The 966188-nt window shown below is 35.6% G+C and overlaps 37 protein-coding genes, 8 long non-coding RNA genes and 1 pseudogene across 104 annotated transcripts in view; 24 read left to right on the top strand and 22 right to left on the bottom strand.

Moving 5' to 3' along the window:
* Window positions 1-6969, bottom strand: part of tei (teiresias) — a 314441-nt gene extending 307472 nt beyond the window's left edge. For 4 of the 5 annotated variants that reach the window (XM_012370246.2, XM_012370249.2, XM_012370248.2 and 1 more), the window contains exons 1-2: window positions 6578-6969; window positions 3288-3795 (exon numbers count right to left, since the gene is read on the bottom strand). In XM_012370246.2, coding sequence (XP_012225669.1) covers window positions 3288-3384 — 97 coding nt within the window. In that variant the 5' untranslated portion in view covers window positions 3385-3795; window positions 6578-6969. Of the gene's footprint in view, window positions 1-3287; window positions 3816-6577 lie in introns of those variants that run through there. The other variant, XM_067355343.1, reaches the window with a different exon arrangement.
* A 16255-nt stretch (window positions 6970-23224) lies between these two features.
* LOC105674115 (uncharacterized) lies at window positions 23225-28676 on the bottom strand. Its single transcript, XR_001101055.2, has 4 exons — window positions 28261-28676; window positions 27627-27723; window positions 27303-27369; window positions 23225-24144 (listed from the first exon to the last, which is right to left on the bottom strand). It is a non-coding gene; the product is annotated as an uncharacterized lncRNA (long non-coding RNA).
* Window positions 28677-31262: 2586 nt separating this feature from the next.
* On the top strand, window positions 31263-32184 carry mRpS17 (mitochondrial ribosomal protein S17). Its single transcript, XM_012370234.2, has 4 exons — window positions 31263-31431; window positions 31518-31634; window positions 31774-31850; window positions 31966-32184. Exons 1-4 carry the CDS (start codon window positions 31288-31290, stop codon window positions 32132-32134), a joined length of 507 nt encoding a protein of 168 aa, XP_012225657.1. The 5' UTR covers window positions 31263-31287; the 3' UTR covers window positions 32135-32184.
* A 9-nt stretch (window positions 32185-32193) lies between these two features.
* On the bottom strand, window positions 32194-36260 carry Fcp1 (RNA polymerase II subunit A C-terminal domain phosphatase Fcp1). Of its 2 annotated transcripts, none has more exons than XM_012370273.2 (7): window positions 36028-36260; window positions 35320-35623; window positions 34953-35197; window positions 33995-34847; window positions 33755-33922; window positions 33270-33645; window positions 32194-33084 (listed from the first exon to the last, which is right to left on the bottom strand). In XM_012370273.2, the coding sequence occupies exons 1-7, from the start codon at window positions 36258-36260 to the stop codon at window positions 32789-32791; spliced, it is 2475 nt and encodes an 824-aa protein (XP_012225696.2). In that variant the 3' UTR covers window positions 32194-32788. The 2 variants fall into 2 exon arrangements, with proteins under 2 accessions (XP_012225696.2, XP_012225697.2); XM_012370274.2 differs by having other exon boundaries at window positions 35320-35631; window positions 36028-36168.
* A 129-nt stretch (window positions 36261-36389) lies between these two features.
* LOC105674140 (centromere protein L-like) lies at window positions 36390-39727 on the top strand. 2 transcript variants are annotated; one of them, XM_067355352.1, is made up of 7 exons: window positions 36390-36532; window positions 36674-36780; window positions 37038-37169; window positions 37402-37607; window positions 37722-38143; window positions 38226-38385; window positions 38515-39727. In XM_067355352.1, the coding sequence occupies exons 2-7, from the start codon at window positions 36717-36719 to the stop codon at window positions 38611-38613; spliced, it is 1083 nt and encodes a 360-aa protein (XP_067211453.1). In that variant the 5' UTR covers window positions 36390-36532; window positions 36674-36716; the 3' UTR covers window positions 38614-39727. The 2 variants fall into 2 exon arrangements, with proteins under 2 accessions (XP_067211453.1, XP_067211452.1); XM_067355351.1 differs by having other exon boundaries at window positions 36392-36532; window positions 36690-36780.
* Window positions 38391-40906, bottom strand: Snup (snurportin-1). The gene is made up of 6 exons (XM_012370233.2): window positions 40773-40906; window positions 40420-40668; window positions 39817-40060; window positions 39539-39727; window positions 39077-39454; window positions 38391-38998 (listed from the first exon to the last, which is right to left on the bottom strand). The coding sequence occupies exons 2-6, from the start codon at window positions 40578-40580 to the stop codon at window positions 38978-38980; spliced, it is 993 nt and encodes a 330-aa protein (XP_012225656.2). The 5' UTR covers window positions 40581-40668; window positions 40773-40906; the 3' UTR covers window positions 38391-38977.
* Window positions 40907-41098: 192 nt separating this feature from the next.
* On the top strand, window positions 41099-42211 carry mRpS6 (mitochondrial ribosomal protein S6). The gene is made up of 4 exons (XM_012370236.2): window positions 41099-41301; window positions 41506-41645; window positions 41788-41949; window positions 42023-42211. Exons 1-4 carry the CDS (start codon window positions 41257-41259, stop codon window positions 42123-42125), a joined length of 450 nt encoding a protein of 149 aa, XP_012225659.1. The 5' UTR covers window positions 41099-41256; the 3' UTR covers window positions 42126-42211.
* Window positions 42212-42280: 69 nt separating this feature from the next.
* Chd64 (calponin 3) lies at window positions 42281-56852 on the bottom strand. Its single transcript, XM_012370276.2, has 4 exons — window positions 56645-56852; window positions 43981-44117; window positions 43670-43874; window positions 42281-43542 (listed from the first exon to the last, which is right to left on the bottom strand). Exons 1-4 carry the CDS (start codon window positions 56696-56698, stop codon window positions 43372-43374), a joined length of 567 nt encoding a protein of 188 aa, XP_012225699.1. The 5' UTR covers window positions 56699-56852; the 3' UTR covers window positions 42281-43371.
* A 4604-nt stretch (window positions 56853-61456) lies between these two features.
* Dys (Dystrophin) lies at window positions 61457-481303 on the bottom strand. Of its 15 annotated transcripts, none has more exons than XM_067355317.1 (56): window positions 481200-481303; window positions 480091-480181; window positions 463707-463768; window positions 463359-463451; window positions 462796-462873; window positions 462535-462627; window positions 461878-461967; window positions 461607-461805; window positions 461307-461464; window positions 460826-461221; window positions 460049-460690; window positions 459834-459956; window positions 459288-459767; window positions 459030-459187; window positions 458594-458961; window positions 458120-458472; window positions 457611-458045; window positions 457202-457354; window positions 456635-456796; window positions 455691-455993; window positions 455467-455610; window positions 455223-455393; window positions 454898-455080; window positions 454711-454827; window positions 454446-454565; window positions 452026-453489; window positions 451675-451899; window positions 451072-451587; window positions 450325-450962; window positions 449742-449889; window positions 448886-448999; window positions 448586-448762; window positions 448413-448520; window positions 448230-448329; window positions 435997-436032; window positions 381292-381500; window positions 373439-373537; window positions 355614-355719; window positions 317977-318188; window positions 316193-316347; window positions 313573-313762; window positions 157022-157194; window positions 134758-134902; window positions 127269-127392; window positions 119817-119983; window positions 67478-67737; window positions 66900-67058; window positions 66431-66567; window positions 65982-66186; window positions 65701-65786; window positions 65293-65620; window positions 65094-65205; window positions 64376-65014; window positions 64134-64248; window positions 63491-63631; window positions 61457-62996 (listed from the first exon to the last, which is right to left on the bottom strand). In XM_067355317.1, the coding sequence occupies exons 2-56, from the start codon at window positions 480179-480181 to the stop codon at window positions 62899-62901; spliced, it is 12558 nt and encodes a 4185-aa protein (XP_067211418.1). In that variant the 5' UTR covers window positions 481200-481303; the 3' UTR covers window positions 61457-62898. The 15 variants fall into 15 exon arrangements, with proteins under 15 accessions (XP_067211418.1, XP_067211419.1, XP_067211429.1 ...); XM_067355318.1 differs by lacking the exon at window positions 481200-481303 and adding an exon at window positions 480683-481116; XM_067355328.1 differs by lacking the exon at window positions 481200-481303 and adding an exon at window positions 63336-63347 and having other exon boundaries at window positions 63491-63598; window positions 480091-480308.
* Window positions 87364-101489, top strand: LOC136999978 (uncharacterized). Of its 2 annotated transcripts, XR_010890302.1 has the most exons (4): window positions 87364-88199; window positions 89222-89365; window positions 100513-100798; window positions 101032-101489. It is a non-coding gene; the product is annotated as an uncharacterized lncRNA (long non-coding RNA). The 2 variants fall into 2 exon arrangements; XR_010890301.1 differs by lacking the exons at window positions 100513-100798; window positions 101032-101489 and adding an exon at window positions 90901-91625 and having other exon boundaries at window positions 87366-88199.
* Window positions 187091-296377, bottom strand: LOC136999973 (caskin-2-like). Its single transcript, XM_067355347.1, has 2 exons — window positions 283980-296377; window positions 187091-230366 (listed from the first exon to the last, which is right to left on the bottom strand). The coding sequence occupies exons 1-2, from the start codon at window positions 285777-285779 to the stop codon at window positions 230325-230327; spliced, it is 1842 nt and encodes a 613-aa protein (XP_067211448.1). The 5' UTR covers window positions 285780-296377; the 3' UTR covers window positions 187091-230324.
* LOC136999977 (uncharacterized) lies at window positions 425716-430011 on the top strand. The gene is made up of 5 exons (XR_010890300.1): window positions 425716-426136; window positions 426506-426732; window positions 427145-427307; window positions 427719-428872; window positions 429476-430011. It is a non-coding gene; the product is annotated as an uncharacterized lncRNA (long non-coding RNA).
* LOC136999974 (uncharacterized) lies at window positions 446492-488611 on the top strand. Its single transcript, XR_010890297.1, has 2 exons — window positions 446492-446873; window positions 487341-488611. It is a non-coding gene; the product is annotated as an uncharacterized lncRNA (long non-coding RNA).
* Nop10 (Nop10 ribonucleoprotein) lies at window positions 482796-483857 on the top strand. The gene is made up of 3 exons (XM_012370239.2): window positions 482796-482957; window positions 483142-483184; window positions 483463-483857. The coding sequence occupies exons 1-3, from the start codon at window positions 482904-482906 to the stop codon at window positions 483558-483560; spliced, it is 195 nt and encodes a 64-aa protein (XP_012225662.1). The 5' UTR covers window positions 482796-482903; the 3' UTR covers window positions 483561-483857.
* Window positions 486031-492959, bottom strand: SIDL (SIDL trafficking protein particle complex subunit 10). Of its 2 annotated transcripts, none has more exons than XM_067355333.1 (12): window positions 492619-492959; window positions 491781-491998; window positions 491382-491575; window positions 491049-491244; window positions 490832-490943; window positions 490535-490737; window positions 490236-490454; window positions 489290-490053; window positions 488439-489105; window positions 487876-488337; window positions 487320-487641; window positions 486031-487128 (listed from the first exon to the last, which is right to left on the bottom strand). In XM_067355333.1, the coding sequence occupies exons 1-12, from the start codon at window positions 492701-492703 to the stop codon at window positions 486998-487000; spliced, it is 3573 nt and encodes a 1190-aa protein (XP_067211434.1). In that variant the 5' UTR covers window positions 492704-492959; the 3' UTR covers window positions 486031-486997. The 2 variants fall into 2 exon arrangements, with proteins under 2 accessions (XP_067211434.1, XP_067211435.1); XM_067355334.1 differs by having other exon boundaries at window positions 490535-490722.
* A 1120-nt stretch (window positions 492960-494079) lies between these two features.
* Window positions 494080-498128, top strand: LOC105674143 (protein regulator of cytokinesis 1-like). The gene is made up of 3 exons (XM_012370279.2): window positions 494080-494320; window positions 494384-494638; window positions 494737-498128. The coding sequence occupies exons 2-3, from the start codon at window positions 494401-494403 to the stop codon at window positions 496650-496652; spliced, it is 2154 nt and encodes a 717-aa protein (XP_012225702.1). The 5' UTR covers window positions 494080-494320; window positions 494384-494400; the 3' UTR covers window positions 496653-498128.
* A 113-nt stretch (window positions 498129-498241) lies between these two features.
* mle (maleless) lies at window positions 498242-504968 on the top strand. Of its 3 annotated transcripts, none has more exons than XM_012370255.2 (10): window positions 498242-498555; window positions 498616-499111; window positions 499805-499851; window positions 499942-500189; window positions 500284-501919; window positions 501987-502354; window positions 502438-502707; window positions 502772-503017; window positions 503136-504638; window positions 504717-504968. In XM_012370255.2, exons 1-9 carry the CDS (start codon window positions 498477-498479, stop codon window positions 503472-503474), a joined length of 3729 nt encoding a protein of 1242 aa, XP_012225678.1. In that variant the 5' UTR covers window positions 498242-498476; the 3' UTR covers window positions 503475-504638; window positions 504717-504968. The 3 variants fall into 3 exon arrangements, with proteins under 3 accessions (XP_012225678.1, XP_012225677.1, XP_012225679.1); XM_012370254.2 differs by having other exon boundaries at window positions 504713-504968; XM_012370256.2 differs by lacking the exon at window positions 498242-498555 and having other exon boundaries at window positions 498968-499457; window positions 504713-504968.
* On the top strand, window positions 504503-507571 carry LOC105674109 (uncharacterized; annotated as a pseudogene).
* LOC137000207 (uncharacterized) lies at window positions 506954-507571 on the top strand (the record flags this gene model as incomplete). Its single annotated transcript, XM_067356162.1, is given in 2 exon segments — window positions 506954-507251; window positions 507254-507571. Coding segments are annotated over 2 exon segments (510 nt in total), but the record flags the coding sequence as incomplete, so codon positions are not given.
* A 474-nt stretch (window positions 507572-508045) lies between these two features.
* Window positions 508046-515460, bottom strand: Upf1 (Upf1 RNA helicase). Its single transcript, XM_012370259.2, has 5 exons — window positions 514828-515460; window positions 513592-513869; window positions 513245-513400; window positions 512242-512835; window positions 508046-512151 (listed from the first exon to the last, which is right to left on the bottom strand). The coding sequence occupies exons 1-5, from the start codon at window positions 515014-515016 to the stop codon at window positions 510009-510011; spliced, it is 3360 nt and encodes a 1119-aa protein (XP_012225682.1). The 5' UTR covers window positions 515017-515460; the 3' UTR covers window positions 508046-510008.
* On the bottom strand, window positions 515073-540335 carry LOC105674133 (neurogenic protein big brain). Its single transcript, XM_012370265.2, has 4 exons — window positions 539400-540335; window positions 538147-538273; window positions 523831-524035; window positions 515073-522713 (listed from the first exon to the last, which is right to left on the bottom strand). Exons 1-4 carry the CDS (start codon window positions 539707-539709, stop codon window positions 521577-521579), a joined length of 1779 nt encoding a protein of 592 aa, XP_012225688.1. The 5' UTR covers window positions 539710-540335; the 3' UTR covers window positions 515073-521576.
* On the top strand, window positions 537433-550451 carry Gli (carboxyl ester lipase-like protein Gli). 4 transcript variants are annotated; one of them, XM_067355275.1, is made up of 15 exons: window positions 537433-537638; window positions 541480-541636; window positions 542694-542858; window positions 543799-543983; window positions 544378-545238; window positions 545523-545818; window positions 545909-546038; window positions 546109-546262; window positions 546384-546561; window positions 546697-547103; window positions 547199-547389; window positions 547466-547652; window positions 547737-548038; window positions 548119-548234; window positions 548740-550451. In XM_067355275.1, the coding sequence occupies exons 5-15, from the start codon at window positions 544969-544971 to the stop codon at window positions 549116-549118; spliced, it is 2610 nt and encodes an 869-aa protein (XP_067211376.1). In that variant the 5' UTR covers window positions 537433-537638; window positions 541480-541636; window positions 542694-542858; window positions 543799-543983; window positions 544378-544968; the 3' UTR covers window positions 549119-550451. The 4 variants fall into 4 exon arrangements, with proteins under 4 accessions (XP_067211376.1, XP_067211377.1, XP_012225687.2 ...); XM_067355276.1 differs by lacking the exons at window positions 537433-537638; window positions 541480-541636; window positions 542694-542858 and adding exons at window positions 543596-543713; window positions 548430-548458 and having other exon boundaries at window positions 548740-548877; XM_012370264.2 differs by lacking the exons at window positions 537433-537638; window positions 541480-541636; window positions 542694-542858 and adding an exon at window positions 543596-543713.
* On the bottom strand, window positions 547754-548830 carry LOC136999968 (uncharacterized). The gene is made up of 2 exons (XR_010890287.1): window positions 548693-548830; window positions 547754-548327 (listed from the first exon to the last, which is right to left on the bottom strand). It is a non-coding gene; the product is annotated as an uncharacterized lncRNA (long non-coding RNA).
* LOC136999967 (uncharacterized) lies at window positions 550076-551192 on the bottom strand. The gene is made up of 2 exons (XR_010890286.1): window positions 550941-551192; window positions 550076-550772 (listed from the first exon to the last, which is right to left on the bottom strand). It is a non-coding gene; the product is annotated as an uncharacterized lncRNA (long non-coding RNA).
* Window positions 551193-551401: 209 nt separating this feature from the next.
* LOC105674142 (NF-X1-type zinc finger protein NFXL1) lies at window positions 551402-555669 on the top strand. The gene is made up of 5 exons (XM_012370278.2): window positions 551402-551587; window positions 552091-552363; window positions 552512-552624; window positions 552746-554429; window positions 554511-555669. The coding sequence occupies exons 2-5, from the start codon at window positions 552100-552102 to the stop codon at window positions 554958-554960; spliced, it is 2511 nt and encodes an 836-aa protein (XP_012225701.2). The 5' UTR covers window positions 551402-551587; window positions 552091-552099; the 3' UTR covers window positions 554961-555669.
* Window positions 555670-556052: 383 nt separating this feature from the next.
* Window positions 556053-564639, top strand: Cul3 (cullin 3). Of its 2 annotated transcripts, none has more exons than XM_012370267.2 (14): window positions 556053-557082; window positions 558910-559293; window positions 559468-559671; window positions 559760-559939; window positions 560009-560383; window positions 560460-560630; window positions 560977-561084; window positions 561399-561576; window positions 561663-561901; window positions 562025-562194; window positions 562291-562429; window positions 562567-562694; window positions 562771-562827; window positions 564307-564639. In XM_012370267.2, the coding sequence occupies exons 1-13, from the start codon at window positions 557023-557025 to the stop codon at window positions 562793-562795; spliced, it is 2361 nt and encodes a 786-aa protein (XP_012225690.1). In that variant the 5' UTR covers window positions 556053-557022; the 3' UTR covers window positions 562796-562827; window positions 564307-564639. The 2 variants fall into 2 exon arrangements, with proteins under 2 accessions (XP_012225690.1, XP_012225689.1); XM_012370266.2 differs by having other exon boundaries at window positions 556054-557082; window positions 564352-564639.
* Window positions 564640-565901: 1262 nt separating this feature from the next.
* On the bottom strand, window positions 565902-568976 carry Ubc10 (ubiquitin conjugating enzyme 10). Of its 2 annotated transcripts, none has more exons than XM_012370262.2 (4): window positions 568819-568976; window positions 568349-568444; window positions 567299-567485; window positions 565902-567074 (listed from the first exon to the last, which is right to left on the bottom strand). In XM_012370262.2, exons 1-4 carry the CDS (start codon window positions 568843-568845, stop codon window positions 566905-566907), a joined length of 480 nt encoding a protein of 159 aa, XP_012225685.1. In that variant the 5' UTR covers window positions 568846-568976; the 3' UTR covers window positions 565902-566904. The 2 variants fall into 2 exon arrangements, with proteins under 2 accessions (XP_012225685.1, XP_012225686.1); XM_012370263.2 differs by lacking the exon at window positions 568819-568976 and adding an exon at window positions 568646-568792.
* A 478-nt stretch (window positions 568977-569454) lies between these two features.
* Window positions 569455-577495, top strand: LOC105674129 (poly(A) RNA polymerase gld-2 homolog A-like). 4 transcript variants are annotated; one of them, XM_067355280.1, is made up of 11 exons: window positions 569455-569846; window positions 571016-571503; window positions 571849-572237; window positions 573023-573207; window positions 573329-573621; window positions 573731-573899; window positions 573985-574128; window positions 574219-574347; window positions 574423-574612; window positions 574697-574812; window positions 574896-575030. In XM_067355280.1, the coding sequence occupies exons 2-11, from the start codon at window positions 571318-571320 to the stop codon at window positions 574910-574912; spliced, it is 1818 nt and encodes a 605-aa protein (XP_067211381.1). In that variant the 5' UTR covers window positions 569455-569846; window positions 571016-571317; the 3' UTR covers window positions 574913-575030. The 4 variants fall into 4 exon arrangements, with proteins under 4 accessions (XP_067211381.1, XP_067211382.1, XP_012225684.1 ...); XM_067355281.1 differs by lacking the exon at window positions 571016-571503 and having other exon boundaries at window positions 569457-569846; window positions 574913-577495; XM_012370261.2 differs by lacking the exon at window positions 569455-569846 and having other exon boundaries at window positions 574913-577495.
* Window positions 577496-578077: 582 nt separating this feature from the next.
* Window positions 578078-579858, top strand: RpL13A (ribosomal protein L13A). Its single transcript, XM_012370282.2, has 6 exons — window positions 578078-578199; window positions 578638-578768; window positions 578870-578979; window positions 579169-579314; window positions 579529-579651; window positions 579733-579858. The coding sequence occupies exons 1-6, from the start codon at window positions 578179-578181 to the stop codon at window positions 579814-579816; spliced, it is 615 nt and encodes a 204-aa protein (XP_012225705.1). The 5' UTR covers window positions 578078-578178; the 3' UTR covers window positions 579817-579858.
* Window positions 579859-579899: 41 nt separating this feature from the next.
* On the bottom strand, window positions 579900-581811 carry Polr2M (RNA polymerase II subunit M). Of its 2 annotated transcripts, none has more exons than XM_012370280.2 (6): window positions 581659-581811; window positions 581427-581548; window positions 581144-581335; window positions 580786-581044; window positions 580353-580715; window positions 579900-580246 (listed from the first exon to the last, which is right to left on the bottom strand). In XM_012370280.2, exons 3-6 carry the CDS (start codon window positions 581293-581295, stop codon window positions 580025-580027), a joined length of 996 nt encoding a protein of 331 aa, XP_012225703.1. In that variant the 5' UTR covers window positions 581296-581335; window positions 581427-581548; window positions 581659-581811; the 3' UTR covers window positions 579900-580024. The 2 variants fall into 2 exon arrangements, with proteins under 2 accessions (XP_012225703.1, XP_067211385.1); XM_067355284.1 differs by having other exon boundaries at window positions 581144-581317.
* Window positions 581812-581968: 157 nt separating this feature from the next.
* Window positions 581969-583809, top strand: PIG-C (phosphatidylinositol glycan anchor biosynthesis class C). Its single transcript, XM_067355285.1, has 2 exons — window positions 581969-582178; window positions 582251-583809. The coding sequence occupies exon 2, from the start codon at window positions 582320-582322 to the stop codon at window positions 583181-583183; it is 864 nt and encodes a 287-aa protein (XP_067211386.1). The 5' UTR covers window positions 581969-582178; window positions 582251-582319; the 3' UTR covers window positions 583184-583809.
* Window positions 583449-591003, bottom strand: Nup205 (nuclear pore complex protein Nup205). Of its 2 annotated transcripts, none has more exons than XM_012370268.2 (10): window positions 590715-591003; window positions 590175-590335; window positions 589602-590018; window positions 589136-589427; window positions 588340-589062; window positions 584999-588253; window positions 584669-584919; window positions 584287-584526; window positions 583995-584196; window positions 583449-583887 (listed from the first exon to the last, which is right to left on the bottom strand). In XM_012370268.2, exons 1-10 carry the CDS (start codon window positions 590722-590724, stop codon window positions 583670-583672), a joined length of 5769 nt encoding a protein of 1922 aa, XP_012225691.1. In that variant the 5' UTR covers window positions 590725-591003; the 3' UTR covers window positions 583449-583669. The 2 variants fall into 2 exon arrangements, with proteins under 2 accessions (XP_012225691.1, XP_012225692.1); XM_012370269.2 differs by having other exon boundaries at window positions 590807-591003.
* Window positions 591004-591066: 63 nt separating this feature from the next.
* Stt3A (catalytic subunit 3A of the oligosaccharyltransferase complex) lies at window positions 591067-595992 on the top strand. Its single transcript, XM_067355279.1, has 12 exons — window positions 591067-591290; window positions 591633-591792; window positions 591863-592030; window positions 592112-592272; window positions 592362-592751; window positions 592862-593015; window positions 593116-593354; window positions 593754-593918; window positions 594012-594200; window positions 594447-594666; window positions 594780-594968; window positions 595051-595992. The coding sequence occupies exons 2-12, from the start codon at window positions 591696-591698 to the stop codon at window positions 595194-595196; spliced, it is 2118 nt and encodes a 705-aa protein (XP_067211380.1). The 5' UTR covers window positions 591067-591290; window positions 591633-591695; the 3' UTR covers window positions 595197-595992.
* mop (myopic) lies at window positions 595889-603639 on the bottom strand. Its single transcript, XM_012370241.2, has 15 exons — window positions 603399-603639; window positions 602996-603198; window positions 602558-602880; window positions 602348-602463; window positions 601865-602250; window positions 601303-601650; window positions 600947-601170; window positions 600611-600846; window positions 598340-600530; window positions 597720-598258; window positions 597314-597592; window positions 597008-597192; window positions 596640-596941; window positions 596412-596567; window positions 595889-596304 (listed from the first exon to the last, which is right to left on the bottom strand). Exons 1-15 carry the CDS (start codon window positions 603483-603485, stop codon window positions 596177-596179), a joined length of 5703 nt encoding a protein of 1900 aa, XP_012225664.1. The 5' UTR covers window positions 603486-603639; the 3' UTR covers window positions 595889-596176.
* Window positions 603640-604943: 1304 nt separating this feature from the next.
* On the top strand, window positions 604944-611034 carry LOC105674122 (integrin beta-PS-like). Its single transcript, XM_012370245.2, has 15 exons — window positions 604944-605172; window positions 605689-605893; window positions 606278-606506; window positions 606682-606784; window positions 607220-607390; window positions 607504-607602; window positions 607686-607850; window positions 608088-608246; window positions 608329-608460; window positions 608659-608958; window positions 609507-609740; window positions 609916-610032; window positions 610133-610319; window positions 610512-610651; window positions 610729-611034. The coding sequence occupies exons 1-15, from the start codon at window positions 605017-605019 to the stop codon at window positions 610804-610806; spliced, it is 2475 nt and encodes an 824-aa protein (XP_012225668.2). The 5' UTR covers window positions 604944-605016; the 3' UTR covers window positions 610807-611034.
* Window positions 611035-644140: 33106 nt separating this feature from the next.
* On the bottom strand, window positions 644141-758154 carry LOC105674138 (homeobox protein aristaless). Its single transcript, XM_012370270.2, has 4 exons — window positions 755747-758154; window positions 669085-669466; window positions 656011-656056; window positions 644141-647392 (listed from the first exon to the last, which is right to left on the bottom strand). Exons 1-4 carry the CDS (start codon window positions 755892-755894, stop codon window positions 646811-646813), a joined length of 1158 nt encoding a protein of 385 aa, XP_012225693.1. The 5' UTR covers window positions 755895-758154; the 3' UTR covers window positions 644141-646810.
* A 3710-nt stretch (window positions 758155-761864) lies between these two features.
* LOC136999966 (uncharacterized) lies at window positions 761865-763207 on the top strand. The gene is made up of 2 exons (XR_010890285.1): window positions 761865-762593; window positions 762869-763207. It is a non-coding gene; the product is annotated as an uncharacterized lncRNA (long non-coding RNA).
* Window positions 763208-766160: 2953 nt separating this feature from the next.
* On the bottom strand, window positions 766161-811266 carry Lrch (Leucine-rich-repeats and calponin homology domain protein). 2 transcript variants are annotated; one of them, XM_012370258.2, is made up of 13 exons: window positions 810851-811264; window positions 785732-785876; window positions 785082-785314; window positions 784554-784690; window positions 783967-784182; window positions 783086-783247; window positions 782060-782181; window positions 781714-781857; window positions 780725-781125; window positions 780407-780558; window positions 780200-780337; window positions 780029-780106; window positions 766161-772379 (listed from the first exon to the last, which is right to left on the bottom strand). In XM_012370258.2, the coding sequence occupies exons 1-13, from the start codon at window positions 811035-811037 to the stop codon at window positions 772233-772235; spliced, it is 2262 nt and encodes a 753-aa protein (XP_012225681.1). In that variant the 5' UTR covers window positions 811038-811264; the 3' UTR covers window positions 766161-772232. The 2 variants fall into 2 exon arrangements, with proteins under 2 accessions (XP_012225681.1, XP_012225680.1); XM_012370257.2 differs by lacking the exon at window positions 766161-772379 and adding an exon at window positions 772946-778794 and having other exon boundaries at window positions 810851-811266.
* Window positions 811267-811622: 356 nt separating this feature from the next.
* Window positions 811623-815104, bottom strand: mEFG1 (mitochondrial translation elongation factor G 1). Its single transcript, XM_012370283.2, has 9 exons — window positions 814870-815104; window positions 814620-814778; window positions 813993-814491; window positions 813632-813896; window positions 813385-813556; window positions 813013-813303; window positions 812732-812935; window positions 812299-812610; window positions 811623-812216 (listed from the first exon to the last, which is right to left on the bottom strand). The coding sequence occupies exons 1-9, from the start codon at window positions 814942-814944 to the stop codon at window positions 811950-811952; spliced, it is 2244 nt and encodes a 747-aa protein (XP_012225706.2). The 5' UTR covers window positions 814945-815104; the 3' UTR covers window positions 811623-811949.
* Window positions 815105-817330: 2226 nt separating this feature from the next.
* On the top strand, window positions 817331-821689 carry LOC136999876 (uncharacterized). Of its 2 annotated transcripts, XM_067354732.1 has the most exons (5): window positions 817331-818687; window positions 818959-819439; window positions 819711-820191; window positions 820463-820943; window positions 821215-821689. In XM_067354732.1, the coding sequence occupies exons 3-4, from the start codon at window positions 820055-820057 to the stop codon at window positions 820926-820928; spliced, it is 603 nt and encodes a 200-aa protein (XP_067210833.1). In that variant the 5' UTR covers window positions 817331-818687; window positions 818959-819439; window positions 819711-820054; the 3' UTR covers window positions 820929-820943; window positions 821215-821689. The 2 variants fall into 2 exon arrangements, with proteins under 2 accessions (XP_067210833.1, XP_067210834.1); XM_067354733.1 differs by lacking the exons at window positions 820463-820943; window positions 821215-821689 and having other exon boundaries at window positions 819711-820227.
* Window positions 821690-823934: 2245 nt separating this feature from the next.
* Window positions 823935-830730, bottom strand: wit (wishful thinking). 2 transcript variants are annotated; one of them, XM_012374171.2, is made up of 12 exons: window positions 830513-830730; window positions 829218-829500; window positions 828898-829006; window positions 828574-828771; window positions 828204-828440; window positions 827944-828099; window positions 827640-827822; window positions 827352-827521; window positions 827085-827280; window positions 826804-827004; window positions 826507-826728; window positions 823935-826419 (listed from the first exon to the last, which is right to left on the bottom strand). In XM_012374171.2, the coding sequence occupies exons 2-12, from the start codon at window positions 829380-829382 to the stop codon at window positions 825380-825382; spliced, it is 2877 nt and encodes a 958-aa protein (XP_012229594.1). In that variant the 5' UTR covers window positions 829383-829500; window positions 830513-830730; the 3' UTR covers window positions 823935-825379. The 2 variants fall into 2 exon arrangements, with proteins under 2 accessions (XP_012229594.1, XP_012229587.1); XM_012374164.2 differs by having other exon boundaries at window positions 829218-829497.
* Window positions 830731-831142: 412 nt separating this feature from the next.
* Window positions 831143-838644, top strand: LOC105676410 (JIL-1 anchoring and stabilizing protein). 2 transcript variants are annotated; one of them, XM_012374255.2, is made up of 12 exons: window positions 831143-831454; window positions 831924-831994; window positions 832131-832291; window positions 832439-832575; window positions 832860-833043; window positions 833904-833999; window positions 834109-834448; window positions 835706-835880; window positions 836261-836314; window positions 836402-836467; window positions 836551-836683; window positions 836846-838644. In XM_012374255.2, the coding sequence occupies exons 1-12, from the start codon at window positions 831374-831376 to the stop codon at window positions 837076-837078; spliced, it is 1731 nt and encodes a 576-aa protein (XP_012229678.1). In that variant the 5' UTR covers window positions 831143-831373; the 3' UTR covers window positions 837079-838644. The 2 variants fall into 2 exon arrangements, with proteins under 2 accessions (XP_012229678.1, XP_012229688.1); XM_012374265.2 differs by having other exon boundaries at window positions 836767-836992.
* On the bottom strand, window positions 834262-835328 carry LOC136999878 (uncharacterized). The gene is made up of 2 exons (XR_010890153.1): window positions 835036-835328; window positions 834262-834959 (listed from the first exon to the last, which is right to left on the bottom strand). It is a non-coding gene; the product is annotated as an uncharacterized lncRNA (long non-coding RNA).
* A 139-nt stretch (window positions 838645-838783) lies between the features above and the next one.
* On the top strand, window positions 838784-944580 carry wg (wingless). Of its 2 annotated transcripts, XM_012373719.2 has the most exons (7): window positions 838784-839568; window positions 839867-839952; window positions 840482-840714; window positions 840963-841001; window positions 933349-933611; window positions 942144-942418; window positions 942695-944580. In XM_012373719.2, exons 5-7 carry the CDS (start codon window positions 933389-933391, stop codon window positions 943247-943249), a joined length of 1053 nt encoding a protein of 350 aa, XP_012229142.1. In that variant the 5' UTR covers window positions 838784-839568; window positions 839867-839952; window positions 840482-840714; window positions 840963-841001; window positions 933349-933388; the 3' UTR covers window positions 943250-944580. The 2 variants fall into 2 exon arrangements, with proteins under 2 accessions (XP_012229142.1, XP_012229132.1); XM_012373709.2 differs by lacking the exons at window positions 838784-839568; window positions 839867-839952; window positions 840482-840714; window positions 840963-841001 and adding an exon at window positions 924625-925854.
* On the top strand, window positions 842793-845789 carry LOC105676064 (putative gustatory receptor 28a). 3 transcript variants are annotated; one of them, XM_012373668.2, is made up of 4 exons: window positions 842795-844761; window positions 844891-844959; window positions 845017-845117; window positions 845215-845789. In XM_012373668.2, the coding sequence occupies exons 1-4, from the start codon at window positions 843664-843666 to the stop codon at window positions 845228-845230; spliced, it is 1284 nt and encodes a 427-aa protein (XP_012229091.1). In that variant the 5' UTR covers window positions 842795-843663; the 3' UTR covers window positions 845231-845789. The 3 variants fall into 3 exon arrangements, with proteins under 3 accessions (XP_067210818.1, XP_012229091.1, XP_012229082.1); XM_012373659.2 differs by having other exon boundaries at window positions 842805-844761; window positions 845028-845117; XM_067354717.1 differs by having other exon boundaries at window positions 842793-844761; window positions 845017-845789.
* Window positions 845498-898254, bottom strand: Ndae1 (Na[+]-driven anion exchanger 1). Of its 19 annotated transcripts, none has more exons than XM_067354684.1 (24): window positions 897996-898254; window positions 894362-894557; window positions 876731-876876; window positions 874576-874710; window positions 871027-871092; window positions 868925-869063; window positions 868248-868467; window positions 867754-867877; window positions 866825-867001; window positions 864014-864118; window positions 861881-861984; window positions 861131-861316; window positions 859227-859433; window positions 858578-858990; window positions 858193-858358; window positions 857659-857817; window positions 857035-857184; window positions 856648-856923; window positions 856072-856461; window positions 855795-855902; window positions 855307-855441; window positions 851472-851647; window positions 850509-850623; window positions 845498-849139 (listed from the first exon to the last, which is right to left on the bottom strand). In XM_067354684.1, exons 3-24 carry the CDS (start codon window positions 876846-876848, stop codon window positions 849062-849064), a joined length of 3747 nt encoding a protein of 1248 aa, XP_067210785.1. In that variant the 5' UTR covers window positions 876849-876876; window positions 894362-894557; window positions 897996-898254; the 3' UTR covers window positions 845498-849061. The 19 variants fall into 19 exon arrangements, 16 of the variants coding, with proteins under 16 accessions (XP_067210785.1, XP_067210784.1, XP_067210794.1 ...); XM_067354683.1 differs by having other exon boundaries at window positions 876731-876855; XM_067354693.1 differs by lacking the exons at window positions 894362-894557; window positions 897996-898254 and adding exons at window positions 866047-866109; window positions 889363-889653.
* Window positions 944581-966188: the final 21608 nt, after the last annotated feature.

The following is a 966188-nucleotide window of genomic DNA, read 5'->3' as shown; positions in this document are numbered from 1 at the left end:
TTGCCATAACATAAGAATGTTTTTCCTCCAAAACTTTTTTTTCTACACTGAAGAAACTCAGAAATTTCCGGATTTTAATTCTAACGACAAGCGCGAATAAAAATACCGTGGAGGCAATGTTCTACCAATTTTTCGCAGAACGCCAGAAAGTCGGAATTAAACATTCATCGCACAGTCTGCTGCGCGTTAATGACCAAGAAAAAACGGGTAACATACGGCAGAGCAGACAGAATGCCGCAAAGAATCACCCGCACATAGTGTAGAGATGAACCTGGATAGGGATAGAGGGAGATAGAGGTAAAAAGAAACGAGAGAGAGAGAGAGAGAGAGAGAGAGAGAGACAGAGAAAAAAACAAAAAGGTGGAGGAAAAAGGGCAGAGAAATAATTATAGCATTATTCGCAGGGGTGCACTGCGGCGGTGTCGGTGCAACAAGAGACGGACAGAACGAAGCGCGCAGAAAAGAACATCGCGGTGGCGGCCACTAAACAGAGCGACGCGCGTGAAAGGAAGAACGAGCGGCGCAAACGTAGAAAGGAAGCCCTCCTTAATAAAAGACAAGGGAATATCAGCGACCTCACGCCTGGTCGTGACAACGACGTTCGCATCCCATTCGCTTCCAGCGTCCTTTGAGCGAGAAGCCATCGTCGTCTCTTTCTCCTCGTCCTCCTCGTTCACGCTCCGCGTTCTCCCGCCCGCCGTGACCCACCGAGATACAACCCCTGAATCCGGTACGATCCGACAGTGGGGAAGGGGAGATTATATTCCGTTGTGTCGTCCCTGCCTTTTCACGTTGCGCGCGCGTACACTCTCGACTAAACAGGCCATTTCATCATAGCGCGCGGATGCTCCGTGTTGTTGTCGTCCCCTTTTTTTTTCACTATTTTAATCGTTCTCAAAAAACCAACAGCGATTGTAAAAAAAAGCTAGCTGAATTCAATTGTAACATTCAACAGAATTTTTAATTCTTTATTACTAAATGCCCCGTGTTGAAATTTTATTATTTTACAAAATTAAATACGGTTGAATTCAATGATATTTTATGTACACGTATAATTTTATTTTTTTATATTCTTTAACACAATTAAAGAAGATGTAATTTTGTATCATGTTTTAATGTATAGCACAAAACAGATATCTAACACCTGATGACAGATATGTACTTGCATTTGATAGATTTACTTTAATCCTCATAACGTACCCTCGTCATCTATGAACACCAAAATAAGATTTTACAGCAACTTTTATCGCACGAAAACCATAAACGTTTTCGCACGACTCATAAAGTCGAACGTAAATGTCCTCTCCTACTTTCGAGTTATAGATATGAGTCCATGCTTCTTCTTGCACAACTCGCTATCTCCAGCAACTTCCACGCAACACACGATTCACGAAATATGCTCGCGCGTATCTATTTTAGGAATGGCTGCTTGTGCAAGGGAAACAGTTTGCGACTATACACGCTCACTATGGGTAGTACATGTGCGGACGCGGCATTAAGGGCGTGCAAGGCAAACGGATATATATGAAGTGAACAAGAGAGAGAAAACGAGAGAGAGAGAGAGAGAGAGAGAGGGAGGGAGGGAGAGACAGACAGAGAGAGAGAGAGAAAGAGAGAGAGAGAGAGAGAGAGAAAGAGAGAGACAGAGAGAGACAGACAGACACAGAGAGAGAGAACGAGAAAGGGATATCGATGCATGCGCGTGACCCCGATTCGAATCGCCCGAAATGCGAATCTCTCCGAGTTCGGAGGCACTCGGAAAATAATTAGACCCATCGGGTTCCGGTACGCGGTCTAATGAGAGGCTTCCTCGGGCGGACGCGACGGAATCTCCGCGATCTCCTCGCGCGGAATGCTAATCGCCTGCAATTACGCGATTGCATTTCGAGAGGAAAAAGCGTCGACAAAAAAAGATACAATGTAGGAAATTTATATTGCACCCGCGTAATCACCCATAATGCCAGATGCGTTGCTTTGGACAGATTTGAATACGGTTATTTCTAAAATCCACCATAAGCGCGCGGAAACTCTTTCACAAAAATTGAGACAAAATTTTCTTTCTTTACATACACATAAGAATTTTGAAAGAAAAACTAATTGTATAAATTGTCCTTGTATCCTCATATTGAAAATTTCTAGTTTGTGCTTATAATGCAATTTTATCACGATATATTCTTATTTATTATTCATGATAATTATTTCCATAATTTGCAAAAATTTTATATCAGTAAAATTATAATTAGAAAAGATAAAGATATTTTCTTACAATACGTTTACTAATTCTGCAAGAATTATTTTTTGAGAATTATTTATTGTAGTAATATATATTTTTCAAATTTAATATTAAATGACAAATGTTACCATGAACTTGGAGAACAAAAAAGAAAATTTTATTTGTGCATTGAAATTTTTCAGTGCATCATAAAATATTTGCACGTCGGCGAGAAGCAGCTATAAAATATTCTAGTTTAATTCAGATTATAAGTCCCTATTGCGCGTACGTGCATTATTGAACTGCATAGCTGAAATCTCTCGCGTCGACGCTGCAGTCAAATTATGCATTCATTAATCGCTCATTATGCGACCATCTTACTTTCAGCATGATAATATCGGCACAGTTTTACAAAAGCAGAAAATATAATAATGCGTAGAAAGTCGAAGTTAACGCGTATTTTCATTATGAAGTAGATAAAAAATCAATATTATTATTAAAATTTCCTACATTAAAATGCCCATTGTATAAATTATGTAAGTATACATTACTAGCTTGTTTCCACTATTGCAAGAATTTTCAAGATGAATATAAATTCAAATATGCAATTAATATAAAATTATTTATACTCCTCTTATTCGATTACATAAAATATGTAATCATGTAATATATCACAGAACAAGTACGATATGTGATCAATCACTCATCGCAAAGTTTGCCGAAGCAATTTGGATATATGCATTTCTCAAGTACATATAAACTGTAAATTTTTTTAAATATTCTAAATAAAAGAAATACTTTAAATAAGAATTTTGAAAATAAAGATAAATTTAGTATACCTGTGCTAAAATTTTTCAAATTTACGACTTTTATTACTTTCAAAATAAACGTCTCAATTAGTGGCTATACATTCGTAAATATTTTAACGGAGAAATGCCTTTCAACGTAGAAAACTATTTTTAAAAACAAATAAGACAAACTCCGAGACATTATTGCGTATAAATATATATTTGCATAACAAATATTGCGAAATTTATCTACGATAATAATTCCAAACTAATGAAACCAGACTTACGTGTCGCGCAGGATATCTCGGCGAACAGCGCGATCGACAGTAATCCAACCGCGAGGAGGAGCGTGGTCAGGAAGAACGATCTCGAGCTGCAGCCCATCACGGCATCACTACTGATTACTACTCGATTCGCGCAGTAGTCCTCGCCGGATATCACCGACGGCGTGTCTCGAACTCTCGGCGACGCGAGAGACTCGTCTCTTCCCAGCTCAACTGAGCTCGAGGATCTCACTGTCACTCTCGCGGCGAGAACGTCCAGCTGTCATCCGCGCGAAAGAGTCCGCTCGAGCACCGCCACCACCACCGCGGACGTGCCCGGCGCGCGATTCAGCATCGACGATGCACCGTTACGCGAAGAAACTGCAGTTTCGCCGCGACGAAATCGAACATCAACTTCTCGTCCGCGTCGCGCATTTCTTCGTACACCACCTCCTCGAATTTCCTCTCTGGAGCGCGAATCGGCACTTCACAGGCTGAACCACGAGAATCGACAAGAGACGTACCGAGGAATCTGCAATTTGCCCGTAAACCCCGCGTCAGGAAATCGAATAGACTTCCCGATGCGATCCACTACTAATCAATACATAAAAAAGATCGTGACAACGCTGTGGCCCTTTAAAAGCGTGGTGAATTGGTTGATTTACTGTTGCCAAATGCATAGCTCGATTATCGGACTTTACAAGATCCCGGCCGCGAATTCCCCCGGGCGTAATGTCGACGTAAAGGACCTGTTAAACTTGGGCACTAAAGCGCCATTGTAAGCGACTTAAATCGCCGGTAAAACTACGGTTCACGAAGAAAGAGCTCGTCGATTCTTCAGTAATGTTAAATTAGATTTGTCTTCGCTAATTTATGTTTATGCTGTCTTATATTACTGGAGCGATGCGAATGTACTGCATATGTATGTTTGCGTTACGGGTACAATGAATTACAAATGAGTTATTAAAGAGAAATTGCTGTATCAGTAAAAGTTGTTAATACATACTCAATAATTAACAAGAGTATGTACCGTCGATTATAATATCGTTACATTAAATTACAGTTTTTCCTCTATTTTGAACTAGAATAAATAAAACCGGAATAACGCTAGAAACAATTTTAGATTATTTGCTTTATTGAAATGAACGCGCCACTTACGCTAATTTTAATGCACATATGTATGTGTAACAATCAGATGTGCGCATATGTAATACGCTGCGATTATACTTGACAATGCGTTGCAATGGTTGATCGGCTCGTGATCTTTAAACAAACGTTCGCAGAATCTCTGACACGAAATCGCAAAAACATGATATTTCTAGTTCGCGACGATCTTTTAATTAGTGATAACGTCGTTTTCATTCAACGCACGATTTCGCAGAAAATCATAATCCTATAATCACGAAAACGTGAACGCAGCGCGAATCATTTAACATTTGCTTTTCGAGTCGCGATGATTTACGTGGCTAATTGAGGTAACTCGGATAATTTCGGGCTGTCGGTTGCCGAAATACGCCATTCGCGAACGAACGATTCGAGTGCGCGTTATTCGCATCGGACGGGGGCATAAATCATCTTCGCGTTTCGCGCAAACGGACGACCTTTTAAATTGATCATCCCGGCAGGTCGGTCGTACTTGTAGATTGATACACCGATAGGCCCCGCATACCTCGAACGCGTTAAAAAAGTCGGCCATAAATTATCGTTCTTGATATCCGCGCTAATGTGCGCTTGAATTGATAGCGGGAGATTCGCGTAATTAGGATAATGCGGAGTGAAACGGCGATCGCGAGATCGCGATATTATTTTTCGAAATAACTGGGAAAAAAAAGACCATCTCCGGTACGTTATGCTTGATCCCATCGAGTGTTTTTTTTACGCAGTTGCTACGATCTCTGCAAAAAGCGACATTTTTCGTTGACTGATGATTTTTACCGCGTTCGCTCTATATTCTAAAACAACATACGGCGAAACGCGTTACTCGCTCCGGAAGTTCGCGTTTACGTTGTCCGCTTCGTAAAATTAACGCGCGCGCGCTCGTAACTCTCGCCGTATTCTCGCCTCCGCGCGACAGTGCGCGCGCGCGCGCGCGCGCGTGGCCTAATGTGCAAATGTTGATATTTGATATTACGAGACGAGAGAGACTGCCGGCAGTTAGGTAAGGTAAGGTAGGTAGATATAGTTTCGCCATCGTCAGGACGGAGGCGGATGTCCGAAACTTACGGAAGTAGGTCAGGACGCGTATTTAGGCAGCAGGTTCCGTATCTCGGTATCGGTTTATTCCCACCTGTAATCACCGGTCCGCAAACCGGGTACACAAAGTCCCTCGTGCATATGCATAGCGCGGCCGCTTTGTTCTGACGACCCTTGAACCGCTCGTCTCCTCGCGTGTTGTTTCTGCACTACGATTGTCCTCGTAGCAACCGGTGCGAGACCGAGTCGCAATCTACCTTTGCCCTTTGCTGTATCCCCCCCCCTCCCCCTTGGGATAAAGTAACGCGTGTGTACCCGAAAAATAAAAGGGAAAAGGTAAATATTCGACCGTGCACCGTTGACATTTCATTTTAAGAATAAGCCGCGTCACGGGCAGTGAACTATCTCTCGTTTACAAATCCCATTCACGTCAAATCACAGCCACAAACTCGTACGTACTTTTTTGACGGGGAGCAGGAGAAGGGCGGGATCGAATGGAGTAGGATGATACGTAATCCGCGTGTAGCGCAATAGCGTCGAGCATCGTCGGCAGAATCGTCGTCGTGTTTCGAAAGCGCGCGCTGGAACGCGTGATGGAAGTAGTTTAAAAAAAAAATCGGAGCGAGATTCGTGCACGCGTCATGAAAATCGAAGTGCATCCGCGAGGCAGCGAATGCGAAAATAATCGAGGGCTGACGAGGCTCGACCCACCCTCCACCGCGGCCGAGAGGCACGTGACGGGCCTCCACGATCGGCACGCGAACTCCGGCAGCCGTCTGGAGCACGTGACGATCGATCTCGCGTGAGAGGATGAGTGCAATTCTCGCGTTCTCATCGAGAATATCGCGCCGTTCTCTTAGATGCAACGGAAAGACCAGTACGGAAACCTTGAAGAATTTTTTGTCCGAATGTCACGCACTTTACACGCTACCATAAGTCAATCGACGAGCTCTCCCTCTCTTTCTTTCGTTGTCACGCATCATTCATGATTTTCCTGCAACGGAAAAATTCAGAGAGCCACTGTTCTCACGGTCGTTACGTTTCGGCCCAACCCCCGCGGAGCTTTTCTAGCATGCTGCGAGCATCCGCTCGCCAAAACTGTTCACATCATCGCTTCTCACCGGGAGACTAAAGCGAGTGACGCTCCTGATGACAAAAATTCTTCCGACACTTTGGCAAGACTATCCCGTTCCCATTGCCTCACGGCACAGCGAAAAGAACGAGCAACATCCGACACACTGACAGACCGGAATAAATCTCCGAAGCGCACCGTGCAGATTCCACAACACCTCGGGACGTTCGGCGGCGTCTCGTTTATTCGCGGTTACAACGTCAACGCGTGCGGTCGCGGGAACATTGCCCGTCTTCGCGACGCGTAGAGATACACGTACCAGTGAACGCACGACGGAACGAACGACGAACGAACGAATGGATCGCGATAAGTACGCGCGTACGAGGTGCGGAACGACGAGCGAGCTTCGAATGCGCGTCGCGCTCTCTCGCCTCTCCGACTCCGCTCTCGAGACTGAGAGTGGAGAGAGAGAGCACCGTCGGACTTTCGAGGGATTCACTACCACCCCTACCGGCGTGGTGGCCGATGCCCCTGCCTGCTTGCTCTCAGCAACCCTCGTGCTGTGCTTCCCCTGCCGCGCCGACCCCACCATCGCGCCGAACTGTGCTCCTCCGCGCCTCATCCGCCCCACTCCGGAGAAGAGGAGGACGCCACCCTATGCGCTCCTACGCGGCTTGTATGTATTTCGGCCTTTCCACTGCTGTCGAGACCGCGCGAATCACGGATGCGTTTTTCCCGGATCAGAGATGCTTGCGATATTATTATCGAAGTATCAGGTACCTAGCTTGCAAAATTGCGGCTTGAATCTCAAACTCTGAAAACTTTGATTATTATCTTGAAGTAATTAAATCGCAAAAAGGAAATATTTTAGCGTTAATTTAAAACTTACATCAATAATATTTATATCTATCTTTTTTTTTTATCATTTGTCAATTCTATACTCGCTCTGATCATTATAATTCTCTGATATTATTTCTACGCAAATAATGTGGAAATATAAAAGCTAATTATATTCAATGATATAACTTTCATACAAATTAATAATTTCTCTTTACAGGTTCAAATATCGATCACAGTAGAAATTTATATTGATATTATTGATCTCTATATAAATGGCATTTATGTATTATAAAAATATAGCTATTTAAATTCAACAGCTTTTCCATGTAGAAAGCATTAAATCATGATAATCAAATCATCACATCAATACGCAACCCACATCAATTGACTTATCATATTGCCGCAGGAAGCCAATCTATCAGCAACTTGCAATTGAACAAGCTTCATTGATTTTACGAAGATAATACATTCTCGTGAAAATGGGTAATAGCAAATTAGCACAATAGATACATATATATGAGATAACAACTCGATGCAACAATTACTCGGACACTAAGTATTCTTCATGTTCAATTAAACACGCCACATAGGTACTTCGACTGAAATAATGATACGCGAAATAATCTTCATTTCAATGGAACACAAACTGCCATGACACAACGGAACACAACGAAAAGAGGAATTCAGTGACACAGAGCATAATCAAAAACCCACAAGTGATTGCAATCAGTATTTTAATTAACGTAGTGAGTAATGAGATGATCACGCGGTGCCACTTTTGATGTTCTTCAAATGCGCATGATTTACTTTTAATGATTAAAATTGCAATAAATGTGGAATAATTTCGCATTAGCAATCAGTGCAAATGTCGCAAAAACTAACCGACTGAATTTTACAACAAGATTACTTTTAAGCCATAGTATACGGCGCACTGTTTGACAAAGATTGTAATTGTAATTTGTGTAATATATAATGATAGTAGACTACTAACCACACAATGTCTAATTCTATTTGAAATTTATTTTTCCTTGACTGTAAATTAAAAATTTAATAAAGCATTTTGCACATATCATCCTTAAACAATAAAAATATTTCGATGATATATTGTATATAGATAATATATTTTAATATTTTGTTAAAACAAAATAAAATTAAATGAGAAAAAAATTTTTTATTATCTATTTATATTTACGAAAAAAAACAATTATTTTTTGTTATTTATTTAAATATTAAAAAAATAGGTTTTCCCATATTTTTGTAAAAAAATTTTTTATTTTTAGATGCTCAAAAATAATTTTGTTTGTAAATTTTCAGAACACTATATATTATATATGTATTCAGAGACAGTCCTATTAAAAATTAAAGCGTGACGGCCATCATTCACTTCAATAATAGCATTTCTCGTACAAAGTAGCTAAAAAGTTGTCATTGAGCAAACTTTTTAAGTAACCTCTAAGACTTTTTAAGTAACTTCCATTTAGAAGTTACAAGCATGTAATAACGTGATAAATATACTCACTATGAACATTTATTGAACATAACGTATATAAATTCGTGTAAATATGTATTTTTGCGTGTGATAAATTTAACTTTGTATTTTATATTTTTCATCTATTCTCTGTTAATTAGAATTTTTTATAATATTATGTATAATATTACGTTCTCAGGTTTAATTGAGCCGGAAAAATATCTGCTTCATTAAAACATTTATATGTTGCAAAAGTTAAAGAAGAAAAATATGAAGTATAAAATTTGATAAAAATGTACTGCATTATTTCATTAAAAACATCATAAGTTTGCATCTGCATAAAATGAAACAGTTTAAAAATTCTTGTGCATCCTTAATTAACTGGATATAAAGCTCGTAACATTAAATAAAATTAAAAAATTGAACTCTCGAGTAAATGGTAGAGAGCAAACGTTTCCTAATAAGAAGATAGTTGAAATATTTTATATTGTATTAAAACATATTATTTTTTAAATAATTTAGCAGTAACTAATCATTTCATAAATTAGATAATAAATATTGTACTTCGCTTACTTAATAGTGTTATAAATTATTATCTTGCTTGATCTTATATGAGAAATTTGTCGACATTATTCAAAACCGCTCTAGGCTATTAGATAGCTTCTGAGAACCTCACAATATAGAAAATTTTAGTTGATTATTATTCCAGAGTGTTATAAAATATGTTATATAACTCATCATTATCACTAAAAAAATGCATTTTTTATGATAAATTACTTATCATATCGTTGCTCTGCTATCGTTCGATGCCTTCTAGGCCTTTTTCTCCTTTCAGCGGTCCTTCGAGGCACTAACACTGATTCACACACACACTCGCGGCGCACGCATTACTCGCGTGCGTATCCGAATACGAAAATCGCGCGACTCCCTTTAAACGACACTCCCGACGCGCACTTTGTTATACGACGGAACGAATATATTTGATAGCACCGATTACGCGCACAAAGATTATCTGTACAATATAAATACATTTACATTACAATGATATCCGAAACAGTACTGTAGTTATACATATATTAATTTTAAAATATGTATTTTGTAAGAAGTCCAAAAAAATTTTTTAATCTTATACTATTATAAATAAAATATAGTAGTTATAATTTCAACCAAAACATGTAATAATTCTGAGGATAAATAAGAAAAGATTCGTTTTAGAACGGTGTTTTCGAAACTCATGCTGTTTAGATGCGCGTACACGATGAACAGGCAGGAATTCAACTAATTTAGGTCCCCCAGAAAGCGCTTACTTATAAGCCCTGTGCCTAAAGCAAAACGGAATGACGGTGATCGGTTACAATTAGCCGAGGAACGACATCTGGTACGAGCAAAAAGTCAACGAGAACAAATGCGCGCTTAAAAAGCGACATTGCTTCTTGCCGTCGCGTTCACTAAAATAACTCCGAGATCGGAGCGATGATGTTTTATTTTTCGGTCAAGAGCGACAAGAAGACCCGGCCTCGACGCCGGCGGACAGAAGGACTTGTCTTAACTCCAATCACGTCTCGGGAAAAACTCCGTCTTGCCCCCGGGGTGCTATTTCCTATTTTACGGTATCTACAGGGTGCTATAAACAAGCTCCTCCCAGGAACGACGTGGGGTATGAAAGGAACCGAATACGGAGCCGGAGGAAGACCCTCAGATGAAAAGTTTGCTTAAAGTGTGTGGTCCCGCGTATTCTTCGGCGATGCGGAGATTCAGAATCATTCCCGAGAGTACCGCTCGCGGACCGCGAACTTTGCATACGCCACCCTTACGCGAAAAGTTCACGAATACACCGCACCCATGAATGATCCGCAGACATCATGCCGTTTTCTATGTAATACGGACCGAGTTTGACTATTTTCACTATTGCTGCCTACAAAAAGTAACTAAAGTACAAGCAAGAAGAAGTAAGGCTGCGCATTTTCGTGAATTTCGAATGCTCTTATAATTTAATGCATGCGTGACGACATTAATAATATCGAGTTTCGGCTCAAATAGCGTATACGCTTCCCATCAATATTAAAATCCATACGAAAAGTATTTATTCTTTTGCTATTATAATTTCTAATCTGTTTTCGTCGATTTACAATGACATTACTATAAAATCTTTATACTAAATTTTGTATTCAATATTGTATCTATAAAGATCTAGCATGTTTCGATTATACAAAGTGGTTTGTACAGATAGCAAAATAGAAATCAATTTCAATCCTTCCTGCCTAGTTTCGAGAGAAATAGATATAACAGTCGACATTAAAGCAATAAGATCACCTGACCGCAGGAGAATCAGTACCAAACTATAACCACTTTTCAAATTCTCGTCGATTTATCGCCCACATATCGTCCAAGGGCAAGTGTGCTCGTCCTATTGGCGACCACCGCCGAGTTTCGCATAGTCTACCGTAAAGTTCGCCACGGTGCCCTTTTGTCAAAACAATGTGCACGCGCGCGCGCGCGCGCGATAGCGGTCGCGCTTCCTAGTGCAGGCGATAAAGTTCACCGATATTAACATCTTCGTCGGCGCTGTAATTTTCACCGAGCTGATATACTGCGGCGTTTCGTTGTGCGGCGGTGGCCGTATTACGGCTAATATTTCTCCTCCTTACAGAACGAAAATTGAGTACTTTATAAGGAGGCGGGACATTAATAACTCGTACAGCCGGCCGGTATTTTCAGGACAGCTTAAAAGCTTCTGCCGCATCGATGATATATCGTATGCTCGCGGAAGTAGTGACACGGGCTCTCCCTACACCACGGGAAACCTGCGAGTCTGCGACGAAGAAATCATCATCGCAATTCATACCCCGCTCGTTGATGACACGTTAACCAAGATCGTTTTATCCGTTAGACACTTAAGTAGATGTAGTGTACAAAGCCTATGAATATTTTAAAAACCTACGAAAATATTTTATGTCAAAAAAGAAGGGTTTATAAGTGCTTTTTAAAGCATCCAATATATAAGTGCTTTTTAAAGCGTCCCAAAAAATTTTTACATTTAAAAATAAAAATTTAACACCTTCAAAATACGATAAAAAAGCACAATAATATTATTCTAATATCGTTGTAATGTATGATAAGATACATGAAACCTTAATAAACTGTACTTTTAATTATAGATTGTAATTTTAATGTGTTTGCACGCAATACAGAACAAAACTAAAGAGCAAGAGTGCCAAAAGTTTACAAATGTTTCAAAGTAACCGTGACGTTAAGTTGTAATATGCCGGTCATATAGTGTCATTAATCAACGTCATCTTTTTATAACTATATTCTGTATGAGTAAGAGAAATTGAAATATATATCGATGTTGTTCCCACACCAAGTAATCCAAAAAATTTGTAGTATCTTTTTTTTAAATAAAAGATATAAAAATACTACAAATTTTTTCAGATAATCTAATGTGACTCGGCACAATCCTAAGCCTTAGAAAATATAAGCAATCAATCTCGCCTCAATTACAATTAATTGCGATTGTATTAAAAGACCCGTATTTATGCCTAATTCGTAGTATGGCGAAAACAGCTTTAGCATGCAATATATGATCCAGTTCGACAATTTCATTCGTGTCAAACTACAAACTGAAGAAGTGACGCAATTAAACTCGGCTCGAGTTATTATGATAATAACACGTTCGATACTTTCAATATGCGTTTGCCCGCGATTCTACACTCGCGCATCCGTAATTAAAGCGCCAAATGTTAAAAAGCAATTCCCTGTCAGCGGCGCCAACGGCGTGTCCGCGCGTATAAACTTTCACAGCGACGTATCAAACGCAATTACCGATCGAGCCATATTGCAAGAGCTATACCGCCCTGCTCGGATTACTCGGACTACAAACCCCTTAATTACGATTGCTTGTGCTCGGTACATAAATCAACGTATGATATTCGATACGGCGAATCTCTCCCGCGCGAATTACAGCGTACAGTTTCCTTGTCGTTAAAAGACCAATCACTGCAGATATTTAAACACGATAATATTTAATCTATTTTTTTATATACTAAATTTTAGTTCAATACGAAATAGTCGAAAAATAAACGCGTGCACAAAGCGTATCGAAAATTTGAGTGAGATGAATACATGTTTCGAGTAAATTTGCATTTTAAATTTTTATCTGTTTCTATTGAATATTCAATATTTTATAAAACCAAAATCATTTACATTTATTAAATGTAAGATATATGTCAACTTTTATTAAAACTAATAAATAAATTAAGCATTGAAAAATCTCAAATTTCACGAATATAGCAATTATACTTTTATGCTACGTTCATTATTTAAAGTACTATTTTATATATTCGAACTTCTCGGCACTGCCAGATATAATAACATAAAGCAAGATATTGTTACATTCGCGTTTTGCGATGAGAAATATGAGAAAGAGAGAGCGGATAACAATAGGACGAAAAGTTAACAGAGATTTATTTTACATGCAATCAATTCCTTTTGTGGAATTATTCAGTCGCGGTGAATTCTTTTACGAAGTATTTTGCAGAATTCAACGATAATTAAAACTACGAGTACAACGAGATGCAGTCTCTTTTTCCAATCATATGCGTTTCAAAGCAGTGTATGCCGCGAGGGATCATATGTCATTGATCATTAATCCTGTTCAATCCATGCGCATCGGAAATGCATCCTGCTTAAATTACCAACTAACGATTCATTAACGCTTGCAAATCAGTGTCGTAAACTAGTAAACCTGCTTAAATTGACAGACTTTTAATTGATTGTTCGCACAATCACAAATCTCAAACTAGCAACCGTATGATTTAAAACAAAAATATTAATACTAGAATAAGATAGAAAAGTTTAGAAAAAATAATGCGAAAAGCAAATATCTTACGGCCAAAATAAATACATAAAGTAAAACCAAATACCTATCATACAATAGTTTTTTACGAAAAATTATTTTCTGTAGCTTGGTGTATTTATAGAGAAATATATAAAAATCGCTATTTTCAGAGAGACAGTTTTATATGTATCTAACGTCAATTTCTGTCTCAATTGGCGTTCTTGTGTTACATTTGACATTTATAATACTTTCTTTTTCATCTTAGAATTATCAAGATTTATTTCTTTTACAAAAAAAATCTATCTTATGTATAAAAACTACTTATCATAGTATTGAATATTTTTCTGATCCTCCTTTTACAATCGAGATTAAATATTCTTTAATAACTGACAATTTGTAGCAAGATATTATTATGTTACAGTAAAAAAAATAGATAAACGGACATTGATGAAAGATTATTTTCATACTTTTATTTTTATAACAAGCAATAATATTTTTAATATCAATAATAGCCTGTGCTCCAAGTTTATTCTTGATAGTACTAAGGTAATAAAGCTGCCCGACTAAACACAGAGCACGCGATAGCTCTCGCGCGGACTTTAATCCCGACCTTAATCACGATTACTCGCGAGTTAGCGGGTGGCGTTCGATACTAACGACACTCTCCGACCATCCAGCTACTTCTCCATCGGCGCAAGACGACCCGTGATTAGAGAAGAAGAAGCAAAGACAGAGAGAGAGAGAGAGAGAGAGAGAGAGAGAGAGAGAGAAACGTCAAAGAAAAGCATACGAGGGAGGATGAGGAAGAGAAGAAGCAAAGGAAAGATAGGGAAAAAGGCCGAGTAGAGGAGATAGAGCCCTTTCAAACTCTTAATTCGCCTGCGGCCAGCCCCTTTCTCGACGCGACCCCTCTCGAACCCCTGCGCGCATCAGCACCGAAGGGGGGTTGCACGAGGCGTACGGTCCTAGCTCCACGTCCACCGTAACCATGGAAACAGACGCACAGCCGACGTGTCGTCGTCGGCGTCGCACACCCGTTAGCTACGCTGCGGGATGTGCACGCGCGCGCAAAGGCACGTCCACAAATGACATTTGCGCGTGGTTGGGAACTCGAGTTACACCGGAGCTCGGTCTCGTACGGGAAAACAAAACGCGAGAAAAGAAACAGGAAAGTGGAATCAATGAAGACACACGTATCCTTGAGATAGCTACGACGGCGCGAGCGCGGCTCTCAGAAAACGCGGAAATTTTCACGAAATAGAAACTTATAAATGCTTTATAGCCGTCTTCCGCCTCACGGAGAGCGTTATATCATCCGCATAAGTCATTTCTTTTCTCTGAAAATTGCTCGTAAAATTGGATAAACGTTATTGCGTGAGATATTGATGGATTACGCAAATATCATTGATGGTGGTAGATGTGATTCGTACTTAGATTCTAATTAATAATCATCTGTCATATGTAAATTTTAATTCTTAGCCTGAAAAATCGCAAATACTTATTTTTTGTAAATTTTCTAAATTTAATACTAAAATTTTCATCGAAAATTCAGATTTAATCCAATCAGTTAAAAGTTAATAATTTACGTTCCTGCATAATCAACATTATTGAAATTATTGTGATATCAAATTGCAGTTCAATTATTTCACGCAATATAAACTCTATCGTTTAACGAAATCACAGGATCATCAAACACTATACTAAATGAAACGCGACAGATAAACGAGGCAAATGTACAACAGCGCGAGTGTCTCAACAATTATTCTTCCAGAGCCCAGAGTCGAAGCAGATCCGTAAATTACGGCCTGTTTACGGCCCAGGAAAAGGCATTACCTCGAGAGCAATAAATGTCGACCGAGAGAATATCACCTGGAGTGTGTACACATACCCTAACGATTAACGTCAAGATTCAGGCCACTCTGCCGCGGCTTTTCCCCCCGCTGACTTATGAACCGAACGCTTCTCATCGGAGATGTTCGATCGGCCAAAGTATCGATTTACGCTAAATCTTTTGCGCAAAATGCAGCACACGCTCTTTTTATAAATCATCACGTCGGTTATTGTGCGAGTTAATTTAGCAAAAAATCGAATTTTGATCGATTTACTTATAAGAAAACAATACATTCACATTCACATAATCCTAGCAAAATGTCTATTTGATAATAATCAAATATACATAATATATTCAAAAAAATTTCTATTAAAACTGTCTTTCACACACAAACAAAATCAATATATTTTGGAGATATAATAATAACAGCGATCGCTAACCCAAATACATACTAATGCAATTCTAATAATTGTAATCGATATGTAGTCGACGATTTTGCATCAATTTGTAATGAGTTTAGCTCCATAAAATATAGCTATTTATTATATGCATGTAAATCAAATTTATTTCGTGCAAATCAATTTAATGTCAACCGTCGGGAATCACTGTTACATGATTCATTGCATTATTTGCACGTTTCAAGTTCCACAGGATGGAAACGCATACCTCGACCATCCCTTCACTGTCTCCGTCTCCATCGCTTTGCTCTAGCAACGTCACCTGCGACGTTGTAAATTACAGATCATCCAGAATGTATCAAATAGACAACACGTAACGTGAGCTGTAACAGCACCGTAGCGCTGGCGCGTTCGTGTTCTTTAAAAATTAATACCAGAAATAGTATTGTCACATACTACACACACACACACACACACATACACGTAGTGTATAGGATACACTATGCGAGTAGTGTAGACAAAATCGATATAGATAGAATAGAAGATTTACAAAACATTTTACATGGTCAAATATTAATCATGATATTCAGGACGTACAAATTGCTTTGATATATTTTAATCTAGGCGACGATATCACACTAGTTTAATAATACTAATTAATAATATCAGTTTTCAGTCGCTGTAACATAATCCAAAATATTATATCGTATAATTAATAACGTCCTGTTAATAGATTGCAATAATATCAAATAAAACGACAAGTTCTTAAAGTTTAATAATTTTTGAATATTTTAATAAAAAAGTTTTATAATAAACAATTTTAAAAAAAGACAAATTCTTTATTAGTTTACAATAATATTCTTTGCCAATTTAAATTTTGTTTTCAATAATACCTAATGGCATTACAATGATGTATGTGTATGTGTATATGTTGAATTTTACACTCAAATATACGCATAGCGTGCTATCGCGCCGAGAACAATGTTGTTATCGGTAATACTTCAAAATTGCTTCGCAACTGGTGAGTAAGCTTCGAACACGACGAACGGGAAAAAGATCAGAAGCAGATTTGTTCGAGGTAAGTATATGCGCAGCGGCAGTGCCGTTATGTCAGAAAATCGCGGGTGCAACCATACGTCAGAGAGCCAAAAACAATGACGTACCTTATTGCTCCCATGTTCTCACTTGCAGGAAAGCGGACGGAATGCAAACGTGTCCCTGAGAAAGAAACGCGGCAGCTCGACGTAAAATGATTAGGCGATTTAAATGCATCTATCTCGCGCGTCGACACGGGAACTAGACTTTGAAATACTCATGCCCGACATCCTCTCGGACCGCCTATAAAGGGAGATTACGCCGCGCTGCTGTTCGAGCAAGGAATTTTTCACAGGGCAACATCTGCCGGCACCCGGTATTCTTCAACGCGGCGCGGCGCGGCGCCTCACCTCGCGTCGTACAAAACCCTCGCAAAATAAGAGAATAGCAATAGAAAAGCAAGACGTACACTGCATTTTCGTTCAGTTCAAATCAGTTCGGTTTATTCGTTAGATTAAGAACTAAGCTGTTGCAAAGAAACCAAGCAATTTGCAGTGTATATTTCTTACACCCGTATTCGGCGCGTGCAAAATTGATCTTGGTTCTCAAAAATTTATTCCTCGTTCACCATCGTGATAAACGCAAGCAAAATCGCTTTATCATTCATCCCTTTGATGCATGCGCGATCGATAAAACGATAATTTTCGCTATATTTACATCTAATTTATTTCCATCGAGTTACATACGAAAAAAATTAATCGTATTCATCTCACAGATGCAGATGCGACCGGGGATTTAAGGAGGATTAAGTTCGTAAAGTCCGCGGGTGCAACCGCGTCTGGAAAAGACCGTGCGACCGATATCTCGTTGATGGGATCTCTTGGGTTGGGTCCGAGCGGGTCGGCAACCGAAAGAGCGGGCGAAAGGAATTCCTCGGAATTCCTAGAAAGGTTCTCGTTCTTGCGCTCCAATCCCGCGCCGCTCTACCCCGCTCGTAACGGCTTTCGAACAAGAAGAGACTTTCGAACACCTACCGACCAACGGCACAAGGACGCGCGCCGACGACGGGAATTTACGATAACGGAGAACGGAGGGACTCGAGGGGCGGCGGGGACCGCCCGGAGTCTGCGGTTATTAAATCAGGGCTCGACGGTGTAGCGTTTCATAAATTCGTTAGATAGGAACTTTACAACGATAATCTCGTTCCCCTGCCCGAAACAGGCTCTCGGTTTACGACCACCCTCTCACTCTTTCTCTCTTTCTGTCCCTTTCGCTCGACCCCTTGTCGCGCGCATTTTCCCCCGCTCTCTCTTTTAAAATCTACTGCTTCCTCGAGCTGTTTAGAGACCGAAGGGCGTTGTTACGGTGTTATTAACCCGGAATTGCCTGATCGATACGTGGAATCAGGAAAACGCGATGATTGTACTGTAATTGGAAAGAGGAGAAACTATGGGACTGAGCGCAAGGAAAATCTTATCTTGTAAATAACGGTAAAGTGTCCGCAAGATAAGTAACGTTAGTTGATCGTACTTAATATCGATTGAGATTCTCTAAAATGTTTTTAAAACATAGCAAAAAAAATTAAAAATAAATTTACTTTATGATATAAAAAATATCTAATATAATAATCATACGGTATAAACACAAATCAATTTATAAATTACTTGTGTAATATTTTTTCGCCTCCTTAAATCCGAAACAATGCAAAGAAGGCTGGAGAACGCACTTCGTGGTTTAATGGTCTGTGCAAGAAAAAAACATCTACGGCTACAGCGATTATTGGCACATGTTTACTTCATTCCTTTCCGCAATCCGGAAAATGGATAACGTGGGAAATAAGGTTCCGAACCGACTCTTTACACCCGTGTGCTCACGTGGTTTTCCTCTCAGAAATCAATGCACCGCAATAACCGGCCGATGCACTCGACGTGCATTGAGCGACGACATTCAAAAAGCTATTACACGGAATGAAAGTAGGTTTCAAAGGGCGACGACTGCGCGGAAAGGGAGGAGCAAAGGATGACAGTAGGTGGACAAAGCTGTCGACCAGATGAACAGGAAGGGAGTGTAACATCCCGTGACATTCTCTCTCACACGCGTCGACACCGTCCAATCCCTCAGGGGCTTCGCTGGGTTATAACGTTTTCGAGTATAAGTTAGATGGTCCATGACCTCACCCACAGCTTCAAACTTTGGACGAAATGCATGAAAGTTAAGCGTCGCATTATACCGGAAATTTCCGGCGACGTATGTGACTGCGTATCCACACAATTCTCATTCTATTTGATTTCCACCATGTATACGTATTTAATAAACTTAATAGAAAATATCAACACCGAAACGCGACGTCAGCGGTTGACATTTATATAAAAGTAAAAGTGAGTGTGTTTAGAAAATTCGTTTAACTTTTGCGTAGCTAGTTGTATAAGCCATTTCCTGCTACATACTTTACCTATGTGATGTTTTTTGAAGAAAAAAATTTATTTACTTTTTTATTAAAGTTGTAAAATAAATTTAAAAGTTTGACGAAATATTTATATAACATTAATACGATAATATAAAGTAAATAAATAATATGAAAATTTGCCATCTCATTTTATAATAGATTTCAAACGATATAACTTCACACCACATAAAAGTACGAAATAATGTAACTATGACAAACGATTTAACTCATTGTACGAAGCATCAACAGTATTAGACGATCGCAAAACTAGCGAAAGGGAAGCACGTGCTACGAACAATCGCAGCTTATGATGATTGATTCAGTGCCGCGCGCGGATCAGAAGGGTCGGAACAGGAGTGTAAAAGAACCCTCTCCATCCTCTCTCTTTCGCACTTTTGGCCCCCATAAATCAAAGAACGATTACACGTGTAAATATACTGGTCCTCGCCTGAGGCACCAGCTGTGCTTTACGGAAATGCCCCTTACGTTCTGTTTACCTACGAATCGGTACGCGTGAAAAATCGCAATCGATCCGCACGTTTCGTCGCGTCTGAGAGCGGAGAAAATCAGCTCGTCGCACGCCGGCGTAGTGATCAGCCGCGAAATACCAAGGGTAAACGTATTAAGCGGCTTCTTTTCTCACATGCGTGTTACGAACGTGTGACCACTAGTATTCGTCATAAATAAATTATGAATCGAAATAGATTATAACACAATATATTCTATAAATGTAGTATATTTTAAGTAGATAAATGGATAATATATTATACGATTAATCGTTTCATGAAACATTCGATATCTACCTAACACGCTGACTGTTAATATTGCAAGCGCGCAACATAATTACATAAATTATATTATATGACCACAAGCACGTCACGTATGGAATTAGTTCGTTTTATCATTATGTCCGTCACTGCCAATCAATCTATCAATACCATAATCTCATTATCGATGATGCTAGAAAATCGAACTGTTGTATTGCGCATAGTGGCGCATATATATATTAAATCGTGAAAAACTTCGTTTAATTTCTGATACTGCGGTTTTATTTATGAACTGTAGAGAAAATTTTTGGACTAGTATCGTCGACTGATATTATCTCTATATATGCATCAGGATATTCGAAGTTTAATTTATGCGTTCATTTGTGCAAGACCGCTGAGTTGTGACCGCTGAGGCGACAGCACTCGCGAGGTCATATTTATATGGAAATTCCAACGCGTTGCTTTTGAGAATAGAATAATGCGGACACAGCCTCAAACAAACTACGAATGGACTGATGTAATTTACTCGAAAGGCGAAAGAGAGGATAATGTCGCGAAGTCTGTTCATAACACATAAATGTTATATAAATTGGTTCGCGTTAATAACTGATAAATCGATTGTGTTAGTTTTAGTAGTGATATCAATCATAAAGTATAGCTTACAGGGAATTATGTCTTTTATCTATTATTACTATATGAAAGATAAAACAAGTATAGTAATCGGAGGCGTTGCGACCGTCTTAAGCGCCCCTATGCTGGAAGTCGCTCACGCGCCCCAAACGCAAAAAAAAAAAAAAAACGAAAAGGTTCCTAAAATTTCTGCTTTCACCGTTATGCCGCGTCACTGCAAACCAAGCGATCAATTTTTATATGTTTTTACGATTATATTTTGTTGTTGAAAATAATAAATATTATATAGATATTGATTCTTATTAATAAAAGTACTAAAAGCACGACATGCATAAGAATTCGACTTTTTTGTAATGAGTGTGTTATGGCTCATCGAAAGGGATATTAAATGGTTAGGAAGCAATTTATCTAAATAGATTGTCGTTGAAATTTTTCGATAACCGCATCGCTATTCAAACGCGTATGTGCTTTATCGCTTAACAATGTGCGCTTGTCACACACATACGAAAGTGTATACACGTATATATTTCGACTATATATTCGACTATATATTCGACTATAATTTCTCTATTGCTGTTCCCCTTTCCAAGGTGGTTGCATAGAGCGCTGCCTTATCACACGTAAGCGAGTGTATCGCGCTGATAGGATCGCTTCCGGATACATAAGTTGCCCGAACAAAAGCGAATGTTGGCGAGTACGCAAATTGTATCTCTCGACATTAAAAAATTTAAGAGTAGTTTTTATAAGACGCTTAGCGCAGAGTTCTGAAATTTGTGTTGACCACAATTTGGAAATTTGATAGTCGACCATTTCGATGGTCGATCGTTATCAACATTATTTCAAGATTCGTGCTCGACCATCATCGATGGGACCACAAATCTTGAATTTCCGTGCTCAACCATGGAATCAATTAAGCCATGGGACCACGGATACATGGATAGGCTAGAAAAGATTCTGAAGAAATTAGCGTATAGCAAGACTATATTTCAAATATATTTCAAAATCAATAACCAAACAAAAATCGATAACAAAAAATGCACTCTTTTATTAAATAAATTATTTCAAATGTAAAACATAAATTTTCAATTTTTGTCCCGTTTGTGTAAAACATATTCTTTTTATTTGTAACTTATATTTACATTCGCATATGTATTTCAAAAATTTTAATATATTAAGTTATTCGGAAAATTTGTAGCAATTTTTATGACTAAATAAAAAACAATTTTTTTATATTTAAATTCATCTTTATTCAATAATATATGTACGTTGTTTTCGACAACATTTGGCCATCTTTAACAACTTGTTTATACATATTACTAAATAAATGAACATATAAATATATAAAAATTGTTTTTGATTTTGTCATAAAAAAAGACTATAAACTTTTTGAATAATTCAATATATATATATATCTTGCTTTAATTCTTATTTATAAAGAACATTCATTAAATATTCCAGAGTTAAATATTCAACGAATCTAAGTCCTGGCCCATCCATTTTAAAATAATGGATCTATGACATTATATATTTGTTATGTTTTTATCTATAACATTCTTGTATATCATTATGCTTATAATATTGCATTGTATGATTTTCTATATTTCATATTGAAATTTATCCTATTTTTATTGTATTCACATATACGAGGATAAAATAAAAAGTAAAAAGATTTTTTCATTCTCAAATTAATGAAAAATATCCCAAATATTGCAAAGAGACAAACTAGTCCTCATATAATGTTCTTGTCTACACTTTCATACTCTTTAATTCATATATTTTTTAACTCATTGCAAACCGGAAACATAAATCAACATGTCCTGTTTTTGAAATGTTAATTTACGTGTTTCGAATAATCTTGTGTGGTATTATTAACATATTCCATGCCGTGTGGCTTACTGGTGGCCTCACTAAATTTTCTATTCAGGCCGTTTAAAATAAAATATTTTATATTTCTTAAATTTATTATAGCTTTTTATGATGTACAACATATTTTGTGTGTGTTACATTTTATTTTTAGTAATTTCTATAATTATAATTTTTTACAACATATACATAAATTTCACGACATAAATAGAAAGTTATGTAAAATCAGAGCGACATGGAACATGTTAACAGATAAATATATATAAAATATATACAACGCGTGTGACAAAAAATATAATTTAAATTTATCAAGATAATAAATAATTTGTTCTTCTAGAAACTAACTAAATTTAAAATATTTTGCAATGTGCAAAACTAAAAATTTTTATAAATGCGCTAAAATTTTTATAAAATCAATATCATATACGATCTACAATGTGTTAAATTTTATAGTATGTATCTTATAGATCCATTATCTTAATAACAATCAAGACAAATTATAAACTCACTCACCGATTGATGCGCAGCAGCGGAGTTGTCATTCTGTTGATCTGCATAGTTGATGATCTGTAAAATACAAAAATAAGTCAAGATTATAGTTGCGATCATAATGAATATTTATCAAATCATAATTGAGTACATTGAACTTTTAATTCTTTTTGTAAGCAAATATGAAATAAAAGAATTATTGAAAAAGTTTAATTATTAAAATAAAAAGTAATAAATATGTAAATAAATTCTAATAATAATCAATATTAACTAATGTAAATATTTTAAGTCTTTTAATTTACAACATTTTCAACAAATAAATGAATTATTATTTACCGTAAAGTTGCTCCGCCGGCGCCCGATGCTCCTCCTGAGCCTCCTCCTCCTCTCAGTGGTCCTTCGAAGCACTCACATTGAATCTCACGCGTTCGCGGCGCATGCATTGCTCGCATGCGTACCTGAATACGAAAATCGCGCGATACTTAAAACGGCACTCCCGACATCACAGGCGAATCGAACCGAATTGTCCAAGCTGTGACGTTACGCGCGAATTCCGTCCGCGTTTCAGACGACCACATTTACCAATTGGGGCACGATTCTCTCAAAACAGAAGGCAAAGATAAGCTTGAAGAAGATGAGGTGATTAGTCATCCAATCAACCGACTAGATACAAGACATCTGAAAAGCAATCGGTAGCGTTTGACTAACTCCGGTAGCCGTCCTCGACTACCTTTGACAGTCCGGCTATCTGTACAACTAGCGCGCTGCACGTAGAACCGAAGATTGCCCTGCCGTAGTCGAGATTTTATGATTGAAACCGACCTTTCCCTCCCCCGAGCCAAGCCTAAAGTCAAAAAAAATCGTGTCCCAATATTTGTCATACAGCAAAAATGCGTTCATCTATAGATTCGCTATAACTCTCGGCATTAACGGCACTCCCGACGCGCATTTTGTTATACTATACGATGGAACAAATATATTTTGTAGCACCGATTACGCGCACAAAGTTGATCTGTAAAATAAAAAAATAAAAGCAGATTAGTGTTTAAATTAATTAATATTTATAAAATAATTACTACGCACATTAAACTTTATATATGGCGATTTGAAGCGCGAAGGTTTATCTGTAAAATATACAAATACATTTATACTACAATGACATACAAAATATTTTATCTAATAAATATCAATTGTTTTTGAAGCACAATTTAAGAAAAGCCTGATCAAAAGACTGAAATAAGAATTTCATGAGACATTTGTGAATGTCTTTTTAATAATCCTTTAACCAATTTAAAATCAATATTACTTCAGTAAAAGTAGCGAGTAATAAGTTTTAAATTTAAATTTTACTCAATTTTACTTGAGATAAATTAAGGAATATAATTGTATTATTCATCTAAGCCTCTAAAGCTTTGTTATATTATATTGTGATCGGGGGCGTTGCGACCGTCAGAAATGCCCCTACGCTGGAAGTGGTTCGGGCGCTCCAAGCGCTAAGCAAAAAAAAAAAACGCCATGCCACCACGCGGTTTTTACACACTTCAAAAATTATCGGGGTCTATTACAATTTTGTGCCCCTCCAAATTTTGCTACGCTGAAACGTATATTGCGTACTATATTGCAACGCCCCCGATAGTAATATATTCCGCAATGTATAGAACTATTGTATGTAAAGAACTATTGTAATAACTATACAGAAGCAAAAGCAGTTTTATAAATATATAATTGCATATATGTGTGTTATCAGAAATCATGGGTTTACGCCACAAATTTGCGGTACATGAAACGCAAATGCAAAATAAAATGCACTTTGCGCTGTAGCTATAAGTTATTAAAATTTTTTTAGCAATAACTAAAGACGTGTGTGAAGTTAGCATATCATATTTTGACATCGCATGAAAAAACGACAGTTCTGCTCGCATACACTATAGTTCTACAGTTCTAGATAGTTTTTAACAATAGTTCTATCGAATTACGCCAAAAAAACAAAAAAATAAAATTTTAAGAAATGAGATGCTAACTTCCCGTCTCACCTTCCAGCATCTCACCGGATTTCGAACGTATGAGCCATAAAGTACAAGTATTCCAAGAGTTCTACCGTTTCAACCCATCATATCAATAGTTCTGGTCATAAGAACAATAAAAAAAATTCTAGTCATTATTAAAAGCACTTCACGCACTGAAATGTAATATGCTAGCGTCACTAGTAATAATGTAAATGATACTAGGGACTGGGAACTATGGCCGGTATTCATAGTCCGTTCTTATATTTAAGATTGTCTTAAGCACGGACTTATATTCGCTCTCTTCGTCACACATAGATTGTGTCTGACGAAGAGAGTGAATATAAGTTCGTGCTTAAGACGATCTTGATTATAAGAACGGACTATGAATACCGCCCTATGATTCTATGCTCGTACAAACCCAGAACTATGGCTAGTGACGCCAACATATCATATTTAGGCACTTTTAGCGGGCATAATAATTATAAACAAATATTTAAATAATTGTTTCTGAATAGAACTGTAATGTAAATGATACTAGGGACTGGGAACTATGATTCTATGCTCGTACAAACCCAGAACTATGGCTAGTGACGCTAACATATCATATTTAGGCACTTTTAGCGGGCATAATAATTATAAACAAATAGTTAAATGATTGTTTCTGGATAGAACTGTAATGTAAATAATATTAGGGACTGGGAACTATGATTCTATACTCGTACAAACCCAGAACTATGGCTAGTGACGCTAACATATCATATTTAGGCACTTTTAGCGGGCATAATAATTATAAACAAATATATTCATAATTGTTTCTGAATAGAACTGTAATGTAAATAATATTAGGGACTGGGAACTATGATTCTATGCTCGTACAAACTCAGAACTATCGCTAGTGACGCTAGCATATCATATTTAGACACTTTGGCGGGCATAATAATTATAGACAAATAGTTAAATGATTGTTTCTAAATAGAACTGTAATGTAAATGATACTAGGGACTGGGAACTATGATTCTATGCTCGTACAAATCCAGAACTATTGCTAGTGACGCTAGCATATTACATTTCAGCGCGTGAAATGCTTTTAATAATGACTAGAATTTTTTTTTATTGTTCTTATGACCAGAACTATTGATAGGATGGGTTGAAACGGTAGAACTCTTTGAATACTCGTACTTTATGGCTCATACGTTCGAAATCCGGTAAGATGCTGGAAGGTGAGACGGGAAGTTAGCATCTCATTTCTTGAAATTTTATTTTTTTTGTTTTTTTGGCGTAATTCGATAGAACTATTGTTAAAAACTATCTAAAACTGTAGAACTATAGTGTATGCGAGCAGAACGTTTTTTCATGCGATGTCAAAATATAATATGCTAACTTCACACACGTTAACTAAAGATAGAATAATATATAGATAGATCAATTAACTATATAAAGATTATAACGAAATTGCAATGGAAAAAAATATGTATAATACTTTTCTGACCATTGAATATAGAAATGGCTCTTTTAACAAAGCATGCCATATTTAGAAAGCTTTTAAATTTTGCGATATTCATCCAGAAAAAAAGAACCATTCAATAAAAACTATAAAAACAATTCGATTATATCAATTACTGCAATAAGAGCAATTATATCAATATCCATAGCTTTTTCATCGCACCAACAAACTGCGCATTCAAAGTAGTACTTTACCAATTGTTATGCAAAAATACTAAACAAATAAACTTTTTAATTAAATAAAAAATATATGTATGTTAAAATTATATCAAATGTCATAATCTCAAAATTTATATTTCAGAATTTTGTTTTTCAAACCTAATATTTTATAATTTATGTTGCATTAAAATATTCTTTTCTATTTGTAATATATGTTTACATAATTTATATTTCCAAAATTTTATAATTTTACAATTTAAAATCAATTAATTGTATACATTATTTGTGCAAAATTAAAATTTTTTTATTAATAAAATATTGAAACAAAAAATAATTATTTATGTTAGTATTTATTTGTAAAATTGCAAATTGCACAAAAAATGTGATTATCAAAACGCGGTTCTACGCAATCATATTCTAAAGATTTAAACAATTAAAAAAGTGGCTAATAATATTAGTATTTTATATAATTATACACAATATAATGAATGAATTCACTCACCGATTGCTGTATATATTACTACGCAGCTAGATTCCGTCTGGTTAGATACATTGCTCTATAGCAGTGCCTAAAAAATATTTATAATTTTTAGTTACATAATATAACTTACTTATTATAAAACTTAATTATATATCATAAACTGCGTAAATAATTATTTAAAAATTTTAATATTTAATAAGTACAAATTTTGTACCTGCACACCAAACAAAAGTTTATTTGCATATTTTATTTATGCAAAGTTTACGAATTCGTGAATTTGCTACAGAATAATACAGAAAACATAAATGCAAAACGAATTTTGTGTGTATTATAGTTATTACATACCCAATATAACGAATCCATGCACATAATAGATCCAATTATTGTCATCATTTTCCGCAATTATGGATTTCAAAAATGCTGTGTCTTTTGAAAACACGTACTATCGAACAAAAATCAATCCATACTTTCAAAAAAATCACGGATTTACGATGCGAATTTGCGACACCGCGATACACGAAATGCAAACGCGAAACAAAATGTCGCACTTTGTCCGCACATAAAGACCAACACACGTAAAAAAGTTTTAATCGTAACCGTAAGGCATAAGCAAATCGACCAATCACAGTGAGCAGTAATGAGATGACTCGCATTACTGCAATGTGATTGGTCGATTTGCTTACGCCGGCGGTTATTCACATGTACACATATTCAAAGCAAACGACACTACTACTATTTTAGCAATCACTCAGAAATCACACACATACAATGCAACTGTTTGTAACTGCTTTAATTTTAACGGGTTAAGATTTCTACCGTAACGAAAAATACGCGTCTCTAGTATAAATATAAGTATCATCATGTACTTCTGACATTGAAATTCTGTACGTGTTAGAACATGTTAGAACGATACAAATTTCATGATACCGGTAAGGTACATAATACCGGCAACGAAATGCCGTTAATCGCAAATACTTACAATAAATAATGCGTTCGCCTGTTGCTCCAATTCACCCATCGATACTCCAACAAAAATTAGCACTAACACAAACTTTCACTGAGTAAAATCTACGATTAATGATAGAACGTTCGCGCACTGTCTCACTTTGCTACTGCGTAAGTAATAGCAAGTGTCATGGCGCCAGTGATTTCAGAAGGCGTACGGGGTTCACACGCTCTGACGTAGCACACATACGCGGTTCTCCGATTGGTGCATGTAAGCCGCGTCTGCCTTCGAGACTACGGTTCACTAGAAAATGGCGGCTGAAAAATGCAACGTCACTTGCATGAATATATGTGTAAATTAGCAATATTGCCAATGTTCTCGATTTGTGTTTATATCGATATATCGGACATTGTATACCCTGGTTTACTCCAAATTTTATTGGTAGTATAACCTAACTAATGCATATTTGTGTATTATTTGCATATATACGTACTTGTGATACAACATACACAATTTATAAGCAAATTTATACACAACATTACGATTACGACAAATATATATGTAAATTACAATCTTGTAGTATACTGTGTTGAGCAAACGTAATTGTGTATATGTTATGTCAATATTGCATTTGTGCGATATCTCACCCTCCAGATGTTTGCGGTCAAATTGCTGTTTGCATTGAACGAAAAGTCAAATTTGTGCGATCAAATGTTTGTAAAATAATGCTATTGTTTCGTTTCGTCTTTGCCTGCAGAAAACCAAGCAAATCCATAGAATTGGGGGCACAGGATCGTAATAATGGAGGCATCGACCGAGCTATATCATGGTTCCGATTTTTCCATCGACAATGGAATTTCCTGGATGACTGACGGCTCGGTCGCCATCGGATTCATAGAGCGATCATCCGTGAATTCCCTCGCTTCTTTACATTCCTCAATAACAACAGGGTGTGCAGATTCTGGGCCCATGGATTCCCTATACTTGTGTGTGTATTACATAAAATAGAAAGGAATGTATGGTAGGTAAAAGTAATATGTTTCATATTATCTGCTTTTTGATGCACAACGGCCTATATATTACGTTTTCTGCAATTTTTTTGCCTTTCTGAGTCACTCGTGAATTCTTTCTACGAGACATTTATTTTGATGTATTTTAGTAATTTATATTTATACAATTCTTTATCATCTTTTTATCATCCTTATACAAATCATTTAAAATATATTTTTTATTGCATTTTATTACTTTCTTAGTAGCCAGCATATTTTTCATTAACTGTATATAATTGCACTATTTAATAAAAAATTAACATACTTCGATAAAAATAAATCTAGGTTCATAATTAGTTTTATAAAATATTAATTTGTAACATTGCAGACATAGATTTTTTAAATAAATGGTTTTTGTATTATAACATCATCATTTCTCTTTATATTTTTATCAACATAGTATATGCAAAGTTTTAGGAAAGGAAAAGTTTATTGAAATGTATAAATTTTTTTATCAAACAATATATATTGTATTTATGATATCTATACGTAAATCTTAAAAGATATATAAATCAACATATAAAATCACATACAAAATTGTACTTTACTTTCTATATATATATATATAAAATATCATAATAAAAATTATTAACATATTCATAAAAATTCTTTAACATTGCAGAAAAATTAAACGTCTAATAATTGCATAAGTATCATTACAAATCAAAGATCGAATACAAGGACATGCAAGTTCTATTACGTAATCACATAATTTCCTAATCGCGTTAGTGCATCACGTGCAAGTCTGCCGAACAGAAGACAGCGTACGGATCTGTTCGCTTCAGTAGCTTATGCATGTAACGTGCAATCGAAGGGTTAAATGTAATTTACCTTCGACGAGAACCTAGAGGAAACTTTACAGTACGTTCATGCAGCTTGGACAACGTCATGTACTACGAATAATACTCGAATGCTGACAAGCACTGATTCTTAAAATATAAAGTCAAATTCTAAGACAGTCGTTGTGGTAATTAATTGTTAACGAAATAGTTTGGTCTTTGTTTATAAATATTTTAATATAATATTTAGAAACTAGAAACATCATGAAAAGATATTTTAATAAATATTATTTTATATTTTTTTCTAGTGCATAAGACACTCGCTGTATTGTTGATAAGGAAAGCGCTTAATTGAGCCGACCATTATGGAAAACTAAAGTTGCGCTGTTAGTAATTGGATATTAATTATCATCTTGGAACTCCTTAGCCTCTCAAGAGCACTGTTGTATAGCTTGTAAGTGAATCTATTTAGTAGTTAGAGAGATCATACCTGTTTCATATATCCACATATGAAATCTAATCAATTAAATAAATCCACTGCTTTTATATCTATAATGTCAAATACAAGCATGATCTACATTAATATATTCTAAATAACATATAAATCGAATAAAAGGAAATTTATTTATAACCATATAAAATATTTCTGATTTATAATAATTAAAAAAATAATATACATATCAGCACCTTCTTTGATCAAGCTTTTTTAAGAAATTCCACAAAATTAATTTTTTGTTGATAACGTCCTTATTGTAATATATGATTGATATATTCCTATAAATGCTACATATGGAATTACTTTTACCATAATATCACTAGTATTTTTAATGCTATTCTTTTTAGACATTAATAAAAAATTTGTGACATCTTCATTTATTTCTACGATAATTGTAAATATATTATATAATCAGGTTAGAAATCTCCAATAAATTATACAAAATCAGAGGCAGAATCTCTTTATTCATAATTTGTTGTTCTAGCACAAACGTACATTAAACGGCAGCATCCTTTATTGGCTGTGTTACAAAAAGAGATATAATCATATAATTCCAAAAATGGATGCAGATAGTAATATTAAACAAAGATCTGGAAGAAACGTATCATCAGACCATCATCAGAATGTGTCTCAGTTTTCTTTCTGGCTTGTGCCTTAAAGAGAAAAAGATAATAAGTGCAGAAAGTATAGCTGAAAGAGCTAAACTTGTAACGTAGGTGCTGCTCTCAACGAACATATGATCGAGTATTTAAAGATGGCCGGAAAAGTAGCGGGTAAGACCGCATTGCGATATTTTCTTGGAACATGCATACCTTCGTCAAAACAAAGTGCTGCCAAAGTGAGAATACCACGATTGGTTTTCAATGATCACATTCATATGGTTAGTAATATGAATATTTACATCATACAATAACATTTGTTTAGATAACTTGCTATTAAGGTTATATTTCTCATTTTGTTTAATAGTATTTCAAAGATCATGACTTTGTTTATGCCAACGATCCGAAGAAGCTGTGCAAAACCGGTGATGTGATCTTGATAAAAACATTACCAGAAAAATTAACTCGCCTGATCACACATGAGGTATGCGTTGTACTATGTAACAATATCTTGTAACTGTGATTGCAATACTGTCATTATTGCAGACAAAATTAAAATTTGATAGTGATTTCATCTTTCGATAATTTTCATAATTTTAATAAAATTTTATATATATGTATAGGTTGTCGAAGTGGTATATCCCTTAGGCGATGTCACAGATCCAGTTACAGGAAAGAAAGTTGTTATGAGTCAATATAGGTATGTAGAGTATCAAAAATTTCATAATGAAATCAATACATGAGTATATTTACAAATTAATGTGAAAAGAGTGAACACATTTGAATGTTTCTTTTTTATTCTTTTATAAAATTAGGGAAGATATAGAAGAAACGTCTAAGTTGTTTGGCCAAGCAGATAGTGCCTTTGATTACTCTAAAGCACCACAAAGAGGAAGACTGGAAGGTGTACGCGATTTCACTCATAAGAAGATGTATTTAAAGTATTATGAAGATCCTAATGATCCACAACCAGATACAGTGTAAAATATTGTATATTTGAAAAATTATCAATAAATTATATTTAGTAAAAATTACATATCAGATAATGTGTACTACAAGCTTTTTATTTTCAATTTTTCTAATACATCCTAGAATTTTGATACAAAAACTTATTTACGATTATTAATATTGAAGTGTAGCTCTAAAAATATTAGATAAAATAAGTTTTATTTTCTAATATTATGATAAAATCAGTTTTTGACATGTTCTTTTTACATGAGAAAATATCTCAACGTTTAATAATAATGTATCATTCACAATCCTATAATTGCTATTTACGAATTGCTTTTTTAAAAAACAATCACGTGATTTATTTTTATCTTCCATATAAAGATAGCGACCGGACTATATGTGCAAAATTTGAAGATTTAACATAGAGCGATTATTCAACTGTTCTATGCAGAAAATTTTTCACTTTTTTATATTTTGTCTCGTAGATTAACATTTTAGTCTACTCTCTTGAAATGTTTCATGTTTGTAGTATCTTGCTCTGTACTAAAACATCAGAGCATACACAAATAATTTAATGTTTATTATCAATAACCCTGCTTTCGCTCTATCGAACTTGATAAATAACGCAAAACATCCTGAATGGATTGGATTATCGTCCAATAATCAGAATACTAATATTTAAACATGTCACTCAGAGAGGAACTCTCTTTCAAGCGCAGCACCTAGCGCATTCCACTCTCGATCGTCTTCATTGTCCCCCTCTTCAAAATCATCTATTGAATCATCCTGTGAATTATCATCTAGATCTAAATCATCAGGTAAATCTCCTCCTCGTCTAAAACGTGCAGCAGGATCATCATCATCATCATCATCATCATCGTCATCATTACTGTCGTTATTATCATCTTTATCTTCTGAAGAGCTTTTATCAGAATTGCCATTGTAAATCTTTCTTTTCTTTCTTTTGGATACACCCAATTCATCTGCAACAATAACAAGAAGGAAATATTATTCAATCTTATTGTAAAACAACACTACACATAAAATATCATCACACATGTGATTCTTAAAATGTTTGTGATATTAAACAGTATATAAAATTACAGATAGAATTCCGTCCCGAACTATATCTCGCAAATTATATATCATTCACAATAATAAACTTTACCGTTCATAGAATCTTCGGAATCAGAACTTCGTCGATGTATCCTTCTACCACACTCTTGTATGTCATCTATATCTTCCATGTCTTCCATGTCTTCCATGTCTTCCATGTCTTCCATGTCTTCCATATCTTCCATATCTTCCATATCTTCTATATCTTCCATGTCTTCCATATCTTCCATATCTTCCCCATCTTCAAAAACTATATCTTGTTCCTCCATGTCTTCGTCTACTTCTTTATCCATAAATTCGATCTCTTCTTGAGTGAACGACATTAATGGATTAATAGAATTGGCGAAAGAGCTTGCGCTGTCATTTTCTATGTCTTCAATACGTTCGGGACTACTGCAGTGTGGCGGTGGTACTCTCGATCCGCGGGCCTACAATACTTTACGTTTATTATTAATGTTGAAACGATGTATATTTCAAATAGCAATGTATCGTAAAAACGGAATAATTTAACTCAACATTGCAAAATTATATTTATACCTGTGTTGTAAGAGGAAATAAACGTTCGTCCACGTGCTCCCAGCGCTCTGCGCACGTCCACAACCACTCCGGATTTACGATCTTTATGTTTGCATCTTTTCTAGCTGTGTTCGCTTTTGCCGTACCCTTTCTAATGGCGACTAAGTGTGTAGTTTTCTCTGTCAAATCCTGGTAAAATTCCATTATTACTTACAGAAATACAACAAAATATATTGACAATTATAAATATGAATTTCTTACTTGAGTTACTTCTGCTCCGAAAGCTCTCGCAACTTTATACGCGCGGCTTTGGTGAAGCTTCTGATGAGTAGGTATCAAACCGCTAAAAGTCAAGCATAATCCTTTCAAAACTTGCGAACGCACTCGTGGGATTATATCCCGCAAAGATTTTCGACCGTTGCCTTGATCCAATGTAGCATAAAATTCCGTATGAATTCTTCGAAGAATATCTTCCAGATATAACAGATAATCATCATCATCTTCGTCTATTATGTTATTCTCCTCTTTTGGCATTTTTTGTTTACTATCCTTTTCTGTAGATAGTTCAGGTTCAGGTTCAGGTTCAGGTTCAGGTTTAGGTTCAGGTTTTGGTTCAAGTTCAAGTTCAGGATCAGGTTCAAGTTCAGATTCAGATTTCGGCATTTCTTTATTTTCTTTATCATCCTTATTTGTAATGTTAGACTGAACATTGGACTCTTCATCTTTTCCAACGCTTGCTTTGGTATCTCCATTCTTTATTTCGTTTGTTTCGTTCGTTGTGTTTTCAGTTTTCTCATCTTTTTTATCTTCTTGATGATTTATTTCTTTTTCTGAAGAATTATCTGACGATAATTGTGCGGGTTCACTTGATGATTCAGACACGCCATTCGTACTGTCTTTATTCTGCAAATCATTTACACATAATTCATTTGTATTCATCGGGTCAGGCAAGCGTAATAAGTCACTCTTTTCCAATCCTGGTGGTGCATTAATATCGCCTGTATGACGGAAAAAGTGATAAGGTTTGACTTGAACTAAATTTCCACATCCTTGCCATACATCTTCTCTATCGTCTATGATACACACTAAGTCATCGCCGCATGGAAACAGAGCTCTGAAATGACAATAGAAAATCCATTTCTAAATGTAGTAATATTATGTATCGAAAAGATATATCCAAAGATAATTTTACAAATTACAAAATTATAAGATTATATACTTGAGATTTGCAGTTTTTGATGCTGGATCAAAACATTCGTCTCTAGAAAGTATCCTGTGAGAAAACAGAACTCCATCTTTATCTAGCAATGATGCAACAGTGTGTGCATAAATCCTTGCTCCAAAAGTACAAATGTGTAATTCGTACAACTGACTCATTTCCGAGAGAAAATGCCTGGTATTTGGTCTTAATCTGGTATGATACCATGGAGAATTTGGTCCATATAATTGAAAATGAAAAACATCCTATAAAAGAAAAAAGAATACTGACGTATAATATTAATCTTGTTTTGTGATAAATGTTTATAAATCCTATATACTGATAGTTTTCACTGCCAAAAATTAAGTACAATAAAATGTCTATGTACTTTCAAATTAGGTGGAATATTGTCGTTTGTGGTATGAACAATTGTTTGATCTAAATCTACAAGTAGCACCAACTTCCGATCTTTTAAAAGACGTTGCTCATCCTCTTTTCCAATTTTCTCAGCTAGTTCTGGACATACTTTCAATTCTGGTATACTATGTACCATAGGCACACTAGCTTGTGATACTCCAGCGGTATTTCCATTTTTGCCAGATTCTTGTACCCTTAAATCTGCGCCACATTCCGCACATAAGTCTATCATAACAGTAGGGTGTGTACATCCTTCCAATAGAGCTATCACTTGCCTGAAACACTAATGGACTATGCAGCTATCACAAAATTCAAATATATTTTCAGTAAATTAGAAAATACAAAATTTTTTATTTGTGCATATATAAAAATTTATACCTATAACATTGGATAATATTAAAATTAGTATTTTTAGCACTTGTTAGTATCCAAAAAAATAAATATACATATATTTACTTGATATTATATAAAATATGCAACATTCTAATTATTATCAGAGTGAACGATGCTTAATACTTTCCTTAAAAAAAGTTAGCTCTTTAAAAAGAACCATTATAATTTCTCAAAAACATTCATACAAATTTTTTAGCATAAAATGCATTCTATGACATTGCATATCAAACAGAATGACAAGTTACATATGTAATCTGTAAACAAAAGTTATGCGAAAAACACATACCCAGGCTGAACGATGTCACCCTCTTTGGCCAGGATTTGCTTAACACGGCCGAATGTTGTAGCTCGCAGCTTTTTCTCAGGCTCCTTGGCATCATTCTCGTTCGTATCTGGCGTCGAATTTTGGTACAGCAACAACACTCTACCCGTCGCGACCATTGTGTCCGAGCGTACCTTCCATTTCAATATTTTCGCGGGTGGCCCGTTCGGTAGGAATGAAACCTCTATTGTTGCCATAATCACCCGTACGCGCTCATCCAGGGTAATATGACTTGCGTCCCCAAAGATAAGAACACAACGTCGTCCTTAACCTTTTCGAGCACTGTTGCTTTTTTGCGCGGGAGACAAAACATAACACAACCGACGTTTACATCGGCATCGATTAAAAGGTGCAAGTGTGCTCGCCCGAACTTATGCGTGATCAAAGGAGAAGAAAAAAGACAGATACCTGCCTCAAATGTGATTGGCGGATTTTGACATTTATGGTTGTGTTTCTTGCATCACTGAGAGTTGGTATTAGCAGCTATTTTTCATAATATTTCATCTTTACAAGTGATAATCATAGAAATATATATTATTATTGCAATATATATATATATATATATATATATATATATATATATATATATATATATATAAAATAATTATAGATCGTAAAATTAATAGCTCCTGCACACATGGGACAAAATACACATGTTGCGCTACAAGAAGCGAGAGCCAATCATCTTTCGCTACAAACAGCTGCAGAAAATAAAAGGTGTATGAACTGAAAACACCATTCACACATGTGATAACATAGCATAATATCAATCACATATTAAAGTGATTCATGCCATGCGAATTGGCGCGCTTGACTTTAGTAAAGTTTCTAACTCTAATTGTTTTTAAATCTATTGACTTACGATTAATTTTTGTACCGCGTCCTCCTGAAAAATAACATGCAATGCGGTTTAAGCCATTTTAGAATATATGACACTTGATAACTTTTATTCTTTAATAAAATGAACCACACAGTAGAAAATGCTGTTGGACCAAGAACTAGTAATGTATACACACCGCGCACACCGCGAATGCAACAACGACAACGATTTGATATAACTACGAGATTAGAAGAGGACGAAGAAATTGAAAATTTAGGACTTGAAGGTATAATGCACATGCACTAAAAAATAGAAATTTAAAGTTATATAATATATTTATAACAAATAAATTGATTAATAATGCAGATTTTTTTATCTTTGATCTTAAAATATAGTTTGATTGTAATATATGTATATTAATAATTTTATTTGATCTATTCTGTGTTATTGTCTAAATATTCATTCATATTTAAGAAATATATTTTCTACTCTTTAAATTTGGTGTAAACAAACTACAGCTTTAGTAGACCAAACATGGAACATTTATGCAGTATCTATTCTGTTTGATTTTCACCATGATGATATCCATTTCAAATTATACTCCAAAAAATTAAGAGAAGAAATTGCAAGGACACTGTCACGAGAAGATGTGGTTTATGATGCAAACTTTTCTATTATGGAAGATATTATATCTCAACCAAATCAAGACACTCCAACAATAAAGGTTTAATTAATAATTATATATATTATATTAGCTTTCTCATTAAATATCTTGTTTAAATGTATACATTATTGGATAATATAACAAAATTTGAGTTTCTTTGGAAATATGTTTTAGATTCAAGTTCTTGCCAAGGACAGTAATCACGAAGAAGGTGCAGAAAAAGTCATTTATAAAGGATATTTATTATCCTGGAACATCAAACGGGTTAAATCAAACATACAAAACTCCATAAAATTACCTCTTCTATTGTGTCGTGGTACACGTAGTTGTATAGATGCAGTGCATACTATTATTAGTTATATGTTTGACTGTTTGATAACTACACTATCAGTTGACGAGGAAGATTTACGCTGGTTTATTCCAATTGTGATTATGACGGCAAAAAAGAAGCAGTCTGGTGAAGTTCAAATGGAATATATAGTACCAAAATTACCAGTTACAGATATAATTGATACTATGACAGATACTATTACTAATACTATAACAGATACTATAACTGTTAAATGGGATATTTTAGCTTTAAAAAAAATATTAGAGTATGTATAATATTAATAACATTTAATTATATAAAAATATTCAAAATGATTTGTAATGTGCATCTTATATTGATATTTACAGCACTACGAGGGATCAAAATGATACATCTTTGGATCGTCAACATATAGAAATGTTTTATGAAATTTTATATTCACAAATGTTAAACACAGCAGAATTACAGTTGGGATTATGTACATTGCGTAGAATCAATCTGCCTGGAATAACAATAATGGAAAATAAAGTAAGTTTGTATATTGTTTTTATGTTTACTATCTCTTCTTTTTGTCTTACATTAAAATCATTTACAGTTCAGAATACATTTAATATATACATTTGTAATCTATTATACATGCATATTTTGTCTTTTTAGATAAAAATAAAGAATGAAGAAATTATGGATCAGATATTACTGTACCTAAATGAGAAAGCTTTGGATAGATTCCACACATCACACATTGATGATATATGAATGCTTCCAAATTATTCATATATTCTTAATTACATGACAAATATGCAATTTAGATAGTTATTATAATTACTACATTAATTACACACACACACACACACACACACAATCACCATTTTTTATTAAAAAAAAACACTTATCAACAAAAAGAATACTATATTATTTCAATTTTTATAGAAAGAAACAACTACCAATTTATCTTAAATATGTATTTACCTTCAAATAAAATCTTATATATTTATATAATCAAATTTATTTTTCTTTACGTTAAAAAAAATATATTTATACATTTTACTGTACACGTACATTGCGTAGTAAAAATAGTCCATATTTGAGATCATTATGATATTTCAAATGCGTTCTTATCTTACATTTCTTCTACTTCCATCTGTAAAATTTAAAAAAGAAAATATTAATCAAGCAAAAGAAATAAATCAACATTCATTACAATAATATATAAACTTACAATATTTATGACAATTTTTCCTTTTTTCCGCTTTTTATTTACACTTTCAACGTGATGTTGAAAATTTACGTATTTATCTGGTTTATTGTCAAATGGTGAAGGTACAAATATCCCAAGTGCTTCAGATAACATATAAGGTTTCAGCCATATCACAAGTGGAGTAATCCCAAAAATATATTGTGCATTGCGATGATAAAATAAAAATCCATCTAATGAATGTAGTTCAGGAGCAAGATCTGTCAAAACTGAACTTAAATTTAAATCACAGCTGATTTTTGGTAAAGATAACATAGGATATTTATTTATATCAGAATCATGTATTTCAAATTCTTTTGTCTCAGAGAGTTTGCTATTGATCCAATATAGTCTAAACTCAGCCTAAAATAAAAGATTTATCAAATCAAGCTGTTGATAAAATAAAATATTTCATATAAACTTCCAAAATACATTAGTAACACATACCTCACAATATGTAAAAGGCAAGTTATTCCAGTACAACACGTCTAATACATAATAAACTTTTCGTTCCTTTATCCATATGGCATCTATAATAGCAGAATGGCGCATGTTAGCATTATAATTTCCACCTGGAAGAGCTGAAGAGAAAACTGCAACAAACACGCCTGTTCTAGAATATGCCCTTGTTTTACCCTGCAAAATTATTAGTATTATTATTCTTTATTTGAAATCAATGTTTGTTAAACATAATATTAAATAAATATGACAAAATAAATTAGTACCCTGCCTGAAACCAGTCTAACTCGTTTTCCTACTGGGCATGGAACCATAATCCAATTCTCCGAAAAGTCTTGCGGTACATCTAGCATCCATTCTGACATCATCATTCGATTTATTTTGGATCTATATTGTAATTTAGAAGATGAAGAATGCTCTTCCGTATCCATATACTCCTCATCTTCCAATTCAGAAAAATATATGTCTTGCAATATACCACGTGCAGCATTTAGTGCTTCTTCTCTATGTCTACAAATATCATTTTTATGAGGAAAGGAAGAAATCTTTTTTGATATAAGATTACAATAGTAGAAGAAAATAAAAATATGAATTGTAGAATATTAGTTATAACAATTCTAAATTTTCTACAAATTTTTGCACAAAAAGTCTACAATCTACTTTGAACTTTTATTTCAACCGTTAAAACAAATTAAATTTTATTGACCTTCATTAATCCTTATTTTACTACTGTAGTTTTATAAAGTATTCACTAATAACATATTTTCACACATTGATTTAATAACATCTATTAATATATTTCTTTTTACATACAAAAATATAAATTTAACAATAGAGTAATTTTTTAAATTGTACAATTTTATACATACTTTTTCTGATATTCCAACAAGAGTTTACGTCTCTTATCTTGAGATTCGTTTTCGTCAAGTTCCAACTTAATATTATCTTTCGTGATTCGATTCTTATAAAATTGACGACGAACGTTTTCTCTCGTCTCATAACTCTTGTCATTTAGCAATTCTGTTGCCATTTTAAAAAATATAAAGCTATAAAGACGATACAGTACTTTTCTAGAATACGTATCTTACAATATACCACTTGCTATTGGTAATATAGCACTGAAAAAAATGTATTACAATTGAAAAATATCTAAAAAAATTGCAGTTACAATAATGTTTAATGCCGTAGATTTTTATCATTCGATCAATACTTATATACTTACTATATATACGAATTAAAAAAAGTATCATGCTTCTACAATCGACACCAATCGACACCAATCGACACTTGCCTTCTACTTGCCTTCTGCTTGCTTTCTGTGTCACAATGAATCCATAGACTATAAGATTACTCATAGACGGCTACTAATTATAATTTTGTTCGTTTCACCACAGATAATCATTGCCTATAAACATTTTGATATCCAATAGGAAAATGTGCCTTCTAGAGATTTTAGCTGATGACATGTTTGCTTCTAGAAAATAACCTCTTCTATTGGATATAAAATTTTCTATAGTAATGCTATATCACACTACACAAACTTATGTTTGCGCATCTATAAGTTTACATTCTCATGGTCTATTTTAGATATTTACAAGTGTTGTCTGTGGTATACTGTGGATTAAAAAAAGTTAATTAGTTAAGATATATAATAAAGTTATATTATTATTATATTAAATTAGGAAATTGTATCTGGATAAACAAACATGCCGACATACGAAATGCCCCTGATGATACGCATCATAAAGAAGGTATTATCTTACAATGTATTAGGTTATGTTTTATTTTGTATAATAATAAAGCGGTACGATAATTTAATATGTAATTTAAGTTATTATTTTATAAAAATAACATCAAATCTTTCTGTGACATTTCTGTCACAAAAAGATCTGTGTTGATGTATTCTTATGATCTAAAATCTAAAATAATCAACAAGAGAATTTGATACTTTGCAGCCAGAATTGGTGGCAACTTTGAAAAGAACAGCCGAAACAATATTTAATACTGGTGGTTTTATCAGAAAAATGGAAAATTGGGGACTGAAACAGCTTCCATGCAAAATTAAGTCACATCAACATGTCCACAGAGAAGCAAAGTAAGATTATACTTATATCAATAATGTTGATTTAAGAAACTAATTTTGTATTAAATTGAAATAAATTAGTTTTTATTATTATATATCCAAGCAAAGGTAAAAAAATATATATACATAAGCAAACTTTATCTTATACTTTCAGTCATTTTCTCATATGTTTTGATGCACCTCCAAATCAATTAGAGAAAATTTTTGATGAATGCAATAGAGATGTTGATATTGTTAGACTAAAGATATACAAACAAAATGAACCAATCAAAAAAGAATGTACGTTCCATAAAGAGATGTTACCACCGGCATATAGGTATGGTTTGCAGTCTTATTTTTCATGACTTATTATATAACTTATATCTCAATGTTTTATTTTATTTATATAGGCCTAGCGTCCAGGAAATGATGAAAATGGCACAGAAGCAGAACAGGAATAAATACGAATTTAAACATAATAGTGGGTTGGATTATTATCCTTTTAATAGATAAATAACTGAAATTAGAGGCTATATTTCTTTTTGTTGGTAGTGTTACATTGTATATGTTTTAAAATAAAATATTTTGAAAAACTTAAACATGTAATATATTATTCTGAAAGAATATCAATTGCAATTTAGGATAGAGTAATTAAAAATACAGCATAATTGTGTTTCATCATAAGTAACATTTAATGCAAAAATCACTTATTGATGCATTGTTTATTAACTCATGAAAAATTATTTCTTCTAACCATCAATATATATTTGTACAAAATACTTAATATATAATCATATATCATTCATCATATAATAATTTTAATAATTATCTCACGTGTAACATGAATTTATAAGACAGATTGAATTTGAAAAATGTTTAACTGCGGTGACAACAGCACAGTTAATTAAAAACCGAGACTTTCACGTATAACTTGATAATATTTAACAAATATAGCAATTGTCCAAGCTTAATGCTAATCACCTTTGTTCTTTTATAACATATAAGAATGTTTATGTATTTTTTATCCTGAGAGCTACACAGTCGCGTTGTAAATTGTGAAATACGACAGTTTACTCATTAGTATACGTGCTATACACGTATAAAAAGATTCACTTTAAGTTGTCACATAACCAGGCTAATAGGAAATAAAATGTTATGTACTTCTCAGAGTACTTACTTTATCATGCTTACGTCATAGATGTACGGTAAATATGACATCATATTGACATCGATTCTGAATCATTAGGTTCGAAATAGAAGTGACATAAGATAATGAAAAAGTAAATTAAATAATTTGCATTAACACAAAACCTAAATATGATTCATTCAACCTTTGGATGCACAGTCTAGCAGTAAAAGTTTTCAAAAATTTAAACGACAGAAAAATAAATTCGATAAATTTAAATTGCAGATTGTTGAAAAATGGCGGAAAACTTCTCTAAAAAAATATTTAGATTAAAAATAAAATAACTACTGCAATGAAAAATCCCTTTATGCATCCAAAAATTCAATCGCGTTTTCTTTAAATTATATCTTTTGTCACTTTTATTTGGAAAATCTCATACTTATATTTCTTAGCCCCTATTGCGCATAGGGGATATTTTATGCACCATTCAATATATTTTTTATTTTGGACCTCGATGAACATTTATTATGCAGTATGCTATATCTAAAGAAGAGTACTTGTTGCGGAAACAAAGTCAGGACAGATGAAAATAGAGCGATTTTGCCTTCCCGGCATGAATGCGGAAATAAATGTTTACATGTGTCTGGTGTTTCCAAAATTGATACCGCTTTGATTAGCACCCTTATTACTGCCGTATTGTAAGCTTATTACGCCCTGCCCAGCTCTCAACTGCTCTTCCGTGAAATTGCGTACATTCTTATCCGCCTCCTTAGGACCGATGCTTGGTTTGCCATAATTACCCGCCTGCAAAAATACAATCCTTATAATATATTTGAATCGACATTTCCGAGACATTATTAAGAATTAATAGAGTCAATATATTGAATTTTTAGCCACTCGGTACATTCATATTTGTGAAACGATATTGTACCTTTCTTCCAAGAGATTGTAAGCAAATAACAACAGAATTTAGATTCTGTCTTTCCCAGAGATCTACGGTTTGGAAGGTCTCCTGCGCCGGAACACCTAATGCCCTTGCAGCCTCGAGAAAAGCATTTATATTCTCCATGCATTTAAAGGCCAACGTTGTGTTGTTAATTTTCTTTACCGAACCCTCTTTGATATCATTCACCAGCCTAGGAAAACACAGAGGAGAAATATGATTATCGAAAATATTTTTACTTCGTTGTATTTTCAGCATTCTTAAATCGATTTTTTCGACAGTTTTTTAACATCTGATACCTGCACAGCAAGGTGCCATTCTTCAGAGTCTCATAAAAATTATCCATGTCCCCGTTGGTATTTATGTTTTCGCCGGTGATTGTTTTGATCCATTCCAGACATTCCTGCGCCAGCTCCTCGCTGTATTTGCTATTGATCTGTAACATCAATAAATTTACACGTTATTCTCTTAAAAATAATACGCAATGAGCAATGCTATTATGTTTCCGAGTTTTCTCGGTCGCAGGTCAGGGCTTTGATGTTATGTGGAGAGCCGCTTATTAATTATGCGATGTTCTAATGTACCAAGTAACACATCCTGTAGGGACTGCGACATGAGCATTGCCAGAGTCAGTGACCTAATCCATCACAACACCAGTTCGTTGTTCTTTCAATGTAACTCGTGCATCTTTGACCGTGAATATAAGTATTCAGGGAACACGACAGGGAACAAAGAGCTACATAAAAATCATAATTTTTCCTTTGTAATATTTTTATAATATTTTTATAATATTATAATATTTTTAATGTTAAAAATGTAAACATTTTTAGTAATACAAATATAAAGACTATTAGTGTCATGTTTAAAAAAATTTTTCAATAATGTATTATGGTTATTATGATTAAATTATTATTATGTTATTACTAAATTTATTGTTCATATCAGACTTGTTTTTATATATCGAGGGACCTATTTGCTAAAAAATCTGTTGTTAATTTTAATAATGACAATTGAATATCTCATATAAGAGGGAGAATCGATAACTTCTAGCAAACTCCAAGCGAATGGTTACCTGCCTATATGTGCGATTGCCTAAAAAGGAAAGGTTTCCAAGCATGGACCCTCGGCATTCATCTTCCTGCAGTATGCATATTCCGTTAGATATACGGTGTCTCGGTTCGTGATGCACTTCGAGGGACCGTATAGAAGGTATCCTGCACCTATCATGTTCCTTTCATCTAAAAGTTTCGAGTTGTTTTCTGCTTAGTAAAAATTTGATCTTTTCTTTTCTAAATTAAACCTTAATTTTCAACATATCTCAATCATCGAATTTTAATTATATTAAAATTCTCCATCAAAGCCAATTTTATAATAAAATAAAAAATACAATTTTATCTGTTTTACATCTTTAAAATTTCATTTTTAGAAAGCCTTCAAGATGTATATATAATTATTTCTAATTTGCCGCATATACATCACTTTTCGACAATTTGATCAAGATAAAATCAATATCGAATTAATCGTGATATGCTGCATGAATATCTTGCATATTTTGCATCATGATGGGCGCGTTTAATTATAATAATATACTGTCGGGTCTGGTGTCTGGTATTCCCGCGAAAGTGTTTTTACAGCGGATGCAGTTTCAGATTTTCGGTGCGTCACTGTAAAGCGATTCGATGCCAGCCCGAAACTATTTCCGCGATTTGTTTTCTCTGAAAACACTATCGCCCATAAAAAGTATAAATGAATGCCTGTGTACAGATGTATTGCATACAAGAGACACGTTTCAAGCATTTTTCTAACAGAGATTATTACTCGAATTATTGAAATTATATGACGTCGATTCTTCGCACTCCCAAATGATTCTAGTATTCTGTGGAAAATAATTTGTCGCGGCCGAATTTGTGCATTCTAAGCTGTGTTCTTACATAGTTCTTATTTAAAATTACTTTATACCGTCTTCTTTTCATTATTGTTTTACAGCAGTGTAATTGTTAACAGATTATTACAATGTATCGAACGTTACATACAAATGACGAAGTGGACGCAGTAAAGTGGACAATGCTATGCCACGAATCTTGTGCCAGGTATTCTCATGCTCACGGTATCTACTTTCACCTGAGACGTCACTCAGACCATTGCCAGGGAATTAATCTGCATCCAACTTGTTCACTCGAAACTTATACGTACATATTGAGCCATTTCGCACACACACACACAATCTCAACGGTTTCAGTAATATTAATGAGAATTTCTTTTCTAATATACTAAAAAATTTGCAATCAATTTCGCAAAAATATTTTATGGTGTAAAGCTAAATATCTTCGTTAGATCTCTGCATTAATTTTAAGAATTATTATAAATAAAAGATTTTGTTATTTGATACAATTCAAGATTTTAATTTTAGAAGAAAAAAATGCTAGACGACTTGGTTATATATATACAGTCTACGTGCGGTCGTTTACTTTTGTCCGTGTTCCGCATAGTTGCACATTCCTCGATGATATCAAGGCATTCTCTTTAAAGAGCACAGGACGCGATACTGCGGCCATCGTCGTTACAATGTGGAACGCGATCGCTTCTATATTTAGGCATTAAGTAAGCGCACGATAATTTCATTAACGTTAAAAGAGTGACATGCGAGGGATTTTAGCATACGCGCCAAAGTCACGCGACATTTTGGAGCGATTTTTCATGCATAAAGCACGACGAAAAGTGGACGAGACGACAACGTGGTGTAAATTTCACCTCGCAGACATCGTTTAACTTTGCGTAATTAAATATTTGATACTTGATTTGATATTTTATCATCGAAAATATTTTATGGCATTGTTTATTTGCACGAAGATATAAAGCAGACTAATAAGATGTGATTATATTTAATCTTTAATATAATTGATAAATAATCTTAAATATTTTTCTCAAAAACAGATATTCATCATACTATGATTACCGTTTTGTCATAAAAATACTTTAACTTTGCAGTAAAAATAGTTGTAAAAGTAATAATAATTCGTGACATCGATAGAAAAGAATTCGCGTTACAAATTCACATGTTGACAATTTTGTTGACACATAATATCACCGGATAACTGTTTATCTTATCAATATCATGGTCAGACCCCTACCAAGAATAACTGATATTATAAATATATTGCACACTAATAAGTCAAATCGAGCACAAATTCAAAAAGAACCAATAAATTTGTTTTATATAATTTATCAGTAACTGCATGTCACAAACTATTAATTCTAATTTAATTGGTCTATAAATTTTCTGTTTTTTTTTTATTTTTACAAACTTTGAATAATTTAATTTATCGCAATCAATTAAAAAGCCATATTTCTGAAAAAGAGATTAAATGCTTCACATACTAGAAATAACAAGATCCAGGTGGGACTTTAACATAAACGTTCGCAAGTAAACATGAAATTTTTAAACGCCGACAATATAATCTGCGACGATGTTATCTCGTAGAAAGCGTTGTACAAATAATCCAAATCAACAACGCGATCAAGAAGCAATGGTTATCTTATATCAAGTTCCGAGAGATGAAAGAGTGCGTCTGTGGCCCTTATATAGAAGCAGACGGCAAAGGAGAAGTGTAGGAAAAGGGTGCGATACGAAACCATGTAAAAATACCTCCTTAGCACATCGTACGATCTTAAACTTCAAGCTCTTTTAAAAAGGCATAGAGTATCTTTTAAATTAAAAATTATACAAGAGTCACAATTCCACGTGTGAGCAGCACGTGTTTAGATCACGTCGGAAGTGAAATTTATGCATCCCGAAACCACAAAGGAAATCTGAGTCGCACTTCTCTTTCGCAAACTTGATGAAATTAATCACATTCGAAAAATTGAACTTTTCTGACATCTTGAAAAACAATTTTTGTCGATCAATATTTCAAAATGTGTAAGATATATTGATGAGTTATACTTATATATGGAAAAAAGAAATGTATGACTTTCACTGAAAATATTCTGTACAACAAATAATCCATTATGAAAAATAATACGAAATTGCAAATATTACGGTTAATGAGAATTGCAAAGGAATTTATCAAGATTATATATCTCGCATCATGATTGTAGATCAGAATTTTTCTGTGCGAAACAGGAGCAAAGTATTGATTTATTTACAAGATAATCTCGCCTTTATCACACGTGAATGATGTTGGAACTTATATGGATTATTAGAGTTTACAAACTGATAGTTTTTTTTTAGATTTTTCTAAGTCTCGTGATATTACACTCGTGATATCATTGTTGATTACAGTCCATAACTTAGTTTTTTTTTTTTAGAAAAACAATCGCCTCGATAATTTTTATGAAGACTTAACTTTAAAGTATTGAAGACAATTTATAAGATATTTTATACAATAATCAAATTATTCTACGCATAAAATATACGTACGTATAAATTATAAACGCATTGCTTGTATTTTAATAATTATTATGATTGAATACTTTCTAGTCTAATAAGATTCATATTGCGCGTTTGTTAAATAAATTGGAAAGACTTTAAAACTGTTAAAGTTTTAAGAAACATAGGCAAACTAGTATGTTTTATTTTTCCAAGCTGTGTCATAAAAAAAATAATCTAAGCGCGTTAAAAGTGCGAAAAAGCCAAGTGCTTGTAATTAAAGAATTATCATGCACTCTTTCGCTGTGTGTGCTTCTATAGCAATGACATTGATGCTCATGTGTAATAACACGTTCACACGTTCACGGTCGCAAGAATTAGGTCAGAGGCCTGCTGCTGTCAATGAAGCGCAAGCCAGATTGAATTGCTCGACTATGTCGCGATGAGCAAAGTCATTTTACTTATTGACTGGAGTAATCGCAATCTTGCCAGATGCTTGATAGATAGATACGGCTTCATATCGAAACATGTGACAATTAGCTAATGTGAATATTCCAGCGTTTAATTAATAAATTGGCTTCTCACACTTTTAACGTGCTTAGATCACTTTTTGATGGAGTGGCTTGGAAAAGAACATATACTAATTTTTCCATGTAATACTTTAATAGCTTCAAAGTCTTCCCAGCTTATTTGATAAAGAAATATGCAATTCTATATAAAGTAATAATTGATTAATAAAACAAAAATATATTAACAATTAAAATGTTGAGTGATGTAAAAGACTGTCAAAGAATCTTTTAACCGCATAAGCACATATCACAATTTTCCAATACGACAGAAATTGAGTATATTTTCTTTGATGCTTCAAAACTGTCGACACAAGATTGGCGTTTTATGCTGTACTCTAAAGCATCTTTTCTCTAAAGGAAGTTTATACCTAACAACTATCCTTAAAAGGCGGACGCTCGTTACGAGCGATCGAACTTATCGCAAATCGATGCGACGCGTATACGACAAAATTATTGACCCACTTTGTAAGGCCGATCAATTGCATAATCTTTACGCGGCTTATCTGCGCATACGTGTTTCTCGAGGATTTTTTAAACGCGAAGGTTGCCCGGTTGTTCTTGACCATATAAGGACCTCTAAACGAGAAGAGAGCGGTCAGCTTGAAAGAGAATCACAGCTTTGCCTGTATTGGAATACGATAAAAAAATGCAACAAAGAATGCAAGAGATCATTATTATTTTCTTACTTTGAAGAGGCAAATTAGATGTCTAGACTGTTTTCCTAACAATCTGTTCGTAGTCTTTTTTACTTATTATTTCTCGAGTTATCCTGAATTCACATAGATTAACACGTAAAGTAATTAAGTAAAATTTGTCAGAACAAAACCATTAAAACTCGATTTAAGTAAATTGAATAATATGTTAAAGCATTTTTTCTCGTAATTATGATTAATTAATTATGCCGTAAAACTGTTTTCATTTTTTTAAATTATAACAAAATATAATCGATCATATTTTCCTTCATTAAAGTCGTTTAATTATTATTTATTAAATTAAATACATTTGAAACATGATATATTTCACAATTTATATGTTGTAAAATGCGAAGTTTATTGTCAGTCATAATAAGTTGTCATTCTAAATTGTACGTTACTGCCCGTATAAAAAACTTCAAAGAAAAGCCCGCATTCGTAGTTTATTAGCTATTACGGTTTCTGACGGCACACAAGAAATAGACATTCGATATTGGATACGTTTAATTTCTAACAAACATCCGTAATGCAATATCATTATCATAACGAGCAATATGGCTAGTTTATATGCAATTATGTAATTGAACCGATATTAGTATTTGGTACCAAAGTCACGCGAACTGACTTGATTACTTAACAGACGCGTTATTGACTCTTATATATAGACGTGCGCGCGTTGCCATACAAGTCTGGCTATTTAAAAAACTTGAATACATATTGGGATATTCATCACGACGGAGACCATGAAATAACGTCATCTTTAAATTCGCGCGAGCTACGAACACATATTTCTGAGGTTTTATACGTTACAAGAAACTGCATTCGGTGCGTGTGTAAATGATTAATGAGAAGACTAGCGAAAGTCATGCAGAGACGAAGACGGCAAACGTATACACATATATTTTATCAATGTAATGTAATCAATTTTTTAATTCAACGAGCTTTTCTTCCGAATAAAATATTTTCATTTAATAAAATAAATTTTCTTTACATAATATTTGTCAATTCTAAATTTTTATAAATTTAAAATAATATTTTAATGAATTTGCACAATAATTTGTAAAACTCGCGTTACTTTTAATTGCAAAGATTTTTTGCGCATGGGAAACTCTCTTTCGTTTGTATGACTTCTTGCGAGAGCGATGGGAACCCATAGCCGCTAATTGAAAAGAATGCAAGGTCAGAACATGGGGTTCCTACCGAGGTCATGACGAGATCTCTGAAACTCGGTCATCCGGTGTCTTTTCGAGAGATAAATTATTCATAATTCACAGTCCAATTATGTAAATAAACTATTCACACGATGATTAAGTAGATTTATATTAAAGAAAAGTGGATGTTTGAAAAATTATCAAGAATGTTTTCAAGATATGTGTAATTAAGGATCTGTGTGATTAGTATCCATTGACACTTTCTGCATTTGCAATCGGAAACGAGCTATTGTGTGAGCTATCTAAAGGAATGTCATAATATCGAGTGCGTGACGCATATTATTTTCCATTTTATACTTCTGCAATTTATGTCCATCTGTATTAATATTTCTGCAGCTATATCTTTATAACTTTTTTCAAGATGCAGTGTTTTTTTTTTTTTTTTTTTAATTCAATTATTGATGAAACTGTCTTTCACTATCGTTAATTGCTGTTAACTGTCGTTACATATAGGAGTGTCCGACTAATCCACTTAAAAAGGGAAACCGTTTGCTCAAGTAATAAAGTATATGTGCGAAATATCGATAATTAAAGCCATCCTATGTCTTATGTCATCCGACGGGTATGACATAAGGAAGAAGTTATGCCGGAATGAGTCACAATATGGAGAAAGTTTTCTGGCAGGATAAACCTCACGATCAATGATGTTACGTTTTCATTACGTTCTGATCCAATGAATTGGTTCTATGATTAAGTGCTTCCTACAACGACATTATGCAGATAAGCACAGAATATACAAGTACATGTGCATTCTAAATAAGCTTTGCAGGATACGTAATAAAATTCAAATCATCTTGCATACGGACAAAGAATATTTGTTGAAGTATTCGTGTATAAATAATCAATAATATTTGAAATATCAAAAATATTTATAATGATAATCACGCAAATTAATCTGCATATAAAATTCGATACGAAAGTGTGTGGTCATTTTATTCGCCGATTCTGATGCATGTATGTAATTCGTTTTCGAAGTATCAAATGCGATAATGCTTCTATCAGAGTTGTAATACCTCACGTAAATGATATGCCGAACATGATCACGTCATCCCCGGAGTTTATACCGCAATTTGCTTGATAAGATCGAACAATGTTATGTGGTTTTCATTTATGTCGACTTTGTGGATTCTAAACTTCTGATCCAATAAATTGGCTTCATGATAAAGTTATAAAATTCTTCTAAAATACTTCTAGAATAAATTATAAGAAGTATAATTAATTTTATTGTAATTTTATTCACGAGAGGTGAATTTGTTTTTCTCTATTTTAATAAAGTTTTAATTTTCCACTGATTAATGTAATTTATGAACTTGATGTAAGAAAACAACAAGATTTATATATCACATGACTTATTTGTTGTCCGCGTAAAGACATAAAAATATTAACAATAAGTCGCGCGCAAGAATCCTTATTCTCCATTATTCGCGCCTAGAACGGAAACCACTTTATTCTACTTCCGGCCGTTAATACAGATATCCTCTTCGGGGATGAAGCATCTCTATTTTTAGAATGCGGGTATAATACCACACATTCATCGTATAGCATTCGTAGAAGAAATCCTACCATCGGTAAGTTAATGTGAAATCACATTTCGGGGAAGATAATAATGTAGAACAAAATAATAGCACACCATGCATATAAGTATACTATATGTACAATACATGTATGCAAAAAGAAAAAATTGCATATATAAAAAAAGATAATACCTATGAAACCAAGAAAATTTTTTTTCTTCAACATCATTCTATAAATAACAGTAAAACAAGAAGGATAAAAAATAATATATGTATATATATTATTTATAGATGTTAATTTCTGTTAATATTTACTACGCAATAGTACTAAACAATATCGCAGTATATCCGTATATCTTCGATGCAAAATTGCAATATGGAATGCGCTGAAGTGTTTGCTCCACTTCGTCATGATAGTAACATTAGCTATGATATTCAAAGAGCGCTGACAGAGATTGTGTCACGCTTGTGATAATATTTGCCTTTGTGTCAATTAATGAAAACAATCTGATTTTTTCCAGAGAAAATAGGTTCGCTCAGAATCGTAATGCCTATGATATTATCGCCTGATGTTAGTCATTACTCATTATATGCATTTATTCGTCTGTCAGCTATACAAACAGGCAGGCACGTTGAACTTCAGCAATTATGGGAGGTGGTCATGGCTCACCGCTTTTAATTTATAGCGCTGATAGTGATAATCATATGATGAACACTACCTTGGAATCATAGTGCATAGCTATCTGAAGTAAGGTATATTTACGAACGATTATGGCTATAATGAATTTATTAATCAACATTCTGCGTCTTTCCTTGCACATTAAAATATGATACTATTTTCCTAACTATTAATAGTGTTCTTTCTCAGCATAATTTTCATAAAAAATTAGATTTATTTATTTTTTTCAATATTAAAAACATTTTTCTCTGCAAAATAGAATTAAAAAAAAAAAAAATTTATTGTAAAGGTATTGCATAACAAGTTTCAAATTTGCGATTAAATTTCTTTTCTCGTTAAAAGACTTTTGTATTGCCAATTTGCAATATGCAATGTCATAGTTAATGCACGCAACGTAACATTCTGAGACAAATGATTTTGTACCGGTGAAGTATAACGAGTCGGCTCGAACTGCATTCCATAGACGATAAGCATATCTTGGTTCGTAATGAGTGCGAGCTTCTCCGCAAACCTTGCGACGAATATCTTTCGGTATTGTAACTTGCAAAATATTTTTACCTTAACGATTCCTTTTATTTTTTCAGTAAAGTGCGAGATAATTTCTTTACAATACGACAAACTGCTTATTGTCAATAATAGTTTCACAAGATATAAACAAATTATTAAATTCTCTGCTGCAAAAAAAAACGTATTTTGTCGAAAATACACTTTTGGTTGTATTTTTAAAAAATTGAGCATATAATTCATATAAGTTTAATTATGATTTATAATTTTATCGCAATTGTATAATAATAAAATAAGGATCATCATGATATAAAAATTCACTATGCGCTTGTTTTATATGTCAGAAAATTACATAATACAAAGGAAAGAAAACAACTGATAAAAATGACCACTGCCTACATATGTGGTTAACATTCGGTATATTTCCATTCTCAATAAACATTCATTATTGTTACTAAAGTTCTTACTTTCCTCGAAAAAAAATAAAGCTCGAGTGCTTTACATCATATCTATTTCTAAGTACTTCAAGTGCTCAATGTAAAAACGTTTAAGTGTTAATTGATATCAAAGAAATTGCTGATAAAAATATTTCTTAGTGTACAAAAAAATATCCTTTTTCATTATTTATTATACGCCAAAAAATAGAAACTAAAATATTATTCCTTTAATTTATTTAATGCAACTTTATATTCTCAATCGTCGATTCCAAAATATATAGATAGAATTTATGTAAATATCTAAATTATCGATTCATTAAAACATAACTCTTCAACTTTTCGTAAAGAACCGGTCTCGGAATAAGTTTTGCGCAATATTACGAAACTAACACTAGAAAATTAACACAATTTCTGCAACGCTTGTAGAAGGATAAGAAATAAAAAGTCAAACCGATCATGCTGGTGCACGTGCGAAAGAACACTATTGGCTTTCGTTGCAGAATAACACAATTTCGATTGTTGACGAAGGAGGGCAGGGGTGCAACACGTCCAAGAAGTATACCATGGCCAACAAGTTTCGCGAGGGACGCTCCCTTCTTCGGCAACTGGATCTCATTTTAATTCCCCTCGAAAGAAACGACCGCCTAGCAGCTGTTGCTGCTTACGGAACGAAACGTGTGCGCATCGAAACCGAAATACCGCTGGATACCTGAGGTAATGAAAAAGAATCAAAGTCGCGGCCCGGAATGACAGATGCAGTTTTCAAAAGTGTATACCAACATATTTCGGTGCAAATTTAACTTTTATCGTGTATTTGAATTGTGATAAAATTTATAATAATTTTTAGTTGCGATGAACAGAGATTTAAATGCGAAAAGCATCGCAAGAGCATCGTTCGATTTTTATTTTATTTAGATATTGATTTTTTCTTAACGGAAACATTGAGATACTAAATGTACACTGAAACGCACATGTTATTTTTAAATACAACTACATTTTCGTTCTTCATTATTATCAAGTTGTTTATTTACCATGAGATTACACATGCACGATTCCTTATCGCGTTATCTACGCATCAAACAAATAATTGAAATATATTTAATAATTTATATAAGTTATTTCTCCATTCTTAACATTCCAAAATGCGCGTAAAATGATTAAAAATTTTTGTCAAAAATTGTTCTTTGTATTTAAAATAATAATGTTTGCGCACAACTTTTCAAAAATGACTTTTAAAAAATATTAAAAATAAAAGATTCTAATTAAATAAAAAATATTAATTTATGTGTATTATACAATATACGTATATACATATATATATTTTTTCTTTTATTTAAAAATATTTATTTTTTAATTTTAATTCAATTAATGATATATTGAAAAAACAATATTTTCAGGTCTTGTGTCAAACCTTAAAAAAATTTGTAGAAGATATCTCTTATCGTTTATCGTAGTGATCGAGCTTTATGACAGCATAATAAACTTTTAAAATTGTATTGCATCATCTTATTCAATTTTTTTCATGAAGAATTTTATTGCTAATTATCTTTCCAAGAATTTATATTGATCCATTTTTATTTATATTGTATGTATTGGAATGGATATTAATGACTTACTAACAAGTATCACGACTTAGACACCTATATGGATTTGCATTATAAAGTAACTTATGGCAGTGAGAATTTTGTTTTGTCTCAGAATAGTACGTGTATGGAACCGAGCAAATGTAAAGTATACATTAAACACAGCTGTGAGATAAACGATACGCTTGCATAAAACTCAACAAAGGTTCGCCAAGACTGGATACTCTTTTGCTAATTGCTACGCGCGTTTTTTTCTCATCCCTATAACGATATTTTTTATAAAAAAATCGTAATGGATTTCGAAATCTTCACATAATCGAAATGGAAGGATTATGTATACTAGTGGCGAAAACAAGAATTGTCAAAATTTCAATAAATATGATGATATTTCAATAGATATGACGGAAAATAATTGTTTAAAATTTAGTTTCTAATCTTTTATGTTATTTTTCATATGAGTTTCTTGATGATCGTGTGTTCGATTGGTATTTGAATAATGTAAACACACGAGCTACGTGAACGAATGCGAGAATACAAATAGTGAAAGCCTGCTTCATTATTTACTATCGTATTGACACACTGTATTGATATGGACTCTGTAATTTTTTGTAATAACTATATTTACACGAAAATCACGAATTAAAATCGTGTCGCAAAGAATAAAACTCTTTCTTCATACGAAATTATAAAAAATAAAGCATACGAGATACCATAAAGAAAAAGTAAATAAATTTTAATATCTGAATATCTGTAAATATTGATAAATGTAAAATCAGATTACTTAAATTACAATATTGCTACATTTTAAAATTAGAATAACTTTCGTCGTTTCAAATCACAATGGTCTGATTCAAAATATTGACACTAATTGAACTGATTTATTATATTAGCGATAATCAATATGATGTCTGACGATATTCCGTAATTCCACAGCTTAGACTATCCTGCCACCCTCAAATCATTCTGAATTCTCACTCCACCCTGTAGCCATAGTGGAGTGTATGTAGGTCAGTCAAAATAATGGTATCAGAGAATCAATATGATACACCGCGAGAGTTTTCATCACTTATTAATTTAGCGATATCAATTAAATACGCATTTAACTTTTAATAGTTTCACACGAACATTAGCTTCATTGCATGATAATCTAGTGCTACGTGCATCATCATGATTGACCTTGCCACCTCGGCTGAACAATGCCCGGCTGACCGACCACCAGATGCACGTTTACGAATTAGTACGTCGACCAGGGTTGCACGCTTGCGCAGGAATGCACCCTCAGTAGGTCGAGTCCACGTACCCCGGAGCTAAAGTGGAGGGGGTGGTGGTTGACTAGGTCAGGATGCCAGGAATGCTAGCGACCGTGTTTACGGAAGTGAAAGAGGATTGACAAAAAGAGCCTTACCTTTCTCTGCGCCTCCGCGGCAAATCCGGACTTTGCAGCTCTATTACAGGCCATTTTCGCTTCGGGTTTGTAACGAGGTACGGGCCCGCGCGCGCGTTTACAGTGGATAGCAAAAATTCGTGGTGTCGATCAGCTGTGCAAGAACAACGTTCACACTTCGGCGGTCGCGACTCGACTGGAGGGAACCGGCGATCAGACGGCGACAACACGCTCCGGCGAAGTTTGTGCGACGCGCCCATTGGCCGCCCGCACCGAGTATCGAGCTTTCGTCTGGCGGCGCGACACACGACCTCCGTTCTCCAAGTTGCCCCGGAGATGACGTCAGACGATGAACGGATTCCTGGAAGAAGAGATAAGATTTTTGCAGCGACGTTTTCATAAATTCGCAGGATGAAATGATGAATCCACGGATCTGCTTATTCATGCACTTTCTAACTCGACGTTTTGCTTTTTTCTTTCACCGAAGCATGAACGTATTCCTGTTTTATTTTAAGGAATAAAATACAAATAAAACTGCTAGATTTTTAAAGATAATAAAATATCACCTGTTTAAAAAAATACTACAAATTTTATTTGATATAACATTTTGTATTTATTTTCTTTTATTTTTGGCGATTAGTTTAGATTATACGTTTTGAATAAATCCATCTACTTTTATGTTTCTTTCTATATTTATATAAACATACAAGACTATAAAATATTTAATTGAAAAGTAAATTGATACTACCGTTCTTAAATATTTTGCTTGTACTAGAAAATATTATATACTAAATTAACGTATGAGTAAATATTTTAGACAAAAAAAAGATAATAAATAATGTAAAGCAGAAATTGTAGTCTCTTACCGCTAACAGAAAATTTAAATATTTCTTTCCTGTTCTTTCTTCTTTAATTAAGTCAAAGATGAGCCAGAGAGTCGTTAAGCTTGGAATTTTAAGAACTAGTCTGACATCATCTGGAAATTCAAAACCACCTTTTTATTCAGTTTTAAAGATTATATTTTTGACCTACATTCCAGAAATATTATAGAACAATTTAAGTAATATAAAACAAAAAGTTTCTTTCATAAAAGAATGTTCAAATGGCTGTTATTTTTCCCATGTTTTTTCTTGGAGTAAATATATATTTTAGATTAAAATTTCAGCTTTTGAAACTATTTTTAATCTTCACATTTCTCTATGCAGTTTTATTATAAGATATAGAATTAAAATTATGAGACTTGGTTGTTGTAAGTGGTTTTTGCTTGAATTTTGGAGGCCACGATTGCGCCTGCAGTATTGGAGTTCCTTGCACGCATCTCCTTCAGCTGCAATCGCCGAAGAACGAACGACCTTCTCCGAGGCCTCGTGCAGCCTTCCTACATGGAGCAAAAAAAATGTTAGGTCATGGAACCTGCGATGGATATAGGCTATATAGGTTTCTCCGTATGCCTTCAGCCGGCTGGTCCTTATTGTCGAGCCGCTCCACGATGGCACGACCAAAACTCGTTTTGGAATGAAAGTGGTATCACGCTGGTATAATACGATAAAAAAATAAATGGGTATATAAGTTTAAAAAATTAGTGCACATCAGATTCGTGAAATAAAATTTGAGCATGTGTAAAAAATAACTTCCGCATTGAGTAATAATTTATATAATTATAGAAAAGATATTAAAAGCTGCTTTTAAATCAAAGAAAAATATTTTGAAGAATTTATTATGTGGAAAGATAATGTTGAAAATATTGGAATTATTTTCAGATATTTACATTAATTATAAGCATTGCATAATTATAATAGCATTGCATAATTATAATAGCATTGCATTAATTCAGACTTTAAAATTGAATTTTTTGAATAAATCTGAAATTATCTTGTAGCTCAGATCTCTGATAAGTTCGGTAATGCATAGAAACTTAACATGTTATCACTTTCATTTGTCCTCAAAGGTATATGCTACATTCGCTAGATTCCTGCATACTCTTTACGATCTGTGTCTCTAGTCTATTTGCATTTCTACCAGTTTCTAAGGACGTTCAGTGCTTCGTGAGAAAAGCAGTGCCATTTCGAAAGGAATGCTAGAAATTCACTTAATAATAACTTCCTCTTGTGCATATACAGTAAAGCCAACCAGAGAAAACTGGGTTTACTTTCCGATATTATATCTTTGCATTTTTTACTCATTTAAATGTGGTTTGCGCACGATACAAAGAAAATACTGGAAGATGTAAGTTTCATTTTAAGCATATAGATTTAAATAAATTTTTTAATATTTATTATAAATATTACGTAATTTGATGAAATTTATAGATGTTATTTTGAAGATTTTCAATCAATAAAATTATTTAAGAATTGTAAACAGATGTCACATATTACTTTCGACATAACGTCACGTACAAGCATAATGTTATCATATTACCGTTAAAATATCGATGAACATAATTATTACATGTTTAGGCATTTGGCTCCATACTGAATAAACGTGTGCCATATTCGATTACGATCGGCCTTCGCAGCATGCACTAAATTTCTGTTTACGCACAATGATACACATGTCACGTATTGATGATTCAATCATCTGTATTGGAAACTCAAAAGATACATGTGCATGTTTCAAGATACAGCTTCAGCAGAGCATAAATTCTGTTTTCGTTACTGAAACACAATATTCCTTGTGTGTTTTTTTGCGGACTCATAAAAATTATTGTTAAATATATTTATTATATTTCTCTTCCTTGTTAGCGTATTAATTCACAATAACAGAACAACCGTAAAAATATGAATAACAAAAAATGTCTATTAATAAAAAGACATAAAAATTTGTAATTATAATTTCGCTATCATGAATCCGTACGCAGAAAATATCCATAGATAATTTTGCAGTAATTTTATTTCTTGAAATTGTAATATAAAGCATAAAAAATAATGCAAAGACATATATTTTTTTTTGGTATTCATAAAATGCAAATTTAGCAATTCTAGCGCATCACACAACTGTATGAGACAATGTATTATGTATGTATTATACAATATAGTAATATGATGAATCAAGGTAGTAGCAATACGCGTTAGCAAGTAATAAGAATATTGAGAGTTTGAGAGTATTTCTGACAATCATACAAACAGCACCTATATACACACATACCGCGCGTGTACTCATGCGATTCACAAAGCAAAGAAGTGTTAAGGGCAAAGGCCTGAGTTGCTCTTTTAAGGAATTTCGGTCGAAACTACATTGCAAATACAGCCGAATTTTTGAATGAATATATATCATGACGATATATCTTTTGTAGTGTATGAATTTGTGTAAAATAATAAAATTATAAATTTATCAAAATAATCTTTTAGATGCAATTATTTATGTCTTTGAGAAATCAAATAAGAAATAAATCAATAATTATCTTACATGATTACTCTTTGTACTAAGATTATTATGTAATACTTTTGTTTATTTGATATGATAAAACTCTTGAGAGGAATATTCTCAAGGATATATATCTTTTAAAATTCATTAAATTAAATTTACTTTATAACGAAACGTGCTGCATTGGCGTTGTAAGAATAACTTTTCAAAGCTTTGTCATGATCTTCGTGTTACATTGCTGACAGCATTAGTGAAATTTGAACTAATGGAATGCGTTTTTAAAGTATATTAGAATTCCCCTTGCTGTTTCTCAGAAAACACATGCTGAGGAATTACTCAAAAATTTTAAATACTAGGTATTCCAATTGCTTCTTTCTCAAAATTTTGTTAACAAAATTAAATTATGTTAATCAATATATATGTATACTAAATTCCATATAAATACCATTTAGTTTTTAAAAAACAATGTATAAAGTAGTTTAAAATAAAAGATTAAGGTAAATTTTTGTACTAAATGTTTCTGCGAATAAAACTGTTACGTATATTCGAAACTCAGTCAAGTCCGTGTTTGTCGTACACTTTTTGCTTACCGGTTCACTTACGATTTCCTTCGAAGGATGATTAAAACCGGATCGAATAAATACCAGTTCAGGCAACGTCCTTGTGTGCCGTCGAGATGCTCTGACTGAGAATGTAGTTTTTATGTTGATCCATATTCAGTTCATAGTCTCCTTATACTGAAACAATAAATTCCAAACAACAAATCTTTATATTTGCTTTAATACTGATGATTAAAAAATTACGAAACATAAATAATTTACCAAAGAATATTTGCTTTCTTTTGTTCTATATACATACTTTTTGCGTACAACAAAATTTATTTCTTGAACAAAAAATAATTTGTAAAAAATAAAAGATTTAGACTTTAGAATAATATTCGTGTATAAAATTTTTAGTTATTAACAGATATTATCGTAATAAGAAAAATTGATAAAGCAACAAAAGTTAATACAATTATTTTTATGATTAATTTTGTTTTATTATATAAGCTGATTTAAAACAATCTCATGTCTTTGAAATGTCATATTTTTGAGCAATTTTTAAGATAACTTTTCCTTTTGCAAAATTTTGTCCAAAGCTCAATTTTCAAGTTATAATTGAAAATAGTTCACTACTCACAAGTCCGACATAACGGGCAGGCAGGGACGCGCAACGCATTACGAGACTGTCAACTGTTACGTTAGTAGCGAACTATTTTCAATTATAACTTAAAAACTAAGTTTCGGATAAAATTTTGCTAAAGGAAAAATTATTTTAGAAATTGCTCAAGAATATGACATTTCAATATAACATCAGGTTGTTTTGAATCATCCTGTATATAAAAAAATACTATAGTAAAAAGCTTTTTAATTTGAGCTTTCTTATTTCGATGATTGTTATGAGGAGTTGGAGAAAAATATATAAGAAGACTTTATATCATATTATTTTTATTTAAGCATTTTGTCCCATATCATTTCAGTCATATTACAATATATTACAAGTAACATAGTTACCTGTTTGATGTTGTACGCAGTATATAACTTCATTTTTATATGACTAATCCTCTAGATTTTAATGCGTTATATTAATGTATGAAATCGCAAAACCAACAATCTTTCAACGAACTATAGACGGAGCTTGGAAACATATTCGATCGGTTTACACTTTATCAAGTGAAGTTAACCTTCTTGTGACCTAACGGCGGTGAATAACAATTCATGATACTCGTTCGCAATTGGTAAAATATGATATTTTTTCAAAGATATGTATTTTACATTTCACAAGCAATATCCTCAAAAGTGACACAATAGTATTATTATCAACGTATATGGCATCGGTGATATGTAAAAAAATGCGTGTTCAATTCATTCAAAATATAAAAATTATCCGCTTCAGGAAGCAGATCGCAGACTGATCACTTAATAACAAAACCACGGTGAGCTCACATTTTAGTAATATTGTGATAAAGTATTTTTCAGACAACTTTATTACATATCAGAATACAGCCTACAGTTTATTAGTTAGGTACTTATCAATATACTCTTAGATATAATAACATCCGGCAGGCTTAAATAATAGACATTGCCGTTTAAATTTATTTAAAAAATATGAAAAATCATGTAACTGGATAAAAAATAAACTTGAAAGTCGTAATGCGCGTCGCTCTGCTTTATTATAAAAGGTTCTCTTTCGTTCGTAATTATTGATGTAAAATTCAAGAGCGCCGGATACAGAAGGTCAGGTATGGATACGGATCTATTTCTCATTATGTGTCGTCGTCTAGAATCGCAACATGTGTACATTGTGTAAGTTACGTCGAGGAAGAGCCCGTGGCAGTGAACAGAATGGGTATGTAATTATAAGCTACGATCTATAATAGATTATGTGATTTGATACATTGCTTTTGCATGCATTGTTAATGATATTTCCTTCCGTGTATCCTTTATACTCATTATATCTCTTATCTGTTTGTATAGTTTAGCTAGCAAGCATAACAATTGATTTTTCATTACGATTAGTTTCATGATATGACGTGTCAATATGTATGTAAAGTTACTCTCAGGGGATCGTCAAAAGCCAAACCATAATCGTCTTATTGATATCATATAATTCAGCTATACAACGACGTATATCAAAACTTATAAAATACCCAAAACCACCGTCAGACGAGTCCCCTGACCCTGCATTTGCGCGGCAGATATACTATGTACTTGTCTCAGTGTGATATGCGTTTAGAGCCAGACTTGTTATTGGTCAATGATTAAACGTTTACGTTTACAACGTGGATATCAAGTGGATAGCATCGATCTAAGTCGAGTGCTAACGTCGTTTAGAGTGACATTGTTGTTGGGACAAGCGGCGCGGTGCAATCGTTATTTGAATGCCGGTGGAGGCGCTCGTTGTCCGTTCGTCTTCGATGTGTCCTCAGTCATAACTGTCACCAATTCGCCCACAGCTTTTCCTAAGTCACCTGAAATAGAGAAGGAAGGTCTTTACCATCTGTTTGCTTTTCTCAACGTTGTTCCTGAGACCCAGAATTCGCATATGCTGTTAAACTCACAATAGTTAATTGAACAATCCATACATTGCACACATTCAGACGTACATAGAAATCAAAAGGGAAGCGTAGGATGAATTAAGAAGAGAGACGTTCGGGTACACGCAAATGTACAAGTACGCGATGAACGCTAGAGATTTGCACATTTAGTGAGATTGTTTCGTTGCCGTAATGTTCATCTGTTATGTTGCAATAATATGTTCAGACGAATCTTAAGCATAGCCCCCCTAGGGAGAAGCATAGTAATCTCACCTTACATCCATTCTGTATAGCGTGAAAACAGGAAAGCAACATTATTTTGGTTATACCAAGCAGAAGTGATACATGCATCATATAGAGGTTGGGTACATTAATTGATTATGCTACATTAATTCAACACACGGTAAATTTACATAAACTGAACGAACCTGCCATGTGCAACAAATTGCCCACATTGTGGGCAACGCTGTGAGAATGTGGTGGCGGCGGTGGCCTCTCTAAACTGCTGACTCTGCCTTCGTTTGAACCTCCACCACCTAAGTCCATATGCCCAATAGCAATAAGCATATCTATTTTCACAGCGTTTGATTAAATATATGTATATGTATATATATATGTATATATGTATACAGCAGGGATGTGCATAATGTCAAAATCTATTAGTGATGACAAGTTATTAAAAAATTATGACGTTTTAACTTTGCATTAATTACAACGATCGAATTCTTGCTGAGAAAATTTATGCAATAAATGATTTAAGCAAATGAGATTTAGACAAACGAATGATACCACATATAATTTATTTCATACATGAATCAGTTATCAGATTGCAATCATGAACTCCCTATTGTATTAACACTGTAGTTAGTTTAGCATCAATAGAAAAGCATTATATATATATTCAGTTGTTACGTATGAATTATAAAAATATGTATGATAGCCATAAAGTCCGATTGACTGAAGGCGTGAATAGCAACTTCAAATTAAACAATTTTGATGCATTATCCCAGATATTATTATTTACTTATATAACAAAGAGCAATGGTCAAAACTTGATTACAATAAATGTACCTGGAGACTCATGATAATGGCCATTCATCTTTGCTGGAGAATCGGTCGCCAATTGTGATGCTGTCACACTTCGGGTTTGTAAAGTTCCGGTCTTCGATGGTGAAGAAGCGTTTGGCTAAAAAATTTAGAGACAATTGATCCATCATGTAACACAATATTCCATTTTCATTAAAAAAAAGTATTCAGTATAAGAAACAAAGTATAAAAAAAAGAAATTAAAAATGTCATATTTTTTGACATACCTCATCTAGAAGCTGTCTAAGTCTCTGCAGCTGTGCCTCCAATTGGCGATTATGGTCCTCGAGTAGCTGCATGCGTGCTTCTAATCTTCCTTTGTGCTGCCTCAGCAGTTTAGCTTCCGCAATCATGTCGCAATCGGGCTGTCTAGTGCTGTGACCATCCTCCGGCGTCGAGCCTGGAGTTTGCTTCGAGCGTAATCTCTCATACTCCGCTTGCAACGTCGCATTCTCCTCTTCCAATTCTCGTATCATCGCCTCGAGCTCCTCCCTCTGCTCGGCGTCAATCGCGGCCATAACTTGAACCGGACTTCTGGGTACGTTAACATTGTCGCCACCGTTTAAACTCTGACAATAATGTGCTATCAGCTGATGCTCGTCGTCACTATCCGGTGTAGAGTTACTTCTTGTACGTGATAATTCAACTTCGGCAAGTCGAGAGGCGTACATTTCTAGACGAGAATGCATGTCTTGACTGAGCGAGCTGTGTTGAGGCGAAGGCGCCGGACTTTCCAGCGCATCTCCCTCAAGGACAGTTTGCACTGGCAAATAGCCAACTCTAGGATGCTTTTTGAAGTATCGCTTAGACTTAAATTTGTTGCGCAACGCTCGTGTAAAGTCGCGAACGTCTTCACCGGACGTCGTCTGTAAAGCAATAAAGAATCGTTTAATGAATTGTTTCCATTGATAACATTTAAGTGAGTAAAATCAACAGAAGTCTTACCGCTGTGCAATATTCTTGCATCGGGTGCGTTAACTTGTGATTCTTTGCTTTACGTCCTGAGAAGAAGCAGTTCTGACACATGTCGAAGTTGAAGCATTTCAAGCAACGGTATCTGAAATCCAGATATTTTTTATATCAAAATATTCTGATAATCTTATATAACGCTGTTGCTGACTGGTTCCGGTGAACTTTATCTTACCTGAATCCTATGATAGGATACTCCTTGCATATGTTGCACTTAGCTTGATGCTTGGCGGTCTCTGCAGCGGATAGTCTATGTAATACAGGCAGCCAGACCATGCTCTGCGGTTCTTGTTGCAGCCAGCTCAAAAAGTGCACGGCCTCTATCTCGTTTTTATCCTTTCCTGCCTTTTCGAAGCAACTGCGAACGCTGGGCTCGATATTCGAGCCACCGAATGCCGCGACTTCGCCCAATTGTCTCGGCACTTGTATGCAGTCATGCAATAGAAGCCCCAGTTTCCGTTGATCTACCAGCCTATTGGGATCCGCGATTAAACGGAACAAATCTGCAAATAATATATAAGCGCCATTAGATATAACTTAAATATATTTATAGATCGGTATCAAATCTTGATATATTACTTACATCTATACTTCTCCTCCAAGTGTCCCTTGCAGAGCAGAACTAAACCGACTTTGAATGACAGTACTCGGATCTGACCGGTTCGTTGACTGAAAATTATAACGCAAAAGTGAGTATCATTTATATTAAATATAATATCTTTAAGATTTCTAATATGATTTAAAAATTGGAATTTAATATATATAGAATAAAAAAATGCACGTAAAGTACAGTATAAACACATAAACGTTAACAAAAAAAATATATTGTGTTTCATATTTGTAGAACATAGCCATTTAGCATACCTGTCGTATACATTGAGCAGCCAGTTGATAGCTAGATCGATACATAGTGGCACAGACACCTGCGCCGGGTTGTCTGCTGCGATTACTTCGTACAGTGATGTCAGTACTGTTACCATGTCGGGGATGTCAATCAGTTTGTCATTCTGTGCCCGGAGCCCGTGTGAATCAAACTGTTCCAACGCGGTGGAAAGGCTCAACATGTCCACTAAAACGACAAGTAAGGAATATAAAATATTTCTTTCATGTTTTTATTTTAGTTCAAGATGCCGATATTTCATTTAGATAAAAATTATTAGCAATATTTTTATGTTATACGACATCTAATATCATTACAACAATACGCTATTGCCGGTAAATGATTAATCGTGAAAATTATGATAGTTAATGAACACATGGTGCTACGTAGCAATAAAAAAATGATTTATTATTAAATAGACGCAAATACTTACGGCACAATCGCTTCTGAACAGTACGCAATTTCATGGCGGTTCGGTATGCGGAAAAGCGAACTTCGTTTAGATCCGCAAGAGAAGACATTAGTTCTATCATCTTCGGATGATCCCAGTGTGTAGTCTCCAATTGATGGCTATAATAAATAAGTTTAATTCAATTCTTTATATTTAATTTTGTGCACAGATGTGAATATAAAGGGAAGTACCAATGTTTTTTTATAATCTTGAAACTAAAAGAGACTGATATTTCACGCAATTGATTTTTTTCTATTTTCTACTTTAAAAAAAAATCAAGTTATTGGAATAAATATATATAATATAAACATATAAATATTATGTTTTAAAATCAATTTAAAAATTTTTTAAATACAAAGCTGTATTGGTAAAAGCTTTTGATCGTCTCAGAAATAAGCATGCCGGCTGGGGAAATTCGAGATGAATATGAGATGCAAGGAAGATCCATTACTTGATATAGTAAGGCACTTTGGCGGGTGTGAGGGCTCTCTCCCATGGTGGCTCTACGCTGCTCGCGAGGAAAGCCTGACTACCCGGAGTGCTGCCATCCTTCCCGAATCCGCTTAGCAACTTGTAACGCTCGTCAACCGCGACTTGCAGCACCTTCCACCTGCGAAAACACACGAAAAACTTAACATCGTCGCATCTCGAATTTAAAGCCCGTCAAGACGAAAGACGTTGTGAAAATAAGCTTTATAGTGCTAGGCAAATCTCGAATTCTCGTCTTGGTATCGGTGATACTTACACAGAGTGATGCAGCAAAAAATGTTACTGTATGTCTCTATATATTTCCAACCTTTAGACAGTCGTAAAAAGAATATTTTATGCAAATATTTCGTGTTTAATTTAAGGTCTCGAAAATAGATTTCAGATTATTCACAAAATCCGTTATTAGATTTAAATATTTCGATTTTGAGGTCTTCGTGTTGCATAAATAGCCACGTACAGAAATGATATATGAGTTTCGTCTAAAACTCGGTTGAAAATCGCGGTGATAAACTTTTTTTTTGTATGCCCGTTAAACCATACCTAGTGTTCAGATCTTCGAGTTTCGCCAGTAAAGCGTGAGAAACGATGACGCTGCTCGACGCGAGAACGCTCGCCTGGTCGTTTGCGTCCTCGATGTTCCTCTGGATAGGTACTAGCCGTTCGCCAAATTTCTGCAACTGCTCCAGCATTTCCGTCGCTTCGTTGGCGTCGTTTGGATTCTGCCAGCCGCTCTGGATCGCCTCGGCCGCGGCCATCCGCGAGGAGAGATCCTCGAGAGACTTTTGGAAGACACATATTTTCTGAAATCAGAAATGGAAACATCGTTAAATTGAGGTGCAGTGTTGCTTATCATTCAAATGTAATGATAATCAAGATAATTGTGCGCTTCATATGTATGTATTAATTCATAATCACATTGCTATAACAAACTAATACATAATATAAAAATTTGCATATAAAATAGAATGCGTTTAAATACATGCGCCATAAATTAATAAGAATCAATTTAATTGTGATTAAAAATGTCATTGAAAATTTCCCAAAATTGAATAATCTTTTTTGTTGATTCATTATGTTTAATAGCTTCTCTCACATTGTAAACTTTTATGCTTAAAAGTAGCAACTAATGCTCCATAAAATAAACACCGTGTATGCAAAACTATTCAGAATTTAACGCCGCAGAGCCGTATCATGGTGAAAACTTTCAAATGCATGGTAATTCTCGGCGTTTTGCCTTCATCCGAATATTCGGGCTACTGTATTTGCTTTTAGTGTTTTAGTATATAATTAAAAAGATTAGAGTAAAATATTTTATTCTTTTAATAATAATGTATTTCAATAACCGCTGCTTTTTGTAATGACATTTACGCGCTATTAATTATAATTTCTATTTTGCACACAATGTTTAATTACAATTTAATATTTTATGTATATTAATAAATTGTATATGCGCGCTTATAGATCTTAATATATTGCATATATAATATAATGTGTGTGTCATTATTTGTAAAAATGTTTGTTTTATTTTCAAAGATAAAACTTGATAAATTTTGATAAATCTTGATAAATTTTTAAATATTTCTCATTCATAAAATCATTAGCTAAATTATTTATTACAAAATATTTTTTAATCGTTATATTTTTAACTGACGATCATAAAACCATTCGTAATGTGTTAGAAGCTTAAAGAGCATTCTGCTGGCATTCATAAAAGTCTCGCTATTAAAGAATGCAGAAAAGCGACCGCAGTTAGCTAAAGTGAAAAATTTTCTCGTGGAAGGATTACGCGACAAGTGACACTAATCTGGCAAATTTAACGAGCTCATCTCGAGTTGTCTCAAGTAGTGTGAGAAGAAAAAAAATATATATGTAACTATGCATATTTTATGATAAAATATCTGTTAAAATATCTGCTTAAAACGTATTTTTAAGAGACACAATTTAAATGACGATGTACAGGGACTTTATCAAAAACTAGAATTTTTTGTCTGTCTAATTTTTCAACATTTTGCTGATGCACCATTAGCGATTCGCTTGAAATCAAGGTATAATAATTATATTCAATGGAATAAAGTAGCGAACGCAGTAACGTCAATTAAAATATTCATTTTTACGTGATGTAAATTCAAATTATTCATTCGAGGCAATATTATCCATTGTGCGCTCTGCAGCGCGCAGGTGTACGAACTGTTTTGTTGTCGTAATTACGACCGAAAATGGCACTATCTGCATAAGAGAAAAAGTTTCACATGTATGGTTGTTTGTATACGGGCAAAAAAGTTATAAGCATAACTGCTTGCGTAAAATTTTTTATAGTTGCGCGAGCTGTATTTATTGTATTATCATTTACACTCTTGTACACTTCGTGTACACTTTAGAGACTCGCTGTTATAATTGGGTCAAAAGTAATCAAATTATGATTTTTTAATTTTAATTCGTAACTAGTGCGCTCCGTTTATTAATGGAATGAAATCCATTTAGCCTCGAATTAAGACAAACGCGGCAAAGTATTTAAAAAGTTAATTCTTCTTTTTTTAAAATATATCTACGCTTTTTTTGCATTGAAAGCAAAAGGTAGATATTGAAGCTATTGTAAAAGTAACTGTTTTAAAAACGTTATATAACATTTTTCATGAAATAAATCCTGAAAAATAAAAAAAATATCGGATCACAAGCGATATCAGTTTTTTCACGTAACTATAAATAAAAGTTAAGTCTATGTTCAATTCTAAATAAATATTGCTTAGAATTATCTAAAATTTGACAATTTGAAATTTAATAAAATGTTTAAAGAAGTAAAAAGTATAGTTTAATGACATTATATCTTCGTTGTAGAAAAAAAATGATCAATAAATTTGAAGAAATTGTTAGAAAAATTTATTAAAAAATCCATGATTATTACAAAACCATAAAAACGCATTAAAAAAATAACAAAGAATCTAAATCGACGAAATAAGAGCAACTAATTTCTTTGTCGCGGAATAATTTTCTCTGTAATTCTTTTCATGACACCGGCGGGAGAGCGCAAGAACAGAGAGGTACGAGACAATCGCTAAGTACAAATGGCCATGCTCTCTCTGCCCTTTCAATTTTCATCCTCGGACAAGGCGCGGTAACTGGCGTCGCGATAAAATCCTCCGGGCATTTATCAGTCGGCGATACGACACGAGGGAGCGGGAAGGACGGAAAAACGGAGGAGGATGGTCGGTCGGTCTCTCACGATGGCATTTGCATTCCAAATAAACGCCGACGACGGACGCTAAATCGCTCTAATTAGTCGTCTCCCTATGGAAGTGCTTTAAGCGTCCCTTGTTCCAAGAGCAGGATAAGGAAAAAGGCGGATGCGTAAAAGCGGAGCGTGAATTGAAGAGAAAGATAGGTCTTACTTGCATCCGTGACGAAGGAAAGTGGGACAATCGGACCGATGAAAATGTCGAGTCCGGAAAAAGCTGAATCGCCTTTGTTCTGAGTAATTTAAAGAAAGAAAGAGAGATATCGTAAAAATATAAAAGATTATCGATGATAAAATCAATGCAATTGAACGGCGGAAGTTCAAGCTAAGATCTGCTTCAAAATAAAGCATTAATCTTGCATTATTATCATATAAAAAAGATTGAATAATTCAAAACAAGCCGCTATTAATATATAAATGAAGAATATAAACTCTGTTCGCGTAATGTCGTTCTGCTGTATTGTCGTTCAGCATACGTGATAACTTACTATATTTTAAATGAAAAACAGCTGCCGTAATTACTGGCCGGAGTTAAAATGTATGACGATTCGTGTTCAATTGATTGTATATGTGTGCACATATAACACGATAAAGTAATTATGAATACTACATTATATATGATGCGAATTGTGTCCGACATAAAGCATCTCTAATAACATTCATCGTGAATGCTAATGAGGAATTATTGTGTTCGATGAAAATGTAATTATGAACACACTAAAACACGCGCAACGTTCTCGCATCGTTCTTGGGCGCATCTGCGATTTGCACGAAATCGTGTGAAAAAATCACTGTAACGAGCAAACCAGATTTATTTCAGCGCACGCATGCGGACACGCACGCACGCACTCCACATTCCGGTTACGTAAAAAGTACGAGAGCAAGACAGTAATTTGATTGTACAATCAGATCCCTGCGTGACCGGACAGGCAAGGTCGATGTAAAGCACTTAACGCATATAAACCGGTATAAACGTAATACTTCGAATAGAGCCGGATATTTTGAAAGAGCAAAAACATAAAATAATGTTTGCGAAACATTATAACATTATAATTATTCTTCAAGTTTATTATAATTATAGTTTTTATAAAAAAAAACCTCTCCTGTAAAAAGAAATGGAACAATTTCTAGAGAACAACTGACAAATAATGAAACATAAGCATTTAAATGTCGTAGAAAGCTCAAAAAAAGATGTCAATTTTTGTGTGTGCAAATTTTCCAAGTTTGCGTTCTGTCGTAAATAAAATTATAGTAAATAAAAAAAGGTATAAAAAATATAAAAAAGCGGTTATTGAATTAGGGACATTCCTCAATAAGAGTCGCGAAACAATACCTTCGATTCTAATATGTTTCATCGTGTTTCAACAGAACTTATGTTGCAAGATAAAAATTACAGTTTGCTGAAATTGTCATAGAGTAATTTTACTTGAGGCTTATTTCGTGACTCTTATTAGAGATTCTTTGCTTGATTCTTGCGTGATAAATCGCGGCGGAAGAAGTTTCCTAATTTACACCAAGAGTGACACGGACTAGCGACGGATCGTGCACCTGCACGTAAGATAATTGGTGGGTCTGTCGATAATGCGAGGTCCGTAGGTCTTCGCATGCGAAATCGACGAAGCGAAAAGGCCGAGGCCGAAATAATTTCTCGCCGCGGCGTCTGCAGTATCATTTATTATGTAGCCAACCAGGCAATTAAAGTTAACTCGACCGTGTCGGCGTCGTCCATGCACTCTCGCTCTCTACCTCTCCTCGCGGCTCCTTCCGTCGTGTGTCCTGACGAAGAACTTCTTCGTGGAATTTACTAAGCTAATTGTCTGGCGCCGTCCGATATTCATTCTTGACTGTATGCGCCATTCCTGGACCGTTTGGTCATTAGTTGTTTAATTTGCAATTTCTAACAGAAGCTCTCGTACTTACTCTTTTCCTTCCTTTATTGCATTTTTGTTGAATGAATTTTAATCTATGCTGGTTTAATATAATAATATAATTGTTGTCCAAAATTAAATAACAAATATTACAGTTTTTACTTTAATTTTATTACGTATAACATAAATAACTAACTTATGAAATATTTGTACGTTCGTAAGTTGTTCTAATATTGAACAGCGATCTTATTTAACTAAATTTTTATATTGAAAAAAGATATAATTTTTTTTGCGGAATACCGATTAAATCATTTGTTAAATGCATATGCGTGAATGATAAATGAGAAATTGGAAGAAAGAAAGAATATTTGTAGGAAGAATATTCGATCAGCATCTTGAAAGAGTGGTTTTAGCAAGACGTTTTTCTTGGAATCATTCTACCTGCGATGATGCTTTTATTCACAAAGAAGAAGGTGGCGCAAGATGAGATCAGCTAGGAGCAGGTAAAGGATCTCGAGGGATTACAATATCTTAGAACACTCGTGATAAAATATCGCTTTTAACCTGTCAACTTATCTTTTAACAAAAATTCAGCTTGTAGACAATGACACCTCTATTAAATTTACACATCTTTTCATTACGCCTCAAGCTTCATAGAAAATATTAAATTATTACTTATATCTTTGACCAAATATTTTAGAAGACATTATCGTGCAAGGCTATTTCCATTGCTTTAAATATTTCCGTATGATTTCCTTTCTTAAATTCATATACAATGTTGTTTAAACTCAAATATTAACATCGCATGAGAGGAGACAAGGGAGAACAGACAGTAATATGTAAGACTCATATACAGAAGTTTCCTCAGGTTGAGGAAGTTGCAGTCTACGCTAAGAGACTTAGCTACGCGATATTGGAACACCGTATACGATGCATCTTATAAGCAGCTTATATACAGCTTCTATCACATGCAAGTTTCCACACTTGTCCGGCCTATCATAAGGATTATAACTGCAACCGTTGTAAAAGCATAACGTACATTTATCCTTGCGAAACCTGTGCACACATCGTTAACAAATTTTCCAGCGCAAAATTTATTCCTGTAATATCGAAATTATACTTTTATATAATATTTCCCTTTTAATAGCGATACTAAAGATGAATAGATTACATTGCATTTTTAAAAAAATCTTAATTCCTGATAATAAATTATATTAAACCAGTTTATGAAAAAATATACCATTATATTATAAAAGTAATTTTGTTATTTTTGTAATAACATTAAATAGAACTCCCTCTATAATGTTAGTAATTAGAATTAAATGATTTTCCTCCCTGCTCTTGATAATGGCTAGGGTTAAACTGCGCGAAGTGGGCAGGACCGAACTGGAAACACTTAGCGAAGGGCTAAGTGACAGGATAATTTAAGTGTCTCCACGTGTGTGTTCAGGAAAAAAAGACAACGCGGAACGAAGAAAATACAAAACCGCGCGACGACCTACCAAATTCTCTCATAAATATTTAGATTTTCCACGGTGGTTTTTGTTATTTATTACATTGTCGAGGCGCACGCGGCGGACAAAGAGCAACCCTGGCCCGAGGTGACTAAGCAGTAATATTGTGGCGCTTCGCCGTTGGCAGTATGCCATGCGCATCTATTATAAGTCCGGGTTCGTAGCCGCAAACCGATGTAGCCTAGACCTTAACCTCGGCTCTTCCCCCTGTAATCCTAAAGGCAACGCTAAAGTGAATGAGCTGTAATCAATGCGCTATCGTGGTTGCCGTCTTTAAACTGTATCCACTTACATAATGTGTTCATTAATTTTCTGATTTCTGCTATTCAATTCTGGAGTGCCTTTCTACGTTTTGCGTTTAATCTTAATAATTTTTAAATATATAATAATAATTCTGTTTAAAATATAATATATGTATGCGTGTAATAATTACTTTGGTAAAAAGAACTGCAAAATTTTATTTTTATATTTAAATACACGAATAATTTATAAGTAAAAACAAAAAAAGGGCAATTTTTTTTATATATTTCAAATATTTTTTAATAAAATATTACTTATGATCAGAGAAAATTTATTTTGTCAAGTGAGTTTCTGATGTTTCCATTGCTGAATCGATGAAGCTACATATGGCGTCGATCGATTCGTGGAACAGATGGAACTTGAGTGCACTTTAAACGCGCGTGACTGTCGTGAACATTTGACACGCGTGCAACGAATACTTAAGGTTACAGAAGTATTACTTTCATAAAGAGACCTGAACAACACTTGAGAAGAAAATTAACAGGATGACAAATGTGTGAGAAATATGTGAAGCACGTGTTTTTTGAACCATACAAGGAATCTGTGCGATTTAAGAATGCGTCGAATGCATTCTAAAACAAGACGTATAAAAAATAAGAAAAAGTAATATAAACAGTATTTATTCTGAAAAAAAAATACAAATTTTGTGTAACAGTTTTGATATTATAATTTCAGTTATCACATAATCAAATGTACCTTAGAAAATTCATCGGGCGCAAGCATCTTCGATTAAAGGTCTTGCGAAAAGTTTGGAATGTTGCGAAATGGAAAGATCAAAATCGCGGCGTAAGTATGTTTAAGATAACATATCTTAGTGAACGGCGAAGGAAGGATATTCGTGTAAGATCCCTCTAATGCAAAGACTACGTATACAAGGTAAAGAAACGGCATCTTGCATGACGACGGAAATTAGATACCCTACGAGGGAACGCTATTATGTGGGTAAACTCAAGAAGACCGATCCTTCTCGAATATCCATCCGAAGCGAGATTTTGTTCTACGGGCGATAATGTTCCGTACTGAAAGGTTTCGGTACAATATTGATCCGCTATGATTAGCGATTATTGTATGTGAAAGTTTTGAGTACAACGCGTAAGAGAAGGTATTCTCTATATGAAGTAAGTTCTGTCACATCTCAGGCCACAAGGTTGAAGTTTACGAAAAGTTGTAAATCGTCATTGCAAAACAAAGTATCGTGAATTTATTGGATTAAATAATAAGACACAAAGTGCATGAATTCTCACATCGCGCGATAAAAGTATTTCTCTCCGATAAAAGATTCGTGAAATATATTTCGCAAGAATATATATATAAGATATGAGACAATATTTCATGGCAGAATAAGCAAGAATATTTCGTTCAGGCAGCAAAGGTATTCGACGAAAATCGAGATGCATTTCAAAAATGCCAAATATTTTTATTGATAGACATGACGAAGACGATTTCATTCGAATGCGAATTGAAATTCACTTTGCAAAACATATCGATTATACCCATCCTTGATACATTTTTCACACGACGTAAAATTATTTATTAAATTTTCTCGTAGAGTTTGAAAAAAACTTGCGATCGATTTGTGTAAATCAGATCGACGATTTCTTACTCAGAATGCAAACGATTCGTTTGCACCCGATACAAAATTCCCTTGTACGTCTGCGATCCCCACGATGCGATAGCCTCCAGTTCATCATGCTCCCCTATTCTAAGTCGGTCATCAACTTCTTATCTGGAATCAGTCGCCTAGACTTGCGGCTGCAGGGCCGCACTTGCGACTGGTACGAGGAGGAAGCGCGCGTTGCATGGGAATTGGATTAGCAGCCGGAGAAACGGTAAGAGCAATTTCCGCGATAATATCTGCATACGAGGAAGGGCACGAAGCCCGCTGATACACCGCGCGGTGGTGCAACTGATAGCGATACGCTCGTGAGGGTTGATGCGAACGCGATGTACGCAGACGGCCTAATCCACTAGCTGACTGACAGTAGTATCCCCTAATTTGCATCGTAATGTCCGCCCGTGGCTCGACGGGTTCTTTCGGATCGCATCGAGATATTGTTACATTATCGTAATTTCGCAGGCAACATCGCGCGAGACAATTTCGCAAATAAATCAGCGCGACGTCTGCTTGTCCCGCTTCGCGAGGCCTGGCGCAATCTCGCCTTGATCCAAACGGGTCAGGCAACCATAGAATAGTATCTGAGCGAACGGCGCGCGGAATCGGATTAATAGCCGGAGAAACGGTAATAGAAATTTCGACGATAGTATCTGTATATACGTTGCGGGGCGTGGTGCAACAATGCGCCTCGTTGCAAATAATGGATGCTGATATATGTGCGCACGCACGTACATGCAGCCTATCGAGCTTGTTTGTGACTGCCTTACGGCAATTGTCACTGTATTGCCTCTTTGTCTTTGCTCAGCGCTCTACCATGCATTGTGCTATAATTTCTCTCGTCTTTGAATCAATTTCATTTTAATCAATTATATAAATACCACCGTATTTTGTCAGTCGTTACTTTTTATCATGCCTAGACATGATAAATATAATTAATAAAATTAAAAATACAACGCGGACGTGTACAATCGTAAAAGAATTCCATAGCTTATAATAAATTTTGACAATATTGCGAAAAAGATTGCGGTATGAAAATCGTACAAGCGTGAAAAATATGTACTACGTTATGAAAGGTATATCTCTCGATTATCCACCTTCATCATTCTTATGTTTGTTCCTGACCTCAAGTTCATTTGCTTTTTATTCGGTTATCTGTCTCAGACTTTACCTAACATCTTATCGAGAGTGTCAGTCATTTACTCATAGCGTGATTGTATAGCGGCCTATACAACATCGGTCTATAGGCGGTATGCAGCATGAAAATTGAATTAGTTGCCGTTGAAACGGTGAAAGCAATTTCCCCGATAATATCTATACATGATACCTAGGTCAAAGGAAAATGATAAACTCCGCAATAGATTGTGCAACAATGAAAGCGCATCAATATATGATTGTCGAGCGTTGCTCGTATGCAGCCGTATTAAATTCAGTGTTTTTCACAACAGAAGCATGCTGATGCACGACGACAGTAATGCATGAAGTAAACTAAATATATAAGTAAATAATTGCGAAATAAATAAAGAACATAAATTTTACATTAAGAATCATATATAATATTTATTGAACATTATTCAAACCAATCAAGGCATTGGATTAATTTTTCTGCTCACAATGTGTGTTTTATAACAGATAAATTTATAACTTCTTGAAATAAAATATTGAATATTCGACAAGAAAGATCCGAAGTTTAATGCGGGATCTACGGGAATCCTGCAAAATTGCAGTTTTAGGGTATGACAAAAAAAATCTTGAGGACCGCAGACCGACGATAAGACGCGGAAAATTGCGGGCGCGGCGCACAAGTGAAAACAGAAGGTCGGGACGCGCTGTCGTTGGATGTCTATCTCGCGCTTTATCCGAAGCAAGTCGCCGAGGCTCGGCTGTAGGACAGTGGAGCTCGTGAGCTACACGGGAATTGGATTAGCAGACGGAGAAACGGTAAGAGCAATTTCCGCGATAGTATCTGTACATGAGGGAGCGGGCACGGGACACTGATACGCTCTCCACCGTAGTAGGTTGTCCCCGCAACAAGCGGGGGCACCCTGGTGTTAATTACGCGCAATTGTCTGCGAGATCAGTGGCTTCAGCCAACCAACGAGCCAGCCAGCCAACCAACCAACCAACCAACCAACCGTTCCTACGTACTCCGCTTGCCACGGCTTATAACGAGATACGTTGCTATACGGTAACAATCATTATCACGCTCGTGTTAACGCACCGCCGCCGCAGCCGCCGTCGCGATTATGGAATGGCAGCACGCGCTTAGTCTAGGGCTGGCTTACGCACGCTGTTTGCACTCTTGCAAACACCGTATCGTATTGCCGCAATATCCGGCGGTTGATTTGACGATCAGCTCAACGAACAAGAGGCTCAAACTTTGACGATTGCAGTTAAACTTTACGATAACTATCGTAGTTGAGTTTTAAATAATTGAAGCATTCATTTATTTCGTTTCATATGTTTATTCTAATGGTTATCTCGTGTATTATTTGAGAGAAAGCTATTTTTAATGGAAGGTTTCCATCACAATGTCTAACTTTGAGCCAGAAATAAAGCGCAATACTTGAAGGCGCACAAAAGTTTCTTCTTAAATAAGTAAGCATTATAGATTGTGTCTGAGTCCCAATTTGAAAACCCAAGAGATAGTCAATTTATCTTTGCGATATTTTATGCATCAAACGTAATAGCGCTTGGCATTGTCGTATATTTATCCAGCATGTCTGAACGATAAATTTGATTTGACAAATATAATAGAAACTTTTTAGTCGCAAATTGAACCTGATGTAGAGAATCGAAATCATGAGTGGACAAGATTGGCCAAAGCGTCCAATCGTCTTTATATCAAAATCTATTGATTGCAGTAAATTGCAGAGATTGTTTAAAACATTAAATAAAATAGCTCGAAAGACAATTTTTTAATGTCTAACTTAAGGAATAAATGTTACATCGATAGAAACACACATAGACATTCGTAACATGTGGTAGAATGCGTTTCTGGATAATTGCTGCTAATTTGTGAAACAGCTAACAATCTTGTAATGGGTTGAAGCAGTATTCGGAGCAGCAGACGACGCAATATAAGCATTTAACAGACAATGCAGAAGGCATGCATGATAATTTGCACGATCATTAAACGTTTCCTGGTCCACGAGCAAAATACAACGAAAGATTTAAACACGGTACAGTCACGATAATGTCAGTGCGCCGATTACGACATATGATTACAGTATGATCAATTATAGCCGTTGGGCTGGCTTATGCACGCACGAATACGTACGCGCTGCGTACGATGCAAGTGTACATTAACGCGTAATAATGGATGGCTTGGCTTTAGCGCATGAACACAAAGACAAAAGATCTGGGTAATTGTAGCGCTGATTAATACATTATTATGATTACGAAATGGCAGATTGCGGCTAGTCGATTGACGTTATGACGGCTACACGAATAATTTATACCAATATCTATGAAGTATCGGTATCATTAATGTGTTTATATAGTTTTGTGCTCCGCAATATTTTAGAGAGATGTAATTCAGTAATTTGTGATGATTATCACGTCCGTCTGAGTGTCTGCTATGAGTGCAGAATAATGCAGCGTGAACGTTCGGCCTTTAAGTTGCGTAAACCTATATCGAATACATACACACACGCATGAGAGTGATCTCCATTACGTTTTCTCTCGCGCGAATGTCTCCTTCTTTGAAGTCTAATCGCACGAAATTAAGCCGAAGCCATCTGACTTTCATTTAATTATTTACATAAGCTTTCACTTTTTGTTATCTCATCAATAAAATATAAGAAAAGATTTTAATATTTATCAGGCAAAATATATCTTTTCCTTTTCAAACTCTCTAATTTTTCTACATGCAAATAAATTATGGAATGTATTTATAGAAAACTGCGAAAAATTATTTTTTTCCTGAATGTTTTCCTAAAACGATCAGTAAGTAAAAATTCTCCCTATGTATACATTGCTTTTCAGCTAAGTACATAAGAACTGCATTTTAAAAAAGAGCTGAATGTTTAACGTAGCAGATAAGAAACGGAAGACTCCACCGCGCGGATAACATCAAATAAAGAACCTCCACGGGTCAAGAAGATGTCATTCAGAACACGATGGGCGAAACTTAATTACAAATGTAATTAAAACAGCACTTGGTTGTAAATCCATTTTGCAAGTAAAATGTTGTACACTGCGTCTCTTGCTATTACGAAATATAAATATGTTTTGTAGGGCGCGATAATAAAAAAAAAAGTTAAATAATTTATGCGTAGAACATAAAGCTCATATACGCTCGCTAGTGTGCCTGTTTAAAAATAATTCACCAGTCACCGTTTGTTATAATCTTAATTGCGCACACGCGCGCGTTCGCTGGTGTGTGACAAGAGGAAAAAATTTTTCGCGCATTTTAATTCGTAATATAAGATTTATTCATCAGGGTGAAACAATTCTCGTGAAAACAAGAAATATTTTGTATAATGTACACGTGCCTTAATTAATCTATTCAGACACACACGCGCGCAGTATGGCCGGGGATAAAAAGAAATTTAATTATTCAAGGATGCGAGAGATAGGCGCAAGCATGTTATTCCAACCGTGTCCCCTTTAAACAATTCTTCTCGCTGACTAAACTGCGGTAGTACTTAAGAGGGAAAGGTTAAAGGTGCTCTTTTAATTTAGACAATGGCATCTTGTGATCGAATCGAAGAATATATAGAATATGTATATATGTCCCGTTCTCTATATCTGGTGAGAGATAAGAATACATACGTCGAGGATTGTTTAGAAATTTAATTAAACTTGACGTGCTTCTATCTTATCAGAAGGAGAGATAACTAAGTATAGATAACGTATATTGATATATATATTTTGCGCAATCTTTTTCACACGTACAATACCGTGTATTTTAATTCCGAAATTATCGTACGTTCAATCTTAACGTTCAGATTTAGTTTCAAAAGTATTTAAAAGCGTTTCCTCGCTTATTCAAAATAAAGTAAACTGATTATTAATTGATTATTAACGTCATTAATTCGCGATAAAATGGCTTTGGAGAAGATACTTCGGAGACAATAATTGCGCGTGTCGCTCACGTTGTGTAACCGCGCCGCGTGACAATCGACCACATTGTTATGCGATGCGTTTAATTAAAGATTCAGTGCAAATGAGTTTCGCGGACGCGTTGTAACTCGTCTTTAACTAGGGCACGAGGACTCGCACGGGTGCACGCATCCCCTGCTGATTATGACCTGGCACGGTGGAAATATAGAGGTGCATTGTAGAGCGAAATAGTTTTGCAGCAACGTGGGACACGTGCTTAACAGCTCTGAAAGAACTTACGTAGAAAAGTATGCTTATACGATAACGAAAAGAAGTCGCCTTCCGTAACTTGAAAGACAACGATGTATAAAAATAATGCGAAAAAATTCACATTTGAGATGAACCAAGATGAAATAAAAATGAAATAGGATTTATAAAATTCAAGAAATGTTATTCTGATTTATTCTGAATATTTATATTAAACTTTAAAAAATTAATAATAAATAACGTATTTTCTTTTAATGATGTGACAACATTTAATACTTTTGCGTACAAAAAAGTTATTAAATCAAATTTTTTTAAGTTTTATAGTAATTTTATTTGGAACATTTTCATAGAAAATGTTGTTCTATGTAACATGACCTGCAATATGACACATACAATAAATATACGAATAAGATGAAACGTAAGAATTTTACATACGACAATGTAGAAACTCCACGAAATGCATGGTGTCTATAAAGTTGCTTAATGTGCGAATAAAATGAACATTGCACTATCCTTTCACGCGAAAGAAGTAAAAGAGTGTGCTGGCATTATGCAAAAACATGCAATTGCAGCGTAAGAAGATTGGCAGGCAAGGTATTATAAAGCGTTTTATTAAAGATCTCGCGCGCGAACACATTTCGCATGCCTGTCGGAACTTTGTGACCGCCGGTCATCTCGCCGCACCGTATGCAATGCGTTTACGCATAATGTGTACGCATAAATTCACGGCTGAAAGCGCATCTAACTGAAAATGAATGGTGCGCATTATAGCGTAAATTAAACTTGCACGTGTCGCACTAAAATTCCAAAGGAGATTACAAAGAAATAATTTTAAAAATGCAGGTCAAACACGGTCAATGTGTTCCGATATTGATAAATTAATTTCCGTGTGTGCAAAATAAATCCAACTCGTATAAAACTATTACTGTATATACGTTAAAACGTGCGATATTGTTAAATTATAACGGGCACGTTTACTCCCCGAACGAATACACGTGCGTATTTTAATCTCGATTTTCTCATAAATATTCATGACACTCGATCGTAATTTTTTATAAACGTATTTATTACAGTTTTATCACGTGCATTATAATCAGTACAAAGCGCAATATAAAACTGTCACCGATATATTCGGACGTATACGCTTCATTTATTGCATTTCAGCGCATCCATATATCTATATTGCAATCCTCATGCATGCAAAAATGCTAATGCATGCACAAAATATCATTAAATGCAATCACTAAATGGAATGTCTAACAAAGCAGAACTTTCAATCGGATATTCTTGTTAATTAGAATAAAATTTTGTTGAATTGCACCGATATTTATGCAACATTAATTCAGAATCAGATCAAGAGATATCGAAATTGTGTATAAAAAATGGTGAATAAAAATATCATTTTTTTAAATTTTATGTAATTTTAATATTATTGCATTTTTGGAAAAAAATTGAATTCTTAATCAATGTAAAAATTTAAATAACTTTCCCATGCGGTAATTCATAATAAAAAGACACTGCAACACAAAATTGCAATTCCGGAGAAAGTCCTAGGTTAGTAAAAGCGTATCACAACGCGCAACGTAGATAAAATTTCTCATACAATCTGAAATTTCCCCTATTTTGTTTCTCAATTTCAAAAAATGAAGATTGAAAGCGATGCACGTCGCCAATTCTTGTACCGTTTGCATATACAGCAAAAAATTTGTCATGAAATCTCGTTAAAACATACCTTGCTAGGAAGTCGTAATATCTTTAAGATACTTCACATAAAAGCACGAGATATGTTTTTATCTACTGGAATATATGTATATATATATGTGTATTTACTATAATTTTCACATATCTTTTATTGGGATATTTTCTCTACATTCTATACGAAAACATCTCAGTAATATACTGTATTTTATTGTATATTAGAATGTATTTTAAGAAAATCGGAAAATTGTACCGGATATATGTACGTATAAGCGAGCGAATCGGCTCAGCGAGCGAATCGGATCGTATTTACATATTTTATAATATTTTTGAATACCACCCGTACTTACCTTATTTTTGAATAAATTAAAGTAAGTGTGGGTGAATGGGATCGATTTTTCAAAATATAACATATTCAAGAACGAATTCGCTCCGCCCGACGATCCGATCCGCAATAACCTTACGTTTGGCGTATTCAGGATAATTATAGTATATCCCGCAGATTTTCATGGGTGGGTAAGCTGTGTAGATAAGCACCGTGCGTTTTTTATTCGCAAAAAGCACAGAAACGCATACGAGATAGTGCGTGCCCTCGGTGACTCGATGTTATACGCGTGACATGCATTAATGCAACGCGACTCGGACGCCCTCAACACTCCAAGTTCTGCCTCTCGTAAAGCGCGGAGTGGAGGGCGAGATTGCGCCGGACTTAATGGGCCTTTAACCCTTGTGCACTTCAGCGGCCCGTACGGCGCGGAGACTTCCGGTACAATTTTCCTATTGAAGACAGCCCCGTTTGCGCCATTAAAATCCCCCTGTTCTCTACTGTTCCTGCTTGCGACGAAGCGAGCACTTTTTCTCTTTCAAAATCGCTTTAAAAATTCAAATATGGTTTATGGTTTTTTAAACGCGTTAATTATTTTGGATTTTTATCATTATTATTGCATTTTTTGATAATAATCGACTGTTATAATATGAAAAAAGCCCGGATTAAAAAAATATTTATAATTACATCTATCAGCGTTTGTAACATTTCTGATCACGGTAATTAAAAGTGCCTGAGATTTACGTGCCAATAATAAATTATTGTTAATCTTCTTCAACGTAAAAGCGTTTGTCAGATTATTGATGAATTTCTAAATAATTATATTGATGGAGTGTGTTTATCTTTAATTAACTTCAACTTTGACATAAAACATTTTAATTCGGCAGGGAAATGGTTAAGTTAGTCCTACTATTCTCTTTCTCCCTCTTTTCCTGTCTCTCCGTCGTCCTTATTACTCCACATTGTTTGTTCTCCCGGTCCCCTTTAACCATCGGACAAAGTATGATGAATGGGATACTGAAGGATCGGTGTGAACGCAAATCCAGCAGCGGAATTTACGTCGTTGATGCGTGCGCGTCTCCCTCCCTCTCTCTCTCTCTCTCTCTCTCTCTCTCTCTCTCTCTCTCTCTCTCTCTCTCTCTCTCTCTCTCTCTCTCTCTCTCTCTCGCTCTTGCTCCTTCCACATGCGACGGAAATTAAGGGGGCCGTAATTAATCCCCACCTTTTAGGTGTTCTGAAACCTTGATGTTCGCTTTGAAGCGTATTTCCTCGCGTTACCGAGAGAATACTATTGCCCAGAGTTACGTGACTGTACTACCAACAAGTTTTACATTTACGACTATGCCGGGATGCTTCGCCGCCTATTTATGATAATTCGGTCGCTTTATGGTCGAGCGAAAGAGATTTGTGGCGTTTCCGCGGAGCAGTCGGGAAATATTTGGCGTTTCTCCGAACACGTTTTCGAAAGTGACAAAAGAACATGCGACCGTGTTTGAAAGCACTTGTACGTGTACGTAATATACTTTTCATCGTAAATATGCGTACCATTGTTGATGGAGAAGGAATGTTTATCTCGCAAATTGCGAAATTTCAACTTATTGCGTTATTTAAATTGAAATGTATAATATTACATAGTTTTTAAGGCGTCAGATTTTATTATGTGCATTTGCGCAAGAATACAATAGGCGGATTATTAAATAATCTCATTTTGATTGATATCTATTATTGCAATTTTATTTTCTTGCGTTACTAAAGCGTTTATTTGTTTATCATTCCAATAGTACGAAGAATGCTTCTACGTAATAGATTAATCGAGCACTCGAGAAAGACGAGTGAGAGACGATCTAAAACCTTTCGAGTGTTTGGATCAGAAGAACATCCAAGCCATCTACAGAGAAAACTTTCCCTGCCGTCGAAGTACTCTTGCTGCATTTCGTTTTTTTCATTTTATCCCGTTTCTTCAACGAACATGACGAATGAGGGCGAAAAATCTACGAATAGTTCAAATCCAGCGGTAAAATTTGTTACAAATCGTTGATACCCCAGTCGCTTTTGGAGGTATCACGGTCGAACGACGATGATGTAGCGGAAATTGAGCGCATGAGAGGTATAATATTAACTCCTTTGGCTGCTATCCAGAATACTCACATTTTCGTCATACTTTTAATGCCGCTCCACAATTATTTCTATCTCTATTTTCCGACCGTTTTATCGACGGCGAGAGAAAAATTTGTTTTTGCGAAAATGCTGACAGAGCTGACAGAGCTTTGAAACGAGGTCAAAACAAATTATTTTTAAAACGCGCCGCAATTTGTCGATTATTATTATTCATTAACGCATTTTCATAATTTTTAAAATCTCTTTGATACTGTTTTCTGCTATTCTTCTTGATTGATGCATTTTTGGAAAAAAAAAAATATTTTGCACACACGGCATTAATTATACATTTTATTAGTATTTATTACACAAAGCCAAAATGTCATATCATATTTTATGCTGCAAATATAATTAATATCATTCAGTAATAAATAAATGTATAAGTAAAGGACTATTTATTACAGTGATATTAAAAATGCATTTCAAAGTGCTAAGGAAACAACAAATATTTAAATTATTTTAAATAGAGATTTAATTTAATCATTAAAACTTTTCGAATACGAATTGCGAGAAAGAAAATTTTTAACAAAATAAAAAAGAAGAGATTTATTCTAACTGCGACAAGTTGATTAAATGTAAAAAATAAAAAATATCAAGATTATCGCACTTTGCATTACTATTAAAGTTGCAATCCAGGATGATGCTTCGCGATCAGATTTATGATATAAGAAATAACGAAAAGCCGTGACGTGTTTAAATTTTAACTCAGAATGCGCGCTAATGTAATGAATTTCGAGCTCGACGTGCTGAAAGCGTCCATTTTTCGCGGTGATTTATCTTGAAAATTTCCTTCTCTCTCACACAAATTTTTAAGTTCGACGTTCATTATCCATCGTCAAAGAGATACAGATGACTTTGATTCTCGGCTCTGCTCGGAAACTCGAAGGATCGACAATCATCGCTCGTGGTCTTGTTTTACGACCGTATATTTTTTCTTCGTCTGAGGCGCAAAGGAACTAGATAGCGTGGAGAAACATCAGACGTGTTTGCTTAGCTATCCCGTCTGACTGTGAAGAATATTTATCGTAGAAAGAACTCGATAGAAGAGAATCTTACTTTCCGCTTTAAGAGCTTGAAGATTGATTACAATTATATAATTATACGAAAGAATTAAACAGATTAAACACATAAAAAAGAAACACGACAGAAAGAAGAATTATCTTATTAAAATATAAAATACAGGTTTTTCGCATTTTCTCTCAACAATTTTAGCGGATTTTTTCTCGTGATGTTTTTTCTGTAATTTTTCAACTTCTAACCTATTTTACAAGTACAGTAAAATTACAATCTTCCTACTAAACATGTCGATCGTGCACTCTGCCGATCGCAATTCATTGATCTTTGTTTCTGTGTTCGCGAAATTCGAACCTCTTAAAAACTCCGAGATAGACACGCTTGATAAGGTCAGTGGTCAATTACATACAGTACAAACGAGGCCCTGTTGAAACAGACTCGTAGGTTGGCGCGTTGCTTGAGCCCGTATAAACCGACCGTCGGACTACTTAGACCCGTGTGTAACGCGAGTTGAAAGGCCATTTGAAATCTGAGATTCTTAGCACAGCTGTCTCCCTGCGTAATCTCGACGTCGACCAGGTCTCCGGCCGTTGCGCTAGTGTTGTCATCATTAAATTCGCAGGAAATTCAGAACGAAGAAAGAAACTACGTTCCCGCGTGTATCCCGGCATTAATTAAGCGGCGTGTGTGATTCGATAATCAAAACCCATCGCCGTTTGGAACGTCGACGAGCCACTAATTAGGCAGCAGAAATGAGGCACGGCATTGTTCCCAATCGCATTTCGGGGGATCATGGAAATTAAATTAACAGCCGCCTGTTATCAGTTAATGTTATGCGACTTGCTGTTATTGTTTTGTTGATCATTTTATCGCGATAAGAATATAAAACTGTTTTAATATTGTGTCCTTTGAATAATCTAGATGTGTGATATCTAATAAAGAATTCAAAATAATTTTACAAACTAACATTTCGATGTATTATTTGTCTCGCTTTAATCACTTTAACTCTTTCCGAGCTCTTTCTGTTTCCCATGTTGCAGCAGTTACGTTAATAATTTTCACGCAAATTCCTACAAACGTCACGCTATCGTACTTATACTTGTTCGATAGCACTTAGCAAAGCATGTAGTATCTTCGCAATTCATGTCCGCCAGCGCAATGTAAATCGCGATCGGAAACGCACGCAGTACATCGAGCTGAAAGTCGAACACATCGTTTATCGCCATTCAAGATATCGCAAATCCGATAAACTTGCTCGTCATCACGAATAATCCTGTGTATGTGCAGTGACCGTCATTCCCACGGAACTTCTCTTTCCGGTGTATTGCGTGACTCGAAAAATTCACAAACACGATGGTGCCCAGATCGACGCGCGTACACGCGAAAATTTTTCACACGCGCGCACAGAGCCGGGGCGTTGTGATCCCCATTCTGATTGCGGGCGATCGACACGTGCGCGGATTAAACGCGCTGCTATTTACGAGCGACGATTGTCGATACCCATATGTATGTATGTGCCGAGAACGGCTGTCCCAACAGGTTTCAACCACGTTCCGCATTCACCGAAGGGTCAACGCACGCGCGGCGCGCGCGGTATCGGATGCGATGACAATGCCGATATTTCGTCGCGCCGCGGCGCGGCGAAAGTATCCGCGATATTTCAGGACGAGGCAACGGCGCCCGGGTAAATCGGCGCACGGCGCAATAAAACGCGCGATATTTCCTCCTGACGATACTCTCCATTTCACATCGTCCGGGCGCCTCCTCACGCGAGGCGGCGATAAAGACAAGCGGCAATTTCGCTTCTGCGGTCGAGGAAAATTTCTCGTAAAGAATCGGTCGATACGCCCCGTCGCGCGTTTGATCGGACGAGTGGTTGCATCGTCACCGCGATAAATAAGGATAATTTCGTCGGTTATCCACCGCTATACGATGACACGCTCGTATCGAGCGTTATCACCACGCGCGAAATTGCGCCGATAATTCAGCCAGAGAAATAATAAACAGCGCCTCGCACGGTGCTCAGAGCGCCGGCGCCGCTGTAATTCCGAACTTTATCACTTTGCATAATGCACGGATCTTTGCGTGACGCAACGTCGTTGCATCGTCTTGTCTAGTCGCGCTATCGTCGTGCGGTGCACCGGTTTTAGCGAGACCGGGATTCGCGGGATAGCTGGTGCGTGTACGATCGACTGGTCACTGTTCAACAAATTGCAACAAATTAGCTGGGTAATCGTTGATGTTCGAGATACGTTGCTTCTTTACTAAACGCTGTGATTAGTGTTTTCCGCTTCAAATCAGACATGTAATTTTTTTTGCAGTTAGAAATTCTCCAATAAATTCATAGCAATATACACAAGTAAAACTGTAGCTATATTGCCGAGAAATTAGCACTTTGTCTTTCAATATACTTTACTTTAAAAGTAGAAATTTCAATTTAAAATATTACTATTAATTATGAAAATATTTAATATAAAAAATGAGAAAGAAACGGCGACTTTAAATCACGGCTTCGAAGCAAATTTTCTATAAGAGCGAAATTGTCTTGTTTGTCAAGAAATTTACAATTTAATGAATATATAAGTTTTTATACAACTTTGATACTGTCTATAATTTTTATTATTCACAAAGAATGTCAGTTTTATCAGTATATGAAACGAGCACGTTGTTACTATTAATTATGTAATGCCTCTTCTACAGGATAATATTAAGTAAATCAGGCTTTTAATTGCGTCAGGTGTTCAGGAAACTTCGCTGTCTCGCTTTTCGTGACTTCAATTAAAGCTGCTGTTTTTAACGCTTTCAATTTGTCTCGGAGCGCTTTGCGTGACGAGCTTGTAACAAATTGCACAGAGATATTGGGCTACTTTGTAAAGAGATGATATATAATACAGGTTGTTTCATAAAATTAAGTTTCAATTGCCAATTTTCCAATCAACTTCGAAACGATCATTTCTCTCTTATAATGCTTGTATTTTTATTATTAGATATCTAGATATCTAGAACTCAATACATCAGAATTCTACAGTTTTTAACATTAAATAATTTCATAATTATGATACGATCGACATAATCATGAAATATATACTTAAAAAAAAAACTTGATTCATATATTTTTGAAATTTTATATAAAAACAACAAGACATATTCAGAAGCAAGACGAATCGTCAAATATCAAGAAATTTTAGGGAGAACTGGTCCTTTCTTATCATACTTCAACCCTTATCTCGCGGTTTTTCTTTATCACGCAGGGCGAGTGCAACGAACGGCGCGCCGTAAAAGCACAAATTGTACTGAATCGCCGAGAAGGCTCGTGGGACACGATTCGCTCCGGCAATTCGACCCGGGACTTTCTCGACGGCACCCTGTCAGCTTTCATTCTACCCCGGATCCGTGTAAGATCAGAATTAATTATGACGTGATAATAAATAAAATACTTTTATGCGAGCCATGGAACATGACGATCACGCTGGCTTTTAAAGTTTATAGAACCGCCTGTCATATCGCTTTTCCTTCGCCACTCTTCATTCCTCCCATAGTATCCTTAATTTTATTTTTTATGCTATGCAACATATTTCCATCCAACCACTCCAATATAATCGATAAAACGGTTGTGACTTGACTAAAATAAGATATTTCGATCGACAAACGCAAAACTATTAATGACATCCTTAAAAATATGCATCTATGTGTAATATCAAAACTTATAAAAAAAATAATTAAATCTTTTCAAAAAAACAAAATATTAACTTTTCGACTTTAAATGTGAGTAAATAATCCTCTGCTGGATTAAATAATATTTGTATGTCCAATGCTCAAATCAGAAATTATCATAGCCATTCCCGTCGAAATTGTACTGCCAATTTCGACGGGAATATCAAAGATTGCATAAATTTATGTGTACGGATGTCATAATCAGCCATATATATTCCATTATATTTGTATGCAAATGTTATATTACGCAGTTTGTAACATTCATTTGTTTGCGAGCGGACTTGTGCGAACTGCGCGGACAGTAACGTGCAGAAAAATTAGTTTCAGGTGATTTATGGGCGCGTTCTTCGGTGAAAATCGATTAAAGCGGGTAAATTCTTTCTTCTCTTTAAACGACACTTCGATGCCTCCATTTCTCATCGGACGAGTGTTTGGCAATTTAAGAGTACATTCATCTCTCGCGACGGGTGATTACCCTTGCAGATTTGCAGTCTGTCTTCGAGCTGCATCACGATCCAATGCTACTTCAAGCGTTCTCGATCGTATCCATGTAATCAGACGATGCTTTTCGTATTATTCATAGAATGATCGATCCTCAACGGCAATTGTCGCACTTTGTTCGCAGAGATTACGAGAAATTTTATCACATGCACCATACTCTACTTTAAACGGCCGATCTAAATTATAGGACATTAGAAACGTCCATTAGCTGCACGAGATGTGACAAGAGTCTGATAGTATAAAGAGTAGCAAACAATAAAATATTAGATAATAATTATATTCATACAATATCCCCGTTCCATTAAAAGGAATCATTATCGAAATAAAATTATATTCCGGTGATACGAACTTTTACATTGTAAACGTTATCGTTGTACTTTAAGAGACATCACGGTTGCAATACCGTCTAATCCATTTATAGTACTCGGCGCCTAAATGAAAATAAAAGTTACAGTCGCGCCAAGTCCGAGTGATCTGCTCCGTGTCTGCGTAATTTACAGTTTCATCCCGAGAGAAACGCAGTATCGTTCTATTTTCGCGTCGTTCGCGACGGACCGAAGTCTCGCAATCATCATTCCTACCTCTGGTTTTAACGACCGGAGGTGAGAAGTCAGTACGGCAATCCCGCCGCCTCTAGTTCCGCTGCAGTCGTCCCCCCCCCTCCCGGTTTTTCCGCTCGACCCGTTCGTAAACAATGAATAATTTATTCCTTCAGGCGACGACCGGCCGATCGTTCTCCGCCTTCGTAGTTGCCATCTTGCTGAAGAGGAAAGAGAAATCCAGAAAGAAAGAGAAAGAAAGAGAGAGAGAACGAGAGAGAAAGATGAAATGCGTGAATTCGAGCTGCTCGAAATCACGGCGTCGTTGCAGTTAAATAATTGGATATTGTTAAGAGAGAAGAGAGCCGCCCGGCCGCTCGTTATATTCCGCGCATCCGCACTCGCATAGACAAGAGAAGAATAGCGCGCACGAGTTCGATAGATACCCTTCGGATCTCGCCATTGTACGACGGAGGCGGATGAAAGCCGTGCTAAATTTAGCGGCATCATAAATCTTGGGGTGCTCCCCGGAAGGAGAGCATAAGTCACGATTATGAATTTTACATGAACAGTCGGAGTAAAGCTTACGTTATAAAGTGAGGCAACGAGAAGTGAGTAAAGATGAATTTGTCTAAAGCTAAGCGCACGCGAAAGTGTGCTCGCAACGCATCTATACCGTTGCGCTCCAAATATATAGAAAAAGAGAAGAAAACCCGTCATGTCACCAATAGTGATAAAACGACGATAATAATAATTATTACAATTATACATGAGCAATTGTCGATGTTAAATTACATTTCAAATAGCGCGTACATCTTTGAAAATCGTGGCCTTTTGTGAGAGTGGAATTCTGTTCTCCTTTTGAGATCAATTTTTCAATTTTATAATAAAATATAAAACGCAAATATATAATGCTGAATTTAATTATGCTTCCCAAAATATGATCTTAATTATCTCAATATTTTAATATTATTTCCCTAAGTTCCAGAATTTTTCTCAAGCAAATTAGTGTCGACAGATACATTTGCTCACTCGCGGAAGAAACTCGTTGCATCTGTCTTGTGTGACTTTCTTTGTACATATAATCATGTGAAAGATTCTTGTGCAATCACGTAGATGAGCATCCCCGTCCTTTTTCCCGTCCTTCTCGGTTGGTAGGTGCGCCCTGACACACAAATCGTCAACGCACAATCGGTCTCTGTGTGCACGGGGTGAAAGACTGCGTGACAATGCTTGCCAAAGGTCAATTGCATTGGTTTGTGCATTCCTAACGTACCGACACGTCCCACTGTCAAATGTTTCGTATTGTGTTGCATATCTTGACGCATTGTTCGGCAACAAGCAAATACTTTACATTCGGAAATGGCGCCGCATAATTTCTTTTTTCTTATTTTTTACACACTTTTCATTTCTTTTTTCATTTTTTCAGAATTATTCTTTTCCTACCGTAAATGTAGGAAGTCCAAGAAATTACACCTGCTATTGTATAGCTATATATTTCTAAAATTATCATTATTCTTGATTATAATTTTTTAAATAAAATTGTTAATTATAGCAAATCTTTAGTTTAAATTACCAGAAATAAAAACACTATATCTCTTCTTAATCGTCGTTATTAAACATTTCAAATATTAAAGCAAAAAAAATTTTACAATTCGTGCGGCGACGAAGGTTATCGCTGTTGTTTTATTTGGAGATTTAAATGCTTCGATAGCAGTTTCATTTCCGGGTTTAAAGTGTTAACGCAATACGACAATGCAACTTTCAGGTGCTTTCCTCTTCCACTTTCAGCCCGTAATCCTGAGAGAGAAGTTTACATTTGTCGAGTAAGCGCATTCCGCGTCGAGATTGAGCAATGCTGCGCGGAGTTTCTCGTCCACGGTACATTGTTAAGTCATGAGGCTAATTATGCAAAAATATGTCGACCGACAAGATAGAAAGCGTCGGAGTATCGGTATTTCGATAGAATAACGAACGACGAGCAATCCCATACACTCCAAGTTTGGCTTCGTTTTCGTCGTTTTGCGCGAGAAAACACTCGGAAGGAATCCTTGGCTCGTTCGCGACACCACGTTCCACGGCAAGTAGACATCACTGCGGACATTCCGAACTCGCTCTCGCGCTCGCGAAATTACTGCGAAAATGAAAAGATCGTCGGCACGTCTGAATTTGGAGACCGACAACTTCCCTGCTTTTATGGAAAATATTATGGCAATATTAGCTATCCTCGATCTCCAAAATATTTTAGATATTTGAAGGCAGTTTGTCTGAGAATTCTGAGTTTAAATTTAGCGACATGTTTTCCCAATCGCAATCAACTATTTAAATGATTAAATGTCATGCTTTAATAATAATCGAATCATGAAAATAAGGCGCAAAAGCTAGCAAATAAAAGTAACTGCTTAGAAATCTCTGTCGCAGCAATAATCGAATAATATTAAAAAATTAACGAGATTAAAGTAACAAGCTTCGCGAAAAGCATAGTAATTGGACGGAAGCAAAATTAATTTCTCGTAATCAGGAAAGTTGGCGGAGTAAGTTGAACGGGAAGTGAGTCAATGAGTCAATTTTTAATTCAGAATCCGATTCACGCTCCACCGCCGCTCATCGGCCATTATTTCATTCTGCAATAAAAACAGCTGGTTATATGATGTAAATATGTGGGGAACGTATATATTCGCGACGTGAGGGAACGATGAACGATTTAATGGGCCGAATAACGAGCGTGGTTTACAGCGACGGTCGCTACCCTGGACGTTTCGCGATTGACAATTTAGTGGGCGTGCCGGGTGCCCTTACATTTAAGACGATGATCCTCGCGGCGCTCGCGTGTTACGGCTAAGCATTATTTATTGCATCGTTTTATCAGAGCAACTAGTTCGCCTTGGAATCTAGGTTCGCTGCTCATCTGCAGAACGTATTGTGAATCGCACAAATGCGTTGCGCGAACGAATATACACCGGACGCTTGCCAGATACAGATTGCGCTAATCAAGAAGTAGTGGCCTCCTAGTAGTGGAATTGCAGTTGCACATGGAAAAAAGTTTCGGTCAGTAATTACTGAGCAGCTTGTACGTTTGACTCTGCGAGCAATTAATTTTGAGACAAATTATTTTTTCTAAAAATTTTAATTATTATTTAATGTGTGTGTATAAATTTTTTATGGATTTATGTAAAAACTGGCATAAATATTTATGACACTTTTTGAAAAAATTTTTGTTTTCAAGCATGAAAAAACACTAAAATGTAGCAGCAAAAAGAGAGAAAGAGAGAAAAGATAAGATTAAGAGAGAAAATACGGCGTATTCAGAAAATAATACATATCTCCAAAATGCGCAACGCGGTTTACAATTGAATATAATTATCGTGGTGGTGCAACAGCGAGAGTTATTTCACAGCCGAGACAGACTGGGCGCGTACAAATATGCATAAAGTACTAAGTTGGGCTAAAATAAACGGCGTTTTGTAACGCTGCCAAAACCCTCTGGTTCGTCTGAGCTTATCACGTCGCACGCCATAGAGAGAGGCATTGCACTCGTAAACTATTAAAACGTCGGCAGCAACGAGAAGATTAAAGCTATGCAGCAATTCGCTTCTGCACACGTGCACCTGACGTCGCGACGTCATTGATCGCGGTCAATGACAAATTGAAAGAGTGGGACTGGAGCACGTGTTGTCGTTTTATTCATTCATCCTGCTACTCGTTATTTCACGTGCATGCAGTAGCTACTTTGGAATCTCGGAGACTTCATCATCAAAATTTTAGAGTATATTTAATAATTCTACAAATTTTTAACATTTTATTCGATACACGGTCCACAAGTCATTTTTGTTTTTAGTAAACACGTCATTTCTACTTTTATCATGTTTTCGATCATATTTTGAAAACTGGTTAGCGACCTACATTGAAATAAAAATATGTATAAAATTAATTTTTCGTTAAAAAAATCCGAATGTTGCTGCTTCAAATTGAAAAACAACATTAACTTTGTACATTGAAATTTCTCGATTGGGTCTCGATTTAGATCACATGTTAAATAAAAATAATATCCTCCACCGCGATCCATCAAACATATTTTCGCTACTGATTCATTTGTTCTCTCGCATATCGATAGTGTGGTCGGAATTGAGCGATGGAAGTGTAATGAATTAATAGAGGCGTGTCGGACTATCTATAATACCTCCTCTTGCTCGAACGACGAGATAACCTCGTAGTAGAACTGCTCCGCCATCGAGAGGTCGATCTTGAGGGACGTCCGATCGCCCTCGTCGCATCGCTCCTCGTTCTCGCCGCCGTTCTCGACACTGTAATCCTTTATCGCCACACTACGACGAGACAGCATCTCGATAGTGCTGCTATTCACTAGCTCCATTTTCGTCCAAATCACTCGCTTTTTCTCTTCGCCGCGCCTTAACTGCTCGCACTCGGCTCGTCCAACAAACGCCAGTAATCGGTCTTATTCTTCGTTCGGCAAAAATTCACGATGCACAATTTTTTTTTATGTATATGTATTGTTAATCGTTTTCTCCTTTTTCTTCTCCTCTCGTAATGACTTTTTAAAATTAATTCTCTTCTTAAATGACTTTCGTGCGATTGTGTGTGTATTAAATAGGTATATATGCTACACGTATTATTATTATTATTATTATGTATTACTGTTATTCGGTAGATTTATTATACATAATTCGATTACGGAACGTATCACAGCTGATTTACTTTTGGTTAACTTTCACTATCGTGACGTCGCGACCAGACAGGTTTCCCTTTTGACGTTTTCCTTCCAACATGCACCGTGCAACCTCGGCCGAGAGTCTAATTATAACTATAGCCGAGACGTGTTAAGAATGAACGAGCTGCTTGATTGACGGTCGCACTCCGCGCCAAAGCTTATCACTGATGTCCGCAGTTGCGAGTGATATTCCATGCGCTGCAAAATCTCCCGAAAAAATGCGTTTTGAAGCAATGTACTGTCGACACGAGACGACTTCATTAAGATTTCTCACGAGCAGCTTCTCGCCGTGTCTTTTAATGCTTTTTGCTATATCGCGACGGATAAAAAAAAATGTCAATATTTCACCGCGTGTATCTCTCGTACTCGAAAATTGCATCCTCTGGCGTCGACTTCCTTCGTTGCGCCTTGATATCTTCTCTCCACGTTGCTTTCAATCAAGATAAATCCAATCAAATGGAAATATGAGAATCATTAATCAAAATTAGTTTGCGCGCACACACACACACACACACAAATACGCATAGTTTCGCGCTTCAAGTGTCGCGTCTCACACTCGCGTTGCATCAGCGCAAACGTAGACGTCAGCGAGCACTCCGCGTTATCACTTCACATTCTTCGCGCTTCACCGTTCCGAAATTTCGGGGTTCGCGAGTTTTCCCATAGCAACGACGTTTTCGCCAGAATGTTTCTCATATTTTTGCGCTGATCGGAGCATCGACGGAATTTCGTAGACGGCTGCAATCGGTTGTCGTTCTGGTTTAGGCGCTCCGGTTCGCCGGAGAGGAAAATGTCAGGGAAGCATGGCGCGGTGAATACCACACGACGAGAGAAGCCTACGCGCACGCTGGCAAGGCGCGAGCGAACTGAGCCGTAGTAACGAAAGAGCACGTATAACGCGGCCGTGCTGCAATACTAACGCAGTGTCAACCAACACCGACGCTAGATAAGCCCTGCCACACGATGAGAACAGAATCGAGACCGGCAGTCTGCAGGGTAACGGATAAAAGTACGGGCTTTACTCGAGAGTGCTATTGATAAAATGTGACCGCAATAAATGTAATAGTTTTTTTTCAAGTTTCTCAATACTTTCTCAATATTTCTCAGATCAGATAAGCAGAAAAAAAAATGGTTAAAATGGCCATGAATCAAATTGTGCTTTATATTATTACTTGACATTGTCAAATATTTTATTTCTACATACATATTATAATTGTATATAGATTGTTAAATAGATTCGTTATCGATAACTTTAATATATTATCATTTATCACCTTGATTTACCACTTCGAGAAAGTTGCGAATTGTGACTTACGATTACTGAGTTACGATTATTTTACAAGATTTTGCACTTTGACGGTTAATTATAATAATTTCATAATCAACATGTAATAATTTCGTAAAATGCGCATTTTAAATGCGCATAGAAACTGCAACATTTTCGATAGATATCGCGAGGAACAAAGAATCTACTGAAATCAGAGATATTAATAGAACATCGTCCAGGCGATGGGAGGGCACTGTACTAAGAATGGAGGAAATGACTAACCAATGTACAACTGCAACGGGAAGTGGTAGGCTTCATTTTGTATGTGAGATTGCGTTGTGAAACTGGTTTTTGGCATAAAACGTGCTCACATTTAAAATGCGGAGAGCTATATGAGGCGTTGGTGGGCAGATTTTGAATGGCATCTGAAAGAGCTCCCAGAAATTCCGGAAACTGGAATAAAGTTCAAGGACTAGTTCCACTCGACTGAATGGAAAGCAATTTCCTCTTTCCTTCTTACTATACCCGAACGATCGAATTTCAAACATGTGATCAATGTTAGAACATATTGTAGGATGTATCAATGTACAATATTTAAACAAGAATCGAATGACAAATCAATTATTGGTAAAATATATTTGAATGTTAGATTTTTTTGTTCAGTATATTAGCAGGTTAATAATTTTATAATTTAATGAGTAGTATATGTTTGATTAATTTATTAATCATTATTATGTATTTCAATATATTGTTATTACGTTCGAAAGCCTTAAATTATAAACCTTAAAACATAAAAATCATACGACCAAAGCGTATTAATGTAAGAATAGTATGTTCACTTTATTTCATTTTCTTTAGAAAAACTTAAGAAAATTGGTCTTAAAGTTGAAAAAGTTCAATTTAAATTAATTTTCTCAAGTTAAATTAATTTTCTTAATTTTCTCTTTTAAAAAAGTTTTTACATTGCTATTGCACTGAACCGTTAATTAAAGAATTTTTAATAACATATAACTTTTCGTAGTATATTGCAAAGTCTTGAATTTTTTATATGTTATTTTTGTGTAAGAATTGCAATAAATTATGAGATAAATCTATTATCTCTATTAAACAAATAATTGCAATTTGTTTAACAGAGATATTTAAATTTTAAAATCCGTGCAATCTCTAGAATACAGTTTTAAAATCTAGTCTAAAGCTTGAACCGTTAAAAATTCCGGTTTAGTATTGGAGGTGTGCATGACTTTACGCGCAGCAAATAAACGGGTGCGAGACGATAAAACGCCTGACGTCGTGCAACCGGTGCACCTTGCATCGCGATAAAAGTACTTTCGAGTAGGTATCGAGAATGTGCGGGAGCCCCTCGTGTGTGGCGGCTAAAAGTGCAGAGAACCGACGGTGAAATGTGTGCGCTTCAAGAGTCGCGATAGTGCGCGTTTAACTTTACGCGTACGAGCTTTTTCCAATGGTAACAATTTCTATTACATTCTTCGTAAAGACACTAAATCATCTCATTGATTAAAGAATTCATAGATAAACATAAAAGTATAGAAAAATTTGTGAAATTCTGTATATTAAATACTTTCTCCGATAATGAAAATAATACTATTTCAGATAGTTTTCTGAAAGATGTGGATCTAGAAAAATTATTTTCAAAAATTATTATTGTGTCAAAAAAATCAATTTTTATAGAATTCATTTAATTTGACTGATTATAAATCACAGAATGACTCAAGAAAATGCACGCGAATCTACACTCTAGTATGCACGCAAGTTTAAAATGACGGAAACAATGGTTAAAGATGCGTCTGCAATGCTGAGTAAATAGAGGATAAGTGCCTTGCCATCAATCATGATTAACCGTGTCTCAATTAGAACCGGCTAATTGCACATGATGAACAGTAAGTCTTCATCGACATGCGCTGTCAGCATGAAAGGCAATTGTGTTAGCGGTGACTCAGAATTGAGATTAGCAGAAGAGCCACTTATGGACGTAAACGAGGCCGAAACGAGACACTTTAACCCGACAGAACTTAATCCAATCGTTTCTGAAGGATAGATGGAACCGAATGGTCACCAGGCAATAAATTATAATCGTCGGTCAATGAAATATGAAAGAAAGACAAGTTGAAAAATGTGATGGGAGATACAGTGGCGATGCTAGCAAAATAGTATAATTTTGATGCTGCACGTCAACAAATTATTTAATTTGAGAGTTCGTTGTGGTTCATTATACTTAATGATCGTTCTATGCCGATTGTTTACTGTATTATACTCGAAACGTGTCAAGTACCTTTGCAAATTCTGAGACTGCATTGTATCACCGCACTGTGTACACCAAATTAATTAAATGAATATAATATAATTACCTGCATAATATGACATTGTCGTCGCAAGGATAATGTAATGTCCGGAATTATGTGGCGATATTATACGCGCATATCACATTAAATTATAATATCCTACGGGATATTATAAAATCGTAAATAATTTGTTTATCGTATTACTACACCCATACATACGTCCATTTATTCTGAAGAGGGCATAATCCAAACAATTCTGAAGTTTCTGTTAAAATGAATACATTGCATCATTCTACATTTGTAGTTCATTTAAATTTAAATGCCATTTTCATAATTAGTTTATATTGTTACACATATGAGTCGTTTACCTTGCAAATGATAACTGATTTAATTCCCGAAAGCTGTGTCAAGATTGGCATCCTTTTTGTGCCTTATTTAAATGCATTATGCTCCAAAATTCGATTTATGCTACTTCTGTATAAATGATACACATTTTCCTAGACAAGAGTACAACAGCGGGAACAATAAAATTCGAACTGAACCGGAAAGATAATTTGAAACAATAAACAATTTAAAACTTCATGAATAAAATAAACTTATATATAAATTTGTTATATAATATATCTCAAAGTCATTGGAATTTGTGTTAGAGTATTGATAGTCGAGGGGTCAAATGTCGAATGTTATCTCATAACGATAAAGATAGTACATATTCTACAAGTGATCCTATCTACAAGAAAAAACATAAAAGTCGAGAGTTATCGATACATTTATGTGTGTTGCAACGGACTGCAAGTATATCTATGATACGGAATACGGATTTATCTTCGCCAAAGAACAAATACGAGAAAAACTCTAGTTGATTCTTCATCCAATTGCATTTAAATCGCCGACATTCTGTGAACCGTTATCCTGTATTTGGTTTGTAAGTTTGTACGTATACAAATATACGCATACACATGTATGCAAGTGTATATTTGTAAAGGGACATCGAAAAAATACACGAGGTGCGAAGTTTCAGCGGAAATCGCTGGTGCTCTCGAGATGAAAAAATGAGGACTTGCCGTTCAGCCTCGCGTTGCACAATACATGTTATACGAGCGATCAAAAGTTCATATCGAACGAGAATAGAACTGGAAAATAATTAAAAAATTACTATTCATATACACACGAAATAGTAGCACGCAGAATGTACGCGAGTAAACAATTTATTTTTCGATCGTTTATTTTTAGAATTTATTGTTTCTTGCTTGATCGCTTCCTTTGATGTCTCATTTAATTTTCTGTTTGCCTTTTGTTTCTGTTTACCTTGCGTATATTGAATTTTTGTAAACTAAAAAAAGCTCGTAACAAAGAGAAACATTTTCAAAAAAAGTATACTGTATAAATACGTTACGTCCAGAGATAAAAACATCATCAATGATATTTTTAGGAAAATTTAACACATCGATTTTTGTTTTCATTTATTGTTGATTTATGTTCGCACTTCGAGACGCGATGCGTGTACGTACATCGATACAAACGAGAGTATTTGAAGTCCTTTTTAACGACAAGTGATGTTTAATCGGATATCGGTGCAGAAATGTCTCGAAGGATCACGATGTATATACGATGTATCGACGAGGGAACTCTCGTTTGATAGGACTTTGCTCAGAGAAGGAGGACGTAATCCGAGTCTGCAACGCGTCTTTCAGTGAAATTCAGACAAAGGCGGATCGAATGCGGTGTACTGTAAAGGAGCGGATATTTGCCAATCTTTTCCGGAGAAATTGAAGAATGTGGGTAATTTATAATAATATAATTTATAATATAATTTATAAATAATAGGTGACATTGTAACGTCAATGTAATATTGGTGAAATATGTAAAATCTCGGTTGCAATGAAAAATTCGACGTATCTATATTTCCGAGACATCTGTTTAATTATTTTTTTCGCTATCTTCTTTATTGCTTTAAAAGTAAAATTGTAATCTGTTTCGACGATGTATCCTTTAAAAAAATTTTTTAAAGATTCTCTTCGATCACGTTTGTCAATACGTCGCGACTAGACAGACACGATGACGACGTCGAGGCATCAGCTGAATGAGCTGTAATATAATTAAGATTCCAATGACGCCGGGGTTAGTATGCATGTCTTCGCGGAATAACCGAACAAAAAGAAGAAAGCGCCAGTGAGACGAAACGAAGAGAGAAAGAGAGCGTTGGAGCCCGACAGTCAAGTCCTTTGTCTTTCTCGGTTGGTATGCGCAAAAGATCGGCTTGTATGTGCACATGCAAGCCATATTTCGGTAACTCCATGTGTGTATAACATGATTCAGCGATACCGCTGCCAAAAATAGATTTTCAACGAGCTATCAAACGAGCTATATAACGGAGTAGTTAAATTTATTTATCATTATTTGATGTATTCCACTTAGCAATCTTATTCGCAAAGCGAATATATAATGCATCTCGTGTATTTTTTTAAATAATAAATATATTGTAGAGGATGTGTTAAAAATATAAGAGTGCTCCAATTTTCTAATTTTTTGAACTGAAAAACTGTCTAGCTGAAGTAACTTCCAGTCTGTTATTATATTTCTGCATATAATTCAAGAAACTTCCGAGATAATCTTGAAAATGTGCGCCCGGACGTGTGGAAAACTAAAAAAAGTTTACACCTTTCCGGGAAAATACATTGTTCAGAGAGAATCAGTCTGTATATGTATATGTGAATGTAATAACAGCCAGAAAGAAAGAAAGAGAGAGAGAGAGAGAGAGAGAGAGAAAGGAAAAAAAAAGAATAAAACCAGAAATAACTTCAGTTTATGCTGTACGAGGGAGGAAAAAGGACGGAAAAGGCGAAATCTCGTCGACTTCTCCCCCCTCTACGACGATTTCCATCTTGCTATCCTCTTTCGTACGTCTTACTTTCTCTCAAGTTTCTCGTCTGATTCACTCTTTCTTTCTCTCTGTTTCACTCCTGTATACAGTGGACCGAGTGGAACAGCGGCATAAACGACTCTCGACGAGACATATTCATAATGATGCGAGTCACAATTCATTCGACGTGTCTCGAAGGTGTGGTTGCATCACCTACGCGATCCGAATAATTAGACGATGAGAATGATTTATAATGATAAAGAAGGCAATAAGAATGAGAAGCGCGATTGTTGGAACGCAAAAGCTGTGAACTGTATTATTAATCAATGCATAAAAAACGCTTCGACCATAATTTTGAGCCTTCCTCAGCTTGAGAAAATAGGAGAAATATAATTGAAATAGATTTCGTCGAATTCATGAATTAAATCTGTCTCAACTGATTCACTTTCTGCACGTCCTGAGATGCTACATATCTCTTGTGGAAAGATCATCAATTTTTGTGGCTGAAGTATTCAAGTGAGAAGCGGGCGAAGAATTTAACGACGATGTAAACTTTAAATTTAGCTCTTTTCTCCCAAAGTTGAGGTGGCGAATGATTCGAGGAGCTGATAAGATTCTGCAGAGAACGAGACCAATACGAACTGAAATGATGGACTGAGTGTTTCAATGTTCCCAAGATGTGTAGGAGGTACCGAAAGTAACGACGTGTCGGTTATCACTCATGAGATTATTTGCAGAGTTACGTAATCGTGCGACTTGGTAAACGCGTATATAAATATACATATATATATATATACATATATATACACGCAAATATTAACACGTCGCCAACGGGTTACGGAAATTCCTCAGCCCCCGTCATGTGTAATGGAGAATCCTCGTTGCCCTGCGGCAACGTGTTAACTCGCCTAAACACGCGGACGAATGCAGGCGCAGGATCCTTGCGCGCTGTAACGCTATACAATCCAGTGTAATCCAATCTAAGCAGGTTAGACGTGTCAAGAAATACAACCTTCTCTCGTTAGTCTCGCACCTACGACAGGAGCATACAGACCTCGCGGACTTTTATTATTTAATGTTCTCGATGTGCCGTGTATGAAAGTCTCGAGGTAAGATTCTTTCGGTGTCTTCTGGACGCGACGCGTCTTTAATTAATAAGAGTAATGAACTGAGAACATTGTACGTCCATATTACTGTCAACTCCGATGATTAATATGTTTAGGAAAATGAGTATTTAATATTTCATGAAATTCATTATTCTTAACATATTGAAGAGCCAATAGAACTCAAGAAAAAGACGTTAATAAATCTTATTTAATTCTAAATTAATTCAATCTTAAAATGTAAAAAATATTAAAGATTTATTTAAGAGTAATATGAAAGATTTTAGAATGTTTAATCGCGATGTTGGATTACGAATTTTGTTAAAAACCTGCACGATAATGGCATAAGCTGTGTTTTGCATTTACCTTTAATCGTTAGCCCTCTATATTGAGTCTGTAACCTTTTTCCATCCTCTGACGTTGACGCTGTGTTTCACATTTACGAGCGCTTTTAAAATACCTTCGCTAAATATAACCGCTTGATCCTCGATTTTATCCCCATGACTATAAATATAAAGACGAACCCAAACAACAAAAGAAAAACTAGCGGGTTTGTGGATGCTAAATATAAAACATGAAGTGCGAATTCTTCGGAGTCTATTCGCGTTTAAAAAGCGATGGCCAAGAATTTAGTTGAATTGTTCACATATGAAAATCATTATGTATGTACATATTTTTGAAATCATCTGACACTAAGATTGTTAATTCATTGTCAGCTTTAATCAAAATTTCATTTTATTGAAATGTTGTTTTATATTTCAGAAGCGTATTCTCTTTAAACGTATTGATTGGTAAAAATATGTTTATTATTTCTAAAAATTTTTTAAGAATTAGTAATTTTTATTTTTTTACTACAAAGAGAACAAAATATCTTAAAATTATTCTTCGTAAAAATTTTCGCGCGTCTGTAGGTCAATTCGAGAGAATAGAAATAACATTGGCAAGCGAAAGGAAGTGTGACTTTGTCCAGCTAATTTCTAGTATCGCAAGTAAAACACACGCTAGAGCAATACGAGATGTACAAAAGACTGTTATGTTGGTGATGCATTGCGAAACGACGCGAGAGAGAAATGGGTCAGACGATTCAGCTGTCAGCTCCCGCGGCTCTCCTGCGGTAAACGCACGAAGAGACGCAAGAGGAATATGGTCGCGCTGAATGCACGTTCTGAAGAGGCTACTTGCTTGACCAACACAGCTTAGGTTTGAGTGCTCGAACGATAAATATCACGACTTTCCAAAGGCTACAAGACCCAAACATGATCGCGGCATGCATGTCACGATTTGATAGAAGTCTTACTTTATAAGATAAGCTTTTATAATGATTAAAACTAGTTAAAAAAAATTTATAGATAAATTAATGTTTTTATGTAGATATTAAAAGAAGAAGAGTTACTTGATTTTAATTATTATAGTAGAACAAAATTTTAAGAGCGTAACGATAAAATGGTACTTCTACTTTTACTGCAGAAATTTATACTTATAAAGGTATTTATTTTGTGATTATTATCTCAAGTCCATATTATCAATGTTGTGTTGAAATTTTCCTTAAGAATGTTTAATTAATTTGAACCATACACAAGTAGAATTAAAAAAAATTATATCGAGTAATCTTGCTCATATAAGCTTTTAAAATTTTTATTGTATATGTGAAAATATAATACACGCATGCAATATCAATCCGATATTCGTAACAGTTAGATAGAAAGTGTAGTCACGAATTGTAAACACTTCTATTACTCGTGGCAAAAAATATACACAGCATTTTCACGAGTTTAAGAGGGCGTAATCTCTTTAGCCGTTTATTTTTTTACGCTTCATCCGGTACTCATGGCAACTCTGTTTATTCTTTCATGCCGTGGGAAGAGAATACCGAGAATCATTCAGCAGCTTGAATCTGATAGTTACGTTTCGAGCTGTCGACAGGGAAACATCAGTAGTACAATGCACGGCTGTCACGATCGTAACTTTCAATTTTCAGTGATATGAAAAGAATATTCATGCCAAAACGTATTCATGCAACACGTAATTCGAATACAATTTTATGAATAACACATTACAGTTTGCGTGAGGTATTGCAGAAAAATGCATGTCTGGAACGGAACAGTCTACAAAAAGTAGTATTCCCCAATGATTTTTTTATAAAGATACTGATGATACCATTCGATGCTTGTAACGTAAACCGTTGCGAATTTTCTGGTGTTTTCGCGTTTTTCTCGCGCAGCGATGCGTGAAAATGTACGGGGTATTTTTTTTGGCAAGCTTTGACGAGGGTGCAAGAGGGCCGATCTTTTACGCGAGAGCTCCTTGTAAACGAACCGGGCCGGGCGTTTTTGAATTTATCATTCGTTTGCTGGGAAGATGAAAGGAAAAACGGGGTCAACAGTACATAAAAGAAAATGAGCCAGGTTGGTAGTAGTGCTGTGTGATGCAGCAAGGGTAGAAATTTCTATTTGAGGGAAGAGAAGCTGCCGGTGCGCGACGCGACGCACGAATATACAACGCAAGTTTATCGTGAAAACAGGATTTCTCGCGTCTGCACGCATGAACAACAGACTAGCCAGACTATAACGGAAAATTGTCCTTTCTGCAAACCAGATCTCGGTGATGCGCGATTAAATTATGTATGCATTAAAGTCCACGCTGGGATACGATGTCCTATTTATTGCACGGTCCACGTGGCTAGTCAGAATTATTCTGCATACCATGATTTATATTCTGTAAGATAAATATCGTTACTCCGCGTCAAATCTGACAATTTTTATGGTGGAATTTTATACAGAGCTTTTATCAGTGGAGATAAAATTGGCTCCGCATGTTTACAAATTGAACGAAATGTCCTTTACTTGCTTGATTGCTTTGTTTCTTTCTTGTGAAATTTCTTTCATCCTGAAGAATTCTCTTGAGAATGACACGTGCAATGTGCGCTATTGCAAAGAAAATCTCGCTTTACGAAATTACTGAGATTGTGTAGAAAATGCGAATTCTGGTCTTAAGTGGGTCAAATATCTTATAAATCATCGTGACCAGGTCGCTTTCCTCGAAGGGTTTCAGCATTTCAAAAAATGGCGTTTTAATTTTTAAGTCATTCAATGTGGTTTATTTGTTATCTTATTCCTCTTCAATGATAAATCAGTTATGGTTGATTGATGAACTGATCGACGAGTTTCAAGATTAAGACATTGTCCATATAAAACTATCGTGATACGAGCGAGAATTGGATACGAACGACATTAGATCGTTAACGTTTCAAAAGAGATAGCCAGCACTCCATTAAAGAGGACTTCAAGTACTATGAGCAAACTTGAGGAAAGAATGGCGACCGCAGTAACATTTACGACCTGTAAAGAGATCCATTTCGTCAAGTGCATTCGAACGTTCGACAAATATCTCAAAGAAGGTGGTACCTTCGAAGAGCAGGAAACTCTTAAGCGCTCGAAACCTTGAAACTTCCTCTGATCGTAGAGTGCAGTTTTAAAAGCCAGACATTTGTAAATTACGATCTATAAATTGTTGCTGCCACGTATCTCACTAATAGAAGTGTACGTAAAGCTCCATAAATATATATGTTCGGTAACAAATGCGTTTGATAACGAGATAACTTTTGTTGAAAATTGAGAGACAATTGTTTCTATCAAAATTTAATTGTTCCATTTCACGCAATTTTCGAAATTTAATATAACGTCAATAATAAATACTTAAAATAATCTGAATTGGTATTTTAAAAGGATGTTTATTTACACGTAAAAAATATTATGTATTAAATATCACTCAAATTTAATCTAATAATCAAATTTAATAAGATTTTATTACTCTCTTAAACGCTCATCAAAACATCTGTCTTAATTCTTTCTAACAAAAGGAATCTTTATTCTCGTGTGCAATAAAAAATAGAGCAGATCAAAGCGAGCCTTTGATTCATATGTAGTATGTAAATCGAAAAAAGGGGAAAGCGAGAAAGGTGGGATGGTCGAAACCGGGGGACCCTCGTATACAGAAACCGGTCGTTTCCTCGGCCAATTTCATCTGCTTATTCATCGCGGGTTTGTGCACAGTAAAGCAGCATTCCTTTATCATCAATCTAATTAGCGAAAATCTTACACGTGCAGTACAATATTTTAAAGCTTATTTTATCCTTCTTAAAAGGATACTTACTCCTTGCCTTTTTTTATGATTGTTTATAATAATAATTCGCGCACATTCTAAAGAATTCAATTTTGGTTTAATCTACCTTCGCGTAACGGAGAATGTTAAAACAGGCCCAGTTACTAAAGAACAATTATCGGAACACTATTCGCAACCGATAAATTTAAAGCTCTTCTGACATTACAAATCTACTATCACTTCAATTTTCACTTCAGATTAATCAATTTTTCTCGAGCTCTTCCTCACAACTCGAGACAGTGGTTAAAAAAATAACAACCATCTAACACGCCAAGATAATATCCACATTTAATTGCTTTCAAAAATAAATTTCACTGAATATTTAATGATAAATTATTGATTTTCAGCCAGCGTGCGCGTTTTATCGATTTTGTGGATACAGAATCGAAATGACTTGTAACGATTAGCAGCGATTAATTTTTTCGCGGTGCTCATCTTACTAGAACACTTCGATCATATTATATCCACGTCGAGTGATCCAGATTTCTCTTATATCTTGAATTACCGATCGCAACACTTGCTCGCACATTCTTTTTTATTTTTTGCCGCCGGCCGCCCACACACGACGCGAAGTGTAGTGGGCCTCCACGAATAGCGCGAGCGCGACTGTCACATCCTTACTTCGAGTCCTGGCCGCTTTATCCGTTCACGCGTGTGTGCGTGCGTACGCACGCACTTGCACTTCGCGCGAAACGCCGACTGAACGCACGTCAGACCCGATGGGTCTGTATAGGGCCGGCTGCTGTGAAATCGTGGGGTGTAACGAACGCGGAGGGGAAAAGAGAAAAGGACGGGAAGGGTGGGAATAATGGAACAAACGCAGCAGAAGAGAGAGAGCGCGCACGAAAGCCCCGCGCTCGACGAAGCGGAAGCCGGCGTTCCTTGCGTGGATTCACGGATCGTTCGGTTAATCTCGATGCCGCTCGGCTTGTTTCGTAGGGAATTTGCGACGGACCCACTGGACAATCACGACTTTCACCGATGAGTCTCAGATTGATCGATACACGCGGATATTATAGTTATCTCGAGATGTTCTGAGCGCTACTTCTATTCTCAGGACAATGCATTTTCAAATATTAATTACCTTTTTAAATTGCCAGATCATTAATCTTAATATAAAAAATTGCATGATTATACTGTATTATTTATTATTTTTTTAATGAATCCTTTAATAAATATTAAATATAGACATTAAAAATTTTCCTATATAAGATTTCCACTTCGTACAACTCGCTACTTCTTCGCTGTTAAAAATGTTTTCATATTAATGTGTTATATGTTACATTATAACTATAATTAAATCAATAATTAAATAATTTATCGTAACTTTAATTGCCATCTTTAATGTCTTAAGTGACGAAGCTCTAATTACTTATTAATTGCTTTATTGTAAACCGATCAATTAACAATACACACAAATGTCACGATCGTTCGAACGAAGAACAATTCATTTTCGTCCCATTTTCGCCGACATCGTTTTGCGCTTTGCGTATTTTTTTGCAGTAAAAATGTGCGCTATTGATCTGAGCGTCATCACGAGAGTTGCATACGCATGAATACATACACGTGTGCATGGATAAACCAAACTGGGATAAGCGGTGAGTAACGACCAGACTCGTCAATTATAAATATGATTCAGCGACCGCGTATAGTAAAGTTTAATATTAACCTGTTCATTTATCACATGCAGTTTATTTAATATAACTAGCGCGCGACTCGCTTTATCTATTGCTGAAACTAATCCGTTACTCGTTTATTGCGCTCGCTTATCTCTCGTATATGGTTACGCGCGATCATGTATAAGCTCTAATGAAGAAGCGCTTACGATCGCCATCATTTTCCGCGTTTTATCCTCTTGGATACAGGCGGTGAGTACACATAATCGTTTACGGGCATCAATTTATTTGATCGGTCATTAATGCGTTATTGTGCGCTAAGTAGCTCAAAGTGACATCCGTGCGTAATTGTAAATCAATATTCGAGCGCAAACTGTGACTGCATGTCGAACACGTGATTATTGTACGCAATAGAATGTAGAGGTAACATTGACCAATGGAAGCGGGACAGATACGTGATATGGCTCAAGTTTGAAGTATTACACGTCGCGCGTCGTGAGTAAACTTGTACATCCGGGCTCATCTTTAGATCAGATATGGCTACTTGAACGAGTTCAACTTTATAAGGCGTACAAAGAATGTATAATTTACCTACAATTTGCATTTTTCTTATGTCAATTCCGATACGCAAAATCATTAATTTTATTTTAACGTGGAATATTAAAGCGGTGGCCTCATCAATCAGTAATAGATTACTATCGGTAATAAGAATAAAACGTGAAAATTATAGCGACTATATAAGCACTTCTTCATTCGTAAAGAAGCTGCAGCTCTAAAACTTTCATTTTTATAAACTTTTATAGAATATTAATAATGGTAAATAATGGAGAAATTTGTTAAGCTTTTATATTTCTTAAACTTTTCTTTGCAACTGTTAGATTAGGTTATTAATACTTAAACAGGACTGTACAATACTTTTATGAGTATCTTAATGTATTTGTTTGAACTGTATGAATTATGATCTTTTTATACTTGCAAAATCGATACTCTTGCAAACTTCGCTGCTTACAAACTTTTGATTTCGCAAACAAGTCGTGGTATAGATACAATAGCAATTTGTAGAATTCTTTCTATATATTTCAAAGAATGTCGTTCATGAATCACAAATTTAACTCAGGGATTAGTTGACAAATCGCATACAATGAACGGTTCATTTACATGACAAAAGAGCTACAACGATTTATTCAGTAGAACTGAAAGCGATTGAAATGCGAGATAAAGACGACTTCAATGGTTGAAAGCGACATGGTTTTCTACTTTCTTGTTCCTTGAGTATAAGCTACAAGTCTCTGACCTACCTTAATACCTTAATACGTGCCAACTTGATGTGTGTGTTTTAGATATTATAACGATACAAATGAAATATTCAATCAAAAAGAGTGCAAATAAAATAAAAGTTTTCCAACGCAGATAAAAGTGTCGATTAAAAGCGTGAAATAAATTGTGTATATAAAAAAATCAACATATACTCGATTCGCTACTTATTTAAATTTAAATTTTATGCTTAAAAAATAAAATAAATTTTTGTAACAATTGAATTTTCCACATTTAAATTAAGAAGTAAGAATTTTGACAAAGTTGTGTTATCGCTGGCACATTTGTCACCACTGTCACGCTATTAATGATTAGCAAACTTTCTCATAATTTGATTTTTGTTATAAAGTTGTAATGCGACTTTTGTCATGAAGTACCACGCTTATGTACAATATTTGGAATAGAATCATAGTACGACGACGACGATGAGGCCTTGTTCTCGAATCTCACGGGGACCACCGCGCAGCCGCGCGCTCTCGCATGTCAACCCTGACACGTCCTGTTCAATTACTAGCCACATAAACATAATGTAAATTTAGCCCGGGTCTATGTATAGAACACAATGCCGATATATAGCTCATGTTTAATGCAAGAGAGTCGGAGAGCTGGCAACGTTACAATGCGATATTACAGCATCCGCGGAACGCCGCCGGGTTGTCGTGGTGGTTTCCGTCTAGATTTTCGCGATCGACCGACTGTTCTTTTTGCATATTTTTCTGGTTCTTAAATTTCGATTCTCTCTTACACTAACTCGTGAAATACTCACGAGTATTTGCAAACCTTCACTCTAGTAAATTTAAAGCACATTTTGGTTCATATCTTTTTGATTTTGATGGATCAGTTTATACATACGTTTAAATTTTTCGTAACTATTAATGAATACTGTGGTGTATCATTTGCAGAGACTTTTCAAATATTTATAAACATGCATTAAATATGTATATATATACATATTTTTTTGCTTTATAGTTTTATTTTTTGAAAATGACGAAAGCGTATATCACAAATAGTATAATTAATTTTTCTTTTCTATGATCGAAACAGATTTACTTCATTTACAGATAATGATTTTTCTAAACCACGACTTAATGTAGCTATTTCAAATATTTATCGAAAAATAAATTTTTAATTATAAAATTAAAAAAATAATTTTATATGCATGTTATGCTTATTTTTTCGCACAGTCATATTCTCGCGGTATACGATATTGCGCTTCGAAGATAATTAGAAATATTCTTAGGATTGCAGCGAGTCAACCCGAAATCGATTCGCTAAAGATCACCGAGATGGTACGCGTTTCACCCGATTATCAGCGGTGCGGATCATGACGCAGTTTATTATGCCTGCAAGTATTTGCACAAGATACGGAATTACGGAAAGACGTCGCGTGAGCGTCACGACGAGCTGCGCCGCACCGCGCCAGTATGCGGGTGCGTTGAACTTGAAACGCGAGTCGCGTATATTTGGACGTCGCGTCGCGTCGTGCCGCGCCGGTGCGAGTTGAATTTAACGCGTCGTTGAACTTGAGGGAACGGGAGCGAGTGTAATCAACGCCCGTAAGCAGCCGCTTCCGGTCGTACTTTTAATTCGAATTACTTCGAGCTTTCTCACATCGTGGTTTCTCGCCGATAATGGACGGCGCGTCGTAAGTCAACGATTAGATATGTAAATTTACTCGATTTCTATGTCTTACGATGTATGGCGAGCATGTTAATCGAAATCGATAAATGCTGAGTGATACGTGAAGTTTGCCTGTATGATAGATCAGCGCTAAGTGGATACGGTGAGTTCTACTGGTTGTTCTATAGAATCGTCGCCTACTTAATTTCAATGATATCAATCTTTTGAGAGATTCTTCTTCATATCACATATATGTATCACATTTACATCATTAAAGTCACTGCTATATCATTACACCATTAAATATTATAAGGCTTATTAAATTTTTGCAGAAAAATCAACGAAGCACAGGGTAACCGCTTTCAATTTCTAAAGTATACAACACTTGCAATATCTATTGATTTTTTGTTTCAAGATCACGTATTTTGCACAATCTTTAATTAAGGAAGTCGAAGGATATTATCACTCTGTAATCAAAGCGTGCAAAGTTATCATATAATACTTGCCTAACAATTTCGTAAGAGAGTTCAAGAACATGTACACAGACTGTTCGATAATTATTTCTTAACGGTTCTTGATATACGCTGTCAGAAATAAGGACTATACGATGCAAATCGCACTAGCAATAGAGTTATTAGCAGCGATTGATAAATTATATCGTGGAACGTTCATGAATTATCAGATATTAATTAAGACGCTTAATGGAAAATATTTTTTCCTCATCTCGTCGTGAGCCGAGAGGCTGTCGAGAGATTATCGAATGGCGTAATGTCGAAATCATTAATATGTCGACGCGTACGTAAAGTGGTGGAACAAGTATGTCTCATGATGATATATGTAATGGTCTGCACAGGTCATCGTCGACGATAGCAATAACACAGACGTCTCGACCAATCAGTTCCTCTACTTATGGATACACACACACACACACACACACACATATTATATATATATATATATATATATATATATATATGAAACTTGTGCGGCACTATAGTTTGCTGGCAACAAATTTGCTTCGTAATTAACTAATTAGCGGTCGGCCGCTAATTGACTGATTAAGTACCCGCTCGTCGAGAACTGGATTGATACCGATGCGAGTGCCCGAGGTATTAGCGTCGTCGGAAGTGCTATCGTTTCGCTCAGGGAAATGTACATGCGCCGCATGTGTCTATATATACCACCCCGTATACGATTCTATATAACGCAATTGATTAGCCATTACCGGTTCGAAAACGAGTTCCTCGCCAATATTGTGGCGAGACGGTAATCGCCATGGAGAAGCTGTCTTCTCAACGTTCACATGTACGGAAATATTAAACTTTTATAAAGATATTTTAGCATATCGCATGCCGGAAATATTAAAAGCTGAAAGAGCAACGTACTCCCGTTGCATTTAGAAAAGTATATTATCTTATTCTCTTAAACTGCGTGAAGTGAAATGAAAAATAATAAATGCTAAATATATTTATATAAATAATGTTCCAATTCGGCAGAGAGAGAGAGAGAGAGACGAGTGAGTTCACACGTGCTACCGAGGTGTGTACTTTTAAACAAAACGCGCAGATTGCTGTGCCGTTTCAACAGTGGGGACGCGCTATCCGGAATAATTTGGAAGATAATCCGATGGTGCAGTTATAATACGAAAGATGGTGTTTGAGTTTCCACAGCTGGCCCGGCCCAGATACGTGTGTGCATTCATTCATTCATTTGACCCACCCTAGGTAAGTGTGTTACGTGCCTGTGGACGCGCGGCGATGTCGCGCCTGTGTGCCTGTATGTATATGCCCCGTGTGCGCCACCCCGCGCACACAATTGTGCCGCCGGCTATATTCTCTGATTGGGCCTGGCCAGGCTTCCTCTTGCCTTGCTTCCTGCTTTGCATACCTAACTACGGAGGAGAATTCCTCGGTAGGACGACTCGGATTGCTCGGTTCGGCTTAATTTCGAGCTTAAACCTGGATATCTCGCGATTGCAACCATTCGCTCTCGCACCCCCTCCCGCAGCACTTCCCGGAGCGCGCTCCACCCCCCCCGCTCTGACCCGTCGATGGGATCGAGAGATTTATTTTTCTATTTATTTCCCACACGCAAGCTATCCACCGAAAAACGATAAAAAAATTACATACTTCTCTAAATGTTTTATAAAGAAAAATGAATAATTATACAAAACTCAAATAACAGCTGAATAAGTTATGCCTATGCAGATTTTACTTTTCTAATATCGTGATGTAAAATTAACGCAAAGTAACATAACATTTGTTATCGCGAAATATCATATGGCGTTTGTCAGTTATTGCGGAACGACAATTTTATTGTCCCTCGGGAAATATTGTCCATGACTCCTTCGTGATGAATGGTCATCACATATTATTTATACAAAATAGTTTCCAGCAGCTCTGCACCTTCAAAGAATGTTTCATTTCGTTTCATATTTCCAAGATAAAACTTTTGCGCTAGTAATAAATGATGCACGTCTATCAACTCCAGAAAAAGACTTTTTAATATATGTCGATATATGTTTTGTTGTCGGCAGTTGAGAAATTACAGCAGCAGAACTCATAATGTTAAGTTTGTAATGTTTTTCCTTTGTCTACGATGAAAGAACTTTCGGAGCGTACAATGACGAAGATTCATAAGAAACACATGTTCGCAGCCATCCTTGCGCCGGTATAAAATGAGTTTTCCGCATTCGTCCGAAAAGAATGTTCAGATTTTTTTCGCGGATAAATTTAATTAATTCTTTGATTAAAAAAATTCCGAGATATTAAAACCATTGACGAAAATAGACTAATTTAAAAATACAATTTGGCAAAGTGCCATATATAATTGTTATATTTTCTAAAGTTTGTTGGTCTGCACTGAATTTATCTTCAATTAAGCTTATTTTATAAAAATAGGTTTTAAAGCCGGATATCGTAATATGTATAAAAATATCGAAATAGACTGCATATAACGGTTTTTACTTAAAATTCTATGAAATCGCAGGTCAATCATCGACTAAGCATCGATCATTCTCATACCGATTTCTCAATTAAAGAGAGAATTATCCAAGAAACATTTTGCTTCGCCTAGTTTGCATCGCCTGGTTTGCATCGCGAACTATTTTGAGAGATTCGGGCGCGCTGAGCTGGCCAATAGGAAGTCAAATTAGTATAAGGCTGCAGCGAATTCCGGACGATATCTCGGCGACCAAAAAGAAGGTGTCGTCCGTAATTACCAGATAGCCGATAATTAAAGCGCGACGAAAGGCAGGACGGCAAGAGGGTAGGAACGACGGGAACGTGGAATTTAAAAGTTAAATTGTGTTTCGCTCATGAATTATGCATTCGTGACGCAGCCTCCTCTGATTGCGCGGAAACTTTGATCTTCCGGATACATTGTATCGGTCACACAACCGTTAACTGGATGCATTTTTAATCGACAAGTACTACATACCATCCACAAAGAATTTTCCATTTATTCAATGCTTGACGCCCACGCCGGCCGGCTGGACCGCGTTTGCTTTCGAGCGATAAACGCGTGTCAGTTATTAATGTCGCAGGCCGACATTACAGAAACTCGTATGGAATACAACGACGAAAAGAGTCTCGTCATCGAGCCTTTGAAGAGCTTATTTACCCAGACGTGACGATTTTATAGATGCGGCTCGCGCGCAGACCGAATAAGGAACTAGTTGATGGTTATTCCGAGTCGCAATAACCAGAATAAATAAACAGTTTAATGAATATGTATCTTGCAATTAAGTCTTGCTACTAGAAGCGATCGGGGACCTCCTTAACGGGGTGTATTCATGTATAATTTGCAACAAGATGACTTTTTTTAACTGATTAAATTAGATTTTTACATAAACAATAATTAAACGAGACGTTAAATTAAAAAAAAATTATATAAAGTTAATAAATATTGTACATATAATTAAATAAAATCAAAATCTTAAACTATTGGAAATTGAAAACTTTCTGGTCTTAGAAAGTCCCATGAATTACATAAACAGACGAAACAGTGATGTAGATATAATAAAATATCAGAATCCTCTGATGACGAATTGCGGAAATAAACTTAATTAACTATTCAAACATTTCGAAGAGCATAAAACGCCGACGCTTATAGACGATGGTGAACTCAAATTATATTTAAACGGATTCCTCGGTGTGCTAACGGGTCGATGTTATTTTAGGACTCGTTAAAAAGGCGTTATTATCTTCTTCGTCGAAATCGTTAAATCTCGGGTTAAATGTATGGCCGACTATTCAGATGTAAAATAATAATGTCATTTATTATACCCGATTTATTTAACAAGGCGAAATGTTGTAGTGCATCATTCATTAACGATCATTTTTCCATAAATGATTTCTTAATTAATAATTTTACTGCTCAGTTTTGATTATAATTTATGTTTAATTAATCTTTTAATACGCATAGTGTTATAGAGCGCGCACATGTTCTAATTCACTGACTGAATTCAGAGAGATAATCCTTCCTAAACGGTTTTCTCTCTCAAAAATTTATTGCTAAGCGTTTTATATGCACTTTTTGGAGTTTAAAATTAATATTTTAACTATTACGAGTAAAATTTATATTAAAATAAAGTATACTTACGATAACTAAATACTAAAAAATAATTTTAATTGTTGATGCTAGCAATTCCATTATTGGTAATATTTATTATCTATATATTATATATAGTCAGAACATATGCAATTCTTTTCTTCTTCTCTTTCTAGAACATATTTAATGTCTGTAAAAGATAGTAAGGTAATTGACTAATAAATTGCCGTTAACGTCGTATAAAGTCAATTAATACTTTACAATTTGTATTACCAGCTCAACATGTCATTTAGTCGTCCATTACGGTTTAATTACATCACACTCGACATTCATCTCGCGTGTCCGATAAAAGTTTTTAATTATGATCCCTCGTACGCGTGTGTGCGTCTATCCGAATCAAGGTTATCAATTATCCGTCGTCATCGTTTTATTGCGAACCGGCAGACAAATTTTTCCCACAAATGCAGCCGATAAATCGCACGCTGGACAGCTGACTAAACGAGGATCAACGGACGTTGTCGTTACATTATCTTGCATTATCGATATGTACAAGCTACTCGCTTTGCAACTATGCGATCAGGGCACTGCCACGTGTGCGTGCAACGCAGACAATATTGCGTACACGCATCGTGAATTCCAGCCAATTGGCATGCGTACGCGTCGCGCTCCGTTCGAGTATCACACTACTGCAAGTGGAATCTTGTCGCATTTGAAAATATTTCCCACATCGACAAACTTAGAATGTAGCTTTGAAAAATTAAGAAAAAATTGATATTATAGTCAATGATGTGTAAGGAATTATCACAATAATGATCACCTCTTTTTATCCAAATTCAAATAATTTTGATCAAAGAAATTTTGTGCGATTAAATTAGATAAAACAACCATGCCCAGGCTTTTTATAAAAAAATCTATATAAAATATCTTAAAACACGTGTATCCGCTCAAATATACATGTATATCCAAACTGTACGTAAAAGCAAAATAAGTAAAATTTAAAACTGAACAGTTTTGGAAAAGCTACAGAGCTCGGAGAGTTCATTTTCGAACGACATTGTGAAATGCAGTCGTGGAATATTCAGTCGCACTCAAGCATTGGTCTTTCACGAACGGGATGCAAATCGTAAAACCGCTTATGAGACCGAGGGTGTGATGCCGCACGAAAGAGAAGAAAACGAAGTGCGACGGAGGAGGTAAGCTGGGACGGAGCGCAGGAGTAGGGAAACGAAGGGGAGGGAAGTCGACGCGATTCCACCCACGAAAGGATGCATTAAACCTCGACAACGACGCGCATACAAGCTCGCGCGAGCGTCGTGAAAGCGCGATTTAACGTCTCCGATCCACCGCCGATCGACGCCCGGATCTGGGCACCTGAGAGCGATGAATCGAACACGATTATCGATGCATCGCGAATACACACCCGCCCCCGTCGCACTGTCGCCCGATAATAAATTCTCGACCTTCTCTGGATGAGGAGCAACGAAGGAGAAGAGATCTCGCCTCTTCGCTTTGCGAATGCTTATAAACGGTTTCACGGAAGAGGACTGCACCGGAGCGAAGCTCTTTTCGCTCAAGAACGTATACACGAGGTGGCGCTTCGTAAGGTTTGCATTAAACTTGAGAAGCGCATTCTTTGATGAACTCGGTCGTCAAATTTTCCTCACTTAATAATTGATTGCGTCCTTCCGCATCACTCTTGAATTTTCTACATTCAAATCGTGCTCCGATATTAAATATCTTGCTAATTATTATATAAATATAAAACGTAAAATTTAGTATTAAATATCGTAATTAAAGGTACAATTAAAAGTCTTGAAAAATAAAGTCTGCCAATAGTGAAATTTTCAAAGCTTAAATAAATAGTAAAATTTTCTTTAAGCTTTTCTGAAAAAAGTAGATTTTTAAAAAAAATTTCACAAATTTTTTTTTGTGTTTATATCGATGTTCTTTTTTAAATAATGTCGTTAGCTGGGAGACGGTTTTCGCGTTTCTCACAATATTGGAAGATATACTTCCTTAATTTCGTAGAATAGTTGTATTCTGTTATCTACTAAGCACAATGAGACACACGCGCGATACAAAGTTGAGCCCCGATTAAATGGACATCTAGGAAATGGGAGCCATTTCCGATATCGAAAAAGACGCGAGCTCGAGATTTCGGTGGCATTAGACGCGACACGAGCGTCGATTGAGCAGGAACGCATCTAAGGATCGCCTTTACTACGAGGCAGCTCGTTTCCGAACGTCTTTTCTCAGTGCTCACCAATAAACGGTCCGGTTGCTCCCTCTAGGACGCAAGTCGTTCCGACAAATGGAACTTCTCATCGAGAAAATTGCAATGGCAATCATAAAACGATACAAGAGAAAAATTGAGGTTCGTAACATTGTCGTCATTGACCTCTTATAAAATTCTTCTTAAAGCTAAATATGAATGTTTCGCGTTTGTCATACATGCTCCGGTTATATATTGAAAAAAAGTAACAGATTTTTTATTTAAGTAAAATTTGATTAAGAAAATTTGCAGCTTTGTGTAAAAAACGTAAAAAATATAGAGTCGCAAGGTGTACCTCATATTTATATATTTGTTAAATTAGTAAAAGAAGAATTCGTCTTTCCTTTGTTGTTATTAAGAGAGAAGATTAGATTAGATTATAAAAGTATTTAAAAAATACCTAGTAGTTTCAAAAAATCTCACTAATTTGTATCATTTATATTGTCTTCTTGCAATTTTATAAAGTTATTTAAGTTTGTTTTACGACAAAATGTTGATAAAATAAGGGGTAAAAGGATTCTTGCTGATCTCTTTTTGTGTTGCATAAAGCTGATGAATTCTGGAGCAACTTCCGTTGGCACTTAATATTATATAGACTTATCTGTCTCTCTCGATCTATCATAATATCGCGGCATATAACACGGGGGATATAAATCAAAGTTTTCGCATTCGCTCGCCGCCACAGGAAAACTTTAAGTTTCGCGCTTAATTTAAGTTTGCATATTACGCCCAGCAACAAAATATCTAATTAATTCTTGTAAAACTCGTGTCTGGAAGCATCGCCTCTCTTATCTGCCCATCGAGATGTATCATAAATAAAAAAATTTCATATTTAAGTATAATTTATTTTCCAACAATTACTTATCACTCGTTTATTTTACGGAAATCACGTAGTAAAATTATTATTATACATCGATTAATCTTTGTTGACGAGATTTATCTTTTTCCTACATTATTAAATTTTGTGCACGCATTAAATAAGTGATTAGTTATCGATAATTATGCAAATTTTTAGCTTCAACAATTTAAAAATCCGTATATAATTATTTATGTAATTTTGCGATTCACGCGACTTTATCTTTCCGCCGTTTGGGCAAAATTAATGCCTCGCACGTCGAAAGTTCAAGATTCGAAAATATCATTTCTTAAAGTAGCTTTTTGATCTGTATATACCCGATTTGAAAGCCAATCCGGGATTTATTTCCGTGAAATGCAAAAGATTGGTATTCATATCAGGGAACACACTTCGGGGGTAAGCGGCTTTCTGTGTAAGTAAGAATGGAGTAAGGTACTCACGTTAGCAGTGTCGTCAAGTTTCCGCTTCCACGCATCGCTACGTTCGATTAAAGCGTTCCACTGCTCCGAAAGTTTATTCACTTCGCGGCGAATGCTTCGCGTCAATTCACGCGCCTGCTCCTCGGCGCTTCTGTATCCTCTGGAATCGCCATCCAATTCTCTGCCTGCTGCAAAAAAAAAATAAACAAATAAAAGATAAGTCGTAGAGCGTTTCCTACGGTAAACCTAGAAAGTGTTATATTATATACAGGCTTTCGTTATTTCATTATACATTACTAAAAAATTTTTACGTATTTTTAAATGTTTGTTAAAAGCAGTGAGAACTTAAAATAATATTTCCAACTTATTTGTGTTTTAAAAAGATAACATCAGTTAGTAATGTTTGAAGAACTATTGGGTTATTATATCTAATGTAAAAGAAAAGATATTTGTGGCAAAGATGTGATCTTCCCGCCGCGATTCAACACGCTGATATTTATATACAAGCACATATTCACGAAAGACAAAAAAAAGAGATCGAATTGACCGAGTCGCGCAAAAATGTATCTTCTTCCTGATTTCTCAGCGCTGTCGATCGATAAATTTGCGCGGTCAGACGATTAAACGCGGATGCACAGGATGAATCGCGGCGAAGACCAGCTAGGGCAACATCGCGAACATAAATCAACATAACACGCGATAGATAGGAAGCCAACGACCAACGGCATATAGGTGCGGCATCGGCGTTATCAATGCTAAACATGCACATAAAAACTGTCCACTGCATGATACGATGCGTGATTCATAGGACAATTAATTCCCGGCGATAGGCCCGGATAGCTAGCTGGAGCTACGTCGGCTTCTAACGCTTCGTTACGTGGCCGGCACGGGTTTCTGGTTGGCGAAAAATAAAAAGATTCCTTGTGCGACTCAGTGAGCGCCGGTAATCCGCGCGCCACCTCTGCATTTTTACGGGTTTCCAGCGAGATACGCTCGGCAGTAAATCTCGCGATAAAGGTGCACTGATGATATTAAAAGATGGGAAAAACGATTCGCTTCAAGCGCGACATCAGGACGCGGCCGCAATTATCTTTCGTGTCACGTGGAATTGATCGATCAATCTAGGAAACGGCTAATGGATAACAAGTCGTCGCGGAAAAGCGCGGCGCACGTTCGCCGTGCGAGGAAAATGAAAATAGTTTGTTGCAAAAACTACACGCATATGTTACACTGTCCTGACGTACATGCGTGGAGAATTTCCGTGCACAAAACTTTGGCGATAATTAATAATTAACGTTATTGTTTTGATAATACAAATAATGAAGATTGCAAGTAGGAAGTTATTTTATAATTCTCTTTATAATTCTCGTTACAACTTTCCTTCGTCGAAAACTTTTTCAAATAAAAAGAGTGCGAAAAAATCAATTTGTTTCAATTGTAATTTTCCAAGTCACTGATTTTTCAAATAAATTTTCGTTAGACAAGATAAACCTCAAATATAATAACCTTCACATTTAGATTGTTTTCTAAGTTCCACAATGTTTCATCAATACTATTTTACACGTTTTACACGATAAAACGCCATTACAAACGCCAACGATTCTTTTTCCTTCTTGCAGATACCTTGATACTCGCTATCAAACTGTTATCCACGAACGGTGAAAGCTCACGGTACCAAAGAAAGCTTTTTATTTTGTATCTCCGGACGATTCGAGCTACCTCCGATAAGAAATGCGATCTAACGTTTTCTTTCTACGCTATCAGGTACCAATCTCTTCGCCGAGACCGACAGGTGAAATGGAACAGTCGAATCGGAAACGCGGCTTCTCCTCTATGCAAAAGGAGCGGTGGTGTTGAAAGCTGAGCGACCGCGGAAAACAACAAGACAGATCGAACAAAAAAGGACGTCCCCCGAAAACTGTTTGCGGCGAATTGAATTAGGCGACCGTGCTCCTCATCGCTAAGCCATCTATTCAACAGTTGACGCTCTACTTTCCGGGCACGTACGCCACTAGTTTATCTAGCTCCCACTTTCTGACTTCCCATCCTCGTCGCCATCCGTATCCCCCGTGTGTCTCGCTAATTCTTTCTTCCTTCGCCACCAGATTCCCCAGGAAGTAGAAAGTAGGTGACGGCGGAAGTACGGCGGAGATTCTTTAGAAAATGGAGTGTAAACCTCACAGCTGTTATCGAGCAATACGAGTAAAAATCTAGAAGCTCAGATTTTTGGAATGCAAAATTTTCGGAGTTAATCATTTAATTCATCATTTGTCTGAAATATATGTATATACTGTTCGAAACGATTAAAAAATAATTTTTTTTAAAACCTTTACACATCTAAAGATGTTTAAAAAATTGTTCTCAATATTCATCGCTTGCGTTTGACTCAATTTAAAGAATTTTCGTTCTTTTTTTAATTTCTAATTGTTTAAAGTGATATAATCGAAGATTTCTGTCCTTGACAGATTATGACAGTATTAGAGAATTAAGTTACTCGGGGTATATTTTTAGCTACAAGGGCCGATATCAAAAAGAAGAAAATCGATTCCCGATTAACCATTTCCGTCTAATCAATCATTCATGATCAATTGTAGGAAGGAGCTTGATTGACGCGCACGTCTGGTAAGATGTATAGACTCTCGACTTCAATCCATAGGTATAACTACAGAATGTACGAAAGGCACAGAAATCTATGAACAGGAAACCTATTAAAAGTCTTCCTCTTTTTTTCCGGTATGACAGGATCTCATTCATCTTAATACAAAAAGCGTGTCAAAAAAAAAATGTACACAAAAAATCTCTCTTTTTATTTAATTATTTGACAGCCTGATTACTTTGTTACATTTAAAAATTATTTAAAAATAACGAAACCTTTGACGTTAATGAAACCGAAAGACGAAGTTCATCAATAAGTTTTGCGCAAGTTCACAATTTTGGCTGCACTTTGAATAGCCGAGAGCACCAGAGACTGTGGACGAACTTCGCGAATAATTCGTCTCGACGAATTCAACGTCGAGATTGTATAATCCAGCCTACAATACGGCGCGATGTTATTCCGTCAGAAATTTATCGACGTTGCGCGGTCGGGCCGGTTGCACCCGATGCCGCGCACGTTTCGTGAAACGTGACTTCCTACAGAATGAGCGAAACCGCGCGCGGTCGATGGCAAAGTTGCTCGCTCGTAGGAGCCACTCTCCATCGTTATCGGGATCAAATCCGTTGTACGCGAAGCGAAGCTATCGTTACGGTTATTCCGGAATCTTATGTCGAATATTACATGCGGCACTCTGAATGACAATGACCGTAGCTAACAGCATTGAGCATGTTTCTTGTATGTAGATGAAGCGATACGATGAGACGATGAGACAATTCGTCGGCAAGTAACAATTTGAGTAACGGGCAAGTAGTCGTTCTGTTAGTATCGTAAATATAACAATGACTTAATGTATCGTATATAACTTTAATAATAATATTAATATTTAATAAATAGCCATGTCACCCGTGAAATTTTATTATCATAAAATATCACGGGTGACATGACATTTTATCTCAAGAAATGATTGAATAAAATACGAGAAGTGTACTAAAAATATGACTGGATTTCTACTCTTCACATTTAGAAAATTAAAAAAAAATAAATATCGATGTATATTATATATATTTAAATAAAGATATTGATTTTATTAATTGTTAATGTTGAATGCAATTTAATCCCGCATTGAATCTCTATCGTATAGATAACACTAACATTAATAAACAGTGCGGATATACTTCGAAAGTAATTAAATCACATTTTGACAGAGACTAATGAATTTTTCGTCAAAACCAGCTTAAATTATTGTTGGTTGTTATAATTTTGCCTATCTGAATATTTGGCATCAATTGCGCAATATTCTGATAAACGATAATCATTATTACTAAGCCGATATGTTCATTCAAAACTCATCGAATAATTCCAATGAAGATTAACGAACAATTTGCACATCATTAATCGTGTATGCATATACTTACTAATAATCTATAAAAACCTCTTCCCGCTACTTCTCGTTATTAAAAAGTTATTTATTATGTAAAGATCGCAATAAAAACATTATATATTCCACACGCTTTCACATATTTCATAAATAATTGGTCATTTAAACGCAATCGATTGGCATATACGGAAAGTTTCGTTGCAACGGAAACTTTATAGTTATTCCGATTTTAATAATAATAGCCGACATCTGTGTTCAATAATGAACTATTCAAAAGTAAGTATTCTGTATTGACTGATTACGCAGGTTAAAAAGAGAAACGTGTTAGTGCTATTCCGCGTCGTACTTCCTCCGGGATTTCAGCGAGTTCTATGTACAAGTTTCCGGTTCTCCTCGGGGACGTCTCTTCTAAAATTTCCGTCTTCCATCGGCACTGATGTACTACGATATTCGTAACTCGATTGAGAACCCCACGTGATTTGCGACGAACTTGCGTTTACAAAGTCAAAGTTACTTTTTTTTTAACCAACTTAATACAAATAATTGTTCTCTCACAAAAATTAAATAAAAACATTATATTTATAAACTTGGAAAACTTTTAAAAAATAAAGCACAAATATGAAGAAATATGAAGGCTGACTTGCTTTCACATAGGTTTCTAGATTATTACGAAAAGAGAATGTGAATATATTAATTTCCTTTACATAAATACTTTCATAATGAGATTCTCAAAATGGTTTCAGCTTATAAGAGACTAAAAAATTAGCACTTCTATTCTTTAGTATTCAACAATATCTAGACTATATATTAAAAAATAATTGACCCGGTTGAAAAGCATAGAATTAGACGAAGAATCTAAAAAATCAATCTTTATTATGTTAAATTTATAATACTATTTAATACTAAAATTTCATTCATATTCAAAAATTTAATTAAAATGATTTAGAGCAAATCTCCACATGTTTGATCGCGAATGAATAAAAAAGTCGGATTTATCTTGATGTATTATTTAGTACTTTCCTTCATTTTTCCTGTTCTTATTCAATCAGGGACGACGCGATATGCATAAAACATCTCGTCTAAATTTCACGGCTTTCAGTATTGCCGACACAGAATGAAAACTGAAAAGTATATACAATACTTATAACTGGCTCTCGAAACCCTTCATATCGGTTCCCGATAGAGTCACGTTAACACTGCCGGCTGGAAGTTTTATCTCCGAGTCGAATACTTGAAATGATATTATGATACAATACATGATGCTGTACGAGAGAAAAGAATCGTTCACAATGGTTATATAAAAGACACCTGCGCAATTACACATGTTACATCACACAAAAGATCATTCACAATATAAATTGCAAAAAGAAAATTGTAAATAAAATTCAAAATAAAGTTAGCTTTATAATGTAAGTATTTTTAATAAAATATAGAATTTTTCTCGTATATTAAAACATATTTTTATCAATAAAATCAATAAGGATCATAAAAATTAATTCTCTGATTTCACACTAGAATCTAGATTTTATTGGTACATTTCAGTGTATATTTTAATTATGAAAGTTAGACTATTGAGTTAGACTGTTAATGGAAATTGTATTTTCTCTATTATGTGAGTGTGTCAATTATTTTGGTTCCTTTAATTGATAGCTAGAATTTCTAGTAAAAAGATAAAAAAAATTTAGAAAAAAGATAACTAAAGATGAGAAATATAAGAACGAAAAATTGAATTTGAACCACATCTTATGTGCGACGGAATATTTTTCTTCCTGTATTTTACATCACGATCCATCTGTTCATTATTTTTATGGTTGATTTCTGGTATATTATGTCTCATCGTAAATCCGTGAAATAAATAAAAATAATTCTCGCATTTCGCATTGAATATCTGCAGCTCAAATTTTTTTAATATTCGCGCTTTTGACTCGGTAGGATTACGTAAATGAAATATTCAAGCCGTCGCAGTTACGCGCTCCTTGCCCTTGCCGCGCTTGAAAAGAAACGACGATAAAGAATGAAGCTCGTTTCTGGTCTCGCGGGTTAGGCTGCTGAGCCAAAAAAAAAAAGAAAAAAAAGAAAGAAAACGCAAAATATTTCTCGGAATCTTCCAGTCTGGAAATCTCAGAACGAGCACAATCGGTAGTTGTTCTTGGATTCTTGCTCTCGGCACAAGTGGCGCGAAAATTCACGAACTCAAGAGAAAAGATGTGAATTATTAAAACACAATTCGTGAGTTTTTACGAAGGAATGCGAAAAGTATAATAAAATTTTTTACGATCAAATTAATACACTTTTAGTGCAATTCGCAAAAAATTTTGTTAATTTCAACAAAATATCGTATCAATAGCTTAAGAAAGAAATGTCAGAATTTTTTTTGATTGATTCAATACTTATATTTTTATGTTATAAAATTAATAATGTTATAAGCCCTGATAAAATATAAAACCTAATATAGTAAGCTATGAAGCCAAATGCTTGCTGTTCATGCTATGTTTTCTTTATTTTTATATATTGACATACATTTCGATTAATAGTCATAGGCAATAGTTTAATACATACCTCGATAATATTAAATAATAATAAATATTGGAGGATCAAATCTATTGCAACCAAACATCAAGAATTTGGCTTCATAGCTCACTCTAATATTAGGTTTCATATTTTTATGTTATATTTTTTGGAATATATTTTTTACATACATTGTAATAAAAAGAAATTGATTTCGAGTATTAATTGATAAGTGTATCCTCACAGATTCAAGATAACATCACTGAAAACTAGCAGTAGAAGGACAATGGAAGTAACAACTATGTATTCATTAATTAACTCTAAAGGCGATGGAAATAAAAAGAAGAAATACCCTGTGTTCTCTTCCAAACCGATAATTCGACGAGAGAGAGGCCTTTGCCTCCCTGCCGGTAATTGGTAAAAAAATTACGGATGCAAGAATGAAAGCGCAAATTGGTGGGATTGAAAAGTGCACTTAATTACTGTGCCCGCACTATTGGTGAACTCAGTCTTGCGTACCGCAAGAAGTGGTTTCACGGAACTAACGACGAATGTACTTGGCCGACTTTCTTTGTTCTTTAAAGAGATGTGTTCGTTCGCGCGAAATGGATGATATTGAATTTTGACGGTCTCATACGAAACTAATTTTAAAAAAACACAAGCTTAAAAGAATATCATAAAAAATATTCCAAGATTTATCATCAAAGATTTAAGATAATTACTATTTAGAAATAATATTTTGTTCGTGAAACATGATATATTCCTAAAAGCATTTCCAATAATTTTATTATTCTAGTATTTAATTCAAAGTCATATGGAACGTATTATAAAATTTTATTTCGTAAATAATTAATTATTTTGTCGATTATACTTTAGCGACGGTTTTATGAAATATAATATAATTATACTTATGGATATTAAATTGTTAACCGTAATTTAACGAGTAAAAATTCACAATTCACAATTTACGTGTAATTCGTAATTTACGTACCTTCGGAGTCTGAAGTGTCCGACAGCGGAGGCTCATTGGCGATGTACTGGCGGCCGCTCAGCAAATTGTTCTCCACGACCGGCCGTTTGTCCTCCAGCTGCCTCCTGAAGCCACGATGGTCGTCCTGCAAAGGAGACGCGTAAATCGTGAAACAAAAATAACGAGACAAGGAGCATCGGTGTCTGGTGCAGTGCCAGGTTTTCCCTTGGCGTCCAACTTTTCGCTGCTGCGCGAAGAGGCCTTAAGAGGTCAACTTCGACTAAATTCGTCTGTTTGCTATGATAAGTAGCTCAAAATCGTAGACGATGTCAGTGCCACGACATCGTCGTCGTAATACCGTTGCTTTCGACAGCATTGCGAAGAAATTCTATTATATTAACTAATTTAAAAGAAACATATTAAAATTTTTTTAAATATTACTACACAGATACAAAGAAAAATAATTATCCAAAATTCTTGTAATGTGCTTGATTTTTTTAGTCATAAACGTACTTGTCGAAATTAAACAATGAGAAAAAACATATCCATATGAAATCTTTGAATGAAATAATGAAATAACACGAGATTAAAATTAAATGGTAACACATCTTCACATTGGGGAGATGCAATACCATCAAATGCATTGCGGCGCAGGGACATCAACGTATGCATCCGTTATTGCGTTTGACAGGACGCTACAGCGGGGTTGAAAATTAGCTCGCTGCAGTCAACGAAAAAAAGTCGAGTGAGTAAAAAAGCACTCTTACGATATTGCACGCCTCCTAGTTAACGAGATTATCTCCCATCGTTCATGAAGTTAAGGGTTTGCTACGCGCAAGATGCTGCGAATTTTTTTTACGCTTTAAGACGCCCGGATAGTGTGTTTATTTAGCTTCTCTTTTTTTATATTATTCTGAAAAGAAAATTTATCGCAACCAAGCTGAATGCGGAGTAAAAAGTTTTTAACTATCGCACGAGTAGATAATTTTTAGAGATCATTTTCGTAGTCGTTAACATAAGCGAATAAATGTCGCTGATTTGATTTCAATTCACATTCAATATTTTATATACTTAATGCATATACGAAATCAATAATGCCTTAATATATAAAATTGCATCAAATTTTGACTATTTAGGACAGGTGCATCATGTCTACATATTCGTTCGTCATGAGTGTTTGTGAAAAATCTAAAATCACATTTTTGTCTATTAATTTATTTATTCTATGAGCTAATGTATAATATTAATACTTTAATTTTACAAATTTAAGTTTTTGTACATGTAAAATGTTAAGAAAATGGCAAATTGCCAAATATAATCCTGAATCATAATGTACAAATACTTAAACAGAGGCAATGCGTTCGCATTGTTAAAACTTGATTCAATTTTATGTATTAAAGCATTATTAATAACGCGTGTATATACATCAGATTAAGCGGCTTCACGTCTTGTTTTTCAACCTTGCGTTGATATTATTTCGTGTGATTTTTTTCCGTATTTTAATGCAAACTATGGTGGGCGTTGTATCATCGCTGGTAAAAAACAATTGTTTTTTTTAAGAATAAAATCACATATTTCTTTAGGAGCATGGATTCACTCATGCTTTTACAAATCGATTGGGAAAATAATGACATGATATAAAACTGTCTCAAAATAAATAAAAGCGTACATTATGTTATTGTTCTTGATTTAACCTATTTATTGTCATTGTGGCACATATACATGCCATTCTGATTTACGTTAGACAATTAAGGACGCCGATCAATTTTATTTTTGTAATTAATCAATGATACTTCACAAATTAGTTATCCGAGATAAATATTTATCTAGGCTTGTCAGATATATTATACTAAAGTCTCAATTTTCGAATAAAACTTCTTATATTTATTCACAAATAATGCGTGCGTACATCGTATTTCTAAAACGCTACTGTTATAATAATATTTGTTTACTATGTAACAATTAAAAATTGTCCAATTTATAAAGAAAAAAATAAATTTAGTGAGTTACTAACAGTATATTACAGCGTAGAAATATAAATGCATTAAATTTAATAACAAACTCTGAACCAACGCGATAATTTCCTTGTTTTAATATTTATTCTTTGCTCGCACTCCGAAAGATGCAGCTGAAATAACATGTAAAATTAATACAATTTTATCTCGAATAACAAGCTAAATATATCTACTCAACAAACTGTAATTTTAATTTATTCGTGGAAATATAAGATGAATATTGATATACTACCATGAAAATAAAAAACAAAATATAACGGAAGATTGTAAAAAATTAAGCTGTGTGAAGACGCATAGAGTAGGATAAAAAGAAGCGGAAGAGAGAAATTCGTAATCAGCGAATACAGAACTAACAAACAGAGTTGTCAAAATAATACTACGTATCGTTATTAATGATAAAACAATAAACTTCCAACATAAAAGACGTACATGCAGAACGTAGTTGTCGTTTTAATATTCGTCAATATAGCGCGTCAGCTAATAGCAATTCTTTTGTGCTCTTATATTGGCCGTATCAAAAAATTAATAATTAGATCTTTAATCTACGTTTAAATGTCACATAAAAATTATTTACATCGTGATTTGCATAATTATTTACTACCTCTTATTTAACAATGATAGAAAATTTAAGAAGAAGAAATCTAGCAGAAGATATAATCTGCTAGAAGATAAATTGATGAAGCACATTATATATATTGTTATAATAAATAGTCGGTTAAGTTTTTCTACACACAGAAGAGATTTCGTATCGGTCATTAATCATTCTTATATTTTTCTTCGCTTTTCATTTCGAAAAATGATGACGTAGCGCGCGATGAGTGATAGAATTCTCATTGCACGCGATTTTTATTTTTTCTTGCGCTCTCGTAATTCTCATTGTACAGTTTTCTCTTCCAAGGTTTTCTTCCGTTAGAAGGACTAGATCATTACTTTATGTAGATCATATTTTTCTTTTTTTTTACAAAAATGTAATTAATTATGATTCGTAGAATTAAAAATTTTACGGCAGCAATAAAAACGTTACAAATAAATTGATCGCATTCATGTTCTCGTTATAAATTACACGGAAATCTTCGCATGACATGTATTTAACCGCGGGTCAAGGCGTCAATAAAGAAATTAGAACGACTATATATCAGAATCGTGTATCCAATTAGATGTAAAACATTTTCTAATTGCTAGCAGCAAGACGGCGATTTCCCTTATCAATGAGGTTATCATTACGAGGGGTTAATTACGAGGTACATACAGCAACAATGCACTGATGTGTATCATGATAATGTATGAGCATCTGACACTAAGAATCTTCAGCATTTAACTGATGCCAGTGGTTCGTGCTATTATCATCCCCAGAGAGATAAATTGCTTCAAAACAATTTCATTATACGACTCCGTAGAGAAAAAAATCTTTTTAATCTCACATTTTGCGAAAATAACAAAATAACGGAGACATTAAACTTTATTATTTCAAAATAATTTTATTTTAGAATTCTACGAAAAAAATAAGTTGCTCTTTTCACATTCCATAACTGCATAACAAATGATAATTGTTTTAAGGTAAATGCATTGCATAATTTTACGGAGAAAATCTTTCCACCCTTCACTTTATACGCGCTGTGCATCAGAAAATAAACATTTAAACGTGGAGTAATCATTTCTCTGATCAATTTTAAATCAATTCCAAGGGTCGTGCTCATTAATCTCTTAAATTGACTTTCTTGATAAAAACATATCTTTTTTTTAATTTTCTATCCACGATCCGTCCACATGGACGAATCCTGTACTAATCGATGTTATATGATCTGTCAGAGGAAAACATTAAATGTTTCATGAGCTAAGAATGTCGACAGATCTCTTCGTAAATATTCGAGATATCTCTGCGCGACAAGAGACCCGAGTTTTTTTCCAAGCCGAAAGAAACACACCGACATAAATGCCGATGGTTGATACTCGGCCAGAGTGTTTCCCCAAAAAACAATTTCCGAACACGATTGTTCTCAGTGCGAAAAGTGAAAATTTCAATGGCAAGGTGAGACGAAAGTATCAATTGTTCGTGCTGCAGATGCGCCGAGGGAAAGATGAGATCCGCAAAAAACAGGCGTACACCCATTTAAAAAAAAATGTGCGCGTTTTACCGCAACCGTGTTCCAGACGTGAAATCGAAATCCATCGGGGTGTCGCGAATCGATATGTCTCTCGATCGGCCTTGCGTGAACGCGGTAGCGTCGGCAATTTTGATTTATCTGCTATATACGCGCGCGCGAAAAGCGCATACGTAAAACGTAGGCGCGCGTCCGTCGTCGTAAACGGCTCGTCGCCGGGGTTGTTACACAACGCCGTTTACAGCCGCGCGCGATTTTATGCGACGGCTGGAATCGATCGGCGCGCTCGCGGGCGAATAGAATTTTTAGGACGGCTCGCGTACGCTCACTGTAAGAGAAATGACCGTCGCGCTCGTTATACCATCGTAGCAACGGCAGCTAACTGCGCGCGATCGGCTTTCATTCCGATTGCGTGGACGCAATAAACGTTCTTCTAATTACGCGCCCCTCGTTTAGACTTCGATATAGAGATGGATAGTTTCGAATGCGATCACTTTGCCACATGTATTGCGAATTATTTCTAATTTTTATGCAGCAACATTGTGCACATTTATTTAAAAAAAATGTGTTTAATATGTATAAGCATTATTGTGACTAGAATGCAATTGACATAATAATAATTTATTGGGCCATTAAAATGTTTTCAACGCAAAAAGTTAAAAAAATATTAAATTCTACAAAAAATAAAAATATTAAATTCTGCAAAAAAAAAAAATATTTCTACAATAATAAATTATCCATGATAAATTAATTATTGATAAAAGCAACGCGGATAGAATTATCGTGTCATAAGCGTCGTGCTGTTATTGTTGTGCCATTAGTCAACGTTGCATACGTCGCACTTGCTCCTCTCTGGTTCATTAGTTGCCTGCAATTGGATTAATCTTGAAGTTCCCTTGAGATAATGTCATTTCCAGCAAAGGGAGGCTTATCTTCAGCTTGAGGGTGATTTGATTAATAGTACTCAATCTGTCCCGATTATTAAAATAATTCTTAGAAGCGACGTCAATCGCTACACTCGATAGCTCTTCAAATGTCACGACTTAGATCAGCATCGAGTGATTACTTCTATTATTATATCCGATACTTTCCGTTAATCTAATAAAGCAGCTTCTATTACAAAAGACGTAGGTGCAGAGCAGCTTCTATTGATAGCGAGTGCAATTTAACTGTGCCAGAAAGATGCTGTATTTTCAACGTCAACCGTTAATGAAATTAGTGACGTAATTAAAATCGCTCGGAGTGAGCGTTCTAGATTTTCGCACGAGAATATGTTTAGGATATCTGCGGAATTATTTAGAATCGATGCATATGCATGCGGGCGGATTTTATTAATTACCGGCGAGGCGTTTCAATTGAATTCACGTACATAATCAATTTACATAAACCGCATATACACTCGCACCTTTCCGATATGCGACGATGGCGTACCAAATTTCAAACAGCGGCGATAATCTCGCGACAAATCTCATGGACGATAATTACAGGAATGCCGTTCATTTATGAGTTCGCATATTGTTTCGCTAATGGATTTAAGAGATAGCTATTGACAATGAGAAGAGTACCAATGTTCGAAATAAATGGTCGGGTAAACTTAATTGAATCTGCAGACAAGTCGGATAAACAATTATGTCGTCGAATATGGTAACCTCGTGTTGTAGACTAAGAGTTTAAATTCCGTACTTGATGCGAATCTGAAGAAATGCAGAGAATGCATGTGCAACAGCTGCTGCTTTCGCGCCGTGCAAATCGCAAACAAATAAAGGTGGTTGCAACATAATTGCGAGCTTGAATCACTTTTCTAAAGTAAAATATTTAAATTTTATGCATAGCAAAATTAGAAAACCGTTGTTTTTTTTCTACTACAACAATAAAAATAATTGTTTGATTAAAGTATTATCTTACAATGTAATTTTTGACAGTTGCAATATTTTCTTGCAAATTCAAAATTTAATATCATAATATTTCAAAATCATTAAAAAATAATGATAATATTCTAAAGAAATAATGTTGAAATTGTACATCTAGAAAAAATAAAGAAAAATGTTTTTGAGAGTTAAAGAAACTATTTTTCCATTCTCTTCTAGTTTGTCCATTTTATTATTGTAACCGGTAAAAAATACAAAAAATGTATGCTGTTAAAATACGTGTTTTTTTGTTAAATATATAACTGAGATAAATTAATACATATGTATAATTTCTCTGTTGCTTTTTAAATCAACTATATTTACGAGAGATGCATCTGAAAGCATCGAATAAATATATAGTTCAGTGCCTTAAGCTTTCGCTTCACTAATCAAGGTTAATCAATATCAATTTCCCGTATTCTACGGCGCGACTGACAAATACACGCATAGAGTTAGCCGCATGATGACATCAATGATCTGGTCGAGAGACATGCAGCTTATCACTCCTGTACACTCGGATACTACCTGTATAGATGGCAAAGGCGCTTCTGCATGCCGGCAACATGCGTGCTCTAATCTGGATTAATCCGAACTAGTGCGCCTTTGTATGCTATCGTGCGAAGGATATTCACGCATAAATTGACGCAGCTACGTCAATGTGTATGTACAGATATGTCCAATTTGAGTGGGTATGCGAGTGTGAGTATGAGTGTGAGTATGAATGTGTGTGTGTGTGTGTGTGAGAGAGAGAGAGAGAGAGAGAGAGAGAGAGAGAGAGAGAGAGAGAAAATTATACATATTTAATGTTAAAAAAATAAGAAAAGCTTAGTAGAATTAAGAGTAATTTCGTAGCTTTGATACATTTAAAAAAAATTAATCAACGGTTTTAATACATCATAAGAAAAGTGGAGAATAACATTTATATTATATTAAAGATATCCCAAAATTAATAAATAATATTTTAATTAAATTAGATTTAATTAATCGGAAATTAATTTAATCGGTGGTGAATTTAAATGAAGCATTTAGCGAACAATTGACGCGAGAGCAGCAAAGTAATCGAGACGTGCACTTCCGCAAAGCGGAATACTCAAACGTGATGAGAATGCATAAATAACCAATCTGGTTGAACTGTCGTGTCTCACAGCGACAGTTGAACACTCGCTTGATAGAACATGAGCTTATGCGTAATTGCATTCTATGCGTCCAATCAGTTTCCGAGGCGGAAACTCGCAAGCCTCTCAAAGGACGGCTGTATGAAATCGATTTTAGGTACATAAGTCATATTCGGGTAACTCGGCTTGAATCCCGAAGTTCGAGGTTACCGCAAACCGAGGATGCTAAATGGAGTATGCCAGTCTCACGAAGATAACGAATACGCCGAGGAAAGTACTCGCAAACTTTTGCAGGTTTACACAAGCTAACTGAAGTTCAACGCAAAGCGGAACTTAAATAATCTATATGTAAGACGGTGGGAGAGACTTACCTGTTGTTTTTGCAGTGCAGCCACATCGCCGCAAACGGGTCCCAAGCCGGTGAGCTCTGTATCTTTCCTTATCACCCATTCGATGAGTTCGCGCAACGATAGCAGCAAAGCGTTCCAATGTTCCGTATTGCTCTCCAATCGGTTTCTGCACAGAAAAAACATACACGCTTTATATGACAAATATTTGATATCAAACGCTAAAATATATCCCATAATTGAACGCTGCTTTTTTTGTGTAAGCCGTTTATTTAAAAAAAAAAAAAAAAAACATGGTATTAAAATATATATATTGTACTAGGCTGCATATAACCAATGCTTATCGACTTTACCAGCTTTGTAAAATTGGTTCTTTAAAATAAACAAAAATAATAAAATACTGATTGTACAACACAACATTTTGTTAACTTGCATCAATAATTCTATTCTTTTGAATTTTGTAATTATAATCAAAATATTGTAGAATGTTGTAACAACTTAAACGAGGAAGAAGATCGGGATGTTAAATCGGACTAAAAATGTTTGTTGAATAAAAAAAAAGTGAGCGTTATCCTACATGATTATTCGACAGATGTTGCACCCTTTCGACGCGTTGATGGACATTTAGAATGCGATATAAAATTTATACGAACGTAGTGACGAGGAAAGAAGTACATAAAACGTTCGATTCGTAAATGCGAGAGTTAAGAGAGCACATATTTGTTGGAGACAGACAGATAGTGTGTCGTCATCGAGAGAGAATAAGAAAGAGAGATCGGTAAAGGTAGAGCAGCGCGAAGTGGACGAGAGAAAGAATAAATGCAAAGCCTTGACGTTGTTGGCGCCAAGAGAAACACAGAACGATGAAAGAAAAGAGAGAAACAAATGCGAGGACGAAGCACCGGTAAAAAAGGAGAAACGAATAAATACTTAAGATAAATGGATCAAAAAACTAGAGTGATTGGAAGAGAGCGAGTGAAACGTAACAAGAGACGCGGAGGAAAGAGAGAGAGAGAAAAGAATGATGAGTCAGAAGAGCACAAATCGAAGAAGAAAAATCTCCAAAAGTGTGGAAGCGCAGAAATAGAGTGCTTGTGGATAAGACGCGGTTTGAGTAAAGCGGGTAAATACGAAAAGCAAAAGAGTCCCGAGAAAATTAAAACGGACGAGTATTCCGACGCGGCGAATAAACCGCGCGCGAGCGAAGAAAAGCGACTGAGAAAAGGAGGACGCATGGGGAAAAGCCGATCGCGGGCGAGAAAGAAAACGATTTCAGGCAAATTGGAAAAATACGGAAAAAGCGACGCAAATGCCGAGGTAGAGCCTTGGTATACAAACCTTCGAAAAAAAAAAGACGAGCAGAATAATAAGAAGCTAGAAGGAAAATTCGACTGAGAGAAAACAAAAAGCTCGAGACGACGAGATCAAAGGATGTAAATGAATAGAAAGCAATCGTTGACAAGTGCGAAGGAGAATAAGAAGACGCTTCGTCAGAATAAAGATTGTTAAGACAAAGAAGAAATCAGATTAAATGTCAGAGTAAAAAATACGAGAGCCTGAAGAAAAATCAGATCAGACGATACCTTGATAGAGGAGATAGGAATAAAAATAAACAAATAGCGAAATTTGCGGGCAAAATTTCCCAGGGATTTGCAACGGGCGCAGCGTGCAGTAAGTGAGTCGGCAAAAATGGATGAAGGATAAATATTGAAGAGAGTGATAAAGCATAACGCTCGCGTGTTTTGTTAATAGTAAGTAAATACCAGTGGACGGAAGTGCCGGAAGCGTGAAATAAAATGAAAGACCGGTGGGAAATCACTAGAAGGTGCGGGACCGCGAAAGGCTGAATGCAGAGGAGACGGTCTCAAGAAGAATGAGGACTCGTGACACGTACCACTGGGAGAAAGAAACGGAAGTGAAAGAGACTAGAGCGAGATGCAAGAGAGGGAGAGCAGATATGCGGGATAAATCAGAAAAGAAGAATTAGTCTGAGGAAATGGTCTCAAAAATGTCCGAGATAATAGTTTCACAGCTTCATGCGTACAAATCACATCTTATAGCGTCATATGACATAACAATATGTACGGAGCTTAACAATGAAAATAATGAACTCTTACCGCAATGAGAGATGAGAGGTTTAATCGTTACAAAAATTTTATATTGCGCCTTGATTTATTATGTGAAATTAATTCTGGTTCTGGTCGAAAAATTACAAGTAAGAGTTGTCGAAAAACAGAGATAACGAAAGCAAAACATGGCGTCGCTAGTTTTGCAAATTTTTTTACTTGTACATTTTGAAAAAGATAAAATATCTTTACATTTAATGGAAATGAAAACAACAATATTAAATAATATTTCTCCATTTAATTAATCTTATAAACTATAAATCTTAAAAGCATAACTTTTCTCTTGTTAATAAAGAAAAAATATCTATAAAAACATTTAATTTTGTAAAATGTAGATAGCATCTGGCAATAACATGATTAAAATGTTTATTCCAAAAGTAACCAAGATTTCAAGTTTGATATGCATGTTATTTTATCAAAAATTTGGTAAATAAAATTTATATGAATTACGTAAAAATAAATATAAAAATTGTCAACGATTCCAATGTAAAAAAATGACAAAAGTCATATTCAAAATTCCTAAAACTTCGACTACAAAAGTCAAACGCAAAATACAAGGCTAAAATGCGTTCTATAGGAATGTAGATAAAAAATAACATTCACTACGCTGTGCATTCCCTCTTATTTTATCTCGTGTTTAACTTGTCGTCCATTATCTTGTCGGAACGACTCGTACGCGGATAAAATTCAAAGTGGTCCGAGAATAAAGAAACTCTGCGTAAGGCGAATTAAAGCGGAAGACAGAGGCACGGGACGAGAATGGCATAAAGAGGTAGGAAAGCGCGATGGAGGCCAAGAGCTGAATGGCGTAAGAGAAATTCTCGGGCGAGGATAAAGACCGCGTACCGGCCACGAGGACAACGAAGCATCGTCGTCGTCGTCGTCGTCGTTGGAGGTACATGGAATAGACGAGAGAGGAAGATAAAGGTGCTGCGGGCGCGGGGACGAGAAAGCAGGAAGGATAGCGGTTGGGATTTAGATTTATATTTTGCCATTGTTGCACCGCCACCGTCGCCGGCACCCACTTACTAGGTCGCATCCAACAATCCCCGTCGTCTCATCTCTTTCTCCTCCCCCGCAGCCCTCCCGCAAGAAGGTCCCGCGTCGACGTTCTCGTATCGCAAAGAAACAGCCCCGCGTCCGGATATATTGCGGTTATTGTAACGTCGATGAGAGCTTCGCGGAATTTCGCGTGCTTTTGCGATTCAAACGCACATACAGTTGCACATACGCTAGGACACATTCACGTCGAATGGTATTGCGGTACTCCTCCCAGGGAGATAAGGGCGTAAGGATATTTCGCGCGATGGATGACGGTACGAAGTTACCGAAAGAAATCGTCCTCATCGCTCCGACGAATCGTGGAAATAAACTTTTCTCGCTCTGCAGTAGCGCCGTCGTGCAGACTGATGTTCGCTTTCGAAATATTTATTCGATGTTGTGTGAGAGAAGAAGTTAATTTGTGGGACAGAATGGCTTATGCTTTTTAAGGAAATTGGATTTTCGCATTCGGATTTGTAGGAGATATATTTCGATAAAATAAATTGACTATCGTTAGTAGAATTGCGGTTTCAATTAGAATTAAAAAATAAACAATTTTAATAAAAATGTTAATGTTAATAGCAGATAACAGCCTATTCAAAGGGATTTTTATTTATTCGAAATCGCTCATGACATCATAATCTCTTCTAACTAAATTTAGCACATACAATGCAAACATGAATATTAATTATAAATGAATTTTCTATAATTATCAAATCTATAATTTTAGATTAGGTGTAATGTGTGTAGATGCTTTGTAGCCGTAAATAAACATATGATGGTCTGTGAATAGAAGAGAGATATTTTTATCATCTATTTTTTCTTAATGAGGCAATTAAGAGAGAAAAGTATTCACGAGTAATCTTAGATAAACCTGGTATAGACTGTCGTAAGATTACCGTAATATTATAAAAATATAATAAATGCACAATTTTACATATATTAAGTATATCAAATAATTTGAATAGTAATTGCAGATCTCATTTTTGCAAATTTTCTGTGGTAATAATATTTCTTATGATATAAAAACTGATTTTTTAATTTTATATTCGATAAAATTCATTACATCGTCCAGAAATTGTTAATTTTAATTAATCATGTCTCAGATATGGACACTGACAATTTATCGCCATGTAATTGAGAAAAAACGGGGTTCGCGTGATTAATAGGACGTTCGTCGGACCCACGTCAGTAATAGAATCTTACGGTCACGAAAGGGAATTGGGCGGAACATCTATTTTCGCTCGTCGTCCGGCTGCCAGAAACAGGGAAGCCAGTACTAACGGAAAGATATACTTCTTGTTCGTGCGAACGCATTTCAATTGAATGTTCAGTAAGTGGCGTTACACTGTCGCCTTGGCGAACGTTGCCCTGCGAGCGAGCGAACGGGCGATCTTTACGATGTGCAGGGCTGATGTAAAATAAATCACCGGAGAATTTCCTGGGCGGCTATAAAAATCTGCCGAAGAAACGTCACGTACCTCGCACCTACTCGATAAAGTCCTGATGTAGCCTCAAGTAAATAAATCATGAATGTTCCAGCGATAAGATTTTATTGATAAAGTTATTCGTGACGACAATACGATTGTTGGTCAAGTAGTAAAAGTCGTTTAGCGTTAGCGTACTACGCTCCATGCATACGTCTTGAAGAAAGCCCTCGTAAAAAAAAAAGAAAATAATCAGACTTGCAAATTCTGTAATTAAAGATATGTGAAAATATCGATTTCAAATAATCGATTTTAACACAATTATAAATAAATGTGCGCGACATATAAAATGTTATCATCTATCTAACTGATTGTTTATCAAATAGTTATTTTCAATTTTAAAATTCAAATATTTTATGTAGAAAATATAAAATATTTTTAATGAAATTTTTCTGACGAAAACCGTGAAACAATATGATGTTACAAAAAATTCTGTAATAACGAGAATCTATAATAATAGGAAATCAATATTAACCAAAAGATATAACAATACTGCTTTTTCCGTTTACTACGCAATGGAGAGAAATGTATAACTGCGTCGACGAAAGTTGCAGAAAATTTGATTACGCGACTGCGAGAACAGAGTGTAATTTGAGTTCGTCGTCATTTGCGAGAAAAACTTGAAAAATGAGTAAAGTACAGAATTGAATCGCGAGAATGGCGAAACGCAAAACGTGCTGGCAGAACTTCTGATTACGAGATCGCCCAATTTCGCGTACATGGTGGGAGATTAAAGATAATTAAAATAGGGAGACGCAAAGTTCGGTGAACGACATGCATTTAAAGCGAAACACAGAAATGTTGCAACCGATGCTCGAAGGATTTGAGATGAGTCGAGTTACAAAGCGATTTCCGACAGTGATGTCGGATTTCCGAAACGCGTCTTTAATCCATCCGTGTTGTCGAACACGTTTGGAAAACGTCTGAAAACACGTGGAAGTCGTTACGTCGTTCAGGCTTTATGTTGGCTTTAGCCAGAAACGTGGATTATTCAGCGAATAACGGAAACGATTTAGCACAAATCCGTAAAGAGAATGGTTCACATCCGGAGAAAAAGTTCAAATAAAAACGAAACAAGTATAGAAACAACATGAAATGTTTAAAGACAAAGATTCTTTAAATAAATTCCTTAAACAAATTCCGTAAATTTGTTTGCTAGTCTAAATATTATCTAAATTAAATACTCGACTATGTGCAAAATTTTTTCCTTGTCTAAAATAGTATAATTTTTTAAAATTTAAATGCAAATTTTATAACATAAAACAATAAAGAGAAAAATTTTAGTTATTCAAATACAAATACAAATATAAATATAATAATAGAAGTACATATAAATATAATGTTAAAATTAATTTATTAAGATATAATTGTATGCATTGAAATGTTCGAGGGAAAGTTAAAAGTAAAGGAACATTTCAGGAATTAAACCGTTTGAAAAAGTCCTTTTACTTTTCGATTTTTCTTTGTATGTTCGAAATATGTATAATAAACTATGCATTTATCAGGTAATTAATATTACATACCTTTATCTGTATTAAAGTATCAGAACAAAATTTATGAAAAAACATTGTTATGCATTTGAAAATATTATTATAAATGTTTTATTACTAAAATCGTTGAAATTCATTGAAAGAATTTCATGAACACTGGTAGTCTCTGCGAAAACCTACAACGCGATTTCAGTTCCTATATGCAGCATTTATGTGACAGTGGGTCTTCGCGAAAATATGGTCTGGAAATATGAATCTATGAATGTAAAATAATACACATCTCATATATGACAAAGCATTTGATAAAAAGATATATCGGTTTGTACCGACAAATTTGTTATTCAAATTTATACGAGAAATTCCTGTTCAACCAAGGTATGTTGAATCTTTTTCATGAAATTGCGAGTCTCTTGTACAATAATATTTTAGGCTTTAAGTGTTTAGTTTAAAAAGATTTTGTTACAGTTCTTATTGTAGATAATAATTACATGAATACTGTTGTCAACCATTTAAGAATAATCTGCTGCATTCTAGTCATTTCTATTCATAAATTATATCGCAGTTATTTAATCATGCGTCTAAAAATCAATTAATAATGGTAATTAATTTTCAAAACAATTAAGAAGAAATCTGTAACGTTACAGAATATAACAAATATTATGTTAACCATAATTTTTCATACATATTTTGAAAGAAGAAAATTATCACTTTTATAAGATTAATATAAATATAAGTAATATTGCAGCATATACACATATGCATTATTATACGAGCTACTAAAATAAAAATTACAAGAATTAATTCTTAATATCTTTGTTTGCTAAATAGAACCAGAATGCGTAACAAGGTTTGTATACCATTAGTGAGTCCATTATAGTGGCGGAACTGATTAATCTTGATGTCATACATTTATGATTATCCATATAATAGAATTAGCAGTTGCGTAAGGGTAAATAATTCTCGCTCATGCCAGGTAGCTTCGATGTCCATAAATTATTAACGCACCGCTGATTAATTATAGATGTTTCACGTCGAAAATGTATAAAAGAATCAACTTTTGTTCGCTCAGCATTCATCTTTTTTCCGCTCTATTCGGGAAAGCGAGAAATGTATTAAATCCTGATGGTCAGTGCGATTCCACAGGGAGCTATCAAAATTCATCGCGGCCATCGATCTCTCGATAACATCAGTAAACCACCACGTGGTTGCGATAAATTAGCCGGCGTTATAAATAGACTTCGCATCTGGGCAAAGTTACAATTGAAATAGCGGCAAAGGCAAAACTCGCTCGCAAATAATAATTGCGTAATAATGCAATATTTTGCATAACAAAATTATTTTTACCGGGGCGTTATTAAGTGCGTTATTATGAATTAATCGATACAAACACGTTTGTGTACGTAATTGATATCCGTCAATATCCATTATTACGTATCATTCATCATGGAGCAAATCCCGCTCATTGTCAAACTGCCAATTAAATTAAACGCGCGGATTCGAAAATATTTGATACAAGCCATATCAATGAAATAAATCGTGCCTCTGCGAAAATTCCCATAGATCGGCTATAATTTATAAGCATGTATATTGAGTTGTACAATAAGTAATTTCAAATTTTCTTATAAAGATGGAGTTATTATATATATATATATATTTTTTTTTATGCAACACACTTAAAAAATCGTGATATGGGCAAAAGTTGATTATAGCTTCCATAGACAAATATTTAACTCAAGTGTTATTCAAACTGCGCTTTGCCTAACAAAAGAGCATAGACAAATTTATTGGAAAAGCCCGAAATTATTACACAACTCAAAGTTATATAATGACTATTGATTTTTTCCTATTCCGTTTCAGTCTTTTCTTCAAGAATTCGTTGTAAGGCGACGTTGTAAGACGCAATCGTAAACTGAAATTGATCTATCGCAGGTTGCATTCGTTATCCACGACACGTTACTTTTATAAAACGAAATACACTGCGAGCTTCAACCTTATCTTCCCTTTACACGCTGATAAACATCTAGCTTGCTACGTTTCGAGAACCGATGAGATTCCGACCGAAGTTCGTGAAAATTCATCGCTTCTATGATAGATCCTAGTGCAGTTGTTATCGACTCAGCGAACACATTACAGAAGACGCAGATCCATTCGATAAAGCCTTTTGATCTATCATGCCGGCGGCGGCATCGTAGTCGGCGTTTCCCAACAAGACTCGTCGACATTGGTGTCTTCGTCATAGTCGTCGTAGTCGTCGTCGTAGTCGTCGTCGTTGTCGTGCCAGTTAACGTAATAAAGCGAGCAAATGGAATTGCCACGAACGGGCGGAGCGTTATAATTCAACTCGGGGGAACAATTTGCCGGTACAATCCCAATCTGAGTAAGGTCGACTCGCTACACAAAACCGGCCGAAACTTCTACAATAAACAACAGCAACAACGTCGCCATTAGCGTCGCTCCGCTCTAGCGACTGCGTCGCAGTTTTAGACCCGGCGTTGCGCCTGTTGCGGAATTGAACATTGTAACTTGATAACGAAAATGGATCGACCATCAAAATAGACCGATATACATCCGCGTGTATCACCATTGATAAACGGAACCAATGCGACGCAATCTCGAATTATATTCAACAAAAGTCTGTAATGACGCTACGATATAGGTATGTATCTTTTGAAATAGATAAATAAAAAAAAATGTCATATTTGCAAATGTCACAAATTATTCGATATAGGATGAAATACCTTGATGAAATTTTTTTCCAAATGCAAGATTTATCTTGGTGACCTAACTCTTCATAAAAATATGCTTTAATAAGTGATGAGAAAAATACTATATTCCAAAAAGATAACTTTTGTATCATGCGATACATTTGGTAATATAAAATATAATAAATTAAAAATGTTATAGAGAAAAATATGTGTGATATGACAAATAATGTAGATATTACTGTGTGCAGTTAATATTTAGTTGGAGAACGTTAACAATCTCAAACAAATCCGAAGCTGCCGCATAGAATAGTAACCAAATTCACTACCGGATTGTAATCCCGCTAAAATCGGTTACTGCGTATGTATCTAGTAAGTTATGAGCTCCGTTCGATAGTAATTCCGATAAGCTTTTGGTTCACGTATGTGAGTTTACGTTGTTTTACAGTTATTTGTATTGATATCATGTATTATTTCACATTCAATTACAATTCTATTATGTATGAGATGGAAAACGTAACCTTTGCAACACGTTCTGCATATTTTTCAATATTTTAACGGACAAATATTTCGAAAGATCAAAGATACTGATCGACCAGAACAAGTAGACAAAAGAAAAAATAACATTGCTCGATTCACATTGTAACTATTTTCAGAAAACAACGCGTAAAATTGCTATCAACCAAATTCAGTGATAACGTAATAAGTCCAGTATGCGAAATGCGGATTGTTAGAAATATGTGAAACCAATGGATTTGTGCATTTAATCTATATCTTGTCGGTCAATCGATATTGCGAAATTTGCGATATGGCTGACATCAGCTGACATTGAAACGCGTAATAAAAACTTTACTCGTAAAGCGAGTTTGCCAGCAACGTTTCAAGCGTTCGTACAAATAACAGTAACGCCTATTTTGTTGTGAGTTGTAACTTCCGCGCATTTCGTATCGCGGTCGGCCATACAGTGTCGAAATATTTTTGCTGGTGTTTTTCATATTCACATAACCGCCGCGCGATTATATCTGAATAATATACGTGATATGCGACGAACTCAGTGCGCGCATCCGGCAAAACTGTGACATTTCGGAACGTACGCTTTGAAAATAAAAGAAATACTTGCAGATATATTGCACGTTGCAGAAGTAAAATTCAATAAATTCTGTTTATTTGTAGAAGTCAAAAGAATATTTTTTATTATCAATGCAAATTTTTTTTATATTATTTTAAAATTGAAGTAATTATGCGCAAACTTGAAGATAAAAGTTACACACATTTTGTATATTTATTTTTCATTTCTGAGAAATTGAGTGAAATTGATTATCCCATTTTCAATACTCTGATGCACAATAGCGCATAAACGTATAGGCGGGTTATAGAAATCTTTGAAATTATTACCGGTTGAAAAGTTATTATCCACTTTTCATAAACTTCGCCCCTAATGAGAACCAAAACTTCGTGGACTCTTATAATGAAGCTGCCGAGCGCGAAGCCTCATTAGTGCGCAAACGTCCGGATTAATATCGCACCTTAAAGAGTGCTTTCTGATTGTACATACCACCTGCGGAAATATCGATTACAGAACGGCCGAGAGGCACGTGGTTAATCCACCTCGCGGATTTGCGCGGCGTCGAAACCGTTTGAATCGGTTTGTGGCATTTCCTAATGAGAACGCAAATACCGGAGAGAGAGAGAGAGAGAGAGAGAGAGAGAGAGAGAGAGAGAGAGAGAACGCGGAATTATCAGTTGGATGCGTACATTTGGATCGCGGATTCCCTGAATACGCTGGAGAGGTTTCATACTTTTTATTTCTCGTCGACGGTGGTCGAGCGTTAACAGAGCGATTGCGATTCCCGTTTGATCGATACGCTCGGCATTAACGCGTAGTAGATTGGCCGCAGAGCCAGCCATGATCATTCGTAACTTCCAAATTGTAATGATATGTATTAATCGGAATACCATCGCGTATCAAAGGTGCGCGATATCGATCAAGTTTAGTGGAATATAAGCAATGATCGCGAACGCGCAGATATGTATCATCGCACCTTTGCTCTATGGCCGACTATTGATATCAAATTAAATCTCTGAATCCTCATTGCGCCACGCACGATCCGATTTGCACAGTTATCGATGCGATGTCGATGAGACTGCTGTAAAAGCATATCTTCCAACTGGCATTTACTGCGATGCGCTTCGTCCACTTTTGATCACGTTCCCGTGTCTGATGTATTAAAAATAATCGTAGTTATAAATCTTGCATTCTATACGAATGGCCAATTCGACTGAAAAGAGTATAAAGCGGATCAAAATATTCTCTACATACGAATTACACGTGTTCTGATTCTGAGAAAAAGGGCAGAGGGACTGCGAATTATCTTGGATAAATCATGACAATCCGGAATGCTCCCCACGGCACGTGGAAACCCCCTTTGTTCCGCTGAAAATCTTATTTCACGGATCTCGCTTTGAGCCCTCGCGCCCTTGATAGATACCAGAAATTTCCTCTTCCCGTCATCTTTTCCCTTGTCATTTCCTTGACGGTACAAGCGACATCGGTTGCTGTCTCTTTTCTTTCTTAAGTCACGACCGACCATCGCCGACACAATGCATCGGTACGCCAAGTTGATGCTGCGACGCATCCCTAGCAAAGGGTCCTCTCTAGCCAGCCGGAAATTAAAAATTTTGAAGAGGCCAAGTCGCCGGATCACCGAGGACCCGCGCATTCACGCTCGATGAACACAAGTCTTCCTTCTTTTATCGACCTCGTCGTCGTTCGGCCATCCGGCCCTCGACGAGCAATATGGGGGATCCGACGGATCGTCCATCGATCCCTGTCCGCTCATCGAATTTCGTTTATCCGCGGAATCGTCCGCGATTTGTATCCGCGATGATAGCTCGACGCTGGTGGTTACATGTGTGCTTCCGGCCAATTTCCTCTCGCGGGACCCGCGCACCAGTTGGGTCAAAGGCGAAAAAGGTGAAATGCGATTTAACAGATATCTGTATGTCGCGCATTCGCGAGGATGTTACAAATTGAGCCGCGCTCACACGCCCGTGCAAGAGGAAGTGAAAAATGAGCGATCACGCGAGAAATAGATCTAAAATAGAGGAAAACAAAACATGGATGACCGAGTGGGATGATAGCATTCGAAACTGTATAAAATGCGCGTTTCGAAAATGTGGATATGCAGAAAAACTGACAGTACATTTTTATACGCTTTTCGGAGTTTCTTGCGCTTTTTTGAATTTAATTTAATCTCACAATCAGTTTAGTTATTTGTAATTTTTCCTAATACTTTAATTTTGGTTAACATTTTTTTTGCGACCTGAAATAGATTTTCATAAGATACTACTTTTTTTATTGATACAGTTATTTGCAATTTCTTACTGTTACCAGAATACCAACGTAATAATTTCCCTCATAATTATTTCGAAAGCTGCAAATATACGCGTTGGGTAAAATTTAGCAATGTCATTAAAAAAACCTACAGGTGTAACGACGGCTGTCTCGTCGGTTTCTTTCTGAAGGAGAAAATCAATTTCGGGCACATACCGAACAGATTTACACAGTAATGTAGCAAATCTATTTGTCGCAATTACGTCGAAAAATCGGAAAATCAAGTTTGCTGAAAATCTATTTCACAATTTCTGATATTACGCTGTTTCATCGCACTGACTCATTTTTTATTTCTACTATGCACTAATATGCACATTTGCATGTTAGTTTTTAACATATTTGGAGCGCATATTTTCAACAGTTTCGCAAAAACAAAAATTTATTGCTCTAATAATACGTAAACAGCAGAAGCGCAGAGAAAATACACACTACGCGGCTTTCCATTAGAAATACATTTAATCATTTGATATATTTACAATACATTTTTTACTTTAAAATTTATACTCATAAATTGAATAATATTTGTATACAAATAACGTACGCAGTTTCCTCACTATTTTTAGTTCAACGTATAATTCAAGAACTTAACGATTCTATTAAATTTAGCGAATCTTTGAGTATTTTGAATAACAATTTCTATATATGTCGCATCCACTATTTACGTAAAATTAAATAAATACATAATAATGTGTGAATTCCAAACTTAATCACATGAGATAAATATTAATGATTTTTTATTATTATTAACTCTTTTTCGTGAGAATTTGAAAAAATAGAACGTACGATTTTTCGCAAAAAGAGCCTTAATCTTATCTGAAACAATCTCAATCCGAATAAATAACACATCGCCTGCAAGCTCTCGTCGATTTTTCGAAACAAGCGAACGGCCGAAAAAGCTTTCCGGCGATAATCCAAGTACACTAACATTTCCGTGAACAAAACGCCATTTTCACGATCCGTAAAACCGGTTCGACGCGACTCGATCGTACCCTACCTACCCTACTCTTTAAATCGTGATTAACGGAGCAAATCCTGCGCCCGCGATCGACTGCACTCATAAACGGATGAAATCCTGCACTCATACGAAGTCACTTGTTCCGCGCTGTGGCACACACGCGAGGTTTAGAGTGGCTAAGTAAACGTTGGGTCGCATCTGGCGCAAAGAGGACGTAATGCGCAGCAATAAGGACATTCCCGCGAATATGTACCCAACCAAGCTCGTACATACGCTTTTTGCCGCTCTGTATAAGCGCTTTAACATAAAGACACGTTAACCCTTTCTACCCTCATAATACTGAATACATTTGTAATACTTAAACATTCTTAATTTAAACAAGAGACAATGAATAAAAAAAAATATTTTCGTATTTAGTGCATTACAACTGGTAAATTCATATGGCAACATATAACACAGCAAATATCTTTTCTAGGATTGACTATTTCCAGCATCGATTAAACTTTAATCGACGGTTAAAACAAAATTGTCAACAAAATTGCCAACATGAATAAAATGTTGTTATTAAAGAAGAAAAAAGTTTGAAATTTTTTCTCTTTCGGTGATAATATTTCATTTTTCACGTTAACAATTTTGTCGACAAGTTTTAACCGTCAGTTAAAGTCAATCGACGTTGAAAACAGTCTCTTTCTCACTGTAGATATAGCAATAAATAAAAATTATTTTTGCTTGATATCGATTTGCATTTTCACGTTCTGGTCACGAAGATATCGTTTCGAATTTTATGGAAATATATAACAACTGAGATTATTATTATTACTAGTGGAAAATAAAATAAAAAAGATTTAAAGAGATCCAAAGACACTCTTGTGTATCTAGTGATAAACGGATTCTCCAAACGATCATTTAATAGTCTCCTCGGATAAACTGACCCCCCCGAGTTGTTTGCATAGCAGTGTCGAATGAAGCTCGTGTTGTGTTTACCGTATGCGGAACCAGTTGCACAGACGCCGCCGGTGCTACGGCGCCTTCCAGAGATTAGTATTAAGCTGTACCTTATCATACTTTAAGCTCGCACTATTATTTTGCGCCGCAATACACCATTGGAAACACGTTCTAGCGGGCCGACCAGGATTAGTAATAAGTTACGGCCGGAAGGAAGTTTCAGATGATGCGACATTGTGGTGCTTGTCGTTGCTGCCGTCACGGACGCAGTATTGCGTTCGCAAACGCTTTTGTGTCACGCCGGAAACGCCACAACGCTCCCTGAGCCACGTTTCCACGTGCGGATTCGAAAATAACAAGATTCCCAGGATCTGTAGTGTCGGTTGGGCAACAAACGAGCGTTTGTCACTTACGTATTCTTGCATAGCCATTGATTTCTCTAAGCGTTCCGTTTTCTACGCGTACGTAAATCGTAACAGAATTTTTCAGCGCCATCGCCGTTCTCTGATCGACGCCGTTTTTAGTTATTATCGCCAGCAACTTTCCATCTTTATGTATGATTCACCTCACCATCTGCGTTCTCGCGTTCTGGTCACGAAGGCATTGCTTCGAGTTTTGTGGAGAATCGGCGAACCGGCTCACAATTCTCTCCAACCCCTCGCATTCGTCCACTCCTTCGCGCCCGTTGAACGAACGCTCCAACAAATTTCCTGCTACGATCGTTCGTTTCGGTACCAAGCGTCTCTACGTCTTCCCGCCGACCGCACATGCGACGTCACGTAAAAATAACCTTCGATTTGCTGCAATCGAGAGAGAAGAAAAAGGCCCGAGCGATCGAGGCCGAGCGAACTGTACGTGACAGACTCAAACGTGTTTCGTTTGGAGCCGGCGAACGAGCGCCGATGCGCACCGGAGCAAGCTGATAAGACTCAACGGCGATTCATCACGACTCCACGATTATCTGGCTGTCAGTTCCGATTCGGCGATGGATCAAACGTCGTGCTCTGTCGGAGCCGCTGTCGGTGTCGCGGCGAATGTTTTTGCTGCTGCGACTTGTCTGTTCCGCCTGTGAGATACGGGACGGCTCGGATATATACCTGTCGCGAGAATCTAGCTTGAAATTATTATCCTGAGATAAAGCTCCGTCAATCACACTTATATAACAACGTCGCTAATCAAATCGGAAATTATTTCAATCTACATATTGCATATGTGAAGTGAAGATTATCGATTTTCCGACATCAATCTTTTCATGGCACGTACGTTTGTTTTATTCTTAAAAATCTGCATATGCTTTTTCTTATCCTCGTTACTGTATAAATGTAATGTATATTAATGTATATAATCAGATATCATCTTTTTAATATTGTATCTAATTTATTATAAAACTAATGAGTAAAATTAATTTGTTTGTTTTAATAAATTAAAGGATTGTTGTTTCTCTTGGAAAAATTTTCTGCAAAAAAGTCTAAAATTAAAAAAAAACAAAATAAAAAGTCTAAAAGCTTATTTTTTAGTTTAACAAAAAGTAAACAGCTGTATTAAATTTATTATAACCACATACGTTCTAGATATGTCATGACTCAGAATATGTCGCTTGACATTGATAAATTAACAAAACTCGAAAAAAAAAGTTTGTAAAATAGCAACGCATGAATTTTTTATACGCATATTTTAATATATATTTTTTTTAAATGCCCTTGTTTTTCTTTGATTCCTTTTGCATTGTAACTGGTATTGTTATTTGTCGGCATGGAAATTCAACGTTGCTTAGACAGAAACGCAAATCATTACAATCGTACAGTCTTACACGGTAAAATATTCGACTAATGACTACGCTGCTGAGTTTCATGCTAACCACTTCGTGAAGTGGTGCTTCTCGCAGCGGCTAGAAGCCCGTTTGAAGCTCACTTCGATGGAGACTTCGGGCCATCCTCAAAGGCGATATCTTCGATCGTGCACAAGGGTACCGCATGTGCATCGCCACATTTTGCTTTCGGAGCACCGCGTCTGCTAGGCGCGTGAACGCACCGCTGCGCCGATCTAAATGCACCACTAACACATGCACGTGCTCGCAGCTCTAAGACATCTATAATTATTCCTCCCGATTCGTGTTTCCCCGTTAACAAGCGTCGCTTCGGCCGGCATCTTAGAGACTTCGCCAACGTCTTGCCTTCGCTATCGGACCTTGTGTGTGCGCGCAGCAATACACACTGGTACACCATTTGTACGTCTAGTTTTCGAAGACCGTGACGTCATTCGTCAACACAATAAACGTGGTGCTTTCACTCGACTTTCGGATTTTTCGCGTCGATACGTCGATGCTTCGGAGAGCAATGGAATATTAATTCATTCCGATCAAGCGCGGACGACACGTTTATGCCTCGCAGCCACCTGAATTCTCTTTTTTTATTTTACCGTGTTTTTTCATTGAACTGTTGAATTCTGCGTCAGCTGGTTAGTAAATAATTCGCAATTCTGTTGTTCGTCGAAAAATGCAAAAAAAAAAAAAAATAATTGGTAGTCACTATTTATTGTTGTAGTTATAAACAAGCTGAGTATGTTACTCAATATTGACACTTACGCAGACTTTGTTTAAATTGCATTTAAATTTTAGCACTATTAAATTTATGTTGTGTAAAAAAATTCTTCGTTTCGAAAAATGAATTTTTCTAAGCATAAATAAATCGACAAAAATTTACGACTGCATTGCATCACTAATCGCAGGTACAACTTCGCACGGCATAATTTTGGGTGAACGCAAAATCCATATCTGTGTAAACGTTTCGAGGTAACGTGCGCTCGCCATTTTTTTTTTGTTAGCCACGAACAATAGGTCATTCGGGATAAACTGCGCCAACAATTGTTACACAAGTTTACGCGACTCGAGCTGCAGCACGACGGGCGACGCGTAGTAGCGCATCGGTCATCGCCAACAAATACACGCGCACAGTTCGTAAACCTTTATTTGTCGTCCGGATGCCGGTGCGCACCGGGAAAGCGCCGCCGGATGTTGGACAAGTCCGAAAAGTCCGCGTATCCGACCGCCGGATGCTGTCGCCGTCGCTGGCCGTGTGCGTGCTGAGGTAACTAATTGCTCCTCTTGATATTGATTTTACGGCCGCGGCCGATATCTTGCGAAAACAAAAAATATTCGTGCGGTTGTAACAGCGGCAAAAAGTCCGTCGACCGGACAGATTTTTCTCGTCATTAATTTATGTCGGGCGTGGCGAGACGGCTGCATCGATCACAAAGTTCGCTTAACATCCATTTTGACGAGTCATTGTGATGTTCATTTCCAGCTAAACACGATACACTTTTGCAAAGAGCATACTCCTGTTATGCGTGCAGCACGAAAAAGCTATAGATTTCACGAGTTTGATATAGAGAATCAACAAGAATTATGTAGAAAAAATGTCTTTTAAATTTTACAAATTGATTGTTAATTAATTAATCAATTTACGTTTCTAAACTTTTAAACTGACTCTTAAATAGAGTTTATTGAAAATAAATTGAGAGTTTTTAGCGTTGAATATCGTGAGTAAATAATCTATCACAAGAATATATTACAATTACTATACGTGACATATTGCGACACTACGGTTTTGATATTTAAGCTAATTACACCCCGTTGTGACAATTTCTTCACGGTGAATTTTTCAGTTCGCAATGAAATAACTCTACTATCACGCATATCCGCCGTGGAGTTTGGTTAATCCGAAAAATTTTCCCACAAATAGCACATTGACCGTGTTCGTCGACGACCTCGTTGAACTCAGTGCCAAAAGCGATCGTCCGCCGAATTATCGGCTTCGGCATTTGCGGCTTGATTGCGGGGTAACCCCTAAAGTGCTGCCAGGACGATTTGGAAAGGACAGAGAAAGGTGAAGAGAAAGAGAGAAAGCAGAGTAAGAGAGATAGATACAGATACGGTCGGTAGATACAGATTGACGGAGAGAGAACGAAGGCGGATGGAGAGTTGGTAGCTACTGATAAATATAGTCGGCGAGCGCGAACTCCCATCCTTCTATACGTGACGCTCTCGTTGTTCGCATCCTGCACGAATATCTCTTCGGTAATCAAGCTTCTGGCCGCAGTTCGGACTAATTAATGGAGACTGATTGCACGGCCTTTTATCGGGATTGACCTCAATGCTGACTTCGTGCTGTCGCCGTACTATTTTCTTCACTGACTGATACTTCGAGCTGATTAGATTAAAATAAATCTTCGCAAAAAATGGCCCTTAATGATGATCGCTTATAAGAATTTTTCACAATTTCCGCAGTCATTAAAAACGAGCATCGATAATTACATCATCGACAATTATTAAGCATTCTTTTTGCCAACAATTATTTTTCATTAATATTTCAGCGATATAAGCATCTTGATGTTTGCAGTAATTATCTTATTGACATTATTTTCAATATTCTTTTTTCGCCAACATTGACTGAATTGGAGAATCTTCGCAAAAAAATCCTACGATTAATATTTAAGCAAGATAAGTACCTTGACATTTAGATATATACAAAAAGGTTAATATAAAACAAAGCTGAGTAATATTTTTTTCAACGAGATAAATGATATATTTATACAAAAAAAAAGTAAATGGTAGCTCCGAATCATCTTATATCATCAAGCTAGTACCTAGAACAATGTACAAAACTCGATCAAGCTCCAACGATCTAGAACGCGGGCTACATCAATTTCGATCCAGGTCAAATCTCGTGTTAATAAGACCAAGCAAAATAAAGATATCTTCTTGAAGAAATTCCGCTTTTATATGTATCTGTTCCTTTGTTTATACTACGAGATAAAGCTGAGAGCTGCAAGATCTAACGTATAAAAAGTAAGCAGTCTCATTTATGAGATATATCTGAGGCTTTTCGTTACTGTAATTTTATGAGATTCGTGATATCGTGGAAAAACCGCGATGTTTCCCTTTACGTTACATAATCCAAACGAAATCTTCCCTCTAAAAAAATGCAATATTTCTCTTAAAACCAAGATGCATTTCCTTTATCACAATCTTTATATTTTCTTAATCGCGTTTTCCTCTTCAAATAAATAGCACGTAGAAAATTTGATTGAAATAATAATAAAATTAAAAATTTTACAAATCGAAAATTAAGCAAAATTAAGATCATTATTGTTTCCTTCGTTAATCAGAAGTGTCAGATATATATTTCGATGTCGGTACTCCATCGTCGACACCACGTAGAATTTAATAACGAGTTTGTGATGGAGAAATCAAATTGGATAGATGAAATTCCGCATAAATGGCCAAAATTGTTCGCGAGTTGCGCGACGCTACTGACAAATCGATGGAACTTTCCACCGGCGTACATCATCAAACCACGGACTTTCTCCCCGGAAATATCCAGATACCCTTCAACAACGCGCAGTTGCATAGTTGTCCCAGCAAAGTTTACGGCGGATCTCGGAGTCGATGTTCGGGCCCAGAATTAACACACCGCTATAAAGTTTCCGCGGGGAATCCGATTACGATCTACTACGGTAAAGTCCTCGCAAATGGATTCACCGTGGAAGTTTCCAAAAACGTTAATCGATCGATAGGTCACACGGCTGAGATTTTGGACGGCTTTGCACGAATTGACCCATTTATGCCTTCCGGAGTAAAGTCCAAATCACCTAATCAGTGGCACGATAATAATTAACGATAGAACGATTCTGTACTATAAATACGCTCGTCTGAGTATATAATGTATAACGAAAATAATGTGTAACATGAATATTAAATACCAAATTTAATAATAATGTTAAAATGAACAAGAGCACGACGTGCAATGTATTGGACATGTTCGAAATTAACTACATATAATTAACTGAATAACGGAAAATGTTTGTAACTATAGCATTGAAATATTCAGAATATAAATGGAATAAATGCAATAATTCTTATAATAATAATTCTTATAATAAATCCGTATCAATATCAAGATATTTATGTTTACTGCATTTAATAAAAACAATTCTTTTCATATATAAAAATATATTTTCATATATAAATTAAAAGCAAATAAATCAGAAAGATTCGTGAAAAGATAAACTAAATAAAATTTCGAATATAACTTTGTACAAAATTCGTGCAAGTTTTTCCGATCCTTCTTAGATTGCAATTTTATCAGAGCGTATCTGTATAGGATTTGTCTGTCAGGTATATAGATACGTTTCAAAGTTTCAAATCCATGTAGATATAAGTATTTTCTTTCGCGAAAGTTTTTCCTTCCTTCAAGGGAAATAAGAATTTTCGTCATTGTAACGTTTCTATAGATAAATTTTGGAGGAATTTCAGCGTAAGCTTTTCATCGAAATCGACAAAGGAGCTTACGCTAGACATTTTCCCCCTTTTAATGCTCAACAATGTCTCGTTCGGACGACATAAAATGAGCAAAATAAAAATAACACATGTTAAGGTGTAGCTTCGCTATCACATCAATGCGCTGTGGATGTGGTTTCTGTGAAAGTTCGGTGTACTTTCTAACAGTCCACGGTTGCATAGTCGAACAGTCGAAGAGAAGTTTACGCTACGTTTGAGGCTAAATTGGATCACGAATTCTCGAAGTTTTCACCGGAAAATCCTGTGAGGATTTCCCTTGAACCGACAGCGCAAACCGTACGAACTCGCGAACAAAAACGGGGTTTAGATTCTGCAGTATGTGGTTCTTGATTACTGAAAATTTCAGTAATCTTATCTCTAGAGATAAGAAGGTCTAAATATTAACAGTAATATTTCACGATACACCAAGCTTCAATTTATGTCTATTTCGCATTTTATAATTGATGACACAATTCAACTCGCGATGCTACTCCAAAGCGTGAAAAGAGCTTTCAATTTGTGCAATTTATCTTCCCATATCAATTATTTCCGACGTTATGCATACGTGGCTTGCTATAATACGAATTAACTTTCACGTGTTCATCTTTTGCCACAAATATCTAGTTGCTTTAAACAAATAAACATATCAGTTTGTAATAACGAAATTCCCATCCACGTCGAAACTCGCGTACCCTCCTTTCTAATGTGCGATTATTTCTATTTTCTGGGTGTAGTGGACATTATTACAACACATAACTGCAACGCTTGCAAAGCAGAAGTGTGCTGAGAATGCGGAAGCTCATAGTTAACCCACTATTCACCCCGTAGCTCTGGCTAGCTCACCTTGTACAGAAGAATCTCCGAAATTGTTCGCATGTCAAAAGCTAAAACTCTCTAGTGTTATAGCTGCTGCGGTTTGCTGTGCCGCAAATTTAATACAACGCGTATATATATATATATATATATATGTACATGTATATGTATTTCTTCTCTCTTTTTTTAAATTATTGAAGTATGACTGTAAGCGTGCGCGCATCACAAATTTTTGCGCTTTCACGCTGAAAGCATTGTACGCTTCGAAGTTATTCTTCCGCCGAAAAAGCGAGCCCGTTCCTCTGGGTTGGCCTTTTTCAACGGGTTGATTTACGACGCCATTTCGTATGCGAAAACTGTCTTTTGCGATAGTACGAGTGAGAATAACTCTGTTATGAAAATCACAGTGCGGCTTACATATTCACTCTCTCAGCATTTCATGACACTTTATCCTACTATGCAATTTTAAATTTTATATTTATATCTTGTTTATGCTTATAATATATGTACTTGTTTAAATGTGTGAAATCTAGAAAACTCGTATATCATCTCCGATATATCTTAATTTTATTGAATTAATGATAGTAAATAATGTCTTTACTCGTATTTAAAAACCGCTATTTTTACCTAATTTTTTCTACTTTTAAATAATCGAGAATGACAATCTTCAAACAATACCAAATAGAAATCTATCATAAATATACAAAGTTAAATTAAAAAATAAAAAATTCCGTTATTGAATTTCAAAGTTTTCAATAGCCGTGAAATTAAAAGCATCTTACAATTATCACAACTTGTTTTATAAAGTACACATTTTGTCTTTTTTCTTCTTCTAAAAATATTATTAAATGAAGTATGTAATTATATCGCATTTCTCTAACAGTGAAAAGTTTTCGTTTTGCAACAGTCTCCATTCTCATAAATATTAAAAAGCACAGCGATGACAATTCAAACGTTAACGACATTAACAATCGGAAAATACAAATTGTCACACTTACCTGATTGCCATGCTTTTTGCCTTCAAATGATGCCATCTTTGGTTCATTTCATCCAATCGACGTTGTAGCATAACAGCATCATCTTGACTGGCCAGTGAGCTCAATAATTTTCGTCCGGTGCCGTTTAAAGATGCATAAACGTCTCGGTGCGTTTCAATTTCCGACTGGAGATCCTGCAACAAGCAGGAGAGTGTCTCCTTAGATCCTTAAGAACGAAATTGAAGAATTTTGTGTTAAAGGCGTTAATTATACACATCGAAACATACATAATAATGTTTTATAAAGTATATATTACAGCATTATCTTGTGTTATATGAATAATAAATACTTTTAATAAATTAATAAAAAATACATTCTTCTTCGATTAAAATATCTTCCATGTGAAATGGTCTAGAATGCTAAAATATACATTTTGTTCATTTGCCTTAGAATCTTATATCATTAACGTACATGTATATTATGATATGATGAGATATATCGATAACATGCCTTTTTTAAGAGAGGAATAGATTTGTGTTAAATTTTATCAGCATCTATAACGTAATTTTTATTAAAACCTTTTCAAGTGTATACGAGGTATTATTTACTAAAACTGAGTAAAATAATCTAGTGATCGTATTTCTAAAAATATTAGTCAAAAAAGTGCCAGAATTTTTTTTTATTTTAGGGAACTCGGTCCTTTTTATGGAAATAGGGGAGTATTCGCGGTAGAGAGAATACATTCGTGGTATTTCGTCATCGCGATGACGTGAATTGCAGTCTGCGCGTGGATAGAAATGATTTATATACGGGTTTCCATGTACAACGGTGGTATACGAGTATGTCGGCGCCGACATGCAATGCATGCGCCAATGAAAATAAATCGGCACCGATGCGAGTGAATTAAGAAATATTCGCTGGCGTCACGGCAGGAACAATAGAATTTGTTTTGTTCCTTTTAAAGTAGATATGCACACACACACACACACACACACACACACATGCTTCGTTATTACAAATCCAGCTTTACTTTATATTCCATATTTCTTATCAATGCAAAATTAGACAAAAGATTTCAATAGTGGAAGTTTTAAAGTAATCCTAATCCCCATCTTCATCGTCAAAAATCGTTAAAAATAAAATTTTTTAATGAATTTACTATTGCACATAATTATATATTTAATTTATTTTCGTAACTGTAATAAAATTTGTTCAAATATTTCAAAGTGTAATTAAAGCTTAAATAAAAATAGATTAATTTGTGGTATAAAATAATTATTATAAAATAATTAATAATTTATTTTATATTAATAAGGAATTCTCAATTTCAATAAATTTCAATAAATATATACTTAAGGATATTATAATATGATAAAAATAAGAATATAAATATTATTGAAAATGTATCTGACATATTCATTTTATCTTTTCTCTCTCTCTCTCTCTCTCTCTCTCTCTCTCTCTCTCTCTCTCTCTCGATGTCAGAGAACAATCAAAAATAAAAAAAAATGAAAAAAAAAACTGTTCTCTGAAAAAGGAACATGAAATAGCAACGCCACTGCAAAGTCCGTGAAATATCTCTCGTTTCCGTTCGTGCCACGCCGTTGTCTTAATCTGAAACCGTCTGCCTGTCAACGACGGTCGTACTCCCTTTTCAAATCTCCAGTCCTCCTCCTCCCTTTTTGCCCAACCCTCTTCAATTTTTGACACGCACGAATTGAAGGCTGCAATCTCGAGAACGATTCCAACCCGGACCCGATTCCCATCTGGGTCTACGATCGACGGGTCAAAGCGCGATATTTTTCAGCTGCAGTTTTCGCGCGAATTGACGCTGGTGACACCCGGTGTGCATCGCGGAGACACGCGTAATGAAAAAAGAAGGAAGGGAGCAGAAGAGGACGAGGGGAGCGAGTAAAAAAAAAAGGGGAGTAAATATATCGACGCGGATAGCGCTGCGCCGGGATACCCGTTCCGGAAAATTGGGCGCATCGATCAAACCGACTCCTACCCAGTGACGGACGGACTGTACGAGTTCGTCGAGCGCTCGAATTGGTAACGTTTAATTGGCGCTCTTGGTGGCAGCTTGCGCGGGAGCTAATTTCATTTAAGCCATGACGGGCGCGTGGAGCTGACCCTGCATCTCGGTCCTCGAAATCCGCGTATGAATCACAATGTCGGGCTCGCTAAACAATGATGGCTGGCAGTAAATATTATGACGCCGGGAAATATTTTTCTAGTCATATCGTACACGTAGCTCGGTCGCTACTGAACAATATGGATAAGAATGAAGGCATATATAAGCGAAATATAAATTTACTAGACTATATAAATCTTAATACACGCGTATATGCGTATATGCGGTTACATGAGTGTCTACTGTTAGATATTATGACAGTAATTTATTATTTCTACACGTGTTGGCCATAAAAAAAGACACAATAGTGCCAATTTAGAATATATGTCTTCGATTAGAATTTTTATAACAAATTTTCATACTTTAACATTGATATGAATCGCGCGAATCAACAAAGAAAAATAATTATACAGAAAATTTCATCAATATATATTGCAATGCAATTTTATTAAGAGAAAATTCGCTTAAACAATGAGATTCTTATTCTATTCTTAAAAGCAAATAAGATTCGTTCCATTATACTTGTCAGCTAACGATTTTAGGAAATTGTATCTATATTGTTACGATGTCTCGAGAAGGGATCTACGATGTCGATTAGATTTTTCACACTAATGGAGCTTTCTTAAGACGCCATCGTGGCGGGCTAAGTATTAAAATGTTCAGGATACTCCACGGGGAGATGACTCGGAAAAAAGTGCAAAGTACAAAACGTTTTTGCATTACCCGTTGCAGCTCCGAAGTTCTTATCGCGGTTCACCATGCAATTACGCAAATGCGCCTTACCGGCGACGCCGATGTGCACGGTAGCCGGCACATATAGCGTATACAGGGTGTACCGAAAGGCTTATACTCTTAGGGATTTGCTGACAAATTTTCATTAATTATTTTCATTAAAAATAATTACTAATAATAATTCTAGTTTGTAAAATTTTCCAAAGTTCTATTGTTAAATAGTAATTAAAAAGGTCTTATAAAATTGTGGAAAAATTAATTTCAAATTTGTCACGGAATCTATGATTAAATAAAAATATATCAGCGTTATGTTCAACATTTAAACATTTTTTTAACTTTTTTTCATAGATAAAAAGTATATTTACATTCAGAGATAATTACAGTTGGATAATTCTATAATTAAATAAAAAAACTAAGGAATAAAAACTATAATTTAGAAGCATTCTATATATCTGCATTATCAAAATAGAAAGACGCTCCAGTTGAATTGATTTCTACGAACAATTTTAACTCACGTGTCGCATATTTTGTCATTTTGCAATTTACAATACGATATATACGTTCGATAATGGAATCAACCAGCAACGTCACCAACGAACACGCGACCAACGCGACGACAGCAGGATTTCGCTTTTCGCTTTATCGACAATTTAATTAAATCGCTCGTTCCCGTTCGATCTTTGCACGTCATTCATTTAATGTCGATCGGCAATTATCTTAATTTTGCGATCGACTGATGCTCGTTTAAAATAAAAGTGGACGTGACGTCCGCTTTTGCAAGAAGTAATACGAGGAATACTAATTAACCAGCGATAGTATAATCTTCTTAACGGACGGTATAATATACGACTTATCTTTTAATTAGCAAATGATATATTTTTACTATTAACTATGCGCTGAATAAAATCCAAGAGAGGATATTCACTTTATTTAATATTTGCGCTATGCTTCTTGATATTGCAGTCACGATGAAATATAAATTAGAAAACCAAGTGCTATAATTTTTGCGTAAAAAACCATTTGCGAACGTTTAACCAAGTAATAACGCGAACATAATTATTTAAATTTACACTTAATATTCTTGATCACGCAAGTGTGGTGATTAAATCAATTCCAGAGGCTGTCACGGAATCTAAATTTGATTGGAGCAGCGAAACTAAACAGATAATTCTAATTCGATCCTCAACAGAGATAAATGTAATACGGCCCTAATCAAATCAAAGATAGTTTACTGTTAGGAGAAGAAAATTGTTAAATAACGAAATTTCAATAGTTAATAATTCTGTAATAATTGAATAAATAAATCGAAATATATAATTTAGCAATCAAATCTTTGTCCAAACATGTCAGAATAGAAGAATTAGTGTTTCCTATTCTCAATAAAATTTTATTATTAATTTCGCTCACGTATTTAAAAATTTACGACGAATAATATTGATAATATCAATTATTTTGATATATTGATGCATCATATTATTGTAGATAATATCTGATATTCGTATTATCTAATATTACACATTATTCTCGATATTAGTAATTGAAAATGACATTTGTAAGTATTACATTTATCGTGATAATTTTCTACTTCCATAAACGAGTTTGCACAGTGCGGCAAAATTGTAAAATTTATTTATAAATCGTATATTGTAGTTTTTCTGTCACTGTAATCGTCTGCGCGATATTTAGAAACGTTTATTTCGGAAAATGACTGGCTCAAACTCAGTTTAACGTTTAAGCGCAATATCGATTGCGAGGGATGAGATCGGTTTCCCGGTTTTCTTTACAGCGAGAAAATCAACACAGCGCGCGAACGGTCCCGTGAATAATATCGGTTTAAAACTTTTGATCTGTCACTGCAGCTATATTGAATTACCACGCCAGTAGCCAGGAAAATTATACGATTCTTTTTCTCTGTAAATCAAAATAAACGAGTTTTTTCGCATAGCACTGTCCGCGTTTTGATAAAATAGTTCTGTGAGATATATGGAAAATTCTATATTTTGGCTTCTTCCTCATTAATCGATGATTCACAATTATTGAACCTGCATCTATTTCGCATTTTAATCAAAAATATATCTTAAAATAGATCCGCGCAATCGTTGATTAAAATGTCATCCCGACATTTCGTCGATCAAGTGATTAGGCAGTGGCTAAGCTCCGGGGATCTGTCACCAAACTCGGAACTAATTCGTAATTCTTATCTACTCGAGCAGTTATCGGATCATATCGACCGTGAATAAGGAAAGCTCCGGTCACGGGATGGATCGCAGGAGTGCGAGAGAGATGCGCCCGGCGAAGGGCACATACCGCTCAGGAATCGGAAGGACGAGCATAATTCAAGAGGTTTCGGCTGCCGCACCGCTCAGAATTCCACGTGACGTATTTAATGGGGAATCGGTGGCGCAGCGGCGGGAGCCTTAATCAATGTCCTGGTACTTATGCAGAAGGTGACGCGTGCGCGCCGCCAATGGGGACTTCTAATGAAGAATTGCCAATTAGTTTCAAAACGTCGAGATTTCGTGAGCAACATTGGCTCGCTCAACAAATGGCCGTACCGTTTATTTAGCGGGAGAAAGCGCGGCGATTTATCCGTATTAAGGGTATGACTGGACAAAAATCCCGTATAATGAGACCCGATCTTTTATCTTTTCCGCAGGACAAAGGAACTAAAAGAGAATCGGGCAAAATATCTTATTTGCTTCAGTATTTATCGCTATAATGATTTTCGATAAACTGTGACGGTTAATTTAAATTGCAGTTAAATTGGCCGTTAAATTTCAGACTAAAAAGAAACAGAAAATTAAACGAATTAAAATTTTAATTGAGAGGCAAACCCCGAGCAATTAAAATAGTTATTTTACCAATAATTAATAAGAATTCTATGTAAAGTGTATACATATATACTCTATGTATAAAAACATGTATATATTACATTTCCATATTTATTCTCACATCAATATGGTTCATCTCTTGCCCATAATTCATACGCAATAATTGGCTAAAATCTCCTTGCGATGGTAGTATTATATTAGTCTTTACCTGTTCAAAGAGATGCAGCTCCGCCAGTAATGTGTAGGATATGTAGATGTATCGTGCATCGCCGATTTTTCGGGCACGTACCCCCCGAGAGTGATAACCCTGTAGGGTGGCACGCCCCCCGGGCCAGGTGCCCCCCCTGGGAGCACCCGCACGATAATCCACCGTAATTATGTACCCAAAAGTCCCTTCATCACCCCACTGTCACTTTCCGATAATTCGTCTCTAGCGTATAACAATTCTCTTCTACCTGTTCACTTTCGATGCACCGGGCAACAAACATCTCGATGCACTTCGAGTCGATCCACCACTATTTTCGCTCATGTCGATTCGCACAGTTCGTAGAAGCATTTTTGTTTCCGACAGTATTATAGAGCTACCAAGTTCTTAAAGTTTCACTAAAATTGTTCTTATAATGTAGCATCAATGGAATTCACATAATATTATTTTATTTTCTTCATTATTTTCTCAACGTTGCAATAATAACTTGTAAAATTTCTATTCTAAAATAAACAATTGTCTTTTCTGATTTATTGAATGGCGGAGAATTTATAAAGACAATAAAACACACGAAGAAATCTGAAACGATGATATTGTCAAAATGAGAAAAAATAACATCTTTATATGTTATTAAACGAATACCTACCATTTATCTAAATAATTTAGCTATTAAAAAATTTAAAAAAAAATCTTAAATACTTTAATAGATGTAATAGTTATACAATAAGCAATGAAATGATATAATCCTAGTGCTTTACTTAATTAAATGTTAATGTTTCGTCATTTAAATTATTTAAATTTAATCGCTCTATTGGAACTTGAGCACTTGCCATAATACGCGGTACAACTTTTCTCTATATACGGTGTTATATATTATTCTATCATCAATGTTAGTTTCGAACTGGGTAAACTTTGACACCGCTGCGAGACATTTCCTTTGTGTTGCAACATGGGCACAAATTGAATCTAATGTGGTTACACGTGGAGCAATGAATTTATGCAAAACAGTTTAAATATCCGGCTAATACAATTCTATATAATTAATTCATGGTCAGAATCGCATTAGAAGCTCTATGTAGTTTAAGCTAATTTATAACTTAATAACTACGCTATTAATTCATTACTATCCGTGCAATGCGAATTAAACTATATATTTCGAAAACAAGATATGTTTGTACATCGCAATTAGAGAATTGTGTGCAAACTGACCAGATATCGCAACAAAACTATTAAAATTTCAATACGTTCAAAATAAAGTTTTAAAAGCTCAAATATTTTACTCAGTCTATTTATTATTTTAACTGATGTAATTTTACATAGTCAATAATTTGACAGCAATAAAATTACAAATATTTTAATAGAAGTTTACTCCCGCTTTATAAAATCGATTTTGCATGAATGTATGAAGTATAAATTCATACAATGTCTACAATTAATGGAATTTCTTCGCTGCAAAAGGAGTATGAACAGAAACAAGTACGCCTCGGCATTTACATAAACGTTACATATTCTATTTCCTTCCATCGTGGCGGATACACGCTACAGAAACGCCTCGACGGAAAGTTTTCGGGAAAGTTTCAAGAAGCTTCAATGAATTTTAAGAGAACACAGCTCCAAACCGACTTGCTCTAAAGTCTCTCGAAGCTGCCTCGACGGTCAGTTTTAGTTATATTTTTGTACACTTATCATTGTTCGATAAAAAGACAGCTAATAAACTTTTAACGTTAAGCTTCCAAATAAAAGCAATCGTACAGAAGTGGTTTAATTTATAAAACAAAGTAGTCAAAATACAAGCCATTATGAGCTGATAATTTAGTTGGTTGATTTAATTCAAACTTTTTGAAGAATTTCTATCAAGCTGCTAATTATTGGAAATATCGCTTCGATAGGAATTTCACAGAAATTTCGAAGTAAGGCCAAATATAAAAAAATGTTATATTATTAAATTTTATAAAAAAATTTTAATGTGAATATTTTACTTTTTGCAGCCTGTCTCGTTAATGCGTAAAATTCTCGATCTAATTTCGCAAAGTGTGACGATTTATACATTTTTGTAGAACGGACAAAAAATAAAATATAAAGTTACTCTAAGGAAAGCGAAAAAGACTGATGTTTAATCCGGGCCGCTTGTGGACAAAACTGTGACATTGTATCCTTAGATAGAAATGAAACAAGCATCTCAGGAAATAGAATATTTCCGACTCTTCGCGTGCGATATTTATAACGAGATGGAATAATATGCGCGCTGTGATGCGAGTCTTCTCGAAAGAAAGCTCATTTCATACCCTTAGAGGGATGCTACAAATGAGATGTGTGAGAACATACGCATATGTTCCGTGATGAGAGATTTTTATCTTTTCGCACTTTTATTCCACCGCCAATCTTTGCATCATTACTGTACTCTTATAACAGTTTGCAAAATTTACTTTTAGTACATATTAATATATAAATTATGTACAAGTTGGGTATGGAAATATTTAATAATTTTAAGTTAACGCGTAGTTACAGCAAAGTATATATAAAATATCTATTATCTTAAGCAAAGTTGATGAAAGTTTCGCGAATTGTTTTTTTGATGAGAAACTTCACAATTATTTTATTTTAATCAAAAGAAATGTTTCAGTTTTGTGCCTGTGAAACATTTGATACTGCACGATGCATTATCTAACAAGATTTATTAATGACGAAAGGACGAGAAATAAATAAATCTCGCATTTTTTAAATATCAACTTGGGGAAATTGTATAACAATATACCTCTTTTTAGGAAAAATTATTCTGAATGCTCGCAGTACACATAATGATCAGAAATATGTAGTTCGACCTCCATTTCGTTACTGAAGCAATGACGCGTGTTTAGGTCCCGACGTTCCGGGTAAAATGTGTCGCACATTTTATCGGATTAGAAAGCACGCCACCGAGCGCGATCGGACTCGAACGGCTGATCGAAATAAAATATACGGTGTGAGAGAAGAAGGCGGGATATGAATAATGCATGCGGCGAACAGCTTGTGGTAAGTAACGAGGCGGATTTGTAAAGCAGTTCCGCGTTCCGCGATCTAACCCCCGCGCGCGTCCTCGATGAACCGAGAGTAATTTACTCGCTTCGTTTAGGTCGCGACGAACAGAATTCCTGATATCCGGGTCACGATCGTGGAATTAAAATAAACGCGCTCGTGGAGAGCGAATCCGTCGTCCTCTTTCCTATTGACACTTTCGGTCCGACTCTACTTTCGTCGGGGAAAAAATTGTCCCCGGTTTCATTCCATCTCTCGAGGAACGCCGTTTCAAGTACACGCCGTTTAGAGCCTCTTCAATCGCTGTCGTGTTTATTGCTTTGGATTAAGCGCAGACAAGATCTCGGTATCAATAACGAAGCCACGACGAAAATTCCGTGGCTGTGCGCAATTTCGTGTAAATAAAACAAACCAGGAGAATTTAAGACATGTAACGAGTTTAAAAATGCGTTTTCAAGTATCATCATGTAGAAATAAAGGAAAAATAAATAACGGATTGATTGGCTCGTACAATTTATGATATAAAAGATTCGTTAATATTTCTTACAAGTTGTTCATATTATGTTTTGACAATTACCAAAAGAGATATTTCGCAAAATTATCTCTTTGCATAATAAGTTATCTTTTTTAAGAAAAAGTGAACTTAAAATTTAATAAATTTTTCAATATATTGGCGAACTATTCGAGATACTCGAGAATATTTTATCTAAAATATAAAATAAGTGTTTAGTTCGTAATATATAAGACTTTTCTCTTACCTTTTACTTTAAGAATTTCATTTTTTTTTTACTAAATCAATTGATTCATTAAAATAAGTAAACTAGCGACATTTCAGCAAACATTTCGCCATTATTAGTTATAATTACATATGTATTCCTGAAAACTTGAAAACCACTTGTGTAGAAAACATAATCCTCCTATCGGTTCAGGAGCGTAATTTGCGGCATGTTTTGCAAGCCTCGTCGGCAATAGTCTGACCGTACTTATTTCGCGAATCATCGACAGAGCAATTCCAAGGATTCTCGGTTAGCGCACAAGAGGGTTGCGGAAGGAAGAGAAAGGATAGTAATGCCGGTTATGGTGGTACACGGTTCGTAATGGTAGCAGCTACTAACTGCTGTTGGAGGCTGATAGAGAAACGTGTGACCACCACTGCTCCGTCGGTGGGCGGATGACGAGCGAGGAGATGGCAGGGGGTTAAGCGGCTTGCGGACGATTAGAGAGCGCCGCGGCAGCCATCGTCACGCTCTGGCTTCATCCCCGTCGCCGATCAAAACTCGGCTACCTCGTGGAACGGTTAAATGCAAAGTACTTTGCCGCTGCTCCCTTTTCCCGCCCACTCAGCTTTCTGCATACCTCACTTTTTTGCGTCCTTCGGGATATCGTTGAATGCTTTCGACGCGACGGCGAAACATTGCGCTAATGTGGACGTGCGATTATCGATCGCGGTGTTACTAAAGATGAGGCGCTTGTTTGTACAGATTATCAACCACATTTTCATTTTCAGATTTTATTTTCAATCTTGATGAATTTAAAGCTATTTCTATTAGCCATCTACTTCTATCTTCTGTAGAAGATCAGTATTTATTGTATTTCTTTATTTTATAGTATTAAAATAATTTATATAGTTATATATCAAAAATTTATATCAAACAGTTTTTGTACACTTTTGTATGTACACTATATTTACGAAGCATAAAACTAGAATGATAAGAGTAGAATCGAGTAATCTTTGCATTATAGACGCAGCTCTATTATATTTTCTCGTAATCGCGATTCTAAAATATCGCACGAAATCACGGCTGCCGGAGGTACGCTTCCATTTGCAGTAACGACCGATAAATATCAGCGAGTCTGCCGATCGATCGATTGTGTCAGAGCTGCGCTATGAACGACAAGTCGGGTTTCTTTATGAACATTGAGTTTCCACCCTTACAAAGGCTATCTCGTGAAACGTGTCGGTTTAAAATACGACCACATCGGATATGAAACTTCCTATTTATTAAAAGCAAACATTCTAAATTTTGTTGTCCACTGTTCTATTTAAAAACTGTAAAAGATAGATCGATCGTTCGGTAAAATACGTCAGAACAAATACAATAAATACTGACATGTATCCCCCGCGAAACAATGCTTAGTAACAAAGCTTAGAGTTTAATTTTACTACTTATACACGCTTTAAACTCTAGTTTACATCAAGTTATTATTACTAAAGTCAATATCAAAATAAACTATTAATTAAATTATTAAATTAATCGTTCTTTTAATATTTCGGAAAATTATTCCTATTTTGTGATACAGGAATAACAAACAGTATGTTATTAGCGAGAAGTGACAAGAATTCTTTCTGCAAGTGCGAAAGATAATATCTGTCGAGAAATCTCTTTTGCCATAAACGCCAAACGTGAACTTTGAGGAACACTTTTTTATACAATTTTTTATATGGAGAAAAAACTCATAAAAGTAGTTTTACGATTGACTCTCTCTCTCTCTCTCTCTCTTCCCCGTCCCTTTTCGCACTAGGATAAGAGTCATCAATCCAGTAACTGTAATCGCAAAAATCGCGTAAAAAAGTTCAAGTATCTCCATCATGTCGGGCAGTTCATTGGTACTCTCTACTACTGTAAACGCACGATAGCTTCACATGAATACAAAGATTAATTTGTTGACAGTTACGTGTTTTATCAAAAATGTAACATACTTGTAAAGCACAATTATACTGATATATTGAATATACTGGTGCACAGAGAGAGTACGCTTTAAAAGATATAAATTTATATATTCCAGAAGCAAAATCTCTACGTTCTACGAAGAGGGCTCGCATGATGTAACTCGGTGAAGCGAGTAAAAAATAAACTGACACTGCACGTTTCGAAATATCGCTTATGCTTGAAAAATTCACCACAGCCATGACGAATGATCGATTGCTTTCCGATACTCGCCGTATTATTCCGACATTAAGCGCGTGTATTATCAAATTATTCATACTGGTGTTCGCTATATATATTTCTCTGCAAGTGGCAAGTGAGAGGGAGCTATTAACAAACATTTACGCTTTACAGATCGCGGCACACGGAACCAGCGCGCATCATACAGCAGTGGCAGAATAATTTACTGGAAACTCGGAAATTTTTGAGTGGCTGTAAATGACGGACGAAATGCTCTTCGTATGCCCCACCGCTCGCAAGTGGCGGATTTTACTCGGCTCTTCCCGCTCTGCGGGATCTTTTTGCTTCTAAGGGTCCATTAGACTCCTCGACAGTCGATGTCTCTCATCGGCGGTATCTTAGTCTTTTTCTCCTCTCTTCGCCCCGCCCCTCTCTTCCACTCCCTCCCTTCCGCCCCTATTACGGCTTAGTGAGTCTCGCTTGGATTTCAACTTTTACGATCGGCGAACTGATTTTACGATTTCGTCAATTTCCCGAGCGTTTTGCTGCCACTGTTTCACGACAAATCCATAATAATAAAACTCATTTTTGAGACTCAAAAACGGCCAAGATAATTCAATATCTAACACTCTGCAAGATATCTCTGTTAGATATCGAATAAAATTCAATGAAACTTTTAAATCTATTAATTTCGACGTTTAAATCAAATCTTCTCGTCATGAGCTTACTGGCGATACTGTTCGAAATGGTGATAAAGCTCGGCTACTCAAATTTTACAATGATAAAATCTGCCGCCGATTGCATTACGAATGCATAATCGTGCGCTGTGAACGAGCTGCGAAAACAAAGCGCAGATTGATGTACGCATTGTTGAACTTGGAATTGGAACATCTGCATATACGAGGGTTAGGGCCGTCACGTTTTCGCTCTTCCGGATTACCAGCGAACCTGCGGATGCGTGCCGACGTATACGCGTCCCATTTTACAACCCTCTAACCTGCCGTATTCTGGACCGAGCTTTTAAACCGTCATGTATGGTAACTCGTCGAATTAATGCGTGAGAATATCGCGGAACTATCGACTATAACGACACGCAGTTGTCACGGTTAGGAAAGCATTGAGAAAATGACGAACAATTTCAACCAATTGCTTTCCCGCTGGTGTTCGTCGCGTTAATTTAACGACTTTATCACTTACGCGATGGGCAGCGAATAGCTACTGTTATTGTGAGAAATAAAGCGTTATTGCAAGCTATCGTGATGACATTTGATACACGTACAATTTCCAATCGTGCTTAATTCTGATACAATAGTTTTAATAATGGAAGATCCGTGAGGAATATTTGATTATTTTCATATTAATTCGTTAAAGAATTAATGAGATATTTTTAGTGACAAGAAAATTTAAATTAAGCAATATAAAATATGGTAATATATAATAAATTCTAATATATAATATATGATCGTATAATTGTAACAAAAACGTACCACTTCGAGTTGTAATTTTTTATGAGATCGTAAGCGTATCGCTGTTTCTTAATGAAAACATCGTCCTTCTGATATATCGAAGATGGTAATAAATTTCATTTGCCTGGAATGTCGCCTTTTCGTCTGTGCTTAACGAGAAGTAGAAGCACGTTATGGTGTTCGTTTTACAAGGGCGTCGTCGGGTGGGATTAAGCGCGGAATAGAGAAATGTCTCCGGCAGACCCTGCCCAAGAGAGAAGGAGAGAATCGAGTTTTGAGTCCTGACGATGATTAACGGGTGAATTCCCCGCGGCAGTGACGGCGCGTTGTTCTTGCTCCTCGTGAAATCGTCACGGTACGTCGACGTTAACGACGTCACGGGCATGCACGGCGGCGGGCGCATTCGATGAATTAACGCCCCATTGATGTTCCGCAGCAATGACCTAACTCGTATCAACTCGGTGGGCCTCTCTTATACGAGGCGAGGCTCCTATGGTACATCGCACGTGTAACGGTGCGCGGGAAGCACAGTATCGTCAAATGGCGAATGAATTTGGCCGAAGGCGCATTTGTGCGAACGGCGATACATCTGACGTATTAAGTTCGCTAATGGAATCGCATTATGGTACCAACAGCCTAAGGATATTTATCGGATTGTTACCTGAAATCGGATAATTTGGAAAGCACTATGGTCTTTGTGGAACGCACCTATAAAGCAAATGCCATCTACTAATCAATTATTGCACGTTGCATTAATTATTCACGCTATGCCGCGGCTGGATTTTCAGTGCATAAATTCTAAACCGTATTAAATTAATCAATAAAGATTTGCAAATGTTTTCGTAGAGAATTAGATTGATCTCGCAGAAATTAAATATCTGAGAAGAAAAGATTCTTGTGTTTTTTAACATTAAAATTAATTATAATTTTCGCAAATCACTTGTAAGTGCGATGCAGAGATATTTCATCCATTAGCGAGCTGTATATAATATATTGTATATAATTCCACGATTCTCCGTAATTCCAAGAACAATAATGCGACTCAGTTTCACCGCCGCAGCAATCATAATCCACGGGAGTTATATTCTGTTACAAGACTCCATTTCCCGAAGACAAATGGTTTCGTGGCCTCGAAGGGATCATACGGCGCGAAAAAGGGCGTTCACCCTACGCGCCCCGTTATTGAATCAACGACAGAAGAGTCAATGACACGTCTCTCGCCGCGAATCGGAAAACAAGTTCGTTAACTCATTCTCGTGATGAGTTCAATCATGAAAAACAGACTTTCTTCCTCCGCATAATTATTTAAGCGCAACGAGACGGAATATCGGCATGAATCCTCTCGGGGTACGCGCTCGCTCGTATTCGCGATGTCACAAAAGGAATTTTCACTGCCTGCCTCCCCCCTTCTCTCTCTCTCTTTCGCTCGAAACGCGTTGAATAGAACGCCCGTATTTACCTCCGATCCGCGTGGAAGCGATTCACCGCGCACGTTAATAGCTATCGAACTGTTTTTCAGGGGAACTTGTAAATAAATGAAAATCTGCGCTGTAATAGGCCCTGATCGTATTACCGTGTACCGCTGCGCAGAATAAATAGTGCTTAAAATGCGCACGCTCTGCCAGGGACATCCAAAATTCAATTCGGTCCCTGGACTGGGGGGTAAAAGCTGACAATATCAGCCATCACGAGGGTGCGTACGTTTGCGTGCTTGCACATTTGTGTGCGGCATTGTGCGCGAGGTTTGGTTGGTTTGCCGCACGTAACTATCGCGCGCATGCCGTCCGTTCACGGACGTAGGTCGGTATTCATAGTCCGTTCTTATATTTAAGATTGTCTTAAGCACGGACTTATATTCGCTCTCTTCGTCACACATAGATTGTGTCTGACAAAGAGAGCGAATATAAGTTCGTGCTTAAGACGATCTTGAATATAAGAACGGACTATGAATACCGCCCATTGTCTCCGTAAATGCGCATCAAATATGCCTTTTCGTTCACTATGTACCACTACACTCCGCCGAAATCCCATTGCCTTCTACGAAAGCGCACTGCCGTTTGACAGATCGATTGTTATTGAACCGTCAGTTAGCGTAACCGACGAACCAGGTTTGCTAACTGGGTTAATGGAATGCACGGGGTGCTCTCTATCAGTAACGCAGAATACTTTAAGCAGATGCCAAGTTGCATTAATTGTTCTTCAGCAAAAATTTCACGCTGATTCTAATTGTAAAAATAAATATATCGAAAGTTTCAAACTGACAGATAAACTAAATTTCAATTATACTGTGAATGTATAATAAAAAGTTGGCTAATTAATATTAATTTATAATCGATTTTACTTGAATTTTATCTCGGAAAAATTTAATTAAATTAAAATATTAGCAGAATTATTATTAAACAATTTCAGGTAATAACATAGGATAGAGGAATGTTCCATCCTAGTCCCGTAAAGTGACGATTTGATTTCTGTCTCGTCTCACGTAATATAAATGAAATAATTTGTAAAATATTCAAGTGTCGCTATTTCCATACTTCTCAACTTTGGGACGAATGCGATAAATTCTTGATGTCGTCTGCAGCATTATCGATCAGCCAAACTTTTATAGATGTATAGTAATTTGTTTATCGCGAGTCTCTGACGCTTTAATTAACAATAAAAAGATAATTAATTTTGGGACACTGTGCAAAACGATAGAAATTAAAGATGCATAGCCGATAGTAATCCGGTATATTGGTTACACTTATACATTTGCAGTGTTTTGATTTATCCAGACCGATAACGAGATCGATGCGAAATAGATTTCGTTCGGCATGCGGCAGATAAGCGGAATTTTCGATGTATTTTATGCACAGAGCCGGTCGGTACGGAATTGAATCGCCAATTAACGTCACTAAAGGGCTATTCTGTGAATTATGGAATATACTGTATCGAACGCGCGGATTGCATCAGAAATTCTGGCATTTACAGTACCAGCGTTCCAATATCAGTCTTGAAATATCATTTCTTGTGATTGGAGACCTGCTAATTAACAAAAAAACGTAACTTAACATCAAACAAATTTTCTAACATAATATTATTGAGGGATAAAGAAGTTCTAAAATTTGGTTCCTCTTCCGGAAATTTTGAAAAATGATTGTACATTTTCACTAGGAATGACATCGAGTAATACTTTAAAGAAGTAATGAATCTTCCGAAAAGCTCGTGCAAACTTTTTGCACGGGCAAACGGCGAACGGTAGGTATCTCTAAATGTCACAAGATTTTCCCTCCCCTCTTTCACGGGAATGTTTCCATTTTTCTTACCCCCCCAAACTCACTTTCAGCGTCAACTCGTTTCGGTACGTCACCTTAATCCCCAACCGAACCTAACAAGCCGTGAGTGGCGATCGATAACACGAAAGCAACGTACAACGTCCCGAAGATTTCCGGAAAGCGAGACGGCTTATTTTCTATGACCTTAGGACGTCTGAATGTACGGCGCCTGTTGTTTCCACCGGACGGATGCATCGTTTATGCACTTTCCCGCGCTTGAGAGGACGCCGCGAGCCGCAATGTGTACACATACCGGTAGTTTCTGCAAACGGCGTCGTTGGCGTGCGCGCGCGCGTGTATGTACGTATTCATACGCGAAATCGGAGACGTGTTTGTTCCAGCAGTTCCAAGGAGCGTCAGCATCGTCAGCATCGTCCACCGGACGCGCCATAACCGGCAGCGGGAACCGTTTGTTCGTTCCACGGACATGCTTCGCGTCTTTCCTTCTCCCACCCGCCCTTCCTTTCCGCGGCGGTGTAAGTAAACCCGTTGCGAAAGTACATACACAGGAGAGAAAGATGAACGTGCTCTGGTGAGGCATGACCTGCGGGCATGAATATTTATCGCGGCCACTCAGCAGCGGTTCGCTACTTCTCGGCGCTTGACTCGTAAGCGCGACAAAGCTGAGAGATGTACGGGGTGTACAAGAAATTGCGCGCATTCCACGGCTGCCGCGGCGACAATTCAAAAGAACGACGTTCGTTGCACTCTCAAGGTACAAATAGTGTTCGGCTTACGAGCAGCAAGTGAGTCAAGACGCTCCAACATTCCGAACGGTAACCGAACTTTAGGCCAAATTTAATTTAAGGCGTTAAACTTGAAATACGAATCTTGAAAAACACATACAAATATTATTCCGAATAACTAGCATCAATTATATTTCGAAAATTAATAAAATGTCTCGAATATTCAAGCGCAATTCTTAAATCTTGGCGTGTTCTATAGAGGCGAGCGATGGATGAAATTGATGTCTTAACTGTACCTGCTGTATCGCATCGCACGTTAATTAATCCGAACGAGATAAACCGTCACGGTCCATAGAGATACCCGCATGAGATCATTGCAGACTCCTCAAAGGAACTTGGAAGTTGCATCGTTTGTCCTACGTTTGATTCTGGGACGGTTATTAAGGAAGACACCGTGGGGTCGCTTATGAAACGACAATGACGTTCGTGTCTTGTTACCTATGACCCCGGATTTCGCCGGTGAATAATGTACGTACGAACAATGAAGTTGTCATAACCCTGCGCAGTTAATTATACTGTGAGATTAATTCTTCCGTTTGGACTTGGAAATTAATTTGATTATATACTGCATGTGTAAAGCGAAACTGTAATATTATGCAATATATATGATTAGCGCGTATACAAGTTTCAAAAAATTCCGATATTATTTTCAAAGAATGTGAAATAATATTGGATGTATTTCTTGCGCGATCTGCTATATTTTGTTTGAATACATTCAGTAAAGTAGATAAACATGCAACGCAAGTAGCTTATGTTGAACGTGGCGTCAATTATGCACATCGATGATATATAATTATAAATATCGATCGCGTATATATTATATATAACAAGTATAATGTAATTTAATTACGCATTGCAACTGTATTGCAAGATTAATAATATCAATTACTATAAAGATCATGGCTAAATGTTATATGTACGCAATCGTAGCGTTAATTAACTATTACATTTTATATTTGCTTATCAATAATCAAGTTAAGTAAGGAATTATTATATAAGGAATTATAAATGTTATTTATAAGTTCTCGCTAAACACATTTCTTAATGCGTTACGCGTTAGTTAAGCACAATTCTGTTTCATTTTTCAACGATTTTCCACGCGTTCGAGGTAATCGCGAATAAACGGAGAACGCGCCATCAACTCGAGTTGTCAATAACACGTTTAGAGGATCGTAAGAGTCGCTAAAAATCTGCATCATCGAAAAACGCGTGTTTACGGAGGCAAAGCAGGCGTGACGCAAGCGGAACTATAATGGATATAAAAAGCAGATGCTGCACGCTTCGTTATCTCGCAAAATCTGTCATTGCGTCAATCACAATTTTCATTGATCACCCATTCGTGTGCAGTGGCCTTAATAAACCGGCTCTCGTGTATATCGCGACAAACGAGGCGTCTAAACATATATCCTTAAATAGAGACGACATTTCGTGAGTAATGATAAACAAACCATCTGCACGAAAGCACTCTCCGCCGCGGCCGCTCGTTCATCATCGGCGCTTTCTTTCCGTGACCGCGTTCCGCGGCTGCAATAACGGGTCGGACGCTTTGAGGCCACTGCAACATTTTCGTACACAGGGGTACCGTACACCTAATTAATTACCGCCCCGTATACCCGTCCGCCGCTTCATCGCCAAGTCTTGTACACTCGCCGGGTAAAAAATAGAAGCGCGCTCACCCGCGCGGTAACGGGATTAACGGGGCGGGTAGGGCCGTCGGTCGGGTTCCGTTCTTGGCGTTAGCTAAAAAGTACTTTAATTAACACGTAGCCGCGCGTTCGGGAAGCAATTAAACTCGCGAGGGAAAATATCGCGACACCCGCACCATTCTCGTTAATTGAAATCAAATTACTTGTGCCACGATCAATTATTCGCTCTCTTTTTTTTTCCTCCCCCCAATGACAATGTTATCGTTTTTTATGCGACCTTTCACAAATGTCGCACGTTATTTCGAGGTAGCTTGTTTCTTATTATTGTATGTTATGTTGAATTTTAGCAAATGTATTTCGGTCGCTCACTCGAAGAAAGATGGAAAAAAACGATGGATGTATTTTATGTTGCGCATCATATAACGGATGCACGAAGAATCGTTTCCGTTTCTTAGTATATACAAGATATTTACTGAACTCTCCGGCTTAAATTGTTCTTTGCTCAGTGTGCGCCGCTGTTATTTTTAATTAGTCCGCGGATCGCCAATGGGTGTCCGCGTGCCTTATCTCTTCCGATATTCGTGATGCAATTTGCAAAATGCGGTGCGTAATCCTCTGCATAGCAGCCGGCATTAAGGTATACCGCTGGCGCAGCACATGGCACAGTCGCATAGAAAATAATCGTCGCAGCCCGTACATCGTTACCGTATTTCGCACGTGCTGTACGATGCAATAATCGATTTCGTCGTGACTAAAACACGAAAATGATTACAACGATCGCTATCCACGGCCGAAAATCAACACCGCGGATTTGAATCAATATTCGTTAATAATTATGCAGCCAGAGTAAATAGCATAAACTTCTAATTACTGTTAGACAATCAAGAGTAATTCGGGAAAACCACTTACCGATTATTTGCAGAACAAATCATTACGTCAATATTGTGAGCTCGCGCGCAAAATCATGACAAAATCTCAATTCGCCAAATACAAATACACGTATTTCGTAAAACTATTTCGAGCGCGGTATGTTATTTTCAGTCTCTCGCGTAATTTCTCGGATAGTCGTTTTTCAGACGTTTTTTAATCCTCAAATACTTAATGAGTGAACTAAACGCAGCTTGAGTCGTCGACTTCGCGGTAGGTATTGCGTTATAACTTGAAAATTTCGTCTGTCCGCCCTGGCCCGTTTAATAAAGTTACATTATTACGAGAAAATTGCCCGGCAACGTAATGCCCTCCTCGCTCGACGTCTTTCACGATGGCTGTACACTTTTAGCGTCATCCCCGCAAGCCGTCGCGGATAGTCTGCGCCTTATCGCCCAGACATTTCAATTAGCGTCCATTTCGCGCTTGAGGAATCCTGATTTCGGAACGCGCCATCGCGCACTCGCTCAATTTAGCCAGCCGTCGTCACCTGAAAATTTCAAATCCACGGCGATCGATGAAACAATCGGCGGCGGATGTGCGAGAATGGGAATGAAGCGAAAAGCGCCTAAAAGTGCTTTAGACTTTTACGTGCAGAAAATCTATCCTATTGCGCGGAAAAAGAGGATCTCGCCTGGCTACTTTGAATCCGGGAACCGTGGCGACGGACAGCGCGATTTCGCATAAAAACTTTTCCTCGCTCAAATGTCAAATTTGTAAGAATTTTCAAATAAATATAGAATGCGTGAGATTAAACTATCATTTTTAATAGAAATAATGTAGTAAACTAAAATATAAAAGTAAATAACTTGTAATTATCTCCTTTAAACTTAAATCCCGTATATATAGTTTTGTAATAAAAATATTTCGACAAATTTTTTGTTTTGTTTAAAATTTTTTTACGTTAAAATGTTAACAAATCTTTTAACAGAGTCGATAAAAACTGTCCGATATAGTCAAAGAACGGCTGCGATCGTTTTTCCTATATCGATAAGGGCAATTTATCAGAGGAGCATTTTAAAACGACGTCAAGAGCCATAAAGTAATCTTGTGATTCACATTTTTCCCCACGTATACAATTTTCTAGAAATATACTCATATATTACGGATGATTCCTGTAAATGCCGCTATTCGACATTGATACTCGAGCTCGTCATGGGATATAAGTCGAGAAATTAGTTGAAAAACGCGAGCGGCGTTATATATTCTTTCTCGCTACAAACGAGACGGGATTTCCTGACGATACTCTCATCTCACCTTTGTTTCTCGCGGACGCCAGGAAAAACAGGCGGCAGTTCTGAACAAACTTGTGACGACCATTAAGCGAGATCGCCGGACCGTCCATAAAAGGTGTAATAACTTGGTTTCATGATTGCCATCGTTAAGCGAAGTATAAGCTTTCAATCGAGCATAAAAATGCAATAAATCCGGGATAGCGGCGATCCAAAAGTGTAATTAAAACTCGTGCGTTTTCATACAAAGTTGTGTTCTAGCGTGGCGTTCGGCTACATGGTTGATTGCTATTCGCGTTTTGTTAGAATCGTACGAATTACGCGACTGACTATATTGCGATATAATTGCACTGCACGCAGTGCGCAGTTTTCTTGAGACAATAAGACATCGTCAGAACGTACGCAGCTACACATTAAACTTTCTAACCGGTGTTTGTTTTCCGACAAGACAAAAAAAAAGATGCAAGAATCGGAAAAACTCACTTTTTTTTAATATTGATGCATTATGAATTTTGACAGCACATTAACAGATTATAGTAATATTAAAAAAGTGTTAATATGTAATATCGATCATTATTATTAAAACTTTGATTGAATGTTTAAATTGCGTGAGATACGTCGAACATATTGCGTATACGCACGAAACGATAAAATTCTCTTTGACACTTTGTTCATCATATGGTATTCCCATTGGCATATCACTGTATATTTTGCGTTGTATTTATACTAAAGCGCTTTTGCGTTAATACAAGAGAGCGTGCACGTGTGATTATATAGATAAAATATTGTGATTTAATTTCCGAAATTGTCTCAATTACAATTTTCGCGTAATCATTTTATTGCGCTGTTACTGAAAACCAGGTCACTATGGTAATCTTCATCAACGAACGTGGAAATTAGTCACGCAAATATGTTGATTCTATCATATAATTAATAATTGTTATGCAGTTTAATATTATTACCCAACTATTGGTATTTTAAATTTCAATAAAATCATTATTCCGTGTTTTTTTTATTCAATGGAAAGTAAAGAGAGATTTTATTAATTCTTAAATTTAAATTACATTTTTATAACATTGTTTTTAAAATAAATTAACAATTAATCGAGTCAACCAATTAACTCTCTATTTTCTCAGTTTACTTTTATTTAAATTAATATCGCTAAGTTTCCTTTGAACGCGAGTTGTCAGATTGATCAGATTGATCAGGAACATTAAACTAACATCAATAATATTGTATTCGACGATAATGCATAATGGCTTCTCATGTTTGTGTCGTGACGCAACAACATTGTCACTAATAAAGTCCATTGTCACGAGCAATTGCAATGTCCCGATACATAATTGCAATCGCACTGTTTCTGATGAGGGTATCAATCTTCAATGGAAATACTCGCATTAAGCAGGCCAGACCTACTCCAGGAAGATCTTAATCCTTAGTAATGACTGAACGGATAACGTAGCTTTACGTGTTTCCCATTATCTGCATGAAGCATTAAATACAGCGTGGCAGAAAGCAACCAAAGACGGCACAAAATAAAGATAAATCTGTACGAATTAATAACAATCGTGTATATAAATCTAACATAATTGTTCACGATGAAAATACTAAAACTTAATATTAACAAGTTAAAAGAATATTACGAGTGTGAAAAATTCAAGAGCTCACCAGATTTACTCGACACAAAAAACGACAGTGACACATCACATCTGTACAAGTGCAATTTAATTTTTGAAAGGTCACAATCTTAATTATTAAGATTCAGCATGGAGGCGACGAGGGCGCGCAAAAAGCCAAGCAAGAAGCCCTATCGCGCGATGTACGTCTATCCAATCACGATGATTTATGCGGCCGACCTGCCGCAATTCCACGACGCATAATTGCAATTGCAGCGTCCGTGGCGGCCGTATCAGCTCCGAGTGCAAACGGTCACATGCGCTTCGGGTGAGCAAGCCAACCCCTACGAGAGGGTCTCAATCCCTATTAACAGCCGGCTCGGATAGTCGAGCCGGAGGGAGGATTTGCCAGGGTCAGGAGGCAAAGCGGGTTCGGCGGATGGGCGCAGGGCATCGGAGTGGTGGGATAGTGATGGAAAGGGGCGGTTGCATCCATTCCAGCACCGCAAATGATTACATTGCGGTCGTCCACTAACTGGCCGGCGACCCTCCGGCCGCCGTATCTGTCGATCAACAGAGGGATACCGAGCGGGGTGTTGATGTCGGCGGTCGAAGCCAGTCAACCTTGTCATCGGCTGTCGCCGCCGCCGCAGATCGAATCGCTCTCTTTCGACTTTTCGGCCGCGCCCGCGATTATTCTACGCGACGAGACCCGTTAACATAGCCGAGCGCTATGTGTGCTCGTTGCTGCGAGAGAAACACGCACGAATATGCCATCGGTGAAAATTCCGAGAGAAAAGTTCCCAAAAACTTTGCCATTTGTGTAATACGCGACATTTCCGCAAAAATTTCTGGTAATGTTTGCCAAAGAGAATATTCCATAAAGCAATATTTCGCAAAAATTTTCGAGATATTCCAATACGATAGAAGATATGTGAATTTGATGAACGTCGAGAAATGTTTTTCGACGTCGACAAACAATTTTCTCTATAATACAATACTCGTATTTATTGCACTTGTTAGTACAGTGTCTAGAAATATTCCATGGTTTTTAGTGAGAAAAATATGTTTTAATTTACTATCATATTAAATCTGATTTTTCTTAAATATTATAATTAGAAGCATGAAACATTTTTAAAAATATTTTTTATTCAAAATTTTTATCTCTAAATATTGGATACTATAGTAAATAAAATCTCCAGCATAAGTTTTTTTTTTTAAATTTTTCTAAATTTGCACGTAAGTCCACGTAACCAGAGCTTTGGTGAAATATTGCAAACTCATAGTCGCTTTTTGTGGAGTTATCTTTAACAACATGACTTTCGGTTTAATTGATCGAAAGCTTAGCGACTTTCTTATAGTGAGGTCGAAACACTCGCCAATTAGTCGCGCTTTGTATAAAATCTTCCCAAGTGCCGCTATAAATAAAGCCACGGCAAGCAAAACCTTGCTTGTTAATGCTGAAATTGACCTCGATGTTTTTACTGTACATAAACACTGATTGTGTCTATTAAAATTATATAAGTTGTAAATATATAGTAAAATAAAAAAAAGATTTTAATATATAATATATAATAAATATCGTATTTCCAAAATTGGATTAATAATTCGTCAAACTGAATGTTTTCTTTGTGCAGGCATGTGCATCGTTACGTTTATTATATCAATCTTAATTTGAAGATACCGACGAACCATATCTAACCAAATAATGGAGTTAGTGAACTACCGGACAATGCCCACGTTGATTAACAGGATAACGTAATAATTTTCCTCCTAAGAGCAGAAAATTTTTATAAATAGAACTCCATTAAATATACATATTTATAATTGTTAATTAAATATGTTGATTAAAGTGCTTCAATTTCTTGCAGTAAAAATACGAGAAGGTAAATTAATTAAAAATAAATTACATTTATATTCCAAGAGACCGAGTTGAGAATAGAAATAAATTAAGATTATTAAAGGATTGATGTTACTGAGTCAATGTAGTCATAACATCGATTCGATTTTATCGAAAAATAACGATTAACAAATCATTCAACAAATCAAATAAAATCAACAAGCAAATCAAATAAAAAAATTATATTAGTCTTTGCTTACACGAATAAATAATTCTGCGGCATTTTTGAATCGTTCTTATTGAACTCGCGCGATTTACACGATCCTTAAAACAGAAATAAATTTTGGACAAACGTATATTTTCCTAAAATCCGTATCCCATCGACATCTGCAGGTAAATGATGATAAATGTTTGCGTTGCCGTTGGTTGGCACCTCGTTTTTTCGGCCTTCCTCCCGTTTTCGAAAAATCAATAACGAAAAAATTGGCAACGTATCAACAGCACGTGTTTTTTTTTTATATTGAAGTAATTTAAAATATTGCCACAGAACATCATACGTCATAGTAGACTAATATTGTATTAATTCAGAACGTGTAAAATTAACTTCATGTAATTTTATCTTCTATTTATTATGATCACAAGATCTGGTTGATAAAATAAATCGTGTGTTTATTTTACAAAATCGTCATATTATGTAAATGTGCAAAATATTTTAGCAGTTGTACCACTTTTATAATATGTATATCATCCGAGTGCAATAAACGCAAATTGACAAAAATACCTCTGGCTTGTTGAACCATATTGAAAAACCAGTTTTACACCAAAAGGATTAATCGAGAGTACGAATGATGCATTAGGTAAGTGGAACGCATCTGCTAGCTGCGCTTTCATTTGAAGCGCAATTTGATCCACATCGCGAATTTGAAACTCTAGGGCTGAACTTTAACAGAGACGAATAATGAAGAGGCACGAATGAACGAGAACGCGCACCATTTCATCAAAATGATTTATACGTGGAAGCTCTTGCGCCATAATTTCATACTTTCCATGCGCCGAAAGCTATCGAAAGCGCTTGAGTCGAGTGTGTAAGGTTAAGTAGGGATCGACGAATTTACATATTTCATTATTTAATAGCCAGCTGTGGTCATAATTCTTCCGCTGCACGTGTCGCATGCCAGGTTCGCGCAACAAATTCGACACCCTGTAGAGCTAAAGGCGATGCACAATTAAAGAACCGATGAATTAAGAGCAAAACTCTTGAATTAATTGAACCACATCTTCTTTCAATTATAAATTTAATGAAACGGTACTCGGTGCTCTTGTCTATAAAAATATATAAACAGCAATTTGCGGTGACTACATAATCAATTCAATATTTAATTGCTACGATTCACGATGGCGATCAAACTCCTCATTAAGAAACTTACAATTAGTGAGACAGTTTCGAAAGAAGTGCTCTCATTTCGTACTCGTCGCGGCTTATAATTTCCCGATTTCGCATCTCCATTGGAAATCGCTTCGTAAAAATGATGCACTCGAGTGAAATTATTAATTATATCCTCTACATACAACAATATCTCTTATATATTGAAATCTCACAACAAGTATGAAATGCGAGCACTTCCTCAAACTTTCGATATTCAATTCCATATCCCTGGATACAGACGCATAAATCGTATGCCGCCACCGACGCCGACGCCGCCGGATTTCTCGTAAATTTCATCTTTTCGGTAGAGATCCGGCACAATATTCTACCCGACTCCGTACGTACTCGATAAAAATATCGAAAAATGTACTTCGAGCAGGACGCGCGTAATCGCCATATTTCGTTATCGACATAGTAACGTACAACGGCGCGAACGGCGCGTCCTCGGTTACGCGGTTATTTCTAGAGAGATGTCGATCTCTCGAATACTCGAGGATCTCTCGTCCCCCAGGTTCAATCTAGCCGGAGAGCCCGTAGATCCGCCAGGTAACGATTATCGCGTATTGCCGCTCGTATCTCCGGGCTTGCTGCACTTGCTGTTGCACTCAAGAGTGCCTCGTTGCGATGGAAATTATTAATAACCTTCTCGCAACCCAGACAGCGAGAAGTACGATGTAAATGGCTGAGATAGAAAGAGAGAGAAAGAGAGAGAGAGAGAGAGAGAGAGAGAGAGAGAAAGAGAGAGAGAGAGAACGAATCGTTGTTCGAAAGGGCGATAGGCTCTTGCCGAAGAAATGGCTGCCGGCTGATGGATCGAATGCGAATAGAGCGTTACTTGGAGGCGTGAGGTGATGGATCGTCCAGCAACCGGCTATTCATAAGCAGCTGGTTATTGCGGCTGGTACCTGGACTCCTACATTGATACACGCCGGGAGAAAATCGACTGCAGGGAGGTGAACAGGCGCTTGATTAAGTGAGAAGAAAGATGATACGCTTGTTGCGGGCTTATGCGAAACAATTTCGCGAACTGAGCTTCATGTAACGTCAATGAGGTCTATGAGGAAGATTAACGCGTTTCGATGGTATCCGTTGAAAACATTCTTTAATATACTGTTAAATTAGATAAGATTTGTGTTGATCCGTGTTCATTCTGATTTGCACGCACAATAAAATCTAGACGCGCGCGCGCGCGCGCTCAAATCTGGCTGGTATTCTTCAAATATCATAAAAAATATTAAAGAATGCTTTCGCATGATTAAAATAATAATTCAATTATATAAAAAGTCAACTCTATGCTCTATCGTGAATAAATTAAGATGTATTGGGGAAAAAAACCTGAGAAAGCATAGAGAAACGGATGTTGGGCAATTTTCTTGAATTACAAATGTCACGGCATTTTCGACAAAGGCAGATTAAAACGCGCCGCGCAACACTGCAGCCCGATATAAATCAGCGGAACGCAGGTGCAATGCATCGATCAACTGAAATAACAGTGCTCCTATGAGGTGAGCTATTAGTAGCCGCGGCAGTAATCTGCGATTTCGCCATTACAAAATGCATTCAGCTGCACGGCTGTTTTTAGTTACATTGTCCATTTACGTTTTTCAGTTTATGACAACTTCGAATAAATGTAAAGTGGCGTTCAACAATCGCGAACATCTCATATTACATGTTTATTATTTATATTGAATCAATTTATATCGAATAACACACATGATAAAATCCAATTAAAAAAAAATTGTGTACTAAACAATATACACGTAACAGTTAAACTGAATTTTTGTAACTTTATATAGATACATATTGGCTCGATATATTTTCAAATTGATAAAACCAAAATTGAGATTTTGAATAATAATCGCGAACATCTGATATCACATGCTGAAAGCAGCGTGATTCACACGATGTACGATGTCGTGATGCCACCGAACACGAATGAGATAAAATCGATGAAGGTAGTCGGTACATGTAATCGTAAACTCATCGGCGGAAACGCTGTAGCTAATGACGCGAATCGTTTCACGAAGCCACTACGGGAGAAATATAGGGCTGTCCACGTTTCGTTTCCTCCGTACTTCTTGCCGCCATCGATTTGTGCTTCAGGACTGAAAAACGATAGGGAACTGCGAAACGACGATATGGCGGACTGGCGCGGTGTAGCGAGAAAATTAAAAGCTTGCGGTTTCATACCTTTTCGCGGCTCAATATAATATATTTTTTGGAAAGTAATCCATCATTCAATAATTCATGTAAGATACGTTATGTATTTATATTTGTTCAATAATCAATCCTTTTGTAATCAGTGTTTGCACTACCAAACACTATTTATCAATTCAAAAAAATGATAAATTCTCTTAATATATATATATATATATATATAAGAAAATACATAAAATTTTATAAGAGCACTGCATTAGACAGATATTTGGAATGATAATCAAGAAAAGATATATATATATATATATAGCGATGTCTCGAAGAAATTAAATTTACTTGCCGTTCTTCGTCTAGAGAAATCGATAATGTAAAGCGGACGAGTTGGATTTTTACATGATAAAGCCGACAAACGAGAACGAAACTGGGACAAACTCTTGCGGAAAAGAACGTAGTGGGCTTCGTGCGGGATTTGCAGAAATAAATGTGGCTTTCTAAACTTAATGTTGGATGTATAGAGGGCACGAGGAAGATCGGTATAGACATAAATGTTTCGCTTATCGTGTCGTATCGATTTCTCATTCTAAAAACATTCTGCCTTTTAAAATTGTAATTATTACCACGAATAATTAACGTGTGCAAGATTAATTCATTTTCGAATACATAATCTTTTGGCTTACTGTAATATCGCAGATTCCTGACGAAAGGCAGGAAGCTTTGAAGAATTTTAATTCTGCAGGAAATTGAATATTTCATGTCTGCGCGATTCCAATTGGAAAATTACACGTAGGAATGTATATCTGTAATAAATGTGTTTTTTCTTGGATTCTTCCAGTGCAAAATTCTTGGAATTTCGCGCGACATAGCCGAGGGTTGAAGACGGAAGAACGCGTTGTGATTCGTGAGCTTTTCTGAAGTGACCCGACCGTCGAACTTGCACCTCGGTACAACAATGTTTGCGGGAAGAGCCGGCAGCTGCCGTGCCTTAACCCTTTGTCTGCCCCTGAGTACGAGGGCATACGCTAAAGTGCTCACGTTAATTGCCGCCGCTGGAATTTCCCGGTTCGCGAACCTGCCGAAAATTCCGGGACGGCGCAAAGCCCTTGCGGCGCGTTTCTCAGCAAAAGCGGCCCCTCATAGACGTCTTCGTCGACAATGACGGCAACGATGACGCCAACGTATGACAATACCAGCGTTCTTCCCTCTAATCCACCCCATTATGACTGCTTAATGTGATTTTCGTTATTTGCACGCGGTTGCGTTCAAAATACATGCGGTCTGAAATGCGTCCATTGTAGATATCGTAGTTTGCACGAGACACGTGTTACATTGTGAGAATTGTCTCACTGCGAGGATACGATTAAGACTCTGTAATTCGCACTCACGAATAAATTTATCAAATATTTCGCACATCGCGACCGAGAGACGCTTTCTACGATTTACTGCAATTTATAGATAAGCTGCTACATTATTCTCGCGCGATATTTTTTTTTAGTTAAGAGACTTGTATAATAATTCATCGGCGTCACAGCAAATTATTTATATATTTCACCGTGAATAAATATGCTATGCAAATACATAAAAAAAGTACAAGCTGATGATCAGCGATAAAACAAATTTGCCAACACCAGAGCATAACGCGATACGTATGCAATTACTGATAGCCTTGCGGTTCATGCTGCGTAATATATCATGTTGTCATTGTAAAGTAAACCGTAGTCTGCTCCTCCAATCAGGATTTTACACTGAGATTTCCAACATTCTTGTGCAAATCATGAAAGTTGTTTGACTAACCTTTGTTACACAAAATAAAAATCGGGATAAAATAATTGATTTATGTTTAAATTTCTGCCCTTTTCTTTTAAGAATTCAACATGTAAAAATTTGCATTATATTACTATCTTGTGTGAAATACTTCTTTTTATTAGCCGACATTAGGAGGTATATTTCGATCGAGGGAGTAATGCACACTTTGTTCACAATGATAAATTGAATGAACATCAATGAATAATATTCTCTTGCTCTCTATCTCGCCGATGCTCACTTCCTGAGATTTTCTGCGCAACGCAGGCGTGCACACACAAATTTCTGCGATAATATCTAAACCAGATCCGCGTAAAAACGGGACCGCGTCTCCGTAGAGTCCCAGACGTTATCTCGCCGCGACGCGTACACAAACATTTTCGTTTAATGCAAATGCGAAACGACCCGGCAGATATAATGAAGAAGATTACGCGGCATGTGGTCAGCATAGATAACGAAGGCACGAACATACATGTACACGCTGACACGTGAACCAGCCGCGCGCATTATAGCTTCGTGAGCGTGGGCTATGCTAATGGCGCCGTAATTTTATATATTATCATATTTGTCGTTACGCCGGTGCATTAAGGCCGAGCTTCGACGCTCGGATCAATAAAAAACAAATCAACGAAAATGACGGGGTGAAGCGCGCTGTCGCAAAAAGTGCAAATGCTGTTTGCGTAATACATTACGTCGGCACGTGGTATCAAGAGTATAACATAAATGAAAAATATACAAGTACATAGCGTGTCTCAGGCATTCTGACATTAGTTTTAATGACCAACTTTGTGAATCCACGAACTAATTTTTTTACTTGAATATATCACAAACGTGGCTTTTTGCGTTTTTTGCAGAGTCCGTAAATGGATTTCGCAAATAAAATGTGCTAAGATATAAATTCACGTTCTTCCCCAGTTTTCTGGCACGAGACCAGCTCTATGACGGTCCAGTTTTTCCACGAATCCGTTCGAGATAGCCCGTCGAAACGTGAAACTGCAAAGGAAGAAAAAAAGCAACGGATCTGACGGCGGAGCGATAGAAAAATGGAATCTACCGTACAGTGAATTAATTTAGACGTTTTCACAGTTAATAGTATGAATTATCGCCGTACTTTTCTCGGAAAAAAATTAGTAGCGCATTTTCATTTGCCGCCAGTCTCGCGGAAAATATATATATATATCGGGATGTGAATCTATTGCAAATGCACGTGATGCACCGTGTATCCTATTACGTGAGCTCCAACGATATTAAACTTCGAAACACCGCAACCAGACGCCGAAATTTTATCGCAAACTTTGGATAGGATCGTTAAACATCATCCATCACTTTGATAAATGCTGCATTTCAGTAACAATCTCATCATGTAATTAAATCATGTCGTGCTTCTGCATTGGGCACATATTGAGAGCAGGACTAGTCCATCTATGGTACATTTGCAGCGCTGACTAGTGATCATTGCATCGTCGGATGCGATGCATAACCAACGTGGAGATCAACCGAGACGGGTTTGATTCATCGGAATTTCTACTGGAATGTTCATGCAAAGCTAGCCAAAGATTCCTGCATTTTTGCAAATTACACTTTATCTCCATTTTTGCAATACGCCAATATGTCAACATACGGAATAAAAAAATAAAGAAATTTTATTGTAAAACCTGTAACTTATCACATAATGATGCGTAAAAAAAATGAAAGAAAATATACGCGGCGTACTTATAGCTTTCCATTAAAAAATATATTTTTTCATGCGATATTAATCTCTAGCAATATAAATAACGATCGTTGACGCACGTATTTATAACGCAAACATTTTGTAGATATTTATGGTTGTTGGGTAGCGTTTGAAATCGGCCGCATAATGATTGCAGCAGGAGCAAACAGGAGCTTATGTGACGCAGATGCACTGTGTTTAATACTCCACGCGTTACGGAGTTTCGTAACACGATTTGTAATTAATGAGCCGTCGATGGATGTACGTGCTCGTTATATTGGTGGATTCGCTTGAGGGCTGAATGAAACGACTTTAATCCGTTGGAAAGCGCTAACATTCTAATAAACTATAATTACAAAAGATAATAGCTTTAACCATACATGTTTAAGAAGAAAATTGGTCCGAACTTTCTTATACGATAATTGTTTAAGAGACAATAAATTTTTTTTATCAAACGTTGTAAAATTATTTATTAAGACACTTCGTTTCATCACGTCGCATACGATAATATAAAGTAGATAATTTTTTAATATCGTAACGTTTTATAAAAAGAGTAAGAGAAATAGCAGAAAAGTACGATGATAATCGTGGGTCTCCTTGTATTTAAATGCCCTGTTTTCTTTCTATTACGCGTATATAAGCACGTGCCATTTTAGCAACAAGTTAGATAATTTTTTACTACTGTAACGTTTTATAATAAGAGTAAGCGAAATAGCAGGAAAATACGATGATATCACCGAGACTAACCGCTTCATTAGTTTGTAGGTCTCATTGTATTTAAATGCTCTGTTATCTTTGTATTACGCATATATAAGCACGTGCCATTTTAGCAACAAGTTAGATAATTTTTTACTACTGTAACGTTTTATAATAAGAGTAAGCAAAATAGCAGGAAAATACGATGATAGCATCGAGACCAACTTCATTAGTTTGTGGATCTCATTGTACTTAAATGCCCTGTTATCTCTTTATTACGCCTACATTAAGCACGTTCCATGTCAGCAACAAATTAGTACAACGTAGAAAGAAGAATAAATATATACGAAACGAAGTGATTCACTAAGAAACAAAAAAAGCATTGATAAATTAGTGCAAAAAGTGGTTTTAAAAATGTAATCACTTGCATTTTAATGTACGAAATGACAGCGCAAAAGCTCCTATGTAAGCATTTCAAATACCATGATTTTTAATCAAATTAATCGCATTTTCACGAAACAGTGCAAAATATTTTTTAGATAATAAATGACATTATTGTTGTACTTGTTTTAGCATGTCCTATGATTTTATAATAATTTTAAGATAACAAAACTATGGTACGCCATCCCTTCTAGAAAATTCGGATAGAAAGCAACTTCAAATACGTGTGTATCATTCGTAAGTACTGGCTATAAAAACACGGAGAATGTTTTTGATGCAAAACCAACGTGCAAAGCAATGTGTGTTTCATAATTGTAAATGATTAATAAATCATCCGATTATGAAAAATGTAAAAAAGCTTATTCTAACCAATATTCCAATAAATAAATAAGTGTTTTATATTATTATCTATGAAAACTATAAAAATAAATATCCACGGAAATAAATATCCATAAAAAAATCCGTGTAATTATAGAAATCCATGTAACTATAAAAATAAATATTCATGGAAAAACATCGTTTGGACTTTAATATCACAACGAAGATATAATCAGAATCTAAATTTGCGGTCACTTTGTGTATTTTGGGAACTTCCAGCTATAGGAGATTTGCTTCACTTAAAGACGAGAACTCAGATTAGCAACTTCGATGAGTTTGCTCATGGCATGACTTAATGCAACATTGCATTTACATTGCATTACGTTGTTACAGAATGTAGTGTGAACTAAATCCTATGGAAATATGACCCTGATCCCATCACTATCCCAAAGTCAGCCAATTCCTCTCCAGCCCGTCCATACAGTTGGTTCTCTCCGATCTTTCTAAAATGATTTATATCCCTGCGTCATTTTTCTTTGACGGATCACTGTGAAACTTATGCTCGTGTAATCAGATATACGAAAAATACTCGATCGGTGTAAAAGGATTTTCTGCATAATGAAGGTGGTAAGGGGGGAAACATGCACTCTATCGCACACTCCGCACTTCATTGTAACGTGATAATGGATTTGTAATTAATGATCCGTCGATCGGTGTGCAGTCTCGACGCTAGATTTATACCGCGTTCGGATAAAAAGCTTAGATCTCTCAGAAAGATGTATGGATATGAATTATTCGTCAGATTGATAATATCTTTCACATTTCTGCGATAGCCGGGAAATTAATAAAAATTTCAAGAGTCTAATAAACACTCGTGTAATGATAATAAAATTTAGTTAAAAATTAATTATTCTTCAAATTGTGCACATTAGATAATTAAAGATACATTCGCATATGTTTGCATGATTAAAAATTTCGAAAATACGCTCACGGTGATGTATCTCGATATTTATATCCATAGTAATTCTTTTTAAGTGTTTCTCTCGTAAAGTTTTAATGTGCATCGTTACACAATTTGACGATTAATTACGATCAATTGCTTTCAAATTCCTATGGTGGTCTGATCGGCGACCGTATTATCAGTCGACCGTTAATGCGTTTCACTCGCCGTCATAAATTTGCCCGGAAAATAATGCACGCCGAGCGAAAACAATGCCGGATACAATTTACGACAATAATGTGACAGAATTCTTTTCAGCGCGGAGTTTTTGGAATGACGATTCGTTGCCAGTCGCGTGTGGCTCACTAAACGATTTACGATGATACGAACAGATTATTACAAATAACTGAACGATATTGTGATGTATAATTACCAATTCGTGGTAATCAAATTAATTAGACTGAAGATAAGAATAAAATGTACAGCATTCAGGATCACTTGTTTGGCCATTTAACGTGATTTAAAACATCGAAGACATGATTTTTCTGATTCCAGAAACAGCTTGTTTGCAAATCCAATAGATTTTATTTCGAGCAAAACGGGAACGAAATCAGCTAGTAACATCGCGTTCGCATGACAGGACCAGCAATAAACATCATAAACATCATAACCTTTCAATATAAGCAATAAAAAGTCAGTCTCTTTTTGATGTCGTCGACAAACGATTGCAACAGCTTCCATTCACATCACTGCTCTACTTTTTCAACATTTGGAGCACAAATAGAGTTATGACAAAAAGCTATGACTTGCGTGCGTACGACAAAACATAAGTTATCATATATATATATATATATAAAACAATATTTCTTATAAATTATCATCTTTCTTAGATGCATTAAAATTTTAATACAACCAGTTTGATTAATAAAATATCCTTTTTTCAATATTTTGTTATTTTCAAACATATAAATAAGAAATTCTTAAATAAATATAATAATTATTATATAAAAAAGATTTTTTAGTTATTTCTTTACGGATATTCCAGGAAAATTTTTATCTTTCGTTGAGTTTTACGACATCGTGCGCCGTCATGCAACGAAAAATAGAAAAACTGACACAGTCTGATCGATGACGTTTATGGATCGGAGATATCACTTGAAGTTCTATAAACATAAATCTCAATGTGGAAATATATGTGCATATTTTCTGCCATCACCGGATGGATACGTAGTCGCTAAAGTAAAACGGAAAGGAGCGAACCGTGTACTTTAAATCATCGATATTTATAGCCGGAGGGATAGTTTTCATAAGGTTTCCAGGTTACAGAATCTCAGTTTGCCGTTATCTGACTCCCATAAGTAAAGAAATGTACTTTCTTTTCTATATTTGATTCAAAATTAAATTAATTACCTCACCACTATATTATATAAAGATTCGTCGCGAATCAATGCATTGCAGAGCTGGAAAACGTCGATGTTAATCAATTTTAATTAGTTTAATACGGAAACTATAATTTAACATACATAATAATTTATATTTGAAATTATAAGAACTCATGTAAAAGAGACGGCCTTCGATTGCCGTTTCGTGCACCTCGAGAAATCACAGAACCAAGACTATTATTGGATCAAAAATCTATGAATGCAAAATCAAGCGGAACAATATGCGCGTATATTTTCAAGACAAACCGCCGCGCATGCAGCTGGTGCTATAAGACGATGGAAAACAAGTTGAAAAGCTGAAATCAACAATATTTGTTGCCTCGGGGATTTGATAAAGTCTCGACGCGCCGCGGCGGATCGTTGCCGGACTCGCGCTCGCTTTGAGCTTGTCGCGGATTTCCTCGATTTTCTAGGTAAAGAATCGTTGCTTCGGGGCAAAGCTACGAGAGCAACGCAGGCGAGTATCTCGCGGATACACAGATACTACGCGTATACAAGAATTCCTTTTGTACCACGGCGTACTGGATAGGAACGTTTGATTGAGACGGATAACATTGCTCGATCACCGCCGGCAATGCCTCGTCCAATTGAAGAAAGAGAAAAGAGGAGGGGAAAGAAAGGGGTAGCCGCGATGCCATCCACAATGATAATACAAAGTTCCTCTGCTTCTTATCCATTGCATCCGCACTCCTATGTGCTTCCGCTCGTCGTGGAGTCCAAAGTTGAGGCGACTTCGGAGAATGCGAAAAGAGAGCGAGTCCTGTGCCGGACAGCTTTTAATTTATTTTGCGGCTTCGAGCTATCGAATAAATCGCGCAGCTTCCGCCTGCTAGGCGCAATAACTGTCACGATGAAGACCGGACGAGAAAAGCGCTAATGGGTTTATTTATACGTGCGTCCGAAGAACAGCCGTGCGCGCGGTACGTTTGATTCCCGCTTAATCGATTACAAACCGATAGCCGCCGGTCATTGCTCGTAATTACCACGAGTCGGCTATGTAGCCAAGTTCGGAGCAAGCGTAATTTATGAGAATAGTTTTTATTTACCAATAAATATACAGCTATCGAAGGGAGGCTCTTCAAATGGTGGAACTAATCTACTTTCGCGTGTCTTACGTCAATTTGTTCAAAGTATTTCAGAAAAGTGATGTGCTCTGTTTTACGGTTTCCTGTAAAACTATAGATGTTAGTACTTCAAGCTAGATTAAAAAAAATAATAATAATCATTCTGATTACGAAATATTTTAAAATATAAACCATCAAGCATTGAACAACTTTGGCGAATTAAATTTCAATTCTTTTTTCAATAAAAAATTGATTTTAAATCGTCAAAGAATCTGGAGAAATAAAAACTTCTCTATAAAATATTATCAAATCTGCAAACTAGTCGAAAACTCGACGAAAAGTTCTCTGGAAAGAACCGCGAATCTTGTACGTTTATCGATTTTTCCAACACCTGTGGGTGTGATCGTGCGCATATTTCTGTGGTTTCATAACTTAATCTCCGCAACTTTATCCTACACGCAAGTAGTTTGTAATTTTCTCTCGCATTTAAATTGCTCAACTTTCAAAATATGCACTGTAATAAAAACAATCACATTAGCGACCGTAACAAAAACATATAGTCGCGTTCTACTTATACTTCACATAAAATATGTACTTCATTATTCGTATCAAATATTTTATCGTTGAGTGCTGATCAGTTATTCGCCAATTAAAAAATATTAAACTAACTAACACATACTAACAGAGATTTTCTGCATCGTGCTTTTAGATACATTGTCATACGGTTGCATCACGTACGCGTGAATATTTTTGCGAGCGAAAATATGTGCGACTGCAATATACATGCAGACGAAAGTCACGGACAAATTCAGGGCGGACGCATAATTGCAGTTGAGCGAATACAATGGGCCGACTGTGAATTACGAGAGGCGAGAGAAGGATTGACTTCTCGCAGATTAATAACTTCCTTCCTCGGCCAAAGTTAGAGGCCCGTGACTAAATGCTGGAGGAAAGAAAGTTCATCGTGAAACATTTACGAGGGACGCTGCCTCTCCCTTTTGAAACGAAACCTCGCTCCGACAACTGTCTAAAACTTTTTACTTTTACGACTCGCGAGGCATTTGCACCAGCAGAGTACAGTAGGCCAAAATTCAGGCAAAATGGAATTTAAAATTTAAAAAAAAATCATGTTTAAATATATAATACATCTACTTTTAAAGTACGCTAATAATACTTATGCTTAAAATATATAAATAATATATATTAATATATCTCTGATCGTAAATTATTTTGTTATCGTACAGTCGTTTTACAAACCTGCTACGACATTATTATTGCTATCTACTCTAGCAATGTTCACTATATCATGCTATCGATTTTTATTTCAAACCGTTCTGTAACAGCAACGTGTACAATTTTTACCAGATTAAATAAAGGAGTGAGAAATTGCACTACTTACTTCTCATTTGTCACATTCGTATATCTTAATAGTGTACGTTGCGACACGTGAGATATTTATTAGCCGGACAATCCAAACAGCGTTATCAAAATTTCAACGTGAAAACATACTTTTAGCTGTTTCCTTCTCGATTTATTTATCGAGTTCTATATTATTATACAAGTATTGTACAATCTGACTCTACATATAAAACATCATTATTGTCGATAATATGCAATAGCACGCGATAGCATATTCAAAATTTATTCCGCTTAAGCACGAACTCCAACTTTGAGTATATCATTAAGTTATACTCATTCCAAATCACTTCACGTCATGATAACCGTTTTAAAAGTGACTCAACCTGCGCTTGCGTTTGAAAGAATGACGTGTGTTAAAACCGTTTGTGTTGAATGTTTCATTGTTTTATACCCCATTAGATCGAGGGTGTGTGTTGCAATCTCTTATCGTACAAAGTTAATTCGCAACGTAATTCAGAACCAGCAATGCAACATAAGGGGACTTTGGGACGGCTCAGAACGGCTATGCGCCGATAACCCGACCCGAGTCGATTTAATAAGAAAGTTATCGGTTATCGAGCTCACTAAATCCGGCAGTTAGTGAGTGTCACGGGCCATATTGGCTCGTTTATCTTACATAGCCGACTGTCTACCGGGAGTCTATGGGTCTATTTGATATTCTAGCTGCGTGCTGCAACCGGCACACCGATGACGCCGAATGGATTCGCGAGTTTCGTATTGGAAAGGTGACACTGTAAGTGTCACCTGGTATTACAAGACGAAGACTTGGCTTCCAGAATTTTACAGTTCCGTCGTTCGTTTCGGTTTGCCATCTTATTGATCGCTTTCATAGCTGTGTGGAATCTTAAGATTATTACGAATTTATAAAGAATCACAAAATTTAGACTATAAACTCTCAAATTTTATGCCTATAAATATACACGATGGAATATGTTTTATATTCCAATATATAAAAGATTTATATCTATAATTCATTTTCTTTATATTGCTGTTCATTATGCTAATATTTAAACATTAGCAATATTATTATTCATGCATGTTATGTTGAAATTTATAAAAAGGATAAGTTACATTTACGAGTTTTATATTATAGAAATATAGCTGAACGTGATGATTTAAATTAGTAAACAAAATTTATAGGAATCTTTTTTAATTGCCGCAATACTGATTTATCAATGTGTGAGTCAAATTGTTCGAACATCAACACGTTAATCCGACATATAATATTTTAATAAAAGATAATACATATACATATTATTATCAGAACGTATATCAATATGCTTAACTGCAACAAAATTTATATTGTCATACTTCAGACGATAAATCTATGAATTGTTGCTTAGTATTATGAGAGATATCTGTTTCCGCTGCTTTATCGTCACGGCATATATTGATCTGTACTGTACTGTATCACATAAATATGTAAAATCTATAGCGCGAGAAAATAAACTCAAAATTATAATTAATATATAAAAATTTGAATGGTATACTTTATAACACACGTGTAAATATCACAAAATATTTTGTATGACTCTACGTCCACGTTATTTTTACGCAAAAATTATGAGTCTATAAATTTACTTATACGTATATATGTATCGTTTAATATTTATCATATCATATCATGGGAAATAATATTAATTAAAACAGATGAATCTTCAATAGCGATCAAGAAATAGAATACTCATTTTATTATATTAACTCTCATGTTTTTCAAAATATTTTAATTATGAAAAAGAAATGTTTCTTACGGAAGAAATACACATACATAATTTTAATTTCACAAAGATAATTTTTTGTAATGTGTAGAAAGCACAACGTAACGCAATTTAAAAATCTTGAGAGTACTTGCCGAGATTGTAGTTACCGCAAATGCGTGCTTTCATTTAAGAAAATGAAAACAATTTCTTAGCAGTGCAGAACAATCTGCTCCAGACGTTATCTTTCTGCCTCGAAACATACGCCGGAAATATTTTTTCTTTTCTCAATCTTTGTAAGCGAATGACATTTATAGATTAAAAGGAGACACATCATATGTACAATGCGTCGCGGAAAAGTGGAAGAGGTAGAAGAGTGGGAGGGAAGCGCTGAAAGCGAGGAAAACATTTAGCGGTAATAATCGCGCAGACGACGCGCCGCGCTAAAAGCTGAAGAATTTTCTTTTTGTGTCATTTTTGCGATAGAAACAGTTCACAAGAGACACATAGTGAATTAACGTAACATTATTTAAAACTATTGTGTACTAGTCATTTAACAGCGTAAAAAAATTATTAATTTATAATATTAATAAATTAAAAATAAAAATAATTTTAAAGTTAATAAAATAAAAGTAAATTTCTCAAGATGTGAATAATTCTGTTACAAACTTTTACTAAATAATATTTAATGTATGGATATTGAAAACGAATAAGAAAAGCTTCAGGAATGTTTTTATCTCATTACACATTACAAATTATATTACTTTGTTGTAGGTCTAATATACCACTACCAAAGTTTTTATTAAATAAAATATTATATTCTTTCGGAGCCATCCAACGAGAAATCCTAAAGACAAAAAGCGCAAACGATACAGTGCATTTCCGACACGAACGCGCACCGAAGAATCGTGCAGCGCGCTGCAGCGTAGAGCGAAGTCCGGTCAAAGAGGACTCTAAAAATACAAGTAATTACTTGCATTTAAAAAACGGGGCTGTTGCTAAGATTCCCTTTTTCGATTTTAAGAAGAATATAAAAATACTATCGCAAGGCTCGCAACGGGTCGTAAAAAATTTATCAATTTGAACGGACGTACGTTCGAGCTATTAGAAAATAAAAATTGTATATTAAAAGAGACTTACAATTAATTGTAAAAAACGAGAACTTATAATTAAAAGAGCTTTTCTAGCTTAACCTCCCGGCGGATCGCGAATCTTTTCATTTGTCTCTCGATTGAGGACATAACCTTATAAATTTAAATGTATTTTTGAGAAATATAAGACAAAGCGTAGTTTTTAACGAGAATAAGCTTATTTTGTGAATCAACGATAAATATTTCTTCGTTATTAAAAATAAAAGATTGTCACATGTTCGTGATGTGTAGCGCGCAATAAATACGTATAAATTTACAGACTGACTCGATAAATTTAATGTAAACGAGCCGCATTTGTAACGTTATAAATTTATGAAAGTATATTAGATTGTGGAATAGAAAAGAACAGCTGCATCAGCCGCGTGGAGATGGTTCAGCGAGTTTACTCCCAAGTAAAGCAATCGTTGAGCTAAGGAACGAGGTGTACCTCAGGCGGAACGTACCCCCGAGGCACGCTGAGTAAAAATCAAGGAGAATAAAACCACGACATCTAGCTAATTGAATCGAGACCAGGTTGCTTTGTCCGCAGATTGTCATAAGAGAAACTAAAAAAAAAAAAAAAACGTATATTGTCGCGCTACGTAAAACTAGTAGATTTCCTCGAAGACAATCGTATGTTTAAAAAATTAAAAAAAAAAAGTCAAGTCTCCAGCAAGTTATATTATAGAACGCAATATTTCAGAATAATGCAACTGCTAAGAAGTAGTACTCGAAATAAAGGCGGAAGAACATGAAAGAAGGGCTTTCAAGAAAATAGCTTTTGGCCAGTAGGCGATAATAGCAGAGCAAAAATTGAAAAAACAAATATCGCTCTACTGAAGTAAAAAGGAATTCGTCGAGGCCGTTACAAGCAATCCACAATAACGACTTCGCGATAGTAAAAAATCGAGGGAGGAAAAATGTACTGCGAGTGTTTCGGTTTTGTAAATGTATTTAGACGGCAAACTTATAGCTTTCTAACATGCGAAGTGAGATGAATCGACCTGTCAGATTAACAAAACATTCTTTACGGCAAAGAAGTGAATAATCCCGATACATTAATAAAAAGTCTTATACGTAAAAGAACTAAATTGATGTATTATCAAAAGATCGCACAACATTTTACATGAAAATGCAGAAAAGAAATTTTTATCCTATTTAATAAAATATTAATATATAAGAATTTATCATCATATTATTTAACATTCAAAATTGAAAAGTTATTATAAAGCCGATAGTTTAGTATAATATGTAAATTTTGCTAATAAAAACTTTTTTAAATTCTTATGCAACGAAACACGCAGTTACGTCAGGTTTGTATTGCACTATCGATGCTATCTGAGAAATATCAAAAAGTTTGCGATCGTTTCATTTCAATGCTGATCGCGGTGCATTTACTCGATAGTTCCAGCGGCAATAACTGGTTCCTCAAGTTCTCCCGGTGGTGGTACTTAAGCACGTGACGATCGTCTCCAAAGAATCATACGTTATTACACGAGCCGCCGGCGTGGGAAGCACTTAAACTTAATCGATTATCGATGTTGCCTCTAATCCTGCTCAGACCCACGGACGTCTAAAACCGTCGCGTTGGTCGGGTAAGATTATACACGGCGAGATAATCGGTAGCCGCGCATGGGATGCCATTAATTAGAGCACGCGGCGCGGCGCACTTGCCTGGAATACCTTAATAGTTTGCTACATTACGTAGCTATATACGGGGAGAGGAAACGTAGTTCTCGCTCGGTGCTCTATTACCCGCTATTATTTGACCGTCTGCATTCCCTGATCAAATTACTTCTTCGACCGAAATGTCTCCATTGCTTGGAAAACTTGATATCACTTGATTGTCAATAACAGTTTTGAAAGAATATTTATTTATAAGAATACAATTTTCACGTTTGATTAATGATTTCTCATATATATTTAAGAAATTTGAAACTATCTTTAAATTTTTCGAATAGAAATGTATCGTTTTAATTTACGTATTAATTTACTAAATTAATGTTTAAAAACGGATATTCTGTTCTATTATATAACGCCGCAACGTTATATCTTATTTTATTATTTTAATCATTAAATAAAATTAATCAATTATTTTACAAGTTTTCGGAATTATATTATAATTACGAAAAATTGAAAATTCAAATATTACTTAAATTACATATTTGAGTTTAAATAACTGTCCACTGTATCGTTTGTAACAATACTTGAGTTAATTGTTTACTCTGCATCTCATTAAAAAATAAAAATTATATATCTCACGTTACATTTCCTCTCTAACCATCAAACTGCCGAAGGTACTTAATTATTTCGTTTTTAATTCGACGAGGCTTTCCCGCATTTTCTACGGAGTAATTAATTTTACGCGCATAAGCTCTCTCCGGGCTTAAATAACTTAATGCTCGACTACTTGTGATACCCAGTCAGCTTCATTTTTCTCACGGATGCATTAACCATTTCTTAAAGTGATGACGATGAATTTTGATTCACATGTCGTTTTGGACACGTCACAAGAGACATATCAGTGCGACATGTTGCCATATCATTATAAAGATGTATGTTGTAGCATACGACTACATTAGATACTCTGACGATTATAAATTGATTATTATAAGCAAAAAGAAAATTATTCCAGCCATTTCTGTGCAATGCTTATCAATCTTTGATTTAGTACTGCTATTTGCATTTATTGCAGAGTTTGCACTATATAGCCACATTTATTTCTTAACGTTTGAAGTATATCGGTGCTATATTCATAAATTATGAATAAAAAAATAGACTTAATAATGAAATTACAAATATAGCTCCGCCAACTTTAAAATGTATGCAAATATTAAAACAGAGGTCGAACAAAGTGTCAAACAAAGACTGCTTCCAACCTTTTGCTATAAATTAATTATTAGAAAGTCTAATATAATAATCCTTATAATTTTATATAAATATAATTATTAAAGATACATGCTAAATAATAATTATGTGTCTGTGATCGTATATCTAATATATTTTTCTCAAATATTTTTATAGACAAGATTCAAGAAAAAAAATGTCAACTTAATTTTCTTATGCTTTAAAAATCATATACAAAAAACAAATGCAAAAGCGGTTTCTTTTTAAGAATGGTAGATATTACAACGTTCAATAATTGCACTAATTTACTTATAACGCAGTCACTAAATTATACTTCGTGCATTCAATCTAGCTCCATATTTGCACAAACCCTTCATCCAAATCATCCGATGCTACGCCGATCCTATGTAAATTTCATATTGAGTTGCTTCCCTATAAAACCATTACGTATACCGCTATTTGCTCTGTGAAGGCGTCTTCGTGTTTTCATGATAAACAACTCTAATCGCGGCCACTATTACACGCACTTTTTTACGATTTTTTTTCACGATTTTTTGACGCGAGATTCTATAACTGCGCGAAAAACGTTCTATTAAAACCATTCTCAGAGTATGTTCAACGACTAACAGCACTTATATGGCGGGATACTCAATAACCGCGACGACTGGTTAGGCTGTAACTCACTCGCACGAGGCTGCCATAGAGTCCTGACTGGACTGCGCCAGATGATACCGCGGCCAACGCCGACGGAACGGCGTCTCGTCGTTAACGAGAAGCACCGCCATTGTTTGCGGCCTAGTTCTGCCCATCCGAACGATGGCTTTCTATGCCAAAGGTCCTGTCTGTCGATACTGTCACGCGGCACGTGGACGCAATTTAAGTATTACCTCATTACGTCACTCTGTCCCAGACGACTCATTGCGGGAACTTGGAAACGGCTGGCACGGCTAATGGACAGTTTCTCGCGAGGATGTGTGAGGGGAGGCATTATGCATGCATATTATGCGTGAGGGTTGCGAACGGCCTCGAGACCGTAACACCCATTCGGACCGTGTGGAAGAAAAATTTAGAGCGTGCAACATTGTTTGCATACGTTAACCGTGCTTGTACCACTTCACATTCAGGGCTTCATTATAACATTAAAACACCGAGAATCATATAAATCCAAGCTAACATATTTTTAAGTTTTATAAGAAATAAAACTCTTGTCAATTATCTCATCTTGTAGAAATATCCTCACAGTCTTATCGACGAAATAAATTAGTTTTCAACGGAATTAAAACTTTTGAATTTATATCATAGGTTACGGATTTATATCTTTTTACGCTAGTTATTCGTATAACCTTCACAGAAACTACCGTCAAAGGTTATATAAGACCTTCGTTATATAAGATCGACTGACATTTCCCTTTCGTAACAAAAATCTGGACAAAGGAGACGGCAGGCTCCAATTATTTTCACGGAACGTTTTCACGGATAACTGAAAAAGATGATGTAACGCCTTTATCCACTCAACTTTTCGCTCATTCTTCATCTTTTCTCATAGAATTACCTCGTGCCGTGTTACAAGCGGTATTTGTACGAAACAGAATCATGGTTCGTACGCATGCATTAGCCTGCGCTCTTATTCTCGACACAGAATTGAATTCTACGTTGGCAATTCTTCAGCTGTCAGCAAACAGTAATATCCAAGGATGTATCTCGTGGGAACATTCGAGACATTTTCGCACGGAATTTTTAAAATATGCTATTTATCATTGCACTTCAGTTTTTAATATTTAAGCAACAACTTATATTCGTATAATACAGATATGCGCGATATTGCAAAACTATTCCATCCAAAATATTTATTCCAAAAATATTTTTGTTGTGAGGCAGAGCAAAAATATTTCATTAAAATATTTCAATAAAATTATATTTGTTAGCAGATATATATTTGATCACACAAAAACTAGAATGTTAATAATTCTTAAATTATTTTCACATTTCTAACTAAAATAAGATAAAAAGGCTTAAGAAAAAGATAGAAAGAATATATAAAACATCTAATAATCACAATAAGCGTGGAAATCGTTTGCACAGCCGTCCTACAACTTGTTAATCCATAGTAAATTTTAGTTCATAAATCACTATGATAGACGCTAAGTAATAAAGATAAGAGATTTTCTTGATTGAAATAAATGACAAAATAACTATCATTTGTTTAACAGATGATTTCGTACATTGATTGAGTGATCAATTTATCGCGTGGTTGAAAAGTGAAGTTTCAGTTGGCGGAAATTGTAAGTAATTTCAGCGGAAAACCAACGTGAACAACGTAACATTTTCATTCACTTACACTCCTTGTCCATCTTTCATCTTCTCTCGTGTTTGGTTTGGCTCGTATCCATTAGCTTACAATACGCTTACTCTTTGGCTAAGAAGTGAGGTTCATCACGATTTTGCAGCTGGGCGAAGCTGATGTTTCGCGATTACCGAGACTTGGAAAATGACTCGACCATAGTTATCTCACAGTTGCGTCTTTCTCGATTTTGTTTGCTCTCAAAACACTTTACGTGGCCGCGCTCGCTCTCTTTACATCTGCATCGCGTTCATTCTATTCTCGTTTTAACTATTCAATTCGTCTATCTCTTTCTCTTTCCGCCTCCAGCTTCTTCCTTCGGAAATGACAGGGATCGCGAAATGATTTACGCGTCGCTCGTATGTCTTCTTTTGTGTTTTAAATTTATGTATTTCGACGCAGGAAAAGATTTTGACGTACCGCAGCTGACAATGTTTGCAAAGTTTCAACAAAGTTTCTACAGAACGAGTCTGCGACACATACATCTATATTATATAGAATTTTATTTTTATTGTAAACTTATTTCAAAAATATTTTTATGAATGAATAATTTGATTTAAAGTTATGATGAAATAAAAATAATTAACTTGCAAAGATAAAAAGCTATTAGTTTATATCAATGTAAGTAATTGAAATAAACATATATTTATTAATTTCTACATTACTGGTAGGCCAATCTACGCCAAAATCATTTATGTATTTTCAATAAGCTTTTAACGCCATAATTTAACAAACGTCCGCGACTGTAACATACATTTTAGCATTTTATGCTTCCATTATACACAGCTGAATGCATTTCTGCACATAATAATCAGTAATGAATTCACGTACGATTATTGTAACGAAACGTTACAGACGCGGTATAGTCACCTGTGAACATTTACATATCCATAATTTGTATAGAAACATGGTCGTAGCCAGTGCAAATAAGTGCAACACAAAAGAAATGGTCATAATACCGATTTCGATCAATTATATCTCAATGTAATTTTAACAAAATAACTCGGTGAACTCGTATTATAAATCATCATGTATTAGTGGTCAATATACGCATCCACAATGTATTCATTGCGCAATAGCGAATATTGATGGATTTCTATTACATCGTTAACGACGCACTTATAATAATAGATATGATCATGCATGTCGATTAATTACGCGTGCAAATTACACGTATATCTCGAAATTTTAATGTACCTAATTTAGTATATCTTAAAACACGGCATGAAACAAACAATAAAACGAACCTTGACGTCCATGAATAAAGTTTTCCTTTCCTTTCTTTAGATTCCACATGTCAACAAAAAACAGTATGCAGAAAGCAAATTTACAAATTGGACAAATCATTGTATTTAAAAAAATAAAGTTAGTAAATGCAGATAAAAGTATATAAATTATAAAATATATATGTTATAAATGAACATTACTTTAGAGTGTTATATACACATTGCGTGAAAAAGCCGCGCTCATTTAGTCAGTTGTAGAGATGCAGATAGGTGACAAAATCACGAGACAGAAACAAATATCAATCTAGAATTGTAAAAAATTCGCGTAACGAATTCAGGAATGTCTACTCCGTATCCTTTCTTTTTAATTGAGCAACCAAGTCTAAATCAATTTTTATGCAAATAGCTTCCGTACTGGGTTTCCGAAGCTTTCGCTGCGGAGATTTTCGTTCATTGATTTACGCTAGTTTATACGCCGTTTGTGTGTGCGTACACATAAACACACGTGCATACGTGCATATACGAATAAATAAAACTGCATCCATGACTCTTGTGAGTTCCAGCGCGCGTCCGCGTACTTCACCGTGATCGGTGCCACACAGCATGCGCCTGTACGTGGCGCGGATCCTCGCCGTGTAAATGTGTGCGTATATCGATAAAGTTTGTCAAACAAATTGCTTATACCGGCGTCTATGTATCGTTGAAATACATTTCATCCGGCACCGTTGACGTATGGTGTAAATCGAAATTAGACATTTTCAGGCGCTACGTGTTTCGAGCGAGATCAGTTTTTATTTTTGTTTTCAATTCGCCCCATTTTTTTAGACCGATCGTCACTTCGCATTTTGCAAGTGGAAAATATACTTCGCACGTTACGTGCACGCTTACACTTAAAACAAAACGCGCGACGGACATTGTCGATACTATTTATTTCTATGGTGTAAAACGCCGAGAGATAAGTAAAGAATGCATTTTACTTGAATAGTACGATGTGAAATGTATTTGCATCGTGCGCATTTTGAAGAGACGCTGTCTGATTAGTTAGCAAACTAGATCAATGTTACATTCGTTATATCGCATCCTTTATTCTCTTCATATATTTTAACAATATTTGTTCCTAAAATACTGACTAAAATGTAAACAAAAACAGTGATGCATATAAAGAGCGACTAAATTAAATTGAACCTCAATGCCTAATATACAATGTAAATAAAAATTTTAATTACTACGACAGCAATAATTTTATAAACCTAATTCTCAATTTTTATATAAAAAGAGTTAATTGTGTATAATTATTCACAATCTCATTCAATCAGAAAAAACTGCGTAATTAATGGTTTAATTTATCGCGCAAAAAATTTTTCATTTGTATCCTTCGTAGTATCATATATCAATTTGTGTCCGAAAAGAAATGCTCCTACATGCTGTAACTGTGTATTGTATACTTTTTTTTTATCAAGACGCAATGTATATTACTTCGAACAAAGAAGCGTGGGCCGAGAGGACTTCTAGTGGGCGGAAAATCCGGACCTTTCCCGCGTTCTGAGAGAAACAATGCGATTAGCCTTCGAATACGCGAAACAAATGTTACTGCATAAGCGACTGTCGTTGTTTACAGGATGCTGACGCGAGGTATAATAATCGTTTTACGATAGAAACGATTGCTCTCGGTAACGATCGATTTGTCTTAAGTTATCGGAAGCAAGAGCGGCGATATATTTTGAGCCCAATAAGCAAGGCGAGCTACTCTCACCGTTTATCAAGATAGGCAAGTAACTGCCTAGTGAAAAAAATTCAATAACACGTAACGTATTTAGAGACTATCGAAATATCTATCGTAGTATGTATCATATACGACTTACTAAGAAATAAATGGAGAACTTCAATTTCATCTGTCTAATTTCTGTCTTGCGTAAATTTCTGATAATGGAAAAAGACGGATGAAAAATTACATTATCTGTGATTGCACAATGTAATATTAAGAATACTAACACGCGCATCCGTAAACATCGTAACATCGCGAAACATTCACTCCCTTCATAATTTAATAAAACGGCTAATCATAGGATCGTATTCCATTTTCGTTGGAATTTCTTTATCGGAATTTGCTGATCAACCCGAAATAAACAACTCCTGTGGAACGTAATTATGGTCGTTTACGGTTTTGTCACGCCTATTCATTCAGGATTTGCGCGCTGGGTAGATATGAGTTGACGAACCCTCTATGTGTCCCTGTCCGCTGTGATTTCTCGTGGGACCACAGTCGACGGCGCGGTTTCTGCATCTCTCGTTTCGAGACAGTCAACCGTATCCGTTCGTTCGTCGTCCTCCTACGGTTCTTTCCTCCCCCCCCCTCCCCCCTCCCCCCAGAGACCGTCACAAACCGCAGTAGATACAAATTAGAATCTGATTGTACGTGATTGCTGTATCAAGACATAAAACGATGTGCTTGTCAAATTAACCGCGACGGAATTGCTGTAATAAAAAATAATCTATGCTTTGGAAAACATTCTAGTGATGAATTTTAACACTCATCTGTTGTGCTTTGCACTAACTTATGAGTAATCATCCATAAAAAGAAATCTCGAAATGCACCCTGCCATTCTTGTTTTATAATCTCGATTAACAGTGCGTTACTTTCGTCTAAGTATTTCAGAAATTCCCCGTTAAATGGTGAGACAGACTTTACAAATCTAGTTATGTTGTTTCAAAGTGACACCGTAATGCGTCGTATAAATCCCCTCGCGAAAGTAAAGAATTTTACGTCTCGAGGGTCTTTCGCCTGTCCAGCTTCCTCCACTCGGCTCGCATGAAAGCCATCGCAAATCTCCGCAGATAGAAATCAACTAACTTCTGGTTACAGTTGTCACGTGTGTAACAGATTTAATCGCCACGCTTGTCAAATTAACGATTGTGAAATTAGAGATCGAGCGAAGATTAAAACCAAAATTGAAACTTTCTCTTGCTGTTATATAGAAAAATTCATCTTTACAATATCTCCCGCGATAAAATCTGTATTTATATAATTCTTGAAATATTATAAAATATTATGAAAGAATTACGTAAATCCAGATGATTTAAAAATTAAAGCAAATAACTTATTGCGTTCTAATTATTTGATTTATCATACTCTACACATAATTTCTACAAAATTAACAATTATTTCTAAAATAAATTATTTCAATTAAACATTTGACAGTTGATAACATAAAGTTTAAATTTTATTACTTTGTATATAAATGTTCTCTTGATATTTTGCAATAGTTTCAGCGTGTAGCGAAGAGTAATCGCGGTAAAGTTAAAAGGACTCAATAGCAACGTAATCCCGCAGCCTGTGGGCGAGGTTCCACAGGCCATTGTAAAGGCCTCCTCTAAGCTATGAATCGCGTGTTACAATATTGCACTTTTTCTCACGTCAGTTCGCGAAAAATCTCTGCTCGCGCACGCGATACCTCCTGCTGTACAAGGAAGAGCAGCCACTTTCGTGTGTTAACTGGAGTTTTCGCGGTTCTTCGATGATCTACGATTCTAAGATTCAATCAGAAGCTTACGAACAAATCATTTTTTCCGGTCAAAATTCTTGGACAACAGTTTTAAAAATAACGACTAAAATGTACATTGATAGAGTGTACATAAAAAGGAAATATTGAAAAAAAATGTTAGCAGATATGTTTTATCACGTACAATTACAAAGAAAAGCATTAAGGGAGAAGCGATAAAAAAATCCGTAATGCGATTTAATTTTCTAGGGGAAAGTGCAGAAATAAATAAAAAACCGAGAGAAGGGGGCCGAGAGAGAAGCGTTATTAAGCGAACGCTCTGCCTGCGCTTCGTCACCTTCGACTGATCGCTTTTCCGATAGTTAATGATCGATCGCGATGCACAAGCTGCACGGCAGTAACGAGCCATCGCCGCTGGTTCTTTCGAGTGTGGAAACGCTCGTGTACATGGCGTGTCTGGCCTGTTTTTCCCGCCTCTAAGCGGGAATCCGGCGCCATTGTCGGAGGAACAAACGATCGTCTTCCTCCGCGCGGCGCATTACCGTTCCTCCTCGCAAGTAGAAGAGTCCTTTTTATTTAGCGCGGAACAAACGGCCGGCAGACAGCTGACGTAGGCGGACAAAGACGACGGACAACTTTACGCGCCGAGCATAAAAGGGTTACAGGACCACGAATCCGCGCCCGCCACGGATTTCTGGCCCTCTTCTCTCTTTCTTTCTCTGAACTCCCGCTGAGTTGCAAAATAACGCAGGAAAGTGATGACGAGACGTCACAGAATTATGAATCTTTTAACATCATCTTACTCTAAAAGTATTTTTGCAAAGTTTCTGTTAGATTTATGGAACTAACAATACGTAACAAATAAAACGAGCGTAATAATTATTATTTGTTATGAGGCAACACTTCAAAATACTTCAACTCTCAAACATCAAATCAGAACTGATAAACATCGCGAAAAAGCTTATAGATAATAAAAAAAATTAATCAAATTTTTTTTAACAACTACATGCATAGTAAAAATCCACACGTTAATTTTCTATCAATATGCAGAATTTATTTTGATCATCTACGGATAAAATGGCGCGAGATAATCCTTACGAGCCTACATTTAAATTGATATAATTGTGTAGCCAACGATATCAAGATTAAATTCTGATTAATATCACTACTGTCCACTTGGTTGATCGTCTGATGAATCAAGCGGAGCGCGATGATTATATCAATATCCGGTTAGTCTGCAAAGTAGCAGTTCGACGGCTTATTACACTTAACGCGCGTCGTCTAGACGCATTGCAACCGAGCGTAACTACCGATGAATAATTTATGCGTGTCGAACATATATGGAGCCTGGCATTTGTTGGCGCGGATGTCGGTCGCGAGAAAAGAACAGTGGCAGATTTCCGTATAGAAAGTACATGACATAAATCAACAAATCAATTATCGTCTCGTAGGTAACCGTGAATTTAATATCGCATTAAATTACCATCAATATATGATTTGTCAAATAAATAAAAATATAAATATAGAACCTATAATATTATTTGTACATGTACTTTGTATGAATAATTTATGATGCATTCTCTCAATCATTCAACCCATCAAATCGTCTTGTTACTTAATATTCATCTATCAACATTTATAAAAATAAAAATTTCGATGTGAAGTTAAATATGCTGAAAATAAAAGAAAGTATTACAATGCTGTAATATTTCTGTAAAAGCTTAAACATCTTTTGTCAAACTATTATAGCTCTGCATTCCTCTGCAAAGAAATACATGGAACGTTGAAAGAATAATTTCAATCTTGTAGAGGGAGATGGGATTTTAAATAAGGCGCATTCTTATATTTCACGCAAGTGTATTCGCGTACGAGCCATCGTTCATGCAAATGCAGCTTCCTTATACGCAGCTGTATCCCTCCAATCGGCTTACAAACTACATATTCAATTTCCGAATATAACATCCCCGTACACAGAAAATAGGGGATCCTGCCATGTTTCACTACTGCAGAAACACAAGCGGAAGACGCGCGGATGCTTGTGTACGCGCGTACGAATATTACTTCCCAAAGTATATTTATCTATCGATGTCGATCACGGGTCTGAGTATCCGCCCTGCATTATCAAATATTCCCATAGTTTACTTTCGCACACTTGCCTCTGCAAAAGTTCCGCGAACATATTTACTTTTGTCAATGTAGCGTCAGAATATTTGTAAAAGTTGTGGAGATAAGGTTACTGCAAATATGTACGAGCTATGCTTGTTAACAATTTTTTGCGTTTAGTGCATTTTGCTGCAACAAATATATATATGGCTAGCAAATGTTATTTGAATAGCAAATAAAATATAACTCGCATACAACATTATTTTTTGAAATTTGTTTCAAGAAATTATCAATGTGATTAGATTACATTGGTATAAAGAAAAGTTCTTAAGCCATTTAAAATAATAATAATAATAATAATAAGCAATAGAAAGAAAATTGCAACATTGCATACATTTATAAATTTTCTTGATAAACAAATAATACTGTAATCTTTATTGCCTATGGCGCATAATTACTTTTGCTACGATTCCTTTTTAAATCAGATATTCACTGGAAATGGAAGCTGTTTTCCTTGGCTAGTTAATATGCGTACGGTAATTCGATCAGAACTGAAATGGAATTCCTAACCAAAGAAGTAATTCGGGAAGTTTCTGCTTCCCAAACGCATTCTCAGTCTATCTCTCACGCACTTTCGTTGCAAAAGAGAGAAAATCAAACGAGGACATCGGGGAAGGTCGCGTCTGCATGCTGCAACGAAATATCGATCGTGTTCTTTCAGACCGCATCGTCGACACGCTTCGAGTTTCTCTTGCTTTTTTTACTCGTGTTTTCTCCTCTCTCTCTCTCCCTCTCTCTCTCTCTCTCTCACTCTCTCTTTCTCTCTCTCTCTCTCTCTCTCTCTCTCTCTCTCTCTCTGTCTATCCCACTGTCTTTTCTGCCGGTGTCCTCTCATCATGTCTCGCACTCTTTATTCGTGTTGTATGCCACCCCCTGCATCAAACCCGAACGAACTAACCGTCCGTACAATCGTTCCTTTTCCCGATGTGCACGTGGTTTCCACATCAAAGAAAGCTATTTGTTAATGAGGCATAATTATCCTGCTCACAATGGCAGTCGGCAGCACGCCACCGTGAAATCAGTTGGGGGTGTGGAAAGCAAACGATGAGCAAGGGTAGAGTTCCCCAAGACTCTCAATTGTTCGAGTGCCAAAGAAGGGGTTCCATGATGTTATTTCGTTCGATAATTTTAAGTAATCATATAAAAGAAAATCCAAAAAACTCGCGAAAGCGATAATTTTAATCAAATTCATGGGACAATTTTTATAAATAAAAGGTATAATACGTTTTTTAATTTATAAATTTAATTAAAATTTAATTTAATTATTTAATTTAAATTTTGATCAATAAGATTTGTAAAATTTATTAAATAAATTTTTTTAAATGTTCTGTATTTTTATTTCATTCTCCTTTAATTTTGACATTATTATTAAACTAAAAAATTATATAAAATAAGTATATATTTTTGTTAACTTCCTAAATTATGTAACCTAAAATTAAATTTTAAAAAATTTAATATAAAAAGTTCCGTTAAACATTAGAATTACGCTAGATTTCGTGGATTTTCCAGTCACTTTGGCTTCTATCTTATCATGACTCCAGAAAAATCCGTAGAATTACTGAGTTGCTGCATTGCATCAACAAAAAATCCTGACTTAATACCATCTTTTTACATTGGTTCTACGATGCGTCTTAAACGATCAAGTGAGGGTTAAAAAGCGAGGATAACGTTGGAAGCCAGTCAGACGGAGAGCAAGAAGACAAGCGTGGAAAAAGCAGACTAGATGCCGCTTGGTCGATTACGCGCGTTAACCGTCGTACTTTTTTTTCCAAGACTTCGGATTATCTCAAACCGGATAAATTCAACTTTGAGATAATTACGACGACTAGAGTCATTACATTGCGTTTTATCCACGATCTGCATCACGTACGAAATGTTCTGCCGCAACTAAATACTACTGCGGTATTTGCATGAGATTTGCGGTATATGCAGCTTAGAAATTTTTCATTGGAATTCGAAGGAATTAAAGCGCATGCTTAATTGCTCGATTAAGTATGACGTTTAATAAAAATCAGTTGTGATTGGCAAACGGTTAAATGAACCATTCGGAAAGCGTCGCGACGCATCCTTTAATAACGCGAGAGTTGCTGGGTTAGTTTGGGGCGCAGGTGATCATCGGGCGATAATGGTATTAATACATCATCGCTCCACCCCCTGCTACACGCCTCGCCGCCCCTTGATTGCACAGCAACCGCGCTTGCAATATGCGTTTTCTCATCCGAAACCGGAGCGACAAATACAGAGCGTGTAAGCAGAAGAGTACAACACAGTCCGATAGATTATTCGTTGTTATAAACGATATTGATAACAATATTTAGCATCGGTATAATTATCGATGAGAAAAATTCATTTTATAGTTTGATTTCATGAATAGAAAAAAATTACCAATTTCTAAAAATAGTCTTTTTGACTTAGAAGAACTGTCACGATTGTCGGCGCAGAAAGAGTATCACGATTTCCATCCGAGAAATCGAAGATCCATAATAGGGCAGCAAAACTTGTCCCCCTCCTTTCAGCCGAGATCCGGTATCTCGTAGTAAGAATCAAGATTCCATAGCTACCTCTTCGATCTTGTTCCTGCTATAGCTTCGCCACTACCACTGTTGTCTTTCTATTTGCATCGGCACGATGCAGCGACGGCACGTTTATGCATCGTCGATATTATCGGTATTCACGGCATCACGAGATAAAGTTGTATGCTTGCACTTTTAAATAGTATCAAGCAATACAATTTATGCACATACAAACATTTGTGAAATATTAATTCTTCGACAAAAAGTATTTACGTAATCAGATGAATAATTATTGAATAGTTCTTCTACAGTATTCTCTATTAATAATTTAAATGTACAAATTTTTCTTGCATCTGATTGTAACAGAATAATTATTACGAAAATTGTGTTGCACAGTATCAACAGTCTTTCACCTTAATGTCATTATTGAGCCAAGCGCAATGCAAATCCACCTTTAATCCATAGATAAGCACAGCTATTGAAATTTTCATACTAGCGCACAATATTAGATATTGTGAAATCATCATTTGCCGATATTCGTTCTTGAATCTGTGGTAAATAGAATTTATGACTATTTCTCGGAATAAAAAAAGCTTAGTTTGATTTAAAAATTTATTCTGTTCTTGTTTTCATTTTATATTCGATTCCACGCCGACAATCGTACTTTTGTAGTCTAGCGCCACGGATTACATTGTACTTTAAATTTTTATGCGTGTAGTGTGCGACTGAAAGGTTCCTTGTGCATAAAGAGAATAACAAAAAGAGGGACTACAAAAGTGCTTCCTTTATATTATAAGGTCTTGCGCAAAGTACGACCTATGTAGAATATAAAACAGTCCAATTCGAGTAAATTTTATGTGAAACGTGTTAAAAGTAACAGTAGGCAGAGCTTTCATATTGAATTATGATCGCGTTATGTTAAACGTGTGTGCGTAACTTGTAAATTTATCGATTTAAACCGGCACCTTCTGGAATTTCAACGCGAAACCTCAAGAAATTGCCATGTGCGGAGCGCATAACGATCACTTAAGACTGGCGAAGAAGGCCGCTGTGACGGACACTAATTAATTATCGGAGACGAGTTAATTTCATTAGAGGGAGTCCTCCTACTGAGTGTAATTGTTCTTGAATGATCCTCTGTCCTTACGCGCTCAATCTCTTAGACGCGTCATCCATTAACGTAATTCAAGTCTGAATGAACTGTAGAAGTATTAAAAGACCCACGAAACGAACGTCTGACGCCCAATAAATGAGACAATTTCAAGTAGAACGCCTTTAATGGAACTGTATCAAGAACTCGGAATTAAAAGTTAATTGTTTCGAATATTGCAGCAACGTGAAATCCTGCAGCAAGTTTTTAACATTTTGATACTGTAAATTCTTCAAGTGACAAAAAGTGTATAAAGATACATAAAATTGAACTTAATACAGAAAGCAGAAATATATGATACAGAAAACGATATTGCAAAATATAATAAAAAGTATTACATTTAATAACAAATTTTTTTCACAAATATTAAAAGTTTATAATTTCTAATAATTATTATGCAGCTGGTTCTGTGTTGCGCATGAACAGATAAATATGACCATTATGATCATTATAACCACCGTGTTATTTTAAAAAATTTAACTGAAATCCTTATTTCACCTTACTATTCACTGTCACAAGGACATTCATCGTCGAGGCGGAAGAATAGATGTTACAATATAATGCCGAGAAATTCGAGCCTCGTTGAAGAGGCAACACCAACCACATTGTCCTACGAATAACAATATATATAACGATATCTTTTCTACAGAGCAATATGAGATACGTCCAATAGCATTCTATAGTATCCAGAGGTAGGTACGTATCCTTCGAAGTAGCAAGATATAAAGAGTTCGGTTCGTGTTTCGATATATCGATCAATACAAAAAGTACGTGACAATTTTTAAAATGATTTCAACGAAACCATATAAAGTCAGTTAAAATTAATTAAATTTTTTACATGACATGGAAAAACTTTGTCGCATTAGATTTATAAAAATAATTTTAGTTGTAAAAAAACTGTTACAATTTTATCAAATGTAAATTGATTCTTGCTACTAGCTTTATTCGCTCAAAACAGTGGAAATAATGAATTTCCAATCCAATCAAGTGCTATTCAATAAATTGAGATCAAAAATAAAATTGTCGCATGTTATTATATAATTCTCTGCAGCGATGCGAAGAGGAAAATTCACGAATTTTCTCTCAATTTCTACCAAATTATATTTAACGTTTATTTAACATTTATTTAAAACATTAGAATATTAAACTTATATATATATAAATATATATTTTTATATAATTTAATATTTTTTCTATTTATATTCTATATTGCTCATTTCAAAAAAGTCAGAAATAATCTGAAAGATACTAAAGATAATTTAATCTTGACTTTATTTCACAACTGCGTCCTCTATCGATTTTAACAGAACGAGGAGCTAAATTAACCCATAGTTACATACAAGGCGAAAGTTAAATATGGTTAAAGCAACCGAAACTTTATCTGCTGTCACCGATCCGTGGATAATTCTATTGCATGCACTGAACCATATCCGTCGAAATTTGCCCTCAACGATCCCGATTTTTATCATTATACCAAGCATATTTCTTATCTCGATAAATAATACAATACATATCGCAGTCATATAATACGAGTAAGTAATCATAGAATATATTTATAATTAAATATTTCTTTTTCGATAACGCGTTGCAATAATACGACCAAATTGTTCTTATAACAACTGAAACAAAAGATGTTTCGAGATTATTTGTTTTCAAATTTATATTAAATGTGAACTTGAATATATGACTTCTGAAAAAAAGAAACTTTCATATCCTAGATATATTGTTATCGCTATATAAATCCTGCGCTACGAAATAACGTTCGCCCCAGGAATCGGTTATGAAAAGATGAGCACGGCAACGTAAGTGGGTTCGTTTGAGATGGTATGCTACCGGATCGTTTTTGCAGATTACTGCGAGAAAGCCAAAACGAGGTGGGAATTAACCAGGGAATTAGGAAAACAAAACGTTGGAAAGTTTAGTAGTAAACATTGCACATCCGTGGACGGTTCCATTACGTGGTGACAGAGCATACCCGACGAAGCTTGGCTTCGACGCGGCAATCGGTGATTGCGTAGGCGATCGTTGATTACTTCCGTTGTGTTCTCCTCGTGCAATCGGTTGTGAAACTTTAATTAAGGCCTGCACCGTGACCGAAATGACGGGGCGATAACGCGAGCGCTCCTTATATCGGTGCATGTAGGCGATCAGTTTTATGGAGTTCAAGCCTCGACAATTTCTCGCCCAAATAATATAAATACATACAAATTGTTCCTTCAAATATTCTCCTTTCTGTCACCGTAAAATATCACAACGACAACAGTTCCGTGAGATGCATAAATTTTTAATTTTATTTGCAAAAAGTTATGCCATTTGTTTAGAGATAAGTAAAGTTCTCTCGTTATAAGAATTTTCTTCATAAGTATCTAGAAGTATCTATGAAATGAATTTGTGAGCAAAGAAACCAGGAATTTAACCACTAAGTGGCCCTTTGAAAGTTTAGCACTGAAGACTTCCATCAACACATTCATTCCTATTTTACTATTACAAAGCGTTGCGCCAGATGTAAACTTTAGTATATGATTAATACTAGTAGTCCAGGTAAATCTTCCGAAAGTTGTTATGCGGGATGTCGAAAACTTTCCGCGTTTCTCCAACAATTTCTTAAGAAATTGTATAACATGCTAGTCAGAGCATATTATACGATATGCCCTCCTGACGTTAATTACTGCAGCGTTTAATTGTTACATTAAATTATAATAGATATAATAAACTCTAAAACGTGTAATGTAATGTTGAATAAAGTAGGGAATAAATTTTTGTTCATTCGTGATTCGAATTGACAAACTTGCAGCGTTACGTAAAGCCAGCAGACGATGGCGTGGTTTAATTAATCGGCAATAAAATTATAACCTCACGTAATAAACTGACGATTTAATAGTTAAGCACCTGCGTCCCAATAATCTCGGAAATTTTGAATAAAAGCAATCTCTAAACATGTCTCTCTAGTTCGTGATTTGCGGTGGGGATTAACATGAATATAACACCAGTTCAAAAGCTACCGATTATGAATGACAAATCACGACAAATTGTCGCGTGTCTCACGCAATGCATCGATCTTCGTGAACGTTACCTAAAGCTATATATTCAGCAAGGACAATTCAACGAACCGTAAAAATCTAGGAAACAAGGTATGTAAAATTGCGCAGCAACAAGTTATTCAAATAACTTCTTCAATTGCAGAAACATGATATCATTTCTTTCCTATTAATTCAAAGTCGTCAAGTTTTATGTCATTTCAATCATAACGTGTAATAATGAACGTGTTAACGGCATTCTCGATTAAATAGATGTATGAAACTTGAACTTAAATCGATGATAATTTAGATCAACGTGGATGCGGAAATGGCTTGTTTCATATAACAGTTAAGCGAAGTATCAACGAGATGACTTGAACAAGAATTTCAATTCTGACTGTCGGAATAGAAGACATAGTTTATCTTGTTGTGTAATTCCACAGCTAGATTTGCACAATAATATTCGCATGCTGTTCGGAGAATAGAACGTATCGCAGATGCACAATGGGCGAGTATAACTGTCAAACGAATAACGCGAGAGATCACATCGATAATAGTTATGATTCTAACCTACTCCGATGTATTCTGATGTACGCACTTCAATGCTAGCTTAATCCGGTGTTTCACAACATCGATGTATTGTATGCGAAAATATAAAAGCATTTTTTCAGTTTTTGTAAAAATAAAAAGTCTACGCGAACTTGTTGCAATCGATAATGGATTTGCGAAGAGTGAAAGAAAATCAAATAGTTCTCATATCCCTGACGTACGGATTCCGATGATATAGGCTCGAGATTAATAAATCTGACGTACAATGTGCTCGACTACATGTATGCGCATATGTATAGGTGAGACAATAGGCAAGGGCAATATTGGCATTCCAAATAAACATGCCCCCTCCCCCCCTTCTTAGCTTTTTCAATTCCCCCGCGGCTGAGAAACACAGTGTTTTCTTTCTGTCGATATTTCGCGCGAATAGATTTTCTAATACAAGATTTAATCTTTTCTTGACATCGCCGGCAAATGTACAAATTCAATAATATTTCGACGAGAGAAGAAATGCAAAAATGTCATTCATTTGATTTAACAATTCAGACGAGTGACTTTTTCAAATTTAAAATAAATTCAGCCAATAAGGAAAAATTGTAAAAATATCTTTCTCTGGCGTTTTCCATATCGAATTTTCTTCAATAATTTAGGTACGTCAAAAATGACAATATTAAATTCGAGATGTGAACGAGAATATAGACAACAGTAGCAATTTGCGATATTAAAACGTGAATTTTAAACAAATAGCTTTCATAAATCCACATCAGAGAGAATAAAAGTATTTTTATCTTCAAATATTATTTTAATAAATTTTTTAACGTTTTGTACTATGAAACTATAAAATAATTTAAGGAACAGATAATTAACAAATATAATGTGCATTTTTTTACATGAATTCCTTCTTTATAAAATATAATTTCATAAAAAAACTAATTTATATTAAAAATATCGTCTCATAAAAAATTCGACGCATCCTGATAAAATAATTTTAGGTCTGCAAATTTGACATACTTTATGGACAAATACGCAAGACAAAAACTTTCTTAAACAAATGGCCCTTGTGTAGTGATATTGCTATAGTTTCTTCTCCCTCTTCATGGAGCACATGCAAAATTTTACTAGGTAGAAAGACTCGCTTTAAACTTTACAATGTGTCAATGTTTTTGTGAAACAGTGTACGTCCATGTTCGTTAAGAACCGTATAATATCTCGTATTATTTTTTAACGGGTCTACTTTCGTTTTCCATTTGTAGCCTTTATTTTGTTCTTCCACACTTTAGCTCTCCTACACTCATATATAATGCTCAAAGAGATCCCGTAGTGCGCGGCACATAAGCTTCCGACTGTGAAAATGAGCCCTTGCCGTAAGATCGCGACGAATATTCATGGGATTCTATCCAGGCGTGAATATTTGTGAAATATGAGCCCGGTAACTTTAATCGAACTTGAAACGAAATTTCAAATTCAAATTTTCATCGCGGGCAATAGAGTTTACTTGGTAATTATACCTCGGTGGCGCCTTTGAAGCATCGGTAGAGTAAATCTTGATCAAGAGACTTAATTTAATAACGCGTCAGAGTAAAGTAAAATAAGAAGACTCATCACGATAACATCGCATCACCATATTTATCACCGAAGTCGGTTTGATTTAATCTCACATTCAAATTAGTATTGATCGTTCGACTCGCTCAAAACGTGCGGTAAATCAGAGATGCAATAAAGTTGTCCGTTCCTAGGCTGTTATTCATGCACATTAAACTTCACGCTCGGTTCCATCTCGAATATCAAGATCTCAATGATCTCATGATTGCTCTGTCAGCAATAAATTAAACAAGACTCGTGTTTAAAAATATATCAAATGTCTGGAATATGCTCGCGGAATAAGCAAAATTGAAACGCGACTATGTAAATGTACGGTTTAATGCCTCGCGCTATTTCAACTCGCTATGCAAAAGAAAAACAATGTAAATAACGTGGAGGCGGCAGTCTCGTTTCGAACGATAAGCTAAGTATAAGGGATGTTGGAAGTGATATAAATTCGCTTATGAAAACCGTGACGATATTTGAAACGTTACCGAATAGAGCGTTGACTTAATGAGCGTAGTGTCTACTAAAATGAATGGCTTTCTCAGCACAAACAAGTGAGTTTCCTTTACCACAAATAACACACAGATTCGAATGAACTCAGTAAATAGTCGCCGATTGCTTCCAATTTTCTCGTCCATCCTATCGGAGATTCTATCGGTCGTCTGGCAGCCTTGGCGTTATTCCCTTCGGATGCATAAGCAAACACGTGTGTTCCGAGCAAACAGATAGTTCGCATACGAATGTCAGAATCAAAGAAACTTTGCACGAATTCGTTAACATGCTTTGATATTGATATATAAACAGTAAATCTCAATTCGTTAGCTATTTGAAAATTTTGCACCAATTACATGGCAGTTATATCTTGATATTTATTACATAATTTACTCTATTTTCTAATAAGCTTTTTAACGACAAAATTAAAAAATGCTCGCATAATCATAAAATTAGTTGAAGTTTATAATAAAATTGCTTTAAAAGTTTTGTTATATTTCATTTTTACCTGCAATATAAATTATCCTTATTATAATATATTATAATATATTACGCCAAGTTTGAAACAATATTTATAATCAATACTGATTTATCTTCTTTATCAAGTATTTTTATAAAAATATATAGATATATTATAATAATCCATGTTTCATTACTATGTATCAAATGTTGGAAGCAATAACTGCTTTTGTTAAGCAGCTGTTTAATTAATCTGACAAAAAGTAATACATCAAAGAAAGAAAAACCTTTATAGTTTTCCAGGTGACGAATAATATAAGCACATTAACACAATCGCACATCACAAGTAGTCCAAGGTGACGTACATATGTTCACAATTAGCACTGAAACACCCGTAAAAACACGCGCACGTTTTGCGACACAGCTCGCGTTGTTCGCATGACGCGTCAATGCAACAATATCGTTCAGATCATAATTAAAACGATCATTACAGTTCAGCGACGTAAATCAATAACGTTCTGTGCGAAGCGCCAAAGTCCAGTCGATTGGATAAAAGACGAAACCTTTCATAGAACAAAAGTCTTTCTATTTCTATTTGAGATCGCGACCTGATGGCAGCTTCGAAGACCAGTGCAATTACTATCGAATCGCCCGGCGATAGTGCTTCTTTTCGCGAGCGCGCGCCAGGGAAGACACGTGTATACACACGCGCACCGGCGAAAATTCGAGGACACTTTGCCCCGACGCTCGTGCTCAAGCTCGACCACCATTGAGTTCCCTCGCATTGGCTCTTTCCCGTCTACACGCTCTTTCGTGACACTCGGACGTTTCTATTGGCACTCGAGCACCTGGAGAGCAGTCCCTTGGCCTTAGTCTAGTTTCTCTCTTCTCTGGTCGACCGCTCCGGTGTAACTCGTTTCGCCGATCTCGAGATCACGCTTCAACCTTTGATGACATTAAGAGCGACGACGTCGAAAAGGCGCCGTAAAATTTCCTCCACTGATTCCGCACGACGATAATCCTTGTGTCTCAGCTATGCGATCACGTGGGAGAATATTGCAGTTCAGTGCCAATCATCATTAAAATGTTCCCTTCTGAATTACATCATCGCTTCTCGTTTCATTCTCTCTTGAGACGAAGAACGTGTACATGTGGCAAGATTTATTATGCCTGTCCGTTACTCTAGTGCGCATGTATTTGTTATTAAATAGTCACGAATGATATTACGCATGCCATATTAAGTGAATTATAATACGAATCTTTTATATTTGTGAAGTTCTTCGTCTTTTTCGTAATGATTATATGATTCTCTCGAAATTAGATTTATATAAAATTTTTTATATGACTCTTTATGTCGATTGTCATAGGATAACGATAATATTATTTTTAAGAAAAAGAATCATCTCTGGAACCAAAGAAATGATCCGACATCTCGTTCCTCTTTCTCTTCCCCGGTACATAAAGTCCGCGATCTATTTCGATAAGGTATCAAAAATACGAAGAAAAGAAAGCTATCCAGACCGTATCAACTACAGCAATCTGCGCCAAGACGACCTTTCTTAGCTCGCGCGGTGCCATACGTGCCCCGGAGGTACAAAATAATCAGCTGATCTTCAGCGTGGAATCGTCAGCTTCGTCCAATAGCCGTCATTCCTTTCAAGATTTTTAATACTGCGCTCATGTAAAAACACGGGAGTCTCTCAAAACTCACGAATCCACATAGAAATCACAAAGAATTCTTTTCTTCGCGGACCAACTGTCAACCGAATATTCCACACGTACCTCCTGTCATCTTCCATGCGCGAACCTTTCTTTTTCACTCCCGGCATCATCCTCACCAAGATATCCGGCTACTTTGGACGTTCGGAAGGAATCACGGTGGTCCGTAGAAGATCAAAGACACGTGGTGCTCACAAGAAACATTTCATATCTCATACGATACTGCCCCCGCCCCTGCCTTCTCCCGCGACCTTCTTCGACGATCAGATCTTCCCTCGACTTCGCTTTCATCTCGCGCACGGAGATCGAGCAGTCGCGGTTATCTTTGAATTCTTTGACGCGTAGTGACGGCGGTACGCGGCAAACGTCCCCGAACTATCGCGAGATCAGCCCTACGGAATCGATCGGATGGATCGCGACGTATGGATGCCGGGCGGGCGATCTATCGCACGCGAACGCGAGGCAATGAGTGCGAAACGCCGTGGTGTGTACGCGGCACTGTCGTCTGTACCCTCAACTCCGTAGGTACTCCGCATCCGCACTCCGGTGCTGTGGCGGTCGGCCGTGCGCCACTGTGTGTGCGGGTACGTGGCACGTGCACCCACACAACCACGTGACACGTGGGCGTGTTGCGGCACAAGGGGGGACAGGCCGAACTGGTAGGGACGGGAAGAAGGAGCGGGACAGACAGATAGAGAGTGCGGAAGTAAGACAGAAGCGGCGAAATAGCGTTAAGGAGGTAGAGAGAGATGGAAGAACGGGAAAAGGGGGAAGACTGGTGCGGAGGTTACACGAGAAGGAGAGATAGCGAGATGTATGTGCGTGTAAGGAACAGAGAGAAACAGCGAGACAGTGTGCTATGTACCGCGCAACAGGAAACAAGAGCGAGAAAGATGAGGATGCGGCATAGAAGACAGGAGAAGACGGAAGGGGGGATGCGGTGAGCAGGGGTGAGTGCAAGAGTGGGTAGATTATAGAAAGGACGACCCCGACAAGTTGAATATCAGGCGATATCGCAGATGTAGAGAAGAGCATTCCATCGTTGCCTTCTAACGTAAATTGATGACGAGAATTGGATTACCTGGATGTCCGTTAACGCGAATTAACTGTCTCTATCCTTCTTCCTACAAACAGCGTGTTTAAGGCATTCGAGTGAAAGGCGATATATTTCAATTAATTTATATCATTTAATTTTTAACGATTAGATAATGATAACGCTACACCAGCCTAGCGAGAAGAACATTATTGCGGAAGATGCTTAAGAGACAAATATCAAAATTGTAAGATGACCGATTCGCAAATTTATTACAAGTTTATATCTCAACATGAAAAAAAAATATCCTAAAGAATTGTGGAATAAATGTATCGTAATAACACACACAGATGAAAGAGGAAAAATCTTCAAAATAATCTAAATAACAATCGTTCGCTGCTCGCACGATACATATTATAATTAGCATTGTGCCACACAATCGGAGTGATAAAATTTGCAATGTAAAATACAAGCGCATATGGCGCATTCGCATCACTTTATGTTTCTCGACAAAGCGATTATGACTTTTTGTCACGCTTAAATTTCAGTAGGTAATTGATGGCAGGCAAATATACACACGATATATGTATATATATGAGAAGGACAATACAACGAGTATTACAGAAACCAATATCGAGGGTGGCGCGAACGTAAATCGGTATTCAGAAGTACTAATCTAACACACTAAATACTACCCTTGACAGTTATACAATCGTATATACAGATAGTGCAGTTTGCAATTAAACGATAATAATACACGCATGCATATAAGTTAACGTAAAATAATGTTAACGCATCAAAACATCAAAATAGTACGCAAAGTTTAATAAAAATGTTTCATTAATTTTTTTAGTATTATATTTTTTAATAAAATCCAAGATAAAGCTAACTAAAGTCACCGAAATGATAAAATCATCTTTCGTTTTCGTGTTACATAGAGAAAATATTGTACGCATAAAAATCTGCTAAAGTTCAGAATATTATTTATCAAGTCATATGTTTCGCATTTATACGACACAAGAGAAAAAGTATAGCTTTATACTAGAGAAGGAAGGTCAGGGGAGAATATAAATAAGAGGATAAGTAGATCTCAGAAAGGACCTTTTTCAATAAAATACGGTAATAAGGATTGTATCGGCTGTACATGTTTCCATAACCAAGAATTAACATCAAGCCCTTGTCGTCTTTACAAATATTTCGATTCTTTATCTTCCGCGATAGCAATAATTCCTACCCACATACACACACATATACATATTTATATCTATTCCGAATTTGATATAAATATTTATTTACGTAATTTAATATTTTGATTGCTACGAAAATACAAGATAAAAATTGTGAAAGTTAAAAAAGTATCGAAAAAACAAATAGTGATAGAAATAATATCGTATCACATAGTTACAGTTAATTGAATACAACACGTAATTGAACACATCAACAAGAATTCAGACATGCCATCAAAGAATTCAAGCAAAAGCAAAAATGCTGCGAAAGCCGATGTATATCGGCACAATGCATGTACATGCAAGCGAGCAGTGATTCGGAAAACGAGAAGAGGAAGAAATAAATCGACCCTGAAACAACGGCGCCTTGTGTACATACATGAGCCGACCTTGCAAATCGAAAGAGAGAGGAAACTCGTCCCTTCTATTCTCTATCGTTCCTTTTCATTCTGTTCTACCTTGACTTAATACTTGCCTGATACGGATAGCTTACCATTTTCTCCTATCAGATCAGTAGCCACAATTTTTCACGGCAGATGCTTTTACGCATACGCACGGATCTTATACGGTGGTCGATCCACGCTATAGTCCATGACTAACCGATCAAATTACGTAACCACATTGGTCGAGGCGAGATCAAAAGATCGGTGAAGCGTTGCATGTAGCTATGTAACTATACCCTTGTCCTTTTCCTCTTTCCTTCTCTTCTCTACTCGTCCTCTATATTCTCTTTCACTATATCGGGAATTAATTTATTTCATACTTAAATTTTGAAATAGTTTTACTTCTGAATTGTCAGCAACATTGTTAAAATAAAAACAATGCAAAATGTTTCTTAATTTTCTAAAATTGTATATTATACAGAATAGAAAAAGATTCGTTCACTTTTAGCACAACCATGTTTGGTTACGCGCAAAATTCATTATCTTTAGATCACATATTTTTAAAGAAAACATCTGGAGAACAACGTGAGAGAGCTTAAAGTAAATTTCGCAACTGACCTTTAATCCAGCAAATCGATACTCTCTTATGCGATAGATATAGATAGTAATACTTGAAATAACCTGCGGCAGCGGTGTTATCGAAATAGCGCGCACATGTAGGGCCTGCTTTGAAGGAGGCAATAGATTCGTTGCCGTCGATCGAACTGTTCAATTGAAGTGTTATCAGAACGAGTGTTCGTGGTACGCGGCGGGAGATACCATCCGTCAATTAATATAAACTAGCTTCTCGCTAACGAAGTAAGATTTAAATAAATATAAGAATATAAAAAAATATGACATTTTTATTATGCCTGACATAAAAATAAATATTTATGTAGATAAAAAGAAGCTCAAGTGTTTCTACATTTGTGTAAAACAAATTAAATAAAACATCGCAATTTGTCATAAAATTTGCACCTTGCTGTCGCGTTAATTAAAAAGAAAAGCATCAAAATTCTGAAAAATAATCAAATTGTGAAATGACCATAATGACTTCTGAGACCGTAGAAATATTAATGTTAAACCGTGTAGAGTGTGCAGAATGTTTCCGCATACAAATTTTATTTTACTGTATTTCTCGCCATTTTCTGCAGGCTTATGTATACGTAATTGCAATTAGGAAGGTCGCAACAAAAAATGCAAATACGCAGAGTAATAACGGCACAAGCATGGTGTACAATATTCACGGAAGCGGAATCGGTGGAGTACCCTTCGTCGTGCCCAATTCTTACTGAAGGAACAACGCCAGATAAAAAGACCTTATGGTCAAAGGTCGAAAGAGTTCCTCCGGAATAATGACCTTGCCTCGCGCAGAAATTTATTCATTCCGCACTGATGGTTTTTCGCGACATTGTCGTCGTCAGTTACTTTCTTTTTTCAATTTTCTCACGTTTTCATGAAACTTCGAGTTATTGAAAGTATATATTAAAATCAAAATAAAATTTTAAACCAGTTTGATAAAATAGACTTTTGGGTAAAAAATTCAAATAAATGTTTTTTAACTCTATTTCGTGGAAAACATGCATATTTTACTTTCAATTCTTCTAACCGGAAAGTTGCAGTTAATGTTTCTAAAATTTAAGATTGGAAGACTTGTTTCTCAATTACTTTTTACATATGTAAAATGAAATAGAGACTACAATAAGAAGATAAATCAAAATAAATTTAATAACTTTCTCATATATTATTATGCGCGTATTGTAGCGTGTGAAAATGTACGTCGTATTATAGCGAAACGTACGTAAAATTACATTTATGAGGTATCTAGGGATATGTTAACCATGAAAAGTTTCGGTGCTCGGTCATTTATGAGCTCTTGAAAGCAAAAGTTTCAGGCTCGGCAAATGAATTTATCCCCGCGGTTATATTTTCCACTCCCATTGTAGCCCGGCCGGAATTCATTGCTGAATATACATTCAATAAGAATAATATTTCACGCGAATTTATCTCAATCTTTCGGATCATCGTCTAAAATTATTAATATTAGTTTTTTAAATGTAAATTTTCATAAAGTTTTTTATTACAAAGTTTCAATTTTAAACAGAGATCTCAATGCTCGGAAACTTTCCGCTCTATTATTTCTATTATATCTCGAATGTATGTACAACATAATATTCCAGAGCTTAATAGCTCGATAAAAGTAAAGGAAGACAATATAATTAAATATGCAATCTGCGCTTTTAATCTTAATACCGAATATTATCGTTACAGTTTAGATTACTCCGCATCACGCTGCGGAAAAGCGGTCGCTGAGGAAATAACCGTCAGAAATTAAATGATTCATCCGGCGCGATGCAAGAAGCTACTCTCGAAAAAGAAGTATGTCGGAGTAAATATCAGCCAAGGTCGGCTTTTATCGCGCATTTCTCAGGATATATCGTGCCTCGAGTAACCTCAAAAACACGGCGGGCTAAGCGTAAATCGCGGAGCGACGCCAACTTGGGCAACGTGGGAATTTACTCGCGGAATAAAATCACAGTCGGAAAATTTATTGTCAACGCAGGAAAGTTTGCCACGGCGACGCTCACGGTTTGGTTTGCACGCCCATGTCGCGTTGCGTTGCGCGCCGTGTCGACGGAAAATATTGCTTCGCGACGATTCAACGAGATAGAAGCCCGCACACGGGCAACAATGTCCGTTTTCGCCAAAAACGAGTCTCGCGAATGCGAGCGCTGGTTCACAATGGCAACTGGGAGGCTTCAAGGCTCTCCGAAACTTCGTAATGCACGCGCTGTGATGTACTGCGAGTGTAATCCGAAACGCCGGTCGCATCGTAAAAGATGAGCGACATTTACGAGGCCGCCGCAGATTCGATGAGCACGCGGAATGGTAACTCTAAACGATTTAAAGTCCAATGCACCAAGATGGTTTCCGCGTGCTTCAAAGCAGCAAGTTATAAGGCGAAGTAAACTCGCTTGTACTATGTTCTCGCTGCAACTTTGCAAGCCCGTTACGGATAGGAAAGAGAACGTTAATCTTACGACGCACGGATAGACGGACCACGTAATGATAGTTCGTCGCGATACGCTACGAAGTTGTACTCCCGCGGTTAATGCGCGAATGGACGTGTGCGGCATTTAACATGCGGTTGAATGATAACGACGTCTCGGGCGCTCCGAAAATACGACGCGTTTCGGAAACGCCTTGAGCGAGTGTTAGCTTGCAATCGTAGAACTGTCGTTTAGAACTGTCATGGTTTTCCTAAGCAATTCACGTACTATACATTTCCTGTACATCCTTTTCCGGATATAATGGTCGCAATGCACATAACACTGGTTAGAAAAACTCCCGACAATACTGTATTAATTAATAATACAATTTTCCACTGGTACAACGTTATTGTCAATAATAAAACGTAATATTAATTTAAGTTCTTTATATAAATCAACTGCCTAACATATATGCAAAAAAGTTTATAATGCGGATTACTTTTTTTGCGTTTCACGATAAAGTCACGCGCGATTTGCCTCTTTATATTATTTATCATTGACATGATCATTCTTTCATGATGAACATATTATATAATCCACACGAATGCAATTACGCGATAGACACATTATCGAAACCGACTCTCAGACATAAGAAACAAAATAACTTTGAACAGTTTAGATTCGCTACAAAACAATCAATAAGAGAAACTGTTACTCCGAAACGAAAGTTACGAAGTTGCCTTTATCCAAAGTAAATATGTGCTACCGTTACAATAACATGGCTATTACTGGCGAGAGAATTTCAAGGACCACTTAAACAAATATTACACATGCACGTTTATGTAGTATCTCAATATTATATCTCGATAAACTGTCTACGTTAATACTGCAGCACTAATTTGATTAATATAAATTTTATCATATTTAAAATACAATGTATCCACACAATATGCAGTATTGCAATTGCTTCATTAAAATCAAGTAAAATATTGTCGACTATGAAACATAATAACTTCAAGTAATTTATATTGAAGTTGAATATATATACATACAAACACAAAAAATTATTATGTAGAATTTGATCTCGAGGTCAGTATGCATTTATAATTAATGTTACTCACAATGTATTATTACGATTACACGTTTCCAAGAATGTTATACTTTTGCTATCTTGAAAGGTCACTCTGCTTGTTATCGCGTATCGTTTACGTAATAATACGCGATATTAATTATAAATAATGGCGGTTATGAGTAATAAAACGTGTTCGCGTATAAAGTACGGTAATTTCCCCGAAGGATAAAGATATGTCGTGAAGATATTTAAGCAAGTTGGACGTATCCAGTCAAGTATAAGTTCTTGCGACGGTAGCGGACAATCAACACCGAAATATCAACATGAAGATAAACGCTCTACTTCTTGCTATTCTCGCAATAGTACTTATTGCATTCAACGTCGAAGTTTCCGCTCAGCGTAAATTAATATTTAATTTAATATTTAAATAATATTCTTGAAACAACAAGCTGATAGAGCAGGAGCTAGTTTTAATTGCTCAAATTTTCATTTATTATAAAATAATCACAAAAACAGACGTTTCGGCCTAAAGGACGTGGCCATCTTCAGTGTAACAAATTAAAAATAATGTCGTTAGTCGGAAAACGTTGACAAGATAGTCAGAATAGACATGTTCTCAGGCAATACTTATGATATAGGTAACGCATCCTTTTTTTGACACGGATTGTACATTTTTTCATGTTGAACTTATGTGAAGCCAAGGATCATCTTATTAGGTCCGTTAGACATGTGTATCAATTGAAGTAAGACATGCGTCGACGGTAGTAAGTCGGGCTTGACTCCCTACTGTCGACGCATGTCTTACTTCAATTAATACACATGTCTAACGGACCTAATAAGATGATCCTTGGCTTCACATAAGTTCGATATAAAAAAATGTACAATCCGTGTCAAAAAAAGGATGCGTTACCTATATCATAAGTATTGCCTGAGAACATGTCTATTCTGACTATCTTATCAACGTTTTCCGACTAACGACATTATTTTTAATTTGTTACACTGAAGAGGGCCACGTCCTTTAGGCCGAAACGTCTGTTTTTGTGATTATTTTATAATAAATAAAAATTTGAGCAATTAAAACTAGCTCCTGCTCTATCAGCTTGTTGTTTCAAGAATATTATTTTAATAAGAAAAAGAGCTATATATTTATACTATTGTATTTTTAATATTTAAAATAAAAAAATACTAAAATATTAAAACTTAAAATAGAAAATATTTAAATATTGAAACAATATGTAACTAATTAAAAAAAAGAAATATATACAATAAAAGACTTTAGAAAAAATGTGGTAAACATTTTTAAAAATTAAAATATAATATGGTTATCAATTTTATATCTTTATTTTTTTCAGAATGGTGTACAGGGACATCTGATAGACGGTATATGTTTAATTTGAGAAAAATACGTTAAATAAAAATAAAATTTGCAATATTAAAATTTAACTTGTAGAATCTATTTTTTTATCGTAACTAGAACAATACAAGCGCGCGCTACGCGCGCGCACTTGTTATAATAATTTAATAATTATAAAATCTAAATATTTTAATTAAATTTTTTTAATTTTAAGTAACCGTCAAAATAACCTTCGCTCTCAAACTATCAAACTGTCAGAATAATCGAGATAACCAATCAGCGTCGCGGAAAAGCGTCAACAATACTTTCGATACATTCGAGTATCGATCTTTCATGCCTTTTTTAAGAGTTGGATAAATTTATATTTCAGATGTGTAGTAAAACCATGCCCGTCTGGCGAGAGGATCGTGAAATGGATCAGCCAAGATAACGATAAACCTTTCCCATCGTGCTGTGCGGACAGAATTTGCGGTTAAATAAAAATCTTTCCAACAATCTATTTTACTCGACGATGCTATCAGAAAATATGTATAATGTATCAGAGTTATAGAAATTTTTATTCTACGCATCAAATAAACAATATTGCAAATTTTTTATTTAATAAATTTATTTGAAATTCCCTTATTTTCTCTGCGAGAAACAATTCAAATCCCTTTAATGGAATGTTAGCGGATTGAAATAGAAAGTTTGTAAACAGGTACATATCAACAAACGAGATATTTTAAATAATTTCATTTGTGATGTTATGACGCTTAATCCATTAAATGCCACAATATTATAAATCATAATATTTCGAATGGTCAATAACATTGTACATAATCATGCATTTACTTACATTAACGCAGCGAGAATAATCGACATCGTTTGACTCACCTGAAACAATAAAATATCATAAATTAATTATAACGCGTCACATTAAATATAATTTTATCTACCTTTATAATTTATTAGTATACTCGAAATTTTTTATCATACAACATTTTCGTAAGAATTGTGAATTAATCGCATTGCTAAATAGGCCTATAAAAAAATCATCAACATCACTTGATATTAAAAAAACAATAAAAGACTACATAAGCGTAAAACATCAAATTCCAATTTTTAAATGAGCGATGTTTTTTATCACAATTTTTCAGAAAAATGGAGCGTTTTTTTAAGATATAGATCAATCACTACTGGATCGGCTATATTTTTCACTTGGCAGCAGAAAAAAATCGTGTGATCCTTTTTCGTCGTTCGCAAATTTCTATTGCCAGTACTCTGCGGCAAATTCTCTCCATGGGCCTTTACCTCCTTCGTCGGTCTCAGAGCTTAATTCCGGCTTTTCCTCGCTTTTATTCGCGGTCGTCGTTCACCTTGCGCCTGGTGTGCACCAACGGCAGCACGACGAAAAAAAAGCGATCGATGCAAACTCACTCGACGCTGGACGGCGTCGCCTCGTTGGCAACAACGAAAAGAGAACAGGAAAGAATTCGCGGCGCAGAGATTCAAACCAGCTAATTGAGATTACGCGAGGACGTCTCCGCCAACACGCCTGTTCTCTGAGTTCTCAATAAATCCAACGTGAAACGTTTCCCTTCTCTAACTTACTCAAAAGTGTAACAGAATCCGACGCTGCTTTTTCCATTCAAGCTGCGAGAATATGAATAAATATTGACGTCGCATGAAACGCTTGCTCGAGTCCTTTTGAATATAACGAGTAAACTAGTAGTTTAGAGCAATAATCGTATTGCTCGCCAATCTTACTTTTTTATTTTTAACTCACTTATTAAATTTACTGTTTCAACAATGTTTAATAATTAATTACAATGATTAGCTAATTTTGGTATTATTTAATTATATAAATTAAATATATTCTAGATGTCGATGTTTCAAAGATTCGTATAAGCACGAACGACGCAACAACATTCTCATTTTATCTAAAGCAACATTTATATAAATTGCAAGCATGTGGTCGTCTACTAATAGCTGATCACACATCTGTTTGCTAACTGGACAAAATTTCTACGTTAAAAGAGAAAATCAAGCAAAATCAAGCTGACTAATATTATACACGAAATTAGAGTCTCCGTTGAAATAAGATTTTAAAATTCCGCAGAATAATTATCTTTACTTAAACTTATGAAAAAATTTTCAACTTTGCACGACAAAGTAAACATTTCAGTTCTCTGACTCTTCAATAGCGATTATAATTAATCGAGCCAATTAAAGAGAAAATTTAATATTAAAAGATCTAATTTAAATTTATAATATGTTACATGTCAAATATTTCATCGTCGTTTATTGCAATTAAGAAAAGAAAAAAAGTGTGACATGAATTGATTAAAGATGTATAATTGAACGTATGTACATTTATAATTGAATTTCCAAGGGTAGCGCAATGCTCGAAGAAGCTTTTATGTGACCTTTATTAAAGATAGCATGAATATCGCACTGTCGTATGCACGGAACAATGCATCTCACCGCTTCTAGCTCCTCTTGGTCTCCCTCTTTGCGCCAGAATGTAACAAAGAATTACGGGCGTCGCTGTGACGGATAAGAATAAGGATCGCAGTAAAAGAGAAGAGATGAGACTGAGTCGACGGCGAAAAATCTCTGATTAAAATGGCACAAACGCATCTAGCGCAAAGCCGAGGAATATGCGACGTAAATATTTTTAATAAAGTAATCTATCGTCAACTGCAAACGTGCAATTGTCTCATGTTCTTTTTTTAGCTGTGATTTGTATCCGCGTATTAGTTTTGAAAAAAAAAAACATGTCATAAACGTTGAAATATACGATTGTTGACATAGATCAATGGAATTATATGTAAACTCGTAATTCGTGCTTGACCTTTGCCCTCTTCGAACCTTTACATACATTGTACCCCTCTTTACACATAATAGATTCGACAAATATTTGCAGGAATCTCTCGAAATTAATTAATCGAGAGATTATTACTGAATTATATTTTCTCTTTTACACTCGCTTTTGATAAATTAAACCTCTGCATGCCATATCATAGTTGTATGCAACATAAAGTTAATTAAGAGTGGAGTAATGATCTGTTTCATGCTGAAGAGAAATAAATGACCGATCAAGTTTAATTAAATGGGCTTAGTTGAAATAACGAGAAATATTCAAAAACATATAAAGGATTGCACAATTGGCAGCATTTGCGAACCCGTACAATGAAATTCTATTTTGGTTCCGATTATTGATTTTGAGGAAAAGAATGGAGAAGGTATTAGTACAAATGGAATATGTGATATAATTATATGTTTTATATTATGAAATTTTGTTCTGCGCGTAAAACCGACCTCAAAAATGAAAGGAATGATGAATATGACAGAATGGATTCATATGAATGTATTATAATATTTTAATCTCAGAATGCCAAGTTAATATGCATTAATAATGTTGAAACAAATGTAATTTTATTACGAAACAGCAATGTGGAATCTTTATTTCAATGGAAATCATTCATCTTCAATAGAATTTTATACGACTTGAATGACTGACAAATCATGCAATACTATAAAATATAGTTTTTTTTTTTTTAGAAATTCTAATGTTCCTTATAACATATTTTATAGATTCAACGCAATTATTTAAAACTACATAATACTTTCATTCACGTAACATTGTATTATCAAATTTTAGTTGAGACCCCAAACTTTATAAATCTTTCAAAGCCAAGAAACTGACGCCCAGCGACTGCAAAGAAAGCTCCTTAGCTGATTAAGTTATCGCTCTTTCATTCCACTCCGAGAATTAATGAATACTGAGAAGACGGTAAGCCTAGTATTAAATTTCATGAGATATTAATTAAACTCAAACAGATATTAAGATCGCACAAAATGTGATGAAGAAGGCGAATACATATAGAAAATATAAAAGTTCATGAATATTAAATTAATTATTCCTACTATTCTAAAGTTGTAAAATGTTATTTGTTACAATAAGTAAAAAAAAAAAAAAAAAAAAAAAAAAACAAAAAAAAAACATAAATGTATGCATTGAAACAATATTTAGTGGATAAAATGTAACTTTCGTAGAAAATGTAAACAATTAGACCCATTTAAACACGTGCGGCATAAAGTAGAGTTTAGCGATTAAATTTGCTGTCTCGTCGTTCTCGCGATATGAGCAAAATTAATGAGCGCCGTCCGGGCTCTGCATGCATTGTATCTCATGCGTTGATTGCGGCCTCTTAACTCCACCGGCGCATCGTGCAGAAAGTGCAACGTGGAAAACATCGGCATGCGCTCGGTCGCCTGAAGGAGACGCGATGAGAGGATAGTCCGTGCGTGCTCATACGTACGTGCCCGGGCACCGTGTGTGTCTAGCCCGCAGTCCGCAAGGGGTTGATTACAATATATGAATATTCAGTGGGGCAGCCCCCATCACCTTTACTGTTCCTTTTTCGCCTTCTCGGGCTTTATGCGAAGAGAGAGCCGCCGCCAACACCACCACCCACCGGCGGCTACCGTTGGCAAAGTTCGGAAACCAGCTTAATTAATTCCCACGGAAGTGAAACCTTCGTTAACGCCGGTTTGCGCTAATTAGAACGAATTAAAGAAAAACGCTGGAGCCGCAGGCTGCTCGAGAATCATTGTTATTGTTGTTGCCGATTGTTTGCTTTGAGGATGCTGCAGGATTATCTATCGGAGATGAGACCGAGCCGTCAAACTTTGAAAAGTTTGCGAGAAACAACTGCATCATTAAAAAATTAAGAATAAAACTGCACAAAAGTACAGTTAATCAATTAGATGCGAGACTAAGAGAAAAAAAATGTAGTTTAAAAATAAGGGAAAAAAGTATTCTTGCGTTTATCACCGTCGCAATTTAAAAACTTTTGACAGAGAGTTCGTGCATTCTTTATTGTACTATTAAATTGCCAAATAGAATTCAAACATTTTCTGATTTCTGGTATGTAATTTCAGTGTTTATTCGAGCACATGCACACAAGTACAGTATTGACGGACGAAACTTCCAAATTCAATCAACGTTTGAAGCAGACTTTCGCCTTTGAATGCGTGCATACTATTGATACTTGAACAATCAAAATTTACGCAATTTACGTTTTTCGTAAAATCTTTGTGTAATTGATTTATTTTTAGTCGCGGCTCGCATGTAGACAAAATTAAATAAATAAATTATAATGCATAAAAATGTATATTGTCTTTATATGTATGTATATCGCTATGTGTAATATATTATAATTTGGTTTTATATGATAACATTGTAATATGCAATAAAATTTGATTATAAACGGAACACCTATTCTACATAAACAATTTTGAAATTTTCATGGCAAATGCTCCAACAAAATTAGCCCATTTTACCGAATGATAGCTCTGTATCTCTGTACCTCTGTAAAGTTTTGTCCTGCTAGTTGGCGTACAAATGTACCGCGGATTGCATTTTATTGAATTTGCGTATCATCCCTTTGTTTATTGCAAATAATAGAACGCCGAGGCATCACTTACAAATGCGAATCAGTCGTTCTTTATAAAAAATAGGTTCTCGAATTAAATGCATGTGTACCATACCGAAAGATATTATGCAAATGCTCTTAGAAATAAAGAGAAAATTTATGCAGGCTTAAAAATTTTTAGATAATTAAGTTAAATTGATGATTAAAGCAAGTACTTGATGTTTTGTTTACTGCTTACCATCATACTTCGCATATATGCATATAAAATATATATATATGACAATAATTATAACAATATAAACGATATACTGTGTAACGGCAAAAGATAAAATGCTGTACGTAAACTGCGAAATATTAAATTAAATGCAACTAAGCAAAATATTTTCTACGAAAAATAATAAATGATAAAAATAATAACTATCACGTTACTTTATTAGAATTTCTCTCAAAACAACCCTTGAATTAATTGAATATATTTTTACTATCTGCAGACAATGATGAAAACGTTTACTGACACCTTTTGACGCACACGTGTGTGTGTGTGTGTGTGTGTCAAATGTATAGCTTCGACTTATAGATAAAATAAATATTACACAAAAGACCATCTATCCATACAATTTTTGGATATATAAATCCCGATACAAAATAAAATTTAATAAAACATTGTTATATCGTGAAAAAATTTGATAGAGCCAGTGATTTTCAATAACGGACTTTGCAACGCATCGGTCGGTAGCTGCGCTGGAATGCAATCAATCGCATCGATACTCTTTTCCCCGCCAGTCAGATGCGAAAACTACAGTCGTTGTAAATTTACACAAAACTAATATATTCGCATTTGTTCAGTGAATTCGTTTAGTGCAAACTGATTCATCCTGCTAGACTTCTTAATGTTAACTTCGAAATTTATTCATTTTAAAAACATCATATTTCTCTGTAATATGTGCAAAAATGTTTCCACGCGAAAACACTTTCGCGCCACTCCCTATGCACAACGCGCGAAATAAAAATTTTGAGGAAATTGAGCATCCACATTGCTCAAGAAACCACACTGACGATTGTTTGAAAAATCCAAAATGCAATTTGTTCGCTCGTCGGAATGCTTGTCCGTTCATTTATCCCGCATGGTTCGCGTGGTCTAAAATTGCTTACGAACGAATTTAAAGGGAATAAATACCTACATCGGATATACCGGATCAACTCGGAAAGCGTGCATTCCGTCGTGCGCAAGTGAAATATTTTGCGATATTTCGCGTTACATGCGCTGGTAGCATTACCGATTATACGACGGCCATCGAAATAATACGGGATAATCTCCGCATTATTCTTTAAACGCGCGCTATCGCGGTAAGAACTAAATCGGATTTAATGAAACGAGGTGAAATAGAATTGCAGTACGGTTAGCGATTTTCAATAACTGACTCCGGAATACTCCGCGGCATGAGCAACAGCGCGCAGGAATGCAATCAATCGACGTGAAACTTCTCTGCCTTTGGTTGCTCCCGTTGATTCGTAACGCCACAAGCAACGTGGCTGTGTAACGTAGCCGCGGACGGCTCTCGGGGAATGCAAAATCTATGCAACAGTCTATTCCCAGGGCTGTTTCACCACCAGCCTCGCCGGCTAATGCGCATTGACGCGGAGAAAAGGCCTGTGCGGAAAACGCGACGGACGACCGCCGATGCAAATGCGCATAGTAGGTACACATTGTCCGACAGACTTGCATGACGGTAATCAAAGGCATTCGACTCTCTTCCTCCCTCAAGGATCAACGCGATAATCTGTCGAAGCCAGCGTATCCTATGATTTACCTTCACAGTCGAGTCACGATCATCGTATTACAATAGCAACGCCTTGCCGCCTGCACAGCTCTGCGGGCAACCACTTATGCTTTCGGAACTATGCAGATACAGTCTTGTTAAACTATGTCGAATTGATCGAACAAACATAGTCTCTCGATTAAGATAATTATTTGCACATAAATGCTTCAATACAAAATAATTTTAACATGTAAAATTGCTAACTTATTACTATTTTGTTATTTTTGTTAATAACATTCGTAAATAAATTATTATTTCTGGTCTTCTGATTCTCCCAAATTTCGAATCCAAATAAAAATATATATATATATATATATATATATATATAGTGACAATTTTTGACTAATTAATAATAATACTTCATACTTCAAAAAATTAATAATTTATATCATTGACAAAATAAAGCAATTCTTTGTAACAAATTTATCAAAATATACGATACGCATACAAAGCGCGAATTGCTTGAACACGCGTTCTATCCGCGGTGCAGCTTTTTCAGAGAGAAATGTTATCATCGCCAATCGGCGGCATGTTCGCAGTCGCAGATCGATCCGCTGCAATCCGATTATAGATATATGTATCGTCAAGCCTGCATTTGATGTATACATTTGTTGTTGAGTTTGTAAAATGGATCTTTTGACAGTGCGATTATTTTCCGCGGAAAGATGAATGTCATCAGTAAAAGCTGGCTTAAAGTCGGACATTTCACGATACGACATTGTTATAGTATACAAGAACATGCGCGAAACTTTGTCCCAGTTGTATAAAGAATGCTGCTTCGACAAAAGTTAGAAAGAAAACCGACTCGGAGTATCATATTATTTCTGTTTTGGTCGTGCGGCGCTTTAAGGCACGTACTCGAAAGACAAATCTATTTCAGGTAAGAACTCGGCGAACAATGCAAGAACCACTGAATTTGTAAGTGATTAATTTCATCTAATTAAACTTTTAGACGAGAACCATCGTCATTCAAACTTTTCTCTTTATTGGTTCAAACTTGCGGGATAAATAAATCCTCTTTGTATTTAGTATGGATATTTTTATCTAGCAGTAACAAAGTTTTGTTCAGGCTTACATAATTAAAATATACTTTGAATAAATTTTGTAGACAAACGTAAAGAATTATTTCTTTTCTTTGTATGCATTGAGAAAAAAATACCGGACTTAAGATATTGCAATTTATCAAATGCAAAATCAAAAAACCTACGGCACTTGAATAAGGTTTAAAGCCTGAAGACATCATGTTTGCTGGATATTTATTTAATATTTATACATTATAAACCATGTATTCCAGAAATTTATCAGAAATGCATATAATACGTATTTAATCTGTTTGCGCAAAGCTACCACAAATCAACGTAATATTACAATAAGAATAAAAGTAGAACAGTTAAATAACAAATAAAAATTACATTATTCTCCTCCATAAATAAATTTCTTAATTTCTTGGCACGTATTTTCTTTCAACAAAATGGGTAGATAAAACTGTTTCGAAGAACCAGAGTGAAATTTTATCATCACGACGACTGTCGAGAAAATTGATGCGAGATCTGCGAGAAAGGGTAGTGAAATAGTGAAGGTGATGGTGGAAGTTGTAGCCCACAATATCGGAGAAATGAGAGAACCTGGGAAGAAATAAAACCTCTGCGCGAAAATCAGGACATGGCAGACGTCTGGTCAACAGAGGGTCCGTCGACCAATCTCTCAAAGTAACGATACCACTCTTGAGAAAAACCAAGAAAAGCTGTGATTGAGGACTAAGAGACCAAGTTTGCTTTTATAACTACCAAGTAACATGTTGGTTAGATACCGCTTAACAACAACAAAAAACTTAAAAAATTGAGAAAAGTATTCCGTATTTTGTTTCTTAAATTGCGCAAAAACAAAATACTAGTAAAAAAAATACAATAAAAGTCGACTTCAAAGAAAAGAAATTTCTCTGTTATTCCGCTAGTTTCAGCGCGTTTCAATAAGTGAAATGTTTGCTTCTAGAAAAGTTAGAAAAATATAAATTTAAAAATATGTTAAAACAATAATAGACATTAAAAAATATTAAATTAGATACTTAATGAAAATAATGAAATAAGAATAAATTTTACATTGTTGAAGAATAAATATAAACTTAAGACATAAGGATTAAAAACGATGAAAAAGTGAGGCGCCAGAGTTGACTGTATGGAAAGAGGAATGTGTGCCGGAAATAAAACAGGCACGTGGATTTCGAGAGGCGGCAAACGACCAACAGCGGATTTCTGTTCTCGAGATAACGATATACTCTCGGGACGCAGAAGGGGAGAGATGGGCGAGTTTCCTTCGGGAAGGTAGATCGGGAATAGGAAGGCGTCACAACTCATTCTTTTTTCGAACGAGGAGAAAACACGATCGATGGATCGAGTATCCTGTTCGAGAAGCTAAATGAGTTCGGACGTCGTGGCGTCTGCTCGAACCGTAAACTATCCTGGTCGATCTGGCTAGAACACCGTTAGAGCGTCACGTATCTAGGAAATCGAGCCACAAGTGTCTACAAGTCTGTCGATGCCAATGCCTCTTCTCTCAACGTCGTTGACCCGCGCTAGTGAGAATTTAGCAAAGTATATCTACTTTGCAACATTAAGAGTATATAAGATGCATAAAAGATTCTAAGGCATTTTAAAACATAAAAATAAATAAAATGTACATTTTAACATTAATATATATTTTATTTATTTTTATGCTGTAGAATCTTGAATGATATCATTTGATAGGCCTTAGAGAACTTTAGAGTATATATTTTCTTCAACGTGATGCGTTGAAGTTTTATATTTTAAACAAAGAAATGATCTAGAATTCTAGAATATAAGATTTCAATGCATCGCATAGGCCTGCCAAATGTGATATGATATAAAATTCTACAACATAAAAATGAATAAAATCAATGTTAAAACATGTAATATAATTATTTACTGCGCTAAACTATCTTAAAACTGTCTATGAATCGATGTCTTCTCAGCGAAATTCTATTTAAATTTAAGTTGTAAAAATATTCTAAGATGGAGTCATGTCAATAGATCCAAAATTTTAAAATATTTTATGACGTGTACCATCAACATTATCCATTCCCAAACACTTCTTCTTGATTAACCCGTCCAATCCGACTGGAATGCTCGCTCTGCTCTCGGTGAAATGTTTATGCACTCGCCATATGGCACCTAAATCTAAATTGCAAATTTGCCATTGGAAAAACATCGTCGTACTCGACCCTGTGTATTTGGATATACGTCTCTGGAGAGTGATACATGCAACGCGTTCCACTAAGCGTAAGTGCCTGAGCATCTCTTCTGATTAAAAGGCAATGTTTTGCAATAATTATAATTTTTCTTCGAAATATAAATATCTTAGACTAATTGGTGCTCAAATACTGAACAATTTCTGTCTTCGCCGTAAATGACATGTAAACAATTCTATGACATTTACGTATGAATACAGGAGATGATAATGATTTAATATGCATTCTAATGAGATTTGCCATTAGACAATCAATACTACATTAATTATAATCACGAAAGCGCCGAAATTTAATCAATCAATTATGCAACTCTGTAACTGAGAACCAACAGGAAGATAGAGTGCCGTTAGGTAGACGTGCTATGGAAACTTGTTAATGAGCTAGCGAGACACCTTTGTCAATTAAGATGTTTCGAAGTTGCCAACATAGTCTTTAGATGTCGTTAACATTAATGGAAAATTATTTTTAACTGAAATAAAAGCACGTCGAAACTAAACTAGTTATATTATCAAGTACTCTTTGGTTCATCCATAAAGCATTTAATTACAATAAAATTGGCTGCAATGTTTGAATCTAATAAACGACGAAATTATCATCTCACTAAACCTGTCCTCACGTGGACTTAATCTATCAATTTAATGCTATTAGATCAATTAATCGTTGATCGACAGCCGAGCAATTTGTTCGTGATGCCGTGGATACCTAACGAGATAATACTGGTATACCAACGAGAAGTTGGTAAACATTAAACGCTCGTAAAACGTAATCCTCCAATGGATTCTGCACGTTCATCCGAATGTCAATGCGATCCGCTAATTCGTCGCGGTATTTTATGCGAAGCGCCCAACATTGCACGCGCTGTTGTTTCACTGCATGCGGTATTGCAGCAGCGTTTCTACCAAATTGACGAATCTTTTTACTGCCGCTGGCCAATTATATCCAAATTCAATTATATAGCAAAAAATTATTCGCATACTTGTATTACAAAAAATCGTACTAAAAGCGTAATTTTGTATTAAGAGCATGATAGGTTTACATGTTTTAATTAATTAGATTTGATATATTAAATATGACACATAATTCAAAATGTGAAAATTTACGTACCACAATTTTATGTATCACAGAATCAATCAAACACAATGTTATAAATCACAAAATAAATGAAGAATGATTCTTTTACAATTCAACATATTCTTTTCAAATAATTATTATTCCCAGTTTTTAAGGTTTTCTTCTTTCGTATGCGTAAGTTTTTTATAATCTTAAATTAATTATAAAATATAACCGTACGTTTATTTTTATATGTTAAAGTTTCCTAAAATATATATCTAGCACAGCAAAAAAAAAGTTCTCCGACGTCAAACTAATTTAATTTTACTGCTCATAAATGTTCACGCTTGCTTTCCAAATCGTTTGTACAGATATATATTGTTAAAACTCTAATGTAAAAACATTTAAGCGAACAGATAGCCATATAATATTTCAAGTTTTATCATTTTTTTTTGCTAAATAATAAATACAAGTCTGCGATACAGTAAAAGCATTCAATTTTATCCATTTTAAGTTTGATTACTAAACTCTACATTCCAAAAGCACTATTTGTAAGAAAGCAACAAAGTACGTAATATACTTTTTTATTCATATCTAACAGCTATTTCCATTATTAAAAGAGATTGACTTAATACGACCGCTGCTAGATGTATATACCGCGTTAAATTGTTTGCCCAACATTTCGTGGCAGGAGCTAGCATACTCCGCCAGGATAAAAGTAACCAACAAGAGATGGTTCCTATACTGCAGCGTTAAAGCCGCTACACTACTCCACCAGCAACGTATAGTAACAGAAAATAGTCTGGAATAAAAATAAAAGTAGAATGTCACTCTAAAGTTACAATGGACTGCGGAAGGTTAAAACGTATATAAAAAAAAAAAAAAAATAGAACAACGAGATAAAATATAGTCTGTTGGAGTTACGGTGGAGCACGAATAAAGTATGAAAACACTCATTCGTCATGTTTTAAAACCAAGAGAAATATTTTGTTTTTTAATTTCGCTCCAATTAACACAATCATTGTAGTACGTGTAGAAACATAACGCCTTAACGCTCGATTAAACCACAAACGCTACAGTTTTGTGCGCACCTTTTGTGCGCATTGCAATCTCTATAAGCGTGACATGAAATGATAATGATAAAGTATAACGTTCACGATTGCACGATTAAATAATCAAAGCGATGATGCGAAGTACACCTTAAAGAAAATAAATGCTTTTTGCCGACATCTTGTGATCGTAAAAGAAAAGTACAACGTCATCTCAAAGTTTTCACTGAACTACAAAAAAGTTAAAACATGAAGAAACACCTGTACAAAACTTTCAGCGATAGGATCAAAATACTCTCTTAGTTTTGCAAGTTGCAGTTCCATCGAAGTTCTTGATGTAAAATACGAAGTAGAGTCTGTATGTATAATCCGCCATTACATTCAATACGAGATAATTTAAAATTATAATAAGAAATGTTACTAAATAAAAATTTGAAATTAAAAAATTCTAACTTTTAATATACATAAAAGTTAATATCTTGGCCTACAAAATTTTGATCTATTCCGATATCAAGAATCAGACATAAATCTGAATCTACAAAAGTATATTTATGTTACATTTTTCTTTAATAATAGTAAATACCGACAAAATTTATCTTTCATAATTTAAAACATTTTCTATGCAACTAAAAAAAGAGAATTAAATAATGCTGTACAAAAAATATATAATGTAAAGTATTCAATGGCGGAATTATAAGTAGTAAAGTCTGTGGAAAAGCATACTGCTTGCAAAAACGTGTAGAGAACATTTTCTCGTAGATTTTCTCGGCATAGCATCAGCGGTAGTACATGACTATGCGACAATGAGGGCTGAGACCAGCAATTCCGCATGTTCGTTCACCGTTCTGACGCCTCCAGTCCGTTGCGCTCTAAAATATTGCCGTTATAAATCACCGTCCGGTGGCGGCGCGATTGTATTATAAAACGCCGGCAAATTAATTCCAATTCCGCTGGGGAAGTCGTCCGGCGACTACCGAAACGTGAGATCGAACGGGAATCGACATGTACGCCGTCGCCATCGTGCCTTCGCTACCCGGTATATCGCGCGCATGCACGCACACAGATCGCCCAGAGAAAATCACGCACCCATACTTGCACGCACGGACATTAATTATCTCCGTATGGATATTGAAATAGGGATTTATAGCCAAGGGAAACTTTGCCCAGTATCGTTCTTCGCTCCGTGGAATCCCCGTTCCAATATATCTGATCATTACATAGAGCATACCGGAGAATTCTGGCTGTAATTAGATTTTTCTGCGCGATTTGTATCGGAAATACAAAAAAAACGCAATAAAACAACCGACACCTAACGTATAGTTTTGTCTTTGAATAATGAAAAAATGATAGAAAGATTGAAGAATCCTTCGATTTTGAATATATAATTTTAATTTTTTTAATTAATAAAGCGGACGCTCGTCTTACGAAAAATATGGTTTAGAGAAAATTGATATTTTGCAATGTTATAAACAAGTTAGGCACAAACTGACATAATAGAATGGAAAAAATCTAAATGTATATTAATCTTGAATGTCCTCATGACATCGTGAAAATGTTTAACATCGTCATTCCAGAATGTTGATCGTAAAAAACAGCAGCTTGCGCGCAAGTTGAGCCGTTGAAAAACGTTTACGTCCTTCTGACACTTTAATTTCTACTATGTCGAAATGACATTAAGATGACGTTTGACATAGAGCGCTCGTTCGTATCACAAGCAAGGTTATTTAATTTTAAGTTAATTAATTTTACTACTCTCGCGAGTTCGTAATGCTTAAAATCTGCAAAAGACCCAAATAAAATCTAGTACGACTATCTACGAATTGTGAATGAATACGAGATATGAAAACTCGAAAAGAAACGTCTGTCGATCAAGTTAATATTTTAAGTCTAGATTATATATATCGATGATTAAACAAGTGCTCTTGTTCCATAAATATTTGAAAACTTTTGCAAACAAGTTTCTACGATTGCCTCGATGCAATACTTGCTATGTAAGTTTTGTACAAAGAAAGTACTCATTCGTAATCTTAATCGTTCGTAATTCGTAAAATTGCAAAATTTGGTTTATAAAACGCATAAAGTTCTGCCTACTAGGATTGTTTGAAATTGTGCTTTTCTAAAGCATTTTTATATAAGAAAACTTCTACACTACGACTGTTTCAATTTGAACGCTAAGAAAAACTGTTTATCAATCGCGGATAAACTTCCATAATTTAATTGTGAACTTAAAAAAGAAAATCAGACTTAAAGTGCTAAAGCAAATAAAAAAAAGTATTAATAAATACGAGTAATTACAAAGTTTAGCACAATACCGTTGCAAAAATAATCGCACGAACATCTCAATGGGCAATTAGAACGCGAGTTAATTTATCTTACGACGACTTTCATTTGTAACTTTCAAGCGCAGTCGCGATTTATCGTATACCCTCGTTTGGTGTCTAAGCTGTAAGAAAGTAAATTTCTCATCTATCGGAAGAATGCGTTGAAAGCGCGGTGATTCGGCATTTTCATCGAACCAATAATGGTAGCTGAGCATTCTTTGCAACGTTCGCCTGGCGGCTGGCTGTTATCCGTTCGAAGATTTCTACTGCTTCCGTTCTCGATTTATCCGGCTAATTTTGTGAATTAATGGCTCCCGCTGTGCCGGAACCGACAAATTACATTGTTTAAATGCCCCTTCGTCAAGGTGCTTTCCACGTCGATTCTTTCCCCGAGAATCAGCCCTGCAATGTTATCTCGATTTGTCGACGATAGAAATCTCTGTCCCGCTCAATTACTCTCTCAACGACGTAATTTCTGTCGCTCATTTTGTTCTCATGCGCAAATCTGCGCATAAAAGTGAAGTAAAAATGCAGAGTTTTCCAAATCTACTATCAACAGTAAAATTACCATAGCAATTAAAAAAAAAGTTAATATACTCGGAATGTCGAAAAAGTCATTTGACATTTTCATTCTCATATAATCACATTCAATTTATAAATAATGTACTGATTGCGTGCGCATAAATGCAAAAATTAAAGTTAATTGATTAAAATAAACTTACACAATACACAAATTATAATTCTATGTCTTTTTGAATGATAATCTTTGAATATATATAAAGAACAATGAAAGTTCAGAAGAACAGAAAAATTAAACTGAAAAGAAATGTAAAAAAAGTACTCGAAAAAGAACGTTTATTATGTCTACAAAGTAGGTTAATGTAAAAATTAAAGTAATAATACGCTGCGTATTTACTGCATAAAAGCTTTAACTTTCTTGAAGATAGTAATGATAATTTCTGTGCCATTTCACGAAAATTATTGCAGTAAATTGTTACATGTCTGTAATATTCTTCGTGAACATAAATTATTTTATCGAATAAAGTGCTGCATTCGGCACGGCTTATTGTTACTATTGTCATAGAAAATAATTTCAAATAAAAATCGGACAGAAAGTTTACTGCTTAAATTAACGTTAGTAATTAAATTATGCTTTCAAAATATAATTGCTTTAAAAAGTTAGTATGTTAATGCAAATTTATTATGTTAAAATTTATATTTTATCTTTAAAACTTAATTTTCAAAATTTTATTTAAAATTTTACTTTATAAAATAATGCTTTAAATATGCAACAATTAAATGAAAAAATTCAATAAAAACATTTGCTGCATCCAAAAAAACATACAAAAAATTATACATAATAAAAATTAATATTATATAAAAAAAATACAAAAGATAGTTATTTTCCAAAAATTTGTATATTTATAAATAATAAATGTTAATACAAAGTTACTTCGACTTAAAAAAAATATCATTGAGTTTCTTTTTCTGCAGATGAGAAGAAATGAATTATTTTCTTTAACAGAAAGATAAAAATGATTTTCATACGCTTTTGTATTTTAAATTAATTTTCCAAGCAATAATCATTCTAACTTCTGTTTAAACGTTCTTTTCTCGGAGTTGCCCTATATATGTTCGTCGCCCTTAATACTTTATCGACGGCATTCCGGTTTCTCGCGTGGAAAACAGATAGATGGGATGGGAAATGCATTGTCATGAAGTGGCATAGTAGACGCAGCGATCGAGAGGACAGGGTTGAATCCAAGGACTCCACAGCAAAAGAGAACGAAAGAGTTGTAGAGATGAGATATCTTGTCCTCGTGTTCGAGTACCATCGACCTCGCGCGTGTTTTTAAAAAGGTGATACGACACGCCAGGTCGACCAGCAATCAAGTTTTGGGATATCAATGCAAACATGTGCAACATATTAATACTAGCATTGTATTATTAAGGAATGTAAAAGAATGTATATGAATGCAAAAACATGACAGAATATTCGTTACAAATTGTCTACAAAAATTAAACTGCAATTTAAAAAAATGTTAAATTTCGAAAGTTCCCAATTTACAACAAACTTTCATATTAAGAATATAATATTACTAAAATAATAAATAGTTTTATAATTTAATAAATACATTAGAACCTAAATGTTACGTCAATGTATTTCTAGTAAATAATTATAAATATAAACAACTGGAAACTCTAACAAGATTGTAAGTATTTTTCACATCAAAAGCTAATGAATATATAAAAAAATCTATTTGCCCAGTAATGCTTTTCCGAAACCTTTTACTGCATTTCTCTCTTACTGCATCCCGTTAGCAAGGTGTTAAATGAGCCAGCTATCAAGTTGATTATAGAACATTATCTTAAGAAGACTCACCGAGAGTAGCAAGAACCACGTGAATCGATTACATACCTGTAACAAAAACAGAAATATTTTAGTACAAAGAAATGATCACATTACATTTTAATAACATAAAAGAACAAACAAGTGTAATCATTTACGATGCTAAATCGAGAAAATATGTTATTACGATCCGTCCTCGTAAATTAAATGGTACAATTGATTTTAAATCTCTAACATTTTCATGAAGTGCTGTTTGTCAACTGAGGCGAATACCATGCAAATAAAGCCCAATTATTGCTTTCCAGACAACAATTGCTTATAATACATTGTTAACTTATTATTTAACGAGTATCAATATCAATTTAACAATAATGCGAGAGTAATTAGAACGCTTACCCAGTTTCGATTCAGATAAAAAAAATCACCTATCAAATGTGTACGTGTTTTTATCGCAGAAATTAGTTTCCAAATATACAATAGCATGTGATCGTATTTGTAAATCGTATTTATATCTTGATCATTTAAACGAAATTTTGTATAGTATTAGTGAGTTCAAAAATCTATAAAATCGTTAAAGCAATATTGATTGATCTCCACAAACATTGCTTGTGTTCTTAATATCGTTTAGAAACGAAATAAGTTATAATGGCGGCTTCGAGAGATCTTACAGAATGAGAATAACAGTACATGTGTGTGTGTTTGCTGCATATATGAGTCCCTGCAGGCTTTCTCTCACATACATCGGGCTGCACACAAGTGGATCTTGAAATATGCAACAGACCATCATAGTCATATACCACTTTCAAGCTCAAATCCAGGGACTCCCCTTCCCATCGCTCTTTGCCGGTATCTGCGTGCACTCTCGCGCACTCATGTTGAACGTACAATGGTCGGAAAAAAGTAGACTAGCATCCGAAAGATGACGGTACGTTAAAATGGCCTCGGTATCATCCCGGCAATGTGCAACGTGTATACGCTCGCAAACGAGGAAATTCCAGACTACACGTTATTGCGACGTGCGCGATTTGTAAAATTTAAAGTGATAAAAATGTTTTACTTATCAAAATATATCGCAAGCTCTTTTTATCAAAATTTCAACGAGTGATTTCTGTATAAGATGAATCATCCCTTTCTGATAAAACGTCAAAAAGAATTCAATGCTTCATACTTTTCATATTTTCAATACAATAAAGTCAAGAATTATTAGAAATTATTACAAAATCAAAGGAGAGAATCAATAATCATCTGTCAATCTGTATAGTCAATAATGAATATAAATCTATGTTACAGGATAACATGAAAAAATGGACAATAAACTTGTAAACATTAACGACGTAGACATTAAGCGACATGTTCAAAAACAATTGTCAAAGAACAAAAATAGTGAAATATTCATTAAAAATTAACAAAAAATTGTATAATAACAAACAAGTAACATCACCATCAATGTCGACGACATAAACTATGAATCCATCAAATTGTGTCGCGCATCGTGCATGACCACCAGTATACATTGATATACCGATGCGCGATGCAATATCTCTATCAAAGCTTCCCAGCGGCATTAACTTCACCATCAAGTCATCAAATGTCAATGAAAGCTAACGTTTAATCTGCGCAAAATTCCACTATCGCTTGTCGACAATCACTATCATCGATTTGCGTTGAGGAAAAAATTCCCAATTCACTATTGCGACATTAATCAATGTTATTGATGATTGATATGAATTGATCGTGTACAAATTTATATGCATTTCTAATTCTATTTTAAGCACGCTTAAAATGCAACAATGAAAATAGAAATCATGCAAAATACATCAGCTTTGAATACATATGCATACACCCGCACGTATATTGTGCAAATGCCACATGAGATCGCATATCTTAATTGCGGCGGATTGGCAAATCGATACGAAGATCCTGCGCAGTTTCTCACAGCGGAGAGATACGAAGTGATACGGCGACAGAACCCTATTTGAGTGCATTCCGTTAACGGGCGGATGCTGAAATTACATTAAGAGATCATTAATCTGATTATTCATCTCGCACTGATATGTGGCGCCGCATCTGAAGCGAAGAATGATAGCTGTGTAATGCGATAAAAATGTTCACCGCCCAGCTCCTCGAAAAGAACCGTCTCGCTAATAAGACCGGGCGCATTTGCAAGAATGCTATCTTTGTCCTGGCAAAGGTGATGGCAGAAACATTATAGCGGACATTCAACGCCGAGTGAGAATCGTCTAATGGCACCAAAGAAAGAGAAAGAGGAGAAGGTAAGAAAAGGCGGAAACGCTTTTCGTTGCGCGGCGGATGGCTTTCAGTGAGTGTATGGGCACTTAAGATGAGAAAATCATCATTTCGAAGAGATTCGCGGCAACCTATTCTTATACTAGATAACAAAAATCCAGATATGCTCTCGAGCCCGTGTAAAAACATAAGTAAAGAATAAAAAGTGTTAAAGTTTAAAAGCAAATATATATATCTAGCGATAAGTGATACATTAATCATTAATAATTAATTAATTAACAAGTAAAATTACAATACTGTTACAATACCTCACATAATTAATCAGTATCTACAATCGACAATTGCACGTTTATACGCGTTTGTTTTGCAATTACGGCAATTTTGTTCAATTCAGTTTTGAAAAAATGTGAAAACATAAAGACACATATAGCATGACAAAGAGCGATATTTATATCTTCAAAACAAAATAGCGGATCATAATACAACTCATACGAAACAGACAGTATTCCAAATGATGATTCACGCGCAGCCAGTAGTGACGTAATGCGTCTGTTGCATTGTATTCTTTCATTACATTCGGTCATTCCCCACATTCGCGAATGCATTTTCCATGCAGAATCTAGCGTGGCTAGGTTAGCATCTCCAATAAATCACAACGGAATGAAATCCGTTATTTACGCGTATCAAAATTCCATATAGATATGTTTTCTGTATACCGATATTCTCTCATTTTTCGAAATGCTGAATGCATCTTCCGACGTCGGGCGACTTCTGTCGCGAATGATATATTGCCACATTTTTCTTTCACATATTTTTATTATTTACGTATGCAAAATAATTTTAACTCTAGCGCTAGGTCCTTTAACAATCAACAATGATAAAAGTTGTTGGCATTCATCTTATACTTATATCAGTATAAAACGTCTCATCTTATAGCATTTTTATTTAACAATTAAAATTAGTAAACTATTAATACAATTAAAAAATGCAAAAAAAGCTAACAGAAAACCTGAAAATCACGTCGTATATTGAAAGTACATTGAAGATATATTACACACAATGCTTCACTTCATCGCGGAGTTCATTTTCCTCGCAGAAAAACGCAGAGCCAGCGGGAAAACTGGTCGAAAGATCAGACGATCCTCCCGTAGAAGATCCTTTCGCAGTGGCGCGGGGTGGAAAGAACGGCAGGTGGGCGCAGCGTGCGACGACAGGAACGAAATGAGAAAAACTGAGGCATAAAATTGCATTTGCTTGCGCCGCGTCGCCACCTGCCTTCGCAACCGCCGTTGCACCGCATCGGCGTTTGCGTAGCTGAGTTGGTCGACCGTCACTATTTACTAGTTCAAAAAGTCGGCTCACCGTGCTTTAATCAAGTTCGCTCGCGGGAAAGTATTACCGGACTGAGGTCTTTCAATCCGAAAGACGATGAATACCCGCAGCAGCCGGCTGACTGGCGCGACGATCCGGGTCGCGTCGCGCTGCGTTAGCTCATTGTGCATTCGCGCCGCGTATATCACTCGCCGGGAAACACACGTACAATCCCTCTAATTTCGTTAGACAGAACAAGATAAAAGATCAGACCAGAAAATACATCGTACGCATTAACAGTTACGCCTGTTTGTCCGAGGTTCATTGGAACAATTACAAATTTTAATATCGCATTAAATTAACGAAAGGAAATTAAATGTCAACGGTAGATTTTAATTAATTCTTTCTATATTCGAAACATGTATTTAAAATTTTTTATTTTTTATAAAGGAAAAATAGCATTAGATTAGAAAAATCTGTAGAATTTTTGTGATCTTTCAGATAAACCAATATCGAAATTTAAATTTAATTTATTCTTAGATTATAGAGAAAAAGTATATAGCACAAAATAGCTATTGCTTTAAGCAAATTATTTATCGATTCAAGTATTATTGATCGTATACGGTTAAAATTAAAGTAGTCGAGAATACAGTCGAGACGTTACCCGATACAATATTCGTGCACGATAGTTTCGATGCCTACAGTTTAAAAGAATATCCAGACAGTTAAACGCGGTTGTTACGAAAGATATAGGCGGCCTTTGTTCTGTAACGACGCGTGCGTAATTTTGATAGACAGAAAGCGCTCTTTACTCGCCGTTCGCGGAAGTTTCACGAAGCGATCAAGCCATTTTATAGCGGCAACTTCTGCGAAATATCCGACATATCCGACAACCAACCTATCTTCGATAGTCTTTGGGGCTTCACTTTATGAACGCGCCTTGCAGAATACCACTGTCGTACTGTTGCATATTAATGGTTACGAGCGTTCTCTTAAAGAGGGTTGCACTGGCAGATCGGTGGATGCGGTTGTGGTTGCCGCACTCGTCTTCTGTCATCTTTGTCTAACCGTAGATCGTTGTTGTGCACAGTGGAAAGCACGAACGAGGAAAGTTAGACGCGAAATTTGTCTTATATTGTTTGGGGAGGCACTCCAGAGCGTCTCCGATTGTCTCATGCATTCTGCAGCGGCGAAGCCATCGAGAATGCCGCGCGATCGGGGAAATTGATATTGGCTTCGGATTCGAGCGAGCGGTCTAACTTCCGACTCGCAGAATGATTATATCATCTTCCACCGCGAGCTATTTCGAACATTGCCGGTGACGGTAATGATTTATCGCTGAATCATCGCGCGCGCAGTCGCCGGCACGCTCTCGGGGGGATACGAATCCGTGAGCATGCATTGGGAATTCAATGCATTTGGACTGTCGCGGAAAACCGATCCACGAATAAACTAACGCAAGCTGTATTCTCTATTTAACACATTTCGCCCAGGCAAAACTTCCGCGTGTGTAAAAAAAGAATCAATATAATAGAGTGAGAAAAAATATAAGAAATATCGAGCATTGTGTAGGCTTGATCCATTCCAATCGCATATCAGTTTGAATTGCAATTATGCACAAAACATCTTACATATTAAATAATGTCGATAAATATGCCACAGAATTCCCCTCGTCATTAACTAATTTTCCGAAAACCTCAAAGACATTAATTAACACTGAACTGCGCCCCAAATTTCACTCGTGATATCGTATTCTCGAGCACTTCGCTGTGCAGCGTGATACTCTCTAACATACAGTTGCGTACAGTAAACGGATTGAACAACGTCTTCATTCAAGATCTGAGAAGCTCGGCTGATTCTCCACGTTGTGCACATGCAAACGAAGCTTTACTTGGCGCGATGCATACGGTTCGGCGGCATTTGCGGGTGTAGCTTTGAAACGCGGCAGTCTCAGAGATAGCTCGGACTTCTAATTAATACAATACAGACAATCAATCAAAGTCAAGGCGCACATTCAAAGAGAGTTAATAACAAGACGATAGAATGAACGCTGAAGGAAAGGAAGCAAGCTCATTAACCATTTGAATGTCAAAAAGTGCGACTGTGCTTCTTCTGTTTCGTGTCCAAAAGTGTAAACGCCGTAGCAGATCCGCTTGATTTTCAAAAAATTAATTTTCCAGTTATATAAAACATCGAGAACACACTAAATTGTACAACTCTTATAAGAGCGATCCTTAAATCAAATAAAAACATGGTAGGAAGCGCGATAACGCTTGTTAGCATTTTTCGACATGGATAAAATGGCACTGCTTAGCACTTTCTCATGCATTCTTTCGCAGTCTTTAGCATTCAAATGACCAAAAAAATGCTTTCTAAAAGCGCTCTTTTCAGCCAACTTAATAATTAACGATTTGTCACTTGGCTTGGTTTCTATTTCTCACGATCGAGCGCACTTGGATTATTTTTATTACGTTTTCATGATTTTACCGCAAGCGCGAGAAACTGAACGAATGCTGTGAAACGCGCTGTTGCATTTTGCTTGTCGCTTCGAATGCATCACGCATGAATTGTACGTCAGTATAGTATCACTGACGAAAGGCGGTGTCTTGTACCATTTTCTATATTATTTTCGCGGGAGACGTTCGTACATATCATAAGATACATCGAGCTTTTATTTATTCGTGCAAATAACGTAGGCGGATGTCAAAGCGCATCTTACAAGCTCCGAAATTCTCTCTATAAGTGTATCTTTGTATCAAACATAGTATTTATGCAAATATATATAATCCAATATTAAAAAAAGGAAACAAACTTTAATCATCGAGAATATATTATATATGCATTTCTGTTACACAGACAAAATTATTAAAGTATTTTAAAATTTCTATATTTATTACGTATAAAAAAGTTTCCAAATAATTTACGAAATATAATTCGAAGGATAATACAAAACTTAAAGAACAATAATTAATTTGCTTTAACATAAAACAACTTCATCAAGACATAATATTTTTAGAAATAAATTAAACCTATTCGACTTATTACGTGAATATTTCTTCCTATCTCCGAAATAGCGAGCGAGAAATCGTAATCTTATGTTAAAAAATGTGTCATGATGAATCCATTATCGTCGAGAGTCATATCGCCATTGCTGGAAGGCGACAGAAAGTGGCAGCGCTCGACTTGTTGACGGGCCGAAGACGCTCGTTTATTCTCAGCCAATTCTCGAGACTTCGCTCTTTCGTTGTCACGAGCTATTCGTCATAGTCGCTGGCCGAGAACCAAATCCGTGCCTTCGATAAGAAGGCACTTAAGCGCGAACACAAGGAATCAATTTGCACGCGCTCGATACTTTTGCGACGATTGGATCGGCCGGGATTTTCGTTTCCTTTCTCGCGTCGTCTTCAGAGAATGTATATCGTAGCCTGGGGTTATCGAGAAAAAATTTCCATTGGTATTAGTGAAAAATGAAGGTTAAGAATGATGTAGCAGCCTGACGATGAAGTTGGATGCACTTTATCCGGCAAGATAAAACTTTTATCCTGCTTACTTACGTCCCAAGTTCGCTAGTCTACATGTTGCCGTCTCGACATGGAATTTGATGAGAGTTCGCGAAGAACTTTACAAAGGTTCCGAAGATAATAGCGTATTGTCGGAAGAAGGCACAATTATGAGTGATTAAAAATATTAAGCGATTCTCGCGAAGAAAATTAATTAATTCGATGTAGCAGGCGAGCATATATGCTAAGCAGAAATTTGCACAGTTTGAATTATCTAATGACAATGTTCTAGTTGCGATAACAAATAATATCGTAGACGTATAGCATGTCGTATAACAACGACGTGTAACAAGGCCGATTCTTGAAGTTACATTGATGTTACGTTGTATAGCGAATTATAATTCAATACCCATAGTTAGAACATTAATAAACTCGGTTAAGGTTCAGTGGATACACCTAGTGAATTTAGCCGTTACTAAAACCGAGTTTTAATCTATATTCATAGTCAATGGTCATGAAACTAATCACTTATCGCAAACGGTTATGCTAATAGTTTCAGTAACTATGCGAGAAATTTGATAATGTTAAAATGATGAGTACTGTTAATCCTTACATATGATGTACAGCACATACTTTTTCTTAAACACACAATTATTCTTTCTATTCATAATTTTGCAAAATGTTTTTGCACTCTTTCACTTTTCAAAAATTTATTAGAGAGAATTAAATTCATTTATAAGATAAAATTATATTTCAGACTGATAATTATGATTTAATAATGATTAAATAAGCTTGGTTCAAATAAAACTATACAAAAAATAATTTATTTTCTTTAGCTGATATGTGATTTTAATTCATTATCTAACTTCTCTCTGTTGTGAGATAACTTTTATCTCTACATAACTATACAGATAAATCTGTTTTAGGACAAAAACGTTCGAGCAAATGCTGGCCCGTTACAGTCTCTGAATAGCAAGTATCATTATTTCTTGTATAAAAACGCGACCGTTCATACAATGGTGCAAACTATTAGTATCCTCTACCCTAGAAAACTCTATTATGTTCCATGCAGCGTGGAACTACAATGGGAGACGCACGATTTTTTCTCGGTTCTTTTACGCGCGCTCGTTTCCCGTCGTTCATCCTCTCGTTACTGCCATTGATCCGCGTATAAATTTGCCAAATTTCCGAATCGTTTCAATACACATCATGTTTTTTGTAATCCATCCTATGCATTTGTATTCAAGTAAATATGAAAATTGATAACAGTTTTTAAACATGATTAACTTTGTTTGTAGATATAGAAAGTAAAAAAAAGTGAAATAGAAATCGAGAAATTAATTTTCTATTGCAGCAGAGTTGATTCGCGATTTCAAACTTTAATAGCTCAGTTAAATTCCGCATTAAATTCTGTCGCATATTTAATGCGAAATTACAAAGCGAGTCTACGTAAATCTGTTTTCTTACGCGGCAATAAATGACAATTGATCTGAATGGAACTGCGAGTCATGCTTCGATCAGGCCGAGAGAACTACTTAAGTTCAGTTTGTCTTGTCTTGCGTTCACGCGCAACTACAAGTCACACCGACGTCGAATATCCGTAGCACGTGGCCCGTGAATTGCGGCGAAACTTGCACTCCAAGAACTTGTGCTTCGTTACTTGGAGCCGAACTGACTTCTCGAGACTTCCGTTTCTCTCTCGCATGAAAGGCCTGCGAGAGTTAAATGTTGACGTGTAATTTATTATTTCAAACACAAAAATCTCGATTATTGCGTCAATTAAAATACAAAAAAATCAAACAAACAGTGTTTCATCGAATGTGTCAAGGAGCTTATCAACCTCAAGTATTTTTTCCTAAAGAAATAGCAACTTAATCACATACAGTAAAAATACATGATTACTTTGCGCATACTTTTCTTTCATATTATATATAAGATGATAATACAAAGAATAAATTATTAAATAGAAAAGAAATTTATATTTAATTATTAACGAACAACTAAAAATAAATAAAAAGTAACCGGACGGTAAAGAAAAAAAAAGCATTGAGAAACTAGTAAGAAAAGAGCTGTGTAACAGGAGCTTATGGAATTCCGAAGGTAACATGGTAACAATGTAAAAAATGCGCGTCGATATTCGAGCAGACAAGCTTTCTGTTAATATTGCGCGGTGCTCTTAACAAGACCCGAGGTATTCAACGGAGAGCAAGCCGAAGCTCTCAACTTCCACGGCAGCTTTCCAGCTGCGTAAGCTTTCCCCATTCATGCCATTGCCGACGTAACGCGGTAAACGACGAATTAATACCGCCTTCAGCATTACTTAACTCGATGATTACGACCAAGAGTTGCGAGTTAGTCGCTCACGATTGTTCACTGCAGTATTGCAACGTCACGAGCGGTAAAACGGATACAGCACCGCAAATAAAAAGTTGGAGCGAAAAGACTTCCGTTTCACACTGCTCCAATTAGCTGGTAAAAGCGCTGAGGAAAGTACGAACGAAACCGGCGAGCGACAACACTTCTCACAAATCGTTTCATTCGTCCGGGATGGCTATAACGCGGGAGAAGAATAATGCGATGATGGCGTGCCACTTCCGACCGAAAGAAATTCTTTATGCACTTTGGAAGAACAAAGAGCCTCACGCAAAAGAAAGATGAGATTTAATACGAAATTAGTAATATTCATACCGGGTCGGCGAAGGGTAGTAAAAGATTTTACTCGCTCGCGAGTCGGTCATATAATTTACATGCGCGCTCTAGTTAACTTTATAACTTATATCCGCGCGCTGAATTATCCATTAGATACATTTTAAGTCGTTCTTGGGAAAGGAGAGTAACTTTCTGACGTAAGCTGTAATCTAACTTGGCGAGCTCCGAAAGCAGCATTAGGGACGATTATCCTGAATGCAGCTCCCGTTATGAAATGCGCTCGAAAGAAATTCAAAATTCTTGTTGAACTTGCTAGATAGAAAACGCATTAGCCGTTCAAACGCAATGTGACGATATCGCTGGCGAAATTTCATTCTCGTCGTTCTAAGTGTAACATAAGCCCTTTTAGTGCTGAGAAAAATTCTGAACGACATATAATTCGTTTGGATCCTTTATACAATTTAATATTGAAAATGCAATTATATATCACGTGCTAATTTTTGAGCGCCATGTTGTACGTATATTAGAGAGGGATAAGCAAAATTGGTTATCATCAATAAATCATCAGTAATTCAACTCGCGAGACCTTCTTGCCGACCGATGACATTCGTGCATCAGCTATATCAAACGCCGCTCGCATGAGAGCCCTTCATACTACCGTCACGCCTCGTCGAGGAAGCTAACGTCCTCCATTAGGCTTATTGGCTGATGCAGGAATTAGAGCGTCCATTCTAGTCCACGGATTGTTCGGATGTTACGTACCCGGCGTCCCGGTGTCGGATGAATGCAAAACGTTTCGCTCGACATCATCTTGCCCGCTGCATATCCCCGGGGATATGGCGCTGCTGCCCATCCGGATAACGAGTGGTTCCTGTTTTGCCCTCATCCATCCAAGGCACTAATGACGTTCCGCCGGCTCTATCCCGTTCACGTCCCTCGGCAATCCCGTCGACGATGCCGGGCACCGCCGTCGTCGTCTCGCGTGTATCTATCTCGGGTTCATTTCGTCTAGTTGCTGAAGTACGAGAACCGATGGAAAGTTTCTTAATATCGGATGAAAACGCCACTGTGACTCCCCTCCAGTACGAAAGTTCACAGTCGGCGAGAGCCGCGCCCTTCCCACGACCGACTTTATTTCCGCTCGGTCCTCTCGGCGTCGCTCTTTTTCCCCTATGCGAGATCTGCGGTGATTCACGATCGGATGTTTCCGACGGAAACGGCGTTATTTGGCTGGCGAGTAGTCGACGGTACTTTCGCGAATTTACTTAGTCGCCGGATGCGAAGTGAGCGAAGAAGAACTTAGTTAAGATGATGTCGATAAGTGATAAATAGCCAAGTTCATTAACAATAATTTCCACGTCTTCATAGTGTTACTTAGGTGACGTATACTTGTTTGAGAGTATGTGTATAATGTGGATCTAAAATAACATCGCTCGCCGAGCTGCAGCTTTCAATATTGCAGGCTGCACAACGGAACTGCGGGAACTTATTCTCGTAAAGATAGGCGCTGGCAATCGATAACAAATTGCGGGAAATCATCGGTCTTTCCATTGGCTTGAACTTCTATTACGGGACTTTCAAGATTATCTTCGTAACTTTCTTTTACGCGTCACAAATTCTCAGTCGGTTACGATACGAACAAAATATTTGATTCGAGAATGATGGTTGCGGCACAAAATAACGTAATTGGATTTAGAACGGCTCGTTGAACTTTTTCTTCGTGCAATTTAAAAGCGCGTAAAGTTGCAAAATTGCGGAAACTTTTAGTTCAAATAACACCTGCTCTTTTCAGCGCGGGCTTGCAATAAAAACCTATAACGTGATGATAAGTTAAAAGATAAATATGTACTTGTATCTGTGCGGAGAATTATTTGGTAACTTCTAACGAGAGATTGCAGTCGTAAAAAAAATGTGTGCACGTCGGGGAGAAGGGATTTTTCACATTCATTATGTAACAGGAATATTCATTACACTCATAATTCTTAGCTAACGTTGCATTTTAATAATACACGGAAAGACTTTCAGAACTGAAAAATCGCACCGCTTAACTCCATCGCAATACCCGGGGAGCCTGGAGATGAGTTTCAACAACAGTACTATAGTTTCTTTCACGAAAAATACGTACTTTATATAGCACCATCATTTTTTACTCTATACAACGTACTGCCCACCTGCAAAAGATTGGCGGTAATTAACCTTACGCTGCTTGTGCCTCGAATAAAAGCAATTTTTATTTCATGACGGCTTTAATGAAGTATTATATTATTTTTTACTCTAAAATTACTAATGTACGATTTCTCCTGGACAAATCCGTTATTTTTACTTATATAGAATGTTTAATAATTCCTAATTTCTATTTATCTTTCTCATTAACTAAAATAGATGGAAATGCTTCTAATTTTATATTACAAGTGTTATAACAGAAAATAATTAAATATTTAAAATTATGAAACTTATAATATAGTGGCTGTTCTAATAAAATTAAAATTAATAAGATCTCGTTCGATCCAAGAATAGATGTTTAAAATAAGAAGACTAGCGCTAAATCCTAAGTATTGACAAACGATAGAAGCTGATGGGTGTAATAATTATATGATGCAAATTATCTCAGAAAAATCCTTGTCTAGATGACATATATTAACCAACCGCGAAACTGCTTTTAAACAGCCTATTGAGTAATACATGAAATAACCGCGACGATCTGATCCGCGATTTGTACTCTGAACAGATAACAGATATTCTCTTCGTTTATAGAGCTTTGTTCATCTTGTCGAGCACAATTCACTCCACACATAAAACTCGTAATAGCGTAAAACCTTATCGCCGCTGGCCACGCCGAGCAGTCGGTGCATCTAGCCACTGACCCGAATCATTATGAACACGTGACGACCTTTTATTACACAACGAAAGAGTATTTTTAAATGCGAATTTACACTATCCAAAATAATACTCTGTTAAATGTTCCTGTGCATTAAGACATAATCAAACAAATACGTGCACTAATCAGAATAAATAAATAAATGAAAAAATAGATAATCTCGTTTACGAAAATACGAAATCGAATTAAAACTAAAGGACTAACTAACTAACTAAAAACCAAAGGACAAATCTAAACGGATTTGATTCTAAGCACACTTAAAACCAAAAGCACAGCATAAAATCAAAAAAGACATTTTAAAAACAATCTATCCTTTCACAATTAATTAACGTATTTTATTCTTATATTCGAATCCGTTTTAACGCTGAATACTTTTTTGACTTATCAATGATGAAACGATTATCCAGCATTCTTAATAATACGACGCTCGTTAAGCTCTGTAGTCCGTTTATCGCGCGTTTAATTTATCACCGTTGTTGTATGCTGCGTATGTAAAATCGAGTTGCGGAAGCGCCCCGTTAACCAACCACAGTAAATAATTTATACTGCTTCTGCGCAACCCTTAGCCCCGGCGACACGCGATGAAACTGAAATTTCTACGCCTTGCAAAATTTTAGTAACGAATATAACGGAATCAATTGTTTGTAAAACAATAAGAAAATAAAATATAAAAACTTATATCGAGCATTAAGAGTAACATTCATTTCCTGCAAAAATAACATCGATCTGAGTGTTTTTCTTTCTAAATATATCAAATTTAAATGTAATAAAAGAATTATTTTTTAGAGATCCTTGGTAAGTATTTTTAAAAGCCACACACACACACACAATTTAAAAGATATACATTTTCTTATTTATGCAGCAATATATTATAATTTCAGAATGCTAAAAATAAAGTCAATGACCTTTTCACTCTGACTTTTAATCTTAATCCAAGAAAACACTTGAAAAAAACATTTAACACAACGCTTATTTAGAATGCAACAGTGCATAATCACGAAGTGTACAATTATGGATATAATTATGATCGTGGGAATTCATAGAGGCAAATGCTGGGACTATAAATATAATTCATTTGGCGCTGTTTATCGCTATTAACGAAAGTTAGAGCTAATGCAAATTATTTGTATGATTATGATATATCTTGTTATGCAAGCGCAAATCGAACTCATTGTGCAATTGTGAATTTCTCATTATCTCGAATACGCATAACAATTCTAATGATTCCCCATATTGGGTCATATTTTATTGCATAATTCATAAACAGAATATGCCTCAAATTTATCTTTGTATGGAAAAGTTAAAAATGGATTTCCCAATGCAATATATCAACCTATATGTCGCTCGCATATTGTTGTCGCTTAATTTTTCGGCGATATACGGAAAAGTAAAAGATTAATGAATCTCAAAAGATTAATGAATTCAATAGTGTTATTGACGCGACACAATTGCAATTTTCATAAACAGCATTAAATCACATTTTGCAAATGCAAAGTGCAAATATTCAAATGTAAGCCATGAATCGGATAAATATTCAGCCGATTCAGTAAGTATGAAATAAATTATATCTTATGCGAATCAGCAATGCAAAAATGACACATTAATTTTGTTAGATTTAAAAAAATATTCTATATAAATATTAATAGCAATAACTATAGCAAGGAAATTGTAGTGCGACAGTAAGCGAAACAAACTTGCAAATAATATTCAACGACAAATATTATAGTGCTTGCCATCTGGTGCTGCATTGTTAAAGTTTCTAAGTTTGCACACTGAGTTTATAACTTCTCACAACATATTTATACTAACGTTTTCGTATACAGTCCAACTGCAAAGATTTGACAAAAATATAAAGAGTATATTTCCAGAAGGATAAAAAATTAGAATATATTTCTTCTTCACATCAAATTTTTAAACCATTTGTTATATGCTGTTCAAAATTATATTTTATAGTTCTATCTTTCTGAAGCTTGACGTATGTCGAAATCAGCACAAGTAAAATCAATTTTAATAATAAAAAATATATGTATATATGTTTTTTAGGTTTTTTCCTATCTTTCCTATCAAACGAGGTGTTTCCCCTTACGATTCAATTCCGCGCATAAAAAGTTCCAGCAGTGTCGGAGATGTAGGTCAGTTTTCTCAGGCGGCGTCGTCGCCATATAGGTAGGCCACTCGAAATAATTTAGTGGCGATCGATGCCACCTTGCTGAAAATAGAGCCGCCTAGTTTGCGGGAGATGTAACGCCGCATGACAATCCGTCCCGACGCGATGTGCGCGCACGTCGCTAATAGCGATCTCCGTTTCTCTCGCTACCGTTCCGCCTCTCACCGCGCGTATCCAATTATGTTGACATCTAGCGACGAGTGCATTCTCTCACCGGTACGTATGAACGCGCACCGTGCATTCGCGTTGATGCGATACGGCGCGCATACAAGCAGCAGACTGGAGGTTCCGAACGGACTTCCACCCTTCGAGTTGTCTGGGTGTTTCGAAAATTGAATTTGCGACGGATCACCACAGTTTCGCAACATACATCGCATCGCGCGATACCTCATACAGCAGTTACGCGCTTTTGCAACGCGAGATCGAAGGCTTGACGAAACTGGATCTAGCATACTTTGCGCAATCCGATCGTAACAAAATCTAAGTCGTGAAAGAGAAGCGCGAAGAAAAAGTGTTTCGCTACAATTAATCGCAATTATACGAGGAATTTTCACGCTGCCGATTCGCTATAATCGAATAAACTTCATGCGTCGACCAAATGGACATGTTGACGTAATTTATAGAGACTGTTATACTCAATCGTGCTCATTTGCTATGCATCGAACTGTATGTAGGTCCGCAGTACCGAATCATTAGCTTGAATTTGCATATGTAAGCGATCGTGTCGCATGATTGCGACTTGAGAAGTATTTTCGATACATATAACAATAAACGTGTAACGTATTCATCAAACGTGTGAAATAGTAATGTCAGATAAAACAGTTTAATTTATGGTATGTTAATTAATAAAATTAATTAAATTGAAGATATATAAATATCCTCTTTGCTTATTTGTTTTGTTTCTAAAGAGAAAAATAGAAATTTTAAGTAATTAATCCGCCATATTACATTGCTATCATTTAACATAAAAGATAAATATTGAAAGCAACAGAACTATTTGTCTATTTTCCAAATTCACAAACGCTCACGTAATGAAACGAGTTGTAAACACATTCGCCATGGAATGGATCGTCCATGTTAATCGCGGAAATAAAATCACACGACTGAATAATAAAGCATTTAATCCGAATTGCGCCGCTCATTTTCGTAAATTCTCAAACGATAGAAGAGATGGAAAAATGGACGTATATGCCAAAAGTAGCAGTTGTAAAGATCTTTTTCCGCGAATATCACTCGTGCTCATAAAAGTCTAGCGCTGGATATGATTCAAAAACGGAATGCCATATTTTGAGGTGTTCAGCTTACGGCACTCGACTACATTTCGCAATAACCCTCTTTGCAGTAGATCTCGACAGCACGTATGTCCGCACATAAATATTTATAAACTGTATCATAACCAAATACATTTCATATTTATATATTTCTACGTACTCGTTTTTTCAGATGTTATTCAACTTTCCTGAGCTTTTCGTCGCGAACAACATTTTAATGATTAATAAATGCGCCGACAGTTTGTTGCTGGATTTAATAAAACTTTAGTAGATTTAATTTAATTCAGCTTGCATTCGTCCAAACTATGCGTCGCAGGAAATTAAAATCGACATTAATATACAAATACATATATTAAAACACACGAAAAGTAAGGCAAAATTATTAGAACGAGCATAATGTAAAATTACAATTTCACCCACGTATCCTACAATTCATAAGAGGCACGAAACAACAGCCATTCAATTTCCGTTGTAATCAATCCTTACAGACACTCCTGCCGCAATATTCTATGCTGCATAATAATAATGCTCAATATTAATTACAACTGCAAAAGTTTTATTCAAATCCTGCTGTAATGCACGCATACTTTTTACAATTGATAATGTATGTAAAAATTCAGAAATAAATTCAAAACATTTTTAAACAGACTCGATAAATTCTGACACACTAACACTAATGCGTCTAATTACAACTGAAATGGAATACGACGCGATCTAATAACAATATAAGCACAGATGATTACTTTACATTAGATAAAGAACATTGTAAAGCTATTTTCATTGTTAGGTACTGTTTTGCTCGTCACGTTTATCAAAGTATCATTGATATAAGGATGCTCATACGTCGATGTAATTTGCGAAGCGATACCAACCGAAATATGCATCTCACTCGGCTAAAGCAGCGTCACCTGAATATTCATCGGCGGCATGCCCGCATGCCAAGCTTATTACGATGCGGTGGCCGCTTTAGTAATAACGAACGTCACTAACGTCATCATTATCGTTACAACAATACCGGCGGCTCGTGGCTCCATCAATTGCGGCGACGTCGCACCTGGCGATCGGTTTATCGATACAACCCGTTGCCGTGCATTTCGGGATGCGCCTCTGCCGGACCACGATTGGACTCTGTTTATCGCATCACTCGAGAGCATCGGGAAATCGCTACAAACGCCATGTCGCTATGTTTGCAGCACCGAACGCTAGTCTACGCGAATCAATTAACAAGTCCGCGTAAACTTTAACCGTTCTCTGACATAGATGGTCCTGGTTGCTGACGCAAATATCATTATGCTGTCCGGTGCTGTTGACACGTTTGTGTCATTAATTAGTGCACCACTTTTGGAAATTATGCAATATATATATTAGAACGCATTCGAATATAACTGTGGCACCAGCAGCAAGTATAACTAATGTCAATGTTTTCTTCTCTTTACAGCTCTATCTAATTACAACATTTCAAACATTAAATAGAAATGTAAATACACAAAATTACAACAACACAGAAAATTTAATTTTAAATTTAATTAATTTTAGATTGATAATTTTCAATCAAAAGTATTTTAAAAAGCCGCTTTATTCACGAGTTGTGTACGAGACTTTAGTTTCTCATCGCGGAAAATGAAGTACTTTTAGAATTCTATAGTCCAAATACTAATAAACGAAAATTGATAATTGAAATTGAGAGATAGTGTATTAATCGATCGGAGTATCTTAAGGAAAAATTAGATAGAACATTAATTCGAGTAAAGCGCCTCGTAAAATTAGCAAATCTCACGTTTAAGAATCTCCAAAGACGCATCCTTGTTTTCGAAGTTCGAAACTTTCGCGAGCCAACTGAGTAAAACCGAGTCGCACACTTCGGATTAAAACAAAATTGAAATCTAAAGCGTGCGCAATTCGCCTCTGTCTTAATAGCCTTGTTAGAATAATTGAGAGAACCATTACGAAAGCATTTACTACCCTCTCTTCCTTCGTCCTCCCCTTCTTCATCCGATGAAAGTATACAGCTCGGTATACAATGCTAATTTAATACCTCGCGCGCGAGACGCGGAAGTGTTATGAAGTAACGACGATTAAACTAATCCAACAACCGCGAGCCGATAGTATTGCCGGCGCGATAATGCAATTCGGCAATCCAAGATCGCTGGCGGATAAGCAACGGCAATAGAACAGTTCGGTTAACTTCCCAAGCAGTTTCCGTACCGCCGCGGTGGCTAAGTAAGTAGACGATCCACCATTTTCACGGGGACCGAATTCCCGAACGGCGGACGACCACTCGTGTTGCCGATTCGGTGCCGATTGTTCGGCAAGTATTACACAAGCGACGCCACCACCACCGGTACGTTATTCTCTCCTCCCATCCTCGCCTCTCACGCTTGCCTCTCTGACTCTTCCTTGTGGCTGCGACCCAGCCACGTCGTCCCGCCTCTACAACCTCTCTCGCCCGACCGTGCTCACTCACTTTGTCCCCTCGAAACTTCGAAGACGGAAATGCAGATTTAACGGGGAATGTCTAACTTGCTGTGCCATTGGCGGTATACATATATGACGGTGAAACGCCGGCAGTTCACGGAAATGCGGCCAAGCTAATCTCCCGTTAATTAAATGAACCGCACACGGACTTCGACCGACTTCCTCTCTACCTGCCCTTGCCAAGCGAGGAGGAGAGAAAGTCAATGAAGTAACGAATTAACTACGACTTCCAGCCCAAAAATATCAGACGTAATCGAGCCGGAACCCGCGAAACTCACGCCTGCGCGCCGCGGCGTAGCGAAAATCCGACAATACATTTACGGCGGACGATTGTAATTACAGAGAAACTTGACGATTTAGTGCCCATTCGCGCTCCGCCTCGCTGGCTAACCGTTAACTGCGAAAGACACTTTAAGGACCCTCTAATGCACCTGACTACCGTGATCGCAGCCACTGTTACACAATCCTGTCGGATATAGACGCTGTTTCAAGAGCGTGCTGAAGGGTGAACTTCTAGCGTATCATCTTACGATTAAGGAAACTGCGCTAAGTGAAGTTTAAGTATCAAATTTCAAAAAATCTTCTAGATATAGAAATTATAAAATATAAATTTTATAAAAATAAAAGCGTTATTTATTTACAAAATTTATATTTTTGGAAATCTAAATAAATTTTCCATAATAAAATTATCAAATATATCTCGAATGCTATTTTAAAGCAATCTGCAATAATTTTTCTTTGCCAAAAATTTCAATAAGCTGTTTATTTTGCAATATTTTGACATTTAATTCAATATATTATTTTTATAAATAGTTGATATAAAACACTCGGTAGATTCAAACAAAATTAAAAGAAAAAAAATTTATTATCTATTAACTTTCGAAACAAAAATAAAAAATGATATATATGGATAATATAATATTTCATTGAGATATTTATTTGATAAATTTATAGTATAAATTTATATATAGAATACTTTTTTAAATGATAAATATTACACATCTCTCTATACATAGGTAGTATTTCTTGTGCAAAGAAATATACCGATGTATTCACTATTGTACTATGTTACTCTGGCGAGGATCCAGACGCAATGTTACCCATCGAAGATTTATGCGACTATTATTTCTGGGGCGAAGTGCATCGACACACCGAAATATAAACTCTTCATAACGAACCTTTTCCTTTCTTCCTCGCCTATAACGATCGTTAATAATATGCCATTAACGGCGAGATATCTCGACCACAGGCGGTATATGTTTCAACGTTAAAATATTCAAAGATATCGACTTTAGCGAGAGATAAAAGAGCATGAGTGTGACGTATTGTTGCAGTGAAGAAATATTTCGACAACCATCTAATTTCACAATAAACTGAACCTCAATAAATCTCAAACTTTTTACTCTTTTACAACTGATTACTTAAATCATCAAAACATTGTTTAATCTCAACAAATTAAATTTGTAAAATATTTATTACACAATTACAAGAAAAACCCGCTTATTTGCATAAGCAATAAACTGAAATTATCCACCGGATATTTCGCTCCCGAATTCTTTTCACCGAACACATGAAGCTTTTACGGTGTTTTCTTAATTAACGTCGGCAGGAACAGCGATTATGAATTTTCGTAGTAAACGAAAGCATAACTAAAAGCATACCACGCTGCTCCTTTTTGTATCCTAGCTACTATATTTAGATAACTATAGAGAACCACGCCAATGCGCTACTGCTCTTATGAAAGCGCGCTAATAAGTATACAATATTCATCGCAACCCTGCAATCAAGAGTAATGCGCATGAATAATGGATGAATCCCGTAAAATTACCTGATTCGAAATTCTAGAATACAATCGTGTTATGATCTCGTTAATAAATATAACGATATACAAATATCGGTTTATCTCATTTAAATATTGTTAGTGAGACAAATATAACATTCATAATATAATAAGAAAAATAATTAGAAACAGTTTGGATATATATTCGTGACATTTATCAATTTTTGTCAAAAAATATTCAAAAAATTATTCATTTATAATGTTTAATGGCAATTTTATTGGAAATAAAAATCTTGTAATTTTAGCAGGCACGAAATACACTTTTACTATTTTTACAATACTAATCTAATACATGACCACTATAACAGATTCATTGTGGGCAAATGCGATGTGTGAGAATGTAGCATTAATCAAGATCGTAATCATGGAGATTCTGCATATGTCGATTATGAAGAGCAGTTATTATATCAGGAAAATGCATGCGTAATGATGTATTGTTACAACATGCTGATCGCAAACAATTACTAAAGTTATCAAAGTTATCAAAGTTACGTCAGCTCGCAAGTTCGTCATCACTCTTAAAAGTGATTTTCACTCAATTCTTGACAGGCATACAGGAAATTCGAATCTCAAGTACTTAAGTAAAAAGTTATCGAAGGCACACACGTGGAAATTATTTTTAACCAACTAAAAGTACAGCCGCCGACTGAGGCGGAACAGCGCGAGCTATCAGAGATATTTGTGGCCGGATAAAACGAGAAGCAAAAGAAAAAGATAGGAAAAGAAAGAGAGAGAGAGAGAGAGAGAGAGAGAGAGAGAGAGAGAGAGAGACTGGTACAGAGAACGAACAAAAGAGGACGAATAAAGGGAAAATGAATGTGGAAGGGGTGGATTTGTCTGACCGAAAAAAAAAGAAGGAGTCGACACCGCATATTATCGCATAGACGAATTAATTCCGGGTAGTCTCGGTGGCAGGACGCCGCGTATAATTTCTGAGTCCTGAAAACCCGAAGCCATTGCCAAGGCTTCGCTTCAAAGTACTAACTTCACTACCCGTCACGACATGCTCCTGAAGTTCGAGCCCTTTGGGAATTTCAAACGAATCTTGCGGAGAGGGCGAGTGCTCGTTAAGCTCCAGTGATATTTGTAACATTTAAGGGGTGATTTACTGCAAAGTGTCGCGGTGGTAACGAAACGTTTTTCTCCGCATTAAATCGAACAAAGTGAAAACGGCTATCACGATCCGTAACAATTGACCTCGTGTGAAACTTTATCCGAAAATATTTCAAATATCTCAATTTTTGCGTAATATGCGCACAAAAAAATTGAATGTCGCAAATTCCCTTAACAAAATAAAAATTAAACAAAACTGAAAAAACAGAAAAAACAAGAAATAAAAATTACTGCAATAGTGAACACTATTATTACTATCAAAATATTACAAATCGTTATAAGACTTTTCAATGCAAAAATACTTTCGTTTGTAAATGTTGATATAAATATATTTTCCTCTGACTTGCACCGCTATTGAAAAATTCAAACAAAAGATGTAGGACTTATGAAAATGTAATAACTTTTCTCTCAGGTATGAATTACTGATTTGTCTCATAGTTCGCAGCGATGTGCGACGAAGCGCCGACGTTAATAATTGCATGGCGGTAATAAAACATAGCTGCGTGCATAAAACAAATAATTAGAATCACGGCAATCTTGAAAGCTCGCTGCACGTCAGAAGTATAGAACTTTGTGAAAACGTCCCCTCGAAGTTCCAACTTGTTGAGAATTTCGAGTAAAACTTGGCAAAAGGTGAAAGCTCGTTAACCCCGAATAATATGTAACATTTATGAGCGAAATTTTAAAAATAACACGCATAACTGCTAAACAATCATACTCGTATGCTACTGTAAAAATTTCAAAAAAATATCTGTTATAATTCAACGTTGAATTTGCATTGCGGAATATTATTAAGAAAATGAAGATATACCCTTTATACATATTTAATGGTGAAAAAAGACAATTTCATCACCTTGCGCAACAGTAATGAATTTTCAGACAGTAAAATTGATAGATTTAATATAACACGCGGCAAGAACACATAATTAGAAGTACCAGATTAAATTCTCCGAGTCACGATGCAATTAATATAATACATTCCTCGCCACGTGGTTAATAAGATTAGCGCAAGTAATCGTGAATAACGAGTAGAGCAATTTCCAAATAAGAGGTGGATGTAAATCCCAGAAAGCTCATGATGGGTTACGCTTCGAGCTACGGAACTTCAACGTGCGTCATGACACGCTCGAGAAGTTCGCGCGCTCTGGAGAATTTAGGAGAAATCTCAGTGCGAGGTCGAGAACTCGTTACAGTGATATTTGTAATGCTTACGAAAATCCGTTGCAAAGCCTCGCCCGCGAAGACTGCATATATTTAAACAATAGTTAAAAATATTGTCCTCCGACCGTATGCATGTGACGCTCAACTTGTTAATTTACTTCATAATTATGAAAAATGGTAAGAGAGCGAATTAAATAATTTTATTTTATCCTCATATGACCTGCATTTCTCTTTGTTAAATTTATAAATAAAATTTAGAAATCTACGAATAAATTCAATATATGCGAACAGATATTTTTACATTTTCACTACATTACGTGCTTAATGCACATAATTAATATAAATTAAAATTGTAAAATTCTTAAATTTAAATTAAAACGTCCAAACTCTAAAATTAAGAAAATGTCAGCAATTAAAGAAGTGAAAATTGTTGTAATCATAGTATAATTTGGCAAGAGATTAAAAAGCAAGTAAAACCAACTTTCTCAAACAAATTTTTGTTGAATATTAAATGCAATATAAAGTTTGAATTGCAATTAAAATTAGCAAAAAGGAAAAGAATAATTATTATGCTAAGCCCATAGTTTTACTTCAAGATTAATGCAATAATGCAGCGTTATGTTCGATAAAATATATGTCATTCAGTTATAACGAACGAAGTATGTATTGTAATGCGTAAAATAATGTGGCTAATGAGAGTGTACATAATACATCATAATTACGTTACAGTAAACCGCGTAACATTACAGTTAAAAGCGTAATAATTACGAACACCAGTTATCGTGATAAAATTTAAAATGCTCCCAGATGAGTCAGTAAATACGCGTTGCACAGCGATAACGGCAGCTATTTGCCAGGATGATCGTATTATAATTTCCACGCGATTGCAAATCCCGTTGCAGATCTAATTAATCGCCAACTTCTCCACGAAGCTGATTTGCAAGACAGAAGCAGATTGAAGTCGAAAAGAAGTCTGCGCCGACGTATTTTCAGCATCGGAACGCGCGCGTGACGGACGGACATCTCCCCTTATCTTCATGCTTAAGCAACCGGCTGTGGTGAATGTATTACTCCTCGCTGGAGCACCAGGGAATTCTGATTACTGATTTACGAGGTTCCGGTCCTACGAGGAGGAACCGATCCTCCTCGAGAAGGTAGACGGACCCAAAGCAGATGCCGTGAATGCGCTCTGAGAGAGGAGGTAAATCCTATCAGAAGTACTTAGAGTTCGGCGTTGCCACTCTCTTACTCCGTACCTCCTCGCCCGTAACTAGCAGCGGTTCCATCCTACTTAACTCCTGCAGCCCGTCCACCATTCACCTACCAGTCTATATTAGATCTGATTGGAGCATATCTGGGATTTAACTTTATCGGATATATCATAACCGCGGTATGTACTTACAATTAGTTAAAGATATTGCGGTTTATTGCAATAAGATTAAGTTACATGAATAACAAGCTCTTTACACACGCGAGTCGAGTATTCGAATATTCAAATTAAATAACAAATTATCGTTAATATTTTTGATTTTAGAAATATAAGCATTAAATTATACATTTTTTTAATTATCGTAAAAGTTACTGTGATTGCTATAGAAACCATTGCCAAGTAAAGCTGCGCTAATTGCAGATATGAATGAAAAGAATATCTGTATCTCTAGTAAAACAAAAACAGTGAGTGGTATATTAGTTACAGGATAAAGGGGAAAATAGCACCATGGTCTCCTGCGACTACCTTATCCTTAGTGTATGTATTCCACTCTCCGCGAGTGCAAAAAGTAGAAACGACAGAGAGAGAGAACATCGCTCCATACCGAAAGGGAAGTACATGAAGCATCACGTTACTTAGCTTTTAACGGATATTAATACAATTTACGTTCTCCGCGCCAACATCGAAAACTTTCCCGTGACCATTAACATTTTTACAGTTTATTACCAGGAATAAAACGTGTGCACTCTATCTTGATTTAAGAGCACTTTAAAGTATAACAAAAATACGATTCGTCTTTCCACTTCACAAAATTTATATAAATTTAATTTATATATCAAACAACAGTTTGCGAACGTAATTCATTAAAGATAACATTTTTTTGTGTAGTAAAATATTCTAAAAATATTTTTGTAATTCTATTAAAAATATAAATTTTCCTCTGACTGACAAGTCAGTCTGTTGAAGAAATGTATGTGCGCAATTATTCCTTCTATTTATTCAAAATAATTATAGCTTTTTTGCGAGAAACAAGTGTTTAAGATGACACATTGTTCCGCGCAGCGTGAAACCAATGCGATCCAAACATCAATGCGCCAACTATTTGCCATTTTCCGATGGCACACTAGGAATACATGATAAAATATCGAGAAACTGCATCGATACCGGAGAAGCGCACGGTAACGGAGTTGGTTCGTAGCAGTTGGTCGTGACACACGCGGGGAACGAAATTTTCTCGTACGTGCCGACGAGACGTCCGTGGTATCCAAATCGTATTGGCATGACGCGTTCATCGGTAAGTCTTCGTGGTCGTATCGACCAATATCAACCGACCGTGGCGTCTGTCACATACGTGAATATCGGTCCCGATAAAAAAAACCTGCTAATATATGTATACTGCGCGTTACAATCCTCAAGTATTCATCAAATGCAACAAAAATCAGAACTGTTCATAATCAGCTCAAAATCAACAAACGTACTAAATTAGACAAATTAATTTTATTAATTATTCTTAAATCATGTTACGTGGCAATAAAAAAATATTATATATCTAAATAATGTCCTATATTTTGAAGAACGTTTTTAGATATTAATATATCAAAATATGCAATCACCTAGCACAACGCAGTGGTAAAACATATTGGAAAGTCAGACATGTTAGGAATAAATTGTGGCGTTTGAAAGAAATTCCCACGCGTATCTAAGTGAAAAAATATTGTTTATTAGCCGTTGTGTCCGGCGATACTTCTTGTGCAAAACATGCGAATTCATCGATGAGTTTAAAACACGCGCAGTCTCGGTAGTGCAATTGGCTCTAATTTCCCGCGGGCACCATTCGTCAGCTGATTTTGTAGTTGTATCCTAAAGTCCGAATTACTTGCGAAAGAGACGCATAATTTAGTCTTAATCGATGGCCGTCATACCGCGCGAAATTAATATTCACGCTGAAATTATTTCATTAAATTGATCGCGTTTCCCTCGGGAAATCTCTAGCGTCGAAACCACTCGATCAAGCTATTATGAGAACTTAATAAATCGGAATATGAAGGTAATATATCCATAGAGTAATATATCTATAGAGTTTTGCCGTAACAAAAATAAACAACTATATTTCGACATTTTAAAAAAATGCACCACAAATTCCGTGAAAATTCATTTCTGGTGAATTAAATGTTTTTCTGATAATTTATTTCTTTCAATGCTCAATACTCAAGATATAATTTCTAAAAAGTTTGGTTATTCACGAGTAAGAAATTTTAATATTTGAGAGATTAATATTATTGAGATTAATAATTTATATCAATCTCGCAACATAATAAATATATGGTTTTATTTATTGGTATATTAATTATAAAATATAAAATAATAAAACTGTTCTTTGTTCCAAATGAAGCAACACGAAAGAGAGACATGAATGATTTCTTGTCTAATTAATTTTCGTAGCGGTGTGACCAATCGCAAAACAAGTGTACTAACGCGCAAATACTTTTCTATATGGAAAAGCAGGAAATTGCGAGAAAACATTAGCGATTAATTTAATAGTTAGGAATGCTGCATCTACATGTGTATGCCGGAAACACATTTGCGGTCGCAACGAACCAGACTTCAGCGTGCTCCACGTAAATGTGGTCGCCCAATTAGTGTCTCGAATGTGTCTCGTTTTCAGCGGAGTTAGTTGAAACCAATATATTACAAATGCTTCTCAATTTAATAAGTGTAGCTTTTTCGTTGCGTCACAAATTTCGATACAAATGAATCATTCTCGTCGAGCAGTTATATGTGTAATCCGCGAAACTGTTACTCTCATTTCCCTATTGTTCATTCTCGGATACGAATTTGCACGGAATTCTTTCCTCCTTTTGCAGCAGATACGTCTGTTGCAAAAGAAACAGAACAACGTTCCGCATGGTTCTCTATTATAAAATGTCATTATATATATATCTATATATATTTCGTAAAACGTGCTTGTTTCGAGATATCCTGCAAATAAGTGGAAAATAAGATGAAAAAAGTAAATTTAATTGTTGGCGCATAATCATTGCTTAAATTTCATCGAAAAGAGCTTCGAGATATTCAGATCGGCTTTATAACACCAAGGACCAGCCGTATCGATTCTTTTGGATAAAATATGCGCTGCTTTATGCACTAACCCATAACTTTTCACCTACATTGGGCGGATCTATGTATCGATAATTTCGCTACGCCGCGTGCTCGACCAGCGCGCGTTCTACCTATTATCGGAATACCGGAAAAACGATAGCGCCGGGCCATTAATCCCACTGATAACCGTTATTTAAGGGAACCGCGGACCGTTCGACCTGTTATTCTTAGCGAACGAAAGTTTGCAATAAAAATTAAACAATCTTACTATCAAGTCGCCGTGTGATTCATACCTAGGATTTAGCTAAATTTAGAAATATTGGGGGCTTAAAAAAGATTTGTTTAACAGAGACATCCATATCCTATATAAATACCAAATATTAACTAATAATTTTATAAAATATCAATAATGATACAATTACGTGTATTCTGCATTATACATGATGCGTGATATTGAATTTTTCTCAATAAAATTGAAAACATCTATTTAAAAATTTCTAAGATCCTTTCAAAAGTAAAAGCTTCAAACATTCCTCGTTTTACAATTAATTCAATACTACGTGTGTTGAGTGCACGTGAGAGAATTTAGAGATGCACTGAAACAATAAATATTATAGCGCAGTGTATGAGTACCTGATGTTGGCAGAATATTTTTTTTTGCGAGTATTAATCATATCTCTCACAACCGTGAGAAACACGTCGAGCGTGATTGTAAACATCAGTTATCCTGTTGCTAAACTATCATTCAACAACGAGAAACACGTCAACAGGCATAAAACAACATGCATGCACGGGATTAAAAAAAAGATAAATTCTCATTCGTCGAGTATAGTTATATTATACACATATAAAAACAATTTTTATGTTTATATTCATAGATCTATTTTGTCGTATACACCGCGAGCGAAAGAGAGGAAAAAAAATTCGCAAAAAATTATGTCGTTTTAATATGTGCAAAATTATATTAATGGGGAGGAAAATTTGACGCGAGAATCGCGACGCGCAAGAAAACGGAGCAGTCGTCTGCACGAGAATATATCCATGAAGTGGCGCGATCAGTTTTCGGCGCGTTTGCCGAAATGCAACCCGAACTGAATCCAATTTCCCAGCGCGCGGCATGCAAGCGATGGCGCAGGTGCGGCGCACCGCAACACAGCGGCTGAAATTAATCACTCTGATAAATAATAATAACCGGCGGCACTCTCGCGCCTAGTTAGTTCGTTATTAATACGCAATTCATATTAAACGGGCCCTTCGCACGCCCGTAACGACATACGGGGCCAAACGTCCTCGGCTCTTCTCCAACACGCGCATCCGCCGTCCTAGGCATGCATGCATGTATGCGTGTGCGACGGTCATGCTTCACGTATTACGACAGTAAGCCTTGTTACTTTATACGCGTATCGGACACGTTTCATAATTAATGTGTTGTAATTAATTGGCGACTAGCCTGCCTCAATGTGGACATTAGCATCGCGAGGGACATGTATCTCGTAAACTACTATGGCAAGTTTCTAAATAACCCTACCGCAACGGCACAAGGCCGCTTTTCGTCTTTCGAATCCGACAAGCTCGTTACATTTCGACAGCGGTGGTTGCAAGTGAAAACGGACAGCCATTGCATCAAGCATTCCGAGCGTGACGTATAGCTTAACTTGTTGTCGAATAAATGTCTTTCAATTATTGAGTGGAATGAAAATCGTGTAAACTGCAGTACAATGATTAACACGTTTTCTCTGACAAGACAATAACAACAACTTGCCAAAAATTAATAGTTTGACTCTTTTATGATAAGAGATGCACATGAAATAAACTACAAAACTTGCAAATATGCTTTCATTTACGTCATAAGTGTTTAATCAAGATAATGATTAGTAATTTCTATGTTAATCTCTATTAACTGACCACTTTTCTTGCAAAAATAAAAATTATAGTTTTAACGCTTCCTAGAATTTTATCTCAGTATTCAAGAATTAAGGTAATTTCTCTAGAAGAAAAGAAATCGTGTTCTTGTTTAAAAGTTCTTAATTACAGAGTAAAAATTAAATTTAAAAGCCGTTACATTTTCACTAAAGATGACACAGAAAAATGCAAGACAATGCAACCTAAAGTCGGTTATCCTTTTAACAACAACGCAGCCGAACAAAGTACGACAGGAACAGCGAGAAGAAGGTCCATGATGATGAAGAAAGGACTTGACGAGCAAACAATGGGACGGAATCAACGTTCAAACAATTACTATCTGCAACGACGTCGGCAACGTGTACACCGGCGTTGTTGATAATAATTCCGGTGGTAGACAATGCAAGGCTACAACGCCGAGCGGGAGGAAGGACCGTGCGAGATAAGCTTTTAATTTTCGCCCGAGTCTCAGGACCCGACAATGCCACCAAATTAAAGCGCTCTTCGTGGGCGCACAGCGAAGCGCGACTACGTTTTGCATAATCACTTTACGACCGAACAAAATCCGCAAAATAGCGGCCGACTTCTCCGAACGGCAGTCGCACGTGCATTCGCACGCGCGAATATCCACGTGATTTGCCGAATTTTACGACTAAATTGGGCGGCGCTACGCACATGCTACCGCCGTCGAAATTTACGAGATCCAATGCGCGTTTATAAAAAAGCGCCATTTTCAGTGTACCATCCATGCAGCAAAAATTGCATCGAATAACTGTTCGTTTAACCGTTCGTTTCGATAAAATGTGACAATCGGGTAAATTGTAATTTTTTACGCAAACTTATAACGCCATAATCCGTGCTGCCGACCAAGAGAAACTGCTTAATGCTCAAAAATTTTAGAAAATTTAATGTGCAAATATTTATTAAAATCTAATTTTAATGAAAGCCCCACTTTTAGGTGACGAAAAAAGAAAGTGTGAAGTTTGCGCGTCAGTATCAGTAAAGCGCAGCTTGTAGGTGAGGAACAGCTGCGGTGTAATGTTGCTGTACTAAGTTTCAAACTGCTACGATGTAATGGCATTAATTACAATAATCCATTACAAAATCCGCGGAACATTCTGGCGGACATAAAGCGATTATTTGCTGGTAACGCAGGAACGTGCGTTGCAAACGGTGATAATCCAATACTGAGTGCGATAATACATAAACGCGCTCATAAATAAGAGAAGAGTATTTCTCGCTTTTCGAATAGAAATGCCGCCCGTGTAAATTAACAGCATCTATTTATCGGCCAAAATTAATTTCTGAAATTCTACATATAAATCGTACGTAGGCTTTTCGATACGAAGATACGAGACAAGGGCGCGTTATTCAAGCACACGCTTATATTAAGCAATGAAGAGAAAAAAAGAGTACATAACGAGTTAACAAAGATAAAAGATAAAGATGAAGAAAGGCTTTTATTTTTTACTCGACTTCCGGCAACAATGGACGGGAATTAAAGCGAAGCGCTGAGCGCGCGTAATTGTTTTACGAGCGGATAAAATTTATGAAGGCCCTCGTAATACGGGCGGATATTTTCTTTTGAGATGTCAGTTTACGCGAAACTTTCCGTGTCTTTGTCACTCAGTGGTATAAATATTACGATGCTCGTCGATATCTCTTGCGAATACTCGGTCATGAAACTCAAAGTGACCGAGCTTTAGAGAGTTGTCGAGACATAAAATGACGTCGATAATGAAGCCGAAAATAACCATCGATTCGTACTACTGCCCTATATTTCTCATGAAACTGCAAGGATCAAGTAACCACAGAAATATCACCAATAATGACGAAAAATATAATCAGTCGCTTTTGACATAACATAATTGCATTGTAATAAAATAATTTTTAATTACATGCAACATATTGAAAATATCAATCACATTGCTTATATCAAGTAATTCTTGTTGTAGAGATTTAGTTATCATTCTTATTATTGTTCAGCATCTAGAATTGACACAGATAATTTATAAATATAGAGAATCGAGATAGAAAAATAAGTGGAATTTGTAAAAAATCTCGAAATCTTTCCCGTCCGTTTTTGAGAAGCAACACGCTAGAAGAGAGCAATGAAGGACTAAACAGTGACTTGTCGGTGTTAAGGTTTAAGCAGGATGTCGTATCCGCGCTGTGATGGATTTATCGTAACCGTCCTCCAGCCGGGCGGACCAAACTGAAGTCCCCGTTGGCAGTAACATCGTAATGATATAGTGTCGCACGCCGCTGGAAGTTTACGCTAATGGGACGGGCCCGAGGTAAAATGTGTCCGAAGTTTGGACGTCACCGGCGTGGCTTTAAGAAGTTGTCTCGGGCGATGCTCCTCCGGGATGGAATCTATTGTGCTACCCCCGGCCTGGGCTTGTGGATGGTCCATCGAAGCAACGTGCACTGCGGAGGATCCATGGAATATAGGCTTTTGTCAGGAAGTTCCTTCCTTCCTTCCGTTCGAGTTTAGCGAGTATATTGGCTTAGTTTACGAATGACGTGTCTGGATACCCGAGTAAAATATGCTGCGTGCTCTCTATCTATCTCTCTCTCTCTCTCTCTCTCTCTCTCTCTCTCTCTCTCTCTCTCTCTCTCTCTCTCTCTCTCTCTCTTCTTCTTCTTTCGCACAAGCACTCGCTCGTTCTTCGCTCTAGTATCCACGGCTGCAACGTTTCCATTACCGGAAAATTCGCAGTATACAGCGAGAATCGAGTAAGCCGGACGATCGTGCCGCGCATCTTTCTACAAGATTGAAAAGTAGCAATATTTACGCGCAGAAAGCAAAGCTGCGAAAAAGTTTATTCCCTTGGCGAAGTAAATGATTCGATCGATAGTTGAAATGACGCAAAGTCGCGTCAAGGGAAGACAGACGAAAATAAAACCTAGTATCTAATATATTAAATTTGCAAAGAAATTGCTAATTTAATCGTTTGTATGCTTAATAATCCCATATTTTTGAACAGAATAAATATTGTTAAATGATTTAACAATAAACACTGAAGTTACATAATAAAGCAAGAAAAATTTAATCAACGAAAAAAATCATCTATTGCAAATATATACAAAATGTCTCTCAATTACGAAATATTCCTCTCTCATTAGATTTCTTATCGTTTTAAAATAAATTTTTCTTCAATACATAATAAAATTATTATAAGTTAATAAAATGCAAATAAATTATAGCTTCCTTCAAATTTTCACAAAAGAAAAATCGTCTGCGAATTAATTAAAGAAGTTGTGGTTAAAAAGATGTCCGGTGGTTCTGACACTCTCTGTATATTTCCGTGCAACGCTATATCTAGATGAAAGGTACATCAGCTGGCCATGACTGCTAATTTCCTCTATGTCCGTTTTCCTGCTAGACATTTCCTTAGGAGCGTCACGTTCCTTCGCGCTGCCAGTTGCAGTTCGTATTAGACAAATCAAATTCGCATATTGATCCGAACGATAATCTATTTTTCTCACTTCTTAAAATCATTACTAGAAAAATACTGATTGATTCAGCAGCATAATAAAATATAAATTACGATAACAATAATATTATACGCAGTTCGCAGTTATTATAAATAATGAGATTGATTTCATTAATGAAAAAAAAGAGGAACACTGCAATCGTTATGTTAAAAGTTTATTTTATTCAAAGTACATTTCTTTCAGTTTCGATACAACGAGTAATACGATCAACTATTGGAACGACTTGTGATTTTCTTTTGGTATGGCTTGCAGAAAACGCGTCACGAACTTTTGAATATCTTCGATGTCTTCGACAGTCGCTGTACTGGGATTTTTGGCCTGAAAACAAGTCTGTGTGCTCGGTCACCTACCGTATTCTCCCGATTTGGTACCGTAAAAACCATTTGCCGTTCTCAAAATTCAAATGCTATTGAAAGCAAGACATTCCAAAAATATCGAAGACATTCAAAAGTTCATGGTATATTCTCTGCAAGCCATGTGAAAAGAAGACCTCTATTTCGCTCCCACTGATCCTGCCACTCGTTGTATCGAAGCTAGAAGAATGTATTTCGAATAAAGTAAATTGATTTAAAACATAATCATTGTAGTGTTTCATCTTTTTTTGATAAAATTAGTCTCATTATTCTCTGTATACTTATACATGTAAAATACATTAATAATTAAAAATATTTTTTCAACTTATATGCAGAAATTAATAAAATTTCATATAAAAAAATTATAATAAAAAGATCGATTTTCATCGTATCACCTATTAAGATTTACATATATTTAATTGTAACAAAATGCAATCGGCAAGAGTCATAAAAATAAAGTTAAAAAAATGGAATTCGTAAAAGTGTCGCGATGAAACATTTCTAACTCTCTAAAATCTCGTTCCCTTGAAAGTTATGATGCAGACTTGAGTGTATTTGTAAAGTTTTTCGCCATTTCGCTAGCCGCCCTGTTAATCCGACTACGGCCGAGATATACATATTTAGATACAGAAATGCATAACAACGAGAATATTTCAAGACATTCTCAATTTTTAGTGCTACTTTTGTGAGTTAAACTTAAATTGCTTTGACTTTTCAACAAACATAAATCCTCTCGCAGTCCAGTCGCATTTCATCTAAGATAACTACTTTGCAAGTAAAGCAATATCATCACGGGATGTGTTTCTATTATCTTTTATTGAATCAATATTTATCTCTTATTAAGACATATCTTTTTTAAGACATATATTTTTCGAAAAGTCAGTAAAATAAACTATAACATTTCTTGTCAAAGATCGCTATTAAATAAGCAGAAATATTCAGCTTTCCCTTTAAATACGATAATTACCTACGCAGCTCAAAGCTTTTTTTCGACTATTTTTAACGCTAAAATTATCTTTTTTATTGCTTCATTAAGAGCGTTAATAAAAAGAATGTCGAGCTCTGTAATTATGAAAAGCAAAAGAAGAAAATGGTTTGCAATAAACGTTAACAACAATGTCATATAAGCCGCACTAGAAAGAAGTGAACACCAGCTAGTACAAGCCGCTTTGCTTTCTGGCTTGCGCTAGCTGACGACGTGGATAGAAATTTTCCTGGAATTTTCCATTACCCGATGAACACGATTCCGTGTCCAGCAAAATATTATGGGTGCGTGATATCGTGCTGTATCGAAATTTTCTCATGCCAATTACAGGAAATCGAAGCCGATGGAATGCGCTAAACAAGCGAGGCAAATATGCCCGACGGCTATTAACGTCGAAATTAAAATTCACGTTAAGAGCGACGGTGAAAAATTGCTACGGTAATAAAATCCTAAATTTCTGTTACATTCCCACGATAAAATTCGTGATCTTAAAATACGCTTACTTCTTCAATGCATCGGATAAAAATAAACATAAAAGCTACTTTTCTTGTAAATTCACATACAAGCTTTCTAAGCGCTAGCCTGGTTAGGTTTAAAGTTTTCAACATTTTTTAAATAGAATTTTTGTAAATTATAAAACAAAGTGTTTCCTGCTGCACAATAGAATTATATATAAAGATTAATCGTCTCGAGTTTTTCGACATTTTCTGATACTCATTCAGAAAGAAAGTTATGCGCAATCGTCAAATTGTAAGATACACATTTTCTCATTCACGGAGAAACGGCGAACGATGCTGTGCGGCTACTAATCACGTGCCTTGAGTTAATGGCCTACCACAACGTCATCGTTCATTCATTAAGAGACGTTAAGCGCGACCAAAAACTCACTACTCGTCGAGAGTGCTCGGTAGGAGATCTCATTTACATTCATCGGCGGAATAGCACTCGTATGTATATATACTAGTGCCGTCGCAATCAGAGTTCTTGCGCGACAGGCTCTAACGTTCATCTGCTCGCGCTTTGAAGCGCGATATTAAGACTCCAATTAAGCAGCCTCGTCGACTTGGAAACTAATATGCCATTGGATAATCTCCAACGCGAATTCAGAATCCTAGTGTATTCGTGTTTCTCGGACGTCAATGTGAGAGAAGGCAGGAAACTACTGGAAAGATCGCGTCTGCTATCCTCTCTATCTCCGCGACAACATAGAGTCGAGACAGTCGAGAGAGAGAAAGAGAGAGAGAAAGAGAGAGAGAAAGGGGGTGGAGAGGAAAGCTGTATGTATAATGACGCGGCGTGTGTCCTTTGAAACGACTTGCAAACAGCGAGTGCAAGCACTCGGAAGGAAAAGGGTGGAAATAGGCGGTTGAAGAGGAGAGAGGAATCTCTCAGAATTACCGCAGGTCGTCGTTTAATCTTAGTGCTGCCATCAATTCCTGCGGAATTTAATCCTTTATTACATATCCCTTATTATCAGGAAGAAACGAGGTCATTTCCTTGTCAAAACGCTTCGAAAATGACGCCGAGCGACCGCAAAAATTGAAACTGCGAGACGAATGGCGAAACGCTGCTTTTTATATGTAAATTATGTCGGTTAAGCAAGATACACTTGCGCACGTTTATATCATTAAAACTTTAAATCTACTTATTTTGTTATATCAAAACACGTATGTATGTCACATTAAACGTTTTAAAATGTTAAAGAAACTCAAGAGTTATCTCTTAATCGTATTTCTCGGGATTATAAAGAACCAAAGGAGATTATGTTATGGTTAATAGAAAGATAGTAACATTATTGCACGGTGGCAGTCAGAATACAGAGATTATCAACGAAGCAAAACAGGGGTTTATCGCCTCTTTCTTGAGGGAAAAACAACGTCTGCCAACAAGAATGGGTTGTCTATAACGTGCGTAATCTCATTATCATTTATTGTCCGACAAGGATTTACGAGTGAAAAACAGGGAAACAAGAAAAAGGGGACTGTCAATTCTGTATTTATATGTAGAGAATTCATTCTCAAACATTTAAACATAAATTAAAAGCAGCATAAACGTAAATTAAAAGTCGGCGAGCAGCAAAAGAGAATGCGCAAAATAAATAATGCATTCTTATCTTAAAAAAAAGAAGATGTCACAAAAGCATTTCCGGAATTAACCGAATAGCCAGAACAATTCCTCAGAATTCTCCTGCGGCAGCAATTTACTGTAAAATAGTTCACCCTACAACTTCGTACACTCCTATCACATTCTACGAAGAAAGATGTTTATCTTTTGCAAAATTATTATCACATAACAACGTCTTATGACGTCGTTTTTTTATAACGACATAAAAATGTTATGTGCGTCAGAATTGAATCATAATAAATTATAGGCTCCACATGTGTCTACAGTCTTTCAACCTCGCCTTCATAAATGTAACAATGTGCAATATAAATAGCAAATAAATCTCATTAATTTTTATAAAAATTTTGTTCATAAAATGCAAAATAAGATTTTTTATGAGACGTATCGTTTAAAAAAAATTTGCGGTCATTTCGCTATTGATGCCCACCTCTATCGCGAATGGAGTTTTCGCGTTAACGTCCTATCTCCTATGCATTATGCAGAATGCGCGCGCATGCACATTCGTCGCACCGGAAGTGGCGGTAAATCGGATCTGAAACTCCCGATATATCGCGCGAATGACGTGCCCTTCCACCCCTTCACGCGTTTGCATATAAATAATATTGCAAGATGGCGGCGTCGAATCATAAACTTGCTGTAGAACGTAAAGTTGCGGTCTGACTACCTTGCCTGTCCGCTTGCCTACGTACAGTGTTTTCGATCGATCGTCCGTGGAAGTAAAGCGCGAGAAGCACGGAGCGTCTCGCATCACATATATTTTTCAGATCCGAAATTTATGTATGACCTTCCATCGAGAGATCCATCCAAGATAGAATCCTTCCTCATCGTCGAACGGCGCACATTATCGATTTAAACCGCAAACTGACTTAGGTGCCAAATCGCTTCCAAATTCAATAAACCACTGAGTAGGCGGATAGAGCTCTTACAACGTGAAAATCAGCTACTCGTCCAATTTACCGAGGAAGCTTTCTTAAAAAATTTTTATTTAAAGGTTATCCTGATAGCTCAAATCTTGTGTATCTAATTAGAAATTAGATACACGCAAGAGCATATAAAAATTACTAATATTTACATTTACGCCGCGCCAGTGTAAATAAAATGTAACTGTTATGACAAGGATATGTTAATTTTCACAATTATTTTGACAGATAAAATGTTGAATTGTGCGCTTTTCATAAAATAAAATATTGTAATAAAAACGCTGGATTTTATATTCCTTCACAAATATTTTAAATAAATAAATCAGCGCGATTATTGTGTAAAATAGCTCAATTGAGAAGAAAAATTCATGATTATCTTTCCAAACAAAAATAATCTTGTGGAGATATGTAATCGAGCAGCAACATTTTGCAACATTATGAGCGAGAATATAATGAGAAGAAAATAATCGACGAACCATGCAACGCCGATATCATCGGCACTGACCTTAGCGAATCTTTCCTGTGTATCGAGGATTTCTATGAACAGCGAAACCTTATCGTCCATGATCTTGAAACCGTTCCTCGGCTGCGCCAGCAGCTGCTGTATCGCCTGCGACGTTGTGAGCGGTGTCGCTGGGCTTGTTGCCGGCGTGGAAGTTCTCGTGCCGGTACTTCCACTGGAATTGCTATTATGAAGATGAGTGCAGCCGAGGAAGATCGGATTACCGTTCGGGGAAACACCGCACGTGAACGGCCGGAAGGGAAGTCCGTGAAACGTAGGGCTAGGTCGTGGCGCGTTTGTGCGAAGCAAAGTCTGAGCTGACGGTAGAGATAATCGTCGCACGGCACTCTGATGTTGTTGCTGCTGCTGTGTCTGTTGATTCTGCTGCTGTGATTTCGATGGCGATTTAAGGATCTGATAGTCGCTAGCAGACGACGGTAACGACCGGTATCCGGAATCCGAAGGGGAAGCAGGTGGCATCGGTGCCCCTTGCGGCGTCGTAGCGATGCTGTGCGGTCTAGGCCGCAGGCCGGCGCCCGGTGTCCAAGTGTTAGAGTTTCCAGGATTAGTCAGTATGCTCAGACCGGGCCCTTGTGACGTGGGCGTGGGTGGTTGAGGATGTGGCAAGGTCGAGGCGTACGCCCTACGAGGTATGGGTTGATGTAAAACCAACCCGGATGCACCCCACTGTATGGGTTCACCTGGTGTGCGAGCGGATGCGGGTACGCTTGTTGGTGTTGCTGTTGTAGCTGGAGGCATGCCTGTTGCAGCTGTAACGGGTGTCGAGGCGATGCTGTGAGGCCTCCTAGGTAAGGGTTGTTGACCGTTCCATAGAGACTGGGGTGGTACAGCGCTGCGAGTCGCGGATACCACGACGCCGCCGTTGGTTGGTGGACCGTTGGTACTCCTTGACTCCTGTTGACCGTTGATGCCGCCATTGATGCCGCCATTGTTGTTGTTGCCGCCGCCGCCGCCGGCGGGTAGAGATACTGGAGTACCGGTGACCGAATGGGCACGCCGTTGTACCACTCCTGGTACACCGCATGCGGTTGCATTTGGTGCAGCACCTGAGCTCCACGCGGCCGGTGCTGCTGCTCCGGGTGCTGATGGTAGTGATGCCGCTGCGGCTGCTCTACCACTGAGTTGACCAAGGGGGTGTTGGAATGGTGGAGCGGCAATACTATGAGGACGCCTCGGTGCTGCTGGTTGTGGTAGCCCGTTGGGTGTAGAGCGAACTTTATTTGCGCCGGATGCTGGTATCGGGGCAGGTGGTGTGTAGAGGGGGAATCCGTGACCATTGTGACTCGGGCTACGGGTGGGCAGCTGATTGATCGGGGATGATCGTAGATTGTTATGCTGCTGTTCGTTCTGGTGTTGCTGGTGCTCGTTGATGGCGCTTGCTCGACCCGGGGGGGAGGGGTGTGTTGGGGCCGGTGGAGGCGGGGGTTCCAACAGATTTTCAAGTTCTGCAGACAACGACCACGCTGCAGGTAATGCTGATAATGATGGTACTGTTGGTAGCGCTGGTAGCTGGACGGCAGTTGCTGTACCGCCGCCGCCGCCGCCACCGGGCTCGGAGTTGTTGATTGCGGTGGCAGGACCTGGCGAGGCGGACTTGTTGACGCGTGCGGTGCGTCCACCGCCGACGAGAGCGGTGACGTGCTGTAGATGACGATCATTCAGACTCGCGCGTCCGTTCACATTGCGATAGAAGCTGGAACCCGATGTAAGGTTCAGACTCGTTGGTTTCTGCTTCACTCCGCCGTTGGGCTGCGGAGAGACGGCAGGCTTCGGTTCGCCCATTTGGTTTTATCGGCGTGAGGACACAGCCGATTAGGTGTCCAGCCTCGTGAACATTGTTGATTGCTTCAAGTTAGTTCCGTAAATACTTTCAGTATCGTAATTCTATTAATTTTTCTTTAAGTGCAAAATTCTTATGTCAAAAGCACCCGACTTGCGGTATTTCAATATCGGAAATATTTTCAGATATATTTTCCTTCAACTTTTTCAAACTGCTTCAAGTATCGATGTTGTTGTTGATATTGTTGTTGATATGAAATTACTTAAGCATATTTGGCGCGTGACATTTGTCCCGTGTAACAAAATCAATAAATTCCGCGGTTCTTATAAACTCAATATTACTTATTTGCATAAGATTATAACGAGATCTGAATTTTTCACAAGTTTCTGATAACCGGTAAATCTGTATTAATGATTTTGTAGATCACTGATAATTCGATGCAAAGTTCAATATTTTGCGAGGCAATGGCTCGGACATTACTTGTTCATTCACCGCATAGTTTTGTAGGCCGTTTAAATTTCAATCACTAACATCAAAAACTATACAATATAATTTGAATAATATTTCAAAACTCCAAACAATTAGTTCTATGTTCTCCCACGTTAATTGGAATGCACGTGTATAAACGCATGTAAATCACGTGCGCCTCGGTTATTAATAATAGCTACTGCATTGTACCATCGATTAAAATGCAAACTCATTGCCGCTTTTATGTTTGGTATATGAGAGTTATTAGCCGAATATTTATTTCACTAAAATTCGTCGTTATATTTCAATGAAATCTTCAGGCCGTTTTCTCGTTGATCATTAGCAGCATCACGATATTCTTCACTAAATTAGTTATTGGCAATCTTCGATATTTTCACTAAAAATGACGGTGATTACTAAATTTTCTAAATATAAACTTCAAATCAACTACATATGCTATAAATTTTGTTGATGATTATAACATAGCTATTTTCCAATACGCTACTCGATAAAGTTGCTCTTCTATCCAGTGGTCCGGTACTCTTGATCATTATTTCGAATTTTTCAACGTTTCGTAAGTGAAAAATGTTAGGATGTATCTAAACACGTGGCCGGTTGTTTCAACTGTATCAAGATTCTAATCAAATGTCACTTTTAATATGTTTATTGCGAAACACTACAAGCCCTGTCTACGTCTATTTTTTTTCTTTTTCACTAAATTATCGCAATATTTTACCAATATACTTTTCCGTTTCGATTTACATCACATGAGATATGATCTTTGTTACGCGTACACTGTACACTATCCACTACCCGGACTCGGCGATATTCAGAAGTATCGAAGATAAATCAATACGATGATTTGTATTTTAGATTTTCAATAATTTTGTAACAAATACGTATAATTCTATGGTGTACGTTGTCATAATATTAGGCCGGTCACTTCCCTCTCTGACAGATAATCATATCAACTTTGAAGGGATTCAACTATTGTATTCCTCGAATTGTAATCAGACAAATATCATCCATTTTCCATGATCTCTTTTTACTTTTAACCAATCTGTTCACTATCATTCTTGCTGTGATCCTCAGCAACATGCGATTCCGTACACTTCTATTCTTCCGTGGGGATTCTTCTCTCAGTTATTCCTCTCGAATTCCGGCACTCTTAATCCAGATGATGACAGCCGGCTGAGCCACGGCGATAGCTCGTCGTCCTCAAACTTCTCCGAATGACAATATCCATCGTTCGCGGATCGGTTGTCGGCAGCATGCTGATCGCGCCGAGAGCACACTTTTGCTGGCGATCTTCTTGCGAGTGAACGAAACGAGCGCGCGGTATTTCCTTACCGGCGAGTGACGAACGCGTGAGTTCAATGTGCGCGGGTCAGGAATCGAAGAGGGAAGTTAGGGACAGGAGGTCAGTCGGGTGAGACTGACGCGTGGCTGCCGTGCCGGGGGCGGAGTGGCGTGTTCCTCTTTGGAATACGGCGGGATTCGAGCCGCGACGAAGCGCACGCCTGCGCTGCACGACCGACTACTACTCTCGACGTCGTCTCCTCCATCTCTTCATCCCCCTCATCCACCACCATTCCACCCGGCTCTCCCGCCCTCACCTCCTACTATACTCCCCCAGGAACATCGGCGCGGTCCTGCTGCTCCCTCCTGCCGCTTTCTCGTATCCTCCGCCGACTCTGCGCCGACAACAGCGACGACGACGACGATGTTCCCATTTCTCTCCGAAGGCATTGCCGGCTTACTGTTCGTCTAGCAAAGCGATAGGAAAGATGGACAGAAAAAGGGGGGCAGAAGCAAACAGGCAAAAGGAGAGATACCTCGTATTTATCGTTTCCAGAATGATGCATTGATACATAAATTACGCAAATACGTAAATTAATATACCCTACCGTTACAGTCCCTTCTACTGCAAATTTGCAGATATATTAGCCAATAATATGAATCCGGTTAATTTATAATTTCGAAAATTGGTTCACAAATAACAAGTAGATTAGATTACGCAAATACACGTTCAAATTCCTCCTGTTATAAAAAATAAAATAATGAAATGCGTTCTCTCTCTCTCTCTCTCTCTCTCTCTCTCTCTCTCTCTCTCTCTCTCTCTCTCTCTCTCTCTCTCTCTCTCTCTCTCTCTCTCTCTCTCTCTCTCTCTCTCTCTCTCTCTCTCTCTCTCTCTCTCTCTCTCTCTCTCCCTCTCTCTCCCTCTCTCTCCCTCTCTCTCTTTTTCTCTCTCTCGCACATATTCAATTGTTTTTCTTGCACCCACCTTCATTTATCCTTCAGCTTCGCTTCATCCTTACTATTTACGTAATGCATACAGCATACATCGACCATTAAAGCTCACCTTTATCGGCTAGGTTAGACAAGAGTTGAGATGTTGACTACGAAAACGCGTAGAACAATACCCGCGCACAATTTCGGCATAATAAAAATTTCTAGCATCGTGAATTCATAAAAACAATCATTGTAATCAACTTAAAAATTCTGTTTTTACTGGATTAAATTTAAAAAATAAATTTAAAAAATAGACAATCAAAAGAAAGATAAAAAAAATAGACGATCGAAAAAAATACATTAATATTTTTACTCCTCGGTGACAATATACGTTTCTTTTGGAGAAAAAATTAAATAAAACGAGATTGCTATCTTTTCAAAAATGCTATGAAGCATCATACGCATTCATTGTCCGCACTTTGCGCAAATTTCTCTATCTCACACAGTTTATCCATATAGAGTTGCGTAATTCGAACATTGTGCGTCGTTCTTTTCATAATTTAAGTATATGGGCCTCTAGTGAATGCAATGGAAGTGCATACACAGATCGATCGCGATAACAATAATGATTTTCGCTCCAAACATGTAGGAACAAAAGAACGCATAGAAAAGAACAAAAGAGTACAAATTACAAAAACAAGAACATAATCGCGCGCATTATATATAATAATCTCACTGATAATGTTGTAATTGGTTTGATTTCTAGTAATCAATTTTTTAAAACATAAAAAAAATTTAATTACAATATAGTGAAAAATGATAAAAACGATAACCCCAATAAAAAGAATTTCATTTTAAAAAACCGAGAAGCAAACGAACAATAAATAATACCAGCTTATAAAAATGTTATATTTTTAATTCTTTGTTCCTAATTCCTAATTTTATGCATGCCTGCTGTCATTTTTAATATTTTCTATTTATCTTGAATCAGTTTTTTATTTCGCTATTTTATAACTCGTTATTTTAGTTTTTTATTATAAATTTAAAATATAAATTTACATTTTTATATGAAATTTATACATCAAACAAAGTATACTTCTTTTATATACTTTAGTTTTTAACACTTTTCAGCGTAAAGATCAATATAGAAAAGCTACAAAAATGATGTACGCATAGCTCATCTTTTGACATGTATGTCATTAAATCATCTTTTTCCTTACTTTAATGCCATACATATTATCTATGAACATTTGTTTCCTTTCGAATCCTTTTTTATGATCTAACTATGAGACTTCAAACAGGTGCACACGGATAATAAACGAAGAACGATGATGACCTATCCTTCCACAATGTTTGAATAGACAGATACCGAAGATACTAAAAACAGGAAATAAAATCTTTACGCGCAGGCTTGCGATTAAAAGGTAAAGATTAAAGATGCGTTTTTTATAGTCCCATGAAAATGATTAAACAAACGATTTTATGTGATAATAATAATAAAATTGATCTTAAATATTATGCGCATTAAATGCACAGAAATAAACTCGATCGATGAATCGCATCTAACAATAAAAATGTCGATCGCAGACGTCGTTTTATATGTGATTAAATATTTCAGAACCTTAAATTTGCCATCGTGCAATGGTTTCTCTAATGCTATTGCTACGAGAGAGCTGTTAATACGTTAATAAACTATTATTGATATTTCGATTCAATTTATAATTAATAATTTTTATCGAGTTTTCGTGAACTAAGTTGTACAACCGCACGAGCAAATCCACTAGAAGTTTATTGAATAATACAAAGCATAAGCATCGTATGCATTGTTATATTTGTGTTCAAAATGTGGCAACAAACCACAAACAATTTAAAAATTTAAATAAAGTTGTATATTTCCGCACTCTGTAAAAAGAAATAAATTTGTTTTTCTGTTTATCTAAAATTCTTTAATTTTTATAACTCCAATAAACAATTTCAATTTTTATTCATTAATCATAATAGTTGAAATTGCAATTTTGAAAATCACGGATCAAAATTAAAACAAAATAAAAAAATTTATTTATTAAATATGTACTACAGTAAATTATATTAATCAAGTACTAAAATAGTTACCTCTTAACAGAGATTTGATAAAAATAAACATTTTTTAATTTTTTATATCTTTAAATTTTGTGCTGATACTATATATGTGTGTGTGTACTGCATTATACATATTAAATATTTATCTTCAAACTCGATATTCATTTACGATAAATTCACATCATGCAAATTCGTGAGTTCAACATAACTTTCTACATATTCCGCTTTATGCTTTATATACGCTTCCATCGATCACATCGCGATGCTGATATAAGCCACATCTCCAAAGGAACATAGAACCTATCGGTATCTTAGGCAAGTTGCTCGTGTGACATCAAACTTCCCGCATAAACAATGCATGTCATCGAAGTCCTTGTTGGCTAAGTTAGAGCGGATGAAAATTGGGAATTAAAGTGCAGTTTCTTCAATGGCTTAAGAAAAAATATAAATTGTTCCCATTTATCGCGCTCATTGTTCAAGATAATAAATAGTTTAAAAAATATTTAATTAAGATAGCAATTATAATAGGAAAACATGAATAAGCATCTATGTAATTTCATGCCTCTGTACGTAGTAATACGCACAATGTATAGATGATTACATGGAAACTAAATAGACAACAATATTCCAATAGACAACATAAACAATTACTGCCTTTCACACAGTTCGTATCATTGATTATTTTGATAATCAAGTGACTATATAAATGATGTGTGTGTAACATTTTCACCGTGTAGCGAACCTTCTTCGAAATTCACAGCGAAATTTTTTTCAAAGTTTAGACTAAACTCGAAATTATGCAATGATTAATCTATGTGGCGAGTCATGGCGTTAAATTGACTGAATTCTATTTTTAATAAGAATTTTAATATTTAATAACCATTAATGCAACATAAGAATCACTCTTGTGACATCATCATGTCACTATATTTAATAATTGACGCAAGTTCAATCGCCGACCGCTGAACTCCCGCAAATTTAGCCAGCAAAATAAGATCTTTTGCATTATCCATGATTCCTAGCGACGGATACGAATGCTCGATGCAACTATTTCTTGACTGATGGATACAAATGGAAGCGACGGTAGGTTTGCGCGGATACTAAAACTTATTCGATCCGGCGGGCGACCGTCGAACGAGATTACGCGAAGTTCCGATGAGGCAGTGACGCCGTTGCTGCCGGTAGATAAATCATTTGCTATAACCCAGCGCACAAAGCGAAATAATAAGAGCGCTCCGTCGGCGGGCGAACCAGGCGCCGACGGAAGGAAGAAAGAAAGGAAGGAAGGAAGGAAGGAAGAACGGGCTAGTCTCGTCTCAACGAAGGAAAACTCCGCAGTTAGATGACACTGGGCTTTATATACTAGATATATAATCCGCTTGTGCGCAAGATACGCGAAACTCGAATCAATCCTCCCACGTAAAAATATAAAACTAATCCAAAATTAATCACGCTTTGTCACAGGCCGTTTCATGAGAAATAACACAAGCAAAATAGTTATAGTTTAAAAATTTCCTCAAACGACAAAAATATTTAACGTAAAAAGTATTTAGCAGTAAATATAATAAAGCGAATCAAAAAAACATTCTCTGTTGCATCGCTTAAGAAATGTTTACGTTATTTTATTTCGCTTGAAATGAAGATAGTCAATGTCTGTACGTCACGAAAGCGGTCACCGTAAAGCACAAGTTCAACGTGAGGAAAAAAAAGTTAGTCGATATTTTCTGTAAAACTTTTTGTCAAGCAATCTCTGATAATGCGTTACGATTACTGTTTTATTCTGCCGCTAATAATATGCATTATATGTACTTTGTCGCTAACGAAAATCAATAGATAAGTCACAAAATTTGAATAAGAAAATCTCATTTTGACTGCGAATTTAATCTTTATCCTTGCTCTATAAATTATGGATCTATCACGAGGTCTTTTCAAGAATGAACACTCGGATCGTACATCACCCACCATTTATAAACTAATTTGGCTTGCATGTGTCGTATAACCGATTCGCGTCGTAATTAATTCCATCCCCGACACATTCAGGCAATTCGTTTCACTCATCGCGTCTCTCACAAAGCACCCAGTAGAGTTTCCTACGATTACGCGTCGTCGCAGATATATTACCGCGAGTTATATATATTCTGATCCGTACAAAGAATCTTTGAAGATAGAATACATGTATGCGTACAGATTTTGCGATGTATCTATGTGGGACGGCATTAAAGCTGCAACACATAGGATTAGCGGACTAAATGTTGACCGAGATGCTACAATAGGTTCGTTAGTAGACACACGTTAACCACAACAGACAGGAAGCGCTAAATGAGAAACGGACAACAATCCGGCCTTTGAAGACCTCTTACGAGCTTGATCCGCGCTCCGTTTTCTACCTTCGATATTCGTCTCGCATGTGTGGCTTTTTGCAATTTTGCTAGATTATAATTATAACTTTAATACTAAAATTTCTTATCATTTATGTCAAATCTACGATATATGCTTACGTAATATATGATGTTACACACGACATAGGTTAACATTGCATTTATCATTTTGTGCGTAAGATGTGTTAAAAAATGAATAAAATTTATAGCAAAAGTGTCTATCAATTTTTCTCTAATTTTCTTGACTTTTAAACACTGTCAAATGGACACGTTAAACTTGCAAACAAACTGTGGATTTTACAATTCGGCACTCTCGTGCTATAAAGAAACTATCCACTTGTCATTTGAAAAAGATGGCAGGTTTTAATTTACAAATACGCGAATCTTCAAATACGGTTAGCATCGTTTTCGGTCTAAAAATATGAAATTGAAAACGGAACTTTGTCAGCACGGAAAACTGTGGAAAGGACGGGATGGCATAAGAAACCGGACTCCGATCCTCCCTGTCGTCCTTATCTTTCACCCTTCTTTGCTTCTTTCGCTCCTATCCGCAATCTAGTAAAAAACTTCATGTCTTATGTATACGCATACAAAGGCATGTCGTGTATGTCACCATATAGACGTCGCATATATTTCAAATATATTCTCAAATCAAATATACAAAAAATTATTAATTTCTAAATATATATATACATATATATATATATATATATATATATATATATATATTAAAAAATGGCAAAAAAGTTGTTTATTTTAAATCATTTTACGGATTAACTTCCGTTATTCATATGTTTCATGAGTGTGTCTGTATGAGTATGCATTTAAGACCACCGCCGACTTTATTGTTAATCATACATAGAAACGCAATAGAAGTTGTTTGCGGCTTGCGCGATTCTTCGTGAGATTAGAAGTACCCTGGGCTCGCTCACTCGCAAGTATTTTTGTGCAGAACGAGTGGCTTTGTGAAGGGAGAATGGCTAGAGTAAGTGCTGCCGTGAAATATGGGTTACCGAGTTAAGGGTGAGAAGGCAACTGGGGGCAGGCGTCCGTTTTAATGATACATCCTCTGCACGGCTTCTTTTGCAAAATCTCACTCAATTAAATTTCAGCTCGGTTCTTATCACTAGCAACTTTCTATTCTCTCCTTTTGCGCTTAGAAGCGACAAATCGTTGAGAAGATAGAGATTCAATTGGCGCAAACACGAGAAACTTTGTATATTGTATATACTTTCATCACAGTGATAAAAAAATATATATTTTGGGCTGCGAAATTTTTCTTCGAATCTCTATATTATTTCGCACCAAAATGTTAGAGTATAAATAAATAAAAAAGTTTTGAAATAATGTCTAAAAATATGAAAGCATAAAGAAAGATATCTGATAAATTTTAACGTAATGTTAAATACTTGTTACAAGTAACAACGGTAAATTAAAATAATAATCGTTTATTATTGTTTAAACTCATATATCGACATAATAGCAGGAATTTTTGGAAGAATCCATCAAATATAATAGATTGCCAACTCTATTATTCAAATATTTTTCCGAAGCTTTCAACGGATCTCTGAATGACGTGCACAATATTGGATCGTACGACCGATTTGTAAGCTGATAATCGGATGTTCCGCTTTAATGCAACAAAAATCTCATATCGTCCATTAACGCCTAATTGAAATTCTCTTTCACATCAATGAATCCGCGCCGTTTTGTAATTGAACAGCGCGTCCTGGGCCGGACTTTCGCATGGCGATTATATTTTACGCGACGGGCACACGACCGAACGTTCGAGTCTTTCAATTACCGTTGAAACCAATTAAAATTCACGACTTCGCCGTAAAAGTTAACGATTCGAGGCGAGATATGATAACTTATTGCTGGCAAAGCGAGCGTGAACAAGTCTCGGATTCTCATAAAAAGTTTCTACTTCTTTAACGAAGAAAAGGGATATTGAAGTATTCGCAAACAAATGAATCGGTAAAGCAGTTTAAACCAAATTAATAATTACACAGTTAATGACTGTGAATCGATATCGTATAGATTAATAAATGACTCACCGAAATAAAAGCCAGGTTGGATGCAACAGTAAAATATATAAACAATTTCCTTACCTGAAACAAAAAAGAAAACAGTTAGTATAATATGCCACTACTATTTTAGCCACAAAATTATTTCATCATTGTTAATAAAAAAAATCGTAGCGAGTGATAAAACACATACAACATAACGCATAAACCACATTAGACACATTAGAAAAGCAAAAAGTTTGCTTCATAAAATTTGATACTGAAAGCACCCATTTTTGTCCCTTCTTCCGCTCTTTAATCCTTAATTAAATTCTGTGATCATACACAATAACAGCTATTATGTTAACTATTGACTTTTTATGCAACTTCTCTCCCACAAGTTCAAAGTTTATATCTGATCACAATAGGTGCTCGCGTTGAAAGAACTTGAGAACGACAACACAGCCGCCACGGCGGTGAATAAAGTTTTTGCCGTGTATACTTCTACGTCTGCTGCGAACTTTACGTACACACTCTGGACTTTGCCATCAATCTAGCTGCAAGATTAACAGCCTGTCAGCGCTTTTGCTTGCATGCGTTATTGTGTACTTAAACGAAAAAATTAAAAACATAAACATGTAGATTACTAATCAACCAAGCTCGAGCAATTAAAAGTAAAGTACATAAACACTAAGCTCAATTTCTTCCTTGCAATACGCAGTTATTTCGCTTAAAAAAATTTCCTCAATTTAATTAGAATAATCAGATTTCACAATACACAATTTGCGTAATAAATATTCATTAAATACTCAAATAAACTCGATGAAATAACAGCATAAATGTATTCATTTCGAGATATTCGCATTTTTCATGATTCTCCCGCCATTTGGGTAACCGCGCGAAAGTCTTTAAGCAGTTCCTCTCACGACTAATCTTAGAAAGTTCCAATGCTTCGAGTTCTCAGCTATGAAACTTCAGTCGATGACAAAAACGTTCTATCCATTACGTTAGGACGATCGGAAAGTACTTTGAAGTCTCGTAAAGTTCTTCCATCGTTCATCAGCACACTGCCTGTCTCAAGAGAACTATCAGGAACTCTAGTCTGCGGCTAACACAATACGTTACACTACATAAACTAGCGTCGTAAGACGTCCGTACAAAAAAAGCAGCTATTTTTTACGAAACAATCGGTACAAGCATTCTTTTTACAACCAGGCTAAAATTCCTATCGTTCCCCGCGCGCTAGTGAAATCTCCGTTGAACCAACACAGCGTTCCAAGCCGCCTAATAACTGAATTTTTCCGCGCTGACGTCTAGGTGGCTGCCGAGTTTCGTCGGTTCGCCGCAAATTCCGCACAGAGATATGCAATGGATAAGAAACTCCGAACCGCGACACGAATCTGGTTTGGAATTTTTCATTTCCCCGATGACGAACGACTTCATACAAGGAAGTCAGGCGTATCTCGCGAGCAATTCCAATGCGAGGTGTCCTGGAGAATTACATACTGATGTAAACAGGTTACGCAAACATAAAATATTCACTTATTATTGTTACATATTGTTAATATAAAAAAAAATAAAGTTTTGCAGACACAGTTTTTATCGAAATTTACGAATTTGCGAGAAAATCATTCCTCATGTTTATTTTTTATATTATGATTTAATCGCTCTATAATGAGCAATTAAAACGGTTCGAGAAAACAAAAAAAATTGAGCGGATTCCAAAGATTGTATACTATTTTACAGTATTTATTTCGATTAAATCGATACTGAGCGCAATCAGCGCTGATGCGGCTCGTATTGGATAAAATCGGAATAACAGGAAAAACCAGCTATGAAAGAGAAGGCATCCCGTATTCACGCCGAAGTGCAAAATCGAATCTTTTACATCGCTATTCGTCGTGTGATTGTTCGACACGCTGTTTCAGCGAACGCTGATTTGACAGCTCATCTGACCTTCTGATTCGTTGTCTCGATTCCTCTTTTTGCCTGTATCGCGCCTTTGTCGTAGTTTTCTGCCCGCAAGGACCATTGTGCTGCAGTTACTCTGTCGACACGATTTTTTGAACTGTCCGTTAAATCACGGCACCGTTTCATTGGAACGTAGGTTCCGCCATTCATTCAGAAAGCACGAACTTGTTTGCTCTGCATCTCACGCGAAATTCTTTTGAGCTAATTTTTTTGGCATCGCGCGTAGTGTTGGCATAATTTGCACTTTGAAATTGTAAATAAATATGTGCGCATAAAATAAACAAAATATAAAAACATCTACTAAAATATAAAAACCTCTATTCAAAGTTACATTCAGTAATTCGTACATTTGAACGCGTTGCGAATTATCGTGCATTATCACACTCGCGTATATTCTATATTATGTTAAAACAGAAACACAAATTTTTAACTGCGCTATACGCAATCAGCAACCATTTCATCGAAGAGACCGGATGTTTATTTCCATGAATATTATACAAATACATGCTTTCCTATACACTTAGGTAATAGGCTCTGCAACCGGCGCCGGCAAGTTACACATTTACCTCGCGGAACTTTTTTTTTTTTTTTTTAGAACCCGACAAAATGCGATACTGTTTGCGGCTGTTACCAAGAGAGGATCTCGGCATCGCGAACATTCAGACGTGATATTGACGTTCGTGTTCCCATCACGTGCGTTTCATTAAAACGAAACGTGCCGACTGTTCAGCCTCATTCTTTCAGATTCACATTCAGAATCGTAAAAAGGCACTGCGTAAAAGCAAGTTACGATAAAACATATAATTCCATAGTGGTCGACGGGAAAAAGTAGAATAAATCAGACTGACTGATACTAAAATTCGATAGTAATTCAATTCGATAATGCACACATATATATAGTTTCTGTATAGACGTAATCCGATTCCACAATCTAATGCAGTAATTCCATAGATATCGATCGAATAAATAATAAATAACGAATCGTGCATAGTTTATTTCAAAGCGAACATTACATGTAGAACACGTATTTCTCGAATTGACTTTCCCTCTAATCGATGACAGATACACAGAAAGCTCTAATTGAACATTTTTTATCGAAAAGTTGCTTCGAAAAGTCAACTTTCAAAAGAAATTAAAATGTCACTGCCGCATTAAAGTATTAAGTATTAAATAATTGTTCAATAAATGTATCAAATATAAGATAAAGTTGTTCCACAATTATCATTCATTATTTTAATTGAGTTATTTCTATGTGTGATCGCACAAATTACTTTTCTTAGTACTTGTAACTCTTTTACGCGCTTCGCATCAATAAAACCAACATGTAGATATTCTTTTACGACCATTTATCTTGATATATCGTAGCAGACGTGTAATTTAAAGACATTTAATTTCCTCGAATACGATGTCAGAGACGTATCGTACAGCAACGACTTTAACCATGAATGTCACGGTATAATTCTTTCGGCTTGTCGCACGACAGTGACGACATAGATTCGTAGGACAATTTCTCGAAGGATTCCGCGACGAGTGGGTGTTTTTCAATTTGGTGTCCACTAAGGGCACAACGGGAAAGAGAAGCGGCGGAAGAGTGAGAGCAGATAAAAAAAAGAAACGAGCGGCGGATCCTCCACTCGTCGACGGCAAGATAAACGACGGAAGGGCTTTAAACCTCGCACGAGAGATAAATTAGCTTGTCCGGCAGGTGGCCCCCGGTTTTTAGAAGCTGGCCACGAGGAGGAATTGCGGATAGTAGCTCCCACTCACGGATCGAGACTAACGGAGAAGCATTCATGTGCTCCCGCAGAAATTACACGAAGATCATGACATAACGCAGACGTCTTGATGGATATGGATAAAATATTGCAAGAAAAATGCTGCTAAATTTTGCAAGTGTATTGCTCACAGCATATCGTACACATGTAAAAATAATTTTCTATAAAAAATTGTCATATAAAAACAAATTGATTAAAAACGTCATTTTTTCTTAGAATTAGAAATAAATTATGTACTGAATAAGTTGCAGAATAAAGCAATTATATTGAAGTTTCAATGTTATATAATTAATACTATTTCGTGAAAAAGACTTATTATAGCGAAATAATATCCCCAAAGAAAATGACCGGAAGAAATCAGCGAGAAGAATAACGAAGCCTACGATGCCATTAGTTTCGTATCGTCGACGATTGTCGATACCAAAAGAATCGTTCGATCCGAGATAGCATCCGAAGAGACAACGAAAGGTAGACGGAGTTAACAACGTAAGAGGCAGAGAAGAAATAAAAAGTAGTGAAAACCTACTCGGCAGAGAGTGCGACTCGACGACGAAGAGCTGAGGCTCGAGAAATGGCAGCTTTGATGTTGAAATAATTGAGTTTATTCTTCTTCTGGTAACGCCAGAATGCGCATCTCTTTCATCCGCTGCAGTTTTTAATGGCACAATAGACGGAGTGTACTTGCTTATTTTCTAAAAGTTTAAGGTGCTCTGCTGCTTCTCATAATTCAGCGACGCTTATGATTGACGATAACGACGAAAAGTTGATGAGAGTCTCATCGCTCATTGAATTTAATAACAGTGTGCAATAAGGTAAATTGACATATATCAAAGCCTACGCCTACTTCACTTGAGACAGAGTTCTTAAATTATTTCGACAAAATTTGAAAACAAATTCTTGTCGAAATGGTGATGAATGAGAAACTTCAACGACAAACATGAAGAAGGACATAAATGTAATTGAAGAGTTTGTCAAAAATTAAGTGTTTGTCTTATAATCCTAGTACTTTTTACTCGAAATTGTTTATCGTGTAGTTTGTTTCCACTGTAAATCTTTATACTACAATAAAAAAATGCGAAATATCTGAAGATAATAGATAAAAGAGTGAAATATGAGAGATGCTATGCTCAAACGGAGTATTCAAGTATTACAGTATACATACTATAGCTCGAATAACTGAAACATTTTCTGTGAATATCATGATTTTACTGAGTGCCGATCTAGCGCAAGAATGCGCTCAATTAAAACCGATAGAATACTTCGATATTATTCATCAGAAATGCCTGCATTTCAATTAATTCGCAAAACATATAACCATTTTATATATTTTATCATAATTTCATAAAATCCTATTTAATGAGTTTTTTAATATTTATCGTTTCAATAAATATACACACATTGCTTAATCTAATCTTATGGATTTAAGATTTAAATAATTACATAATTTAAAAAATATTAATTAAAATAATAATTAATAATAATTAATAATAATTTAGAATACAAAAAATTTGCAGTAAAGTATATTATAGTTTTTGCTTATTTCGTTTGCCTATTTCGTTTAAGTAGTTATTACTCAATGTTTCTGAAACGCGATTTAAAAAAGGCAAATCAAAATTTTTCCTGAAAAATTGTTTTCGACTCGATCATCAAACTCACAACGCACGTTCCGAAGTTCACAATAAGAACTTTCAGAAACGCATTTTCGCGGAGAAAACGATCATAGTAATATGCGTATACGCGAGTATACGCTTCCCGACAGTTTTCTTTTATATACACGGAGATTCCTTATTTCAGTGAAGCGCCGGAAGGGACCACCTACGATGCACTCAACTTTTTGCCATCGTTGAAACTACCGCATCATCCGGCGACGATAGCTACATTCCCCCAGCGCACATCCTCCTCGAGATTCGCCGAACCCCTTAATACGAAACATTCTCCACAGTGGAATTTAAATAGAGCGGCGCGTTTAGTCGAATGCCTAGGGCAAATCCGACCGCTCGGCGAATAACTAAGGCGCGTGTCCCCGTGCATTTTCCTCCTTATCTCCTAGTCGTTTCATTCAGCAACTCGTCGAATACACGGGGTGACCTGCCACTATCGCAGATGCCCTTTCGATTATAAAGGCTGCAGACTATATTAAAAAAATCATTTTAATATCGAAATTCAAGATATAGCAGAGCGCCTTGAGCAACACTTTTTGTGCCGCGATTCCTCCAATCCTCTTTTCTAACTTAAATAAAGCTTATACTTATCAGAAGAAATTGAACAAATAGTTTTCTTATACGTGCTAAAACTACCGATGTAGTTACACAAAGCTAAAGAAACGGCAAAGCAATACAGAACAATTTTGTATTATTAGGAAAGTGAGACAGCAACGATGCGCGCTTTTACTACACTTTTATTCTACTTCATCGATTATTTCACGATTGCAAGTTGTCTCGATGGCTTATAAACGCGAAATATCCCAACCGTTAATTCTACGTAACCACAGGTGCAGCTTAACGGCGACGGTAAATAGCGAAGTGTCGACAGCTGGCGCGAACCAAGATCCCGCAGGAATTGCACGGGAAATGTATCATGAATTTCGCAAGATATTGCATATTTCACGCATATCGTTAAAGCGCTGCTTCGCGTATGCTTCGCGCGAAGAGTTTGCTCAACCTCGTGCAAAAGCGATAATAACGGCAATAACTTGCGCGTCGCATAAAATAAGTCACCGAAATTTACCATGTTCCGACCGATCGAGTTTCGCGAGGTAAACGCTTCCCTTCGGGGACTGATTCGTCAATGTTGCCATTTCGAGAAATATTTCGCGACGAGTGGAGAAAAAAGATGCAGGAAACGTATGCTTCGTGAAAATAGCGCAACTGCTACGGGCTCTTGGGAAACGTCTACGTCCATATTCAAGCGGGTGTTCGGATTTTTCCGAGATTCCTTATCTCTCAACTGCCACCACATGGAAATCGTCGCGGGATTTCAAAATGTCGACTCTACAAAGGAACAAGGTTGACCTGCTTTTACACCAAAAGAAGATTCCAACGATCTTTTACAATCGCGTTAGATCCCACTTGACTTGAATTTGTTAAATCCGCTTCATTTGATATTGCATCTTGCGTTCATTTTTCTTCTTCTAGTTGTTTTCTTATTTTTGTATGTTTATAATTTCAGCGAATAATAAATGACTACATCATGTTTGTAAATCATGCTTGTGCGTTTTTAATAAATAAAAATTCACCAGTAGCATGAAAAACGACTTTTATAAATCAAAAAATAGATATTTTTGGGGATTTTTCGGTTCGGAATATTTGTCTTCTATACAGTAATTTAAACATAATGACCCAACGTCATCGCAAAAAATATCAAAAAAATCTCTGTAACAATAGAATTATCATATAAAAAAGATTAAAGTCGAGCGAACGGACGTATAGAAATTAGTACAAGCGCGTTCCTGACGTTTATTTAGCAACTCGTCCTAGTTGCTGGACAACATTCGCTCAAACTAACCATCCCTTAATTTTTCTCCTCGGTAGTTGCTAAAATTGTTATCCGGCAGTTTAGTGCGGTGGCTTCACTCCCATTCGGGAGTTCGTCGCCGTACAAAGGCAGCCGCTTCTGGCGCGGACGTCTGCACGGCCTGATACCGCATCCGCAATACAGAAACGCTAGGCGCGTCGTATACGAACGCGCACGCGAACACGTGCGATGCCGGCGGTTACAGTGAAAGTACAAGGCGATATTGTAAAGTTGCCGGTACAAGCCGCCAAGCGGCGACATCTGCACGCAACGTTATCTCGGTAACCCCCGTGCAACCCCCAGGATGCATCCACCTTAGCATTGAAGCATGAAACTACGAACCATTGGATTTTGTTAAGCTGCCGAAAAAAAAGAGACAGAGTGTGAAAAATGCAAAAAAAAAATTAAAAAATAAGAGAAACAAAATTGAGGAATCTTTTAACACACATTGCGTCACATTACAATGTTAATAAATAATTGCATTTCGTGCGGATATAACTCTTCTTCTTTGCGTGACACATACATTCCGTACACGTCACTTCTGTGTGACAACGGTTGTCATAACGAGATACTTGCGGAAAGAAACTTTCAACGTGCACACGATGAATGCCAGGCAGTTGCTGACAACCTCCTTAATTAAGAGTATCTGAAAGTTAGCAGACTCGCGTTTTGATAATGTGCGGTATTATGAATGTGTAACAGATTAATAATTTTATTCTGCTCAATTCGATAAAAGTAAAACTTTGAACATTTTAGTAATTAAACAAAAACTGTACCCTTCATATTAATTAATACCTGCTTTGTAAAAGCTTATGCCATTTCACAAAATCATTCCATTCCATGATTAACAATGTAGTGGCTAAATTTGCTGAAAAATATGGAAATCAACTAAGTGACGAGTGATTATTGAAAACAATCCGTCGGCAAAAATATCGCTCACATTTTAATTTGTTTTTTTTTTTTGCAGGTTTTAATAATCAGCTATTATTTATCGTACCGACGTCAATAAAACAAACGGGAAAACCATTGCTCGCCAAATTGAAGGCCGACAACCACTATTGTCAGCGGGCGTTATTGGACGCCGCAAATTCGAGAATTATTGCTCAGTCAAAATTAACGGCACGGTACAAATGTAACGTAACTGACAACTTAGCGCTCGCGCGCCGTTCGAATATTGGCTGCGATCTCTTGGCGCTCTCGCATATATTCGTCTAACGAGCGTCGAGGTGAAATAACTCGAATCAACGCCGTAACACGATTTCCGTGACACGGCTGCGGAATAAATCATGGAACCGTACGCTGTCGGAAGAACGGAAACACAATCAGCTCAATACGAGATACCCCGTGGGAGCGAAGGAACTGCGTGAAACAATGATAATGTCACGTGAAATAACTATGCGTGTAATAAAAAATAGTAAACAAAGTATGCGTTTGTTAAAAATTAAAAACAAAGAATCGCGTTTTATGAACACTCGAATGGAATAAATTCTATATTTCATAAAATTCTGTATTTCAAATTCTACGTGTATTACGTTAATTTTCACTCTAGATTTACATTTACTGCGCACGTGACCCGATTTTAAAAACTCAAAACTTCAATGTTTATCATATCTAAATACTACTGCATATTACTATACAAAATTGTTGATCAATCGCATCAATCGTGATGTAAAAGAAACTCCATATTTCTCGACACTTTTTTCTCGAACATCTTATCAGAGATGTAAATCGGTATTTAACATCTTCACCGCTATCAAAAGAGTTGTACAATTAAATTGCTGTAGTAAACTTTTGCTATGCGGCGAGATGCATTAACGCGATTTTAAGCGTCTTTTAAGCGTAATACTGTCTACGTCGAGTGATTTCGTTGACCTGAATGCCATCGCAGTAAGACCGCAGGTTTCTTATCTCGTTCGCAACATTGGTCCAAAATAACACGAAATAGCATGAATTCCTCGAAACTTCATGCTAACCATAAGTTATAACTCATTGTAAGCGTTACGCAAATGTGTAGATATTTTTAATCCTACATTTTTCGAAATTAGTTTAATAATTTAAAATAAAATAATTATCGTATATAATTTAATAACAATGTCATTAAAAAATTCTGTCACTTATACGTTATGCAAATTACAAATAGAAATTCTTATTATTTATTGTATCATAGGTATCGCATTTTATGGTATCAATTCGTATTACCTTTTGTCAATTAAACGGTAAACAATGGACAGATGAAGTTATCTTAAGTTCACTGTTTAACATGTGTTGGAAATTGAAATTATCATGTGTAAAATATAAAGTCTCATAATAACTTTACATTTTACACATAACAATTTCAATTTTCAACACATGTTAAACAGTGAACTTAAGATAACTTCATCCGTCCATTGTTTACCGTTTAATTGACAAAAGATAATACGAATTGATACCATAGAATGCGATGATACCTATGATAAGTTTAAGGATGCAATCCTCGGTTGCATTCTAAAGGATCACAGAAGAGAGTGACCCATCCAACTTATTAAATCATGTACCGATAACAGCTAAGCTCCAGGAAACGGTACCGACAGCTCGTTCGGAAAATTCCACTGTCGGTACATAGCAAGTTACCAGCCACAACCCCTAAAGAAGCAACCCCTAACCAAGATGAAATGAACCCTCCTATATTACCGACCACGGAACAGAGGTGCATGAAGGAACAGCCGCCCTCTGCACGAACTTAGAGCGCATGCGCGTACCATTTCGATCGAAAACAACCCTTCGTATCGAATTTTACTATCTGAGTTAGGGGATAAAGATAGTTGCAGAAAATGAGTAGATATATATGTATTCCATTCAAAAGAAAAAGTATAATAACGAAAATGTAGAAACAATTTCTTCCCAAATTTCTTTTCCTTTTTACAAACAATCTGGTTATTCGAATCAATTAATATTATTTAAATAAATTTAAAAAATAAAAAATTAAGTAATAATACGAATAAATTCACTTGCTTTCTTTTTCTTAAAAAAATAAAAGATTAACAATGTTCAGTATCGATTACAGTTACTTCTAACAACTAAAAATTGGTTTAAAATTTATCAAATTCTAAATTAAAATAATAAATTTCGATAAATATATTACGTAATATAATTTTTTTGAAATAGTCACAAATTTTTCTCAAATGACATTATTATAAAATCCTAATATTTTACAAGAAAAAAGAAAAAAATATGTTCTTTTACTTTCAAAAGCATTGAGAAAAAATAATTTTCACGAAAATTAATGAAAGAGTTAAACGAATAATTAAAAAATATTAATATACACAGGATTTATCATTTCGTGGGAGACAGAAAAGGAAATATCAAACAACAAAGAAATTACTGGCTCTAAAATTTCACCCCTTAATGGAGAGTCTTAAAAGGCACCGTTTTCGCGCACGCGTTTCTTTTATATTCAGTTTTACGAGACTACCGTTCTATCTCTCTTTTTTTTTTTTCTTTCTCTCTCTTTGTTGAAGAGTCCCATAATCTTTACGACTTCCGCTTTTTATTTTCACCACGCTCGCGAACACACGACGGCCGCGTATCTTTTGTAACGACGGATGATTTAGTTCACGTTTCCGCTTTGAGTAAGAGCGGTCAGGCTAACTTAGTCTGTTGTGAGAAATCCATGCGTTAAAAAAAAGAACATTGCTTTGTGCGCGGAACCATTAAAAAAAAGGATAGACCAGTGAACGCAACCCCTAAGCTGTCGTCAGCTGTTTGATGATTTTACTGTGAGCACACACGATGTTGACATGATCGTTCGGGAAAATAACTCCCTTCTTCAAACAATTTGTGATAATGTCAGTGGCTTTATATACTGACGTTGTACATGAATATTAAAACAATTTTTTTTTTTTATGTGCAAATATACGAATTTATGTAAAGTATAGTTTTCAGAGAAACTCAATTTTCATATTTATATAAAATGCATTTAATTTTCATCACACATCAAAAAGCAGTAAGTATATATCATTAATTTAATTCAGACTTATCAGTTTTCATGTTTATAGATTGAAATTAATTTCAGCCTGTGTTAGCTTCGCGAAAACAAGATATCGAGAAATGTTTAGGACGCGTTCTCTCATATTTCGGAATGAAATCCTAACTCGGAGAAAAATCTAGAGGCGTGGCGTGTAAGCACATATGTGAACACGTGCACATGTAAATTTTCCCCGGAGTACTTTCTGCCCACGCGGCAAAATGCAATGCGCGAAACGGCAAAGCTCCCGTTGCGTCGAGCCTCGGAAAGCGCCATAATATAACGGAATAATGGCTATTAGAAGGGGAATATTATCGTCGCGGGGCGCTCGGCCGGCCGACGGTGGAGGCGTTTTATCGATCGTTCGGCTGCGTTCGGTGCGATGAAGCGAGAAAGGGAAAGTGGCTGGGTCGGTTTGCCCATTCTTCCGCATTTCCGTGACCTTCGAGACTCCGACAAAACACTGCCATTTCGCGAATCGCGACCCCATCCATAAAGGTTTAACACCCTCTTAGTCTGGCTTGACAATTATGCACCGAGTACGCGCAAGATAAATCCAATTGGATAATACCGCATACAAAGCTAATTATATCAAAGTAACGTTTGGACAAAAGTCAAATCCGACAATCGAGTTTAAAGTTGTTAAATTCAACAACTGAGTTTAAAGCAATAAAATATTCATAATTATATTAATATGAGAAAATTTAGCGTATTTATTCCTCCATAATTCGGCTATAATTCGATTATAATCCTATATAAGCGCAATTATTAATAATTTACAAACAAAATAGGGAAAAATCAATTATAATATTATATATTCAAATATTTATCAATGCAGAAATGAAGATCAGATAAAATAAGAAATCAATGCAACAATTTAATTAAATCTATAGCTGTTATGAACAAAAAAAAAGGTAAAATTAAAACAATCTTTTATAATAATGCAAATTATTTCTGCAAATGTTATAGTTTCGACGTATGGAAGAGAACAGCCCGATAGTTTTTTATTCAAACCGTTACAATGGATCACGCGTCGTTGAATATCATTTCGGAATATTTCGTTTCTTTTTTCTTTCAGCGTTGGAAAATCAACACACCCGGGTATACCGATAAATCACGGTTCTGTACGTTTAATGATGCCTAAGTGCAAGGAAGGGTTCACCGCAGTAGCTCTAGGCGCAGAGCGGTTGTATGGCTGTATGATAAAAAGAAAAGAACCACGACCAAGTGAAATTGCATTAAAGCGGATTAGCCACGGCAGGGTTGATTTAACGAAGCAGAGCGTGCTTCGTGTTTACCATGAATATGAGAAAGGGCTGTGCTCTCTTTGTTCATCCAAAGGCGAAACGTAAGTCCGGGTCACGTAAGCGACTCTCCGGCGTCCCGCCGATCGATGCTTTCTACTTTCCGTGTAAACGGTTCCAAAAGGTAGAATACCGATATGACGCACAATGACGAGAAGTCTAAAATAAAGTTAAAGTTCCGACGTACGCGTGAGCAAAGCTCTTTCAAACAAAGCCCATTTGTTCGAGCTCTTCGCGAATATAATGGAAACATGAGATACGTCGCGTAGCAACGAACATGTTTCGCAATTCATAAATCGCGAATAAATTAAATGTTTCATTCCAGATATATGAGTTTTATATCAAACAATGCCAAGAAAAATGTAATTTAAACAAATATACATTTAATACTTTTATAAAATTGCAAACTGCAGCTCCACGTAAAGATTTATTTTTATAACAAAATTATAATGATTAAAAACATAGATTATAATCGTTGGATATATTAAAAAAATGTAGGCAAAATATACATGCATTAACTAAACTTTGAAAAATTGCGTAAAAATTGGTGTAATTAATGTCTAGATGATATTTTAAGATTTAACTGCTTGGAAATAATTTAATTAGACGGCGTAATATTTACGTAAAACGCAAGCTAGAATCAGCAAATTGTATTTCAGCGAGAACGGTAACCGTACCGTTTTCGATAATGATATTAGAAATTCCGCCGGATGCGCTCTCGAAAGATGGAAGGTATATGCAGCAAGTAGTACACGTATGAGTTATGTCCGACTCGAGATCGATAATTCATTAGTTGAATCGCGCTGGCATTTGTAAACTATGGTACAGAGCCGCATCGTTATGGAACTAGTCACAACTGCTACTATATTCAAGAAACATTGGTAGTTCAATAGTTTAGCCACAAATATGTGCGCGATGCATTGATAGACTTTATGCATTACTCCTTAGAGAAACGTAATATATCTAACGTGAATGTGCAGGATTCAAGCGAATAGTACAGGATATTTGTCGTATATCAATTCGGAATAAGTGCAAGGCGAAACATCAACGAGCTCTAAACTATACGTACATAGTACGATACATATAAAGTAAATGTCTCAGTGACTGGACATGTCCCAATTTTCGACATTGCATTACCAAAACAGTTATTATTTAATATTTGTAAATATAAAACGCAGAAATAATATTTTAAAAAAACGTTAGTAAATTAGGTTTGTATACAAATATCTCAGAATAACATGACAACACTCGTAAGCGAGTAGACAAGAGCAGAAAAGTTCTTTAATTTTGCAATTTTCGCAATAATTATGGTGAAATTAATTTAAAACAATTGACGAATAAGCGCACGTTTCACGTGATTTGACTGTAAGATGTATTCGAGGTATTGCGTGTGCTAGGAGAGCCAGCGGCAACTGTCGTAACGAAAAGTAAAGCTTCTGCCTGCTCATTGCTCGCATGTCACTTTTATTTTCGCCGACCGACCAAACTTTTCGTTGCCGTGTAATAGTCGCCGCTGTCACGCTTAGAGCGTACCTCCTATGGTTCAACGAAACGCACGCTCATTCGCCATTCTTTTTAATTAATTTCTCCATAATTATTGCAAATATTGCAAAACGGTAAAAAACTTTTCAGTTCTGCTTACTGTGCTCTATCCGCTTATAAGCGTTGTCGTAATTACTCTAAGACATCTTGTATAAAAAGAATTGAAAATTGTTGCGTAATATTTAATTACATAATAATTACCATAATGAGATAATATGAAATAATAAAGTTATTTGCGAGACAATCAATTTGTAATCATAACTTTGCTTTTATTTCTGTTAAATAAACTTTAATCTTTAACATGCGCATAAAAAGATGAAAAAAATATTAAATGTCCGGCTACTGGGGACATTTACCTTATCCCTGAATTTCATACTGCAATTATCACAATCGATAAAAATATTGAACGACGTTGGTAGCTAATTGTAATCATGCATTTTAATTCGTCAGGCAAACTTTACAAGTTCTTCTGTCACTAATTTGTTTAAATGTATAATTGCTTCTCGATAGCTCGTTAGCCTGCGCACAAATTGCAAACGACAACATTTGATGTTCATCTCTAAACTTTGTTCGTTTGATAGCAAACTGATAAGTTCGCAAACGACGGGCTTATAAAGCAATGAAAGGAGCTTTACAATCACGGAAAAAATGTTCTACTTATCCGGCGCTCGATTTCCATATCTATCGTCGCATGTAAATATGCGACTAAACAAGAGCCTCTGCGTGCCTGTAACAGGTCGACTTTCATTCAGCTCGATTTAATACCTATTTTTAAATCCCGTGTTTCGTGAAAAGCAAATGCCCCGTAGTCTATAAAAAAGGAAAAAAAAATTGCTACAGACGAAAAACTCTGTCATTGTGTCAACGAAACGTAAAAGTAAAAGTGCTAGTAACAAGGAGAGACTCCCCGAGGTTAATTAGCCTCGAATAGCAGATGCTACCACCAGTATAGTTCCCACGTGAAAATACGACGTGTCGAAAAAAAAGATTTCAATGCTGTGACACATAACACATAACTCATCAGAACAAAACACAACAATACAAGTTTTTTACAATATTCTGATCACTGTCACGACAACTCATAATTGTTTCAAAAATGAAATTTTAACCACATCGACATTGATATCATAAAACTACTTTGATATCGAAAAATATAATCAAATGACAAAAAAATCTTTGAATATAAATATTAGAAAGCAAACTGTCAGTTATTTTATCGCTTATTTTCGGGTATTTTCGTGCAAAGGCCTAAATAATTAAATAGAAGGATTTTATAGATAATATACTAACTATACATGATAGGCATGATGGATCGCATAACGGATGCCAATCAATTATTATACGGATAGTCAAACAACCGCTATTTCTGTGTATTGCCGATAATTACAGTTTATAAATTATGCGAATCCTATTTATTGGATACGTACACGATGTACATATTTATAATATATTGAATAACGTTCGTCGCTTTGAAACCAAATGAAAATTACAAAGATAGTCGAATAATATCGATCTGTGAAATTCCCACGTCTCTCAAATCTTTCACTGACTTTGAAATATTTATTAGCAGAATGTTAATCACTTTTCAGATATATTAAACGCCGTTTTATATATCACTAAATAATTAAGATATAAAGAAAGTCATTATTAACCGCTTCGTTAATAGCAATGCAGTAAGTCATCGGGTCACAGACCTCTTATTGATCAAATGATTAATGGATTATTCAAATATTTATAGAGCACATACCCGTAAGTTCAGCAATTAATATAAAAGGATCTCTTTACGCTGTGTTCTATATTACTCTGAACAATTATAGCAGTACGATAGGCTATCATTAGAAAACATGACCTCAAAACAGAATAAAAGACTTGTCGCGCAAAAATTTATTTAAAAAGTTCAATTATCTAAATTAAATTTTACGTAATTATACGTTAAATAAATTAAAGTTTGCATTAATAACGATATATGAATACGCAATATTCATGATGACATAATGCTATATATGTATATGTATTACAGATGTTGCCATAAAGTGCAATATGCACCATAATGTTACTAATAACTTTTCCGATACTAAAGCTCAATTTGCCTCCAAGAGAATGTGACCTAAATAAAAATTTCAATAGCTAAATCAAATTTAAAGTAAAATTATAAATAGCCTACTATAAAAATAACAGCGTAGAGAAACGAATTTACATTGCGAATTTTCTCCGTCTCAAGTATCAAAGTTCCGACAGCATCTGTCTAAAATACAAGAAGCTAAAACGTACTCAACGGCGGATCATTTGCTCTTAAATATTACACGCAATCGATCAAAGTCTAACTCAACCAACGATAATCATGCGCTTATTTCTGTCAATAATAAGTGCTGTCTCGACAGGGCATGCAAATAGAATGTAACGGCCAGTAGGGAGAGCGGGGTCTCGTGAACAAACACAACTCTGTCAATAGATAATTTACGAAGTAAAAGATATTAACATAATTATCCGGAGGCGCTGGTCGCGTTCATCCAAGTATTCGTAATTCAATACTAACGGTAGATCAATTTCAGCGAAAATACGTACAAGCCAGCCACGTACAACATAATGTCAATTTGAATCCCGGTCCGTTGTAATTTTACAAACAATTCTCCCGAATATCGCGAACATGTAACATGTAATTACGCACTCTCATTACGATGCGTTCAACGTTCAGTAATCATTGTTATCTCGTTTTCTCACGACTATTTGTTTGTACATATAATTAAATTTTTTTCATTATTATTATATTTATATGTTATTTTCATCGTTTATAAACGATCGGAGGAGATACGTCTGCTAATCCTATTCGTACTGCAGTTTGTGTAAAATTCGTAAAGAAAATAGTAATAAAATGTTACAAGCTTCCATTATTCAATAAACATTGCAATCACAATAGTGAGAAATTTATTTCCTGCAATTCTTTACGACAGCATTATCCCGCTATTCTACATTTGCAGCGGCAAATGAAAGAAGTGATTGCTCGCGAATTAATAGAACTTTCAACGGGCGCGAAAATGTCAGTAACGCGTCAGCAGAAAGCCCCAGGAGTCGCGTTGAAAGCAACCAATTCAAATGCATAATTATTAGCTAATTAAATCACAGTACGCGAGTATAATGACAGCCAGTTGCGGCGAGAAATTTTACCGAATGCGTCAACGTGATAAAAAACAACCGAAATAATGCGAGTACCGCGCGGAAACGTGCGCGCGACGTATAAAAGCATCTTCGCGCTCTGGAAATCGTACATAAAGCAGAAAACGCGTATCGCACACAGGGACTGATGGCTCGTCACCGCATTATATCGATACTCGATATCGAGCTTGCTCCTTTTTAATGGATACGTCGATACGCTGGCACCTCCGACACGCTTTTATGGCAATCAGTCAAAGCCGTAAAACCGGCTGTATTGGACGACGCGCGATGTCGAGAGGTCTAAAGTCGTAATGGACACCATCATGCTTCACTTGAATTGTATTTAATTGCTAACCGATTTATTCCATGCTAAACGCGTCGATAGAAACAGTTTTTATCTTCTTTCTTAATAAATGTTTAATAAAATATACGCCGCTGATATATTTTTTTATATGCCTCTGATTTACTTAAACAGATATGAAAGATTATAAGAAAATTTAAAACATGCCAAAAAAATAAAGTTAGATTACAATAAGTAAAAATCAATGTAAATAATAACAAAAATTCATAATATCTAGTTTTAACATTGGATTTCCATTTGTAACATTTCTTACAACTGAATAATTCTATTAAAATAATCCCATTGCAAAAAAAAACAATCTATTTTGATTACAATTAAAAAGATATAAAACTAATGTATTATCAATAAAAAAGATTGATATTTGATATTTGAATGTTATTTTGTTTTTAATAGTGAAGGTAGATTTAATGGAATCCATTTATGAGTTAAAGTCTATTCACTTAGTTTGCCAATGTTCCGTGAAGCCCCTTTTAGAGTGCGCAACACGTGCGAACACATACGACTTTCTGAGCGCGACTCATGCGATTACACGATTAAACGCAACAAGTAAATAGAAGTGTAAGGAAGCTTGCATCGAGAAACAGAGAGAAAAAGAAATAACTGGGCGAAATATAGCTAGAAATATAGCTACCGTAAATTATATGATTTTTGTGTAGAAAAGAGCTGCTGAGTTTTTTACATATAAAAGTATTGAATATACATTGTCGTAAAAAATAAATAATAAAAATTTAACAACCACGAAAAATTATCGTGGAAAATTCCTAAAAATCTGTAGTAAGGATAATCGCGCTTAAACTATATTACGTATAGTTATGAATACAAAGCACCACCGACATTAAAAAGAAAGCAATATGTATTAAACAAAAACTTGGTAAAATTGAAGAGATTATTGATTTTTTGAATTACCATGATAAACAACACAATTGCGTTATGTCAAACCATAACAGTTGAGTTCTCAGAGAATCATATTGGAATTTATAGCGAGATTTGTGTGAACGTGACCACCTTACCTTAAGCTGATGTTGCGGTCGTCTGAGCGCGCCTTGGTCCCGTCGCCCGCCCAGTCGATCGGCTTCCGCTTCCAATCCCTCCATCGAGGACTCCGCTTCGCTCAGCCAGGCCAAGAACTTGTCTAGAGACCGGTCGAAGTTGTGGAGCGAGTTCATCGCGGAGTGCAATAGTTTCCCCCGATTGATGATGCTGGAAACGGATCGGTCGATACAGTATTACATCCGTGATTTACAGTTTGATTCGAAGCGAAGTTCCTTAACTCGAAACGCTATAGAAACGCGAATGAAAGCTCCACAGCAAGCGCATAATGTGTACACAAGTACTTAATTGCAAATTGTTTATTACCAAATATCAAGTAAATTTGTTTTCAAAGAAAATGTTATTTATTGCTATCTTTCGTAATTTGTAGTTTTTAATATTAAATATATTAAAAATTAAACGCGCTACAATCTAAAAAATAAATGTAGCAAATCAATCAAGAAATAAGAATTTATCTATTTACATTTCTCTTTCGCTTTTGTTAGCTATAATATAAAAAAAGAAAATAATTGATTTTCCAAATCATTGTGTAAGTGTGAAATAATGCTATATTTGCGTTTCATCAAATTATATGCACTATCCGTAGTTTAAATTAATTCCATTAATTATTTAATTAATACGTTCAAATTAATATCTTAATAAATATTTAATATATACAAGTATTGTAATATATATGTTGTAACAATTATAGATATATACCTGTATATAAAGAGATGCGCAGGATATGTAAAAATATATATTGTAAATATATATTCTCTTCACTCTTGAACTCATGTAAAGCAGTTTCAGGTTAAGTTAGCAGCAAATATGACAAATTATAACTAAAATATTTTTGTTACAAAAATATTATAATTTGCTTCATTTGTAACTAACCTTGTAGCTAAAACTGTTTTACATCAATTTAAGTGAAAAATCGATAAATACTGCAAACCCGCATTTAATTACACGCACTACCGAACGAAAGTCAACCCGCACAACTTTACTTTGGAAAAATACAAATTTACATCGCCAATTCGTCGCATTACAGCACACAAAGCACAAACGCAAAATAAAGCAACGCGTATACGCACGATTTTTGTCATTCTATACTTTCAGCGATTTATTCGTCACTGTATCCGAATAGCGAGCTAGCAAGTGAAATCAGCGACTATCTGGCGTCACGTACAAATACGCGTACAACTACAACAATGCTTTATTTCATTTTCAGTGATTCCCGGCTACATTTTTGAAATGCTATATCTAATGAGAAGTACGCCGCGCGTATAAAACCTGTAGCATCAGAATGTGATCGATTTCACCACACAGTACTGATCGACGAAACACCGTTAATCGCGAATATCCATAGGTAAATAATACGTTCCGACAATCACCCGTTACTTTAATCGGCACTCCCGATAAAAATTCACATTATTATATACTTGTAACAAATAAAATACGCGATTAATTACGGAATATTCGCACTCTACGTTCCGATCCGACGCGGGATAAAGTGTCATGGCTGCGAGGTGATGCAGCGCCACATAGCGCCGAAATGTTCACATAAGCCAGCCGCGTATGAATACACGGTTGCCACTACAAGTGAGTGGCGCGAAATACGAATATGTATTCTCAATATTAAAATATTATGTATTATAAACAACTAAAATATTAAAATAAAAATTTAATGTTTTCAATATGTTTTTTAACAATCTACAAGGTAAGTAATTGGCAATATCTTTTTTTGGAAAAATATAAAATAGATAAAAATTTATATATAATAAACACAAAAAAGACGATATATCAGTATACATGCATGTGATTATATTTAATATATTGTATTATAATATAACATGTATTGTAATATAACAATAAATTCCAAAATAATTCAAATTTAATTAATATGTTTCAATTCGCAAATATTTCGTGAAAAATAAATATACATAATTTTATTTTAAAACATTCACAAAATTATAATAAAATTTGTAAATAAAAATAAGTATAATTTTTAAAGAAAAATTTAACACAAATATATATAGAGATTTTATGTATTTTATATATTCATATAATATGTGCTCTGTTCCATAAATTTTAAAATATTTTATTCGCATTTATATTATGATTATTAAAATAAAACGTATATGCCAGTCTATCTATATATAAAATTTGAACATGTTTATACTATTTTCATACTTTTACACATAAATTTTTATTTAAAAAAACAAATTTTTAACGTAAATCCGTGATTTTCAAAAGTAAAGTGCATAATTTGACTCTCGTTTGGTAATAACTAATTGTAAGTACAGATATTAATCGATTCTTCGATAAAGTAAAACAGTTTAAAGCAAAATCTGTAGCAAGTAAAGTAAACTGTAATAACTGACGAGTACAATTATTTGCTTGTCATTTAAATATGTATATAATTTTGATAACACAAACATTACAATTTGCATTTATTAAATATTCATTAAGATATTTAATTCCGCCCGACTCCTCTCATATCACATAAGTTTAATAATCGATAAAATCGCATGTCACAGAAGAACATGTTAAAAGATTGTGGAAAATGTTAGTCGAAAAAAAGAATTGCAAATAAGTACTCACCTCGTGTTCAAATTGTTATATCGCTGATTGATCGTCTCCGTCATTTTCTTGACACGTGTAGTATCGTCCTGCTGATAAACCGCTATCAGCTTCTGAGTAAGCTGATTAAAAAGTTCGATGTGGTGCTTGTACTGATGCAGCTCAGCGTGGAACGACTACGAAAAAAAGAAAGAAAACGATATCGTGAAATCGAAGAAGGTGAGCCAACGGGCAAAAAAAGGAAACTTATCTAACTCCAGCTTCGTATCGAGTTAGAAGAAGCCGTGCCTCTTTTGCACTCGAGTCTCGATAAGTCGGCAAAGTTAAATCTTTGCAGGGAGGTGCAGCTAAAGTTTTACGCCGATATATTGTGCGGCGCAACTTTTCTCTGTGTATCCGCCGGCACTGATTGGCCCCGATCAAGCTTGCAAAGTGCGCATTGAGATAAAACTATCGTATAAATAATATGCACTTTCGAAACAAGCAAATATTCGGAAAAAACAATGCATACAAAGATGATTGAATAAAATATTCGTGAAAACAGAATTAAATAAAATATTAATCGAATGCGTTATCCTTTCAAAGTAACGACGAGGTAAGCGTTACATCGGACTGTGCTTTCATTTTGAAATCCATTCAGAAGACACGCGAAGTTCGAAAGAAGCACTACTACTCAAAGGCAACGCGACAGAGCACACGGCCGCGGGGAAATAAATTATTCCATGAATATCTCATTTAGCTCTTTTGAATCTAAACAGAGCTCCTCGCGCGTGATGTGCTTCGCCAGCTGAGATATCGTTGATTGAGATGTTGGAAGCACCGTTTTCTATCCCGCAGCAACTTTTTTTCAGAGCACGTTGTACTCTCGTATGCAAAGTGAGAGAAGATTACTAAAAAGAGCTCATTACCGAGCAGATAAATTCCAAAGTGCTGGACTCTCTTTAATTCTGCTTACAAAGTGAAAAAAAGTTCCTGACTATCGAAAAGCAGCCACGATTTTCGAATAATAATGCAAAAAGATTTCATATTTTTAAGACGCTCCTATACTATTCATACTAAATGTTAAGATCGTTTCGCATAATTACGATACAATAAATTCCAATATAATATGTATAAATAGAAAACATAATTTTTCTAATGTTAAAAGTTATTCACATAGATCCATCTTGCACGTGTACAAAAGAGACCGTAATTCACCAACTTTTCTAGTGTCGTATAACGAAATGGTATTGGTTAGCAGATACATCTCGTTCAATACCAGTATACTCCCGACACACAAGATGAAAAATGTGCTGTCGAAACATCCTGCCGTAAAAATAACGTAAAATAAGCCGCGCCGTAGACAATAAACAGAAAAATATATCGCGTAAAGAGAGAGTATCTACCAAAGACTGAAAGTGGAAATTCCATTTAAATTATGACAAGATCAAGCAAGGGAAAACCGTTGTTATATTATAATTGACATCTTTCAACCCATAAATTTATCCTCTTCACAACACTTCAGCGACAATGTTCCATAATTCAGTATTTCACACTTCAACTGAATAATCCATTAATGTTTAATAATTTGCGGTCATACAAATTTGTCGATATTCATCAATCAATTCGCATTTCAAAATTACTCAACATTTCCAACACTCGATAGTCGAAATATACAGAGGTATTATCACGTCCTCGCGTTGTGTTTCAACGTCTTTTATCTCACTATCTACTAAAGACACTTCTCACGCACGGTACTAAAAACTCACCAACTCGAAGGGTTAACGCGGTTACTCGTGGGAAGACGGAAAGAGAGTTCGACGTACCTTTTGTTCCCTGAGCTGTGCTTCGAGTACGTCGGCGGTGTGCCCAACAGCTCGCATTCTCTCGAGTCGAGTTTCCATTCGCGCCAACCAGACCTCCACCTCATTTCTCTTCGCCTCGTATCGCTGACTGTCTCCCAGCATCATATCCAGCTGCGTCTTCCTTTGCATGACTTTTGAATTCGTCTCGTCCCAGTGCTCTCTTAGCTTAGTAACTGCAACAAACGAACGACACGATGAAAGTATGCTATTACGTCTTATATATAAAAATGTTGCTTTTTAAATCTTGTAAGAGTAAAATGTCAATCATCGCAAATATATGCGATACTGAAATTGCGTGACTTACTTTGCAAATTACATTCTAAAAATAAGGGCCCTATAAAAAGTATTATTTGAAAAGTATTCTTCATTAAATTATAAATATTTATTTTTGAATAACTTTATCGTGTTGCACCGAGTTTTGAAATTAAAATTTTGTTGTCAAGAATGACTTCCTAATTGTATAAAAAATATAATTAATATAATTAAATTGAAATGAATATAATTGAGAAACATTATATGTTTAAATTTCCTGAATTCTTCGGAAATAAATAACAGTTATTTCGCAAACTGCGTCAATGCGCGAAAATATTCAAAATGAAATATTCTACGCTTTAGAAGCGTCAAATTATCAAAATACATTGAATTATTGAAAGCAGCAGAAGACTTTAATATTATAAAATATTACCTCACGCGCAGTGATACTTCTTATTTAATGTTATATATCTCAAATCAACACCTCACTCAAAATTTAGATAAAATGTTAATTGAGAAATATTACAAATGGCAGCGCTGACGCTAAAAATTTATTATTTTTTTCACTTTAATTATATCTCATTATAACCAACCCTTCCGTGTAATTCTTAAAACTAAAACCAGATGCTACGTTGAAATTTGTACCATACGGGAAATATCAACTGGAAACAATCCAAACCATAATGGCAAGTTAGGGAGCACAGCTGGATAAAGCAGGTGCAAAACATTGGCAACGATTCAACATCCGCAACAACAAAATCCGCACGCGTGAACATTATGTCCGTATACCTTTAAGAATGCACCTTATATGCGCGATGTTTCGAGAGCGCATGTCATCAAACAGCACGGAAACTAAAATAAAAAGAGTTTTGTAGCACAACGATATTTTTCTATTAAAAAAACAGCGATTTTGTAAAACCTATATATATCCAAATGTAAATATTATTTCAAAAAATTAAATATTACATTAAATTCTTTTAAAAAATTATTTTAAAAAAAGATAATAAAATCGATAAAAACGGTTAAAATAAAATTTAATTTTAATTTTAATTAAAGCATTATTCTGATACAAAATTACATTTGTACCTTTTCAATTAAGCGTATTTATTTCAAATATTGCTTTAATAAAATAATAGAAAAAGAGAAAGAAAAAGAGAACGCAATATTAAATTTTAAATTGTGTGTATTGCGTGTAATAAAAAAATATCATGGCACATAGAATATTTTCAAAATTATAAACTTCAAAATAAAATTCCTTTTCCTATATATTTTTGAAATATTTTAATTTATTTTTTTATATAACTCAATAACATTTCCTTTTCATAATTCTATGATAATAAATTTAACATCATAAAACAATTTTTTAATTACATTGTAATGTATTAATTAAACGTTTAGGAAAATCCTACATTTGCGTAAGTAAGTATATACGCTCGAAACAGAAGACAATTATTCAGGGAGAAAATAAACGTCGTGTTCTGTGGGCTGATATAATCCGGGAACTCGCACATGGTTGTGCGCAATGTAGCGAATCTCAAAGGGATATAAGGGACACGCGTCCTCCATGTCTCGAAGTTGTACTATCTCTAAAATGGTTTAAATAATCACTCTGTTTCAAAAGCTATACTCGATGATATATTTGGCCTGTCTGTTTGATATTAAAAGGCACGGTCATATCTCGCGAAAAAAAAAGAAGTGTATTATTACGTTTTCAACAAATTGAGAAGAGATGAGATTATCAAATCTCAGTTACACTTGTGTCGATCGAGCTGTTAATATTGGCTTAATCGATATCGAATGTACATAGTCAGGAACATTGAACGCTATTACCTCGGGTGGATAGTTAGATGGAGATTAGTAGGAAGGGGAAACGCCAATCTAACATCCAAGAAAAAATGAAAAAATAAAGAATGTAATAAATACTTTTTGGAAAGTGATGGAGATACCCGAACGGATAACTGTCAATACTCCCGATTGTACAATATATGTCGTAAAAGTATTTTTATTTTGATTCGATTATACACGCCTGGAATATTTTTAATAAAAAAAAAACTTCAATGAGAATAAATGAATTGTAACAGAGTACAGTGAATACGCTGCGAAATCACGTACAATTTGCATCGCAAAGGATTCGCAATCTTACATATTCATGTGCTTACTGTATTAATAGTTTCCACTATTTCCAAAGTTCTAGCTGTTCCGTTTAACCATACGCTACCCACGCGTCGCATCCATTATTCAAATATATTAAATGACACACGACATGCATATAAACCAAGCACGACTGCAATAATTCAGTCAGGAACAAGTGTCGCCGCATAATTCGACCAAGGTGCGATAAATAGGGATTCAAAGGACGGATTTCAAATGTGCATACGTATGCCGATTTTTCAAAAGACTTAGTCACCCCGTTAAAGAATGTCGCCGTTAAAGAAAGATGAGGGTGTTGTCTACGTACTCTCAATGGCTTTCAATGACTTTCAATGGCTTATTACGAGAGCAATTCGCTCTCATCGACTCCCATGCACTTCGGCCTCTGTTATAAAGCCGCCCTTAAAGTGTACTTTTCTGCCTGCAAGCACATTACAAGCATAGAGATCAGTCGAGAAAGATTTACAGACGACACTTCCTCCGATAATTCCACATTCTAACAATGATTTGACGCGATAAATGTGTCGATATCAGTTTAATTAAATCCCGATTCGACCATATCGACATTCTGTTAGAAAATTTATGAAATTCTTGAAACTCATGATAGCAAAACGTTAAAAATCATTTTCTATAATAAATAAGTAATTTACCTTAATGTTTTAAAGCACTTTACAATTAATATTCTAACTAATGTTTATTTTAGATAATATTTTATTTTAATAAAAATTTATAATACCAATATGAATTTATTAAAATTAAGAGTTGCTTAAAATCATGTATATATAACTACATGTTTTCATATGTTTATATCAAACATATTTGTATTTTCTTTTCACATATACTGTATGAAAATAGAGAAAAAAAAGGAGATACAAAATGCATCTATCTCTTCTGTCCTTTACAATATATGAATCAACCATTATGAGCGATTGAATGTTGTCAGATCCGCTAATATTAAAAGAGATTAATGCATTTCCTTGCTTGAGGAGACTTCAAATACGAACACATCTCGCATCAATATAAATAAATATTTACACGAAAAATATATTAATTAAATATTTTATTAGCAAGAAAAAGTAAATCTTTTAATATATAGTTTTCTAGTCTTTATATATTGCTTAGTGAATACAACTAATACGTCTTGTTAATTTGTGATGAAAAATGATAAATTGTCTGAGAATAATCGTAATGCAAAATCAAAGAGTGATGTGCATCATCTCTCACACAAGTAGATTTATAAGAGTTATTGGAAGAATAATATATGCAACACATCATGGAACCTGCAATGAGTTATCGGCACACCTGAGTCTGCCAACAACCTCGCAGCTAACACACACACACACACACACATGTTGCACTAGCTAGTATAGATTATGGAAAGTCATATATATGCAAGTACTGACGAGCGCATATTCACTAGGGAGTCACAAAGTTGCCAAGAACGCATTGTCTACGAAACTATCGAGATTCACGGTATCACTGGAAGACCGCGTCGTGAAACTAATGGCTCAAAAGTTGCTTCTCTCGCAATCGACTCATTAATAAATTGTGAAGTTCCAAACTTTACCTCGAATACATAAATGAAACGCAAACATATTTCGAAAATACAGTTCTCGAGTTTTGGTATAAACAGTAAAGTTTGCTTCAATATTATTATTATTGTTATTATTATCGTTATTATTATTATTATTATTATTTAACATTGTCTAAAATCGTCCACTATAAAGCGTCATTATTCCAATAGAAAACTAATATGATACATTATCCCTAACAATATCACTTATTATCTAGTTTGACAAAAAACATACTTTGACGGTTGTTAGAAGTCGGATCAATATTTTATATTATCAGTATATTTTTCAGCAAAAATAGCAGAAATGAAACATCTATTACATCTTAGACAGATTTCTCTTTCTCTCTCATCTCTCTTTTATTATCATGACATTTAATGCATCATTATTAAATTGTGATGGATAAGTAAATGCATTCAAATGGAACGTTTTCATGACGTAATAAAATGAATAATGAAATATTAAATTTTAACTCTTGAAATGAGATGCGGCATAATCATAAAATGATGTCAATTTATTCTTGCTAAAGAAAGATAAGGATAAAATAACAAATTAACAGAAATAAACGTATTTGTCATACTAATTTTCGATGCACATTCGTTGTAATAACTGCATAATGAATGTATATTTGGACATATTCATTTATATATAAGTGTATTATTTATATATAAAGCAACATAGATTCTATAAGAAGAGTTATTGTTTCAAGAGTTATTCATTAATTGCTTTTCCAATTGGCAATTATCAAATAAAAATGTATTAAAATATAGATAATAATCACACATACCAAACAATGAATTTATTACAAACAATATGACGACTAATACTATACTTCACATCATAATTATATAAAAACCGCGTGATTAATTCACGTATGTTATGAAGTATCATCTTAATTCACATGACGACGTTAACGCTGTCGAAAGTGCAAACATTACGAACGAATCGAAACGTAGATAACTGCGACAGCAGATGCCGTGCCGAATAACGCTCAACTCCCTATAAACTTCGTTAACTTGACTTCTCTAAAGATTTCTACGGAGCCCTACAAGTGGATTACGTTCGAACGCGGCCTGACGAAGTTAGCTGAAAGTTACACGCTTTGTTCATTGTTGTTCCGCATGGTAGTTTGAAGCCGCGGTATCTCGATCTCGAGACAAATAAAGATAGAGTTGCTCAGCTAACGAAAGGCAGCGAGCTTCGGCAGTAAGTTAATTTAATCTGAATTTAATAAGCTTTGAAGAGCACACGCAAGTATTTGAAATCTCTGTCAGATTTCGAGAACAAAAATCATGTACAAATTGTTTTCATGCATATAATTTTAGAAATAAAAAATTTTTACATCAGTTTGCACTTATTAAATTACATAAGAAAAATTCAATTAAAAAATATCAAATTTTGTTTGGCAAACTATCAAATGTCAACTACATATATGTATGTGAATATTTCCCGCTTTTTCTCTTATAAAAATTACAAATTAATTGAACAAATTATTGAAATAGTTCCATAGTTTTACTCTTATCAATGAAAGATTAAAAAGGTAAAAACTTTTATCGATAAAATTCAAACGCACAAATTTTTCGCGTTTATTTTTTGCTGTGGTAAAAATTTCAACTAAACTTTCGAGAGAGATTTTGCGGTAATGATCAAACTAAGTCTTGCATACATAATCGTACGTAATTAAACATATTAAAAAAATTATTATATACCTGCCATATCTAAACGCATCAATCTCACAATCTGCGGGCTATGATAAGTGATAAGAATAATGAAAAGGCGAAAAAGAGAAGCAAAAAATAATAGGAGCGGAAAGAACGGAATGGCAAGAAAAACGCAGCTTGAAGGCTAGATAGTGCACAAAACACCGATAGTAGAAAACTTTATACGACCGAAATGGAATTTCCGATAAACTTCGGACTCATCGGCTCGGCGTTGTCGTATTCGGCCGCGCGGGAACCTCCCCGCTCGCATTACCGGCGCCGTAGACACAGTTTCTTTCAACGAGAAGAGACGAGAAAACCGGTAGAAAGCCGAGAGTGGAAGACGCGGAAAATCGCAGCTTCGGAATGAGAAATTGCGAGACACACAGTGGCGCAGATACGTGAGACGAGTGCAAAGCGGTTGCGTTTTCGAGCCTTTACGCGAGATTTCGCTCCCAGACCGCTTTATAACTCCCCGCATTCGCTAGTACTCCACGCACTTCACCTTACATCCCAAGGGAATGGCACGAGAACAATGTCGTTATTGTGCGCGAGGAAAATCGACCGACGCACAGTACAATATGCGCACCCGGTTCTTATCTCCGCACAAGACATTCGCGTCAATAAAGGATTGCCTTTACACGAACAAACATCTTCGTCGTCTTCGTCGTCTCCGTACAGCACAAACGTATTCGTAGTGACGATCGCAAGAGAGTTACGTGCAGTTTAGTTCGTTCATAAGAAGAAAAACGGAGGCGACAAGGGAAATACTCCGTGCGTGAAAAAACTACAAAGCGATACATTTCCTTGAGATTTCTTTCGTAAGACCGTTGCAACATTGCTCACGAAATGCATATTCCTATTTCTTTATGGCACATCTCAGAAGATAGATAATAACGCCGCTGCGCACGTAGAAAACAGAAATTCAGATATACTGCAGATGTGCGTTTCTCTCAATGAAATGTGCAGATAAACCGATCCGTAACGCTGTTCTTATAAAAGAGCTTAAGAATATCTTTCCCGTTTCTTGAAATATTAATTTATTATGCAAAATATCACTATTCCATTCCTTAAATATATTTTTATGAATAAAAATAATTATAAAACGTGCTTAATTTATAGAAACTCATGTAAACAGCACTAATAGTACTTTCAGTTTTTGTTTTCTTTCAAATTGTCCTTCTCTGCGCGCTTGTACTTCAGCATTCAATTTAAATTTCTATTTCATCATGCATTACTAGAAAGCTTACTCTACTTCTGAAACTTTCAAGCGCTTATCATTAAAACTCTGCTCCCTGACCGCTCTGTGTGACTTTTTTCTCTCCATGAAACGCAATAATGAGAGAACCGCGACTTGAGAGAATAAATAGCGTATAATATTGCGACGTCTCAACGGAATAGAAGTTAGCCATATGCGTCTATGTGGCTGTCCAACTCCAGACACCAAAAACTTTCGCAATATTCCACACGAAATTTCATTACATACATGCATACTAGGGCAATTCATACGCAACTCATTACCACTAATGCACCATGAGCCTAGACTCATTATGAGCACATGGCGGCTATTAAATACACAAGCATATAAAGAAGCGCGATCGTTATAAAAAGCACAGGAGCAAACTATAATGCTGAAAGTTTTAGAATCCTGTGTAATATGAGTAAATTGTATACCGGTATCTCTGGTGTGAAAGATAATATCGCATGCGACATTAATACGGCGACAGTTTCCTACGCTAAATTATTTCCGCAAATACTGCGACCAGCTTTTTCATAACAGGCTGTCTTCTGCAAGTTTTCTCCTTATTGCGAGAATAACTCATTGAGACTGCCTAAACCATTACAGCTATATTTCAATCTTTTCAGTCCGCGCATTCAATTAACTCGGGTATAAATTTCAGCGTCATACACAATATATATCCGCACATTACCGACACTTTTACTTTGTTTTTAATAAGATGCTCAGTTATTCTTTAATAATAGTAAATCACTCTTTTCCCACGGCGTTTCTGTAACGCGAAAATCCGTACCACGACATGGTGCGCTTATTTTTTTCGGAGATGATTGATCGATACAGCACCGGTGCTGCGCCACTCGCTGAAATTGCCGTGTAATTCCTGCAAATTGTTTGCAAATTGTGCTCTATTACCGTCCATGAATTAGAACGGAATAACAGTGGCAGGCTATAGTGCGCATTTCGCTCTCCAAAGAAGAGCATGCTTAACAGAAATCACCCATTTTTTAGCAAAATTATACAAACATAATTACAAACAGATTAACAAATATCAGTATAAATATTTTAAACAATTAATAAATGTTTTCTGTAGCTGTAAAATAAAGCTATACAAATATTTTTTTTTAATACAAAATGTTTTTCAAATATGTGTATTTTATATGATGTAATTTAAATTAAAATAACATCAAATTTACGAGACAAAAATTAATTTCAAAATGAATTATATGCACGAAAAAAAGATTTCAGTTTGTCATAAAATGAAAATATAATAAAGTATCGTATTATTTCTCATATACGGTTTTCTCGCAAATCTTGCAAGTAAAATAACAAGTTTTATCTGAACAGATGCTATCGAAACAACTTGTTACTTTGAAACAATTGGAACAATTGAAAGAGAATGGAAATATTGAAAGAAAACAGAAAATATATTATTTTACTTGTAACAATAAAACTTTCCAGTATTTTCCAACGATACTATGACAATTGCAATCGCATGCTCAGATCACTCCATTACTTTATTTTTCTTGTAAAGACCTAGATTTCGTTTTATTTCTTTGTCATTATGAAAACAAATTTCAAATAAGAATTTATTATGTTTCATACCTATTCATACAGAAGCCACTAACTTTTTATATTGTTATTAAATCTTACACAATAAGAATTCATTATTTTTCAAAAAATTACGTTTCTATCATTCAATTCATATAACATCATACAAAGCACGTAAACATCGTCAATGAAATATTTTAATATAAAAATGTATTGTTGTGTACATTATTCATTTTTCTCAGTATTCTTAATGCTTTATGCAAAGAGTTTACGGAACAGCATGTCGGGATGGTATTAAATCGATCTCGTTGTGAAATTCAGCTGCATTCAACGCAGATGCGCTGAAACAGGATGTCAACGAATTTCACGAAAATCAGAGACGACTCGCACCACTGCGCCGGCTGGCGCGTAACCCTGGGAACTTTCAGTTGGTTTTAATGCGATTAAGTCGCGGAAGGAGCACAGGATAAATCAACCCTCGCAGTTCTCTATACGAATATCCTGAGACAGGGTCCGAAGAAAGACCGGAATATATAATTCCAACTCGGCAAAAGCTGGCGCTCGACTCTTTAAAATTAAGATCAAAGAAAACCACCGGAATATTTTTTAGAATTTCAAATATACGGGTGCTGAGTTCGAAAACTAACAATCATTCCTCGCTTACAACTTTCTCCTGTCAAAGTTATAAAAAAAGAACAGACTCGCAACAGTGTTGTCAGAAACAAGAGCGAACATTAGCAGCAACGGTTAATTGCGTCGCGCTTGTATAAAGCCTCCAGACTGAACTTGCCTTTCCTCTGCTGTCCAACAGCAGTGTGAGCACTGTTTCGCGACTCTGTAACTGCGAAAGTTCGAACGGTTGATGTTGCAAAGAGTTTAAAACTAATTAAAGCCGCGTCATCCGACTTTATGCAGAATCTTGTTTCATCGCGTGACTGCGCGAAAAACTTCTTAATTTTGAACGATATTAGCGACGTATCTGGCCATTTTTAATCTACATTGAAAGCAGAGGTACATAAATTTGATTTAAGGCAGAGTGGAAGTTATCGATTACATAACGACGTGCTCAGTCTTCAAGCGAATCTCCAATCGAAAGAATTTTTAATTAAACGCTTAGACAGCCGGCAAATATGATATTTCCGCTGCACCTAGAATAGCGGAATTTTCAATTAAAGCGAAAGATAATTAGGAATAATATTCTGCTAAATCAGAATTGGATCAAACATATTCATTAATTAAAGTCTATAAACAATGAAAATAATATTTCAGGCAGATAAATTGAAAAAATCTGCAACTTCGTTAAAATTAATATTTGTTTGCAAATGTAAATATCTCTGAATGTGGATTAAAAATGGTAATGCTGTCAAATGCTATGATTGGGGAATGTTAGTCTCTGACCGAAATATTTTAAAGAACACAGATATAGTTCAAAGCCGATTATTTACAGGTCTCTTAAACAGGCAGAAAATCAGCAAAATCGAATGTGACCTAGTGGATTATTTAGTATTGATTTTGTACTATTTACTACCACCAGAAATAATTTATTAGTTCACTTTTTCGAATTCAGTACTTACTAATTGTTTTCATTCTGTTAGTTTTCTATTAATTTAACAAAACTACGATTTTTTCTTAAGTGATACAAGATACAAAATTATTTTTAGTGGTACAAAATAGTACAAAATAGTATAAAATAAGTACTAAGTAATCCACTAGATGGTATTCGATTTTGCTGATTTGATCCTGCCAGCTTAAGAGACCTGGTTATTGCCGAAAAGCGGTGCTCGTTCCGGTCTCCATTTAAGCTAAGTCCGCTCATATATCTGTTCGCGCCGCATCGATATAGACACGTAAAACCATGTGATTTTCAGCTTCGAAGTAAGACGCGCCGACCGTGAACAATATTCACCGACGTGCCCACGGCATTTCCTACAAATTTTCCTGTTCGTTTTCTGATCACGGGTGAAACGAGACGAAGCGAATGGCCGATACGGATATCGAGCATCGAAATTGAGTGGCCTGTGGAATGGTTAGCAAAAAGGGGTTAGTGAAAGAGAGAGAGAAAGAGGCGAAGAGAAGAGGCGGTAGAGTGACAAAAACCGCGAATAAAGGGTAGCCAAGGGAGAAAACAATGTTTTACAATCGCGTGCTCATGCCCGGAGATAATTCTTGCATGCTCGCGGAACGGTGTTACCGCGGCTCAGCCGCTTCGATACCTATTGCAATGCAGCGATTGCGCAGTTTGTCTTCTTTATTGGCCGCGACAACGATGCCTGCGCTATGTGTTGCACACAATTTTGGTTAACAAACGTGCTAATGAGACCCGCAAACGCGTCCATTCCTTATTGGGATATGTGAATGTTGGACGAAAGAACATGTGAATATTTTATAGAACAGACGTAACGAGTAGCATTAATATATCAAATGTCAGAGAGAGTAATAAGTACATTATTCAATTTCATTAATTAATTTTACTATAAGCTGACAATAAGTTATTAATTTTATTTATAAAAATTTTATTAAATAAATAAAATTAAATAATATAATTTGATATAAAATTCCCACAAATAACTTATCATAAATTTAAGATATTGTTACAAAGACTGTTATTTTGCCATTTGTTACCTGTCTGAAAGATCGCCACATAGAACGCGAGACATTGCACGCTACTCCTGACTGTGCACAATAACGAAACTTCCCCTATGTCCTACCCTGCGATATCATATACACCTTAGCGTAACGTTGATACGATTTATAAAAGATTCGTGACGTGGTTTCTCACATTTTGCGTTTATTTCCACGACGTTATTTCGTCGTAGACAGAAGATATACATTACACGGAAAATATAAATTTGTTTATCCTTTGTCCGGGGAAACGGAAATCGTAACACGATCCGACAAGTATATAGTATATACATTGCACTCGCAATATAAAGCGGATGAAAACAGGGATAAGTAATTTCTGCTGTACTGTTGGTATGTTAGAGGTGCTGTACAGTTATTTTCTTATTTCTCTCGCTTAACGAATGAGACATTCCATCCTACGTTTGCAGACTGCGCTAACAAAAGAACTAGATCAAAGAGCGTCTAATCATCTTAATTTCCATAACATTAAGATAATAAAGAGAAAGATGTTTTACATTGTCTAAATTTAATCCGCGTATGTTGCAAAAACAAATCCAACGTAGGTATAATTATATTCATGTGAAATGCTTTGCCGTATTAAGAAAACACAAGTTTGATGCAAAAAAATAACAATATAATAATATAAAGAAAACAAATAATAATAAATATTTTTAAACGTTACCTAAAATAAACTATTATGAAACGTATATTTTGAAATCCGAAACTTTTCAAATTCCAAAGTATAAAATAAGGGCTTAAGATATAACTTACGATACAACAAAAATTTTTTAAAATACGAGCATGAGAGTGGCACAATTAGCAAGTGTTCTCTCATCTGTTTAGAGAGAAAAATATGTTTGCTATAGCCAGAATGAGCGATTTAGGATGGGAAACGAGAGCCAAATGACAAAAACGAGTAAAACGGCAGATCAGATCACCATTTTAATTGGCTCTCTTCACCCTGCCAACCCTATGGTTCTTCTAAAACTGCATTTGCACAGAAAGCAGATACTTTCTATGCAAATCGATGCGATGTTAAGTAGCTTCTTTGGCTCTCGCCATTCCACCCTTGTCTCTCCCATTCACGTTAGGCGATTTAACAATAAAAACTACCACAGCAAAACGAACGTTTAATCCCGAAATTAGCAAACAGAAATCATTCATTTAACGATGCAATAACGTAATACTGAATTATAACATAAATAACATGACAGATCCCAGATTTATTATGATTTTATTAAATTAACTTACGGATGCTTTTGCTTCAAAACCACGAATATATAAATTAAATAAAACGTTATATAGAGTGAAGAAATATTATATTAAGCGAGATTCCAATTTCGCTGCAAAATATGACACATTGTTCGAAAAAGCGCTATAACATCACTTTTATTACCCGAAAGCCTCGCACCGTTCGGAAAAAGCGCAGTCGCTCAAATTACTTGCTAATAGAAAAGAGCATTTACAAAACACGTAGTCTCGTGTTATAAATTTCTTTTCCGCTCTTTTATCAGAGGTATAATTCGTACTATCACGAGCTTCAAATGTCAACGGCAATGTAATATTTAATAAACGTTTATCGCCACCCATAGCTCTCGTTCATTATAGAATATTACTTCAGGTTCAACATCGCGGACAACGAGTTGTCCGCGTCAAGGTCCCATCGGTTTTATCGCAATTTATCTGAACTTTCCACCCTTTTCTTCTCTCAGACAGACGGCCGAGACGTGACAAGAAAACAGCAAGTAGCTTACGTATACAGACGCGGTCGCGCGTATCTGTCGAAGAGGTTGACCGTTGCGACCGGTGAATAACCTTTTGTCCCTCTCAAGGAAAGTCATGCGATTTTTCTCCCCAGCCGTCACTAACGAGGTCCCAACTTCCAAAGGCGTGCCTGTCAGATTACGTTTTATTCCCGTGACCGAATGTCTGAATTTTCGATGAGCCACGTTTGCGCACAAAAATTCGTGATTCAAGGCGACGTACGACAGAGCAAGCAGTTGGATAAAAAAATCCCAAGATAAGTCTGGCGTCAATATTTCTCAATGAATAATAGTATAATACGAAGAAAAGTCAAAAAGACGTAACCTCGTATTTTTATCAAAAGTTTGCGCAACAAAACATAACCTTAAAATATTTAAATTTTCATATTTTAATGCTTCTATTGGTGACAATATATCTAACTAAATAACAATGATAATTATAAAAGACAGCTATAAAAAAATAAACGTTAATCAATTAATTAATAACTTGCATCAATCACACGCTACACTAGAAAAAAAAAAATGGAAAATCGAAATGAGAATATAATTTAGATTAGCGGCATGCCCATTGATATCTAGGTAATGGTAAACTCGTGAAACGTGACGGCGCAACGCGGATGCTTGAAAAACACTAAAAAGCCAAAGCGCAATGCGGAAACACAAATGTTTTTTGCCTTGATGTTTGCCCTCTCGTTACTACGTCTGACAGTGATAAACTCAATCCATTGAGAAAGCAAAGGCGTACACTGGATCGGCTTTACACGCAACCGTAACTGCGAGTTATGACATTCGCACCCCTCAATGCAACGCACGGACACGCACCACCCTTCACGCCAGTGCACCTCATTCAACTCTTTAGTTGCGGGTGTAAATTGTTGTCGTGGCATCTATCCTAAGAACGAAATGGACGCATGCAAAGACGTCATTCATTCTGAAAGTCATTCCATTTGAATGCAAATATTCGTTCGGCTTCGCTCTTGGGTCAATAGAAAATTCGATAAAATATGCAAATGCAATAATATCAGAAATATCTAAAAAAAATAAGTCTTTTCCACATAAATGTATTTTTAATCAGATAGAAAATTTTTATTAAAAATAACTTTATTATTATTTTTTTCACTTTTAATTAATATATTAAAATTTAAATAGTCTGGAATATTGTAAGTTTAGTAACTTGCTATATGTAATTTTTCGAGTTTGTTAATTAATTTGGTCCACTGCTATTATAATTTATATTTCTTTAGAAAATAAAAAACATATATCGCGCCAAACAAACAATCACAAAACAATTTCATGAACTGACTTAATAAAGAATCAATTAATAAAACATATTAATGTGGAAAGATTGAATAAACTATAGGTGCGCTGCTAAATTAATATTATACTGCGCTCTCATAATCTCAATTTCCATTCTTAATGACAAAAGTTAGAAAAAGTTCTAGCGGAAAATCTTAATTAAACATAAACGCTTATTACTTACACAAGAATTTTTAATAATATACAATAAAAGCAGAATATAAAATAGAAGGTTAAAAAATCAATAGTTCGATATTAATGTATTAATTTAATGATAACGTAAGAGTAGTTTGTTTTTTCTAAATAGTTTTTTTCTAAAGCCGATTACGCACATGCCAAATATGCCAATTAGCAAATTTTGTTAGGTAACTTTCAAATTATTGTCAGAGTTCGTTCATACTGCATGTTATGAATTCCCTTCAGATAGCACAAACTTTCTCATTATAACAAGCATGGAATATTATCTCACGGTATCCCAGGTATTCCGACAATTTCATCTTGTTGCTAGAAATCGTGTAATTTCCATAATTAATGTCAAGCAACTCATGAAAAATAGTTATGATGTAAAAGGAATCTGTAATTTTAGTCAGACTTAAGAAAATCCTATTAGCGTATAAGACGATTTTACGACACGGACACTGCAACCGAGAAGATATGCCACGGATATACAGCCGTGAACTATATTTGAAGCGTGGATTTAAAGCATGTATCTGCAATTCTCTTTGACGGTAACAACTCTCAGTTATATTCAAGTAATACATAGTGGAGAGTTGTGTTGTAAAGCCGCCGGGTCGCCGGATCAAAGGGCAGTATAGGGTTCTACGAGGTTTTGAAGGGTCCGGGAAATTCGTAAATGAAGGTTGCCTGGTGCAGACACGCTTGCGGTAAGATCAATCGTTCGCAGACGCCCTATTCGAAGTAGAGCACGTATGACAAAATTAATTATCCTGCTATCACCTATTTCTATTTAAGTAAGTAAAAAATTACAATTAATTAATACGATCAATAAATCTTGAAAGAATGGTTCCTTATTACTTTTAACAAAACTAAAGAAAACAAATTCTTTATAATTATTAACAAAATGACACGCAAATAAAATAATAAGAAATTATATTATTTGCACAAATAACAAAATTTTTTTTAAACGTTTAATTTTTTTTATGGACCTAGTTACATCTTTATAAGAAAAACTATATAATAAAATTATATTCAAAAAAGTAATATAATACTAATTTATGTGCTAATTTAAAATATTTAGAGTGTAACGAAATACACTAAATCCTTATAAGCTTAAAGCGACCCTCATCACAATTTGCTTCGACTTTCCAATCTGTCACTGTCCAAATAGTACAGTTGGATTTTGCTTCCTTAACCTGGTATTTTTTGCCGTGACATTGTGAATGGACCTACCCTGATGAGGGCTGTAGTCGGAACGCCGGCGACCGCGACCGTCTGGCGATCCTAAGGGATGACCTTCCGGCAGGGGTGAAACCACGTCTGACGAGCCGCGTCTTGATACAGCGCCGGACGAATGCTCAGAGTCTCTGCGATGTCTAACCACGTGTGGCGAATCCTGAGGGCTGCCGTGACCGGAACTCAACGGTGTCCTCAACGGGGATCCGTGCGAGGAATACGGTGAGCCCGGGGGCAGTATCTTCTCCGTGCCTTCGAGTGAATATCCATGTGACGGATCGCACGAGATGTCCAACACGAATAACGAAAAACCAGTGGAGGCTGCGCGGATAAACCGCCAAAATGTGGGAACCGTCGCAGAAACCGTCATTGTATTTAGTGTAAATGCTTCGCGCGAAATACATTAATGTATTAATGTATTAAAAATGTATTTCGGTTTTAATACGAGAATATTAATAAAAAAGCGGCTTCTAATATATACGAAAAAGAGTTTTGCTTAATTGACAGAAGTTGCAATATTTAAATATTTTAAATACTTGTTATATTATTTTTATTTTCTATACTAATCTGATATAATTTGAAGAAAAAACATTTTATAAAAATTTATTATTTATTAAAAATTATCTCGAAATTGTGTTCCTTTTTTACAAAAAATGCTGCAATAATCAGTCAGTGCGAGTAAACTAAATTAATCGTTTATATATAAAATATCTATGAATAAAAATATGCTAACAATTATAAACAATTATAGATTAATAGTTCTATTATACTTTTGGATGTAACTGAAATAAATTTTTTTCATACATGAAGCAAACTGTTGCATTCGTGAAATGCATGTTTTAAACCAAAATAATCAAATTTTAAAACACACAGATGATAAGCGAAAAAATGTCGCATTCAAGATAACATATCCCAAAACAAGTTTCCAATCGCGGACGCAGCAGATTCTATCGTGCATTCGTCTATTTTTTTAATCGCGAACGTGTCCAGTCTCGCTATCGAACGTCATAGCTCATCTATCAACATGGCCCAATTACACGCTCCACCGTCGCGAGATCAATGAACGTCCAGCTCCTCACTACGCGCTTATTGCAATGACGTATAATTGATCGGACGCGATCGTTTTGGTAACCGTTCAATTCCTGACATGCGTTTTTTGCGATTATGATTAAATCCAACCTGTCTCTCACACTAAAATCTATTAATATTAAATTTTAGATGCTATATAAATCTCAACTTCGTTTTTAGCTGCTATAAAATATTTAAAGTGTAAAATGTATTTTCCATAAATCATATATTAGAAGCCAAATTGAATGAAACAAAAATTTCTTCAAAATTAAAATGACATTAATTAAAAATTCATTTCATTTCTTTTAGAACAAAAATTTTAATTTGCGACGTAATCACGAAAATATTTTATGTCAAAATGTGAAAGACAATATGCTGTCTAATAAAATCTTTCTTCTAAAAATATTGATTTCAAGTTTAACAGAATACACGTTTAATCAAGGAAAATTTCCGGCTTTATATCCGCACCGTGCAATATATACGGTTCCAACAACAATAGTACGTCTCAACAGAGACATCCATTGTTCAAAAACAGCCTCCACGGTCTTTAGGATATTACGTAACCGTCGTTCACGGCGAGAGCTTCGATACCTTGATGAACATTCGGCGGATGATGAGAAATTCCGGACGCGGCGGTCGCATGCGTGGGGGGCGGAGGATGAACGAGACCGCCTGGTCCAAGAGGGTTGACGAACCCGTGGATTGGATTCCCATGCATGGGACTGGCGTGGATCGAGCGCGATGGTACCATTCCGGGCAAAGGTATCCCTCTCGTTTGTATCTCGTGAGCGGCGGAGGAAGAGGAGGAGGAAGCAGAAACGGTCGTGCTTGGATGACCCGGAACGGGGCTGCTGCCATGTATGGAACCTCTTCGATGCTGCGACATAATTGGAATTCGATGACGCCGTGGACGGGTAAAGATAGATGGTAGGGAGAGGCTCACTGCTCCCCGGAGATCGACGACATCGAGGCACTCGAATTCACTTCGGCAGATGCTCGCCGCTGATATTTTCGATCCTCATCCAGTTATCTCCTAATATGTCACTTCGAGAACGAAGCATCGAGATGTATGAAGAACTTGATAAGATGACAACTCTCTGCGGTACGGTCAGTTTTTCCGCTCGGATGCCGCTCCTCTTCCAGGAAGATGAAAAACAATCGCGAGCCGATATAATAATGCAATGTAATATTTCTTTCCGTTGTTATTCCAGAAATATGTGTATATTTCTAGCGTTTCGCTCTTGCATCAAAAATATCGGCGGTTTCAGTGAAATTTGATCGTCAAAACAGCGCTGCAGATTTTCCGTTACTGTTGAACGAACTCGATCTCGCGTATTATATTTCAGGTTATATGTCCACTCAAGCAGACAATCCACTGTAACTGAACTCTTTCTCTCCTACAAATGATTCCCCCGGGAGCTTATGCGCTGCAATGCGTGCAACTGATCCCGCTTCGTGAGTTGCAAGCAATATGTGATTTACGTTAATTTATATTTTTCTCTTAATATCGAATTAAATAATGTTTATCTTTGAAAAAAAACTTGCGATGATTAACACCATAGCCCGAATATCTGCTATGTCGAAAGCATAATTCGTGACACATTTACGTCCTTTAGAATAATTAACGTCGTTCCGTCTGCCAGATAATGGTCTCTTGTGTGATAGGATTTCGCGAACTCGGCAGACAGAGATTTATCGTGATATGTTTATTTGATGAGAGAAACTACGCGTACATAACGTAGTTTTGTTTTGTTTCAGAAAAGCTGTTAAATACAATCGTTTTCATCAGCAATTTTAGAAAATTACACAGTAATATTTTTTTTCAAATATAATAATGTTTTGTGCTTCGACCTGACATCTGTTATATTTATTAACAATCTTCTCTAAATTTGTTATATTAGTAAATCGTATATTAGTAGCAATGTTGTCTTAATCGATTCTATATGTCAAGCGCAGACTCTCCAATCATGTTCAGAGTAATTAGATGTGTATATATCACTTTATACGTTATGGAGATACGGTGAAAATAAAGAATAAATGTCACAATCGGCAGACTAAATTTTAAATTATTTGAGCCTTTGCACACATAACTGCAAGTGAACTACAAAAGCACAAGGCCTAACATGCAATAGCCGAGTTTGTCGAATTCTGTTCTAACACGATAACTAATATTTATAGCTGTCGGCAAATTTCAAATGTCAATACTACGACCGCTGTACGTGCGATTCGGCACGTGTGCGACTTTCCGAAAGCGATCGTCTACAACCAACCAATGGATCCGTACGATATCCTCAGCTTATTATCACGGGACATGCGGTTATCACTCGCAGTATTCTAAGACGCAGAACTGCCGCCAATTAGCACCACAATGAGAACTTTCCGTCGGCAAGCTTCTGCCCCTATAGTCCTGACCTGACCTTGATACTTCAGACTTGTTGATTTAAGACACTTGTTGGTTTTGGATTGTTATTATGATTACTGCGACGATACGATTAAGCATGCTTTGTAATTTTATCATTTATGGCGATGAAAAGCTTATCTTAATGCAGTTACAAATTTTACGATTGTCTGTTGGTGTTACGTTTGTGACACTACGTTAGCGTGATATTTTACGAACTTTCGATAATTTCGAATAAAAATCTTCGTAGTAAAATGGTCCACTTTAATAAAAAAAGCTGGGTAAAGACAGCTCTGAATTCTGTTATATCACAGATAACATAATAAAGAATCCAAAATCCATTACAAAGAAACGTATTGTAATAAGTTTTAAATACTTGGATCGAACACGACTTGAGAAAGGCAACTAGATATTCGTCTTATCTCCGAATCATGAAACGTAACAATCCATAAAAAGTACGATCGGTTTAAATACGCGAATAATTTGTAGGATTATTCACAGGGCAAACGCCAACTCTCGACTTCGTTAAAACGAGTACACTTTTACGAGGATCGTGACGAGCCACGTGTTAACAACCGAACCGAAAACGACGGTCAGTTAACGGGCGGTCATTTGATGCTCGGGTTTTCACAGTTCATTTACCATCGTTGAATATACATGCTTTAGAAATTTCCCTAATTTCAGAGTACGATAATAGTTTGCTGATAACAATCACAATCCTATTAAAATCAGTAGAAAAAGTTAAATAAAGTGTATTGATACACAAAAAACAATTCATATGCACTAATGTGGTAATCGATTTAACCGATAAAATGCACTATAAGTTTGAATCTTGTCTTGTCGAGGGATAAATCGGTACTTCAGTAATTAGTTGATGAAAACAAATTATACACTGTCGTACGCGTCACATATAGCTGGTGCGTAACAACACAAATCGTTAAATCCACACTGTACTTTGAAGTCACTGTACGAATTCATCTGGTTATCCACAGGTGGACACGATGGTCGGTGACTTTGTTAAAGCAACCCCACTTTCACGAGGATTATCACAGACCACGTGCTAACGATCGAAGCTCTACTCCGAAAAAAAAGAAGAGTTCAGACAAAGCGGCCGGTTCTACAGACGGACTATTTTTCGCCTACGTATATCGCAACTGCAACGGCGCCTCGCGTTACACAACGATGCTCGATTCACGGGTGCAAAAAACGAGGGAGAAAGAGAAATCGCGACGGTTCGCCGCTCGCCGGTTCTCGATTAAAAAGCCCGAAATTCCGGTGCGGCGAGCCAGCGGCAACGCGGCGAAGCGAATTACATCCGTAGCCGACGAATCGAGTTTTCCGAAGCGACGGACAAAGCGGCGTGCAGCGACCGCGCGACCGTATTTTCCGCGAGCACGTTTTTCGCCGGCGATTGCGAGAGCCGTCGCGACGCCGCCAGCGTCGGGGTGAGTCGTCCGTGTGCGACAGGGAGCGGCCGCGCGAACACTGAAACCAACCCACGCCACCGCCACCACCACCACCAGCATCACCACCACTACCACCACCATCAACCCATCTATCCACCCACCCACCCATCGCCGCCGCCGACACTACCACCGTCAACGATGCCGCACCCTCTCCTCCGACGCCGTCGCTTCCACCACCATATCACCGTCACCACCACTACTACCGCTGCCGCCACCGCCACTGCCGCCGTCGTCCCCGCCGCCGTCGCTGTTCCGCGAACCCTCCGATTCTCTACCCTTCAACCGCTATCCATCGCCACCACCGCCGCCGCCGCCGCCGCCACCACCACCACCATCACCACCACCACCATTACTACTACCATCAGCATCTACAGTTCTCGTGTAGGTAGAAGCCCTCTTCCTCCTCTTCTTCTCGGCTACGCTTCTCCCCCGCGACTACTGGCACGGCAGGTAGATACTGACAACGCCACTACTATCTAACCCCCTCGCTTCCTTCTTCTCTATCTACCTTCGAACTTCGCCATCCCCTATTCAAGTGAGAGTACGTTCCCTTCTCTTTGGCATCCTTCCTCCGTGCACGAGTGCACGCGCGCGTAGCGTGGATGCACACGAGGGTAGGTGGATAGTCGCGCGGGGTTACTCCGACCGCCACACGCCGCGATACACAGGCGCGTTAGGCGTGCGTAATTACTCGTCGGCGTCGTTGCACTCGCGACGATACCAGCGACGGTTCTCTATGTTAATGAACGCGTGGTAAGCGCTAATTTCTCGCTCTGCATAGGCCAAAGAATTTTATAAAGTAGTCTCGGTATAAGTTGGCATAATGAACAGGACTGTTCGCGAGTGTGTGCGCGAATCTGCCTCCTCTTAATCATTCGCACATGTTGCTCGACAAGTCATGCAAACGTGTTCGGAACAAGTCATGGAAAATTGCGCTCTACAGTGATCGCGAGTATTTATAATATTATCATCGCGTCAATCTCGTAGTTGACAGTAAAATGAGTCGATGGCGTTATAAATTGTTTATTTTCCGAAATATTATAATAATAAAACAGTGTTGATTAATCAAAGCCATAATAATAACATAAAGCTATACTTCAAAGTTCAGTTAATGTTTACATCGGAAAATTCTATATCCACAGAACGAATTCATATTAAATTTCACATATTTCAAAAACTAAATTTATTTTAAAAATATATCGTTTTGAAACACTATATCTTAAGCTACATAATTATATTAAATATTTTCAAAAGCGTTTCAGCAGATTTCTACAAATATTTTATAAATTAAAACACCCATAATTTTTTCGCACCGCGATATGAACACACTATATATTACAAAACGATGGTTTCGTGAGATAGTAAATGAGACATTAATTTTTCGCGTGTTGCTCACCAAATTATTACGTTAATTATGTATACGTTATACAATTGATAAATCTAAATTTGTGTATCAGCAAACGTGGGTCAGGAGAAATTTATACGGTTCTATATTTGTGATGCTCCGTATAGCGAAGCCGAGCACGGAAAATATCAATATACATGCACACGCGTGAGAGGCGACTGACAAAATTTGCCAAAATTCGGAACACTAAACTAGACGAAATGGATAGCGACGCTCCACGCGCCAGAGGCCTCTTTGTCGAGCAACGATTCGATCTAATAGATTTTAACCGGCGATAGAATTAGACGGCAATAGAAAAACGATTTTACCGTGCGAAGCGTTAGAACTCCAGTCGCGACGAATTACGTTAGATAACATCGTTTATTTATTCGATCGCAACTAGACGTGCATCCTCGAAATTTCGATCAAGTAACAACAAATATCCTCTAGATAGCGGTTGATCAAATTTTTTTTTGCCGAGCCGCGTTGCAATTGAAGTACAATTCCACCGCAATAACGACTTCGGTCGTCAGGGACGATTCGTCAAATTAATCGAAAAGGTAGCGCGCCCGGTTGTAACTGTAAAATGCGGCTGGATGATAATTTAAAGCGGAACATTGTCAAAATGCGCGTGCACTTCTATAATAACGACAGATATAATGAGCGATTCGTCAAATTAAGCGAAACGAATGGTATACGCAATTTGCGCTGCTTTACCGCGCAGCTATGCGCTCGATTATTAATTGGAATTTCCGGGATCTAAGTACATACGTGCATCATTGTGATAACAATTTTGTAATACCTATTAATTCACACTAATTATCGAGAAAAAGAACAACGGATTCAATTTGGCATGCTTCATCGCACTTAAACATATATCTGTATGTTAATTCTAGTCGGTGACGTTAAATCCGATTGTATTTCGTACAGTGTTCCGATAATGGAAAATGCCATGGCCGAATGCATAGATACGTAATCGCCACAACAACATGTTTGCAAATTCATAAATATATTTCAGAAACAGTACAAATAAAAGTTCATTATAAAGTATAAAAATAATCCTGGTTTGCATAAATTCGATAAAAGAGCTTCAATGCAGAATCGTGGAGCATCAATCTAATAGTGCAATCATATAAAAATACGTAGTCTATTTGAATATTTTGCATATATATGTATGTAACATAAATTTCATAGTAGGATATATTAAAACATGCTTTCTTTTCAATGGTGATAAAATGAAAAAATGTAATAAATATTTGACACATATCTATCCTCCCTTCAATTAATTATGTTGTATGATAAACATATTCCAGCATTTTGGAAATTTTTGGAAATTTCATTAAAAAAATAGATTACAAAAAGTCTAAATTTTAGTGCAAATTGATGGATCGTGCATGTCGATTACGCGTGACGACGATGCTTCTTATAAAAGGCAACTTCCAATTATGCGGCCGATCAATCACGTTTGAATATCGCCCAGCAAATTATCGGAAAAAATGAGTGCGTTGCGCAGAAGGCTGATGTAACGAGAACTCGCGCGAAGCGACTCGAAACGGGTGTCGTTCGAATGGACGTAGATGGAACGGCGCCATTTTTACGAGCGTCAGAGACGGCCCCGAGGCCGGAACATACTTTCTGACACGATCGGCAATTCGACGTCCGTGAACGTTACGCAGCGCAGATTTTGTCACTGCTACGGACAGTCATGAAGAACTGGGAAAAGAAAATGACGCTTGCGTTCCTTTCGGTAACGCTCGGGCACGAATGGAACAAAAGGAACGTACTTCACTTCAGCGCGAACGAGAAGGTACCAAGACGGACCAAATCCCCAAGGTCGTTTATTAGCTCGGGAGAAACCCGAAGTTAAACAGTGTGGGTGAGTTGTTGGAGGTGTTGGTTTCTCGTGCGAGTAGAGAAGGCGCCATCGTTTTGGTGGCGTCGCAAGGGTGGCGTCGCAACGTTGTGTACGTGTGTATGAGTATACCTGCGCCCGTGCGCGCCCGGATGGACGGCGGTTGGGGAGGGTGGAGAAGAGATACGGATAAATGGACAGGTAGATAAATAGACAGAGAAGAGAAGCGAAGCGAAAGAGAAAGACGGAACACCTAGATATGGGTTCTGCGGGTTGCGAACCCGCTCGTCCAGTAACGTGATTTCAGTTCGATATTTGATTTCGAAGCAGAATTAGAGTTCAAAATCCGTCTACGAGTCGCTGCGATACATTGTCAAATAAAGTTAACACCTTGCGAACGTATACATTGATTAAGTGCGCCATTAGAACGCTCATCAATAACATAATTCAATTCTGAGATATCTCAGAGTTCTCCTAATGGTTATTCGCAAGTGAATTATTCACTCCTCTAGAACTCGATACGTACAAATAATGAAAGACAGAGAAATATAATTAGTATAATATAAAAACATAAAAAAAGAAAATAACTTTATTTTGATCTTTGTAGATATAAAGTTCTATAATTGTATAACTGCTTTTTATTAGCTATGCTATTAGAGCACAGAGTTCTTGTCTTTTACAATCCGTGAACTTTTACATCTTCCATAAACATTTTCTTTGATACAAAATGTCGGCGGAGTAAATCGAGTAGGGCAGTGAAATCTTTTTTAAAACAGCAGTAAAGTAAAAACTTGAGTCAAACGCAAATAAAATGTTCCATCTATGACATTCAAGTTTAATGCATATAATTATTCTTTTCCAAGAGAAAAAGAAGTGAGAAAGAAAGACGAGGAAGAACGGCAGAAAAATTTTACAATACAGTATTATTCTTGAAAGTGTTATTTCTAAAACAAATATGACGTGCGTTTATTCTTTTTTTTTGCCGTCATTGAAACACAAGAAAAGGATGAATGTAAAATTCGATCGCGTCTAGAATGGCGCCGGGCCACGCCTCGGAGGAGCAAAATCGCCCACTTTCATGAAATATACGACCAGGCAATATTTTAAGGGCTCCTGGCGTAATAATACTATCGTGCCTCGTACGGCGTTATACCGCTGCTATGGCGAACAACCATAAAAATTCAACGAACGAGATCGTTCCCTCGCGATGTAGAACATTATACGGTCAAAAGTTAAGCACCGCACCTATATCTAATCTACCGTTATCTTCGTCGACAGATTCAAGCGTGGTCTTGATAGTTTCGCAAGTCGACAGAAGACGTTTCGCTCTCATGAGATGAATTTTACTCTTCAGACGATAATCGAGATTAATGTCATAGAAATTTCAAAGTAATGAAAATATATATAAAAATGTGATTATTAATTAATAATTACAGATATGTGTAAGTGTTAAATAATTTTAAAAATTTTGTTAAATAAAAATCATAAGCATTTAAAAAAATAATTTTTTCTCCGCTTAATATCACAATCTTACGTTGCGCAAAGTTTTAATTCAGTTTAGCAAAAATTAAACTAAAAAGAATGGTGATTGTTTACAAGATATTAACAGTTTTTCTTATTGGAAACACAAAATAAAAGCATCATAAAAATTCAATATCAAAAATGCAAATAAATATTAAAACTTTGTTTGCGAAACGAATTAAAGTAAGTATTTAATAAAAATTCGACATTAAAATTAATCGCCAAAATTTAAATGTTAAAAATTAAAATATTTCAACACAAATAATGTTCTATTAAACTTTTATAAGTTTTGAATATTTTATAAATTCCTAACTGAAAGTTTGCACAATAAATTTGAGATACACTATATAATATTTTGATGTACAATCAAAATATTATAGTCCGCAACAGGTTTCACGTCACTTCGCGGATTATGCTCATATTACTATTTTATTGATTTTCGCGCGCCGGATTAGATGCTGAGAAGAGTTTCCGTTAAACGTGAAAATATCTCCAGAGTTCAATTCGCTCTTTGATTTCATACTAAAGTATTATTCGATCGTTTTCATACATGCAGAATACTTGTAGACCGGTCAGGAATTTGATAAGAGCGAGCTCTCGACCCGACAGAAACGCCGTCGCGCATACCGAAGGCTCATTTATCCAGAAGAAAATCGTTAACGTCACTGTAATCTCCAACGTTTTCAGAAATGGGCGTAAAACTGGCGAAACATTCTCATAATTATGGACGAAAAATGCAATGAAAAAGACTATAAAAATTACGTACACATACATGCTGTACAACAAGCTATGTAAGCAATATGAAACAGTATTTATAAACACAAAAAATAAAAATATCGAAAAAGTAGAGAAGCAATGTAATAAGATACAGTAAAACAAACGAATTATCATATTAAGTAAAGCGATACAGAGAAAATTAAACGCTAATTAATTTTACGCTGTGCTTTATGCGGAAAATCATGAATTATTGATGCTCACGCGCAAAATAATTGCGTACACGCAAATTATGGAGTAAAGAAAACGGCCCATTAATTATTAATGCATGAATTAATATCGAGTTTTATACATAATGATTTTTATGTGCCGAATGTTGAGAGCTCGCCAGAGCGGGATTAATTACGATAAACTTATGCGCGCGCGAATGCGACGCTGTTAATGCGTGTGTATTATTGTAATTTTATCGCGAATGCGGAACGACCGTTCACATTCCGCTCCATATTTGTGCAAATGCTCTCGTCGAGGTCTCTGTCCGCGACTCATGTCACGATGATGCGAATAATCGAATTTTCCGCGATTTTCATCTGCATTTGCACTTGACGGATGTCACGATTTATTCGAACGCTTTTTCTTTCTTTTCCTCTCAGGCGATATTGTTCGTTCCTACTAATAAAAGTAATCAAAATACGCGGTTATACAAATTGTGCTATCAAAATCTACGAATAAATCGCGTATTTAATGTTAAACGAAAAAAAAAATTGAATTCTATTATATTTTTCCCCCAAAAAATATAAGTAATATCATAATTAAATTTCAATTGCTTTTAAAAAATATCATTTGTACATATTATATACATTATTAATAAAAATATACATGTACGGCAATAATTATCCAAAATGCATAACCATAATTTAACATTAATGTTGACAGAATGTGAGATTAAACATTATTTCGATATAAACTTTACATACAAAATACTTGCAAGTATCACATAATAATATACCCAACTTTAGCAATAATAATGTAATTAAAAAAAAACAAAAAATAATAAGTATCAAAAAATATTTATCTCCAAAAATAAATCTCTTACAAATGAAGAGATAAAGATGAATAAAAGGGAAATCAAAACTTAACGAGAAAACTCTAAATTGAGTCTATAGATCGCTGCGCTTCTTCACCTCCGTGGATTCACCTTCATATTTGGCTAGCGACATAAATGCGTTGTGAATAATACATGGCGCATAATGCGATACATACATATATATATATATATATATATATATATATATGCTGTGCACCCATGAGCCGAATACTAAAACAGACGGTCTCTTACATACGTGGCATGGTGACCACAAAGAAACACTGTCTTCCATCTTGAAAACTCTGCGGCTTGTTCTGCCTCAAAGCAGAAAATAAACCTAGTTTTTGCCTATATTGGGTGGATGATTCGCAAGCCGTGCAAGAATTTTCCTTCTAAAGCGGAACAAAACAAGCTCGCGGATAACGCAATACAATAAAAAGCACAAACTTTCATCAAAAATGTATGTAAAATAAAAATCAAATATCTAATTTACATGAATATAAATTACATATACACAGACAAACAAACAAAAATTTGTATTAAAATGCAGATTCAAAAGAATCTGTTTTAATTAATTGTAAATAATAAATATTGTGTTATAGATAATGCAATATTACAGAATATTTAACAGTTAAAGTAAAATTAATCTTTAGAACGTATAATCATGACAAAATTACATAATACAATCACAAGGTAAATATAATCGCGATAGAATTAATCATTATCCTGATTACGATCTCCTCGTTATAACTGGACGTATGGATATTAACAAAAATGCGACAGATATGTAAAATTAATGAAATGTAAAATATATGTCAATAAATGAGGTGAACAGAGATTTACTATGTTAAAACGTTAATAAACGTAAATATATGTTAAAACGTTAATTTCTTTGCACGATGTGCAAATTAAACGTCGTTAAATCAATTTAAGAGTTTCAAATAAAAAATGTGTATCATAGCGTAATTATGAAAAGATTAAACTATCATAAAAGATTGCACTTAAAAGCAAAAAGCCAGTGCACAAAAAAAAATTTCTCAGAACCAACTTGTCACAAAACAGGATAACCATCTAAGTGCAGAGAGGTTTATGTATTCGTGGTTAACGCAGACTTCATCATCAACCTTCTTTTTGCACCTTTTATATATCACTTTTATAAAAAGAGCTTAGGAAGCATCCTTTTAGACTAAATTATGGTACACGAGAGAAATCTTGCAATATTCCTTTTGCTTTTGAAGATAGAAACCACAAGGAAAGATGCAGCGATACTGACCGAATAGATTTGTATCGTGAAAATAAAAAGCTATATCGTAAAGAATAAAATACTGATCGAAAATAAAACGGATCAGAGTCGATCCAATCGCTGCTTTCAGCGTTTCCCAAGATCTACATTTGTTTTCCTCTGCATAGTAAAATATTAAAAATAAAAATGCAATTTCTAGTTGCCATGTTCCTCCGTGAATCACGTTGAAAAGGAACAGCGCCAGCTAATATATCGAAGTGGATTTACACAATAAAACTGAGTTGTCGGGATGCTAGAAAAGATCCCATAAACTTCAAAAACGAGAAATCAAGATTGAAAAAGAAAGTGGCAAGTAGAATATATCGATACGCTTTAAAAACCATCCGTTCGCGAAGCGTAGTCTCTCGATAGCCTGCGAATTGAACAGTTTGAAATATGAGAAAAATCATAGCGAAATCAATACGCGTCTACAGAAGTACGCGAATTACAGAGTTTCTTTGCATTGGAAATGAGTTATTGTTTGAAAATAATTCGCAGTAATGGTAAAGTGAGCTTTAAGAACTTTAACTGCATTCGAGTCCCGTACAAAAGGAAAGGGGGAATTTGGCTGAAGACTCACGCAATGCAAACACGACCTAAAAGTTTTAAGAGCGAACGACAATTCTTGGCACTTCTACCGACGCTGAAAATCCTTGCTTTCTTGAGATGCATTTTTCAGCGATTTCCCAATGAGCTTACTGGCTTTTCTTTTTGCATTTTCGTTTCCCTTTATTCGCTTCAGAAAGACGCCAGACTTATTGCGACGCGCAAATGTAAAATTCCGTTCGATGTTTTCTCAACCGTATAAGTCGAGCATCTTGCAGCGAATGAATATCAGAACGCGACGTGACATTAAAAGCTTATCGAATTGGTTAAAAATAACAAAAAGCGGGCGCATGATTGCGAATTATTTTCTCGACGAATATGCGCGAGGATATGCAAACGTCAGATGCAGCGCTGATTTATGGTTTATGCATCGGCAAAACGAGTATGCGGAAATCTCGGAGTCGAAAATGAAAATGGTGGCACGACGCGGCCGTAAAATTGCAGCGGGTGCGTCTACTACGTGTTGAGAATACAGCGATTGCTGGATGAAAGTCGTTTCTATAATGGCAAGGCGCGACAAAAAGAATATAAGATAAAGCTTTATCGTAAGCTTAATATAATGTAATATTAATTAATAACGTGATAAATTTCTTGCAGAGATATCATACTAACGTATTAAAATATCTCATTCTAAATATGAAAACCTTAATTATTATTTACTTAAATTTTCATTACTATTACTATTAAATTCTTATCGACCAATTTTTCGTCAACAAAATTGAAAAAATTTATTCCGACAGAAAATTAAATTAAAAGCATAGATAATAAGGTTGCTATTGTCGGTAACAGCAACGTTTAGAATTCGTAGGGGAGAAAATAATTTTGTCAGCCTTGTTTTTTCCTCCTTATCGCAATGAGAACGGCATAATATCTCCATCAACGAATTTCCCATTACGCTTTCCGGAACCTCTTTCTTTCTCTCTCTCTCTCTCTGTTTGTAGATACCGTCCCATTTAAAATGGTGGTCGTCGTATGTATGTAATAAAATGTAAAAGGACGACTCTACTTTCACAAAAAAAGGGATCCAAATATTTTTTATTGCATAAATTATATTCCTCCCCGAAAGGAATAATGGAAACCTATTTATTTTATCAATCTAGCAAATTGCGAGATCTCAGAGAGAAATGACCGAAAGCAATATAAATATAATGTCACATCCACTAGTTATATTCACAGAGCTTTCTTCTTTAGTCACGTCGAGACATCTCTACGAGTAACTAATTATTGCGTTTCGCGAAGAAACTTAATTTCCGGAACGTAACAAACGTCAAAGAGCCGCTAGATTGTAAAGTTTCTGAGCTTGCTATCAAGGAGCCCTTAATTAGTTAAATGTCATCTCCAACGCTACAACGCTACGTCATCTCCTTACGGTATACAAATCTCAACGCAAACGTCGCGATTATATGTTGCGTCAAATATAATATAAGACAAGAAATTAAAATGTCATTTATTCAGAATCGCTCTCATCGCAAGAATTATCAAACATAATGATCAAATTCTACATTAACTTAAGTTCAATAAAAGTTTAAAAAAATTTATCTTATTCCTTATTTTATGTAATAAATTAACATTAAAGAAAAAAGGAAAAATAACTATAAGCGAAGAAAAACAATGCATTTCTTGAAGATAAGCACAGATGTAACTCCACGCATTTATGTGTTAATTGATATAATTAAACAATTACACAATTAAGTGGCTAAGGCTGAAGTAACCTGATGTTCGGCTGGCACTACGTTATACTAAGTACGTATAATTTAGACGATATGCAACTCCCCTAAGTCGCCATAGATTCAGAGTAATTACGAAGTGCTGCGGCGCCGTCTCGACAACAACAACGGCTATGTGATGCAACGGCTACGCGACGCAGAGAATATGCAAGCGGCAAAGTTTTGTCCCCACAGCGGAAAAGTCGGTCGCAGAATTTTCTGGGAGGTGCTACTGCAAAGAGAATGCGAAGCACAACGAGAAAAGACAAACTGGAAGGGCCCGCAATGGCACAAGCCGCAAAAGCGAAGACTCTACTAGGATTCTAGAACTTATTACAACACACACCCCAAAGTAAAGCGACCATTGGGTGTCGCACTGTGCACATCTCGTTGTACGGAAATTCGTCGGTATTCGCTAACAGTTCTTTATACTCATCTACGGAACATTTATTCGTTTTTAAATATTAATTATTAATAATTTATATATATTAGTAATTTAATTATTTATTGCGCTGCAATACTTTTTTTCTCTCTCATTTATACCTTTCAATCTATCAACATTCTTGTTTTTACGCGTATACCTTGTAGTTTTTCTTTAAATAAAATACAGCAAAACCACATAAACAAACTTTTTCCTATCAAATTTGTTCACAATGTAACGAATACGTAAAAGTACAAATAACCGCAAATAAACGCATTTACTCTAACAAATAACTGCAAAATCGTTTTTGAATTTTTCTCCGTGTTTACAAAATGGTATTCATTTTATTATAGAGATTATTTTATTACGCAAATATTTTTTCTATTACCAATGTTATATATTAACAACAAAAAATATTATTAAGGAAATTAATGGTTAAGAAAATTATATGATTCAAGACGAAATAACTCAAACTATAACTTCCTGTTACAAAATTTTGCGGTAAATATTTTCGTAATTAACTATTAGAGTAGAAGGCAAACAGTGCTAAAGTAGTCAAATAATTAGCAACTAAAAAGAGAAGCGTTGGAAACGTGGGACATCCTATATACTATCTAATACTAATGCTTTCTAGTATTACCAGCATACTTTACTAGTCGAAATACGGCACACGTATCTGCGCTCTTTAAAGCGGTGATAAGAACGTAAGGTGTACGAGAACGTAACACGCGCCAAGACAGGAATTACGTTGCTGCTCTTCGTGAAACCGAAGATGCTACTGCGCCAAGTGGAAATAATCGTTAAGGCTGTCTAGCGAAATATTTATCTACTATCAACACATGTTTAAGGTTGTCATCTAACGTATTCTGCAGAATATAGCGATCTTTTCTAATTTACATATTTACACCTTTTCATATGGTCTAAAATCCTCTGACAAATATTCGAAATACAGATTTATCTCATAAACTTTTTCAACTTGGCTATTCGTAATTTTACTAATTCTGAAATTTATTGCATGTCCACCCTCGCCCGAAAAAGAGCTGTAAATCAAAGAATAAACGCAGTACATTTGCCAAATGTGCAAAATTCCTAATTCCATTAATTCTGTGAATGCAAAACAAAAAATGTATTTAGAGACTAATTAAATGAATATTTGCACAGGTTGTTCTCATATTGCTATTCGATCATAATCACAATTAGCAAAGTTTCTTTTCTTTTTTAGAAATATATTATCATGTCAGACGAAAAGACAATTTAATTTTCTTCTTGCAAACACGTTGAAATTAACTGTTGGTCCAAGACAAAATTACTCCAATAAAATATTAGCTCATCGAATCTGCCATAAAACAATATCCATTAAAAATATCGATCTCTACTTGTTCATAACAATCCGAATTATTCTAAAGATTTGTCTTATAGCATCTTTGTCAAAGACATTTTTTTAACTGTCTTAGTAAAAGAGAAAAAGAGAAAGATTTATTAACTGCATAATAAATATTAAAATCAATATCACATCGCATAGCGCAGAGTACATATTGTCATTCAAAATTATCAAAGTACAGCGAAAATCACGTCGAAAATATTTGTATAATAAACGAGCCAACTATATCGAATTTTTATATTGTAATCTCGAAACCGAGATTTATTAGACTAACAATCGTCCATCATGCAATCGTGCGTATCGTATTTTTAGAATATTTCATCGACAAAAGCAGCAAATGGGAACCGTTATTCACAGAATAACAGTTTTATTTTGTGTTATGTGAATTGGATGAAGCGATGATGAAACATAAAAGAAAGTGTAAAATTGCAAAGGCCAGCAAAGATACCGATTTTGAGTTACCGCGTAAAATGTTCGGAAAAAGAAATTTCAAGAAATAGCAAAAATAAATAAATAGAATAAACAAAAAAAACAAAAGCATATGAAAAATAACAGATTGATCATATTCCAACTTCTCTTGACTATATGCACACGAGCACTGTGCATTTTGAAGTGTCCTTTGTATACGTTGTCGACGTATAGATCAACTACGACTGATGCATCACCATATTGCCACGACCAATGCATAGGCATTTGTAACCCGGGAATATTGTAATGCCGACCTAGCCGCAGGAATTCTTGTAATACCTAAATAGTATTTCTAAAGTAATTGTAAAGAACATTGTAAAAGGAGCATTTGTGTAATATTAAAAAATATGAATACTGCACTAACTACGTTATTTTATACTGATTTCAGCAATTTAATTAAATATTTTTCCAGAAAAAATGTATTTATAAATTCACCACGTTTGTCTATATAAACAAAATATGTAAATATTCAAATTTATGTATGCATACTTATTTTACTAAATGTTGGAGAAAAAACTTTACGTAAGCTGTTCAAAAATATCGTTTGATAAAAAAAAAACATACTTTTCTTCAAAATTATTAATTGCATTGTATAAAAATGTTTATTAAAGTATATTAAACAAGATAAAAATAATATAATAGATCCTATGTCAAAATGACTGAATTAATGGAGCAATTATGAACACATGAATAATGACAGCGAACTTTAGCTGAAAGTATTCCGATTTCAGAAAGGCGCAGGAAATTTCTCAACGTCGTAACTAGAATGCAATACGAACGGTCGTAGAGTTGAACTAATTGATCGATTTTAATTTCAAACAACATTGATAAAGTGAAACTACGCGTGGAAGCAACGCGAGGAGACATTTCCTCCCGGGCGTCTTAGCCGCGGAGATAGAAACAGGCTGGCTTATCTCAAGACGTTTTCTCTCTCCTCTATTTCGTTCTCTCTAGTCATTCGTCAGGGAAGTCATAGAAGTGCCGGTAGCGAATACGGAATTCAACGAGAAGGAATCGATGTGACGACTGTGCGTACTAGCAAGGATCTACCGAGGCAACTTTCGGAGAATGAAGTAACGTAAAAAGACGGGCAGCTGGAAACGATTGAAAGAAAATCGATAAGTCAGTCTTCGGTGGAAAATATCCGCTCGGATACTCATATAGCTCCTGAGCACCGAGCCTCTAAAATCTCCTCGAGCGAAAATTACGATTTCGTTCTCGAAGCGCTTGTCTTTAAATAAATTTGCCTGATATCATCTAAAAAAAAAATCAAAGACTTTCACTGAATATTTGGTGCAACGTTAAATATCGTAAACCAGCATCGATCGTTAGCTCCAAGCGGCAACGAACTCCAACATGTTGAGACAAATCGATTTCTAGAACTCCCAGCCGGCACGAACATAAATTGCTGAGCTTATTTGGGCAAATTGTAAGAGCCACGCGCTGGCATAGGTAGCGGCGATATTCCGGACCCAGCGGCAATTAACTCATTATGTGGGCGAGATGTATTATGTCTACCCGATATTCCTGATTTACGAGCTAAGCACTAAATGAAATATGCAAACGTATGCACTGTAGATTACACTGTTAAACTGTTGCAAGTTCGAAACCCGTAATTTATAGTTATTTTAAAGTTACGACAAGATACCGAAACTAAATTTTGAAAAGAAAATATTGATGTACTTGCACACACACACACGCGCGCGCGCGCGTGTGTATGTGTGTGTGTGTGTGTAGATGACATATGACTTAAACTGCAGCAGTTCTCTTGAAACAAAAAGTTACAATGCGACAAATCAAAATGTATAACCATGATATTGTAGATTCTACTAGTTTCCGCAAACTTGAGTTACAGAAAACATGATGAATCCATAACATAAAAATCAGACTGTTAACTAAAAGTAACAAAAAAATAATAGTTAATATAATAAATTATTATTGCGCACTCATCGCAAAATGCTGATATCTAATTCTTTTATATTTATCAAAAAATGAATGAATATAATTATAAAAAGTCCACCAGATGTCACATATCACTGCCGCATAAAGTTCATTTCTCGACGACTTATCGGCAGCGTGGTAAGGCAAGTCTCGCGATACGACTATGGTGCATCGGATATGCATTCCGAAGCGCATAAATCTACACTGATTAGAAGGGGCTAAAATGCCGTAGGAACCGACTGAGAGAATACCGACAACTTTGCCAGGCAATTCCAAGACGGTGCGAGTTAACGCCACTTAAAGCGGCTCTACCAGCGTATAGCCAGGGATGAGCGTTGCAATCTATGCAGGTGAAATGTACGGATGGTAGCGTGCTCCGTATGGGTTCGTGCTCGTAATTAAAGCCCAACAGGCAACGGCAACACTCCACGCATACGCGCTCTTGATAATCTGCCTATTATGAAAAATGTTCGTAAATTTCGCGAAAAGTCGGTTAAATCCTCCAATGTACACATCGACCGTTATCGACAATTTCCAATTCCACAGTTATGTAAAATGTTCGATTAAAAATGTTCTCAATATGCGAAATCTAAAAACAAAAAATAAATTCATTTTTAAATTATTTTTAACAATAATTTTTGTTCTATAAAGTTATATTTTCTATATTATATTTATCTATAATACTTTTTTTCCATTTTGAATAAAGAAAATGGAAAAAATGCAGCTGTCTACTGTCAACTGTCGATATAAAATATCTAATATGACTGATATGATTGACAAGCACATTTAATCGAATTCAAAAGTTAATTGTGCAGAAATGCACATGTTATGCAGCAGAAAGAATCAATCTCGCGTGTTAAGCGATTTCAAGTCCAACAAGTAGACACGCTACCTCAGTAACCTATAGTCAAAGGAAAAAAATTTACTCTAAGTCGCAAGTAGAGCCGGTTCTAACGAATGATCAGCTGATAAGCCTTGTCCACCTCGTCCAATAAAAAGCTCACACCTAAGATCGATGTGATTTATTAAACGCGCCATTCTACGTGCTAGCAAAAACATTACTTTCTTTTCGATTAAAACCCAAGATTTTATCCCATTTTTAGTAGATTCTATTCCATTTCTTGTAAATAAAACTCACAAAGCAATAACGTTAAAAAATTAATAACAATAATTTTATTTATAAATCCTATTTGAAACTAGTATTTAACCAGTTATTTAAAATTAATATAACTCAACGTACTATGAAAGGCAACAATACACGAAGATATATTTCTAAATATATCATCAGTACTCTCTTCACTCGCATAAAAGACGAATGTAGTAAACAATGGATGAATGAATCGTCTAGTTATAATGCACCGTGGTAGAGAAACAGACACATTTAACAAACACTGTGACGCTAATATACAACGAACAATACCCGATGAAAAGAGAAAATTTCAGAAGGCTTGAAATAATTAACGGCTTTGCGAGTAACCTCCTTCGTCGACTTCAAATTGCACCTATTCACGTTGAATTTAAAAGTTTGTAAAAGTGCGATAGAACTTTTAAATTAATTAATTTTGATTATTCAAAAATGCATGAATGTTATGAATTATTAACGTATTTTCATGGTCTGATTACACAATTAAAGCTCGCCGTGTGTATTTCGTATGTAATAAAAAATGTATGTATGATATATAATATATGTAGCAAAAATTAAAATGTGTCACTTATTAAAAAATTAATATACACATATATATATATATATATATATAAAATTAAACAATATAAAGAATTATGACAAATTTAGAAATTGTGACAAACCGCGTGTTAATCTTTTCATATTATATTGTACTCGCGCTCGACATTCAGCAATAAATCGATGCATAACAATTAATTTCAGAATAATTTGCAAACCGAATTTACATCGATCGGCAGTTACTGCAATTTATTACAGTCTTCGGGCGAGCAATCAAAGCCGATAATTAAACTTCTAAACTTCGCTCGATTGCGGAAAGCGCTACGTAGGCAGGATTGCTTCTCCAGTATCAATTATGACGACAGAAACTCATTAAATCCATTAGATACCAATACATTTATCGAACACTTTCCGTAAAAATGTTTTTAATATTCAACGCATGAAATTTGCGCTTGAAAATTGAATTAGTGGCAAACTAAACTATTTTTCTAAAAATTGATGCTCTTCAATTACGTATTAAGAAATTATTTTACAGCAATACGTAGTATGTTCATAGACATGTACGTACTAAGGTTGAGAGTATTCTATATACATATTTCAACCTTATATTGTATCTTTCTTATACAGTAACAGTTTAATTAATGTACAACAAACTGGAGAAATCCATCGTAAATTTACTTCGAAAAAGTAACTCACTCAACGCGTCAGTTTCGTGCGTTAACGGTCTATATTTTAATAAATAAAATTGGTATATTTGCGCAATGACAGCAGAAGATACATGGAGAATGGTCTTTAAAATAACAGGCACTTTTTTAGAAAATGATAACGAGGAGTTCTCACAAGTTTGCACAGCATTAAAAAAACGAGTATACATACAAGAAGACTGAAGTATATTGTACGCGTGTGATATCGCAATACCAACTTTCAAACAACATTTCACATTCAATTTAAAGAAGATATTAAAATAAGATTGTTCTCGCGTTTATCGTTAAGCACACAATACAGAATGTGCCGTCATAACGGCGGTTATAAGAACTTGAAAAATATATGGCTGCGTGCAAAAAAAACTTACCTTTGCCATGCAGCTGCTGTCGATTCGTGTCAGCGCGCAAGTTCTCAGCAGTGTGAACCAATTCGTCCAATTGCGGTTTCTTTTGCTCCAGCTCCCGTAAGACGTTCTGCAATATAAATCAAAATGACATGGTCATTATTGCCAGGTTCTAAGCGGTTAATAACCCCTGTCGTAAGATACAGCAACTATATAATACGAAATCAACGTGCAAGTGCTTGCAGCATGCAACAGTGACGCAGCGCATAGTCTATATAATCGATGCAACGTTGAAACTGTTGCAAATTGCAGTCTAATGACTTAGAAGTCAACGCACGATGTACATACAACGCTTTCTTTATCCAAAAGTTTATATCGACTAAAAGCATGGCACAAACTATAAAAAAATAACGAGCGTTTTTTAGATATTTTCCATTCACACTCCAAAATTACTGCAAGTCGAATTTCCTGTTTCACAATACATTGACTACGAGCACAAGTATAATTAATTTTTTATAAATTACCCAATGCATACAAATGTCATTAATACAACATAAAAACAAGAATAATAAAAACGAGTATTTAACACACAGAACTAACATATGTCTGCAAAAGTATTAATTGACAAAAATAATCTTAACGCAATTGGAAGTATAATCTTGCTTTTCTATTGCTCCAAACGCCGTTAAAAAATCTATACTGGATATTCCAGGCAGCTTCACGTTCACATAAACAGCCAATACAATGAAAATTCTATTAAAAAAGCCTTCAGTTTCTTTCTATTGCACAAAGATGTCGGAAATCGAAAGTGTAAGCTTAGAGAATAGTATCTTTTGTATAATGTTCCGCGAAACAATAATTCACAGGTCGATCACCTGTTTTTGCCGTGCTGCTGTAGCTACCTTTTGCCGCACGAACCTATCGATCGCTTGTAAGCTTTCAACGTACTGAGCTCTATTCTCGCGGTTCGTTGTAGCAACCATTACACGACCTTTCATCAGAATAAACATATAGATCACCATCAGTATCCGGTGGACTAATTAACATGTAATCTTGTATTACATGCTGCTCATTGAACACAATATATTTAAAAATATATTGCGGCAAAATTACAGAACATTTTTAATTTTTTATGATTCAGTACAAAAAAGCAATAAAATTGTCAAATTTGATAAACAGTTGCATATTTTTATAATTTAAATATAGCAGAAATTATGTAAAGTTAAAAATAAAGAAAACATTTCAATGGCATTTATAATAACAAACATTTATAAAATATTGCAAAAATATTAAATGTATGCTTTGTAATAAACATGAATTTTTAAAAGCTGATTACAGAAATGTTTTCGTAGAATTCAAAATCCTATGAACAAAAGAACACACCTGAATGTAACATACAAAATACCATGGCTTTACAAAATGAGAGATGCATGAAATAAAAAATTAAAAACTTGCTAATCTTAAAAAATCTTTATAAAGATTGTGAAATGTGTTTAATTTAAAAAAATGTAAAATATTAAAACGCTACGAATTCTATATATGCATACCCAGAATAAAGAATTGTAATGTATACATAAATTCTTTCTTAAAATCGCTTTAAACGATCTCACTTTAATGAAAGAAATGTTCTTTTAATCCAAAAGCTTTAGAATGTCTCCTCGTCCTAGTAAAGCACGATAATATCGAGGCGAGAAAATGTTTATGAAACTGTCGGTTTCACAAGAGGATTACGATAACAATAACTATGTTAAGTCTCGCTAATCCGCGTCGCTCTAGATAAAAGGATATCAAATGACTGCCTTCCCGCACAAGTGCACCAAATCCTAATCCGATTCTCGTGCTTGATTGCTGATCAAATTAATCTTCGCAACGTCCACCAAGCATGAAATGTTCATTAGGTCTGATCCTCGTTACACTTCTTTTCCAATATCGAATATCTCGAAGAAGAAAGTTCGAACAAAGTGCTCCGAAAGATATTAACGCCTTGATAACTACTATTCCCAATGGATCCAATAACCAATTTCTCCGTTCGTAAAATTATTAAATACATCTTTAATCGATAATTGATACACTGAATATATAGACCAGATCCCAGAAGGTTTTGATCTTATTTTTAGTAACCTCATTCAATTCGCTGGAGACCTCTTTTCGGATCTGTCGTATATAATACAGGTACGTATAGTCGCTAAATGTACAAATTAGCCAGCTGCCGGAAAACTGCCAGATTAACTTGTTAATCTAGCTAATTCACTTTGTCCACTAGGATTATAGACGTGCAGGATTAAACCTAGCTTAGTATTACACGCACATATATATACACACCTTTCCTCACCCGATATGCAAATGACTTTCATCCATTAACAGAGAAGAAAAATAGTCTTTTTTTTCAATTCTGAATGCCAATTGATCTGTCTTTTGGAAAAATACAATTACAAGATAAAAGATGTAAAATATTGATAATGATAATCATCACAAGGGGTCTAATATTTTCATTTATATTCTATTCAAATATCAACAATAATATGACACGAGAAAATATTACTTCATGACATAGTAAAGAAAATCATCAATCTCTATCTTGGTGATACTTTTACTTCCATTTCCTATGTAGAGTAGAGTTATTTACATCCCGTTGACATAATCGATCGCGCGTTACTTCCGTGTCACCAACCGCTCGGAAAGCTGAATATACAGTCGCTTATCAAAAAGTTCCGTTCATGTTAATGGGGACTATAGCATGTGCAGAATTTTGTTACACTTTCGCTCAGTAAATCATTATAAAGATATCATAGTTCATTATTATAAATTGGATTTTAGAACTGCATGTACAGTGTTATTTAAAAGTACAAAAGTAGATCAAATAAATGCTCTTTAAATAGAGAAGTTAAAACTTTATGTAAAACCGTGCAAATGAAATTTTGCATTTGACTCCCATTCACAATACAATTATTTCTTTAATTATTCTCACTCCTTTTTACTTATGTGTCTTTTTGCTGTGAAAAGAACAAAAGAAAGTGCCAGTCAAATCGAGGGATGACCGTAGGCCATAGATAGGACACGTTAACCGAACACTCGACTCAAATCCATTCAAATAGCATGCAGCCAATAGCCTGACACATTTCCATTCCGCAGTAGTAACCAATGGAAATCCCGTAGGATTGAATTCGATGAAACAGGAGCTGCGAGAATTTCATCGAATATCCGGTGTCTCAACTATTGTGGACGTTATCGTTTACGTCCGTTATCGTTAGAGAGTAAAATTAGAGATGGATACAAAAGTTTTCTCTGAACGTAAGTACAAGCACTCGCAAATTTAATTCAATCTCGGCATTGACATTGTAACTTTTACAATTTTAAATCAGCGATGTCAATAACTATTATTAAACTCTTTCATCTTATGAATACTGAATATTATAAAAGTGTCAGATTAGAAATAGAATTGGCGTATCATTTCAAATAAATGAAAATTAATAAACTATTCAGTTCTGAGAGCTTAGCTGTGAAATCCTTGCTAAAATATTTAAATCATTATACAATTACACGAGAATGCTTTTAAAATCAATAGAAAATTTGTAAATCTCGATTAACGTAATGCCTTGATATCCATTATAAATACGATAATAATAGACAGAATTATAAAACTATAGATCTATGTTCTAGAAATATATATATATCTATATCCACAACTATAGAACTATTATCTAAAAATAAAAACTAGACATTCTATCAATGGTTATGCGTTTTCACGAAATGATACGTTAATTTGATATGCACAGGTTATGTGCTATTCTTAATAGTATAATATATTCATCTCCATATGCATACATTACTATACACACTTCTGATAGAAACTAACGTGAAAGCTGCATGTAGTAGACAAGCGTTATTGTTCTGTTGCTAATGCGATTAGATTGTAATTTATGCTGTATTTGGCCGTATAAGAGAAAAGCGCAAGACTCCTGATGAATACATATACTTATAATATATTGAAGATTTAACCAAATAAAATTAATATTGTTCAAGAATAATTCAACATAATCACATAAATAATAATTTTCAGCAATAACAATATTTAATTATTTATTTAATCCCTATAATTAATTTATTAACCATTTCTTGTAAACAAAATGTTTTATTTTTAAAAAGTGTTACTTCTAATAATTTCTATTATATAAATTGAAAACTAAAACCATATTATATTTCCGATATAACATTCGTACAAAATCTGCTATAATAATTCGTTCTTAACGCACCGCTAAATTTGAAATAAATTTATTCCTATATTAACTGTAGAATCAAATGACGTTATACAGGATAACTCTGCTAATTTCTCCTCTAACGACACTTTCCTTCATCTCCCATCGGGCATGTTAAACTTCGAACACCAGTACAATCAAGTTTTAATCTTCATAGAATGACTCTCACATAATCTGGCAGAAAGCCCGTAAATAACATCAGCGGGACGCAGGATCGATTTACGAAATAAAGCACAGTGTTGTGAATAAGTCTTGCGTAGCGTGGTAAAGTGTGAAATGCAAGCGTAATGTATCGTAAACATTTTGACAACGGTAAAACACGAGCGCTACACACTTCTCAAAACGCAACAAAATTTTAATTGATATAATAAGCATAGCGTGATTAATTAACTTGTGTTTATTGAAGTCCATTGATATGTAAAATTATAACAAAAAATTTATGTAATAATAAAAATAACACTCTAAAAAAGTACAAAAGATGCAATAAAGTGGAAATTAAAAAGAAGAGCAGTGGTAACAAAAAAATAAACAAACTAATATATCAATGCACTGTAAAATTTATTGACGTATTAAATATTTATTTTGCGCTTCTCATATAATTTAATTAATACTCTTCATCCAAAGCATATCTTTTTTGTCTACTCATTCATAAAGAACCAAAATATTTGAAACATACATATATACATTTCAAGTTTAGTAACTTTATGTGATGATGCATGAAGCTTTTATTAGCTTTATTGATATTGATTTAATACAAAATTCGTAAATTCCAATTTATCCATTCATGATATTGCTGTCACCCGCATTTTCATTATGTTGTAAACAGCGAAAATGAAATATTAACATATTTCATAGCGCATTTTATATCAACATATACTGATATATTTTCTCTATTAATTTTACGTGATATCACAATCTTCACTGTTTTCCACTTATACTATAGTATGCGCTATTTTCACATGCAACAAAATATCTTGAAAAAAAATCACTGGCAATCAAAGTTCCGGGTCCAGGAAAATAATGGGGCGCGAAATAACTAGCATAAATACATGCTACACGTATAGGTAAGAGGTGCGTGTTTCGCAAAGGGGAGGTGTCCCATTCACGACCAGACCACGAATAAGCGGCTCGTCGAAGAAAATTGGACACGAACAAAACTTTTGACGTCCCATTTAGTGCAATCTGTCGAAATGTTCCCGCAGAGCAGCAATTTACCGGGAAGTAAGCGGAAAGTTCAACGTAAAACTTGGCGCAAAACCCCAACACTCCAACAATGTTCGTAAACGTATCTTCGAATCACTCACAGCGACTAGGCATACCGAAAAAATTATGTTTATTATTCGTATTACGAAAAGATTTATGCAACTATCGGCGGCAACAAGTCCGCAATAAAATTTGCATAAAATATAACGCGAGCGTTGCGCCCAAGCGGTGCTACAAATAAATTTTATGAAGCATTTTAATGAAAAATTACAGTCTCTCTCTTCCTGCATTAAAATTTTCGTCGGATAACCGTCGGATGAAACATACATGTCGCCTATTTACGTGTGCTTGGACCAATTAAAAGACGTTTAAAAAATTGATAAAACTTCGCAAAAGATATAATTTATGAGAAACGCAGTAATTTAGTTTTCGACTTGAAGATATATAGCCAGTTAAAATCATCGGTGGTAGTTGCAAGAATAACTTCTCCAACTATGAAATATTCTCTCATAAGCGGCGCGATGCGTCTTACCCGATAATGTCGTTCATTACCCAGAGTGCAGTGTGGCGACCGTAGTAAGATGCGAAACTTACTCATATATTACTAGATATATTTAATCCAATATTTTAACTTTCTGTTTGCTGAAATAAATTTATACTCTCTGCTCTCATGATACAATCGTGACGTAATTTTCAATTACATTATTCTATCAACGTTTCTCATGATGACACAATCTTCGAAGAGAGAGTAAGATTTGTACTCACGGCTTCGAGAACTGGAAAATCGCGACTGCGAAAAAAGATGAGTAAACACAAAAAAAGTCGAGTCGCGTTGTATGGCGCGGACAAGGAAGGGTAAGCTATCGGACAGTAGCGCGGCAGAAACCGTTACTTTTCTACAGAAAATAAAAGAAAATACTACTAACAGAAAAAGAAAATGGAAAAGCCAGAGAAAGAGAAATGATTGCACAACAGAGGGTATCTCGCCGAGCTGACTTACGAGCGACCAACGAAAAATTTCACTGTACCTTCGTTCTCCTCGCATGCTTATCCTCGATGTTACGTTGACGGTTTTTAGTATGAAATATTTCCGCGAAGGTCGTAAATTGCTTTTCCTCTCGTTCAAAGAGCGAGAACGGCTCGTCTCCGTGTGACGATAAGAAGAATTCGAACGTTCTTCAAACGACATCGTTATTGCGTCGTGAACAAAGCGAGCGAACAAAGCGAAGAAACACAAGATTATTGAACAACACAAGCACTCCGAATATATCTTGGAAGAATGGCAAAGGCAATGCATTTGTCCCGCAGCCACCAATATCAATATCTTTTGCGCAAAATTTCTTTTGCTACAAGCAAAATTCGTTTCTAATAAACAGAAAATAGTTGCTTGCCAAGATTAATACACCAACAGAACGATTTATACATCATATCACATAGATGCACATGTGTGTGCAATTTTATACGCAATCTAAAGTTTACATAAATCGCAAACAATAATGACTATTTTACGTTGAATCTAATCTGATTTATAATACCTGTATAATATCGAAACACGCAGATGTATACAAATCTAATTTTTAATCGATAAAAAAATAAATAGTCAAAAAAAAAATTAAAGCATTGTGTGACGCATTTGTGCCATTTTTTCACACCTTTCTTGATATGAGATATAACACGGGATTTAAAGAGATCCGCATCGGATGCGGTCGAAACGTGGTCAATTTCAGATATCGAGACTGTTCCCGAGAATGTTGCTCGTGCAAAGCTTCTCGCCGATTTCAAAGAGCTATTCGCTTTGCTCCTTTTTATTCACTTACGTTAAAGCGAAGCTGCAGGGTGCCGGTGTACATAGACGACGCGGCCGATGTACCGGGCTGAGACTCCTTCCGATCCATCGCACAGGATCTCTCGCACTTTGCGTCGCGCACGAACCTTTTGATAGCTTCTTTTTTGTCTTTTGCCAGACACGGTCACTTTACGCTCGTATCTAGCCGGATCGAACGAAGCACGTCACCGGTTCTGCCAATCCCGCTCGCGAGAAACTTCCTAGTACTTTGGTGCAATCGCCAGCCGTTAAATCGGGACAACTCTCCGATGTAAAAAAGTTCGTACGCAAGCCGAATTAATGAAACGCCTATATACTTTGCGACATAAAATTTGTCAGTAATACTGGGCTCTTTCGATCAAACGATCGTTTATCTTCATGTAGTTTTGTTAAACAGGCGGGCTAAACGGTAACAGCAACGAATAAATGCGAACGCTTTTATAAAATTCCCGTTGAAATTTGCTCACATTGAAAATATCATATTTATTTGCCGGATTTCATAATAAACGGTGGGTTATTTTTAAGAGCAAAAACCTATGACCTGGTACAGATATTTTTTTCGACACAACCCAACGCACTGTTGCATTTACATCACACAAACTCCCGATATTCTCGCGCCTAGAATACACAGATATTTTCTACCTACCGTACCGTAAAATAAATTTCCCGTGTAATCCATCAATACGTTATCGTAATCGTTTACGCATCGTGCAGCGTAAAAAAATAAAGTAAAAACACGGTACATCTTGCATGTTCCCATGTGGTGTACCGACCGGCACGAAGCATCAATTTTTAATAACGTTAAAAGCAAGGAAGCTTACAAATTAAATCTTCTAAGAGAAGCCTTGCCTTTTATGGTGTGTGCATAAAATATATAGAACCAATGTTGATCGATAATATCTTGTGTATAGTTACTTAAGAATGCCAATAACGCATCCCTTCGCATTTTCTTGAGCGGACGAACAGAAGCCGGATGAAATTTTATATGAGTAACGATATGTTCTAACGTAAAATACATTCCCTTCGGCTAAATAGAAAGATATTAGGAGAGACAAGATGTCAAACCATCGCCTGACAGACTGTCAGCTCGCATCAGTTTGTGCCGACCAAATCATTGATGTAACATAATGCGAACGGAACGGCTACCCACATTGTCAAAACTACGAAACATCCGAAATAGCGTTAAAGCACATAAAAGATTCAATTTGAATGCAATGAAAACACTTTCGGAAACGGACGTGAACTACCCCGAAATCGGATGTCACCGTTATCGCGAAAAACTGACCGACGTTTATTGGATAATAAAAAATATTTATGTCCGTATTGTCGTAAATCTTTGATGTCGTTTATGTGCGAGACATCATAAATATTTAATTTTCACCGCCACGATCACAGTTGTCGCTCCTTCGAAAGCAGTCGCTGAAACTTTTTCAATATATTTAATATTACGATGTATTTCGCCTGACACTTGATCGATAAGAAATTAAAAAAAAAATATAGAATTTATATCAAACATTATGTGTACAGCAATAAATGTAGCATTATGTGTACAGTAAGCGCAGTATTGCAATAGATGTATTCTATTGGCAAAAATCGATTTTACTTTTTGAATTATATATATATAATTCATGTAATATTTCAATAATTCATTCAACAGTTATATTTCAGAAGATGTCTATTTTGCAATTGAAATTTCGACTATAGAATATGTATTTTAATATATCAAGTAATAATACAATGATTTTTATAAAAAAAAAAAATTATGATTACATTGTGCAATAACTTCAAAAATTTTCTATATAAAAAAATGTAACACTTAATAGTTATTATTTTACGTCGTACAAGAATAATTTACAAACTTTATAATATATATTCTAATCTCTATTTATCAAATCAAATATTGTTAAAAATTTTAACAACACATTTCACTGAATCATCTTAAAGTCCTAACAAAACGTTCGAGTTTCGACTAGCCGTATAGTTTGAGGGGACAAACCAGTACAGTTTCTTGTTTTACTGTTCGATATTCGTTCGGTGACGTCGGATTTTCGCGACAAGGAGAGAGAAAGAAGTCGTGAAACAAAGACAGACAGGAGACTGGGTATGCTGTATCGATTTTCATTTCGTTCGGTATTTCGCCGGCTGCATCCCTAATTTTCATTGGACCCTTTCATCAAAATTGCGTTATCGATTCTACCCGCGATAACAGGTCTTTAATATCGGCAACAAGCGCATTCAATTAAACACAATAGAACCGTGTGAGCGAAACAACAAAGGATTGGATTTTAAATCACTACATAAATAAATATTCATGAGATTTACATCCCAAACCGCAAGTTGTTTGCGAGAATAAACGCGATAAATTCATAAATAAATTCAACACTAAGTAAACGTAAGACGATATTAAGCCGATTATCGAAAATATTCAAATAACAACTATCCACAAATACACTTACATACAGTATCTGATTAAAAAAATGCACTTGTTATCTAATCCTATCAACAAGTGTGATTCAATAATCAGTCATAGAAAGTTTATCGATAACGTATCGCTGGAAGTTGACAAAATAAACGTGACGCGTTTTCTCAGCGATGCGTATCACCGATATCTCACGAGAACCTATAAATACGGAATTACAGATTTTCGGATAATCAGCTTCCCATTCGTTAACAAGGCAAATATTTATCATCTGCCGTGCACTGACTAAATAACCACGTGCGCAAACACACCGTTCATCGAGAGCTACGTTGACACTGAAAATCATTTACTGTGCCCGACGATGGATATAAAAAGTACAACCGAGAGCGTAGCGAGAAATGCGTTCACATCCAATCGATCGTCGATGATCGTATCGATGGTTATTAATAAATATCCCCGGCGCCACTACATGATTTTCGAATGCGTGTACATCGATGGAAGCGCGTCGTCAAACTGAATTCAACATCTGACGCTGTTTCATGGGTACCCTTGGTAGCTAGGGAACGGTATATATCTATCCTCAATCCTATGGGATATGGAGCCCATAGGGTGCAAAATTCGTGTGGAGGAGGGTGCCGCTTAGTGAATGCTGCAAACCGTGCAAAATTAGAAACAAACGCGTAACGATGATAAAAGATTCATATTAATTTTTTCATCGCTCGCTCCATTAAGCATAATAGAACATTCTTTTTTTATGCAAAATAACTAAACCAAAACATTTTAAGTCAATTACAATACTAAACTTTTATATAATAAAAAGAACGCTAAGACAATAAGCATTAAATGAACATATGTCTTGTTCGTAAAGTAAGTCAATCAAATTTGTCGAAAAATATCAAGCTTGCACATATAAAAATATAAATTATAGTTAGTATATATACTTGTCTTATTGACTATCCAGTTTTTGTTTGACTTTTATAACGTACTGTTAACAAAATTATAATACAAATAGAGATCACAATTTTGGAACTAAGCTATAGAACGTGGGTTCCAACCCGTCACTGCTATTACACCTAATCCGATGGAACAAGGATCGACATAGAAGACGCGCATTGCGCACACGCAAAATACTCCATCGGTATAATGGCAAAGGACTAAAAAAGATCTCCTTTGTGATCATCCCGAAAATCCCATCAAAAACATATTATCAACAATGTATAATTTAAATGCTACTTGAAGTTATAAAACATTATACGTAACTGTTTTGCTAGTATTTGCATATATTTACATATATTTTGCGCAATTTAAAATTCCATATAAAATGGATATTATGATTCATATAAATATAAATCATTTCCTTTCGTATATCTAACGTATTAAACAACCTTAAATATAATATGCAAATGTGTAATTAATTTTATCTATGTGTGTTTAATTAATATAAAACTGAAAGCTTTAAACAGCTTTGACTAAACATTTTTAAAGACATATTGTTATTAAAAATCTCGAAATTTCTTGCCAAAATATTCTACAGTATTTGTAAGAAATTAAATCTAAATTAAATTTAAATAAAGTATAGAAAAATATTCGTCCATAAAAGATTATATAACTTCTAACGATAGTTAAGCACTCTCGTGCAAGTTGCAGATAGCTCTGCCCATAAGTATTGAAAATCTCGTGAGAAAAGCTTGGTAACTCGCACAGGCATGCTTATCAACCACGAACATATTTCCCCACGCTACGTCGCATCGTCGAGTTTCATGATTGCATTTTCCGTCGCCTGCGGACATACGAATGAAAGATGCAAGAGGTGGAAACGGAGGTGAAATGGGAAAAATAATAAGTACGCAAAGAAAGCAAAAGCATATGAAAAAGCTTGTGACCAATACCCGATAAAATTTTACTAGCTATAAGTATTAAGTAGTGTTATCGGCCAAAAAACGCTTTTCACGTAAAATAAAAGACATTGATGTGTTCGAAAACTCTATTATGTTTATCTAAAAAATAATGAATTTCAAATATCATGAATTTTGAGAGTGTCTATTTGTCCGTATTATCAATATGTAGTAACAGCATGTAATAAGTGAAAAAGCAAATATCAAACATCTAACTACACAGATTTCAACTTTAAGAATATATCGCTTTTTTGATAAAGGTACACGAGCATGGTAGTTCGCGACACGAACGAAACACGGAAGTAACCCCGACGTATATGAAGATGTACGGTGTACGTCGCAAACGCATTTGCCATTAACCGAAGTACGCGACAACTGACTGCACGAGTAGTATAAAAGCAACTGTGAGCTTTTCTTCCTTTCTGAGCTATAAAAGATCGCATCGTGACGAAACTGCGAAAAAAGTTGAAATCGCTTGGCACGTGAAAAGGAACAAGCAAAAATGCTGAAAAGCACCAAAAACGTATCGCGTATTTCTCCACCAATGTAATGTATACATGTATCATGTATAGACTGTTTGAATATTTTACAAAGATATCGTAATACTAAGCATCGTATGGATAACTTGAAAATCAGCCAAATATTTTTGAGATAGTAGATTGTTGTTTATAGCAAATATTATTTCGCGAGAAAGTTTCATCGTAAGACCAAATAATTCAAGTAATAAAAATAGTTGTTAAATAAAATTAATAAATATAATTGATAAATACAAAATTTTTCAATCATAAAAAGATACTAGTTACAAAATTATTAAATAATTATAATGATGCCAAAAGCAATTATGTAAACAGCGAAAGTTAAAGAAATTTATTAAAACTATGTGTGTATAATTATGTAAAATTTATTATTACGAAAAGGAGACATTCTTTTCGGCTTAAAATTTTTACAGTTTTTTTAACAAACTCATTCTCGGTCTATTTTACATAATTGCTATACATTCGCATTTCATAAACCTCTTTTCCGCGCTCTTTGTTTAAAACATCTACTATACAAAGTCTGAAATTCCATGATGCTAATTAAAAAAACTTTCGCAAAGAGAAAAATGCAGTAATTAAATATTCCGGAGTGCATCATGTTACGTACTTTAGACCAGAAACTTTGTAATTGCAACAACATGCAAGCGTGTTTTACGCAAAGCAGTTTTTCATAAAAAACATTTAAAAATGACGTTTTTTTTTCTTGATAATAACTATTCTCTCCAGTAAGAACTTATGCTTTTAAAAAATTGTCTCATTTACAATACATACACTACCAAAATCAAATTGCAATGCTAAATCTATTTACAATCTTCTGCAATCTTTCGCAAATATGTGTTACGAGAGATAAAGAATTGTTTTCAAAATTATAAAGAATTATATTTCTTTTTTCTAAAATATTTTTTAAAACATTTTCCAAAATATTTATAAAGTATTTAATGTAATATGGAAATAATTTAAAATAGATAACGCAATAAATTGGTTATATTAAAATTCAATATTATTTCGAATAAATTGTGAAAATTATCTGGTCTGACGATATATATGAATTACGGAAATAATTATAGTATCTAGCGGCGCGGAAACAAACTTCGTCAAAACTCAGTATAATTAAATATTTCTTCTCCTATCTTGTACATCTTCCTATCTTAAAGTACAAAATTTTATAATATTAAAAAGACATAAAAGAAAATCGAAGTTTCTTTTTCAAATACATATATCAAATACATATATTTTTCAAATATATATAGGTACAAAAAATCTAACATAATATAGTTACGTTCCTCACTCTCTCTCTTCTTAAACTTTAATATTAAAATCACAATTACATTATTAACAGATCTAAACAAATATTATACTGTAATCAAAAAATTTATTCAATATTTTCTAATTTTAAACTTTATACTTTTAAAATAAAAAAATAGAACTATATTTACAACAAGTAAATTTATAATAAATAAATTTTCCACAAAAAAACTAATCCATAAAACTTATAATGCTACGAAAATCCTCATTAGCATACTCTTTAATTTTTAATTAAAAATCGAATTATGTCACAAATACCTAATAAATAAAACAGCTAGAAAACTGAGTTTGCAAAATTAGCACAAAAGAAAACGGAATTACAAGAGAAATTTCGATAGAATTTTATTATTTTATCTTCCCAATTCCAATAATATTGCTGACACCCGGCCACGAAATTACGTAAGAATGGATCCCGATTTTGCCCGAAGGTATGTACACCGACAAGACCGACGAGAAAACCGACGAATTTCAATTTTCGCGTGGAAAATCTGCGACACTCCGTACATCACTATGTAGACGGCGCGTATATCTATGTATACAAGCTGCGAGCTCGCACGCGCGTTATGGAATGAGGGCGGCTATTCACCAGATACCGGCGTAACCGGGAAATTGCGAGATCGTGGAAGGTTCTTCATAACTACTGGCGCGCGCGCGAGCGCTCGGCTCCCTGGCATTATTACTCGACAAGTCCTTCACGGCACGGTATAAGGAGTACAACCCTGAAATCCTTTGGGTCTCTGGCGGGAGGTGCCGCGATGAGACGGTGCATCGGAGTTATCAGACGCCAACAATAAAGCCGAACGAAGGGAACGGAGGAAATAATAGAGTGAACGTTTATTACACCCGGTGTGAAGAACATCGTTCGAAGAAGTTCGTATAGCTTGCACGATAGCGCGTACGACGGAAATATCTCTTGCAGGGCAATCAATATGAGAGCAGATCGCAAATAGTGTCAATATCATTTCCACGGTAAATAATTAGTCTTTCTTATAATAAATTATTTAATTATTTTTCAAAAAATATAAATAATAAAATTTACTATACTATACTAATTAAATAGATAGTTTTTACTATTTGAGTAATCAAAAATTTATAATAAGAAAAAGGTTTCTCAAGATATAAAAGATAATAAATTATATATATTATACGTACTACTCGAAAATATGTATTACGTTTCGCTCGCATTCCACAAGAAAAATTTATTGCTTAAAACGGAGATACTTCTCGAGCGACTGAAAGCACATTTTACGCCAACGTGCAGCCTGGATCCGTAATTGGGCTTTGTTGGGCGAATCGTGTTACGTAGCAGGTGACGACAATGACTTGTGTAATGCTAACAGTGATGTAAGCTTAGGTAAGCTTGAGAGAGAGAGAGGCAAAATCTACAGTGACAATTACGTCGAGTATAATTGTAATGTGATTTGGAGTGAGACGTTACCGTGGTGAGATCTCAAAATGACATCATCACTTACTTCAAGTATCCCAAGCACTGTGGTCGAGCACTGTGAAACCTTTCCAGGCGTATAATTAGCACCCAAATTTACTTAACTGAAACGATTTTCATGAGTGGAACGATATAACCATCGAAATACCAGCTATCCACGTATATATAGAAAATCCAATATACCCTCGGTAAAATCCTGTACCTTCCTTGCACAAAATCTTCGTTTCCTGTGCCTTCTGCGCGTCAAAATGTCTCTTCCTGGCAACTTCCTCTCAATCGGAAATCAATAACAACGCTATCGTAACAAACCTATTGTTTTTGATCTCCCCTTAAAACGCGTTTGAAATTCCGGATCTCCGTTCGAAAGCATAAACGGAAAGAAGACAGTATGATTTGTCACTTGTCAGAGTACAATGTCACTGATCAATCAAGTGCGCCATTCACAACCGTCTGACGCGCGACGCAAGAAAAAATGACTTTGCAGCCGTGCGAAATAGAAAAGAATTCCTACCCGAAAGAAAACCTTATCACGCTGTTTTTACGAGGCATTCATAGTAACGAGCAAATCTTCTACGTGCGAAATTAAGAAGCATTCTTTCTCGGAGAGAAAGAACACTATTGCATTAAGATTGATGACTTGTATTATTTCTTTATCGTTTATGTCCAAGATATTCATGTATTCTTAAAAATGTGTGTGTATATATGTATATATATATATAATATAAATTCGTTATAAAAATACATTATACACAAATAAAAAATGTTATGTAAATCATTATGACGTTTTGAGATAAGCCCAAATATTTGAAGCAAATTAAATATAGCAAAGTATTAAAATAAGAGTTTAAAATTTGTAATGGAATTCATATTTATGGCACTCGCGTGTAAAAAAATGCAACTAAAAAAATACCAGTTTCTCGAAACTGACATTGTAAGTTTTCAGGACATAATGCAAGAGGAATGAGAAGGTGTACGATATAATATACTTTCGTGCCTCGGTCTGTGAAAGTTTACGGTAAACGGTCATATTATTCCCGCGGTAAAGTTTTTCATGGGAAAATGCCGCAAGAATATGATAGAAATGGGAAGACCAAACATGTATATTCAGGGAATGGAATTGTAAAAACATCTCGGTGAGACGCGCAAATAAGTTTTTACGACAAAAATCCACAATGAACGCGTATCTCGTGTAGTACTATTTTTATAATCTATTTAGATGTAGAAACGTTTGATTCAAAGTTTTCTATGATTAGCGAAAGATATAAAAAAATTGTACAACAAAATAAAAAAACATTACTGCAATTGTGCGATTTTGCAAATATTTCATGAATCAAAAATCCCACATATATTCATTTCTAACGTTTATTAAGTAAAAAGTATATCGATATTTTATAAATATAATGCACAACAGCTTCATATAAACATTTCAATATAAATAAATAAAATCAGATAATATTAATTATGCTTAACTTTGATGTTAATTTTAACCACCTCAACTAATAATTCAATAACTTTAGATATACAAAAGTTTTATTTGACCATGATCTAATATATGTAAGAACTAAAAAAATTATGCATAAAATTAATAATGCTTTGTGCAAATTTTAACATCTAAAAAGGTATGATATCACATTTCCATAAAACAAGTTCTCCTTATGATTTATGTATTATTCTGCCTATCAAGCGAGATTTCATGTCGCGTTTGTAATTCTAAATATCGATCCATTAAGTCCAATGCAATTAGCAACTATGGCGGAATAACGCGCAGCACGACGTCGACGCACAAAGGAAGGCGTGGCAACGTTCGTCGGACCCTTAATGCCAATGCCAATGTCAGGGTTTTCCCGGTCAATCACCTAAACACCCCTATCTTTGTGTCACGGAAACTCGTTGTAATAATTTTGCTTTTTCTCACAAACCCCTTCGCTTTATCTCTCACCGTCCGCTGATAACTTTTCCACATACGATATTGCACCAAGCTCACTCTCTGAAGAGGATAGAAGCGCATTTACCCCTTCAGCGAGTACTAGAGTCAAACCCTGAGGGTTGAAATATCGACTGCAGGATTGTGACAGATCGCCAGGTTACCGACGCTGGAGCTTTTAGCTTTCTGTTGCTTTCGTATCACACGTTCGTAAACACGAAACGACGACGTAACACATGCATAAAATGCGTGTATTATAAATATCAGTTTGAAGCAATAAATAGTTGATAATTATCGCTAAATAAAAGCTTTAAATGCAAGTCACTGAAGTAATAAAACAGAAGTAGTAAAACAACGTATAAAAACAACCATAGTTTAATTTCGTGACCACTACTTCTCTCTCCACCAACTTGATGGGTCGTTGTTAAAACAAAAACAACAAAAAAAAAAAAGAAAAAACAGAAAAACCGGCAGGCGAGCTTCCAATAATGCCTCGCAAGCACGAATCGAGCAGCTTGAAAGCGTTACTGGTCACTTTTACAACTTAGCACGGCGAATTGCGATAAACTTTAAAGGCACGACAACGCTGTAACAATCCAGTCGTTCGCTTCGAAATCTTTACATCTACGCCTAGAAAATGCGCATGCGACTAATAAGAGCATAAATAACGTGACATCGCGTTTCTGCGATCTAGGAAGCAATTTAGTTAACCGACTTATTATATATGCATCTTGTAAATTTCTTGACACATGTGCAAGCAAATAATTTTGTATATATCTTTCCAAAAATCTCGCATTAAAAACATATTATTAATTGTGTTTTACGTAATTATCTTGATTATCTTGATTAATTATTCGCTTATGCATATTCGAAAGTTATACACACAAAAAATTACTATCTTAAAATATGCTCAATTATTGTGAAATGTATGTAAGTGAAAGAAAATATAATCGGAAGATCTTGAGGACCAAATACGACCGATCATTTAAAGAAAGACTTAGAGAAAGATAAATACAAAAATAATTTTTAACAATTGTCTTACCTTTTGTTTATCAAGAAGATGCATGATTTCGTCGACATCGCCGACGACCACGGATTGTTGTCGTAACATTTCTTCTTCGACAGTGAGCCAATCACGTATCTGTAACATACGCAAACAAAAAACTGTAATACAATATGTTATAAACAGAAACCGTAATAAACATAAATAAACATGCACTCAATCCGACAGAGTGGTAATATTCTCGATTTGATTATGAGGGCTCGACGAAACTCTCTTATGACAAAATCTCTTTATTTGCTTGACTATATCCATCGATATAAAAATAATTTTAATCAATATTTGTTAACCTTATTTTTTAAAAAAATTCTGTAAATTGAAAGATACAATATATCTCCGCTGAGAAATAAAAATAAAAATATTTAACAGATATATACATAAATCAACAAATCATATCAAATCAATAAACCTAACAAATATATATAAAGTAAATACACATAAGTCATCTGAAAACTGTGTCTTCGATTATTGTTTGTAGTCCATAAATCGATAACGTGTCTTAATAAATTGATCACAAATTAATTATTTATTAGCAATTAACTCTTGTCCCCTAACAAACGTACAAATCGGAAATGTGACCATCGTTCGAAAACGGTTGAAATGAGATGGAAAAGAGCCGTCGGCTAGCGAAAAGGGGAGGATGCAAGACCGGAATTGGGATATTTGCTGCCGGAAATTAGCAGGGAGTGTCCGTTCGTAAGTGGCCGACTTCGATTTACCTCGTATCTACCTCAATATCCATTAAAAGACTCGAGACTAAAGAATGCGTGAATGCTAAATATAGCGTTCAATAAAAGTTTGCATTAAATTTCAAAGATATTTCCTGACAAATTTGAAACCGACATCCTTGATTAGAAAATATATTGTAGTTATGGGAATATCAAATAATGACGAAAATCGTCTAAAGTAACTTTCAATGAGGTTAATACTCGTTCACGAAAAAGTTCATAACTTGATTATCCTAAATAGATTAAACCGCTATTGCACAGCATGAGTGAGCATCAAATCATATTACAAATTTGCATTTTCCAACAATCATTACGGCGAACAGTTTTTTCTTGCAAATGGCTCTATTGATGCGTTTAATTAAATATCAAGGCGAATTGTGTAATCGCATTCCGCATTGGAACTACGAGTTGTAAAGCCAATAATACATTTAAAAGCCAGCGCGCGCGCGTAACGCTTCGCTAGACACCGAAAATAGCTCTGCTGGCGATTTTGTTGGTAGCGTAGTTTGTTGGTTGTGCATGGAGAGAAAGAGAAAGAGAGAAAGAAAGAGAGTTCTCTAGTTGAAATACTTCAAAAGATCGCGGCATTCAAATAACATATTGAAAAAAACACCTTGGAATTTTCGGCCTAACACACAGTGATCGATCGATGATGCAATTGCGAGCAGACAAGAAAGCATTCAACGAGGGTTGCCATGGATCGCAAACGTGAAACTTTCGAGAGAGTCGATAAATCGCGGAAGAGATAAACCGTAGTGTTACAGGAAATTAAGGTCTCGCTCGGTCCGGCTACCCTCGGAGTCTGCCACCTAGTCTAAGTGCCTGAGCTCGTTCCGACTTTCATTCACCCTTGTCCGATTCGAAACGACCTTGATTAAGTGCCTGTTGTCGAAAAACGATCATATCTCTTATCGTTCCTCGCGTTAAAATCGGCACAGGCCCGGTAATTTATGTAATTTGCAGTTTTTTTCTCTTTCCTTATCCATTTGTAAAAATCTGACAAAAAAACGAATTATTCAGAACAGAAACTTAAGAATTAAAAATAATTAATGGATAAAAAAATCGACAGAAAAAAAGAACAAATACGCGGGATAGATAAAATTTATTAATTTTAATTAATAGATAAAATTTTAAATATATTGATTCTTTTCACAGAATATGCAGCTTTCTAAAAAGTTGGTTAAATAACAAAAAGTTAGTACAGAATAGAAGCTTCAACCCTTGTAATTTCCGATTTCTGTACAATTGAATATAACCATTATTACCATAATATTTTATACTAGAAAATTTTGCAAATAAATTTGCATGTTTCTGTTATGTAATTTTTAATAATTTTTATATCCGTTCCTACGCGTAAAACATACATTCATTTTGTCAAGAACCATGAAACTGAAGGTTCCATACCAAGAGTTTAACGATCGGTTTTATCACCTAAGCGATAAAAAAAAGACACGATAGGGCGTATACACCTCCCTTCGGAAATCAGCTACGTCAAGAGAGCGATGCTTAGTTATACGATCCGTGCAAAGTTGTTTTTACTGACATTATAACAAACATCATCAACTTTAATCACATTGTTGCGAGTTGTCTCAAAAAACACTTCGTCTCCGTAAGTCGACAACTACTTTTAGTTTAATGGTAGAAAACAAATCCAAAAATAAAAGCTATTAGCAAAAGTTTATGTCTTCTACGTTTGTCTACGGGTTTCCCTACAGTAAAATTCTTCGCAAGAAGCGATTCCCGATGGTGTTGTCTCTGAACGACAGTAAACACGGAAAAGTTGGCACAGGTGCACTTTACACGAAGTTTCCTCATTGTATGACTTTCTGATGTATCAAATGGTTCATTGAGTAAACAATTTCATCTTCGTTCTATCGCCTTTCAATCGAAACTTTTATTAATTTATTAGATTCATCGATCGTTTATTAGATTTCATCGTTCGCGAAATAAAAATAATACTCCTTTAATAAGATTGTTATTCAATTTTAATAAAATGTTAAACATATTCAAGAGTATTTAAAAAATGTAATATTAATTAAACAACTCACATTATTCTTTTGGCAAGTTGCACAGCAATATCAAAAATTGAATCCTAATAGACATTAAACAAATTCAAATATTTCTAATATTTTAAACCCAATTTAGTTATTAAGAATATAATAATATGGAAGTATTCTAATATCGTTAATCACTCGTAATATAATGAAAATAATGTCTGCTATTTCAATATTTTATGCAGAATCCGTGTAAACTCGAACTAGCTCCACATATTTTGTCAAAAGGACGACCAAGAATCTAATAAGCTGAATACCACAAAGAGACTCGGTCTCAAATTATTGGAGTGCCATGGAACACAGGAATTCGATATAGGAAACCACATACTAACATTGTGTTCAGTGAAATTTTGAATATGAAACTTGCTTTACATACAACAAAAATTCACATCGTTGAATTTTTCTTGAATAGTATCTATTTACTTTCAATCTTGTAGCTTACAAAATGTAACATTTCGTACTTCTATCAAATGAGAAAATAAAATGAAAAGTGAAGTAATATTAATTTATTTAATTTTGTCATTATTGTAAATTAGAAAAAAAGAACTAAAAAAATTAAATATAATTTCAATGTCACACTCTCTTATGTATGATTTTATATAAAATGCGCCATTTTAAAAATAAATAATATATTTTTATTATTTACATTGTAATCTTCAATTAGTAAAATTGTAATACTTTGATTTTTTAATCTTTAATTTCATCTATCTAAAAATTCAAGTTCCCAAGTCATGATTTTTTTATGTGACTTTAAATATTATCAAAGCCATTACTGACGAACATATTCAAGATATTGAACATAATATCTTACTCCTGATAAAATATCTCAATTATGCTTCTTAGAAACAGATAATTCTCATCTTTGTAGTAAATTCCACGCAATTCAATCAATGCGATAAACAGCATGCATAAAATGTGGGTTGCATGAAATGATAATCATAAAACGAAATAGAATTTCATTGGGAACTTGATTCCTGCTCGAGTCTCGTTACCTCGAGGCCTCTCATCGCTTTATGCAAACAGCACAATACTTGTCATTGCGACAGCATAGCCGGAAATAGAAGCAGGGAGATAGCTGTTATGGCGTTGGACTGGTTGGAGTCTGACTGTTGACTCGGCAAATAGGAAAAGCGTACAGGAGCTTGTGCAATGTTGACCGAGACGTTGGTAAAAGTTGTCCGGACAATACGCGGAGATATTAAATGTTGCCAAAAAATGTTTGCGTCAAATTTCGCAGAACGTATGTCGTAAACATTAATCGATTACTTGTAATGTATTATATCATATTATAAAAGTTTAACTATAATAAATAATAAAATGTGCTAACATAAATTTTATTCTCGATGCTAGCAACAGTATGAGAGCATATACGGGATCAAAAATTACTTTACCATTATAAAGAGTGTATACCGGGCAAAATGTGATAAACGTGTTTCAAAGAAAAGTGTAACGCGGTTCTGACACGCGCAAAGGTTAAAAGACGTTTTGTAAAACATATAAATGTGATGGCTTCAGGTCATAAAAATTCAAAGAGAATAAATCTTTGAAGAGCTGGTGGAAAAAATGCGTTAAAAGCTCAGGAGAGAAAAAAAAGATGGAAAAGCCATGAGGATTTTATAAATAATAGTCAATGTAATGTTACACATTTATATTCTATCGTAATAAATGCACGAAAAAACTGGTTTTAATATGGATCATTGACTCAGCTTGTGTCCCAAATAATACAAAATAAAGCCAGAATATAGACAGATAGGAAGAGAAGGTACGCTTCGTTAAGCAATATCGTGCCGTAACAAGGAAGATATATTCGAATTTAAGGACCCGCAGGGCGTAGCGCGCGAGCTAGGAAGATATTCTTCGACAAATCCAAGGATATTAACATCTACGCATAAAACGCTGATCACGTAGACCGACATGGCTACCGTGTCTACTAAAACCGAATTAAACTTATCGCGTCAGCCGAGTGCGTCCTTAAATTAAATTTCCATGCTGTAAAAGAGGATAAATTTCCGCTCCGCCGAACCGGCAAACCACGAAGGGAGCATCCGATGTAGATACAAAAAGTGAGATTTGACTTAATTTATTTTAGCATATTTATTGTGCTCACGGTTTATGCTTGTCATAAGAATCGCAGCGCAAGAATACGAAGAGTGAATGAGGATCAGAATGGCGTGAAGGGAGAGATACTCGCAAAGTAATTCGATAAAATTGACTAAGTTATACGCCTGCATGAACGTCGGTCCCTTCCCTTCTGCGCTGTCCACCGCCATCACACACAAATCTAATTCTCGTCTCTAATGATCGAACTCGTGCCACCAATCGTCGAATATTCAGTCGGGATTACATTTCTTTTGAAAATTTCGTCGTCGTAATCAGATCGCGGTCGGAAGAAATTCGACATGGGCTAGAAGTCGAAGACAAAATCTCATGAATAATTTCTTATTGCGTCAGCACGCTTATAACACATCAACAATAGACAAGCCTGAAGACTCCATCTACAATTCCGATGATGACTCTCTTCGATCGACTCTCTTCGAGGGCGAGGCTATTATTATCAACTTGCACATCCTTCGCTTGCAGCTCACGTAAAAAATTCATCGGAATTCGCATTCAGAAGTATTACCGATGATAAGAGACTATGCGAAAAATTTGCGAGATGTAGATTAATGAAGATAACGCTCCAAACAGAAGCAGCAATAAAAATAACGATAAATAAGATCATAATTAAACCAAGTAATAGAAAATATTTTCAAACAATGTAAAAAGACTTTCATATTACGCGAGCAGATTCAATAAATTATCATTAATACATATTTCACGGAGCAATCTAGAGTGTGAAGAAAGAACGACTTTCATTACGACATAGCCGTGATAAATAGAAGAGTAAGAATAAGGTTACTCAAAAGGACAGTATCCTTAATAGTCAATGAAGCTTTTGTTATTCGCGAAGTTAAAATGTCACGCACGAAGTGCCATCCGATTACTTCGTGATGGTTTGACATCTACCTGCAAAAAAAAATATATGTCCCCTGTTTCCGTATTCTCGCTACTTCGCCACAGATTTACATGTAATTTATGACGAAGCGTGTTTCGGAGAGAAGAGAACAGTGGTAACAAAGTTTATAAAAGCCGGTGTGCACAAGCGAAAGCGAAGTGAAAACGTGAATATACAATTAGTTTTTAATAAATGTTAATTTGCATGAAAAGTTTTAATGCGAGGTTTATTACTGGTCTTCGCGGACAAAGCGGACATTATCTAAAACAATGTATAGATATTCTTTTGCAATAAAATTTCTTATATAAAGTATGAAGTTTCATATTCTACATTTTTTGCATTTGTTAATTATGATTTACCGATACTAAAGGAGACGTATACATTATATATTGAAAATGTCGGTTGGTTACGTCGTTCCATTCCGAATACTAATTGTGGAAAGCGAATTCAATCTAGTCGACACCTTGATAATCAAGTTAAGACTCCTCGCTCTTGAGGGACATACTACAATACTGACGTGCACGCAGAATAGAATATCACGATATGCTTGCGTGCACACAATTTGCAAAAAGCGTTTTAAGTCACTCATTTTAATTTACAAAGGAAACATTCTTGCATCAGAAAACAGACATGTTACTTTTAGCCACATTTTCTACATATTCCCTTCCCTTTTCATTTTCTTCACAAAGCGTGGACATATTCAGTTTAAGTATAAAGAATTTAGAAAAGTACTTAAAAAGCGAAAAGAATAATATTACTCTTAAAATTATTTGTCAAAAAATATACGGCTGAATTGAATTATTATATCCATCAAATCAATGTAACATCGTTATATTTCTAATTTATTATAATATCGTTATTTGTACTCCAATATTTTTCATAACTGTTTTACAACATTATCTCATTAGAACTTTATACATCTATTTGTCTTACTCGATATTACACGAGCCAAAATCAGTTAGTATTTCAATTCACGTATAAAATACGTATTAAATTCTCTATCCGCTGATCAGATAAATCTTTCGCAAAATATGCAATATTCCACACAAGATCGTTTAATATATTTATCGCCGACATTCACCTAAAGAACATGTGAATATCCTTACTGTCGCACCCTAGGAACATGCGTTACGTTACCATATTCTCGTCAGTCTCTCTCCGCACTCGCGTAATTTATGCGCTTTAATTAGCCGGGATGCCCGAGGACAGACGGGCTCTTCCCATTATCGTAACTCCGCCATTTTCGGCGACGCGAGAAAACGGCTAAGTTTTACATCGCAAGTTCCACACATATTGTGTCCGACGTAAAAGATCTCAGACAAGTCTACGTGTCCAGACCGACGTACTTCGATTGCAATAGAAAAAAGCCGACGTATAAAATAAAACAGAACCCGAGAAAGAATAGCATTGTCGCGAAAAACATGCGCGCTCTTCGTTGAGAATATTTCTATCCCGCAGCAACACCGGAGTAATCAATCGATATCTTCCGATCGGGTTCCGAAGTTAACCGACCGTTAATTGTTATCTGTTTCTACTAAGTTTCCGATTTCGAGAGACGCGTAATGACGCCAAGTTTATCAGACTGTTGACTTTCTCTATACCGCATGAAAATACATCTTATACATATGTAAAGGAAATGCAAAATAATCCCTTTTCAATATTAAATAATTTTGATAGTTAAAATGTTGAGTTAAAATACAACGCAATATTAAATAACATTTCAATTATATAAATATTTTATTCTATTGCTATTAAATTTAAAAGAATATTTAAAAACGTAAAACAAAGCTTTTATCAATAGAAATTCTCATGTTACATGTGCAAACAGAAATATATTTTGCACAATAATTATAATTGCAAATCTCTATTGCCAGAGAATGTAAATTAATAAAATTCAAATAGCGATAAAATAAGAAACTACGTGCAGAATATTCGAGCGGCATTTATCGAGGAAAAAATAAGACAGCTCCTGTATTCCTTTTTTCTGCACGTACCTTTCAGTTATATAATGCTATTGTCCTGGCAGCTTCACGCACGCGTATAAGTAAGCGGGCTTACCTGAAGCACTGATTTATCGAGTCCCGCGACGAGGGCGGAAGCTGAAGTAGAGGGTGAAGGTGAAGACGAAACCGAGGAAGTAGAGGGGCTGCTAGTCGCTACGGGGGTCGACGGTGACGAGGGGGCGGGAGAGGGTGACAGCCCCCGAGAGCCCCCTGCAGCTGCACCCGCCGCCCCCGGTGCTGCGGTGCTTACACTCCTTTCCACTTCTGTAACAGGGAAACAAAACCATATCTCCATTAGAGCGCGTCGCACCGTAAAAGTCAGCAGGCCGTATCTCCTGCGGCCGCCCGCCGACGTGACGAAAATTGATGCGTACTCGGCGCATCAGGAAGCAAAACGAGCATTCAGACATCCGCGGAGTTTCGGTGATGCTTCCGTACCACTGCGTACATGCACCGAAATATCGATCATTCGAGCTTATCGGTAGTAATGATTGTCACAAGTCACGCGCAATTGAAAAGCCACACGATTAGTGACGTAAAGATCGTATTTTTGCGTACAACATCCCGTTACATTACGTTTTCCACGAAAACTGGTAATTTTCCAGTCGACCCGACAACGTTGTATTCTTTCTCACGTGCGGTGACAGATAACAAGACGGAAAAGGAAAGTTTGTGTGCTCATGGGCAGAAAGATAGAGAGAAGGAAACCGAGAGGCGGAATGGTTTCGAGGCACGTACCGACGGATACACGGTCAATTCATTGAATAGGAAAGTAACTTTCATAGTTTATAAGTTTACCCGCTTCATCCCCTCGATCGAGTCGGAGCGAGGCCACAGCGGATCCCAGGTGAACCCTACGCAGAATCGTCGAAGACGAGCTTAATGCCCGTCTCTAATGTAATTGAAAACTTTCGTAAACGCTTTTTCCAACCCCTCGATTTGTAACGCTCCTCTACCAGCCTTTAAACGCTACTTAGAAACGCATTGCGCTATTCGATAATAATATGAAATTCTGTTCCATTTACCTTTAAATGCATTCCGTTTGTATTTACACATGTTCGCTAATTCGATAGAGTGAAATCGAGTAAATTAATAAATTAAAATTATTTGTAACGATAATTTGTACTAATTAATTGCATCCATTATGATAACAATATCATAAAGCTGTTATATTTATCCGTAAAAATTAATATTATATATATTAAAATTTTACTTTAAGCATTCAAATAATATTATATTTGAAAATAACATATTTTATTATACTTTTGCGATATACTTTAAAATAAATAAATGTTATCATGTGATTATAATTGCAATCAGTAGAACTTGTAAAATGTATTGAACATTCCTGTTTTAGTTCGTTAATTATTACCCATATAATTTATCTCTATTGTATCACACATACAGCAAATAGGAATTACACACTTATTTATTAACGAACCAAACGAACGTCGTCTTTAATACATTTTATAATTCCGTTTTATTGAGTGAAAATATTACAATTTGAGAAATATATTTCGCGATATATATTGTAAAAATAATTTACATATTATTCTCCATCATTAATTATGCATCAAGATATGTATACTCGCGCGAATATAATAGAACTATAACCTGTACAATAAAATTATCAAAAATGCGATAAGTGTTGACTTTGGCAAGACCCTGCAAAAAACGTAAACTATTTTTGCGATTTCATCTAGCATTTGAATATTTCGTCGAGTACGAGAATACATGTATTTTTTACAATGAATTCTAAACGTGCCGCAACTCGAAGATTGCCTCTGGAGATGATAACTTATGCACGGAACCGCCTCAGTCCAGTTTTACAGAAGCTATTATATTTTTATTCTCGAGCTTTTACGTTCTGGCTAGTACCGGCGAGTATTATCTTAACAACCGGTCCTGCCCCCGTTTTACTGCTGAATTTCACTGTACTAAACTCGACGACGGAACGAGGAAGAAAAACTACGAAAACAAAGAGGGAAGCCAAGGAGAAGCGAAGAAAAGCAAGCGATGAAACGACGAGTAGACAATGTCGGCACGGGAAAGCAGTTTGCCCGCGTAATTACTCACAAACCGCGAAACTTTCGCCGGTGAAGAAATATTTCTCCGACTCCGGCGATATTTCTTATTGCGTTCGGTGAACTTCGAGAACGAGCTACGCGCTCACGACAAAGCACTTTGTCGTGAGGGTCGCGGGAAAGCGGTGGAACTGTAAGCAGCGCTGCTAATTCAAAGGGGAAGCGGTTATGCAAACGTACCGCGAGACATTCACCGTGAACTCTCAAGGATACCGTCCACCTTCTGAAGCTCAAATTTCTGCGCGTCCCATCTCGTCCGCTCGCGCAAATTGTGTGCATACAATTTGTAAAGTTGAGCACTGTGCAAATCTCTGTCGAAACAGCCAGAGATCTCCATGAAGAAAATAGCTACTCTAATTTGAATATCTCCTATAGTTTTGCGTGGACGCAAATTGAAGTAACGAGATTACTTAAACGCAAAATAAACGTAAAGAGTTTAAATCATTGATATATGCAGGATACACACAGATAGAAAATGTAATAATAAAAATCGTCAGAAATTTTGCAATAAAAAATCAATAAAAAATTTAAAAAGTAAATGCTCTGTTATTATGACTATAAATTCTATAAAATATGTAATATACAGGGTGTCTGGCAATAATCGCCCCACCGGTCATATACAGGTAGAGGAGGTCAAATCGAGTAGAAAAGTCCTTTACCATTTTTTAATTTTCATAATAAGTACTGAGTAATTAACGAAAAAAGATCGGCGAATCCGCGCGAGTAAAGCGCGCGCGGTGAGAAGGACGTCCCACTGCTACGCGATCACTAGGACACAAGGATCTAGCGTTACGCGCCGCTCGTATGTTGCCATTGTCACTTGTAGAGCGCTCCTCCCAACGCTTCATCGCGCGCCTAGTGATCGCATAGCAGTGGGATGTCCTTCTCGCTGCGCGCGCTTTACTTGCACGGATTCACCAATCTTTTTTCGTTAATTACTTAGTACTTATTACAAAAATCAAAAAATGGTAAAGGACTTTTCTACTCGATTTGACCTCCTCTGACCTGTATATGACCGGTGGGGCGATTATTGCCAGACACCCTGTATATACAATTATATGAGTTACTCGAATTCTCTATTTATATAATTTGAGAATTTATTGTTAAAAAGTTATTTAAAAAAATAAAAAAGTATTAATAAGAGAGAGAAACTTAAATACATAAAATTGAGATTAAATACACAAAAAAAATGGTCAAACGTATAGAATTCATTATACACACTGAATATTAGCGCATTAAATAATCATATGCTAAATATATGAGTGCACATATGCACAATGTAAGCCGGAATTTCGCAAGAGAAAAGGAGGGATTTAATACAGATAAGGCACACAGGCTTCGGTGCATAAACCACAGAGCGTTCACAAAGTTCTGTCACAAGTCGTCGCAACTTCTAAGCCCCGTACACGTGAGGGTTACATAGTCTCTGCGGCGGTCGGATGAGTTACGATACACGCTAAATACATAATAAGCATGACGGTGCATGCTCTGTCTCGTTTGCTTTCGTCCTGTCGGATTATGGTAAGCAGGGATAAAATCCAACTAGTTTAGGGAATCGATCTATGTAAACTTCATGCAAACTTTTTCCTAAGTGCCGTCGCATTAATGATACATGCCGATATTACACAAAATATACGTTCATTTCCTTTCTATCGACCATTTATATACCAACTCATCATCCTACACTTTACGTCTACAAATAATGATAATGTAAAATATAATGTATTTTACAGATGAAACATTGTATTCGACATAACGCTGCCTTTGCATTTTTAATAATTCCATTATTTAATAAAGCATAAGAAAACGCAATATGGCAATATTATTTTTTCTAAACTTTCAATTTTACAGAAATCTCAAGCGATAAATTTTTCATTCTAAACTGTTACTAAAAATCTTCACTACTTAAAATACAATATTTTTGTAAGAGAATATTCAAAGTTCAGGAGACGAATCGTGTTTATTATTCCTAATTTAGACAGCGTAACGCATATGATACTTTCCGACGTTGTACGGCTTGAAGGAGAGTAGCCCTTGAAGAGGACATTCGTAACACTTGTCGCTGCAACAGCTGCTAGGAGGGAGTTATTGTTCCCGTAACAACGGCAACGGGGTGAAACGTTTCCCATGTCGCGCGAATCACACGGTTGCCCATCATCCGCCACTCAAAACGCGTATCAAAAATAACAAAGCACACGTGCTAGTCAATAAACTGCCGTACGAACCGCATATATATCAACGGATATGCCTATCCATAACAATAAAAAAAATATTGTATTATATTAAAAAGTTTATATGGCAAAATTAAATAATTTTAAAATCGCTATAAAAACTGAATTAAACATAAAAAGAACAAACATAACGTTAAAAATAAAGCATAAATGTACTCGTATTAAAATAACAAATACATAATAAAAAAGTATCTATAATAAAATTTAAAATAAAAATATAAAACATGACTATATATAATATAATTATAGATATGGAATACACACATGGAATCATTAATTCTCCATTAAAACGAATGAGGAGAACGTTGAGATTAAGAATATTATACAAAACTCAATATCAAGCAAGAGAACTATTAGAAGTTTAGTAAATACGAAACATGTTTAATGAAATAGATATGTAAGATAATAAACGACGTGCGTGAATCAGACGATAAATCTTTGTGACAGTAATATATCTTACGATCCGACATGAAAAAATGTCTTGTTCGATTATGAAGTTAACTACAACATCGATCAGGTAGATTACAAATCTTGTAGAATAGTTAGTTATTCAACCTCTTTGACTAGAGAATAGAATATTGAAATATAAAATTTTAGCATAAATTGCATAAATATGATAACATTCCTATATATTACTGTATGTATTTATAAAACCACTGACAAAACAAAATAAAAATACCACTTTAATCATTTTGCGGCAATATAAAATCTTGCGCCGTTCGAAAGTACAAGATTTATGCAGTGGAAGAAGAACAATACGACTCAGACAGTCAGCGTTGAAGTAGAAACTCCTTGTTAGCAAGCTGTACGGCGAGGCTCGGCAAGCATCGCCATGGGATGACCTGCCGTGAAAAATAGGACGAATTTACAGCGGAAAGCATCAATTCTTTCCGTGGCAGCAGTTTTATCCCGGCAAGGCCGCGGGGAAAGGAAGGCACGCGGATACTTGGATCCCTTCTTCCCGGTACGGTACTACGGAGGTGAAAAATAGGAAAGGCGCGTTACGAGCACGGCTTAAGCGTCCGTCTGTCCGCTTGTCTGCCGGGGATAAGTGATGTGACAGTACAACGGAGAGAGGAAAAGCGGTATGGTGAGAGGGCGGTCGTACAGCAGCAACACGAAGGAAGAAGCGCGCGCGGATGGGCCGTGAATGAGAGTGATGGATTGCACGCCGCCATCCACTGACACTCTTCTACCAAAGGGCAGGTCGCCCATTGTACTGCGGAAACCGGAACCCACAACTTGTGCCGTCTACATTTCCGGTCGGCTGAACGACGATCCGGTTTGAACGTAGCGCGAATCCGTGTCTCTCCTATTGAAAGGTCTTCGACCGGGTGCTCCCGATAGCAAAAGTTGCATAAGCCCGAACTCACGATTTTCTACTTCTTTCTAGATTATTATGCAGAAAGTTATAATGCAGACAGCGAGTAAAAATTATTAAACTACAGTTCACTTTTGTTTCAATGACTTATTAAAGAACTTATTAAAGTACCAATGCTTAGTAAATATAATTCCACAAGCATTGCAATTAACAATAAAAATGCAATCTTATTTTAAAAGTATAAACGAAATAAAGTTGTAGCAGATTATTTCAATATTCTTTAAGAATAAATTGCCTTTACAATTATCCGAACGGTATATCGCGTTATACAAATAAAAGTAAGATTCACAATGCAATGAGCGTCAAATAATTTTCTATTTCGCCGCATGAATAAATATCATGAAACTTATTGCAGTATCTGCGGTAACCCAAACAAACGGTATTGGTAAGCAAGTTTCACAGGTGAAAGAAAAAGCGCCGTAATCTTACATAACGCGTAGCCGAGAAATATAGGAGCACAGAAATAAATATTCGCCGCTTGCGGAGAAGTACCGTAGGACTGTTAATACTATACTTGGCAGTATAGTAAAAACAGTGACGTTAGAAGGAAACAGAAGAAAAAGGTGAATAAAGAAGAAATAAAGCGATCCTTGGCGTAAACATTGTTAATTCCGCACCGTCTTGCCAATTAACTTGTAGCGACTCGAGACACAATTAAACGTGAAAGGAAGCAAAAGATAAAGAAGACGGAACAATCGTACAATGCTAAAAATATTTCATAATAACAATCGTGTTTCAATGCTCTGTCACGCGAATTAATATCATGAATTCAAATTTTGCAATGATTTATCAAGATAAACCGGATTGTGAAGAAATTTAATTAATGTCAAACGCAAAACAACTTTTAAAAAATAAACAAAAGCCAAGATTTTTAATTATATACGAGCAATAGAAATCTCTATAAAAGATCCGTGAACAAACTTTCTGTTGAATTGCTTCACAAATATACGCCTGAAATTATTTCGTCTTAATTACCGTACGAGCAAATTATTAATCATCACCTTAATCAAACGAATGAAAATATGTGGACCGTACAATATAACGGTACCGCCGACGACCTAATTAACTTACATAACTGGAATAAGCTGGAATAAGAGCCAAACTCCTAATATACAAAAATGGAATGCATAAATTCTGATTTATCCGTTTAGCTCTATTAGCATCACGAAGAAAATGTCGCGCGCCTGTTTAATAATTAAAACAGCTACGCGCGCCTGGCTTGAAAAATTATTATCCGGAGTCCAAATGAAAACTCGTTGGCAAGGCCAAAACAAATGTGTGCATTAATGGACACCGTGGATTACTGTGACAGCGGTACAAATGCGACTAAATCGATAAAACTTGCACGAATGACACATCAAGATTAAAAGATTTGGGCGGATAGAGACAAAGCGAAGGCTTACTTCCTTATGCTGCAATTACGAAAGCTACAATTGTTTTAGTTGGATTGTACGCACACAAATTCGATATTCTAAAATAATACTTCAACATTAAAGTCACGCTATTAAAGTATTACAATTAAATCTGAATAAAATAACAATTGCGAGTTGTGAGTTGCGAGTGTAACAGTAGGTACAAGAAATAAACGCCGCTATGATTTATAATAAACTATTATTCATAAAAATTTAATTTTACTTATAATTAAACGCGGCTAAATAAATCCTTATGATTACAACTAAGCTTGATATTAAGCTGCACTGATCGTTATTACGGACCTGAATGAATTAGCACAAATCTCATGAACGCGGGATATAAGGTAATATAATAACTAATTTAATCGAGTGCATGGGCGAGACCTGTTTCCGGCTTCAATAAAGGTCGTTAAGTATTCTGGTTCGATGGTAGAAAAAAGGAAATACCGGTGCCCCCCTCTCTGTAGAACCATCACGGCAAAGGACGAATTAATCTGGCTTCACGTAGAGGGGCCTTTTCTGCCCCACGTTTTCAATGTAATTGAATCTCTCGTCTTTGCCAAGGCAATTGTACCACTCCCCTCTCTCCAACAATCTAGAGCTGCTCTCTTACCGCGAGAAATTAATCTTCCCTTCCGCGGGAGCAATTCTGCCGACCGGTGAGAAAAAACAAAAGTAATAGAGAGGTCTATAATTCGGACCTGAATCGAGCACGAACACGAGTTCTCTCATACTGCTGGCAATTAAAGATGAATTCATCGGAAGATATTTACCGAACAATTAACTTCGATTTTACGACCTGAGAAGTGCATTTGCAGCAGAAAAGTAACCACAACTTTCAACGTTTAAATTCAACGATGAACCGTAATTAATCTGCAATTTAACAAAACTGCACAATCTGGTTTCTACTAAAGTAAAAATTGAACTACTTATAAGTATCATCCTGATGTGCATGTTATCGAGTGTGTCAAGATAATAACGCTACGTGAATAATTCATGCCTTAAACGAATCTCGCATACACTGTACTGTAAATATATAAGCACTATTAAATTTTCGCTACATAAATCTAAATGAATAATGTTTAAAAAAAAACTAATATACACATAACGATGTAATATACATATGCCTTGTTATATGCCAATGCAGAAGAATATCAGGATTTTTCTTTTTACTGCATCAAAAATATATATTTTATATGACTAATTTTAATGGAAAAAATATTTTTTGTGAACGAGAAAAATATGATCTATACTGCATCTATACTGATAGTGTAGCAAATTACACATTTTGACCATCATTTAAAGATAATGATAAGATAATCCCTCGTAAGAAATATTTGTTATATCCAGCAAAAAAAAACCGCAAATATGTAACGCAAAATAATGCCGGATAAAGAAAAGAGCAACAATCAAACCCCATTAAACCTTATCATATTAGGATAATAGGATTGCTCTTATTACAGTCTCCTCGAACAAGGATTTCTGTTTATCAGCTCAAGACACTCCCTCTTCATTCTTCCCGCTACATTCTCTACCGGCAAAAAAGATCGAAGACGATGACGAAAAGAAAAAGAGAGAATGGTGAGGGACGGAGGTGGAGAAAAATTACTTTTGCGGTGGAACGTGATGGCAATACTAGAGCGAAGATTGCAAAATTGCGGACGCTTAAATATTAGATGCCATGTAAACGAAAGTTTATCGACAGCTGGGCGCTTCGCTTACGGCGCCGATAACGCGAATACTTTCTTCGAGACAAATTACGAGGCCGTGATTGCACGTTACGGCCCTTGAAATTAGCTAGACTTTATTAGAATATTTGGAGGACATATGCGTTATAATAATGCGGTGGCTCGAATAATTATAATAATAATAACAGAGAATCGAAGCTTCTGATTTGTAAATATAATCTGGAAGATCTGTAACGCATCTTAGACTCGCTCTCGGATAATCTCTAGCACAAAGCGCGTGAGAAATTTCAGTCGAAAGGTTGTTGACCTTACGAAATAAGTCGCCGCTTCTGCTCAAAAATATTTTCTTTCTCTTCCTTGAAAAAGAATATAAATCATGCGCTTAAAGAAGTGGTCCGCAGTCGTGAAGGTTCTCTTGTAAAGGAGATTACGCTGGCAGGACTTTCCTCATTTTTCCCCGCGACTCTCCAAATTAACATATTCATAAGATATTTATCAAGGATTCTCTTTGACGCCCGTTACTTAAACATGTCGCTGGCAACAGTTTTTTCTTTATTTGACCCCATAAAAATTCAGTGTTCCGTCACCAATGCTTTTAAAGGAAGAAAAGTACAAAGCCTGTGCGCATAAATATTACCCAATATAATAAAATGCATACATAAAAAGTAAATAGATAACTATAAGTCTCAACTGTAAGTCTTTTACATTTACAAGATAATGCTCACGTCCGATCCCATTTTCTTCTAAGTATAACTTAAAGAATGACAAACGTCCAATTTTCGGTCTAATAATTTCAGTTGTCGTAATTAAATCTTTAATCAAACGCTAGTCTATAACGAAGGCTGCGGTTACACACGGCACGTGCGCCTTGGATGTAACTCCATCCCTAGCAATTCCTCTCATCGCGTCAATAATCCCTCAAGCAGGCAATCATAAACAGCCAAGCGCGGTTTCGTGCTCTGTGTCAATGCACTAGTATACAACTACGCATACGAGTACTTCGTTACACTAGCAACGAGATCCCCGCGATGTCGTATGCATAATTCAGACCGTCGTAGGTCGTCGATGCAGCGTACAATAGTTATACATATGTTTCACGAGGATGCTACGTCGCACATACATACTTGTCATCCTAAACTCCTATTCTAATGCATTCCACTGATTTCCCTGTCGTGGCCAATTGGCAAGAATGCATTGCACACGTTTCCTCAATCACTGCATCACCGAATCAAGTACCTCGCGATTGATAAAGAAGACATCGAAATGCTATTCACAACAATATTAAAAATACTATTCCGATTTTAAGTAAAAAATAATTATTGTAAACAGTTTATGTAAAATAGCGTTTTACTGCATGTTTTAGCATCACTTTTATTACTTTTTCGCCCATTCAAGTCTGCCTCCGCGCGGCTAACTTAAAGGACACATTCAATTCGCTTCAAAATGTCTAGCCGTCTGTATCGAGCAAGTCCTGCTCTTTCGCTCGCTTCTGCATCCTTATTTCGGTTGGTTGATCCTACTCCACGGCAATCGTCTTATCCTGAATGTACCGCATCTTTGCCACATCCGTCGATGTCGAAGACGTCGCGACGCAGTCGTAAACTTCAGACACGAACGAGATCATCGAAACCCCCCCGGAACGAGATTCCTCCGGTAAAAGCCTTGGCTCCCAACAAGTACGCGAATTACGAAGTTTACGACGCCGACGTTTATTCGCGAACGAAGTTGTGCTGCGACAGCACTTCCATTAGCTCTTTCAAAGACAGATTAAAGTCCAACATATACAAAAAAGAGCTTCACATCAGAAATTCTTTATTATTTAGAATTATCATGATGCATATTAAAGCGTTAAAGAAAAAAAGTATAAAATGTAATTGTGAAATTTAATACCTATATCTATCGCGATTGCAAACACAATATTTTTAGATCCTGATTAAAAGAAAACACGTAAGTATATAAAAAAGTACGAGAAAAAATTATACCATTACATTATGGAAAAAATATTATAGATGCTGCATATAATGCCATACAATTACTTCGCTATTCTTTCATTAATAAAATTCTACTATCTGGAACAGTAATAATTATATTAGAATAAAAAGTCTATTAAAATTAAAAAATCCCTGGTAATTAAATGTAATACGATAATAGACGTCTATATAATTGCAATACATAAAAGTATGTAACGCTATTCAAATAATTAATTAGAAATGATAAAAAATTCTGTTAAAGCAATTTGAAATTTAAACAGCAGTCACAAAGATACTATTAACTTTTTTTTTTTAAATACAGTTTGTGATATAAATAATATTAAACGTATATGTATTTAAAAGAAAAATATCCGCAGTTTATGAGAGATATTTTTTATTCGCAATATACTTCAAAATAAGTGGTTAAATTATTACTTCTTTTTTACCACGGTGAAAACCAGTTGGAAAACTCTAAGTGGACGCCTTTTTACGAGCAATGAAGCACGATGTATCCACATTTAGCAAGTGTCTATAAGAAGCTTGCCCAACGTGCTCTCGTAAATAATTGGCTGAAGCTGCTACATTCCCTTCTCGAGTAAAGGATTTTTCCTACCCTTCGCCGTCTACTCTCAAACTTTTCTCCGTAAATGTTACCTATCCAAAGATGCATACGCAGCTTCATTAATATTATTGTGCATTCATCGTCTAGCATGCCGCGTGTAGCAGCTGCAGATATTCCGAGAAATCCTACTACGATCAACAAAGAGAATTTTTATGGCTGCATCAACTCACTGAGTGACATTATTTATGATCTGGTTCAAGAGAAAGCGACCCATAAATTAGGAAATCAAGTATATTTAAATATACATATCTTCAGCAGAAAAGACAACGGATAACAATTTTACAATTTTTAAAACAAAGATTTTTAATTCTAATTATGCATTATAATTGCTTATCTATAAATAATAAAACGTTAAAAAAACATAAAATACTAATATAGCTCTCTCGGTGTGTGAAGAAAAATATCAGTTCGAACATTAGCAATAATAAAACTGCATCAGAAGACATTTGAACAAGATCGAAAGTCGTTATCGCGGCACGGTTACGTTCACCTTTCATCACGATGTCTCTCGTAAATCTCAAGTATCACACTTGTCGATCTCGTTATTTTCTTCAACTTTAATTAAACCGATAATCTTGCAACTCATCGGTCCGCACTCGTTCGTATCTCACAACGAAAGTGGAAATAGATCAAAAGAGAAGATGTAAGAAGAAGCACGCTACTCGAATCGCTTTGTACGTTCGAAGCATACGCTGATATGTATCTCCGAACAACGTGTAGAAATTTCCTGAGAGAATTGTTAAAGAAATTTTTTTTCAAAATTTTGCAATATTGTATCCAGTATCTCGTATCGATATTCCTCGCGTCATCAATCAACGTCAACAACTGTCCAGCTTTTATCCAATGTATTTTTCAAACTTGAAAACACTATCGTAACAAACAAATTAAAACATTCAGTGGCAGAGACATTCAAAAACAGAACGTTGATAATGTGTATACTTCTGGAGTGATCATGTCAATGAATATGACGGCTGTAATTTAAATCTGAATAGCAAAGAGATAACGCCGCATTCGACTGGATATTATCAGACTATCGGTACCAGGCATGGAATGCATAAATGCTGAAATGGCACTGTAGCCATATTCGATAGCGAAGAATTCGGTGTTACAGCGTGTCACGGTGGGGTCAGAGGGCGGTGCTTTTAGTTTACGAGCCTCGTTACTACTTTATCGTGTGTGTCGAGATCGATAACGTTCTCGCTATAACGATATATTTTCCGTCGGTGATCCGCACGCGGTAGCTTCGATAAATCCTGACGTACGATGCTTTCCTTCGTACTTCGTCATTCTCCGCCGTCCTTATTTCCCGTACTTTCTTCCACGGATGCGGTATCCACGGGCGTGCTCGGACTTCAGATCGAATTTTTTTTGATACGTCTCTAAAACTATATCTCGCAGTAAGCATTTAGATGTCTTACGATAAGATAGTACTGAAGGAACGAAGGGAAATATTATAGTGTTGTCTCTACGTCTTCAAGAAAGAAACGAATAAAAATGGAAAGAAGAGAGAAAATTAAAAAAGAAAGATAAGAACCATAAAATCTGTTTTTGTCGCTATATAAATCTCGATAATTTTTAATACCCGGTGTTGGTTTACAAGCGCAAAAAGTTTACTCAGAACTTTCATCAAGCACACAAACGATAAGAACGAAAAAGAAAGAAAAAATTAGCATGGAAAAAGCATTACCTAATTTGCCACCGTTCGTTTTATTTTTCAACCGGTAAAAATAAAGAAACTTTACACGAAGCAAGAATTAATTTTTGCAGCTATTAAAAAATAGAAGCTCGAAAATCGATAATTAAACAAAATAGAAAAAATTATAAATTTCCTTCATTTAAATTTACTCTATAAAAATGACCAGTGTAATAATCGTCGGATTTTAAAAACATATTCAGACTCAACAGCAAAAATGTTAATTTCGAGTGATAAATTGCATACGACTAGTTATGATCATCACAAACTCATTACAACAGGCGTTGTGCGAAGAAATCTGCGAAAGAAACTTCGAAACTGCGATTGCTTAATACAACCAACTACGAAGTGAAAATAAGTTGCTACTTCAAAGTAGATACTCTCCGCTTTTCGTCCAGACATAAAAAGCATCTACACAAACAGCTGCGAATATATAATATAATAACAGAGAATAAAGAACTTCTTTACGCGACTGCTACAGTCTCTTATTTAAGCTAAAAATATTATTCGTTTGCATAGTACGAGATATCTATAATATATGTAATCCGTAATTTAATGTATTTAATTATTTACTTAATTATAAATCTTCTTTCAAGCTTCGATACTAGTCTCATGTTCCTAAAATTGTAATCTGTCTATATATTTACAAAAAAAGAGTCAACAAGTAAAAGGATTCCTTAAATATTCCTTTACCTTTTGACTTTCCCTAGTATCTATATTATTCGCGTTTATTTTGATTCTACACAAAGAAGTTTAAAGTCATTCGCAATAACACATTGTCGCCTCTGCGGCAAAACATTAACTGCATAACTTTCCTTTCACGTGGATTCAGTTTGAGGTAAAGCTAAATATCGGCCAGATAGCCACAATAAACCGTTCGCACGTTTCGCGTTCCCGTGTGATTTCAAACACGCAGCAGTACACAGTACGCCCGAGATTGCACGCGGTCGTAATAAAGGCCAGGTATGCCTAGTCGTGTAAAGATATTAATCCGTGGTTGTTCGTACCCGCGTGACACGGTGCAACGCTAACAAAATTCCGCAAACCTCACCGTCGCCGCAAAAAATCGAAAGGAATTACTAGAAATAAACTAAATCGATTAAAATAGTTCACAAGAGATACGAATTAATTCTTCCAAATTTTTATATATCATCTTTCAACTTGTCAACAATATGCATACATATAATTTCCTCGTTAGATTTAATTACTAATGCAAAGATAAAAGTTATATAAAATTAGCAAGTAGAATTTTAAAACTCACATTTAATATTATCGCTTCAAAAAATTAAAATTAACAATTATTAAATCACATGACAAGAAATATTTATAATTTCCTTGTTTGAAAATATCCTAATGCATTTCAAAATTCGTTTTTTATAAATAACAATCAAAAAATTATTCTATATACGCCATATATTTAAATATACTATTTAAAATAATATCTAAAAATACAATAATTCTGATTATCTTTAAGACGTTTTAAAAATTCTTTTTTAGGACGTTTCTAAAACTTAGAGCGTATTATAAACTCATAAAAATAAAAATATTTGTTTTAAAATTAAAAATTACATGTCAAAATAAATATAAATTCGAATACTATTTATACTATTCTCATATCGTATTTGTGAGATAAAGACAAAATAGACGAAATGGCTCGAGAGGTACAGCATTACTCCGAGAAATCTCGTAATGCTTAACCGCGCTCGTAATTCAATAATGCTCATAGACGGAAGCATTTGCAGGTGCACGCGCACAATTATTAACACGTTATGTGGAAAGGGGTTCGCTCTAGTATAGTAAGTAACGCACAACGGCACCGACTCTACCGCGCACTATTGTCACCTAAGTGATTATCGACATTTAGGCATTCTCAGCCGCCAACAGCAATTTCCGGCGGCGTGTGTGCACTCGCGTGTCTGCATTACGCATACCCTAGAATAGTATAGTTAAATCGAACTGTATATGCCATTAATATATGTGCAACGAACGGCAATGTTGGCGCGGAAATTATGCGGCTATTGTCGAAAACCATCATTTACCGCAAACGGATCCAACGAGTCGCATTGCGTACCATAATACATCTCGACAGAACGCAACATAAAAATTCTCAAACTCTATTACAGATAATATCATAAGCAATTTAAACAGTTTCAATTTCGAATAAATAATTTTTATTGTTTTACACCTTAAAAAGTTTACGTGAGAGTAAATTCATGAGATGACAATAAGAATTATGAATTTAATGTTGAAGTAAGATAAAAAGTTGTTTAATGACATTTATTAACTCAAACAAATAAATCAAATTAATAACAGGCTATTTTTATTGTGAGAATAATAAACTTCCTGCAAATCGTAGCTATAAAGTTTAAGAGAGATGTACGTGCGAAACGTATTAAAAGTTGCGCTAAGTAATATTGATGTTCACTTTTCAATTAAAAAAAAATTATTCCAGAATCCTTGGAGCTTGTCAACTTGTTTTTACGATGTTATCTCTCACCGTGAAACGCAAAATAACATCATTCCGCAAAAGTACCTCAGGTGAGCGGCATTGTCAATTCAAGCTCAATTTAAGTCGGGAAAAACTTTTAATGACTTTTATCCAGCTACCGAATTGGCAACTGCAAGGGCAAGCACTAGCAAGTCAGCTCGAAGAGCGAGAGCAATTTAACACCATGACTTCGTCTGACGACAGTCTAACGATATCTACCACACTTAAAACTTCTATCGACAACAAAAGTATAAAATTCTCGCTACAAATTATTAATTACTACAAACAAAAATAAAACAAGTAATAAGAAACTCAATTAAATAGCTGAAATACATTTGACAACTAATTAACGCGCTGATCCAATTCTCAATTTCACAAGTTTTATATTTTTACTAATAATCTTTCTTCTCTTAATTTCAAAATGATATATTGTTCCCTTGCGTACAAGTTTACTTAATATTACCGACGATTCGCTTCTTATTGCCGCAAATCATGTTGTTTCCTAATGTGATAGAAGTCGCGAAATCTATCACTTCGTCATGAATAAATATTACGACCGAACGTTCCGTCGATTCGGGATTCACAGGCTGCGCTCAACATTCGCCGGCAAGTCGCAGTGGAACGTGAAGGCGGCTGTCGTGTCATATAAGAGTAGTAGAAATCCGAAGAGGGAGAAAGAGAGAAGAATAGAATGGGGGATACTAACGGCGAATACGTGTTTGTTTATGTGCGTGTATGAGTGTGACGAGGGATGCATTCAGAGCAGTGTACCATCGTGTATCGAGCAAATATTGATTCTGAAGGCATATCTGTTTGCTCGCCGGGCGCTTCGTACGTCCCGCGTATTCCTCCTGCGTTGCCACCGCCGAATGATTTTAGACTCTACTTCAAATCACGACAAGGTTTATCAATAGTCATACATATATAATGTTTAGCATAAACAGTCTCGTAACGCTGCTCATATAAGTGACAAGTTACGGTTTATCGAACACGCCGAATCAACTCTGTATGCTTTCCCAACACACATTTTTTCAAATAAATAAAAAATAAATCAAGACGAGTACAGACAGTACTGCTGATATAAGACGTAATGAGCAATCGCGCAGATTCCGTCAAGTTAATTCGAGCATAAGCCTAGTCGATAACGCTTGTGTTTCCGCAACAGAATTACAACATGTTAGATCGCGGAATGGACCGCTGAATCGAAAAGCCGGTAATCCGTTTAACCACGGATATCAAACAGATCGTGAACCCAGTTCGTTGCGCTTTGTTTACAAGTAATCGATTGGGTGTTAACGCCGACACGTAAAAATTCGATTTAGCAGTTATAGCGCTTCTAGCTAGATTTATTCCGGTGCGTTCAGCACAATTGATTGTTACCTCAAAGCTATTTATCTTATTTGCAGTTGTTCTCATTACGAAACATTAAACATTTCGTGTATTCGCAGAAACCGCTACATTAATATGCCGAATTTATTAGCAGAATGCAGTAAGGAATAGAGAAGCGCAAGCAGTTTCCAGTGAAATATTACAGTGAGCGTGATGTATTTAGACACTGCGGAATAGTATAGCCAAAGAGGCAAATATAGGGTATATATATTATTTCTTTTAATCGCGTGCGTGGGAAATCTTGAAATGGAAATGACAGCGAACGAGTTCGCGGCTATTGTGCGTAATTCCATAATTTTTAAGTAAAATGCTGTTAACTTAATTTTCCTGTCTTTTCGACAAAGAGCTAAAAAATACGCAATACATCACCTTCCATTATTCTATTTTCACAATTCTATTGAAATATGAGATATCTCCGTGATCAAATATTATAAATTTCAGCTTTTATTCGTGCCTTTATTGTGTAAACAAGCAAAGAACGGAATGCAATATAATTTGCGCATTTGCTGCATTTCTAGTCCTGCAGTCAAAGTATTTGCCCGCACTGAGAGATAAAATCGATAAGACTCTAAGAAAAAGTCGTTGAAAAAGCAAACGTTTCAAATAGCAATAAAAATATTGTATATGATTATAATATAAGAATAAACATATATGTATATATATGAAATTTTTATGGGCCATATCACCCCATTTCCGCTACCTTTTTCATCATCAAAACAGCAGTGAGAAAAGTTGCCATTAGACGCGGCTCATGTACAAAAGAAGTATCTGCAGGAATAAAAATAGCTGACAAAAAACTACATAAAAACAGAGAATGAATATTTCAAGAAATCTGTGAGTTGAGACGAAAGGAACGAACTGCGATGTGTACACATGAACGTAGCGTTTTATTTATGGATGCTTGCCTACAACCTTCGAAGGCTAGAAATGTCCGAATTCCACAGTGCTCCAGTGCAGCAAAATTTACGGATTCAAAAGAGGACATAAAAAATTTAGTGCGCGGGATATGTTCAACTGCGAGCATTTACGCAAGAATGTATTATGCGATCATAATTTCCGGCGGCTACTCTAAATAAAAATTATTACTCTATAATATTCAGCTGAATAATCTAGTAAATATGTGTATAAAAAATTTTAAATTAATAGTAAAATATATCGAGAAATATAAAAATGTAAACGGAAAAAAATTGATTTCTTCAATATGAAATGTTAAGTACTTTTACGCGATTGTCCCAAATATTGTTGAAGAATAAAATAAACAGAAGATAAAAAACTTGTATGATGCCCTGTTATTTTTTAATTAATTTGAAATGGATTTTTCCTTAAGAAAAATATTAAAGTGTCAATAGTTTATAAGATACTCTGTAAACACAATCTGTAAAAATAATATTTCCTAAAATTCTAAATCTCGCAGTTGGATGCGCGGAAAATAAAATGAAAAAAAATAAAACCAGGATTTATCCTATGCGCACAGAGTATAAAATCCCCCTGTGATTTGCGGTAAAATAATACCAATAGTACGTATAACACGACCCTCGAAGAAATTGAAGAACCGAATCCCAAACTCGTAAAGTTGCTAGGCTTCCGAAGACCATAACTCGACTATCCCGCGCAACATTTGAAGCTCATTAAGAGTTACCTTCATACACGGATGATCGACATGTTTTTTCCAATGAATTTACTCGATTATTATTCCCGATTGATTACATTAACATGCGCTAAAAACAATACAAAATTTTAATTTTTAATTATATTTTGAAATATGAATACGCGTTTGTTTCATTTCGTACATTTTATGCAATTGAATATGTATCTCTCATAATGTATACTGATGTTAATAGACGCAATACATGTTTGTAACAGATGCATCTCATTTTTAGTAAAATATAACTTGCTTGTTTTTTCACAGATAATTGTTCATCAAAACTTGAACACCTGTTTCACAATTTATATACTTGCAAATATTTCACGTTTTTCAATGTACAAATCGTATATCTTCGTACATTGTTTGCCCCGATAAATCAACAATTTATTTGAGCAAATATGATATTAGTTAATAATCTAACTAAGATCAGCTTATTTACAAAATATTGATTAATTAATATAAAAATGACATAATATTCATTAATTATCGTGAAGTGTATAAAATATATTTTGGTCTAAGCAATAAATTTGCTGCACAAACAATTTTGGAGGCAGTGCATCTGGCACTATTTATCTCTGACGTCGTTCCAAGAGGAAAAGTCTTATAATGGCACTCCAGTCTAAACTACTCCACTAACGGCGTCCAGACATTGCTAGAAGAGTAACTTGGAGTAACCTTATCGCACGGAGTAAACATATCCATCAGTATTGATCTATTCTGCTATTTGGATATAAACGAAGATTACACAAAAAATTACTGATGAAAGAAACTCTAACTTCCAAAATATCTCCTTTAACAAGTCTCGTTTAATGAGCCTCATTTCTAAGTATATTTGCAGAAAATATTTGAAGGAAACGCGAAGCGTTTACATTAAAAGCACTGAAGACGAGCAAATCGTTATTTTAGCGTAGCTTTGAAGAAATGCTCGATGATATGATATATTTTTTCTTTAGCATTAAAGATATAATAATTAGATTACGTAATAATAAATATATAAATACATACATTTCTAAAAAAAAAAAAAAAATATTAAACGTATATTAAATTTTCTTTTTAAAAATCAATTGCACGTTTGCATTCAATGTTTAACCACGTGTCAAATTTTGTACATCCTTCTACAAAAGATAATAACATTAAAATTTACTTCGCTATTCACTGCATATATATATAGTTTTTTCAGTATTACTTGAAGCACAAATAAGCTAAAGCTGGTTGAGTAATGTAATATTCATGTAACCTAAAACGGATATGCCGCGGTTCGTAACAAGCGAACAGACTCGCGGACGTCGCCCTCGTCGTAAAACAGTGACAGCGAAGTTTCACTGTAAATAATGTCGAGAAAAGTAGAGGCACGCGATAAGCAATGTGCATACAGATTACACCATGTGCACATATCGCTTGCAATGAAAGCGGAAATACATGTAAAGTGATTTACCGGGTCGCATAGTCAGCACAGGGTAGTGAACGAGCAACTTGCTGCAAAAAGTTGTAATTTATTCTCATGATGGGTCATATCGTTAGGGCGTGGGAAGATATGAAATTCACTCTTGTGATGACAGCTTTCGTCCAAAATAATGGCACACGTGTCGTAGAGAATCATAATAAGGTTTCAGAAAATTTTTTAGAAAACTTTTTAAGAAATTGCATTGCAACTAAACATCTTGCTTTAAAAATAAAAAAGTAATATTTATCTAACAACCAACTAACACATTAGAAAGACATTGAACTGCAAATATATTCTGCACTTTTTTATAACTTTATAAAATATTTGTATTGAAAATGAATTTTGAATTATAATGTTCAAAATTAATATTTTTTTTATTACATCACGCGCATCATAACTATGTGCATTAAAATATGTGCATAAATTAATAATCTCTAACAAAATGCTATATTTCTGTAGCCGTAGCGTACTTCTTTTCAGCCGTGCCAAATATCTGCTTTTCATCTTGCTTCCATTATACGTCGCTTCATTTTAAAGCTCTTCCTACCCCAATTCGCTAAAATGAGAACATCCCTGTTTATCCCTCGGTCTTCGCCACATCGACGCTTTTAGTAGGACAAAGGTAACAATGCCAGAGACGAGATCTAGTGTACTGATTTTCAGCGTAGAACTCATCAGAAACTTTCAACTTATACGAACAATAATACAAATACTGTTTTTTTTTTTCTATAAAAATCAATACATCGTCGAGATGAATTTTTGATAAAATATAAATTCCAATATTTTTTATTAACTATGATCAAATAGTAGTCAAAAATATTTTTGGACAATATCAATATTATAGTATAAACCATTTTTTATATTTTTCTTGTTTCCTGAATTTATTGTTGTTTTTTATCGAATAATTTAAAGATGTTTTAAAATTGCTACAGTTATCGCAAAATGCTTTGCTACTTCACACGTTAAATAGCTTGCCTCGCTTCCTCCGCGATTCCGCATGTCGATAAATTACTCTAATAGCTTTTCTCCAGTTAATTAAACCGCTATCCCCACATTTCACCTTAGTATGCGCGAAAGTGAAGAGACCGATACAAAGGAACCACCTTATCTTGATTCACGTTGTAACAATACGCTGAAAAGTATTAAATAGATGAAAATCCTAAAAAGGACATCAACACTCACGCTCCCAATGTTGAAAAATATTACTTTCTTAAAAAATTGAAAATTAAAAATATTCAGAGTTGTAGTTAACAGAGAATGTTTTTACAGATGATAACATGTGCCAAATTAATTGCAAGATTATATCGGATTTCAGAAATCATTTTCAAAGTGCTGCCGCACTACCAGCTGTAGTATGTAGATTAGTATCACAAAAGGACGGATCAATTCCCACTTTGCCTATATTATATTTTTTTGATTTTGTGAAACATCAACTAATATTAAAATTTTCATTTAGTAATTAAAAACTTGTTATATATATGTTGCAATATCACATTTATTAATATGTTAAATAGTTACAGCAAAAATTTAACATTAATTAATATTCTTTAATATCAAACATAATTTTCTTAATTTATTAAATACTATAAAAGTATAAAAATCATGACTGATATGTTCAAAATAAAAGTTCAATAAAAAATAAATTTGTAAAATAATTACAAAACACAATAAATATGATAACTCTTAACGTGAAATAAATGCGGTTTCATACACGATTAAATTTCGGTTATCAATGTAAAGTAATCTCTGAACAAATTTATATATAAAAATCCGATTTAATATCTCCTACGTCTCCTATGTGATCAATTATAACGTCATCTGATATCGACGCTTTCTAAAATAATCGTGACCAACGTACAGGCAAACGCCAGGTTTCGAGGTGTAACGATTCATCAAGTCAGATATCCGAAATCCCAATCGATGTTGTAGCATGGGGCACGATCGGTGATGAGCCGGTAAATCACCAGCCAGCCGATCCGATTTATCGGTGCCATACATTGACGAATTGTGAGCACATAAATAACGAAGTTTCCAAATCTTTCTAAACCATGTACAGTCCATCAAACTTGAATTGCAGCAGAAAAAAAGTAGCTCACGATTTTAAAGCACGACCGATGAATAACTTGTTTTACCGCAACGAATTATTAAAACGCACTGCATATATATTATTGGAAAATTGTACCAATATCTTTTTTTATAAACTATTGATATCTTTTTTACAAACTGGCGTATTTATAACTTTCAAAATTTCAAATTCACGCACCAACAAGATAATAAATGCAAACATAAGATATGACTCGTAAGACAAGCGCCAATGAACAGAGACAAATGTGTTGGAATTGGAACGAGTATAATAATATATAACTGTATATACCTAAAGGATGTTATGCAAATGTACTCAATATTAGCATACCTTGACTGAGTTTGTGGAATAATAACGCTCCATCGCACGGCTGTTATTATCATCATGCAAACAACAAAAGACAATCAGTGCGACAATAGCCGTGATATCTATATGTGTATGAAACTTCATTATAGTTAGTCGGACGTCATCCATCACAGAATATGGGCGAATACGCGATGTATAATCCGTGTAGGAATTTAGAGGAATATAAAGGATCGCTAATTTCCAGAACAACAAGAACGATGATCGCCAATTAATTATTTAGCTGTTGTATAAATTGATAAATTATTCGATGTGACTAACAAAAGCTAATGTAAATTGTCAGCGCCTAATTGAAATTCTCTCCTCGTGATAAAATAGCATTACACCTATTTCATTATTTCATTATTTTTATATTATCAGTTATTTACTAGATCAATATTTGCTAGATCTAATTTAATATACAAACAAGAGCAGTGTACTTTCAAGTAACAAAACTAAAGAACCGGGCATTAAAGAAATGGGGAGAGTTCGTTATTTAAGACTTTTTCACATCGCGTGATTACAAACCTCGGCCTTCCAACTTTACGCCGGAAGGCAACTTTGTGCATTTTACTAAGCAGCCGCCGAACGCATACAAAGCTGCTTATAAAGTTTCACCGACCGATCGTCAATTCTCGGCCAACGCTTTTCGATGCGCACTGTTCAAGCAGAGCAGTAGTGATAATGGAAGACATTACTTACGGTAACGGCGCTAACTTCGCAAAGTGTACAGGCATTACCACGTGAAACTTACCTGAAACAGAGAAAGCAGAGTTGTAAATGTGCGTTACTCGCTTTTGCACTTGAGCTCTCTATGAGCGCAACGCAACGGACTTGTAATTCTCATAACGCGAAAATTATATGATACGCGATAAAAAGCCGCTTCCTTTGAACAATATGCCCACTTTCTGCCTCAAAACGTAATACAAGAAGACAATATGATCCTTGCACCGACGTAATTTATGCAAAAATATTCACTACCCAACACAAATACTAAGATTTTGATTTCAAGTATCTTTATTCAGCACACAAGCACGCGTTGTTCACTTTTCATTAACTGTGTAAGCAATCAAAACGTAATAAATATGAGTATTACATTGAAATGTTATCATATTTACATTTTAAGTGTAAATCTTATGTAAACATAATAGAAAAATAATAGAAAAATGTAATGTAAACTGAAAATTTCTAATCAAATTTTTATCTCAGCGTTATTACATCTCATTGTTATGCCGCATCCTAAATGCAAAACGGCTTTTATCTGCATCGCAGCGTTAGTCCCTTTCCATACATATCTGCCCACATACGGAGCATTTACTGGAGCGAGCATACATTCCAGCAATCTGGCATTGCGGACCTTCATTAAATATAATCTGAGAGATATAGCAGCTTTGTATGGCTAAACAGGATGGTCAGAAAATGCGTACCGGCAAATTTTACAGCGTTGGAGAACCATAAGTCCGGATAAAATCTCGCCCGAGCTAACGGAAGCTTCCTAGTTTATTCCAGAATATGTTAATGGAAATTTCATTTGCGTTGTAATCATAATAACTTAATCCCATTATTATAAAATTTATGAACTACTCTTCCAACATATTGTGTTGCCATATAGAATTACCATTACTTTTATATAGAACATTAAAAGCAATTATATAGATAATTCGCAATAATGTAAATATTTACGCAAATGTTCTCTTTATATAAATCCGTTTAATATGCTAAAATTGTCAAATAAATAATAAACTTTATACATATAACTGTACAATATCATATATTAAATCATAAATAATGGAGAATAAAAATAAAAATTAACGTAATTATTTTTTTCTTGTAAAAAGTATGAGGATCTTTAACAATATAACAAACGACAAAAGAAGTCATTTTATGATTCTATCTCAAAAGAAAAAGGAACAAAGTGTATTGGTGAGTCGGTAAGATATTGAAAATGGGGACACGAGAGACAATGTAAAAGCGGCAACTAATAGCTGAAAATGGGGATGGTTCATCAACTAAAAGCAGCACGGAGCCATTCCACTGGCCCACATACGAAACGAACCGAGGAAAGCATCGTTCCTCCATAATTCCACAGTTCTTTCCAGCTCGCTATGAGAAAGAACGATAAAAAAGGGCGACGACACGAAAATCAGACCATAGGCTATATATATCGTCGACGGCGCAATATTCTCCCGCTGCTCTTTTTCGTGTTGTTTTGTTTCTCTTTTTTTTCCACTTTTTTTCTTTTTTTTTGTTTTTTTTTTGTACCCACGAAAACGTTCGAAATTTGTTTCGGTTGTCATCGTAAATATGGCAAAGGTATAGTCACGATAACAGCACAGCCGGGTATAATTTTTATTATATCGAAAAACCCGGGCGTTATGGATGATACGTCAAGAACGAACTCGATTGAATCATTCATGAGCATGTCACGTTTGACACAAAATATAAGGGTGGTATCAATCAAAGCGCGATGTGGAACAAATATCAAGAGCGCCACGTGAAACCAATATAATGGCCACCTGATCAAAGAGAGGCGAATTACAAACGGCAATGCTCACCTCTATATATGCCAATTAACAATTATGAAATTATTACTCTATAAAATAATCTGTTATGATAAACGCACAGTGTTGTTACAACATATAGATTGTAACTAAATAGTTACAATCAATATTTAAATAGTTATTTAAAAAAACATTTGTATTAAATAAAGATTTAGATATATATATGAAATTTATATGTATTTATATGTATTTAAATCTCTATTAATTTATACAAATGCCAGTTAATACAATAAAATAATAAATAGAGAAAAAAATAATTATCTCAAATTTTCAATGACAAAATAAAATTTAATAAGAATATTGGAAATGTTTATCACCTAAAGCTATTTACCATGGCTTTTAAAAACATTTGTTATTTACGAGACTCAACGTTACTTCTGCCAATATGTGCAATAAAAATAAATACACGTCTGTGACGAGACAACGACAAACGGAAAACTTGGGGAAACCCCGCGCGAAGTCCTGACTTCCGAGATTTCCCGCGATAGCCTATCGGCAATACGTTCGCTCGAGTTTTCACGTCGTTCGTCCTCTGTCGGTCGGTCTTCGTGAAACTTCGCGACGGAGAAAGTTGTTCGCGGTATGTGCTCGGCTTTTTCATAGGGGCTATCTCTTTCCCCATCCGTCGCCATCCATCCATATGGCGGAAATAAAGCGCCGAATAAACGTTTCCCGAGCAGATGGACCGAACGTACGAACGGAAAATCCGATATTAGCATGCCACGCCGCCCGCCTAGTTCGTGTTTCTTCCCTCCATCCCCATCGTACCCTTTCACCGTCCTCTGCGCTCTCTTTCGATCCTTCGACCTCTCATCCTACCATTTCTCCTTTCTATCTGCCAGCACCTTCCTTTTATTTTCTCATTCGCCTCTCCTTCTTCTCCCCGTCTTCTCCGTCTTCGCGTACGCATTCGCACATCCATAGAAATTGGCCCTTAACTACCGTCAGCATTACCATATCCCAATCAAGATAACCTCGAGCCTACCTTCGAATTCTCTCTTTCCCCCTTCCCTCGTTTCCGACGTCTTTCCTTTTCTACTATCACGAGGTACGAGTGGATTTTCGAGTCACAAATGGACTTTCCTGTCACTTCGACAAGTGGAAAAGAATTTCGTAAAATTCCGGAACGATAGTTCCTACTACTGCATCTCATACAAACGGAATTTCGAATCGCCATGCGACACAGAGCAAATTCAGCATAAAAATTACGTCAAAATGCATACATAAGTATGTAATCTTCAATAAGAAAAAAATATTAGAAAATATTAAAGATAATATTATTATGGGAATGCTAATCGTACGTTATGTATAATCCTGTTCAATTATTATGCGTTAAATATTAAATAATTTACATTAAAAAAAAAAACAAAAAAAAATCACATTTAACACTATTGCTAAAAAAACATCTACGTAAGAAAAAAATTTATAGAATCCAGATATTTCGCTGTAATTGCATATGTAAATTTGCAAATGGGGAGAGCTACCCTCGTGAAATTGTGAAATATGGCATTCGGATATACAGATACGCATTTAGAAAGTCCTCGGGGTGCTTCACGTCGATATGAATGAGTCCCGCTATGCGAACGCGCTTGTGCATGTGAATCGAATACAGCAAGTCTCGAGAGAAATCATTATATCGCATCAAAACAGCGTAAAGTCACTGTATTTTTCTTGACATTCGCCTGGGAATACAAAAGCACCAGCGTTATCCCGAGATTATATTCAATATGCTTCGACATTGAGCTGTCCGCGATATTGCGCTCCGTCAAAATATCGATGTCAACTATTGCATTCGATCAAGTCAATAAAAGTCCTATCTTTCTATCGTGAACATTGCGCAAAACTTTGGCACACAGCACCGCATATAACTTCGCTATATAACATCGTAAATTGAACGAGATTGCACCGGAACAATCGTCCTAGTGATTGCTGACTTTGCGAAATGAAAAAAGTTTTGAGGACCTATTAATTTCTAAGAATTGCAAGTAACATACTTCAACTTTGAAATTCTTGATTCAGAGTCGATTATTAGTTGAGGAATGCATTTGTGATTACATTTAAAGCTACAATACATTCATATATATTATATGTATAAATCTATCTCTTGTCAATTCTCGCAATAAATTGAATTTAGAATGATTTATAATGATATTGATTCACTCAATACAAATGTAGCTGCAAAAAAGATAAAAATCAGATAATATAAATCTTCTTTGTAACATACATAACGCTTATCCCGCAAAAAATATATGTTTTCATAGTATTAATCCATATTTCATCGTACAAAGTAAGATAAAAAGCCACAAACAAAATATGAAAGTTTTCGAATCGCTACTGTATTGAATTGCTACATGGACAGCTGTATAACGTATATTCGATATATTCAATTTGCCGTTTTAAACAAATCGGATATCGTAAAAACGTGCTGATCGGCCAGCGCCATGTGCGCAAAGTGGTAGTAGAGCAATCAATTATATGGTGCGACAAATGCTGCCTAATATTAATAAATCCCATGCCACGCGCTTCGAGCATTACTGAATAATTTGTCGCAATATCGAACCCAAGCGAAGCCGTCGCTGCGCTGCCGGTTCATCGGCAATATGGCCGAAATAATCCGCGACGCTGATGTCGGCTGACCCGACTGCGGATAACCGGCCGCACACACGCCCGGAATTCGATCAAATTCGATTTAATTGTGCGGCCGGCCGGTCACCCAATGTCCTTGAAATGCATATATTGTACGTGTATGTATATTGTGTGTATACAAATGCGCGTGTGTGTGTAGAAGGGTGCGTCGCGCGTAACACGATACGACGTCGTCTCGCGCGATAACGCAGGTATGCAAGAGGGTCGGAGAAACGCGCGCGCGACGGGGTAGTTTACGAGGAGCAAACACGCCCGGCTGTTTCGCACGATGGGATCGAATAGACACGCACAAGTGTGTGTACGCACACGAGTGTACGCATGTACAAGAGACACCGGCTCACCCCCCCCTCTCTCTCTCTCTCTCTTTCTCTCTCTCTCTCTCTCTCTCTCTCTCTCTCTCTCTCTCTCTCTCTCTCTCTCTCTCTCTCTCTCTCTCTCTCTCTCACTCGCTCGCTCGCTCTCTCTCCCTCCCTATCTATCTGCGGCTGCATCCTGGCACGCATTATCTGCTGGGCGCACTGATAACGCCTCCACCACCGTTGGCCTTCGCTCGATTAATCCGCGTGCTACCGGACAAATCCTCCCCTAAAAACAGATATACAGACTGGCTGGGTCCTGCCGCGCAGACGATCCGCCGGCCACGCTCGGTAATTAACCATGTAAACCCTCGTTCGAGAGGTCGAACGAGTGTAACGAAACGTCTCTTGATTACCGTAATTGGGAAGAAGCTTTTAAGCAGATCCCGGGATTTTCCTGTACGCAAGCTCTCTTTGTCGACGCAAATCACGCCAGATGACATACGAAATTTTATAACGTAAATTTATAAATTATATATTAGCTTGCATTATATGTAAATTATATGTATATAATTTAAATATATAAATTATCTCATAAATATACAATTAAAGTGCATTTACATAGATCTCAAGCTTATCACTTTTTAGCTTTACTTTTTTTTAGTGCTTTATTTTTTGGTATATTTAGATGATTATCAATTGTAAATTACAATTGATAATCACTGTAATATTTATCAAGCGTAATTTATAATTGATAAACATTACAATTTGTAATCACTTGTAAATAATAAGTGGACTGCTTGTGCAATGATTTAACAGATTAATCGGATTACAGATATCTTATGTATACATAAAATAATATATTGTTAATATATTGCTTCTCGTCATTTCGATTGAGCCTTTAAATGTCTCTCCGGATACAGAACGCGCGATTCATAGATTTATCATGGATATTTTAAAATGGCTGCGCGTAAATCATCTATAGAAGCGTTTGATAACGACATTCACCCATTGTCGAACGAGAACGTAGGCGCCATGATAAATAAATGGACATTTATGAACGAGCTCTCTTAGTAGGACAATAAGCCGCGATAAAAGAATATGTGTGTACCCTTTATCCCACCGCCACTATACCTCATTGATTTTCCAGAAGCACGCCTCTCCGATGTTGGGCCCATTGTATATGTACTATGTCCCGGGTGGGTGATTTCACGGAAGAATCGCGCATTGTTTTAGCCGAAGGCGGCGAGACCCGCAAAGGGGATTTGTCGGGTATTGTCTCTGAACTACCGGCGAACTAGTCGACTTGTTTTCAGCCTAAACTGCTTAGTTCCATTAGCAGCTCGCTCCCGTACCTAGCAAGCACGAGTCGCAGCGCAAAGAAGCTGTTCTGTCCGATCGCGAATTACGCGCAGTTACAACAAACGGCAAAATTAGCGTGCGTTCAGCGACGTGAAAAAAAAAGGCGCGTGAGAAAACTCTTATCCAATCGATATCGCTATCGCAATTGCAACTTCTTATATGCTGTTCGAAATTTTTCTAAAATCTACACAACGTTTCTCGAGTACCCTTGATGCAGTCTCATGTATATTGAAAACTACTACATATTCTAACGACACTTGAGAGCAGTCGTAAAGCATACGCCATTGAATTTTATTGACGTTAGCAATTTGTTTCAAAAACAGTATCGCTTAATGGGATGAAAATTTATTCTAGTTAAGCGGTAAAGTGAAATAGAAATAAGAAATGTAATTGACGCGTGCAATTGATGCTTTTCATCCAAGACAAACGATTTCGAATGGTGAATATTTTGCATGGCAATTCTCTTCGCCAGCTGCGATTGATAGAGTCGGCATCGGAAAAATCGGCGTACGACCGAAGTAAGATACAAAGAGTACCAAATTCGGCAGAAATGTTCAGATTAACGAACATATAATTCTATAGAATCGATCCCTAGCGTTACATTCTCTTTCTGCCGTACGTCCATTCGTCTCTCTGCGGTTTTCTCGAGCGGATGAGTATCCTCTGCGGTTTCTATTTGGCACATCCATCTCGTCGCTAACAGAACCACGAGTTATTCGATTGCGCGCATTGAGTTATCCGCATAGCTCGATGGGAAATCGAGTTACTTCGACGATATTCTCCGAATTACGTTAACATACGACAAGGAGATCGATGCGTAAATCGACTGGTCGCTCGCCCAAAAGGAAACTTTGATGTTAATACGACTACGAATATCCTATAAATTAAATCGATGGATCTTTAATTCGACATTGAGCAGTTTAATGATCTAAATGAATTCCGCTTGATGGCGAGTTTCACGACGGAAATGTGAACAGCAAGAACCGCAAAAGTGAACCGCAAATGATGATACGATTAATATAGAAAGCTATTATAAATTTCTCGTTTTATATTCACCCGCGACTCGAATATTGCCTACTTCGAGTCTGCGAGTGCATTGGTTGCACATTTAATACCTGGCAATTTATGACGGGCTCTTTCTATTCACCAAGGTTTTCACGACTCAAATAGAGAAATCAATATACGGGTCGCGCTCGATCAGAATAACAAAAAAAAAAGATACAAAATTTTATCAGTTTTATTTTCAGTTTTATCAATTTAATTTTTATCAGTTAAATTAACTAAAATTATTGTGGATATTCTTGCACATTTTTGAGTAGAAATTAAAATAGATAAAAGAATTAATCTCTTAACTCTCTCTATTTAGACATCGTTATAAATTATTTTAAATTAACTAGTATCTGAAAATAACATAGATATTTATTATATGATTTTTGAAGCAAATATATCTCATGTCAGACATTCCCGAATAAAATATTGATATTTAAAATATTCGAGTATAATCTTGTCTCCATTATATATATATATAATATAATTGTCTCCATTATAATGAACATTGTAACAAATTAAGGTTTTAAATCAAAGATTAAATACTTGAAATATAACTATTAAAAATGTCAGAACTTAATCTAATATCTCATATATTTTTTTGCACGTAAAAAAGACAATTGAAAAGCTAGAAATAATCCATGTCGAGACCTGCATTCTATAAAGCCAGACTTAGTTATATATGGAGCACCTATATTGCGAATTTAGGTTGCGAAAAAGCATAGATGTGACATTTCTACGCGACCTAATCGAACGTTTTCATTCTGTAAAACTCTCCTGACCTGAATTAAAAATTCTTTCAGCTATATTCGACAGAAGATAATAATAGTAATGAGAACATACATTCAAAACTTTAAATATATAATACATATATTCACAAAAAGTCACGATTGCTATATCACGTAAGAGATCTATTTTATTTACTCAATTTACATAAATTTATGATCACATAACAAAACCGAAAAAGAAAATTGAATATTTTATCAATCTTATTCATAAATAATTGTGCTAAAATAATATTGTACTGCATATTATATTATATTTCATTAACTTAATATGTGCATCAATTCAATTAATATTTTGCTAGAATATTTTCTCACAATCAGTACGGCAGTCACAAATAAGAATCGGCACAATGCCATGTGGCACGTCTCGCGCCTTCTTTCATTTGCGTCTTGCATTTACTCCACACAGCAAGTCACAGAGCGCAACATCCAATTTAACTTCACTAGCAAATTTGTCCGAGAATCGGAGAAAACTACCGTACTACTCCATCCCTTTGAGACGTGAGCTCGAGACAGCTCTCTGTTCCTTGTATCGTTTGGAATTCATTGAAGCAAACCGATTTTCCACGAGATCCAGACAGAGTAGAGAGCTTGTAAATCGAAATTCTAGACCCGCATTTGATTGTGGACAATGAAAGCAATGTTTCTAAAGAAACGCAGCGCGCGATCGCTACGTGCGAGCAATTTTCACTTTCTCGTTCAAAATCCTGATTACTATTATCTACCACGTGATCGAACTATCAACCCATGCGATATTTTAATTTTGGAGTTTGACAGGTAGACATCACCATACTGTCTTTTAGCTCGAAAAAGTTCGTTTGCTTAGTCGTGTGTACTTTCTACCTTCCACACGCACATTATACGCGCACTTGAGAATAAAACGACACATGTATACTGCAAGCCTGGAAAGGCAAACGACGCGACAGACTGCAATTTGCGAAAGCTCGGCAACGTGCTGAAACTTGTGTCGAGACAACCCTGTAGATACTCTGGCTCGGTATCATACGTAGTGCTTAACTAGATAAACCATAGTAGTAAAAAGAAATAAACATGTATGCAAGCATCCCAAAAAACGTGAGATACATATCATAATGAAATCGCGTGACAAATCCAAGTTTAAACTGATGCTTTAGCAAACACCATTATGTCTCAAATGAATGTATATATAAATCTCTACACAATCGTTGGAAATAGTCGTAGCGTGTTTCTCCCTTGACACTCTTAAATATATAGCTAGGAAATGTACGTGTAAAGACGAGACGATATATAAGCAACGCTATTTTAGAAGCGAAGCAATTTTAGAACACATCCCTCGTTAAGGAAATCAGGTTGAATTACTCGACTAAATTACTTGAAAAGTCAATCTTTTGCAGCAATGATAACTTCGCGCGATTAATCGCGTTAATCGCTCAAATCATCCATTTGGCGGTAATTGCAGTTGACAGAGTCTAATACGTCACTCCGGATAAATGCGCGACGCGCTTTAATACGGACGTTGGAAAACATATGAGGGATTAAACGGTTGAACTGCCGTCTCCCGCAATCCCGGTTGTTACCCTGCTTGAAACGCGGGTATCAGTTGGCGGGGCAATTATAATGGACTTCCCCTTTGTAACGTATGGTACGAGACAAAGTTCTGCCACATGCACGGGTCTACATCGCAGGTCATAAATATGCATTCTGCGTTCGCCGCTGTGTGTGGTTACGCGCAGGCCGCGTAACACCAATACCCTCGAGGCGCGCGCAAAACACCGAATTTATCAGCGGGGCACGCGCGGTCTTGCGGTGCGCTTAGCGCAAACTTCCTTTGCATCTAACTAAACCCGCGTTATTTAGCGCACATAATTTGCCGCGCGCTATGATAACGCCGACCAAGTAGGAATTAATCCATGATTCGCTTAGCGCGTTGAGCGTTAATCTAACTGTACGTAACGCGTGTTCGCGTGCACAGCACGCACTGCGAGCTCGGGCTTGGATGCACGTATCGAGCGTGTAACGAGAGCCGATGCGCCGCGAGTTGAACGCGCCAACCACACAGATACGGAACATGGCATGATAAGAGGAAAAGCGGGATCACGAGTGCGCAATATTAACGTTGACATCCTAATTTCCATTCTAGCGATTTTATCGATGCGAGGATTATGCGATGGGCAGCTACGTAATCATCGAATAAATTAATCTCGCGTTAGTGCGGGAGCACGATGCGCATTATCGCTTTATCAGCCACAGTTAATAATCCGGTGTTAGTATCGAAAATTAAATGAGTGATTTGTAATTACGCATTTTGTTTATTCGCTAATGCTAAAACCGCATAAACGTAAATTTTTCGTGCAACAGAACAAAACGTATTTTATGTTAAGTAATGCCATTAAAATATGTACGTAAAAAAGTAGAAATAAAAGAGTAAATGAGTTCTATTTTTGGTAGAAATAAATTTCACAGTAAAAACTGTACTTTCATAATATAAATGATAAAACCAAACCAGCTTATAATAAATTATGCTGTGTAAAATAGCGAAAATTATTAAATAATTTTCATAATGATAATAATGCAATTAAATCATTAATAAATTACAATAAACAATTTAAAACAAATTATTAAAATTAATATAAAAACAAATCTTTCATTTGTAGATAAACGCAACGTTTGTGTACGATTGGTTTCACTAGCATAACATGAGCACAAAAAGCTTTCGCTGTGTACCACAGATTTCATCGAAATACGCAAACGTTAGCTTTTGCGTGGCGGGAATTGCGCAAGCAAGTACCAAATGGTGCATAGTGAAGAACACTTTAGCGCAACGACATACCGAAATCGCTTATAAAGATTAACTATTGTCTACTGGATGCAAACTAATGGAACGTTCGATGGCCAGCTGCGCATACGAATGATCGAATATGAGTCACGTCTATTCCAGTGCTGCGATATACAGCTTCGTGCACAGAAAGTCGGAGAAAAACAGATTAAAAAAAGCAGCATATAAAAAACGTCTTATTCGGGCATACTAAAAATGACGAGATAAATGTATAAATACAGAAAAAGCACTCATGTTTTTATAATAAGAACAAATTATTAAAATTTGTTTCAAAATTTCACAGGAAATACATAAAAAAATTACTGAAAACTTTAGTAAGTTTGAAATTAAAGAATTTAAAATAATATAATGTGTGCATCAATTTGTAATCAAAAAAATAATTCCAATAATTATTATAACAAATTCAACTGTATTTAGATAATAAGTGTGAATAATAAAGTATTAAATAACATCAAAAATCCAAAGTTTAACAGTGAGAAAATTGTCTACAGGTATATCAACGAGTTTATCCACGGAGAAAAAGAAGTTTCGTGTACACGTGAGATCATCAAACTAAGTTTATCCGCGACTAAAGCCGTCGTTGTTCAGGACTCTCAACAATTCCCGACAAGCGCCAAGAACAACTCATATTTCTTCCCTGAAGCATTCCAGCCCGACATCCTCTTGTCGTCCGGACCACGAGGTACCGACTTTCAGCGTTACACGAGATCAACTTCCCGGTTCTTTCCCACGAAAATACCTCGCTGAGTTTCTCAAAAACTCGCAACAGCTACATTATTAATACCGGCTCTTTGTCTTTGTCGGGTTACTTACATCGGATATTTCATAATAAAACCATGCAATTCTCCATGAGGATCTCCTGTTCCTGTTTTGGCGCACTTGTATCACTCCGAAAAAAAAACAATCACGTAACAAACGATTATGTAGCGCTTTTACCAGCGAAAAACGTGTAACCGGTAATACCGGCGATGGAGGAACTATCACACGATATGTTGAATTCGCCGAACGATACGGCGGAAAATATCTTATCCGTGATATAAATCACGAATACACAAGCACGCGCGAGATATGTATACTATCGAGACCGAGCTAGTTTCCTTCTTCCGTCAACCCACTACATCACTGCGAGAATCTACTATCCAATGAACAGAAAGACGGAAGCCGTCGTGGAAGCGACTGTAACGCCGTTACCCCTTGATCGTCCGGGGTCGTACTGTGTTTTACCCCGTCGCCCCTTCTTTCGGTAACCCGGCCGCGCGAGAGTATCTACGGAGCGCAAGCGCCGTTTCCACGCGCCCGCGAGAACCTCGAGCGGGGGTTGCTCCCGCGGTCAATGTCAGCCAACATCCCTGACTCCGGCTCCTGACACCAAGAAAGATATAGCCACTTCGATGGCTGTGCCGACCCCTTTTTGGGGGCCCACTACATACAATTCATAAGACGCATGCTATATCTGTGCGTAGAGAGAACGTTTAATCCGTCGCAGTATTCGCATAAATAATAATAGTCGTTCGGGTATTACTTGATGCAACGAGTCAATTATTTGTAGATATTGCAATATTGTCGTATAAATAATTCTTATTTGCTTCCTCCTTTGTTGTAATAATTAAAATATACTGAGCAATAACTGTAAATGTGTTAATGTAGATTCTAAAAACTGTTAATGAATGGCTATTATCAAAAAAAATAATTGACAAAAAAGTTCAAGAAAAAGCAGATATTTATCGCACAAAAATCAGGATATAAATATGCCGAGCTTTTTCGGCATAGCTGAAAATGCTAGAAAGGCAAATAACTTAGTTACATACTCGCTACGATTCTGAAGAAAATTTTATACAGCCAATAGTAAAACTGTCACAATCGTAAATAAACAGAGATTAATCCTAATACGTCGTATTGTGTACTTAATATCAGAAATTTGATATTAGATTAATTAATTCCGTTTCCTGTATAAACCATTATGTACTTATTCGATGGACTATGATAAATCTAATTTGCAAGCGCTTCTACCGGAAACGATCCCAGTGCAAAGTGCTTACAGTCGATTAACGACACCGACATCACCAGGTATTCCTCATTCGCTTTAACCCGGTAGGAAGCTCCTGAATATTAATGTACTAATGCCGAAAGCAACGCAGTCCGGCAGTCCGAATTCTACATTTCTAATGCACCGCTTCGGCACTGCAATAGCGAATTGCGCTTTAAAGCGCAAGGTGCGCCAGTGATAACTTCTACGTGTCAATAATGTTTATTCTCGTAGCCGAGATTCTATTTTCCGCCGTAAAACAAGTGCTGGTCTATATCAAAGCGGCGCCCAAATGGCTGCTCAGACGCGCGTATAGCAAACCACTCCCGCTCATGAATACTAACGTAACACAGGATTTCGGCGACGGTATCTCTGGGGTTTCCGGTACAACGCTACAGGGATCTCACGTGTAACGGAACAGACTCTGACGAGAGTATTATCGACAAGGCATTAGCATCGCATGATTGCCAGGAACACTCGAGACGTACACTTCATATAATAACAAAATACTGATTATCGCTACATCCACGTATAGATAGTAACAATTATTTGCAAAAAAAAAAAATAATAATGCATTCAACTTTTTAGTCACACGCACAAAGTTATGCCTTTAACAAACCACGTACGCCAAAACCGCTCGATTTGCTGCAGCTGCATTTGCAAAGCAAAATAGAGATATCACAAAAGCTCATACAAATACGTTGTTGGAGTAACGAAACAAAACTGAACAGTTGCATACGAAACTATATGTAAAAAACAATATTTTTTTTCGATACTCCGATCAATGTATTCTTTCAAAATGTTTCACGTGGGCGTGTACATTAAAATCAATCGCACATATTGCAAAGTGATACTTTCACGGATTCTCAAATACAATAGCAATGTTGATTTTTGCAATAAATAATATGTCAGACTGCATGATTACTGTCATTTTTTTATCTTTTGTATCAGTTTAATATATTTTTTATATAAGTAAAATGATAAGATAAAGCAAAATGTGTTAACAGATCTTCAATATCTTATAAAAATAAAATAAGAGTTATGAATATAAATTCTAAATTTATGATATATATATCTATAAATTGCAAGTCTGATTTCATCATTACACTATCTGAATAAATGCTGTTTAATTAATTTTATTTTTAGAGACATAAAATAAAAAAATTCCTTCATTAAAATCCTTTCATAATTCGCACGGTGTACAAAATTAGTAGAATGAGTGACTAGTTTACTTTAAATTACTATATATTGTAAAAACATAAATTTACTTCCTACAGAAACAGAGATCAGTTTTTTCCATTAATTTTAACTGAAAATTTAAATGAATCGGGTGTCAATTGATCTATAGATGTATATCAATTGTTATGACTAGCTAGAATTTTCAATATTACAACTGATAAAATTCATAGCCAAATTATTTTTAAAACAATAATAAACAAAGGTAGGAAAAATAAAATGTACTTTAAATATAAATTTATATTGATAGATAAAATATATAAATGTAATAAAATATTTAAATTTCTAAAATTTTCGTTGCAATAAATCACTTACTTATTGCATTATATTAACATTATAAAAAATACTGCAAATTACTCACACATTTTAGAATTGTTTAAATCTCGTTCTTTTGTATACTTTATTAATAAAAATATAATATGCATACAAACGATTGTATCTCCTTTAATTACTTAATTTTGCAAATTTGATGCTTCCGTTTTGCACTATTATTTCATTGAAAACACAAAATAATTACCATATTTAATGAAAATCACCGTTCATTTCGCTTATCAAATGATAAACAACATATAAAGACATTAGATACAATACAACGCCCTCAAAATGTCGATACTCCAATTAGAGAACAAAAGATAGCAGTTTACTTGTGTACCGAAGATGCTTCGTCGCGAGTGCTCGAAGGCTCTTCCTTCTTTCCCCGAGACTTTTGTTTCACGGGTTAGCGATAATGCGATTTCTCTTGGATTTCCTTGGATCTCGCGCGCGACAATGGAAGAAAGACACAGGACGAAAAGACAAAAAAAGTAAAAAAAGGAAAGAGAAAGACAGAGTAGTAGCATGTGGAAAGGCGCCAACAACGGAGCGCACGATTTACGATGTGTCCCCGAGGAACACACTGATTTCAAATGTTTCTCGCCGATCCTCCTACACCTCCGCCTACCGTGGTCATGCCGATATCGTGCGAAAAGACCTCTCACCACGAGGATAGCGTGGCTTGTGAGCATGAGTGCTCGGAAGCCGACGTTAACGGTAACTTCTGCGGATATATGGAATGCCGCAGACGCAGTCGTTCGGCATCATCGAGAATAAACTCGAGTAAAATCGATCGCGTCGATATCACGGTGGAACAAATGGCGAGATTCGCAAGAATTCTTTGGGTGAACGAGATTTCATGAGAATGATACTTTTCCCATTCGATTATCTATCGTACATCTGCACACTTATCTACTCTAATCACTGATTTGTATGTTGTAAGCAGTAAAATAAACATTAATTATAAATTGATGCGATCGCTTGATATAATTTGGATAAAATCACTCCTAACAAAATCATTAAATTAAGAGAAATGAAAAAACTTCCTAAAAAATTAATTTTGTTCATTAATCCAATGAATTCTCATTACTTCCTATTATCTTTTTATGTTGTGATTATAAGATTCAAATTCAAAGCTTTATTTTACCGCAAAATACTTAAATATCAATATTTTTCAAGATTCTTAAGATGTAAACATCCAAAGTAACTATACAACAACTATTTCTTTCACATACAGATAGGAGAAAACTGCGAAAAATAAAATATTATAAAATTCATGCAGAAGAATTTATACAAAGAGTCGGCTTCTGGAAATTATAATTAATGCAAATAGAGGACAAGCGAAAGATTAAAAAAGCGACACGTTTAAAAAAAAAAGAAACTTCCGATGACGCGGACTTGTCTGTGTCGAGAATATTGATCACTTGACCGAAGTGAAGTTTTTTTTTGCTCGATTCAAATCTCAACCAGCGCTCATAAGTCGAGCTCTCCGCCACGATAAATTCACATGGCGCACCTGCTACCATTCGTGGCACCCTCACGCATTCATCCACAGTGGCGGTGGCGAACGAGAGAGGGTGCGAATGGCAAGTGAAAGAGAGGCGCAGGGTAAGAGGGAAGGTATCAATGAAAGACGGGGATTTTTCAATATCCTATTCTTCACGCCGCTATAAATGCAGAGAACCGCGCGACGCCGTCGACGCATCATCATCATACCTCAGAATCGTGGGCAAATAAAACGCATGGAAAAGAAAGCAAGTGCAGATTAAGCGGCGAAAATGAATGAGATCCCGCCCCCGACGCGCACTTCCGAGCAACGTTGTTGCGCGAGCCCGTTTCTCTAGTATTTCAGAATAAAAATGTCTCCGATCGATAAAAAAATAATTGCGCGCTATTAAAATCTCGATTCGGCTGCAGATTGCTTTTAACGTTGAATCGCCAATGCCGGCAAATGGCTTTCATCCACGCGAATAAAACGACTGTCAATCTCACGCGATCTATACCCAAGGTTCTGGCGAGCGGCGAAGCAAATGGGCGGTTGGAATTTTTTCGATATCCCATTTCCATGCAGCAAGATGGCCAACGAGAAACAAATTGCCTAACCAATAACCGCGAAGACACGGAAAATGAATTCTCTTTACTAAGCCGTATTTACCTTCATCCTTATATTTGCGTTTCCTGGAAACGCGCTTATTCGAAAATGTTACGAAAATCAAGTTGCATAACTGCAACCAGATGAAACAGATACCTATAGAAAATAACACAGCATAGATAGTGTTGTATTTTTTGCCTCAGGAATATATATGTCGATAAAATAAAAATAGTTCCAGTAATCTTAAAAGTGAATAGTATGCTTTATTGCATTTAAAAAAACGGCCATCAAAAATTAATTAAAAGTGATATGACAAAGGAAGACAATTTGATATATTTTCACTTGATATCTCGCTTTGATTAAATTTTTGTAAAAATATATTTTCAAATATTTTAAAACTTTTTGTTAAACTTTTAGTTTGAACATTTTAATTAATTAAAATGCAAATTTAAGATTTTATTTTTTATAACCAAATTATTAGAAAACAAATTGTTAACTTTTCAGCGAGTTATTTAAATTTGAACAAACATTTTTAGATAAAAAAAGGATATTTTAACTTTACAATTACATAAATAAAACAAAAACACTATTTTTGTAGTATGCAGTAGTTTGCTAAAATATTTATCATTATATTTATAGTTTCAATATTTGTTTTAATGGCATTAATGCTTTCCGAATATATCTTCCTTAATGCTTCATTATTATACGATCTAAGTTTTCTCACTGATAACTTCGAATGTCCGAATTGATAGATCAATCTGACGTCAAGGAGTTTCGGGTATTACTATAAGACAAATTATGCAAAGACGCTCCTCCGTGCCCGTGTCGCATCCTTCGCGTTGCCCTGCGCTCGCCCCATTTGCCATTAATCTTGTCCCATTGTTCCCTTCCCGCCGCGTGTGAAACTACGGATTCTAGAGCCGTCGCATATTATTCCCCCGTGCCTCGCACTCCCTTGACCTCGCTTCGCTCAGTTTCTCGTTCTGAAGTTTCGCGGAAGATGATCGCGCCACGACGAGAACAGAACGAGTACACGAGGAGAAACTACACAAACTATCACAAACTTGCACTTTTATATCTACGACGGACAATTCACCGTTATGCGTGCATTACACAGTATGATAAATAAAGTAAATACAATGTGCACGAATAAACCATAAAATATACTCGATTTAGCGTATCTTAAAAGAGGAAGGACAGAGAAGATGCGACCACCCACAATGTATATCGTTGCCTGCAGCAATAAGACGTGAAAATCAAAAAGCTACAAAGCAAAGATAGGATGCAAGACGATAAAAACATGAAATACCCATTATACTTTTGAAAAGAAAACAAAAAGATTATGTCGATTGTCAAAAGTTTTCAATTTTAAGATAAATATTACTTTAGCAATTTAAATTTCTACTTTATCCAATATTTTTATCTATTTCTTATTGCATAATGAATAAATTTTCTTGTTTCTAAATTAAACAAACTTGATTAATACAAATCATCAAAGTAATATCAAAATATGACAATTGAGTGTGACAAAAAGTAAACTTTTATATAATCTTGTAGTGACAAAATGGATATATCGTATTGTATAAATCTTTTACCAATGAAAGAAAATCACAATACAGCATAAATCACTAGATTGCATGTCTTTCTTAATTAGATTCTTTAATAGAAAGATATTTGTGTGTAATATTGGAAAAGAATATTTACTAACAATGAAAGTTCGCATAGCTCGTAAACCCACAGAGTTTCGTGCGGAAGTAATCGCGTGCGAGCGAAATCAAAGTTTCCCGAGCTCAAACCTTATTCCTCTTCGAGAAGTATCCTTTTTCATCCCGAAACTCAGCTGGAGAAGTTCTCCCTACGGACACGACCGTCTCGAATTCATTACGCTACTGCCCAGAACAGAGAGAGAAACGGACACGAAAGCGCTGCTAGGGTAAAAAGAGAACGGGGAGGATTTGAAAGAGGGTGATGGTGAGAGAGGGGAATAAATTCACGAGAAATTCAATGATTGTGCGAGAGAAATAAATAACAAGACTCAGTATGGCACAATTACAGTAAAAGAATCGATGATAATCATGTACAATAATGAATTTTGCCTGACTAACAAAGATTACACATCATACTGAAGTCATACTACCATCACGTGATAGCGACATTAGCGTCCAAAGCACACTGTTATTAGAATTGTGAAAAACGTCCTATAAGGAAGAACTCTAATCTAAGTGACATTAACATTACTTATGAAAAACGCTCACAAAAAATATAGCTTTTATAAACAAAATTTTCTATACTTGTTATCAGTAAGTCTCTTCATTAGATAAAATTTCAGCAAATTAATCGAACTAAAAGTTCCATAAACAAAACGGAGATTATGTAGATAAAATGAAGTCTTGTAATGTAACTTCGAACATTCCATTATTAATGTAGAAAATAATAAGTCTTTACAAAAAAATATCCATGATTAAAAGACGGCTTTATTCAACTGCACTTGCTCGAGTGTATTCAAAGTTTATACAAAGCCTGTATTTTGTGCAGTAAGTCTACATCTATTGTAGTAAATAATAGTTATGTACAAATAGCGCAAAAGTAGATTGAATCTCTTTCCTCTTCGGACTTTATTTCTTGAATTGTCTCGGAGGAAATATTCAAATAGAAATATTCAAATAGACTCAAAACGAATAATAATAAGCATCGCTAGGCTACAAATTATAGATTTATATCATACTTGTTTTGTAAAATTGTTAAATTAAATAAATATAAAATATGTATAGTTTATAAATTTATAAATAAGTTAAAGTAAAATCGAATTGGAGTGCATATAATATTTTGTGAATGAGCTTTCAATAATGTAAATAGATAACAAATTCCAAATTTTACTTAATTATATATAAATATTATATTTTTAATTTCCCAGATATTAAACATGTCAAAAATTAAAGCCAGTGTAAAAAATTAAAATTAGTATTCGATCAAATTATCACTAAAAAATCAGCTCTGAATTTATTTAAATATCCACAAATGAAAGCATAATATTTATTTACGTTCCGTGTAATATTTGCGTAATCAACGAATACCCAAAATGCTGTTGCCGATTTTAGAAACACACTGTACTGTAGGGCAAGTATGACAAGTCTAAGCAAAGGAAGCTCTCGACCGTAGACAAAACAATAGCATGGTACATAACAGTTTGTTAGCCCGGAATGTACGTACCCACATGGTGGCTTCACTGTGAAAACAGTAATCAAACTTCGGCTCGTACAGGTCGAGCAACCCCAACGCGGCTCGTACGCTCAAGAGGTCGTACTATTACTCTCTGCATCAGCAATCTCTGGTTACATTTCCCACACGTAAGCTTCCATGCGTTTTCCGGAGGATAGAATTAACATCCGCGCTAATTCGAAACGTTCACGCGCAATTAACTTAGAAGCGGACACATGGCCGAATTACGCCGAGTTAAACGCGATAAAGAAACATGAAATATTAATGTATCGCGATATCACACGATAAAAGACATATTAATAACACGGCAAGCTTAATGATCCTGCACATCCTTATAGAGCAGATAGCAGTTATTTATATCTCTACGAAAAGGGCATCATGACACACGGAACGAAATCAATGATCTAACTTTGCTCAATGACGGTAGTCACCCCCAGAAGTGACCTCGATAACGGTCTTTGCAGGGGTCTCACACATTCCCTTCCCGTCGCATTAGTGAACTGCCTGCTTCCTACGGCTACTAACTGTTGCCCCGTCTTAATGGACCATTTACCTTCGACCGACCGACCGACCAGACGACCCGCCGCCGTCAGATTACAAGCTTGACCGCCGTGGCTACACTTGCTTAGACTGACTCCCTCTCTCTCTTTCCTAATCTACCACCTCGCACTAAGGGTCGTCGGTATCGTAATGAACGCGGTCTAAACATTAGAGACGAAGTCGAAACTCTTACTTTTAAGAGACTCTTCATGTCACTGATTATAACATTTGCGCAACTATAAAGTTAGTCGATAATTTATATTTTTGCTGAACAGCAGACAAAAATGTATTATTATTTTATGGCTTAAATTTCTTGATAGAATCAATTCTTAAATTAATTAAGTGTATAGATAATCTTATTTAATTAAAATGTTTTTAATTTGATAATTAGCTACATAATAAGTCAAGTATTATCACTTGAATTTATTTATTACAATATTTGTTCATGAAAAATCTATAAAATGTATGAAAGTCACAAATAAAAATTTGAATAAGTAATTTAATAAAAAGTAAAAATAATTGTAAATATTCTAAGCTATTTTTCTGATTAATTTTTAATGTTAAAAATTTCCAAATACATGCTAGCAACAATAAACTATTTTTATCACAAAAGACATTGTGAAGAAAAAACTAATATTTTAAGATATTTTTGCGTTATTTTTTTATTTTAATGTAACGCTAAAATATTGTATTGTTTCATTATGTATATACATATATATATATATATATATATATATATATATATAATATTCAAAATAATTTAATTTCCACAGAAAACTTTAATTGTTCGTGATATAAAAAATAATGTAAACTGTCACGCTTTATAAAAAATCATTATGCAAACAATGTAACAGCAAAGAGAAAAAAAAATAATTTTGTAGAGCTAATGATAGTAAGGAAAATGCTTACGGGGCAAGCGATACTTTGTTGCGTATTATATAAAGATTTATAAAAAGAAAGGAAGGAAACGCGTCGTCGCTTGTGAAATGAGGTACGATAAAGGCAGAGCCGCTGAACCATTTTCGGTCGCAACCCCTCTATTTAAACAAGAACAAAGGAGAATCGTCAGCGCAGACGCAGATACTGAACAACACGTGTAAACTCGAATCGATGTATGTTGAAAATAGATAATATCAAACAGTATTATATCTGCTTCTTTTAATAGATGGCCGAGGTAACGTATTTTCGTAATAGCTATTTGTTTTCTCTTCAAGAAGACGCAAAAGAGCAATAATTTAGCAATGACATTATAATAGCTCGCCAAATTCGATTATCGATATTACGAAGAATCATTAGCGTGTAAACACGACGATCATTTCATAAACTTCAAAATCATAAATCAAAATTTTGTCCTTTCGAAAATGTAAACTTTCCAAATCAAGTAAAAGAATCATATTCTTCCGATTTTATTCAAAATATTAAAAAAATTTGCGAGAAAAAATATTGCGAGAAACAAGCTGCAGCGCAACAAACGATCATCGAAAACTATAGGTTACCTCTCATCGTGACGCTTTATACACAATTTGAATTTTTTACATTCATCAAAAAACCTTGCTTCAAAAAGCAGTCTAATTTTGTTTATTTTAACATCCATGGAATTGCAAGTATCAGGATAAGCTTCGTAAAATATCGACAAGTTGCAGAATAAAAAGATATAAAATTGCAACAGATAAAAAAATAGTTACTCAAGCATATTATCGCATTATACAGTCAATATTATTAAGTCATTTATCGTTGAATTAAAATAAATCGCTTTGCTAATATTGCTGCAAACAATTAACTGACTATCGCATTGTTATTATATAAATTATTTAGCAAAAATTGATGCCCATGAATAAATTCACACATATATTGTTAAAGATGAATACACGAAGCTGTTCCATATTCCAAACTTACAAAGCCATCTCTATTGTTCGCAACGAATCAGGCAAGAAGAATAAAATTGTGAAAGCGTTACTATCATTGATGTTGCGTTAATGAGAAGATCCGCATTATTTATCGAGTAACGACTCTCTAATGGATCGCCGAAGAAAGAGGCACGAAAGGAACGGAAAATGAAGAGCGCGCTATTCATCAAATAAGTGTGTGTGAGTAAATCCATCCGAATGATACACAGAATATCTCATCAACAATATAGAAAATAAGAAAAATATACTAACGTGTAAAAATTCAGATAATTATGCACTATAAAAGATATCGATGGATACGATATGAATTATATGCTATGATTATTAGCAATATTTCTTATTAAATATAAATAATAATTTTGCCTTGTGAAATGAGAATAGTTAACACACACGATTTCATACAAGTCATAATTCGGTGTCATTTCGTATGCATCGAACGTTTAAAGGCAAACCAGAATTAATGTACTACTTGAAATATATATTCTTCGCAATCAATAATCTCATATGCATAATATAATTTAACAAATGCAGAGAGCAATAAATGAGATCAATAAGCGAGAGCGCAGAAACGACGATACTTCTCTATTCCTAGATTGCTGTTTGCCAAGCATTCTTCAGACGTTATCCGAATCCTAACGCGAATCACGTTTTATCGGAGAATACGCTGTATCGAGAATCAGCACAAGCCTCTTCAGCACGAGAATTTCTCGCAAAAGAGCTACCGCTTCGTTACCGTGCTGGATTCGGAACAATTCGTAGGTTTTCTCACACGCATTTACATATTCTATCTAAAAACCTTCACGGAATTTCTATTTGATGTTTAAATTCGATAACAATTTTAGTGCATGCACAGGTAAATTCACAGATGTTATCAATTAAAACTATTATATAATTCAAAGATAATACATATCTTTGATAAATATCTAACAGCAATCATCTTAAATAAAAAATTAAAAAGTTACCATAAAATGCATACGAAAATAACATATCTAAATTTTTTTAGATTTTGTATTGTATTATATTTAATGGTACTTGCATAATATACGGAAAAAGCAAATTTCTACAAGCCTCCGTTATCAAATCAGAAACATTTTCGTTATCGAAAAGTCTTTCGTATGGATATATGTAGGCAGAATTATTATCCTTCGTAATTTCCGCACTTTTAGCGTCAAGATTCGAGATGACTGATATTAGGACCTTTGAAGCCGATGATATGCACATTTCGAAGTTTGCAAGGTATAAAATAGAACTTTCCTTGACCTCTTGATCGATCGATGCTTTTATCGCCGCCGTATCATCCATTCTACGACAGCAACAAAAGTACGTTCGAGGAGAAACCATTTACAATGAATTTACGACCGAGTGGTAGGTGCTGATCCTTGAGAAAAGTGTCGTCGATCTCAGCGTGAAACGACTGGTCTCGTTAACCAGAAACCACGAGCACAAAAAAACGGTAGTCGGAAACGATTGAGTATATACCCAACCGCAGCGATCCCGATAAAACTCTGATGACTCGTCCTAGCATCCGATAATCTCTCAGTGGTCTCACGGGTCGAATGATAGAAAGGGTCTGTCACGCGCAAACAATCAAAAACGTCAAGAGAACGGTACAAAGAAAGAAAGAAGAAACCGGCAAACTGAATGCATCATAAGCGCGAAAATTATAAGCGAGCGTAAATTACGAAGTAACTTGATTCCATAGGGATTTCTTTACGTGCTCGCGCAGCAGAATGGAGAATTTCCAGGAAAGCCAAGAATCACCATCGACTGACTTCGTAATGCGGCTGTACGTGATTTATGGACTCCTGTACTTTCTCGTCCTTGTGCTCGATTATTTTTTATGGATGAGTAACTTTCGATTCCTACCTTTTCAAAATCCTGTCGACGAATTATTAACACGACCGCATGACAAACAGTTAACAACTTTACTGTTTCCGTTAAAACGCAATTTTACAATCTGTTTCACGATAATCGAAATATTTTCCGTCATATGAATCACTAAATAATATACGTTTCGTTTTGTTAATCATAATTTACTTATTATTAATTATTTCTACTGTAAAATCCACACAAAATGTTTCAGCAAAAATAACTGTGCAATAAATAAACTATTGTACAACGGTGTTTAAAAAACTTTCCACTAGCTATGTTCTCTCTCAGCTACGTTTTTCAGGTCGTATCCGATTTGTACAATGTATGCGGAAGCACCACGAATTATTCATAAAGTTCCTTTTGACGCTCGAATGAAATATACTACAGCGCAAATATTGCTGCATGGATAGTACGCGTCACCTGTTTAGCATAATCTGCAAAACCTAAAGTAAGTATGTTTACTCCTCCAGAAAATTAAATCGAAGAAAATTACTCTAAGTAAACTGCGGAAAAACTCATTTACATCTCAAGTATATCGATTATCGCTATCACAGTAATGTCCACAGTAATCTTTAAGTCAACAATCTTGAAAATATCGAAATGGGATTTTATTCTAAAAAAATCTTAAAAAAATTTTCCTGAATCTCCATAAATAAACCTCTGTAAACTTTGTCAATAAAATTTCAACGCAAAAATTTTTTTTAATATACACGGAGAAAATTTTATATCAAAAATTACTATGTACAGTAGTAGCCGCCGACCATGAAGGAATTATAAAAATGTTTATTATGTTTTTCACATGTGAAACATAGTAAAAATTTTCGGTCTGCGGCTTCATGGTCCGCGGTTACTGCCGTACATAGTAATTTTTTATATAAAATGTTCTTCGTGTATATATATATTTTCAAAAAAATATTTACGTAATTATATCATAATATATAGTGTTTTTATCATCAATAAGATCAATATGTAAAGCATTAATTAAATTTTTTTTATATAAATACAAAAAGTTAATACAAAAATTTGGTACAATGTAATGACAATACTATAGAATGAGAATCTCGGAAGAAAAAGGACCGAAACGCGGAATGAGAGAATATATCGCATGGAAAGAGTCCCAGACTCGCTTAGACCAACAAGTCCAAACGCAGTTGATGTCGCAAGAATCTATATCCTCCATCTCTACGTAGACGAGAAACCTTATTTCTGTGTCGAATTGAATCATCCCTTCTTCGAGAGTGCAGAATGCGATCGAGGATGGAATGGAGATAGGATATACCCGGCTTTTACGTGAGATGCAGCCATATAGCTGACTGAGCCGGCAAAAAGAACGTCATGCCATATATCATGCAGCAGCCAATGCACGCGAATACATGCTCCGTAGTACGCGTTAATTCCCACGCTCTATATTGATTGGTTATTTCAAAATGATAGAAATATTGCAATCGATTATTTATATAAATATTTATACGCTATCAAAAATTTATTTTCTATCTGCGGAAATAATTTCATACAGTAGCGAAAAAAGTAAAGAAAAAAATAAAAGAATTAGATGTTAAAAAGATAATCGATCAATCTCATTATCAATATCCACTACAATTTCAGTACTTATTAGTAATCTTTTTCTTAATTTATTTTATAAAAATAGAGATAACTTTTATTTTAATTTTCTTGTGTGACACTATTAATATAAAATCAATATAAAATTTTCATAAATTTTAATTTATCGAAATTATTATCTTTTAATGTTTTCAATAAAAAAGGAAGTTTGTGTTTTTTAATTTTTCATAAAATTAGCAATTCCAGATATACATATTTAAATCAAAGTTACGAAATACACATCGATTTACCAAAGATTATATCTTTCACACTCCGAACCTATGATTTCACTCATTCCGTTCATTCTCGTTTTTCGCCCATTCCATCCTCGACGACCAGACAATAGTGATCAACGCATCACATTGCATGTTACCTACCTACACGCGAGTATCAGAATGTCAGAAATACACTGGCCGACAAAATCATCTCGTGAAGCCGCATTGACGATGCAATAAAATTTCACAGTTAACTTCTATCTTATCAGATCGTGCTACCTTTCTGTTCTATTGTGTACGTGAATGGAATATAACATGATATCATTCACCGCACCTCACGTATTCCACATATGTGCGTCGTGCTCTGTACATAGTAAGAATTATATACGCTTCTTTATGTGGAAGTCATTTGTCTACATCCGTTGCAATGTATTACATCTGATTCGCTTCATAAATGCTTCTACATTACTATCAATATATTCGTTGCAAAATTAATAACGTAGTAAAAAATGCTATTTTTGTTTTATATTCATCCTAACTCAAAAATTAAGTTTATAGATACTAAACATTAAAAAACACTTCTCTTATTAAACAAACAATAAAAAAACAACAACATACAAAGAATCATATAAAAAAATAATTCTTTAAAGAAAATGAGAAATTATGCCTCACAAGTATAATATACAACATATCCAAGATATGCAGTGTCTAATCGTCCCGCTATTAATAAACGTATTAAATAAATAGAATTAATATTCCTATCTAAATGACCGAACGCGTGAAATAAACCCCTTACATTCAAGAATTCATAGCGTGCTGAACGCGCAATCTTCGGCGAGAGAGAATTTCGCCAGCCCGATAGCGGACCGACGGCGAGAAATAATAGAGGGTCAGCTGCGCGCAGCGGAGATGTCATCAGCAGTCGCGGCATAAAAAGCTGCCTCTCACGTACAACATCGTCGCGCAATTAACACAGCGTCGTACAGCACGATCCTAGTGTCAACGCGCAACAGAACAACCTCCAACATTTTTCATTTGTACCCAAATCCCGAGTTATATCCGAAAATTTTTATCCGTTTAACAGAAAACGACGTACGGCAAACACAACGCGACCTCGGAAGCACGTATCGATTTCGACGAAAAAATAGCGATCTGTACTCGTTTCAAATAAAAAGTTATTTTGCATATCTACTTCAAACAATCGATAATCTTTGATTTACTTTGATATTCTAATCTTAGCGTACAAATATTGGTTATTAATTTTCTTCAAAATGTATGTATGTGTAATCCAGCAGATATTTGTTGGACTATACATATTTTATTGTATTTTGTTACATAAAATTTTAAAAAGATAGAAAAAGATTTTAAAAAAGAAACAAAACTTTCCGATATTTAATATAAACATTTGTTAAAAATTTCAATTCCATCATAAAATCTGTTAAACTATTTCGTTAATAAGAAATAAATGCTGGTTTAAAGTAAATAAATAATTGATTTACGTAGACTGTCATCACATATTGTTTAAAGCAGCTTTTCTTATAATTCTCTAATCAATATGATTCTCATTGCTATTATATTACAGTTCACGATGGATTCTTTTAATCAGTACGAATACAACTAATCAACATGTATGTGGCTAATCCGCTTCCGCTCAAAACAACGAAATATCATGCCCGATCCCGCAAGAGCTGTGGACTCTCACCCTAATCGGCTTTACTTCGCCGAGATCTGCGAGTGAATGAAATACGCGTCGCACCTCGTATTGCTTTGCGCAATCGTGCGTCAGTAATCTGTTAAGTGTCTACGAATTGTTACTATCCACTGTACAACTTCACTTTCAGCATAAATAGTCACTCACAAATAAAAAGCAAAATAGAGAAATTCCAGCCCAATAATATTCATTATTTTTTAAATATAAATTCCAGTCGAATAAGACATATATAAAACTAATTGTTGAAATATTCTTGATACTTTCCATGTTCGTGAACCTAGCATATCATTTTCCAGCAGATCAAAAATAAAAGAGAGTTCTTGTCGCATGCAGTCGAGTTCTATAGTTCCTTATAGTTTTTAGTAATAGTTCTGGTGATTTTATCCAAAAAAACACCAATCGAAAAAATGATCTGCTAACTTCCCGTAGCAGATCATTTTCTAGCAGATCAAAAATAAAAGAGAGTTCTTGTCGCATGCAGTCGAGTTCTATAGTTCCTGATAGTTTTTAATGATAGTTCTGGTGATTTTATAAAAAAAAACACCGATCGAAAAAAATGATCTGCTACGGAAAGATAGCAGATAAAAAATAGAGGACACTGAACATATATGTGATATGCTAGCCGTATATTGATAGTTCTGTTGATAATTAAAGAGTTTTCGTGTAGTTCTGAGCCAGTACATTGCTTTTCCAAAGAGTTCTGACGACTAAAATAATTAGAAAATTTTTTAACAATTATTTTACCCGAAAAACACGCATTTTTGTACATATATGTGATATGCTGGCCGCATATTGATAGTTCTGCTTAAAATTAGACAGTTCTCTTCTAGTTCTGGGCGAGTACATTGCTTTTCCAAAAAGTTCTGACGACTAAAATAATTAGAAAATTTTTTAAACAATTATTTTACCCGAAAAACACGCATTTTTTAGTATATGTGTGATATGCTGGCCGTATATTGATAGTTCTGTTAATAATTAAAGAGTTTTCGTGTAGTTCTGGGCAAGTACATTGCTTTTCCAAAGAGTTCTGACGACTAAAATAATTAGAAAATTTTTTAAACAATTATTTTACCCGAAAAACACGCATTTTTGAGTATATGTGTGATATGCTGGCCGTATATTAATAGTTCTGTTAATAATTAAAGAGTTTTCGTGTAGTTCTGGGCAAGTACATTGCTTTTCCAAAGAGTTCTGACGACTAAAATAATTAGAAAATTTTTTAAACAATTATTTTACCCGAAAAACACGCATTTTTGAGCATATGTGTGATATGCTGGCCGCATATTGATAGTTCTGCTAAAAATTAGACAGTTCTCTTCTAGTTCTGGGCGAGTACATTGCTTTTCCAAAGAGTTCTGACGACTAAAATAATTAGAAAATTTTTTAAACAATTCTTTTACCCGAAAAACACGCATTTTTGAGTATATGTGTGATATGCTGGCCGTATATTAATAGTTCTGTTAATAATTAAAGAGTTTTCGTGTAGTTCTGGGCAAGTACATTGCTTTTCCAAAGAGTTCTGACGACTAAAATAATTAGAAAATTTTTTAAACAATTATTTTACCCGAAAAACACGCATTTTTGAGCATATGTGTGATATGCTGGCCGCATATTGATAGTTCTGCTAAAAATTAGACAGTTCTCTTCTAGTTCTGGGCGAGTACATTGCTTTTCCAAAGAGTTCTGACGACTAAAATAATTAGAAAATTTTTTAAACAATTATTTTACCCGAAAAACACGCATTTTTGAGTATATGTGTGATATGCTGGCCGTATATTAATAGTTCTGCTAATAATTAAAGAGTTTTCGTGTAGTTCTGGGCAAGTACATTGCTTTTCCAAAGAGTTCTGACAACTAAAATAATTAGAAAATTTTTTAAACAATTAATTTACCCGAAAAACGCGCATTTTTGAGCATATGTGTGATATGCTGGCCGCATATTGATAGTTCTGCTAAAAATTAGACAGTTCTCTTCTAGTTCTGGGCGAGTACATTGTTTTTCCAAAGAGTTCTGACGACTAAAATAATTAGAAAATTTTTTAAACAATTATTTTACCCGAAAAACACGCATTTTTGAGTATATGTGTGATATGCTGGCCGTATATTGATAGTTCTGTTAATAATCAAAGAGTTTTCGTGCAGTTCTGGGCAAGTACATTGCTTTTCCAAAGAGTTCTGATGACTAAAATAATTAGAAAATTTTTTAAACAATTATTTTACCCGAAAAACACGCATTTTTGAGCATATGTGTGATATGCTGGCCGCATATTGATAGTTCTGCTAAAAATTAGACAGTTCTCTTCTAGTTCTTAGAACTACACGAAAACTCTTTAATTATTAACAGAACTATCAATATACGGCCAGCATATCACACATATGCTCAAAAATGCGTGTTTTTCGGGTAAAATAATTGTTTAAAAAATTTTCTAATTATTTTAGTCGTCAGAACTCTTTTGAAAAGCAATGTACTCGCCCAGAACTAGAAGAGAACTGTCTAATTTTTAGCAGAACTATCAATATGCGGCCAGCATATCACACATATGCTCAAAAATGCGCGTTTTTCGGGTAAATTAATTGTTTAAAAAATTTTCTAATTATTTTAGTCGTCAGAACTCTTTGGAAAAGCAATGTACTCGCCCAGAACTAGAAGAGAACTGTCTAATTTTTAGCAGAACTATCAATATGCGGCCAGCATATCACACATATACTAAAAAATGCGTGTTTTTCGGGTAAAATAATTGTTTAAAAAATTTTCTAATTATTTTAGTCGTCAGAACTTTTTGGAAAAGCAATGTACTCGCCCAGAACTAGAAGAGAACTGTCTAATTTTTAGCAGAACTATCAATATGCGGCCAGCATATCACATATATGTACAAAAATGCGTGTTTTTCGGGTAAAATAATTGTTAAAAAATTTTCTAATTATTTTAGTCGTCAGAACTTTTTGGAAAAGCAATGTACTGGCTCAGAACTACACGAAAACTCTTTAATTATCAACAGAACTATCAATATACGGCCAGCATATCACATATATGTTCAGTGTCCTCTATTTTTTATCTGCTAACTTTCCGTAGCAGATCATTTTTTTCGATCGGTGTTTTTTTTTATAAAATCACCAGAACTATCATTAAAAACTATCAGGAACTATAGAACTCGACTGCATGCGACAAGAACTCTCTTTTATTTTTGATCTGCTAGAAAATGATCTGCTACGGGAAGTTAGCAGATCATTTTTTCGATTGGTGTTTTTTTGGATAAAATCACCAGAACTATTACTAAAAACTATAAGGAACTATAGAACTCGACTGCATGCGACAAGAACTCTCTTTTATTTTTGATCTGCTGGAAAATGATATGCTAGGTTCACGAACATATACTTTCCTACGAGTGAAACTGACCAATTCTATTACTCCCGGGCATTAGTTCTATTAGTTCGGGACATTGGACAAAATGCGCGGATTCAGTTGGCGGATGTTATGCGTTTGCGGTAATGCCAACGAAGAATGGATCTATAAGAGTGGCCCGCAAAGATATAGGAAGGGTAGTGCAAACTGACGGCCCATCCACTCCGTGAGCTCCTTGGGGAGCCATAAAAAAACCACCCACCTAGATTTTCTCACTGATCGATTATTTGCAAAAGGGACCGCCTCCACGGTTCAACAAACTACAGTTTCCGGTAAAATACCGAATGTAAAGTACATTGATAAATTCTCATGCATGTTCATAACAAGTGACATAGTATATTCATTAATAATGTATTCAAGATATGCATTTCTCACACTTAAATAAAATCAAAGAAAACGGCAATGAAGTTGTCATTTGTAATTATATCAATAAAAATATTACGCAGTCTATCTCAATATTTGCATATTCTTTAACTGTAAACAGATTAAACTATTCGTATTTTAAATATAAATAAGAAAAAATATCACTTGTCCATTATTATAGCCTCGCATAATTTAAGTTATGCTGAATGTCTCAGATCATATTTTACATTATTTTTGTCTATTCTTTTAATGATATTAAAATAAAAATTCAACTGACTTACCGGCATAATACGCAGTAGCGGACTCCATAAGTTGACCTGTAACGTACAAAGTATTATAAATTATAACAGCGCGTTTAAAATAATTAAGAAATAATTATTGCGTACATTAAACTTTTTACTCATTTTTTATACAAATGTCTAATAAAAAATTATATAATTGTCGAAAAATATTAAAATTTTTAACTAATAATAAATATGTTAAAAAATCTAATAACCAGTTACTAATAACTAGTAACCATAAATATTAAAAACTGCAAGTCTTTTACTTATATTTCAAAATTTCAAAATTTTTATACGTGCATTACATTACACAATATTTTACGTGCAACATTTTATTACAATTAACAGGTTACAAATAAATAATTACACTAAAGTTGCTCCGCCAGCGCCCGATACTCCTCCTGAGCCTCCTCCTCCTCTCAGTCCTCGCAGTTCTTCAATACACTCACACGCGCAACGCGAATACAAAAATCGCCCGATGTTTCAAACGGCACTCCCGACGCGTACTTTGTAATTTTAGGACAAAAATGTAACTCGAATATCATCGCACGGAATACACGTTCGACACTTTTCACAACGGATAACAACGGAAAAGAATGAAATCGAAAATGAGAAGTAGTAAGAGTAGTATCATTGGAGAGGATAACGCACTAATCTGCTCCGTACAAGTGCCGCCGTGCGAATAACAAGAGTAAAGTAAAATACACGATCATAAATACACATCAAGGACACAGTCGCGCCGAATCCAACTTAGGAATGCGACGAATAGAAAATAACATTGTACGTGCCGATACATAGCACGCGTGAGAGAGAAAGAAAAAGAGAGAAGGGGTATGGAGCGCGCAGGCTAAGCGCGACGATGTAAACAAACCCTACCCTACCCTACACGCCGCGAGTCTGCCTCAAAACTCTTAACATTAGGATATTTATCGAACACTTATTAAAATCAAGTTGAAATTGAATTTAAAATTAATTACGACAAATATTCAATAAACACCCTAATGTTAAGAGTTTCGAGACAGACTCACGGCTTTGGTGAGGTTGTTTTCATCGTCCTTAGAGTTGCGTGATCTATATCCCCTCCCCCTTCCCCCCCTTTCTCTCTTACGCTATATATCGGAATACACATTGTTATATCTTGCTCCTCGCATTCTTCCAAATCGGAATCAATGCGACTTTGTTCTTAATATGTTTATTATACCCTTATTCGCACGGCGCCACCTCGACTGCAGCAAATCCCGTATCTTCGCGTTATCCTCTCCAATAATACTACCCTTATTATTTCCCATAATTTTCGATCTCACCCTTTTCCGTAGCTACTTTTTACGGTCGCGGCAGAGTCGTACGTATAATCAATGTGATGATATTCCGTGCTACTTTTGTCCTAATGTGACAAAACACGCATTGGGAGTGCCGTTTAAAACCCGATTTTCGTATTCGCATCGCAAACATGTGTGAATGTCTTAAAAGACTGCAAGAACTAATTGTAAAAAAAGAAGAATGCTCGGGAAAAGCATTACAAGTGCCAGCGGAGCAACTTTAGAATAAATAATCATTTATTTATAATCTGATATATGCAAAATGTTGCACACAAAATATTTTGTAATATAACGCACAAAGAAACTTTGAAATATTCAGTAAAAGACTTGCAATTTTCAATATTCATAGTCACCTATTAGAGTTTTTAACACATTTATTGTCTTAAAAATTGATGTTCGTGAACCTAGCATATCATTTTCCAGCAGATCAAAAATAAAAGAGAGTTCTTGTCGCATGCAGTCGAGTTCTATAGTTCCTTATAGTTTTTAGTAATAGTTCTGGTGATTTTATCCAAAAAAACACCAATCCAAAAAATGATCTGCTAACTTCCCGTAGCAGATCATTTTCTAGCAGATCAAAAATAAAAGAGAGTTCTTGTCGCATGCAGTCGAGTTCTATAGTTCCTGATAGTTTTTAATGATAGTTCTGGTGATTTTATAAAAAAAAACACCGATCGAAAAAAATGATCTGCTACGGAAAGTTAGCAGATAAAAAATAGAGGACACTGAACATATATGTGATATGCTGGCCGTATATTGATAGTTCTGTTGATAATTAAAGAGTTTTCGTGTAGTTCTGAGCCAGTACATTGCTTTTCCAAAGAGTTCTGACGACTAAAATAATTAGAAAATTTTTTAACAATTATTTTACCCGAAAAACACGCATTTTTGTACATATATGTGATATGCTGGCCGCATATTGATAGTTCTACTAAAAATTAGACAGTTCTCTTCTAGTTCTGGGCGAGTACATTGCTTTTCCAAAAAGTTCTGACGACTAAAATAATTAGAAAATTTTTTAAACAATTATTTTACCCGAAAAACACGCATTTTTTAGTATATGTGTGATATGCTGGCCGCATATTGATAGTTCTGCTAAAAATTAGACAGTTCTCTTCTAGTTCTGGGCGAGTACATTGCTTTTCCAAAGAGTTCTGACGACTAAAATAATTAGAAAATTTTTTAAACAATTAATTTACCCGAAAAACGCGCATTTTTGAGCATATGTGTGATATGCTGGCCGCATATTGATAGCTCTGCTAAAAATTAGACAGTTCTCTTCTAGTTCTGGGCGAGTACATTGCTTTTCAAAAAAGTTCTGACGACTAAAATAATTAGAAAATTTTTTAAACAATTAATTTACCCGAAAAACACGCATTTTTGAGCATATGTGTGATATGCTGGCCGTATATTGATAGTTCTGTTAATAATTAAAGAGTTTTTGTGTAGTTCTGGGCAAGTACATTGCTTTTCCAAAGAGTTCTGACGACTAAAATAATTAGAAAATTTTTTAAACAATTATTTTACCCGAAAAACACGCATTTTTGAGTATATGTGTGATATGCTGGCCGTATATTGATAGTTCTGTTAATAATTAAAGAGTTTTCGTGTAGTTCTGGGCAAGTACATTGCTTTTCCAAAAAGTTCTGACGACTAAAATAATTAGAAAATTTTTTAAACAATTATTTTACCCGAAAAACGCGCATTTTTGAGCATATGTGTGATATGCTGGCCGTATATTGATAGTTCTGTTAATAATTAAAGAGTTTTCGTGTAGTTCTGGGCAAGTACATTGCTTTTCCAAAGAGTTCTGACGATTAAAATAATTAGAAAATTTTTTAAACAATTATTTTACCCGAAAAACACGCATTTTTGAGTATATGTGTGATATGCTGGCCGTATATTAATAGTTCTGTTAATAATTAAAGAGTTTTCGTGTAGTTCTGGGCAAGTACATTGCTTTTCCAAAGAGTTCTGACGACTAAAATAATTAGAAAATTTTTTAAACAATTATTTTACCCGAAAAACACGCATTTTTGAGTATATGTGTGATATGCTGGCCGTATATTGATAGTTCTGTTAATAATTAAAGAGTTTTCGTGTAGTTCTGGGCAAGTACATTGCTTTTCCAAAGAGTTCTGACGACTAAAATAATTAGAAAATTTTTTAAACAATTAATTTACCCGAAAAACGCGCATTTTTGAGCATATGTGTGATATGCTGGCCGTATATTGATAGTTCTGTTAATAATTAAAGAGTTTTCGTGTAGTTCTGGGCGAGTACATTGCTTTTTCAAAGAGTTCTGACGACTAAAATAATTAGAAAATTTTTTAAACAATTATTTTACCCGAAAAACACGCATTTTTGAGTATATGTGTGATATGCTGGCCGTATATTGATAGTTCTGTTAATAATTAAAGAGTTTTCGTGTAGTTCTGGGCAAGTACATTGCTTTTCCAAAGAGTTCTGACGACTAAAATAATTAGAAAATTTTTTAAACGATTAATTTACCCGAAAAACGCAAATTTTTGAGCATATGTGTGATATGCTGGCCGCATATTGATAGTTCTGCTAAAAATTAGACAGTTCTCTTCTAGTTCTGGGCGAGTACATTGCTTTTCCAAAGAGTTCTGACGACTAAAATAATTAGAAAATTTTTTAAACAATTATTTTACCCGAAAAACACGCATTTTTGAGTATATGTGTGATATGCTGGCCGTATATTGATAGTTCTGTTAATAATTAAAGAGTTTTCGTGTAGTTCTGGGCAAGTACATTGCTTTTCCAAAAAGTTCTGACGACTAAAATAATTAGAAAATTTTTTAAACAATTATTTTACCCGAAAAACGCGCATTTTTGAGCATATGTGTGATATGCTGGCCGTATATTGATAGTTCTGTTAATAATTAAAGAGTTTTCGTGTAGTTCTGGGCAAGTACATTGCTTTTCCAAAGAGTTCTGACGATTAAAATAATTAGAAGATTTTTTAAACAATTATTTTACCCGAAAAACACGCATTTTTGAGTATATGTGTGATATGCTGGCCGTATATTAATAGTTCTGTTAATAATTAAAGAGTTTTCGTGTAGTTCTGGGCAAGTACATTGCTTTTCCAAAGAGTTCTGACGACTAAAATAATTAGAAAATTTTTTAAACAATTATTTTACCCGAAAAACACGCATTTTTGAGTATATGTGTGATATGCTGGCCGTATATTGATAGTTCTGTTAATAATTAAAGAGTTTTCGTGTAGTTCTGGGCAAGTACATTGCTTTTCCAAAGAGTTCTGACGACTAAAATAATTAGAAAATTTTTTAAACAATTAATTTACCCGAAAAACGCGCATTTTTGAGCATATGTGTGATATGCTGGCCGTATATTGATAGTTCTGTTAATAATTAAAGAGTTTTCGTGTAGTTCTGGGCGAGTACATTGCTTTTTCAAAGAGTTCTGACGACTAAAATAATTAGAAAATTTTTTAAACAATTATTTTACCCGAAAAACACGCATTTTTGAGTATATGTGTGATATGCTGGCCGTATATTGATAGTTCTGTTAATAATTAAAGAGTTTTCGTGTAGTTCTGGGCAAGTACATTGCTTTTCCAAAGAGTTCTGACGACTAAAATAATTAGAAAATTTTTTAAACGATTAATTTACCCGAAAAACGCGCATTTTTGAGCATATGTGTGATATGCTGGCCGCATATTGATAGTTCTGCTAAAAATTAGACAGTTCTCTTCTAGTTCTGGGCGAGTACATTGCTTTTCCAAAGAGTTCTGACGACTAAAATAATTAGAAAATTTTTTAAACAATTATTTTACCCGAAAAACACGCATTTTTGAGTATATGTGTGATATGCTGGCCGTATATTAATAGTTCTGTTAATAATTAAAGAGTTTTCGTGTAGTTCTGGGCAAGTACATTGCTTTTCCAAAGAGTTCTGACGACTAAAATAATTAGAAAATTTTTTAAACAATTATTTTACCCGAAAAACACGCATTTTTGAGTATATGTGTGATATGCTGGCCGTATATTGATAGTTCTGTTAATAATTAAAGAGTTTTCGTGTAGTTCTGGGCAAGTACATTGCTTTTCCAAAAAGTTCTGACGGCTAAAATAATTAGAAAATTTTTTAAACAATTATTTTACCCGAAAAACGCGCATTTTTGAGCATATGTGTGATATGTTGGCCGTATATTGATATTTCTGTTAATAATTAAAGAGTTTTCGTGTAGTTCTGGGCAAGTACATTGCTTTTCCAAAGAGTTCTGACGACTAAAATAATTAGAAAATTTTTTAAACAATTATTTTACCCGAAAAACACGCATTTTTGAGTATATGTGTGATATGCTGGCCGTATATTAATAGTTCTGTTAATAATTAAAGAGTTTTCGTGTAGTTCTGGGCAAGTACATTGCTTTTCCAAAGAGTTCTGACGACTAAAATAATTAGAAAACAGAACTAGAAAAGAACTGTCTAATTTTTAGCAGAACTATCAATATGCGGCCAGCATATCACACATATGCTCAAAAATGCGCGTTTTTCGGGTAAATTAATTGTTTAAAAAATTTTCTAATTATTTTAGTCGTCAGAACTCTTTGGAAAAGCAATGTACTTGCCCAGAACTACATGAAAACTCTTTAATTATTAACAGAACTATTAATATACGGCCAGCATATCACACATATACTCAAAAATGCGTGTTTCTCGGGTAAAATAATTGTTTAAAAAATTTTCTAATTATTTTAGTCGTCAGAACTCTTTGGAAAAGCAATGTACTTGCCCAGAACTACACGAAAACTCTTTAATTATTAACAGAACTATTAATATACGGCCAGCATATCACACATATACTCAAAAATGCGTGTTTTTCGGGTAAAATAATTGTTTGAAAAATTTTCTAATTATTTTAGTCGTCAGAACTCTTTGGAAAAGCAATGTACTCGCCCAGAACTAGAAGAGAACTGTCTAATTTTTAGCAGAACTATCAATATGCGGCCAGCATATCACACATATGCTCAAAAATTTGCGTTTTTCGGGTAAATTAATTGTTTAAAAAATTTTCTAATTATTTTAGTCGTCAGAACTCTTTGGAAAAGCAATGTACTTGCCCAGAACTACACGAAAACTCTTTAATTATTAACAGAACTATCAATATACGGCCAGCATATCACACATATACTCAAAAATGCGTATTTTTCGGGTAAATTAATTGTTTAAAAAATTTTCTAATTATTTTAGTCGTCAGAACTCTTTTGAAAAGCAATGTACTCGCCCAGAACTAGAAGAGAACTGTCTAATTTTTAGCAGAACTATCAATATGCGGCCAGCATATCACACATATACTAAAAAATGCGTGTTTTTCGGGTAAAATAATTGTTTAAAAAATTTTCTAATTATTTTAGTCGTCAGAACTTTTTGGAAAAGCAATGTACTCGCCCAGAACTAGAAGAGAACTGTCTAATTTTTAGCAGAACTATCAATATGCGGCCAGCATATCACACATATACTAAAAAATGCGTGTTTTTCGGGTAAAATAATTGTTTAAAAAATTTTCTAATTATTTTAGTCGTCAGAACTTTTTGGAAAAGCAATGTACTCGCCCAGAACTAGAAGAGAACTGTCTAATTTTTAGTAGAACTATCAATATGCGGCCAGCATATCACATATATGTACAAAAATGCGTGTTTTTCGGGTAAAATAATTGTTAAAAAATTTTCTAATTATTTTAGTCGTCAGAACTCTTTGGAAAAGCAATGTACTGGCTCAGAACTACACGAAAACTCTTTAATTATCAACAGAACTATCAATATACGGCCAGCATATCACATATATGTTCAGTGTCCTCTATTTTTTATCTGCTAACTTTCCGTAGCAGATCATTTTTTTCGATCGGTGTTTTTTTTTATAAAATCACCAGAACTATCATTAAAAACTATCAGGAACTATAGAACTCGACTGCATGCGACAAGAACTCTCTTTTATTTTTGATCTGCTAGAAAATGATCTGCTACGGGAAGTTAGCAGATCATTTTTTGGATTGGTGTTTTTTTGGATAAAATCACCAGAACTATTACTAAAAACTATAAGGAACTATAGAACTCGACTGCATGCGACAAGAACTCTCTTTTATTTTTGATCTGCTGGAAAATGATATGCTAGGTTCACGAACATTAAAAATTGTAGTTCTTTTTCGACAATTATATAATTCTTTTATTAGATATTTGTATGAAAGATGTAATAAAACATCTAATGTATGATTTGTAAAAAAAGTTTAATGTACGCAATAATTATTTTTTACGTAATTATTTTATTTAACGCTGCTATAATTTGTATTTTGTATGTTATAGGTCAACTTGTAGACCACAACTCCGCATCATGCTGGTAAATCAATCAAATTTGTTATATTTTAATATTATTAAACAAAAGATTTTTTAAAATAATGTATAATATACATATATTACATATTACATTCCTGACAGATTTATTTAAATGATTGGAAGATCTATGTTTTCTATAAAATGTGCAGCTTTTAATATACAATAATCAATCAATCAATTTAAGATATAAAAAAATTAATAACAGTATATTTTTATTTTATACCGTAATTTTTTTATCAGCAATTCTAAATTCTATTAATAAAATAAAATTACAGGTAAATATCTAAAATAGAGCATCAAATATTAATTCAATATTAATTCAATTTATATTGTGTAATAATTAATAATTTATAAAGACATTAATGTTATTTTCAATTACATAGAATTCACAATATAGTAGAGAATATCAATTATCCAAATATTGACTGCCCAAATATTAATTCCTCTTGACAATCGATATTAAAACAGCATGTGTGCACAAACTTCTAACTAATAAAATTATACTTTTATTTTTAAAAATAGGAAACATGCATAGTTAGATAATTTTTTTTAAATTGTGCGAAACGTACGTATTTTTGTATGAAAGTATAATTTACTTTGCTTACTAGTAAAATTTGATAAAAAAATCTACAGCGCACTCATTTATCAGGTCCGTTTTACTGCCAGCTAATTACCGGCAAACTCTCCTGTTAATTACCTCACGATTGAAGGCAGTTCTGATTACCTGAGATACGAATAAGCAAGCGTCGAAGTACGCGGTAATTAATTATTAATTATACGCGGTGTCGTTTAGATTGCAGTTCTGTTATTGCTTGAGGTAGCAATCATCTTATATAGAACTCGAAATTTTAAAAATATAGAAATACAATTATATATATATAAAATAATTTGCATAATGTGAAATCTAGTCACACATAAAAAAAATTATGATTATTATTATCAAATATTATCAAATAACGTATTAAATAACACATTATGTAAAATAATTAAAAAGAAGTCCATCGCGGAAACTTCAATCTTGATAAAACTGTACGACAAAAGTAATTTTCTCTCTTATATCCGATTTATGCTTTAATACTCGTCCGTTTGTCTCTGATACTTTTTAATGTGCGGCCGAGTCACGCGAAACGCTGCGCTGATTTCCACTTATACGAGAGTTCGCCGAGATTGTGTAAAGTAATTTTTTACACCGGTGGCAGTCCAGAATCAGAATGGACGGATTATACCTGAGAGTGGCTGCGTCAATTAAGGGATAATCACGGTGTTAGCCGTACGTGTTCATGAGGCGCGCTCGCGCTCATATATATATGATTATCTCCACACGTGTACGACTACCGCGGTTACGGAGTAGCGGTACTACTTGTGTCGGATAAAGTCCGATTCTATCTCGGTTTAACATTGCTGGAAATGAGAAGAGGATGAGAGAGTGGCGCGAGGGTGTATGTGTTGTGTGAGCACGGGAACAAGAGAAATGGGCGACGGCGAGGCTTGAGCTATCTTCCGTCTGGCAATGCTCTACCGCAACTGCATTAGCCGGCTTATCCGCTCATTATGTGGACCGACGATCGCACCCCCGTGCCACTAACTCTCGTCCTTCTCTCCGAGCTCCTCACGAGAGATCAAGAAGTGTCTAGCCTTGCTTCTTGGAGTTTCTAGAACGGCAGAGTATAAGATGAATAAACTCACTCACCCGACATCGGGCCACTGTTTCCTTCTCGTCGATCGCTCCATTGTTTCTAGCACTCACACGCGCACCGAACCGCGATAAACCGACCGAAAATCACTGATCGCGTTCACGCGAGCTAATAAACGCGGCACGACGATCGTCACTCCTCGACACGTATCACGCACAACACACTATATACGCGAAAATACCGCGAACCACGACTATCATCCGTTTTTACGACACTCGCGACTTTCGTTACGTATACGACCGCCATTTTATGTACGTATAAAAATCAAGTAGCAACTTCATGTCGTTTCGAGAAATTGTAGGGTAAAGGGGATACTAATCAGTGATTACTGACTTGACCGCTAATAAACAACTAAATATCAATTAATCCGAAAATCCAGTCGACATTCTCGATTCACGATAGCCCGCCGCTCACGACTCCGAACTTTTGAAGATGTGTGCATATTCGTTCACTCCGAAAAATCTACGAAACACGGAGCTTTCGCGTTGCGACCGCCAAACTATAGCGGGATCACGAACCGTTATAAGACTACGTGAATCAAACGAGCGAATTAATCGATAATACAGATCGATATTAACCGTTTCTATTTTGACTAGTGCAATCATCTTGCACTTATAACTGTGCTAGTTACACTTTGTGCATTCAAAATAAATTAAATAAATTAAATATTGGTAAACGAAAAAAGTACAATGCAATTATAAAAAAATATCTCTTATTTTAAGAAATTTTATATCGTTGCGTATTTGAGCTGAATCAATTATATGTATTATTATATGTATCTCTATTATATGTATTATTCCCATCGGAAGCAAATACCGCGTATTTGCGACTAATGTGCGACCTTTCATCTCAAGCCGCGTTCAAATCTATTTACATACTAGGACGCATTATTTACATACATTATTAATATTACCTGTTCGAATCGCATCGCATTAAAAACGAGCGAACTTTCAGATTAATTAAGATATTTGATTGTAATTAGCTGTTTCCTGATTCTGAAGATCTCCGGTCAATAATATGCGCGTCGGTATGAAGTTGTCTCCATGAACATTGAATTACACAAATACAGAGGGTAGAGTGTAAAGTGCGAAGAACTAGATAATAAATCTGATTGGCTAAACCATTTTTGAACACATTTAGTGGCTGCCATGCGACATTCCCTCCTAGTATTTGTTTTTTCCATGCATACACACAATGCGCGCGAAAATGTCATAAGTAATGCGAGTGCCGAAAGTGATATGATAAACAATCGTCATATTTTATTCGATTGTTTGTTCGTTCAAAATGCATTGTGCGTATAACAAGCATCGAGAATATAGCAGGTTGTCATTTGCATCACGTTAAATCAGTGCTCGGCATCGTTAATCGAAACGTTAATCAGCGATTTTCGGCAGATCCGTATCTGGCAGAGTGAACATTTGGAGCAATGAAGCAGTCAACGAGAAAATGACGATATTGATCATGTCGGTGATGCATCGGTTGGTGAGTGAATCCATTTTTATATCCGCATGATTGAATGTTTATTTCTTTCTTTCGCAATGATTCGACATAATTACGCCATAGCGATCATATTCCAGTATTCGCTTCATACCATCGTTCAATTTAGATCGAATATTGTTAATTGTATCTTCTTACTTTATTTTTACGTTAACGTGTTTTATGTTTGTTATCGTTTGGTTGGTGCTAATTTTGCAATACATAAATTTTTGAGAAGATAATCATGATTTTTTAACTAGAAAATTTCGATAATTAAACTTAAAATTAAATCTTTAAGCAAGTAAAACCGATTAAATGTTAAATAAATAATACCATTTATTAATCATTTATATTAAATAATGTTCAATAAAATTCCAAATTCTGGATTTAACAATTTCTAACATATGTGATAAGGCAATGTCCAAATGCACCAACCAATCGAATAACGACGGTGCTGAAGGAGAAAAGACCAAGCCAGTCGTTGAAAAGGCTGCACTTAACGCGGCGGATATATATCGCTCTGCAGGATGGGGTGGAAGTGAAATGTAGCCGCGCTTACCGGACCGGCTAAACGCACTATTTATTGTCCGGTCGCCAGTTTCCTTTAGAGATCCTGCGTCCATAAGGACACACATTTACCAACCAAAAGGCAGAATTGGTTCCATTCATATTAAATGTTCAGCGCAATATGTATTATTATGATCGTATGCTTTTTCAAATTTGACGTACCAATATGTTAGCATACAGAAATCATAGAATGTTATGCTAACAAAGTATGTGGCATCGCAGTAATACCAATCAATTAACTTATATTGATGTATTTTACTGCAAGCTACATGTGTAGCAAACTATATAATTATATTTAATTATCTACCCTTTTTATTTTGTGACTAATTAAGAAAAGATTTTAATTTTCTCAAAAAATGAAAGATATGATATGACAAATCTATCTTTCCCAATTGTCAATTTTATTATTTTATACGTTGATACACACTTGTTGATAAACTTTTTCAAAATTTACAAACGTACACGACTAGTGAACAACGCGTTTCTCTATGATATGACAGAAATTTTATATTACATTACACATCAAATAAATCTTATTATTCTTTGCAAAAAAAGCATAGAAAACAATATAAAAGTTTATGGAATATTTTGAATATATTCAGGACTAGAGCAAATATTATATTTTTTACAAAAAAAAAACAAATATAAAGTTCTGTATGTTATATATCCAATATATATTCTAAAGAAAGATAGATATATGGTTTGAAAATATCAGCATAAAATTAGGCATTACTGCAAGCATATGAAAAATTTTTTCTTTAAACGATATAAAATACACACAATTATTTATCTTACCTTTCGATGTGGCTCCAACAGCAATAGTGGATAGAACTTCTTGATTTTCACCATAACATTTTACAAATTGCCAATCCTCTCTCAGTTTCCTGAGTTTCTCCTATTATATAAAATAAAATAATGGTATATTTTAATAATGACTATCTCTCGAAAATTCAGTATGATAAATACAGTTTTACATACTTGTAATTCGACAGAAACTGGTTGTTTTGCTGATTCACATTCTTTTTCCAAATTAGTATAATTTTCTAAAACGTCTTTTACTTCCATCTCACGATCTTCAACTTTAGACTGAAAAATACAAGTAAATATTTATGTTTTTTTTTATCAACTATGTAAAAAATATTATAACTTACCATAATATTTTTAATCATTTCATTACGCTCGTGCTGCGGTAATTCTTGAGAAATGCTCAATCGCGTTCGCGTTTCCATAACCCATGCCATAACAGCATCCAAAGTACAGATATATTTTCTGAGTGACGCAAGTTTACATTCCACATATTCGCGGTGGTTTGAAAGATTCACGTTAGCCTATATAATTAATATAATATAATTAAACAAATGTCATTATAAGTCCAAAAATATAGCAATATCCATCGATTTTTTGAAGATTTAATAATCATGATATTAAATATTTTATTAAACAATCGATACCTTATCCATATCTGCGAGAAGCTTGTTATTCTCGTCTTCTTCTCTAGAAACGTTATGTTGATTTACTAAGTTTTGCAAAGCCTTTTTCCACGATAACAGTTCTTCTTCTCTCGCCTACAATATTTCATGAATTATTTCATTAGTTATAGCTATTTACAATTAAATAGCAGCAATAAATAAATAACGTGACTTGTTATTTATTCTTAAAAAATTTAGCGTATGTACATGAGAAACAATAAGTTATATCAAAGATACTTCAAACATTAACCAACATCACCTACAAAATAAGACAAAAGGCTAACATATAGGTGAGCTTTACTAGGAAGCTATTTGAAAGTGAGAGTTCAATGCTATTTATGTTCTGGCACGGTTTGGCATGTACAGTCATGAAATGTAGAGATATTATTAGGACAAGTTTCGGTTTATTTGATTATGCTGCACCAGGCTGTAGCATGGAAACCGAATCTCACAGAGAATAATTTCGTTACTTATCCAAGTCGCATCTAAGCAGAGCGCTAAGCAGTGTTTTTCAATAATATATAATAATAATATTATAATAATATATAATAATAATAATAATAATAATATTGTAGTGTTATCATACAACATAAGTGATTTTATTTTGAAAGAAAGTAAAGTATCAAATCAAGTATCATGTGATTTTATTCAATAGTGATCTGAGCACAGTGAATGTAATAATGTATAATAATATCTCTCTGTTTCGAAATTGAAAATATAATATATTTAAAAAATAAAAATAGAGACATAATAAAAATTTTTACTGCGACAAATTATTCTGGCACAAGTGTTAATTGAGAACAACAAAGAAAAATATTTCAAAAATATATTAGCTTACCTTAATCAACGATAATCGGATAAATAATGAGGTTTCGTCAGAAGGATTTGCAGCAGATATTAACAAAGTATTCACTTGTTCTACAATGTTGTATGCCGTTTCCAAAATCCTACCGTCATTGTTCACTTTTTTCTCCATAGCAAAGTTCCTTAAACAATACACGTAAACAAAACATATTTTAACATATTTAAAACAATATTTTAGACATATGTCAAACTATTATCTTAGTCGAAATTATAATTCCTATTATTGTTTTACACAAAAATACGATTTACAAGAGAAACTTGAAAGATGTTCGTTTATTCTGTGGTTATTCTGAGTTGACTGACTTCACTACAGCAGCACAGGCAAATCACAACTGAAATAGCTCAATGCTGGGTCGAGCTTTCCTCGCAATGCTACATGTGCTTGTCTGCATTAGCATGTCATAACTTCATAACTCATCGCTTTAAATCGTAAGCAATGGTTATTACTTGTGATTATTAAACAATCTACATTTATTTAAAACATTTGAGTGACAAAAACGGATTCAAACATCCATAATTTTCTTTTCAAAATATTAAAGATTGCACATTTTACTTACTTTTCTTTTCGCGCATTTATTTCGGCTACTAAATTTTGCCAGCGGTGCTTGATGTTATCAATCATATTTTGCAATTCCTCTACATCTTCAGTCGTAGCCTTGTTAGATATGTCTGCACTCGCTGCATTAATATTATTTAATGTTCTCTGCATTCTAGAGACTTCTTGTTCTAATTCGAAAGTTTTTGTCTTATTCGCTTTAGAGTGGCTAAAGACATTGCACTTTGTTAGAGCTTCTTCCATTTTAGTTAACCATTCCAAAAATGTTCGACATGTGTTATGAAGTTCTCTCCACTTTTCGTAACATTTAATCCAACGATTATGTCTTTCCACATAATTCTGATTCACGTTTGTCCATTCGTCTAACAACTTTCCGCTTAAATATTTTATTTGATCGGCTTGCTCTTTTTTAGCTTGCCGCGTGACATTCTCACAAACGTAATATACTTCGTCAACGCTTGGTCTCAAAATATTCAAAGCATTGCTAATTTTCTTTAAACATTCTTCTTGATTTGTAAACAGCTCGTAATCTTTACCATTCAATGGTATAGAATTCAAGGATCGCAATACAGTCGATGTTGCTTCTCTCAACTTGCTAATGCGTGTAATAAATTCTTGCGGATTAACACCACCAATATCCTAAAAAAATATTTATAAGAGTTAAACCTTTTAATATAGATTTAGAATTTTATCAAATAATAATTAATTTACAATAGCATTTTATTATTACAACAATATTCAAACGTACCAATTCCACTTTCTTGTCGGTTACGTGTTTGTCTTTGTCTTTGCTACCACTGAATCTCTTAAACTGTGAGCTAACTTTTTGCCAGTTACTATTAATATTGTAACGTACAGATTCTGAATAACCAACATTTAATTTTCTCAATTCTACAGCTAGCTCATTCAATTTATGTATTTGCACTTGTTTTGCATCAAATTCTTCAGTAAATGATTCTAATTGACCCTCATAATTATTAGCCTGTTCAAGCTTCAGTGGTACATCTCTAAACCAGTCTTCGAATTCTGCGATTATATTATTGTACTGTTGCAAAGTTTCTTCTGCTTTCTGTGCCTGTTTCCTGCGCGTTTCGATCTCTGTCATAACTTGATGCCACTTGCTTCTCAATTTATCCTGATGTTCATTTTTCATTTTTTCTGCCCGTGCAGGGTCAGTCATGTGTATCGTCATAACTAAACCATCTCCTTTGCTTATTAAAGCTGCTGCATCTGGAGCAAGAGTACTAATCTCACTTTTGAGTATCTGTAATATAAAAAGGAATGTAAATTACAACCAATAAAATACTTCTGTTTATAAGCTCTAATTTAGATAAATATATATTATACAAACCTCAAGTCGCTTGGTAGGATCTTTCTCATTAGAGATGCCACTAATACTCATTAACATAACATCCATTCTGCACAACATCATTTGTGCTAATTGCTCAAATTCCAAAATATTTTTCTCTAACACTGTTCGAGATGTACCTATCGAACCTTTATATAGCGCTTTCTCACCAAAAGCTTTGGTTTCTGTCTTCTGCTGCGCAAATGGCCGGGATTTTTCGACTTGTATCTGTAAAAAAAATAAATTGTCGAGTAAGTCATAGTATCAAAAATTTATTTCATTAAAGCAGCTTAGAATAAATAACGGGCTGGTGGACATCAAAGACACAAGGCATGAATAGACGGCGCATGTTACCTTGTCCAAGAGGTGCTCAACTTGTTCTCCTAAATTAATATCTTCTCCATCTGAACTGGAACTACCAACATCAATTTCTGTATCATCCGAAAATATCAACACATCATCTGTTTCCTTATCACTGCCATAAAAGCTTTCACAATCTTCCAGTGTATCGTCTTTTGATAGATTCCTCATGTATTTCGACTTCTTATGTGACTTTTCTTCTTCGCTACGACTTGTATTAGCAATATTTTCACAAGTTTTAGAACGTTCAATGTTTTTTTCAGATATTATTTCCTTCTGATTCTTTCTATTTTTTGGCGTTGTTCCTGAACTTTGTGATTTAGCGCGATCTACATGATCACTAGTTTTCACATCAGATTTTTCAATTTCTTCCCTATCATCTAATATAAGATACTCTGCCACACTCTCTGTATCCTTCCACGTGGCAGCTGTTCTTGATGATTTGTTTAATTTATCTTGTTTTTCATCTATCTTACTACATTCAGCATTTGAAAATTCTGTAACTTCTGTCTTTTTTAATGGCCCACTGCTGGAAAGTGTTGGACTTTTCTTTGTATCGTTAATATTTTCCTGATCATTGTCTAAATCTAATTTCAATATGAATTTTTTAACATTTTTTGTAGAAGATTCTACTGGAGTCTTCTTTAAGATTGGTACAAGTTCTTTTCTCTTATTGACAATCTGTTCTGCAGTGCCAATGGAAGGAGACATTTTTCCTTTGCCTTCCTTGTCTTCTGTATCAGTATCTATAGACTCAGCTTCTGTTTCAGTATCTTCAACAATTTCTACCCTTTCGACTACTTGCGGCACCAATCCAACAGTGACATTAGCGCTTGGTAAAATGACATGATTTTCGGGAGAGGCTACCGATTTTACAATTTCCATTTCTTTCACTTCGACAACTCGGAACGGATTTTGTTGCGCACAAGCTGTATTGAACGTTTCTGTTGCTGTCAAAGTATTACTAGATACTTGAGAGAATAATTTACTGTTCTTAGCCAGAAAGAATTCTTCCTCATCGGCCATATGCACATCTGTATCGGAACATGGTGAAGGCAAATCATCGTCAATTGGAACCACTTGTGGTTGAGAAGTTTGAACAACATCGGGCACAGAACTCATGTCTAACTTTCGCCTAACAGTTCTACTAACATCCACAATTCTAACTTTTACTTTTTCCGACTTAGCAGACTTTCTGCTTCGGTGAGGCACATCGATCGGCGAGCTTTCAGGAGTGTTAATGACAGTACATTGATTATCATCAAAGGCAGGATTAAGATATCCTATGCCGTAAATCGCTTCATTTTCATCTATTAATTTCTTTTCTTTTTTGTTAGGATGTGCTGAAGTTTGTTCCAGCTGCCTAGATAACTTGTTGCGTCCATAATTGTCTCTCCCCTTAGAAGCTTCTGTTTTACTTTTTATTAACAAATTATCTGTGATTTTGTGGATCCATTCCTGTGAAAATATGATAGGTGACAGAAACTTCATCAACAATTGACAGTTAATTGAAAGAGCATGTTAATAGTGGAACAATATTAAGCATGGTCTAATGGAAGTGACAATGCGGTTCATTGTGCATATAAAGCTGAATTTTTCATGTGTATCCATCACCAATACAAGAATCTTCGCACTATGGCTCAATTAACGTCTTCTAACTCTGCAGCCTGCTGTCTAAGTTCTCCATTTAAAAAAAATTTTATACAAGGGGAGAGACAATACCATAGAACAACTTGTCAATAAAATACGAGCCTTTCCATCCACCAGAATGTTTACTTATTTTGCGCCAGTAATTACACTATTTACAAAAATAGAGCCACCTCTTGGACAAAATCGAGATTTATATATATTTTATACTATTAAGGAATTTCCATACTTAAATTACGAAAGTAATATGGAAAGTAATATAAGTTATATATACATATATATATATATATATATATATATATATATATATATATATATATTATTTTCATCTATCTATACCCAAGAATTTTTTAATAACAAAAAGTACAATAATATTAACTATAATTAAAACATGATCAATATATACAGAAAAAGAATAACATTCATCGAAATGTATATAGCTCCATTTAAATCCTGCTGCAAAAAAAGAACGGGATGACATCTTTAATATTAAAAATTTTTATATTCGATGGAAATTGATGTCCAAAAACAGTCAGTGTTTTTTGGAATAACAAAATTTTATATATATTAATAAAAAAGTTTTACATGATGGAGATATACGTAATGGTACTAAGAAGCACAAGCATTACATATATACCGATTGTTAAAGTGTAAAGCAAGGAATAAGCCATGAGTGAATAAGCAATGAATGATAAAATTCACTTTAGATAAAAGATAACAGGTAAACAAATTATAATTTTGTGTCGAAACAAAAATTAGCTACATACCTGTATTCTGTTAGAGATGTCTTCCCATTTTTCACATATTTCAGCTACTTTGGGATAAAACGTATAACGTTGAAGCTGATTAACTTTAGGTTTTGCTTCTATCATTTCACTTTGCACAGCCTAAGCAAGAAAACATTAAAAACATCATGAAATAATATTATGAAGATGTTTTATCAAAATTAGTTACTTTACACATTGCAAGACGCAATGGATATGTAATTTATTTCTTCTTGTATCTTAATATTATATATAAATATTTCGATACCTTGCACTGTTCAAAATGGTGTTCTGTTAGTTGATCAATTGGAACTGCATCTAATTTATTTAACTTCTCTTCAACTTGTAGAAGCCATGCGTTTATTTCGTCGACATTAGGTTCATCCTTTTACAAAACAAAAAAATATGTATATTAAAATGTATATTTCAAAAAATATTACGTAAAAAATATTTACCTCTGAACCTTTACAAAGTCGCAATCTTTTTTCTGTATTAATTAATCTCGAAATTACATCCGACATTTTTTCCTTCAGTTGCTCAAGATACATAGGATCGCACAGTTTTGAAAATTCATCTTGCGATCTAAATAATTTATCTCTTATAACATTGAGACGTGGGATTACTTCGGTCAGGGTTTCCTGCGAATAGTGACACAATCATAAACTTCGTTATTTATTGATATAAAAAGACCTTATAATTTAATCCAATAAAAATGAGACAAATATTTAATTATTCGCATTTACATCTGAAATAAAAAATGAAATTAGGTTTTATACTTACTCGTACATATATCGCATTTACTGGCAGATCAGGCATACTTTTTTGCGTATCTAGTTCTTTATTTATGCTTTCAACCGACATATTAATATATGTTAGATTTTTATGCATATCACGTGACAAATCTAATGCCGATTCTAGTATGGATTTGGATTCTGTTATATGAAGACCAAGCTGTAACAAATTAAAGCATTATCTAGTTTGTTCTTCTAATACACTTCTTTTTCGAATTAACAAACTTATCTACCTTATTATATAACTCCTTCAACATATCAATCCGCTTTGAAAATTTGTCCGGCTCGGAAACGGCTTTATCCTCAACTAATTTTCTCCCAGTTACGATTATACATTCAATTTCACTTTTAATCTCACTTAAAGTCTGGTAGAAGCGCTATTAAATAACACATTATTAATGCGTACATCAATTTCTTAGATAACGCAGTGTACAAATAAATAGATAATTAATATTACCAAGCAATGTTTTAATTGACCCTCGATGGCTTCGGGATCTTCTGATGACAACTCCAGCAAACAAGTTGCTTCCTCTATTCCGCTGAGTTCTCGTAAAGCTCTCGATAATCTAGGTTCTATATTGGTCGAACAACGAAAGCGTTGAAACTTCCTTTGAACTTTAGCATATTTCTGTTCAATCAGGGACATTTGTTCTTGCAGTCGCAGTGCTGCTTCCTGTTTGCCAGAAGCTTTGTACGACTCAATTTGCGATGCCATTTCCTCAAGCGTAGCATGTTGTTGTTCCAACTCTTCCATTAATTTCTGTGATCATAATATATAATTGTTACATATAAAATAAATTACTTCCATCGCTCTATTAGTTGCATTTCGTGTTATGCATTAGTGTGCATTTTACATTCTTTTTTGTGATTAGTAAAATTTATAGAAAAGATGCGGATCTTAATAATTATATATAAATTTTGAACATGCTATTCTTGTATTCATCATGCTATTTCTGAAATTATTACTTATATATACAAAAAAATTTTTTTAAGTCTATATTTTACGAGTACTTATTTTTCCTGTAGAAGATTATTTCAAACTATTTGATAAAGTAATACATTATTTATTAAAATAAAACTACTGCACGTTTTAATACGTGATTGATATTCCGCGAGAATTTCTATTATACACTGATAAATATTTCTCATAATCTTGCGCGACTTACCTATATAACGGACAAACAACTAAAAATGGCAGAAAGTATAATAACTATTGCTTTCATATAATTGATAGTTATCGACAAGTCTTTTAAGTGACAGAATGCATTTATAAGCAATAAAATCATAATTGATATTATGCCTTAATGCATCGCAGATGCATTAGATTTAATTGCCTTAATGAGTATATGAGATTTATAAAAATAACACATAATATATGATGTATAAGTATCATCAACAGACCTGGTAATCATGAGGTAAATCATCAGCAGTGAGGTCGCAATCAAGACGTGCAGTTAGTACAGAGTCTATTTGTGTTAACGAATATTGAAGGGCAAGAATGCGCCCTTCCGATTGCTGAGCTTGCTTCACTGATCCTTCCAACAGCTTGGCCCGTTGCCCTGCCTACTCAAAACATATAACTCTATCTTTCTATCTTTAAGTAAGTGCAATTGCTGATCATTACAATTTGTTTTTTTCACAGTCCAATGGAGATAATATACAATTCTATATACAACAATATAATATTTAATGATTTTGTTGTAATAGAAAATTTCTGATTAAAACTTATTTATAATTTTATTATATCTATTTTCGTAATATCGTTCATAATCGTCTTGAGCAGTTCATAATAATGCCACATGCAGTTATAAGCAATTAATTAATTATTCTTAACAATTCATGCTTATATATTTAATACTTAAAACTATTGTTACACACAATTCGATAAATAATATATAAGCTTCTTAGAATGTCTCTTAGTATAAATCATACACTTCATTAGTGACAAACATAATTATGCATGCATACCTGTTTGTTTAAGTTTTCCCACCGATTTGTCAATCCTTCCACATCTTTTTCAATGGAATGAGTCATAATATTGCTATCAATAAGTTGTTTACCAATTTCTTGAATTTTCTCAAGTCTAGATTCTGGATGATTCCGTATGTAGTTTTCTAAATCCTTAAATGCAATATATATAAAATGCCTTCGAGTATTACATACACAGAGAATAAGAATGTTACAAAAGTTTATAGAGAGAAATTTAATTTTTGTTTAGAAAGTATTTAAAATAGATATTAATTTACCTTTTTAAATACTAAATAATTTTTTAAAGTTTAGTGAATGTTATTAATTAAATAATTCAATTAATAACACACACGTACACAACCATATTACCAAACAATTTTTTTTATATAAAACTAAATGAATTACTTACATCAAGCTCTTCTGAAATTTCTTCCGCATCTGCAGCAGCTTTAGGTGATTTTTTTAATCGCTTATCCAACTTATCTAACCAATCGCTTTCCTGTGCAACCAAAGCACGAAATTCTCCGTATTCATGACTAGCATTTTGTAAGTGCCTGTAGCGTTCATATATACGATCTGTAACGTCGGTCCATCGTGCATTCAAGAAAGTAAAGCGTCTACCAAGCTCTTGCACAGATGATCCTTCTGAACTCAACAATTTATCATTTCCCATTTCGTTGAGATTTCTAAACTCTTCCACTCGTTTGTCAACTTTGTCTTTTAGCGCTTGATATCGACCGCGAACTTGGAAAAGTTCTACTGAAGATGTTATTCTTGATTCTATTGGTATTTCCTTCTCTAAACTCGATAACCACTTTGTAAAATCTTCTATACCATTTGTAATCTAATGAAAACAGAATCGTGTTATATAACAAAGAAACATTTAAATATTTTGTAATAAAAATTATATATACTCACATCATCATTTTTCTTTAAAGTGCCCTCATATTTATCGCTTAAATTTTTAGCCTCATCAACAATAGCTGTCCATTTATATGTTACAACCTCTAATTTGCTGTTTAATAGACTTGCAAAGTTGGGTTCAGATTTTTCAAGAATACCATTTGCCGACATCTGAAATGCTTCTATCTGCGGTTTTATTTTATCTATATCCTGATAAAATGTACGAATTTGTTCTAATTTTTGTTCCGTTTCTTCAATGTTATCCATAATATCGTCTTTAAATAAATCTTCTAGGAACAACGACGATTTTTTTAACCAAGACTCAAGTGTAGAAAGCTCGGTATTAAACGCTTGCAAAATTGCGATATCTAAAAGATATACATTGCAAATGAATTTATTATAATCATCATCAATAAAACACAATAGTTAAATAACGTAAACATTTGAGTAAAGAACTTATTTTGCATATTACGTATGTCTTTTTTTCACCTTTAGCAAGAATCTGTTGTTTCTCTTCCAAGATAACAGGAATATCACACCATTTGGTATTCAAATCTTGTAGTTCGTCTTTAAGTCGTTGTGCTGAAGAATCATCATTTATTTTTTCCATTAGATCTTGTCCAGTAGAGTTAACATATTTGAAAGTTTCTTCCTGTTCCTTTAACGAACTTTGTATATCTTGAAATCTTCTTATTTGCTCTTCTATAGTTTTTTCGTCAGACATAATTACATGCTCTGATAATAGAACACCTTCCACGTTATTAATAAACGATGTCAGATTAGCGACTGCTTCGATATATTTTTTAGGTGGTGTTCTATCAATAGCATTACTTATTTCAGCCAATCGCTCCGACAACCTGAAAGTATTGCATTCTATTAAATGACAACAAATGTATAAAGTGCATATTTTTGAAGTAAAACTTACATTGTATACAACTTGTCCCAATTAGCAGAGAACGCTTTTACATCTGTATCCTCGTTACTGCTTTCTGTAACTGCAACTTGGTTTTCTGTCAATTCCTTAGCTTTATCAAGCATCTTTCTTATGCGGTCGTCATGAGACTTCATTGATTTAATTTTAACCTATATATAAATCAAATTTTTGAAGGTTGAAATTGATATATATATATATATCAACAAAATTGAAAATTAAATTATATTACAAAACAATATTTTATTTTACCCTGAATGGTTCTATTTGGTTGTTTCCCTTATTTGCATCAAACCACTTAGTGTAACTTTCCAGCATCAGATTTAGACTAGCTAGTTCAGTCCGGAATTTCTTTATTTCTTCCAAATAATCTATTCGCTTCTTTATTTCCTGGAGACGATTATTTGTCGCCATCCAACAATTTTGTATATCCTTAATTTTGGATTCTTCTTCTTCGGCAGATTCATTCGCATTTTGTAACTCATCGATAAGTTGTTTGCCAATTTCGAGAACTTTGTCATATTCACTTTTATGCGACTCTACGTCTACAAGAGTATCTTCGTAAACAACTTTTTTCTCTTCCACACTTAATTCGTCAAATACTCCCTCCGAACGACCAATTTCTAAATCGATATAATCTAGCCATTTATACAAATGTAGTAATGCTGATTCAAATTCATGCTTGATGATACTATCGACACGTCGTTTCTTTGAATCGCTATGCGGTGTTGACTGAAAAGAAAAGCATTTCATGAAAACCAAATATAAAAGATATTGAAAAAATAACAGTATACATACTGTTGCAGTAATTTCTTCCTTATATGCTATGCTTGTTACTGTTTCGGACATCCATTCATTTCCTTTAATAGTTTTCGTGTTCTCCTCGGACTTTAAGTCAAATTCAAATCCAGAATTTGTTATCTAATATAATATAAAAAATGTTTTTTAAAAAAATTATCAAGGAACAAAACATGTTTTTTTACAAAATGCAACATTCTACGATTTTAAATTACCCTTTGAGTTTGAACTTCCATGATTTGTCCAACAGCTTCCCATCGATCTTGCAAGTTCTCGATCTTCTCTAAAATATTCGCGTATTCCGAAGACGCGCTATTGCCATCTAAATCCTGAGTTGATTCTTGTAAAGAAGTTAATTTCTTCTGATTTAAATCCATTTCCGCTTTAAGAATCTGCAGTTTCTTTACTCTGTCTAGTACTTCGCCAAATTCAGATGCCGGATTGGCTTCCATTTGCTTCAATGTAATTTCCGTTTCGTTCAACCAGGCTACTAATCTCTTGTAATCGTCAATAATACTTTGCCAAAGCGTAGACAGGGATTCCAATCGTTGGCGTCGCTCTTCTTTCCACTGGCAGATGTGACTCCAACGTTCACCGAGAGCGGATAATTGATCTTCCATTTGTGCATAAACTGCTTCGGAATTTTCTTCGTCCACGACCACTACCATGTTTCTCATACCATCGACTATATCTTGTTGTGCCTGAATATCTTGTTCCAATTCGTTGAGATGTTTCATTTGCTCTTCGAAGGTTGACGGATTTAATTCAATTGCTGCCATGAGAGAAATTCGGTCTTCCGTTTTCGTTAACCACTGTCGCAGAATATCTAACTGAGCCTGTTGCATTTGCATTAAGACCTAAATATAAACATAGAATCGATATTATAGATTCATACAATGTAGCTAAATATCATTTATAAAAAATTACTAAAAATTTTTATATACACAATATATATTATTTTCATCGCCAAAATGTATAAAATACATATTAACCTCGTGAATTCTGGTTTGTCTTTCCATGGCGCGCATTCGTAGTCCTTCCCATCGAGAATTCAGTAAAGACATTTGCACGCGTACCTCATGCTCTTCATCTTTATGCAATCCGCCTTCAGCTAACAATCTCGCACCTTCTTCTAGAACAGCCCCCACTCCATCTTGATGACCGGATAGTTCCATCAAGAAGGTTTCATGCTCATGGAATTGTTGTTTCAATATGTCTAGAGTCGAGCCTGGCTCGGGGGCATGATTCAATTTATCCTCGGCCTCCAAAAGCCACGTTAAAACATCTTCAAGCGCAACCTGATAACCGCCAAGCTCGACGGAAACATTAGTAGCTAAACTCATTGGTCGCGAAGCTGGCATTCCAAAATTACTGAACGACAAAGTATTCTGTAAATTAAGTTTCTTTTTATATACGACTGGTATAATAATATAGCATAATTATTGCTCATTCGCTAAATTAAGAGTTATATACTTCAGTTCCTGGAGTTGTAACTGGGCTAACCGGAGTACTGTCGCTTGCAATTGAAAGATCTAGCTCACCAATATCATCTCCGGAATGTGGTAACGATTGGAAAAGACACATAACATACATCATTATAGATTTCTTATCCGGTACTGAAGTATTGACATCTGCAATTAAATATGTCAATAAATTAATTCCAAAATACTGCGCAATTAGACAGAATTTTTTACATATTCTTATTCTAAACATGCAAAAAATTATCGTTAATACCGTACGTAACGTGACATAGCTTGCTTTAAATTAAATTACCTTCGGGATCCAAAAGACGTTCGATGCCAAGATGTTCCTGTGCGAATCGAAAAGCATGATCCAATCTGGCATTCGGATGTTTGCGCGCAATATTATTAAAGTCAAACAAGTGAGGTTTCCATCTATGTAAAATCGAATTAAACGCTAATCCATCTGACCAGGATGTTGTGAAATTTTTAATGTCAACACCAGGGTAATTCTAAAAAAAAAGCGATACAAATAAACTAACTGTCTATATCTCTTTCTATTTTTCGATAATTCGCAGTATTACCTGTGAATTTTGACGACACCAAGCAAGAAGTGTCTTTTCTAAATTTGTTTGTTGTAATTCTGTCATCAAATCTTTCAAATGATAGTGTACCTGTTGATATAACGTATTAATAAAAAAGTTGATAATGAATTACGTACGACAAATTATTGATACAAAACAAAATGCTTTTGTCTTAAAGCTCTTTTAAAATTTTTTTTTTAATAAAAAGATATTTCATAAATATTGCCGGCCTGTTTAACTCTTACTAAAACTAAATGTTTCGTAATTCCTTTAACATTGCAGAGCTGAAATCATTTTTATATCATTCGACTTGTTCGACTTATTAGATTTATTCCGTTCAAAGAGTCTCCAATATTCTTTAAGTTTGGAAATAGGGAATAATCTATCACATAAACTAGGTTCCACGTAGCTAATTAGAATCTTATGGCATGGACGATCATTTGCTTGACATGGCAAAGACATGCTATAAGTCGATTTTACTTTATGCACAAGATTTCTCTTGCCAATAATGGCCTGTGGCGCAAAATTAGAAAAAATTAGATGTTATTTTAAAATTAATAAATCATAAATGACATAAATTGAATCAAATTAAGATCAAAATATTTTTTGACAGACTGCACAGTTTAGTTTTTATATGAGAGATATTATTTAACTTACTTGCCAATGAAGAATAACACTCCATACTAAACCAAGTGTCAATTTGGGATTACCGTCAACAATGTCATTGCTACTGATATTGACAAGTTTCACCTAAAATTCCATATGATAATTTATAGTATTCGTAAAAATTTATACAACATTATTCACATCACTTATTGGATAATATAATTAACATAAAATGAGATTTTACGCGATTTGTTAAATGTTTCACTTTTCTAACAGTTAAATATGACATAAATGCTGCAATTGTATACTTACATTATTTTGTTCAAGAATTTGCAATGCCTTGTTAACATTATTGAGATGATGCACTCGCATCCGACCGCGTTCCCTTTTCTGCAAAACAATACGTATTGTCTTCGTTGAAAAAAAAAACAAAAATTTTTCCTTGAGCTTACGCGACTTGTATTAAAATAATCCTTACACTCGACTAATTCTATGGACCATTGTACAAAATAAATTTCATCGATGAAAGCGGACACCTGCATGAGGCAATGCAAATGCCATAGCGCGGTATACATTTCGAGAACGGAACGTTCTTACGCCTACCGCGCGTTTATAATCATGCACTCTTATGCAAATAATGCCGATGCACGTGCACCTGCTCGCAATTCGCTACGGCGAACACGAGTGCCGGCGACGTGTCTAAGGAATAATTTTATTAGGAAGCGCTGTCGGCTGAATGATATTCAAATGATCGCCTTTGCGATTTAACGGCGCTTTCGATCTATATTACTAGCACGGAAAAGCTTGTGCGAAATCACAGATCACTGTGAAACTATGCTGAGCATTTATTGCGATACGCAGATAAGCATACTTACATAAGTTTTAGAAGTGAGCACTTCCAGGAGGGACAGTAAGCGATTTCCATCTCGCAAGTCGATGAACAAATCGCTGATCGGATCGTGATGATTCTACAAAAAATAAGATCAATTAAGCATTCGCCTCGCATTCTTCCTTTCAGGAAGCATCTCTCAGCAAGTTATTACATCGCGTTGAGACTCAGATGATTAACAGACATGCGTGTAACAAGTAGATACTTATTACGTTCCACGCATGAAAAGGTTTAAGAGTGAAACTTCTTTCGGATATTATACGCGTAAATAACTCTACGAATAACTGGAGTGTAATAACAAGTAAATCGAATCAAGTACGAATGCATCTTTTACCTTAAGAAGCTGTGAGTTTATCCATTTGGCAAACGTCTTCTTTTGCACGTCTTCTCGCTCATCTGCAACATAATCAATAATCAATCAATCAATAATTAATCTATTGTAAAATTCATTTAACAGATCTTAAAATATTCTAAGAAAAACGTTTCAAGGCGCAATGCTCAATATTGATACAAAATTACAGAAGTAAAATGTATCTTGTGTCAAATAATCTTATTTGACATGACAAACATGCCTGATAAACTTACGTGCGGATTCACTTGAGCGGATATTATCGTATTTAATCATTTTCTCGAAATTTATCTTTTAATAAACCGATAATTTTTAAGCATATTGTAGTTCGAAATTGGAAAACACTTTCTAAATGTCGCGTTCTCTAATCATATGCAAATATGATCTGAACATATTTAGAAAACCCAATCGAAAAATAGTATGTTCGAGTCTAATTGACAATCGAGAATTGAAAAATATATTTTATCAGCATCATACGTATGTCTGATAAATCTTACAATTTGACATTACGCATGCAGTAATTAATAAATTCTGAAATGTAACAAACACATTGTGTGTACAAAGTTAGATTAATTATTTAATTCTGCGCATATAATTCTCTCTCAGATTTTTTCATTCTTAATTTAATACTAAATTTACATATCATAATCATTGAAGATGATTGAAGTTGCTCTATCATATCATTGATTACCCTAAGAAATAATCAAGAAATCTAGAATTCGAAACCGAATTGACATATGTGATTTCTTTAAAAGTAAAATTAATACTTTTATTCGTATTCTCTTCATTCTATTATAATTTATCTATTTCAGAGAAATATTTCTCAGTTGAAAAGAAATGTTACTTTATCTTAAGATCTCCGTTTTGTTCGTTACGCGCTTTGTAGCTAACATACTTTCGCAATTTATAATGCATTAAGTGGAACAACACTGTAGTTGATCTACTACCAGTTTTACCCCTCGTAAAATTATTGCCGGCGCGGCAGCGGCGGCTCATCATCATCTATCGCGTTGACATTAGTTAACCCCGGCGACTGAAACGGCAAACTTGAAATTTAGGTCGACCGGCAGAAACTCGCGAGTACTGTAAGTACCTGTTCGCTTTATCGAATTGCTAAGTACGTGAGATGGTATTCCATCGAATGACTCGGCATCATCATCTATTGCGTACGATGGTGATTTGATCGTACGCTGATTTCATGCGCCATGATGTAACTGGCTTATAACATCGCGGATAAAAATAGAAAGACAGGGATGATGTCAGCTTTTGCATATTTTAGAATATTTACTAATCTGCAATCTGCTACTCTTGCACGTTCGTGAAATATTCTTCCAACATACTGACACGTATGGAAAATTATATTTAGACGCACGACACGTGCATTCACATCGTTGCATATTAAATTAGCGCCATGCTTAGAAAGAAACTCACAATTGCCTCGCGAGACAAGAAAGGATCGGTACTAACTTTCAAACGGTTGTTTTATTCGTTTTATCATTTTTCTCGAATACTCGAAGAAATATCAGACAACTGTGCATCCCATTGAATTTTTCAACGATTGATAATAGCATGAAAAAAAAAATATCTAAACTTTTTTAACGAGAACCTTATGTCAGCTCGCAACATGAAAAACTTTTTATTCGCAATAAAAGCAACGCGCCATTCATTGCACTTAATGGCAGTCAATCGATTCCTCGTTTGGCATGTGGAAGTCATCCATAGTCGATAGTGCATTTTAACAAGTCTTTAAAAAAACACGCTAACCGACAGTCTTACTAACAGTTGTTACCGGTAAATGAATGAATGGACGTATTTATCTCCCCGGAAACGTGGTTTACATGGGGAGCGCACAGACTGAAAGAAATCGCAAATGGCAATCACGTACTTAAAGCAAAGTAAGCCGTAAGATCAACACACGCAAGACAGTGTGCTCTTCCTGCGGTTTGCCCTACTGCTTATCTCACGAAAGCTCATGATCATTAGGGAGAATACTATCTAATTAAAATTAATAAGATTGTCACTGAAAGCCGAGAAAGGAAGATATAATTTATATCTTATTATTACATAAATTATCTTGTTATCATAATTTTGTTATATCATAAAGATGTAATCAATATAGCATTTTTAATATTATAATATATTGTGCTTTAACGATTAAATTACAGTACATTATTGTTAACTAATAAGTCAATTATTATTATCAATTAATAATGACAAAACGAAAAATTATCCACAGTTAATGCTCACAGATAATTAATTCATTAAACCCAGAATATTAGCAAAAACTCCAATAAACTTTTACGCATGATAGAAAATTACGAGAATAACATATAGAAACTAATTGAACGAAAGTATTTCTTGCACTGCTGCAAAGCTTGTGATATTAATCAAGAAAGTAAAATTGAAATTCTACTTATTTAGGGCAGTGAAATGTACCTTTGTACAGCCCTGCGAAAATGTGTCGCTTCCGAATATGGTACAACGAGTTCTTGTATACGATCGACGATTTCTTTCTCCTCTGAACGTCGTATATTTTCTGTTAAAAGATCTTATCGCATTCTAAAGACTAAATCGCGTATAATTTCCCGTCTTTACGACATCGAAAACGCAAAAAAAAACATTGACGCATGTATCAACGTTTAAAGTAATTATTGCGATAAATATCTTATTTGTTAAAGAGATTGTTAAAAAGATAAAGATATGATTAATATTTAAAACATGAATTGCATAATCAATCATTCCATGATAAGCTAATATTGGCTGGTTTCAGTTAATTAATGAGTACGTATAATGTAATTAAAATTAATTTAATTAAATTAATGATACACACGTAACATTCAAGTTTTCGGAATATAAAATCAAAACATAGCAAATACGTAAAAAATTCCAGAGTTTATAAATACTTTTTTTATATACATTTAATCATTAGTAAAATATTGAAACATTACATTAAATAGAATATAAAGAAATCCGGTTTGTAAGCCAAAATTGAAATTTTTTTCTTTTCTCTTAAAATACCATTTTTTTCTTTTCTTAAAACCATAAATTATTACTGTCACAGTTTTATAACAGACTATATTTTGTGTCAAGCAGAACAGAAAATATTTATTAAGGCTTAACTTGGTCTCTTCTCCACGAATGACTTTGTTTAGGTATGCACATCCGCTCGTTTTCTTTCAAAGCATACGGTATAAACGGTAGCATACTGCCATTAGGCAAACAGGGGACTTGTGTGCTGTAAATACCTCACTTTACTATAAATTAGCACATATGCATATACAGTTTAAAGCGCATCCACTGCATAGAAAATCATATTTTAGTGCTAGATAGACCAATATGCCCATTTCAATTTATATTTACATTTTGATTTTACATATTAAGTTTAATATTTTAATAATTTCTAATAGATTTCAGAAATATATTTGTCTTTGTCTTACTTTCTACTTGTGCGCTATCATCGTCAGTTAATTTTACGGACAAAACAGAAAGACATATCTTAAATACGAGGACGCTTAAATTTATTTGCTCCGTATCGAATAGTTAAAAATTGGCGCAAGCTTTTTATCGAGTTTGCAACATGAAAAATAAAATCTTCAGAAAAGTAAAATCTTCAGATATTGTCATCAAGATAGAAATGCATGATTTTACTGAGAAATTCATATTTTACGATCCGAAGCAATTCAAATAAACACGCGTCACGCCTGTGGTGCAATAATCGTTCATTGCATCGAATCGCTAATAGACTGAAAGCTGCGTTTGCACACCCGACGATCATGAGGGTTGAACGAACTGCAAGTTCGCAACACGTAACACCGTTAACACGTCGATAACACATCGTCGGGGAAACAGTGCCAGCCATCTGAAACTACCGCTAAACTTAGCTAAATGCCTGTCGAGAAACGTATCGTCTCCTTCTCTTTGTTATAGAAGTATTTCAGCACATCAATAATCGATAGACTGGGTTTTTTTAAAACGTTTTCTACTATTCGCGTCTTACTGCTTAATATTCTGCATTAATAATATATTTCACTGAAAACTATGTGCTCCAAAATTTTAACAAGAAAAATTGGATATATTCTCTTTAAACAAGCCTAATGTTTTTTTATTAACGCGTATTTTTCTGTTAAAATCATGATTAGACTAAACATATGATATAAAAAAACGTTTTATATAAATTTTTTTGATGATTCTGACTTTATCGAATAGAATAGATTGCATAACATAATCCAATTATAAAAGTAAACCAACTTTTGTCAAATCTTAGGGGAAAAGCTATTTTTCTAAATATTTTATTTATTCAAAAAAAAAAATAGAAGAAAATATTTTTGGCACTCATAATTCTTTTTTTGAAAATAACATCTTTTTTGAGTATCAATCCATTAAATACTTAATTAACTGTGAAGATCATTTTTGCGAACTACAGCAGATGATACATAATATCGTGTGTTTTGAAAAAAGGCTCTGAATAGATCGTAATTACATGCCTCACACTATTAATGTAACGTTCATGTCACATATAATTACGCCATTTGTAGTGCACGGGTTTATTTTGCAGTATCACTGTCGCAACGAGATCTCGTGTCACCAAGGCTGTTTCATTTTTTCGTAACATTGACTTGGTAACATTGTCAGATATAGAAGAAATATAGTTCTGATGCAAGTTAATGTTATTCTTAACGGCGAATCGATTAGATCTGCCATTTCTCGTATCTTTTTACTTTGAATTGAGCGTTATTACCACAGAACTTGCGGGAACAAAACCGAAAATTATCGAGGCGTCGGATTATAAATGATTCTTTCAGTCTTTCTGTAGACGTGTAAAGATGAAATTCTCAAAAGCACATCTCTCGTCTTTTGATTAAATGGAAAGTGCAAAAGACAGGAAGCAGGAAAACGATAGAAAAGAGAACTTGGCGTGCTTGCCGATTGCTTATCCAACGATAAAACCAATCGCACGTTTTATATTGCTTTCGTCGAAGTAATGCAATTGGTGATTGCGAGAAGTGCGAATTTACACGCGAAAAACCAATCAGCCTAATCGTACGGATGCCACAACACGCCCATCGTCAGTTAATCTTACAACCAGTTTAGTTTGTATTTTCGCTGCGCATTTAGCGAGCTAAATACAGCTAGCTACTTTTCACCCCATGCAGACAATGAATGCAGCCTTCACATCTGACGAATAAAAGTTAGACTCAGATGGCTGTGTTTAACGTTACACATGCGCTTACAATTAATAAAGATTACGAGGCTTCGTACACACACAATTATTCTAAAAATATTCACATTTGCACGAATTATCTAAAATTAATTATCTGAATCTTGCATGCAACAAAATTCAAACAAAATAATGATTAATTAATTAATAACAAATTAATAATAAATGAAATGAATAATCATCATCAATTATCAAAGAAAATAAATCCTAGAATTACGCTTAGCGCTAAAAATATGGAGTCTAATATAAATCTTAATATATGTGAGTTTCAAGCTATTTGCTTTTAGTAAAAATGTCCGAATTAACTGAATTTTCGTAGTTTTACTCTCTAGTACATTATTAAAATAATAGCAATTCGTAAAATTTTTATTCTTCCCTCCGCCACATCGTGTAATTGTCGGAATGCATGTAGATTGGAATGCCTACGGCGATACAAATGTAGATACACGACTTTATGAGTGAATCCCTTCGGTTCTGTAGCGCCAGAGGCTGGATGCGCACGCCGGCAGCATCGTGTATACGATGCAAACAAACCGACCATATAGTGAACAATTGTTTAAACGAGCTGACAATGCGGACTACCGGCTGTGCGAGCGCGGCACACTTCTTCTCCATTGAATACGCCTGGTGCGGCGCGTGTCGTTGGCCCTAACCGCGCCATAAAAGGTTTCGCGGGTCAAACGTTCTGATGGGGCCGAATAATACCAGTGCGTGCCTTCATGAGAGAGTGGTCAACTATGGCAATGAGCTTAGTAGCCGGCGAAATTATCAAGAGCCCGCATGAAACGTGGATAGCGTGGATACCGGGTAGGCGTTCTATATTTCTCTCACGCAACGATCATCGGACATTGATCGTCGAGATAAACGGCGTCTTTGTGTCTATTATAATCACTTTATTTCAATTAACTGAATAATCGAACGAATAAGTAACGCAATACGCTACAAAATGAGAACTACATCATTAACGCGAGACGTGACACATACATCTTTGATTGAATGAAAAATGGAGAGAACGACAAATCGTCGTTTAATCGCTGCAGCTGCACCTCTTTCTATTGTCATACACTTTAAAAAATTTACCCAAAATTGAAGCCTATAATAATATCATAATATAAATAAAAAAGATTTTTATTATGATAATATGTGATAGGTTTATGTTACCACGCAAAAAGTTGATTATAAGTTTATAATTTATTGTTTAATAAGGTCTTCATATTTTCTTTTTCTGTTCATTATAAATTAAATAGTGTTATTTATTTCATATATTTAATATATCATTGATTATATAAATTTTTATAGGAAATTCATAAATTGTTATCCAAACTCAATCATAACAGACTTAATGATTAATAATATTTTTAAACGTGTACAAAAGTTATAATATAAACACTACCAAATTGTTATAGAATAAGTTTTTTTTTTTTTTTTTAATGCTATACACAGAGAGACATATTGATTGTGCACTTAAAAATAATGGTTCATTGACCTGCAATTGACGCATAAACGGGAGTGTATAACTTAAACAAAGAAAATTTAGTAAAAAATAGTATATACATGTAGATAGAAATGTAATAGAGAAATATCGAAAGATGATGCTTCTCGAAAAAAAATTAATGATTACTTTATTTGATTTTTTTGATATTTACAAAAGAGCATATTTAAATTTATTATTACGTATCCACATTAACAATGCGTGATACAATTTGCATTTGATGTAGTTTCACGGCACAAACATCAATCCTTCATGAGAGGTACACTATGTAGTTAAGTGGATTGTAAGAGGTAATTTGCTGTAAATTTGTTAACCCATTAAAGAGGATAACAGTTTAACGACCCCGGAATACATTCTCGTTGCAAGCCAGAGTATGCTTGCAATGTACGAAATTACATCGTATGTAGGTTATTTAGTAAATTATTAATGTTTATACAATGGCTTAATAGAAATTTGAAAACATTCTTGTTAAATGTTTAATTAATAATAATATTGTAGTAACAAATTTTATATTACTATTATTGTGTTACTGTAATATATTATTTATCTATGAATATAATAACAGTCTGTGCTTAGCAATAATATTTTTTTAAAGTAAAAATTGATTTTTTTGTAGATAACAAAAAATAACTGCAATATATAATACAATAATATAAATGAACTAATTACAATAAACGCACTATAATATACATATAATCTATTTCGCGTTATTTGAAGGGTATCTATTATGCAATTTGCATTTTACCATTTATTAACTCATTTCACGTATGCAATAATCACTAATTGCACATTATAATTTGAATTCATATTTACGCGAACATAATTACACTAAATAAGTATAAAATATTAATATGATTATTTTTGCGTGCATATACACTGCATCTTTTTTATTAAAATATATTAAGTTTAAGAAACACTTTTCTTTTCGAAAAATTAAATTGTAGTTTAAAATTTGGTTTAAATATAATTAAACATAGTTCATCATAGAATAACAATGCTGATCGACTAACGTACAATAATTTTATTTGGACTTTTCTTAAAAATTCTTTAAAAACATTTTAGTTGATTATTCGAATTTTTAAATTTATTGTGTAAACATTTAAATTTGAGCATTATACATGCACAAAACGTATGTATCACATACATCATAATCGTTTTTCAAAATTTTGAAATGTTTGGTGTAAATTATTTTTCCATATATAGACACAACAGTATTAAATGATTAAATGAATTCAATGTCGAAAAATACTTTATTCAAAGATACATCAATGTTTCCCTGCACACAACAATCGTAAAAACTTTTTGTCATTATCTTATGACTCCAATGACTTCTATATGCACTCAGGTATAGGAAACATAGCACGTGTGTATTCTAAACTCGAGTGTGACGCTTACAACCACTATGCGTGTTATCTTTCTTAACATGCACATATACCGATCTTCAATTCTGACGTATCCACGTTTCACCGAATATCTGCGCGCCAAGCGCAAATATAATTCCAAGATAAGATAAGTTATACTTGGAGCATATAGATAACCCCATTGCCTACTGCGAGTGATAACGCGAAAAAATGAGCAGGTAACTGTTCAAGTAACCAATATTGAATTGTGAAAGTAGTTGTGAAAAATAACGTTGGATCTACGTAAGCAATCATCGAACACACAGCTATATTTAAAGTATCAATATAGACACTACTTTATACTTTAAAGAATAACCATCATCATAAAAAACTCATTAACATGAATGAAACAATTGACATATACATTTGACGCGCCTATCATTTATTAAGCAGCAGTTTGACGCAATAGTCTGGTCATAATCCAACGAATTTTTTATAAGACTATATTTATGAGCTACATTTTTTGTACAATTTAACTGTTTAATTCTCAGCTTCAGACAATACAATCGTATTAAAAAAATACTTGGAGTCAGGCGACTATATTTAACGCTAAATGCGATTACATGAAGAAAAATTGTAGCGTTACAAAGTTATTAAAATAGGATTTTTTATAAATTAGAATTCACTAAAGATATGACTCATTTTTAGACTTTTAGACTCACTTTCAGATTACTCATCTTTTAGACTTTCTAATTTTTTCATATTTTTACGTTCATATATTTCAAAAGTGATATAATTATGTACACATATTTTCTAAACAAAAGCGAGGTAACTCAAACTGAGATCATATGAAATAGATATAAATTACATGAAAAAAAGAGATAACAAAAAAATGTTAGAAAAACAATGTCATAATACATTACTGATAAACAAATCGAGATAATTATGATAACAGAGTGAAAACTAATAAATTAAAACTCTTTCGACGATAAACTTGATGAAAGCTATACAAAATTTTCGAAATTAATTATTAAGTAACAACTGTTATTAAAACTGACATAGCTATTAAGCTATAACATTGGAAAACATCGTAATGCCAAATATACTCCGAAGTGTCACAATTACTCCGAATTGTCAGATCCCGCCGACATCGTACGAGATCAAGGCCGCATTCCGGAAAGATACTGCAGAAAAGATTTGCATTCGCCAGCCGCAAACGACACACGCGCAAGGTGATCACGTGTAGAACGAAGAAAGAATCCTGTTGCGCGCAGTAAAACTCCCAACACACCCACACGCCCACATATGACGTATCTGTGTGGAGCATATAAAAATACACGCACGCACGCACGTACCTATGTAGACGACTTCCATCTTGAGATATTCGGACGCAGTATTCGGATCGCAGTCGACGGAATATTCAAGGGCACGCGTTGCAAGGGGAACGCAGCGAGATCACATCAATCACCGGCGATGCGGCGTATCGCCGTTCTGCTCAGATCGCGAAGCAGCACGCGCGTACACACACGTACACATACACGAGGAAGAGGAATTGCCGCCGATCTGCGCGAGGAGGTTAGAATCGGTCGCTCGCACTCGCGCGCGCGCGCATACTCACGACGATGATGCTACGCCACTTGTTGATTTTACACTGACAAGTCAAGAGAAGGCATGCCGTGCACGCAGTCACTCACTCATTCACGCACATATATACACGCTGCACCAACGCACGCCACATTCGTCGTCCGACACCGCACGCATTAATTCTTTCGCTTTCTTTCTCTCCCTCTCACGAACAAGACGATTCTTTTAAAGCATTTACGACCGTCGCTGTGGCCGGAGGCCGCGCGTCGAGACACTTTGCGTCATCCCGATTGACCGCACGATCTCCCGGTACGATACTTCCGTCAATTTTGTCGAACGAGAAACATATGACGAGTGGTGAAAAAGGAACGAACGACACCGACGATCGCGCGAGCACAGAAAAGTAGAAAAAGACGAGATAGTACTTCCTTCTTTCACGAACTAACGTCAATCGACAACTGTCGACAACTGCCAAACGCAGTACTCGCCAACCGCGCCACGAGCAACTGGCAACCTCGGACAACTCGTAAGGCCCAACTTCCCTCACCACGGCATGTATCGACGGCGTAACTCCGTTCTTGTCCTGTCGACATCGTGCAACCTTTTCCGCCATATAACACGCTCTTTCTCGCTCGTTACTAGAATTTCACCAAGCTCGTCGTGGGCCTTCTCAGATAATCATATGAGAAGATAATAAAAACCGTTTAATTACTTCCGTTGATACAGCGAAAAAAAGAGACAACAAAAATAAATAAAGTAGATGTTCGATGTAACATATATTTCCTGCTAAAATTAGTATCTATATAAGTTGAAGATCATGAATCTGTAAGATCTAACATATAGATAGCTAATTCACTTGCAGTATTAATAGAATATGCATTTAAAAATATTTGACATTCTGAAAAAAATGTGATAGACAATGATACAACATATTGCATTATTTATATTCTACATAGAATATGATTTTTAATTACTATCATCATTTTTTCCATGTAAAATATTATGTTTACATATCCGCGTTTGAAAGATATTTCGTGATGCAACTTTTTCAAATAAAAAATGGGCAATCTCAAAAGGAAATTTCGATCAAAGTCCGGGTGTCGGTATTTTATTGATCATAAGGCCATAAGGCCCAGTGTATCGCAGGTAAACAGGGATTCAGAAATCAAAAGAGGCATTCTACTCATAAAGACAGGTATAAATGCGGTTTGGGCCCCCTACAAAAGGTTTGCGAGCCAAAATTGAAGCTCATAATCGATTACGACCTGAACGGTAGGCACGATGATTTATATTATGTGTAAGGTAATAATAAATATACGCACTACTACTGAATGAAACAAATTAAATATAAAAAAATGAATAATCAAGCATGAAACTCTGTACGAGAAATTATTTTAGTAGAGAGTTTAATTTTATTTAAGCAGTTTTCTGAAAACTTGCTGAAAAGTTTTACATAAACATCGATTTTGTACTTTCTATTCTTAAAAGATTTGAAACGAACTAAAAATGACAAGTCCATAATTTATAATAAACAATTCGCTTTAAATCTTAAATCATACTTAAAATAAGCTTTGCAAATTATAAATTTGCTCCAATTCTGTTTTAAACTGTTAAATTTTATTTTTAGAGATAAGACATTTTAATAGACTTTAGTTTTCAATTTTAAATAATCTCACAAAAATTATTATGAAACATAATTCATATAGAAATATAGAAACTCTAATGTTTGCTGCTATACAATAGATACGATACGACAGTACATTTTATCAACGCTAATGTATTCTCGATAGAGGTACATGTGTTGTATCGCTCGTGTCAATAACCCAGAGATGGCATCTTGATGTCGTTACATATTGGCCTCACCGATAACGTTATGCATGGTCGCACGCTTGGTTCACGCATTATGGGTTTAAATTAATTTAATTAAATTCACGTCCAGAATCTGTTTACGGTAATGCATTGCTGCGTGCGGTATAAAGCAAATTACGTATTTCAACTATAATTTCCGTGTTTTAAAACTTTTAATTTACAAATCTCATGTAAAGGGACTATCTAAAGAATGTATGAGTAACAGAACAACTATGTAATTGCGATTGATCGATCGCAATAATTGATTTTATATTAAGAAACCATCATAAAACCGAATAGGATCAACAAAATTACTGTGATAACGAATAACCACCTCGACCGCTATTCACACCACCGAATATATATCTAACAGATCTATTCGTCTACTGCAATTTCAAGAGATAGCCTCTCCCTATTTCCAAAGTTATAGTAGGACTTACGCGAGATCACAGAGCAAGAAGATTACAACAATTCTCGGAGAACGTGTCGCTTTTATCTGTGACATAGATATATCCCGTAATATAAAACACGTTCTTTTTACACATATCATAATAACATTTTTATGATTATCTATTGTCTTCGCTATGCCTATTTTACGTGCTAAACGATTTTAAGAATTTGTTATGTCAGATCTCATAAATAAATAATCATAATACATTTTACACAATTATTTAATCTCAAAATGCAATTTATATTTCATTATTATTAATACAAGTAATTTTAAAATAATTGCTGCATTATAACACATAAATTTTCATTATCTTGAGTTTAAAAATGTTTAGATTTATATTCACACAATAGGAAATTCTAAGAAGCAGTTTTCTTAAAAATAAATTTAATGTCTTCTTTGAAAGCATTTTTATGTATGCAAGCGCACATTTTTCCTAACACTTCAGGGGTTAATATAATTATATTTCGTAAAAAGCATGTCGCTTTAAACAGGAGAAAGTAAACATTCCATTAGTCGTAACTTAGACCACTTAGAACAATGATTTACCAATAATAAAACAATGCTACCATTATCTTTTCTAACATTCTCGTTATTAACAGTCAATGTGATATGTACATTCAAAGCAACTTGAAGCAAAAATAAAGAAAGCTGCAAACAATTGCCCACTGTCAAAGGATAAATTTCTCTTCTCGACGACGCGTCTGTTTTTTTTTCTATTTTGTTGTAGTTAAATTAAATATATAGAAATTTTATATTAGTAAATTCATTTTTTTATTATACTCATTTTAATTTTTAATTGCTTCTGAGCGAAAGAGATGATATAATATTATTATACCATCCAATTTAAGAGTTAAATCCGATTTATTAATCCTTTGCGATTTTATCCGTAAAAATAAACTGCATAGTAATTTATGCCAATGTTATACATATTCTAAAATACATATTCTAAAAGATAGTAAAGCTTGTAAATATTATATATATATTTTTTTTAATTTGCGATAATCTACAAAAATAACAAAAAAATTACAATTAGTATTAGAATTATGACACAAAAAAATGTTCAAGTAAAAACATTCAACTAATAAACAACAAAAAAATAATCAAACTAATTTTTTCATTAGTTCAAATTACAAAGAATGAATTTTTTAGAACTAATTACAAAATTATAATAAAGAGGAAATTCTGACACAAATTTAATTACGAAAACCTGATATAATAAAACGAGAAAACATGCAATAAAAAAAGGTCTAGTTAATTGTTGATTATTATACTTACATATGTCATCATCCATTTTGTATTATAATTTGTCTTCACGTAGATAAACACGAAGTTTGTAAAGGAATAGGTATATTCCAGTACCTACAGTATCTTTGATTATGTTCCAATAAATATTATAGTATAAATTTTTTCACAGTCATTTGCATTGTATTTTTTTTCAATTAAAGATTAATGCAACAAACCGTTAGCACAATTATGTTGATATGAAAATTATTATGAAATGATGCTTACAATATGAGCAATGCAAACTTATTAAAAGTGAAATGTTACAAATCTTATGCATATTAATGTTGATGGATTTGATCAATTTCACATCCCCGCAGCTCTCGCATCCGAGGCATTGAGACTCCCTTCACCTAGTTGTGTAACCAATTACCGTGGCATCATTAATTGCATACAAATTGGCACTTTATCCACATTGTTAAATTGAATAAATATCATTCTCATAGAATTTATATTATGTCGCATTTTTTAAAACAATAATACACATGTGAGTGCTAACACAAACATGTTTTTCAATCTTCTATTATTTTTAATCTTCTAATTATTTGAAACAAAATACTACAATATAATTACACATTATAATTAGCTTTATATGTAATATTATAATGCAATTAAAGTGTTTTAAATTATAATTGGATATTATATAATTAATTGACAAAGCAATTATCTTATAATTATAATTAATAGTCTCAAAATATATGAAATAAAAAATATGGATATAATATATTTATTTTCAAACTATAACTAATGTAAGTGAAAATATAATTAAATGCATGTATTTGTCATCTCGATATAATTGACTGCGCATTGATTACATCCGTATATTGTGATTTAAACCGGTCGAAGTCAGACTGGCAATTACGATGATACAAGAGAGATACAAGCGTCAATTTAATCAAGATAAAAATTCGTATATTTTATATCAATATTATTAATTTGATAATTTGAGTAGTATATGAATTTCGGATTCTTTTTTGCAATATAATCTGTGTAATTATCCGCACATATCTATCGTTCACATGGTTAAGAGAAAAATTTGATTAACTGTTAACATTAATAAAATACTGACAATTTATAGTGAAGAAAACGCACAAAACCAGAGAGAATTTATGACGTGACAATCGACACGTAAAACGATCGCACACACTTCAATTACTAGCTCTGTAGCAAGAACAACAAATCCTCCTGTTCATTTGTTAATGGAAAGTAGAGTCACTCGAAGTCTTTACGATCAATTGAGAGCGCAAATTTTTCCTACCGCAGTGATCATATTTTAGCAAGTATTATTTGAGAAACTGCACTAGATTATTAGTTTCATTTGCTTTTGTCAAATTGCCGAACACTTACTATTTCCAAGTAACAATCTACGGAAAATTTAGCGCGTCTATGATGAAGTCAGAGAACTTCTATAATAAGAGCGTATCTATCTAACTTTACGTGGCTCGGAACGACCTCATGGAACGCAGCCGCGACACTGCGCGATATCCAGATTTCGACCTCGCGGGTGATCTCTCCAGAAGTTAGCGCCGACGCATCAAGCACCGTCTTGGTATTTAACATAACTAACCCGTTAAAATGTGCAAAAAAAGCTCAAAGTGCATCTATCGAAAAATCTCGTTAATATCCAGAGCTAGATTTCAACGTATTATACACAATACACAATCCAAAAAAATGTTATTTCCATATCCTATAACATTTTTCATTATAAATTTGACTACACGTGTTAACAGCTTGATACACTAACACTTTTATACTGAGAAAGAAGAAAATTGATAAGTGATAACGTAATCTTTTTTACGGGTGCATTATCGTTGATTACGCCTTCAAGCATCCGCCAAGTGCAATCGCTATATTTACCAATAATTATTAAGCACAAAACAAAATTGCTTAAATATCACCATCTATGTTATTTGCAGCACCAATATTTCTGTTCCACGTCATATTTGTATTATATTTTCGCATTTTCACGTAAATATAATAAATTAAACGAAGCAGAACGCGAGCAGAATAATCCATCTCAGAAAAAACACGACTATAAAAAGTAAATTTTAATTATCCACAAAGAAATGGATTGAAAGGAAAAGAGTGGAGTAAAGTACAAAATCGTAAACCGTGCCGATCATTTCTATTTATAATATGTAAACGATATACGATGTCACGATTCTACGTAATAAACAGGATTAAGTTGCACTATTACCTGCGATCATACGATTAGACATAGCATGAATCCTAAAAATAATAAACTCACATTGTAGATTCAAATCACGTAAAAAATTTCATCCAAAAATTTTTTTTAATGTGGCTCATAAATATGAAACGTAATCGATCCAATGGTTAAATCGTGTTGATTTTTTTAATCTTTCATTCATGAACGAAATTTTATCTATGACAATGTAATAAAAAAACTCGTAAAAATCTGAATTGAAAATCCTGCCTGATTGATATATTATGTTTTCCTGTCACAATCTTCTCTTATCAGTCTAAATATGACCTAAGATATCTACATTCGAGAATTATGCTCGATATAAGTTTTCAAAAAATAAAAATTTAAAGATGCAGAGACTAGCACTCCAAATGTTTATTTGTGTACATGATAAATTACGTATATTTATGTCAATTTTGCAAAAAATCTAATTTTTATTATAAATATTTCTGACAAAGTTATTGCTGAAATTTTGCAGCCAGGCAATTAATTATCTAAATTTTATTTTAAAAACTAGCAAATCGAAGATGCATTCAAGCACATTTTATCACATAATATATTAACTACAACATAAGAACTTCATAAAAACTATAAATATATCTTAAGTGCAAGTTAGATACATTTAATTAAATTTAATTTAATTTAATTTAATTTAATAAATTAAATTGTAAATAAGTTTAATTAAATTCTTATAATTAATTTAATTAAATGTAAATTTAATTTAATTTTATCAAATTAAAAACAGACAAAGCATCAAGCTTTGATAAAACAATATCAACAATTGCGATTTCTCGCATGATTTCCACCATGTTTTGACATGTAATATAATATTAAAAGCCTAGACGTCTAAAAAACATTCGTGAAGAACATTTAGATTAGAGTGTTTGCGTATTTTAACGTATTTATTAAACCATAGCCTGAAAGAGAATTTTTGTGTTATTTGAATTCTTACCTTTCGTATTTGAGATTTGCTCTTCGACAGTTTCGACATGTTGCGGCTCATCCGGTACTTGAATAATCCAACGAATTTTCCTCGGCTGCATCTAAAACACCCAACAATCACAAGATCACAATCAATCGTTCGGCAGAATTTAAAAATTACGACGCTCCGTACAATTTACGATCGATTCTAGTCGCTAGACTGAATGAGATTAGTGATGTGACGCAGATTTAAAGTCGCCGTGGCGGTATCAGCGTGATTATTTTTTACGGATAGAGGTTTGCCGATAATACGAACGAGTGGAGTACTACTGTGATCAGAATAGTAATAATATGCAATCTTTAAATATACATTCTTAATTTTTTATCACATTATAATTAAAGGTCTTTCATTACTATCTTTGCAGGTATTTAATTGTATTATCTTTTTATAAAATTTCATATTTATAATCCAAGATTTAAATATAATAAGATCAACAATTATTTACACGAATAGTTAAAGCAATTTTTCTGTTGATATTATTATAAAAATTTATTAGTTAAAATGAATTTGTACAAGCATGTAGCTTTGTGCAAATGATAATGATGTGTTGCGCGCACGCTACCTGTATACATATATGCCACTTGCACAAATTGCAAACGATTGCGTACTTCCTATTGTATAATCATTAACGGAAACAAAAAGTTAATTGTCAGATGATGCTACACGTAGAATAACAGCGCGCGTCTGTTTTTTTTTTTTGTTGCACTCGACATCCATAATTCACGCCTCATCATTCGTAATTCACTTTCACGATCACGAAATCACACTCGCGGTGCATCATTTTGTAAATAACAAACAGAAGTATATGGCCTTCACAATTCGCACCTATTCGGCCGTCTTAAAAATAATTTTTTTCCTCATAAAAATCCGATATTAGAAAAACTCGTTTTTCACTTCGTTCAACGAACAGTTGTCACGGATGACAAGCCAGCACTGACAATGATTTGTCTTGTCAACGGAAGTGACACCCCAGCTGACTGCACTATCCGACCGATTCTCGTTGCGTCTGACCGCGTGCGCGCGTGTCTACTATATGTTGACTTCGGTACGAGGAATTGTCAGTCAGTATGCCTACTCACTCTCGTCACTGCCAGCGAGTACACGCGGTCTATCTTGACGTAGATTCCTCTCGGTTAATCGCCGGCGAACATCATCGTGCTTACATTCGCAACCAGCAACCTGTCACATATGAAAACTTACTATATATTATACGATAATGAATATATGAAATGATATATGATGATGAAATACAATAATAAATATGTATAAGTTAAATCTACTGAGATCATCGAGCAATTTATCTTTTTTTTTTTCTTCAGATTTTACTTATACTTTATAATAATTTAATGAATAAATAAAATTATAGTTACATGCGCAATCAATTTCAAAATAAAAAAGCAGCTAAAAAACAACAAATACGTAAACAACATATACCATGTAAAGTAAATGATCCAATAACCAGACATATTCCAATATCCGACCACATATTAACAAACTATTTATAACTATAAAACTCTGAGAATAATTAAGAAAAAAGCTTTAGTAAATTATGTATACATACAAAAAGAATTAAGAATGTTGTCTACATATTTAATTACATAATAGTTAATAAAATGCGCTGAGATTATATGAAGCAAAATTTAAATTGATTCTTGACGATTTTACTAAAAGTAAATAATTTTTTGCAGAATTTAAAAAAAAAGCATTTTTTATTATTTTTTGGATCTATTTTTATTAAATAAACTTAAATTTTTATGTGTACAAAAAAATTAAAAAATATTATTTTGATAAGAAAAATCATATCTTCAACAATGATTATCTCTTAAATATCCGGCTACTGAGTCATTTACTTGTGCACATACATAGTGCCTTTCTTATCTCATACATAGTCAAATACAAACATAAAACAGTGATAAAGCAAAACAAAAAAATTAAATTTAAAAGAGTTTAGTTAAAAATTGAGAAGAGTTAGTAGCGAACAGAGTATTTAGAATAGAAAAATTCAACACTATAATTAATGAAGTTCTTCAAAAAGTTTAGGACTTGCCCTTCATTGATTCATCAGTTGAAAAAACAGCTTTGTAATTTCCTGCTTCATCACTAACCCGTTCAAAATCCAAATTAATTTACTTTGTATGTAGTACGCAGAACAACAAAAATTTGGCATTTATCTTTTATTTTAGATTTATAGTTGATTGATTTCTTTATGTATGCGGCAATATGTCCATAAACCTAAACTTTTAATACATATAGACAACTGCAAGATATTGACAGATGATTATTTACATGACTTATTTGTAACTACAATTAGACGCGCATCTAAATAATATAAAAGATGTTTAAAAAACATTCATAAAATTAAAACATCTTTATAATACTTCTTTACCTGTATCTTGAATTTTTGTACTGTTTGTTTGAGTTCTTACTTCTTTTTTTGGAATTTGCTCATTTTTATTAAAGAAGCATTATATTCTTTGATGTACGATCAATAGAATTTCAATTGTTGTAGATACAGCCTTAAAGGCTCATTTACATAGTTATAGCGACACTTGCTCGTAGTGAAGAACGACACAGCTGCCAATCAAAATTTTGTTTTTTCGGAAAGCGAGAAGTTGATTGGCTTTTGCATCGTTTATCACGCGCCATCTTGTGTGTACAAGAACCATGAGCACTAACCATAACGTTACTTGTGCCATGTTATGCCGAACATAACCCCTTTCAAAAGCATGGTTACACGAGGGTTGAATATAGGAAGTTAAAAGCCGAAAAAACAATATTCCAAGATGTATTTGATGTATTACTTGGACGCAAACGGAGATCGAGTATACACTTTAAAAGTAATTATATATCTAATTATATCTCCCTAATTATATCTGATATTTATCTCTGTAATTTTTCTTTTTAATCCAAAATACTGTGTTTTATCATATAGCTTGTACTTTTCCTATGCAATTTTTATTTCTTTGTCATAGAATTCTTTAAATATTTATTTTTTCATAAGTATTTTTTTACTTTGTGCAGAAAGTGGATCCTGATGGAAAACCTACGTTATCAGCACATCCAGGTTAATTATAAAGTATAACATTTTTATTTATTCAAACCTCGGACTTATTAAGCTGAATCTACTGTGTTTTTTTATTTTTGTTTTCTGCCTTTTTACCTTTATGTAAAAGCATATTTTTGGAAATTTGGAAAGGAGAAATTGTAAATTACGATGTTTCTTGAATCCATGCGGCAAACACATAAAAAGCAAAAATACAAAAGGCAGAGAGCAAGAAACAATACACAAGAAGATTGTAGATCAGGTTTTAGTATACTTACATAAAATATTTTTATCTTTAGCTCGATTTTCTGTGGAAGATAAATATTCACGAGAAAGGATTGTAAATAAGAGAAGACATGGTCTACTTTTGACGCAGCAACCACCACCCAGCTATTAACATTAAATATAAAATCAATCAAAAAATCTTATTTTAAATGTAATTAATAAACAGTATACAGTTATATACAAACATGTATTTGATATCATGCAAACACTCAGATATAATAATCTGTATCTACAGAGACAGAGAGGTAATTCACCCACAACTTCCTTTTGTGATAATTATGAACTGTGCATTCGCAGAATTATTGTATTCTTATGGCATGCATTCTCTACTGTAACTATAATTTTGTAATAATTATCTCTAAAATTTTATTAATGTAAGTATTAAATAAATGAATTGCTTTATATGATATTAGCTTGTTTTGTTGATAGCAAACCCAAATATCATCTTTTATATCCCCATTTTTATTGCAGATATATACATATTTTTGATAAACAAATTTGTTTCAGTTGGCCGTGTCCACATATTTATAAAAAATAAAAATTTTATAATACTTTATAATACTAATAACACGATTTTATTTAAAAAATCATCCTAACAAGATCGTACAGTGTCCAAGAAGGAACAATTAATACTTTAAGAAGTTATAGCATAAGTTTCTAAAAAAAGTTCACGTAACATTGTTGCATTCCAAATGGTTTACAAAATAAAGCTGTTTGAGTTTGGTACGCACTTCTTTTTCCTCTATGATCTACACAAATCTGTCTCAACTATGTAATATGTTAATAATCAGTTGGCTGTTATAATTGTTGATAATTGATTATTATAAAAAGTGTCAATATTTTTGCAATTATACATTCAATAATTCTATCTTGGAAACCGTTTAAAACAGAACATATGTCTATATCTGAATTTTTTTCTTAAAATGACTTATGCTATAACCTTTCAAAGTATTGATCTTTCTTTCTGCACACCCTGTATAAGTGCAATCTATCAGCTTAATATGATCCAATATACTTACAAATGGTATATACTTGTAATATCTACGAAATTAATATGTATGGAACAAATATTGAGAGGTATAAGACCAATATTATATTCTAATTCACAATTATCTCTTACAATTATTATATTGATTATAACTAAAGTTATTAGAACAACAAACGTATAATGGGTTGTATTATTTATTATATATTAACAAAGGTAACAGATTCATTTATTATATATATGTATGTACAATTTTATGTACATATATAACATTAGCTATATACAGCACTTTGACACAATTATAATTATCTATGAAATGGAAGTATTTAATATAATCAGTGTTATTTATAACATAATTATATAACTCTTAAAATAGTTACGTATATGTAATTGATATAATACATATGTTCTAAAATAAGACGTTCAACATTCAACATATGTGAATAATTAATCAAATTAAAAATGATCATGTCTTGAGAACATAAGATAATTTAATGATTCTAGAATTATTTATTCTTTTCATTGAAGACTGTATCACAGATATAATATATGAAATGCCAATGCTATGTCATGTTACGAGATTCATATACAATATGTAGGAATTGTAATTAATCAAAAAACAACATTTTTTACATTATTGCGTAGTATCATTCATATATAAATATGATAAATCTAACATTTAGTTTATATTTATTTTTACAAAATGCTACAATGCTATCTGTAATTTTTATTAGTGTTAAATTATTAGGGCATTTTACTATTTATTTGAATATTACAAATAATGTTCCTTTTTATGCAAAAAAAATTATTATATGAATTATCTCAATAAATGTTAGGCTAAATAGAGTTGAATTTTTTAATAAACATTAAAAATACATAAATTAAACATATTTAACTTAACTTAAACTTCTACTGGAGTCTTTTGCAGTATTTTAAAAGCATAAAAATATCTTGATACAAATACCAATAATTATTTTAGAGCTACTAAAATATATAATAGATGTAATAACATATTAGATGAAAATATATATTTTACTAATCATACACTTTTAACTTATATAAATGAATATTTGGTTTAACATATTTCCAATTATACATATAAAAAAGTAGGAATTAATATATTGAACATAAGTCTTCGACTTAATATCAACAAATATAATAAAAATAGATATTTCGCAAATATATGAGTGAATCAAAAAGTAAAGGAACAGTTGAGAAATTAAATTCTTTAAAAAAAAAGAGTACTTTTACTTTTTGACTTTCTCTCGTAATAATTATAATAGATTAAATATTAACACTACTTAGTAAAAATATACCTTCTGCACAAATTGTAAATAATAAACAGATTTAATAAATATGATTTTATATAAATACTAATTTGAAAACATTGTAATTTAAAAGATATGTAAATATCGATAATATAGAGTATTACAATTATCTTATTTACAAATTAAAAAACTGTAGAAAATTACAATGTTCTAGAAAAAACATGGCAACATAAGAAAAATTTTGATAATATCCAATTCTGATGAATAATTGCTAACAAGTATAATGTATATTGTTCTTATTTTCTATAAATATATTTAAAATACAAATATTATTAAGAGAACACAATGTTTATTTTTGCATAACATTAAATAAATTTCTAGTTTATGTATCAAAATTATGTTTGTAAGAATTACTATGTTACAATTTAACGAATAAAAATATGTAACATTTATTCAGATATGCTTATGAATATATTACTAACAAATATTTGTACAAATTTTACATATTTATGTTTGCTGTGTAAGAACAAATTTTTACTCCATCTCTCTTCTATAAAATGATATAAAATATCCAAATATTTTAAACAAGCAAGAGAGAAGATTGTTGGGATTTATATAGTAATAAACAGCAAATAATATAGATTAGAAAGGGATAAGTGTCAAATAAGAGATAATATTATTTGTCAAATGCAAAGATATAAGTACATAATTTAGAACACTTAATGTGAGTTTAATCAACATTCATAACTGATATCGAATCATCAAGAAATAGGACATTTTCTAGTATTTCATCAATATGATATATATCATATTAATGCAAGAATATGTTTACCTTCTAATGAAATCTAATTGAAATAAATACAAAATATAATTACATATATTAGACATAGTTTTTTCAATAAAAAAAAGGTATCTTCAGTAAAAATAGAAGTTTTAGAACTTTAAATAAAAATTTTTTATGGCGTTGCAAGCAATTAATCGCAAAATTCTGATTTTTGAAAATTGAATGACTTTGGTAATGCAAAATTAAAATAAACTGTGATACAAATCTTACATAAACCAATGATATTAAACGATCTTGTTTAATATGTGCGGATTTGTGTGCTTATTTCAAAATATGAATTTACATTGATAATCTACTTTACCTTGTGTTAATTGAAAATAAAATATACAATTATTTAATTGATTGCGAAAACAATTTATAATTGCTTTCTCAAGCCTTTCATAAATTAAAGTGTTCGTGACTAATTACATGAAAATAAAATATACACGTCTTTAACAACAATTTACATATTTCTAATTCGATTCTGATGGAGCTGCTGGCAAAACATGCACTTGCTGTGCTTTACTGGCATTATACACTTGTCCTGGACTAAATGGCTCTAATCGAGGACCAGATCCTATATCATTTTTATTACGGACGATATCTTAAAATGAAAACAAATAAAACAGTTAAAATTTTTGTAAAACAATCTATTGGCGTAAACAGTGTTCAAAAAATATTTCTTTCAGATCATATAGCAGACATTTTTGAATAAAGATTCGGCAAACTTATTGACAAGTCAAATAACATTAATTATAGTTAAATTATAATACATAATAGAATATTTAAACTTACCATTTTTGGACTCTGTTGCAGGTATGTATCGAGATAATCTAACAACAGGGAGAGGCAAATAACCACTTGTCAAAGGCATTACATCTAATGTAACGCTTTGCTTTTCCACTACTTCTAATGACACGATGCCTGCGGTCCGACCACACACTGCCCACATAGTTTGGTCTGCTAGAACCTCATACATCAACTGTGGCGGAGGATTTGGACTGAGACTAGGTAACACGCGCATCACTGTAAGACAGAGGTGACACATGCTACCAGCGCGACAAAATTCTCCTCCACCACCACTTGCTTCAATCTTCGAGGATACGGTAAATAAAGTCTGGAAAGCATCATTACAAATAAAAATTAATATTATACGCTACATTGTACAGCTACAATATACATAAAATGTTACATATTTTATAAGTAATACTAAATATGACAGTATTACAAATTATCATATTAATCCTGCTTTTTTTTCTTATTTTTTAAATAAATAGAATATTATTCAAATGTATATCACATAGCTATAGATTACACACATTAGTTAATAATAAGAAATAGTTATCCTTACCACATAATCTGTAATATCAAAATTGCATCTGTAAACGCTACAAGCTTTCTCAATTCTCTCTAAATTATGTATATGTAATGGATCATCGTCAACATGTGTATCATTTAACTCCTCAGTATCATTAATTGGTACATATTTTACACGAAAATCAGTCTTTATTGGCAACGTGGATTTCTCATCTTTTCCAATTTCAAGTTCCCACATAAAGGAAACATTCATTCCGTTACCTATCACTAATCTCTGACCCGCAACAGGATTTAAACTTTTGAAGTTAACGTCTATCGACGTAATTGTTGTTAATCCAGGCTCAGTCAATTGTAGAAGCTGACTTGTCAAACCAGTTACAACTATTTGAATAAATTTTCTTTGCTTTGCTGTGTGAAGTTTCATACTTGACATTAATGGTGGACCAAAATGTAAAGGTATACTTTCTTCCGAGCCCCATGGACACTGTATATTTAACTAGAAAGAGAAATTACGAATTGTAATATTCATTAGTTAGACGAGAATAATATAAATTAAAATTGAAATTTTTTAATTAAAATATTATATATATCAAATACCTTGTGTTCCATAGACGAAGAATCCTTCTTCGGTGGAAGTTCAGCCAGAACCTTTAATTGCACCCTTATAGTTTTAAATGGTTCACATGTTAGCAGTGGTATCTCTAATTCCTTCACCGTTATTTTTTCAACGCTCTGTGATTGCACTGTTAATCCACGTGATGTGCGCAGTTTTAATTTCATTTCCTCAGTTATCTTCGTACTTCCGCTCGAAATAACTAGCTCAATGTCTTGAATGAGACCTGCCAGTAAATCTCGACCACAATTTACGGATATCATGGGTTGCGTCTTTGCTACTTCGTAGCATAATCGTGGATTCAGTACAGATGATAAAAATTCTAATTTTTCTTCTATTACTAACGATAGCTGGCTAATTTTGTATAAACCAGGTTGATTTATTCGCCTTGTTAGTACAAATGTGTTTTTACCAGGTTTCATAACAAATCCATCACAGGTGAGTGCTTTGCTAAAATCACCTTTTGCGTTCACCGAAGGTTTTCTATGTTTTGCACTATCTGAACGTCTCACAATTGGTTTTATATTTTTATTAATAACACTAGCAGAACCAAGACTCCTATCTTCTTTATAATCCAAGTAAGAATACACTTGCAAGTTCAACAAACTTGGATCATGTGGCTTCATGTCTTCTAGTGTGCACTTTGATAATCTGAAAAAGAAATAAAAATTTGACATATGTACAATAAAACATAGAATAAATGCTGTGTTTCACGTACAGATTAATGATATATTTTTTTACAATCCGTTTTTTAAAATTAAAATATTAAAAATTATATACGGAAGTAAAGATCTGTAAGAAAAAAAGTTTAACTCTTTCACTTAATAATACTTACAATTGTACTGGAGGTTCAACAGGTGCTTTTAATCCTTTCTTTTTATTAGGTATAGATGGCTTTTGTATTTCCTCTACAGAAATAGCGGCACTAGTGCATCTTAATTCTCGAGGAAACAAACTCTGTACACTGATTTCGACATTAACTACACAGTCTTGTACTACTTTATCCATTACTTTAACTTCCATACTGAGTATTATAAAAGCATATCCAAGTTCCGTGAGTAATGGTTGAGGCGAAGAGATCATTTTCATATAGCCTAACATTTCTTCCAAATATGTATTCCGTACAGTTATATGCAAAACATTTGTACTAGCTACTGCAGCGCATACTTTAGTATATTTTTCAACATCGTCCATCCGTTTATAGCACTCGGCTAACTCCAATTGTGTCTGCGCAGCCAATTGATTCCATCCTTCGTCCATATATGTCTTTAAAGCATCGGATAAGAATGCGACTGCTTTTTGATTTTCTCCGAGTTCACTGTAAAATCGTGCCAATTCTTTCCCGATTAATCTGGCTGATCGAATGCGACCGACGTGCTTGTACGTGCCCATGGCCAATTCTGCATGTTCTAGATATTGTTTTTTGAATGCTTCTTTCGATGATAGTGCCTCTTTTAATTTGTCTGTAGGAGTTAATTTTCCTTCCACTTGCGGCTCTGAATCTCCTATTCCTGCTATAAGATACACAACTGTGTGCAACTGTTCACTGGTTGGTTCACTGCCTGGCATTAGGCCACATAATTTTCCTAAGCTTCCTAACTGAAAAAAGAAACACAACATACACAATGAAAACAAAAGATGTTACATCATTATATTGTATCATTTGTATATATATATATATACATATTATAATTATTTAATTACATCACAAAATAATAAAAAGTAAATGTAATTACAGTCAAATAAAGTAAAAAAATGTAATTATTTGTCTCTTATAATACCTTGTCTCTTGCAAGTGCCCATAAGCTAGCTGTATGCAAAGAGCATAAGTCTAACTGTTGATTATTATCAATATTGTAGATAGACAATTGACAGGCTTGCAAGACCTCTAACGCACAGAGGAATGACCAGCATTCTATAGATCCTTCAGGTCTCTGCACTTCTAAGATTCTTAATTCGCTCAATGTATTATGAACGAATGATAAACATCTTTGCGCAACCTAGAGAAGAATATTCAGCAATAATTTTTAAATATAGGATGAATCCATGAATTATTAATTATTATTAAATCTGTACAAACCTCCCAAGGTTTATTAAGCAAGAGCAGCATGGCACATTGTCTACTAAACAAATAACTCCTAAGATCTAATAAAGATGCCCTACACTCAGCTAAAAGAAACCTTAAATGATGGTTTGTACCGTTATTTAAATTCACGCCTCCCCAATTGTTGAGAGGCGCTTGAAACAGACTTAACCATCCTGGAGTATCTACAAATAGTTTATCTATATTTAGGTTTTTAATTTGTATCATTATTTCTTTTTATTGCATAATGCACATGTTGATTCCAAGTTAAGCTTTAATGAGAGATTACTATACCTCCTACATTAGAATTGAGCACAAACTGCGTAAAGAGAGCATCTAATTCATCATACTGCACCAATGCTTCATCGTATAAACCTAGCATTTGTAATGCAAATGCCATTTCTTCCTGAAACATCAATTGTAATAAAAGTTAAAAATTTAAAGAATAATAGAGATTAGATCGTTATTAGATAATTAGATAAAAGTTAGAATTTTGAAGCAATTACATTACCTGTAGAAGAAAATAATGGCAGAAATTCCAACTAGGATTGTTTCGCCTCTCTCTCTGCTCACGTATAATATCTTCAAAGCGTGAAAGAGTTCTATCGTATGCGGTTAATATCAAATGACGAATGCGAGTTATCAAACCTCTCCATGATTCGGCAGAACGAGATTCAGATTTAATTGGATTAATTATAGAAAAGCATCTGGTAAACATAATTTGTAAATTAGAAAAGGCTGTTTCTAAATATTGCAAAATTAAATATAAAAATTAAATATAAAAACTCCAGATTCATACTGAAATATATTGTATCTGTACTAATTATAGCTTAAATAAGATTACCTGTCGCCATTCTTGGCGGCAAAGTCACTTCGTATTTTATCCAAAACTGTAGTCCTAGGCAGCAGTTTATTGGCTTTCTTTATATCATACGTTTCTACTAACACAATCATCCAATCTTGGATATGATATAAATTTAGTATTTTTAACCAGGCATCAATATCATCTCTGACACTAGTCTTATAAGTATCAACATCCTGAAAGAATATAAAATATAAAAATATATCATGTTATTAGACAGATATAGATATTGCCAAATATATTGATATTTCTACTTTCATCACAATTGATTTCATCTAATAAAATATTTAATATGAATGAAAAAATAATATCTTAAATAGACATTCACAAATTTTTCATTTAATTGAAATATAGTTAAAAACTTAAAATGTCAAAACTTACAGAACATTCAGTCCAATAAATATGAAAGATTGGTTGCCTTATAAGATGCCAATCTTTCTCAGTGGACAAAATATCTCTGGAAAATGGCACAAAGGTAGCTCCAAGTTTAACTTGTTTAACTGGCCTACTGAATGACCTACGCCATTCTACTGCATCTGCAGGAATAGCTTGGAGTAAACCCTTTTCCAATGTAGAAAACAAATTTTCATCTCCAGCACCTATATCATTGCACAAATTATTACATTCATATTCTATAACATATCATGTTAATTAACAAGACAATACATTTACATATATCAGAGAATAATATTCTGATATATATCAATACATCAATCAGACAAGATTACATGCTTATTATAAAAAGTTATTAAACCATAAAAAAGTTGCTTGCTATAAAAAATCCACTTATAGTAAATATCTTATATCGTGTATAATAAAAACAAGTAGTTTATAATAAATACAATATAGTACATATATATAAAACAAGAAAATCAGATATATTGAATATGAAAATCAAAATAATGAATTATCTAAAAGAATCTACATCATATTTTTCTAATAAAAATAGTAAGCTACATTAGAAAGCAAATATTTCTTTTAAAGTTTCAAAAAATCTGATAAACTATGTGTTCTTGAATATATAAGCAAGTATCATTCGTTGCTGCGTATTTCATTCGCATAATGGACAGTAGTTATTCCAAGCAGAAAAAGAAAAAAAAGAGAAGTGTCGCGAAGATTGACAGATAGAAAGACGGGGGCGTCAATGACAGCATGTGAATAACGGCGGTGTCAATGGCATAGCGTAGAGGTTAAAGGTGACAACGACTACGGAACTCACAGGTAACAATCGGTTTGCTGTCCATGGGAGCGCTCGCATTGCGTACTTCACCAGCCACAGACGATCCTCCATTGCAATTCATCATTCCTGAGGACTGGCGGTGCGCCTTGCGAGCTTGCTGCTCCCGATCAAACTTTCAATCATTACAATTCTACGTCACTCTCTCAACGCCAATCTGCATGAAAACTCTCACCGCTCGCTGATTCGAAATTTCCAACGAGCTTGAAAGTTCACGATAAATTATTAAAGATAATTACGAAACAAGACAAACATTGTACTTCGCACTTTCGAACTGTCTATTGAGGTTGGAATTAGAACCATTTGCTGGTATGTCATTTCGTATCGATTCGCGACTAAAACGAGGAGTTCGATATCTCGTTGTGTCATTGCGATATTCATTATCGAAACTAGGGGACTTAGGGTTTGTTCGTTTTAGCTACACTGGGGCTGCTCTGGGTCTGCTCTACACAGGATAATACAGGACAGATAAATAGTTTGTCCTGTATTATCTTGTTTAGAGCAGACCCAGAGCTGCCCCAGTGCAGCTAAAACGAACAAGTCTTTAATTTCTCATATTATTATTATTATTATTTCCCTTAGGCAGAAAGGAGCCCTCTTTTGATTGGTTGCTGTCATAGAGATTTTGCATGATTGCTATGAGAGGAAGTTATGGAGGATTCACACTGCGTTCGATGTCCGACGTACGACATCCGATATCCAATAATAGAGCTTGTTTTCTAGAAATTCTAGCTAGAGATATTTTAAAGTCTACGTCATACGTCGGACATCAGATGCAGTATAAATTCTCCATTATACACATACAAAAATGAATCATAAAAGAATGATGCTAGTCTACTGTGGAAGAGAGAGAGCAATATTGGATGGGGACGTCTATCTCATGTCTGTATTGTTTCTAATAACCCATCATACACGGTAGTAAACGTGGGAAGAGGAAAGACATCCCCGTCTGCCATAGGCCTAGTTTACACCGATTGTTTAGTACGCGTACCAAATACTAAATCTGCTTCTGCGATAGGTATAAATCGTTTAGTGTAAAATCTACACCAATTAAAGAAGCTGATTTAGTACTTGGTACGCGTACTAAATAATCGGTGTAAACTAAGCCTTAGTATCCTTGGACTCGAACTACACTAGTAAGTTCATTTAATTGAAATTTGGCGTACCAAGAGCATATTGGCATATTTAAAGTACGTACAAATCAAACATAACCATCATTAATTATTGTTTACAATCGCGATGAGTATAAATATATTTTGCAGATGGATAAAATGAAAATTCTCTAGAATACAGTGCCGTGGCGTATCATTGATGATGATTGATGGAAAGCACCCATAGTTCACTAATGCTCAGTTCCACCAACGTAGATTAACTTTAATCTCGGTCAATTTATTCTTCATCTTTTTCTAGTTCTAAGAATTAGAAAAAGGTAAAAAGTAAGTTGAACCGGGATTAAAGTTAATCTATGTTGGTGGAACTGGGCATAATTCCAACAAACGAGGCCATATGGAAGGGGTAACAGCCTATCCGCAGATGCCAGAAAGGAAAGAAAAGGAAATTCAAACGAGTAACGATATGCAACGGCATTTCTCGTGATTCCTTGTGTCGCGTATGATAAAAATAATAAGTACAGAGTTATATAGATTTTTTTTGTACAATAGATTAACATTTTGCAAGAATTAAGGTACGTATTCAACGACACGCATTTATGCATATGTTAAAATAACAATATTATTCTTTTTTAAAGAAAATAAAGCCGTTGAAATGATGACTGACCAACCGGAATGGAAATCAATGGAAAAAACAATAAACGAGAACTGTAAGGAAACATTTAATAAGTTGGAGAAGATCTTACAAAATACAGAATGTCCCAAGGAGACGCGATTAATGTACTATGAGCAGAAAGTACAGAATTGTATAAGGGAACAATTAGATGACATAGTGGCTGAAGCACAATCAAATAAGCTCTTGTTAAAGACCATAGAGGATTTGAAAAAGCAAGGTATTTATTAGATGACACATTTTAAAGCAGTTATATATAGCTTTAATTAATAATGTTATTATTTTTTAAAGAAAATATAAGCATTGGAATAATTATAGGTCATCCAAAATGGAAACCAGTAGAAAAATTGATTAATAAGGCAGTTAAGGAGACACTCAATGAGTTGCAGAAGGATTGGGAAGACATAGGATGCCCCAATGAAACACAGTTAGAATATTACGAACAAGTGCAGAATCATATAAAGGATCTGCTACATGACATGATAGCTGAAACACGGTCTAAGAAGGAACAATTGTGCAACAATATAAAGGAATTGTTAAAGCAAACGATAGTAATATATACACAATTAAACCTGGATATGGTGCCCAAGACTTATGATCAGATTCCATTGAATGAAGTGGAGCAAATGCTTCAAGCAGATCTTCAAAACTTGGAACGCATAAAGGAAGAACGTATGATGTTACTGAAGGAATTGGTGACAAAGCAACATAACATTTCTGAGAAACTTGGTACCAAAAAATTTAACTTTACTATAGATGTTTTACCTTCTGAACAGGAACTCGAGAATTTCAAGTTGTATCTACAGAAAGAAGAGAATGAGAAAATACATTTGGAAAATGTTTTTACAGAAATACATCATTCTATAATTAAAATGATGAATGATTTGGATATAGCTCCTTCTTCATCATTTGAACAATTGATTTGCAACAATCCTGACCAGTTTGTACTAAATACAAACAATATGACAAAATTAAGAGAGTTTCGAGACAAATTAAAGACGCAAGTGGAAGAAACAAAATGCGAGATTGAGAAAATGAAAGAAGAATTATTGACATTGTGGAAATATCTTGACGAACCTGCTGATATTTATCAATCCTTTCTTGATAGATATATTGGTTATGGCACCAGTACAATAAATGCTTTCAATGCAGAAATAAAACGGTTAAAAGAAAAAAGAAAGGAGAATGTTTTCAGATATGTTACTCAGATCAGGTACGAATTGATGAATTGGTGGGATTTATGCAAATATTGTGAAGCACAAAGAAATGCATTTGCACCATTTCATTCCAATACATTTACCGAGGATTTGTTGACATTACATGAGTTAGAAGTGGAAAAGCTACGTAAATTTTATAATGATAATCGAACAATATTTCACCTTCTCGAGCAGCGCGAAAATTTTGTAATTAAGATAAAAGAATTGCTTCAGCGAGCAAATAATCCTGATCGCTATCACAATCGCGGAGGTCAGTTATTAATGGAAGAAAGAGAACGTAAGATGATACAAAAAAAGTTGCCAAAAATTGAAGCAGAATTGAAGCAACTGATAAATGAATATGAAACTACGCACAACCAGATATTTACTATTTATGGTACATCATTGGAAAATGTTTTGGCAGAGTCTTGGGAAAATATCAATCATGAGAAGGAAACAATCAAAAAAGCGAGGAAAGAAGCAAAAGATAAATCCGTTAAAAAATCACCTTTAAACAGTTCTAAACCAGGTATGTCTCACCTCAGTGTTGTTAAAACTCCATTAGGTTTATCGAAGCGTAAATTGTTCACTCCGTCTCCCAATACATCGTCAAAGAGAAACAAAAATGGCGACAAAACTAAGCCCACTGTTACTGCATCCAAGATTAGAAGAAGTGGAAGAGTTACAAAAATTCTTGTAACTAAACCAAGTAGATGTTCGAAAGGTGGACAAAAAAGAAAGGAATTGTCACCCAATAATAGCGTAGTAGATACAACGTACAATCAATTCCAAGGCCATATGGCAGACAAAGAAGAATTGCACAGTTCAGTGCTACCGAACCAAATACTGAAGACCAGCAATAAACTCAATATAAAAAAAATACCAATAGTGCGAACGCCCATGAAGCCATTGAGGAAAAATCTCTCTGCTGCTACAACGCCTGTCAGTAATTCTGCACGCAAATCACCACATAGTCCCAGAATATTGAGAACTCCAAAATTAGCAACAGCTACGAATAATTTACCGTTTTATTTTTAAAAAATTTTTATTTATTTATAATTTATTTTTTATTTTTTAAAGAAAAACAATATATAATAGTAAATTTTATAAAAAATAATAAATTATAAAATACGGAATAATAAATTTTTAATTGGATAATAAATTTTTCTTGTCTCTTAGAACGATATCTTGGAATTGATTTAATTTGGGTAAAGTTCTGAAAATTTGTTTTTCCAAAGTTTTCATAAAATATTGTACAGTACAAGAAGCGATACATAACAGCTTAGTAAAGATGGAATACAAAATCTGTTAAATTATTCATTTTTTTTAGTTTTAAGCTGTAAATTAAGTTGAATGATCATTATCGTTTATAAGAGTGTAACAAAAATTCGATTTTGTACAAAAGAAACGAGTTATTTGTACTCTGAAGCAATTCTTTTTTCTTAATTATAAAATTTTCGCGCTGCTCCAGAAGATGAAAGATTGTTAATCGAACAATATTTGAACTTCAGGACCAGGGCGAAAGTTTATAATTAAGAAAAATGAATTGCTTCAGCGTACAAATAATTCCAATCGCTTTTTTTTACAAAATTGCATTCTTGTCACATTCTTATGTATGATAATGATTATTCAACTCAATTTATAGCTTAAAACTTTTAAAAAATTAGTAATTCAACAGATTTTTATTGCATCTTTACTAAGTAGTTATGTATTTCGCCTCTTGTACTGTACAACATTCATAAAAACAAATTTTTAGAACTTCATAATTAGAACTTAATTTAAATTAAATCAATTCCAAAATCATTCTTACGGGCAAGAAAATGTTATCCAAATGTTATCCAAATAAATGTTCAACGAAATTCTTACTCTTTCGCGCGTAAAAGAATATAATTAAACATCTGTATTGTGAAGTCTTTGAAATCAAACAATTCATGCATTACAAAGTTTTACTGTTTTTTCTCCGTTGTTACTTTAATTGCATTAAAAACTTATTGTTCCGTATATTTTATAATTTATATTAATTAAAATTAATTATATCACAAAGATTCAGCGAAAAAGGAAAAAAATAGACGAGGCAAAAAGTACTTTTCTATTTCAGCACGAATTTAATCAGTTGTAATGTAGATAATAATTAAGATTAAAACATTTTTATAAATTAATACTAATTGCGCTTTTTTAACATATTTGTAACATATTTTAAAATAAATGTTTAACGAAATTCCTCTTTCGTAAACGAATACAATTGAACGTCTTTATTGTGAGGTCTTTGACATCAAATATTCATGTATTACAAAGTTCTATTGTTCTTTCTCCGTTATTAATTTTAATTCCATAGAATGTAATTATTATAATCTTTTGTACAATTTTTACTTCATTTTTATTCAAGTTTTTATATCCAGCAAGTATATATATTAAATATTTAGATTAGATATTAATTGCTCTTGCGATTACATGTGATCTCCAATAAGTATGTATCGGGAGAAAGCAGAATAAAAAAATTTTATTTTACGAATATTTTGCTAATGCACGATATAAACATTCAAATTTGCCGCGCTCTTTAAATAAGTTCAATGGCAAACTGGAGGGGTTACAAACTTCTATCGTTCTGTTAGTTTTCTTTTTTTTGTCACTGTTTGCAGCGCCCTCAGGCTTGTAACGTTTGTATAGGTTAATTCCAGTTAATACATGCTCATCCATTATTATCTGCTCTGATCCACGCTGTAGTTCACTTTAGAATAATTTTATATTCGTTCTTGTTAAAATGGAAATGTAAGAATTATTTGTTAAGTTTATAATAATTTAACATATATAAAACGTCATTGCATACTTAGCAATTGAAAAGTGCAAGGGCAAGAAACGAAAATGGGTGACATAAAATCTTTCTTCCACCAGTGGTGTGCGAAGAATGGGAAAGAACCACAGTTTGATGTTAGACCAACGGGTAAATATTACCGCTCGTATATAAGATTAATGGTGTTACATAGATTTGTATTTTTCACAGGACCGAAGCACAGACAACGTTTCCTCTGCGAATTACGTGTGCCTGGATGTGACTATGTCGGTGCAGGAAATTCAACTAATAAAAAGGACGCGCAAGGAAACGCTGCTAAGGATTATGTTAACTACTTAGTCCGTACAAATTGTGTAAATCCAAACGATGTACCGAAAGACACTGTAGCTTCGCAAGCAATGACACCGGATAACATCAAGACGGAAGTCTCAACTCCGATGAAATCGGTGTTTCAAGGAGGTATGGGACCAAATGACATCGGTCAAGCCTACAGGCCTTACAACGAACATGGTCAAAGTAACTACACATACATGGATAGACTGGCTGATCAGAAAAAAGTGGAAGATGCGGAGGATGTTGACGTGAATTCTGGCATACATGGGAATTGGACAATAGAAAATGCCAAGTCCAAACTTCATCAATTTATGCAAACTAACAAAATTAATGCTGATTACAAATATACCCCAGTCGGTCCAGATCATACGAGGTATGGAGTCTTGCAATGGAATGCTTTTGTAACACATTGATGTTGCAATAGAGAGATATTAATTCAGTTTATATATATGTATACACTTTATTCTTCTAAATAACTTCTTGATGAGAAAGAGATTATGTTGTACCATTTGAAATTTAACAAGACCATTTTGGAGTACATTATTTGCTGACATCTAAAGCTGGTGCAAGAGAGTAGCTATTAACTCTCTTGTGCACAGAAAACGATGGTGTAAAACCAAAACTTTTATTAAAATGATTTAATAATGGTTTTGGTGCAACTAAACAAAGAAATTTCTTTCGATGTACTTCAATCTGGTCATCTGTGATATCTTCAAATGGTAAGTTATTGTTATTTGTTGCGTATAATTGAGGGAATAAATGGAATAAAAACTTTGAAATAAATGTCAATGTTTTAATGGATTGTATGAGAAATTGCTGATTGGGATGCTTTTTTAATAAAAAAATTTGTAGATATATTAAAATTACTTTTCAATGTTTTTAACAAATTTTTAATTTATACTTTAAAATATTTTATCTAATTATTACAAATGTTTTGTACTCTTTTTGTTCAAGTATATCTTAATTGATATATGTTTCTTTCACATTTGTTCCCTTAATTATTAATTGCGTAGATAATATATAAAATATATTGTTTATGATATTTCATGAAAATTACTTTTTGTAGGAGTTTTATGGCAGAAATGTCAATTTATGTCAAGCAACTTGGACGAAGTATGTCATATAATCTTTATTTATTAAAATATAAATACAATATTATTGTGTGCGCATGTACATATTTGCTGATACTATAATGTGTCTTAGGTGTAACTGGTCGTGAAACTGGATCAAACAAACAAACAGCTTCGAAAAGTTGTGCTTTGTCTATTGTGCGCCAATTGTATCATCTGGGTGTTATTGAACCATTCAGTGGTACATTAAAAAAGAATAAAGATGCTGAACAGATAAAACCTTACCCTGTTAAAATTTCACCGGAACTGGAAAGTCAGATTCAAGAAGTCTTATCGAATTTAGATATAAAACCAATTGATGTTCATCTATGGAGTTCAGTGGTACTGATTACTTTTATCATCTAACACATACTACTAGCGTCTCATGTTTCATTATACGTACAAATTATTAATCAATTATTTATCCATAATATAGCCTCCAAAAGAAGAAAATAGCACATCAAGTACTGGCGTTTCTTTGTTGACTAATCAAGTTTTGGACGACTTTATATCTTCCGTGCCGCAACCCGCTGGTGTTGTGAGCTGGTCGCCTCCTCAGCCAAATTGGAATCCATGGACCGGATGCAATATCGACGAAGGACCGTTGGCGACAATATCTCTGGATCAATTGTCGGAAGATTTGATGAACGAGCAGCGCGATAAATTACAGCAGGATTCCAGTTTGCAGACGAGCATCAAAGAAAGATCAAACCTGCCTGTTTTCCCCAAGAAAAAGGAAATCATGTACGCCATTAATGAAAATCCGATCATTATTATACGTGGAAATACGGGCTGCGGTAAAACTACCCAGGTTTGTCAATTCATTTTGGACGATTACATCGCGTCCGGCCAGGGTGCGTATTGCAGTATAGTTGTCACGCAGCCCAGAAGAATCTCAGCTGTGTCCGTGGCCGACAGAGTCGCCGTCGAGAGATGCGAGGCGCTGGGACAATCGGTCGGATATTCCGTACGATTCGAGTCGTGTTTGCCAAGACCCTACGCCAGCATAATGTTTTGCACCGTGGGTGTGCTTTTGAGGAAACTGGAGGGTGGTCTCAGAGGCGTGTCGCATGTTATAGTCGACGAGATTCACGAGCGAGACGTCAATTCGGATTTCATCATGGTAGTGCTGCGAGACATGATCCACCTTTACCCCGAGCTCAGGATCATTCTTATGTCAGCTACCATCGATACGACGTTGTTCAGCGAGTACTTCAACAATTGTCCTGTGGTGGAGGTTCCAGGTAGAGCGTTTCCTGTGAAGCAGTATTTCTTGGAAGACTGCATAGAGCTCACAGGTTTTATTCCGCCGACGACTTCTGGGAAACGCAAGTCTAAGGACTCGGACGAGCTTCCGACGGACGGCGAGCCGGAGGAAAATCTGAACAAAGTCATCGGCAGTGTCTACTCTATGGAGACGAAGAATGCTATGGCACAACTGACGGAGAAGGAGATCAGCTTCGAGTTAATAGAGGCGCTACTCAAATATATCAAAGAACAGAATCTCGGGGGCGCTGTTTTAATCTTTCTCCCTGGCTGGAATTTAATATTCGCTCTGATGAAACATCTTCAGCAACATCCTGTCTTCGGCGGATCATCTTACTTTATTATTCCTCTACACTCGCAATTGCCGAGAGAAGATCAGCGTAAAGTCTTCGATCCCGTACCGTCTTCTGTAACGAAGATCATCTTATCCACGAACATAGCTGAAACTTCGATTACGATCAACGACGTCGTTTACGTCATAGATTCCTGTAAAGCCAAAATGAAGCTGTTTACTTCGCATAACAATATGACCAATTACGCGACTGTTTGGGCGAGTAAAACAAATTTGGAGCAACGCAAAGGCAGAGCAGGTCGCGTCAAGCCCGGTTTTTCTTTCCATCTGTGCTCAAAAGCCCGATTCAATAAGATGGATGAACATATGACACCGGAAATGTTCAGGACGCCTCTGCATGAGCTGGCGTTGAGCATTAAATTATTAAGATTAGGCAACATCGGACAATTCTTGTCGAAGGCAATCGAGCCGCCTCCTATCGACGCCGTGATCGAAGCGGAGGTCATATTGAGAGGTAAATACTTTTTTACATTTTTAACTTTTTCTAAAATTATCTCTATTTATAAAATTTTTGGTTACAGAAATGAAATGCCTGGATAAGAACGATGAATTAACACCCCTCGGCAAGATCTTGGCGCGTCTGCCGATAGAACCGCGTCTGGGAAAAATGATGATCCTGGGATGCATGTTTCGTGTGGGAGATGCGCTCTCGACGATGGCCGCGAATAGCACTACTTTCCCCGAGGTGTACAACATGGGCCCCGATGCGAGAAGACTCACCGCCCAACAAAAGTGGTTTGCCGGCGCGAGGTACAGTGACCACGTCGCGATGTTTCACGCTTTCCAAGCGTGGGAGGAGGTGAGAAGCGGCGGTGAATACGCGGAGCAGGCATTCTGCGAGTCGAAGAATTTGAGCGTGCCCACTTTGCGAATAACTTGGGAAGCTAAGGTCAGTGGAATCGCATATTATGCGCGTATTATTTTTTTATATTTGTTATATTCGATAACTTTGTTATTTTTTTTTATACGTAGAATCAACTACAGGCGTTATTGCAAAGCGCCGGTTTCCCCGAGGAGACTCTATGCCCGACCCCGCTGAATTATCAAGCAGGCTCGGATCCGCGTCTCGATACTATTACCGCGCTGTTGTGCATGGGTCTCTATCCCAATGTGTGCTACCACAAGGAAAAGCGGAAGGTTCTCACTACAGAATCGAAGGCCGCATTGATTCACAAAACGTCAGTGAACTGTAGCAATTTTGAGCAGAACTTTCCGTTTCCATTCTTCGTGTTCGGCGAAAAGGTAAATTAATTTGATACCTATTTCTTTTTCATGCAACTGTAACTCTTTCTTAATCTATTATCAGATTCGTACGAGAGCTGTGTCCTGCAAGCAAATGACCATGGTGTCGCCTATCCATTTGTTGCTATTCGGATCTCGGAAAGTGGAATACATTGACGGCATGATTAGACTGGATAATTGGATCAACTTGGACATGAATCCGCAACATGCGGCGGCTATAGTCGCTCTGCGACCCGCTTTAGAGAGTCTTGTGATCAGAGCGTCGAAAGATCCAGAAACAATCCTGGAGTTGAGCCCCACCGAGGAAAAGGTATGAATTGAAAAGTGAAATAATAATAATATATATAATAATGTGTTCTGTATAATAATATCTAGTAATCTTTTGACAATGATACTGGTAAAAGAACAATTGTATGCTTTTCCATCAGGTTTTGAGCGTGATCAAGTCATTATGCGGTATGAACGCTTGCCGTTACGAACTGGAGCAGATAACTGGCGGCGGTTTCCAATCGCGTCGTCCACCAAAAGGCCACTCAATCGGTTTTTCCGCTAATAATCCATCTCCTCCGAAAATGATGCGTACAAATGACAGTTATCGTGGACCATCAAACGCGAACAGTGGTAATTATAGCGGTGGCAATAGTAATTTCGGTGGTTATCAAGGCAGAGGCTACAATAGAAGCTACAACAGAGGATATGGAATGCGTGGTCGAGATAGAAACTGGGGCGGCGGCAGAGGCGAGTTTCGCGGACGCTATTTTAATTAGTGGATGTATTTGTGATACCATCATCATGACACATATTTATTACTACTATTTACATTATATTTAATCACTTTGGTGTAAACTTGCGTTCGATATTATGGTGTTAACTTGCGTACGATAAAAATCATGATTTGACAAAGAAACAGATAAATATTTATCTTTAAAAAATAATTTCTTATTGTCTTGATATCACGGCCGCATTTACCATAAGGCGCATTAGGCGCAAACTGGGGCCTCATCTTAAAATCTTACTCCTCACAAATGACAATATAAAAAAGTCTAGTTATAGTTGCAAAATAAAATACTTTTAAATATTAAATTCATAATATAAAAACTAGAGGCAGCTGAAAAATTTGTAATCGGTAGTTGTTTATTAAATTTCGCCTTTTTACATGTAATGCATGTCGACTTTTATTTTCAATAAACTTAAAAAAAAAATGCGTATGAATTTGATTAACTGAAATAGACTTGTCCTTTTGAGGCCTCATAATGATGTTGCACCTAGGATCTCTAAAAGTATAAATGCGGCCCTGCTTGATATACTGTGAATGTGATTTCACAAATAAATTAGAACCAGCATATGAAAAAGAAGTGTAATTATAAAAATAAATATATAATGTGTGCATCGACGTTTTTAGAGTATGTTTTGTATGTTAGATTAATATACTCTAATATACTTCAAAAACTCTAATTTGTTCATTAGTGTAGAAATTGCAGTGCCATGTCTCCCCCCAAAAAAGGAACAAATTTTTAATCAGATATAGATCCCGCAATATGTTAGCGTAACCGGAAATTATAAAGTGAGCCTTAAAAGGATTGGAGTAGTTCACTATGGAAGAGAGAGCTATATTGGATTGGGACTTCAATGTCATGTTTGTTTTTGTTTTTAATATCCCCATCATACACTGTAATAAATGTGGAAGAAGGACAGATTCTCTCCCGTCTACTATTGCTATTCGCGAATTACACATTGGTTTTTACGAGAAAGGCTCACTCATCAAACAAACGTGGCAATAGCCAGTTATCCGAAAATGCCAGTAAGGAAAGAACAAGAATTCAAGTAACGATATGAAATGGTATTTCTTGAGTCGCGTGTGATAGAAGTAATAAGTATAGATTTATACAGATCTCTTTTGTGCAATAGATTAACACTTTGCAAGAATTAAGGTAGGTATTCGATGACACGCATTTCAAAACGCATTTATGTATATCTTGAACTAACAATATTATTCTTTTTTAAGGAAGATAAAACCGTTGAAACAATGATTGATCAACTGGAATGGAAGCCAATGGAAAAAACAATAAACGAGAACTGTAAGGAAGCATTTAAAAAGTTGGAGAAGATCTTGCAAAACACAGAATGTTCCAAGAAGACGCGATTAATGCACTATGAGCAGAAAGTACAAAATTGTATAAGGGAACAGTTAGATAACATAGTGGCTGAAGCACAATCAAAGAAGCTATTGTTAAAAACCATAGAGGATTGGAAAAAGCGAGGTATTTATTCGATGACACATATTTCAAAGCAGCTATGTATGTCCACTCAATTTTGCTTGTGACTGTATATAAACAAAATTGAGTGGACACCCGTCTATTTTACATAAAAGTATTGTAATTCAATCAATTTCTTTCCGGTTTTTTATTCTTCAAATTTAATAAAGAATTTTTGAAAATACGTTGTTGTCAATGGTACGAGAATATCAGTACTAACTGAAATTCAAAACATTCGTTGCAGAAATGTAAACAAAAACATTTATGGCCTTGATTTCGGTCGATAAGCAGTCTATTCAATTTTGTCCACATTGTTTTGTTTCACTTTAGTTTGTAATAATATTTATTTAAAAGAAATCACATTATTCTATAAAACTACTAGCCAAATTTATTGATGACAATGAAAACTATGATAAAAAGCAAAAAAAAAAAAAAGTTGATTAGAAAAATTTATTAAATTACAATACTTTTATGTAAAATAGACGGGTGTCCACACAATTTTGTCCGCGACTGTAGCTTTAATTAATAATGTTATTATTTTTTAAAGAAAATATGAAAATTGGAACAATGATTGATCATCCAAAATGGAAGCCAGGAAGTCAATGGAAAAAATGATTAATAAGGCAGTTAAGATGACACTCAATGAGTTGCAGGATTAGAAAGACATAGGAAGCCCCAATGAGACACAGTTAGAGTATTACAAACAAGTGCAGAATCATATAAAGGATCTGCTACATGACATGATAGCCGAAACACGATCTAAGAAAGAGCAGTTGTGCAACAACATACATTCTAAAGAATTAAACCTGGATATATTAGTTGTTTGCTTTAACAATTCTTGAACGAGTTTCGAGAGATTCTTGAGTTCCTGTTCAAGAGATAGACTATCTATATTTATGTTCAATTTCTTGATACCAAGTTTTTTACAAATGTTATGTTCTTTGGCCAACAATTCCTTCAATAACATTATACATTCTTTCTTTATGCGTTCCAAATTTGTAGAAGAAATTGTTTGAAGCATTTGCTCCACTTCATTCAATGGAATCTGGTCATAGGTCTTGGGCACTAGGGCATAGAATGCCGCAGAAAAATTGGGAAGACTTAGAACGTCTCAATGAGACACAATTCGAATATTACGAACAAGTTAAGAATCATATAAAGGATCTGCTACACATCTGCCAATATTAAATTAATTTAATTCTGCAGAATTAATTTAATTCTGTAGAATTAAACCTGCATATATATTGTTGTTTGCTTTAGCAATTTCTGTATGTTGTTACAACTGCTCTTTCTTAGACCCTGTTTCGGCTATCATGATATGTAGCAGATCCTTTATATGATTCTTAACTTATTCGTAATATTTAAATTGTGTCTCACTAGCACTTTTTAGTTTTCCCAATTCTTCTGCGGCATTCTATGCCCTAGTGCCCAAGACCTATGACCAGATTCCATTGAATGAAGTGGAGCAAATGCTTCAAGCAGATCTACAAAATTTGGAACGCATGAAAGAACGTATGATGTTACTGAAGGAATTGTTGGCGAAGGAACATAACATTTGTGAGAAACTTGGTATCAAAAATTGAACTTAATATAGATGTATTACTTTCTGAACAGGAACTCGAGAGTTTCAAGTTGTATCTACAGAAACAAGAGAATGAGAAAATACATTTGCAAAATGTTTTTACGGAAATACGTCATTCTATAATTAAAATGATGAATGATTTGGATATAGTTGCTTCTTCGTCATTTGAACAATTGATTTGCGACAATCCTGAGGAGTTTGTACTAAATGCAAACAATATGGCAAAATTGAGAGAGTTTCGAGACAAATTAAAGACGCAAGTGGAAGAAACAAAATGCGAGATTGAGAAAATGAAAGAATTATTGACATTGTGGAAGTATCTTGACAAACCTGCTGACATTTATCAATCCTTTCTTGACAGATATCCTGGTTACGGCACAAATCTGTTAAAAAATTACCTCTAAACGGTTCTAAACCAGACACGTCTCACCTCATTGTTAGAGCTACATTGGATTTATCGAATCGCAAATTGATCCCCGCATCTCCTAATATATCGGCAAAAAAATGAAACAAACACAGCGACAAAACTAAACCTACTGTTACTGCATCTAAGATTAAAAGAAGTGGAAGACTTACAAAAATTATTATATCAAAACCAAGTAGATCTTCCAAAGGTGGACAGAGAAGAAAGGAATCGTCACCCAATAATAATGTAGTAGATACAACGTACAATAAATTCCAAGGCCATATGACATACAGAAAAGAATTGCAAGTTGAATGCTGCCAGACCAAATACTAAAAACCAGCAATAAACTCAATATCAAAAGAACACCAATAGTGCGAACGCCCATGAAGCCATTGAGGAAAAATCTCTCTGCCGCTATAACGCCTATCAGTAGTTCTGCGCACAAACCACTGTACAGTCCCAGAACAATGTAAACTCCAAAATTAGCTACGAATAACTAACCTTTTTATTTTTAAGAAAAAAAATTTTTATTTATTGACTTATTTACTTTTTATTAATCAAATAAGAAACGATGTTTATTATATATGTTTTGTATCTCTCCCTAGAATAAATTGTTACACATTTGCTGTATATCTTACAGATATAATTTGCGCCAAAGTAAATAGTATTAAACATTGTTAAATAATGTTAAAAATGTTTAATGTTTATTTTGTCATAATTTATATGTTAAGATATAAGCAAATGTGTAACAATTAATTCTCCATCTAATTTTTCATTTTTTTTTTATTTTGGATAGTTTTAAAATCATAATTGTATAATATTCTGAAAGATTATTACTATCTATGTTCATTAATATGCGAATAAATATTTACTAACATAAAATATAATATTGAATGCGCTTTGGAATTCCCTGAAATTAACATTGTGATATCAATAGTGTAACATATATTAAAGTTTTTTAAATTTCAGTTTTCTTAAATAAAAATAAAATTTTTATATATTGTACATACATATCTTGTTATAATATAAAATAATTACATGTCTGAAAAATATATAGCAAATGTGTGACGTTATAATACAAAATAATTACATATGTTGCTTTGAAATCAAATTTATTTTTCCATAAGATTTCACAATAAATTTTATTATAATCTGCTATTATATAGCGGTGCGCTGTTGGTCGGACAGAAGAAATAAAACAATTTTAGTGTTGTATAACGCAAGTTATGTTAATTGTTACTTAATCTATTGCAATATAACAAATTTATTACCGCCAGAAACCAGTATAGACATAGTATAAAATTAGAATAGAGACCTATCCTACCAAAAAGAATAGAAAAGCAATCCGAATAAAAATCTAAAGAATGGAATTCTAGAGTTGGTACGATAAGTAAAATAATACAATTAATAATGAGTTATTCGGTACCATTATGAATAATGGCAATGTCCAAAATACACAATGAGACAGTCAAAAAGTGATATGTGTTATGCTGCAAAATTCATATGCAAGTAATATCATTGCATATTTCGCGTATCTGATAGCAAAGAGTAAAAATAGAAGTTATGCGGCATTCAATAATGGACTAACACAGATTTCTTCAACTCAGTAAACCTATTTGCATCAACATGAATGCATTAGAATTGACATCATTGTTAATGAAGTGCTGTTTATTTATCGCCCAGCAAGCAATTTCCAAGGAGCGAACTGAACGTGATCAGTGAAAATTGAGGTCATTCTCTTATAGAATAAAGTATAGAGATACTACAATGACCCATCGTCAAATTACTAAATGAATTTTAGTAGTTTCTTACTCGTCGATTTACGATGATGTATATCAACTCTATATATGCATATATGCATATAATTCTCCGAACAGAGTAGCATAATTTCCGTGTACTTTTATATGCTGTTGCCGAATATACATACATTCTACGAGAAAGAAAGAAAGAAAAAGAATATTTAGTAAACCTATGTCTATACTGTTTTCTCGGTCACATTAACCGCTAGCACGTTACTAAGGATCTACTGGAAGAAAGCAATATTTTCAATCGTGCGCTGCGTTCAACCCCCTGCGGTAAATAAGCAATAGATATAACATAAGAAAAAGAAAACTAATCAACAAGATTAAAACCACCGATGAATTTCTCACGACGGCGTAGATGCCGGATTTTTGAGAAAAGATGTCCCACCTCCGTGATGATGTTGAAATGCTTCGTATGTCTGACGATTCGATTAGCGACTTTCTTTTCGACACAGTTCAGCTGGAGAAATTGTTATCAACTCCCGATGTGTATGATGTGCGTTAGCACTCTCGTGCAGCAAGTTCGCACAGTGGTATGTCTTGTTCTCAGCTCGAGATGGTGATGAGTATAAAGGAATTCGGATAATAAGAATGTGTAGTTTTTATTTTTCTTGTGCTTTCCACTCGAATTGAATATTAATCTGTGGCAAAGTGGGAGAAATACTTAATCTTCCGGTGCAATTGTGATTTTGATCTTTTATACTTTGACTAGCATAAAGATCTTCCACAAATTTCCTCGCCGTAGATTCGTCCGATCGTGATGCTACGTTGGCACACTTGTCAAATTCGGTCGAGTCTTGAAGCGGTACACCCATTTTTTTTCTTTTTTCTTTCCTTTGTAATTTTATATTTCTAGCGTCACTCGATCCCCGCGATAAAACGGTCCGTTTATAGTGCGTGTCACGGTGATTGGTAAGTGGTCGTTTGTCGTCTCCCAGCCTGTGTGTGATGTCTTCTTCCTCTGCCCTCGTCGCACTCGTTACAGTCAGTAGATACATAAATCTTGCATGTTTTCGTCCACGGTGGAGTCCTCCAACGGCGAATTAGCTTACGGAATCTTCACTCCTCTTGCATTCCCCTTTATCTCACGTCGACGACTGCATACGCTGCATAATATCGTACTCGATCGTCGAGCCGTTTTAACGTTTTACCGTTTTGCGCAGTTAGTGATTTGTTGGTTGTTGGTCGAGAAGATTTGGTCGAACGAGCCTTCATGGCATGGCAATTGCGTTGCTCAGCCGTACGTAGGTTTCGGCTCAGTAGGGCTGGGAACAATGTCCCCCCGCTTGCGACTGGCCCGACTGATAAAAGCCACTTCGGTCGCCCTGATAAGTCGAGTCTTGCGATAAGAGACCATCCATCTGCGACTGGAATTCGATTGCGAATGAGTCTTGAGAGAGTTCCGCCTGACTCAGACCAGGTTGCGAGAGACTGAAGCCGGGTTGAGACATGCCCTGCGTCGTGCCCTGAGTCAGCGGCAGACCCGGCTGACTATAAGGCTGTGTGTTTTGTTCCGTTTGACTCAGTTTGCCCATACGCGGACCGGATTTGTTCCTCGTCGACGTTGTGGCGCCGCGCCGGTTTCTCTGATTCTGGCGCGCCTGCAATGCCTGCTGATGCTGGTTGTAGAAGCGCGGCGGTACATGTGCCATGTTCATGAACATACCCACCGGTACGGGCATGTTGTTCATCGCCGCCTGCGCCCGCTCCGGACTGATGTAGCTAATGGTATCGTGAGTACGACTGAACATATCGAGCGGCACGTTTCTTTGGTAGTACGGATTGTGATTTTGTGTACCGTTCATCTGCGCGCCGGAGCGATCGTACACTGATCCTGGAATCAGGGCTTCACGCGCATCGTACATTGACGTAGACATAAAGTGCGAACCTGGATTAGCAGCGTTAACGAGTTTCTTTGGTTTAGCGAATTGAATCATGGATTCCTTCAAATTGTTCAACGGTCCCTCAACCAGCACCTTTTGTTCCTTGTAAAAGCTAAGCAAGTGATTCCAGAGTGGTTGTTTTGAAAGCACTTTGGGATTTCCCACGATGATGATGCCGTACTTCGCACGAGTCAGTGCCACGTTCAATCTTCTAGGATCGTTCAAGAATCCAATGCCCTGATGTTCGTTGGATCGTACGCATGACATTATTATTATATCCTTCTCGCGTCCCTGAAAAGCGTCCACGCTTGCCACTTCGATTTCTTGATATAATTTCGAATGCAGGGAACCTTGATACTGCATATACTGCACAAGATAGGCCCGCTGGCCCTCATACGGAGTTATCACTCCAATCTGTTCAGGCTTCACTCCGCAACGTAAGAATCGCGTTGTTATCTTTTCTACATTAGATGCTTCTGTACGATTCAAGTAGGATGTTCCACTTCCCGCTATCTCCTCTTGGCCTTGCGTAACGTAGAAAAACATTGGTTTGTCCTGTGCAGGCCAGGGAAAGTCGATCTTCAGTAATTTTCTCTCATCAGCACAAACACCATTTTGCAGAGAGCCTTCGTAGAAGAAGTTTGACGGGAATCGCGAGAGATCGGGATGCATACGGTATTGTACCTCCAAGCGGAAAGGTCTGATTCCCAGTACAACTAATCTTTCAAATAGAGATTGCGATAGGCCGGCTCTAGCTGCTTTCTTGCACATCACCACTGGACCCAATTGACAGTGATCTCCGACGAGAATTAATTGCTTAGCTCCAAGAACAACGGGTACCATACACTCCGGCTCGGTGGCTTGCATGCTTTCGTCGATGAGTATAGAATGGAATTTTAATCTGTGCAATCTCGGATCACCAGCACCAACGCATGTACAGCAAATTACATCGGCAGCTTCCAAAAGTTCCTTTTCCGCCGCTTTCTTCAAGAGTCTATAGCGCTTTTCATCAACGCTCGACAATTCGCCCGTCTCGTCCTTAAGTTGTTGCAACTTTTGCAACTCTGTATTTGTCTCCATATTCTTTATTTGATTATGCAGCGCGAGGAAACTCACCGGCGAATCGATGGCTTCGCGTGATTTGGCACACAATCGTACGACTTTTAGATTTGATTTGTGTATCTTCTCGGTCAATTGATCGACAGCGGTGTTTGAAGGAGCGCACACGAGAACCGGGCCGCCATTTTGTTTCACCAGCTGATAAACTATTGTAGCGCTTGTTACGGTTTTACCTGTTCCAGGTGGTCCTTGGATCAGGGATAAAGGTCGTTGTATCGCGTGCTTCACAGCGTACACTTGCGATCTATTCAAGTCAGGCAGATTTGGTGCGCTGAAGTGCTTAGGAATATGACAACGGAACAGAACTTCTTCTACTTCATGACCCAGCAGCCTATGATATATGTAACCCGACACAGATGAGTCGTCTACAGCAAATTTGCGCAACGCAGATTGCATTCTGTAATAAAAAAATAAAAATATTTCTTAAAATCATAATCACACAAGTAACAATATATTAATACATTATAATTTTGTTGATAATTCTTACCGATCAAAGCTCGTACTTTTCCAAATAAAATCAACGACAAAGTGACTGACGCATTCGGTCGGCGCTCCAGAATTGTTCTTCAATTCGATTCCAACTTCTTCTCCGTAATTGTCCGGGATCTTAATCACATGTCCGATTCCGGACCAAGGCTTATGAAGCTCTCCCAAATAACGGAGTCTCAATTCATCTCCATGCATCAATTTCATGTCACCGTCTGTTTTAGCCAGCAAAAAATATGCAATAGTCTTCTTGTTTAGTCCAACGTCCCATCGTACTTCGATATTCTCTTGAGTTTGAGATTCCTTCAAACGTTTGTCATAGTCGGCTTCTAATTTTACAAGTGGACCGAAAATATTTTGATATTGATATCCATCTTCGTAACGTAACAGAACTTGCTGCGGTTCCTCGTCTACTCCAGGCTTTTCAAGATCTTGAAAAGTAGCATCAACGTTGTCCCTCCATAATTCCTCCAACTTATTAATTTGCTGTGCAGAAATCTGTCTGGCTCTCAACTGTTCTTGTTCCGACGGAATCTTCACCAGCCAAACCAAAAAGCTACGATCTTCAATCAAAGGCTTCCATTGTTCTTGATCCCTAAATATAAAGGAAACATTAATACACAAAATATACACAATCAAATCTCGATAAAGTTACATTGTCAGGACTGAGCAAGCTTTTTAAAGTAATGTTCTCCCTCAGTCCACTTCAATAATACACATGATATTTTCTGTCTTTCTCTCACTTTCTCTTTCACTTTAATGTAGTCATGTGAGCAGATAAATGTGACATAGTGGGAGGACAGAGCACAAAAAGGACATTTCTTTAGCAGTCATAATATGAATCATGCGACTTTATCAAATATTAATTACAGAAAGGCTTAAATATACATCATGCTAAAGATGTTGTGTATCTGAACATGTGTATATGAACACATAAGTAAATAAATATACATAGATATCTCGTTCTTTGTAATTAATATGTATAAACAGAGATTCTTTCTTACCAATTCATATCTTTCAGGGAACTTTGTGCTGCGCATGGTTGACGACAAAGTAGTACGACCACGGAATCAGCTTTAGCAGGAATAAAACCCAATACGAAAACATTTCTCGTGGCACAGGAATAACACTCCAAGACAGTTTCTCCGAGAGGGCCATCTCTGTAACGGTATAATAAATGGTATAATAAATTTTTATAATTAAAAAACCTATAATTTAAATTTAAAAATTTTTTAAAGTGATATTTTCAAGTGTATTTATATAATGTAATGTGTATTTATTAGTATTCTTAATTGTCTGTATATAATGTAAATTTTATTATATCAATATGAAAATGTAAGAAGTGAATTACCTGTGCAAAGTGACTTCCTTATGCTTAGCACGTACAAGATGATTGATAATATGTGATCCCGATGTATTACCGCGTCCATTACAAAACCACTTTCTGCAAACGTTGCACATAACCACGCAGGATGCCTCATGGATGCCGCAATATTTACACGCATGTTCAGGCAAATCACGATTATAATATGCTTCCTCTTCCTCCTCTTCAAATTGTAACTCAGCAAGACTCTGGGTTGCTCCAGAGATTTTTAATTCCAATGATGAAGTATTATTTGTTCCATTTACCTAAGCAACAAAGCAATGTTGTAAAAACATTTTATATAGAGAAGTTATGTTAGAATGATGAAATGATAAAGTAATAGAGATAAAGTAATAGAAAAAACTTCGCAATTTAAGATAAATATCTTTTAAAACAGAATAATTACTAAATGTACATGTGAGTGTAGAACAATTTTTATATAAAAATAAAACAAAAATAAAAAATCTTAAATATAAAGCACATTTTCTGGAGCTCTCCACGCCCATTTAAAATTCACTCGAACAGACCTTTAACTCATCTCTTTATGTATCAATATTACATCATAAAGTTATTTATATATTTATTATTTTATTTTATTTTGTAAAATTATGTTAAATGTACTTGTATATCGCATGAAAGATTATCACGTCGCTTGATTTTATCTTACTTGAATAGAAGAAATGTGTTTATCAAGCGAGGAATTAAATGTCTCATCGAATCGTTTCTTCTTCAACCATTTAAAAAATGAACACGTGTACACAATTTACTTATTGCATTTAAACCCTAAAAGCAACTTGCGTAACTATATAAAATGCTAACGCATGTGTGTACATTTAATCTCGCGTTCGCGTAGCTGGTTTGAGGAAGACCAATGGATTCCGCGTAGCAGAGGTGGAACAATTCTGTGTTTCCCCAGCGAACGATCGGGGCCACGTTAGCGGTACGCGCCCGCTGGGAATCTCGCAGAGTTCGATATCGAGGAAAAATGCGAGGTCACGAAATGGAGATAACGTGCGAAGTGAAAAGTTGCATTATCGGTCGCTTCATACTACTCGTATCGCACGCAACACGCATTTGGCACACACGATGCGAGGTTAGGCCGCGTGGCTGTGAAGAATTCGGCCGCCGGGAAATTCTTCCGGGACGCTGCCGCGCCGAAAATCAGTAAGGTGTGCGCGGAGTATGCAATGAGACAAGTATTCATAATTCATGGACTTGACGAACCTGAACGGGTTGACTGGACTGCGTTTGGGTCGCGTCATGCTGCGAGGCCTGTGTCTGACTCGGCGATGGTAGCGTGAAGTCGGTGAAGTCGAACTCGCTGCCCTGCGTGTCTGCGCCGATCAGATCCGTTTCCTCGGTGTCGAGGAACGTGAGGGTCTGGCTGCTGGGCCCGTACGCGTCGACACTCATCCTGACACGATTTGATCCGTTCTCTCTCTCTCTCTCTTTCTCTTTCTCTCTCTCTCTCTCTCTCTCACTCTTCCTCTTTGTATCGCTTACTTTTGGTGCACCCCCGCTCGGCAGGGATAAAGGCAGCAATTCGCGCCCTGCTTACTGCGGCACGCACGTTACTCCGCGTACGATAACGCGGCTCGAATGTACACGAGCGATGCTACGTGCACGCGTAATAACGGAGCACGAACGAGTTCGCGGAGACCGAGCACTGACGATTGACGACGAGTTACCTCGAAATCTCTTGCGCCATACGTCGCTGCTTGCGCCCGCCACCGACACTGATACGAGTATAACACACAATTGCACACAACTCTTGTCTCACACGCTTGTCGTATGTTACGTCATCAGCTGATCGGACGAACTCGGACCTCAGACGAACTAAGCTGAACTGAACAGCAGCGAATAAAACGGAAACGGCCCTTTGGGCGTCTTTACATAGATAAATTGGCACACTGTGAACAATCATTTCAACCAATAGCGACTCGTGTCATCGCAAAGTCGGTAAATTATTGGATGATAGAGACGCGCTATCGTTGTACAGATGGCGACAGCTACGTAATTAACGCATCTTTGCAAGTTTGAAATTTGGCGCATCTATGATGTAAAATCATCGACAATCAAAATGGATGATCAAATGTAACAAGCAGAGTGGAAGTTTTTTAATTACACTGTTGTAGATTATTTCTGATAATTTCAAAGAATCAATTGGTCGATGTCTTATAAGACGCAATGACGCTGAGCATCATAATTAATTTTAAGAATAATATTCGCTTTTCTCATGTTTCACGGTGAGTCTTTCTAACGTTTTATCTGTTCTAACTGCCGTATGTAAATCGATAAAGAAAATGACTAAAATTTATTTAATGATGGCTTAATGAGTCTCATTTAGTGCTGCATTCCTGCTCTTCCAAAGCGTTCCCACACAGCACACATATCTAGAAGACATCTCGAAGATATTGTTGAGAGATACGATATTTTCGAGATGTGTTTTGAACGTTCCCCGGATAAGCATTCTATGTGGGTTAATCGGATTAATCTAATCTGAAGCGTATCAGCGTTCCACCTGCTTTTGTCAATACTAATACTATTATTAAATCTATTAGCAATGGCAAATCTTTATGATTCAACTTTAATTCTGCTTTTTTAAATGCGGTACTAAATAAAAAAAAGAAATAACTATTACATGATTAAATTATAGTCAGTTTTTTTGTTGATTTATGTACTACATTCTAACAAATATCTTAATTTATATAATGCAATACAATCGTCATTTTAATTTTTTGCATAAAAAAGGATAACATTTATCTGAGAAAGAAATTTTTTTGAAGAGAAAAAATGATACTTTTATAAAATATTATTTTGTTACGTGTGGATTTTACATTTAATTTTATTGTCATGAAAAGATTTAACAAAACAGAATAAGAACTAAACTAACAGAATAAAACTAAACTCTTCTAATAAATGAATATAAGAATAACAAACTACTTGATATATTTTTATAAATACATTTATTGTCAGTATTTTCTAATATATACTACATTATATTAATTGTTATCCATATAATATGTATATATTAGAAATATGGGCATACATATGTGAACGTAATAGTTATCAAAACTTAAAACTACTGCTTGATACAAATCAATAAATACACATAATATATACAAACGCTTATACTGTGTTTTTTACGGCATTAACGAACAGTTTACTTTTTTCTTTTATCTACTATAGTACAGCATTTTTTAATATTGACGTCTTTTTTTTTTATAAAACTATTTGTTAGTTACATAATATAAATAAATTTGCAAAATGCGACTAATACAATGTCACAATTCAAATAATTTATATTATTTGTAATTTATTTTTCGTAAAAAATTTAAAAAATGAGCATTATAGTTTACATATCAATTCAATCGCTTTTTGTAGGATATTCATTGAAAAACATTTGGCTGTCTATTTCTAAAGCTTGATCAGACTTATAATTGTACACAAATTTCGCAATTGCTCAACTGGCACCTATTAGCGTCCATTATAATTGCAACATATAATGAGCATGACTTGCAAATGCTCATCTTTATTTGATTGTTCAAATTAACGACAGAGAATATGAAATAAAAACTAGTTAAATCAGATGTAAATTCCACACAAATGACATATTAGTTATCACAAAGAGTTTGCAATTTACGTAGTATACAAAACAAGTTACAAAATTAATCTGTTCAGTGAATGCTAATATTGTTATAATAGATTTTAAATCTGATCGATAAACATTGATGTTATTATAATGGATTCCAAATCGATCTTATTATACAACGAGAAGTATAAATTAAAGACGCACTTTTATCTTTCTTAAAAAATTCATTCGATTTTATCGACTATATCGATCTTATAAATAACGGATAATAATTCTAAATCTATAATATTCTATATACAATTATATCAAATCGTAAATTTAATCATGAATGCTTGATTGCTTCTAAAAATAAACATGTTCGAATATAAATGATGAACAGTATCTCTAAATTCACCAATACTTCATGATAAAACGTAATATAAACGATAAAACACTGCCAGCAGATAAAGTATTGAGAGATAAAAATAGAGGCGGTTGATAAAGAAATAAATGATTTGTAAACATTCACTAACTAGAATCTATTTACAGATTTTCCTAACTGTTTAGATATTATATTTCTTCTAAAATATTGTCAGAATATATTTCATATGTGGGATTTAACTTCTCTACAGAGAGTTAGATAATAGTACTTAATTATAATAACTTTCATGCTCATTCATAAAGGATTATTATAGTGACTTGTGTTGGATATTTTCATTGTGCTAAAGTACAATAATATTCTGCTAGTGGTAGTATTTTTTATTTGGTTCCATCATTGCAAAAAGATGAAAATGATCTTAAACGAGTTTAAATTATTATCAATTTTCTGCAGTAAATCGGTTTTGGCATGATAATATCAGCTAACAAATAGAATTAATATATATTCTGTTTTGAGTAAATTAAATTACAATACTTATATTTTTATTTACACGTAGATGCAACGATATACAATCGAGCATAAAAACCGATGTATCTTTGATTTTTTTAATATTCTTCAAATTTTTTTATGCTTTACTTATTCTCACTGTACGATAGTTCCGTTCCTAATAGAGATAATATTATAAAACATCGAGATAAAAGTTTCCCAATCAAATCGCACGATTCATTAATATTTTTATGTACATCGCGCGGAAGCACACAATGTATATACGTTATTATAATATTTACAAGTTTCAAGATTTATATATATATATATATATATATATATATATATATATATATATACACTCACCCGAAAAAAAAGCGGTACACTGAAAATGTGGGAAAAATTCATCAAATTTCAACTGACGATAACTTTGTAAATAATAAAGATAGAAAGTTCTATAAAATATGGAAATAAAGCTAAAAATCTCTACTTTAAGAATCAATTTATTTCAATGTTGCAAAATAAATTTATTGAAAATGGCGGATGACAAAGCGCGAGCATGCAAAATTGAAAAATAATGGTTCGAGTTTGCGACGGTGCACGGTATAAACAAAAAATTGTAGCTTATTGGGATCAAAAGCGTACGAAAGTACAGAGTCTCCTCTTTAAAATGCTTTTTTATGCATCTCGATACGATGATTTTTCGCCGAGAGATTCGCATTTGAAGAAAAAGGCAGATTCTTACTTCAAATGCGAATCTCTCAGCGAAAAATCATCGTATCGAGATGCATAAAAAAGCATTTTAAAGAGGAGACTCTGTACTTTCGTACGCTTTTGATCCCAATAAGCTACAATTTTTTGTTTATACCGTGCACCGTCGCAAACTCGAACCATTATTTTTCAATCAATTGTTTTGCATCCGAAGGAGATGTCTGCAGATCTTTTGTGATTTCTCCGCCCTGACTTTTTGTTTATGCTCGACCGCACATTGCGAGAAGAGTGCTTGATTTCTCTTGATCTTTTTCTTTCGAGACGCGTTACTTATTCGTACGACTTCGTCAAAGTAAACAATAATTAATCTTTTCGCATTGAAATTATTGGTCAATTATGGCGACGATAAGTCCTGAAAAAGCTGCTCAAGTTGTAGCGTTAATTGAAGATGGGAAAAGTCGAAGGTACGTTGCTGAGGCACTTGATTTATCAGTGTCAACCGTGCAACGTGCTTATGCTAGGTACTTGGAGACTAATTCTGTCCAAAGAAGACCTGGTTCGGGACGTCCTCGTTGTACGAATGAAAACGATGACCGATTTATTGTTTTAAATTCATTAAGAGACAGACATCGAACGGCTGTTCAAATTCGAAACAATTTAAGAGATGTCCGCGAATGTAATGTATCCGTTGACACTATTCGAAACAGATTAGCGGAACACGGTCTTTTTCCGCGCAGGCCAGCAAATGTACCTTCGCTTATGCGTCGCCATCGCGTAACTCGACTCAATTTTGCTGTCGAGCATGCAGGCTGGACATATGCAGAATGGAGTACCGTTCTTTTTAGCGACGAATCTCGTTTTTGTCTGTATTCTTCAGACGGACGAGAACGAGTATACCGTCGCGTTGGAGAACGATTTGCAGACTGTACTGTAAGTGAGAGGCCTAGCTACAATGGTGGCTCTGTAATGGTTTGGGCAGGAATTTCTGCGAATGCTCACACAGATCTCCACTTTTTTGACGCAAACATGAACGCAGATGTATACGTGGAAGACGTACTCATACCGTACGTTGTTCCGTATGCGCACTTTATCGGAGAGGACTTTTTGTTTATGCAAGACAATGCTCGACCGCACGTTGCGAGAAAAGTGCTTGATTTCTGCGATGAAGTTGGCATAAATCGACTCGAATGGCCAGCAATGAGTCCAGATTTAAATCCCATTGAACACCTATGGGACAATATTAACAGAAAAGTACGAAATCATATACCTGCTCCTCAGTCATTGCCAGAACTTCGAAGAGTTCTTGAAATAGAGTGGAATGACATTACGCAGACTGAAATTAGAACACTAATAAGAAGTATGCCTCGTCGCATGAATGAGGTAATACGCGCACGAGGACGTCATACCCATTATTAATATACGCGCGCGCACACACAATTGTACACGCACCACCGGGAGGGTTTGGAGTCGTAAAATATCGTGGATCTAACGAGCCATGAGGTCCTTATCCCAGTGGTGCACGCGCACACACACGCATGCACGCGCACGCACGCACGCACGCACGCGCACGCACACACACATACACACACACGGACGCACGGACACACGCACGCACACACACACACACACACATACACACGTGCCAACATGGGCACACGGGATCAGATTTCTGCCACGTCCACGCCGTTGATCCTGGGTAACGCCAAGAGCAGAATTGACCCTTATAACCGTAAGGAGAGTTTGGAGTTTTAAAATACCGCGGAGCTGATAACCACAGAATTCTTATTCTTGCAATTCGGTCTGGTTCAAAATTGAATATCTCGGCACGTAATACAGCTAGCAGGATTTTTTAAAAACCATTTTAAAAGTTTGGATGTCTAGTGTTCGAAAATTCATAACGCAATAATGTGTGATAACTTTCTCCAAAATGGCGGATGACAAAGCAAAAGCATGCGAAATTGAAAAATAATGGTTCGAGTTTGCAACGGTGCACGGTATAAACAAAAAATTGTAGCTTATTGGGATCAAAAGCGTACGAAAGTACAGAGTCTCCTCTTTAAAATGCTTTTTTATGCATCTTGATACGATGATTTTTCGCCGAGAGATTCGCATTTGAAGTAAGAATCTGCCTTTTTCTACAAATGCGAATCTCTCGGCGAAAAATCATCGTATCGAGATGCATAAAAAAGCATTTTAAAGAGGAGACTCTGTACTTTCGTACGCTTTTGATCCCAATAAGCTACAATTTTTTGTTTATACCGTGCACCGTCGCAAACTCGAACCATTATTTTTCAATTTTGCATGCTCGCGCTTTGTCATCCGCCATTTTCAATAAATTTATTTTGCAACATTGAAATAAATTGATTCTTAAAGTAGAGATTTTTAGCTTCATTTCCATATTTTATAGAACTTTCTATCTTTATTATTTACAAAGTTATCGTCAGTTGAAATTTGATGAATTTTTCCCACATTTTCAGTGTACCGCTTTTTTTTCGGGTGAGTGTATATATATTGGTGTCTCTTCACACAAATAGTATTGATCTAATCGTATATTATTATTACTTTAGTTTTATAGAACAAAGTACAATTTATAAATATAAAAATGGATTATTTTTCAGAACTGACCGTCGTGAATAATATCTTACAACTATATTTTATATTATGAAGGAAAGTTCTAGAATAAATCTAGAATAAAGTCTTTGTTGAAATTCTTATAAAATATTTACCGAAACGCTATTCTATGTTGGCGAGAAATCAGACAATTCGTTACGGATCAACAGTAGCGTTCTCGATCTTTCTTCTTCAATCGATTGTTGGCTTCTATAGTCAATACTGAGGATTCGGCGAGTTTCTTTGGAAGTTACTCTGCACGCTTTGACTTTGCTGAAGAGGCCCAGCGGGGCTTGGTCTACCCTGGTCGCGGTATTGCGGCGGTCCATTGGGCGGACCCGGCGGTCCGGGTACTTTGCCATAATTTCCCCGCGAGGAACTCTGATAGCTACCGTATGCGGAATCGTCGCTACGTCTCGACACGTGGCCGTACATACTTTCGGGCCGTCTCGAACTCGCTCCGTTATCCGAGTTGCTCGATAGCGGTCCGTTCTGGTGCTGTTGTTGCTGTTGTTGTTGCTGCGGCGGCGGTGGCGGCGGGTGAGTCTGTATCGAAGACTGAGCGCTTTGAGTGGATTGCTGCGAATTCTGGCTGCTCGGCGGTGGCGCCGGTGCACGACCGTAGATGCTGGATCCGGTGGACACCCCGTAGATACCGTTCTCCCTGGTGCTGATATTCGTGGAGATACCGCGGATGCCGTAGATGCTCTGCGTGCACTGCTGCAGTTGATTTTGCATGTTCTGATTGGTGCTGTTGTGATTCTGCGTTTGGGTCGGCGGACCGCCGACGCCGGCGCCGGGTCCGGTCGGATTCTCGCGGTTTAAGCCATTTTGACAGCCGTTCTGACCCAATCTGATCGGATACAAGCTCTGCGCAGGCACCAACGGGCCCGGCTTCGGGATCATCAGACCGTCCCGTGGACCTGACGTCGACTTTGCATAGACGCTCTGCGAGCGATTCAAATTAGCACGCGTCAACGGCGGCGATTTGCAGTAGAGCGACTTCGTGCCACCGTAGATGGATTCGACGCGCTCCAACGCAGACGGCGGTGCGCTGTAGATCGACGACGACGCACCGGCGACCGGGCGATAGGTCGCGTACGCGCCTGGGAACTTAGGAGCATTGGGTTTATCCAGATCATCGTAGGTGTCCTCGTCCGATCTCATGGACGAGTTGTCGCCATCGTCTATCTCGCGCGAGTCCTTTGTTCGTTTGGGACTCAGAACGTATTCGTGAAGTAGAGCCGCCACGGCGCCTCCCGACAGCGGACCTACCCAGTACACCCAGTGATTCTCCCAGCGATTCATCACGAAAGCCGGTCCCAATGCGCGCGCTGGATTCAGAAAAGGGCTCTGAAAAATGTAAAAAAAGGAAAGAAATTAATTGCAGCAGTGGTAGAGATTTTCAAAAACATAATTCTTATTGTTAAATAAATTTGACCTGAGAAATTGTGAAATTACAAATAATTGCCATATTTCAAACAAATTGTCATATTTTAACAATCATATTGATATTTTTATTTTTTTTGTACAGGATGCAACACAAAAGCAATGAGCAAGAAGATACAGGAATTTTGCAAGCAGTGAGCTGTTCGATTTTGCCAGTGCAAGAATCAACATGTGTAGAGTGATGGTTACGATATTTTTCGTTTTGGAGTACATTGTACAGTCGTTTCAGAGCAGGTGAGTCCAGGATCAAGTTCTTTCTTTTATCTTCCTGCCTACCGTTCCCCGCTTCCCCACCCTTTCCCCCTGTGCAACGGCAGGTGCTCTTTAAAGATGCGGACGTCGGCCCGATTGGAAAGAATCCGAGAGACGCTTTTGGTTAGAGTGGTCGGAAGAGAGAGCATGTGTATGCATAGCGGAAGAAAGCAGAGAACGCTGGTTCTTTTTCCAGTATATATTTACAGAAAGAAGAATGTTTTTTGCGCGATAAACGTTTAGTATAGATTTAATATAGATTTAATATAAAGTGACAGACAAGGATATTTAGGAATTTCGCATTGCAAGCAGTAAACTTGTTCGATTTTGCTGAGAATGCGAAATTTAAACCATAGATAAAATTATAAATATTATTTTATTAAATTTTATAAATTCTAGAAAATTAAAAATATGCAATTTTAAGTGAAATTACTGAAGCAACCGAAATACATTCTGTAATAATGTTATGATTATCATCATTATCATATATATATTATATTTATCACCATTATTCGGTTGCTTCAGTAATTTCACAATCATTAGCTTATCATTAAGTGAAATTACTAATCTAATGATTATCATTAATATACATACATAGATAATTATTATACATGCATACATAGATAATTATTAGATTATTATATAATTATAAAAAAGTGACAATTCTGAAATGTAATAATTGGCAAATTATTGAATTTCAATTATCTTAATAGTTCATAATCGCTTTTTAAATGATATGATTAAATTATTATTATATAAATAAACTTACGGAAACAAGAGTGGCCGCTGTATAAGCTGCAGCCAAAACTGCAGAAGATTTTGATGAAATCGCAGGCGGCAGTCTAGATGAATCCGCGGAGAAATGAGCTAGCACGATTAACACTGATAGTGCCATCTCGACCAAAAGCTTCTCAATCGGGCCTACTAATCGACTAGGGGATGTAAGAGTCTGAGTATTTGAAGGCATGGTTACTCTGAAATTAGAAAAAAGAGATGCGATATATTATTTCAGTTGTATAATACAAGATTAAATATTAATTGTTGCGATATTCCTATTTGAATACAATAATCAATCATATTGCGAATAACTAATTTTAATTTGCTTGAATGTGATGCGTATTATATTGAATATATTGTGATTTTTGCGACGCTTTCTTGCAAGATAATTTGAAACGCGTTAAAAAGATAAAAACTAAATCTTTCGGACGACAGCATATTATCGATCACCCGTCAAAAATAATCACATATGGTCTTCTGTAACAGTAGTGTCACTATGCAGCCGCGATATAATATACGATGATTTTCCTATTGAAACTTGCCACGAGACATGCACCCTGCGTACGAACCCCCTGCGGTAAGTCGGTCCCAGCGGTGTAATGTTTATATTAGCTAGTGCATCCTCGAGCCCTTAAACGTGACCCCGATGTTCCTCTCATGACATTTCCCTTGCATAAAATTCTCGTTGATTTTCTCAGTTCATATAATCATATGGGGTCGCAGAGATGTGACCTCCAATTGTCTCCCATGAGTGTTCGTACAGTTCGCATTTCGCGCACTTTAAAAACTCAAGTTTGTTTATTAAAATACTTCGATAATGAAAAGTAAACATGTTACATACTGCCACGGTGTGTGATGTAATCCAGTGGTCTTACGATTGAAGGCTGTAGTGCAAGAATAACTTTTTAAAGAACTTGAAAAATTTAATCTGCGTTTGATTTGCTTAAATCTTCCAATACGAGAACAGATTATTGTGTTACAAAAACAAAAATGTTAATTCTTGTACTTTTTTTCATTTATTCGAGTTCCAAGGATTTTTTTAATTTTTACTTAACGATATTTACTTTATTCTTCATTATTGTCTTCATCCTTTATTCTCATAATGAGCTCTGCCATTCGTTTAAACATGCATAGATTATGCAAGTGACTTCCTCGAGTCAAGATTCTCAGGTACAGCATTCACAAGTTTCCATAAAATTGCCATAATCATATCTCCTGTATCATCATCTGTCGTACTTCCTTTGCAATTAATCAGGGTTTGCATGTAACATGGAGAAAACACGCAAAGGTTGCGCTTATAATTTTAATAATCTTGGCATTTAATCTATTCAACGTCAAGAAAAACGGAATAAATACATAAGTAGAATAAAAAAAAAAAAAATGATCAAATTGTTCTCATCTAAATCTCACATCTTCAACTTATTATTATATTGATAAGTATCATCCTCTGTTGTCGAAAAAGTTACTTCTTTTTCATTTTTTAACTTAAATTTTAATGACAAATTTTATTTTACAAATTCAGAGTCCATTTTCTATCTTCTCAAAATTAACATCGATTTTCTCCCAACATTTTACACGTCAGCCATTAACAAATTCATTGTATTTTCTCGCGAAACTTTCACGGGAATACACCTGTACGGCTGCGGCCCTTCGCAACTTTGCCCTTCGAGCTATTCGAACGCAACGATCGCGATTAATCTCACCACTAAATGCCGGGTTCGAATTGCGAACTCGCCGCCCCTCGTATTCTTCCTCGTCATCAGACACGATACACCCCGTTTCGACACCGCGCTCGCAATGCAAATGACAGTATTCACCGCCCTTTCCTTCCTCTCTTTGCCGAGAACGAGCTTGTCACAAGAGAGCGAATTGATGAAATCAGAAATGCAGATCATGACCGCACAATTGGGATCAACTGCGGCAGCAGACGAGAATCCCCGGCCGGATAAGGGAGAAAAGAATGGTAGCATTTTTATATTTACACGTATGCCTCCGCGTGATAAGCGGATTTTTACTTCTTCTGCGAAAAAACCATCCGGCAATGTGCATTTCCCACGTGAATACGTTACGGTGCAATTGACGTGCGAATGCACGGGAACGATAACGACGTTTTTTTTTTTTTTTCACTGTGCAACTAAAAATGACTCTGTTCAAAAGCTCCTCCCCCTCGCTGTTATTCTCCCGAATATGCATAATATAACGTACGATATTCAACGATTCATCCGCGAATTCTTTTTCTGGCTTTTCCTGCAATTGTTAAATAATAATGGCATGAATTGAATGCAGAGTCTTTAAACTTTTGTAGCATACTTACAATTAGCAAGATTTAAGCAATCAACTGCTTTCCACTTTCCCTTCTTTTAGAGTTATTTTTATCACAAGTAGAAAGCGAGAAAAGCCTTTTCCTATTTGTTTCTCACAAGCAATTTCCGCATTTTTTCTGTGCATCTAGAAAAAATGTCCTAAAATTTTTCTTCAACGAAAAATGGTTTCTATTTTTCATACTTACAATATTTTGCCTCTTTAAATCATAAATCGGAATGAAACTTGTGTGTGCTGTAAAATCAAATCTCGTTGCTACATTTGATACTGAATATAACTTTGAAAAGGTGGATGTTAATTCTCTTCGCGCTTTGAAATCATCAAACTTTATACATTTGCAACTTTTGTATTTTCGGACTTCGGACTGATATTTCGGCATTTTATTTTTATTATATCATTTTGCATATGACGCGATTGAACACGCTGGCTGCTAGCTTTCACAAGAAAGTGTCACTTCGCATGAAAGGCGAGTCGAATGCATGCGGTAGCAGCTTCGTGAGAGAAGTTCAGCGAGGTTTCAGCCTGGAGGCGGGCGCGTTCTCAGGACTCGTCCTGCACGATGAAAAGCGTGTGGTCATCCAGGCGAGACATGATGGAGGAAGGTTTAATCTTGCGTGCACTTGACTCGAGAGCGCAGCCAGTGCGCCCGATGCAACCTGTGCTCCGTTTTCGCAATTCACACGAGGGGCGAGAGACGCCTCGGCGCAAACCCCCCAGGGTACATCGGTGCGCAGTTTTAAATAAATTTCAATTCAAGGGATGAGCGGGCGGAGGAGGAGGGGGGGGGGAGACGAGTGCGGGATGTATATCGCCCCGTCCTCGCCGTTACGATTAACGAGCTATTGATACCCCCCTTCCGCGTGCTGGACCACGGATCCCCTTCTCGAGGCCCGATGAGACACGATCAACCCCCTCGGTCCCGATCTGTTCTTCCCTTTCGCCCCCCCCCCCTCTCCCGATTCTGGACACTTCAAACTGATCCAGTATCCCCTCGTATGAGGAATATCGCACATGTGACGAGAGCGATAAACGACGAAAACTCAAAGGGCCCGGAGATGATGCGTTTGCTCCGATACCATTGTAAAGTCTTGGCCATGGGAAAATTCAGATGCTGAGGTTGGCGTGGTCAGACCATGAAATTAGGACGTAGCATGAACCGTGAAGTCGTTATTCGGGAGGCGGGCGAAGGAGGGACTCGATGAATTCAGTTTCGTTGAGAGTGGAATCGGAGAGGCGTGTACCGGGTTTGAATTTACAATACAGCGTTTAAATATATAAAAAAGAGGACAGTTTTCGTGTAAAAAAAAATGAGGATAGAAAAAGATTTAAAATAACATGTTTGAATAATCAGATTTAAAAATATTTGAAAATATCATAAAAATGAAGAGAGAAATTCCTTTAAAAAAGTTGTTCCTAACACATGTTTTATTAGTTATAATCTTTATCAATGTCTCAAGAGTTTTAAGAATCTTGTGAACTGATTAGCATTTCACTGATAACGTCACGTTGCAGATTAAAATGCCTTTATTGAAGTTACTTGGATATATTTTTTTCTCTAAATAATTGTGTGTATTTTACAGAGATGGAAAAACGTAGAAGGTAACGTCGGTGAAAACCAAACCCATATCAAATCTCCGTGGGAATCCGTCGAATTTCCAATGTGTAAGTGTCAAAAAGTTGAATTTATTACTCGGCGGAATTTTTATTGTACGTTCCTCCTACGATTATCTGCCGGACAGTCATTCGAAAGTTCTGAGTATCCTCCATCATTATAATAGCCCGCTCTTTGGATTTTCTTGCGTTTGGCGTGCATCCACCTACTTTCCCGTTCTCTTTTCTCACTTTCGAGAGACTGGCATTGGGGTACAGAAGGTTGGGGGCCGGTGATTTTGGGTTTCGAGTTTCGTTCTATCCTTCATTATCAATGTGGTTTTCTTGTGCGAGGTGTGCGCCGCGCCGTAACAAAGCGGAAGAATTCTATGGAAGAGGGCGAAGCGTACCGAAGAAGCAGGTCGCCCTACAATTCCGTCCTTCGTATTGTTTAGAGTTGAAAGGTAGAGACAGGAAGTGCGTACGCCGATTTAAAATATGAGCAAATTCGCCTACGCACAACGCGCCCGTTCATTTTTCGCCTCGGAGTAAATTGTAATAACACATAATTTCGGCTGTCATTGAGATGTGCAATTCGACGAATCATTATCTTCAAGATATACCAACAATTCATCGTAACTCTTTTTTAATTTTCGGATATTTACGATACAATGGAAAGAGATGTTCCTTGAAAATGAAAGGAAAACTAAACAGAAAGAATTATATAAGACTATATCTTGACTCAGAGAGTGATTGTAAAGAATATAAAACGCTATAATAAGACATTGGACATAAGTATAATTGCAAAGCAAAAGTGACATTTTTAATATGCACGAAGGAGGTCGCATGGATTAAATGAAATCTCAAACAAAGAGCTGCAACGCTGCAAGGTAGTAATACTGCGGAAATGGTAGTAAGGTCAAGGGATAATTGTCGGTATCCCTCAGACAGTCGAAAGGAAACGAACTGAGAGAGCAGCGTGGTCATTCGCAGAGGCTCTTAATGATGCTCCTACGAAACAATTCTCAGTGAGTTTGACTGCAGTCTCTGAATAGACACGTTGAAAAACAGAAAATTACTATTTTTAAATATTCAGTATATTACACGAAACAAATACCACTGATATAATACATTTTTTTTTATTAACAATTTTACGTCTGATTAATTATTTTCTATCGCTTTTAAATACGCGCGCGAAATTTATCGATGGTATTCAAATGATTCCGTATTATTTATACAACAAGATATAATGTATATTTTTATATACTAAATTTGTTTTGCTTCATATTTTTTAAATCTGTATTATCGTAATTATTTTATATGTTCATAAATCGCCCAATCGATGTACATCGATTGATAGATAACTAGAGACGGCCCGCATACGGATGCAGGGGGCGGTATCCTATTGACCTTTTAGATATGCGAAGGACCACGCAGCTGCTCAAGAACTCATATCGTGCGTTCTTCCCTATATAGATCCTGTCTAAATCGCCCAGCCGCGCCTTCGTATGAGGATACACGTGCCAGCCACATGTTGCACAAAAGGAATCCTCCGTGGTCCTTTTTGGGCGCCGTACAGCGTAAGTCGCCGTCACAAAGAAGCTTTGGGGCCCCATAAATGATTCTCCTTCGTCGGGGGGCACTGCCGAGGGGTCTGACGACGCGGCAGATGTTCTATGTCTCTGCGCCCCTGAAGACGTCTATCCGCGCCGGACACGCTTAAGGACATATAATACCGGTAGGATTAAAAAAAAAAAAAAAGAGACGGAAATTCACGATCAACCCGCGTAATGTTCGATGGTATCCTCAGGTTCTACGAACCGTGCAGACATAATATTCATTTCGGCACGAGCCGTAATTCGACTCGATGACATGCTTAATCTTTTGAATTCTAAAACGGAATGAAAGGATTTGAATTCATGAAAGGATTAATTGATTCGTAAGATATCGCGATTAAATAAAAGAACATCCGTTCGCATTGTTCATTATCCTTTGTTTTAGCTTCTTATTTTAGAAAATAATATTCAAACACATTTATTTTTAATACTCGATAAAAAACTTTCTAAAATTATTTTGTGGGTAATTAAAATATATTTGATAATAAGTACATTTTTATGTGTTGACAGATTTGCATATCAAAATTCAAAGAAACAGTTTTTATTAAACAGAAAATTAATTGCGAACGATTAAGAGAAATTGTCAGGCAACGTGAGATCAATTCCATCAAGATTTTTTGCCGGCAACTGTGATATTTAAAAATAGCGGACATGTGGTACTTCCCTCTTTTTCTCTCTCTCGACAATGTCACGAAGCTAATTTTGAAGTATAAAACCTGATGCACGCGTGCATCCAATCCAACGCTCCGTAGGGAAAGAATGGAAAGGTTCTTGAAAACGAACACGTGGTTGCAACCATCTGTTGGCATCCTACTACTTCGCTCGACCTAACTCAAACCGGCCCGTTTAATAGTGGAAGTTCTTTCTTTCTATTTTTACAGGATCCACCGATGTTGGCGGATCTTACAATGGGCATTACGGTTTTTTTTTACTTGAGAACGTCACATTGTTTGACATATGTGTACATCTTGCAGAATCAAAATCATCACATCAAACAATACAATGAGATCTTGATTATATATATATATTTTGATATATATTATTATAATACATATCAAAGAGTGATTGAAAACAACTTGATGTCTTTGAAACATTATATATTCTTGAGCGATTTCTAAGATGATTTTTCCTTTTGCAAAATTTTGCAAGGGGAAAAATCGCTCAAGAATGTGACATTTCAAAAACATCAGGTTATTTCGAATCACTCTGTATACCTATTAATATATCTATTTATGCAATGAAAATAGATTATGTAAATAACCGAAGAGCAACTACATATTTATATTTATACGCTTGTATTCTATTACATCTTTTAATGTATTAAAAATAGATCATCATTATGCGTCTTATAAAATATTAAATGCCTAAAAGTGGAACGTAATTTCTGGCAAGAGAGTTCTCACGTATGTGCTGGATTTATTTCTCCAAACGCGGCAAAAGCTCTCACATTTTGTTTAGTCTAGAAACGGTGACACATACTCAAAAGTATAAAGCACCACACTCGTCTCATATACAAACAGATAATGAGTTCCTCCCCTAAGTTTAAGAAGACGGCTTCCTAGAACTCATACAGATGTGCGCTCCGTGCTTGGTAAAAAAAAATTTAAAAAAAGTTTTTAAGATAAATATCGAAAGGAAACTTGTCAAGAAATATCAATGGAATTGATTGAATATTGTTAAAAAGAATTATCAATATTTTATCTAATATTTAATATCAAATTTCAGTTTTATTCCTGACTGAGAACTGTAATGAATGATGCCATGTGTTTCAGCTTTCTCACCTCAGCTAAATTTATCCTTGTAGGATACTTTAAGGATTGTGTAGGATACCTTAATGATTGTGGTACCGTAACTTCGTGCCATAATATGCGACATTTGTGTCACCAGAAATATAACATATTGAATGAAAGAGAGTTTTCCGCCAAGTTCGAAACTGTAAAGGAACGGAATCCACAACATCCGTGAGCGCCTGCTTTCATACCGCTCTTCGATAAAAGGCAGGTAAAAACATTCCTGCCTGGAGAGAGACCATTCCTGTTCTGACCCACCTGGCTTTTATACACACTTTTGGCCTGAAATACCAGTTTCTCCTACATCCATCACGTAACCATCTATGGTAAAAATTATGAAAAATTATCTGTGTATTGTAACACATCAAGAATTCATCGTATTTGTATAAGTACTATTCTCAGAATTGTAATACCGTAAATTTTTAATAACATTTTATGATTAATTTCTTTATCGTATTACATATAATTGCGCGCGCTTGCGATAAAAAATGATCGTAATATATCATAATTATTCCTCTAATTTTCGTTAATGAGTAAATTCTTTGATAAAATAAATGTAATCTCAAATTTTTCGTTTAAAATGTGCTATTTAATTAATAGAAAAACATGATAGCCATTTTGAAAAAAGTAAAATTACATATGTAAAAGATAAAAAAATTATTTAAAAAATCAACATAAATTAAAGGAGAATTTTACGAGAATCGATTTGGTATGAAAGTCTTTTCGGGAAGTGCGGATTTAGAACTCAATATCTGAGATCTTTCAAAGGACACGAATATTACGTGTCATAGCTAAATCTTGCTTCTGATTGCAGGATATCCTCAAGCTGAAAGGGCAGACCTACGTCTCTCCATCGTCTTTGTGCAAACACTCATCGGTCCTTGATAGAGAATCTTCATATAACGTACGTATGTATATGAAAATAACTTTCCGCTGTATCGCAATATATTCAATCATAGGAAAATATATACAAAAAGCGTCGTATATAAATCTACAATCAGTTTTTTTAGGGAATTAGGAATATAACTATATAAAAAAAATTAAATACAAATGGCTTTAAATTATGGAATTAAATTTAGCGACATTTCTTCAATGAAATATGTATTATTTTTAATTTATAATAATCGTCTATTCCTTTACATTTAGTTAAACTGTAAATACGGATATCACAAATCAATTAAGCACTTGTCTCGCCTGATTACAATAAAGTAAGTTTACACCTGTCGAATAAGGGATAAATTACAGGCAAGGGAGATTACGCACGCTGTTTGAGGACTCGCTAATCGCGAATAGATAGCGACAATGGTTCGATGACCAAGGCAAGAAATGCACTATTACTAGTAAGCAACCGTGTACAAGTATGAAAGCTGTGCGGCAAAGCTGTTTTCGTTCCTGGACATCCGGTTCGCCACGCGCACTACGTGTGTCTTGCCTGACGTCATAACACAACACCTGCCATTTCACAGCTGTTTCCTCAATTCATGGCAGCAAACCCCCTTGACAAATAGGTTTAATTTGAAACTACCCTACGACCACTGCTTTCTTCGATTTTTGAAACGTATTTGAAGAGATTAAACAAAATCGTATAGTAGTAAATGTTTCATTGTCCGTAACAGTCAATGAACAAATTTTGACAATTTCGGTATAAAATATCGAATTATCAATATGACAATTTTTAACACTTTTTATAAAATATAAAATATAATACCTCAAGAAAGCGTGGTAGAAAAGTGAGTCTGTTATAACATCGTCCTTCGATAGAATGATAGGTTTGCAAAAAACCTATCATTTTTATATGACATTATATCACGTGAAATATTGAGATTAAGAATATATTCACTTCACGTAACTCATAAAACTTATCATTAAAATTAAAGATTTCCGGATACTTTATTCCCGGATTCGCTTATGAAGCTGATGATTTCTTTGTAGAATCCGACAACCTTTATCTTTCCGCACGGTCGCACAGGTGCTGCGAGAGTCATATCGCGTCGACTTCGGAATTTTCGGACAGAAATTATTCGAGCGAATTCGCTTTGCATAGATTACGAGACCGTAAGCCCAACTTTATTGGCGGCTCCGAAGTTTCGGCGGCGCTAGGAACTGGGTCTACCTTCGATAGATTGGAAACCTATTGATTGAGAATGTCTAGGAAAAACCTCATCTAAAAGGACGTCGTATATATCGGCGTCACGCGCGTTTACCTGCCGCACGTGTCTCGACATTTCAATAAGCTAATCTCCGACGCATCCAATTTCGCGATGAGAATAAAAGATCTCCCCTCGTCTTTGTGTTCGAAAGTAACTTTAAGTTGCCAAATCCGCCATTCCTCCGATAATCAATAAAACGAATGCGTATACACATTAAACACTGTGTGTCTTGCAAAATCTATTTTTGGAATACTCGGATCTTTATATTATTCGAAGACATAAAAATATTCAAAGTTTCTTTCACAATTTAACAAAAAAATTTATTATATAGCTATAAAATTAATTATACACATCTAATATAAAAAAATTAAAACATTATTGACAATTTCGTTCACTTTTATTCATTTCTATTGTCATATAAACAAAAGTATAGACCGTGCTCAATTTTTCTAAGTATGAAATAGATTTCAAACTATCTTGACACGTAAATAAAACATCTATTATAATAGACAAAATATAATACGATCATTCTTTTTATCATTTTTGCAGGAGAAAAATCACTCCCCTGTCGACGTAGTAATGGAAAAACCCTGTAAGAGTACCTAATGAAGAAGTGACAGTAAATTTTTCACGGATAGTTAAATTCGTTTCTACCACATTTTCTTCTCCTACCCCGTTTTTCGGCCCGGGTTGCTTCACTTTGGGGTTTATCGGATGGTTTTTATATTTATTACCTTGCGCGCTCTCAGTCGGGATCGAGAATGATCCCGGATAAGAAGGATAGGGGCGCCAAAATCCACCCCTCAGTTTCCCCACAATTTCTCCCCCTTTTCAACTCCCCGCCGACCCGAAAAAAAGCCGCGACGCGTGTTTTACACCCGCCGCCGTTAGCAGGCGGAGTCGCAACAGATGCAAGTGCACTCTCCGTGTTCTCGTTCTATCTATTTTTCTCTCTCTCTCTCTCTCGATCTCACGCCCTGGCTTTTTTTCTGTACCAGATTCAGTGGTATTCCCCCGAGATGTCTCGGGAAAAGGTCCCGTTGGCCGTCCGGTTAACTAGAGTATTGTTCGATTATTATTTCGGTACATATCGCGCACTTGTTACCTCTTTGTGCGGTCATATGGTGGTCGGAGGGTGGCCAGGCAAGTGTCATACGACGTGGAAGACGTGACAAGATAGATAGAAGCGCGTAGCATTATTTCGCGTAGTAGAAATGAATATGAGAAAGAAATAACAAAATAATAGAAATTAAAAAAGATACAAATTTCAGATGTATTTAATGTAAATTAAAAAAATTGCAGCTTGAAACAGCGATAAGACTTATATTAAAAAATAATGAAATCTAAATATATCAAGAAAAAGATATGTTGCGGATTGCAAAGAAATACAAAAAAAAAAAAAGATAATAGATTCCCTCGCGTTACTCCTATAAGGAGAGATTCATTAATATTAATAACATCACCCGCATAACCGATGAACAAGCTAATAAATCCGATGATATCAATTTAGTAGAAATTATAAATTTCAAAAAGAAAGTGAGAGTGCAAATAACTGTACTGAGGGACGCATAGAAATGTATTATTTGTTTTAAAATATGCATTTTATGGATGTTGATAATTATCGTACAATGATATTGAAATACCAAAATATCTCATCAACCTAGATAGATAAAATCAATTAGCTAGATAAAAATGAATAAGATCTATCTTACACTTGAATAAATTAAATTCGTATGTTTGCAGCGTATATATAACAATGAAAGCAAGTAAGATCCATATAACGATACTTCGTTATATTTCACGGACTATATTTTTTACTTTATTCTTAAAATTAAAAAAAGTTCTCCTCTGTTTCAGATATTTTTTAAAGCATATGGCCCATCTATGCGTCAAATAGACACCTTAAAGCCGAGGCGCCGAGCACAGACACGCGACACGAAAGTAAGGCCAAATTTGGCAAAGCACGTCGGTCGACGATAAAGAAAAGAAGCCGAAACGACGGAAGAGGAACGGACAATGATCTCCGCAACAGCGGGAACATCTGCTCGGTACCGGCGCGCCGCCGCTCTCGTATCGCTCGTGGCGTGTCCTCCTTCACGGGCCGATCTGCCCGATCCCGATGCCGTGAAACTTGTCCCACCTCGGTGCGCATGCATAGGTATTCATTATCCTCGTCCTCTCTGTTCGGCGGTCGCCCGCCACCTCGCGCGTTCCTTTTTCCGCGCGATCTTTTTTGGTCCACGAGGAAACATCTGCGGCAGCTGCGAGGCGGTGGACCGCCGCCGGGACTCTCGTACGAGGCAGGTGCTTACCTTCCGAGGTTCTCCCTCGCCTGCCAATTACGCGTGCCTCTTTCTGCCTCTCGTACTCTTCCTCCTGATCCTCGCCTCCACCTTTACGAGGCGCTGTCGCACTCTATCCACCTCCGTCGTGCCTCTTCGGTTTTTCTCTCGCCTTCTCTCGTTACGATCCTCTTGCACACTCCCGTTTTTATCCCTCTTCTCACCGTCTAACTTCGATCTTCTTCGTCGTCTGTTACTCTCGTGCCAATTTCTTGCATTCCTTCGAGCGTTTTAACACATTCTACCTTTCTTTCTCAATTATTGAGCGGCAGAAATTATGCGAACATGCGAACATATTTCTCTCGGTGAAATTGAAACGACAACATCCTGTAATTACTCGTTATTGGGGTAAAATTTGTGATAATTTCTCCTTCCCACATTCTCGATACTCTCTCCGTCTGCCGACCTCGATCTCTTTATTGTATGTCTTTCGCGACAACTTGTTGCACTGTTTCGAGCGTTTTGACGTCCTTATCTTTCCTGCTTAATTATTAAGAAGGAAAAATAAATATTACTCCTTGAATTTCCAATGAAATTTCACTTCAAGTGTATCGCAATGGTATTGCACATTATTTTCCTACTAATTGTTATAAAAATTCTGTGAATACTAAATATATCATTTATATTATTTCAAACGTGTTCTTTGTATCATTCTTTCTTTTTACGAACGCCTTCATTCTTTCATCTTGTTCGTGACGTTACTCTCGCTTCGGGTCACACTTCTTGCTCTCTTTTGGCTTTCTCAGCTGCCGCTCCGAAAGGGAGGCTTACTCGCGCTCTCTCGAATGATGCGCTGGTTCTTGGTCCAGCGCACGGTTCTGCATAGCTTCCCCTTTTTATTTTTTTTCTCGCCCTTCAAGATGGAAGCCGTCTGCCCACGGGCAAGATTGAGGCACGTGCACCGGTTTGCATGTATTGAGGGTGATTTGGAAATGGCTTGGAGGTGTATGCGCTTTCGTACATCGTAATGTTTCTGAAGTAAATTAGAATATCCGTTCTGAGAAACGGAATCGTAATTTTCGTTTGCTTTTACAGAGAATATAAAAAACTTTTTCTAAAAATAACTTTTATGTATATCATGTATAGTTTTGCATTAAAAACGAGATATAAAAATTTCACTCAAATTTACTAAAACATAAAGAAATTTGAACTCTCATTTTTAACTTTTTAAATTTATGACAATTTTGAAATTATAGTAGATATTATTTCCAAAGTTCATCTCTCTTTTTTTAAAAGACTTGGAACATTTAAAGTATCAAGATATTAAAATTTTTAATTTAGAAATTAATTTCTCGTGATGAAACATCACGAAAAGGGCCATTTGACTAATTACATTGATATAAATTTGTATAATATATTATAAAAGATTTTTATCAAACTATTCTTATAATGCATCGGCGTGTTATCTGAGTTTACATAAGAAGTGCATTAGTAAATGTATCTCTGATGGCAAACTCTGTTCGCTGCTGTTATTCGATAGGAGCTGTTCCATGTTAAAGAACTTATCTACAGTCATGGTTACTCATGGTTACAAAATATGCGTTTGCAGTCTTTATGGCTCGCATGATCGGAAACAAGTCCTTGTAATTTTACGGTCAAAGTTTTTGTAAAAGCTGATGCTACGCGTGAATTTTTTCATGCATCTTTCAAAAATTTATATCGACGAAAATTAGTATATTTTTAATAATGTATTTTACCATAAAAAAATTTATTTAAAGTAAAATTACTGAAAGAAATGTTTGCTTTTCTAGGTGTTACGCACAACTGACACGAAATCATGATGATGGATATTATTTATGTTTCTGCCGAAACTCGCTCAGGCCACCAGCCGCCTGTACGAACACTTGGAAGAAAACTCGGCGCGGCTTTAGATGGGCCACATGCCTTCCTGGTTCTCCTATCTAGCAGCTGTCCTCACGGAACAGTGTATCTCATTCTGCCCTTAATACCGTTCGAAGAATCCATGCTACTTTGCACGTCGAACTTACAAGTAAGACTTTATGCTATTGCTCATTATTGTTGTAAAATTGTTAATCGATAACCAGATCATTAACTAATTACATTTAAAATCAACCAAATATTAAAACAATTTAAAGGCTCAGTGCAACAGCAGTTCAATTATTAATTTAAAGAATCTTTAAATGTGGAAATTGACATTCAAGTTGAGAAAATAAAATCGCGTTTATTTTCGCAAATTCTCAGAAAAGAGTTACGTGATTGTTGCAATAATTCTTATACTTCCTTTGAAGAATGAATATATCAAAGAAAGTGCATAAGAAGAACTGTACAACGTTAAATGTCTTTACTGTCTTCTCAATTATTTTGCTAATAGCTCTAAACAAGCGGAGTGATGGTTATCTGCCATTTTATGTGTGGCGATATCTCTGAATTTTCCACTTATTAACGATTGTTGTCAGCCTCAATTAATCTTGCGCAATCGGTTATTTTATAGCAAAGTAGGATCCGTTAGTTCTTAGAAAGATAAGCATGCAACTTACCCGTAAAGCATCGCCGCTCCAGCTATGCCACCACCGCATTGTGCCGCTATATAGAGCACCGCGCGAAGGGGGGAAATTCGCCTGCACAAAGCGAACGATACCGAGACCGCTGGATTCACGTGTCCACCTGCGTGCAAAAGGTTTTCCATATAAAGAAGAGGGAAGGATCGGAGTAGACAAAGAGAGAGAGAGAGATTACGCGATTCTTCGTTTATTCGTTTCATCGTAGCGTTTTGAGCAGCGGCTTTCATCTCTGTTCATTTTGCTTTAAAGTTATAACATTAGTGAATTGAATGTAAGATAGTTATTTGATGTAAATAGATTGTAAAACTAAGAAGTTAAATTACAAACAATCGCTTGATAAATTGCGATTAATATATATTACATCCATTTAAATAACATTAAAATATGAAAGTAAAGTAATAAAGAAAAAAAAAAAAGAGTTAGATTAGGGATTAGAAATATGTTTTTGGAGATCAGTTCTAATTATACAAATAATAAATCAAAAACCAGAAGCAAAATTCGCAGTGTGCTTATTCATTCATGGAGAAATAAACAATGGAAAACAGACACGATCAAATTTCCGTAATAGAAAACTGACAGTTTATGTACGCATCATATATCACGTATTGTGCGTGACGGTGGAACGTACTCTAAGAATGCCCACATGCGTTCCGATAGACACGCACGACATCCACATTGGCCGCCGGCATAATCAGTTAACGAGCCAATCGAGAGAAATCGCGAGGGCCGCTGCTCGTGAACGATATTAACGTGAAAGAAGGAACAGAATCATTGACACAATGAGACAATGGCTTTCAGCAGTTCGCGACCCTTTACGTAATTATCCTCTGAACGCTTTGTAGAGAGCCGTGTACAATGGAAGTACACAAGTATCTCGTACAGACACAGTATAAAATATATAAATTAAAATCAAACGAATCAATTTACTAACAATATAAACTGTAGAATGTATTTATAAATATACGTAAGAAGCTAGTTGTTTAAAATGTAATGTGTACCAAGAGACTTTAAACAAATGCATATATTTTTTTCTTTTACTCTATACATACTTTTTGATGAAGAGAGAATTCATTGTTTCATTATAAGTTTGTAAATAGGCAAAGATTAATTGAGCTAAAAGAAAAAGCCTCTCATTTCTCTCCTGATAAATTGCGTTTTTAGAAAATTGACAACAAACGTAGAGACCATATCAATCAAATAAATCCAATATATTGCAATAACATTCTTACCGCTTATATGGTTGAAAATGAAAAAAATCGCGGCGATGGCGAATCCGGCAGCTACAGCGGTAGCTAATACGGTGAGACCACTTCCGGATACGGCGGAAGAAACAGCCGCGCCGGCTATCACCAGACTGAAAAGAAAAGTGGCCAAGCATTCGACGGCCACCGCTCGCCATAGCTCCAAACTGCGAGCCTCGATGGACATGGGTGCTTTTCTGTTAGTGACTTCGATGTTGTTTTCCCGAAGGGCCGATAACCTCGACAGAATAGTGACGATGTGCGCGTCCACTTCGCGCGCCAAAGACTCGGTCGTCATTCTTTCGCTTTCGTTTCCCGAATCACTGATGAAAAAAACAACAACAGAGTTTGCGTTGCCGCTTTCAGAACATGTTCCTTCTTAATCGAAGATATGATTCTCACGCGCGGTGCACTTTTTCGATAATGTCGAATGAGAGAGATGCAATCACTGGAGCAGTTTGTTACCACTCGATGTTTTGAATATTTGCGGTAGAAAAATGATTTTCTTCCTCAAGTTTCTCGATGGTGCCGCGTTCGTGATTCTTCCCGCAAATTTCTTCGAAAGGTGAGCACACGAAACTGTGAGCACGTTCAACCGTAGACGAATACACCCGATGTTGCCGTACCGGCAACGCGCTCGCGAATGACAACCCAATCCAGCGGCGAACAAGTGGGCCCCGCGCGTGGTGTGCGGCGGCGATCGTGCGCCGCACACCATACACCCCCTCTTCTCGATCGTTATGCCTAGTGCATTCGTGAAGCTGAAGTGAGCTGGAGCGAACTGGAGCTTAGGCTCCTCCATCACTACTGGCATAATCACAATTACCAACATTATTGATGTTAATGCCGACACTGTATAGATATTTCTAACCTTAATTCTTCAATTTTTTTTCGAGTAATGAATACATTGAATTTTGGTTTCTTTTTTTGTAAAATGCGTAATGAAGTAAGTATGAATTATTAATTAGATTGTTTAGGAAACAATTTTAAGATCATCAAGATCTTAAGATCATTAAGATCTTAAAATTGTATGGAAATGAGATGCGAAAGTAAGTACATTGTTTTATGATAATTATTAAGCACTGCTACTCTTATTATCTTTTTGATAAAGCAATGTACTTAAAAGCCACCAAAAAAAATAAACGGTGCATGTAAGAAAATGAGTGGAGTGTTCTAATAAAAGATTAAAAAAGAAAGAATAGCATCGCGCGTATTACCTTTAGTTAAGGTACTTGAGCTTAAACGCGCGTATCGTCAATGCGAGTATTTACGTATGCATCGACGTGCATTGAAGTCGCGTCTGCGAATGATAAAAATAAGCTGGATAAATAAACCACCACTTGGCGCAGTGGTGGGTCTTATTCCCACGAGTTCAAAGAGTACCATAATGTCCATGTTCCCACAAAAAAGGGATGTACGCACGACGGGGCATGAACAACGAGCATAATAGCGTTCATTTAGACCAACTTTGCGGACGAATGTCGAATGTAGATGACCACCTTGGAGATTGTGTTGTACAAATTCTTATCCTACAATATTAATCATTTTGTATATTCATCTCAAATACGCGAATATCGAGAATGTATGTCAAAGTAATTCGCATGCGGCAGAAAGTCGTGCAAACTTGATGATACGTGGTATTCGCATTCACACCGAAAAGTAAGTGTAATAAACTGGTTTATGCCATTTCAGTATTCGTCAGTGTCAGTTTTCGACATAGAAATGCAAATTTTCGTAGGACTATATCAATGTAATGATAATAAAAAAGGTACCGTGAATAGAATGGTTTGACAGAGAAGCTGCTTGATTTTCTAGTTTTAAGATCTAACGTCTTCAATCAAGAGCTATTCTCAGCTATAGAAATTTTGTTTTTTTAAATTTAATAATTTATTTTATTTTTTTATATTAACTAACAATGTTAATAATCATACTTGTGTTCAACATATTAATCTTTGAATTTGTCATGTTTATAATAATGATTTTGTAAGCAAGATTTCAAGCTCTTAAATGTCATAATTATACATTTTTTAATATATCAATTGATGTATTTTCTGTCTTCTAATTATAGCATGAGACAAATTTTATCTCCACCAATGAAGACGAAGCTATTTCGTATGCTTGACCAACTCCAAGAGAAGAGAGTACGATAACCCACCGTAATTAAAGCTACTTAACTCTTCACTAGGACTGTACTGACGTACTAGCGGAGCTGCGCCTGTAGAACGGTAATAAATTCACCAATTGCTGTAAATTGAAGAACTTGTATGCGGGGGAGTGAGAGACAAGAGAAAGGATATTCGCTTTATCATCACTGCAGTGCTAGCGAATATTTTCGTCATAGTACGCATTTTTTAATACCGACTGATATTTTTACGACTTATCTTATTGTTTATTGAATGTTAAAATGCTGTTGGAGTTTTATTATGATAATCAGTTACTAAGTATACATATTTGAAATATTTATCTTTGAAATTGAATGCTTGATTGGACTTACACGATTTAATTGCAGATTTTAAATGTAATAAAAAAAAATTCTGCAGAAACAATAGTTTATTGCATTTCACATCAAACATTTTGACTATGTTAATTTGATTTGAGTCATATTTGAGTCATTTAATAAAATTCATATAGTTAAAACTCTTATATATGCCTTAAGTTTCTAGTATTGTAAAATTAAAATATAAATAGATTTTTCTTAACATTCCTTTAATTTCTCTCTAAGAAAATATCCAGCATAAGTAAGACTTGCAAATTTGATTAGTTCTCTCTGTCATTCGTCTTTAAATTATTCTTATTTTCTTAATTATAATTTATTGCATAGTTGTGTTCATCAGTCATTATAGTGCATTACAGAAATGCGTGTAGTACTTGAAAATGCTTTATAAGTGACAATTTCTTGCAAAACCTTTGCGTGATCTTTCGCATTAAAAATTTTTGCATTAATACATTTTTTAATTGAATTTAGTACTAAATTACGTTCAACGAAAAATTTTATTGTTTTTAAGAAGATAATTCTTTTAATATAATTTTCTAACACGTTAATTTTAAGTTTTGATTGACATTTTCTTTATTTTTATAATTCTCTCCTCTTACACTTTATTACATCTCGCTCATGACATAAGTCATTCCCACTGGCGAACGATTAATACTTAATTTAGCTGATAAAATCGTGAGTCATAAAGACGAGCCGTAGCATGTATGATTCATTGCGAGGAACGTTGAAGCAGGTTTTATTTTATATTTTGAAGTAAAATCATAATAATTATAAAAATTGCTTGACAGGTCTATGAAGCGGGTTTAGAAGAATGTAATATCGACGAATATCATACGAATCCCATGGCAAATTTATTCCGATCACGCGCATTCATCGTCGCTGATCAACTCAATGTTCAGGAGGATCGTGAAGTTTGTGGCAAGAATTCTTTCTCTTTAAAGGAAGATGCAAAGGTGAAATAGAAATGTGTACTTATCGCTCAAAGCAGCTTTTCGGATCCTAAATCTTATTTGTTTAATTTGCAAATTGCATTTACAAGTCAGAAACAATAATTAAATCGTTGCATTCATAGTGAAATATGCGATATAAATGCATGGTCTCACATACGCAGTCAATATACGTATTATCTATCACTATGGAAGTTTCAATATCTAATCTCGTAACAGGTAAAATTATTGATGATAATGTGGAACTGCACGAGCCAGCTGCTCATTGCGGAACATATCCGTTCACGCGACATTCTTTTGCAAGGGCGTGTACAGATAAAAATCTGAAAATGTGGAGAATAAGCTAGGTCATCTATATATAATTTCTATTCATTTTCATTATGTTTGCAGAAAAAAATATCAAAATTGTAACAAAATATTATAAAGTCCGCTTTGTTTGCGATACAAATTTTTTTAAAATTTGTAATTTTTAATACATCTGCTTCTATACAATTTTTTAAAATGTCTTGACACCTTAAATGCAACGTAATTCGTGAACGTTCAGTATATATATATATTATCTATATTAAGTATACAAAAGTTTTTTATTTAATAGTAATGTATTATTAATTTTTTAATTACTCTTTTATTTCAATGGTTGCGCAAATGGCCTCAAATGCGTGTATAATTTGTGAAATAGCTAATTTACTATTATCCTACCCCTTTATCTATGCCCCTGTCTTCCGCGAGCGTGCACATCCGCTCGGTCGTACTGGCGGCACGTTTCGCAACGAACTGCTGCTGTTGGGCGCGTGGGCAGCTTATTGCCGATCCATTGCGGCGACGTATGTGCACGCGACGACATCATTACGGCTCAGTAAGGTCCGACCACTGCCCTTTGCTACATTAATATCCATCACAGTTGTCAAACAGTGTGCGAGTTACTAACTTTATATATATTTTTCAGGTAATTTCTTGGGTTCAATGTAATATCGTTGTCACTGATTTTAATCTTAGTCTGCAGAACAAGATAGTGAACCATGTGATTCATGAATGAGTCAATTTACGATGTATCGATGACACAGTTACTACTGAAAATTACAAATTGTTTGATCAGTATAAGTTGGATATAAAGGAAGCTCTGTGTGATCCGTAAGTCTCGCTTTTTATTCTATTATGTCCTCTTTTAATTATACATTTTTATCTTGATTTGAAATAAATGGAAAGAGAACATAAGATCAAAATATGAAAGTTCCAAGAACTATAGAATAAGATAGTATCAATTAAATTTTAGTAAAAAAAATTTTTTTAACGAAATTATTGTTACATATATATTTATTATCAAATATTTTGCATAAACATATATTTCTTGCTGAACTGCATTTTCCTTAATTTGTATTTATCGCTAAACATCACAGAAATCAATATAACTTTAATAAAGTTAGATTTTGATATTGAAATTATGCGAAGTTTTAATTTGTATTATTAGGTAGATATGCATTGCGCCTTTCGCTTTTGCTTTATTAATCCTTTACGTTTCTTGCAGCAACCGATCGTGACATTTGGTGTTATCGACAGCTGGGAGAGACGAAGAACGGGGAAAAGGCAGAACACGGCGCGCGACAACGTTACCTGGAGTGCACGCGGAGCACCTCATTCGAACGTGACGGGGGGGCGATAGGGTGTTGGCTGCGTAGGGACGCTTTGGAGCGCGTGTGGTGAACGCGGCGAATCACGGCGAACGAAGAACTGTTTCGTAACAACGACGTCTCAAACAAGAGTGCTCACGTAAAAATTATAAAGTACCTCTCGGAAAGATTATGAAAACTTGCGCCAGTTCATTTGTGTTATATGAGTAAGTAACCTAGAATCGTGTGTACGACAGTGTGTGAATTTACGAGTGCATTCACACGTTCCTCGTCTATAGTCAGTTATCGATCTACGCTTCATTCATCGCGGACATTCACTGGAACTTTCGCTTTTATTTCCCGCTTCATTTCTTGCAAAGTGGCACAAGAGAATTGCCGCAAGTACTGCTTCCTCGAAGAGTGTATCTGCTCGACGTGACGTACGTACAGCTCTCAACCACATCTGCAATCGTGCTTGCGTGTAATCGCGCGTTTTCAAACACGTAAATATGATCGCGCGTAGGCAACACGCGTCCACGGAACGCGTTATCGATTGTTGTTGCTTGTACTTATTATTGACGGGCGTGATCGCGTCCGCCCAAGACTCTCTCTCGTATGGCAGCCGATACTATAATCGCGACGGTGTGTACGTGCCACAAGAAGAGGATAACCACAGGACCTACATGTATAAAGACAGAAGATATGGCTATCGGCCCAGCTACCTGGATCCCGTGTACAGAGGACCAACAAGAGCTCCAGAGGATCGGTACCTTTTTGATGTGAGTCAGAAACTGCTGCTACATGTAACATACAAGAACTTTTTATTCAATTAGAATTTATGCACAGAATTGACAAAAATATTTTTTACATTAATAAATCTGAATTCTACTCTAATTTTTAAATAAAAAGATGTATACATTAGAGACACCTAATGAGAATTATTAATTACTTACTGTTTTATTATAATTTATATATTGTGTCAATAGTCTCTTAAAATATTGTTGTTTTTGTTATCATTATAAAGAAATAAATATAGTAAATATTAATTTAAATTATATTGAAGGATACAACGGCAAGACTTCCATTGCCAGGAATATTGGCTGGCTGGCGTGAAGATCTTCAAGGAAAAGAAAGACCAGATTCTAAAAATTTCATTAGAAACAGAGATATACTTGTGAACACGAATTATGGTCAGGTTCAAGGATTTAAGGTTCAGTTGTATGATGATCCATATGCAACACACAGGCCGTGGAATATGGCAGTTGAAAGAGTTACAAAAGATGTTAATGTATTTTTGGGCATTCCTTATGCTATGCCACCCACCAGAGAAGGTCGTTTTAAACCTCCAAGACCTCACAGGTTAATACAAGATATCTTATAGAACATGTATTTTGTTTTTTTTCTATTCGATAACATCGTACTAAAAAAAGTGGATTTATTTCTATTTAGAGGATGGCAACTTTTACAAGCTGTTGATTGGGGACCAGCTTGTCCACAGCCCAGCGAATATACTGGTGCTACAAAAGGAGTGCGTGACGTTGATGAGGACTGTTTATACTTAAATGTGTTTACACCATCAGTAAGTATATGCCACCTGCAAAGATAATAGATATTTTGATCAAATAACAACATTGATATTTTTATGACAGATTGGTGCTGGAATGGCACATAAGCATGCAGTAATGTTTTATATTCACGGTGGTGAATTTACTCATGGAGCTAGTAATTTGTTCCCGGCTCATATATTAGCTGCCTTCTACGATGTTGTCGTGGTATCCATCAATTATCGTCTTGGAGCTCTTGGTAAGTCCGACGATAAAGAATAATCATGTGTATGTGCATGGGAAAAATTAAAAAATTTTGCAGCATTAATATATAGCACGTATTATTATTAGTAAATTAATAATTTTTATTATATTTCTAGGATTCTTAAGTACTGCAGATGAAAATAGTCCTGGCAATTACGGGATCCTTGATCAAGCTATGGCACTGCGATGGGTGTACGACAATATAGCCGCTTTCAATGGAAATCCTGAAGCTATAACACTATTTGGACCAGGCGCTGGAGCAGCAAGTGCAGGATTACTAATGACAGCACCAAAGTAAGTGAGATTTGTATAAATTTTGCAATCTACAATTGTTTATTCTACAATTCTGTTTAATTCTATTCTATATTCCTATTTAATTTATTCAATAATTTACTAATTTTAATAATTTACTAATTTTATTGTATGTAGGACTCGTCGTATGGTATCAAAAGTAATAGCGCAATCCGGTTCAGCCGTTGCTGATTGGGCGGTGATAATAGACAAGTATCGAGCACAAAACACATCTCGGGTGTATGCAGAAATGCTTGGTTGCAGTATAGAGAGTAGTTGGAAATTGGTGCAATGCCTAAAAGACGGACGTAGTTTTCTCGAGCTGGGCAACTCCGAAATGAAACCACACGTAGGGATGTTTCCATGGGCGCCTGTGTTAGATATCAACTTTACGGTACCTCGAGATGATTGGTATGACGAATGGAGGGCACATGACTGGCGCTTTTTTCAGGAAACGCCGGAAGAGAGTATTAAAGCTGGCGGATATAGGAACGATTTAGCTTATATGGCTGGTGTTACGACTCAAGAAGCAGCATTTATTATACGTACGTCATCCATTGATTTGTTTATTTCCATTTCATTATGTTTATATTTTATCTGCAGTTTAAATTTTACTATTGTTAATTTTTTTTATTTGCAGGAAACAACGTTACTTTAGCAAGAAATCAATACATAATAGATCCTGAATTATTCGATCAAAAGATTTGGGAACTGGTTCTTCGATATAACTATACTCTCAATCCACAAGGTGTTTATGAGGCGATAAAATATATGTATACATATTGGCCGGATCCAACGAACGTTACGCATATACGTGATCAGTTTATAAATGTAGGTGACAATGATACTGAAGTGAATTTTTATATTATATAGTTTTTTGCTAATAAAAATTGCTTAATATTTTCAGCTCTTATCAGATTTCCATTATGTAGCGCCGTATGATAAAATTGCCAAATTATTGGTGGAGAGACACGTACCAACCTATCTCTACGTTCTAAATACTTCAATAGAATCAATCCCAACGACACATTGGGCTAGAGTACCCCACGATACAGAACTTTTATGGTTAACAGGAGCACCGTTCATGGACACTGGTATGTTTTATCACACATAAAACGATTTTTTAATTTATTTAGCTAAATTTGTTTATATGTATTAACACGATATTATTAATGCAGAATTTTTTCCGCAAAAATGGAAATTGAGAAGAGAAATGTGGACTGACAATGATCGTAATATGAGTCATTTCTTCATGAAAGCGTACTCTAATTTTGCAAAAGACGGAAATCCGACACCTTCGCAAATCTTAGGACTGCATTTTGATCGCGCTATTTATGGGCAATTGCGATACTTGAACATCAATACGACATTTAACAGCAGTATTCAAATCAACTATCGTCAAACGGAAAGTGCATTCTGGTCCATGTATTTGCCGACTGTTATCGGTCATCTTGTTCCTACGTATCCTCCTGTTACTGAAGTAAGATGCTGCAATTTGTATACAATATTTGATACACATATCATATAAACTGTATTTATTATCAACGATTTTCATTATAGTATTGGTGGGAACCTAAACAACCGCTGCAAATTGCTTTCTGGTCGATGTCAACGGCGTGTCTGCTGCTACTTGTACTTACTGTGGTGTGTTGCATGCTTTGGCGTAACGCCAAAAGGTAAGAAAAGGTAAACAGAACCAAATCCCTGTGACTACAGCTTTATTCGGTGGCATTTGCTATACCGAACGGTAGCGCATGCGGAAACTGGTTCTGGTAAATGGATACTATTATCAGATATGGTTTCTTTACCGTACTTTTACGTAACCATCTCTTAATAAATTGCTAATTAACTTTATTCTTGCTTACGATTAGCAAAACAAAGAGAGCTAGGATGCATGCAGGTATTTATAAAAAATACTTCAGGCACAATTTTTTGCACATTATGCTTATCACATAGCGTTTTAATGACACGTTTCACATGTATATATTATCATATAATTTATAGGATTAATTAATTGATTAATTGATATAGTTTATAGGATTATTTAATTGAATAGGAAATTATAAATAGAAACTAAATTATGATATATAAGATACATATAATCAAATTGTTAATTTTATGTACTTATACTTACTTATATTTAGATGCGTAGTATCCCTCTGTATCATTTTTTTTCTGCAGACAATCTGATCACTACTATAGCGGAGACATCTTGATGGTGCGAGACGATGAGCATTCCGAGGGAATCGAGAATATAACACGCGCATCCAAAGAAAATATATATGAATATCGTGATGTACCACCAATCCAGAAGTCCAGAATACCACGACAAAACGATACAAAACTGCAAGAACGTTTAGCACATAACAGGAAGTTCAGTTCTACACCTTCATTGCGATCCAATTCTAATGTCTCATTGAAAGATATGAGATCGGAAGGTTTCGTTACAAGTTCACCTAATGGTCAGCTTAAGCTAGCAAAAACGATGAGTCAATCTTCACTGCCGAAAGCTAAAAGTAAAACACTTTTAGTACAGGGAGTACCACAAACAGCTGTTTAATAGTTAAGTTACCACTATATAAATCGACAAACGTTTTATTTTTATTTATTTTTATACCTAGGTTTTTTAAATAAATTAATAAATTTTGAAAAGAAGAGCATCGATCGTTTTTACAAAATGCCATATAAAACATTAAATTAAAATAAAAAAAAAACAAATAATTTTACGAAAGTTTTAAAAATATATATATATACAAAAAATAACGTAATTAAAAAATTTATATGATTCGACGCTCTTAATTATTTATTACAAATGATGTAAAATTATACTGCCATTGATTAATATATTTTGCGAATTTTTGGAGAAATATTGAGAGATATACAGGTACATATATAAAAGTTGTCATATTTGCATTTTGAATTGCACAACAATCATGCAACAATGCCATTTATATGTAAAGTCATACAGTTAATAATTAATGGATTTTTAAAATCCTGATATTTCTATTATAAAGTAGAAAAGAGAAAAAATTTTAAGAATTACACCTTATTATAGTACCTACGGTGATTACTGTGTTTCCGTCCATAAGAACAAAATAATGTATAAATGAAAAAACTTTTACATATTTTATATGTATTATTACCAGATTTTTATGTATATCAGATTGTATGTATAAATACTAGATTTTTATATTATTTTAAGAAGTTGATTTTACTTTTGTAAAAAATTCAATCAAATTATTACGTAAGATAACTATTTGTGGATAAAGAGGAAAAACACAACACAAAAGATGTTGCATTTAAGTGTTTTACTTTTTTTATTAAAAATAATCATGCATAATTAACATTTATATAAATAAGTATTTTCTGTACATTTGATATATTCATTATGTAATATGTTTATGTAGTATATACATACATACTTGATTGTTCGTGATATTTAGAAGCAGGTTTCAAATGCAACATTCAATTTATTATATACTAATTGTAAGTGCCTCATTCAGTATATAATTTGAAGTAGACTAAGTGCCTTACTCGTTAAAATCTACAAACTAGACTAAACGCACAAAATTACTTTATACATCACAACTATACATATATTTAACAATTTTATATACAAAAATAGTTTTAGTAGATTAACGATCTCATTATCACTGAAGTTATAATGTAATTGTAAGTCAGCCACTTTTGAGATTAATGTTACATTTGCACATGCACTCTTGCAGTAATTTTCAATATTTGTATTATTTACTACTTGCGCATATATAATTTTATATGTATAAAGAATTTAGTTCATAAATATGTTTATAAATATGTGCTGTATAAGATTTTTTATAAAAAATCCAAAATTATTTCTTAATAAATAAAATTACATTGCAACAATTTATATAAATTGTTATTATTTAATGAATATTATAAACTTATATCGGATAATAAAACGTAAAATTTTATCTGAAGCAATTATTTTAAAGTTATATAATTATAAAGTGACTGTATAAACCTCCCTATTTTATTTGCATATATAAAATAAATTTATTTGAAACAGCTGTACACTATCATCATCTATACTTGTCAGATACAGAAGTATTGCATTTTATGTTTTTTTCCCCTCATTACATATGTTGTACATCAGTGTAGCCAGATTTGAGACGCAAGTAAAATTGAGCTTCGCGCTTCGACTAGCTTCGTCTTAAATAAGATATCTTTAGGACATCCTAAAAACGACACCAAAAAAGACGTTTTTAATTTCTGTAACAATTGGCATTTTACTACAAAAAACTTTCCAAAAATGTTAAAAGAGAGGTTTCAATTATTTAAGTATTTTACGAGCATCCTAACACTGTTAAAAGTAGTTTAGAAGCATGTAGAAAAATTAAAATTACCCATTGGAACGGCTCGAAACGCTCCATTTGACAATGACAGTGACGTCCATTTTAGCCGGGATTGGGAAAAATTGTAACAGGAACACATGATGATAGAGGAGCTCGTACGAGAACACTTACCATCGGTGGCACTTATCAGCACACTTACCATCAGTGGTTTCGTCATGTTGCAACAGTTGACCAAAAGATGGCTACTTTTGGTCAACTGTTGCAACATGATGAAACCACTGATGGTAAGTGTGCTGATAAGTGCCACCGATGGTAAGTGTTCTCGTACGAGCTCCTCTATCATCATGTGTTCCTGTTACAATTTTTCCCAATCCTGGCTAAAATGGATGTCGCCTTCATTGCCGATTCGATAAGAAAGGAGATAGAAATAGTACGTCTGCTCTTTTCTAATGTTCGCAACTAGCCGAAGCGCGGAGCTCACATGTATGTACGTGCTTGTGCATGCGTGCGGTATTCTCTCCCTCATGCTGCTTGCTGCTTGCGTCTAAAATCTGGCCACACTGATGTACATGCGTACATTTTTCAGCATGGTTACGTGTATAGTTATGTGCAGCGGTGTAAAACAATAATAAAATTAATTTTATAGTTGGGATTAATTACAATTAATCTTTGAAATTGTTAATAACAAAGGAAAATTGGTAATTACAGACCAAGATAATATATTTATATCTATTATTTAAATGTGGTTTATTACTGACAAAAAATACATATAACAATCCGATTAAATGCCTTTTATTTAAACAAATTAGATCTAACAATATTAGATTTGGTAATTCTAATGATAATTTTATGGTAAAACGATCAAATATAATACAGTACATAACCTTACGATACATTTTAACAAATATATATGTATTATATATATACATATACAAAAAAATCATTTTTTTAAATATCTTGTTAATTAAATGAATACATTAGTTGAATACATATAAAAAAGACATATATTTTCGCAACAGATTGTAAATAAAATATGTATCAGCTTTATATGCCAAAATTTATATACAATGTTTTTCAACAAAAATGTTATTATTAATGTAATTAGTTTTATTTTTTATAACATATGTTGTCTGCTTAGAATATTAATACATGAATCTTTATAATCTACTTATATTACTGATATATGCTTTAAAAATTTTAGAATTTTAAAATGCAGAAATTTAGAAAAGCTCAAGTGCAAAATAAATTGTCTATTGAAAGACATTTGGAAGCCAACGCATCATTAAATTACTCTAGTGAAGAGGAAGATGAAACAAATGAGGAAGATGTCCAAAATGTAGTGGACAAAGTATTATCGGCATACCAGGGACAAGGCACAGATGCAGAAAAAGTGATATCATATCTAGTTAATTCTTTTCAATCTAGCAGTGCAGTTTGTTTGATATGTATATCAACTGTCAAAAAAATAGATCCGGTATGTTTACTTAGCATTAATATACATATTATTATATGCTACAAATTTAACTTTATTAATTTTTACTGTTCTAAGAAAGTATAAATTTTTAATAGAACTATTATGTGATAAAAAACAGTTTATTATATAGATATTCTTTATTATACAGATTTGGAATTGCAACAAATGCTATGCATTTTTACATATGAATTGCATTTTACATTGGATTAATGACAGTTTGAGTTATAAACGGGCTAAAAATATTACACCAATCTGGGCATGGTATGTATTGTAAATATTATTCAAAATAATACATTGTTAATGCAAAATTTTAGGTAAAATGCACTAAAGTTTTTGTTTAATATACCAAAGAAAAATATATATATATATATGTATATTACAGCCCAAAATGTCGTATGGAATATGACCAGGATCAGATTCCAAGATCATATGAATGTTTCTGTAAAAAAACTGCGGATCCTCCACATCAACCATGGATTATTCCACATTCCTGTGGCGAGAGCTGCGGCAAGCTCTTACAACCAGAATGCGGTCATAAATGTGTGTTGCTTTGTCATCCTGGTCCATGTCCACCATGTGCAAAGATGGTGTTGGTTAAATGCTACTGTGGCAAACTACCAGCACAGCCACGTCGTTGTAATGCTAAAAGCTGGAGCTGCCAAACTATATGTGACAAAAAATATGAATCTTGCTCACACACTTGCAATAATTTATGTCATACTGAAGAATGTCCACCTTGTGAGGAAATTGTACTACTGAAATGTCGTTGCAAGAGCAGTCAAAAGGAAGGAAAATGCTACGAAAGTACATGGATCTGCGAGAAACCTTGTAAGAAAAGATTTTCTTGTAATGTACACATCTGCGAGAGTACTTGTCATTCATCCGGCGATTGTGGTAACTGTCCCCTGGAGAAAAATAGATGTTGCCCATGTGGAAAGAAACGTTATGACGTTTCCTGCAGACAGCAGCAAGTGCCAACGTGTGGTGACACTTGCAGCAAATTGTTAGACTGTGGATCACATTTCTGCAACATGAGATGCCACACCGATCGTTGTGGTCAGTGTTTGGAAGTTATAACAAAAGCATGCAAATGTGGCAGCTATACAAAAGAGATCGCCTGTGTGAAAGAATTTCACTGCAACAAGAAATGCACACAGATGCGCTTGTGCGGCAGACATCTGTGTAACAGAAAGTGTTGCGATTGTATATTGAAGAACACGTCCAATCCTTGCGAGAAGACGTGCGAGAACACGCTTAATTGTCGTAAGCACAAGTGTGCCGCTCCTTGTCACAGCGGCCCTTGCTATCCGTGCACCAGGACGGATGTCATACAATGTCGATGCGGCAGCAACAAGATAACAGTGCCATGCGGTACCAAAAAAAGAATTAAGCCACCATCATGTAATAAGTCCTGCAAGATTCCACCAATCTGTCATCATACCAAGAGGGAAACGCACAGATGTCACCAAGGCCCGTGTCCACCGTGCAAGAAAGTTTGCGGCTTGATATACAAGAGATGCGGTCATTCTTGCCCAGCTACTTGTCACACTAAAGTCTGGATGAAAGTCAGAGTGAACGGGGTAAAGGCGCAACCTACCGGCCCCTGGGAAAAACCAAAAGATGTTATGGAATTGAAAACCTTACCATGTCCACCGTGCGAAATTTCTGTGCCCGTGACCTGTTTCGGTGGTCACGAGACACAGCCTTGGCCATGCCACATGTCAAGACCAAGTTCTTGTGGCAGATTTTGCGGCCGATCACTGTCGTGCAAGAATCATACTTGCGAGTTGACTTGTCACAAAGTACAAGCTTCTGACGACGAATCTGGCAACGGTATTCCATGCATGGAATGTGAAAAGGAATGTCAATTCGCACGTCCAACAGGTTGCACGCATACCTGCCCGCAACCTTGTCATCCAGCACCATGTAAACCATGCAAGCAGTTAGTGCGAATCTCCTGCCACTGTGGTATTAGCACCCTTTACCGGCATTGTGTAAACCTGACGTCCGCAACAACTAAGGAGCGCGACGAATTGCTCAAATGTGGAAACCAATGTCCTAAAAATGTAACTATATTTATATAATTTGGAAAGTACATATAAATTCTGCTTCCTTCATAGATAGCCTAATGTGTTTCTTTATTTCAGTATCCATGCGGCCATCGTTGTATTAACGATTGCCATCCGGGAGTATGCAAAGGCGGGGAAGAATGCAACAAGAAAGTCAGATTATGGTGTAAGTGTAAACGGATCAAGAAAGATTTTCTTTGTTCCTTTCTACAAAAGGAACAAATTACTGTAGAGTGCGACAATGTGTGTGAATCATTGAAGAATGAAAGAAAAGAGGCCCAAGAGGCTATGATAGCAAAGAAGCGAGAAGCGGAAGAATTGCGCAATCGGGAAGAGATCGAAAAATTCGAGAAAAAGTTCAAGCCACGGCGAAAGAAAAAAGACAAGAATGAAAACTCGAAACAGTCCCAAGAGAGTATGAGAAACAAATATTGGAGCATGTGGATTTTAGCGATTGCCATAAGTCTTATAGGTATTATAATAGTGTACGTGACTGCTCCTGATCTAAGTATACTTGGTCTGAGCTGATTCTATAAACTGATTCCAAATTTATAATCGTTTATAATAACGAACTGATCCTAAATTTATAAATTATTTATAATTTATGGATAAACGAAAAGAGGCTCTGTGATGTATCAGTGTTTATATAGAAACTATTATGATAAACAATTCCATTTATCTAGTTTATATTATCAATGGAAGTAGTTGTAATTGTGACATTCTTTACATATTACACATTTATAGCCAATAATAGAGGCCTAATAATCGTTTGAAGAAAATCAATTTTTATTTCAAAGATTTGAAGATGTGTAATTTTGACATACTTTTACGGTAATTTTAATAATAGCTTAACATATATGTATATGATAGAATCCAAAGAATTTTATTTTAAGATAATATATAAATTGTATTTACTAAGTGCAGACTTAATATTGAATGTGTATCTTACTAAATATTCTGATATTGTCATATATGTGAGAAGATGATACATCAATCATATAGGACTTAAGTATGTTTAAAAATGAAGAAACTAGAATAAAATTGAAATTAATTAGGACAACTACATAATAAAAGATGTAAGATTTTTATTTTAAATTAGTTTCTTTTAATATTAAGCATATTAGATACGGACATTCCAAGATTTAAAAGTTCACATTTTTGTAAGAAACACAAGATGCATTTTTGAAAAAATAATGCTTTCATAATAAAGTTAAAATATATATGACAAACAGTAAAATTGTATAATAAATATCATTTATATTTCCTGAATACACATCCATCAGAATTGTTTTTTAATTGATCGCATTAAAAGTGCACATAAAGTTTAATGTAATTTAAGAAAAAATACATTGGAATTGTATTCTTCAATCTTTCTTTGCAAAATAAGAAATAGTAGCATTTTGCGAAGTGACAAAGATTACATTATGTAACGATAAAACTTTCTTTTCGTAGTTGCTCAAAGACCCGGACCAAAATATGTAAATTAGTGGACTAAAGATTTGTCGAATTCGGCATATTTAAATTTTCTTGTATTTGGAATAAAACATGATAAAAAAAATGTAAGCTTTAGAATGGAGTGAAGAAGAAAAGAAAAACAAAATATAGATTGTAACTAAACACAAACGACCTCCGGACTTTCGTAGCTGTGCGTCGATACCGACCAGTAACACCCATCAGAAAGTGCACGATCGTAACGCTAGAGCGGCCGTCCGATCGCGCAGCAGATGATGTCCGCCAATATCGCGACGGTAAGCCTATGCTCGTAGTACCGTTGATGGTCGTGATTCATGTGCTGTGAGCATCGTTCGTGGTCTGCGGATAGATATTCCGTGCTGTTAACGACGGTGATATTATTGGCGCATCGAAAATTCGCATCGTACACTGCGACGGTACTGTCATATCGGACCGCTCAATTATGTCACGGGGGCGACCGTACTCGCGCCCGCGGCTACTTCACTGAGATCGGTGAGCAACCACCGAGCAAATCGTGACACTCTCACGGCGGCGGACGACGAAAAAAAAAAAAAGAAAGAAAAGAAAGGAGATCGGCTCCATCGGGTTGTTGACAGAAGCGCAATATTTCCCTCTTGGCTCCGACTCTTCGACTCTACCGTGTGTCTGTCTAGTTTTCCGCGTCTCTTTCTCTCTCGCTGCTTCCCGTCTCCCTCCCTCCTTCGCGCGCTCCTTGCGCTCTCGTGGCCCATCGTCGTTGTCGCTCTTCCCCGCAATCGTCAAAAGCGCGTACCTTATCCCTCTTGGCTTTGGCGTTTCGCTCGCCGGGCTGGAAAAATAGTGGCTCGCACGTAAAGAGAGGCGTCGCGTGTGACGTTAAATGGTCGCGAGGAGGAAGCTACCCGTCGTCGATCCTCTCCACGTTGTCACAGCGAGTGCGGTTTAGTGATTGTACTTGGCCGCGGTGATCCGCGATCATCGGCTGTTCCCGATACGTAAATGAGTGCACGCTACGCTTAAACAGAAGCAGCGGTGTCAATGTATACGCGGCGCAGCGCGCTTATCAAAGCAGCATCGTCGAGACGGCATTTCTGAGGAGAGGAGGACCTTTCGCACACATTGAGACCGAAAATTCGACATGATGAAGAGCAGTGCCCTGATGAAGAAGGAGAGCAAAATGCGCATACGTGCTTTTCCGGTGAGTGCCGTGGAGCGCGATAAAAACGTAGTTGAGCATCATTTTACATTACGCGTCTGTCCTTATTTATTTATTCAATGTCGTCAACAAAGCGATTTTTCAAATATAATGCTTCTACTTGTTTAAATATCTTTAAATATCTTTGTGATTGCAATTTACAAATATATTTATATATTTTCTAACTTGCATTAATTCACTTAGTTCAATCTTACTATATATACTTTTTTATGATACATTTGAGAAATATCTTCGTAAAAGTTTAAATGTCAACTGATATATAATTGACTAGAAAATAAGGTCAGATAATATGTTGGGTTAGATATTCAGATACTTTAGATAGAATATCTACAAATACAATCAATTATTAAAAAATAATTAGAAATAATTTGGCACTTACTTACAATTAGATCATTATTTAGAATAAATATTTATTTAATGTGACATTGACATTAATATTTATGTGTTCCTATATCCAATAAGTAATTTCCTTCAAGCCAATTAAATATCAATTGAATTAATTGCACAAATTTTGAAATACATAATATATTTCAGATTTTTTATATTAAAACTACTTATAAAAAACTTATGAAAAATGATATTTTTAATCAGATTTATGTGAAATAAATAATTATGTGTGATATATCCTATATATTTTGTTTCATGAATTAAATATATCAATAATATTTTTGGTATTTGACATTTTTCTGGTATCTTTCTTGTATAATTATGAATTATGTACATCTGTATTGTTATATTATTACATGCAATATTTAAATGAAGATAAATTTATTGTTGACAGTATATACATATATTCTTAAAAAATGTTTATATCTGAATATATTCCCAAAAGTAACAATAATTAATGGTTGCTATAGTAGTGTAAAAGACTATATAACCATGTCATGTTACATGTTAAATTTTTAAATGTCATCTTAGTATTTTTTTAAATTTACAATGCTAGAAATGTCTCATTTTTTTAATGAATATCACAACAAGGTAAAATAATGTCAGTAATTTATATTAAAAAATGAAATAATATTGGCCAGATTCTATACTTTGTATATAATATTTTGCTTGTATATAGTGGTTTTTATGTAAAATTTAATATATAAAAATATATGAATTTTTTAATTATTTGATTTCCAATTTCTGTCAAATCAAATTAGTATAACTAAATTTGATTATGTTTTATATTTAATTCTATAATAATGTATAACTTTATAGTTATAATATACGATTTGTATAATTTTTAAATTAAAATTAAGACTTTATTGCTTAATAATTGATATCCATATAATTACATCCGGTCAATATCACATCAATTTAAATGTATTTGATAAAATGTAACATAAAATGTTAAAGAGGAAAGAAATTCTAAGGTTATTTATAAGTATATATTTTCATAATCAAGGTTGTGATTGAATAAAACAAAATACATACAAGCAAAATTTGTAATAAAAAAATAGAATCATGGATTATCAAAATGAAGACTATAATTTACAACAAAAAGGCAGAATGGGTGAGGCAATTCCTGCATCAGGATTAATATATAAAAATTATCCTCTCATAATTCGTGATACTCTTGTGAGAATTGTTCTCTTTTACATCTTCTTTTACTACACTTCCATATATATAAATATTCTTGATAAGCAATTATGTCATTGCATTTGTTATTTTGTGCTATAATATATTTTTATATATAAATTATGTTTACAAATGTAATTTAAGCACTTTCAAAATGGTTTTTTTAGTCACGATTTAATAGAAATATTTTTATTTTATTTAATTAATAGCTCTGTAATTATTACAAATGTTCTATTTTCGCAGACAACTATGGATGAGAAGTATGTGGAAAGCATTTGGGCCTTACTAAAGAGTGCTATTCAAGAAATACAGAAGAAAAATAACTCTGGCCTCAGTTTTGAAGAACTTTATCGCAATGCTTATACAATGGTTCTTCATAAGTATGGAGAACGCTTGTACACAGGACTGAAAGAAGTTGTAACGCATCATCTTGAAAACAAAGTGCGAGAGGATGTTCTTCGCTCTTTGCATAATAATTTCTTGCAAACTTTAAATCTTGCATGGAATGATCATCAAACGTCAATGGTGATGATCAGAGACATTTTGATGTACATGGATAGAGTGTATGTTCAACAAAATGATGTAGACAATGTGTATAATCTTGGATTAATTATTTTTCGAGATCAGGTAATTTTCACGTAACATTTTAATTCTTTGTATTTAAGTATCGTATAAAGCAAATTTTAAAATTGTAAAGTTTTAAAACAAAATTTTGATTTGTCTTTTTGATGATTGTTTTATATTTTTAGAAATATCACATATATCGATTCAATAAATTGATAAGTTTCTTGTTAATTTTAGGTGGTCAGATATGGATGTGTCAGAGATCATTTACGAGAAACATTATTAGGTATGGTTGCAAGAGAGAGAAGAGGAGAAGTTGTAGATCGTAGCGCTATAAAAAATGCCTGCCAAATGTTAATGTTACTTGGAATTAACAGTCGCCAAGTTTATGAAGAAGATTTTGAAAGACCTTTTTTACAACAAAGTGCTGAGTTTTATAGAGTGAGTGTAATAGAAAATATGTTTAATATATAATTCAGAATGTACTTTCTTTTATACACATGTTACACTTAAGACTTATTTTCTTTAGATGGAATCTCAAAAATTTCTGGCTGAAAATAGCGCATCGGTATACATAAAAAAGGTTGAAGCTAGAATTTGTGAAGAATCTGAAAGAGCGAAACATTATTTAGATGAATCTACTGAACCACGAATAGTAGAAGTCGTAGAAGAAGAATTAATCAAAATCCACATGAAAACTATTGTTGAGGTACGTTATTTTTGATTCGCATTATTAATTAGTGATATGATTCAACTTACACTTTTGTGTATTTGGCAGATGGAAAACAGCGGTGTAGTACACATGCTCAAAAATCAGAAAACAGAAGATCTTGGTTGTATGTATAAACTATTTTCAAGAGTGTCGGACGGATTACGCACTGTATGCGATTGTGTATCTCAATTCCTTAGAGAGCAGGGTCGTGCTTTAGTGCAAGAAGAGCATGAATCAACAACAAACGCTGTTCTTTACGTCCAAAACTTGTTAGATTTAAAAGATCGCTTCGATCATTTTCTACATTATTCTTTCAATAACGATAAAAATTACAAACAAATGATAGCTTCGGACTTTGAATACTTTCTTAATTTAAATCCTAAAAGCCCGGAGTATCTTTCACTTTTTATCGATGATAAATTGAAGAAAGGTGTTAAAGGGGTTGGTAACATTTATTATTTCTATACAGAACTACATTCCATTGTACAATTTTTTATGCTAATATATTGGATTTTAGATGACAGAACAGGAAATTGAAGGAATCTTAGATAAAACTATGGTCTTATTCCGCTTCTTACAAGAGAAGGATGTATTTGAACGGTACTATAAGCAACACTTAGCCAAGCGGTTATTATTGAATAAGTCAGTTTCAGATGACAGTGAAAAGAATATGATATCCAAGCTTAAGGTAAGAATATCGCGATTATTCTATTTATATCTGAATTGGCATTACTTATATGTATAATAATGAAACTCGTAGATTACATGTAATGATTATTGTGTAGAAATATAATTAGTTAATTAAGTTATTTTTACAGATGAGAGAATTAAAATTAATTTGCGTTATTTGATTTGATCGGGTACAATTTCCTATTTTGTCAAATTATTAATATATTTTTTTTTTTAATTATTTCTGTAATGTGAGAAAAGTTATACACTATTATAGTATATAACTTACATAGTTCTATATACAGTTCTATAAGATATTTTTATTTTTAAATAAATATAATATGCATTTAATTTCATTCTTTCAGACTGAATGCGGATGTCAGTTCACATCGAAATTGGAAGGCATGTTTAAAGATATAACAGTCAGCAACACTATTATGGATGAATTCAAAGATCATGTTCTTACATCAGGTGTAAGTATCAGTATATCACAATAAACTTGAAGAGTTTAGTCGGAATACGGCGTGCTCCACCCATGTTATTTTTCCAAAAATATAGATTATTTTTATAGAAAAATATAGATTTGTGTAATATTAAATTACATGTTAGCGTAGTTGAAACTTATTGATACCGTTTCTTTAGCAGAATTAATTCTATAACTAATATTCTGCTTATGCTTACTTAGAACATTAAAAAACATATATTTTACATAAAAGAATTTATATATATTTATATATTTCTACATAGCGATATATTTTTTATTTTTTCTACTTTTTGTTTTATAAAGACGAACTTACATGGTGTGGATATAAGCGTTCGGGTACTCACAACTGGTTTCTGGCCAACGCAATCAGCCACTCCAAAGTGTAGTATGCCTACCGCACCGCGCGATGCCTTCGATGCCTTTCGGCGCTTCTATTTGGCTAAACATAGCGGTCGACAATTAACATTACAGCCACAATTAGGTAAGTATAGATATTTATGAATATTATTTATTAATAACTGTTCGTCCTAATAGTTGATAATAACATGGATAAAAAAAATCTTGCAGGCTCTGCAGATCTGAATGCTGTTTTCTATGGACCACGAAGAGAAGAGAGTAATTGTGGAGGTTTGGATACTCCATCATCTTCAAGTTCTATCGGAAATGGTAGTAGCGCTAGCAACAGTTTAGTGAGTCAGCGAAGCAGCAGTGTATATAGTACACCGCGAAAGCACATAATACAAGTTTCCACATACCAAATGTGTGTGTTAATGCTGTTCAATAAAAGGGAAAGGCTAACATATGAGGTTAGTTTCAATATAATTTCAAACGACCAATTAATCACATTTATAAGGATACACATTCATAATATATGAAAAATTAAAATATTCATAATTTCTGCCATGTATATATGTATGAATGTTGTGTAGGAAATTCAAGGTGAAACCGATATTCCAGAGAGAGATTTGGTTAGAGCATTACAATCTCTTGCCATGGGTAAAGCTACACAAAGAATTTTACTTAAATATCCTCGTACTAAAGAAATCGAACCTTCGCACTGTTTCTGTGTGAACGACAGCTTTACTAGCAAATTACATAGGTATTGCGTTCTTATACAATAAATAACGTATGATTATATGTATAAACGTATATGTAATGTATAATAAGCACTTAATACTCGTATTGTTTTGTGAAGAGTAAAAATCCAGACCGTAGCTGCGAAGGGAGAATCTGAGCCTGAGAGAAGAGAGACGCGCAATAAAGTTGATGAAGATCGAAAACATGAAATTGAAGCAGCCATCGTGCGGATTATGAAGGCCCGCAAGCGTATGCCTGTACGTACAAAAAACTTTTACTAATTAATTTATATATTGAAATATATTTTGCAAATAAAAAGCATATGTACGCTTTAACAAGATTATTTCTAATGCAAGATATGCGATACTAATGTTAATTAATTTTCTTTTATCAGCACAACATACTCGTAACAGAAGTAACAGAGCAATTGAAAGGTCGATTTTTACCTTCACCTGTAATAATTAAAAAACGTATCGAAGGTTTAATCGAACGGGAATATTTGGCTCGTACACCGGAAGATCGGTATGTAAGACATGTTATACAAATAATCGCTTTTTATTGAGTTAACGAACTAATCATCTATTGTGATTATTTACAGAAAAGTGTATACATACGTTGCTTAATGCTGAGTTCAACATTGGATGTGTACAAACATGTAAGTAATTTGTAATAATATGTATCCTCTTATCACATTAATGAATCTTCACATTTTATTCATCGAATCGTGTCAACATTATTATACATTATTATCATTTGTGGCGTCATTATTGTTATCTTCTCGTTATTATTTCATTTCTTATTTGTGAGAAGTTATGCCTAAGGGATGTTCCATACCAACGAGAAAATAATAGTCGTAGAATTTTGATTTTTTGATAAACATATTAATACTTTTTTTTATTTTATTTGCGGGAATGTAGGATTGAAAAAGTTAATGATAAAGTATCAATTAAAATATATTTAGTATAACGAATATGATTTTATCTTTGTCTTATCGTAATCGTGTATCCTGTTACATGTAAATATACAAACGCAAAGATCAAAGGTAACAAAAGATAGGCCTAGTATTATTATTGCTATACTATTATTTGTTATCAGATGTTGAGCATATTGTAAGGTGCTTATTTTTAATGCATGCATATATGTATGCATGTATATTAATTTTTTGTACAGTTTCCAGTAAAATTTATGTAGAATTGAAATTTATTACATTACATTGTGTGTTATGTTATATTACATTGTGTGCGACATGAAATATCTAATTTGAATAAAGCATATTTTACTTGTTGTTACGGGACATCTCTACAATTGAAATGAATGGCAAGATATTCTTTTGATAATTGACTAGTTTGGTGGAAAAGGTCAATATATGTATGAAAAGATTGATGCATACTTTAGGTTTAAATTGGGGATGCGCTTTAATATTTTTTGTAACAATAGAATTGTATCTGCTCCCCAACACTTTATATTTAATTATTACTTGCGCATTTGTTTGATTTTACACCTGTATTATAACACATGTGTAAAACATGTGAGCACTCATTATAATAAATATGTAACTACGTAGACTTTAGTTAACGTGCGTTTCTAATAATGCGAAATATAGTTAAGTTACTAAAGAATTCAATGATTCGATGATTATGATTGATAATACTTGCAATTAGAAATTTTTCTACACTTGTAAGACTGTGATTGTCTATGATAACATAAATATTCGGATATATCGTGAATTTAGGAAGAAAAATGGCATTTACATATAGTTTTATTTACGTTGATGTCTATGATTATATATGTAAATAAGCTATGTGAAATGTATTACTAAGAATATACTTGTCTCATTTCCAACAACTTTTAATATTATTTTTGACTTGTGTTCTCCATATATATCCTTAAACATAAATTTATGTTTATCTCTTTATAAAATGACATATAAATCGTACGCAAGCGTCGATTTCTACTAGCTCCATTCTTTTATATATATATATATATATATAGTTAAGATATGCTCATATTCATTTTATATTTAATTAAATATATATTCTGATCATAGTAATAAATGTATACACTTCAATGTGTGTGCTGACAAACTTAACAGCTTCCGCCTCTTCCACCTAGCTTTTCAATTATTTTATTACAGTTTAATCAGTCACTGACTTGGTACAATGCAGAATATTTATTGTAGTATGCCAAAAGTGTGGGATCTATGAATCTGTAAGAGATGCAGAAATTGTTAATGGGATAAAATGTGCGCATGAGCTAAAATAAAGATGAAGATCTTATAATAAACTGCTGAAGTTCAATTCGAACATGTATTACACAGGCTCATGCTGTAGTGAAGAAAGGCGAAACAAACGGCGTCGTATTTTTATTTGTATTTCTCTTTATTTATTAATATAGAGTTTTAATATTTAAATGAAGGTTTTACCCTTTCTTACATAAAACTGAATAAAAATAAAATCTTACAACAGTATTTATTATTCTTGAAACATTTACCCAATACATTTATTTTCTATATAAAGTTTAATACGCCAAGCAAATACAAAATATCCAATTTATCCTTGAATAACTCTCATGAATATATATATATAATGAATTTATGAATTGCATGTATGCAATATGCATGAATATATATATATAATAGTTTTATATCTACTTGTATCAGAGAGAATATTTACAACTGAACAGATTTCGTATATATGTCGATCATATTTATTCGTAATACTAAAAATAAATGCGAAATTATTCACGAATACAGTAATAATAGTGTTGTAAGCCTATCAATTGAGATAAGGATATAATTCACACATATGCATAAATAGATGTGTAATTTTTTTCACATTAATAACAAATATCCAATATAAAGAGTATTATTCAATTAATATCTTTACAGTCTTTACAATGCACTAATAATTAATGGTATTCCGATATTTATTGTCTTAAGGAATTTGGATATAATATTGAGCAGAAGTTATTTGTCAAGTTAGGAATATCGTTATGATTGCAACAAAGTGGAAATAATTCTTATATGTTGTTAAATAGACATCTTTACAATATTCTGTTTGCAAAAACTATTTTTAAAAACAGATTCCTTTTTTTTGTTTTATTTTACAACGTTAAATTCTTTAGTAATTTACACAGATTATTTAAATATATGTACTAGTAAAAACTTAATAGCAAAATTTCTATTAGCGTATTTATACATCTGTCAAAATGTTATTATAAATAGCTGCATAAATGTGAATTACAGATTGAAGAGCAAATAACAAACACCATTGTATATATAATAAAAGTTTTAGAAACTATTCACACACAAATATATTGAATAGGAATAATAATTTATATTATGCTTATATCAATAACAAGTTATTCCTAAAATTATATTTTTTAATCCCATATAGATATAAAATAAACACACCACACAGTACAAAGAAGACATTTCGCGTTCTAGAACCAAGATTTTTTTTAGATTTACATTATATACGTAGAGCTACACACACTTTATACTATATAGAGAGGTGTAATAACTTATGACCCACCCATATCTTATCGAGACGTATAAAAAAGATATTAACACAATTTCCATGTAAATTAATCTTTAGTCTTTCAAGCCTACTATGGAAATTGGAAGCTGCGGATGGAAAGATAAAAGTGACTAGAGACTTCTTTCCGATGCTTTCAATTTTATATTTAATATTTTGGTTATTCTTTCTAATATATAAGAATTTGAAAAAATGAGTTTTTAAAATTTTGTATTTCACATCTTGAACATTTTTCTAATTTTTTTTGTTATTTGCCACAAGAGAATAATCGATACAAATTTAATATATTAGACAAATTTTATATTAAAACAACTTAAGATAATTCTGTACAGAATATAAACTAAAGTTTGCAGTCTCTCAGTCCTGCAAATGTCATGTCATGTTTTAATTGGATATTCATTAGAAATACAATCATTCAGAATAAAAAATAAAAATGAAAAATATTGTAAATGTTAATAGATATTTTTCAATTAAACCAATAGATAAAGAAAAGTTACATTATACGTTGAGTTTACATATTGTAAATTATAAATGAAAAAAGAATAATAATTATGATTGAAAGTGCAACCATAATATGAAGTTGCAATTATTATCTTTTATTTTTATTCATCAAATAAATTAATTGAAAATTGAGAGCAAACATTGTTCGTTTTTTATTAGATTAGATCTTAATATTTTAGTAACAGTTATATATATATAAAGCAGTAGCTATAAATTTGAAATGCAATCATAAATTAACATCTTAAACGACATTGGAAATTATGTACTTTAATACATACTGTATTATATATGTTGCTACATTTGAAAACATGATGGCTCTTGTTGAGCCTTTTTCATCGTATACATTCCTACAGGATCAAGCTGGAATGTAACGACCGTTCAAATAAACCAAGGTATAACTGCATATGACTTCAAGTATAAATTGTATACAATATGATACAGAGTTATTTATCATGTAATTTACTGTACTCTGAAAAATTCATACCATTTCTTATAAATATTACAATTTGCGTATATTCATATCGTCGGTGTTAACCAATACTGTACAGAGTCATCTCAACTTGATCTATGAGATTCCATGGGGATTAACAGACAGGTATACATTGGCTTGAGTTTGAATCAACTGACGAGCGGCAGGCATCGTGGTGGTTGCGGTGGTAGTAGTAGTGGTGATGAGTAAAGCTAATTACTCGGGGTTATTCGTTAGAAGATGATGATTCCCGCCTCTTCTCGGCATGTTTTTTCGTAAATTCCTCAGCATTCTTTAAAAACTTTTTTCTATCTTTCAGAAATTCCTCAGCTAAATCCGCTCTCAATGGATGTTCAGGTTCAGGATCATTCACTAATGCTATTAATGCTTGAATCACTGTAAATGGCATATTTAAAATTAAAAATGTTTTATATCTATACCTGTTTCTTTGAAGAAACTATCAATTCCAAATTTGTCTTGTTTTAAAAATAAGATTTTTATTACACAAAGAGAGTTATTTGCAAATTCTATTAAATAGCAATTATCTTTTAATTCTATAAAAATTTTTGAATCGTTACTAAGTCAAAAAAGTTAAAAAATTAAAATGTACGAAATCTGACCTTGATCCGTTTTTGTAGCAGGTTTCCAATTTTCAGCGCTTATAATTGGCAAACATATTTGACCCTTTTCATCTACATTTGGATGATATATCTTCGTTTTAAAATTTATCCTTGGTGGTTTAAAAGGGTATTCTGCAGGAAAATTGATTTCGATGCGAAATGCGCCTTTGTTATATGGTGGATTATCCTATAGAAAAAACTACCTTATTTCTTCATTGATATAAGTTACAATTTGAAACAATATATACTATATATTGTTAAAATTATGCAAGTGTAACATGTATACTACATGTTATACCTAAAAAAATTACAGTATGTACAAATAAATGCATAAATATATAATAAACTAAGAGAAGAATCAATTATATATATGAAATAATATGTTGGGTACAATATCTCAAGAATATGTTTTTACATTTTATATTCTTTTTTGAGAAGCAAGAAATAATATTCTATCTCATTATAATTTTAAATTAATATAATTACAATTAATCTTGTATATAAAATTATACAAGTTATAAATTAGTTGATAATATTCCGCATTAAATTTTTACATGTAACACAAACTTGCTTAATATTTATAGATTATTAAATTGTTAATTAAAATATAAGTTTTAATATAAATTATTTTATTTAGATAACTTTCTAGTGCACTTTAAAATCTTATTGAAATTATATTGATAACTAATCACCATAGCTAACTTAAAAATAGATTAAATTGATTTTATCAGAAAAAAACCACTTGAGAAAAATAAAATAATGCAGATAGATAACAAAATATAAATCCATGTCTCAAAAGTAACACAACAATAATATATTAAAATATTTACTTTTATAATAGAAACTAAACTTTCTATTTTATCCTCGCATATTTTTCTTCTCAAAAAAATGTAAACGCCTGATGCGCCTTGTGAATATAAAAAATGTAAAACGGTACACCTGAGAGAAACAGGATGAGTCACAAGACTTGGAGGATGTGCACTTTGCACCTCAACGCGTATTTTAGGTTACGTATGTCCTCGAATTTCAAGGATGATGACGTAAACCTACCGGCAATATGAGGCCTTGCCAGGTGAGGATATTGGACTCGTCTACTTGAATATTTGTGAAGTTTTTCATAGCCGACGCCCTCAGGTCGCCGAGTTCCTGGAAAAAGTTAGAATGCGACAGTCAGTCCAGTGCTGGAGCAAGTGTGCGGTCATGTTATATCCATGTCGCGCCAATTCGAAGTCACAAGCATTTTAGATCAGCAACGAAACTGTTCGTGGCTACGCGAAATATGCAAAACGACCCTCGGAAAGTAGTAATAGCAGAGTTATAGGCGTTATAAACGGCATGAGACAGAACTATTCGATATCAGCGGTGAGATGAGGGTAGCGCCATGCGAGCGATTTCTCACGATCGCCATCCTCGCTGAACATGATTAAACGCGGAAATCTTGTCTATAACTGGCTGTCGTCCAATGTCTACGTCTCAATCTTTCACTATGTCACATAGTTGCGACGGCAACTTTGAATTACCTTTTGCAATCTCCTCGTAGCGGCCATTTTGAAAATAAATTCTACTAAAAGCAGCAAAGCCTATCAAGTCCGCCGCCAGTGTGCGTCGATCAGGTTTTCACATGTGATTTAGCTCAAGAAACTTCCTAGATTTTATGCCGAAAGATGTAATGCCAGAACCAGTGAGCTACAAAAGCCTGCATCAGACTACTAGAAATGCTGTGTGCTGTATGTGCATTTTTAATTTATTAGCTGTATGTAGTTTATTAAATCGCAATTGCGAATTGCTTCAACGAGTTGCATAGTCTGATGCATAACATAGGCCGCTTTCTAACTAATAAAACAGCCATATCTAATGAACAACAGCAGAATAATATTTTGTATAATCTTAGCTGTGTTCCACAATTCACTGCCAGTACTGAAAATCTACAGTTTACGTTACGTATATTGTAGATTTTCAGTACTGGCAGTGAATTTCGAAACGCAGCCCTTGTTTCAACTAGCTGGAAAGCAACCTATATAATTTTGAATCAAGCTGTTTCCAAGGAAAAAAATTGTTAAAGTTACTAGAAAACATACTCTGTTATTGGATGTTGTACGTCATACGAAAGCAATGTGAATCCTCCATTATTTTCATTCGTGAAAGATGCTGTCTATGTACTTTATGCCGATTATCACACTGCCGTCTCGCGGTCATTCCGTCGCATGAAGTGAGAGTCGTCTATTACGTGCTATTACGTCAAAGATTTGAAAATTTAAACGTTTTACAGATTTGTTGATGTGGCGATTCGTGCTAATAGTGACGAGCGTGTGGCATCAATTACAGAGGTATTCGTCACCAACGTGACGTACTCTGTCGAAAAATCACTGCCGATAGAAAAATCGCGACGGCAGTCGCGATAACGCTGCATCGGATCTCCGACACGCGAGACATATTGACACAAATCTGAAACGTAGTCCGGGGATGAAAGATCGGTTTTCTGTAAATTTTCTGTTCATCTAAGGACATATTCGTGCAACATGGCGACCGTGAATAGGCACAGGAACAGGTACGATGTTTCTCCTTACATTTTTGTTTACACAATTCCATATTTTCTACGTTTATTTATATTTACTTAATCTGAAGCCACTCTCGCTACTGCATTCTGTAAAAATTATCAGATATTAGATATTTTTCATATGCTTCTATACAACACATTGTTTACTTGGGCGGGTAGTTTCAATATACTACGTATATACTGATTTAATGAACATATTTGTGTAATTTGGCAATTATCAGCGTTGCTTTCAATTTTTAATTGTCCGTAAATTCTGTAATAAACAGATGATAGAATTATAAAAAAATATTTTGAATATTTATTATATAATGTTGTTTTCGAGTTCTTCAATTCCAGGGACTATGTATGTTTATTGAACGGTATATATATTGAATGGTACATATACATATATATATATAATATAATATTGTAAAGCAATTTTAAAGCATAGATATAATTAGCATAAATATTATTTATTTTACATTTGTTTACATTTGTTTTCTTTTAATGATAATTTGCAACAAAAATAAGTTAAAAGAATATATATTAACTAACAATACATTAATTAACAATATATGCATGTTTAATAGCAAAGTATAATTTGATAAAAATTTATACTTTGCTAAATTTACGAACTAACATTAGATCTATGTAACAACTATGTAACAAATTGGTACAAAATTATTTGGAAAATTGATTCTTTTTTTCAGGTTGTGATAAAACAAGCAAATTACACCATACATTTGATTAATAACTAAAAGTAAAGGCACATATTAAATATCACACAACAGAAATATCTGAAAGTTAAGCCTTAAGAACATATATCTTGCAGTTATTTATGTAAAATATTAATATAACTTGATTAATTAAGAAAATCAATAACCATAGTAGATTAAAACATATAAATTATTTGTTTATGCAAATTCCATAAAGTTTTCTTTAACAAATTGCTGCTGTGAAAGTATTGCTTATTATAGTCATGAATTTACATTAAAGTTTGTAACTATAGTGTTTGTTTTCTATAGCTTTGTATATTGTATATGCATATATATTTATAAAACTACACAAAAAAAATCGACACTAAGTAATGACTGTATTGTCTCATTGCTTTTGAATTTGTAATTTTATTATATAGGTTCTTGCATAATTATAAAATTATTATATATGTTATTAAATTTTAGATTAATGTAATAGATCTCAAGGGATACAACATATGTTTTGTACAACTATATAAAAAGAAAAAAAAGGATAAAATATAAAAGTAAATAAAGTTAGACAAAGCAAGAAGCTTTCTAAGTGTAAACTAGATAAAACTGTAATTATTGCAAGATATATTTGATAACAACACTTTGTGCCTTATATTTTGATTGCTATAAATGTTTATGAGGACCATCAAGTGCAATATACTGCTATATTAGCAATTAAATTACACAAGTGTCCAAGGAATACATCTTATAGTATTTTGCATACTCTCACTTTGACTATGTACCATACTGTATATCCGTCACAAATGACGGTGCAAATAATGAATGGACAGCAAACGGGTGGACAGTGTCCTCCGACACAAGCTCATGCATTGCATATTAATGGTGTAAATACATTGCACCAAACTGATTTCATACAGTATGGTCCAGATATTTCTGGACATAACAGGCATCGTATGATGCAGGTATATGTTAAAATCTTTTAAATTTAATTGAAAAGATATTCTTATTTATTAAATATACTTTATACTTTCCGAAATTCACTGTGAACACAATCATTAACAACAGATGCATTTTAATAACATCGTTATAAAAGTGTAATGATCAAAATTTATTTACATATTGCATTGCTTACATAAAAAATTGTAATTGTTTGTAACATGTAAAACTATATAATTATATGAAAACAATGCAAATATGTATTAATGATGAGATTTTTTTTTATTTTTGTATCTTTGAATATATCTTATTCTTGTGTATATTGTCTTTCTTTCTATTTTTCTGGGAGTATACAAATAATATTCTTGCAGACAGGATCCCATCAACTAGATTTATTACAACTAATAGGAATCGATGTGCCATCATTACGACATATAGATTATATGCAATCAAACAATAATTTGTCTTCTACAAATTGGGAAAGACGAATAGGTACATCCAATAATACTTCAATTATACCACCTTCAAATTATGGTTTCAAGCCCACAAATACTAATTCGACAAAGAAACCAAGTTGGAATAATAGAAACGGCAGAAGAAGTTCGTACAGGCAATCCTTTCCAAAGTATGAGACATATAATAGTGACAGTGGGTTTAGCTCTCGTTCACCAACACCAAACAAACATCACATCGACAATAGTTTAACAGAGAGTTCAGATGAACGTGATTCTACAAGTTCAATAAGAAGACAAGGAATAAAGTAAATATTGTACATTATTAAAATCATATTATTTAACAAAATTGAAGTAGGAGGATCAAGGGCCCAAAGCAGGATCTTAGTTGCCAAAAAATTTTTTATGTCTTTTTCTTTATTATTATTTAATTCTTCTTTATTCTTGATTTCAAAAATTAATAAACGTTTCGGTCGATCTTTCGCCCATCCTCAGTACAACATTAAAAGCAGTCTAGATGGAATAAATTAAAATTATAAACGCAAATACAAATGAAATCGATGTAAAAACATGAGAGTTTATTAAATTAAATTGTAAAATGACCTAATAACATATCATAGTAAAGAAAACTATGATTATCGGACAGCAATCAGTTAGTCAAACACACTAAAGTATATACGAATAAATATTAAAAAATAAAATAGACTTTGAAAAGTGATGATGAGCATTAACAAATAAAAACTTGTGATACATACTTAAAAGGTTGTGTGAATCCCAACTTATGAAGTTGTCAACATTATGTATCACGAGTGACTGTGAAAGATGTAATATATATTATTTAATTTTCAGATACATTTTTGGGTACATTATTATTTATGTCACATTAAATAAAATTAATTAAATTAATATATTATTAATAGCTTGATAAAAAAGTGATGAAGATATATATTTAGACTTTCCCCTTTCTCTTCATCACTTTTTTTATCAAGCAATTAATGATATATTAATTTAATTAACTTTATTTAATGACATAAATAATAATACCTGAAAATTATATATATACCATTTGTAAATTTATATAATTTTTTTTCAGAAAACATCATAAAATGCATCCAGATAATAGAGCAGTCAATAAACCCACATCAAATGGCTTAATTTCGAATACTTCTGCACATCAATATTATCAAAGCCAACGGCCTGTTAATTATTATCATACTACTGTTTCTTCTCCCAGGTCTCACATTCAAAATTATCAAAATCGGAGAAGGTATTTATCAGGTAAGCTTTATTTATGTGCAATAACATCTGTTAAAATCTAATATATTCTATATGGCGATTGGAATTATAAAATACATATAGTAGGAAATATATTGCAACAATTGAATATATTTGTTTTCAGGCAGGAGTGAAAGTGCACCTTCTCAGCGGCCTCCAAGAAATCGTAAATTTACTGAAGTTATATTACCAAATTACAATATGTCCCAATATCCCAGATGTTTCATAGCTCCTGATAGATTTCTTGCTAGATCTCATTTAGTAGAAGTAACTTCTGTACCAAACAATCTCGTTACTGGATCAATATGGGATGGTTTGTCACAACAAATTTGGTCGAAATTTATATCAAATCAACAAACTCAAGTTACATATAGAAATAAAATGATGTTGTGGAAGCATCTTTATATTTACATCAAGGTAAGATAAAAGATTAATGCATAATAATCATAAGCATAAATAAATTCTTTAAAAACAGAGTATCTAAAAAACATATTAATCAATTTATTAATAATAATGGCCCTTGCAGACTTCATATCCAAAATATGGTTTATTTTTGGTTGGTTCAACAATGAATGGTTTTGGTTCAGACAATAGCGATGTCGACATGTGTCTTTTAGTGAGGCACACAGAAATGGATCAGAGATATGAAGCTATGGAACATTTAGGACAAATACTGAAATATCTAAAAAAATGTGGTATGTATAGTTTATAAGAATTACAATTCTCCAAATATTTTAGTATATTTAGTAATGACTATTTTATTCTATTTTTCATAACTAGAATTCATTGAACAACTCGAACTTATACAAGCAAAAGTGCCGATTATTAGATTCCGTGATGCACTGCAAAATTTAAAAGTTGATTTAAATTGTAACAATGCTGTTGGGATAAGAAATACACAACTGTTATATTGTTATTCAAGACGTAAGTTTAATTAATAATTTGAATATATATTAATAGATACTGAAAAGAATATTTTGTAATTCCAATTAATATGAATACTTCTTTTCACAGTTGATTGGAGGGTTAAACCACTAGTACTTGTTGTGAAACTTTGGGCTCAATGTCAAGATATCAATAATGCGAAAAACATGACAATATCTAGTTACTCTCTGGTTCTCATGGTTATACATTTCCTACAATGTATGTAACGACATTAACTTTTTTTCTAGCTTAATTCTAAAATAGAATATGAATATTTATTGGGTTATTTTACAGGTGGTGCCAGTCCTCCAGTTCTACCATGCTTGCATTCGATATTTGTAGGCAAATTCAGCCCGCACACAGATATTCATGATATCGATATTCATGAGGATTTAAACATTCCCTCCTCTATTCGTTTACCCGAGAATCGTCAGTCTCTTGGAGAATTGCTGGTAGAATTTTTTAGATACTATGTGGAATTCGAGTAAGTAATGTCATATGCAAATAATGTAGAATTTTCTGAAACAATATCTCGACAAACAATATTTAATTTGTACTATTAAATCAGTTTCAGTCGTTATGCGATATCTGTACGTTTGGCAAGCAAAATACCGATAGATGAGTGTCGTATGGTGCAGTCACTCAAGAACGATCCACATCAATGGAAATATCTGTGTATCGAAGGTAAATGAATATTATTTTAATACAGTAAGTCGAAAGGGAGGGAGATTTTTCTTTTATCTTACTTTTTATCATACTTACTGAAGTTATTGCAACATTGTAGAGCCATTCGATCTGACTAATACAGCTAGGTCAGTCTATGATCCCGATGTATTTGCAAGAATTAAGCGGATATTTAATATTACGTACCAAAGATTAAAGGAAACACGCAATCTGAACTGCATATTTATGAAGATAATCCAAGATCATATTTATATCGCGACATAACTGTGTTTTGTAGACTAGCACAGAAATGCTTAAATATTAGCTAGGATAAATAATATTTAAAAGCGTTCTATTCTGAAGAACAAGCTGTTCTAAATGAATTAAAAGCATTTTGTTAAATGCTGGCAGCTTAATAGTTTAGTGATCTGAAACGATATGGAAGAATAGGACAAAGCGAAATAAGACTGCCAAGATCGTCTTCTACGATATGCTTAGTACCTTGTCATGTTAAGTCTTATTTTCGAACAATTTATGTTTGCAAGGTACAAAGCAGAATATGATAACTTGTCCTGCATTTTATTTTCTCATTTTTTTTTTTTTTTTTTTGAAAATATTAAAATCATTATTAACTGTGCAACATCTTGAAATGAGATAGTATCACACTGTTTGTGTTTACTAACGTGCAAAAACATCTTTCATTCTGGTATAAAGCACAAAGTATTAAATGCACGGGTATCGTTCCTATATAAATGCTAAAATTGCTATTGTGCAATAAAATTTGAGTATATTAAAGCTACAACCATCTAGGCTTGCTTGAATATCTCTAAATCTTAAAACTTTAAGATATTCACGAACGATTAAAAATGTCTAAATAAATTCCTTTTGCAGATTATTCAATATTTATGTAACAACTTCATTATTGTTACAATGATTATTGTGCCAACATTATTTAACGTAATTTTTCCGATATAATAATTACTCATTACCCCATGCACAAGTCTTTCATATAATATCAATGAATATAAAATACACGGTGCCTTGCAGCTATTGATTATTGTTAACATAATTATATGCCGCATGATATTGCAAATAATTGCTTAATAAAAAATAACATCATGTTTCAAAAATGGTTGTTACACGCTGCACACATACATAATTAGCAACATATTTTCATTTAAAAATACTTCAATCCATAGTCTGCTAAAACCATAAAAAAACATGTGCTTGATATCAAAATAACATTCTATAACATTATATATTAAAAGAAGGAAGCAGTACTTATTTTTTATATAATTGCTATTCCCCCAAAAATATATTCCACATGAATTTAAACTTATAAAGAATATATAAACTTAATATTATCTTTTGCAAAATATTAAAAACAAAAAAAGATGGAAAATACCTAAAATTAAAAAAAAAAGTTACAAATTTGAACTAATTAATTATTTACGTTTATAGTATTTTGTTCAGATATATAATTAATGAACGATTGATAATAAAGTTAGCAAGACTGTGTTTCTTTTAAAAGGATTTTCGAAATTCTACTAACCATCCTCTAAAATTGATAATTATGTTTTTGTATCAGTGAAATAATTTATATAATAATTCAAAACGGGACCAAAAAAATCAGCAAAAAATATATACATACAAACTAAAGTAAAGATGTCTAATATTTTGTTCGAAAAACGACAAGCAAATTTTTCGATCTCAGGTACATCTTTACTTTTCAGGGAAGTGCCTTTTCATTCTTCGACAAATCTTTCGTTTTTTTCTCAAATAATTTAGTCAAACTATTAATAATTAGTTTACGATTATTGTACAACGAAATATTATTATTACTTTCTAATATTGGTTGTCATATAATTTTCATATCAGTGAATTAGTAAAATTAACTTTATTGAAGGACATTCATACAAAAATTGTCTGAGAATAAAGTTACTTCCTGCAATCATGTCGAAAAACAAGTAGCATATTTAATCATAGAAAAACAATTTCCCATTAACATACTAATTTTCGTAATCCTTTTCAGAAGAAACACTCAAGCTTGATACTTTTTTTTTATTTACCAAAAGGAGATTGCTATATTCTATCCTCATTCTTTTACTAGTCTTATCTTTTACTGACTAGTCTTTTTTTTCCTTAAAAAAAAAATATGTATGGCATTGTATAATAGTGGTATTCTTAGAGATCATACATGAAAAACACATGGCTGTGCCTGCAGTGTATAACAATTAAATTATTGTATACTAATAATTACTTTAACATCCAGTTCACACGAATAAATTAACATCTATTGCAAGGTCAATATGATATATTAAGTAATACATATATATTATATATATATTACTTATATAGTTTGCAATATTTTTCGATTGTATAAACAACTTGATAAAACAATTAATTTAATTTTCATGTGATATTCGACTTATATATTTTTTGTAATACTACCTCTACAATACTACTCGAATGCCAAATTTAATTTTTTAATGCATTTTGTAACAACAAGGATGAGTCATTGTAAAATTAACAAATTAAGCTGGATAAGGTTGCAGGGGCATCAAAATTACATCATTTAGATTAATTCGGAATAAAATTTCTGTCAAAGTTAATATAAGCATTCGATCTCCTATACATTTATAGAATAAAAACAACTTTTGTAATTCCAGTTTTCTTGTTAAATAAATGAAATGTTTATACACCATATTGTGCATATTTATTTATTCTATTTCTTCCCAACAAGAACTCAACCATTGAAAACTGATTGTTGTTTTGTTTTTTATAAAAGATAATAAAATTTTAGATCAAGTATGAAGATATAAAATTTAATATTATTTAATATAAATTTATAAAAATAAATATATATTGTGTGATTTTTGTATATATTGATAGCATTTCAATATTCAGTGTATAATATTTGGTTTAATATTAATCAAAGAATATTATTTATTTTCTGAATAAAATTTATATTGATCATACTTATATACTTACATATAAGTAATAAGTATGTATATATATAAAAATATATTTTAATATAACATATGTGTGTGTGTGTGATTTTAGGGATTTTAAAGCCCAATTTACAATGTGCTTTTAATTTTTGTTTTCTGTCTTTTTGCTTTTATGTAAAGATATATTTTTCTTTAGAAATTCAGAAAAGAGAAATTGTAAATCATCGTATTTCTTGACTCCATGCGACAAGCACATAAAAAGCAAAACGAAAGACAAAGAGCAAGAAATAATACGCAAGAAGTACATTGTAGATCAGGCCTAAAGAAAAATTTCACCACAGAAATCAATCTTAATGTTGGTCATCCTGTGTCACTATGGTGACTTCCGGTAGAAGGTGGCATCGGCCATTTAGATCTTTTCCACCGTGATACCGGGATGACTGGTTTCAGTGAGAAGGTTCGTATTCAAAGATTTGATATTTTAGGTAGCCAAAATATCTTTTGCGTAGAGTATATATGTGGTCGTGATTATTTAGCATGAGAAGTAATATATAAGTTCTTTAATAATTGTTCGAAAAAAAAGAATTATGCGAAAACTTTGATTTGCCTGAACCATGTTATACACGTGTCTATGGCGGCGTCCATACTTCGTATGGACATATAAAAATTCATGTATGCAATGAAATTCATATTTAATGGCATCAATTTTGCAATAACGCTTTAATTATGTTTTTGATACGATTTATTAAGATGTGTATCATGTGTATGCTTGTTTAATTCCGGATCCATAGAATGTGTGCATTAAATTTCACGAATATCAAGGATGGAGGCGATAACATGTGCTACGTAGAGATTGACTTTTTTCCTCTCGTAATTGAAAATATTACAATTTCAGTCAATATTAATAGATGGCCGCGGCCATCTATTGGGGCGGTTGGCTGCTATTATTGCCAAAACTATCCTGCAAGGCAATAAAGTTATCGTTGTACGCAGTGAACAATTAAATATAAGTGGTAATTTCTTCAGGTTTGTAAGTTCTCATTATTAGAAAGATTTAATTTTAAATAATTTATATGTTTTATTAAAATAATTAAGAGGTACAACAATGTAATATTATCTGTTTTCAGGAATAAATTGAAGTTTATGTCTTTCTTGCGTAAGAGATGTAACGTAAATCCTGCACGAGGTCCATTTCACTTCCGTGCACCTAGCAGGATTTTCTGGAAAACAGTTCGTGGTATGTAAACTTGTAAATATATTATTGCTATCAATATTGATGATAAAAATCTATTATACATGATTACACACAACTTACCTACATTATTTGAGAAATAATGAAAAAAAAAAAACATTTTATGAGCCTTAATTTGCACATATTATTTTACAATGCAGCAAGTGCAAGGATATTGAAAAGATTTATTTGCAGGTATGATCCCACATAAGACACAAAGAGGAAAAGATGCTCTCAGGCGGTTGAAAGTTTACGAAGGATGTCCATCTCCTTATGATCGTAGAAAGCGCCTTGTTGTACCTGGTGCCATGAGAGTGATGTGCCTCAAACCAGGCAGGAAAGTAAGTAATATATATCTAAATTCTTTTCTAAGTTTGAAATATTATTTTTCTTATTAAAAAAACAATGATGGTATGGTAATTTGCGTCTGAGGTTGGTCAGTATGACCTTGTGTGATGTTATTTTAAACTGAGTCACTAAAATTTCATAAAGAATAATTTAATATATTAATTATATCAGAAATGTGGATACTAACACAAACTTTTTAATTTTTAGTACTGTCATGTGGGTAGACTGTCTCACGAAGTTGGGTGGAAATACAAGGCTGTCGTTCGTACATTGGAAAATAAGAGACGTGTCAGAGCTATCCTTGAAGTCCAAAAAAGGAATGGACTTAAGGTAATTATACGTCTAAATTTTATAATTTTTTGTCTTTCAAATTTTTTCAAATGTATAAAGATATTTATATTTTTTTTACAGAAACTCACAAAACAAGCGGGCGAATCGGTTAGCAAAGCTACTGCACCATATACTGAAATCATTAATAACTTTGGATACAATTAATCTAAATGTTGTAAAAACAATAAAGTCTTTTAAACATCCTAATTTCAACTATTCTTTGACTTGTAAATTTACTAAAAGTATAATTTAGTAACTCAAAATGATATTAAACTTTATTATAAGAAAAATAACTTTCTTTATAAAAATAAATTAATTTATAGTACACTTTTATAGTACACATATAATTGTTTCTGCAAAAGTATGACAATTATTAACTTTCCACAGAATCCACAGTAAACACTACTGTGCCACCTTTGTCATTGTCTTCTTCATCATGTACTTCATTTTCCTCATCGTCAGACGAAGAAGATGAAACTGAACCGTTCATATGTTGTTGTAAACGATAACTTCCAATGTTTCTTGGAGCAGTACCAATATTATGTAATCCTATTTGACTAGCCAGACGTTCCACTGCATGTTTTGCTTGAATTTCCTATCAAACGCAAAACATACAAAATATTAACTTAAAATTAATGAAAATACATAAAAATAATGCTAGCCTTCTAAAAAACTTTGAAGATTTTGAAAATGTTAAACACCTGTAGTTTTTCGGATTGTTCCTTTTGCAATTTTAAGGATTCATTAAGACTTAAGACCTTTGCTGCTCCATGAACTATAAGAGGTGGTGTAGCTGCTGTGACCTCCCAGTTTTTATGCAGCTTCCTTTGTTTCTCCTTCATAGGATTATGCACATCACTTTTAGTCGTTTTATATGGCCTAAATGGTTCCTTCTTATTTATTTCTTCTGCTTTTTCTACTTTATCAACGATATATTTTACATGTTCCACATCTAAAGGACTTGTTTTGAAGGATTCTATTTCTGTTATGTCTTCTGGCTTAATAAGACTCTCCTCAGGAGCTAAATGTATAATCTTTTTTTTATGAACACCACTTCCTGTGGGCTATCAGAATACAATAAATTATTACAGCAATTAGCAATAATTATTACTGACATATTTATATTATACTAACTTGTGCTAGTATTTTTAATGGATTATCCTCATCATCACTATCTAGCTCAATTTTCGTTATACTTTCTTCATTTTTATCATCATATTTTCCTGTCCATTCTAATTTACTCATAGCTGCTTTGCCTTCTGATGCTATATTAAGCTGCGATAGCAAATTAGCAGCTCTTTCCATTTCATTTTTATGCTCAAGTTCTTCTAATATCTTGTTATAAAAATTTATAATTTTTTCTCCTTTGTCAGGAAGATTAGAAATAAATTTCCTACAAAGAAAAAGTGCTAGATTAAGAGAGATTAATTAGTGTTTATTAGCGACAAATTAGATTAATTAACGTTAAAACACAATATTCATTTCTTCTTACTTATTAGCAAGAATTTTATTCTGTCTTTCTAAAAGCTCTTCCAATTCAAATTTCTGTTTCTTTCCTAAATCATTGATATAGCCTTGGCTTTCTTTTTTTGAAGGAGGAAGTATATCGCCAGGTATTCTTTTAATTATATTATTCGAATACATTTTTTGTGTATTTATTCAATTTCTAGAAATGGAAAAATTACTGTGGAGAAAATTAATATAATTAAAGGTTATGTTTCTTGTAAACCAAGTAAATAGTTATTTAAAAAATTATTTTTTTAAATTGTACATACATATCTTATATCCTTTAACTTATCACCTTGGAAACAGCAAATAAATTTGTAACGCAACGTGATATTAAAAGTCGATGCGATATAAACTGATGAAAAATACTTTTGGCATGTGTATATATTCACTGTAAACATGACATGATTAATTATTTAAAATAACTAATAAGATGTATTAAACGTATGTGTTGTATTTAATTTGCGCAATAAACAGGGATATTATAGCAAACAAACAAACTTTTCAACACAATCAGCTTCTAAAACATTTCACACAGATGTTGTATCAATAATGATAAAACAGAGACGCGGCCCCGCGTAAACCGCAATGGAGGAAATACACACACAATCAAGAGCCGCGTACAGAAAGGAAACAGCAATAGTACGTCTACTCTTTTCTAGTGTGCGAAGCTAGCCGAAGCGCGGAGCCCGGTCTTTCACCACAGATATTAGAGGTTTGTTCTTTATAGCTGAACTGGCTGCACTAGTTCAGAGTTTATCTTTTTCCCTCCACATTGGAAAGAGAAAGATAAACTCTGAACTAGTGCAGCCAGTTCAGCTATAAAGAACAGACCTATTATCGACCTATTACTGTCAAAATGTGCACAAAATAGGTTATAAACCAATAAAAGAAAAAGAGATAATTATGTTTCAAATAATTTTCTGAAATATAATTTTGTGTAAATATGATTCATATAGCATTTATATATTTATATTGTTTTCTATACATTCAAAATAATATTCAATTTTCTCAAGAAGCGGTGAGTAGATATTGCACATTTATTAATTATTATAAATAAGTGTAAGAATAAAAATAAATTTTAATATTACAGGATTCTACTTGTGTGTGAGGCGTATATAGTTTATAGATTTATTTAAGACTTTTTATAGAAACAGAAGTTATGAGAAATTCTAGCATTTCTATCGAAAATCCAGAAACTAACAATATGAAAGAAACACGATGGCGAAAAAATTTATACGAAAATTATGGCTTGCCGGACAATTACACAGATAGTTCCTTCTTAAAACAACTACGTAAAAATATAAAACCAAATAATGTGACATTGGTAGAAGCTATAAATTTGGGCGCTAGTATATCTATACAATTAAGCATTGTGATATTTTTTGTCATCATATTTATTTGGTTAAATAACGAGTGGATTACACCTAATGTTATTGTAATAGCAGGAGGTATGCTAACAATTCTTGGATATTTTATTTATAATATAAAAGTACTTGATCGGCCTGTAAAATTAATAAGAGATTTGTGGATAGTATTAATATTTCTTACATTTGGTTATATATTATCGCCTATCTTAAAAACTTTGACAGAAACAATCAGTACAGATACAATTTATGCTATGACAATATTCATGTTCTTGACTCATTTAATATTTAGCAAATATGGATCATCACAGATCTCTTTATCAGATTCTTTGTCCATAACTTCTTCAATTTTTGGATCATTAATGTTGGCTTCTAGATTAGCATCGCCATTACATGCTTTTTCACTTTTAACAGTTTCAGTTCAATGTTTTGTACTATTACCATATTTACTGACAGGAATGAATAACAAAATTGTTATATCAACCGTTCTGCCAATTGGTATTATATATTTACTTTTATTTATTTCACAAACATTTTCGTACGTTTTTATTATTGCTATAATATTTATTCATTTTATTTGTCCACTTTGGTATATCAGATGCCAAAAATATAAAGATAACATTTATGGTCCTTGGGATGAAGCAATAATTGCTTCTTAAAATGGATAGAATTGATTTTCATCACAATTATTAATCATAATTTATATAGAAATACATATATACATATACATATGAAACTGTACTTGTAAATCTACCAATTTTTATTTATCATGTTTGCATATGTATATATTTATACATATCTAATTTATATATACTAACATATATTACGTATGTAAATTAATTTATAGATTTCGAAATAAAGGTACTATTTGTATATTTTTAAATAAAAATTTATATGACCCATGTAATTATATATATTTTACAAGAATATATTTTATTGCATATTATATATGTCAAATAGAAAAAGAGAACACACATGGAAGCATATTAATCTAAAATAAATCTATTAACAAATGTTTTACAAATAATGCAAAAAAAAGAAAGTGAATAATTTCATATATATAGTTTCAATTTTAAGATAAAATGGGATCCGCATTTAAAAATTGAAACTATGTACGTGATTACAATTGTTACAATTAATCTTCATTACTTAATAATTATAAACTGTAATAGTCTTTTAATTCGTCTTATAAGAGCTTCGATAAAGCTACGATCTACTGTTGCATATTCGCTATGTGTTGTGTCCAGTAATTGTGTAATAAAAGCATCTGTAAATGTAGAAACAAGTCCTTGTTTTAATTCCATTAATGTTTCTGACGAGACCTTCCACTCTATCATACTGTCATCGATGCCACTTGAAGACACTATAAACAAACATATGATTTTAAATAGTTAAACGAATAAAAGTTATTTACGCATTATAAACGCGTAAACACACATCCATTATTGATTAAAAATTAAATATTCTAACCGTGCATTCTTTGGGTTTGCCGTGATATCACTTGCATAGTGTAAAAGTCTATATGACTCCAAAGAATATATAAAGTATGCTCTATTATAAGAGAGCAATATTTTATGCTTTGTCGCTTATCCTTTACCCAACGATTCAATCGTTGTTCGACAAGCAGTCGTTGCTTTCCTATATCGAGTTCCACCTCGTTATCAGACATATACTGAAAATAAGATCAATCGTGTTAAATTTCTATGATATTGTGTATATGTATATATGAGCAAATTTTATTGAAAGTTTTATTGATACTAACTTTCTTTAATTCCGCTGTGCTCATGTCGGCTACCACTTGCGTTTTCTTTATTAAGGAGTCGAGGTGAGGTAATTCAGTGTGTAGCAAATTTGTTACAGAAACTAATTGTTCGACTATTGTGCCCAAATGCACTCCACCAGAGATATCTTTTATTTTGTCTTGCCGTCCTCCAGGTTTCAGCGTTAAATGAGGATCGAATAATACATTTCGTATTTTCTGATCCATACGGCTATGTTGCATCTGAAATGACGATACGAAATGTACAACGTGACATTAGAAACTTCAATAGATAACAATTTTAAGCAAATTTTTAGGTATTTCTAGCCCATCACTTTGTATTACATAATAGAATCATGTTATATAATATACTATAAAACCTTACTTGATTACGTGTATATAACATGATGTTGGCGACTATCTGTATACAAGCAAGATATTGTTGGTTTGCTTCAGCCTGCTGGTAATTATGATTCATCGGAATCGATTGCAATTGGAATTTGTGCAACAACGACAGCATCAATTTTTGCAGCCGGTACAAATGAGCTCGCAATTCCCTCATTCCAGTACTATTCTCCAATTTATAATCATCAATATTTGTCTTCGCCAATTCCTCATCCACGAGTTTGTACATATCTGCAAAATAATATTCATACTATAATATAATTATAATGTAACTAATATATGAATAGTCTATGCGCTTTGCAATACAAACCTATATTAGCGGATCTGGATATAACACCGGTGAGACATGCAATCTCCTTCAAGAAAAGCACATTAGCGTGCGAGAATGCATTTCTTAGAGCCATTTCTACGGTATCTCTGTGACTTTGTAGAAATCCGCAGACTTGCACGGCACAGGATTGATTTTCCGTTCCCAGCGTGGTGAAGAGAGCGTCGCAGAGGTATAAAGCTGGCAAGAAAATTTGTTGATAGCGTTGTCCCACCGACGGTATAAACGAGTAGTCGCCACCTTCGAAACCGATGTGCACGTCAGGATGTTGATCGAACACGCACATACTTGACATGCAAGATAAAATCTTATTCTCCAAGAGACTCTCGGCACCCAGTCTCGTCGATGCCATTCTGCAGAAAATTGCCATCTTCGCCTCATACAGGTACAAAGGTCGCAGCGTCTGCGGTTCCGGTTGCAGCATACACCGCAACAGATTGTCGGATTCCAATAGGCTGTCTATCATATGCTTCAAGTAGCCTCTACTCGCCAAGTAGATCATCCACGCATTTTCGCAATCCAATTCCAAGATCTTGTCTAGGCAGGACAACGCAAGCATTTTGCACACATCGTGTCCACCTGAGCAATTGTGGCACAAAATATCCATCAGCTGATTTCCGAAGCTGTTGATGACTTGAATCGTCGCGTAACGTTGCGAGCGTTCCTGCACAGGCATGAGCCTGTTCAGCGAACTGTCCAGTTGGCTGATGTACATTGAGTCGATCGCGCTTATGTACTCGGACTTTTCCAAGCCGACGATACTCAAGAAGTTCAACAAGGCCGCGTAAAGATGCGTCACGACTTTCTGCGAGGAAGCGCCGGCGCTTATGATCCATTGTAAAATGTGACTTAGAATAATCTTCATCATCGTTGTGTTTGACGGCGACGACGGCATCAACTCGTCCGACTGAATCACGAAACTGTTTCGCAAGTTCACCAACAGCATTAAGACAGTGCCGGATACTAGCGTCTTGATCTCGCTCAGGGCTTCGCAAGATGTCATCTTCTGCAGCAAGTCGTGGGACAAGTTCAACAGGAGATTTTGCCTTTGAGCCGCTGGTAGTTGTTGATTGGTCGCGACGGAGAAAAGTATCTCCGTAGTTTGGCACCAGCCCTCCACGAATTTAACGGTCGCGTAAGACAGAACCTTGGTCTGATTCTTCTTCAATGCGTGTGCAAGTATAGATTTTACTTCTTGCTGCATGAGCTTGCGTTGGGTGGCGGTTGCGCTGCTCTGCGTGACTGTCAGTTCCTCGGTGATGAGAGAATGCAGTTTTCTAATGTCAATGAGCCGTGGACCGCCCATTAACGCGACTGGAGTGCTGCACTTGCCCAAAACCATTTCAATCTGCGACGGATCAAAGAATTCCCAAGACTTTGCAGGCTCCAGGTACAACTGGAAGTCGATGTAATGCAAGAGATCCATGAGAAGCTTCTGCGACGGTGCAATCTGGTCTTTGTCCTGATTGAAATTTCCCACCAGTCGTTGAATCAGGGACGTCTGTAGACTACCTCCAGCGACTCGCAACTCGATAGCTGCTATTTTCAGTAACCAAGACATACAGCCGAGCTCGGTCGATCTGTTTGGTCCTTGAAATGGTAATTTTGAGAGATGCCTCTGCACGAAATCCTGATTGCTCGTGGTACGTAGAAATCTGAGAACAGGTGTCGACGTTTTGCTATTAGCTGCCAGTGTGTGAAGATAGCAGTAGCAGGCTTCGGTTATCTTGTCGCGACCGCGGTCGAGAGATTGCTCTAAAATGCCCAAGATGGAGTGCAGACAAGTGCGTGGGAATCCCAGGATTCCCGGTTGCTGGATCACAGTCTTCCTGATGTCTTTAGTTATCTCAAAGCCAAGTAAATAATGCGCGAGATTGGGCGCGGGTCGCGTAATACTGTGCATCATGAAGAGCAGAATTCTTTCTTTGCAATTTCCGATTTGTTGCCTGCCCTGCTCGCCAGCTGCCTCGTCGTCATCCTCCGAGATATTATCCGCGTCTAGGCACTCGACAAAGCCATGTCTGATATTCGTCGTCAAAGTGGAAGTCGCCGTGAACGTTGACAACAACTCGGAATCTGCTCCGGGTTCGTTAGTCACGCTGTGAATAACGCTAACAGCCACAAAAGCCTGCTTCGGCAGCCACGAGTTGTAGGATACGTATTTCACGATGTTAATCATGTGATCGGGTTTGCCCGTGCGAGGATTTACTCCGAGCAGCAGACGCGACAATCCGGTCGTAATTTTATTCACGGTTGGTATGGCGGTCAACTGCATCATGTAATTGTTTTGCATTTTCAATCCACGCTCCAATATCTCCAAGCAATGAAGACTGCAGCTCTCCAGATAGTCCTTTCCCGGAAAACTGACGTAGGTATCGAAGTGTTTACAACCTTCGTCCAGGATCAACAATATTACACTCAATAACTCGGAAGCGGTGTGCAATTGAGTCATCAGATGATATCCCGGGGCCGAATTGACCAAAGTAGAATCGCCGCCTTGCAACTCAACTTTACAGCCCACGAAATCTTCGACGTTTGGCTCGTACTGCTTTATCAACTTCGAGAATATCTTCAAGCACGCTTCCGCTACCTCCCACTTCTCGGCGGGATTTTTATACGAGCGAGTGTGGAATCTCAGAAAGACGGTATTAATGATGAAGTGTAAATACGGATCGAATCCTGGATTTCGCTGGCCCACGCCCAACAGGCGTGGTATTGGGAAATTCGTGAGCACATCTAATAGTTCTAACACGGCGCGTGTCAACGGATACTCCTCGTTCCTGGATTCGATCTCTTCCAGTTCCGTTTGCACGCCTCTCGGCTGATAACTGCTCGTTGTTGGTATAGTGGAGAGGATTTGCGCCGCCTCCAAACTCTGCCAAACAGTGGAAGAACTTTCGGGAGATTTGGCCAGCGCCGCGAGAGTTCTCACTAGCACACCCTTCAGCGGTATCGGCATTGCGCAGCTGACCAAGCCGATCAAAGACGGCAAAACTTTCCAGCTCGGATGATCGCATATTGCAACTCTTGACATTTCATCGTTCCTGGCTATCACTTGGACGACCAATAATACTGCTTCCAGACCCTTGACCTCCTGAGGCATGATTCCCTTTGGATGACATCTTTGCCTATACACTGTATCTTGACTAGGAGGTAATTCTTGTCTTAAATTGTAATAATATCGGCTTAAGGAATTGAAGAAATGATCCCATGAAATCGTTGCTGAACCGGTTGATCCTGTACAACAGACATATTTATCATATATAACTTCACTGCGAAAGAAATGTTAATTTATAAACAGTTTGTTTGGATAATGAACTTACCATTGGGTTTAAAAAAGTTGAACGCGTGTCTAGCAGCTTGTGGCGATGAGGCGAGAGATGCAATCATCTTCATATACGGAACAAATATACCTGCTGGCAATATCTCTCCGGCGAGTCGCACAAATTTAAACAGGGCAACTTGTCTAGAGGGCAAACGGCTGATGTACGCAGGAGCTGATACATGAGTTGTATCAGTATGATGGCACCAATAATCCATAGCTAAATTTAATTTTAACGGATCTTTCTTATACAGTTCCGCCACCATCAGCATCAAATATTCAAAGTGATTATCTAGATTCATCGGAGGTTCGATGCCTTCTTGCTGAAACGCTTGGATCAAACGCATGGATTCATCGGCGCGACTGCGCAACTCTTTGACTTTGACTGGCATTAATAATATGAAATCGGAGATAAGCGTGTGAAAATAGCGAACGTAAAATTCTTCTTGATAAATGCAACTACTCTTGAACAAAACCTCAGCCATAAAATGAAAAGCTTTGTTAGCTAAGGCTGCTTCTATCAGTATTTCATCTTCTGTAGTGATGTTCTGTGTCTGGTACTGAGTGCTAGTTGTTTTAATTGTAATCACAGCTATTGCCAAAACAAACTGTATTACTCCTCGCAATCCAGCACTTTCCCAATTTATATTGGTCGATATTAATTTTTGATTCAATTCTTCCAAAGTTTCCCTCTCTGTTATTAGCGGCATTGAACTAATTAATTCTGAAAGAAATATTAAAATAATTAATGTAACAATTGCATATTGAGATACTAATAATAAAACATTATGCTGTACCTTCGCCGTTTTCACGACTGTGTAAAAAGCTGAAGTTCAGGGCATTCAAAACAGCCATAATGAGTGCAAGTGTAACTTTGTCAGGTCCTCCTTCGCCTGCTTCAGATTCAACTTGGCGTGTTTGCAGTATAGATAGTAGACGAAATAGAATTGTGTTCGGTAGAGACGATTGAGCAGACCATAAGTACAAAATATCAGCTAAATCTTGTCGTGTGTCATTGTATAATTTCATAACCATTTGATGATGTTTTGCTCCACCTAAAGCTCTATTTTGTTGCAGTAGATCTTGTTCCTGTATAAAATTTTGCAGAAATTAATGCATTTTGATCCAAATATTTACAAAATCTACAGAGAAGTTAAAAAAAAATATCAATTACTTTTTTAAAAATTATTAATTCTATTCAGTTCTTTATGAAAAAATCTTATACGGCATTTTTATTCTTATTATTCTTTTTCTATGTAATACCTTAGTAGGATCCATTTCTTCTAATAAAGACAAAATTCTATTCAATAGGCCATCTTCTTGCAACTTATTCGTATAGTCTGTAATATGTCTTGTGAGCGCAACTGGTGCATCTACTGCCCAACTATGACCAATGCGAGTATGCACCAAAGTCCTTAATACTGATGTCAGTGCTTTCCTTCCATCGTAATACAGAAGAATAGCTGTTAAACCACGTGTTAATCCAGGATGATGTGGCATTTGAAGTTGAGCAGTACAGAGAAGATCCAATGCCATAAACTCATTCAAGTCATACATATTTGATATGATAAAAGTCTCATCAACTAATTCCTTTGATAATATTTGATGACCCAAACCAGGTAGTGTTATACCATCTGTGACTCCTTTCTCAATTTCTTCACGACTCTTCATATTTTTTGGCTATAATACATAAAAAAATACAATATTAATATATTTCTATATACTGGAATAAATTATAATTTGAATTATATAGTATGTATGTGTTGTATATTATTATAATCTGATAAAAATATTAATTTTGTATTATTATATTATATATAAGCATACATTACTTACTGGATTCTTTAAGATGGTAAGAAAATTTTGTCTATGATTTCTCAATGCTTCTGTTAATTCATGATACTGTGGGTCTTGAATATCAGGAACTGATATTAAATATTTCTCAACAAGACTTTGAAGTTCTTTATATGGAGTCCACATATCTTCTGTTGTTTTATCTGCATACAAAGATAGTTTTTAAAGCTTTTAAAATTACTTATAAATAAAAGTATTAAAATAAATGCAAATATTAAAATTTTTAATATAAATTATAAAATAATATATAAACGTTTCAATATATCGTTTATTACTACAAAAGTAAAAAAAATGCATATCGTTCAAACAATACATAAAGCTCAGAAAATATATGTGAAATTATCTCAATTAATAAAAAATATAAAGTTTCTTAATTCTCAATTACATGCATTTTATTATTACTATATCATTACTATATAATTTGAGAAACTTTATTCAGACATTTGTATAAACGATTATTTTTTTAAGAAATCATAGGTTAAGTCCGCCGCGTGATATGTCGTATGGTTGGATATCAATTACCTTCGGACATCTTTTCACGTTAAGAACGACGTTATATAAAAATAAATTATAATAAACAAAGCACTATAATTAGATATACAATGCAGCCGTACAAATCTAAATTTTGTGAAACATAAATACCGGTCAACACCGGTTTTCTGGCGGGAACAAATCTGAACGAGTCATAGATGTCACAAATCAATTAAAGCATCGAGTATCGGCAAAGTAGATGAGACAACATAAGTTCGCTTTTACTTCTGCTGCAATGAAAATGGTCAATAATCTGAGGTGACCAATGAACGATAAGGCGTATATATAATTAAACAAACGCACTAAAAGAATTTTATGCAAGGCAGTCATCTTCTGAACAAACCATCGTACGGTTCATAATCTATGGTTTTTCTTTTGGAATTGTGTGACATTTGTTAGTTAATAATTTAAATGGCCACGTTGTGTTCTCACATTTGTGTAAAATAACTTTGTAAGTTTTTCTGAAATTTTTGGAAGTTGTTAACGCATCACGTAAACGCATATACGATACCGAAGTGTAAAATATGCGAATCGATATATACATATGTCACCGGCCGGTAATTTTGTGTACGTGGTCAATATTGGGTTTACTTAGCGTTGTTTGAAAAGGCATGCATTTTTAAAAATGCGTTCAACACATGAAAGTTATATAGATAACGCGTGTATTTATTTTAAAATAGTACTTTCGTTGCTTTAATTTTATCATATGCATGTTTGCATATGAAATTTTAACCTTTAACAATAACGGACATGTGCTTAGCTTGCATACAAATTATATATATGAAACTACTTGTTATTGTTCTCTAGTGACGATATTTACTCAGACATTTATACTTTATGTTATGCAAAATATTTTTAAATAATGATAATGCACGCACAATGTTAAAATTAAACAAAATTTATTTATAGGTTGATGATATAAGAATCAGGATTGATTTCATTTAACAGTATTGTACATTTTTCTCCACCAACATGGTGTCGTTAGTAAAAGCAAGAGGTCTGCGTATGTCTGCGCAGAAGCAAGAAACACTTTTGAAATTAACTGTGCTATCTTTAGCAGCAATTTTATGTAAGTTTATTATCTTTGTACTTTAGTTTTTGTTTAGATAATCAACTTACATATATAAATTTTTTTACAGCATTTGCTACACGTTTATTCTCAGTACTAAGATTTGAGAGTGTTATTCATGAATTTGATCCATACTTCAATTATCGCACAACAAAATACTTAGCTGAAAATGGATTCTACAGTTTTCATAATTGGTTTGATGACCGTGTTTGGTATCCACTTGGCAGGATAATAGGAGGTACTGATTGTATATTAAAACATTTAAGAATGGTATTTCTCAGAAAAAAAGATGCTTAAAGAAAAAAAACAAACTTTGTAGGAACTATATATCCTGGTCTAATGATAACTTCAGCAGCATTATATCATCTCTCATGGTTACTGAATATCACATTAGACATACGCAATATTTGTGTCTTCCTTGCTCCATTATTTTCAAGTTTAACAACAATTATCACTTATCTGCTTACCAAAGAATTAAAGGTATAGTTTATATTTTGATTGATTACAGTACAATTATTAACTCTTAGAAACAGCCAATGACATTTCATCTTGTTTAATTAATTTTCTAGGACTCCGCATCAGGCCTATTTGCAGCTGCAATGATTGCAATTGTACCTGGTTATATATCCCGATCAGTTGCAGGATCTTATGACAATGAAGGCATAGCAATTTTTTGCATGTTATTTACATACTATATGTGGATCAAAGCTGTGAAAACAGGAGCTATATGCTGGGCTACTTGCGCTGCACTGGCATATTTCTATATGGTGTCTTCATGGGGCGGATATGTCTTTTTAATTAATCTGATCCCGTTACACGTGCTGACCTTGATGGTGACTGGCAGATTTTCCCATAGGATATATATTGCATACAGCATTTTATACTGTTTAGGCACAATTTTATCTATGCAGATATCGTTTGTTGGTTTTCAACCCGTGCAAAGTTCGGAACATATGCTTGTAAGTGTTGTAATATCTTTAATGCACTTAATGTAATTATTAAAATGTAAAAATATTTTTGCATTTGTATTTAAGCTAGAACTTTAGACATTTTTATTTCTTTCTTACAGGCATTAGGCGTTTTCGGTTTGTGTCAAATACATGCATTAGTAGATTATTTACGAAGCAAATTGTCCCAAAAGGAATTTGAAATATTATTCCGTGCTCTGCTTATTGTAGTGGTTACTACATCATGCATAGTTGGTGGTATTTTAACTATTACAGGTATGGATTCCATAATGTACTATTATTTAATAATATATCACGCGTACATATAATTTTATTTATTATATAGATTTTTGTATGCTTTATTTAATTTTTTAAGGAAAAATATCACCATGGACTGGGCGTTTTTACTCTCTGCTTGATCCATCTTACGCAAAAAATCATATTCCAATAATTGCTTCAGTTTCGGAACATCAGCCAACATCATGGAGTTCCTTCTACTTTGATCTGCAGATACTTGTATTTTTGTTCCCATCAGGCTTATATTTCTGCTTTTCTAAGTTAACAGATTCTAACATTTTCTTAATTTTATATGGAGTTACCAGTTTGTATTTTGCAGTAAGTAAATATAAGATTGTATACAAAGTATAGATATATATCTCTGACTTAATGCAAGAACAATCAATTTCACTTTTAGTCAAAACAAGATGCACTGCATAATACGCTCGCATAAGTACGATCTCTCGTAGGAGAATTTCATGGCTCAAAATAAAGTGATCATGATTTAAGTTTTATTTTTCTGGATAAGCTTTTAATTCTCCTATGAAAAAATACATTTGTCAGTTTGTTGTGCAGTGCATTTTACTTTGACCAAAAAGTGGCTATCATTCTTGTAATTGAGCCATAAATATATACATCATAAAATATTTCTTTACTATGCAATCTAGTAGTTTTTATACATTTACTCATTTTACATATACACTTTTCTGCGTAAATAATGTCTATTTAATATTTTAGGGAGTAATGGTACGTTTAATGTTAGTACTTGCTCCAGTTATGTGTATTTTGGGTGGAATTGGAGCATCTTCTTTATTAGTTACTTACATGAAGCAAGTTGAAAGTGGAAAAGTTGTTGATAAGAAAGCTAAAAAATTCGAAAATAATTATGTTTTGAGAAGTGAGGTAAGTTGTCAAAACTTCAAATATTTTATAAAAGTATCCTTAAAAAAATATTTAAATACAATATTATACTAAGAACGTCTTATATTTTTTCAGATTGCCACATTTTTCGTCATAGTAATGTGTATACTCTTCTTCTCTTATACTATTCATTGCACATGGGTCACAGCAGAAGCTTATAGCTCACCAAGCATTGTATTGTCTGCGCGGTCACCTGACGGTGGTCGTATGATTTTTGATGATTTCAGAGAAGCATATTATTGGTTACGTATGAACACGCCCGAAGTAAGTGTTTTTAGCCATTTTTAATTATTTTAGCCACTATTATATTATTTTAAACACGAATAATTAAATATTTGGATTAAAATTAGAAATTCAAATGTTTAATAAAGTACAAATAATTTATAAATATTTAATAGTATAGCAGTTTGAAAATTTTAAAAATTGTAATTTGTGATAGCCAGAGTTAGAAGAAAAACAAAACGTTTTACAAAATACCAAGAAAACTTCTATATTTTATTTATTTTTCAGAATGCTAAAGTAATGTCTTGGTGGGATTACGGATACCAGATAACTGCAATGGCAAATCGTACTATTTTAGTGGATAATAACACCTGGAATAATACGCACATATCAAGAGTCGGGCAAGCGATGGCAAGTTCCGAGGAAAAGGCTTATGAAATTATGAGAGAATTAGATGTCAACTATGTTCTTGTAATTTTTGGTGGGCTTACCGGCTACTCATCAGATGGTAAATTCTTGATTATTAAATTACTATAATTGTTGATTAAAAGCCAAATGTTCGGGTTAGTCGTGACAGTATTACAGTATGCATTACTAAAAATTAATCTTTATTTTATTCAGACATAAACAAGTTCCTATGGATGGTGCGCATTGGCGGCAGTACAGAGAAAGGGAAATCCATAACCGAGTGGGATTATTATAACCCTGCAGGCGAATTTCGAGTAGATAAAGAAGGATCTCCAATTTTGCTCAACTGTCTCATGTACAAAATGTGTTACTATAGATTCGGACAAGTTTACACCGAAGGCGGTAAGACTTTTTACTTTATCAAAATTGTAGTCAATAAGAGTCCATTTTACGGCTGTTCTAATTTTGTTGAAAATTTAAATAGGTAAGCCTTCAGGCTACGACAGGGTAAGAAATATGGAGATTGGAAATAAGGATTTCGAATTAAATACATTGGAAGAAGCGTACACGACGGAGCATTGGCTCGTACGAATTTATAAAGTGAAGGATTTACGAAACCGAGGATCTTAAAGTGCTCTAACATCAGGTTAAAATATGGTCTATTGCCACATCTTCATAAATCTTTCGATATTTACATTCATTTATGTACAAGTTTCGCGATAATTACTGCAGCATTTAATACGTACTATTGTGCATTGTGCGTATTATTATGCATTGTAGTATAACCAAAACAGTTTATATAAATGAAATGTTATAAAGATAAAAAAATGACTAAATATAAATATCGCTATACCCAGTTTACTAGTATTTTAAAAAAGGTGCACGTATTTCGACAGTGGCCTGTTAAAATATACAATACTGGATAACATGATTACTAATGTAATGCATTTCTTTAGTGTACGTCTATACTTTAAGTGTAAGAGAGAATATATGATTTTGTAATAAATATTTCGCATCTAATGCGCGTTATATCGGATGATTATGTTGTTTCTAAAATTGTAAAAGAATTATACCGAAATGAATATATATATTTCATAAAACTTATATTAATTTCTTTTAAAGACAAAATATATATATATATAATCACAAATGTTTAAATTAGTTATTAAAATCCTAAGTAAATGCGAAATATCTTAAATTTATCTAAATAGATTAATCATTACAGCTTAACTATATCGAAATATGAGAAAAACAATGTAATTAGATTGCATTGTTTAGGCCAATTGTATAAATATAAATGAAATGAATACAAGTAGGGGGCATGTGTTTTATATTTTTTATTCTATATATTTAATAGACTGTAAAACATCGTTAAAACTTAAGAATTAGCAAATACTTGAATAAATGTCTTTTATTTCAAGACTAATTTGTGATGCGTTGTTATTTTACGTTATTCCGTTATATTATTTATACAAACTGTTTTAAAAATTCTAGCTCGGCATTCTTTTTCGATCTCTTTAACATTCGACTTTAACAAAGATAGGAATGGCTATTTCGTTTAAATAATCTTAAAGCTGCACAATGGAATTTACATTTCTAACATTACATAATTATCTTCTGATAGACCACAAAGGATCCAATTGGCTTAAAGGATCGAGAACTCCGCCATTAGATTTTTCTGACGATGTTGAATTTTTACTTGATGTACTATCACTTGTTAAAGTTGTTTGCGTTTTTCCTGAAATAAGAGGTGTTTGTTTAGAAGGTTTAACATTTAATATTTAGCAAATTGCTTACCTAAAACTTATATTACAAATCAATTTTATATTTTTAATAATTGCATACCTTGTTCAGAATCAGAACGATGCATTCCTACGCCAAGATTGTGAAGAAAATCATCCGAAGGATGACACTGTATTGATTTCTTTGATCCTTTTTCCTTGTTTCCTTTGAATCCGTCAAAATTCTCAAATGTGGATCGAGTAGATGACAAAATTCCACCTGAGACAAAATAGAGTATATTGTCAATACAGTTTTATTGAAAAATATCATGACAGAAATGATTTTTCTTACGTTTCATTAAAATGTCCTGAGCGTGATATAATACCAGTCTATAAGCAAATAACAACGATTCTTTATTTACGACTTGTTTGCGGCATTTTGCAAGGCCTTTGAAAACCAGTGGAACATCCACGATTCCACAACCCGCTCGTATATGACATACTGTTGTAGCAGCTACTAAAAACAAACTACTTAACGAGCCGCCATCTAAACAATGTACAACTACGGGCTTGGGAGAGCAACGTCTTAATGCCTGCTCTGTCATCACATCGCTTGAAAATGCAAGTAGAGCACCGGGGCTACTTGGAAAACCACTGAAAGAGTAAAATATATTAATCACTGTATGTATTATTCAAGTACTTTGATTATAGTCAACTTACTTAGAAGGCCACGTAAGAAACTGCATATGTACAACGACTTTTTCAGATTTCTTTTTATTATGTTGTATGGAAAGTGTTCTTTGAATGTAGGTTGTGTGATTAACTATCTTTTTTAACGAGATTGTAAAACTTCCTACATCCAAATTGCTGTCTTCACTTATGGGCCAGTATAACTCTCCATTCAGCTATAAACACACAAATTTTATGTTATTAAGTATACGTAAATCTGCAATAATGTTGCAATAAAAAATATATATACATTTATACATTTTGCGGAAATATATACTATTTATTATTCATACAAACCTGGGCATTAGATGCTAAACACGCAATAACTTCGCTCTCTTGTTCCCAAATCATTGCCCAAAAAACGTCCAATTTATCTGGTAATGGCGTTTGAGTTATAATAAATGCTGTAGGTATCCATTGCGTGATTTCCATAATATGAGATGCATTTATATACGACGAAATATCTGACGATGATATTTGCACTCGTGTAGTATCATATGGAATACAATCGACCGTTCGATTTTCAGACGAATGAGCCAACGCTACAGTACTTGACTGTTTTCCATCTTCTCGTTCCTGAAGAAAAAAACAAGGAAAATTATGTGAATTAAAATACATCTTGCGTGTTCTTAAATACTTATTTTTACTCGATTATAAAATGTGATTAATATAATATTAGCAAAATTTTTATTTTTCGACTTACTTCAAAGTCTTGAACTTCTTTCCACTTAATATCAAGATTCGTAGCTCCGCTTAGAGTTTTCACGAGTAAACTATCCACGAATTTTTCATATTTCTCAACGTCATTGACAAACTTTTGTAATGCCGCTGGTTCTCCTAAAGGATCCTTTTTCGGTTGAACGTCATTGTACCAAGTATCCCATACAATTTGTAAATTTTCATGATCACTTTTATCCTCAGTAGAAACCGTTGCCTCTTGTTCAGTCTTATGGGGGTTATCTTGATCGATTTTTTCCGTCTTATCATCTTCCGCAGTATTGTTTGTTACCGTCTCCTCTTTTTTCTGCACTGTGGAAAGAGGTCGTACCTCCGGCACGAGAGGCGCATGATTTATAGTAATGTCGAGATCAGCAAGAAGATCAACATTTGATTTTAGTTCATCGGATTTGGTTGTGAGTTTCATTGGATTAGCACTTGTTGTTGTGTTTGTCCCGCTATTGACGGCCTGCATGTAAGTCTGATTGTAATTGGTGTGACTTTCAGATTTCGTAACCGAACCAGCTGAAATAAAATACATATAAGAATACATATGAATAAATTTACGTATAAAAATAAAATAAGATTAGCGATATTGTGACATACCTTGACCTTGCATTTGAAGACCGTAAGGCATAGTATAATACGTGTCGTTCCCTGTCTGAGACTGATAAACTTGGCTGTACTGTGATGACGGTGTTTGACTGACAGTATTGTTGCCCGCATTCGTATATCTTGCATTTGTTTCCTGCTGCTGATAAACATTACCAGCCGCAACGTCGGTGGACGTCACCGGAACTGTCGCCTCTAATGCTTGAGAAGTCTGTGCACCTTGGGGATTAGAGGCGTAACTATAAACTTGAGCTTGACTAACGGGATTGTACGTATACGTCATTGTGTTGGTTCCATGGGTATTTTGCATGTAGGCATAATTTTGGCCTTGCGAATAATTCGGATATTGCACGTAGCCCGAATAAGGAGCTTGCTGCGAGTATTGATACGATTGCGAATAACTCTGCACTGTTGTTGTTGGTTTCGTGTGGCTCTGTATTATTTCCGAGCCACCTGAGCTGTTTAAATAAGCATAAGTGTTAGACGTGTCTCCGGGTAGCATGTTGGTCTGTTGATACGACACACCAGCGGCGTTGTGATAATTTTGATAAGTACTTGGATAATTTTGAGCGACAGCGTTCATTTGCACCTGCGTACCGTACGCGGCATACGTTTTATCCGTATAACTCTGCGTACTCTGCTCTGTATTGGTTTGCTGCGAATACTGGACAGGATTAACGCTGTGTAAATTCGAGGGATACGACGTCGGAGCCTCACTTGTCGATGTTATAGAGTGTACAGGCTGATTGCTGGCATTCGGTTGCGGCGATTGCATATATTGCGTCGGAGGAACGACAGTTGCGGTGTCGTATGTATTGTGAGTATATGAGATTCGTTGGTTTTCCGCTGGATTGTAATACGCGGCATTCTGATAATTTTGGGGATACGTCATGTCGGGATGGCCAGCTGGAGGCAGTGAATAGTTCTGCGTCAGTGTATTATCCGTCGTTGATAGCGCCTGCTGAGATCCAATGGAGTTCTGATCACCGTGAGATATTTCTTGGCCTAAAGTTGTCTTCTGTTGATTATTATATTGCTGAGCTTGCTGCGCAATACTGTAAGTTTGCCCTTGAACATCCGTCGACGACGTGCTACTTATGGTTACACCGATCGTAGAGACAGGCATCTGCGTCACTGGTTGAACCTGCGATGGCACCTCTGTTGTTCCGCTATTAATTGCAGCGGCAGCTGCTTCTTGATTGGGAACGTACGGCGTTGCAACATTGTAACTACTGTAACCGGTTGGCGACTGATATGCATCGTATTGCAAAGCAGTATTAGAGACGTTGTAGTTAGAATGCGAGACGCCGCGAAATTTATCTTGTCCGGTGGTGGCCGCAAGTAGAGTTTGTCCATTTGGTACGTAGGAGCTTGCAGGATACTGCGCATTCGAATTAGATGCATTAGCAGTTGGCGTGGACAAGGCTGGTTGCTGGTAGACGTTCGTAGTGTTCGTATTAGTGGTTGGTAAATAATTCTGATTCAGAGTATTGCTGACAATTGGATTTTCGTAATAGTTCTGAGTGCCGTACGCGTACGGAGAATTTGTTCTGTAATCGGCAGGGTTGTATGTTGCGGGGTAGTAGTGTTGCGAGGATTTCACAGACGAAGACGGAATTTCCGATGCACTTCCGGGTATTGCACTTGGAGATTGAATTAAATTTTTGTCTGCCATGTCAGTCGCCAGTGACTTCGATGTTGAATCGATTGGCATCGTTGCAGCATGCCCTTTGTAAAAATTGTAATATGGATTCTGATAACCAGTACTACTGCCTTCTGCTCTGTTGTTCAAGTAATCTTTTAATTTCAGGCCATTGTTAGATCGAGTACGTCCTTGATCGTAGGTCGACGGTATTGTCGCATCAGTCTTCTCGTATGTGTTCTTACTATCCTGAGCAAGTATTTGCTCCCGCTCTTCCTCTTGCACTCTACACGTACTTTTAACTCGTTGTAATAACTTCGCAACATTTATTTCTAATTTCCTATAGAATTCTAAGCCCTTGCTCGATTTTGCTAGTAGATCCTCGTATGCGTCATAAGAATTAATCAAAGAGGATATCATAATTTCTCTACGTTTTAGTATCTCCTCGACATTCTTTCGTACGTTAGCGGTCTGCGCGTATACGTCTGTTAAAGCCGTTAATATATTATCTTGTGCAGCAAGATTTTGCTCTATTAAGTTTACCTGCAATATTAAATCGATTTATTCAAGCGTCACTCGTGAAAGAAATAAAATATTTAATACAAGTATGTAATTTTACCGACCAAACTTTGATGCTTGCTAAGCTGATCTGCAAATAAACGATCCAGAGAAGCAGATTCGGATGTTGCTGTGACCAATAAACGTGTTAAATCATCCTGCGCAATTTGATCCCGTAATTTAGTATGCAAATCAAGTCTCTGCATTCGCATTTCATCTACTTTACTCAATATACGTTTCAATTCTTTAGTATGCATTTTCTCTATTTCTTTTGCGTTTTGTGATTTTTCGGAACTTTGATCTAAATAAAACATTAAAGCAATAAATATATATTTTGACGTCAATTAATTGTTTAAAGTACTGCAATTATTCAATATGTTAATAAACAATACAAAACTTACCCAAGAGATATGTGGTCGGTGAAGGAATCTGCGCCATTAAATCAGCCAACGGTTGCGAGAGAACTTTTAAGTTTTTCACATGCATTGTTATTGCTTTATGAAGAGCCTGATTGCTCTCAGAAGCCTTATTATGTGCTTCTTCGTATTTTTTAGCTTCTCTTGTTAAATCTGTCGCTACTATAGACGGTGGCCTCTTACCTACTGCATCTTGATATTTCTTTTCTCTATAACAAATCAAATTCTCTTATATTATATGCAGAAATATATGGTAATATTTTCTAATTGCTTTTACAATCATTATATGAATGATGTTAGTGGCTTAAAATTTTGATAAATGCAAAAGGTTAAATTCATACTTTTGTTCCTCTTCCAATAGAAGTTTCGATATATCCTTTAGTACTCTCTCAACATCTTGACTTGTTTCGGATAATTTTCCCATAATATCTATCAAATCTTGAATGACATGTTGTTTTGCGTTAAGTGCCGCGCATCGTTCGACTAATTCTTCTGGGAGAGGTAAGCATTCCCAATCTGAAGTTTGTATATCAGGATCCCACAAATTCAAGTGTTCCAACTTTAAGGAAGTCAGAAAAGTGTTGAGATATTGATCCTTTTCCTCGACTTTTGCTCCAACAGAACGCAATATTTTTGCCTTTTCTTCCGAATAAAGAGAACTAGCTTCATGCACTTTCATAGGAACTAATCTGAAATAATATATCAATATACAATGATATTATACAGTATGTCTTCAGATTAAAGAAATTGACAATATTTTTTTATAAGTAAAAATTAACAAAAAATTATTTAAAAAAAACAGTTTTGTTAGTTATGCTATCTATATAGCATAATACTTAATACAGTAATAACAAATTAGACTATATGTAAAAGAAATATTAAAGTAATATGGATTATAATTACCTCGCAAATATATCTTGTCCTGATACCTCCGGATCACTTATATTGAAGGATATTCCTTTGACTAAAGAAGCACCTTTCACTGTAGGAAGAGTTTCCTTTTCCGGCACTTCCTCATGATAAATAAATTCATTCTCGTTTTTAGCAGCTTTTCTCTTTCCTTCTATCACATCATTTGTGAATGTAAGTGATTCTTCCACTGCGGCTTTTTCTTCTTTTACGTTAGCGAAATCATAAATTGCATGTGCCTCATTAAGAGACGCTAATGCAGCATTATAAAAAGCTACTCGCTCTCCCATTTTTCTTTGTTCCTCAGCGGCAAGACCTTGATAAAGATATGTGACAGCTGAGTGATACGCCTTTTTAAACTTCACATAACGTTTCCAGCTCTGCAAATTTGTAATAATTATTCTCCTCGTAAACATTGTTAATTTTATAAAACTGTGTACAAAATAACGTTCAAATATAAACTACAATGTTATTTACCTTATAAATCTTGGTACCCACGGTATCAGATACAGCAGTTCCATCTTCACTTCCACCTTGCTCCAATGTGTTTAATGCCATGGTAAAGTAGTCTACTATTTGCTTCGCGACTTTTGCTGTATAATACATACATACTATATGTAATGACAGACAAAACTAAGCAGTTAATATAAAAGCTAATTAGTATAACTGACAATTGACAATACCTACCTACAATTGTCGGTTTACGATTATCCAACATGCTCTTTTCCAATATGCATTCTTGAGCTTGTGCCAAACAGAGCTGATGCATAAAAGTCATTAATTCTGGCGCTAGATCCACACCGGATGGTTGAGGGTAACTATTTTTTAAGTGCTCAAAAGCCCAAGCTGCACATTGGAAATGAGTACATGCCATTTTCATTCCATCTGCACTATTTCTTTCTGTGCGTGCGCCCAGTTGACTATGTATCGCGCCAATATTATATAAAATGGATATCATTTCAAAACGAATGTTAGCCAATGAACACACCATATTTGCATAAGTGTCTCTCCTAAAAAAATATTGTATGATTTACCATTAATAAGCTATAAATCCAAATGCAATTAAGTATATTAGGAATTATAGTATGTTAACAAAATCATAATGCAAGAAAAATGATTTTATACCATGTAAATGTGACTGCAGCAGGACCATCCTTGCCCATGGGAAATCTACTCTGAAGGAAATGTAATTGGCAGTAATATTTCTTCAGCAACACACAACCAGCCATATCAACGGGTGGTCTAACTGCCATTGAGCGTAAACTTTCCAATTGATGTATCTCATTGTTGTATGACTCAGGATCCTCATTATAAAAATCTCGTATGTACTAAAGAAAAGAACAATACATAAAATAATTAAATCCAGACAAATCCATTGCATTCGAAACAATCATAATTGCAAGCTGTGCACATCTCTTATCAACACATTGACATTCCGTGCAAACAGCAGATTTGTAACAACACCTGGCATAACGTAAAAGTTGACTAATTAGATATAAAAAGAAATGTAAACTTGCGGAATCGGTACCTGTTTGAGTTTTGGTCCAAAAGTAGTCGGCTCCGGGCTAACTTTTACTTGAAACCATATCATCGGCAATCTCGGCACTGCCTCCATGTCGGCCCGTTTGTTCAGTCCTTATTTTGTCAAAATGTGAAACACTGGCAATCGGTCATCTGTCAAACGTATTGAAAATGGATTCAGTCAAGATCATACATTATTCTATCACGTACTATACACTTGTGACGAAAGATTATGATCCTTTTAGGCAGCGTACTCAATCTAGACGGCAATTTCTGTTCATGAAAGCGACCAAGGCGTCAGGTTGACAAGTTCAAAGAACCTCACTCTAGAATAAAAATTCTAAAACTATACTATAAAAAAATCTCATTATCGCATCGAAGAAGTAAATATTGATTTCCAGAATTTTGAAAAATTGTAAAAGTTAATGAAAAATATAGAATGAACATTATTAAAATTTTGATAAAAGTTCTATTGATGTAAAATTTAGCTAAGATCAAAACTACTAAAATGACATGAGAGCCACTGCTGAAGACTTAAAAGCTCGTTTACATAACATATCACTTGCAGTAAATTAGAAAATTAAATAAGATTATATTTATCATTGCAAATTAAATAATTTTTCCATTTTCTGAACTTATAAAAGATACTACCTGGAAGATAAAAATGGACTAAAATGACATTCCTACTGCTTATTGAAAACACTGCCAAACTATTTTTTAATACGCCATCTGTTAGAAAAGCTGACAAACTTTACACTAATAATATGTTACTGGAACAATAGATGACACTAGGTTAAAAATATATAAATTGAAATTGAGGATATAAAGTAATATAAGTATAAGGCCCTATGCATAATAGAAAAAATATTAGGAATAAGAATAAATATTAAATATTAGAAGGAAATATATTATAACAAATTGATATTATTTCATTTCAAAACAAGAAAATGAAATGGATTAACGTATCATCAATTAGGAAATAAGAATTAGAAATAATTAATCCATTTCGTTCCTTTGTTTGAAGTAAAATAATTGCTCTTCCTAATATTTAATATTTATTCTTATTCCTAATATTTTCTTTATTGTGTGCAGAGCCTAAGAATATAAAGTAATATAAGAATATAAAGGATATAAAGATATAAAATAATTAAATTAAATATAAAACAAATTTTCCAGTAATTGGACACTTAAGAAATTATTATTAAAGATATAATTTTTTATCAAAATTTTTTCTCGTCTTTTTATATAAGATTAAAGTATACTTTACGGAAATAAAATCAAATTTATGTAACAAAAATATAAAATCAAAATTAAAAATTGCATATTTAAACATTATATTATTTATTTATGTTTTAATGTCTTCAAAATATTCGTTTAGCAAATATAATTTTCAATTCAATTTATAATAAAATTAAATTTAACTTAATAAAATTTGATTAAATTTAACGTAGCGATTGTTGCTATAAAAAAATTTAAAGTTGTTTGAACCGAATATCTAATGATGTAATGCCACGACTTATTTTATCTCGGATTCATTTCCGCGGGATGCCGCAGTATCCTTTCGTTCACATTACGGTTCGTCTCGTCATTCTCGTCAAAAGTACGTCAACGTTAACAGTGAAATAATGACATGGTGGACGACAATTATTTTTCTCTTCCTGACGACGCGATTCTTCGTGTTTGTATCCTCGGAATATTGGAATTTGGAGAACCTCTGCAAGTCTCAAGATACCTGTTCGAAATGCCTACAAACGCCGCAATGTGTCTGGTGCTCCATGACGGTAATGAATATTTATATATATATATAAACGTCGTTAACAAGCAGACTCGCTAAAGATGACATGCGACGAGAATCTACGAGAAGAGGCATCGAACGCACCTGCGCGATTTCATTTCGCGTCATTGACATTCCACTCCGCTGATGATTCATATATTAAATGAAGTCACCGATTGCACCGCGCATCTATTTTGTGATCACATGATTTATATGAGAAAAATATTTTTTATTTACGTTCTGATTTATTTAAATTGATTGGAAAAAAGTATTATTTATAATTAATTGTAGTGTTAACGAGAAAGATATATTTCAATTAAGATACAAAAATGATTGACTCGCTCGACTTTGAATTTTTTTACGACTCTTTTTTGGCCTTGCAACATTTCCACGTTTGTACATTTACTGGTATAGAATAGTAATTAGACGCATAGTTTTAATTAGTGCATCAAGAATTTTTAATTTGTATACTTCAACCTACATATAATAGCTAATAACTGATCTTTATTTGCGGTTTCACAAGATATTTGGACAGAATGTGAACAATCTAGATCGTTGTGTATCCAAAGAAACGTATCAGAAAAAAGGTGATCTTTGGTGCTTACCATCAAACGTAGTAGACAAAAACAGCACCATGGAGATCACCGAAGATCGAATGTTATCTTCGAAAAAGGGCAAAGTTTCCGTTCAGATTCAACCTCAAAGGATACGTTTGCGTCTCAGACGAGGTAAGATAAATTCTGCAAAAAATTTCATTTTTTACATGTTGAATCTTAAATCTTTTTGCAAGATTATTAACATATTAACATAGATTATTAACAGAATATTATTTAACTTATTTGATGACTCATAATAAAATAAACGGATGTTAAAGTAGAAAATAACTCCGCCGGCTTTGCATCTGAAGACGAAAAAGTTCTTTTGAATATCATAATATTTAACATTATTAAAAATATAGAATATTAAATATCGTTTATAATAAAATAAAATAAATTATATGTATTTACATGTGTTTTGATAGTATTTAATATACGATAATTTTGTTAGTATTAGTTTTAGTTAAAATAAATTAAATTCTAAGAGAGAAGAAAATTTAAACAAATTATTAATAGGAGAGAAGTATCGAGTGACTGTTAAATACAGTCAGGCGGAGGATTATCCTGTGGATTTATATTATCTCATGGATCTATCCTATTCTATGGAGCCGTACAGAGATAAGTTATCAAAACTTGGCCTGCAGTTGGCCAAAGCTATGCAAAATCTCACGTCGAATTTCCGTATCGGATTTGGCAGTTTCGTAGATAAAGTCATTTTACCGATGACTAGCACGCAGCCTGACAAGTAATTATGTTTATCAGTAATTACATTATGTTAATTGTGTTTATCATATGAATCATTATAAAAGACATTTTGACCGATAAAATAAATAAAATAATTGCCACCACCGAGATTTTTATAGTGGAATAAAATCTGTTTATAAGATATGATTTATAATCTGATTGCATTTTTACATTAGATTGAAGTCTCCATGTAATTTGAGAAATAAAAATGTACCTTGTGCACCACCTTACAACTATAAAAATCAGATGCCTCTTACCGAGAACATAACTCTATTTAAGGTAATTGGTTGTATTCGGCACGTGTTAAAAGAATTTTTTAAAATTCTATTAGTCAATATATGTAAGAGAGATAATAGGCAAATCGCCTGTGTTATTAAAATTTAACTTGTATGTTTACAATGCCGATCGTGTAGATCTAGAGTGTTAAACTCGCAATCCGTAGCACCTTTAAGTGCAGCCCATTCTATTATAAGCACTTTCACTATATTAGAATTTCATTCTTTTATAATAAACCGGATATTACATGTAAACATCTTATGGAAGTATAATCTATTTAAACGTTTAGCACATATACCGTTTTCAACTTTGCTTTGTTTCTTAAGTGGCATATAGGAAATGAGTTTGACACGACCGATGTAGACGATTCAATACTAACAGTTAATTTTATATATTTAAAATAGTTTGTGTTAAATACAATCAATCAACAAATTTTAGGATCAGGTACAGGCGGCACCGGTGTCAGGTAATTTGGACACTCCCGAAGGTGGGTTCGACGCATTGATGCAGGTCATGGTATGCACTAAGGAAATCGGCTGGCGCCAAAAAGCTCGTCATCTTATCGTGTTCTCAACCGACGCGACATACCACATCGCTGGAGATGGTAAGGTATGTGGAAATCTTGCAAAAGCGAAGCCGACTTCGAACAATAACATACTGAAATAAAACGACCGTAGCGAAGTAAAATTAGCAACTAGCAGATGAAAAATCTGGTTTATCAGCTTGCAGGGATTATAGAGCCTAACGATTGTATGTGTCACTTGGACAAAAAAGGATTTTATAGTTACTCTCTTCTACAGGATTACCCGTCGATTTCTCAGGTGCACAAGATTTCTTTATCTACGGACTATTTATTTATGCAGAATACAAATTTAATCGCAAAAACATTTATTTATCCTTTCAGATCAATAGAAAAGCGCGCGAGCATGATATAAATATTATTTTCGCCGTATCTCCAGATATGATCAAAATTTATAACTCATTGAGTAGAAGTATTAGTGGATCCTCAACCGGAACTTTGAAAGACGATTCGCAGAACGTCGTTGCTTTAGTGAGCAGCGAATACGAGGTGATACATTAATGAATAGTATGCTTGTTTTAAATAATTTTATATATTTTTCATAAATGTAAAAAAATGTAATTTATTGATCTTTTAATTCATAATTTAGTTTAATTCATAATTTTATTTATATGTTAGACAAGCTAATAAATGATAACTAATATTTCTCAAAAGTTTATTGCAAACTATTTATTTAATATCTAATTTTTAATTATAAATGGCAATTAAAAAGTTAATAATTTGCAGAAATTGGTAAGCTCGCTAGAAATGATCCACACAGCACCAAAGATAATCGATGTTAAATATTTTACCCGATGTTTAAACCAAACAGGCGATTTGAGAGAAAGTAAAAAATGTGAAGGACTTCGTGTAGGCAACGTTGTTGAGTTTGAAGTTGAACTTAACGTACGTGAATTAGTTAAATATTTTGGCCTCTAGTTCAATATTTGTTGTATTTTTTGAATAGCAACTGATTTGACTGTACTAGGTTATAGAGTGTCCAGAAGATCCCAAAGATTGGAACCAAACCGTAGAAATTAAACCCAGAGGCTTGAACGAGAATTTAATTATCGATGTGGAAATCATATGCGATTGTTCATGCGAGAGGCCTGAACATTCGGTACGCTAATAGAAAAATTACCTACAAATAAAATAGTTGAAGATAATAGAAATAATAAAGAAACCTTTTTTCTTATTAGTAAAAATTTTTTTTGAATGTGATTCCTAAGAATTAATTAATATTATTAATTATTTGCACAATATTGATCGTTTTACAACATGATTCTAATTCAACTTCAAATCGTCATTGGCAAAACAGGACTATCGGCCAAACGCTGCAGAGTGTAGAAATAGCGGCACACTAGTATGCGGCATCTGCGATTGCAATTCCGGTTTTTATGGAAAGCAATGTGAATGCATAATAAATAAAATCGATGCTGACAGCCCGATCTTCATGGACGATTGCAAAGCTGACAATCAAACTACTGAAATCTGCAGCGGCCATGGTTCATGCATATGCGGCGTCTGCGAATGCGAAATACGACCAAATTCTAAGGAAATATTTTACGGACAATATTGCGAGTGCGACAATTTCTCTTGCAAACGTAATGAAGGCAAGGTATGTGCGAAAACGGAAATAGTAATACGATTGTAATGTAAATTTTAAATATTGCAGTCAAAGGTAAAATTTTAATATTCTGCTATTATCAGTTTTCAAAATATATAAATAACAGTTAATATTATATAATGCTTATGCTCTCTAGAAAATATCATTTTATATTTTTTAGATATAATAAAAATTCACATAGACACACACGTAATATTTTTATCTAAAAAATGTATATGAAAACATTAGTGAATTACGCAGATAAAAAATTATACACAAATAACAACTAATTATACAATAAGAATTACATTATATATCATTCAGCAAAATATTAACAATTTTAGCAAACTGACAGCAAATTTGATCCGAAATGATGTTTATTACTACGCGTACTCTTGCATTTCCGTCTGATAGTTGCTTTTAACAAATTCACGCGGAAGTTACGCGGCAATCTTTCGAGTGAACGCGGCAACGCCGTTCATGAAAGCGGTAGGACAAATTACACGCCTTTGAACATACTCTATTATGCCCGTCGGTCGTCTCTTCTTCGTCCATTTAAGATCTGCGGCGGACGGGAACGGGGAAACTGCGTATGCGGTACCTGCGACTGCATACCGCCATGGGGTGGAGAGGCGTGCGAGTGCAAGCAGTCCAACAACACATGCATCTCGCCGCCGCGGTCAGGCGAGACTGTTAAGATTTGCAGCGGACGCGGCGAATGCATCTGCGGTAAATGCCATTGTCATGAACGGAACCATATTCGATTCTCCGGGGAATTTTGTGAAGAGTGTACTGTGAGTACCCGCGTTGTGAGAAATATCAGTCTAACAAGCGATTTCTCCTGATAAAAGAAATAAAGAGAACGATAAAATAAACCAAAGCATAGAGAAATAATATTTTAATTGAAATTTTACTTTCAATTAATTATCCATGTATAAGATTTATGCGAGATTATTGTGTTTATTTTAGACGTGTCCAGCGGAACAATGTAAGGAGTTGAAGGACTGTGTTGAGTGTATGGCGTACAATGCAGGACCGCTCGTGAAGAACGGAGAATGTAATTTATGCAAACACGAAGTCATATTCGTTAGTAGTTCTTCGTTCAAGATTATATCTATTTTGCAAGCTGTGCGAAGCCAATTTACAATTTGCCATAGACTGTAAGTAAACATTAATTATCCCACAGGCTGATGTCATAGAGGAGAATCAGAAAGACGAAGAAACCGAAGCCCACATTTGTGAAATAAAAGGTGATGAAGATTGCATGTTTAAATTCAAATACCAGTTTCATAAAGGCGACACCAGAGACAATGCAATTTTCAAGATTCAAACTCAGAGAGAGAGAACCTGCACAAAAGCCATTAATACGTTCGGTAATTTTTTTTTACTATATTATTATATAAATTATGCTTTGGAACGCGTGTTATAAAACATCTAATTTCGCTTTAATCGTTTGTTTATTTCTACATTTACAAACGACAGCATTAGAAAATCAACTAGTCGTGCGTCGCATTTACGCATAACACGGTTGAACAAAATGAACTAGAATTTACTTTCTCCCGTAGGTGTTGCGCTAGGCGTCGTCGTAAGTACCGTCGTCATCGGTTCCCTGATTCTCCTCATGTGGAAACTATTCACTATAATCCACGACAAGAGAGAATACGCTAGATTCGAGCGAGAACGTGCTCTCGCCAAGTGGGACAGGGTAAGTCATTGTTCGCCATTGTTTTTGATCGCGTGACTGCAAAATTGCCGGAACGTCAATACATAGGAATGTTTCAGGGCGAGAATCCTCTCTACAAACAAGCGACGTCGACTTTCTCGAATCCGACGTTCGACGAAACCGCTAACAATGAATAATATAATAGTATAATAATAGTTTTAAATTGATAAGAAATGATGCTTTGAGCATTGTGTCAAATGTCGTTGTTTATTAGCGTAATCGTGTTTAGCAATCACTCGAAAAGAGAATACGAGAAGTTGCTGACTTTAAATGTTATTTAATTTATCTTGAAAATTAATATTGAATCAAGATAATTACGTTGTATTAATTAATCAATTATATTTAATAAATAGAATTGCCGTCTACATATTTAAAAATGTAAATTGCTTATGCAAAAATTTAATAAAGAAGTATAAATTAATACAAAAAACGTTTTATTATGTAAGTAAAAATATTTCGGGATTTTATCATATAATTATTATATACGAATGTGGAAATATTCGTTACAAGTACAAGAGGGGATTTTAACGCCAAAGTCTTCCAATTTACCAGGTCCGACAACTGGCGCCGCGCTAAGCTGAACGAATCGAGCAAGCCGCAGTGAACGCCATGCTGTTTAATTACCGCATAATGAGACGACCAATCGGCAGCGAGAATCTTGCTTGCTGTTTCGTGCAAAAACAAGCAAAACTTTGCAGAGCTCTTTCTCTTTTCCCTTTTCTCGTATCCTTCTCCTGCTCGCTCAACTCGTAATAACACATCTCAGCTCAAATACTTCCTGCTTCTCTATATTTATTGCAAAATCTAGTTGCGTAGGTTTTCCGACGAGACTCTTTATCGTTTTGTTCTATCATTCTACAGCTGTTTCCACACCGGTTTGCGGCCATTGCCGGATTTATCGATAAGCGATCTAAAATGGTTGTTTAAATGCCCGACTAATGAGGAGTACTCGAACCATTTTATGAATTTAGATTTTATTTATTTATTTTATATATATATGCTGTAATATATAATATTAAACTAACAGATATTAAAGGAAACGCTTTTCTTCTTAATTTATGGAATCTATAACTTTGCACAATTGACAAATATTCCTATTCGTAATTACTTTGTCGAGCATCTTGACTTGTTAAAGAGTTTGAACCTAAACTTTCATTATCTTCTGTATTTATATCCATCTTCGACACAACAAGAATCCGGTTATCCCGCTTAGAGTCCGGAAGCCTTAAATCCGTCTGCATTTTATTGTTAGTAGTTTCTATCGGTAATAGTTCTCGAATCGGCGTAGTAACGTGTACCACTAATCCATCCTACTAATTTCCCAATTTTATCCGCAAAAGATATCCTTGTTACTCTGCAAATAAACTAAACTTGGTCGAGAGAAAGATGGGAATCGCCAGAGCGCGATTACTCGTAAATCAATTCTAAATTCGACCCGGGCCAAGACAGATTCTGCTTTCTCTCGGACCGATTGTTTCGAATATCCTCTGGCCTCATACTTTATTGCTATGCACTCACGAGAAAGGCTGGCCTTTGCTCGTAAGGAGCTCGTAAATTCGTCACCATACTTGGCTCCCGCCGCAAACCCTGGGGCGAATCGCACTATATTTCCCATAAGAAACTTAAGGCACTACTCACATTCAGTATGTATTCGTGATTCTATTAATTGACGATCGAGAAGTCAAAATTACGTATGAAATTTTAGTAAAATTAGATGCGGAAAAATAGATAAAATTAATAAAAAGAAAAATATATAGAGGAATTTTTAAGCACATGGGAAAAACTCCTTAAAACTCGTATACATTGTAACAATTATAAGATAGCACTTAAGTTAAAAAAAGATTTAAAAAACCAATAGGTACTATGAGAGAGAATAATATAATAATAATATTGAAGATGATAAAAATAAAATTTTAATAACATTGACACAATTTCTGTAATTATTATAGTCAAAAATATTAGCAAAGACAATACTTTTCGTGATAAAAATAGTAGCTGTTAAAAATCTGATTCAATTTACTTAACTTAGAGCGGTTTTATGTATGGCAATAATAATGAAGAAAATAATCAAAATAAGAAACATAAGAAATAAGAAATTATCGTAAGGAAAATTAAGAAAAAGATATGTTGCATTTCGAAAACGTAATTACTGTATGTCGTAAGCGATTATTTTTTTAACAAGTCCCTAACACTGGCGATACAATAGATGAGCGAAAATCAAAATTTGTCAAACGTCTTTGTTTTATCTGTGAGAGCTTGTTAGTTGGCTCCGCCATCAGTCATGATGCCTTTAACGCCTCGTAAAACCAAGATACACACCGCTCAAAATAGCCGGAGCCACGCCTGTGTGGTGAAGCTACAGGATCATTTGGACGACTTACACTCGTAAATAGGCCGCGTTGATGAATTAGCGCTCGATTATGAGACGACGTGCTTCTTAAAAATGATTACCCTGCTTAGCCCCCTTCTAATTGGTTTCCAGTTCAATGACAACGTATGATGTATGCGCATATTTTTTAACAAACGTAATCGGTTATATGATTCAAAAAACTGAATTTGATTAATATTCAGAAAACAGTAATATTAAATAAATAATTGTATATTTTAATGATTTAATAAACTTTAAAAAAATTTATGATTGTGAAAATATTTTGTGAAATATATAAATCTTATGATATATTAATTAAAATTGAAATTGAAATTATAGTAGAATATCAACTTTAGATAAAAATTTTTATCGTTAAAGTTTTTAATTTTAAAGATTAAATAATTTTTTATAATATGCTTTTGTGATTATAGACTATATCGTATTGTTAACTTCTTATTTAGTATAAAATATTTAAGTATTATGGCTCTAATTTTATTATTATTCTAAATATAGACATGTGTATCTTTTATATAATATTATATTCGATAATTTCTTGACTGCTTGATTATTAACAGAATGCTAAATTACATTGTCAACAATATAATTATCATAAAAAATCAATCATTCAATCTCAAAGTTCTAAGTTCTAATGAGTTTGATTAAGATACATTTTTGTAATATAATCCGCCCTTCTCCTACATGGCCGGGCCTTAAGTACGGATCTCAGAAAACCACCCCGAGGAGAAGAGAAAGAGAGGAAGGGGACGGTGGAACCCGGCGCTCCGCATACTAAATCACCGCCGCACGTCCGTTTCTTTACATTGCGCAGATTTTATTGATTATTTTACGGCCGGGAACATTGTAAATCTCTTCATCCCGCGTCAGTGGCCCTCTCGGCATCATTGCGAGGTGGCCCTATTGAGCGCCCATAGCGTCAATTATGCGAGTCGAGAAGCATTGTTACCATACTCGTCTCTCGATATGGCAGCAGCGTTTCGCGTAGCACTATTTCACTGACTTTGTAAAATAAATTTTTGCCAGTCAATCGATTGATTCCACTAGCGTAAGTACGAATAATCGGACGTTAGCTAAAGATGAAATATTATTTCTTCATAACATTATATATTATTTTATCTCTTATTTATAGCGCCAATATTATGTTAAAAAATGTTGTTGGCGCATTTGTCTCAATATGCTAGAAATATATTACGATTACCATTGCATGAATTTCATACATTCAGGCAGATCGCTTTCAATATTAGCAACCGGTATAAAAACCGGTAGAAAATCATAACAATTCTTATACAAATGAGTAATTGATGAGTAAGAAAAATTATTTCTGCCATTTAATCTCCAATTACAGCAAAAGTAAAGTTTGGAAACTGGCGTTTAAAAAATAATATTTCTTGAAAAATAATGTTCTTTCAGTGTATCAAGTTTTGTCTTCGCGTGATGCCGAGGAGGGACCAGCTGCGACGTTTCTAAAGGAGGACAGAATATGCCTGCGCAATTTGATTTACGTGCAGTGCGCGGTGAACAATGTTGTTCGTTTTCACAGTCTGCTAATGGTCGCCGCTGGTGCCTTAATTACAACCAAATACGGTCCAATCAGCCCGCCGGGGGCCGCCGGTGTCGGGTCGTTTCGAGATTTCCAGCCGGCCGGCATATTGTCGGAGAGGAACACGGAGGAGAGCCAACCTTCGCCAACCTTTCTTTCACCAACCGACGCATCCGTTCCTACCGCATGTCAGCGGCGTCGCCATAAAGGTGGCTCATCCATGCGAGTCTGCGTATTGAACGAGAAACTCGATTTCTGCGCGCGACAAAGCTCGACCGCACGGGGATCTCTGATGAACTCTTTATTGCGAGGTGGTTGTGACGGGAAGAATCCGTTTCCTCTTTTTGTTTTTGAATTATTTTATACGACCGATAAAACGAGGCAATTGGAGAGGGAAATATCTCTCGCGAAACTTATCGATCCTCAGTTAATTGGACCCAGTAAGAAACAGTTAACACCTTGTGGGTGTGTCCGGCCCGAGTTGCAACCGAATGATACAAGATAATGAAAGAATGTATAGATATATGTAAAACTCGCGCGAGCGTCGATGAGCGAATGCAATTTAATTCTGCAAAATGCATTTAAGCATTAATAACGGAAATTGTTGTGTCTTTATAAATTCCATCATGTAATACCAAGCGGAGAATTGATATGTCGAACGAATTAATTACTTCGTAATTTTGAATACATCTTATAAACCGTCTAACCGTTTAGTAGCGAATGCATACAGATATAATAATTTGATAATGCATACGTAGAAATCCTACAGTTAGAAAAATATATTTTTATACCTATCTAAATAATAAATGACACGAGAATATGTAGAAAAATATTATTATAAAATATTCTTCGATAGAAATTCACTATCGCATAATTCTATCTTAAGACGCATGTATATATAATTTAAAACATACAGATAAAATTAAGATTTTACTTCTTTTACTTCTTTGTGCGTTAAAGTAATTCATAATTGTTCATTTTAATTCAATTAGAGTTCTGCAAGTGCATTTTGAGAGCTGTGAGCTAAATTTAAAAAATAAATAAAATTTAAGAATCAAAATGTTTTTCAGTTATAACATCTCGACATTCTTGACACTTGTTTACTAGTAGAATCATCTTATTAAAAACTTAATCGTTCTTAAATGTTCTCTTGTCTGACTATTCACACTTTATAAAATAGACACAAAAGTGAAGCTTTTTAGCTCACCGTCAAATGCACTGAAGTCACTCTTCCCTTACTCTCTCTTTTTCATCATCTTTGAAAGATAAATTTTTAGCGACGCCCATGACCCGCGCTGCGTCGTAAGCAACGCTCTTCAACGCGTCCAAGTGCTGCTGCATCGTCGTGCACCACCTCTTCTTCGTGGCTGATGCAGGCCGAGGCTCGTTAGCGCGCGCCCGTAAATCAAGCCGCAGGGGTGCAAACCCGCTAATATAGCCGGGGTTCCCCCGGGATAGGTGGAGCGCGTTCGCGCCGCCGCCGCGCACGGTAAACGCTCGGTATATCTCATCGATAATGAGTTTGTTAAATGGATTAATATTGCACGCCCTACCCGTCCCCCCGTCTGCCCTCCCGCGCGCCTTCCACTGAGAATCACCGCGAGGGTGACTTTGATAGTATTATCCTGTGCGGCAGATACACGACAGATTTTCATATTCCTTTGTTATCAGGCTTAGAACGCATGGTACATTGCAAAAAAATAAAATTGATTTTCATTCTATGCATCTAAATGTCTAGGAAAAATTAATTAAATATTTTACTTTTTGTTATCTATCAATAACCAATCGTTTTTTACGGTAAGACGTTACGGTTAAACAGATTAAGAAAAGTAGTTATATCGATAATCTACAATGATTTTGCATCTTCCAAATCGTTTGTGTTTCTGACGGAACTTCGTAGAATTCGTATGGATATTGATCGTTTGTTCGTACAATAATAACGACTGTGCCTTAATGAACGCTTGAATGAATTATATGAGTGTACACTAACGTGACTTTTGAAGTGGTACGAGCGCTAATGCTGGACCACCGGTGAGTTTTATTTCGGCCGAATATCGACGTACGCGAGCGGCCCTCGAATCTGGTGCGCTCCTGGAGGCGCGCTACTCGCGTATACTCGGCACGGATAATTAATGGAGCCGGTAATGAGCTGATTATTATTAATAATATTTAGCCGAGGTTAAGCCGAGGCGACCCCGCCGCGGTGGAGCCTGGCCGGCCGTTAATTGAATCTGCCAATCATCGTAATGAGCGTCAGCGCCGGATCCGTTGTCCGTTCCCTGGCGTTGCTGCTCTTCAAGGGCCCCGGAGAGAGAGCTTGATGCTCGTCAGGACCGAAAAAGAAAATACTCTGTCTCCCTCCCCCTTGCACCCCCCCTTGGCCCCCGCTGAACCCTTCTCCCCCTTGCTGCCTCTTATCCACCGCTCGTTTCGCGCTTGAAAAATGTGAGCAATTTTACTTACGCGATCATGTTTCTGCATAAGCGCTCGCTTGGGTCGATATTCGAGGAGAGTGTGTTGAGAAACGCCGACGCGTTTCCTTGGCATTTGCCTGCGTCGGCCGTGTCACGTAATATTAACCACCATAGTCCAATTCATAAAAATCTAAACAGTTAATGACGGGTTAAAATATTCGGTGACTTCAAGCGTAAACTAATTTTAGAAGCCTTAAAATGTTAAGAATGCCAGACTACGCTATAAGATTTTGTTGGAATAATTATTCCGAGACATAATATAGAAAAACCTGACTATATTTGTTTTAAAGTTTAGGTAAAATTTGCAGTTCCAGAATTATATACATATATATATATATATTGAAAAAATTCGAGTTTTAATTTTTATCTTATGTTTAATAAGTTTAATATGCGTTTTGAGCTAAATAAATTTCATTTCTTCTATTAGATACATCTTTCTATTATCCATTTTCCAGAAGAATCTGTCGTCTATAGAAAAATACGAGGCATTTTTCGAGTAATTTATAACAAGGCGTTTAAATGCTCGATTAGATTGTTATTATTCCTCCATTGCCTTCATGGTCGGATTCTCGAAATTCCAGTCTGCGGCTCGCGTGAGAGATTAACGCGCCAGTACGCCATAATGTTTAATCAGTTCGGGTTTTTACGACGTGAGTGTAGTGCGATTCCGTCGGACCCGCCTTTATTGTTCCCAGAATACGTACGCACGCCCGATAACCGGTAAATGGCGATAAACAAAACCATGGAGGCCCAGGTAACAAGCGGATAATAGCGGAAAGACGTCAACGATGATCCACGCCAATAACGTCGCGGGTTTTAGCGCAACTCATTAGCGATTCGACGCTGCGAATCGTTTTTTAAAGCGCAACGCAATATAAATTGCAACTGGTAGATTGGGCGACTTTGTGTATACCTGTTCCTTTGAATAAACCAGTTGAGCGAAATCATAAATTGTGTCTGATAATAATAAAATATTTTCGAAAGTTGTTGGAATACAATTTTGTTCTTTTGTCAGTATAATTAATAATAATTACTGGTTAATAAAATGTATGAGATATATTTCTATACAAATTTAAAAATAGCATATTTTTGATATATTACAATTTAGAAAAAAGATTATATTGAAAAATGTAAAAAAATATAAATTATTTTTTATTTTATTCCGAGATTTTTTTAAATCTCAGAATAAACTCTACTTTGTTCTTGATCCATGTTCTTGGGCATCGAAGATAGATGCGTTCGCTCATTGCAATGCGAGGTAAGTGCTATAGGTAGCCGTGATAAGCGGACGTGGAACAAATGTTCATTCCTGCCGGCCGATAAGAAACTCGGTCCTTGTACCTGTCCGCATTCCTCCTTTGGGAAGAATGACTCACTCGCTCTCTTTGCGAGAGCTCCAGGCAATTGCCAGGTTATAGATATGTGAAGCGCCGAGAATGATATAGACCTAAGCCGCAGTCGTAACCAAACTGAATTGATACTGAGTGCTTTCAAGGGAATTTTGTTGATACGCTCACTTAAGGAGCCTTGATGCAAAGGAGCACAAGTGGCAGTTTGTAAGAGAATGAACTGATATTTTAATAGTGTTTTATTTCTTTTTTCAACGAATGCTTTCAACGTTGGATTACTGAATGATTAAATTTAGACGCGTAAAATTAAACAAACATCTTTGAAAGGAAAGAGAGTTCAAAGTTTTTTCTCAGTATGTTTATGTGAATGCAGTTTGTTTCTTGTTAAAATTTGTCATGACTTTTTTGCAGCTAATTTATGATATAAAATTTCTGTTTCGATGAAATCGTAGCATGTGAAAGTGGAAAATAGATTACCAAACAATGGAAATAACATCTTTCGAGTACGAAGTGTCGAATAAGTTCAAATCATTCGGAAGCTGATGTGAAATTGGCCCCCTTCAAATTTTTTTTTAGTAACTTTTTTTCTATAAGTGTGCAAACAAAAATAAAAGAAGTGCAATCATGTGCAAACAATGTGCAATCGAATTATGAAAAATAACTTAATTATTTCTAATATTGGGGGACTAACTTCATGTGTATTAATTGCACGTATATTTTTTTCGATTTCACTTCTCGTACCGCAAATGCTGCGGCAAATTTGTGTCATAAATTCAATTAACATAAATTCAATCTCATGCTTGCTGATAGTCGGGATTATTATAAGCAAGGTACACGTGCACGTTGTTTATGTAATTGTTGGTGAGTTGAATGTGGGACGAATAAAAGGTATATGTAAGTTGTCTCATCATACCATGTCACCTTTCATTCATAAATTCTTTGCTCAATCTTGCATCGACACTGCGCAACATTAAATATCTTTGTAATTAACTTTAAAATAAAATTTTATTAAGATAAAAATCAGCTTGAAATTAAATTTAAAACATCACATTTCATTATTTAAAATTGTCCTTTTTATGTATTAAAAAATCTTTTATTTTTAATAAATTTTATAATATCAATTATTTCATCGTTTTCATTAAGGCAAAACAGATTCCAGATTGATTAAGGAATGACGCGGATAGAACATTCTGTAATAGAAATGAGAGATACCAGGTGGAGATGCGTAGATGTAGCTCGCGCGACCAGTTTCGCGAAAACTCGTTCCTTTCGACGCCCGGTGGTAATCTCGCGTGTAGGAATTAATAGATTAGCGAAGGGCACGTCTCTTCTTATTTCCATCCCATTACAGGTTCGGTTCCTTGCCGCGCGAGGCGGATCCGGCCGATTACGGCCAGATAGCCGAAATCGTCGGGCAGCCGCGGAATTAGACCGAATTACCCCGCCGCGAGATGATCGGCCCGCGCAATTTCTCCCGGAATAACGGACACTGTTATTGCTAACCAGCAACACTACGATTTCTCGCAAAATTCTTTTTCCGTCGCATGTTGCTTGAAAAAAATTTATGATTCTAAGCATAAATAAATAATAATGTAATTGTTTACATTCAGTATAACTATCGCGCAAGAAAATATGTTCAAATAATTTCAAATAAAATATGTACAACTCAAAATATTGATGTATCTTTGAAGGAAACAAAGCGCTGCAGTAATATTTTACCAGAGCACTAATTAACATGCAAAATTTTTCAATTATTAATTTGCTAAATATTATAATTTAATCATAAAAATATGATTTTTTTTCGGGAAAATAGAAGTATTAAATTCCGATTTTTAGTTGATTTCCATTTGTCCATTAAAATCTGTACTTTTTTTTACACGTCAATCTTTTTTTTGTTACGAAAAGAATGGCTACTATTCGAACCGAAATTTCGCCCACAGTAGACATGGCCGATCCCTTAATTTGAAATCCATTCTCGTGTCTCATCCTCGAGGCTACGGCAAGATTCGTAGATCCTCCTCGAAAGCCCGCAGGACGTTTTGGCCGGCTACCGGATAGCAGCGGCCATGCGCGACGAGTGTGCGAAAGGATCATGGAAGGGAAGAGTTCCGAGGGAGTAAATGACAGGCTTCGGTGGCCGCCCCGGGACTCGAGGATGATTGTTTTGATTAATTTCTCCCGTCATTCGGTAGCCAACACCACGCCGGCGGCGTATTCGCGAAACACGAATCGCTACAAACTACGTTGATTTATAAATTAAGTTTTGTTTAATAAGAAAATATTAAAACTAGTTGTTAAATGTAAGAGAAATGTAAAAGATAGTATAAAATAGTGCAAACTATTATATAACAATAAAAAAAAAATAACGAAATCTAAATTGTTCTCATTTTATTGAAATATTTCTTAATTTTTCATTTCAATATTTATGTTTAAAACGTTATCTTTGCATACCAAGAAGATTATTTGTGTTTCCCACAGGAATAAGCAAATGTGACTTAAGATAATGTGTTTCTAACATGTAGAAATTGTTCACAACTCGACGACAGAAGTGAGTACGAGGAGAGACGATCGGCAAATACTCCGCGGGTGCAAAGCACGAAATTGATTTTAAACGCTCAGCGGGGATCTGAAAGTACGCAAGAATCGTTCGTTCGCGACCGTGATAATTGCACGACCGCCTCCCAAGAACATCGTCCTGAAAATCGCGGGATTTCGAGGACGCGATTACGTGCTCTCGATAGCAACAACGTTTGGTTATCGCGCAAAACGGTTTCAAGTGCGCAACGGGGTGCCAGATTGTTTATCGATAACCGTAAACGCAAACGAGCGCGTCATTTTACGGATCTGGAGAATCAAGTTAGTACCGATGTGCGATGCGAAAATTGCCGCAGTATTATTTTATACTTCTTTTTCTCTTTATGCAATCATTTAAATATTATACAGGATGTTCAGGTCTCTCTGCGGATTCTTTTATTTATAAATTTTTCAACAAATTTTAAATCAAAATTTGAGAGAAAGAAAGTGAAAGTTTAGGATGTCAAATAATTTAATAAACAAATCTTTAAATTAAAAATTTGAAATTAAATGAGAAATCAAATTTTATTATTATTAATTCTTGATGTCAGAGTGCACCGATTTTGTTCAATATATATTCGATTTATTCGCGTAATATCTTCGTTTTCTGAATGCGTTTGTTGCTTTTAGCTCACATCTGTTCTTAATTTTTCTCAACGCACAAGTCAAATTCGTAGCGACATACTCTATACAAATATAAAAACAACACATTGAGAAAAGAAAGGAAGAAATCAAAGTTTGAATCTTGCGCGACGGAGGAAGTCTTGTGCGTTGAAGGATACGAGGGGAGGCAGGACCAGAGAGCGCAGAGTAACGCCGTCAGACACATGAATGAGAAACGGGCCGGTGCGTTCGTGGAGGCAGGAGGTCCGAATGGGCCAATAACTTTGTGAGATTATGTTCCTGAATATAAAGGGGACAGTGTGGTACTTACGACGCCAGTCGAATATTCCCCTTCTCGTTTCCCTTTGCTCTCTAGCTCTCTCTTTCTCCGCTCTCCCTATGACTTTACTCTCTGATGCACGACTGTCGTTCCTATTCAAATACACGCCCCTGCAAACCGGAGATGATGGCTCCAACAAATCCATGATATGATTCACGGCTTGGCGATACTCTACGCGAAGGATCGTTCGGGTATACGGGCCGTAAAGGAAGTCGTCGTACGACAGGTGATGTAGACGAGCGCGACCATGCTCGTTTGATTCTTTGTAACGCGTGTAACACTTCACATTAATATCCCTTTATCTTGTTATACGTCGTCTTGTTTTATCGATATTTTCATTGGAATAATAATTGATAATCATTTATTTTTTTTTTTTTGGATAAATTAATTAGACTGAATGAGTGAATCTGATCTCTTGTAATTGTCTTAATCTTATGCTTTAAAATAAAATTAATTTTGTTTTTATTATATAATGTAAATTTTAGTGTCTCCTAACTCGGATATAATTTAAAAAAAAATTATAATAACAGTGTCTAGGAAGAAAAGGATCCGATCTGAAATCGGAATGTTAGGTTTTCTTTGCCGTTTATGCTGTGTTATAAAATATGGTTATTAAACTTTGTCACATCGTTAACTAAATGTAATATTGATCAAGACCGATGCAAGTTAGGCCTAAGTCTCGTTCGATATTTGCGCGCACCGGATCTCTCGGCGCGGGCACTCCGCTCACGCTACTACTCGTCCACGGACGCGCGCGGCGCGTTGCCGCTGCGAGCTCCTGTGGTGCTCACCGGGTTTCGACACCCACACGCCGTGTCGCCTCACCAAACACATAAATAAAACGAGAGTCCCCTGAGAGCGCATGTTATTGTTCGCCGAAGCGCGCGTTTTGGACGGAGTGAGAATTATTTAAGTATCGTTGCCCGTTGTTATGCTAATTGCGTTCCCGCCTTCTCCCTCTACTATTTTGCCACGGGACATCGGGATTTTGTCGGACCGGTCAATGGGGAACTGGTCGTTAAAGTATAATTGGATAAAATTATTCGGAATCTCCTCCCTCCACCACATCGCGCGGCTGATTCTATATCTGCCCGGTCTGTTCTATCTTTTTTTTTTTTACTTTCTGTTTCGCGTGGAGTGTTGTGGTCTGACGAGGTAACGGAATCGATTAACCTCGCACGCGAAAAGAGTGGTGGTCCTAAGAGGTGGTCTTGAGAATCAATCGCTAGTTGCAAGATTTCAGCGGATTTACAAAGTTAGCCATTAAAATGGCACAGATAAAAAATTTCATCGCACACTAGACGTTTTAATATTCCTGTAAATTTCGCAGAAGAACTCAGATTACAAAAACAGCTGCCGATATCGAATAAATACTCTTTGAATTTATTTCATTCTCACTAATTGACTAACGTGTCATAAATTTAATATCTTTCGCGAGGGAGTATCAATATCATGATTGGTTAAAAGGATAATTAGATAGTAAATTAAGTTTGAGAGAAGCTCGCGTGACGTTTTTGTACCGCAATGAAGACGTAGTAATTTGCCGGTCGGTTTGCGGCGACCCGACGTTTCTGGCGGGTGACATCGCAATTACTCGGAGGTCCTCGAGGATCGCCTTCGAATTTCCGGTAACGACTCGTCGACAATATGAGAGACTTCACAGTTATTAAATTAAGGTTGTGAAAACAAGGATTTAAGAGATTGCGAGATTGCAAATCGAGTAGCCGAGAGTTAGCCGCGAACAGTCGACCGGAAGTGGTATATAAGCTATAATCTTCGTGTTTCTCACCATCTATAATCGAGAAAACTTCTCTTTTGTGTTGGAAATGTAAAGTTATAAATAAATGTAATTTAGAAGACTAAATAAATAGATAGTTCATTTTGTTCCTAGTAGCATCTTGAGATCGTAATTATAATTTGCTTTTGCATAGAAAGATGCTTTCATGTTAAATTTCACTTTCATGCCGCAGAAACAATTTTCACGAAATTGCGGTAATATCACGTATAAGTATCGCAGAAAATAACTTTTCGCGCTAGGTTCCACCTTAATCTCACATCTACGCATAAATTAATAGTATCGTGCCTTCTTGCGAGCTGTCTGTTACTAATCCGCGAGTGACTTACGATCCTGGACGGCCTCGAAGGAATTCTAATCAACTAGCCGGACGTGCCTCTTAATAACGGGTCTGTCTTAATTAAATTAAAATTCCCATCGGGCCTCGCTACGCGATCTCTTTTTCGGGGCGTGTCCGAAGGAATTGACCGTCCGACCCGGCTTGACGAACCGACTTCTGGCGACCTGATCTCGCAGGAAATCAATGGGCGAGGTCGAAACATAAATTTCAGATATATGGATTGAACGTTGTTCCACTAAAATTTAAAACTTATGTTATTTGTACGCTTTTAATTGTCTGGATCATCAATAAGCAATACAGATATCTACTGCTATAATTGTCGTGAAAAATAATGATTGCCTCTCAATCTTTCTTTTACGCAAATTAAATTGAGATAAAATTAATAATAATAACCGTAATTTTTATCTAGAAGAAATTATAGGCATAAATTATTGTTTTCCAAATTCTGTAAATTTGATATTTTGTCCGGAAATTGATATTTTCTAGATATATTAATTGGTTGTGTTCCAAACGAAAGATGTCTTCAACTTATGTAAGATCCATGAATCACGCACGTTTGTCATCGGATGCCCTTATTCACAGTATCTCAGCAAACTCGAATGAGATGGATAATGATAAACGAGGTTTCGCGCTCAATAATTAACCCATTCACGGTAAATCGACTGTTCCATTCTGATTTGTGTTGTCTCCGCCCTCGAGCAGCTGATTCAGAGCGTATAGAATCCCGATATCTCGCATCCGCACCAAGCATAATATTACCATTCTTTATTCGTTAACGATCGGCAGCCAGTCGACTGTTTTACCAAACACATCGCGTCCTCCTCATTCTCCTCCTCTGAGGTCCCTTTCGTCTTTCTTTTTCCGGTCCCAATTTATTATGAAACCGAAAACTTTTCCCGCGATAGTCTTTCGTGCGCCCTCATTCGATATTCATAAAGCGACGGATCCTCTGAGTGCCTCTTAATATTCCACGCGGCGATATGAGACATCCTCGTTGTCGTTCGATGGACCCCGAAAGACTGCGAACAGGCTTTTTCGAGTTAATTACCGTAAGATATGTGCGATTCAATTGAGAAACTTAAAGTGAGCATAAGCATGCTCAAATTCGTATGCAATTCTATGACGATTAACGTGGTATAATGTGTGCGATATGTATGTATTTATATATTTTCGTTATTTATTGTGTAATTATTACATTTTATTTGTGCAAATTAACCAAATTTTTTTGCAAAATCAAAAAATAACTAAAAAATTTCCAAACATTTACATCTCCTGTAAATTAAATCAATTGCTAAAATTCCTATTCATAAGCTCCCATAAATTTATTACATTATTCATACAAATTTTGTATGTAAAAATACTGTTTGAATTATCTTCAATCAAATAAAATTATCTTCAATCAAATAAAATTATCTTCATCAAATAAATATGTCAAATATATCGACTACAATTTAATTATAGCTATTACCAGTTTGCATATGGATTGCAGATAATTGTATCATAAATTAAATAAATGTCGTTTCAATATGATCATACAGAACATACATATTTAATAGTTCTAAGCTGAATTGTACTCTAAAATTTCTAACGCGTTATTTTATATATATATATATATATATATATATATATATATATATATATATCCATTATTAAATATTACGTTATATCCGATTATTTAAGTATCAATGAAGTATCAATAATACAATAAATAATTGCGATAACTATAACACAATACAAGCGGAACATTATGCCACGGCATCACGCGAATTTGTCGCAACAATCGCGAATAATTTGCAGCGATTACTTCGTCGAAATTCACGTCGTCGCAAGTTCAATGTCTACGGAAAGTGCGTCGCTCCATAATCCTCTTTATCGTCGTCCCCGGGCCATGGGCTGAAACGAAACGAGGCCCCCCGTGGCGCATCGCGAATAGGTTCTAAAAGAACGACAGGAGTGGCGGGATGTGGGTTCCTACCGTTAACATTCGATTTTATGGCGCATCCTGGTCGCGCGAGGCGTGCACCTCGCGGAGCCCAATACACAAGGCCCCGTAATTTGATAATATAGGGTTATAGTGGCGCCAAGCTGGGTCGTTTAAATTCATAACATTGTTTATTCCTATTAGACCGACCTATTGGGTCCGTTCCGCGCGATATTTCATCTCGAAGCTCCGGCCCGAGCCTGGACTGTTCGATGTATTCTTACTTCGATCTCGTCGAAACCGACGAAATTTGCTCGTAACGGTGACGTTATTGCCGAGCATCTACTTGGCTGTTCCAAGGAGCAGAAGATTGTGATTATAAACCGGACGTGTAATTTTCAGAGAGAAGAGAACGCGATCGGTGGAAGAATTAATTTATCGAAGTGTGTGCTTTCGTCAGGACAAATTATAAGCGTGGTGTCACTGCTGATGACTTTTATAGAAGATGATTCTCTCCGGAGGAGATTAGGCAATAAAAATTCACGGCCGTAAATCAAAGAGGCAGTGGGTTTTTTTCGATTGTATCGACGATACCCCACGAATACCACCATGAGAAATTGTAGATATTAAACATCAATTAAAAAAAAATATCGTGTCATTAAATTACAGATTAATAACTTTCCAGTCACAAATGATTAAAAATTATTTATATCTTAGAATATACGTGGCCTTTTATTTTAATTTTAAATGATATTTATTTTAATGAAATTATAGTGCCTAAATTTAAAAGATGTGTAACATTAAGTACTAAAAAATTTAAACAACTTTTGCTGCGTAAAAAAATTTTATCTAACTTAAGCAAAAAATCTATAGTCACAAAAAAGTAGAAGTAATTGAAGAACATTTTGTGTACACCGTACATTTATGATACTGATGATTAATTTGTGCCAATTCAATATGTCATCTATCTCTATTCGTGCTTTTTGCCATCGTTTTACAAAAAAATTTATTAATTTGTAAATAAAAATACAAAATTTAATACTTGAAAAATGTATAAATCATAAGATATCAAATTATAAACACAATATTCTATAATAAATATAATAAACAATAGTTTTTGAAATATCGTAGAAAAAATAACTTTTGAATAGCGGTCATCAATATGATAATTTAATAGTTTCATTTTGATGACGCACTCACACAATTTTATTTGTGCAATATATTTTTTAGCAGTGGCGTAAAAGAAGAATAAAATCACGGAAAAATCACGGCAAAATTAATCAAATTTATATGTAAATAACATTCAATAATTGTGTAAAGTCGTTTTTCATTTATAATGAGCTAATAGTGTCATGTCTCTTAAAAAAAAAAATTTCCACATAAAAGACGGAGAAAACATTTAAACGCTGAATCCGATAAGTTCACGCTTATTTAGTTATGTCATTGCATCACGCGAAACACTGTGCGTTCATGTCCGCACGACAGATACCGTATTACAGAAATCCGCTGTTTCCTCTCTCGCTTTCAAAATTGCTAAAACGTCTAGGCATCATCTTAACCTGTTTACGAACAGCGGCGCTCCCTCGAGTCTCCTATCTCTCTCTTCCTCTCTTTTTCTTTCTGTCTTTCCGCGCAGAAACACGCGCGCCGTATCCTTGTTGCTCCTGCCCTGCTGTCAGCGAGAACGTGAAATATCGTCCTGCCCAACTAGCATCCAATAATTAGTTTACTCCTCATTACGGCTGGCCCGCGTTATTAGGAGGCCCCGCGATCGTGGGAGGGAGCGGCTTAAGCGAGAGCGGAGGGGAGGGAAAAGGAAAGGACGACGAGACTAGGGAAGGGAGATGCGAGAGAGTCGAGCTCTAATTAACTGGACGTTTAGGGATTACTTGACTGGTCAAGTTACGACCACGCCCGTTTGGTTAAGCAATTCCGTTTTTACCTGGCTGGCGCAGCTAGCTCGAATACTTTGTGGGGCCAGTTTTCACCCCTGAACACGCCGGCGGGGAGGTTGATCGTCAAATATCTCCTCCTTTCTTCATTCAAACGTCTCCGCCGCGAAAAATCAAACAAAACAGTTGCTCAACGGGTTAACAATGTAGTGTAATGAATAAAGTGCCGAACTATTAAATTAAAACTCAATTTAAAAGATACTTTTATTTTGTAATGCTACCTTGACGAAAAAAAAAATAGATTACTTACACAAGATACATTAATTTTACAATACTTTTTAAAATTAATTTAAAAAGTTTTATATTTTAATATGATTCTAAAACAAAGTTAAATTTGTGCTTACACAAAAATTATTTCTGTCTTTAAACATATTTATTTTGATATTATAGTACTAATTAAAAAGATCCCTTTTATGTTGCAAATATTTAAGAAACGTACACGTCAATTCAGATTCTATCAACATCGCATACAATATGTAGGTGTATTAATTGCGATGAGAAGAGAAAGCGAAGAGAGAAAGAGCACGAGTCGGATTCAGTGGATCAGAAGAAAGAGAGGAGAAGCGAAATGATTACGGAGAAAGAGAGATAAGGATGTGCTTGCGCACGGGGCTATCTTTGATCTTTGATCCGCTTAACCAGGGATCTAAGAGACGAGAGGGAGGATCTCGGCAGGAGAATGCAATAGCGATGGCAATGAGTAACTGAGGAGGGACTGGAGAGAAGGAAGACGGAGGCTCTCCGAAGGAGGTACGATGCGCGGGAGCCATCTCTGTTAATCACCGCGTAATTACTGCTCCAATTATCAGATACACAGATAAAAGCGCGGCAGAGGAGGCGGAGGAATCACAAGCGGGCTACGGGAATCTGTTAGCGGCGTCGATCTGCCGACGAGTCCAGTTTACGCTTGAGGCCCGCCGTTACTGGCGAGCGGGCCACAGCTACGTCGATCTCGATCGCTTCGAGAGATTGCTGACCGCTACAAGAAAGTGTCAATTATTTGAAGCACGAAATACTGCAATATTTCGTACGTTAAATTAAACGGGCTAGCGTCGCTTGAGATTCACCTTGTATTCATTGATAATGTTCAGTCGAGAACACATGATCGGCGTTTCTATCTTGTGTAAATTACGTTATGATTGTTAATTAATCCTTAAAAATTTTATTTTTTGAAGATTAAATACGCGTGTGAAAATTAAGCTATGTTAGTTAGCAAAAACTTTTATTATAATTATCATAAAATTAGGAAAAAAATATATTTGTATTTGAAATTATTATACATATACATGTAACATAAATGTGTATAAAATCAAATGCATTATGATTTTGAATAGGAATACTAATATATCGTGTAGATATATAGGATTTATTTAATCATCATATTGTGCAAATTATGCAAAATATGGTGCAAATTATTTCATTTATCCGATATCTTATAAATAACTATGCTATATATATTTTTCTCTTGTGTCATTAGCACTCTCAAATTTAAATAATCATTGCCGAATCATTGTCGAATCTATCTAAGAAAATTATATGTGAACTCTCGCCGACACGAGACGAATTTCGATCCGCGGACTGACTGCTAACCGCAATTCACGCAGAATCCGGTGAATCCTTTTTTTCCACATCGCCGCCGACGCGCGTATCTCGCGCTTATGGTTGCGCAGAGGCGGGACAATACTTGTCCAGCTGCCGGTAGGTTGAACAGGGCGTTACTCGGCATTCCTCGGTAAATTAACTTAGCGGGCGGCTGCAGCACACCGGTGAGCGGCGCGTCTCCCGCCAAATATTCATTTAAAAAGGTAAATGCAATTTTGCCGTTTTACGTGATTGAGATAATGCCCTCCGATTAATGGACCCTCGCCTCCCCTGCCCCCATCAGAGCTGATCTCCTCGAGGTTCTCTCTCCTTCTCCTCCCACTATTTCCCTTCATTCTATCCTTCAACCCCTTCTCCCTCCTCCTCTTTCTTCTCTTCATCCGTATTCCTCCGCCTTCTCCTACGGTAGCAAACGGGTCATTACCGAAATTCAAGCCCATCCCACGAAAGATCACCGCGGAATAAAACCAGCAGTTCAATTTTCTGCAGGTGTATCAATGTTGAGGATACGCAATGCCGTGAAATTTTGAACTTTGTGCGCATGTTTTACTGCGCTAATATATACAAAAGAAATCAATAACATAACGTGCAATTTTCTGCAACCCAATATCCTTTTAAAGAAATTATAAAAATTCGGAGTGAAAATTTATGTCCTGAAATAATAAACAAAAAATTTTATACACGGAGGATTATGTGTCAAGTTGCTGATAATAGAAACTTGAGTTATTTTGTCCGTAAATACTAATAATTGAAATAATCAAAGAAATGATATATTTCGTTCGAAACCGAAATAATATGGTCTAACGTAGTTGCAATTTCTATGTAGATTTATTGAAGCGAGAGGCAAAGAAGAACTCTGAATGAACAGTAATATAACGTTATCCTTCACGAACTTCTCAATCCCCTATGAAAGAGGACGATCACAAAGGCAGCTCAGACCGAACATTTCGCAGAGATCGTACATCATCGCGCAGCACTTGTCCGCCTATCCGGTCGCTCCATTTGGGTTTAAATCAAATTTACTAATTAACACCATTTACCGGTATCTATAGCGAGCGACGCGCTGTCCGGAGACCGTGACTCCCCGAGCTCTTTTTTGTTTCCTCTTCAACGTCGGTACGCGTTATTGATGATGCTCGTTAAAGAGCTCTCTCACGTGGCGGTGGGCACTTCTTCTTCGTCTCCGCCGTCTTTGGTGTATCTCCCTTCCCTCCCCCCGGCCCTTCTATCCTATGCTCCCGGACCGCGCATTTCAGACCCCGACTTCTGGACACCTTCGATCCATCCTCGCGGCACTCAGCGTGGCTGCCGCGAGACATTAGTCATCGACAATCAAGATGAATTCACTCTTAAACAATGACGCTTAATTTCAAGAAGCCACCGGCGGACAATGCTCAAATTAGACTGGCTTCCCGATTCGAGAGCGCCGCGGATCACTCGCCATCGTGATGAATGACTTTGAGTCGTCATGCAGCGCTCGAAATCGTCTGACCTTGAAAGCAACGTCTCGACCGGTTTCGAACGATACATCATGATATAATATATCGACAACAATGTCGGTAAATTTGCAAGCAGTTACAAATTATACTGTATTTCAGGTCCACGCTACCGACGATAAGCCATAACAGCTTTGTAAACCAATAAAATTACATGTATAACAGTAATTATTGAATTGTTACTTAATACATGATTTTAAATTACTCTTGTTATTTCAAACGGTTCACTTCAAATTAAAGGAACACGATGATTTACCAAAATTTATTTCCTTGTTATAAGCAAAAAGTACATTTCATCAACAAGAGCGGTGAAATATAGTACATTCGCGAGTGAAATTGATAGAAGTCTCTCGAGGTCGACGCAATCGTGTAAACGGCGTCATGCTTAAACCTCCCTGCGTTCAATTTCGCGGCGACACGACGCGCTGACATACGTACGTCCGATTCTCTCACGTTATTACCGCGATTTTTTTGCGCGCCGGGACGAATGTACGCGTGTGAAGAGCGTCGGTGAGCGTTTTACGGTGCGTCGCGCATTATCACGTAAGGTAACGCGACACCGCAATTCCACTCGGCGGTGCTGACGGGCAAACGCGCAAATTACCAGCGCGATTGCGGCTAACTTTGGGTTTACGCTAATAACGACAACGCTACGCGGCGAATTGCCAACAAGGACGCGGGTACAGGAACCTCGATGGGAGGTATAATCTTTCCCACCGAGGGCGTAAACCGCAGGTGTGAACGACACTGCGGGCGGGGATGTTTCCCTCCGCGATTGCGTAAAGTTTCTACAATGTTTGCATTCCGCGTACACTCGCAGACTTTGCTCTGTTAGCTGAGAAAACTTATTGTCGTTACTAAATTCTAATATCTACTAGAAGGTTCTCTACGCCTCTGTAGAAAATTAATTTTAATATAATTATATATGTCCTCTTTACATATATAAAAATAAATCAATATTATAAATTATAATTTAATTTTACGATGCAATTCGCGCCTACGATTCCTCATTTAATGTTATCGTCTTTCTAGTGTTTTATTTGCGAAAATTTGCATAAAATTATAAAATCTTATTAATTATTCATGTGTCTGAAAATTCAGTTTGGCTTGAAACCTTCGCATAAATTTTCTACGTGAAATAATACAACGTCAACTAATATCACGATGACAAACATTCCGAGTGCAAAAGGTTAAGCATCTCCCGCGCAAGAATCAGTTTTAATGCTCGCTAGATCAGTGAGCGGCAAAGGAGGCCGAATTTAAAGGCGAAGCTGCCATTCTCTCGAATCAGAGAGCTCATGGGACGACCGTGGGCGTTCGTTATTTGCCAAGAGAAAAAACGAGAGAGAAAGAGAAAGAGAGAGAGAGAGAGAGAGCGAGAAAAAACTAAGGATCTCTACGTTCATATGTAAGGTTTATCGTATGCGTACACGTGTACTCGGTGGGGTTACGCACCCACCAACACGGTCGAATGCAAATGGTGCGAGACGCCTCGGCAGAATTATATCATTACTTCTCCGAGGCCCGGCCGTGCCCGCGCCTTTTTTTAAATAAGGAAATAAATTAAGACGTAATGGGCTTAATAAGGCTCCGACCGGATGGCATTCCGCGACCGTGCCAGTAACTAATGGCGGCGTTTGCGCGTTTTATACCATGTCCGAAGAGCAACGGGGCCCGCGTTGTCCCGAAAGTCTCGCACGGGCCTTCCTTTTTCGATTAATGCCTTGCACAGTCTCGGACACACGAGCGAGTGGCGCAAATCGAATCGAGCCTTTTTCCGAAGCAAATTAATGTAGCCGCATACCAATCAGTCCTGAAAAGCATACCGATCGGCCGAATAAAATTTTTATATATTGCTTGAATATTATAATTAGGCACACGCGTAAAGTGTCGATAATTATTGTCGGTTTAACTGACGCGAGTTTGTACTTTATGTTTCATGTAACGCGAAGGCGTTATGGCGAATCATAGTTGTGTTAAAAAAATAATTTATTATAATTGTTATTATTATATTCGGTTCACATGTTTTATATAGATTTTACTGTTGAAACGTATGTTTTTGCGCAAATCTTTGGATAAATTATATAAGCAGTGTTGTTGCAAGGCAAGTTAAAAAAATAGAATAAAATTGTAAATATAATAGAAAATTTTTGTTAAAGAATTTGTTATTAAAAGTTTGAAAAATCTTATATATGGTTACAATATTGATATATATTTTTTGACGTTTGCATCGATATATTTATATTCTAGAATATATTCATAGAATTCATATTAAATTCTCCCCCTGCATATACAATCATGCAGAAAGTTAAGGGTTAAGATTACATGCAATTTACGACGTGCCGATGATAGCCTTAAGAAGAACGATGAACGATCGGCGAAAAGTGATACGACGGTAACGATGATCCAATAATAATCTTTTTGCTTACCTTAGCGCGCGAATTCACGCTCGGCTTTAGATTGAATCTCGAATTCATGATTCACGAAAATGACGCGGCTACGAGAGACGAATTCTCATTAAGCAACGATATCATCGTCTTTTAAATCATCGCGACGCCACGGGTCATTTTTTTTAATTATCGCGTCGTTGCCGTTAGATTAGGTTTCACGCGTCATTCCCGAATTTTCATAATTTTGCGTGATATTTACATGTTGATATACAACAAAATAACCACACTCGATCTAAAGATTAAATTCGTAATACGTGAGCCACACAAAAATGACGGAGTTTCTAAACGAAATCTCGTTAAGCAAAAATGTGCACTGTCCTCCCTTAAATTATCGCAACACCGCGAATTCCTTTTTAATTGCCGTATGCTCGTCACTAAATTCATCACGTACCGACGTTCTCGAATATTGAATTTTTTGTATAATTTACGACGTGCAATAAGATGTGCAATAAGATAACCACGCTCGGTCGCAGATTGAATTCGCGAATCGTGATTTCCAAAAATGACGATGCATCGGGAAGAAAGACTCGTTAAGCACACGCTCTCGTCTCATAAATCACCGGTGAGTGACACTCGGCTGGTGTTCCTTCTTAAATTATTGTTGCGTGTCGCCGAATTTTCACGCAAATAGTTGCATCGCATCACGTCGTCTTTAATGGTTGGTATTCGCGTTCGGTCGGCGAGAAAGAAAAAAGGGCCGTTTAGTCCGATGATCGATGCGGGAGCTTATCGAACATCTTGTCATCGTTGTCCGGCCGTGGTAAACGATGTTCGATGGTGCGAGGGCGACGAACGAGGCTGGCACAAGGGGGGGAAGAAAGATCGTGAGATAGCGGGCGGATCAGGTGAGATTGTTGCACGCGCAGGTGGACAAATTATCCCCGTGATACGCGGTTCTCTCTCTCCCCTCTACCGTTGTTTCTCTTTTTCTTTCCCGCTTTCTTTCTCTCTCAGTCTGTTCTCTCTTTTGCCCGTTTGTTCTTTCTCTTCTCATCTTCAAGGTCTCGGCCCGACCGACGATGCCGATGAGCGCGTTTATATAATGGCGTGGCGGTTACTTCGGTGAAAGAGGAGGAATGATCCTTCGGAGTCTCGAGAAGAAGAGACAGAGAAAAAGAGGGAGAAAGAGGGAGAGAGAGATGCAAAGATCGAAAGAGATGGCGCGAGCAAAGTTGTATCAAGTGCAAATGAAAGGCATGGTGATGCAAGCCGTGATGAGGAAGGTAGTGGGCAAAGACGCGGGCGGATGAGGGGGGGAAAAGGGCGACGAAGGACGACGGTAAGGAAGGAAGATAGGAAACGGCGTTCGCCAGAATACGGCCTCTGCGCGGATCCGTCGGGAGAAGGTGGATACTATGGATACACCCGGGAGATACGGGAGGCCGCGCGGCGGTGTAAATGCAATCAAGAGGGCCTCAATTAGACCGTCACGCCGTACATCCCTCATCTCAAAGTCTTCGGCTTCTCTCGGCTCGCCACCCTGCCCCGCGTCTCGTCCCCGCGTCGATTTCGTCTTCCCTTGGATCATGAAGCAGGGGGAGAAGAACGCACATTGGGCCTTATTACGAGATAAGCGACCGGAGTTTCGGTAGAAACGCGCGTAGATATTTGCGAATACGTCGAAGAATCAAGAGTCTTACGATACATAAGTAACTGATTTAATTGATAAATACAAGCACACCTTTTGCACAACGTGACTATGCGTGTGAAATAAATTAATTAAAAAGATTCCATATATTTTTTTAATCAACCTGTTTATTCAATTTACTAAATTTCATAGATTGGAATGTATTTTATATTCCACGATAGCAATTACGAGTTCAGATTTAATATAAGTAATCTGGAAAATATTCCAACTAATTCTGGTAAGTTCTAAAATAATTCAATATGTTTTAATTTATAGTATGTGTGTGTTATGCATATGAAAATATTAAAAAGTATTTCTTTATTGTTTGTACAAAGTTTTGAATTATTCAACTAGTTTAAGAGACAAAGAATGCTCTTTGCATTCTTTGATACAGATACAAATTTAAAAATAAGCACAGTTCAACTGAAGACTTGATCACAACAAATCTTACACCATGAAATCTCTACACCATGAAATAAGAAATACCTGTTTAAATATATTTTCATAATACACGCAAATAATAAGAGATACATAAATTTATTATTATGCTGGAGATGCGAAAGAGGATTTTAATCGTAACTCGAGACCAACAAGTTTACTTTTCATATGTTTCAATATGCAAACAAGCGTATGTTAATATAATTTCAACAGCGCAGCTGCATGTATTATTTTTTTTTACAATAATTGCTCACTCGCTCACTCGCTTTCCACGAATGCTTGCGTGTAAAATACGTCTCTGCAGAATACAAATTTTCTGCTGGAATATTGAATTTTTTGTAATTACATAAGAGCACCGAGAAACACCGACCGTTACGCAACTGTAACATTTATCTTTTCTGGAAATAATAATTGTTTCTTTTGAAAAATTTACGCCACCACATACCGTAAATAAATCGCGCAGCAATGCTTTTTATTTGTGATATTTTTTAATTCCACTCTGTTCCTACGTATGCGACACGATATTATCGCAGATATCGACGTAACATATAAATTTCCACGTGTACGCGAATGTAAATATATTCTAAATATGTAAATGTATTTATGCATGCATATCGGCATTGTAAATATACTTAATATTTTATTTGTTCGTTAATTTAATTTCACAGCTCATTAATTTCTTCGTTTCTCTCGTGCTTTTTTTCAATAAATGTTATTGTACGCGTTTTATTAATTTCGTAGAATTTTATTTTATGATGCAAGATCTGTTGTGATTATTTCAGAATCAGTTGGAATATTTTCTAGATTGTATTATCTTAACATTTTTTAATCGATAATTACTCTAACAGAATATAAAATATATCTTTGAATAATCATTTAATAATTGTTTGTAAAAATAATGTTAAGGACATATCGTGTTGTATCATAGTTTAACAAAATTTAATCAAATTATTGAATACGATTACTAATTGTAATCATAATTAATAGAAATATTCAAGACGATAATAATGAATACTTCGATTACGAATTAGTTTGTCAGAAAGTAAATAGATATTTCAACAATCGTTTTCATTAACGTGTAAATCAATAATAATGCAAATGAAATAATGAACAAATTTACTCACCAGTCGATGCATCGCCGTTGTATATTTATTTTTTCTTTCTGGTTGCTGCTTTGCTGCTTTGCTGCTTTGCTGCTTTGCTCCTTTGCTCCTTTGCTCCTTTGCTCCTTTGCTCCTTTGCTCCTTTGCTCCTTTGCTCCTTTCTACTATTGGTCTTTCCTCCGTTCCAAGCAATCATCCTCGCAGATATATTATACAGAATTCTTGATTATTATGCATTCACGCATTATGACACATTTTGCGAAATGAAAAGTTCACCAATTCACTAATTCACTCGCGTTTCATGAAACAAACTTCCGCAATCCATTATGGCAAATAGGTTATTTCGACGCGTTCTTACGGACATAAAAACCGTGTTAATCACGCGATCATACGCGATTGACGGATATACTGAGACGATCGTCTATTATTTAATTCGACACTCCCGATACTCATTTGTACGTGAAACTCATGTTCGACAAGTAAAAAGACGCGGAACATACGGAATTCAATCTCACGAATCTCATTGTGATGTATGACGAAGACGGTTATGAAAAATAGAAGAGGGGGAAGGGGGGGGGGGACACTCTCCCAAGCACGCCTCTGCGAGTTTCCAGGAAGTCTAGAAGAGCCCATAGCAATACAAATAACGATAATTCACTTACGTTTCGCGAAACTAAAGCTTTCAAAATCTACGACAAATATGATTTAGATATCGAATTGATATATGCGAACTGATATATGCAATGAAACGATTATTGACAAAGGAACCATTAATCAATGACTTCTTTCGACTTTGTGTGAAGCAATATGAAATAGTGATTATTTAGAACCGAAAAGACGGAAGAATATATTATCTCGCGATACTAGCAAGTGTGCCTTTTTCAAAAATACTAGCTGGAGAAAATCTTTCACGACGTAAACAACAATATAAAAACGAGACTCGAATAACGTATAATTTTGAACACTTCTACGAAAAAACATCATAGCCAACTCAAAGCATTATGTATTATGTTATGTTGGCTACAATGGCTGCGTTCTTAAAATAAGTACTAATAGTTTATGGTCACATTCGATCTACCAATCAGATTTCTTTTCTTAAAGTCGTACTTTTAGGGTCTGTCTTTAACAAATTATGTAAATGCGTATTGTGATTGGTCCATTTCCGGAGGTATATGAATTATGTGTTCATGAACGTTTACTGCAAAGGCTTGTAATTGTGTTTTTTGAAGCGCGGTCAACGCCGTTTTTTTCATTTGAAATACATTCCGCAAACATTGGAAAGTGTTGAAAGTGTCGAATGTAGTGATAAATGATTATCGTGGAGTGTTAATTAGTGTGTGCGATCGCGATTACTAGTTTTTCGACTTTCGTAAAATTAATCACGTTCGTCATGTTTGTCGCGTTGCATCGGATGCTCTTTGTTTTTCGAATTGCACTGATTTCCGAGTAAAATAGTTTTAAACTTTATAAACGTATTTTCACCGAGTGTTGACTAGCGCGTACAGTTGCAAAATTCGGTCTTTTAATATTCGTAGAATCAATCACGTTCGTCATACCAAATATTGCTCGTCGATCTTCAAGCATCGGTGTGAAATTGCCTTCGTTTCCGAACAAACTAAAAGTTCGTTTTCCGAACTTTTTACATGTATTTACATTTGCTGGTAAGTCGGGAATGTTAAACCAATGGGCGATCGTCATGTTAATTAGCGCGTATGGTTATAATTATGCTCTGTGTATATGTTCTCGAGAGTGGCTACATTTCAATATTCATTGTCAATACTGATAACTTATCGTTTATGCTATGTACATTATAGGTATTCAGTAGTGCCAGTGCATTTTGGAACCGCCAATGTCGCACTACATAATAATCGATTTTCATGAAAGGTAAATCAGCCTATATGACGTCACATAATCTTAGACCAATCACATCGCGTCGCCTAGGAATTAGCGCGAAGTTGCTGCTGCCATCTTTTCAAACGTATTTCGGGAGTAACGGGAATGATAAGCAGAATTACGAGCGATCGTTATATTTTGTGTTATTTATTCGTTTTTGGGTGCATTATGCGTATAATTGCGCGCGAGTAGTGTAGAATACATGGCTAGTCGACGTAGTGATAGAAGTAAGTGATGAAAATTAGTTCTTTCGTTAATATATGCGTTTAAAATTTTCTGACTCGCGCGACGCTGCTACAACGAACATTGTCGTAATGGCAAACGGGTAGAAGCTTCGCGTCTTCCGCATTTGTGTCGAAAATTGAAGTGTTTCGTGTTCGTTGTGATCGAAATTGTTTCTAAATTATCGTATTTTGCGTCGAAAGTTGAAGTGTTTCGCGTTCGTTATGATCAAAATTGTTTTTGAATTATCGTATTTCGCGTCGAAAGTTGAAGTGTATCGCGTTCGTAAAAGTCGGGAGTGCCGTATGAAGTGATCGGTCGTATCGTAAATAGTAGTGGTATATAAATATGTGTTTGAAAGTGAACAATAGTGAAGCTATAGTGAATTGCAATGATGAGATATATGTATTAACAGGTAAATAAACTTTATATTATATTATTTATATTATGATTAATTATTTGGTTATTTATATTTTGGTACCATTATGTTATATCTAATAATCGAAATATTAATTTTTAATTTATTTCTGTGAATTAAATGGCAAAAAATATTTTTTAATTTATTGCATTAATATTAAATTTGATATTTTTGTAGAAAAAAAAGTTTTGGTATTTATATAAGCAAAAATAAATTTATAATTTTATTAATTTTTTTATCAATAAATTTAATTATTTATATTTATCTAAATGTATATTAAGCATAGTTGAGAGATTATTATATTTAGAAATATATCCAAATATATCCAAATTTTTATTATATAATAAAATATTAATTTATAAATATTTCTTTTATAAACTAACGTCTTAATTTTTTAACATTTATTTGATTTACTTTTTGATCTTTGTTTTTAATAAAAATTAATTTCTTAATTGCATTTGGCTTATATGCATAAAGTTACACATTTTATAAACTTTATGTTTATACTATAACAATTTTTGAGTTTTTAGACCTGAAGTTAATTCTCAAACAGTTTAAACTAATTAAATATATCTTTAGCTCGAAAGATCCGAACTATTTCGATTTCGATTTGAACTATTTGAACTGTTTGACTAATTCTGAAAATTCCAAGCGCTATTTATAATACAATTTCATGTTATTATATATTGCAACATTATATTTCCTCCTCCTCGGCTCGTTCCTCTTCATTATCTCATTGTTGGCGATTAAATCTTCGCGATGAAAAACAGCCCCCGAAATTTATCTTGTTCATAAACGAGAAGCTTGATGCCGTCGTCATACGTGCACGATATTATCGTACCAGCCCCACAGCGATCAGGCGTGATCGAGAATGCCGCGATTGCTGGTGAATAACACCCTGTTACAATATAACGGTCGTTTCATCGCACTTCACAGATTTTTGGCAGGCTGTTATGCACGACGGCGGAAATATTACGCCGCGACTTAATAAGATCTTTATCTATAAATATTCCACGTTTTTCGGAATGCAACATAAAATATAATCAAATAAAAAAATTCATACTTTTATACTTACTTAAAAATAAAAAATATCACTTTTATAATTATTATACTAAAAATTTAAAATATAAAAGTGAGATAATTTTATGAATTGCGCATTTCTTTATCCTAACTCTTTATTTTAATGTTTATATTATTTTTTTTGCAGATTGCAGACCTTAAAAAACTGTGGTGCGACTTTAAACGAAAGGATAATCAGTGAGTTTTTTATTACATCTTTCTTTAAGAATTATAAAAATTTGTTTAGTTATTGAGAAAAGAATATAACATAAGAAAGCTGTTGCAATTATTTGTTATTGGATTTTTTTATTACAAAATATTTAAAATTATTGGTCAATTTTTTAAAATATAATACAATTGTGTTTAAAAAAAGATAATTATTTTAAATTAAAGTAAAAATTGATTTATGTTTTCTTTTTGCAATAACTGATACATTTATTCTTTGATTGAAATCTATGGTAATAACAATTTACAAATAACATGAATGATAATGTAAATATATTTTATATACATTGGACTTACTATTAAGATATATTTATAAATACCAATTTGTATGAGTTTAGAAGAAACTTGAAGTAATTTGCAATAATTTGCGAAAGAACTTATAAGAGGAAAATAATCTATAAGACTTATAACTTCTGTATATCAAGACGAATTTAAAAACTTTTAGTTCCATTTTTACCTTATGGTGCTGCTTGGTATACCTTACCAGGTACCTTTTATTCAACTTGATTTAACAAATTTTGTAACGAGTTATTAAAACTTGGCGGTCCATTTTGAAAGGTAGCGTGGCAGGGTACGTGAAATCGAATGCCGTTGAACGAAGGAAGCCGGTGCCGGGAAGTTAAAGCGAAAGCCTTCAGAGATCGGACGACCGGTTAATCTGCATCCATCGCGATGATAGGCGAGCACCGAGTGGCTCGAAGGGGGCGGGAGATAGTGAGGGGAAGGAGGGAGCCTTCCACGTTAACCGAGTTAGTTACGAGGAACCCCGTAATTAGGGATTGTTAACCGGATAAAGTCTTGCGCGTGCTGCGCGCGAGGATACGTGAGAGGGAGAGAGAGCGGGAGAGAGAAAGGGAAAAAAACGAGAAGCATTTAGATGAAGCGCCGCTCCTGAGACGTAAACGCTTGATTCCGCGGATTTTTATTGCCAACCAGAGATCAGACGTTGTTGATCTCCTCCCGATACTATCGTAGATTGTTGCGTAAATCCTTTTGTTTTCCAGGAAATTCATATCTTTCAATTATATGTAAAATTCTATTAAAGTTAAATGAGTTTAATACAAGACGATAAATAAGCTTCTGTAATTCAACTTTTCAATCTGTTTGCATTTCTCATAAAAGTTCTTAAATTTTTAATTGCTAATCACTCAAAAGTCTTTTACTATAAGTAGCATCTTTTTTAATGCATGAATACTCGCGATTTTTGATATATCAAGTATTTCTGCATAAAGGTTCGAGCGTAAATCATGAATATAAGTGTGACGTAAATAGATACGAATCCGCGCGCGCATTGCCTCATCACTTCGGTTATCATCGAAAACGGCTTGAGCGATAAGCGGCCACGGTAAACGAAAGGATAATCGACGCAAATTGCGGCTCGGAATAGATCGGTAATACGCGGACGAACGGCAAGACACGGGCACACGATCGATCGGCGAAGGCGTGTCTCCTCTTTCTTCTGCGTGATCGATCCTCGATCACTCGGGCCGCGTCGTCGATCTTGCCGCGCCGCGTCGATCGGCATGCAGACCACGCAGCTAGCCCGATCCCGAATTCATCGTGTCGGGCTGGCCATTAGCAAATTACTACGGTGTAAACAGTATCGACGGTGCCCGCGGCGATCAGCGAATCGCGTATATCGTATGCGCGTGCACATCGCGAAAAGATGCAGGAGAAAACAGGGAAGAGGACGGAGGTTCAGCTAGTTAGTTAGTAACCAGTGATTACAGCGACGTTTTACACCGACTCTAGCCACCTAATAACTATCCACATCGAAATGAATTTAGTGATCGGTAGCTACCATCGTTTTGCGAGACCGTACATTCTGCTAAACAGCTTTTCTCGGGAATAAATCTAGAAATTACTCGACAAATTATTGCTTTTATTACATTAATATGATAAAAATTATATTTTAAACGGTCGTACAATTTACATATTTTTGAATCAAAAAATCAAATAAAGAGAAATCTAGGACGATCAAATTAAACTTTATCAACTAAAATATCATAGTTAATCCGTGAAAAATATTGATTATTTTTTTTGTCGTTACACAACATATGTTGTTGTTGACAGAAGCATTCTGTAAGATACATATAATAATCGGGCGAAATCTTTTCCTTTCTTTTTCATTACGTATCCTGGAACTTGCGCCGTTACAATTACGATGTGAGTGATGTAGATACAGTCGAAATATGTAATTTAAGCGTGTGGCTTGATACTCATTTAAGATTATCGCAAAGTACGTAATAACGTTCCGGGTATGTACGCCGTTCGTAAACTACCTCTGATATAGATATCGCGATAAAAGCGGCCCCATAATTCTAAACATTAACATCCGATTTCTAATACCATTCCTCAATCAGTTGCCGTTGTAATATCATGATTTTCCGGCGGATTTACGATCGTGACCAATGATGCTTCGCGAGAAATCCCGATACTTGCTCGGCAGTCTAACAGTTTCAGGAAATTGGAACACACATATATGCGATATAGATCGCATATTATCGTCTTATAGTATATCATTAAAATCCATCTACGCTTTCAGTTCCAATTGAGTTTAACGGCAATATCATTTGATGCCTGTCCACATGTTCTTGTTTCAAAGTAATCCTATTTGCATGATTGACCTATACGCGCGTTTAATATAAAAAAATGCAGCAAAAAATCGGAACCTTTAATTTTAAATATAATGACAAATTCTTTAACAAATTTGAAATGGATTTTTTTGGGGAGGGGGGAGGAAAGAATATTACATCTTTTGATGACAAAACCATAAATTAAAATTCTGCTCAGGCAATCTCGGTTTTAAGTAATGAGCGATGTGTATCATTTATCGACGAAACAAAATACACACTTTGTTGCGATAAATACTATCTAGACAAGACAAAATGTTTTAAATCCACTGTCGCACGTCAGTCTTGATTGGCGAATCGATTTGTCGGCGATCGTTCGATTTATCGACTGATCGTTAGCGGGTCTTCTTGAAAGCATGCTTCGCTCGCGCGCTGTTACACGCCGGGATACATTACTAATTAGCTGACGCCCGTTAATGGCCCGGGACTCCATTAAACTGTAAAATATTTAAATAACTCGTTGGCCGGGCGTGTCCAGCCGCGAATTACTCGTCGTAAGTCAGTCTCGGGGGACTTCTCAAGAACGGCCCTTCGAGGGAGAAAGAGCACTTAATGTATGTGCGAGTTAATGGGATATTTTTCGGAAAGCTGACGAGCCTGTAAATTAATATCGCTATCCAACATGTATCTCCTCGCGGCGAAATGGCGGCATTGAAACAAGGATTAAACTCTGTATATAATTCTGAAATACTCAAATTTATCGTAGATACACAAAAATCATCTATGCTTGGTTATAACACAACACATATTCAATGCAGTTAATTTTAATTGCAAACGTTTTCTAGTATTGTTTAATGTACATTACACTTTATACTTGTTAATAATACAAATGACAAGTCATGTAGACTATTACAAAATCAACCACTATTCTTTTAACTAGAAATACTTAAAAAATTTTGTTAAAGAAAATTCAATACTAAATTTATCAATAGGTTTTATGAGTGGAAAAAACTTAATATTTTATAACAAAATTAAGCTTACTAAATTGTACTCTTTAATGGTGAGAGGATCGCTTCTAATAATAACGCATGTTCTTTATCATAGTCATTTATTCATTGCAAAGGAGAGATAAAGAGGTAATATTAAGATTAAGTACAATGCACATGGCTGAATCAGCTTGAGAAATAGGGGAGGTGGCTCGATGACATCATCTTTTCGGTCTCAATCTTGATTTTGATCGCTATACTTAAAAGATCTAATTTATTGTTTTTATATTTTTTTGTGTATTCTTCGCACATTGCTAGACTGGATTGTTACAATTACTGCTCTAATTGGTGATCTGCTAGAGATAGATTTTCGGCAAAAAGAATTGAAAGTAAGAACGTCATCGAGAAGAAGTAGCCGGGTTATTGATATGGCTACACGTACATGTCGTACGTTAGATAAACAGGACAGGTGATTGCAAGATCTCATTAAAAATGACACGCAGATCGTTAAAATTATTTACAGACGACTTACACGCTAAATATGCTTACGCAGTCGTAAAATCTATAGCAAATAGTATGCAATAATTCAATTGTAAAGTACATAGATTTATATATATAAATAGTATCTTTTCTCTTCGTTATGTATAACATATATATATAACGTGTCGTGTAAAAGTAAATAAAACTACACGCTCTTTCACTTTACGGGGTCATTGATCAACGACCAGCGACGTGTGAGGTTCTCAATCGCAACGGGAAGGATCGAAGACCTATTGCAAATCCTGTTTCGAAAGTCATCTTTTTCTTGATTCCAATTAATAGTCTCTAAAATTCCGACTTCCCGCCGTGACGTCGAATAACCTCTCAGTGGACGGACATTTTTCGATGATCTTTAGGTAAGGATCACTTTGGAATTGCGAGTGGTTGCCGTCGTTTTCGTTTCTCTAACGAATGATAGTTTACGTGGCCCTTGATTAATCTTGGCAGGTTCAAGCTATTTAAATTCTTCATGCTGTGCTTCTCGTTGCAGTTTTTACTTTTAATTTAATATTAAGTTAAAAAAAATAAAAAGATATATTTTGATAAATTTATGTAAGAAAATTTCCGCAGATATTTTTCAATATAATCAGATAATGCGAGTTGTGTTTATATATTCGCTAATTGTTGGCCTTAACGAAGTCCGTCTTATAGTTCGAAACTTGATCCTGCTAAAATTAAAATCCGTTTCACGCATATTTAACGATCAGCGTTGCGTTAGGCTAATATCTCACATGTTTCACGACAAATTTGGCCGAATAACTTACGAAACTTCTTGGAAAATTTTTTTTCACATCGAACAGTTAGTGCGCTTAATAATTCATCGTACAACATATATGATACTAGCCTTAATAAAAGCTGATTACCAACTACGCGGGCTAATTAGAAAATCTACCTTTCGATGCGTGTGAAACAGATTCAAACGATAAACGCACGAACGAATCTCTTGATTTGCGCGGTTCTATTAGTTCCCCTCGCACATGGAATACTGTAAATTACAGTATATGCAGTACGATGTGTGTACATGAGTAACGGTAATCTTACTGTTTCTTCCTTTCGTTCACGCTGCACGTGTTCTCCGTTATCTTTTGTTTCACGTTATGGATGTGATGTCGCGGATAATGACAAATAATAACCTGTGATGCTGGTACTTTATCTTGAAAAAATTAATTTTTCATCAAAGTTCTGCATGCGCCTCGAAGAGTTTTAGGGTTCCTTATTAAATTTAGAAATAGTTCTGATAAGTTGAGTTTAAAAATCGGTTGATGAAATGGCAATTTTTTAATTCGCGCGATAGAACCATTTCTAAATTTAACAGGAAACTTATATTTCTCGGGATGTGCATTCAGAACTTTATTAAAAAAAAATTTATTTTTTCAGAAATGAGGTAAAGAAATTTCAAAGAAGTAAAATATAAAGGTTAACGAAATTGCATTCTAATAAATATTTTCTTTATGAATAATTATCAAGAGAAGTATTAATTTTAAAGAAGATTTAAAGAAAAACCTATCTTTTCTTTTTCTTTGAAAAAAAAAAAGAAAAAAGTATGAATCGAAATAATCATCATAGATTAGAAATTTATGCACTTTGAAACAAAATATTAACCAGACAATAATAGATTGATTCCGATAGATATATAAAATATTAATTTTGATTTCTATTACATGAATAAAAATGTCGTTTAAATTACTTAATACTTTGAAAATTTCGTTGAACCGTCATTTTTTGCAGAATATTTTCACAGTATGGAAAATATATTAAAAGTATATTAAAATCATATCGTGAATTTAACGGTAGACTCTCTGATAGAAAAATGAAAATCCATCTTTCTCTATTCCATTTTTTGATACTAAAGATCTTTTCCGATTGACAAACACGTCCGATACATTTGATACATACAATTCATTACTTATCTAGCTTTTATTTGTCACGAAATTTCGATCGTACATTCTTCTAAGTTTATCGCGATTATCGATAACAGACCTATTAACAGCACTTCAATGACAGTTTTTTTGTTTGCATATTTTGTCCACATTGTGCGTTACATTAGGCAAATTCTGATTTAAATGTCTCTAAGAGCCACACATAATATTGAATTTACCCTCTTAACTTGCCGCTATTCTCCGTGGAGAACTCGTCCTGTTTTATAATCCATCGATCCAGAATCCCGAGTCGATCCAAGACAGATTCGCGCATAGCAGCTTCCGCATCCGGCGGCATTCGGTATTCGGCGGCGTTTCAACTTATGAGGTCGCCGTTCTTCGAACGCAGCATCTCCAGATGCAGCTCGTACTCGCGGGCCTTGAGTCTGAGGGAGGCGATGCTGTTGGTTCTTCTGTCGATGTCTGGCAGTCCCACGCTGCCCGTAGGCGAGCTCTGCGGCGACGTGGCCGTCGGTGGTGGCGGGGGCGGCGGCGCTACCGAGGGATGCGACAGAGTGATGTGGGCTGGCGTGGGCAGCGGGGGTGGCGAGTTGCGCACTAATTTGGGTCGTTGTGCTGCCGATATCGCTAGCAGGCTTTGGAAGGAAGCGGCGGACGTGTACGACAGGGGCATGCCGGGCGGCAGCAGCGGCGGCGGGGCTCGATGATAGGGATGTGCGGCGTAACTACCGGGGAGGACCGGGCCAGCGTGACCCAACGGCGGGTAGCGAAAGGCGTCGAAGGGCTTCCTGTGCGGAAAGTTGACCAGGTGGGCGAAGGGGTTCGGCAGGGTCGGCGCCACGACCGCCGACGGTGGTGGATACGGAGTGTAGGGATGCGCCTGGGGCCCGACCTTCTCCTGCTTGCGCCACTTGGCCCGCCGGTTCTGGAACCAGACCTGCAACACATGATAAACGAGCGGTCTGATTAGGCGCCGTGTCGTTCGTGGAAGGCACTTAGCGGACGCGACGATAACGGCGGGGCCCGGAAGGATTCCGAAAAGGAATCCTCCGCATTACGTAATCGTAGCGCAGACGGTACTTCGAAAAGCAACAGTGATATTAGTAATTAGTCGCGTATGCGAGGTACGATAGGACGCGTATTTCGTATTCTTTTATCACTAATCTTTTCTACAAAGCTCTTTTATTATGTATGTAAATATTTCTATAGATGTGAACATTGGACGTTTTTTTAATATCAAAAAATGCTTTTAATTTCTAATATATTTGGAAAAAATCAACTTTAGATTATTTTTAGATATTTGACGACAAGGAGTCAAGTAAAATTTAAGTTAAATATTTTTTATTATTTCAGTTACATTTTTTCATATTTTTTTCATATTTTATTACTTACAGCGTTTGAAACATATTTTTTAAGACTTTATTAATCTTGTAGAAAAGAAATTTAATATTATTTAATTATAATATTTAATCGTTTTTAATATTCAGATAAAATATTTTTAATTGTTTAGAATTTTTTTCTAAAATAAGTTTAATAATGTTTATGTTATATACTTAATATTCACAATGATATAACAAATTTCTATTGAATTTTATATTGATATAATGTTAGTTGTCATAGTTGTCATAGCGATAGAAATAAATTGATTGTGACACGTAAAAGTTTCAAGCACATCGTTCCTTCGATTCCGGGTCAGAAATATAACGGATAGGTACTTTCTTCCTTGGAAGTTGTTGACGATCCGCGAGAGTTTGAATTCCGGTTACAGTGACGCATTCTTTCCTTTTTCAGGAAGGTAGAGAGCAGCGTATCATTACCGTTGATGCTTTAAGGGAACCAAACACTGCTGCGAGGCAGAGATCTCTACTCGTTCGCGTCTTTTCTTTTACCTCCCTTTCCCACTGTTTCCTCTCTCGTGCACGTCTGTCTCTCTACCTGAATTTTACGTTTCTTCTCGAAAATTAACAAAATATCGGTTGTCGTAAAACCGTTAGGTTAGCGATCCCTTGGCCCACTTTTCGTTTCTGGCAACTCGAAATACTCAGAATCGGTATCGCTGCATATAAAGATGAGCTCGCGATGCATATATTTTTATAAATAAGGCATTAAGAATAATATGAACAATATTAATAATACTATATTAATTATTTTAGTTATCTACAGAATTGTAAAAATAATAATTGATATTTTATTTTATAATTCTCTACATTGCTAACAATATAAAAAATGTAATAATATTACTACTTTGCTTTTTTTGATCATGACCGAAAACATGAAATCTAACAGAATTGAATTTTGATACTCGTTTAAATAGAAATTGAATAACGATGTCGAACAATCGTTCGTGATGCGCGTCCACCGGGTTTCAGCGCATTCCATTCCATTCCATCGCGAGGCTTCCCCGAAGAGACCCGAGCTCTAATCAGTTCAACGGAAGTCCGCGCCTCCTCGCTCCTTCGTCAGCTCGTGTCCTTCTTCTCTTTTCCCTTTTTCTATCGTTTCTTCAATATGCTGCCTCCGCCTTACTATCTCCGGTTGTTGGATCGATTTTATGCCGTGTGCAACCCGACCGAACGCAAATAATCGTATCGCCGATTTCGTTTTAATATCAGGTCGCGGGAGAGACAGAGAGACATGTCTCGTGACAGGTTGCAATGACGAACGGTTTAGGACAACAACAATTCAACTTATCCAATCTTTCCGCGCGCGAGCACCTGCCGCAATTCCGTCAGAGGCCGGAATTTTTATATTATCGTGTTTCCGCGGCAGAAGACGGGCTGTGAATTCCGGGTGCGGCTTGTTACGTCGATTGTTCGAGTAGAACTTTTCGAGAAGCGGCCATCTATCTTAAAAGCTATCCAGGGTCTTTTATCGTTTCCGGTAAGAGAGATATTTTATGTTACCGCTTGAGGTAGGCGACTCTCCAGATACTTTCAACGAGAAATCTCGTTAAGAAATCGTGCAAACGGTCTCTTTATCTTCTGCAAAGTTTTCTCGCTCGCTACCTTTTTAGCGATTCATGGCTCAAGTTTGAATTCATCATATTTAATGCATAAATTTTATACTACTCGATACATATTTTTTGACACATTGTCCATGGCTGGTAGAATATTATTATCTTTATGTTGTAAAATATTATATATTAACATTTCTATATATTTACGTATTCTATTTTTAATCGTCTTCGTTTCTTGATAAATTATTTTTTGTAATAACATTAATCGTTCTTGCGAGGTCTGCCTCCGCGCGTCAACATAAGATATGTAATAACATAAAATAATTATTAGATCAATCTTTCATGATTTTTACAAATTATATTTTACAAAGCAGAAGAATCAAATGACGCGTCACGTAGAAAGAACGTGGGTGATACTGAAAAATGATGTCCTTGCTCTTCATCATCTATTAGGTCGCGTAATAGACGAGGCCATACATGGCTCTCTTGTTTTTCCCATGTCGAGAAGAGGTTCGCCTTGTTTTCCGTCGGCGTGCGCGATTCCCGCCGCCGAATAGGACGACTATGTGTTCCACATTGCCGGCTCCAGCTCTCTCGGCAGCATCACGGGTTTGGGAATCAAAAGTACCGCTGGAAGATGTAGACACTCCCAATACGGTTCGTCACGGTGCAGCTTCGTCATCGCACGGACGAGGATAGCCGTATGCTCCGATGACTCTGCGATTTGATGATCGGCCTCGATTATCGGTTCAGCGGCGGGACGGCGGCTGCGAGCGCATCCCGTGAGATCCGTGAATCCTATCATGGTAGCTCGCTGTCGAGAAAATGATTTCGATCGGTTTGCTCGATCTGAGATTCCTTCTGATCTGATATTCAGATCTGAGATTCGCTTGCGCGATCGCTTTTCGTGAATGTATTACAGATGCTCTTCAAGAGACAGCGTTAATAACGTCAGCAATTTTAAGTACGGTGGTTTATATAGATTTCAAATATTATTTTCTTCCGCGTGAATTTTATCGAGTTTTACATTTATTTGTCATTTTCTCTCTTCGTCTAATATAAAATCTAATATATTATACGTATTATTTTTATTTTTTGATATAATTAGAATCAATTATATTATACGTATAGCTAATAGATTCGACGTTTCGAGAACTGGACATCGCGTTCCCAACAATATCATTTAAATTAATTATTCTGTCAAGAGTAGCAAGTCTACGGCAGGCTTAAGCGCGAGATTTACGATTGCGCAATAATCGATTACACCCTTGATTCTTATATCTCGATTTTTCGTCGTTCGAGGAGGAGGCATCCAAGCCGAACGTGTGCGTTCCGCATGTGCCGTTCGTCCGCCTCGGAATCTCGCCTAGACATACGGGAGATTAGAGATCCCTGGCATCGTTAGGGTAGAGTGAGGGAAGGGGGGTCTCGGGTGCCAGGACCCCCCACAGCGAGCAGGATTGCCCCCAGCAGGGCGCTAAACATCTCCGACTCTCGGCTTTTAAAACAAAACGCAACCACGTCGCCGCCGGAACCTAGTCGTTTCGTGCTTAATCGTGCCGCATTAATTACACGAACGCCGAGTATGTTCGTTTATTCTGCTTCAACCTTTCCCCTCTTTCTCTCTCAAGCCGGCGAAGAAGATTCCCCCGCGCGTTCGACACACCGTGTGTGAATACTTCCTCGAACGAGTCGTTCTTTAAACTTTCAGGCTTGGTGATTATAATCGAAAATTTGATATAAGAAGGCTATATAAATGGTAAAAGTAAAATCGCAGGTTGAAATATTTGGATAACATTTCATTTGAAATACTTTTTAATTCTGCTGAACGTAAAAAACGTTTTGCAACCTTGACGATTAAAATTCATCGCAATATACGTAAAACAGTCAATCGTTTCCGTCATCGTTTGATTCCCCGCGGAGTTGATCGTAATATTAGAATTTCCTGCAAACCAACTGGCAAATAAAAGTTATCTGTCAATGTGAAAAGTTGACTATTATCAACATATTACACGTCAATTTCTGTATTTCCGCGAGTTTACGATAACGTATACGATATTCGAGAATGTGGACCACATTGCGAAAGTAATCGATAAGAATTTCCGCTTAAATACGTGGAGAATTGTCAGAAAGTATCAAAGTTGCTTATTTCGGCATACAAAAGTTCGTGTTCCGAAGTGAAAGATTGCGAGAGAGTAATTGTGCGAAGGATTTATGCCAAAACCACGATTACGTTCTCGTAATCGCGGTCGCATCGGTCGCGTGTATGTATGTATGCGTGTACGTGAAATGTGAAAGAACTTAGATATGACCTCGGACCGAGGATTGAGGGTACACGTTGCGGTCGTCGGTTGTTGCGGCTAGACAGCGACGAATTCCGATTTTCCTGACACGTCGGATGCTGCGGTATGCAGCTGTGAACACCGAGTGAGCTAGACCTTAAGTTTCATTCTTTTCAATTGCGCTTCTATCAAATTTAATTAACTATAAAATCGAATTGTAGAACTATGTGTGTTAGAAATGCAGCTAAAGTTCTCTCAGTGATTTATGAGTTTCCGTGAAATGACAGCCAGCTTTACATAAATACTTTTGTCGGTCACTTAATTCGCCGTGAAATCGATTCAAGGAAAAGTACATTTCGCGTGTACGTTTTGAAAGACAGATGTCGAATGAAAAGTGATATTTTTATCTGCAATTTCAGTTTTGTTGGCGCAAGAATTTTCTCATGTGGAACAGAAGTTCTCGCGACTTGTCGATTATCTCGTCACACTCGGCAAGATCGTAAAAATAATTAATCGTCGGCGCTGCAACAACCGATAATCACTTTGCCTAATAGCAATCTGTTATTCATGCGAGCGACGGGTTTCGTCGGCAAACGAGCTTGCGAGACGGAACGTTCATTATTCATTGAGCAGTGCAAAAAAACTCGTACATTCGATTAATAGGCAAGAGAGAATTTGTTTGCTCGAGAGTTAGCGTTTCTTAGATGACGTCGCGAAAATATTTCACAAACAAGCGTTTAACTTTTAGTCAGCGGCGAAGCAAAATATTTTTCATGCTCGCATCAAAAAGTTTGGTTGAAGATTAGTAGAACATTTGCATCGAACATTAGTATTTAAAAAATTGATTTAAATTAGTATAAAATACAATAGTGTCAAAGCATACATTCATATAAATCTTTTCTTAAGGAGCGACGAGATGTAATGTTTCTATTTTTAGCAAATCCGCAAACGCGATTAGATTAGTGGTGATCCACAATTATCCGGTTATTTTAATCTAATTTATCTTTAGATATAAAAAATGTGCGTCGAGTTTTTATAATTTTCCTTTTATATATTCCAACATTTTCCGCTCCATTTTTAAATTCACTTTTATTATTTATGAAGATTTTATTCACTGTTGTATATACGTATATCGTTTAGTCACTAAATGCGCAATAAATATAAGTCGCAGTCTTTAACGTCTGTGCGCAAAGAAGGTACTTTATTCTCAAACGATACCGCGTGTTTCATGAATTATTAATGATCACCGATGATGGGTCGTGTATCCTAATTTTTGCGCGTTGATGCACGGGCATAGTTTTGGCGTCGAAAAAATCGCACCTCATTCTGCATGACGATGTATTTGTCATGCATATTAATGACGGCTGATGGACAAGCGGCGACCGAATTGCCCGACAACCTAATTTTCGCGCGTTAAGACGAGCGGACAGAAATTTGTAGCGTTCACTTAAACTCGTTCCTTCAACCGCTTATAAATGAGTTCATATCTGTCAATAGATTCTTTGATAAATGGTTAATTACTCCCCTTAATAAAAATACAACAAAAATTTGTCATAAAATAATTTAATATTGAAAACTGAAATGTAAATAGATAAAATTTTATTTTTTTAGCAAATTTGTAATTGAATTAATTTTAATAAATATTTAAATTTAAAACATAAACAGCAAGGTATTTAACATTAAAAAAATTAAGGAACACATAGTTTTATTCAACATATCTTAGAAGCTATCAAAGATTCACTCTCGGTTGTAATATTTCTTGAATGACAGTTGCATGCTAAAGGGTTAAAGACACCGCGATTGAATAACTGCGCCTAATTCCTCGAAACGTTTTCGTAAATCAACACGCATAATCTCGGTCCGGCACGGCAATTGACACCTATTACGATTGAAAAAGCTTCGCGGGGCCGGCCATTTCGCCACAACGAGCGAGAAGAACGGTATAAGGTCTCTTTACACAGGTTGAAAGATTCTTGAAAATTATTAACGCCATCGCGAGGAAATACGGCAGACGTTTCATTCCTTAGAGTGAAACAGTGGTTCTCATCGCGTGCACGTCGTCGCGGATAATTCCCGTCCAATCAGTAAATCGTCGATTTGCGATGGACGGTGACGGATTTGCAAGTATAATGAAAAGTACCGGGTTAAAACGTTAAAGCGTCGTACGTTCGCGGTACAAGGAAAATAATAAGAAGATCACGTAAGGGCGCGCGAGTATGCGTGCCGCGAGCGCGTAAGGGATGGAGAGTGGAAGGTCGGAGCGAGAGGAAAGTACATGAGGGCCAACCGGGGAAAAGAAAAAGAGTAAGTAAGTACCGAGAATAAATTAAACTAATTGAGCAAATTAGCCAGCTGTTCACGCAAGTATGGCATACGGACACGCTCTCCACGGCCGGTAAGAAGCCATCGTCGTCACGCAGAAGATGTGTACTCGCGCGCCCTTCCGAGGAAGCGAACGTTTGTATACGCGGAAATTAGGAAAATTAGACGCATAAATGACATTGAAGTAAAGAAAAAGTGATATTAGATTATGAGTCTAACAGGAATCTTTTTATCTTAATTTTACATTCAGTATTTTATGTCTTGAGTCAGCATTTTTTATTAAATTAGAGTTTAAAAGTCTTGGATAATATGTTTTCGGAAATCGACTTTCTACGTATAATCTTGGCGTAAAAAATTTTCCAGATATTTTTGGATATAATAAGTTATCATCATATATGATATGTTAATTAAGAGGAAATTTGTGAAATATTAATTAAAATATTATACATTAATATATTTTTAGTTATTTTGTAATACACTCATTATGAAAAATTTAAACTTACAAAACTGTATAGATTTGTTTACATCAGAAATCTTAATTGCGTTCTGTTTATTGCAATATTTTATTTTTTTATAGCAGAGTTCTCGTATAGTTATAATGGCAGGTATGCAAAAAATGAAATATTGTAATAAATGCTTCGATCATCGAATGATGGCAATAATCAGGTGTAATAAAAACTAATGGAAACTGAGTATTAATCTAACCCGATTAATATTCAAATATTCAAATATATTCAGATTACGTGATGTGAAAAAACAATCTCCTGCATTTATTGTCAATAAGGAGATCTACAATATTATCTTGATAGTTTATTTCGCTAATGTAATGCGCTATAATTGTTACTACTGAACTTTTTTTTCTAGAAATCCACATAAATATTAATAATGAAGGATTATACTTAACCAGACACTTTGAAATTGATAATTACTGACGTCAATGTTTAGAATTAATGTCGATAATAATCACAATAGCAGTAATCAACGATGCTTAATCATGTCACAGCCATAAATAATTCGTTGTTTTCATTCATATGATCATCGTTTTATCATCAATATTCTTTTACAATTCTAACAGACAACTTTTTTCATTATCTCATATTTTATAACGACAATAAACAGTAATAATTTATACTAGATTCAAATGGATGAATGGATGATTCTAATGGTTCTAATGGATGATTATTTCTAATAATTTTTTAATATCAACGAGTGTTTTGAAAAAAGAGTTGAGCGAATAATTAAAAGACTCGTGATTGGCAATTTCTACGTTGCACGAAGGGTATCGCGTTTCGCTGTACTTTTTCGCATACGGGTGGGTAAATTACAGGTGGGAATATACGTGACCGCGCGGAGAACTTAAGTAATTCTTAAGTAATTCTTTGCGCGCGCTCGCGGGGCTTAAAACTATTATCCAAACGAAATGTCAGAGGATACGGAATAACGTTGTTACGTAAGAGACGCGCGATCGTGCATTATTTTCACCTTCGCGCCAAAGAAGACGCCTAACCACATTATTACCGCCAATTATTATTTCATTTTTCCAACCAAAGCTTGACGCATACCTGCTTATTATTAAAGCGATTTCTAAGTTACGCCATAATGTGCCAATATATATATAATTAGACGTAACTAATCAATTTTAGTCTGACACGCATATATCATTTTTATCTAAACAGCGATTCTTATTTATTTGAAAAGCACGATTTAACAAATTCCAATATTTTTTAAGTTTGTAATAAACTTGTAATTTAATCTAACAATAAGTTTCATTTTCAGATTTTGCTTTTAATTACTTTCAAGATTCCATAAGACAAATTTTTTAATTTTGTATTAGAAAAAAATTAATTAAAGTCCATTAAACACATTAAAGAATGTAATAGACTTCACAGTGCATTTAACAGTTGTATCTTTAACGTGCACATGTAGAGTAAATTTATTTATGCCGCTATTTACTATTCCGCTTTACGCAAAACAAAGTTAAGAGATTCCACTGACCTGTATCCGTGCCTCCGTCAGGCCGATCTTCAGGGCGAGCTCCTCCCTAAAAACAAAAAGAAAGGCATTCATTAACACGAGAAAAAGGAACCAAGGCCGCGCGTAGCCGCAGGCCTATTTGCGCGTGCGAGTTATCCGATTCTGCTATTGCGATAAGCTCGAGTTAACGGAGAAGCGGAGTATCGTGTGAGCTTCAATGCTCAAGAGTCTCAAGTACTATTCAAAGATATTAGAGGCTTACAGATGTAAAATCAATTTAACATCAGTGAAAAAAACTTATTTTTTTAAAAAAATTATTGTGAAGTCACATTTAATTAATGGTTTTAATTACTTCACACATTTAAATTTATTAGATAGCTTATTAGATAACTTATTAGATATACATGTAACGTTAGGAAACATTTATTCATATTATTCTTATCAGATGGATAAAATCTTTGTTATTAGCTTCTCTTAAAATAGTTTTACATATTATACGTATGAGTAAAACTACTTTTAATCGCGCATTTTTATGTATAAATTTGCTATTATTTCTCATTTGTATGTAATTCTGGTTATTTTATTTTGTTGTTGCAATTAATTCTACTAATTCTGCTTTATTAACTTTATAATTTTAAATTGATAGCAAGATTATAAGTTGATAGTTGAATTCTGTTGCTTGACACTACATCGCTATTACGTATGCTGTAGGAAGACTAAATATAGATAAACTTCATAGTATTAATGAGTGGCACTTCCTTTTCTCTCTCTCTCTCTCTCTCTCTCTCTCTCTCTCTCTCTCTCTCTTTTTCTTGCCTTACGTAATCAGATGCATATCTAAACGTTTAGGCAGTCAATGGAGCAAGTGCATGTACTTAATTGCAACTACAATTATTATCTCCCTTTAGTAGACAATTTATTACGCAGGAACGCGATGTAATTTAGTGAAAAAATCGTTTAGTTGTCTTTTAATAGCGTTGAGGAATAGCGGTTACGATGTGACCTCGTATCACATCCGTGAGAAAATCGCAGAAACCGTTCCGCGAAATAGCCAGCCTGCCTCGTAAAAACGCGCGCGTTCATTACCTTAATTAGTTTTGCATCCGAAGCAGATTAGCCGACATAACGACGTACGATAGGGATTAATTGCATTATGTACCTCACGGCATCATGCGTGATTTTCTATTCGATTGCTACTTGCACGAGCCGTCATGACGAGAGCTATTAATATCTATTACGAGATGATCAGAATCCGCGCCATCATAGTTCCAGCGAGCAGATAGAATCTCGTTTTATATAGGTGACTGTGCTCTCGAACGGCATATTACGAATACGATTATCCGTAACTAATTGACCGGTCTAGCGCGGCGTAATGGCAAATAATTATTAGCTCGTGATATTTTACATAACGTCGATCGTGTCATACGCGATACCGTCGTTTCTTTTCCGCTCGATCGAGTTTCGCATCCTTCACCCGCGGGCACATATAACACGAAGTTTGCGCGTACTACGTGACATTTTTTTGCAAGCGTATACGCCTTTTCTCGTGTCGAGTGTCTCCCCCCCCCCTCCCTCCCACTCACACCGTCCAGAAATCTGAACCACAGATGCTGGAGGCTACTGAGACTGGAGGCTGATTAAGAAAGATGTAGAATGTTTCAATGTGTCGAGAAATTAATTTATAAGTATAGCTCAACCTGTAATCCGATATCCCGCGATAATTTAAACTACTTATCGTGTACGCAAGTATACATTAAGAATTAAGAAGTGTCATATTTTATCGCGCTATGCATGCGAGAATACTTGGAAGTGATATAAGTTTTTTACTTTTGTTGCAAAAAAGGTACGTGTGTCTATGTTACGCATTGTAATTGTAATAAATTTCTTAAAAGCGTAAATTATAAAGACAGTATTACAACTGTTTACAACGAAAAAGAGGAAATTAATAGTCATCGACTTTAACATCATTAAACTTGTCTCAGTTGATTTACATCAATAAATCAATTCCTCGTAGGATGTTTTCAGTAAAGATAATAACGTATAAGTCGCAGTTAGCATGATTTCACCGGAAATTATGTGAACATAAATTTTTTTTAAAGAACGAGGTAAACCGGAGGTGCAGAGGAATCATTACGAGGTGAAACGCAGGCGTGATTCATGACGGGTGTCGATAGCGCATTTCGCACGTCAAAATAATTTGTTTATTTGTTCCGGAAATGTTCGCGATTTTCGACAATACTGGCGGCAATCATGCAATCGGCGTGTATCCGGCGGCGAACGGAAAAAAGGAAAAAAGAATTACAAATCGGGCAGCGAGACACCCCGCCGGGCTTCTCTCATCTCGCAGGCAAATTGCCCAGATGTTCCACGAAATCGCGAGGAAATCTCGGTGATTATGGCGCGCACAGGAGTTCCTGCGTTTGATCGTTCGGATTTCGTGTTTAGGTTCAGTCTTTTTCAGACGGTAGCTTCCGAAATTACAGGGATTTCGGGGCGAATTCAAAAATTGATCGCGGTCCATTCGTTCGGTTCGTTTATTTAATCATCTTTCGCTCGTCTGATCACATTACATCCCGTCTGGAACAAATCTTTTAATCATATTTACAATCTAATTTATATTGTAATTATAATGCATGATATCAATCGCATGACATTTATATGTGCTTGACACATAAAGTTGCTTCCTTTTAATAATTTTCGTAGTTACAAAATTTTTTATATATAAATCTTATATAAAAATTTTAAAAACTTTTATTAGAATATATATAGACATTTTATATATATATAAAATCATATATAAATAATAACTGGAGGAAAATAATATTATACTAGGGAAAATAAAAAAAGTAACGGGACTTTGATTCTCCCAAATCAATTGAAAATGTCTTTTTACTTTTTGATTTTCTCTCGTATTATAAATTTTACTTTCTTACAGTTCTAATCCGAGGTACTCTATTAGTCAAACTGAGCTTGAAAGTTTATCCGGTGAGTGCAGTCGTTATCAAAATAATCGAGTGTTTAGCCATTGATTAATCGTCCAAAAGGATTTTCATCGTATACCGCGTATTGGTCAGTAATTGCAAACCGTATTCACGTCGTCAAATCATTTTGACGGCCCACACTCCGGCTTATTGGAGGAAACGTAACTAGAAGACGCACGTTCGTATATAGCCGCGGTACTCTCTGATTACCCGTTGTCGTGCGCTAATGACTACTCTGGTGAACATAGTTGCAGACGGTAATTCGTACCTGCTACCAGGCGGCTCGGCTTCGTTTTCAATGAAACGCCGAGTATGAAAGCGCGCACCTATCAGCTGCTTCTCACGAAAAACAGACTTGCGCTGCGAACGATAATATTACGTCGATAATATCTAATTTTTTTTTGTTTGTCGTTTCTATGATTCACGTATGAACCGTTGAGCGAAACGGAAGTGTCAAAACAGTTATAATCGATATTATCAAACTTTCTATCTGGCTACTTTAATTAACGTAAGATTCGATAATTTTTCTCGTAGAGCCATAAAAAAACTTGTACAAAAATAGATTTTACGTATATATTAGGCAGTTTCATAAATTTTCATTGTGTTTCTTTGTGATTTGCGTGACGAGGAAAGTAGTTTAGACTGCTGTTCTACCTAACGACTCAAATGTTTTATCTATCTCGTAATCTTTGCGTCACTTCTAGCCACTCGAGTACGATATAATCTTTATAGATATGTGCATTACACGCACGGGTGCGTGAGCGCGAACGAAACGCACACCGTCGAAGAAACGGACGAAGCACAGGCACCTTGGGGCCTGCGAGTAATAATAATTTAGCCTTTCCCTTTTTCTCCAGGCGCGCTCGCCGGCGTCCTTCTGGATTTAATAAGATCACGAAATTTCGCGGTTAGACGGGCGTCCCTAATTACACCCGCCGTTCACCGAGACTCTCGGTTACCCTCGATTCGCGTATCGTTATTATTACGTGTCCCTCTCCTAACTCCCTCGTCCACAATGTGTCCTTGCCATGGGAAATGCGCGAGCATTCGGAAAAATCGCGAGTCGCTTCTGACGGGCACGTACGCAGAGATTAGTCGCGCATTCGCGAGTTAATGGGAAATATGAGACTATGATGAAAACCTCATGCAACTTCGCTCAGATCAGTGAAATCTCTATTATGTGCAATATATATGGACTGTCCTAGTATTTCCATTAATGGAAAATGCACTTGACGTTAAGAATAAGAGATTTTATATTTATGTTTTCAATCGCTTATAAAACTCAAAGCTATTGGTGTTTCAATATTTTTCACAAGATTGATCACAACTTCATATTTGTTCAGAGATTGAAAAATCAAAGAAAATACAATAAATGGTTTAAATTACTATCAGTTATTATTATTAATTATTTTTATAATATAATGCATGCTTTAAAAATAATGTTATGAAAGAAAGAATTTATTTATGTATTACTATGACACAATATGTTGTTTCCGATAGAAAAGGCATTCATATCACGTTATGGAACACACTTGATCGGTAATTAACATGGACACTACGTTCACACGCGTTGCAAAATAGAACGTGACTAATCGCCGATTAATTGCATCAACATGATAATTACAGATCACTTTAGAATCCGGTTATCCGGTTCCGCGGCGTGTGTTACGCGAGTTTCTCGAACTGGGCTAGAGACCAGTTTTCACAGATTTGGCGAATAAATTGCTTCGTACATATAATCCGCAATAAAATATATTCTTAGAATCGATTGCCGTCGTTGAAAGGAAGTCCTTCCTGTCTTATTCCATGCAACGTTGCGAAGTCATAGCAATTCGAACTGCGAGGCGCGAATGGATTTGCCGTTTCGCAACCGCACGGTAGTGTAGCGCGAACCCATGGCCGGCATCAAAAGAGGCCGCTAAGTGGATTAAAGGCGAGTTTCTTCGTCATCTTCTTCGCCTAGCTCTGTTTCTCTCTCTCTCTCTCTCTTTCTCTGTCTACCTTCTCTTCCTTTGCTACTCCCGCCGCGGCATCCCTACCGTTCTTATTTGCTCCTGCCTCGGCGCGAAGTCCTTCGCTGCAACCGCGCTTCGTCAGAAGTCAACCCCCCCCCCGGCCCCCGCGCCCCCGGCCCCCGCCCCGCGCGCGGACGAAGGAAGATAATTTACTTAACTTACATTTAATCGTGTTTGCGCGCTTATTTATTCGCGTCGTTTGCGTCAACAATATTTGGATTTAATGCGCTTGGGATTTAATTTAAAAACGAAATGGTAGTGATTAATCACGGCATTTTGACTTGCAATCGGATTTAGTGTGTAAAGGTTAATTACTTTTCTCTTGTGGAAAATATATTTGTGCTATTTTTTTATTTCTAAGTAAAGTTATATCAAATTAATATCATTGCTATAACTCGGATAGCGATATATATGCGATCTTGTTACACTAAATTTATTCATCACTGCGCAACGTTTTGCTTTTACTCGATTCAGAATCGATTTCTTCTTCTCGTTCGATTTGTATGCTGCAATCTTATGCATGTGCATCTCAAATACGCACATTGCAAAAGTGATTATGTTATCATTAAGCGCAAATCGAATCAAGCTGAAGAAAAAGACGGACGAGCTAGAAAAAGAGTGAGCGAGTGAAAGAAGAGAGACAAAGAATGCGCGCGGGCACGAGTGCGACATCGCTGGTGTGAGCAAGAGGCTTGGCGCGCGGGTAATTCGTGTAATTGCCGCACAATTACATTATCTAATTAACCCCGGAGGTCGAAACAGCCGCCAGTCGCCGCAGCACGGCGGCCGTGATTGTCCTGCTCGTGGCGCAATTGCAATTATTATTGTTTAACGCGCGGCACGAAATCGCTGGATCTGCAGAAACGCGCAGAATTCACAGAAACTTTTTCTCGCATAAAATTAACAAGAAGAAGAAAACCACAATTTTTTATCCTATTGTTTGAAAAAAATATTTTAATATTAAAAGATTTTTTAGTTGGTAAAAAAATCAAGTATTGAAAGATCGAAATAATTTTTAGATGTCCACAATTTTCTTTAATTATTATTAATAATTGCTTAAAACTCATCGTCTGCGCGATCAGTCGATTCGTAGAAATAGATACCGAGTCAACGAGAAAAAAGGGCCGCAGCATTCTTTTTCTCTTCTTCCTTTTTTTCTTTTTATTAATTCTCATTATCTACCGACCACGCCGCGCGATCGTTTCCCGTGATAGACGATCGGCCCGCGGGCCTTGTACGCGTTTTTTTCCGTGCCCGGTTCGGAATTTTACCTTTACCTTCTCTCTGAAATAATGGCGAGTCACCGGTATTATTTTTCTGTCATTAAGTTATTAATACGACGCAATTGTCTTGCTATAATATACCCGGAACAGTCCGAGTCACGGAATTAGTCGCCTCGGGGCGATAAGATGTTCTTCTGTAGTTTAACTTTTACACATAAAGATGTTTTCTGGCTATCTAATAAAAAGTGTTAAAAATTTCATTAAAGCAAATACTGGTAATTATGAAAACTTGATTGAGATTGGATCACTCTGATTTCATTCATGATAGAAGTATTTTTTTTTTTTTAACTAATGCTTACAAAGCGTTAAACTAGATTCATAATTCCTTATGATTTCTCAACGTGGTTTGGTCTCGGTTACTGCATTTTCGTCGAATATGAATAAAGGAAATCGTGGTAATGACACATGTCTAATATATATGTTATGTGTCCGACGTACACGCCACTCTAAAGAGGAACTAATAGCTGCGAGTTATAAAACCTACGTACATACACATACACGAACCATAACATATTACGATCTATATGCACTGTAACGATTGCGTTGAATAAACAAGTCTCGGAATTTGCCATTTATCTCGATATAAATCAAGTACTACACTTATCTCTGCATAGTTATACTTGTATTTGCGTAAGCTGATAGATCCGATAAATATGGACGAACAAAAGACTTCTTAATTACTTATAATAACAAAGCAACGATATCACTATGCGATAAGACAAAAACTAGCCACTATTTTGATTGTCCTGTCAATTAGTGTCGATTGCAATCGCAGTGCAATAGTAAAGATCTTTGTAAACATGTTTATGTAAGTATAACTTTGAGTAGTATAATTACAGAGGTGATTAATTATATAAGTAAAAAATAAAGTTTATATCTGCATTTCAACATTACGTAGGAAGATAACAAATGGCAAAAAATAAATTAGATACTAGATGTGAAAAATAAGTATTTACTGTACATAATTAATCAAGATGCAGATATTGGAATCATTGACTTGATAGAAAGAGAGGAAGGGATACAAAGTGTTATCGTGAAAAAAAGCAAAATTAAATGTGACAGGTAAAAAAGATGACTTAAAAAACCAGAATGACACAAAATTACGAAGACCTCATCCATAAAATATACACCTCTACGATCGTCAGATCATGAACCAAGTTTATGTTCATATAATCGTTACTTGCAATGTGCCAAAAAAAAAGATGACATGTCATCGAAATTTGAGCCCCGATAATAAGCGACGCCCGAAGCTCTTTGCCTTTCTTACGCGTCGTAAGGAGACGCCTCCGGGGCGCGGTATCGATAATGTTTAATAACGAATCACGCCGGCCGGACAAGTAATTCGCACTGACGAGGGGTGACAAGCCGCTTTTGCCGCTCGCATTATTCCCGACCGGGATCCGCAGCGCGGTGCGCGCATACCTACCCGCTACCTTTATGAGGAGCGAGGCGAAAGAGAGAAGCCGGTAGCCGGCTGCGTAATGCGTGCGTAATGCGCGCTTAATACGCGTACGGCGTGGAGAGCCAATTACAGATTGGCCACACTACCGCCAATCGGATGAGGGATGGACCCCGACAAACCTGTACTCTTCGTTCTCCTTCGCACTTCGCGAGGCCGAGGCCCTTCGTCCTGCTTAAGTCCATTCTGCGAGGAAGGACGAAGAGAGACCAGCCGGCGGTAGTTTAACAATCTTTTTCGTCGCCTTGAGTGCAAGAGATAGGACGGATAGATTTGAATTATCGTTGATAGTCCACTTTTGAAAAACGTTTCGAGGAAAAAAATATTTTGCATCCACTGATGTGTTTTATAAAAGCAGGATTATCTTACATATTTTTAAGATTTGTTGTATTCCACAGATGAAGAGAGAGCCTTGACCTTCAAATATTAAATTTTAATTGCAAAATATTATTTGTAAGCAGATTTTGAATTCATTTAATATATCATCTTAAGTGAAATAATAGCATACACATCTTGGAATAAAAATTATTTACCATCGACTTTTAATATATAAAATAAAAACATTGCGTATTCCATCACGTCCGAATATTATTATGATAAACTAATCGATCGAAAAGGATAAAATAAAGGTGGTGTCAACTCTATGTTGTTCTACAATATGACAGAGATCTAATACTGCTTCCGCAGACTCGATGTAACAACAGCGTCCACTAATTAACTCCGGAAGGCACTAATCTTATTTGTTGAGAAACGAATAACGGGTCGGCGGCGTTTCTAATCGGGAGCATGACTCGTCGTCGGCCGATTAATGACAGGAGAAGTTGCGGGTCCGGGACACAGCGGACGGCACGGCCAGAGAAGGGCTGGAATCGCGGCGGAGGGCCGGCGAGGGGGGGGGGGGAAGACAGAAAGAAGGGGAGGGAACAGAAGAAGAGACCGCTCCGTGGAACTGGTTCCGTTCCATGGATCACTGGAAACAATCATCCTTATTAAACTCACCACCGGCCCACCCCGCAGATATAAAGGCATCCTTTGGAATGATTTACCGAGAAGCGCGTCGCGCGGCCCTTTGAACAGGTGGATCCCTCGAAATGCGACGCGAACTGACGATAAATTTTATGGATCCACCGTGTAGATTGAGAACGCGCGCAACGGGGGTGGCCGCGCGCGCGATTTCGCCGAGTCAGCTTTTGGAAATTACAATGAAACGGCGCTTGATTGGTCGAATGGATAATTACAAAGTAAAAAAATCATCAAAAAGTTTTGATACGATTAGTTCTGATTTCTGCATGTTCTCTGCATTTAAGCAAGTGGATTCGAATCATTAAAGTGGAACAATCCGGCGTTTGATTAATTTATTAATTTTTCATTTTAATTAGAAAATAATATCAAAGATATCAAGTAACGAAGCGAATCTTTGACAACAAAACTTTGCCAATTATATCAATATTGATGTAGAGCTAGCTGAAATATCACGTCAGGAGTGACCGCGTTTTAACGGGCCGTACGTGTTAACGTTTACGAGGTTATTAATTAGCCACATCGTTCGTCAGTAAAAAAGTAAATAACCGCTGCCGGACATTCGGAGCGACGACGCGAGGCCTCATCGGTTTAAACGCACTCCGCTCTCTTTCTCTCTCTTCGTATTTCTCTCCTTGGAGTTTACAGCCGGGATAAAAAATTAAAACCAACAGGAACACGCTGGGACACGCTAGGACTGGTCGGAACCGCTTGCAGTTGAACGATTAGTCCAGTCGAGCACGACGCTGCCGTCGTCGGTAGCAGCGCGCACCCGAGCCACAACACTCTAATCTAAATTAGATCTTAAGAGCCCGTAAAGGTAAGTGGCCACGCTCTCTCGCGGGCTTACGTGGCGAGCCGGCTTTAAGTGCCATATAAACAGGACGAATCTGGTAATCCGCGCGCTCTCTCGCAAATACCATTCGAGCCCTGCATTTGCGGCTGGCGCAAAAAAGTTCGCGATTATCTGTTATCGCATTTGGAAACGGCATTCCATAAGATGCCAGTCTCTCGTCGACAGCTTATCCGGCGCTACCTCTTCGTCTCGGTCAGTATCGGATAAAATCGAGGATAAAATCGGTCTGAGAAGATGACTGAGAGACGTTCCTTTCAGGAACGAAACAATAGGAACACGTAAGAACTAAAAACAGACGTATGCAAAACTATGGAAGCTACAAAAAAATCAAGATAAATTACACAACAGTCTAAAGACTGTGAAAGAATTTGTTTTATTAATAAAATAAATGTAAAAAAATAATAAATGATAAACAAGTAAAAATATAAAAGAACAAAGAGGAATAAAAATTTTATTAATTTGTGGAGCAAAAATATTTCTAAAAATCGAATACCGAGAACTTAAAGAAGAGTACCGATGGTGTTCTCGAACCAATGTATTCTGCTGATTAAAAAATAAACAACGAGGAAAGGAATGTTTATCGACGTCCAATTGGATGTACATAGCCCGCCATGCGGAAACATGTGTCTTTTATTGGCGAATGAATTTTCATTCGCGATGTACAGGAAGTTGAGACCGTGCTAGCATCGTCCTGGGTCGTCGATATATATTTCGATGGATCTCAATCGCACGCGTGCCCTTATGTGTAAAGGCATCTAATGAATATGCATCGTCTTCCACAACGCGGTTTCTTTCTCTCTTTTTGTTTCTCTATCTCTCTCTCTCACCGCTTCTCTGTCTCCCGTCAAACTAGTCGATAAACCTAAGCGACCATAAAATCCAATTAGTGTGAAATTAATACTGCTACACGGTGGAATAGCGGAAGATACGGGAATCAATTTATATTGCGAAACGACAGAAAACGCCAGGCAATTTTCCTCCGGCAGGAAGCGCATACAAATGAATGCAGGATAAATTAATACGCGCGACGAATGTTATTAGAAGTCAATCAAGCCAATTATTAACTGTTTCCTTGAAGAAAAAAAGAAACTTTTTTAACGACAAATAATAATAATAATTAGTGTTGTTACTATAAGAGAATACATATCAATTACGAAAACTGAATAATTGAAAATTACAGACAGATTAATTTAATAGATGTATCTAAAAAGAAATATAAACAAAAAGTGGATTTATTAGATATGTCTTACACACATTTTTCCATTAATGAACAGCAAGATGATGATTTCATCGCTGTTTGTAATTGTAACTACAGAAGGCTACAGAATTTGTCATACTTTTTTAATCTATCAACTCTTTTATCAAATTAAATATATGAGATTTCCTCGAGAAATCGAAACATCAATCCATTTCCGAATTACAATTGCGGAGATAAATCTCTTCTTCCTTTTACATTTTTGCTCGTCACAGAAAAGTTTTATAGCTTTCCTTTGAGAATCTTTTCTTTTTACTGCGGAAAAAAAATTATTAGAATACTAAAGAAGTCGATTCTAATTTCGCTAGATAAACGAAAGGAAAGTGTACTTTGCTCGTTAGGACTATCTTTGTCGCAGTTTCACACACGCACACACGTGCGTAGCGTGTCTCGCCACGCTCGCAGATGCATCTCCGGTCTCCAGTCCGATCGTATACCACAGACACTCTACCTGCTTCATCTTTCTCTCTCTCTGTATACTCCCCACCACCTTTGTTAATTACGAGAACCCATACCGTGGCCGCAGGACCGGACCTATTACGAGCGATTACACCGCTATTAGTTACCTACCGGGTGTTCCACGGCGTGGAGGAAGGCACCGAAAAAAGGACAAGAGGAAAGAAAAAGCTACCCAGATAGATTGCGCCGCGGCCCAATGGCGGCGCGATATACTGTATGTATGTAACTGGACCCGAGTGTGCAAGGGACTTAATAATGCAAAATCGTCGTTCCGCATCTACGGATGGGAATTTGCATGAGGATCGTCAGCCTGGCTGCAGGAAGGCCCGATGATCGATGTATCGTTCCGCGAATTTACACTCGCGAATACCCTCAGAGGCTTACACGAATGCTTACGTGTGTGTGATTCATTTACAATATGTCACGGATTAAGATTAAAAAAGAAACAAACATAATCATCACTCAAGGCTAGACTTGAATGCTTAAAAGCTTTGGAGAGTTTCAATTTCGCATTGATATTTTGATATTTTGTTTCTTCCCCTCTCTTTTTTCTTAACATATGCTATTAATATAAAAATGTTAATATATATTTTTATATCAGAGATTTTTAAATGTTTTTTATGAAATCAAATCACTATTACAAAATAATGTATGAAACAAAAAGATGTATGACTGACGAATATTCAACTACAGTAAACATTGATTATCTTACTATTTAATATTTTCTTTCAAAATTCTTTATTTTTAAAATAAAATCTTGAAATATCATAGTTTTTATCACATAATTAGATCAGTACGTTAATCTTATCTGTAATTGAGTGACATGTATCTCTTGAATAGATTTTCCATTTTTTAGATCCATTATTTGCCAATTAGGACCTAATTTGGCGTGGTTAACACGTCACGTGAGTAACACATTAGTTAACGTACCTTTTTAAAACACGACACGCGTTGTGTCTCGAATCGTCTGCCGAGCATCACTATTTCGAGGCTGTCTCAGGTAGTATATACTTAAGATGATCAGATCTCTTTTATAACCGTGCTCAAGGACTATCGTAAATGTTCTGCAGCCAGGACCATTTTTGAAAAAGAATTCAATAAGTAGCCAGAGACGATATCAGCGATAGCCAGTAGAGTGCACAGGAGCCAGACAACCAAATATTTGGGTGGCAGCCAATAGACGGTCTCTTATATTGTATCTAAATCCCGTTACTCCACTGAGCACGAATTCTAAAGCCTGATAAATGCGGCTAGACACCTTGCTTATCGTCTGGACTTACGAGAGGTACATAAACTTCCTATCCTGCAACCGAGATATACCATAAGCTCTTAGCCGTCAGGATTGTCATCGGAAGAGGAATGGCAGCTCTAAATAGCTTTGTGCCAACTAGTTTCTTTCGCTTGACTGCTATTGTGGAACGTTGACAACGCTCGACGATTAATTTAATGCACGGTTATTCAACTGTGCTATTCAATATTCAGAGCACATATACTTCTTATTTTAAAGCAAAGTTGTTTATTTTATGGTATCCTATGCGTTATTATTCATGTCATCACGATGAGTCCTAATTATTATTATAAATAACACTGATAGTTTTATATGCAGTTTTATTTTAAAAAAATATTCTTTGAACTTTTGATATTCGCAGTCTTTACGAAATGTCTACACGAAATGTTTCATTGTTCAAATAAAAATTCCGTTTAGACTTTCTATTTGAGTCAAGATGAAGTTTAAAATTGTTGCAACCTGATAATAAATCGACTTACCTCGTAAACACGTCCGGGTAATGTGTCCTGGAGAAGGCCTTCTCGAGTTCCTCCAGCTGAAAGCTGGTAAAGGTCGTTCTGTAGCGGCGTTGTTTTCTCTTGGGCGCGAAATCATCCACCTCTGCCTCGCTCTCGGGGCTGGTCGGCGCCGCTCGTGGATGGACACCCTCTTCTTCGGATTTCACCTCTTCGGTAGAGATGCCCATTTGGGTGGATTGAGGCGTAGTCGTCGTTGATGCAGGCGTCGATTGCTGGTGAGACTGCGGGTGAGATTGCTGGCTCACCTGCTGGCTCACCTGAATTACCTGACTCGAGCTGCTCGTGCTGCTTGCAGGACTCGTCTGCGGGACGGCCTGCTCGCTGCCTCCTCGCGACGAATGATCTACACAAAAAAATAATTATGTTATCAATAAATCATATAATAAATGTATTTTCTTTTGATTACAGGTGTCAAAAATTCTCAATGCTGCTGTATCCTCGAATTAGGGATCAAAGTCGACGTAATTCTGGTGAGTACAAATTTATTCAATGAATAAAACTGTAGATTAATTATAGTATCTTGTCAATTAAGTAACAAGGAATAAATATAATATCTGGATTATAATTAAAATCCAGCCAATGCAATATTTATTGATTTTTAAAGGCGATTGATATTTTGATCTAACTGTTTATGTAAGCAAAGTAATTTTATGCACTTTCAAATGATCGCAAAGATAAAAGTAACAATATCAAAGTTTACTGCCACACTTACTGAAATTAGAATTCACAAATGTCGTAAATTATACATCGTAAATTATATTACACGTGTTTCGAAACTTTTTTTTAATCTCTAGATAATTATAATTTTATACAGAATAACGTCACATTAGTTGTTCATAAATAGTTGTTTAAAAAAATACAAAGAGACGCGTTAGTGTCGCGGTCGATAATAGGATGAAAGGATAATGCTCTCGTTAGGCTACTTGAGTCGCGACTGAAACATGAAACAGAGTGTGAAACGATTCATCAGCCGTCACGTGATCCGGTGACCACAACGTGTTATCAGCGACGATCAGATTCTACGAATGGCCAGGGAAATCACTGTGGTCTAGTTTCCGTTGCGAGCGGATTTAAATGCCGGCAGTTCGACGCGCTGACCGTAAACCACCTCGGGATTTGGAATTTCCGTGCCTCAAATTTCCGCTTTTGTAGAAAGATTTATAAAGTGACTGCTGTATAATTAAACTGACCATTAAAGCAACTATTAGGCTATAAAAAATTTTACGTTTCCTTGATTTATGAAAACCAAGCTTAAACAATGCACTACTTCAGTATTGCATCAGGTATTCGTTTCGCAATTCATTTTGTAAGAAAAGATATCAAGGAAGAAATAGATAAATTAATAATTAAATTTATATAAATCTATATATATTATATAATTAAATTAATTTAATTAATTAAATAAATTTATATAAATTTATATAAATAAAGATTAAAAGTGAAAAAAGTCTCATATTCTTTATCAAGCGTGAAATCATAATGTCGATATTTTTAAAAGTAGAACTCTGTTGTAATCAGTAAAAATAATTGCATTAGATTGGAATATACTTAATCATTATATCAGAGAAACGAAATATGTATGTAAATTGTACTTGCTGTTTTGGAGATGTTTTTGTGGACCCGTAAAGAATTTACACTGATTATGAATACATACATACATGCAAGTTATCTTGTTGAAAAAATGAAGGGAACAGTCACGCAATTTACAAACCGAACAAAACGATACAATCGCTTCTCGTATCCATTTATTTTTTGAACGCGACCCTCCTTAATCGTTCTTTCACTGCACCTTATAAACCTGTCGTGGTTAATTTCTGCACTGTACCGTTATTCTGGCCGAAAAAAATATCTCGGTGAGCGTGAGATACTGTGCGTTCCGCGGTATTTTGCGGCGATAATGTAAAAATTCTACATGATATCGTTATCGTCCGCAGCAACCGTACACGTTCACGCGATAGATTAGTTAATAAGCGCACATTTTTTATGTTTCGTTTTTATGTTCCTCTCCCATATCACAAATTTTACTTTTTTTGTAAAACAGAAGCCATACAAATTTGTTATTAGTAAAAAATTTATAACTCTGCTTATGTAAATCTTAGTCTATATATATATTTATCTTATATCATTTTTTCAATCAAAATGATAATTTAATCAGTGATAGAATTAATTTTAATTAACTGTCCATAATAATATAATTATTTTGCAAAATATTGCAACTATGATCATAAATTTAAATCAGTTTCGAATATAATTCAATATTCAAATGCGAAATTGACGTAATGATGGATAAATATGTGATTTATTACTATATATTAAGGAAAGAGGCGGATTAAAATAATCATCGGAAATTTTAAATGCAAATGCTGACGCACGCGCGCATATAGCAGAGGTATCATTCCTTTCACCGCGACCTTGCTTTGTAGGAATTAATGATTCCTACATACCCGTGCCGTGGCATGATCGTGATGTCGCGTCGTGGCAGTCGTGTAACAACGTTCGATATTGCTTGTAAAGTTGTAACGGAATCATTCGCAATAGATATTGTGCATAAGTCGGTGACTTTAGGAGGTGAGATTATAGACTACTACTGTGAACGCATAAATGAGAAAATTTAAAATAGAACTGGAATAAAAGTTTAAAAATTGTAATAGAATTTGTAATTATATAAAACATTCAAAATCTTTATTCTTTTTAATATAACTTTTGCGACACAATTCATACAATTATAATATGAAAAGTATTATTGAAAATAGATTAGAAGAGGAATGTAAATATAATTTATACAAGTCTTGATATTTAAACTAACCATTTTAATTCAAATAGCACTGAGCATTTTTTTATGTTGTTATGCATAATTATGCATTTAAATTGTTCCTTCACATATGACACGTAAATGATCTTTTCCATTTATATACTCATATGCTTGATTCAATTTAGCTCAATTTAAATCTTGGAAGGAATTTAATTTGCTACGACTATAAGTATTCTCGTCACGTTTTGCACATATAGGCGAAATGCAGCTCTTATGTGCGTCGATATACGCTCGTATGCGAAGTCTTTAGACGAAACGGCGGTCGATCGAGCAAATTTCTAGAAACGAGCGGTCGACTCGATAGGAAGCAAGGGTTAAGAAGCCGGTCGCGGGAAGGATGGGATCGAAGTGGTTTACGCGATTCTTAAGCGGCAGTTTTTAATCGAGCCAATTTATCGGAAATGAGCTTATAATGCAGGTAGTCCCTGTACAGCGTAATGCCGATAATATACAAGAGATCTAAACCTTGCCGGATTTATCTTTTTGTTCTCACGCACACGCAACGACGTGTACAACTGCGAGTTCGTCGACGCGCGAAGAGAGCGAGGGAGTGAAAGACGAAGTTAGAAAGAGCAAAGAAGGAGAGAGAGAGAGAGAGAGAAAAACGTATAGGTAGCCTTTTACATTATAATAGCATTAATGGGACCCGAGGCCGCACTTAGCGTTCGCTCGCCGGCCGGCTCGCCTCGTCGTTATTAACTGAAAATTACCGAAACCGAAATCTAATTCGCGTAAACACTATAATTTCACCGCGTGCCGTAGAGTCGGGAGTCGCTCTCTAAACGTTCGCTCTCTCATATTCTCCCCTTGTGATAAGACACATTAAATTTTTCGGCTTAATCGAGCGAATAAATAAACCCACGAGATCACACATCTGTTCGCGGCTGCAAGTGATCGTGTCGACCTTTTTATGTTTTTTTTTTTGCGCTACTTACTGTACATCAATTTCCAAGCCAACTTTGTTTTGTGCGCAAAGATAAGGAACATAAAAAAACAATACAAAACGTAAAAATATTCCAATCTATTTGTAGCTACTAGCACTCGATAAAACTTTCTATAATAAGACCTGTCAATGTTATTTCTATCAATATAAAAACGTCTTTATAATACATTTACATTTATAAAAATCATTGAGATTAATTCTATTACGTAAATTCTTTATAGAAATGTTTTGTGTACGCAGGATAATAGCAAAGAAATGATGTTATCACTTTGACATGCTAATATAATTACGTATAACATTTATAATAGCTTCAAACGTTGCAATATGCAAATCAAAGCATTGGAGCACGTAAATCTTTAATGGAACATATTTATAAACGTCAAACGGTAAATCATTTTTAGTACAATCATACAAATCGTCATTCCACCATGACCATGTGCCCCACGTTATCTCGTTGTTATTCCCGGCGTGGATTAATAGACGATAGCCGTTTCATGTGTCGCAAGTATACGTCGTAATAAACATCGGCGGGAGCGTGTTTTAGTGCGATTCCATCGCGAAACGAGTGGTAACCTGCATCGCATCGATGTTACTTAATTTACCGCGAGTTCGATCTCGCGTGCGCCCATTTATTTTCTCTCCATCGGCTGCTCCGCGCGCCTTGACAATATCATGAATGTTCAATTAGATACGTCACGCTCGATTAGAAACGATTGCAGGGCTGTAGCCGGTGATTAATCTTGGAGGAAACGCAAAGAGATATTACTTAGTTAATATGATCAATAAAATCGCGTATATTAGTTTATGTCATATTTCTTTATTCATTATTGCGTACAAGCACGTGTACAAGATACTTCACATTCCTCATTGCTTTTAATATATAGTTAATAACATCGATATCTCTAAGCGCTTTAGCGGAAAATTTATGAATCAAACTTCAGAGGGATACGAATAAATAACAAAATTTTATGCTAGACTTAATTTCAATCTTCAATTTGGAATTCTAATTTGATTAACTAGAGAAATTAAAGCGAATTTAGCCTTATATCAACAACACACTGTAAATGTAATTCTTCATCTTTAAATGTGCAGAAGTCCGCAGAGTACAAATGCATTACTGTAACTTTTCTTGCCAGGTCCGTGAAACGCAATTTGGAAAACTACGTCGTTTCTGCTACATTTGCGCGCCGTTAGCATATAGTTGCACGTGTACATACGTTGCGTGTGCGCGATTTACGGCCGTGCAAATTAACACGTCGCAATCAACTAATTAGCTAAGTCAATGTAGCTGCTTACGCGAATGCGACGTATGTAGTACCGTAAGCGACAACTGTTAATTACCCCGCTAATCCATTCCGCTGCAATTCCGTGAATGCCAATTAAACTTCCGCTGATTTTTTTTTTGTCATGAAACTTTTTGCATCCACGATCGCACAGATTATATAAAATATTATCGTTGCCATTTCGTTAGCCGCGCTTCAGTAAAATTACATCTAATCACTGCATGTTTCGTAAGCATAATTGCGATCACATATTAGTTTAGAACTCGTATTTTTTTTTAATATAAGAATAAAATGTTCATTATTAAAACAACCTTAATAGTGCAAAAAAAGATACCAAGAGAAAAAGTTACCTTCAAGTTTTACTTGTATAGCGATTTAAATTTATAATTTAAATGTTATTTCTATCCTTACCTCAGAGACGTGTTAGACAGGTCGCGCGAGATTGAACTGTCCCGATTTACACAAATTATACTTATATTGCATGATGTTCAATATTAATCATAATGTATCATTCACGCAAGACTTTGTACTTCGTTATTATAATATTGTAATTTTGGGATAGAAAGATCTAAATGAATTATTTTTGAATGACTTAATTTTCAATATTCTTGCTGCAAGTAATCTCTATCTTCATTTGTAATGATAAAAATATATATCCAAATTAGCATGTGGAACATTCTTCCCATAAAAATTAAAATTAAGTTAATTAAATTAATCAAATTAAATATATCAATTTGTTAAGATCTGTGGTACAAAATGCAAAGTTTCATATCTGGAAAAGAACTTTTGCGTACACTAATTCTTGGTATGAACGGTACGTGGAGAATGCAGTTATAAATACTATATTATCGTACTGCGTAACTAAGCCTCATGTGAACGATACTTAATATGGGTTTCACGATCGTCTTTTTGTGCCAGTTCATGCACCCCGGTTGGCGACGCCGCACTTGGAAGAGATGTTTCTACATCGAATCATACTTGCAAATTCACGTTAATAGACGCATCAATGCATCCTGCGACACGAACCGGCGTCGGCGTGGCCGTGTTCGATCCCTCGCGCGCGATAATAAGCAGCAATTACGAATTATCGGCGAGTCCTCTGGTCCGTTCGCTCCTGCCGCGATAACGCCGCAGATAGCGCCGGATATATGTACCTTCCGGATACGGGCAATGCCTGCGCGTCCCGTGCACCGCGAATTCGCTTGTAACTCCCGCTTGTAGCTTTCATAATACCTTGAAGAGCGCGGCACAAGAGATTGCGAGATATGAACGGGAACAGCTGAATATGCTCCGGACGTATGAGAGCAACCTTTAACCCTTTCGGTTATCCATCCTGCTGCCTTTGAATATTTTTTATTTTGTCAACGAATAAAATCTTATTCTTACCGTTATTAAAAGAGAAAGTTCGTAGCCATCTGCTAAAAATTTTTAATATTCGAAATATATAAATTTATTATACAAAAATAAAAATAGAGAAAAGATTCGATAAACTTTTCATTGTAACATAATAGCTTTTCATAAAAAAATTAGTTATTTAAAAAAATTTAATACTATTAAGAAATGTGATTTTATATAATTAGTACTCAAAGTATTACGTCAATTGCTATTTGTGGTTATTGAAAATATGAAATCAGTATTACATAATTCAATCAAGTTTTTATGAAACTTATCTTTTTTTCATAAAATATATTGTGGCACATAGTCGTGTATTTTAGATAGATTCTATATACTTGCTTCTATCGCTATTTCAATTTAATATTACACGTGTTTCTTCCAATTATGCAATAGCTTTGTAATTAATCTGCAATGAAGAACAGGAGCGTTGTAAAATGATTTCTTGGTAGACCGATTATAACGCTCTACTAGCTCATGTAATCCCGCGCAATTCAATCGGTAGATCGATTTCGATCTCCTCAGTCCATTATGAAACAAAAAGATTGAATCAGATGATGATTTACGTAAGTGTGTAATATCGATTCAGTTAATAACAACTATCGCAACAAAACAGATAAGCAGATTTTCCACTAGTTAACTGCAAAGTAACTTTTCTTGCAATAAATTGTTGAAAATCAGTTTACAAATCAGAGCTCGCATATTAAAGAGCACTGTAAATTTCGATATCACATCAATAACGAAATACATTTATCAATCGAATTATTTTAAAACTTTATTGGCTTTTTTATACTTTCAATCTAGACGTCCATGCAATTTTTTTGCACGATATTTGCAACTGTGGTCTCGCGACTTAGCGTGAATCTATTCCGCAAACGATTCGTAAAATGCTTTTGCCGTTTCACTATACGCGATTGATTCTGTTGATCGCGGTACTCGAACCGCGCAAAGTATCGCGCCGCGATCGCGATTGCGTATTTATGACGGCGGAACGTCCTGCGACCCCGTCGGGCGCTCACGTATCCGCCGATTATTACGTTGTAAAGATTATCGTGTAAACTAGGACGCGTGCTCGTTAGTGCGTTGCGTGTACGTATATACAGATACATGTAACTGCCGTCGAATGCCGATGAAGCATTATCTCTTGGTGGAGTCGGAGAAAGGCAAGGATTAAACAACGTCATAGGCGCCGACAGGATTTTTCCTTCTTGTATCTGCTAATTTTTTCCAGCTTCCTGTGTAATAGATTTATAAAAGAAAACAAAACAAATTCAGTTTTGTCCATTATAAAATTTAATATTAATATTAATACGTTTTAATTAGAGTATTATCAGTGTTATTTATATTTTTTATATAAATTGTTTGTTTCTTCTAAGGTTGAAGAAATGCTTTTGCTTTTAAAGTGTTATCGGTATTTATAAATGCTCAGTGTTCAACGCGTTATTATGAAAGAAATTTTGTGTTGATATTACTTTCTTTTTCAATTATATTACTACTATAATGTTTAACAGAGAAAGAATTATAGATAACTTTACTTCCATTACACGAGGACAGAAGAGAATCCTCTTACATCCTTCTTGCGACGCCCATGAACAATCACGATAGTACATTCGAAATGCGATGCCGAATCACGTTCCCTCCTTTCGCGCACGATTCTCGTTTACAATCTGCAAATTGGTCCATTATCGGCTCGGAGAAAGCATCCACCGACGATTTACGCACATGCGAGTAATTAATGATCGCGAAGATAGCGGCTAGTGTAATTTACGCGGCGTCCGGTGTATCGGCCCATCATCGATCATACGCGCTGATCACGAATCGACGAGAGACGCGGGGCGCGCCACAATGTGCCGATTCGCAAATAAAAATTAATTCCGACGTTACGTGGTAGCCGTTTAAGTCACGGCGTATATATATCGTTCCGTTCTACGTCCGCGCCTCGATAGCGATCGTTAATGATTTCTGCACACATGATTGTCGGGGAATGCCAAGTTGTATGCCGCCGGCGGTATTTGCACATATCTCGTCGTACCTTGATACTTTGATGTACGCGTACACACGGTGTCAGTCAATATAGTAGCCGCAACAGTGTACATTATCGATTATCGCGAGAGAGAAAAAGAGAGAGAGAGCGAGAGATCTTCTCAAAGATAGTAGCTTGTGGGCTCCTTCACTATGAGATCTTTATAGATCATTAACGACTCGTAAAATGGAAATTTTTCGCGCAAACACCAATCAATTAAATACTATTGTCTAATAAATACACGTGGGTACATACTTCTGATGATATATTGCACTTTGTGCAGTGATAAAAATAGTTTATATCGTCATAATAATATAGATTGGACATTGAAAAATATTACAATATGTAATAATTTCTTAGCTATGACAAAGTTATTGATCACTTTCAATTAGGATAATTTCTTTATTAAACAATGTATATTTTACGGTTAAACGAAGAAAGATCATACAATAATATTGGAAAAGTTGAAGTTAATAAATTTAGTATTCGATATAGGTATTTTTTTATTGCTTGTTAAAATAAAATTGTCTGAAAGATTATTAATTTCCTATTATCAATTTTGTTTGAATATTTAGCGTTATAAAGAAATATGCTTGATATCAATGTCTTACTAAGATTATTTTTGCACGTTTGTATTAAAATTGAACTATTCAATGCCAGTTTCAAACCGTTCTTCCGATGAATCTTGTTTACAACGATTCTCTTTCTTTTTCACCTACAAGCGCTGTCTAATCTGTCGATCGGTGTGAGCCGGGTGCACGGCCGTTAATCGATAATAGTCGTCTAGGCAGGTGCGCGGTCTGTTGATCGTCAGTAGCGATTCGCGAGTGATCATTAGACGCTCTGTAAAAGAAGATGCATAAGGCAGTCGGCACGTGTGATAAATCACGCGCTTCCCATTGCAGAGTTTAGCGAAATATAATTGGCCGCGCTCCAATCTACATCTAAATTCATAGCTGCGCATCGAAGATTTTACTCCTTCCAAGGGCTTTCAAAGCGCGCCGCACGTTTTTGTTTTTGATCGGGCATACCTTGATTCCACGTAATTAAAGATCACGTTTTTACTCGTGCGAAATGATGGAATTGCTGCACATTACGAAAATTTTTACCAATGCTGACATAATATCGTAGGAAACTTGGAAGAATACAAGCGCATGTACAAAATATATTTTGCACTTGTATACATTTTTAAAATAGAAGCAAAAGAACTATTTCTTTTATCAATTGAATTGAATAATTCTTATTCCCTTTAAAATAAAAACTATAAATTCTCATCAAAAGTTGAAAATTGCGAATGTTCAGAATGTCGCGTGTAGATTCGCTATCGAGACACCTTCATAGAAAGACAGTGAAATTTCTTCGCGGCGCTCTACGGATTAACAAATTTGATTGTAAACGCGTTTCTTGCAAGCGACAACGCTGCGGCGTGTGTCGTCGTCGCGTTCATAAATCTCGCTTGGCCCGGCCGCACGAATGCGCGAAGCATCGTTGTCACGTGCATTAGTCTTATCCTTACAGCGATTCCGAGAACACAACGGCGAACCACGAGAACGATGTGTCTTTCTTTTTTCTTCCTCATCTTTTGCTCGCGAAAGAGCGTGTACCGGCTGCTAGTCGGCAAGTCCTAAGTACAGTCACAATTATTCACGGCAGTTAATTACCAGTGGTGTCACTATCAATTATGAAATCACGTCCCTCGTGTATCTTTGTACCACGTGTGGTACGCGCGCGATGTACTCTCTATCACGCGATAAAAATTGCGCGTCCAGCTGAATAATCAGCGGCGACGCCGACGATTAATTTCGCCTCGTAAGGTAGTATAAGGCGCGGGTGACGACGCCAATATCGTGCGTTACTCGCTTAATTATACAATGTGCGGGACAGGGTGCCGTAAATTTTTTCCGCTTGCCGACAGGTTGCATGTGGCATGTGCATGAAGAATAATCGAAGGGATCTTGAAAAAATATTGCAAGTGGCTTCTTTTTACAAATTTTTAGAATGAGAAGAGATATTTATTTGATAGGATATTTCTTAAAATATTGCACACACATAACACTAGATAAAGCTTTAATACAAACTCTTATAAAATGTATCGTAAACTTAACACTTGCAACGGTACGAAAGAAAACGCGAGAGAGAAGTGAAATATCAATCACACTTCTAACTTGATAATGCAACGAAAATTCGCTCCATTAATTAAATCACTGTTTATTTATTGCCCTTTAGAGGACTTTATTTAACTCTTTGATTTATACATAATTAGTTTTATTATTTACCGGCCAGTTGCGGCAGCCGATCAAGATTGCAGTATCGCCGTTCTTTTATCGTATTACAACGGTCTAATACATAATTTAAAAATATTAATGCGACATGTCCATGATTGCCTTGGACGAGCAAAATAAGTACGTTTTTATTTTTGCGCAATTATTTGCTACTTTCTTGCGCGCGGCAATCTGTGCGCCGCAGATTGCGCCGCTGCTTTTTGTCCACTCCAACGACTCGGGAATTTGATTTAACGTACACGGCAATTCGCGTGAATCTGACCGTGCATACACGTACTACTTTATACTGGCACCATACTACATGGTGTATCCGCCATTCTAGTAGCGCGTCGCGAATATAGCGCTGCAGAATCGCTCTCTTGATTAATGGCAGGTAATTACGGTTTTTGCCGTCCTTGTAATTGTTAATAATTGAACGTAATCGTTATGCCTTTTTAATCGCATTAGCCGAGACGCGTACGCGGCGTTGCGCAACGCGGAAAGAATTGCCGCGGCGCGTCCTCGTTCACCGAACGATGACGACGGCAATGATGACGGGACGAGACGGAACGACGACGGAAGTACGTCGTCGACCCTTCTCGCTCCTACGTCCGGCTACGTGATGACCGTTTGTAAAGTAGGTAGTGGTGATTAATATCAGAATAATATGTGGAAGCGCTTTTATCGGGCATCGTTATACGCTGTACAATTCTGCAGATTTTACATAAAATTACTTTGAAAAAAATCTCGATCTGAATATCGTTTTTATTTATTGACTTAACATTTGAGATTAAAAGTAATTAAATATCAATTGTAAATAGTTGCGCAATGAAGATGTCATTTTCAAATATTATATTCAATTAATTTTTAATATGATAAAAATATACGTTTTGTAAAGAAATTAATTAGAATTAAATTAATGTATCATGCGAGACATCATAATATCAAATGAAACATGAAAGGGGGAATTAAAATCATAAAATTATTGTTTAATATAACAAAATTAATGTTAGATATAAGAAAAATGCTTAAAAGGAAATCATTGTGCACGTGTTCAGTATTAAATTTCCTTCATAGAAACTGGTTTTCCATCGATTTACTACATTGTATGCAATTACAAACACCACCTCTATCGATCATCATCTACGTGTTGAGTATCAAGTATCGAAACGGCGGAAGCGACTCGCTCTTCGTCCTCGCGTTCTTTTATTGCTGCGAAAGAATAATAATAGCGGCGATGCGTCGGGCGCGAATAAGGGCAGAGCTATTTTGCATAATTGTCGAAGAGTATACTGTCGGTGCAATCAAGAAATGAGTCAGCTTTTTGGAAGCGGCCGGGCAAATTTCACCTTAGTAAGAGCTCGATGCCGCCCCTTCGCAGGTTGTTCCTAGGCATTAACTCGAGCCCGAGCTCCTTCGAAGGGTAACTCGCGAGACAGCGCAAGACCGTCCGGCGGTAAAAACTTTAATAGGCCTTATTACGCATCGACCTTGCGCGATTAATTAAATATGCGTTCATCTGTAGAGTATGGACCGGGCTTATAATAATCGTCGATGGTTAATGACCATTGAAATCGCCATTATGGTTAACACAACGCGACTAGATAAATGACAAATAAATTAATAATTAATTTTTCTTTCGACCACGTGTTAGCCTCATTTCGTCTTTATCACGATATCTTAATCGCCGGAGTTTAATTGAGAAATAATTGTTTGCCGAGTACTTTAGAACGGAATAAGTCGTCATTATCAGAACGTTAATAGTTTTAATTGTTTACTCTATTATCTTAATGTGTGTGATAGCACACATTTGCATCGCGCATGTATGCTAACAACAAAATGATACTACTTGTTTTTCCCATACTATAATTAAAAGGTTATAGAATATTCAACTTGCAACAATGATACTAGTTTAATCGCGCTATTTCATTGAAAATATTGTACTTTGCATTATTTCTAACATTTATGATATTCATCCTTGATATTAATAAAGATTTTTTCTCTATTATTTTTTAATAATTCAGTCGCTACAGAAAACTTGTGTCTTTAATAACACATATTTCAACAGTTCAAGCTTACTGTTAATTGTATGTTAATACCGCCATTACAGTTAACACGACGCGGCCAGATAAATGACAAATAAATTAATAATTAATTTTTCTCTCTATCACATGTTAGCCTCATTTTGTCCTTATCACAATCTCTTAATCGCCAGAGTATAACTAAGAACTTAGAAATAATTGTTTGCCGAGTACTTTAGAACGAATTATGTCGTCATTATCAGGACGTTAATAGTTTTAATTGTTGACTCTATTATCTTAATGTGTGTAATAGCACGCACTTGCATTGCGCATGTATGCTAACAACAAAGTGATATTACTTGTTTTTTTTCATAATATTTTTCATATTATAATTAAAAGGTCAAAAACTTATGTTTTTGAACCTTTAATAACATACACATACTTCAACAGTTCAAGCTTATCGCTAATTGTATGTTTACCATTGCAGTATAGATATTAAATACTATAGTTATTAATACTTAATTTTTATGTAATGAATTTTATGAATATTTTAATTTATCAATTTAATAATTTAAAAAACAAAAGCGCAATAAAAGAATCTAAAAAATAGAAAACATATCTCTTTTTTGTTAATTGTGGCTCAAGTCTATCCTCGTTGTAACATAAATCAATTTCTAACGACTTTTATGTAAATCTACTTCTTTTCCTCTTGAACTATTTTAGAAGCAATTAACTTAATATAATTCAAAAGCTATTAAATCTTTATCCCTTCGATAACTCTATCTTCTCAAATCTGCAAAGTAATCATCCAGCCGTAGACATTGTAAGGTACATTAATTCGCAACCTGTGCAAACTCGATTTATAAATTTGAAAAGCAAATAAATCGCTGGCGTGTAAATATATCCCGTGTCCTGGAAAAAAATGGCAGGAGTAATTAAGTATCTGACCGCTGATCAGGTCTCGAAGTACGATGCCCGTCGCGACGCGGGGCGTTTCATTAGGCGACGGAGCGCCGGTTGTACAGCGAAACACGAGAACGCACCAGGAATCAGGTTTTCTACCGGTTTTCCAAATCCACTTATGCATCCTTGCCGTCGTCGGCGCGCCGGGAGCCCGCGTTTCTTTGCGCGACGCGCGGAGCCGTTTGATTTATGCGCGACGCTTAAGGGCCGATTACTCTACCTCCGCGCGGCTTTATCTAGTCATCAATCATCGGCTCGCAAGAAGTCACTTTGCCGTGCTCCCGCACTGTGTGCGATCGCGCGACGGGCGTACATGAACTGTGGAGCGCTCGGTATACACACGGTGTACTTACGCGTTCCGTGACAAAACGCCGTGCGGAATTATACCGACGTTTATAGAACGATTGCCAGCCCCTTGGCGAGTCTCATTTAACCCGCATTGCGGGGGGTTAATTTGGAGTAATCCTTTTTAGAGAAAGTAGCGGAGACTGATCTATCGCGATTGCGGTTTAGTGCGATTACCAATGCACAGATGAAGAAATAAAGCTTCATCTGTGTATTGATGAATTATTGAACGAAAAAATATTTTTTTGAGAGCGGTCAATACATTGACCTACGAATAATTTTTTCTTTTTATATTATATATAGAAAAATGTGTATTTCAGAGTGCAATTTGTCATCCACTCATTATTTTTATATAATTATTTTTATTATGATTTTTTATTAAATAGAAAATGATACATTTATTAGATAAAAGACAATTACAAATTTCAGGAAAGATATGTAAATATGATCTACACTAATCTCTAAAGACGCATCTCTCATGCGTAAGTAACAAATCGCAAATCTAGGCACCTAGAAATAAAAATATATCTTAGAGTTCAGAACGAAAGTCACGCGATTTCACACCTAGTCGGCAGTTTTCGCGACAAAAACTGTCGACCAACATTGTCGTCGGTTTCTGCACACCGTAAACGCCCGTGACGGTAAGAGGTTTGTCGGACCTTCTCGCGACCCGGCGCGACGGTACCACTCTGACAGGTCCCATTGTTTCGCCTTTTCAACGGAATTCTAATTAAGGAGATCGGTCAGATAGCGCCGCGCGGAAGCATTCTAGCGGCGCGCTAGAGGGTTATTAGACTTTTCCCGGCGATGGAAACGTCGAGCGGTATGGCAGAGAGCGACGGTGGTGGTGGTAGCAGTGGACGCCTGGCGAGGTCTGCAATTATTATTCAATTTCCGTAACTACGCTTATCTTATAACCCGATGTCACAACCCATGGCGAGAGCGCGCGCTCGCTTGTGTGTAAGCTAGAGAGAACGAGCGGCGCGGAGCAATCGCAATTGCAGGGGGTCGCAATTAAAGCCCATTAGTGCACAGCGGCGGCTACACATGCGCTGTGACTGAATGTAAAAGACGGAGAGAAGTCGCAATTTTCGAGTCGTGCACCCTTGACATTCTTCGCGGTGCGCTTTTGCGGCCGCATCTTTCACCGGCCGACACGCAGCGACATGCCGTTACTCTAGTGTTATAAGTCGTGGTGTTGTAAGTGTTCCCTTTTGATCTCCTTCGCTTTTCGATGTTGCGATATTCTAAAGACACATGTCGCGAGCTCATTCTTCAAGTTTTTCTGAATGCGACATAGTGACAGAGCAGTCGTTTAATTAATTGTTGGCAATTGAAATTATGCAATTTTTTATGTAATTTTATATTTGGTATTTGTATTGTGTTTTGGTCAACACTGAGGAAGACATATATTTTTTTTGGCAGTATCTAGAAAGAAAATCAGATAATCCGAAATTATGCAGGAAGTATTTCCTCTAAATTTTTCACACGTAAAACTTCGAGAAGCGGAAGCCCCCAATTAAAACAATGTACAGAACATCGCTGTAAAATTATTAAAATCGTCGGGCGTGAATCTTTCTTTTTAACACCTATCTGGTGTACTAAATTACTAGGTGTCTAGTTCATGGCGATCTTGTCTGTGATCCTAACTTAGATTCGGGACGTCGAGCAGGATCTAGGAAGATTCAGTCGAAATGCCACTCGATAACGATCGTCACCGTGGTCATGGTCGGTTATGGCAACATGCGTCGCCTTCAGTTCTTTAATCGCGTTCCGAAAAGCCGCGGAGCGCATCGAGCCGACGACCCGTGTGACCCCACGTGCTGGGTAAACTACCGCGGAATAATTAGTCAGGGCAGCCGTGACTCGGCGTTAAATGCATCGCGCAGGATGTCCTTTGTCCCAGCGAGCGAGCCGGTGGAATTCAGGTAATTCTTACTGGCTAGGTAGATTCTTTCTATCGACACATCAGTTAGTAAATTCTTTCTCGTCGCAGGTAAAAAAATTTTTTACATTTCTTCCGTGTTTTTTTGATGTAAATAAAATTAGTGCTTTAGAAATATACACGCGCGCGCGCGCGGCGCAGTCCTTAGATTTACATGCTTTTTTAATCTACGAATTTTTCGAAGAAAAATAGATTAAAGAATTAAAAAAACATGACATTTAATTAATTAAAAAAACATTATAATTTTTGACAATAATTATTAAATTTTTTAAAAAATATCCATATTAAAAAATGGTAAGATTTCATACAAACTTATTAAATATCTATTAAAGAAATAGTAAAACGTTTGCCTTTATGAGATATTAATAGTTTGCATAATTGATTATTAATTATAAATCATCATAACATCAATTAATTAACGAAGAAAGAAAAATAACTCGGTATGTCTCGGACGATCCATGAGCATTCCGACGATTCTCGAGAATAGAACTCGCCAATTTCGATACAGGCCGCGGTTTCTCGCGATTTCTTTTTCTCGCTTCCCTTCTCGCGCGGGCAACTTCTTCTCTCCGACTTCCTGGAAGTTGGGAGGATTAACCCGTCACAGATTCGGTGGAGGCCCAGAAAGCAATTTGCCTCTTTCTTTCTCATTCTCTTTTGCACGCCCACCCGTCTCTTTTCTGGTCGGCCGAGAGAAGCAGCTGCACCGTGCGGACTTCCAACGAACCCGGGTGTCGGGTTCTCGGAGTTTCACGGTGGTTTTCGTGGCGCTATCCCACTGCTATATCTCTCTCGGACCGCGGTAATGTGCTTGCCTTGTCTCTGATTAATCCGAATCTTCGGGGGCCGCTGGACCGATACGCCGGACACGATACGCGCGAGTCCTTCGTTGAAGGATGCTCCCGCATAACTTTTCTGGCGATTCCATATTCTCTGTATTAAAATCGACGTGCGATGAGAGTTCCAGTGTTTTTCGAGCGTGTTTTTAACGGTATAGTAGCAAAACATCTTTTAAAACTCGTTTTGTACGAGCCAATTTATTTCTTTATTTACGAAGACTCGTATTTTGTTGGCGGCACAAATACTTAATTATCTTGGGACAATTTTGACTTTTTTACTTGATGTATCAATTACAATTAATGATAATTATCTAGACAGCAATGTTATTTTTCTTCCTTATGATTAAAAAATCTTTTTGTAACAATATTCACGTATGTAAATATCTATTGTATATTCATATGTGTAAAACAAGTTTTGATTAATGTTTCTCAGATCTTTTGAAAAACAGTAACTCTATTTTTGTTACTACAAGACTAACAATGATAAAAATATATTCCAAGGTGTTTCTTCTATTATTTTGCAACGAGAATGCGTAATCAAATTACACGATTCCAAGAACGGATTAATCGGAGTATTGAAAAGAGATCAGAAGTGTTTTTGTCTATTCTCTCGGCTAAATCGCATCGGTTTCTCCGGTGGAGGTCTCGAAAAAGGACATTTATGGGTGCCGGATGAGTGTCCTGCGGTGTCCCTGCGGTTCCTGGTGTAGTATCTTGCAGGATCATCGGATGTTATCTTCGACCGTAGGAATGCGGTCGCAGGTACGAAAATACAAATAAGAACTCGCGGCGTCGACACTTCGAATTAGGATCGAGAGCCTTTTAGATCTTATCTCGGATTAGCGGCTGTCCGCGCGGCCACGTGCCGACGCGAGCGGGGACACTTTGTAATTCCCGAAGGACCACCGACCACCACCGCAACCTGCTCATTAAGCCGCTATGTTAATGGGCCAGCGCGTTTAATAAGCCGCCGAAGTACTTTACGTCGTGGTTTATTAATTGCGCGGTAACGGCGGGTGGTAATCTACAAATAGAGCGATGAGAGCGGAACGCGCGCGTGTTTCGCTTATAGCGAAGTACAGACTAGTTAGATCATGCAATGCTAATTGAGCGCACAATTGATTGCGCTGATGCAAATCTGACCTTTGTACAATTATGAAACTGACTTTAATAGAACGCCTTGCATAAATTATTGCATATATATAACTTCTCTGACTTTATATTACAATATATTTAAAAGTACGAACGTGTGCTTCAGCCGTTTAAGACTGAAATAAGCAAAAGAACGGAAAATTGCAATATTTTTTTTCAACATCTTGTACATTATCTACTTGAAAAATATCAGCGAATAAGAAACGCGTTGAAGGATTTGAGAACGGACGTTCCTGTTCGTTCAGGAACGTGGCAGGTCCTGCCTGCCACGAAAGTCGGAAGAAACGCTCGTCCCCGTCCCTGTGTACTGCCATTTTCGGGACGGGCAGCCGGGGAATTCGCGGGCCACCCATCAGGCGCGCCTTCCGACGTCGCGAGGGATCGGAACGCTCCCGACAGGTTACACGGAATTGACTCGTCGCCCGCGAATTCCCGGCGCGCAAGAAGAGAAGGGAAGAAGGTCGACGGCGATACGGGGACGGCGGCTTTATGTTAAATGGATTAGACAGCGGTATGCGAGCTCTCGATGGATTGCCTTCCCACTCCCCGCTCCGTACCGGACCACAGTCTCGGTCGTCGTCTTCTCGGAACAGGATCCGTCCGCGGATCCCGCAGGCTGAAGCCCCCGGTGGCGCTAATTACCTCCTCGAAGAGCAGGTTAATCGATGAATTCTGACGACGCGTTGCAAGAAAGTAATGAAGATCGTGACACGTTGGCCGACGGAAACGAACACTGTTGCATTTTATAATGTAGGCTACACATGCATACGTGTACGTACACGTTTGTCAACGCCGTCAAACGCGTCTGAAGTGTTCATATCGAAGGCTGGGATCTTCAAGTCATCGGGGGAGGTTCGCAAGTCACGTCGAGATAAAAACGGATAGAATCTTTACTAAACAAAAGAGTTACAAAGTATAATATGGGCACTAACTTGGTTCATTATAAAACTTCAATATCGAAAAGCTCACTTTATCATGTTATTCGTAGCAGTAAACTTTTGAACAGTATATTAAACTTTTGAAGCTACATCGATTAAATACAGATATTTAACGATTAAACATGACGATTCTTATTAAACTTTAAATTTTATAATTACTAATTAACTTGAAATAGTACTATTTTAAATAATAAGTAAATTTGAATAATCACAAGATATAACTTCGTCGCTTGCATTTAAAAATAGAATTTTTTACGCGCCTAATTGTATATATCAGACGTATATTCGACAGAATATTCAACAGCGTATTAATTCATAATGATATTTATTTTTGGCGATTAAAAAAAATGAGCGAGTGAATGAAATGAAATGACATTGTTGGCCGTGGGACGTTAAGTGCTGTGCAATTGTTTGTAACGTTAATTTTAAACTCAAAATAGTCGAGTGACTAGCGACATGTCATTTCGCATAAAAAAGTTTCCATTCCATTAACATATCTCTCGCCATTATCGCTAGCAATATTGTTGCTTTGCGTACACGTGGCTGAATTTTGTCCTCGACTACTTGATTATTTATTAAACGTATCATTACATACTGCTGTCAATAACTCTAACTAGATTATAAACAACGTATTTATTATATGCGCAGAATGGGTTTTACATAAATAAGAATTATCTAGAATAAAATCTTACGACGAAGAAATAGAACTTAAACACTTATTACAATTTATATGTCATTGAATAATTCATATTGAAAATGTGTGCGCGCGATGTGTGATGACTTGTTTTATATTTATTCAGGTTTCATTATCGTAGACGCATATCTTTAAATTCTGCTTTATTTTATTCTGTTTTTTTTTCATGCAAAGTCTTGCATAGAAAAAAAACAGAAGCAAACTCTATAAACGACCCATGAGATTGTTCGCGGCGACATAGACGAGTCCACGGGAGAGAACATCTAACGCGCAACGACACTCGCCGATCGGCGATCCCTTTTTACGCACTCTCCTATTCCGAGGAATGCACCATAAAAGTCCTCACAGGTGTTCGACCTAAACGCGGCGACCTTCGCGGAACCCAAGCGAGACTTTTCTTCATCGCGGGCCCTTATGGAATCGAGTCTGATTCCCTGACCGCATCGGGGCGGGTAAGAAACCACCCGGGATTATCGAGGTTGCCAGCCGACTGGTGGCTTCATGAATTAAAGAGGGAGGCGCGCGCCATTGACGGCGACACGTCAGACGCGATTTCTTGCGCCGATCTCATTCGACTGTCGGATTTCCACTCCGGCAAACGAAGCAGCGGGCAGCGGCCGGTCAACGGCGTCGTTTTGCGACAATTGTTCTCCGATACCTCGCGTCCCGCAAATACCCAGCAGCAAATATCATTGAGTTTCTTTTCCAGCTCTTTTTACTTCTCGATCGTTCATCCGCCCTTGTCTCCACTCGCCTTCGTCCTTCGACTTCCGATTCGTCCGCTTTTTCTACGCGCGTAAATCTTCCCGATTGGTCGAGAGACCGTCTTGATGAAGACGTTCGGATAGTCGATGAACTCGCAGGACTATCGTCTTTAATCGCGTTACTCGGCGATCCTTCGATGTTCGGTCTACGCGCGGATAAATACCGTACGCTCGTTTTTGCATACGTTCTTTTCCTATCGCGCACGTTTGACCGCGCAATCGGTTGCAAGCGATTTGCCGCGAACAAATGAGTCTCCGTAGAGGCGTGTTTGTACACAATACGTCGTGGAGATAAATGGCACGTCGAAAATCACATAAATCAGAAGTTGATAATTCCGAAGAGAGCAGACAGAACATCATTAAGATCTATTATTATTCTATTTTTTTTCATTATTACATTTACTATTGGAAGTTCAACTGAAAGAATAATATAATAAAAATAATAGATTAACGTTTACAAATTATACGTTTCATTCCTATTGCAATTAATATTATTGCAAAAGTAATCTACGCAAAACTGTCAGACAGCATTACTGCGATGATAACGTTGCTACAACTGCAGTAAAGTTGAGAGGATACATGCATATTCTGACTCATTAGTCCTTTGCAAAGGGACGAAATAGACACTCGAGTGTTTCAGCATCTCATTAAGTAGCGTGTCTATAAAATCAATTTTGAGGAATCCGGAAAAATTACGAATGCAGTTCGTATTTAACATCGACGTTATTGCTCTCGAGATAAAAAGATTTGCGATTAGATATGCAAATGGCCGGAACTTTAATTTACAAACAGGTTCATAAATTAATATATTTACGAGAATAATACTCAGCAAACTGGCACGTGTGAATTGCCTCATATTCTAGGCCGGTCGTCGCATCGCGCGTTTCCATAAATACGATTAAATTATCTATGTATCTATAATTTATCTACACGCATGTGTGTGTTCGGCATTAGAAATTATAATTTTGCTGTGAGACGCTTGAAAGAGACAGCATATCAATGTGGCGACCTGCGCGGTGAAACGACTGAATTAATATTATCGGATTGCAAGGCTAATAGAATTAGCATAAATAGTGCGTTTATCATCGCTCGCAGCGAAGGCGACCGCGAGTATTACTCGGTTTTTGCTTCATGCTCTTGGAACTGTATTTAAGTGCATTTAGACATAATGGGCGTAATAATCTTTCATAGAAAACTGTTGACTTCGGGAAATGCAAAACAAATGCCTACTGCAGAGTCTAAATGTAATTAAACTACAACAAATATAATTAAATTAAGTAATATAATGCAATGTCGAATAGATTTAGTTTTTATGAAGAAACGTGAAATAGAAAAACAATCGCGAAATAATAATTAATAAATAAATTATAAAAAATATTTTATCTTTGCAGAAGATTAACTTATTGTGCGGTTATGGACACAATCGGACATTAATTTTCGCATTGATTTTGTAAAAATGTTTTTATTTATATTATTTTTTTATTACATAAGAAAGCACGGTTGTCTTGAGTAAAGTCTTGATTACGTAAATGATATGAAGATGTAATGGTCCTTTATTACTTACATGACTAGATTATTAGATAAGATTTCTTGATGATTTGATATTTAAAATGTTACTGTTTACCTCAAGACCGGCCACGTCGAAACACCTTCGTGATAAGTTCATGGATAATTACGCGTATGTACAAAGCATGTTAAACGTATCGAGGGCGTGTCCACGAGAGCTAAGGATATTACCCACATCCTACTCGTTTTTGTGAACGGGCGTTTCCAGGTCGCATTAAGCCGCGGAAACACCTGTACCGCTCTCGGGAAAGGCACTCGCATGCTTAAACTCAATTAGCCGACGAAATTTCATTTCCCTTCTCCGTCGCCGCCACCACCGCCGCATACGTGCGCGTATGCGTGCGCCCGAGCGTTAGAAGCATTAAGAAAGAAAGAAAAAAACCGGCGAAGGAAACGCTCAGCAAACACGTCCTGGTACGCGGGTGCTTTGTTAATGGGCCGAAACACAGCTGTTCGCGGAGGAGGCTGACCGATGAACCCTGACCTGCCTGCGAACCTTCGGCATGCTGGCTCGTAATTAAAGAAAATAATAAACGTGACTTATTAATAGCGTACAGATGACAACTGTAGAGTTAATGATTATGAAAGGTTACGTAAAAAGTAATATTGCGGGTAACAAAAAGCGAAATGTTTATTCGAATCATTTATCATATCGAGTAATGTAAATAGAGAATCCATAGACGGGTCAAAAGACAAGTTGGTGAAATATGACACAATAACAAACTACTAATACTCGATTTTAATCAGAGGCGACAGCTTGTACATTATTCTACGGAGACTCATCGAGTAGTAATAACCAGTTTTAAATTACGCTTTAAAATAAAATGCATGTTAAATCACGGTTTAAATCACGGTAAAACGCGGTATTTCATGTTTACTGCATCGTAATTCTGCTGATACTTCCTGAAGTACCTGAAGCATCGCTCTGTCCTAGCGTGACGACGTACAGCGTGAATTTTAACGACCAGTACCACACGTTACGGTATTTATATCCGCGCCGCTGTGCACACGACATTTAAGTAACTTTCGAGAATCATTATCAATGTTGCAGCTTCTACGAAAAGGAAAAAAAAAAAGCGCGATTGGATCTTAATAGCCCAGGGTCGTCAATGCTTCGGAGCCGACTCGCGAAGTCGAGATTGAAGACGAGGCGAGACAGACAGAGAGGAGAGATAGAAGAGGCGAGTTTATCGCGATGTATCCGATATATGCGCGCGTGTGTGCGTGCGCGCGATTCGGCGCCGGAGGGCATACTTTTAATTTCGCGAGGCCCATTACGAAAAGTGATATGCACCATTCGGAAATAAATAGCCAGCAGCAGCGGGCTCACGTGCTTTTTGTAATGAGTCGAAGCAACTCCCCCGAGCGAGTGGGGAGGGCGAAGAGGAGGTCAGCGAGGAAAATGAGCCCCACCGTGGTGGCAGGTAGTAGTTATCTCCCGAGTGAGCTCCCAGTTAATGACAACCCCTGGTGCACGGCTCTGCCCTGCCTATCCCATGTATATCAGCTGTCTCTCCGCCGCGTCTCACCGCATCATCCTCCGACCGAGTTTTGTATTTTCGTCTCAGGCGATTTCGAGAGATTTCGTGCGCTCAGCAGACACATGAGTGCAACTTGCGAATGTCGATTCACATTTATTCAATACTGGCAATTTAACACTTTTATAATGCGTATAGCCTATTATTAACGTAAGTACACATATGCACGTGTACTAAATATTTACATTCCATCAATGCACAGTCTGTCATGAGAGTTGTGCGTTACAGAAACTTCTCAGAGTAGATTGATATTTGAAACATGTACATACCGAAATTATCATTTTCTTAAGAAATGCAATCAGTTTTTTTCTTCGAAAAAAATTTCTTGTCCAATGTGATCCGAATTTTGAAATGCTTTATAGTCACCGGCAATCACGGGCAATATTGACCGTTACACAAACGCTCTATTTCTTTCTGGACAATAACTTCGTTTGATGTGCATTCCAAGCATACTTTCCGAGCTGGACCGTCGTATCATACGACGAGAAAGCCTGGAAGACTGGTTCGACCGGGTAAAATTAATTGAAGCTCTAAATAACGCTATTTTACGACATGCCGATTTACAGCGTGGAACTGGATACTGTTGATGCTACAAAGTAATTTGTCGTTCAATATAACGCGCTCGACTTTGATTTTTCCCATTTTTGTTCCTTCAGAAAGAACAGAAGTGATTATAATTTCATATTTAGTATCACAATTAAACATAATATTTCTATGGATATAATATTTCATAAATGGCATGAATTTCTTTTTAGTGAAATTAATCTAATCGTCAGACTGATTGTTCGATCGCCAACCGTTCGATATTTCTTCGAATAACACGTGCGTGCAGCACAATATTCAGTTGAATACAATTTTGTGATCGTTCTGATATATCAATATAATTAGCTTTTTTATCATGCAGAAGAATCTCATTGACATTTTTTCGCAAAAAAGACACATCAGATCATCAAAGTTGCATATTATTTCTGTTCCCTGCAATTGCTCGCCATGACAGTGCATCGTGGCAATTACGGTCGTTAAACGAGTTTAATCTAGTAACCAAACATTGTCAAGAATGATACTAGCAGCAGCTGCTATTTATACGAGAAACAAGTCAACACGTAAGGCGACGAATGTAATTATACGTCCTGCTCCGTTTAAAATCATACTCGTTTGATTATCATTTTCATATCTCGCACACCTCCGAGCAAGTTTCTCGATTCAAATAAGTCGATTAACATATCGATATTTCCTTAGCAAATATATATTTGCATTTTAGTTTTCTCAATTTTAAATGTCATTCATTTTTTTAATTTAAAATTTTATTCAGATATTGTTGTTGTATTTAAATAGAAAAAATTAATTTGTAATTCTGAAGTTTTTTTATAGAACTTTATATTATAGAAAAAGTAAATTTCATACTCGTTATTTCATTTGAAAGTTAGAATAATAAGATAGTGACTTATTTTTCCTAAAGTACGCATTGTAGCTTTTTAAATAAAATTTAATGAAATTATTTATCATCCCAATAGTACACTATGTGGCGAATTGGCTGCAATAATTGCAATAATTTTTTTAATTATCTCTAATTTACGCCACTCGTTACGGTCCAAGCAGCCGGTGGCATGTTGCTAAATTGCGCGGAACGAACGTAACGATGTGGTCAATTAACAATAAGAACATTAAAAATAAGAATACGCGCGTAATACCATAAGAAAATTAAGTTTGTTTTTGAACTTATCCGCAAAAATTATTAGCGATAATAACGCTCTGTCGATGTGATTGCTGTTTGTAATCGATACAATATTGCTCGGAAATGTGAAATAGGCAGTTTATCATTCTCCTTAAAATCGGTTAAATAATAATTGTTAAAATTAATTTTTATAAAAAAGTAAATCATCAAGTGTCGCGATTAATGTGATCCAAAATAATGCGAAAATGTTATGCGAAATATATAATATGGCTGATATATAATTTATGCTTGTGCAATTTTTGCATAATGCGGGTTATGTAATTTTCCCGAGTACACTGTTTAAGATTGATAAATATTCTTTAATAAGCGAGCACCTGATATTAAATTGCGAGTAATACAAGTAATTCGCATCCAAGAAAATTCTGTACGGTATTAAACTGATGAAAGCAATTTGTAGCGCAGGAAACTGCGACCGATATTAAACGGATGAAAGTAAATAATCATCTCTAATGGCCCAAAATCATGCCGTTATTTGCTAGCGTCAACTACATCATACTTAACGTCATATAACCTTTTACCGATTATGTATCAATACGCATATACCATCATCGAACTGCTAATTTCTTATATGATATGAACTATGGAGTGTTTCCATATCAAAATTAATATTTTTGGAGAACAATAAGAAAATTAATGATATCTACATACGCCAATAATTACATGATAACAAAAATCTTAAAATTTTTATATGATTTTTTTTTTAACAAACAACCTATGATTCTTGTTCCACATGATACCTAGCCTTTATCGATTTGATATCGATCATTTATTCATTAATATATTTCTTCAATGCTTAATTGAGAGCCGCGTTAACGAAAGAATAATGTATTTACGATAATTTTCTTACGCGCTTATTGATGCGCGCGTATATAAATTTTCCGCATGCAATCGCAGTGTCCACGTATTATGTATCACGACGTCGCAGATGCAATATGACGATAGTGTCGGCTTGCTAAATAACCCATAATCTGCCAATGTATCGTCGCGAACTGAAAGTGTGCTTCGCAACAGTCCGCTATTAATTACGCGAAGTAAGGGTACAAATGCGTTCGGTCTAATTGAGTATTCCAACGTATACGTATGCATTATCCTCGTGAAAGGAAGATAGGACCCGCATATACCATCGTCACTTTTTCGCAGGTGGCCAATGGGCGGTTATGGAGTCCCACGGCCATTGCCTTATTTCGCCTTATTAAAAATGTACCATCTAAACGAATGGCATACATTGTACGCGCGATCGCTTGTAATCGTATGTAATTGCATTTTGAATGTCTTATGAACGTCGGAGGGCCGCGACATTGCAACACAAGCAATTGACAGTTAAGAGATGCTAATCGTCGTATTTAATCGAAGTATACGATTATATTATGCGTCGCGATCGAAATCATTTAAAATTCCTGCAAGCAATACATTAAAACGAAATAATTGAGACACGATTTGAGAGTTTATTTTAAGATCATATAAATTTCTGTATTTTTTTATCAAATTATATTATAATCCCCTAATATGTACATGTATAGAAAACAACGATCATTAATGCAACAATAAGTAATTAATATAAATGATGAACAAGTGATTAGTATGTTTGCTCATTTCTTAAGATTATTTCGAAGAATCTAAATAGAAATTAAAATTCTTCCGAATATTGTTAATTAGATTTGCAATGCAAGTCAATAATGTTGCTAATATCAATATGATCACATTTCAAAATTCTGTATGGCGGCTACTGAATAATAATACGAGCCTGGCTACTGCAGACTGTTAGCTGCAAATTGCAGCTCGCGGGCGAATCGCCCAAAGCGACACCAATTTTACAGAAACCGGCTATTCGAAATTACGCTTACGCATGGCTTTAATATACACTTTTCTCCCTGATTGACGTAATTATTAAATTATTAAATGGAAGATAAATTTATGTATTATCAGGTTTGCTAATTAGCAACGAGTGTGAAATCTCCCGGTAACGAAGATAAATTTTTTTGTATGCGATATGCATACAAAGAAAACTACTAACGCGAAATATCTTGAATTTTGCAAATCACATGCCAGCAATGAGCACAAATTGAGTAAACAATGTTTGCACAAGTTGAGCAAACAATGAGTTATAAATTTAAATCAATAAATTTAAAAACAGAAGTTTGCTGCACAAAATTCATAAGCATGACATGAATTATTATAATCGTGGCTCTACCACATTCAAGATTCTTGATACAATTTCGAGTTTAACATTATAAATGCGAATATATGTCGCTTATCGCATTTTTATTATCACACATAAATGCAGATATTTTTTATAGCATGAGAATCAGTATTCATTAAAGTTATATAAATTTTTATATTCGCAATCTATGCGCTGTGACATGCGATAATGTACGATTAAATTTAATTGCGTTTGAATCTTGTTTAATAAGCGAGCTCATTTACTTCATCACTAACAGTTTACGACACGTTATTAATCGCTTGCCGATGTGCACGCGGCTTTACTCGTGCGCATACAGTGTATCGCGAAATGGAGCATACCACTCGGAATAAATTTGCACACGATTAGCAGAGCATATACATGTTCACTGCGCATAAAATATAAATGACTGACAACCGATTCGACACAGGTTTGTTAAACTGTATAGTGGCAATATATTGATTCGTAATTGTTGACTAATATAGTACAAAATTTTAATCTTTATAAAAATAAAATAACCGTGAAGTTTACTTTTACGAAGATAAAAATTTGTTGACTCTTATGAAATGAAAGCAAAAGATCACTAATATTACATATAATAATTTTTTTATTGCTTCAAATCTACATAATTACAAATCTATTTTATGAGTTTTGCTGAATTTAGAATAATAATCCATTCTCGCTGAAAATAAAATTCATATAAAACTCCGTAACGATCAGAGCCGCCGCAAATTTAATAAGTTTACGCTCTAATTGCCGGTGTCACCGGGCGCTCAAAAAGCTGCCGATGATTTTATGCACCGCTCGGAGAGCATGCATTGCGCGTACGGAAAGAGAGAGTACGTAATTCGCGCGAATGTAACGCGGTTTTCCATGGTCGAGCGATCACTGTTTTTCTGCTCTGCGCGCGAACTCCCGGGGCCCCGATTCCGAACAGCGGCGTTGTGTTACCGCGTCCGTACGTCGAGCAAAAAGACGAGAGCCGAGCAACCGCGATGATAATGCAACAATCTGTCATACATCATCGACTGTTGGTTGACACGCGGTGTTCTAACTAAAGCGCACCGCTCTAACAGCGATTTGCGATATCGGCTCACCGGTCGATTTGATTTGGTTTTGATGTTCCGCTCGAGCGTTTGCGCAATTAATCATCCTTATTACAATGCAGAAAATTTCTCGATTGAAATTGGATAATCGAATTGGCTGAACGTGCGCTTTCGCTTGCATACGCGTATTATTTGCGTTGCCTATTAGAAATCTAGGATTTTTTTCCTGGAATTTTTTTAAAATAATGCTTTCGCAATTTGTGCAATTCCGCTTTGGTATATTGCTAAGATAATTTCATAATTTGATGCATTATCCATCTTTATTACATTAATTACTATTTACATCACACTATATATTGCAAACATTTAATAAGCTGTTTATCCAACTGTAAATGAATCTTGTCTGAATAGAATCGTAATTTAAATGTTTGGTGTAATATTTAATAATCTTAATTATTATTAAGAAGAAATGAAGAAGATAATATTAAAAAAAATGAGTTTCCGAAAGTGTTAAAGATTCTGCATATGAGAGAAACAATTAAGGACGTATTATATATTTTTGCTTATTATACGCTTTAGTAAATTATTTTGATCTAAGAATTAATAAAAAATTTCTTCCTTTTAAGCATATTTCAAATTATATGTGTAAGCAAAATTTCCTTAGATTGAAAGGAAAAGTAGAACGTTACCAACTTTATGATAACATAATCGACACATAAAGCCAATAAATTATTACATTTAACATTGCTATTTTGTCGCCATTTCTTGTGTATTAATCTCAACATTTTTCAGTTTTTTGTTAAATAAATCACAAAAAAAAAGTAATAAACAAATTGCGTGACTTATGTTAGTATGTGTAAGTAAAGCAGAGTTACAAGCAGTTGCGGTGAGAGGAAAATAACACGATCTCCGGTATCAATTATGCCGAATAAATCTGCGTAATAGAGAGAATGTAAAAAGCAAATTTATATTGCAAAATAATTGGTACAATTATGCGGAAATAACGATAAAAAATTGCCTACGAGAATGAATTAAACTTACATACAAAGTATCATATAAAAAAGATCAACGTCTACATATTTTGATGCTGATTAATCAACATAGCAATTTGTAGCAATTTTCTAATTCTTATAATTTATCGCATATATAACATATAAGTGTGTATTTTAGTGTCTCTGTATTTTAGTAATAAACAGAAAATTTGCGGAAAAAATTTATCTGTTAATCAAGTTGCAATTATAGATACATAATTTGCCTCTAGTAAACAACTTATTATTGGAAAAAAAATTATGTTATCAACAATCTTCTAATTGCAAACGGAAAATTTTTATAGAATTAAAAAAAAAAGAAGATATCTAATAAATATCTAGCTAATAGTTTCGACGAATCGCATAATTATAGTATAATATAGTGCAAATAGTAAAATAATCAGTGAATAAGCGGAACTATTTACATCTAATAATTAACAGAAAAAAATTAGGGTGAAAGGTTGCATGTATTTAAAAGTACAATTGTATATTTCGAATGTACATGCATGTTATGTTATGTTTAAATGCTTATATAACCTTTATATATATTTGTTTTTATCAGAAATCATATAATACATATATTTAAATATTAAATACTGCCACATATATGTATATAATGGAATAAGTAACAAAAATGTTTGAAGTTTAAAGATATTTATAATCTGTTGAATTATGTTTTGGATAAAATTAAATTCTATCAGACGTTTAAAAAAAATTTCCCGATACTCATTGGTTTTGAACGTTCGTTGACGATTCCATATCAGCGGCTTGTTTACTATTGTAAGATATTGTTGATTATGAAAACAATCCCCGAAGGAACCCGCGCGGTTAAAACGTGGTTAAACCAATTTCCAATCCGACGTGCTCATTTTCGAACGAAACGTGACTGGTGGGTCGTAAATTTATAAACGGTAGTTCGCAACCGGAAGTAGTAGTTATCGATAACTGGTAGTTAACTTATTTATCTCCGCGCCAGCAGGAAAAGGGAAGAAGTCCCGAAAGAAACAAAGACTTTCGTACGGACAGTTGAAGTATCACCCCCGCAAATAACAGGGCGGCTGTCGAAGCTATAAAAATTTTACAGCACTCACTAGTTTTTTTTTTAAATTTTTTTTGCTTGCCTCGCGCTATTGCCTTCTAGTAGATTGTATCGGATTTCTTTCTTCACTTGTAAGAAATAGACCTAATTTATAACTTAATAATTATGTATTGGTTTTGCAAGTGCTGATAGTTTCCAAATTATATTATCATAAATGGAATTTTAATAATCTAAATTACCTTTTAAATATGTGAAATTATAGACTGGAATCAATGAAACAAAAATTAATTAAAATTAAATTAAATTAAAATTAAGAAAAATTTTTTTTAAATGATAAGAATAAAGAAATTAAGCTTAGATTTGGATTTAAAATATTTGGATAAAGTTTGTCTTATTATCCACTTTATTTGGCTACTGTATTTTCTTTGCAATTGTTTCAGTCGTTTGTAATATAATAAAGTAACGAATAAAACAGGCTGTCCGTTATGTAGGCATTACCCAGACGAATCAATATGTTGCGGCGAATTTTCCGCGAATACATTTTTTGTATGCCCGAGAATTGTTCTTTTTGATACCGATCTGGCGTCATTAAGTCTTGGATAGAGCAGCCCTACAGGTAATTAAAGAAATTTGTAACGGCCGTTTTTGTGGGGCCACAAATAATTGCGTATGGCGTGAGAGAGTCGCGACACGATCGAGTGATTCAAAGAGAGAATGAGATTTCGAAATCCCGGAAACGGTAGATTAGCTGCGAGCAATACTCGAGATAACGAGTGCGAATTGTGCGATACTTACATTTGAAATATACTTATATTTTTTAATGCAATTATCGCGAATGATTCGATATACACCAGGAAATGTCATATATATATAATAATTTTCGAAAAGTTTATCAGGCACATTAGATAATTTTTTTCTTATCCAATATTTGCGAAATATAATTATTATTTTGAATCGACATCGCATAAATATATTAATTCTAATTTTAATTGCAATATATTATATCTACGAGTAGTTTGTGCAAAATCATGAGATTCTCATCACAAGATACGTAACTCTAAAAATATTACTGACGCTTTCTGCGATGTTCCTATATAAGAATTAAAAAAATATTTCTCATAAAAACTATTAGTGCTTGGATAATTTTGGTCAGCAAAGATCTATTGCAAAAAATCCATAGATGCGAAACAACATAAGAATCTTGGTGTATCCTGCATTCAAATGCAGGTGTGATCTTAAGCAGTAACAGAGCTACTTATCCGGATTTGCATCTATTTATTGCACGCAGTAATATTGCCTTCAAGTTGCAATTCACATGTGCAGAATCATGCAAAGAGAAGTAATAGTCCACTTTTCTCCACTCCGCTCTTTTTACCTTCGATAACGATTTCCTTGGCATTCCTCGATATTCGCCGCGACGGACTCAGCGGGAGAAAGCGGGGCGCGGCGTGATTTCCGTTCAGTTCCTGCCGATAATGCGCACCTTACACCAACGCGTATTGGTACGTACTTGCAGGTTTTGCAGATCGCGAAACAGTAATATATCCCGCGCGAGATGTAGAAATTGCGGTGCGAATTGCGCAGGACGAGCGCCGCGTCCAGAAATCAACTGCGATGCGCCTCGTCAATAGCGGGTTCGCTTATAATCGCCATTAACCGCTGATTCCCTGCGATTACTAGTGACGATAATACGCAGTGCAGCAGCCTCGTGTAATTATACACGACGACCGGACGGGGAATGCCGCAGCGGCGGAATGAACCTAACGCGGGCGTTCGCTTAATAACAGGCGAATAAAGCAGCGAACGCGAATATTAAATTCATTAAGTGCATGTGCGTTCTTTTTTCCAGGAAAACGCTCGAGAATTGATAACCGTTTTGATGTTCCGTCGTGAATAGAATTACTCATAATATCCATTACACGTACAATTACGTGCAATTATAGAGAAGTATGCGTAAAAATTATCATGTTCATTTAAATGTGTTCATTTAAATAAAAAACAGTGTGTTTATATCAAAAGTTGATGATAAAAACAGAATTCAGAAAATTTTAAGCTATGTAAAAGATAGAAGATACAATTAAATATTTTGTATTTTCAAATTTTTTATAGCGAAATAGCTTATGTGTACTTGATTGTCATTTATGATTGCTCGTATGATCGACTTTTTATAACATGACAAGTTAAACACATGTAACTAATTATTATGAATTTTTGGTATCAATAATTTTGGTATCTGGCTGTTGATTTTTAAGCCATTTATGTTTTGTATAATTAATTGTTAAAATTATCAGAGCTTTTTTTATTTTGATTTATCTCAATTTTTATTAAAAAATATCAAATAAAACATCGTTAATCAATGTAGCTTGTTAATGAGCGTATAAAAAATATGTATCTGATTTTCATTGCGATATTTCAGTTGTTTATAATATCTGTTTGAAATATTTTAATGTCAAGAAGCACAATCACAACTCGCGCTAATTTACACGCATCTATACGCGGCGAAGTTCACCCTATCTAGTTGAAATATTTCGACGTTACGCGCGCCACTTTCGCGGTCGCCATGATAGGTCTTACGATGCGTCGATTCACAGAGGTAAAAACATTCCGCAAATAATTAAGTATTTTATTAGTGCCGAATCTATCACAAGTACAAGTTTCATCGGGAGTGTAATTTAAAGTAACGGGTAATTGCCGGAACAGTAATTATTTAACGCTGGTATTCGTGATTAATGGCGTTTTGTCGATCATAATTTGTTAAAAATTTAGGTTATCGAAATGAAATTGAGCAAAGTTTAGTCTTATTGCGTATGTATTCGTACATAACACACTGATGACTTTCAAATTGTCGTTTGTTTCGGTCACTCTGAGTGCTATTTAAGGTCATAATAATCGAACTATTATGTGCGTGGACGCGTTTTGCAGTACAAAATGCGTTTCGTGTATTGCGGCGTGGTAAATTCGTAATATGAATCCGAGAAAAGTGAAAGTTAAAAGTAAAGTGAGCGGGTTAACTTTCGATATGTGCGGGTACTAATTGTACAAATATGGGTTTCTTGTATTCATCGATTCTTCGATAGAAGCAAAATTGACAGCGGATGAAGCAAACTACAATATCTTAGTTGGTGAATATAATTATTTACCTATTATTTAAATATGCACAGAATTGCGATAGCATTTATATAAACAATTAAAATTTATATGTATTAATATGTATTAAATATTTGTTAAGACATTTATTGAATATATTTGAAAACTTTAATAATTATTTAACCAGTTTATTGTATATTAAGTCTGTTTTATATTATGAAAATAAAAATATAAACAATATGTAATAATCAATATACATATATAATATATGTATGTATGATATAATTCATAATAACTAAATATAAATTTTTTTCAGGTGCTATGTTCAAGTTTTCAACCGTGTGAGCATATTTAGCCGAAGTACAACGATCGGTGAGTGAATTTATTCATTATATTTGCATAATCACAAAAATAGTGATATAATCCGCTATCGTTTTATCTTTCAATGAAGAATTTGAAATTTTGTTTATGTCATATATGCAATTCATGAATCTTGAATCGTAAAATTATAAAATTTGTGAAGTATAAATTATATAAAGATATATAAAAGAAAAAAATTTTATAGAAATACAAATCATAAAAATTAAATTTAAAAACTAAAACTTCGAAAACATTTTGAGAATAAGATTTAGTATAATTTCTCACTGTATATAAATATATATTTTATTTAATTTTATTAATAAGTCTGATTGTAAAATATCTGAAAAGAGTAAATTATCAAGCACAGTTTCGAATATGCTAATGATGCAATTTGGCTCGATATCATTAATGCATTTGTCTATATACTAATTGATATAATCGATTTATTTTTATGATGCATATTTTATCGAACAATTCTTTTTTTTCGTTGAACATTATAAAATTTAATCTTTTAAATACAATGGGCTTTGCAAAAATAACTCTTCTTACACGGGGATTAAAAAATCTGCATATTATAATCTTTTTTACTGCAATTTAGCTTTTAGAATAACTTGAAGAACTTTTAACTACTGCTCAATTCAAAATTTACATAGTTTAAATTGTAGTAGACTTCAAATTATATATTCCCACTTTAATTAATATACATACTTAATTTAAGATAACTATATTACATTCATTATTAATAAAATTGATATTAGTATTGGTCGAAAACAAGCCGGCGATTCAAATTGAAATCTTTATTAAACGATTATAAAACAGCAAACACGGTATGCTAATGTTATATGGTAATTATGGTGCAATATATACACGGCTATTATTTTTTATTTATTATTTAAATAGGTATGTACCAAATCATGATAACATATACACATATATAATTACAATTACGTATTGAAAAAAATGGAAGAATGTGGGTATTGCTGCTACACTTTTCAATTGTCTGCATTGACATATCATAATTACGTCGCCCACCGTGACATATTACATGACAGTTCTTTCACAATAACCGTGACTCGAAAGTTCCAACATGCTAACTGAAGGGGAACTTTCGCTCAATATCGAAACGGCAACGGCGATTTTGCGGCGAGTTTCGCACTTCGCGATAGGAATTTGCTATTCCGCGCTGTAAAGAAACCTGCGATGGTGGACAGTCGCGAAGGACGTGAATTATTAAAATTACCGGGCGTAACGTACTCAACCAAGGCCGCGAGAGCGTTTCCCGCGCGACAGCGAAAATATCAAAGTCGAGGTCAATAAATGCGAATGATCTAACCACGTGCGTTTGGATAAAACGTCACGCAGACATATGGAATGTGAACGTGTAACAATTTACAAATTAAAGTTTGATGATATCAAGTGATGGTATTACATAAGAGTGCTTTGAATATCAATAGTGTCAAAGTACTGAATACATTTGATTTTATCGATATTTCATCTTTGATATTCAACACAAGTATAAATTAGTATTGAATAGAATTCTTTACGCAGCATTGGCAATAAGCGTTTAATAAGATAATATTTTTTGCTGAGGAACACATCGTGCTTCTTAATGACTCACATGTATGAGTGAACTTACATTCTCAATGTAGCTTACATTGAGAAAAAAAATTTTTTTGTTCCATCTCATTATACGCACACACATTGCATATAAATGAAAATGCTATAATTTACCACACAAATAAATTACATTTAATAAGAATTAAAAAGTACGTCTAAACCGTAGTAAAAATAATAATTTTACATTTTCTTAGAAAAAAAAGAGAAAAAAAGAATACGTAATTCATATATCGAAATATTAATTAAATTTTTAGTTCTTTTATTGAGTTTATGGGGTTGCAAGTGCATCCTTCCATTCGCGGCGCCGATGACTGGCGTCCAAAGTATATCCACAGTGCACTGTCGTCGCTTTAAAGCGACGGCGGTCACCAGAAGAATCGGTAGGATGCTTTTAGCCGGCGCAGGGACAAGTTATTTATTGTTGCTATCTCGGCGTCTCGCGAGAGAGAAAGAGAGCCCACTGGTTCGTGGTAGTGCAGGCACGGGCGAGCTCTCAATCCTTCTCTTATTAAAACCTGCCCTCCCTATCAGAACTTATACCAAGCACTACGGTCAAGCGGTACAGTCACTCGTAGAAGTTGCACAAATTTTTGCATCAATTTTTTGAATTTTTGAGCAAGAAAAAAACTCGATCGACTCGGTCATGTATAAGTTACAACTTTTTTTGAGAGAAAAAGAATATATAATTATTATTTTAAAAATAATAATTATAAAAGAACAGCTTTCTCACATTGGTGGACAATAAGATAAAGGAACTTTTCTTGCAACCGATTTCGTCACATATCACACTTCAAATTCTAATTTATCAAATTTATTCCCTCGCTATATAACTATAAGTCAGGTTATCTGATTGGATCGTAATGATTTCGGACAATTGTGGAAATTGATCATTGACGTAAGATAAAATCACGCTGTTTTATTTTTTACGATAAAAGATTGTAATAAATTATTTTATTTGATATTGATTTGTTTGTGATGACTAACTAAATTTAAATCTCGCTTTTGGTCTTATGATATTTGATGACACATGTTTTATTGAAATGTACGCTTAAATTATAGTTACGTATTATCTAACAAAGACTTTTATTCGCTTTAACATAGTTATATAGCGATTGAATAAACTTGATATTAAAGTTGGAAGCGTAATGTGACGAAATTGCGTCATATGCATTATATAATAATTATACTTATTGTAATGGCTGCGTTATGTCAGCAAGATGTTAAGTGCGTTAATTGACTCAATTAAAAATCAATTTAGATGAGATTTCCTCAAACTGTTGCGCACTGTTTCTAAAGAGCGGAACTCATTCTGATTCTCTCGCACTGATAGAGATATGCAAAAACACACGATGTGTGCTGAGATTCGAGGGTCAATTATATAATTTTTTTTTCTATAAATAAAAAGATAAAAATTTTTCAATTTTGTTGGCAAAATTCCGATCATATAATTTTGTTGCAATTCAACGAGATTTTTTTTAACAAGGTATATATGAAATTTAATATAATAAAGTATGACAAAAATAGAAAACTTTATTAATCACGCAATCTATTTTTGAAGAAGATAAATTTGGTCTGATATTATCAATTATTCCAAGGCCGGCCACGAGTAATCTTAATACATACATAAAAAAAGTTAGTTGGCTGTAAAAAGCGTAAAAATGCTACAAAGTGGACATAAAAAATATAACGAAATAATGTACAGCTGCTTGCGATTTACATAAAATAAGCGAAAATGAATTCGAGAAAGACGATGGTCCTGGTCGCTCTACATTAAGAAATGAATGAGAATTCGGTGGGTTAAATGCGAAGACTATACCGCGAGAGCCATTACGCTAATGGGACGATCGAGAGCGAAGAGAGAGCTGGTCTCTATCAGGAAGGACGAACGGTGAAACGAAGACAAGGCGAGGTAGATCGCGCGAAGTGGAAAGAAAGAAGAAATGACTTCGACGGAGAACGTGCCGGAGAACGCATTACTCATAATCTCACCGAAGGGCGAGGAGCTGATCCCGCGAAAAAAGCCGCAGCCCAATTATTCTTCTCGGTTCTCTGCGCCGCTTCGACTTTATCAGTCCTCTTATTTGCAATGTTAATTCTCGCGCTAAAACTATAGCGGCTTCACTAAATTTCACGCGTTGTGCTGTGAGAGAAGATCCTTTTCAGTTTTGGAAAGGAGAAAATAAATTCGAGGGAACGAGACTTATCTTTTCAATCTGTTTTAAATATGCAGTCTCCACTTTGCTAAAGTTGAATAATTATGCTAAACCAAGCTGAATAAGATTCAGTAGTTTGTTGTTTCTGTTTTATCTTGATACAAGATAATTAATCGCAAATTTTAGTGTCTAAAATTTTTGCTACATATTCTATTTATATATCGACATATAGAAAACTTCAATTTTGTTATGCAACAAAATTATATTTAATTCCGACAGTCCCAAAGTTAAAAAATTAATTTTCACTCGTCATTGTATATAATCCCCGGGGAATTCGCCTGTCGCGAACATTGCCCTATCGCAAATAGATTTTTTTTGCGGTGAAAAAGGAAGGCGTTTTCGCATGTTTACTTTATAAGCCGTCGTAGACATCCGTCCTCCGAGTAAACTGGCGCTCGCTATCATTAACGCTTATTGAGTTGCAATTAAGGTTGTCGTCCCCACGCCTGGCGCGTATTTCCACATCACCGTCGATTCTATTTGTCGTACGGGGACGACGCATCCGCGCAATTACTGCACTTACCGTCGTTAGCCGGTGATTCGCAGCGCGACGAGAGTCATCAAGGCGAACGGAGTCAACCACGCAAGACGCGCGATTACTTTAACATCGCGACCAATACGTTACTCTCTTCCCTTACAACGTATTAGAGAAACGGTGAAACAAAGAGCTTGTAGCAGTGATAATGCGTTAAACAACAACAGATATAGAACTAATGGTAAACGACTGAGAAGAATTGAAAATTATTACTTAAATATAATATTGCTCTCTGTAGCTTTTGCATTTATTTTTCAAATTTTTTTTTTATTATTTTCTGATTAATTTTCTAAATTTTTTGCAATGCTAAAATTACATTTGCATTTTATTTCTATATCGTCAATATATTCGTATATTTTTGTATCTTTGCTTTTATAATGAAATCGATAAAAATAGCATCAAACTTATAACTATATCGTTATGATTATATCGTTATTTACATCGTTGCTTATATGGCTACGCAATTTTCTACTCTGTTGCCGACGGTAAGAGATGAGTTAGCTCGTAGATTGGCTGCCGACGGTAGCTTTGTTGCGATTCTCCGTGATTAAACGATCCACATGCACGTATATTTGTTAACATTTTTTTTATTAATCGAAATACGGTAGAATTAGGCATCGAAAGGAAATAATAATAATAAATAATACACTTTCTCAGTTGCGAATAAAATTTTTAATAAATATTAATGAAATTTAGTCAGTTCTATTAGGAAAGCAAAGACACTAATATGAAGAATGCAATTTATTTGCAAATTATAGTAATGCTTTAAAATTAAATTCATTTATCTAGACAGATAAATACTACAATTTTGTATGTAAATGTTTATAAAACAATGAAGCACTCACAATATATTAAGTATTCATAATTATAAATATTAAATAATCTCATCTCAGACAGATACATTTGTGAAGAAAAATGCAAAGTTAAATAATTTGTCTAATCAATCTATTCGCGTAAAATTCTTTAATAAATAATAAGCATGTAAATTATAAAGTAACTTGAGATGTGAGTACATTGTGAACAAGATGTAAAAAATTACTTGTATAAAGGCAATTATGCCTTATTGAATACCAATCCTAAATTCACTCTGCAGAAGGTAATTTTGATTATTTCCTCTTGATTAAATCTTACATTCGCATGGTATGATCTCATATAACATACGCAGCGCGATATACCTCCTCCTTATGCGTAATTAAGTCGCGCCGATTACTATCTAAGGTTACGAATAATTGTTTAATTATCCGTACGTGATTAAACATCGCGTACGCGCGGTGTGCAGCATAATCGCAGATTGTTCTTCATTTCTCTCGCGAAATTAATTAAATCGTGGCGAGCGCGTTCCGCATGCGGCATTCGGCACAATTCTCTAATTACTTCTTAGTAATGAAACGTCGTATGTCGAACGCTGATGTGAGATGCATCGTGAGGAAAGTTTGCTTCTAACGAAATTAATTTCAGAAAACGTAGATTGCTTCACGGCACATCGATCGTAGCGATTGAATTACTCCACGATCTGATTTTAGATAAAAAGTTGAAACGTAAATTAAATCAGAATCAGTGACTTAATAATGTAAGGCACTGATGTTCATATTTCTTTAAATGTAGCCCACCCAGTAGAAACGGACATTTAAGTCATTTATCATCATCAATCACATATTTGTGCATTTTCATAAGGAAGCGGTAACTTAAAGTCATTCCACATGTCAAGCACGTTTCTAATCAATTACATGTTCATGAAAATTGAGTTTAATTGTATTTAATCGCCGGCGGAGCGATCCAAACCGCTTCAGTCAAACGCGCTATTATAACACTATTATTCTGACATTCTACCGACTGTGTCAGCCGGATCATTATGATTATTTATATGCAAACGAGGTCGGGAAGAGAGAGAGAAAGGAACTTCCTGGGGGCTACGACGGTAAGTCGCAGCCGTTCAGTCCGACGGGTGACGTCGACGACGAGGACGTCTGCGAGCGAGAGCGAGGGTTAAGCAAATAAAATCCAATTAAGGCGGCGAGTCTGCCCTCAGGCCCGGAAGGAAAGTCCTGATTGTAATGGAGCCTGTCGGCGGGCTAGTGCTCCATTACGCGCGATACCTTGTTATAAACGCAGTCAAATTAAACCCGCTGCCGCCGCCGCGACGTGACGGACGTTTATTGCGGGCAAGAAATCCCGAATAATCGCGAGGCCGGATCGTAAATCAGCGGGACGTGAACGTCGGCCTCTCGTCGTCGCGTTGTTGCTTCGATTAGCAACAGAGCGGCCACCTTCTCCTTCATTCTTTGTTTCTTCTCCTACGAGCGTGGCGTTTGTCGCGAATGATTAATCGAGTTTTTATCGATGAAAACTTCCGACGCTCGATCCTGTGCATAACTATGTAATAACGTCAACGTCGCGCTCCTTCTACTGCCAGGCCTTCGTCTTTATAGAGACGTAATGGGGTTGTATCTGCGATCGGGTCGTTCATCAACGCTGACGCGTCACGCACGCACGCACGCACGGACGCGCAGCGATCGAATCGCTTACGCATCGTCAAAGTTGTTTAACCCTTTCAAGGCTGTTAGCATTGTTAATCGCCTCTATGACGATAAGTCTATTTTGATTCATGATTTCTCGATTCGTAATACTACATTCATGAAGGAAAGAAATATTTTTTAAATGTTTACGAAAACTTACTTCCTCTCTTTCACAAATTGCATAACTTACTTCCTCTCTTTTATAAATCGCTCGTAGAGCGATTAAGCAATGCTTAATAACTGCGCGGAATATGTATTTCTCTTAATAACTTCCTGTAAAATCTAAAACGTGTAGCAGTTAACTTCGTCGGAAGTGTTCGATATATTTATTCATTATCGATTTATTTATTCATTAGCCTTGTGTTATGCAAAATGCAAATGATTATGCATTACATAAAAATTTTTTTACTATTCAAAATTCTTAAAACGAAACTCATGCAATGTTTTGCATTGAAAACTCCAAAAAATGATTTTAATATTCATGCAAAATCTTATTTTTATTTTTTATACTATTCGTACTATTCGCATTGTCAGAAAATTAATTCCGATACATCAATTATAAGATAATAAACAATAATATTAAAGTAACTACGTTTCATATTAATTGACATGTCTTTTCCAATAAAAAGTTACGTAAATATTCTATAAATGAAATAAAATGAAAGGAGTCACTTCACAAACTTTGAAGGAATATATCGAACACACACATATTTATTAAAAAAACAAAAATATTTTCCACCCAAAAAGTCACTTCAGCCAGCACTCGTGCGAAATCATTCTCGCTAACATTCTCGCTACTCAACGTTGAGAAACTAACCTTGATGCGTCGACAGGATTACTTCGAGTGATGTCCCTTCGTTCTCCACCAAAATTCCGCCTTCGGTTGACAACTTGCTTTCGCAGGATTTCTCTAACAGCTCTCGCACCTTGTATGTTTGCTCACATTCGTTCACCGAGGGAGATCACCCGTGTAGTTGATCGGTCCCTTGTACCTGCCCCCCGGGCGAGAACTCGCGCGGGCGCGTACCCCGTGTGCGTACCGAAACGGAGGAAGGGATGGGAAGGAGAAAGGTAGAGAAAGGGGGGAAGAGAGGGAGTGATACGTCGGGGGAGAAATAAGAAGAAAAATCGCGGTCGCGTCCGCTCGCTCGCTCGCACGTCGCGTCGCGTCGCGTCGCGTCGTTTCTCAGGTCGGGAACGAGCAAGAGGCGTACGCCGCGGCTGCGCGAACCGGTGTGTGGGGCCGTTTCCACCGACCAGGACGGAAGAGTCTAAAGAGAGGCGATTCCAGTCCCCACCGCGTGGACTTTCGAATGGTGCGCGCAGCTGTTTACCGACTTGGTGGAAGTAGCTCTGATCCGGCTTCTCCGGTTGAGCCGGGGTCTTCGAGCCGCCCGCCCCAGTCGGTTGGTCCGCCTCGAACATGGAATGCTCGCCAATGGAGAAGCTTGATAGACTCACCAATCCAAAACCTTGTCGCTCTCCCCGCTGCTCTCCAGGCAGAGAATGAGAAGAGGGTCGAAAAGGAGAGAAAGAGAGAGAGAGAGGCAGAGAGATGCGATTCCGCGTGCATCAGCGAACGCGAGAGGGGAATGCAGAGCGGAGGGTGGAACGTCACTGCTTAAAATGGCAACTGGATACCTCGACGGAGCGAGGTGGCTCTCCCGCGATTTTATGGGAGATAGCGATCGCACTGGTAACCATGTTAGACGCGACGATAAGAATGTTCACAGAGGTAGAGGGGAGATAAGAGTGGAGAGCGGTGATATGAAATGGGATAAAGAAGATAACGGATTTGTGAGCCGATAATTGGCTTCATGCTCGTTTTATATCGAGGCGGCAATTAACGACGAGATATGTTGATTATTTTATCGATTCAATGATAAAATTAAGACAGTGATTTTATGGAATAGTTTGATGATATAATACGGAATAGCTTAATATAATATCAATTATCAATACCTTAGCATCGAGTTTGAAATTAAACCGCTGGAGCAAGATTTACTATTGATTAAAAAAACTTCACAATTTATTGAAAATCTTAAAACTTAATTTATGAAATTATTTTTTATCGTTGAATTTTTTATAAGTAGATTTTCTATCAGTTTTATTTCAGAAAAATCAAAATCTCTCTCTTATTTATTTGCTATTAAGAGTTGATATTATACGAGTTATATGAATGCTCTGTAGATAATAATGCACAAATATATACCGTTTTATTGGAACGGGAACGCATAAACGATTCATATAAATTTATATGATATACCTTAAGGGCGGAAGGGGAATAAAAAGTCGATCCGAAAGCTTCAAAAGTCTAGACACATATTATCCTACGTATGCGCACATGCGAACACATATACATATACGCGCGATTAGCAGACAATCATAAGGAGAAGCGAGGCAATTTTACTCATCTCCGTGATAGACACTTCATTAAACACTCTTAATGATTTGTAAACGTTGCACTTTCTCCGAACCGGCATGTAGCAATCCATACGTATATCGCATCGATAAGCAGCTCGATGTAAAAATTATAATATTCATCGCATGTACCGAACTGTCCATTACATCATCCGATGATTCTCTCTTCCGGAGAAGATGCAGGAGTGGATTCACGTCGGGAGACGCGCTTCCTCTGCATGCGCATCTCTCGTTCACAACAAGATTGTAATCAGGCAGATCGACAATGTGTTAAATTGGTAACGTTGGCTTAAGCACTGAAATTCCTCGACGGTAACGAGCGACGGCCCGACGGCACGGCGTTCCGATTGATAAACGATACGGACGCGGGCGCGCCGCGATTTATTTTTATCGGGTAAGAGGTAGAGTTATAAACGAGCCTGCCACGTTCGTGTGGAAGTCCGTTAAGTGATGCGTTGGCAAACCAAAGGAAGGAAGGAGTCGGTGAGAAACTTGGGCCGTCGTCGAAACTGCCGATCATCAACACGTCCCGCTCGCTCGCTCGCGGATGTTTCATTAACCACGCCTCGGTCCTGGCATACGCGCACACTCGGTTAAGCTGATTTATCGCAGAAAATCCAGTTAGTGAGAATTCGTTTTCTCATATCATGCAATATACACAAAGAACGTAGTACTCCAGATGGAAGCAATTTCTTTCGCTTTTTATCGCGGCCACAGATTTCGAAATAATTTTCCTCCGTTTTTCATCCGCAATAATTGACTTGGAGTTAACGATATCCCCCACATAGAAAACAATAATTCGTACGGAAAATTTAAGTACATTTTTAATATAAATAGAATATTTTATAACAGATATTTATTTATTATCCCCAAGTACGAATAAAATGCTAATGAATTGCACCTGATGTGCAGAGCAATTGAAAAAGGAAATACCGCATCATAAATGTCATCACAGAGCCTCCTTTGCATAATATTATATCTCTTTGTATAGCAAGAAGGTGCCGTAAGAATTCTTAAAATATTATTGCTGCAAACGTACTACATCTCGATCCTTTATACGTAATTTACCTTCCGCATCATTTTTCACGTATAGTCAATGAGTCATTGTAGATTATATAAAATACAGTAGGAATGAAATACGGTTTCGTGATGATTTCATAATCTTCCGCTTGTGGTAGCGCTGTGGGATCAAATTGGTAATTATTGTAGTTAGGTGAAATCGTAAATGTACAAATCGTTCCTCTTTGGGCGTTCCAGTGTTAACAGGCTCGTCGTTACGCCGTGTAACGTTAAACGCGCACGACCGATCGGCGATTAGAGGCGTACGGGCGCACGAGATATCGATGATGTGGCGAAATAAGTAGCTCCGAGAGGATCATCGACCGTCCGTGTCTCGATAATTACGACTACCCCATGCCGCGAGCTTATCTTCGGGCTCCGATACTCCCGTCTCCTCACTCTGCCGCGCCCGCGGAGGCATCGCCGCTTATCCTCCGGGGCCCGTCTGTATCTGATCTCGATGATCGATTGCCGCTACCGACTCTCGAAATTACATACGCTTAAACCGTGGCTACAAATAATTATCCCCGCGCTACTTTCGATCCTCCCGCGCGATTTTCTAACCGCCCCGGGACTGCTATACTCGCGGCTATCTCTTAATCGCTTGTTGTAAATAATAAATTATCAGTGCTGTGGCCGGTAAACATGTAAATTAAGGCGGATGACGCATGCCGGAGCTGTAATTTCACCGATCGCTTTTCACTTGAGCGCATCAAGCGCCACTTTCGGAGCGCGCAACGCTCCGAATTTACGTAATTTCTTCATTTCGCGCGCGGTGCATCTTAATTCTGCGCTTGACTCGGGAAATTATGGTATTTAGCGAAGCAGATATCAAGCCTGCGTTCAGAAGTGAACATTGTATTAGGTCGATGCAGAAAGTTTGACAATTTGCCATTTAACGGTACTTCTATATTTTGTATTATTTTTCACAAGTCGATTCGTATAAAAATTACTTCAGCTTATTCTTTGTAAATTAAAAATATAGACATGAAATGTTTTATCAAATTATGAAGTGATTATTTAATATTTAATGCATACAAAAATGATTTCAGTTAAAAGATTTTCAGTTAAGATTTAAAGTATATTTCATATTTACATTGCAGTTGAATAAAAATATATGCAACACAATGTTTAAAGAAAAATGAGCTTAAAAATTTATTATTATTATTATTATTATTTTGATACTGAGGTTGTGGTGTTGTACAGTGAGAATGTCGTAAACGGAAGAAAATGAAAATTACATTATAAGACATTACATCAGCATCTCTCATGATACGCAACATAATTAATCAATATTCTTACAAAAAAGATATTACATATATTACTAAATTATACGTGGTAAGTGACCATGATAAGGCACAGATACGTATCATTATAGAGATAAAAGGGCGGTTTTCGCACCTGATGAGGTTGCAGCGCGTCGAACTTTACCATAATTGCGAGGCACGCTGCCTCTTCGGAGGAAAACTCCGTCGCCTAACACCGGAATGCTGTTAAACACTGTCGTATCCCTCCTTCCTCGCCTCAGCTCTTCATCCCAAGGAAGGAGGCGCGATTATTTCGCAGATTAAACCGTAGCAGCCGTGAGTTTGTCCGATCTTTAGAATTCTATATTAGTCTGTAAATCCGGATTTGAATCTTTGGGGTCTCACGGGTATCAATCACGATCGGTCGAGAGATCGCGACCGACGGTCACCGGTCCATTGTGATCTCGTTTATCACGGCGTTGTTCTTGCCGCCGGCGTTGCACTCTTTCTCCTTCTCTCACGATGCACATCCACTGTCAATAGAAACGATTGCGTCACGATGATATCATTAGTCGCGGCCACGCCCCCTACAGCGCTACCCCATTACGCCGAATCACTGAATGAGATCGAAGGATCGCGGACTAGATCGGGAGGACGGAGCAGTCGCGTAGGGCCCGGTAATGTCTTCAATCGAGAATCGATCGCTGCTCCCGAGGTGTAAGAACGTCTGGAGTTAATTCGGGGGACCTCCGGCCATGTATAGTATGCACTCGCCGACACCCGCTGACCTTCATGAGTGCTTAATTAAATGAAGCTTTTTGCGCGCGTATGTCGGTATCTGACTCATGCAAACCTCGCCCCCTTTCAACTCATTATTATAATACTGCCGGTAAGATCATAATTTAGTAAAATACATGGGAGAGCAACGGACGACTTTCCGATCCTGGAGATTGCTTAGGTTCGATTAATGAGGTTAAAACTTGTAACTGTTCATTTTACAAAACATTAGATTTTTATAGAGCGATTAAATACGGTTCCATTTGAAACTCTTGGAATTCCAAACCCATTAATATGTCGATCGCAAAGTTGCTTAGATGAAGCGTTCAGTTTATTAAAAAACGAGGATTGACATAGCTCTATTACAATCTTTGATTCTTTTCATTGATCGCGTCTTGTGGTTATTATATTTATATATATGCAGGCTCTCTCTTTTATCTTCATATTCTTTGTAAAGATCAATCCATTCTGCACTCGCTTTCGAAGTCTTTCATGTCGCGAAGATACACCACGATTACTCCCTGGACTCGTTACACGCCATCAAAAACATTATTCTCCTTTCTCAATCATCGATCCCCAACCTCTTTTTTCCCTTAGCCACTGTAATTCTCAGGGGTCTGACTGACCGGCAAAGATATAGATATCGCGGGTATCCGCTACCAGGCGAAGGCATTGTGCCGCGGAGGCGATGAAAAAGGGAGAAGAAGAGTCGGCCGGCAAAAGGAGTCCTGGGAATGACGTGGAAAGTAGCGGAAGAAAAGAGATCATCGATCGGCTCAGACGATCGATAAGCGACCCGGCTAATACTCATTAAGCCGGCTATTGTGCGGTGGCAACATCCGTTTGATTGGTTAATCTTCGCGGCCGACGTTTCGACGATAGCCGATGAACCAACATTTCGACGATTTCCGGATTCTTATTATATTTTCCACCGTACGGATTTATTGAAAAAAAAAAGAATTAAGGTTAATTAAAAAAGGGGGTAAACGGAACGTACACTCAGTAGTCGTAGATGTTTTCAAAATTTGTTTGAAAATTTATAAAACGAAAAAGATTTAGTATTGCATCTTATGAAAATATATATAACTTTCAAATTTTAGTACTTTTAGCGGATAATTGTAAGTAACTTCATTACTTTCCATTTCTTTTGTAGACGCTTATCTTTTTACTTTAAAGTCATTTCTCTTTATCGCCTTCTTTCATTTAATGATTTAGTGTTGCTGTAAATTAGACAAGAGGCATTTCCGCCTCGGCTAAGTGCATATCCTGGATTTCTTTCTTGCTGGTTGCCCGCTTAGATTGAAAGGAAGGAGGTTTCAACCTGCGTCTTCCGCTCGATAGGTAGCGGTTTTACGTGAAAAAGAAAGATCTAATCGTACTCTTTTACATCATACTTAATGTCTGCCAATTGCTGTAGAAAACATGCACTGTACAAGAAAATAAAAGACTACGATCTTATCATTTAGAATAATAAGACATTTTTTAAAACAAATTTACGTAGAATAAAAATTAAATTTAAAAAAATAAAAAAGCAAGTTTCTTCTAAACTGTTGTATTTAAAACAATTAAATCGAAATATATGACAAAGAATATTTTTATGTACCTGGCACTCCAATGATTCAAAGTACTAGTCAAGTTTTTTCGTAGAAACTTTTTTAAGATGTAGAAAATAATTGAAAGCTTTGTTTTTATTAATTGCCTATAATAAAATCTTGTTTTCCAAAAATAATCTCTTCAGAAAGTCATTATAAAAAATTTTAATTAAGAACGATTTATCTTTATCAAGCCGTGAGTTCATAGGATTAGTATATGCGAGAAAAATTAGCTGTAAAAACATCTATAGCGAATAATGGGTTAAATACGGCGGTCGCCACATGTTACTTCAACACAAGCGGGTTGTTAATTTTTTGCACGACAAACGATCTGAAAACGATTTTGCCCTCGTACGTTAATGCAAAGCAAATGCGATCCCGAGCATTTTGATTTATTTTTCGCATCTCACTGTGTGTTCTTAAGCGTTTGTTCCGTTCGTTTTTGTGGCTGGCTACGTCAGATTCGTTTTTCTCCGTGGTCTCGCGGCGCGAAACTTGCGGTCAAGTTTCGGCGAAGAAGTCGAAGCCGGGGAATTGGTGCGAGAGCTTGCATGATCGAGCACCGAGGATCTCGTTAACGAGTCGGGTGAAGTAGTCTGCGGTTTCCCAAAGAAACTGGCCACGCTCGCCTCCTGTTTGTTTAGCAGGAAGAAGTCCATGCCGATCATAACCCGACCGACCGCGCAGCTGCTTCCTGTCGATCTTTCCGTTTTTATCGATTTTCATTTATGCCGCGACGAAACCGGTGATTGCGGAGCGACGAAAACGCAAGGCAAACGAGTACGCACGCGACAAAGTGTTTGCGCGATTGGAGAAGATAAACGCAAACCATCAAAAACACATCGCGATTTATAATTCTTTTTATGAATCGTAGTTGTTCGTAATAATTCACGTCTGACGATATGCATATTGAATCTTATGTTTTACATCAGAAATTCAAAATAAGAAGATATACAATAAAATTTTCCGCAAAGGAAAATTAGTGTAAAGTGTGATGAATATCTCGCTGTGTATAAACGTATCTGAAGATTTGATCACAATTGTTTTTTTCCTGTACCGCTAGATTTTGTTACGTATTCATTGTTTCTGCATCTTCTACTTGCAATAGAATGCATAGATAGTATCGACATCTTCTCAGCAGCATCATCTTGGCAGCGTCTTTTCCGGCGCGATAAACCGTTTTACGTAACGCTCACACTTACGGATCGAAGATGGGTTGAACGAAACTATATATCCATCGAGCGATGCTGTTTCTTTTGCACAAGGTGCTGATTTGCGCTCAAATTTCATTTTAAGTCTGGTTGCAAGCGCGAGCGCAAGTCTAATCGAGCGCGTACAAGCGCTGCCCGTAATAGCAATACGCGGTGGTTAATGATGGCGAGAGTGGCGTTGCGCCCAGCGGTCGATTGTCAAATTATCGATAATATCGCTAAACCAACAAGATCATGCGCCGATGCCTGGCATCGCGCGAGAACGATGCGGATCGTCGAGCAAAACCGCAAGCGCAGATTATTACCCGGCAATAGCGCGACCCGCAGCAACGAAACACGACGGCCGACACTCGCGTTCTCGCATTCGCGCGCACTTACGGACTTTCATCGGGCTCTGGCCTGCACACCTGCATTCAGGGTCGGCTGAAAACATCGAAGTGTGGCCAATTTGCTATTTAAAGTCGATTCCAAGCGTCAAGTAAAATTATCATAAAATATTTTTTAATAGCACAAAGCTATATATATATATATATATTATCTCCAGCTTAAGATATAATCGTACAATATATTTTATTACATCAATATACCAAAAAGGACAGAATGGATAACCTTTGAATTAATAGCATATGGCATTGATTTAACACAAATATAGATTGTACATAAAAAGATAGCATATATAATATGCCAAAAATGTTACCATTTATAAATAAAATACTGAAAGTGTAAACAAACAGAAGTAAAGAAGTATTGTACGAAATAATACGGCAAAGTTTGGAATTAATCCGACCCTGCCATCGCGTATCTTACAGATGTACACACACACACACATATATATATATATATATATATATATGTATGCGTGCATGGACGATCAAAAGTCACGACGTGCGTTCAGCAAACCGATAGAATAGTCTGCTTGTGGTCAAAACGTTTCTAGAGGCGCGAGATGCGATTCCGCTTGATTGACGACGATCATCGAGCTCGTCGACGACGCCGACGCTCGACTCGATAACGTTACACGAATGGGAAATGCAAATTGATGGGCGTAGCTCTGGTGCCAGAGGTAATAAGGATCGAAGCGTCCATGATAGATTCGTAACTGCGATGTTCTCAACATAGCCAAAGACGGTATCGGTGCACATTGTAGATAATACACTACTTAGATGGAGAATGAGCGAATAGGTGGGCATAATGCATTGATTTGCATCGCTTGAGTGATACTGAACATACTTTACAAATGAAGATTATATTATTCAGGCGATTAATCATGGAATGATAATAAACATAATTTGTAGATAGTTGAAAAATAGATAATTTCTTTAATCAATACAATGTTAATTGATGAGTCAATGATTTGTTGAAAGTCAAACATTATCATGTATAAATATTATGAAAGACTAAATAATGATTCTTTTGAAAATCAAATTCCGTAAAAAAATATCGATAACCAGTAGTTATGGAACGATTGTAAATCTGTGATTTACAAATGAATGAAATCAAAACCTTTGAAGAAACAGATAAGTTTTCGATAATTCCAGTTGAGTTTACTTTCATGATAGTTAATTTAGGCCTTAGTAATAATAAAAACAATTTGCAGAATTTAAAAATTTCACGGAATCTTATTACATGCAGTAAATTTTATCCAACTTTGCTGCTGTATCTAGTTAAAGATATTAAATGTCGTTGTAAATGACAATGCAAAAATACGACATCAAATTACTATAATTTTGTCAACAGAGGACTCAATTAAATGTCGAATAAACGTAAAACGCGATCTGAATCGCGTCTTTCATTTTGGCTTATAACTCGTGTCTCGAATGAATTACGATTTCGACCATCTTCTTTCTATTCTCTTCGTTTGCAGTCGGTTTTGATTGCCCGATCGCTCTCGTACCAAGTTCTTCCTGCCTCCCTTTTCCTCCTCCCTCGCTCGTCCGCACGGCTATCGACTTGCAAACCGAATTAATTCCAACGTTCAATTCCACGAATCAACGTAACTCGTAACACGTGACTGGCTGGCACGCGTAGTCGATCAATGATTTTGCCGGACGAGAGTGATTAGCCGGTATTTCCACGTGTTTCATGCAGCACTCTGCAATGTTGTTTACGTAACAAATTAACTCAACAAACAGCGACGCGTGTTTTGAATTAATCGTTAATTTCGTGGATATTGACATTATAATTGTTGCTCTTTATTCTTATTTAACAAACAGCGATTCATCTTTTTCGCCTTGTTTATCATCACGATCATTATTGGAACAGGTGCAAGAAGCAATTTATATGCAATAATACGGTATAATTATACTTCAGAGAAATTTTTTCATAAGTTTTACGATATAATTTTCCACTACGAGGAAACGATAAAAACAATTTAATTAGAGATCCGGAAATATCTCCCTTTTCCAAGAAAGTCATTTGTTGTCTGTATCTTCATCAATTTTTCCGTTGTACACGGTGATTTTTCGCGCACTAGACCACCCACGCGAGTTCTCCACCTTCCTTGATGTCTCTTAATAATAGGACTGACGGAAATACGCGGAAACCAGAGCGGGAATTCCAGAGAAACCGAGATTTGTGGTCCTTATTACTCCTGGGAAGCAGTTGCGGTCGGCGAAGGCGACAGGAAACGACGCCGAATCCGCTTTGCGGTTCCCTTACTTGTGACAAATTGAACGACTCGTTATTCGAGTGTAATCTATCAAACTTATAATAGTTATACAAGAGATAATAAATAGAGATTTCCTGTTTCGAGGTAGAGTCATCGTGATATTATCACGCATATTAATGATATTCATAAATCTCTCATTTATAGTATGTTTATTATAAATTATTATTATTTAAATATTAAAGAATAAAGAAATTTGAAAAATTAAATTATTTACTATCAAATCTAAAATTAATATAAAATAATTATGAATTTCTCTGTCTTTTGAAATTTCTTACATCGTTATTTGCATATATTTTGATTACTTCAACTGTCTTTTTGCTAATAAGCCATGGCTTGTATTTTTATTTCCGATATGACATATACTTTATTGAAATAAATTCTTTCTTTATTATTTTAAGAATATAAAAGAATTGATGTCTTGAATTGATGTCAAAGATCATGAATTTAAAAATATTTACAATTTTCATTGATTTTCTCGCATATTTACAAATTAGAGAATTTATGTGACATAGCACGGAATGAGAAATAAACATGGGTTTTCAAATATCGTTGCAACCGCAGGAAAAGACACGGAAGAAAATTACGGCCGAAATAACCTACGGGTGGGCTCTCGATTGGCGTAATAAAGATCTCAGAAATAATGATCATCCGTTCCCCTCAGACTGTTTCTTTCTTAGTTTCCGAGGAAACTACCGAGCGGAAGTTTGGATCTGCTAATCGCGTATACCTAAAGAAAATACTGAATTCACAGATACAAAAATACGTTTTGATTTATTTCTATATTTTTGTTGTATTATTAATTTTAAATAATCTACATAAAAAATATAACATTTGTAAATTTTAATCTTAATTGATTGGCATTGTGCAAAAATAAATAAAGTCACAGAATTTAAAAAAAATTACACAGTTTACGCCAATATAATAACTATAAGTTTCGAACTTTAATTCTTCAAAAGTATTTCTTTTGATGAGAATTAATTAATCTTTGCATTTTATGATTAATCTCTAAAAAATAAATCACAAAATTCCTCAGTCGTTTATTTTCTGATTGCTTCTATGATTCTTAAATATCTTTAACTGTGTGAACATTTGTGATTATTCCCGATATTTTAAGAAAGCCAAGCTTCCAACTAATCTCTAAGGAATCCTTAACGAAAGCTAACAAAAAATAATGCAAAAAACGATGATTGCAAAGTATCGCGATATGACTTTCAAGTGGCGCTCCGAAAGGCACGCAGCCTGCGATCGGCGGATCCTGAACAAACACGCGGCGACCAATATGTCGGATCCTTTACAGATTCTCGCATAGATACATTCTCAGCGTATCGTCTGAGTGCGCGTACGTGCCTGTGTTAGTAAGGCGTTTATCGCGGCGGAGACGAGCCGATGATGACGATGCGAATACAGCCGCCATCAGTCCGACTCTCCTCTACTACCAATTTCACGGCAGGTTAACCGCCACCACGGTAGGACAATGTTTTATCCACCTCGTATAATACGCATTACGCACGATGCGTGTCGCATCGCCGGCTCGGGCCTGGCGCGGTCACGCTTATTTGTATTTTTAATAAGTTCATTTCGTGGCCGCAGTCGATACGCGCGGCCTTTTTCTTCCTGCAAGTAACGCAACTTTCGACCCGAGCCCCCAAAACGAAAAGAAGAATCATTTGTGTTCTCGTTTGTTAAAGAACGATCTCATTAGTATAGCCGGATAGTCGTGACTCTCAGAGTATCTCAAATTCCTCGAGTCTCGTCAGCTTTAACGAAAAGATACGTTTTAGTAGCTGTGCTATAAACAGCGTACAGCATACAGCATTTTATCCTTTCTTATTTTATTATATCGGCTATTTTACACATTTTAATTACACATAAATATTTCTTTTCCTGCAATTGGCAAAACGTATTCACGCTGTATCAAATAAATAATACACGTAGCATTGCTGAAGAGCAAATGTATTACGAGTGGGTGCATTTTTTCAATGCTATGATAATTATATTCTCTTCGTGTTTCAACTTTTATGACGACTTTGATTTAATTTACACATGCATTTCGTAGGTATACTGACGAGCCTTCCCAACGTAGAATCAAATTTTCATATCCGTCGGCGACGACTTAACGATCGCAATAATCTCGCGAATTCTACCGTACTGCCACTACATTTACTGGCAACCTTATCTATGAAAAAGTGCGGGAATTCTTCCTACTTGATGTGTTCGCGGAGTTAACGCGCATTCGTTGCATACCATTCTAAAACCGTATTTACACGATCTGCATTTACGTAAAGATCTCAGATAACGTCAGCTCCGATTCCACACAATAATTAGAAGTACTTTCTTCATGTGGTTCGGAAATTACAGCTAATTATTTTACCAATTTATACAATATATTGAAAAAAGGATCACTCCAACGTTATCTCGATGTTTAATTCGAACGACCATTCTATGCATTTCTTTTACTTTATGCTATTTAAGGATTCACGCGTACAAATTCGCCTTAAGACTCGTACGACGCATTACGCGTATCTCGTGGTCTGATAGCGTTAATTATATTTAACGACGTGATAATTATGCGAAACCCAGTGCGCGCGTTTACGAATGTTTGATCGTGTATGTGCGCACGTAAGTGCAGACTTCTAACATTTTTTTTATATTTATCATAACGTATAACGTCCGCTATTACGTTCATTTACTGTTACGAGATTATCTTAGGCGTATAAAAGTTAATACCTTGTTTGCGGCCGAGAGCGCAAGCACTTTCCTTCTCGTATTCTTTGTTCATGGTGTCGCGATAATTATCGCGATCGATTATTTAACTATTACGGCAGACTTTTGTTATAACCATTTGCTGTTCAATTCATTTAAATAAGATCAATTTTGTAAGTCTTATCTGCAAGCGTCGTATATTTTTATCTATTTTTACAATATTACAATGTAATTTTATTTCTATTTTTACTATCTTGCCGAGTCTCATTTTTCTATTCAGAAATACGAGCTTTAATAGCGATAAGCAACATTAAAAAGTACAATGTTAGAATAAAATAAGTTCAGAAACTCGTGGATGCTTATATTTAAGATAGTTAAAAACAACTTAGTGCAGCTTTTAAATTACCAATGTTAGCCAGCTGGTTGGCTATTTTATCAAAGGCGTCTCATTAAAAATAGTTTATTAAAGACACGACTCTGGTCAAGGCTCTGTATAATGAAACACGATGCTTTTTTCATTAGCTGTTAGAATAGCAAATGCAAGTGCTATACTCATAACAACGCTTTTACATATCTCGCGTTATCGGAAAGAAATAGATATAGTTTTTTACACGTGCACAATGCTCGCAGTGTCCTGGCGCATATAGAATTAGTGGCCATTATTGTATCAGGCAATGTATCGTCGCACCCGGTAAGCGCGCAGGTATTCCAGCGGCGATTCTTGGATCGAGAGCATCGTTACCTGGCATCATTCGAACGAATCCGCTCGTCGATCACCGATCGACGATTCTTTTGCCGAATCATTTTCGACGCCTAATTCCCCAATTTGATTTTGCGCGCACATGCGCACGAAATCACCCTGGTTCTCCCGGCACACATCCCAGCAATCAAGCGGAAATGGGCGCTCGATCGCCCGATCTCTCCGCGAGCCTTTCCTTCCTCTTCTTGTTGTGATATCTCCCCCTCTCGCCTTATCTTTCTCGTTCTCCCTGCCCACTTTACGCATTGTTCTCTGTCTCGAGTTCGACCCAGGCCGGGGCCGGTCATCTCTAGAGAAGTGTATAGGGTGGCGCGCAACTCTGTAGACAAAAATAATCAAGTGTGATTGCTCGTAATGACGGGACTAAGTTGTCCAGCTTAACAAATGATAGTCCTGCGAGCGGAGGGAATGAGAGGGGCAGGAATGACGATCGGGGGGAGAAGGGAGAGAGAATGGCGTCCGCAACCTCCTCGGGCCAGATCGGTAATCGATCCGATCCGCATGGAAAACGACGCTGAGATACGCGGGTTTCTTATTAATAGGCAGCCGCTTCCTTTTCGGGTCTCCGACGATTTCGTATCATCACGTCCCTCGGTCTAAACGTCGCTCTCGAACCACGGCCGACGAGTCCCAGCCCTAAGAATCTTCCCTCCCTTTTTCCCCTTTAGCGCGATCCCTTCGTCATCGAAAATCGCGATCATCCAACAGTCACAGAAATCTCACGACACGTCTTTATTCGAGGATAAAAATTAGTGCGTTGATTCCACGGAAATCTTCACCGACATCATTAATTGTTTATAATCATAATGTAATCATCTAATTTGATGCTAAAATATTTGTAATTGATTTTATTGACACGCTTTGTATTATATCTATAAAGTATTCGCGATAACTAGATGTTAGATAAATCACGTTAATCCGATATAAACAAAAAGGAAAAATTTATTTACAAAACAGATCAGCTTTACGTTTCAAAATACGCCGCGCGTTTTAATCTACATATCAGTGTGGAATTTCATCGTCGATCAAAATTTCATAGTAAATTTGTAATTAATAAATTCTTGCTACATTATTCTAAATCAACTAAATTGCACAACGACAATTGGTGCAGGGATGCAAATTTAAATGTACCAAAGAAATATATACGAGTCTTCTCGAATGCAGAAAATGATCGGTTTCCGTAATTTTCGCACTTCTCCATTCACTGTGCCAGATACATCGGTTCTCTCAAACGGAAGACTTTGTAAGTCTGTTAAGAGGATATGGGCGAGAGAGAAGGAAGACGAGGATGTAGCTGGAGGAGTAACAGGCGGCTACCGTCTACGGCGGTCTTAATGAAGGAGAACAGAGGGCGTGCTCGGGTGCACCGGCCAGTAAGCAATGTATCCAAACCTGTAATTATGTAGCTCGCTATACATCTCGTCCATAACGGTTATTAACAGGGACCTGACGTTTTTCGCCCTTTTCCCTCTCTCTCTCTCTCTCTTGCTCCCTCACTCTTTCTCCGTCTTTCTCTCTTTCCCTTGCCGCGCACTTTTATCGTTCTACTTCGTTGCGCTTGCGGGACATTGCCTTCGCGTCGCATTTAAAAACGTCCACCCCGCTCTTAGGCTCGTCGTCGATTTTCGATTAGAGAACTCCGCCGATGCGGGCGCGAACGTTTTGGCTGCAGATTTATAACATCCACAATTAGCCCGTAAACTTGTTTTATATGTATACTTATTTAGGATCATTCATTTGAATGGATGCAAGATCGGACTGAGATTGTCTTGGAGTTTTATCGATACCATTATCCTATGTTGTATATTGTTTTTTAATTCTATATTTAAATTTTTGTCGTTATTAATTCGATAAATAACTCAAAACGCTTAAAAAAAAAGGATTAAACAATATCGTTTTATTGTATGACATTTTGCAAATTAATTGATTCATAATTTAATATCAAACATTAATTTTATAATATTAGAACAAATATAATAGAGAGATCTTTTTATCTGACGTACGGAAAAACACCTGCTGCATCGCAGTGTTTTCCTAATGCACGTGTGCCTAATCGTGTGACAGGAAACAAGCTGCACCCTTGCTTTTCGATATCCACCTCTATTATCTGCATCAACGGAAATATATGCGGGAAATATATATCGCATTCTATATATAAACTTTCTTTTCACACATTTTTTCTAACGGTTCTTCGATAGATTCGCAAAAAATGTTTACTGAATGAGAATGTTTTAAGAGTTAATTTTTTTTTTTCACATTTTGATTCAGTTACAAACAATTTTTTAACTGTTTTAACTACTTTTTAATTATACTTTTAATAATTTTTTTGTAATTTAAGGCAGATAACGATTAAGTAAAATATGAGCAGTGCAATTGCGCGCACAATACTTTTCTAGAAGCACCACATTTGTACCTTAAAGTAAACATAAAAGGAAAAAGAAGAAAAACGAAAAATTAGCGAACATAATGAGTTAAAATAAACGACAGAAGACCAGTGACGATTTATACGAATAACGCTTCTTATGAAATACGAGGCTCCCAGTAAAACATTGCTGAATAAATTTCAGAATCATAACACCTTTCGGCCTATTCCACGTCGACAATAAATACTCAATGTTGCGCTATTAGGCGGTTGACGAGCATGCCATTCCAGCGCATATTTTTACCCGCGGTAATGATCATTTACGGCCAATCAGAATCGCGTCAAGGACTAGTACGAGTTCAGTTGCCGAGCGGTGACAATCAGTGCTCGGGAAGAAAATAACGCGTTCAATAACGAGTCTCGCAATTAGTTCGCGATCATAGCACATCGTTGACGGAAAGAAAATCCAACACTCGCGATGCAGCGGGTCGTAAGGATAGCAATAAAGGTGATAAATTCTTTGCGCACAACCTTGTCTTAGGTATTAATGGTATTTTTCATCGACGACGAAAGACCGTCATTATAGATGATTGCATTATTTTATAGATATTATGAAAGATATTACAGTATTAAGCAAGTATTCTTAAGTGATACTAGTAATTATTAGGAAGATGCGCGAATTGTGATTTTTAATGCACACACGCGTTTATTTTTGCAATAAGGCTGCTTCATTTTTTAATATGAGATATTGAAATGATTCAAGATAGAGCGTGATGTGTGTGAGTCTATAATAATATTTTATATATAATACTGCGTCGAAAAGTTTGAACGGACTAACAGTATCAATAAAAAATAAAAACTAATGAAAAAACATATCTTATCGTAATATGTGGACAGTATAATGTTTAAAAAAATTTATAAATCAATAAAATCAATTTTTCACAAACATTTGATTCAGCTACAAATTGGAAAATTATTATTATTTAATTACTAATATGATTATTTTGATTATTATTCTTATTGTTACTAATAAGCATAAATTCATGATTAAGTACTGTATCTTCTTTTACATCAGGAAATATTTAGTTCTTATGATACTTTGGTCCGTTTATTCGAAAAACCGCTAATGCATAAACACGTATCATGAGGTATCGATACTTTCATACATTGCATATATCGTATCTACGCGCATATAATAACAAATTTCTCAAAACAGGTTTTGAAGTTTTACAAACAAAAGTCTCGAAACTCTTGAAGCACCAAATAGCCGTTTAAATATGATAATGTTATCTCTTGGATACACGAACATGAGAAGTGATCTATAAAATATAAAATATGACGCAAGTGATATATTTACTTAAAGCGCGTTTCAATGTATATGCATTTATGCAAATTCCTAGATGAATTTATATGCTTGTTTATGCATTTTGAGTTGCGGCACTGTTTGAACATTTATTTCATAATTAGTCGTACCGTTATACTATATTTTATATGTTTCCCATTAATAAAACACGTGGTATTGTAAAAATAATAAATTATGAACAAATCAGAAACCCGTAATTTAACGAGAAAGTAATATTTTACCTATCAAATTAACGTATCATATACAATTTTGTCACTTGCGTTCCTAAGAATTTTTCCTAGTTATTATTTTCCTATACAAATTTATAAAAAAATTTAAATTTTAATCTACTTTATAATTTTACTTAATGCGTTAACTGTTTTTGTAATTTACAAATTTGTATTACAGTTTTGGCAAAATAACACTAATCTTTGAATTCAAATTTGCATATTAAATGCTTTTAACAGTGATATAAAATATTTTGTTCATGTACAGTGAATGATTTACGAGACTGTCCGCGAGTTTCAAGATCGCGGAGACGTTTTGTTGAGGTCGCAAATTTGGTCCTCTAGCTGGCTAATGATGGTCGAGTAAGAAACCGGGACCGGAAACCGCGGCCAACTAATTTCACGATATAAAAAGAAGGCCGGAGTTAGCTTGCCCAATATAGACAAAGAATGCCGACCTGTCATTCGCCGCTAATTTAATGTTCTTCGGTGTGAGTGCGGATTCATTGAAGAATGGCGAGGAGACGAGATTTGGTTTTGTTGTTGGATTCCAAATTATTGCAGAAAATTGTCATTTGTGCATCATGTAGCTGGTTGAAGTATTAGTATTTTGTTTATTCATAGCAGTCTTTTTTTCTCATAATCATGTCTATCTGATTCGTCTTTCGGCTAATTATTCTTCGTAGTCGATTGCATTTTCTGTTGGGAGTGTTTTATTATGTACCAACGCGAAGGCGCAGGAAGACGACGCGAAACGGAGCTAGTTCCTTTTGATTTTTTTCACTTCTTCTCGTCGCTCTCCGGTCGTAGTCGGCGCAAAAAACAGGCAGTTACCTAATGAGCGGCAATTGAGTGGCGACCAATTACAGGAGGGACCAGACCGGCGCATAAGATGCAACCGTCCAATGAGCACTGTTCAGTATCTCTGCCCTTTCAGTGTTTCCTTCTCCTCATCGCCGCCACTACCTCTCCGCCGCGCAACTTCCCACACAGAGAGGAAAAGGAAAGAGGAGCGTGTCGTTTTCATCTCGTTCGTCAGGCGCGGTTGGCATTAGAGCGAGAGCGGTACCGGAAATTGCCGATTCTCCGAGCAGAATGAAGAATTGAACGTGGGACGCAAAAGTATTAGAAATACCTAGTATTGGAAAGAGACACGGAAATGCAAAATACTGCAATTGTCTACAAAATAATGATAACTTTAACTTGAATTTTCTAACAATTTCAAATTATTTCAATTTTTGAAATTGAAATAAAAAAACAAAATAGGAATATGTGAGAGATATTATTTCAAGATTTATTATACACATCTATCTCTTATCTCCAATTTGTATTTCACAATCAACAATATTTTCTTTAATTTTTATATTTTACATTTATTTTCAAAATTGTGTGGTATTGCTATACGCTCTAATTCCAATTTATTAAACATCAACTGAATCATGCTATCGCATAATCGCTATCGATAACTTTTCATACCTAGATTCGTCCTTGATTGTCTATTCAAGCGGATAATAATCATAATCCAATAACGAGACAACCGTTGATTGCCTTGTTTCGTGAGTTATAACAATCGAACCGCGGCTTGTAAAGCGGCGATAGCCTTTATCGCATCTATCAATGGAAAAAGAATTTTATATGAACTCAAGGCATATGCTGTTTGGCCTTGTTTGTCATGAGAGGATAATTTTTTAATGAGATCGACTTATTTTATACAGCTTTAAAAAAGATCGCGATAAATAAATTGAAATAACGCGTGACAATAGTTTCATAATTATTTTCAAGAACATATTTATATAAAGTATATTTTCTTCAGTTTTGTGAACACTTTTCTTGAAACGCATCCTTGAATTTTGCACTTCTACCGTTCGCGTGCGAGCACCGCGCTCAAACTGAAAATTATTAATTTCTTGCGAGGGCGAAAACCTGAAAAGAAATTCTCGTCACATAAACGATTTTATGTGCCTTCACGACTGCAATACTCGTGAGTCAAGAAATCTGACTTGTTCCCCGTCCCGAGAGCCAGCGGCGGAGTAGCCGGCTCGAAAAAAGATTGGGCCACCGAGAAAAGTCGAGTCACTAATGGCGTTAATTCTTCAACGCGTAATAGCTTGATAGGCGTCTCCGATATCTCGTTTCGGGGGTGCACGAAACGGGGCGAAGAGGAAGCGAGGAGGGTGGAGGGAGGCGGGCTGGGTCACGAAAACCATCAACTGACCATTGTCCTCCGAGCGTTCTTCCGTGAACGCCATTGTGGCGCTCGCAAACTCGGCAAAAACAGCGTCGAGCTGCCAACGTGCCTCATTTTGTTAACGTCTCTATTTTTAAGGCAATCGCCGAGACGCTTCAGTAACGATATAACCGAATGAAAGCCACGTGAACTCAATAATCCCCAATCGATCCGCGTCGAATCCGCATTATACAGAGTATATCGTAAAACACGGACGCGGTTTACGAAGCGTGTTTCACAGATTGGTCCACGGAAACGCGGTATAATCATGGAGCCTGACCTCTGAGGCAATTTCGAGCAAAAAAGGACGATACAAAACACGACGTATTTATGCATATTATGTGTAATAAAATCAAATCGCAACAATATTTACGAAGGCGTAGATATAACGATTGACAGTTGATTATATTAATATTTTATAATTAAAATCCATTTCTGCAAATTTGCGGCAATTTTAAGAGCATTTATGGAAATTTTCAACGAAATTTTTAAATGCTTAACGAAACGAAACGAAGGTTTAATGAAATTTGTATCATTCGAATGGAAAATACCGATGGTTACATTTATACTCATCGCCAAACATGATGCTATTCCACTTCATTTGTGAGAAAAAAGCTGTGTTTACTGTACGGCGGTAAATTCTTGGTCTTTAGTTAAAGAACTTACGCGTCAAATGCATACGCTTGATCATGTTTGTAACTAAAAATCATAATTTATGCTTCGAGACGCACGCAGATGCCGTAATTACGGCATCACGCATTGATGATTTTATTGACTGCGCAACGTCAAGAAGCACTAACAAAGTAAGCATGCGACGTGTTTGCGTCCACACATTATTTCCGTGTATTTATGCGTGCGCGCACGTTCACGGCCGCGGCGGCCATTAAACGAGAGGTAATAATGTTTAATTGCATTTTACGACATCCCTCTTTTTCTGTTAATTGTAATTGCCGGTCGTCGAATATGGCGGCATCGCACCACGTCGATTTAGTATATATGCAATAAGTTTTCTATACTTTGTTCTTGATATAGCATAAACTAAAAGGATTTATATCGAATGGTTAATAATTTTATCTGTGACGATTTTGTATAATTTTCTATTCAAGTCTTCGTTTTAAATTCAATGATTTTCGAATCCTACTCTTAAGATTCGACGCTTCGGTTTTTCTAATTTATTGCTTTATTATACTTTGTGAATTTCTTGATTGCTGTGGAAAAAAGATCTGAAGAAAGACCAGTTTGACATTAGTTGCAGGAATTGGAAAAGCGAACGTGCCTGTAAACTCGTAACGTAAACGTCGATGTTTACGATGTACCGGCATCTTGCGCAAATTTTCCAACGTCTCACACAACTTTACTCTAATCAAGTCGCGCCGCTATAAATTGACCGTGGAAGCTCGCGATTTTATTACGCGGACCATTGGGTTTTTTTATAAGTATCATCGCCTGCTATCGCCAGATCGTTAAATACAACCGAGGTTTATCTCGGTTTTACCTCGTGCATTAAGAAACGCGAGAAATGCCAATCTTAATAGAATTGCTATAGATTTACTTTCAGAATTATAAAAGCGGAATCAAATTGTAATGTGTTTAAAAATTTCAATAAAATGCTAATTTTTGTAAGCACACGTGCTTGTATTCTAATAATTTTAAATTAATAGGAATTATATTTAATACATTTTATTTTTTAAATATAATATATAAAATATTATATAGCAAATACATAATTTAATATTAGTACAATAATTAATTATAATTTTTATTATTAATATTATTATTTTATTATTATTTATTATTTTTAATATTAATCACAATAGTAAAATAAAATTTTTATCATAATTCCAAGTTTTATAAATTATCATTTTTCTTTATTACGTATTTGATAATTCGTAATAAATCACTGGTTGTATTTTTTTTTGTTTTTTTTTGTTGGTGATTTCAACGTTTTCCGAAAAACAAATCTGATAAATCATGTCGCGCTTACTGTTCGATTGAACTGACAAGCTTCGGTTTCGCAGCTCGTTATTATGAATCAGTCACGGCGACTAATTCTCACTGCTTACAACAACAATTGACTATGTCTCTCAATAAGCGCACATAATAAGTCGTAATTTTTGCGAGTTAAAGAAACTCGAGAAAGCGTGAAACGCACGTCGATATCGCGTTAACCCTGGCATAGCAAAGGCTCTTTATTCTCAAGGAAGTCATGGATGAACGCTTATATGATTGAATTAGTAAATACTTCGAAACGTATTTAAATATTGACAAACATATCTTAAAAGTATATATTTTAATATATTATTTAAAAATACTATTTTAATAAAGTAAATATTTTTAGTTCTAATATAAGTATATTTATTCGTAACATCGATCCGTGTGAAGAGTATTAATAATATGCTTTAATGGTATTAATTTGTTATTATTTAATTCTGTTATCATATCTATTGTTAAATTTTATATGAAATACACACACATTTTGATGAAATAAGGCATGAATTATGCATTCACAATTGTAAAGTATATCCATATCATGAGAGCATAATGTTAAAGTGGAATAAAGAGGCCAGATAATAAGATGATAAACCGTTAACAGCGTGGTAAACAACTGAACTACTTTGTAGATAGATGGGATGCACATTGCAATAAAGAGTTCTCCACACAAAGCACCGGCAATGTATGACTGTGCCTTGACACTTATAAGATTGTTGAAAGTACCAGAGCGAGACGCGTGCTAAAATCTGAAAATGCATAGTCACACGCGGGGGAAATTCAGAAAATTTATTACTTACAAATCGCTTCAGTTTCACGAGATCACTGGCTGATAACTCAGCAATTATACGACGGCTAAGTAGGGAATTCAAAACGATTGCTTCCTTTATAGTTGCAGATTCACTCACTGGCAATTATATTACGAGATAAATAATTTTATCACTACTACTTAATCCACTTTTTAATGGAACATACTAGCACTACTAGAAATAGAGAGGATTGCGATTTCATATTTTAAAATAATTGCATAATATTTGTTGAACACACACACACACACACACACACACACACACACACACACACACACACACACACACACACACACACATGTTTGCTTGAAGTTAAATTGTATCACTATAAGCAGAATCTCAAGATTTAATTTACACGTGTTAATTTATCAATATATATCCTTGGTTTATTCGATATATGCTAATGATGTTTTCGTTGATACGAAAATACAAGATTAAATATTCGTTGCAGAATTGCGTCTAATCGCGGGAGTGCGTGTTATCGTTTTCGAAGCAATGCTCTTTTGCTCTTAATTCTCAATAGTATCGCGAGCAATCTCAATCGAACGAGAGATTCTATGCAAAAGTCGTGAACGAACTATTAACGTTTACGCCAGTGCGTCCGCCGCGCGATGCGTGCTAATTATGATTAGGTTGCGTTTATATTATCGGACCGAGTCTGATTAAAACATTTCATTAAAACTTCCGCGAAAACGTTTTCCTCCTGCCAACAAATTGCCCGTCGTTAGAGTGCCCGACCAATTCGCCACGGCTCTCACTATAATTACTTCGTTAGCGCGCCATTTTTGCGTTTCTTCTTGAGACGAATAGGTCGCGATCTGAACTTTGCAAAGTTGCATTCATGTTCCTTGAATCGTTGTGATACAGCGTTAATGTGAATGCTCGCGTGGTTTTTTTTCGCGATTTAATTACATGCAGTGTCGAGATTTTATTACACCTGAGATTCAAGCTTATCTTAAGATGACATATACTTATTCCGCACGATGAAACGAGATTACAGAGTCGGCTTAAGGCACTTCTGACACTCCTGCAACGTGAAGTTCGAAATCCATTTATACAGGCTATCCTCTAAAATATCTAGATGATGTATTAGAAGCGATATGAAACACGCAGGTACGGGCAGCAATATCTTTTTTGAAAGCAAATTGATTTAACAAAATTTTCAAGATAAAATTTCATAGATATTCACTTTTTTGTTAGATGCAACAGTGTAGATGAAAAGAGCAATTTTTTTCTTTTTTTTTTTAAACAAAACTACTTTTCTGTATAATTTATTGCAAATAAATTTTTATATATATATTTTTTTTTTCCGAATTATAGCATCTGCCATAATTGAGTGTGGATGAAACGGATTCTAAATACTTATATTTTAAAATATTGATTTGTTTTATCTGCATTTATCTTAATTTATTCAAGAATAAGATAAACGCGAGTAAAGTGAATCAATTTTTAAAAATGTTATAAAATATTTAAAAACGACTCACTTTGTTCATCGATCCGATGCACTCACCGATGTATTCACCTTACTTTGCACATGCTCGTAGATAATCAGTAAAATTACTAAGTTTTAAAAATTATAAACCGAAAATCATAAATTGAGTAATCAAAGATAAGAACTCTTTCGAAATGTTGAAGGAATTATCTCAGGGAAATTATCTTGCTTACCGCCTTTATGTCTTCTTTTCTTAAAAGAGACGAAATCTAAGCCTGCTACGCTCATGGGCTTGCGTGCTGGTGAACTTGTAGAGCCGAGTACGCCACTGTGATATATGCTAATTGCAATTACACCGCGTGTACGCTATCGGACCGGTGCTCGGTGCCCCGCGTGACGGGCCACGGAGTTGCGCCAACTTTGCGCTAACTTACTAAACTCAAATTTAACTGGATCTCATTTGCCTCCACTTGTTCGAGCCGCACGGCCGTACCTAGTCAGGCAGGTAGTTCCACCTGGAATTGAATTATACCGTCGTTCCGAGACAGCTTGCGGATGCACGCGCCCGTGTGCACGCGGATGTATATGTTAAACGTGTTTGTGTGTGCGGGCACTGACGTATATCTTCGCGTGCTAGACTACGCGAAATCGGGGAAAGCGTTTGTTGAAAGAAACAAATTACCGGCGCGAGTTCTAAAATGATATTTTACAAAGCGGAAAGGATATTGCGCGCACTGTCTGTGCAAACAACGATGTACGACAAGATTATTCATCTTATAATTGTAAGCGCTTCGATGTGGAGGTTGACATAGGATGTCAAAGAAAATCTGTTTTACATCGCGATAAATATTTCGATAATAAGATAGCAATATTCATTGTTGATTGTTTGAAAAATAATTAGTATTAATGATATATCTTTAGATATTATCTGATCCTAAAAGAACCAAAGTTCTCTGTTAAAATATGCTTGAAATAATTGATAAAAAAGCATGTGTTCTGAGGTAGAATTTCTTGTTACACGATGTAACAGAATAATAACAATAATAATAGTAATAATGATAATAATCTTCATTTGCATTAATTACGCATAATTATGTATAAATTCAAACACAGATCGCTTAACTGAATTAATGCTATTACATCTATTACGCGACCAATTAAATTTCATTAGCTGCATAGTACACGAAAAATGCATACTTCGCCGATCGGCGATCAAAGGAATTACAATCGAATCGCCGAGCGTAACTTGCACGGATGCGCAAAATTGCGCGGCACAATGTCAAATTAAAACGTACCCCTGAATGAAGACATGATTAATTAATATGAATGCATCGTTTTTGCTCGCGTGCAGTTCTCGGTTCGACTTTTATAATAATATTCTTAATTACGAGCGACGGTGCGATTAAATTTATTCACTCGACGGAGTTATTACCGCCGGTTTATCGCATACTTCATCGACATTTTTGTATTAGCCTGCTCGACGTTCGTGCCAGTCGCGCATTAGGAAAACACACAATAATCAGGCTCGTAGCAAGCGATGTTATATCGATATAAAATCGATATAATAAACCGCGTATGTTACTACAAAAAATAATTTAGAATTTATCTATGTTGCTCAATTTTGCGCGCAGATATTTGGTTAAGCTTACGACCCTTAAAGATATTTGTATGAATTTTTATTTATTTTATTTCTGAATTTTTGAAAAATACACAAGCATGCACAAAAATGTATAAAAATGTAATCTACACATATAGAGTTTCTATTCAAATTTTAATAAATTTTTTGGAAAGAATATTTTTCTTGCAAAGAAATATAATACTTATTATACTCGGTATTATCTTTCTGTTATCTCCGATAAAAAGAAGAGAAAATACGTGACTAGGAAATCTATTATGTAAGATTAGTTGCGCATTTTACCGTTACTTCGAAAGTAGTAGCATTCGTCCCAAGTGTATTTTCGAGCGGAGGACATTCGTCGCGGATTTCGGCTGCCACGGAAATATCTCTCCGTCCTGTTTTGTTGCTATTTTACGCAGTTCCATTTAACAGACGGATAGCTTTTAGTGCACTACGCCGGTCGCTGCACCTAGTCATTACCGCAGACAATTAGACACGATGACGAGCGGCCGTTATTTCTTTTTTACATTCTTTTAATAAAGGCAGTACAGTTTCATAACCTTGGCAACGTGACGGTGGAACGATAACGCGCGTTGACTAACGGTTAACATTGCAGAAGCAGAAATTGGATTTTTTGCAAATAGCACTATTTATTTACGAAACTTTACGAGAGATAGATACGACGACAAATGGCAAGAGAATGTGTTATCTTAATTTTGCGAATTATTCGTCACGGTCGAATTGTGAATAAATTTTTTCCGCTTCACCGCGCTGTGGTCAGTTGTTGGACTTATGCTAATCCGAAAGGAACTGATAATGAATGAACGACGTCTAACGAGACACGTCAGCCTTGTTTCTTATTTCGCTCAATGCTCACAAATGTTACTTTCAAAATTATTTATATTATTCCGACATTATTGAGACTTGGCATAGAATAGTTTGCTATAAAAGAGAATAGGAATATTGAAACAATTTTTTTATAGAAAGTTTCCCCAAAAACTAGAAGAATGACAATATGTGTGATATTTGATCAAACAATATGATATAACAATGGTCAAATGAGAAAGTTTTATTAAATTGCAGCTGTATTAACGCATTTCTTTTGCTGCTTGCAGGAATGGGATTTATATGCATCGTCAAAAGAAGAATTAACAGCAGAAAGGAGTTTCTATGCAAATTAATCCAGGTGGTGAGTCGAATTTAATTAACATTTTCGAATAATTATGATTAAATCAAAATAAGAAATTTGCCCGATTCATCGTCCGCGTAATAATATTTAATTAATTACAAAATAAAATTTTTAGTTCTTTTGCCAATATATGATATAATTTTCTATATAAAGATTGAAAAGAAAATCATTACGTATAGTTTTATTCTGTTGATATTCAATGAGTAAAATAAGTTAATCAATTTTATCGAACTTTATATGTTTATATTTATTATTATTTAATTTTATTTATTTATTCATAATTATATCAAGTTTGTTTCTCTATTTCTAAAATTTTTATATTTTATAATTATGAAACTTAAAATTCTTTTTGTGTGTTCATAACAACGCCATATATGTATACTTAGATTATATAGATCAAACATTTGTATGAAATCCTCAAAAAAGTTAACTAGTTGACAGACGAAGAGCAATCTTTGTGAGTATTCTCTTCTCTTTTTAACCAATAGTTACTATCCATAATTCCTGCAGATTGTATTACTATACTATTTGTAACTTGTCAAAAGAATATATAGTATAGTAATGCAATCTACAGAAAGTTCTTGGCAGTAATCATTGATTAAAAAGAGAAGAGGATACTGAAAGATTGTTTCTTGTCTGTCAATAGTTAGCTTCACATTGGAACTCGAATGCTTGATCTAGGTATAATGTTGCTTCATAACTTATCCGCATATCAAAAGAAATTGTCTTTCCGTATATCGGCAACAAAGTAGAATAACAACGTCATTGTTACTTTCATTGCATTTTTCTGATGATGTAATGCAAAACGTGCACGTCAGCTAGCGGTTGAGTGTGTTCCCTGACGTACTAATTAGTGACTTGTCACCGTGACGCACGATGCCACTAGGCGCGCGTGTGCTTTTATCGCATCGCGACGAAAGTGAGGAACGCGCCCGTTGGAGTGCGAGCTTTTTGAGGGAACGATCGGTAAATCATTATGAAATTATCTCCGTGCATAAAGTCGAGTCCATTTGGGCGTTTAAGTGGTCATCGCATCGTAGCGCGATGGACGGACGGGCCAACTGGATTTGGTACAGCGAGGACCGACGAACGGACCGTAATTTTATCGTTCGAAACAAATGACTCCGGTTGCCTCTGATAACCTCTTGTGAGATAAAAAAGAAATCAAAGAATGTAATAAAAAAAAATACACATTAACGTATAGCACACTACAAAGAATGATTTCTTCGTTCTCGCTGCGTTCATTTTGTATTGCGTTCTTCAGCACATAAATGTGTCATTCTACAATGCTTCACTGCACATTAAAATGTGATAGAAAAACCTTCAGTCGTTACAAATATCTACTGACAATGAGAAAAATTCCTATACTTGTTAGCGCTTAAAAATAAAGTTGTCAAATGACGAGGTAATGAACGCCGATCACGGCCACGAGACAGTGCGCGAACGAAGGACAATCTAGATTGACTTTTAATTGCTTCGCTAAATCTTAACGTGCAATTACTCGCGGTCGATCGTGTCACATCGATCGAACTTTTTGTGTCGTTACTTCTCAATAATACCGCTACTATGTTTTTCAGGCCAAGTATTTCCGCAGATATGCGCATTATTAAGACCGCGGTCGATGTGCTCGGTGCATTAGAAAATCATAGTTCATTAATTAAAACGACGTTTTTCTTATTTGCCTCTAAAGCTCGTAAAAGCTCACTATCTGTGAAACCCGTTAGCACCGCATTTATTTTGGTTTCTTATTGCAAATATTAACGCTTTCAGCTTTTCTTCTTTGAATTATTTCTATCGGCAGTTACAAAATGTAATATAAGCACGAAGCTGTGAAATGATTTTGTAACACAAAATTTGATGTGTTAACACTCGTAACTCTCGTTGATAATCGACATTCGCGGCCATCCATGATACGGTATACGCGCGCAGCGCATAATCCGCGGCAAATAAACTCGTAAGCAACGGCGCGTATCGTACGTTGCATCTCACGTGCATACAGGCACTATGCGCGGCGTGCGGTATGAACCGCGCGCGTTCGGTCTCTTTGAACCCCTGCGTGCGTAATTCAGGCAGCCGCGCTCTACGCAACGCATACGCTGCACCGCATTCTCGTTACACGACGCTTCAGACCGAGGACCCTGATAACGATAATTAATGTTGCTCCGCGTTGATTATCCCGCACGCGATATATGTCCGCCCCCTCTTTCATCATCTGCTCTCTCGTCTAATTCGCGCTTTTCCATCTCGATACCTCGCGATACCGCGCTTCCTTCTTCAACAGAGCGCTCTTCCACTCCAGACATTTGCCTCTCACATATACTTGGCGAAGAGACAAATTATCGATTATTTATATTTATAAAAATTATCGATAAGTATAGATATTTCTCATTTCAAGAATATTAGATATAGGTATATTGGTTTATCGAGCGGTATTTGGTTCTGCATTTTAATAGATAATTATATAATTAGTATGGAATATTTAAAGAATTCAGAAATTTAACATCTTACTGATTGATATCGATTTTTCATAAAGTATATAATTTGATAAAAAATGCTTAAAATGATATAAAACTATCATAAATATTACTTACTCAATTCTATATTCTAATTGTTATTATAACACTGAGATATAGACATGGCAGGGTTTTTAACTGGAGAGATTTAAATTTTGCGAGATAAACATCCTTGATTGAGAATTCGTGAAAGAATCGCGTGTCGTCAAGATTGGTCAGACCACCGAGATACGAAACGGTTAGTCGGCCATCGAAGTCGCAAAGAATATTGGAAAAATATTCGATATTAACAAGGCGACACACGCCACGCTGCGCCGAGACATTACGATAAGTATACCCGACGAGTGCCATTGGAAATCCAAATCGGACGCGGTGTTGTTTCTCCGTTTCGTCGTTTCGCCCCGTCGATGCGAAATTAATCATGCGTGCCGAGTTCGGGGAATCCATTAAGGCCGAGTTCGGCGACCCAGGCGGGCATAACCATATTGGCCGATATCATCATTAAGAATCTTAATACAGGGACAAGAGGCCTCGTGGTGTGGCACTCATCAGGTGCGATTGTGTGTCCCCTTAAATCAGGATAAATCAAGCCCACCCACTGTTTTTTGGAGGCAAATGGAAGTGCGAACTGCTCGCAAGTTATCTTCCACCTCGTTAGGTCGAACAAAATAGTGCCTTTGCAAATAAACAGGAATTGAAAGCATGATAATTTTGATTGAGCTAAATTTTCGTTGTAGATATATGTATATATTGTACCTTGCATTAATTATCATATTTTTATTCGCAGAGTTATCATATATCAATATGTGTTCTCCGTTAAAAGTATAAGGGGAAAGAGAACAACGTTTAAACATTAATTTTAGATAAAGAAGATTTAATATTTAGATTTTCATGGCAGTCCATTTTTAACATGATAGGATTTAATGGCTCGCACGGTTTATATCGTTACCGAAGTAGGACTCGAAAACATGACATGTCCGGTTCTGTGATTAATGCGAAATGATTAATTCGCTCACTCACGTTAATTATTATCTACGATCATTATCGACGATGCTATTGTGCTAAGTTTGCGCGAAATTTCGCGCCTTGTCGATTCCTCATGGATGTTAGGTTGATGGTTGGTTGCTAATCGTTATCTTAATTGTTTTACGCATCTTGGCGAAGTAAACCTCGCGTGTTATTCGGAAAGTATGTCTAATTTAGTCAATCAGTGCTCAAATCGCTCTATGAACGAAATAAACAAATTTATTAACGAGATTAATTAAAAATAGAAATAATAATTTAAAAGAATTTCATTGAAACACTATTACGATTTACTTTATTACAAAAACTGTTTTCTTTTATTATTTGTTAAAAAGAATTTCACGTTTAAGTCTATTCTTTATTCTTATTTATTTTTAAAATTTACTTAAATATAAGATTATATATTGAAAGCAGATCGAAAACGGCACAAATATTCCAACGGAATATGACATGTATATTTTGTTAACAAAGTAGGAATATATTAACATATATTTTTTTGTAGAAGATATACACCGCGTTAGAATGGATTATTTTTTACTTCGCTTCTCTTTGCGTACTAATGGCGTAATATTGTTGCTAAATAATAATGTTGCATAATTTTTAATTGCAATAAAAGAAACAATACGGGATGCTTTACTTTTTAAAATTTAACAAGATTATTTTTAAAGTACAAATCAATCAAACTTAACTATAGTGGTAAAATAATGGTATGATAACAAAGTATCAGAAATTTAGAAACACCTCTAAAATAGAATGTGTAAATATTTTGGGGAAAATTCTAATTCGAGAGATTTTGAAACGCAATGATGAAGTATTATTTGATTCAAACAGTGACTGTAGATTGAGTATTAAATTTAATAATGAAAAATATCAAAATAATGAATCATAATAATGAGAAATTATATCAAAAATTAATCGTGTTACAATCGTATTTCAAGCATATTCTTAATTTTACTTTTATTTTATTTTATTTACAAACATGTTTAAAATCACTTTGTCTCATTTCGTTTTTTTATTGCAACATTTCAATAATTACATTGTATTGTAACATTCAATAATTTCCCAGTCATGCTTTAACTTTTAAGAACATCGTTGCGAGATATTCGAAATTTTTTGAAAGTCACCGAGATATTCCCCTATCGCTTCGCTATCTGAAAGGTGTCTAAATTCCTTCAGAAAGAGATTGTTGGGCAAGGACAACCACATTCGTAATTGATTTACGAGTGCTAATTTTTAGTGAACTATCTCGAAAGTGAACCTTTTAGTGATCTAATCGTAAATGCCTCTTCATTGCTAATTCGTGCAGCCAGATAATCGAGCACCTTGTTGAGAAAAGAAAGACAAAGAGGTTGCTTGCTCTTAACCGATTAGGTATATACGAACTAATGATCACGTGACTCATGCAAGCATTTAATCATTCGATTAACATTTCGGGTTTGAGAAAACGTTTACTTCAATAAAAGATATTGTTATGTCAAAAAAGAAAAGCATCGAATGTGTCCATAGTTATGAAAATTGAATTGGTAAATTATTATAATAATTACTAAAAAAATGTGCGTAAGTAATACTTATGATAATATAAACTTCTTGAATGAGGATAATTTTAGTGTGTTTTACATTTAGGCAAAAATATTACTTCAAAAGAATAATTATAATACTAATATAAGAACTAAATTTCTAAACAACGCACAAAATAAAAATATCTAGGAGTAATAATTTAAATACGCTACTGATAATATATCAGTCGATATGAAAATTAGATACGTACTGCAGATACAGCTTTAATATGTCTTATTTAAATCCTTTACAGTCAGCTATATTTCACGCTGAAGATAACCGATTCTTATCTCAACACTAACAATAAGTTGCCTACGCAAAACCATGAATACTTTGTAACGTGAAAAATTAGATAAGAACATGTAACATTGTTTCATGAATACAATATTATAGTCATATTAAAGTGAGAGTTAGAATATTTATAAGACTAGAAAAATTAGACATTATAATTAGCCTTTTTAAGACTAGAAAGTTAAATCGCTAATGTTAATGCGTAGCATGGCAAAAAAACACGAAATTGTTTCGAATGTACATTATTAATATTATTTGCTATACACAGACAATTTTCATTTTATATTGCGCAATTATTTAAATTTTGATTTTACTGTTCTGTTCTATCTTATTCTTTTATTTTTCCATCTATATCTTGATATAGTAAAAAGAAATGAATTATTAGAAATAGTGAACGAAGAGTGATAGCTTATCGCAAAAATTTAAATTAAATGAGTTTATTTCTATCAAATTATTTTACGTAATACAGAGAAAACTACGAACTTGCTATACATTGAATATAAAATTTTTTAAATATGCAATCTCATTATGTATGTTTATATACATATGGAATCATTCAAAACAACTTGTTTTTGAATTTATTTTTGTGCCGTATAAATATATTTAATTTAAATAGCAACCTATGCAGAGATAAATACTCGTTTTATTTTCAACTAGAACTGAAATTAGTTGCAGATTACTTTTGCATGAATATTATGCATAAATAATTAAAATATCTCACAATGCTTTGAAGTAACAAGTTTGATGACATTTGAATGCAAATGAAGTCGGTTATATGATATGGTCAAATGACTTGCAAAAAATTTATTAAATAAACAATTTTTTTATATGTTATTGAGATTTCCGTACAAATTTATAAACTGTTTCACACTCTAATTTAATTAATTTAATCAATGTTGTAATACTTCAATAATGTATCTGTTTTGAAGGCTACAACATTATTTTTTATACGTTAATTTCGATATATAATTATTTTGGCGCTCAGTCTTAAAAAAATAAACATTTTATTTTAAATCCTAAAAAATATTTTTATGCATGAATTGTAAGAACTTTCTTTTTTCTACAAGAATTTTCTAGAGCAAAGCGCTAAATATTTTCTCACATGTTAAAATACACAACAAAATAATTGAATTTTGCGGCAAATACTTACGTGAATTCTTTTGTTGTTTGATATTAAGAAGGATATGGTTTATACTACTGTGAGGCCGACAGAGAGAGAGGTTCATCGTATAAACACACAAATGCATATACTCGGCATGCACATATCGAGTGTCTCCGTGTGTTCTATCAGGGACGGGAGCTGTTATCAGGGACGAAAGTAGCGCGACGACTTCGTGGTAGGCCTTCCTATCTTAACCGAATTTACGGAAAACACTCAGCTCGGAGGCCACCGTCGCCGGAAATCTTTGTCCTGCCACAGACGAGTAATCGGCATTCCTGGCATTCTCTTAAGGACTCGCGTCCTTAAGACTCTAACTCCGCGAGAGCGTGTTAAACTCGTGTTTCTTAATGGATTCTCGGAATCGTCATGTTCGTCTCCAAATCATTCGAGACCTGCGTATTGGCGGCCTATCCTTTTCTTTTCCTGCTCAAATTTGCGATGCGAACGAGATTGAATTATCCTTACGTAATGTATTTTACGAAATCATGACGCTATTCTGCTCACGATTCGGTATCGTGATAGCATTGCCGCGAGGTTATATTTTAACATGTGAGAAAATATTTAGCGCTTTGCTCTAGAAAATTCTTGTAGAAAAAAGAAAGTTCTTACAATTCATGCATAAAAACATGGTTTGCAAAAAATATAATATGTATTTTTAAAAAAGTAAAATGAGTACGCGTGTGTAAATTTTTTTACGTTCAATAATAAATACAACACATATATATTATTGCATTTATTATGATTTTGTTTCGACCGATTTGTGTCCTCAGATTATACCTCGTAATAATTTTCTGCATGCTAATTGCATAATGTAATATTGTTATGTGATATACATGATATTACATGATAAAATGTATTTGGTTCACCGAGAATGAGCTTCTTATCATTGAAATGTCAGTAACAAATTTTACTTTGATTTTGTTATCAACTTAAAATAAGTTGTCAAAGGACAAATTTTTGATAAAGAAACAATCTACATGAATCAAATAAAAAATTTTGAATAATTTTGGATAATTTATTTTCTGATAAAATGTATCTTACAAAATCGAATCATACAAACTATATCTTTGTTTGAAATTTTATCGAAGCTTTCTATAAATGTTCACAAAGTACATTGATCTTTGCACCATGCGGAAAACGTTATTGCGAGGTGTCGAACTCAGTTTGTCGATCTCGCTCCAGTCCATTCTTCGTCCTTCGTTCTTGACGCGGAACTAATGGCAGTACCGCGCGATGACGAAAGACGACAACAACGGCGACAAAGAACTTTCAGTGCCGCCTCCGAGGACACAGATCGCCGCACAGTTGAGTCGTGATGAGGGCGATGGCGATCCGATAAAACGAATCGTTGCAGTACGCTGCCTACCAGCAGCGTAACATCTGCGGTTATTGTAGATGATTCGAGGGTGGATCGAGATATTGCGAGAAATTGAAACTCTCAATTGCGACAGCACGCGATAAGAGATAAAGCTGTCATCGCGACTAATTAGGTAGCGTACGCACAAATTTACTCCTTTTATTTTGTTTTACGCAACATATGTTTTAACGAGGTAAACATCTCTCTTATTGTTAATCAAAATAGCAACTTTGACATGCAGTTTTTTGTGTTTTTCAATTACACGAGATTGCTCAGAATTTTTTTTAAATTTGTGAACATTATACGGTCGACATGATCATTCTTGGCGAACGGCGATCGCGGTCGTAAATATCTTCTCCTTTCGAATGAGTAAAATAAAGACGGCGGGACACGAAAACAAACACCCGTCGAACGGGCAAAACGATCGCAGAGAAAAATAAGAAGACCAAGTCCGACGAACAGAAGAAGCGATCAAGTGCAATTGAAACGATCTGCCGGACGGTCGCTATACAAGCGGCAGAAAAGAAATGGCCGTGCGATCCGTCGGAGCGGATCGACGCGATGTGAGAAGAAACGGTAGAAAATCCGCAATAAAACCATCGCGATACAAGTTGCAAATTCATAAGCGGATACATCGCATTTTAGTGTCCGCTCGTGCCTATCTTAAGAATGGGAATGTATTCCACGATGTATAACATTATCTTTTATGTTGTTTACGTTTGAGAAAGAAAAAAATTAATTTTGCATCATATTATATAAATCACACTCGTATATCCAAATTACTTGACGCGATCGAAAATGGAACAGCAATAATTTCTACTCTTAGTATAGCGACTTCACGCCTGCCATATACGGTTCAAAATTCATTTTGTACGCGTATCATGTCATTTAAACAATGTTGAAATTTGGAAATGACACCGCAAGGGATATCTTTGCAATTTATCTCGATGATATGTGTTATGTCGGCTTCTTCATTATGTCTCCTCGTGTTTTTCAGGGCGGGAGGTAATTTCGGCTGTAATTTCGTCGGTCATTAAGACACGCACCTGCCGATAATCTAAGTAATCTCTTGGTATAGTTAGATCTGATAATAATATTACTGTTATTCATAATGACATGTCGTTGAGGCGCCTTAATGATATTTTAAATGAGAAATCCAGCCAGAGAGAAAGAGCTATTTCTTCTGTTTGTTAACGAATCCATCGTGATCTATGTGTGATTTTGAACTGATGGTAACTAAATCAAATATAATTGAAATCTTATTTATTATCATCGGTATTTCTATTCTTTTTTATACTTTGCATATATCGTCATTTCCAAAGTGGAATATATAGTCGCTTTAAATAAAAAATAAGCTAATTGCTTTCAAAAAATAACATTTTAACATATCATTCTTTTAATTGAAGCAATACTTGTCCGATTTCTTCACATAACCGATCGTAGATTGAAATTTTCATTTTTACGTTTAATGACATTTTACAGATTCTCTGAGACGAAAACATCCGGCAATTTATCATTGATTGATTGGACGGATATGTAGTAAACGAGCGTGTTGCATACAATTAGGACTAACAATTTACGTCTGTTCTTCTTCCTCCTTTATATTATATTCCATTGATTTGTTCTATATTAATTAGCGGAATTCCTAATTGGCACTTTGTTCGGATACGCGTGTCTCTACATCCCTCCTCGCTCTCCTCTTTTATAGTGTATCCCAACTCCGCGGAACAAGTTAACGAGGTGAACATTTTACGTTTGATATTTACTCCGGGCCCGCCTTGGGTCTGGTTTTATTGAGTCATATATCAAAGTTTCGGAGCTTGAAAAAGCGAGGGGTATAGGAAGACTGGCGCGTATGTTTGAATCGACTGACGAAGTTCTCGCCTTCGAGAACCCTGAACTTTGTCAGTCTTCGTTTTTTCTTTAGTACAAGCTGTCAGTAAGTTTGTTTTAAATTTCGGATTGGGTCGATGATATTTTGTCGAGGTCCGATAATGCGAAATTTTTTACTAAGACATTTATTCGTTTGTGAATTAATAATTTGCATATACTTAGATATCGATAATATCTTCACCTACCGTTAGACACACATGATTTTTACTGAAACGCGTAGTGTTTCTAGTTTTATTTTAAATCTTTAAGACATTTGTATTTCAAAAATTAGATGCCATGATAAGAATAAATACAAGATTTGATTAAAAAATTGTCATATTAATTAGAATTATCTTTGCATCAAATATCAAATCTCTTACTGATTCTCTTTATCTACTTGCATCTACTTGTTAAAATACAAGTGCCTTAATATGATATAAAGTAAAACTAAAAATTTCGTGTTTTTCTATTTTTATTATTATAACGTAATATTGTTATTTTATTCTGATATGGCATGTCAATATACATTTTATTTTTAGATCTAAATTAATTTGAAAGAATCACTTGTGGATGTAGTTTGCGTTATGCACAAACTTGAGACAGCAAAATCGCATTCTGATTTCCGTGGTCCCATGCAAATTTGAGCGCTTTCGAGATTGAAATGTCGCAGAGCGAGGACGAGTTTCGAGATGATACGAGACGAGAGATGATCTCGTCCTCGTTCTCCCGGCGCTTCATCGAAGCGTGGGTTTCGATGCGGCGCGCACTCGGCCATGCACGCGCGTTCCACATTCCAATAAATAACGAAACAAAGGAGCTGCGAGACCCACCCCGCCCCATCTGGCCCCGGACGCGCCCGCCGCCATATTTACATCCGATAACGAGCCGCCGGCAGATATTTACATTTTTAATAGCATAAACCCACAGAGCTCGGTCGGCTCGCTCATGGCAACGCTTTCCTTTCCTTTCCGCTCCCCTTTCCACTTCTTCCCCTCTCACTCCACGTGGCCGGTCGCCATCAACAACCCCGCCGTCGACGCCATTTATTAGCCTTAATTGATCGAAAGGGATCTCTCTCGCGTACTCCCCCCTCTCACTCCCTCTTTCCGTCTTTCTCCCTTTCGCGCGGGCCGGCTCGTATTTTTGTCCGAGACGAAATTTCATTAGGTTTGTGGCGAGGAAAGAAGACGGACAGAGGTGAGATACACGACGCGGCGAGGAAATGAGCCGTTCTTTTCACCGCGCAGCATATGACGCCGGCGCCTTCATAACGATTAGGACCGGCGAGTTAACAGGTGATACCTGTGCGCTCGGAACCCGGACGCGGAGATCGCCCGTGACCGATGTATTTCACTTTATCTTGGGGTAAACCTGGGGGAAACGCACACCCATTGATGAAAAATTCCTGATTAGACGGGAGAATTTCTGGGTAATTTTCCTACATTAATTAATAGAGAAATGTAGGAGCATTAATGTACCACACATAAATAGCTTTGGACATTAATCGAAAAAAGCTTAAAAGTCCTCACTTAACTAAGAACCATCTTATCAAATGTCCGTAAACATAATCTAAACAATTTTATCTTGTTTGCCCTTACAGAAATCTTTACATGATTTGTTCATATTTCTTGAAGCAATAATCTGAAGTTCCTACAAAAATTAGATAACGTCACATGGATAAACTGTTGCTGATAATAAGCGATATCGTAGACAAGTAAATTGTTGCGCCAATTGGCGGAATACCTGCATTTTGACCTGCGCTCACATTAGAACAATTTACTTGACAATTAGGCGAACGCGAAAGCAGCTTAGTCGCGTTTAACTCATCCAACCGCAGGAAACATAATCTATCGAGGTCGGATATAAGTTGTTTATGGAAGCAAGTTAGTATCGAAGGGTGGCTGCACCGCTTCAGTCGTGGACTGACCGCACTCGTGGGAGGGGTTAATTGGATGGAGTGTTTGCACTCGCAATTAGCGATTAGCAATTACTTCCTATGCGAACCGATCGGTGGGAGGAAGGTTTGAGGCTTCGGCTGTTTCGGACCGACGGAGCGATTAATGAGCCAATCGGCTAATAACGCGTCACGCAAGAATACGCGGTAACCGTTTTGCGTCGCGTTGCCGTTTGCGCTGTACGATATTGTTGCCGTTATTATCTCTCTCTTTCTTTCTCTTTTTCTCTCTTTCTCCTCGCCGACTGTCGGCCCTTGCCACATCGTCACTCCCACGAGGATCGTGGGCTCGTTAGCGGATTACGACACTCACCGACGCACATTATACGGAGAGCAGTTTGAAAAACTGTAGCTAAAATGGTACGCGCGGACAAAGTCGAGCGAACGTTAATCCATTTTCCACGGTCAGTTGTGTAACGATTGGCAAATATCTTCCTCGGAATGCGCTATCGGAAAAATAAATGTTAGCCTTTTATAATTATTATTGTAGGACGTTAATTAAGAATTATTTAAAAAAATATTTAAGTTAAAATGCTCGCGGTACAAAACGCAGTACAAAAAGCACAAGTGAAAACATTTCTTGCTTGCTTTTTCAATTTAATGCTTTATTATCCAAGATATTCAATTAAATATTTTTATAAAATTTCAAATTTGCGCTACGATGAAATCGGCTCCAAACTCATCTGCAAAAGAATCACAAGCTGAAAGCTCGCGCGGCGCACCTGAAACTCTTCGTATCCTTCGGCCCCGATCTTACGAGTCGGCATTTAATAAGCAAGCGAAACAAACGATCGCAACGTAATCGTTAAATTCGTAACGTCGCCTTTCCAATAAACTCTCGCGATACATTACAAATCACGGGTCTCGTGTTCGGCGAGGAGATGCACGATCCCTGAAAGAATCACGGTATCATGGCGGTCCCCGCGAGAGGGGCGGCCACGAAATTCTCGGAAAGCGATATACCGAACCCAACGTGAAATATGTATACGCGCATGTATGTATGTGGTGGACCCGGCGCGGGATAAAGCTCCGCTAATTGGTGGCGAAGACGAGCGGTGGTGAACGCCTGCACCACCACCGGCTCCGCGGCCCGCGTAATTCCGACTAATTTATTTGATTGCGCCAGCATGCTCGGACTCTTCTCGGCGTAATAAGACTCGCCCCTGCTCGCCTCTCTCCCACCTGCCGCCCGAGCCCAACCCCCGCCGCCAAGAAAGTAAAGAAATGCCCACTTGCATTCGCGTGCTTCTCGCGTTCTATCTTCGATACGGTTTCGAGTTTCGATCCCTTGCGAGAGACTTAATTTGGTCGGCTGTGCAATCAATTAGCGAGACGCGTCGATAAGTCACAAGTTAAAGATCTTCTCCCAAAATTTGGCATAAGCTTCTTATAAATAACGAGTCAGAGATGTTTTGTTAATATTGATCTAAGGACGATAACGAAAATAATTGATAAAGCATGATAAGTGATAAATATCGCACTATATTGTTCTTCAAATTATTTTTGAAATTTTTGAAATATTGATTTGTGAAATATCTATATCTTTTAAGATTTCACGAAGATTTCTCAAAGAATTCCTTCATTGAATACGCATACTACACTGTTAACGTCAACTTGAACATTTCCTGCTTCTTCTTTGCTCTCGACAACCGATGTGAAAGCGCAGATTCCCGCGGGTTCTTTCGTAATATCTTAGCAGCTCTTAACGAGAATCAAAGACATAATACCCTTGCGTAGTCGCACATACGTACCCGCGTGTGTGGGTTTTAGATATTGTAGAGCCCCTTAATAACAATGTCGCTCGTAGTTAGTACATGGGCGGGTTTGTTAGCTAAGACCACAGATGTTCAACACCGAGAGAGGGGATAGAGAAAGAGAGTGAACGGAGGGAGAAGGAGCTAATAAAACACAATTAGCGACTCCACCGGTCTGACCAATCAGCGGGTATCGCGGCATCGTATACGCACGCGTAAAATCCTCGCGGTATTATTTACGACCCACCTGGCACGTATTATTGGCAGGGTTCTCTTTGTTTTTTGCAATTAGCCGCGTGCTGTTGCGCCTTATGAATCCGTAGAAGTCAACGTTGAAATTTTTGACAGTCCCTCCGGCTTAGAAAACACAATGAGTTATCATGTATTTAGTTAATGGTTGAATATATATTCGTTTTTTTGCTTAAAAAGAGCTTAGTTTCGTCGTAAAAAATAAATCCTGGTGTTCTAAAATTTCACAATCCGAAATATTAACAGAACAAGATTTACAATTACCAAAATTTTTGTATGATGCAAGATGTTTTAATATTTTACTAATGCATCATGTAGTTTTTTATATAAGGATAAATTTCAACAGTTTACATTTAATTGAAGAATTAATTCTTTATTCAATAAGAAGTGTTGGAAATATATGTATTTCGTGTCAATTATTCGACAATATGCTGTAAAAATTATTTAACATAATTGCTCTAATTAAATTAAAAACTCATGAAAGAAATTATGACATACGTATATTACACAACTCATTTTTTAATGTTTATATTAAATTAAATGTCAATTATCCCGATGACTTTGTCAGATTAATTACGCGCTTCGATTATTAATTTTCTTAATCAACTTGCGAAACTTGTAACTCGAACGCCATAGATTGCTTGTCGTGCTCTTATAAACCATGGCCAATGATTACATATATCTTTAGCAGCGCCGTCAGTCATATAGCATGTACTGGATAATTTTAGTAGCGCGGAATGTTTTATTTTTTGTCCTTAGCGTATTTAATTTCAGTTAGAAAATTTATCAGGCACATTTAAGTTATTGTTTTTTAACTGTTTGTCTATTAATCAAACTAATACATTTTTTTTTCATAATTCTAAATTAAATCAATAGAATATACATTTTAATTAGTTTTCGAAAATTTTAGCTAAATATGTTAATGAAGCAACAAGAAATGACATATCATTACTCCGTTGAGAAAAGTCTCCGTATTTTTCACGAATACGTCGTAACTTTTGAAGGATTAAAGGAGATTTCCGGCGTGTCCCCATTAACGATGAAAGTTTTATAATTCTATGCAATTATGCTAGTCACTAATTTGAATAGAGAATTAGTGAGAACGGAGCTGTAACGTTTCCAGGACGATGAAATTTTAAACGCGAGGGTGGGTCGTTTCTGTAATGGGATAACGGGAATCGATGGAAGGATAAAGACGTAGCTTACCCCCGGGGAACATCAACCCTCCCTCGTGAAAGCCAATCGAGCACGAACAACCACCCTAATCGCGGAGCGCCATTGGCCCGGAGTTACCCCAATTCTATTACACCTTCTGTCATGGCCATTTATAGCGTTTAATCGACCAGACTGGATCATAATATGGCGGCGATAAACCGGCCCGTGTACATGCCGTCTCACCCCCATCGTTAAATAGAAAAGCCAGCATTTGCAGTCTCGGAACTATGCATCTTGAATATCTTGCACTGCATTTTATATTTCAATTGTCAATTCCCTAACCAAAAACAATTTGCGTCTTTAGCTTAAAAAGAAATATTTTTTCATCAACTTCAACGGCAATTATTCCGGTAAAGGTAATTTTAAAATATTTTTACTAACTGTACTGAAATTATTAAGCCAACTATTTAAGCCCGCTTATCTATGCGTGTGCACGTGAACAATTATTTATATCCATTTTTAAATGTTTGCTTACAAAGTGTGTGTAAATACGCTAATAATATCCGCGCGACATTGTAGCGATAAATTGTGTGGTTTGGTTTTTTTTTTCGATGACAAAATAACTCGAAAATGTCGTAAAATTGTATTGTACTCATTTCATACGCTTATCTGTACTCAGGTGCTTATGCCCAACGTAATTTATCTTGCGTGCCTCGTAAACTTGATCGGTCCGATGTGTGACGAACCGTTTATAACAATGTATAGAAACATGGTAAAAATTAACAAGTTGTTGTCTAGTAACGCAAAGTGAGTAAAGTAAAATGTAAGAGTTTATTTCCAGTTAGAGTTAAATTCCAGTTTTACCTTTAAATAAATAAATTAATTAAGAATATCAATATTATATTTATATATACTTATTAAATATATATATTATAAATACACATAATATAGAGCTAAAATCTTATTGCTCAACAAAATAAATTATTTATTAATAAAATAAAACCTTTACACTGCAACTTCTGGCTGCGCGACTTAAGTCGAATAATATTTGTCATTTTATTCGCTCATGATAATTAATATTGCGCGTCTCCGTTATACATTGCGTTACGCGCGTATGTAATTTGTTAATCGCGCTATCTTGTTAATTACTCGATAACAAGCCGATAGTCTATAGACTTGCTGGGAGAATGAGATTCTGTTATCGCGCGGGCTCGTTTCACTTTATCGTCCGACGACTAAATGGTAATTCGCTATTTATTCGCCACCACAAGAAAGTCGAGTAATGCGCGTTATCGCTACCCCGGCAGGTATTTTGCATATCGGCCAACTAGAAACTCGGCCGGTGCTGCGCGCAGTAACGTTTTTCCGCTATTCCGCGCTTGTATCGCACGCGGGCTTTTCACGTAATTGTGTTCCAACTATGGATATTTGCTAAGGTCGAAAGTGTCAACTTATAGGGAGTCATTTTCAAACGGAAAGAGCGTAATTATTTGTTCATAAGCGTGCAAATTGCATAACGCTCGACAAATAAATTTCCTGGAAATTAAATATTTAAACATTAATTTATTCTTTAAAGATTTAATTTAATATATTTCAATACAATGTTAACTAGTATTTTAACTTAGAATTTATGACTTGTTAAAAATTGAACAGTTTGACTTGGAGTTTTAATTCTCTGACAATGTGGATCGCAATTAATGTATGCGAATTGAGATGAGAATAAAATAGCGTCAATAGGCCGATAGGAATACAATGAGAGTACGAGTCATTGTGTTTAAGAGTTTTTTGCAATTTACGAATGGATTCTAAAGGAATGGCGGTGATGTAATAATTCACCTCATGCCCCGGATCTAATTGGGCATCGTCTCAATCACGTATTTATCTACACCGTCGATACGTGTCGGCAATAACGACAGCGATACAGTTTTTGCTAGATCCATGGGCGGACTAATTTTGAGTTAATCGCCGTCTTATCGCGATCTACCGACTTTAAATGCGCCTTAATTAACTCCGCCGCTCTTATAAGGGCGGCCGGTTTTTGCTGAATCTCGGGCACAAAAGGCACTCGCGGGGAAAAAGTAAACCCCGGGACCGGGATTTCTTAAGCACCGGAATGTCGTGCGGCTTTGATCGAGGAGGTAACTGATCGTTCTTTGAAAGCCCGATGTCACGATCGATCTTCCTTCTGTTTCGCAATGCGGATTTCTTTCCGCGGAATTTAATGAAAACGTTCACGCGTTTCCTCGAACTAATTTCTAAAGTGTTATCATACGCGAAAATTTTTGTAATCTAACGTATCGTAGAAATTGCAATTATTCACAAGTTACAAAGAGATCAATATATTGCTTTTTTATGTAATATTATGTTACTTAATTACACATTTTCATCTAATTGATATTACCTTTATTTCGCGCATTAAAAAATAGTTTGTTCAGACATCTGTTGGAATTAACAATATTCTGCTCAATAATGTTTACGGCTGTAAATAGAGCGTGTTTCTATTTTAATATCGCGCAACTCTTTCATCATTATAAGTATCACACACAATTTCTGTGTAAACGTATACGTATATTATACAAGACCTGTCATTCAAATTGTTCCGCTATATCGTTACGATTAAGGATTCTGTACTACCATATAATCAACTCGCAAAATGAATTTTTTTCGACGACGATAAATTACATAGATCACACTAGTAATTACACTTCCACGTTAATCAACTCAATAATTAACTTGCTTACCAGATGGCCTTAGGATATAGCTATCACATGTCATAGTAAAGTTGTTCATTTGTACTACGAAGTAGCAAAATTGTCGCTTCTTTCAAAGAATATTTTTTATGCAATTAGTTAGTTTTATACGTGTAACACTTTTGATAATTACTATTTTTAACAACTTATTGTCATTACATGCGTTTTCGATAGCTGATATTTAATTTATTTATATTAATATTACTATGACGACGTTAATTAATTTTCTTTTTTATCTTCGGAATAATTACGCGTCAGGAATTTTCTAAAGTAATTCGCATAAAAATACTCGAATATCCCTTGCATCAATAATAGAAGAAAAGAAACGTAACAACAAAGATATTAAATAATCGGCATCAGAAATTTACGCCGATATAATGTTGCCAAATTAATTTCCAATATAAATCAATCAGAAATAAAGATTTCTGTATCTCGAATAACACGAATTTATCGAGATTATACTTATTTCGATCGATGTACGAATTGTGATAATTGTAGATAGATTATTTAAAAACTCACTTGGCGAGCATTCGTCATCTTGCAAGGGAAGTTCCGCTTCTTCGACATCGACGAGGCTGCGGATACTGAAGACGCTCTTCGCCACTCTAGTCTTCTGTAGATCACCGACGCCCTCCGTGGCTCTTCTGGGCGTCGTACTGAGGTCCATTGTCGATATTCACACGATTTTCGTCGATAACAGCGAACAGCGGGGGGATATCGCTATCTCACATTCTTTCATCATACATATTGAAATCGTGTCGTCTTCGTCGCCGACGTTGTCGTCCACATCTTCGTCTACGTGGCCTCATTAACGACACAAATCAATATCTTTCACGAAAATATCTATAAATTCTTCACACTTTTCCTTAATTTTCTCAGTCATAAATACTTATTCTCGCCTGGCTAGTTTGATGATACTTAAAATGCAATATTCAACGGAGCACTTGTTACTCGGAAGTTTTCATTTGCAGTTCCTATTAGACGAACTCGATAACATAATCTTGTGATGCAATGGATTTTGACAATTGGATCTCGATTTCTGTCGACACTTGTTAATTTTTTCTTTAAATTATCACAATCATACAGAATGGAATTCAACGCGATACAACTTTAATTTTTTAAAAAGACTGTTCTTCTCTTTTTATCTTTATTTTTAGTCGCAACGCGTATCAAGCACTTATTAGTCTAGATAACAGACTATCATCTGTTCGTCGCAACATCTCCAGGAATTGGATGATAACTTCAATTGGAGTACGCTACGCTATTTTTCACAGATAGATAAATATAGTGATCACATATCATGTCGTCGCATATATTCGACGTTATCGATTGCACTTTTTTCCCCCACAGTCCTAGAGATCGATTATCTTTGAATATCCGGCGATGGTATTTTTTACGTTGTACTCTGATACTTTCCCACGCGTTATCACGTGAATCGTTTCCTCGTATTTTTTCACAATCCGATAAATCCGATAATCACACCGGACTGTCAACGGTCGCATCGCATTTTTTTCTCCAGGTGGGAACAAGCGTTGGCGTTGTTCAAAATACTTTTAAACGCACAGCTATCATTAACAATAATATTGTGCATTATCGGGTCCGTCGGCAGGTAACGAGCGTGTTATCAGAAGCGCATGTCATTGTAGGCATCGAATCGCGCGCGCATCGCATGAAAACTGCTCCTGTTAGATTTATAAACACGCGCTCACGTGCACACGTGCATTTTACCCGGTAAGATCAATGAACTTTTTCACTCTGAATGATTTACGTATGTAATTTAACATAGCTTCTTGGTCACTCCTGTTTGGTTTGCGAACAATTTTAGTATTTTTATCTTCCCAAAAGTATAACGTTTTTTTTTAAGAATCGTCAATTTGAAACAAAACGATTCTTTCGTCCTTGTCCGCTGTGAACTAAAAAGAGCCGTCTTCACGCAATTATTTTCAGCCTCGGAGTAGCGGAAGGAACAGATGACGCTCGACGTAATGTAATAACAGAGGACAATAGCGATGTCAAAAATCTTCCATCTGTCGACACTATGCGGTTTGACAGGTTTATCAACTTACTGAGATTTTTACAGGAACATACAAGGATTATTGAGTAAAATTTTAGTGACCAAGAATTAAATGCGCTATCATTAAGTGACGCTACAAGTCATGTAAATATTATAAAGTGGAGTTCCACCAATTCTTTATTGAACAAATTTTTCACATTGCAAACTGGACTTATTACAATGTCTATAATCAGTCTTTAGCATATAAATAGTCTATTTTCACACGAGCACTCTTCAAAATCGCATAAAGTTATTATAAATTCAAGAAATAATTGACACAATTTTCGATGTAGATGCAATATTTTTCTCGAGAGATTGTAGATTTCTTCACTGTTCTACAAGTCTGTTTGAATGTTACATGTGATATGATGACCTCCTTAAATCAATCGCTTCCGTTACAATGTCCGTCATGCACCTTTCTTCAACTTTTCACAATTTTCACAAGATTGTTTGTCTCAAAAAATCGTAGGATCTCTTATCACCAAACATTTCCCTCTTTAATTACAAGTTCGATTCCTCGCAAGTGTCATATTCAAATTTGAGCACGCTGATTGCACTTAGAACCAACTTTACATGCGTTACAATACGCATCACATACACTTGTCTGACTCTTCAAATTCAATTGACATATTTTTTAACATGCTCGATAACTGATAACCGTCACTGACATCCGTCGGTCTCACCTACAATCGGATCGATTTGACAGCTGACTAAGTCAGCTCATGTCATAACGAACCAACTCGTTTGAGAAGCGGGAACGACGCCGTAAGCTCGCGTGGACAGCGCGCGCGGCACACGCGTATCGCGAACTCCTGGCCGGCAATGTGCGCGATCGTGTTCCCTCCACTTCGAGGAGGTCGATCGCTCGTGCTGCCCAAGGTGATATCAGGTGGTAGAGGGGAAGGTATAGAGACTCTGTAGACCGCCTTCGTGGAACAAAATGGAGTTGGACGCAGGTTGAAAGCCCGCCCATCGAGATCCGCCCCCACACGATCGTAACGGGAAGGGTTGACGGACGGACTTCTCTCTTCCTGAGAGCTGAATCTCGAGATGTGTTTTGCCTCAATGATTTTCATGTATTTAAAAAAGTCATTTTTTACTTCAGTGATTTAACTTGGATTTTTAGATGTAGATACAGGTGTTTTGTTAATGCTATTGTAGAAATGTTATAATATGATAGGATGTGTATATGTGTATATTGGTCTTATTATGTATTATTCGAGAAAATTTGACAGAGAATAGTCGATGATCTATTTACGCGAGATAAACAATAATTGTCCTTTGAATTATCCGGATATTACCGATCGGTTTCGGCAAAGCGAAAAAAATAATATAAGGATACAAGGTTGAGTTTACCATCGTCGAAAATATGGGCCAATGCGTACTCGATGTCGGCAATTGAGTATCGATAAATGATGCTAGTCCAATACTGACATCTTTGTAAATTTGGCATCGATCACGTACTGTTTAGCAGTACTGTTTCATAATAATCGACCGATGCCGATGATATGTTGATTTTACATTGTTATTTCATATTTGATTAATGGTGAAATAATATCGTAACAATATTAAAAACATAGTACAATTACTATATATCTCAAATGGTATTATTTAGATTTTATTTTACGTCCTACTTAAAATTGTCTTATTTATTACCGAAACTTATTTTTTTTCCATCGAAACGGGAAAAACGTACGGGTTTTGCGAACGGATAATTTATCAAACGGACTCATTGAGCTTGTCTTACGATGGAGTAGAACAATTTTAGGAGGGAATAAAATAAGCACGAAATATGATTTATTTTCGCGAATTTTGACCATAGAATTAATTAAGCATAGGACCACAGATGCCTGAGTAGGCTAGGGTAGATTAGATGAAATTGGCGTATAGCATAAATAAATTTATTCACATTCAAAAATCCTTTATTGCAGACACGATTTTTCATTAAATAAATTATTTCGAATACTCGTACTTATACATATCATATAAGTATTTTGAAAAATTTCCTGAATATTATTTTCTACGCCAATTTGTACAATATTTAACATGGAAATAAAATAAAAATCTAAACTGCTTTTTACCTTTAAGAAAGAGAAAAGAGAGAAGAAATAAAAGAATAACATTTCTATAAAATAGCAATTCTTTTATACATCAGTTTATATTCTTTTATTTTATTTCTTATATGTTTCATGTTTTTCCAATAAAAATGCTAGTTTATTTTTATCTTATAATAAAAAAAATAAAAAGCAATAAGAATCAAACGTGATGCATTTAATTGTTTGAACCAGTAATAAATATGTTATAAAAATTAATAATTATGAATATTAATTCTTGTAAATGTTTTAATAAATATTTCAAATATTTTATGTTATATTACACGGTTGTTTATGTGCAATATTTTACTAATAACAGGTAACCAATAAATGATTAATTGCCGATAAATACATTAATATTTATGATATAAAGTACGATATAAAACGAAACATACAATTTATTTATTGAAATTAAAATATTGAACGCAAGGAATAACTTGTAATATGGAAAATATTCTAACGTCGTGTAAGGAATTTTAACGCTGACTCGCGATAGAGAATAGTTTTCATACGCGCATGCTCTATATCCTCGCTCTCTCACTTTCACGCTTTCTCTCTCATGCGCGTTATTGGCACGCACATTCCTTTCCCCTACTACCATACTTCTTCCAAATTGTATATTGACGCGACCTTGTCCTTGCTTCTGCGCTGTTATTATTCGCACGGCGACACTTGAGCGAAGCAGACGTATTTCACGTATTATCCCTTCCAATACCACTACCCTTGCTATTCTTTTACTTTAATTATTCTTCGCAAATACAATTTTCCGAAATTATTTGCTTCCGATTCTGTTTCGCTAGAGTGTCGAACGTGTTATGTTCCGTGCGATGATATTCGAACGTTATTTTTGTCCTAACAAGACAATACGCGTTGGGAGTGCCGTTAAATATCGCGCAACTTTCATATTCGCATCGCAAGCGCATATGAGAGCCTTGAAAGAGTAGAATGAAGACGCTAAAGCAGGGTATCGTGCGTCAACAAAGCAACATTTAGGTAATTAATCATTTGTTTGTTAATTGTTATCTATTTAAAAATTAAACTGTTTCAGTAACAACACAATTTATCAAATTTTTTATAGAAACAATTATAAAGAATTATAGAGTTATTTTTGAAATATTAATTTTTTGGATCAGATCGAACAATTTAAATAATGAAAAATCGAGATACATGGATCGTTTATCAATAATTAATTAATTAAATAATTTTTTTTAAATCCAAAACAAAGTTTTATTATTATAGATAATAATGTAATTTTCAGACAACACAAGTAGATTCTCAGAATTTAATTTTTTATTAATGATTTACATTTATATAATAAATATATATTCGGTTAAATTTATTATGTTTTATCATACTAAATTTGCAAAATTTGTGCAACAAACTATGCAACATTTTACATACATTCTATGATGATATATTTATTTTACTTACGTATAATTTATAGATGTGCGATTTAAAAAAAATTTTTTTGTTTTAATTTATACCAACTGTAATTCACTAGTTGCTCACTGCTAGTTAATTAGAGAAAATTGCTTTTATTAATATTTACACGAAATTCTCAAATCTTGGCATATAACATCAGTCAATTGTTTCATCTATAAAATCTATATAATTAAAAGTTTTATACATTGATATTTAAGATAATGAAATTGTCTGTAAAAAATATCTTTCGATTTTTTAATTATAGAATACGTAATTTTTTACGTAATCAACATGCTCAGAATGCTCAAAAAGCTTTAAAACACGGAATTTTAATCAAGTAAAATTAATTTTTATATTGGATCACGCTGACAAATCTACAGATAAAAATTTAAAAAATACGATACGATACAAAATACGATAGGCGAAAAATAAAATAGTAAATTATTTATCAAAATTAAAATTCTAAACGCCAAAGAATATCTTATAATGTGGAAAATATGGTATATCATATTAGGAATTTCGACGTTGATTCACGGCATGGGGGGGGGGGGGTTGTTTACGTTCGCTCGGTGACCTACGTACTTTATATCCTCTCTTCCTCACTCTCACACTTTTTCTCTTGCACACACTGATCGGCATGTATACATTTCTTTCCCTACTTCTTTCAAATAATACTTTTCCCAATTTGACCTTATCCTTGAGCTTGAGCTGGATTTTACTATTCGCACGGCGGCACTTGAACGAGACAGACCGTATCGGCGCGTTATCCTCCCTACTTCAGTTCTTATTACTCCTTACAATTTTCCACCTTCCTCCCCCTCCTAATCGTTACCTGTTGCGTACGCGGTGAGATGTCGAACGCGTATTCCGTGCGAGCGATATACGAGTTTTACTTTTGTCCTAATATGACAAAATACGCGTCGAGAGTGTCGTCTAAAATATCATGTAATCATTGTAATATCATTTCGCCGTAATTTTGCAATTATATAAAATGCGCGTCGGGAGTTCCGTTTAAAGTGCCGTGCGATTTAATAATTCGTGTCGCGAATGTGTGCGCAGTAATTATTTTATAAATATTTATTATTTCAAATACTAATCTGCATTTATTTTTTTAATTTATAGATCAACTTTGTGCGCGTAATCGGTGTTACAAAATATATTCGTTCCGTCGTATAATATAACAAAATGCGCGTCGGGAGTGCCGTTAATGCCGAGAGTTATAGCGAATCTATAGATGAACGCATTTTTGCTGTATGACAAATATTGGGACACGATTTTTTTTGACTTTAGGCTTGGCTCGGGGGAGGGAAAGGTCGGTTTCAATCATAAAATCTCCACTACGGCAGGGCAATCTTCGGTTCTACGTGCAGCGCGCTAGTTGTACAGATAGCCGGACTGTCGAAGGTAGTCGAGGACGGCTACCGGAGTTAGTCAAACGCTACCGATTGCTTTTCAGATGCCTTGTATCTAGTCGGTTGATTGGATGACTAATCACCTCATCTTCTTCGAGCTTATCTTTGCCTTCTGTTTTGAAAGAATCGTGCCCCAATTGGTAAATGTGGTCGTCTGAAACGCGGACGGAATTCGCGCGTAACGTCACAGCTTGGACAATTCGGTTTGATTCGCCTGTGATGTCGGGAGTGCCGTTTTAAGTATCGCGCGATTTTTGTATTCAGGTACGCATGCGAGCAATGCATGCGCCGCGAACGCGTGTGATTCAATGTGAGTGCTTCGAAGGATCACTGAGAGGAGGAGGAGGCTCAGGAGGAGCATCAGGTGCCGGCGGAGCAACTTTAGTGTAAGTAATTATCTGTTATTTATTATTTGCAAAATATAAAATTTACAATGAAATATTTGTAACGTTTAATATTTATATTTAGTTATTACAAGTTTTTGCTATACATATTTATTATTTTAAATAATTAAATTTTAGTAAAAATTTTTTTCAATAAATATTTTATTAGATATTTGCTTGGATAAATAAGTTAAAAAGTTGAATGTGCAATTATTATTTTACAAATATTAATAATTTTGAATGCAGCTCTAATCCGGATTTACTTTTTTATGTTATAGATCAGCTTTGCAGATCAACAAAACAACAACTCCGCTGCTGCGCATCGTACTGGTGAGTGAATCCAATTTGTTTTTAATTTTTTATTAAAATAATGGACCTATAAGATATATACTCAAAAAAATTAACAAAATGTAAACCGTATATTGATTTTATAAAAATTTTATTAGAGATTTTTTTAATATTGTAAATTATGTGTACAATTATGTTAATTTTTAAAGGAAATTATTTACTATTTGAACAAATTTAAACCAAATTTTGTGTTACATATATTTACGTTTGTTATATATATATTTTTTTTTATTTGTTAACACATTCCGTGCCGTTCTGATTTTATATAACTTTTCATTCACGTTATAAAATTTATTATATATAATTTATTATATTAAATTATAATTATAAAATCCTACCTTAAAAAAGGCATGCTATTGACTTTTGAAGGCTCTTTTCGTTGCCATGCGACGGTTATCGATCGGTTTATCCGTAGTACGCGTTGACGATTTTGTTTATTATTGATTGGTGTTGTCATCACAACGATTCAAGTAAATGATTTTTTTGATTCAAATAAATATTTACTTGAATTAAAAAAATATTTACTTGGACCAAGGAAGGAAAGAAAAGAAAATAAGGCGCGCGTGTAACTCGCCTATGTCTGTCCTAGTATATTAAAATGAAAATGTAATATATATATACACAGTGTTATAAACTATAAGATATCATCAATGTAAGAAATAAAAAATATGATTTAAAATTTGATTTTAAATAACCTGAATGGAAAGTTTAGCGAGGGAAATTTAGGAAAGGAAATTTAGAAAGAGAAATTTAGCGCGTCACGGAATATATTAACAACGCATAAGATCACTCAAAAGACGTAAATTGACGTTTAACAATAGAATACGCCGATTCACGTTTTCGGTTTGCAATGTGTTAATATATATATGAATTAAAGAGTATATAAGAGTGAAAAATTTTATATGAGGGATAATTTTAACATTTGAGATATTTTTAATTGATTTGGGAATTAAAAAATTCCTATTTATATATAGTCTTACCCTCGTATATATGAATATAATAAAAGATTAGAAATTTTAACTTACAAAGAAAATCACATTAATATAATGCAATATAACTATAAAGCATTGTACAATAGAATCATGTGCAATAATATTATAAGTAAAAATATAAAAAATTAATAATTTTATAGATCCATTATTTTAAAATGGATAGGCTAAGACTTAGATTCGTCGATAGATATTTAACCCTGAAATATATTTACTTTATGAATAATGAATCAAAGCAAGATATATTGAATTATTTGGAAAGTTTGCAGAATTTTTTTTTATGACAAAATAAAAAATAATTTTTATATTTTTATATGTCCATCTTTATTCAATAATGTATGCACAAGGTATTACAGATGACCAAAGATTGTCGAAAACAAAGATGCATGTATTATTTAATAAAGATGGATTTAAATATATAAAAATTGTTTTTTATTTTATCATAAAAATGGTTACAAACTTTGCGAATAACCCAATATATTGATATCTTGAATAACGTATTTATGCTTTTTCATATATGTATATATATATTTTTTTTTTTTTTTTTTTTACTTTTTTATACAAGAAAAAATATATACGAAAAAATGATATGAAAAAAATAAGATTATGTATAAGACAATAAAAAAAAAATTGTTAATGCGGGGGAAAAAAGAATTTGCTAGTGGAGCTTAAACAGTTTTTCTACGGATACTAATTTTATTTTCTGAAAATCTGATAAATTTGCAAATTATATCGTCATTATATGAGAAATTTTTATTTTGCCATCAAACTTTGTATTAGTAGTAGTACAATTCCGTTGCAATAGACAAACCTTTTAGAAATAAATTATTTTGTTGTAACAGCAAATTAATATGTTTTCTTCGAAAAAGTGTACTTCACAAAATATATTTATCTATTCTTTCAACAAAATAAATTTTTCAATAAAATAGATTTTTCTAATTTATCGAATAATCTGAAAAACTAGTTATAATAGTGAAATTTTATATTACATTTAACATGCAATAGTGACGACAATTTTGCTGCAATAACAAAATTCTTTTTTTCCGTGCAGATGTGTACTTTTATTTCTTTCTCCTTCTTCTGGTAAGTAGTTCACTTTTTTACATCTTTCCAGGGTTAAATATTGTACAAGTTGGCGTAAGAAAGCAAAAGTAAAAAAATTTTAAAATATATATATATCACAAATATATAAATGATGGTATATTCGAAATAATTTAATTAATAAAAGAGGAGAGGAGGAGGAAAGGAGAAGAGGGAAATAGCGCGTTTTTATTAACGATTTTGAAATATATTTATTCTTGCTATACGCCAATTTCTTCGTAATCTTTCTTAGCCTATCCATGCATCCATGGTCCCATGGCTTAATTGATTCCGTGGTTGAGCATGGAAATTCGAAATTCGTGGTCCCATCGATGATGGTCGAGCACGGATCTCGAAACAACGTTGATACGATCGAACATTAAATAATGATCGACTATCAACATTTTTGGACGCAAATAGCGGTAACTGAGCCGAGCTCTGCGCTAGCGTCTTGCGAAAAACGCCGTGTGTCGGATTTCTCTCAGGTGGGAGATATATTATAATTTACACACGCGCTATAATCTGAAATTAGATGGTTAGAACTTTTAAACTTTTGTCGTCTCCGGTAAAGTTCATCATCACGTACGAGCTTTTATCGGATGCAAAATAATCACAAAAATTCGGGTTCTAGACTTCTCTCTACTACACGATATTAGAATTCTAGTATAGGTGCGATGTTGATCGCGATACTTTTAAACTTTCTTCTTCTTTTGTCTTGTTGGAAGTGTGGAAGTTATGTTTATTCTGTGCAAAATGTGTCACCGTAAGCCTTTGTAGAAATCTTCATATAGTCCTCGTTTTATTAGCTGACAACAAAACACTAAGGGTTTTTTTTTAAATATATATTTTTGAACATTTTCTTCACTCAAGTGAATTACATGATAATTAAATCGAATAAAAGCTAATTAATATTATTTAGCTCACTTTGTTTTAACTGTAATAATTTACAGTACATAATTTACATATTCCGATAATTTATCCATTGTGAATTGTTATATTATTACATTAACAAACTTTTTACTATTATTTATAATAGTAAAAATATATATTATGGATTCAAAAACAGAAAAAAAATTGAGAGAAAATATTAGTAAATTTGGGAAAATAGTCAAACAGAGAGGGTATCGTTATAGAAATGAACTCATTCGACACATAATTCTCTTCGATTTATTTCATACATGGTATGCATTGATTTTTAATACATTACGTAGTGCGTATAATAATACACCACAGCGACTAGCCATTAGAAGCACCTCGATCGAGTGACGGTAGATTACGAAATGATAATTTCACAATATTAAACACGTTTTCATATGGAGTGAAATAATTTCTTAACGTAACGCATAAGTTTAATTCATTCAGACTATTATTTACAAACGCTACCACATATGCGTACATTTTGATTATTTGCGTATTTTTAATTTCTAATCATACTAATATTTTATTTATTTATAAAGAAAGTGATTCTATTTTTATAACACATATATTATTTTTTAACGTTGCAGAATAAAAGCAGTTTATATTTTGTAATGATAGATATTAAATTAAAAAGGATTGCATATAATAAAAATGTAGGTTTCAAAGGGATAACATTCACATACAATATAGTCCTCTAATAACACTATTCTTTGAGTGACACCAGAGAGAAGCCTAAAAAGGATTATCTCCGGTCTAGAATGTTTACCGAATTTTTTGATACTGCTCTTTGATGCATCTCTATATTACAATCATCAATTTTTGTTAATTATATGCTACAAATTTAATTATTTAAATGTAATATACAATATAGTTTTAATTCTAAAATAGATGTAAATACTTTATATTGTCCATTAAGAATAGATTTTAAATTCCATAAAAACAATATTTTAAAAATTTGAGAAGAATAGAAAGGAATGAAAACGAAAGAAATAATAAAAAATATTTTAATAAAAAATTAATGATCTTTTTCCATCATATTATACGTATCAACTTATTTTTACTTTGCATAAAAATATGCAATACGCACATAAATATCCAGTTCCAATTTTATTGTTTTTTAGGACCATTTATAAGTACCATAAAAAAATTAAAATAAAAAATTTTGTATTCTAAGAATGTAAACATTTTATTTATAACTTTATTTTATTAATTTTTTTATTTTTCTTCTTTTTCATTATTTATCTGAGCAATAAATTTGATAATCTAATGAATTACAAAATAATTGATTATAATTCTTAATTTTGGTTTAGTATAAATAATTCTTCATTTTGGCATAATTAATTATTATTTGGTTATATAATAATTATTTGGTTATATAATAATTAATATATTCTCTGCCGAGTGAGTCGCACGCGTCATACGCTGAATTTTTCCGTTCCGGCTGAAGTTATATAATTTTATAAAATTTATATGAATAATTTTCATATTTCCAATATACAAATCGACACATACTATACTTGTTAGGCTTGCTAAGCAGATTATTAGTGTTCTGCATATCAAATCCGCCCTTTTTAAGTTGATCGAGTGTTTTCTTTTCCTTAACACATAAGTGCGTATACTTATGACAAAAGATTAATTATTATTTAAAAATAAAAAAATAATAATTTTAGTATATTTACGAACAAAAATATTATGAAATCAAAAATTAAGATAGAACAGTACAAACTCCTTAAAAGTTTGTCACGAAAAACGGTGGGTAGCTTTTTCTTTAAGACTTCTTTTTGGTATTATCGAACGAGGTGCTTCAAATCGCTAAGTTTTAACGGCAGGCGCTGTCCTGCACAATCCGACGAACACAATTAATCTGAGTGAGTAATACAATTCCGCAGTAACACGTCGCTTTGCAGATCTCTACGTGGCTACGATTAAAGAAACGCGAACGAAATACGCGAGTCGAAATACAGAAAGAGGACAACACGCGTCCTATGTCATCGTATGTTGCAAACGCGCGAATATAATATCTAACGGTCCGAGGACGAGTTATATTACATCGTAAATTGTTATTTCGTACTTATAATCACTCAAAGTCGAATTGACAATTTCTTTGTAATGTAGTAATTGCATTGAAATTCTCGATGTGAAAAGAAATGCAATAAATAATTGTCTTTAATAATAATTACGCAAATAAAAAAAAAATCATTTCCACTTTGCCCTTGACAGGGATATCAATCTTAATAAAATATTCTAATAGAAACTTTTTTTTGTTGTCTTAAATACGTGAGTACATAAAAATTCGAGGAGTTATACATTTTCTCATAAAAATCATAAAGAAAATCAGTGATCTGTACACATAGAATAATACAAATATATATTGTCAGGAATATATTCTAATAAATTAAACTTATATATTTCTTATTCTTATAAACCACTACGTATTTCGATTGTTAACTAACGAGAAAATTAATAACTAAAACAGGAAAATAAGAACTCCCCCTCTTTGACATACATCTTTTTGTTTAAAAAAGCGTATATTATTTCAAGTTTGGAATATTGAGAAATGCAAAATCATTTGTTTATCCCATATTCCGTTTTTATCTCGCGAGCGAAGATATTATAGTCAAATCGTCCTCGAACGTAAGTAAGAAAAAACATATATCTCTTTGGCACAATAAATATAAACATTACAGTTCCGTGTCGGCCAATGTCATGCAATAATAATTGCACTGGCCTCTTAACTATCTCCTCTCCTCTCTCGATCACGGCACTTGAGATCTTTCGCGTTCTTTCACGCTGATACAAGAAATCACATCAATCAGAAATTAAAGAGACAAACATCGCAATACAATTATAATTAATGATATTATTCTTAGCACCTAATGGGGTTATTCGCATTAATTACGCGCAAATTAACGATTCGGATTCTTAACTACTCGCGAGAATTTCGATAACGCAAAATAACTATATCCTTTCTGATTGGCCTAGGAAACTAGAAAAATTATTTCGCCAACTCGCGTATTGACTATGAAGAAAATTAAGGGTTTAAAATATTAAGGGTGCATTGCATCAACATTTGCTAGATGAGATCTAAAAAAGGGAAGATAGCAAGAAATAAAAATATTTAATCAGAATTGGTTAACTGATCTTTTGCTTCAACATTATTAACATTAAAGTAAATTACTAATTTTTTTATTGCAGCAGAATTTAAGATATAACGTAAAATTATTATAATGTGTATATCATTTGCTCATCAAGCTTCTTCGGTGCAATTCACCCTAAAACTAAAATCACGAAACGCTTATTTAATACCTAGGCCTCACTGATACCATTGTTAATCATACTTAACGTTTTATCGGCAACCAGTTGCGGTTCACCATTGATGTCAGCAATTATTATTGTAACTGACATTGTTTGATCATTAGCGACTGTTAGTGATTGCCAGGTTTTATTCGAAAGTTCCTAACTAACTTACTGCGTGCTCGTGCAGAAACTTACCTATCCTTTGATCTGTTAGACGCGACACTTCTTTGGAGATAAAATAGGAGGATAGGACCGCTTTCGCGAATCACCAATACCGAGTATGGAGTATCGAGTATCGGCCCTCAAGTACATGCTTTTCTATATTGCGATTTTTTTCTTAGGTTTATCACGCAACTTAAGCTGATTAAAATAAATTATCATATAATAATTGTCGTAAATTTAATATATAAAAACGTATTACTTAAAGTGACTCGAAATACTTTTGTACACTCGTATATGATCCAAGATTTATTCACTAAATGATGAATTTAAGTAAAATTTTCAATTTTTATCAAAATGATCATTTTTCAACCAGATTTTTTATTATTAAATTTAATTAATATCTATTGTTAACAGGCAACAAGATGCACTTCAGGGTACCGATAATTTAATACATGAGAGATAACATTGAACACGTCGAAATGAATGTTTATATACACTATTTTTGTTTAAGGCGAGTAACGATAATGAAACTATCAAAGTCAAAGATTCGTGTAACACATTAAGCAGGCGCCGCGGAACCGGGAGGGCAGAGGGGGCGACCGCCCACCTAAAAATAATTCAAGGAGGGCATAGCCCCCTGAAATTTTTCTGTTTTCTTCAAATATTTCATGACCAAAAATATTGAGTATCAAATATTTACATCAAAGGTGGAAAAATGGGTTATTTTTCTTTTCTTTTCTTTTTTTCTTCTTTTTTCTTTTTCTTTTTTTTTTTTTTTTTTTTTTTTGACTATTTACTCGTTCAATTGAAGTACATTATATATAACGAAGAAAATTAAGCGCATTAAGTTAATTAGAACAAAAAATCTGTGCATATTTTTCGCACATTTATACTATCCACTGAGTGACCTATTATTTGGTGTTTGAATGGAGTTACATACATATACATATACATATTATGAATGTATTATGTACTCCCTTTATAAATTTTGCCCCCTCAGATGAAAAATACTTCCGCTGCGCCTGACGTTAAGTCTTTGGAACGCTCGTATTTGCGGATTGCCTAATCTACGAACTCAGCTTTAGCGACGCATGCATGCGAGATATTGAATCACGTATACATAGGACACTACACTATTCGAAAGCTCGGATATTTTTGTCAGCCTGGCGAAATTGAACTTTTTAAGGCTGGCTGTCCACTATCTTATTCTGTGTTTAATGTTTTATCAAAAATGTTTTGTCGAGAAAATATGTAACAAAATAAAATACATAATATATATGTATACACGAAAAAAAATAACTTGGCTCAACAAGTTTTACGTTGTAGCAAAACATATTAGTTATATGAACAGCAAAGAGATTTGTTACGGATACTGATTTTATAACGAATTCCACTGTAATGACAAAATTATTTCTTTCTGTGTATAAATAACAAACAAAAAATTAAATTTTTGAAAAATATTTCATATTTTTTAATTGAACGAAAATTCATACAGTTTCATAATTTTCAATAATAATTTCAGTATAAAGTGGACACGCAACCTAAGTTTCGACAGGTCTTGCTCTTAATATTTCATACATTTTATAAAATGTCCCATTTTAGTTTTTTTTTTTTCGAGACTTTAAAGGACTCAGCTGCAACTACGAGCAAAAATAAGCATTATCGTGTGCCTTTCTCCTCTCTCTGGTCATTTCTCCATATAAAATTCGTTATATCTAATTAAGTGTCATGGTTGACCGCAGTCTATCATTATGTCAAGTGTGCGAATTATGTGTATGCGGAATTCGCGTTGCTTTTGATAAAAAAACTTCGCCGTTTCGGCAATAATACCACACGTTGCTTATAGTAAGGGATACAAAAGTTTCCTCCACATGGATTAGTATGCGATCGATCATTAAATCTTTTCGTAGTTGAAAAGCGATTCGTCGATTCTACGGAGTGCAGACGTTACAGTGAGAAAGCGACTTATTGTCGATTTGATAAAGAATTATTTTGAAGTCGAAATTATTGACTTATCTTATCCTATCTTCGAGCTAGCTTCAAGATCAGGTGACATAAAAATCTAAAAATCGTCTTTAAACATTCATTCTTTTGAATCTTTAAGGAATTTTTTGAGCATATCTTTTAAAAATTTGATATATTTGTAAAAGATTACCAAATCTTTTAGACATTTAAGGAAACCTAAAAGATTAGTATATCTTTTAGATATCTACGATATTCTTCAGATGTTTATGTTACCTGAGTAATATGATAAAAAATTTTTTATCTGACTTAAATTATTAAGCATCACTATTAAATCTAAATTCTAGTTTTGTTTCGAGTGTTTAATTTTATCTGATCTTTAACTGGCTTAAAAAAATGTGGTTCGAACAATATTTAGGTGAATTTTATAAATTTCTTAGATGAAATTTATAAAATTATATTTTTACATGTTTAAAATTTTACGAAACATTTTCCTCTGAACACAGAATTTGGAATATAATTTTAAATTTAATAATTAATTTTAATCTTAATTAATTAAAATTTTTTTTAATTGTTCTAATTTGTTGAACCAATTATTATCTTTTTCAATTGAGCTTTTAGTTTTAAATAAATCAATGTATATAAAATTATTTTACAAACCAGTTAACGATCGATAATTAACTCGCGCATTAAATTTCGGATCTGCAAATGCTTCACTCACGGTAAAACGGAAGTAACCGAGCAGATTGCAATGCAGTCTCGACATTTCGAAGAAAAGTCACATTAGACTCTTCGTCTGTTTCATCTTGGAGTGCATTTTTGAGCGCATTGACCGCGCATTCCTCATCTCGCCACTCATCGATTTTACGAATTAGATTGTCTGGCGCTAAGCAGGCACGTGGTTCGGCATACTCGAAGATGTCTGCAAGGACGAGCGTGTCTGGTGGAACCTTAGTAATTCGGACACGGTGACCGCGACACGTACGACCCCGCGACCTCCCTCCAAGACATCGCTAGCGCAGCACACAAGATTCTGAAAAATGAGCAAGAAGCACGCATACGCTTTTAATAAATCTGCCTTTTTCATGTGCAAAGATTTTCATCCGCATTAAATAAAAGTGTGCTTGTGATTTCAACAAACAATACAAAAGATTTTTAGATCTCTAAAAGACATTTAATAAATTAGAACTATTTCTTTTAGATAGTTTTATGGCATATTTTTAGGCAATAGATATTATCTAGTTGTGTGTTAAAAGTGTCATAAATGAAAACTAGTTGTGTGTTAAAAGTGTTTCATAAATGAAAACATAGAATACATCGATAATTTCCAAAAAATGTGACTAGCAAAACTATGTGATAAAAGTCGATTTTCTATTCAAAATGGGAAACGCTTGAATAATATATGAGTATATAAATGTATGAATCAGAAATATAATGAATCTTTCGTGAAATGGAAATAAACGCAAAACCGAAAGGTATCGGAACATAACTAGTTTTTTGAGAACACATGTACGTAAGTAAGTGAAATATAGTAAAGAACGAATGGATTCAAGCTGAAGCTTCTTTGATATTGGAGATATATTCCATCACATCGGCATAGAAATTTAAGAAAAGGATATTTTATTATAAATGGCTATAGTATTACAATCATTATGCTTTACCCATACAATCAACGTTACAGAGTATACCTCAAAGGAAAAAAAAAAACAATGTCGTTGATATCGCTATCGTCCGAATGGCGAGACAACTAAAGATTCAATTCTCGATGATAGATTCGGTATATAGAAAATACGCGATTGTCTTGCATTATTGTCTCGCCACTGAGACCGTTCTCTCTAATAACGAAGCGTCAGGGATGGCGGACGAGTGTCGTATATGATATATAAATAAATTAAATATGAAAGACAAAAACGAAACACACTGCGAGGATTATAAATACAGATCATTCGATCTATAGAAATGTGTGCGTTATAATCGGTGTTTTTATTCGCAATCGTTGATTAACGGATATGAAAGATCGAGTCGGGTCGATAATTGCTTGTTGAAATGAGGCAGTGTTCGGATAATAGGCGTATTTCCTGAGAACGAATAATTTTGCAATAAAAATTGAAATCATATTCGATTGCCGTGATTATTATTTATTGTATAACGGCACGGTTAGAGCTTTGATCAAAAAACTATTGATTAATTCGACAATAGCCGGATATTGACACTTTACTTATCGGAAGCTGCCTGTTAATAGCCTATTAATAGGCTTTCAGTAGGTAAAGTGATAAGTAGAGTGATTATCAAAATTATTTTACATTATTATGTTCATTACATTATACTTTCTTCAATAATCAATAAATATAACGGTATATTTCAATAAAAATTATTGCCAGCTTCTTCCTTAAAATCGAGAAGTCTAGGCAAAAATTAATGGACGTATTTGAATGGAATTTATTAATTTATGTAAGAATAATACTCGTAAGTTATTAATAAATTTTCATGAAAATTTTCACTTGTAATCAGTATTAAATATAAATGGATCACAATAAATGTGATAAAAATTAAACCCGACTCGATCGCAGCGTTGTATAAATGCATTTTAAGTACAATATACGCGTTTTGGAAATCAGCTGAGCGCTTCATTAGACACGAGGATCGAGTTGAGACGAATCGATCGTGCTGGGCTCGCCGATCCTGACCACTTAGGCTACTAAATATGTATCTATTTAGAAAGGAATTATTGTCTGAGCTCGGTGAGCAGGGCACGATCGATCGTGCAAGTACGTGGCGTTTCAAAAGAAACGCCACAGAATAAATATAGGTAAATATAAATAGACAAAGAAGCTTTATAAAAGCTTACGGAAACAACAACGAACAAAAGTAGACCAAGCACCAAGTGAATTTATCCGGTTAGCGAATAATTTAATTGACTTACATTATACTAAACGTAAAAACGGAAGAACATAAAAAGAAAAAGACGAGATACGCTGCAAAAGAACTAGCTTTAACGAATCATATATCTGTCTCTATATAATATATCTATCTATATATATCTGCACATATATAAGCTTTCCTCGTGTTCTTTACAAAAATTATACAATTATACAAACTAATGCAACGGAATGATTTCGTATCTTTCCCTCTCCACTCCTCCTTACGCCTCTCCCTCATTTTTCGTTTCGCGGATATGCTTAATGTGATGTAGCTTTTTGTGAAAGCGAAAGCTATTGGTAAAATTCCACTGGGACGATCTACGAGATTAACTCTCGACTAGTACGTACGATTGCATCAAATAAAAGTAGGGTATAGAATTTTGTTTATAATAAATAATCCAAAATTTAATCTAATGATTGTTTTCAACTGATTATTTTCTAATGATTCTATAATAGTGATTAATTCTGTCCTTACGAAATCATCGTGTAGACCAATTTATCCGCCGGTATCAATTATGATATTATAAGTTTTTGTGCCGCTCACTGTAAAAAATCAGCATTAGATAATCACGTAGATCGTAATTTATGCTAAGCAATTGGCAACGTATAATACACCGGTATGCTAAATTCGAATCCAGTCTTAAAGTTGTTGAAGAATACTCCAATACTCTGATACCTCGTCCAATTCTAATGAGAATAATACTGACATGACGTGGCCATCGCAACCATTCGTATTCGCGTCCCCGCGAAGGATCATTAGGCACTCGTAATGATCGATGATTAAGCGTAATGCGGAATATGCGACGATGACTTGTCATCGTTCGGCCGTTCGTTCATTATTCCATAATGGACGCGATGGATGATCCATTCGTTGGATGTAAGCGCGGAAGTTATTAACGAACGGCCCAATTACGTTTAACACTTGGAACGCCCGGAGATTGTTCATTTTGAAGATGCGATTCATTTTGCAATTAACAGTAGTTAAGGCTTCTAACATTCGATTTTTAAAAAGATGTTATTACGTATACATTATTAATTGTTTAATGCGCACATCGTTATTTTTATGCACACATTAGATGCACAAATTAATTAATTACATCCTATAAATTAATTATTTCTATTATAAATGCAAAAAAGAAATCTCAACAATAAAATAAAATAAACAAGAATGAAATGAATAAATTACATACAAGGCGAAATAATGGAAAGATAAAAATAAAACCGTGAAAATGATAGAAAATAAACCGAGCGTTCTAGTATTAATAGCAAAAAAAAGCGATATTGCCGTTCTAAACTGACTAAACTGATGTGCGTTGTACTAAATAACAAGTAATAAATGCGGAACCGCAAGTCGCAAATGAAATGCACGCAGAAGCCATTCGTGACGGATTGCGGAAAAAAAAATGCAAGAGAAGAAAATAATCTGACTAGAACGGATAATTCGACTTATAAACTAACGATACTATTGTAGACTAGAAAGTGCAAAACACATTCGACTGCAAACGAAAACGCAATATCATCTTTACACGTTTCCCGGCAAGATTGTAGACTGAATCCGAGTAGTCGCAAAAATCATGGAAGATACGGCTCGCCTTGCATCCCCTTAAAAAATACACTGGCGTACGTATAGTTACGTGTGTCGACTCGCGACGATACGTATAAATATATGCGCTTATATGATAGTCTCCAAATACAGCGATCACCCGTGATACAATGATCACTTGCGTATGAAAAAAATCTTACATCTCACTTTTCTTTTCACGCAAAACCCTCTCAACTGTCTAAAAATTCCATTTGTGCGCTCTCTACTCGACTCGAGTAATTCGTAACGTATCGAGATGTTGCTTCACGCTAGGACCTTTCCGACGATGCGGATCTTGTCGGAAAAATGGAGAAGCATTTGATATCGTGTTCTATAACACGCTGAGATATTTGGCACTGTTCGGATTAGTATTGCGGCAATTATTATCGAAGGGTCTCGTGTTCCTAAGCTACGTAATAAGATCTGAAAAGCTCACTGTTGAGGTCAATTAGATGTGATGGGGCATTATGCTTGTGCTCTCCTTTTTTCGACAGAGATCCCGTTCAGTTGCAAATTTAAAGAGCGTTCTCTTAACATTATAAGTTATACACTTGTATATTATAGACGATACATGCCTTCTACGTTCTCATCGTTTTTATGAAAATAAATTGGCAGGTAGTAGGCACCGTGTCTCTACCGTCGTGCATCATAAACTATAGTTACTTTGATCTCAAACGACCACCTTTCTATATTTTTTATTAACTGCGAAAATAAATACAATATAAATTTATAGAAAAAATAAATAAGAAGTTAAAATCGATAGAATTTTTGCAAGCTTACATTTTGATATAGATTTATAAACTCAATCTTTATGTTTATTCATAAAATAAGATTTGATGTAATATATTTTTGATAATTTTTCAATTCCCATAATAATGTTATGCTTTATTGAATAAAATGTTGAAATTTGAGAAGATGATTAACGGTGAGATCAAAATAACTTCAATCTACAGTACAATATCTTATTGTTAGACTAAGACCGAATTGTTTGGTCGGTGAAGTATCGAAGAGTACTCTATTTCAGTTCTTCCCTTCCGAAAATGAAAGTACTTTTTTGTAGATGAAGAATACAATTGAACTAACTTACGAAATTACGAGCAAGGAAAGCGATACCGCTTGTAACTTATAACGAATGAATATAAACATCACCATCTTTTAACGTTCAAACTACTACCTTTTGTTAGACTTTACATACCAAAATAGAAAATCCTCGAACTTAAAAGAGATTCCGTTAGCACCTTTTTATGAATCCTGTAATACTCGCAGGCTACCTATCACAGACCCACCAATCCTGAAAGAGCCATAGGCAGTTCATTGGTCGAATCTTAAAAAAATACTACCATCCAAGGTATCATAGCTATCCTTCCGTTCACTCTTTCTTGTTTTCCTGAGGGATAATTGTAAACACGGAGAATGATGTCGCAATACCAGCTAAGACGATTGCAATTGTGAGGCTTTTATAGAAGGCAATATTTTCCGAGAATCCGGATAGTTAAATGGGATGAATATATAGCATTCTTGAACGAGTATTGCACACCAGTTCTTAATTTCGATCACTACCCTCTCTTTTATCAAAATATTTCATCGGCAGATCCCAGCCGACGATAGCCAACTTGTACGATCAAGTGGCAATCAAATAGCCGGTAATTCTGTAAAATACATTCACAGACAACTAAATGTGATATGCGAGCGCCTTCGATTTACCTTTGATTGCGCTCTTTGATTTTACATCAACTTCCTATAAGTTCGGAGGAAATTAACGAGAACGTGGAATAGAATTTCGCTTAAGAAAATCATCTTTCGCGGAAAATCCTCTTGGATTCCCGTGAATACTCCCGCATATAGTATGCTATTATCGATGATGAATCAAGGCCTTTCTAGACAGAAAACGATATAAACTTACTTAATACTTAGTCGACTAACCGTTTCATCAAGCTGCCTGTCGATACTTAAAAACTATTTCCAAAAATTCTCCATACTGACTACAAGATTCCTCGCTCGTGCAATCACAAGTGAGGAAACTTATGCAGGCGGAGGTCGAAAAAAGCGAACAACCCTGTTAAAGCTACTACTAATGATAAATCGAGAGCTAAGTACTCTGGCCGCAGTGAGGACTAGCGGCGATTTCATATGCGGCAAAAAAGATATGTTCTGATATTTTTTAAAGCGCCTAGACACAGATGGTAAATCGTTCTTTGATCTGTACGCTCTAAAAGGCACTTTAAAAAATCGCAGAGTACTTCGACATCGATGATATCCCTGCATTATTCTCTTTAATTATAAAAACGTTCAATTTATCCAACATTCGTGCGCGTTTTTCCTACGTCCAAAATCTTTTGAATATCACTTGGAAATCTTCGATGTCGAAGTTGCGTCCGACTCGCGACACCTTCTCAAATCTGAATAAATGTAAATGCAGAATCTACAGAAGTAATTAAACAAGCCGTTCGAAAAATAACAAACGTTGAAAGTGTCGCGCGCATAGTTATTCAAACGAAACGACGATTCTCAGATTCGGTTATCAAAAGCGAAACCGACACAACAGTGTTTGCGTTAATTAAAAAAAAAAAAATCGGAGAGATCGAAGAATCGTCGTTTCGAAGTGTCATAGTTTCCGTTCTTGGCACTCTTCTTTCTCCCCTTATTAACTCGTCGCTCCTTCGTTTCTTGCGCACTGGCGGCTTTCCGTTCTCGTCACCGTCTCATTAATCGGGGATCGGAAAGAAATAAAGCAGAACCAGAGTGGATAGGAATGTGGCAAAAAGCATTGCGGACATAACGTGGTCCTGAATCGTACGGAGTGAACCAGCGACCGGCTCTTCGGTGTCACTCTCCTCCTCATCGCGAACAAGGAGAAGAGAGGTGACGAGACGCGCCAGAGCCTCCAGCCCATACGCGTCCATGTAACCCACGTCCATGATTGCATCCGCGTCCAATAACACCTCCTGCAACACCAACAACGATACTACTCAGTCCCAGTTTCTACGTCACCGCACTGCGGAAACATTTCTCACGTGGTCTTAAATTGCATAATTTTTGTCTTAGAGAAAGGGCCTATTTTTGTACGAGAAAGAAGCGTTCCTCGGGGGATAGTCGTATCAAACCCCGTTTTATCATGTAAAGAAAATCGTTCCAGCAAGAAAACTTTTAATAAAGCTGATACATTTTTCTGTCTCTCTTCACTACTATTTGTTAAAATCAATTGTAACAAATTTGCTAGTTTATTCTTTTGACAATTTGTTTAAAAAGTTTTATTAAGAAGGCAAAGAGCGTTAAAGGAAAAAATGGGGATGGAAACAACAGCAATATAGTAGTATTTTACACAATGATTAGTGAAGATTATTTGGATCATCTGTACAGTTTGGATAGTTAGTCCAAATGGATGTTAATCGATGAAACTTTCGGCGGGAAAGGTGAGAATTCGAGGTTTCGACTGCTCCCCGAAGAAGCGACACAAAAGCGAATTGGAATCTAGGCGCATGCAACTAAAGCTTCTTTGCTAATTCGTTTTCCTTCTCCTGGTCTTATATTCTTACATAATTATACGCTCATTTTCACCTGTTTCTTTTTACAAACAATTTACATTTGATCGAAATCAGATTAAAATCGGGGACTGACTAGTAGTTGTTGGAAGTGTCGAGAAGTAACGGCTAGATCGCCGAAGCGTTAGTCACGATGTACATAGACGTTCGGTTACGAATAATGTGCGATGAAAATTTTCCACCCGATTGTTCACCAAGCAGCTTCGATAAGTCTAAATAAGATGAGTCGATAGAAGTGTCTTCGTGAACGCACAATCATGCTTCGTAAAGAGTAAATTTTCGCACTCTCTTATCTCTCCATTATCTCTTATCCATTTATATAATATATTTTACTCTTCAACGAAGCACGTTCGTTCATATTTACATTCTACTCTTCAGTGAGAAGCACGTACATTGATCATATGGCACAAACAACAATTATCGTATTATCATTACAACTCTTATCATATTACCATTTGTTAGAGAAAAAAGAAACATCATTAATTGATTTGGAAGTAACCACCAGATTAACACGTTCCCTGACGTTGTACGCTAACGACGACAGCGTGTTTCATGCATAGTGTGGTACATCCTGAGCGAAAGAGAAGCACAAACTTCCTCGAAACTAATTAACAAAAGTTTAATGGCGTTTTCTTACCTCATCGACGCCAATCTTTCGGCACGCCTCGAGAAAGTTGTCGACGTTACGTCTGCATCGCGCCATCGTCAATTTAGGCTGCAAAAAGCGTTGGCGTCAGTATAATATATCCGTACACAAAATATATCACAAATTCGCGATAAAATTGCCGGACCGCTAAAAATTACTTACTACAGCCGGAGAAGGAACATGTATACTGGCGACCGATCGCGGTCTAACGTGGTTAGCCAAGTGACAGAGAACAACGCCGTCCGTTAACGCTGGTGCAAGGTCCTCCGGCAGTGCCATTTTTAATCTCGTCTCTATATGCTACAAGATAAACGCGATATTTTTAGTCATATAAAAAAAATGGCTGATCGTTACTATAGTGATGCTTACATTTCGCAGTTGCTCGATGAGGTCAGCCTCTTCTTTGGCACGTTCGAACTCTCTCCTCATGGTAAAGGAATACTTTTCAGGCACGTTGCTGTTCCAAGTGACGGATCGCGGTGATTTAGGACTGCCGCCATTTCTACTTGGACTCTTGTTGCCTGATAAAGATATGCACACTATGAGCACGTATTGTGTAATCGCGTCTTCTTTTATTTGCATGGAATGTATAAAAGAAATTTTTCGTAAAATGCAAAATTGCTTTTATACATCAATCATAAATAATAGCCGGAAAATAATTCTACATTTGATTTTACTCATTTATACCTTCTACGTAACCAACAGCAGTTTTCACTAGTCTGGGTGCGTGCGCTGGACTTGTGTTCGTGGAAAGAATACTGGTGGAAGTTTTGATAGGCGAGCTAGGCTTCTTATAAGGTTGCTCGAGATATTTTCCGTTCTTGTTGTTGTAGTCGCTGTTGTTGCCGTTGATAATCGGCGTGTTCTGATAGTTGATCCGCGATGGGGTAACCTTCTGCACTGGCCTCTTCAACGCGTTGTCCTCGTTAAAAATTTGTTTACCAGTCAGAGTGATGATTTCCTTATTATTGCCCGAGTCGGTCTCGTTATTTTGCGACTCGTTGCCCGGAGGCGTCACTTGTTCGCGAGGTCTGTACACGCTTAGACCTTCGTTAGCTCTCTGCTGTTTCAAAGCTTCTTTATACTCCCTAAGAATAAAACAACTTATAATTTCGAAGCATATGCTGTCATAGAACAGAATGTAATGATTTTCGCGAATGTTATCTAATGATTCTTGCGAGCATGAATAATTGAAGCAGGACAACTACGTAAAATACTGAAAGCATTTCAATATTATAACAATTTCGCAATATTAGTCTTCTAATTTGCAAACTTTCAAAGACAAATTATTTTTTATCAGTTTTATATGTATTGAAATACAAACCAAATTATCAAAAAAAGAAAGAAATAATTATTCGTATAACGAATTTTATATCTACATGTAGACATAGAGAAATGCACATCTCAAACATTTAACTAAGTATAAGCAAATATCCAATCGTATAAACTTGAGAGGATTGATAGGATTATGTTTCGTTTGAGAGGATAGCACTCGTCAGCATCATTTACAATAATAATTCAACGCATAGTTATCATCATAACATTACCAATCGCGACCGCTGGAAGATTCAGATATGCTTGGCTGAGTAAATGAGTGCAACGCAAAAAAACCTAGTGACATGAGATGAACTCAGACTGACAAGGGCTTTCGTTGATACGGTTCAAAGCAAAGTTACCTGTACGTCTGTATGTGATTCAACGGCCTCTTATCGTCGCCGTTCATTAGTGTAGCGGGATTCATGGCAGTCTGAAGTGGGTGTACCGATTGTGCGCACGATAACTGCTGCGACTGATTCGTCAAATGCGTGGACTCCAGATGGCTGTAAAAAAACGATTGCCAGCCACGATAATGCACATGCATGCATGCAAGTGTACGTATATGTATGTTTGCGAAAATCACTGTGTCCGTGACAATTCAATATCACAATATCAATGGAGAACATCGAGGGTCAGGTATTTCGAATAGAAGGAAAGCACGCGGTGGCTGACCCACAGATCATTGTAGCGGGAAACTTCACTTACCCCGGTGGCGTAATCGATGTGTGATGAAGGCCAGAGATCATAGGTCTCCTAATGTCTGCCCCATTCTCCGAGGTGCTCCTCTCTAATCTCCTTTTTTCCAGTTGATCGTGTAGTATCATAGCCTGCAAAAAGTTTCACATGAGATCGTGAACTTTAACTTTTTAGTATCTTCATAAAATATATATTAATAACAGATTAAATCGAGTTAAATTTCAAATTTATTTCATAGAAAATAACGTTTGTAATTGGTTCTTAACTTAATATTTTGGTATCTCTTTTTTCTCAATATTTATTATTTTTTTAATTAATTATGTAATTATATTTCGAAGTAAATTCTGTCAAAATCTGCCTTTCATTTGTCAGAGAAATAGCGATCGTGGAAAAGTACGATTCGGGTATTCCAAATATACATAGATTGATGTATCATGCATTCATAATTTTGAAACATTTTATTGGGTCAAGGCCCTGTAATGAGACTTGAGCGACAGCCAACAACGGTTAGTCAAGACGACTATCATTACCGCAACTCGACTTGAGATCTATTGGACAGCTAAATATAGCGGCCATGTCATCCTTTAGATTTCACAGACCAGTCTAAAGCTTACCGGCTAACGATTGCTTCAAATAGAAATGTAAATAGTGATAAGTGCTTGATAACAAATGAAATATTTATATCTATCTCTAGTTATTATCTCTAGTTATTATCTCAATTTATTATCGGAAATTGATAGCTGCTCTATACAAATCTCACTTCTCTATCTTGAACAAGTGGTTTTAAATTGATCGACAAATATGATTTAACCAACATCTTTACTAGCTAAATAAACTAGCTAAGAAATCAAAATAAATCGTTTCACATTTAAATACAAATTAAATATTCAATAAAGTTCATTAATGAGAGAAAGTTTGAAAAAAAAAATGTCTATATTTCTCATAAAAATATTTCTGTTATCTTCTGATTAGAATGTCAATTAGAAATCTTTTATTGCGAAAGTCTTGTATATTGTGAAGGGTTTATTAACCTACCTTGCCCAACTCATCTTCTAAGGATGTGTGCTCCCCGGGTGAAATCGTGCTGGGTGTCGACGTGCCGCTGCAAGACCCGTTCACACCTACCTCGTGCGGTAGCGTTATCGATAATGGTGAACATTCTTGCCGCCACAAACCGCGAACTTCGCCGTCGTGCACCTGCACGCAAACGATGACCAATAGGAGACACGTAAGATAGCGAGTAGTGTATGTTTTGTGTACTGGTAGAATTTTATTCGAGTGTTTTGTACAATCATGTGATTAGAGGTTAAATCGCGAAATCGCTCGTCTTTCACCGAGGAAGTAGGAAATTTCTTTTTGTACAATAATTTATACAAAAATTTGTACAAAAATTCACAAAAAGCATAAAACAATTCTAAATGGTCATATGAATAACCAAGTATTATTAGCAAGAGCGTTTATTCTAAGTCTAGAAAGCAAAAGCGTTTATTCTAAAGCAAGAATATAATGCAAAGTGTATCTTACAATATTTTTTGCCATTTGCTGTAAAATATTTACTTTATATTTTACAATTACTTGTATATCTTATTTATCTAAATACTTCAACTACGTGCATCAGCAAGTGCTACATTTTCTTTTATATTTCCCAACATTTTTCCCAACGATATAAACAGCAGGAGTATTTGCTCCGCTTTAGTTATGATTTTACATATTTATATGTGTCTTTCAAAAAGCCATTCAAGAAATAAAAGCATTTGTACTCCGATTTATTCATATGACCCATTTACGTTGAATCAGAGATCCGCGGGCGAGTTGGTGGTAGCCTCGCCGAATAGTCTAGCGAGGAAGTAGTTGTAGAGCGTTTGCAGGAGATGGAGCGATAGCGGAAAGGCCACGAGAACGACGGTGAAACTAACCGCGCTGTGGATCTCCTGGGACCAGCGTTTGTCGACGCCGTCGCTCGTGCTGTATCCGCTGTCGACGTTGTGCCGCCGGTGCGACCTCAAGTCCAGCGTCGCGTGACCCCTCGTGTCCAGAGGCGTTCGCCTCGTCCGACCACCTCTGGCCCTCTCGTGTTTCGCTGCCTGCCTCTCCAAGTATTTGAAAATGTGCGTTCGCCCGCGAATGCATAGCTGAAACCGGCAGTAAAAACGACCGCCTTAGTACCTCAGATTCGACATTATTCCGCGAAAGAGAGGTGTCCTATATTCGAACGTTTTGTTTCTTCCTAGCGACAGAATGATGTCGAACGTTTTCGAGTGGCGCGATATTGATTCGAGAATTCGAATAAAGTCGCGAATAGAGTACAGAGCGAAAGGCACCGGTTTTGCAATCAACTCCTGCGTGGGACGTAGGAAGATCGTAAATAAATGATAGTCGATGGGTGAAGTAATGGGCGTGCGTGTAATTATTAAAATCCGCCGGGCTGGCTAGGAAAGAGCGTAGGTGCGCGCAAATCGCTAAATCTTAGGTAAAAACGAACGAGTCGTTGGCTAATGCTCACCGAGGCAGGCGGCGAGGTCAGCGGATTGTCGGACAGTCTGAAATCCACTAAGCCTTTCATCTTCCTCATCTCATTTGGAAGCACAGATATTCGATTGCCACTAATATCCAGCTTCACGAGCCTCAGGTACGTCAGTTCTATGTAAAAATGCGGCAATTTTAACAGTCTAGTTAAATTCTCCGCATTTCATCGTCGAATCCTGAGATATCTTCGTTAAAAAAACAATCGCAACCGATATTTTAATATTTCTTTTAGATCTCACCTTTACTCAAAAATAACTTTTATTTTGCTTAAGAAATAAACAAAGTGATTAGAATAAATTTATATAGATGCATTAACTTTAATGTATATCGACTTCGTTAGCATTAATTTACCGAGTTACTTTCGTGTTCTAAGCAAGTTTTTTGCAAGACACTTATTTCTTTGCCATAGATTGACACAATCGTTTTTTAATCGCAGCAAACCTGATCGTTGTATATATGTCGTATCTCTATATATATGGTAATCGCTTTGAAAAGGCGGACCTACCTATAGGCAGGTGCACCAGCAAGTTGCTCCTCAGATCCAGAGACCGGAGTCGCGCAAGGTCGCCTATTCGAGATGGTAGGCTCGTGATTTCGTTGCAACCTGCGTCCAGTTCTGCTAATGCTGTCATCCTGCCTAGCTCGTCTGGCAGAGATGCTAATCTGTTGTGTGCGACTAGCAATGTCTGAAGGGGTAGCCTGCATATCTCTCGAGGTAGCGATGTCAATTGGTTTCGACTGTGGATTAGGATAATAGCCTTTTTTTAGACAAATTTGCTCGTTATTAGAATTATATTTTTCATACGTTGGAATTTTATGTCGAATAAGTAATCAAATATTGTTTAATGGTTTATTAACTACTTTTAGATTATTTTAAGACAAGATATTTTTTATAGAAAATTAAAAGTATGCCTTTTTCTCGCTAAAAGCTTTCTTTGAATCGAAGATGAATTCTGAATTCTGTAGAATATATTATACATATTATCATCTCGGTAACGATTTTTAAAATATTTTAGAATTTTGCGTTATAGAATAGCGTTGCGATAAAATGCATGACGACAGAAAAGTGTTATCGGCTATTCCATATCATACAGGATGTATACAAAGGGCGATATCGCTGAAAGTGATAATAAATATGCGTATATCTATACTAACCTAAGATCGAGGTAGTTCAGAGATTGGAGCATTACGACGGTTTCCGGGATTATTCTTATGGCATTGTGGTAGAGGTGTAGCTTCTCGAGGAATGGAAATTCCGTGACTTCCTCCGGTAACTCACTGAAACGATTCTTCGAAAGGTCTGCAACATAAAAAAAGATACTCATCTTTACGATGCGCTCGCTGACAAAGGTGCGACACGGTCGCGACTTCCGCCGTTGAAAAGAAACATAACTTTGAGAGGCGTCGCGTGATTTCAAGGGGAAATTGAAACGCATTATACACAAATACACACAGAGGTACGAAGAAATAGGTCTCGCATTGCTGAAAGTGGGAATTTGCAATTAAAAGAGCTCGACATCAAAGTTCTGCATCCTCGTGAGAACAGTTCGCTGCATTCGAAAGCGTGGCGCGTGCAATAAAGCGTTCCCGCATCACTCCAATTGGCCGATAAAACTCGTTAAGGAGCAGTACTATCGAACTGTCTTAATAAGGTACCGATATGTCTCCCATGGCAACAGCTGTGTCCCGGTTAGGGTGGTCTTCGGGTGTTGCCGGGGAATTGTTATGAATGGGGCGCGACGGCCACGTGCGCGCACAGCCTCGAAACGCAGGAAAAGGACAAGGGTAGCTCAGCTGCTCCCGGCTTCGAACCTCCTTCGTGATCAATAACAGCCATCCTCGAGCTTCACGCTCGCAAAGGATATCGGCGAAACGATGTGTTGATGGTTGCGAAATGGCTATCATTCTTTTGACGCAAACGGTATATATAGAAATCGCACGCATAAATTAGACGTATAATTATGTAGGCCGAAGCCGAATATTTTGTCTGAATTATAGATTATTTGACAAAGGAATTTAATTTTTTTCGGTAAATTTATATATTAAAATTTTTATAACAACATATTTTAAACCCAATTTCTTCTTGGCTTCAGAAATATTTTTCCAAATGTATTCTTTAACATCTCTGAATGCGAGAAGGGCGCGGTCCTTCCCTTTAGACCTCTTGCATTATTTAATATTTAAATCGCATAGGATTTAAGATGATGTTTGAGGCGATAAAGCATTCTAACAGTCTTGAAATGTAAAAATCTTCATAAACATCGCATATATAGGCTTTTAGTTGCATTTATTTGCATTGCTTAGTTTTTTTCTTTCTTTTTTAAGAGTCTAAGTATTTATATATTTATTTACGTGAGATAAAATTAAAAAAACATACAAGAAAGTATATCTGACACAAACAGATCCACAGATTATTTATTTTTATCGTTCTATTGTCGTTATTTTGTTAAGACCAATCAATCAGAACCGAATTTTTCTTGTATTTTGTTATCTATATGAATCATAGACATTTCATAATGATGTTTAATTTAATATGCAACACCGACAGAAATAATTGAAATAATATAATAGGTTTATTAAATTTTATATTTTTTCTATAAGTTTTCCTCTATTTTTTTTTTCTATATTCTGTTACTGCATAATTTCGTCTGTATGCTCCGCGTACATCCTTAAAGTATATCGCGAAGATGGGATAGAAGCAGATTAATTCACGGAAATTTTCCAGATATGCCCCAATTCATCGAAAGAAAATCAAATTTCGGTGAATCCGGTGAATTTGTCAAACGATCAACGGAAATTGGCAATCGTTGCGTGAACAGGATACTCGATTTCCTCTAGAGGAATCGAGAGTAAAGTTTGCACAACAATTTTCGTCATTCAGCATTTTCCTTTGAATCCAAAGAGAATTTTTTAAATTCATTCTTTTGAATCACTTTTCAAAAGAATGAATTTAAAAAATTCTCTTTGTGATATATATTTTGTTACAATTTGCGAGATATAAGCATAAAATAAAATATGTATTTATCCGATTATTCGAGCAATTATATGTTATTGTTTGATTCGATGATATTACGTTAATTCAAGCTTTCTCTCTTGCTGTATAATTATTGGAATCATGAATTGTTATAACTCAATCCTTGCATGCATTTATCTTGCAAATTGCGCTCGTAATTCACAATAGCACGGCATCATTCATCTCTATTCGTCGAAAACTGTGGCAATTTACGCGACTGTAACCCGAGGGTGTGCCTCGACGAGCGTAACTTCGTTAATCGATCTCGTTTCTTACATTCTTCGTGAACTAAGCGCATTGGCAGCAATGTGGGAGCAATTCGAATGGGAAGCAAACCTCAGCGAGAATAGGATTGGTATGATATTTATCGCATCGGTACTTTTTTTTTTATCTCGGTAATTGCGAACCAATACTTTAATGAAGGACATCTACGCAACTTGAACAAAGATGTTAACAATTTATTTGATAATTATAATAATATTACTCAATTGACTATAAAATAATAAATAATTGTTGTAGAAGTAAATAATACATTTACCGTTGCAAAAACTTTCTTTGATTATTATAAATATAAATATTGAAAAGTGTTTGAAAGGAACTTGTCGAATCGAATCAATACTCGTAGATAACATGTCAAAGTATTGGTTACCCTGTCCAATTTAAGCTTTTCGAAGCCTGGAATGGCTGAAATACGGTCGATTGAATGTCCGTACAAGGGCGTCGGCCTGTCTAACGAAGACGGGGCTGGAACCCCTTGTCAGCACCATAAACACCCACGCGATATTGGCCTTCCTCTCAGACGCTTTGTGCGAAATGACAAAATTTTGTGACGGAGTGTCGCGTCGTCGGCTGGCATATTGTCATGCTCCATTGTGAAATTCGCTCTGACAACATATCGCACGCTATAATTCGCGGATTTAGAGACATATGTTACTGGTGAAAGATTTTTCGATGAATCCGATTTCACGAGAAACAAAATCGTATTGGTGAAAGCATGGGATCCACGCCAAGAAACGCGACTCTCGCTTCTGAATACGTAAGAATGCTAGAAATCGACGGAAAAATGAGTTTCTATTGTCGATTGTAGATAGATATCACTCCTGTCACTTTCGCGCGAGCGAGTAATAGATTGGAATGTCCATTTATATTGAAAATGTTATCATTTTCATTATATTTTGATTACAAATACCAAATACTGTTCTCTAAAATTTAATTATAAGGCTGTGCATTTTTTAAGAAAAATACATAAAATTTTTAATTTAAAAATAAGCAGAAATATATACTTTCTCTACAAAAAAAATTACTGATTACTCCTTTTTTTTATTACTGCCTTATTTTATAAATTCTTTATTTTACATATGGAGTTTAATAACGAAATAGGATTCAGATAAATGTAACAGGAAATACGCGACTGAATAAATTCTAATATGAAAAGAGCTGATTCAATCATCGCATTAATATAGTTCTTACATCATGTATTGAATTACGGGGGTATCGCTTTTGTTCTCATCCAATGTGCGATGAAAGGAAGATTTTTATTCCCGCGCTATCAATCACAATGACGGAAGTTACTCATACTGATTTCAAATTCAGGTATGGCTGATAAAAATCAGCGGATTCGCGCGTGCGAATGACTCTAAATATATCTACACTTCCGTTCCTAACGGTTGGAGTGACCGCTCGATAAATATTGCAGCCGTGCCTTCCATGGTGGTTATACAGGACGTTTCAGGAAGGGTCGATGCACTGGAACATTTCAAGGACCAAGGTCGAGGTCCTACCATGGAAGATCGATAGGCGATTTGCGTGACACGCACACAGTGATATTATTTTGCTGCTAAAGGGCGTGGCAGTTTTGTCGCTGACGTAAACTCATACGCGTCTACTATCTGTTCCGGATTTATCCGATCTAGAATAAGTGCAGTAGTAAACAATCGGTTGAGTAATATCGAGATATTCCATCAACATTTTTACTGGATAAAATGTTATTTTTGTCGTCACAGTCTTGAAGTGTCTCAATTAAAATTTCACGAATGCTAGTAATTTTAGAGAAATTGTATTAAAAATTTTATATTGTTTTATCTGTAGAAAAATTGATTTACGTGTTGATCGATTTGCAGTATCTTGAGCATGGTACACATTTCCAAACTTTATTTTCAAATTGTATAATCCACCAGCAGCAAAAGTACGAAGCAGAGATAAAAGGTTTATAAAGAGCAGTGTAAGCCAGACACAGTTGTATCACGTTACAAAGTGAGTGGGCGGATTCATCTTATCTGGTAGATTTGACGCGGAAAAGAGAATATATTAGTGGAAAGCGATGTCGCGTGAGCGGGAAATGTCCGTCTCGCGGTTTCCACGTTAATCTACACGTGCTGAAGCACGCGAGGCCAACGGCCCGAGAGAAATAAACGTCCAGCTAGGCGAGACAGCCGTTTCGACGCTCGTCTGGCGGCGTCTCTTCCTTTCGTTTCTTTCACCCGTTCAAGTTTCCATCTAAGTTGCACGACTAGAAGAGGCGTGCGTTCTCGTAATAAACAGGTAGCCTTGAAGGCCGGTCATTTCCTCGAACCTTAACTGGTCAGCTCTATTGCAGCTAATGATAAAATCTATATCAAGTGAGAAAAATTCTAAGAAACTATCAAATATAATATAATAATGACTACGTATCAAAATTAATTACCCGTGTAGCATTGCAATGCAGTTTTCATTTTCAGTAAAATTTACGGAACAATAAAAACGTTACAATATTTCTTTAGAAATGAGATTTTATAATCTAAAAATTAAAAAAAAACGTATACAATTCTTTTATGCTCATAGATAGTATACTGTAATTATAAACGAATCGTATATTTTTCTAAGTTGAATTAGGTTTTTGTAGCTGAATTGTAATTATAGTCGCTATGTATAATTCAAGTTTATGTAGTATACGAGATGAATGAAGTATACGAACGATATAATGCAGAAATTCAATTACAAATATGAGTCGAGATACCGATTATAGAATGGGATACACGGTGTAGGGCGCATGTATTTCCCTAGAGCAAGATAGGCTGCTCAACGACACTATTGAATGGATAGAGGAGTTTATTTAGGCTTGGAGCCGGTTTACCCCACACCTGAGCACCTGAGGTTTTGATGACGCACGATACAGCTGGTAGATATAATAAGAATAACACGGCACTTGTATCTTTACAAAAAAAAGAATGAGGGGGAAACTCAATTATTCCATTCATATTAATTCTAAAGAGAGAAGTGGTTAAACTTTTTTCTATAAGTAAAGCTAATTTTTCCTTTGAGTTTGTTCAACACTTTTTTATATATAAACACGAGATGACATTCATATTTCCTGTGAAAAAGGAATTGTACAGGAATTTTAAATAAATAAATAAATATTCATAAGTAAATTTACATTTTCTATAAAAAGAATTAAGCGCCTTCTTTAACTCTATGCGTTGGAAAATCATAAAATTTAGAGAATTAGTAATATTTCATGTCTAATTAAATGCATTCCACGCAAAGCATATGCCATTCCTGTTCGTAACGACGATACCATAATTCTTATATATTAAGCTCTGCATATAGTACGGCAATATCTATCATAGAACATGCATTGAAACGAGCTTGCATTTGAGTGTCAGACATAAATCCCGATGCACGAAGGACGAATTCTCCCGTTTTCTGGGCGTGCCTCACGCTATTCGTCGAATGTTCGTGCTAAAGAAAACCCGCGTCTCCGTGATATGTCGTCGTTGGCCATGAGTTGCAGGTGAAGTCGATTTCTCGTTAATTGAACCATGTCACGCACCGATGTATGGGATTTCTCTTTTGCCCAAGAAAACTCAAATTTTAAAGACATATAAAGATTATTTGTTTGATATTATTGAAGATATTATGTGCAATATCGACCATTTAAAAATAAATGGAATGTAAGGATTGCTCAGTGTCCTTTTTGAAAGTAAAAAGAAAGATAAAAAGATAAAAATTCTTTGGGTTTTATTTGTAGCAGAATTGGTATCTCGGGCATTCTCAATTGAAATCCGGAGAAATCCTTGCCATCTTTTTTTATTTTATTTGAGAATTTTGGGATTTCTTTTGACAGTAATATGCGACAAACGCGATGTTGTCATCTTTGGCGCCAACGGAAGAAAATTTTCTTATCGGATGACGGAAATTGTGTTACAAAGATGCAACAACGCGTAATATAATATCGATCCGGTATCTACAATTTCGCTGTTTATGACCGTTCGTAATCGGTGATAAAGTATTACGCCAGCGATAAGTATATCCGGCGCCGCAAGCATTACGCGTTTATTTTCTATTAGCTTTTACATATCTCGCAGCAAAAGACACAAGTGAAACCTGTTCCTAGTATTTTTCTATATTAAAATCAAAGGAAAAAAGGAAGAGGAAAAAGGATGGATGAGTCAATGTATTTATAGTCTGTCATATCCTTATATCTACGACATTCTACGCTTTTCTCACGGTCGCCATCGGTCCTTGCGACCGCAGAAGGTGTGGCTAGAAAGAAAAAGATCTGTTGTTGGCGCGCGTTCAAGAAGACCTTAACGTCGTTAAGCCATCCCTGCGCGAGATACGCGGCGTAGGCTGCAGAGCCCACATAAGGGCTGCCTCGAAACCGTGGAAACAGAGGGAAACGCGCGATCGATAACGCTCCCATGGCAAATATTGCCCCATGGGGTTGCCGGCTGTCAAGTACGCAAGGTGCGCACCGCTCACTCCAGCCGTGCATCGCATCACAAACAAAGTGAAATATTCAAGCCTTATCAGCGTGAAATTTGACCGAGTTACCTCCACGGACTAGTCGCGAACTTGGTGCAGAATGCATACGGAGGAAGCACTCGCTGTGTTTGCAGCGAAAGCTAATTTTATGTACAGAGCGCTTCCAAAGAGAGAATCTAGTAGTAGGAAGAGATAGGATTTTCAAAAGATTTTTTATGCAATTTTCGCACGAAAAGATATATTAACTCCGCAATAATAATAAATTATTTATTTTTTTCTTAATTAATTATAACCGTGATATACGAAAAAGTCATGCCTCACTAAAAATTATCACTTTCTTTGTGCAATTATTTCATTGAATCTAAAGTATAATTATGAAGCCGTGCATCTAGTAGATGCTATCTCATCGCCTTATTTACCTTCGCGCAACGTAATTATTTATCTTTATAACACGACGGATGTCTATGTGTTTGATTTCAAGCATAATATTATGTACTTGCCCGACATAAGATATTGTGGACTCTTCAAATAAGATATGATAACAATAAGATACAAGAATGTTTCCTTTCCGCTTCTCATGATTGCGAGAGAAAGCCATAATTCAGCTTGTAATCCATCTTTATAGCGTCGTAATTATGACATAACGCAAACATTCGTTAGCTTCGTTATGATATACAATCCCAAATGGACCAACGAAGAAAAAGGAATTGATAAATCTCTTTCTTTCAAAGCAAGAGTATTCTCTCAGGAATGAAGAGAAGAAAATATCGCGATTCGCAATGCGCCGATCGCCGTGTATATCTGGCAGAACGCGATTCTCACGTAATTGACTTTCACCGTCATCCTCGCAGTGGCGACACATGACGCCGCTGAGGAGGCCAGAAGAAAAACGTCTTAGGAGATGCACCGGTGAGCGGGAAAGGGAAAGAGGGACGGATACGGGAGGAATTGTGCAGGAAGAAAAGAAGTTCATGGCGCACCCGTCCGACGACTGGAAGTGCTTCTTCGTCGTCGTCGCGCTGTCCTTGAACCGTCGCTATTGCCGTGTCATTGGCGGGTTTGATCGCGTCAAAGACGAAGAGGAATACGAGGAGGAGGACCGCGCGGGAACAAGAAGGGAACTCGGGGCCGTTGCTTTTGTGAGGGACCGCCGCAACTTCCGGCGACGCGCGGACGCAAGTGCGAACGAGACTTGCATACTCGATCGGGAGCGTCGTGCGGATAGCAAGAGCTCGTCATTTGGCGCCGGTTTGTCGAACGGATTTATTTATTGCGATAATCATAAATAATAACCGATAATTTATTTTGAATTTTTTAGGAGAATTTTTAAACGTTGATAACATCTTAAAGATATACTTTTTCTTTTTTGAGATAATACTCTCACTCTGAAAGAGATAAATTTTTTTTTCTTATTAATCTATTTGAGCTTTTGTGCTATAGTGAAGTTAAGAGATGTTTGCGTTATACATCTTTGAAGTATAATTTAGTGTACGTGTCATTTAACATTTTTATTTAAATTATAATATGGCATTTTTCTACTTGAATGTTACAGTGATTCATTTTTTTAATATACATCTGTTATTCTTCAATATTCAACTTAAATTCAATGTCGCATAATTCCATCCACACATTTAAAATTAATACCATCTGCTCGACTCACATACATCTGTGCTTTATGCAAAATTAAATTTATCTGCGCTAGAAATCTCAAATGCACTCTGACGGACGATGTTTGGATTCCGTCTAAACCGGCCGTCAGAGATAATTTCCACGACAGCGAGTTGTCGACCATCTGGTACGCGACGATTCGACCAGGCATGAGTTACGTGCGAGGAAACTTCACAGAGAACATACGCGGCGAAAACGATATAAACCAAAGCCTACAACGAATTTCCAAGAAACAGAAAGGGAATGTTGGAAAAATTAAAAGATAAAATAAATAACAAATACAATTAAATATAATTAAGATCAGATCTATTCCAATTATTCGAAAAAAAAAAAAAATTAGTAGACGGGAAGGACAACAATAATTGTGGTACGTCCTGTAAAACGAGAAAAGTTTCCTAGCACGTTTCCACGATCCGGTTTGTACGTGGACGAGGAGACGGCTGATGCGTGGCGAACAGTGCGCCGTATTGTGCGTGCAGCAGTCTCGGGCCACGCGTTCGACCGTACGTGATTATGGATGTATGTACATTTAGTGAACGTGTCAATGTGTGAGATTGCACGGCAAGGGAACAAAGGAGACGTTTTTTTTCGTCTGCGAGAACGTTTCAATTTTACGTCGACGTACAGGGTGTTTCAGGTTCAACTTTAACAACAAATTTTTAGACCAGTTTAGAGTCCACTTTTCTTTAATAGAAAGGTTAAATTTTCATAATTTTTTCAATCATAAATTATTGAAAGTTAAAAAATTTTCGTGAATTAAATTTCGACGGCACAAGTAAATCTTTCCGTAAAATTTAAAATTCATTTTTATTCATCTAAACTAATTTTAACAGTGTCTTAACAATTAACAAATTCGTTAAAGAACCTATCATAAAAATTAAAGAAACTGCACTTATCGTATAGAATACATTTATGAAAAAATTGATGAAAAGAATCTGCTGAGTTCACTCAACATTTCCGCGATTGATTAATTACTTCGGTGTGGATTTTATTTTTACGCATATTATTTGCATAGTTTTGAATAAAACCTATTTTTTTATTAGCAACGTCGTCGTTTTAATTACTACATGCCGGAAGATCTTCCTCGTCATTTTCTTATCTCTCGTCTTTTCATAGAGACTAGAGCGATAATGTAGCCAAAGTAATGAGTGTCGAGTGTCAGTTCTGTTATATGCATTTACCACCACGTCATGCTTGACCCAAAAGAAAATGCTCGAGCTTGCGCTGGAGGACGAATAATGATGCTTGCGAGTAATAATGTTTGGCAATGGAAGCACGGCCACGAATAAACGCGAAGATCTCATTACGATTGCGACTAGAACGGTCGATGAGAAAATTTTATTTACATCGTTGCGTATTGATAAACTTGTCGTTAGACATTTATGTAACTGTAGGAATATGCTGCTCTCAGAAAACCTGAGAAATAGGAGCATTTATCTGGGACATGTATATTTGAAGAACTAGAACAAGTAAAAATATCCCATGATATATTTGAGTAATTAATATCAATTATCTATATTTTGCATTACACGATTAGCATAATGTTGTAAAAAATATCAATTACGACATAAACACGTTTCTGAGGTTCACATCTGTTGTAGCGCTGTTCTCATTTTTGTTATCGCGATAACGTCACGTCTCGTATGTGTCGGAGGCTAAAAGACGCCTCTGTCCCTCGTAATTCATACTTTACAATGTCGATTTTAGATGGTCATCAAGGCGAATTCATCGGTCCTCGTGGATTCGTTTCCACGCGTATTATCCACGCGTGGTCGCGCCTCCCAATTTAAACTCGCGAAGCCAAGAGTCGCTTTCGCAGATTGAGTTAGCCTTAATCACGAGGCGGCCTACAAATTATACGACGTACAATTGAGCGGTCGCATCGATGGCGTCGTGTGGAAGAAGAGGAAATTGTAATCAAAACACGTAAAATATTTATAACAAGTTATTATGATTATAAATATATATATTCTTATCTAAGAGATGATTACACTAATATAAAAAATAATAATATAAAGAAAATAATATAAAAAATAAAATTTACATTTGACATTTCACAAGGAAAACTCAATGTTAAATTGTTCAGAGAATTTCCTAGTGAAATAACGGACGAAAATGTACGTGTTGTCTCATATGTTTCTATATACATATGCATAAATTATTTTGCTCTTGGCTATCGCGACTTCGTCGCACAAATGCATTATTCTACTCGCGATAATACATACTTGCGTTCACTTTACTAAAGGCTTGCAAATGGAAACTGTACCTTTTTGGATGCGAATATGGCACTCGGCGAAGGAAAAACGCGAGAAACACAAATAACGCCTCACTCTTTTTACCATTTCACGCATTTTTTCACGGATAGTATGCATCAGCGGATATTCAAATATCAGGACGTAAGTGTGTAAATGTGTTGATTATGTGTAATCGTGCGTGCGCACGGGAAAAATGCATTACGCAAAAAGCGGCTTTGATCGTTCAATCGTTATTATTTTCACGAACTGGCACTCGACAAGTCGAATCGTATCATCCGTAACTGCAGGGTATAAATTTAAAGATTAAAGGATTAAATATCATATAAATGCGACAATTATTAATTGATAAAAGTAATTTTTGTTAGTCAATATATTTTTGTTGCAGAGATAAAATATAATCAAAGTAAAATTTAGTTAAATTTTCTATTTATTAGAAATGAATAAAGAAGAACAAAAAATGTAAACGACAAAGTTCTTGTTTGCCTTTCAAACCAGAGAAACTAAGAAATGTCACATTGTATTTTAATAAATAGAAAATTTACAACTAAACTTTATATTGACTATATTTCTGAGAAAAAGAATTAAAATAATAATTTTGATTTGAATCTACAATCTCAAAAATAATAAGAAATGTAACCATAAGGAATGACTCGAACATTTTATGCTATGAATCTCGTAAACGGCGATTCATGTGCAAATACGCAATCTTGGTAAGAATACATCGTAGATTGGCCGCGCCGATAACCTCGTCCCGTGCTTTTATCTTGTCAGATACACTTTGCAATAGAAGTAGCACGGTGAGTTCGAACAATGAGTGATCGGAAGACGCGATATTCTACGCGTACAACAATAGGTAGGCCTGAGAACTGTATTTTCAGGACACCCGACCGAAATTGATAATTCTTAACAAATCGATCAAGCAACTTAAGCCCATAATTATACGAGTCTGCAATACGACATACGACATAAAGTATGCAATATAAAACTATATTATCTGCCTTCCAATTCTTTTTTAATCATATAAAATTTCATATTAATTGTTAAATAAAAAAAATTATATTTCCTTGTAGAATTTGTTTTTAAATTGAATATTAAACGTCATTCCAAGCTAGGAAATTGCTTGGAAGGAATTTTAAGTTTCGAAAGTTTACAAATGTTCACGAGATATTGCACATCGTGATTTGGAATACGTGACAAACGCATGATTAAATTCGTACAAATGAAGAATATAGGGCGACTAGCAAGGCCGTGTGTAGCCGTGAAATTCTTTACATAATCAGAAGATGTCGAACTAAAGTGTCATTTTTATTAAATTGGAGCGAGGTTTTGCTAATCAATTTCTTTAATCTTGCATCACTTTTTCCTTTCTAGCTTCAACGCTTGAAGCTGAAACGCACGAATGCAATCAAAATTACATCTAAAATTTTAATTGCATTCGTGCGTTTCAATATTAAAAAATCACAAACAAAGATAAACAAAAGTTACGCATAGACCAATTTGAATAGAAAAAGGATGTTAAAAGCTAAACTACGTAATATTGCTTGGGTTACAAAGCGTTAAAGTGACTTCATCGTGTATGCACAGGAAAGCTAGAGACTGAAATAAGTTTGTTCTTTTGTATTCTAACGCTTTCTGCATTCAACATAAAACAAATGTGTGTGTGTGTGCATTGGCTTTAGAAAAGACGAAAGTGGAAAAAGCCTAGTGCAATTGAAAAGAACACGACGATTGGAGCCGCATACGCTTTACAAAAAAAGACAAATGTGACGCGTCAGTTGTTCGATAAATCTTGAGAAGATGACTTCAGAGTTTTGCTTGAAGATATTTCTATGCATACATATCTACGTACAGCATGGAAGGACGTTTAGTATCCGCGCATTCTGACATTGTTGCGTATAAACTATGTATAACGGTGACCAACTTTAATAGGAGCGTTCAATAACGTAATCATTGCCCGCATAAATTTTTCAAAACTCTTTGAATATGGATGAAAATAGAAAGTTGAACTATCGAAATATTCATAGAAATAGCGGTTTAGAAATTTATATAGAAAAAAAGAAAACATTTTCTTTTAATGCTCACAGGACGGCCGCTCACGCATTAAACGCCCGACAATGACAGTCAATCAATTGAACTTTATAACCTTCCTAAATCTAAAGATGGTCAGTCAATCTGCGGCATACGATTAAATGCCAACATGTATAGTATACGCAAGTGCGTAACTGCACGTACATAAGCGTGCAACGTTGACGTTCACATGCGCATCGCAGCACAAATTTATCTGTAGATAAATAACGTAGCAGATAGATAACGCGGCTGAAGAACTGACTTTGTAGTCGATGAATCGATGGGTCATAATTTAACGATAGACGCTTAGAATGTATATACCAGGCATCGTAAACACTTAAAAATTAATTAATATTTTTCATCATATCTAAATGACATGTCGTCACGGGTCATATGTTAACGGTCAACTAATCTATCTTCAATGATTTGACAGCTAGTATTTGACACATAGTATATTTTCTAAATCGGTTTATGTTTTCCAAGACTGTTGATGACTCTTGTTAGAAGATTAATATTCCGATTTTAATTGCAGTTTAATTGTTATTAGTTTCAATCTAATTACTTTACAGTAATTTGGAATCGAATACAATGACAAAATTGGAATACTGAACCGGAGAACTTCCTTAATTAAAAGGATTAGTTTACGTACATTGTACCGACGGTTGAAACGGAAACTCAATCACGATGGGAGCCAATCGCCGTTATTTACAATGACCCAAGCGAAAGGTTCGTAGTTCTCTTTTGTAGTGTATATACACGGTGACATTTAAAACACGGTTGAATGCTCGGACGTGTTATACGCCCTGGTTTTCTTTCTGTACGTTTTCCCAAGTTTCCACGACATTTTTGAACCCTGAAGCGCACCTCGGCGTAAATGATGTAAACAAAGTGTTCCGCTTTTATAACAATCGAGTTACATAACATGACATACATGCAATATTCACCTACTATATTTACCTCAAGAATATATTGGAGATCATATTTCTTAGAATTTTTTATTCCATCCTTACGGATTTAATATCATCAATTACTAATGGAAAATACGCATTATTTTTCAAAAAGAAATCAATTATATCTCGGCGCAATTGTTATATAAAAGAAGATTAATAAGATTTCGCATTTTTGCATATATGAGCAATTGAATAATTGAAACGTCAATTAAATCATTCAATTTTGTATACGTAAATACTATTTTCCTTAACCTTTTTGCATAAATACTTGCAAATGTAAATACCACGTTAAAACAGCATTATTCCATTTATTCGTGGTCATGAATACTTCAGAATATTGAGTAATTATTGCAACGATAAAAGCGTAAGCATAAAATAAAAAAAAGTTCGACGATTCGCACAGCTCCCTTCTAAGACCTCGATAATCCGCAGAAGATACTCTATCTTCGAAGAACGGGTGCATCGGAGCGAGGGCTGCAACTTCTTCACAAAGAGTTCGCTACTTATAGACCGTGAATACTCCTTTTGGACCAGCGACTTTCGAAAGCTTTCGTGATTTAGCGTCTTGTTAATAACGCGAAAGAGAAACCATATTTATTAACAACATCCATACGAGTTGGAAATTGAAAAATAAAAGTTAATCAAATAGACAGAAACAATGATCAGATTCGACGTCATTAGATTGTGTTTTAATGGGAAAAAAAAACGCAACAATTCGGAGAGTACTATTTCACACAGAATTGTTTCCACAAAACGTTAAAAAAATCAACAAAAACGAGCTAATTTCAATGAGTGTTTATGAATACAGCTCACAATAGGATTATATGACTCTGTCGGTGAAATTGTTATTTCCTTTCGTACTATTTTTATGAGAAGTATGCATATTGTGACATATACATTAAATTACTACATTTCTCGCTAGATAATAAGTACGAGTGGCAAGAAATCGTGACGCTAAACACAGAGTCGAAATGATATTAGTGCGGCCCTGCGATAGAGTTAATTATAACTCGGCAACGAAACCACCATGTTGCCTTGCATATGCGATACACACGAAGAATGGTGGCGCGTATGATGCAGTGACACGCGGTTTACATAAATGACGGATAAATCGCTATGAATAGCGAAAAATATACAAAAAAAATCAACCTTGCGATGCGCTATTTTGCAGACCGGATGGACAGCGAGCAACTTGAACCGAGGTCAATGTTAAACAATTACTGGAAACAAAAAAATTGAGCACTGTGGGATGTCGACTAATATGTTAAAATATATGTTATAAAAATTATTCGATTGCCGTGTTGAAATAGCTATGAGGCTTTTAGTTTCTCCGATTTTAACAGTTACATAAAAATCGATTTTTGCATAAATTTAGAGTAATCGATTTTTAAAAATAAAAATTCTATAAAAACTCTTTTAAAATAAAACTTGCCCGTTTCATGCAAGTATTATAAAAATAAAATAATATTTTTAATGACGTGTACCAAAAATTGCATTATTTTATAAAGAGAGATGCAATACAAAATATAAAATGACAAAACGATTTAATATAAAAAGTATATTAAAGTTATAATAGACCAATTTAAACAATTTAGATAGGAACAAAGTAATTTAAAATAATATATGTTTTGTGTATAAAATTCAAGAGAGTAAATCTTACGGGACTTTCGGCGAACTACACTACATTTTAGCTTCTCCATTTACTTTTCCGCTACATTCTTATGTTTTATCCATATTGCGCGATAATTAGAGCCTCGCAGCATACTAGATGTGAAGGTGTTGAATTAATACTCCTCATTAAGGAGCCGCTATAAGTTCGCGTGCTTGCTCGCGCGTGCGGCACTAATTCGCAAAGGCAATATATTCGTATTCGGGAAATGTCTGAATCATGAAAGCTGTGGAGTAACCGCGACCGATTTGTATTATCTACCAACGCGTACGGTAAAATACACAGTGCATTATTCTCAGTTAATTAGCCGCGAATCATTATCATTACGGCGCATGGTACGTCACGCTCGCAAAGCCGCGTGCAATCTCCGGAGACGAAGATTGCTTTCGATCTCTATCTTCCTTTCCTCCCATCCTCTTTCAAACCGTAAATTTGGATTAAAATTAAATTTTCACACTTTATGCAACAATTATTATATAATAGATCACTGATTACTATTATTAAATCCGGGAAATTTAAGATAAAACATGTTAAAAAATATTTTCTTGAAACACTATTAATTAAAATTAATTTTATAATTCTTTTTAATTGCTTAATTTGAGTTTTATCAGTCTAATAAGGCAATTTTCTCGATGTCAATATGAAATCATGTTTAATCATTTTTCAGGATTTTGCATTTAATTTTTTATTGCTCCCTACTTTGTAATTTTCAAACTGTAATTCTTCTTGCATCAAAAAGTTTGTGACAAATTAATAGTGATATTTAAAGCTTTTCCAATCGCACTAATGCTCGCACTAATGCAGGCTCGCGTCTAATGGACCTAATGGAAAATGTGGCATTGTCAATATCGAAGGAAATGCATAATTTCTCTCAGTCGTCGGTGCATTATATGCATAGGCAATGGACCATAAACGTGTGGTAGTCCGGAGACACGCGAGAGACGACTGCAGAATGCAGTATCGGGTGTATTCATCGTGCCTGGTGTCGCACGTGCGACATGAGGCACAGACTTCAGATGTGTCGGTACTGTCTCGTTACGAACACTATGCGGGGTCGCATAAAGTATCGCGCCGGATTTGGCACGAGACTTCTGTCTCTCGTGTCTTCATTCATACATTCGCCGTCGGAGGCGAGCAAATCTGGGATAAGGACCGGGAAAGCTCTCGCCTTCGGCACGCTCGCTCTCGCAGCTGGCGACGAAATTAGAAAGAAATTAATTACAATCAGAACATCGTGTGAATTCCGATGAAAACAACGCGATTAATCTGCAAATTTTTCTCTTCACATACGTATCTTTATAATTAAATTATTTAATAACTAATAGACAAGGAATCAGCAAATTAAATAATTTGTAATATAGTTAAGCGATCAGAATATCGTGCCATAATTATTACAACGTGAAAATGTTGCATCAAAATAAATTAATTCTTACTTCAAACTTTTATTGCGAATGAAAACAGTTCACATGCAATATTCAATTTTTTAAATTCAGTTTTACTTGGAATAATACATAACAATTCTAAAAATAGAAAAATAGGGGGAGAATATATAAAAACGAAGAAGTGCTCACGTAAGAGTGAGTCTACTCCATTTCGTTTTGCTTGCCTGTCAGAGGGTCCGCACTGAACAATCGATATGCGCTAGTGCATCTGGCAGCGGCTTGTTATGAATATGACTTATATTCATGCGGTCTGACGAACGTGCTTCGTATAACATTCCTGTAAGTCTCACGAAACTCAACATTCGAATGTTTGCACAATTGTCGATAACAATGCAAATTAACACGTTACGGCGATCCGGAATTATCCGTATTAAGGGCAAACAATTGGAATGCACCATCCGATTTGCTGACCGTTCGATCTTCATTCATATGCATACTGCTCGTCCGATGGATGCAGGGCAGATTAGATAAACAAGCGCATGGAAGAAATGCTCCGAAGGTCGTGGTGCCATTAATTCACTGCATCGATCGAAAATAAACGGATTAGAGGGGACCACTTATGTCCCGGCGATCAATTTCGTTACTAAAAATACTCTCCCTGGACAAGCGGAACTTTTAAAATACGCCAAACGCGACTGCCTCAAAACTATTCTTGCACAGACTATGACTGCAATTTATGTTTGCCTAAAAAACAAGTGAGTAGTATAAATCTATTTTGATATAAATATATATATTTTAAAATATTTGCGACAAATTTTTAATACTTCGCATTTATCGATTTTGTTAAAGTACACATACATTACTTTAAAAATGTAGACGGCATTATCGTAGGATAATAATAATATTATTCCGTGAGGAGAGAAAATATCACTTGTTATTCTCAAGTTTGTATCAAAGTTAGACTTTTCCATTGAAAACGAGGCATCAAAATATTGAAACCGCTATTAAATTGAAGTATTTCATATGTGTATATATTTGCAAGCAGAGTTCTTCGAACCTTGGACGCTTCACAAGCATGCAAGGGATTTCGTCTCGCCAGAGTGCTCCTTTGGCAGGGGCGAGTGCTCCGGATAAGCGACAGGATCGGATTACGTTAGCAAACTCTGCTTGCTTTATCGTTGGCATGCACCAACTCACTTTAAAATCGCTCTCTTATTAAAATCTTTTCTATGATAACACTGATTAATTACCAGCATTTCCATTTTCACCAAGTAATCAATCTTCGTGCTTTAAATTGTGACGTTACATTCATCATATTTATAACTCGCGTCAAGTTTTCGTTTTGATAGATTCTCACAACTATTGTCAATAAGATTTATATCAAATAACAATAATAATAAATAATTATCTTTAATTTAACATTAATTAAATAGTTAATCAATAAAAATAGTAATTAATTATTATATTTCTAATAATGCTATATGTATTTTCTTTTTCCAACAACATCGCTCATGATATAATCTCTTGGTATCATAGTTTCAAAACTATATTAATCATTCCGTGTTAGCATTCTAAGATCAATCCGGCGCATTCTGGCGTACTAACCCTGAGGTACTTAGTCTGCATTCCATTCCCTAACTTGTTCCTAGCTTTAATATATGTATATCGTCGTTTACTTGGGGGTGACGGTAAATTGTACACTTCACTGATATATATACGAAACTTGCGAGAGTAGTGGCGCCATGGCGAATCCTACAATATAACATGTTATGGAGTATCGACCTGTTGGCACCCCGTCTCTGCAGCTGCGGTGCCTCTATCTTTAGCTTTGAACGTGCACGAATGTCTCTCTTAAATCCCCGCGGTACATCCCCGCCCAGCACGCAACGCAGGCTGGACGTATGTCGTTTTCCACCCTTGTAAAAATGCGGCGTTTGTCACCCTCGTCGTCGATAAGTCGTACGAGCAAGGCGTTTCAATACGATAGAAAATAATGCGGAGGATTTTCGCCGCTTTCATGCACCCTGGATTTGCGCGATAAGGCTCGATTTCTCGTTTTAGATTATTGATCACTGCAGAGAATCCGTGAGAGGAATTTGCGACAGAACGATTCTTCTTTTGCTATTCACGTTTTCCCTCGAGATACGTAAATTTTCCCTGAATTATAAGATCCTTCTTGCATCATTTAACGGATGTCAGCAGAGTATTTCTTAGAAAAAGCTCCATTCAAGATCAGGAATTTCATTTATCTTCTAAACCGATTAATTTACGTGTTAATTAATCTTTGAAATTCGATGCAGCGCATTAGTGTGTAGAATTCAATATTCTATGGTTAATTGATCACTGCGTAAAGCAGCGCTGAATGCAGCGCTCGAAATAGACTCCATTCTCGGCGGTTCGATTGGAATCCTTTAATGCGCTCGTGTATTACGAATGCGACGAGATCGCCTCAGTCATTCAGGAAAGAAACGCTCTCGGCCGCGCTTGATCGATCTTTCATTGCGCGACAGCTGTTATAGAATAAACGGGATAAAAGGAGGAAGAGAGCAAAGAGAGCAAATAAAAACGAAATGATCCGCTTGAAAAGTGAAGCGCGCGGTTACTGTGCTCGAATGCGCACGTTCGAACTTTTTCGGACCTTTCGACAGTTATTCTGCACGTGCAAACGTAATTGCGTCGAAATATACTTTGTTGATGTTCAAGTTATCTCGCCGTTATACAGACGAAAAAACACGTGCGTTACTCGCACATCATTGAATACATTAAGAAAGAGCAACGTAAATGCCGTGGAAAGCCATAGCGGTGCGTCGTGTTTTTTCGGCTTTCAAGCTATGTGCGTTTAAAACAAACTGCGGTGTTGTGAACATTCATGAAAATTGGATGCACCTTGTGCTCGAAACGAATGCCAGTCGGCGAAGTTTTCACAACAACGACCGTGGCCGCACACGTACGGGCCAGTAACCACATCGGTGAGATTGCACTTGGCAGAGAAGTTCGTGCAGAATGCCAAGGCACTCCTCCTCCTTGCGAAAATTGCCGTGCGAGTTTTCACCGCAATGCAGACATTAATTTCAAAATCCGTGTAACGAGGATGGGGGGGTTGTGAACGTTTCTCAGTGACTGAATTACCAGCCGCATTACTGAAGTAATGGTGCATAGGAAAGGACGGTATATAAAGGGCTGTCACACCCTTCTTCCTTATTCTACGAAGAATGCGCCCCGTATACCGTGACGTAATCGATAATAGCTTTGACCGAATACACGCTGTGTACAAGAGACAGTCGCTGTACACGTGAGATGAATAACAGTGCAATATACCGGAAAATAATGGAATGCTAACGCAGAAATGGAATTTATTTATGCGCTGAAAAGCATACCGAAGCATTTTAAAAGTAATACACGACACAAAGTGACGTTGAAAGACATAAAAAAACAAACGGTGGAAAGAAATGTATAATAAAAAATATATTTCAATATCTTTTATAAAGCGTTAAATTTAATATATTCGATTTTATTCCACGAGAATATCGAACAAAATTTTGTCCTTTGCAACACCAAATTGAACCTGTCAAAATGATATCTATTCCGGGAGTTTGCCGAAGGAGGGGAGGAGGAAATATAACGTTAACTGGTGCGCGTGCATATTTCATGCGAGTGTTCAATGCGGGAATAAGCCGTCAGATCCCTCATCAAGTGAGCTGAACTGACCTGGGGTCCCCTTAATGAAGTTACGTTCCCTTCAACGTGTCGGTAGGGACTCATCGTAAGGAAGGTGGATGAACGACGGTTCGATAACACTCGGGAAAGTAGTAAAAAGTTCCCCATCGTCGGACCATCGATTCATCCTCCGGGGACAGTGCCAATCTGCGATTCTGTCCATTTTCCAAATGTCATCGAAATTCGATAAGCTCGCTATTCAGTGCGGCTCGAAAAGCAAGAATGTCACGGGAGAATATACTATGTGGATGTATATTAATATTGCAACAAGGAGAAAGGAAGCCTGTATCTAAAATGCATCTAAAATGTAATTAAAACGTATAATCGTCGCCTTATCAAACACAAAAGAACTTTTTAAAGAAAGTGCGTATAATAAATCAGTCAAGAAAGTATCTTCCACTTTCTCTAAATGTCAGTACGCTAAATAATGCGAGCTCTCGTTACCGATTATCATTTCATCGAGTTACCTTCAGCGCTAATTGCACGCGCAAAAGCGAAAATGTGGGGCACTGTGCCTGCAGGCCGCTTCAGCGGGAAAATTCTGCGCTTAAACACGAACATAAGGTCATTATTACCGTCTGCCAATATACGCGAAGGTACGGCCACGTGAAACTATAATTGAGACTTGCAGATAGCGGCTGGAAAAATCTCACGCGCCTGTTATCTCACATACCCGACACGTCGGGCGCTGTATTAAGTGAGCGAGTACCGTGTAACGCGCGTAAGAAAAACGTGTGAGTGTACATGTAAAACCCGGCACTGCTACGGCAAAATCAGACCGCGAATATCCTGCGTTCCGCTTAGGAATTATGAATCACCATTGTAAAATCTAACCGACGTATAATAGCGAATACGTGGAATTATTCGTCGCGAATTAGAGCTAGAGCTGTTTTCTCAAAGAATAACCGCAAATCAACTGCTTTCAATGCTGCAGCGTGTCGATCCAGATATCAATCTGATACATACATTTTACATTGTGTGGAATTACTGCTATAAAATTTTCAGCTAAGTAGCTATCTCTCGGCAAAATTCTTAGCTATGGATGCTTGATCAAGAGAAACGACTTATGTTGCAAGATAAGTCTCGCGTTTAAGTCTTATTCTGGTTGTTAAACGCAACACTACGGGCATAAAGCGTGGCAGATAACCTTGTTCGTTGCTATATTTCGTAATATATTAATATATTAAAATATTTTATTAATATATATATAATATTATATAATATAATATATTAATATATTAAAATATTTTTTAATTTATATGATAGTTTATATTATACCAATTATGTTAATTATGTCCTCTGTAATTTCCACTTGACTTCCCTTTGTCAAACTTCCAGAAATTGCGGATGCAATGGCTGGAATAATATTGTAGATAATAATTCCATCTTAATGGAGCAGTTGAGTGATAATATAGCATAGCAAGTGTCTGTCGATACTTCGCAAGTTTCGATATGCGCTACTGTCTTCAGCTAACAATAAGTAGTATACAGTTAAGTGACAGCGTCTTGACAATGTCGCGCCTTGACAATGTCGCGCCTTGACTTGACGCACTCTTAACGCGTAATTCTCGTTGCTCTTAGAATTATCGGCTGTCAGGCGTATATTTATCGCGGTAGCAGGAAATACACTGGGTGCACCAAGATAACGTAGTCCTGCGAGGCTGACTTTGCCGGTATTGCTTGGCAGCGTGACGCATTTTACATTGAGGCCAAACCGCGATGATAAAAGGAGAAGCAGGACGTCGATCTATCGGGCGGGAAAATTATAACGCGGAAAGTCCTTTGTGCACGACGCGAAAGAGTTACGGACACAATTGCACGCTTGGCGCACGGCGTTTATGCGGCGCGACAGAAATAAGCCCTTACGAATAAACTTTACCGCATAATTTTGTTTTCATGCATAATTTTTTTCTCATTCTTCATCGTCTTATTTATTTCAAGAGTTTCGCGTCACTCTTAACTCACGTTAACTCTCTTTTTACGATTACAAGAAGTGTGGAACGAGAAGGGAGAAAAACACGGCAAAAAATAAAAATGCTAAATTTATCTGCAGATTTACTCTTGACTCGCTTTTGCTGCGATTAAATTTGCGACGCGTGATTTTGTTTACGACAGAATTAAGAGATCATGATAAAATGTTACTTTTTTAATACTTTTAAATGCGTGAAAAGTATAATGTTGAAAGCAATATCATAAATATCTTATCAATATGATATCTGTGTATTATTTGCTAATTGAAGAAAATCATAAATATACACCTCATAAATGTATATTTGTATTATTTACATAACTTCACTATAAAGATCTCATGAGTTTATACTTCTAATCTGTTTTATTGTAGTCATTTGATATGTTTGTTTTTCAACACATCTTATCTCTAAAGACAATGAGATACGTCAGGATGAAAGATCTCCTATTCTCTTGTTAGATAATTCTTTCTTCTTTAAAGATAAAATTTTCAATATCTTTTTTATGATTTGCTGAATTGTAGATATAAAATAAATTAATAATAATATCAGTAATTAAAAATTAATAATTAATCTGTAATTACAAAATAAATGCGTGCATTACATTAAAATTTAATTTCACGAATCGTTATAGTTTCCATAGAAATCTATATAAGCAACTCTGGTAGATTAATTTATGAAAGTTTTATAAGTGTACGATTACACTTATAAAACTGTGTGAAGATGTGTGTATGAATATTATAAGAATTATTTACCTACGATGCTTATAAAAAAAAATGGTCACGTGGGCGCATACCAAGTCAATCATTATGTTTAATGTTTTCACTAAATTTCTTTTCGCTCTGTTTGCACAGTCGTGATACTTCCCTCGTGTAGACCGCATTTGCGCGTTTTTTGTGTGTTTATTTGTGTGCCGCAACGTGGCATGTGCCCATGAGGAAATAAAATTTTACGTGGGTATTCCAGCTTCGCTTTTTAGCCGCGGGTTAGATGCCCCTCGGCTTGAGATTTTACGAGTTTGATGTACGAAGCCAACTGCGAGAATAAATAACGCAACGGAAAAAAGAATTTCGACGTCTGCATCGTAATCATCTTGCGTGAGATAAATCAACTCGTGAATTCAATATTTCGTTTCAACGTATCTAGTTTTAATCTACAGATATTACGATATGGTCAAATTTAATGGCAGCTTAGATATTTAGCTTATTACTATTTTAACTTATTCTTTAATACTTCTAAATATGCAACTTTTGTTATTTTTTATTATTTTTCGCGAAGGTAAAGAAAAATTGTACTATGACGTTACTTTGCTATTAATTATAACATAAATTATAACATTACTTCTTTTTTTGGTCAAATAACCAAAAATTGTTTTCTTTTTTATCGAAATCATCTTATTTAAATTTAATCGTCACAATTGCGGGGTAATTAAAATGAGATAAACATTTATACTTCGAGTTAAATATAAGTAAAAGTCGAATGAATCTGAAAGAACCGACATTAAGCGCTATGAGAATGCAAATTCTTTTTCAAATCATCGTTGCGGAGCTTGGCAAGATGTTTAATAAATCTTGCAGCGTTACGTTTGCTACAAAGTTCTACAATCAGCTGCGATTACTAGTGAGTAATGCACGCCAGGTGTCGAACTTGGCAGGTGCACGTGTATTAGGCAATGCTTAAAAGTTTCTCTGGTCAATGCACTGACAAACGGTACATATGTATTCGTTTATTAAATAACTTAAGGGAATTAATATTATCTCGCATGCGGTGTGACATGTATTCACTGGCAAATAATAAATCCCTTCATGCACAAATAATCCTCTACTGTAAGCTCTCCGCTAGGAATAAATTTAAGAAATTTATTCTAGAGTTATTAATAAGAAATTATTGATAAGAATTAGTATTTTTCTTTGAATAAAAATTTTAAATCGACAATTTATGTGAAGAATTTAGAAATTACGTGAAATGGATACTGTTGAAAATTGGAGTACAATCTTTTTTTCAATGATTTACTCAGTTTTTAACAAATTTAAGAATGTATATATTATGGACAAAGTAAGGAATGAGTCATTATGCATAATGCCCGAGACCAGTCGGACAGAGTGATAAATAGTTGTTAATTTTATCGCTTTAACCAGGCAATATAAATAAAAATAAATAAATAAATAAATATATATATATATATATATGTATATTTATTTATTACTCTGCTCGACTGGTTTCGGGCATTATGCAAATACCTCATTAATCACTTTGTCCATAACTTTGTATATAACGGTATTATTGACGTAAAGATTTAATATTGGAAATTTGCAAACCCGATTTTAATTTGCAGACCCAATTTTACTTCAAACTTCTTGAATTAACAAAACTTATTCAAATTCGTGTATGACAATATAAAAATCATGAAAAATAACAAAAATATCAATATTTTTATAAATAGCGAAAATATTTCTAAAAATAGTAAGGATGGTAATAAAGTTCCAGATTCTTTTCTATCCTAAGTTTAGGTGCTTCTCCCTGGTTTCAGTATAATAATACATAACGTGCATGTTTCGTAAAGAATATCGCAGCTAATAATATACATATTATATATATATCATATAAGAAATAATGCGTCAGTTCATCGTATTTTGATACACGCGTATTTATTGTGACAAAGCCAGAAATAACATTACAAAGCATTACGAAACAAACGAAATTCCATCAAAAATAACAAACGAAATTCAAATAATCGCGCTGTGCAACGTGTGTATACACACCCCCCTACTTTCCGCTTTCGAAGGGACCACCCTTGTTAAAAACGGCTCCAAAAGTAGCACCGAAAAATACAATGGACTTACCAGCGATCACGGTGTCCTGCAGATTGTATTTAGTCGCGCCGGTTTTCCCGACTTTCGGGAAGTCCTTCAGCTTGCGACCGCTCAACTTGAGCTCGCCGCTCAGGTGCGCTTCCTCCAGGATCCGCTCGAGGCTCCTGGTGAGCTGCTTCTGTATGTGGCCGCTCATGTTCGACGCAACCATCGCCATATTACATTTTTCGGACACGGGCACACGCGACGCGACTGCAAACACGGCCTCGGATGATGCACGACGACCGTGATCAGGAAAAAAGTGGTCTTCCTGGCGTAGACCCACGCGATGCACTCCGATCTCGTACTCGAGAACGCGATAGAGGATTCAACGGGAAGGCGCGCACCAACCACTCCCCTATACTTGTCAGTGCGCTACTGATCGCGCTGATTTAACGCCACACTGCGCTGCGATATGTGCGATTGATGCACCACCTGGGTGTCATTTCGTGCAATAAACCGTTGCTATGACAACAGAATAGGACCGGTGACTAAATTCATAAGTAAATAATTTTCGTTAAATATAACATGTTAAAAACCCAACTCGATATTAAATCAGATTAACTCGTAGAGATAAAACATACACACATCCATATAGCTTACATAGGACAAGCTGTGTGACATTCTTATCTTTACAATAAGAAAAAAAATATATATATAAATAAAAATTATTTATTATGTATATTGCTATATCTTTTCCTAATGTGAAAAATAAATGTTGCATAAAATGTTACAAACACAAATCGGAAAGAAAGTATAGCAGTTGTATGTGTCAAGATAGAGAAATTATTTTCTCTACATTTATTTTGTATATTACATTACATATTCTTTACATATATGGACTAATATTTACAACCCACTTTATACATTCGTATTTCCACATTTATTGAATATACGAATCATCCACATTCATTTATTAACAACTATTGATTCTGAATTTCTTTTTCTAATAATTTATTAGTTTACAATGTATCAATAGGTATATTATGAGTAGATAAAGCATATATTACTATGATCTACTTATAACATTCATAGTAATATCGTATAATTTCGCTAAAAAAAAAAGAAATATTTATCTTATGTCTTCTAATCAATTTTTCGATTTCTGGGCTACTCCTATTCTCAGTGATTCATGATATTGCCTAACGAGTTGTTCCTGTAATTCCGCTACACAAGGACTATATCTTGCATATTCCATGGTGAACTCTCCTTTACCTTGCGTAGTGGATCTTAATTCGCCAGCATAACCGAACATATCGTTAAGTGGCACTTCTGCAACGATTGTAAACCATCCTTCACTCGTTTCCGTTGAATTTATGATTCCTTTTCTTTTGTTGATTTGTCCTAATATCATACCCTACACAGAGCAATATATATATGGAAAAAGTGATAAATTGCATAAATATAAAATAAAAAGTGCATAGGCAAAATTACTGTACCTGAAACTCCTCCGGGCCTGTTACTTCAACTAACATAATCGGCTCCAAAATTCGCCAGTTCCCATGCTCGAATACATCTCTAACAGCACCTTGCGCAGCTTGAAAGAAAGCAAATTCCGAAGAATCGACGCAATGATGCATACCATCTATTAGTCTGAATTTGACACCAGCGACCTTGTGACCAGTGAGCAAACCCTTCTCGCACTGAGCTTTGAAACCTTTATCAATACCAGGAATATATTGCTTCGGAACATTGGTCCCCACAGTTTCGTCCAAAAATTCGATAGTCGTATTTTTATGGGGTGGTAATGGCTAAACAGAAAACATAAATTGTTTTCTTTATGCATGAAATATTGAGAAATAAATAATCAAAAGTAATAGATGATATTTAGCATCGATAGATATTAAAAGTAAACAAATGTACATATTATACCTCCATAATTCCGGTCACGCGAGCATATTGACCAGCACCGCCAGACTGCTTTTTATGAAGATAGTCAAATTCACATGGTTCGCATAAAGTTTCGCGGAAAGAAACTTTCGGCTTTCCAAGTATAACGGGACAATTATATTCACGTTCCAATCTTTGTGCATAAATTTCCAAATGCAATTCGCCCATGCCAGAAATTATGCATTCCTGAAAGAGACATAAGTTTTAATGCTAATAAAAATATATTTGCAACAAATGATAATTTATGATACAGAAAACTTTACCTTGTTGTCCGGATCAAAATAGAAACGCAAAGTTGGATCCTCCTTAGTGAATCGACCAATACCTTTAGCAAAATTATCTCTATCTTTTGAATTCTTTGCTTGTATAGACATATATACCACAGCATCGGGTATATAAATTGATTCCATTGATAATTCCAGTTTAGAATTTTTGACAAAAGTATCACCAGATGCACAGTCTATGCCAAATATCGCAAAAATGTCTCCTGCGTAAACTTCTGTCACATCTTCCAGTTGGTTCGAATGAAGCCGAACTAATCTTTGAGCTCGCACCTGAAATATAGTTATTATGACATTTTTAATTGGCTAAGCGTGAAAAAAATATTACGTGCATTTATATAAAAATATAATTACCTTCTTTTTTGATCTTGTATTGTACAAATTATCCCCTCTTCTTAACATTCCTTGGTAACAACGGAAATATGTTAATTGACCGAATTTGCCAACTTCCAATTTAAATGCCAATCCAACAAAAGGGTTGTTATCATTGCGGGTGGAATTCAATAAAACCTTTGCAGATTCGTTACTAAAATCAAGTAAATTTTTTTAGAAATAAATATAAAAATATATACCAATTATCATCTATATACAAAAAACTTACTCAGACTTTTCTCGAAGAGCGTAATTTTCTACTTCTCCTGGATTTGGTAAATAGTTTATTACTGCATCTAACAAAGGTTGGACTCCTTTATTTTTTAGTGCAGTACCAACTAGTACGGGTGTGAATTTTCTTTTTAAACAACTCCTACGTATGGCATCCATAATATCTTTCTCAGTTAATTTTGTCTCATTTAGATATAATTCACCAAGAGTATCATCCACATTGCTCAAGTGCTCAATTAATTCTTGTCTCTTTTCATTTGCCTCTAATTCAATATAATTGTGATGTCAATAATTTTATAGAAACTAAGAAACAAATATATATCAATGTAATTTTGAGAACATTGATTTTATATACATACCCGCATTCATATCTTTTGGAATTTCATCTTCTCTAACAATTTCTCCAAAATTTCCTTCAAAGTAAATTGCTTTTTGAGAAATCAAGTCAACTATTCCTTTTGTTTCTTTTTCTAGACCAATCGGTAATTGTATAAACGCAGCATTGTGATGCAGTTTACTTCTCATTTGCTTTAAGACTTTCTTTGGATTCGCACCCATTCTATCTAGCTTATTGATAAATGCTAAACAGGGTACATTATATCTTTTCATCTGTCGATTTACGGTTAAAGTCTGTGACTGAACACCGCCTACAGCACAGAGAACAAGTACAGCACCATCTAAAACACGCAGAGCTCTTTCAACTTCTACTGTGAAATCCACATGCCCTGGTGTATCAATGATATTGATGTTATGATCTTTCCATAACGTATATGTCGCAGCAGATTGAATAGTTATTCCTCTTTGTCTCTCCAATTCCATACTGTCCATGGTTGCACCCACGTTATCTTTTCCTTTTACCTAAAAATAGGTATATGTATAGCAATGATTTTTTACAGCAGATTTATAAAAAGTTAACTTTTTATGATTTTACTTATATTAAAACCTGTGCATTCACCCGTGCAAATGTATATAATAATTTGACTTACCTCATGCATCTTGGATATTCTTCCAGTGTAATACAAAATACGTTCAGTCAAAGTAGTTTTCCCAGAATCGATGTGAGCTGATATGCCGATATTTCTGAGTTTCTCCAATGGTTTATGCTCAGCAAATTTAGCATACGATGACCAAAACCGCACATTTTGCTAAAAAAAACCAAGCAAGAGATAAATCAGAATAAAATTTCTATGATTGACAAATAATACAAAATTCAATTATAAAGGTTAGAAATCTTACTCCATAAATACAAGAATGCAGCTTTGATAGCTGAGTTAAATTGATATTACGATTTAAAACAGTCACAATGGTCATGATTATTAATTTATTTCACCTAATATCAAATCTTTTTTATAAACACAACTTTTTTGTTAGAAAATTTATTTTGTACGAAGCGGCATACAACTACCAATTACTACATCACCAGAGAGAAGACTGAGAGTGGACATGCCCGCATTTCTGCACGTGTTCTGTGGGCTAGCGCCTTTATGTGCACAAAACGTGCACATTGAACTACGTAGCCAATGTCCACGAATCCCGTAGGTAATGTCTATGATCTTTTGGGCTTCTTCCGTGCTACGTCCACAACTTTTTGGTTCCGATATGTGCTATATCTACAAAGTGTCGGTAATGCATACTTGAAAAACATGATTATGTATATCAATCAGATTTGAAATATAAATACACACGTATTGTAAATACATGTATTGTAGCATTTACTTTTGCATTTACAGTTTATTTAGCAAAAGATCAGTTATTTTCAATAACCTGTGTAATTTGAAAATGTATATTTGTAATATGCCCAGATAGGAAAATGTATGCATTTTAAGATCATATTGTACTCATAAATCTCACATGAGGACAAGAATAGACACAGATGCGGGCTCATATGCTGCTCAGAACGCAGACATGTCATGATATCCATAAAAGTGCACAAAAGAATAACATATGAGTACATGCATGAGGTTCAAGCTAATATTGCATTTTGTATGTCATATGTAGTTCGCAACATGATGACAATGTATGTTCACATTTATTGTGATTTATGAGTTTATTTTACGATTATGTTTTTTTGATATTTAGGTTAGATTAGGTTAGGTTATAATAAAATTAGATGTTTTCTTTTCGTTATTAAATATTAAGTATATTCTATTTATTTTAATTGTACACTCAATATAAGCGCATTAGAGCGACATAAACAAGTTTATGAAACAGAAATATTTATAAAACTGTCGAGTCCCACTCACTGTCGAGGACACATGTCACACTTTTAATTTCTCTTTACACAATTTTGATGGGCCGTTCAAGATGGCTTCACACATATATAATAAGACTAACTACAAAAAATGTACGAACCGTAATATCAGAGGATGCGTTTCCTAAATCATAACCACGTTCGGAGAGCGTTTGTATATTAATTGTTCTTATCAACGCTTCTCTTCTTATGTACTAAATTATTTTTATTATATGTGTTTTTAAATTATTTTTGTTGTCTATTTTACACTGAAGATGGCTACATTCCTTGGCCGAAACGTATGTAACAATTTTTAATAAAATAAACTTTTGAGCAACTCGATCCGGCTCCTGCTCTATTAGCTTGATGTCAACACGATCATTATTTTAATAAGGAAGAGCAATATCCTAACATTATTTGTATTTTTATATTATTAATTATTAATATATATTAATCATTGAAAATTTTGTAATATTTATTAAAATATTATTTCATATTTAAAAATGTAAACACATAAAACACATATTTTATCATGCAAAATGGGTCTCGGAGATCATGCGCTTGAATTCTATAATGATGACGAAAATATTGAATGTACAAAATTTATAACACATAATAATTAATTATTGCAATCAGTTTGTGATTATCATGAGTTGACAATTTAACATCAATATGTGAGCTCACATTTTTCCTCATGTGCACGTTAACTTGTGCTCATGATATGTATCGTCATAATATGATTATAAGATATAGATAATTTTGCGGTAAATATCTGAAGATCATGACGCGTGATGAGATCTGATCATCAGGCATTGCTATCTGGGTAATTACGTTTTACATATATTTAGATATGTTTATTATTAACGAATCGTTTTAGATCATTTTATTAGCTATTGCTAAAATTATATTTTTTCCAGATTGCAAGGTATTAATAATTCTTAAATCAAATAAAATCAATAAGGAGCGTAAAGAGCCACAATGCTAGATTTTCGTGCGAAGGTTATGATATATTCATTAAAAATGTTTACAAACGTTTCAGCCTGCCATCAGGCCTTCTTCAATGTACAAAATAAGGAACAATAAAATATAAAATTCGCTCGCAATGATTAAATAATTAAAAGATGTAAAAGACGTATTTGCAATCCTTTATCGACCATATTGTTGTTCGTTAATAAATTAGATAGGACTGCAATAGATACAAAAAAAATACAATAATAGTTAAAATTAATAAAATAAAAAGAAGGTAAAATTAAGAAAAGAGATAAACGTACTTGTATTAATTACATGATGGAGAAGCGCTCGCCCAAATAGAAGGAACGAGATGGAAAAGTTAAGACCAGATGTCTTTACATGTTGAACTTGAATATCTTAGTGATCGTAATTTGTTATTGGTATCGTAATTGGTTGTTGAAATTCAGAAATTCCAATTGACGGTAGAAAGGGAGAAAGGGGGGGAGGGGAAGGAGTCAGTAGGGAAGGAGAAAAATGGGGATAACAAGAAATTTGTAGAGGAAAAAGGAGGAGAAAAAAATTTATAGAGGAGGAAATAAATTAATAATCGGGAGATAGGCATCAGGTAAATGATCCGTGTCGTTTTGATTATTGAGCCCTGCATTTTGTCTTTTAATAAAGACCATTTCAGAAATCAGTCTTTTCGGATAAGAGGGTTCACCGTCCAATATCTTAACATTATTCCAATCAAAATCATGGGAAGAATCAATTCTGTGTTTGGAAATGACAGAAGAAGAACAGCTCTTCTTATTAATGTCGTTTTTATGTTCTTTTATTCTGGTGTTAAGTTGTCTTTTCGTCTGTCCAACATAAGTCATATTACAATTAATAATTCTTCCCTCCCATGGGTACACCTTGTCGTGGTGGGAGGGCTCAGTATCCTTCAGGATGGTGGTTTATCCTTAAGGATTTAAAGGGTAAACCATCCTGAAGGAGAAGCTAACGTACCCTCGACACAGCATTGCCACGAGTCGATCAATGGCTCTTATGTGGCGAGCGCATGTAATGCATTGAAATGATTATAACAATTGGGCCCTAGCGAATCATCTTTAAAGTGATTGAATTTATTTAATGTAATGTAATATTTTACTTTTACAATAATAATATTTTATTCCTTGAAAAGCAAATAATTTCAATTCTTCCAACTTACAATAAAGTTAAATTAAAGTTTTTACTGAATATTTACTAAAAAATTAGTTTTTTCTCAATGTATAAGAATTTGATTAAAAATTATGGGAAATAAAGGAAAAAATTTAATATGTACAATAATTTTATTTATAAAATACTAAGTTTAACACATTATTAATCTGAACTCGATTTTGTATTTTACAGATCAACTCCGCTCTTGTCCGTTGCGTATGATGGATGGCAACCGCTACGGCTATGGCTACGGCTGCGGCTACGGTTACGGCTACGGCTATGGCTACGGCAAGGGCTGCCGGCAACGGTTGCGGCTGCGGCTACGGCTGGTGCCTACGAATGCGGCTGCGGCTACGGTTGGGCTAGGCTACATAGCTACGGGCCACTCTATAATTCGTCGCTAATGCTGGACATTAGCGACTTATTGAAGAATGGCCCTGCGGCCACGCCTATGTCAATGATCAAGTTTGCGGACGCGTCTACGCCCACGCCGTCGCCAAAGCGCACGCCAGCCCCCAACGCCGTAGTCTACGCTAATGCTAAAACCTACGCCAACGCCAAAGCCTACGCCAACACCAACTCCTACGCCATCGTCAACGCCCACGCCCACGCTGACGCTAACGTCAACACCAACGCCAATAAAATATACGAGGCCTAACGAATCATCTTTCAGGTAATTGCATTTATTTATTAATAGGTATTTTAGTATCATAATAATATTTTTTTCCTTGAAAAGCAAATAATTTCAATTCTTTCAACTTACAATGAAGTTAAATTAAAGTTTTTACTGAATATTTACTAAAAAATTAGTTTTTTCTCAATGTATAAGAATTTGATTAAAAATTATGGGAAATAAAGAAAAAATTTAATATGTACAATAATTTTATTTATAAAATACTAAGTTTAACACATTATTAATCTGAACTCGATTTTGTATTTTACAGATCAACTCCGCTCTTGTCCGTTGCGTATGATGGATGGCAACCGCTACGGCTATGGCTACGGCTGCGGCTACGGTTACGGCTACGGCTATGGCTACGGCAAGGGCTGCCGGCAACGGTTGCGGCTGCGGCTACGGCTGGTGCCTACGAATGCGGCTGCGGCTACGGTTGGGCTAGGCTACATAGCTACGGGCCACTCTATAATTCGTCGCTAATGCTGGACATTAGCGACTTATTGAAGAATGGCCCTGCGGCCACGCCTATGTCAATGATCAAGTTTGCGGACGCGTCTACGCCCACGCCGTCGCCAAAGCGCACGCCAGCCCCCAACGCCGTAGTCTACGCTAATGCTAAAACCTACGCCAACGCCAAAGCCTACGCCAACACCAACTCCTACGCCATCGTCAACGCCCACGCCCACGCTGACGCTAACGTCAACACCAACGCCAATAAAATATACGAGGCCTAACGAATCATCTTTCAGGTAATTGCATTTATTTATTAATAGGTATTTTAGTATCATAATAATATTTTTTTCCTTGAAAAGCAAATAATTTCAATTCTTCCAACTTACAATGAAGTTAAATTAAAGTTTTTACTGAATATTTACTAAAAAATTAGTTTTTCCTCAATGTATAAAAGTTTGATTAAAAATTATGGGAAATAAAGGAAAAATTTAATATGTACAATAATTTTATTCATAAAATACTAAGTTTAACACATTATTAATCTGAACTCGATTTTGTATTTTACAGATCAACTCCGCTCTTGTCCGTTGCGTATGATGGATGGCAACCGCTACGGCTATGGCTACGGCTGCGGCTACGGTTACGGCTACGGCTATGGCTACGGCAAGGGCTGCCGGCAACGGTTGCGGCTGCGGCTACGGCTGGTGCCTACGAATGCGGCTGCGGCTACGGTTGGGCTAGGCTACATAGCTACGGGCCACTCTATAATTCGTCGCTAATGCTGGACATTAGCGACTTATTGAAGAATGGCCCTGCGGCCACGCCTATGTCAATGATCAAGTTTGCGGACGCGTCTACGCCCACGCCGTCGCCAAAGCGCACGCCAGCCCCCAACGCCGTAGTCTACGCTAATGCTAAAACCTACGCCAACGCCAAAGCCTACGCCAACACCAACTCCTACGCCATCGTCAACGCCCACGCCCACGCTGACGCTAACGTCAACACCAACGCCAATAAAATATACGAGGCCTAACGAATCATCTTTCAGGTAATTGCATTTATTTATTAATAGGTATTTTAGTATCATAATAATATTTTTTTCCTTGAAAAACAAATAATTTCAATTCTTTCAACTTACAATGAAGTTAAATTAAAGTTTTTACTGAATATTTACTAAAAAATTAGTTTTTTCTCAATGTATAAGAATTTGATTAAAAATTATGGGAAATAAAGAAAAAATTTAATATGTACAATAATTTTATTTATAAAATACTAAGTTTAACACATTATTAATCTGAACTCGATTTTGTATTTTACAGATCAACTCCGCTCTTGTCCGTTGCGTATGATGGATGGCAACCGCTACGGCTATGGCTACGGCTGCGGCTACGGTTACGGCTACGGCTATGGCTACGGCAAGGGCTGCCGGCAACGGTTGCGGCTGCGGCTACGGCTGGTGCCTACGAATGCGGCTGCGGCTACGGTTGGGCTAGGCTACATAGCTACGGGCCACTCTATAATTCGTCGCTAATGCTGGACATTAGCGACTTATTGAAGAATGGCCCTGCGGCCACGCCTATGTCAATGATCAAGTTTGCGGACGCGTCTACGCCCACGCCGTCGCCAAAGCGCACGCCAGCCCCCAACGCCGTAGTCTACGCTAATGCTAAAACCTACGCCAACGCCAAAGCCTACGCCAACACCAACTCCTACGCCATCGTCAACGCCCACGCCCACGCTGACGCTAACGTCAACACCAACGCCAATAAAATATACGAGGCCTAACGAATCATCTTTCAGGTAATTGCATTTATTTATTAATAGGTATTTTAGTATCATAATAATATTTTTTTCCTTGAAAAGCAAATAATTTCAATTCTTCCAACTTACAATAAAGTTAAATTAAAGTTTTTACTGAATATTTACTAAAAAATTAGTTTTTCCTCAATGTATAAAAGTTTGATTAAAAATTATGGGAAATAAAGGAAAAATTTAATATGTACAATAATTTTATTCATAAAATACTAAGTTTAACACATTATTAATCTGAACTCGATTTTGTATTTTACAGATCAACTCCGCTCTTGTCCGTTGCGTATGATGGATGGCAACCGCTACGGCTATGGCTACGGCTGCGGCTACGGTTACGGCTACGGCTATGGCTACGGCAAGGGCTGCCGGCAACGGTTGCGGCTGCGGCTACGGCTGGTGCCTACGAATGCGGCTGCGGCTACGGTTGGGCTAGGCTACATAGCTACGGGCCACTCTATAATTCGTCGCTAATGCTGGACATTAGCGACTTATTGAAGAATGGCCCTGCGGCCACGCCTATGTCAATGATCAAGTTTGCGGACGCGTCTACGCCCACGCCGTCGCCAACGCGCACGCCAACGCCAATGCCGAAGTCTACGCTAATGCTAAAACCTGCGCCAACGCCAAAGTCTACGCCAACACCAACCCCTACGCCATCGTCAACGTCAACACCAACGCCAATAAAATATACGAGGCCTAACGAATCATCTTTCAGGTAATTGCATTTATTTATTAATAGGTATTTTAGTATTTTTTTTTTGTTTTTTTTTTTGTTTTGTGAGGCGGGGGAAATCCTTCATGGATACCCACGGGTTTCGGGGGAGAATCCGTGGGTTATGTGGGAGTACCCAGGGAAGAAATCCCTGGTATACCCACTAAAACCCCCGCCGGTGATCTTCCTTGCCATGAGGGAGAGCCGGGTATCGCCTTGGGCATTCGTCACAGCTCCCCCTCAGGCGTGGCCATGTATCCAGCCTCTTCGCGGGGTAGGGTTCTTTGTCGCCCTGCCCCAGTGTCCTGCCTAGAGGAAAAGGTCGGGTCACCGCGACCTTTCCCTGCCTTCCCTGATGTTGGTGGGGGGCCGGAGATGATCAAGGCCCTTGACCAGTCCCCGCTGGGAGGGGTAGTAATAATAATAATAATACTCCTCCCTGTATTGATTTATGTTTGGGAGGGATGAGGAGAGCTTTCCCCCCCCTCCCCCCCCAAGGACTCCTGGGTCCAGGCCGGTATGGTCTGTGATCCAGGGGACCCACTACTTACACCCTTAAATGGGCTAGACGGCGGCGAGGGACTAATCTCCTCCTAGTTGGGGGAGGATTCCCGCCGCCGTTTCCATTTCCTCCTCTCTGTGAGGGGGGAGGGGGTAGAGGAGGAGCGTCCTCCACCTCTCCTCTTCTGGTTCTTTCCGCCTCCTTCTTCTGCAATATCACTTGGTCGCAGAAGGGGGAGACGGTCTTCCACTTATCCTCCCCTCCCAGCATTGATTGAATCAATGCCGGGAGAGAGAGATCCGTGCCCACCACGTTGGTCAGCGCTCGGCGCTCACTGTCCCATGAGATATTTTAGTATCATAATAATATTTTATTCCTTGAAAAGTAAATAATTTCAATTCTTCCAACTTAGAATAAAGTTAAATTAAAGTTTTTACTGAATATTTACTTTTTTTTCTTTTGTGCGGGGGTAAAGAATCTTCCAAAGACACCCTCTGGCGTGCAATGTAAGTTTGTAAGAACTCACTGCCAAAGGATAGTGTAGGATTCGCCTGGCACTCGGATACGAAACCGAGAGACCCTTAGGCGCCTACCCACTAAACTTCACTCCCGTTACGCTGCCATCAGCCGCCGTTGTTGGGGGATGGCCGGGAACCGCAACGTATTACATCCGGCCACCCCCCTCCCCCGACTGCCGGAACTCCGGCGCAATCCGTATGTATGGGGGGAAGTCCCACGTTCCCCCTTCACCCTCCGCGTAATAACGTTTCGGGCCGCAGCCCGATGGCCCCGCCTACATGTGGACAGCGATCAGTACCCCCTCAATCCGAGGGGGGGGTAGTCGGATGCTGCCCGACCCGTAGGGGACTCTCCTCCTCCTTTCCGACTCCTCGAGCCCGGTTTATCCGGTGGTAATCGAAGTGCGGAGAGAGCACGCACCTTCTGGGGCTGGAGGGGAGAGTTGACTCCCCCCCCCCTCTACTGCCCCTAGGACGCTTTTCGGCCAGGGTTTGCGAGGTTTGCGCCCTCGTGACCCTGATTCCCTCGCTCGGACCGGCCCTGTTGGGGCCCGACTCATGGGACCCCGCCCGCGGTGGCTCCACTCTCCCGATATCTGTGAGGACACTTTGTAGATATAGCACATATCGGAACCAAAAAGTCGTGGACGTAGCACGGAAGAGGCCCAAAAGATCGTGGACATTACTTACGGGATTCGTGGACATTGGCTACGTAGTTCAATGTGCACGTTTTGTGCACATAAAGTCGCTAGCCCACAGAAACACGTGCAGAAATGCGGGCATGTCCACTCTCAGTCTTCTCTCTGACATTACGTTGTCTACGCGTTGTCCAAAGTGATTTATCTTTCTTATGATGTAACACGTGAAAGCATGGGATTTGGTTAAATAAAAAAATACTTTAGTATAAAAAATTATACATAATTAATATATAATTTAATGATTTAATTTAATAATTTAATTTAATAATATATATTGTATTATTAATAATGTAATTTATAGCGGAAATTTATAAATGCTTGAATATAGTATTATTTTATAAAATAAAAATTGAAGTGGTTTATTATCGAAAAGGATCAAAAGGTAAAAAGAGAATAAAAGAAATGCAAGGATTTATAATTCTACAAATATTTAAAGAATTTTTATCTCGTAAAATTAAAAAACATTTCCACAAATATTTTTCAGATTTATCTTATAAATATTTCTTATAGAATAATATGTTTATGTAATTTTAAATAAAAGAACAAATATTTTCGACAAAAGATGTACTTTATTATGAATTGCATAATCATATTTATCTTAATTTTATCAATAATAACATGTTAAAGTACCACAAAATGTGTAACATAAGAAAATCTACGATATTTTCAACATAACATAACATAACATAACAAGTACATTTAACGCATCTGAATAGTTTTTTTATACTACAGATATTTACACTAAACTCACAAACAGAATCAGACGGAAAAAAAAACTTTTATGTAATTCTATACAATTCCAAACAAAATATTATACTTTGTGCTGAAATATATATCTTTTGCTACCTCTACTTTATAATTATAATCACCTATATTAATGGCTTTGCATTAAATGTAAATTCGTACATCTGATAAATATCGTTGCATATTAATGAACAAATTTGTTGTACAATTTCTTTAAAACTTATATATATGTATAAATTTAAAATAAAATATGTCCTTAGGCTCGTATATTAATCGAAATCCCCTTCTCACATTGTTATATAAATTTAATTTGTTTATAAGATGATATAGCCTAATACACAAGTTGATTCGCACAAAAATCTAGCGTTTTTGGCTCTTTACGCTCCTTCTTTTTTATATATTGATTGTTTAATCAGCAGAGCCTTTAAATTTTATTTAAAATTTAAATTATATTTTATAAATACATAAGTAAATACAAAAAATTCTGGAGTATAAAATTCATAATAAATTTTATAATAAAAAAAATAAAATTTGCTTTTACTTTCGTCCGTAATTTTGTAAATATTCGACTAATAATATCAAATGGAGAATATTCCATAAATATTAACATTAAGAGATTGTTGTTTTACATTACATGTATAGAGATTATGTCTTTTAAATGCTGTGAAATGATTAAAAGTCAATTACACATCAAGATGTTAACAATGTTTTACGACGTGATGTAAATGTTAACATTGATTGTCTATGTATTTATTAATTACACTGAATGCATTAATTCTATAAATATCAAATTGAAAAAAAGAAAATATTGACTATAAAGAAGATGATTCACATATATATGAAAGTAGAGTTATGACGAACAAACCCATTTCTCTTATAGTTCAGCATACATAGATTGCAAGACAATTTGATTTTCTATTTTCTATTTATAATTATCATGTGCATATTCAATCATCTACTTCATGAAAAGCATTCATGATGCACACACAAAATATGCTATCAATATAATATGACAAACCAATTGAGTAGCACGAGTTTCTCTGAGTATCATCTTTTTCTAATTTCCTTTTAATGTCATCGTTTAGTGTCATTTATGTTGTAGCAATATATTTTCATTGAGTATAAAAACTTCCTTATACACAAGTTCTGTACACAAATTGAAGCTGAAGATTTTCTACAGCATTCTTCTTCTTTTCATGACTAAATTATAGACATAAAGACTTTACAATACATTAATATCATAATCTGATTTAAAAGCATGTAACATTTTTGGTACTGAGTTTCGTTGGTGAATGTTTTCCGTCACTATCACCGAGATCCATACCAAATGGCACAGAATTCCAAATGGCTTTGTCACTTCGATCATCTTCTTCGCTCAGGATATTGCACATCATACGATCGTCGTAAAGCGAAAATCTCGCCGTTGACTGTCCACGACCACGAATTTTCCTAACAGACGGCGGTAGATCACCAGGCGTTTTTATTCTCATATGTGGATCCTTCAATGCATTATTCACGTTTGAACCCACATTAAAAACTTCGTTAAATTTATCGATGCTTTGTTGTCGGCTCAGATTGTTTTCTCTCTTTTTATTTCTTAAATTTACAAGTGGCAAAGTGGAAGGACGCGCATTGGATGTCACATTATCATTGTCATATTGTTTATGCTTCCCCGTTTGTACATTTTTGTCATTCTTTTCTATTGGCATTGCTGAAGTGGAAGTCTTACCAATGATGCCATTTACATATTTGCCTCCAGATGAGATTGTTACGTTTGTTTCAACAGCTTTAATCTGAATATTTTGCTTTGATAATAAATTTGACTTGGAATCCTCTCTATCTATTTGGTATCTGCTGTAGGGATACATTTTCTTGTTGATGAGTAGTTTTTTCAGATTCGGCCAGACAAATAATTTCTTTCGTGGACTTTCTAGGATAGACGAATCGTGTATGTTCGTTTGTTTTCGCTTGTTATATGAAGATGATCCTTCGTCAGAAATCACGTTTTGAACATATGGTATAGGCGTTGCCGGTCTGAGTTGCGTTAATTGAGTAGTATGTTGGCTTAAGTAATCATGCGAAACCAGACCTTGTGCTTCTGTAGCGGTTTTATATTGATCGTTACACGCGTGCTTCAACGATTTATCCACGAGAACATTACCATTGCAACCTAAATCTTCCAAGGAATCCGATTGTAACATCAAATTTCTTTCCATACATGGATTTCTACCTTGATAAGGTTGAAGCGTTTGAGTATGATTATATATAGCTACTTCATTTGAATTTTTGACTGAAATATAAACAAGCCATTAGGAATTGAACTGAAATGAGATTACAAGTGTTATAGGATACATATTTATTCATCAAAATTACTTACAACTGTGTTCATGAACAACACTGTCAGACGGTGATAATGTAACTAAATTTTCAGCTATTGCACTGTCATTAGCACTACCATCTTGCACCATATTCAGTGCAAGTTGAACAACATGTACATTATCATGATGCGAAGATTCGCTATAAAGACTGTTTGTTGTTGAAGGCACTAGGGTGCAATGAGAATTCACCATCGGACTTCCATCGGTAAAATGCATTGTAACTACAAAGGATACTTTTATTTAGATAATATATAGGACAAAAATAATAATTTATTAAATATTGATAAATTTATTACCACGATGAGACTGCAGTTCTGAAAGACGTTCTTCTGTACATAAAGCAGTTAAACGAGCTTCAGCATCTGCGTCCCAGCAGTCTTCCATGGTTTCCTTAATCAAACGCACCCCTGGTCTGTCCACTAAATTACCCTCTAAAAGTGGTCTGGCTTTGTTACGCGACACTAAGACCTGCATCTGTTCAAATGTTGGATGAAGACCTAAAAAAGATAGAGAAAACATATAATAAAAAAGATGAAAACAATTTATTATTGTGGACAATTTGAAAATATATACAAACCTATTTCATTTTCATATGGTTGTTTATACTGTGGTACTTCCGATCCAGGAATATAAATGTCAGAACATCTTGTAACTAATTCCCAAAGAACTAATCCCATTGCGTAAACATCTATCTGTTTTAAAGAACTTTCGCAATCTCGTAAATTAACAGCGCCTTCCAACACTTCTGGAGCCATATATCTCAGAGTGCCCACCTAAAATGATAAATTTTGTTAGACACTTTTGTGAAATATCTTCAAAAATTTAGATATTACATCATACTTACATCATTAATTGATTTTAATTCAGCATGCTGCTCTTCTCCATTAGAATAATATTTAGATCCGGAGATCTGAACTGCTAATCCCAAGTCGCAAATACAGCAAGTGCCATCAGCTTTGATTAATATATTCCTTGAATTTATATCTCTATGTGCAATACATGGCTTAAACTTGTCTACAAAATCAATATTTATATAAGTTTATTAAAAGTTTTTATTATGATACTGATAATATTTATTTATTATAATACTAATAATATTATAATTTAATTTAAAAAATGATGCAATACATACCACCTTTGCGTATATCTGTATGCAAGTAAGCAAGTCCTTTAACTATAGAAAGACTCATTTTACAGAATGTGGTCCAGTCAATAGTGTGCGTTCGTAAAAAGTCTGTTAAACTACCACCTGGAGCAAAACTGAATACCAAAAGATATTCAACACTACCTTCCATACTTATTCTTTCATCCATGCCTATAATCGAAATATAAGTTAAATGTATTCCACATCTAGTTGTCAACATATTCAGACATAAAAAAAAATTATTACCGTTCTTTTCAATATATTTCATCTTAATACTAAAAAAAATACTAACCATAGTAGCTTAATAATGATGGATGTTCCATAAAAGGTAAACAATAAGTATCTCTTTCATTCTGAAAATAATTGCGATAGTGTGAGGGATAAATTTTAACTGCAACATCTTGATCTCCCATACTGCCTTGCCAAACTGATCCATATCGTCCTTGACCTGTAATATTATTATAATTTACAGAATTAAGTATTTATTAAACTATATTATATATAATCAAAATATATTATTATTTTTACATAAGATAGTTAACGAAGACATACCAACGATAGTTGCGAGTTTCAAATGATCAACTGTATAAGTACCAGTTCTTAACGCTGTACTATCCATGAACTGATCATTATAAGGTAATGGCTTTCCTAATCTTGCTAAAATATTGTTACGATACGTTCTATATATAAGCATTGCTATAGTAAATATTATTAGCAGTGTACATGCTATGACGCTTACTATAATAAGCATCCATCGTTCAGAGTTTGACTGTTCAAGATATTCTCTAGCTGAAAATTATTATAAAATAATATATCAAAAAATGTTTTTTTAATTGCTTTATATAAAATATCAAATTAAAGACAAACTAATATAATTTATTTTAATATTATTTATTGCTATTAATGCTGCTATTAAACTTACTTGGCTGACTTTTTTGCGAAGAAACAGAATTAGATGATTTGTTATCTGGATAAGCAAGATTGGAACTCGTAATGTTAATATTACAGTAATGCCCTTGACAGCAACAAAATTTTGTATTGTTCAAAGCTTTTGTAGATCTTTCTAATGCAATACATTCTTTATTTTCACATTTTTCTTCACCAGATTGTTTCCAGCAACCTAGTTAATATCAAATAATAATATATATATATATATATATATATATTACATATACATAAATTTTAATCAGATAATATTTACAAAGAAATGTTTACTTATAATTAAACTTCATATTACGATATATACCTTGAGATAAAATTTTAATTTTAGTACCATTTGCAGTCTTATCCTCTTGCCATAAGGCATGACAGAAATTATTATTATGACATCTCTCATATTGGAGATCTTCACTTACCTAAAAATAAGAGAGATACATATATTTGATTTGAAATATTTCATAATTAAAGTAAAAAAATACATCAGATATTGTTTATATATAATTAAAGTGATAGCTTTTTTATTTATTGATTAAACTTTGCATAATTCCAAGCTAATTATTGTAATTGTTCAATAGAAAGAATACTAGAAAATATTAATTTATTATAACTTATTATTGTGCAACATACATTATGGTTATTGGATACATCTTCAGAAATACTTGCTGAATTCTGTTTCACAGAAAAATTTTCAACATTTTTCCTTTTACTGGCACATATCCTATCGGCATTGATAGGGGCTAAGCTTATGCCACACAGCAGTGTGATCAGCGCAATTGATACAATGGCTCTCATTGTGCTTTAGCAGGCCTCTTGAACCAGAACCACTTCAACAGAAGCACTGCTCCTTAAGAATTGGCATCTTTCATCGCAGTAACATACAACACTGCCCTTGAGATTCTGAGTTCATCTGCTTATTATATGTAATTAAAAAAAATATTAAAATTTAAAAAGTTAAATAAAACATAATTTTACAGTTCTCATATATTTTTAGTTTCAATAATATAAGAGAACTAAATAAAATATTATAAATTTTTATAATTTCCAAATGTTACAAATTTATAATGTTTAGATTTATATTTGACAAAATCACTATACAAAATGCGATATATATTCCTTTTATTATTTACAGAATATTGATTTATCAATACTATGTATTTAATATTTATATTTATCACAGTCTGCAAAAATATCTTATTTTCTTTCAGCTTTTAATTTATTTTCTTGTCTAACTCTTATCGATAAGTATATGTGTAATATATATTCACTAAACATTAATTTTTTTACAATTATACTTTTAATCATCCAATTTGTGTGTGTGTATAATTATATGGTAATTTTCTCAAACATTTAAGTTTAATCAACAATCTTAAGCAATATCACAATGAAATTTTAAGTATCAGAAAATAATATAAGTCGTACAAAATCTTATCTATGACAAAATTGATTAATCATAATTATATAATTTTTTAGAAATTTTAGTTTAATTAGTAGTAGTATTATGATGCAATGCTAATTAAGCATCACAAAATAATATAAATAATGCAAAATCTTATCTATGACAAAATTGATTAATCATAATTATATAGTTTTCTAGAAATTTCAGTTTAATTAGTAGTAGTATTATGATGTAATGCTAATTAAGCATCACAAAATAATATAAATAATGCAAAATCTTATCTATGATAAAATTGATTGATCAAAATTCCTTACACATGACAGGTAGATACAACATCAAGAAACCGAAAGATAATAGCAGAAAATGAACAAAGGAAAGACGTGTATAATAAAAAATCGAAAGCGCGTCATATATCATGCGACGTACGCTAGTATGCCGCGGAAAATTGGCGACTCCGAAAATGAAAAAGAAAACACGGATGAACGCGTAATGCATTACAAACGAACGTGACGTGATATGTACTTACGTTCTGCTCGACGGTTCTTGTGGAAGTCCGGTACGGTTTACGTATGAAATTGAAGTCCGTCGTCGAGCACAACATCGCACGTACTCTTAAAACGCTGCCGAGCGCATTCGAAATAAGTGTCGCGTGAATATTCGCATATTTGACAGGCAAGTCGTATCCATTGAGTCGCGTCCTAACCACGCGTTCGCAAATGCATTGTAATCGTGCTGCTTCTTATTCTAAGGTTTGATTCACATTGAGCGATAATATGAAACTACGAACACACCGTAGATTTGTTCTTTATAATTACATTTCATGTATATCTCTTTTTTTTTATATATATTTGTTTTTTTCTAGCTGTATTAATTATACATTAAAGAAAAAAACAGAAAAAAGAAAAATACCAACTAAAAATAAGAGATATAGATCTCCAAAAAAAGCAAACTTGTATGAAAATCGATGATGGGCCACTTTTTCTAACGTCGGTTAACATTAACCGACGAACAAATAGTGGTCCTAATACTAATCTCTGTAACCGCTAAGATGATATTAAAGACGTTGTTTAGTTTAATGGGAGATTACGTATTGCTAATTAACAATTGCACATTTGACTACTCTGGTTACGCATCATACGCTCGACTTTGCGCGGGTAGATCCGCAGCTTGCTGGCGCTGCCATGATGTTACGTCGCGCCGCGACAAATAGAAGTTGAGCGTCGTATCGTGGTCGTGTTTTCGGTATTGTCGTGCAAATGGCGGTTGTCGCGGTGTTTTGTGTGATGTTTGTCCGAAATTAACATCGTTATATTATTAACGCAGTGTTCGGCAATCAAGAGAGTGCGATAGAACAAATTGGTGCCGCGATCGCGGATCGTTTATAGCCATGGTGAAGCTGCTAAAGAAGTTCTTCTCCGGTGACAAGGTGTTTGCAAAAGTTCGAGGTTATCCGCCATGGCCAGCCAGAGTAAGTTCGCACCGAATCCCGATCTTGTCTCGATGAAACAAAAATATTAACATGCCTGATCTGTATACAATTTTATCAAATTGTTTTACACAAATATCTGATTACGATGACATAAGGAGAGATTATATAAATTACGTATATATTGCGTTTATCATGTTTCTTATACGCGCGGTTACGCTGCGTAATGTCGCGTTTTTCTCACAAGAGTAAGAAAAGCGCGGGATTGATACGAAATGAATGACAATTAGCTAAATTGCATTTAACCGATCATACTACGCAACAAATGTCGCTATTTATATTCTTATTAATATTCTATAATTGTTTTCAACTGTATATAATCTTTAAAATTATATATTTCAATAGAATTTATACGATGCATTCTCAGCAAACAAACGTAACCTTATTTCAAGTTGGCGTGTAATACGTGTACATCTCTATTCACATCCATATATTATTCATTTGCTTATAGGTTGAAAAAGTTAGTGACCCGAATTCCAAAAATACTAGATACAATGTTTACTTTTACGGTACAGGAGAAACGTAAGTTTATAAATTTAATTAAAACAAATTGATATAGTATTACTCTCTCTGAAATGCTATTACACGTAATGGTTATTAAAGAGAATATTTATGATCTTATGATTATGCAATTAAATATTAAAATTTTAAACTTTAGAGCTGTTTGCAAAGTTGAAGAGTTGCACTCTTATGTCGAGAACAAAGCAAAGTTTTGCAAACCTAGTCGACGAAAGTTCTTTCATGAGGGTATACAGCAACTTGAACAAGAACTTAAGAATGACAGGAATAAGCCCTTGGCAGATCTTGCTGCTATTAAAGGTACTGATTAATGTTATTTTTATTATTATTAATGTTATTTTTATATTAAAATAATTATTTTATGAAATTTATATAAATGTTTATAAATAGATGCATGATTTTTTTGACGATCAAAATTTTTTACTACAAATGGTGCTTTGTCTATAGGAGGTCCTGTGACTATAGATTTGCCAAGTATCAGTGCTGCAGACAGTGATATGGACTCTGGTTCCTTAATAATAGACGAAGGGGAGAAAAAGAAATCCTTGAAAAGAAAAACTGTTACATCTGCCTCTAACACTCCTGTAAGTCATATTTGTTGTTTGTTATTTATTTACATAAAAACTAATATTTTGGAGTATCTAATATATGCTGTACAATACTGTGCAAGAGAACAGTTATTGAAAAGTATACTCCAAGAGAAACTTAGGAACTGCCGACAAATATTTTTAAAGATTAAACATTTTGTGCGATTGTTCCTTACACTATTGTTTATAAAATACATATCTTAAGAAAATAAATTATTAAAGTAAATTTATTTAAAAATTATATAAAACGATTTATAAAAAAAAACATGGCAATGCAATAGGATGTACCAGAAAAGAAGAAACGTGGTAGAGGAAAAGCCTCAAGTGATGCATCGAAACAAGAAGCTGCTCTAGATTCACAGGGCGAGGAATCGCCTAAAGAAGTAGTTAGTCGCAGTGGTCGCAAGATTAAACCAAAACGCTTTGCAGATTTTTCAAGCTCAGATGAAACGGAAACCAATATAGGTAAAAACGATATTTACAACACAATATTTTTTATTTTATATATTTCACAAAGAATTTTTCTTTGATATTTTGTAACCATTGTTACAAGTTTTATATATAAAATAGTGAATATTTACAATAGAGATCTACACAATATTTTGATATTAAATAATCGACTTTTTTTCCTTCCCTCTTAATGTATAATGTGTCTAATGCATTGAGTTTGAAGTATCATGTTTTAATGATAAAAATATTCTTGTTTACTATCGACATTGTAAAATATGGAAAAGAGATAATAATGTTACAGTTATCATCATAATAAAATTTTGGATAGATATACTTTGAAAATACTTAATGTATATAAAGGGATAGGAATACATTAAAGAGATTTATATTTAAATGTCTTTTAATAGTGAATCGAGGAACGCAGACTTCTTCATTAGAAATATCCGTCAAATACTCAAGATTTGGGGAATCAGATGAAACGCGCAATTTGTCTACAAGAGAATTAAAACGATTAATTCTTTTGGAACAATTATCATTAATTCGTATACAGAAAGCAAAGTACTTGTGTGTTAATGTATCCCGCATATAATCTTCAATTAATAAATTTTTAGAACTATATATATATTTTTTTAATTTAATAGTAATGTTTCCCCACATTCTTGTGATGTAAAGGTGATTCAAAACAACCTGATATCCTTGAAACGTCATATTTGTAAGCGATTTCTAATACGATTTTTTCTTTTACCAAATTTTGTTTTTAAGTCGTAATTAAAAATTAATAAATAAATTTTAAAAAATTGATGAGAAAGTCGATTATTTTCTAAGAATTTATCTTTAAAGTTATGTCATAATACTATTGCAAATATATTTTTTAGAACATTCTGGACGAGGTCGTAAACCGAAAAATGAAGATTCTAATGAACATCAAACAACACCAAATGTGATGCATAAAAAAAGAGCTGCAATTGAAAGTAAGCATGGATAGCCTTGTAGTTTCCTCTTTTATGGGTAGTTTTTTATTAATTTTTTTGCAATTTAAATTATTTTGTTTTTGAAAGATACAATTTATTTAATTTATAGAAAGAAATAATGTCGGTGAGGAATCGATACTTGATGGAACCGTAGTATCGAATACTGCTGCATCTTCAAGTCGTGTCCTCTTAGCACGTACATATTCTGGGGAACACGTGGGCATTAAGCTAGATGTAAACAGGCCGAAATCTTTTGAAAGTGAAAAAGCTCGTGCACAATGGGATTGGTCAACTGCAAGGAATGCTATGAAATTGAAAGCACAATTAGAGGTTGGTGAGATATTGCCAGAACAAGTGAAGGATTCTCTTGATTTTAATGTACCCGTACCAGAAGATGAGAAACCTCTAACAAAAGAAGGGTCTGTGCATCGCAAAACATATAAACTGAGGTATGAAGAAATCTTACTATATTATTCAGACGTCACAATCGAAAGATATAAATTCTTGTAAAAGTGTAAGATACAATTTTTGCTTTGAAAAACACGGCATACAAATTGGTTTGCACAATCAATAATTTAATAGTATTAGTGGCTTTTTTTATTATCCAATAATTAAGAATTAGTTAAAGCTGCTAGAGCCTGAGCTAGATAATCTTGCTCTGTTTTTTATTTTACATAAATGTAATATATACGTACGTTTTGGCCATGCGGGTTGTGGCCATCTTCAGTGTGTTAATAACAATTTGAAAAACTATGTTTAACTATATTCACATATCATATTTGTATTTTTGCTGATTTCCGCAATTCGTGTTTTAATGAGACTTATTACATACGCTGTTTGATTTTGGTAGTCCACATCATTTTCATTGTTAAGAATTCGTGTCCAGTGATTTTAAATTATGCGTTTTTCCGTTCTCTTTGATAGTTGAAAAATTATTGTGTTTTGATATTAGGCGTCGACCTTGTAATCGTTAGTTATCTAACATTATTTTGTTATAATAGTATTGGTAGACTTATTTATTTGAAAATCAACATACCTCAATGTAGTATTATAGTGCTTGTTAGAAGTGTCATATTTGTAAAAATGCTGTGTTGTTCTGTCTCTTTGCGTAAGTAAAGTAAAGAACTAGTTGTTTGAAAAGTACAGGATAGACTGTGAGTAGAAACAAACAAGGTCCAAGGACATGAATGGGGAAGGAGGAAGGAGAAATTCATAAAAGTAGGAGTTAGTACCTGTGGGAGGAAGGATTAGAGAGAGGGTTATTATGATAAATAAATTGTATTAAGTGGGACTAAGGTCGACGCCTAATATCAAAACACAATAATTTTTTAACTATCGAAGAGAACGGAAAAACGCATAATTTAAAATCACTGGACACGGATTCTTAACAATAAAAATGACGTAAACCACCAAAACCAAACAGCGTATGTAATAAAACTCATTAAAACACGAATTGCGGAAATCAGCGAAAATACAGATACGATATACGAATATAGTTAGAACATAGTTTTTCAAATTGTTATTAACACATTGAAGATGGCCATAACCCGCATGGCTGAAACGTACATATATATTACATTTATGTAAAATAAAAAACAGAGCAAGATTATCTAGCTCAGGCTCTAGCAGCTTTAACTAATTCTTAATTATTAGTTTGCACATCTTAATCATAATTGAATGCTCATATTCACAATGTCATATTTTAGGTGGCTTCGTATAGAGGCTCAATTGCTGCAATTAGATGCTCAAATAAAATCTAATTTGGGATTGGATCGAGCCAATACAGATAAATGCTTACAAGCGATGGACGATATCTTGGCTCTTTCCATTGATCCTTTAATGCTGAAGAAACATCCACATATTGTGGAAACAGTGAAAAGGGTATATAAATATATATACTAAAAGTTTTAATAATTTTAAAATTTGATAAGGCTCGAATGATTGAGCAAATCTAAAACAAAAGGATGCAAGTAGGTTTTAGAACCAATATAAGTTGTTTATGCTAGTTATAACTGTATTTAGAAATATTTACGAACGTTTCTGTCAATTATAAGATCATCTTCAGTATAACTCTCTGCTATAAAATAATAAAATGATAAGATTTGACAATGCAAAATTCACGTTACAGTACAATATATTTTTTAATACAATTATAAATACAATGAACAACTTGCTCTGACTCTGAAAGGCACTTGCGCTTTTGTTCGATAATTTTAATATTAAAGAATTTTTTTCTCTAATTGATTATTTTTTTATTTCAGCTCCGACGATATATTGGCAACTTAGGGGAATGGAAACTTAATGAAGAAGAAGGGGTATATATATATAACATGCGCACACGCATTGTAATACATTGTAATTTTGTTTTTTTTTGTCTACTATATTTGTGATATTCTTTTCAGGCTATCTTTAAACAAAAAGCAGAGCAGATTAGACAAAAAGCTGAACACATATATAACAAGTATAAGGTAATAGTCACATATAAAAGACATATTACATAAATATATTTTTTTCTCTCTGAGCACATATTTATAAAATAACAATTGCGTAGGCTATGTTTACCATACCCGAAGGTCAGTCATTTTGGCAATCATTTTCAAATCAAGTGTTCCACTTCAAAGAATTAACAAAAAATATGCCCGAAGAAAAAGTTTTTTCATTGATGTCAGATCCTGCCATTCAAGGTAATATATTTTACTATTTTACGATTATACAGTAAGCAATTAGGTTTGCAATCTTTAATGGGATAGTTTTATAATGATTACAGGTGATACATATTAAACGAAGAAGATTAAAAAACATTCTATTACATATTTTTATTATATGTAAAAATGTTTGGTATGCAGATGCAGGTAGATCGGAAGATTCGCCTGCAGATGGTAGTCAACCGGATACAGATGTAGCAACTGAAGCAGAACCGGTAGTAGAACCAGAAGCAGAACCTGAACCAGAACCGAAAGCAGAAGCAGAATCGGTAGCACAACCACAAGAAACTGAAACAGAGTCAGAATCGATTACCAAAACGAAAGTAGGAGTGTTTACTAGAAGTGAGAGTCCTAAAAATGAGGAAGCCAAGTAACAAATGTTTTGTGGTTAATGTGACTTTACTGGTAATATTAACCTTTGCTTATTTTCTTATATTACGGTATTAAAAAAGAATTTATAACTGAAATATATCGTTCGCATTCACAAAGCACTATTTGAATTATTATTTGTAATTTTCTTCTTGATTGATACATCTTATTTTATGTGTTATTGCAATTTTTAGATATTTTAATGACACATTTAGAAATGTAGCTGCAACAATATTTTTGAAAGAAACAAAAATAAAATTTATGAAAATTAAATGTTTTGTGTGTATTCGGTGAAAATAATGTACTATTATCACAATTAAATAGTGTTGAAAAGTATGAATTATTCATATATACATTACATAAAACATGATTACGTGGATATACAATGGATATAGTATAAAAATTTAACAAAAAAAAAACAGCAGATTAGCGCAATACGCTATTTACTTATTTGAATTATATGAAATCTTGATATTTCGCATTACGTAATAAAAGTGTAAAACAAAAATTATATTACTATTCTTATGATTATGTAAATTAGTATTATAAATTAGTCATACTATATTCCCAATTAACAATAATTATAAAATAACTGTGAATGCGATCGATATCACTTTTACTCGTTTACATGTGAAAATTAATTTCTGGAATAAGCCAGAGTGTGTTATATTTTATTTTACGAGTTTGTGAGTAAATAATACATTTATATCATCACAATATGCTCACATTATCACTTGATACAATATCTACAATCACTGAATGCGCAATGCAAACAGGCAAATATTTACTGTCAAATATTACAGAGCAAAGGTGACTGACAGTAAATGAAAATAGGATGAGACGCGTATAGTATTTTACTTGACAGTAAAATAAAACTGTCATGTATTGAAATACTAGTCTTTGTATATTCGGCCAGTGCCATGGAAAAAAATCTTGTAAAAAACACATAAATACTGTTACTCTCACACAAAACTTATTTACTTATGTAGTTATTATAATTAATGTCAGCAATGAACAACGTATTGCATAAAAATTATAATGTAATGAATCATTCAGAAATAGTTCTTCGCTGGAAGTTTTTCGCTTTTATCGTATGTTAAAAGTTTTTCTTTCTGTTACATGAAAACAACTTTTCTTATTTTCATTATATTTGAAGGGAAAGATATCTTTAAAGGAAAACAAATATGCTATCGTTTCTTTTTATCTAAATGAATCTTTAAATGTTTATGACAATTATTTGTTCCTACAAAATAAATTTAAATAAATAAATAACTTTAAATAAAACTCAAAATCTACTACAATAAAATTATAAAGTGTTCGTGAAAAGGTATCGAAATTGTACAAATTAGAGAAGTTAATGAACAATAATTTCGAATATTATCACACCTTTATCATGGGCAACACGTAAATACGATATTATAAACATTTTACGATTGGTAAGTATTAAATCTTATTTTATAATTAATGGTATATATGCAATGTATGGAAAAAAGTATGAAAATTTATTGATGCAATTTTTATAACGAGATATTTTTGTCGAAAATTTAAATAAACAACAGGCTATAACATTATGGATGTTGACTATATTTTATCCTTCAAGTCAGAAATAAAGTTGTTTTCTTTTAAGTAAAAATAGAACAGAAATGTTATAATTACATTAAATTTAATCAAGTTAAATTATAGTTAAATGTATATTTAGTACTTCTAGGATAATTGTAATTTTATAATCGCATATCTATAAAAAAAATTTGTAAAAGTAATCTTCTTAATAAAATCACACATTTGAAACGATAAATAATATGATGAAATATTATTATACAGAATTATTGTTCCAGTTATTTTTATAAAAAAAACAAATATGTATGCACAATAAAATTTGAAATCTTTGTGTATCATTTATATGGCATTTATATGACTTATTTTTGCCATTAATAGTATTTGTTAGAAGATAAAAATATATTTTGTATAAAAATATTTCGCATATGGATAAAAATTATCTAATTAAAATTTAAATAAGTTATAAATGTTTATATCGCATATTATATGTGCAAATATTACACATATAAAATTGTAATTATATTTTTTTCTTTAATTAGTAATTCTAATAAAAGTTTTCACTTGTTATGCAACTATAAGAAATGAACAAAATACGCTATTAATCGCAAAGCATTCGCGCTTTGTTTCGAATTTTTTTTTAGTGAAATAATTATTGATGTAGTCAAAAGATGGCGCACATATCAGCGATATCGACTATCGGCACATTCACACGCTTCCGGCCATAACGGTTATTACTGCGGTTCGGAACTCAAAGTGTGAACGTTCTCTGATTAATCGCGTATTTTACTCATTAAAAGTGTGTAACGAGTGCGAATTTTTGTGGAAGATACCGTTTAAGAAGATAGGCGCTTGCTAAAACGTATTATTCATCGTAGATGTCCGTAATTAATCATAAATGCACAGTGGATACACTGTGGATTGAAAACGGTAAAATGCTAGTGAGTACAAATTCTGCTACATAATATATTTTCTATTAGATGTAGCATTTTGAAAATTTAGCGTGATGGAATTAAATCCGATTAAATTGTCATATTGTAAACTTATTCGTTCTTTGACTTTGATGTAAACTATTGCGTGATCGTTAAAGGTAACAAAAAATTTAATAATTGTTATTTATACAATGTTTATTTTAAATTAAAACAATTATTGTTTATTTTATTCTCTCTAATTGTGTATACAATGTTGAGCACAATAAGTAATGATAAATCAACTAAAGTGTTATTTTTTTTATTTTAGTACGTAAAATTAAGTGCAAATATTTGTTAATTCTTTGACGGAGCAACAATAGAACCTGCAGCATGCACGGAACCGAACAATGATTGGTGAGGTTAATTTATTTATCATTATTTATTATTTGCTGTATATATATAATTGTGCAAAATATTGATATTGTAAATAATGATATTTGCTTATTGATTTTTTATTAACTACATTATTGCTGAGAAATGTGCTTTGACAATCACATTTTTACAACTTGCAGTTTTGCAAATAAATAATAAAATATAAAATAATTTTTTTACTATCTTAATGCTAAAACTTTTTAAAGTTTATACAAATTATGTATGCGGTTTAAATAATTTATTATAAAATCGTAAAATTTTTAAAAATATGAAATATATAATACATACATATACAAAATAAAATGTTATGGCATAAATTATGGCAAAAATTGCTTTCAGAATTTATAAAGATAAGTTTTAATAATATAATATATGAATTTATAATATGATTCTGTGCATAAATATATTTTTGATTAATTTTATTAACAAATTTAATTGTTCGTTCTTCGACTTCGAGGATGACTTTTGTGCGATTGTTAAAATAATCATTGTTTGTTTCATTTTCTTCTAGTTGTACAATATTGAGTGCGTGGACGTGTTGCAGCAGTGTATTTATTTCTGGCGTTTGCGTTTCGTTTACCGCGGTGTAATAAATTCACGATATGTAAGAAATTAAATGCAGTGGAGTTGATTTTAGTAGTGTGTGTAATTAAGTGTAAGTATTCGTTAATTTTTCGATGGAGCAGAAGTGGATTTGCAGTATTCAAACAAAAGCAGACGGAGCAAACTACAACACTGTAACTGGTGAGTAAAATTATTTTCTCATTATTTCAATATATACATAATAGATAGAGATAACAATTATGAAATTTATGATTATTAAATATTCATGAAAATGTCTGAAAGTATTTATTAAAATATGTAAAATATATATATACAATTTGTTGTATGTAGTTATATCTTATCAAAATGGAAATTAAATAATATGTAATGATTGACACACATTTTTAAAATAGTTTATAATAATTAAAATATATAATTTCTTTTTCTAGGTATAGCTAAGAGCGTATTTAGTTAGAGTGCAACAACTGGTGAGTTAATTTATTCACTATATATAATTTTGCCAAATATTTATATTTGCTTATTGATTTTTTTATTTGTAATATTGATTATATTATTGCTAAGAAATGTATTTTACGATTACATTTTTGCAAATATGAAATATATACAATATGTATATATATATATATATATATATATATATATATATATATATATACAAAAGAAAATGTTACGGCATAAATGATAAAAAATTGATTTCAGAAATTATAAAGATATACAAATGTTGATAATATAATATGATGAATTTAATATGATTCTGGTATGTATAAATATATTCTTACTTAACTTTATTAGCAAATTTAAGATTGTTATAAAAGGGTGATAGTTAAAACACAGTTTTAAATGTGCACTTTGATTGTGCACATTGATAATGAAAACATTGTGCTTATTGATACAGTTATTTATACAGCGATTTGTATAATTGATTCAATTTTCTGATGTACATTTTACCGTATATTTTTTTTATTGTGTATTGATTTCTCTTGCTCTTATTTGATGCCTTGCAGACATGTCTTTCTCAGTCTTTCTCTTTTTTTTGTAAGGTTTCTTATTCCAAGATTTTTTTTTTGTTCTTCAGACATTTATCGTACCTGTTCTGTATCAGATCAATTTTTTCCCATTGATGCAGTCGTTTATGGTTTTGTATATCCATCTGGTTTTTTATTGATTTGTTTCGTATTGTTTCTAGTCTTGAAATTCTCGTTGATCTTCTTATAACAACCATCTCAGTTTTCAGTTTTTGTATAAGATGTTCTTTGAATCTCTATTTTTCTGACTTATATAGAAGCGTGCTTCGAACTATACTCTCATAGATTCTCAGTCTTCGCTGCAGTTATTTCATCATATTTTATTTAGCTCCAATAATTTGTTTAATCGTTGCAATTTGGAATTTTATTTTATCTCATCTCGTCCATATGATTTATTCCTGTTTTGTTAAAAATATTCCTACGTATCTATACTCATTGTAAGCTTTTATCGATTTAACAATTATAATTATGCCCTTATGTACATATATATACTGCAAACTAGATAATCTACCAATATATAATCCGAGTTAACATTTTGTTTAAATGTATTATCTGATGAATAGTTTAAGTGTATAGAATTACTTTAAAATCTATTAATTTTATAATAATTTTATATATATATAGATATTATTATATATTTTTTAATACTTTTAGCTTAGAAATTTTGTTTCAAATCTAGCTTTGGATTGTTTAATCAACTAACAAACTATTTGAATGAATTTTTTATTCATTTCATATAAGGATGTATAGATTGATGTATAAAGTTGATTGATAAAGTACATAACGGGGAAAAAATTTAAACAAATTTTAAATTAAATAATAATAAAAGAAAATATTTAATTTTTATGAATATTTTTGAGATCTTTGAATTTTTTTCTATATTATTATAGGAACTTATATAAATTAATAGTACAGATAATTTACATGAAAAACATTTATGACAATTATTAAAAATAAGTTATTGCACATATTATTGCTTTCTGCACCACATAGCATTGGTTAATGAAAATTATCGCGGAGGTTCAAACAATGTTCCATATATTAAGTTCTTCAATTCACAAGTGACTTTAGATCAGATAAATCACCAGATAATATCAATTCTCGTCGACAATAAAATAAATATCCTATCTAGCAGTAAAATGTGCATAGATGTGAGTTTTTATTTTTGTAATGAGTATATTTTTCTAAAGTGAGATATTTTTAGATGTTCGATATTATTTGTCCTTATACGTTTTATGAAAACTTGATGTATGTCGACGTTGTCGACTGTATGCAATTATGCTATTTTTGATTCCTTAATTACTGCGATAATCCAACATTGTAGTAGAAGAGAGCACACGAATGGTGTGTATTCTGTTCTATTCATATCGTACTTTCATATCACATGCCATATGCGCGAGCACATGATAGAATAAATATTCTAGCGAGCTTCAGTGGATATTACTAACAATTACTAACAATGTGTAACATAACGCACCTGCTAGTTGGCACAATCGGTGATTCCATCACAGGATCGGTATCGGTCGATATAGAATAAAGTGTTGACTTCATGTTCTTCATCACATTCCTCTGACTATCATAGAGTAAATATTTAATAATGTTTTGCATACATGATGGTCGCGACAAAGTCATTTACGGAAATTTCCCGTTACATAGTGTTCAGTGCCACTTCGCATGCTTAAAGTGCAATGTTGATTCGAGTATACGTGGATTTATTAGATTTGTAATTAGGCGTATATGACGTTAAAAGAACAACATTTAATTTGGACTCGTAACAATTGGAAAGATAGATATCGATAAAAAAAAACGGGTATTTTTTAGATTATTTAAATACAAATTATTTATTTGTGAAGCGATTGCTCTATATGTTGAGAAAGATTTTATATCAAAATGTGTACATCGACAAAATATTTACGCACAAACATCTGGTAAAAATAATTATTGCACAAAACATGAAGGATCGATACGAATGTAATTAAAATATTACAACATAGGAAATATTAAGAAAAGGAGGCATGAATATACATAAATTGACAGCATATGATGGAGAAAAATTAGACACTGATTTTAAAATAAATCATGGAGAAAAATAATTATTGGAAAAATGTCTCTGTCGATTGAAAATTTAGTCTTCATGGATGCCAAGATGCCCAATTTCTTTGAGAGTCTGAACAAAATAAACATTCTTGCGGAAAAAATTAGTAAACAGAAACCGATAAAGATAAAATCAGGACCGCATGAAAATTCTTTCTGGACACTTCGAATATTGATAATATTTTTCAAGCTCATCGGTCTCGCCACATTCGCCCATCGTATCGTCGTGCAGAGAAAGAAGAAGTCGTGCACATTTCAATATTCCGAAATCGGGATAATCTACAACGCCGTGCTCATCACCTTAATGATCTCTTCGAACTATCTGTCGATACCGTACAGAGTTAATATGGAGTATGAGAACAAGACCAACTTGACGGTGGGCATCGAGATTTTGCAAACGATACTCGGCACCGTGGTGATCTGCACGATTCTGCTCAGCTTCTGCATCGACCAGAAATCTCTGGTGCGAATCGCCAATCGGTTGATGGCCATCGAGCACGAGATCGACTATCTGTACCGACTGTATCCTCCGCTGCGACGACAGCGTGTCCTCTGTACTGTGGTCATCATCTACATCTTAAAGGGTTGCCTACTGATCGTGCTGATGGTCACCGATGTCATAGCTTTCCAGTCGACCCCGATTTCTTGGTTGACGGACATATTGCCGACGTTTCACGTAGGCTGGTTGATAATGCAGTACTTCCTGCTAGTCACCATCATTCAGGCAAACTTAGCTGATGTGAACCGAGCGATACAGAGTCTGTCCAAGGTCAGCACGTCGGATCAGCGACCGCAGTCGCTCTGTCAGACGCGCCGCATCGTCGTCAGCAATTCCACCATTCATCAACTGTTGCAGCTGCGAGATGCGCACTGCCACCTCTGCGAGATCTCTCAGGACGTGTCGGACTTCTACTCACTGCCAATACTGTTTGGCATCTCTTTCCTCTTTTTGACACTTATATACAACGGCTATTATCTTCTCTCGCCTCTGTTGATGTCCGACGAGGTTTTAGAGTACGAAGTTTTCAGTAATACCGTCTTGTGGTTAATATTCTTAATGTATCCCATTTCTCTCTTCACCAACAGGATTACTAAAATATTGAAAGAGGTAGGATAATCGGAATAACAGCTTGCGCGATTTTGCATCGTACTCTAATCGACTCGCTGAAAAAAAAAAAACATAAAACAAAATATTTTACGAAATCACGTGATATTCCAATTACGAATTTTATTGTAGATGGAAAAAACGGGCAATGTGGTGCATAATCTCTTAAGTTGCACGATTGGCAAAGAGGCGAAGTCAGAGGTAATATAGATGAAGTGCTGCCAACGATCGTACTCATCGTAACGACATTTATTGTAGATTTGTTGCAGCTCAAGCAATTTTCGCTTCAACTGCTACATCGCAAGATACAGTTCACAGCTAGCGGATACTTCGTGCTCGATAACACTTTCCTCCATTCGGTGAGAATATTTAGAATATCGCTCGAAATGCGCATTGATAGCTTATCTTGGCATCTAAGTGAATTAGATTCTTATAATCCACAATTTTGATTATCAGCTGGTCGGTACAGTAGCGACGTATCTGGTGATACTTGTGCAATTTCAAATGGGAAGCTCGTGTTCGTCAAAACCGCACTGTAACTGTACACGAGAAGATTCGCTAAACACAACGTAACAACAAGGTGCGGATAATAACAAACATAAATATTTTGATCTCAATTAAGTGATATCGATACGCAAACGATAATTGCGGCTTTGTAACTTCCTAATACATGTACAAATACGATTAATTCTGACTACAAAACTAGAGGATGAAGGAGTAAATGTATATTGTACATAAATTACATATAATTATCAATTAATTTATTAATTATACATCATGTCAATTAGACTTTAATGGCGCCCACTACACAGTACAATGACAGAATGGAATTCTAGTACAAATTTCTCTAATGTGAACTTTCTTCTTTGATGCTTTCATTCGCTGCTTGTTATCTTTCTCAAAAAAAAAAAGATCGTAGCTATCAGTACACCGCATCTTATATCGCAGATCACGCTTTACCTTTACACCGGCTTGGAAATGTTTCAGACAAGTTTCGTCGCCATTAATGACGATCATTAATTCTCGCACAAGTACGAAGTTCGTTTCACAATCTCGTCCGGCTTTAGCGTAGGCCCACGTTTACAGATGTGATTTTCTAACGGAAAACAGTAGCAAACCTTTCAACATATTAATTCAAGATAACACAGCACAGTTTAGAGGTACATAACAGGCATTAACTACTTTCCTTGTCAGCTCGGAAACTAATTTCCGACCTTCTCTACCTAATCACAACCAATTAATACTACGTCGGCGATTATAGCCCGTTCGCCATCGCTGATTTCGCTGCGATACGCGTGAAATTAATCAACGCATCGAAGATCACCGTTGCAACGCATCGACACACATATCATACATACATTTTTTATTAGATACTTTATATTTTACATTACATTCGTCAATTTAATATTTGCACGTTTATTCTCGCATCTAAGATTATGGCACGCCTTTCCAGATTCCTTCTTAATTGTTCGGTTACGATACGATATTCTGGATTCTAATTGTTGCATCATACTACATACATTGATATTGCAATTTCCGTTTTTACAAACAGATTTTACGCATGACTTTAAGCGGCTCAGATACGCGCGAGCGCGCACTTTCTTTTCTTAAAAATATACTTAAAAGTACGCACAGTTATACTTTCCAGCGCAATATATGTTTCATATTATTTTATATATAATTTCTGTAGGTCTTCCCTTGAGCATTCCTACATATTTAAACGATATATATTGTGAGACGTAATTTTAGCATTGGGTCCATATTGAAACATGTTTTCTCAAACTACTGGTTAGCAAAATGTCCGTATAAAAAAATATATCGTGAACGTTTCAGCTAATTTTTCAATTTTGTAAAAATTTTATACGAATATTTATGTCTTGAATGATTGTATTTTATTGATTAGCCGAATTGAGAAGCTAATTTGTTTACGAATAAAATCTGTGATCATCGATAGAGATCTGTTCCAAATCGTTTGAGAACAAATTTTATCATTTCTCATCTTATTGTTCGTATGTTTTGGACTGGCTTGTACAAGTTACTTATTAATGTGAATATTCTGTCTGTTTAGTACAAAAAATTCTAAAATCAATAATCTCAATTATTACATTTATTTTATGCAAATTTAACATAATTAGCTGCAATTTAATAAAATACTTATTATTTATGCTTTATTTTGATTAAAAAGCAAAATTATTTCTTTTAAGAATAGCATGTGTGCTAAAAAATGTCGCGTAAATAAACCGATCTTAATCAATGAACAACTATTTATATTCAAACAGAAGATACTCACTCAGTAAATTGTCGCATGATTAGTTATTACATATAGCAGGTTATACAAATTGACAGCTATATTTTTCTCTTCAATTACAAATAATATCGGATATCCTTCAAGGGACTACTCTATTACTGTGTTACTTTATAGAAAACCGCGTGGCATCTATGTGACATGTTAAATTTTTGTTATGAATCTTGTGGTAAAGAAATTAATTTTTCTACAATTAGAATATATCAATATTGTCGCTGATGGTTAGTTGGGCGTACCTAGATATCAAAAAAGTTATGAAAATAGAATTTTGCGCGTGATTTTTGCTAATTTGGAACTTTAAAAAATATCAGAAACGTGCTATGTACTTTTAAATATTTTTGCAAATTTTCTAAATCGAATTTTATCTAAATAACAATTTTAATTACTTTTATAATAATTTTATCTAGAGTGTTAATTAAAAAAAGTAAATATTTGCAAGTTAATTCTCATTATATTCACGAGCGATTAGCTATTACGCGAATATTTCAAAAATTTCTGTATTTAAAATTACTCTTGTAAAATTAGCGAGATATATTAGTATTTTGAAACGAGAAGAGTTAATATTATTTTATGATTATTTTATGATTTTTTTTAGAGGACGAATATTTATATTTTTTTGAATTACAAAATTACTTCGACAATTCTTACTCCAAGGTATCGAATTAATATTATTAGAAAATGAACAATATTGAAAAACACAATTTTCTTAACAAGCAGCATTTGTCAGATTTGTCTTTTTTTAACATGCATTCAGTTGCTTGCAACGTTTGCTAGTAATAACTTGCAGGATATCCCTCGAAGGAAATATCGACACGTATATATCGTGGGGTTTCTTTGGCATAGTACGATTATAAAGTTACTTTAACTACTTAGTCGCTACATGCAGAATCATATATACGACAATACGATATTCTTGCTCATTTTTCTATGATTTACATCATATAAATTTGAAATTGATACGACGAACTTAAAACTACAGCTGTCACTGTTCAAGTATTCGAATAACTTCAATTGCACACACTCGAATACTTATCTACGCAATGCTACTAGCGACAATAAATGTTATTGCTGTCATTTATTATCATTCGCTTTATATATATATATATATATGCTCATAAGAATATTTCAATTTTAATTATTCGAATATTTGAATACGACAAAGCTTGAGTAATTTCAAATGCGTTTAAGAACTCAATTTTTATTTTGTAGTTTGCGTTTATATTTTAAATGCCATATTATATTGCGATTTGGAAAAGTGTGCGTTTTTTTAATGATTTTTCAATATCGATACATCTAAAAAAGATGTAGCGGATTTTTAAATGCGCATTTTTTGTATTTGCCGTCGTTACTAAACGTAAAAAACATGTAACTACTACATCTCTATTACTTTAAAGCATTTTTTTTTAAATATTTTAGAATCGTCTTCTTTTGTTCTTCTCATCATCAGTTCACGCGTAATATTAACGAAGAATTGCATAAATAGCCATTAAAAGATATATTTGCTTCTTTTGTTTTTGCATACTTTTAAAGTTGTTTTTATACGAATCTGCCGCAATTCGAAATGCAACGCGTACCATTACCTTATCCTGGGGATGAAAAAAGAGGCTTCATGAAATCACAATTGGACGTTATTGACGAATCTTGCTGAATTGTTTTTATATACAGATTGAGACTGTGCACGGTGAATCTCATTTATACAGTTGAGTATAAATTGTGGGGTATTCGCTAAGAGCACGTGGCGCATTGTTCGCTAAATATAGTACAAATATAATACAAGAGAATAAGATTAAGATAAATGATAGTAGATATTATTTTTGATCAGGATGAACGTTTTGAAGAAATATGATATGATTTATCACTTTTTGTCATTTGAATGGCAATTCATAAGATAAAAATAGAAACGGTAGAAAAGGAAACAGTTCATCGAGATATTGAAATGATTGATGTAAAGAAACTTGTATGCTGCTTTAGCGTACATTCATTTCTCTTATCTTCTTGTTAAACGGAAGTTTCAGCTGAGGTAGTACCATTTGCTTTTAAGGGACTGATGCTTTCCTTTGATCGTATTAAATCTACCTGAAATAATCGAATTAAAGTAATTATTCATTTCTATTTGTATTATTCTTTAGAACTGGCTTTGATGCTTTTTCCTTAAAATCTTTCTAGCAAAATTAGAAATAATTATGAGCCTGGAATGCAGGATTATACTTTGAATTGTATTATTTATTATTTTAGAAATCTTCTAAAAGATTTTTTAAAGATCTTTTAGAGATTTCCAAATGAGATGTAGTTGCACATAAAGATATAGCTTTGCGTAATCTTTTTTTTTCGAGATTTAATTTAATTTTTTTTTATTTGATTACGAGTAGTAACATTAACATTTCTAAAAGAATTTAGGAGATCAAAGATATAAAATAGTACTACAGGATCTATAAAATAAATGTACTATGTTTTTTTTTTTTTTTTTTTAATTTTTTTGACGATGAACTTAATTGCTTTTGGATACAGAATTTCCAAGAACTCCGCTGACTTATTGATACGACTAATTAACAAAGAAAAAAATTTTGCAACGCTCATGCAATAGTAAAAAGCAATTAATTGTGCAATGAAAGAAAGAAACATGCTATTAGATGCTTTTGTTACATTTACAAAGCTGTTTCGAGAAAAAACGTTATACCAGTTTTTTTTTCTAAATTTGCCTTTGACATCTTGCTTTAATTATCTACAATGCATTGTTATTATATTCACATTTTAAAAATATATGGTTTAGAGAATTAATCATTCCATATGAAAATAATAAAATACAAACCAATGGAACAAGGCAGACGACTTCTTCATCAATATTTAATTATTTTGGTGCATGAATCAACGAAGAACACATATGTGCGTATATATTTCTAATAATATGAGAATAAGCACGAGTTGCAGGGTTAAATCTCATAGACGATTTTATTGCTATGCGACGAAAAAAATAAAATGTAGATATGGATGACAAATCATTTCATAACATTTAATGAATTTAAAAAAGTTTCTTTCATTCATTCATTCAATTTATATTTTCTAAAATATTTTGCGTAATTAAAATATAATTCATATATTTATAGGTTTATGATAAAATAAAAATTGTCGCGAAATCGCGTGTCAAAATTTGAATATCGTAAATATTATCATCGTTGCTGCGCGATTAAGTCGCGATTCTCGTCGCATAAGTCGTCCATAAAAATTCACGTTTTCTACGATGAGTCGTCCGCGTCTGAAATTCGCTTTTACGACGACTCGACGAGGGCTGTCATGCCGTCCTCGTTTGTAAGTTTACTCACAGCGGTGCATGGGGTATGTTGCATGCCGGTGTATTGGTGCTCTTGCTGTGTGTCTTGCCATATGAATTGTCGGTTATTCGTGATGGTGATGGTAGTTAGAATTTAGAGTCATTTACGTGTGTCACCTTGATCGAGATCCCACTGTCATCCTCGTCCTCTTCGGTCATCGTCGTCAGCCTTGTTGTTTCGTCGGCTACTAACGAGTTGTCTTTCTTTGGATGCTTCTTTTGTTTTCCCACACTGTCAGACAATTATGAACTTGATTAGTTTCAACGATTAGATGATGATCTCACATTCTTTTTGTTCAAAAGTCGACAAAATTGCTGTTGAGAAAATTTTAATGTTAGATAGGATAGAATATATCTGTAATTTACGTGCGCGCATTCTACGGAAAACTTTAATATTAATTAATTCATGAAACAATATTGAACATTACATTTGAACAAAGTTTAAAGAGTTTAAATATCATAATTCTCTAATTGTGCAGCAGTATGTTATTGCAGTCTTGTATTGCAATTAATCGATGTTACATTGATGTCATATTATGATTAATCAGTTCTGCAATCATTCTAAATCAAATAAAAAACATTTTCCTTTGATAATATTTAAATAATCATATATTTGTTCACAGATATTTGTTTTTTGATTGTATGAATATGATACGTTGCACGAAGAGAATTTGCGATAAGCCGTTATGAATACATAATTAAGATTTTTGATTCATTTTTATAGATTCTTGATTTTGATCATTATTTTCTTGCAAAAAAATCCTTGCGTGCACATTAGAATCAAGATAAAAATAATAAAACGTCAAAATAAGATACGTAAAATACAGAAAAAATAAAATAAATCGTATAAAACATTGTACGAAATGATGTAAAATACAAATAGAAGATAACATGATGATTTCTTAGTAACGAAAGTAATAGTTGTCACAAAGTTATTAAAAAATACGCTGCACTAAGTTTATATTACTTTGAAAATTATTGCATTTACATCATTTACCCGACAATCTCAATTATTTGACTTTACATGAATTGGTTTTATTTTTATATAATTTGCAAAGATGCAAGAAATTCAATACTTGCTTGATTAGTGATTTTGATTGTTTCGATTTTTCGTTTCCCTCGTTGACCTGCTGCCAAATGCCAGTTTTATTCACTTCCTCGCTGATATTGATACTCGCAAGAGGGATCTTCATAATATTCCCGTTGGCCAAAGAGATCTGAATGTTTCCCGGAGGCCCATATCCCATTGTCTGCTCCTGCAGGATTAATCAAACAACGGTTTAAATCTCAATGTTGATACATGATGAGTTTCTCTATCAGGCCATGCATAAATACAAGCGAACTTTGCATTGCCTTTAAATTGCCGGGAAGCAGGCGTGATACTTTGCTCGCCAGCACTTTACGAGCCGATCAATTTTGCGCGATAATAAATTATAAATGTGTACGAGGGAGGAGTAATAACGATCTTGAGGTAGGGAAGTCACGTAACTCGATATACAAATGAGGTTGCTTTGCGTGTAGATAAAGGGAGAAATGCACATTAAAAAATCAGTGCGACGAGCCCGTAATGACGATGAGATCAGGGGTGGTTTCGTGTTGGGGGACAAAATTTTCTAAAATAGGTTTCACACGAGCGTGTCATTGCGGTTTTTTTTTCGCTTCGTGGGGTTTAACTGATACGCGATATTGTCATTCTGTTCGCGCATAATGAACGGAACATGATAATGATGATATCGATGCTTATACTTTGCGAGGATACGCAACATTAACACGCTTGCATTAAATTATTCAAAAACGAATAAATGACATGTGAAGGCACATTTCGTTCTTTTAGTATATTTTCAATATTTTTTTTACTTTAATAATTCAGCAGTTAAATATTATGCAACTATTATGTAATACTGAGTTTATGCAATTTGTTTGGATCCTCAATGAAGCATAAGCTGCGATATATATCGTCGCTATCGCCACATAATTTGCATATAATTTGTAACATGCTATTACTGCAATCGGTTTTTAGCGGCATGTAGCCCACTGCCATAATTGGAACGCACCTATCGCAACGTGCATCGGCACGTACGCTCACCAAAAAGTCGTCAACGAAAAGAAGAGCGCTTTCTTCGATGCGTGTAACCGATGTGTAAAGTGTTCGCTGAATTGTTCGCTTGCGAAAATATGATTGTCGCTGTATGCGGCAAAGCTACGGCGTGCACTCATAGTGACGTACCGATGACAGGCGGAGGATTCGACAACTGGCGTTTTTTTCGTTTGCGATTTCCGTATCGATATCCGTGTTTGTCCGGTTCGTGATTTCTTTCGGTCGCTCTCATTTTCTCTCGCTGAATCGTCACTCTCCTCCGTAAGTCATGGTGCTTTCCGTTCAGTTATTCCGTTAATCATATTGCTTACTTAATGAACTTACACCGTCGACTGTTACACGGTGGGACGTCTCACTTAATAGTTTGTTCGCGACACGTGATTAAAAAAAGATATATTATTTTCTTATTAAAAATTATTTTATTGCACTGTGTGAAAACTCAAACATAATAATAATTACGAATTTCCTTATACAATTCTCAGATTAATGATACGATTTCATAAATTAATTATTTATTTTTATGATACATTGGCAAAAAGTTTGATAAAAGTTTGATTTGTTACGTTTTAATTAAGATTTCGTTAAAAATCATGAGATAGAAATTTCATATGAGTACTTGTGTAAAAATTGTGTTTTTTTTATTGTGATTTATTTTTTATGTCATACGTTTTTCGAAAAATGTCTCTCAATTGACCAAAAATCTTTTCTTGATAATGGGATTTAACGTACTATGTGTGTAATTTATTATTTTTGTACAATTTATGTATTAAAAAGCCAATTGTGCTTTCTGTACATATTAAACTTAGTTTACATAACTTATTTAAGCGCACAATCTAAATAAAAAAATTGAAACATAATAATAATGCAAAAATAAGGCCAATTTTATAAAATACATAAGTAAATTTAACAGTAATTGTTACAAATTTAACAGTAATTGGACGTTGTGATATTGTTATTAAATATTAGTATATTTTACGTTTTTGCAGGGTTTTAAATTAATAATAATTCTAAAATGATCGTCTTTTGATACTTGACTATTGTAAAGTTGACTACAGGAGCTTTTTTAGTTATGTGAACATGTTAATCAAAGTGAGTCGTTAATTGTGTTAGGAAATGTTGCAATTATAAAAAGGTTTTATGTGTTTCGAAACAATAATGTATTTTTACATGATAAGATAAGTGGGTTGTGTGTACGACAGCGCATCGAATCGATACAAGAGTGTGTCGAATAGTTCACACAGGGAGAGAGATATCAGCGACACGGCAAAAGACATTTCGTTTCGCCAAGTCGCGATATCGATCACGGTGCATCGATTGCTACTCGGCAAATATCTTCGTTGATACCACTTGCATAATAGGCAATCTGTTATCGATTAAAATTACTGTAAATATATTAAAAAACTAGTCGCAATATGGCGATCACATATTCTTCTATGGTGAACTGACTGTTTTTTTTTTTAAAACAATTCTTTGCTTACTGTAATAATATTGGAATGTACAAATTATATAAAAGAAGCGCTAAATCGACTCGAACGTACAATATTGCTCACCTTGCAACAATCTTTTTCTTATTTACCGACAATCGCGTGATGTGTTCCATTATAGTTTCAAATGTCGTCTTTAATACAAAATTATCGATTCGTAAATATATTATTCAATCTTGATTATTTACAATATCGCAATAACAAAATATAAGACAGTTTCCTATTTCTAATTTGTTTAAAGTCGTATAATAAAAAAAAACAAAGATAATTATATATAATTAAAATTATATATAACATATGCATTACATATGATACATAACGATAACAATATCAATAAATCATCGAGCGCAGTTCACTATTGAAGAATAATTCGGCAATTCGGAGCGAAGTGTTGCGCAAAATAAAAGCTCAGGTAGCCGTCGACGTGTTCGAAGCGCTTGCAAAAAACGATCAACACTCAACACATTACTTTAATCTTGCTACAACAACAATGCTATCGTTACAAAGTTTAAGGTCGCGGTATCCAAAAGTCTACCGTGTTTAAAAATTCAACAACGATTTTCATTATATTTACTTTAATACTGGTTGGTCGGTATACCACCTGGGTTTAATGATAAGAATTATTTGGCACATGTGCTGGATGGAAGACGAGAGGATGGTTCCGAGGCCGAGTCTTGGTTCGTCAAAAGAATATCGGGTAAAAATTTAGCGTATAAATGCTCAAGACAACGAATATTACATTATTTTCACAAATATACTTTCGTGTTTTCGCATAAAATTCTGCGGGCTGAAGACAATTAATGTGCGCGCGTTTTCGAAACGTTTGTGCAATACCATTCTCGTCATCCTGGCGTATTCAGGCGATAAAGCATCTTTTGTGAACGCGAAATTCTCGACCAGAAAGGAGTAAAGTGTTGTCCCGACGTAACAGTAATCGTAAAAAGTGTGCGTCTTGCATAGAATTCATTGGTCCGTTCATTTTTTTTTTAATTTTTGTGTGTAAATTACCGAAGGCCGGATTGACTCTCTTAAATTATTGTGCATACACATAATTATTTAACTTTAAATTAAACTTATATCCTAGCTTCGTATCCGGCGATCCTGTATCTTTACTCTAATCTGGTCTCTGCGCAGAAACGAAAAATTAATTCGTTTAGATGACGTTCATCCGATCGCTTGTAGTGGTATACACATCGTTTTTTCTGCAAAGGGCGGATTCCCCAAAATCGGAAAGGTTTATAGTGACCACGGGGCGAGCGTTCGCCGCGCGATCACTATCTGTATGCTATTTGCAACAGGTGACGGCGTTTAGTATTTGTGTGGCGATGCTAACCTCGCCGTTCTCCAGCTTACGGAGCTCCTCGGCGTGTTTCTTGCTCGGTTCCGGCATTACGTCGTCGAGGATTTTCAGTTCGCGTTGGGTGAATATCAAGTCCAGAGATTTGCGTATGCCGATCATTACGACAAGCTGTAAAATTTCATACGATTTCAATTAAGTTTTTCATAAATATATCATCCTTTTGAGTTGTGAGATTGATTAATTTTCAGTTTTACAGTTATTGCATTGAAAATTACATTTAGCAGAGTTATGACCCAATTTGACTGAAAAACTATACTGATTTATATTTATTAGTAAAATTATGATTTTTGAAGACAACTTGACAATCTAATTTAATTTGTGAAATATTATAAATAATATTTTGTGTGTATATATATAAAATATTTTATATATTTCTCAAATCTCAAATTAATATCAATTAATTTTATAACATTTATGATAAAGGAAATATTTTGTTGGACATTTTTAAATCGACTACTTACCATTAAGGGGAACAGAATCGAGGTAGAACTGAAGGATTTTATGAGCCACAAGCAGGCGAGGCAAGTAAGCTGGATTGCAGTGAACATGTGTACACGTTTCAACGGTACCTAAAAAAGCACATATTTGTTTCAAAATCTTGGAAACGTGACAACTTGAGAATAATATCTCGCTCATCTCAAATTCTTAACAACTCTTAAAATATTTTATTGAAGAAAAAAAATCTGAAATAAAAAGGAATTCTACTTCGAAGATATTGAGAAATCCATTTGCTCTTACTTGGCGGAGGAACATGTAGTCTGGTTGATATTTAACGGGCATCAGCATAATTAGAATCCTGTCAAAGAATTGGAGACCCTTCAACGAGGCGACGCCCATGTACAGGAAGACGCCAAACAGTACCGGCATCGGTATATTCCTCAGCATCGGTGTTAGGAGCACCGAGCATCCGATCATCAGGAAAATTAATATATGAGTAGCTCTCTGCTCGCGGACGCCTAAAAATTGCGGCTTCTCGCCCGGCGCGGCGCATTCGGATTCCAACTTCAACGAGTTCACGTGATTTATGGAAAGGACCGTCGCTGCGACGAACCATGGAAGTCCCATCACTGAACATATTTCAATTAGGATGGCCAAAACGAAGAGGTCCAAATGATACCCGCATCCTTTCTGAAAAAGTATCGATAAAATTATTAATGCGATTAACGTTATCATTGCTGCGTTATCGTGAATCTTGTTTTAATTATCATTACATATATGAAAGAGTAAATTTTGCAATGTATTTTTTTTATCACACTTACGCGTGATATTTGTCGACGAAAATGCTATGTATGATATACGGATATAGCCGCTCACCTTCAACTTATTTTCTTTCCTATTAACAATAACGGCCGTGATCTGCTGATCCATGAAGATCAATATAGTGCCCAATAAAGCGGGGAGAAACGCCACAATAGCACTCCACCACGGATTCTTCTGAAAAGGCCAGATTATCCATCCTCGTCCCTCCAATGTCGGTTTGAACTCTGCCGGCACCTCCAATTTCGGCGTTGGAATCCCCACGAAGTGATCCAGTGAGCTCATTGAGAATATCGCGATTATCACTGCAAAGTCGCTCACCACTTGCCTCACCTGAAAGCGATACAGAGTGTCAAGAAAGAAAATTTTTTCCTCAGGAAGATAAAGTTAGTATTATATTAGTTGTTCTAAGTTCTTTTCAATTGAGATATCCGTCATGTTTACCTTCGAGGGGAAGAATAAAGCGTTCTTGAAATCTTTGAGTTCCACCGACAGTAAGAACGTACCCATGAATAGGATAATTGACATAAGGAACACATCGGGTACATAATGCGGTGCATTGCAGTCGTCGCCTACCATCGTGCCGTTGTAGCTCTGAAAGAAGCATAACGAACACGGCGTCACAAAGGGGAGATGGAATTGGATCGCCGCCGAGATCGTATTTTCCTACGGATTTAGAAACGTCTAGTGATCTAGTTACTCGCGGGAACTTGTAATTTCTTAAGAAGACACCGGAGGAAGCAAGAGAGCTTTTGATTCCTACGGTTGAACGTAATGAGACGTTTGTGTGCTCGATGTTTGCATGTTTCTTATCAGTCACGATTACAAAGTCACGGTAGAAATTGGTATTCAAATGGAGTTTGCAATTTCTATAATGAAACACGAGGCTGCCCGAGCGGCGCTCTAAAATTAAAGGCCGCTTTGATAATCTTATTAATGGAGCCGACTGATAAAAGCGCAGTCGAGCGCAGTCTAAGTCTTACAGCATATAACGCAACGGAATTGTTTATTGCTAACAATAAGCGGATCGTCACTCGCGCTTGACATCGCGTGCATTATTTCCAATACCTCGCAGGCTTCCTTCTCCAACGTCGTCCAATTCATGTTATTATAACTGGATGGCAGAGTGATGTTCGGTGGTTTACACCAGCAATTGTAGCCCAACATTTCGTTAGGATAGGTGTTCACGGGATACTTCTTGCCGATTGACAGCACATTTTCGATAGCCTGAAATCGACATTTATATTTGTATATTTATATTAAACAGAAAATAATATAAAAAATACTGTAAGCACGATTTATATTTTTGTTAAAACGATCGAATACGTGTAACATTTAATTTTAGAATTTTTCGTGCTTAATAAATGATAGATTATTATTGTATTTTTCCAGTTTATAGTTGATAATGGCATTAATTAACTTGTTGAAGCTTGAGCTATCTAAGAAAATTGTAGGTGCATCGACAGCTTTTAATATTTCATTATCAAATAGTGACTTACATTATAAATATGGAACATCACGAATATTGGAAAACCATTTATTGTAAAATAATGTAATGGCGCTTTACGCGCTACGTGTTAATAGCGGTACGATTTTTCTCACCTTGTAGATAAAGATGAAGGCGATGAGCGTGGCGAAGTTCTCCTCCGTAAATCGGGTGATGTAACAGACGCAAGCACTTGCGTCAAGGGCCACGAGAATGATCAGAATAAGGGCGGTCCATGTTCCGATCCAGTAGCGGAATGACATGTAATTCCAATCGACTTTCCTACAAAAAGAATAATAATCTGATCAGATTATCTCGAAATACCGCACGAAGAGAAACAATGTTAATGGATAAAAATGTATATTTCACACTTTATATCGTCGAATCTACCTTTATTTTTGTCAAGTTGCAAAATGAAAGAAGCTAATTAAATATCAGAACCAGTCTGTCAAAAATCGTCACAAGAAGTTTTATTAATATCAAAGTTCCGTCCGGACTTACTTGCAGAATTCGTAAACGATCGTCTCGAAAACGAGAACCGGACCGGTGGAACCGAGTATAGTCAACGGCTGGCCAGAAAAGAATCCATATCCTATGCCGCAAACGAAACCGGAAACTAGTGATTCCATAGCGGCCATATGCTTGCCGGTGGCCTCGCTGAGGAGGCCACCGAAGGTAATAATGGGCGATAAACAGGCGAAGTACAAGAAGATGAAAGAAGCCACGCATTGAAGCGCCAAAGCGTCCTTGAAGTCGGAGAAATAAAACGGAGCTTTCCTTTTAACGTCGTTGATCAGACCGCCGAATAGTCTTCCGGTTCTCTCGAGACCGGATTCTTCTCTCAGCTTTTGTTCATCAGCTTCCTCGTCGAAATCTTCCTTAGGCTTTTCCTCCTTCGGCCTCTTTCTGACTTCCTGGAAATTAAGCCGCAATTGACGAAGATGAATACCCTCTGAACGCGTATGTTAAAATTGAGTATTAAAGCCAATATAACTTTGGCGAGCTTTCAATGCTTCAGATATGCAAAAGAGGGCTTTCATTGCGTTTTCATTGTCACTGACAAAGACAGAAATTACTTTCACGCATTTCTAATCGAATTCATCGAAGTTATACCGCCTCTTATTCTTGCTTGAGACTACTTTATTCTCACCTGCGACGGAATAGCAGCTGGCGGTTCTATTCGAATCGCCGGATCCCATTCACCGGGTGGTAATACCGTCACGGCGTCTAAGAACTCGTCGATACCGGCTAAAAGGTGATTTCTATTTTTTGCCTTGTAAGCCACATCGTGGAAGACTTCGTCGGACATCAAGGTTGCCATCGCTCGACCGATCTCGTGGAAACCCGAAATACCGCCCTAAAACCGATCCATACAACGCGATTGTATATAATAATTTTGTTTGTGTATAATATTGTCACGATGTTGGTACACTGTACTTTTCTATACTTCTTTTTTAATATTGTTTAAAATACTTTAACTCATTTATTCGTATATTATTTCGAATTTCTTATTAAGTACAAATTAATAATTATACTTTTTTGTAACTTGGAAAATAATTTCTTAGTAAAGAGATAAAAGGAAATAATTGCAAGAACTTATGAAATCTATTAGCCACGCGTTACGCAAGAAATAGAGTATTGTTCTTGTCAGTAAATTATTTCTACAAGCAAATAATTCTAGAAAAAAATGATAAAAATAATTAACTTTTATCTAAAAAAAAATTATCATTAAAAATTCAATTTTAGACATATTGGTTTTAACGCATAGAATAGTTTTTTGCGTATAAATGTGACATAATTTTCTACATTTACGAGTAAGTATACAATGTATCGTACAACGCATTATTATTGCATTTTTTATAAAAATTCACGGTATGCAAATTGTGTAAAACTCACAAATTGACCTAATTTTTGAAACATTTGCAAAATAATAAAATCAGTATAGTTTAAAAGCAGATATGGTCTTTGTGGAAAAACAGTTGTAGGATGAAATCGCATGTTAAGATACAATAAGCTCATGATTGCATTTAAAGTCACATTCGCATCAAGAAGAAATTACGTAGGCCTCTCGAGCCAATAGTCAGCAGGCGCAATCAGCATGCATGACTGCTTGTTAAAGGTTTAATTGTCTGTGAGGAGGAGTGGAAGCGGCCTTTTAAACGAGCTTTTTAAATTGATGTTTAGTTAGTAGATGTTAGATATATACGTAAACGTGGGAAAAAAAAAACTTGCACAAGTGATTCGGAGGCAGTTCAGAGTAGATACATTCTTTTTTTAAACTTCACCTACAGACAAGGTCAAGCGTGGAAGATGACAGCCTTTGATAACTCGTTGATACAACCGTAATGACCGAGTAGATATTGATTCGTGCAGATGACTGACAATTCACAAGGATTTCAAGGAATTCGTTGAGGGTTACAGTCGCATTTCTATGGATGCGCAGTTATTTTATTTGATAGGATTATAGAAAGTCGAGCATTCTAAGTGTAGATACGCAATTTGTTGACGCGTTAAGTTGATGTTTTAATATCTGAACAGTATAAACTTTTGTATAAACCCCCCGTGTGTTGTAATTTCTCTTGAGCACAGCGTAGGGATTGCGTAGCACTTTTAAGTAAACAAGTTACTAGCTTTTCGAACTTGTCTAATAATAATTTTATTTTTCTTTGCTCCAGAAAATCATTTCCTTTTGAATTGTTTTCACTCGTGAAACTCGTTCAATCTATTTGCTTTAATTTAACCCTGAATGAAAAGAAAGGAAATAGAATAATATTTATAACAATTACGAGAATTGTCTGATCATAAAACACCAAGATTCATAGAATTTGTTTGCACAAGTTAAATTTCTCTCGTTTTCGTATACGCGACACGCTGATTAAAATAAAATACTGTGTATGCAGTAAATTTTCTCTTTTCATCGCGATAACTCTTGCACATTTGTAATTAACGCGAGAATCTTAAGGAAATGGCACCTGAAGTAGGTCACGATCATATTTTACCTTTTGCTTTTCATTTTTCGCGCTTATCTCAATTTGTTAGTGGTAGCGTTCTTACCATCGGTCCTAAGAGAACGAAGATAAATCTCGTTGGAACAGGAACTTCTGTCAGGTCGCCCATTATCCCGGCTTGGCTCAATCGAATGAATGCGGACAGAGTCTTGTCGAGGAAATCGACCTCACCCACAAGTATGTTGCTTGCTTCAGCGCCGGCTGGTATCTTCCTCATGAAGTGTGTATTACCCTAATGAGAAAGCGGAGTTGAAATTTCTCGGATTAAGTTGCTCACGATATTTAACAGAACACTGATCTTAACATTAAAGGGAAAGTATTCGAATAAAATACCTTTAGAAAAAAATTGCTAACAAAACATTTGGCAATTTTTTTTTTGCTGATATTAATATCATAACAGTTAATATTAAAGCATAATCTATCGATTATGATAATTAGATCAAATTTTTATGAAACTAAATTGTGTAATTTATAACGTCAGATTCGTATAATTTACAAAGTTTTTTTCTCCAGTAACCGGAGTTTTATAAAAATTTATAAGTAAAATTATACTTGAAAAATAATATGTAAATAGAATTCTTGACGTGAATTTTGGACAATACCATTAAACGGACGGTATATAAATTCAGTTAACTGACGCTTAGTTGCAATCACAATTAGTGAGCTTAAAGCCCGATAATTACCGAAACTAAACGTCATGAATCTTCGTCATATTGTGTGACGGCTACAATGGCCACAGGGCCAATTAGAGGGATCTAATTTTTAAGGATCCAGTTCAAATAAGGTGTTTACGAACCCTGTGATTAGCATCTCCGTTTTCCAAAGCGGAAGAACTGTGATTTCTGCTGATGGACACACTGCTGGGGCTGCGGTCTATCCCGTTGCTGCCGGGTTCTTGGCCTGAAAGAGATCTGGCTTACTGCCTACTGCATTTTTATAAGCGACTTAAATCACCACCCTCGTTAGTAGCCCGCGATGGAGAAAATGATGGCTTTAATACGCCCGTGCGTCACTAATCCTCCAGTTTACACTCGCGCGCGGATTGCAATTTTCGCACACCTTGAGTTTCACGCTCGCGTCGTTCGCACGAACTCGTTTCCGTGATTAGAACAGCACGCTCCGCTTTAAGGCACATTTCCGTATAACATCAAAAAGAGCGGATGTGTTTTATCTTGGCATAAAAATTACTACGCTTTATGCGGAAATTTATAAGTTTTTTCGCAACCAGTTTCAGTCGTATGCTTGGAAAACGAGGAAAAGTCAGAAAACGCGGAAGAGAAATTTAAAAAGTTATCAATCGTTAACGAGCGCTGAACTCCTTTGTTAAATTCAAGACATCTCTCATTTCCGAGAAATCAGCGCGGGCTTTGAAAGACACAACGGAAAATAGAACTTCGCGGGATTAATTAGAACAGTCGTAATTGATGTCATAAAATTAAATGTACTGGTTTACCGCAAACATTTACCTCAAACAATACTCCACGGATGAAAGCTTACTTGTTAAACAATATTGTTTAGAAAGACTGATTTTTAGGAGATAATATAAGATCTGATATTATACGATAAATGATACAAAAGTAAAAATAGTTATTCAAAATATGTTATACTGATTATAAGTATTATAGTAATTTCCAATTGCAAAACGTGATGAATTTTTCTGCTTGCGTAAATTGCAACTAATTGAACGTACAGCGTTATAATTATTTTATTCACAACAATCTGCTATTGCAATTTCGTGTTATCTCTGAGTTTCGCTAATTAAATATGCTGTCTTGCAAAATAAACGATCTCGAGTTGCAACTAAATTCTCGCTAGATTCGGGAATTAAATTTCTTGTGCACAACAAAATAGAAATTAATTATCTGATAGGAATCAAGTGTAATCGAAAAAGAGTTCCATTATTAATTATGGAGAAACCTGAATGAATTTGAAAATTAAATTATTCCGATAGCAATTATGCGATTACAATCGCGGGAGCACATTAATTTATTTGTAATCAAATTTAAATCTCGATCAGCGCGTAAAATCGATATGATAACTGCTTCATCCGATTAAACGGATTCTCATTCGATTAAAGAGAAAATTTGCTCGAAGTCTGCCATATTTAAAGTAACACTCGACCTTTGCGTCAAATGTCAAGGACGATTACGAGCAATCCCTGGCAAAGATAGTCCGTATCATAAATTTCTTCGAGTCTTATCGTAGAAGATGGAAGTAATACAAACTCTACGTGGCACTCGATATTCCTAATTCCTCGATAATCTACTGCAAACAAATAATAATTGAAAATTATCTATCAGGCATTTCTTGATCAGCTTTGTCGTTCTTTAATGTACGTCATATCAAAATATTTGTATTTTAATCTCTCGATTTTTCGATACCATTTACACAAAACAAAAATATATAAAATATGTAGATTAATCAGTACAAATTTTACGTTAATGAGATAAATTAAACATATTTTCCAATTAATACTTTGATTTATATTATTTGTAATAAATATTTAGTGATCAATAAATGTTTCTCTCTCTCTGAAGGCACAATTATAAATATTTGGTAATTGGAAATTGCTTTTTATTTTTTGCGTGGGATTTGATTCATTTTACGAAATTGCAAGAGGAATAATGACGTCTGGCGTTTTTTTGCGAATCGACTACCATTATTCGCGGTAAGGAATACTTTTCGATAATTTCTCGCGAGCGAAACGAAGTTCGTTAAGCGTTCCAATGACTCTCCCGCATTCCAATGACAATTCGTTCCGATCTCACAGCGGCTTCTCATTTGTCGCGTATGCCGACAGAGCGTATCCGACGGATAATTGCTACTGCAGGTTAATCTACGTGTATGTGTGGAACTTCACTACGGATTAATGAAGCTCGCGAGTGTGAAAGTGTATGAGTAGAAAAGCGAGCACAGAAAAGCGGTTTACCGGGATTGCCGGGTATCGCAAGGAAGCGGCTACCAGCATTCAGCGCTGCTCCACTGCCCTGACTTGTTGCGCCGGCGATCGCGGGAGCGGAATTCGATTCCTCCACTAAACATGAGCATGAAACACAACACAGGGATCGTCTTTTATTTACAAAGGAAGGTGTGAGAGGGAGTAAAGGGTATTCCATCGTCGCGATAGTCACGAGCACTTTAAATGTCGGAATCTCTTAGGTAGAGTAGCTCACTTGATCTTTTGTTTTAGATTCTCTTTTTATTTTTTTATATATCAAACGTAAAGATTTATATATATATTACTCATTACAAGTGTAATTTCGTTCATTTCGATATTTTTGTATCGCGAAGATAATCTCTAGCTGGCGTTTGCAAATACGAATTAAAAATAGCCGCTTTAGCATATTGCACACGTTTTAATCTCAATCTTGAAATTTAATACGAGAAAAAACTGTCGTGTGCTAACAAACAATTTAATTTCGGTATGTATTTCATATATACGCGTACTGATTGCAACGTTACCGTGGAGAAAGGATTACGCATGCGACTGTTTCTATTTTTACGTAGAAAGTGCGCATGAAACGTCAGGAGCGAAACACGTAGCGACATCGCTCAGTTTTCTTGTGTGGCTTCATCGCGCATTTCGCTACGTCGTTTAGTGTTCTAATGTCATTTCATTTCCATTTGACAGTGAAATTGTCAGTAAACCGCGACAGTCATAAAATTGAAATATTTTGTAAATTGTTGACATTTAGAAAATTTGAAGCGATGATGCACTTATAATTATCAAAGAAATTCATAAAAATGTAATTTTGCAATAATTATACATAACATCAATCATATTGACAATTATTAACGTTTTACAATATATATATATGTATATACATATATATATATATATATATATATACATTTTTTAAAAGTATGACATTAAAAAAAAGGTACAATCATTATTACATTTTACGAGAAGAAACGAGGATATGCTACAAAGGACACTGAAAAAATATAAGTTAATTATGACATTGAGAGATAAATGCACAGTAGTAATGAATACAGTAGACAGGATTTACGAAAGTTACGTGCATTTAGTATGATTACAACGAAAGATCCATCATGCCCTGTGATCGGAATTATAAACATTGGCTTACGTCATCAACGAAGGAACGTGCATGTTGGTTCGATGGATAATGAGACCATGAACGATGATTTCTTGTGACGTCATACTCGATAAAAAGTAAATCCATCATTTCCATATACTAAAATTCTCCGCGTTACCATCGCATTTAGTGCTTAATGCGTCAGTTTATTTACTTGAATTAGGGATGACATTTGTCTAAACATTCAATTTAGTAATTAGATAGCCACATTTCGACATTAAACGCTTAATGAGAACACAGATCATGCTCGACAAGCAATCCACTTCTCATAATGTTGATGGACCGCATTAAATTAGTAACTATAATTAACTTCACCTCGATGAATACCGAAAATGGATCAGGATATATCTGGATATATTCGAGAGGTAGAATCAGCCGCACACAGTAGTAGCGACTGTTATTGATCAGACGCATTGTCTGCAACAGCACCGTTGATTCTTACACCAATAACGACACGTGCTCAGAAGGTAGTATTTTTTCGTGAATTAATCTCTGGATGATTCAAGTCATGTCTGAAAAAATCGCGAAACACAATGAGTTTCCGAATTTTCCGTATAACATGAATTTTGCCAGATTTCACTGAGACTATTGTTTCACACAGAAGAACATCAAATAAAAGTGTGCCCTTATATGGAAGTTTCTGTGCATGACAATAAGACAGTAAAAGATCCATCGAGACAGTTAAAATAGTAGGTGACAAGATTGACGAGAGATCAGAATAAGTTTTGCCACACTCGTCGACGACAAGCTTACGTGGTAAGACGATAGAGAACAGACTTTAGAGTAGACGGAAGATAAGTGAGAAGTAAAATTTCTTGTGCAAATTCGAGATAGAATTCGAGAATAAACCATCTGACAAGCTAACCTTTCAGCGGACACATCGCAAACCACGTCGTAAATCCTACCACGTGGGGTATGCCGAATTCGTCTGATAAAAGAAAAGAAACGATCGTGTAAGTTACAAATTTTCGACCGGCTCGAGCTGCGGAGGATGATGACTCGATGGAAACGATGAGCGTAATCTTGATGGCGCTAAGTACTTTACGTAGACAGTCAATTAGCAAGACAATCACTAAGAAACATCAGGCAATTGGGGAACACGAATGACGATGATGGCTTGTAAATCCAACGCATCGCGATGGATCCAACGACGATCGAGATTCTCTTGATCCTCGCTTGATCGCCACGCACTATGATACATAATCCACAATACAAGTTATAGCTAAACGTATCGCTTGCCTCCCAAATTCGTGATACTCTCACTAAACTGTTACTCTGCAAATCTCGTTCAAATTACTGATATAAAAATAAGAAAGTTTTTACGAATCTTATCTTTAATGCAATTGGAAAGAATCCTTCGACGATTACGTTTCGTTAAATCCTTAATCCTCGTTGGAGTATCAAATTTTATTTATTTATTTATCGTCAAGCCACTATTCTCAAAATCAACTAATGTTACGGAATTGGATTGCGACATTTTTCTACATTAACTTTACTAAGAGTAAAAAGATCATAGAGAATTTACGAAGCAATTGATACACGCATGTTGTGGCTGTTAGTGGATTGTTCCTGTGAGGTGTTGTTAGAAAAGCCACGAAAGCACCGCAATCCAAGGTTAGCGGATGGACTGGCCTAAGTTGTACCTGGAACCAGAAGGTACGGCCCTTTGAGGTCTTTCGCCTCTTTCGACAGCGGAGCCGTATTCGAGTTCGGGCAACTGCTGCTGCGGGCGACAGATGGTACATAGGCGTCCTTCGGTTCGCGACGCTCCTGCAAATCTGACGTCAACAAGGCATGCATACCACATGAACAGTCGCAATCTGAAAATGTCGATTGTGTCGTACGTGTTTTAGCAAAGTTAGCACACCATTGACCCGATTTTTCGTCTCGCCACCGCCATCGGGGTGGTCTTCAACGAAAATGCAGATAAAAATAAAATCAAAAGTTGGATTAAAAAATAAGATAAGTTAAATTAACTTAAATTAAAGTTCACTCTTTTAACAACCCGACATTCATAATTAACGAAAGTAAAATAACTTAGAAACTAAAGTTTGAAATAAGATACAATAACAAAATATGTATTAATTTAAAGAGGTGGATTCTTAATTCGATATCAGATTGAAATTATTTATTATTATAGCTTGATTATATATATATTAAATATTATGTCGGGTTATTACATAAAGTGGCATAAAAGTATTTAACAAATTAAATATATACTAATTAATACAACAAAAATTAGAGGACAGAAGAAGGGGACGGGAAATATTATTTTATTTAAAAAAATAATGCAAAATTCAGAAACAAAACATATGTACAAAAGAATAAAAAATTAAATAAGTAGATAATATAAGCATAAAGTAAAAAAAAAATAGAAAACGCGCTCGCGTTGAAATTGGATAAATTAAATAAGCGATCGAAATTGTGCTAAAATTACGTCGAGACAATCTCTTGTTTCTGAGCGTCCATGTACTCGATAGACATGTTATGTACATTACTTGTGTAACCGTCGGCGACCTGTCAAAAAGTAATTATCGAGGACATCAAGACGGGGCAATAACATGAAACTTACTCTTTGAGGAGGAATGGTTGCGTCCTATCTCAGCTAACGATCGTATGATCGGTAACTTCGACATGTTATTGTCTTTACGTCTTTCGTGCTGATGCCGATGTCTGACGAGGAGGGCTTCTCTCACCTGTAACGATATTAATACCCTGTCTGATCGATCGATTGGGAATCGTACACGTGTGGCTGGTATCCTGAAGTATTGATTCAAATTAGAAATAACACGGATCCTTAATATGGAATTTCAAATCTCTGAATTTTTCACTTCCTGTAAAATCGATAATGTTTTTAAAAGTAACAGCTCGATAATGTTGCTATCTTTGTCCGATAACTTCTCTCCTATTTTAGCGAGACATATGAATTTTATGAACTGTGTCAGACATCTATGTGCTACATCAAAATGGCAAAATGGGATTATGAAAATGTATTCAAAGTTCATCTAAATGTGTCGTTGGAGATTCTTCTATTGATAAGCATGATATTTCAAACTTCGCTTTTACCTTCTCTCGCAATTCGGTCGGCAACACTCCTTTATTGACCATATTATCCAAAACGAGATCAGCTATCTGCTCCAAGCCCTGTGCCTCCATATCCAACATGACGGTTCCGTTTAAGAGAAGGCTTCTCAACTCAAAGAGCGAGTGTAGCGATAATGTGGCGACATGAGGTTTGCTCCACCTATTGCCACCTTCCTCGACATCTTCCTCGAATTTGATCCATCTGCGCATACGTGCATATTCGCGGTGTTTAAAATCGTTTACATGTTTTTTAATTTGACGATTTTAAAGTCTTACGTGCAAATTTGAAATTTTTATCTACTTTTGTTTGAAAAAATTATCGTCGCAATAATTTATTCGACAAATTATTTTTATCATTAAAATTATTTTTCATTTTTTCTTAAATTTCATGAATTTAAAACTTAATGTAATTTACAATTCTCTCCTGTTTTTGTGTAAAAAATTATCATCACAATAGTTTATTCCGTTACATTATTAACATATAAATTAATTTATAATATATTGCTGTGCATGTGAAAAAGAGAAAGAGTTTGATGATATTCCCTCGTGCTAACAATACTATCCAGAATCCGCGGTTTCAATGCATAACATGATAAACATGTTTCTGCACTTCAAAGCGCTAAATCGACAAGGGGTTGAGATTGCTATTTGAACTTTACCTCGCCGTTTCCTTCCATTCCATCTCATCGCCATCCTTGACAAGCTCCTCCATCTCTGAGAAGAGCGGATGCGATTCGTGTGCATCATCACCAACTTCCTCGCCGAGGATAAACTGTACTCTCTGGGCGGGTGGAGTAACTAAACAATCACGCGATAGAGTGTGAATCAATTTCGAAATCGCATTCGGAAACGAAGATTTGTGAGAGTATGTACAATATTCATAAAGAGGACAGAGACATTTATCAGAATGTATATAAGAGATAATAGGCAAGAGATTTGTTTAAAATGACATTATTTGCGAAATATTGATCTAAATGTGATTGAAAAGTATTTTTATGAATGATGAAATACATACAACAACAATATTATGACGACAGACATTCTTTGGCTTCTCAATTGTATCTTATGTATATTTATGTATATTTATCAAGTAGTGGTTGATTTATGATAACTTTTACAAGAGATGATTTTTACTTGCGCATTAATTAAAGCAAGCAAGTAAATTTCTCAGAACATGCCATGTTGCATTTCATTCTTCGCACATCCTAGCAAATGCATGTAATAATATTCAGAAAAGGAAAACATTGTGTAGCATATATAAGTAAAAGAAAAACGATTTTCCCTAGCGAAATATCAGAGACAGAATAAAATCCTACGCTGAAGAGACAGGAAAGTTATAATGGCAAGATGAAAAGATGACGAGAAATAAAATTCAACTGAAGATGTCAGTGTAAAAACATCCAACGAAAGTAATTTTAGCGAAACTTGTGTAACACAAAAGAAGGAAAGAGTTGTTACTCTCGAAACATTTTTCGAGCATGATTATGTCAATTTCGAAGCGGAATGAAAGGAGAAGTTGACGTCGATTGCTCGACCGAAAAAATGGTACAAAATATACATACGTATGTGTGAATATATGTATACGCCATGATAGATGACGCATGCACATTAGAAAGATTCTTTCAGAAACACATAGAAAGCAGAATAAAAAACAAGAACTTCTTGATTTTTTATAGAACGGTTGTGTAACCTGTTGTGTGATGTAAGTTACCTGGAGCTGGGTAAAACACTATTTCATAAAATAAAAAAAAAAAAAACAGGAGGAGACCACCTCACAGTTAACAAGGTCTTTTTATTTATAATCTTGTGATATAAAGGGAGTTTTAAAGTCAATCAATAATTTAATCTAAAAGATTCACCGCAAGATTGATTAAGTAGTTATGTGATTAATTCAAATTAATTATAAGCATAATTAATCCAATTATTATTTTTTATAATATATTATATTTTCAAACTTTATATTGATTTTGACAAAAAATTTGCCAATTAGAAAATACAAGCGCATTCGTTTGTGTGGGCCTTAAAATAACTTTAATTCTTTTTCATGCACAATAATATTTAAAAAATTTTTAAATATTTAACTGTCACAGATGATTTATTAATTTGTTAATTATTGTACCAATTAATATTTTTATCGATCGCGTTTATGTACCGTGGACGCGGAAATAGCGTTCTTACCCTTTTCTGGAATTATGTATATTGTGTCGTGTGCGTCGATAAATTTCGGTACCGTTCGTACATCCCACAAGATTGTAAATATTTAGCGTAACCACTGCATTGCATAACCCGGCAGGACTATACCCTGGTATACATAATTTGCATTCGACATGTGCAGAGGACGCATTGCGAACATATAGCGAGGCACTTTGCCGTAACTATGTGCGGTATAGTAACATTACATACAATCGCCTTCATGTAATGATAATCAACGAGTTAAGACGGATATCGACGCAACGTACGAGCTACCCGTATCTGATAAATGTCAATGCACGTGACACGATTATCACTACCTTATATCTTATCAGGCCACTACCTTAGGCTTAAACATTTGATCGAAATAATTTCTTTCGTGCGATACGATCTTAATGTAAGCATCGTCCGCGATTGGCCTCGTTAATGTCTCGTGTATAATCGATGGCGAGCACGTGAGATCCTCGGCGAAAACCCGAAGAATCGCGTCGCGTAGTAGGATGCACGAATGGTCCTGCGTTAAATATTTGTACATAAAAAAATCTTGTATGTATGCATAAGGGTGGCTTACATATCATCTCGCCGGCGGGGTCGCAGATGCTAGCGAGGCGACCCCTGCGCGCCATCAACAATTGTCCTGCAATGTCAACGGTGTTGCCGTGTCATTCGGACCGCGCAAAAACACGTCGATTTTCGAGAGACTTGATATTCACACATTTCACGATACTGATATACGGATCACAAAAAATTGCAAAAAAAAGAATTGCATTTTTTGCGAAACTTTCTTACAAGAAATTAAAAATTTTTCATCCTTCTATAAAGTAAATTATTTATTTCTCTCTATAATTATTAGTTATTAACGGATTTTTTTTATTAGTCTCCCATTATGTTCTGAGTTTACATAAATTACAAAAATAAAAAATTACACAAATTTAGCCGTTTGTAATTAAAAATATCTTTTATCTAATACATGCATAAAGTCAGTTTATTAAAATCAAACTGAATGCTTATTATAAAGGGATTGAATAGACGAATAAAAGTAATAATATTGAATAAAAATTTCTAATTTTTTGAAATACATTAAACAAAGTTATATTCTATCGATTAACATTAGTAAAAAAATGTACTGGGATCAAAGAAATCCAACTTATTTATTTTTGTTTTGATAACTAATTTATTTTAAAATTCTTGACGTTTTGCTAATAATTTAAATGCAATGAAAGTTCACTCAAAGATTTGACATTTATGTCACGTACGTAAAAAAAATACGTAAAAAATATTTAAAAAAAGTTGTTCTTTTCACGATTTATATTTTATTATAATATATTTAAAAAATATTTATTGAATAAATCATGAAATTTAATAGTTTATTTATTATTTTAATAACGGATCTCTCATAACTGTATCTAACTTATTCCAAAGATTAGATAACAATAATTAGAAATTTTTCTTACACATCATCATTATTTTTGTTAATAATATTTACTTTTTTATCTATATTTGGTTTTATATTTAACTCGTATTTATTTTTTAAATCTACGTGTTAATATATGTATTAAATAAATTGCAATTTCAATTATTTTATTTAAAAAATTTAAACCGTTTATACGTCAATATAAACTGGCTTCTAGTGTACAGAGTACAAATTTTTAACAGACCGGAAAACTCTTTCGCGTGTCCAATTAAAGTTGAAGAACCGTCATCTATAGCTCAATTAGAAAATAAACGGAACAGCGACTAATACAGCGCGGTTCAGTAGAAAGTTATAAACAAAATTCTTCGATATTAATTTATAAAGTAAGCTATCTAAGTGCAATTAAGTTGTATTTGAGATCTCATACTAATTGGTTCAATCTATAACGTTAGAGAAATTAATACGAAGTGGAAAAAGAAAAAATATACATTTCAGCACTTTTAGGGAAACGTTTAACATTTAAAATCTAAGAGTAATAAAAGTTTTATAAACAAGATGTTTGATAAATATAATGGACATAAATAATATTTGATATGTTAGATACTTAGCATGTTTCAAAAAGTGTCAATCTTTATTTAAGATTGTCAGATTCTTTGAGAAAAGTGGATTCAATTTTTCTTTAGAAAATATTTCAGAAAAATGTCATTCTTAGTTGCTATTTTTTGGGTTTCGAATCTTTGAACAATATTATCGTACACTTCTTGGCAATTAATATTTAATCTTTATAAATTGTTATTATGAAAGTGTTGCAAGTAATAAAAGTGATATTGCGGTCGAGATGCTTTGCTGCTTTTAACATCAGAAGAAATTAAATGGATAGCGCTATAGTTGCCAAAGAAAGTGCAACGAGTTTTTGACTTGCGTGCTTTTCATGAAAGTTGTCGAGAAATGTACTTCTTGAAGAGCTTCTTGAAGGGCTTCGATAAAAATTTTTTTAACACGAAGAGCGCTTCTAACTTTGATCGATTTTAGAAGAAAATAATACGAGATATGTTCAATATCGTAAAAAAACACAATAACGAATTCCTATTTTTCAATCAAAAACATAAATGCGTATAAAAAATAAATAGCTATTAAAAATTGTACATCGTTTTTTATTAAATTATTCATTTAATTTGCAAACATTAATTGATTGATTGATTTGCGAGAATATTCAATTAATTATTCTTATAACATGCAAAAATAAAATTAAAGGTCATGGATATTCAATGCAATCACAAATACAGATTAAAATTAAATTTTCATTAAAGGTTAACTCGGTAATTTTTACACCATTTAATTTTATGAAAATAATTATTAATTAATAATTATTGTTAATAATTCTCTAAATTAATAAATATTAACGTTGTTATTCTGAGCATAAAATATAAAATAGAAAAAATTTTTCTGGGGCTCTAATATATCTGGCCGTAAAAATATTTAAAGAACTGAAAGGTTGCTGGAGCAACTCGATATCGACTGTCTTTCTGCACTCGGTGCATCAAAAGTAGGGTGAACACCCGGATAAGTCTCGACAAGTGGTTGGCGCGTTGCCATGTACGGTTCGATAGAGCCGCAAAGGCGCAACGCGTCACATGTAAACTGTCACAATATAGCATTCCCAATTAATTTCGGCTTAAAAATAGTGCAAGTTTGCAAAACAATCAGCGTAACAAGGCCGTGTAACGTAATCATCGCAATATTTGAGGCGTGATTAAAATCGCAAGGATGAAATAATAATGCCGTCGCGAAATGCGAAGCTCGCGTCGCCATGAAAATGTGGAGTTGAAGGCCCTGGTTTCATTTTTAGATTGGCGCTATGTGCTTTTTATATTTGCCGACTGCCTGTTTTCAACAGTGAAAACACAAAGGCGGAGAATTTATATTTGCATGACTGTACAAACGATTCTATATGAATTTTAATTGGTAAGTTACATATTTGACAACATTTTTTTGCTTCTGGTAATTTCGAGGTACTTAATGTTCGTACCGAGAATTCTTAATTTTTTCACTCATATAATGGAATAAAAACTTTTTCGCGTTATATGCACTCGTACGCGATGCTATTTGACATTTAATTTCTTCTTGTACAAGCTGTGATTCGCGAAATTAGAAAATATCACACACATGTAATTAATATTTGTAGGTATGCCCACAAGAATTCGCGCTTTGTGTCACAACGCCGGTATTAATAAGCCACAGAATTTGAAACATTCGCTTATTGACAGGAAACACGACACGATAACAGTCGAACAATACATTAATATTTGTTATGGTATGTAATAATATACGAATACAGCGTGCAAAGAAATTATATATTCAATCGTCGATTGAAAATGTAGATCAAAAGATATGAAGCATATCATATCTGTTCAATATAAAATCTCTCAGTACACTCTGATGTATTGATGACACATTAAAAGATGATACGTTTGACGTTAATAATCAGCGAAAGCGATGCTCGGAATTTATCTGGAAAACCTATCGCGTCTGCATAGAGGTATCACGGTGTCCGCATTATACGATACTTTGTCACCGCTCAGTTTGAACAGAGTGTTTGAACAGAGTTTGAATAGAGAACAAAGTATCGCACAGTGCGACACCATTATCGATGAGAATCGCGAGGACGGGTCAGGCAGGAGAGAAAGGGAGAAACGATCTACTTACTTGGCCTGTCGTTGTCGGCATCCTCCTTACCGCAAGGGTATGACTGCCGTTGTGAATGATGGTGCTTATGGTGGCGACGGTGTCTTCTCTCCCCCGGCAGATGCACGCCCACGTACACCGTATGCGCTCTGTGACCTGGAAGCAGATGAAAGGGGATGCCTCGTCAGTGCCTCTCAACCCCCGCTATCGGAAATATGCGAGTATCAGCACGATTCTTGCTCGACGAGAGCACACGTGCACATCGGGGCACTTTCTGTCGAAAGTGCGAAGGGAAGGAATTTAGAACGGCGTTATTCGATCACGTTATTCCACCTGCGAAAACTTGCGCGCGCGAGAAAAGCAGATCTGGCGGCGGATGAAAGGATTCTCGTGTTTTCCTGGATGAGATTAATCTACACGAGGATTATAGTTCGAACGCAGAGTTACGGTACGTTCGCGTGTTGCGCGCTCGTATAAGCGAAAAGGTCAACAGGCCTGCGCTGATTTTGTAGTGATTCGCGGGGGAGTGGTTGAACTTTGTGCGAGCGATGACATATATTAATGCATCTATTATTCGCACTTTCTTGATATTAATAACGAAACCTTTCAATATTGATATATTTTACAGTGACATCCATGATGCGCTGTCATAAACTTTGATAGATATATTCGAAATGCGCTTTCATTTATGGTTGCGCGTTTATTAACAAATTATCACTTTGATATTATGTCAGAATTATGTCATAATAACAATATTACAAAAAGAATATGACAGATATCTAGGTGGATAAATAGATATGTATTAAGATAAATTGTTACTCGTTATGAGAGTATCACAAATACACGTAATTTACGTTTATAGATAAGTATATGGACATAAACAAGCACATTGAAGTTATGATCATGGCATGTGATATCAAAGTAGCATTAGAAAGGTTAAATGTTATTTGTAATACATTCATGTGTACAATTTTATAGATATTTTTTTCAAACTTTGACTTCGCGCATATATTTTAATTTTTTAATGTACAGTTAACGATACATATAAAAATATTATACTTTTTCCATAAAGTAATTATGAAGCTATTTATCTATATATAAAAAAAAGATAACAGAATAACAATTTTACCTTTTAGTCTAGGCTTCTTTAAAAAAAATACCTGTTAGCAAAAAAATATTGGCTTGTATCTCGAAGCACAGTTGAAGATTTATAAATTATAAATATTAGCCACGTGGAACTTTAGTTTTGAAGACCCCCCGACATACTTTAATGAAGCTTACAACGAAACTTCAATGATTCACATCGAATGAAGAAACACTTGTCGGGCGGAGCGATCAATTTCTTTCGTTAAAAAGTTCAGCGTCTACCGTACAAGATCGTTGCGACACGTAACGGCCCCTATTCGTATGTTTTATCGTCGTTGATGGATACGAGGTGACCTCGTCACTGTCCATCCATAGCCGGCGTTGTTTAACGAAGTAACGATTTTCGAAGCACCTATACGCGCGAGTGTCGTCGTGTGAGCAAACACTGAAGCCAGATTCGTATCGGACTGACCTATAGACACATCATTGCGTGTTGAAGACCTGATGTTTCAGCAGAAGCTCGCCTTGTATCCGTTTGCTAATGAGATATCCGCAGTTGTGGAAATTTTATATGAGTTTCGTGCCAAGTATCATCGGAACTATCGTTCCCGCATTATTTCACGTATCCTTCTTCGCCGGTTAAATATTATTCTTCCATAACGCTCGCGTAACAAATCAAACACATTTAGCTCACATCGTCGATGAAATATTCATGTGTCATTATTAGCTTCCATTGAAATGCTCAGAATAACAAGAGGAAAATCCATCTAGCGTTTCGCATGTGCTTATAACAGCGATTTGCAAAAATAGGACGCGAATTCAGTAGGTCGAATATAACGATTTGATATGAGTGAATCGACAGTTCCCTATATTTTGCTGAGTAGTTCCAATTTTAGCTTCAATGTCAAATGTCTTAATACTTTTTAAATTATAAAACTCCTTGTTTCATGAATTGATAATTAATAACTTTCGTCGATAAGTTTTTATTCTTTTTTAGAGCATAGCCTTATAATATAATGAAAAAGAAAGTTAGCGTTTAACTTTCATTAACTCTGAGCGAATCCGGAAGCATCTGATGAATGTTTCTTACCTTCATAATCCTTTTCCGTGTAAGACTGATGAGTGATCCGCGCGCCCGGATCTTTCGGGGCCTCATCGTCACCTGTCCCGCCCGCGTGGGCCCCGCCACTGCTGGCCTTCGGCTGCATCCACGGTCTGCACAAATAAATTAAACGTCTGATTTAATTATTGTGATGCGACGATGACTCTTTATATGCACTCGCTGCGTCAATGGACGCATATTTTTATTATTAACACACTAACGAGTTTCCAGCCGGCAGAAATGCTATCGAGTCCATTTGTTCGTCACATTATTCTTTTTTTTTCGAAGCGTGCTGCTTTTGACGAATAAATTTTTTTCTCGAAAGCCTGGCATTTTATTGATAAAAATCAATTTCTAGTTTTGTTATTAATATCGAATTCTCGTATTCCGTTCAATTAATGCATATCGAAAGTTCCCTCCGTTTACTCATTTTGGTGGCGGTAAAAGGTGCCAAACGTACCCACGAGCGTGCATCGACGCGAAATATTTCGTGGGCGTCTGTCCACGACCGCTCACAACTACCGACGCGAGTTAATAATAATTAAACTTCCTCAGCCGGAGGCACTTTACTCGCAACTGCTTCCTCCTCATCTTTCTCCTCCCGCTTCCATGCTATTAAGTTTCATATTATTTATTTCAGACACTCTTATATTTAGCTTTCAGTGTAGTTTATCTCTATTTTATACGCATATTTATATATATATACGTGAATACATATTTAATTTATCATTTTATAAAATCTGATTAAAATATGAAAAATATATAACGTATAATAATAGAAATAGTAAGCCAAAATAGATATGAAAATTCTTTGATTAATTTTGAAAAAATTGGTTTCTTTTTTATAAAAATGTTGTTTCATTTATTAAATTACATTCTATATAACTTTTAAATTAGACTTTTAAATTGTCATTTAATATTTTTATAATGAAATCTCTGAATTCTCGCAATATTCGCATTAATTAATTATAATATAGATATTTTTATCTATATTTCGTGACATTGTATCTGTCCTTGCTTGAGAATTATCGTAGCTTTTACGCATCTTGCTGTCCTCGTGAGAGATACATAAATTTTAACGCCCTCGCTAAGCCCTCGCTCGGAGCATGAATTTAGTGAATTCTAACTTAACTGTGTTTTCATTCGTATAGATAATTTCATAATCATTGAGATTTCAGATAATGCCATTCAGCAAATTAAGAAACATTACATATTCTGTATGTTTGATCTCAACGCGGTATCTTACTGTCTGTTTCACGCTTATTGTTAGTAATAATAAAAAATGTGTGTGTATGTGCATAAATATTTACTACGTCGTAAAATCTAGTAGGGTCAGAGACGACATAGTTAAGATTTAATGTTCTATTTCGTTTACAACGTAAGTTTACGTTGATGATGCTCTAAATTTTATGGCTGATAAAAGACGTGACATTAGTGACGCTAATATAAAGTCATTCTTCTAAATCTAAATCTCAACAAAATGGAGATATGTACAAAAAAATAATACATTAGCGAAAATAATATTTTGTAAATACAAAATTTGCACAATATGTATTAAGGAAAAAAAATTTCCCAAGTTTTTATTCAAATAATCGCATTTTTCGTATTAAAATTAGTATCTGTTTTTGTTAAAAACATGTTCCTTCAACATTCATTCAAAAATATCTTATCGGAGCTTATTCAATTGATTGATTGTTTGCCATTTAACTGATAGTACGAAACGTTGTATAATTGCATTTCAATCTACGTTTCATCCGTTCTATATCTATTCATTTACATAGGAAACTCGGTAACTTTTAGTGGAGTGCATCGTTGAATAAATGTATAGAATCGTTACGTTCAACCGTGATAGCTGACGGTCCTTAGAAGCATTTTCATGACTACACGCGAAAATGAGAAAAGTTTCAGACAGGTGTCGAAATCGTTTCGGGTTTTTGTTCAATCGGGTATAAAGCTGATTGCGGGTTGATTACAAATCAGAAAAGAGGAAATGTAGACAGACGTAAAGTTTAAATACAATATTTTAACAGAATTGATTGTGCGAATATGTTTAATAGTAATTGAGGGAAGCGAAAATGTATGCTGGGAGGATTTATTCGACCAACGTAATGCTGACATTTCCGTTAAATTACATTTAGCTTTCACATAATTATACCATTGTATACCAGATGAGTGCATATCAAGGATTATATGTATTATATTACGGAAAACACGAGCACAGGATTATATGTGCACACTATTAAACATATATATATACCACTATTAGTAATTAAATTATACATTATTTTAAAATAATAAATTTATGATATTTCATTATGCACAATCTCATATATTAATGTGGACTTGATGTAGATATTTCATCAAATATCGTATAAATTTTAATATATCTTTAACATAATTCATAAATTTGGCTAAAAAATATAAATGATATAAAGATTTCATGTATCGTACAAAACGATTTTTAATATGTATCTTTACGAAGATTTTAAACTGATTTCTTAATTTTAATTTTAATGATAATAATTTCCTTTTTATTTCAAAAGCATATAATGTTCACATAATTGAATAGTAGTTTTCATCTACTTGATTGCTTCAGAATATGAGAAGTCATTTAGCTTAGTGGAAACTTATTCCGCTTAATCCTAAGCTTCTGGAATTTAGTGGAAATCTTTTTTTTATCTAAAAGTATACTCTCATTTTCCTAAGAAACAAACGTAATAATATTGTCTATTAAGATATCTTTATCTTGCCTCGTGTAATCATCTTCTTCCTCTGAGACATTTACTAATTTCCTTTTGTGTCGACATTCTTGATTTCTTCGTTCTCACGTTTATCAACCGTAATCAGAGCAACTTTAATGCTAAGTAGGTAATGTCATGATAAAACGTACGAAAGTATAGCGAGAAATGAAATACGTATTTTCACTTCTGAATTCTGAAAATTCTAAATACTGAATAAGAAAACGAGATATTTAACGTGTACAAAAGTTCTTATCGTGTTTCCTATCGTCGCCTATCCTTTTCTAATCTTCCGCTTATGTCAATATGTAAAAAATTCACCTTTTGCCCTTCAAGTCTCGATTACCTGAGTTTATGATTGATTGCGAATAATACCGGCGATCGAAAAAAACTTCAAACAAACGGCAAGTCGTGCATAAATGATGCACTTTGCGAACAAAAGTCTAGTGTCACTATTATTGTCTAGGATGTAAGTCTCTCGCGGTAGAAATAACTGCATTAATATATAGCGGCGACCGTACACCTTCAATATTCACACATCGATCGTGTAACTGTCACGGCCGCGTTTCTATCAGTATTCCACGTTCACGCTCGTAGAAGCGGCTTGATTATCATGCTAATCGTGATTTAATTCTGGAATTGAAGCAGCTGTTTCATAGAATGAAGAGTTTTGCACGTGTTCGACTCCTCTGTCGGGATGATACGACTACGGGCGAATTTCTCACGCCTGAAAGCTCGGGATTATATGAAAGATAATAGCGATAGTGACAGTGACCATAATATTACTGATGAATAGCAGCAATAATTACTGAATCTATTACTGTGTTTCGACGACACGAGAAAGAGGTGATTTGTAAATTAATATATTTACAATAAGAAGAAATCTTTTTTTTATCTCGGTTTATGCAGAGAATATTATTAGTAAAATATGTTGCTTCTCTTATCAAGCTTTTCTAATTTATTGAATTATCTTTGTTATCAGGTTATTAGTGATAAATTTCAATTGTTACCAGATAAAATCTAAAAACAATAAAAAATTTCATCAAAGCAGTAAAACGAAAAGCTAAGGATAATAAAGCAATGATTAAAGGCCAACCATAAAACCTGAAATTGCAAATATCATAAAAATACGAAAATAATGAATATAAAACGAGTTGTTGATTAGAACTTAAATTGCATTACAATGTGTACGTAAATAAAATAGTATGATACACATGTTGTGCAAATTACTTGATAAATTTGTTTTTCATTTTTTTATGGGGATTGATTTATTCAAAATTTTGTTATTATTTTACATCGTTTAATTAAAATCGCAAAAAGTATTGAGTTATAATTAGGGAAGACAGTTATTTTGTTTTTAATTAGATAATGTGCGTAAAATTTATACAACAAGATATTGATAGTACTTGATGATAAAGACATAATTGAAATATTATAATTTGATAAATATTTAATATTTAACGAAAAATGACGTAAATTTATTAGAGCACCATGTTGCTTGCCCATGTCAGAGATAATGCTTCATGACATAAATAAGCATATAAAAAGATGTAGTATGCTACGATTATCTGCCTACGCTGCGGATGTTAATTTTGACACGTGCACTGTACGACAGTGTTTTATGCTTTGTCAGCTCATAACAAAGAATAAGTTATATTAAGTGAAGATGACGATATATCGCGTTACGCTTCTCGCGTTACTTGAAAATCCTTGTCATTCATTTTCATTTTCACTTGGGATTTCTATTTTTAACCGCGAAGGTCTTTCTGTTTGTTTCATCTGTTTATTCAGATGCGAATAATAAAATAAAATAGGTGGATGATAGTCGAAGATATTGCATAAATTCTAATCGTAACTTCTCTTATCTGCTATTCGCATTACCTTATTTCCAAAAGTCGTCAATCTTTGTTGTTATCCTCGCTTTTGCGGACAGTCCCGAATCTGCAATCTCCCGATTGCATTCAACGATCCGATGCAAACGTTTGACGATCACCGAGTGCGCGGCATTTCTTATATCTCGTTCCCGATAACACGTGGCGGGAAACAGTTAATAGTTTCGCACCGCACATGCACCTCGTCGCAGATGCAACTGGCGCAAAGGCGAGCTTTACGCGACGTGAATCAATCGCGGACGGGGCGGGGAAGACGATCGTTTAATCTGTTTTTTCGTGGGCGCTGCCAGGTGCAGCTCTCGACGGCGTACGCATTTGCAGTGCTCGATATAAACACGAACGACGCACGCATATGCTGTCAGGGTCGTCTCGGCTCAGTGTCTTCGCGGAGAAAGACAGTAGAATAACACCGGCGCCGCGATCCCGCGTTATACATCCAATGAGTGCTCTTTGAAGGTCCACAGGTTATAGTGATTCTTTGAGATATTTAAACATGTTAATATATTAAATCCATTGAGATATGTTCGAAAGATGTGAAGGCTATTAGTTTATGTGCTAAAACATTAATATGTATAGGGTAATAACAATCCGATTACGCATAATTAGCTATGCAAAGAAAAATGTCTAACTCATATAGCTATGTATTAAAATATTATGCTAATCGATTTAAATTAGTGCTGCATTCTTGCTTGTTAACGACACATTGCTTTAAAATATTTTATTAAGTTCTTATAATAAAAAAAAACTGTACACGGAAAAAATTTTATATCTAAAAATTACTATGTACGGCAGCAGCCGCGGATCCAGGAATTATACAAATTTCTTACTATGTTTTTTACACAATGGCCATAGTATTTAAACCGATAATTCCTCTTATGATCCGCGGCTACTGCCGTATCATAATAATTTTGATATAAAATTTTTTCCGTGTGAGATTATCTCGGGAATATTCAAATTTTATTTCGAAAATAAATCAGTTTTGTCTATTATTAAAAGTGTACTGTTAATCTCGTGGAAAAATTGACTCGCAAAGATATCAAGCGTTGAGTATCTCGTGCATTTTGAAATTTCTTGTAATGTAACGACGCGAGGTCATTCAACAGAATGTCAAGATCGTATCGCTGACCGCTGATTACGAACCGTCAAGTGGATAATTACCATGATACGATTACTCAGGTAATGTGTATATACAGAGGTCTACATAATGAACGACCTATTCGTCCGAGTTGCCTCTCTAATAGAGGAAGGGAGGTTTGATAAACGAGGAAAGAGGGAACGATCACTGTTTAATTGCCACATCGTCGTTCGTCGATAGATAAGCGAATTTTCGAGCTTTATTAAACGTTTCTCAGTTTCTCCTTTCTTTCCTTTTAATTTTTTCCCACGAAACTTGTTTATTCATTTGTATGCACTGTAAAAATTTATTGCATAAACAACTGTAGCTTAAAATGATTAAATATACGAAATTACGAATTTACGTCAGACGTAAAATCGAAAAACGTAAAGGTTTCGAATTATTCGGCTCGATCGTATATTAAAAACAGTTTAAGTTAAAAATATTTCTAAAAAACTATCGGGAAATTCCTTTTAGTATTTTAACCTTGTGAATATAACATTTAACGATATATTCAGCTTAAACGTTCAAACTATATACGTCGTTTACTGAAGTGCGTCGTACTTCCGTTAATCGGTGCATTTAGCACCTTCGCTTAAATTTATCACAGTCAGTGGGACATAGTTTCCCAGCAATTCATTATCAAATAAATTAATCATAGTTTCACAACGTCATGTAATCGTATCAATTGTATCAAGTGTCTTCTTAATTAGCAAATAAATCATTAAATTATTTCTTGGCTCATCATATCGAATCTCATATCTGTTTATCAATCCGGACAGAGATATCACGTTTACACTAATAAGCAATGTTGATAAATCTCAGTGTGAAACTAATTTAATAATTTACTGCAAGAAAATTTATAATTCTGCTAACAAATATTATCAAAGAGAGAAAAAAAAACAGATTTTTAAATATATTTAGAATGAAATGTTTTGCATATATATATATATATATAAAATTTACTTATTAAAATATGATAAAATCAGCAGATGCTATATTATTTTTAAAGAGAGAAAGAAAGTTTATCAACAAGTTTTTAAATATTTGGACATTTTTTTATATACGTGGAGTCAACGCCGTTAATAGGGAGTTAAACGATGAAAACTACAAACGCAACGCAGTGCATTGCGCTGCGCTTCCGGCTTCGGAGTGACCGAACGAATTCGGACGAGGAAGCGGACAATGCTCGGGATGATGATCAGGCGCGGAGGTCGGCGGACGGGCCAATGAGAGCATTAACGAGCGACAACAATGTCAAATGAAAAAGTCCTTGTGATACGGCACTTTTCCGTGGACGTCGTTGCAATATGTAGCAATAATTGGTTTAATAACGAAAACGGCTGCATATCGTTTTGGCGAGCACGTATGCGCAATCATTCTCAAAGGCAAATCGTATTTGTCAGCGTATTAATTACATAATTGAAACAGTTCCAATCTAAAGATATACAGCGCTCTTTACATCAATTATCGTGATCAACAATAAATGCCAATCAAACGCTCCCCAAATTTGTAGCGCAATAATTGTTAATCTCGAGTAATCAAGAGTGGAATTATGTAACAGTATCTATTATGATGTCAAATAAGTGTTGTGTATCTTTTAGAAAGACAGGAATTTAAAACATTGATCAGTCAATCGATTATGAATGATAACAGTCATTAAGAAATTCATTACACTATTTGTCAAAAAATCAATGCACATAAAATAATTCTAGGTACGTGATATTTGCCTTTACAAAATATTTAACTGTAACATTTGATCTTGGTTAACATAACATGTGCAAAGTTTCATTGAATGAGAAACTTGCTTAGGATATGTTAATTTTTTTTATAAACAATGTATACGTTTTATTATATAAGACGTATCGTATTTGATGTAAAAATTATTTTTAGATATTTCCAATATATTAACTCACAAGAATTTGTTGTTTATATAGTCTTTTATTAACACTCCATCAAATCTTTGTAAATTTGCTTCCACTTTTTCAAATATTTAATAATACAATATAATTTCCTAAGAAGGATATATTCAACGCATAAATAGTCTCGGCCTGCAAGTGATACCGTATCAAAAATATATTTTTTACCTCTTCTCGATGAAGAGCAATAAATCAAACAAGACGGAAAGAGCTTTAATAGCGTGGGAAATTTTGCAAGATACTTCAATATTTTCGTCATATCAAAATAAGAAATACAAGGTTCGTCGTTAAGTAAACGTCAATTAAATGTACTTTACCCTGTAAATGTACTTTCAAGTCTCTAAAAACCGCGCTTACTTCAGTTTTAAACGAACTATTATCATTTATAAACATTCACGTAAATATTTTTTAAGAAAAGAAAATACCTAAAAAAATTATCATAAGCATTCAATCGAGAAAATTTGAGTGTTATTTGAAACTTATTTAACTGTGGTTAAAGTATAACTATTGTTTCTAAATATAATCACAATGTGTTTTGCTCGCTTGATTAGTTGGCGTTGTTTTCCAAACATTTGCATCAATATCACATAAATCTTCTTTTTCGCGTTAATAAATCGAACTCTGAAATGAGTTATATATAGACAGATTTACCGTCTGTTCATGCTATCACGTGAGAACGCGATGTTCAGATAGTGATAGTTTACTTTTAAATATAAATATAATTTATCCTCTCGTGTACACACTGCAGATAATGAAAGTAAATTACCAAATAAAAGCGTATTTAACAAAGAGCAATACAGAAAATTGACTTGATTGATCATAAAATCATAAAATATGATTTATTCTTCTCTAACATTTTATATATATATTTTAATGAGATTAATTTTTACTTTGCCAAATATTAATTTGTCATTAAAGTTTAGATCGGCATCATTTGTATTATTAGATAATTTATCTACTTTTAAACATGATTAATAACACACCGAGATAATCGGCCGAATAATATGTTTATGAAAAAGGTAATAAATAAAAAATAAGTTCTGATAAACTGTATCTTGTATGTGTGTATACACATGTATCAACGCTTATCGTGGAATCTAACCGATAACTAGGTTTCGGGAATCGAGATAGGAGTGCAGAATAAGATCAATGATAAAGGCGAAAAACGTTATATGACAGGTGAGATTAATGGGCATGACTCACGAAATCCTGTCTTTACTCCGTAAATCAAGACCGTTTACACATTGAAACATAATTCTGCTCTATAAATGGCTTTTGACAAATATCATAAAACCGAAAATAATCGTCGGTTTTATTCCCAAAAACATGTATCGTTAATGATCTTTATTAATAGGAGTTTTGAGAGACAGGTATGACTAACGTATTTAAGATTGATTTAACTCCGAAAAATACGATAAATTGCCGAAGCGATAAAGTTCGATGTAGAAGAATGTTGTAGAGATCTCATCGTAGAGATTTCTATTGCGCTGTCATTCAACAGTAATTTAACGCGCTTTTTACCCGTTATACGCTCTTTCCATGCGACGAAAAGCTGCTTTAAAGCTGCTTTACACGCTGCTGCAACATAGAGTCAATGTGCATATTGAAGTGTCCAAATATTGAAATAGCCAAAACGACTCTTAGTCGACAGAGTAAAGTAGCTTTAAATAACCATCGCTAATAGTAGCATTTGTCGGGAAGGAAAGACGAATATTTGCGCGATGTGGTGAAAGAGGAGTGGGGGAGGGGAATTGGTACAGTGTGCTAATCTTAGATAACATGATCTGTAAGATGATTCTTCTGAATATCAGTTTTCGCTCTTTTTGCGCTATAATCAGGTTAACAAAACATTGCGTTCATAGTATTATTTATAAAATAACTTTATCTATTAAAAAATTTATGTATCTACATGAAATTCAAATATTCATTATTATAATGAATAAATAAAAATTTCTTGTTAAATTATTATTTATAAAATTGAAGATTTTACTAGTTTTAGTGTTATTCCATAACTCTTAATCACTTAATCATTTTTACAGTTTGTGCATTTAATTGCTGTAATCCATATACATCAATAAGTTACGTAAGATGCTGTTCGTGATGATACTATGCGTTAAAGCTCGTTTCGCAGTATTTGACGCAGTATTTTACATAATTTATGCAGAACATGCAAACATAACCGAAACAGTTTTACGAAGCGACGCACACAAATAGTTCGGAAAATATTTTATCCCATCACGAGAGAAAAATCGCAAAATAGATATTTCCCTGATGAAATAAAACGGGAGAAAAGGCCAATCGATTGAGTCTTTTTAAATATCAATGAAACTCTCCGAGGCACAAAAGAGGTCAAAGGTCGATTATTCCTGAATAAACCATTACTTTCTAGTAACTTCATTCTCTTTTAACTTCTCTAAAATAACTTTTAAACTATGTCAGCACATTACGCGCCGAACAACTTGTTCGATTAAAAAAGAATTTCTTTTTGATATGTACATTCGTGATTTGTATTGTGCATTCTTTAAACCTGTAGAATTTCAATTACATACTTATTCGAAATGATAGACACGTTTATTTTTATTTTGCTCAATCCACTTATAAAATTAGCCAGGAAAAACTATTTATGTAAAATGAACTTTTCTAAATTGTTGTACTCATATTTGCTCTAGGTATATTTTTTTTAGTAACATGGGAAAAATTTTCTTAAACTTTTATCTTATAATCCATACGTGTTGTTTGTCGCGTGTAGAGATATCAATAAATAATATTAAAAACAATAAATATAATTGAAAAAACACACATAACTGAGAAAGATAAGCTTATATAAACTTGAGTTGATATATAGATTAATAGATATATAAATCAGTCTAATTCTTTTTAGATATAAGACTTGTATTTATGTTTTATATATTTTGTTAAAGAAACTATCTCGAACAAGTGGATTTTTTAATTGGCTTCGGCCGCATTTTGGTATCGATTTGTCGATCATCTAGATCAATTAGATTACCAGTCAAGCCAGATCGCGCTCGTTCTCAGCATGAACTAATCATTTTCCGCTTAACCGAGTGTTGTTTATCGACTTGAGAGGCATTTTTATATTCTCTTAAAAACAAACAACATTACGTGCAAATAAATCGGTTCTTTTTAAAACAATGTCTATAACTTTGAAAAATCTAGATATTTCATGAATAATTTTTATTTATTAAATTAAAAATGTAAAACGTGAGATTACTATGTATGTGATAGCAACACAAATCTATGTAATGTGAGTAACCTGATACTATTATTTAGATATTATTTTACTGGAAATTAATAATTGATCTATTGTTAATATTAATCTATAAATTTGAACAGATTTAAATTTAAACTAATAATGTGATATATAATAAAACTACATAATTAACTACATTATAATAATTATATTATAATAAGATATAAAGTATATGCATATGTATAATATGTAAAAAATTTCAGTCTTTCGATAAGAGACAGATGTTTTACACATTTGCAATTCAGAAACAGCGCAGTTTTCACTGCTCAAATTGTAAACAATTTGAATCTTTTGACGTTTGCAAAATCGAATCGATCGCAATAAAGATGACTATTATTGATACGAATAGAAATTATTGCACACTTCTAGCAATGTTTGTTTCCACATATTTTTCTGCATTCCGTATGATATACAGGAAATTTTATCAAACGAATACTATTGTACCGTGAATTTATGTCGCATTTTATTCGGTCTCGATGAACTAGTCGATTTTTTTCCAGGTTCGCTGCCCTGATAATGATAATCGCTGTATGTAGAATCACGTATATGTAAGCGTTGATAAGGGAATCCACATGTCGTGACGTCACTTCGGTCAAAGTGCAGGTCAGCACGTGATCGACCAGCTATATATTGCGAAATAATTATTCTCTCGCGATTTTTACAAACAGCTTCGAGCAATACGCGCAAAAGAAATTCATTTAAATGGTCAGTCGAGTCATGTTTCAATGCTTCACATTTCATGCTGCAAATTGAGTCTAATTCAAGGCTACTGTCGCGCACCAAAATTAAATACCTTTCGTGCATTGCGTGATCGCATCGCTGATTATTGCAGTCGACAAATTGGATGGTCAATTGTTTAATTTTCTGTGATCAGAAATCTGTTTTCGATGTCAGTTTTAATATTTAATTATTCACTGTTCGGCTTAATTTGGACTCTAAAGTAAATATTTCATAATGAATCTATTAATAATATTAATTAATAATGTCTAAAATATAACTCATATTTATATCTATCAAGTGATATTAACTGGAGCGCTTACATTTACGTCGTGTAAGTTGAAATTTCCTAATATTTGAAAAAAATGTTATTTATCTTTACAAAAAGAGCATAGGTTATTTCCTCTGTGAGGTTATCAGAGTTTACACATGTTAATGCATTTTTCTCTTAAAAGTTAAGAAATCTTTGTAAAAAATTTTCATGATGGATATCAACACATTGAATTTGACATACTTTACTTGTTATCACATGGATAGTATATTACAGTTTTTGCAAGACTCGCTTGAAAGTCATCGAGTGTGTTGACAATCTTGAACAAATAAGTTACGATCCAATATAAATACGATAGAATGTCTCGACAGCCGAGTGTTTCAGCAATCGAGTATCTCGGTTTTTATCTTGATTTTTGTTACGATATTTACTGTTTCCCCAGCTCGTGGCGATACAATCATTGATTGTTAATATATTAATTATATAATGAATATCGCTAGTATATGAATCACATTAATTAATGCAGTATTAATGAATCTATTAATAAATTTGATTGACCATACTGTAATAACCAACGTTCGCAGCAATCTCAGTCATTGCTATCATTAATCGCGTTGCAATCAAAATATATAATGAAAAAATTAAACAGAACATAATATAATAAGAATAGAAATGTGTGACGTGAATAAAGATCCTACTTGTCTGTGTGCATGCTTTTCCGGTGCTCTAACGGCGGCTGCATCTGAAGAAATCCGACACTAACACGGGCACAATGGAAAATGTGCTTTCGGCTGCGATGTTAAACGGTGATCTTCATGTCGCGCCGTTTCACGAATAAATGACGAAATGCGAAACGCGTGCGGGCAATGTAAAATGTGTATTCGATCTCGTAGTATTTTTATCAGTCTCTCTATTCACTCGCTCACGTGTACAAGCTCACGTGCTCGCTATGTACGCACGTCTACGCACCGCGATGTACGCTGACGAACTGTTTACCATCGCTGAGCTGACAACCAGATGATAGCTTCCGACTCGAGGTTCTCCTCGGTGCCAACAGCGACCCAGCAATCGGCCAGTCGATGGCTGACAGCAGCGTGGAGACAGTCATCCGGTGATTCTGATAAGGAAACTCCGCCCAGATAGTGCCGAGATACGCTCGAGAATTCAGTCAGGTCATCTCGCGGGGAGGGCAATTATTTTTTTTTTTTTATTATTTCAAAACCGCTACTAAGACAGTCGTCGAGTAAACGAGATCGTCACTTTGTCCGAGGAGTAGCTTGCAACTTTGAGAAAATTGTACACTCTTTTCTAATTCGACGTACATGGATATAAGAATGAATGGATTTTCTGCTAGTGAAGATATACAGAGTGATTATACGTTCGGAACTTTTCGGAGCAGCGCCGAGTTTAGTTGTGCATTAAAATTCTGAAAAAATAGCCTTAGATCATTTTTCTACGAAAGAAATTAATTCTTTCATTTGATGTGTGTGCCGCGGCCTGATAAACGTCAATATTCAACAAAAGCTAGATAAATAAACAGTAGACAAAAGTTTGCGATTGTTTGTGAAAGAAAATATTTGCTTTCGTTATATTTGTAGTGGTTTCACTCAATTATCGATGTTCTGAAATTAAACAATGCATAATGGTATTATATATTATTATTATAACATGGTTTTATATTATATATGTGCTGATGATTGTTGTGAGAATAATCGCGTGTCGATTTCTATTTACTTTTAATATGTCGCTTTTACTAAAGTATTATTCTACAATTTATTCCAAATTATGATAAAATTTATTTTTATGATTTATTATTGTTTAAAATTATTTAAACTAACATGATATATAAATCGACGTATTGCATAAAATATATATAAATTTGCATCTATATAATTTGTTAAATATGCAAAAATAAAATAGCAAAACAAATTAAAGTAATTATAAACATGTTTTAAATAATTTATGAAAAAATCACTGCTTAGGTGATTAAAATATGAAAATTATATAATTATAATCTTTTTCGTTATTCTACATTATCTTTGCCAAAAGTAATATAAAGTTTGAAACATAATTTGATCGCGTATTCAATTATCATGTACGTGTCGGTTACATCATCGGTCTGTATTATTGCACTATGACTAAACACGCATGTTTTACTATATGAATCATGGTTGCAGATAGTCGGCATTGCTGCACATTGGAGATCATTATAATACATCGCGCGTGATAATAAGTTTGACATACGAATGCAGCATTGCCTTGTACAACCATACATGTGAATACAATAGTCAGGTTGCAGCATTTATGATTAGCTTTAAAGGAGAGGAAAATTTCAATGTCGCTTCATATTATAAATATGCATCGTATTTTTTTTCTGTTCGTATTGAATTCTCAAATTCATTGAAATATAATGTATTTGTAATAATAACATTTTGATATATGCATTGCTAATTTATAACCGGTGAACGCGGTATTAATTTTGCATATCTATTTGAATGATTTTATATTTTTATTTTCATTTTTATAAATTGGTAATTAGTATTTAATATAAATTTGTGTTTAGAGACTAGTATTATTACATATAGCTTTTACTATAACAACAAAATTAATAAGATCAATTGACTTTTTTTTATTATTTTTTAGTGAGTTTACTCGATTTTTCATCTCGATTTTTCATCTCGATTCATCTTGCATTCTTGTGCAATTTTGCATTTAAATTATTTATTATATCAATTTTCAAATCTTTATCGCGTGATTATATGATTTGTCATTTTGTGACGGGTGACGCAAATTTTTGAGAACAGATGTAGCTGGTTAATGAACATTTAGAAAAACATATAAATAACTCCACTTAAAGGCAAATATTTAACCATGAAAGACTTACATCAATAAAATTAGTATATGTAAGTTTACATGACTCGGTATTTGCAAAAAGAGCAACCTATAGAAGGTTGAAATTTTTGCTTGAAGGTATGTAATTGTTATTGTTGGAAATAAGTATAGCTTGTGTTAGAATAATTCTATGTAATAATCCTTCCTGAACAACCTTGCTGTTGCTTTGCACGAATTTTCGGCTCGCAATCAGTAGTGTATTGGAGCGACAAGTAGCGTACATGTCATAAATAATTATTCATACCAATGAGTATTGAATATTGTATTCGTGGTAGGTCACATTGGCAGGAGAGAACCATTAATTTGTTTAATTGTGCATTATGCACTCGGAAACCGTTTTACGCAATTCTCTACGTATACACGAACTAAAACCAATAATTATTGAAGTACCTTTCAATATAATCCAATTTCTATAAAGTATTCACGCAATACGATTACTTAAAAAATTATAGTGAAACAAAAATTTATATAATATTGAATTTTTGTTATAAATTTTGCTTTAGAAAAATTTAAATAAATTGTTTTCGTATTATGCAAAATAATTTTTTAATAGCATGCACTATTTTTCACTGTATTGATCGGTTTCTATTATCGATATATATCTATGGCTTATTGCAAGCGCATCCGATATCATTTTTCGATCAACAAGATACGCTTTATACCAAACTCCAATAATCTCTTACAAGAAAATCAGTTTTATGATTGAAAATAAAGCTGGAGCTCATTATGTAAAACATCTAACGTTAATTAAAAAATAACGTAGATTATTCTTGCATTTAATTGTAGATATAATATTAATTAATATTAATTAACTCTCAAGTTTTCTCTGGATAATAATATAACTATTTTTCTTACTAATTTTGCGACATTTCCAATTTTATAACTTTTTAATTAGTATTTAATATAAATTTGTTTAGAAACTAATATTATTACATATACAAGCTTCACTATAAGAACAAAATTAATATTAAAGATTCATCGAGTTTTCATTGTTTTTTGGCGAGTTTATTCGATTTTTTTCACATCGTGTCATTGCGCAATTCTACATTGAAATTTAATATTATGTAAATCTTTAGATTTCTATCATACGATCGATTACCATTTTGTGACGGATAATGCAAACCGCTGAGAACCAGAGGTAACTGGTTAATACCGATTGAACGATAATACGAACCTAATTAAGCGCAGATGCTTTCGCGTGCAAGATAAAAATGAAAAGACTGTCGTAATCAAGCCAAGGATTTGGCATATTTTCGCCACGCGTTTTATCAGGCTGCGATAACCGCGGAAAGCAGACGTTCTTTTGAATGAAGAAACAATCCGTTATCGCTATTGCGACGCTTGATGAGAGGCACGACACGCTGTCTGGTAGAGAGAATCGAATAATACCGCTGCAAACTTTCGCATTGTCGCAACATGCAATATGCTTCGCAGTTACCATTCATACCTTTTCTAACTACGTACAATGCGCGTTTCTTCTTTTGATCTTTCTTTTCTCCAAGAAATATTAAAGTTGCATTTTACGTCGTTAGAATCTTTACATTTTATCATCTGTTGCACGTATCAAAATATAAGAAAAATGATATAAAATAATGAACAATTACACATAAATCGTCTTTTATATTATTTAATGAAAGATTTAATATATAAATACATATATATATGTATATAATTCTTTAAAGAATTTAAGACTGAAAGAAATTTTGTATACAAAATTTTATAAAATTATCCTCCTCTTAAAATTTCTATCTTGAATGTTAAACATTAAACTGTTAATACAAAAATTCTATTGAAGTTTTCAGTAAAATCAAATTAAAACTAATTTAATTATCTGCGCCTGGCACTTAATTTAGGAAAATCCTTTTAGTTTCAATGTTGAGTGTAATTATATTTCCTATGGGATTTCGCTATTAAGGAGAAAATTAACTCAGCCTCATGTATCTATTGATCGTGGCTTGTTCAGTATGCACGAGACGAGTTTTCATTCTTTACAGCGAACACGCGCTCCTCACGTTAAACCGCTCTCAATTAGCAATCTGTTTAAACGCCGTGAGTCTTTTTAGAGCCAATCAGTACGCACTAAGGACTCGTAAATAGTGTTTCGTAATGTTAACGGCTCATCATTTTCTTTGTTATCTCTCTTAATCCTGTTGTCGGACGATAAGTTACACAGCATAGAGCCAGTACGCGGTAATTGCATGTGAACCCAATTTAATGTGTACTTTGTGCACACACGTGCTGAGATAATGTTTGATCCTCAGTACTGTCGTAATGGCACGTAAGATGATTAGTCAACGGAACCTTTCGATAATTTGATGCATGATTCACACGTCAACTAATTTTATACTCTAAGGTCGCGCATTATTCTTCTCGCTTATAAATATTGTCGTTTTTACGCATTTATAAATATTGTTTTGATCGAACAGCATAAATAATATTTTCTCGCTTCACAGAGCAGAAAAATATCACGTCTCAAATTACTTTATTTTCACGTTCAGCCGTCTACGTAAATGCAAATTTTTTTAAGCACGTGCTTATTACACTTCAATTTTTTTATTGATATATTTCAAATAATGCAAATTTTGCGACGCAAAATAGAATAAATTTTAATGATATTTGAATCGATAATATCTCTACGATGGTCATTGTATAATCATGTTTCTCAAATTTATAATTTTTTAAATAATTAAAAAAAATAATTACACACTACAAATGCGACACATGCGACACTTAATAGTATTTATTGTATTCGAAATACGGTGCTACAGAGAATCTTTAATGCGTTCGAAACATTTAAGTACTTACCTCCTAATTTACCAACAGTCTCGAATGTACCCTGATTGTAACTTCCTTCCCTCCGGTTCGATCACGTTTTATCAAACAGCCCGCATAATTACAGAGAGTCACACTTTGTACACGTGGATAAAATCGACTGGGCTCGTTTTTTAATTAAAGCATCCTTTCACGGTTCTCTCGTGCGCGACGTTTCAAAGATTTCATGCTGAAAATGGTTGGAAAAGTCGCAAGTTTTTCACTGTTGATGGAATAAAACCCGTTTTGTTACTTTCTTGAAAATGAGGGAAAGAAAAATTAAGAAAACAAAAAGAATTGAAATAAACTGTTCGCAAAAATCAAACAAAATATTGCGCTCAAAGTACTTTCGTCTAAATGAACAACTTCTTCGAAGTCAAACTTAAAAAAAAATCGAACATAAGAAATCAATTTCAGACTGTTTTTGTATCAAGTTGTTCATTTCGTTAAAAAACAAGCTACTATAATGTGAAAAGTAACAATAACTAAAGTTAACTTTCATAACGAAGTTGATAGCAGTCTCTCGTTTAAGAGATTACCTCGCAGGATTGCAATATAAAATTGAAAGGTGGAGAAGCTTTTAAACATGCGAGTATATCGCCAATTCACCAGTGTTTAACGTTTCGTTGCCTTGACCCGCCAACACAGTAAATTACAGGAATAAATGGTGTCTATAAAAAGCCAATGTTACAAATTCATGCAACCTTCGCTACCGCCGCCCTATCGCTCGCTGCTATGACTGCCACGAGCGGAACGATCGAACGCAAACCACCCTTTGCCTTGTCATCGAGTGCAACAAGGACTTTCTCCTCCACCCTTATCTAAAGATCTTTGCCGTGATAACGAAATACGGATAGTTTGTACTGAACATTCTGCTCAATACTGACGTACTGAATACTTTTACGAATAAATTTTGTAAAATTCTACAAATTTATTATTTCAACTTTGTTGAAAGTATTTTTAATACACTAAGTACTTTATCGATTATTTATTGATACTTTAACTTCAATAACCGTCAATCATATTTATTTCAAGTATCAATGTCGAACGCAATCTCGATGCACTCAAGATATTAAATAAAAGCGTCAATATTTTTTATATACAATAATTCTACAATATGTTACGTATTTTCGTTTATATCAATTGATATTTATTAATGATCTGATTGATCTGATTGATCTGATTATAAAGGCTTATTTATCGTTATCACAAGTAATATTTATGATATTTGATTAAATGATTGAAATCATTGATATGTAACATTTCATTATAGCAAATATTACAGCAAACATTATGGCAAACAAATATTCATATGCATTTAGCTAAATTAGTATTACAGTTTCTGTATAATTTCACTTAAGTCTATATGGATAATGTTATACATTATGTGTAAAATTATGTGTTAAACATTTGCTTGCAAAGAAAAAAAACGAAGATTTTAAACTTCTGCACTCTTAATAGACGAATAAGTTTATTTTACAATATTAATAGAATATACGTGGGTTTCAAGTTCTTTTGTTCTCTTCTTTTTCCGTGATCTCTAATTAGAAAATAATTAAGAAAATAAAATATTAAAATAGCACGAAGAATAATGTATCAGTGTATGAATGTTGTGTATCAATGATTTTAATCATTCGATTAAACATCACAGGAGAGAGTATCACTCGCGATAATGATAAAAAGACTTTTATAATAAGACTTATATAAAAGGAAAAAATTAAAAATGCGACGCAGACATTAAAGTCGTGGCTAAGCGATAAGCGGAAAAAGTCTCGTCGCTATATCGAGTTCAGCGGCATTTATCGCTGGAAAGGTTTAGTGCACCCTCTGTCGCATGTAACTTTTGCGAGCGTGGAATGTGAAGAGTACGATATGGCACAGCGTAGCAAATTGTTTTTTTATGTCGTGATAGATCCGTAAAATGAGACATCGATTTAAAACCGCGACGATATGTCTGCGGAAATTTTTTTAGCAGTGTCAACGTACGCAGATATATCGGTGATATATGAGATCGTGTTTTGGGGCATACGTTCAATAATGATACTTTATTTTATTTTTAAAAGAACACGCTCTTGAACCATTTTTGTCCAATGTTTTTTTGAGGCATTAAAAAAAAAAATATGCGGGTAAAAATGACAAAATATTTAGCTTTAAATACGCGTAATATAAAAATATGTTGTCACACATTTTGTTTCAATTATATGTTTTAATCTAATTATTTTTTATATGTATTTTATTGTTGTTTATTCAGAGTTTTGAAGAATTTTTTATTAAGATTATATACAATTTTTAAATTGCTTATAATACGAAAAATTGTAATTTTTCAAATATCTTGATAACACAATCGTAACTATGCGACAGAAAATAATGAATTTGTTTTTCTAAGAAATTCCTTATATAAGGAGAATAAATCTGTTATGCAGTTGATATTTCTTAATTATTCTTAATATCTAAATAAAAGTAGTTCAAGTCTCATAATAATAGTCCGGATGACATCATTAACGTGATACACGTGTAATCGATCGACGTCAGGTGTTCGACTTACGTGGGCAGGTCGAGAAGTAAAAGAACAGTTAAGGAATCAAACTTTGGAAAAGTCCCTTATTTTTTTATTTTCACTTGTAATAATGCGTCATGCAACACGCCAGAAGGAAAAGTGCGAAACTAGAAATAAATATAATTTCTTTGAGTGCAAAGAAATTTTTTTGTTTTAAAGTAACAAGACTTGAAATAAATTACTTTTGAGTAGACTATTATGTTCTCTAGTACGTCGTAAAATTAAATACATAACAAATTATTAAAGTTATGTAGAACGGAGCAGCATAAAGATCGCAAATTCTATTTTTGATTACGGATTTTATTCTGTATATTTATCTTTATTTTTAATTAAACCATTTGATTTGATTAATTGATGTATATAGCATCTGTATATTTAAATAAAAATAAACGGAGGAAAAAGAATTGCAATACAAGATTTTCAAGTATAAATAATGGAGAAAAATAAAGAAAATTTACATAAGTAGAATAAAAATGCACATTTAAAGTATTCTTTTTAAACAAATAAAAAATATATATCCTATTTCAATGTTTTTTGAAGAAACGGAGAATAATAACTTTCACAAATGATATATTTTACGTGAACGAGGGAGGAGAGGGCAAAGAATACCTCTTATCTATCGTTAAATATATATTATAGAGGAAAAAAGAAGCGAAGAGAGAAAAAAAGATCTCGCGAAAGAAAAATACCTTGAGAAAGTGCAACGCAATAAGATCGCAATAGCTTTGAATTCGTGTTGAAGAACTAATACAATTCTCTTATCCCCGACGATTTCATCTTTAATAAACTGTCGGATGAAGTATCGGAAATATATAACTCCGCCTCTTCGCCTTTCCTCATCTTTTCGCTTGGACCGTAGCATTGACCGTAATATAAACATAGCCGCTAAAGTTAGGCGATTTGTGAACGAAATTAAGCGGGTTCTAAGAAATCTGCTGTCAGCGCCAGGCGTATTATAGAAGCGGAAAGATAAAATCAAAGCGCTATTTATAATGGTACATCGAAAATAAAGGAGAGGGATAGATAACGCACGAGATTCTCCCACGCGCGAGCGAACAAATCGTAGTGTACCTCTCGTGTGTCCCCGGATGTGTCACGGAACGAAGATGAAAGAAAAGTGCATCGGGCAAGCGGAAGCGGGTAAGGCACGTCGCGCACGAGAACTAAGGATCCTTCTCTCCCGGTCGGCAGGCGAGTCGCATCTTCCCGCGCGGGGCGAGAACGTAGAGAACGATGACGTCCCCGTGTCAGCCCTCGGGCCTCTGAACGAAGGACCGACAGTGGAGAGCGTGCGGCGCGTGTCCGCGGCGCGAGAATACTGCTTCTCGCGAGAGGTGGAGGCGCCTGCACGCTCCCCGGTATTGATCCACGTGGACGACACTCCTCCTCGTTCGTTCGACCAGCCCCGCCGTCTCTTCGTGGCATCCATCGGCGATCTGTCGCGTCCAAAGTCCTGCAGTTTGGCGGCTTACCTGCCGCGCTTGGGTCTACGAGGATTTTCTTGGCAGTTCGGTAATTGTTGCGGGCACGGTTCAACAGAGACGAACGGCTTAGGCACGATTAGACAGCAGAGTTAATGCGCCCAGTGAATGACCGGTTAACGCTCTACGTGCCTGAGAGATATATGCCTCCTCTTTTTCTTTCGAATAAGAAACGAGACCCGAAACGTGAAATATATGGAAACTCCAAAAATGGATGAAAGAATCTTATTTATTTTTAATCTCTTTTACAGCTCGTAAATTTGCGAAATTGAAATATTGTAAGATTTACATCTAGTCTGTGTGTAGTCTAACTTTTGTTTACATTCTTATACGATTTGTTATAAATTTATATACGTTATGTAAGAAACATCTATTTCTTTTACATTTTCCAGTCAACATGCCTATGTATAGAACCGTTATTATTTTTTATCACAATCGTTTCATTAATAAAAGGACAAAGGTCAGGCATAATTAATAATAATATCCTTTATTCAAATATGCAGTTATATTTTTTCAGCTCAATCTATCTAATAGTATCGATTTTAGTTGTCGCATGCTGATTCGGCAACGAATGACATATGGGATTCAAATTACAGTTTTATTTCCAAATCAGTTCAGTTCAGCATTCGATTTCAAAGACTTACTATCATTGCCAATATTTGAGAGCCACTCCCGCATACATACAAATCTATGTATTTACATTACAAAGTATTCAGCGGACGATTCGAGCGGAAACTACCCTCGAATCCTTGAATCTAAGTTCAGGGGTGGCTCGACAGGACATTGACACGACAGGGGTGAAAGGATGTCTGAAGGTCGTTCATTGCACCCCGAGAATACGCATTGTCGACTGAAAGTTAATTGCTTTAATTTCGTGCGGTGGAGTTTAATGAATGAATTACAATTTGGAAGATTCATCATTTAAGTAGATAAGAAATTACACTTTATATGTAGATACAATTGTTTTTTAAAAATATATTTATAAAAAGTACATTCGTAAAACAAGAGTTACGCAGTATTAATATTTTTTCTCCGCAAAAACATATATAAATTTCTTAGATTAATCACAGAAAATACGAAATAAGATATTTCCAAAACTAATCTCGATTGTCTAAAATATGCAAGATAAAGTCTTGTGTGATTTATCCAATACATTTCAAAGAAATTTATTTCAAATGACACAGAAATAACAAAAAAAAGTTAGAAAAAAATAATAGAAGTAATAAAAGAAAAGTAAAAGAAATAAAGTACAACGTTTATGCAATAAATAATAAATTACACATTATTTATGCTTTCGACCGTAGTATCAGAAACATAAAAACTTCATATGAATCATCGAGTCTTTTCCTCAGAGTCGATTTTTTCCGACTTTTGTAACCCTGAGGGATTCTACTCAAATAAAGATTTTATCTTGAAGAAAGATGTATCATATGTACTTTATATTTATACTGATATTGGCAAAATAACGAAGGTTAAAGTTACGGTTAGAAATATGATAGAATAATAGATATAATAGAATAATTGATTTTTGTAAAAAAGAAAATTGTTCTTTAGTTCATTCTGAGACGAATACTCGTAAAAATGTCTGACAAGGGATCAATTATTAACGAGTATCCGTCAAGAAACGAGCCTATTAGGTTGAAAGCAAGTTAGCTCAGCTTCTCTCTCTCTCTCTCTCTCTCTCTCTTCGCGTGCGAACGCGCGAGAGTACTTCGTAAATGTCAGGTTTCTTTTGTAAAGAAAATGACGAGTCGCACACGCGTTACATCGATCCAACATGGATGGATCGTTATATTATAAATAGTTAACTTGTGCCTTATTTACGGATTGATTTTACTGTGCAATTATCACCGTAGACCCCGCAGAGTAAATTGAAGTACAAACTTATAATGTCCATTGAATTATCATGCCGAGGAATTGACGTATTTAAATTAAGTAAATTGATATAGTCTGATTTTCATTTCCGCCTATTTTAGATTTATTACAATAAATCTGCCCAATTTCTGATTTCAATCTGTCATCAGACTTGATTGAGCAAATTGCTCGATTTCTGTCGTCAATCTGCTATCATATTATGCAAGCGCAGAATATAGGTTTAATACGGATGCAGAAGCAATATGTTGCAATAGTCAGATTTGCTGCAAAATTATTGACATATTGCAAGCTGAGCATTTATCGATTTTCGTAATTTTTTTGTAGCAGAAGGAGGAAAGCAAACAGAACTTAATTAATATACACATGTATATATAGCGTTCAACTATATCATATTGCAATATGTAGAATTATGTTTTATTTCTACGTGAATAGAAATATATAATAAATATTAATATTACTTGATTATAAAGGGTATAAATTTGATATAAAATAATTATTAGATGAATTGTTAATAATGAGTGAATATATTTTTTATGTAATATTTATTACTTGTAGGCGTAAAATGTTTTTATTATACGTCAATGTATTTATCTAACAAAATCGTACCTTGGTATATAAAATATGACCAACAAGGGAACTACTTTTGTTCTGAGAAATTGTTTAGTTTCGAATTTTTACTTCAATATCTCAGTAATAACTGAATGCTGGTAATTCATCTCTTTGGAAATTCTTGATCATCGACATAGTAGATTCCTGAGCGGTACTGTTGTTCAGTTATCATGTGGACAGTTTATAAAAAAAAAAGAACAAATTATTTCATCTTTATATTACGAGCTTATTCATTGATCAATAATCTTTCTTTGTTTATTAATAAATTTAATTATTAATTTAAATTTTTATATTTGCCTTTCAGGCAAATACGTAGCGCTATAGTATCAAGAATCAAACCAGTAGATGGCGATATCATACTGTAATAAAAGTAAAAAGTTATTGATTATAATTTTATATCAATTTATCATTATAATTATGTGAAATTTTTATTTAAAAAATTATCGTATAAAAAATAGACAATTATAAAATGGAATAAACTTTATATCGCGATTAATTCTTTTTTAACATGCATACATACATTTCATTTTCATTATTTTATTATCAATTTTATTATTATTTTTGTGGCGTAATTGTTGAAAAAGATATTTGCATATTTTTTGTAGAACAATTTTATACAATAAAAAAAAATATAGCTACAAAGTGCTTAAAATATTAAGATATAAAAGTATTTTACAATAATATTTTTCCTTTTTTTACACAAAATTATTTTTTAACAAATTATTGTTTATCTAATGGCAACTGACAGAATTATATTCATTATATATCAACTCAACATTAAACATTCTAAAATTTTAGTCATATCTCAAACTTTTTGTGAATCATATCTTAAATATTTTGTAGGTGTGCTTTTGTAGTCTTGCTACTTCAAAGTGTCAATTAATCTCCAGTGTTATCCTGTGCAACATCTAATACACTTAACTTGACAAGCCTGACAAAAAGATTAAGCGTGATCCTCCGTTTCAGGGAGATCGGTGTCCTTCGAAAATTGGCTGAAGCGTTAAGCTGTTAAGTACGGATTCTCTCGGGCTCCCCGATCATCTTATCATCTTAAGAAAACAATCGCGCCAGTTTCTCTCGTCTCTAGCTGTTCTCTAGCACGTTAAGGTCGAAATTAAGCGCCAACGAATGTCGATCCCAGAGGTGGCATATGAGCCGAAAGAATAACACGGAAGCGGGATCGGAGGATAACCGAGACTTCGACGTGACGACGAGAAAAGGATCAGATAAGGAAGCGTGGCTCTCCACCACTGACATTTCCTTTGTTTGAGAATCGAGATAAGGCCCGGCGAGGCCCGTGGAAGGCCCTCTGTTTGAGCACGGGCAGGAACAAACCGGGCGCACCTCCTTTTCTCTCGCACTCGAGTCAAATATTATCGGGCGTGCGCGCGTATATGCGTATGTATTTATCCGCGTAGTTTACCCCGCGGGCACCTGCCTGCAACCTGCAGACTCAGCACCTCGACAGGTCCGCGTGACCAACTATCGTAGTGCTTGACTTTTACGGTCGGTCGAGTTTTGCAGAATGGATGATTGGCAATTCTCACCTGGCGGATTTTAACACTCTTAATCACCGGCCTTGTAACACGGTCTTTTCCTCTATTCTTCTTCCCTCCATCCGCCCGCCCACCATCTTCGTGAAACCAAAACGACCGCTGCCTTATCGCAGCTGTGATCAGGACGCTTTCTAATTAATTCCCTTGACGCTGCATATTCAGATCTTTTTATATTCCGATGGAAAGCTAGCTCTCTATTGATGTAATTTAATTATAGCTTATTTAAAGATTAATTACTTAATCCGCGCGTCTCATTATGATACACCTGTTGACTCGCAAGTTTGTCCCGAGTTTATGAAATACAAAATAAAGATATCAATTTGAATATACTAGCAAGCACAAGCGTGAGCAGTCACATTGTTCAAGTAATTCTCTACAATTTTTCCGAATCTGACGAATGTGAAAACTGATAGGATAGATTTCTTTGTGAAAATCAGTGTCGACGTATAGACAGGTCTCATATTTGCAATGCACTTGTAACGGTGCGAGCTCGAAGTTGGCTCGAATGACATACAGTTTTCCCGACCACGTTTCTAGCAAATATTTACTGGAAGGTGGAGGAGTCCTCTTTAAATTCCACTGGGCAATCGGCGCCTCAGCGTTCAAAATAGTCTTCGAGTTTAAAGCTCTTCGAGCCTGTAAAATCAATAGAATTCGTAATGAGATAATTCTTTAATGGTACGCTGTTTCTCACGTTATTTATAAATAACAGCTATCCGCTGACGCTATTAAAATGATTTCGCATAAAAACGGAAATGTAGATAATATACAAATATAATCAATAATTATTTAATTATATTTTTCACATATAATTTCCTATACTATCGATAAAAAAAAATTAAAATTCGTGCTTTCACAAATTATTTGAAAAGACATCACAGTAAACTGCAGTTAAACGCTAATTTGTCGATGTAATTATCACGTTTTAAAATGTTAATTTCCAAAAAGAATTTAATTTGCGCTTATAAAATATGTATGATTAAAGTAGGCAAATTGTAAATTTTAAAATTTTGTTTTAAAGTTGTGATAGTTGCCAAACGTTTTATAGAAGTGATAATATCAACTGCGCTACACAGGCAATCAGGCAATTTACAAATTGTGCATTGTAATTTGATATTCCGAGAATAGTTTTTTTATTGCACGGTATATAACAGCAATCGAGAGCTCGGATTTCGTTCCCAGGACCGACTTGCACGCCTGTACTACGCAGGATTAAGCAATCACACAGGCCGATGGTTCCTTGATAGCGATGCTAATGTCGGGTCGGAAAGACCTAGCACGTGTTTATGGCCCTTTCATTTACTTAGGCAAATCGAAGACATTTGCGGCCGAAGGGCGAGTGTATATATCTCTGCTGTCAGCCTGCCAATGTAATAGTTTTTTATTGCTGTCAGCAATAATTTTATTGCTGTTGGCATCCAAACATTTTAACGGTGAAGCCTGCTCGTAAAATATACATTTTCTTCTCGAAATAGCAGTTACAACTATTTTTGAAACATCTGATACATTAAATAGAAGAACGAAATCAAACATTAAAATTTTTTTAGTATTTAATTTAGTAATCTACATTATTTAGTAATCAATTTGTTTGAATTATACATTGGTGTACTTACTGAATTTTTATATGCAATATTAATTGAAAGTGCAAAGTGTCTAAAAATATATAATTCAGAAGCTTTTCTCATATATTTCTGTATTGTTGGAAGTAATAAAATAATTAGTTAATTAAACTAATTATTAGCTACTTATTTCATCGTTTTATTACTTTTATCAAGACAGAAATAAATTTTCATTAGGTACTTCCTAGTTGCTTCCATTATCGAAGTAGTATAGCAGTTGCTTTGGATACCACATTGCGATAAATAAATTAGTGCAACATTCGAATTACAAATCCCAAACCTTTTTTGTTTTCTTTTCGATATTCACTTAGATATACATCATGTTCTGCGCTGCGAACATGTTAAAAAAAAAAAATTGTTCGCGATAAGCAAGCTACAGGAGTCGAAATCGCGCGGATCCATTTGTTTCGGGTTATTCACTCTGCGGACTACCATTCCGGAATCAGTTGGCTATTAAAAGGTCGAAGGTTCCCTGACTTCGATGATCGATGACGGTGCGCGTATCCACGTGGTATTCGTAGTATTATACGGTACATATATGAAACTGGGAGTCCGGCGTACGCCGGGCCATACGAATCGATCTCACGCTCCCGCAGTTAACCGGGGGGGGATTCGAATCACGGTGGGCGATTATGAAATTCTGTCACAACATCTCGTGCGCCTAATTCGTCCCGATCGTTGGGCCATTCCGGATCGATCGGTCATTCGAATTTTCAAGGAGATCCACGCGCTGACTCACCTCGCTCCGCGAGGGCACTTCTTTGTGTTATAGTAAATCGTATACCGGTGTAACTTAATTTTCTATCCCACAACTGAAGGAATGTTGTGCAACTTCAACTCATCGCTTTCATCGAGGTGTGCTCATCACATCGATGAATATTCAATACTTAATATTGAATATTGCAAAGTGTAAGTAGGCGCGACATTATTTCTGGGAGGACAGAAATTCTGAATCTGTCGAAGAATTTCGAAATATAATAAATCAATACACGAAGCTTGCAAAAATTCTCCACGTAGGATTAGACTTCCAATACATATTCCTTATCTTTTTGTAAGATCTAAAGTTTAGATATTTAGCATCGATCGACAATTTTGTCCCGTTTTCTCTTTCCTCGAAAACTTGATATCAATGACAAGTAGAAATCAACACGCAAGAGGCGACATGTGATGCCCGTTGCAAATTACCGTGGCAAAAAAGGCATTATTCCGCGGCATCAACGCGGAGTGTAGAAGCGGGGTGCAGCGCAAAAACGTGCGGCACGCGGGAGAGTAGATCGCCGGACGATTGGGGAATCATCTCCGTCGCGCCCCGTGGCAAAACGCATGTCTGTGTTCCATTATCGCCTAATTGGATGAAGATGCACATCTCTTTGTCCTTGCCGGACAAGCCACAAGTCCCGAATCCCGTCTTATACGGCGGCGGGCATTAGCGCGATCCCGGGAGGCAGCCGCAGGTCGCGTTTAATTGTTTTGCCCTGAGATAATTGGGGAGGCAGTGCCCCGCTGATTGGCCGTTACGATGACTTAAGCTTTCGCGGCGTTTAAGTGCTCCATTGTTGCACGACATCTCCGAAGTGACGCCGGCCAGAGCGAAGGTGCCTCTTAAGTAAGAGTTAATCGCTACCAATCCACCTCCCCTCGGTGCCCTCCGCCGACTTCGTCCCAACGTTCGCGTTCCCCATTTGTACCAATATACCGCAGATACCGTGGCGTCTCTGTGGAATCCGGCGGTTTCTCACGACATCATCGCGATGTTCTTTCAGGGATAACGATCGACATCGAGGTCAGAGCGTTCTGAGAAAATTCCTGGCGATATAGAGTAGACTCTCACTTTTAGAAACTCAGTAATGTGATTTGCTAAATTAATAAATCTTTTTTACGTATTCTGCAAAAGGGCTGATATTGCTACTGATATACGCAAGAAATTATCTCTACGAAATTTTTAAATAAGAATAATATTTGCCGAAGCTTACAATTAATCAAAGTATTCGCGTCTTGAATTATCGCGCATCCTCAAACTTTTATTCGTGGACTCTTTCATCGAGAGAAAGATATCAATTTGTCCAAGGATCGCATTATTAACAGTCGATAGATTCGGAAAGATGTGAAGAAGATAGGATTCAGAAAATTTAAATAAGCAGCGAGCAATAAAGCCGGGAGATACTGATGCACCTGAAGAATCACGTTCGGGCGAAAAGAGGAAATATGTAGAGAAACTAAGCTTGTAGACGCATCGGGAAAGCATTGACATGAGCATCGACGTGAGCTCGTCATGAAAGTGGCCTCCTCGACTCCGCTCGAGGGTTCGCACAACTCGCTCGAGGGGGCTTCAATGCGGCTTACGTCCAGGCCGAGTTGTTTAAGCGGTTGTACAAATAGAATACAAAGCGCCGTGCAAACAGCCGGCTAAAAGGTTTGAGTTGTAACGCGCTCGAACGCACTTCATGCGGGCAAACAGATATCGGACTGTCGCCGATCCGCAGGCCGATCCTGAACTCCGATCGCCATTTTGCTTTACCTGCTACCATAAAGCCCTCATTCCACTCTCACGCGCCGTTAGGCGCCTGCAATGCGAGACCGACGGAATTTTCAGTAATCTGTGTCTCGAGAAAATTGCATAGTTTCATACTACACAAACAGCAACAAATACCGATGTCGGGATAATCCAAGGGATAAATATTCTCAAGGGATATCTATTTCTTCTATCCTTTTATTTTCTATTAACCCTTTCCCTTATAGGCGGTCACAAGATTATAGCTCGGTTCACAGCTGGAATTTTTCGGTGTCGCCTCTTTGTTTAAGCGGATGAAGAAACATTTAATGTGATATGTTATGAGCTCACAGTTTTTTTTTTGCACCTACCTACCTAATAAAATTTCTGATTTTTTTTTCGTGAGAACATGAAGACGCCATTGTTTCTTACACAATTTTTTTCCTTTGTGCTTTTACATATTTTTTATAAACCTTCTTAACTCATCTTACGAATAAGTATCTTTTAATCGATCAGTCGCGTAACAAGAAATATCTTGTTTTTCCTTTATTTTTTCTCATTTATTTCCTCTTTGCACTAACTGTTATACGGGGGTCTTTTATGACTAGTCCTAAGCATTTTGCGCATAATCCTTGACAGGGGCAGGAGCAATCTTTCAGAATGGAACAGTATTAAATTCATAGCTACTTAAAAATAACTCAGGCGGAAAGAGGGATGGTTGAAGACAAATCGCATGGTGGGCTAAGAAGTTGAAAATTCCTCGAGTGTTTTTCAATTAATATAAAAGCCCGATCGTCCGAACGATCACGCCCGAGGAGTCCAGAAGCGGACGGCGGGGAGGAGGGGGGGGGGAGGAGAGGCGAATACCGTGAGAGGACGAGATTTACCTGCGCGCGGAGGTAAGCCGGCCCCTCGCCCGAACAGGGCAGACAGGTAAGTGGATAGGAGAACGACGGCACGATCACTAAATTAAGCCGGATTAGCCTAATCTGGCCCCGCGGATCGTTAATTAATGAGGCTATTAGTCAGCGGCGTTGACTATTAATTCCGACGATAGTCATGCCCCGGCGATACGTTATGGCAATATCGTGTATTTGTCACTATCGTCCGGCTCACAAATTGGTTACAGCGCACCTGGAATGTCGTGCTCCTCCTTGTGTTTGTCCTCTCTACGTTCTCTCGCTCTCTCCCTCTCTCTCTTTTTCTCCCTCTCTACTCACCCCCGCCTCCCTCTCCCCCCTCCCTCCCCCCTCACTGTCCGTCTGTCAGTTCGGTTCGCCATCTCTCTTGTTTATCTGTCTCGCTCCCTTTCGTTTACTATTCGCTCGGACGTTCGCTTCTCCTCTTCCTTTTTTCCGCGCCAAGTGCTTGCCACCGAGTCGTTTGCATAGCGGTGGCGAAGCGTCGATCGTTATCGTCCCTCATCAACGTCGATCCGCTATTAATTTATCGCCGTGTCGCGCTGAAAGTGAACGATGCTCTCCCCGAGCGGACCACACTTGGAATACCGGTCGCGCGATAAATTTATGTCAACCGGCAGTCGTTGAGCGGATTATTGATTTCTTAGCTAATATTTTAGACACCGAGCGTCTCCGAATCGCACAACATAGTAGAAACAGTAAAGATCACATAGTCAGCGATTGAAAATTTAAATATAAACGGCCACGTTTATGCCAAATTGTACTTCATTTATTCATTTATGCAGAAAAGTCATTTGCAACAACAAAAAAGTAATACTTTTCATGTTGAGTATTACATCTACTTTTGTGGATTCCATCTCTTGGATCTGTGTTCTTTGCAACGTTTCTACACGGGATATATTTTATCAATAAATTTACTTATATTTAGAAATCATTAATTAATTGTATTTTTGAGAAGGACGATAAACAAAGTTGGCAAAATCATTTATATACCCATTTAAAAACATGTGTTTGTAGTTTCAGCGTTATTTGCACGTACGCTATCGAAGTCCATTTTGCTTTTAATTTTTTTGGCTAAAATAATAAAAAAATAATATTTTCATAAGACAGACTCTTTGATTTATCGTTCACAGTGTTATATTTATAAGAAATCATTAATTACGTGTTTTTAGATAAATATATAAAATTATTTTGCGCGTGTAAACACAACTTTATTTTATCGTCCCTTTTATCAATTTATCAATACATATTGCAAGAATACATATACTTCCACGAAATGGGATCAAAGCGAAGTAGTACATATGTATATTAGGCGTTGTATTGTCAATCTAGAATGCTTCAATTATATTCGTTGAGCTTCTGCTAAAGAAGGTGATCGAGAGATCGAAGATCATCATGGTACTTGGAGATTGTCAATAAACGGCTCGAAACGATCGCGTCGACAGGATGACAACTACGCCATTCATGGCCAGGTAGACCCCACAGGGGTTCAGCGGTGGATCCCGGTGGCTGTCGTTGGTTTAAGCATAAGAAGGGGAGATTCCCCTTTGACCGAATCCTAACTAGCGTGCATCCGGACCGGCCGAACACGGTAAAAAGAGAACGCGGTTCGATACTCTCACCTGGCTATGACAAATTCGAAAAAGCGTCGTTGTGTCCGCCAAGAGCAGGACGACGCGCACGATGCGACCACCGCGGAAATAATCTCAATGGAAAGCCACGAGGGGTGGCTAATTCGGAATTTGGGTCCCGATTCTGCTCGTCTTGCTTTAGGTGAGATATTTCGCACGTCGACGAGATCTTCACAATCTCTCTGTCAGATTTCTTACATCTGTCGTTTTGTCACTTATATTGTGTTTGTGTGTCTATACAATTTTTCTGTAATAAATTTAACAATACTGTGGTCTATATTTTGCGTTTTTTTCGTGGCATAAACAGAGTTAGCGTTGTAATTAAAAATAGTTTATTTACAAAATTATTTGAATCGTGTTACTTCACATTTCCTTTGCAACACTTCCTCAGAAATTTACCGGTAACATTTTTCAGTCAAACTGCACGTTATTAAATATGATTATATGAGCTAACACGAACTCCTTTTATTTGGCTGAATGGAAACGTCGGTTACTTCGTATACTTCGAAGAACCACAAGAATTATTAACGATTTTGCACGGCTTTTGAGACTCAGGAAAACCGCCCATGAAGTTTTGCACGTCCCTTGTGTTGAAAACCACGGCAGATACTTAATTATCTCTTCCAAAAGAATATTTTTACCTGGGTGGCATGTATCTTACCTACCACCAACGGCTTCTAATTCGCCACGCTCAAATACAATGCGATTGATTTTGAAAACTGATTTTAGAGTTAACGATGATCACAGGAAAGCGATCAAAATTTTGGACAGGATATTTGTATTCTTCCATATTGATTTAATAGCCATATTAATTTGAATAACATATTATTTTATTTTATAATTTTTCTAATTTTAGCCGAATGTTTTAATTTCTTTTATATTACATGTGAACATTTTAAAGATTATACACAATATGTGACAACAATGTGTTGTGCTCTTTATTTATGAATTTCTAATTATACTTAAATGTAACATCGACTTCTGCCATAAGATTCTGTGTAAAAGTTTCTTACTTTGAAGTCAAATGTTTCAATAATTAATAAGTCAAAATCATTGAAATTATGAAATTATATTTATGAAGTCTCTAAGTAAATGGTATAAATTTGAATACTTTCTTAAGAAAATTAATTAACGCTCGAGTCATCTTAAAACGTGGGAGGTCAAACAATTTTATAAATTATAGCTAGATTACCGAGTGACAGGTATTGAAAATCCGAAGATTTTCTTCCGTTATTTTTCTCTTTTTCTGTTTCCCTAACCGCATCTTAAGAAAGAAGACTTTGTGACACAGTTGTATCTATTTATTAATTTTTGGGTTCAGTTTGTAGTCCAAATATTTCTGATTCTTCACGCATTGTAAGTTTGTATGGGTGACCATAAGCACAATTTGCTGTTTTTACCTTTCACAATAATGCTTTGTCAGCATTGCTTTTCATATTTTTCCATTTGTCTTCCTTTCTATTTTCTGAAACCGTTGTGTGGTATGTCAGGTAATGAGTCGGTTTCATTCAAAGTTCACGCTTAAGTTTTGAAGGAAAATGTGTTAAAAATTCGTATACTATCTAATTATAAAATACAATTTTTCGTCCAAATAACTAAACAATTTAATATTAACTAATTATAAATATGACTATGACAAAAATAATTGTTTATCAAAATAATTTATTTTAATGCCAGTTCGAATATATGATTTAGACCAATTGAAATCTGTTAAGCGTACACGAGCAAGCGATGTTGATTTATTTTTACAATTGCGATGACTCGACAAAGTCAACTTCTATGTAAAAAGATCGGGCCATCTAAACGATTTCCGGAAATGATGTAGGAACCGCGAAAACAGTGATTCATCGGTCTCGTCAAAAGTTTCTTAGAAATGAATCACCTGTCGCGCGGAAGTGGCTCAATCTTATCTTGTCATCAATCATAGAACAAGTGTAGAATTAGTTTTTTGTCAATTCCAATGCCATTGTGATCTACATTTTGATTTATTAATTTATACACGATCTATATATATCATTAAAGCTTTTATATCTTTTCTAACTGTTAACATTTTAAAAAAGTGCTTGTTAAAATCTTTGCTTTGTTAAAGAATTTATAATAAAATATAATTATTCTAAGATTTATTAATTCATTATAAACTTAATAAAAAAAAAATTAAGATTATAAATTAAAATAAAAACATTAATGCATAAAAAGATAAAAAATGACTTAAACATCTTAGAATTAAATGTCTTTTGCATGACATGTAATGACAAATAACATTAAAATTCACGATTAAACGAATTTTTTCAATATAATAAATATTATATTGAAAGTCACAAAATCATGAACACAGAATTTTAAATTTTAACTTTAAATTCAACCTATATCCGTAGTCAATGTGATTGCGTGGATTGAACCACCCATGATCAATCCATTAGCGCTCGGCGGGATACGAGTCTTACGCCATCATCAATATTAGGAATTCCCGCCGCGGGCCTTCAACCCCTCACAAATCCCCCGATGTTTCCATACAATGAAAACGGGGCCAATTCTCTATTGGTATCATCGACACATACAATCTTTATTTTCATTGTTTCATAATTATACATTATTCTTACAATCAGTAAGAATACATTCAAAGTAATAATATATTTTCTTTAAAATTATCTTAATATTAACATAAATACAATTTTATCGAAATACTGATTTAATAATAATGTAATAGGAGTACGATTGTTGATACCTCATGTGCTTCGTCTTTTTATAATTTCGAAAATAAACAGTTAATAATATTAAAATTCAGGCTAGCGCTAATAAAACTAGTTATCAACAGCAAACATTAGATATTAAAAAAAAGAAAGAAAGAAAGAAATGTCTAAATTATACGACACATTGGACATTCTTTCGTAATCCGCCACCCATAGGGGAATCGTGAGCATGGTGGCTCACGTAGATCGATTCATCCTCGAATGATCGGAGCTACTAATTAACCGTCAGAATCCGGTTCTTCGCAGCTGGCAGCGGTGGTCTCTCCCGTGTGCGACTTCACGTTCGTCCGGAAGAAACTTCGACGGGAGGTAGACGACAGACTCTCCTGCGGGCGGAGAGAGCGAGAAAGAAGCGGAAGAAGAAGAAGGAGAACGAAGAAACTTTCTTCTTCCGAGGGAAGAAAATACGAGACGGATCCCGTTTGCGACCGAGCAAGAAACCGGAATGTGACGCGCAAGTGTGCTCCGTCCGTGAAGAAAAGAAGGAGGAGGGAAACGGGAGGAGCAAGACGTGGAAGAAGAGAATGATTCGATGATCGATTAAGAGATAGAACCGAATCGTTCGGTTGTATTGCGAGCAGTAGTCATTTGGTATGTTCCCGCTCTTAACCCCGTTGTCTCTTTTTTTTTTTTTTTTCGGAGCAGCCTCGCCGCCCGTTGAAGAAACTTCAGCAAATTAAAGAGTGGACGCGCGAAAAAAGAAAGAGACCGAAGATGAGGGCACGAGATATACCGGTCGTTTTCTTTTTTCTCCCTTGGCAGTGCGCGCTCTTCCTCCTGCGCGATTAATTCGGCAGGCTTCGCGGAAGGAATTTTGACAGATAAAAGGATCGGACACGGAAGGAAAAGGAAGATGGATATCATAATATGAGTGTGTTATGAATAATACACGTTGAATGAAAAATAACGTAATAGAAGAAAGTTTTAACATTTATCTGCAACGATTGTGCATAAAGATTCAAGTAGTAAGAACAATAACAACTCAAACATGAGATTTTGATGAAAACACATTTGATAACATGTTAAGTTTTGTATATTTATGCCTGTAAAATTTAATTCGCAAAATATCAGTGATTCAAATGCTACCGATATCTTTGTTTAAAGAAGTTACAAAAAATTTTTTTAAGTTTCGATTTGCTTGTAGAATTTTTAAATAAAACAAAATGCAGAAATGTGTAAAGCATCTTTTAAAGTAAGTGTGCAAAATCACTATATCAATATTCTCAATTAAATTCTACATTTATTTTAATATTATGTGATAAATTGTTTTATGTGACATAATAAAATATAACAAAAACAGATTGCGATCTACGTAATCTTAAATGGATCTTTTCCGCGTTTCTACGTGGGCGGTGCCGTCTTCGATTCGTTCGTAAAACAAGAGCTGGCGCGTTGCCGCAAACGGGGCCTCTCGAAGGGGCTCGGCGCAGGCCCATGTCCCGATTTGCCTCGCGTGTCGCGTGATTAACGGAACGTTATTAAACCGTATATACCCGCGTGTGTCCGCGGGGCCACGGGAAAACGTACGGCCTCCCATTAGCCATAGCAAAACCGTGGTGGCTAATTAATCGGAGCAATTAAGAGGAGGAGAATCCTCCTCGGTAAACTCTTCGCGCTGCCCCCGTCCTTCCCCCCTGCCCCCTTCCTCCGCCCCGGATCTTATCTCTCTCCTTCTCTCAGTCCCTCTTTATCTCTCGTACGACCTCGAATATCGCATGGATCCCCGCATGGATCGTGGATTCGCGACACGATGATCTACGCGCCGTGCATCCGCGCCGATTTATTAATGCGAGCCCACGGCATTCGTTACTTTTTTCTTCATTTGGACCACCTCCAGAAGGAGAGAAAGGGACCCCGATCGGTTCTGTATCAGTCTCGAGTCACGCGGGTCGAACGCTATGAGGTGGTCCGAAAGTGCGGATCGGTTATGAATGGAATATGTTGGTAATTTGCTTTATACTTACGAGTGATGGATGCGAACTGATGTTTATCAAATTGATCGATATATAGTCGATCGCAAGAGCCGCAATAAGTTTCAATTGTTCCGTTCATTTTTCCTTTTTTTACTTAAAAAGACTTTGAACTTTCAGACATAATAATGCAAGTCCTATTGTTTATTATTGCATAGCCCAGTGTAAATAAGATTTAAAAAAAAAACACTAAAATTACTTGTCGATAATTTATTAAATATAATAATACCAAGCCCCGACGACGGAGCAAATCGCCTGTCACATTGATCACACAGTGACTGGAGTCTTTCTAGCGGGCAAGAAATGCGCTTATATTGGATCAGCGACGGGGCATCACCTCGTAAAAGTTTTTTCGCCTGCGAATCGACAGGCCCGCGGCGTGCGACGTCGCGATACGTCATTTCTTGGTGGATCAATCCATCGGATCGCTGAACGGGTGCGTATTAACGCATCCTGTCACGCGAAGAATGCGCCGACGTGTCTCTATTTCTTTTTGCCGTCGGGCAGCGTCTTTTTCCTTGTCGTCCTCCCGTATCAGCGCTCCGTGATCGTTGCATCGCCGATCAATGTAAGGAGCTGCAGATTTATCAACTAGCTCGGGAGACCCCTTATAGTTTCATATTAATCTTTATTTTGCAAAAATCATAATGTAATGTCGGTCACGCGAATCGGATAGCTGCCGTAAAATGAAAAAAAAATATCATAAGTATGTTTGTTTAGCGCGTTATTTTGTCGATGAAAGAGTTCAGTGCTATAATTAAATACGTTCTATGAATAGTATTCGATATCGATTATTTTCAAAGAATCGATCGGCAAAATATATATTCCGATATCTGAGTATCTATTTATCATACGTGCTGTGTACACAACGCGACGCGATATTTATTTGATCCAGCGCTACCGATAGTTTGAAACCGACGTGATTTCTGCCTCGGCGTCATAGCAATTGATATATGAACGTGTGGTGAACATATATGTATGCGGTATATGCATATACAGTATGTTTGAAAAATAATGAAATTGATACTATATAAATAGTGCGATACTTGATCGTGTGTGTAAAAATCGCTGAAAATGTGTAAAAAAAAAGTTATTTTTCGGACGTATCGCGTACGTGCGCGTACAAAGCACCGCGTGCGGGCACACAAGCAACTGGCCGGAGCGCAGTAATTAATGATTCGAGTGTGTGAGAAGCAGCGCCAGAGACGATTCCCCGAACAGGTGGCTTGTGATCCTCAACGATTTCGTCTAAGCGGTGACCCGCGCGCATCAGCCAGCGCGGGGTCACGTGCACTGCGTGGGCCCGATCGACCGGGGTTCCGTGGACGCATGGGATTAATTAATATTAGTAACACTGGGGGAGGCCGTAATTAATTACCGGACCGCCGCGGCCATTCGTCTTAATACGTGTGCGCTATGCGGCCCGTGGCATTCGCTCGTTTGTTCAGTTGGGCCAGATAATGATCGCGACCTAATGAAAACATTATGTTCCTCCCGGCTGACTCCCCCGGCCTCCTCTCCAGTCCGCCATCCGCTTTCTTTATGTCTTGGATCATCCTGTGATCAGTACCAAGAGATAAAATGCACAGATAAAATAAATCGCTGCGTTAATGTTTCGTCGAAATGTAGACTGTAGAAAATCACGTAATCACATAATTATCATAATGAAATATCTATAAATCTAAATAAATTTAGTAAGATATTCTATTGGCCGATTTGGATTGTTGCTTAATTAACGTGTCGTGATAATAATTTCCTATTTATAAGCAATTAAAAATCTAAATGTGATTGTTCACTGAAACTTGAGTGGATTTTACTTCTTGTGGAATTTCAATTCGAGATTTGATTATGAAAGATAATCTACATATCTTTAAATCTTTAAATATTCAAACAGACTCAAGAGAGCATTTAAAGATTATCATTGTTTATATGCCCTCTTGATTCTGTTTGACTTAATCCTCGGGCCAAATCGGCTTTAATTCGGTTTCTTTCTATTTTGTCGTTTTTGTATGTGTTTTTCTGTTAGTAGCTTTTTCCGATTTCTTTTGTATAAGAAAAATATGTAAGATAAATAGAACCCTAAGTTGACAAAGAAATAATTATCATATCTTGGAACGCTTTAACGCTTTGTACACGTAGAAATGGTTAAAATTTCTTTTTCTGTAATTCTACTAATAGGATTAAGTAGTCCCCGATTGTAGAAAACGAGTGTTTCTTAATAGGCTAGTCCCGAGGAAAACCTTTTCTTATCTATGAAAGGATAAAAGAGAAAAATTCCTAATAGAAAACAATTTATAAGCACGAAGCAATCACATTTTTCTTCTGTTGAGTAAAAAATATTGTGTTAAAACATTGTAAACGTGAACATGAACTGACAAATTGCTTTCTTAATTGTTTTACAACACCATTTGCCGTAGAAAATGACACAGGTAGAAAAGGAACGACAAAAGAAAGATACGACTAAAAAGTAGTTAAAATTAAATCAAAACTTGCAATTTATGAATCATTCGGTCGCCTTCTAAGTCATAAAAATATAAATACTTTTCATTCATTTTAAAACGTACAGTATTCCCACGCTTTTCTTTAACTGAAGAATGAAAATATAGATAAAAAAAGAAAAAATAGAGCAAACAAAGATGCTCCGGTAAGGGTTAACGAAACATTTTTACACAACTTTTCCATTCTTTTTCTTTTCCTTTTTGATCGTGGAAATATTCTTTATCTGCAACTCTCTCTGTCATTGAAGTAAATTAAATAAATAAAAGTTAAAATTATACCAAAAGAAAATGCATGGTTTTTTTCGTTCGGTAATACGCGTAATCAACATTTTGTCGAATTCTAAGATACACTACTAATTTTCGCCATCTTTTGCACATCGAGATGCATTGAAACATTATATTTCGGTGCAAACTCACGATGTCGGTGATTGTTTTTCGTTTCGGTAATTTTTATTTATTTAATTTACTTCAATGACAGAGATTCATAAATGAAAAATATTCCCACGATCAGAAAAGAAAAAAAAAAAGAGAAAGTATAGAAGTCATATACATAAAAATTTTCCATTAACCGTTGCCCGAGCATTTTTCTTTTGTTTCTCTTTTTAATGATCCTTATTTCTGTTAATCCTTTCTTTTCCTTTATTTTCCTGTTTGAAAAAAGCGTACTACAAAAACTATAAACTATAAACTATAAACTTTAAAATGAATGAAAAGGTATCTTTTATGACCTAGGATGACATAGAATTCACAAGTTATTTTTATTATATGTTATTTATTATATTGTTATTTTTTTGTGATATTTAAAACACGGTATACGTAGCATACACATTGTTGTCTGCGCGCTATTATGTGGCTACCATTTATGTGACAACACTTAAGCAAACTACACGGCAGCGGGAAAAAAATCGCTCCGTATCTTTATTACATCTCAAATCGAAACTTTCGATCACTCCTGTCTCTTAATACAATCCATATCTCCATCGCCGGGGGATCGACACCTGAATAAAAGGTTCTTACAATGACGCCGAACGATCACGCCTAGTCATCGACGCCGTCCTTGAGAGCCGATCGTCACGTCGACCTTGCGACGCGTAGAATCTCGGAATGCGAGGAATCGGTCGTGGGCCGAATGGCGTTCTCTTAATTAAGGGTGTCCTGGCGGAGTGCCCGGGGGTCGCTCCGTCCCTCTCTCTCATTCCCTCGCTCTTTCCGTCTCTCTCGTCGCGCCTGTCTCCTTCTCCAACAAGAAATGAGCCTTCTTGGAGATGACGAGGGACAGGGTGAGAACGGCAGCGCCTATCGTGCAGGCGCCACCGTGCTCACGGTTCCGCTCTCGACCCGGCATCGAGAAACAATAATTACCTCTCACGGGTCCTTTGATGTCCCCCGACGTGTTCGCACCCCGCCCAGAGATCTTAACATAGGTGTCTCGGGTGGCCGTAGAAAGTCACGCATCTGCGCGAGCCCGGGAGTACCTGAGGAGAGATACCTGCTCCGTCGATCTTGTGAATGGAAAAATCAAAATAGAAAAAAAGAAAGAATCGTTTGGACAATAAAATTTTGGGATTGATGGTGCGTAACGTAAGTTTCAAACGCTACTTTGATCTTACGCAACAGAATAAGAAAATATCAATATGTTATTTCCTCATTTTATTTCATGAAAAAAATGACGTAAGAATATATGTAATAAATGACAAACGGAAGAGAATTTAGCGCTTTTAATATTCGCCCAATATTAATATTAATCGTACTCTAACATCGAAAATTGTGGATGATTAAATATTTTCTATGTTAAAATCTAATTAGTATTAACGTTATCATATTAAGTAAAGATTAAACAAAATCATTGAGTAAAAATTCTTCGCGAAACGATATCTCTCTTTAATTTTAGACAACATAATTGTCTTTTTAATAATATAATAATTATGCAAATGTAAACTTGAGATGTAACACTCGTGACTGACGAATATTTCATTTTTATTTAGTATGAGAAGTTAAGAACCGACGGATCAAGTAAAAGTTAAAAGGGTAATGAAGAAGTTTGTGCTTTACTGAGATTTCGTGACAATTTTCGGGGATTAGATGCCATCTGAAAAATATCTCCTAAGATTGAAAGATGAAAGCAGAAAACGAGAAAATCTGCATTGCCCGGATTACAGTGGTACTGGATTACGCGGCCACGAACAAAGATATCCAACAGGTCACTCTCGAGTTTTCGAGAAAGATCCGGAGGCAAGCGCCACGGACACGTTCTCCGTGGAATTGTGGGATTAGTTTAATATAGTTTAACATTGTGATCCTCATTAAGTGGTTGAATATAAACTGCCAACAAAGAGGCTTTTCGGAATCTCAAAACGTTCTTTAGCTTGTTTCCGATACATTTTCAAATTCGTCTCTTTCGTTCTCATTGTGACGAAGGCTTTTCAGCTTATTTCAAAATTTTCCCCATTTCTGCCGGGACTTCTACTTAGACGCTTAGTGTTAAACTTTATACCAGACTAGACCGGATTTTTCGCACACGAGCAATAGATGAGTATAATCCCATTTTGGAGAGGAAGTCTCGTTAACTAACTGCGAAGAATAATTTTAATCTCCGTCCTGTCTCGTTTGACTGATGCTTCATTGTGTAACAATAACCTAACCATCTTTATTCTATTTGCGATTACAAAAATGCTATTACAACCAGATATGTTTATTTCATTGTTTGCTAATTTGATACTATTCTTCATAAATAAAAATGCCACGTTAAACATTTATTTAACTATTGAGTGAGACATTTGATACATCCACGTTGTGTGAAAATAAAGATTAACTTCTGGAACATTGCTATACATTGCGAGAAAATTCTCGTGTTGACAACTCAGCATTTTTGTCTAAGATTAATGTATCTTGTTCCTTCTTTACAGAGGAGATGCAAAGATCCCGACAGATTGGAAAGGAAGAAGTCAAAAGTCAGGTCGACATTGTTATCGAGGTTGTAGGTAGGCCAACTGTGCGGGTGGGACTATTCATTTGCGGAGATGAAGGAGACCGGGAGTAAAGGAAGCGACTCTACGGCATGCGCTGGAGACAAAATATACGGGGTGGTCCGAGCAAGTTTGCGGCAGGCCGCAACTTCATTTACACCTATTCAGCCTCCCCGGACCTCCTCTTGAACGCAGCCTTTTAGATTTACGAGCAACCTCCCCGCCATTCTCTTCCTCCTTCCTTTTCTCTCATACTCTGGATCGGCGGCCGAAAAAAGACCACGGTAACGCACCGCCGCGCAACCACATGGAACGCGTGCAAAGTGTCTTCCAATTGGCCATCTTGCTAAAGCTGCGGCTTTGATGATTGTATTAAGAGCATTTTAGCTGTCTGTTATTATACGTTTATAAGCGGTTATTATATTAATATAAGTGCGTTAATTCAGATTTAAATACAGTTAAAATGTGTAAAATCATATGTAGAGCAAAAGAACTGGATTCTGGAAAAAATTGTGGCCAAATATTTAACCGGTTCTAACACGTTTCACAAAAACCGAGGAAATGAATCGGAAAAAAACTAACGAGTCCGAGAGCATAGAACTTAATTTAACCAGAAATCGTGGCTTTGTCGAGGGTTTTTCGATCGTCATTATCGGTGGGTGTCACGGAGATTTCGATGATCACGGTGGTCTATATGGGTCGCCCATAAAATTCGTTACGCTGCCCGGAACGCCGTACGTTACCGTCGTCTGTGAAAAGGGAACGAGAAGAGGCAAGTGAGAAGATGAGAAAATGAAAGATATTCCGGCTTTGCGGAAAGGAAAATGTCCGGTGTTAGGTATTGGTATTAGTTTTTCACAACAACTGTTCAACTCATTATCTTGACCGACTGCCTCAGGGAAAAAAACAGAAATGATAACTTTTGCCTCTTCCTTTTCATACCTCTGTTAAATCCAGTGAGCTCCCGCTGGAATTCCCTTGTAACACACATTTTCACCTAATAAGTACGAAGAAAGAAAATCCCAAGGGGAAAAGTCTTTCGGCACTTCATTGGTGATGGTTTTCAAATTCTAACGTAAACTCACAAGAGACACATATTATATTTGAAAGCATATTTTAACTGTTTTATGCTAGTTTGTGCATTCGTGCAATGCGTGTCTAATTATTATAGCTTTAATTTGTCCATATCGCCAATATAACGACGTATCCTATAATTAGAATTCACAGTGAATCATGAAATAATGTGTACACTCTCATATTCATTCGTATCATTTTGAGCTACTGTCGATACTTTAGATTGCTTATTGAGATTCTACCACTTAGAGATGCATAAAGCAGTGATAATTCAAATTTATCGCTTGGTTGTTCGCGAGGTTATCTGCGTTAGAAGCCATGTGCTGGATCTGTTCGGATGGTAGCAAAGTATGAGCTTCATCTTTATCTCGGGCAATACTTTATTGCACGCATGGCAAAAAATTTATTTTATATTCTAACAAATCGTAAATAAAACATAATCAAGCCGAGTCTTTTAATTCTTTAATTAATTGAAAAAAAATTTTTAAATATTGCTATTAGTATTACAATTTTTCCGTCACGCGAGAGAGACATTATTTTTATAAGAAAGAACTTAAGTCTGATTATGAATCGCATTCATTACAAAGTTCCCAGGAGGCGGCATTACAAGTCGCGCAACATATCAAATATTTACAAGCAACAGGCAATTCTATTTCAAGTTATCGCTATGAGCACAGCATGCACCGCCGTAAAATAAATATGGCACGAATACAGCACTAATATCGGACGAAGCATCGCGTTTATCCGGACGCTTCGTTTAACCATCGTTAAAAGCGGCGGCGTATCGGGCGTGGATTCGTAGAAGCCGCGCGGCGCATTCGCGCGCATTTATACATGCGTGCAACTTAGAGTGCGGCATTAAGTAATTATCATAAGCGTCGGCTTAAGTACGGTACAGACAGGCTGTCCATCACGCGAGTCCACGTCCTCGCTCTCGGCGATCATACATAGTAACGACTCACTCGTCCGTGACTTACAGGCGAGAACGATTATTTCTGCTTACGCTCGCGCGCGGAGGCGTGAAGAAACGCACGGCGACGCAGACGGACATCGGCAACAACATGATCATGCGGGTTTGCTCGCGGCGATTAGTGTTGGGATTAGACTCTAGGCGAGTGGCAAAAACTTTTTCGCAAGTGGCGAATTTTTCGGTGAGCGCGCCGAGCTTGATACAAACACACGGAGACGCGTGAATCGCTGACAAATATTTGTCAGAGATAATTCTGTGCGCGTGCACACATGCGCAACTTGTGCCGCGAGTAAACGCAAGACTTTTTGGTACACGTTTCACTAATCACTCGATGACAATCGTGGAAAGCTCAAACGAAAGGCGTGCAATATGCGGCCGCGCGCTGCGAGCTTTGAGCGAAACGTGCAATCGCATCTTCCCGGCGATGCAGCTGAACATTCCACACGTAATTGCCTCGGATTTCGCTGGCTAACGATAAACCGCCTCACCTTCTCCTCGGTAAATAATGGCGCTCCTTTCCTCGTTACCGCGAAAACATAAAGAAGCGGATTAGCATCGTTTATCTTTGGATCGACATGAAAGTCGTCTTTAAAGCAAACATGGAACGTTCTTTTTTTTGCAATAAATATTTTCCCGTATCATACAATATTGCGCAAAGCAGGGAATTATATAAGCTCTTATATAATAAAATAAAAATCACTCTTGATTCCCTCTCCTTACTATAATACGCATTTCATCGTCATATTATTCTCAGCATCTCACAGAAATATGCAATTTTATGTTGCGAGTGTTCTTTTTTTTTATTAAAGTGATTTTAACAGAATTAAACTGAAAGATGCCGATTTTTATCATTGATTTCTTGTAAATGCGAAATTTTTAGCGTCCATCGCAGAAAAAGTAAACCCGACCGGAATTGTCGTACTTTCCACAAAATTGCCTCGAATTTCGCCTCGTTGATGATAAAACATCGGCGCATACTCAGATTTCTCTCTTTCGCCAACAAACTCACCAAATATATGACACCGTGTTAAGATAAAAACGCAATTGTGAAGTCATTGCACGAAATTAGTTGCACCGGCGCCGCACGCTCATTTCGACTCCATCAATCTCGACTCCTGGCCTCGTTACTTTATTGTCCTGCTACCGGATATGTATCGCGGAATCCGCCTTTTAAGCTACTGCCAAATTACACGTTATTCGGTAAAAGGGCGGACGTACATGTTGCCGGTGATTTATGCCGCGATCTATCATAACTGGGGAATACGCATTTGCTGCGCTTTTCTCGTCGCTTTTATTCTTATCGCTGGTAGGTGCAAAAGCGATACGGCCGATGCCGGTCGCTTTCCATCCTCTCGAGTTATCGCAAGAGGACAAATAAATTTGTTGGCGCAGATCGATGTACAAACGTTTAATCGCGTTTAACATTTGTCGTACTTTACCAACATTTGCAAAGGACTTGAGAGAACGTTAGCAGCAACGATAACGATCATTTTATTCAGCATTACGACGACAATTGAAACATTTGTAAAACTAATTACGTTATGTTATGCGATGATTTAATCCATTTGATAAATGTACATAACTCTCACTAAAAAACTTCGATCGATTGTATAACTTGTGTTTTAGCGCGATCCTAAAATTCGATCTTTTGTAAAAGCATGTCATCTTGAAGAAATATCCTTTATTTATTATAATTTTCAAATTACGCTTGCGCGAAAGCACACTTGTGCGATAAAAATTCTATATAGTTAGGGAAGAAATTTCTGACGTGGACAACATCGTGTAGAGTCCTCCTGGCGGAGGGAAGCCAACCCCGTTGGTAGTTCCATAGCTACGCTGTCCCGCATTCCGCGATGCGTTCCCACACACATGCGCGTGCACACCTCCACCTTTCGATTCACGCATTCCCGACGGAAGAGTAGCGACCGGCGAGGCGCGGCGCGCGGAAAGGGGAAGAAACCACTCGGACCTCGTAGTGAGGGAAGAGTTGAATGAAAAAAGAAGGTAAAAAAAAAAAAGGTAGAGGGACCGGGTGCGCGCGGTGGACAAAGAGGGTGGAAGGGAAACAAAACGAAGCGACGGAGGTGTAGACGAAGAGTGGGGTGACTCCTCGTCGGGAGTGCGGCGTGGACTCCTTGCGCGAGAAACACGGGGTTGTAGTGGGAGCTCGGGCGTAACCTTCGTAAAGCCTGCCCACTGTTTCCCCTTGAGAGCCACGTGCTCGCCTGCCAGACACTAGAGCTCTGTCAGAAACTGCCAGCTTCGTTCTACGAGGGAACGAGGACGCACGGACGGGAAAACGATGACGAAATAGCGATCGCGACCCGGCAATAGTCGGCAATAGTCGGCGATGAGTGCGATGTGAAGAGGAATTGCCGCTAAAGCCAGGTGCTTTCGTGATCATTGACACTAAGTTATATGTTAGTGTGAACTTTCAAATGACAGTTAAATTGATGACAAATAACAATCTGCAATAAAATAATATGTCTTCTCATGAAATTTGTGATAATTGGTAAAACTTAATGAAATCATCTCGCTCTTGCGTGATCTATACCTTACATTTCACATTTTGTATTCGAAGAATGATTAATATGTTGTTTTATTAAATTGTAATCGTAATGGTTTTATCAAATTAATATAACATTTCTTCATCTCTTCGTATACTTCTGCCTCTCAACCGTCTCGTGAAACTGTTTTTCGACAATGGGGGTTGATTCAATTCCGGAGCGCATCTCTCAGATGCCACGGGAGGTAGACGAAAGCATGAATCGCGCGAAAGGAGGTGGAAGGAGGAGTAGAAACGGGAAAGGATTATTAGCGAACGCTGATGCAAGGTAAGAGAATGACGACGTTGACGAGGAAAGAGGAGGAAGCAGATGACGAGAAGCACCGCGGGAGAAGAGGCCGAGGAGATGCCGCTGGTGGTGGAGGAAAAGGAAAAGGCAGGGGCAGAGAGGCGGGGGCCGGGCCGAAAGAGGCGGAGCGAGATTTAATCGGTCTTGGGAGGGTTCAGTGGTCTCCATCGCATCAGGGGGGAAAGGAGAACGTGCCGTTCTCTCTCTGAAGAGAGATCGGCTCTTCCGCGGAGGAGCGCGTGCAGTCGCTAGCCGAGGCCTATACTTGCCCGTCGAAGGGTATTGGTTCTCCAACTCGTTGCACCGTACCCCCCAAGCAGTGCGAGGGCAGCGCGAAACGGGCAGACGTTCCGCAAGAGAGAGAGAGAGAGAGAGAGAGAGAGAGAAAGAGAGAGAGAGAGAGAGAGAGAGAGAAAGAGGGCAAGCGAGAGAAAGAAAAAACAAGAAAGAGATTGAGAGAAAGAGAGAGAGAGAGACAGAGAGACGGAAAAAAAGACGGGTCAAAAAGAGAGGACGCGAAACAGAAAAGGGCGAGTAGAGAACATCTCTCCCCTACGTCGTCTTACGTCGTCGTACCCCAACACGAGCACGCGTGCACGCACGCCCGCGGCAGGAGGCACGCATGCACGCTCGCGCGCACCACCGTCGTCGCCACCGCCGCCACCGCCGTCGCCGCCACACGTTGCTCGATCGGAGGATCTCTCTGTCGAGGAAGCAGAGAGCTGGGACGGTCGAGACGAACACGAACGGAACGGAAGCAGCAGAGCGCGTGACACGCGTGTACGTTGCCCCTGAGAGATTAGGCTCGGAAGAGCGCTCGGCTCTTTCCGGCGGCTCGAGTTTGTACCTGACGTATCCTGCAGCCGGCGCGCAACGTCCACACAAGGGCTGGCAGGTATAAAACGTTCCTGGGCCGTGTCTTTCCCACCACGAATCGCTCGGTCGCACGCTCTCGGAGGGTGACACCCACCCCCTAGAGGACGGCTCTTCGGGGGGGGTGAGTTTCGTAGCTGGCTAGCGCGGCGCGGGAAGCGCAGTCAACGGCAAGAGAAGCTAAGCGTTGCAGTATTTGTCGGAACTGACCGACACCATTGACAATTCTCGCAGGAGGCTCATTCGATCGGACGACGAGCAGGACGACAGACGCGGATCACCGGGTCAGTGCGCGGAAGTGCTCGCAGAAGGACGGCACGTCTCTACGCTCGATAAGCGCCGCTCGTCGGGGCTCCGATACGGTTCGCCGCGCGTCGATTTCCAAGGGTGATCGCGCGGTGATCAGTGACCGTTATCGAAGTATCCACGGAAGGATCGCGCCTGAATCCCGGGACGATCTTATCGTGCGATTAGCTTCGGGGTCGTGCGCATGACCCCGTTGAGTGCGATTCGAAGGCGTCCGAAGAGTTCGCGCCGACGTTAGGATCGAGAAACCGGAGTTTCTCGCGCGAGATGTTCATTCAGTGATAGATAGTTGGTGCACCGGTGATCGGAGATAAGGACGACACGGGAGGATTTACGCGCGGGACACCCTCGTGGATCGAGATACACGCGAGACACACGCCGGAAGATGAGGCCGTGGATGTTGCTGGTCGTGCTTTCGGCGATCGCGCACGCGTCACTTGCGGAGATCGCCAGGCCGAAGAATCGCGGCAGGGGATCCATGTGGTGGTAAGTACTAGAGTGTTACTCGAAACAGTTCCGAGCTCGCGTCGGACAGTTTCACTTTTCGACATATTACCTTCGGTGTTAGTCGCGTTCCCGTTCGTTTTGTCTCTCGCTTGTCGCGCCGTGAAACTTTTTATCGCGTGCATTAGCGGTGTGAAGGTTCTCGAAATGAATTATGGTCGCACCGAACGATTAATAGACTTGTTGACAAACTCATTGACTAGACTTAATAATCCGAGAAGTTGAGGGGAAGAAAAGAATATCCCTCTGCATTTTGTCACATTATGAAGATCCGTTCGACTTTCTCTTCTTACTCAACTGTGAAATATCAACTGTCATGTTGCGCATGAAATATCGAGAAATAATGATGTGATTATAATCTATTGAAATAGACTTCTGCAATTAAATGGCAAGACCTGTAATACTCGTTCCTTCTGCTGAAAAATTCTCATTTTCTCATCAACTCATTCATATTATTCATTTCCTGTGACTAATGGTGTTAATTAATCGACACGGACAATTTAACCTATTCGCTCAAAAATGTATACACTGTATTTAAAGAAAAGTTAATAATCTTAATTATTGACACATGAAAAGAAGCATTTTTTTCTCTTTTATTACTTTATTGGCGACCTTAAAGACTTACTTCCCGTTTCTAACGATGACATCACAACTAACGATTGAAACGCTAATTGAGATCGCGATTGCAATCGCTGAATCATCGAAAATAAAAATCGCGCTGGATGAATCTATTCCACGTGGTCCTCTGCCCCTGATCTTCAGCGAGTTTGCGCCGGCGTGAAGATCGAATGCTTCATCGTTTTCGCTTTTCATCTTTCACTTTCGCATTACTTGTTCTTTTATCAAGAAAGTCTCGGGAATTCTAATTTAATTTTTCAATCCGATCGATTCTTAGATATTATGTCAATCATACAATTGCGATCTAAATAACTTGCGTAATCGTCAAAAGAAAAGAGAAATATAAAATGCTTATTTTGTACTCTAAAATATTCCTAAATATAGACGTAAATTAAAACTTTAAAAATAAACGTCAACGGGTAGAAAATTTTATGTGCATTCCAATCGCGCATACCATTCGAGTTTATCACACATTCACTTTTATATGTTTTTTAAACAGTCAAAATTACTCGAATGCGTTAGATTTCTACCCTAACTTATATAATTACTTTCTTTTCTACGCATTTAACAACGTTTTCCAGAGAAACTACGCTCAACTTGCGCTACATAAATATATCATGAAACGATGTCTCACGGCGAGCTAACGCCGCGTTTCATTTTTCTTCCTTTTACCGTTGCATTCGGCATGGTTTCTTTTAATTAAAATGTTACCCGCTTTCATCGAATTGACCTTCATACGTTTAATTACTTCACCTTGCACTCGTACGCGCACGCATTAACACCTGTCTGCCCCGGCATTTATCGCGCTAATCGCGGGAGCAGCGCTGTCCGCTCGCGCGCCATGTCGTTATTAATTCATTAATCATAATTCTAACGCCGCTCGTTTTGATTCGCGAACGCCTTCTTGCGCGTGCGATGTGTATTAGATAATGACTAACTTCATTAGTCCGATCATAAATAAGGCGCGCGATCGAGCGCTCGCGCTCGTATACTATGCCGCGAGATAGCCGCGGCGAATATCCACCTATGACGATAAAACGCTGGCGATAAATCAACAATTTGTCCGGTTTTCGCACGAGACTCGCGTGATGGTGTTCGGTGGCGATGATTATTGTCGCTAAATTGATTGAATCGGTGCGACGCGACAAGTCGCGCGTGAGCCTCGCGATTCCTGGAGCAAACTCGAATCGTGATGTATCGTGCGTCGTTTATTAGCAATTAAAAGGAAACAAGTCTGTTTATTTTTGCTCTCGCCACATTTGCGTCACCATGCAAGTTCAAATAGGAATCTTCCTCGAAATGATTAACGATCAATTAATTAATTGACTGCCTTTGTAAAAACTTACGAAAACTGTCAAGTGAAATAAGTCATTCAATGTATCACGTAAAAAAAATGCAAGAATACCGAAACGGGTGAGAGCAAAAAACTTGTGAGACCTTTATAAAAGTAGAATTTCTTGAAAATTTTTCTAAATTCAGAAATTAATAGCCGCTTTATCCGCGAGGAAAGTTGTGTGTGGCCTAATAAATCAATAGTCTCAATCTTACTTCAGCGATATATCTCGACTACCAATTGAAATGCCAGCGTGGCGGGATAAATAAACGACCGAAGACAAGCAGCACGAATAAATAGGTATTTTATAAGGAAATAAAAAATGGACGGTTCTGCCGCCGGTGTCGGAATGTAAGATAGACGGATTAGTTGTATTAGAAGGAAAGCGCGGAGAGAGAAAGAGAGTCTATTATCCTTATCAACTCGCCGCGGATCGAGACACGTCGGAATCGATCGATCAGCAACCACGACGATCGGTAGACCGGCCAAGAAATCGGTACGCGCGTTATCGCGCGACGTGGGTGGCCGCATCTGGCGCTAATGGTGACGATTAATTGTGTACGCGGGCAATAATTACACCTCGCGGCGACGTAAAGCGTGCGCGCACGCTGAGACTTGCCGGATTTTTAAGACAGACTATTACTTTTACCGCGCGCGCCGTCGTTAATTAAGCGAAGACGCGCTTGAACTTCGCATTATTGTAAATTTGCGAGGATCTGCGAGATTTTCATCGGATAGTGCCGCACCGCAAATCGTCGAGTGCAATCATTCTGCCGCTGCGAAATCTGCGTCATACAAATAATTTTAACACGTGGCGTTCGAAAATAGTCGATAAATCAATAGGTGAGTTTTTCTTGGATTAAAATTGAAGTTTGTATGAATTTCTGTTTTCCCGAATATCAACACGGACGTACCGTATTATTAACAAGATAATTCATCGTACGCAGAGTTTTACATTAAACAAAAGAGACGCTAAAAGGTTTGCAATTAATCATTCTTGTCTCGTATTTCAAATGAGCATCTTTCCGCGTGTTCGCAGCGATCGCTACGATTTTGTATCTATCGCTTTCATCGCGAACCGGTATCTTAAGTATGGTCGATTCATCGACGTGGACGGCTCAGGAACGAGAATCAAGAGCGAGGAGTACGCAGCCGTGACAGCGCGCTCTCCTACGATGAGAAAGACGAGAAGTCGGTCGACCAAGCGAAAAAGACGTCGATGAGCTCCGCGATCGGAGCCGCGACATCTCCGTTCGATTCATGACATCTCGACCTGATTCACGGCGTTCTGGATATGGACGGACTCGTGTTAGAAATGACATACGTCGGGATCGCTCTGTCACGGTTGAAAAGGAACGCTGATGCAAGGGAAGCGCGATTATTCAGAGACGGACATCGATCTGAACAAAAAGGACATTTTACATGAAATGTTTTCTTTCTTTCTATCATGTAAAATATTAAGAAGAAAGTATAATTATTAATATATCTATAATTATTATGTATAAACCTTGCTAAATCATTTTTACTTTCCATGAAAGTGCTTTCAAAGTGCTCTCATCCTGAAATTTTATACGATCTATGTATATAAGTATGTTTGTTAACTTCGAGAGCAGCGAATAACACACGCGCGAAGGCCTTTTGGTATTGAAATAGCGTCATCGTCATAGCGTGAGCTCTTGTAAGATATAAACAATGACTCCATAAATTACATCTCAGAACTGATACAAATAACCAATGGTCTCATCATTCGATGAGATCATTTGACCGATTGATTCTCGATAATCGATAGTTTGAAAGCGGCAAAAGATAAGATTCAGTGCTCAAATAGAAACTTAGGTCCAGCTAAAATTGCTCTTATAAACATTAATTAACGCTTCTGATATATTTGTTCATAAAGATGAAAGAAACATTTTTTACATTTAAGAATAAACGAATAAAAATGTTTGAGTCATTGCAACAGTAATCGATTTTCAGTCTCGGTGTATCTTTTAAAGGAAAGAAATAAAAAATATTTTGTTACAAATTTCGGACAATTCTGGGAAAAACGTGCGATACTAAAATATTATCGCGCTCGATACATCGTAGGGATGTTGACGACAATTCAGTGATAACAGTGCGAGTTTAAAATACTCTTTTATCATTACGAGCGCGTGGCGTAAGGGGATCGTTATTGCCATTTCCCTGCCCTCCCACCTCCCCCCTCCTATCTCAGCGCGATAAATTATTTTCGTCTCGGCGATCGTCTGGCGGTAGAAAGTATGCGAAGGTGGAGGAGACCGGAGGGAGTCGTCCCTGAGCTTTTCAGCCCGACGTAAATTACAAGCAATAGATACATCCTAACCGGTCCGCGGCGCGGCTTATTTATGGACATCGCTTATTGAATGCACCGCATGCGAAGCGCGTCGTATGCATCGCCGCCGATGCTTCATGAAGTGCATTACACGTCGTATCAACCGTGCGAGCTCGCGGATCGCGCGTGGCGAATCGAAGGGCGGTCATGTGCGCATTCTGGGCATTCTCCGGGTCTCCGTGACGCTCGTCAAAGGCCTCGGTGTTCAATTTCGCTATTGCCCCTCTTTACATGTTATCCGCGCGCAGTATATGCCTTAATATGCGTAACACAATTTCGTTTCAGCAAGTCGCGCTATTCTGCATTTAAAAATTTTTTTCAATCTTAAGAATCTTTGTCGTCGAGAAATACTTGGGAGTTTCGTGTCAAATATTCTTGCATTTTTTATGATAAAACAATATGAATAATTAACTGATAAGTCAGCTGTTTTTTACCGAACCATTTTTGTTTGATACTTTGATTTGTTTGCCCCGAGTGATTCTGCTTTTGTCCACTGTGTTCTTCAAATATAGCTTTGTTTCATAACTCTGCTATCTTAGTGTTATATTTGACCTACTGCAAGGCTCATATATAGTCCAGAATGCTGTTTATCAGGACACGATCTTCCGGCTCCTTTTACCATGCCACGTGTTTGCCACCTCGCGCTTCAACGCGAGTTTGTTTAGCCCGCGCGAAGTGTCAACGAGAGATCTCGGCGGCGAGTGGCTGACAACCATTTCGCGGTGGACCGCGCGCGCCACGCGGCCCGGTTTCTGTCACTGTCTCGATTTCCGCCCAGACCACGAAGCGTTGACGAAGCCGCGGCGACAGTGATTACCTGTTTACTATTCCGGGCGATGACTGATCCGATCCTACCGCGCGCGAGCTATTTTAAATAAGGGTCGCACGAGCGTCTCCGCGCGGTCTCTCGCTGAAGAACAACAAATATCCGACGCATTTGGTGCTTTTTCACGCGCGGCAAATCGGCCGCGGACGTTTACGAGCTGTTTGGACTTCGGGGAGTTCTTCCCGTCAAGGGTGCTTATGGCACTCGTGCTATATCAACATTTTATTGCGCTGTGTTTGTATCGCCTATAGCCGTATTACTTTATTTTGAACTAGTCTAGTTTTCACTTCAAAACAAACGGCCATCTCGATCCGTAAATACTATATATATACTATATATAAATATCGTATGTTTGTAATTATTTGTTTCTGGCAAAAACAAAATGTGGTCAAAATGAGACACAAATTTATAAACATACGAAGAATATATTTCAGCAACAGATGCACCTGTTTGCCTCGAAATCGCCCTTAGCTGCGAGTTGTGATCGACTTTCCGATTGTTCCGTGATTTCTGTTTCCGAGCGGGTTACAATGTTTCTTACCGCGGTTGATCAGTATGCATTTTGCGCGATCCTGGATTTCTTCAAGGGCCGCGCGTCCCTCTTCCCACGAAGGGCACACCGTGAGCGCATTTAAACGTTTTTCTGTGCGATGCTCGATCGATCGGGACGCGAATTCTTTCACTGGCTGAACTCGCGCGGCAGCTTGATTTATTACACATACAGGGTGTATCAGAAATCGGACACTTTCTCCGAACTGCAAACATAAGGCCAGACAGGCTTAAGGGGAATATTGAGATTATCGATATTGGTCTATTAATAGTTTTCTCAATTATAAGTAATTAAAATGAAGAGTACTCTTGACTACTTTATTTTATATATTTTAATAAAAAATAAAATATTACATTTTGTTTCAAGTGTTCCTTATTTGAAAAAAAAACTAATTTAAATCTTGATTATTACTAATGTTTGCAAATCAATAGTTGCGAACAGCTAGCGACTTATCACGCTTTCCTTACAAAAAAAATCGCCTTTCGAACTTATCAAAGAACTTCTTTCCTCTATAGAAAGTCCTTCCGATACACCCTGTATGTACAACGAGCTACCGTTGATCGAAACTGCTGAACCAGTTTCGTCTTTCGTGCTAATCCACCTTCGTCGCTCCTCGTTCTCTCGCGCTGCCTGTTCTTTTCTGAAAGCGCACCTTTTTGCGCGCGAAATCGGCGTTTCGCGGTGACGACCATCGTTTAAATCACGCGCTTAAGCACCCGTAGGTTATACACCAAGCCAGACATTTCACAAGCAATTTCTGCGATAAACAAAATGCAATCATCCGATACCGCGTTTTATGGCGCAAAGATTTCATTTTTTTTTAAATATATATATAAGTTTAATTTTCTTTTTGTTTAAAAAAATACGAATAAATCAATGATATGCAAAAATACGAAGTCACAATCTTGAAAACACAAATTTTGACTTTAAACAGAGAATTTATTTTGCATAAATTAATTTTTCTCACGTCAGATATTGATTTAAATAACTTACGAGAAGATCAGAAAGAAACATGTAAAGATTGATACATAACATTTTGCATCAAGATTGAATAATTGTCGGAATGAACATAATTGAACCAACAAGATATATGTCAGCAACTATTAAATACAAATTAAAGCTTTACTCAGCGGAAGTAATTTCCCTGCCAGATCACTTGTCAAGCGATTGCGATTGTAGATTAGATAGGACAAACGCAATCGCAGCGAATGACGGTGCACATTATCATTCGCGGAATTGCCGCATAATTAAAATTTATTTACGCGATATCGCCCGATACTCAGCGTATGTTACGACGGCCATGTAATACGCGACACACGCAAGATAACGATGCGCACGGCGCACACCAAAACGAACACGCAGGACCTCATTAAGAGAATTTACTGGCGATCGCGTTGCATTAAGCTCTCGCGAGGGCCGGTGCTAGCTTAACCGCGACCGCATATAAATTGATAATTTCGCGAAAGCGCGCTTACTATGTACGCTTTAACGCCTGTGCCAAAGATATATGATCGGGATTACGCTTCTTGGGCGACGGAAATACACCGGATTACGAAAATAATTTTACTCGAAGGCTCTTCATTAACACGACCCTGTTTAAAAACACGCTTACTTCCGTTGAAGGTCTTTTCGCTTTTTAAAAAGACATTAGCTAACCTGCCTTTTCCTCAAAGAGAAAACCTCACAAAATTGCTCAAGCTGAATGCAATAATTTTTCTTCGTATGCCATTTTGTCTCCTTTTTTCTGTATTGAACAGAGTAGAAGATAATATGAAAAATAATGATCCTTTTCCTTTCAGGGGCATTGCAAAAGCGGGCGAACCCAACAATTTTTTACCAATGTCACCAGCTTCCTTAAACATGGATCCTGCCGTCTATGCGACTCTGAGAAGAAAGCAGAGAAGGCTCGCTAGAGAGAACCCCGGAGTGCTAACAGCGGTAGCTAGGGGTGCAAATCAGGCTGTCGTCGAATGTCAACATCAGTTTCGTAACCGACGATGGAATTGTTCGACGAAGAATTTTCTTAGAGGGAAAAATCTCTTTGGCAAAATCGTCGATAAAGGTAAGTATATCAATTAATTTACTAGTTCAATAATATATTCGGTGATATTGAGAATGAAAGAACATTTCTATACAATTATTCATCCATCCACAATTATTGTTTAATTAAAGAACTAAATTTAATTCCGCTGATTACTAAAAACAAAATATTTAAATGTCCGAAATAAGTTTTTTAAAGTTGCGTCGAGAAATAACACTAAATAAATTATGTTCTTGCTCTCGCATAATCGAAAAAATTGTACTGCAATAAAGATCTGAAAGATATAATTATTCTACGTTCCACAAGATTATCCATTGTGCATGATTGTTCTCGATATAACCGGTATTTCCGATAGAGATTTACTAGAGACGAGTTTTAGCAAAGGAAACGGGAGAGAAAAGGAACGAGGGAGAAGGCCGATCGCGACCGTTAAGATCGCGAGTGACAAATCTGTCAATTTGCTTAAGTCAACACAGGCTCGATACGTCTCGTAACACTCGGTAGATTAAGTAATAAGGTCGTTGTCTCGTCATCGCAATGCGTCATCGCGATAATCGCCGAGCGAACGACACCTTCGAGATAAGTCATGGATTCAGCGGATGTAAAGTCAATTTAAAACGACATCACTGGCCTCTTATCGGGTCGAAAAGCTTGTTACTTCGAATGGATCATATTTCATATTTCTCTTAAACTTACGTTTGCTATCTCGATTATATACAGTCATCCAGACAAATGCCACGAGCTTACTTATTAAGCTGCGTTTACATAAGATACGGTTGGATAAAACAAAAAATATGTAATATAAATAGTACTTAATGTATAAATTTTTAAACGAATCTAAATTTCAATTAAATGTATTAGATGCGACAAAATAAAAATACTGTTCTGTAAATATTTCAAATAAAACAAATAATTACATTTCGCTGAGATATTATTCTGTTACCATTTGAGATTATCGTGATCAGACACCCGCGGTGCTTTCGACAAGGCGCATTAACACCTCGTTCGAGTGCGAACGATCGCATAGATCGAGTGTGTAGGGCGCAAAGGCTCGAAGTCGTCGTGGGGTTAGAAGGGCCAGGGCACGGTGATCGCGCGAGGTGGCGAAGAAGGGAAGAGGGGGGGTCTCAGGGGGCGTGCCCTTCGTCCGAAGGCCTCGGGCACGTGCCCTCACCGGCCAGATGTATGTTTTGCAACCTGATAATGGACCTTCTCGTACCAGTTCTGGCTCCCCTGCGGCTCTTTTAGATCTCATCGAGGCGATTGTAAGCCGAGCTTTTTCGCTCGAGCCGCTCCCACCCCATTATGTCGAATGTCCCCATATGGCCACTTAGTAAAACTAAAAAAAAAAAATTAAAAAAAAGAAGAAGCACACGGCGTGGAGGAAGGGAAGGGGGCGAAGAGTGCGAGAGAGAGTGCGCGCATTATTTTCACGAGCCTGTAACGCGTAACGCCTCGACGCCCAGAGACGTGTTTCGTTGCAATACGAGACGATCGTGATCGTCGCAGTGGGGCGACACGGATTGGCAGTTAATACGATGTTCCCTCTGGTGTGTCCGCGCCTAACACCGGTATCTAGTTGCAAATAGATTCGTATCGTCCGTACTAATGGTGTACTTTTTTCTTCCGATTCGCCCTTCAATCGCATTCACTCGTCGTTTGTTATGCGGTAACATATTGAAAACGATTGATTATTCATCCGACGCGATACTTCGCGATCATCTTTCTGATTCAGAGATTCTGTTACCGCATATTATGTTATACATTTCCTTGCTTTGTTATGTGTTTGTTCTTTATGGAATGTAGATGGAATTTATAGCATCTGCTTCGAGTCCTTGCTTGGTTTCGAAGTTTTTTTTGCAAAATCGTTCGGAAAAAGCAAAGGTATGCTTAATGTATTCATAATTCAACTCAACGCATAATACACTCCGAGCTTTGCATACGCGATACCGCGCTTAAGTTACGCGCTTCTTGTGCGTTATTACTATATTTTGCGACCGTTAGGGAACGAGCGTGCGGCCATTAGAAATTCCGTAAATTGAACGGGTGTCACGTACGGCATTTATATGACACCTGTAAGCGAAAAAGCGAGAGCGCCGTGTGGCATCCATAACGCTTGACGTGTTAATCAAGCTCCGAGAGAGCCACTCACGGATAATAACGCCGGTAGGGACGTGAATCCGTTTTTACATTCGCTTCGCACTTCTATGATACATTGTTCTGTCAAGGCTCGGGTAGAAAATTATTACACGTGAATCGTGGGATAAGTGCGTCACGCGGATTAAAGATCGCGATCGTAATGTCATTCCCGTCAAGATTAAATAACCGCTATGAGATATTAATTTGTTGCACGCGAAAAAACTGCTTACGATCGCACTCGCTGACCTGAACACGGGGGATATAACGGAGTATAATGGACGTCACAGAATATTTAGCGAATCGGTGGAATTTGCACACGTTAACATGCAAAAACGTTCTGCTTTGCGACACGAATAAAGCGCTCCTACGCGCAATTGGACACGCAATTACGCGCTGAGATTGATTATTTTTGCGCGTGAAAAACTCGAGGCAAAATTTAATAATTGTTTCTTAATAAATCGCCGTGATAGATTCAAGTTTATACAGACACTCACCCTTCCCTGCGCTTTCCGCAATAATCTGCCAGATCGCTCGCAGTCTCGCTTCCACGAGACGGGACCCACGACCTTTCACCTTTCGTCTTCATCGCCTCGTGTGAGCGCGGACCAGTTTCTTCCGCTCTTCTCGCTGCCGCTCTCGCTTCTCATATCTTCTTTGTCCTCGTATGGATCCTCGAGATTTGATCTTCGCTGAGCCGGCGCAGGGGAAACGCAGATCGCTATCAGCGAGCAGTAATGCACTCTCGTACTTGTCGCATTCGAGGATGAAGAGATCGGAGAGAGGAAGGGGGGTTCTGGAAAGAATTCACGAGTTGAACACCGGTCTAAACGGTCATTTCCGGATTACACGTAATACCACTTCGCTCTAACGTAACGTCAAACTGTCGGCAGTATCGTGCCGGAAATATAAGTCGTGAAAGTAGGATGACGATATTTAGATTTTTAAACAGCAGTATACCGTTGCGTTGTGTTTAGTCTCATATTGACATCACGCCGGACACGGCGTGATGTTGTATCGCAAATATACATATTTATCGTATCAGAGATAAAAAAACATAATCACGTAGAGATTCGTGGTGTTGTAAAAACTTTCGGTGTTTACGAAAGATATCTACATCTCGATCCGCTAATTTACAAATATAGATACTATATGTGTCCAGAGCGGGATAAGTAATACTTTACTGGGCATTAATTTGGCCGCGTTTCCACGGGGACGTATTATTAAGTGTAGGACAAGTTATCAATCTGCCTTGGAATTTCTAATAATGTATTCATGCGTCTGCACGAGGCAGATAATCAGCGATACGATAAAAACGCGTCGCGTCAATTAATATGTATGCGATTCGAAACTTTTGTCGACAGGTAACACGAGTTGAACATACGACATTTAAATTCAAATGTCGTGCGTAATCATTGCATATGTAAAAGAGTGGACGGGAGCAGCCGATGAGGCCGGCCAGGACTCCCCCGGGTCCGAGGAGTCGACGGATACTTTTGGCTGCGTTTGTACTCGATATTATAGCTGGTAGTGAGTGCGTTCGCGGCCTGTAATCATTTCGCCGCCAAGAGCCACCTACCGCATTGGTACCCTTGCCTTCCTCCGTTCTCCGTCTCGTTTCCTCCCTCGGCCACCTCCGCTCCTTTCTCTCGCACCTTTCTCTCGTGCCTCCTGCATCTTCCTCCTTCTCGGCACACAACGCGGCTCGCAAAAGCAAGCCCCCACAGCCTAATTGCTCGGTAAACTGCGAACCTCGCGAGACCCCGCTGCATCAGACGCGCAACACTGTCGTCTCTTCCTTTCTCAGATTACATCCGATGGTCACAGCCGAAATTATTCTCGAATTCGCGAAAAAAGTTGCACCGAACGAACCCGTTCGCGTATCAACGAATTTAATTCGAGGCTCGGTGAAAGAAAAGGGAAAGGTATTCGTTAAAAAATATAAATCATCGAATTTAATTGTCGACGGAATATAAATATTCGAGTAAAAGAAATGATTTTAATTTTCATCAACGCGCATGCAAATAATAGGATTTTTCTCCACCTGTGGTCTATCAATAAGGCAATCAATCAGCAAAAGAAATTCACGATTAGTTACGGGCCTGCACCCTATCCCACGAAATGACTTTGCAGCTCTGCGCGGTTTGCATTTCGCCTTCATGATTCTATTATAACTCAACTTTCAACGGAAGGCAAACAGCGTCTTAAGAAGGAGAGGAGCCACAAAGAGCTTCGAAGATAAAGGGCACAAATCCGTAACAAATTTCGCACTCTTTATACCGACTAATTACATTATATGCATTTCTTTAACAAATCCATACGATTCGAGTCGCACGGTTATTCTCCATCTTTTTCACCGAGTCTAACACGGATTCCTAATCTCAATTCTCATTCGAGGCGAAGCGGAGTGTATTCCGAATTTTTTTGCCGTACACCAGAATATCGACATAATCGGCCGTTTACAGGATAAATTCAATCAATACCTGTCCGGTGCGCGCGGTGCAGAAACGCGTCTTATATGGCGACATCGGGCGTTTTTTGCCGCGGCGTTACGCCGCCATAAATCGCGGCCTATGATGGGCTACATGTGTCGACGGCACGCCATGGTTTCTTGCGAAAACGTGAGATGCGACCCAATGGGCCCCGCGATTTTTACATCTTGTTTGTTTCCACGCGGCCCCGGCAAAGCCCGCTCTCGCTCACGCGGGCCTATATGGCGCTCCGTGTTATTTCGCGGTCTTCGAGTTCCTCGGGACTGTTCTGCCTGTTCTCGACTTCTCTTCGCCTTTCTTACTTTCCAAACTTCGTCAAGTTGCTGCCGCGATCGTCCACACCGCTTCGTTACCGCGCGGCGAGGAATATTATTCGTGAATAATGAAATAAAAATGTGAAGGAAAGATTTTAAATGTCTAATAGATTCTGTAATATTCGTGGAATTTTTCTTCAAAGATATATTCAGAGATATGAAATTACTGAAAGACTTGCTAAAAATAATACGCAGTGATCATTTATCTTTTAACTTGCTTCTATTAAATCGTCGTTTATCTTCACGATTCGTATCCTTGGGCAAACAGTTTAATTTTCCGTGTGTCCATTAAAAACGAAAGTCATTTTCAGCAGTTTTTACAGTCTTTCAAATCTGCATTTTTCTCTACACTGCCTTGAGTTGTAATAGCAATCTCTGTCACAACGCAGGTAGTAAATCCATCTTTCCATTCTTCGTCACGTTTGTAATGAATCATTGTAAGAAGCTTTATGTCCAGCTTATCATTCAAAGTCACGGGCCATTATCCTGTGTCTAATGGTTGTATCACGACACATATCTACATTAATCATCACATCGTCGATATCGTCGCCAAGGACCACCATCGCCAGTATGTCGTTTTAGAGATTCCACGTGTAGGCAGTTGCACCATAACTTGTTCCGTCTCCCGACAGAAACTCGGACTGCGACAGTAGCAATAATTCCCAACGATCTTATCTCCGTGGAATTTCAGCCGAGACGCAAATGTCCCTCGTAAAGATGCGCGACGATGTCGCTTAGGATGATCTCGGGAACGACGAGAGTCACAGAGAGAGCGCGGATATTTGCTCTATATATCGAGTTGCTCTACATTGCAGCGAGGCGACTTTAACGAACTCTTTCTCGAATTAATTTAACGCGAAGCTGCAAATTACAATGAATAAATGAAAATATTTGACATGTTACAATTATTATTGGATAAAATATTTGTAATACGTCTATTGTTTCACTTGTATCGTCACTCAGTTCATTTTTACTTTGTTTTCTGTAAAAATCGTGTACTTCCCATGCCTTACGTCTGCAATGTTTCAAATCTGTCCGCCCCTCTCTTGCACTTCGTTGCGTTGTCGGGTACAGGTTCCGAACCAGTGCACAACCGAAAAATTTTCGTCGAAGTGTGCACGTGTGTTTACCCTGCGGACACACTCTGACTGCGCCTCCAACTTGCTCATACTATTTGAACGAGTTGATAAAGCCGCCGTCGAACTATTTATCGTGCGCGGAACAAGCGAGAACGGCGTACTCGTTCAGAGGGCAAACAATCGCAGTACCGGGATTATCGAGTCGCGCTTTTTTTTTTCCCCCCTCCATCTGGATGCTTTCCTCATCTCGGATCTTTCTCCTTCGCGATCCTTCCTCATTCTTCATCCTTCTTCGTCTCACTCGTCTTATATTCTCCTGCAATCTCGCGCGTGTACCGATAACGGCATTCTCTCGCTGGTCTTGAAGATACGAGACCGCGACTCCGCTTATCTGCGCGAGCGACAGTCCGATTGTTTGAAAATCGTAAAACCCGACCGAGAGAAAAATCGAACGGGTTGGTTTCCACGAATTACGAAATCCCTGACGAAGCAATGAGTTCATCGAGCGCGTTTGCCGCGAGCGATTAACTTTGTCCTTACAAATATGTGGGAAACATGATTCAGCGCGCGTATGCGATTATATAAATATGCCGCATTTGTTTATTTAACAGAATGGAGAGAAAAGAGAAACGAAGGTAGAATTTAGTAAATTTAAAGTAAACTCTTTCCTTTTTCATCAAGAAAATAAAGCTGGACGAAACATTAGCAACAAAAATAAAAAAAAAATATGTGGAAAACAGCAAAAAAAAAGTGAGATTGGTGTCTTCTAATGATAATAAGGAATTTCTGAGGTTAAGTTTCGTTAGAGCGGAAAACGATATGAGCGCAGAATAATAGCGATATGTTGAAAACACATGTGATAATATCTCTTTCTTTCTGTTAACGGTCAACGCCCTAGTACTCTCCGTTGTTAAACGGACCCCTGGCACCTGTGACGTCTTTTCACTCTCGTTGTTAGTCTTTAGAACCGGCCACGTCTCGTCCGAGACGCAATGCGATCGCGAACGGGTATAATTCACTCCGTCATGGTGGAACATGACGTATAACAAATAATATCTGGAACCGATTTAGGGTGAGAGAAGAAACGGAATAAGGACCTACACGCAGCGGTAATAGGGTGTAACGACGTAAATCTCCCAAACGGAGAACCCTTCTGGCCCTCCCCTTAACTTGCCTTTCTTCGTCGTTCTTGCCCTCTCGCTTCCGCCAACGTGTCTCTGTGCACGAGGATTAGAAAACGCAGTCGTTGTCGTCGGTTTTTTTTTTTTTTTTTGCTACCTCTTCGCTTTCTTCTACGATTTCGTTCTATCTATTCTATGTGCTCCCTAGCGGTTTACTACCGTAAAGAGAGAAGCTAGATGAGAAGCTGCAACGGAAAAGACACGTGATGAATGCGAGCTCGTAGCCAAGGTTAAATCGTCACGGTGATCATCGGACCACCATCGTGTCGGCTCCGTCGCGTCATCCCTGGCCAGGGGTTGAATCGTTTGACGTCTTATTCTCGTTTCGATTTCTATCTCCGGAACGCACGTGCGTCGGCTCAAAAAAGTTTCCCACTTTCCGTAGATAGCATATTCCGCGGATTCAACTAGCAAAAAATACGAGATGCAAAATTACCGATCTCTACGTGTGCAACAATTATTAATTTTTATTTGATTATATTGTGCAGTTATTTTACGAAGAATGTGTAGAAATTTATCTATCATGTTATTTTTATGCGTATTGTATTAAATAAAATATTTATATAAAATTATCAAAAATTTTAAATTTGACTTAAAAAAAAGTAGAAGACGGTATAATATTTTTTTATTAATGAGACAACGTGACATTGTCTTGGACGGCGCGAGCTCGCAATTTATAAAATCGTTTTATTCGCTCCTCGCTCGTGATATCTTCATCAGCACAAAAGGAGCCGGCAAACACCTGCGTCTTATGCAGATAAGCTCGAGGTGCTTCGGGTTAGCCTACTCAGGGTTAAGGTCACGTACCGTCCCCTCACTCTGTCGTGTCTCTCTTTCTTTCTATCTCCGTCGTCCTCCCGTAGTCCTCGGTACTCCTGTTCTCCCTCACTACCACCTACCTTCCACCTGCGAGGACTTCTCGCGCAGGTAGTCTCCCGCAGAGGATTGAGACGTTGCCTGACGGCACTGTTCACCTCCCACGCGGCTAAACACGATGCAAGTTTTGTCTGTATTCTCGACGAATGTAAAAATATTGATATATGTATTCGCGTTTTATGAACAAAATTAATATTTCACATAAAACGTACGTCTTATAATTTAACAAAAAAAATTGCGATCGGCGAAAATTGTATTGCCGGAAATTCTCAGGAAATATTATGCAACTGAATAAAAAAAAAAAAAAATTAAAAACTTAAATATTCGGCATTATGATAATTATGTTAAAAGTGATGATATGTATATAATTGATTTTAACAAAACTTGGAGAGGCATTCGGTTTTTCAATTTGCTCAACCGGGAATTTAATTCCCAGCACAGCGCGCGTCATAAATTTCCCGTGATTTTCTTGCAGGATGCCGGGAGACCGCTTTCATCTACGCCATCACGAGCGCAGCTGTGACTCACAGTATCGCGAGGGCATGTAGCGAGGGCAGCATTCAGTCCTGTTCCTGCGACTATACACACCAAGCACGCGTACCATCCGCAGTACGGGATTGGGAATGGGGTGGTTGTTCGGATAACATCGGATACGGATTCAAGTTCTCCCGTGAATTCGTCGATACCGGCGAACGCGGTCGAAATCTCCGCGAGAAGATGAATCTGCATAACAATGAAGCCGGCAGACTGGTGAGCACGCCACTCTTCAATTCTTAGAATCATTTTGTACAACAAAGTTCAAAATTATTTCTCTTGAATAATGTTTCGCTTTTTAGAATCTTCAATTCGTGAAAAATATATTTCATCAATTTTAATGTTTAAAATTCCTAATATTTCTTGCTGTTTTTACTTGTCATCGTATTTCTAAATTTATCGAACAAATCGATAAATCCATCGTTAAGAGCAAAAAGCGCATCGATTTAAATGAAGGAGAAAAATTACCGGACATCGTGCTTTTCGTTACAGCACGTGAACGCGGAGATGCGTCAGGAATGCAAGTGCCACGGCATGTCGGGTTCGTGCACGGTGAAAACCTGCTGGATGCGACTGCCGAACTTCCGCGTGGTCGGCGACAACCTGAAGGATCGCTTCGACGGGGCCTCCCGAGTGTTGATCAGTAATTCGGATCGCGTGCGTAATAACAATGCCATCACCAGCAACTCGGCGAGCAACTCGGTGCATCATCATCGCGATGGCTTGGGACGTCGGCATCGCTACAACTTCCAGCTAAAGCCGTACAATCCGGAGCACAAGCCGCCCGGCTCGAAGGACCTCGTCTACGTGGAGCTGTCGCCGCCCTTCTGCGAGAAGAACCCGAAGCTCGGGATCCTGGGCACCCACGGGCGGCAGTGCAACGAGACGAGCATCGGCGTCGACGGCTGCGACCTGATGTGCTGCGGCCGGGGCTACAAGACTCAGGAGGTGACGATAATCGAGAGGTGCGCCTGCACTTTCCACTGGTGCTGCGAGGTCAAATGCCAGGTGTGCAGGACGAAAAAGACGGTACACACGTGTTTGTAAATCGGGAACTCGGTCGTGAAATATCGAGGGAATCATCATTCAGACAAGCTTTACGCAGAGTCGAACGATCGGAGCTTGAGCTCGCGCTCCGTTTTCGCGCAAAAATTCGAATGCAACGAATACGGAATACGCGACGAATAAACATTGTTCTCCCTTCCCGTTCAAAAGACTCTTATAATAGACTCTGATTCCGCGGGAGACTCGCCAGACGGAGTCCGAAGTCGTCGTGCGGAGGCCCGCGGGACCTCCTCCGTCTCCAGTATTACGCGAAACGAACGAAGCCACATATATTTATTACGTCGCGTTGCGCGCGTATTAAAGACTGAGATGGTGAGAAGCGTTCGCGCGATCGTAGGTCTTAAGAATTTAATATTGTGGGATGCATCCGGAGCGGCGTGAACGCTGGTATAAATACCGGTGCGAATAAAGAACCGGTGAATACCAGTATGATACCGGCTCGCGCTGTCTCGCGCTTACCGAACGAAGGATCCGACTGGTCCATCGTCACCCGTAAAAGCCCCGACATCTCAACCGTGACAGTAGCATGTGGTAGAAAAAAATAATTTAAGGCTATTATTATTCACATTCCTCGCTATTATGCGCATTCCGCAAAACTGGCTCGTTTGTAGCAGTTCGAAATGAATTCGTTGCACATCGTTCTCTCTGATCGTTTACGCTTCAATCACGTTGGATTATTATTTCGCGGTTGTACAGTTAACACAATCTCTATTTTCGGAAAATTATTAACCGCAATATATAAATCGGTGCGAAGACGCCTTCAATTATTTTATCCCACTATATGTAAGGTCTTCGTTTTAGGTGATGTTCATTGGTTGCAACGCGAGCATCGTGACCTCGCATTATTTATTCTAAAGGTGTCCTGTCCTCTGTTTAGTAGAGATATCCGTTCCTTCCGAGAAACAGGTATTCTCAGACACGGATCGCGTACTTGTACATAAATAGATTATAGTGATATATATTTTGCAGCATCGCGAGCCGATCGATGGCCAATATATTCTTATGATCTATTGTAAATAAAAGTTGACTCTTTTATGCAACGCGAAAAAAAAAAGTGACGTACGACATCGCGTATGGTAAATTATTTTTATATCTTTTTCATATCTCTCTTCGCCTTCTTTCTTCACCGAGTTCCGAGATTACGAGAGAATCCCGCAAGCTTAAAAGTATCTTCTACCATTGTTGGGTAGCGACTGTTCTTCGAATAAGAAAATGGTGATTCCAACATTGTGTATAATAGATGTATTAATTATTGCTCGTAATTTATGCAAATGAATATATAAGAAAAGATTAAATAAATGACGAAAATCATATTTCTGGTATTTCTTTTTGCGCCTTATAAATGTTTCTCTCCCCTTAAAAAATTATTAAAATTTTTTATTACATTTTCTTCAACATGTATTTACAATAATTTATCGAAAATTTACTAGAAAAATAGAAATTATATTCTACATCTTTGCTACTTGCTTCTAGAAAAAAAGACAAAAATTTATTATTTCTTAATTACTTTTTAGCAAATTCTCTTTATCTTCTTATCGAAATAAGTAAGCTTAAAAGAAGCGTGAGTTGCTTTCGTCCATTAAAAATTAAGAATATTCTAACAAAGTTCTCCACCCCGAACGCTCGAGCCTCGATCGCGGATCTCCGTGACGAGATCTACGAGCTATCCCTCGATCTCCGGCCCTCCCTCGACGCGCCGCGTTATGTCGCGGGACTATTCAATATTTTCCCATTACACGATGCGCGCCGCCGACGACGTACTCCCGCGAAATATAGCCAACTGGTTCCCCAGCTGGACGACTTCATAACTTCTGCGCCGAGTGAATGTCGTGGGAGGCCCATGCCCCGAGGAGGACTGGTTCGGCTCTCCTCATCCTCCTCCTCCTCCGTCTCCCTCTCTCGCTCCCCCTTCCCCCCCCCCTCTCCCTTTTTCTCACCGCGTTCTTTCTTCCTGCATCTCTGCCTTCCACCGTTTCAGCGTTCAGCGAATGCTGCACGCGATGATAACGAACGCAGGAATCCCGCAGGAATCTCCGCGCGGGATAAAAGGACCCTGACCGCATACGAACAGGCATCCGCGCTAATGGTACCAACACTCCATCGCCGACCTACCGGCTTTCTTTCCCTCCCTTTCACCTTTTTTTCCACACGCTTCCCTTCCCTCCTGCGATCTTCCTTCTGCTTCCTCCTTCTGTGGTGTATCTACCGACGGACCACCAGTTCTTTTATCTGCCGTTCATATCCACGGATAATAGGTATTTCTTTGAGATTTATAAATTGCGTTCTAGAAGCTTTTATAGATAGATGGATGCTATTCAGACATTTTTTATTCCACTTCCGTTAGATTAGTTATATCGAGAAGTTATAATGGCTGTGTAGTAACAGAGAGTCGTGCGTCGGAACGACTGGATTGCAATAAAATGGGATGAAATGCAATCTTCACATGATAGAAAGATGATCTGTATAATGGTGTGCTTAGTGAAGCATATTTATTAGTATGCCACAGCACAACAAGTTTATAATTTTTACATTAAGCGCTCTAAAAAATCTTGTCTATCTATTGAGCCAAAAATATTTGTCATTTTAGGACTGAGATGTCAAAATCACGACAGAGAGTAACACCTCGATAATTCGAGAAAGGTGCTATTTGCACAACATGTATCGCAGCTGCTTTGTGAAATCAAATCTCGCCAAAGATAACGCCGGAATTCAGAACGAATCAATCAATACGCCCGATTCAGTATCCACGCGTTCGTGTGATTGTGCAGCGGACGATCAACTTCCGCCATCGAATTTGCGAATCAACGTCCGCCGCAGTGAGATCCACACCCGGCGATGCGGCACCATGGGGATGGTGTACCGCGATAGTAAAACAAATTCTTGCCGCGAGAGAGAGAGGCTGCCAGCGTCCCGGCAGACAAGAATCTCGGGCAGCCGGACCACTTCTCACGGCGGTCCCTTTGATCTTACCTGACCTACCCACCCCCTCGGTCCCCCACCTCGACCAACGGACAGCACCAGCACAGCCCCTCCAGCTCTCCTCTGCTCCCCCCGCCCTCGCGCGAGTTCGGGTTTTTACTCCGGGCCGGCTCGACGTTGAGCGGCAGCCGACTCTCTCCCTCTCCGCCTCCTCCCTCTTGACCTCTATGCATTCTCGAAAAGCACGAGCGCGTTTCTGGAGGCGGCTCTGCGGTGGATTCATTCAGTTTTACTATTATTACGCATACCGTCACGCGTACGCGGTTTGTTTCAACCCGGGGAATGTGATCCCGACGATCTCGCCGAGGCGCTCGATACGAGCGTCCGCTTAATGGAGCCTCCTCGGATGACTAGGAGGACTGGCGGGACGCGTAAATGCGACATGTCGTTAAAGGACATCCTTCCCGCGGCTCTCTCGAGGCGAACGCGTGCCGATTTCGTTCCGCGAGTCCTTCTTGCGATTCTCCGCGAATTCCAGCGAGATGGACGCAGCAGAAATTTACTCAAATGTAAGAACGTTTTAAACCTTTTTTGAACCTTGGAGATTTACTTTCTTTGTAACATTATCTCCACTTCAATTTTAAATCTCTATAATTTAAAACTATTGCAGCTCTATTTTTTATTTACGCAAAAGGCAACACTCTAAATCAGATAAAATATCTAATTAAAAAATTGAATTTTTTTCTAATCCGGCACATGCTTTATTATGCATGCTCACATTATTCTTCGCCTGAATATGTAATCTTCGTAACTCCCGTATAAAAATAGCGTCGCTAATTGCAAGTATTATTATTCATCAATGTAGCGATTCCTCTATTGATGCTGAGATTAAATCCGACTTTTTTTTGGCTCACCCTCATAAAATCGATGACAGCTACAGCTAATTGGGAATAAAGTGCGCCGCCGCGTCATCGACACTTTCTACCAGCGGCTCCTTTCGCTGCATTATCGTCATTTGAATCTTTCGCATGGTTTCCTCGCCGGCGAAGAGAGGAGAGCGATCCCTGTCTTGAGCGCCGCGATCTGATAGAGGCGACGAAAACATTTAGAGGTATATAAGAGCCCCCGGGACGATAAAATCGGGGCAAGCCAGGCGGGCGGAACGACACGCGGCGTGTCGTGCACGAACACACGCGCGTGGCATCCTGATGGCCTCCTCTTCACGAGCCACTCCACACACGGAGGCACTCGATTGTCATTCCTGTAGTGTGCATTTTGTATTCTCGGAGCGCAAGTCGAATGCAGGCGCGGATACACATAGGAGGTGCGCTAAATCATTATTGCCTTCGAGGACTTGAAGAACCTCTGTGATGGATCTTACGTTGATTTTTAATGTTGTAATACGTCAATGTACACATTTTAATTAGGAACATTCATTCTGCTAGATTGTAAGTAAGCAGTTTGTTGTAATAAAGTGTAGCATCATAAAAAGCTATTATATTATCTTTTTTTTTTAACTAATAGATATAAAATTCAACTAACGTTTGAAATATGCAGTGAATAAATTCTAAAAAATGCGTTAAAAAATTAATTGACATTTTATAATGTTTTTACCAAAATTGAATAAAAGAAGCATTCGATTTGCGGAAAAACTCAAATGCACACTTTGTTGGAAAAGCACGACGAAAGAAGATGTGACAAAGTTTCGAATTTTTGCCCTCGGCTCTGTGATACCTTTGCCCATTTTCGAATGATTCCCGATAAAAAAATGGCGCGCACGTAAATCAACTAATTTATCGTTTTTGCGATCAAGCCGAATAGCGGCCCATTTTGTTCGCCGTCGTTGTCGCCGTCGTCGGCCACGTCGTCGCCGGGATACAGGAATGGTTGGAATCTCTTTTGGCGGGACCTGGAGCTCGTCGTCGCGGTCATCCGTGGGAAAGGATATCGGCAGACGTTCAGGACCACACCGTCGAATTATCGGCGTTTTGGCATGTTATAAGGTCCCGACGCGAGACGCATCCCCTCTGCCACGTCCTTGGCTTCCTTCGCCTCATTTCGCTTCCTCGATCGTGCCTCCTCTGGATGTCCTCCTCCGTGGAACCAGCAAAGAGAATCTCCGGCGGAATCCGCATCTCCGACGACTGTGGGAACGAAATCGCGAGACGGCCGCTGCTCGACATGTACCAACGTGTCGGTCGACACCCGGATTCCTTTCGTGTCCGCCGGCCTTTCGTTCCTAACTTTCGAGAAGTTTTTCTTTCTCTCTCTCTTTTTCGTTCCTCATTGCTGACGATATTCTTGTCTTCAGTTATTTCACGACGTTCGGCGGAATTATTAGTGGACTGGAGATGTCGTAGATTATTCGAAAGTATTTGAATAATGGAAGTATCTCGGCAGAGGGTCGAATAAAGTTTATAGCATCTTTATTCGTCCTTTCTCTGATCCTAGACGATTCAGGCAATTTCGGGCATTCAAGCAATTGGAAATAACTTTGAAACAATTGTCGTAAAGTTGATTGCATTCTTTTTTTTAATTTTCCCTTATTGTATTTATGATAGAATCGATTCTCATTTTTGTGAATTAATTAATAATCGTTGAATATGTGTATAGCAAAGAAATACGATGACTACTTTCTTAACCGACAGCGTCTTCTAGTTAACATTGATGACGAGATTTAACAACCGATTTGACATTGACGTGAAGAAAAAAAGAATATTTGCGCATTTTGCAAGGCAATTCTAAAGAAGCGACAATCTCAGCGCGCAAGAAATCTCAGACTATCCTCGCGCTTTCATCCGTGACGGTCGTAGCAAGTAAGTAAGTCATTGAAGAACCCGAAGAGCGCACCGGACCACCCTGGGCGATCCCGTGGATAATCCACCGGGCACCACCGGGTAGATTTACGTATCGCGTTCGCCACGGGTCCCGGGGGCGATACACGTTCGTGGATCCTACGAGAGCTTCATTACTTTTTTCTGGCCCGGCGCACGATGAATGACTTAATTCTCTCAGGATAGAGACAGAGAGTCGCGACGATGCGGACATCAACGATGAACGCGGAGGCGAGGACGGGGAAGAAGGCGAGGAAGAAGAGGATTGGAGCGCGTAATACGTGTCCAGTGGTCGCGTCCTCTTTCGTAAGATCGAGAAGCGGAGATGACGCCGTGAGTGGCGTGGCGAATCACTGAGATACCGCCCGGGAAAATCAACAATTGGCCTCCCTTTAATTCGAAAAACACACACAGCGTTCTGCTCTGTTCTCTCCTGCTCGGCCAGTCCGACTTTTTCTCAACTTCTTTCTCGCGGCCCTCGCGACACTCCGCCCCTCGCATTCGCGTTGATTCCCAGACAGAACGCGACGGTGAAAGATGCGAGCTAAGATTGAAATGAGATTCCAATTTTAATAAACTTGAACCATAATAAATAGAATATTTCTGATTTTAATAAATTAATTATTAATGTACAACAGAATGTTAATAATAATATTCTATTATCAAGAAGTATTATTACGTCATGATAATAAAAAAATTGGCGATGATGCTTCTTTGAATGCAAGCATTAGACAATCAAAAATTAAATTAGCCGAATTATATAATAACATTATTAATATGTTCACATTACAAATATGTTATACTCTTGTTTCAACCAGTTTTATTCCAGCTCGACGAATGCTGATGTTGATGCCATATTATTTTATTCCGTGTACATATACCTGGACGCGAGACTCGTTTGAGACTTGATCCGCAACCGATCTAAAATTTCACCGTCACGTCTCTTTGATAGCGTAATTACCCACTTTTATTAGCCTACGAATTATGTCTTTCAGAAATTACATCGTTCGATATGATTTTATTAGCGCGCCCTTCCGACGGCTATTACAGTATAATGAGCGACCCGGGATTGATTTTCGCGCGACTTTAGCTTCGGAAATTAGTCCCTCCGAACTTATAACGGTCACCAGGTCCCGCATCAGAGGTGGGAGGGGCGGAAAGAAACGGCCGTCGGAGATATACCTGTGGTGGAAACAACGTATCCTTTTATTCCAGAACACCGAAGAGAGAAAGAGAGAGAAAGGAGCGACGTCGTTATTAATGTCGAACAAAAACACCGAAATACATCACCCAGGCGCCGCCGGCCACCTAAGTAGCCGGGGAGGGCGGAAGGATCCGATACACCGACACCAGGACCACGATGATAATTAATGGTTTTACGATATTGGAAATGTCTCGCGTCCAGTCGAGCAGAATCTATCGAGGCGTCAAAACAAAGACGCAGTTACTGTCGCGCCGATGGTGGGCCGTGCCGTGATTCGTCGATATCTGACTTTTTCTGCGCGATTTCGAATTCGCCGTCTCTCTTTTCCTCGAGAATTATCGATTCGCTCCGCATCATTGTATTTGCTTTATCGGCCTTTGAGCGCCGGACGTAGCGATCGGTTAACGCGAGAACAAAAGTGCCGCATTTCAAACGCATGGACTGGATAAAAACTTACATCTCTTTCCTCTTTGCTGATTATTTTATCATTGGAAATGTAGCACACATTTATCATTATTAATATCACAATTTCAGATCATTTTCATAGAGCAATTTTATCAGATTAGTGTAGAAAGTCGCTTTTTTGTAAAGATCTCTTAAATAAGATTGATTTGATTTTCTAAGAACTTGGAGTTTTGTAAATCAATCATACAAAAATCTTGTTTCGAGATGAAAAAAGCATATTGAAGTTCAATGGCAACTATTTTGATTAATTAAAATTTCTGTCTTTAATTTTACTTAACAAATCTAATTGCGTCAAAATAATATATTTTTCAGCAAGTGAATTCTTTAGTTACCAGATGCAAATGCTAATCGACCATCATAATACAGTCATTACTCCATATCTCAAGCAACGCATTCACGCGTGTAAATATCCCGTTTGCATGCGTGAGAAAATTATATGTATAAGATATCATAAGCTTCACTTGACTTAACGATTTCCGAAAGAGTAAACTTCTGAACATCAACGCGCGGACAAGGAAATCGGGTGCGTTCGGTTGCATATACCAGAATAGACCACCTGGTCGTTCGAGGACTCGATTTATTCTCCTGTCGACGTCCATCGAAGAAGAAGGAGAGGGACCGATGGTCAATTAGCATATACTACTCAGACCGACAGCTTCAGTTGTAGTCCTTTGTTCTCACTTCTTTTAATCTTCTGCTTATAATATATGGTTTTGCTAACAAATATTGCGTTATCGCGCAACTTCTGACCGATAAAAATTATTTTTTGCACATATTTTTACGATATTCACCAAAAATCGCGTAGCGTACACACACCGTAAGTTCAATCGCACTAGAATATTCTGCGCGTTTAGCAGTCGACGTTTCGAGACAGATCACACATCGCGATGGCATTTAGCCGTATCGACGAAGGATTCCGTCGTCGGCGAGCGTTCCAACAGGTGGTATGCTGCAACTGTTGTGCATTAGAAGACAAGATTCAGCGTTCGTCGCGGGCAACGAAAAATTACGGCGCACGGCTGCATTACGCGGCATGAGTAGCAACTCTCACCAGGAAGCCATCGGCTCGTAGGAACACCCATATCGCCGTTGCTACGGCGTTGCTGGCCCCCTTGCTCTCCTCTATCTTTCTCTCCCTTTCTCTTTCTCTCTTTATACTTTGGGCCAGAGATTACGCTAGTAATTTATGTACACGGACTGACGCCCTTGATGCCCGGGAATTCTGGGTGCGTCCGTTTCTCGAGATACCCCGGTATCGCTCGAGCGGAAAGCAAATCGAGCTAAAAAGAGAGAGAGAGAGAGAGAGAGAGAGAGAGAGAGAGAAAGAATTTGCCATCGATTTCACCGGAAATACGAAGCTAATGATTTAGATCCATTTTGTGAAATACAATCTCTGTGAAATACTCTTTTACAAGCAACCGAAACGCATTACGAGTCGCGTATCGCGCGCGTCTTGCGACTCGCATCGCCCGCAGCTCTCGGCATCCTTGAATCGTGACGCGTTTCGATCCTATCGGATCGACAAGCGCGGCGGAAACGGAGATAACTAACGGGTAACGGCGTGTAGTCTATTCGCAATTATTGTTATCACTTTTACGCGCGCCACGACGCAACGTTTATCCGTAATGAGCGGCTTGCGTTTCGCAACGTCATCTCCGCGGAGAGGATCGTAATCGTCCTGTGATTGGACGCGCGCAATTAGGTGTATCGACATGTAACGAGCGCAGCGCGCGTGATCGTGTTTTGCAATGTATTATTGATTATCGTCATTATCTTCATTTTTTTTTTTCCGCGAGAGCCGTTTGTAATCATTAACGTTACTTCTTGCACAAATACGGAGCATTACACGGACAGATTTCGCGCGTGAACCTCGATATAGACATTAATGTGGGCTTTATGATGAATAAAACATGTGGATATACACACCGGCGGGATGAGAAAAGATTTGGATACATCTTCGGAAGCGAGTTCTCAATGCGAACGAGTAACCCGTTGCGCCCGCGAAAGAATGCTAAAGGATAATCGACCCCTTTTATCCCTGAACGAGATCGGCCAGTCACTCTCTATACATGAATAACTCGCTCGAAAGGAATCGGGGCTTACGCGTGATGATTTCCGGATCACCGTGAGATCAGAGCGAAGACGCCTTCGAATCCTCATTGCATTCAGCAAAGGGAGATGACGCCGAGATTGATGATTACATTTGTACCGGTAACTATGAAGTTGTTGAGAGATTACTACAAGATTTATGAAACGCTCACCATGTATTTAATCCAACTATCCTTTCACGTATTTATCTACCTACATCTTCTTTACTTTGCACGCATATTGTAAATTTTGAAGTTATGAAATTGTGGAATTTTGTAAATATACGTATCGTGTTTAACGAATTAACTTTAAAGTACGGAGTATGAGTGAAGAAAAAAAAAAAAAACTGCATGTTATTGATAAAAGAGAGACGCGCAGACGCGATACACACGAGAATCACGAAGATGATAGAGGCAGAGAAGAGAATAAAGAAGGTGAGAAGAAGAAGCGAGAGACAGGACGAAGCTTAAGGGCCTGGTCGGCCGGACCCACCGCCGTGTTCCGCGAGGCTCGTAATTACGCGGCAAGGCCGCCGCGAAAGAGAGGCGTCAAAATCGCCCTACGGTTCTCTCCTTCCCTTTCCTGCTCGGTCTCGCGTGATTCTCCGGCCCGGCGGCCATTATCGAAATTGATATTTTATTGATAGCCCGCACCATAATCTCCACGGGCCCTTTATTGAGTTATTTCCCGATAATTACGAATCAATAACGATAATTTAACGGTGTCTGAACGTTAGAGCTCACCATTCGGCCCCCTTCGCTCTCTCCTCATTCACCTTTCCTCTCCTTTTGTTCGTCCTCCTTTTCCTTCCACGTTTTCGGTCCTTGCAATATGGTTTTTGTATCGAGCACGCGATGTAAAACCGCATATTTAAAATATATTCAGCAATTATTCTGCTCTTTTTTTTCATTCTTCCCGTTTTATCTTTTATATTAATTTCTTTACAATCATAAAAAAAACCTTACAATGTTAATATGAAACGGGGAGAATTATCTTTGCCCTGACTATTAAATTTTGCAGATAAAAGAGATGATAATGTTGTTGGCAACTTTCGATAACACTTACTTTTAGTATTAAAAGGCGCTTTTTAAATGCTGAAATTAAGAGGCATCTATACTGTGTTTACGTCGTTTGGGATTATCCATGAAATTTCAGGTAGTATTCCACGACAAGGGAACAGCATGGAGCGACATATCGATGAGAGAAGCCGCCGCGTCGAGAAACCGCAGGTGCTTCCTCTGCGCCTCTAGCCGACCGATAGGAAATGTTTATTATAGCGGCCGGTGGAAACGCCCTCTCTCTTCTTGGACGCATTGGTGCTCATAAACGGGCCCGTTTTACGATCCCCTCGGTGGTTTTTCGCTGCGCTTTTTTGTCCCTCGCCGGGTCTTGCGGGAGGGTTATCCCTGCGAGGGGAAAGAAGGAACGAAAGAGGGGAGCGAGGAGAAGACCCCACGATGGAACACCTACCGCGATAATTACGTGACATTTTGTTTTGCGACCACAAGGGATTTTTTCCTCGCCTCCGTTCCGGCCTCGTGGCTGGACCCGGCTGTCCTATCCTCCGGTCGAATCGTTTCGCGTCCGACGAAGGGCCGGCAGCTGGCTGAGGGCGTGAACGTAAATGAATTTACAATATTGGAATCGCGACGGGATGAGTGTGCGAACGGTGACTTGCAGTTTGCGTGCTGACGGAGTGTACGGAATCTGCTGCAAGTTGAGTTCTACAGCATTGAGGATTATAATTTCACTGGCTTTCGTGTATTTCTTGTGAAATGTTTGCACCGAAATACTATCTTCCAGCTGTATGATGAAAAATCCTGCTTGATGACGAAACCGTCACTGGTTCATTCAAAGGTGGAGATTCACGAGAGATGATTTCGTCGAGCTTCGACGGTCCAAGTCAGACGGGCGAGTCGCGTGTACAGCGGCGTGTCAACGGCGATTGGTTATTGACACACAGTTTAACAGTCTTTAAAGCCCGTTTTCCCGGGCAGTCGAGCGTGTCCCGCACGCTCAACTGAGAAGCAACGACAGGAGCAACAGCCGACCCGCGACACCGATGCTAATTACCGCAGCTAACTAGCCGCTTACTTAGCACACATCGGCGCATACGTCATTGTGCTCGATGATGCGTGCAAAGAAGTGCATTCTAGACGTTCTACGAAAACGATGGAACGGGCAAAAAAATCGCCGAGTCGCCTTGTACGATTTTTGCGCCTAGTATTATCGAAAAGACACTATAATTTCTGTGTTGTAACATAGGCGTTTACTGTAATATGCCAGTAATTAAGATGGAATTTAACCGTTTCGAGTGCCAAGAGAGATCACGAGATGACAAAAGTGCCACGCAAGATAACAGGCTCGATGCAAATGCGCTCGGTTTCTACCGCGACTTTCCCTACGTCTCGAGTAGCCATGTTATTTCCTTCATTTTTTTTTATAAAAACCAATTAAGTAAAAGTAGCTAATCATTCATATGTAAAACAGAAATGCAATCGCGTTTTTTATCATTTTTTAATCATTTTAAACAGTAAAAGCACAAAATATCCGCAGCTTCCGCTTTATAATTGTAGTTTTGAAGAATGTTTTTGGACGTTTTTGAATATTTCAAGGATTAAATGTAAGTTTGTCTCGAAAGATAAAGATCTCAGATCAAAGATAGGCTTCGCGTTTATTCACAGGTAAACTAGAGAAAGTCGCAACAAAATACTTCAAATCTTTAAATTACGATAAATATCTCGATGATTAAATCCAATGATGATTTTCTATCTTCGTAATTAATGAAATATGCTAATAATTCGTTGCCTAACTAACTAAACAACTTGATCTCAAAGTATGGACTCTATTATACATACATCGAGACCTCGTAATAAATATTCCGAGATTCCAAACCTCAACGCGATCCGCCTATAAATAATCTACTCGTCGAATCGTTAAAGAAATCGTAAGTTATTAATATTATCATACATCAATCGAGCACGCTGGTCTGCTAGTTAATTAGCGCCAATTACATTCAAATGTCCTTTCGCTATTTCCTCGCTTCGGACCTCATCCGCTTTCGCTTTCTCTAATCTAAAGTTGCATCTAGATAAAGGTTTGATCTTCGAGAACTCCTAAGCGATGATGCAATCAGCTACAAAATTCAATTCCAGAGCTAATACACTTTGCGTTGTTCTTAATTCAATAAAAAAATCTCAAGTTTTAATGAAAAATCTTAATAGAATTGATGCATGCATGTGTGAAAACTAACAGACATTTGATTAAAAAATATAATAACAAGAATAAAAATTTAAATATACCCCTTTCTTGAAACGTAATAAAAAACCGAGTTCCCGCAGTAAACGAAAGAAATAAGACGCGTGTTCGATAAATATAATGATACAAAGATGACGGACATTTTATCGAGATACTCGTCAATTAACGACATGTCGTAATGAGAGCGAGGAGTTAGCCGTAGCCGAGTAGGATTTATAGTCGCTCCTCAATCGACTTTCTTCCACGGTGAGCCACGCCGCGGCGAGATCGTCCCACCACGTGGGTGGTTGGGTGACTATGTACGCGCGTGCGTATGCTACATTATGTTACTGTTCGTGCGTGTAATGACGACGGGGCCATCCTGGAGGAGCGCGATGATTCAGGACCTTCCTGCGCCACGACCCGCCGGCTAAATGCTCGCATCCATATCGCGACCGTCGTGGGTGGACGCGCGACATGAGCGAGAGAACGACAGGACAAGTGCAGGACATGCCGCGCCCCTCCTTGTCGAGCCTCATGAATAACCGTTTAAGGAACGGGATAAAGGGGCTAATTAATATCGCATTCCGCGAAATTGAGCTGTCGCCTGAGACGTTCGTTGCTGTTCTCAGAATGGACGAAGAATGGTAACTTATGTAAAGGACAGCAAAAGATATCGAATTCTGTATGCAAATTTTTGAATTTAAATGGAACACTGGATCTGTGAAGTCGCATAATATAACATTAATATCTCCTATAATTGTAAATGTCATGCAAAGTTCTATTTCTCGCTGTTTTACACATATTTCGTTTCATACAATAAGAACGTATTAAATTCTACACCGAAATTTATAATATTATACTTTTTATTTGTGCATTTCTCGCGAGTCTTGCAACACGTTGAAAGTCTTGCGCTTCAGACAGAAACCATACGAAACACAATAAGCAATCGATACAGAGATGCGTAGAAAATCAAAGAGATTATCGTCGGGCTCTGCGGCATTGTCCGCGCGCATTCGTCGCATATGGAAGTGCTCATTGTAATTATTCTCGTATCAATGTCCATTACTACTCGCCACTATCATCCCGCATCGTCATGACGTCGGGCCGGTAAATGGTTAATGACGATCGCGGGAGAGCCGCTATCGGGCCCGTTCATCGTCGTGCGTGCGATCCGCGGGGGTGCACGGTCAACTCCGACGAGCGTCTCAATCGGAAAGGCGACCAAACGCGATCGGACGATCGACGGTAGAGAGAGAGAGAGAGAGAGAGAGAGAGAGAGAGAGAGAGAGAGAGAGAGAGAGAGAGAGAGAGAGAGAGAGAGAGTAAGAGACGACGGGGGATCGTGAATTACGTCTGAGTTCCATCGAGGCGGAGTCCTCGAGGATCGATAGCCGATCGCGAGCCTAAACGCCGATCTCAGATCGAGTCTTGCCGATAAGGGATCGATCTCTTCCCCCTCTGCCATCGGCGGTGGGCCCGTTCACCAAAACGGCTTCATTAGGGCTCGGCATCCTTCGGATGCCCCACGCGAGGACGGTCTACTATGCTCTCGTTACTGTCGATCGGCTGTACTCACGTTAGTGAATGTCACATGCGCAACGACGAATGCATCGACTCATCCTGCTCTGGAAGATGATGGCGGACGCGATCGATCTTTTATACTTTTCCACTTCGATATCGGTAACTGTTCACGGGGGGGACGAGCGTTCTGATTTATGTTTGTTTCGTGATCACGTCGAATTCGAAATAAGAGAGGCGATCTTAAAATAATTAAATTGTGAAAAATAATATAAGTCAAATATATACGTCGAATAAAATTGACGAGTATCGCAGAAAAGTTGCACGTTTGATCTACTTTCTCTAATTAAAATAATTGCAATAATAATTACGAAGGGAAATGAAAATATGCGTGATTGATTTATACATTTGGAGAATTTAAGAATACTTCAACCATGTCCCAAGCGCATTACTACGCTGCGCTTTAAAACAGAGAGCGATATAAAAATATGCGCAGCATGAAGATATGCAATACGAATGCTTTCACCATGCCGATGTTATTTAAAAAATTGGCAAGGTCTTGCCGCTGCGTGACGAAATATATCACGCTCGTGAGTTAGTACGGAAAAATATGCGCGTGACTCCGAAGAAATGAAGTCGTCGGGCGAGCAGCGCAGTCGAGTGCGAAGAAATGACATAATTCCCCCGGGAGACCAGCGCGCGCGCGCGCGCGCGCGAACAGTATGCGAAAGAAAGAGCGCTGGAAGCGACGGAGGAGAAAAGAACGAAAGAAAGAAGAGGAAGGAGACGCGAGGCTTAGAGGCTTCGCGTTCGACATAGGTAGGTAGTGAGGCCCCGATAGCTCTCTTTATCTCGTGCTCTCATCGTTCCGTCGTCGCCCCTCCTTAATTCACAGCCAGGCCGGGCCATAACTCGCGTCTTACCTCGCGGTGTTTATGTACTTTTAATAATGCTTGATATCTCGCGAAGAAAGAAAGAAGGAGAGAGAGAGAAAGAAGAAGAAGAAAGACGCTGTTCACTCCCCGCTCGCGTTCCTCTCCTTTCCGCGACGCATCCCCCGGCGCTGCATCGTGCACCCCGCTGCGCGCCGATGTGTGGTCGTAATACGTGCTGCGGGCCGTACCGAGAAACTTTCGGCCCGCGCGGCCGAAGAATCGATACTGTCTCGCGATTACGACGTTTCTTTCTTTCGTGCCTCTCGCGCATTCGTATTCCATTTACCACGTTTAAAAAGCAGACTGCGCGGCATTCATTATTCAGCAGGATTGCCGTAATAACGACGCATGCGCGGAGTAATAAATTTATGCCACTGCCGCATGGCGTTTACGTGTCATCATAATTGCCGGTTCCATCTTCTCTCTCAAACAGAGCCCGAAATTAAAACGAACTCTAGTTTTGAGCAAAAGTTAATTTTTATACATGGGATAAATGTGCGGAGAAGCGTCTAACTAAATGTATCTCGTTTTTCCGACTTTTTGAAATCTCACACATTACTTTCCTCTTCGCATCGCACGACTTATAACGTCAATTTAATAGGCAAAAACATGAATTAAGACGGTGCTTAAATCTCTGCTGCTCTCCGTTCGCGATTTCGAGCGTAGCAATAGTTTTGCTGTCGTGATGAATTCTCTCCGCCCACGTTCCCACCCCCTCACATGCGTTCCCGCGAGCGATTCCATCTCTTTTCCCCTCCGTCTCTCCAGCACATGTTAACAGGACTTTAAAGTTTTATTAATAAGGATAAATCAGAGGCGCCCTGCGGATGAAGTTGTCGGTGCCGCGGTCCAGCGCGTATAATCTGGCATCGGGTACACGAGAGGGGTCAAGAGGGCCGCGACACGAAGGCGCGGAGGAGGGGTACGAAACATGTCGGTTTACGACCATTGCCCACAATGTCGTGCGCGCTTGCAACGTGCAGCGCATAAAGATATTTATCGTCCTGCCTCGCGTACGCGCCTGAGACGCGCCAACGCCGAGACTCGACTCGCTTTCGGGGACTCGCTTCTTTTTCAAGCACCTCGCGCGTTATCTCAGAAACCATATCGCACGAAAGTGCAAAGCTGCACAAAAAAAGTCGGGCGAGATTCCAAAACAATTTCGGATGTATGAACAATTAGAAAGAATGCCAATTTAAATTTCAATTATAATAGGAACAGATGACAAGATCTTACAAAGATAATCGCGCAAAAATGTGTAGTAATTATTAATAATTCTATACAATTTATTTACATAGCGAACTCCAAGGCCGATTTTTACAATATCGCTGACCTCATCAAGACAAAAAGTGTCGAGTTTAATAACGGACAAGCAAAAAATCCGGTAAGACGGTTCTGAGAACATAATCCATCCTCCAGCGGACGCATTCAGTGCACGCGGTGTCTCAAAGGTGTGCCGGTCGTAATGAGGGATCAAGGCGATATTTCGCTAAAAAAAAAAAAAGGAGATCTCCAACCTCGTCGCCGACGGTTTCGCGTATGTCATTTTCGGCAGGTTCATGGCTATACAGAAATCTCACTAATTATCTACGCGGACGGGCTTCGTTAAAAGCTCCAGGTACTCAAAAGACGCGATGCAATCTCGTCACAAAGGCGTGTACCTCGCGCGCTCGACTTTTACGTTATATAGTCGCATACTTCGCGGATATTGGGGGCTCTAATTAACGATTCTCGGATGAAGCATGAAGCGGTGTGTCCGACCGGTCCTACCGAGGCCCCCGGCCGCCGAGTAAAATGGAAAATCTCACCAGGCGCGTTGGGTCCAATTAGCGTAACATACGCGGGATACGCATAGCGTGGCACATTTATGTTCGTGGAACCTGTTGCGCCGTATCGGAGTTTACTACTCGCTAGAAGAACGTTAAGTTGTGTCTGGCAGCGATCTTTCGGCTATTAGAGCGCGGCTATTAAGCGTACGAGCAACTTTAGCCCTCGTGCTCCGCTGTCTAAATGCTGCTTGAACGAAATAGTCGTGCATTTCACAATTTAATACGAATGGAAGATTAACGAACCATGACGAATAAATACTGTGTGTGGAGTATGAATCAAGTCTTTCAGAAGTCATAAAATAGCGAATCGATAAGTGAATGATTGAAATAGCGATTGCGAATATTCTATTTGCAGACTAAAGTTAAAATTAAATAGCAATTATTTGACAGCAAAAATTAAACTTTTGTAATTGATTAAACATCAATCTCGACGTATATCGTAAGTGTCAGCAAAATTCACCGCCCCGTTCGTGTAAAGTATGCAAATGCAGCCGCACTTACACGCGACTCTAGTTTTAAAATCGTTGCTCACCTTCGCGTAACGATCTCTCACATGTGCCGTACCGATAAAGTAGCATTCTCAATTCGTAACGCGAGGATTTTTACAATAAAGTATGCACAATATTATATGTCTTGCAACTGCGGCTTTCCTTGAGCAAAATAAATTGAAAAATGTCGTTATCTCGCGGTAGGAATTTGTCTGCCAGTTTCACTCTGGCGACCGTACATTCGTCTATAGTTAGTTTCGTCCTTTCGCTAGATACTTCGCATACCTCAGAATAGACATTTCCATAAATTTTTACGATCTTTACGAAACTACGAGCACAGTTGAGTGGATTAGATGTAAATCTGTTCGAGATTTAACTTTAAAACGACGATTACTGATGTTCTACTTTACGAATTAATATTACATATTATTAAATTAACATAATTTGTATATAAATTCAAAAATTTGCATACGTCAAATAAAAACATCGTGATATTGCCTTTACGAGTTGGCGTTTATACTCAAACTTGATGGCTCTGGATCGATGCGCGTTATCCACCATAATCCTATCGATCCTTTTGCTTCTGCAGTTGCGGGTGCAGTGTCCTGGGACGAGAATTAGCCTAATCTGTGGAGAGAACGCGGAAGGTCGCTCCGAGGAAGCGCTAAGTGCTTCTAAACGCTACTCTAACGAGCGCAAATTGCTGTTTACGCAGCGCTTCGACATAGCATAACTGCATATTGAACATAAGACTCTTGTGCATCGAAGTTAAGCTTCTCACAAGAGAGGAAAATCATCTCGAAACTCTGCGATCTCGATACGCGTGACTTGAATTAAATGAAATTCGTTAGGATATATTAGAATTAAATCACTTATCACACAAATCAAGCTAACTCTTTTTTTAAATCTCAAGTACAAAGTTTTAAAAGTGAAAGTATCTGTAACAATACTGCATTATATAGGAAATGTTTCTATTGTCGCAAAATTAATGCATTAATTATTTATATCATTCATAATTGTATAATAAGTATGTCAGCACCGTAAATATTTAGTAAAAATATTAAACAAAAAGTATTGTTTCATAATTATTTAATATTGCAGACTTTAATGCTTGATTAAATCAGTTCATATTAATGAATTGATAGGTGTAATCAGTCTCAATTGAAAAGAACGAAAATTTAAAGGAAAGATATAATCAACTTTACATAGTGCGATAACAAGTGCCTTTACGATACAATAAATTGACAGCAAACGACACATCAGATCAATATTATGCACTTTGATATCGATAATGATTCAAAACGGTACATTAATTGGCATTTTATAACATTTGATCGAGTAAAGGCCATTTGCCTCTATCTCTGGCGAGCACTCTCAGATCCAACCGTATATTTTTCCTTCAATTACAACGTGGAGAGATGATATAAAAAACGCGCGCGTCGCCGCTTAATTTGCAAATGTTTTCTGCCGAAAAATCTTATCGCTTCGTACGAAAATGATTCCTCGACGAATCGCTGTCCGCCTTCTTTTTTTGCTGCGACAGTCGTCTCTCTCGTTCTCTTTCACCGATTCGTTCAAAAGACGGAGAAAGTGAGAAGAGCGAGGCAAGAGGGGGGGAAAAAAAAAGGAGAACGCAGGCAGATAATTACGCAAGACCAGTATATCGGTAGCGACGGAATTCCGAGAAGCTGAGAAAACCGTAAAGATTTCAATGACCTCCTCCACCTACCGGTGTAGTCGATGTCCTGCGTCCTTCAAGGTGTGCTTCTGCCACTCCTCGGCGAAGGGAGAGGAGGAAAGATACGCGAGGGGGAGGAAGGACGCGAGGAGGATGTCGGAAGATCATCCTCGAGAAGAGCAAAAACGAAGAATCACAGCGGCAAGAGGCAGCGGTAATATCGTTCCGGAATGAAACCGACGACGGGAGATTGAGAGAGGAAGGGGAGGACTCCGATCTGGACGCGATCGTCGCGAGGAAGCGGCCCCGGTGGCCCGCGTCCGGTGAAAAGCACCGTCGCGGCGCAGCGGCTTAAAGCCCGTGGAATTATCCTCCTGTAAACACCTACCTAATTAAGATTGGAACATTTTAACGTCCTGCTCGGGGACCCCAATAAACCGCCTAACGTACGGCCAGTTTGTTAAGCGCTTATAGGATCGTTTAATTAATATTGGCGTCGGAGCAGCGCGCCCGGCTCGAAACGGCCGACGACCACCTCCGGCGCCTCGGTGTCTTGCCGCTCGGTACACTTGCAGCTCCGCGAAACTTGCACGTGTAATCCCGTTGTGTGCGCGAACGATGTGTGTGTGTATGTGTGTGATATGTGTGTGAGTTCGCGACGGGCGCCCGGGCTCCACGGTCAGGGTATATTAGTCCTGGGGCTGATGATCATTTGCTGTGCCGCGACGATACACGCTCGACGGTATCCTTATCGAATACTCGTCTCTTCTCCCCTTTTCCGTCCCCCGAGCGCGTCCTCTGTTTGCCGCGAGCATGTCACCTAATCGATCGCGGAAATGTCCGCACGCAAATGTACACGTTTTTTCAGTTTAAATTGAGTCGTAAATTCTTTCAAAGAAATGTCTTTTAGTCTTTGTAGGATCTTTATTCTAGAAGACAGAACTGATTATATTAAAATTCCAAAAGTATAAAAATATATATATATATATATCTGTAACTGTATTCTTTAATATGTTGAAAGACTAAAAGCTTCTTTAAAATGCTAATAACATTCCTCTTCTTTAGTATTAATTTATATTATCGTTATAAATATTCATAGAGAGTAAATTTATAATATATATATAATGCGACGTTTAAACACTTATATAATGTAAACAACGGTAGTCTACATTTATAATATGAATCTTATTATATAACAAAATTATTGCTGAAATTAATTAACGATAAAAACAAGCTATTATTCATATGTTTGTTTACTGATTTCAAGGTATCATCAGTATAGTCCTACGTATTTTTTGGTTTATACCAAGACTGAAATTTAAAATGGGCATCTTTAGACGAATGTAACAAACGTCTTACGAACCGCATAATTATGCAAATTTCGTCGCAAATCTTTACATGGCTTCCACATTATGTGCAATATACAAGCCGCATTCGCGAAAAATGCAACAAAGATCGTACCTTCGCCGAGACGCGCGAGGAATGTAGAAACCGGGCACTCGTTGTCGCAGAAATTTATCATCGACTTCCACGAGACGTGGAGCGAGCGAGTGCTCGCGCATTAAGCGCGCGCTCGCGGGAGGGTTGCGCGAGCCAGACATGAGGCCTCGGGAGAGGAGAAAATAGAGTCACGGCGCGTTCCCGTGGTGCGACGTGTTCTTGCGCGGCCGGAGAGAGGGCGGCCAAGGCCGATTAATCACGGTCGCATTTTGCGGTTTTGTCGCGCGTCACGACCCACGTGCGTTCCGCGGGCCCCATTGTTCCGCGCCTAATCGTTCCGGGAACAGTGTCGGACAGTCGTACGCCGTGGGAGAGTTTCTGTCGTACGTAAAGCCCGCGCTCTCGGATCCTCGCATACGCGAGGGCCCATCCTCCGGCTGACGCGCGGTCTCACGGCCAACTGCTCGCTCAAGAGACAACTTTGTCTCATAATACATTCGCCTTCTCTGTTCGGGGCAATAATGCATGACGGGATAACAATTAAATTAAATTTACCCAAACCAGACTGTTGATGCAATCGAGTCGAGTATAAAGCCCACAATTCCATTCTTTTATCTAGAAGCGATAAGTAGTTAATGCAATTTTAAAAGATAGATTTATATGTGAAAAATGATTTTTACTCTCCTTTACATAATTATTCGCTAAATTCCCGATATATATTTTGACAACTAACGTGCAAATAAATAAACAATAAAATTGTATCACTTCATTGTGCGCGAGATGATGGTCGACGGTAAAACCAAGATTGAAACCGCATTCTCACACCGTTCCCGATGGTCCAATGTTTTCATCAGCGCGTAATAACCGGTGTGTACCGCGTTTTTTTCCTCCAAAATTGAATTACGGAGAAGCCCTCGCTTCTCCACTCGGGCGAGATCTTTGTCAGAGGCACGTCTCGGCTCCCGGCCTCGGGGAGACGAAGATCGGGAACGCGGGGCGGCGTGGAGAGGAGGGGGAGGGGAAGGGACGAGGGGCGAGGTGTGGATTCTAAAAATGGCGTCGCGGACCCACGGCGCGCGGTAACTCCGGGGCCAATTTCGAGGGGCCATTTTTCCCCCGAAGGGGAACGTCGACGGCAGCCGAAAATTACCCCGCTCGGACCACCCAGTCGTGCCGCGGCAGACCAATCTCCTGGCCATGGGCTAATCGAGTCCAGACAGTCCCCCTTGGTGGGGCTAATTGCGCCTCACCACTTTCGTACCTCCGAGAGGTCGACCTCTCTATTAAGAGACTTTTACCCGGACGCGCTCGCACGGCCGCGCCGTGCCGCGTCACGTATTAAATTGGAGGGTGTAAGCTCGCCTCACTAAGAGTCTTTTCTTTAAAGAGGGCTTTTTTTTGGGGTGGCTTGTGTGGGAATGCGCGGAACCGTTGGTGGTAGACCGATGTTGATCAAGTAATCTTGGACGTTCGTGATGTTATGTAGGAAACTTCCTGTGAATATCATTACTTAGACTATGATTTGACGGACGCTGAGAAGTTCCACTTAATGTTTGTGATTACATGCTGTTCCCTCTTTTATTATCTCATATTCATACTGTATGTTTATTTCGCGCGCGATACACAAATATAATGTATGAAATTTCTAATTCAATAATAATATATGAATGTGTGTAAACCTTCTCGTTTTATAATTGAAGCAAGGAAAGATGAACAATCGAATAAAGCGAACCTATAGATATTAAAAGTTCTGTGCATGTTTCCGATAGAACACTTAATCTTCCAGAACTAATATTAACAATTGTTAATATTTGTTCAGTACTCTTGATATTAAATCCAAAAAGCTAAACTTTTTTCAATGTCTGTAAATTTGTCAGAAGATATTTATCAATTATCAAGAATGAAAAATTGAAAAAGGTTATCAAATAGCTAAGTTGGAAAACGATAAAGCAAGATAAAAAATTTCTCTTTTCATTTTACGACTTCCGCTATCGCCAAAACGTGGTAAATGTGATATGGCTGCGGGTTTTCGATGGCCAGCTTTATGGTTATGCGAAATTCTTCTTAAAAGTAACCGTAAAACTATTCTATAAGAAATGGCAGTAGACTTTTATTGCCCATGCGACTGTCGTATAAACCTTAAATTACAGATAAAAACTCATGTTTTACACAGCACTTTGATATACGAGGCCTACCAATTCTCTATGTTTCCTTAATTTATCCTTATTATCACGTTCCCATGTGAGAACGAAGGGACAAAAAAAACTTCTCGTCAAGAATGTG

Source organism: Linepithema humile, chromosome 5 (genome assembly GCF_040581485.1).
Source record: "Linepithema humile isolate Giens D197 chromosome 5, Lhum_UNIL_v1.0, whole genome shotgun sequence".
Lineage (NCBI taxonomy): Eukaryota > Metazoa > Arthropoda > Insecta > Hymenoptera > Formicidae > Linepithema > Linepithema humile.
The sequence above is the reverse complement of the archived record's forward strand: the minus strand, read 5'-3'. Positions and strand labels throughout refer to the sequence as shown.

Bases quoted from the DNA above. Each gene is read 5' to 3' on its own strand.
- mRpS17 (XM_012370234.2), top strand. From the start codon at position 31,288: ATGATCGAGTATTTAAAGATGGCCGGAAAAGTAGCGGGTAAGACCGCA. The intron at 31,432-31,517 runs GTTAGTAATATG...TTTGTTTAATAG, and splicing joins TCAATGATCACATTCATATG to TATTTCAAAGATCATGACTT. The intron at 31,635-31,773 runs GTATGCGTTGTA...ATATATGTATAG, and splicing joins CTCGCCTGATCACACATGAG to GTTGTCGAAGTGGTATATCC.
- Fcp1 (XM_012370273.2), bottom strand. From the start codon at position 36,260: ATGGCAACAATAGAGGTTTCATTCCTACCGAACGGGCCACCCGCGAAA. The intron at 35,624-36,027 runs GTATGTGTTTTT...TTAGTGTTTCAG, and splicing joins GGTGACATCGTTCAGCCTGG to GCAAGTGATAGCTCTATTGG. The intron at 34,848-34,952 runs GTATATAATCTT...TTGTCATTTCAG, and splicing joins TCAAAAACTGCAAATCTCAA to AGCTCTGTTTCCATGCGGCG.
- LOC105674140 (XM_067355351.1), top strand. From the start codon at position 36,437: ATGCGTGATCAAAGGAGAAGAAAAAAGACAGATACCTGCCTCAAATGT. The intron at 37,608-37,721 runs GTTTAATTAATA...AATATGTTTTAG, and splicing joins AAGACACTCCAACAATAAAG to ATTCAAGTTCTTGCCAAGGA. The intron at 38,144-38,225 runs GTATGTATAATA...TGATATTTACAG, and splicing joins GCTTTAAAAAAAATATTAGA to CACTACGAGGGATCAAAATG.
- Snup (XM_012370233.2), bottom strand. From the start codon at position 40,580: ATGGCAACAGAATTGCTAAATGACAAGAGTTATGAGACGAGAGAAAAC. The intron at 39,728-39,816 runs GTACTAATTTAT...ATAATTTTGCAG, and splicing joins TTAGACTGGTTTCAGGCAGG to GGTAAAACAAGGGCATATTC. The intron at 39,455-39,538 runs GTATGTGTTACT...CTTTTATTTTAG, and splicing joins TGCCTTTTACATATTGTGAG to GCTGAGTTTAGACTATATTG.
- mRpS6 (XM_012370236.2), top strand. From the start codon at position 41,257: ATGCCGACATACGAAATGCCCCTGATGATACGCATCATAAAGAAG. The intron at 41,302-41,505 runs GTATTATCTTAC...GATACTTTGCAG, and splicing joins TGATACGCATCATAAAGAAG to CCAGAATTGGTGGCAACTTT. The intron at 41,646-41,787 runs GTAAGATTATAC...TTATACTTTCAG, and splicing joins CATGTCCACAGAGAAGCAAA to TCATTTTCTCATATGTTTTG.
- Chd64 (XM_012370276.2), bottom strand. From the start codon at position 56,698: ATGGCCTGTAATAGAGCTGCAAAGTCCGGATTTGCCGCGGAGGCGCAG. The intron at 43,875-43,980 runs GTATCAGATGTT...GTGTTTTCCTAG, and splicing joins AATGGCACCTTGCTGTGCAG to GCTGGTGAATGATATCAAAG. The intron at 43,543-43,669 runs GTACAATATCGT...GTATTTTTGCAG, and splicing joins TACAATCTCTTGGAAGAAAG to GCGGGTAATTATGGCAAACC.
- LOC136999973 (XM_067355347.1), bottom strand. From the start codon at position 285,779: ATGGGCGAACCGAAGCCTGCCGTCTCTCCGCAGCCCAACGGCGGAGTG. The intron at 230,367-283,979 runs GTCAGTGCCGAT...TTATTGTTTCAG, and splicing joins CACAGGAAAGATTCGCTAAG to GTGAGTCAAACGATGTCGAT.
- Dys (XM_067355317.1), bottom strand. From the start codon at position 480,181: ATGCAGCCGAGGAAAATTCGTTGGATTATTCAAGTACCGGATGAGCCG. The intron at 459,768-459,833 runs GTATGTATACTG...TTTTCTTTTCAG, and splicing joins AGGAAGAAATTACTGCAACA to TCAACACCGCATAGCGATTC. The intron at 436,033-448,229 runs GTAAGATAAATA...TGTACGTTACAG, and splicing joins TGTTGGAGCCACATCGAAAG to GTCAACTTATGGAGTCCGCT.
- Nop10 (XM_012370239.2), top strand. From the start codon at position 482,904: ATGTATTTGATGTATTACTTGGACGCAAACGGAGATCGAGTATACACT. The intron at 482,958-483,141 runs GTAATTATATAT...TACTTTGTGCAG, and splicing joins ATCGAGTATACACTTTAAAA to AAAGTGGATCCTGATGGAAA. The intron at 483,185-483,462 runs GTTAATTATAAA...TTTTATCTTTAG, and splicing joins TACGTTATCAGCACATCCAG to CTCGATTTTCTGTGGAAGAT.
- SIDL (XM_067355333.1), bottom strand. From the start codon at position 492,703: ATGATGAATTGCAATGGAGGATCGTCTGTGGCTGGTGAAGTACGCAAT. The intron at 490,738-490,831 runs GTATAGTAATCT...ACCTAAATATAG, and splicing joins GCTCAATTCTAATGTAGGAG to ATAAACTATTTGTAGATACT. The intron at 487,642-487,875 runs GTAAGGATAACT...GATGCTTTCCAG, and splicing joins TTGATATTACAGATTATGTG to ACTTTATTTACCGTATCCTC.
- LOC105674143 (XM_012370279.2), top strand. From the start codon at position 494,401: ATGATGACTGACCAACCGGAATGGAAATCAATGGAAAAAACAATAAAC. The intron at 494,639-494,736 runs GTATTTATTAGA...GAATAATTATAG, and splicing joins AGAGGATTTGAAAAAGCAAG to GTCATCCAAAATGGAAACCA.
- mle (XM_012370255.2), top strand. From the start codon at position 498,477: ATGGGTGACATAAAATCTTTCTTCCACCAGTGGTGTGCGAAGAATGGG. The intron at 498,556-498,615 runs GTAAATATTACC...TATTTTTCACAG, and splicing joins GTTTGATGTTAGACCAACGG to GACCGAAGCACAGACAACGT. The intron at 499,852-499,941 runs GTATGTCATATA...AATGTGTCTTAG, and splicing joins TGTCAAGCAACTTGGACGAA to GTGTAACTGGTCGTGAAACT.
- Upf1 (XM_012370259.2), bottom strand. From the start codon at position 515,016: ATGAGTGTCGACGCGTACGGGCCCAGCAGCCAGACCCTCACGTTCCTC. The intron at 512,836-513,244 runs GTAAGAAAGAAT...CTTTATATTTAG, and splicing joins TCCCTGAAAGATATGAATTG to GGATCAAGAACAATGGAAGC. The intron at 512,152-512,241 runs GTAAGAATTATC...TTTTTATTACAG, and splicing joins AAAAGTACGAGCTTTGATCG to AATGCAATCTGCGTTGCGCA.
- LOC105674133 (XM_012370265.2), bottom strand. From the start codon at position 539,709: ATGACGACCGAGTCTTTGGCGCGCGAAGTGGACGCGCACATCGTCACT. The intron at 524,036-538,146 runs GTAAGTTGCATG...TTCTAATTTCAG, and splicing joins GGAGCGGCGATGCTTTACGG to AGTAACCATGCCTTCAAATA. The intron at 522,714-523,830 runs GTAAGTTTATTT...TACATTTTTCAG, and splicing joins CAGCGGCCACTCTTGTTTCC to AGCCCTTTTCTGAATCCAGC.
- Gli (XM_067355275.1), top strand. From the start codon at position 544,969: ATGATCGCGCGTAGGCAACACGCGTCCACGGAACGCGTTATCGATTGT. The intron at 546,039-546,108 runs GTAAGTATATGC...TTTTTATGACAG, and splicing joins TAAATGTGTTTACACCATCA to ATTGGTGCTGGAATGGCACA. The intron at 548,235-548,739 runs GTAAGAAAAGGT...TTTTTTCTGCAG, and splicing joins CTTTGGCGTAACGCCAAAAG to ACAATCTGATCACTACTATA.
- LOC105674142 (XM_012370278.2), top strand. From the start codon at position 552,100: ATGCAGAAATTTAGAAAAGCTCAAGTGCAAAATAAATTGTCTATTGAA. The intron at 552,625-552,745 runs GTATGTATTGTA...TGTATATTACAG, and splicing joins ATTACACCAATCTGGGCATG to CCCAAAATGTCGTATGGAAT. The intron at 554,430-554,510 runs GTAACTATATTT...TCTTTATTTCAG, and splicing joins GAAACCAATGTCCTAAAAAT to TATCCATGCGGCCATCGTTG.
- Cul3 (XM_012370267.2), top strand. From the start codon at position 557,023: ATGATGAAGAGCAGTGCCCTGATGAAGAAGGAGAGCAAAATGCGCATA. The intron at 557,083-558,909 runs GTGAGTGCCGTG...CTATTTTCGCAG, and splicing joins TGCGCATACGTGCTTTTCCG to ACAACTATGGATGAGAAGTA. The intron at 559,672-559,759 runs GTGAGTGTAATA...TATTTTCTTTAG, and splicing joins AAAGTGCTGAGTTTTATAGA to ATGGAATCTCAAAAATTTCT.
- Ubc10 (XM_012370262.2), bottom strand. From the start codon at position 568,845: ATGGCCGCTACGAGGAGATTGCAAAAG. The intron at 568,445-568,818 runs GTAATTCAAAGT...AACTTTTTCCAG, and splicing joins CTACGAGGAGATTGCAAAAG to GAACTCGGCGACCTGAGGGC. The intron at 567,075-567,298 runs GTCAGATTTCGT...TGCCATTTACAG, and splicing joins TGCTACAAAAACGGATCAAG to TGATTCAAGCATTAATAGCA.
- LOC105674129 (XM_012370261.2), top strand. From the start codon at position 571,318: ATGTACCATACTGTATATCCGTCACAAATGACGGTGCAAATAATGAAT. The intron at 572,238-573,022 runs GTAAATATTGTA...ATTTTTTTTCAG, and splicing joins ATAAGAAGACAAGGAATAAA to AAAACATCATAAAATGCATC. The intron at 573,622-573,730 runs GTAAGATAAAAG...TGGCCCTTGCAG, and splicing joins ATCTTTATATTTACATCAAG to ACTTCATATCCAAAATATGG.
- RpL13A (XM_012370282.2), top strand. From the start codon at position 578,179: ATGACTGGTTTCAGTGAGAAG. The intron at 578,200-578,637 runs GTTCGTATTCAA...TTACAATTTCAG, and splicing joins TGACTGGTTTCAGTGAGAAG to TCAATATTAATAGATGGCCG. The intron at 578,769-578,869 runs GTTTGTAAGTTC...ATCTGTTTTCAG, and splicing joins ATAAGTGGTAATTTCTTCAG to GAATAAATTGAAGTTTATGT.
- Polr2M (XM_012370280.2), bottom strand. From the start codon at position 581,295: ATGTATTCGAATAATATAATTAAAAGAATACCTGGCGATATACTTCCT. The intron at 581,045-581,143 runs GTAAGAAGAAAT...TTTTCTTTGTAG, and splicing joins AATAAAATTCTTGCTAATAA to GAAATTTATTTCTAATCTTC. The intron at 580,716-580,785 runs GTTAGTATAATA...GTATTCTGATAG, and splicing joins CATTAAAAATACTAGCACAA to CCCACAGGAAGTGGTGTTCA.
- PIG-C (XM_067355285.1), top strand. From the start codon at position 582,320: ATGAGAAATTCTAGCATTTCTATCGAAAATCCAGAAACTAACAATATG.
- Nup205 (XM_012370268.2), bottom strand. The intron at 584,527-584,668 runs GTAAGGTTTTAT...TCGTCATTTCAG, and splicing joins TGTTATATACACGTAATCAA to ATGCAACATAGCCGTATGGA. The intron at 583,888-583,994 runs GTTAGAATATTT...GTTTGTTTATAG, and splicing joins GCAAACCCAAAGAATGCACG to TGTCTTCAAGTGGCATCGAT.
- Stt3A (XM_067355279.1), top strand. From the start codon at position 591,696: ATGGTGTCGTTAGTAAAAGCAAGAGGTCTGCGTATGTCTGCGCAGAAG. The intron at 592,031-592,111 runs GTACTGATTGTA...CAAACTTTGTAG, and splicing joins ACTTGGCAGGATAATAGGAG to GAACTATATATCCTGGTCTA. The intron at 594,201-594,446 runs GTAAGTGTTTTT...TTTATTTTTCAG, and splicing joins TACGTATGAACACGCCCGAA to AATGCTAAAGTAATGTCTTG.
- mop (XM_012370241.2), bottom strand. From the start codon at position 603,485: ATGGAGGCAGTGCCGAGATTGCCGATGATATGGTTTCAAGTAAAAGTT. The intron at 602,881-602,995 runs GTATAAAATCAT...ATATTTTTTTAG, and splicing joins GCTGCAGTCACATTTACATG to GAGAGACACTTATGCAAATA. The intron at 597,193-597,313 runs GTTTGTATGAAT...GTGTGTTTATAG, and splicing joins GTTTAGCATCTAATGCCCAG to CTGAATGGAGAGTTATACTG.
- LOC105674122 (XM_012370245.2), top strand. From the start codon at position 605,017: ATGACATGGTGGACGACAATTATTTTTCTCTTCCTGACGACGCGATTC. The intron at 606,507-606,681 runs GTAATTATGTTT...TTTTTACATTAG, and splicing joins ACTAGCACGCAGCCTGACAA to ATTGAAGTCTCCATGTAATT. The intron at 608,247-608,328 runs GTACGTGAATTA...TGACTGTACTAG, and splicing joins AGTTTGAAGTTGAACTTAAC to GTTATAGAGTGTCCAGAAGA.
- LOC105674138 (XM_012370270.2), bottom strand. From the start codon at position 755,894: ATGGACCTCAGTACGACGCCCAGAAGAGCCACGGAGGGCGTCGGTGAT. The intron at 669,467-755,746 runs GTGAGTTTTTAA...TTTTTTGTGTAG, and splicing joins AGATGACGAATGCTCGCCAA to ATCATTCGTCGCGAGGAGGC. The intron at 656,057-669,084 runs GTAAGTCGATTT...TTTTGTTTTTAG, and splicing joins TACCCGGACGTGTTTACGAG to GGAGGAGCTCGCCCTGAAGA.
- Lrch (XM_012370257.2), bottom strand. From the start codon at position 811,037: ATGGCGATGGTTGCGTCGAACATGAGCGGCCACATACAGAAGCAGCTC. The intron at 785,315-785,731 runs GTTAGTATAGAT...CCTAATCCACAG, and splicing joins CTGAACTACCTCGATCTTAG to TCGAAACCAATTGACATCGC. The intron at 778,795-780,028 runs GTAAGAAAACGC...TTGGTGTTGCAG, and splicing joins GAAAGATTGGCGTCGATGAG to GAGGTGTTATTGGACGCGGA.
- mEFG1 (XM_012370283.2), bottom strand. From the start codon at position 814,944: ATGACCATTGTGACTGTTTTAAATCGTAATATCAATTTAACTCAGCTA. The intron at 814,779-814,869 runs GTAAGATTTCTA...GGTTTTTTTTAG, and splicing joins TGCATTCTTGTATTTATGGA to CAAAATGTGCGGTTTTGGTC. The intron at 812,611-812,731 runs GTATAATATGTA...TTTTCTGTTTAG, and splicing joins GCGTGACCGGAATTATGGAG to CCATTACCACCCCATAAAAA.
- LOC136999876 (XM_067354732.1), top strand. From the start codon at position 820,055: ATGCTAAAACCTACGCCAACGCCAAAGCCTACGCCAACACCAACTCCT. The intron at 820,192-820,462 runs GTAATTGCATTT...TGTATTTTACAG, and splicing joins CCTAACGAATCATCTTTCAG to ATCAACTCCGCTCTTGTCCG.
- wit (XM_012374171.2), bottom strand. From the start codon at position 829,382: ATGAGAGCCATTGTATCAATTGCGCTGATCACACTGCTGTGTGGCATA. The intron at 827,522-827,639 runs GTATGTATTGCA...TTGATTTTGTAG, and splicing joins TACAGATATACGCAAAGGTG to ACAAGTTTAAGCCATGTATT. The intron at 827,005-827,084 runs GTTTGTATATAT...TATCTTTTTTAG, and splicing joins ACCATATGAAAATGAAATAG to GTCTTCATCCAACATTTGAA.
- LOC105676410 (XM_012374255.2), top strand. From the start codon at position 831,374: ATGGTGAAGCTGCTAAAGAAGTTCTTCTCCGGTGACAAGGTGTTTGCA. The intron at 831,995-832,130 runs GTAAGTTTATAA...TTTAAACTTTAG, and splicing joins TTTTACGGTACAGGAGAAAC to AGCTGTTTGCAAAGTTGAAG. The intron at 836,315-836,401 runs GTATATATATAT...TATTCTTTTCAG, and splicing joins AACTTAATGAAGAAGAAGGG to GCTATCTTTAAACAAAAAGC.
- LOC105676064 (XM_012373659.2), top strand. From the start codon at position 843,664: ATGTCTCTGTCGATTGAAAATTTAGTCTTCATGGATGCCAAGATGCCC. The intron at 844,762-844,890 runs GTAGGATAATCG...ATTTTATTGTAG, and splicing joins TTACTAAAATATTGAAAGAG to ATGGAAAAAACGGGCAATGT. The intron at 844,960-845,027 runs GTAATATAGATG...GATTTGTTGCAG, and splicing joins GCAAAGAGGCGAAGTCAGAG to CTCAAGCAATTTTCGCTTCA.
- Ndae1 (XM_067354693.1), bottom strand. From the start codon at position 889,406: ATGCAGCCGCCGTTAGAGCACCGGAAAAGCATGCACACAGACAA. The intron at 861,317-861,880 runs GTTCGTAAACAC...CTTTCTCATTAG, and splicing joins ACGGAGATGCTAATCACAGG to GGTAATACACACTTCATGAG. The intron at 856,462-856,647 runs GTGAGCGGCTAT...ATACTTTTTCAG, and splicing joins GGAAAGAAAATAAGTTGAAG to AAAGGATGCGGGTATCATTT.
- wg (XM_012373709.2), top strand. From the start codon at position 925,754: ATGAGGCCGTGGATGTTGCTGGTCGTGCTTTCGGCGATCGCGCACGCG. The intron at 925,855-933,348 runs GTAAGTACTAGA...TTTTCCTTTCAG, and splicing joins GGCAGGGGATCCATGTGGTG to GGGCATTGCAAAAGCGGGCG. The intron at 942,419-942,694 runs GTGAGCACGCCA...TTTTCGTTACAG, and splicing joins ACAATGAAGCCGGCAGACTG to CACGTGAACGCGGAGATGCG.